The sequence below is a fragment of the Ambystoma mexicanum genome, chromosome 6p (assembly GCF_040938575.1).
Source record: "Ambystoma mexicanum isolate Mex_15411 chromosome 6p, UKY_AmexF1_1, whole genome shotgun sequence".
NCBI classification, from domain to species: domain Eukaryota; kingdom Metazoa; phylum Chordata; class Amphibia; order Caudata; family Ambystomatidae; genus Ambystoma; species Ambystoma mexicanum.
This window is the reverse complement of record NC_090935.1, coordinates 720070033-721223465: the sequence shown is the minus strand read 5'-3', so window position 1 is coordinate 721223465 and position 1153433 is coordinate 720070033. Positions and strand designations below refer to the sequence as shown.

At 46.4% G+C, this 1153433-nt stretch overlaps 1 protein-coding gene across 4 annotated transcripts; it reads left to right on the top strand.

Annotated features, from left to right (window-relative positions):
- Nucleotides 1-219394: 219394 nt before the first annotated feature.
- On the top strand, nt 219395-1138818 carry TMEM161B (transmembrane protein 161B). 4 transcript variants are annotated; one of them, XM_069627592.1, is made up of 12 exons: nt 219397-219596; nt 260965-261068; nt 382034-382117; nt 507524-507621; nt 545632-545788; nt 581204-581355; nt 639509-639569; nt 700003-700143; nt 804809-804922; nt 886803-886977; nt 1072613-1072709; nt 1137303-1138818. In XM_069627592.1, the coding sequence occupies exons 1-12, from the start codon at nt 219594-219596 to the stop codon at nt 1137569-1137571; spliced, it is 1455 nt and encodes a 484-aa protein (XP_069483693.1). In that variant the 5' UTR covers nt 219397-219593; the 3' UTR covers nt 1137572-1138818. The 4 variants fall into 4 exon arrangements, with proteins under 4 accessions (XP_069483696.1, XP_069483693.1, XP_069483695.1 ...); XM_069627594.1 differs by lacking the exon at nt 219397-219596 and adding an exon at nt 219723-219742; XM_069627593.1 differs by lacking the exon at nt 219397-219596 and adding an exon at nt 232018-232124.
- Nucleotides 1138819-1153433: the final 14615 nt, after the last annotated feature.

Below are 1153433 nucleotides of genomic sequence, written 5' to 3'. Positions count from 1 at the left end.
CCTCCACCAGGCTCCCACACATGTCTCCCTGCACCCCCACTCCCCAGCCACCAGGGGCAGCCTCCACCAGGCCCCCACTCATGTCCCCTATCACCCCCACCCCCCAGCAGTGCAGGGGCAGTCTACACCAGGCCCCCACCCATGTCTCCCATCACCCCCACCCCCCAGCAGTGCAGGGGCAGCCTCCACCAGGCCCCCACCCATGTCTACCACCACCCCCACCCCCCAGCAGTGCAGGGGCAGCATCCACCAGGCCCCCACTCATGTCTCCCATCACCCCCACCCCCCAGCAGTGCAGGGGCAGCCTCCACCAGGCCCCCACCCATGTCTCCCATCACCCCCACCCCCCAGCAGTGCAGGGGCAGCCTCCACCAGGCCCCCACCCATGTCTACCACCACCCCAACCCCCAGCAGTGCAGGGGCAGCGTTCACCAGGCACCACTCATGTCTCCCATCACCCCCACCCCCCAGCAGTGCAGGGGCAGCCTCCACCAGGCCCCCACTCATGTCTCCCATCACCCCCACCCCCAGCAGTGCAGGGGCAGCCTCCACCAGGCCCCCACCCATGTCTACCACCACCCCACCCCCCAGCAGTGCAGGGGCAGCCTCCACCAGGCTCCCACACATGTCCCCCTGCACCCCCACCCCCAGCCACCAGGGGCAGCCTCCACCAGGCTCCCACACATGTCTACCACCACCCCCACCCCCAGCAGTGCAGGGGCAGCCTCCACCAGGCTCCCACACATGTCCCCCTGCACTCCCACCCCCCCAACCACCAGGGGCAGCCTCCACCAGGCCCCCACCCATGTCTACCGCCACCCCCACCCCCAGCAGTGCAGGGGCAGCCTCCACCAGGCCCCCACCCATGTCTACCACCACCCCCACCCCCCAGCCACCAGGGGCAGCCTCCACCAGGCCACCACCCATGTCTCCCATCACCCCCACCCCCCAGCAGTGCAGGGGCTGCCTCCACCAGGCCCCCACCCATGTCTACCACCACCCCCACCCCCACCCCCCAGCCACCAGGGGCAGCCTCCACCAGTCCCCCACCCATGTCTACCACCACCCCCACCCCCCAGCCACCAGGGGCAGCCTCCACCAGGCTCATACACATGTCCCCCTGCGCCCCCAGCCACCAGGGGCAGCCTCCACCAGGCCCCCACTCATGTCCCCTACCACCCCCACCCCCCAGTAGTGCAGGGGCAGCCTCCACCAGGCCCCCACTCATGTCTCCCATCACCCCCACCCCCAGCAGTGCAGGGGCAGCCTCCACCAGGCCCCCACTCATGCCTCCCATCACCCCCACCCCTCAGCAGTGCAGGGGCAGCCTCCACCAGGCCCCCACTCATGTCCAACACATGTCTCCCTGCACCCTCACCCCCCAGCCACCAGGGACAGCCTCCACCAGGCCCCCACTCATGTCCAACACATGTCTCCCTGCACCTCCACCCCCCAGCCACCATGGGCAGCCTCCACCAGGCCCCCACCCATGTCTACCACCACCCCCACCGCCACCTCCCAGCCACCAGGGGCAGCCTCCACCAGGCCCCCACTCATGTCTACCACCACTGCCACCCCCCAGCAGTGCAGGGGCAGCCTCCACCAGGCCCCCACTCATGTCTCCCATCACCCCCACACCCCAGCAGTGCAGGGGCAGCCTCCACCAGGCCCCCACTCATGTCTCCCATCACCCCCACCCCCCAGCCACCAGGGGCAGCCTCCACCAGGCCCCCACTCATGTCCAACTCATGTCTCCCTGCACCTCCACCCCCCCAGCCACCAGGGGCAGCCTCCACCAGGCCCCCACTCATGTCCCCTATCACCCCCACCCCCCAGCCACCAGGGGAAGCCTCCACCAGGCCCCCACTCATGTCCAACTCATGTCTCCCTGCACCTCCACCCCCCCAGACACCAGGGGCAGCCTCCACCAGGCCCCCACCCATGTCCCCTATCACCCCCACCCCCCAGCCACCAGGGGCAGCCTCCACCACGCCCCCACTCATGTCTCCCTGCACCTCCACCCCCCAGCCACCAGGGGCAGCCTCCACCAGGCCCCCACTCATGTCCCCTATCACCCCCACCCCCCAGCAGTGCAGGGGCAGCCTCCACCAGGCCCCCACCCATGTCTACCACCACCCCCACCCCCAGCAGTGCAGGGGCAGCCTCCACCAGGCCCCCACTCATGTCTCCCATCACCCCCACCCCCAGCAGTGCAGGGGCAGCCTCTACCAGGCCCCCACCCATGTCTACCCCCACCCCCACCCCCCAGCAGTGCAGGGGCAGCCTCCACCAGGCTCCCACACATGTCCCCCTGCACCCCCACCCCCCAGCCACCAGGGGCAGCCTCCTCCAGGCCCCCACCTATGTCTACCACCACCCCCACCCCCCAGCAGTGCAGGGGCAGCCTCCACCAGGCCCCCACCCATGTCTACCACCACCCCCACCCCCCAGCCACCAGGGGCAGCCTCCACCAGGCCCCCACCCATGTCTACCACCACTACCACCACCCCTGTCCTGGGTACGTGTACTACGGGGTGCGCGGGAAGTCCCACACGCGATTGGCCTGGGTACGTGTACTTCGGGGTGCGCGTGAACTTCCACACGCGATTGGCCTGTGTACATGTACTTCGGGGTGCGCGGGAAGTCCCACACGCGATTGGCCTGGGTACGTGTACTACGGGGTGCGCGTCAACTTGCACACGCGACTGGGCCTGTGAGAGTGGGGTACATGTATTCCAGGGGTGGGCGGGAATATTTACCCGCGACTGGGCCTGGGAGAGCGTGCTATGTGTATTCCTGAGGTGGGCGGGAAGATTCACACGTTCGCCTACGACGTGCCGAAAAATAAATGGTCCAATCCGACCCGCGCAGCATAAAAGTGTATGCAAACAACAAACAAGCTCATACGCCAGGATGAATATACCATGCCTAGCAGCAGTGGCCGTGGGTTACCAAAGGAGGAGGAGGAGGATAGTGAGGGCCCGAACCAGCCTTTTTGGGTTGCCTGATGACCAGTTGTATGGGAGGTACAGGTTTCCCCCACACATAATACTGGACCTGGTCATTGAGCGGGAGGATGACCTCACATCACCCACCCTGTGCTCCCAAGCACTCAGCCCCCTGAAGAAGGTCCTCAATGTACTGCACTTCTTGGCCACAGGATCATTTCAGCGGACAAGTGCCATAGTGGGTGGGGTGTCACAGGCCACGCAGTCACGCTGCCTACCCCAGGTCTTGAACGTCATCACTGCACGCCCATCAGTCCGCAGGCACATATACCTGCTCAGGACACCTGCAGAAAGGCAGGCTGCCACCCTCGATTTCTACGGTGTGGCACAATTCCCAAAAGTGCTAGGTGCCATTGACTGCACCCATGTGGCACTACGTCCCCCCAGGGCATCTGAGCACATCTATAGGAACCCCAAGCACTGGCATTCCATCAACGTGCAGGTAGTATGTAATGCTAAGGGAATCATCACCTCAGTATATGCCAACTATCCAGGGTCCACCCATGACAGCTTCATTTACCGAATGTCTACCCTAAGCCGGGACCTAGAAGCTGGGCGGCATGGCAAAACATGGCTGCTTGGTGAGTATGAATGCCACTGCACATTCATGCATGTCAGATGCAGAGTTATGTCACTACCCCACTAATGATACCCATCACCTCCTCACCAGGGGACAGTGCCTACCCTCTGAGCACCCACATGATGACGCCAATTCGGAACCCCATCACGCCTCCAGAGGTAAGATACAACACAGCCCATATTGCAACCCGGGGCATAGTGGAGCGCACATTCAGAGTGCTCAAGTCACGCTTTCGCTCCCTTGACCGTTCTGGCGGGCAGCTGTTATATGCGCCCCCAGTAGTGTGTAGGATCATAGTGGCAGCATGTGTCCTGCACAATGTTGCAACACGCCGTGGCCTGGCTGTGGACATGGTGGTGCCCCCACATCCCCAACCACATGCACGGCCGCTGCGCATGGGAGGGGAGAGGGCACGGGGTGAGGCAGCCCGTACGCAGCTGGTGGCTAATTACTTCACATAGAAATCACACCCCAGTGGAGTGCACACAGGCCTGGCACATACCATCTGATAAGCAATGATGACTCGACCTGACAATTAAGACGAACAAAGGGACTGTCAACTGTCAGGAACCATAGCAGCCTGAGATTGTTCATGTGGAAGTGTCACAATGTGTGCATCCCTACCTACACAAAAACCACCAATGCAGTGTCATGAAAAGACACTTCCATGCTGCAGAAATGAATACCCACTCGCAAAATACTACATGAAAACAGTGCCATGTCACCCACCCCCTCCCCGGCACGGCCACACAACACACCATGGCATGTCATGCAATGTGAGAGGAAAGAAATTAATCCCCACAACATGCCCCAAGTGTCACCAGCTACAGTGTCCCTAATGGAAACAGGTCCACACATGAAATGCTCACAGTAATGCAGGACCTACAACCCACATTTCCAAATACTTACCAAGAATACCAATTACCTACACAACCTCCAACCGACCTTAAACATGACATTACTGACTTAAAAATTAGCTAGCCTCACCACCTGATGATGACAGCCCTCCGAACACTTCCAAGTATACAGTGTTAGCGCCACGCAAGAGTGTAGGTGCACTTCTTACAACATGGACTCCAGTTCCAAGGTGGACCGCATTGTGAAGACATGAGGAATGGACCTGCAAATATGGAGGATGAGATGGATGCAGAGGCACATATCAATACACCATGCAGTGTACAATACAACAACAATATGCACTATGAATGTATACACAGTATTGACTACAGACTGCCCACACAGCTCATGGGAGTCCAATGTCACCATGTACGTCAATGTCACTTGGGCACACCCTTTGCAAGCCCATGGAAACGGGAAGCAGGAGGGGTGTGTGTGACAAAAACCCAAGCATCTGAACCAAATCCATGACAAGCCTGCATGTGCCCAGCCACAATGCAGCGTATGCCCACGGGAGCCACACAAGGCAACACACTGTCCCGGAAAAAAGAAAAAAAATCAAAAATGGCCATTAATGGGCCCGGGGGGGAGGGGAGGCCACCCAGGAGGTCCGAGGTCAGGGTGCACACCAAAACCCACCTTTGTGGATCTTGCGGAAAAAAAACACCTCCATGGGCTCATGGCCTACACGGCTACCCTATTGTGGGAGTATCACTGCTGTCGCTATCCTCACCCTCTGCAGCTGCATCAGGAGGTGGTGGCACTATGGGAGGCAGCCCAAGCAAAGCCCTAGTCTGTTCCTCCATGGCTGCAAGCATGCGGGTGTGGTAGGTCTCGTGCTGGAGGATAAGTGTGCGGAGGACCCCATGCAACAACTCATGGGATGCCCGGACCTCAGCCCTAGTTGCCTGCATCTCAGCTGAGAGCGTACGGGTGAGAAGCTCCAGCTGCTGTTCTGTCCTTCGGTTTGTTGAAGCCTCAAGCTCAACAAGAGTCGTCCTGAGGTGAAGGAGTTCCAGCCTCAGGGCTTCCCTGTGGCCCTGGGACTCTATGGAGATGGCTTCCTGCAGAGTCTCCAATGCCGCCCGCCTGTCCCTGTCGGACACCAACATGTCCTCCCTGTGTGACTGGCAGATGGAGTCGGTTGCCTGCTGTAGTCGCTCCATCAGCCTTTCGGGGGGGACAATGGAAGTGGCCACCCTATCCATGGCCTGAGCCATCATCTCTGATGATGCTGCCTGTTGGGTTGCCATACCGTAAATGGATTGCTCCCATGCGGTATTGCCAGGTGGCATACGGCCACCACGTCGGCGGGCACCACACCTGTCTGGGGCAAGGCGAACTGCGTCTTGCTGTGCCGGCACTGCCTGAGGCTGCAGGACTGCATTCCCCCTCTGATCTGCTGGCCCAGGAACAGGATCAGATGTCGTGGAGTGTGACCCTGCATCCGTAACCACCAAAGGCGTACCTGCCAACACTGACATCCCCATTGAGGGTTCTAACCCTGGTGCAGGTGGGTCAGACAGAACAGAATCCCTCCCAGGAACACTCACCTGCGACAGCACGTAGGTCTCATCATCCGAATCGACACCTGAATACAGCTCGGGGGAGGTGCAGCCAGAGACACCCCTTGAGAGCACGACCTGCAGCAGTTGTGGGTTCTCACCCACCACCACACCACGTCCCTCACTGGTGGTCGGTCGGCCCTCAGACCCCTCCTGGGTCTGCACCATCTCCACAACCCCAGCAGTATCAAGTGCGTCTTCCCCTGAAAAGACATAAAAGAAAACAAATGGAACAGGCATTAGCACTATGGCACACAATTAGGGCTGAGAGGCTACAGAAACAGTACTTGATTGACACATGTCCCACATGACTAAAACACTCCCATGCATGCACCGTCACTGCGTGTGATGGGGAGGCAGATGGCACACATTGATGACACCAAGATGGAAGATGAACACATTTGCTGCATGCTGCCTAGCAGTGGCATCACACATTGGCCAGTGATTGGCAGGTCAAATACACATGCCATCACACAGATGGCATGTACCCTAGCCATGAAGTGAAGAGGGAGAGGAGGTCACCAATTGTTCATTCAGTCCAGTTTGCTCATATAATTGATTATTTTCATTGTAATGGTTCAAATGTTTAACCTGCAACTGCCAGTCAAAAATGGTCCTATAGCACAGGGACATGTCTAAACTAATCATGTCCAGGAAACTGAGCCAGTCCACTGTACCATAGCCATGTCAGACATGTGACAATAGGACTGAGTAAAAGTGGTGGCATGCAAACAATCTGCCTGAATAAACCTGCAACAGTGTTGTGGCAAGATGACACTCCAAGGGCAACTGGCGTGGTGTTGGGCTGGATGTCTAATGTTGGCCGAAGGGATGCTGCTACACCCAAATGCTGGTGCCAAGAATGAATAGGAAGAGGCACATGGGTGACCCAAACCCCTCAGGCACACACACCCTCCCCTGGCACCCAAACAGAAGCCCTCCCACACACACCATGCACATGGATGACACACACATGCATGTGCACTCACCGGACAATGCCTCGTAATCTGCCAGTTCTCCCACGCCTTGGATCTGTTCCTCCATGACGTAGGTCCCAGCAACCTGCTCATGTGGAGTGAGTTCTATGTCGTCTGCTGGAGACCCACCTCCAGTCACTAGAGTTGCGGCATGACTTGAGGCCAGCTTATTCTTTGCCCTGCTCTTCAGGTCATTCCAGCGCTTGTAGCATTCATTAGCTGTGCGCCTCACGATTCCAAGGGCACTTATGATGTCCGTAATGGTCTGCCAGTGTGCCTGACGTTGTGCAGGTGTGGTCTTGGATCCTGCAACAATCACCATTTCACGGTCATGTGCGGACACATACTCTACAAGTGCATTCAGTTCGGCCTCATTGAAGCTGGGCTTCCTTGACGGGCCAGACTGTGTAGCCGTGCCTGGGGCATCAGCCTCTACTGGACGAGCACTCTTCCTCTTCCGCTTGGAAGGTGGTGGGGATCCTGAGTGTCCTACGCCGCTCTGGACACTAAGGGCAGGAGCGTGGGATTGCACACTCAGCATGGGAGTTGGTGCGGGCATTAGCTCAAGTGTGATGGTGTCAGGGGGAATGTCAGCATGATGGACTTGGACCGACACTGTCCTGGCTGGGTGTGTGAGAGGTGGGGTGGATGGAGCCGCAGCTGCCCCTGCAGCCTCCCCAGCCTGCCTATGCGGGGCAGCAGATGACCTAGCTGCCCCTGATCCACATGGCCTGATGACACCAATGTTCACTGGCGCACGTGGCCTAGACCTGCTGACCTGGAAGTCAGCCATGGAGTCACCCTGTGCCAGGTCTGGTTCCACAGTGGGCTGGTCCAACAAGGGCTGAGCATGGATGGTGTCAGCCACGGTAACCTCAACCAGGGGGGGAGGTATGTGTGTCCCTGACTGCTCCTCCACGCATGGGGGGTTAGGGGCACCCTGCAAGTCACGGCCACGTCCCCTACTGGATCCACCACGGCCACCACTTGGGGCTCGGCCACCTTTGCCACCCTTACGGCTTGGTCGCCTCCCAGCCATGGCACTGATGTTATTGTGCGTATGGGAGTCGATGTGAACTATTGTCCTGGGCAATTGGGGATCAAAGGGGTTGGGTACCAGATGGTAATCGTACCCTAGTGCTCTAGCAAGGCTGTATGTCACCCCTGGGGAAAGATGACGGGTCACGCAACGCACAGGCACCCCAAAAAAGCGAAGTAAAGTGCACGCAACCCCTTCTAGACCACGTGCGTGGAAAAATAAACCTGCACTACGCTGTGGCACCCAGAAACACAAGAATGAATGTATGCGTGACACACGCAGCCTAGAATGACCTCTGAAGGGGTACACGACACACGGGGCAAGCACAGATGTTAAATACGTGCGCGACTCACCGTCTGCCAGGAACAAAAGCGTGAAAAATATGCGCGTGTGCGCGTTAGCAAAACCCCGCCAAAAGAAGAATTGTACGCTGTCTGAGGAGACAGGACAACAGTAGAAGGGAACGCTCTTTGAGGAAACACGCCCAGGAAAAAGAGGAAAAGAGAAAAAGCTGTCAGAGGTAACAGGGAGTACGAACTGCAAACGCCGTGAAGTAAATCGCGTGTGATCCGACAAGAAGGACAGAATTCACCCACTCGCTCTCCACGAAAAGCACGTACAAGGAAATGGCGTTCTACACGTACCTTTTATACCCACGTCACAGACGCGCATACGCGATGAGGACATTTCGACCAATTACGCGCTTTGACACTCGGACGTGTATCTCTTCATTTTTACACGTGCCATTCTCTACGGCCATGCGCGTGACGTCACAGCTGCGCATGGTGGCCTTTGGGCCAATGAAATCGCATATGCGAGCACACGTGGTAAAAATGCACGTCCGAGTGTCATCGCGTGTAATCGGAGGGAAGTGAGCGTACACGCGATTGGCCTGGGTACGTGTATTTCTGGGGTTCGCAGGAAGTTCCACACGCGATTGGTGGAAATCCATGTGTGCTGTGTCATCACGTGTAATGAGGGAAACACCCGCGCGCGTCACGTCACAGACGCGCTTACGCGCTAAGGGCCTTTGGTCTAATGAAATCGCATATGCGTGCTGACGTGCATATGCGATAAGGGCCTTTCCTCGAGTCACACGCAGACGTGCAGGATTTTCACGTGCCAAATCACTCCGTATCAAGCTGGCCACGCCTAAGCACACAGAAGACCACACTCCTGCCCAGAAGGCCGAATTACTGCCCCCCAGAGCCCCGAGCACGCTCCCACCTGCCATCTGGTACTGCCTGACTGCCTGCTGCCCACGTGCCCTGCCATTTGCTGCCTGCACATCAGCCAGGGGTGCTGTTGCTGTGACCACCCCTGCTGGAACCGAAGACTCCCGACTGGGATTCCATCGGTCCACAGCCGAGCCCCAGGACCCAGTTGCCCACCCACTCCTGCCTCTGGGGTTGTCATGTCGGGCACTGCAACATCTGGCACCACTGACAACCCCCTGCCAGAGAGGCAGAGGGGCACCAGCTTCAGTGCCAGGGAAGTTGGTGTCCTGGTGGAGCAAGTCCTGGGGCAGTATGATGCCCTCTACGGAAGTGTGCGCGCCGACAAGGAAGGACGGACTCGGATCTGGACGGACATTGTGACTGCCATCAACACGGAGGGGGTGGCAGTCCGCGACTTCCAACATGTCAAGAAGCGCTAGGAGGACTTCAGGTCCAGGACCCTGAACAAGGCCCGGCGCCTCTTGAAGGCAGCGGATGCTAAGGGGCGCCGGGGCCACTTGTCGGAAGATCAGATGAGGGTCCTGGAATGCATATCCCCAGCGCTCCACGTCCAGGTCCTTGAGAGGCAGACCCGTCTGGAGTCGAGCGGTAAGTGTACATGCATCATGATTGTAAGCTGTGCGTGTGGTGATGTGCCAGTAGTGTGCCGGTTGCACATCTGTTTGTATGGGGCCGAGTATGGGTGGGGGTGTACAGGGCTGTGAGGCTAACACATGCGAGGGCTGTCATGTGTGAGACATGGATGGTGCTTGTGTGTGTAGGCTTGCATGCCAAATGCAGTTGTGTGGGCACACATGTTTGGATGAATGTGTATGTAAGTGGGCATGTTCGTGATGTCACGCATGTATGTTGTTTTCAGCTGCATGTATCAGCACTGTGTACATGTGCATGTGTGTGTATTTGACAAGGGTGCAACAGTGATGCAACATGGATGCATGTGACAGCGGGATGTGGAAGCCTGATTGGCAGATGTGACATGGATGCCCATCGGAACACTTCGACAGTTGGCTGAGGTGTACACATGCATGCAAGTGTGGTGGTGTGCGTGCATGTGTAGTGCACTCCCTGTGTTGCATGTGATGTTTGGCTCACCTTTGCCTGCTCATGCTGTTGTATGTATATGGATGGTGCTGGCAGTTGGGATGTGGCTGTGGTATGGCTCATGTGTGCAAGTTGAAATGACATGTGTGTTGCCGATTGTGATGCCATGTCTAAGGTTTGCCAATGCCACTCATGTGCAACAGTCATGTGTGTATGTGTCCATTGTACAGTGCCCTGATGCCTGTGTTTAATTTCTCCCTGTCTGCAGCGTCAACTGATGAAGAGGGCGGAGAAGGTGCTGAGGAGCACAGCGGCGGGGATCGCACCGCCAGCCGGAGACGCAAGGCCCGGCTCCCCTCCCAGGTTGTGATCTTGTCGGGGAGTGAGGAGTCCGGTGCCGCGTCCCAGGCCGCAGCTGCTGGTGGGAGGTCCAAGAGGCGGAGGCCAGAGTTGGACTCCTCGGCAGCAGAAGGGGCAGCTGGGACCCCACAGGGCCCAACGGGGGAAGATGGCACGGAGTCATCCAGGTTGGTGGGGGGTTTGGTGGAGGAGGAGGCCGTGCAAGCAACAGAGACAGGGTCTGGAGGTGGGGATTCTATTGGTGCTAGTGGTGCAGTGCAGGACCAGGTACAGGAGGCAGCACAGGTTGCCACGGAGGTGCCTGTGTGCAATCCTGTCACTGCATCATCTTGCACCAGCAGGGATGCCTACGTCCAGACCCGTTTTCAGGCAGGGGATGAGCTCAGGACAACTGGCCTTCCTCTGCCTGCAGACGTGGCTATCCGGGTCCGGGTTGAGCCTGTCCTGACTGGTGTGGCGTTGCGTCAACGGGCCATGCGAGGTGACCTGCAGTCTTTTCATGAGGAGACTGCACGTCATCTCGAATGGCTCGTTGACCGCGTCGGCCTACTGGGACAGGTCACCCAGGCCGGATTCCTCCGTTTGATGGGGCTTGCTACGACCCCCTCCTCAACTATGCGCCAGTCGTCCACTGTGCCATCTTCCCACCCATCAGTCACCTGGGTGCCCTGTGGAGCTGCCTCTGATGGTGCGGCCAGTTTGGTGGAGGAGGCATCCCTGCCACAGTCGGGAGTCAGACGTCCAGCAGGGGTGGCCACATCAATGACTGCACCCCAGCCACCGGAGGATGTGCAGGCAGCAGGAGGCAGTGCACGGGCAGAGGTGCAGCAGCAGCAGCAGCAACGTGGTGGGAGCCATGATGGCTCGGGGCCTTCCACATCGGAGGAGCAGGCATCGGCCGGAGGGCAGGAGGACCCAGGATGGGAAGTGTCTTCCGTGTGGCAGCGGTTGGGCCACGCCATAGATGCAGAGCGGCAGTGGGCGGAAGAGGCACGGCTCACGATGGTCAGGGCAGAGAACTCCATGCAGAGGGCCCTGAGGCGTGCCGAGTGCCTCGAGGCAATCTGCAGGGAGTTTGGAGGAACATGTGGACGGCCCTGCGGACCCTCGGGGCCAAGGAGGAGGAGCGCCTCCGGGACATTGAGCAGGAGTTCGATGATGCCCTGGCCCGGAACATCCCGAAGTGAGCCGTCGGACTAGCCCACTGCCCTTGTAATTAGTTATATAGTTAGTGTTAGGTTTCCTTTGGTTTGGCTTTATTTTTGGACCTTTTGGACAATGGGCCACATTTTTGTATATACTTATTTTTTTTAGGTAGTGTTATTAGATAGGTTTCATTTCTTCGGTTGGGATCATAGACCCTGGATAGCTATCTGTACATAGTTGACTTTTGGATTTTCAATTTTTATTATGATTTCGCCATGGAGCAATGGTTTTTGATTTTGATTTGTGACTTTGGACACCTTTCCTTTGCATTATGATTTGTGGTTTAGCATTTTTTCACGGGCCTGCTGTTTTTTTTTGTGTTAAATTTCTATTATTGTTTGTTTATTTTTGATTCAATTTATGTTGCTTTTAATACATATTTTTTCTTCAAAGTTCAATGTTTAGTATCATCTCATTGGTTTCATGCATATCATGATATGGGTTTTGACATTCACTGACACCCATTGGGTGTATGTGAGGGACATGTGTTCATTTCAAAACTTGCAATTGGGCTTCTGTCATGTTTTTGTAATTTCTAAGTGGGTGGATGCAATACTCGGGTGGGTGTTTGCCATTTGGAGGCTGACCCTAAGGGCTAGGGATCTACATTGTGGTGACATGTTGGCTGGGAGACGTGAGTGGGGGCCTGGTGGAGGCTGCCTCTGCACCGCTGGGGGGTGGGGGTGATGGGAGACATGAGTGGGGGACTGGTGGAGGCTACCCCTGCACTGCTGGTGGGTGGCGGTGATAGGGGACATGAGTGGGGGCCTGGCGGAGGCTGCCCCTGGTGGCTGGGGGGTGGGGGTGATAGGGGACATGAGTGGGGGCCTGGTGAAGGCTGCCCCTGGTGGCTGGGGGGTGGGGGTGCAGGGAGACATGAGTTGGACATGAGTGGGGGCCTGGTGGAGGCTGCCCCTGCACTGCTGGGGGTTGGGGGTAATAGGGGACATGAGTGGGGGCCTGGTGGAGGCTGCCCCTGGTGGCTGGGGGGTGGGGGTGATGGGAGACATGAGTGGGGGCCTGGTGGAGGCTGCCCCTGCACTGCTGGGGCGTGGGGGTGATGGGAGACATGAGTGGGGGCCTGGTGGAGGCTGCGCCTGCACTGCTGGGGGGTGGCGGTGGTGGTAGACATGAGTGGGGGCCTGGTGGAGGCTGCCCCTGGTGGCTGGGGGGTGGGGGTGGGGGTGGTGGTAGACATGGGTGGGGGCCTGGTGGAGACTGCCCCTGGTGGCTGGGGGTGATAGGGGACATGAGTGGGGGCCTGGTGGAGGCTGCCCCTGGTGGCTGGGGGGTGGAGGTGCAGGGAGACATGAGTTGGACAAGAGTGGTGGCCTGGTGGAGGCTGCCCCTGGTGGCTGGGGGTTGGGGGTGCAGGGAGACATGAGTTGGACATGAGTGGGGGCCTGGTGGAGGCTGCCCCTGCACTGCTGGGGGGTGGGGGTGATGGGAGACATGAGTGGGGGCCTGGTGGAGGCTGCCCCTGCAATGCTGGGGCGTGGGGGTGATGGGAGACATGAGTGGGGGCCTGGTGGAGGCTGCCCCTGCACTGCTGGGGGGTGGGGGTGGTGGTAGACATGGGTGGGGGCCTGGTGGAGGCTGCCCCTGGTGGCTGGGGGGTGGGGGTGATAGGGGACATGAGTGGGGGCCTGGTGGAGGCTGCCCCTGGTGGCTGGGGGGTGGAGGTGCAGGGAGACATGAGTTGGACATGAGTGGGGGCCTGGTGGAGGCTGCCCCTGGTGACTGGGGGTTGGGGGTGCAGGGAGACATGAGTTGGACATGAGTGGGGGCCTGGTGGAGGCTGCCCCTGCACTGCTGGGGGGTGGGGGTAATAGGGGACATGAGTGGGGGCCTGGTGGAGGCTGCCCCTGGTGGCCGGGGGGTGGGGTGGATGGGAGACATGAGTGGGGGCCTGGTGGAGGCTGCCCCTGCACTGCTGGGGTGTGGGGGTGATGGGAGACATGAGTGGGGGCCTGGTGGAGGCTGCCCCTGGTGGCTGGGGGGTGGGGGTGGGGGTGGTGGTAGACATGGGTGGGGGCCTGGTGGAGGCTGCCCCTGGTGGCTGGGGGGTGGGGGTGATAGGGGACATGAGTGGGGGCCTGGTGGAGGCTGCCCCTGGTGGCTGGGGGGTGGAGGTGCAGGGAGACATGAGTTGGACATGAGTGGGGGCCTGGTGGAGGCTGCCCCTGGTGACTGGGGGTTGGGGGTGCAGGGAGACATGAGTTGGACATGAGTGGGGGCCTGGTGGAGGCTGCCCCTGCACTGCTGGGGGGTGGGGGTAATAGGGGACATGAGTGGGGGCCTGCTGGAGGCTGCCCCTGGTGGCTGGGGGGTGGGGGTGGGGGTGGTGGTAGACATGGGTGGGGGCCTGGTGGAGGCTGCCCCTGGTGGCTGGGGGGTGGGGTGATAGGGGACATGAGTGGGGGCCTGGTGGAGGCTGCCCCTGGTGGCTGAGGGGTGGAGGTGCAGGGAGACATGAGTTGGACATGAGTGGGGGCCTGGTGGAGGCTGCCCCTGGTGGCTGGGGGGTGGGGTTGGTGGTAGACATGGGTGGGGGCCTGGTGGAGGCTGCCCCTGGTGGCTGGGGGGTAGGGGTGATAGGGGACATGAGTGGGGGCCTGGTGGAGGCTGCCCCTGGTGGCTGGGGGGTGGAGGTGCAGGGAGACATGAGTTGGACATGAGTGGAGGCCTGGTGGAGGCTATCCCTGGTGGCTGGGGGGTGAGGGTGCAGGGAGACATGAGTTGGACATGAGTGGGGGCCTGGTGGAGGCTGCCCCTGCACTGCTGGGGGGTGGGGGTGATGGGAGACATGAGTGGGGGCCTGGTGGAGGCTTCCCCTGCACTGCTGGGGGGTGGGGGTGATGGGGACATGAGTGGGGGCCTGGTGGAGGCTGCCCCTGCACTGCTGGGGGGTGGGGTGGTGGTAGACATGGGTGGGGGCCTGGTGGAGGCTGTCCCTGGTGGCTGGGGGGTGGGGGTGATAGGGGACATGAGTGGGGGCCTGGTGGAGGCTGCCCCTGGTGGCTGGGGGGTGGAGGTGCAGGGAGACATGAGTTGGACATGAGTGGGGGCCTGGTGGAGGCTGCCCCTGGTGGCTGGGGGGTGGGGGTGCGGGGAGACATGAGTTGGACATGAGTGGGGGCCTGGTGGAGGCTGCCCCTGCACTGCTGGGGGGTGGGGGTGATGGGAGACATGAGTGGGGGCCTGGTGGAGGCTGCCCCTGGTGGCTGGGGGGTGGGGGCGATGGGAGACATGAGTGGGGGCCTGGTGGAGGCTGCCCCTGAACTGCTGGGGGTGGGGGTGATGGGAGACTTGGGTGGGGGCCTGGTGGAGGCTGCCCCTGCACTGCTGGGGGGTGGGGGTAATAGGGGACATGAGTGGGGGCCTGGTGGAGGCTGCCCCTGGTGGCTGGGGGTGGGGGTGATGGGAGACATGAGTGGGGGCCTGGTGGAGGCTGCCCCTGCACTGCTGGGGGGTGGCGGTAATGGGAGACATGGGCGGGGCCTGGTGGAGGCTGCCCCTGCACTGCTGGGGGGTGGGGGTGATGGGAGACATGGGTGGGGGCCTGGTGGAGGCTGCCCCTGCACTGCTGGGGGTGGGGGTGATGGGAGACATGGGTGGGGGCCTGGTGGAGGCTGCCCCTGCACTGCTGGGGGGTGGGGGTGGTGGGAGACATGGGTGGGGGCCTGGTGTAGGCTGCCCCTGGTGGCCGGGGGTGCAGGGGGACATGCGTTGGTGGGCAGTAGTGCAAGGTGACATGTGGGTTGGCTGGGGGGCATGGCCATGGTGGATGGGGTGCCTGCAGGACATGTGCAGGGTAGGCAGGGTAGGCAGTGGTGTGGGCCACCTGCAGGGGCCGTGGAGGGTGTAGAGGGAACACCTGGGAGGACCCACACGTGCAATTCACGTCTGGTGCTCCCCGCGCACCCCTGTAATACACGTACCCTGATGGAATTGCGTGTGATGCTTCCCGTGCACCCATGGAATACACGTACCCTGCTGTTTTTGCATGTGATACTTCCCGCGCACCCCTGGAATACACGTACCCTGATGGGATCGCGTGTGATACTTCCCGCGCACCCCTGAAATACACGTACCCTGCTGTTTTTGCATGTGATACTTCCCGCGCACCCCTGAAATACACGTACCCTGCTGTTTTTGCGTGTGATGCTTCCTGCGCACCCCTGGAATACACGTACCCTGATGGAATCGCGTGTGATACTTCCTGCGCACCCCTGAGATACACGTACCCTGCTGCTTTTGCGTGTGATACTTCCCATGCACCCCTGGAATCCATGTACCCTGCTGTTTTTGCGTGTGATACTTCCTGCGCACCCCTGGAATACACGTACCCTGATGGATTCGCGTGTGATACTTCCCGCGCACCCCTGAGATACACGTACCCTGCTGCTTTTGCGTGTGATACTTCCCGCACACCCCTGAAATACACGTACCCTGCTGCTTTTGCGTGTGATACTTCCCGCGCACCCCTGAAATACACGTACCCTGCTGCTTTTGCGTGTGATACTTCCTGCGCACCCCTGGAATACACGTACCCTGCTGCTTTTGCGTGTGTTACTTCCCACGCACCCCTGATGCACACGTACACAGGACAATCGCGTGTGGAACTTCCCGCGAACCACTGAAATACACGTTCCCAGCTTGGCGTTTGCTGTTTGCCAGCCCTGTGAACTGGTCCAGGGTTGGCGCAGCCCTTTGCGATTATTTGGGGATTTTGAAGGCTTTTCCTTGCACGAGGGCGTTCTTGGGGGCGTAACTGGCGCTGCTGCAGGGTCGCTGCGCCATGCTGCGCCACGGCTGGTTTTGGATGCAAAAATCCATGAATACGCTGTGCGCGGAAATCGATTTTAGCGCACGCGTCTGGCGCAGACATTCGCACGGGCACGCTGTGCGCCAGCCGCGTGCGCCACTTTTGTGCGAATTTCTATGAATGACCCTGTTTGTTGCCAGCCACTGTCTGGCTCATGAGACCACTGCTCTTCGCAGCCGTCAGTTCTTGGCTCATTGTCAGCTCTGCTGGACCACGTGTTCAGAGGTTGCATTTGTGAGCTTCTGTAGCTCTGAATAAGTCTGAATTTAAGGAGAATTATTTGTGTCTGATGCGCTGGTGTTACTTTAGTTCATGCTGAGAGTGGTGGGCCTCTAATTGGAGCATTTACTGCCTTGGGAGTGTTCCATGCTCCCGGAGCTGTCCCAACTTGTCCCCCCACCCTCTCTGAGCCAGCATTGCTGATCAAGCGCCATATATCACACTAACTACACAATCCATCTTGTTCCCTGAAAGCAATCACTGTGTGGCAACCCACCGCACCATTGGAAATTGAGGAACTTCACTTCACTCCGGGCATTTATTTTATTTGTTTATTTGTAAAGCGCAGCCAGGCCCGTGGGCAACCGGACGCATACTCTTACATACAAGTTACAGAGCATTACAGTAATGGTCAAAGGCAGGCGATTTAAGCTCTCCCGATTTAAAAGGAGATAATGGAGACCAGAAGTCCCGTACTGGATAAGACATACAATGGTGTCTAGTCAAATGGTCGACAGACAAATGGACAAATGATCACATTTTTTGTTTAGTTATATATATTTTTTTAGGTTTTCGTTTAGGGAAAAAAGGGGTTTTTAGCAAAAAAAAGGAGGTTGGGGGGAATCCCCAAAAAAAAAAAAAAAAAAAAAAGTGAAATTTTTTTAAACAAAAAATCGATCATTTGACCTGTCGACCTTTTGGTGTCGACCATTTGTCCTGTCGACCATTTAGATTCGACCAGTTGACCTACAACCACATACAATAGTATACAGGCAATGTCAGTAAAGATAAGCAAGTAAGTATATAGGAGATACAATAAATACAGTAAGGCAGAGCGATCCTAGAGTATGAAGACAAACCTAGTGATCTAAGGAAGTTGGGCTGTCATTGCGTCCATGTCCTGAAACCAACGTTTAGTGTTGCGCTTGAATAAGTGGAAAGAGGGTTCTGCTCTGAGGGAGGCAGGGAGCGTGTTCCATAACTTGGATGCCAGAACTGGGAAGCTAGCACCTCCCGAGTTATGAAGTTTGAATCTCGGTATGGACATTGTGTGTACTTGAGTAGCTCTAAGTGGTCTTGAAGACGTATGTGAAGTGAGTTGGTTGGTAAGGTAGGCTGGAGCGAGGTTGGCCCTAGCTTTGTGTATTAGAGCAAGAGTTTTAAGTGAAATTCTGTGCTCCACCGGAAGCCAGCGCAGGTTGCGTCTGGTCTCAGAAATATGCAACTTTTTCGGGATGTTGAGGGCTGCCTTGATCGCATTATTTTGAATTACTTGTAACTTGTTGATATTTTTATGGCTGGTCTCTAAGTAAAGGGCGTTACAATACTCAATTTTGGACAGAACTAGGGTTCTGGTAAGTGTGATGCAGTTAGGTGTAGTGATGAACGGCCTGCAGGCGGTGATTAGTTTACAAGTGTATGCAGATGATGTTACTACCGCGTTGGTTTGTCTGGAGAAGGATAGTGTGGCGTCAAGGTAGATGCCAAGTGTTTTGGTGTTGTTGGAGACGGTAATGGAGTTGCCATCTATAGTAAAGGATTTGAAGGCAGTGTTTAGTTTCATGAGTTAAGCCTGGGTACCTAGGATTAGCATCTCAGTTTTTTCGTCGTTAAGACAAAGACTGTGTTGCGCCATCCATGCTTGCATCACTGAGTAGACTTCATTAAGGGTTTTACTGTCAGTTGCATAGTCTCCAGAGATGGGAATAAGTATCTGGGTGTCGTCCGCATAATTAGTATACGTAACACCCAGATAGTCAAGGATGTTGAAGAGGGGCTTCGTAAAAACATTGTAAAGTGTGGGGGGAACACATGAGCCTTGTGGGACCCCACAGGGTACTGGGGAAGGTTCAGCAGAGTCGGTAGGAGAGAAGACCGTCATAATAGTTCTGTTAGCCAAGAATGAGCTGATCCATGAAGTGTCTGAGTCAGAAAAATGTGCTGCAGATTTCAGATGGTGGCAGAGCGTTTGGTGATTGACCAAATCAAAAGCTGCTGACAGATCAAGCAGTAGTAGGAGTGCTAGTTTACCATTGTCTTTTATTGCTTGGATTTGTGTGGTGAGATCGATCAAGGCAGTTTCCGTGCCGTATCTTGAAACTGGATTGCCCAAGTCCCAATAGATTGTTAGATTCTAGGTAATCCTGTATTTGCAGGTAAACTGCTCTATCCAGTATTTTTAGTAAGAAGGGCACCGTTTGTGATAGGCCTGTAGTTAGGCGGGTTGGCTGGGTCAAGAGTAGGGTTTTTTGATTAGGGGGATGACCCAAGCATCTTTGAGGTTATCAGGCACTACTCCAGTTTTGAATGAGGCGTTGACCTACACCACCCTAGAACCTTAGTCTACCGCATTGAGCCGCCCCCCCCAAAATACTGGCCGGTTTACACTGGCGAGCAGCAAATGGGCCACTACTGCTATGCTACTCTGCTGCAATACGTTACATCGCCCACGCGTCCCGGCACAGGTTCTGAGATCTCGACAGCTGTCTCATTGCGGGCAGCACAGTGGCCGAGTCCACTGTTGGAGTCTAAATTGGGAGTGTTGACCTGTCTCTACTCTGTTCAGCCTTGTGGGGGTAATCAGACACTGCCCTGACCTACTTCACCTCCCTCACATCACCGATGTGGGGCAGTCCAAGACCCCACAAATGGAGTCCACGACACAGGTGAGCAGTGACTGGCGGTCTGTGATACCTACTAACCGGAGTGAGCCCCCGACCTACCAACTGTTGTTCTGAAATCTGTACATTATGACTAAAGGGAGTGCCAACAATGAACGTTCCATGTTCCTGGGGATATCAAGTATGCTCTTTTCTCTTTGCTTTATTCCAGCCGATAATGAGTAGGTTACCCCGATTGGGGTAAATGTTACAAGAAGCATGCAAACATTTACCCTTCTATTTGTAACTAAGTCCTGTGTTAGCCGGGCAGGCCCAAGTGGCGGCTTCCCCCATGCAATGTTTCATTGATAAATTGGGGTGGTATTTGTGGGATTGCATCTCCCAAGTTTCTAGGGGGTTGACGGAGGGGGGTGGCGAAGAGTGGTTGTGGTTATTAAAGTTGTTAAAATTGCATTTGGCATGTATGACATTTACAGACAATGGAAAGATGAGCAGGATAGGAGGGCTAGCAACGGGGGAATGGCCAGACCTGGACAGTAAAAGGGTGGGCAACGTTAATCACCTCACATATAGATGGGAGACATAACCTGCCTTAGTTGGAATGTCCGGGGCCTGGGTAACCCAATTAAATGACAGAAAATACACTTGTATGTCGAAAGACATAAGGTTCAGATCCTATTCTTACAACAGACACATACCCTCTCAGCGATCTGCAAGGGATTTGCCAAAAACTGGGAGAAGAACCGATTTTACACATCCTACTCATCACAGTCGAAGGGGGTTATAATTTTGATTGACAGGTCTCTCCCTTTTCAATGCAACCATGCGAGAGCGCACCCATTAGGAAGATATGTCTTGCTATCTGGAAACCCTTGCATGCAGGGAGATGCTGCTGATGAATGCATACGGCCCCAATGTGGATGATCCCCAATTTTATGCATATGTTTTGAATGAGCTTGCTCTGTACCAATTGGTTACTATTTTATGGGGGGAGATTTTAACACCATCCTAGAATTGGATAGATCCACCCATGTTCATAGAGCTCTCTCCTGAGCCACCTCCACTATCAAAGAAGGTATGAGTTATCTTGAACTCGTAGATGCCTGGCGGGCACTGCATACTGACACCGCTTCACTGCCCATGATCATTTCTGGCACACTGCTCGGGGGATGGTGGGGTGACAGATGTCACCATGCTTCCTCGCACCTACTTTGACCATTCTCCATCAGTATCTCCTTGACCCTGCCATGCTCTCCAGGCCCCGCAACAGCTGCCACTTCAAACCACTGGCTCTGCAAGATGCTACATTTGCTTCCACTATTGATGATCAAGTACATTTGTTTTTTTTTTTAAATGTAGGCTCAGTGCCCTCATCCAGCACACTCTGGGAAGCTTTTTAGGTTTACACTCGGGGGATCGCGATGTCGGCAGAGTTCAGTGTCCTCAAAGCAATCCGATATAGCATAACATAATGCGAGGATAGACTATGGGGAGTGGAGCAGGAATTGTCCGGCAACCACCCTGCAGCCATACTTGCACAGATTAAAGAGGCTGCAGACTCCTTTCGGTCACATGCAGAACACAAAGTAAAAATGTTTAATACCCCGATGGACGAAAAGAAATATATACAAAGGGGATAGGCCGGGCAGGCTGCTGGTTTGTATGGCATGGCAGGAGAATGATAGTGAATGTATCCCCCTCGTATGGGACACATCAAGTGACCTGGTCCACACGCCTTCGGCCATTAATGGGGTATTCACGGGGTTCTACTGTGACCTTTATACCAATAAACAGGAGATCACACATAAGCTGGCTATTATATGCTGACAATCTGGTTGTGATGGAGTCAACGCCAATCGGCTTTCAAAGAAAACTCAAGGCCATCCAGAGATATGTAAGCGAGAATTGTTTGTTGATTAATCCATGTAAAAGCGAAATCCTAATATTTAAGAACTTGAAGGGAGGATCCTCGAAAACGGCGAAAACCTTTAAATGGAGCCTAGGCACAGCACCACTGATGATATCGCAAAGGGTGAAATACTTGGGTATGACCCTAAGCTCATGTATCAATGATGGTGCCTGGATAGCTGACAGGAACAGGAAATGTGTTCAACTATCCAGCCAAGCCTTAATTATGAAAAAAAAAATATGGAAAGTTTTCTCTGGAGCCATTAAGGCATTTTATCAACAAAAGGTCACTCCAGCACTAATTTATGGAGCTGAAAATGCTTTTGGTTGTGCATATGATTTATGGTCCTCTTTGGAGAATCAATTTTGGACAAAGGTGTTGGGCCTCCCGAGAGGAACTAAGACAGCATGTATTAGATACGAACTCTCACTTATTTCACTTCAGGCAAGAATCACTTGGAACTTACTGTCGTTGTTTCGAAAGACCCGGGCTCAAGAACAGATTCTCCAATTCGAAATTCTCCATAGTGCAACGGCCAAAGGCCAGAGCTTAGTTGCCATGTGGATGCAACGATGCGAAAGCTTATTATTGGAATTTGACATTAAGATAAGCATGCTACATGAAAACCCGAATGCTGTAAAAATAAAAATCTGGCATATAGATTGGGAGAGAACCTGTGCACAAAGAGCTGTAGCGAAACTGATGATAGATGTACCAGCTGAAGCTTGTGCATTCAACACAGCTCAACGATATATCAGTCTATTCCCAGATTTCAATGCACGTAGGCGATTTATGTTATTTAGAATGAACTTATTTAAAACAAAGGAGAGACTACAAATGTGGAAAGGCAACGCCAACATGAATCCTATGTGTAGATTCTGCAAGGGAGAGCAGGAATCATTGAAGCATCTGGTTCTTTTTTGCTTCAACTTCCGTAGTGAAAGAACCTCACATCTGGGCCTGTGGAGCGTTAATCATCCGTCCCTGTGCGCGGATGATTGGTGGGGCCATATGTTTAATGGAACTTATTTGAAATTGTTAATTCCTTTGACACAATTCTTAAAAACAATTGAAGGGCACCTAAGTTTGGTTGCTGTCGTCTAGGACGAAAGTATCTGCGAAAAGGAGAGTTGGGGCAAACCGGCTGTGGGAGGGAGAAGGAGGAAATGTGGAATACGTGGATTGACGTAAAATGATATATGTTACATGTTGTTTGTTGACGTGTTGAGAAACATTTTAAAGGTTTGTATAAACCGTATAAAATAAAAAATAAAAATAAACACACATGTAAACAAGATGAGATTGACGGGTTTCATGACACGCTTCCACTCAGTCAAATATCGTGGCTCTTTGGTTTAGCGATAACCCATACCCTCCTCACATCCTGCTAGAAACATACTCGGTGGGTGACGGGGACTTGCAATCATTGGTTTTCCCCAATGTATTTGCTGACGATTGCTACTTTGACCCGGCCAGCGTCATAGCGCTGGCCTGGTGCAAAATAGGGAAGATAGTGGATATACATGATGATTTTCTTCTATGGAATTGTGTCCCATGCCTACCACAAGCCGACTCTGGCGCATGAGCGACATGGGAACAACAGGGATTGCACACACTGGGTTCACTGTATCTCGAGGATAATTTCATCCAAACCTCGGACATTCCAGGGATGACACGAGATGCATCCTCTCAGTGGCTGCAGTATGCAGGCATGCGTAAAACATGTAAGAAACCCGAGAACAGTGCACTACTGGGGTTCGCACTGACAGCGGGCGAAAGTCGCAGCCGAGTGTCATCCAAGTGTCATCCCTCTACCACTTAATCTAAACATGTTGTACATTACAAAACACGTACTAAATGGGCGGAATATCTCCAACTAGACATGACCGATGATCTCTGGTCTGACATGTGCATACAGACCCAGAAGGTATCATTCAACTCCCATTTTCAACTGATACAGTTTAAGGTATTACACCGGTACCACTATACTCCGAATAGAATATGCATGTTTTCAAATGAAGGTGCTGGGGCATGCCCGCACTGCAGTCTAATTCATGCTAGATACTTCCATACGCTGTGGATTGCCAGCGGCTTGCAACCTTTTGGGGGGATGTGTGTGCAAAACTGTCCAAAATGGCTGATATAGATGCCCTCCCCGTTCCACTGCTCTGCTTGTTTCACATTTTAGGATTCACCATCTGGCACTGTCAGTAAATGTGTACGATTATGTCCCCTCCTGGCCACATGCTGTATTATTTTGCATTGGACAAGTCCTCATGCTCCCAACAGAGATCATTGGCTGAAGGATGTACCATGGGCCAATGACATGGATGAACAGTGGGCACATATGCAACAGCACAAATCAAAACTAAGGGACATTTGCAACCCTCTCAGACTGTACCTCTTGTTCTCAGCGACAAATGTAGACAGGGCTCTGTCTCCGTAGTCAATTTGAATTACCCCCTTCAGTGTTAAGCCCCCTGGCAGAGAAATCATGTTGAACCATCGTCCCTGTATGCTCATGTTTGCCCTACTGAACTGTGTAACACTTGTGTTTGTACTTTGGTGTCCTCTCATCTCTACTGACTCTGTAAAAGCTAATTTACTGTGCTGTGTTGTGTAATGTCAAGTGCTTTAATAACGAAAGTTAAAAAAATAAATCAATATGACAAACGTTCTCTTTAGTTTAAATGTGCTATCTATCAGAGCTTGACGAATCAGCTTCCTGTGGTAGTTTTTAAGTGCAGAACAGGACTTCTCAGATTTTTTTATTAGATTGCCAAGAACAATTTTTGAAAATGCTACTTTTGACTTTTACTCAGGCTACATTAATATTGCTAGATATAGTGTGAGGTTCATCTTCAGGTCTAGTTTCTTTACTACTTTTTAAATTTTTATTTTTTGAAGAGCTGAGTGGTTTAGCTTGATAAAACGAGTTTACTAGCTCTTCTGTTTGAATGTTTTGAATACATTGGATTAGTGGCAGGTGACTATATGGCTTGTTTTTGTTTTTATCTGCCCTATCTTTTCTTTGTTTTCTACGGAGTTGCCTTTTAGCAGGCATTCTGTTGTATCTGGTGGAAAAAAAGAATGTTTCTGAGTGTAATTATGGAGGGGGAGAAAGACAGCTGTTTGATTGTGTAGTGGGATGATAGGTGTGGTGTTGGGAAGGTTGTAAGAGTGTGTGGTTGTATAGGTTAGAACCCACTTTGCATTGATAGCAAATTGTGCTAATAGCCACGTCCCCCAAAGTAAAACTTTTTGCAGTCATTTAGAATAGTGTCTTGCTGCACTGGCGCAATGTACTTTAAGCCAAAGCAATCACACCAATGTATATGTTATTTGGATATTATTGACATGTTGGTGAAGAGAGCCATGTGATCTAATTAAATGTCCTGCTTGAAAACCAAACCAGCCTATGTATTCACTTGCAGTTTTATGAACAAATGTTATGTTTCCTTTTCCAACAGCATTCAAAACCACTTCAAGAATATATGTCAGAAATATAAAAGTGATGCCTTTCTTTCTTTTAAATATCTTTTTTGGTTTTTGCATAAAAACAGAAAATTAACTGATGCCATGCCATGTCAAGCACTTCAAATATAAAACTATAGGGATAATCGGGTGATGTTCTCATTACTGATGCTAGTAACAATAAAACGGTATGGATCTAATGTTCTTCCAATAGACGGGGTGTCCGTCCAAATCATAGAATATCTAAGTCACACTTTTGAATTTCAACTGTACACATTTCAAACCCTGTGGCTCCTCAAGTACATATCATATTCAACATTATCAATTCTTTAAATCAAGACGAGGATACTGGCAATATATGGGGGTTTATCATCTCTTGCACAATTGATTTTTAATAAGATTGTTTCCCATTGCATCCTGATCTCTTCAGTACATTGTGTGGGCCCCCCTTGCACGGGTTTAAGTGAGTGAAGTTCAGCTCTCCCCCATCTCACAAGATCTTTAAGCCAGAAGAGATGACTCAGGTGCAATTGGGATTTCTATGCTATAGCAATGGGTCTAAGCACCAATACCACGGCCAGGTTCAGAATTCTGCCCAATACTGAACTCTGGGATGTATGAGAGCAGGAGACTAAAAAATATGTTTCTAGGGTTGGAGGGGCAAGTGATGCCTTTATAAATGCTAATAGAAGTCTATTGTAATTTCACCATGTGTAAAGTCTATGTGAAGATTTTAAAATAAGGAATCTATTACTGTTTATATCTGCCTGGCCAGATGTGATATTTATGTATAGCTTTGGCAATGCTTGATTTCTGAGCTCTCCACTGCACCTGAAAACAAACTAATTTATGTTCAGCTCTGCTGATTGTTAATGGGGGTAGGGTGGAAAATAGCTTGGCCATCATGAGAAAACAATCCTATTTAATTAAAGCCATGAAAGAAAGCTATTACCTTCCCTATAATTGAGCACGGGAGAATCAATGGATGCCACAGAAAGCCGGTGAGTCCTTGGCAGGGAAACAGGGACACCAGAGAACTTCAGCAACCGTACCAAGGACAAATAGGAGTAAATGAAATGAAGCACATAAAAGGGAATGGAAACCCAATATTTCCAAAGGGTGAATAACAGAATGAATGCAAGAAATATACAAGTTTGCAAGTGTGTCAAGTAAAGCATGTGAGAAAGCCCTGGCAGGAGAGTACACCAGGCAAAGTCAAGTTGGCAAGTGTGTAAGTGAATCACATGAGGAAGTACAGGTAGGAGAATGCACCAAGCTGCCTTTCTAATGCTGTGCCTGCAGGTGCTACAAAACGCAGCAGTGTATTTGGTTACACACTTGCCAGCCAGAGCAGGAGTAAAGAAGGCTAGACAATCTCTCCATTGGCTTCCGGTAGAAGCTCGGGTACAGTTTAAGGCGCTTTGCATTATACACCGTGCACTAGGTGGAAATGGATGCTTAGCCATCCCGGAGAAACTGGTTATATATAGCCCGGTGCGTTCTTTGAGATCCTCAAATGCAGCACTCCTTCAGATACCCAAGTACAGGAAAGAACGTTTGGGATGGCTGGGCCTTTTGAGTGGCTGCCCCCAGGCTTTGGATTTCATTGCTTGAAAACTTGAGAAAAATTGAGGATTTCTTATCCTTCAAAAAGCATTTCGCTCTTTAGATAAAGCTCAGAAATATTTACCCCTTTTGACACCTGGGTTTTGTCTACACCAGCCGTTAAAGTAGGGACCCGCAAAGGGACCTTGATGGCAATTACGGTACCGCAATTTGTGGTACCGTAATTGCTGCCTTCCCCATTCCCATTGAACCCTATGGGGCAAAAATGGGAATGGGGAAGGGCCATGGCGACATGGGGAATTACCGCCCCGCCAACCTCGGAATGGGGTGGTAATTCCCCATTCCGCCATGGCGGACTCCGGCATCGACCATGGTGCTAATAGCACCATGGTTTAGCGCCAGAGTCCTAACGAGGGCCAATGACATGAAAAAGAAAGAAGTGTTCACAAAATGATATGTCAGGATGTTCAGGTCATTGGCCTCCCTTCCCCACGATTTTAGCAAGGGACAAGGCGATACACTCAAGCTGAGCACAGTCTCTGGTTTATCTAGCACGAGGATACAGTTCAACCATTAGCATCAGGACCTTCTGAGTCAAATTCTCCTTGCCCTACAAAGACTCTTCATTAAGAGGGCCTGATGCAACAAACAAACAATAAGTTATTTTCTTCTTTCAGATTTTCACAAGTACTCAATTTCTTAGCGATTCACTATTCACCTCGAATCGCCCTCAGCCAAGCTCAGATCCTCTCAGGATATTCTCATGCATCCAATTTCTCCTAGGATATTCTTTCTCGGGTGATTCATGGTTCACCCCGGATCCCCATCAGTCGGGCTCAGATCTCTGATCCCCCTCGGTCGGACTCAGATTCGTTTTAACACAATGGGCCTCATTACAAGTTCGGCAGTAGCCTTGCTGGTAAAACCGGCAGGCTGCCGCCAAACTTGTGCATTTTACCGGCACCCAAAATGGACAATTGCCGGGTCGTTATGTCCCCGCCGGACCCGGTATTTGCCCATTCCCGGGCGCCGGTAAAAAATGCTCCCCATTCTCATTTGCACCCCATAGCGCCCCATAGCGCTCAATGGGAATGGGTAGGCCGGATGCACCGGCACCATTCAGAATGGTGCCGGTGCATCCGACATGCTCTGCTCGCGGGTGCCGGTCCGCCCGCCAAGTCAGACCTGGCGGGCAAAAAGGCACCCGCGAGCAGAACGCGTAGTTTGCCAGTCCGGTAACTACGGTGCTGGCAAGCTTACCGGTACCATAGTTATGGCACCGGCAAACCTGTAATGAGGCCCAATGTTCGTAACTTTACACAAACTTGCTTTAACCCAAAACATTTAGCTGATCTCCCTCAGCTGGGCTCGGACCAACTTCATATACGATTTCAACAACTATTGAAGACCTTCGAATGCACACAGAGTTTTTACTTGACCCGTTGCAGTACCACTTTCATTTCACAATTCTTCATCACTTCATATTTGCCACCTTTCAGCTGGATAGCTAACAGAGACTTTCGAGTGAGCACCCACATGGTGCCGGACAACTCTGTCTATGTATTGTATCTTGGCTTTAAAGTTCAATCGCTCATTCGCTGATTAATTGTATTCGCATTGCTAGCCACATACGTTTCATACACTGTTCTCTTCAGTTTTGATTATACAATTTTGCCACTTGCAACCTTGGCCTCAACACAGACCAGTCTGATATCAATCTCCCCAACTCGCTGGCTGTGCTGACTTCATTGGTGATGTAGGAGCCAAGGACAGTAACACGGCGGTGAACGATTCTCCCCGCCTTGACTATCGACACGAAAGAGCCCTGGGTGCCTCCGACACACAATGCAGCATTCTTCAGCCTTGATTCCCGGTCTTATATTTCCTATTCTCGAAGGTTCATGAAAGTAACAGTCTTTCGTTGAAAAGGTCAAGGGCACTTCCCTCCTTGCAATCCTCTTTGGTTTTGCCGTCTTTCACCTTGCATTAAACTGCCATCTGGGAACCACTGCTTCCTTGTGTGCTCTCGTGCTCCGTCTCTTGTCCATGTGGGGAAGTGTGATGGAAGTCAGGTGTGTGTAATGGTCAGAGGTTGCCTGACCCTGCCTGAACATTGTCTTTGGACATGTCAGGTATACAGTTTGGGTGTCATTCCATTTTCTCTCACAGTGAGCTGTCTGTGAGAAAGTGTTTGTGTTGGGAAAAGGGGGGTTGAGTTCCTAAGTATCCTATCTGGTAGGGGACACCGCGCCTCACCATTCGGTGTCCCACTTCCTCTCCCTGAGGACCCCTCACCCAGGTGATCCTCCCACACTGGTCTGCCTCCAGGAACTGGACACAAAAGTGATGGCCGTGTCCTGGCCACCTGGATGACAGATTCCCGGGGACTAGCGGGTGATACCCCTTCAGGTTTCTCACACATCATTGAAGTTTCCCTTTAACTTCACTTGAATACTTTAACAAATGCGGTCCTCTTTCTTGTGCGTTTCACATGCCCCTTTGTATCGCACTTTTCACAACCCGGCTCTGCAATGCTTTTAGACTCACTGGGCTGACTCTGCACTTCGGCTTTCCTATGGTACTTTGTTCCGAGGTCACGGTCTCACTGCCTCCCCCTCGGATACTCCTGGGCTGTCTTACTGGCCCAGGGGTACAAGCACTTGCATCCGCAGTTATTACAGGAGACCAGCACACCCCTCAGCTCCCATACACAGACTCCCCTGGGCTCCCTGGAGACACAGCTCCATTGCCACGCTTCTGCACTTGCAAACTGCAACTCCTCAGTGTTTCGGTGTCCCAGTCTCTGGCCTCTGGTCTTGCCTTGGGCAGCTTTGACGTCTTGGCTCTCCACCCAACTCGCTCTTCTCCTTGCTCTCCTACACGCTCATCATTTTGTGTGAGACCACACCTTTTATAGCAAAAAGACCAGAAGTGGAGTCAGGTGTGAACAGTTACTGGTGAATGCCTGACTCTATTAGTGGGACTACTTGGGTTAATTCTAGTGTAGGTGGTCCTTATTTTCCCCATGTTATTCCTATGGGTAATCTTTACCAATCTTACATGCCTCTTCCTCATCTCAGCATTTGTTGGACATGCGAGAGGGATTTGGGGTTAGATTGAATTTGACATTGTCATGCTATACAAAGTGATAGGTAATGAATAGGGGAAGATCTCTTGGCTCTAATTTGGTAGACAAAAGGTTAATCCTTTTGTATTAAAGTATTCCCTTTGTTACCTGCCCGGATATATGAGTATAGGTCGGTATAACTCTTCCCATGATCTGAATGGGGCAAAGACAACCTTGAGGAGCATGGCTTGACATCACCATGCTTTGCTTGTACAATTCTAAATGACCGACCTACATAAGTGACACATCGCCTGTGGTACATTTATTCCTCATTAATAAAGAGCCATGGTCTGGTCATCATCAGTCATGGGACCCCTACTGCAGTTTCCATGCAATAGTAGTGCACCCTCATCTGTGAAGTGTCATATTGGATGGGAAGATAGCTCAGAGTTAACACGCTTGTCTTAGAATCAGAACAATTCCGAGCATTAGAGGTTTGAATCTTGCTAATCCACTAAGAGGCTGGATTCCGGTATGAAGCATAAAATAAGAAACCAAAATAATATTTGTAATGGTGGTACCTACGTTCTGAGCAGAGAACAAATCACAGCTTCACAGTCTTCTGGGTTTTCTAGATCTCGGCCAACCATTTGCAAGTATTCTACCATGTTCTACCACTATGCATGGCTGAGGAGTTGTTCTGCCCGTTAAACCGCATGGTCAGTGTTTATAATAGAACATAAAATACAGTTGGTTTTGACAGTTTAAAAAAAACAAGAAATCTGTGCTCTGGGTGACATTTTTGGGACAGGGATACTCTGCCAGTTTCTTTGTCTATTTATTTACCGCTGTACAATCATAAATCCGGAATATTGCTGCTGCCATAGTAATCACATGGTTTCTATTGGATAGGCTTACACCGGAGTTAAGGTGATCTAGAACATTTACCCTGCAGAGTTTTACTTGGTTCCGTTTTCAGATGTCTAGGATCTAGCACCATCAAACATTTGAAAATGGCAGATAAGAATGTGGAGGATAATCTTAATCAGAGTGATTCTGCGCCTGCATATTTTTATGGATGAGGAATTTAAAACATATTTCATATTTTCTATTTCATAAATATATATTTTTAGTATGAATAGCATCTGGCAAATAAATGCTTCATTGGTATGTATAAAATAGGAATGACACTTTTTTATATTTTCATCAATTTATTTATGAAAAATAGACACTTACATTTCTATGTTACACCTACACTTTCACAATTCAAAATATGGAAATCAAGTTGCAGACCAATGTACATTATTTATCCCAACAGGTTCAGGTACACAATGGCTTGTCACTATAGACATTGAATCCTTATACACCAAGATCCCCCAACAGGCAACTCTTTCCACTGTACAGCATTAACTCTTTCCACTGTACAGCATCTCCTGAAGTCTGTTATCAAACTGAACCAAGCACCTGCGAGTTTGATAATACAGTTGGCCGAGATTGCCCTCACAAAGAATTATTTTCTGTTTGATGAAACATTATATGAACAGATATCAGGAACTGCAATGGGGGCTACTTTTGCTCCCAGCCAACTTGTATGTGCACCAGTTCGAGCAAAGCCACGTATACCCAATCACCAACCCTTTTAGACATCAGATAGTGATTTGGCAATGGTATGTAGACAACATTTTCATGATTTTTGAAGTGACTATTGAAGAACTAGAAGCATTTCTCAACTGGCTAAATGTCTGTAATCAACATCTGAAACTTACTCTTGAACCAAGCAGGAAGGAGATCTATTTTCTCGACCTACATGTCATCTCGGAAGGAAAAGGCTTGCAGTACAAAGTATATAAAAAACCAACAGATCAAAATTCCCTGCTAGCGTATTCTAGCTACCAATCTGCAAGCATTACTGGACAACCTCCCCCTTGGCCAGTTCTTAAGATACAGGTGCACATGCACGCAGACTACAGACTATGTTCCTCATTACATGGTAGGCGGTAAGGGTTTACCGGTACCTGTATTTTACCGGTACCGGTAAATCCTTACCGCCTCACTACGAGGTCCCTTTGCGGGTTGGGGAATTTAACGCCTGCTTTTTGCAGGCATTAAAAACCAACCCGCAAAGGGACCAGTGGAGCTAATTACGGTACCGCAATTTTCGGTACCGTAATTAGCGTCTTCCCCATTCCCATAGAGCCCTATGGGGCAAAAATGGGAATGGGGAAGGGCAATGGTGGAAGGGGGAATTACTGCCCCGCCAACCTTGGAATAGGGCGGTAATTCCCCTTTCCACCAAGGCGGTGCCGGTATTTTACCAGCATGAACCATGGCGCTAATAGCGCCATGGTTTACCGCCTACCATGTAATGAGGCCCTATGTCTCTCAGGCCACTGTTTTGAGAAAGCAACTGGTCAACAGAGGCTATCCAAAAAAGATTGTGAACTCGACGTACAAGCATGTGAAGAACATCCCTAGAGAGATCACGTTACAACAGCATCCCAAACCCCTGACAAGGAACAACATAACTGTGGTCTTCAGCTAGTCGCCTTTCTTCAACAGAATGAAGAATGAGATCAAGAAATGACGGGTAATCTTAAATACGGGCACACACCCTCTGCTATCCCCTTCCTTTGCATTGAAACACAGACAGAAAATAAGGGATAGGCTTGTAAAAACACTTCTACAAGGAAGGCAGAGTATAGATGATAACTCGACCCAGCAAACACTGTGGACCACCAGACCTCTAACTGGACATGCACCTTGTGGAAGATGCTCTATGTGTGCACAGACGAAATGTACTACCAGAATTGACATAGGGTGGCATACCCCATGGCTACAAAAGTCCTTTACCAACTGTAATACCATGGGAGTGATGTACTTGATTGCATGCCCCTGCAATTTGAACTATGTAGGGATGACGACACGTCCTGTGAAAAAGAGGCTCATTGAGCATAAATCCTGCCTTAGAACAGGTAAGATAGCTGCCCCACTGGTATCCCATTTTCTGGCAGAGGAGCATGCTCCAGATGTTTCCAGGGGACAATCCTCGAGAAACTGAACCAGCCTAGATGAGGGGGCAACTTCAACGATATGTTACTGAAAAGAGAGCAACAGTGGATATTCCGCCTCAAGACATGTATCAAAGGTCTGAATGGGGATATCCAATGGCATGAGCTGGCGGTCGAACCCCATTAGAACCTCCGTTATGACCAGAAGATTGTGACAGCACCCCTGAGCTGGCACGGGCATACTCACAAATTCTTTGTCTGCCCCCCCTGTTTACTTTTCCCTTTTCCCTCGCGGTTCCTCGATAATTCTTTACTTATGAGGAAACATGAGTAGATCCACTCCAGTGTTAGTGGGTTACCACAGCAATTCGATAACACAGTATAAGACTGCCTGACCAAGACACTCTAGCCCGCATGGGGTGCGCAACCCATCAAGTTTGACATGGGCACCTGGCGGCACTGTGATGGTTGTGCAATATATGTCAAATATGTTGCTGAGGATGTGTTATTGGCGACGGCGACTCCCCTGAGGGTTTGCCACACTCTGTGGTGCTGAAATGAATGCACCCTAATATCAGCATGAAAGCCAGTCCAGGATGACCACCCTCTCGGGCTGGCTTCATTAATTTCCTTTTGAGGAAACATGCCCCCACTGTAGTCATGGCAGGGGAAGTGTAATTAGTGGACACAGAGGGCACAGCAGTTTTACAAACACTGCATGCAACGGTTCCGAAGCCAGATTCCGGATCAGGGCAATGGCCAGGGCGGACCCCAGGTAAGAAATGAGCTCTCAGCAGGGGCGGCTTTAACATTTAACACTACGCAGCTGCACGGCTGTGACCGCACTGTTCGCCTTATGTACAAACCCTGACATTTGTGCTCTGCTAGAATTACACTGAGCCAAGCTGACATGTCAGGTCATGCTTGTGTTCCCCCTGTTTTCTAACAGATGCCAAGCTACTGCACCTGTGCCTGACGTCCCCAGGCGAGGAGTGCCACTGCAGCCGGCACTTACATCTTGCTGAGATCTCCTTCAAGTTGTGAGTAAAGAGGTATGTGCCAGTAGAATTCTGCAAATTGTTGCTGCATATTACTCTTTACAATAAGATTGATTAAACTCTGATGATGGCATGATGAGTACATTTTTGAGAATGAGTACCTTTCGCATACTGTCCACAAGCATGACAGAATCACTGTCTCCCAAAATAGAGTTACATGTAGTGTATATGCATGACCATACCCCGAGCCCTGTGTTTTTAACGCTTAATGTAGCTTGAGCCTATGTGTTTGACCCTATGCATCTCTTTCTAAAGGAGACGGGGGTCAATTGTAGAATCTGGAGTTGCAGATTTTTACTGAGTAATTCCAAAGTTCGAATGATCGGTTCCTGAAGAAGATGGCACCAACAAACGCAGTCATCGAAACCAGTCGACCACATGTTACTGTGAAGATATCCTAAAACGTTGGGATACAAATCCTTTAACTAGCTTGCATTTGCCATGGTAACGTGCACTTACCAGCACTTTTACTTTTAATTCCCCATGTGGGGTCTTGTTGTGTTTTTAACATCCAGGAGTGATCCACCAATACGCATTTAGAACAGAAGGCACAGTGGGTTAATAAATGTATGCTAAATTCCCCTAGGCAATGTTGATTATTGCACATAATCAGGGTCATTAACAGCTACTTGGGTTGGGTCTTTTCTCGTCTTGGATTTTTATTGAGTCTTCCTATGATGGCACATTGTTAAGTAGGGATAGTGTTCTCTTTCTTTCCCTTTTAGATAGGTGGTGCATCACTGTCAACCTAGGGCCTGTACCTCCTAACAGGGTCAGGGTGTGCTTCCGTTGAGGGACAGTGGTAGTGGCCTTTTAGCTCTGCTCTTTGGCTGTGAAATAAAACAGGTTATGCAAGAGTGTTCTCTTTTCCGTTTATGTGTGTGAGGTTTACATATGCCAGGAAATTTGGACAAGCGATCTGGAGTGGAAACATGTATTATCTGTTACCAGGAAAGCCCATTAGGCTTACAGAAGAACAAAAGGTTATGGGGAACAGACCCTCCAAGTTAATGAGTGGCCGCCACCTTTGTGAAATCATCTAAGAAGAAGATATTCTTATACACACAGCTTAAATTACCAGTGGAGAATGATATATGGTGTTCTGGCTGATAAGAATATGGCCTGTTTTCCTAAGGCTGTGCTTCCAAAAACATGACTGCATCTACAGTGTTACCTTTGGACCTTTGCTATTGGAAACTCAAACAATGCAGGCCCTGTGCCAGCAGATCTATGTTCATTATTGGCAGAGAGGCCTGATAACATCATGGTTTCACAACCGCAAGAAGCAAAACTCAAAGCTGAAAAATTCAAAGATACCCGAAAATATAATGGGCTATGTTAACCAATATGATTCATGCATTTAAAAAGCACAATTCTCATATAAATTCACTTAGAAACAAGTGGATGGATGTGTTATGATCATGACACATTCATCTATCACACAAGACCACATTTTAATTGCCTATTTTATTAATCCTTGATAACATTATTAACATTAAGAACTTTATGAAAAATTATTCACAAATTTGTGTCACATATCCAGACATTCTTCTAGGTTGAGGGATCCCAGAATGTCATATATCATTGATGTGGAATGTTGCTATGATAAAATATGGCCAAAAATGAATTCTGCATCCAAAGTTGTAAGAGCATGTAGCCTCCACATTATCTTTTATTTTGACATGTAGAGAAATTATAATTAACCTCTAATTGTCACAGGTTTCCCCTTTTCTCACCTGTTTTCTCTATTTTGCGGAGTCCTTTGTTGGGGTTTTCTTTCGAGCAGTTCGGGTCTTGTACAAGCCCGCTCGGCCGTCTTCGGATTCCAGGATTCGTTCAGCTTCTTCGTCTGGGATCTAGGAAACTCCAGGAAGCTTGGAATGGAGACAGCACACGGAGGCGGTCTGCGCGGAACGCGGAAGAGACAGGATCAAGGAAGGTAATAGGAAAGCAGAAGGAGGAAGGTCCGGGGACTAGGAAGCAACACAGTTCAGGAGAACGAACTACGGAGCACGTCAGGCCACAGCTATCGGTAGCGTTGAGACGCGCGGAACCGGAGGGGAGTGGCTAATTTATAGAACATGCTGCATAGGACGTAAAGGTCGATAGACAGCGTTCCGTGTATACGGCCATGTTGGGTGTACTACAGCGAGTAACCCCGATGTGCCAGGGACCAGGAAGACCAGAAGGGGCGTGATCGATGGATCATGACAGCATGCCCCCTTCTAAAACCCGTTCCACCGGGTTTACCTGGATGTATTCGGTGGAACCTTCTGAGCAATCTGGGGGAGTTTAAATTCGAGACCGGTTCCCAGGTACGTTCACTGGGTGGATAGCCCTTCCATTCCACCAGGCATTGAAGTCGGCCTCGTCTATATCGGGGGTCACAAATACGAGAAACTTCATATTCCAGCTGGTCATCAACAATCACAGGACTAGGTCTAAGAGTAGTCCGGGTGGTTTGGATGAATGGCTTCAACAGAGATTTGTGAAAAACTGGATGTATCTTCTTCCAGGAGTCCGGAAGTTGGAGTCGAAAGGCCACAGGATTAATGATTTCTTTTATAGAGAAGGGCCTATAATACCGGGGAGCCAACTTATTCGGTCTGAGATGTCGGGGCATAAGTTTCGAGGATAGCCATACTTTATCCCCAATAGAGTAAGAAGGTCCTGGTCTTCTCTTTGAATCTGCATAGTGCTTGGTTTGGATTCGCGCACTCTCAAGATGTTCCTTGGTGTCTTTCTGTACATTGATGAGTGTTTCGATCCAGGAATCGACAGTTGGAACACGTGTTGGGTGTGGAAGAACAGAAGGTAAGACTGAAGGGTGGAATCCTTGGCTGCAGAAAAAAGGGCTGGTCTTAACAGCCGAATGATCCGAATTATTGTAGGCGAATTCGGCCACTGGTATTAAAAGTGACCAATCATCCTGGACTTTGGTAGAGAAGCAACAAAGATATTGTTCAAGGGTTTGATTCACTCGTGTGTGATACCATTGGTTTGGGGATGATATCCCGAGGAAAGAGCTCGTTGGATCCCTAATATCCTGCAGAGGTGTTTCCAAAACGGAGAGATATACTGTGGTCCTCTGTTCGATATGATCTTGGAAGGAAGTCCATGCAGTCGGAAGATGTGTTCCAGGAAAATACCAGCAAGTTCTGATGAGGATGGTAATTTATACAGAGGAGAAAAGTGAGCCATATGAGTGAATAGGTCAATGGTGACCATGATAGTGGTATAACCTCTGGAAGGCAGCAATTCCACAATGAAGTCTGCAGCTATGATTTCCCAAGGTCTTGTTGGTGGAGTTGGCTGTAATAAGAGACCTGCTGGCTTCTGGTTATCATGTTTGTTCTGATTACAGACGGAACAAGATTGAATGTACAGCTGTACGTCTGTCTTCATCTTGGGCCACCAAAGTTGTCTTTGTATTAGACGGAGGGCGTTGGAAATACCACGATGACCGGAGTGAAGAGTATCATGGCAGGAATTTATTATCCTTTGTTGTAGTTTCTGTGTGGGGATGACCAGGTTAGTATCCTTGAACAAGTATCGATCCTTGATTATTAAGTCCCATTGATTCTTCTCTGAAAGTCCTTTCCAAAGTTCCGAAGTCTGAGTTTGCACGCAAATCTCTTCCAGGAGGTTGTTTGCTTGAGCTACAAATATGGTATGAGGAAACATCTTGGGATACGTCCGATCCTCCAGAGGTTCATAGTCTGGACGACGAGAAAGTGCATCAGCTATTACATTTTGGGTTCCAAGGACATGGTGAATCTGAAACTGATATTGGGCAAAAAAGAAGGCCCACCGAGCTTGGCGACTATTCCTACATTCCAGGGCTTGCAATACTTGTAGGTTTCGATGATCCGTGCGGACATGGACTGGAAATTTGGCTCCTAGAAGTTAATGACGCCACTCTGTGAAGGCTTGAAGGATGGCTAGCAGCTCTTTCTCTAGGACGGAGTAATGGGTTTCACTAGGAGTTCATGTCAAAGAAAGGTAGGCGATGGGATGTTCCAAGCTATGCTCGAATTGCTGTTTTAGAACGGCTCCAATGGCGTAATTGGAGGCATCTGTCTCAACTATGAATGGTTGATTAACATCAGGCTGAGCAAGAATGGGAGCATGTGTAAATTCAGACTTTAACTGTTGGAAGGCTTTCTCTTGGGCCATGGTCCAATGAAAGGGAACATCTTTTTTCAATAAGGCAATTATTGATTGAACAATCTTGGAAAAGGAAGGTATGAATTTCCTATAAAAATAAGCCAAGCCCAGGAAGGATTGTATCTGTTTCACTGTGGTGGGGCTAGGCCAGGATAAAATAGCCTTGACCTTGGACTGATCCATACCGATACCATCGGGAGTAAGGACAAACCCTAGGTAGTGAACAGTAGAAGTATGGAAGATGCATTTCTCGGGCTTCGCCAGGAGTTTATTTTCGCTTAAGCGTTGTAAAACTGCTTTCACATGTTCTTCGTGCTTGAGAGGGTCCTTTCGAAAATATTAGAATATCATCCAGATAGACAATCACAAAAAGGAACAGCATGTCCGAGAACACTCAATCCATGAAACGTTGGAACACCACTGGGGCATTAGCAAGTCCAAAGGGCATGACGAAGATTTCAAAATGCCCAAAGGGTGTTCTAAAGGCTGTCTTCCACTCGTCACCTGCCCTGATACGAATCAAATAATAGGCCCCCTGAGATCCAGCTTGGTGAACACAACTGCGCCTCTTACTGCCTCCAGGATGTCAGAGATCAAGGGCAACGGATAGCGGTCCTTGAGAGTACATTGATTTAGACCTCGATAATCCAGACACGGTCTGAGTTCTTTAGTGTCTTTTTTAGTAACGAAGAACAGGGAGGCCCCTGATGGAGATTTAGATGGTCGTATGGTGCCATTTGCGAGATAAGTATCCAGGTATTCACGAAGGGCTTTCTTTTCTGGTTCTGATAGGATGAACATCCTTCCAAATGGAATCAACGCAGAAGGTTCTGTCTCAATAGCACAATCTTCAGGTCTGTGGGGAGGTAAGGCCTGAGCAATGGCGGAGGAGTAAACATCGGAATATTCCTGGTAAGCCTCTGGGACCCGGATGAAGTTTGAAACTGAGATTGTGTTCTGATGAGTTGTAGGAAATTCCTTAGATGGTGTGGGATCAAGGTCTGGATGTAAGCAGTGGGACATACAAAACTCAGAACCCAGGAACAAGGATCCCGCTGCCCAATTGATATAGGGGTTGTGTCTTTGAAGCCAGGGCATTCCCAAAACCATGGGGTAATGGGCGGACTTGATGATGTCAAATCTTATCCTTTCTCGATGTTGATTTATAGCAAGCTCTATCTCCTTGTTCTGCAGGCTTATAGGTCCAGAAGAAAGGGGTCTTCCATCAATTGCTTCCACAGGTTGCATGGAAGTCCAGGATTCATAAGGAATATGGTGTTTTAAGACCCATTCATGATCTATGAATACCCCCATAGCTCCACAGTCAACCAGTGCCAGGATGGGATATATTTCTTTCTTGGATGTTGTCAAGAAGGCCTGTAGGATTACCAAGGAATTTTGTCCAGGAGAGTTCAAGGATGGAATAGAGGTGGAGCAGACATCTCTCTCCCGAACCTGTGCTCCATTTAGGAACGGGAGCTGGCATTTCCCGAGCGCTGTGGGGGGGCAATCGGACATTCTCTTACTAAATGTTTGTCGGATGCACAATACATACATAATCCAGTATGAATCCTTCGCATCCTCTCTTGTGGTGTAATGGGTCCACGGAAGGCCCCTAATTGCATAGGTTCAGGCTCATTGCTGAGAGTAGAAATGCCTTCTGAGCTCGAAGGGGTTCCAATGGGGTTTTTCTGGAGTGGTAACTTGGTTTTCTTCTTTTCTGCCTTTCTCTCCTGAATGCAAAAGTCAATCTGTAGAGCGAGATCCATTAGGGCTTGAAAGGAACCTGGGCGTGCCACTCTGGCTAGTTCGTCCTTGATTTCTTCGTTTAGCCCTCTTCGAAATAAAGTAAAACAAGCTTCAGAGGACCAATCCTCTTCCTTAGCAAGCTGTTTGAAGCGTGTGACATACGTGAGCAAGTCCTGGGTACCCTGATGAAAGTCGAGTAGACGTTCCTGGGCACTGTAAACTTGTTCCGAGCGTTTGAACATGGTCTTGAGGGCCTCTATAAAGCCGTCGTAGTCATCCAGGAGAGCATCACCAGAGTTAACCAAAGGGGTGGCCCAGGTCAAGGCCTTCCCGGAAAGATGCAAGATTATAAAGCCCACTTTAGCCCTGGGCGTAGAAAAATAATAAGACTTAAATGTAAAGTGGAACAAACAAGAATCTAGGAATCCACAAAGGCTCTTTGCTGAACCGTCGTACTTATCAGCAACGCCACCTAGAATTACACTCTCCTTCATGGCGGAATCATGGGATAACACCAATTGTTATAACACAGCGTTTTCCGCCTTTAAGTTTTGCACTTCGGTCGTCAGCTCTTGCATGCCACGCATAAGATCCTGGACGGCCGCTTCCATGTCTGTATCGAGATCGGTCAGGTGGCGTCTCAATCTGTCACAGGTTTCCCCTTTTCTCACCTGTTTTCTCTGTTTTGCGGAGTCCTTTGTCGGGGTTTTCTTTCGAGCAGTTCGGGTCTTGTACAAGCCCTCTCGGCCGTCTTCGGATTCCAGGATTCGTTCAGCTTCTTCGTCCGGGGTCTAGGAAAATCCAGGAAGCTTGGAATGGAGACAGCACACGGAGGCGGTCTGCGCGGAACGCGGAAGAGACAGGATCAAGGAAGGTAGTAGAAAGGAGAAGGAGGAAGGTCCGGGGACCAGGAAGCAACACAGTTCAGGAGAACGAACTACGGAGCATGTCAGGCCACAGCTATCGGTAGCGTTGAGACGCGCGGAGCCGCAGGGGAGTGGCTAATTTATAGAACGTGCTGCATGGGACATAAAGGTCAATAGACCGCATTCCATGTATACGGCCATGTTTGGGTGTACTACAGCGAGTAACCCCCGACGTGCCAGGGACCAGGAAGACCAGAAGGGGCGTGATCGATGGATCATGACACTAATAATATAAAATACATCCTCCTCCTTCTTGGCATTGCCCAGTAGTGGAAAGATTTTGCACCTGTGGGACCGAATTTGTGAAGTAATAACGTATCCCGGCACATTACTGCACCAGTCAACTAAAAGTTTGCCAGAAAGTTGGAGGATTCACCTCCAGCTGTGAGCTGAAGGTAAATCCACCAACTTTCCAGCCGATTTTGCAGGAATTACCTGCACCGGAATTACCTATGGACTCAAACCTAATGGGGCCTAACACCAGCACCACCACTTGTAATCTGGCGGTAATATCACTGGACCAAATGGCAGTACCGGTAATATAGTTTGGTGGTATCCTGGCGGATTTACCGGAATTTACCTGCAGAATTCAATTAAATTTGTTATACTCTATATTCAAATTGCATGTACAGATTAGAAATCCACAACCCCACATTCATACAGGGACGAGGTGGGAATGGTTATAAATATATGTACCTAAATGTTATTCTTTATGCAACCTTTCTCTAAATACTGATACTTGTTTTGATACTGAAGAAAATAAAATTTTCTAAATTTGCTGATTGATTATGTGATGTATGATGTATGAGTATTTGAACAAAATTGCCATAATTAGTAATGCCGTTATTAAAGTATTTGGTATTGTGCAGATCCTATTTTGTAATTCTTAAAACTTGTATTAAGAAATAATAATGGATATGAGGTGATTGCATGTCTGCACCACATCATTATGAGATTGTCACAGGCAGGTCAGTTCTAGTTGTGTAAACAACTCCATGTTAATATATATCTGACATCTTGTGGTGCCTCCCCTTGTGTAAAGTAAGCAGACCACCTTTGTTTTTTTAATTCAAATAAATTCTAGCTTTAATCACAAATAGCCTGTTTATTGTCCCAGAGTTGTCTGGTGGGACAGTCCACTAGGGGATGTTAGATTAGTGATTACCACTTAGTGAAAAGTGCAATATATCAACACAACTCTCTATAGACAGTATGTTACTAGTAGGAGGATGTGCTACATGCCTCTCTACAGATACCATGAAAGAGTCTGAATATAATAATAATAATATATGTTGGAAAATGTATGGCAATACAAACTGTTTACGTGCAAATGTGATTTAATATCATTCGATGTGCTTGATCTACGTAGGTTAAACACAGTGAACAGTCAGACAGAATATCTGAGCATGGATCTTGTATGAGGAATGAGGACATAGATAAACCTTTATGACTTTTAAAATCACTGCCCATTTTGATCTGGTTGTTCTACAGCAAATGGAAAATAATCCAGGAGGCTGCAATATTAAGAAATCATTATCAGGATTTGAACAACAATGCATATGTCACATGAAAATAATCCAGAGGGAATTGAGCGTGTGTGTGGAGTGGAACTATATCACTACCTAGTCGTGGTGTGAAGTAGCTGGTTCCATATTGATAGATCGTGGCAAATTGTAAACCCTACTTTAAACTAGATCAGTGTGAAACATGCTAGACATGGTTACATGCACATGTTTCCAAATAACCCTGAAATAAAATATGGTTATGTGAGAATGCACTCCTCAGTGGTGGTGTTGTTTTTCTCTCTGTGATTGTAGGGCCTGTGCATACAGGTGTAATTGAGCTGAATGATGGAACAAGTCTCAAAACAAGGACTTGGCCTGTGTGGTAGATCAGAATCAGGACTCTGACAATGGAGCATGTTTCAAGGGTTTTCATTTTCTCTCTCACCAAGTCAAAACCCACACTTTCCCTGCTCTACAAGATGAATCCCTATTCTATAACAACAACGTCAAAAATGGTGCTCGTCAGGATGTCTGTACATAAAACAGTCCACCATCCTATATCCTATTCTACCTAACAACTTTCCTGGCTTTGAAAATACACAAGGACAAAACCAAAAAAGGTACATTAGGGAATGGGATGGCTGCTGGCTTTCAAACCCACCCTATCCCTCTTTAGCATTGGCTCCTTGCCTACTTTTGCAGTCCGATTTTATACAGTTTTTGGCAGCTGGAATGTCATCGGGTCCTCGAGTGTAGGCCGCTCAGGGTTTTGTCCCCATTTGGGCCTTCTTTCAGTCTTCCTCCCCCACTCCGGGTCTTCCTTCTTCTTACTCCCCATGCATGAGTTATATCCATCACTCCCTACTGTGGGGCTTCTTTCTTTCTCTCTCCCCACCTGGGTGTTCTTTCAGTCTCTCCCCACTCTGGGGCTTTCCTCTTTCTCACTCTCCACTCAGGAGTTTGTTCTGTCTCCCCACATTCTGAGATTTCCTTCCTTCTTACTTCCTGCTCTGGTGTTGTTTTTCTTGCTCCCCCCACTGCAGGATTTATTCTATTTCTTTCCACTCTTGGGCATAGCTTGTTCTTACTTCCCACTCTGTGGTTTCTTCTTGTTCTCCTCACTCGCTTTCCCCCCTCTAGGGTTCTTTCTGCCCCTCTACTCTCTCAGACTCACCCCTTCACTTTCTCGCTTGTCTGACCACCCCCCTGCCCCCATGAGCCACCGCATACCTCGTTGCTGTGAATGGGGCTCTTTTTGAGGGGAGTCGAGTCAAGACAGGTTTTCTGGCATCACAGAGGCGCTCATATAACTCTTCAACTGGTCTCTGCGTTGGCCTCTGGCGAGTCCTTTCTCCCATTCACTTGGTGCAGTCTTGTGTGGTTGGCTTTTCAGCTGCCTTGCGGTTCGGCCCCCTGAGGTGCTTGGTCCTCATTCTCCCCACCTCATCTGTCTTGCTTTGCTACACTCCTCCAGTGCATGTCACTGTTATATCCGCCCTGCGTCCCGCAACGCAGTGACGCAGGGCGTCTCAATAAAAGCCCCGCCCCGTGGATGGGGAGCAGTTCCGGGCACAGTGACGAACATAGTGTGGCGTTTCTCATTTCGCTCCCGCTGGAGCTGCGCCACTCCGGCCTACTGATAAGGCCCTGCACGTTCTGTCCCCCCTCGTGCCGAGGCGCAGAGACAGGACATAACAATGGCTATGAGGGAAACAGAACCCAGCACACGCGCTCGACGCTCTGCCAGCTGTTGCTGACTCACAGCGACACGCAAAATTTTTGGACACCCGGTGGGGGGGGCATACAAAACCCCCACCCACAAAAACAAAAACAAAAAATGTCTCTCTTCCTCTCTCCTTTTTCCATGCCAATCGAGCTGATCTTCAACACGGGCCACCGTCGGCTGGAGGGGACACACTCCCTAAGGACATCCATAGTGAAGTGCAACAACCACCCATTGCCTTCCAGGAGTCAGAGGCGCCACAGCACAGCGTGTGAGGCCTTCACACTTGCTCCATATTCTGGTGTTAAAGGCTACTGCGCATGGTGAGCGCCTGGATCGACGCAGCTGCCCATCCACCACAGTTTGAAACTTTCAACCGCGGAGGGGCACAGTCACCTGGGGACAGGCATTAAAGTGAGGCGTGCACACCCCATTAAGACACATTGAGGCCCTGCCATGGCGACTGGCACATCCACCCCCAGGCCAGGCACGCCTTCTAGAATTGCGGCCAATCTGTCAATGTCATCACCACAAGCTCGCCCACAAGGGAACTCCTCGGCAATGATTCAGCCGTTTGATCCATTTACGGACCCATCATCAGTTGGCCCCCGGTGGCAGCTATGGATTCAAAAATTCGAAATGGCGATGGAATGCAAGGACATAACCACTGACAGGAAGATGAGATCACACCTGTTGCTAAACGTGGGGGACGAGGTACTACGTATCTTTAACTCGCTAACCATTGATGATGGCCAGGACATCTACCAGCAAGCGAAGGATGCCCTGACGACTCCCACAGCTGAACCCTGATTATGAAACTTTTATATTCTGCACCACTATTCAGGCAGAAGAGGAGACCTTGGATGCCTGCCATACCCGACTGAGGAAGCTGACAATATCGTGTGAGTTCACGAATGTCGAGAAAGAAATCCAGAGACAGCTCATCAACGGCATCCAATCGGAGAAACTGAGAAGGATGGTACTGAGTGAGAAGGGCATATCTCTAACACGCATTCTGGAATTGGGTCGTCAAAGGGAACTGGCACATACCAGGGCCGCCAACATGGGGGCGACTCTTAAAAAACTACAGCCTGCCCTCACGACAACAATGGTGGCCCATGTCACAACACAACATGTATCAACAGACAGTCCGCAAGGGATGAGGTTGGCGGCAACTACGCACAAGCTAGGTGGCAGCCACAAATCCCGGGACCCATGGAATGTGGATGGTGTGGTGGACCGCGACATGGACGGCGAAACTGCCCTGCGCAAGGGACAACATGTGGAGCATGTGGCAGAAAGGATCACTATGCTAAGGTGTGCTGGTCATCGGGCACCCCACTGCCGCTCCTGAATACTCCCCAAGAGAAGAGCGGGACCAAGAAAAAGAAGCAAGCCAATGCAAGGCGAGTCGAAATGACAAACTCTTCAACTGAGGAAGAAGGGGATGACGTCACAGGGACCCAACATGAATCCGGAAGGGAACAGTGGAAAAAACGGAGAAAAGTCTACCTGGTGTCAGCCCTGGATCAGGGACATGCGACGCAAAAAAAAAGGCTCGGAGGCGCAAATGCCAGGTCACTCTCCAAAACCAGCAGGTATGGATGAACATTGACATGGGAGCATCCGTAAATGTTATCCCCACAAGCACATTCCAAACACTGCAACCACAACCAGATCTGAAGAACACAGACACTTTACTGTTTGCGTATGGCTGTAGGAAGCCCCTACCGGTGGTTGGCAGATTCCGCACCACCCTCAGCCATGTTGAAAATAGGCTACCGTCAAAAATCTACGTCGTAAATGTGGGGATTGAATGCCTTCTGAGTAGGGATGCGGCTGAAGACCTAGGGCTGGTCAAGTTCGTCTGTCACGTGAAGGAAGCACAAGAGGTCGAGAAGATCCTGGCGCAGTATCCCAACCTACAAAACAGGATAGGGTGTTTGAAAGGAAAGACAATCAAGCTCCACATGGACGAGTCGGTCCAGCCAAAGGCCGTAAGACACAGTAGAACACCGTTCCACATGCGTGAACAAGTGGAGAAAGAACTTAAAGCATTGGAAGAAGCAGGCATAATAGAAGAGGTAACTGGGCCGACACCATGGGTTTCCCCGATGGTGGTCACAAACCCAAACTGCCGGGAAAGTCGGATTTGTATAGACATGCGTCTCCCGAACACTGCAATCAAGCGGGAGCGCCACATTACACCTACACTTGACGAAATCGTGGCTGATCTCACCGGGTCACGAGTCTTCTCCAAGGTTGATCTGAAAGCAGGATACCACCAGCTCAAGCTGCATAAGGACTCTCGATACATAACCACTTTCTCGACACACCTGGGCTTACAGAGATATAAACGTCTAAGCTTTGGGATCTCGTCGGCTGCCGAAGTTTTCCAACAGACTATTCAGGAGGTAATCCGGGACATACCAGGTGTCCTAAATGTGAGTGACGATATCCTGATCCATGCTCAGGACCGAGAAGAACACTTGAGGAGACTGCAGACACTCCTGCAGACTTGAAGACGGTGGGTTAACTATTCATAAAGAAAAATGTGAATTCTTCAAAACGGAAATATCTTTCTTCAGCAGCACTGGCATCTCCCCGGACCCCGAGAAGGTTGCTGACATACAGGCTGCGAGTCCGCCGATGACACCTACCGAAGTGCGCAGCTTCCTGGGGATGGCCACATACTGTGGGAGGTTCATCCGTAACTTGGCCACTCTCTCTGAACCCCTGCGAGAACTTACCAAGCTTAACACAAAGTGGGAATGGGGCAAGTGTGTCAGGAGGCTTTTGAAAACATCAAAGAGTCTCTGTCCATCGACACAAAGATGGCATACTATGACACCGAGCTCCCAACTGAACTATTTGTGGATGCGAGCCCTGTCAGCCTAGGGGCCATCCTCATGCAGCTCACCAAAGAAGGGGAGAAGAGGCCCATTGCATACGCGTCAAGAGCCCTCACAATGACAGAGCAGCGATACTCGCACATTGAGAAGGAGGCAATTGCCGTACTGTGGGGGTGTCGTCAAAAGATTCACGGCAGTTACGGATCACAAACCCCTGTTGCCTATCTTCATGGGCACATCCTCTCACCCACCGGCCAGAATAGCCAAATGGCTGTTGCACCTCCAGCAGTACAATTTTGAATTGGCCTATCAGCCGGGAAGTGGAAACCCAGCGGACTTCCTCTCAAGACACCCTCGAGCAGCGACTCCACAAGAAGTCCAAGTAGCCGAAGAGACCGAGGAACATATCTGCCAGGTTGTGCGGGCCATGAGGGCAAAGGCTGTCAGCATCGAGGACATTGAATTGGAATCACACAAGGAGCCGTGCTGCGACCTGGTGAAGGATGCCATCATCTCAGGCGATTGGAAGTCCTTCATAAAGAACACCCACAACAGGACAGCGGAAGCAAAGGCGTTCCTCACGGGGATGTTCACCATACGACATGACCTGTCGATCACAGAGCAAGGACTGCTGCTCAGGGGAAATTGCATTGTCATCCCGTTGAGCCTCCAGGACAGAATAGTGGCATTAGCCCATGAAGGCCACCAAGGGATGGCTCGGACGAAGGCTCGAATCCGGCACCAGTGTGGTTTTCACAGATAGAAGAGAAGGTCGAAAGGCTAATAAACACCTGTCTACCCTGCCAGATAACCGGAGCTCCACCGGATCCAGAACCAATACAGTCAGCGGAACATGGCCTTGGCAGATGGGATGCAATCAGCATCGACTTTTGCACACTACAAGAAGGCCTCTACCTCCTGGTGGCCACTGACGATCACTCCCGATATCCTGACGTCGAAGTAGTTGAATCCACGGCAGCGGAAGTGGTAATCCCGACCATGGAGATGTTCACAACGCATGGACTACCCACACGAATCAAGAGTGACAACGGCACACCATTCCGAGGGGAGGAGTTCAAACAATACCTGCAGGAACTAAACATAAGGTACCATCACATCATGCCAAGGTGGCCTCAGGCGAATGGGGATGTAGAACGGTTCATGAGGACACTCAACAAAGTGCTGAGGCTATCAAGATCAAATGCCAGCCCGTGGAAGGTCGACCTTTACCGTTTTCTGCGAAACTACCGGGGTACCGCCCTACTCCAAGGTGAGCGGGGGCGGTAATTCCCCATTCACCAAGGCACTTCCCCATTCCCATTTTTGCCCCCATAGGGCTCAATGGGAATGGGGAAGAGGTTAATTACGGTACCTCAAATTGCGGTACCGTAATTAGCACCAAGGTCCTTTTGCGGGCCCGTTCCTTAACGGCTGGTAAAACCAGCCGTTGAGGTCGGGTCCCGCAAAGGGACCTCGTAGTAAGGCGGTAAGGGTTTACCGGTACCGGTGCCCTTACTGGTACCGGTAAACCCTTACCGCATTCTGTGTAATGAGGCCCTATGTGTGGTAGTCTGCCCCATTAGAACTGTAAGAGGGGAGGCCCCAGGGGTTGTTGTAGTTTACGTGTCTGCATAATGGTATTTGATATGCTTTGTTTAAATGTTAAGTTAAAATAAAGGAGGAATGTTATATCCGCCCTGCGTACCGCAACGCGGATACGCAGGGCGTCTCAATAAAAGCCCTGCCCCCGTGGACGGGGAGCAGTTCCGGGCACAGTGACGAACAGAGTGTGGCGTGTCTCATTTCACTCCCGCTGGAGCTGCGCCACTGCGGCCTACTGATAAGGCCCTGCACGTTCTGTCACCCCTCGCGCCGAGGCGCGGAGACAGGACATAACAGTCACAACATGCTGAGACTGGCGTTCTTGCCCTTTTGCCAGCCACTCCTCCTGTGTTATCTTACATTCAGTTACATTCTGTGGGACCTTCAGAAACTCTCTCTTGTTTGGTGCTTCTCTGACCACTCCTACAGGGGGCTCTTTCACTACTCTCTTTGCCGCCTTTTGGACATAGTAAGAGTCAGAAGCCGAGTAAGCCATGATAAAAGGGTATATGGGGGTCTCATACCACCTAGTACCTACACACACCATACAGTTGTTAGCCTCTAAGGGGGGGAGATCTATATCCCTCTCTATGGGTTTCCTGTCCCCAATGGGCAATCACCTCCAGAGATTCCCTAGGGAGTGCTAAGCATAGCAGGCTCACATTCCCTAGTCCCAAAATGGGAGGCTCCACCACAAGGAGAGGTGACAATCTCCCTGAATTCCTCACACCTGTTTAAAAAAATATAGGCATATGATATGATATGATATGATATGATATGATATGATATGATATGATATGGCATATATACACGTGTTTCAAGGCGCGAAGAGGCAAGGGAGGGGAAACAGAGGGAAGTCAGAGACAGCGATCCTACTAGGCCAGGTAACATTGAGATGGCACAAGTGCGGGGAGGGAGGAGGGGAAAGTGCAGGGGGAAAGGGGAGGGGGCAGTGCAGTACATAGGATAACAGTAAAATAAATAAAGACAATAAATAATAAATAAAATTGCGGCCAGCTGGTGGCAAGTAAATTTGTTGTTATGTGTAGAACAGCATTTCTTTTAAAGAAATCATTTACTATATTGTATCGATTGTACATTTCTATCCTGTGGAAGGTATTGAAAAAAATCAGGCAAAATGAGAAACTGACTACCTTAGAAATACTATTTTTTTTAACTTTTAATATGTCGAATGATGTTCATTTCCCTTTCAAACAAAGGGAACATATTGATGTTCAGAAAAGCAATCACTGTAGACAAAATTATTGCATGCTCTTTGTGTAGACGATGTGAGAAAGATCAAATGAGATGGTCATGAAAGAGACATGACAGTTTAGTTTTTTCCAGCGCTAAATTCCGTGACCAGATTAATGGATAACTTCCCGCCATTTGATGTAAGTTAGGCGTGTGGTTTGTTGCTCGCCCTTTTCTTGAGAGACTGCACACAGGCGCATCATTTTGTCAACAGACAGGTATATTTCTATGTGAACCAGTTAACCTGACAAATGGATCATTTATAAAAGTGCCCCGGTATATAAAAAAAATTATTATAGCCTTACAGAATGAACTGTTAACACCTGAAATAGAGTCGCCTGTAGAATAAAATAGTAAAAGTTTACCCTTGTGGTTAGTTGGGAAAAGGGTTTGTGTATGAGATTTGGTCAATACAGAATGGAAAACAATGGGGGTCATTACGAGTTCGGTCGTATTCGGTCAAAGTGGCGGTAACGGATTACCACCACATTTACTGCTCCACTGAATTATGATTCAGTGGTAATAGAGTCAATGGTAAATCCGGTGACGGTAGTTCCACCGACTGTAATACAGTCAGCGGAATTACCGCCAACGAAGTTGCCATTGAGAACACAAAAGCTGTATCACTGCCGAATTATAAATTGGGAGATGGCAATAATACCGCTGAAATTATGCGGTAATACTGCTTAAAACACAGCACAGTTACCTCCACCTTCCACGTGGACAAAAATGCAAACAGGTGCCAAGAATGAAGCCACAGGTGCACCCAATCCACTCAAGAGTGCTACATGAGGCACACACCTTCCCCAACCACACTTTCCAACACCATGCTGCCACTAGACATTGTGACCTGGGATATGCACCTGCTCATGCTGCTCATGGACCTACAGAGGTAGGAAAATCAGCCCAAGGCACAGGGTGCAGAGAGGAGGAGTAGGCAACACCATGAAAGACGAGCACCCATACCTAGGGTCAGGCCCTCAACCTGGACCCTCATGGACATCCAGCTGGTTACTGTGAGGGGTTAGAAATGAGAGGTGGGCACAAAGTTGTAATGTTTTCAACATTAGACGGTATAATAAAAATAAAAGGGCTTGGATAAAATCTGTCCCTATCCTCAAGAGAGTGTCCCTGCTTAGGAAATCAAAACTAAAGATCAGTTGGTGTCTTACTGTCAAAATAAGCCAACGTCATTGTGTCAAAAATGAACAACAGAAGGTTCTAGGTAAATGCCTCTGCTTTAGATTCAGCAAAAAGTGGGCAACACCATATTTCCCATGAACTGTCTCAGGTAGAATATTGAAAAGGTTCTGTTCAAATAATGATACTTTTAGAATAGTTGAAATGTCTCTTTCACATAACACTTTCTTAAGGATGATGAAAAGTGTCTTTTCCAAGCAATGGTGTTTTAAAGGATGGCAAAAGTGTCGCTATTTCACAGCAACTTCCAAAAAATGGGTTCCTTGTAAACTCTTCAGCCAGGAGTCTTTTCACAATGTCTTCTCCCTCCACATACTCTAGATGGATAATCGGCTGTACAGTCCTGCCAGGTTCCACTACTGGGCTTTGAAGATCCCCTGGTAAACTCCCCGGCCAGGTATCTTTACCCTGAGGGCTCACTGCATAATGTACATCTTTCACCAGGTATTCTTATAACCTTCTCTTCATCTTTCAGTTCTCGTTCTCTTTCAGTATAACTCCTTCACTGTTTATACTTTATTAGCTCCAGGTATTACTCAATCCGAATTCCCCATATTGACATTTCATATATGGAGACTTGTTCAAACTTTGTTTGTTAACGTCATTGTTAGTATTCATTGGTTTGAGGTAATATTTGTCCCAATCTTTCTTATATAGACATCTTATATATGAAGACTTGCACATGTCTTGCCTTTCAACTTCTTCTTTAGCGTTCAATTGCACCTGATAACCTTTACTTCAGTTTTTCCGATTTCGACATCTCATATTTGGAGACTTGTGTAAATTCTGTTTGTACGCCTGTTGTTGCTCCCCGGGGCCTCTGATACTTCTGGGCAGACTTACCAGTGTTTGCTGGCATTTCTGGCGAATGACTGAGGCAAAGTCCTTGCTTCGGGAAAGCGTTTCCCACTATGTGGACCCTTTTCCAGTTCTCCCATAGGCTTCTCATTCACCCGCCGCTTGAACTGCTGTTCTTCAATACGACCGCGTGCCCGACAGCCTCTCCACTGCTGCCGGCATCCCAACAGTCCTTCTTCTGCACCCATTGTGCTTCTCCCAGATTGCAACCTTTCCGATAGGACGCACTAGTCTCATTCAGCACAGTCTGCTCTCGGGTGTCTGCCCGCGGTTCTGCTTCCCACTTCGCCTGCACTGCACCTCTCGTTTTCACCTTCACTTCTAACTTGAAGAGTCACACCATTTATAAATGTTCCAACAGCTCATTTCCATTACAACTAGTCTGCACATTTAGCTTGATGTTTCTTTTAATCCATATTAAACCCTTCTTCCTCTTCCTCGTCTCAGTATTTGAGGTTTTATGGGAGTTAGAGTACATTGGATTATTGTGCTTTTTAAAGTTGTATTGCTTTGGATTTTTGTTCAAATCAAAACCATCATAAAGAGGAGGTGTTATATAGTGTTATGTACATATGAGGTTTGAATGGTATTCTGTTTAGGGTGTTTGGCAAGAAGGGTTTTTATGGTTTTACAGCTGGAAGGATTTGTATAATGGCAATATGCCATCAGGAATTTGAGAATTATAGGGTTTTCTTCACAATGTAAGGGAAGAATGCTGCATCTCTCCCGATGGGGTCACCACATCTCCCCGACAGCCATCTCCTCCCATGGTCAGGATCAGGTAGCGACTGCCAACCCCTGGCCACATGGGAGATCTTAGGCTGGGGATCAGTGATGACGCCACAGGATTCATCACTTACACCTGTACCAGGTGAACAGGGAGACGAGCAGGTGAGCCGATAGGTGAGCTGCTCACCATAATTCAGGGGGACACTGAGAGCAGGATTGACATCAGGACAGCTGTGCACCTGCTGCTAAAGCTAGTTTACATCCTGCAATTCCTGGGAACTGGCACCTTCCAGCACTCTGTGGCCATGCTGCATAGCATGCTGCAGCCAAAAGTTCCAATTATTCTTGGACAGGTGTTGGAAGCCTCCCTGTGACATGTGTCATGGTATATCTCTCTGCCCACCACCTCAACACAGGAGCATGCCATTAAGGCATGTTTTTATTATGTGGCACACATGCCAAACTTAATTGCAGCCCTACACTGCACCCATGTGACATTGGTGCCTCCCAAGCACATGAAGAGGTAAGGAAGTACTACCACTCACTGAGCGTTCAAGTGACCTGGGATCTGTAGGGAAGGCATGGTATCACAAGTATGGCACTGACACAATGGATACAATTTGGAAAACCTTTATTGAAAATATTGGGGTCAGAGAAACTCCTATTTTGCCCCATAACAAAGATGGGAGTAGTCTCGACCATCAAACGATAAACAAAACAGTCCTAGTGAAGTCCATCAAATCAAAATGGCCTATGCTAACAAAAACCTAATGTCTGCCCTATCTCTTGTACACAAAGTGTAAAAATGAGAAATGTATGCAAAGGAAAAATCAGTGTTCAAAACAATGAAGATAGTTGAACCAGCTCTCCTCCTTGCGTTAAACATCACAGAGTAAGGCTGTCCTTGTAGGCAGGATGATACACTCTGGCTCGCGTTCTAACACGCCAAGCAGTTCCAAATCGTGGATTGAGGCCCATCTGGCCTTCCACGTTAAAATCTTTCTTGACTTTCAAAATTGTATTTCAACGTAAAGTTCACAAAGGTCCCCCCCTGTCAGGCTCAGACCTTACATCACACAGATCACGTAGGTCCCTGTCTGTCGTGCTCAGACCTCTCACTTCACAGTTCAACACAAACATGCCGGGTTCCCTTCCCCAAGCTTATCACTTCAGGTCTCCCTCTGTCAGGTTCGGACCCCTTTCAAATGTCGAAGTCTTTCGAATGTTCGTGGCTCTCTTCACGGACCACCACAGGACCACTTCGACATCAACTTTCAAGTTTAATCTCGCTTAATTCAATCTTGCTGTTTGTTTGCTTTTTAACTTCAAACAATGCACCTTTCACTGAGAATTTGGAATGGGCTATTTCCTTTCGCCCGACCACTCTGTTACTTAGTATCGCTGATCTCACAGCTGCCTTTTACTTCAAGGTTCATTCACATGCCTGTCATTATTCGCATCTCATCCACATGCGTGCAGCCTTCACTTGTGATATAATTGTTACTACTTCATTCGCTTTAACACACACCGGTCTCTCAGGTCGCTTGCCAATTCGCTGACTGTGTGCACTTCTTTCTTTTACTATTCCCAATTCGCAAGTCAGGGTTAGTACCACAGGCTTGGCCTGGCCTCCCCAACTCGGCCGTTCACCCAGGAGGGTCACTGACATCCTTGAAACACAATGCAATCTCCACTTGTGGGATCTGGCGTTCTACACATGTTTTTCATGGTCTGTTGGAGGCAATGACCTCCAGTAGGGACCCTTGGGGTTTTCAGACCAATGCTATCATCCCTTGGTCTGTTGCTCTGCACCAGTAGGTGTGTTTTTGTCCCAGAGGTTCTGCTCATACTCGTGTTCCGCCTTGCTCAGAGGCTGTCTGTAGGTCTTACCTTTTATTCGTGTGAGGAGAGCCAACTGGTGTCAGGTGTATGCACTTAGTGTAAAGTGCCTGACCTGATTAACAGGACATGTCCAATACGATGTGAAAGAGTTAGTCTGGTTACTCTCTATCACCCTCTTCCTCAGCCCAGTGTTAAAAAGGGGATCAGGGGTTGGGACTTCAAAAAATAGTGAAAAATAGGATGGGATAGATGAACAAAAAAGGGGAGAATACCACATCTCACCATCAGCTTTCTCACCCCCACACCCGGTCCACCCCCAGGGTCTTGATCCAAAGGCAATAGCTGTGCCCTGGCCACTTGAGAGAGGGATCCCCGAGGACTAGCGGGTGAGACACCCTCTGATTTCTCACAGATCCAGACCTCTACATCACACACTGCTGTGCCCGTTTCCCTGGTTCCACCCACAATGCCATGGTCCTACACAATAGTACACTACCTGGATACATGGAGAGGCACAGAGGGCAGCGGACGTGGATATTGGGTAAGTACAAGTGCCATCATACAAATGTATCTCAAAGCACTACAGAACAGCAATGTGAAGGGTGGCGGAGCATTGCATAACGACAACAGACAAGTGCTTGCCCTGTTCAGGCCCTGTACATGCAGGACCTGCCCTCTCACCACACAAATGACAGCCTACAATCCACAGGACTTAGACAGGATGGACAAGGCCGTAGTAAGTCGCCAATGCACATTGCCTCAACAGGCTACCAACACACACACGACTACAGAAACCACAATGCAACGTGATACATCCATATTCATGGAACAAAGTTCAACACTTCACCAAATGAATGCAACACTGGCAATAGTAGTGCCATGTATTTAGGTAACCGTGTTTATGAAGCCATCATGGAATAGACGCAGATAACACAAACCTTCAGAAATACAAATGATCAACCATCAAGGCACATATATGAGACCAATGCACAGGCATGACACAGGCACCATGGCACCCTGCCATGACAATCACAGACCCTGAAAGTGATAAGTGCTGGCCGTGAGCTGTGTACTTGTTGATAAACGACAGAGCAACTAGTGAATGACTTCACATGCAAGTACTGGGATAGTGACACAATACTTGTAAAAAATGCATGTACTCAGTGTCTATCAACATGCCTTTGTAAAAGACAACAAATCAAAAATGCACTATGACTGACACCTATAACCTTTGCTCTTGCAGGTGACCCTGGGTATTCCCAGCTACCATGGCTGGTGACACCCATGCAGACTCCACAGATGCCACAGGAAGTGGCCTACAATGAGGCACACATCCAGAACAGGCTCTGCATCATGCAGACCTTTGGCCTGTTGAAGGCTCATTTCCAGTGCCTACATCGGACTGGAGTGGCCTGGATGCACAGGCCACTGTTGGTTGAAAACATATTTCTTGTCAGTGCCATGCTGCACAACATCTGGCTTAGGTGAAATGTCCAATTGCCCCCTGATGAGGACCTGGCATCTCCAGAAGACGACTCACTACCTGCAGGTTCAGCGCTGCCACATAGTCAGCGGGAGGAGGGAAGAAATGGAAGCCTGGCATGGTAATAACTAATATGCATTAATTACAGATCTCATCAACAATCATATGCTGCTCACTGTTGTGCATGGCCATGTATAGAAGAAGAAACATTTGCACAAAAAGAAATGTCTGAGCATTGCTTCCAGTTGACTTGTATTTCATACTCAAGTGTTAAAATCCCCAACACAATTCCCTCCCCAGACCCTCATTATTAACACAATACCCTCCCCACACCCTTATCTCCAACACAATACCCTACCCACACACTCATCCCCAACACTATACCCTCCCCACACCCTCATCCCCAACTTAATATCATTGCAGTCTGTGGAACACATGTGTACATTACCTCCTCCTCTTGACACCCTTTGTTGTGAGAGTAGCAGCAAGAGAGGTGCTGTGTTAAGACTTAAGACTACCTTGGTGGCATGCTCGCCTCAGATCCCTCAGCAAGGTTGGCTGAAATGGAACTGCCCGTTCACTGCCATGGACATGCTGAAGTGCTTGGGTGATGACCCTGGAGATGTTTTCACTGATGCGCACCTACCTTCCGTACCCTTTGGCTCATGAGTGTGGTACCTGCAACAGCACAATGTCACAATCGGTCCAGGGCACTGCACTCCCACCTGGAGGGATAGAGCACCACATTAAACATTCCCTGTGGTGCCTGTCAGCCATGTGCTCCATCACATTCTGCGGCCGCTCCATCTGTGTGAGCCCCTCCCAGATATCATCCATGGTGTGTTGTGGCACTGGCCGTGGTGAGGGATGAAGGTGCATTCCCTGGCTGCCAGGCGCCTGTTCACCAAGCACCCTGTCATCAGCTGGCTGTGATTCAGTGTCTGCCGTTTGGTGCCAATTGAGGGCATGGTGAGGAGACAAGGGGGAGGGAGAAGACCAAGTGTCTGGACACAGGGAATGACCCATGGGACATCTCTCTCACAGGGCCAGCTGGAGAGGAGGAGACAGGGGTGCCAGTGTCAGGCGCTGATGTGACAGCGGTTGTGGTGCTGGGGCCCACTGTAGTTTCCTGTTCCACTGCCATGCCTGTGGTAGGTGTGCCTTTGTCCCCAGAGGTGACAACAACAGGGCCCTTAGACTGCGGTGTCCCCGAGGTCTCCTCCTGGGGGATATCTTCTCTGGGTGTGGCATAGATTGCTCCCTTCCTTGCGCTTGGTGGTCCAGGTGTGTCAGCCCACTGGTGCCCTCCATGGGGACCTGGGTGTCTTGAGTGCCTGCTGGAAGACAGAAACCAGTGCATCAATAATCCTTTTTGGAAGGTTGTAGGGTATTCGCTCATGCAGTGTATGTAATGTACAATGGGGTCACAGTGACATGCCACCCCATATACACGCCTTCTTCATCTGACAGGCAGTATAATGGATTAGTGGCATCAGGTTTAAGTGTGAATCGTAAGTGTTGGGTATGTGTGCCTTGCCTGACCTGTGTTGTTGTGTACTTGATGGCTGTGAAAGGGAAAGTGTACCAATGTAGGGCTGGCCCATTGCTTAATGCATATGCCCTTCTCCTGTCACACGATCTATGCCCTGCTAGCCATGGGAGTGTTGGTGTGACATTCGGTGGCATTTGACACAGGCATCTGCAGCTGTTGCATGTATGCCATATGTGCAGTGTGTGACAGCTCTTTGGCAGATGTGTTATTATATGGGTGTTGAACATGCTGGCACGAGGTAGTGGGGATATACCTTGTGAAGGGGTGACTGTCCATGATACTTGCTGTACCATGGTTGTTGGGTATGTCCTACTCCTACATGAGGGCCACATCCTTGTGAATAATGTGCCTTTTAGGGGGTTCTCGCCTACCATGCCCATTGATGGACTGTCCCAATGTGTTTAATGTGTTGTTTCTGCATTGACTGGGTGAATGCAGTTGTTGTGCATGTGGCCCATGATTCACTCATGTCTCCCCAGGGTCTTCCTGACTGCTGGCTCCCACCTCTGCTGTACCCACGCTGTCCAGGCCCGCTTTTCACCCTCTCCTCTCATGGTGTGAGCTTCAGTGGGGCGACGGTTCCTTCATCTGCGGCCGCTGTATCCCTATGGTGTTTAGAGATGAGCACCCGCATCCTGCTTTTTAGGTAATTCCAGCCCTTCCTTATTTCATCACAGTCCTGTGGGACATTACCACGGCTGCCACCTAGTCCCTTATTTCAGTCCAAATGGAAAACGTGTGCTGGGGCGACGTCTTGCAGTGGTGTGACCCATATAGCTCCTCTGCACGGGCCACCACTTCCTCTGCCAGCACAGTGAGCTCCCGCTCAGTGAATTTTGCTTTTCTCTGGTGCATTTCTGGCACCTTCCCTTTGCCTTTGCCTGTTGACATGTTTGGAGTATGTTTTAGGCTTGGATTGAAATCCCTTAATGGTGATTTTCAGTAGATTGATTTTTTCAATATGGCCGCTGCCATGCTTCCCGTTACGGCGATGATGCTATTTCCGCCGACGGTAATTCCGCCGCCATAGTTAGTGCCGATTGGACAGTGGTTACGTTAATTCCTCTAAATGCCAGGGGAGGCCCATTTGGCGGTAATTCTGCCAGGTGGTGTCTGCATGCTCCCAAAAGATAGTAATGCAGGGGTGAATCCGCCAAACACCACAGCAGTAACAGTAATTCTGCTTCGCAGAATTACCCTGTGTTACTGCCCAACCCATAATGACACCTAATATCCTGTATCTTAAAAGTAATGCCTCAACCAAAGAGGTTTCCTAGATGAGAAGGATGAGCAAAATTGGTATAATAATTACATTAAATTCAGTTTTGCCTTTGAGAATTGGGTTTTAGTAACCTCTTCTTGTTCACATATTGATTGCTGTCAGTAGGACGGGGTGTTCACATAAGAAAACATTTAAATCAATAACAGAGTATGAATGAGAGCACTGAAGAGAACATTAGGTGATTAAGGCATATAAACACCCCTCTTCCCTTTTTTCTTCCATTTGTTAACACAATATTATTTACTAGTGTAAGAGCGCATTTACACAGGCTAAATTGCTAGCCTAATATATTTCCTAAGGCAATAGCTCCCTATAGCGTTGACAACAGGCAAGGCCGGCAGTCTCTACTACGCATGACTGCATCGGACAAACATGCATCTGGCCTTTTAGTATATTGTATGATGATTGGCATTTGAAGTGAGACATAGTTTTATTTGTATGTTTTTTATATTTTTACAAAGTTGCTTGTTTACTAACCACACTGTGGAGTATGAATCAATACTCTTCGATAACATAGGCATATTTTGTTCTGAACCTGTTTAATGATGTGTCAGAGGAAAAATGATTACTATATTTTAATATTGGTAAATGAAGTAAGGAATATTTTTTTCATGGTACCTGTTGTACAAATGATTTTGTTTATGGAGTCAGATGAACAAATATTGAAAAACTGCAAAATAAAAAACTGGATGATGATCCAAACATGGATTATTGCGAGATACCACGTTGATGGTCAGCCATATCAAAGCATTTGAATGTGTAGTGTAAGGGATCAAGAGTAAGATTCAGACACAGTGGCATTATGGTGATTGTTAAAGACTTTTATTTATCAAATTAAAAAGAGGGTTGGGGAAATCCTACCTATCCCTAACTCTAGGAGTGGTTTCCCTGCCTCAACAAAACTAAGGAACACCCATGTCAGACTGTCCAAAACAACAAGTTCTCTGTCCTGTTTCCAAAATCCTAACCTGACCCTCACATAATAAACTCAATATACTATGAAGGGGAAATGTCGTTTAGCTAATCACCTGCTTCTTTACCTGACAGCTTCGGCTTTCCAATGTTCCAACATAAAATTCCAAAGAGTAAAAGAAACCAACAAAGTTCTACCTGTTAAAGGGGTTCTTCCCTTCCTCTGGATTTCTCTATGTTTTCAATGTTCTTCATTTTTACATGACCATATTCCACAATCTCAAGGGGGATGACTATTCCCCTGAGTTTCCTCCGGTTTGCACAGTTTGTTTCTCTAATGATCTCCTTGTGGGTTATACCATTCCACAATCAAAAGGGATTTGACCCTTCTCTTGAGATATTCATGGTTCCACAATGCACAGACTCAAGGAGTATACTTCTGCCCCTGAGCTTTCTTAGATGATCCACAGTTCACAGATTTCACAGTGCCACAATTAACAGCTTCCAGGGTTATGCTTCTTCCCCTGAACCCTTTTAGCTTTTCCACAGTTGGCAGGTGTCACAATTCACAGGCTCAATGAGTATGCTTTGTCCCCTGACATTTCTTGACTTTCCCACAGCAACATGGGGAGGGAGGCTCCCTTTCGCTAGGTTTCACAGATTTGGGAAACCGCTTTCCCCCTTTTACAAGTTTAGCAATCTTGATTGGGTGTGAGTCCGAGACTCGCTGTATGGCTGATTTGCTCTCCTTCCAGGACTTTCTTAATAGGTTCAGTATTTGGGTTTAGATCCCAGACTCGCACTTCTCATCAGTAATCACCTTCTCTTTTACATAGTTCCAAGATTCTTTAAATATACTTTTCATATATTGGGTCAGCGACCATTCTTTAATTCGTCTTAATCGCTTTGCTCAATCACCCTGGTGTCCCAGCTCCGATGTTTGGGATTACCAGGTACATCAACGGTACGCAGCATCCACCATGAAGCGCCCCAGCATCCCAACCTCATTCTCTGGGCTCGCCGGTTTCTGTCGGCTGCGTCAGCATCCTTTATCTCCTTCTTTACCTGACAGCTTCGGCTGTCATTGGCACAAGTGCAGGGAACCTTCCGGTTCCAGACTTCCGGGGATGGCACCTCCACCAGCTTCTCTGATTTGTACTGCTGCCAGCTCTCCTTCGTTGTCCTGACCAAAATCGGGAGAAGGGAGTTTCTCTCTTTCTCTCCAGGTGTGGTGTTTTTAAATGTCCCGGCACCTGTTAACCTTTTCCAACTAGAGCGCAGCATTTGCTTTTCCCATCTAGTGATCTTCATTATTCCAGTCCTCTTCAACTTATCAGTGTTATCAAGCAAAAGAGAATGTAAATACAGTTGGTGATTGGTCATGACTGGAGGTTCTACACCCACACTACAGTATGCCATACAGGAGTAGGGAGGCAAGTGGGTGTTACCAGAGGCTAAAGCAACAGGGAAATGCCTGCCTTGACCTAGCGAGTCTACGCTGGCTCCACGAGAGTTGTCTTCCCATGTGGTCCTCCAGCAGATAGCCAGGGTCAGAGTCAGTTAGCTTCTGCCTTTCCCTGGAAACATGAGGGAAGCTTCCCTCCAGGGAAGTAGTGACGACATTGCTAGATATGTCACAGTAGTTACATAGTAAACAATGCAGGTTCATAAGGATGACACCCTAACCAGAGAGGATGACTATGCACAGTGGTGGCAAGGTCATGCTACATTAGCTATTGGAATGTTGATGAAGTCCCATAGTGGCCAAGGGGGGCACGTTGAACTGCAACTGACCATCAGAGCACCCTTCTTTGATAAGGATACCTGCCACTGACCTTTCAAGAGAGCCAATGTAGAAATGATGGCAGAGAATTTTCTATCGCTTTGTCAATCCATGATATCTGGTAACAATCAAATTTGGATAATTTGCTCATCTTTGAAAGTTGCTACAGAAACGGCAGGTTGATTCCACTTTGGGAACTAACTATGAGCAGTGACCATTCTCTCTCTATCTATGACCTCTCTAGCATCGCTGTATCATTGTCCAACTTCCTCTGATAATGTCTTCCTTTAGGCTTCTCGGACCCGATGTGTTTACAGGCATATTTATTTTCCCTGTGGCATTAAATCCAATGAACATTTTCTTCAGGTGGTCTGGTCTTTTGACAACACATCACAAAAATGCTCCAGGAGATCTCATATGTCCTTCTGGGCCTGTGGTGTCAAGTCTGAGGGCATTTGCAAAGTATTGTGCTCAGTGACATGTACGTTTTTGCTGGTTCTCTGAGCATTGGTCATCAAGGTACAGTACCTGAGAGCAACATTTTCACATATCGCTTTACTTTTAATCGTTGGTGCATCAAAAGAACACCATTTCTACATGGTTGTCATGCTCCATGTGGTGCTCCTTCCAACGGGATGGAGATGGTTTTGAAATACCTTGAGAAAATGAAGGCTATTTAATTAAAAACCAGTTACATCAAATGCTACTTGCTATTCAACTTCAGAGACTTACAAGACAATAGCATGCTTACCAGTGACATAATTAACCAAAAGGATTTCGAAGAAAAAAACAATTGAATAAGGGCCTGAAAAAGCTCACTAGTGGGTTTAGATAGGAGTCATCCCACTGTAAGAAGCACATGGAGGCCAACTTGCTCCAACACATGCTGTAACTGAAGAAAGCATTTATTTTCCTTAGCAAGGAGAATATTCTCAATGTACTATTTGTTTTTGTACTTTAGAAAAACAAACACAACTCGTAACCGACTTGGATTTCAATTAGCAAGTACATTTTTTTGTTATTACAAGCACACTAACAGGTTAAATGTTCCACATTGTTCTTTCTGCTGCTATACTATCAATATGTTCATGTATCAGATGACCTATTCATATATAGCACAACCAGCACCCAATATTAACCGCTATTATCTGCTGCTTTCGGACAACATATCACAAACATGATCCAGAAAAACTCACATGTCCTTCTAGGCCTGTGGGGTCAGATCTGAGGGAATCTTTGAGGCATTCTTCTCTTGAAGGTTTCTGCTGGGGTTACTGAGACTTGGCCAACAAGTCACCATACCCGACAGCAACATTTCTACATTTTCTTTTTAATCGGTTGAAATGGCCACATCTTTGGCAGATCTGAATGTTGATTTGGCCCAAAGTACCTTTGATACTGGTCATGCACAGCCCTTCGAGGCACTGTCTATCATTTCACCACTGGATGGTCCTTTGCCATTTCCTTTCTAAGATGTGCATGCCATTATATACTCTTTATTGAGAAAACTCCTAATTAAACCCCTGATCAATATTCTCTCATGTCACTTGACGGACACGCTGCCTGGGTCTAAAGAATCTAAATCGGGTCAATGGCACAGGAACTTTGAAGCCGTGCCCCTAAGATGTGATGCATATCAATTATGCATATCAATTATTCCTTTGTTACGCCCCCCCTACCTTCACGTTTGGCACCAGCTTGAAGTTTGATACATATATTTCAATGTTAATTGGCATATCTTATTGCATGCAAAAAGATTTCTTTGACTGCAGCTGAGGTAAGGCCACATTTTATCTGTGCCGAGAAATCTTTTCCTGGCGATGAGAGCCGTCGTCTCACTATCAGAGGGCAACTTGAGTCTTCTATGTACAAAGTGCAAGGTTCTTTTGTATAGTTTGCTTTGAAGGCTGCTGTTAAAACCCCTTTTAAGAGGCATACAACCAAAATGGCCTTTTGCTGTTTGCTCATTCCTTCACGTTACAGAATTCTACGCAGAACTACATTCATCAATGAAAATGCATCCTAAATGCAAACATTTCACTGAGAGGATGTTTTTGCAAGGTAAAAACACACTCATTTAGGTGAACTTCTATTGTCTAGCGCTTTCAGTAATCCCTGCTTCTGCAAAGCACTATAATGCACACGGTTCCAAGCGCTTAGCACAATACCTGTGTTATGGCGTCAAGGCAGTATATTCTACCAGCAATACCTGGTCAGACATAGGTTACCTTTGCTTATATTAGGCAATGTTTAGCAGGACATGGTGTCCCATGTGTTGCTTCCCTCACCAGAGGGCGAAATGGTTGCCTACACATGTCATCTCCCCTGACAGCATGGAATGCTAGAATTAACCTAATCACTCATCTGTCTTCGGGCAGGTGTTTACACAAACATCACTGGTCATCATTTCTCTCCCCTTGAATGTTTCTACTAAGAATTTACTAGATATGATATAATATGGCATTTATAATGTGCCTATACACAAGTGTTTCCCTAATGTAAATAAATCTCTTAGGGAGTTCGGTATACTTAAAAAGCAATATGTATCTAGGCACTAAATGTATATTTTGTGTGTCCACATTTATACATTCTTACAGCCAATAGTGTTTACTAAGTTGGCTGGACTGTGTCTAGTTTTACTATCCAGGGGCTGTTCTCTTGCTCTGTCTCATCATGCATAAGTAAAGGAATCATGTTATCTGTATCATCCCATAGCTCATTATCAATATCATTGGGAACGTCTTCATCTTCATTGCACTGGTTGTGTCAGGTACATTATGACGGGCTCGTCCTTTTGAGGAGACATCACATTGTTGATCCCTTTTACTTTACATTATTAAATTTACTTTATTAAATTTGTAACACGCACTCATTGACCCAAAGGCTTCAGGGCGCGGACTAACTCACAACAAAAACACAAAAAGAGTGCTGACTCAGTCAAGAATATAGAAAAGAACGGTGCAATGATCAGAATCCATGAAAGAGATCTAAGCAAACAATAGAGTCTTTAGCCTCTTTTTAAACATATCCTTAGACTCTGTGCTTCTCACATCCCTTGGCAGATCATTCCATAGCTTGGGAGCGATCGCATAGAAGGCTCCCCTTAGAGCCTTCTCAGTTCTGCATCTAGGAGTCAACAACACATCCTGATTATTTGACCTCAGCAATCTACCATGACTTTTTTTGGTGAGTAGGGTTTGCAGCTATGCGGGCATTTTACGCTGCCTGCACTTTTGAGTTATAACTAGGACTCGAAACTGAATTCTGGATTCCACCGGAAGCCAATGAAGTGAGCGTCTCGCCGTAGTTACATCCCTATGTCCGATGAAACATTTCTGGGTTCAGTCCACTGATCCGGATCTGTAATATTACCCTCTTCACTCTAATTGAGCAGTTAATTTTCTTGCAAATGAACAACCACTGATTCACCGTATACAGCAGGTGGGAAATCCTGGGGTTCTAATACCATTTCATCAATGTGTATGTCAGGGCCATGATGGACTAGTCGCTCCACTCATATCTATCGTGTATCTGGAGTCTTTGGGTTGGAAAGAGGTGGGTTGGAAAGAGGTGGGTTGGAAGGCTTGTCAGGATGGTCTTCTTAAAAGAGCAGCTTTTGCACAAGCTTCCCATCAAAGGAACACCTGACTTTTCTGGGTTCCAAAGCCATTTTGTAGTGAAGCGTAGCTTTTTCTATTATGTTTCCTCCCAGTGCAGCTTGGAGGCTTCCCCAGGCCAGACGTATTCTACCTCTTCATGATATTGTATGACATCACTCTGCTTTTTCAAGCCTTGATTCGAACAGGACAATCAGGCTTGCTTGTGTTGTCTTGATAAAATAATACAATTATCAGAACAAGAAATTAAGCTGTCACTGCTGCTTGGTCCACAGATCCTCAAATCCTGAACTCACAGTTCATCAGCAACAATGTATTTGTCTTGCTTGAAGCAGTCCTGGAGCTCCAAGGGTAGGCCTCAAAACCAGGATCAATTATTTTTCTTCTGTGATCTACTAGTGTTGTCACTTGGTATATGTCATCAGTGTTTACCAAGCTGAATATTCCAACACAGAAACACTTTCTTCTTTTCTCATCGGACTGATGAAAAATTATGTGATTCTTCAACAGGTTTTTCTAGAAGTTATGAAAACAGTTCTAGTTTTCTTACAGGTTTTTGACAATGTGGAGACTTCACAGGTGGGAGCTTAGGAGCGCTCAGCTGCCATTTTTCCTGGCATACAGATAGATGCTGTTCTTTCATCTGCTTCAAGGTTGTGCTTTTCTCACTTGCAGCAGGATGGCTGGCAGAATACTTGCTGTTCTAGACCACGACGGTGATAACGGAAGCAAAGGAATTCACAGCTGCAGAGAACAGGGGAATGCAAGGAGATGCCCTATTTGTCTGCAGATCACAATGACGCTGGCTGAGACTGGCGCTGTGCACACGTTTATGACGTTATTGCTGCAGTTGTCACAATCTTTACCTGGGGATGTTCACTTTGTCTGTGGCTGCAGATCATAGAGATGTTCAAGATGCAGTCACTGTTTATGTCACTTGTAACAGGACATATGCAGATGTTTTGCTGCCTTGGATCATGAGAGCAAGAGGGTTTCTCCCCTTCACTATTTGGTTCGACCTCAGCGATGCTTGCTGTCCACTGAGATGCTGGCTGGAGCTTGCACCGTACAGTGTTTAGGATGCAGACGTCTTGGGTGCTCAGTCAACAGCATTCACTCAACCCAGACATCTATCCTAGATAGCAAAACTAACATATCTCCCTTGCCTCTAGCCTGCATCTGTCCCTCACTTCCTCTACCTCCACTCTAGCAATTCACCCATTATGGCCACATCCTAAGCGCAGCTGGTCGTACCGCCTGCCTGTACTTACACATTTCCAATGTTGGTTGTTCTTAATCTATGTGTGTCCACTTATCGGGGTGCAGCCTTGGAGCAGCAGCAAAGGTGCAGAGATAGTGTGGGGGCCTTCCAGTCATGGTGTTAAGTGGGTTGGACATGAGCCTAAAATGCTGGCAAGCCTCCAGATTGGCCAGTGATTCCTTCTGACTGCAACAAAAGCAACCCTGGGATCCTGAGTGTTCTCCTGCCCAGGAGAAAACAAGATGTATGTAGCGCCTGCTTTAAGAGTGTCCCTTCCAGGGAAGCGCTACACCAGAGACCACTGCAAGTCTCACCGCAGTTTGTTATTGCAGGTAACTGACATAAAGCCTAGCTTCATCACAGAATGGCCAAGTAACCACCTTTGGTTGACCCAGAAATACTTTCTGGGAGCTGAGCCTGCACACTTACTGGCATTCTGTTCTACTGTCCTGTGGGGAGTGGGGGGGTATTGGAGGAGAGTTTTAGTCTTGTGTGTCTTCAGGTGAAGACACAACAAGAGTTCAATCTTAGTCTTCGTTGGGTTCTCAGAGTCACCTGGAGGGTGGGGGGGACACATCTTCCTCACCGGGTGGTGAGGGGAAGATGAACATTTAAGATCCATTATGCTTCAATGAAGGAGGTGGCTAATCAATCATACACAAAATCAAGCGTAACCTGCAAACATATCCCAGGGGTTGCCCTGCCCTACCCGCAATACTCACCAGTCATAACTTGCATCTCTGTTATGTGGTCTTTGTGCTTCAGACCAGGTGAAAAGTCGCCCTTGCTGACATACTTGCTTGCTGAGAAAAGGGAACCACCCAGCAAGGTCAAAATTGCCCTAAGCCAACAGAAATGCAGGTGAAATGTTTAAATGACAGTACCCAAGCAGTAAGAAGGCACTTACACATGCAGTTACTTTATTCTGGAAGAATTGACATTGATTTTCCCACAGAAAAAACAATTTTTCAAATCAGTCCCATAATGTTTGCTAACAGATAGAATTGCCACACAGTTTTTTGTGTGTGTATTTATAACTTGACTGAAAAGCTGCATAACGCATAGAAGATTTTTTTAGTATGACATAATTTTGCATTCATATACTTGTATTCTCCCATTCCAAATAGGAAAAAAAGTTGCTGTAATACTATTTTTGGTTCACACAAGTATTTAAACATTTGTAATTTCAGTTTACAATGTGATTTGTGTACAAAATCCTGCGAAGACACAGAGGACAGCTCCAAATCCATGAGCACTGTCATCTGTGTGTTTGCGGGATTTTGCTTGTACTTGAGATTTCTAGCTCCCCTCTGCCAACATGCGCCACAGTGCCGGCAGCAGGAAGCTAGAAATCCAAAGTGCAAGCAAAATCCTGTGAACACATAGAGGACATTGCTCACAAATGTATAGCTCTCTGTTGTCGGCAACGCAGCCCATGACGGGAGCAGGGAGCTAGAAGTCCTGAATGCAAGCAAAATCCCACAAATACACATAGTAGAGGGCTCACGTCAGAGAGGATCTCCGGGCCAAAGACGTGAGCACTGTGGGGTTTCAAGTCTTATTTGATCACTTTACAGTTGGTTAAAAATGGTGGGGAAGGAAAACCACGGAAAGGGAATGCATCGAAGGACAAAAATAGAGGTGGGGTGAGCCAGACAATTTATGTGTGAAGCCAAACACAACCAGACGGATTACGGGTCCATGTGGGGCAAGCATTTGAATGACCCTTCTCAGCTAACAGAGGCAATCATTGAGCCAATAAGGATTAGAGCACCACATTAGCGATGTTGTGTTTTAACACATTGATACATATTAAAACTGATTTAAAAAGGACAAGCTACACCCCTAGCTATATTAAAAAAACAAGGACATGAAACTCAGAAAGGACAGAAATAATCACTGCGGTCGAAAGTATTGAAAATTACTCTAGTTATCTTTTAAAAGATTATACTCACATGATTCAATGTATCATTTTATTTGGAAGATGCATGGTATCTTTCCTATTCAAAGATGGCTGCTAGTTTTGGTTTGTTTCCAGAAAGCTTCCTTACAGACCGTCATCCAAGATGGCTGCCTCCATGGACGAGCTCAAAGAGTTCCGATGTGAGCAGGAATGGGTGGGATTAGCCATAGGGATTGGCATGGCTAAGTGCAGGGAATGGGATCTCCTTTGGAAAAGCATTACAAACCCTCATTCAAAGCCCATATTTCAAGCTCTTATGTTAAACCTCTTATTTGAATGACAATAATCTCGGCTTAAAGGTAGCACACTCAGTGCCACCTAATAGCCCAAACAATAAAGGATTTTCCCTCGATCACACTTTTCTATTGATTCCTGCGAATCATGGCATTTTACTGTATGTTTCACAGTATTATCGCCCCTTGTTGGCCCCTCGGTGTTGGCTTGTTGCAGATTTTTAGAACAGTTTGATACCTGTTGGCGTATTCGTACAGTCTATTATTTGTTATAATTTAGTGGTGTTGATTTATCTGTTTGGTTGTTGCAAAATCTTGGGGCAGTTAGATACCTGTTAGCGTATTCGTACAGTCTATTATTTGTTATAATTTAGTGGTGTTGATTTATCTGTTTGGTTGTTGCAAAATCTTGGGGCAGTTAGATACCTGTTGGCATATTCTAACAGTTTATTACTTGTTATAATTTAGTGGTATTTTTTTATCTGTTCGGTTGTTGCAAAATCTTGGCGCAGTTAGATACCTGTTGGCGTATTCTAACAGTTTATAGTTTTTTAATTGAAGTTTTGTTAATGTTTAAGTACAGATTAGTTATCAAATTTTGGTTTTGAGAAGATTAAATTTTGGTTTTGAGAAGATTAAATAAGCGTTTGTAAGATTTGCTGGTAACCTCTGCTTTAGAGTAATGGTACTATCATTACGTTCAAACCATCCAAATTTCTTTTTAATATATGCAGTGTAGTGACCTGCATTGGTTGTGGCTCCTGTGTGGTACATTCTACCTATTGTTGTGAAGGTTTTCTTACCAAGTGATACTTGACCATGTGTGAATCCAGTCAGCTTGCAGTTGTTTTTGGTACCATCTGCATTGTAACATAGAAGCATTAGTATTACGTACTTACTATGTGTTTGTATTAGTAAGGTGGAGCGATTATCTGAATTGCAGGTAGTACATAATCTACCATGGTTTGCATTTTGTACAAGTTGCTGAAATGGAACGGATTCACAATTAGGTATGGATACATACACGAAACGCTCATTAGGGATTTGTTCCTGTGTCACATTGTTGCAGAGAGTGCATGTATGTTTCCACATGTATGAAATCTGGAAGATTTCATTTATAGGTATGTTTTTATTTTCCAGTACTTGTAGTAAGTACATTAGAAATTCTTGTGGATCTTCTTGTGAGTTTATAATGAATTTTACCATTCCAGCACAGTAGTCCAATTCTTGTCTTATTCCATGAACCCTATACGTGTTGTCAGGATTGTTGGTTGCATTTCTATGAAGGACTAACATTTGCAAACACAATTGGTCTGTACTGTGTAAGTAAATGTTGTCAACAATTGGTGGCAATTGAAATAGAATATTCATTGCTACATTTGCATAGCAATTTACACCAGTTAGATTTGAAAATTTGAATAGACATTGTGTCCAAGTCATTTCTTCGGAGTGTGTGTTGCTTCGAAGTACCTGAGTTACTTTGAGCAATAGGTTTGTTCTGGGGAAGAGGAAATCGCTGACGGGCCCATAGGTCGGCGCTCACCCTCCAGAACTTGTAAGACAAGATAGCTGCACCATGTGAGGGATGGGGTGCAGGATTCACTTACTCCAACACTACTCAATAATGAGGACTCAGTAGGTTGGCAAAGGGAAGTCTGTTTGATGACAAGTACATCAAACAGAGAAACAAATGGAAATCAGCAGCATTGCGATCACCTGTCTCGCTCCGACTTCCTCGAACCTCAGTCGAACAGCAATTCTTAAAGGCAAAAATCGTCATCACTGACGTCTAATTTCTATAAAAAATCATCATGCAATATAATTGGTTAGGGAAGGTAACTTATGTATAGGTGTTATATCTGTATATGATAATAGGGCATGCGGATTGGATACCTCTTATCGGGTGGGCGTCTACGCCCATCCCTCTACATCACGCGTGATATACGCCACTACAACTACAACGTTCTATTGGTTACAATATCTATAGGACTCTAGATAACTTGGTCCATTATGATTGGGCAGGTTACACCCCTAGACATACATTTCCTTTTTTAATTAGCAGCATGCAGAATGGACACCCCTGTGTTTGGTGTCCCAAGTTTCACCCTGCCTCCCTTCCATCAATCAGCGGTTTAGGGCGATGTGTCAATTAGTTGGCTAAGGATGGCCCGAAACTGTAGTCTCTTATCGGGAAAAGTTATGGCATCCTCGGGTCCTGGATGACATTAGGCAATGGTACTTCTTCGCGCCTGGCCGGTCACGTGTTAGTTCACCATGAATCTGCTTCCGTTTCCAGCTTTTAGTGCATTTAATTCTGTGTCAGCCTAGCCACCTCCATGGGCCCCCCTTATCTTGACCTTCATGAGGCAGGATGGTATGCTCTGAAGTTTGAGTCTTGTTAGCTGACGCTCTCCTCCCTTTCTCTGGGTGACTTCGATTTCCTAGGCATGAGCCGCTCTTTGTTGAGTTTCAATTCTGCTCCTTCTCTTGCCTTTGGCTGGGTTTCGAAACTTGGCCTGTCAGGCCTCTGGCTGCTTGGATACATTTCTGCTTTTACAAAATGGAGTCGCACTTGTATAATGTGCCTTTGTTAGGGAGAATTCTCTGTTTAGGCTGAATTTCCTAACCTAGTGAGTCCCCCAGCAGCTTTGCTGGATTTCTGGAGTTTGTTTTTGTCCATCCTGCCAAGAGTGAGACTCTTTTCTCCCACTCTTGGACATGAATGTGGTTGATTCCTGTGAATGCCAATGTGTTCTATGGGCTATGGGGTCTTTTACTCCATAGGGTCTCATGTGTTTTTGCTATGTGTGTTACACCGCCCTCTGTGCCGTAACACAGGGGCGTCCTAGAGGATCCCCACCATAGACTCCATACCCTGGGACTGACTACTGTCTCCCAGGGCATGTAAAGTCACCATTGGCTTTACTAGACCTAAATTTACTAACAGAACTAGTACAAACCATCCTATTGTGGACGTACTAGAAGGGGTAATTCGATTACCCCTGGGTCTGTTATTCAAGGGGGCACTGTCCTGTCCCCCCTCGTCGAGTTTTGGCTGGTGGCAGTGGAAACTACTCGTTATATTCGACCCCAAATACAACTCTATGGGATTCTTCCCATTGTTGGAGGCTAATACTTTTTCCCGTTAGTCTCTAACATACCACCGGTTTATTTGTCTTAAATAAATCCACCAGTCGGTATTTTCTGCCAGAACTCGGTTTTTAAAATGGCGTCTGTGTTCACCTCTGTAACTCCGAAACCAAAGGTTGAGCCCTTTGTTCCACTTTTGGTGGGCTTCTACACAGAAGCCCTCCACAGTGGTGCCATTCTATCTGGGTACCACAGGGGGTGTGGGAGGGGGTTTAGGCACCCTGGACTGAGTTGCCTTGCCAACTCAAGTCGCACTCTGGTGTGATTGGCCCAAGTGGTGAGCCACCCCGCTCACCACTCAGCGTGTTTTGATTGACAGCTAGGCTGAATGAATGGGGGTTTTCTGCATAAAAGCAGGGTTTTTGGGACTGGATCTTCAGAAGTCGCCACAGGACCTAAGAATCCGATGAGGGTAAAGTTGAGCCAACATGCAACGACGACACCTCCGGTGGAGCCCTGCTGAACCGACTCACCACTTCCCAACGACAGAGGAGATCTCCCGGCTGGAGAGTCTTCTTCCCTGACTGATGGGAATAACCAGTTCCTTTGCTTTTTCTTTGCTTCCAGGGCGTAATGGTCGAATTGCCCGTGCTGAGCACCCCGGAAACCAGATAGCCACTAGCCCATACCGTGACCATAAGGTGGTGCCTTGTGACGGAGCACTCCACGGCTGGTCTCTTCCCTGGTGGTGCAACGATCTTCAACTTTCCTTCGACGACGAGATCATCTCATCTCTTGGCAAAGCCCCGACTTGCATCCACCACCAGGAACAACTGCCCCCGCCGCAGCTGTCTCTCCACATACAAGGTACCGTGTCCGCCTGGCTTCCCTGGTGACGGTTAGCGTGAGGTGTCTTAATCCTTACCTTTCCATTGGGTCGCCTCCAGACCTTCTTAACTTTTTGTTCTAAACTGGTCCAACCTTTCTGTGACAATTTGCTACAAAGACTCGAAGTGCATTTCCACTGTGATACTTTTTTTGGGACATATCGCCTTGCCTCTCTCTGAGTGGGCCTGGCCTCTGAACTTTGTGATCCACAGTACACCCTGCCTTGCTTGCTTGCCTTGCATTTGCTTCGTAAAAGAGTTGGTACTGAGTTGGTTTCATACCCTGCCTTTTCTCTCCCGTCCTAACGAATATTAGAGTGCCATCTAGGTTAAAGCATTCACCTCTGTCTGCAAATAAGTGGTGCCGTTGAACCTAGACTTGTCGAAATCTTGTTAGAAGAGTGAGATACTTATAGTAATTGTAATTGAATTTGTTTGCCGTATTAGTGCCAGTGTGTTTTTCATAGATGTGTCTTTATAAATAAATAACACTACAGTTGTAAGAAACCAACCAACACAGTTTTTGTGTTCCATCACAAACATTGTTACACTATGCAAATAGCAAATGCCAAGAAAATGATGCGACGAGACATTCGATTGATAAAAATGGCAAGAGCCCCGAAATTGAGTGCAAAAGATATAAAAGCTGCCATTGGAGAGAGAAGATCAAAATATAGAAAGTGGCTGAGATCGCAGAGAATGATTATTTCCTGAAACACCTGATTACTTTGAATTCATATGAAATCTGGAAAATATTAAATTCAGGTGAAATGCAACATCGATCTGCGACAGTGCACGAAATTGATGCTTCAAGATGGGAAGAACACTTTGCAAAAACGTTTTTTAAACCAAGAAATGAGTCAACTAAAGAAATGCAGATTATTACGACGACCTGGGGTATGCAAACTTCTTTGCCTGACATAGAGATGGCCATAAGAAACTTAAAAAGTTCACGTGCAGCGGGTCCTGACATGATCTCAAATGTCATGTTAAAAAAGAATGCTGCTGAATGGGCTATCCTAATTGAGACACTTTTACGACGACTATCTGTCCTAATGAAAATACCAGATTCGTGGCGACAAGCCATAGTTGTGCCAATCTATAAAAAGGGCAATCGAGCAGAACCAAACAACTACCGCCCGATTGCCCTTCTGGATACCATTGGAAAGATTTTTGCATCTTTCTCGAGACAAAGATTGGTCTCTTGGACATTGAGTGAAAAGATCTGCGACATTAGACAAACCGGCTTCACCAAGGGCGTTGGTGTAGATGCAAATCTGATGATACTTAATGTTTTGAAGCTTGAGACCTTGAAAGCCAAGAAGAAAATACATCTGGCGTTTATTGATTTGCGTGGTGCATTTGATAGTGTCAACCGCAAATTATTATGGAAGAAAATGGTTGCCTGGAAATGCCCATAAGACTTGATTGCCCCAATAAAAGCATTGCATACTGATACCTCGATTAGAATTCGCCTGAACCAACAGGGCGAGTTATCAAAGAGTGTATTTACCAACAAAGGCGTAAAACAAGGATGCCCATTGGCGGCTGAGCTATTTAAATTGTTCATTTCCGATCTGCCCAATCATCTAGAGTCTGCACGTTGTTTTGCACCAAAAATAAACAACACAGAAATTCAATGTATCACTTATGCAGACGATGTAGTCCTAATAGATTCAACGGAGATCGGCCTCCAACGGCTACTAAACAAGCTACAAGAATACCTGGAAATAAACTAATTAGATTTGAATTCAGATAAAACCAAAATTATGTCAATTGGTGCCCGAACTTCAAAAAAGCAGAAACTACATAAATGGTACTTTAATGGAACTCAACTAAGTTCAACAAATTCCATTAAATATTTGGGTATAATGTTTAATAACTCGATAAATGAAAAGCACTGGAAGGCGGAACTGGTGAACAAAATGACTCGATTCAGTATTCAGGGCCTTAGACTATACAAACTGTACGGCAAATTCAGTCTAAAACCAATAATTACCTTCTACTGTCAAAAAGTTACACCGGCAATCACATTTGGAGCTGAATCTGGATGGAATATTGAAACATTGTTTTGGCAAAAGTTTGAAGGCATTTTTTGGCGAAAAGTCCTGAAATTGCCTTCTTGCATATCAATGACTCAATTACGATATGAGCTGTCATTGAACTCTCTACATTCGAGCATTATGTGGAAATCCCTAATGATTTTCCGAAAAATAAAATTAAGACCAGTAGTTCCAGCTTACAAATTATTCTCCGAAAAACCAGGCCAACGGCAGTCTTTATTGTTACAAGAGTGGTGTCAGCTACAATTAGATCAACTGACACATGCAGATTTAACGCTAGAAGAATTAATTGTTCGACCACAAGTCGTCAAAAAGAAGTTTGAGCTCTGGAGCTGGATACTGAACAATGACCAACGACTACTAATGCCCACGACGCTGAATTCTGGAATTGGAGCTCACAAACTTCATGTGCAGAGTCGATATTTAATTAATTGTCCATCTCGACACCACCGCAACCAGTTTTTGCGACTACGACTGAATGTACTGCAAACCAAAGAGATGTTAACCCGTCGTCATATTAATGAGGTGGGGGGAAATCTTTGTCGGTTCTGCAGCCATCAGATCGAGTCAATCGAACATCTTATGACTGGCTGCACTTTTCTAGTAGCCCGGCGGATGCAACACTTGGGAACATTTGCTCCAGCTACCCTGAACAATCAAGAATGGTGGCAATATGCAATCGCAGGCCATAACATCAAACTGACGTATGCCGTCGTAAACTTTATGGAGTCATTGAAACTATATGAGAAATGACTAATAAGAAAGACAATATGATGCAAACAAGGCGCAAACTCTACAAAAAGCAATGCGCCTGTGTCACGAGTAACAAAAGTATGACCTGTGAATTTGATGTCTGTGATTATGTCTTGAGTTGAAATGTGTAATAAAAGCACGATTGCCAGTATGTTATCATGCAGGCCTGTCGAGCTGAAACTTTCACAAAAAATAAATAAATAAATAAATAAATAAATAACTATATATCTTTACACCGAAGCTCTGTTCCGTGTCGGCTTGTTCTACTGTGTAAATTGCCCTATTTTGTATACTCCACATACTGCCTAACTCCTCTTGAGGGAAGTCTGACTGCTCAGCCACAGCTGCCAAGTGAATCTGTGTGGTACAGACTGCTACCAAGTGGGTTTACTGCCAAACACCTGTAGGCCTAAAATTTTTGCAGTGGTCGCAGAGGGAACTGCACAGGTTTCCGCTTAACAGCCTTATTGAGGTAGATATATGGTTGGCGCTTGCCGCTCTATCTTCTACTAAGCATTGCAAGCAGTATCGATTTCTTAGCATCTTGCATTTCAAGCCTATTTGCACACGTTTAACAGGTCGGTTGCTTCCATCTTGTCACGTAGCACCGTTTCCTCACGTTTTACCATGGTCTCTTCTCTGTGTCTATTACATTTATTTTGTAGTTACTCGCACTGGCGTGCTTGTCTTCGATTGCCGCTTTTGTTCATTCACAAGTCTGTTTAGGCCCTTAAGTCATTTCCACTGGCCCTCCATTAAGGCTTTTGGGGTCTCTTCGTGGACCGTATGTAGGTACTCTTCGTACAGTATCAGCGGCTGGTATGGCTGTCTGATAGGGTACGGATCTTCTGATGTATACTGGGCAGAGTCCCAGTGCAGCTCTTTGTAGATTAATTTGCTCTTCATACGTCACATACCTTGGAGAGTATGCTCCTGGTACCTCGAAATGAGGGGAGGGGTGCCGGCTATGTCTGGGACCTCCTCTACAGGTTCTTCTTTGGTTGTGGTAATTGATTAAGTATTAGCTTCTTTTCCTCTCTTTGGAGGATTTGTAGTCAGATCCTGTTGCATTTCTGTTTGAATTTCTTTAACAACGTTTTCCTTTTTGTGGAACAAGATCTGTTTTTAGATGGGGGGTGTATAGTGAACGTAGTCTATTGTATTCTAAAATGCAAGGAATATCAGCGTTTACTTTACTTGCATCAAAGTTGATTAGAAATAGACCGTCAAGTGTACGTAAGCGTGATAGTGCTACGTAGCTCATGCTTTCTTTAAAGACTGTGTTACCAATATCTATCAATGCTTTGTCTAGGGTAAGACCTTTTGATTTATGAATGGTGACTGCGTATGCTAGAGTTAGAGAAAATGGTTCTCTGCGTACATACATGTCTTTGAAGAGAAGGAATAGAGAAGGAATCGAGCTGTCGAGCGCCCTATCCTTTTTACTTTTATAAGTTTGTCAAAGAGAATATTCACAAACTGAATGTTGTTGTCACATGGGTATGTTTGAAAGCCAACAACTGTACCCAGTGCTCCATTAACTAGTCCTTGCTCCACGTCAAGGTTACGTTTAAGCATTACTCTACAGTTTAAGGATAATTTTAATATTTTCTTCAAACCCGCTGTGTTGGAGATAGAATTTTCTAAGGTATTTAGTCTTCTTGTGGCTTGTCTGTGGAGCACATTTCAATTATTGGTTGCATTTCTTTTTTCAACATTGTTTCATTGAATTTAGAACAGCTTGCAAGAGTTGGCATTAAGGACATACAATTGACATTTTTGTGTGCTAATTGTTCCATAACATCAGTAGCACATGAGTTATGGCCATAAAGTGCATGGATGTGCTTCTTGAGATAGTACACTAACTCTAATACTTTTTAAAATATTTGCGTAGGTGAGGTCTGCAGTCTGTTGTATGTTTTCTGTTAATTCTCTGTATTGGAAATGTTGCCAAAGGTTGACATTTCCTATGCTGCCAACAGTTTTACGGTTTTTTGTGTCCTAAGGTTTTAAAAATAGGTTCACCTTTCACTGGTGTCAATTGAAGAAGATTTCCGAAAGCAATAATGTGTTTTCCTCCAAAGCATTCTTCGTAGTTTGTTTTAAGTACTTCTTGTAATCTGAGGTGAATCAAAGCCAACATTAGGTTGGAGACCATGCTCACTTTATCTATTAGTAGCATTTTCATTTGTTCCATTGCAGCTTCTGTACAAAGTTTGTAATATTCTAATTTGTTTTGGTGTTCTACTGGCAGGAGTAGTAATCGGTGTAAAGTGACACCGCCTATGTTATAGGCAGCTAAACCGGTGGGGGCAGTTACAACAGCTGACAGTTTGTTGTTTGTCAATTGTTGAAGGAACTTGCTGATGATTTTGATTAAGAATGTTTTGTCTGACCCAGCTTCACCACTGACGTATAGTAGTATAGGTTTGTAATTTTGGCAGGTACATTCTTTATTTTCATGTTGTACACCATGGTCAATTTCTTTTGTTAGTCTTGAAAAATGCTACGCTGCTCATTGTTTAGTTTTGATTGTAGTATAGTTAAGTCTTCTGTATCTTCATACTGACACATGGTGTTTTCTACTTCTGTCATAGCTAATTCTGCCTCATTTGCTATTAGTGGCTGTCCCAGTGGTTATTGGCTTCCTGCTAGAGAAGGTTGACTACTGTCAGGAGTGTCCTTATCTAGTTGGGCCTGGAGTTCTTCTTCGTGTTGCTGTTCATTGTGCAACATTGTTTTGTACTGTGTAAAGATTACATCGGTGATAGTGCTTTCATTTGCCTTGAAAGCATCTTCATAGGAGTCATAGTTATCTAGTATTTCTTCTTCTTTTCTCCATGGTTTAAAGAGTTGTAGCAGGGACATGTAATATAGTTCTTTATGTTGAGGAGTGTTTAATGACAATTTGATATGATTAATTAAACTTGGTTTGGTAAATTTTACTAAGCTGCCTTCATCATTTGTCACTCTGTATCTACCTTTTTTTTCATCAGGTTTTATATTATTTTTTTATGTGAAGTTTTGGGCTATGTGGTATAGACATATGGTTTCCAAAGAGGTACTTCTGTTTGGGTAGTATGTGTCTAGTAAATTGTTTTTCAAAATGTCTTGGATATTGGCATCATTTTTGGCTATTTTTTCTATGTGATCGTATGATTTGAGAACTCTTTTTCTAGATTTAGCAGGACCAAGACTTAGCCATACTATATTTTCAGATATTCCATACAAAGCAGTACCGGTTACACGATCTGCAGCTTCATAGCAGCCACATTCTCTATGCGAGAGCATTTTTATGCCCAAGCTGTACAATTTCTGAGACAGTGTTTTGTCTGATAACAGGTCATTCCAGAGGTCTTGAAGCTCTGTTTTTTCTGCTTTGGTTAAGTAGGCTGTAACATATTGTGCAACTGCAGTGGAATTATCTGCAATGTACTGCACATCTATGTTTGCATTCCACAATAGGGCAATGTCTGCATTGTAATCATTGATATATTTTTCTTCTTCTGTTCTTTTTATGTAATATGTATTTTTAGGTGATTTACCTTTAACACTATGTCTAACTGAAGATATGAAGTTGTTCATTTCACCTGTTTCTGTAACCGGTTTAGGGAAACCAAAGCGGCATTTGGTGTAGTATTTCCCTTTCTTTTTGTATTTGCGACGACAATATTTGCCACATTTTTGTCTTTGAAATTGTACAATTTGTGCATGAAGATCACTATTTGTTGCTTCTGATGGCATTTCACAAGTGACATATTTTTCGATAAACTGTAACACAGTGGCATCGCTGTCTTGACCAAATTTAGGAGCATCTTTAATCAATAAAAGCATGTGGATATGTGGTGCTCCTCTGGCTTGGTATTCTTTTCTCCAAAAGAAGTGTTGCACTTCTCCGAGGGGAGGAACAGTTTTATTACAAATAAAGTGTAGCATAGCAATGAAGCGATGATGGAAATATCTTGAAACATTAACAGGATCTAGAGAGCAAAGTTCTCCAGGTGTTAGTATATCTATGTTTGTTTTGTTTTTGTTTGATATGCGTAGGAAATCATGTAGATCTTCCCATGCATATTCTGCACAACTTAATGTAAGAAACCAAGTGGGTGGGCCAAGGTTTCTTATCATACAATGTATATCTCCATGACGTCGGAACCAGTACTCTTTCGTACCATGCATGTTTGCTAACAGATTTGTAATGTTTGATTGTAAAACCTCATCTTTTTCTTGCACTTTTTTTTAGTAATTGCGTAACTGACATATTTTGAAAGTGGGTTCCTGATTTTAATGTGTGTGCAACTCCGTAACATAGAGTTGCTAGTTCACTTTCAAATAGTAGGTGGAATATGTATTCCACATTTTGTCTAAATCTGGGATCTTCAGAATACATCCGTAACGAACGGTATTCTGATGCTGTTATTTGAATAGGTCTATTATCGTACCTTCCTCCTTTGCCAATACTAAAGAGTAGAGTAGAGGAAAAGCATGTGCTTCTATCCTTTTTTCCCCATATGCTGATTGGTGATCCTTCCATTTGTCGCATTTGGTACGTTTCTAGTGCATTTTCTATGGTGTCATTAGAGTGTAATGGATGAACTGTATAATGGTCTCAAATATTGGATACTGTAGCAGCATCTAGAAGTTCAAATTGAACAGTTTCTGGTGACTCTTGAATTATTTCAGTTGTTTCCCTTAAGTTTTCTTCAATATTTATTTCTTTGTAGTATTCATTATTGTCTTTTAGATATTGCAAGGCTTGTCTAACTTTATGTAAGTCTACCAGTGGTTGCCAATTGTTTTTGTCTTTTGTAGGTACACCATTTACTAAGACAACGATTGCTGTATTGGACGTTGCACTCCCAGAGTGTGCACATTTTCCTTTAGATCTAATGGTCAATATACAACTTTGCCACGAATGCCTTTCACCAATTCAGAGGGAGATAATTTTGCTGTTTTTGGTTGCAGGCGTATTATTGCTTGAAATGGGTGCACTGTTTGAATTATGATGCTCTCATATAAATTGAGTTGTTGCAGGTGTTTTGGTAGTGGGAATAATTCCAAATGATTTGTGATAGCACGTGAAGGAGTTTGATTGTTGTCAAGTTTTGTAGTGCAGTAACTGCAAAGTGTTAAGGGGGCAGTAATTTTGTATTTGTTTTCTGCTATGAGGTAGAGAGCTAATTCAAACCATTTGGAATCTTCATTGTCTTCTATTTTGTATAGTTATGTCTATACTTTATGTGTTACTTTTATAAAAAGTTCTGCGGCATCACACACACACATGGTTTGGTACTTCAGCGGATGTACTTTTGAATGTTAGTATTTCTTTTTTGTATGTGTGTAATAGAAGGTTGCCATGTGCAGAGCGGTGCTAGTCTGTTTTAAAGCTATTGCATTTTGTAAGTGGTTTTCACTTCCAAAATATTTCCTCTGCATATGGTTGATTTCTTCGGGTAGGTCTTTGGCTGAAACATGTAGAAGATTAGATTGTTATTTAAATTGTCTAGTGCTAAAGCAGGACTTTTAGCAAAGTACAGTTTATAGACTAAATTTCCTATAGTTGAATGATGTGTTGTTATCATTTTGATATGATGGAAGCTGCTTTTACAAATATGTCCTGAAATGCAGGCTAATGAATGTCCTTGCAGTCCTGTGTATTTGCGCACTGGACAGGTATCCATATTTTGCAGCAGTTTTATTTTGATTTTGTCTTTGCCCTTCACATATTGATTGAGGAACTGGCGTAAAGATTTGAAAGATTTTTTGGCAATGTTACACATTGATGTGCATGGCCATTTGTATACTGGATGTCTGGTTCAGTTGAATGGAGAATTGATACTGAGATTTCTGGGGATATTTTTGCAAGCAGTATTTCTTGTTCCAATTTGGTATTATTAAGTTTTTCATAACCTCGTCCACTGCTATGGATGGCAATTGTGTTTGTTTGATTTTGTTTGTATGCTTCTTCATTGAAATATGGTTCTGTGCTTGTGGTGCGACTCCTTTCACCTCCACAGGTATTTAAGAAGTTATTTTGTTGATATTCTGTTTATTGAGAAGCCTTTTTTGTAATTTAGCACTTAGTTTTGTTAGTGGTTTCATTCTGTTTAACACTAAAAGAAATTACTTTCTTTTTTGAGGGATTGCACTGTCTATCAAAGCTTCTAAGATTAATTTTCTACGGTAGTTTTTAAGAGTTGTGCATGATTTGTCTCCTGTTTTTATAAGATTCTGAAGGACTCTGTGCAGAACATTTTTGCTAATATACTTTTTTTGGTATGGTTACTTCCTACTATATCAAGATTTATAGGAGCAGTTTTAGCAGTAGTGGTAGCTGCATTTCTGTTAATCATTTTCTGTTTTCTTTTACATTTTGATAGAGGAGGCAAAGTTTCTGTACTGGAAGATTGTTTTGCTTTGCTAACTGACTATTAGCTGTTTTGTTTGAACTTTTTGTACAAACTCTGCTTGAGATGGATGCTTATTTTGGACATTTTAATTTTCATTTGCTCTATTTCTGCATCGCTTTCTACAGACTTGCTTTCTGGTAGGCATTCTGTGGGGTCTGTTGAAACAAAAAAATAGAAGGTATGGATTGGGCTGTTGTGCAATGTGTGCTGTATGCATGAGTGTCTGAGTATGATGGTAAAGATGTATCTGGTGGTGTGTGATTGTGCATTGGGCAGCTACAATTAGTTGGGAAGGCTATTCTTCTAATTGTGTGTTACTATACTGCGATTCAGATGACAGTAGAAAGTGAGCTAGTGGTGAGTATAAGCACTAATAGTAAATCAAATGGTGTAAAATTAAAACAATTCTTTGTTTTGTAATACTAATATTCTAGAGGCTGAGCTATGTTATTTGTGCTCCGAATAATGGGGATTTGTGTGCCATTCTGCGTGCTAATCCCTGTTTAATAAATGGTGATTTGTGGGTAGAATGGTGGACACATCTTCATTTTTTGGTGCACAAATTCCATGAATCACCTGCAGAGTGTGTTTGAGTAACACATTTTAACAACAAGAGGATACATATTACAATTAACATTATAACAGTAACAGTGGAAGCAATTTAAAATTCAGAATCAGACCAAGAAAACAGTAAGTAGAGCAATTAAACTGAAGGGGAGAAGGAGAGTAGTGCAGTAGAAGTGAGAGAGAGGGAGGCGTGGGGAAGAGGAGGAGGAGGGAAACATATGGGGTTAAGGGTGAGAATGGGGCAGGGGGAAGAGGAGGGAGATGATTAAGGAGATAAGGCAAGGGGGGAGGGGGCAAGAAGGTGGGAGGGGTTTCATTGTGGGGAATGGAGAAGGAGAGATTTGAGGAAAGTGCAGAATGAGGAAAAGGTAGAAATAGAGCAGAGTAAGAGAGATAAGGAGTTCCAGTGCAGGGGGGGCTAGGAGAAGGAAGGAGTGGAAACGGGATGTGGCACAAGGGGAAGGAGGAACAGTGAGAAGAAAGTGGTCAGCAGAGTGAAGGGAGTGGGAGGGAGTGTGGGAGGGAGTATAGAAAGAGAGGAGAGATAAGGGGGATCAAGATTGTGTAGAGATTTAAAGACTAGGCAGAGAAACTAAGATAGTATTTTACTTACTCTTTTTTTGTGGAATGAGCAGGTTTCTTTGTAGTTGGTGTTTGTAGTTCATATGTTACTGTTTTCCACGAGAGTGGTCTTCACTGCAATTGTAAAAGAAAGAAGTTAGTCATTTTGCGTGTTAATAGCAGTGATGTGAATTGAGAGGTTCATTTTTATGTCTTTGTAGTAGTATTCTTGTTTTATTTCTGAACATAGTGTATGCATGCAGTTTCATTTGACTACGTGCAGCCTTTATATTTTATTTATATTATGTTAGTTCAACATGCTTTGTAAATGAGTAGAATATTAAGTGTATGAAATTCACTTGGTTTTTTAAAGCTTTGTTATAGAATGTTAGGAGAAAGAAGAAATAATGTTATATTTATTTTGCAATTTTTATTAGGTAAATGGCAGAAACTGTATAGAAAAGCATGGAATATGTGTATTTGTGAAGCTGTGGGTAATAAAGTAGAAGGATGTGATTTACAGGTAGTGGTGCTATTGCAGCTGGGGCATTTCAATGAAAGTGTCTATGTGTGTGAGTGTGTGAAGATGCATGACATTTCACTGGCTGTGTGTCATTTTATGATACACTACTTAGTGTTTTTCCACAATTATATTGTTATTTCTTCCATTTTCTAATATTCTAATTTTTTAGATAGGTGTGTGTGTAAAAGAAAAATTAGATAGCAGACAGGTTTGGAAGTGACAGTTGATTATAGCAGATGGAAAAAATGACAATAAGTTCATTTTATAGGTTATACAGGTTAAGCGGCAATTACTCTGTTTATATGCATTTTTAAGAGTTGTACATGTACTGTGCAGATAATATGCATACCTGTAGTTTGTATTCATGCATGTGGATATGCATGCAGCTGCAAGGAGAATTCTTGGAGACTTGTAGAGTAGGTTTTGTAGTAGGTGCTTTCCAATGATATGAGACTTGTACTTAGAGTGATCAACAGTACATTTGAAGCGCTGAACTCTGATGATGGAGTAAGATGTAGAGGTCTTGGGTGTGATTGGTGGAAGGGTGTGTGACTGCTTAGCTGTATCCAATGAGGGAATGGCACAGAAAGTGATGTGGAAAGGGTAGGTGGGCTGCCTAAGAGTTACGTGGTCCGCAGCCACCGCGGCTGTCCACGGACAGGGCGTGCCACATCCGGGGTTTTCCAGCAAATGCAGCATGGAAAGGGGACTGTAGGCATCAGCCAATCAGATGTTGAGGTTGTGGATTTGTGTTGAAAGAGACTGAGTGTAGTGAAGATGGCAGAGGTGGAGAAAGTCAGGGTGTTTGTGCTTGGTGATATGTTTGTGCATGGTTTACAGCAGTATGCTCAATGCAGGCATGTGGCAAATCATTTTGATGTTAAAGGAGTGGAGGTGGTGTGGAGCACTGTGCCTGATTGCAATGTACAGGGAGTTGTACAAGTTTGTAAAGATATGAGCAGGATGAACAGTCCCCATGTGGTAGTTTTGCATTATGGAGTTTTCCATTTGGGCTATGTCAGTGCCCCTACTTTGTTGGAAGATCTGGAACACTTGGTTCAAGCAGTAATGAACATCCTTCCAAATTGCAACTGTACTGGATTAGTACCTAGGGCAATATGGGATAATCTTTCTGTTTTTTGTCCTCAGCAAAACATTGCTAGGTGTGCAATCAACCAAGGCATATGTGCTTTCATGCGTAGAGCTGGTATGTTCTTCTGTAATAATGAGAACATTGATTCCAGTAATGCTGTTAATTTTGAAGAAGATGGTATTTCCTTATCTTTTTTGGGAAAAGTAATTCTGTTTTGGAATGTAAGGGTTGCTTTGGATAAGGTTATGTGAATATTTTAGGAGTAAAGTAAGGAAAAAAAAATACAAAATAACAGGTGTTTGTCAAGCATCTGCAAACAAAACAAAAAAACAGCTCTTTTCAGAGCCAACCTCAAAGGGGAAATGGGGCACAATATTTAAATTTACATTCAGCATGCTCAGATTTTCGATATGTCCACGGACATGGCGGTAGTCCGCGGACACTGCGTATTACATATGGGGATTTTGGGGTGGAGAGGCATGCAAATGAATGAGCAGAGCAACTAATTGGTCAGTAAGGTTTAGTGGGTGTGTTGCGTAAGGAGAGAGTTTGTCAGAAAGTATTTTTCCTGAGAGAAGAACAGTTAGCTATGGCTGTGTGTTTCAGAAAACAGATTATCTGGATTTTGGGAGACTCATGGATACATTGGTTGGAGGGGCATGCAGAACGCTGTGGAGTAGCTGCAGATCTTGGATTCCCTCATGTGGAAGTGCACTGGCATGGAGTGTGTGCAATGAAGTGGCTGGACTTGGTACCTCCCTGTGCTAGTTTGGAGATAGAGCTTCATCCAGACATAATTATAATTCATTGTGGCGGGAACAGTTTAGGACATGTGTCAGGAATTTCTTTGCAATTTGCGATGAAAGAAGGACTTGGGGAATGTCATGGACATGTTTCCAAATTCCCAAGTAATATGTTCTCGTATTACGCAGAGACAAATGTGGCTGCGTTCTTCTTCATTTGGTCCACAAATGGAGAAAGCAAGGCGGAATGTTAATAAGAATGTTTGTGCCTTTCTAAGAGATGTTGGCATGCCCTCTTTCCACAATGAAAATATTATGTTTCATAGCACATACATTTTTACATTTTTCGCCGAGATGGAGTTCATTTTACTTATGCTGGTAATCAGATTTTTATGAGAAATGTACAAAATGCATTGCAACCTTTTGTGGAATTACAGCCATCCATTTTGCAGTAGATGTTGACTATTTCAAGTTTTTGAAACACAGAAAAACACCACCAAAAGGCTCTTTTCAGAGCCACCACTTCCTCCCTGAAAAAAGTGCAATGGTTTTGGTAGGGCAACACCCCAAAATTTTAGATGTCCGCGGACCGTCCGCAGACTTCTAAAAAATGTACAGGGCCCTGCTCCATTTATTTGTCAGTTCTATTTTTAGACTGTGATAGGCGGCTCTGAAAAGAGCCTTTTTTTCAATTTATGTTTTATAATTTTTTTTGTTTTTTACACACAACACACTAGGAGAGGAGGGGAAAGGAGGGCAAGGGGGGACACCAATCACGGGGATAAGAAAGGGCAGGTGGAGAGAGGAAGATGTAGGGTGGGCCTTACTTAGGTAGTGGGCAGGTCTTTGCGTGCTCTGAGACCGCAGTCTCGAAAGCACTTCGAAGTCTCTCCCCCCTGCAGGGTACTGCATCGCAGTACATACACAAAACTGTGACCCTCGAAAGGTAAGGGTCATCAGCATTTTGAATGGCCTGTGAGGCAGCTGGAGGGATGCGCTCTCCCACAGAAGTGTCTCTTGTGGTGAGAGGAGTGGAAACGGAGGATATAGTAGAGGAACTCAACCTACTACATTCCTCACAAGGTACCAACTTGCGAACGGCCCCACCATGGAACGACCTTAGGTGTCGCTTCATAGTTGTCATACCAAAGCTGTAGGAACCAGGCCTCCCGCGACTCAGCACCATATTGCACTGGTTGCAGGTGACCTTGTTCGCACGCGCCTTGGGTACGTTACCATGAATGGTAAATAACCGCTACATCCAAGACTCACGGCGAGTGCTGGTAGTAGGGACTTCCACTACCTCATCCTCGTCATCCTCTTCACCCTCCTCCTCTACATCCTCACGCTGTTCCCCTCTTCAGGCCCTTGAGGAGGTGGTGATGGTGGAGGGGGTGGGGGTGGTGCTGAGACAGATGTAGCACCAGCTGGAGCAGCAAGCATTGATGCCATCAGGTCTGATGCAAAGCAGCAGCAAGAGCAGCAAAATACCAGCCAAAGAAGACAATGCTTTGTCAGATAGCCAAAAGCACAATGAGGATGAGCTCTGGGGTGTGGCCTTTTATAAGGGTGCGTGTGCATGCTTCCAGACACCCACGCTGTCTGCGGACAGATCGAACACCCAAAACAGGCTCAAAAAGTTCCAAAAAGTATGTAAAAAGTCATGGTCATTGTCTGGGACATGTACTATGGTGAATTTTTACTATAAAATACTGTGGATCGCCTGAAAAGCTACACGCTCAGTGTGGGTGCAGTCACATGATGGCGTTGCGAACATGCCAGCGAAGGGAACGGGTGTCAGCAGGGCACCAAATGCACGGGAACGGTCATGCGCATGCGTGCGGGTGTTCTACGGACAGTGTTCAGGTCCTGAAACTAATTAAAAGTGCGACACAAGTGAGACGGACAGTTACGGACAGGCACAAGGTTCATAGGACTTATGGGTGTGGTGCGCATGTGCGTAGATATTCTATGGACAGGGTTCGGGTCCTGAAACTAATTAAAAGTGTGACACAACTGAGATGAACAGTTACGGACAGGCACGATGTTCATAGAACTTATGGGTGTGGTGCGCATGTGTGTAGATGTTCTTCAGGCAGTACGGACAGGTATAGTGTCCTCAGGACACCCCCATTTTGTTTAATTACGGACATCCCCGGACACCGCGTGTGCTCTTAGAACAGTTCCAACTTGCCTGCGGACAACACAGACAGGTATAGTGTCCTTAAGACACCCCCATTTTGTTTTATTACGAACATCCCTGGACACCTTGTGTGTTCTTAGAACAGTTTCACCTTGCCTATGAGCAGTATGGACAGGTATAGTGTCCTTAGGACACCCCCATTTTGTTTAATTACAGACATCCCCAGACACTGCGTGTGTTCTTGGAACAGTTCCTACTTGCCTGCGGACAACACAGACAGGGATAGTGGCCTTAGGACACCCCCATTTTGTTTAATTACGGACATCCCCAGACACCGCATGTGTTCTTAGAACAGTTCCAACTTGCCTGCCGACAACACCGACAGGTATAGTGGCCTTAGGACACCCCCATTTTCTTTAATTACGAACATCCCCGGACACCGCATGTGTTCTTAGAACAGTTTCACCTTGCCTAGGAACAGTAGGGACAGGCATAGCGTCCTCAGGACACCCCCATTTTCTTTAATTACGGACATTCCCAGACACCGCGTGTGTTCTTAGAACAGTTTCAACTTGACTGCGGACATTACGGACAGGTATAGTGTCCTTAGGACACCCCCATTTTTTTTTAATTATGAACATCCCCGGACACCGCATGTGTTCTTAGAACAGTTTCACCTTGCCTACTGTGGGATGTTTTTACCCATGCATCCAAGCCCTACAATAAAACTGTGCAGTACTGGCATGGAAAACATCATGATGGCCAGAACTCCCCAGAGAGTGCACAGGGAAAACATGAAGAATAGGCTGCAACCCATTTTTGCCTATGTTGTGAGCACAGAGGGCACTGCCTAAAACCACCATTGGGCTACACACACAGTAGCCTGAAACCATTGGGAATGGCAATGCTGATTGCCAAAAGCAACCCAGAACTGTGGGGAATTCATTTTCTTAATCCCAAAAATGGTTGCATTACCAGTACTCACCACTATCAGAAAGCCAGCGTTTTAAAACCACCAGACTTTTGTGTAAAACTGCACAAATGAAACAAAACCAGACCAAGGAAAGACTTGCTAAGAGGTGGAAGAATGTAAAACCATATTCTGAAATGACTTGAAGGAAGTAATTATTTAATGTATAGGTACAAATTGTCAGTTTGATTTGAATGTAGAAAACTGGGAACAAAAAGTGACATTTAGCTGAAACCTGGCTTAGTGAAACTGGATTCTGCCTGACAAATACCCCAGACAGGAGAAACCTGTTCAGCCACTCTTCCCAGGCCTAGCTGCATCCTGCTGACCCTTGCCAAAAGGAGTTGTCACCTCTAGATTAGGGGTGGAGCACCTGGGAACTGGAAGGAACAGAACAATGCAACTCCCTTGACTCAGACAAATGTTATATTGGGGGCATCGTAAAGTGGCTTCCTCTTAGGGGAAACTGGGAGGGGCAGTGCCTCTGCTAGAAGCTGGCTTGGGGAAGTGGATAAACCAGTTATTCCACCATGTGATGTGGGAAGCCACACCCTTTTTTGACCAGAGCATAATTTTAAAAAGATAGATAACTCATAGTGCGGCTTGTCAGAATTATATAAGTAATATCATTATTTTTGTGATTTTCCTGTGAACATTTTGAGAGGCGTTAGGACCCTGTGGTGTATTCTGGGGGGTGGCTAGCGGAAAATAGGGTCTCACTCCAAATGTCTGCATGTTTAAAATCTGACACTTCATCAATTAATGTCCATACTCCTTGCGCACATGTGTGTAATTTTGGGTAAATGTCCGATATTGCAAAACCAGTTAAAAAGCACAAAATGTTGTCATTTTTGAATGCAAGCCCCCAAGAAGATCAGAGGCGGACAAGCATGGACCATAAGGAATATATAATGTGCACGTGTAATTTCAACAAATTGTATATCTGGGAAAGATGTATTTGAATCAAATATAGATTTGTGGGCAAACTGACCAGGGGAGGATCCTCTGACCCATAACCAGACCTCATCATGATGACAATCCATTTCCTTCCCCCAATCATGGGAGAGGGGAGAATTGGGCCTATGACAAATAGAGAAGGGCAGGCTTAGCTAGGCCCAGGCACACACCCATTTTCAAAACACATAAAAAGAGACTGCTGGGACAGGTAGAGACATTCAATTCCATTTGCTGCGGAGCATGCTGACCGACGACTTCACATCCAGAGATCCAGACTTCAAATCCATCAATCTCCAAAGACCAGAACTTTACTTCAGAACTTAAAGCAAGGCCCTAAACCCACAAACTGAGAACTCTTCTCAGCAGGCCTCAGCAACCTTAAAATCATTTGCAAACTATTCCACAGCCGGGCGAGCTGTTTGAATTATTTTGCCAAGAACAATTGCCAGAGACCAGACCAGAGATTCAGGGTGACCCAGACCGCTGTGAGCAGAACCAGAGAGCTGACCCAGATCACTGTGAAGTGCCGAGACCAGAACCGGAGTCCAGTCCAAAACCTGACCAGATCCGTGGCGAGCCTCCTAGAAATCGTGTCATCTGTCATTTGTAAAGCTGCACAACTGTCACCTGTCAATTCTGAAGCTGCAAGCTGTCACCTGTCATTTTGAGTTTACTTTAAATCCGAAAAACTACCTTTATTTAATTGTCCGTATCTCTGGAACCGTTTGGGCTAGGAACGAACTTTAACTTTCATCTGAAAGCTTAGAATGTAAGCTTTCCAACAAACCTTCACTCGCGAATTTTGCCGTGATTTGCAATTTGGCCTGATTTCTTTACCTGTAAAAAGATAGCAGCTTTTTGCTTTCCTTTGCTAAAAATTTGTTTGCCTCTTAATAACCATCCCTGAATCATTGCTAAAGTGAGCCTGAACTAATACCAACATGCATCTTCCACTCACCCTGAATCTCTAGAGGGAATTAAAATCAGTCGGCAAATTTTCCCATCCATTGCCATCACATTTAAAAAGCATTTTGGGCCTGTGTTTCAAACTCCTACCTGTTTCCTCTAAGCTTGCTGGGGGGGAACTGAATTTCGTATTGTATTTGGTTGCATTCCTGAGAACTGTGTGCTCCTCTTTCCATCTCCTTCCATTTCTTCCATTGCATAGGGGAGGGGCGTGAATTGCCAGAGGAAAAGTGATTATCTTATCTTTTGTTAAAATCATATCAAGTATTTCTGTACTGCATTTTATTCCTCATTGCTTTTCCCTTGAAATCATAAAAGTATTTTTGCTACTTTATCCATCCTATACGAACTCATCATTGATTGTAAAGAAGTGTGCTAGTGCCAGATTACCCATTGTTGATCAACATCATATGTCTAAGTGTACTATCAGATATTAATTTATTATACAGTGTGATATATATATATATATTGTTTAAATTCTCAATTAAACCTTTTAATTTGCAAAACAAACCTACTTCTTAGCTCAGTGGAGTCAGGGGGTTTCTAAGAGGGGGGTGTTATACAAGGGTGGTCATCCAGAGTACTGAACTAGACATAAAAATACATTAATAAGGGTTTTCCTCAGCATCCCAGACTAGGCATTGACTTGGCTGTAGCGTTGATTGAATATCGCTTACAAAAGTGGGGGCTCGGAGCCGGGATATTCTGGGTTAGATTTACTATTTGTGCAGATTAATACAGTGTGCCAACTGACCAGATACACATATCCGGTTAGATCACCACGCTGTTTTACACTGTGAAAGCACCCCTCAAAGGAACGCTCTAAGGAAACGGTCTGTTTTGCAAAATAAAATACAAACTTCTGTAAGTCAGGAAGGAACTCAAATTCCAGAATGACGACCTTGGTTCATATGAAAATAGCCAGAGAGCACTTCTTACATAAGCTATTTGTGAGAGCTGAGAGGACTCATCAGGACCAAACGGTCTGGCTGCAGGCAATCGCGCAACAGGTCACTGAAACAGGGTCAGATATATCGAGAGATCAGGGTCCATTACATGTGGCCCTGAGTGAATTATACATGGCTCCTAAAGTTAAAGATGAACACGACAAGATGGTTAGGATAGCGGCATATTTGTATCTAAATATGGGAGCCATGCAGGACAAATGTGCTGAAGGCCAAGATCTGGCAAGTAGGCAACAGCTGGCGTTAGAAAAGGCCCAATCTGACCTGGTCTCTTCTGAGCAGAGGCTGCAGAGGAGCCAGGAGTCAGAAAATGATAGTAGGAAGTATATCATTAAAATAAAAGAGGACATGGATAGACTGCAACAGGAGAAGGCTGACCAGGATACCAGATTTCTGGCCTTGCAGAAGCAGTACCAAGAAGGTTTGGACTCCCTTCTGCAGAGCCATAAAAAGCTGGAGCAACAACTGGACTTCAACAGGGCATGCACAGAGCAGGTAGCCACCCTGCAAATTCGATTAGACAGAGAGAAAGAGGAAAGCAATAAATTGATTCTGAAAGACCTGGATACCCAGGCAGAGTTTGATCAGGAGCGCCAGAAAGCTGGTGTCTTCCAAAGGCAAAGGGACGACCTGGCGGCACAGATGCAGGCTCTTAGTCAGGAAAGGGATACCTTAGGCCAGGAAGTCTGCCACTTAAAAAGCAAAATGGAAGAAAATCACCTGGCCCTCCAGGGACTGGGTGACCTCCAAAAAGAACACCAGAACTTGTTAGCGCACACCAGGAGGGTGGAGGATGCTCTGGCAAGAAAGGAGCAGGCCAATAGGGACACAGCTCAGGAAGTAACCCTCCTGCAGCAGAGACTGGCCCAGTGCTCCAGGACCAATCAGGGGGCACAGAGAGAAAATGAGGCTCTCTGTCAGCACAACGATAGGCTCCAGCAACAGGTAGCGATGCAGGAGAGACTGATAGAGTCTAGTAAGGCCTTAACTGAGGAACTGAAAGCGCAGGCTCTTGCATTGCAACAGGAAGCAGGGGCGGATAGAGATGAGGTTCGCTGGGAAAGAGCAACTCCTGGGCATAACCTCAGGAGCCCTAGTACCAGGGGCCTTCATCTCTCCCAGTCCCTGGACTCTGCCACCCCCATGTCCCATCGCGCACATGATAATAATGCGCCGAAAAAACCCCAAAACCAACAGCACCCCTGCTGCTGCCAAGGTGGAAGAATTAAAGGTTGCCCCCGTTTTAGATTTGGAGATGGGGGGGCCTAAAAACCTGCCTACACCAAATAATTCACAGCCCAGAAGGCCCTCGGGCCAGTCACAGACAGGGAGTCGAGGAGGTAGTCCCACAAATGGGGTCCCCCGCTCCCCTAACTATGTAAGTCCCCGCTACAAGGGAAACCGACCAAGCCTGGGTTATGCGTGGACTCCTCCAGCCCAAGGGGGGGATCCAGCCAAGCACCTGACTCGGGGAACTTCCCTCATAACCCCCCAGGAGGGCAGAAATTCTCCAAATCCTGGGCAGAACTTTTTCCCCAGGTATCCGCCCAATTTCCAGCCTCAAAATCATCCATCCTTCTTTCCCCAATTCCCTGAGCCCAGACAACCTAATCCGGGAGAGGGGAGGCCAAGGGTGGAGGGGTACCAAAATCTTCCCAACCAGGGGTACTACCAGAGAAGGGATAGCTACCCTTCCCGGGATCAGCCCAGGGGAGAAAATAGAGCCCCGTATCAGCCTGAGCAGGTTTTACAACTTGAGCGCCAGGTCCAAAATATGGCACGGGATCTGGGTCACATACTGAGGGCTCAACAGAACCCTCAGATGAGCATGCCACCACAGAATGCCCCAAACTCTGGACCTGGTGCTCCAGAACAATGACGGGGGCAGCACCCCGATAACCCATCGGTTCCCAGGGAGGAGGCACAAGGGGAAGGGGGTGTAAAACCTTGGAGGAAGCTTCCTTCCCAACTTGTAAACAGCCCCTGGAAAACCAGGAACCGGAAACAAAATCTCCTACCCCAGAAAGTCTGCCACCCAAGGAGCAGAGAAACAAAGGACCCAAACAGACCCACTTTGTGGAGGAGGTACAGGTCTTCCAATTTGAGGGAGAGGGATGCTCAGAAGATCCTGGGAAAAGGATCTTCTCCTTCAGAGATGGGGGAACTCCTCCCAGGGAAAAATGGGTCCCAAGGGATTCCCATCCAGACTGGGGGGATGTGGAGACTGAGCTACCGCCGCCCATCATCTCATCCCAGGACCGACAATACCAAAATCCCAAGGGTCAAACCCATCCTGATGACTGCCTCCAAAAAGGGCGGGGAGGCCCATAACCGGAACCAGGGGAACCCACAATGGCTCTGATCTCCAGTTGCCAACTTTTTCTTTCAGATTCCCAAGGCTCTCCATAGAATTCTGCCCAAATATCTTCGCTAGCAATGTCCAAAACCAGAAAGTTAGCCCACCAGTTGTCCAAAAATGTGCATTATCTGTGCCCGCTTGAGGAGAAGGAGGGAAGATACTATGCCCCAGTACAAGTACAGGGGCAGGGTACAATTTTGGCACTGGTGGACACTGGATCCCAAGCTACCCTTCTGTCCAAAAGGGCCTTTGAGGAACAAAATGCAGGAAGGGGGGAGAATTACCGAATTCCTCTCACCTCTCTTCCTGGACAACTGCAGAACTTTGACAGGAAGGAAATTCCCGTTGAGGGGACTGCAGACTTGGACATTAAAATTGGGCGACACAAGGTGAAACACCCGGTCATAGTAGTGACTCCAGAGGCCACCCCTTGACCCCTTGTTTACTAGGGAATGACCTCCTGAGAAGGTTGTCACCCCTAATAGATTGTGTAAACAAGGTCCTCTGGACCCAGACTAGCCGACCAATAAAATTAAAACAGAGTGTCAACCATGTTAGTTTAAACGGCACCTGCCACATGGTTGAACAAAAATCTGACCAAGTAGAATTTCACTTCCAGAACAACCAAACTCCAGACGTGACAGTAATAGCAGTAGGACAACAGACTGGTGATGGGGGGTCCTCTCTATTTCTGAAAATCAACCTTCCTTCCAGTTTAAGGTGGTATTCCACACTGGAAGGAAACACCCTGAAATTTTTTACTAATCCACAATCAGAAACTCCCACTCCTATAGTCCAGAAAGATGTGAAATCAGCTCAGAGCCTGGCTGATATTCAGCAAATTGGAGAGCAGTTGTTCATCCCTGTTCAGTTAAATGATGGGAAGGACTCTGTTCTCGCTCGAGTGTGAACAACGGTAAGAGCTTCATCAGTGAAGCCATGTTCCGCCAACTCCCAAAAGATCCAGCCATTCCCACATTCAGACTGATAGACAAATGGGAAATGGACCTGGAAGCACCTAATTCCAAACATCTCCTGCCAAGCAGGTGTATGCTCAAAATCTCCATTGGCAACAAGAGCATAGTCCATAATTGTTGGGTCATGCGAGACGTCACTACTGCCTTTTACTTAGGCAGTGACATTCTCAATCGCTCTGCCATTAGTTTGGACCTAATAAACTTCAAAGCTTGGTCCCGATTAGCGCATAATCCCATGGGCTTTGATGATCCAGAAAAAGCATTTAGGCAAGCTCAATTGCTACCTTATGCAGTTGAAATTCAGATTAAAGAGGAAGTCATCATCCCAGAAAGGACCCGACAATTCTCGCTGGGAGTGAAAGTTAAAAGAGGACAAAAATTGAAAAACCCTGATGCTTATATCCATCTAAATGCTTCTCTCCAACAGCAAGGGTTAGGGGTAAACCCAACACCATTAGTCAACATAGAACATGACACCATTCCAATAGAGGTGGATAACAGCGACTTAAAGAGTATTACTCTAGCCGCAGGCACCATTATTGGAATGGCAGTTGATGACTGACATTTTTCCATTGATCTAGGAAATGAACTGTTAGGACCAATCCCCAAGGACTGTTTTGACAGTGACAGTGAGGACAATAGAACACCAGACAGGATTTTCACCTGGGATGTGTGTTTTTTGGTCAGGCGTAATTCACTTCGCCATGTTGAAGTAATTTTAGAACCTGTATTAGGTGACACTGCTCCATGGAGTATTTCTGTGACTTGTTAGCCAGATAGGGCCAGGAAGACAGCATGTGTGCCCGGTCTCCCCCATCTTAGAGAATTTTGGCTGTGTCACCTCGAGCTTTTATGAATTAACCACAAAAATGCTATTAGATGTATATATACATTCTCCACATTAATATATGTGTGTATGTGGCTTGTTTTATTCTGTGAAACATAGGACTCATGCCTATTTAATAAAATTAAAAAAAACTTTTTTATACTAAATGAAAACTCTAGTGCACTGTGTATTACATTCTGTGTGGTGATGTGAATAACGTACGGAGTGGGACCCAGCATGAGTTAAGACTGGGCCACTAAATTTCTTTTTGTTTTTGAATGGTTCATCCGGGAGACACCCCAAAATGTGTTGATCCTGTTACTCATTTGTCCCCTGTATGCCTTTGAGTGCCTATCACTTGTGTGGCAAGGGAACTTCCTGGTGTACACTTCTTGCCCTTATGGTAAGGAAGATGTGACTTGTGACTTCAGGAGGGATGAGGTGATTTTCCAGGTCCATGAGGGCTGCCTTTCCCACCTGAAGCCTCCAGTCCAACTCAGCACTCTGACCAGGGACTTCTCCATCCAGCTGGAGGAGGCCGCTGAGATAGCCAAACCAGAAGTCTTTCCAGGCTTCAGGCAGATGGTGGAAGAGAGAGTCAACATAGCTGATGCCTGTGTGACTCTGGAACAGAATCAAAAGTTGAAACAAGTTTTCTTGGATTTCCAAGATCTCTTTGCGGTAGACTCATATGAATGTGGTCGCACCGACATCCACACCACAACAATTCCCACGGACCCTGGAATGACTCCAGTGTTTGTGAAGCAATATCGCTTGCCTCTCCCATCCATGGAGTCCCTTACTGAAATAATTAAGAACCTTGAGTCCCGGGGAATAATCCGTCCAGTCCACAGCACTTTCAATAATCCGGTGCTGGGAATATTGAAGCCAAACGGCCAGTGGAGACTCTGCGCCGACCTTAGGGAGCTCAACAAAAGGGTCCATACTTCCCGATGGCCTCTGCCCTACATTGACCAAGGGCTGGCCCAGATTCAAGGGTCACAAGTATTCACTGCAATAGACCTGACCAATGGATACTGGACCGTGCCTGTCAATAGGGAGGACCAATACAAACTGGCTTTTACCTTTGGGGGGCAGCAGTACACCTGGACCCGGACTCCCTTCGGATACCTCAACTCCGGCAATGAATTCAACATTTTCCTACATAAGACCATGCCTGACCTGGGTGCGAGGGGTAACCTGGCTTATGTAGATGATGTCCTCATCAAAAGTTCATCTGTGGAGGAACACATAGCGGAGATCCGTTATGTTCTGAAACATTTGAGGGCCGCCGGAGCAAAACTTTCCTTTCAGAAAGCACAGTGGTGTAGAACCCGTCTTAATTACTTGGGGCATGAGATTTCTCCTCAGGGTCTCTGTCCCCAAGAAAAGAAAGTGGAAGCACTCCAGAAACTGAAAGACCCCACAACTCTGCGGGAACTAAGGAGCCTCCTTGGACTGACTAATTACAGCAGAAAGTTCATTGAAGGCTAAGCAGAGATCACTAGACCCCTGATGCATCTCTTGAAGGGGGGGTCAAGTGGGAATGGGGTCCAGAACAATCCGAGGCGGTAAGACAACTCAAAAGAAGCCTCTCACAAGCACCTTGCCTAGCTTACCCTGTCAGAAACAAGGAGTTCTTCCTGGAGACGGGGTTCTCTAATACGTGCTTGACGGCGGTATTATACCAAAAGCACGACAAGGTCAATAAAGTAATCTCCTATGCGAGCAAAACTTTATCCTCTGTGGAGGAAAAATTCAACGATTGTGAGAAGGCACGCCTGGCAACGGTGTGGGCATTGAAGAATTACCTCCCGTTTATCCAGGGGGAACACATCATAGTGGAGACTCCACACCAGCCTCTGCAATATCTCCAAAGTGACATAATCCGGGCCGGAAATGTGAGTGATTCCCGAATTACTTCCTGGATTTTGTCAATGCAAGGCTTTCCTGTGGAGGTCAGATATGGCCAAAACAAGAAGAGTCCCCTCGCGCAAGGCCTGGCTGACTTGCATGATTGTGCCAGAGAAAACTGTCTCTAGGACGAAAGTCTAAAAATCAAGGACAACATGGAGGCATACCTTAATTCCCCACACAAAGTCTTTGAAGAAGACAAGTGTGAGGGAATGCCCACTGTCTATGTGGATGGATGCTCTTACCATGTTGACCACAACCGGGAGAAAGAATTGGTGGCCGGCGTAGGGAATGCATGGGTGAAGGAGTTTCCAGAACCCTCTGCTGGATACAAAATTGGTCCCCGAAGTAGTCAGGTGGCAGAATTGATGGCTGTGCATCAGGCCATCCTCACTGCTGTCCAGCATCAACTCCACGAACTGGTCATAATCACAGATTCGGATTATGTACGGAACGGGTTTGTGGAGCACCTGGTTAATTGGAAAACCAGAGGCATGTTATGTGCTAATAACAAACCCTTGAAACATGGGAAGTTAATCCAAAACATTGATGATCTGGTCACATCGAATGGGATGACCATCTACTGGAAAAACATCAAGGGTCATTCCAAAGTAGAGGGACCAGACAAAACTGGAAATGACTTAGCTGATAAGCTGGCCAAAACCGGGGCTATCCTAGGGGATCTAATAGAAATAGAGTCCCTGTTGGGGGAAATCCAGGTCACTGCTATCACTAGGTCCCAGACAAATGCTCATAATGATCTTTCAACTGCACAATGGAGTAAGGAGACCCCTGATGCTGATTTAATTCCAGCTCAGAAGGGGGATCCAATTATTGGTAAGTTTTACCAACACCTTGAGGACCCTGAGAACTTTCCCCTGACGGATACCGATTACATTGGGAAAGAGGACCTAAGAGTGTTGATGAAATGTCCAAAAATGTTCCGAATCCAAGACGGTTTGTTGGTAAGGAAATCCCAATCTGGCCATGATCAGTGGGTGGTTCCTACCTCATTCCGAAGCCTGATGTTAAGTCACGCCCATGATGCGGCCACCGCCGGTCATATGGGGTTTCACACAACACTGGAAATCTTAAGAGAGGTTGCATACTGGCCACACATGGGGCAGGACCGCGACCAATTCTTGAAGGGGTGTCTTGTGTGTGCACAATTTCAGCCATCATCCCTCACACACAGAGCCTCTCCAAAAGAGGGGGATGACACTGCAATGGTCAGATTTGCAAATCGACTTTGTAGGCCCTGTAATTCGCTTGTCTAGAGGAAACAAGTACATGTTGACCGTTACATGCTTGTTTACCAAGTGGGTGGAATGTCTCCCAGCCCCAAACTGCAAGGCAGAAACAGCAGCTGCCCTGATGATTAACCACATTTTTTCCCGTTTTGGTCTACCTCAAAGGATTGAGTCAGACAGGGGTAGCCACTTCACCAGTGAAGTAATGACAAAGATGTGGGAGAAACTGGGGGTTAAAATGAAGCTACACATTGCTTACAGGCCAGCTTCTTCTGGAGCAGTAGAGAGATACAACGGAACCATTGTGAGCATATTAAAAAAGTTTGTGGCAGATTCTGGGCCAAGTTGGGATATCCGATTACCTCTGGTCCTAATGGCCATCAGATCTACCCCTTCATCTGCAACTAAAATGTCACCATTTGAGTTGACGACGGGGCGCAAGATGGTGCTTCCCCAGCATTTGCTCTATAGGACCCAAGAGCAGACACTGATAAATGCCTCCACAACTCATGAGTATGTGGAGAATTTAAGGAAACACTTTCAACATGCTTTTGCCTATGCTCTGCGGAATCTAGAAAGATCAGCTGATAGCATGAAGACCCACTATGATTTAAAAACTACCCGAAAGGAATATAAGGTGGGTGATCAGGTCTATCTATACAATTTCCAAAGGAACCAGGCCAAACAGCGAAAATCCTTGCCTACATGGAAGGGACCGTTTGAAATTATAGACAAGATCTCCCCTGTTGCCTATAAGATCTGCATCCCCAAAGGCAGTCTGGCAGTAGGAGAGATGAAACCATGGAGACTGACCAAGGAGGACGACCGGGGACCGGGAGCAGAGACCCGAGGGGCCCGGGGTACCACCCAATCCTCCCATCAGGACCAGCAAGGAGAACTGATTGATCGACTGGAGGGAGGAAAAGATGCTGAACTGTGCCATCCATGGAATTGGAAGAAGAGGAGGCGAACATCCCAGATCTTGCAAGTTCCATCAGCGAAAGGACAGAATGGCCATCGCAAGAGGGGGGGCTTGTGGGATGTTTTTACCCATGCATCCAAGCCCTACAATAAAACTGTGCAGTACTGGCATGGAAAACATCATGATGGCCAGAACTCCCCAGAGAGTGAACAGGGAAAACATGAAGAATAGGCTGCCACCCATTTTTGCCTATGTTGTGAGCACAGGAGGGCACTGCCTAAAACCACCATTGGGCTACACACACAGAGCCTGAAACCATTGGGAATGGCAATGCTGATTGCCAAAAGCAACCCAGAACTGTGGGGAATGCATTTTCTTAATCCCAAAAATGGTTGCATTACCAGTACTCACCACTATCAGAAAGCCGGCGTTTTAAAACCACCAGACTTTTGTGTAAAACTGCACAAATGAAACAAAACCAGACCAAGGAAAGACTTGCTAAGAGGTGGAAGAATGTAAAACCATATTCTGAAATGACTTGAAGGAAGTAATTATCTAATGTATAGGTACAAATTGTCAGTTTGATTTGAATGTAGAAAACTGGGAACAAAAAGTGACATTTAGCTGAAACCTGGCTTAGTGAAACTGGATTCTGCCTGACAACTACCCCAGACAGGAGAAACCTGTTCAGCCACTCTTCCCAGGCCTAGCTGCATCATGCTGCCCCTTGCCAAAAGGAGTTGTCACCTCTCTGATTAGATTAGGGGTGGAGCACCTGGGAACTGGAAGGAACAGAACAATGCAGCTCCCTTGAATCAGGCAAATGTTATATTGGGGGCGTCGTAAAGTGGCTTCCTCTTAGGGCAAACTGGGAGGGGCAGTGCCTCTGCTAGAAGCTGGCTTGGGGGAAGTGGATAAACCAGTTATTCCACCATGTGATGTGGGAAGCCACACCCTTTTTTGACCAGAGCATAATTTTAAAAAGATAGATAACTCATAGTGCGGACTTGTCAGAATTATATAAGTAATATCATTATTTTTGTGATTTTCCTGTGAACATTTTGAGAGGCGTTAGGACCCTGTGGTGTATTCTGGGGGGTTGCTAGCAGAAAATAGGGTCTCACCCCAAATGTCTGCATGTTAAAAATCTGACACTTCATCAATTAATGTCCATACTCCTTGCGCACATGTGTGTAATTTTGGGTAAATGTCCGACATTGCAAAACCAGTTAAAAAGCGCAAAATGTTGTCATTTTCGAATGCAAGCCCCCAGGAAGATCAGAGGCGGACAAGGATGGACCATAAGGAATATATAATGTGCACATGTAAATTCAACAAATTGTATATCTGGGAAAGATGTATTTGAATCAAATATAGATTTGTGGGCAAACTGACCAGAGGAGGATCCTCTGACCCATAAACAGACCTCATCATGATGACAATCCATTTCCTTCCCCCAATCATGGGAGAGGGGAGAATTGGGCCAATGACAAGTAGAGAGGGTCAGGCTTAGCTAGGCCCAGGCACACACCCATTTTCAAAACACATAAAAAGAGACTGCTGGGACAGGTAGAGACATTCAATTCCATTTGCTGCGGAGCATGCTGACCGACGACTTCACATCCAGAGATCCAGACTTCAAATCCATCAATCTCCAAAGACCAGAACTTTACTTCAGAACTTAAAGCAAGGCCCTAAACCCACAAACTGAGAACTCTTCTCAGAAGGCCTCAGCAACCTTAAAATCATTTGCAAACTATTCCACAGCCGGGCGAGCTGTTTGAATTCTTTTGCCAAGAACAACTGCCAGAGATCAGACCAGAGATCCAGAGTGACCCAGACCGCTGTGAGCAGAACGAGAGAGTTGACCCAGATCTCTGTGAAGTGCCGAGACCAGAACCGGAGTCCAGTCCAAAACCTGACCAGATCCGTGGCGAGGCCTATTCCAAATTTATATTGTGAGTACCTAGCAGAACTGCGCAGAACCAATCTCTTAGTTAAAATAATCTAATCCAAACTATTTTAACCTAAGTAGAACAGCCTCCTAGAAATCGTGTCATCTGTCATTTGTAAAGCTGCACAACTGTCACCTGTCAATTCTGAAGCTGCAAGCTGTCACCTGTCATTTTGAGTTTACTTTAAATCCGAAAAACTACCTTTATTTAATCGTCCGTATCTCTGGAACCGTTTGGGCTAGGAACGAAATTTAACTTTCATCTGAAAGCTTAGAATGTAAGCTTTCCAACGAACCTAAAACTGACTTGCTTTTGCCGTAATCGTGATTCATGCACTCGCAAATTTTGCCGCGATTTGCAATTTGGCCTGATTTCTTTACCTGTAAAAAGATAGCAGCTTTTTGCTTTCCTTTGCTAAAAATTCGTTTGCCTCTTAATAACCATCCCTGAATCATTGCTAAAGTGAGCCTGAACTAATACCAACACACATCTTCCACTCACCCTGAATCTCTAGAGGGAATTAAAATCAGTCGGCACATTTTCCCATCCATTGCCATCACATTTAAAAAGCATTTTGGGCCTGTGTTTCAAACTCCTACCTGTTTCCTCTAAGCTTGCTGGGGGGGAACTGAATTTCGTATTGTATTTGGTTGCATTCCTGAGAACTGTGTGCTCCTCTTTCCATCTCCTTCCATTTCTTACATTGCATAGGGGAGGGGGGTGAATTGCCAGAGAAAAAGTGATTATCTTATCTTTTGCTAAAATCATATCAAGTATTTCTGTACTGCATTTTATTCCTCATTGCTTTTCCCTTGAAATCATAAAAGTATTTTTGCTACTTTATCCATCCTATACTAACTCCTCATTGATTGTAAAGAAGTGTGCTAGTGCCAGATTACCCATTGTTTATCAACATCATATGTCTAAGTGTACTATCAGATATTAATTTATTATAAAGTGTGATATATATATATATTGTTTAAATTCTCAAATAAACCTTTTAATTTGCAAAACAAACCTACTTCTTGGCTCAGTGGGGTCAGGGGGATTCTAAGAGGGGGGTGTTATACAAGGGTGGTCATCCAGAGTACTGAACTAGACATAAAAATACATTAATAAGGGTTTTCCTCAGCATCCCAGACTAGGCATTGACTTGGCTGTAGTGTTGATTGAATATCGCTTATACTACGAACAGTACGGACAGGCATAGTGTCCTCAGGACACCCCCATTTTGTTTATTTACGGACACCCCGGACACCGCGTGTGTTCTTAGAACAGTTTCAACTAGACTGCGGACATTACGGACAGGTATAGTGTCCTTAGGACACCCCATTTTGTTTATTTACAGACATCCCGGACAACCGCGCTGTCCGCAGACACCCCAACTGCATTTTTTTTTAAAAAGGACTGAATTAAAACACACATAATATTTTTTTTAATTATATATAGATGTACAATTAATGAAAGAGAAGGGGAAACAGAAACTGACACAAACACAGGGGAATTGGGGGTTTCAAGAGGATGGATAGGAGGAGATGAAGGGATGGAAGTCTCATCAAAATGTTTTTGTTTGTAGAGAGGCTTAAGGGATAATTGACTGGGATATGGAGAGGGGGGACAGGTACACGTGGGACAATGGTATTTATTTTTTTTCTTTTATGTGGTCCTCCACAAACATTTTCAAATGGTTGAAATTTGTCATGAGCATGTCTATTTTTTCTTCCATGCGCTGGAGAGTCGTTTCCAATGTATCTTTTGGTGTACTATTTTCAATGTTTGTATGGTCTGTTAAAAATATATATATATATGTTCAGTGTACATCAATGACATTTGTGATGTCATCTTTGATGTCCTTGGTGTTAGCCTTAGCAGTGCACGGTGGTCGCGCGAGTTAGGGTTGCTTAGCTTACCATAACTAGTGAATTTCAGGGGTTTTTCGGTTTTACTTGGAACCATAACGTCCCTTTAACAAAGTTTTTTTACTGAATTTCATAGGTTTTTAGTAGCGCAACTTAACCATAACGTCCCTTTAACAAACTTTTTTACTGAATGCAATATATGTTTTTCTGAATTATGGATTTCTTCTACACCAAACATAATACATGTGACATGTATTCTTCATATGTAGGAAATAAGAAATAATGGTGCTTTGAATGGTGCTTTGAATATGTTAAATGCAAGCATTCCTTTCATTTCATTTCATGTTGCAATGGTTGCAAACTTCATAATGTGCATGCAGGATTTATACAGATGTTTGGTCTGCAGGGTATGTGTGTTATGCTGTGCATAGTATTAGTTTAGGTCGATTTCAGTGCATCTCTGGTACTGTAGGATGATTCATGTTTTATGCAAGCTTGTACTTGTGCGTATACCTTGTTTTGAAAGGGCTTTAGTGTATTGTATTTCAAACTGCTATTCAGTGTATTGGGAATGTAAAAAGGCCTAAGGATTTAGCCTGGTATTGCCAAAGTCCCTATAGCACCTTTCCAGGTGAGACTTGTAAGTCAAAATGCATGGCTAAATGTAGCGATAATGGTAGTACAACCTTTATGTGTCTGGTATTGCACTCTATCTGTTTCTCAGTCACACATGCCCAAACACAGCACGACTGAGCTGCTTTTACTCTCAGCGGGGGCTAGTGAAGAAACAGACAATTATTTGTTTGCCACGTCTATGCGATTAACATTCCTCTGTGTAATTCTGTTAGAATTATTGGAGTATAATGTATGATCTGCTTTTGTTGCATTTAGGCAGGCACTGTTCTGAAGCTCCATCTTGCTGTGTTTGTCTGTCAAATTGAAGATGGCTTTGAAATGTGCATGTGTTTCAAAAACGGTTTGCTGTTTACAGACGTAAACTGCTCTTCTGGCATAAATATTAGTAATGGCCCTTTAATGGCACCATATTGAGTGGATTATTTTGGACCAGGAACCTTCCCCTCCGCCACCAGCTAGTATCAGACAAGCACCTCACTTTGGTGTCCCATACAATTAATCATTAATATTGCTCTGCCTCTGCCCCCAGAGATACCAAAGCTGCCGCAGTTGTCAATCAATTTTAGTGGCTGCTGCTAGCTAGTGGGTGTGGTCAAGGATGGAGATGGCTGTGGGGGGCAGACAAGACATTTCAATATACGTACAATACAACATTAAAACTTAATCAATTATAGACTAAAATGTTCTTCTGAGCAGGTCTTTATTCCCAGGCGGTGTACATATAATGCAACATTAAAGTTAAGAAACACTGGAGTCAGCAATCATAGCAAGCTGTGCTTTGGGGCAGATGGTGGCAAAGTTTTGTTGAACTATATGATAAGCACAGAGCATCCCATTGGCAGATTTATGGATGCTGCATTGCAGGATATGCTGCTGCTTGGTGTCAACAAACCATGGTATTTGCAGAATGGAACAGCATATATAAAGTCATCCAAAACATACCTGAGAATTAGTTAGGGGCGTTCACTATCTCAGTCCAGTATCTGCATCTGTAGCCTCTGGCTGGGCAAGTGGATGATGGGCCAGGGGAGGTATGGGCAGGATCCCCTGATCATCCTTCCTTGGTACCGGCGTCACAGTGGGAAAACGATGACAGAACCATGCTAAATGCACTGCGTCCCAACTGATAAGAGCCTGACCTGACCCAAAGCTCCATTCATAGAAAACTAATACTTCTCTTTCACCAGGGTCATTTTCATTCACATGTTACCTGCGGGTGTGCTGATAAAAGTAATTTCCCAGAGTAAATAAAAGTGCCCCATTGAGATGCAGAGACCCACATTTGTTACAATATTGCCAGATTGCATGTCTCCTAAATTGGGGTTTTCTCTGAATGAGCCAGAGTGACATTAGCGTGATACAATGTTTCTGGTTAACAGCTCTAAGAACACAGGTTTCTCTGAGATTGAGCAAATATGATGCAATGTTGCATCCGACCAAAGATATTTCTATCTGTGATTCAAAGTTACTAGTTTATTGTCTCCTGGCAGGGCACTATCTTTCTGTGAACACAAAATTAACATTTCACCATGAACCTGCAACCTCAGTTTACTCAGGGAACTTGCAGAGCGTAATCAGAGAGTTTTCAGTCTACAATTCACATGGACAAGAGGTCCATACTCTACACAAACAGCATCATAGAGGAGCACAGAAGAGGGAGAACTGGGATATATGGTAGCCAGCAGCATAATGAAAGCTTGCTCCGGCTTCTAGGCCCAAAGTGACACCAGGTACAACTAGGAGCAGAAGACAATTGCAACTCTGTCCTAATTATAAGATACAGCTACAGCAGGCCATCAACAGAAGCCCAAACCATGTGGAGGAAGGAGAACACTTCTAGCCGGTGGTTGGATAGCACTGAAGAGGATCAGCAAGATGGGAAGAAGAGACAGGATGATGTGAAAATATTAGGAGGAGAAGGTGGTGTAGCAGCGGGGGGTGGTTAGAGAGGAGGCGTTGAAAGGTATGTCAGAGGAGTAGGCAAGAGATACTAAGATCTAAGGAGAAGGTGGTAAAATGAGAAGAGTCACCAAAGAAGGGAATAAGATCTTAGAAGGAAGCGGTGAAAGGATAAGTTAAGGTAAAGGCAGACTACACTCCTATAGTCAGACAGAACAGGAATGTTCCAAAAGGCAAGGTCAGCCCTATCAGGACCAGAAGTCAGGAGGATTGAGGCCTAGACAAGGTGGCCAAAAGGACAATAGTCAAGGTGGCCACGGACTGGAGACCTCATAGGTTGTGGAAGGAGGGGATCTGGACTTGGGGTGAGAGCTAGAAAGTTGTGGGGATATTCCTGGTATATTCTCACCGTGAACCCATTTGAAAAGGTACAAGGTGTGAGTAGCTTGCAAGTGACATGAGGTTGGGTCGTTGAGTGGCGTGAGGTAGTATGCTGTGGGGGTAGAGTGGGGAGAGTTTAAAGTAGCCTAAATTGGAGAAAGCATACAAAGATGGTTGGCATGTATGGGCATCTCGAACCCCCCACATTTACAAAGACAGACATAAAGTATTGCATTTGTCAATGGTTTTTCAATAGTTATATCACTGTACATGAAGCAGGAGAGCTGGATAACATAATTATCTACAAAACAATGCTATATCGAAAGAAACAAACACCATCCTGCTCCCACCCACATAACTTTACTGTAGGGAAATCTACACCAAAGAAAAGAATGCAAGGAAAGAACAGTGGCACTTTAAAAATGAAACATGTGAGCTGCAGCCTGTGCCCAGCATCTGATAAATGATATGTGCAATGTTTGTAGCCCATCTATAATAAAGTTTTATACACCTGCAGCCAGAGCTTCCCAGGCGTTATGGACCCCGAAGACCGAGTTAAAGGGCCGAGCAGAGCGAGGGCCTTTAAGTAGGTCTGAGGGACCATAACGCCTGGTACGGCCTGAGCTGCAGGTCTATAAAGCTATTAGTGCACCCTTTGTATTTAATTAAATTAGAAAAAAGGAGAAATTACACATAAATGCTGCAGAAATTAAGTATTTATTGGGAACTGGGATAGAGGTTGGAGTAGCAAGTACAAGGTGCTTCCCTACCAGTGTTTCCTGGTTGTGGGAGGTAATTAACAGTGGGTGGGTGGAGTTCTTAATTGGATGAAATGCAGTTTTTTTAGGCTTTCCTTTTCCAGGTATGAAAATTTAGGGTTAAAGTAGTGACCAATTAGTTGCAAAAGTATAATGAATACACATTTGTTGCAACATTTAGCATATGGGTATTGGTATTATTTAAAAATATGCTGCACTTACTTTTGGATGCTTGTTCCTATTATTTTCAGCTTTGTTGCCCAACAGAAAATGTTTATTTAGTTTATGTGAGGGAGCAGGGGCCATATTACACAGGGTTGCGCAGGCAGATGACAACATTACCGGCATGCATTGCGGGCAGTGGGATACATTGACCCACTAGGCTCTTCCCTGCAACATCACTGTGCCCTGCTTTCACCAGAACCAACAGAATGGCCGCAAAAAGCCCTGTGCACAGTGAAACCGGAAAATGGGATGCCAATCTACTTTGCCTGTGTCAGTGGTAGAACAGGAGACCACACTGCCAAAACATGTCACTGGGCTGCCCACAGAGGGAAATGGAACTACCTGAAAAGGCAGTGCTTCATTGCCAGGAAAACCAGAAGTGCTCTAATATCCATTTTTCCTTGGCTGTTGAAATTGCAAAATCATGGTTCCCAAACATTAGAAAAGATCCAACATCCTCGCTGGGTGTTAACCATCACCTTATTGAAGGAATCCACATAAGCGGACTATGTCAGGAAAAGCAGAATCTATCAGAGAATATCCACATTAAATAGTGTGCTTGCTTGTGGAAACTGGTCAGAATATGGGCGCAGTACCGCTGGCCGCCTGTGTCAAAGCTGTCATTTAATTACACTGGCAGTTTAAAACTTGTGCATTAAAATCAAACTGTTGAAAAGAAGAGACTTGCCATCAAAAGCAATATAGGTTGCCGCTATTTAATCTCTATGTTTTAAAAAGACTGGAATTAGAGATCTGTTTGCCTATTTTGAAATGTAATTTTATTTTATAAAAGACAAATTTAAACAAGTTGGGTTTTAAAGTGAAATGATACCAGCCAGAGGACTTCAAAGCACATTCCACAGTTTGCTCCAACAAAGGCAGCTCTCCTGCTTCTCAGCAAAGCCAGGAACTCTCTGTTGGATGTTAATGGAGGAGATTTGCTCTACTGCTCTGAGGAGAGACAATATACTTCCTGGACTGAAAGGGTATGCAAATTCAAGTGTCAACAGAAACCCCTGCCAGCAGGAAGAGAGGCCTGGATTGCTCTTGGCCCAGCACAACTTTGGGGGCGGGCCAGACAGATATGTGTATCCATAAACCACAAAAAGAATCATTTTGAAAAAGACTCACAGAGAACTGTGCAAAATTGTAAAAGTCTGTAAAAGATAGGGTTGTTAACATGAAAATTCTGGTCAACTTTTGAAAGAAACTACTCAGAACTCTGTGCTATGTTCAGAGACATGACTACAGAAATTGTGATTTTGTAGCAGTTGTGATGATGCTAGAAATATGAAACTTCACAGGATTATGCCCAGATGTTATGCGCATATATGTAGAAAAATGTGGACAAATCTGACATTGGGTACCCAACCAAAAGCGTGAAAAACGGTCAAATCTGAACCGAAGCTCTCACTGAGATGGGACTCGGACGGATACTTGCTCCACTAAATCTGTGATGTAAATATGTTATTGCTAGCAAGTTGGTAATATTGTAAATATGCCTTATATGAAAAATAGATTTACTGTGCAGAAACAAAGGGGAGGGTCTTCCTGGATTGTAAAATACAGCATCATCATGGCACCAGATTTCCTTCTGAAATCAGGGGAGAGGATAGACCCTAACCAATAGGATTCCTCGAGGGTGTGCCTAGTATAATTCAGCCTACCCACCCCTTTGGGAAATACATAAATAGAGACAGCTTAGGACGTGGAAACAGACACACAGATTCACCCATCAACTGATTGCTGGCGAAGCAATCTACAGGAGAAAACCATATGCATGACTCCAGAAATTTAGAAAGCAGAAAGGCCCAATTCCAAAGCTGAACCCTTCTCAGCTTGGCCTTTTAAAATCCTGAAACCAGATTTTACCCCCGGACTTCCAAGGGGAACACCAAAAATAACAGCCTGGCTGTGCCTTTTCTGCTTTCTTGCCAATAACTCTTGCTAGAATCCAGAGATCCAAACCCGTAGAGCAGAGCTGTAATCAGATAGCTGCAACCCAGAACCAAACCGTCAGATCCAGTCCAGAGTGCCGTGCAGTGTCCAGAGTGCCGTGCTGAGTGCAGAATCCAAGCGCCCTGAATCCTGTCCGGTGGGCTAGCAGAATTCCAGTCCAGAAATCTTTGACCAGATCCCTGGCGGGTCCATTCCAAACAGTAGTAGTGAGTATCTATAGCATAGAATTGTCACTAGCAAATATCTATCCTTAAAGGAATGGTTTGGGCAGAAAATATTATTGTCCCTATGGTTTGGCCATGTGGTTTTAACCATAATTTGATTGATCGTACAATCATTTCCTATGCACCTTGCCTGAGTTTTCATCTCTTGAACACAAGCAAAATCAGGCAGCAGGGCGCGGCCATTTTGTGATAATCTTATCACTTTCAGCATCGCCCTGGGTGACCTGCGTTTGCAGCACTAAATCATAGCCCCTGATCCTGACATCACTAGATGCGCACCGCCCATTTCACAACGGCAAAGCACGTCTCGTGTCAACATTCTCTGCGCCTCAGCTACTTACGTGTCGCCATGGAAATGGCAGGAAGCCTCTTTCCCCGACAAGTATAAACAGAGCATTTCACAACACACAACAGCAGATTTTCTTTTCCATTCCTCTCGCTGTATTTCTTTGAGTATTCTATGACTCATTTCTGTGCTCTGGTCAGCTACCTTCGTTGCTTGTAGCCCGTGTGAACAGATACCAGTACCATCGCTATAATTTATTTTTGTTTCTTTACCACACAATGGCAACAATAATGCCCTACCTGTACGAGCCCGAGTATTCCGAGGAGAAATTACTGGAAAGAGCAAGCTCTGTAGACGATGGGGATTTGGACAACAGTTGGGCGGACGTTTCAACAGATGAAGAGCCTGGGCCTAGTCGCATGCACAGTGTTTCCACCTGGTGTACCTGCAATCGGTGCGCGCTAATGCCAACCGAGGTGGAGAACTGCTGCTGCCGAGAAAACTCTGGATGCTTGTCCTACATATCGCAAGGCGATCCGCAGTGCGTTACCGAGCTGCCAGACTTCACGGCAGTCTGTCTCACACAGTCCGTGTTGAGGATTTTGATGGTGCTTATGCACGAACTTCACGCAACAGTTTGCCCTCGTAATCCAAGCAACGAGTAAGTGTAGTCTGGTTGTGATGTCAGTTAGGCTATTACTATTTCACGGTTGTCCCCTATATTCTCGTAACTTCAAGATATCATTGTCATATCCGTTTAGTCTTGCAATTCTCTAGTAATAGTCGCATAAAAGTCGTTCAATATTGTGCAGTGTCTAGTTAGCATTTGTCCTGGCAAAAATGCCATTGTATACAAGAATTGTCATTGAAAACTAAGGTTTAATACACTTATCCTGGTCATTTAAAAACCGATTGTATCTTTTTCTTTCATGGGTGGTACCGGTTGGTGGCCTATCGTTCGTACACATGGTGGCTTCATGGGATGCTTGGACACCACGTTGGACGAGTAATACCCGCTTGTGTCGTTGGCGCCATTAGACAAACCTTCCTCAGAGACAGTGGTCAGTACAGGGAATTTTCCCTCTCCGAGCTGCAACCAGACCTTTAGAATGAGTAGTGTTTTTGTGTCATCAAAATAAGAAACCAAATAAAACACAACATATTTTTTATCTATGGTTGTTTCAGTTTTTAAGCAAATCAAGTGTGTCTCAATTCAGTAGTGTTCCGGTGCCTTGTCTGCACACCCCCGGCCAATCCATCCCCCCTCCACTATCAAAGGCAGTTCGCGCCAGTGGATGTGCACTGCCATGTGGGGTTGTCAGGGGCACGAAGGGCCAAGGTGCCAAACACCATGTACACTTCAAAAGGTATCCTATGCCCAGGAGCCATTGTTCACATGGCCTCCTCAGGCCCCGGGTCTCCAGGCAGGCCTCCCCTGAATCATACCGTGCCCCTGCAATCCACATAAGTGTGTCTCCATTCAGCAATGTTCCGGTGCCTTGTCTGCACGCCTCCCTGCCCATCCATCCCACCCCCCAGTATCAAAGGCAGTTTGCGCCTGTGGATGTGCGCTGCCATCGGGGGCTGTCAGGGGCGCGAAGGGCCAAGGTGCCAAACACCATGTACACTTCAAAAGGTATCCTATGCCCAGGGGCCATTGTTCACATGGCCTCCTCAAACCCTGTGTCTCCAGGCAGGTCTCCCCTGAAGCAGACCGTGCGCCTGCAATCCACATAAGTATGTCTCCATTCAGCAGTGTTCCGGTGCCTTGTCTGCATGCCTCCCGGGCCATCCATCCCACCCCCCAGTATCAAAGGCAGTTCGCGCTTGTGGATGTGCACTGCCATGGGGGCTGTCAGAGGCGCGAAGGGCCAAGGTGCCAAAAACCATGTACGCTTCAAAAGGTATCCTACGCCCAGGGGCCATTGTTCACATGGCCTTCTCAGACCCCGTGTCTCCAGGCAGGCCTCCCCTGAAGCAGACCGTGACCCTGCAATCCACATAAGTATGTCTCCATTCAACAGTGTTCCGGTGCCTTGTCTACACGCCTCCCGGCCCATCCGTCCCACCCCCCAGTATCAAAGACAGTTTGCACCTGTGGATGTGCGCTGCCATGGGGTGCTGTCAGGGGCGCGAAGGGCCAAGGTGCCAAACACCATGTACACTTCAAAAGGTATCCTACGCCCAGGGGCTATTGTTCACATGGCCTCCTCAGACCCCGTGTCTCCAGGCATGCCTCCCCTGAAGCAGGCCGCGCCCCTGCAATGTACATAATGCCACGACATATACACATCATGCATTCACAAACACACCCCTTTTTGTTATTCTTTATAAACCACTGGATATTTACCATGAGAACATCCTTGAGCACTGCAAGTCAACTCGTGAACGTGCTACTCTGTGACAGCTTCGAGTGAACTCGTCAGTGTGCTACCTGTGAACACCTCCCTATTCTCCTGCCACTAATTACTCTGCTTGCTGAATCCAACTGTTTGTTGGTCAAGGTAAGGACATGTATCCTAATCATATCTCCTTCATTTGTAAATTTATATCTATTCCGAAGTATCTAACTCCGTAGTACTATGTTAATTTGTTTCATTGCTATTGACATGAGTTTCTTTTGTTATGTTGTCGTGTATCAATTTTTATCATTGTCAATTGGAATCGTATTGCATCCTTTGCGGACCGTGCCTATAGTATAAGCACGCTTAATTTTCGTGCATGATAGAACATTCAAGGGACGAGTAACATGTTCTGATTTTCAACACATCAATGAATCGTTTGTGAAATGTATCCTATTATACAGCCGCACACTCTGCACTGGTTTTGCTCTGGTGCCCAAAAGAAAGCGTGCATCGAACAATGGATGGTCCAATTCATTCTTTCTCACATGCTTATGCAAAATAATTTTCTAATAATGTTGACCTTTATTTTGCAGAATTTACAACAATGCCTGCATGTTCTATTTTCGGTTGCCCTTCGAAGACCCATGACAAATCTGAAGGCATTACAATGCATGTATTCCCTAAAACTGTTGATCGAATAAGAGAATGGGTCAGACGTTGCGGATATCGACTGGAAGACCTTGAAAGTAGAGTCAACCAAGTCTTGGAGGACAAGAGGGGTCATCGATACCGCATCTGCAGCCTGCACTTCTCACCGGATATGTACAACACATCCTTGTACACAAAGAGGAATCAACCGAGAGCAACTTGGAAATTGCTCACAAACGCTAGTCCGACTTTACTCGTGAAAATGCCACCACAGGTGAGTCATGCTGAAGGATTTAGCTTTACGCCTGTATTTTCGGTGTAAATGCCACTGATAGTACTTTCCATATTTATGTGATTGAATAGCTGCTGAAATAATGACACATAGAAAAATGATTTATGGGGATGGATAACTATGCTATATTATGCGTTTCAATAAGTGTAATTTTCTAGTATTCAGTCTCCTTACATGCCATTTTGTAATGTTTGAATTTCTAAATCGAATAAAACTTTCCCTTTACCACTCCATTACTATCCATTGAATATGAAGGAACAAGATTCAACATCCACGTGTTGCCTGGAGTCATCAACCACTTCGAGCGAGTATCAGGTAATCTTACCTAGCTATTCTGTTCCAGACTGGTTTTATGTACGGAGTTCTAGATAATGTGATCATATTTTTGCAACGTATCATTGCATTGCACAATGTTTCTTTACCACTTTACTGTTGATAAGTACCTTTGTTGTCTTTCCAAATTGTGTGTACCGTTTCCAAAGTTTTCGACCTCACTAATGAAAGTACTGTGTTTCAGGGAGATGCGGAAGCGTCCACTACAATCCGAACACCCCTCATAGTAGATCCGGTGTCAGAGGTATGGGTCTTCATAGCTCAATAGGACGAGATAATCTGATCATATTTTTGCAACATATCATTGCATTGCACAATGTTTCTTTACCACTTTACTGTTGAGAAGTACCTTTGTCGTCTTTCCAAATTGTGTGTACCGTTTCCAAAGTTTTCGACCTCACTAATGAAATTACTGTGTTTTAGGGAGATTCTGAAGTGTCCACTACAATCCGAACACCCCTCGTAGTAGATCCTGTGTCGGGTATTGGTCATCATAGCTCAATAGGACGAGATAATCTGTGCATATTTTCGCAATGTATCATTGCATTGCACAATGTTTCTTTACCACTTTACTGTTTATATGTACCTTTGTCGTCTTTGTCCCGTTTCCAATCTTTTCGACCTTACTAATGCAAGTACTGTGTTTCAGGGAGATGCTGCAATGTCTGATACAATTACATTATTCATTGTGGTTGTTCCCGAAACAGACCGTACAGTTGCTCCAGAGCCAGAGATATGCGCATTGACAGTACCATCGAATAAAAGAAAGTCGGTCTAATTAGATGTGTAATGCCAATGACTAATTTTAAATGGATACTATTTTTTGTAGGGATGTATACAAGATCCGTATATTGAACCGGAGGAACGTGTATCAGAGTCGGTCCGCCAGTTTACTGATGCTAGAGTAAAGAAGGTTTCAAAGAAAAGAAATAAAAATAAGGTTAGTTATAAACACTTTCTATCGTTGGCAAAGGTTTTGTGCCAAGGCCTTCATTATATGCTTTTTTAATGTCAATTGTACAACACTGTATGTTGGATTTAGACTGAACATCCCTTTTCCTATCTGTCCTGTAGTTGCCCAATTGAGTACGGACTATGCAGACACAGACAGCGATACAAATGACAGATGCTGCTTGCCAAACTGTTTTCACCATGGAGGAACTATTCATTGAGGCGTGTCGTGTTCACACTCGAGATGCCTATGTCCAATGGCCAGAAAATAAATTTAATAATACCAGCGATTCCAGCAAAGTGTTCTTGGACCATTGCTACAATGCGCCCGCTCCGCCAGAGGAAGACGCAATAGAATTTATAGAAGATAGTTTTACATTACTCCATGACCACTTGACACAATCGACACCCGCCAAAGAAATGCCCCCAAAAAACAGTCCACATTGATGTTTTCTCCTATCCATCGTCAAGTAACGGATGTTGAAATGACAGAAACTGAAGCATCAACACTATTGACCGACGAAACAGACAAAGATATTGACTATAGTATGTCCGGTTTGGTTGATATGTCCACAACGGTTCAGTCCGAAACAACAGTGTTGCCAGATGACAGTATAATAAAAGAGGCCAAATACACAGTATTCGACAGCAGCATGATGGAGATTATAAAGTTGCTGAACTGTGTGCATTCAGTGGGAGGGAAAGTATGTGGAAAGCCATTGGTGAGCGTGACTCATCTAACACAAGGCAGTAACCTGAAAATACATGCCACCTGTGAAAAGTCACATAAAGCATTTTAATGGTCCGCTCAACCGATTCAGGGGAAGCTGCCAGCTGGCAATCTACTGTGTGCAGCAGCTTTACTTTTCAGCAACTCCAGTTTCATGAAGTTATCCAGTTTCTTTCAGTTTGTGGGACTCCATTTCATTTCTAAAACGCAATACTACAAATACCAACGTGATTATCTATTCCCTGCCATTAGTGATGCTTGGAGAATTGAACAATTGGCTGTTCAAAGTACATTCCCCCACAAACGGTTTAGGCTAGCCGGCGATGGACAGTGTGACAGCCCCGGATTTTCTGCTAAGTACTGCACCTACCATCTTCAGGACATGGAAAGTAAGAAAATTGTGAGTTTGGTGGTTGTGCAGGTGTCCCAATGTAAATCTTCGGTGGCCATGGCGAAACTTGGTTTTATAAAATCACTGGAAGATCTACAATTGAGGTGAATGCAAATCGACCTCATAGCCACGGACAGACACGTTTCAATAGCCAAGACAATGAGAGCGCAGTATCCAAATATTAAACATCAATTTGATGTATGGCATGTTGCCAAATTGGCTGCAGGGGAAAAAAAGTTTTGAAAGTATTTCGCAATGGTCCCAGTCTTTCAGCAACCATCTTTGGTGGAGCTCCAAAACATGTGATGGGTCTGTGGAAATTCTATTGGAAAAATGGCGCTCACTGATGCACCACTGTTCCAACGTTCACCACTGGACAGAAAACCAACATTTCCACCAATGTGAACATGGCCCTCTGTCCCCAGAGCAGGCACGGAAGAAGAAGTGGTTGATACCATCTTCACCTACACACATAGCCCTTGAGAAGATTGTGTTTGATAAAACTCTATTAAGAGATCTGAAGGGACTCATAGAATTCTGTCACACAGGAGATTTAGAGGTATTCCACAATATGTGCCTAAAGTACAGGCCAAAGAGATTGCATTTTGGCATCCAGGGGATGAAATGTAGGACTTTACTAGCGGTATTAGCGCATAACGAGAATGTGGGCTGGGAACAATCTAGGACTGCAGGAAACTTAGGGATGCTTTGCTACAGTATGGCCTTTACAAAAAGAAGCAAAAAATGGGTGGTCAAGCCAGTATATGATCAAATGGAATTCGATTTTGTTAAAGATCTCATTGTTAATGTCGTCGAGATGCATACTCATGGAATCGCGCACAAATCTGTTCAGAGCACACATACATTGCCACAAAATATTGCCAGCGTACCATGTCCACCCAAAACAGAGCTTGCTAAATCGTTCAAATCCCGGTTGAAATGATTACCGTCTGTTTTTATTTTTGCAAAAAATTGTTTCTATAATCTTTATAAAGAAAGTATGCAATTTGTCTTTTGAAATCTATCCTCTAAGTCCTTTATCTTGAAAATATATTACAATTATTACGATTGCTTTCACATTTCACAGTTTAGTTGAGATACTGTGGGACCTCATTTTTCGAGTTAATGAACAATGGGTAACAGTGTGTAAGAATATTTGGGTTTTGGCAGTTGACTTGCAATAAAGTTCTGCAAAAAGCTGAATAACTGCTGGACCTAGAAAAGGGATTAGACACAGCCCACAAAACGTTCTAGGCACGCGAGAAGTACCGACTGTGAAAACATGCCATGGGGTAGGAGGCCATGAAATAAGTAGTGGTGGCCCTATTGGAAAATTTGACCTACAGCTGAGCAGCGCCACAAACAATGAGCGGCCCCCTATTTCCCGAGCCCGTGTTTCAAAATTCATGTTATCATGGATGCATTGACACGGGATGTTGCAAAGTAAGAATGTACGTTCATTTTGAGTGAAGGTCACCAGCTTTGAATTTCGTCTTGGGAGCTGTGAGGCCCCACGCGTCCATCGCACAATATAAAGTTCTATTGTTTATTGACCATGAGAGGCAGGGACCATTCCTAAAGGGATTGAATTGAATGGGGGTCTAATAACATATGATATGATTAGGTTGCCCATTCCGAAACTGCTCCTAGTTACATGTAAGTTCATTTTATGAGAAAACGTTGACACGAACGGAGGATTCTGCATCATGGTCTGCATTATGCCTAGAGAATGGAAATTGCGAATATAATGTAAGTTTCTCTTTAGACGTTTTTATATCAGATCTAATCGAAATAAGAATACCTGACCGTTACTGATGGGTGACATTGTACTTGTTCGTTCTGTTTGGCATATTTCAATGAAGTGCTAGTACTTCTATCTACCGGGCAACAGGGGCATTCCAGCATCGAGATGCATGTAGACCACCACTCGTTTATCCCTGGCTCAACGCTAATAAATCATTACATTCTTTTTGCACCTGGGAGTATTGCCCCAGTTTACGCATTACGTTTAGAGCTCAACATTCTCATTCGCACTATCCGCGGAAGCAAATAGCAGAGTACTTTGATATTCCACGTTGTATTCTCTCGGTTCACAATGTGTCACCTCTGCGCTGATAAAGGAAATTAATAATTGTAATAAAGATCGGCTACTGAGACACTTTTCGATTTTTATCTTTTGCAAACAGTTACATAGTGCTGTTCTGCGATTGTCATCTATCCCAGACCCCGACCGATGGCTTCTTCAACCGCCAGCTGCAGCTACATGTCACTCGCTGGATCTACTTGACCGTATTTTGGGACGACAGACAAGGTCCAATCTGTCCGTACGCGGTACCGGCAATTAGGAGCAACATAACAACCTTTACGGTGGTCTAGTGCCAAGTTCAAGCACCAGCCTTGCAACTCACCGTGCGACCGAAGTGCTTCGATTACCCAAAAGAAACACCCTGTGTACCCAAAAGGAACAGCGCGTGACTCATGATAAACATTTGCAGATTTATTACCCAAAACGAACACCCTGTGTACCCAAAAGGAACAGGGCGTGACCCACAATAAACATTTGCAGATTTATTACCCAAAACGAACACCCTGTGTACCCAAAAGGAACAGGGCGTGAATCACAATAAATATTTGTAGATTTATTAAACGACAGACAAGGTCCAATCTGTCTGTATGCGGTACCGGCAAAGAAAACAAGTTCTATTTTAATTGATTCGGTCACACGCCGATTGTTATCGAAACATTTAATGTGAAATAAATGTACTTTACCAATTGTACAGTCTTGTTGTTTCCACTTAAAGTACAGTTTCATATTCCTAATTGTGACACGCCGTCCTGTGAGATGATGTGTGTTGTTTTCCGGGTTCCGCATCTAGTCGCGTAGGTGACGACTGGGTGCGTTTGGTCACGCTGCCCAGCAACGTCACAGAGAGAGACAGAGAATATAAATGATTTGGTGATGTCAGGCTCAGGGGCGGGGGATATGATTAAGTGCCGCAAACACGAGTCACCCAGGAAGATGCGGCAAGTGTTAAGATTATCACAAGATGGCCCCGCCCTGCTGCCTGATTTTGCTTGTGTTCATGACACGAAAACTCGGGTAAGGTGCATATGAAATGTTTGTATGATCGATCGAATTAAGATTAAAAGCACATGGCCGAACCATAGGGACAACAATCCTATCCAAACCCATTCTATCATATCCAGAACTGCATTGTAGAAAATCGTTTGTCTTTCCTGAATCTTTCTCTCATTCCTATAGTCCTTTGGTAATGGTAGTGATAATATCATCTTTGCGCTAATATATTTGCTGAAGAAAGACAAGTGTCTCGGCAGGCAAAAGCCAGACAGAGGCGTCACTGATCTGGTGGCTGTACCGTTGGGTATCTTGTATCTTCATAGACTCCCCAATCTAAAGAAAATATTGGTTGTACATTCAAAAGCGCATCTTTCATTTGAAAATCTTGACTATTTCTGAGAAAAACTGACCTCTACTAAAACCTTCATAACTTCCGTACTGTGCATGCTAGAAACGAAATTTAAGTGTCAAATTGAAGCTAACATCCCTTATATTTTTCCCGCAATCGTGCTTCTCGCGTGCGGAAAAGTTTGCCGCAAATTTTTTGTTTGGCTCAATTTCATCACGTGTAAAACAGCTGTTCTTTGCATCCGACCTCAGAATTCAGTTTTCAACCTGCTAGTTATTCAATGATCATTTCTAGTGTTTATCTGAAACTTTACAAAGCGGCTCCCACTAGTTTTGAATCCAATTTAGTGAATTAAATCAATTTTTCAGTGTTTCTTTTCCCATTCATTCAAAACCATTTTGACCTGTTTGCAAACATTCCTGTTTCTCTCTGAGTTTGCTGGGGGAAGTTGGGATTGAAATTGTATTTGTTTAGTTTGTATTCCTGAAACCTGTTTTCTCTCTTTCCATCTCTTTATACTGCATATTGGGGGAATTGATTAGTATGCAGGGGGAAAGAGTGACATTGCATTTGACTGAACCCACACAAAGTATTATTCTATGCTGCATTATTTTTCCTATCCATACTCATTCTGATTAAAGAGATTGTTGATTGTAACATCACCCCATTGGTGATCATTGTATAAATATTAAATAGTGTGATATATATTGTGCAAATCCATAAAATAAATCTTTTAACTTTGCAAAACAGACTGCTTCCTGGTTCAGTGAGACCGGGGGTGGATTCAAAGAGAGGGGCGTGATATAAGGGTACATCATTCAGAAATAAAAGAACTTATAGACAAAGAGATATAATTAAGGGTTCCAGCTGTGCATCACACGCTAGGCATTGACTTAGGTGGAGTGCTGGGTTGAAATTACTTACAGGGCGCAAGTTAAAAGAGGTTTGACGGGCCATTATCACTTTTTATGTTTCTACATGTAGATCGGTCATTAAGTTGTGCCGGAGAGGGAAACACAAAATGAAATGAACGTAAAATGTGTTTGTCTTCCGGGAGGGGGCTATAACAGGCACGCTCCCATGTCAACGCCGAACATGAACTATTGTAGTACCAGCATGGGACGTGGACGCAAGCGCCTTTGGAAAACACTCGGATTAACTTACAGGCGGCAAGTACATTTTCCGGGCTATATTGGGCAGCGGCGGAGGTGGGGGTGGCAAAGCTAAGTGTCCTCAATTAATTTCTGAGCTATATTCAATCTGCGGGTTTGTTTAGCCCGCTGATTAACCAATCACATCAATGGAAACACCATAAGGGTGTTATAATAAGTGTATACTGATAAAGCCAAGAGAATAAGTACATTTACCAGAAAGTATCCATCAACTTTTATTAAAAGAAAAAAAATCCAATCTGGGATGAAGGGCGCAGCCTTTTATAGGCAATCCAAAACTGAATTTGGGACTTGCATTGTGTATAGTGGCCTTTTATTGTACTGAAAATCAGGTTTATAGAGCAAAACCTACAGAGATATCAAAAAGAGGTTGTGACACGAGTTTAGTTGTAAAGAGAAAGTTATAATGTTTTTTGTGTTTTGTGAAAATGTAAAAGCAAAGGAAAAATAAAATTAGACGTCAAAGGCTGCAATTGTGAATGAAAACAACCTGAATGAAAATGGGTCTGAAATGCCAAATGGAATTCCTTCAATTCTGCAACAAGGTACAGATTGTGGAGCTTGCCTTCCGAGGAGGAAAGCGTAAACATTGGCCTCTGAAGCTGAACCATAAAATCTGAAAACATCTTGGAGTGGATTCTCAGGAATCCAGACCCTGCAAAACAAAACAAATGGTACTCATTTACAACAAGTCCCCAGTCAAGTAATGAAATCTCCCATCTTTCAGGGGAAAGGAACTTGGAGACGAGATGTTGGGTGAAGCCAGAATAAGGATTCAGACCAGAGTACATGTCGTCAAAGGGTTTTATTTAACTTAGAATAAAATGCCTTTTTTAGCCTTATTGCTAAAAGGGGAGTTTCCTTCCTAACAAACTATACTAAGGTGCCTGTCAATAGTCAAAATAACAAAAATGGTCCTCTGTCCAAACCTATACTCGCAACTGGCCCTGCCATGTAGAAAAAGTATAAAAGAAAACAACTAGGCAGATGTTGTGCCTTCAGAGTTGTTCACTCCAATCTCTCTCTCAGGGTTTACAGGAATCCCTCCTGGTTTCAGTTCCATTGCTTATCTGCAGAAAAATAAATTCTCCCTGGTTTAACAGTTCTTGTCTATCTTATCAAAGGTCCATATGTTTTTCAAGTTTACAAAATAAAGCCAAGTTCCGGAAAAGATCAAATGTCCAAGTTGTTGTAGGCAGAGGTACTCCTACTTAATCCCTCTCCACCATGTGGGTGGGGTTCTCCACACTAGATTCATATCTTGGTTGTCTCTTTGTTCCCCTTGAATATATTCTTCACTTGTCTTATTGGGCCTCTCTGGTTACCTTGGGTTTCTCTGTCCCAATGTCTTAATTATCTCCCACGGGTATTGCTAACACCTCTTTCCATATTCTCTCTTGGTAATTTGGCTGATTTAAATATTCTGGTTTCTTGGGCTCCCGTAACACTTATTTTTACTTGGTTCTTCCTCTTTCTCTGGCCCTTTATGCCCCTGGTCTGAGGTAAAGGTAATCCTTCCATCTTCCCCATTCGCTCTCTGCCCTCTCTGCCCCCTCTAATATGAGCAACCTGTGTCCCTTCTATGTTGCAGAGTTTGCTCCAGTGAGGTGGCATCTGCTCGGTAGTGGTGGTGCTCTCCACGGCTTTCTGGCATACCTTTCCTGACATGAGCGAATTTTGTGTCCCACTCATCTCAGTACTTCTCTGATCCTCTGATCCTTCCTTGCAAAAGCAGGATTAATTCCTACCTCGCGTTATGGGTTCGGTGTCTTTCCTCGGGCACCAGTCCCAACACATCCTCTGGTTGGTCACACCTCCAGCTGAGGCCGGTTCTGCTCAGCCTTGGCCTCACTGACTCTGCATGGCTCTGAGCCTGGTCGGCGGCATCTCTGTCCTTCACCTGTCTCTCTCCATGCCACAGCCGGCTCTGCAGTACAGCGCAGCTCTGTCTTTCCTCCATCCAAGGATGATTTCACCTTTATTCTCGCTCCATGACCAAAAAGGGGCATGTGGTTTATGTTCTGCAGTCAAGCCCACAGAGAGACCACTGTCTTGAGCCAAACATCCAAAAGCACTTTCAATATCATCTTGAGTCCCACATCTGAATGTAACATCAGTTTCTCAGATTTCCATACTTTAGCTATAGGGAGTTCCTCATGGGAATGGGAGTCCTTGGCCCCTAGAAGGGAGTCACTGCCAGTGTGGTCCTGCTTTCCCAAACCCCTAGGCAGGGGTTTGCTTAGCAGGCTCACCTCCCTACCCTCAAAAGGGGTGGCTCACCCCAGGGAACAAGGGATGAAACCTCAAAATTCATCACTTTGTCTGATGAAAGTGGCAGCCAGAGTTGGGGATATACTCAAAGGGGTGGCACTGAAGTTGTAAATGGTCTTGCTATCAGCCTACCTTCAAAGAATGTGCACCATGACAACAGCATTCACAGGACTCATACATGCTTCTGCTCTGAACTAATAACATAGGACAGCAGATGTACTGTTACCAGGTAGGGTAGGGATGCCAATTGAATTTTTGGAAGTAAGATAAAAATGCCTTGAACTTTGCATTTAGAATCACTTCATCGCTTATAACTTTTGAATGAAAGCTCCTAGAGAGTTCATTTTTAAAACAAATGTTCAGGGTGAAAAGCTCTATCAGCTGCATATAATATTAGATTTTTGTGACATTGGGCCTCATTACAAGTTGGTGGTATTTCAGCAGTACTTTTGCCAAAATACCATCAAATGGATTTACCGTTACCGCCACTTGGTATGGCGCAATTACTGCCGGATTACAAGTTGTGGTAGGCGGTCTTAGTCCCCATTAAATGTAGTCCTCCATGGGGATTTCGGTGGAATTATCATTAGTGGTAATTCCTCTGGCTGTAATTCTGCAGAGTTTGGCAATTTTCAGCAGTAAAGTGGCAGATTTACCTCTAGATCTGATGGCAGTGAATCCTCCACTTCACCGCCTAAATTTTTGTATGGCGATGCAGTAATGCAGTGGTAATGGAGTTACTATGACACTGCTGCAATTTGTTACTGCACAGCCATACTTGTAATGAGGCCCATGATGCTCATTGTGTAAATTGGCCGGTGGTGGAAATACTTGGGCAGAAATGGTATGCACCACTAATTTACATATCCTAGCATCCGTGCCTGTGAACCTATTATTCTAAGATGGAACCATTATTTTTGTATTACAGTATCAGTGTGTAAAGAGCCAAAATATGTAGCTCATCCATCAGCCAATACGACATTGCATCATTTAACTCACCTGAGTGAGAGTAATCTGGTGAACTGATTAGTAATATGATCACATGTGAAAAATATGTTGTTTTACAAAGTTATACTTGTTTGATGTCAACATCTCCAATCTGACATCACATCAAGTTGGAGGTAAACTGAGTGTACATGTAACTGCCATTAAAATGTGCTCTTTATTAATATTCCAACAAGCATGGAGGGGTTGTTTTAGTGTTATGTCACTTTTGGAACACTGACCAATTATATTAGATACATTTTACAATCCTCAAAAGGGAGAGGTTTCTGCTCTCTGAAGGTCGAAAAGCATAGATTCTAGGCTCACTCAGTGATTGACTGAGGGGAAGAATGAGAAAAAGGAACATTAATCATGAAATAAAGAAGAATGGACAAGATTTCTTTCCTTTGCACACATTTTTGGATTACCAGCAAAGCAATGCAAGAGAGGTCTACCTGGAGTTAATGTCCTGGACCTTCTTCAGTGGGAAAGACAGCAGACAGGCCCAAATACAGAAAGAAAGGAACCAGACTTTGGAGGGAAGCTGGACCCATCTTGCCTACTGATGCTCCCCCTATTCCAGCGCATGAGAATTAAACCAGTCCTTAATAGGGTGCCCCCCTGTCGGTGAAACCACCAAAAGAGATTCCCATTTAAGTATAGAATTAAGGGGAAATATACTTGAGGGGGCGAGATATGCTAAAAAAAGAGAATAGAATAAACTCCTACCCATGTAATTTGTAATAGTTAGGGGTGGGATTTATAAATTGATTGTACATCCTTAGAAGTTACGGAATATTGCAGAAGTGCATGCACTTCTTGAATTATATGTTTGATAGACTAAGTCCTATGGTGTGTATACTGGAAGATCCCCCGACTCCTTCCCTGTGTAATGTGCATATACAGAAGAAGTACTTTGGGAGCCAAAAGCGTATTGCAATGTCTGCATGCCTAGAAGGGTAATGCAATTGAAGTAATTTTTTGGTAAAATCACCAAACAGAGTTCTGTTGCTGGTGCTGATCCACTCATGATTAAGGATTAACTGTTATTAACCATTACACATTTTCCCACCTTTAAGTTGTCCCTTGAAAATGCCCCTTGAAAATTCGAAATGTACATTTATTAAAACACATAAATGCAATAGAAACACCAATAAAGGAAATTTAGCATAAATACACGTTGAACATACATTTTCTTTTTTACAAGCCATTTACATCCTGGAAAATCATGTAGCCATTTACATCCTGGAAAATCATGTAGCCGATATTTCAAATTAGTTTTTCTAGAATGAATGCCTGTTTGTTTATTGAGAAAAGGGTGGTATCTATTTTCAATAGAGAGGAAGTAGAGAGACACTGAGCCTCATTACGAGGTTGTCGGTAACCCACCGGTGGGTTTCTGCCAACCCCGTAACACTGTTTCTGGTGTCTGACTTCCTGGTGCCACCGGGACATTACAAATCCCGGCGGATCGGGAAGTCAGGCGCCGGGAAATGTTAGTCCCCATTCCCACTGGAGTCCTATAGGACTCCATGGGAATGGGGACTCAGAACAACTGGCACCGTTGCTAACGGTGCCGGTGCTTCCATGACAACTCTGCTTTCTGGAGCCGTTGCGCCTGGCAGGTCAGAGTTATAGTCTGTCGGTCTGGAAAGGGTGCTGGTACGTTGCCACCGGCACCCTTATTTCCTGACCAGCAGACTTTTAATGAGGTGCTTGGATAGGCAGAGAAGTTCTGACTTAATTTAGTTTATAACAAATGAAAGTTTTATCCTGGACACTCATAGATTTTTTAACCCATGGTGCATGTGCCCCACGGTAAACAAAATGTACATGGTGATGTGTGTGCTTACAAAAGTCTATTCAAGTAAATGTAGCATAGAAAGTGATGCAATCAGTGCATTGACCATTTTCCATTAAGTTGGAATTTCATCAATGCAAAATTAGTTTACATTTAAAATGATTAATGTATTTCTATTTTATTAATTAATAGACCTTTTCATGTAGTGGTGAATCAATATTATTATAAATTGGGGTCCTAAGTGCATAAAAATAACTTTATTCAATACATAAGAATTGTGTGTGCCTGTTTTGGGGTGGGTGGAGAAGTGTACAGGTGGTACAGAAACTGAGCTCAAAGCCCAGAGCCTGGCAAGGATGGCAGAATACACCTTTGCTGCTAAACTATCCTCTCATAGTTTTGCTGTAGCAGCGTGTCTATTATCTTGTCTATTACCTTGCCATACTTTCATCAGGCAAATCTGGGACACACTGAATCTATCCATAAGGTGTAGCAAACATTTAAACTCAGTAATCCCCAAAAATCTAATTTTATCTGTCGCTTTTCTCAACAGACAAATGCTGTTTAAAGTGACCATAGTTGATGATAAACAAGGCCTGCTGATACATTAACTTTCAAAATGTTTGATCTCCCACAAATGCAAACCAGTTACATATCTACATAGAATCAACCATGGAATACAATGTACATAGATTACCCGATTACTGAACCAGAACTTGTTTATTTTACATTTGACAGTAAAAACAAGTTCTAAGGGTTGAAACAATTTCAATGGTGTCTTCCTGAATCAACATCCTAAGCCCTGTTATAAAGGTGACCGGCTACAAGGGGACTCAGGGGAATATGTACATCCTGAGCCAGTGCACGGTGTGCCAAGAGGCGATTGGTGGGGGGGGTCCCCAAGTCAACCTACTGTGGTCCCTCAGGTTAGTCTAGGGCAGGGGTCTGCAACTGTTTACTCGCCAGATGTTGCAGACCACAATTCCATGGTATCTGGCTATTGACTATGCTGGTTAGGTATGATGGGAGTTATAGTCCAAAACATCTAGAGAGCGAAAGGTTGCAGAGCCCTGGTCTAGGAGATGTTTCCCACTTCTATGGCAGGTAAGACAGTCCAGTCCTGACAGGTCAGCCCTTTTCCAAAGCCCTTGTGAGACCCTTCAGGCTCCTCCCCACATGAGAAAGCCTGAAGCTCTCCTGGAACAGACCCAAGGATGAGGCTTTTACTGCACTCATCAGTGGGATCAGGTTTTCAGATATTGTTACAACCTACCTTGACACATTAAAGACCTCTTCGCTAGGAGCTTGCGGGACCCTTGCTGAACTCCATGAAACCATGGATAGAATGTTCTGTGACATTGTCCCCCGACAAGAGATATGCTCACTAGCTATCCAAAATTCCTGCAGTTTCATTGAAGAAAATTATCCTGCAAGCTTACCCAGTGTGTTCCCTGTCAGAGAAACACACTGAATGCACCAAAGAGATCATCACAGCACAAGTAGCACCCGGAAGTATCGGGTATGAAAGAACAAATTCCAAGATGGCGGATGGGTCCATTATAGACTGATCCTAGCCCCATGAGCCAAAAACCACAACAGGTGCAGACAATCACAGCTCTCACCATACTACCAGCAACAGCAGCTGGCCCTTGCATGGAGACCCACTCAGTGGGAGGAAAGACCACACTGTAAAAACACCTGGCTCCATTCAGGCACTGTGGGTTATAAGAGCAGGGGGCTCATATTTGAAAATGCTGGAGAGTGGTGGAAAAACCAGTGTCTGAGGAGCTGGGGGAAAGTGGAGAAGGGGCAGCAAAGGAAGGCAAAAACAGGTGGTGAGAGCTACTATCAGAGGGTCAAAGAGGAGATAACATCAGAGGATGAAGGCGAATAGAAGAAGGCGGTGGTAGTCAATGAGGTGAAGTAGGAGGTGCTGATATCAGTAGGTAATTGTGAAAGGAGGTGGCCACCAGAGAGGGGGGTAATAACAATAGAGGGAGAGGGAGGAGTTGGTGAGAATGAAAGGAGGAGATAACTTCAGGCCAGGAGAGTGGAAGTCGAGAGGGATGGAAGTAGGAGCCCAAGTGCAAGAGGCAGTTGTAAGACACATGAAGAAGTAAGAAGGGGCAAAATCAGAGACTGATAGTGACATGAAGAGAGTAACATCAGGAGGAGAGACAGACTGTGAGGAGACTGGGGAGACCATTTTTCCTTTGAGAGTCTATGATTCATGGACTTGGTTATGCCTCTGTAGCAGAGTTCTGTTATAGGAGTTCCTTTTGTCATTAAAGTCTCTAGCGCCCCATGGTTCATGTCCATTCTTCACTGGCATGGGATAAGTGGACTGTTGTGCAGAAGTAATGTGGTGAAGGTCCTCAGATCAGTAGTGATCATCTGGGGTCCACAGGAATGTAATGCCTTGGTCGCCGTCAGTGTCATCCATGCCTCTATGTGTAAGTGTTGTGTGAAGGGTGGTTTTTTCCACTAGAGGTGGGCAAGCCAATGAGGGCTTAAGCCTGGCTCAAGCAATTGCCTGGCTCAGCTCTAGAACTTCTGGAAAATGAGAGCCAAACAAGAGTGGAACCATACATTAAGTGTGCTGTGCGTGCCTGATGTGGGAGCTGGGAGACGGTAAAAAAAGAGACAGAAGGAGAGATGGTTGAGAAAGAAAACGAGGACTGGAGGGGTTACGGAGGGTATCACAGGTAGGGAGAACATAAGAGAGAAATAAGCAAAGCATTCAGGTAGAGACTGAGAAGCAATTAAGGGCATAGATGGAGATGTACATGTTTATTGAAAAGAGAGATGACAAAGAGGTGATTATACAGTGTGTGAGTCAATTTGTCTTTAAATGGCACTAGGGCCAACTGTGCTCTTATCAGTGATCAATACACAGAGGATCACACAGCACATGCACTGCTTGTGGAGCCTATTATTGCCAAGATTTCTGCTATGAAAAATATGTGGAAAATATCCTCCTTTTTAAACATCAGTCCACTAAATGTGGGCTAGAGTGTTGCAAACATTGACATCTCAGAATACAATGAACAATCTAATCTTACCATACGTTACCAGCTCTAATACTGAATTTCTTTTGTCTTCTCTGAGGCCCCTCTGATGCGGTAGACAGCCGTGCCATGCAAGGTCGCAGTACTGGTGAAATCTTTTTATGCCACAGGAAGCCCAGTCAGCTCATGGACCCTCCCGAGAAGGTACACAGCTGACAACTCTGCCGGCACTGGATCAGATCCCCAAGGCCGTAGTCTGCCTCGCAGACAAGACAATTTCACAACTATGGCAATACTTCCTCCCTTTTCCCTTCCTTGGACCTTTTTGTTATTACACGTGCTGTTTCCTGGGTGGGTGGAGAATAGGTTAGCAACTCCATTTGTATATAAGGACGAGCCACGCCTGGAGGGGTAGGGCAGTGAGCCACCCTCCCATTCACTGGTGTCTGCTGCATTACTCATCATGCTTCTCTACTTCTGGTCTCCTGTGTCTTTATTTGGTGTTGGGGTGCTGAAACAGAGCAGAGCAGGATGGACCGGTAACATGATGATGCCGAAACCCAGGAGCTTCACTTCCTCACGTCCGGGACTGGGGTATATGACAGGTAAGTGAAAAGAGTGTCTTTCGTTTGCATGCTTGTCTAGGGGACTCTGGAGTCTTTGGAGACACTAGGATTCATACAAAAGTACTGCTGTATATGGACAGTGCCTCAGAGTCGGAAGGGCAACTACATTGCTGAAATCGGGTCAGAGCATTCTTTGTCACCTGTGATACAGACAGAGCGCCGGCCGTGGAGAGACAGTGTAGGGTCGATGCTGTAGAGGACACAGGGTAGGAGGGTGGGGACGCAAGCCTGAGTTAACTTGCGGTAGGGTCCTGTTACAATATGGTGGACGCAGGAGGGGGCAGACCTGTCATATAAATCAGGGTCCAGGGCAGTGCTAGGGAGGTTGAGCAGCATGGTGGACAATTGGGATGTGGTTCCCCAGTCAGTACGAAACGATAGGGAGTTGGAGGTTGCCCAGTAACAGCAGTTACACAGGGTACCGCCGGGAAGGGATGAGAGGGATTGTGGTAAACCACAAACAAAGCTCCAAGATATCACAAAGGTGATGAAGAATGAGAGGGATCAAAGCCCCTTGAATTTTTGCAGACATCCGTACACAAACGTTCATGAGGGTTACAACTGGTTAAGAGAGGGCCACAATATGGGGGCTGTTGCCAGATGACATACCGAGGGTGGTGGAAGGGAAGGTGGATATGGAGGAAAAGTTAAGGTCTGCCCAGAGGGTGTACATTCTGAATGCAGCTGATGACGTGTGGCTGACAGGGAGACAAGCAGTGCCTGGGAGGGAGTGCAAAGAGTGGGCAGAGGAGAACACATAGAGGGGCAGGATTTTGAGGTACTGGCTCCAGCGCCTGTGTAGAGCAGGGTGGGTGATGCAGAACGCTACAGAGGTGGCTCTACGTATTTCTGAGAAAGGGGTGGGGGGATGAAGAAGATGGAGGAGACACGTGCTGGCTGAGTACCGGGGGATGCAACCGTGTGCAACAGAAGGGCGGGAGGAAATTCTGGGCAATGACATTCCGCAGAAAAGGGGTGCAATGATAGATTTGGGTAAATAGGGGCCTGCAGAGAGAGAGAGAGGCAGGTTACAGGTAGTACCAATGGCTGTGGTGAAGGCCACTACTAAGAGTACCACCAACATTCTGACACACACAAACAGGGTCCTGACAGTATGGGAGGAGACATACCCATACTAAAGGGCAAGAAATAAACTGTACATGTGACTGTGCAGTGTTAAAACTGTACAGTGTACCGCAGTATGTGAAACCAAATGGGATACTGCGCACCTCATACGGGGCAGTGAACAAAATGACAATGGAAGGAGCAGTGTCATACGAACCACATGAATGCAAGTCAGAGACTGTCAAAACCCAACAGGATGTTTTCAGGGCATGTGCACATGAGAAGGACATTGACGGGCCCACATACCAACAAGGTGGTCAGTGCCAACATGACTCGATGTTATTTGAGGGGAAAAGAGCACAGTATGGTGAATTACAATTTGTGGTGTTTGATCTGAGAATAATGAAGGTAATCCCATCTGAGCTAGAGTGGCACATTATAGCTAACAGTGAACTACAGCCGCAGCCAATGGCATTCTTAGAAGATCAGGAGTGGCATGTGGTGAAGGGCCATTAGTTTGAAGTGACAAAGATCATCATACAGAAGGGGAAGCCTGGGGATCAAGGAAAATGTGAGTGGCTCCTGGCAAACCTGCAAAGGGAGGATGAACAACTGATGCAATATATCAATGCGGAAAAAGAGCAAAACAATGGGTATCAGCGCCTGACAGAGAGAGTCTATTGGCCCACAATCCAAGAGGACTGGCAGAAGCATGTGGACAATCGTGTGACTTGTTGGAAGAAGAAACAAAAACAGGAGCAAAAGAAGGAGCTATTCACACAGATGTATGTGAAAGGCACACAGTGGGCCGACTGCCTGCCGTTTAATCTCCATGGCCTAAGAGCGAGAGAGTGGTCAGCGACTCGGTATTCACCATAAGAGATGCTATTTGGGATAACTATGCCAAGCACTTACACATTGTTGCTACCACTGACTGCAGGTGGGCCAATGGACCCGGAGGTACTAGAGGCTGACTATATACTGGAAACTCAGACACAACTTGGCATTATTGACAGTGCTAATGAACATAACAGAGACATGAAGGAGGTGGTGCTGGATTTTAGAGTCACAGCGGTGCTCAGAGAGAGACAGGGAGGGACATGTAATTATGACTGTTTTTGTTGTTTCAGATGCACCCGAGATCATGGCTGATGATAGTGGGTAGTGCGTTAGTGTGTAGTGCATGTATGGATTTGTCAACATCACTCAGGCAGTGGATAGTTCTTTCACTTTCTCAAAATGTTGCTTATGCAGTGCAATGCAGGAATTAATGGCCTTAGATGCGTTACTCGCCCAGTGTGTGTGTGTAGCCCTTCATGAATCTTGGACACAAATTAGTTGCTTTGCCTTGATAACGCTTTTTTATTTCCTTCCTTACTGAGTATGTATACAACAGAATAGTTTTGTTGTAGTCTGCTTTACATAAAAGTACTGTGTTGGAGATTGCAACTATGCAAGGCGTTGGCAGCGATTGAAGTGGATCATAGAAAAAAGAGAAGACAGAATAACATGGGTATGTTACCAACTCTGATACTGCATTTTCTTTTGGTTTTCTCTGAGGCCCTCTGATGCGGTGAGAGAGACTGGGCTACAGCTGAACAGCCGTGCCATGCAAGGTTGCAGCACTATACAATGGGCCTCATTACACGGACGGCGGTAAGGGTTAACGGTCACCGTTAATGGCAACGGTGACCGTTAACCCTTACCGCCGTACTACGAGGTCCCTTTGCGGGTTGGAGGATTTAACGCCTGCTTCTTGCAGGCGTTAAAATCCAACCCGCTAAGGGACCTCGGAGCTAATTACGCCACCGCAAAATTGCGGTGCCGTAATTAGCGCCTTCCCCAGTCCCATGGAGCCCTATGGGGCAGAAATGGGAATGGGGAAGGGCAATGGCGGAAAGGGGATTTACCGCCCCTCCAACCTTGGAATGGGGCGGTAAATCCCCTTTCCGCCAAGGCGGTGCCGGTATTTTACCGGCATGAGCCATGGCGCTAATAGCGCCATGGCTCACCGCCTACCGTGTAATGAGGCCCAATGCGTGTTATGCCTCAGGCAGCCCAGCCAGCTCATGGCCCCTCCTGGGAAGGTACACAGCTGACGACTGTGCTGAAAATGATCGGGTCCTCAAGGCCAGAGGCTGCCTCACAGACAAGACAGAGAAACCATTTTGCAATTATCGCAATAGTCCTTCCCCCTTTTCCTTCCTTGAACCTTTTTATTATTGTACGTGCTGTTTCATGGGCGGGTGGAGAATGGGTTAGCCACTCCATTTGTATTTAAGGACGAGGCATGCCTGCGGGGGGAGGGGTAGAGCAGTGAGTAGCCCTGTCTGCTTGCACTACCGGCCATACTGCTTTACTTCTAGTCTCCCATGTCTTTATTTGGTGTTGAGGTGCACTGGTAAGGAGGGGAGCAGGACGGCCAGTAACACCATGAAAAAAACATTTCAAACCATTGGGCGAAAAACATTTAAAAAATCATCATCTGGGTAATACTCTAGCAGAACAAACTGAACGCACAAAATAAATATCAGCCTAACCTAATGAAAACATCTCTCTGAATGTTGACCTTTCTAAAAGCAAGCTGCCTTTTTTGCAGTGCGTCTACTCTAATATCTGCTTTTACCATTGTATGAAACAGGCATAGAAAGCTATAGAATAACTGGGGAAGAAAATCACAAGCAGCCATGTGCAAGGCTGTGAACTGAAAAGTTGCTAAATATCTACCATCCCCTACCCCTTGATGTAAAACACTATATACATAATGTGCAGTATCAGTCTAGAAGGGCCAAACTTTCCACAGCAATGTGTGCACGCAGAAGGAAGTTAAGATGCATCAACCAGTTAATAACTTGTCTCAGATATCTGCGACTCAGTCTCAGGTTAAAATCCTGACCAGGCTATTCAGCCCTTTCTCTTTCTAAGGTTGAGAAAATGATAACAAATAAATCGGCGAGTAATAACACTGATTATTACAGCTCTAAGAAGTGGGATGAATCCTTTATAGAAAGGAATATATTTTTCTGTTACCCAAAAACCTTGCAGCCTGTGTGATTGCTTTACAGTCCTGTGGAAGTTAATACAACTTTAATTTGACTCTTTTTCATTCTATGGGATAATGATGATGGGAACTACATCTTTGTTATGTCACTTCTGTTATTTACTATACACCAGGCTGCCTAACGTGCATACCTTTTTTTCCTGCTGCCTCAGGTTTCTTCGTATAGCTAAACCTGCTGAATTGAAAATACGAGTCCTCTTACCTTAGCCCTCAAGTGACCTTCTTTTGGAAGACCCAATGATTAATTCTTAGTTAAATTACACTCAACAACTCTTTTCTTGCTTTGACGCTTCCAAATATTTCTTCAGCCCAATGCCCATTACTGGGAACTGTTGGATTTGCCTAGCTTTGAGATGTGTTGGTGAGCGTGTGATTTCACAATCATGAATGGATGCAAAATGCGTTGTTTGAGAAGAGGCACTAGTCAGCCCTATTCCTGTCCAAGATATGTAGCGTATTACAATAAATACAGTTTCCACAAACAGGTTTACAAAGCTGCAAATATGAAACAGACAGAAATTCAGTCAATTTCATGTACATTTTTAGAAAGTGTATGTCATACTGAGTAAATTACATCTGTCATTGAAAACCTGTGATGTGACCAAAATCCCTAGATCTCAGTCCAAACTAAAGCCTGGTGTTGAGATGGGCCCAAAGTGCCACAATAGCAGAAAAAACAACACTCAGTAATGGAGTACTCAAAGTGCACGGTAAAACCCAGCTTTATTCAAAGCGCAGAATAACAGCAGGGACAGCATTCAAGCAGCTCTCAAAATTAAATAATTGTGAGTGGATTTTGTGTTAGAAATACATCAACAATGACATCGTACTACGATTTTAGTTACAAAAACGTATGAGTGGTTATGATTGGTTAACAACTTAAATAAATACATATGGATTACATACATTTTAATTTCTTCATTGGTCAATAACTATCTGATGGCTCTTCCTGAGTGTAACAGATTTTAAGGCACGGCACACCCCAGCCAGAAACTTCTTCCCCTGACACTGAAGGTGGCGCACAATAAAACATCTTTTTATTTTTTTATTATTTGAACCCGGGGTTCTTTTTTGAAGAGGCACCCAACCCGTCTGACACCCACCTTAACAATCAGCCCCTGTCACAGTGGACCATGAAGCAGGCCGGTGTGCAACAAAGAAATGTTTATTTATTTTTAGAATTCAAATGAAAAAAGCGAAACACATTTTAGGGCAGCAATCACTGGTGTGGTGACAATATAATGCAAAATGTTATAATACAATTAATTCAACTTTCTGAATTCATCGATAGAAACTTTACATAAAAATGGAAGCAATTTAATTTTTTTTACACTCATAGATGGCACTTATGTTATGCACTTCCCCTGCAACACTCCCCCAAGCACATGCTAATTGAATTCTGTGTGGATGGAAAGCAGGGGCAAGGAGTCAGCAAGAAGAGGAAAAACCTTTTTTAAATTCGACCCACCACCCCAAAATCAAAACCTTCAAATTGAGCAAAATAGCATACTCGGATTGCACTTGTTACTTAGAGACCAGTTCTTTATTTATTTATTTATTTTGCATTTTTAAAGCGCTCACACAGCCCGCGGACATCGAGGGGCTGTTACAGGAACAGTTTTTTTTTTGTTGCGTAAATGTTTTTTTTTTGTCTTAGTTGCCTATTTATAACGCGCTTCAATACCCAGAGGTTTCTAAGCGCGGATCCGGGGATCGAACCTGTGTTGCTTCATGTCGTCTTGCTTCCAAGGCGAGCACGTTGCTGAGCTATCCTCCCGGGACAAGTTCTGCTGCCGTAAACACAGCACTTGCCACTTTCTGGCTGCACTACCACTGTTTATTGCCTCCATTATCTATATATTTGAATTTATTATTATTTATCTGTTCTCCTCTGCTCTGCATTTTCCACTCTCCCCCTTCCGTGCACTTTTCCCCTTTCCCTTTCCCATGCACTTGCGTGTTCTCAATGTCACTGGGCCTAGTAATATCGTTGTTGTGTTCTCCCCCTGTTCCCCGCTCTTGCCTTGTCGCACTCTGAAACACTTGTGTACAAGCGCAATACAAATAACATATTATATCATATCATACAGGAGCAGTCGCCCCAGTCATATTTAGTTGGGAGATGACAGCCTGGATTACACAATGGGGGTCATTACAAGGTTGGAGGTAACCATGCCGCAATTTGCCCCATAGGGCTCAATGGGAATGGGGAGGGAGCTAACAACGGGCCTGTTGATAACGGGCTGGTTGTTAGCTCCCTGGTCTGCTAGCGGGACCCGCTAAGGACACCTGGTTTTACCAGGCACCCTTTGCGGGTCCCGCGAGCAGACTCGTAATAGGGCAGTAAGGGGTTAACGGCGCCGGCACCATTACTGGCGCCGTTAACCCCTTACCGCCTAGCTCGTAATGACCCCCAATGTCATCTCAGAAGGGGGAGGGCAAAACCTTCTGCCTGCCATTGCCAGCCTAATTAACTATCAAAGGCTCCATGGATCCGCCCTTTCCTTTTGTGTAGCCCTGCAAATGGTGGCAGCAATTAACATAATTAACATACAAATAGAGTATACTTCAAACAAGCACACATGGGGCATGGCTGCAAAGGTTAACAAATGAGACAGGAAACCCCAACAACCTTTAGTATGCACTGTGTCCACCTGCAGTCAGCTCCCACCATTAGTATCAATGGACAGTGACATGTCATGTCTGGGACTGCGTGTATTACATCCCCGTAATCATCCCTGCAGGGGAACCCAGTTCAGAAGGTACGAGTATGTGGACTGACAGCGACAGAAATTCTGGTCCTGCCGCAGCTTTAAGGGAGACCTGCCGCTTTAACCAGGAACTACAGAGAGCTCCATTAACTAGAGAGGCCCTTTGACCACAACAAACAGGAAGATGTGTGGGACTTAGTATTGCATGTTTCCACCCCTTTACCTTGGTTGTTGCAAAGCACTCTAGTTATCACCTCATGCATAACGGAGATTTTTAGTGGAGACCCAGGATTGGTTCATTAGAGTAGGCTTAGCCTACACCAACCACTGTGGCTCATTTGGCTGGTCATCTGAAGACTTCACCAGAAGCAGAAAGAAGAACTCAGCAAGGGGCGTAGGAGACCCATAAAATCTGGAGGGGACGGGGGACACCTTGGGGACACCGGCATAATGCCCCCCTATCCCCTGTGGTGCGGGGGGCCCTGCTAGCACATGTCCTGGGAGGGGGCCCCACTTGGAGAAAAAAAAGTGAAAACAAATATTTTTCAATTTTTTTATTTTAAATGTTTCTTTTTGAATTCACTCTGCATTCATGAATACAGTATTTCTGTAAAAGAAATCATTTCTTTATAAAGTCAGAGTGACTCCAAAAAGAAACTTTCTTTATGAAGTCTGAGGGCTCTCCCCGCCCCATGACATGCAAGACCCCAGGCTTGGAGGCCTCTATGTTATGGGTGGGAGGAGCCCTATGACTTAAAAAATAAATAGTTTATTTTTGAAGTCACTCTACCTTCATAAATAAATTATTTCTGTTATGGTTCGCTCTTTAACGGAAATAATTTCTTTATGAAGTCAGAGTGACTTCAAAAAGAAACAATTTATTTTTGAAGTGATAGGGCTCACCTCGACCCCAATTTTGAAAGGGTGTTCACTTAAATGTGTAGGTGGCTGCCGGTTTAAGTATATGGTAAAAGGGTGCACACAAATGTATGGGGGGCTGGGTGTGCATGTGTGCGTGCGTGTATGGTGAAAGGGTGCACACTTAAATGTATGGGTGGGTGCCTGGGTGTGTGTGCCTCTATGGTGGAAGGGTGTACAATTAAATATATGGGTGGCTGCTTGGGTGTGCCTGTATGGTGAAAGGGTGCACACTTAAATGTATGGATGGCTGCCTGGGTGTGCCTGTATGGTGAAAGAGTGCACACTTAAATGTATAGACGGCTGGATGTGTGTGTGTGTGTATATGGTGAATGGTGTGTGTTCTTTTGTTCAGGGGCGCAACAAAACCTACATTTCAGGGGGGCTAATCCTTCAAATGCTGGGAGAGGCACTCACTTCAAGGGGGGCGGGGCAAACCTATTTGTGTGGGGGCATCTAACTTCTTTACGCATTTTAATGAGACTATTCTAGTGCTGATTCAATGTTACAAGCAGTTACCTCCCTCCTTCAAGTCTGAAAGCACCCACTTATGGACTGCTGTGAGAATCAGTGGTCTCCTGTTCCGTCTCTACCCTTCCAATCACTCCCCTAGAATGCAAGTACTAAACCCACATCACGATTTAACTTGCCTAAAAAATGTGGCATTTGAATGCAGGTACTAACAGTGAAATGCTTTACATTAGTAATTGCTGGGTTCTTGTTAACAGCGAAACCAAGGTTCCATTTAACCTCTTTGTCCTGCTCTGAAGGTCAGCTAGGTTGAGTCAACATAGCACAAAATTTCAGGGGGAGAGCTGAAGCCCAGTCAACTCAATGGTGTTACGCTACTCACTACTTGTGTTTCATGCCTTGATTATTTATTGGTAATAGTCATTACTCCTAGCCCTATTCTTCCTCGTCCCTGTACTTGTGTAGAAGGCAGTACTTGTGTATGAGGCACTGTCCCTCATACACGAGTACTGGGATGAGGTAGAGGTACATGGGGGTAATGACTGACTTAGCTACCTGTCATCTTCATTACTCCTAGTCCCATTCTTCCTCGTCACAGTACTTACCTATGAGGCAAGGAGCCTCATCTCATATGTAAGCTCTGCGACAAGGAAGAGGGACGTGAAGGTAATTCTGGGCCGGCCGAGGAGCTGATTTTGGAGTTTGGGGTAGGGGGTGGGAGGGAGAGGGGATGTGTGGGGGGCGGGATTGTGCGATAAATCATAATGGTTGTCCATGTCCAGGCTAAGCAGGCATGAAATGGGGTATTGATGGCTAGAGAGGCATTATGGTGCAGCCAGTCTAGTCATTCCTCAGTTTGGTATGACTTTTTTTAAATGCACATTTCTGATAAAGCAGTGCTGCTAAGTGTAATGCCTGGCTAAACAAGCATTTGGGTGCTGCCAGTCTAGCCATTTCTTACTGCGGCATTGTATAATGTTCTGGGCATCTTTTATACAAATGATATGATATGATATAACTCATTTATAAAACACCTGTACACAAGTGTTTCTAGACATAACAAGACAAGGGAGGGAAGATAGAGGGAGGACAAGACAAACAATCTCACTAGGCCTTGTGTCATTCAGATAGTGCAAGTATGTAAATGAGAAATGCAATGATGAAGGGAGAGGGGAAGTGCAAGGAAGAGGGGAGGGGGAAACAGGGCAGTAATGCTCTGAGTAAGTGCAGCCAGGGCAATGCAGCTCTGGGTAGTGTAAGGAGAACAAGGGACTGTAGGGTTACAGTTACAGCCCCTGAGCCTGTGGTAGGCCCGGAGGCAGTGCAAAAGTGACTGATCAAGAAAGAGCCTGGACTCAGTGAGACTCTGAGGGTAGTCAAGCAACCATTCGGTAAAGCAGACAGGTAGGTCAGCAGGGGAGGGAGAGAGAGAAAGCAGAGGAGAAGAGGAAAGTTTTGAGCAGCTTCTGGAGTTTCAGGTGGTCTGCTCAAGTTTGTGAGGGGCAGGGAGGCCATTCCAGAGGGAGGCACCTGCAGAGGAGATAGATCTACCTCCCACTCTCTGCATGGTGAAGTGTCTAACCCGTAGAGATTTGGAGGCAGCTGGGATAAGGGCTTGAGAAGGAAGCTATTTTGGAAGAGAGCATTAGATATAGTATGGGCCCCGATCTCAGAAAGCCTTGTGGACAATGCAAAGGGTCTTGTACTTGATCCTTTTAGCTACCGGGAGCCAGTGGAGAGATTTCAGGGCTGGAGAGATATGATCCCTGGGCTTGGGGCCAAGGATACATCTCGCAGTCCTGTTCTGGATTAGTTGCAAAGGTCGGATAGTCGAGGAAGGCAGATTGAGAAAGAGGTTGGTGCAGTAGTCCAGCCTAGAGAGAAACAGGGCTCTGGAGACAGTGAGCTTCTGGGGGAAAGCGAGAAAGGGAAGAGTCCCTTTGAGGAGGAGCTGCTGGTAGTGGGACTTCTTGGTGATGTTCGAGATTTGAGGAGAGAAAGAGAGAGTGGAGTTGAAGATGACACCAAGGTTTTTTGCCTCGCAGGAAGGTGAACGAAGAGGGCCCAAGGTAGGCGAAAAAAGTGAGAGAGGGAAAGCAGGGGCAGGGGTTCCAATGAGAAGGATCTCCATCTTACTGGCATTATGGCAGAGATTGTTGGAGGCGCACCAATTATGAATCGAGGATAGAGGAATGAGCGAGAGAGGAGTGGAGCCTGAAGGAAGGCTGATTGTCATCTGCATACACTGAAAGTTAGAGGAGAAGGTAGAGATCAGGTGGCCCAAAGGGCCCAAGTAGAGGTTGAAAAACCAGGGTTCCCCAGGATAGAGCCCTGGGGAACGTCAAAGGTAGAGAGATAGGTGGTGGAGAGAAAGGGACCAAGTTTGACCTGGGAGGGGCAGTAAAAGAGGAAGGAGGTCAGCCACTCCAGGGCCTGATCCGTGATGCCCAGGTTCTCACGTAGATGGATGGCGTGGGTGACTGTGTCGAAAGTAGAGGAAAGATCCAGGAGGATTAGGACAGAAGAAGTACTTCAATCAAGGTTAGAGAGCACATTTTCACGGGTGCTCAGGAGAGCAGTTTCTGTGAGCAGACTGATGGACATGGAGACAACCAACAGATTCAGTGTGGAGAGTAAGCTGGGAGATGGCCAGCTTTTCCAAGATTTTGCTAAGGAAAGTGGTGATAGAGATTGGGCGATAGTTTGCCGGGCAGGTAGGATCAGCAGATGGCTTCTTGAGGAGTGGATGCACAAGGGAGTGTTTAAGTGGAGAGGGGAACGTTCCAGTGGCGAACGAGTGATTATAGAAATCGGCCAAGGCTGGAGCGAGAGTGTCAATATGGTCCTTGAGAAAGAGGAGAAAGGAGAGGTAGAAATGACCAAATGGGGGCAATGAGAGGAAGAGGGAGAGGAAGAGGAGATAGAGGACAGGATGTCCTGAGTTTTAATGAGAAGGGAGAGGCCAGAGCCATATAAAGGGCCTGGGAGGGACCAGGAGAGGGAGAGGCCGCAACAGGATTGATCAGTTCCTTGCAGATTTTAAAGAGTTTGGCTGTGTTGTTAGAGGTCGCAGAGACCCGGGATGAATGTGTGCTCTCTTCTTGATGAATGTTATTGTTTCAACTGGCATTTTGGTGCAACCAGTCTAGTTATCTCTAAATGTGGCCTGGCATGCTTTACTGTAATGTTATTACGTGTCTACACTGGTCTACATTGTGCAGGCATGTGGCGTGGCATGGCATTCATGTACCTGTGCGCTGTTGGTGACTTGAATGTATTGGATTGGTGTTACCCTACAAAACAATTGCAAGCACGCTGGCTTTTTAGCCAATTTTTCTCAGAAAGTGTGCTGTATATTGCATTAAAACACATATTTATATCTTTCTCCTAGTACAGTGTGCGGCATACCCCTTCAGCAGCACGTTTGTGCATATTGTGCAAGTGTGATAATCTAGGCTGGCCCAGAGTGTGGCGTGACCCGTGATTTGTTGCTGAGTTGGGGGCCCCCTCAGCATGGCTCGCAGGGGGACCCCCAGTTTGTGTTACGCCACTGCTTGGTGACTGGGGCGGGGAGAGGCAGGAATTGCCTGCTCGCAGATACTCCTTTACATCTTTCCCCCGTCACTGACATATGCAGTAGATTGTACAGGAGCTTACCCAAATGTATGGAAATACTTTGGTCTTCATAATATTCCCCCCACGGGCCTTGCTTTTATCTTCCACCTCAGTTGGTCTGATGATCCATTTCAATTCTTGTGTTTCTCCAAGTATCCCAGGGATGGACCTTTAGACAGATCTTTTATAATACTCTCATCTGCACTTTAAGTGCAGATGATTTATGGAGTTTTGCCAACCCATCCTATGCTATTCCACTTGAACCCTCAATGATGGAACATGAGTGTCCCCCTTTTCCAGCAGTGTATGAGCTGCAATCATACCTTGGCACAAAAGGTATTCACTGGATTTACATGTATAGCGGAACAAGTGCTGTTGTGAATCTCGAGGCTCTGCTTTATTTTTTTCTGGGTCACCCAGTTGGCTTATGGTGGCATCTATTAAAACTTGTCTAAAACCCGTTATTCAGCTGGTTGTGGGTACCAGAAATGCAGTTGCATCCCTATTTTAAAACAAGCGTTGGCAACGCCAACCGTTTGGGCTTTAATGTAGGCATGGAAAAGCACTTGTTGGCACTGCCATAGTGGTATTAGGTACCCTCTGATGGTAGCAGGTGCAAAATGGTGCAAGTACTTGGACATTTAATGGCAGTGCCTGGAAAATGCCCCATACGTATACACAAGCAAACACTTGCCATTGCTGTTTTTTAGCCGGACTTCAGTGAAGGAAATGCAAAGTGCTAATAGAGTGGGTGAAGGCATCCCTGGATAAGACGTTTGAATTACACCAATAGTATGTTCTCAGCTCCAATGAAGTTATTAACTACACAGGGATTTGTAGTATGATATGATATGATATGGGTTTTGTAATGCGCCTATACACAAGTGTTTTAAGGCTGCAACGAGGCAAGGGAGAGGGAACAGAGGGAAGACAGACAACAATCCTACTAGGCCCGGTGTCATTCAGATTGCGTAAGTGCATGGGAAGGGGAAGGAGGAAATTGCTGAGGCGGTGGGGATAGGGGACAGTGCAGTATATGGGATAATAAGATAAATAAACAAAGTAAAAGTAAGGCCAGCAGGTGACAAGTGCAAGGGTAAGTGCAGACAACAGGTGTCAAGTGCTGCTAGTGGGACTGTAGGGATACAGAAAACAGTCCCCAAGTATGGGGGTTGTCACGAAGGCAGTGCAGGAGTATGACTGCCGGGGAAGGAGGCCTGGGTCTGAGATCAGAGAGTGGCCAGGAAACCAGTGCAGTTTCATTAACAGCCAGGAAGTCAGCAGGGGAGAGGTGGAGAAAAAGCAGAAGCAAAGAGAAAGTTTTTGAGGTACTTCCAGAACCGGAGATGATTCTCCTCAAGTTTCAGGGAGGCAGGGAGACTGTTCCAGAGGGAGGCCTCAGCCGAAGAAAGAGATCTACCACCAACTCATTGCTTGGAGGAGTGTCTGATTCTGAGGAAGTTGGAGGCAGATGAGTGAAGAGCTTGAGAAGGAAGATTTAAGAAGAGAGAGTTGAAGATATTGAGGTCCCAGAAGGCCTTATGGACAATGCAGAGGGTTTTGTACTTAATCCTCGCAGTCACTGGGAGCCAATGCAGAGATTTCAGTCCTGGAGAGATACGATACCTGGGCTTGAGGCCAAGGACAAGTCTCGCAGTCCTGTTCTGGATGATTTGCAGAGGGCGGAGAGTAGCAGGCAGATTTAGAAAGAGGCTGTTGCAATAGTCCAGCCTAGAGAGAACCAGAGCTCTGGAGACAGTGAGCTTCTGGGGGAAGGATAGGAAAGGAAGAATACCTTTGAGGAGGTGCAGCTGGTAGTGAGACTTCTTAGAGACGTCAGATATGTGAGGAGAGAAGGAGAGTGTGGAGTCGAATATGACCCTGAGGTTTCTGGTCTCACTGGTGGGAGCAGGAAGAGGGCCAAGAGAGGCCGGCCAGAGAGTGACAGGAAAGGAGGGAGCGGGTGTGCCAATGAGGTGAATCTCAGTCTTACTGGCATTAAGGCAGAGATCATTGGCGGCACAACACTACAGTATGGCGGGCAGACAGTCAGAGATGAGAGAGGGAGAAGAGGTGGCTAAGGGTAGCCTGAAAGTGAGCTGAATGTTATCTGCATAGCACTGGAAGTTGGGGCAGAGCATGGCAATGCAGTGGGCAAGAAGTGCCAGGTATTGGTTGAACAGCCAGGGAGAGAGTTGTGGGATATATTGACCCACTCAACGGCATTCCCCTACATCACTAAGCTGCATTTGCACAGAAACAACCACAAAAGGGTTGCGCTGGCTCCTGTGAGCGCCATGGCTCAAAACTGCGTTTTGCAACAACAACAAAAATGAGCGCACCGTCCTGCAAGCACACATCGGGCAGAATGGAACCAGGGGGCACATTGAAGGAAGTTGCCAATGTGTTCCGACATGCATAAAAGGAAGAAAGTGGAAAAAGCACCATTGCTTAGCTGCAAAAAGGCAAAATATCCATTGAAAAGAAACCCTTTTTCACCTTAAAAGAAATGCGGCTTTGACGCTAAATTCCCTCTGTTTCTTAAAGCCACTGTGATTAAAAAGCCCTACCAGGCCCTGTGTGCTTCAGTGGGCCTCAGAAAAACCAGGCATGATTCTGAATTGACAATCCCAGTCAAACCAACTCTAAAAATCAACCAGGAACTTTACTTTTACTCACAGGGAAATACATTCATTTCTTTGCAAAAGTATCCAAAACTATGCTGTTCAGAGAGAGACTCTAACTAGCCGAGCCATATCTGTGTCAATGTATCTGTGCTGCAGACCAACTCCAGCCTTTAAGAGAATACCTATAGCTGCAAGACAGTGTGTCAAGCTGCTGGAGATGAAAAGTTGTATTCAAGAAGTGAAGGCCAGCTGCACCACATGTAAATAAAATGGTCTTTTGCAAATTAAAGAAAAACAGATGCCTGTGTTTTGGAACAGCACACTGGTGAATGAAAGCCTGCCAGTCCTTAGCAATATGAAGGGGTTTGTTGATGGAGAGACTATATAACATGGGTTATTTTATGCAACCGGCTTGCTTGAATTCTGGATCTAAGATCAGAAATTAAAGATTAAAACTATGGTGGCTGGAGCTGCAAGTTGAAAAACAGGTTTTCTAGTTGGAGAGGTGGCACCAAAAGGAGGGCTATCTCCCAGCAGATACTGACAACCCCCTGATAATTACGGGGTTGAACAGACTTTTGTCTCTGCTGGGACCCAAACAATGAAGCTCCCAGGGAAGGAAGTCGGAAGTGTGAAGGGGCAATATAACTTCAATCAGAAGGGAGAAACCCTTACCATGCTCTAAAGGAAATGGCAGTTACACCATAATTCCCTGCAGCTGCACAGTGGAGGATTGTTTCTCTCTGTGTATTACAAGATTGGTTTCCTTGTGAGCACGAGTGGATTTTCTCCATGCCTTTGTGCATAATGTCATTTACAACCCACTGCTGAGTGGGCATGAACGCAGGACGTTCTGTTTTTCACCACTGACCACACCAATGAGACTCGCCCTGATGAAGGAAATAATTTCCGAAATGCATTGGCTTTTTTAGTCTAATACATGTGGATTGTGGCAACTGCTTCCTCACTAAGGATTATTAGGGATAGCTTTTTGTTTGAACTACTATGGATAAATCATTTTTGATATGAATCAGAAAGACTCATCTTCCTTTCTCTAAGAAGTATGGTATATTATGGATACTTGAACATATTGTCGCGAATCAGATATAAATAGGTGCCCATCTTGGGCCCCATATGAGAGCGGTTGTGTGACCCAGTATATTACTTGGTCTCCAGCGTGAGTTACACCATAATCTCATCAGGCTTAATGGAGCATTCAGTTCTGATATCCCCCCCGGGCTCTACCTGGTCTAGAGGTGTTTCCTCATCCATCATCGACTATATGTATACGAATGTAAGTCTATTTTCAGATGTTTTGGATTTTGAAATTGTGAAAACAACCATGAGCGATCATAATCAACTAACTGCCCAATGGCAGTATTATATTGATCCCAACTTGCACAGAGACAAAGTTGCCCAAGGCTGGTGTAAATGTTAACAATGCAGGTAACAGATGGACAGAAAAGGCTTTAGATTCTTTCCATGATCGTTTGTCTCAGAAGATTCCAAGCCTTCCGACAAACAGCAACTCTTCAAACGTTTGCTATTCTGATATGATTCAAGCCTTTCGGTCCTCGGTACCTAGCTCCCTGTTAAGTTCTGCTCACCGATATCCTACATTACATGCTTTTGATATCGAAACCAAAGAGTGCAAACGTGTATTTAGGCAGCAGAAAAGACAAACGCAAAATTTACCAGTTCATATCCGTCATAAAGAACTTATAAATCTGAGAACTAAGTACAAGAATTGGGTAATAGCTAGGCGTGCCCACCTATATAATATTGATAGTCAACAACTTCTGGCCGCATTACAAAGCAAAAATATCGCCAAGACCTGGGCTCTCCTTAATCAAGCTACGGTTGGTCCTCAAGCTGTTATGCAAGCCAATGAAGTCCCTGAATCCACCTGGCTTGTACATTTCTCCGACCTATATAAATTTCCTGATGGCGGTATATCCTTAGAGTCCTTATGCCCCCCGTCCATATTCCATATAAATTTTGATCTGGATGACATTCTCTTTTTCATCAAAAAGGCCAGTCGATCTGCTGCTCGTGGTCCGGATGGACTCTCTAACAATATGTTAAAAGCCCATCCAGAAATCTGGAGTCGTATCCTGTTTCAAATCTTTAGTCTTACCATCATGACTCAAAAAATTCCACCTACTTGGACTCACTCCATAATTGTCCCCATTTTTAAAAAACGGGACAGGACCGCACCATCCAGTTACAGACCCATAGCGTTACTGGACGCTCCAGGAAAGATCTTCTTTCGTTTAATCCTGAGAGACTTACATCAGTGGATTGCACAGGCTAAGCTCAATGACCCTTATCAGTCAGGTTTTGTGGCTGGTTTAGGTACCATACCCAACATCATAACACTACATATGCTTTTATCGAACCATGCTGCCTGCAAACAGACGCGGTTTCTAGCCTTTGTCGATTTTAAGGTCGCATTTGACTCCATTGATCGCACCCTTCTTTATCACAAATGAGTTAAATTTAATTGCCCAACATCCATGCTAGCTTTGATAAAATTGCTACATACTAACACTTCTATGCAGGTTAGATTGGACCTGGCGGGCAACATGACCTCCGAATTTCCCACATATAGAGGGTTGAAGCAAGGGTGCATCTTAGCTTCATCAATTTTCAATTTGTTTATACATGACCTGGGCATAAACCTTAGTAAAATCCTGAGTGATCCCCCAGCCTAGGCACTCACAAAATCCCATACCTATTTTACGCAGATGATTTAATTCTCATCTCCAAAACTCATACTGGACTACATAAACTCCTAGATGCCCTTGAGTCTTATGTAGATTTAAATCATCTAAAGATTAACATCAACAAAACTCAAACAATGGTATGCAAATGGCGCTTGGGTTGCAAAGTTAAACCCTTCAGATGGAGTCTGCATAACGTTCCACTTGCCCGGGTGTCCAGCTATAAATATCTGGGAACACTAGTTGTAGACACTTGCTCAAGCCCTGAGGTTGAATCAGAACTTACTGGCAAATTGCGTTCTTTAGTTGCCCAAGCAAGAGTACTCAAGGGCAAATTTGGAAAATGTACAATTAAACATGTACTAACGTTTTATTTCCAGAAGGTTCTCCCAATTCTAACCTATGGGTCTGAAGCTGCTGCTCCTAAACCTGCAGCTTTGTGGGACAAACTTGAATCTTTTTTTCTGGAAGCAAGTTCTACACATACCCATGTGTACACCCTTACCCTTAATTCGTTTTGAATTAAGTTCTTTATCAGTGGTTTCCTTTGTCAACTGGAAATATTGCGCTTTTTTTCGCAAATGTTTGCTTTCATTGGAGCGTCCAGACATTCTGGGTAAGGTGGCAACACATTTACTCAAGAAAAACCAAATATTCTCTCGGAAGTGGTGTGACTTTACCACGAATGCTTCTGTTGAACTAGATTTGCTTTTGTCTAATGAAGCCCGAGCAAAATTGAAAATTCATCAATATGACTGGTGTTTGACACAAAACCAATGCCTAAAGTATATGGACTTTGATCGCAGCCTATTTGGTCATAAACGCTTTAGAGTCATGGCTGACTACTTGACCAAAGCCCCTTCCTCAAGGCTTCGACAACAATTAATTTGCTTCCGCCTGAATCTCTGACCCACTCTAGATGTTTTGGCGCGTAGGAAGCAAATACCAAAGGCTGAAAATCAATGTCGATTCTGTAAAGATTCTGTCCATAGGGAAACATTGGAACATTCTCTAATCCATTGCCCACAATTATCTATTATCCGAAAGAAGTGTTTCAAAAATGTCTTTGAGAGTCAGAATGTGTATACCCAGAAAAACATGTGGCAATGTATCTTTACAACTATCTCTCTATCAGTAAGGAAGCCACTGTACAATTTCTGGATGCAATTTTTCCTGACTTCCAGTAATACTGTATTTTGCTGTACAATATCATAATTCTTTATTAATCTACTTGGCTTTTGAATGAAGTTATTTTGGAGGTGAAATGACTTGCAATGGATTTCTATGTTGCCATTTCTTGCTCTGTTGTGTGGTCACGCTATTCATGCAAAAAATGCTATGTAAGATGATTTTTTATTTTCTAAACATACTGTTTTGTATTGCATTGTTTTGTACTTGTAAAATTTGAAAGGTTGATTTCATCAACCAACCAAATAAATACATTAAAAAAATAAAAAAAATAAATGACAGTTTGCGGCAGTGAAGGACAGAAAGGAAAATGGACCCAGGAACAAAGAGACTGCCATTTGGGTCAAAGACTATGTCAGGAATAAACTTTAAAGACTTCTTTCTTTGCAGCAAGACTTTGAAAAATTGTAAAAATGTCACCGTTTAAAAATGATTTTTTGTGCTTTCTTTTGAGACATGGTAGAAGTCACTGACACATTGGGGGCAGAAAGGGCAAAGTATTGAGGATAAATTGAAAAGTATCAATGTTGCAAACATAACATTTGGTGCACACATCCCTGGGGATAATTGACATCTGTGTAGAAAGTTATGGAATTTGAGGCCAATCTTTAATGCTAAAAAATACCAAAATGTATCAGAAGGATGAAACAAGGTCCCACAGACTTGGGGATTGGACTGATATGTGCTGCACATAATATGTAACCTGTGTATATAATTTACTAAGAGATTGCAATTGTATAAATGTCTGTTTTTGGCAAAATCGGATTTTAAGTAAAGTCAATGTGGGAGGTTTTGGACATTATAAAACTCACCTCATAAATCTGACATCATTCCCTTGGAAATCCACCCAGTTCAGAGCAAGGTGGAGACTAGCACCCCTTCCCAATCCAAGTAGTTGAGGGGCCTGCTTAGTTAAACCTGCCTAGCCTATACTTTGATGATGTCATTATGCACTATAAATAAGGGTCTCTGACAAGACTCTAGACACACACTCTTCCTATTTTCCTGCGCTGCATTCCTGTACCCGTCATCTTCCAGATCCAGACTCCAACTACAAGGCCAAGCATTGCTGATTCTACTCCAGGGCCCACTGCAGCACCCAAACACTGCTTATCCCATTCCCAGCAAAGCCTCCAATATAAAAAAAACACTACATTTCCCATTAACTAGGAGAAAACTGTGGTACCTTTGGCATCCTGATCCAGCCTGGCTTGCTGCCACTCACTGAATGCTGCCGCAATCCTGCTACCCTGATGACCTATGGTATCCAGTGACCAGAATTGCCAGTTCAGAAGTGCTATCCGGTAACCAGAACTTCCCAGCTGTTTGCCAGGCGCCCTGCTGTGTCGTGACCAGAACGGTGACGGTCCAAAAATCCTAAACTAATATGGACGACTGTGAGTATCAACAAAAATCCATAGAAATCTATAGTACATCTAAACCCATAGCCTATCTTGTCTTTGTTCTCATCCCATCTTCTGACCCCGATATCTTGTTAAAATTGTCAGCATTCTTGCAACCCTGCCATTGATTTCTAGGGCTAGCTCCATCTCTTTAGTAATTTTGTCTTGAGAAATCCTAAACTATTAATCCTATTTCGAGTGAACGGACTGGTTCCGCCAGGGTGGCCACTGGGTCGAGGGGGTTGAACTTGCGAATCAGCCCTGGAGCTTACTGTTTTCCTTCTTGGTGGCCTAGCCGGAATACTCTAGTGTAGAGTAAAACTATTCTTGTCACAGATTATTTCCTATCCGTTTTCACCGATTCATTTTTTTCAAAGTGCACCTTCTTAGATCTTGCCTATCTCATTCAGTTTAACAGCTAGAGACCTAATTTCACTTCTGTAATATACCTGTGATATATATCGATTTCCCTACCTAAAAACCGCATCATGATTTACAATATTTCACCCGTTTTTCAAAGAAACCGTTTTAGTAAATTTACACGGAAAAGGGAAATGTTTGCAAAGTTTCCAACCTGTCATTTTGATTGTAAACTGTTTTAAATCTTCCATTCATTGTTCGAACTGCATGCTATTGCTAATCCATTGATTGTGATTGTTAATACCTTTATATTGTTGCTTTAGTGAAGAATTGTATTTGTTTCAAGGTTTTTGCACACAATCATTATTCTATTCATCCATCTCCGAGAGTCTTTGTTAACATTGCAAGGGTTCCAAATCTGTTTTTCACTCTTATTTGGGGAGGGAAGGTCGGATTTGGATTCCGTTTTCAGCTTCTTATTCCTGATCACCTGCTGCTTCCTTATATCCATTCGGAATTTATTATTTGTGGTTTGAGGGACCTTTGCTGGGGGAAATCCTGATTTTAGTGCTATCTGTCCTAAATTAAAAGTGCTTCTATTCTGCTGTGCTGTGTATGTACTCCACAAAAAAATCAAACCCAGTGCATTGCTCACATTCTTAATTGTAATTATCACTCCATTGGTGATTGCTGCCCTATCTTAAAAGTGTGTGATTTCTTTTGAATTTTAAAAAAATAAATAAATGTTGCATTTGACCAACCAGCCTGGTTCATGGTCCATTGTGACCCGGGGTATTTGAAAAGGGGGTGTGATATGAGTGGTGTACCATCCCAAAAGTTAATCCACATAAATAAGGAGAAAAGCACATTAGTTAGGCGCTACATACTAAGCCGAGACCGCGGTGTGCGAGTCACTTGATTGAAATCCTTAACAGAGGTTAGACCCCTGGGGAACACCACATGTAGAGATAGAGATAGAGAAAAGGAAGGACCTAAATTGAACCTGGGAGGGTCGATCAGAGAGGAAAGAAGTCAGCCATGCCAGGGCCTGACCGGTGATCCCCAGGTTATCACGGAGACGGTTGAGTAGGATGGCATGGTTGACTGTGTCAAAGGCAGAAGAGAAATCAAGTAAGATGAGGACAGAGGGGGTGTTGGAATCAAGGTTGGAGAGCAGGTCTTCACGGATGTTCAGGAGAGCAGTTTTCCATGCTTCTGGCAGCTCTGAAGCCAGATTGATGATCATGGAGACAACCAACAGATTCAGTGTGAAGATTGAGTTGGGAGATGGCCAGCTTTTACAATTGTTTGCCCAGGAAAGGAGTGATGGAGATTGGGCGATAGTTAGCCAGGCAAGACGGGTCGGCAGAGGGTTTCTTAAGGAGAGGGCATAGCTCTCAACTCACCCGCTTTTGGCGGGTGTCACCCGCCTTGAAAGCAGATGAATCACCTGCCAAGTCCCTCAGGCGCCCATTTACTTCTATGGGCCTCTCACCCGCCAAAAAGAAAATTGGGTGTTTTCACCCACCTTGGAGACAAAAAAGGTTGGGAGCTATGAGAGGGTGTACAAGGTAGTGCTTCAGGGGTGAAGGGAAGACTCCAGTGGTGAAGGAGTGGTTGCAGAAGTCGGCCAGAGCAGGAGCCAGGGAGTCAATGTGGTCCTTGATGGTTTTGGAGGAATATGGATGAACCTGTTTTGATGAGACTTTCATAGATCGGACTTGTCTAGAAACCTCGCCTGGGAAGAACAGGGGAAAGGCAGTGAAGGAGGGGGGAGAGGTGGCTGAAGAAGGGCCAGAGGAAGAGCAGGGAGTAGAGGGAGGAAGGAGAGAGGAGGAGATAGAGGACAGGATATCCTGAGTTTTAGAGATGAAATGAGAAGCCAGTGCCGTGCCGTGCAAACATCCCTAAATCAATGGCTTTATCTAAAACCGAAGCACATCCTATGCCATTTCTGCCCTACACCACTCTCCCTGTGTTCTGGACTTTCCTACGCCCTCTCTCCCCTGCACACTGGTCAACCTGTGCAGCAAAACATCCCCAACTTTCATCTGCATTCCGTTCTTGTTCCCATCTCTCCCCTCCCTTGCTCCTCTCTTTTTCTGTCCTCTGCACCCTTTCAACCATTTTTCACTTTGCAGTTCCACACTATACTGCACCCCAGTCCCTCACTTCCCATCCCCCATGGCCAGAACTCCACAACCGTCATCTGTACACTTACTCAGCACTTTCTCGTCAGTCTTCAGAGCACCCTCGATATCCTTGGGCGCTTTTCTACAACTATTAGTCATGCTCCATTATCATGCCTCATTTTGGGGTCTTCTCCAGGTCACTGTCCAGATAAGGCCCAGTCAGTGCTGTGAATACGTTTGTATTAGTTATTTTCACTATAATGCTGCTCTTCGCTTGCCGGATGCCGCCCCCCCCATACCGGCCTGCACCCCACTGGTCTGAGACCCCATGTTTGCCTCACCTGCACTGTATGCAGTGTTAGTATACATACACTCATCGTGATGAGGTCCAGGTATGGACCCAGCAGGGAGTTTAGGAGGGCAAATGTGTAATGTGGATTATAAGCCACTTGAACTTTCATAAGCTAGTGCACTGTTCTGGATGTGCTAAGGGAACGGAAGGGAAGATGGCAACATGCTTCTTCTCACAGCAACAGCATTAATATTACATATATCATAGGGGCCCCTGGGAGCTCTAGGAGGCAAACACACAACACAAGGGAAAGGAAACTGCAACGGAACATGGACAGGAATGTGCACTGACACGCAGGTCCATGGGGAAAGAGGCCCGCTAACAAGGCCATACAGTGCTGTCTCGGGTCACCGTCACCAGGTAAGTAGCACTATGTAAGTTACTGACCAGCACTTATTTTCGGGGTGCTGAGCTGTGGGGTCTGGTCTTTGTAGTATTTACACATTAGCCTGTAGTGCAGGTCTAATTTATTTCTCATTTCTGCATTCATCTAATACAGACTATTCTTTGTAGTCGACGCAATTCCAAACGGTCATCTCCCTCGCATGGCTTTTTCATTTCCACAAGGCACAGGTGGCGTGGCGGTGGTGGTGCTCTGACCTCACACTACACTTATGGTTCCTAAATCCGAATTCGAGCTCTGCAGAGCCTAATCAAGCTCCCCCCGGATCCAGGCCATCCGCTCCCTGTGATGCACACCTCCCCTCTGCCACAGCCACCACAATCCAGTAGTTGGATTCAACTGCTTCAAATGAATCCACAGACATGTGAGCACATCCCTTTGCTCCGTGGACAGGCTGAGGCAACTTGCATTTCACCCCCACTTTTGTGGTCCTCACAAATACCCTCATTATCGGGAAGACCACACTGCACAATCCAACCCATTATGAGCTTCAAAGTAAACAAAAAACTTAATTTTCCAAACAATGGAGACCTTCCCAGAATAACGCTTTGGTGTATGTGATCCATGTATGTCACCACAAACCAGTATGCCTGCGGCGACCTACAAATAATTCGACCCGTGGGTACAAATCTGTAAATATTGAGTCCCTCTGAGTGGGGGGATTTTTTCTGAAGTTGTGTAGGTTTGCGATGCACTCATGAGCATGTTGCACAAACACAGGGGTCTTGGGTGTTAATGTATTATTTATGTTCTGTAATGGGGCTATGCGAAATGTGAACAGTGCATGCAACACATCAGGGATGTATGTATTTTGCTCATCATTTAAAAAGTGCACATTTCATGTACAGAACAGCCCACTTTAGCACTTGTGTGCTGTTGGGTCACCTGCATGCAATTTGAAACCTTCACGAGGCATGGGTAGAAGCCTGTCTTTTCCTGTTATCATGAAATAAAACAAGGGTTCGACCCTCAGGTTTTTCAGTTCATGATGAAACATTGAGAGGCCAGGATTCCCTGATCAGTTTGCAAGGCATTGCACGTGTTTAGAAACTGTATAAATATGACGTTGGCACATTCCCTCTAATAAATCCTCCCCATGCAGGCCTGCACTGCACCAGAGAGAGGAGGGCCACTTGACTTACCTTAAGTACGGTAGCTGAGGTCTCAGGAGGTCGAGTCGCAGTCAGAGTCTCACTCTGTCTCCCTCGATATTAGCACACGCTACCAGTCAGTCAGTCACTCTCAGTAGGAGCACGCGTTGCTGCCTGGCTTTGCCTTCATTCTGGAAGCTGAGGCTCTGCAGAAGTACAATGCGCAGGGGCACGTGCAGTTCCCCGGCCTGGGCATGCTCCAAATGTGCAGGTGCGGGGCACGCATGAGAAAGCAGCAGAAGTTCTTGTTTTAGCCCACTGCTGCAGACAGCCTGAAGTTAACTTGTACTTTTGCACACATGACATCTGCAGCCTGCAGCGCAGGCTGAAGACATATTTCATATGTTGCAGTGACACACATTGTGGGAGGGATAAAAGACATTATATCCCCCACTAAAAATTGTGTGGGAGGGGTTTGTCCCCCCTGTGCCCTCCATGTCCTACGCCCATGAACTCAGCATTGGACCCTGACTGAAGGTACAGTATGCCTTACATCTTTCGCCAGTGAAGGAAGGCCAGGACCTCCAAGAGGGAAGCAAGATCACTCCCCTATACATTTCCCAGGGAACAGAGGGAGATACTGAATCCAGGGGACCCTCCAGCAGGTGCAGAGCCAGTACCCAGCCAGCGCACAGTGTGCCCTGCTAGGCTGTGCAACAAGATCACTGGTTGGGAAGTGCCAGAGAGTCTCTGAACCCAACCAAGTACAAGGCATTTGGGCTGTCTGTTTTTCATGAGAAACAGGGCATCTAGCTAGACACAGTCCAAAGAATATAAAAGACAACCTATGGAAATAGGTTGTTTGAACGGCGAAGAAAGGGAAGAACCAGAGGAAGAGCTAGAGACCTTTAGCGTCTGTTTGTGTCAAACTCCTACCAAGTACACATATGAAAAGGCTTGGCTTAATGAGAGGCAAGTAAGGGCCTTGATCGACTCAGGTAGTAAGAAAACCGCTATACTGGCCGATTTAGTTACAACAAAATACCTAGACAATGCAGCCCTAGTTAGAGTTATATGTGTACATGGAGACAATGAAGTATACCCTAAAATACCAGTACAAATTGACATCCGGGGGGAATACTGTGAAATATCATCAGCCATAATTCCAGGGCTCCCCGAAGAAGTTATTCTGGGGTGGGACTTCCCCATCGTTTATACTCTCTTACAGAAATCTCCACCTCCCTTCAGAGATTTCCGACCCCAGAAATCCCAGCGGGTGAACTACTACTCACCAAACTCTCCAATATGCGACTGGAAAATCTCTGAGCCAATGAAACCCAAAACAGCCCTTCAAACCCAATTCATAGGTTATTGTAGAGAGACCGGTAAAACCACTCCACTTCTACCGACACCAGTCAAAACCAATCAGTGAAATATGCGAGAGTTCCTAGACATCTCTCATCCCTGTTCTCATCCAGGTCTTAATAAAGGGTAACCTGAACAAAGACCAGGCATATCCACCTCGCATAGAGGAAGGATATGTGGGAAACCTGAAGGTGTCTCAACCGCTAGTCCTTGGGGCCAGGACATGGCCATCGCTATTGGATCCAGTTCCTGGGAGTGGACCAGATTGGGAGGATCACCTGCATTAGGGGTCCTTGGGAAGTGGAATTGGGACACTGATGGGTGAGACGCAGTACCCCTTCCCTATAACACCTTTTCCCTATCTTACCCCGTATGATATTCAGAAGTTCTACCCACTCTTTTCCAACACAAACACTTTGCTACGCTATGACAGACAATGGGCAAACACCCGAACCGTTGACTTGACATGTCCCAACACAAGGGTCAGACGACTGACAAAGATTATGCACACCTGACAGTCCTTTCCCTTCCCCACAAGGATAAAAGGCGGAGCACGAAAGCACACTTCGAGCAAGGCCGTACGCACAAGAAAGCAGCTATTCCAGACCAGCAGTTCAAATGGAGGACAAAAGCGTAGAGACCTGAAGGGACGACGAGGAGGAAATTGCCCTTGCCCTTTTCAACTGAGACCTGCAAAGCCTCCAAAAGTGAAATCATAAAACCGGCGAGTCCAGCTGGCACGTAGTGTGACAGGTGTCAACGGGACACAGGGCCCTCCCTTGCTGATAGCCAAAGCGGGGAGAAGCGTTTGTCACCGTGGACCTGTTCTTGACTCCCAAAACAAGAATTTCAACAGTTCAGCACAGTCAGAGAAGACAGATAGTAAAACCGAACTGTGCTGGGCCCAAGGTTGCAGGCGGCAACCCTGTTAAACAAAGAACTTGTGTAAATGAACGTTAAAGAAAACCTAGTAAAAGGTTCAGAAGCAGAGTGGTCAGGTGTTGCGGGGGCGCTCATTTGAAAGGCCTTTTGGGGTTGTGTTGTTTAGTTGACACTACAAAGACCAAGAGACCTTAGGAGAGGCTAGTGTAAAGTGTCAAGGTGGTCCTACGAGGGTCGAGTGAAACCCCTCGTACGCTCAAAAGTCTTTGACCCATGAGGGAAAACTGATTGACCTTTAAAACTGGCAAATGTGAACCCGACTGAAGGATGCCTACAAATCAGGGTAACCAGGGACACACCTGAGAACCAGATATTAATAGAAATGTGTGACGCCTGGCTGTGGACTTTAAGGGAAGCCTGGCTGGGGGCTTTGAGGAAAGCCTGACTGGGGGCTAAGACCTGAGCTTAAATAAAGAGAAGAGCCAGAGATTTTGTGAACTGTGGCAAATGTGAACCCGACAGGGGGATGCCTGCAAATGAAGGGTAAATAGTAATATACCTGTGAACATTGTGATGACAAATGTGAAGCTGGCTGAGGGATGTCCACAATGGATAGTTGGTGAAAAGGACATTGAGACTGTTAGGTGATATGTTTTTGAGTGAAAGGCCGTAGTGAACCCGATTGAGGGAGGCTAACGTAAGATGGATTATAGCCCAGCTGAGGGGAATCCAAGAGGCGAAGAGCAGTCACCCAATGTGAAAAGATTGCCAAAGGAACTTTTGTTTGTTTATTGTTTTTGGTACAGCCGGCCTTATAAGGCAAGACGCTTTTGCAGGAAAGAGATCGGAAGGTCCTGGCATTGTTGAAAGGAACTGTAACCTCCATCTGGCGAGGCCCAGGAGTGTGCTGTGCTCAAAGGTTCTGCCTTGTCCTGTGCTAAAAACGGGGGGAAGGGAAATCCAACTATACCATCCTGACATATAATTTGCTGAACATTTCTCTCTTTTCTTGAGAACATTATCCCACACTATTTTGTAACTTATTTGTAATGATTGGCAATAGTTTGTTTTAGTATAGAGCCTTTTTATTTGACAAGACACCACCAGGACTGCTTTCTTATTATTTGATGGTCGTAGCTTGCTCCCACCTTAGATTTAGCTTTAGATTAGGTGTTTTTCTCACCCATTATACAGTTTAATAAACACCCTTGAACTGTGATCACTTGTGTCTGTCTTTTCTGTGGCCACCATGAGTTTTTTACACCTTGCTACCACATTTTTCATAAAACACAAAACAAATCACCTGCAGCACAAGGATCAAGCCTCTCTCCTCTCCTCTTCAACATTAACATGATCCCCCACTCCTAATGAAGTTCATTGAAACCTATGGATTGACAGCCTACAACTACGTAGACAACACCATACTCATCTTCAAGATAACTAATAACTATGGCCCCCACAACACCCTCATATAAATGCCTCCGCGGTATAAACACCTAGATGGCAAACAGCAACCTCAATCTAAACCCAACAGAAATAGCAATAATGATTTCCCCACAAGACAACTGTCTAACTGAGACCTCTCTCACCTGACCCCGAGCATGGGAACACAACCAGAGACATCAATAGAGATGCAAAATCTGGAAATTCCCATGGATAATGGTCTCACTTTAGAGCCACAAATCAACACAGTAGCAAAACAATGTTTCTACCCGCTTCTTCTAATAAAAGTGATCCTCCATTACCTCAATTTCCCACACAGAACCCGCATGATCATTTATTTGGCATTATCATGAATAGACTATGCAAATAGCCTCTACCTGGGAATGTCTGAATGCCTCACCAAAAAACGACAACACATCCAAAATACTGCAGCAAAACTACTGCTGAGACTAGATAGAAGAGAGCACATCACAACAGCCCTTAGAAGTTTACGGCTTCTACCAGTAAAAGAACACATCAACTTCAAAGCCCTCTGCCCATAAATAGTTACATGGACAAGGTGCCAAACTCCTCCAAGCAAAACTAACCAACCCAGAAGAGATTTAAGATCGAGCACTGACCTGTAAAAAGAAACAAGACACTACAAGAAAACACATTTTGGAGGAAACACCTTCTCCTTTCTGCCTTTCTGATAGCCAAACATGGAACTCAGTCCCGAAAGATATCTGAACGACAGCAGACCACCTAAATTTCAGGAAGCTGCTAATATCCTGGTTATTTAAATCACCCAGAAAAAAATGGACCAATTATACAACAACCACCCTCATGAGCAAACCACTTCAACCTCTTACAACACCCTAACCTCATCTACAAACTGTAAACCCAGATAATAGAAATCTCAAGATAATTGCCCACTAGGGCTGGGCAATATATTGAGTTTTGGAGTAAAATCGATATATTTTCAAAATTGATATAGGATGAACCAATATCATTAACATTGAGTATATATGTAGAGATATTACAGGGCATGCGGTAGTGGCCCTGTTGTTATGGTTAAGTTGCTCCAACCATAGGAAGAGCACATTTTGGACTGCTTCTAACTTCACCACCCATACCATTGGACAAATCCTCACAAAACTTTGTAAACAAAGTATATGGCCCTGTCAGATAGATTCTGTGAAGTCTGGTGAGGTTTCGTCAAGGGGGTGAAAAGTTATAGGGGAGGTCCCTAAATGTGTGGTTTTTTTCCCATAGACGCAATGGCAAAAGATATTTGCTCACACCTACAGCCAAACCACTGGATGGATTTTCACCAGATTTGCACCAGGAACGGTGGCTTGGTCCCGAAAGCATGATTTTGTAAATTTGGTGTAAATCCATCCAGTTAATTTTTTTTTAAACAAACAAAAAGTAGGTAAAAAAAATGTGTGTATATCTGGGTTCGGTCCGCCTATCTCACTTGACTATTCAGTCCGCGGACGGGCCTCTGATTGGCCCAGTGGGTGACGTGGGGTCAGCGGACATTGGACACGCCAGGCTGATAGGGCAATACAAAACGTTAAGTGCATCATATTTTTGGAAGCGCCCGCCATGTTGGATCCGCGGACATCCGCAGCTGACCGCGGACAGCGCAGTGGGGGAAAAGTCTGGTAAACACATTTTGGGTCATTTGGTGGTGGAACGAGGGGCTGGGAAAGGTGTGGGAGTGGAAATAAGATGATATGGGGCTGTTTTCGTAGGTTGAAAAAGGCTTGGCAGGTGCCGTAGCTGTCCGCAGTCACCCCGGTAGTTCTCAGACAGCATCGTGAATGGACAGCTTGGGTAAGACATTTGGGATTATTTGATGGCTGAAAGAGGGCATAGGAATGGTAGGGAAGTGGAATGAAGGTAATCTACAGATGTTTTTATAGGTAATAAAAGGGTTTGGAAATGCTGCCGGGTCCGCAGTCAATTTCAGTGACCGTGGACATCATATTGATTGCAGGGTGTTGGGGTTGAATTTTATTAGTTGACCGTGAATGATACATACTGGGCAAAATGACCACAGTAGTAATATGTGTATTGTAATTATAGGTAATGTAGTAGAAGTATTGCCAGAATTACCATAGTAGGAATATGTGTAAAGTAATTGTACGTAAGGTAGTGGGAGTGCAAAGTGTTTGTAATATGGAGGAATTATGGAATTGAATTGTATACATTACTTATGATTGTAGTACAATTGAGGATAGTGGTCACAGAACATGTAGTTAATTAATATTGCTGTGGCTACTTAGTGTTGTAGCATCATGAGCCTGCAATCTCTGGTTTCTTTTCTGTGGAAGAGAACAGTACAATTGGTTAAGCATGATAGTTCAAAAGCTGTAGTTGTATGCAGTTTCCAACATGAATTTTGTTTTAGACCCTCATAAACAGTACATTTTAATTACTATATTTGGTACAACATTAGTGTATGACACACTGCTGTTGTTTTGCCATTGCATAATCATGGGGTCAGTGGGAGAAAAAAACTATACTGGATAAAAAACAAACAATTACATTTATGTGAGTGTAAAAGTTATGGTATGTTTGTTTGAAGCATGTTGTAATTAAGGGAATGCTTGAAATAGTTAGATTGGCATATTCTAACTACATTAGAGGTTATAAGATGTTTTGTCATATAACAATTGAGATGTCGTATTTGAAGTGCTTTGCAATAAAGGCTGTTTTGAAGTAGTAAGATACCTGTTCCAACTAGTTTGACTTTCAAAAGAAAGTGTTCTAGCAGTATTATGGATGTAGTTAGATAGCTGCTGGCGTATTCTAAATGTTAATTGTGCTATAGTTTAGTGACTAAATTTGGGTTGAAGGAATGTTAAGTAAACATTTGTGTTACGCTCATCTGGTATCCACGGGGACGGCACTCAGCCCTGGTTGGTTGCGATGCGCCTGGAACCCTCTCCCTGATCCCGGGTGATGTCTTCGATGGAAGTCTAGCCTGAAGTTACAGGAGGTCTGGGTTCAAGACTGGTCGACTCAGGTAAGATCTCTTCCCACCTCCCTTGAACTTAGGCCCTCTCCTCACCTTGTATCAGTATAAGGCGTGCTCTCCATTCTGCCTTTTTTGGCAGGGGTGCGTAGTCTCCAGTGGGCGTGGGCGACCGAGTCAGTTACAAGCCTGTTCAAGTGTCTTTAAGGTAGGTCTTGCTGCCTAGCAGTCTTTGTATATAATACTGTTCTTGCCTTCATTTCCTTTTGTGGTTAATGTCTTTTTCTTTCTCCCTGGACACGGTGAGCATTACGCTGCAGGATGCAGAATAACGCAAAGCGTGTTCTGGTGCTTGGGTGCCATGCACTCCTAGTTTGTCTGTGAAGCTGATATGCAGTATTGGTTGCATTTCATTTTTTAATTTTTTCAACATTGTCTCGTTGAATTGATTACAGCTTGCAAGGGTTGGCATTAATGACATACATTTTAGATTTTTTTGAGTTAATTGTTCCATGACATCAGGAGCAGATATGTTTCACCCATAAAGCTCATGGATTAGTCTACTATTTTAAGATGGATTTTGCATCTTTAGTAAGCAGCCCTGTTCTAATGCTTTTTAAAATGTCAGCATTTATGAGGTCGGCAGACTGGTGCATGTTTTGAGTTAGTTCTATGTAGTGAAAATGTTGCCAGAGATTTACATTTCCAATGCTGCCGAGAGTATTCTTTGTGTCCTAATGTTTTGAAAATAGGTTTCCCTTTCACTGGGGTTAACTGTAGGAGGTCTCCGAAAACAATAGCATGGTTTCCTCCAAACAGTTCCACGTAGTTGTTTTTTAGGACTTCTTGCATTCTGAGAAGAATTAAAGCCAACATGAGGTTGGACACCATGCATTTTCCATCTATCAGAAGTACTTTCCTTTGTTTTAGAATTCTGCTTACCTCAGTCGCAGCTTCTGCTGACCATTTGTAGTATTCTAATTTGTTTTGGTGTTCTACAGGGAGAAGTAGTGGTCGATGTAAAGTGACAGCACCTATGTTGCAAACAGCCAAACCTGTGGGGACTCTTACTACAGCCAAAAGGTTGTTGTTTGTTAAGTTTTATAGATTATTTTTAGTAACAATGTTTTGCCAGAACCAGCTTCACCACTTACATACAGGAGCAGAGTTTTATAATTTTTACAGGTAGAGGTTTTAGTTTCAAGTTTCAAACCATGCTCAATTTCTTGAGTGACTTCTAGATACATGGTGAGTTTGTTCATCAATTAGCTAAGACTCCAGAACTGACAAGTTTTCCTCAGATTGTTTATATTGATACATCATATTTACTACCTCAGTCATGGCTTTTTCTGCTTTATTTAGAAAAAGTGGTTCTACAAGTGGGTTTTGGCATCCTGTAAGGGAAGGTTGACTGCCCTAAGGAGTCTCTTTGCGTAGTTGAGCTTCAATGTATTCCTCTTGTTGGCATTCATTTCTTTGTATTGTTTGAAATTGTCAATTGTTATAGTGCTTTCATTTGCTTTAAATGCAGCTTCAAATGAGTCATAGTCACCTAATAATTATTTTTCTTTCTCCAAGGTTTATAAAGAGTAGGGCCATGTAATACAGTTCTCTATGTTGTGGAGTTTTAAATGATAACTTTACATGTTTAATTAGACTGGGTTTGGTTAGTTTCACTAACCTTCCTTCACAAGTTGAAACTGAATATTTGCCAGTTGTCTCATTTGGTGTGACGTTGTTTTTGTAGGTGTAGTTTTGGGCAATGTCGCAGAGACACATGTTTTCCAAAGTAGTACTTCTGTTTGGGCAGTATGTGTCACGTACATTTTTTTTAAAATGTCCTGGCTGTTGGGATCATTTGTGGCTATGTTTTCTATCTCTTGGTAGGATTTTAGTACTCTTTTTTCGGGATGCGGCTGGTCCAAGGTTCAGCCAGCCAATATGCTTGGATTTGCCATATAAAGCTGTAACTGTTAAACAGTCTGCAGCTTTGTAGGACCCGCATGCACTATGGGAGAGCATTTTTATACTGAAGCTGTACAATTTCTGTGAGTTTTGTCAGATGATATGTCACCCCAGAGGTCCTTTAGCAGTGGAATTATCTGCAATGTATCGTATGTCTATGTTTACATTCCACAACAGGTCAATGATTGCATTTTAATCATTGATGTGCTTGGTTGCTTCATCCATTTTAATTTTGTATGTATTTTTAGGGGATTTGCCTTTTATGTTGTGTCTAACAGAAGACATCAAGCTATTTACTTGTCCTTTTTTGCACAATGGTCAAGGGAAGCCGTAGCAACATTGGGTATAATATTTCCCTTTGTTTTTGTATCTACGTCGGCAGTATTTGCCACATTTATGTTTTTGGAAGCGTAACACTTGTGTATGTAGGTCACTATCTGTAGTTTCTGAAGGGATGTTGCAGGTAATGTATTTTTCAATAAACTGTAAATCAGTGGTGTCACAATCATGGCCACAATTTGGAACATCCTTTATCCACAAAAGCATGTGGATGTGTGTTGCTCCTCTGGATTGATATTCTTTTCTCCAAAAGAAGTGTTGCACTTCTCTGAGCGGAGGGGTAGTTTTATTGCAGATAAAATGCAGCATGTCTATGAAGCGATGGTGAAACTACCTTGATACATTTACAGGGTCAAGAAAGTTTTTATGTCTTTTCCGTCTTTATTTTGGTTTGCAGTGCGTAAGAAGTCGTGCAAGTCATCCCATGCGTACTCTGTATGACTAAAAGTAATAAACCATGTGGGTGGGCCTAGGTTCCATAGCATACAAATGTACATCAGTGTGACGTCAGAACCAATATTCTTTTGTACCACCCATGTTTGCGAAGCGATTTGTGATACTTGACTGCAAAACTTCATCTTTGTCTTTTATTTTTTACAGCAGTTGGGTAGCGGATTAGTTTAAAAAGTTGGAGCCTGTTTTAAATGTGTGTGCAACTCCATAACACAGAGTTGCTATTTCACTTTCGAAGAGGAGGTGGAAAATGTGTTCAACATTTTGCATGAATCTGGGGTCTTCAGAATATATTCGTAAAGAGCGATATTCTGATGCACTAAATTTTGTGGAACTTTCATCATATCTTCCACCAGTTCCTGAAGGAAAGAGTAGAGGAAAACTACGTTCTTCTACACATTTTTCCCATATGCTCATTGGGGATCCTTTTGCATGATGGACTTGATATGTTTCTAATGAATCATCATTTGTGACTTTGGAGTGCAGTGGGCGAATGGTATACTGGTCTAAAATGTTGGCTGCTGTAACAGGATCTACCCGTTCAAATTGGCCAGTTTCTGGCAACTCTTGAATAATGTGGGTGGTTTCTTTTAAGTTGTCCTATATGTTTATATCTTTGTATTATTCATTGTTCTCTTTTAGATATTGGAGGGCCTGTCTAACTTTGTTTAAGTCGACTAGTTGTTGCCAAATTGTTTTGTCTTTCATTGGCACACCATTAACTAGTATAATCAAAGATTGATCTATTGGCCGTTGTAGTCCTAGAGTTTGAACATTTTCTTTTAGGTCCAATGGTAAATATACTACTTTGCCACGGATGCCCTTTAGTAGCTCGGATGGAGGTAATTTGGCTGATTTTGGTTGAAGGCATATTATAGCTTGAAATGGGAGCACTGTTTGTATTATAATGCTCTAGCTATACAAAAATTGAGAAACAGATTACCCCGCTCTATGTCAGTACGGATAAAGGCTTGGTGATAAATTGTACTATACTAGACATTAGTACACATATATTATTTAGGTAGCAGCTGCACTTAATTACCTAGTACTACCTTACGCAACTCGTGCCACATACCTATATGCTATAGAACCACATAACTATTAAACACTCAGAAATTCATTAATCAATCCATACATTTTTATTCAATATAAGACAAATTTAGAAAATGAAAAAGAGAGAAGAAGATATTTTACATGTATGCAAAAAGAAAAACAATACATAATCTTCTCAACCCATTCCTAAAAAACAGTGTAATCTGTAGAGGGGTTAGTTAAATCAATGAAACACAAACTACATCCAATTTGTAGGTGTTGAATGTAAGACTTCAATAGTTCATAAGTCTTTTGTCAGTTGTCGACATGTTTCGGCCTTACTGGAATTTTGAACACTGTCTCTAGTGTCCATTCAACTGTTAATTTCTGTGGCCTTCTTCAGGACAGACAATTTCTTCAGTTGTAGTAATTAAACTTTCATATACCCCATAACAGGTTTGACAATATCTAAAAACAGATAATACAGTATGTTACATATGATAGTGGTTCTATAACAAAATAGCTCTATTTATACAAAAAGAACAGGGCTAATGCATTGGTCTAGCTATTATTTCACACATTCATTAGTCAACAGTTTTGTATGTGGCACATCTCTAGAAGATATATCAACTTTTACAACATGATAGCTATCACCAAGCCTTCACTTACATTCAGTGCGGACATGAGCATACAACGGCTCAATTGTAGCCGAGCGACCTTCTAAATTCCAGGACTCGGATATTGAATATATCACCCATGGTTCATTGGTGCCCCAAGATGCATTTGGAACCTGTGACAAGCATCAGAAAAGGACTGTTATCCTCTATTTCGTTGTTTTAAGATTGCCAATTATTTAATTCTCAGGGCATCCTAGAATAAGCGTGTTATTCACAAGATCTCTTCAAAACCCATTAACAAAGGGGAAGAAGGGGCCTAATTGTGTAATCAGAGTCTATGTTCTTAACCAATATAAACAGAGCGTACAACCTACTTACACTCCTGGATCCTGGATTGAAACAGAAGAACATCAATTCTTGATTAAAAGGAACCCGACCATACCAGCTTTTTATTTATTGCCCAAAGTGTATAAAAACACAGTTACTCCCCCAGGTAGACCTATTGTGTCAGCAATAAATTCAATACTGGAGCCATTATCAGTCTACTCAGACTGGTTCTTGAGACTCTTTGTGAGAACCATGAAATCTTTTGTTAAAGATACAAGTATGGTAAATATCATCCATAATCTATCTTGTGAAAATAACATCTTACTTGTGACATTAGATGTCACATCTTTGTATACTAGTATACAGCAAGGGGAATGCCTTAGAATCATGGAACAGTATTTGAACAAACGCACAACCACTTTAGAACAGGTCCCGACAGCATTCATCATTGAGTGCATATGACCAGCACTCACAGAGAACTTCTTTCTGTGTGACAGAGTGTTTTTTCGGCAAATCCATGGAACTAGCATGGTATTTCTTTTTTGATTGTGTTTATTAGGATGTTGGTGTTTATGAGGTTTTCGGTAATGTTGTCAGAAGGTACAGAATTCTCTAAGTCGCCTTCACTTCCAAAGTATTTATGTTGGATGTGCTCTATTTCTTGAAGGAGTTTTTTGGCTGTTCCATGTAGGAGAATGTTATTTAAATTTTGCAGTTCTAGATCAGGAGTTTTTGCATAGTATAGTCGATGTACAAGATTCCGTATAGTAAAATGGTACGTCACTAACATTTTGATGTGGTGGAAAGTGCTTTTGCATGCAGTTCCTAAAATGCAGGCTAATGAATGTCCTTGCAGACCGGTGTGGCTGTGCACTGGACAGGAGTCTATGGTTTGTAAAGTTTTCATTTTCATTTTACCTTTGTCTTTCAGTTTTACATAGTGATTGAGGAATTGCCATAAAGATTTAAAGGATTGTTGATGTACTTTACACATTGAGCTGCATGTCCATTTGTACACTGGACAGTTTGTTTGGGGGAAAGGAGCATTTGGTTCAAATTTTGTTGGGGATTTGTTTTCAATAAGGGTTTCTTTTGCCATAATGGCTTGTTCCACCACTTCATACCCTTGACCACTATTGTCTATGGCAATTGTTTTTTTGTTGTTCTTGTTTATAAGCTTCTTCATTGAAGTATGGTTCTGTGCTGCTTGTGTGAATCCATTTACCATTACAGAATTTGAAAATGTATCTATATTGACACTGCACATGTTTAGAAGTACTTGTTGTAATTTATTGATTACTTTAGTTAGTGGTTTCATTCTGTTTAAAATCAATGTAAACAATTTTCTCTTTAGTAGAAAAGCACTGTCAATTAGAGCCTGCAGGATTACTCTCCTGCAATAGTTTTAAAGGGAAGCTTGTGACTTTTCAGGTGGTTTTCTAAGATTGTGAAGAACTATACAGTGAAAAACGTTTTCTAACATCATTTTTTTGGATTGCTTTACCGAGACTACGTAAACACTGGTAGGTAGAGGATTGGGTTGGTTAGTAGGTCTGCTGTTCTTTCTACATCATTTTTTTCTTTTTGGTTTTGCAAGAAGGGCCTTGATTTCTTTAGTCGTGGGTGGTTTCATTTTGTTGAGTGAGGTTATTAGCTCTTTTGTTTTAAGGTTTTCTATAAATTGTTTTAGCGGTAGGTGACTGTGTGGTGTACTTTTAATCTTATCTGCTCTAGTTTTTCTTTGCTTTCTGCTGAGTTGCTGTTTAGTAGGCATTTTGTTGTCTTTATTGGGAAAAGAGAACGGTTGTATTGGAAAGTTGTGCAATGTATATGCATGTATTATGTGTGGGTGTGATTGTAGAGATGAATAGAGTGCTCTTTGATTGTGAGGTGGTATATTAGGTGTCGTTGGAAAGGTTGTGAGAATACGAGTGTACCGAGGTGTGATGGTGTTGAGTTAGTGAGGAAGGCAGCGGTAGTGTGATTGAATCTGTACAGTGATTGTGCTGTTTTGAGGAACAGAGTGGGTGTTGCAATGGTGGTATGTAGATGGGAATTGTAGGAGTGTGAATGGTGGAATATAATGGGCTAGAGTGAAAGAAATGTTGGTTTGAAAAGTGCAGTCTTGGGTAATCTATATAGTGGCACTGTGCCCCTATAATTACATACATATACCTGGTACATTAATGTACTTACTTTGTTAGATGCAAAGGGGATTCATTTTCCAGTTGTTGATTGCAGTGATATGCTTTTTTCCTGTAATTGTAAAAGAAAGTTAGTGGGGATATGTGGTAATGGTGAAGTACTGTTAGGAAGGAAGGATTATATTTGTAAAGGAAGGAGGAATGGTAGGGGAAAAAGATAATATATTTGGTGGATGGTTAAAAATGGTTGCTTTTAGGAGCATTTTCATGAAATTTAAGAAATGTCTATGTGCATTTGCAAAAGCTGTGTAAGATTTTATACAAGAGAGGAAAGGTTGATGGTAAAGAGTTGTAGTACACTTTTAAATGGCAGTTGGTGTGTGTAAGTTTAATGTGCTAGGGGTATATGAAGACTTGCCAACATGATGCATTATAATCTGTAGGTGTTCATGTAGTCCTACAGTTTTGTTTGCATTATGGGACTTGTAGTTCGACTTTTACCATTGTGAAAATTGGAGTACAAGTCACAGAATGTAGAGAAAAAAGTAGGACTGCATAAGCAGCTGAAGATTGGAATGGGTTATGTTAGGAAGTATATGTGTACTGTTAATATATATTAAACTGGCACACACGGAGTGCCAATTACAAATGGTGTACAAATCAATGTATTCTGCTTTTACTTACTTTTATGCAAAAAGTGACACGGTGCTGCTTAAAATGCTGATATGCATTGTTTTACTTTCTTAAAAAGGCTTCCAAAAATATTTGGAAAATCATAGCATTTCATATGTTTATTTGATATACATGTCATAATTTGGAATGTTGAAGTTCAGTCGTGTTTTTTTCTTTGTATTCTGGGACTTGTAGTTTCAGCTTTATAATGGGCGAAGTCAATTGGAAGTGACAGAATGAAAAAAAGGAAGGTTTAGGAAGCACTTATAAATTGGAATGGGTGATGTTGGGATGAATGCATGTGGTGCCAACATATCAAACTGTGAGACACTAAGTGGCACTTTAAATGGTCTACAGGTCTATTTTATCTGATTTCCCCTTATTTTATGGAAATGTGACACAGTGCTGCTGTACATGCACATATGCATTTTTTAACTTTCATCAAAATGCTTGTAAAAAGAAACATTTTAAAATGCAGAGCATTCTAGTTGTTTGCTGCTTCATGTGAGCAGGTGATGAATGCTGCACTGCATGGCATTTGCTAGAGTGGGTAAAAAGAGAAAATGCTTATTGAGAAGCTTGTTACAGGGTAAGGAGCAGGAACCCTCTATATACATATATATATATATATATTTGTGAAAGAGTTCAAGAAAACTTTTTTTTAAATATAAGCATACCTATAGTATGTTTTGTTAGATGCAGATTTAGTTGAATCTGGAAATAAAAATCTTGGGTAGTTGCACAGTCATTTTTGATGCAGATGTCTTGAATTAACAGGAGATATGTACTCTGAGAGTTCAAGTGTACATCTGAAGTGTTCAAGTGAGATGTCAGGGTTAGTTGTAGAGGTTTTGGATGTGATTGGTGGATGAATGTGTGACTCTTTAAAAGCAGCCAATGAAGGAGTGTTGGGAATATAGAAGTGGAAAGGGTAGAAGGGCTTCCCTCTGTAAGCAGGTCCGCAGACACCACAGTAGTCCGCAGATGGCACGTGCCACGGGTCTTTTGAGGATGCCTGGCATGGAAAGGGGACTCTGGGGAGTAACCAGTCAGATTTGCTGGATGTGGTGTAGAGGAAGAGAGTGTAGTAGGAGTTTTGTTTGCAGGAGTTGCGAGAGCAGTGATAATGGCTATGGCTATGTGTTTGAGAAGGCAGACTGTGTGGATTCTGGGGGACCCTTCAATTTGGTCATTGAAGGAATCTGCTGATAATCATGGCATCCTTGGAAATATTGGATTGGCAGCAGTGGATGTTTCCTGGCATGCAGTTTGTGGCTAAAACTGGGCAAGCTTGCTTTCATTCTGTGAGAGTATGGTTCACTTTAAATGCCCAGATATTGTGATTGTCCATTGTGGAGGGGACAGTTTGGGAGTTCTGACTCCAGTGTCTTTGCAAGTTGCGCTGAAGAATTTTTTTAAAAGCCTAATGCAACTGTTTCCTGCTGCTCAGATTATTTTTTCAGAAATAAATCAGTGACGCACATGGAGATGTTAGACAAACCTTTTCAGTGCACAAATTGAACAATCAAGACGGATTGCCAATAAAGGTGGGTCTGCTTTTTTGTATGCTGCAGGAATGTCATCTTTTGAGAATGATATTATCAATTTTCAGGGTGTGAATTTTCTTTTGTCCAGATGGAGTTCACTTCACAGATGTCGGAAATGCAATTTTCCTTTATAATCTTAGGAATTCATTGAAGTGGTTCCTGTAAGGAAAAAAAAAACATAAAAGCAGAAAAAAAGGTGTTTGTTAACAAACCCAAAAAATAGACCCACCACTAAAGATTAAATAATTTACATTGTGTTTAATTTCCCTCCCGACCCCTTCAATTGGATGATTTGTCCGCAGACAGCGCAGTAGTGTTTACAGGAACAGAGGGTAGGAGGTAGTAGTAGTAATTGTGAGAGGATTGAAAATGGCGATGGCAATGTCTTTCAGCAGGCAGAGTGTTTGGGGGACTCTTGGGTCCACTGGGTGAATGTGTATGCTGAGGATTGTGGAATAGCCAAAAATCTTGGATTTCCTGAATTGGAAGTGTTCTGGTACGGAGTGCGTGCCATTAAGTTGGTGGATTTGCTCCCATTTTGTGCAAATATGGTTAAATTGAAGCATGCAGACAATATTATCATTCATTGTGGTGGGAACAGTTTGGGGAACGTGCCTGGGATCACATTTCCGTTTGCAATGAAGGAGACATTGGGAATGTTGAAGGAAATTGTTCCCTAATTCCAAAATAACTGTTCACGAATTGGCCAAAGACAAATGTGGATGCGTTCCAGTTAATTCTGTCGGCAAATGGAGAAAGCAAGGCACAACGTCAATAAAGCTTTTTGTGCTTATGTTCAAGATGTTGAAATGACATTGTTCCATAATGAAAACATTAAATTTGATTGTGAGATGGAGTCCATCTCACTGATGTGGCTAATCAGATTTTTGTGGAAAATATTCAAAATGCGTTGAAGCAGTTTCTGTGAAAGTGATAGAAAATATGAAAATTAGTGAAATGTTTTCTTAGTTCAGTTTGTAAAACAAAAAATTAAAAAAATATAAAAGCCAAAAAACATTTTTTAAGAGCCAGCTTTTTTGAGCGCAAAACAATTGCAATGATTACAATTGTCCCAGGCCCGGAATTTCGTACATGTCCGTGGACTACCACGCTGTCCGCGGACTGCAGGTTGCTCAAGAGCTTGCAGTCCGTGGACTACCACGCTGTCCATGGACTGCAGGTTGCGCAGGAGCCTGTGATTCTTTTTCGCACTTCTATGTTTTAATTTTGAAAGGTGGCTCCTAAAGGAACATTTCTTTTGTATTTTTTCAATTTTGTATTTTTTGGGGCTTTTTTTCTCAGGCGAGGGACGGTAGGGGATGAAGGGGACAAGGTGCACCAACCACCGGGATGAAAGGGCAGGTGGAGAGAGGAAGATATTCGGTGGGCTGTAATCAGGTAGGTGGCAGTGTTTCTCATGCTCCTTGACCGCAGCCTCGAAAGCACTCTGAAACTGTTCCCCCCTACAGATTGCTGCTTAACAGTACATACATAGAACTGTGACCCTTGAAAGGTAAGTGTCTACAGCACTCGGTATGGCCTGATAAGCCGCTGCTGGGATCCTCTGTCCTAAAGGTGACAGGAGCAGATGAAGATATGATATGTTAGGTTATTTATAACGCATGTAATACCCAGAGGTTTCTAAGCGCAGACCCGGGGATCGAACTTATGTTGCTCTGTGTCGTCTTGCTTCCAAGTTGAGCACATTGCCCCTGAGCTATCCTCCCGAGACAAATGGGGTGGAGAAAGTCAACCTGCTCTTACCTGAGCAAGAAATCATCTTTCTCAGAGCACTCCAGTGGGCCGATTTGGTGTAGCGCCTCATGGAAGTAGTCCCGTAGGAATACAAGCCTGGATTCCCACGACTGAGCACAACTTTGCACTCAGTGCATCAAACCTTGCTTGCATGAGCCTTTGGGACATTTCTAACAGTCATGAAAAAGGACCACACCCAGGACTCACTCTGATTACTGGTGAAAGGGAATTCATGCTCTTTTTCTTCTTGATCCTCCTGTGTATCACTGCACCTGTTACCCTCTCCAGGCTCTCCAGATGATGATAGTGGTGGGGGTGGTTGGGAAGCAGAGATGGCCATAGCAAATGCCATTGCAGCAGGTTTTCAGAGATCTGCAAAGCAAGTGTTCTCCAGATGTTCTCTCCTGGATAGCCAGATTGAGAATGAGGAAAAGTGATGGGTGGGTCCCTTCAGAGGAACCGTCTGTGGACAGTTGTACTGTCCGCGGACTACCGAATCACAAAAAGGCTGTGGAAAGTTGTAAAAAGTTGACCAATCAACATAGAATAGGTCTGGGAGCTGGAAAAGCACATTTAAACTGTCCGCGGCCTCGGACACCATTCATGGACAGTGCCGTCACGCTGCACGGGTGCGGTCACATGATGCCATCCCTGGACGTCCACGGCCCAACGTCCATCCCGGACACCCTTCAGGTGGAAATGTCAGTGTGCATGTGCCGGGTGTCCGTGTAGGACATGCGCTGTGTCCGCGGACCAATTAAAGGTGCATCACACGAAAACGAACATGTCGTGACATCGCTCCTGTACAGGGGCAGCTCCATTTTGAGTGTGGACACTCTGGACAGTTAAAAAAACAAGGGAATATACCACACAACAATAAACAAAACATTTGTAGTAGAAAAAATATATTTATTTAAGAAAGGGATAGGGTATCGGAATGGGAAACATAAATGGGAGAATTAGGCATTTGTGTACAATAATTATGAGGGGATGAAGGGACTGAGGTTTCATCAAATCGTCTTTGATAAAAAAATTCAGAATTTGATGGGTATGATTGCTGGGGACAAGGGGTACAGGTGCAAGTAGTACAGTGAAAAGGAACATTTTTAATAACATTTTTGATGTATTGTACAAGTTCATTAAAATTATTACTTAGTTTATCCAATTTTTTTGACAAGTTTTGATTTCAGTATTTACATTCGGGGATACAACTTCTCTTTCTGATTCTAGGTAATGTAAATGATGAAACTGGGCGTGCATTCGTTATGACAACTATGTACTGTAAGAGAAATATAAATAATTATTTTAGTAAGGTGTGTACAAAGTACATTATTTGATGACACTAAAATATGTATTGTACACCATTGGAGATGTTATCGTCGCTCATTTCCTCTCTTGGGAAGTCCTCTTCTAACCATTCAAGTGCCCTTGCCATTTCTGTGAGAAAAAAAGGACTTCTGTCTTATAACACATGTTTATGTAATGAAAGCTAATGAAAGAGAAATAAATGCAATGCACTTACTATTTAATGAGGATTTCTTGTCCAGAAGCACCTGCTGTTTCTCAATCTGTATCTAGAGTTGTACTAAGGAGATTATATGAAATGTACAGTTATGGTTTGTGATTGGTGCATTCCATTGCAATGTGTTTTACATAAAAAAATGTATTTTTAAACGTGAGTATTTGTACAAAAAGGTATAATTGCATGTTGTAAACATTAGTTGTGATTCTAGGTATATCTGTTTGTTGATGGATGGGTATATCCTTTTTGGGTCTCCCCTATGATTTTGAGGCTTGTAAATGCTGCATGATGTCCGCAGACTACCGCGATGTCCGCAGACTCCATATCTGCCACATTGGGCGGTTGTACATATAACGGACTTGTAGAACAGTAAAGTTGCACTAGTAAAAACCCATGAAATTCACTGAAAAAACCTTGTTAAAGGGAAGTTATGGTTAAGATGTGCTTACAAAAACAGATGAAATTCACAGAAATAACTTTGCTAAAGGGAAGTTATGGTTTTAAGTAAAACCAAAAAACCTTGGAAATTTGCCAGTTATGGTAAGTGTAAGGAACTCAGGGTGGCAACAATAAAGACAGACACAACTGATCACAGTTCAAGGATGTTTATTAAACTGTATATCGAGACTAACACATTTGTGATGTCATCTTTGATGTCCTGGGTGTTAGTCTTAGCATTGCACGGTGGTGGCGCGAGTTATGGTTGCTTAGCTTAGCTTACCATAAATGGCACATTTCTGAGGTTTTTCAGTTTTACTTGTAACCATAAAGTCCCTTTAAAAAAGATTTTTCATTGCATTTTATAGGTGTTTATTAGTGCAACTTAACCATAATGTCCCTTTAAGAATGTTTTTCAGTGAATATATTTATTATATATATATATATATATATATATATGTATATATATATATATATATATATATATATATATATATATATATATATATATACATATATATACATATACATATATATATATGCACTAACCAATAACATAGTTAAAGGGACGTTTATGGTTAAATTGCACTAGCAAAAACCTATGAAATTCAATGGAAAAACTTTCTTACAGGGACGTTATGGTTACAGGTCAAACCGAAACACCTCACAAATTCACCAGTTATGGTAAGATAAGCAGCACTGTGCTCTGCTAAGACTAACACCCATGACATCAAAGATGACATCACAAATGTCATTGTTGACATCACTGATGACATCACATGTGTAGTAACTTTTCATTAAAAGCCTGCACAAGGGATTCTCAATATAATGTTCACAGAAAACTATCAGCGGCTATTCGGAGAATTATCATAAAATAGATAATTCATTGCACAATCTATTGCTATAAACACCATTGCAGTACATAGTTATTTCCAGTGTAGCAGCCAACTCATGCAGAAATGTACGCATTGTCTGCAGCATGCACCATAGGGGATCAATATTGATATTTGTTCCACGTTGGATAGTAAAATACAGAATGCTTTTGTGTCACAGTTTTGCGTACTGTGAAAGATGTAATAAGTATCTAATAGCGCCTCACCTACAACATATTTCTACTACTACACACAAAACACAAAGAAACCACAACACACACGAATACGCCCATATACAGGGAAAATACAGTAGGCAACAACGCAGGAGTAGTACCAGAAAGTGTTCTTAACCTAACTTGTTATCTTTATGCACACAAATGATTGCTCTGTTGCAGGCCTGCTTCTTCCCTTATGTATAACATGCTGTCACTGAACCCTTACAACATTAGGGTAAGAACATATGACAAGAGTAAAGTCTGAAAACATAGTACCTTTTCAATGATTACTTCTTGACTCTCTGTGAAGAAAACCACCTGCCCTACAAATGTCAGTGAACAAAAAAAGAGGGAGCCAGACATGTGATGTCATCAATGATATTTGTGATGTCATCTTTGATGTCATGGGTGTTAGTCTTAGCAGAGCACAGTACTGGCACGAATTATGGTTGCTTAGCTTACCATAACGGGTGAATTTCTGGGTTGTTTCAATTCGACCTGTAACCATAACGTCCCTGTAGTAATGTTTTTCCATTGAATTTCATAGGTTTTTGCTAGTGCAACTTAACCATAACATCCCTTTAACAACGTTTTTTGTTAGTGAATTTCATAGGTTTTAATTAGGGCACTGTAAAGATAACATTGCTTTAGCATAGTGTATTTAGAAATGATGCTGTGTTTGTAGTACCGCACCTTCACCATAACGTCCCTTTAGCAATATTTTTTGTGGCTGATTACGAAATAAAGCTCCTTTCAGAGTGTCACAAATGTAAGTGGCAATGAAGGGAGGCAGTGCAACGCGCATTGTATACCCTCCACACAATTGTCTGCTAAATGGAAGGAACCGTAGTACTGTGGAAAACACTGCAGTGGAAACAGGTAGAATTTGGTGGCTGTTGAAACTGATGGTTGTGCGTGTTGCAGTGTGTTTTCAAGAGCGCAAGTGCGCAACAGCAAGCACAAACATTATTCCTATACTTCCAAAAAGGGCAGCAAGGCAATGTGTGTAGAGCGCGCAGAATTTGTAAATGCAGTAATATCAACAGGAACGCTATTTGTGGGGAAAACTGTTTGTGCTGTGAAACGATAGATTCCCATTTGTACAGTACGACAATGGTACAAGTTGGAAAAAGACACAAATACACTTCTTCATAATGTACTGCGCTTTCTCCATTGCCGGACCAAATAAAAAATAACGCGCCTATATGGGTGTCTGCATAATGGGATACAAAATTATGCAGGAGATTGGAAACAGAAGCAATTACCTGGCCTACTGCCTCCCTCAGCATTAATGGCACTGAAAATCATGTTGCATGGTGTGCATTTGTCCCTCCACAATCAACAACAATAATATCATCGTGATTAATCATCACCAAAGCCTCACACAGACAAACCAAAAGCAATCACTTCATTGTAGGTGCTCCATACGCGTACAAACCCACATGATACACTCCACACATAACTCGCACTGGACTGTGTTTTCCATTCACTGTCAAGTAATGTATGCGCAATTCACTCACAAAGCATACGCTGTGGCTCCTACAACACACAGCCATAAACTCACCTTCTGCATTTAGGTCAAAAAATATACTGTATAACACAGTCTGTGCGTGTACTCCACACCTAGAAAGCTTGTTGCGCAATCCTGTGTCCTCCACAGTCCCAAATATAAGGTGGCCATGTGCAAAAGGGGCGTATGTTACACGTACAACCCTGCAACTGTCGCAATGTCCGCAGACTTTTCCAGGTGTCCCCGCGCGGGAATGGGGAAATAAATGTCAACTAGGGTAGGGGATGTCTTTTGCAATGGTTGCTCTTAAAAAAGCTGTTTATTTTTTATTTTTTAAAATAGCTTTCACAGTAACAACTCTTTTTTTCGAGCTTTTATAATTGTTTTCATTTGTTGGACTGTGCCTCACATTCTTACAATAGCGTCTTCAGTGTAGCCTATAGATTGGAAAACCAAATGTCATTGCCACTGGGAGACAATTAAATGCCATTTCCATTGAGAAGATGCACATATCAATAACCAGTGTTGTCATTCTCACAGGAGTACATCCCAGCAGCACAAAAAAAGATACACATGCTTCTGTTGATAATACGCCTTCCCACCTCTGGCTGCCAATGACATTCATTGGAAAATCACCTTCGCAGTGGCAAAAATGCGCAGTACTTCCTTCATCATCTTTTTGAGTTGCCAGTACATACTTGCAGAAGCTATGGAACCCAAAAGCAATGCTCCATAGTGCACTACCACAATGTGTACAGTACCTAAAGTGGCCACTTGTCGACATTCTGCAAGCGAATGGTTGAAAGTACGTACAGGGACACAGCACCACAAAGCGTCCACTTCGTCCAAATTCAAATTGCCAGTAAGGCCTCTTTGCATGGCATACTGGAGCAGATCTAGCACAAAGCGATCACCCACTATGAAAACTGTGCGTCTCGTCATCTCTGCCAGCCACACTACACAGAGTAATGAAACAAAATATTGCCGCCCTTTCCTGTCACGCTCACTCTAAACATCTGATTGGACAATTTCAACAATCACATTTTCATTGGCCAGCATGTTCAAAAGCGCAGAATGTAGCATGTTTGCTTCGCAAAGTATTGTGAGGGCTGCGCCCCAGCGAATCATGAACAGTCCTTCTTCCCTTTCCACTATCCTCTTCCCACCATACACTTATTAGGTATTGCTAAGTACTCACACACGCATCCACCAATGCCCTCCAAGACTTCAGCATCTTACAATGTCAGTTCTCCACAAGACTTCATATGTACCGTTACAAAATCAGCCTGCACTTGTGCTGTTATTGGAAAGAACGTCCAGTGGAAAGTTCAGTGAAACATTGCTGGCGTTATACATGCACATTCATCCACATAAGCACCCAGCACCACAAAAGAAAGGTATGAAAATGTTTTGGCAGTATGTTCACAACTCTGTTATAAGTGCCTTTGTGCTCGATATCTGCCCCTAAGCATCCACTACGTGTTTAAAAAGCATACTGATGTTCCTCCTGTCACCTGCCATAAAGTGGCAATTTGTTGGTATGTGCTTGTAACGTTTTCATTTAACCATATCATACACTATATTAGCAAAACAGGAACTCTGTTCTTTCCTTCCGACAATGCTACAAAAATTGTTCCCCACTAACCCACCTACTACGTAAAAAGAAGGCACTAAAGCCACCACTGAATGTATCTTAGCAACCTACAGTCACTTTCCAAAAGGTCAGTGTCTGCACGGGTGTGGTGCTTTGTACGCTACACAGTTGCCACAGGCTCTTTTTAAATCTGCCAGCTTCCACTCTGTGCCCTCAGCAACTCATCCATAAGAGGAGTGCGCAATTTGTCTTTGGCCTGAACGGCAGGGATCGCATCTCTGCTGGAGTAAAATGTCTGCAATAGCTCCCAGTGGCTGCGAACAATAAAATAAAAGCCCTGTGTATTATGCAGAAGGCCTTCTGGTCCCTGGGACCTCAATACCTTGCACTCTCACTTCCTAAATATCTGCTTGCTCCAGCTCTTCCCCCATCCGCCTCCTACTCCCTCAGGGTCAGTTGCTTCGACACACAAACAGATGGTGGTAGATGTGTTTCTTCTGCTGGGGCTTCACTGTGAAGCACACTCTCTGTTTCCCTGGACCTTGAGGAGAAGCATCATGGGGTTTGAAAGCACCTGAAAACATTTCCATGTGCTTCTCCTTTTTCCCCTCCTCTCCCCTGCTCAGTTTCTGGCTAAAACGTATTGTGCATTGGTGCCCTACCCACCCTATAAACTGTGCCCCAGGCCACCTCCCTCCCTACAGTTCCACCCATGCACTGGCTTTCTGCCAAACCCCCACCACTCGAAGTGTACACTTATCCTTGCACTTGTCAGCACCGGCCGTAGTTGCATGTATTTCTATTTTTTATTATTTTCATGTACTGCACTTTGCCCTCCCCCTTCCCATTCACTTGCGCACTCTCAATGTCAGCTGGCCTAGAGGAATCAATGTCTCTGTGTGGCCTCCGTTCCACCTTCCTTTCCTCGGCGCGCCTTCACACACTTGTATGTAGGCGCGATACAAATGGCACAAAATATCATAGCACATTATTTCATATGATGCACACACTGCATGCATGACAACATGATGCCTGTCACGTACATCGTACACTTCACAATATGGTCTTCCCATTGTAAAGCATGTACTACAAATGTCGTAAATGTTACCCCAAAAAAACGCAGGGAATGTATATTAGCAACGTTAAGCAAGTGTGTGCAGTGCATGCAGTCAAACAGGATGCATGCCCCTTACCTTGCACACTTTCCCCAAGCCTCCTACATGTATCTTTACAAACAATGGCTTAGCCTCCACAGTGCCAATGACATAGCTGCCATCCTAGAAAGAGCCGTATGTGCCAGGTCTAATCCTCAAAGTCCAGCGGAATCCGCAGCATTACCGTGCTAGAAACTGGAGGGGGAGGGAGTTGAGGGGATTTTGGGGGGGGGGTGTAAAACAGGGGTGGGGATTGTGTCTTTAGGATTGTCTCTAAAAACCCTTATATTTTTTTTCTTTTTGTCGTGTTTTTGTTATGTACGTGCATTCATATATTGTCTTGTTTTTCTCTCTTTTACTCACTGTCTGTTTGCTTCTTCTCCTGACATTTTTCTCGCCTGAAGATGAACGCTTATCTTACATTTCTACAGGATTCTCTGCAACACTTCGTGCAGAGTGGCAAACACAACAGCATTGCAAGTCTTCGCCCAACCGCAAATGTACCAGCTTGTAATACTTCAGTATTCCCCAGAACTTCAGACATTACAATGTGTACTTACTAATGTCAGCGGATGCTCGCTACAAAAATCGATTAAGCCTAGTCCAATTGCCATGTAAATTGTCTAACGCACGTTGAGCTTACTTGATCTTATGACTATCTACATCTGTGTATTCCTGTACACTCCTTGGTGCGCCTATGTGTACACACCAAATGTTCACCACCAGCATGTTTTCATCTTTATTGCTTACCATGCACATGTTCTATAGCATACTTCCACCTGAGCTAACCAAATATAATTACATACGAGCACTGTACACTCATACTGTACTATCCTACCCCACTCTCCAACAGCAAAGTATGTTAGGCCTCATATTAGTTATCATGTTCCCATTTTATGTAATACATAATGATGTACTCTGCACAGGAGGTGCGTTGATCGCGCACGACAAAGGTTTATCCAGAATTGGTTGCCAGCGTCATCACCCTATCCCCTGCCCCACCTCATTCCTACCTACCACCTCACCGCTTCCTCCCCTTCAGGAACAAGAGACTAATAAATTTTAAAAAGCCACCACCAACCCAGAGCTGACCCCTGCCTTCCTCCTGACACCCACAAAGCATACTCCGAACAAAGTGACTACCAACAACAGAACCCCCATCCAGGGTGATGCCAGACGCAATAGACTCAGATCACAAACTAAATTTCTCCACCTAGATACCAATTTAATACCAACATCGCCAAACCCCCCAAAACCAACGCCATATCCACGAATCACCAACCCAAGTCACCATCTAAAGCACCAACCAAACCTACCAGAGGTACTAAAGTCCCACCAACCTCTACCAAATGCAACATACCGCCATCAGACCCCATTCCTACTCTTAAAGTGCACTCATCAACGCACGCTCTCTTTGAGCCCATGCCATTGAAATCCACAATCTCATCAACGACAAACAATTAGATATTGTAGTTGTAACTGAAACTTGGTTAGACCCAGCCTCGGGTCCACTGCTAGCCCTCATCATTCCCCCTGGATTTAACATCCTTAGATTTATAAACAAAGGGGTGCCAGGTCAAAAAACATTGGTCCTCCAGGCTAGTAACAATAATAGATCAGAAAAGGGACCAGTGGGATAGGGAATGGTATATATTATACATTTATCTTTTCATAAATACCAATAAATGTAACTCTTTAAATTCAAATTTACTTTATTATCATATACAAATATAAAATGCAAATTCTAAAAACATATCTCAAAACATTATCTCAATTCAACTCACACACATTCACTCCTACCATCCATTCAATGTCTTAAAACATGTATCAATCACACTTGGTTTGTTAACCCATTGGTCAATATACAATTTAATTCACAGTACAATAGTCCTCCACCTCAGTAGGCGATGGTACTATCTGTGTTTAATCAATTCCACAGATTCAAAAAGTCTACATATGTTTCGGTTGACTATTTGGACTGCCATAAATTCGTTCACTCGATAAAGCAACCTTCTTCAGGACCACACATGGGAATTAAATCATTCCCATTTAATCAAGTAGGGTGAGTTACACCACCTAAAAGATACAAATAGAATACACCATATTAGAGATATATACATTTAACCATTCCCTATTTGTTTTAAATTGTACTATTACATGTGGATTTGATTACACACAGATAGAACCATCGGCTACTGAGGTGGAGGACAATTGTACTGTGAATTAAATTGTATGTTGACCAATGGGTTAACAAACCAAGTGTGATTGATACATGTTTTAAGATAGTGAATGGATAGTAGGAGTGAATGTGTGTGCGTTGAATTGAGATAATCTTTTGAGATATGTTTTTAGAATTGGTATTTTATATTTGTATATGATAATAAACTAAATTTGAATTTAAAGAGTTACATTTATTGGTATTTATGAAAAGATAAATGTATAATATATACCATTCCCTATCCCTCTGGGCCCTTTTCTGATCTATTATTTTAACATCCTTGGGACTGATAGATCCAGCACTCAAGGAGGCGTGGTCGTCATAATAGCTAAATCTACCCTGCAAATCAGGACCTGCTCCCTTGAGGAAATACAGTGGTACAAACTCCTCCTAGCTAAATCCACCTACAACCCTAAAACTACAACCAATTTCCTGGTTGTATAAAGATCACCAAATAAAAACACCCACCCTGGTCTAGATATGCCACTCTTATTCACCCCCCATATCAAATCAAATACCAAATGCATCATACTCGGAGACATAACCCTAGGGTACAATGACTCCCAAGATAATAAAGCTACAGCACTCTATGCGGCCCTGAAAGATATGAATTTCCTAAAACAAGTTAATGCCTCATTCAATATTGACGGTACCATAATACCAGTACTCAAACAGGTTAAAACCCTTGGTGTCTACTTAGATGCTAATCTAACAATGACAAAACAAGTAAATGCCCTTTCCTCAGCCACTTCATACACTGCTAAACTTACCGCCCTAAGTCACAAATTCCTCACGCCCAAAAACACTGTCACCTTTAGAGCCCTAATACTTTCCAAACTGGACTATTGCAACATACTCCTTCTAGGTATGTCCAATGCCAACCTTGCCAAACTACAACTTATGTAGAACAAAGCACTATGTGCAGCATTAGGAATAAAAAAGACTGACCATATCTCTCACATCAGGAGAGAAAATCATTGGCTACCTATCAAGGCAAGAATTATATTCAAAACATTATGCATCACACATAAATGCATTGCCAATAAACCCACGAAATACATCAATAATTCAGTCACGAAAAAATCCTCCACTAGAACCCTCAGATCTAGCAAAAACACACTCCTCGAAATCCCACGATACAAAAGCTCGAAAGCAGGGGGCAGCAGCTTCAATTCTGGCCCCTAGTCACTGGAACACTCTCCCAACAAATATCAAGAATGAAGAATCCTTCCAGCGTTTTAAAAAATCACTAAAAACTTGGCTATTTAACCAATTTTAACAGACCAAACCTATCCAGATCTTCCAGAGTATACTGACACTATGCTAACCTACCAAAATATCTGTCACTGCACTATGTAGTGACCATGTACTCTGCATTGTGTAATGGCTGTGTACTTCCTCCCAGATGAAACTATTTTAATACTGCTTTGATCATCTACTGCTTAATTGTAAAAATTGTAAAACCCAAACTGTCTGTGACTACAGTGTGATACTTCAGGGTCCGGGCATATAACAAATGTAATAAATAAATAAATAAATAAATATTGTCAAAGGAGGTCAAAAAAGAACCATTTCCTTGGAACCACTGGAAATCTTGCTGGTTATTAATGCTTTCATAGTCGGTCGGGAACATCATAGCACTGCACATAAACTAGCACATGCTTCTGTTTATCCAACATTCCTGACCTCTGGCTGTGGACAAATTACACCGGCATGCTCCCATTGTCCTCTTGGTGTCATCAATGAGAAAATCACCTTTGCAGTAGGAAATATCTGCATCACAGCTGTCATCAACATCTTTAAGTAAGCGAGCAAACATGAGCACGACATGTGCCCCAAATGTAGTCCTCCAAAATGCACGACCACCACATCTACAGTACCAACAGAGGCCCCACATTTGCAAAGGAAATCCATGCACCCAAAACCCCACTCATAAAATGTGCCCCAAAAAGCCTGCACTCCTTCCAACTGAAAGTCAGTATCGAAGCGTCTTTCCACGGCATACCTGTGCAGATCATGCAGAAAGGTATCACCGCCAATAAGCACTCACCGCCTGTCTTTCTCTGCCAACCTCACTGTATCGAAGTTTGGGTAAATATGTGACCGCCCCTTCCAGTGAACCACACCTTCAAATCCTCATTGGACAAACCCCACAGTTCCATTTGCGAAGGTTCCATGCTTAGAAGGACATGATGTGGCATGTGCGCTTTCCTAGCTAAAGCTAGGGCCACGCCCCAGTAAAGCAGACACAATACTTCTTCCCTTTGAATTCAAATTTTCCAATACTCCCTTAGTGGTGCCTTTGGAGACTATGACATTTTCAGAAACGCCTGCGCCAATCACATACTGAACCTCGGCATTGCACACTATCATTTCTGTACACAACTCCATATTTCCCGTTGAACACTCTGAGAGCATGTTCCGTTTGCTTCCAAAGCCCCTCCACCAGACACTTTTCCTACAGGATTCCCTATTTCAGCATCCAAAATGATCCTGCTGCACACCCAGCACACCTTTCGCCATGCACACAACAGTTCACCCTTGCCCACACCCAGCAGAACACTATGAATCCATGCAGGCGACCATATGGGCAGCTTACATTGTGTACAAATGTAACATACGTAGCGGCACTTCAACTCAACTCAAAACAACCATTCACAAAAACAGGTCGCAATTAGCAGCATCTACAAACATACCACAGCCTTCGTCACCCCTACCCACTGCCATTCACAAAGTATTGTGCCACTACCAACCTAACCACAACATTTTCACAACATTGGCCCTACTTCAACAAATCTGCACACAGCATAGTAAAGAACCCATAAAAGGTGCACTTCAACCATACCCTCTGCCATACTGCTAGTATGCACACACTGCACTCAGTGCCCACACTGCGTGAATTTTCATTGCACCATCTCCAATCACACATCCAAAACTTTACCATGTTCTACCAGCGACCTTACCTGCAGAACTAAACATACACACCTGCCAGCTCACTTCTGCTGCTCTATGGCGTCTGAAATGTACTCCACAACCATTCTTTACAGGTCACCACCCTCTATCAGATGCAAAGTCAAAATTGCATTAGTGGCGTGGGTTTCCTCAAGTCTTAGGCTCTACAGCGCATGGCCTGTGGCCTATGGCATTCGGCCATGCACCCAATAAGCTAGGCCTTGAACACAGGCACCGCAATGTAATGCCACCATGCATGTGACCACATTACCAACTACGCCAATCCACATAAACACCACTGCCAACAGGACTCCTACCCAACCTGCACACGCATCCACCAATCACATACTGAACCTCTGCATTGCACCCATTCACGAACACAAGTCGCTATCAGCAGAATACACAAACATACCAGAGCCTCCACCACCCCTACCCACACCCATTCAAAAAGTACTGTGTCACTACCAACCTACCCACAACCTTTTCACAACATTGGCCCTACTTAAGCAAATCAGCACACAGCATGGTAACCAATCACATTTAAGGTGCACTTCTACCATATCCTCTTCCATACTGACTGTATGTAAACCTAGCACCCAGTGCCCACACTGCATGACTTTTCACATCACCATCGCCAAGTACACATCAAAATCTTTACCATCTTGTAACAGTGTCCTCACCTGCGAAACCAAATATGCATGCATGGCAGCTCACTTCTGCTGTTGTATTTCACCAAATGGGCTAGGCCTTGAACACACGCACTGCAACGTAATGGCACCATGCAGTTCACCATGTCACCAACTACGCCAAACTACTGCCACCAGCACTCCTACCCACCCTGCACACGCACCCACCAATCACATACTGAACCTCTGCATTGCACCCATTCACGCAAACAGGTTCCTATGAGCAGAATCCACAAACATACCACAGCCTCCACTACCCGTACCCACACCCATTCACAAAGTATTGTGTCACTACCAACCTACCCACAACTTTTTCTCAACATTGGCCCTACTTCAACAATTCAGCACACAGCATAGTAACCAAGAAGCACAATTAAGGTGCACTTCTACCATATCCTCTTCCATACTGATAGTATGCAAACTCATCACCCACTGCCCACAATGCATGACTTTTCACAGCACCATCGCCAAGTACACATCAAAGACTTTACCATGTTTTAACAGTGTCCTCACCTCCAAAACCAAACATGCACGCATGGCAGCTCACTTCTCCTGCTCTATTGCTTCTGAAATGTCCTCCACACCCATTCTTTACAGGTCACCACCCTCTAACTGCTGCAGAATCCAAAATGCATTACTGCCGTGTGTGTCCTAAAGTCCTAGCCTCTTGAGCCCATGGCCTACGGCATACGGCCTTCACCCATGCACCCTACAGTCTAGGCCTTGAACACTCTCTTTGCTACATATTGGCACCATCCATTTCACCATGTCACCAACTTCGACTATCCACATACAGAGCACTACCACCAGCACTCGTACCCAACCTGCACACCGCCCTGGAACTATGCAGCAACAAATTGCACCAGTTACCATAATGTAGAAAGAAAACACTCTCTCCTGCACCCCTGTGCACTTTCATGCACATGCTATGGCCATCCCCACTTCCATTCCCAAACTATTGTGTCACTGCCAAAGTACCCACAACATAATGGCACCATGCATTTCACCATATCACCAACTACGCCAATCCACATACACACCCCTGCCACCAGCACTCCTACCCAACCTGCATACGCATCCATACTGAACCTCTGCATTGCACCCATTCACGAAAACAGGTCGCTATCAGCAGAATCCACAAACATACCACAGCCTCCACCACCCCTACCCACACCCATTCACAAAGTATTGTGTCACTACCAACCTAACCACAACCTTTTCACAACATTGGCCCTACTTCAACAATTCAGAACACAGCATAGTAACCAAGCACAATTAAGTTGCACTTCTACCATATCCTCTTCCATACTGACAGTATGCAAACCCAGCACCCAGTGCCCACACTGCATGACTTTTCACAGTACCATCGCCAAGTACACATCCAAAACTTTACCATGTTGTAACAGTGTCTTCACCTGCAAAACCAAACATGCACGCATGGCAGCTCACTTCTCCTACTCTTTTGCATCTGAAATGTACTCCACACCCATTCTTTACAGGTCACCACCCTCTAACTGCTGCAGAATCCAAAATGCATTACTGCCGCGTGTGTCCTAAAGTCCTAGCCTCTTGAGTGCATGGCATATGGCATACGGCCTTCGGCCATGCACCCAACATTCTAGGCCTTCAACACTCTCACTGCTACATAATGGCACCATCCATTTCACCATGTCACCAACTTAGACTATCCACATACACAGCACTACCACCAGCACTCCTATCCAATCTGCGCACCTCCATGGCACTATGCAGCAACAAATTGCACCAGTTACCATAATGTAGAAGGAAAACACTCTCTCCTGCAACCCTGTGCACTTTCATTCACATACTATGGCCGTCCCCACTTCCATTCCCAAAATATTGTGTCACTGCCAAACTACCCACATTCGGTTCACAACACTGGCCTACTGCAACCAATGTGCACACACCGCGCTATGCAAGCACCACCCTGTAATGGATGCACACCCACACTTGAGTTACTACGGTGGGTATGCTAAAGCCCTATGCTCTTCAGTGCATGCCCTACGGTCTACGGCCTTCACCCATGCACCCAATAGTCTAATCCTTCCACAGACCCAACGCAACTTCCTGCACCCATGCATGCCACCATGTGCCCAACTACCGCATTCCATCCGCATAGCACAGCCACCCGCGCTCCCACCCAACTAATGTCATGTGCAATTAATTCCCTTTCTAAAAAAGTCCTGCCACCACTCACAATGGCAAGATGTTGCTGCAAGCAGGTCGCAGCAGAAGCTATCAGGCCGTTGCGACACCTGCCTCCAATCATCACACAAAGTACTTGCCTGTCTAGATACCCGCGACTTGACGCAGTACGTGCAAAAACTGCAGGCACTCCTCCATCTTCTTCGACCTACCTACATATGTCACATGAACCACTTCTCACTCCCCCACACGTTACCTCCCTTCTTGCCACCAACACATGGCGTATGGTACAGTTTCTAGACCCTTCCGCTGCCACACTGTCTTCCGAATCATGATGGCAGCGTTTCCCAAAAACTTTGACGCACAGCACGCTTCCCTCCAACCACACACCGGCCGCGTCCAACGTTCACGGACATCACGGTGTACCGCATGCCAATCAGACTTTGGTCCCCGGATTGAACAGGGAAATGGGTCCGCGAAGCAGACCCAGATATCACTAATTATTTGGGATGTACATTTCAGTAATTTGCAACAAAAGTACTGGTCGGATGCCCACCAAACACACAAAAGCACAATGTGGTAAACTAAGCCTCCTTCACATAACCGGAACACCAGAAGGTAAGTAGTTTACATGTAGGTTTATTTCTCTTGTTCATAAGTAGAGAAAGCACTGGGACATCCATCCAGCCCAGCACATTATGTCCAACTAACACCAGTAGAACCCAGCACTCCAAACACCCATCAAAACTCCACCTAGAGTCCCAGTGACATCACCACACCAACACTCCACCTAGAATGTCAGTGACATCACCAGACCATCACAACACTCATATCCATAATCAGGCCCAGCACAGATTATGACATATCTCCCTCTCTTCCATGAACACAACACCCATGGTAGAGACCCATCACAATTGGACATATTACCAGAATAGTTATCAAAACAAAACTCATACCAGCTGAGAAACCATTCTCAATGGGGCCAATCCGCTACACCACATATTCTAACCAAGATCTTAAATGGAAAACACAAGAAACTAATATTCAATTACAGGCCCTCCCCCAAAGCCTGAACCCCACTCAGATACAGAACCCGCAGAAGGACACAACAATGGAAGAACAAACCAATCCTTCCCTGCAGGATACCACATGCATCATAACCAAAACTAACACACTCACCATCTAATCCCCACACACACATGTGGCCACCATGTCTATGTCCAGCACCAAAAATATCAACCAAAACTTAGATCCTACCACCTAACCACATATCAACACACTATCCCCTTAACCAAAACCAAAACAGCACCTCACTGCCCCTAAAAACAATCAGACAGCACCTCACTGCCGCCTAAAAAACGAGACAGCACCTCACTGCCCCTTAAAATACCAAACAGCACCTCACTGCCCCTGGCAACAACCAGACAGCAACTCACTGCCCCTGTCAACAACCAGACAGCACCTCACTGCCCCTGACAACAGCACCTCACTGCCCCTTAAAATACCAGACAGCACCTCACTGCCCCTGACAACAACCAGACAGCACTTCACTGCCCCTTAAAATACCAGGCATCACTGCCCCTTAAAAAAATACCAAGCAGCCCCTCACTGCCCCTAACCATTACCAGGCAGCACCTCACTACCACATTACAATTCTGGGCAGCCCCTCACTACCCCTTAAAATCACTGGCATCATCCACCCATAACCAGGGGACATGCCCCTACAAACACGACAAACAAAACACCACAGGACAACATGTAAACCCTCGAAAACCAAAACAGTTCAAATCTATGGCACCAAAGTCCCTGCGCCAAACCCCAACATGTCCCTGTAATGCCAAGCAACTGAATGCCAAGCAAGTAATTGTACATGCAAAGTGAATGAAAGTGACATGGCACCAAAGTCCCATTATGTAAAAACAAACATTACAATTTCCCATGGACCCCACACCCACGAGTCCATTCTGAAAACCCAAGGACATGTGCTAACAGCAGGCCACATACATATACACAACAACATTATATAAACCATAACAGGCCTTGAACAACTTACATTGACACAGGACCCAAACCATATATTTACTAACCCAGAGGCCACAACATGAACACAAACAGCATTAATAGCATGACCGGCCTCACCCAACGCCTACTTCAGATTAGTCTTCAGTTCCAATGCATCCTTCATTTTGTGTGTGTCCCCAAGAATCTGGATCCAACTCTCTCCAGTGTAGTCCAAAAATACGGCACATGTATCCACATCCGCCGTCCTCAGGACAAACCGCACAGTAAAATAAATGAATTCCTCCAAGCCCCACCGACAGTACGCCGTTTAAAAAAACACTCCTTATTATTAAATACTTCCTGGAACTGCTCTGCCTCGGCTCCGTAAACCAATGGGACCCTGCAATCCCGTTACACGCCACTGCCGCATCCAACGTTGCGTTCCAAAGGAACATTGCGCTCCAGCTGGGCCCGCTGGAACGCCAGTCCTCTGCCCACTGACGCCAGCCCACCTCCTGCCGACGTCACCATATCGGCACCCGGCATCCTGAAGGAAAGATCTCCAACGGGCTCCGAAAAGTAGCCCATGATGCTGTCCCCGTGTTGCAGCGCCGCCCAGCACACAGCACGCTCCATAACCTCCAATACCAGCGCTGCAAGTATGAAAAGCTCCATTTGCTCATGAGGCCCGACATCTATTATCTCAGTAAAGGAAACATCAGCCAGCAGAGCGCTTTGTCTGGCGGCCTCTCCGCTCCTCCCCACGGCAGAACTACTCACATCAATACGACACCGCACGGCCACCGCAACTGGAACCCTCCTAGCGTCCACCATGCCCTTGCGACACACTGAGGCCACTTCAGCGACCGCTACTGTCACCCAGTACAGCACCTCTGGCTCACATGCAGAGCGCCCACCAGCCATTGAGCGCCCACCAGCAATTACTTCACTGGCCGCTACGCAGGCTGACCTCCTCCAGCCAAAACAGAGCTGGCAACCAATGGACCTCTGACGCTCCGGGGCAGCGAGCCAAGATGTCCTCAGCCAAAGCTTCTTGCCCCCTGGAAACCGGGCTCTCAGGACCCAAACCTGGAACCTGGCACCCCGCCGGCGGATGCTGGAACCGGAGCCCGACCTGGACCTTCACTGCTCCGCCCGGCCTGCAGCTATCTTCCTGCTTGATGGATGTCTCCCTGGAAGGCAGCACTTCTCACCAGCTGCCCCTTCCCAGCAGCACAGTAACCATCCCCGTCACCAGTGTGGTAAACTAAGCCTCCTTCACATAACCGGAACACCAGAAGGTAAGTAGTTTACATGTAGGTTTATTTCTCTTGTTCATAAGTAGAGAAAGCACTGGGACATCCATCCAGCCCAGCACATTAGGTCCACTGACACCAGTAGAACCCAGCACTCCAAACACCCAGCAACACTCCACCTAGAGTCCCAGTGACATCACCACACCAACACTCCACCTAGAATGTCAGTGACATCACCAGACCATCATAACACTCATATCCATAGTCAGGCCCAGCACAGATTATGACACACAATTTTTGACCCAAGCACCCGCTCCTTGGTGAAAATCCATCCAGCCGTTCGGGCAGTAGCTGTGCGCAAAGCTTTTCCCCATTCAGTCTATGGGGGAAAAAAACTTTTTTGGGACCCCCTATAACTTTGCCCCCCCAACACAAAACCTCACCCAACGTGGTGAAAAAATTCAAAGCCGCCCTTGTACTTTGCAATGTTTGGTGAGGATTCCTCCAGGGGGAGCAAAGTTATAAGCCGCCGAAAAAATGCTCTTCCTATGAGTTTAGCAACTTAACCATAACTACACGGCTGCTACCGCGGGCCGTGTGATATATAAATATACATACACACACATTATTACAAATACTACAATTTTTATTTACATTTTGATATTTACACAGCTGTGCATATTCTCAAACAGGAAGAGCAACTCTGTATTTGCACTTTATTTTGATCAATGTCTTAAAAATAAAGGTGTTTGTGACATCTCACATGTATTTGGCAGCTTACAACTGAGTATTTAACCCACAAAAACAATATCAATATATCGTATATCACCAGTCAGCTCAAAAATATAGAAGTATGGCTTTTGGTCCATATCGCCCAGCCCTATTGATTGCACAGAAAAGAAACAATAACAAAGCTGCACAGTACCCAGAAACCGCCCAAACCCCACTAACCATCGCCCCCTTCTTGTCCACACTCCCACACCACTCAATGACCACACACGCTCAGATGGGCTAGCGAACCACTCTACTTTGCAGGTTCCCATCTGCCACCTCTTCTCCTTCTCTCATCTCTCATTCTCATTCTCTCAACACAGACGCAGGATGGAGAGCTACGCTTTCACCTACATAAGGTGAGCACATTTAGCCTACGAACTACTTGGGAGTACCAGGAAGGGGAGGCAGCTTACCCAGTCAGGCTTATATATCCATACTAACCCCTTGCTCTCATAATTGCAGACACCTCACCCTTCAGATCAAGATCTCAGTGAGGAAAGGGACTTTCCAGGGTGGCATTCGAGGCCTGCGCGTGACCCTAGAAGACTCCGAGAACCCCCAGCCCAGACCTGCGCCTCCGAGGGATTCAGGTGAGCGTTACAGAACGCGAAGCCTACCGCAATTTTCCCACCCAGGCGCAATGGAAACCTCGGACACAGATCAACTGGCTCAATTGCTTGGGGAACTAAGGGCAGAAGTACACGCATCTCGCCAAGAAACAAACGCTTTACGAAGGGAGTTGATCATTGCCAAGGAACGGACGGATGATCTGGCCAGACAGTTGCTACAGGCTCAAGCGGGACAGACGCCACTGCCTCCCTATGGAGGGGGCGGCACTCCTACAACCTCAAGTAATCCGGTGCAAATTAATCTGCCAGGGAATGTGCCTTTGGCCCCGCCCGAACGTTTTTCCGGTGATCCAAAGCGATATGCAGTATTCATCAATCAATGCCGCTTGCACTTTCTGTGTAGACCCGCCGCATTCCCAACGGACCAAGCCAAGGTAGCGTTTGTACTTTCCTATCTTAGCGGTAGTGCTGCAGATTGATCCATTCCTCTCGTGACACAGGATGACCCGCTCCTCTATAACTTTCAAGACTTTCAGACCAGTATGGAAAAGTTGTTCGCAAGACATTCACAGGGGCAGGCCTTGGACAATGAACTCCTGTCACTCAGACAAGGTAATCAGGATCTCCTGGCTTACATAGCGTCCTTTAATAGACTGGTGGTTGAGACCAGGTGGCCTGAAGATAAGAGAATCACGCTCTTCTACAGAGGTCTACGTGGGGAACTTAAAGACATTTTAGCACAGGTGGTTAATCCGCCGCAAGACTGTTCAGATTATATCGACCTAGTAGTCCAATTAGATCATCGGCTACAGAACAGGAAGACCGATCGATCCAGATTTGAAACCCGGGTACTTTCAAGACCTCAGAGCTCCGCTAAAGGGAATGACTCCGTGGAACCAATGCAAATAGGAGTAGTAAAAGGACCATTAACTCAGAAAGAACGGGAAAGAAGAAGGCAATTACAGCTGTGCCTATACTGTGGGAATTCTGGACATTTCATTCGTGATTGCTCAGTGAAACCAGTCAAGAAGACCGTAGGAGTTTCTGATAAAAATGCTGAGAAACTGGAATCGGGAAATGACCTCGCCCGACAAGCGTAGAGGTCCGCTTGCCGAGCGTTAAAACCAGTTCCTTGACCTCGCACCAAGCTAGCAGCCATCACTTCCAAGGACCCCCGATTACCTCTGGAATACCAAGAGTTCTGCGACGTCTTTCAGAAAGATTAAGCCAACACCCTGCCTCCGCATCGGTCATACGACTGCCAGATAGACCTAATACCTGGGTCCACCCCTCCGTGCAGTAGAATATATGCCCTCACTGAACCAGAAAACCTCCATCTCAGGCAATACTTGGACCAGTACTTGGCTAACGGATTCATCCGCCCCTCGAAATCCCCGGCTTCCTCAGCTTTGTTCTTCGTCCCGAAAAAGGAAGGTGACCTAAGAACTTGTATCGATTATCGCGCCCTGAACCAGATTACAGTCAAAAACCGATACCCGTTGCCCTTGATTCCTGAATTATTGGACCAGGTAAAAGGCGCCTGCATATACACAAAGTTAGACCTCAGAGGAGCTTACCATTTGGTACGCATTAAGGAGGGCGACGAATGGAAGACGGCCTTTCGCACTAAATATGGATTATTTCAGTATCAAGTAATGCCCTTCAGACTATGTAACGCACCGGCCGCTTTCCAGTTTTTCATGAATGATGTCCTCAGAGAACTTATTGATGTGTGCGTAGTCGTTTATATTGACGACATCCTGGTATACTCAGCCTCAGAAACTGATCATCGTAGACACGTCACAGCGGTTTTACAGAGACTTCGCCAACACCGCTTGTTTGCTAAACTGGAGAAGTGCACCTTTCACACAAAGGAAGTGGAATTTTTAGGGTTCATCTTGTCACCCAACGGAGTTCACATGGACTCAAGAAAAGTGGATGCTATCACCAAATGGCCTTCCCCAACTTCCGTGAAAGGTGTACAGAGCATGCTGGGCTTTGCTAATTTTTACCGAAGGTTCATGCCTGAATTCTCTCGGGTAGTCCAACCTATCACGGCTCTTCTGAAAAAGAATAAAAAATTCGAGTGGACTCCAGAAGCCGAACAAGCCTTCCAAGAATTAAAAGCCAAATTTATCTCTGCTCCAGTCCTAAGGCATCCCCGTCCAGAACTTCCCTACATCGTCGAGACAGACGCTTCCAGTCTTGCAATGGGGGCGGTGCTGTCACAAAGAGACCCCGAAACGCACCAGTTACACCCTGTAGCCTTTTGGTCTCGCAAATTTTCGGCTCCTGAGATCAACTACACAATTACGGACAAAGAACTCTTGGCAATTAAGTCCGCCTTTAAGGCCTGGCGGCATTATCTTTTGGGAGCCCGGCACACAGTAACTGTAATCACGGATCACCGTAACCTCCAGTACCTGAAGTCAGCTAAAGCTCAATCTTCGAGGCAACTACGCTGGGCTTTATTCTTCGCAGAATTCGATTTTGTAATCACATATCGACCAGGCGTTAGGAACGGAAAAGCAGACGCCCTTTCCCGGAAAGGGGTAGACGAACTTACAGCTAATCCGGAGCCGGTGCCAATAATTCCTGAACAAAAGATACTAGGAGCAATCAACACACTATCCCTCGAAGAGATTAAAGCAAGGGTCAATCAACTCATAACTCCCGAAGATTCATCGAATTGGCAATTGAAAGGAAAGGATTTTACAATAGATCAGAACCTATTGTATTTCCAAGGAAGACTATTCTTACCCTGCGTTGACTTACAAAAACAGGTCATCACCTGCTACCATGATTCTCTAATGGAAGGACATCCTGGAGTTGCCAAAACCTCAGAGAAAATTAAAAGGCATTTTTGGTGGCCATCTTGGAGGAAAGATGTTAAAGAGTTTGTGGCTTCTTGTGGTATCTGCGCACAAAAAAAAGAGTCAGAAGGAAAAACCAGCAGGATTACTACGTCCAATAGACATTCCACCAGGCCCTTGGCACACGCTCTCGATGGATTTTATCACGGATTTACCCCCTTGCTCCGGATACAACACAATTCTAGTGATCGTGGACCTTTTTTCAAAAATGGCTCATTTTATCCCACTGAAGGGTTTACCTACAGCTTCCATTCTAGCCCGAGAATTTCTTGAAAACATTGTCCGGTTGCACGGTTTCCCTTCAGTACTAATCTCTGACCGAGGGAGCCAATTTATTTCCCATTTTTGGCGGAGTTGTTGTCGTTTAGCACAAATTGATGTACGACTTTCCACCAGCCATCACCCTCAAACCGACGGGCAGACTGAGAGAACTAACCAAACTTTAGAACAATATCTGCGCTGCATGTTGCATCAATCCGAGGGTACTTGGAAGGATGTCCTTTGGATTGCTGAATACGCTTACAATAATTCAATCCATTCTGGGACGGGAAAAACCCCTTTTTTCCTGCTGTATGGAAGTCATCCTCGAACCTCAAATCTGGACCCACCTCAAGCTCTCGGAACACCTGCTGTTGACCATCTGCATTCGACGATAACTCAAGCATTTAAAGAAGCCACAGCTCATCTTCAACGAGCTAAAGAATCATACAAAAAAGGAGCAGACCAACATCGAAAAGAGGCTCCTCAATATCAAAAAGGAGATCAAGTCTGGCTGTCCACTAAACATTTATCTTTAAAAGGGCCACGCACCTTCAACCCAAGATATTTAGGACCCTACTCGATCACGGCCGTGATTAAGCCAGTGGCTGTCAAACTAGAATTACCTACTCGAATGAAGATACATCCTGTCTTCCATGTTTCTCTCCTGAAACCTGTGCAACCCGGAACCCGTTTGACTAAACCTCCTGAGCCAATCCAAGTTGACGGGGAATCCGAATTTGAAATTCGAGGCATCTTGGACTCCAAAATTTCCAAATCAAAACTATACTACCTGATTGATTGGAAGGGATATGGACCCCAGGAGAGATCTTGGGAACCCTCAGAATATGTACATGCACCTCGTCTAGTCCGAAAATTTCATCGGGCTTTTCCCAACAAGCCAAAACCTCCGGAAAAGACAAGCTTGGGAGGGGCCTTGAGGGGGGGTGCTGTCATGACCGCAGCCTCCAAGGAGTCAGGTTTAGCCCAACTGCCTCGGAAGCTGGGTCACAACTTCATTTCCAGCACCCATCGGCTCCCATAGGGGCCTTATGGACCTTGTCCTGGCGCCAGTGGCGCCAGGCTCATAAGGGGACCCAGTCCCGGCACAGGACGTGCCGGGCTCATGATGTAAGGAATGGTGCTTGGGTGGACCTACCTGCTGCAGACCATGCTGCTCACTCACCTGCAGGATGAAATCCTCATCCATCCATGGCTGGAACTACTTTACCTTCTGGGTGTGGCCAGCACCACTCCCTGGGACTGGATACTGGAACTATTCTGGAAGCTGGGACTTCTTACCTGGGCGAGGCTGCTGTGGAAGGAAACACCTAAGCACTCCAGTAAGCTATTTAAACCATGCCCGATCAGAGCAACGTGCTTCGCGTTATTCTGCAATAGCAGCAGGACGCTCACCGTGTCAGCTCCAGAGAATCTTCAACTTCTGCATCTGGGGAAGAGAAATCCGCAATCTTACCTTCCGAAATACCATCTTTGTCTTCACAGCATCTGAAAAGGCAAGAGAACACCAGGTTAGCACGAGATAAAAACCAGCGCAGCACTTACCCAGTCCATCGGTGCATCTCAAGCCACGGGCTGCAGCTTTCCATTTTTCCGGCACCCTGTGGAAGCAAAGACATTGGTTAGTAAACCTCCGTGAAACTTTCCTTACCTGCGCTGCATTCTTCTCGCCTCCGCCGACGCTGCTACTCGCATCTGCAAAACAAAAGGACATCATTAAGAAATACAAAACTCCATCCATACGCACGTGTTTTGGGCAGCGCTCATCTTTCTCACTCCTCGGTGCATTCCTCGACATCCATTTTTCTACCCAGCTGCTTCTGCGACCTGAAAAAGGAAAAGAGACATTAAGAAGTGCTTTTAACTTCGAATTGACATTTTCTACTTACTTGCCTGCAATACCTTCGCCATTCCATCGCTCTCCGGACCTCCATATTCAAGCAACCGCCGTTCGTGCTGCTAACAACGGCCTAGCTCCAAATCTTCATCCTCTGCAACCAAGAGGCTGGACAATTAACCAGTGAAGTAACTGGCTTCGGCGCCCCTGCACAGACGCAGGATGGAGACCTCCGCTTTCACCTACATAAGGTGAGCACATTTAGCCTACAAACTACTTGGGAGTACCAGGAAGGGGAGGCAGCTTACCCAGTCAGGCTTATATATCCATACTAACCCCTTGCTCTCATAATTGCAGACACCTCACCCTTCAGATCAAGATCTCAGTGAGGAAAGGGCCTTTCCAGGGTGGCATTCGAGGCCTGCGCGTGACCCTAGAAGACTCCGAGAACCCCCAGCCCAGACCTGCGCCTCCGAGGGATTCAGGTGAGCGTTACATCTCTGACTGTCTGTCTGCTATCCAGGAGTGGTGTGCCGCCAACGATCTCTGCCTTAATGCCAGTAAGATGGAGATTATCCTCATCGGCATACCTGCACACTCCTTTGCTGTCACTCTCTGGCCGACCTCGCATGGCCCTCTTCCTGCTGCCACCTATGAGACTAAGAACCTCTGGGTCATCTTCGACTCCACACTCTCCTTTTCTCCTCACATCTTTGAGGTATCTAAGAAGTCAAAATACCAATTGCACCTCCTTAGAGGTATTCTTTTCTCTCGTTCCCCCACAAGCTCACTGTCACTAGAGCTCTGGTTCTCCCGAAACTGGACTACTGCAAAAGCCTCTTTCTAAATCTGCCTGCTTTTACTCTCTGCCATCTGGAACTCATCCAGAACAGGACTGTGAGACTTGTCCTTGGCCTCAAGCCCAGGGATTGTATCTCTCCAGCACTGATATCTCTGCATTGGCTCCCAATGGCTGCAAGGAATGAGTTCAAGACCCTCTGCATTGTCCTCAAGGCCTTCTGGGACCTGGGGCTTCAATACCTCCAACTGTCATGATTCTTGCCCCTCATGTCCCCAGCCCTCCAAGATGTCAGGCTGGAGCCAGGCCACGATCACCTACATGGCCCTCAAGGGCCTCTCCATCCCTCCAAAGACCCACTTGGAGTCAGAATTGGCGCTTGTGGCACCAGACTCACTCACTCCCATAGGATAACATTGGGGATTGGACTTGTAGTGCATTGATGGGGACCAGATGGATGCCCCCACATATTTCGGTTCCCAGAACTGCATGTGCAGTCTAGTCTTTTGGGTGTGGTTCAGCCCAGAGACACCTGGGATACCCAGAGACTATTAAAGCCACGCCCAGGCTGAGAAACATGCTATGTGTTTTCTGCACCTGCAGCGTGACACTCACCGTGTTCGGATCGGTCTCCAGTAGGCCTGCATCTTTCTTCTGCGCTCAGCTCCTGCAAGAACAAGAACACTGTTAGGAACAGCCTAACCTTGCGGCACTTCTGCCCATCATTCATCGCTTCTTCTGTTCTGCGGGCATCTTCGGCGTGTCATTCCCATCCCGGCACGCCGCTTCCTAAGGACAAGGGAAAAGAATAGAAAAAAGGCATTAGTAAGCATTCAGCAAATCTTCGCTTATTTTTAAAGATTGTACAAGCTTCAAACGCTAACCTGAATCCCAGCCGCCCTTAGGGAACTCTGTCTCCGGAACTTCTCATCCGTCTGCAAGAGGGAAAAGACACTCCAGGTTAGCGTGGAAACATCTAGAGGCGCCGCATACCGCGCTTACTCACCGCATTTCTTCTTCATAACCGGCATCCACGCTGAAAATGTTGCAGCACCTAAAAGACACAGAAAAAGAACTCAGTTCAATACAAATACGAAAGGGTCGCATCACGCATCGTGCTCTCACTCACCTTCAGCGCTACTCATCTCAGCAGCACGTCACCATCCCCGGACGCCGGCCTTCATCTAAGGAAGGAAAGGAACAAAGTTGGAGAACTGTTCAAAGACTCATTATACTTACCTGTCGGACTCTTGCCAGTGAAGTAACTAGGCAGCAACTAGCTTGCATCAATCAACGCGCCCTTGCACTGAAAGCAGGACGGAGACCTGTCACTATGTGGGATTAAATGAGCACACACAAAGTACGATGTAAAACACAACTTTAATTTCTTGTTAAAATAACTCAACGAACACCTTCATGAGGTAACCAGAAAAAGGATATCGGTAGCTGCCGTTTCTTCTTTGGGTGGACCAACTGACTAGGATCTGTGCTACAGGGGTGACGTTCACAATGTCAATCGTCTTTGAATAGTTCTAATATTGCGGTGCCAAGCAACAACTCCGTGCTTCTAGCTTAACTAATCTTCTTCCCGGAAAACCTTGTTTATTTTCTTTTGGTTCAATAGGGGTTCCTTGCTCAATAACACATACGCTGCTTGTTTTCAGTTCTTTTACGTGTCTTAGACCATGCAGGGTTCGTTCATCAGATTACGCCCATTTCTATTAGCAAACCAGCCTTCATTCACCAAGCTGCTTTTCCTCACTTTAACAAAGTTTCTTTCCTCTAAGGACTCTCCTCTCTCCCCCTTTCTTTTACAAAGATCCGCACGTTCAGTGTTGTCGGGACTTTCACCTGTTTACTTGTGCCTCCGGACGGTAGCAGCTCGGCTCTTCGCTCCTCTCTGAGACGGGCAGCTTTCCTTTAGGTTCGTCTTACGGCTGCTCACGACCAGCCGTTGGGGCTCGACCTCCGACTCTCTCTTCCTTGAGGGTCAGTTCCTCGGCGAGCCTCCCAAGGTTGGAGACTCGTCCTCAGACTCTCCTCGACTCTCTCCGCTTCGACTTCTCTCTCTGTTCGAACCCCCAACTGCCTCCTCGACCAGTTGCTCGACGCGGACTTCAACACTCCTATGGCTACATCCCTTCCTACTGTCTTTCGATGCAGCTCTCCAGTCTTCACACGACGAACAAAAACTTTAACCAGCGCAACGGCGCTTTAAACGAACTAAACTAATGTCTTTTCTTCTTCCTTAATATGCCCATTCATAACGGACGGCATCTTCTTCAGCCAGCTGGGTCGTCTCCTAGCAACCAACATACAGCGAGTTAGAAAAAGGGACCTCTTTCAAATTACCTTTAGCCCCGTTTCCCTGGAAACTAGCAGATCGTCCCTCCCTCCTGCATCACCCCTTCCTATTCCCCACTTGTAAACCATTACATACCTCCCCTCCTAGGCCCTTACGCTCGGGAAGGGCATAAGTACGTGACAAAAAATCCGCCTGAGACATCAATTTGCCAGGCTGGTGAATTGTTCGGAACGAGAAGGGCTGGAGGGAAAGGAACCACCTCAATATTCGTGGGTTAGTGTCCTTATTGCGTGCCATCCATACTAAGGGTGCATGATCTGTCATAAGAGTAAAATGTCTCCCTAGTAAGTAATATTTTAATGACTCAACAGCCCATTTGACCGCCAGACACTCCTTTTCAATAGTGGCGTAATGCTGTTCATGTGGCAACAATTTTCTACTTATAAACATTATGGGTCTCTCATTCTCCCCTTGATTTTGTAGCAAAACTGCCCCTAAACCTGTTCCTGATGCATCTGTTTGAAGGAAGAAAGGAGCTTCATAATCAGGACAGTGCAGGACAGCTTTTTCAGTCAGGGCGTCCTTCAAAGCATTGAAAGCGTTCTCTGTTCTCTCATTCAGCCACTCCTTCTTTGATGGTGCCGATTTTTTTAGTAGTTCCATTAAGGGAGTGGCGAGTGTTGAAAAATGGGGAATAAATCTACGATAGTAGCCTATGAAGCCTAAAAAGGCTCGGACTTGTCTAGCTGTCCTGGGGAATTGTAAGTTCTTTATCGCCTCCAATTTCTCTTCTTGTGGCCTGATCTCCCCTTGGCCTACAAAAAATCCGAGATACTTAGTATGTGAATATGCCAGAAATGTTTTTTTCGGGTTAATGTGTAAACCTGCCTGCTGTAAGGTGATGAAAACGGCTTCCAAGTGACTTAAATGCTCCTCCCATGAGTTACTGTATATAATAATATCATCCAAGTAAGCCCCCATATATCTCTCATGGCCTTTGTTTAGATGGTTCATCAGTCTTTGGAAGGTTGCTGGGCCTCCATGTAGACCGAAAGGGAGGACAGTAAATTGGTACTAAACCCATGGGGGTGGCAAAGGCTGTTTTTTCCTTGTCTTCCTGTCTTAGGGGATTCTGCCAATAACCTTTCGTTAAGTCTATCGTTGTTAAGTATTTCGCCTTCCCAAGATTGTTTAATAAATCCTTTATCCTTGGCATAGGGTATGCGTCAAACTTGGAGATTTCATTTAGCTTCCGGAAGTCCATACAGAAGCGCGTGGTTCCGTCGGGTTTTGGAACCAGGACTACCGGTGAACACCAGTCGCTGTGCGACGGTTCTATCACTCCTAGATCAAGCATCTCTTTAACCTCCTGATTTATAGCTTGAATTCTGGATTCGGGAATTCTGTATGGTCGTAGCCTCACCTTAATTCCTGGGGTAGTTGTTATCCGGTGAACGGTGAGGTCGGTCTTTCCTGGAATGGAGGAAAATATCTTCTCAAACTTTCCGATCAAGTGATCCAATTCCAGACGTTGTGTATGCGGGATATTAGGATTTATATTCAAGACGTCCTTCCCACCAAACTCCTTTGCTCGTGGGAATAACTCAGTTTGTAATTCTTGATTGTCAATCATAGCCAACGTCTCAGGGGGTTTCACCCACTCCTTTAAAAGATTTACATGATACGTCTGCAGCGGAAACTTCTTCTCCGGTTGTCGTACGGAATATGTAACTGGGCCCAACACTTTCTCTATCGAATATGGGCCTCTCCAGGATGCCAACATTTTATTTTCGGATGATGGTAACATCACTAACACTTGGTCTCCGACCTTGAAACTTCGCATACGGCTCTTTTGGTTGTAATATTGTTCCTGTTTCACCTGAGCCTTACGTAGATTCTCCGTGGCAATAGACTGTAATTTCTCTACCCTTTCTTTCAGCTGACAGGCATACTCTGTAAGAGAGATTTCCCCCGACGGTTGTTCCTCCCAGCTTTCCTTTAACACATCCAGCAATGTGCGGACCGGCCTTCCAAACAGGAGTTCAAAGGGAGAGAATCCCGTAGATGATTGTGGCGTATTACGCAAGGTCAGCAATATCCACGGTAGCATCCTATCCCAGTTCCGGTCATTTGGAGTAGTGGTCTTTCTTAGCATCTGTTTTATGGTTTGGTTATACCGCTCAACCAGACCATCAGTCTGGGGGTGGTATACTGCCGTCTTCAAATGGTTAATCTTCAGGGTTTCACATACTTGTTTCATGATGTTAGACATGAAGTTGGATCCCCTGTCCGTCACCACTTCCTTAGGGATGCCAACCCGACTCATAAAAGGTATCAGTGCATCACAGATTTGTTGTGAATTAGTAGTTCTCAGAGGGAATGCCTCGGGATAGCAAGTTGCGTAGTCTACTATGACCAGAATATACTTATGTCCTCTGCTGGAGGGATCCAGGGGACCCACAATGTCCATCCCAATCCGATGGAATGGTTCAAGCACCAACGGCATAGGTTGTAAGGGTGCCTTAACTATATTTGCCCTGTTTTTCTTTTGGCATTCTTCACACGCCTTACAAAATCTAGCCACTTGAGCATGAACCCCCGGCCAATAAAATCGGGCTAATATTTTCTTCGTTGTCTTCTCTGTTCCTAGGTGTCCCTCTCCTAGCTGAACGTGGGCTACCTCCAAGACTGCTTTGTAGAATTTACTGGGCACCAGTAACTGACGGATCAGAGCTTCTTCAGGCCCTTTTGTTATTCTATAGTACAAACCCTTTTCTTGAATAAAATGAGTTCCGGTTTGTTTTGTTTTGTCTTTAGCAACACTTCTAGCATTCCGTAGGAGAGGATCTAATTCTTGTGCCATTCGAAAACTATCACCTCCTTCATCAATCTTCCAGTCTACAGCTATAGGTAGGACGTATTTCTCTCCCCACTCTTGCTTTTCTCTTCTCTTGTCTGCTTTGCTTTTCCTTTCCTTGTGGTTTGGGCTTCTTATTTCTTCACTATTAAAAGGGGCACTTTCCAACGAGCTCTCCTCGACCTTCTTCATAATTTTCGATAGGTTGGGGACATCCGACCCTACTAACAACGGCTCAGGTAGAACGGGTATTACTGCCGCCCTTATCCCGAATTGTTCCCCAGCTACTTTTATCTTCACTTCTTTTGTAGGGTAATTTTTTATGTCCCCATGTACACATCTAATAGGTATATCTTTGTTACAGTCGATGATTTTACCTACCAGATCGGAGGTGACCACTGTTTGAAGGCTCCCAGAGTCAATCATGGCCCTGGTTGGTTTGCCGTCGACTTCTGCTTCACAGGTGTACAGGTACGGAGACTTCACCACTTGGTCATAGTCAGTGTTATTGGCCTCTCTTGATACCTCAAACATTCCCACATCCATGGGCTCGGGTTTACTCTTCTTAGGGCATAGCCTTGCCAGGTCGCCCCAGTCACCACATTCGAAGCACTGAGGTCCGCTTGATGAGGGAGGTCTTGTTGCGGGGGGACCTTCGCTACTAGGCCTAGCTCTAACATTCTCCCCTTCGGATTTCCTGAGCATGGAGTTCGGCCATCTCTGGTTACTCATGGGTCTTCCTGCAGGGGGTGGTTGGTTGGTGCCACCCCTTGAAGCTGATGGGTACGTTAGCAGGCGCCCCTGCCCTGCCTTCTGATATGCCGAGGCTATATTAACTGCTTCTGTCAACGTGGGTTGGTGATGTTGTCTAACCCAACGCTGAACTGGCAAGGGAAGTGACTCCAAAAATTGTTCCAGTATAATTTTCTCAGCCATCTCCTGAGTAGTTGTCGTAACTGTTTGAAGCCACTTATCACCCATTTCTTTCACACGATAGTACATCTGTCGTGGAGTTTCCTCGGGAAGTAACTTTATTTCTCTAAATTTTAAGCGGTAGGCTTCTTCGTCATGTCCCAACCTTTCTAGGACTACCCTCTTCATGTCCGCGTATCCGGTCTCTCCTGTAGGATTAGCGGCTTGGTAAGCGCTCTGCATTTCACCCGTCATCAAGGGGGCGATGTAATGGCACCACCTCTCAGGGCCCCACTGGGCATTCCGAGCTACCCGCTCGAAATTGACAAAAAAATGAGCTGGGTCCTCACCCGGAGCATATTTCTGCAGGACCGATGTCGGAACTTGTGGGTGATTCCTTAAGGTGTTAGCTTCCAAGAGTTGGGCCTGCTGTAGCTGTAGAGCCTGTTGAAAGGCTTGCCGATCTGCCTGAGCCTGCTGGCTTTGCATTTGTAACCCTTGTTGTAGCAGGTGTTGGCCTTCACTTAGCGTCTTAATTAATTCCTCCATGGCGCTCTCTTTAATCCCACCGCTGCCACCAAATGTCACTATGTGGGATTAAATGAGCACACACAAAGTACGATGTAAAACACAACTTTAATTTCTTGTTAAAATAACTCAACGAACACCTTCATGAGGTAACCAGAAAAAGGATATCGGTAGCTGCCGTTTCTTCTTTGGGATGGACCAACTGACTAGGATCTGTGCTACAGGGGTGACGTTCACAATGTCAATCGTCTTTGAATAGTTCTAATATTGCGGTGCCAAGCAACAACTCCGTGCTTCTAGCTTAACTGATCTTCTTCCCGGAAAACCTTGTTTATTTTCTTTTGGTTCAATAGGGATTTCTTGCTCAATAACACATACGCTGCTTGTTTTCAGTTCTTTTACGTGTCTTAGACCATGCAGGGTTCGCTCATCAGATTACGCCCATTTCTATTAGCAAACCAGCCTTCATTCTCCAAGCTGCTTTTTCTCACTTTAACAACGTTTCTTTCCTCTAAGGACTCTCCTCTCTCCCCCTTTCTTTTACAAAGATCCGCACGTTCAGTGTTGTCGGGACTTTCACCTGTTTACTTGTGCCTCCGGACGGTAGCAGCTCGGCTCTTCGCTCCTCTCTGAGACGGGCAGCTTTCCTTTAGGTTCGTCTTACGGCTGCTCACGACCAGCCGTTGGGGCTCGACCTCCGACTCTCTCTTCCTTGAGGGTCAGTTCCTCAGCGAGCCTCCCAATGTTGGAGACTCGTCCTCAGACTCTCCTCGACTCTCTCCGCTTCGACTTCGCTCTCTGTTCGAACCCCCAACTGCCTCCTCGACCAGTTGCTCGACGCGGACTTCAACACTCCTATGGCTACATCCCTTCCTACTGTCTTTCGATGCAGCTCTCCAGTCTTCACACGACGAACAAAAACTTTAACCAGCGCAACGGCGCTTTAAACGAACTAAACTAATGTCTTTTCTTCTTCCTTAATATGCCCATTCATAACGGACGGCATCTTCTTCAGCCAGCTGGGTCGTCTCCTAGCAACCAACATACAGCGAGTTAGAAAAAGGGACCTCTTTCAAATTACCTTTAGCCCCGTTTCCCTGGAAACTAGCAGATCGTCCCTCCCTCCTGCATCAACCCTTCCTATTCCCCACTTGTAAACCATTACATCCACACCTTCTAAGAAAACAAGGTGAGCTGTGGATGAAAGGGAAGGGTTGGACCTCGGGGAAGAAGGGGTTCAAGCACACAGAGAAAATAGGGAGTTAAACTCTACCAATTCTGTGTTTCAGGCCAGTCTCCAGTCGAGTAGACTCCCGGGAAGCGTTTGAGGTCATAAGAGGTCAGAACAGGCTGAGTGACGTCCCCGTGGATACCAGGTGAGCATTTGTCAGGTTCAGGTGTCCCCTTCACCCCTTCCAAGTCACTCCAATCCCCTTCCTCCTCACCTGTAAGTTCTGATTTCAAAGTTCCTCCGAACCGCTTCTTCCACAGCTCTTCTTTCTTCTTTCCTTTTTTTTGTGGAAGGGGTCTGCCCCAAAGGGAAGCCACCCTGACCCCGAAATAGAAGGTCCGGGGGGCCCCACCTCCGGTTCAGACCAGAGGGGAAAAAGCCGTTGGCACAAAAAAACCCTTTCTGATGGTCTCTGGTGGTCTTCACACTGATTATGCAGAAGGGAAGATCTGGATGAACAGGGATGAGATGCCGGCAAGAATAGGGCATACAGCTAAGGATTGCAGTGGAGGAGCCAGAACAGGTAACCGGGGGCGAGCCCAAAGACAGACCTCAGAATACCGTAACTAAGACTAGAAGGAAGAGCAGGAGGAAAGGGAAGGGAAAGGGGAAAAGAACCCTGGGAATCCTGGGGGGAACCCTCGAGACCCAGGAGAGAGCAAGGGAAGACAGGAGGAAGGGCGCCAATAGCAGGGAAAAGCAAGCCGGAGCCGAGAGAAAGCGCAGGGCCACAAGCCGAGAGAGAACACTTACGAGCGCTCCAACCCAAAAGCCTGACGTGAGTAGGTTGCAACGCGCAGACTTCCGGGTTGGAGCTACTAAGAAGGCCCTCCCCGGCGACCGGCAGAAAGACTAGACCGCCGCTGAGCGTTGCACGAAGACGTGGCGGAACAGCTAATGGCCGCTCCAACGCCATCGACTCCATGCACGCCAGTCACGACGGTGTGTGACAGTATGCTCCCCTCCACGGCCCACACCACCCGGTTTACCCGGATGGAGTCGGTGGAACCGCCGAGTCAACCTGGGTGCATGTACATGAGACTCGGGTTCCCAAGAGTCCTCAGAATGAGGATACCCCTTCCAGGCCACTAAATATTCAAGCCGCCCTCTTCGATACCTGGAATCCAGAATACTCGAAACCTCATACTCCTCGGGGAGAGTCTATTTGGCTACAGGTATGGTTAGTCTCTGTTTGTAAGGAGTATCTGGATCAACAGGTTGGAGAAGGGAGGAGTGAAATACAGGATGAATCCGATGCATACTTCTAGGGAGTTGTAATCTAAAGGCCACCGGATTTATCTGTTTGACAATCTTGAAGGGACCCAGAAATCGGAGATTAAGTTTGGTCGGGTGAACCCATCGAGGTAGATACTTGGTGGACAGCCAGACTTGGTCACCCACCTTCCAATCGGAACAAGGTAGGCGAGTTCGATCAGATTGCTCCTTATACCTACTGCTTGATAGACGTAAACTTTGCTGAGCAGACTTGTGAGCGGAGGCAAAATGGGATTCAAGCGTAGGTATAATGGAGAAGGATTTGAACATGGGAAGCAATCCCCATGGGTGTATCCCATAGGTGCAGAAAAAAGGACTGAGACCTGTAGCTGAGTGCTTGGAGTTATTATATGCAAATTCTGCAGTAGGTAGGAGGGCCACCCAATTGTCTTGCATGCTATTAATATAGCACCTAAGATATTGTTCAAGAGAGGCATTAAGCCGCTCCGTCTGACCATTAGTCTGCGGATGAAACCCAGAAGAAAGGGTACGTTCTATACCCAAACGCTGACACAGCGCCGCCCAAAATCGGGAGGTATATTGACTACCCCGATCACTGATAATTTTCTCAGGTAACCCATGTAGTTTGAAGATGTCCCTTAGGAAAACCTCCGCCATAGCTGAAGCAGATGGCACTCCTGGTAGTGGGGAGAAGTGAGTCAGTTTGGAAAAAGAATCCACCATAACCAGCAGACAAGTGCAGCCCTGAGACGGAGGCAAATCTACGATAAAGTCTGTTGAATTATGGGACCATGGCTGAATAGGCGTCTCCGGTTGTTCAAGAAGGCCATAAGGTTTATGAGTCGGATTCTTATTCCTGGCACAGGTCAGACAAGTCCTACAATGTCTCTTGACATCCTGAGTAAGAGTGGGCTAAAATAAAGAATGGGAGATAAGATCTAACATACCCCTTACACCTCTATGACCTGCTGTCACATGGTCGTGGCCCCAACCTAGGATCTTTGATTGTAGGGTCCTAGTGGGGATGAACAATCTCTGTCCAACAAGCAACAAACCGTCAGACCATCGGACCTGGTGTTGTTGGTTCCGAGGTATCTTAGCTTCCGATTCGGGCGTAGTGACCATTCTGACCTCTTGGAGAAAGGAGGAAACCAAGCCCACAATACGGTTACTAGGAAACATATACTCAGGTGCGGGTTCTGTCAGCACTTCGGGGACATCACGCCTATATAAGGCATCTGCCAGACTGTTTAGGGTTCCAGGAATATAGGTAATGGTGAAGTCGTATTGACTAAAAAAATGAGCCCAGCGTGCTTGTCGTGAATTTACGCATTCCATATTCCTGAGGATCGATAGATTTTTATGATCCGTGCGTAGGGTAAATGGATGCAAGCTTCCTTGTAGTAGGTGTCTCCATTCCTCGCAGGCAGCCTTCAATGCCAGTAATTCCTTCTCAATCACAGAATAATTCTTTTGACTGGTAGTGAGGGTCTTTGAGAGATAAGCCACTGGATGTTCCTTCCCGTTTCTGACTTGAAGAAGAACAGCTCCTAAGGCTCTAGTCGATGCGTCCGCTTCTACAATGAAAGGCTTGGTTTGGTCTGGCTGGCTCAAGACCGGAGCAGTACAGAACCTCTCTTTTAGTGTTAGAAAGGCTCGGTCAGCTTGTTCTGTCCAGAGAAAGGGTCGTGACTCCTTCTTGAGAAGGGCAGTGATGGGTAAGACTATTTGGGAGAACTGTCCTATAAACTTCCTATAAAAGTTTGCTAACCCCAGGAAGTGCTGGACCTCCTTAAGGGAAGTAGGAGCAGACCAGTCCAGGATGGCGGAAACCTTCCTTGGATCCATGGTGATGCCTTCAGAAGAAAGGATATACCCCAAATACGGAACGGATGCAGCATTAAAGAGACATTTCTCTGGTTTGACCTTCAAGTGTTGGGATTGAAGACGGTTAAGTACTGTCCTCAGGTGCTGGGTGTGTTCTTGTTGAGTGGATGAGAACACTAGAATGTCGTCAAGGTAGACTATGGTATTCAAAAAGAGTAAATCCGAGAAAAGACGGTCCATGAAGCGCTGGAATATGGCCGGTGCATTGACTAGTCAAAAGGGCATAACCCTATACTCAAATAGGCCAAAAGGTGTTCTAAACGCTGTCTTCCATTCATCCCCTTCTCTGATACGGAGGAGATGGTAAGCGCTCCGCAGATCTAATTTAGAGAAGACAGAGGCACCTTGTACTGCCTCAAGGATGTCGGAGATGAGCGGCATAGGGTAGCGATCCCGAATAGTAATCTTATTCAGGCCTCGATAGTCAATACACGGTATCAGTTCCAAAGAATCCCGTTTGGGTATAAAAAATAACGAGGCTCCTGCAGGGGACCGTGAAGGTTGAATGAGCCCATTAGTCAGATGAGTGTCCAGATAGGCGCGAAGGGCCTTCTTCTCTGTCAAGGATAACGAAAACATGCGTCCAAAGGGTACTAGAGCTTCTGGTACCAGCTCTATGGCGCAGTCTTCCGGACGGTGTGGAGGCAGATCCAGAACGGGAGTTTCCTTGAACACTTCTTGGTATTCTGACAGTTCCGGAGGAATACAACAAACTTCGCAGACATTCTTATGTTCAGGAGTAAGGATTTGCACGGATTCAACCTGCGGTTGTGTGAGACAGTTCTGTTTACAAAAATCCGATTCGAATGCCATAGTGTTGCGGGTCCAGTCTATGGTTGGATTATGTTTCCTAAACCATAGAATTCCGAGAATAATCGGAAAATGAGCAGCTCTGATGAGATCGAACTGTATCTGTTCGGAATATTGAAGGATGGTCGCTGTAAGCAACTCAGTAGACTGAGTAATAGGTCCGGAGGAAAGTGGGGTACCATCCACTCCTTCCACCTTTTGAGCATCGTCGCGTTGCAAGAGAGTGAGACCTTGTTTGTGGGCCCATACAGTGTCCATGAACACCCCAGCTGCCCCACAATCAAGCAGATGGTGGTAAATTCTACTTGTCTTATCCTCAGCTGGATGGTTACTATCATGAGGCGGGCATCCATAGTTGGGACTTGGGATGAAACAGTCACTGTAACATAGGGACTAAGGGTTAGACCTCGGATGCTAGTCCCCTTTAGGTCCGAGGTCGATCGTTTCCCGCCCGCCTAGGTGGTACATCTGGGCAGTTTCGTAGAAGATGGGCATTGGATCCGCAGTACATACACAGACCAGATTCTCTCCTTCGTCTTCTCTCCTCCGGTGTCAAAGGAGGCTGAGCTGTTCCAATCTGTATTGGTTCTTTCTTATGGCTCAAGGATGGTATGGCAGGTAGAGAGGAGGTCCCAGGGAGATGGGTGACTGGGGTCTTCTGCTTCCTCCTTTCAGCCTTTCGTTCTGAAAGCCGTTGTTCTATCTGCAGTACAATCGACATAAGATCTGATAAGGCTGTGGGTCGAGCGATGTGAGCTAGCTCGTCCTTAAGTTCCTCCTTTAGGCCTCAGCAGAAGAGGGTATACTGGACCTGTTCCGGCCACCCTGCTTCCGTAGCCAGTCGCTTGAAAAAGGAAATGTAGGATAGCAGATCACTGGATCTTTGCTGCACTTCGAGAAGCTCTTCAGCCGCTACATGTGTGATGTCGGGCTGTTCAAAAGTCTGTTTCAGCAAAGACAGGAAGGCTCCATGGTCCCGGAGGACCGGGTTGTTGGATGTCACGAGATGTGTACCGCAAGCCAGGACATTTCTGGTCATATTAGACACCATAAATCCCACCTTTGTGTGGTCTGTGGAATAGGTCTGTGGGCGAAAGGCAAAATGGACAGAACATGCTTCCAAAAACTCCTTCAAACATTTAGGAGCTCCGTCGAACTTGCCCGAAGACAAGGCCATGGGAGGCAAATCCGATTCCCGAGATTCTCGGTTGGCGACCAGTTGCCTCAGGGTGGCATTCTCAGTCTTGACGTTCTGCAGTTCTACATTCATAGCCTGAACTGCGGCTACCAACTCTTGAAATTGCTCAAGTGTAGCCATTGAAGTCTTTTGGCGTTGCAAACTGTCAGGTTCAGGTGTCCCCTTCACCCCTTCCAAGTCACTCCAATCCCCTTCCTCCTCACCTGTAAGTTCTGATTTCAAAGTTCCTCCGAACCGCTTCTTCCACAGCTCTTCTTTCCTTTTTTTTGTGGAAGGGGTCTGCCCCAAAGGGAAGCCACCATGACCCCGATATAGAAGGTACGGGGGGCCCCACCTCCAGTTCAGACCAGAGGGGAAAAAGCCATCAGCACAAAAAAACCCTTTCTGATGGTCTCTGGTGATCTTCACACTGATTATGCAGAAGGGAAGATCCGGATGAACAGGGATGAGATGCCGGCATGAATATGGCATACAGCTAAGGATTGCAGTGGAGGAGCCAGAACAGGTAACCGGGGGCGAGCCCAAAGACAGACCTCAGAATACCGTAACTAAGAATAGAAGGAAGAGCAGGAGGAAAGGGAAGGGAAAGGGGAAAAGAACCCTGGGAATCCTGGGGGGAACCCTTGAGACCCAGGAGAGAGCAAGGGAAGACAGGAGGAAGGGCGCCAACAGCAGGGAAAAGCAAGCCGGAGCCGAGAGAAAGTGCAGGGCCACAAGCCGAGAGAGAACACTTACGAGCGCTCCAACCCGAAAGCCTGAAGCGAGTAGGTTGCAACGCGCAGACTTCCGGGTTGGAGCTACTAAGAAGGCCCTCCCCGGCGACTGGCAGAAAGACTAGACCGCCGCTGAGCGTTGCACGAAGACATGGCGGAACGGCTAATGGCCGCTCCAATGCCATCAGCTCCATGCACGCCAGTCACGACGGTGGGTGACAGCGTTACAGAACACAGACCCTCACATCAAAATCCACCTGGGCGTCATGGAAACGTCAGAAACCGACCAGTTAGCCCACATGTTGGGGCAGCTACGTTCCGAAGTACATGCAGCCAGTCAGGAGACCAACACCCTGAGGAGAGAGCTGATAGTACCCAAAGAACGCACTGATGATTTAAGCCGGTAACTTCTCCAGTCACAAGCAGGGCAGGCACTATTGCCGGGAAGCGTGCCCTCGATGCCAGCACCATCAGCCAATCCCGTTTAGATAACCCTTCCTGGGGCATTTCCCTTGGCCCCGCCCAAACGATTTACGGGGGATCCCAAGAGGTTTGCAACGTTCATGAACCAGTGCCTCCTGCACTTGCTTTGTAGACCAGGGGATTTTCCGAATGACCAATCACAGGTCGCTTTTGTGCTATCCTACCTGAGTGGTAGCGCCGCGGACTGGTCTGTACCCTTTGTGGCCCAGGATGATCCTTTGCTGCATGACTTCAGGGGCTTTCAGCAGGAGATGTAAAGCTGTCCGCCTGTCGTACTCATGGGCAGGCATTAGAAAACGAACTACGCCAAGGGAATCAAGACCTATTAACATACATAGCCACGTTCAATAGACTCATAGTTGAAGCAGAATGGCCAGTGGAGAAGAGAACTATGTTATTTCATCAGGGGTTGCGGGGGGAGCTCAAGGATGTTCTCGCACAAGTAGTGAACCCCCCGAAAGACTGCTCAGAATTCATTGACCTTGCTGTTCAACTGGATCATAGGTTGCAGGACCGAAGATCAGATCGAACCAGACCGGACCCTCGCCCTATGTATGTGCGTTCAAAGGACAATATTGCCCGCACAACGGAAGGTTCAGGAGAACCAATGCAAATCGAGGGGGTCAGATCCCCCTTGACTAAAGCGGAAAGGGATAAAAGGAGACAGCAGCAGTTATGTCTGTACTGTGGAAGGTCAGGCCATTTTCTTAAAGAGTGCCCTGTGAAGCCACCGAGAAGGACGGTAGGGGCCACGGACAAGGAAGATACCATCAAGGAATTGGAAAACTCCCCAGCCCGGCAAGTGTAGGGATCCACTTGTCAAGCGAAGAAAGTGAACTACAGACCTCCCATTTTGCATTATCAGTGGTCTTGATCAATCACCAACAACCATCTCGGATGCACGCATTAAGAGCATACATTGACAGTGGAGCCGTTGGGAATTACATCGAACAGGATCTTGCGGCAAAAATCGGGCTTCCGTTACGCCCTAAATCAACCACCGACACTGTTACCACTGTCAACAGCACAGAAATAGCTTCTGGTCCAGTATCCCAATGCACTGCAGCTTTAACCCTTCTGTGCCAGGATGGACACCGAGAATCTATCATGTTCGACCTCATCAAGGCACCACAGTTCAGGTTGATTTTGGGAATGCCATGGTTGGTAGCTCACAATCCTCGAATCGATTGGCGAGCAAAAGAATTGGCCTTTCCCGAGACTTGCGCCCACACATGTTACCGCCAAGAGAAACAACCAATACACACCAGAACCTCCACGCTTCCGACTGTGGCAATCGGCACCCTACCAAGTGAATACCAGGACTTTAAAGATGTCTTTCAGAAAGAACAGGCTAATACCCTGCCACCGCATAGACCATACGATTGCCAAATCGACCTGATACCCGGTGCACAAATCCCTTGTGGGCGAATTTACGCACTCACGGAACCAGAAAACCAGCACCTGAAGGCCTATCTTGACCAATACCTGGCCAACAGGTTCATCCATCCCTCGAAGTCTCCAGCAGCCAGTCCTCTATTCTTCGTACCGAAAAAGGAGGGGGACTTGAGAACATGCATCGACTATCGCGCACTGAACCAGATTACCGTAAAAAAACACTACCCTCTGCCACTGATCCCTGAATTGCTTGATCAAGTCAAAGATGCCCAAATCTACACAAAACTAGACCTGAGGGGGGCATATCACCTTGTTCGCGTAAAACAGGGGGACGAATGGAAAACCGCTTTTCGCACCAAGTACGGCTTGTACAAAAATCAAGTAATGCCCTTTGGCCTTTGCAACGCGCCTGCTGCATTTCAATACTTCATGAATGATGTCCTACGGGAATTGATTGATGTCTGTGCTCTAGTGTACATCGATGATATTCTAGTATATTCCGCATCAAAGCAGGACCACGTTAAACACGTCCGATCCGTATTGGAGAAACTCTGTCAACACCAGCTCTACGCCAAGCTTGAAAAGTGCTCATTCCACGTCTCTGAGGTGGAATTCCTGGGCTTTATTCTCAGCCGAATGGAATCTGAATGGATGTACACAAGGTAGCTGCTATCCGGAACTGGCCATCCCCAAATTCATTCAAAGGGGTTCAAAGTATGCTGGGTTTTGCAAACTTCTACTGCCGGTTCATCCCAGGATTTTCGCAAATCGTGCATACCATCACGTCATTGCTAAGGAAAAGCAACAAAAAGTTCCAGTGGACAACAGAAGCCGAGGAAGCTTTCCAGGAAATCAAAGCAAGATTCACATCTGCCCCAATCTTACGCCACCCTCGCCCTGATCTCCCATACCTGGTGGAAACGGACGCCTCAAGCATGGCTACGGGAGCCGTCCTCTCACAAAAGGACCCCGAAACGGGCCAATTACACCCTGTTGCCTTCTGGTCACGTAAATTCACACCTCCTTGAACTCAATTACGCTATCACAGACAAAGAACTCTTGGCCATTAAGTCAGCCTTTAAGGCATGGCGGCACTACCTCTTGGGCGCCAGACACACAATCACCGTAATAACTGACCACCAGAACCTCCAGCACCTAAAAACTGCAAAGGCCCAATCCTCACGACAACTACGTTGGGCTCTTTTTTTTGCTGAATATGACTACGTGATTACATTTCGACCAGGGGTGAAAAACGGGAAGGCCGATGCCCTTTCCCATATGGGGGTGGAAAAGCAAGGGTATCAGACCCCTGACCCAATAGCAATCATCCCGAGTGACAAGCTCCTAGGAATCACTGTGATGCTGGAAATGCATCGGAGGGACAGGGCCTCCGTATCCTTGTCCTTTACTGCTTTTTTATTGTGTGTTCTGTCGTGTTTTCCATGCAGGAGTTCATGTGGGACTCCTGGAGGTGCAGCTCTCTCTCTTTTGGTTTGGTGAACAGACCCGTGGGATACCCTTATGGCACCCATGGGTGGGGGTACAACCCTGTGCCCCTAGTGTATGTTTTTGGGCACCTGTGGGTGGCCGACAGAGCAGGGTATGGGCTGGTGGCAGCTCCATGCTGACTTTGACAGGTGCGCTGAGTATCCTCCATTTTGGGATCCCCAAGCCCTGCCATTGGAATCAGTTGATTCCTGATGGAAAACAAGATGCCCCCTGTGGCCTCTTGCTTACTATTACCTATTACCTTGTTTTCCCAAAGTCCTGTGAAGCCCTGACTCTGTCCCTTCCCCCTGACTGGCTGTTGGGTGGAAGTTCCATATATGGTGTTGTTGTGAAGTCCAGTCCAGACTGACTGGAGCCTTCCCAGTGACTATATGTTGTGGGTACGCCCTGTTGGTGGGACCTGGGTGAATGGAGTGTGTGACCAATATGCACTTCTTGTTGTGGCTGTCTGGTTTCTGGTATGAGAGACAAAGACTGAGACAGCCCTACCCAAAACTGGCCTGAATACAGTGTGTAGTGTTGAATGGCTGGGTACTTGTCCCAATTCACATTCCTTGTTGTGAGTGTCTGAGAGGGAGGAGGATGGCCTGAATGCACTGTGTGCCTGATTTGCTGACTGACTGCATGAATGCCCTTCTGTATGATTGGCTGCTGAGAGTGACCCAGCAGTGTGGATGAGAGACAAGATAGTATATCTGGCGACCTCTCACCACTGGAAATTGTTCAGAAGCTGTGTCTACCCTTGAAGAGTAACTGGAACTGCTGATCCTCGACTTCCAGCTGGAAGACGAAGACTTGCTGTTGCATTTGCTTCCACCTGATCTGAAAGCTGCCGAACTCGTCAAGGACTGATTCTAGAGAGGACCTGGTAAGGGGCCCTCTTCCCGTGCTCTGAGGGACCATCGAGCACTGCTAACCTTGGCCGAAGCTCCCTGGAAGTCAGACCCTCGAAAGGCTGCCGACCCGAGACGGGACCGCTGAGGAGAACGAAGCAAAGCAGCCGGACTTCGCTGCTGTCAAAGTCTATTGCCGTCGTCCAGGGTTTGCAGGTTTGTGTAACCGCTGGAGGCACGTCGAAGTTGTGTTGCCCAGCCGTGGGGACCACTTGACGCCGTGCGGCCGATGACCGGAGCCGCCCGCTCCTTTGCCTAACAAAATTTGAATCCATTGACTCCCCTATCCACAACGTCGACCGCTTTGTCCCGCCGGAGAAAGTCGAGGACGACCAACGCGCCGAGGAGAATCTGCCGGTGGGTTTCCCGCCACCTGAAGGCCACAAAGACTTCGACGACTCGACGCCCTTGTTGGGCCACAGTTCTTCTGAAACTCTTTCCGGTCCTGAACAATCCATCGCTGAGGTGCCCCGCACACCTCATCCTCGCAGGACGTTGCTGACGAGCACCGCCTGGATCGACATCGGGCTCTCGGCACCCTTGAACTTCTCATTGCCGCCATCGACGACAAGTTCACCATCTTCGACACCTCTCGACGATCCGTGGCTCCTGCTTTAAAGGGAGTCACTCAAGAAGGATCCTTCGACGCGTCTTTGAAGAACTCTACTCCACCAGGTACATTGGGGGGGGTAAAACCTCAATAGGAGAAAATAAGGCTATTGGACCGTATATGGACTGGGCTTGTGCTATATATCTTTATTTTACTGGTTGCCCAGGTGGGGGGATCTCCACACAAAACTGTGTCTATCGGTATAGGCTAGCATTCTGCCTATCTTTTCATCCATCTTACGTTCCTTCCTATCTCTATTGCTGGTGTCCTCGTTATTGATCTGTGTGACATTTTAACCGTACAGTTGATGCACTTTAATGAGATTCGATAACATTGGTGGTACCACTTTAGAATTGTATATATTTATCATTGTTGATTTCCGAGTACAAAGTGCGTTATTGTGATCGTGTACATACCTTTGAATATTAATTATATAAAGACCGTGTTTTCAGTAATACAGTGTGTGGACATTTCTTTGTGGGGGTTCGGGGAATACACTGCACTTAAGAACCAGCCTGCATCACCTCCTGAGAAGCTAGGCCTTGATTACTCGTCCATTGCTACCGCTTGAGAACCTTGGCTGGGGTCCTCTGTGCCTCTCCTCTACCATATAGAGAGCGGAAGTACAGACACCCCCCACCAGTATCTTCACAATCACAGCAACCATAACTCAGAAAGAATTACATGAAGAAATCCAAAACCTGATGAGTCCGGAGCAATTACAAGCGTGGAGTGCACAAGGAGAACATTACATGATAAAAGATCAGTTGCCCTACTTCAGGAATCGTTTATTCTTACCAAACCAAGAACTACGAGAACAAGTCATGTCCACTTATCATGATTCCTTGATCGAGGGCCACCCCGGAATCGCTAAAACCCTAGCCAAACCCTAAAACAAAATTATTGGTGGCCCACGTGGCGTAAAGACATTTCCCAATTCATCCTATCTTGTGGAGTGTGTGCTCAAACCAAGTCATCCAAGCAGAAACCCGCTGGTCTATTACAACCATTGGAAATCCCACCAGCACCCTGGCACACGTTGTCCCTCGATTTTATTACTGACTTACCACCCAGTCAAGGGTTTAACACTATTCTTGTGGTCGTGGACCTATTTTCAAAAATGGCACATTTCATTCCTCTTAAGGGGCTCCTAAATGCTTCCACTCTGGCAAAGGTATTTCTTGAAGGCATCGTACGGCTCCATGGGTTTCCTTCAGTTTTAGTCTCAGACTGAGGTACTCAATTTGTATCTAACTTCTGGAGAAAATGCTGCTCTATGGCCTAGATCGACATCTGGCTATCCACCAGTCACACCCCCAAACGGATGGTCAAACTGAGAGGACAAATCAGACGCTCAAGCAGTATCTGCGTTGCATGTTACACCAAGCTGAAGGAAGCTCATTTGACCGATTATGGATAGCTGAATATGCTTATTATAATTCCCTACACACCAGCACTGGGCAGACACCCTTTTATACCATGTATGGCAGGCACCCACGTACTTCTGAGTTGGACGTTCCTACAACCCTGGAAATGCCAGCAGTCAAAACCTTGCACACGACCATTTCTCAAACCTTTAAAAGGGCAGCTGAACACCTACTTCAAGCTAAGAATCGCCAAAAGAGGTTTGCTGATCAACACCGAGCAAAGGCCCCCAACTACCAAGTGGGAGACAAAGTCTGGCTGGCGTCTGAACACGTGTCCATTAAAGTAACCCAAACTTTCCGTCCAAGATACCTGGGTCCATTCACCGTCACCTCCGTGATAAATCCTGTGGCGGTGAGACTAGCTTTGCCGTCAAACATGCAGATTCATCCTGTGTTCCACGTGTCTCTCCTTAAACCTGTTCAACCTGGGTCCCGGGTAGCAACGCCACCGCAGCCAGTAGTAGTCGCTGGGGTGCCAGAATTCGAAGTCAAGGACATCCTGGATTCAAAGTATGTCAGATCCAAATTATACTACTTAGTATATTGGAAGGGGTATGGTCCACAAGACAGGACTTGGGAGCCCTGTGAGTGCATCCATGCACCTCGCTTGCTTAGACGATTTCATCAAAACCATCCAAACAAACCAGGACCAGACAGAAGAGCCACCTTGTGAGGGGCCTTGGGGGGGAGTGCTGTCATGATTCCTGCCCCTCATGTCCCCAGCCCTCCAAGATGTCAGGCTGGAGCCAGGCCACGATCACCAACATGGCCATCAAGGGCCTCTCCATCCCTCCAAAGACCCACTTGGAGTCAGACTTGGTGCTTGTGGCACCAGACTCACTAACTCCCATAGGATAACATTGGGGATTGGACTTGTAGTGCATTGATGGGGACAAGATGGATGCCCCCACATATTTCGGTTCCCAGAATCGCATGTGCAGTCTAGTGTTTTGGGTGTGGTTCAGCCCAGAGACACCTGGGATACCCAGAGACTATTTAAGCCACGCCCAGGCTGAGAACCATGCTTTGTGTTTTCTGCACATGCAGCGTGACACTCACCGTGTTCGGATCGGTCTCCAGTAGGCCTGCATCTTTCTTCTGCGCTCAGCTCCTGCAAGAACAAGAACACTGTTAGGAACAGCCGTACCTTGCAGCGCTTCTGCCCATCATTCATCGCTTCTTCTGTTCTGCGGGTATCTTCAGCAGTTTCATTCCCATCCCGGTACGCCACTTCCTAAGGAAAAGGGAAAAGAACCGAAAAAAAGGCATTAGTAAGCATTCAGCAAATCTTCGCTTATTTTTAAAGACTGTACGAGCTTCAAACGCTTACCTGAATCCCAGCCGCCCTGAGGGAACTCTGTCTCCGGAACTTCTCATCTGTCTGCAAGAGGGAAAACACACTCCAGGTTAGCGTTGAAACATCTCGAGGCGCCGCATACCGTGCTTACTCACCGCATTTCTTCTTCATAACCAGCATCCACGCTGAAAACATTGCGGCACCTAAAAGACACAGAAAAAGAACTCAGTTCAATACAAATATGAAAGGGTTGCATCACGCATCGCGCTCTCACTCACCTTCAGTGCTACTCATCTCAGCAGCACATCGCCATCCCCGGACGCCGGCCATCATCTAAGGAAGGAAAGGAACGAAGTTAGAGAACTGTTCAAAGGACTCATTATACTTACCTGTCGGACTCTTGCCAGTGAAGTGACTAGGCAGCAACGAGCTCACATCAATCAACGCGCCCCTGCACTGAAAGCAGGACGGAGAGCACACTTTCAAAGAAAACAATGTGAGCTGTGGATCAAAGGGAAGGGTTGGACCCTGGGGAAGAAGGGGTTCAAGCACACAGAGACAATAGGGAGTAAACTCTACCAATCCTGTGTTTCAGGCCCAGTCTCCAGTCGAGTAGACTCCAGTAGAGGGTTCGAGGTCGTAAGAGGTCAGAACAGGCTGAGTGACGTCCCCTTGGATACCAGGTGAGCATTACAATAACTCTTTGTAAATACCTTCTTACCCGAGCTCTTCGCTCCTCCACCTCCAACTCCCTCAGGGTCAGTCGCTTCTCCAAGCAACGAGTTGGTGGTAGATCTCTTTCTTCGGCTGGGGCCGCCCTCTGGAGCAGCCTCCCTGCATCTCTGACACTTGAGGAAACAATCTCTGGTTCCGGAAGCACTTCAAGACCTTCCTCTTTACTTCTGCCTTTTCTCTTCCTCTCCCCTGCTGATTTCATGTCTGATACTGCACTGGTCACCTGGCACCCTCTGATTTTGGGCTCAGGTCCCTGCCCGTCCAGTTGCAAACCTGCACTGCCTCCTGGGAACCCTTGCACTTGGGTCTGTATCTCTAACCCTACAGTCCCCATACTTGCACTTTTGGACACCTGCTGTCTCCACTTATCCTTGCACCTGCCGACGGCACTTCTTATTGTTTTGATCTCATGTACAGCGCTGCTCCCTAGCCTTTCCCCGGTACCTTTCCCCACCCCCACCCTTGCGTAATCGAAATGCCACTTGGCCTAGTAAGATCGTTGTCTCTGATCCTCCCTCTGTTCCCCCTTCCTTGCCTCGCCACGCCTTGAAACACTTGTGTATAGACGTGTTACAAATGCCATATTAATTTATTTTGCATTTTTAAAGCGCTCACACAGCCCAGTGGCATTGAGGCGCTGTTACAGGAATGTGTCTCGTAGTTGCGTATTTATAACATGCTTAATACCAGAAGTTTCCGGCGATCGAACCTGTGTTGCTTTGTGTTGTCTTGTTTCCAAGACAAGCACGTTGCCGCTGAGCTATCCCATATCATATCATACTAAAACACGCAAACCGCACATCACTTTCTTTCCGTTACAAACTCAATAACCTCAGACACCAAACAACACAAACACTGGATGCCACCATCCAGATACAACAAGCCCCAATGTACAAAACAAAGCACAAAAGGAAAGCTCACACACAGATGCCAACCCATTTTACTGTGAAACGCCTGGTGGCCACGGAAATTTTAGCAGTGCATGATATAAATCAGCTAAACATAACACGTACTTGAATTAACGCAGTAACACCTTATATTAACTTGAATGGGAGCACCCCGGCCCAAACATACCTGAATACACCTGTCCTGGTGGTCAAAAGGTTGAGAGATTTGAACCTACTACCTCTTTGCATGCGTTTGTGTTTTTTCCTTTTTGGCTTATTATCTTGGCCCCTCATATGGTGCGTAACAGCGAGGATTGTATTCATAGCTCTCAACCATTTGCCTCGCAAAGGCGGGTGAAATCACCCGATTTTGTTTTTGGCGGGTGAGACGCCCATTGGAATGAATGGGCGTGCGGGAGGCTTGGCGGGTGAGTCAGCCCTTTGCAAGGCGGGTGACACACGCCAAAAGCGGGTGAATTGAGAGCTATGTTGTATTACTTGCCAGAGACTGCTAAGATTTGTATGTATTTATTTATTTTATGTTTTACAGCATGATGGTTCTTTAATACAACTCTGCATACATTGGTCATTGAGAGGTGTGGGAGTGTGGACGAGAAGGGGGAGATGGTTAGTGGGGTTTGGGCAGTTTCTGGATATTGTGCAGCTTTGTCATTGTTTCTTTTGTGTACATGATATGTCCAAAGCAATGCAATGCTCCTAACAGCGAATGCCGTAGCCCAATGGCAGCTTTCAAAAGAGACCACGTGTGCCCTCATGCAAGATGGCTAGCGTCTTCAACTGAATGGTGGAGTGGGCGTTGCAGGTCTAGTCTTTACGTCTTTCTTGTCTATTGGCATTCGGGTTTTTAGTGAACCGGCAGCATGCGCACTGACTGAACCACTGGGAAACGTATGTGCGTAACGTGTGACATCACACAGTCCCTTCTCATGGCAACTATTACCTGCGACCTTCGTACTCATGGGAAGTAACCGCGTTTGTTCTGCCCAGTTCCCCCCTACCTCGCGGTAGCCCCGCCTCTTCCCCAGCAGTGAACCTTGTGAGGGCTTGACAGCAGCGGAGCATCATGGTGAGTGCCAATGAACCCTAAAGGAGGGAGAATTCTCGCATGGGGGAGCGACAGATGCCTGAAGGGCGGCTGTGGTATGGGCAACGAAACGGAGAGAATCAATTAATGTAGGATAGGAGGCGTAGTAATAGTAGTGAATTTGATGGGTAAGTACCTAAATGACATTGAAGCTAGTGAGGGAGGAGGCACAGCAAATGTTGCGTTAAGTAAGGGACAGGTGATCGACAATGACAAGAGGTGGCCGTGGGGCTGGTTCCTGATGAAAGGTGAATGTGGAGTAAATTATAGGGTCATACAGGGACGACAGAAGCACTGTAAGGGAACTTGGGATAGAAAGGCATATTTGATTTGATAGTTTCCTGTATGATAGCAGGTGGGGAACTGGAGGTACTGGGCTGCAGGGCTAGGAAGTATGGTTCCTGGAGTGGAACAGTGCTTTCATTGTGTTCGAACGGGCCACCAACCTCTGCCATAACGAGACAGAGGCGTGGGTGCTTTGTGATGATAATAATAAAGGCATTGTCAGTACACCATGCTACGCATGGTGCGGCACAGGAGTCTGGATAATGACCAACTTTCTTCCCTGTGGGGCGAGATGGCAAGATCTAGGTGACGAAATTTGAACGATTTAGGGTTCTAGGTAAAACTGGCTTCATGGCACTGTAGTTGAGAGTTAAATGATGTAGACGTCTTGACTAGAAATAAAAAAAAAATGCACACGTGGAGGGAAAACCCTAATAGATAGGAGCAGGTGCCAGCAAGATAAAAATACCAAGGTAGCTGAAAATGTAGGGGGAGGTACTAACGGCGGGAGCCATACAACGATCTGACATAATTCTGCAGGTGCCCAGGGACAGTTATGTGGCATAAGAGTGCTATATAAGCATGGAAGTAACATAAAGGGGTAGTGCTATCTGGGGGCAGTAAGAAGTGGTGGTGAATACACTTATGAGTTGAAAAAATGAATGCAAGAATTTAGGTCTTGTTAGATACTGGTGATTATGGAACAGTGTTTTTGGGGCTAGGGGCTCAAAAGTTTCACCTTGAAGTAAGCATCCTGCAGGACAAGCAACCAGCGGCTGCCTGACCTACAGGGAAGTCTGGATCCTGGTGGGCCTTTTTTGTGAGGAACTCTTCATGCTTTTTACATTGCTGCATGAAGCTTGCACAATTAAGATTTGAATAAAAATAGACAGAATTGGGAGTACCATACATCAGTTATGGTGTACAGCATTCTGTTTGTTTCTTAAAATTGAGAGATGGGCGTCAATATTAGGAGCTCCCCTATATATGCATCTCTGCAAGGTAAAGAGTTCTCCCACAACGGTCCTGGTTTGCTATGATAGGCAATCTCTATTTCAGTGCTCAGGTGGAGGTTTCTGTAAGGAGGGAGAGCTACACTTCATGATTCGTATTATTTAGAGCTGTCCGCGGAAATGGGGATTGCAATTGGAACAGAGATTCGGGGACTACTGCCCAGAACTCTGATGGAATACATTAAACTAGAATTAAATATTGTATCTTTGATAGAGTTTATATAAAATACGTCTAGCATCATGCTATATGAGAATCCTCTTACCAACAGAATATATCTAATCCATCTCTGAGGTCAATCTGGAAAGAGGTTGTCTCTAAAGTCATGATAGAGTATAAGGGGTCAAATTAGCAATTTCTGCCGGACATTTGTATGTCAAAAGTATGGTCTGATATTATCAAAGACATTAAAAGAAAAACATCCTGATGGGACTGATGTGAGAATATGTCCTACTAGCCATACCCCCTGGCATTGCCGGGGTCTGCTATAGCCTTGTATATGTTATTTTGTGCCCCAACTGCCTATTTTTGAAAAAAACCCAAGTCGGCAATCTCCTGGAATTGCCTATACTAAGAATACAGGGCCGGACCCCACTACACCCCTGTGCAGGGTGAAATTGGATGGGTTGGTCAAATTTCAATGGCGTCAGTACACCGCAGACTGGTATGCCGACCTCAGGCCAACTTTTCAGCCCACCAACTGTTGTGGGGCTGGAGCCAACAATCGCAAAAAACTGCATATACTGATGGCACATGGCCGCACCCTGCTCTGTGCAGGGCGAATGGGTGGGGTTGGCCATATTTCACTATCGCCAGTAGACCCCAGACTGGTATGCAGACCTTGGGCCAACATTTCAGCCCACCAACTGTTATGGCGTTGGAGCCAACCCCAAGCATACAAACACACTTTCACAAATATATTACCAAATTAATACATTATCACATGATTATTTTACATTTTTGCCAACATCTGGTGGTTGTATTCCCTATGTCAATCTATCAGATATAAAATGTAGAGGCCTTCACATGTGCTAGCACCTTTTAATTTATAGGAAAACTCGAGGTGGTTGGCCCTAGAAAGATGCTCTCTAATGCTATGAGAATTTGCAGATTGTGTTATTCAATGGGGATGGAGAATCTGAAGCACTGTCTGGTTGAATGCGTTTCATTAAAATAAATAATTGCTTATTTTAATAGATTGGTGCATAACCAAGAAGTTAACTTTGCCCATGTTCTGGAATGACTAAACGGCATGTGTCTCTTATTTTGGCTGTGGTTGGATACTTGGTATCATTGCTAAAAGACTGTATTAAGTGAGACTAGGTTTTTTTTAGCAGTGTTACTATTTAAGGCACTATCTAAGGCACACATTTCATATTTTAGAATTTGTATATTAAAAATCATTTAATTATGTGTGAAGAGATTCATGTATTATGTTAATTTGATATTCCTTTTTTCTTTTGAAATGAATATCATAATGTATTATGGTGTATAAAGTTTTATTTATTTAAACCGTGATACTTTTTAAAGTAAAATAAGAAAAATAATGGCAATACCCCCGTACAACATAATTGTATGTCCAAATGCAGTTACTATACATGATTTGGGTTATTTGTACATTTCTCGTTGTTTTTGTGTAAGCATACATATAAGAACTATGCCCAATGGATACATCGATACATCACCTAGATGGCGCATCCTTGCTAAGTGATGCTATTTAGCACGAGTAAAGGTCAACCATTAGGTGATGAAAGGATACGTAAAATTATATTGTTTACATCCAAAATATAAACATGGCATTCTCCCCATTTGACCTTGGGTGCCAGAGAGCAAGTACATTACAAACTAATTTGTAACATGCATATATTGTTTATTCATTTGGTGTGGGATTCTGTGGGTTCCTTGTTTCATGAACAGTGCAGTACAGTGTTGTGTTAGCTCGGTCTCTCTTCCTACGGGGAAACGCATGTTAGTGTGCCAGTAATAAATCTCTGTATTTTGGGACTTTATATCAGGTTTATGCTGACGAGCTGTTCTAGAGGGACTGTGTTTGGAAGAGGCAGATATGCATACAAGAATACATCAAGGACCAATGTATATTGTCTGCAGGCTATTCCCGTTGTTACCGACTGAACAAATACCACATGCATGAGTTTAGATTAGCTGAAAAGTGAACAATATGCTACTGCATTGTCCTGTTGGTCTGCTACTTGTAGGATGTGATATTTCTGGTTATTGGGTGGAATGGTCAGTAGGATACTTTGGTCTAGATTTGACCTTTTTGAAAAAAAACAAGGTTTGCCCTAAACTAGAAGATCCCTGGGTATGGGCACTTATACACTTACTAAGAAACTCAGTTTTGAAACCTCTGGATACAGGAAGACTTTGTGCTTACCTAATCGGGTTTAAATGAAGGCTGGGCCAATGTAGGTTAGGCATTTGTTCCCGTGTGGCTGTGGATATTTTTAGCTTTGTTATTTAGGACTTTGTAGAATGTGACAAACTATCCCTTCAATCTATTTGAATGACTTGAATTTACTACACGATGATAAAGACTGACGTAAAGCCATTACTTGGAGGTTTTTCTTGGCGACAGTGCACACCAGTGTTTTGTGGATGCCCTTGGGAATTAAGACGTCATAATAATTAAGACTAGAAATTGAATTTCTACCCGATAGGAAATACCATGCATAGTGAGCAGTGTTAGAAGCACTGGCAAATTTCAAAAGAGCCCTTGGAAAACAATCCACATACAAATCAAAAATCTCTCAGGTATTCGTTCTTCAACCCTTGATGAATGTCCGTTGAAATTGGTGATAGGGACAGAAACATGTAGGGTGATTTTTTTTTTTTTTATTTAAATTTTTTTTTTTTACACAAATTGGATTATTGCATCTTTGTTGTCTGATTGTGTTGCAAGATCAGTTTTGGATAATTTTGTTTTAGAGCACTATTGTTTTAATCTGTGCTTTGTGATTTTTGTGGTGTGTGGTAGATAGTTCCTTGCATTTTGTATGTCATTGAAATAAAATTCAACTATTTATATTGTGTATATGCTATGGTGTCTGTTTTTTCAGAACATAGCATTTTCATGGTACATTTTTAACTTGTTTTCTTTTCTTTATATAAATGTACATTGTCGTCCCCAGACAGTAGAGGAAAGATCACCCTTTCTTTGGGGTATAGCTGGGACTAGCTACTCGTGTTATATAATTATGGCTGGGCCAATGTGCCAGCACTCATCTATGGGGTAGGAACCCCCTTAGATACCAAGACAAAAAATGGGGCCCCGGCTTAGCCTCATAGACATAAGACCTGAATCCTGCTGTTACAGTGGCCAAGGTTTGAAGCAGGAAGACTTCCGCCTCCCACCTCCACCTCATCGAGAAGCATCTCTTTGAAGACACTATGGTGGTTCTCATTCACAAGTCTATTTGGTCAGACAGATAACTAATTTTTCTGAAACGCTCATTTGACTATCAGACACTGTTCAATGACTCTCATGAATTAACAATTTTACAGTTATGTCATACTATATACTCCAACACCTCAGCAGTGTTCTATGTTGTCCACTATTGAAACTTCGGGAATATTTGACCCCAGATAGGGTCTTTGTGATGTCTCTTTGAAGGCTGGAACAGGACTGGCAGACACTTTTTTTCTCCAAAACCAAATATTCATAAATACTCACTCGTCCCATCTCCCTTTTGCTCGCTTTCCCATTTATCACTTTGAGGTGGCCTCTTGGCATCAGGAATCTAAGATTGGTGCTGCCTCCTCTTGACCGGTTTCCCAGAAATCTTTATTTGCCAATAGCCGTCTGGAGGTAGGTATTTGTTATACCACTTCCTGTATGTTTTACCTCCCTCTTAAAAAAAAAAAAAAAAAAAGATGTTATATTTTGGGATGCTCACAACACAGAGGGGTTGTGCTTACTATGTTAGCTTGTGTGGTGCATTTTGAAAAAGAAATCAGTGCCCCTTTATGGTTTCCAATCCACCACTGCAAGTAAACCACTATTGCTCAAGAGGAGATACCCGCAGAATCCTATGACAAGCTATGCATGGTTAGAATAATTGTTGGGAACAGTAAAGCAAAAGGATTTATTAGTTTGCTTGCAAAACAAACGGACAGCATCCCAACCATCTAACCCGCCCACTTTCCATATATGTTGTTTTTATACTTAAGGGGTGCTGGTCCCCAAGCCTCAAAGAGCCACTTAACAGGCCTTTGGGCATGCTATTCCGTCATCCAGCCTAAAATAAAATGTCCCCCATTGTCTCAAAAACAAAGCCTGTCATTAGTGTTCACGTCCACAGGTATTGCATTTCTGGGTAAACCTGGCTGCTTGATTGCACTTCAGGTATCCTCCTCGGGTGAGGGGCAAAGGCCCTCCACCCCCCTGATGACTTTCGCTGTTGATGAGGGGTCCATTCTCTCTGCCAGTCTGAGCTGGCGTGATACATTGGCTTTCATTCAAGGGTCTTGCCTGAGTATATCCGGGCAGACCAAAAGCTCATGGTCAGCGGTTAAGGTGCAGTCTATAGCCTTTCATATAGTCATGGGTGAAATGGACCAAACGTTATATCTCAATATTTTTGGTTTGAATGGCGATACATATCTATATTTTATAATATTGTTTGTGGGTTAAATGCTCAGTTATAAGCCGCCAAATACATGTTAGATGTCAGACGCACCTTTTTATTTATAGGGCACTGATCAAAGTAAAGTGTAAATACAGCGTTCCTCTTTCTGTTTGAGAATACACACAGCAGCTGTGTAAATATCAAAATGTAAATACAAATTGTAGTTATGTAATAATGTGTGTATATTTCTTATATAATGCTTAGGTATGTTTCTGTAATCAGCTGATCCAATTTATCCATGTTAGGTGGCCCTTTGCTGTCCAAATGGCAAAGTGCACCTCTGCCGTTCCAATTCAACAACAGCTATCATTTTAACAAACAGAGTGAGCACCGTTCTTCACGTTCACCTTCTACTATCATAACCATTCAGAATAATTGCAAGTTAATTCTTTCCACCCGCACTTCTCTTCACAGAGGGCACAGAGATTCCAGTGTCAGTGAAGAGTTAATTACCAGCTCAATGTTTCCGGACGAATGCCTCCTCACTAGCTAAAACTGAAAGTAGGGGCTGTAATTATGCAACTGCGCAATCTTATGTCATCACAGGGACTCTGCAATGGAACAAGGTTGACAATTGCGCGTCTGCAAAGATGCATCTTAGAGGCCCGTGCAATGGATGAAACTTGCATACTGTTCTTATACCGCTTACCTCTCATTCCATCTGATTCAAATATACCTTTCAAATTCAAAAGAAGACAGTTACCTATACGTTTAGCCTTTTCAATGACCACTAATAAGTCACAGACACCTACGCCCCTCTTCCTGAAAGCGATCAGGGGTGACCATTAATAAGTCACATAGACCAACGTCCCCTTCTGCTGGAAGTGGTTAGTGGTAATTACGATATTTACGAAGGGGGACAGAAGTGACCCTATGAATTACCGACTGATATTGACCTTTAAGATATGCTAGAACGGTGTATGTTACGCTAGGATGTTAATATTGTCTTAGTCTATTACGAAAATATATCGATATACCGCCCAGCCCCACTTTCATATACTCTTGTTTCTTATTTGTGTGGCCATCAGCAATATTCTATCACTGAGAAATTTACCATATTAAAATTGATGTTACTGATTTGTTAGAAAGGTAACACCATTTCTGGCTTAATTATACAAAACGGATACATTTTAATCGGTTAGGGAGTCCTACAGCTCTGTGTGCTGAAACAGAATACTGATCGTTCTCAGTTAGTTGGCACTGTCCATTTAGTTTTCACCATAATGCACCTTTCTTCTAATCTATCCCTCATTATACATGATATCTCGAACCAAAAAATGGAGATTCGTTAATTACTTCTCTTTCATAATTGGGAGACTGTGCTTCACAGTCCTAATCTCGAGGCCGACTGACAAAAGAACCTAGAATAGTGCTCCCCTTTGTAATTTCAAATAAACTCTACACCCTGATACATCTATGCACACACCCACTTACTGCAAGCTAGCCAGCCCACACTTTGTCCACTACAAAAATGCATTGATCTGGAAGATTTTCAAATACAAAAGGGACAGTGGAAAATGGTAAATGTTTTTAGGAGGAAAAGCAGGTTTGCACCCAAGGAGCACATGATCTTATCCATGTTAAACGGAATTGGTTCGTCTCCAACTGTATGCACTCCCTCGGACAAAAGAGATCAAAGCACAGAAACATTTTTGTAATCATTTAACTTCTCTTGAAGAGGTCTGTCTTTGGCCTGAAAATGCACTTTTAAAGTGACGCATCATTTAGTTTGTGAGCACTGATAGTTCCCCAGAGAATATGTGCATGCCATCAGCCCCATTGTTTGGCAAACATCTGAGATGAAAGCAATGGAGGGACATGTCTAGTGTCAATTATCACAGGACAGGCTTATTCGCCTCTGCACAGCAGAACAAAGATAGACAGCCAGCTGGGAATCCCTAAACCACCACTTAAGAAAAGCTAATGTGCTGTTTGTCTGAGTAGCATCAGAAGTATGAAGCATAGTTTTGTTGATGCTCTAGATAGCTTAATTTCTTTTTCGTTTTCTTATTTTTCTGACTCTCTAAACTCACCAGTTTGTCTCTCTGCTATTCAGCTTTGGACTTTGTGGTGGGTCAGGAGGACTCGGACATGTTGAGGACGTTTTGTACTCCCTTTAATGAAAAGGATAAGAATAATGCCCATCTCTCCCTATTGCTAAACGGAATACCCTGCCTGTCTAAATGAACTAAAGGCGCTTGTCAGATGTCAGGCAGTGCAGTGAAAAGTAAATATGTCCTCCCGACAAAACTAACTTTATCTGACCCTACCACTAAATAGTAAATGGGCCAAGAGAATTTCTCTTCTTCCGCTGGTCTTTTCTTCTTCTTTGATAATGGTTTTATACACACATTTCTTTTTGGCTCATATCATTCTCAACGTTCTCTTTTGATTGTCCCTCTTATCAAGTGTTGTAGTTCTTCAAAATGACCCTTGGTTCTCGTGCTTTCTGTAGCCTTAGCTTTTGAGTACTTTTCCTTTGAGTAATTCCTCACACTCTTGTTACCGCATATGTTTTTTGTTTAGGCTTTTCTAACTTGTGTTTGCCTTGATTCCCTTTTTTAGCCTTTCTTTGCCAAGGTTTCTCTCTTAGGCTGTCTGCTCTTTTATATTGTTCATGGGTGAGCTTTCTCGTCTTTCTCCTTGTGTGTTTCTGGCTTGTACTCTCGCCAGCCTTCAACTCTGCAGATATAGGGTTCTTGCCCTTCCACCCATAGTTTTAGTTCCCAGTCTCTGTTGGCTCCACACCTATTCTCTCTTGTATATGGGTTGCATCCATTTTAAACTACTTTCTGATATTATCCCATCCTCAGAACTGGGACGAGTGTCTCTCTTCAAGTGACACTGGTCTTCCCTGACCGATTTTGTTTATTTGGTTTCCTGGGTTTTTATAGTTCCAATCACACAATGTTATAGTTTTGTTCTCATCCACAGGACTGGTACAAGTTTCTTCATGCATGTAATGATTCCCTGGCCGCCTCCTGCTTCCTGATTTCCCCCTACCCTTCATTGTGCGGGCAAGGGTTGCAGGGCTCAGCTCATGCTCGGGTACTGCTTCTCTCTCTCTTCTCGCTGCTCGAATTCTTGGTTCCTCGTCGGGTGCCTGCCTTCCACAGGCTCTGGTGATTGGATGGCGCTCAGTCTTCCCTTCTCGGTAGTGTTGGCACTGTTCCTCGGGCGTCCTGCCCCACCAGTCTGCAAGCTTGGTCACGCCGCCAGCAGGTACCTCTCCTCTGTGTTCTTCTCGTACTGCTTTCTTTGTGGCTACATATGCTGGGCCTCTAGCGTCTCCCACTAGGTTTCTCTCGCTCATTGACATGGCTGGACTCCACCTTGACACGGAATGATGTCAGGGGGCTTCCCCTGCATACATCAATCGCCTTTTCTCCTTCTGCTCTGACACGTCCCAGTTAATACACATCTCGGTTAAAGGGAAATCTTCCCTTGTTTCTTTTCACATTGTCTTCAGCCAAATGTAAAGTTGCCACACTACTCTTCATAGAAGATGGTCCCATACATGCAGCTATGGTAGTTGACTTGGGGAGTTCTTCACAGGACCGGGAATCCTTGTCTGCAATGGAGCAGTCTCTCCCAGTGAGGTCCCACTTGCCTTTCCCCCTAGGGAAGGTCTAGCAGAGTGAGCTCACCTCCCTAGCCCCACAGGGGAGAATGGACGAATACCTGCAATTCATCAGACAGTCCTCTCATTTCCTTCACCTCAACCCTTCCAAAACCAAAGTTCCCTTCTTTCCTGCTACTTCTATTCTATCCCCGTCTACCCCCCCTCGTCTCTTACGTTCTCTTCATCTGCCTGTAACCTAGGTGTTACCTTTTGACCTTCCCTCCCTCTGTTTCCCATCACATTTCTAACACTACCCTATCCGGTTATGTCCATTTAATATTCACTGTGCCTGTTCCTAACTTTATTTTCATGCTACTAACCTTCTGATTCCCTCTCTTCTTTTCTCGTATGAACTAATGTTGATCCCTCCACCTTGGTCACCCTCCCTCTCACCTTATTTCCCTCCATTCTGTCTATAACTCGTACATTTGTCTTTCCTTTTCTTCCCCGCCCCTTCATCTCTTCTTCCCTGCTTTCTCTGTCTCTGCTTCCTTTTTGATTCTCAAATTTGTTTCTATTTTTCACTATTGTATTTAAATGTATCCATGGTCCGAATCCCTCCCTATTTCCTCACTTACATCACTCTATTCTCCTTCCTGTGTTGCATTTCCAGAAGCAGTTTGTACTTTGTCTCAAATAACCCCCTCCCCGTGCCTCCTCATGGTTCCGTTCCTTTCTTCTATTTGCTCCTAAGCACTGAAACTCTCTTCCTCTCTATCTCTCTGGCTGCGAGGATTAAGTTCAAAACCCTCTGCATCAGCCACAAGGCCTTCTGGGGCCTGGAGCCTCAATACCTTCAACTCTCTCTTCCTAAATATCTTCCCTCTCGAGCTCTTGGCTCATCCGCCTCCAACTCCCTCAGGGTCAGTCGCTTCTCCAAGCAACGAGTTGGTGGTAGAACTCTCTCTTCAGCTGGGGCATCCCTCTGGAACAGCCTCCCTGAAACTTGAGGAGAACCATCTTCGGTTCCGGAAGCACCTAAAACCTTCCTCTTTGTTTCTGCTTTCTCTCCCCCTGTCCCCTGCTTGATTCCTGGCTGATAAAGAGACTGCCTGGGTTACTTGGCCAGCCATCTGATCTCGGGCCCAAGCCCTGCCAGTTGCACGCTTGCTCTTCCTCCCTGGCAACCCTTACACCTGGGGACTGTTTTCTGTATTCCTACAGTCCCCAAACCAGCGCTTGTCTGCACTTGCCACCAGCTGGGCATTCTTTATTATTTTATGTTATTTATTATCCCATGTACTGCAATTGTCTGTCTTCCCTCTGTTCCCCCTCCCTTGCCTCGTCCCACCTTGAACACTTGTGTATAGGCGCGTTATTAATGTCATGTATCGTATCTGCATTTTTAAGCAAACCTTAAAACCCACCTTCTATCTGCCCTCTAACAACTGCTTTCATTTTTTCGACTGATTACCTCCAAATGTGCTACTGCGTGGTTCTTAAAATTGTCCAGCGCTATACAAATCAAGTAAAATACTAATTCCGACAGCATCCACCCTGCAAGCTCCTGCACCTGTTCCTGATAGAATGTCTTTCCTTGAAGCTGGCAGAGTGCTGGGATTGGAAGAGATTGACATAGAGAGGTTCCAGCTGCATGCTCTGAGATGAGGGTAGGATGTGTTAAGAGGTAAAGGTAAGATATGTTATATAATGAGGGGAAGATAAAACCCCTCACCCCCTTCTGTTAAGGCATTGCATCATAATGGTCTTTTGGATGTTTACTACCTTTCCTGTGGAAGAATTATTACTATAGATTCAAATGCTGCCATAGATCCCTTTTTTAGACATGCATTTAGACATGCATTTGGCATCCTAGCTATATGTCCCATATTACATACCGTGTTGTCTTCAGTGACTATGGAAGAAGGACCCACCCTGATTACTTTGAAGGGCTTACTGTACCCATGGAGGCCTTTATCCACCATTGTGGGAGTTTAATGCAGACACTGCTGCTGACTCTGATCGTATGGGACGTGGCAGAGCGTACGTTGGGCTAAATTGTAACTTACAACGAGGTATGCATATAACCAAAAAAAGTGAAGTATGAAATGTGCAGGTCATAGTCTCCTTGCCAGTTGGCACATCCGTGCATGCCTAAAATGGTCCGAGGGACAAGAATCCTGTAAGGTGATGGTAGGAGATGATGATCCACTTCTTTCTGGTGCAGTACTGGCCCTGTGGTACTTCTCAGTAGAGCCATATGGTACAGTTCTGGGGTCCAGTGGTGACTCTTTTCTGGGTTGGTGCCAGAGCTGGCCCTCATTGCCAAAATTCAAGTATGAGGCGTAGCCTTATTGATTATTGTAGACATGTTGCTCCTACGGCAGCACTGAACATCCACCCCACTGCCAGCTCTTGCGCTGCCTGTCCTTGTTAGAATGTTCCAATCCCCGAACCGTAACGGGTAAAGACAGTCACATAGAAAGGTTGCATCTCCATGTTGTGATGTGAGGGTAGAATGTGTTCTGCCACGAAGGTAAGATATAACAGCCCCCAGTGTGTGGGGACCCTGTTTGATTGCCAGTGTTGAAAGCCCCTACCTCTGGACCTGCATGAGACAGGAGCTGTAATGGCTTACATTTGTACCAAGTCTGTTCTGTAGGAACGTCATAGATACTGTTTTATGGAGTTCACTTAATTGTTTTACTTTAGAGATAATAGAGATGAAAAACCGACTTCGTAAATGTGGTGGACCGTAAACGGAGCAGTAATTTTCAAAGGCCCGTAAAGATGCAGGGTGGCGTTTATTGTTGGTAAAGCGCTGGTGGACAGGCTTTTCCACTTTTTTTGAAAACATTTTTTTTTTTTTTATTGGAGGCGGTTTTATCAACTGCAGGAGGCAGTCAATTTCGGAGATGAGTGTATGTGGAAATACAAGCACCAAATCATCGAACACAATGTTGCTTTGGATGTAGTGAGACGTTTTTTCCTGGCAGTGAATGAAAGGTATTGACATGATTTTCTGACTTTGGGCAACTGCTTTCCATGAGCTGATGTTTTTCATATAGAATTAAATGGGTTCTGCGTGGATATTTTTCTTTATTGAGGAATTTAAACAGTTAATGTTTTACAGTGTGACCTTGGGGAGGGAAGCAGTCAAGGTGTGAGGTGTCACCTCTACTGGGTCTGTGAGCATTTGCGAAATTGCGATATGTAATTCATTGTGTACTTTTAGATGTTATCCAGTTTTAACTGCATTTGCAATTGGATCTGCATACGTTACTTGTTTGAAAAACAAAATAGGCCCCATTGATCTCTTTATCTTACCGATAACTGTTAACTTCAGTCACTTAAAGAAACGTCTACTATTTTTCCACCTTATGTATGCAGTTCAAAATAACTTTTACATAGTCATTTACGTATTACGATTTAAACAATCAATTAATATAAGACACGTGCTCATTCTGTTAATACAATACTTAAGAAAAAACGATTTTAGAAAGCGATTTCTTTAATTGTACTTAATATCAAATGTTGTGTTTCATTCATTCTAGATATTTGCCGTTTTTGACAAGTCATGAATCATGTTTTCCGTAAATGACTGAACTAAAGCAGGAAGTAACCCTCTACCCAATTTTAAAATCAGTTCACTATTTTTTTTTTTATTGAAAGCAGTCATAAAGTGCACAAGCCACAGTTTTATTATTGTAATAACAGCCCCGACATTCATCTTGAAGAAATGTCTACCAAAATCACTGAGACAAAGAAGAGAGTTGAGCGAGCAATACAGATCGCTCCATGGGCTAGAAGTAACCAAACTGCAACAAAGAAGCCTAGATGTGTAAGAGATACTCACCAAAGAGAAGGGACTTGGGGAGGACCCAGACCTCGGATATAAAAATGGAAGGAGTAGTTAAGATGGAGAATGAAGAAGCCCAGGAAGTTCGTGCCTGGGAAGAGCTAGGATCTGCTGAGAAATGAGAGATCCTTAGTTGTGAGGACCTGACCACTCGACGCACTGAAGAGGCACAGGGGAAATAAAAGTCTGTGTTTTGCAGGGGAAGAGAACCAAGAGGAAAAGAAATGAGAACAGAGTGAGCAGTGGCATGATCTGTAAAAGGTGGATGGCTCTGTCCACAAATGGCAAAGAGAACACTGGAGCCGTGGCTACGAAAATGTCACACTGAAGCACCATGAAGAATCTGCGTGACTGCAGGAGCTGTTCCGTCGCAGAGAGTTATCCCCATGCCGGAGAGAGATCCGTTGACACTATCCCATGAACAGGAAGGTAACGGGAGATGCGCAAGAACCAGAGACTGATACGGGGAGAAGGAACACAGCCTACTCGTCCTAGTGACAAACCAAGTGTTTGTAAAACGAGAGTAACTACCGGCCTATTTGTTACATTGAGGAGACAAGTGTTATTAAGAAACCGAATAATCCTAAAGAGAGACATTGTGGAACCTGCTTCATTAAGCACCACAAAACAGGAACTGAGCAACAAAACCCTTGCAGTAGTTGGGAATATCTGATTCAGTCCAAAGTGAAAATCCGCTTAATAGTGCAAGTGAAGATTTGTGTAAAACACGTTCACAGGGAAATACGAAACAAAGGAATACAGTGAATCACGATCAGGAGAAGGGACATTTTGGGTTCCTCAAGTGCTGGAGAAAGGGAACCTTATAGAGACACTTCAAGAGGGCGTAGCCCAATGGGGTGAAGTTCAATTATATCAAGGAGAAAAAGATAATCTTTAAAGGGAAAGGGAAGGATAGGAGGGTGGAAAAGTCCCAGAGAAGAGTTAGTTTTTCATTCAAGAGATGGCCAAGAACTATTTGAAAATCACCTATTGGGGCTGAACAGTCTATGCAATAGAAGGGAGTCATTCTGCTGGACTTTTTTTTTCTTTCTTTTTTTCCTTAGTGGGAGGGTCAGAGATTAGCTTTGAGACGGAGGACAGACTGTTTTCTTTTTGGACTTTGACAACGAGTACACTAGTTAGTATTGCTAGGTAGGGAAACCCAAAGAATAGGGATAGGCAATTTCCATCTTATTTCAATAAGTAATTTGTTGGATATGACATAAACTAGTCTGTCTCCTTCTTCTGACCTACCAAACTGGCAAGGTATTGCATTAGATGTAAGAATTGTGATCTAGTGGGGTAATATGGATCTTTGGAGTCTTGTAGTTGTTCCTGTGTTAGTTGCTGCACTCTTGTGCAAGTCGGCTGCTGGGGCTGGTCTCTGTTTGGGCTATGTTTGTAATCTGCTCCAACTCTGCTCCATTTTCAGTTACTAGTTCTAGTGGTTGTGGCAGATACCCGATGTCTAACATGGCATGTATGGGGAGTTTACTTCTTCTGAATGAGAAGTTCTGCAGACTGGTGTTCATGGTAAGGTAACGCAGAGGTTGGGTAGAGCCCAGTTGTTGATAGTTCTAAGTGCTGAGGGATGTTTCAAACCAGATACCAATTTGCTATGCTAGGTCCGCCTTTGCCGTTGGTTCTGGGTGTCGGGGGCGTGGGGTGCTTCTGGTAATGCAATCCTCAACAAGAATTAAGGAAGATGACATCTAGGAGCTCTGGAAGGCACAGGACTTTGAAAGGTTGCAGTCAGTTTCTTAAGACTGCTATAAGGTGCAATATCCAAAGCCATGTCCAAGGAGCCGACCTCATGAGCGAGAAATCTGGGACAGAATGGGACGCCTTTGTGGTGAAAATAACATATGGGTGAAGGCAGAGAGCAGATCTCATGAGGGTGCAGTATCGCAGGGTTTAATCGGGAGCGGATATCCGGGGTGAGGGAAATTGTCACTCGAGTTCAATCAAGAGCAAAATATCAGTGGTGGTGCAGATATAAAGGCACAATCAAGTAGCGAATATCACAAGGGTGCAGTCGAATGAATTCCAAGCAGATTTAAAGGAGCAACATGCATAAGGGATCTCTGTCCGGGGTGCAGTCCACTAGTAAATATCACAAGGGTACACTTGAGGAGCAAATAATCATCAGATGTAGCCTTCAGTGAGTAAATCGAGGTGCAGATCACATGAGCAAGATTCGGGTATCTACTATCAAAGTGATATCTCGGAGCTGAGGCAAAGATGACTATTTCGTTTTCCTAATGTGTGCCCAATGCAGTAGTCCATTGGGCTTGGAAGGGTGGCAATGAGGTGCTAGTTCGAGCCAGCAAACTGCCACTGCCCCATTACTACTGCTCTTTGGGCCCTTGCTGGTAGAGAAAGGCATTCTTGGTTTCCGTGGGACTTCTTAGATGCCCAATACCATGCAACAAATTCATGGGGTGTTATTAGTGCATTGGGAAGAGTGACTTGGTGTGAGAATGAGGGTTGAGAAGCTGCCCACTGTCAAAAATTCAAAATAACACAATTCATGTCTAAATGGTAGCAAAGGCCAGAGTATTGGCTCCTTGCTGTTCTTGTTCTGCCAGCTGCGCGCACAGGGAAGACTTTAAGTGCAGTATAGTAGGCGGTGTGATTACAGATGACCGAAATCGAAAGTTGCCTGACATAATGAAACTGCATAGCGTAGTGGAGACGATTTTATGTGCTGAGGTTAGACCACTTTAATATTAGTTTTACAAATATGCTGTGCTGGACTGCCCCTGGGCAGGACAAAGACTGATATGCAAATGGATATTTCCCATCTGTGAAAGGCACAGTGAGTAAAAGCAGTGGCTGCGAACTCTCAAGTGGTTAATGACCACTGAACAGGTTATCATGTCTGTTCTTGCGAGAGAGGGGCGCCCGCTACCTTTGTAAAACCACTTTAATATTAGTTAAATTGATATTTGCTATGTGCTGGGCTTTTATTTTTTTGTTGATTTTCTCCTACATTAAGATTGTGTTTGGTGTTATGTGACTACAGCACCAAATCGGCACCATATTGGTGTCGGAGTGCCTAACTTGTCCGGAAGTTGGAGTATTGTGCCCCTGCCAATGGGATCCAGACCTTAGTCTGCAGAGGAAAATGACCTGAGCGATAAAATGACACACCAGTGATGTTGAAAGGGGAAAAGAATGACTGGGTACGTGAGGCTCCGTCATCAAGGAGGACCATGGATACAGTTTGCAAAAAGGAAGGCCTATCCTAGATAGATAGATTTTGAAGTGACATAGGTAGGTGTTTGGCTGAGTAATGGCTTCAGTGTAATAAAGCCACCGACTTGTTATCTTTTGACCCAGGATTACCTTTTAGAATGTTTCCCACAGGGCAAACTCAAAAATAGTATTTCGTGTACTGCCATGCCTGACGGCCAGGCGTGCTTGAGAAGTCCCAAAGAAGCATAACTTGGTCAATCATTGAGTGACTTTTATTAAAAGCGAGCCGTTCAAAGTATGTTGATATTTTGTCTATTGCAAGTCCGCTGATTACATATAATTTGATTATAGTCCCTGCATTACAAATGTGTTTAGATGTAAGGTATTTACAAAGATGCCAAGTAATTGGAAAGTGGATCTTTGGCGCGTACTGAATTTTTAAAATTACTCTGCACACAGGCTGATGACACCCAGATACTCGTCTCTATCACATGGGATCACACACTTGACACCAAATCCTTGAATGACGTCTACCTGGTTATTCAGGCATGGATGGCTCAACATGAACTTTGCCTCAACGATGACAAGACTGAGCTCCTTATTCTTGGATCAACTCAACATCTTAATAAACTAGACCAAGCTTTTAAGTCTTTTACCATTGATGGCAACATCATCAATATCTCTAAGGACACTAAAACCTTACAAGTCTATCTTGACTCAGCTCTATCACTGAATAGACAAACTAATGCAGTAAGGTTGGCTTTGGCCTACACTTGCAAACTCATTACGGCCTGCAGGCCTTTTCTGAATTCCACTAACTGCATTACCTTGGATAGAACACTGATCATGTCTAAGATTGACTATTGCTGCGCCCTCTACTTGGGGACTAGCCTCTCTAACATCAACAAATTACAAACTACCCAGAATCATGCCATTAGAGCGGCGCTGAATATTCCTAGGCACCACCAGATCTCCATTGTCAGATCTGATCTATGCTGGCTCCCAGCCAAACACAGAATCTCCCTGAAAACACTAGCCCTGACGCATAACTGCCTTGCCAATAAAGCCCCCACCTACTTATCTAACCGCCTCACACTCCACACGTCCACTTGACCCATGAGATCTGCACAAATACATAGCCTCTCCCTGTCCAGATTCAAACTTCAAAAAGCCGGAGGTGTGAGCTTCCCTGTCCTGGCCACAAAGCTCTGGAACTACCTCTACTGCCATTAGAACTGAGCCTTCTTTCTATGCTTTCAAGAATAAAACAAAATCTTGGCTCCTCACTCAAAATATATGATTTACTGCGTCATGGCTCAACTGCCTTAATCCCTGCGGTCACTTTACTACATTGTATACTCCTGTACTGTAGGGTTGGTTTGTTGTCATATTGGGACTTCAGTTCCTTTTTGCATCCTGTGCAGCACTGTATATTCCTGTATTGAAGGGTATTTGTGATGTATTATTGTGACTCCAGTTCCACGCTGTATCCTTCTGTAAACGGGGAGCTGGTTTCACCCATTTGTCTAGTACTGTAATTGCAACGTTGTATGTTAAGAATATGCGCCCATATGCCTTCTGGCCGGTTGCGCTTTACAAATAAACTAAATACAAATACAGGCGCCCACTGCACGTACATTAGCTGGAGTCAGCCCTGGACCTCCAAACTTTGTTTGGGATCTGTGCATTGTATTCTGAGTAGGTGGTACCCTTTAAGCTATTCCTCTTGGCCAGACCCTATTTCTGGAACGAGGCCCGGCATGACGAAACTGTTGAGGTAGGTGGGCAAAAGAAGCACAGGAACAGTCGACCCTGCAGCGGTCCTGGGCGGCCGTGAAAACATGCAAAAGCCCTCAACCAGTTGCTCGGGCAAAGTGTACTTAAAATTAACAATGGCTGAAAAATGACATTAAATGCCAATTCCTGAAGTCCCCAAGGCATTCAACCTTCCTTATTCACTCCAATTTTAAGTTTTCATTTTTATCTAGGTTTACCATAAAATGATGGGAAGGTTGTTCTGATCCCTAAATCCTATGCGGCATCACTCTGATAGTTATGGTGCAAGAAACCGCAACAATGGCGGCAAAACTCTTGTGTGCACCGAAAACCTCCAAAACCACATGCTTAAACGCACTAAAAGATGGATGCACAACCTGCCACCTATGGTGCATGCGTGGTGGGATAGAGCACCCACTGCAGAAAATGTGCCAGTGGGCTCCAGGACCAGCAAACAGAGTGCAGAGAGAGAGAAGCCACGCTTGGCAAATTAAACTCCAAAATGTGCCATTAAATGCCATTTGCTTTGTTGCTAAAAACTCCAAAATGCCTATACACAACACTTCTCAACATTCAAAATCTTGCTTGGCGCTAAAATTCATGTAATTTAATGAAGCATGGCGAATATACAAAGGCCTGAAGTGTAAAGAGAAAAACGTTTCCTCAGACAAACTGGATTGTCTGTAAACTGACAGCTCCTGTCAAAATCTGTGTGCAGTAAACTGGGCTACCTGTGAATGACAGCTGTCAGATGAGCTCCTGATGAAACTTCAAAGTATCTAAACTAAAAGTCTTCCGGATTACCAAACATAAATGGATTGTTGCTAAAAAGAATACAGATCTCGGTTGTTTTTGATCCCACAGAGTTAAAGCTAAGAAAGTTGTGTATTTGTTTGATGCAACACATTTGGTTTCTGCTGGACTTTAAGAAATTAAGAATAAATTAACCTGGCTGAGCTGCAAGAAGTGGAAAAACAGGTTTCTCCCAAGGGGAGGGAAATCCTCTCAGCAGAAACTCACTGGTAGATAATAATTGTGGGTTAGGCCAGACTCTTGTCTACAGAAAGAGAATGAACAATGGCAGATCCTCCAGCCCAGGAAACGGATGTGTGAAAGGGTTGTAAACTGCTCCTGGAAGGAATTCCCCAAAGGAGGGGGCTACTCCTGGACTCCAGGGAGAGACAAAGGGGCAGAACCATTTGCTGTTAAGAATTAATAATTAACAATTTTTAGTGACTCATAACTTGTTGTTCAAAGTGGTGAAAAATATAAAAAGGACAGAGTTGCTAGTCTAATTTTTGACTGCACCTTTTAAGAGGCGCTAGAACTGTGTAACATATTCTGGACAGGAATGGCAATATATGTGGTTTTATCTGAACTGTATTAATACTAGAATTGTGAAAATGTACGCACACCTCCCTATGGTAAACACACACATTTGTGAAAATTTGCAGAACATTTTGAAAATGTGTTCATGGCAAAAAGGACAAAATTCTGTAGTAAGGTGAAACAAGATCCCACAGCTGTGGGATTTTGATGAACAGATGCTACATAAAATATGGAATCTTTGTGTAGAGATGACCAATGTAGAAATATGTATTTAGGATAAAATCAGATTTTGACACTGGTGGCTGAGGGGAGTTTTCTAAGGACTGAAAAGCCAAACCATAAATGTGACATCATCCGGCATGGATCCAATCATTCAGAGGCAAGGCGGAGATGAGGTCTTGATCCAATCCCAGCTCACAGGGGCAAGCTTAGTTAAGCCGGCCCATACACCCATTTTGTGATGTCATTTGAAAGGATAAATGGAGACAGCTGACAACACATAGGGACTCACTGATTCACTCACTTTCCTAATTCCGGCGAAGCATTTTGTTCCAGCATTCTACATCCAGCTTTAACATCCTTCCAGATGCCAAAACTCTTGCCAAGCAGTGGAGAACTATTGACTTTCAGCAAGGCCTAAATCCTCAAATGTATTCTCACAACCCAGTGAAGCGCTGTGGTGTGGGAAAGCCTTCTGAACCAGTATCCTGAAACTCTCTGGCTTGCTACCACAAGGCTTCCCTGAGGAACTTGCTATCCAGCTGATTTGAAATACCCAGAAACAAGAAGGGCAGATCCTGTGCAAATCCGTTGACAGGCCTAGCTGATCCAGTCCCGCGCCTGGTGTGCTGTCCTTCCTTGACAGACCCAATCCATGACCAGAACTGACAGTCCAATTTGATAACTTATTCTGTAAGTATTAATAGAAGAACAGTGACCCATAATATATCTGCATGGTCCCAATCTCAAACCCATCCCTTCTTTAATTTAATTCAGAACCATAGTATTTCTAGAACTATCCTTGCGCTGACCTTTCTCTCATCTGTGTTACTAAACCCTAACTTCTTATTGATTTGATTAAGAAAAGTAATTCCCAAACGGAAACTAGAGTATCACACATGAATAGTTATGAGCGGCCATGAATGAGTCCTGTGTGGCATTCTCTTTTTTTGTAGTCCTTAGCATAGTATAAGAAAACCTGTCCGTTTTAAACCCGAATTTGTGTTTTCCCTTCTCGCGCCTATTCTGCAAAAACAACTCTTACTAAAACCTCTATAACTCTGATTGGCCAGTTATAGCTAAAATCACACAAGGAAAAGTTTGCCGCGAATTGACATTCTGAAAATTTTACATGTGTGAATTAGCTTTAAATTATTTCCTACTTTAACTTTGCGACTTAAAATCTTTTCTTTTGACTAAATCATTTCTTGTGATTGTCTGCATCTGTTCCAAGCGGCTCCCATAGGAATTTATAATAATTTAAGCCTTTTTGACCACATTTGGTGTTTTTGCTCAGCCAATTCCAAAGAAAATTTCAAAGCCATGCTGACAGTTGAAAAGTCAATTCCGTTTTTCTCTTGTGTTTGAAGGGGGAAGGTGGGAGTGATATTCTGTTTGATTTATGTTATTCCTGAGTACCTGCTCTCTCCTCACATCTATTTAATTGCCTATTGGTGGGTTGGGGGGTGTTGCAGGGGGAACTTCTAACCATAGTGCCATCTGTTCTAAACCAATGCAAAAGTATTCTTTTCTGTGCTGCATTCATTCTTGTGCTCATTACTTGATTCATAGTGTATTAAAGATATTATTCAGTGTTCTGTCACCCCATTGGTGATGGCGGTTACCTATTAAAATATATTGTGAATAAATTCTATAAACATAAATAAATATTTACCTTTGCAAACTAGCCTGAGTCTTGGTTCAGTGTGACCGGGGGGTGGGGGGGGGGTGGGGGCAGGGGGTCTCAGAAGGGTGTGATTTGAGTGGTATACCGTTCAGAATATTGAACTTGTAGATACAAATAAATAAGGGTTTCATTTGCGCACTACATGCTGGGCGTGACTTGGGTGTGTGCCATATTGAAATCACTTACACTAGCTATGCTTAAAATCAATATTAAAATTCTGGCAGATGCTTGCTTCCCTAGTTACCCTTAATGGTGATTGATGACCAGTGGGATTTTATATCTGATGGGTCAACCTCTACCAAAAAGAAACTCTTCACTATTTTCTCTGCTGTATACCCTTGCATTTAGGCAGTTGTAGCATTTTTCAGTGCAGAGAAGGCATTGGACTCTGTGCTTCTTTATTCTAATACAGACACAGAGGTGATAATTTTGCTTTCTTTATTCAGGAAGCTCTAGTAGCCAGATTTAAGCAAAACAAAACATCTCAGTAGATCATCTTTGTTGATATCTCCCACTGTAACAAAAACCAAACTCTAGAAACATGTCCCAATGGTCTCTGCTCATCTCCTAGTCCAAGTCACAGGGGGAGCACAGGGCCCTTCTCCTATCGGAGTGGATCTGTCCTAGTTATCCTCCAACTCCCTTCCTACTTTTCTTACAGAGCTGCCTGTGACAAAGTAACCCTGTGAACAACATCCATTACTTTAGTTGAACCTGTCTTCTTCCAGGGAAATGCTAACCTCCAGCTTTGTTAGCTTGATTGACCTCCTCTCATGTGGATGATAGCCAGGTGTTTGGGAGGGAAGATATTGCACAAACCAAAAAACGGTCACAAGCAACATCTCACCAAGTGTTACAATTAGACGTGCTCAAAGGGATGCAATCGGTAAAAAGTTACATTGTACTTTAAACATTTAAATAATTCAACATTAGCATTCCCATAGCAATAATCTTAAAATATAGCAATAATGCTCACCTCTGTTTCTTTAATAGACTCGAATTTCCTAAACAATATTCTATGTCAAGATTGGAGGGAAACTTGTTTAAAGCTTACTCGCCACCAACAAAGCCGGTTGGGGTTTGTTGGGCATAATCCAGTGCAGTTTCCTTAGGGAGCACTACACCAGATTAGGACTACAGGTGAGAGCAATAAATCCCCTTTGGTATCAGTCTGTACCACAAAGATTTAGTTGGTAGCTGTGGCTGAGCAGTCAGACTTATCTCAAGAGGGAGATGAGCAGTGTTCAGGGTTTACACAATAGGCAGTACAATACTATGGAGCAAGGGATCACTGACCAAAGCTTTGTATCACAAAGAGAATATATTTATTCTATACACTTCTAGTTTCAACACATAGATCACAGTTGATAAAGTAAATTAAGTTTTGACAAGGAAAAGCATATACAACTCCCTATTCAATTGTAGACAAGTTTGCGGTAGAGTGAAAACCAACTACAAATGGCACTCTAACAATTTAATGAAAGGGAGTGAAAGCACAAGTTGAATTGAAATATCTTCAGACACTCCCTAGCAACACTTCCCTTAAGTTTTGTGAACAAGTAATGCACATTAACACATTAGCAGAAAGATAAGTGAATGAAAACTGAGCAAAATGGCACCCCACAAGTTAAAACAGTAGGAAGGAAGAGGGGTTTAGAAGATGTAGTTGCATCCACACATTTCTCATTGAAAGCCAATCTAGTGAGAGCAGATCTAACAAATCAGCTAGAGTCAATAGGCCTGAACCAGAGTCAGTGGTACAGGACCAAGAGTTTAGGAGCAAAAATGTTCTTGTAGCTACAATCAAGTCTTTAGTAGAAAAATATTGAAGAGGTAGATGCGAGGCGAAAGACAATGTTAAGATGGAGGGTGGCCGACCCCACAAGTAGTTAAAGGATTTAAAACACCTTTAGGGCTACCATGGAGAAAGGGCGGCCTGGCGGAACAATGTACCTTAAACGTGAAGAAGTGGCTCCTGCAGTGGCAGTTGTTCCTGGTAGTTCCTGCAGCTTGAGGGGTCCAACAGAGGAAGAGAGGCTCTCGTCGTGGAGGAAGGTTTGAGTCGCTGCACTACCCAGGGATGAAACCAGCCGCGGTGCTGCCAAACGAAGTTTAAAAAGTACGCTCTTTTTAATCGCGGTCTGGGTCGATAGCTGCCTGGCTATCCGGTCTCCAAGTGCGGGGCACTGTTGATTTGACCAAGGCCGGTCCGAGGAAGCGATAGGTGAACTGGTTGACCCCGCCAGCTCAAGGGAAGGAGGCTCTTTCGCTGAAGATCTCTCGTCGTGTGGAAGAAAAGTGGTGAGATGATCCGGCAGGGCTTCACCGATGGTGTAGATGCTGAAGATGTCTGTGGCTTCTCTCCCCCTCGGTTCCGTAGTTCCAATGGCGACGTCTTGCTCTTCCAGTCCTCGGGACCCTGCTTTTATGCAGAAAGAGACCCATTCATACAGCCTAGCTGTCACTCACACAGTGAGCCTATCAGGTTAGAGTGCGACCTGAGTTGCTGTGGCAACTCTGTCCAGGGGTTCAACTCACCCTCCCAAACAGACCCACCCCAGACTGGGAGGCGCCGAAAGGAGGGCTTCTTGGCAGAAACCCGCCAAAAGAGCGAACAAGGATCCCCAACCTGGGTTTAGAATATGTAGTAAGACTCGAGAAAGAAGTTATATCAAAGTTCTGGAAAATAAAACTTACCGGAGTAAAGTTAATAAATAAACCGGCGGTATGTTAGTGTTACGCTCACCTGGCTCCCACAGGGGCGTCGGTCGGACCCAGACAGCTGCTGTCTCCACCCACGTGATGCGTAGTGCCGCGATGACTGACTGGATCTGCCCTCCTAATCTTGTCTGCGTAACCCGTAGAAATATTTTCCTGCAAGTGGAGAGATGGATTTAGCCACTTGTGGATTCAAGTGATGGCACCCCCACAGTCCTCCCCAACTAATCACCTCCAAAATGCCCTCACAGCAATCTCACCTTATATTCTTGAAAGATGAGCTCTCCATCCTGCGTGGATTTGCAGGGGCGTGTCGATTCCAGTTACTTCACTGGTTTGAAGGCTCGGGAGAGTTCCGGAGAGTATTTACTCTGAGGTTCCTGGTGAGGACCAGTAAGTAATAAGTTCATAGAGTTCAATATGTCCGATGTTCACTCTTGTTCCCCCCCCCCTTCCTTTCTTGTCTTGCAGCTGGCTCGTGAAAAGATGCTCTTGTGGCAGCTGGTGGCGCTCAGGTAAGAGTCAGTATTACCCGGCGCTGTCCGGTAAATGTTGCACGAGGAAAACGTATTGTTTTGTCTCTCTTTACAGATGCGGCACATGAAAATATGGAGAGTCACAAAAGGATGCCTCCAGTGGTAAATCAGGTAAGTCTATGGTGGTAAGAATTATATTTGTTGGTTCCCTCGGCTCACCTTGTGGTTTTCTTTTGTCTCCTAGGTGCCGAAGTTGGGCGAAGAAATGATGGAGGCAGCGCCGACCCGAAGGATGCTGTGAAGACTGGTGAGTATGGCGCGGCGCTGCAGCTGGAGGTGCAGAAATGATGTTCTTTATAGGTCCGGAGACAAGATGGATCCAGAATCAGGTGTGGAATAGAAATAAGTTTGTTTTCTAACCTTGTCCCTTTATTTCCTCTTTGTTTTAGGAGCTCCGGATTCGAGGTGGGCGTGGCAGAAGACTGGATGCAGGCTGCAGGCACGGGGAGTGTTACGCTGCTGGATGCAGAATAACGCGAAGCGTATGTTGCTGGTCGGGTGTGGTTTAAATAGCCTCAAAAGTAGTCCCAGGTCAGAAGTCCCTAGAACCACACCCGAGTAAAAAAATAGTCCCTGTAGAAAAATTGTCCCTTTCAGGCTTCATGTTGGATTGGAGTCATTTGCAGCATGGTCTACCTGAGGTAAGTAATGACTATGAGCTTGGCGCCTTAGGCGCCAGGACTGATTCCTAATATGAACATGGCGCCTAAGGCGCCAGGACTGAAGCCAGATAGCCCCTAGCCGGGGCTGCTGAGGTTTTACTAAATGTCTAGATGCCTGCTCCCGGGGCTGATGGGCTTGTTCCGGATGTCTGGGGGTAGGCATCATGACAGCTAGAGGCTGTCAGTAAAAGTGTTAGCCTCGAACAATGGGAGAATCCCATAGGGAAATATTTGCGGTCGAATATAAAAGGTAGTAACCACTGCCACCAGCCAGAAACTTTGTAGAGGGGGACTTTAAGGTATCCTCTCGAAAATGAACATAGGGGAAAAACTATTAACCCCTTCCAGTACTTCCATATTAAGATGGGTTGTACTGGTTTAGTTCATAAAGATTGACTAGTAAAGTCAATGGAGCCTTTACATGCCCTGGGAGACAGTAGTCAGCACCAGGGTATGGAGTCTATGTTTGGGGTTCGCTACGACCCCCCTGTGTCTCTACACGGAGGGTGCTGTGTAACACATGTGCATACAGATGGTTCCTATGGGTGATCGAAAAGATCCCATAGGCATTAAACACAGAAATAGCCTAGAACACACATAGCAAAGATGCCTAAGAGTGGGGAAAAGGAGTCTCACTCTTAGCAGGTAAAAATAAATAAACCCTTCAGATCCAGCAAAGCTGCTGGGGGACTCTATAGGTAAGGGAAATTAGCCTTAAGTGAGAATTCTCCCTAACAGGGGTTGAAATAATAATCTCTAAAGAATGATTCGCTAGACCAGTCGGCCATCTTCATAATGTCTACCGGGCATACTGCCACTTGAAAGGTCTTGGATGCCAGGGCTGTCTCACTCAACACACAATCGTTGGTGAAGACACGACTTTGTGTGGTTTCCGAATTGCTATCAACAGCTTATAGAAATATTTAAGAATGTATTAGTTTCTGCTGGGGAGGCACAACCAGCCTAATTTGTGTGATGTACTGTCCCACCCCACATTTCTGAACAATATAGACTGTGATGTCTCAAAACTTGAAATGTATTTAAAGCATGAACACAATCCAAACTCCTAAACAATTTGTCAACACTAAGTTTTACCTGTCTACGTGAATCTCGCTACTTCAGTTCACACAATTGTTCACTTCCATAATCAATTCTAGGTATATATACTATTCTAAAAGGTGCTATGCATTTTAAATATGCACCTTCTATGATGGCTTCTATCTAAGCAGTACAGTCTGTTTCTGTGTTTTCAACATGAGGCATAGCATTTCTCTTAGACCTCAAAATATAATCTTCATTGTCCCCTACGACACCCACTATTTATCTGAAGACTTTCTCTGCATTTAAATGTAGTGCAGGGTATTCTGACTGACAAGTGTATGCAATATTTTCTGAAATATATATATATATATATATGTGTGCAGCTTCCAATGAACATTTGCATGCAACTTTCAGTCTATATATAGGCATGCACAGCTTTCAATCTACATTTGAGCACATTTCACTCAATATGTGTACAAATTTCAACCTACTTATGTTTATGAGGTGTATACATGCTATTCTCCAGTAACAGCTAGTATGTAAAGCTTGCTATCCGTTCACATTACACATAGGTCTGCCTGTGCAGATAATGGATTACAGGGGGATGAACAAGTTGTGCCATTTTCTATGAATACAATTCTCTGTGCTAATTTCGATTGTGCAAACATATATATATTTTATGACTAGACTCCCACATGCCACAAATTTTGCATATCGCCACATTGAACAATAGTGTGTCATGACTACACTACGGCCTCCTTGATTCTATGGCGGCATGAGCCAAGGATTCTATTTAATGATGCTTAATTTTACAAAAGCAGTATGCGTTAAAGTGCACAAAATACTGTCCCTTTTAGTTGCACCTCTTAAAACAAAATGCATTGGGGTTTAGAAAATGACAACTCCCCTGGTGCTAAAATGTAATGGGTTTTAAGGAAATTGCATCTAGTTTGGTGCTTAATTTAAATGGGAGAGACAGGGCATTTTGTTCAACACTGCACATGTATCGGGCCCCTATTCCCTGAATTTTACCATGGATTCTGTATACGGACAGTTTTGGGGTTGTTTCAACATTTCTACTTGGATTTTAAATTTGGCTTCTTATTTTCAGAGAGACAACTTGAGACCAGGGGTGGACTGGCCTATGGGGAACTCTAGAGATTTCTTGGTAGGCCTCTGCACCCTGGTCCTCTTTTGGTTGGTATTTCCAAATGTTCTCATAAGAAAAGGGTTGGGCTTGCTCAAAATGTGTAATATAGGGCCACTTAATTATTTCCAGGGCCTCTTTTGATTCCCAGTAATTATTTCCATGGCCTCTTTTGGTTCCCAGTCCACCACTGCTTGCGTCTCTCGCTCTGGAGCTGCTGCATTCATGAAGATCCTTTTCATCTGGCTGTCTATAATCCAGATCCAGTATGGGCTTGCTTATCTCTCTGAAAATGGCTCCTTTCTCCAGCCAGCCTAGAACCCAATCCTTTAGATGGTGTCTGCTCTCCTGGCCTACGTTCTCACGAGCCATCTCCAGTTCAAGTGGTATCCCGAAATATTCTTCAGTATTAATCCTTCATATTTTCTAAATATTTTATATGTCCATGTTATTATATATCCTTTTATGTCCTGATTTTCCCATTCCGCCCTAGGCACATATTATATGGGCAGGACGAGAAATTGGTCTATAAACTGTAGTTGGTCCCATGTTGATAGGACCTCACACCGCAGATCTGATAATTTTTATTTTCTTAATGATTACATTTTTTATTTAAAATACCATCCATTAGGTTTCTCTGCAGGTTGAAAGTGAAGAAATTATGACATTGGCCCACACAGGTCACTATTGGTACATCCCATGCACACTCTAGGTTTCTTTGGCTGTATAGAGATTTGATGAGCTGTTCTCTTGACCTTTGCTAATGGATTTCATTAGGGCCCTGCAGTTTGATATATGTGGCAGGTCCCTGTATTTCACACGAGCCAAGCAGTGCTTTTATGAGGATTTAATGTGACAGTTTTAGCACAATAGATTGAGCCTGTTTTCGCCTTATGTTTTGTATTGTGAGTTCCTGAACTGGAGTTTGGATTTAGGAAGGTGAATTTTTGGTCCGTTTGGTTGAAGTTGTCTAGGTCCTTCCACAAGTCTCGCCTTGAAGTACTCGCCCCTCTAAGTGATGGCACCCTTTCTGAGGATTTGGGGTGGACCAAGTCGTCTGGTGGACCGCTTCTGCTGTCTCGTGCAAGCTTCCTGCTTCGGGCATCCCTTCTGTTCGTCTTCTCTGCGTGGAGTTGGAATTTGCTTCTGGCAACTCTAGGGATCCTTCAAAAGACCCCTCTCTTCCATTGGACGAGCACTCGACTTCTGAGCCCATGTAGCCTACCTTTCGGCAATATGGCCCAGTGGCAAGAGAATTACCCCTCCTCTTAAGGAAGGCCTTTGTTAGCCTCTCCAAGGCATCTGAAAAGAAGGCTAGCAGATCACCTGGCCTGTGGTTGTCATCAAGTAGTCTTTCCTCTTGCACAGTGCTTTTCTACCCCTAGTTGGTTATCCCTTCTGCTTGGGGGGGGTCTAATGGTTTATGAGACCAGAGCGCTTCACCAGCTCAGGTCACCGAATCACCGGAAACTGACGCTGGCCTAATGCGACAGCTCGATGAGCAGTGCTGTGGGCGATGGAAGTTGTCCCCTGCAAGAGGCGTGGAGCACACCCTGCTGGCTGATGTGCGCCCAACTGCAGTAACTGGGACTAGCCGTAGACTGCCAAGCGCACCGTACCTGATTTGACAGACGTGGTGAGTGTGTGGAATGAGTAGGTAGGTAGGTGGGTGGGTGGGTGGGTGGGTGGGTGAAAACTGTTTGCATGATCAAGAGCAAGTGATTGGTCAATGCTGTGTACTTATGGAGAAAACGCTCATTGAAAAGGAAGGGCAATGTAGAGCATACCTTGCTGAGCACTGTGTGGTGTGTCCGGCAGCTCGACGGCCCTAAAAGCACTGATTGGGTGGCTTTCACTGGGAGGACTGTGTATCCGATCCAGCATAAATCTAGATTCGACCAAGGATAGATGCCCCTGATCCCAAAGCTAATACAAGAAAACCAATTAGTCTGCATACCTGCTGCTTAGCAGTGAAGAAAGAGGAAGTAGGAAGGGAGTTGGAGGCTTTATAAGAACACGTTATTTCGGATTAGAGGAGTATGTTTGTGTGTTCCCTATGTGACTTGGACTACTAGCTGAACAGTGCCAGTTGGGACATGTTGTTTCTAGAGTTTGATTTTTGTTAAAGTTGGGATTTCAGCAAAGATGGACTACTGCAAAGTTTATGGACTACTGAGAAGTAGATATTTCTTAAGTCTAGCTTCTTGAATATAGAAAGGGAAGCATAATGCTTGCCTCTGGTCCGGACATAACATCCTGGCATGTGTCCCGAAGCAGTAAAATGTGGACCGAGGCTCTGGTTCTATAATCGGTTGTTATTACTTTCGCTAAATGCTTATGACTTATTGCTGCATGTAAGAAATGCCCTGAAGGGAATCTGAAGCTGTTTGTGGAAGAGGTAAATGGAATTTGGCAAACTTTCCGGGCTACTGATCATTCGGTGTAAGTTGGAATTATTTCCCCTAACTGATTCAACTAGCCCTACTAATCAAAGTTGCAGGCTCAGATGCTGCCAGGAGTCGGTCAGGTATCTGGCTATCCCAGTCGCTAGAACTCCAAAAATGTTGTGTTCATGTTGGGTGGTGGTGAGTGTGGAATTATCTTCCTCTCTTAGCTAAAATACAAGCCAAAGTCACTAAATAGTGTCTCCCGCTGGCGATTATGGATGGGATTTTCCTGGTTAAGATGGTTATACTACCTGAATGCATATATGTATATGTTTGTCTACCCATCGGATTACGTTGCATTCTTTTCTCAGCTGAAATAGCGAATGATCTCATGAGTCTGGGGGAACGCTAGAGTAGGTTGATACTGAATGCTTGCCAGGGTGAGGAGGGGCATTGTGATTCCTGATCTTGGAAAGTATTCTCTGGTAGCTATAAGACATCATGCTATTTGTTGAATTGTGCTCCCATCTCCTGTCCGACATGTCCACTTGGAGGGGCTAGCCGCTAAGTCCTACTCGCTGGAGTCTGTAATTTTATCCTCTCTGCCCTGTGCTACTGTGAGTGTTACTAGATGGGCATGTCACAGATTGCATTATATGTTTTCTCAAACTGCCGATGTATGTCATCTGTGTTATGTGACATCAAAGGCCTTCCTTTTAGCTCAGACCCTGGTGTTGTGTGGGAATTGGCCAAGTTCGGTTTGATTAAACGGGTGGCCTTTGGTCAAAGCTGGCACTTTGGAGTTGCACTCTAAATTTCAAGCATTGAATGGTAACTTTTTTCTTGCATAACGATTAGGGGTGAAGTTGCTTGAAAATGTCCTTCTTTTACAAGTGCACCTGTTCAGCGCATTCTGGTGCAATCTATTTCTCGAACCGATTCCACATCACATGCAATTACTAGTTTGTTTAGGCTGGCACTGGGCTGGAACTCTATCCCAACCCCTGGGTTTATAGTGGGAGAGTGCACTGGACGCTACAATCAACAAAGTGCACTGAGGGAAGGATGTGTAAGCAAATAAAACGCATTTCAATGAATCATAAACGCCATGCTTTACTTTTTAAATTCTGTATCTGTGCCATTACACCCCGGTCAAGGTGCAATCTATTTGATGCCTTCATACCTGGGGCTTGTCCGAAATGTAAGATTGATTATGGCACCTTTGTTCATTTGTCTTTATTTGACAAGTCCCAGCCCCCTAAATGTACTGGTATCTATCTCAAAGCATTAGTCCACTTTGAACCCCCTCTGGTTAACGTTATTTTCTGGTGGAGAGGAGAAAACTGATGCTGCAAAGGTGACAAAGGTGGGAAAAGGTGTAGCAATCATGGTAGGAAACCAGATAGGGGGAAATATCTTTAAGTGATGACACTGTCAAGATATTCTCTATTAACACAAATGAAGTTCCATGTTCCATCATTGAGGTATCTTGCAATGCACCAATGGGGGACTGCTCACATCATATTTGATGCTGTTTTCCTACGAAGACTCCCCAGACTATTATTGGTTCCTTTCCCACAAGGTTCAGAATTGCATATTTAAGAGGATTTGGATCGTTATTTTTAGCCGCCTGGAACATAGCGGGTATTGACAAACATCAGATTGACCAGCATTGTTTCGAATTTAGAAAACGCATTACATTATAGCCTTTCTAGAAACTAGGGCAATGGAAATCATGAATGTTAAAGGCTTCCTGCAAAAATGGTTTACGGGACCCTCCTACCGGTGGTCATAGCATATGGCTTAACTAAATCATTTTGACATCCATGCTGGAACTGGAGACTTTTTCAGAAGATATTCAGGCTCTGTAAGTTTAATATCCGATTGAGAAATATTTGTAGTGATAGACCAAGAGCTAAAACTCAGCCAACCAACCTTTACGCTCTTGAAAAAAAAATCGATAGTGAATGGTCTTTCAAGAGGGAGTATGCCCGAAATCTAAGCAACACATGAAAGTAAGTGAGGGATTTTTATTTGAAATTCAAAACGCTTGCAATTTCAGAGCGTGTATGTGGAGGGGAAGATGACTCCCGGGGAATACCGTAGACCATTCTATCTGGACCTGGAAGAGAACACAACCATGCACTTCACTGTGACCAGTTGTGGTTGAGAGAATGAATGCACGCTTTTAGTGGGAGGTTATCGGGTGACAAGATTGATAGAATTACATCTCTAAAGCAAATTGCAAATTGTGTCATCGATTACATTTTAGTGAATGTTGCAGACTAGTTTAGGATACAACATTAAGATGTTCCAGCTAGACTGGAGAGTGATGACCTCCCAGTTATAGTTTATATAGATGGAGGTTTGATTTTTTTTTTTCATGTTTCAATCATAGAAATTGCCTGGAAGCCTGAGCGATCTCTCATGCTACCAGAAGAAATAAGCTAAGGAGGACGATTTTATTGTTTTCTCTATGGACAACTTTAAGAGCCAGAGGGATATTGGGAGCTGAATTATTGGGAAGGAGACGGATATGGTCCAAGACGAAGGACTTGGAACAATCCGAATTGCATTGGACTTCTGTTGACTCCTGATTTAAATAAGTACACTTTTTAAAGGAAATTGTTTCATACTTTTGCTAGTACCAAAATGCTGATTCGAGCAAATAAAGATATAATTTAGCAGCGATTAATCACAAGGATTATTCACAAGGGAACAGACTGCGCCAGGGGTTCTTTCCTCCTAGTCTCAGGCTTATACATGCTTGATTTTTCCACTGTCTGCGATGGTGTGGTGGCCGCTTCCTGTTTATTATGAAGTGTAGAAAGGACGATCGTATATTATTGTCTCCTAGAACTGATTGCAAAATAATTCATTGCCACTTGTTGGTAAGGAAGGGCGTTATTCCTAGACTTGCTCTGTATAAACTAATTCCAATTTTGAATGAATTCTTTATTTATTTGACTGATCTTACAGGAAATGCTGGTAAAATAATTCACACGAGAGAATTGTGGCAACAATCTTTCACTTAATTACCAAACTGCCCACTTAGAGTAATTCTGCGATTAATGAGGAAATTGGGTGATATGATAAGGAGTGTAGAGATCTAAAGGCTACATGTAGTGCTTCTACTAAGAATAAAACTACAACCCTTGCTGCTGAGATTAAAACCATAAGGGCAGCTGTGAGAAACCTTACCGTGTCTCATTCGCTAGTCCCCGGGGATCTTTCATCCAGGTGGACAGGACACGAACATTGCTTTTGGATCCAGTTCCTGGGGATGGACCAGTGCAGGAGGATCAACTGGCTGGGGGAAAGGGATACACGGGCAGTGGAAGTTGGACACCGGAGGGCGGAAAAGGGTATCCCTTTCCTTGTAACACCTTTACCCCATCCTAACCGGTAGGATACGTAGGTACTTGACCCCTCCCCCACCCCCTTTTCCGACACAAACACTTTCTCATAGCAGTATACCTGACATATCCCACTACAATGGCCAGGCAAATATATATATACACACACACACACACACCCCTTTGTATAAAGAAAATTGAAGCGAACAGCGTATGAAGAATATCTGCCAAGCATTGCAAATATAATTAAGACTACAGAAGAGTGACTGAACTTTGAAGCTGATGCGATACTGTAGGTGGAGTAGTCCGGCATCACGTGGGTGCTCATTCGAACGTCCCTGTTAGTTATCCAACTGAAAGGTAACGCACGTTAAAAGAAAAGGAATTGTGAAATCGAAGTAGTCCTGCAATGGGTCAAGCCAAACCCTGTGCACTTTCGAAGTCTTCGATACTTGAGGTAAAATTGACATTGGTCCGAGCCCGGCTGATGGAGACTAATTGTGTTAAAGTGATCTGAGTGGGATCCGCGGTGAACCGTGAGTCACCCGAAAAAGGAATATCCTACGAACATTGTGCTAAAGGGATCTGATCCTGGCAGAGGGGGATCCGGGGTGAAAAGTGAATCACCTAAAGTGAATACTTTTGAGAATCTAAAGAGGAAAGGAACTTGTTGTGTATTTGGTTACATCAGGCCCTCGAGATGAAGAGACTTTGAGAACAAGGCGACTTGTGCATCAAAGGCCCTGATGCCATTGCTTGAACTGTATCCTCTTGCTAAAAAAGCCAGAGATTGTGCTACACTTGAGTGAACCACCTTATCCCATGCTGAAAACGTGGGCAAGGGAGGCCAACAGCCTAGACATCCTTGCGTCATTTTTGAACACTTCTTTCTTTTCCATAACCTTTCTCACATTTAGAGGTAAGGATTGGCAACAGTTTTATTTTAAGTATAGACCCATTTAGTTTGAAAAGACACGACTAGGACTTTATTATTATTATTATTATTATTATTTGATGGTCGTAGCTTGCTCTAATCTGTAGATTTAGGATTGGGTGGGCGTTTATCACACCCTTATTTGAAGTTCAATAAACACCTTTGAACTGTGGTAATTTGTGTCTGTCTTACTGTTGATGCAATGCCTTCGTTACAGAGCCTATAAAGCAATGCTTGTTAGGGTTGGGGGGGGGGGGGGAAATTGTATAAATGACTTTTGGGATTCCGTCATGTTATCCATAAAAGAAAAGAATATAGTTGAGTAGTGAGCTCTCGGACATAACCTGGGGTATAATGGTGCTTTTCCGAGGACACCTGGAGAAATCCTTTCCGTTCTTTATATAAGGATGGTCACTCGATGGTGTGTCAGGATAAACTGAGTCACTCTTTGCTTGATATACATATTTTAGAGTTTGATTTACAGGAGGTCATGGTAACCATCAGTAGCCAGAAAAGCATGAAAGCACCAGACCGGATATATATATATATATATATATATATATATACACTCCCATACCCAACTGTTTTCTTTAACTGTTATAAAACCAGGATAATTCCTGATTTCCGTCGTACAGCGATTATAATACAAATTTACGAGAAGTAGGTTATTCTGTGAAATATTTGAAAAACCCCTTTCTATCACAATTGGAAGAAAGGATAAACAATGGAGTGATAATTCCCCATCAAGCGTTTTTCCAGTGGAGTTTCGACTATTGATTTAAGGTTTCTGAATATTTTTAGTAATTCAGAAACCGCTTTTATTTTGTATGACACCAACATATTAGTTGGTTATTGATTTTAAGGGTGCATTTGATAGTGTTCCTTTGGAAAAGTGTATATGGACCTTGTAGTCCCAAGACAGCTCCTGCAAATTATCATAGAATTATACACTGGGAATCCTGCTGAAATAAGTGGACCAAGGAGGGGCAGACTACATGTTCTTTCCCTAGGACTACATGCTGGCACCAGCACTTTTGTAGTCTTTATATTAAAGGTTTTATGGCTAGTAAAAGGAACTTGAATGCAGATACCTTAATTGACTAAGAAGGCCTGCTGATTCTCCTTTATACAGATGATTTCCTTTTGTCTAAAAACCTTTTGGGCCTTGAACAGTTTGATCTCGTTCCATGAACATTAGAATAAAAACAATTGGTGATACACTGTAATACAAACAAGGCCATGGCTTGTTTTCCCAAGGACCATGGTACTAGATAATGAGAGTTGAGAAGGTAGCCATTGTAGATTACCTCTGATTTAGCTCCACCTGTTGTGTCCAAGTACCTTTACTATTAAACTAAGTACATTTAAGCTTGCCCGCTTCACAAGCGTAGTGTTTCTTCCGGTAACTAAGCAATAAGGCTCATGTTGGAAGTTTACCAATCCCATGCCGTGCCCTTATCGATTTATGAATCAGAAATGTGGGGTTATTGGAGAGTGACAATCTCGGGGCCCTGAAGAAGATGTATTTGAAGACCGTCCTTTTGGATTTACGCGTTCTGCACCTAATAACCCGGTTCTCCTTGAGTTTAACGTTTGGGAATTTGGTAACAAAATCTTGCCCAGAGTGTATTTTACTGGATTAGACTTTTAGCATGAACACAATTGGAAGGATATTGCTGGGTTATGAAGGATCTTTTTAATTTTCGTGGAGTTGCGTCATTGCTTCTGAAAGGTGGGCCCAAAAACCGATCAATAAAAAACAATCCACAGGGTCAATAAAGAGTGCACGTTTGCAGGTTCAGCCACCTCTGCAGAACCAAGAAACTGAAAATGCTCTCAACATGCCCATTTCAGTTACAATTGTTACAGCAGAAAACCACAGAATCTACATATGCAACCTTTGTCAAAAACAAGTCAAACCCACATTTCCTATTGGGTAGCCCCTATTAAAAAATCTAAACATCACCTATATTTTACTACTCCATTGGTCTAAAACCTATCTGTGACGACATGAATACAACCCCCTGCGAATGACCTAATTGTGTAGTCAGCACAAAATAGTTTGTTCTAATTGGCCAATTTACACTCTGGTAACTTGTTGCAACAATGGATTGCTGCGCTTATTGGTCAACACAACTTTGGCCAACTCGTGATGTGCATACCTCAACAGGACCCAATCATGGAGAAACTGTGTACAGTGAACTCAACACCTTGTGTCAATACAAGGGGCACAATACTGCTTTCTCATGAGACCAGACAACTTTGCAACCCCGAACTGCTCTTTTGACCTTACAGCTGTACCTTTTGGCAACACCTCTTGCGGCTCCCATTTTGAAACGTGATGCTTTCCTAGCACGCATCCTTCCCCATCTCTCTTAAGAAAGGGGTGGTATAAAAAGAAAAGGCAGCCGAGACACTGCTCTTGGGGTTTAATATTTTGGATTTATTTGCTCTGTTCGGTGTGTCTGCTGCAGTTCCAATGGAGTTGCTACTTCGCAATGGGGGCAGTATAACCCCATCCTATTTCCATGCCTTGACAATGCCTGGACCCTAGGCCTTGTTACTTAGATGTATCCTTCACAGCTGCAACACTAATCATCTGGAAAAAGAATATTATAATGACCAGACCCAACGATGGGCAGTCTCTTCACCCACCCGCCAGGGGCCTTGGCGTTCTGAATGCTCACTGAGGAAAACAGGAATAAAAATACATTAAAATGATCAGAAGCTCCAAAATGGGGCCTTTGTATTCGAGTTAGCAGAATCTGTAACCTCTAACGGGGCATAATTCAAAATTGCAGAACTCTTGCTAACGTGGCTGGTAGCCCTTATGCTCCTAAAAACCAGCATCTACCCTACTTAATGTGTGCACTATGTGGCACTCCAGCCACACTTTCACCAGCCAGCAAAAGCTTTCCTTAATACAAAAGTAACATTTTCTATGTTCTTCTAAATACAAATAACTTTATTCACTAATTGGTGGCTACAAAGCCCTTAAAATATCCTGGCCCTAAACTCTAAATACAATGAGCAATATTGTTGCTGCTCCTTTTTTCATTGTGTAATGCCCTCTAAAGTGTGTTAAAGCTGGCTACAAATTGCATGTGTGCAGAAATGCTAACCTAACTGACAACAATGCTGACACTAAATGACCAGCCTTCCTTGCAAATAGAATTCACGCAGTCTCAGCCTCCTTCTAAGTTTGGGACGTTGCACTTGCATCCCTACACTTCCCCATTTTCGTAATTGGCTTAGGGCTCGGAATTTATAATCATTATGTGAAACCCTGAGTTGATTAATAACACCACTAACTAAAAGGTCAACACTGCCTTCTTTCAATACTGGCAGGGACATCATATTAGTAAATGCTGCATAGGCAAACTACCACTGAAATTTCTAGAGTTAATGCATATATTCGGGTATGATCCTTATTTAGATCAAATTGTACCATTTTATATCCAAGATGAATTCATTCGACTACTATTAGGAATTTTGCCTGTTTCTAGATTCACCACAAGTTGGAAAAAAGGAGTACACAAGTAACTGGCAGGGTTGTTTTATTTGTGAGGAAACAGTGACACATTGTTTTTGTTTGTCTATATTTATCTGCTCTTAAATCATATTTGAAGGCACTTCTGAAAAGAAATGTTAGGAGGCTCGATAAGTCTTGGGTTAGAAAAGTCAGTCTGTCCTGCTAGACACATTTTTCATAGGGCTCAGTTGTATTCTGTTTGTTGCAGCAATTAAAAGGGGCGGGGGTGTAAATAATACCCCCCCCACCCCTTCAATCTCACACACGCCAGAGATGCAGAGAAGGGTGGTTAATGGAGGAAAAGGATGAGGCAATTTAACTTTTGTGGCAAAAAAAAGAAATATTCATTCTTTGTCCTGCATTTGCAATTTGAAATGGTGGTGGTTGAGTTTCAAACAAGCAGGAGACCGAGAAGTGAGTCCCGAGAGACCAGAGGGCCACATCTACGAGCCAAAATAGCTTCAGCTCATGGAGTGTCTCTTTCTCAGTGACTAGGTTTCCAAAACATGATGTGCCGACAAAGCTGTCTGATGTTGTGGAGCAACATATTTCCCCAAATCCCTTATTCTGCATATGCCCCTCCCAGTTCATAAAGCTGTGTGTAGGTTCCTTAGTTTAGCAGTTTTTTAAAATATATTTTATTTATACAATCTTAGCGCACAAGTAGCACAAATGCATCAATACGCAATCCACTGTAAAAATGTCCCAGAAGGGTGATGGCTCACAGTCTGTTAGGGTTAATAAATATTATCTAAATGGTGACGATCTATCATGGGGTCTATGCCACAGTTGGGTAACCTTACAGTGATCTCCACATCTGAGCAGCATAATACATCCCTCATCTAATCTTTTGGTGGGTTCTGCCGCACTTGCCCAAGCCTTAAGGATGCAGCACTTTGCAAGGAGTAACAGTGACCAATGTTTCTTGTATACCAAAGCAAGGAAGGCATTTCTTCAGGATTCTGGAAATCTTGGATACAGTTGTAGACCAGAATTGTTCTATGCTTGTACAAGACCACATCGTTGAAGAATGTCACATTAGGATCATAACCGGACATTATCCTGTACATGAGAGATCATATTTTGTAGGTTTCCTGTGAGATATTTTTTCTTGATGAAGTATTTTAAATGTAAACATTTTGTGTTTGTAGTTGAGGGCAACTCTACGGGTATAATTGCACATATTCCCCCATTTATCATCATCAGCCACTTTCCCACTTGGTCTTAGCATCTAGGCTTCTCACAAAGGAGCTGTTTCAGGTTATTCTGTGTAATGTGGAAACTGGGTGTTTACAACCAGCCGACAAGGTGATCAACTTTAGGATGGGGAATAGTACAGGCTCTTTCGGGAATTCCGAACTCTAACCCTGAAATGCCTTGCACATTCTTATGTATTGGAACATTGAAGTCAAATTTCTCTCCATACTAGCACCAAACTGTTCTCTTGTAACAACAAATTCACCATCCGGGTACATGTCTCCTATATTTTGTATTTCTAATTTACCCCATGTTTCTCAATCCATCGGTCACATGTTGGTTTTAATTCCGATATATCCCAAAGGGAAAGGTTACGAATGTAGGGACGTTTTATGTGTCGTTTTATGTAGCCTGCTCCAAGCATTTACTTTGCAGCTGACTGGGTCAAATTTACATTTGTCAATTTGATGTTCTGATATTCCAATGAACTGTAGGGTATCAGGGCGAGTACAGTTTTTTCTTTCAATGTGCTGTGAGAAACCTGTGGGTATTCTCACTCTAAACCCTGTGGATCCCCTTCTCAGGTGACTAGGAAAAGGCCATCGCTCTTGGATCCCGACCCTGGGGTTGGAGTAGCGAGGGAGGATCACCTGCGTGGAGGGTTCTTGGGGATTGGGAGTGAGGTGCACGCAAACGAGACATGGAATCCCCCTTTCCTTATTGACGACCAACCTAACCTGTCCTCGACCTTTATGGACTATAGTAAACCAGCTCCCCTTATGTGACACTTCACAGTATTGAGACTAGGAAGAAGCCTGCAAAGTGTTGTGAAGTTCAGGCAAGTCCCCCTCATCATAGTCTGGCAATCTCAATTGAGAAAGGAAACCTGCAACCTGTTAAAAGGTTGCAGGTGAATAAAATGAGAGGCAGATAACGCCACAGAGCAACGGGGAGGCCTGTGTGGGGGAGACCAGCAGTGGACCTTGTTTGAGAGGAGGCGAGCCTTTCGAGGGAACTGCTGTGAGTCTATGTGCCATTTGCAGAACGCTGTTGGCAGTAGGTTCTCGTCCTGAAATGGGGTAAGGAGGGTGTAGGGAATCAAGATTGTTAAATTGGGCGTCCCAGATTCATAATAAGAACTATAATTGAACATTTTCTGCACCTCATTTGGGGCGAACTGTCGCTCGATTAAAACATCATACACCTTGCTTCGCCCTCAATAATTGGTGATATGCTCTCTCTGCTGCGACATAGCTTCCAGGTGCATGCATGTTTAATAATTGTAGACTAATACTGTAGAAATAAAACGTGGATTCTAATTTAACGCCTTCATTTGTATGGAACTGTTAAATGTAGTTCTCATTTAAAGTGGCATATCAGTTTGCTGGCCTAGTTATCACAAGTTTTTGGGACATGGTGGTTGAATCTGGGAAACAAATGCTAATACCCTTTTAATGAAGTTATAATCTAGCCACCTACATTTTTATCTATTAAACATTTTTCTTGCCTCCTGCCTTCCAGGTGGCTCTGCCAAAAAACGTTGTATGAAAAGGGCATTCAAATCACTTTAATACTTGGAGGTTAGATAGTACCAAAATGATGACGTACCTATTGGTCAGTTCTCTGGCATACATAATTGTAGCAGGCATCCTGTTAATTCTTAAAAATATTGAATTGAGTAACGGGGCCAAGTATCTCATTATTATGGTGGAACTGCCACGATTTGCACATAACTTGTCATTGATGTCCACTCCCATTCAACGACAGCACAACAAAAACAATGTACAGGTTGTTTAACACAAGTTGATGATCAGCATGCTGCGCTAGTCTACTAGAACTATGCCAAAATCACACTTTAGAGAAATAAACAATCTCTCTGGACCAATATGGACAGAAAATATATGCACACTATAGTGTCGTTCTCCTTCATAATTCTGAAAATGTTCTATTTTACGAGAGATTTGCTCTATGGAGAAAAAAATCAGAATCAAATGAGTTTTCTGATTAGTTATAGTTCCAGAAGTGGTGGTAGTTCTTATGTGAACTAGAATTTATTAAAATACGAGATGAAACTGTTGTTTAAGTTTAGTCATTGATGTGGTTTATTCTTGGGTTTTTGCATGAATATTGTAGCATGCATTTAATTCCAAATTCCTTGGTGTAATTATAAAATTGTAGTCTTTTGCATATAAAGATACCTGTTAATTCACGTGTTTGTTCAACAAATTCGAACTACATAATGATTTCATATTAATATATCTTTTATAGGGGGTGATAGGCGTGCAGCTAGTTGTTACCATGGTGATGGCCAGTGTCATACAGAAGATCATACCCCACTATTCTCTTGCTCGATGGCTTCTCTGTAATGGCAGGTAAGACACACTGTCTGCTTCCCTCTGTTGACTGTACTGTCTATAATTCCTTTTAGTCCCTTAAAGGATTTTAGTCTGGAATCTTCTGCAATCTTCACATTGAATTCAGGCCTGTCATCCAGAGAACATAACCCTTTTTGCAGTGGGGTCTTCCTCATAATGGTCATATTTTAACCAGACCAAAATCGGGACCCTCAGTATTACCAATTGAGTGAATAAAAAAGGCCTGAAAGTTTGTCCGAAAACAAACACACAGAGAGGGGCTATGTAGTGAATTCAAATAGTTCTATTTAAACATATAATTGATTTTCACAAATAACAATGCATGATTGAGAAGAGATGTGTTAGTTCCTTAAGGTGTAATTGCTTCCACATGTAATTAGTTGGCTCACAATTAACATTAAAGAACACAATAAAAAATCAAGAAGTGTGTGTTGGCACCTTAAAAGGTGAGGCTACTTCTGAAGTAGAATATAGTGTACCGAAAGAATCATAATGATAGAGAACAGCTATAAGCAGGTACATGTAATATCCAAATAAAAAGACCCAACTTAAATTAAGAGATCAATCTCTAATTGAACATGGTTGTAAAGACATGACAATTGGGATTTTCAAACAATCTATCTCAAGTCCACCCGGATTTTGCCCATCGGTGTTCACAGAGAAAAAATGTTTCACTGTTGCATAGATCAGAGAAAACCCACAGAAAAAATACATGGAGTCTAGAGTGCAATTCAGGTTTGCATCTACTAGTTTAGGGTAAAAAAATCCTGTGGGGGTTATGCCACCATGTAGTTCAACTAGCAATGATCCTACCCAGCGGTTGGCATATATTTTCTTTGTTTTATGCTTTGTAGTAAGCAGTGGTGTCTATTGGTTATTTTCACCAACCAACACTTTTTGCCGACGCTGCAGGGTATGAAACTGGAAACGTCTAGTAATTCAATGTGGATAGTGTCTTTGAAAGTCCAAACTAGTCAACCTAGATTTTATTTCATGAGTTCCCCCTTGCTCAGTAAGCGTTTCGGCGGCAGATATGACATAGTTCAAACCGAACAAATGCAACTCGTAAGTGTTCGTAGTAGCCGCCTTCTTCAGGGCAAAATGAATGACCCCTATAAAGGAGAAAATAAATTGGAGTTCCCCCTTTAGTTCTATTATGTGTTTCCTTCACGGACACTAGAAGGCACCAAGTAATACTTTACAAACCAGAATAAAATCCTGAACTTGGAGTTTAGCAGGCAAAGCTGAGTTTGGGAGAAATATGCTACCTAGAACTCGTCACGGTGAGAATGAAAGTATTAAAATTAACTCACCAAGGACATTCTATAAAGGTTCTTCATCTGACAACTCCCGGATTCCCCCCCCCTACCCCTCCGAGGGCTACTTTCATCTTAGACTCTCTCTATGGTACTTGTTCTCATAGAGAGCTCTGAACTAGTAAACTGGGAGTCGGCTGAATCGATTTCCCTACGGAAAAAGAAAAGGGGGGGGAAAAGGATGTGTTCAGAGACTTAATAGGCCGTCCCCCATCGGTTTGTCTGCGGCACCTAGGTGCTATGTGCTATCTTGTATCGAGCTTACATGCAGATTTACCTGTAAACGTATTTGTGTCATGATACATTCATGGCTTCCATCTACATCACTGTGTGGGTGGACCCCTTGCATTGTGTGTAGTGAGCACAGGAATCGAATGTTGAAAGAGCCCTCCGTTCAGCTGTCTGCCTGCTGCATATGGATAGCAGAGAATACAAAGGGTGGTATAATATAATATGTGTCATTGATGCGTTAAAGTCAGTGTGTCATTCTAGCCAACCTATTCCACAAATTCCCTTAGTGTAATGAAGTTCCAAAGTTCGGGCACCTGTGCCGAAGGTATTTACCTGAATGTAAGATCCAGTCAAAGGTTGCCGGGTCACGCGTGGCCATGTTGATGCCCGAGCAGTGTGCCTATTTTTTAGGCCTGACTTGCCGGTCTTGGTAATGGATGCTGGAGAACAACCGTTTCTCTTTTTTTAAACATTTTTATTATTTATTTTTATTTTTTTGCTTCCTTCTTCCCAAACCTGGTAGTCCTCTAGCTCCAAGGGTGTTGTATGCCCTTTAACAAAATTTGCCACCAAGAGCTTGGCCATGTGCTCTCAAGTCCCAGTGCTTAAAGAAAAGAAACACAATCTCCTCTTGGAGCAGCACCCCATGTTAGAGGGGGGGCCAGGGGGGGTTGTGTGTGTGTGTGTGTACTCCTGTGTGTTGCAAGTATGTTTATTCATTTTATTTTGGGTATGAGGTTGGACCCATCTTCGAGAAGCAATGGCGCATTGTAAATCAGTGGGTTAATAGAAACGCAGGTAAGGTATGTTTTTAAAGTGCAATCTGCACTCGCTGTTCAGATAGCCTGCAATGTTCTGATGGTTAATTGTCTCTTTTAAATGCAATTTACTTACATATGACTGCGCTAAATGGCCCTCTCGCACATCTCGGAGCTGCCATCTTATCAGAAAAAGGAGTATTATTTTGAAGGACCGATTGGAAGCGACTGACTCCATGTGTTAATTGTTCAGTTTGTCTGCCAACCTCCTATTTGTTTCTGGAGTCCTTGGCTGCTGCTTTCATTCAGAGGACTTGCCAGAGGTTACCAGTACTCCATGGCGGTGCAGGCCCGTTACTGAGAGCAAACGTAGCTTCTACACCACCCGGCTAAAGGCCATCCTATGTTCCGAACTGTAGGCCTCTTTGCTCTGCTCCTGACTCACTCAGTTAATATTTTTTTTTCTTTATTCTTTTTATGCAGTTTTTCTTTCTCTCAGCACATTGGGGGTGATTGTTCTCATTTTACTCTTTCTGCTTGCTTGCCTGAGTCCTTCCCTTTTTATTTTTTTTCTATACTGAGTTCAGTGTTGCTATATTTACCGACCAGACAATTCAATGCTTCCAGATCTCACCCAGTGACTGCATGATGTTTGTTTGATCACTCCATTCAGAACAATGGGCCTTTTTACCCAAGATATGAACTTCCTACCCATCAGTGTTTAATCTTTGGAACATCCTCGCCAGTGCTCCAGATAAGATTTTTTTTGTGGGAGTATTTTACTCTCCATTTTTAAACTTTGAGAGCAAATGTGATTTCAAGGGAGTAAAAATGAGTTTTATCCTTTGCGAGAGTAAAATGTATGCGACATCCAGCCGACGTGCGCTAAAACGATATGGAAATAATTACCATGTGCAGCTTTCTGCATCGAGACAGAAAAGCAGGCTTCTCTCGCAATTAACAGATAAAGCAGATGGTGCAGTGGCACAAACACCTCTCACAAATGGAACTGATGGGCACTAACAGTTTCCCTTGCATATAAAGAAAGGATACAACCGGAGTATAAGCTTTGTAACGCTTTGCTCACACAGAGCATGTCTGCTTGAGCAGGAACCGGGCGTAGAAAAGGTGAATCGGGCCAACCCCAATGCAAGCTTTTTAATTATGTAGAACACGTGGTGATCAGTGCAAGGTGTAAAGCAAAGGTGAAACATTCCCCCACAGAGAGCAGATCAGGAATGTATATGCGCAGTAGAAGCTCCTCTCACGTGAAACTCGTTTAACGTAGCCTTCAGTAGTGCACACTTCACTCCTAATATGCAAAAGGTGTTCCATGGATCTCAGTAGACCATGCTTTCCTCACATAGAACAGGAACATTGTGAGTCTCAACAATGCAAGATTACCACAGATACATCGTTGGTTGCAACAGTATAAGTTCCACTTGCATAAAGAAAGAACTGCATGGTATGGAGCAGTGCAACTACCCCCCACACTGAAGAGGTATATTAAGGACCACACCACAGCAGTGCAAGCTACACTCGCATACAACTGGAACATCATAGGCCTCAGCAGTCCAGATTACTGTCACAAAGAACATGCCCAGCATGTGCCTTACCGATACAGCAGTGGTAGAACCACCCACATAGAACAGGAACAGTTAACTGCCTCAGCAGTGCAAGATCCTCCAAGATCGAACTAATATTACATTGATGGCGACTTGGCTATCTCAAATCAGGATAGCTTTGCATATTAGGTATTCAGTAAACCATAATTGGAAGGAATTCGTCCTTGGAAAAACAAATAATTTCTATACCAATTCCAAGCCACTCTACATCTGATTGGCTGCCTAAAACATGTTGCAGAAGGGAATGTTCGTCTAATACAGGGTGCTAAGTCACTCAATATACCTTTTAATTATGTCTCTACGGTCGGGCCATCTGATCCCTTCTGTATATATTTACATTTTTAAGATGCAAAGAAAACCTAGCCATTTACACAGTAAAATAAACATGAATTGTTTGTGTTTTGAGTTTAGATAGCAGAATTGTCTTTTGATGTTTAATGAAGGTCTTCATTTCCTGGAACTACTACTACCTAATGGTATGCCAATGTTATGGTACAATAGTTCAGAGAGAAGGACTCGATACTAAATTATATACCCAATCTTGTGGTCCAATTTTGGTGGGACAAAGTTAATGATTTGTTATTTATATAGCGATTTTGGCAAAGCACTGTACATAGAACATATTTACATACAATTATCACCCAACCGCATTTGGTTTCATTTATCAACCTCAGAAGGATGAAAGGTTGAGTTGGCCTTGCCGGGATTCGAACCTGTGACCTGCAGATCAAGCACAGATCGCAGCAGCAAGCGCTCAACCGGCTGAGCTATCTTACCATCAGACATCCTTCAGAGGGTGGTAAACTGACTATTGACTGAGGTATAATAATCATAATGCCTAGAAGTTGGATGAACCATTCATGAAGTGCTACATACAAAAGTGAAATACCTATCTGGATTATCACTACAGGGACAGGTTTGCTGAGTTTCTAGTTCAATAACAAATGTCGCTTTCATTTTTGTGCGTTTTTGAGCAGTGCTTGCACTTCTGAAAAGTCAGGTTTTGGAGGTTTTAATTGTAGTCTTGAAGATTTGAAAGAGGCTGTAACACCTGTGATTGGTCTAGTGACAATCACTCACCCTTGAGCACAGACTCTGCTGCGACTGACAATTTATAGTAATGTACCCCATTGACTAAAAGTTAAGGTTGAATGGATGTAAACTAGACCTTGCATACTTATCCTTTTGCACACTGTTGTTTATAATTAGAGTGTATATATAAAAACATTTTTTTGAGTGATTTTGTTTTTGATGCCTATGCATCTTTACAAAATTACATCACCATTCAATTTCCATCTTAATCTTTGCATCATATTTACACATTTAAAAATTGACATATACACATTATTCACAATTAATAACAAAAACAAAAAGAACAACAATTACACAGACAGGTGCAGTCCAAATAAACAATTTTCTTTACAACAGAGACATAATGCCTTATTTACAAAAAATGTATATGAAGCATAATCATTTTCATTAAAAAAACATCATGAATAAGCAGGTCAGTAACTATACTTAAAATCTCTAAGTCTCTAAAGACATAGATAAAGCTGCCTCAATAATTTTCACTAAGCGTACTGTTGCAATAATTATGGGATTACATGAACCCCAATACATCTTGCCCAAATTCCCTTCCGAATTCAGTATAGGTAGAGCTAAAGCAGGTAATAGTTTTTACTCTTTCTGCTTCAAAATAAGGACATACAAGAAAGAGGTGTTTTAAGGTTTCTATATATTCCACCTTTTTGCAAAATCTACAGGTGATACCATAGGAGTTGCCAATATTACCAAACCAATGTTTAGTTCTCACCTTCGTATATAAAAGTTGTAGACGAAAGCGCATATATGAAGTCCGGATGTCAAGACTGGGACACAAGACGAGATATTGCAAGTGAGGTTTTTGCTTGTGTCTAAATAGCGCATATTCTGTATGCAAAGAATATGACGTTATTTGTGTAGAAGTTGCAGCCCAGTCATTCAAAAATATACGTTTGTGTGCTAAGCTTAGTTTCGGTTGCAAATCTTCTGGGAGGATATTAATGCTAGATAGTATAGTAAGTATACGCTTATGTAGTCTTGCAATCGACACAGGATGGGATTCCCTCAACATGTTAAGTAGATCTTCGTAAAGCGAATTTACTAAAGGAAAGCGCATTTTTACAAATGTATTGAGAATGCACCAATTATATCGCAATGCCAAAGAATTTAAACCTAATTCATGGCGTAAAATCGCAATGGGTAGATAATTAGGCAGACCCAAGGTTGCTTTCCACAGCTTGGCTTGTAGTTTATTAAGAAAGGGTGATAGCTCCAGTAAACACAAATCGAGACCATATAAAATAATTGCTTCCACATTTTTAGAATAAAATTCAAATAATGGAAATAAGGAAAACTTGCAGTATTTTCAAAAAATTATTTTCATTTGATTTTGTAGCGGTAATACTTTTTCAGCTAACGCCTTGTGCCAAAAGGAAGCAGAATAATTGACAAATTGTAGCCTAAATAAATGGTCTGTTTTACAATTTGAACATTTTGGGAATCAATGTGCCAACAAAATTTGCGCACCTTTTTCTTTGAAGATAGTGCAAGAATGGTCGATTTGGAGGAATTTATTGTGAGATTGTTTGCTCTGCAATAATAATCAAAGGCTTCCAATTTATTCTGGAGGCCCGCATGTGTGCTATCGAAGAGGAGCACATCATCGGCATATGCCAGCCATGATAATTGAAGCTTGCCGAGGCGAAAGTTGTTGGATTTAGAGAAGTCCCATATGCCCTCAATGTCAGAAAGATATAAATTAAAAAGAACTGCTGCAAGGTTGCAGCCTTGCTTAACACCAATTGCAGTGGGAATAGGCTCGGTCAGAAGTGTTAGAGTGTATGTATAAAATTATAAGTGTAAAAATGATTTGCCTCTGCAAGACTGTTAAAAAGTAAACAGGCAACCAAAAATTAATAGGACCCATTAGAAACAAAGCAGTTGTTAGCAAAGAGGTCCGGTTTCAAACCTTCTCTGACACAATCATGTGCATGAACCTACCATATAGATGCATCTTAATATAAATACACACAGCACAGGAATTCCGAATAATACTTTATTGCAACACGGTTTTGCTTTCACTGAAAAAAAAAACATAATTTGAAAGATAATTCTCAATTGTAACTCAGTTTTCCATTTGATCAATTATATGATCCTAAAATGCTCGGGCAATAAATGTACACAGTGCTTCTGTTTGCTCCATGAGCATCAAGACAAAACACAGCAGAAGCTGAACAGTAAGAAACTATTCCTTATATCGTGGCATGCGGTTTCTTTCTGAAAGGCTTCAGAGAAAATATTTCTGTTTCATGGGCTTTTCTCCATGGCTTGCAATTACATCCATGTAGATAAAAATTAAAAGAAGCATTCTGGTTTGTGTCCTCTACTCTAAACCTGTGCATACATTTACGCAGGAAAAGAATAAAGTGTCACATTTACAAGATTTTAATATGACAATAACCGGTGGGCCATTACCGCCTAAGGTAATGCCCCCAGGGCCTGAAGTTACAGTGGCCCCAGGGGCATTACTGGCCTGCCGGGGGGGCGGTTATTGTCATTAGTATTCCCGGGTCTGCCGTCTCTGGATACTAGTTTTTCGGAGTTTACAGCCCCAGAATACGAATGCGCTGACAAAACCTATTCAAGCGGCATTTCCTTTGCCTAACACTAGAATGCGCGTACTGCTTCATTAGTACGGAGCAACAGGGCGCCATTTTGGGCCAACTTGCTCCGTACTAATGAATGGGAGGAAACTGGCCACCTTTGAAAAGGGAGAAGGGACTACGTGTGGTCCCTTCTCCCTTTCCATGGTCGCCAGAAAAAAAAGAAAGAGGGTACCCGGCGGACAATGCATGTAAGTGCGTCCACGCGATTACACTGTGGTATGGCTCGGAAACGAGCCAATCCATGTTAAGTGTGTCCCCTGGAATGTCGCTGACTGGTACTAATGCATAAAAAGTTCTGGTAAGGCTCAGATCTGCAGGCCTGATCTTCGCTCTGGGGGAAGTAACTCTATTTTGAAACATCCTGGAACTCCACTAAATGCTGCACATTGTAAAATCCTTTTTTACTTGCCTGCAATTTTTAACCCTTTCCATAGCTAAGAGATCTGTGCGCTGGTTTCAGAATCTTAGCACTCTGCCTTTTTTGTGCTGACTTTAGAAGCAATTAATTACTCACGACACCCCACCTCTCAGCCCACCCCATTTGTTATTAGTGGGTTAGTAAACAGCACATATGCATCTTCTTTGCTATCATTTTGTATTTACAATGCAGAGTAGCTTAGTTACTGAAATCACACATTTCTCAAACTTATCCTGACAACCCCTCCCACGGACACTATGCCCCCTCTTTCAAAAAAATCTCTCATATGGTGGCTTTGAAATATAGAAAGGATGGCAGCAAACATACAAAACCTCAGATTTCTACCTTTTTAAACATTGTCAATTTTGTTTGAGGACTTAGCCTACATGGCTTACATGATTATTATATAATACCTCTTTAAAAAAATAATATCATAACATAAATCTCGACCCCCATCTCCTTTCTAATCATTTATCGTTCCCCTGGCCCTCTTTCTTCCTTCACTGATGACCGTGATCATCTCCTTTCTCTCATCTCTCCCTCTCCCTCTCCTTTTACCGTACTTGCCGACTTTAATCTTCACCTCCCTTCTCCCCATCTCTCCTCTCCCCTTTCAGCCATCCTTGACTCCTACTTCCTTTCCCCTCTCGCTTCCTCTCTTACTCACTCCTCTGGCTCCACTCTTGACCTTATCTTCAACTCTTCCTACCCCTCTTCCACTTGCTCTTCTCTCCCCTCTCTTTATGATTTCTCCTCACTATCGGCCAATGATGCACTTTCTACTCTCTCCTCTTCTTTCTCCTCCTCTCTTGATCTACTCCACCCCCTTTCCTTCTTCGAACCAACCCGGAAGCCCTATCAACCTTGGCTCTCTCCTCAACTTCTCTCCATGCGGCGTCTTCTCCGATGTCTTGAGAGACTCTGGCTCAAATCCCCCTCGCTTTCCAACCAAACCTCATATTTCTCTTACCACTCTCTTTATGACTCTTGCCTCTCCTCTGCAAAACGCTCCTACTACTCCAACCTTCTCCTATCCCAAGCCTCCCACCCTCGCCACATTTTGCAACTCTCTCTCTCTCTTCTTCTCTCTCCTCCCACCCCCGATCCATCACCCTCTTCCACTCTTTCTCCCTCTGACTTTGCAAACATTTATTCCAAGATCCTTGCCCTTCGGCAAAAAATTAATTGTTCCTCTTCCTCTCCCCTCCCCCTTCTCCCTTCTCCCCCTCTAACCTCATGACTGACTTCTCCCCTGTCTCCCCTTCTGACATTTCCATCCTCCTCTCGAAAGCCCACCCCTCTTCTGCTCCTACTGACCCTTTCCCTTCCCTCCTAATACCAAAGATCTACCGTCTTCTTATTCCCTACTTAACTTCATTTTTCAACACCTGCCTTTCCTCTGCTATCTTCCCCTCTGCTTTTAAACATGCCACTATCATTCCCATCCTGAAGAAACCCTCTGCTGACCCCCTGCTCACCTCCAACTACCGTCCTATCTCACTTCTCACATTCCTCTCTCAACTTCTCGAGTGCCTCGCCTACTCGCAACTCTCAACCTTCGTCACTAATCTACTCTACTGAAACTGCCCTCATTTACATCCTTAACTCCTTCCTCTCAGCTCGACATTCTAAGCAATCCTCTGTCCTTATTCTTCTAGACCTCTCTGCAACCTTCGACACTGTCGATCAACCCTTCTTCTCAATACTCTCCCTTCCTTTGGATTCAAAGGCTCTGTTCTTAACTGGCTTTCCTCTTACCTCTCCTCCCGCTCTTTTACTGTTTCCTGGGGAGATCGCGCCTCTCCTACCCAGCCTCTGGAATATGGAGTACCTCAAGGCTCGTTACTTGGCCCTTTCCTTTTCTCACTCTATACTTCCCTCCTCGCCCCAGTTATCTCCTCATTTGGCATTTCTCACCATTTCTACGCCGATGATACTCAACTCTTCCTCTCCTTCTCGTCATTCTCTACTAACCTCCATCTTAAACTCTTATCCTGCCTTACTGCTATAAAAAATTGTATTGCTTCCTTTCCCTTAACACTAGTTTTCTTCCCCCTCCCTCTCCTCCTCCTTTCATTCATTTTCCCCCTTCTAATCCCCCCCATCTCTGACCACGGTCGCAACCTTGGCATCCACTTTGACTCCTCTCTCACCTTTTCCCATCACATCCCTCTCGCATCTCGTGCCTGTCGCTTCCACCCTTTTAATATTCGTGAAGTCCGCCCCTCTCTCACTTTCCATGCTACTAAACTCTTAATCTCCTCCCTTATCTTCACTCGCCTCGTCTACTGCTCCTCCTTGCTCTTTGGACTTCCTACTTCTCATCTCGCCCCCATTAAATCTATCTACCACTCTGCCGTCCGCACCCTCTGTCTGCTCTCCCCCGTGACTCCATCTCTGCTTCCCTTTCCTCCCTTGGCTGGCTTCCCTTTCACTCCCATCTCAAATTTCAATTTCTCTGCCTAGTCTTTAAATCTCTCCACGGTCTTGCTCCCCCTTATATCTCCTCCCTCCTCTCGTTCTACATTCCCTCCCGCTCCTTCGCTCTGCCGACCACTTCCTTCTCACTGTTCCTCCCGCCCCTTGTGCCTCATCCCGTTTCCACTCCTTCCATCTCCTAGCCTCCCTACACTGGAACTCCTTACCTCTCTCACTCCGCTCTATTTCCACCTTTTCCTCATTCCGAACTTCCCTCAAAGCTCTCCTTCTCCATTCCCCTCCTTTAATTCCCTCCCCTCCCTGCTCCCCTCCCTCCTTGCCTTTTCTCCTTGATCTTCTCCCTCCCCCATTCTTTCTTCACCCCTTCCTTTCCCCCCTCTTCCCCTTCCCCCCTCCCTCTCAGTTCTACCTGCTATTATGAAATTGATGGAAATAATCGTTACCTCCCAACTTTCAACGTTCTTGAAGAAAATGGTCTTCACCCATTTCAATTCGGGTTTAGGCCATTTATGGGGATGGAATCGGTAATATCAATTTTGGACGAACTGTCCCTGCTTCAAGACCGCAGTCAGGTCATAGAGTTGATTCTCCTTGACCTCTCTGCGGCGCTCAACACCATTGATCTGCAGCGCTTGGAGCATGCAGGGCTGTCGGGTCCGGTTTGGCATGGTTCCCTTTTTTTCCTGTCAGGCCATATGCAAACAATCTCATTGCCACCCTTCTATACCAAGCCCTACTCCTACTTTGTGTGGTGCTCCACAGGGTTCATCTTTACCCTATTACTTTTCAGTCTTTATCATCGGCTGCTGGCCAACCTCATTGCTTCATCTGGTGTATGTTTCTACATCTATGCCAACGATCCACAATTAATTTTCAGGCTGAACTCTCCGGTATTGGAACCCCCATCTAAGCTTAAATCTTGCCTGCCTGAGATTGGCCGGTAGATGGCTCAAAATGTGTTGAGTCTGAAACGATGGGAAAACAGAGATTCTGGTGGTTGGTCCGCCGAATGTCCATTCTTTCTGGTACTCTGATTTCTGGCCTGAATCTTTGGGACCATATGCAGCCCCTATGCCCTCCGTTAATAGTTTAGGGGTTAAGCTTCTTCCCTCTGGCTCTGGAGAGGGGCAGATAGCAGCAATTTGTACTGCAGGTTTCTTTAAATGGAGATAGTTTGCGGAAAGTTCTTCCTTTTTGTTCTTTTGCAGTTTCGGGCAACAGAAGTCGCAGCTTCTATAATGGCCGCATTGGACTACTGTAATGGTGTCTATTTGGGTCAACTGGATTTTCTGATCCAACAGCTTCGGATGCTACGAAATTCGGCAGAATGATTGCCATTGAATGCTCCGAGACGGTCTACCGTCTCGCTTTTACTCGCTATACTTGGCTGGCTTCTGGTGAGAAGTCGTATAAAGTTTAAGGCACTGTGCATTGCACATTGGGCGCTTTTCCTCTCCAGGCCTTGAGTTGGGAGTCCCGTTTGGAATAGATAGAAAAACAGACAGGTTAAGTATTAATTCACATTGATTCCCCTTTTTGTTTTTATCTTTTTCCTAGGGATAAAGCAAAGTTAAACATTATCTCACACTCTCATCTTGCATTTGAAACATTCTTGCTCACCAGTGATCTATATTTTCCCAGCCTCTATATTGTCAAAACTGTCTCCTAAACCTACATACTTACCTACAAAAAGTATTTGGCTTTCATTTGACTTATCTTTTCTGTCCCTTTAGCACTTTTTCCTGCAATGATTCCCCAATCTCTTGAATCCTGGATTTTGGATGACATGGCTTGATTGGATTTACACATACAAACTGCTCAGTTACTTTATCTCCATCTTTTATCAATATTTTATACACAGACAGAGATACTTTACAGATGATTTTAAATGGACCATTCCAGGCATGTTTAGATCTATTCTTGGCAAAATAGAAGTGAAATGAGCAGTCACCAATCCGGTACTCCGTTACAGATGCTTTCTTATGAAATGCCTCCATGTTATTTTGTGCGAATGCAAAAGCATGTGGGGATTTTTCCTCAAATTATTCACATACGGGGAGCCACCAGGGGGCGTTGAGATGAGCTGAAGTCTCTTAGCCAATCTCCTCACCTAGGTGGGTAATTTTCGGATTTTGAGCCCCCCCGAGCCTGGTGTATGCTGAGCCAAGCCCCCCCCCCCCCCCCCGGCGCTTTCCGACATCATTGTGAGTCCAGTGAGTGAAAACCCGACCTCTGGAGGTTCCGGGAAGTGGTCGTTTGCAGCCCTCATTACGGTCGCCGGACGAAGCCTGGTTGACGGCCCCATCGGGAGAGCCGCCTGCCAACGGTCTTGATGGTGGTGGGGGAGGGACTGAGGAGCGCCGAGTGCCCGCGCTTGTACTGTGGAGGCGACTGTCCTGCGGGCCCCCGTGGTAGTGGCCCCCGGTCCGGGGGTGTGCGGATGTGTTTCCGGGCCCTGGGCGAGCCGTAGATGCTCCGGAGTGGAGGATCGTGTGTGGCCTGCTGATCGCTGGTGCGGGGGCAGAATGTCGTGGTGTGCCGGAGGGGGAGCGCCTGCCCGCGGGAGGAGGTGGAAAGCGAGTGCGTCCCTGCCCTGCCCTGCCCTGCCCTGCCCTGCCCTGCCCTGCCCTGCCCTGCCCTGCCCTGCCCTGCCCTGCCCTCGGCTCGGCGCCTGCCGTCAGAACGCGAGGAGCCAGTGTGGAGAGCAGGGAGCCTATGTGGAGAGCGGACGCTGGGGGACTGGTTGTGCCCGTCTCCCTGCTGGCCCGGGAGGCTAGCACTCCGCTGTGACGACGCAGAGGACCCCAAGATAAGTTCAGTGGGACTATTGAGCTGAAAGTCCCTGTTGAGAAGTGTGACGGGTGAGAATCTTCTCCAACTTTGTGTGCGGCGGGGTGGGCAGCCAGCCCCCCCTTTTTTTTTTTTTTTTTTATATACTGGTTGTCTGTTTTTTCCGGGGAACCACCTGCCGCAGCATTGTTACCGGCAAGGTGACTTTGGTCTGATACCTGCCGCCCGTTCATGGTAGGGTGTGTGGCTGCTGCAGTCTTTTTGAAGTTTTGAGGCCCGGGTGCCCTTGTGTGTGTGTCTGGGGTCCCGCACACCTGCGACCCAGCAGCTGCGGCGGGTCCTCTCTCCTGTACTCCCCCCATGGTTGGACTGCCTTTGCCCTGAAGGTTCATGAAGTGACATTGTGTGTATGCCCTCACGCATACATTCAACCTGGACATCATCTTAAGAGGCCTCTGTGTCTCCCATGCTTCCCTGGAGCGGACCCCTGGCCAGCACTAAGAGGAGGAGGAACCTGAACTGTTCCAGAACTACCCCCCCTTTGTGTGTCCTACCTGCATTGGAGTTCTGCTGGACACGGGTGGGTGAATCCCTGCTCCTCCACCAGGAATCCACAGCGTGCCTGGCCAGGGGGTGTGCAGAAGCTGTGCTGTGCGGTCTCAGAGCTGGTGAAGAGGGGTGGGGGTTGTATGCCCCCCCGCCCCGGGGGTCGCGCAGTCTATGTGGGCGCTGAGTGCAGTTGTCGATGCGCGGAGTGCAGGCTCTGCAAAGGTTTAGGCGGTCACCTCAGCGACTGGAGGGAGGTTCCACCATGCAGGCTGCCATCCAGCCCGAGGCGGCGGACGCTCTAGCTATGAGTCGGAACATGGCAGCACTACTGGAGGAGATTCGAGGTTTTAGAGCAGACATTGGGGAAGTGGCTGGACTCCCTAGACAAAAAGGTGGTAGAAGTGGAGGACCGCGTCCAGGCCCTTGAAGCTAACCAATCTTCGGCTGATCTTTTTGAAACCCAGTTTGATATGCGGCTGGCGGATTTAGAGAGGAGGGAGGAGAAGCTCATGCTCAAGCTGGACGATTTGGAGAATCGGAAGCGACGCTCCAATCTGAAATTTCTTGGTATTCCAGAAAAGGAGGGGGAGACGCAAGTGGACATCGAGAGAAAGATTAAGGAAATTGTGAATATCTTGTTTGGTGGTGAAAACACCAGAGTCCCCACCATCGATGGGGCTCACAGGGCGGGAGGTAGCGCGGGTGGTCCCTGATCAGTCCTGGTGAAGTTTCATTACTTTGTGGAGAAAACCAAGATCCTAGAGTTGGCTCGCCGCAAGGGTCCAATTGACTGGAACGGAGCTAAGACTTCTATATATCAGACCCTCTCGGCCCTTACGCTCGCCCGCCGGAGGCTTTGTAGGCCGCTGACGGCTTGGTTGCAGGCCAGGGGGGTGCGCTACAGGTGGGGTCACCCATTCTCGCTCTCTTAAGTTCAACGGCGACAAGTACTCCCTCTCCTCTGAAACTGATATACAAAGAGCGATGGGGGAGTTTCTTGGGGACCCTCCTGTAGGACAGGTTCAGCCGAGTGACGGCCCTGATAAGAGCAGTCAGAAAAGTTCCTCGAAGGCCTCAGGACTACGGCGAGTCCGAGGACACAGGAAGTATAGAAGGATGAATCCGCCCTCTCTGGGACAGTCAACTTCTTGAGGTGGAAACTAGAATCTGGTTGAGGGTCGTGATGGCAAGTCCTTGGAACTTGGTTAAAGGGGGTGGGTCATCTTGGTGTTTGTACTTTTGTTTGACCTTTAGATGGCCTTCTCGACTACTGGTTCCTTTATAACAGAGGGGAGGGGGCTCAGATCACTGTGCTGTTTCGTGGGAGTTATCGCCCAGGTGAGGGCGATCCATGGTGGTCTGGGGACTTGGCGATTGGATGTCAAAGTCCTTTCAGACGCTCACAAGTTGGGGGAAGGTTGAGGGGGGAGTTGGGTTTGTTGGGGAGGAGGGGGTTCAGAGCTAAATGTTTTGTAGGGTTCAGCGGTCTTGGCTTTGACTGTCTTGTGCGGGGGGGGGAGGGTGTGCGAGTCTAGTGGTTTTTCCAATGGGTGACTCGGTTCAACCCCTGTCGGTGGGATCCCTGAACAGTCGGTGCTTAAATTCTCCGTCCAAGAGGTTGTTGGTGTTGTGGGAATTTGTAAGACTTAAACTTCACTTTCTCTTTGTGCAGGAGTCCCATTGGGTAACGGGGAAGGATCCTACCTAAAGTCTAAAGCTGTCCAGCAGGTGTTTCGATCCTCCTATGGGCCAAAAAAGCGAGGGGTTATTCTCTTGGTTTCGCCAAATGCGCACTTCTCTCCAAGGGCCCATACGGTTGATCCAGAAGGGCGCTACATTATGGTTAAAGGAGATGTGAAAGGTTGTGACTTCACTTTTGTGGGGGTGTACGCCCCGAACGAAGGGCAAGACATTTTCTGGCAGAGGGTGGGGGGGGAAATTAGAGAATTTTCAGAGGGAATCCTGATAGTCGGGGGAGATTTCAACATGGTTTTGGACCCAAATAAAGACAGGAAATCTTGGGTCCCAGGCTAAGTGTGCAGAGTTATTCCACCCGGTCAATGAGGAACTGGGTTTGGTTGATGCTCACCCCGCCGGGAACAACCGAGATCCCCTCTACACTTAATTCTCTGCAGTGCACCAATCCTTCTCCCGGATTGATTATGTGCTTGTAGACTCATCCATCTATGATCGCATTTCTGAATTTAATGTGGAGACTGTCCCCTGGTCCGACCACTATCTTGTTAGTTTCATTGAGTGTTCCTCTGTTGGCCCGGGGTAAGTCGAGATGGGTCTGTAATGATTCCTTGTTAAGGGATAGGGAAATGAGGGAGTCCCTATTAACCTCAATCACTGATTTTCTCTTGTTCAACGACACTGGGGAAGTGGAAAGTAAAACTGTGTGGGATGCGTTCAAGGCCACGATGAGGTGTTCTGATAGAAATGGGAGCTAGGAGGAAGAGAGAAAGGACTAGAGAGGAGCATAAGTTGAGGGAGCAGATGGCGGCCATCCAGCCAGGAGGGAAGTTGAAGTCGCAAATGGGTCCAGGCAAGTGGGTGAAACTTCAGAATCTTAGGGCGAGGTTGTCCGCCCTCCTTGTAGGCCAGACTGAGGGAAAGCTTGCGTTCCTGAAGCAGCACTACATGGAAAAGGGAGAAAAGGCGGACAAGATCCTGGCTTGGAGGTTGTGGGAGCTTCGTAAAAGTAGGCGAGTCAACCTTATTGCCAATCTAGAGGGCAAGAAGTTTCTGGGTGATGAGCAAATAGCGGACCAGTTCAGGCAGTACTACGAAACACTCTATACCTCGGAATACACTGGAGATGGAGCCGAGGTGGACCGGTTCTTTGACTCTCTCCCAATACCACACCTTGCACAAGAGAATTCGGCCTCCCTGGAGCTCCCTATCTCTTCTCAGGAGGTGATTGACGCCATCTCCTCCTTGAGGAGTGGCATTGCTCCGGGAGATGATGGGTTTACTGTTCAGTTCTTCAAGGTATTTTGATCCACGTTGGCTCCCTTTCTAGCTAAGGTCTTTAATGACGCCCTGGACACGGGTTGCCTCCCCCCTTCCATGATGTCGGCTCTAATTGTGGTCATTCCAAAGGAAGGGAAGAACCCATCTCTGCCAGTCATACAGGCCCATTTCCCTCCTTAACATTGATGTAAAAATATTAGCCAAACTTCTGGCGACCAGGCTTTCCAGATTCCTTCCCTCGCTGGTCCATGGGGATCAAGTCGGTTTTATACCCGGGCGACAGGGCTCTGATAATATTCGGAAAACGTTGGGTCTTATGCATGAGGTGTCCCTACGGAAGTCTGAGGCTTATCTCCTCTCGCTGGACTCCGAAAAGGCCTTTGACCGCGTGGAGTGGCCATACATGGGGGGGAAAAGTGTTCCGTAGAATGGGGTTTGGTGACCGTTTTTCTGGATGGGTGTCGGCCCTGTATAATGGTCCCAAGGCCCGGGTGTTAGTTAATGGTAGCACTTCCTCTGGATAATGAAAAACTCAGGGAACTCTCCAGGGATGCCCTCTTTCCCCCCTTCTGTATGCTCTGGCAATGGAACCTTTTGCCACTGCGATTAGAGGCGATTTGGGTATCTCGGGGGTACAGTGTGGTGATTGTGAATTCGAGTTTTCTTTGCGGATGATATCTTGGTGCATCTGACAGGGATTCGCGACTCTCTCCCGCGGTTGCTAGATTTGATTCGGTGTTTCGGGGCGTTCTCGGGGCTAAAGATCAATGTGTCTAAATCCTGCATTATACCAATGGGTAGGGTGGACGGGGAGATTGGTGGAATGACAGACGTTCTCGGGATGAGGGTTGAGAGAATTAGTACTAGATATCTGGGATCCAACATACCTAGGGATCTGGGAAATATCTATGAACTGAATTTTCCCCCTTTGCAGACCCAGATCTTCAGGAAATTTGGATAGATGGGCTCCACTCACCCTTTCCTGGTTTGGACGTACGACCTCTGTGAAAATGAATATCCTCCCCCGGCTTCTCTCTTTTTTCGGCTCTCCCCTGTATCATCCCGAATTCTTTCTTTGATTCTCTCCGTTTACGCCTTCTCCGTTTTGTCTGGGGAGGCAAGAGAGCTAGAGTGAGATACAACACCTTGACTCTTCCTAAGGCGTTCGGGGGTTTTGGTCTTTCGGACTGTGAACAATATTACAAAGCTGCTCAGCTGCGGGTGATGTTGGAACACCTCAGGGATGACCTTAGAACGTATTGGACATACGTAGAGGATGTGCAGGTTCATCCTTATAAGGTCAGGGACTTGCTTTGGGGCCCCCCCCATGTGCTTTACCGATAGTGGCCAAATCCCATCCTATTCTTTTGGTTCTTTGGGCACTGTGGAAGCCGAATAGAGTTAACAGGTACCTCTCTTCGTGGCCTTACCCAATGTCGTCTTTGTGGGGCCCCCTGCAAAATGTAGGGACTAGAGGATTTCGTGGGACTCGAGCATGGTCAGATCAGGGGCTGGAGAGGGCTGCTCAATTGTTTAATCAGGGGTGTTTTGTAGACTTCGCCCAGGTGTCAGAAGCACTCCCAGAAAAGGCAATCTCTATTTTCGATTATCTGCGAATTAAGGGCATTCTTACCCAGAAGAACTGGGTGGTCCTCCTTTCCCGTCCTCTAACTCACTTTGAGAAGATCTTTGTGGAGGCTAGATCCAGGAAGGGTTCGCTCTCCAATTACTAATTACTGCAGATTAAGAGGGCAGACAAGCTTTTATACATGTATGGGAAGAGAGGTTGGGAGGGGCCCTTGATGATCATTCTTGGGAGTTGGTTTTTCGGGCTATATACAAGGGGCGGCTATACACTGCAGCCATGGAGCTTAATTTTTAAAATTCTCCATTCCTGGCATCGACCCCCCCTCCCCGCCACCCTGTCCAAGATGTTCCCTATGTGTCCCAGGGCTTGCTCTGGCCGAGGTACGTGGTTCCACATGTGGTGGGAATGTTCAATTATTCAGACATTTTGGGCGGAGCTACTCAGTTGGATTAAGAGCATTCTGGGATCGTGTCCCTCCCTACATCCCATGGAGATCCTTCTGGGTGTCCCCAGGCCTGAGAGCGAGGAAGTGCCCTTCTCTACAGTGACGTGTGCTATGTTGAGGGCGGGGTAGAATGGCCCTAGCACAGAAATGGAAAAGTCCCCATGCTCCAACGAAAACAGAGTGGTTAAATAAACTTTTGGCAATTTTTACGTATGAGAAACTCGTGGCGATAGCCAATGATAATGTCTTCTTCTCTACAGGAATGGATGAATGTGCTGTTAAGTGTGGAATGTGAAGCCCTAAGGCTCTAATCTATTTGAGCTGTGACTTGGGTTCGAAGACGAAAGGGGATGGTCTGCGCTCCAATACGCCTTGACCGGATGATTGTATGCTAGGGTCCCTACCGATGGGGATAGGTGTTGGAAAAGTCTCACTTTGTTCAATTCCTTTGCTCTACCCTTTGTGCAGGTTTTGTGTATTGCTCATGGACCCTTATGTAGCTCTTGGTTTGGGGGTGGGGGGGATCTAGGAGGGAGGGTGGTAGGGGGTGGGGAGTTAGGAATGCATTGCATTATTTGTTTGTACTGTTTCTGAGTGTTGGAATTTGAAATGCTCAATAAACACAGTGGGAAAAAAAATGATTCACATACTCCTGAATAGTGGACACGTTGATCATGGTTTCTTCATTTTATTTCATATAACAAATGTTCCATTTCCTTCCAGTCATATATTTGTGTGTACTTAGATTAGTAGTTTTGGAAGGTGGTGTCCTGATAGCCATGAGGATAAGTGGAAGTCGCAAATCCCAACTAGGTCCTGCTTCATCCACAAATGACTTCAATATGCTGACAATGATTTGATTTGTTATCTCGTTGCCCCCACAAGATGTTGGTCTGTAGGAAATATGTAGCCTTCGCTTTACAACTAAGATTGCCCACAATTTTGTCCCCTGCATTAGTGAAATGGCTACATCTGTCTGATTCAATCCTTTTGGGGTAAACCAAATCTAGAGAAAAATGTGATTTACCATCCATGTTGCGGCTGTTTCTAAGGTACAATTGACCCACATGGTCATCATGCATACTACTGCTAATATATTTATTCCCACTGGCAGATCTTTGCACAGAGACAATAAAGTCGACTTGGAGGTCAGACCAAGGCAATGGTAATCCTCCTTTAAGTAAAGGGTATATACCAAGCATCCTCTAGTGTACAATGTAATGTCTTGTGACATGTGTGGCCAACATTCAAATTCCCTCATCTCAAATGTCTTTTGGGCCCCCTCCCCCCATATCTTGCAGGTTATAGGGTTGTGTGCATGATGCATCCTCAATCCTCTGAAAGATATGGGTACAACTCACTAATCCTGATGGCTTCCGTATTAGTGGATTAGGTGTCCGCCGATGATGGGTAATGACTGGAATTCCAAAGTAATCCACAAAAGGAGAGTAAAACGAGGAAGAAGTAACACTGTTTATTACAGCTGGGCAAGCACAAATCAAACAGCACTGTGGAACAGAACGTGTTGATAAATGCTGACAAAACCACTTGCTGCAGCCAAAGCTTTGATACAGTTGCACGTTATTTGCATAGTCCTAAACTATTGTGATAAATGATTGAACATCCTACAAAGCTGATTGGTGGGACTATGTCAGTTCCCTATAGCTAGACCTAGATTAATGGAAAATTATTGGAGCACACAATCTTGACCCCTCTGTCATTGCCACCCATGTGATGTTGCACTCCTTTCCCGCTCCGCCACCAGAATATACTTTTTATTAGCAGTACCTAATCGTGCTGACCTCCAGAACTTTATTAATATGCTGTGCATCACACATGAGAAACACGATACACCTTGAGCTTGTGGGAAGGGAGACATTCATGTGGCATTCGACCAATAAGGTGCCTTGCGGACTTCGGCGAGAACACAAAACACTCTTGCATCTCAGGGACACCAAAACACATCTGCTGATTGTCTGCCTCCCTCCCATCTCGTCCCCTCGCCCCACAGCCTTCTTCCCACGCCCATCTGCCAAGAGGCAATTTGAAACCGCTGCCTCCACAGTGAATTTGCTTCCTTATAGTGTACATTTATGTGGTTTAATTTTTCCCTTTCCCAGCCAGCGCCCAAGAGCCTAGCTCACTGACCTTGTATGTATTTATCGATCCCCTGGTCTAAGTGACTGCTCTCTCTTGGGAACAGCCAACTTGCAACCTTTCTCCCTCTCACTGCTGTTGCGAGGCACTCGTGAAATTCATGTCTGCCAGCTATGCAAGGCATGTCAGTGTGTGACCCAAGTGGTTTACTTAACTCTGGTTTTGCCCCACGATGGCTGTTATCTGGTTCCCATCGCATTATACTACTCCCCCCCCCTTGCTTCTGCCCTGAGTCCCCTTGTGTACCCCATAAAGTGCAACCGCCCCTGTCTTGCCCCCAGACGTCTTGAGCTGCACGTGCGCACACAGCCCATATACTACACCTTTCAGCTGTCAATGATGTCCCTTCCCCATCTAGGGATAACCCATCCCTGCTCCCCTCATTCCCGCAGCTGACGGGTGCGCCCCCGCTTGACGGCGCTGAACCAGCAGCTTCACTGCATTCCTCCCCTCGATCGATCTATCGATTGACACTTTTTTCCCACCATTTCTTTGCTTACTGTTTTGGGCACCCATAACCTTGTCACTCGGTTCATGCCCCCCACCCCTCCTTATTCTTCATACCCTTCCAAGTTGGATCCTGTTATCATGCAGTCCCGTCCATCTACTGAGCATGCTACCCAAAATGCATCACAATCTTCCACATTAGCTGATGGTACTGCAAAAACGAGCTGCGTATCACAATCGCTCATTTCATACGATGGGGCCTCTTATGTTTTCCTTTACCCTTCTTCACACCATCAGTTATAGACATTATGTGGCTCGTATCGCTGCCAACCACATGGGCACCCACATTATCAGGTAATACAGCCAAAATGTTCTATGTGATAGCATGCGTCTCTTTCGTCATGTTTTCGTGGAGAATGCACATTTCCTCAATGGCCTCAGTCAAGGTCCCATTGGCCACATCATTGGCATGGGTCGCCGTGCAGTAGCTGCTTCCTATTTTATGACAGACTCCTCCCTCCATTGCTGTGAGCATGTCCCAAAAAATATGTTCTGAAGTGCTAACAATCAACCGCACAACTGTATTCAGTCCCTTATCAGTAGAGTTGGCAAGCTCTAGCACTTCATACCTCGTGATCTGGAGCCAGTTGGCATTAGTGGCTTCTTGTACTCCAGGGAGCAGTAGTGACACAAAAAAACAGAAGCCTTGGTGAACAATAGAAAGTGGTGATTCTTCCAACAGGTAGTTATTGGTCTATTCCTCCTGCTTATTGTGTGCTCCCGCACTTCTGGTGCCCTTTGTTTCTCCATCTTCCTTCTTTGTAGTAACGCTTGCTGGTCGTTGAAGAATGTCACATCTGCTCTAGGCATGACCAATGCAGGTCTGCGAAGCATGATGAGGGAGAACACTCCTCCCCAGTCTGAAGATATCTGGGCATATGCTTTGGACCCGCTAGCTCACCAGTGATCCACCATCACCGCTGTTCCACTTTGCAGTGCCATGATGCTCATTGTCTTCGCAAAGCCAGCGTTGACCCTCAAGTCTGTTGACCCTGTAGCTCTGAAACATAAGGAAAATTGTCTGAGAGGCTTTTGTGAACTGGTTTTTGTCTCTTCTATCCAAGTCAAAGCATGTACATGCTCATTCCAGACCGCCCAGCAACTCTAATTTATTTTTGCTGCTACATCCTCCTCAAATCCCACAATCCCCTCTAAATGACACTGTACAAATCCCTCCTTCACACTTTACATGGTGAATCACTGATCCCTGTATTCTCATCAGGGATATGGCGTGGCACCATGGAATTTCATGTCCCTGTAGAATTTCTGCAGTGAACTCTGCTGCGGGTCGTAAACAACTGTTCTCCCCTTCTTGCCCCCTCTGTTACATATACAAATATTATATGCTTTGTAGCTTCTTTTCTGGACGTGCGCCCCTACTGTATATAGTTATCTGCGTACAGCTCTTCCCCGTCATCTATCCAGTCAACTGATGCCACCCATCCCTGAAAAAGTCCATGGGTCTTGCACAAGGACAAGAGCAATATGCATCCTTCCATCCCTGCTGTTACCTCTTGGGTCAAGAAGTTACCTCTTGGTGTCAGAATTGTTAGGGTGTCCCTGTGATGGGTGGGATTAGAGAGGACACACAGCAGGTGCCATCAGCCCTTCTCATACCATATATTCTCAGATGCTGTGTCATGCCCTCCCCCAATTGTATCATTAAACTTTTCTATGTTAAATATGCTGCTTTTAGCTCTATTTTTTTCAAATCATTTTCTTTTGACATGCTCTCTGACTCTTTATGCAATAGTAACCAAAGAAGAAAAAGAAAAGAGAAACCTTCTTGAACAACTCATTGGCAAAGTGTTGCCCATTATCTGACCTTAGTTTGTCACATATTGCCCATCTTGAAAACACCTCCCGCAACAAGAATTTTGCCACCAACTTTTTGCGTCATTATGAACACAGGGTCCCGCTTCAAGCCAATGTGAGAAAGGAAGAACGGACAACAAGCATGTACCTGTAAGAGGTACATCTATCTTGCATATCAACATAGTCAATATGCAAGTGCCGGAAGGGCCCCTCTGGTGGTGGCAGTGTTGCTTTTATTGTTTTTAATGTGAGAACAAATTGGCAGAAAAAGTCACGATCCACAGTGCTTGTAAGTATAAATTAGACAAAGAGCGTCAATTCTGCAGGTATCTGGGTTGTGTGGATATACTGCCAGTATGATTCCACTGAGGTAAGTACAAATGCAACACAAACAAGTCCCAGTTTCACTGCGCCAAGTATAGCAAAATAAAAATCACGAGTCCAAGTGATTTGTATGAAAGAACAGCCTTTAAAGTCCAAGGTTTAGTACAGGCAACAGTCTAACACGTGTTTCAAGCCTTCCAGGGCTCTTCATCTGAGGCTTAATAGGTAAAGAGCCTTCAGAGTACTTTTTAGGCATTGTGCCTTCAGCTTAAATTTCAGGCTCTATCCATATTAAGCCTCAGATGAAGAGCCGTGGAAACGCGTTTCCCTGTGCTATTCTGTCTCCACACCCCCTCTGTATCCATAGATTATTTTCTTCCTGGGGCGCTTCCCTCTGTAGGTCAATTTACTCTTACGTCACGTCCCATTTCCTCCATACTTTTGGGACATTCCGTTCATCGAGATGGGACCGGAGCACTTTGAAGCATCAAAAAACTATGTTTAGCCTTTTTTATTTTTACGCGGGGCCACCACATGTGGCTATAATCCTGCCTTCTTGAGCTCCGCCCTGCGTATCTTGCTTCACTCCTTTTCTCTGCACTGTTGGGCTCGGACGCATCGTGGGGATTTGTTCTTCTTTTCCCACTTGTCCTTCATCTTCCTGCTCCGATTCCACAGTCTTCTTCACCTCAGTCTATGCCGGAGCATCAGGGATTTGTGTCCTATTCTTCGAGCGAACGTTGCTCCGCTAGGGCGGATCCCCATTCTCTCTGTCTGGAGTACTTGTGCCGGAACATCAGTGGGACTCTTGTCTCTACTGCAACTCACTCTCCATCCGGGCACGTCAGCGTAGGAGGTTGTTGTGTGGGAGGAAGTGATCTAACGGCTTCCTGATACTCACTTACAGCAATTACAGCAATTCATCGACGAAAAAAGGAAGCATCCGGTAAGTTCCTTCCTTCTTAGGGCACCTGGGTCTGGGAGGGGTCCAAGTGGCTCTTGTACCAGGGTTCTCCCTGAGGGGGGTCCTGAAAGGGATCTAACCTGGATTCCGGAGTTTCTTCTGAGGTTCCATGTGAAGGGGCTAAAACGGCAGGATTTTACTCTGAGGTTTTCCCTATGGGAACTAAAATTAAGCCCAAGGTTTCTGGGACTGCTTCAACCGGGCTCATTCCTGAAGTTTCCCAGTCTGGGACTAAAGATACCGAGCCTAGTCTCGGTTTCCTAGAAATTGGCTAAAAATACCAGGATCACTCCCAAGGATTCCCAAATAGGGGCTATTATCAAAAGCAGCAGGACCGAGGGGTTCCGTTCTGGGTCTCTGGCTACCGGGTGTCAACCTAATCATTCCCAGAAAGAATCTTCTGGGCGTACCAGTCCTGCTCAGGGGGCAAAGAAGGAGGGCAAAGGCCCTCAGTTTTTAAATACCGGTCTCGCCGAGGTTCCCTCACAGAGGGCTAACATTTCTGACGAGGCTAAAGGGGCTGAAAAACACTTCAGCTCTTTGACTACCGGCTCTGGTGAGGTTCCATGTCGGAGGGCTAAAAAGCTCCTACAATCCCAGTGTTGACAATGGCCTCACAAAAACCTGTGACGCAGATCGATTCAGGCAGTGACAAAATGGCAGCCCAATCCATCTTGACAAGCTCCTCCAACCCAACTTTTTCAATAGCTGGGACAGGTGGGCCTATGTTTGGGGCCGAGCAGCCGTTTTTACCAAAATCTGGATAATAGAAACACCTTTCATGCACCAACTGACTTGCGTGCAGGGTTTCCGCTGTTACACTGTCTCATTTCCTCCTATGTCCACTCCCCGAGTTTGTCGACCCAGCTGGGATATCTTGGCATCCTGCCTCAATGCAATCTTGAGGATATGCTCCTCTAGACCGGGCTCTACCCACCCCACCTTCCTCAGTGGATGCGTTCTTTGACAGATTACAGGCCCTCATGCACTCAGACCGGATGAAGGCTTACTTTAAGGATCTGTTCAAAGATATATATCCTAAGCCTCTCGAGCCGCAGCCTGCTCCCCCTCCTCCTCAGTTTCCGGTAGTGTCTCCTCCACTTCCAGTGGAGCCTCCTCCTACATTGCCACCACTTTCACAGGTTCTTCTGGTGCCAGTAGTACAAATGGCTATGCCCAAGGTGTCTGAGGTATCGCGTGTTATGCGGACCTTTGGTTCCTGCCAAAACAGATGAGGAGCATGCGGACCAGGAAAGTGAAGACCCACACCACTCCATCAGAGTTTTTCATGACCATGTTTTGGATATGATGGAGTTGCTAGCAATTCTAATCCCTGAGCATCCAGCTCTACAAGAGGGAGTTCTCTCAGGAACGCTAATCCTTACACCACAGGAGCACACAGGCCTTTTTCTTCAAAAGGACGTCCTTGCTGAAGCCTGTAAGGTCTGGGAAAAACTGAATCGCCACCCACCTTCTCGGCCATCCGACCCATGAAGCGCGTGTCAGTTGAGGCTTTCGCTGCCACCTTCTCGCCCCCCCTCCCCCTTTGGCTGACTCCCACCCTGACACAGCCCTCTCCATGCTCCACTCTGCTATATCTGATACTCTTGATATCCTTGCCCCTTTCATGAGAATCCGCCTGAAGCCCAAAGCCAAATGTAACTCCTGGTATGACTCGGATCTCGTCACCCTTAAACGCAAGTGCAGGGTGGCAGAGAGAAAATGCCGTGCTTCGTGTTCATCCTCTGACAAACTGGCCTGCCGCCTGCTCCAAAGGCAATACCATCTCTCCGTTCTCATCAAGAAGAGAGCCCTTATCCAACCTCGCATCTCTGCGGCATCTAACAACTCGGCTGAACTCTTTAAAATCTGCAAGGAGCTTGCCAACCCTGCTGCACTCTACCTCTCCTGTCCCCTCCCAGGCCCTCTGCACGGCACTGGCCTCTCACTTCACCTCTAAAACCCAGGACATCCTGTCCTCACTCTCCTCCTATCACCTCCCTCCCTCTCTTCCCTGCTCTTCCTATGGCCCTTCTGCAGCCACCCCTCCTCTCTCCTTCTCTGCCTTTCCCCTTTTTTCTGCTGATGAGGTCTCCAGACAAGTCCGATCTATGAGTCTCGTCTAAACAGGTTCACCCCTGTTCCTCCAAAACTATCAAGGACCACATCGACTCCCTGGCTCCCGCCCTGGCTGACTTTTGCAACCACTCCTTCATCTCTGGAGTCTTCCCATACCACCTCAAGCACTCCCTTGTGCACCCTCTTCTTAAGAAACCCTCTTCTGACCCCTCCTGCCCGGCTAACTATCGCCCAATCTCCATCACTCCCTTCCTGGGCAAGCTCCTGGAGAAACTGGCCATCTCCCAGCTTAACCTCCATGCTGAATCTGTTGGTAGCCTTCATGACCATCAGTCTGGCTTCAGAGCTGCCAGAAGCACGGAAACTGCTCTCCTGAACATCCGTGAAGACTTGCTCTCCATCCTTGATTCTAACACTCCTTGTGTTCTCTTTTTGCTCGATCTCTCTTCTGCCTTTGATACTGTCAACCATGCCATCCTGCTCAACCGTCTCCGTGATAACCTGGGTATCACTGGTCAGGCTCTGGCGTGGCTGACTTCTTTCCTTTCCAATCGACCCTCCCAGGTCCAACTTAGGTCCTTCCTCTCTGACGTCTTCTTCTCCACCTGTGATGTTCCCCAGGGATCTAATCTCTCTCCCTGGCTTTTCAACCAGTACCTGTCACTCCTTGCCCACTGCATCGCCGCCCTCTGCCCCAACTTTCAGTGCTATGCGGACGATACCCAGCTCATTTTCAGGCTACCCTCGGCCTCCTCCTCTCCTTCCCTCATCTCTGACTGTCTGTCTGCTATCCAGGAATGGTGTGCCGCCAATGACCTCTGCCTTAATGCCAGTAAGACTGAGATTCTACTCATTGGCACACCCACTCCCTCCTTCCCTGCAGCTCTCTGGCCGGCCTCTCTTGGCCCTCTTCCTGCTCCTACCTGCAAGGCCAAAAACCTTGGGGTCATCTTCGACTCTACACTCTCCTTCTCTCCTCACATATCTGACGTCTCTAAGAAGTCACACTACCAGCTGCACCTCCTCAGAGGTATTCTTCCCTTCCTCTCCTTCCCCCAGAAGCTCACTGTCTCCCGAGCCCTGGTTCTCTCGAAGCTGGACTACTGTAACAGCCTCTATCTTAATCTGCCTGCCTCCACTCTCCGCAACTTATCCAGAACAGAACTGCGAGACTTGTCCTTGGCCTCAAGCCCAGGGACCGTATCTCTCCAGGACTGAAATCTCTACACTGGCTCCCGGTGGCTGCGAGGATTAAGTTCAAAACCCTCTGCATTATCCACAAGGCCTTCTGGGGCCTGGGGCCAAAATACCTTCAACTCTCTCTCCCTAAATATCTTCCTTCCCGAGCCCTTCGCTCATCCGTCTCCAACTCCCTCAGGGTCAGCCGCTTCTCAAAGCAACGAGCTGGGGGTAGATCTCTCTCCGCGGCAGGGGCCTCCCTCTGGAACAGCCTTCCTGCCTCCCTGAAACTTGAGGAGAACCATCTCCGGTTCCGGAAGCACCTCAAAACCTTCCTCTTTGCTTCTGCTTTCTCTGTCCCTCTCCCCTGCTAAATTCTACACTGAAATTGCACTGAATCTGCAACTGGGCCACTCTCACCGACCTCGGTCCTGGGCCCAGCCACCCTCCACTTACTTGCACTGCCTCCCTGGCATCGCATCCCCTGCACTGCAGGACTGTCTCTGTATCCCTACAGCCCCCCTTCCCAGCACTTTCCTGCACTTACCTTGCACTTGCCACCAGCTGGCCCTATTTATTTATTTTTATTCTACTTACTTGTACTGCACTTCCCCCCCTCCCCTTCCCCTTGCACTTTTCCCTTCCCCTACCCCTGCACTTGCGGGGTTTGAATGATACCTGGCCTAGTAGGATCGTTGTTGTCTTCCCCTTGTTCCCCCCCCCCCGCCTCGTCGCGCCTTGAAACACTTGTGTATAGGCGCGTTACAAATGCCATATATCATATCATATATCATAATTACGGGCAGCATATAAATAAAAGGATCAACGCTCACTATAAGCGCCACGCATCAGAGGGCATACCCTTGGCTGCCTACCCTCTTCCTGCCTCAATTGTAGTACCAACAGCTACACTCCAGGCCAAGTCTTCTTTGACCTCGTCCACGGCTGCCTCACAGGTCTTATGCAAGGAGGACACACTTCTGGAAGGAATTGGGGGGAGGGGGGTGGGGGGGTTTAAGTGCAAGCCTTTAGCTGCGTCAGGCTAATACTTAAGTAATTTTAGCAGTTGCCAACATGAAGCTGTGTAAAGAGCTTTCAGAGTTTCAAGATTGCAAATCATAGGCCAGGCTAGAAGATTTTAAAGCATGCCTATCTGAAGCCAAGGTTCTGACTCGGGACCTGTTTGGAACCGGCGGCCCATCATGTGGACATGTCCACTCGGGGCCTTATGGTCGCAATCGATATTTCCCGCCAGCCGTGGCTTCATGCTACAAAGTTCTCAAAGGAGGTTCAAGACAAAGTACTCTACCTTCCCTTTGAGGGGAAAGAGCGTTCCAACTCCTCCACCAACAAGGAACTCATCCAGACAAAAGCAAGCACATTCACGGCTAAATCTTCATTCGTAGCAAAGCAGCCTCCAGCTAAAGCGGCCCATACACAGAGATCGGGGACTCAAACAAGATCCTTTTCAAGGGTTCGAAGTTTCCAAGAGCGCCGAGCAGAAGGCTCCTCTGGTGGGACCGACGCAAGCAGCAAAGACAAAGTGGGCGGTTTTTCTCTCGGTCCTCAGCCTTTTCCTCTGCAATGATAACTCTCGCCCGATATATACTCCAAATTATGTTTTCCTTCTGTGTCACAAGACTCCGGTGGGAGGACGTATATAGTCTCATCTGGAAGCGTGGAAAGACAATAACGGAAGATCGATGGGTTTTTCCATTGCCAGAGTGTGCTTCCTGCTCCCCATTCCTTATACCCCACCATCTCGCCCTCCTCTTCAGCAGACTGGGTCTCCCCACCCACCCTCTTCAGAGCGGAGGTACAATAACTCTTGAACCTCAGGGCGGTGGAACCTGTTCCCTTGAGGGAGCAAGGGGAGAGCTATTATCCAGTCTGTTTACAGGTCCCAAACCGGTTGGCCTGCGCACTATCCTAGACCTCTCCAACTTCATCCTTTTCCTTCCCCAAGAGTAATTGAAGATGATCACGGCCATCCAGAAACGGTGCTCTGTCCAGAAGGGCGATTCGTTCAGTGTGGTGGATCTCCAGGACGCTAATATGCACATGCTAATTTGGGCCCCACATCAGAAATATCTTCGGTTTTCCGTGGGAATGGAACTTTTCCAATATCGAGTGCTACCGTTTGGTATCAGTTCAGCACCATGTGTCTTTAGGAAGATCATGGCGGTCATTGCTGCGTTCCTCATGCTGCAGGGAGTTCATGTCTATCCATACTTAAACGATTGGCTCCTGCAGAGCCATTACCCACAAGCTCTGGCAGTCAATCTTCAGTCTCTTCTCCAGCTCCTGTTGTGGCTGGGGCTGTCAGTAATCTGTGGAAATCATCTATGACGATAGCTCAGAACCTGATATTCTGAAGTTTCTGTTGGGATACTATCAGTGCCAGGATTTTCCTAACAGAGGACAGGATTGTGGATTTATCAACCACATTCCATCTGTTTCTAAGCTCTTCCCACAGGTCAGCCTGATGGTTCAAAAGACTACTAGACCTCCTGTGTTCTAGTTTTGCCTCTGGTCGAGACTCAAAATGAGGCGCACACAGCTAGCACTTCGGAGCTGTTGGTCCCAGGCATTAGACCCGGACTCCAATATGATACCGATCCCATCTTCCATGAGGTTGTATCTTCAGTGGTGGGGAACCTCCAGCAACCTCTCAGTGGGAACCTCCTTCCAGGAGCCTTCACCTCGGGTCACAATCATGGGAGACTCCTCCCTTCTGGGTTGGGGGCTACGTTTCATCATCTCAAAGTCTACGATCTGTGGACATTCCAAGACAGGATGTCTCAGATCAACTATCTGGAACTTTTAGCAGTCTTTCTGGCATTGAAAGCTTTCCGGCCTTCCATCACCAACAAGAGTGCGAATTTGCACAGACAGTTTGGTGGCTCTGTTCTATGTGAATAAACAAAGGAGAAGAGGGATCCTCCTCTGGTAGATGTAGCCACCCAAATTTGGAATTGGGTAGTCCAACAGATTATCTGGCTACAGGCCGTGCACATTCCCCGACAGAACAATGTTGCTGCAGATTCCCTGAGCCGCCAGGCTATGGTCAACCACAAATGGGAAATCAACAGCGAGGTTGTTGCCGAACCTTTCCAGCTATGGGGCACCCCAACGGTGGACCTCTTTGCGACTGCAGCCAACAGGAAACTTCCATGCTATGTCTCCGGGGACGGCCTCAGAGCATTTTCACTGGGGGATGAGCTTGAGATTCCGTGGGACAACATAAAGGCTTATACCTTCCCTCCTCTGCCGTTGATTCATTGATCACTCTGGAAGCTCAGAAGTTCCTCCAACTGTACTCGCTCAAAGCTCCTTGGTGGCCAGCCAGGCCCTGGTTTTCCGAGCGTCAACACCTATCAATATGCGATCCAATCGGGTTACCGCAGATCTCCAATCTCCTGCACCAGAGCATTTGGCAGGTGTGGCACCCCTCCCCACAATCCTTCAACTTGGCGGCCTGGTGCCCGAGTTCAACTACTTGGCGCAGTTTAACCTTTCAGAGTTTCAGGTTTTCTTTCAGAACCCGGTCTCCGATGTGTAGAGGGTGCTCCATAACCTGGATGTCAGAAGAGCTGTGAAGTGTCATGATGCATAACCCCGGGCATCCAGACCACGTCCATCAGCCCCGGGAGCAGGCATCATGTTGTCTTGAGAAAACCCAGCAACCCGTGCTAGGGGCTGCCTGGGTTCAGTCCTGGCGCCTGTGGCGCCAGGCTCATATGGGACATCAGTCCTGGCGCCATAGGTGCACACTTACCTGAAGCAGACCATGCTGCAAGAAGATCCAAGCCCATATGAGGCCTGGAAGGGACTACTTTACCTTAGGGACTATTTTGTTACTCAGGTGTGGTCGGGGAGGAATACCTACCTGGGACTAATTTGGAGGCTATTTAAACCACGCCCGAAGAGCAGCACACGCTTCGCATTATTCTGCATCCAGCAGCGTAACGGTCACCGTGCCAGCTGCAGTATCCAGCCTTCTGCCACTCCCGCCTCAAACCTGGAGCACCTAGAAAGAAGGAAAGAAGCAAAGGTTAGAACAAGAGTATTACCTGATTTCTCACCTGATTCTGGATTCATCGCATCTTCAAACCAGAGGAAAGACTTTGTTTTAAACGCGTTGCATCGCCAGCAGCAGCGCCGCACCAAACTCACTGTTCCACGCAGCATCTCTTCGATCCGGCGCTGTCTCCATCTTTACATCGCCGAATCCCGGCACCTAAGGGGGACTAGAAACAACAAGGTGAGCAGAGAGAACAGACAGAGACAATCTCTTTAGCCACCATATGCTTACCTGATGTTTACCGCCGGAGGTATAATTCATCAGCACGCCACATCTTCTTATGCCGCACCTGTAAGATAAGGAGAAAGCAGCAAGTTTAACCCTTGGCATTATTTACCGGACAGTGTTGGGTAACAGACTTTTACTGGAGCGCTTTCAGCTGTCAATCTTCTTATTGGGTCAAAGCTGCAAGATAAAAGAGGAATTGGACAGAGTGAATTCCAGACATTTTGAACTCTTACGAACTATATATTTACGGCTCTTCGCCAGGATCTTTTGGAGTCATGATTCGTCTACAACTCTTCCAATACCTTCAAGGCAGTGAAGTAACTGGTCATCAACGCGCCCCTGCGTGCTTTGCAGGATGGAGGGCTCATCCTTCAAGAATATAAGGTGAGATTGCTGAGAGGGCACTTAAGAGGTGATTAGTGGGGAGGAAAGTGGGGGTGCTATCACTTGAATCCACAAGTGTCTAAATCCATCTCTCCACTTGTAGGAGAATATTTCTACGGGCCAAGCAGACAAGATTAGGAGGGCAGATCCAGTCACTCATCACTGCACTACGCATCACGTGGGTGGAGGCCGCAGCAGTCCGGGTCTGACCGACGCCCCTGTGGGAGCCAGGTCAGCGTAACAGAAGTTATATCTTCAAAGAACAAGGGATTTCAGAAGCTCCCCACAACTCTTAGTTACTTTCGGGGACCCAAAAGGGAAACTGGCATCAAAAGAATCAATTTCACGATGGGTCGCTTCCAGTAACTCGGAGGCTTATACAGTTCAAGGTCTTCAAGCCCCAAAGGGCATTCATGCACATTTGGTCTGTGGCAAAGCGGCTGCTGTTGCCTTCCAGAAATATGTACCTTAGAAGTCCACAGTCTCCCTCTGCGTTTTGTAGACACTATTGGCTTGACCTGAGCTCCCGGGCCGATGGCCAGTTTGGCTAGGCAGTTCTTAAAAACCTGTTACAGTAAGGGAAATTTCCATCCTCATGTTTCTATGGTTAGTGCTTGTGAATCTCCCAAAAGTATAGAGGAAAGGGAACGGGACGTAGAAGTATAACAGTTACTCACCGTAGTGACTACCTTACTCCTAGTCACAATCCCCTTTCCTCCATACGCCCGCCCGCCTTGCCTCTAAAAAGTTTCCTCTATTTGCTAATGGTCCTTCGACTTTGATGATAGACCAGGAGAAAAGGGCGACGCGTGGGACAGAGCTCAGGAAGGTGGCGGCTTTACAGCCACCTACGGTGGCCCAGCATAAAAATCAAAGAAGGACAACATTTTTTTAAATTTTTTTTATAAGTGCTCCGGTCCTGTCCCGATGGATGAAATGTTCCAAAATTATGGAGGATAGGGGACTATGGACTAGGAGTAAGTTAGTCACTACAGTGAGTAACTTTGTTTATCTGTACAATGGGCAGTGCATTAAAATGCTCTGTGTCCTCAGCGTTCGTACTCCTCTTTCCCCTGCAGTCATCATTGGTACCCTTCCCTTCCCACCGCTTTACAACCTTGTAGTCCCTTCAGGCAGGTAGGCCACCTCTTTTGCTGCTTTGTCAGCAATGTCGTTTCCTTGGGAAATTAAGTCCTTCCCTGTGTGGGCGGTGCACTTTATTATTGCTAACTCCACAGGGAGTTTTAATTCTTCAATCGGCTGCATCATTAACGTGGACCCATCACTCCTCCTGAACCCCCTTCTTTCCCATCGGGCCAACCCCGAGTGCACTGTAGTAGCGTAAGCCGAGTCTGAGAAAATCTTAGTAACATGTCCTCCTTCGGACAGGTGCAGTGCACTTATTAGGGCCACTAGCTCTGCTTCCTGTGCTGAATAGTGTGACGGCAACCACCTTTGGGAGGTAAAATGGAATTCCCCTTGCATGTGGCATACCACTGCGGCACTCCCGTGTTGGAATCTATATTGAAAGACCAGTCAACGAAAAGCATATCTCCTCCCTCTATTTCCTCTTCCTTAACCTTGATGTTCCCCTCCATATAAGATGCACAGTCATGTACATCTTCTCCTGGCGAGCTGGTTCTGCTATCATGTTGGCTGGGTTTACCACCTGACACTGGACAACTACAAGGGCTGGGTGTGTCAGTATAATCTCGTAACCAGATGCCCTCTGTGTGGTTTGATGGATTTAGATTTTTCCAATATCGTGAAAAATGAGTCTTCCATGTACAAAACGACTGGACACCCCAATTTGGATCATTTCTGCCTTTTCTATGGCAAACGCAGCTGCAAGCGCCTGCTTGCAGGCTAAATTACTCTGCATCACTCGATCTAAAGACCGCTGTAGTAGGCCACAGGCTTGTGCCCCTGTGGTTTCCTCTGTGAGAGGACTGGCGTCCTCACTGAGCCGTCTGAATGGGAGAACAAATAAAGCCTTTCCTTATAATTGGAGGTTGCTAGCACTGGCACGTGGGCCAGAGCCTCTTTGCTCAGCAAAATTCTCGTTCATCTTGGAGGTCCATTTTATGTGACACTTAAACGTCTGTGCCTCTGAGTGCTTGGATGAGGGGCCTGGTGAATATGGAGTAATCGAACACCCATGCTCTGCAAAAATTGTACAACCCCATGAATTGCTGAATCTTTTATAGCTACACATGACCCCACTACACTGTGCGTTGTAGTGGGGTCATGTGTGTTGCCTCCATTCTTTCCACTGTCATCTTTTGCCCCTCTGTTGAGATGATCTGTCCCAGGTACACCACTTCTTCGTGGCAATACTGTAACTTTTCTTCGTCCACCTTTATACCCTTTGCCTGCCAGCAATGTTAAGAGGAGGATAGAGTCTGCCCTGCTCTGTTCTTCTGTCTCGCTGCCTACCAACAGATCGTTCATAGTATATAACCGTGCTTGGCATTACTCAAATCGATTTGGATCACCCCCTTGAATATACTGGGGGATTCGCAGTACCCCTGTTGTGCTCAAATCTGACCCCCCCCCTTTTAGGTGAATGCTGTGAGGTACTCGGAATCTGGGTGTAGTGGTATGGAGAAGGCATTTTGTAGGTCAATTACTGCAGAATATTTTGCTTTCAGTGGGATGTTGCACAGTATTGTGGCTGGATTTTGCACAGGTGGGATGTCAGCCTCTACCACATTGTTTAGGGGACGGAGGTCCTGTATATCTCCACAATCCTCCCTTTGCTTTCTTGATGGAGTATATGGCTGTATTGCATGGGGATGTGGACGTGTGCTCTAGAGCTTTGGAGCTTCTTCTATGCGCTAGAATAGAATTATCAGTAAATATCTTAGACCAAATAACCAAATAGACCCAAGGAACATATGACATGATAGTTTATTTATAACTTGCTTAGTACCCAGAGGTTTCTGGGCTTGGGGATCAAACCTGTGTTGCTCTGTCTCGTCTTGCTTCCAAAGTGAGCACATTGCACCTGAGCTATCCTCCCAAGACAAGATGGTAAAATACTGCTTTAATCTCAATGAAAGAATGCAGGGAGATTTAACAGCTTTCAAAATAGGTGCATGCATATTCACACCTTATCTGTTTGTACAGAGTTTATATACTTTTACATATGCCATTTATGACCTCATCCTATGGGGCATTTGCAAAACCTATTGACAGGAGGTATTGTATTCGGTGAATGTCTACTCCTAGAATTATATATGGGTTAATATCTCATTGGCTTCCCTTTGTCTATAGGACACATCCTGAGCTACTTATACATACATAATATACCGATTATAGCAGAGAATATGGCAGCAGATTGGTAAATGCAACATAAAAGTGCTTGGCAGGCTTTATGACTGGCTGGCAACTCCATCCAACCTTGGACTTTCGGCTTTTTAGCAGCATGTGGGTGAAAACATAACCTAGGGGCTCCAATTAATTTAATGTTTTCCCTATTTGTCCATCGTATGTCAGATCCTTCGCCAAGGTCTTCTGCTTGTAGTTGACCTTGTAGTCTGCTCACTGTCCTGGAACATTCAAGGGAGTATGAGCAGACCACTATTTCCATGTGGGCTTTTAATGAATAGCTTCTGAGTAACGTGTTAAAAGACCATGATTTTGTCCATTTCAGCACCTCATTTAATACTATTTGATTTTATTAAACAGGGTGCCATTAACATTTCTGGCCTTTAGAGACTTGCTCACTCCACTTCACATAGGCTTTTGCCCTCGTGATTGTTCAACACTTGGCACTTGCAGATGTCCCTGTATCTCCTTATCTTAGCTGAAATATGTCTTGTACTTCTGTCTGTCCGTTGTACTCCCTTTGTGCCTTGCACCCATCTCTCGAAATAGCCTCCTTGATCCCAGGCCAAGGTATTCCCTTATTCTGCACACAAACTCCTTCTTCATCACTGCTTCACTTTACAATCCTAGGCTCATCTTTTGAGGTAGCAGGGTTGATTCTTAACACAGACCGTCGTCCATTGTCTTAATGGCTGTCCTAAATGTTGTGTATATACCTCTTCTTTTTAGCAAGCTTCTATGTACCTTCTCTACCTTGCATTACAGCGTATTTACAGTTAATGGTCAGCACGTTACTTCATCTACTTATATTCACGATTACTTCGTTTTTAGATATATGTTTCTCTTAGTGCTTCAGTTATATTGTCAGCCTTAAGTATTTTCATATCGTTTGGCATAGGTTCATACATCTTCTTATCACATCATTCTGTTGTCATCAGACTTTACTTGGAGTTCGTCCAGATTACCCATAGCTGCCTTCTGTCATCTTAGCAGTGCACATCCTTCCTAGTAGCATCCTTCTTCTGCCTCTACTTGAGGGTATATTCTGAATGTCTGCCTAAGTGCATATTGTCTTTCATACACTCGATGCAGTATAGGAATGTTGCATGGATTTAAGCATGGGTTCCTAATTGTAGCTCTTTTTCTGCTACTCCAATAGGACTGGGTGAGGAACAAAGGATAGGCATCCACCTGCTCCTCTACAGCCCCCCCCCCGGTCGAATATTCAACCATACCCTTCTCCTCTTCTTCTGCAGTTGCTGCTTTATCTTCTATCATCTCATATTTTCTTTTCTTCGGGACGCATTTCTTCTTCATCCCACTCAGGTGTCCTGCATTCGTTTTTAAAACATTTTTTATATGTTCATCCACACTCCAAGTCATATATCGACAATCCCCGGCTGGTGAACAGAATATCAATAGTCCTACATACCTCTTCCGATCTTGGGTATAGTAAAAAGTTGTTCCTGGAGGTGCAAGAGAACTTTTCTTGATGTTTTCTCGAATACTTCTGTCTGTATATTTTCTCCACTGCTACTGTTAATGTCAATCATTATCTTCATTCCAGTAGCTTTCTTGGCGGTCTTCTGGCATTGTCCCAAGATGACCCTTATGAGACAGAATCCCGGCAGCACTAACACTAATATAGCTCCAAGTAATTTGAAAGCATTCGCCATCCAAAATAGAATCCATGAAAATAGAGATGAAAACCAATCGTCTCCTGCCATCTCATCAGCTTGCTTTTCCATCTTTGTATGCAGGGTTGTTAACATTGTTATTGTTTCTGTCAGGGTTCAATTTTTTCCATCATGAGATTGTATAAACGTACAGCAAGAAGGCCCGACTTTGGCACACACGCCTCCTTCTATTGCTGTTATTAGATCCAGAACATGGCTGTCCTGGAGGGTCAAATCAAAAACAAAGAGGTGATGGCTAGAAGGTTTAGAATGAATCTTAACCACTGGCAATGCTCTGGACAACCGTCCAGACCACCGTTCTTCGCCTGCTAAGCCATTACAGAAGGGAAAGACCATATGCAAATCAGGCTTGGCAAAAAAAGCAAAAAAACAAATGCAAATCAGGCTTGGTCCCACCTTTTGGGGTGGGACCAAGCCCTATTTGCATATGATATTTCCCCTTCTGTAATGGCTTGGCAGGTGAAGAACGATGGTCTGGAGGATTGCCCAGAGCAATGCCAGTGGTTAAGATTCATTATAAACCCTCCAGCCATCACCTCTTTGTTTTTGCTTTGTCACCCCGAGTGGGACTGGTTTGCCCAGATGTGGGTCCCGTGCCTGCTGGGCCTAGAGACCCAAACTACTCCTCACTGGTGAGGCCCAACAAGGCCGAAACATGTTTGGGGATGCTTGTGGTCTCGTGCAGAAGGGATGTGACCTAGCAGTTCGGGCTGGACTGCCCCTTTTGGGGTGGGACCAAGCCAGATTTGCATATGGTCTTTCCCCTTCTGTAATGGCTTGTCAGGTGAAGAACAATGGTCTGGAGGGTTGCCCAGAGCAATGCCAGTGGTTAAGATTCATTCTAAACCTTCCAGCCATCGCCTCTTTGTTTTTGCTTTGTCCTGGAGGGTCATCAGCCTGATGGCTCTCAATTCTTTGATTCCAATAAATCCTTTTATTGTTGCATTGATAGTTTGCAGCAATTCCCGCCTTGTGATCTGCAACCACTTGCCATTCACTGCTGCTTGGAGTCCTTGTATAAATATAGATGTCGTTATCATTGTGGTCTTACTGAATAATTTGTACTCATCAGGAATGTCCCGATTTTGATGAGAATTAGTCTGTGAAGATGAAATTCTCTCTTCATTCTTTGGTGTTCATTCATTTTTGTAAACTCCGCAATATGGAGGTCACTTTGGGGAATCCCGAACACTGGGATGTATACCATTGCAATCGAGCACACTCCTCCCCAGTCTTTAGGCAATTGCATGTAAGCGCTGGATCTGCAAGCCCAATATCGATAGCAATGCAGTTCCTCCATTTGTTACTGTCACTTCGATTATTTCTCCACAACCCTTGTTCTTTCCAACATAGACCATGCCATCATTCTTGAAACAGGTTTGTCACATTCTTCACTTGCAATATATGCACTGGTCCTGCTTCGTTCTCAATCCAGTTTAGTAGTTTTGCATGCTTAGCCCATGATTCCAGGCATTCACCATTCACCCTTTGCAGCTTGCGGATTCCTTCCTTCAATAAGTGTGCATGGCATGATAGTCCATCTTCCCATCTAGGACTGGTTGCTACACGCCCATACACTTATCGCTGTGTTCCTTCCCAGCATCCGGGCTCTCCTGATTTTTCAGTCATGTCTTAGCAGTTCATTCTTTTCATTTCAACAATCTTTATTTGTTCTCCATATTGGGACGGATACATATGCTTTTTGCTTGTCCAGCCCATTCCAGTCTTCATTCTTTTTGTTTTAACATATGTATCTTCGTATGGGAAAGTCTGTCCTGAGTGCCATCTTAGAGTTGCCCACTTTCCTTCTATCTGTCCTCTGGCGCTGCATGCTGCCAGGTGACAGACATTTTGCATCATGTGAAGGCATTTCTCTTGCAATAATTGTGCTCGTCACATTCATGGTATACAGTATTAAGGAACAGACATCAACTTTCTTCTGATGTTCCTTCTCCCACCACTTTCACATGCTGATACCATAGGTTGACTAGATGAGCTGACTTGTCTAAATATGTATTTATACTTTCAGTGTCTTCTTCCGCATCTCGTTTTATACGAGGAAAAATGGCTTAATATCGGAGGTCAGTGGGGATTTTGGACTCTTAATGGTAGATGTCTTATTTTCTTGTTCTTCACTGCCTACAATGTGTGTGAATGCCAACATAATAAGGATAGCAGGTAAAATCAAAATACCACAAAAACTCCAATAATTATCCTTTGTACAGTACATTTCATTTGTGGAGCTACATTTTTTACTTCTTGAAACATTTCCAATTGTCCACTTATTTTTAATATACCAATTTTATCGGTTATTGATAGCTCATTTATAACAAAACTGCAAAATAATCGCCAATATAATTCTTAAAACAAGTGTTTTTCGGATTTTCGAGAAATGTCACAATGTAAGTGTTTTCTTATGAAGCTGGAAAAGACTTCATTATAGAAGAGAACATAGTAAGTGCTTCTGTCACATTGTCTCTTTTATCTTAGACTAAGGAATATGCAAGCCCATCAGTCCTTTAAGAAACCCTAATTTAAAAGTTTCACTTCATCTTCCCTTGCCATGTCTTGGTTTTTGGTTATGGATCTTGTCTGCACATGCTGACATTCTTCACTTGCTTCAGTAGGTATAGTTGCAGGAGAGGTCAAGGTTTCACCTTTGTAGGGTTTGGCGCTATGTGAATGTATCCGTGCCCGCCTCCTTTGTAGTTTCAGAGCAGTACTGCTTACTTCCTCCACTTTGTGGGGGTCCTCAAAGTGTGGGGTACTCCAGATGCTTACGAATTTGTGCACTAGCACCTGGTCCCCTGTATACAGGCTTAATGGCTTTAGTATTTCTTCAAAATCAATTGGCTGGTTGTCTTTTTTTGCTTTCCCTTGGCCCCTCCCATCTGTTCTGGAGTTGTTGAGACATAAAAGAAACACTTGCAGTAATTGTTTTCAAATAATCATGCTTTTCATTGCTTAAAGCTCTTGCTACAATATGGGCGCCTGTATTTGCCCTTGTTTGGGAGTGAGAGGAGTTCTCATATGGCATCCAGTCACCAACTCATGAGGAGTCAGATGGTGATCTGAGCCAGGCTGGTTCCGCAGCGTGTATAGCACAACGGGTAGGCAATGGACCCATCCCTTTTTTAAAGCGATGTTCAATGCTGCTATGGGGACAGAGCGCATCCCCGTTTTTTCCATAACTCTTTTTCTTCCTGCTATGCTCATCCTTGTATTTCAATTAATTGTCCAATGGACATCATATTAAATCCTTCCTTAACCAGCATTCATCGCCCTGTTGCCTGCTTTAGTTTTTACTTCGCTTTCAAACGTGGTTGGGTAATGGGCTTCTTTTTTTGCCACTAAATCTGCAGCTTCATTTCCGCAGGAGATAAAATCTGTTCTCTTTGAATGTATTGTACATTTTCCGATTGCTATGGTCTCTGGAAAACTCAACACTTCAATACGTTTTTCTAATAAGCCTGCATGTTGCATTGAAGTGCCGTCTGCACAGAGGAAACACCTAATTTTCCAACGTGATAGGCCTGCGTGTACGATTGATGTCACATAGGCGAAGTCAGAGTACACCTTCACTTTCTCATCGTCAAAGCTTCGTAGCGCCTCAATTAGAGCTGCTAATTCTGCAGCCCGTTTTGAGTAATTTGGGGATAATTTTCTGCTGCTCATTACCTCAAATATACCCTCTCTGTTCATTTTTATCACTGCCGATCCCATATGTCTCGCCCCTGTTTTTTTAACAATTCTTGATGACCCATCAATGAAAGCCACTACCCCCCACCTGCCTCCTCCCCCTTCAGTATGTTATACAGTCATGCACATTGTCTTATCCCACTGGTTCAGCTATAAACATTGCTGGATTCCTTGTGCTACACCTCCAAATTTTGATTGCAGGGTTTTAGATAATCACCTCATACCCTGATGCTCTTTGTGTGCTCAATGCACTTTTAGGTTTCTCCAAAATAGCAAAAATGCATGCTCTACGAACAAAGTTACTGAACACTCCATGGTTATAATTTAGGCCTTTTCAATAGAAAATGTAGCTGCTGCTAAAGATTGCTCACGCCAATAATGTCCTTTCATGACTGGATCTAAGATCAGACTATAGTAAACCAATGGTTTATGTCCATGGCTGTGCTTTTTTGTGTGTCAGCACTGCTGTCGTGACTTTCCCATTTGAATGAGAGAATAAGTAAAAATCTTCACTATAATTTGGAATCCATAGCACAGTAGCTTTGCTGATTGCCTTTTTTAATTCTTAAAGTCCTTTAGTCATCTCTTCTGTCCATATTAATTTATTTTTAGCTATCTGTGCCTTTTTGAGTCCTTTTTAAAAGTGGACAAATGTGTACTGTATCCAAAGACCCAGGCCTTGCAATAATTGCATAGGCCTAAACATTATTGCATTTGTCCCCATCTACTTTGTACCCTTTTCCTGGCAGTATAGTCCTATGTTTGACAGACTTCTATGAACCTTCTGTCTCATTGCACACTAAAATGTCATCAACATATTGAATTATGGTACTTTCAAGTTGGACATTACCCGAGTCTATCTAAAGCACCCTGTTAAAATGGATGTCGACTCACAGTACTTTTACTTGTCTGGATGAATGAAGAATCACTAAGATCAGAAAGACTGTCACGGGTACGATCGCGTTAGGCAGCGCCGTGTTCACTTATCCCTCCTGCAATAGCAGAGCAGAGGCGATCCGCAGTGCTTAGACGACTCCTGTAGTCCTCTTTCTTTTCTCATTAGTCCTGCCCTCTGCCTCGTTCTCATCCCGATCCTGGCACTTATGTGCTAGATCGGTCGCCCGTGCAGCGAGCCCGCCGCCAGCGCGCCGAAGGCAAGCCCGTCTGTGCCCGTCCGTGCCGGGAAGGGCCGCAAGGAGCCGTTAGATAAAGGCTTTCTGGTCTCTGGCACCCCCTGATACCATATGGCCCACTGGCTGGAACACCCACACATCCAGTACTAGTCTGCCCCCCACTATCACGGAGCCTTTGAGAACCGCCCATACTCTATGCCTTTTAAACACCAGATCCCTCCCGGCACGCTGGTGAGATCTGAGATCAGCTAACACACAGGCAATCAGACCTTTTATGCCTGACTGAAACCTGGCTCACTCCGAGCTCGGCATCTGCTATAGTCCAAGCTCTCCCATCAAACTACCGTATTCTACACCAGGACCGTTCACCCCCTAAGCGTGGTGGAGGCATTGCAGTTATTTTTAAAGACACATTCACAGTTACCCAGCTGCCTTGTCCTTCCACATCTAGTATGGAAGCCCTCCTGTGTCGATGCATACTCTCACCTTCTAGTACTTTTCACCTCCTTCTTATTTACAGCCCCCCAGGTCCCATAGGTCACTTTGGGCTAGACTTTGCTGATCTCGCTGCCGACCTTATTTTGCAGTACTCCAATCTGGTGATACTAGGTGATTTTAACCTACATTTTAATCTACCCAGATCAGATGAACTCAACTCCTTCTTTGATAGCCTTTCTGATCTTCATTTTTGCCAAGTGATCCAAGCCCCCACCCACCTTCATGGTAATATCCTTGACCTGATATTCGTAAAGGATACTTTGCTGGTCCCCGGTCCGATTGAGCCAGTGACCTGGTCTGACCATCACCTGGTCACATGCTCACTTCAGTCATCTCCCCCTCCTTGCAAGAGTCTACTCTCTAAGACGCCTCTCCTCTCCTGGCGCTCGGTTGATCCTAAGGCACTTAGTGCACTGATAGCTTCCAATTGTATCTCCCTGCGACCCCTTTCACTTGCCGCACTCTGTCACTGACGACTGCTGCCAATCATCATGCTCCATTGAAACTTACTCAAGGCCGCAGATTACCGTCTCAGCCCTTGTTTACTGATCTACTAAAAAATGCTTTTTTGCCCAGAAAATTGAAAATGCTTTACTCAAGCCGAAAACTCTATTCTCTATTGTTCATTCTCTTGCTTCCTCAGAGTGGCTGACCTCTATGGTTAAGCCATCTCAAAAATTATGTAATGACCTTGCATCCTTTTTCACCACAAAAATTGATGTGATTAGATCTAACATTGCTAAATCCTTGACGACACTGCCCCCTGATACCATCGACTTTGTGCCCACCCACCCCCTACCGATTCGTCTCCTAGCTGGTCGACCTTCCCTCTGTTTAGTGAGGGAGAAGTCATGGCAGCCATATCCAAGATTAAATCCACCTCCCCTGAGGATGCCATCCCTGCGATCATTATGAAAACGATCGCCCCCGACATTATAGCTGAAATTACTGCGGCTATTAACAACTCCTGCCAAACTGGACTGGTCCCCCCAGAATTGAAATCTGCCAGGGTTATCCCCCTCCTCAAGAAGCCTTCTCTTGATCCCACCGTCCCTGCCAATTTTCGTCCGATCTCTCTTCTTCCATTCTTGGCTAAACTTTTGGAATCTCTGGTCTCACCTCTTCTGTCCTCCTTCTTGGAATCCTCTAATATTTTTGACCATGCACAGGCAGGCTTTAGACCTGGTAGAGGGACGGAAAGTGGACTTGTCTTCGTACAAGATGATATGTCCAGACTGGTCGATGCGGGCGGAGTAGGGGCTCTGATCCTGCTGGATTTATCTGCCGCATTCGACACGGTAGACCATTCTATCCTTCTATCCCGTCTCGCACAGATTGGGATCTCCGGCTCTGTTCTCGCTTGGTTCACTTCTTTTCTTTCTGACCGCACCCAGACTCTCGCCATGCCTCCCTTTCTTTCTGCCCCTTGTGCCCTTACCTGTGGTGTCCCCCAGGGATCCTCTCTCTCTCCGATCCTGTTCAACATTTATATCTGGGCACTGGTCTGCCTTATCCGCTCCTACGGACTTAATTGTTATTCCTATGCGGATGACACCCAGATCCTGATCCGGCTTGATCAGGATCAATCTGAGGTCTCAGCCCGTCTTCATGATTGCCTTAAGTCAGTCGGTATTGTAGGGTATTTTGTGGAGATTTGGGGCCTGACGGTATTTTATTACCGCCGAAAAATAACTTAGCAATAATCACTCCTTGTATTCAGATTTGGCCATGTGCAACAATAATACAGTGGACATGCATTATTTCAGCACCTAGACATGCATATTTGGTATGCGTGGTTGGTATGCGTGGTTGGTATGCGTGGTTGGTATGCGTGGTTGGTATGCGTGGTTGGTATGCGTGGTTGGTGGTATTTTGGTGAGCATAATTCCCTTGTTTTATTTGTGGCCCCAATGTCCAGAATCCCTTATCTTTGCTTAGATTTTTCGTGTAATCAATAGAGAGACCTCAGACCTACATTTTAGGAATACCACATTTTCAGTGTTAGTGTTAGTGTGCCACCATGGGCGATCTCACTGACTTATTTACGACAGAGAGCTATATGTGGTAATTTTGTGGTAATTTCCACTACCTTATATACGGTAGGGAACTATGTTCAGAGAGTCCCTCTTCCCGTTGGCTCATGTACCTCCAACGAGCTACAAACAATCACTCTCAACTGTCCATACTGAATATGATCATGCACACATCTGTCTTAAAATGACAATTGCATTATTTAAAAATCTCCCCTCATCCTCAGCACTGTATTGGTAAATATAAAATACACCACCCGTCTTCTTTCAAATATTTTTCTGTATTATAAAAGTTGCATTTAAACACGATCTCACTCTTTACAGAAATAAATAAAACAGCACATTAACAGCATTGTCTGTGATACACTGAAAAAAAATGGCGGAGAACAGAACACAATTTGCAACATTAACGTGTGATTAAGGCACCGGAATCTCCTTTCCTACTCTGACTGAACATTCTCGTACACACTGAGCTCCCACACTTATGTAATTACCTTATCTGTTCAGAGTTTTCTTCAGCTGTTCTCTTTCTGAATGTGGCTCCCTTGAAGATTAACCCCAGTGAAAAGGAGCGCCTTTCCTTCTCAAACCGGGGTCATTGCCTGGAATTCTCAGCTTTTGCAGATAGGAATGCTCCAACCAGGAAAAAGGTCTTTCTCCCAGCTCTGCCAAATCTTGACTGTCCTTCTCTCTCCCCAAACTCCCCCCAGCAAAACTCTGATCACTCCCTCTAGCATGATACTTGCTATGACGCTGCTCCAATCAGAATCAATCATGCTATCTCCTCCTTCTCTACACAATGGCTCATTTTTATAGTAATACTTTGTAACCAACTGATTTCCTGTTCTTTCGAGCTCTTTTGCTTCCTGAATTTATGTGGACAGGGCAGCAGAGAAAAAAATGGATGTGCGTTTAAAAGTTCACTTTCAGAATAGGCCTAATTCTGCAGTGGAGACACATTTTTATTAGTGGATTATGTTTCATTAGTCAGGTTAGTTATAAGTAATGTTAGTTATTATTTTCAAATGTGTCTCTCGCACCATAGGCATTTCAGGTGAAAAATAGTGTGCATTTTTGAATGTGCACGTGTGCTTTTAACTGTAAAAATAGATTTGCATCTTATATGTTAAAATCGTTTTTGACTGAATAGCCTGTCTTTCCTTGTTAATCTGGTAACACATATAGCAATGCACCACACCCTTGTGGTGGTGCTGCAAATAAATTGCTACCTGTGCAGTAGTGCTGTACTCTGTGCTGTTACACGCCAAATATCCTTACAGTATTTGGATGGACCAAAATTGGCTCAAACTTAATGGTGACAAAACGGAAGTAATGCTCGTTGGTTGCCCTCCCAACCCATCATTATGGACTACCGCTTTTTGGCCCACATCGTTAGGTCCACTACCCTGTCCTGTGAACAAGGTAAAGAATTTGGGGGTTATCCTCTCTGCCTCCCTTTCCATGTCAAACCAGGTCTCGGCTGTCTGTCAGTCCGCACATCACCAGGTCAGGGTACTAAAGAAGGTGCTACCTATGATCCCAGAAACCATGCATCCCCCGGTGGTGGCGGCACTGGTTCTCTCACGGCTGGACTATTGTAACTCCTTGTACTTATCCCAGCCGACGGGTCTGCTACAACGCCTCCAACGTATGCAAAATCTGGCAGCCAGACTGGCTACTGGTTCCCCCTATGGCGCCCACATCTCACCGGTACTTCACCGTCTCCACTGGCTGCCGGTGGTACAGCGAGTTAAGTTTAAGTCACTATATATCGTCCACCGGGCAATTCATGGCTTAGGAGCGGAATTCCTCCAAGCTAAATTTTCCCGATATATCCCGGATCGTAACCTTCGCTCCTCTACAACCAATCTACTTAAGGTTCCCAGGTTCAATCGGGAGAGACATGGCGGTAGAGCCTTTTCTATTACCGCAGCCAAGCTTTGGAACACTCTGCCATTATCACTTAAATCCTCAGCTAACCATCTGGCTTTCAGGAAAGCTCCGAAGACCACCCTGTTCTAACGTTCTGCCCTTATTGTGTTCCCTGAGCTTGCAGCTTCCTTACCAGTGCCATGATGCCTCTGGGCGACCGGCGCTTTACAAATATATATAACATAACAGTACCCTTGGATAAACGAGTATGTTTTAGCCAAATTGTTCTATATGAAAAGGAAGCCAAATCTTGTGAGTCTTCGTGAAGGGGAATTGAGAAAAATGCATTTTTTAAATCTACGACAGTGAAATACTTTGCTTTTGATGGGCGATGGACTATTGCACAATATTGTCGCAGGATTTGGAACTAAGGGAAACGCTACTTCGACAATATTGTTCCGAGGACAAAGGTCCGGGATAAATCTCCACAACTTCCCCCGAGCGCTGCCCTCCCCCCCCCCTTTATTTTTATTTTTATTTTGTTTTTTTACAGGGTACACGGTTGTTACATGGGGAATCGGATGGTACCAAAATGCCTTGCTTCATTAAAGCGGATATTTATTTGAATATACCTTAATCTGCTGCTTCTTTTTACCAATGCCATTCTCTGTGATATTTCTACATTCTCTGCTTTGATCCAATAAGTGAGATTGGAGAAAAATACTAACTCCTTTGAATAGTCATCCCTAAATAGCTCCTAATCTGTCAAATCTGTCAACCTATATCCTTCAATAAGGGCTATCACCGTTCTCCATCCCCTTCGCTCATCATCTGTCCCATGTAGCGTTACCCTCTCTTCTCTCACTATTCCTGTTTCTAGCTATAAAGGGATAATTTGCCCTTCCTCATGGAAGTTAAATGTGGTATGTAAATTCTCCTTATCCATTTGGGGCCGTGGAATATATTGTGGTTGCCCCCCCCTTTATCTAATAGTGGGAATTGTGAAAATCCTGATTCATAATCGTACCCACCCACACTCCTTGTCTTCCACCCAGCTTTGTCCTCATCTGCTTGTTTGTGTCCTGGCAATGCCCTTAATCCTCTTACATAAGGCAGTGATATATTTCCTGTACTGCGGGATCGTGCTTGCGGTCGTTCAGTATATGGTGCTGGTTCTGGTATTTCTTCTATGGGATCTTCTAAATCTGACCACTTTACCCCTTTATCTATACTTGATTTTCATGAAAACCCATATGCGCCTTTTTCTTTGTGTTTGCTCGTTTTCCTTACTTTCTTCGTCTGACATTATGCCCCAACTCGTATAACCGTTATCTTCTTCTATATCATCAATATCTAACCTGGTTAAAGACATTGTTCTATGATTGTCTATTATGACATCCCCTGATCTACCTTCAGTTCCCTTTTAATTGGGAGCTTTCAGTATTCTCTCAAGTTCCTTACCTTCCTCTATTCCTCATTTGCCTATGTAGCGTCCCAATCCTCTGCTCCGTCTTCTGTATCCTGCTCATCAGCGCATGCTGACCACAGCATTCCTTGCAGCTCCCTTCGGGGCTGTTGTGATCCTCTTTCTTCTTCCAGTCGTTCTTGTGCTTCTATGGGCACTATGCTCCTATCGCATAAAAATTCAATTGCGTCATTTAATTTCCTACTTCGGTTAATTTCTTCCTCTCGCCTTCGTTTTAATCTACATACTTTCAATCTATGGGATGGTGCCTTTTTTTATTTTTCTCATCTTCTCTTTTCTCATCTCACATTTTTCCGTTCCCTTCACTTCCACTTTGTCCCTTTCTACTTTATATAATCTCTCTTCTCGCTCTTCTTTCCTCTCTTTCTCAAACTCCATCAATGCCTTTGTCTAGTTTGAGCAATATTTGTCCTCCCATCCATTTGTTCTGTACTATTGTAATGCCCTTGGCTGGATCCTTTGATCTCTTCTGTCTCTTCCTTTTCCTCTACCTCTAGCTGTCTGTCCTGTCTATCCTTTCTCTCATCACACTGTTTATCTTCATTGTATGTTAATATATATTTGCGTTCTCGATTCCTGCTCTCTTCCTTGGTGTCTTCACTGCTATAAGCAGGGGGCTCATATTTTGGATTAACAAATCCTGCTGCTGCCTTTCATTCTTTTAAGGCATAAAATCCCTTCTCTTTAGTATTTACATCTTGCTTATATGGGGTTTGGGAGGGGAATAGGCCCCAAAGGTGTTACATCTTCTCCTTTATGCTTTTCTTTTTTCTCTCTGAGTGGGCAGACCTCTCCTCCCCCCGGCCTCATCCACTCAACTCCTCCCCCCTGGGTGACTTCAACATCCATCTCGATTCTCCCTGTTCCTCATCTGTGCTCTTTCGCAACCTCTGCGATTCCCTCTCCATCCTCCCCTCTGGCCCGACTCACTCTGCAGGACACACACTTGATGTCTTGATCTCCTCTGGCCTCCTGCTCTCTATCCCTCCGATCACTCCTCTCTCCTGGAGTGACCACTGCCTCCTCCCCTCCCCTCTCATCTCTCTCTCTCCCCCGCCCCCCCCCAAGCCAAGCCTACCCCAACATTGCCAACTACCTTCTCGGACATCCAGACCCATGAAGCGCGTGTCTGTCGAGACTTTCGCTGCCACATACAACCCCCCCCCCGAGCCCCCATCCTCCGGCTGACTCGCACCCTGACACAGCCATGTCCCTTCTCTACTCTTATATTTCAGATACTCTTGATGCTGTTGCCCCTGTCATGAGGATCTGGCTGAAGTCCAAAGCCAAGTGCAATTCCTGGTATAACTCCGACCTAGCTACACTTAAAGTGTAGGGCGGCTGAGAGGAAATGTAGGGCTTCTTGTTCATCCTCTGACAGACTGGCCTGTCACCTGCTCCAAAGGCAATACCGACTCTGTCCTCACCAGGAAGAGAGTTCACATTAGAGCCAGTGTCTCTGCTGCATCTAACAACTCGGTCGAACTCTTTAAAATCTGCAAGGAGCTGGCCAACCCTGCTGCAGTCTCTACCCCTCGTCTTGCCTCCCAGGCTTTCTGCAATGTCCTTGCCTCTCGCTTTATCTCAAAAACCCAGGGCACCTTGTCCACATTCTCCTCCCCTACCCCTCCCCTCTCGGTCTGCACTTGTTGACCCTCCTTCATCCGCAGCACCCCCCTCTTTCTCATCTTTTCCTACTTTCTCCCCTGAAGAGGTCGCTAGACAAGTCCGATCTATGAAAGCCTCGACAAAACAGGTTCATCCCTGTTCCTCTAAAACCATCAAGGACCACATTGATACCCTTGCCGATTTTTGCAACCTCTCCTTTGCCTCAGGATCCTTCCCATCTCCTCTGAAGCACTACCTTGTTCATCCTCTTCTCAAGAAACCCACAGCTGATCCGGCTAACTCTCGTCCAATTTCCATTACATCCTTTCTGGGAAAAATCTTGGAAAAACTGGCCATCTCTTAGCGTAACCTTAATTCCGATTCTGTTGGTTCTCTGTCGACCAGTCTGATTTCAGAGCTGCCAGAAGCACGGAAACTGCTCTCCTGAAGATCTGCTCTCCAACTTTGACTCTAACATTCCCTCCGTCCTCATCTTGCTCTCTCTCTTCTGCCTTCGACATGGTCAACCATATCACACTGCTCAACTCTCTCTGTGATAACCTGGGTATCACTGATCAGGCTCTGGCCTGGCTGACCTTGTTCCTCTCCGACCGACCCTCCCAGGTCCAACTTGGGTCCTTCCTATCATCTATCTCCCTCTCTATCTGTGGTGTTCCCCAGGGGTCTAACCTCTCGCCCTGGCTTTTCAACCAATACCTGGCAACTCACGCCCACTCCATTGCCATTTTCTGCTAAAATTTCCAGTGCTACGCTGATGACACTCGACTCATTTTCAGGTTGCCCTTAGCCACCTCCTCTCCTTCTCTCTCTCATCTTTGATTGCCTAACTGCCATTCAAGACTGGTGTGCCGCCAGTGATCTTTGTCTAAATGCCAACAAGACTGGGATCCTCCGCATTGGTACACCTTCACCATCCTTTCCCCTCACTCTCGGGTAGGCCTCCCTTGGCTCTCCTCCTAGCCCTATCTGCAAGGCTGAGAACTTCAGAGTCATGTTTGACTCCACACTTTCCTTCTCCGCCCACATCTGATGTCTCACAAAATGTGAACTTCCTACTTTACCTCCTCAGATGTACTCTGCCTTTCCTCTCCTTCCCCAGAAGCTCATTGTCTTCCAAGCTCTGGTTCTCTCCAGCTTGGACTATTGTAACAGCCTCTTTCTAAATCTTCCTGTCTCTACTCTCCGCCCTTTACAACGAATCCAGAACAGGACTGCAAGACTTATCCTTGACCTCAAGCCCTGGGATTGTATCTCTCCAGCTCTGAAATCCCTCCATTGGCTCCCAGTGGATGCAAGGATTAAATTCAAAACCCTCTGCATTGTCCACAAGGCTTTCTGGGGCATGGGTCCAAAATACCTTCAAGTATCCTTCCGTAAATACCTCCACTCTCGAGCTCTCCACTCCTCTACCTCTTAACTCAAAGCAACGAGCTGGGGGTAGATCTGTCTTTGGCTGGGCCCTCCCTTTGGAACAATCTCCCTGCCACTCTGAAACTTGACGAGAAACATCTCTGGTTCCGGAAGCACCTCAAGACCTTCCTCTTTGCTTCTGCCTTTGCCCCCCACCCCTGTCCTTTGCTGTCCCCTGCTGATCGGTCTCTTGGCACTGTGCACCTGGCCACCCTCTGTCCTCCGGGCCCAGGTACCTGCTCACCCTGCCACCCACCTGCACTGCCCTCGGGCCACTCCTTGCACTGGGGTCTATATCTGTACCCATACAGTCCCCCAGACCCCTCTTTCTTTTATTTTATGCTCTTATCAGACATACCGTGTCTGCTGCCTTAAACACAGCACTTGCCACTTGCTGGCTGCACTACCACCGTTTATTGCCTTTATTATGTATTTATTGTATGTATTATCTGTTTTCTCTTCTGCTCCGCACTTACCACCCCCCTTCCATGCGCTATTCCCCTATCACTTTCCCATGCACTTGCACATTCTCAATAAGTGTACGAGCACGATATAAAGAAAATATCATATCATATGCTGATTAAGCATCCACTCCCTCTCAGCTGGACCTTATGTCTCACTCTCTAAAGCTGCCAACCTTTTCCCTAACTTCTTTCCTTTATGAGAGGCATGTAAGTGTGCTGTCATGTTACGCAATATCGGTTTTGATAATCAACCTTCTGGAGGCCACAACATAAGTGTTTTATTAGTCGTGTCCTTGACCACTCTGGATGATACTTCCTAATTTTGACTGTATATCTCAGCAGTGTTCTGCATAGGTGTAAAAGAGGCGTTTCCTCCATAGTGACAAGTCAATTTAGACTGCCAATACATGCCCAGTCTATTGTTATTCTTTCTATGTGTATTAAGCATATCGTTTTAATCTTTTAGCAAGCACCATCAATTGCTGCTCATCCGTAAATGAAAATATTGCGCCTATTTTAAGGGTTTTTTTGTTTTGTAACAATGTTCTTCTTGTTCCTTCGTTTACACTTTCTATCATTTATTTTTTATATCGTTCTGATATCTTAAGGTTCTCTTCTTTATTTGTATACTAATTTCATCTAATATTAACGTCAATCCTTTGTTTATAAAATGTACCAAAAATCACTTGTTTGTTATATTTTTCTGTCGTTTCATATCTATCAGTTTAAACATGCAGAAAGCTTTATAGAAACATATTACACCCCCTACACTTGCACTTTCAATATGTTCCTCTGCGTGCGTCCTCCTTACTATTATTAGTAAATGTATCTCCTCTTATTATTTACTACATCTCAGAGTTTAATACATGCCCTTCTTATTGGCTCGATGCCTCAAGAATCCTTAACACTGCTATATGGAGTCACGGTGTGTATTCCGGTCAGGAATTTCATCAAAGGGGGACCTGCCAACCGAAACATTCTGCTCTCTGCAGGGAACTACACAATCGTCTGGCTAATGGTAGGAGCAGGCGATTGCTGAGGGTCTGGAACTGGGGCTGCATTTAGGTAGTTAGACCAGAATCATCCACACAGCTACCAAATATTCTCTAGCACTTTGAAACATCTTCTATGCGCTAGATGAAATTATCAGTGAATATCTTGGACCAAATAACCGACAGACCCAAGGAAGATGGTCAAATACTGCTTTTAATCTCAATGAAAGAAAGCAGGGAGATGCAACAGCTATCAAAATAGATGCATGTGTAGTCTCACCTTATCTAGTTTGTACATAGTTTATATACTTTTACATGCGTCCTTTAGGATGTCATCCTACGTGGCATTTGCACAACCTATTGACTGGAGGGATTGGACTAGGCAAATGTCTACTCATAGAATTTTATATATGGGTTAATATCTCGTTGGCTGCCCCATGTCTGTAGGACACGCGCTGAGCTACTTCTACATAAGTAATATACTGATTATAAAATATGGCATCGGATTGGTTAATGCAGCATTGTATGTGAAAGTGTGTGGCAGGCTTTATAATTGGTTGGCAACCCCATCCAACCTTGGACTTTCGGCTTTTTTTAGCAGCACATGAGTGTAAACAAAACCTAGGTGTTCGAGATGCGTTGATTCATTTCTTGTTTTCCCAATTAGTCCATTGTATGTCATCGACCTGATCCTTAGCCAAGGTCTTCTGTTTGTAGTTGACCTCGTAGTCTGCTCACTGTCCTGGGACATTCATGGGACTATAAGCAGACCGCTATCTCCATTTTTTCGACTTCTGAGTCACGTGCTAGGAGACCACGATTTTGTCAATTTCAGCCTCTCATTTACTACTATTTGATTTTATTAAAGAGGGTGCCATTACCCTTTCTGGCCTTTAGAGACTTGCTCACTCCACTTCACATATGCTTTTGCCCTCGTGATTGTTCAACACTTGGCACTTGCAGATGTCCTTGTCTCTCCTCATCTTAGCTGAAATATGTCGTATGCACATGGTCTGTCCATTCGATTCCCTTTGTGCCTTGCGCCCATCTCTCGGGACCCATTTCTACCTCACACCACTCGGGTGACCTGCATTTTATTGTATGGTCATCCACACTCGAATCATATATATCGACAATCCCAGGCTGGTGAACAGAATACACATCGTCCACATACCTTTTTTGATCTTGAGGATAGTAAAACATTGTTCCTGGGGATGCAAGATAACTCTTCTTGATTTTTCTCGAGTACATTCTTCCGCCTGCATTATTTCTCCAGTGCTACTGTTAATGTCGATCATTATATACATTCCAGTAACTTTGCCATTGTCCCAAGATGACCCTTATGAGACAGAATCATAGTAGCACTAACACTGTTGTAGCTCCAAGTATTTTGAAAGCATTCGCCAACCAAGATGGAATCGATGAAATCTGAGATGAGTTGAGAACCAATCTTCTCTGCTGTCTCATCCGCTTCCTCGGCCATCTTTGTATGCAGGGTTTTTAACATTGTTATTGTTTCTGTCAGGGTTCCATTTCCTCCATCATGAGATTGTATAATAATACAGCAAGCTGGCCCGACTTTGGCACAAACGCCTCCTTCCATACATGTTCTGGAGGCTCATCAGCCCAATGGCTCTCAATTCTTCTTTGATTCCATTAAATCCTTTTTATTGTTGCATTGATCTTCTGCAGCAATTCCCACCTAGTGATCTGCAACCACTTGGAATTGACTGCTGCTTGGAGTCATGGTAAAAATATAGATGTTGTCATGGCAGTCTTACTGAGTAATTTGTACTCATTAGGAATGTCCTCCTAAGACTTTGATTTTGATGAGAAATAGTCTATGAAGATGAAATGATCTCTTCCTTATTTGGTATTCATTCATTTTTGTAAACTCCCCAATATGGAGGTCACTTTGGGGAATCACTTACGCTGGGATGTGTACCATTGCAATGGCACACACCCCTCCCCAGCCTTTTGGCAATTGCATGCGAGCTCTGGATCTGCAAGCCCAATATCGATAGCATTGCAGTTCCCCCATTCATTCCTGTCACTTCGATTATTTCTCCCCAACCTTTGTTCTTTCCAACATAGACCTTGCCATCTTTCTTGAAACAGGTTGTCGCATTCTTCACTTGCAATATATGCACTGCTTCGTTCTCAACCCATTTAGTAGTTTTGCATGCTTAGCCCATGATTCCAGGCATTTATCATTCACCTTTTGCACCTTGCGGATCGCTTCCTTTAATAAGTGTGCATGGCTTGATGTTACTCCATCTTCCCATCCAGAACTGGTTGCTACACACCAATACACTAAAAGTTGTGTTCTTTCCCAGCATCCTGGCTCTCCTGATTTTTCAGTCTTGTCAAAGCAGGTCATTCTTTTAATTTCCGCAATCTTTTTTTTGTTTCCATACTGAGACGGATATTTGTTTTTGCTTGTCCAGCCCATTCCTGTCTTCATTCTCTTTGTTTTAACATATGTATCTTTGTATGGGAAAGTCTGTGTTGATCGCCATCTTAGAGTTGCCCACTTTCCTTTGAATTGTCCTCTGGTGGTGCATGCTGCCAGGTGGCTGAGACATTTTGCATCATGCAAAGGCATCTCTCTTGCAATAAATGTGCTTGCCGCATTCATGGTATACAGTATTAAGGAACAGACATAACATTCTTCTGATGTTTCTTCTCCCACCACTTTCATGTGCTGGTACCATAGGTTGTAAGTTAGATGAGCTGACTTGCCTAAATATGTATTTGTGTGTGAATGCCAACTTAAGGATAGCAGTTAAAATCAAAATACCAAAAAAAGCTCCAGTAATTATCCTTCATACAGTACATTTCTTTTTTGGAGCTACATTTCTTACTTCTTGAAACATTTCCATTTGTCCAATTATTTTTAATACAGCAAGTTTATCGGTTTTTGAGAACACATACATATATAAATAACAAAACTGCAAAATAATTGCCAATATAATTCTTTAAAAAATAGTGATTTTAAAGAAATGTCACAATGTCTGCCTGTTTTCTTATAAAGCTGGAAAAGACTGCAGTATAGAGAAGAAAATAGTGTCTCCTTCTGTCACATTGTGTAATGAGCCTCGCCCAAAACCCCCTCTGGCAAACCCATTGGCCAGGTGAGTCAGGACTCGGGCCTCTAAAGCCTGGCATCCTCTTCAAAAGCCCTCATGGGGCCAGTCCAGGTGCCTATGGCACCAGGCTCATACACCATGAACAACAATGTGCTTGGAAACTACTTTATTGTATTGTCAGCCAACATGGCGGCATCCACATAGCTTGGTTCCTAAGAATCAAGCTATGCGGTCTAGTGTTTTGGGTGTGGCAGGCCTGGAACTACTTTCCCTAGTACTACTTTACCTGGGCTATATAAACCACACCCTGACTGCAGAACATGCTTCATGTTACTTTGCAGCTTGCAATGTGACGCTCACCGTATCAAGCTATTCCCTCGAACCTCGGAGAAGCAGAACCTGCAAGGAGACAAAAGGAACATCATTAGCAGCAGCATCTTACCTGCAGTCTTCATCTTTAAACAATCGCAGCTGCTGAGAACAGCTTCCTCGAATCTGCACGCCTCCCGGACAGAAAGACCTGAAAGACCTGAAAGAGGAAGATGGAGGCAACATTAAAGAAAGCTGTAGAGACATTTACAAATTACGAACTGCTCAAAAGGCTTACCTGGCTGGTCGCCTCTCGGCTGGCACTACTCCGACATTCCACTCGCACTGAAGAACACTGCGACCTACAAGGAAGGAAAACACAGGTTAGCAAAGGCAAGACTTCGCAGCGCTGCGCATGGCGCTTACTTACCGCATCATAGCGCTCTTAATGCGCCATCATTTACCAGCGGGGCTCAACCAAGCCAGTTCGCCGCGCTGAAGCTCCACATACCTAAGGGAGAAAAAAAGAGACATTTTAAACCAAGAAAGGCATGCAGGATAGCAACAAAACTAAAGAACAGCAATAAGACCTACCTGGACAATATCAAATGGGCCGGAGTCAGTGAAGTAACTGGACCGCCCTCGCCCATGAAAGACAATGCGCCCCTGCAAAGAAGGCAGGGCGGAGACCATGCCTAATTCTACCACAAGGTGAGGAGAGGGCGTCGGAGGGACTGAAAGCATCCAGGGGTGGAGGGAGGATACTTACCCTAGTCGATCAGTCTTGAACACAGTCCTGTATTTTCAGGCAGAACCTTCCCCGCAGACTACATCAGGGCAAAGCTGAGAAGCATACCAGCGAGTAACCCAGCTGGGTGGCATCCCTGTGGATACCAGGTGAGCGTAACACATTGTCTTTTATCTTAGTCTAAGGAAGGTGTTCCAGGATCACTGCAAGTCAATCAGTCCTTTACGAAACCCTAATCTAAAAGTTTTACTTCTTCTTCCCTTGCCATGTGTTAGTTTTTGGTTATGGATCTTGTCTGCATACGCTAAAATTCTTCACTTGCTTCAGGTGGGGTAGTTGCAGGAGAGGTCAAGGTTGCACATTATTTGCATAGTTTGAAACAATTGCGAGTATTTGTTATGCTCACCTGGTCTCTGCTAGGACCTTGGGGCATGGTTGCAGCCCTCCCTGGAACTGGCTCCGCTTGGTCAGGCTTCTTCCCTTGCTCTTGTGTTGTGGACTGCACTGGTTGTTGGCACTGCCCCTGCGAGAATGAGAGGCCATGAGAATGCTGTGATGACTGTGGGCCCCCTCAAACCCTTCTTCCCAGAATGTGGTGAGCATGTGCCAACCAAAATAGTCTCACCTGTCCACTTATGATGGCGAGCTCTCCGTCCTGCTTCTCACTGCAGGGGCGCTTTAGATAGACTGAGTTTCTTCACTGGTCCATGTGCCTGGCAGTCCAGACCGGCTGTGGCTGAACCACTCCAAAGGTAAGTTTCCTTTCAATAATGATTGTCTGTATCTTTTGTAATGTCTTTCCTTTTCTCCAATAGGTGATATGAGGCCCAGCGGTAGTTGTGTTGCAAGAAGCGAGCCCCAGTGGAAGAAAAGGGAGTTCACGATGTCCCAATAGGTGGTAAGTTTGGTTGTAAGGTCAAGCGCGAGGATTGGTCTAAGCGTGACCTTAGCGTAATGTCTATTGCTTTTCTAACCTTGTTTTGTCTTTTTCGCTTGCAGGGATTGTCTGGCGATGTCGGACTGGAATACTGTTATCCGAAGATCTGCTGCCGGGTGAAGGATGCCGGGATCCGCGATGATGCTGGCCGAAGGTGGACTCCTGAGTAAGTGTTGTGGCTGGGAGCCGGAATCGGGTAAGGATGCGCTCCGACTGTGGTTGTTGCTGGAATCTGGTAAGGATGCGCTCCGACTGTGGTTGTTGCTGGAATCGGGTAAGGATGCGCTCCGACTGCGGTTGCTGCTGGAATCTGGTAAGGATGCACTCCGACTGCAGTTGCTGCTGGAATAAGGTAAGGATGTGCTTCAGGCGGTGGTTGTTGCTGGAATCTGGTAAGGATGAGCTTCAGGTGGCGGTGAGCGTTATGCTGTTATAAGCAGACTAACGCGAAGCGCTAGCATGCGGGCGGGACAGGCTTAAATAGCCTGGTCACGGCCACGCCCATTTGTTCTGACTCATGGCCCCACCCTGCCACTCCTAGAGGATGCTGCACATGCAGCCCAATTAACTCCTATAGCCATGCCCGACCTGGAGGTACATGGAGGCCCTGCAGGGAAAAACCAGCACGTTCTCCAGAATAAAAGTGAGCAGAGCATACTTACTCATGAGCCTGATACCAAAGGTGCCAGGACTGGATCCAACTGCACGTTTTTATGTAGTGGAGCTTGTGGTTCTTGCACAGTGGCCATGACTGCACTCCCCCCTCAATCCCCCTCTCACGGGTGCTCTTCCTCCTGGTCCTGGCTTGGAGGGGTTGTTGCGATGAAATTGTCTGATTAGTCGTGGAGCATGGACGAATTCACTAGGTTTCCATGTATGGTCTTGAGGTCCATAACCTTTCCAATCTATAAGGTAGTACAGTTTAGTTTAGATCGTACTATCTTGGAATCCAGAATAGTCTTGACCTCGTATTCCGGTTCGCCTTCTACGATGTCGGCTCGAGTGGTGCCTCAATCAGAGTACCTGGTTTCATTGGTTTCACGAGAGAAACATGGAACACCGGATGGATCCGCATATTAGATGGTAAATCCAATTTCTTGGCAGCAGGGTTAATTATGGCTTTGAAGGCATATGGTCCCAGGTACCTGGGACGAAAGGCTTGTGGTCCTTTCAAGGGAATGTTCTTAGATGCCAACCAAACTTTATCCCCAACCTGATAATCTGGAGCCTCTCTTCTGTCTTTCTGCAAATATTTTCTGTTGTTCTTTGGCTCTGGGCAGATTTTCAGCTGCTTCTTTAAGGGTTCCAATGATAGTTTTGTGCAAGGTTGTAACTGCTGTAATTTCTAATTCGTCAAGTGAAACAAAAGTGGAAGTTCGAGGATGTTGACCATGCACTGTGTAGAATGGGGTCTGCCTGCTGCTAGTGTGGATGGAATCATTTTAGGTGAATTCGGTCAACCAAAGGATGTTTTTCCAGGACTTATCCGTTTGTTGTAACATACACCTCAGGTATTTCTCCAAGATCCGGTTGTTCTGTTAGATTTGGCCATCGGTTTGGGGATGATGACTCGTGGATAACTGGAGATCAATTTTGGCCATTTTGCAGCACCTCCTCCAGAGTGCTGAGCCGAATTGTGTTCCGCGATCTTAGATCAATACCGATGGGAAACCGTGTAACTTGACAATTTGCTCCAAAAACACGGTGGCAAGGGCGGAAGCATTGAGAAGCCCCTTCAATGGAATAAAATTAGCTATGTTGGAGAATAAGTCTACAATAACCAGGATTGTGTTAAATCCGTTGCAGGTAGGAGGATCGGTGAAGTCCATAGACATCATATGCCATGGTTCTGGTGGTACAGTCAAGGGACGTAGTAACCCTGCTGGACTTAACTTCTGAGATTTGTGTTGCACACAGACACCACAGGTCGCAATGAATTGGGCAATGTCTTTTCTCCAGGTTGGCCACCAATAGCCCTTTTGTATTTTAGCTCGAGTCTTGGCAATCCCTGGGTGTCCTTCCAGTAATGATTCATGGTAGTTTGCTATTATCTGGTTTTGTAATTTCTTTTCCTGAATATAGTCTTCCTTGAAAATAGAATAGATCATTTTTGATGGTGTATTGGTCTCCTCTAGCTAGCCACTCCTGTTGTGCTGTTTGGTTCATCCGAGATTGGAGATCGGTTTTCAAGTCATCCAAACAGGCGGTTGCAACGATTTGGTTTTGGATCCGTTCTTTGGGAATGATGGCCACAGGCTCAGATGTGGTGAAAGCTTCTTTGTCCTCACCCATCCGTGACAGAGCGTCTGCTTTCCCATTGCGTACTCCTGGTCTGTAAGTAATGATAAAATCATATTCTGCAAAGAAGAGAGCCCAGCAAAGCTGGCGTGAGGATTGGGCCTTGGCAGTCTTGTAGATTATGGTGATCTGTGATAACTGTGACTGTGTGTCTTGCTCCCACAAGATAGTGTCTCCATGTTTTGAAGGCTCCCTTAATCACTAGCAGTTCCTTGTCAGTGATTGCATAGTTCAATTCTGGCGCAGAAAACCTACGTGACCAAAATGGTATGGGATGTAATTGCCCCGTGTCAGGGTCCTTTTGCGATAACGCTCCCATGGCTATGTACGAGGCGTCTGTTTTGACCACGTATGGCAGGTCTGGTCGAGGGTGTCGAAGAACTGGTGCTGTGGTGAAGGCAAGTTTTAGCTGCTGGAAGGCGTTCTCTGCTTTGGGAGACAAGAAGAATTTCTTATTTTTTCTCAGTAGGGAGGTAATTGGATGAACTATTTGCAGAAACCTTAGAATAAACTGACAATACAAATTGGCAAATCCGGGCACACTCTGTACTCCTTTTGTGGATGTTGGTGATGGCCATTGAAGGATAGCATCCACCTTGTGTGTGTCCATGTGTACCCCTCGTGGTATGAGCATGAAGCCCAAAAATTCAACTTCTGTAACATGGAAGAAACACTTTTCTAATTTGGCAAACAGCTGATGCTGTCGAAGCTTTTCCAAAACTGCTCTTACATGGCCGACGTGGTCCTCCTTGGAAGCTGAGTAAATAAGAATGTCATCTATGTAGATGAGTGTGCAAACGTCCAATAATTCATGAAGCACATCGTTCATAAAGAATTGAAACGCTGCCAGGGCATTACATAATCCAAGAGGCATGACCGATACTCGAAGCCCATATTTGGATCGGAATGCTGTCTTCCACTCGTCTCCCTTTGAAACTCTCACAAGGTGATAGGCTCCTCAAAGGTCAAGTTTTGGGTAAATTTGAGCATTCTTCAGCTGATCTAGAAGCTCCGGGATGAGTAGCAGGGGGTATCTGTTCTTTACCGTGATTTGGTTAAGCGCTCTATAATCTATAAAATTTCTTAAGTCGCCCTCTTTCTTTGGTACGAAAAAGAGAGCCGAGGAGGCAGGGGACTTGGACGGGCGGTTGAAGCCGTTAGCTAGGTACTGATCCAGGTAAGATTTGAGATGCTGGTTTTCTTGCTCCGTTAGAGCGTAAATTCGACTGCAGGGAATTTGTGCTCTGGACACCAGATCGATCTGGCAGTCGTACGGTCTGTGTGGAGGCAGGGTGTTCGCTTGCTCCTTCTGGAACACATGCTGGTAATCCAGACATTCAGGGGGATTGGGAACGAGCGAGCCCCAGGATAGATTTTGCCTTGAGTTCCCGGCTCTTCACATTTTTGTGGTATCAGATGTTGGCACATTCTTGAGGAAAGCTCAGCGCTCGTTTTCGCCAGTGGATCCTACGATTGTGGGTTTCCAGCCAAGGCATTCCTAAGATGATCTGGAACTGGGGAGCTCCAATGAGATCGAAAGAGATGTCTCCCCGATGACCATCCTGACACATCAGCATGACTTTTTCTGTATGTTGTCACTGGGCCGGATGACAACTGAGAACCATCCACTGCTGTGACGTTTTCCGATTTTTAGCTTTTGCTGGAGAGGAAGGCCTATTTGTGCAGCCAGATCTTGATCAATATAATTTCCCACCGCTCTGCTATCAATATATGCCTCCAAGACATTATCCTTTGACGGTTCTTGATGGTTGACCGAAAGTACCGGGATGACCAGATGTGAGGTCTGTACAGATTCCTTCTTTTCGCTCGACAAGTGGACTCCTACGCTCGTCGGGCGTTAGTTTTCCGGATTTTGTTCCTTTTCATAGTTGCCATTGTCCGTTGTATCAACTATCTTCTTGAGGGAGTTTTACCGGGCATTCTCTGAGAAAATACCCTGCTCTTCTGCAGTATAAACAGAGTTGTTGTTGTCTTCTTTTTTTCTCTCTCGGCCTTGGAGATAGGACTCCGTAATCCCCCGATCTGTATTGGTTCGGTTTGATCGTGGGTTTTGTTTTGGTTGTCCCGGGGTCGCATATAGACCGAACTCCCTCCAGTTCTTGTTTGATCCATTTTTCGATTCTGCAACCTATGGTCAAGCTGCACAGTCAGCTTGATGTATTCCACACAAACCTCAGGAGGATTGACCACTTGGGCTAGAACATCCTTTTGTTCCCCACGCAATCCCGATAAGAGTGTGGTCCTCTTCTCTTCTGGCCAGTTGGTCTGTGCAACGAGATGATTAAAAGTAGTGATATAGGTCAGCAGATCTTGGTTTCCCTGCCTGAGTGGCAATAGTTCATTGTCCAGGGCTTGTCCTCGAGTGTGCCTAGCAAACAATGTTTCCATCTCCCGCTGGAATTCCCCAAAGTTTCGGAGTAGTGGGTCATCCTGGTTTACTAATGGTATCGACCAGTCCGCTGCCTCCTAAATATGAAAGAACAAAGGCGACTCTTGCGCTATTGTTAGGAAAAGCCCCAGGCTGGCACAAAAAGTGGAGGTGACATTGGTTAATGAAAATAGCGTACTTATTGGGGTCACTGGCAAAGCGTTTGGGCGGGGCCAGTGGCACTGCACCTGGAAGTGCCACTTGAACTGGTGGTGATGGCTGCGGCATAGGAGGATGGGCAAGCCCAGGTAATGGAACCTGACCTGCGTGGGTTTGAAGCAATTTGTCTTGCTAAGTCGTCAGTTCGTTCTCCAGCTACAATAAGGTCCCTTCTTAAGGCATTGTTTTTTTGTCTGGAGGCATGAACTTCCCCCAGTAGTTGGGCCAACTGTGTTTCTGAGGTTTCCATAACGGCCAGGCAGAGATTCGGAGTGGCTTCACATTCTGTTCCGCTTGCCTGGTCTTTGCGGGGACGTTGGGGCACGGTTGCAGCCCTCCCTGGAACTGGCTCCCCTTGGTCAGGCTTCTTCCCCTGCTATTGTGTTGTGGACTGCGCTGGTTGTTGGCACTGCCCCTGCGAGAATGAGAGGCTGTGAGAATGCTGTGATATGACTGTGGTCCCCCGTGAACCCTTCTTCCCAGAATGTGGTGAGCATGTGCTGACCCATATAGTCTCACCTGTTTACTTATGATGGTGTGCTCTCCGTCCTGCTTCTCACTGCAGGGGCGCTTTAGATAGATTGAGTTTCTTCACTGGTCCATGTGCGTGGCAGCCCAGACCGGCTGTGGCTGAACCATTCCAAAGGTAAGTTTCCTTTCAATAATGATTATTGTCTGTTTCTTTTGTAATGTCTTTCAGTTTCCCCACTAGGTGATATGAGGCCCAGCTGTAGTTGCAGTGCAAGAAGCAAGCCCCAATGGAAGAAAAGGGAGTTCACGATGTTCCAATCGGTGGTACATTTGGTTGTAAGGTCAAGCGTGAGGATTAGTCTAAGCGTGACTTTAGTGTAATGTTTTATTGCTTTTCTAACTTTGTTTTGTCTTTTTCTCCTGCAGGGATTGTCTGGCGATGTCGGACTGGAATGCTGTTATCCGAAGATCTGCCGGCGGGTGAAGGATGCCTGGATCCGCAATGATGCTGGCCGAAGGAGGACTCCCGAGTAAGTGTTGTGGCTGGGAGCCGGAATCAGGTAAGGATGTGGTCCGAGTGCGGTTGCTGCTGGAATCTGGTAAGGATGCGCTCCGACTGCGGTTGCTGTTGGAATCTGGTAAGGATGTGCTCCGACTGCGGTTGCTGCTGGAATCCGGTAAGGATGCACTTCAGGATTGTTAGGCAGAATCCTGTGCAGTTCCCTTGGGGAACACTGCAAAAAGATTAAGACTACAGGAGTAAGCAGTAAACCCAATTGGTAGCAGTCTGTACCACCCAGATTTACCTGGTAGCTGTGGCTGAGCAGTCAGACTTCTCTCAAGAAGGGTAGGGCAGTATACAGAGGATACACAATAGAGCTAAAAACACAGTAGAGCAAGCAAAAACTGACCAGAGCTTGGTATCAAAAGTATATAATTAATTATTTAACACACACTTTAGAAACTACACTAGCACTTTAAATCAAAAACAAGTTCAAACACAATCAGAAACGTATACACACCTCCCTTAGCAATTATTAGACAACTCTAAGTCAAAACACCACTTTTTGTCAAAACAGATGTGAGCGGGTAACTTAGATGACACTCCAATAATTAGGTTAAAGGGAGACAAAAAGGCAGGGCATAAAAATAAAACAGTTCCTAACACTTTTATAAGACCAAAACAAGTTAATGAAGGCAGAGTCTACTGTAGAGCCAAAGTTCATATGCCAGGTCCACTTTAAATGGAGCAAGGTGAAATGTGCCCAAGATCACACAGTTTAGAAATGCATTCAAGTCTTTGTAAAAATGTTCAAAACAGGTTGGGTTGATTCAGAAGGTAAAGTTAGAAGGTCTGGGGGCCAACCCAGTTGGAAAGCCAAGGATTTAAGGGTCACCTTTAGCAAACCGTAGAAACGGAGGGCATGTGGAACACAGTACCTTTTTAAAGTTGAGGAAGCTCCAGCGGTGGCAGTTGTTCCTGCCAGCGGGTGCAGTTCGTGGTTTCGACCAGGGGAAGAGAAGCTCGTCGAGGAGGAAACTTGGAGTCGTTGCACTGCCCAGGGAAGAGACCAGCCGCGGAGTCCGTTCGGTAAAAGGTGCGTTCCTGTTATTCGCGGTCACAGTGGTGAAGCTTGGCTATCGGCCGCCGGGGTGCTTGGCACGGGCGATTCGACCAAGAGACGTCCTGGAAGGCGAAATGGCGAACTGGTTGATCCCACCAGCTCAGAGGAAGAAGACTCTTTCAGCAGAAGATCTTCTCTTGTCTGGAAAGTGGTGAGGTCGTTGCAGCACGGCTCAGCTTCTCCCCTCTTCGGATTACTTAGGTCCTGTGGCGACTTCTGAAGTTCCAGTCCCAAAAGCCCTGCTTTTATGCAGAAAACCCCCCATTCAACAGCCTAGCTGTCACTAATACATGCAAAGTGGTGAGCCGAGCGGGTCACCACTGGGCCAATCAGAACAGAGTGCGACTTGGGTTGCTATGGCAACGCAGTCCAGGGTGCCAATTCCCCCACCCACACATCCTATGGAACCCAGACAGAGTGGCACCAGTTGGAGGGCTTCTGTGGAGAAGTCCGCCAAAAAGTGGAACAAAGGGCCCGACCTTGGTTGGAGTTAGAGACAGACACAAACACCATTTTAGAAAAGAGTTTTGGTGAAAAGACCCAACCGGTGATTTTATATTCAATAAATAAACCGGTGGTATCTTTAACATTGCACCAAACAGTGGTGCGTTTAAAATCAATGGGAAAATACCATAGGAAATATTCTGGTGGAATGTTTTGTGTGGTAACCACTGCCACCAGCCAGAAACTCGACATGGGGGGACTGGACAGTGCCCCCTTGGAAACAGACCCAGGGGCAGTCAAATTAACCCCTTCCAGTACTTCCACAATATGATGGTTTGTACTGTTTCTGTTCACAATTTTGGACTAGTAAAGCCAATGGTGACTTTACATGCCCTGGGAGACAGTAGTCAGTCCCAGGGTGTGAAGTCTTTGTTTGGGGGTCACTATGACGCCCTTGTGTTACTGCACTGAGGGTGCTGTGTAACACATACACTAAAACAGATGATACCCTATGGAGTAAAAGACCCCATAGCCCATAAGCACACAATAAGTCAGAGACATACCTCAAATCATGCCTAAGAGTGGGAGAAAAAGAGTCTCACTCTTAGCAGGAGAAACAAATAAAGCCCAAAAATCCAGCAAAGCTGCTGGGGGATTCACTAGGTTTGGGAAATTAGCCTTATAAGAGAATTCTCCCTAACAAGGATGCGGTTGTTGCTGGAATCAGGTAAGGATGCGCTTCAGGCGGCGGTGAGCGTTACGCTGCTATAAGCAGACTAACGCAAAGCGCTTCCATGCGGGCGGGGCAGCCTTAAATAGCATTTTCCCATCCTCGCCCATTTGTTCTGACTCGTGGCCCCACCCTGCCACTCCTAGAGGATGCTGCAAGTGCAGCCCAATTAACTCCTATGGCAGCGCCCGACCTGGAGGCACGTGGAGGCCCTGCAGGGAAAAAACAGCATATGCACCAGAATAAAAGTGTGCAGAGCACACTTACTCATGAGCCAAAGGCGCCAGGACTTGGTCCAACTGGACCTTTTATGTATAGGAGCTTGTGGTTCTTGCCCAGTGGCCATGACAGTACTGTTACAAACTATTAAACATCCTTCAAAGCTGGTTGGTGGAACTACGTCAGTTCCCTATAGCTAGACATAGGTTAATAGAAAATGATTGGAGCACACAATCTTGACCCCTCTGTTCATTGCCACTCATGTGACGTCCCATACCTTCCCGTTCCGCTCCAGAAGTTACTTTTTATAAGCATACGTAATTGTGTTGACCTCTGGAACATTATTATCCTGCCGTTGGCCATCCCACATGAGAAACACGGGACACCCTGAGCTTGTGGGAAGGGAGACATTCAAACGGTATCTGACCAATAAAGTGCCTTGTGCAATCGGCGAGAACACAAAACATGTCTGCTGATTTGATTCCCTCCCGTCTTGTCCCCTCGCCCCACTGCCTTCTTCCCAGGCCCATCTGCCAAGGGGCAATTTGAAACCGCTGGCTCCACTGTGAAATTTCCTCCCATAGCATACATTTATGCATTTTTCTTTTCCCATTCCCAGTGTGCGCCCAGAGCCTGGCTCGCTCACCTCGTATGTATCTACTGATTCCCTGTCCCAGCAACTGCAGTCTCCTGGAAACAGCCAACTTGCAACCTTCTCCCACTCACTGCTGTTGTGAGGCGCTCGTGAAGTTCATGTTTGCCTGGTATGCAGGGCCTGTCAGTGTGTAGCCCAAGTGGCTTACTTACCTGTGGTTTTCTCCCCGCGATGGCTGTTATGTAGTTCCCATTGCATTATACTACCGTTCTTACCCCTTGCTTCTGCCCAGAGTCCCTTTGTCTCCCGTGTGTACCCCACTTGAGTGCCCCCACACCTGTCTTGCCCCCAGACTTATCAAGCTGTATGTGCGCACTCGGCACATATACTACACCTTGCAGCTGTCAACTTTGTCCCTTCCCCATCTACGGATAACCCGTCCCTGCTCCCCTCATTCCCACAGCTGGTGGGTGCGCTCTCCTTGACAGCGCTGAATCAGCACCTTCACTGCATTAGCAACCCATCTTGTAAATGAAATAATTACTTTGTCTTCATTAGTACTTGTAGCTCTTCTTTCCCAGCACAATCCTCTTCTAAAATTGGATTCTTCTTAGGATCTTCAACATAATCATAGAATATCCCTAACATTGGATCTCTTTGGGCCATTAAGTCTTTAGCTGGAGTATCACAACTCCATTGTGACACCAGGAGATTATTTTGCTTTTTAGTCTGGAACCGCGTAACAACTGATATCTGCCTTTCTTCTAGTAGATGGCCAATTTTCATGTATTCTCCCGCCTCCTTTTACTAATTCAGCTAAATTATTTCCTTGTTTGTCGATTCCTGGTACTTTTAAATGTTTCTTTACTTTACTCTTTATACAGTAATGCCATTCTCAGTGACCAACTGTTTTCCGTGTTTTAGAGGTTTCTTGTTGTACGTCAACATTACCCTGGCCTTCCATGTTGGTGATATAGGCATAGGCTGAATCTGTAATTATTACCAATTGATGTATCTGAATCTTTGCTGATGTGTATACGGCCTTATCGATTGTAACCAACTCAGCCACTTAACTACTTCTAGGACCAATTTGGTATCCTGCAGATCGAATGTCATCATTGCCGACTGTGAAGGCATTATGAAGTAACAGACAACAGATTCAACTTTCTAATTACAAGCTTTATTTTACTTAAATGTCAGGATGGAGTAAGGCCTAACTTGCCCTATACCAAGGTGTGATTTCCCTACCTAAAGAAAACTAAGGATAGTCTGTGTCAGTAATTTCAAATCAAAAGTCCGTCTGTGTCGAAAACCTATACCCCCTGTCACAACTAACTGTATACAAATGTGCAGGGATGTCAGCAGCAAAAGGAATAGTGTTCAAAATAAAGTTGAGCTTCTTCTAGCGCTAGGTTTATGCTCGGTAACCCTTTCCAAGCAGAACAGTTCACAAAGTCTCGGGGTTCCCTGCCCCAGAAGTACGCATCTTCCAACTTTTATAAACAATACCAGGTCAAATATTTGGTCTTCAGGCTTTTCAATAGTTCACGTAAATTGCTCTGTTTCTTCATTTCCAACTCACTTCAGCTACTGTTGCAGAAACAAAATCTTCTTTACATTTACTTTACTTGATCTTTCAAAGTAGGGGACTTTCGGTCTAGGTGTAGTTGTCGACCACACAGTCCACATATTACAGGCCATGCAACCAATACCCCAATGCACTTTTTTACGGCTTCTGTACTTTTCTGGCTTTTGCCAACACAATTTTTCCCTCTTAACCTATGTTCCTTTATATTTGGCCAATACTTTGTTTCTCATTTAATATTCTTCTTGTCAATCTTTTGGCTTTGATACCACATGGGTCACATTTCATTCTGTGCTATTTACTGTTAGTACCACCCTATTTTCATTTAATTCATAAATGTTCATCACTTGCTTTTATTCTGCACGATATTCAGATATGCTCAATACGCTCACAATATTCCATGATGTTTACCATTAGCACCACCTTGCTTTTACTTCATTCGTAAGTGCTCACAATGTGTTTCATTCAATTCGGTATTTAATATTACTTATTTCAAATGTGTTTATAATAGCTTGAAACTTGTTCGGTATTGAAATATACTTGTTTTGGTTTTCCATAGTATTCATAACAGTCTTTAGTTTGTTCAGCATTCATACATGCTTGTTTCCAGTCCCTGAAGCGCCCCGGTATGAGTGTTCCCTTCTTTTCACTACCCAGTGGTATACGACAGCTTGGGTTTCTCTGCGTTGCTTTCCGGCTTTTATTTGCTCAGCCTTCCTTTTGCGGGAGCCACAATAAGCAATGCTCACTGTCCTGGTATTCTGCAGTACGTAGCTCTGCTCTTCCCAAGCAGGAGCTACTGAGCGCTCCACTCGCTCTCTGAGACCTGTGCTGATCGGGAGGCTTCAGTGCCCCACAGCTCCTACTGTGGGCACTGGGCAGGGAGGACAGCAGGATCTTAGACCCTTCCAGGGCCAGCTTTGGCACCGGCGTCTCTCACTTCTGCTCGGCATGGTTTCTCTCAAGCCTGTTCCTCTCCATCCTGCTCCGATTCTCCAGGCCGCTTCCTTCTCTCCAGGCCGTCTCTCCCTCTGTCATGGGCGGTCACCATTTTTATACACGTGGAACTTGTTAAATGACTGCAGGTGCAAGCCCTTAACTTTAATTTCCTGACCATGGTGAAACCCTTTAGCTGTATGAAACAAGTGGAGGTGCCGGAAACTCGAGAGTAACTGAAGAATAAGGCAAGGAATATTACATCAAATATTCATTTTATTTTGTTATAAATTGTAAAAAATCTTTAATCAATTCATTTTGTAAAAAACATCCTATATCGCAGACATTCAAACATTCATTCAACTAATTATCAAGATAATTTTTGTCTGGAATGAACCATTATTACCAAAATATTGGAAGTATTTTTATAATTCCATTACACAGCAATTGTATTAGTTTATCCGATTGCCTTTTTTGAGCACACTAATTGTTTTATCCAAATTATGGAATAGCTGTTGTATTTGCTTCACATTTCCATCGCAAAAAATGTAAATGTACTAGTTTTAGAGTTGCATTAGTTGAATGAATGTTTGAATGTCTGCGATATAGGATGTTTTTTACAAAATGAATTGATTAAAGATTTTTTACAATTTATAACAAAATTAAAATGAGTATTTGATGTAATATTCCTTGCCTTATTCTTCAGTTGCTCTCGAGTTTCCGGCACCTCCACTTGTTTCATATGTATTGCCTCTAGGTGTCGGAGTTTGGAGGTTCCCACTTTTGTTTGTTGGTTTTGAAACCATTTAGCTGGACATGCCTGGCTGTTACAACTGAACTCCTCCAAAGACCTCTTCCTCGTCTCAGTACCAAAGTGGTGTTTAGGAGGTTAAAATCATTCAGGTTTGGTTAGGTTTAGTTAATTTTTATAAGTATTATACAATTTGAATGCATATCTCTGGTGTAATGGATATGTACATGTTACTTTTCTCTTGTATGTTTTATTTTCATTTTCAAAACGATAAAGTGATAAAAATGTTTTTAAAAAAAATGGAAGTGTGCATAAGTTGTGGTTGTTTACTTCTCATTTTGATACTGGGCTGATGTTCCCTTGTATTAACAAGAGGAGGCTGATGTGTGTTTATCCCACCCAAATTAGGATGAGTCCTCCTAGTTCATCTCTTCCTCGTCACAGAATAAAAATTGCATTTCTGAGGGGGAAAGGTTGACAGTAACCTGCAAAGGCTGATGGGACAGAAGGTTCATTTTGGAAAGGGAATGGGGGATGCCATGTCTCTCCTAAGGACGTCCTCTTCCCAAGTTCCCTCCACCCAGGTGATCCTCTTTCGCATACCCACCCCCAGGGTCAGGATCCAAATGCGATGAACTTTCCCTGGGCACCTGAGCAGAGGATGCTGGGGCAAGAGAAGTGAGGACGCCCTCGGGTTCCTCAGACGACCCTAACGTTTCGATATCCATGACTAATTTCTTTCTCGAAACTTCATTTGTATGAAATGCACAGCCATCTACATAAGCGGCAGGCTTGTTTTTGCAAATGCCTTCATCAAAAGATGCCATCACATCCTAATTCTTCAGAATCCCACATTTGTGAACAATAATAGTGTTCTGCCAATCCTTGAGCGATTAATTTTATTCTGCCCATAACCCCTACTGGAAAACCGTGCACTGATTAAATCCAAGATGTAATCCTAGAATATGACAGATTTGCGGATCAAACTTTATTGTAATGGTTGGTGTGAAGTCTCAATTATATCACCCTTTCACCTTAAATGATTGGACCAGTGTTCTAGCGCCCATATGATCGTCAACAATGCACGTTCACATTCATTGAAACCTTCTTTTTCACATGTTCCTGATACAAGACTGCAGACATAGAATTCCTGTCCTTTAACTGGGTAAGCAAAGCTTGGGGCTTGTGCCATGCATTTCTTGAATTGAAGGACGGCCTCCTGTTGCTCGCTTCCTATTTGCCAAGGAGTGCGCTTTTTCAAAAGTTTGGTGAGAGGTTCTGTAATTTTGGCATACTCTGGTATCCATTTCCTGCTGTAACTGGTCATACCCCACAGGCCCCTTAATGCCTTAAGGTTAGTAGGATCCTTGAACTTCTGTAATGGTTCAATCTTTTTCTTACTAAGACTAAGACTTTCTTCAGTAACGTCATGACCTAGAAAATTAACCTTCTTATAACTGTGCCTTCTGCAACACCATCTTGACTCCAGCCTTGGTTCAGCATATATTTTATTTCCTGAAAATGTTAGTTTAGTCCTTTACTCTTTAATAAGATATTGGCAACATAAATGAGGTTTCCTTGCTTCTCATCGCCCGGCATTTCCTTTTTTTTTAATTTTATTTTCATTTTGTTTTACTTTTTTCTTTTTTAAACATTTTTTATTATTTGTATTCCAAACAATACTCCAAACATTACAACCATTTTTCAGGATCAATATTAAGACATTACATTTATTAATGCCCTTCTTTGTTCTATACCCCTCCCCAACAACTCGAGCCGTCGATTCCGTACCATCCACCTGGATCTCCTCAGGTGTCTCAATTATCATCCGATCATCACAGTCCTCCGTTTCATGATTGACCTGGTGGGGGCTTGCCATTGAAGCTACCAGTTGTCTCCAGGCTATTAGAGGGCCTACCTCTTCCTCCCCCCTTTAGTGAATGCTTCATACCAAACCGCAGTTTCTGCTTCATCCCATTTCAGGAGGTCTGCCCACCACATCTCTACTCCGGGCCAGTGGGCCGCCTTCCAGCACATTGCAATTCTACGCTTGGCCAAGACATAAGCCAAATCCTTCATCTTACTAATATGCTTTAGATTACGTGGCCTGGGAAAACCCCCGAGCATACACGCCCAAGCAGACCCCACCTCAAGTGCCACCCCACGACTGGTTAATCTAGTCTTCAATTCCACCCAGAATCTCTTCACCTCTGGGCAAGCCCAGAACATATGCAACCGCCCAGCCTCCTCCTCCCCACACCTGGGGCATTTATGTACTGCTGAGCCTCCAAACCTGGCTATTCTGCCAGGGGTCAGGTAGGCTCTCTGGGTGACATATAGCTGAATCTGCTGAAGTCTCGCATTCCGGGACACATTCTTGTGGTACCTCTGGGCTCTATCCCGTTGCCCCTTCGTCATGGGTTCGCCCACCTCCCCCTCCCAGTCAAGCCTTAGCTGGAGCAGCTCCCTCCCAGCCTTTGCACTCAGGAGCTCATATATCCGAGATATTTCGTGCCCTCCGAGACATCATACATCATTTCTACTGTGGCATCTGGTGCTTCTGCCAGTACTGTTTCAGGGCACCTTTCCCTTAACCGTTTCATGATCCTAGTATAAGTGATATATTGGCCCTTATGCACCCCCGTCTCTTCCTGCAGCCCCTGGAATTGTAATGCCCCCCCCTTCCTGCCATATGTCTCTAAGGGTGGCCAGGCCCACCGGTTCCCAGTATTTGCGGACCCATTTTATCAGTTGGGAGTCCTCCCCACATAGCACCACCAACGGGACCTGCTGAGAGCGCGGGTCTGGGTCACCCACAGTTTTCCATGCCCTGCGCCAGACCTCTCAACCCAGCGCCAGCAGTCTCCCCATCCCCAACACTTTCGTTTTGTGCAGCCACACTGTCTCTTTCAGGAAGTATGGGGCAGATCCCCCCTGCAAAAGCCTGGCCTCCGCTGACGACTCCTCCGACAGCCACCTATCTACATACAATAGTTGTCCCGCCAGGTAGTATAATTCAAAATTAGGCAGGTTTATGCCCCCCTTATCACACAAGTTTTCTAGTTTCCACAGGGCCACTATATTCCTAGAATTGTGCCATATAAAACCCCTGCATAGGCTGTGAAGTCTGACAAACGTCTAGGGATCAAGTAAGGGACATTTACAAAAAAGTGTAATAGTCTGGGCAGGACCACTATTTTGAGCAGCGCTGCTCTTCCCATCATGGCAAGGGGTAATCTGGACCAAAACATCATGCTATTTTTAATGCCTTCAACTGCTTTCACTGTGTTGTGCTTGTGCTCTGCCTCAATCTTGTGATACATGTTTATGCCTAGATATCTGAACGTTACAGTCTGCCAGAGGATCTGCAGAATGGGCAGTCTTCCCGGTGGAACACTCCTGTACCTACCCAGGGGGAACACGCTGGACTTCCCGGGGTTTACCGATATGCCCGAAAGGGCAGCATAGCGATCCATCACTTCCAGCACGTACTGCAGGTTCTCTTCCGGGTGGCACAGATAGAGGAGCAGATAATCTGCGTACAATGATATCAAGTATGTGCTCCCTGTCGCACGAATCCCCACCTCTCCGTATTGTTGCCTAAGGCAAATTGCCAATGGCTCCAACGCAAGAATATATAACATGGGAGACCAGGGGCATCTCTGTCTAGTCCCCCTACTGAGCTGCCACTTATCTGAGATTATAATGCCTGTCTTGACCCTTGCAGTCGGGGAGCTATATAACGTTTTGACCCACCTGATATATCCCGGCCCCATCCCGTATCTTTTTAGGGTCGCCATCAACCATGGCCACCTCACTGAGTCAAAGGCTTTGACCGCGTCCAGCGACACAATGGCCAGCTCGCCCGAGTCTTCCTCAGTTTGCTCAATGATTTGGTGTAGCCTCCTGTGGTTGTCCGTGATGTTTCTACCGGGAACATAGCCTGTTTGGTCCAGGTGTATCAATTTTCCAATTACTCGCTTAAGCCTGTTAGCAAGCACTGCCGTGAGTATTTTACTATCCTGGTTAAGCATTGATAAGGGCCTATAGGACCCGCAGTCCACACTCGGCTTGCCCGGTTTCAGGAGCGGGATAATCATTGCCTCTCGGAGGGATTCCGGCAGCTCCCCTTGTTCGTAGGTCTCATTGAAAATGTCCAGTAGCGGCTGGAGTAGTTCCTGCTTATACGTTTTATAGAATTTGCTGGGTAATCCATCCGACCCGGGTGCTTTACACATGGGCAGGTGTTGGATCATCGCCTCCAGGTCGTCTGAAGTGATTGGGGCCTCCAGATCCGATCGTTCTGAATCGTCTAAAGTGGGCAGCCCTATGTCTTCTATTGTTTCCAGAATTTCCTGGCTCATATCTATGCCTGCATCCTCATATAAACGTTTATAATATGAGAGGAACGCCTCGTTTACTCCTTCCTGGGTGTTGTGGATCTGGCCTTCCGCATCTCTGACTTCTCTGATCACTGTCCTGGGTGTCTCATTTTTATATAACCAGGCCAGTAGCCTGCCTGGCTGGTCTCCCCCCGCATGTTGCCTCTGTGTATTTCTTATAATTTATCTTACATAGTCTGTTCCAGAGTTCGCTGATATCGTGAAGATAAGAGACTTACATAAGGCTGTCTTCCAGGTTGTTCCCCCCCACCCCCCCGGTGGTGGTATCGCCACTCAAGACCAAAGGCGAATGGTCCGACAGCACCCTGGCTCTGTAGTCTGCGCTGACCATTTCTCCCGCTATCTCAGCGGCGGTGAATACATAGTCCAGCCTAGTGTGCAGGTCCTGTGGCACCGCATAATGTGTATTGCCTGTCCGTTGGGTGCAACCGCCTCCACACGTCCCCCAGTCTGAGGTCCGTCAACAGTGTTCCCAACGCTTTCAGGGTGCAATTGAAATCACCTCCCCACAGTATCACGCCACCTAACAGGGGGCTAATTTTAACATATAAGGACCTAAAATAGGCTGCAGTGTCATGGTTAGGGGCATATACGTTTATGATGTTCACTTCTCTGTTTTCCAGGAGTCCCCCGCCACCATCACCATTCTGCCTTCTGGGTCTATCGTCGACCAGAGCAGCTGAAACGGCACATAAGGTGCCACCCAGCCCTCTTGCATATGCCGAGTATGTGACTCCCGTGACGCTACCCTTCCATTTTCTCCTAACCACCTCCAGTTTCTCCTTGGTGAGGTGGGTCTCCTGTAGTAGGGCTATGTCAATCCTTATCCTCTTTAGATACATCATTACTTTGTTACGTTTTAGATAATTGAGCACGTTCCAGGTCACTAGTCGAAGGTTCCTCGATTCCATTGACTTGATGTCCTCCCACCCCTCTCCATTTCCCATGTCGTTCTCTGGCACGTTTTCTGTCTCTTTTCCTTCCCACCCCCAACAACTTCCCCCTTCCCCAACTGTACCCCACTGCACACAACTCTCCCCCTCCCTGCCCAACCCCAACAAGTGCCCAGCTCCATCCCTGGATCTCCGGGCCACCCGCGTCTGGTCCTTTCTCATGAGACCGAGGGCTAGGACCCCACGGGGCGTCACCAGACTAATGGTGACCTAACTAAGTGTAATGCTATGGGGTTCAAGGGTTGTCTCCCAGGAGCTCCCACTTATATAATTAGGATTGTTTTGTTCAAACGGATCTTGCAAGCATGCTTTTTCCCAGCAACACATTCCCTTTAAGCTTTATTTAATACTATATTCTAATCCCAGTGTATTGTGCTATGTCACCAGAGATGACCCAGCTGCATGTTACTTATCTTCTCCGGCTCATGTCTGGACACCCGATTCTTGGGGGCGCCCCTGCATATCCAGCCATTCCATAGCATCCTCCGGCGTTTCAAAAAAGGTTTTGTTCTTGTGGAACACCTTCAGTTTGGCCGGATAAAGCAACATATATCTGTGACCAGCTTCCCTCAACCTTCTTTTCACTGCCCCGAAGTTCATCCTGCTGCGTTGTACCTGCAAAGTGTAGTCGAGTATGCTGTAATTTTCGCAGGCCCCCTTTCTATCGTTCCACCCTTCCGGAAGAATTTGAGTATTTTTTCCTGATCCCGGTAGTTTAGAATCTTTGCAATCAGTGGCCTTGGAGGGGTTCCCGGGCACGGCTTCCTCGTCAACGCCCTGTGTGCCCTTTCAACTGCAAACCCCTTGGTCAGTGCACCACCAGTTATTTCCTGCAGAAGTATGGATTCCACGTATTCTGTTGGGTTGGGCCCTTCCATTCCTTCTGGCAATCCAACGATACAGATGTTATTGCGTCTGGCGCGTCCTTCTGCTTCCTCTGCTCTGGTCTCCAGGTTGCCCACACGCTGCACAAGGGCATGGAGTTCCGATCTGTGGGCGGCACATGCTGCCGTGTTTGGCGCCATCTCCTTTTCCAAGTTTCCAGTGCGCTCTGCGGGCGTCCTCACGTCTTGTCTCAGCAAGTTCACATCTTCCTGGACCGGTCCGACCTTAAGGTCCAGTGCCACTTTTAGTTCGTTCATTGCCTGGCCCATTTTGGTCTCAAGGGCAACTTTCAGGTCCGCAATTGCTGCTAGCACCTCCTGGATCGTGCCCGGAGTCTCCTCTACCGCCGTGGTAGTTTTGTCCTTACTTCTGTCCCCTTCTGCCCCTGGAGGTGTCTTGGCATAGGCATCCAGCGTGGGCTGTTTTGTTCTTAGGTCTGACAATTTTATTGGACATTGTGCCGTGCCGGCCAGGTGCGAGCCAGCAGTGCCACCCCACGCATGAAAGTCCACGTGGCATCGGGCCACTCTTAATGTTAAAGGGCGGCTTCAGCCGTGTTAGGGATATACCCCTACTGCCTGCCGCACTTCTGGAATGGGCTGTGTCCTCCCACGTACTTGCGCTCACGCAGTATTGTTCCGCTGGCCCCTGCCGTGTTTTCTCCAGTAATTGGTGGTCAGGTGCTCACGCTGGTTCAGCGCCCTTCTACTTCGGTACCCTGTAGGGCCCCACGGCCATCCGGTCCACAGTCTTGTCTTAGGTGCTTTTATCCAGCCCCCTGCCAAAACAAGCTGCCCTTTACGTTTTCCTGGGGTTCGGCAAGCGCTCTGGGGTGAGCCACGTTTTCTTCCTCATGCAGCTCGTGATAGGGTTCCACAGAGCACGGATCCTGCTCGGGTAGCTTGGTATGTTGTGCGCTCTGTTTGGGCTGTGATGTGGGAGCCATGGCACCAGTTTAGGTGCAGCCCCGCTCCGCCCGCAGGCTAGGGTGCACTATCTGGACTCTTCGCCGGCTTCTCTATTCCCCACCACCAGCCCGTGTGCAGTGGGTGGCTCACTGTGCTCCCTGGCCCACTCCAGGGCTGCGTTCGTCCCTTCTCGGTTCCGTTATGCGCTGCCGAGGGGGTCAGCTGAGCACCTACCTCGGGCCACGTCCACCATCCATTGGAGCCTCAATATTCGGGGAGGCTGTTCATCGCCTCTTCTATGCCCTCTGTCTGGCTCGTCAGGCCTCGCCCCGGTGAGTCAGGGCCCCCGCCGGGGATGTCCCAGCCCGATTCCGGCACTGTCACTGATGTTATCTAGGTCTCCTCTGGGGCCCACACTTCCCGGCCCCCCCAGGCCCGAACACCACGCGAGCCCCTGCTTCACCAGGTGCCGTGTGTCCCAGATCTGATGCTCGGCGACCGCTGTGCCAGTAGCTTAGACGGTCCTCTCCTGTGTCCGGGAGCCGGGGTGCGCCGGGCTCTCCTGCCGCTCCTCCTCCTGTCACGGCCACGGGGTCTGCTTCACGCACCAGTAAGCTCCTCGCTGCAGGGTCCTTGCGCCGCTCACGGGCTGAGCGCTTTATCCCACAGGGCCGCGGCAGGCTCAGCCGAGCAGTACTAGCCGGCGCTCCCGGCCAGGGCACTTTGGTCAGTTTATGACCCTTTGTTCGTAGTCCGCCATCTTTTCTCTTTCCTGGTCTGGAGAGCCCGGCTGTTCTTCAGTGGCCTCGATTCACCCAGTTTTGCACAGATAAGCATCAAAGGTCGCTCCGCACACGCACCGGACCTTTCCCTGTCTAAGGATCTGTTGCCAGCATGCCTTTTCTTACGCAATGTCCACTTTATTCACAGGATCTGTGGCAGACCAACGGGAGTTCCTCGAGAGCACGTCCCTTCACGGAGCCATCAAGCCACACCCCCCCAGCGCCTGGCATTTCCTTATGCAGGAAGATATTAAATTCACTCCCGCTATTGATATATCCAAATTAATTTCTTGACCAACATAGCTGTCTGCATTTAAATGGGAAGGCAAATGTATGGTGAATATCAGGGTCTAACTTCACTGTCCAATATTCAGCAGTTAAGTCCGGAGTGGTAAATAGCTTGGAGCAATGGACCTGTGGTAACCCTGGGTCAATAAAAGGTAGCGGTCATTTTGAAACAATAACTCTTCAATTCTCGCAGATCCGTGCACAATCTCAACTGACCATTCCGAGTGAGCGCTCCTAGAAATGAGGTGTTGTAAGTAATATGTACAGGTCGCAAAATTCCTTGCGATTCTAGTGTAATTATAATTTCAGATGATGACTCAAGGCATGCAAATGGAAGTCGATATGGATGAACAAAAACTGGCCCAACTTAATAATCATTGGATAATCTAATCATATGCACATTTGTGGATCCACAGCTGTATGCATTTTGAGGGAAAACCTTTTTGAACGGCATACATATCTGTCTTAGATGCTCTCTTTCTTCATCATTGAAACATGCATCTGCCAATTGAACCTGTTCTTCTACCCGTTTCCCAAATACTAAAAAATCTTTTAATGGAGGGATTAATGTGTTCTCTTCTAATTGAGTAGCAGTATCTTCTTGTACAACACATCTTTTTGTTTTCCCAACTCTGCATGCATATTCGTTATCTTGTTCCTGGTCATCACTGTCTAATTGGAACAGTATATTCTCAGCTTCATGTGGATATACTAAAACCGGTACTAAGTCAAAGATCTTTCTATAAAGATCTTTTACAAAAAAGATTGATTTAGAAAGACTGATCTGTGACCGCGCAGAGCGATCTGGTCAGGACACTGCAAAGAGGACCAGAGACTTAACCCCATCATCTAAGCCCGCTCAGTCAGCGATGCAATCCAATAAAGCTCAAATTTCCCATAAATCTTTTCCCGAAAAAAAGGAGCTGCATAGAGTTAAATTCATGGTGGACAATAGCTCCTACGCGTCAGAATCTGGACCAGAGTTCAAACCCAAAACTTGGGACTGGTTAGCTGCTGTGCTTGCCTGCGGTGGCAAGCATTAGATTGCAACGAAGGAGGACAAGTCCCCTTGTCCGGCTCTGCTCATGGAACACGAGGGGGTTCAATGCATTGTTCACAAATAACTTGAAGGCCCTGAGCAAATATGTCCTCTGCCTCCAAGAGACTTGGCAAACCCCTCGTGCAATGGATAGGAGTGTTTTTTAAATCCAGCCACAAAGGGAGCAATGGCAAGTCCCTCATTGGGGCTCTTGACCGTAATAAAAGCGGTTGCGGGTTATGTATTTGTATTTGTTTATTTATATTGCACACCTTACCCTGGGGCATCTGGGCGCACATTTTACAAGTTAATGGTTACATGCATGTTAACACATGTTAACACAGCAAGAATACATGTTACAAACAAGAAGGTGCATCATTACATTAGTGACTCAAGTCATTGCAGGTGGTAATGCAAAGGCAAACCACAGAAACAATTGCGATGGGTGAGGAGAGGGGGAATAAGTGAGGGTATGTTACAAGGGTATGTTACATGGGAGGTGGTGCATCCGAGTACAAAGAGCCAGAGTTTGACTTTATTCTTGAATGCGTAGATGGTCGGTTCTGTTCTAAGTGCGGTAGGTATTGTGTTCCAAAGTTTGGTGGCGAGGACTGGGAAACTTACTCCCCTGGCTGTCTGCAGCCTGAAGCTGGGGGTAGACAGCGTGTGCACATAAGCAGACCACAAGGGTCTGTTGGCAGAGTGACGCAAGAAACGATTGGCCAGGTAGTCTGGTTCTAGATTGTTCTGGGCCTTGTAGGCTAAGGCTAACATTTTGAGGGAGATTCTGTGCACAACAGGGAGCCAGTGTAAATTACGTCTAGTATCAGAGATGTGAGCTCTCCAAGGTAAGTTGAGGGCAACCCTGATGGCATTATTCTGGGTGACTTGTAGCTTGTCAATGTTTCTCTGGCTAGTTCCTAGATATAAGGCATTACAGTAGTCAATGTTTGCCATGATTAAGGTTCTGGCAAGGATGATAGTTTTCGGTTGTCAGAAACGAAGTCGTTAGTCCCCTAACTCCCAATCCCTATGTTCACATGATAAAGCGACCAAGACTGGTAGAGGGCAAGCATGAACAGCTCCTGCAATTGAACCTCTACTGGAGGGTAAACTCATCCAAGGAAGTAAAGTTTGTTCAATCCGTTATGAATGTGGTAGATAAAGGAATGGTGAGGGGATTTGTACATACACTTGCTGGATGAGAATGGTCTTCCAAGACATGAAAGAGACTTAGAAGGTAGGGACCTAGAGTGATGTTAAATGCACAGACCCCGGGAGACATCACTGGGGCGTGCACATGGGGTCGAGGGGACGAAAGAGATCCTGCCTTGATTGTTTTGTTTCAGGCACCCTCATAGATGGAGTGGATCTACTTGAAATAGTTCCACAACTTGAAAGTGATCATGACTTAGTTGCCATCGCGATCAGTAAACAGGGTTAGCCCAAATTTAGACAGATCATGGAACCGGTAGAAGTGACCTTGGCCAGAAATAGGCTAAGGGTAGGTAAGCAAGACTTGCATCTAATTTGTGATCAATATGAGTTGTCGGTCGAAGCTGATAACTCCATTGTTGATTACAACTGGATGTTAAAAAAATGCACTCATCCAGTGAAAAACAATAGCAACATGTAGCAACCATCTAAGCATGTTTATGATCAATTCTCAGAAGGGCGAAACAACTACGAGCGGACATAAGGAAAATTGAAGCCTTAAAGAACCCTCAAGCCATAGAGCAGTGCCGCATCCGCAGGCAAAAATATAAAAATGGGCTCATAGCAACTAGAAGCCAATGATGGCAGATTGATGCTGAACAAATGCTGAAGGCAGTTTGCAGGAAAAACACCAGAGACCTTTGGGAATGACTAAACAACGGATGTAACTTCAGGGCAGACCACTTGTTGAGCCACGTGAACGAGGTTAGCTGGCGCACCCACTATTCCATGTTGTTTGCGGATCTTGGGGACCACCTTAATAAGGTTGCAAATAGTAATAGTGGGATATTCTAGTGGAAAGGGAAGATCTGGAAGCCAGAATAAGGGGCTTTGTGCTTCAAGAGCCGCAGGTCCAGATGGTATCTCAAACCAGCTTCTCAAGCAAAATCCAGAGGAATGGAGCTATCTGGTGTCCCTGTTTTTTTTACCAGATTTTGTGCATGAAACAGGTTCCATCTACCTGGCGAGAGGCCATAATTGTCCCCATACACAAGTGGGGCAATCAAGCTGGTCCTAAGAACTATCAGCCGTTTGCCCTTCTTAATTCTATGGGGAAACTTTTTGCCTCATTCTTATTGCGTAACCTGTCTACGTGGACCACGAAGATGGGAAGATTAGATCCCCGCCAAACTGGTTTTGTGAGAGGGGTGGGAACCTCCCTGAATCTCTTTATACTTGGAAATCTGAAACGAGAAGCATTGAAATCTCGGTCCTTTACTCATATGGCATCAATGGATCTGGAACAGGCGTTCGATTGCGTCAATAGAACCAAACTATGGGTGAAACTGAGGGACTGGAATTGCCCTCTGGACATATTGGAAGCCATTTGTGCACTATGTTCAGATACATCAATACAGGTAAGAATCAACACTATGGGGGTTTTGTCTGACAATCGTGACCCATCGTGGATTAAAGCAGGGTTGTGCTCTAGACTCGCTCCTGTTTAGCCTACACATCTCTGATTTGGGCAAGTCGCAGAATGTGAGAGTTTTTCCACCTACAATTAATGGAGTTGACATTTCCTGGGTCATCTATGCTGACAACATAGTTGTTCATGGACTTTACACAAGTTGGCTTGCAGAGGCGAATCAACTGCTTCTTAGAATATCTAAGCCACAATGACATGAAAATCAATATCAACAAATTAAAAGTCTTGAGCGTGTCGTCTGCTTAAAAAAAAGCCTGCAAAGCAACAGCGAGAAATTAGAAGTGGTACAGACTGTAGTGTATTTGGGTGTCGTCATTAACAAGAACATAGATGACAATGCCCATTATCTCTCACTTTGCGCCAAAACCAAGCAGTTATCGGCGCAAGACACGAAAATTCTGTGTAGATATTGCAAATTTTCTCTTGATCCTCTGCTGACCTATCGCCAAAGTGCCCATATCGACATATGGCTCAGAGGGAATGATCAATCTATCATGGCGAGTGTGGACCTTATTAGGTTTGTTCTGGCAAAAGATATTTAGGTTACCCAACTCCTTGACAATTGCAAACATCAGACACAAGCTCATATTGCAGTCCTTGGAGTCAATTTCCCTCTGGAAGTCCATTATGTTCTACAGAAAGTGCAAAATGGCAGAAAAATAAACTGACCAATCGTCCAATTAACATGACATTAACAACCCCATGAAGATAAAAACCAAATTTCGGGAAAAAGATTGGATTGAAAATAGCCGAAAAAGAAATCTAGACACAATTAGACAGTGTCTAGAATTGGAACAAAAGGGCTTAAATAAACCACCAAAGTACCTACTGAAATTTCCCTCTCAACATTATAGGGATATGTTGATGAGTGTGTTTCAATATACTGGCCACCGGAGAGGTGAAGCTGGCCAGGAAACTAATAACGCAATCTCAATCAATCTGTAGACAGTGTTTCTTGCCAGGGGAAATTGAAACCCTCTGCCAACTTTTAACTGCTAGCACAGCCCTCAACATCCTGCGCACTGATTACCTACAGACTTAAAGGGTCCATCGGCTAACCACTTTAGACCTGCAGTGGTGGCAATGGGTCTTGATGGGAGAAAAAGTAAGTTTAGGTTTGGCTGTTCTGCAGTTCATTGAAGTCCTATTAAAACAACTAGAAGTGCTTGAATGACGCAAAGATGTGTTGGTCTCCAGTAGAATGTAGAGACAGTGCAGTAACCATATGAACTGTTGACATGTACAGTCATCCTGAAATCATTTAGAAATCATGCTGCTAATCGTTGTGTTGAAAGAAAATATTATTCTTTCTTTTTCCTTTCTTTGATGGTTGGAAAATGGATAATGTTTTTTTTAAAAACTTTTATTTTTGTCGGCAGAGGTTCACAAGGTACATACTTCAAGGCAACAAACAATTAAATCAAGCATAGCATAAAACATCGTAGTGGTTACAGAATATAGTTCCAACAGTGGTTGTAGAGCATCAACGATACAGAAGTGCACAGCAGAGATCACTGTGCATGGATGGAGACCGGAGACAAGCCAGATCTGGGCGTGTTCTCACTTTGATTGTTGAGATATGTATTAAATTCGCTCCAGATGTTCCTGGGGCGAGATTGGGCGGGCAGCATTGTCAGGTATTCCTCCTCACAGTTCCGTGACCATGTGAGCATACCCAGCCATTTCTAAGAGGCCGGTGGGGAGGAGCTCTTCCAGTTCTGAAGTATACATTTTTTGGAAATCATGCAGCTTATATTAAAAAAAAAATGCAAGCGCTTAGTTTCGTCAGACCTCCAGACCCCAAACAGAACTGCCAAAGGATCGGGGTCAATTACAGTTTCAGTACTTAGTGTATGAAGGACACTGTCACAGAAATCAGACAATTTGTTACAGGTCCAGAACATATGCAAGTTATCAGCATCCACTGCCCTGCAGCGCGGGCAGAGGTGCACCTCAGAGCGAGCAAACCCCGATGTCCTGCGTGGTGTATGGGAAAGCCTATTGAGAAGCTTGTATTGCATGGCACGAAAACGGAAATTGAGGGAAACTTTTTGTGTGTGGCAGCACATGTCCCCCCACAATTCATCAGGTATTTCTAGACCTAGTTCAGCCGACCATCCGTCACGCGCCCCAAGTGCCGGAGTGGGGATGATGTCTTGTAGGATTTAATACAGTGAAGAGACGATGCCACGTGCACCGTCCGAGTTGGCGATGTAGGCTATCGCCGGGTTATCTGGGGGCTCATCCGGAAAGGAGGGCCACATGGTGCGGAACGCGGCGCGAAGCCTGTAGTATTCAAGAGTCTCTAGGGGGGGGGATCTGGTGTGCCCCGGTCTCCAGGTTTGGGGACCTATGAATTTGCCTTCGGGATGGAAGTCGGACATCGCCCGATACCCCAGTGCACCCCAGTGTCGGGCCAAAGCGGAATCAAGCGTGGGCTCCAGGCCAGGAAAGGCCCACACGGGAAGCCATTTGTAATATGCGGAGGGCCCACTTGTCGAGTGTAGCAGACGTGACCAGGCATAGAGAGTCACAGCAATGGGGTCGATGGGGGAATCAGATGTGTAGCGTCGATGTAGTATCAAGGACATCAAGTTAATACCAGCGGAGGCAAGCCGTTCCAGTTTGACATGTGGGCGCACTGGGGAACCCGGGTACCAATGAGCAGCATGCTGGGCCTGGGCCGTGATCCAGTATAGTTCTAGGTCCGGAGCAGCAATACCACCCCGTTTGTATGCCAGAGAAATTGTGCACAGAGCGTATGCAATTTAGTGAAGTAAGCCCTCCCAGGCCATATAGGAATCTTGCAAAAGGTGTATAAGAGCTCGGGGAGCAAGATCATTTTAATAAGGGATAGACGGCCAGCGACGGACAATGGGAGAGTGCGCCATCGTGAAATTTTGGTCTCAACTGTTCGTGCTACAGCTGAGTAATTATCGGCAAGCAAGGTGGGCTTAGTGAGGGACATCTGCACCCCAAGGTATCTAACACCGTCAGGGGCCCAGTGCAGGGGATACTCTGTGGTGGGCTGCAGGGTAGCCTTAGTGAGCGGGAAAATCTCCGATTTGGAATTCTTCATCGTAAATCCGGAGTGGGTTGCCGACCCGGGTGATGTCTCTCAGTATGGGATCTAGATGGGTTGTGGGATCTCTGACGTATAGCAGGACATCGTCAGCAAATAGAGATATTATTTCAGGATCGTCAACCAGTCGTACTCCTTTGCGTGAGTGACGTGCACGGATAAAGTCCGCCATTGGTTCTATCACCAAAGCGAAAAGGATCGGGGAGAAGGGACAGCCCTGTCTGGTGCCTCTGAATAGAGTGAACATCTCTGATGTTAGTGAGTTGACTCGTACCCGCACAACGGGGGAAGTGTATAATAGTTTAATGAACCCTATCATGTTAGGGCCAATGCCCATTGTTTCGAGGACCAGCCACATGTATTTCCAAGAGACCATATTGAAGGCCTTCTGAACGTCCAGCGTAACTGCTACGGCCTGGACGTCTTGATCTATACGGGACATGACATTGAATAATCTCCTGATGTTATGGGAGGTGGACCTGCCGGGGACAAAGCCTGCTTGGTCCTCTTGTACCAAGTGCATCATAATGGGCAGAAAGCGGTTAGCAATGATCTTAGCAAAGATCTTTGTGTCTAGGTTCATGAGGGAGAGAGGTCTATAGGACCCGCACTCGTCCTCAGGTTTACTTGGTTTGAGCAGTACTGTGATGGCCGCTTCCCGCATGGAAGGGGGAAGGATAGCGGCTCAGAGTGCCTCATTCCAGACCTCCAACAGCCGGGGGGCCAGAAAAGCTACGTGCTCTCGATAGAAGTCTGCCGTGAGGCCGTCAGGTCCCGGCGCCTTGCCTATAGGTAAGTCTGAGATAGCCGATACTATCTCGTCTAGCATAAACGGGGCATCCAACTGGTCCCGGGTCTGTGGGGAAATGTCCATGGTGGGAATCTGGTCGAAGAGTTCTCGCATATGTTCAGTATGCTCTGCGGGCTGGGAGTAAAGGGATCTATAGAACTCAGTAAATATATCCAGTATTCGATGGTCCGCCCATGGAGCGTCACCATTCCGATCTTTTATGGAAGTGATCTGCGTACTGCCCAGTTCCCCCCCTCACAAGTGTCGCAAGTGTCTTACCGGGCCTGTCACCCTCCCCATATTTCCTAGCAGCCTGCGGGCGGCTGAAATAATGAACTTCGCTGGTTGCTAGAGTGTTAAACACCTGGAGCTCGTCAGAGATTTGGTCCAGAGTGGTGGGGTCAGTCCCGGCGGAGCAACATTGCTCCAACCTTTTCAGTTTGGCCTCAGATCGCCCAAGAGCGTCTCTAATAGCTTTCAACACCCCCACCTCCCGGGAAATAGACTTACCCCTAATGTAAGCCTTAAAGGCTTCCCATCTGACCGCGGCGGTCGTGTCTTGAAGAGAGTGAAGCTCAAAGAAGGACTCCATGTCAGCTAGTATCTCAGATTTAAACACAATGTCTTTTAGGGCTTTGGACTTAAAGCGCCAGGTGCAGAGTGTTGGGATGGGAATTCCCAGTCCTAAGGATAATGAGATTGGAGCGTGATCCGAGAATGTGCGGGGCAAAATGCGTTTATCTTCCACCCGACCCATGACCTCTCTAGAGACCAAAAACCGATCTATCCTGGACGAACTATCGTGTACAGAAGAGTAATAGGTGTAATCCCGCTGCTGGGGGTGAAGTGTTCTCCAGGCGTCACAAATGTTGAGCGACTGCATGTGGCCATGCAGCCTGCGCACCGCACCAGACAGAACTCTGGGTGCCGTAGCAGTTCTGTCCAGGGCAGTGTCCAGTATAAGGTTCAGGCCCCCCCCCATATGATCTGCACCCCCACGAAGCCCAACAGTATGGTAGTTAGTGTCAAAGAATTCTGGAGAATCTACGTTGAGACAGTAAGTGTTAACCAGCAAGTACTCTTTATTGACCAGTGTGCAGTGTAATATAACATAACGACCCTCAGGATCGACATAGCTTTTATGCAGCACAAACTTGATTGATTTGTGGATCATTGTGAGAACGCCCCTAGATTGTGTGGAGTAAGAGGTAAAGAACCTGGCAGAACCCCATGATGGGGCAACAGCCCTCAGAATGAGTCCATCGGAGTGTGTCTTTTGTAGAAGAAATATCTTGCAATTGTGTCTGTTAGCATATGCAACGATCTTGCGGGCCTTAGTGTGGTTGCTCAACCCCCGAATATTCCAGGACATTATGACAGTAGGTATCTACAGACACAGAACCCACAAATCAGTGAACATTCCAGCTCCCGTGATGGTATGAGCTCCCAAAGTTGGAACAGCAAGTGGGCATGTGGCCCTTCAGCATGCGCGCCGCAAAATCTTGTGTGCCTTTTTGTAAAACAACCCCTTTCCCACCCCCCACCCTCACCACTAACCATAGATCAGCAGTGTGAACATCACCCACCATTAACAGTGCGCAGTTGGGCCGTCCCCAACCTGGCCCAATCTGCCCCGAGTCCCAACTGGGGCCAACACATACCAAAGATTTGAGAAAAAACAGTGCAATCGTAATGGGGTGCGCCGTTGCCGCGCACTAGCACGCTTGGAGCCAAATGGCTCAGTTGCAAAACGAACAGTGGTGGCGGACTCGTGGTGCAGGACCCGCCCACGGAGCGGGTAATCTGGGACAGCACACAAGCCCCTGCTGTTCCGAAATAAACCAAAACAGTTTCGACAGTCAAATATCGTACATCCCTGCATCCCATATGCAGGGAGCGGGGTATATCGCTGAGATTAAAGACCTGAACAACAGGAAGACAGAAATTGAGGTAGGACAACAGAACAATGCAAGACCAGCTCTCTGGAGTGCGTAGTAAGGATGTGCACATTAACGCTGCAGCTCGTAAGGACTGCAGGGGCGTGGGTCATCGCAGGCGCAAAACGTTACAATAAACAGAGCAGCCTTACCAGTACCACAGGGCAGATTAAGTAAACAAGTTCAATAAATGTCCACAGTCCGTGCCATTCACAGTTAATTGGCGTCCACTCAGCCGTCTCCAGAGCCCTGAAGCAGTATTTGCATCTCGATGAATTTCACCGCCTCGTCTGGGACGGTGAAAAAAAGTACAGTTTGCCCTTATGAGTGAGTTTAAGATGAGCCCGGAATAAGATGGCATATGGTACATTGCGTTCCCTGAGCATTTTCTTGACGCCAAGGAATTGGCGTCTCTCCTGCTGCACCGCCACCGAAAAGTCTGGGAAGATTCTGATGGTGTGAGACTCCAGTCGCAGCTCCCCTTTCTCCCGTGACAGGCGAAGGATGAGGTCCCTGTCACGATAATTAAGAATCTTGGCTATAATGGGTCTGGGGCTGTCGCCAGGTCTGGGTCGCGGGGCAAGGGCCCGGTGAGCCCGCTCCACCGTGAAATAAGGGGAGAGGTCCGGATCCCCCAGCAAGTCCTTGATTAGTTGTTCGACTGCATCTTCCATGCGCCCCTTCAGGGCAGTTTCAGGGACCCCAATGATGCAAAGGTTGTTTCTGCGGGAGCGGGACTCCAAGTCCTCGCATTTTGCTTTAACACTCTTCATGTCGCGCGATAAGATGGCCACAGTGTCCTGAAGTACGTGTATCGCATCTTCATTAGTGGAGATCCGGTTTTCAGCCTTAGTGATTCTAGATCCAGCCTGGTCTACACGGGTCTTGAGCGAGGCGACATTCACATTGATATCGTCAAGCTTCTCATGAAAGGAGGCAAAGTTTTTAGCCATTGATTCCATCATGGCAGTGAGGTCCGGCGCCGCCACCCCCGGATTAGGGCCGTTGTCAAGTTCTTCCTGTCAAGGCGACGTGTGGCCCACCTCCGGTCGAGGGACCGTCTTAGTGAATTTGTCCATGGCTCCCCCTTTACCAGATCCTTTGGATCGACTCGACATGGCCGGAACCAGAGGGGGAGGTAGCAGGATGAAGGGAGCGGGCACCGGCGGCGTAACGGGCCGCCGCGGGCACGATAAAGCTCGGTCAGTTCAGCCAGTGAGTTGGGTATTGAAGAGATCCCGTGAGGGCACGACAGCCGCCCCCCCCCCCCCCCGGCTCGCGCCAGGCAGCCCAGCCCAGGCCCCCCGCGGCCGCAGATGGGCCGCCGGCGCGCCTTGGTCGTCAGCGGTCTAGGCCCCCAGCGGAAAGGATGGTCTGGTGGGGCCGGGGCAGGAGCGAGCCGGCCCACGAGTGTAGTGTGTGCCCCAGGGTGCCAGGGGCAGAGCAGCCAGCAGCGAGTCCGACGGGAGGCACCCGGTCAGGTCACGATGAGAACAGGGCCCAGCGAAGGCCCAATGGCGGCGAGACACGACGGGACAGTAATATCCAGTTCCGAGGGTCCGATTTCTCCCAAAACTCGACGTGCGGATAGAGCTCATTGGCCGCAGTGCAGGGACACAGGATCCAAAGCAGAACCGCCGGATAATGGTTTTAATGTAAATGGTTAATTTGCTTATTTTATAAGTGCAACCAATAAACGTTTAAATAAAAAGAATTATGTGCGACATTCAGAGTGGCAAAATTACAAACAACCCTAAAACTACCACAGATCTTTCTCCTTCATTGTCGCACACTTATCGAATGATTGAATTGTTGAGTTCTGCGGTGTTAGTCCTCACTGATGGCCATTCCATATACTGTGACAACCCAAATTGTCCACTGAAATCCTGAATGGCTCACCCACGATCTCCACTATTGGTGTGCATTCACAAGTTAACCCTTGTTGTCGGATATTGTCATTAATGCTCATGAAAGCACAAGATTTTCCACGTTCCTCACCGTTTCTTTGCTTTAAGGTCAATGTGAATGGTTTTGTAAATGCTGAAATACATACCTCCTTCAATCAGTTGCATATGGTAGTATTTCAGCATCATTCTATTTGTTTTCTCTATTTTGCAAATTTTTAGGATCTCCAAGTCTAGACAGATCTTCTGATTTAGAAAATCATTCACCATGCACATTCTATGTACGATGTCATGACTTAAGTAAAATGGCCTCTTGGCCTCACAATCCATATATCATGGTGGATTTTCTTGGATCCTATATCAATCTTCACCATGCACCTTCCTACTATTCAGTACTTAGAATGTGACTCATCCAATCCAGATACCATCTCATATCTGATAATGAAATAGGGAAATCTATTCCTTGACCTTCAATTGTCGAAACAATGATTCATTGATGAAACTGCTCTCCTGTTTCTACTGCCAATTCTGACTTTACTTCTTTGGAATAATTAATTCTCACAAGGATGCAAATGCATCCATCTTGCATTTCAATCTGTGCCACAGTAGATGGGCATCCTTTATGTTGTTTTATGCTTGCTTCAAGGATATCTGAACCCTAATTTTGAGGATAGAACTTTAAAGTGTTTTAATCTCCTTGAGGCCTCCATTTTTGTTTTGGATCCAGAAAAGGTTAATCTGGTTTCCTGTCCATTTTCTGACTTGCGTACCAATATAATGGTGATGTCTGGCACCTGTCCATTCTGCAGCTACACCTCGACTGCATTACTAGATCTTACCACTGTCTGGCACTCCCGTGAACTTCCTTCCTGGTGTTTCATTTTCTGCAGCTTCAGAGGCCTGCGGGCTAACGAACACTCCATTTACTATGTCAATTAAAGGTGATAGTTTTCTTAACAAATCATTACCCATCAATACCGGTGTCACCTGGATAGGTGCTACCAAGACTGGATGTTTGAGTTTGTGCTTTCTTATCTTGATATCAACTTCAACAACTCCCTCTATCGGGATCTCTTCTCCATCAAATTTGTACACTGGATCTTGTACTTGCTGATTTTCAGATGATGTTGCTTTTCCTTCTCTTCATTTATTGATTGTAGAATTGTCTTTGCTTGTGCTCCTGTATCAACTAATGTGAATGCCTGACATTGTCCCTGAATAGTAACAGGTGCATAGTACCAGTCTTCAACAATGTGAGAGTTATTGGCAAGTTCAGGACTAACTGGCCTCAATCCTATCATGCTCCTTGCAAGACATAGGGCCTCATTACAAATCGCCCGGTATGGAAACAACTGTGGCGGTAAACCCGCCACCACCGTTGTTTCCATGCTGGGTGATCACAACTCCTGCAGGCGGGAGGTGATGTTCCCGCCAGGTCTGACCTGGCGGGTTTAACACCGCCCACCTGCAGGCGGACGAGGAAACGCCGGCAGCATTACGAGATGCTGCAGGTGTTTCCATGATCCCCATTCGCAATGAGTCCGATAGGACTCAATGGGAATGGGGATTAACACCATTCCGCCTCCGTGATTCCCGGGAAACCGGGGTTGTAATGCCTCGGTAATTCCGGGAATCACGGATGTGGAATGGTAATACGAGTCCGGCGGTAACCAGGCGGTTTTACTGCCTCTGTTACCGCCGGACTCGTAATGAGGCCCATAGTGGCATATGGAACGTAGCCTTTCTTATCTTTTTGGATATGTCTCCATTTTTGGCTCCATTTTTTCACCTCCTTATCTGGCACACTGGCAGAAGCAATTTGGTTACTTACAGGTATTCTAGAGCCTGACTTTGCCCTTTTCCTTTCCGACCCTTTAGTGTTCTGATTTACATACTTACCTCTGGTCTCCGAGTCTGTTTCATCAGTTTGGTCTCTGTTTCCTTCCCAATCCTGAACAGTTCCTCCAGGCAGCATATGAGATATTTAGTTAGTTGGTAGCATCAGATTCAGGTACTACACCCGTTACCTGTATACCAGTTAACCATTCTGGATTGGGACAAGCTTTGAGCCCAATACTTTGGTTAAATTGTTTTAATTATTACCTGGACTGTTTTGGATCAGACAGATGTTTACATACATCAGAGAATGAAAAAACTATCCTTCCCTTATCAATATGGAGCATTTGGCTTTGTTTCTCATTTTTCTCTTCAGATGTGTCTACCCCCTGTCTTTCCCTGCCCTGTTCTTTTTCAGCATTTGGCAATGGTTTACTTAAATCATTTACCATATCTGATCTGAAGATGCTAGTCCTGAGTTTTAAAATGAAGGTATACCACCAGTTACCAGCTTATCTTTAGGAGTTCCAACCACTGAGACTTTGGAGCTACACTTAATTATTTCATTTGTTGATGACGCCCAGGACCCGGAGGTATCACAGCGCTAGAATTGGTACATTTCAGTCTATGCATATATGACACGCAGGTTACAGGAATAGTGTCAGGATACAGTTATCGCTACAGGCAATGCAATAAAGGCAATAGTTTGGGGATATTTGTTGAACAGTACTGTTTTGATTTTTTTGCGAAGGAACTGTTCTTCTTTTATGTTGGCTGGGAGGGTGGGGGCAATAACGGTGATGCTTTTTCCCCCAGCTCTTTTTCTAGTGAATCTCGGGATAACTAGTGATGAGGATGGCATGTGCATAAGTTGGGTTTTTTGGAGGTGTGATAGGTGAGGTAAGGGGGGCAGTGTTGGAGGCAGCGATGGGTAATCAAAAGGATGTTTAACTGTGTGCGCTTTGATTGGTAGCCAATGTGTTTCACGTCTTACTTTGGAGTTGTGATCAGCTTGTTTCTGGCCCCAGACTGCTCTGAGGGCGTTGTTTTGGATCAACTGCAGTTTGTTGATTTTTTTTTTTTTTGTGTGTGGAGGTTCCTGCAAAGATGGCTTTACTGTCTCACTTAGCTTTTTGTTGTTGTTTATTTCAGGTTTCACGTCACTCACGCTATTGCTCTGTGCTGTCATGGGTAATCTTACTCCTACGATTGTGATTTGATCTAATTATTTGTTCTTTTCGGTCTTCGCTAAAACCTACTGATAACATTGTTATATCTTCCCTTTCTGGTTCCTGTTTTTCAAAGGATTCTCTTTCTGATATGAATTCATTTTTTATTCTTTTGTCTCTCTATTTTTACATTGTTTTGTTCTGGAGTACTCCCCTTTTGGTCATGATTCTTGATAATGCCAACTCTAAATGCATCAATGGGGATAATTCTGTATTGGTTCCTCTGCAGATTTGTTTGGTCTAGATCATGGGTTCCTTTAACCGGTGACTTATTTGAATTCTGGGTGGCGTTTAAAGCATATTTACTTTGTGATGCAGTAGGTGCATAGCTTTGTGTGCTGCCGAATAACTTCCCAATTTGTTCTGTCTGCATCATCATCTGGCCCTCCACATTTTGGTACCTCTGATCTTCCGTAGGTTCATATCTCTGAAACCTGGCTCGATATTGGTTGAAATTGCTATTTGGATCTCTGTTATAATCTCTCTGATCATGCTCAGGGAAGCGTTGATAATTTCGATTCTCCCCAAACTCACGGTTTACTCTGGGAGCAGATGGTTAAAATTGATTCTGAGGGACTGCTGCAGCAAATGTGAGCCTATATTGTGCTCAGCAGTTCAATTTCTTGAATTTTCTTCCTTTGCAGTATATTGTATCTGGCAGCCTGTTTAGGTATCCCATGTCAGTGTAATCTTTCTGAAGACATTGGAAGTATCTTGGATCTGGGTCTTGCACCTAGATCCCTTAGTTCGTTAAATGAACCCTGCATTTGATATTTTCTTTGTTTAATGGGTCCATTATGAAATCCAACAATATGTTTTGAGACTTTATATCGTGGACTAATATAATTATGTTGTGATGTATCAATGCTCTGAAATGTAGCTGTGGAAGACTGGTGTTTTTAGGAATTACCTTCACATGAGGAAATTCATTCTGTTGACATTTGTGAGTATTGTTTGCTCTTGTTGGCTTCTAATGCTAGGTTTTCACTGGTTCCTCAGATTTCATTAGCTATGCAGTACAAACTGGAAAGTTTTTTTATGCAAACTATTTTTGTATAATTTGCTGAAGCGAGTTGTATTCCTCTTTCAGAAACTCAAACTCTTTGGCAATGTGACTATTGTCATCTTTCATCTTTCTAATATGGGAATTGAATTGATCAATATATGTTTGGTGCTGTTCAGCTTCTAATGATAACTGTGTAGAGATGGTATTGCTTTGTACCAATATTACTCAACAATTCTTCGTATTTCATTGACCAGTCATTTCTTTCTGCTTGGAACTGGATTTCTTGAGGTATAACACATGTACCTCATGTTTCAATTCAATAATCTGATGTAAATAGGACAATATTTCGGATCGCTGTTGATCCACGGTTCCCTGGAGTTCACTATTTTGTGGGGAGCATTCTGCATGCTCTCACTTAAGGGCTTTTCATTCTGTCACAATCTGTGTGCGTTCTTTTTGCAAGTATACTATCTCAGAACTTTCTGTATCTTTTCACCCGGACATTGTATTCCTTTGCTATATCAAAATGTTTACTTGACTATCCTTGTTGGTTTGCAATCAGGTGACCTTACCTCGCAATTGCACACTCTAACAAACCTTGTATGAAAATATTTTTGCTGCAAGTTTAATGAAGACATTTTTCTGAGTCTTGTGATCCGATGATGAAAACATTTTCACAAAGCAATCTTTCAGTATTGTACCACAGCCCTTTTAAGTATTGTAACACTGCCTCGTACCGCTGCCTCAAACATCGTCAAGATCTGTATTGTTCACTTCATCTTGTATCCTTTCTCTCCAAACTGATCCATTTTGTGATTTCCATTCCGCGCACGCTAATACATTGTTTTTTTTAAGTATTTCCTTAATTTTGAAATACTTGTCTCCACCATTTTGGATTGAAATAAAATTCAAAATATGAACATTGATAAAGATTTTCCTGGTATTTCATTCAGATTTTAAAAATCACTCCAGTAATTTTTGGAATATTGAAAAAATATTTTAGCACCTCCTGATGTTACAATAGAAAAATTAAAAAAAATTGAAATATTTTCTTGTCTGGTATAAAAATTAAAATAATTATAGTTCTGAAATTAATTTAATAATGTTATTCATTTCGTCTTCACGTTATGATGTGGGCAATTTTATTCATAATAGTTCCTTAAAAAACAAAAAGGTTTTGGAAACACTTCTGTTGTTTTGTCATAAAAGGCTGTCCTCAAGATAAAGCAACATTGAATTTATTAGGTTTTCCCTTGAGGGCAGGTTCTTTCTTTAAAAGACCTCCACTTATCCCTGATTAATGTATTTTCTGGGAGTTGGGTATATTTCGTATATCTGGGACCTACAGTCCTCGCGTCAGCTTTTTTTATTTTTTTTATTTCTGTTGTTTTTTTCTTTTGTCTTGCTGTTGTTAATATAGAAAGTTTTTCCTATATTTCTGTGTGTTTTATACACAGTAATGATCCTTGATCAGTCCTTATCTTCATTAGGGTTGATCGTACTGTATTCTGACATATTGCGTTCAAGTATGCAGGTACAGTGTTGTGATGAGCCGACCGGTTTCAGTGGTAGGAGACCACTTTCATCAGGGCTGAAAACAGCTTAACCATTTTTTGATGCTGTTGGTGTTTTTAGGGCTAGAAATAGCTTCCTTACATGCATGCGGACCAGTCCCGCAATTATTTGGTGTCTTCCCTTCTTGGGAGGATCCTAGATGTATGGATGTAGGCTTCAGTCCTACTGCAGATGCCACTGTGAATCAGACTTCTGCACAGGGTACCTGTTGGCCCCTTAGTTGTGCTTGCGAGTCATTGCACTGCAAACGAGTCGCTCACCCAGCGGAGACACACTGCACCCGAACAAGCACTAAATAACCAGTGTGGTGCCCCTTTTGGTTGAATTTCTTTGCCTGAACTAAGCCGCGAAAACATTTTCAAATGACTCGCAAGCACAACTATGACAAAACAACAGAAGTGTTTCCAAAACCTTTTAGTTTTTTAAGGAACTATTATAAATAAAATTGCCCAAATCCTAACATGAAGACACAATATCCAAGGGAAGATTTGGGTATTTGACCACCCTTATAGTCCAGTACGTGGATACAAGTCTCTTATTCATAACATTTCAAATTGATTTAGCACCTTTTGCAATAAAATTAAAAACTATAAATAAAAATTGAATAATGTTTTTTATTGGCTGTTTAATTAAAATTCTGTCATTAATTTTACACTTTATTTTTTTCATTTGGAATATTTAAACATTTGTAGGACTTTATTTCCTTTGAAGAAGAGAATGCATGAAAATAAAACATATATTCGAAGGGATTGTGTCCTCCGACGTATTCCTCATCTTAGATATATCCTTCCAGCTCTGCTGGCCTCGGAAAATTTTTTCTCTAGAGGCCGCTGCGCGTCGACGTCCCTCGAGTCGATGTCCCTCGACAGCCGCCGTATCGACGCTCGACGTCATCCTGCCTATAAAGGCCACGCACAGCGTCCGTTGCTCAGTTCCGTTTTTCCGCGCTTACTCGGTGCCTCGGAATACCGTTGCTCAGTTCTTAGTCAGATTAATCCTATTTACCTCGAGTTATTCGATCCGTACTCGATGGCTTCCTCGTCGGAACCGACAACTCCTCCATCCGGCTTCAAAAAATGTCGAGATTGTGGGAAAAAGATGTCGTTGACCGATCCTCACAGAAATTGTCTGTGGTGCTTGGGAGCTGAACACCATTATTCAGAATGCGAGGACTGTATGTCCATGACAGCTAAGGCCCTGAAGGAGCGTAGGGGGAAGCTGGAGAAAGGTAAGACTTTTAAAGCTTCTTCTTCGTCGACGAAGTCGAGACATTCGTCTCCTCGTCACCATTCGCGCTCCAGGTCTCGGAGTGGGTCTCATCACTCCTCGAGATCGTAGCACTCGAAGAGGAGACGTCGAAGATCCCCTTCTCCGTCTTCCTCTTCCTCTGTTTCGCCAAAAAGAATCCCTTGCCCCACGAAACATAGTTCCCGGGCTGAATGGGAGGAATTCCGAAAAAATATGATGAGCGTCTTCGAGAAAGCGGCCTCGACCCCCTCGAAGACTGCCGAGAGCGATGCTCTGGTCCAAAGACCCGAAGGTCAAAAACGCCGCGAACCCTCGAGCAGGACTATGACCTCCAAACCTTCCTCGAAGGTTCCGTCGACGAAGGTTCCGTCGAGGTCGATGTCTTAGACGCCGTTGTCGAAGGGACCTTCGACACACGGGTCTGTCGACTCGACGCCGGCCTCGACACCGGCGTCGACGCCAAGAAAAGTCACGGTGACCACACATCCAGTGACTATCCCCAGGCCCTCGACGTCGATGGCGTTGATATTGTCGAGTAGAATTCCAATTCTGTCGAGGTCCTCGAGGCCTCCACCTCTGTTTTCGACGCCACGCTCGAAGCCTTCGACGTCGGCGTCGACGACATCAACGTTTTCGAGGCCAATAATGACAAGTTTGGCACCCTCTGCCTTGGAAATGGGATTTACTCCCTTTGAGTTCAGAACAATTGAGAACTATATCCTCAATTTTAGAAGAGAGTGATTTGTCTGAACAAGACACATTTGAGTTACAGGGACCTGTAACCCCAGTTAGAGAGGAATTTTCCTCTGAAGAGCGCAGATTAAAGGATCTTCATGATTCTTTACATGAGGCAAGTGTGTTAGACACTTCCCCTGAGGTGGATTTTGCTAAGCCAGACCCGGGGGAGCATGCCGAAACCCCCTACAGAGCCTTAATGGCCAGGATTACAGAGTTCATGGGGTGGTCTGCACCTTCACAATCTTTCCAGCAAGATGACCTCACGGATATTCTCGACAAAGGCCCACAAGAGGATCCTGTGGTGCCCTTTCATAAAGCTCTTCAGAGAAAGATCATGCCAAACTGGGAAACCCCAGATGTAATACCAGCAGTAAATAAAAAACTGTCTGCAAAGTACAGGGTATCTTCCACAGACCCAGAGTTTTTGTCTAAACATCCATCCCCAGAAAGTCTGGTGGTACAAGCAGCATCCTCTACCGATGTCAAGACGGCTTATCCTACAGTCCCACAGGACAGGGACGATAAAAAATATGATGCTATGGCAAAGAAAGTCTTTTCAGCATGTAGCATGGCATTAAAGTCTGTTAATGCTACTTGCACCCTTGCTAGGTTCAGCCATACACTTTGGGAGTGTGCCTCTACAGCGGCTGATTGCATCCCGGAGGGAGAAGAAAGGGATGCGTTCCTGAATATTATACAGGACGGTAAAGACGCTATGTGCGAATCCCTCCAGACAGGCATTGATTCGGCTGACAGTATCAGCAGAGCAATGGCGGCAAGTACATCAACCAGGAGATTCGCTTGGTTGAGAAAGTCGGGTTTTGCCCCAGATGTGCAAGCCAGGCTCTTGAACATGCCATTCGATTGCTCTTCTTTGTTCTGGAAAAAGGTGGATGACAGTTTAGAGAAACTGCAAACTTCAAAAGCTGCAGCAAAATCCCTAGGAGCTGCAATCCGTCAGACTCCTTTTCGTCCCACAGGAACCTCTGCGAGGGGCAAGTCCTTTCGCTACTACTGCGCATTCGGAAGAGGTAGAGGACGACCGGCTCAAAGGGGTCAAAGAAGAACTAGCCGAGGTGGACGGGGTAGATATTCTAAAGCCGCAGCAACAGCAGGTGCCTCTTTACCATCGGCATCTGCATCAGCCGCCCCAAAAACACTCTGAGGACTCCCCTCACAGGACACCTGTAGGAGGCAGGTTGACTCAACATCTGACGGTATGGCAGGCTATCACGTCAGATGCTTGGGCATTGGAAACAGTCGCCCAAGGTTACTGCCTGCCTTTCCTACGTATACCTCAGTCATCCACCGGGGATCAGCTCTCAGAAAGCTCCAGATCCGCTCCTCTTGCAGGAAATTTTGGACCTGCTAGAGAAAGGTGCCATAGAACCGGTACCTGTAGCGGAGAGGGACAAGGGGTGGTACTCCCCTTACTTTCTCATTCCGAAGAAAGACGGAGGACTGAGTCCCATCTTGGACTTGCGAGAATTGAACAAATTCCTCAGAAAAGACAAATTCAAGATGGTCACTCTTTCTCAGATCCTCCAGGCCCTTCAGTTTCAGGACTGGTTGGTATCTCTGGACCTCCAGGACGCTTATTTCCATGTGCCTATCCATCTCAAACACAGGAAGTACCTTAGGTTCGCAATTGGCAACTCTCACTATCAATTTCGAGTACTGCCATTTGGGCTGACCTCTGCCCGAGGGTCTTCACCAAGTTAATGTCGGTAGTGGCTGCAAGTCTAAAGAGGGAAGGGATTCACGTCTACCCCTACCTGGACGATTGGCTGATCAGGGCTGTTTCTTCGGAACAAGCTCAGATCCAGCTAAATCACGTGTGCCACTCCCGTCACAGACTGGGCTTCTCCCTCAATTTAAAGAAGTCACAAATGATACCATCGCAGAGACTCCAGTTCATAGGAGCGATCCTGGATACTTCCCTGGGAAAAGCCTCGCCACCAGAGGTGAGGGCTCAAGATATTCTACAGATGGTTACCAAGTTCCATCATGCCCAACGTCTCCCAGCCTTCGACTTTTTGAGGTTGCTAGGCCTCATGGCATCCTGCATTTTCCTTGTGCCAGAGGCTCGCCTGAGAATGAGATCCCTCCAGTGGGCACTGAGGACTCAGTGGTCACAATTCTCAGGGAGAATGACAGATCTTCTTCAGGTTCCCGGCAGGGTGGCTCGAGACCTTCAGTGGTGGGCCTGTCAGGAGAACATTCTGAAAGGAGAACAGTTTTGGCAACCCTGGCCGGAGATAACAGTAGTCACGGATGCCTCACTCACGGGGTGGGGAGCCCACGCCAACGACTTGACCATCAGCGGTCGTTGGTCTCCATCGGAGTCCAGACTACACATCAACCTGTTAGAGCTGAGAGCCATCAGACTTGCGTTGAAGGCTTTCCTGCCAGCTGTACAAGGGAAGAACGTCCTGATAATGACGGACAACACGGTGGCCATGCATTACCTCAACAAAAGAGGAGGCGTAGGATCACTACCCCTGTGCAGAGAGGCGATGCAGCTCTGGTTTTGGGCAATCCAAGAAGGAATCTCTCTATCGGCAGTTCACCTAGCCGGAGAGAAGAACTTGACAGCGGACGCTCTGAGCAGGCAGAACACAGCCTCCCACGAGTGGGAGCTAGCTCAGGAAGTCCTTCAAGAGATCTTTGCCCTTTGGGGAACCCCTCAGGTAGATCTGTTCGCCACCAGCCTAAACAGGAAATGCGACCTGTTCTGCTCAAGGGAATTTCCTCCGAGAGGAGCTCTGGGAGACGCGTTCATAGTGGACTGGGAGTTTCCGCTTCTGTACGCGTTCCCACCGGTCCCTGTCATTCCTCAAATGATCAGGAGGTTGAGAAGATTCCGGCGAACCATGATCCTAATTGCCCCGGATTGGGCCAGGAGAACGTGGTACCCGGACCTTCTAGACTTGTCCATCTGCCCTCCAATTCGACTTCCTCTCAGAGAGGACCTACTCTCACAGAAGGGAGGTCAGGTTCTCCATCCAGACATCAAAACCCTCAACCTTCACGCTTGGCTTCTGAACGGCTGAGGTACAAGGATTGGGACCTCCCTGATGATGTTATGGAGTTGTTGCTTTCGGCAAGGAGGCCAGCAACAAAGTCTTTATACCGCTGCCGTTGGAACAGATTTTGCAGCTGGTGTAGAGAACAGAATATCGACCCATTTTCATGTGGTACACCAATGGTTTTGTCCTTCCTACTATATTTGGCAAATTCAGGCCTTCAAGTTGGCACCATTAAGGGCTATCTCGCAGCGCTATATATCTTTAAGCGTACTGCGGAAGAACCATCCTATTTCAAATTACCCTTGGTAATACAGTTTCTAAAGGGGTTAACCAATGTTTATCCCCCAAGACCATTCCAAGTTCCCCTATGGGATTTAAACTTAGTACTAACTTTCCTGATGGGTACACCTTTCGAACCTCTCCATTCTTGTTCGTTAAGATTCCTTACCGTTAAAACTGTTTTATTAATAGCACTTACATCTGGTAGAAGGGTGAGCGAATTACAAGCTCTTTCTTGTAAACCCCCTCATACAATCTTTCACAAAGACAAAGTTGTCCTGCAAGTGAAGCCTAATTTCCTCCCAAAGGTGGTTTCTGAATTCCATATCACTCAGAAGATTACCCTACCATCTTTCTATCCTCCTCCTCACCCGGGGAAAGAGGAAGAGAGGTTACACAGACTAGACCCTAGGAGGGTTTTAAGTTTTTACATTAGTAGACTAGCCAGGATAAGACAGGCAGACCAGCTGTTTGTAGGTTACGCAGGTCACAAGCTGGGGTTACCAATAACTAAGCAGACCATTTCCAGATGGATCATTCTAGCCATTCTGGAATGTTATAAACTGGCAGGGAAAGAGCCCCCCAAAACCTTAGGGCTCATTCGACCAGAGGTATTGCAGCTTCATCGGCCCTCAAAAGAGGCGTGCCGGTTAAAGACATATGTGCGGCCGCTACATGGTCGTCTGTCCATACCTTTACATGTTTTTACAATCTGGATTCCTCCTCCAGTCAAGAGACTAGGTTTGGAAGGGCTGTACTGCATTCTATTCATCAATAGAAGACAGCGTGAAGTCAGTACTCCCTCCTCCGAATATAGAATACTGCTATGGGAGCCTATCTAAGATGAGGAATACGTCGGAGGACACAATCCCTTCGAAGAACAAGTTACTTCTTACCTTGTAACGTTCTTTCGACGGGATGTTCCTCCGACGTATTCCTCATCGACCCTCCCATCCATCCCCGCAGTTCTACTTCCCTTGTTGTTGCAGCTTACGCTCCTTCAGGGTGATTAGTCTAGTCCAGACAGTAATACTGTGGGCTACAAAACGGAACTGAGCAACGGACGCTGCGCGCGGCCTTTATAGGCAGGATGACGTTGAGCGTCGATACGGCGGCTGTCGAGGGACATCGACTCGAGGGACGTCGACGCGCAGCGCCCTCTAGAGAAAAAATTTTCCGAGGCCAGCAGAGCTGGAAGGATATATCTAAGATGAGGAATACGTCGGAGGAACATCCCGTCGAAAGAAAGTTACAAGGTAAGAAGTAACTTGTTCTTTGTATTCGCTGTTGCTCAATTATATTCATTGCAGTTCTAAAATGTATTTTACATTTTTCGTGCCTTGGTTTGATCTATTTACAAATGTCCAAAACCTCTCGGAAAGGTATATTTATGGTTCATTAGGTATAATTTGGGCAAAAGTGAATGCTAGTATGCATTTGTCAACCTTACTCCTGTGTTTGGAATGTCCACTTTAATTTGTTGCACCTACTACTGTACAACAACAAAAATGCATGTATGACAGTCGCATCAAATAAGAGAAATAGAAAAAAGAATATTGATTTGGTCTACAATGTTTTTTGTCAGTACTTGCTGTGGTGAAAGAAAAGCATCATGAAAACATTTGCATAGCATTATTCAGTAAACATCTGCAGCATCCTGAAAGCAAAAATCAATTGCTCACTTCTCCATTATTTATATAATAAACTATTCATGTATGGTAAATGTTCTAAAACATTCTAGGTGCATACTTATGAATGCTCACACCTGTATTTCTCTTGACTGAAGGTCCCCGTACCAGGGCGACAATTAAATGTTTAGGGGTTTTAAATGTAATGGTTTGTTCTTGTGTTCAAACCCCTTATTGTTGATTTACAGTTAATTCATTTCAGCAGAAAATTAGAGATCTTACACCCACCCCGACTTTCTTACCTCATAACGTAATTCTAGATGTTGAAATGGGCTCCAATTAACGCTATTGAAAGATGACCTATAATTTCATTTATTAGTAAACATCAGAAAAATTAACCATGCATCGCACATCCAAACTGCAACGGAAAGGGGTTGAGGTGAGGCACTCCAGTGGGGACACTGCCTCAAGGACAATGTGACGGCTGGACAGAGGCGCACCAAGTCCATCATGAAATGCAGGCAGTCAATTGCGGATCCCCAACCTTCTGATTATCTCCCCCAGGTACTATTATATATAATGCAATCCTAATCGTAGAACAAAGTAAGTTCTGGAAACGAACTACAGTGTATGGTATTAAAGTAGGTCTGTAAATTTACAGACGATGTAACTTTTGATCGGGACTTTACTTAAACAACTCGATAGCTTTGTGTATTCATTATGTAAGAGGAAATAAAGTGGCTAAGCAGAGTTTATGGCTTATCACACAGCAAACCTGGCATAGTAGGTAGAATATTGTAGTTTGTGGACATCTCACTTTTAGGGTAGCTGGTATAAAGCAGCAGGGTAATAAGAATATCATGTCGAGGAGTTTGGGATTGGCTCATGGGTGGAACCCTAGTTGCACACATGTATGCAACTTGCAGGTCACAGAATTAGGTTTTCCATCAAAAGCATTTGGCTGTGCAATGTTTTCACTCGTCAAAATGATGCACCTTCCCCCTGCAAAAATAAAATAAAATTGACACTGAGATTTTGATACATCTGCCTAAACTTTACTGAAGAACATGGAAATGATGCAGTGTTTTACAGTAGAAACATTGTAATAAGTATTTGATGTACGGAAGGAGTGGTATCAACTAAGTCCGACACAAGTGACCACAGTTCAAGAGTGTTTATTGAACTTCCAAAAGGGCTTGAAAACGCCCATCTAATCCTACATCTACAGATGGGAGCAAGCTACGACCATCAAATAATAACACAGTACTAGTGGTGTCTTGTCAAAATAATAAAAGGGCCTATAATAATGAACCTATTGCCGATGCTTACTTCTAAATACAAATAGTGTGGGAAACAGCGTTTCAAAAAAGTGGTCACAAAATAATATGTCAGGATGTTCAGGCTGTTGGCCACCCTTCCCACGTTTTTAGCACGGGACAAGGCGGTACTCTCGAGCTCTAGCATGAGAATACAGTTCAATCATTATCATCAGGGCCTTCCGTGCCCAAGTCTCTCTGCCTTTCATAGTCTTTTCTTTCAGAGGGCCTGATCTGACAAACGAACAACAAGTTATTTTCCTCTTTAAGATTTTCACAAGTACTCAATTTCTCAGGCGGTACACTATTCACCTCGGATCCCCCTGACCCGGGCTCAGATCCTTTTAGCACAATGTTCGTAGATAATTCATGCATCCAATTTCTCGGGTTATTCACAGTTCACCCCGGATCCCCCTCAGCCGGGCTCGGATCCCTTTTTCATCACTATATTCAATTAGTCTCTCTCCGCTGGGCTCAGAACAATTTCCAACGTAACTTTTAACACAAAGTTGCGTTAACCAAAGCTTTTGGCTGATCTCCCTCCACCCGGGCTCGGACCAGCTTAATCTACTTTGTCATCAACTTTCTTTTATGCTTTTACTGTCGAAGACCTTCGAATGTGCATGGGGTAATGCTTGACCCGTTGCAGGACCACTTTGGTTTCACAATTCCTTATCACTCTTTAGCATTTGCTAGCTTTCAGTTCGATACCTAAAAGAGTCTTTTGAATGAACACACATGTGGTGCCGGCCCACTGTCTAAGGCATCGTATTTTGGCTTCAAAGTTCAATCCCTCTTCTTTTGTTTAATTTTGTTTGCGTCACTTACCACATACGCTTCATACACTGTTCTCTTCAGCTTTGACTTAACAATTTTGCTGCTTGCTACCTTGGCTTCATCACAGACCAGTCTGGTATCGGTCTCTCCAACTCACCTGCTGTGCTGACTTCACTGGCGCTGCTTTGTTGTAGGAGCCAAGGCCAGTATCACAGCAGCAATCGATTCTCGTAAAATGTGACCACGGGAACTTCGTGGTGGACCACCGGTCCACAAAATAATGCCAGTAGAATGTTAAAACCGCCTACTGTCCGGATACTGGCATGAGAGCTGGTACGTCAAGAAGGAAACTGAGACACAAATGCCTGGGGAGAAAGGCAGAGTGCTATATATGTCAAAAGACAGACTATAAATCAGCAAGATAATTCTATAAAGATAAAGAAAACCATGGCCACCCTGAGGACCAAGCATCACAAGCGGTCACAAAGGCAGATCTCCAGAACCTTCTATCGGCCCTCACCAGGGAATTCCATAAGGGCACTGAAGAAGTCAAGACCCAAATTGCCCAGCTGGACAAGAGAGTGGGGGAGGTGGAGGCAAGAACCGAGGAGATTGAGACTACAGTATGCGAGCAGAACTTTGAGATCGGAGAGGGGGCGGACAGGATTTAGGGCCCTGGAGTGCAGGTGTGAGGCGCTGGAAGCTAGACAAGAGGATGCCAAAAACCGCTCGAGGCGGAACAACATCAGAATCCGGGGAATCCCGTCGGCAGTCTCGGAGAATGATCTCCCATCCTATGTTTCCGATCTCCTCCGCCACATCATCACCCTCCCAGATGACTCCCCCCCCCCCCCTGGAGCTGGACAGAGTACACAGGGCTAGACCCAGGCAGAGACCCAGCGGGGCGACCTATGTCCTGGTCAGGGTCCATTTCTATAAACTCAAGGAGGAGATTATGCAGGAGGCCAGGGCCATGGGCCAGATCCACTTCCGCGACTCAGAGATAGCCCTTTTTCAAGACTTAGCCGCATCCACCCTAGCCAAACGAAGAGCTCTGAAACCCGTGGCTGACTGGCTACGGGAATGCAAGATCACCTATCGCTGGAGCTTCCCTTCGGGCCTCTCCTTCACTTGGGAGGGAAAACCTCAACAAATCCCATCTCCACGTGAAGCGGCAGCATTTATGGACCCGGACATGGAGGAGGAGGTCCCAAAGGGCCCGGCCCGCTCCCCCGAGGGGGCTGTGGGGGGAACTCTCCGCCCCTGGTCCCGGGTGGTCGGTCGACGCAGGATACGCGGCCCTCTGGCAAGGGGGAAAAACACCAATACTCACTGAGACCCCGAACGGCCCAGATCCAAGCTTATCCTCATCAAAGCCATACAGCAACCGCCTGACCGCCCCCTGGGAGCCTAGTCTTTAAACCTAGAGCCTTACAACCTCCTAGCCCAGCAGAGTCGCTACGGAGTGAGCCTCCAACTTCACAAGCCGATTGGCCTGGGCAGCCGGCGGCAAGATCTCTCAATCTGCAAGATCTTCACCACTATAGCATGAGACCTCCTGGTCTCCGACATGGAATGGCGTCTGTGGCCCAGCCGACAGCCCTGTTGGTAGAAGGCTGGCCTGGATACCTTTATCTGTTTGTTGTTTTAGGTTCTGTTCTAGTTTATGTTTGTGGTTCTCCTTGGTCAGGGGGAAATGGGCTGGAGCTCGAGCGGGTGGCGAGAAGGAAAGGACGAACAAAATTCAAACTGACGATGTGCGCTCCTCTCTGCCTGGCATCTCCAGGGCAGCGGCGAAGGGGCCAGCCGGATCTGAGAGGTCCCCAGCTCTGCAATCCAAAATTCCCAGGGTAAAGTCTCTATCAATCCCACCCAATAATGTCTCAGCCGGATAGGGAACTTTCGCTCCTGACCTGGAACGTTCAGGGTCTGAATTCCCCCAGGAAAAGGAAGTCCGTGGAGCATAGGCTCACCCGACTGGCACCCGACATCATTTGCTTGCAAGAGACTCATCTCCTCAGGAGCGACGAACGCCGCATAACCTTTCAACGCTACACCAAAAGATTATTCGCCTCTGTGGACCTCAAGAAGAGAGGGGTGGCCATTCTGCTAAGCCGGGACTTACCCTTATCCAATATCACCACCAAGCGAGACCCCGAGGGTCGTTATCTCCTGCTAAAAGGCCTCCTTTTAGAACTTCCCATCACGATAGCCGCTACATACTGCCCAAACACTGGGCAAAGCACATTCCTCCGGAATCTCCTACCAATGCTTACCGCCTTCATAGAAGGTCGCGTGTTTATAGGGGGCGATTTCAACCTGGCTCCCGACCCAAACCTGGACAAATCGCTCCCTCCATCGAAAGAGGATTTTAGCAAAGCCCTTGCCATGGCGGAATTCCTAAGGGAGACTGACACTATAAATGTATGGAGACTGGCCAATGAGGGAGAAAGGGACTACACTTTCTTCTCCCACGTTCACCTGGGTCACTCACGGATCGATCTGCTTCTAATCTCAAGCATCCACATACCCTGCGTCGAATCCATCCAAATCGGGCTCAGAGCCCTCTCGGATCATGCTCCAGTCATGTTGAACCTGAGGGTATCGGGCCTCCCGGAACCTCCCCAGAGACAATGGAAACTGCAAGACCACATCCTATCTGACATCGCAATCAGAACAGAAATGGCAGAAGCCCTCAAAAATTATTTCAGGGAAAACACCACCAAAGACTCCTCGCTGGCCATGATATGGGACGCTATGAAACCTGTCATCAGGGGCACGGCGAACGACTGCACAGCTCGCCTCAGACGACTTGGCAAGCTGCAACAAGACGCACTTGAAGCGGAGGTGGCAGAAGCGGAAAATATCCTTAAACGAGGCCCGAACAGGAAAGCGAGCCGCATGCTACAAAGGGCGAAACGCTCCTTAGAAATGCACCTGGCCGACAAAGCGGCCAGGGCGCTAACATATACTAAACAGTTTTACTATGTTCACAGCAACAAAGCAAACCGGCTCCTGGTCCACAAATTAAAAAAGCTTCGAACGAGAAACCTCATCCATAGCCTCGCAGATGCGCAAGGGACCCTCCGCTACTCCATCAAAGAGAAAATTGAAATCATGGCTTCCCATCACAGAACGATCATGTCGGGTGCTCCCACGGCCGAAACAGCACAAGCCAAATATCTGGCAGAAGCACATATTGCCGCCCCATCCCCACAACTTGAGGCCCTGGAGGCCCCCCTTCTCGGCAGAAGAAGTCAGTGAAACCATATCTAAATTGAAAAATTCAACCCCTGGCCCAGATGGGCTTACAGCTCAATTCTACAAAAAATTTTCATACATCCTATCTCCCCACCTGGCTACCTTATTTAACTCATTCCTCCTCTCAGGCACGACCACCCCCTCAATGGAAGAATCAATAACCGTACTCCTGCCGAAGCCTGGAAAGGATCGGAGCCAGTGTGCCTCCTATAGACCTATCACCCTTCTGAACTATGACGCAAAAATCTTCACCAAAACCCTCGCGAACAGGTTGGCCCCCCTGCTTCCATCAATTATCCACCCGGATCAGACGGGATTCATACCCGGCCGCTGCATCCATGATAATATAAGAAGAACCATCATTTTCATCGAATCTGCCAATAGGAGGGGGCAGGCATTGATGGTACTATCATTGGATGCACACAAAGCCTTCGATATGCTTGACTGGGGCTACATCCGAAACTCACTCACACACTTTGGCTTCGGCCCACACTTCATAAAATGGACACTAGCAAACCACCAACATCCTTCCACCAGCCTCAGAATGAATGGAGCTAAGTCCGACCCGATCAAAATCTCAAGAGGCGCCAGGCAGGGGTGCCCCCTGTCCCCCCTGGTATTCGCCCTCTCCATGGAGCCATTCGCGATCAGGGTTCGCCACAACGCAGGGATCCAGGGTCTGGCAGTCAAGTCCCAAACATATAAAGCCGCCCTGTACGCCGACGATGTCCTCCTCACCTTAACCAAGCCAGAGGAATCCATGAAAGCCCTATGGAAGGAACTGCTAGATTTCGGGGAAGCCTCGGGTTTTAAGGTTAACCTTTCCAAGTCCACAGCATTAAGCATCAACCTTCCTAGCCAGCTACTATCGGACCTGGAGAAGGAATATCAGATCCCCTGGGCCAGAAAGAACCTCCCGTATCTAGGGGTCCAGCTCCCCGTCGCTTTAAGCAGACTATACAGAGCCAACTTCCCGGCACTCCTGAAAGAACTTAAAGCCGATCTCGCACGCTGGCAAAAACAGGAGATCTCCTGGTTTGGAAGAATCACGGCCTTGAAGATGAACCTCATCCCTAGACTCCTGTACCAGTGTGCGGCCATACCCACTACAATCCCGAAGCAAGAGATCCAGAAGTTACAAAAGAACATCATGAGCTTTATCTGGAAGGGGAAACAGCCGCGCATCCAGCGAAAGATCATGCTCCGGGGTCGGGAGACGGGAGGTCTGGGAGCACCCGATGTTGCAAGATATGCTCTGGCCGCTCAGCTCTCGTCGGCGTTCGCTTGGCTCCCCGCCGCCTCCAAGCCCCGCTGGCTGGAGCTGGAGGAGGCCTGGAGTCCAAGCCCAATAACCTCGCTGCCACACCTGAAGGAACCCAACGCAAACAAGGGAGTGGGTGCTCTGTCGGCAACTGAAAACACAGTAAAGTGCTGGAAGAAAGCGGCACGACTATGGAACATCCGCGGCACGACGGGCCCACTCACCCCAGTTTGGGGAAACCCAGAATTCACCCCAGGCTGTAACCCCAGCAACTTCAGGAGATGGAAAGATGGAGGACTGGAGAGGATACAAGATTTTTATGAGGAAGGAATCCCCCTAGACTTCGAGGCCTGCAAGGCAAAGTTCGACGTGCCGGAGAGCGAAAGATTTAGATACACCCAGCTCCGCCACTGGCTCTCGAGCAGAGAGATGAAGCGTCACGGAAGCAGGGCCCTTACAGCCCTGGAACTCACCCTCACAGGCTCCCCGCCAAAGGGCAGAATCTCCACCCTCTACAAGCTCTTGGACAGAACAGACCCATCCCGCAAAGAACCATATATGCTGAAGTGGGAAAATGACATAGGGAGGCCTATCGATTTGGAGGAGTGGAACCACATCTGGACAAGAGCAAACAGAAGCTCGAAGTGTGTTTCCAACAAGGAAGGAGCATTCAAGGTATGCTTCAGGTGGTATCGGACCCCAGAGACACTCAATAAAGGCAACCCCACAATTCCCCCGGCTTGCTGGAGAGGATGCCCAGACAAAGGCACACTCTTCCATCTGTTTTGGTCATGTCCCAAGGCTATCCAATTCTGGAAATCACTGCTGGATCACATCAAGAAAATCACAGGTCTCTCCATCCCATGGGACCCGGGCATCGCTTTATTGGGATCAAGCGGGGAGGGCCAATTCCCCCTCTCCGGGCACAGAGCAGAGTTATGCTCCCACCTGTTGACGGCCGCGAAAATCTCCATAGCTAGGCTGTGGAAAAACCCAGTACAAATGTGGTGGACAAAATGCTGGGACATAATCGCAGCAGAAAAGATAACTGCCCTCCGGTTCGGAAACGGAGACAAATTCTCCCAAACATGGGCTCCCTTTTTGGACTACACCCAGAAATTCCCAGGTTTGGCACGACAACCCCCCTCCCTACGATGGATGGAAAAACTGAATAAATGCAGAGGGGACAACGCAGTAGCAGAGGTACAGATTGGCCTAAGATCCCGCCGGCTATTAAACCCAGGAATAAGGCATCAAGGCCCGGACAATCTGACGCTCGCCGCCACCCACTCATGACCCAGCGCCTAAAGTACTTTCAAGGATCCCCTCTCGCCCACTTGTAACCTATCACCGCCCACTAGGGCTAAACTAACCGCTTGCCCTTCCCCTTGAACTGTCCCCTGACCTGTTATTACTGTTGTTTTGTTATGAAGGACATAGTCCTTGTTGTTTTACTACTTGTATCTCGAAGCTCAACGTCGCTGCTCGCAGCGCTCTTTATGTATTCGCTACCACTCGATGCAATGTTTGTAAAAAAACCAATAAATATATATTTTGAAAAAAAAAGATAAAGAAAACCGAGTTAAGCAGAAAAGAGGAAAACCCCAACAGGGAGAATTGTAGAGTCTGGATATCACTACCCTGGGAAAAGAGGAAAGAAGGGAACCAAAGTTACGCAGAATTCATTAATGCGGGTCAAAGTATTCGGTCAAAGAAACCACATTTTGAGAAGTAAGAACAGTCTCCTAAAATCTTGAAAAAGTTGAATGAACTGATTAAAGAAGTCACTAAAGACTATTTAAAAATCAGCTGTTAAGAGCCAGAAAGAAGACTAATTTGCAAGAAGCAAAGCCCAGGAAACATCTCCAGTTGTTAGAATAGTTGTAGGGTTTGTTTTGGACTGTGGAATTAATCTTTGGACATTCACAGATAACCTTAGTTTTATAGGCAGGGAACCCTCCATAGCAATAGGGAAAGATGAGCCGCCTTCTTCTTTTAATAAAACCGCCTTTCAAATGTCCACTGTCATCATCCTTCTTCTGACCCGCCACATGACATTTTAATTTTCATTGATAAATATTCGGTTTTTGTATTACTCCTGTCTACTGTCTAGCAGGTCTTGGTGGATGACCACTCCCCTTAGCTAAAAAGGCTGAGGGTGTGTGGAAAGGGCAATTCTGGCTTTGCAGGTAGTACATAAAGTTGAAAATGTGATTTTCTGCCACACTTGTAGTCATCGGATCTATTGGAAAACCTAGTTGATGTGGATTGACTTGGTTTGACGAGTCTAGCTGTTTGTTTATGGAAGCTATGCATTTATTTCTTCGAAGCCCCAAATACACTGCATTTAAATAGTTGATTCCGTATTGTACCCAAGGCTTGTTCAGTTCACTCCAATGAAAAAGTAGTTATTTGAAGATAAATTACTCTAAATATGAAACTGACACATTACTTCTTCAATCCCTGATTTGAAATTTCAGCCGTGGCATAATTGAGTATAATGCATATATCTGTGAAATAGTTCTTCTGCAAGGACCTCTAGCTACTGAGATAGGTTCGAGATATTTAGCTTCACGTTCTGTGCGATGACATGAAATCTACAAATGCACCATTTTCACCAGCACCTACCCTTTGCAGTTTCAAATGGTGGTTTTCTTACTATTCTGCCCTTTGTTCTTTTCTAGAGGGGGGGGTACACTCTGCTTTCTACAATCAATTGTCCTTCCAGCTCTAAGGGCACATATATTTTACCTTAAAAATGGCTTACCTGTGGGCACTGTCGGATCAGGAAAGAGGTAAACTGGCTGATAACGGACAGAATTCTCCTCAAAACAGCATCCCTCACCTCCAAATGCTTGAACAATTTAGCACCTCCATACCTAATGGATAAAATTACTAGGAGAACAGCTACCCGCCCTACGAGATCTGCTAACTCATATATGTTGTAGATTCCTAGGTTCAAACGTTCGACAGCAGGAGGATCTAGCTTCCCTGTTAAAGCGGCACAGTGATGGAACAAATTACCATCTGACCTCAGACTAGAACAACCCTACCCCAAATTCAGACATAAAATACTCAATTGGTTACACACTAACGACACCCAATGAATTATATTCCTATCCATCCTCAACACGACCCTCTGCTTCCGCCTAACTACACCATAGCCTGGCTAACTATGCACGCACACTTGTCTGCTTTGTCATACTTGTATGCAATATGGACATATGACAATGTAGACATGTAAGGTGGCTTATACATATGTCTATACGTAGGTGTGTATATACTGATATTCACGATAATGCTTCCTTTGACTTACCAAGACTATGGCTTTTGTAATTAATGTATCTTGTACATGTACCTTGCTCCGATTGCAATCACTGCTCTATGTATTGCTACCTTTGCACTGTAACTAAGTTTTAAGATTCCTTGTCTCTTCTTTGCGCCCGTCTACCCAAGGGCTTGGTGTGCATTACCAAACAAATAAACAAATAAATGGGGAACAAGATGGCCGCTACTGCTTAGTGCTCCGTCTCCATAATCCTCTGCAATCCTCACAACACTCATATTTGCTAACTTGACAACCGTAATATTGGATGCAGGACACCTGCAGTGTAAACTGAGTGCCGCCCTCGGTTCCATAGTGCGGCTGGGGTTTGTGTAATTGCGTCGGAGGTCCAAAGGCCTTGGGTGGACTGTCGAGACTGGCGGCCTCGATACTGTTGGAGGTGAGGTGGTCTGATGCAAGTGTGGCGTGTCCCGGCAGCTACTCGCACTAATGCTGGAAGCCGCACTTTGTTGCAGTGGATTGGTGACATCGAGGCGGTTGCTGTGGGTGTAGTGAGCCTGGCCGGGCTGCTCTGTTATTACTGTGACAGCAGAGGGTGGCAGGGACCACAGGCCGGGCTGTGTCCGAGCTTGCACGATTGTTGTCTTGTGTTGGCCCTGAGGTGCCGGTGAGAGGATCAGATTCCTGGTGACTGTGGATCCCAGGTGAGCGGGTGAGCCGGTCCCATGAGCCGTGTTCTAATCCAGGCTCTCCAGGAATAAACTAAAAGTAGGGAAACCCCAGCAGCACATGGTGGTGCCCGGGGGAGGAGGGGTCACTGGGAGTGATCGTGCTCACATCTGAAGTAATCCATCAGCTTGGGAGCCTGATATATATAGGCCCTTCAATAGAAATGACTGCAAGATAAGCCAGACGCTGGTAACAGGGGTCATTCAGTGTATGTAGCTTGGGCTATAAATATGAAGGGAACCTGGTTCTCTTCTATGCCTAATGCGAGTTGTCCAGAGGATATATGGTCACCTTTTTAAAAATATACCTACTTTGTAATGCTACCCAATCAGACTGAGACCTGTCTTTCACCCTACGGTTGTAGTAATCTGGACCCAGCAATTGGGGTTTGTTAGACCCTTAGCCCATTACTTGTGGTATGAATGTTCTTTCCTTCGGGTTATCAAAAATATTGGTTTGAATGTGTATAAACGTACACACAAGTTCTTACCTCGACTGGAAGTGGCATGCACGTATACGTGTGCTTTGCCAAGATATAAATAAAAAGTTCAAAAATAAATATAAAATATTTAAAAAAAATGGCTTACCTTAAGATATCCTTTCACTATCTAATCATCACACAAATATGTTGTACAATATTCATTCACATTCTTGATTTAAAGCCATGTGTTTAAAGCTCCTGGAATATGACTGTAAGAGGTCCAGGGGCATGCAAGCTTCCAGGAGTTTCTGTGCATTCCTCTGTAATCGTACATGGATTTGCGGCAGGACCTCACAAATAAGCTGGTGGTCTTTCTTGATGAGATTTCATTGACACAAAGATTCCTTAGCTGATTTCAAAGCTCTTACTCGTATATGAAGGCTCTCGAGGAATAATCCTCGACTCTACTTGAGCGTTTCAATGTTTATGAACGCTGACATGTACCATACCAGCACTCTTCCCTGGTGGTCAAAGCTGTGACTGCTTTTGGTACAAAGAAATCCACAAGACATGCCAAACCCAGAAAATCTGCAAGACTTGCTCATTAAAAAATAATCAGTCAGTTGGGGAGTGGGGCACCAAATGGTTCAAACAGGAGGCTGCCAAATTGAAAATGATGGTGTAGGTTCATCTATGTGATAGACCAGAACTGCTGCAAAATAAACTGTAAAATGTGGCAGTTAAGTGGGTAAAATGGGTGCTCGGTGTCACAATATTGGAAAAATTACAGAAGTTAATATTGGCTAACCCCTTACACTTCCTGTAACCCCATATCCATACACCCCTCTGCAGTCGGGGCTTTCAAACCTAATTGGACAATATCCAGAGGAGAGGACCTTACCGGTCTGGTAAGGCCCCTGGGGCCGTAGTTAGGAGCCTGTGTAAAACAAGGGCTTTAACAGTGCCCCAGGGGGCCTTACCCGACCGGTAAGGCCCCCCCTCCGAGGGTTTAATTACCATTAGTACCCCAGCACGTTGTACCGGGGTTTACTAATCGGAATTTTTCTCGAGTCGAGAAACGGCGCTGCAACTGTTTCTTGATTCGAGGGAAAAAAAAATCCATACAAATGGCCGCCAGGAATCGGGGAGAAGGGACTACAGGTAGTTCCTTCTCCCTTTCTATAGCGGCCATTAAAATCAATGTAAAAACAAAAATAAACGAGGAAAATGGCTGCGATAGAAGGGGCAAAGGGACTTCATGTAGTCCCTTCTCTCTTTGCCTGGCGGTCACTTGCAGAAAGAACTCTGGACCGGCTGTGCTCGGAGCCTTCTCTGGGAGGTAAGGCTTGGGCGAGGGCCAATGAGCTTGCCTGTAACAAGCTCATTGACCCTCGCCAGTTGCTAATGTCCATTAATGAGGTGATGGGTCTACCATTCCAAGTTTTGAGCTTTCAACTTGCCAGTTTAGGCATCATTCAAGATTTACTTTCATATGCTTCCTTGTGGGTTTACAAGTATCAAGCATGCCCATCCCAAAACTAGTATCCCTGAACTCTTGACTGATCCAGTCATCTTTCCATCTTTCCATACGAACTATGATATTGATCGATCTCAAACATCCCCTAACCTTCAAAACCCTAGACAGACATGATCAGGCAACTTAAGATGCACTTGGAGCAGAATAATCTACTCCATCTCTCTGTTGGGTTTTTGAACCGACTAACAGATACCGTACTTGCACACATTAGGGAGAAGATCCTCTTCCCCTTAGAAGGCTTTCATGAAGCTGTAGTTCTCTTTAGTTGACCTCTTCATTAAAAGGTTGGAAAAGTTGATGGGAATTTCAGGGACTCCCTTAGAACCCCAAACTACCAATAAGAACTGGACCATTGTAATCCTCCACGTTTAGGGTAGTGTGACATGGTCAAGCCCTTGGCCTAGTTCACCAGTTTTAAGCAAGCCTCCTCCTGGGAGGTATAGAGCCATTCCGAGGCAGTATTACCCCTGAAATGGAGGGGGACAACAGAAAGAGTCCAAATTCCTGACCCCCTGTGCCATAATGCATTTAATGCAGAACCTGGTCTCAGCCTTGCCTCAATGTACATATGTTTGCCAGTTTTCTATTGCCTTTACAGAAGCCAAGCTCAAAGAAGGTTGAGCACTGCTCGAGAAGAGACCAGGCATGAGTTGTGAGATGAAACCAGATAAGTTGAAGCCGCCTGCAGCACAACCAATGTGTTGCAGAGTTTATTTGGCTCAGGAGGATAGCTCAGGAGCAACGTGCTCGCCTTGGAAGCAAGACAACATGGAGCACCACAGGTTCGATCCCCGGGTCCGCGCTTAGAAACCTTGCGGCATTAAGCGCATTATAAATAACCTATCATATCATATTGTTTTATTACAGTGGAGCCACATGAGAGGGAGAGATACCACCCCCACCCGCGCAGAAACCCAGAACAGCCACGCTGGAGGCGAGCAAAGCCACACAGCAGTCTCCAGCAGTTACTTTGCCATGGGATGAGCTTGTCGGCGGTCCCACAACGAAGCTAGTGCACTACCAGGTACAAAAAAAGGAACATTTCCTCGGATTTCCCCACAATGAATCCACAGCCAAGGCCCGGAAAACAAACCTTGAACTATCTTTCCCTCCATCAGGTCTCGGGGTGGCATGTCCGTGTGGGAGAAGTGGGCAGGGATAAAACCCGTTTTGAAGTCTTTTCTTGCACATGCACACCTAGGAAGGGGGTTACATATAGGAGATTTGTTGGGGACAGTTGGCCAACCCGAAGTAAGGGATGGATATGTTAGTAGGGGATATGGATGTAGGAAACAGGAAGTGTGGGTGAAGAGGATTAGGAGGAGGAAGCAGCAAATTGTGTAGAAAGGTTTTGGAGCAAGTTAAGCATTGGCCTAGGCGTGTCATTGGTTATGTAGTGTGAGTGTACGTGTTTGTTACGTGTGTAGGAAAGACAGACTAAGCAGTGAATGTGAGAAGACGAGTCTTGAGTGAATGGAGAGGTAGTGGGAGGAGGGGTAGTGCAGAAGGAGAAATTGTAGTAGTGGGAGGAGTCAAAGTAGGAGGGAGAGAAGTAACATCAACGGGTGGAGGTGGAAGATAGACGGAGTGAAGTTAAGGGAAATACGAAAATGTGTGAATATATTCAGCGTTCCAAACGTGTACCTAAATGCAAGCTGTGAAAGTCCTTATGAAACAGCACATAGCAAAGCAATGAGCAGCCTGTGTAATGAAGGGTTTCTAGCATAGGTCCCAGTAACTATGCCTTAGTTAGATTATAACAAACAACTTGTAGATGGACATAAACCTGTACCCTTAAGGACAAGACACTGTATGCTGATTGGACAGGACACCTCAGGTTAATGAGTTCCCACAGCCATATTCCAAAGAGTTATAATAATTTGTGTCTCTAGGCAGAACAACCAAATGCAATTTAAAGAAGGTCGTAAGCTGGCAGGAGCGAGCAGCAAGATACGATGCAGCATGGACGCAGGGCCAGAACAATCGCAGCACAACACTGCCCCTGTAGGGTGAATTGCACTTGCAGAGTTATGTGTCAAAGAACCAGTTCTACAAAGCACCATAATCCACTGAGTAACCCTAATTAGGAATTGGCAAACAATACAGAGGCTTACATCTAACTCGCATCGTGTGGCGGCCGAGGTGATGGGAACAATTCATGAAGCTATACTTCACACGAGCACCACTACCCCTGCACTCGAACCATATGAGACCCAGTAATCGGTATACCAGTGTACATCTAATTCACATCACATGAAGGTAATAGCAAATACAAGCTCATAATAATGTAGAATGCACAGATATATATGTGTGTGTGTATATATATATATATATATATATATATATATATATACACCTGCGCCATTGTGAAATAACTAAGTCTGTGGGCATCTACGCCCTAGCGCATGAAATTAGTTTTTCCAACAATGGAGTTGCAAAATAAACTGATAGTAAGCGGTTCACAATGAAGAGAACAGTACGTTGGTGTCAACTGCTGAGGTAAATAGGAAGTTGTTTTAAAAGTTTATATTTTGTGTGACACTGTCGCAAATGATTGGTGAAGATCTCTGTAATCACTTACTCCACTTCTACTCCTCCTGGAGCAACCAATTGTAAATTAGTTCTGACTGATACATGTGTCTAATGCTTCTGTCCAATCACAGCGGATGAGAATGAAACCAATTTCGCATGCATAAGCTAACCAGCAAGTATGTCACTTTTATCATGTGGTTAGAATAGGCCAATTAAGTTCAAAGATGTATAGAAGCACCTATACTGATATATGAACAATGACGAAGTTTGCCACATTTGTTTTCTTTTCCTTTCTGTAATTACTATATAACCTGCCATTTTCGCTGACTGAATTTGATGAGTGTTGGATATTTCCCTGCCCCATACAGTTAAATATATTTATTTGTTTTTCTCATATCTCGTGCAATGCATTTTTTGCCTCTTTGGATTACTTTTATTGATTAAAAAGTTATCTGCCTTACTGAATACTAAAGCGAATGCAAAGTGGTGGGGAGGAGTTCAGGGAGTGGGTAGGGAAACAAGAGGAAAGTAAGAGTGAGCATGGCCAATATAAGTGATTCCAACAGAGTAAGTGCCATGCACTCGTCCAACTCAATTAGAACACTAAGTGTGGCAAGAGTAGGGAGAGTTAGGAAGTCCCTGAGGGAGACCTATAAGGCCACCATCGTTAATGTTATCACCACAACTCAGCTCGGTACTAATATTTAGCATACTGAGGTTGTAACAATTGGTAGCACTAACCTGGGGATAGTGACTCCTGTGCTAGTGAAGTGCGAGAGGGAGAGAGACCGACCAACCTCAAAGTTGGCAATAAAACTGTTAAACTGTCCTTGACTCAGAGTGGTTTTCTGGGCCATCCGTGACAGTAGAATGCTGGATGTAATGGCTTTGCATCCTCTCATGCATATTATTTAGAAGCTATATATGCCCAATGGAGCAGCTGCAATTCCAGATGTGTACCGACTATGCATGCAGTTATCTTCCCCTAGACAACAAATGAGGGCTAAACATGTACCTCTGTGAACTGTCTCTCACTTGGTATTGTGGTGCTGGGTGACACTGGGGCTGAGACCAGTTCTCTTGAATTCATTAAGGGATATCTTGAGATGATTAAATTGTGAACACACAGCACACCTTGAACTTAAACCTAGCCTTCATTGATAGCACGGGGAGAATGTTCAAAGTTAACTGCACTAAGCTTACAGGAGCAATAGGATCGAAGTTAACTGCAGACGTTGCCTTCAGTACATGGAAAAAATAATCATATTGGGCCTACATGTTTGAAACCAGAACGTATAGTTCAAAGCACAAGAGCACAAACGCACAATTCCTTCAATAGGTCCAACTCACTCCATGTTTTCAGCCAGGCACTGAGAGCATAACCAAACCAACACCTGTTAAGATATCCTTTTCAAAAGTGAACTGTTTGAGCAGTGTGTAGCTGACACTAGATAGGTTGTATTATGGAACCCCACTTAAACTTAAGACAGTAGCAACCCTCTGAATTTAGGATCTGCACCCCATCCCATCCTAAATTGCATCTCCATCTCAAAGTATGACTGCAATATTTTCAGCCCTCAACCCCGTGGCATGCTGAGATTGAACAAAGCTTGACAGAAAACGTCCTTTCATACTGGCTCTACTCCACCAGCTCTCGACCAACAGCATATAATCTATTTCTTCTGGGAAGGCTGGTCACAAAGCAACATCTGATAGTTTCTACCTCTTGGCGCAAAAATGTCACTTGGGTAGTCTTCAAGTGCTATCCAGAAGATTTGGCTTGCTCCGGACATCTGCAGTTCTGCAAGGGTAAAAGCCCTATCCAGGATATTTCAAGTACTTCCAACGGGAGCCTGTTTGCTAAGTTAAACAAGCACGAGGAACGCATTTCATTGAACATACTGAAGGTGAAACCCATTATAGTGCAAAGTTTCATTCCACACGCATCTAAAATGTAACACATCCTATGAAAACCTCCCCTCACGCACAATAGGATGTATTTTTTAGAGAAGTATACACAAATTACAATGTAATTTGTTGAAAACTAGTATTCTTGTAATCCTCTTAAAATCAATGTGTTGCACTGAGCCTGCCTGATAACAGTGCAGCATTTGGTGATTGGATCGTGCCACACTACTGAGGTGATCTCTAACATCAGATGACCCTCTGGCAGTGTCTGGTATACCTTGACTCATTTACCTCGAATGCTTGCTTCCAATATTACTATTCGGGTGGTGCAGGGTTCTGTTTTAACTCTGCTCTTCTCCATTATGCATAGGGTGCATATAGTACGGGGAGGTCTTTCCACGTTAATTGATACTAGGCTGCATTTGACTATGGACAGGCCTGTGGAGATGTGCGCGCCAAAAGCAGTGGCATTCCTGTTAGAAGCATTGGTGAATTACCAAATGTCCCTATATGGGGATCCTTTCAGCAAGGCTGCTGAATGCTTCATTCTCTTGGGTTGATACTCTGGACCCTTGCAAGCAGTTATTGGTTGACCTGTTTCTATCAGAAACCTGAGAGTGCTCTTGGACTTTGTATCGGTTTTTGTTCGAGTTTTTATTATTATTATTATTATTTTTTACGGCGTGGTTTGAAAACATCTCTATTTTTTTGTGTAGGAATGGCTGATGTAATACATATTACACGCCATTCCCGGCAATTCACATCAACATTTGAAGAATACTTAACTTCACACAATCGGACAGCTCCTTTCAGGCTAAGCTGTTGACAAACCTATTTTTGGTACCCATTGTAAGAAGAACAGATGCAAGTCTGCACAATATAAACATGATGTTTGGAAACTGGGCTAGAATCACACATTCTTCATCAACTCTTCCTTTCCATTCATACATTTTGTTGAATTAGGAAAATGCGCTTTGATTCTACGTCTTTAGCTTAGAAAGAATTACTCTGGAATGCTTTGGCCCTCGAGTTAAATATGATTCTGATTCTCATACTGTTAATAAGACTTAAAACTAGTCTATTCCTGAAATTTGAGTTAAACAGCCACTCGGTTGCCCATCAGACTCTCATCTTCCTTTTAATTGGTAATATTTTGACCCATCTTTCTGTATGTTTGTTTAATGCTGCTTACAATCAGGAATGATGGTGTCAGCTGGGACTATGTAGATCTCATAAAGAAAGTAGTATACACAATTCTAATGAGTATTTGGTCATTCCAAGAAGGAAATACCTTGTCAATACAAGCAGCTAACAAATTTCAACTCATGATACTGTTTAAGTCGGTAAACTATTTAGTAGCACTAGTACTTGGAGAATGAATTCACAACAAGGCAATAACTGTAATGTGATATGTTTGCATGCAATGTTGGTATTCACTTGCTTTCCGCTCTGATTTTTGGTCTCTCGCTGTTTTTTTGTTTTGTTTTAGGTAGATGTTGGACGATAATTTAACACAAGTTCTTAACTTGGGTATTTCAAACTATTTTGTTGGTTGATCACATCCTTATAACTGTTAACCCAAATGAATACCTGCTTCTTTCAGCTTGCGTTGGTATCAGCATCCTACAGAAGAAGAACTTCGAGTCCTTGCAGGAAAGCAGCCTAAAATGAAAAGCAGAAAAGAGAAGTAAATATTGTTAACAAAAAATAATACATCATGAATGTATGTTTATCTGGAAATGAGTGACATTTAATGGAAGATGAACTGTTCTATGCTCTAAAGATGTTTTGGGGATACACATAGGTTTACGGGCAAAGGACAGAGCCATTGGCCAAATAGCATTAAGTTGTGGACTAATTTCAGAGATGCAGACAGTAACTGATAGGATTATTTAAAAGTGTGAAAGCAAGCGTCCCCAAACAGCACGATCCTCCCCGCAATGAGAGACAATGAAGGACTCTCCCAGGATGGGAATAAGGCCAAGACAGAGTGCGGGTGAGCGTAAATGGGAGTTTATCAATCAGAATAGGGCATGCAAAGAACTCTGCAACCTCCGAGAGCGCTCTGTCTGACAATAGCAAAGACAGGCGTATATATTTACAAAAAACGTCATCAAAACCTACATACTATAGGGGGCACAAGTTCATTGGGATTGGGTGGTGACGACTAACTATAGGTGCTGCTGCGGCATGGTTGGTCTTGGCTGAAGGACGTCACTGGTCACCCTCGTGGGTTGGGCTGGGCCTGGCAGGTCGGCTTGAGTTCATCCGGGCGGTGTTGGTGTGCCAATGCGGTCTGGGGCAGAGATGAATGCCTTTCCTGACTTGCTTGCCCTCGGCCATGCACACCGCAGTCATTCAGTCATTTACAGTGTTATTCTCTCTAGTAAATCTTCCAATAGGTTATTTTATAGGTTAATGCAACACAGGAGGAATGCACCTTGTGAGGGGTCTGGAGGTAATATATCGAGGCCTGGTTACCCGTGTCCTGTTGACCGGGGCCATAGGTCGAGGGGCTAAGCTTCGGGGCCTGGGACGGGCGGTATAGGTCTTTCTGTCTTGTTAGAAGTTGTTATGGATGTTCCGCTGCGTGTTGTCAAAGTGTTGGGTGTCCTGATTGCACAGGGCCATAAGTCTAAGATGGTCCGGTGGGTTGTGGGGTTTACGAGGGGGCGCTTGAGTTTAGACAAAGGTTTACTGCTGTGGTGTAAATAATGCAGGTGGCTGGCCGCGGCCTTGGGTGCTGCAGTGGGGGCTACAAATCTTTGAAGTGGCTCCAGTCTAGTCGGGGGAGGTGGGGTAGCGCAGAGCGGGCCTCTGTTCTCATGTCTTGGCAGCCTTCGCAGGGTGGGAGGGGGAATGGCCTTGTACGCATTCACAAAGGTATCTCCCTCGTGTGTTGCCGAATGTAGGTAAAGACATCACAAACATTTGAACACTTTCTATAATACTTATTCAAAATCACTTTAAAACATGCATTTAACTTCGCTGGATGTGTCTCGATTATACCCAGTCCGAGCACCATATTTGTATATTATGTTCTAGCAGTTACAGTATTTTAGTTACATGCATATACATTCGCAGTAAATGAGGTAGTAGTTGGGTCGGTGGAGTACATAGAAAACGACCCGCCACTGTACGTGACGGTGGTGGCACATAAGGGGCTTAGACATACACACATGATAAGTGCATTCTCGCGCATCCTTTACATGAGTTCATAGTATAGTTGCATTCGCTTTCTCGTGTACTCAAGCAGCATTAGCTTAGTTATGGCGCAAAACCATGGGAGGTAGGTTGCCCAGTGATCCACGCAACAAACAGATCCCTGGAGTGTTCCTTTATTATTAACATCCACCTGTAATGGTGTGGGCTCGTCATTGCTTATATCATGGGAGCATGCTCTCTCATTTTAATACATTCTACAGGCGTTTGTACTATACGAGATTTTGTGGAAGAAAGCATACTTTGCAAGTAGTCTTTACATTAATATATACATATGTATAAAGACTGTCTGCCATCAAGTGACCATTTTACCGTTCTTCTCATTGTTCAGGCCTGCTGGCCGGGTCATGCTGATAGTGATAATGCACTGCGGGAGGTGAACTGTTACAATGTCAGCGTATTTCGCTAGCTCATGTCCGTCTTGTTCGTGGGAACGTGCTCGCAGCGGATCTGCCAGGGTGCTGCGGCAACAGGGATGTGACTCTCCAAGGGTGGGGGCCGCGCTACAGTGCGCTGAGCTCACACCATCTTTACCGGGCAAAAATGGTTTCTGGGCCTAGCTAAATTTGTGTGGCAATCAATACGTGTGGGCACTCGATACGTGTGGGCAATGTCTCCAGCGGGTGAGCCCTCCACCACCTGGGCCCGGGTGGCACGAGGGAACGCCCAATGAGCCATAGCCCTCACCTGGGGAGGAAACGCAGGCAAGAGGGGTCTCCTGGACCAGTCCTCCCCTACATTTTCCCCCCTTTCGTTACTTAAGTAACGAATTCTTTAAATCCTCTATCCTCCTACATTCTGCTTCGTCCATCACTGCCTCATCCCATGCAGGAGTTCCTTTGATAGGCATCCATGCTCTGCACACCCCCCTTAAGCTCTCACCTCTCCTGGCGTACTCATCTGGAGTACACGTGAGATATATACACCCACCATCTCCCTCCAAATCTACCCAAACTTCCTCGTACCATTCTAGTATGCGGGGCTCTTTGATGGTGGTGTGCCACAGCTTATCTACAATATCCTTGTCGTGGTACATGGGCACCAGTTGGTACCTGGGTGTGTTGTCTACCCCTGTTTGTACTTGTGCTTCTTGCATCGTTTTTATTGTACCGTGTGAGTTGCCCATTGTCACCATCATCATTGCACCATTTGGTACTGCGTTAGCACAGACTCGAAGACCCACCTGGCACAGGCAGAAAATCAAAAGGAGGAACACCACAGCTGGCATCAAAAATTTCACAGTTGTTCCAAGCCATGAGGGGACCCAGGAAAAGATGTTATCGAACCATGTACTATCTTCTGCTCCGCCTTCCATCTTCATTTTTTCTCCTAGGTTGTGGACTGCTTCGATCACATGGGACAGGGAGCCGTTCTCTGCGTCTTCAGAAGGTACGAAAGTGCAGCAGGCACTTCCTATTTTTCGGCAAACACCGCCGTCCATCGCCGTCAACAGGTCCAGGACATACCTGTTTTGCATGGTCATCAGTCGCAAGGCTCTTAGTTCGACCTTTATTATGTTAAAACCTTCTTCAGTGTCATTTGCCAGCTGAATTAGTTCCCAACGGGTTATCTGGAGCCATTTTGCGTTAGCCCTTGCTTGGACACTTGATACGAGCGAGGCAAAAAATGTTTCTGCTGAGCTGAATAATCGATATTTGTCTGGGATCTGAGCCAATAATTCTGATGATGCCTTTGATATATAATTTGATGCTCGTCTGTTACGGGTCAGCACCTCTCCCTTGCTTCCGGAAGACAGGACATACATTTGTGACTCTGAAGTTGGTTGAGCCACACTTTGCTGCATGCGTTCCTGTGTCCTTTTGCTCCCATCGATGTGGCTTTCGGGTATCACCATTAGGGCTGAGTGCAGAGTGGCCATTGAGCAGCTGCCACTCCATGACGGGGGGAGGTGTAGGTATGCCTGGTTGCCGCATACCCAGTACGTGTCCATAAGGGCCGCAGTCCCTTTTCTTAGATCTGGGATGGTGAGGGTCTTGTTACAGCTCTTGTTTGTTCCCATGGGGGTTCTCCCTTCTCCTTTAAAACACAGTTCATAGTCTTTTTCACTCTGCAGCTTGAAAGGCTTTTCGATGGGCGTAACCCAAGTTAACTTTGAAATGTGTTCCCTCCATACGGGTGTGCACGTTTCTTCTATCCATTGCAATTTCTCCGGTGCCACACCTCTCAGTGCTTCAGCTTTACACATTACTTCTTCGTTCTTCCACTTGTTATCAGAAAAAAGTGTCCCTTCGATTGCAAAAAATGGTTCTTTCAGACATACAACCCCTGACGGTTTTGGGTAGCACGTTTTCTCGTTCTGCAGCATTTGAAAAGTCACTTCATGTGCCTGGAAGGTGTTCTTAATTCTGCATAACGTGAGATGAAGGAGAGACATTGGGCATCTATAATTGGCAACTCTTTGGGTAACAGTACTTTGGGTGTACCTGATGCGTGAGGGATGAGGGAGCAAACATAACAGCTCTCGTTTGTTGTTTGTTTAGCTGTGGCACTCATATCTGCATACCACTTATTTGTTTGGTGAGGGTGTCGTGGGTCTTCCATCTTATCTAGACCTAGCACATAGTACTCATCATACTTCCTCCTCCCTGCTTCCCTCTTCCGTCTGTTGTTCTTATTCCTCATATACTTCCCAACTCCCTGGGCAAGGGACAAACTAGACCCCCCTTTCTCATTCCCGCCCCCCTTGGCCCATGCATCATATAATATTTCGTGTATGGCTAGCAGCTTTTCCTCTTCCTTCCTGACGTTATCTGGCAGGAAGTTGTTTAGTATGGGGGCAGGCTGGCTGGTGGGGGTGTTATACAACCACGATATGGCAGACGGGTTTCGGTCATTTAAACTGTGGGCATTGTAATTAGATACCTCTGGTGGAGACACTGTGTTGTTCTGCATTCCACCTTGTGGTTTTTTTCTTTGTATGATGACAGCACTGGATGGTGTGGTATGATACCCCCATACAAGTTTAGTTCCGTCCCATCTCAAAAAAATCACCTTCCCTTGTATTGGCCCTTGTAGTTGTATTGGGCCCAGTAGTGCTGTTAATCCCTCCCCCCTCGTTCATCTCGATAGAGATGAACGCTACAAACCAATATGTAACCAGACCAAACATTAGCATAAAAAACAATGTGATGCATACAGATAATCCACACTCATACGAATATCTGCATCTCTCATGTACTAATTCTCTCATTCTACTAATTCTATCCGTTGCAGGCTGCCCGTTAGATGCCATGGAAGCTCCTGTTTTGAGATATAAAAGTGCATTAAGTGCATGCATGTAAACATTTTGCTAGCACCATCAGTGCCAATATATATTTGACGGGGAATGGAAGCGGGTGGGGATACGGGGATGGGTATCCACAGACAAGGGTTTATACAGGCCATAATTTGGTCATTTCATTAAGTATATACCAACCAACAAGATAAAAAGAGAAAACACATTTTTTTTTTAAGTATCCTTATCAGTTATTCTCTTATTCAAGTCCAGTACCAACACACACACACACAAATTCATATTCAGACATTCTGCTCAGTTGCATCGTTTGCTGTTGTCTGTGCCTCCTCATCTACCTCCTCTTGTACGTTGCTATATGCCTTCCGTACGTCGGTCAAGTGCACCCAGTACCTCAAGCCCTTTGACCTTTACTGCCGTGGGCGTGCAAAATATTACTTCGTATGGGCCATGGAATCGTGGTGCATTCCACCGACGCACAAAGCTTCTGACATAAATCCAGTCGCCTGGCATTAGCTGTAGCTGTTGCCCTGGCTCCGTGACAGCGCCTGTTACATTTCCCTCTTCTCTAGTGAAGGGTGGGGAGAGTTGCTTTGATATCACGCGCGCTGCCCTTGTCAATTTCCTTAAATAATCTGTGAACTCATCTCCCAATATCGCGGCGCTTCTGTGAGCGTCTGAGTGTTCGCGCAGTGGCGAGTGTGCTGTGTTCATCCGTCTCCCAGTCACGATCTCGTGCGGGGACAAATGGTGGTCTTTGCTTGGCTGATTTCGTAATTCAAATAGCGCAAGGGGTAGGCAGTAAATCCAATTCTTCTTTAATGAGAAGCATAGTTTTGATAACCTGCCCTTCAACAGTCCGTTCATCTTTTCCACTACGCCATTACTTTGAGGATGATAAATTGAACATAATTTATGTTTTATTCCCAATAATGTAGTGACTTCCTTAAAAAGCTCATTCACAAAATGAGTGCCGTTGTCTGAGCGAATCACGTCACAAATTCCCCAGCGCGGGAACACTTCCCTTACTAGGAACTTGGCGGCACTCTTGGCATCAGGTCGTGCGCAAGGTCCTGCTTCCACCCACCTTGAAAATGGGCACACAACCACGATCATGTACCGTGCGCCATTACACCTTTCCCCCATGTCTGCGTAATCTATATGCAGTTCCTTGAATGGGCCAATGGGTTTAGGAATTGTTCCCCGGAGAGTGCGTAATGTCATTCCTGAATTGTATATTTGGCATGTTGTACATTCCATTGCCAATCGAGACACATGCTCCTGGAGACAAGGCACGAACCATTCTTCCTGTATTTCTGCTGCGATGTGCTGTTTGGTGTTATGTGCAGGGAAGTGTAGCTGTTGAAATGCAATCTCTAATAGCTGTATTGGCATTACCACTTTCCCCGAGTTATTTTGCCGCCACAGCAGGTCTGTTCCTGACTTGCTGCACCCTCGCTTTGTCCACATTAATTTTTCCTCTGCACTGGCTCCTTCCTGCAATTCTATTATTTGTGGTATGGGCATCATATTATATCCCTCTGGGGGCTCTTCGTTCGTCTTGTGCTTAAGCATGTATTCACCTGTGTCATTTTTCTGAAAATAGGAAGCCTCCTTGGCGGCAGCGTCCGCTGCCGCGTTCCCTAAAGACACAACATCTGTGTTGGATGTATGTGCTTGGCACTTTACTATTGCTACTGCTGTAGGGTTTTGCAGGGCCTCAATTAACTCTTTCAACAATTCTGCATGCTGTACTGGTGTTCCGTCTGCCCGCCTAAATCCCCTACGCCCCCATCTTGCTAGGCCTCCATGTACTGTAGTTGTCATGTAAGCTGAGTCTGTGTATATTGTCACTGCACAACCCTTTGCTGCATGTAGTGCTTCTATGAGCGCAATCAGTTCTGCTGCCTGTGCGGAGTAATGTGATGGGAGGCGATATTGTACCAGTGTTTCATACTCACCGTCTTCTAACCTCACTACTGCCATGCCAACGTGTTTTTCTCCCGTGTCCACGTCAATTGATGCGGACCCATCCACAAAATACACTTCCCCCTCGCTTAGAGCGTTCTCACACACCACTGTGTCCTCCCCTCTCTCTCCTGTGTAGGTTGCGCAATCGTGGTTCTGCATGTCTTCCAGTGTGCACGCTTCTGTAATGAATGTGGCGGGGTTCACTGTCTTGCATCTCACTATATGGATGTTGGCACTGGACAATATAATCTCGTAGGCGGTCGCCCGCTGTGTGGTCAGTGTGCTTTTTGATCTCTCGAGTATTGCAAATAATGAATGTGCCACAAACAATGTCACAGGGCAACCCATTACTATTGTGGCACTTTTTTCAATCGCGAACGCGGCTGCAGCGAGTGATTGCTCGCACGCGAAATGGCCCTGCATCACGGCATCTAAAGTACCACTATAGTAAGCCAGTGGCTTGTGTCCTAAGGACGTTTTTTGAGTCGGCACTGCTGTCATGAGAGTTTCTTTGCAGTGTGAGAATAGGTAAAATTCGCGTCCATAATCAGGGTTTGCGAGTACTGGGGCGCTTGAAATCAAATCTTTTAATGTTTGGAAAGAGGAGCTCATCTCTTCCGTCCATTCCATCTTCCTGTTCTCTTGTTGGGCCACCTTTAATGCTTGTAATAGGGGCCTGGTGTATGCCGCATAATCTAATATCCATGCTCGGCAGTAATTGCACATTCCCAGGAATTTTTGCATGTCCTTTACTGTTGTGGGTTCTCCTACTGATCTTATGGCTTCTACTCTGTCTGGTATTATTCTTTTCCCATCTCTTGAAATCAGCTGTCCTAGGTACAGGACCTCTGTCAGACAGTACTGTAGCTTTCCCTTGTCCACTTTGTACCCCTTGTTGGCCAGCAAAGTCAGTAATGTTATGGAATCTGTTCTGCATTTCTCTTCGTTTTGTGCGCATACTAGTAGATCGTCTACGTACTGAATAATGGTGCTCTCAACTGATAAGTTTCCTAGGTCTTCATGTAATACGCGGTTGAAGATGCTCGGGCTCTCGCAGTATCCCTGTGGTAATCTGCAATGTTCGTATCTTTTACCCCCCAGTGTGAAGGCGGTGAGGTATCTACTCTCTTCAGCCAGGGGTATAGAGAAAAATGCGTTCTTCAAGTCTACTACTGTAAAATGTGATGCCTCTTTCGGGATGCTGCATAGAATTGATGCAGGGTTCGGGACTAGAGGGAACTCCTTCTGAATTACATCATTGAGGGGGCGTAAGTCCTGTATCATCCTCCAAGACCCCCCTTTTGCTTTTTTGATTGGATAAATACAGGTGTTACATGGGGAGCTTGAAGGCACTATTATCCCTTGTGCTAGTAGGGCATTTATTGTTTCTTTTATCCCTTCTTCAGCTTCGCGAGACAAAGGATACTGTTTAACTCGCGGTAAAATTGATCCTTGCTTTAGTTTTATTACCACAGGTTGTACTCCATGCAACAGTCCCACATCATGGGGGCCTGTTGTCCATAAATTGTTTGGTACGAGCCTCATGTCGTCATCAAAAAATGACGGTGGTGCTCCTACCACTGTCATCAATTGGACGGGGGTCTCCCTTGCTTGTATTAAAATATCACAGGGCATCGCTATTTCCATTACTATCTCACCATCCCCGTCCGTATCTGAAAAGAGATCCTCATCTGTTACCTCTCGTAGGGCGATGTTGGCGTTTGTGCACAGCACTGTGCGCCACTCACACCCTTCCTCGTCCACTCCAATCACAGCGATCCTTTTTGCTGACACTTGTACAGCGTGCAAGTCTAATGATACCACTGATCCCGGTGCTGTGTTGGGACACACTATGGGGCGGAAGAGGAACTCCGCCGGAATCCTCCAGTCCATGCCTCCTAGCTCGGGAATTATGAGGGCCAGAGTCTTTAGCCCTTTGAAAAACATTTCCTCGTTTTGTGGCAGCCCTCGTATTTCCTGTGTGGTTGTGTAGGCTTGCACTACCAACATCGCACGCAAGGGGCATATCCCAGGTGTAGAACACACTATTCCTCTCTCGGTAAATGATATGGTCATGTTGAGTTTGCTCAGAAGATCCCTCCCTAGCAAGTTTATTGGGGAATGTTCGTAATACAATAAGGGTGCCTTCACAGTCTTACCCCCTACCGTTACATCCAAAGCTTCTGTGTAAGGAACTTCAATTACAGCCCCAGAGAACCCCTGCGTCTCTAACTTCCTGTTAGATAACGGGAATCGGCCCTCTCTGACACATGATTTTTCCGCTCCCGAATCAACCATGAATATAAACTGCTTGTCTCCTATCTGCGCCCCTACCAATGGTTCCTCTGCTGCATTGTAGGTGGTGGATAGAACTGGACACGCAAGTGTTCTCTGTGGGCTGTCCTATGCGGGGTATCTCATCGCCCCTCCCTCATTAAAAACACTCCCTGAAACCACTGACATGCCACTGTAGGGTGCTGGTGCGGGGGCCCCGTTTGCTGTTGTCGCGAAAGGGTTACCTGGTGTGTATTGCATACTGTCATTGTTTTATGGGTGGTTCTGTGTCCTATACTGGGGTCCCTGTTGCTGGCCCGTGGTACCCTGGCCGGGGTTTCTTAGTTGCTGCTGTCCCATTGGAAGACCATATGGGCTCCCTGGGTGTGGATGACCATAATTCTCCTCTTCTTGGAACCCATTGTTTTGTCTACTTCTACACTCCCTGGAGTAATGCCCCCATCGTCCACAGTTCCAGCAACTCCCCTGGGGGCCCCTGGGACCCTGCCATCCATTTCCTCCCATTCCCCCGTACCTTTGTCCGCCTCCTCTCCGGCCCCTGTACCCACCTCGTCCCCCTCGAGGGGTCCACTCTTGCCACTGCGGACCTCCACCTTGCTCCTGCTCAGTCCACTGCCGCTGTGCTGTTCCCGCCCAATTAGTTGCCACCCTTCCTTGGAGTGCTATCAGCCCCTCCTCCTCATCATCTCCCTCCCTACTGTGTGGGAGCGCGGCTACTGCTGCTGCAACTTTCACTAACTTTGTCTGTACTAACTTCGCCTCATCTGCCAATCTTTTCTGCGCCACCTCCTTCTCCCTCTCCTTAATTCGTTTACAATGGTGTACTATTATGCTCTGAATTTCTGGCCATCCCTTTGCTTCAATACCTGCTATCTTGTCAAGCGCCTTCTGCACTTCCTTTGGGAGCCCTCTCTTTATAATAAAATAAAATAAAGATGTCGATTGATACCAGGGCGTGCCAGTTTCTGCTCTCCACATCTCTTGGACCCGAAAAATGTAATCCATAGCTTCCTCCCCGTCATTCATTGTACACTGCATCACTGACTGTAAGTCCGGTGTGTCTGGGAATGTTTCGCGTAAGGCATCCCACACCCTGGCACGCACTGTGTTAAAGGATGCCCCATCATGGCGGTCACAGTCTAACGTTACTCCCGGGAAACCGGCTTTTACCCATACTCTTTCAGCCTGATCGCCCACTGCTGACACGAGCAGACTTTTCACATCTCCTATAGCTAGGGGTACCCCAGCAGTATGTTTCTCAAAGGCATATATCCACTTACTTGCCCCTCCTGATAACGGGGGCAATAGCTTTAATAAATTGGCTTTATCCATCTGCGCCCATGGGATATAGTTAGGCCTCCCTCCTCCCCTGTGTATCAACGGGAGCTGTAGCTTCCCTTTCGTCGTCCCATCCGGGCCCGTTTTGGCTGCTGATGTTCCCAGTGGTGCCATTTTCCCCACTCTGTTCCTTAATCGCCCCGTCCATTCATCGTCCAGTGTTCTCATTGAACACGTACCTTCCTCCCCCTCGCTTCCCCCTCCCATCGCCATACTCAACCTGTCGCTTTCTTCTAACTCGTCCCTTATATCACACAGCAATTCCTCTCTAATTCCCCCAAGCCTTTCTTCATTTACAACATCTCCCTCTCGGGACCCTACTTCTATTATTCGCGTTGGTTCTTCCTCAATTCTGAACAGGATCTCGCCCTTTTTCCACCCCTCTTCGGGCTTTCTATGTTCACCTGGTGTTCTGGACGTACGCCCTGATCTAGTTGCATCTAGTGCTGTTCGTTCGCATATGTCTTTTATCCTTGAGAGCTCATCTTTTGCTATCGACAGTCTTGACTCTAAATCATCTGTGAGCTTCTCTATATCTACCCTTTGTGTGCCTGCCTGGGCTCGCTCCCTCGTGCTTTCATATGGCGGAGGTGCCGTGGGCCGGTGGGGTGTAGTATCTTTTGGGGGAGGTATGTAAGTGGGGTCACTGTACCCCTCTGCGGGCACAGGCTTCTTTAATATCGGGTACAGACTTATTACCTCTACTGGTGGCGCTACACTTGACACTTCTTTGACATCTCTCTGTATTAGTAGTGGATTGTCTGTGGTGGACGGGAGATCAGGATTTAATGCTGGTGTTTTAGGCGGTGGTACTTCTTCAAATAACCTCCAAAGATCTAATATTTCCCTCCTATTCTGCAGCTGCTTTCCTTTGTATTTTAGAAAAATGCATGTGGCCACCGTATCCAGAACACTTTTATCAAATGACCCTCCCTCGGGCCAAATCTGAGGTAACCCCTCCCCCTTTAGCTCGGTCACCCATTGGTCGTGATATTTTTTAATCCGCTCCACGTATCCCGGGAGATTCTTACAAATATGTGATAAGGGTGTTTCAGCCCCCATCTCTGTGCCCTCCTAGTGCTGGTGTGTCTCCGTGTGTTTGCGACTACAATGTAAATGCAGTATCAATCAATGTTATTCTTTATATTTTACTTCACATTCAATGTTGGCTCCCTTTGGGCTCTCCTCCTCCCTGACTGCACAATACAAAACTGGCCGTACACAATGTCTATTCTGTTCTCTTTGTGGGGCACATACAAGAGCAACCCATCCTTTATTTTGACAATGTCGGCCTGGAAATCAAAAAGGTACTCACTCACTTCACTATGGTGACGTTGTCTTAGAAGGAAAAAAAAACTTTTATCCGACCACACTTACCATGACCATTTAATTATTACACATTTATAACCACTTCACACATTCACATCATCAAAATCTCTTCTAGCACATACGAGGTGCACACACCTCTTGGCACCACTCAATTCACCATTCAAGCTGCCCTCCCTTTCCTCCCTGGCCGGCTGTCCCTGTTCATCTTATTTGAATATCTGGATGCGCATATATATATAGATATTAACCTGCTTTCCCCCCTTTCTAGTAGGACTCTTCTTCTCTTACTGTCTCCCTAAGTTTGTGCTAATCACAGTTCTTTATTCTCCCCCTACCCTTAAGGAAAAAAAGGAAAAAAGTAATAGCGGTCACTAATGTACTCTGTGTCCCCTTTTGCTGAACACTTTTATTTCATATTCCACTTCTTCATATATTCCCAGTACTAGTCAAGATAGCACTATGCGGCGCCGCCTTCCACCCCCTTTCGGAGCTAGGTTCCCGTCACTCTTATCTCTTATTCACCTCGTAATCCTAATGGCCATATGCAAAGAAAAAGCAAGAAAAGTTCAAGATGATCCTTAGTAGATCTGCGTACCCCCCTCTTCGTTACCTGTCCTACACTTCTCTCCCCGCTCCCCTTACAATCGCTCGCACTCAGTACTCACGTGCCCGTCTTGAACCGATAGTCTCCGAAACTGGGTCCGTCCAGGCAGTGTCGCCGTCAGCTCAACAGTCAGCCCCGGCTCCGGCGAGCGGTACTCAAAGGGGATTTTTCAACCGGGATCCCGTACCCTCTCTCTATTGAGTGCGCACTTCTTAGTGTACCGGTCGCCGTTGGCGGGCAGCCTTCCGGAGCCGGCTCACCGTGCGTATCCCTTTTCGACCGGAGATTCTCGTGCCAAAAGGGGACGGTTATAAGGAGTTGGGAAGAAATAAAAATCACGCTATCGGGGTCACCACTGAAAGCAAGCGTCCCCAAACAGCACGATCCTCCCCGCAATGAGAGACAATGAAGGACTCTCCCAGGATGGGAGTAAGGCCAAGACAGAGTGCGGGTGAGCGTAAATGGGAGTTTATCAATCAGAATAGGGCATGCAAAGAACTCTGCAACCTCCGAGAGCGCTCTGTCTGACAATAGCAAAGACAGGCGTATATATTTACAAAAAACGTCATCAAAACCTACATACTATAGGGGGCACAAGTTCATTGGGATTGGGTGGTGACGACTAACTATAGGTGCTGCTGCGGCGTGGTTGGTCTTGGCTGAAGGACGTCACTGGTCACCCTCGTGGGTTGGGCTGGGCCTGGCAGGTCGGCTTGAGTTCATCCGGGCGGTGTTGGTGTGCCAATGCGGTCTGGGGCAGAGATGAATGCCTTTCCTGACTTGCTTGCCCTCGGCCATGCACACCGCAGTCATTCAGTCATTTACAGTGTTATTCTCTTTAGTAAATCTTCCAATAGGTTATTTTATAGGTTAATGCAACACAGGAGGAATGCACCTTGTGAGGGGTCTGGAGGTAATATATCGAGGCCTGGTTACCCGTGTCCTGTTGACCGGGGCCATAGGTCGAGGGGCTAAGCTTCGGGGCCTGGGACGGGCGGTACAGGTCTTTCTGTCTTGTTAGAAGTTGTTATGGATGTTCCGCTGCGTGTTGTCAAAGTGTTGGGTGTCCTGATTGCACAGGGCCATAAGTCTAAGATGGTCCGGTGGGTTGTGGGGTTTACGAGGGGGCGCTTGAGTTTAGACAAAGGTTTACTGCTGTGGTGTAAATAATGCAGGTGGCTGGCCGCGGCCTTGGGTGCTGCAGTGGGGGCTACAAATCTTTGAAGTGGCTCCAGTCTAGTCGGGGGAGGTGGGGTAGCGCAGAGCGGGCCTCTGTTCTCGTGTCTTGGCAGCCTTCGCAGGGTGGGAGGGGGAATGGCCTTGTACGCATTCACAAAGGTATCTCCCTCGTGTGTTGCCGAATGTAGGTAAAGACATCACAAACATTTGAACACTTTCTATAATACTTATTCAAAATCACTTTAAAACATGCATTTAACTTCGCTGGATGTGTCTCGATTATACCCAGTCCGAGCACCATATTTGTATATTATGTTCTAGCAGTTACAGTATTTTAGTTACATGCATATACATTCGCAGTAAATGAGGTAGTAGTTGGGTCGGTGGAGTACATAGAAAACGACCCGCCACTGTACGTGACGGTGGTGGCACATAAGGGGCTTAGACATACACACATGATAAGTGCATTCTCGCGCATCCTTTACATGAGTTCATAGTATAGTTGCATTCGCTTTCTCGTGTACTCTAGCAGCATTAGCTTAGTTATGGCGCAAAACCATGGGAGGTAGGTTGCCCAGTGATCCACGCAACAAACAGATCCCTGGAGCGTTCCTTTATTATTAACATCCACCTGTAATGGTGTGGGCTCGTCATTGCTTATATCATGGGAGCATGCTCTCTCATTTTAATACATTCTACAGGCGTTTGTACTATACGAGATTTTGTGGAAGAAAGCATACTTTGCAAGTAGTCTTTACATTAATATATACATATGTATAAAGACTGTCTGCCATCAAGTGACCATTTTACCGTTCTTCTCATTGTTCAGGCCTGCTGGCCGGGTCATGCTGATAGTGATAATGCACTGCGGGAGGTGAACTGTTACAATGTCAGCGTATTTCGCTAGCTCATGTCCGTCTTGTTCGTGGGAACGTGCTCGCAGCGGATCTGCCAGGGTGCTGCGGCAACAGGGATGTGACTCTCCAAGGGTGGGGGCCGCGCTACAGTGCGCTGAGCTCACACCATCTTTACCGGGCAAAAATGGTTTCTGGGCCTAGCTAAATTTGTGTGGCAATCAATACGTGTGGGCACTCGATACGTGTGGGCAATGTCTCCAGCGGGTGAGCCCTCCACCACCTGGGCCCGGGTGGCACGAGGGAACGCCCAATGAGCCATAGCCCTCACCTGGGGAGGAAACGCAGGCAAGAGGGGTCTCCTGGACCAGTCCTCCCCTACAAGTGTATCACCTGATGAACATGTAGGTCCTCTTTGTTCTATTGGATTTGTAGAAGGAACATAACGCTTATTGATAGGTGACAGATTTGGCTATTTTAAAACTAAACTTACTGCTCTAGGCCCACATCTAGACTTGATGCTTTTTAAGTTATTTTCTCATTTTACTCCCCCTTCAGCCTGCCAGGGGCTTCTTGAAGTAGGCATTTATGTTCCAAGTATAGAATAGTTCGAACTTTTATGAAACTGGTAGCCAATGAAATATACTCTGGGGAAGATATGGTGAGCTTCATTTGCCTTGCTTTCCTGCTATCAGTTTGGCTGCTTATTTACCTGGTTTACAGTTTAAAATTTTCCATTTTGGGCATTTTACCTTTCAGAAGGATGCTCAGAAATACCAATGGCCTCCCCTTAAATAGCAGAGCTAGCTTAAAAGGGATCCTGGGACCTTGGCCAGAATTCTGGCTTGGGAAGGGCTGGGAGTGGATGTTAATGGCCATAGGTACTAGTATGGCCATGGGCGGTTAGTGAGTGGGTAAAATCCAACAAATCCCATCTCTCCTATCTTCACTTTCCATGCCAAAACATTTGGCATAGAGGCAGTGCTTAGCGCTCTACCTTATAACCATATGTGTGGGGACCGAGTGTGGTCGGCAGTGGACGTATACGCATTTTCAACCTGCTACAGTGTTTGGTCCCTGCAAGGAGTCGTCTCCAAGCAGCCTGCAGTCTACAAAGCTGCCAGTTGAGCGGGGCGCGACGTGTGGGAGCCGAGTGTGGTCGGCAGTGGTCCGCAGCGCTCGGAGGCGAAAGCATGAAAGCAGTGAGATTAGGCTCTCAGTAATGTACTGAACGCTCTTGAGACTTTGAAAGCATAATCGCTTATCTGTGCCATTGCTTCTGGGACTCCTCATAATACACTTAGACTTCTGTTCTGTTTTTGAAATAGTGAAGAGCGGGGGAGGATCAAGACATTCTAAAGTCTATTATCTTCAGAGTGGTGCATTATTAGATCTAAATGCACTAGAGTTCGATCACACATTCGTGCAGGTGGTGTCCCCCACCGGAAAGGCAGGTGAGGTCCGCTTGGCTGAGGTAATAACAGTTTAGGTGCACAATACCATGGATACACCCGATTGTGAGCCCTTTTCTGATACTATTATCCGGTCACCTCCCCACACCCCATTTAGTAATGCAATTGGATTGAAGGCAGTGCTCTTTGGTGGCCCAAATATACAGAAGAAAATAAACGATTGCTTTAAAGCGAGGAAGTGCTGGTACTCGGGTGATGCTGACTTATTCGAGCATACAGTGGAGGATACCTCTGTTTCGCAAAGCATATAGAGGTTTGGGGGCCCATCTAATATGTTTTTGGGTCTTACTAGGTGGCCGCAAAACAGCCCAACTCGGTAACTGGGGCATAACCATAATTTAAAAAAAGGACAAAATAGTGGCAGCATTTATGGTGCATATTCTAGAGGCAGCAGAGTGTATTCATGTTTCCTCTAGTTAGGATCAGAGTTTGTTTCTTCTGTGTCTGTTAAATTTTACCTGGTAACTAGATTAGAGAGTCAAATCAAACATTCAATCCTAATTTTCGGAGAAAGTCCGGGTGGGGGGGACACACACACAGCGGGGAATGTACATTTCCAAGAAAATACATGTATTTGGATGAAGGGGAAACAGAAAAGGGAGAAAAAGAAAAAGAAAAAAAGAAAAAAATGATGTTACATGAGTAATGTGTGAATAGAATAAAAAACATCTCATTTCCATTTATACGATTTAACTAAGTTTTTTGAAGTTGCATCAGCACTAATAGTTTGACTGTACAGTTATTCCAAGCCCTTGGTTTGGAGATTCTTGTTAATAGGCACTTTTTATCAGTTTGGTCTCTGCTATCTGTTTATTCAATGCGCAGACAACATTAGTGATTGGTTTGCTTCGACTAAGATTCATGTAAGTAGGTAAGCATGTCTGGACAAGAGATAACTTGGAGAGCAATAACAGATCACTGATGTCATAGAATAAATATGGAATGGTATGTTACCCAGTCCGTAATCCTCTGGTGTTCTGGGACAATGTATTCTCTAATAACGCCTTTTAAAAAACCTCATTGGCAGTGCATAGTGGCTGTTTGGCTGTGGTCCTTATTCCTGAAAACACAGGGAGAAATTTTTCTCAGTTTGTGGAATACATCTCACTCTGGTGTCACTAAAAAAAGATTTTTGTTTTTACATAGTTATTTTAGGAAACTTAAGAAGCATGCTTGGTAGTTGGTACCTGAGAACTGCAGGTTTTCATCGTAATTGATATTCAGTTTTTCAACATTGTATATAGGCGCCGTATTCTATAAGGATAGAAGATAAATATGTTTGTTATACGCGTGCGGTTCGCTCATTGTAATTGTATGTGGTAGCTAATTTTGTATTCCTGACGTATCATAGTTTGGAGACTTACCGGTTTAGCTGCAATACGTTGACTGTTGTCAGACGTCTTCGGGCAGTGAATGAGGCATCGGTGAGACTTAGTAGTGACCATGGTTGCATGGTGTCTAGTTCCGGTCACGTGAAGCATCACGTGCTCCGGATGGTAAATCATGTTAGAAATTTTAATATAAAAAATGGAATTGTTGTTTTTGTGTGCAGCTACGAACAGGTTGGAAGCAATAATCGGATCCCTGTTAGGTTCAACCTGGTTTGCAATGGAAATGCCCCAATGTAATTAGATTGGGCGGATCCTATTGGTCATGTGAAAGGTCACATGGCTGCAATTGCTAGGCAACTGTGCCTAACAGGAAGGGATTACCTTGAAATTGTGCTTCTCTGCACGTACTTGTTACATGAATCTCAGCCGAATACAGACAAGACAATGATTATACATGCATATATTGATGTTATATTTCTAAACGGCTCATATTGGATGAATTTTACAGAAACACATTTAGATCATGATCCTTGTTAAGGCCTAATGATAAACATCGAAGTTTGCAAATCATTTTTGCTTCCAGAAATATAACATCAATATATGTATGTATAATCATTGTCTTGCCTTGTCTGTATTCGGCTGAGATTTAGGGGTGCGCAACCACAAATCCTCTTGGCCGCATTTTCCACAACATCTTGAGTTACATAGATTAGAGAGTCGCTGCTTGTCCTTTCAATGACTGTCTAAGCAATTTTGGGAAGCTTGATTAATCTTCAGTTCAAATACCTTTTTCTGCAAAAAGATGGGTGTTACTGACTTTCAGAAATTAAAATGATAGGGTTTTCGATCATCTTAGTTCACCCACGTGCTTCAAAGATGCAGATGCTTCATAAACCTGAGTGGGCATTTACAGATTTTGGGTGGGCCTTGCCTGCTCAGGGCCCCCCCCGTCTACATCTCTGCCCCGCCCCCCCCCAACACCCCCAGTGCCACAAAATGAGCTGAGGGAATGGGCAACCACACAAACATGTGAATATGCAATCTAGGGTTCTTGGCATGAACAGATGGGCTCTATTTTCAAGCACTTGCAGGCAGAGGGTGTTGCCATGATCCTTACTGTAGCATAAAATGTTTTTACCTCAGGGTACCGGAAATGACATGAGAGAAAGGGAAGCATTTTCTCCAGCACATCAATGTGGCAGAAAGCCGATGGACCCATTGTACTGTCCTGTGGACCATGACTAAGCCACAGGACAAGAACACTATCTTCAGCACTGAATCTGGCTTGGGAAGAACCTACAAAGCTCTATGGTTCATACACGCCTGCATCCAATGTGTCCCAGGCTTCCTCCTTGTAATTTCCAGGTTACACTAACTCTTCTGCAGACAGTGTCGTAATACAACACCATTCAAAAGTTGGTTGTATGACGACTGCATTTCAGTGCTATTGCACCTTCTGTATAAAAAGCAGGGTTTTATTTTGTTGCTGTGAGGCTCCATTGATGGCACTCGGTATAGGCGCTATAGAATGCACCTATCGCCATGCCATGGTCTAATCAAAATTTCGATAGAAGCAAACCAGTAACACAAACGTTTCATTGGATAACATTGTAGAGGGTCTTTAATGAATCTGAGGATGTCGCCCCTTCTCCCCCAGGGAGAGACCTTTCCCATGGGCCCAGGGCAGTGCACCCACAGTACAGTAGTCTCACTGAGGTTGGTGCACCACAGGAGGATCACATGGGAGAGGAAGCCCCTTACGGGATTGGGGACGACCCTCAAGAACTTGGTATCCCCACCAATCACCTGACCCCTTCCTACAACGCTAAGGTCAACTCCTTCCCTAATGGACCTTTCCCACTACTGTTACAAAGAACCCCATTGACTCACAAGGGAATCATAAGATCAGTACTGTGACAAGGGAAAAGTGTGGAGGCCTGAGGATTACCTGTAGGAACCACATTGAGCAGTCAAGTGTCTCCCAAAGTTCTATTGGAAGAGAGATTCAGAACGTTAGAGAGGAGCCCTCCCTGGGAAAACCATATGGAAGGAGTGTAGCCAGTCCAAATAAACTAGAAAAGGGAAGACCAAGACGCTTACCTAGAGGCAGAGGGATCCCTTGCAAATCTATGGATAGACTGGCCCAGCAGAAGGAGAGACAGCCACCCAGCTGAGCAGGATAGCTGGCGCTCAGTCTTCAGGGATCAGCTGGGGAGCTGACGAAAGATCGGTCCTCTCAGGGTGAACCACGGGAGCTTTGCAGGAAAACAGCCATCGCGAGTAGCAAGAGGGACCCTACCGAGAGGAAGGGAAGAGAATCCTCCAGGTGCCCCAAGCGCCAGCGAAGTGTGGGAGAAGGAGAACACACAGCCGGGAGGCGTCGTGAGATAGGAGATCCGCTGGGACTATGAACGCTGTTGGAGCTTCGGAGAAGGATGCAGCTGCCTGGAAGCATGGAAACCTGTCCGAAGGAAACTGGTACGCAGGGTCTCTGGGAGTTGCAGGAGGTCTGGGGGACGCAATATAAAGCTGGAACAAGAGAGATTTGTACACTTGGCAGGAGAGTGAAACAATGAAGAGGTGTCTGGGACCCGCATCCAAATAAGAGAACGAGAAGAAAAGGGTCTGGGACCCTGAGTGGGTTGCATTCTTGGCAGGAGAGTAAACCAAGTGGAAGAAGTGCAGCCGTGCAAGTTTAGCACTTGCACTCAAAACAGAGATCGACAAACGGAGGATCTGGGACTCGCCTTGTGCGCATAGGAGAGAGTGAACCAAATGTGTACAATGAATAAATGCGGGTCCGGAACCCGCACCCAATAAGAGAATGACAAGCAAAGGGTCTGGGACTCTGAATGGGTTGCATACTTGGCCGGAGAGTGAACCGAGTGATGGCAACACAATTGTGCGAGTCTGGGACCAGCACCCATATGAGAGCTTAAAAGCAAGAGGGTAAACCACCCTGGAATTAACAAAAGGAATCCTACGCTTGATAGCAAACTCTACCCAGTGGGTAGGATCAAGAAACACAAAACCTGAGATTATCTTGTGAGTTGCACAGTGACATTTTATCTAAAGGATAATGGGCCCACGAGCCAATAAGGAATGAGCATAAGACATGAAGTCTAGGGGAAAAGGAGCATAACCCTAGCATTAGGACCCGATATTTTGGAACACATATTTTGCATCGCTTTACTACCCAAGAGACTGGGAGCTTTTCTGTTGGATGAAAACACAAAGAACACTTTTTACTTTGGGAAGAGAACATCCTTGCACAGTTACTTTACATTATTAGTGTTGGCAACAGAGGTAGGTTTGAGACGTTACAGTGACAGTCTTTTTAGTTTTGGACTTCCTAACAATTTCACTATTTTCTTTACGGTAGGGAAACCCCTCTTAGGTTTAGGGACAGAGGCATTTTTCCACCCCTTTATTAGTAAATAAAAGTTTTCCCCCAAAAATATGCCACCATTGTGTCTAAGCCTTACTTTTGCACCCATACAGGGTGTTAATAGGAAAACATCCTTACAAGCAGGAGGCACCTTTGTTCTAGAGAGGGTATGGGATCCCAGAAACCAACCCTTTTGCCACGGACTGTTGAAATTGGGATACCACAGATAAAAGGAGCAAGGCGTTTAAAAAACGTTTGTCAATTATATTTTAGCCTCTATCATGCAATGCCTGCCATGCCGGCTTCACAGACGGTTGAGGATTCAGTAAACGGGAGACCACATTTTAAAGTGCACTTACTCATACAATTAAAACTAAATCCAACAGTTTGGGCTTTGATGAGGGCATGTGGAAGGCATGTTCCAAACACTGTAATAATGGTACCACCTGGCCCTAAGATGGTGTGACTATCTGGGCATGTGATAGTTGTGCCTGTCAAATGCCTATCGAATGCCTATACACAAGCCAACACTGCTTGCTTTGCCAGTGCTTGTGTTTAACAGGACCTCAGTGCAAGGACCATACTGCTTATTAATCAAGTGGCTGAACACACACAAGGTTAGGACTATTACATCAGGAGCTCAATTATGGCTGCAGGTAAGCCATTAACCTCTGACGAAAGCTTTAAAACAACAGTGGCAGGAACTTACAGCACAGAGTGTGTTACTGCTGTAATAAACTAGCTTAGAGATCCCATGAGCAAGTGTTTTGGGCGGGAGAGGCAGATAGTGCGTGGGAATGACCATGGGGATTTCCATGGCCATGGGCACTCAAGCTGTGCGTCCCTCCTCGCATCCCATTTGCCTTCTAATTGTGCCACATAATAACAAAAACAAATGAGTTAAGCTAGTGAGTGAGGTTAAAAAGACATCACTCATTAAAAAAAGGCCATCACCATAAATCAGCCAGCAGATATGCTGAGGGTCCCACTGAAAGAGATGAGAAATCTGCAGAAAGAAATATCATTCGTCACATCAGCGATGATCGCAATTGTTAGCCAGATGTGAAAGGTCAACATATGAAGAATGGGACCATGAGCCATTGGACCATTAGGCCCAACTGAGGTCAGGGTGACCCCCCTAAAATATGCAGAGTAAAAAACTGACAGTGACTTGAAACAGAGATGGAGCAGTAGTGGTCCTAGCCAGGTGGCCACAGCTCAATAGTTCATTTAAGTGCAGGATAGGACACAAAACTGTCAAATAAAAGTTCCAGCTGAGGCAACTACCACATTGAGAAGCCAGTAGGATGCAGTGCTTGATTCCAGGTATCAAGCCGCAATGGTGAGTCCTAGGAGAGAGGAAAACCCCTTCAGGCCAATGAGGCTCTGAACATGCCTTTTCTAGTTGTCTGAGAGATAGAGCTTCAATGTTGGGCTTCTTGTATCCGCTAGATGCTGTTGTAGTGCTGTCGGGCCTTTATTAGGTTAGTCTCCCAGCAGCTGACAATGTTCCTGATGCGCACAGGCCAGCTTTTATGTCACGTCTGTGGTTAGAAGGTGACCCCAAGTTCCAGATATAGTTCCAGTCATATATTTGCACACCGTTCACTTATTTGGCACCCAGCCAATCGTTACTGGCCACCACACAACTACTTTGCATTCTCCCCTTTAAAAATCAGGATGCAGATTCTAAAAGAATCCCACATAGTCACCTGTAGTCACTGTAAGGAACTCATGGTAGCAACAGTAAAGACAGACACAAGTCATCACAGTTCAAGGGTGTTTATTAAACTGTATATGCGGGTTGGAAAAACGCCTAAACTAAACCTAAATCCAAGATGGGAGCAAGCTTTGGCCATCAAATAATAATAAGGCAGTCCTAGTGGCACTGTGTCAAAATAAAAGGGCCTATACTAAGAAAAAAACATTGCCAATCCTTACAACTAATACAAAAAGAATGTGGGATAGTGTTCGTAAGAAAGAAATAAGTGTTCACAAATGATAAGTCAGGAATGTCGTAGCCGGGGGTCTCTCATCCCCACGTTTTGAGCACAGGACAAGGTGGGACTCCTGAGCACAGCTCACGCTTGAGCTTTCCCAGCACAAGACTACAGTTCTATTCTCCGGTATCAGGACCCTCAGTGGGTAAGTCTCTTTTCTACAGAAAGTCTCTTGCCTCCGAGGACCTGAGGTGTTAAAAAATAATAAACAAAAGTTCCTTTCTGTATGCACGTTGGGTGATGGCTTTTCACCACTGGGTCCTCCTCTTCCGGGCACAGATCCACAAACAGTTCCTAGTGATATCGGGTCTTTTGGTGGTTGGATCTCTTGCTTCTAGGGTCTGATAGGTTTAAAATAACGATCAAAAGTTATTTTCGGATTGCAGATTCTTCACTCATGGATCCACCTCCTCCGGGCTCAGACCCTTCTCGAATGTTTGCCTCCCTCCGTCGGGTTCACTACAGCCTTTTTCAGTGGGTGATGGCTTTTCACCCCTGGATCCCCCTCTTCCGGGCTCAGACCCTTCTCAAATGTTTGTCTCCCTCCAGCTGGTTCACTACCGCTTTTCAGATCAATTCTATTTATGGCATTCACAAATCTAAATGTCTTTTTTAAACTGTTCGCTGTGGACACCCCTCTGTCGGGTTCACCTTTGTCAACACACTGTTCACTGGGACTTTAGGCTCCCCCCCCCCTTTCCATAGCCATCCCTCAGTCGGGTTCACGCTTGCCAACTTTACATTTCCTTCTACTTTCTTTTGATGCAGGATTCACTTCCCTTGCGTTTTCACTGGTTTGTTGGTGAAAGACTTTCGACATTACAGGGGATTTTGCTAGACCCCTCCATTTCCTTGCAGCTCTCCTAGAGCCTTCTGGTACCAGTTGTTTCAATAAACGTGGGATCAACCAGAGTCTCTTGAATGAACACCCACGTAGTGCCGGACCCTCTGTAGCTGGTGTTCCTTTAATGTTAACAGTTCTTTGAACTTCGCCATGTAACAGTTTTCATTCGTCACAGTTCAGTTTCTTATCGATTCTCCTCTCGACTCACCGACTATGATGAACCACTTGGCTTTTTTTGTCTCTGGAGTGCAGGATGCTACCACGGTAGCCAGCGTCTCTCCCTGGCTTGGTTATCAGCAGAGGAGGGTTCTGTGTACCGTTTGGATCTGCTGCAACACACAGCGGCTATTGTTCGTGGTTTTATGTTTCCTTCCACAGAGGTTTTGCGGGTCTGGGTCGGAAAGGGCAATGTCGCTTCTCTTAGTCCGCCCCTTCGGTTCTTGCTGCCTTTCTCCTCCTCTTGAACTGCCATGCTTGGATAGCTCTTTCGGCCTGCGATCTGCCTCGGTCGTATTGTGTTGTCGTGCTCCACCTTTTATCCCTGTGGGGAAGGGAAAAGGCTGTCAGGTGTGTGCCTGACCCTCGTGTTGGGACATGTCAGGTAAATGTCTCTGGTGTTTGTCCGTAGTCTTTCATGGTATGCGAAAGTGCTCCTGTCGGAAAAAGGGTGCGGGGGTAGAGCATTTGAGTATCCTTTGTGGTAGGATGGGGAAAAGGTGTTATAAGAAGTGGGCAATACCATGTCTCACCCGTTGGTGTCCCACTTTCACCCCCCCCCCTCCACCCCCAGGAACTGGATCCAATAGCGATGGCTCTGTCCTGGTCACTTGGATCACAGATCTCTGGGGACTAATCAGGGCGACACCTTCAGGTTTCTCACGTCACCCCCTTCCATCAAGCCCAGGCCCACAAGCATGCAGTCCGGCAGAAGCTATTGCTTGTTGCCCTCATCAGAAAATGACTACATGGTTCATCACCCAATCAAATGCAATGACATCAAAGTACAATTGTCTGGCTAATGGATTTCATGAAACTAAACCCCTGGTAGCCTCCAGAAGGAAAAGACTTCCTGTGAGCCAAAATGTTGACAACTCACACATTCACTATATTAAAGAACACTTTTCACTCTCCAGAACTTGTACAACCGAGCCAAGATAACTACTGTACCTTGGAGGTAGCACCACCTTTGGGGGCTACTGGGGTCTCCATAGCCCGACAGATGCATATCATCCCCAGTAAAATCTGCATGGAACTCACTGGGGAAATATGGTCACAGGATCAGGGAACTAAACGCAAGACATATAGAGGACTCTTCAGAGGTTTTTTATGCCCTCCCACAAGCTTATCATATCTTTGTGTAATGTCCGGCCTAAGCTTTGAATGTGTAAGAGTCGTCCCAGGGTTATCGGAGGTTCTATTCTTTGGAGTTGCATCATTTTTAATTTGCTAAAACATGTTCTTTTATTTTGGTTTTAAGCTGCAGCCCTGCTAGCTTCAAGCACATCTATTTTAATATTATTGAGGAATGTCATTAATGTACTATACTCTGCTTCAAGCCCCTCCTAGGACTAAGACAAAGTACAGTTGTCATTTAAATTATTCTATTTTTATATTTTTATATTGCTTTAATCATGCACACATTTAACAACTGCACAATGAGTTTGAGGCTGTGAACAAAGTAATCCATTGTTAACACTAAGGATGTTCTGGCACAACTACACAGGACTAGTCCGCAAGTCTTGGTAGAGCGCAGCAGAGCACCAATTTATTTATTTTTATTTATTTTTATTTTTGTAACGCGCCAACATGCCCGTAGGCCTCAGGGCGCACACAAAGACAAGGCATAGACAGAGAAGCACAAGAGGCAGTTTCGGAGGACAGAGTCAATTCCAGGTTGAAGAAGTGAGTTTGTATTGCGCATTTGAATACAGTATAGCTCTGGATCTGCCGTATCCGGGCTGGTAGTGTATTCCAAAGAAGGGGGCCCTGTGCATCAAGAGTGGTGCCTCCAAATTTGGCTGTCCTAAATTTGGGGTGTTTGAGGACGACCGCAGTAGATGAGCGAAGATTTCTCTCGTTAGGCTTGGCACTAATACGGGCCGACAGGTATGTTGGACTGCTGAGACTAAGGCATTTGTGGGTCGTGGTAAGCAACTTGTGTGTTATACGATGTTTGACCAGAAGCCAATGAAGTCTTTTCCTAAATGTGGAGATGTGTGCCCGACAAGACTGATTGAAGATATTGCGCACTGCGTTGTTCTGAGCCACTTGTAAAGATTGGATGTTAGAGGCAGCAGTGCCGGCTAGAAGACTATTGCAATAGTCTAATCTAGAATTAATCAGTGCCGTGGACAAGAGGGCACAGTTCTCTTCCGAGATGAATGGGCGAATGTATCCAATTGCTTGTTTGAGGCCGCAGCTAGACTTAATGCTGGAAACATGGGAATTCATGGAAAGTTCCTCGTCTAGGACAACTCCTAGGGTCTTAACTTTCTTCTGGACGGGGATAATATTATCTGCGATAGGGAAAATGGCATAGTTGGTATCTAATTTAGTCCAAAATATTTTTAGATGACACAATAAGGAGTTTGGTTTTTTTGTCATTAAGAGCTAGGGAGGTTTTTTTGTCATTAAGAGCAAGGGAGTTGCAGGCCATCCAGTCCTGTATGGCTTTGTATATTTTGTTGATGGTTTCAACGTCACTGCTATAAGAGCCACTCAGCTGTATGACTACCTGAGTATCATATGCGTAGTTTGTATATTGCACTCCTAGTTTACTTAGAAGATCAAGAAGGGGACAGATGTATATATTAAAAAGCAGAGGCGACAGACAGGAGCCCTGGGGAAAGCCGAATGTCTGAGAGATGGGGAAAGATTGGTTGTTGCCTGCACAGACCCTAACCATTCTGGGACCCAGAAAGGAGGCTATCCATCTAGATGCTATTACGGAGCAGTTTGTGACCTCTCCAAGCCTTGACACCAGTAAGCTGTGATCAACTAGGTTGAAGGCTGCAGAGAGATCCAACAGAATAAGCAATGCAGCTTGATTTTTATCAGCTATTCTGGCTAGAGTGGATTTAAGATCAAGCATAGCTTTCACAGTCCCATGACGAGCTCTATAACCTGACTGACGGGTACCCAGGATGTTATGTTTTTCAATATGGGTCTGTAGCTGCAGGTAAGCGAGTTTATCCAATATCTTGAGGATAAAGGGCACGTTTGTTATGGGCCTATAGTTGTCGTGGTTAGCTGGATCAAGGTTTTCCTTTTTCAATAACGGTGTAATCCAGGCCGATTTTAACTGGTCCGGCACTAGGCCCTCATCAAAGGAAAGATTTACTAGTTTGGTAGTCCATGGAACCAATGTTTCCGCGGACTCCTTGAGAATACTTGTGGGACAGTCATCTGCAGGACAATAAGTGGCTTTGAGGTCTTGGATGACCTTGGAGACTTAGTCTTCGGTGTAGTGCGTAAATGAGAATTGAGGCAAGGTATTTTCAATTGTGTCGGAAGGAGTGGAGTCAGTGGTAGTTTGCGTTGGTGTTACGTTGCTCAGGGCTTTCTTGATTTTATCTTTGTGAGAGTCGATCTTGGATAGAAAGGCATCATGAATGCCCTGACACCACTTATCATCCTTAATGATGATGTTAGTGGGAGGAGACTGATTTTGAAACTCGGCTAAGATTTGAAAAAGCTCACTAGTGTTGGATTTTGCGTTCACAATTCTTTCATTATAGTGTTTAGCTTTAGCCTCAATAAGGAGCTTTTTGTAGTTAAGGATGGATTTTTTATAGTTTAAGGTATCGTCATTTGGATCCTTCCTCCAAGCTCTTTCCAGAGCTCTTTTTTTCTTGTCTGGCGTCCAGAATTTCGTTAGAGAACCAAGTGTTCTTTATGGTTTCAGTCTTTGTCTTCATTTTCATTGAGGCAAGATCATGGACTGCTTCCTTAATATTGAGTGACAGATGGTTGATAAGTTCCGAGGAGTCAACAAAATTATCAAGGGATTGAAGCTTAGTTGACAGCAGCAATGCTAGTTTGATATGATATGATATGATATGGCATTTGTAACGCGCCTATACAAAAGTGAAGTGTATGGTTTGTTAGGTTTTTGAGGTTGCAGTACATTTTTTGAATGCGCGGATGGCTGTTGAGTCTGGGAGGGGAGGAGGGTAGTGAAATCTTGGCCTGGATGAGAAAATGGTCAGACCAAATGCACGGCGTGGCCGAGATGTCGGAGATGTTGGTGTTTTGGGACAAGAGCCAGTCCAGAGTGTGACCCTTATTTTGCGTGGGAGACTTCATCCACTGAGTGAGGACAAAGGAGGTGATGGTGTCCATAAGATTGGTGCCCACTTTGTCCTGCTGGTCATTGGCCCAATAGTTGAAATCACCCATGACTATAACGGGGCATTTGGTGGTGCAAATCTGAGTCAGCAAGTCACTAAACTGCTCTTCAAAGAGGGGCATGACTGTAGGAGGGCGATAGATCGTGACTATATTTAAAGTTGTATGTGGGGAGGTTTTTATTTTCACCCATAAGGTCTCACAGCCTTCCGGAGAAATATGGGGAGTTTCATGACATTCAAGGCTGGATTTGCACATCAGTGCAACACTGCTGCCTTTTCTCTGCGCACAATCTGCTCTAAAAAGGGTGTAGTCATCAGGCGTGGAGAGTGTGGCCTGGGTGGGTAAGTCAGAGTTGAGCCAGGTTTCGGTTATGCCGAAGAGGTCAGGTTTGAGATCCTTGGTCAAATTTGCAATTTCCACATTGTATTTGTATAGTGAGCGTGTATTGAGAAGAGAGAGTGATAAAACCAACACTGGTGCAATCTTGGATCCTTTCGTGTTGGACCATCGCAATGTTTTGTTTAAGCACATGATGGAACAAAAGCAAGAGGCGAGTCCACTTACTAAGAAGGCAGCAGCTGGCAAGCAGGAAAGTAACAAGCCCTGCAAGAGCTGTGATTTCCGGCGAGCCGGCGAGCTGCGGCATGACCGGTGAAGACCGGCACGACCAGAAGGACAAAGAAGAAATACCCGAAGAGGTCCTGGAAATGTAGTTCCAGCTCAACAGTTCAACACACACATACAGGAGAGTGCTTTGCTCTGAGCCACGCATACCAATAGCACACAGATTGGCTCCCAAAACGCTCGAAATCAGCAATAGTCCAGGGTCTACAAGGTGGATGCACTGGAAGTTTCACAGCACCTAGCTGCGCAAAATCCAAGCAACAATAAGTCCCCATGACTTCAAGCTCTGGCTGGATGGCCTTGGCAATGCAGGACTCTGAAATGGTTAGGCCTACCTGTTAGAGGGAGGCACTGAAGAAGGTCTCCCCTGTCGATAGAAGATCAGAGCTTCGCCTTGCAGTAGGTTGACCAACCCGCAAATATTTTGCTATCATCGGATCTGTCAGGTCGCCCTTCTTTTTGATAGTTCTCACAACTGCTTGCCTCCAAGCCTCTGCCAAGATCCATGAGCTAATTAACTCCTGAAAGAGATTGTATAGAATGTTGGACCACAAGATGACATCAGATTTAAAGATCTGATTTGTGAGCCCATTTGGCCCAGATGCCCTCCGCATGAGGCGTTCCTGATGGCTTTCTTCAGAGTCCGCGTAAGATTTAGGACCCACCAACTTTGTCTGTACTCTGAGTCACTGTGGTATCCGATGAACCATAAAGGTACGAGAATCGCTTCACCCACACCGACTCCTGTATTACATTACTCTGGGTGTATACTTGCGTCTGCTTTTTCCTGTTTACTATAGACCAGATATTTCTTGAAATGTTGTTACCTAATGCCTTCAGCATCTGTTCTCCGTCAGCCTTCTTTTCACGATTTCAGTGCCTCAGTACTTATTGTATTTTTGTTAAACCTTTGTATTTCTTTCCTTAATTCTCTCTTCCTTGTTATGTTATCTTTATTTATAAAGTGCACATGTGCTGAAGCATCTTGGCACTAAACGGAAGTACAACAGGATTTCAAAGGCTAATAAAATGATTTTAGAACAAGCAGGTTTTAAGAGTGCGCTGAAAGTCAAGATTATTACTTGTGGCACGTAGAGTAAATGGAAAATGGAAAAGAATTCCATAGTTTGGCAGCAGCCAACGAAAAGGACTGCCCCCCCTCTACCCGCTCAAAGCGATAGTGAGGTACCGGGAGGAGGTAAGCGTCCTTGGAATGAAGCACACAGGCCAGTTGTTAGGGGCAAAGTGTTTCCTGCAGATATTCTGCTCCCAGGCAATATAAGGCCAGGTGAACCATGGAGAGTGACTTAAACTGTACTCGTTGTAGCACAGGTAACCAGTGAAGTGAACGGAGAACCAGTGAAATATGAGAACCATATAAAGTACCTGTACAGATCCGAGCAGCATGAAAGAATCTGTAGTCAATGAAGTAGATAAAGGGGCTGAGCAAGAAATAACGAATTGCAATAGTCTAGATGACTGAGAACCAGGGAAGCTGTCGCCACAGGCCAAACATGGGCCGGGAGAAAGAGTGAACTTTACGCAAAACTTTAAGTTGAAAAAAACCCAGCCTTACAGATGGCATCCACTTGAGCAATTTGAAAGAGAATTTGAATCCCAAATTCTTCACCTCGATCACCGATGTGGGACAGGGACCAAGCTCGGAAGGCAGAGGACCAGATTGGCACAGAAGGGGGTAAAGTAGAATTGAGAACATAGAGTAGGTACACCACCAGGACCTCAGTCTTATCCCTGTTAAGTTTCAGCCAATTGTTGCCCAGCCACCTACCCACCACTGCCAGGCAACTCCTGAGCTGAGAGGCTATGTCTGGCTGGGCAGAGTCCAGCCAGGCGAAGATTTGAGTGTCATCTGCCTGAGAGTAACACCAGAAGCTGTGGGAGGGGATGAGCAGGACGAGAGGCTGAATATAGATGTTAAACAATGCTGGGGACAGGGCAGAGACCCGATAGAGTAAAGAAATAGCAGCAGAAGAACAGGAAGAGAGTGTTGGTGTCTGGCTTTTGGCAGTCAAAAAAGAAGTGAACCAAGAGAGGACCTGTCCTGAGAGGCCGGCCAGGGCGATCCAACAGCACAAGATGGTCAACTGTGTCAAATGCCGCTGACCGATTTAATAGGATCAGGGCACCTCCCCCTGGTCGGCCACCAGGGACAAGTCATCATGCACAGACTAGTACACTCTCTGTGCCCCTACCTGTACGAAAGCCCGATTTGAAAGGGGCTCAGAAATAGTGTTGTAAAAAAGGAATTAAGAAGAGGAGAAACCAAAGATTCCAGTAACTTCATTGAAAACGGAAGAAGTGAAATGGGATGAAAATTAGCAGGTACTAGAGGATCCCGAGATGGCTTTTCAAAAGTGGGATAGCTACAGATTGCTTAAGTCCAACGAGAATAGTGCCAGAACGACAAGAGTTGATGACTGCTTGTGTGATCCAATTTGAAATGTGGGGCGTGATTTCCTTTAAAATTGTCTGGGGAATTGCATCAGAAGGTGATGCAGATTTGAGTCGCCTGACAGCCATCTCAGCATCAATAGAGAAGACAGGGAAAAGTGCAACATTGTTCAGACATAGGGGCGGGAGCAGTGGCACCTCTAATATTGGTTCAGGGGCCACACAAATGCATCTAGTCCTGTATATTATTGACTTTAGTAGTGAGGAAACTAGACATATCACCACAAAAGCCTGAGAATGGGTCCGATTTGATGTAGTATCAGGTCTAGCAGATAGTGATTGTACCAGAGAGAACAAATCCCTTGGCTGGCTTTTTCCACCCTCTGACCCTTCCTTTTATGGGTTTTCCTCATTAAAGGAGTGCGGGTGATTAAACCATTGCCGCTCTCCCACGAATTTGGGTATTTGAACATCCCACAAACTTTCTAGGGTTGTGGAGCTGTCTAAACTATAGTTCTGACGTTAACTGTACCTTTCGTGAAGGGCCCATGTTTAAACGTGACCTGCTGCTTGCGGATTTTACGAGTCGATTTTTCCCATTGTTTACGATAACTGTCAGCAGATACCGTCCGTCCTTCAGTGAATATAGTCGCTATTTCGAGGGTCCCCACCATCATATGATGATTGCTCAATACCGTCTTTTTGATGTTAAACTTTGTACACTCATCGAACAGATTTTTGTTATAAATACAAAGTAGATTGTAGTACCCTGCAAACCCCCCCCCCCACCCCTCCAGGTAGCTTCTGGAGGGACATCCCGCTTGATATTACCATTAGTCATGAAAAGATTCAATTAATTTCAGAACGGGAGCCACAATCGGCAACTGTGTTCTTATGCACTGGGCATTCAGGTCTCCAGTGAGAATTAAGTTTCCTGCCCGGTGATGGATCCCTATCTGTGTCAAAACCTGAACCAAACACCCCAGACAGACGGGAAGAGGTGAGCTAGCGGGTTTCCAGTAGATCACCAATAGCAGCCTTTCGAGTTTTTTTTTATTTTTTATCACTGAATGTGGTTTTTATTGCCAGAATTCCCAGAGAAGATATAATTTCTCAGGGCTAGTAAAAACCCCCCAGCCGGTCTCCCTTTTCTTGGTTCGAGGCTAGATGTACTATTACTGTAAAGCCATCTACCTTAAATATTTGCCTTAGCTAGGTCTCTTGTAAGGCCAAACATCTCCTCTCTACTTTCCTCATTTTTAAAAGAGCTAGAGCCCCTTGTGTTCCAGCCTAGCCATTTTAGCGCACGTTGGACTAAAGTGGAGCCTCTGCCAGTCCCAGTTTATGGAAGACCTGAGAGACTTTACTAGGTACCAGAGACCAAGGGTTGTGGGGGTTCGCCAGAAGTTGAGGCGCCTTTTGCAAACCTTTATTCTCTGTCACATTGAGAGGAGTCCTTTTTGAAGATGGTACATTTCCTTGGAACTCTTTTCTCTATTGAGCATCAGTATGAGGGTTTGAGGTCCCTCCCTGCTCACAGAGGGGTTCTGCTGATACCTCTATACCCTGGATCCTCAGAGCCAGGACTGCAGCTAGTATGACTTTAGCTCCTAGCCTTGACTTCAGTCCCAACTCTTCCCAACTCTGTGATGTTATCATTTCTGCCATCAGGAAATTTGACATATTCAATGTCATGCGATGAGAATAGAAAAAGCTCATGGACCTTACTGAAGATGAGCAGTATTTCACTCCTATTCAGTGATTTTTGTTTTAGAACTTACATTGATGAGTCTAGCCCAAATATTAGAGTTGGCAAATCGATTTGAGACGGAATCGAATTCTTCAGCGTCATTTCCCTGCCAACACCCTGCCCATTAGGGGAACCATCACCAACCCCCCGAAGCTGAACTAGGCCTTCGCTTTCTATGTCCCTCATTTGTGAATCTCTTTGATTTGTTCTTAGAATATCATGAATATTTCAGAATATTATGAGTATTTCCTGTCTTATTTACATGTTCCTTGTTGTTGGAACTTTCTCCCTCATGGGAGTCTACAGATCCGTGAGCGGTAGTAAATTGCTGGTCTTTCTTCATGTACAGGCATATGGGAGTTATCCATAATGATTTTTGAGGGGTTGTTGTTTGGACCCCAATTGTAATTTTAGAACTATCCTTTCTCGTGCTAGGGGTGTCTTCATGTTTTCCCCAGGAAATATGCCCGTCCATGTCAATTCTACGCTGAGGTCCTTTTTCTGTTTGAAAATTGTGTCCTGATGCCTTTGCGATCTTCGAGGATTTATTCTACTTAATAGCAGTACTGGGAATAGTAATAGATCGTACAAAGTGGACGATGGCAGATTTCTTCTTCCTTGCGGTTTTCTGTTTTTATTTTTTTGTTTGAGGCTGCACTATGCACTTGCGTAACGTGGGCGCCCGCAGCCCCCACGGTGCGGGGGGCTACGCCACCATATGCCCTGACAGGGGGCCTCACTTGGATTTGAATCAGATTTTTTTTCTTTCTTTTTTAATTCACTCTGCATTCATAAAGAAACAATTTATATAACAAAGAATTTTTTTATGAAGGAAGAGTGACTACAAAAAGAAACTTTCTTTTTGAAGCCCAAAGGCCACCCCCACCCCATGACATGGAAGACCCTCGCTGGAGGCCGCAATGTCATGGGGTTGGGGAGCCCTATGACTTCAAAAAAATCTTTTTATATCTGAAGTCACACTACCTTCATAAAGAAATTATTTCCGTTACGGTTCGGTCCTTAATGGAAAGAATTTCTTTATGAAGTCATAGTGACTTCAAAAAGAAACAATTTCTTTATGAAATGATAGGACTCCCCTCAACCCCATGATGTGTGTGAGTGTATAGTGAAAGGGTGCACACTTAAATGTATAGGTGGCTGCCTGTGAGTGTACGGTGAAAGGGTGCACACAAATGTGTGTGTGTGTGTATGTGTGTGTGTGTGTGTGTGTAGTGAAAAGGTGCACGCTTAAATGTATGGGTGGGTGCCTGGTTGTGTGCCTTTATGGTGAAAGAGTGCACACTTAAATATATGGATGGCTGGGTGTGCGTGTGTGTATATGGTGAATGGTGTGTGTGCTTGTGTTCAGGGGCGCAACAAAACCCACATTTCGTGGGGGCTAATCCTTCAAATGTTGGGAGACGCGTTAACTTCACTGGCAGACGGCCAAACTTATTTTAATGCAACTATTCTAGTACAGCTTCAATGTTACAAGCAGTTAATTCTCTCCTTTAAGTCTGAAAGCACCCACTTATGGACTGTTGTGAGAATGAGCAGCTTACTGTTCCCTCTCTACCCTTCCAGTCACTCTCATGGCATGCAAATATTAAACCTATATCACAATTTCAATTGTCTAAAAAATTAGGCATTTGAATGCGGGTAGTAACAGTGAAGTGCTTTACGTTAGTAATTTTTAGGCCCTTGTTAACAGCGAAACCCAGGTGCTGTTTAACATCGGTGTCCTGTTCTGTCCGGCAACTGCCCTGTATGTCAGCCAGGTCGAGTCAACCTAGCCCAAAATGTCAGAGGGGCGGGGGAGTGCTGAAGCATAGTCAGCTCAATGGTGTTGCCCCACTACTTGTGTTTAATGCCTTGATTACTTATTGGTAATCTTCATTACTCCTAGCCCTAGCCCTATTCTTCCTCGTCCCTGTTCTTGTGTATGGGGCAGTACTTGTGTATGAGGCAGTCTGCCTCATACACAAGTACTGGGATGAGGTAGAGGTACATGGAGGTAATGCCTGACTTAGCTACCTGTAATCTTCATTACTCCTAGTCCCACTCTTCCTCATCCCTGTACTTGCCTATGAGGCAAGGAGCCTCATACGTAAGCACTGGGACAAGGACGAGGGACGTGGAGGTAATTCTGGACCAAGGAGCTGATTTTGGAGGTTGGGACAAAGGGTGGGAGGGAGAGGGGATGTGTACGGGGGGCGGGATTGTGTGATAAACCATAATGGTCGTCCAGGCTAAGCAGGAATGATATGTGGTATTGGTGGCTAGAGCAGCATCTTGGTGCAGCCAGTCTAGTCATTTCTCAGTTTCGTATGACTTTTTTTTTTTAACTGGGCATTTCTGATAAAGCAGTCCTGCTAAGTGTATTTACCTGGTATTTGGGTGCTGCCAGTCTAGCCGTTTCTTACTGAGGCATTGTATATTTTTCTGGGCATCTGTGATAAAATTATAGGATATTATATGATTTTAACGCGCCTGTACACAAGTGTTTCTATGTGTGACAAGACAGATGGAGGACAAGACAAACAATCTTACTAGGCCTTGTGTCATTCAGATTGTGCGAGAACGAGAAGTGCAAGGAAGTGCAAGGGGGGGAAGGGAAAACGGGGCAGCTATGCTCTGAGTAAGTGCAGCCAGGGCAGCACGGCTCTGGGTAGTGCAAGGAGAACAAGGGACTGTAGAGTTACAGCCCCTATGTGCGTGGTAGGCCCGGAGGCAGTGCAAGGGTGACTGATCAAGAAAGAGCCTGGACTCAGTGAGACTGAGGGAGCCAAGCAACCAGTCAGTACAGCAGACAGGTAGGTCAGGAGGGGAGGGAAAGAGAAAGCAGAGGAGAAGAGGAATATTTTGAGCTGCTTCCGGAACTTCAGGTGGTCGGTCTCAAGTTTGAGAGGGGCAGGGAGGCCTTTCCAGAGGGAGGCACCTGCAGAGGAGAGGGATCTACCCCCCACTCTCTGCCTGGAGAAGTATCTAACCCATAGAGAGTTGGAGGTAGCTGAGCGAAGGGCTTGAGAAGGAAGGTGTTTTGGAAGAGAGCGTTGGATGTAGTGCAGGCCCTAGCCCCAGAAGGCCTTGTGGACAATGCAAAGGGTCATGAACTTGATCCTTGCAGCAACCGGGAACCAGTGGAGAGATTTCAGGGCTTGAGAGATATGGTCCTTGGGCTTGAGCCCAAGGATAAGCAGTCCTGTTCTGAATTAGTTGCAGAGGGCACACAGTAGAGGAAGGCAGATTGAGAGAGGCTGTTACAGTAGTGTAGCCTAGAAAGAACCAGGGCTCTAGAGACTGTAAGCTTCTAGGGGATAGTGAGAAAGGGAAGTGTACCTTTGGGGAGATGCATCTGCTAGTGGGACTTCTTGGCGACGTCCAAGATGTGAGGAGAGGAGAAATAGAGTGGAGTCGAAGATGACACCAAGGATATTTGCCTCGCAGGAAGGCGAAGGAAGAGGGCCCAAGGCGGATGGCCAAAGTGAGAGAGTAACAGCAGGGGCCGGGTCCCAATAAGAAGAATCTCCATCTTACTGACATTAAGGCAGAGATCGTTGGTGGTGCACCAATCCTGAATTGCGGCTAGACGGTCTGGAATGAGTGAGATGGGAGAGGAGGCTGAGGGAGCCTAAATGAAAGTGGTGTCATCTGCATAACCCTGAAAGTTAGAGACGAAGGTAGAGATCAGGTGGGCTAAAGGGGCCAAGTAGAGGTTGAAACTAGGGTAAGAGGGTAGAGTCCTGGGGAACGCTACAGGTAGAGAGACAGGTGGTGGAGAGAAAGGGACCAAGTTGGGCTGGGAGGTGCGGTCCAAGTGTAAGGTTGTCAGCCACTCCAGGGCCTGATCCGTGATGCCCAAGTTTTCACAGTCGATTGATCTGTATGGCGTGGTTGACCGTGTCAAAAGCAGTGGAAAGATCAAGGAGGATGAGGACAGAAGAATGCTTAAGGGGAGAGGGGAAAGTTCCAGTAGCGAGTGATTACAGAAATCGCCATGGCTTGAGCGAGGGTGTCCATATGGTCCTTGATGGTTCTGGAGGAACAGGGGAGCACCTGTTTGGATGCCATTTTCATAGATCGGACTTGTCTAGAAACCTCAACAGGTGTTGTCGGAGAAAGGAGGAGGAGAGGGTGGGATGGCCAAAGGGGCGGACCAAGAGAGGAAGGGGGGGAGAGGAAGAGGAGATGAAGGACAGAGAGGACAGGATGACCTGAGTTCTAGCAGAGAAGTGAGAGGCCAGAGCCGTACAGAGGGGCTGGGAAGGAACAGGAGAGGTAGAGACCACATCAGGATTGGCCAGTTCCTCGTAGAAGACTTTGGCAGTGGTGTTAGAGGGCGTAGAAACACAGGCTTCAATGTGTGCTCTCTTCTTGATGAGTGGTACTGCTTCGACTGGCATTTTCGTGCATCCTGTCTAGGTACGTCTAAATGTGGCCTGGCATGCTTTACTGTAATGTTTTTACATGTCTACACTGGTCTACATTGTGCAGCCAGTGTTTTCATTGTGGCATGGCATTTTTAATACCAAAGCATTGATGTTCCTGTGCACTGTTGGTGACTTGCATGTATTGGATTGGTGTTCCCCTACAAAGCAATTGCAAACACTCTGGCATTTTAGCCAAATTTTCTCAGTGTTCTGTATATTGCATTAAAACGCATACGTATGTCTTTCTCCTAGTGCACTGCGAAGCATACCCCTTCAACAGCACATTCATGCATATTGCGCAGCATGGTAATCTAGGCCAGCTCAGAGTGTAGCGCGACCTGTGATTTGTTGCTGAGTTGGGGGGTGGGAGGGGTGGGAGGGCCCTCAGCATGGCTAGCAGTGGGGGGGTCACATTTTGTGTTACACCACTGGAACTATGCTTTGCGGCACCTCGTTTTCCCCCTCGGCACTCCTTTTCTTTTTTTTCTTCTTTGTTTTACCATTGCTCTTGTTTGACCTTAAAGCCTGCTCTCTATTCGATACTTTCATGAAATCTGTGGACACTGGACTTGCCTCTGCCCTATCCTCTTGATTTTCACAGGCTTGTGCCAGACGAATGAAGTCTTCCATAGCGGACTCAGATAGAGGCATGCCATTAAACTCAGATGTTTCCCTACCGTGGTTATTCATTCCCACCATTGCCTCAGCCACCTGCCGATCCTACAGTTGCAGTCAGTCTATCTACAGAATCTTGTGTTTTTGACCATTTCCCATGCAACTCCTCTATGGACTTAGACCGGTGTTTGATGTCTGGTTTTAACTCTGATGGGAGATTGAGCAGAGAATCATTAACTATTGTTTTTAGGCCAACCAGGGAGCTTTCACACTTGCTGACTTCCCTGGTGAGTTCTAACGGTAGCCCAGAGTGTGTTTGGACCTCACCTCTTAGCAATTAAAACACGCTAACTAGGGAATTTAGAACGTTTAGAGACTGCAGAGTAGCCTCGTTGGGCCCTGTCTTAGGCTCCAGAGCTACATTTTCCTCACTAAATTTCCTTGCTCTCCTATTATCAGGAGCAGACCTACTGACCGGAGCCTCCCGCAAAGCTTGTATGGGACTAACTGAGAGACCCAATGCTGAGGGAGTAAGAGTTGATGTCGGAGGGACCAACTTTGTGTGACATTCTTTTGGAGAGATGCGATTACTATTACCCACTTGGCAGATTGAGTCAGACTTTCCCATTGGATCATCCAATACATCAAGATCTGCATCCCCCAACACTTTGGCCTTTCATTACAGGGAAGAAGTCTTTAATGGTTATTTTCATGGTACTGGCAATTAGTAGTTAAAGCAAATTCCAGACCCTTCATAGATGGCAGTATTGGGTTTGGGGCGTTTATTGATAAAGCAATGTCCTTCGCTTGATTGTTCTCTTTAGATCCCTCAGCAGTTGCGGGTTGTTCCTGGTCTGAGTGTTTTGGTAATAACGAGAAATCCAGTTTACTCCTACGTGATGGCATTTTAACCTCTGGTTTCCCCATGACCAACTAGCCTTCAAGTTCTGGTGCTCTCAAGTCTTCCCGTAAACAACTCCTGCGATGATATATATGCAACATTTCTACTGAGTAGCAACAGTAGGAAACAATATTACTTGCACGCAGTATTGTTATACTTCTGGCCTGCTGAAAGGAGAGACAAAAAATGTGGATGGCTCAAAGGCTGTAGGCCCACAGTCACCGCCCACAAAAATATTACTCACACAATATTATGATACTGCAGGCTGGCTGGGAAGCAAGACAATTTGGATGGCTCAAAGGCTATGGGTCCGCAGTCAGTACCTACAAAATTATTTCTTTTTTCTCACAGTGTTGTGATGCTACAGGCCTGCTGAGATCAAAGAAAAATGTGGGCGGCTCAAAGGCTCTAGGCCGGCAGTTACTGCCCACAAAGAATACTATTGTTATTTCAGCATGTGGAGACCAATGTCAGAGCAGGACGAGTTGTTCTTTCTAAGCCTTCTAGAATGTAGGCAATCGGCTCAAAGGCACTAAGGCCTGCAGTCCCCGATGCAAAAAGGAGCTAATTAATTCTAAAACAATGCAGCTCAAAGGGATGAAAGCCTGCAGTCACTGCCCAAAAACAATTGTAATCCGCTCTATGGTAGTACTCAAGCAAAGTTAATTCAGAAAATATATTCAATTTTAAAAACTTGCTCTTCTGATTTTCAATTTAATACAGAGGAGCTTTTAAAATTAATAACAACCATAACCCTATGGTTATAGAAAATAAAATTCAACACAAAGGGTTAAGAGCTTAGTGCAAAGGATTCAGCAAAAATGGTTAACAACCCCGCAGTCACTGAAATCCAAATTAGTTGCCGCCGCCGCCTCCTCAGTGTAAAGTCACAATTCACAATCACAGTTTCACAGTTCGTGAAGAGGAAGAAATATTCAGCAAAGGGAACTACAAACAATCAAGCCCCAGCTCAAAGGATACTCCAGCAAGCAACTGCTAGCATCCAATTACTTAATCACCAAACCATTCCTCCAAGCGAGATGCAATCCTTGTTACTACCGTGACTTTCCTTTACCTGGTGTTACTAGCGCTTTAGTTTCCCGTAACGCACCTGGCAAGAGGGGGCCTCGTAAGCGCCAAATATCAAACGCCAAGTCGCTACGGAAGGACCCGCCAGGGGCCCACGACTAAAATTCCCACCTCAAGACACGCCTTACAATGGTGCATGTTACATAGAGCAGCTCACGTCAGGAATCTACTCCAAAAGCGCACACAAGCATCTAGAGGAACGGACCTTGCCAGTTTGTCTTGACAGGCAGTAATGTCCAATCCGGTCTGCTAACTATGCCTTGCTCTTTAGTTCTCCCTGTACGACCAGGCCCTCGGCACGTGCCACACCTCAGCACAAGAACTTTAAAGTCATATGATGGGGGCCCATGGGAACAGTGTGGTCTGCCTTGGTGGGGCGAGAGGGGTCCAAGGCTCTATTCCTTTATATCCATTGATGCTTCGGAGTGGCCAGCAATGCTGTATGACTTCCTTCAGGTTGTCAGCGATGGGGCCTGGTCCAACATGGGGGATTAAGAAATAATCCATACCTGCTTGGTTGACAGTGCCGCTTGAATGAAGAGTCAAGTGATGGAAGAGCAGAGGAAAGCCAGAGAGAGTGTGGTTCTTTTGTCGCAAACATTTAGAAATGTTATCAAGATGTCTCAAAATATTAACTCTCATGGTCAGGGGCTTAAACTCGCCCAATATGGTCACGCTTCTTCACCCTTCTAAAAGAGGAAGAAGTAGACATTGCACTAATACAGGAGACACACCTGCTAAGCAGATACATACATCGCCTACCCCATAAAAGCTATCCGATACAGCTGCTCTGATCCATACAACAAAAACAAGCAAGGGTGGCGATACAGGTTTAAGGAGGCATTCCATTCTCAATCTCAGACTCCCTCTCTGATTCCCAGGGATGATATGTCATGGCGGTGGGCAAACACAGAGGCAAGGAGATCACACTTGCCTCACTCTATGCACCTAATTCTGGCCAGGAGGAATTCCTTACCATATTCTTTGACACCTTAGAAAAATGTGCAAGGGGACAGATGATTGCTGGGGGTGACTTCAACCTACTTATGGACAGAAGCCTGGACCATTTGCAGGGCCCCTCTGCACATGCCAGGTTAGGCCTCTGAGGAGACAAAACGTAGAATTCAGGACTTGGCTTGGTGGAACAAAAGCATCTTCGCATTACACAAAAGACATCAGTCAAACAAGACATTCCTTACCCTTAGAAAATTCAGCAACAGCTAAAGATCCTATCCACCAACAAAGCAGAGAAATTCTTTCTAGCCCTGAAACACAACTACTATGAAAAAAGCAACAAGGCTGTAACATATATAGCAAATGCCCATAGGAACAAAAGCAGTAAATCAGATATTTTAATGACCATGGGCGGCTAAGGCAAAAAAGTGCAAGACAACCCCTTGAAACTAGCCCAGTTTAATGAATGTTAATAAATCATTATACACAGTGGATAACTGGCTCTAGAAGACCTAGCCTCATACATTTCTAACACAGACCTGCCATGCATTACCAGTGCCCAAAACCTATCACTAGAAGAACTGATAAAGATGGAGGAGATCTTGCAAGCAATCAAATCTCTGAAAGATAGCAACGCCCAGGGGCCGTCTGACCTGAACGCCTCTTTTTATAAGCACTTTGCCAAGGAGCTACTTGCACTCTTGACAGCTTTGTGGAACTAATTTTTGACACTCCAATGCAGTCTCCAACTGGGGGAAGTGGTGATTAGCCTGCAGCCAAAGCCAGGTAACCCAGAAGAGTGTCAATCTCCTAGGCCCACAGCCCTTTTCAACCTAGACGTTAAGCTGTTTGGCAATATTCTAGCTAATCGGTTAGAACCACTACTCCCCGAGATCATATGTCCCGACCAAGTAGGCTTCATCAGAGGTCCGCAGACCTTTGATACTATTAGGAAAGTAGACCAATTAACCAGATTCCCCAAGTCCTCTGCTGCTCTCCTATCCTTGGATGCTGTTAAGGCATTTGATAGGGTCAATTAGACATACCTAAAACAAATCGTCTGGGACATGGGATTTGGTGAGCAGTTAATGGGCATGGCGTTTACATTATATGATCACCCCTCCTCCACCATCAAAATGAACAGCGTTAAATCATGTCCATTTAACCCTGAAAGAAGTACCAGACAGCGATGTCCCTTGTCACCTTTGCTCTTCCCCATTGTGATGGAGCCCCTCGCAATCAAGATCAGAATTAATGGCAACATCCAAGGTATACAATTTAGTGGAAACTAATACAAATTGGCAATGTTTGCGGATGACGTACTATCACTGCACTGCAGTGCAGAACAGTGCCAAGTTCTGGCTTCAAAATAAACTATACTCTGTCGGAGCTGCTTAGTCTTAACGTTGCCCTCTGACCTGTTATCGTCACTCTGAGATAACATCCCTATCAAAATTGATAAATCATTCATAAACTAATTGTGAGTTTACTTTAGCTCCTAGAATCTCCAAGCTATACAACCTGAATTACCTGAGACACTGCACACAGATACGGCAGTACCTGTCAAGTTGGAAGAACCTCACCATCTACTGGTTTGGGAGGATACAAGGACATAAAATGAATGCAATACCCTGGTCTCCCTATTCTGCTCAACAAACTCCATTTCAATAATCTGCAAAAAGACCTATATCGCTTGGTCTGGGGCTTTGGGAAGGCTAGACTAAATAGGAAGGCCCTACAAGCCCCCAAGTCCTAGACCAAGACCAAGCTCTATTACAAAGGGGCGCAGCTGTGGATCCAACCCAGTGTAACAAGCAGTGTTGGCAAATGGATGCTGCAACACGCGGCTCCCACCTCTCATGTTCTGTCTGACTCCCAAAGGACGGCCACCCAAATCACTCTATGTAAACCCACGGCCAAGATAATTCTTGATGTGTGGGTCAGAGTTGCCCTGCTCTTTCTCTTCACCCCTATTCTTGTTCACACCAGCCCTAGGCCCCTCTACATTTCAGCAACGGGCATACTGTAGGCAATGGAGCATCTCGGATATGTTTCACAACAAAAATATCAAGTCATTTGACATATGTAAACAAGCTTTTGCACGATCGCCTGCGTTACTTTATGCCACTGAGTGATGCAAAATAATATCAGAACCGCAGCCACCAGACAACTCGTTCCATTTGAGAACCTGGTCACTGGCTTTAGCACTACTAAAGGCCTACTTTCCAAACTGTTAAAGATCCGGCTAGACTCTGCACTATCCCTTCCAAACTCTCACATACTTGCATGGCATAGTGAACTCGGCATATCCCTCATTGTCAAATAGTTGGAATAAATCTGGCAGAGGGCCAGGCAGTCTTCGTCCACACAATACAAAGATAAAGCATATGCGAGAGGGTACAGATGGTATAAGACCCCCAGAGACTCCTTCACATTCTTACAGATGCTGGCACGATTGCTACATATTTGGTGGGAATGTCCCAAACTGCTGAGCTTTTAGAAGGAGGTTATTACCATAATCTCCAATGTCAGAGACAGGAGCTTCCACTGGGACCCGGGAGTCCTCCTACTAGGACGCTCAGTTAAAAACAAAAATCCTCTCCATTCAGACATGGGTAAAGTTATCACCACCATGCTCCTGGCGGCCAAACTTACTATCTGGCCACATGAATTAAACCAGATGCACCGCATATTAACTTATCTCAGGCACCTGTTAGCAATGGAGAAACTCTCTGTGGACCTAGATGCTAACCACAGAAATTGTGCATAATGCAGAGACTGTGAGAGCAAACCTTTTGTCACAGGCACTTGCAGAAGATCCAGTGTTGATTTTAATGGAATACGAGAAACTAATTGGGATCATTTCTGAAAAGTGTAGGCATCCCAGTATTCCCTCTTTTGGCAGTTGCACAGGAGCTAATAATGATGCTCTGTGGTTTGATGTGGATTGTCAAATAGCAAAGTATGGTTTGTGATTTGCTGCTAGCACAAAAAAAATAACACATCCAGGTTTAGGCATGTGCTCAAGTGTGACTATAAAAAAATCTCTTGAGGCTGAAGAAGAGTGTTCTTCGAATCACAGTGGGAAAGGCTAGATGAGGCCATATGTGACACTCTAAACGTAGGATGGCACTGGGGCAACCTGCTGGCCTTGGAAGCAAGATCGCACAGAGCAACAAAGGTTTGTATCCCGAATCAGCGCTTAGAAACCAAACTTGGGTATTGTATTAGGCGCGTTATAAAAAAACAATAAATAAATAAAGGCTTTTGGAATTTGATGGCAAGTGGATTCCGCGTGGGTGCACAGGACGTAGTCTGCCAATTTTAGATTCTGAGTGGGTGCAGCATTTTATGTCCATTTTGTTTGATGATGGTGCACCTTCCACTGTTTTTTAATCTGAGTATCCCTTTAACAATAATATAAGCGCTATCTTCTCAGCAGACTAGTTGTCGACTGCTATCACAGGTACTAAGCCAGGCAAGGCACCGGGTCCGGAAGCTATTAGACCAGAAGTATTCAAGTGGTTTCCTGAATGGCCTCTGCTAGTGGTCGTTCTAGAGCCGGGCCTACAAGCGAGTTCTCAGGTGTGCATCACGGTTGTCCTCTTGCCCCGTTGCTGTTTATCATCTTCCGATCAGATTTTATGTCGGGCCCACTTCAGATGGGTACAATTCCTCTGTGCCTGAATGGGGTCATGTACCCTACTCATTTCTATGCAGCCGATGACATCTTATTGGATTTGATGACAAAAGAACTTGCCAGTAGCTTGAACTATGCACCTGGCTATTTCAAAGAAAATGGCTTAAAACCGATTTTGAAGAAAACAAAGCTAGTGGTGTTCAGCCCAAGAAAAAGTAAGCACAAGTGGTTTATAGACAATGTGAATATAAATGTGGTTTAATCATATTGCTATCGGGGTGTTATGTTTTCTTCTAATTGCCTTTGCTCTGCTCAGTTAGCGTTATTAGAAAACTTGTTTACAAACTAGTTTGGGCGGTTTAAAAAGATTTAATCAAAAATATGGCAGCTTCCATTTTGATGAATGCACTCGGGTGCTGAACGCAAAGGTTTATTCTTACATCTGGCATATTAGTAAAATTTTGCATGGCTACCTGAGAACGTTGTTGGGTGTGTTTTCTAGCACCCTTGGGCCGCCTCTTGCTTTTGAAGCCAGGGTTTCAAATATTTGGGTTCGGGATGAATTTGGGTTCCTCAAGTATTTTCGCAAACTACGCTTGTGCCCTTTGGCGAATCCTAACATCACAAATGTGATGGAAGCGTTAGTAAAAGTTGAGACCCATTCTACATATCCCTGGTATAAGAAAAGCTCTATAATGTGTAGCAAGTGGAGGGTAGATTTTGATGAACTGAGGGGTGGCTTGATGACTAATCAACAGTTGAAAACGAAGGCAAGGAGGAGTGATTTTGATCTTGCTATAAACAGCATGAAAAACCTACGCTGACTGGGACATTTAATGGTGGCACGCTGCATATATCATGAGAATTTCTCTATGAATTCTATTTGTTCACTGGTGCAGAGACGTGTAATAGTGATGCTGCATCTGATTGTTTTACCACTAAGGGCCCGGATTTCGTGGCAGTTTAATACTAAGCCATAGAGGATTTAATTCACTTTCTATTGATCTGTGAAAAACATTTAGATTTGAGACATCAGCACTTGAGAAGTTATTTTATTGTTAACAATATTAGTCATGTCTCTGATGTCTTGTGTTGATTTATGCAAATATATTATTGCCTCTTTTAAGCGCTTGGCAAGACAATATTAAGTCTGTATTCTTCTTGTTTTTAGCAAGTTTTGATGTATTGTGTATTTGTGTTTTTTTGTTAACAGATTTTATTGAGCGTTTTTTATACATCAGCAACCATAATAATACGTTACATGAGTAGCAAATAAGAAGTGCTAATAATAATCAAAGTTATTATAATGGTTGTAGATGAACATGCTAACTGTATAATGTATTATATAATAAAAGCCGTAATGTTAGTAATGAAAACCACTGTAAGAATTATAAGAAATGTTGGAGGACAGACGAGACAAATAGGGGAAGGAAAAAGCGCGAAGGGGGAGGAAAACATTACACAAAATGAAAAGACCACTTATGCCAAATAATTAATAAAGACATGCCATTTGTTATAACATTAAGATAAAGTCTTGGTTGATAAAGCAAACATTTTTTCAATTCTATGAAAAGAGCAAACAGTTCCATAAATTATAAGTGAATTTCTGTGCATTTTTCCAGTTAGACATAATTGGGTGAAAGGCAATATACACCAAAAAATTTGGGTGAAGAAATAAACAACATGAATGCATTTGCTAGAACACCAATCATAACATTACATAATGTAAAGTGATCCTGAAACGAAAACATATTTTGTAATCAATTCCAGGTTTGAGTCCAAAAAGGAAGAACAAATTTGTAGCTATAGATTGAACGTATAAGATCAGCAGGGGAAGTTTGACAAGACCAACATAAACCATGATATGAGTTAGTCATTTTAGCTATTAAACATGCTCTATGTAATATATAGTAATGCGATTGTGTAAGGTTTGTGGCCACATAAGTAGTAGTTAAGCATTGTTCCCATATTTTAATCCACATTTCTTGAGGGATTTGTAAATTCCAATCAGATTCCCATAGAACAGAAATTTTAAAAGTGGCATCATTGGGCATCTGATTAAGGATGGAATAGAACTTGGAAGTTTTGGTAGAGTGAGTTCGAAAATGCATTCTATATATTTTGAAGGAGCTTTTTGGGTGCAAAGGGGGATGGCTTTGGGAATACGTTTTGTAAGACTACAATACGTTTTAAAATCTTACTTGTTTAAATTGAAACGTGTACAGATCTCATGAAAAGGTATGGGTAAATTATTATTGAATAAACATGTGATTAGTAGGATTCCGGCTGAATATCATTTATGTAAAATATTGTGTTTGCGTTTAAAGGGAAAAGCTTTCTGAAACCACAAAAAATGTGTTAGTGGCATCTTGAGTAATGGAAGAGGTTAAAATTAAGGAATTCCATGCCCGTTTGAAAGAATATAGGAGAGGGAGCTTTTTAATGCCAGACCATGAAGTTACAAGACGGTGAAAGAAGAATAGTGATGCAATGAGTTTAGATTCCAATAAGATCCAAGAGGGTGCATTAATGAATTGAGGTGATAGAAGTTAGGTATACTGCATTTTGCTGCAATAAAAAATATTTCTGATCTTTTAGAAAGTTAGGAAAGTTCACTACACCAGAATATTTACAAAATGTAGGCTTATTGAGAACAATTTTGCAAGTCTTATCTTTCCAGAGGAATTTGATTAGGATTTTGTCTATTCTTTTTAAAGAAAGAGTTTGGAACAAGTAATGCTATTATGAAGAGTTAATAAAGAAAAATGGGCCCACGAGTCCTTTTGAGAGAATCTAACCTACCCCACCAAGAGAGGAATAAAGGAGACCAATGATTAATTCATTTTTTATCAGTAATTGTATTTTGAATTAAGCTTAGAGTAGATGCAATGTCTTAAGCAATAGGAATCCGTAGGAATTTAATAAAAGAAGTGCACCACTTCATTCCAAGAAGAGGAGTGTTTGCCATAACACAGGAATTAGTAAGGGGCAGAATGTCTGATTTGTCATTATTTAATTTGTAACCTGAAACACCGGCAAATTGATCGATAGACATAAGTGCTGTGAGAGAAAGTTTTAGATATGATAGGTAAAGTAAAATATCAGTATAAGCAGAAGACTTAATAGCGAAGTCTTTCATAGTAATACCTTTAATGCTATTATTGACAAATGCTTTGGAGAAGAGGTTTTAAAGCTAAAACAGTGGAGTGGAGATAACGGACAACCCTGTTTGGTGTCCCGCAAAATGCGAAATGATATGGTGAAAGTATTATTGATAAGAATTCTGGTTGAAGGAGTAGAATTTAAAAGATTAGCTTGATAAAGGTGGGGCTGAACGCATGCCATTAGAGGGCTTCAAAAAGGAAAGGCCAGGAGACTCTCAAAAGCTTTTTCAGCATCTAAAGCAAGAAGGATGAGGGGATCTGAAGAATTGTGCGCAACCGGTTTGATTAATATTAATTAGTACCCGGCGCAGGTTTTCTTGTTGCTTGCAAACAAACTGATAGGTTCGTTTGCGAGCCTTACCTGATGGTAAGCCCTTTCACGCTTTTGCGTGACACTCGCGCCGCTTTATTTTTTCCCCAATCACCATGGAAGATGGAGAAGGGACTAATGGTAGTCCCTTCTCCATCTTCCATGGCAGCCATTCTTTTTGTTTACATTTTTGTCACCATACTTCAATGGACACCATGGAAGGGGAGAAGGGACTACATGTAGTCCCTTCCATGGCTACCATTTTCTTTATTTACTATGGCCACCATGGGAAGAGAAAACTGACTACATTTTCTGACCGCGGCGGTATATCAGGCCAGGGTACTAATGGCAAGAAGCCCCTCGACAGTGGGCCATTACAGCATAAGGCAATGCCCCCGGCTCCTTCATTAAGGCCTTTGCTACGCTTGGGCCTGTAACTATGGGTCCCGGGCGCATTACGTTATGCAGTAATGGCCCTCTGTCTCTGGGCTTATTGCCTAATTAATTTAGGCATGACACCGTCAAGACGACTTGCAAGTATTTTGGCAAACATTTTTGGAAATCCGTATTAGTGAGATGGGTTAATAGTTTTGAACTAACAAAGGGTGTTTGTCTGGTTTGAGGAATCGAATAAGAAGCGCTTCACCGAAAGAGCTGGTGCTTGAACCTAAAGTAAAGAAGTGGTTGCAAAGTTCAAGGAGTTTAGGAGAAAGTAAGGAAGAAAAACAACGGTAAAAATTTGTAGAACATCCATCAGGGCCAGGCGCTTTACTAATTTTACGATCTAAGATGGCTTTCTGTACTTGTAACGATAAAGGGTTATCTAAAAAAGAAAGGTCTAATGGATGATTAATTATCTTTTTTATTAGAGCTAAGATGCATAAGAATCTTGTCACTAAGAATAGTTTGGTCTGCCGAATAAAGTTGGGAGTAGAGCTCAAGAAAAGCATTGCTAATTTGTTGCAAGTTGGAGACTAACACCATGTTGGTTAACAATAGAGGTTATAATACTTTTTTCTTTTCGCCTTTTAAGATAAGCAGCTAATAATTTACCCTATTTATTGGATCCAAGATAGCATTTGGTGTTAGATCTGAGTAAAGAAGAGCACGCTTTATTGGTATTATATTTATTAAATTCGATGCATTTTGCAAGAATTCTTCAGCAGGATTGATAAAATAGGCCAATTCTAAAGATTTTATGGGGCGAAGTAGTTCTTGGGAGTATTGTTCATTTTGTTTTTTCTTAAAAGATGTAAAACATATAATGAAACCACGCAATGAAGCTTTAAAGGTGGCTCAATTATTGTGTATAGATGTGTTCAAGGGATTATTAAGGATAATGAACTCGGTGTAAAAAGTGTTATTTTGATGGATGAAATTGGGGTCATTTAATAAAAATGAATTACATCTCCATCTAGTGTGGAAAAGCAGAGGATCCCATTCCAAGATAGTAAGAACAGGGGCATGATCTGAGATGATAATGGGTCCAATTTCAGTTTTAAGGATCCCTGGTGCTAAAGGGAAATTGATAAATATATGATCAAGACTTTATAATTTGTGCGGAGGTGAGTAAAAGGTAAATTCCTTAACATCAGGGTGACAAAAGCGCCACGTATCAACAGGGGCAAAGTCTTTTATTTTATAGAATAGAGGATTTGTTTGTGAGAATTGGAATTAATACATTTTTGGATTCAGATTTGCGATCTAAGGTAAAATCGCAGATTTTATTGCAATCTCCACAAATAAGTGGATCACAATTTTTGCTAAAAAAGACTGTTTTGTGGGTCAGGAGCATTACAACCATAAATATTAAGAATTGTGACAGCTAGCCTGTTGATATTGGCATCAATAATAGACCAACGTCCAGAGTGGTCATGTTGTTAGTCATTCAGCTGAAAGGATGAATTTGTTAGGGAGGATACTAGCTCCTCCCTTTTTGTGTACCACATGTGCAAAAAAGTCATGTTTACCCATGTGTACGCATAATTTGATTAATTTATTATTTTCTTCCATAGATTCTAGGTGGGTTTCCTGAATACAAGCACTGTCAGGATTAATTTTACCTAAATGGCTAATGGAATTTAATACTCATTATCATTAGTAATTAAACAATGATTATAAGACATGAACAGTGTAATATTAGAGCCAACACATAATATAGACTAATGCAATTTGGAATCTCCTTAGGAGCATTAGTAAGGAACAAGTTACTTACCTGTAACTGTTGTTCTCCAGCATGGGTCTGGCATGGATTCACATGCTCATGAATATTCCCCGTCGTCAGGCTGGGAATCCTCGGTAAAGAAAAAACCAGTTTCGTTTCTGATCTGTCTTTCGTAGTAATAACCAATCACTGGTCTCTGCGTCATACTGACCACAGCCAATGACTGCCCTCTACCTAAGCACCGCCTCTGGCAGCCATCTTCAGATTTGGAAGCACGTGAAGTGGCAGTATGACCAAGTGAAGAGCCGCAGAGGGGTAGGCGGGAGGGTTCGCATGTGAATCCATGCCAGACCCATGCTGGAGAACAACAGTTACAGGTAAGTAACTTGTTCCTTCTCCAGCATGGGGTCTGGCATGGATTCACATGCTCATGAATAAAGAATACATAGCAGTACACACATGCACAACCACAGGAGGTGGCAAAGGCTCAACATTAAGCATCACATCAACTCAACATCAAGCATCTTACCTCCTCACCAGGCTCACCTCAGGCGAACAGGTTGCGCAGCACTGCTTGGCCGACCCTGGACTCCTCCCTGGAATCCCGGTCGACGCAGTAGAATTTCGTGAAGGTGTGCGTCAACCTCCACGTAGCAGCCCTGCATATGTCCAGCAGGGGCACACCAGATAGGAACGCCGTGGTAGCTGCGATCGCTCTGGTGGAATGGGCTCTCGGACGGCCAGGCAGCGGTCGGTTTGCCAACCGGTGACAGCACATGATACAGCCGGAGAGCCATCTGGAGATGGAAGCCTTCGAGAGAGCCTTCCCCTGATTGACAGGTCCAAAGTTCACAAAGAGTTGTGACGTCTTCCGAAAACCCTTCGTGCGGTCCACGTAGAACTTCAGCGCTCTAGCTACATCCAGCGAGTGCAAAGTCCTCTCAGCCGGCGACGAAGGCGACGGGAAGAACACAGGTAACACCAAGGGTTCGTTGAGATGGAAGTCCGACGGTACCTTGGGCATGAAGGAGGGGTGCGTCCTGAGCACTACCCTCGTGTCGTGGAAAGTCAAGTACGGGGCCTTGCAGGAAAGGGCCTGGATCTCTCCCACTCGTCGTGCGGAGGTGATGGCCACAAGAAAAGCTGTTTTCCACGATAGAAACTTCAACGGGGCCGAGTGCAGAGGCTCGAACGGAGGTCCCATGAGCTTGGTCAGCACCACGTTGAGCTCCCACGCCGGGGCCGGGGCCTTCACCGGCGGGAACGATCTGAACAGTCCCTTCATGAACTCTTTCACCAGACGATGAGACCACAAGGACGTCCGGCCCGTGGTTCTGGTGTATCGGGAGATCGCAGCAAGATGAATCTTGATGGACGCATGTGCCAGACCAGCTTTGGCCAGCGTCAGCAGGTACGGCAGTACTTGGGGAGCCGTAATCCGTAGAGGGTTAATCTTCTGTGCGTGGCACCAGACAGAGAACCTCTTCCATTTGTGTCCGTAGCATTTAAGAGTCGAGGACGCCCTGGCCTTTGCAAGAACCTCTCTGCAATCGGCCGGTATGTCGTATCCTCCAAACTCTAGTGCTGCAGGAGCCAGGCCTGCAAGTTCAGCGACTTCGGGTCGTGGTGGAGGATGGCGCCTCCTTCCCTGGAGAGTAGATCCGCGTCCGCCGGCAGCTTGATCGGCGGGGACGCTGACAAGTCCAGAAGGTCCGGGAACCATATCTGCCTCGGCCACGCAGGTGCGACGAGGATCATCCTGCACCGTGACCTCTTGAGCTGGTTGACGAGCCGGATTAGCAGAGGCAAGGGAGGGAACGCGTAGAGGAACAGGCCCTCCCAGGGGAACGAGAAAGCATCGCCCATGCTCCTCGTCTGGGGAAACCTGCTGGCGAACCTCCGGCACTTGGTGTTCGTCGCCGTCGCGAACAGGTCGATCTGGGGTGTGCCCGAAAAACAACGGTAAAAATTTGTAGAACATCCATCACGGCCAGGCGCTTTACTAATTTTACGATCTAAGATGGCTTTCTGTACTTGTAACGATAAAGGGTTATCTAAAAAAGAAAGGTCTAATGGATGATTAATTATCTTTTTTATTAGAGCTAAGATGCATAAGAATCTTGTCACTAAGAATAGTTTGGTCTGCCGAATAAAGTTGGGAGTAGAGCTCAAGAAAAGCATTGCTAATTTGTTGCAAGTTGGAGACTAACACCATGTTGGTTAACAATAGAGGTTATAATACTTTTTTCTTTTCGCCTTTTAAGATAAGCAGCTAATAATTTACTCTATTTATTGGATCCAAGATAGCATTTGGTGTTAGATCTGAGTAAAGAAGAGCACGCTTTATTGGTATTATATTTATTAAATTCGATGCATTTTGCAAGAATTCTTCAGCAGGATTGATAAAATAGGCCAATTCTAAAGATTTTATGGGGCGAAGTAGTTCTTGGGAGTATTGTTCATTTTGTTTTTTCTTAAAAGATGTAAAACATATAATGAAACCACGCAATGAAGCTTTAAAGGTGGCTCAATTATTGTGTATAGATGTGTTCAAGGGATTATTAAGGATAATGAACTCGGTGTAAAAAGTGTTATTTTGATGGATGAAATTGGGGTCATTTAATAAAAATGAATTACATCTCCATCTAGTGTGGAAAAGCAGAGGATCCCATTCCAAGATAGTAAGAACAGGGGCATGATCTGAGATGATAATGGGTCCAATTTCAGTTTTAAGGATCCCTGGTGCTAAAGGGAAATTGATAAATATATGATCAAGACTTTATAATTTGTGCGGAGGTGAGTAAAAGGTAAATTCCTTAACATCAGGGTGACAAAAGCGCCACGTATCAACAGGGGCAAAGTCTTTTATTTTATAGAATAGAGGATTTGTTTGTGAGAATTGGAATTAATACATTTTTGGATTCAGATTTGCGATCTAAGGTAAAATCGCAGATTTTATTGCAATCTCCACAAATAAGTGGATCACAATTTTTGCTAAAAAAGACTGTTTTGTGGGTCAGGAGCATTACAACCATAAATATTAAGAATTGTGACAGCTAGCCTGTTGATATTGGCATCAATAATAGACCAACGTCCAGAGTGGTCATGTTGTTAGTCAATCAGCTGAAAGGATGAATTTGTTAGGGAGGATACTAGCTCCTCCCTTTTTGTGTACCACATGTGCAAAAAAGTCATGTTTACCCATGTGTACGCATAATTTGATTAATTTATTATTTTCTTCCATAGATTCTAGGTGGGTTTCCTGAATACAAGCACTGTCAGGATTAATTTTACCTAAATGGCTAATGGAATTTAATACTCATTATCATTAGTAATTAAACAATGATTATAAGACATGAACAGTGTAATATTAGAGCCAACACATAATATAGACTAATGCAATTTGGAATCTCCTTAGGAGCATTAGTAATTAGATCACTTGGTATAATAAGTCTTCATATGACTAATATAAGGGAGAGGTAAGGAAAACACAAAAGGAGAGTGAACATATAGAAAAAACAAACATTTGATTCTTACTATGATATGGTTTATAACGTGCCTGTGCACAAGTGTTTCTAGGCACGACAAGACAAGGGAGGCAAGACAGAGGGAAGACATTACGAACAATCTTACTGGCCTTGTGTCATTAAGATCGTGCAAGTGCGAGAATGAGGGCTGGGGAGGAGTGCAAGGGAGGGGAAAACAGGGCAGCAGTGCTCTGAGTAAGTGCAGCCAGGGCCGCGCAGCTCTGGGTAGTGCAAAGAGAACAAGGGACTGTAGTGTTACATTCACAGCCCCTAAGTGCAATAATATATTGCATGATGATTCATTAACCAATAGGTGAACAACAATTTGCAAAGAAATCGTAACAGGAACTTGTTAGGAGCTGCCATAAGAAGCAACAAGACAGCGGGGGCGTGGCTACATGGACACAGGATAGTACGCGCTTCCAGTGAGCTCCCGCTGATCCTTATATGATCCTGCAAAATATAGATGCCCAGAATCAACCATGCAGGATATGCAAGCATGTGCAGAAGTATGACGTTTTGGAGCACAATGAAAGTGGGACACTGAAGTGAATTGCGGCGTTGGTAACAAACTGTGAGCTGAGGTGCTGAAGGAACCGAAGTTGTGAAGGCAAAGAAAATGGCAGCCGCAACAGAACAAAGGAAGTAAATGGGAAGCAGCCAATGCGAAGATTGGTGTGCGAGGGAGCAGAGCCCAAGCCCGGCAAGTTGGTACCGTATGTCAAACGGGCGTGTAGCAGAAGGATATTACACAAAGTCGTGTTTTCATCTGAGCAGCCTGCTCGAGTTGCATAGTGCGAACTGGAGCGGTAACAGCCCAGAGGGCTGAGCAGCGCAGTACACAAAGCACTCGGCGGATTACAAAGGCACACCTGGTGCCTGCACACAGTACGCAAGACGGGAACTGGACAGAACAGTGTAGAAGGGTTACACTGGAAATCCCACATGGCCAGCGCGATGAATACGGCTCTGTACAGATGACAGAACGTGCAAGATTAGTACCGGAGTGGTGGCAGCTGAACGCTACTAGTATCAAGCATAGCGCAACAAAGCTGAGAACGCAGAACACAGAAAAGTCCAACATTTTACTTGATACAGTAGCTAATGGATGGAATGCGGCTGAGCGGTGCAAGGATATGACCATAAGAATAAATGATGGATTACAGATGAGGAGTTGAGGGCTGACTGGGGAATATTTCTGCCAGGGAACTGGTGCAGCATACATAAATGCCCTAATTGAGATCAGTGGGAGGAGACCCGGAGCAGCAAAGAGGGCCAACAGTTGAGAAATAAAGGCTACATAGAGCTCACTGTGTTAGATTAAGGAGATCACTGTGGGATAGACGTGAGAGTGCAAAGAAGCCCAGAGCAGTACCGGAAGAGCTACTGGAAGAGCTGCTTGGAAGCTGCAACACCCAAATGAGTGCAAACTAGAGTGGAGTGCATGTTCCTCCCCCTCGGCCACACCTTGGGACTGTGAGGGAGCCCTTGGTCTCCCCCCTCCATGTAACCAGACGCAGACTACAAGAGAGGGCTACAGAGGAGGAAACCCACAGTCTAAGGTTGGTGGTACTAATGAGAGGAGGGGGCCAGTTGAACTGTACGAGGAAGAGCGGGCATTGTAGCACACCACGAGTAGTGGTGAATGACTCATCCTGAAGCCCAGAGGCAGAGGCTGCAGTAATACACTTCCTTAAGCCATTCATCTTGGCAAGTACATCAGTGAGGGTCGCGCAGCGGTTCCCGAACACTGACTACCACGGAGGCGCACCGGTAGGCAAGACTTTCAGCGGCAGGAACTAAGATCATGAGGCCTACGGTACAAACGTGACCATAATGGAAGGCAGTGTCATCGCTGCGACCCCCCCCCCCTGAAGGAAGTGACCGCCAGTAAGCTGGAGTTCGGAAGGGCCATACGAAGGGTGGAGCACATACTACAAAGTGAGGCACCCAGATTCTGCACATCATGCAGACAGTGGCCCTCTGGAGGACAAGATAGCAGACAAAGACCGGGCACTGAGAGGCACTAGCATATAAAGAATCAACCCACCCCAAGTAGAGAGACCGCTCCCAAGTCCAATATGGCCTCCAGACTTCCTAAAGTGAAAGGGAAGCAGCCACCGATTGAGGAGTACACTAAATCGCCACAAACATCAGAGGTTGGCAAGATTACAGGGCAACTCACGTAGAGCGCAATGACCCCGACAAGAAGCGATCAGCAGATACTTGAGGCAATCGCCGACTTGAAGGCATCATGGGTAACTATGCTTGGTGCTGAGATGGCTGCACTACAGACTTTGCTGGAGTTTAAGATAGACGCTGTAAAGGTGGACGTCAATCTGTTACGACAGGATCTGAGGACACTGGCGGAACGCACAAACGGTTTAGCGACAGAGGTGAAGATAAACACAGCCACCTGTGCAGTGAACGCCACGAAAGTACATACATTACGTCAGCCGGTGCGGAACTTGGAGGACAGGGCTGAAGAAGCAGAAGGGCGTGCACGGAGAAACATACAAATTGTGGGGCTCCCGGAGGGAGTAGAGGGTTCAGATCCGACCAATTGTGTCGAGACCATGCTACTGCAGGAAAATGATGAGGGGCCTCTCACTCAAGGGTTTGCAGTGGAAAGAGCGCACAGAGCCCTGGTCAGGAGGCTGCCACCGGGAGCCGCCTCCCCCGCCCCCCACGGCTGGTCATTGCTAAGATATTAAATTACAAGGACAGAGAGAAGATCCTGGACACTTTTGTAAAGGGGGAACAATAAACAGAGCGTCAGCAACCATCACGGCGTACCCAGATTACACCTTTCTGGTCCAAAGACCGCAACTAAACTACAGGGCGATCAACAGGAGGCTGCGAGAAGCAGGCTACAGATACATGTTGATGTACAAAGCGAAGCTTAAAGTGTTTCACAAGAATAAGGCCCTTTTCTTTGAGACTCCGGAGGATGCGCCAGAGTGGTTGGATGCACAAAACTGTCGGGCGGAAGCAGGTGATCAGACGAAGAGTGGAACGGATAAGTGAAACTGTACTTTCCTGAGCGGTTATGTCATATGAGAAATAGACTTTGGGACTTGATTATAGCATAAGTTTATGGTAGAGCCAGGAGAGAAGTTACGAATGAAGATGTAATCTGAGCGGCAAATTGTTAGCTCAAGGCAACAGACACGTGCGGCATGGTATAATTGGCGCCAGGAAACACGCAATCACCCCCTATAGGTAGTTTAGTTGAGATACTGGTAGTACGGTATCCTCCTGCTGAGCTCCGAGTAGCGGTCACACCGGGAAAGGGCTAGATGCAGGATAGCCTGAGATCCAGGGATGGAGCTGGGCAACAGTTGGGAGGTGCGGGTAAGGGAGGCGATTAGTTTGAGGGAGTAGGGTGGGGAGGGAGTTGGGGAGCTTGAAGGGTTGTTGTAAGTTGGGGAGCAAGCTTACACCTATACACCACTGCGCATGAGGCGGAAGACACCGGAGGACAGGGGCAGAACAGGGTAAGGATAAGAAGGGAGACCTCAAGATAGCGACCTGGAATGTCAGGGGGCTCAGTTATTTGAAGAGGAACAAGGTCATGATGTATTTGAAGACACAGAGAATTGGCATTGCCTTATTACAGGAAACTCACCTGACAAAAGAAAAGCATGTAGTGGTGTGGAGGAAATGGAGAGGGACCACCATAGGAGCAACATATTTGGTGTATGCCATAGGGGTTATTACGTGGATAGCACCGCATGTCCCCTTTAAGCAGTTGCAGTCTACCATAGAGCCAGATGGGAGGATGGTGCTAATAAGCGGATTAGTGGAAAATCAAGAGCCGAGTATTATCAACACGTACGCCCCAAACCAGGATGCAACGGTTATTTCAGAGCTCTATACAGCAAGATCAGCCCATATATCGGGTGGGGGAGGCAGTTATATGGGGAGTGGACTTTAATTGCACGTTAGATCCCAGGGTTGATCTGATGGGAAGACAGAGAAGCCTACCCCGGTAGCTGGATCTCTGAGGACCCTACTGAGTGATTTTCGTTTGGTGGACGTATGGAAGACGCACCACCCACAGGATAGGCAATATTCCCACTACTTGGCTTCACAAAACCTGCACACGTGGTTAGACTACATATTCGCTGCACCGGAGTTGACGGGGGAAGTATTGCAATCAGAATATAAAGCGCAAGTCTTCTCATACCACACGCCACTGATTATATTTATTTTATTTTACATTTATAAAGCGCTCACACAGCCCGCAGGCATCGAGGCGCTGTTACAGGAAATCAGCAGCTTCACAACATTAAAAAAAACCATAAGAAACTACTTCGGAATCATCAGACCCAGACAGTGACATTGACAAATCTATAGAATCACAGGAAGATGAAACCAGAACAGGAGACATTACCCCATACTTTTTTTTTTTTTAGAGGAATTTCAGAAACACTGACAAGCAAGATCCTATCCATTGTACCAAAGTATACAACAATTAAGAAATCAACATATGCAGCAGGAAGACCCAAATGGTGGCCAACCAAAAGGGGCAAGAGGGGGACTAAAAGAAACCACAAGAGACAACTCAAGAGGAATGTGGACAAGATCAAAAAACCCAAATCAGAAAATAATTTAGTCCTCAATCTCTCAGACATGGAACTTACACAAGATCTTTCTTCAGCACTGAACAAAGGGTTGTCTTTTAGTCCAACCAATAAATTGGACTTTTTCTCAACATATGTGGATCTCTACAAATTCAGTAGACATTTGAAACTCAAAAAATTTTATGCAAACATAGTAATTGACAAGAAAATTGGAATCCCAAAACCGCCAATATCGGAATTGACGATACAAGACACAGAACACACTGTTAATCTGCTCAACATAGGAGATATTGAAGAAAGACATACAATGGAAACATTCACAACAGATCTTGATATAGATATAGGACAAACAGCAACATCCAAACTTAAAACCAAATCCTCTTTTACACCACACACTACAATGGAAAATATAGTGGACATCTTCACACTGGCAGTAGAAAAAGATCTCAGAAAAGTCTATACTCAAAATCTAAGTATCACAAGGAAACAATTCAATCTCACAAAAGAAGAAAGAGATGCAATTCAAGCCCTCAGCAAGAATAGTGACATCGTAACCAAAGAGGCCGATAAAGGCGGAAAAATAGTCCTGCTCAATACTAAGGACTACATCAAAATGGTGGAACAACATTTGAAAGACTCAACATGTTATAAAAAACTAAAACACAATCCTCTACCTCAACTTATGACAGAATGGAATCAGATGATTACTGATTGGTATGAGACCGGCCTCCTATCTGATGATGAATTAGAATATCTAAAGCCCAAACATCCGGTACTTGCCACAATCTACTTTCTACCAAAAATACACAAAAAATACACAAAAATACCGCCAAGCAGACCAATCATCAATGGAATAGGTGCATTAACAGAACCCATCTCGGCATACATTGATCGGTTTCTTCAACCGTTGGCAGCCAACCTAGCATCATATATACAGGACACAAAATATATTGTACAACAACTAGAACACATCGAATGGGAAGCCAACTATAGGCTAGTAACGTTTGATGTCACATCATTATACACAAGCATACCAAATCTCAAAGGAATGGAAACTACGGAATACTTTCTGAAGGCAAGATCTATATCCTATTTAAATCAGAACATGATCTTGGAAATGCTCAATTTTGTTCTACAAAACAATGTATTTCCTTTTAACAACATGATCTATCTACAATGCCAAGGCACAGCCATGGACGCAAAATTTGCACCTTCATATGCCAATCTGTACATGGGCAGCTTTGAACTCAAACATGCATGGTCACACAAAGCATTTACATTAAACAATCAGATTATTTTTTGGGGCAGATTTATTGACGATATACTAGTGATATGGAATAGTAAACAAAAATCTCTGCAAGACTATCAAAAACACCTCAACAACAACAATTATAATCTAAAACTTACTATGGAAGAAAGTCCAGACCGGATTCATTTTCTTGATTTAGAACTGTATATAGAAGACAACAAGATTCAAACTACTCTCTATACAAAACCTACTTCTGGCAATAGTATTTTACATGCTGACAGTAATCATCCACCACATACAATAAAAAATATACCCTATGGAGAATTTACAAGAATTAAACGGAACTGTACCAAAGACAGTGAAATGTACAAACATTTGGAAACAGCAACGGACAAATTTCTAAAAAGAGGCTATCACGACAAACTTTTAAGAGAGTCACTAACAAAAGTTCAACAACGGAATCGCCAAGATCTTCTACATACAACACAACAAAAACAAGCAGACAAAAAAGCCAACAAAATAAGATTTGTTACTACCTTCAATCAGACAACAAAATTCTAAGGAAAATCTTAAACACTGGAATATGCTTACATTGGATGAAGAGTTGAAGGATCACATTGATGACCACCCTCTGATCACATATCGCAAAGCAAGAAATCTCAAACAAACTCTATGCCCATCGCATTTTACACAAGATTTATCAAAACAAGGACAAACGCAATTATGGTCAACAGAGAAACTAGTAGGATTTTACAAGTGTGGACAATGTAACTATTGCAAATTTGCAGAAAATGGCAAAAAATCTATAACTTTACCCAATGGAAAAACGCATATATAATGGACCTCATGAACTGCAACACGAGCAACATAGTATACACCATCATTTGTATATGCAATAAACAATACATAGGCAGCACAACAAGACCTCTTAAAATAAGGATTGCTGAACATTTACGCACAATCAGGAACAAAGACAATAGAAACCCACTGGGAAAACACTTCGTAATGGAACACTCTGAAGAGAGTATGGATGCGATAAGATACTTTGGCATTGAACAAGTCAAGATGGGACAGAGGGGTGGCAATAAAGAAAAGAAACTTCGGCAACATGAAGCAAAATGGATTTGTTTAATGGACTGTTGCAACAAAGGTCTAAACACCGATACGGAAATGGGACACTTTTTGTAAAATATGTAAAATATGTCTAAACAAATTGCAAAAAATGTAAAGAAATGCAAAATATTATGTCAATTTATAATTAATAGTGATAACTTACAAACCGGTTTCTCCAGAAGGTATAGACAGTTCCCTATGTTCGACTCAATGTAAACCGGCAGAGACTAAGTTTTCTCCTCCGGCACTAATACAATGTTTTCTCCCAATTCAAAATGGCGGTCGGAACAACTATGCGACACACAGTGCCTAGTGACGTCAGTTTGCGTCCACGGCGAGGTGACGTGATCATGTCGCAACGCCATGGACTCGCCATAAAAAGCAGCGGCTCTCGAGGGGTGCAGCGGACAATCGTATCCGATGCACACCCTCGAAAGCGACCGCCAAGATGATCTAAGACCAAACACCACTTCCAGGTAAGCCCAATAACAGCAACCTAGCATATTCTAAATGGTAGAACTTATTTTTGTTAAAGAAGATGTTACTTTTCAACTGTAATAGGCAAACAGCCACGCTAACATCAACCACACATTTAAAAATTATATATTTTTTTGTAGATTGTTCAGAAAACTTTGGATATAGACAACGAATTTGTGTTAAAAAATGAGACGATGAAGGAAATTGATGTAATATCAGAAGCTAGCACTAACAAGGAAATCCCAATACATGTAAGTAGGTACCGTATAAAAATAAACTTGAATAGGGCGAACCTGATAATGATCTGCTCTTTAAAGCATTGATTTGCTGCTTTTTTCTTTCTGTTCCTTTTTTCTCTTTAGCTCCAACCAGCATAACTATATGTTAAAAATCCCTCCTGAAGATCCTTGCCAACACAAGTAAGGTGAAACACGTGTAGAGAGGTGAACCTTATAACCCTCACAACTGAGAAACAATGTATTGAATCAACTGAGGGTGAACCTTATAACCCTCACAACTGAGAAACAATGTACTGAATCAACTGTGTAATTAATCAAATAAAATTTACATTTGGAGCGCAAAAGTGGATGTCTGGTATTTTTCCAAGGAATTCATTCATGACATTGGGCAGCCGCAATGTCCCAAGCTCCACATGCAGCAAACAAATAGCACAATATCAGTGCAGTGACCTCTCACAAAACAGCATCAAGGTAGCTCGCAACAGCTGTTTAGGCTGAACGCACTCTCAACAATCTGTTACAGGAATTGTTTGTTTTTCTTAGTTGCGTAATTGCGTTTTTTTTTTTTTTGCCTTAGTTACGTATTTATAACGCGCTTAAACACCCAGAGGTTTCTAAGCGCGGACCCAGGGATCGAACCTGTTGTTGCTTCATGTCGTCTTGCTTCCAAGACGCGCACGCTGCCGCTGAGCTATCCTCCTGGGAACATTATAGCATGGCAATACTTGCCACCCAGAGCACGGATCCCGACATGAAGACTTGGGGCCGAGGCTTTGAAAGATACAGTCTTCAGGGAGGACCTGAGGAAGGAAATAGTGGAATGCTCCGAACATAACACTGGGAGTGTAGAATTGGCCTGCACGATATGGGAGGAATTTAAGGTGGTGGTGAGTGGAGCAGCAATATCTAAATCCAAGGGCCTACAAGGTGGTATGAAGCATGCGTTGCACAAAACAGAACAAAAAAACTAGAGACAATAATGGGTAAGGGCTGGCATTCCCCTGAGGAGGCTGGAACCATACAACAATTACAACAGGATTGCAAGGAGTACTGGGAGAGATTATGTAACCTGAACTATAAAAAATATGTGGGAAGGCAACATGCGGAGGGAGATGAGCCCGGCAGGCTTTTAGCCTCGTTGTACAAGAGTGAGACACCCAGACAAACAATTAGAGCAGTACTGGCAATGGACGGGCAATTACCAGATACCCAGGAGGGAGTGAACCAAGGCTTTTTAAAGTTCTACCAGTGACTGTATATGGATGAGGGAGGAGAGATTGATGTGACGAAAACATTGAAGGACATTAGCCTTCCCAAACTGGAGGCAGCGGAAAGGGAGAACTTGGAGGCCCCAATCACATTAGAGGAATTAGAAGCAGTGATCAAGCTCCTACCTACTAGCAAAGCTCCAGGTGCAGATGGACTCCCAAGCGAGTTCTACAAGATGAACGGATTGCAGGTCATATAGACCGCTGTCCATGCTTAATCAGGACAGCAAGATACTTATGGCAGTGCTGACAAATAGGTTGAGACCAGTTATCTATAAACTCGTACATCCTGATCAGACTGGGTATGTCGTGTGAAGAAGCAGAACAGACAATCGTAGAAGGCTTCATCATGTTATAGAACAAATGGAAAAGGACCCACCAGGAGATTGCAATAATTTCACTAGACGCAGTGAAGGCCTTCGACTCTGTCAAATGCCTTGGTTGATGGTGGCCTTGAAGGAATATGGGGTTGGGTCCAACTGCTATACAGTACACCACTGGCTCGAGTCAGGATGGTGGCGACCATCTCAGATCAATGGCAACTCCCCAGGTGTACTAGGCAGGGGTGCCCGTGGTCCCCTTTGCTGTTTATCTTAGCTTTGGATCCCCTGGCGATATATTTAATGCAACAATATGGAGAGGTTGGGATCAGCACGAAGGGAGGGCAACACCTGATATGAATGTATGCTGAGGACATGTTGTTGTACTTGAAATACCCTGAGGAGAATCTGCCATATATTTTGGAAGTAATGGGGGAGATACGCGGTACTATCTAGCATAACAGTGAATCTTAAGAAATCATGCAGATTTCCCCAGGGTAAATATAGAGGGACACCACGAGTGGAACTGCCGGTATTGCAAATACAGTGGGAGACTGAGACTTTCAGATACCTGCGGAATTGATGTATACCACTCTGTTGAGGTCGATTACAGGCAGAACACAGAGAAGGCGGTGGCTAACATTGAAAATAGCATGAGGTTCTGGGCCAAGCTCCCTCTGACCATGATGGGGAGAGTAGCACTGTTAAAGATGGTGGTGCTGCCTAGGCTGTTGCACTACTTTGCAAATATACCATGTGCGATACCCAAGCAATTATTTTTTGTTGTTGTTAAACTCCAGGGTATGTGTAGAGGGTTCATATCGCACAATATTAGCAACAGAATAGCACTATGGAAACTGCAAAACACGTATGACCAGGGTGGCATTAAATTACCCAATTTTGAGATTTACTACCTAGCCAGCCAACTGCAGTATGTAGCGAGGTGGTTATCAGAGGGCTCTACATCAGAGTCCAGATTGTTGAGAGCTGAAAGTGTCCTGTTTTTACTAAAAGAATGGAGATGGTTGCTGAAAACACAGCAGGATGGAGGAACAAAAATGTTAGATTTGGGATGGAAGATTTGGCAAAGGGCTTGCTAGGGCATGGAGAACCCAAATCCGTATTCCCCACAGATGCCCGTAGTGGCGCGGACAGAGTGGATGAGCAGTTGAGAAGGATAGTCCGAAAGCGTTGGGAACCGATGGGTATAGCAATGTTAGGGGGGGGGGTTGTATGGCAAGATGGGAAGGCAGTGGCGTTTGATACTCTGGTAGAAGACACCAGTTTAGACTGGGGTCAGTTTATTGCTTACACGAGGCGGTGGGATATTTCTACCCATGCCAGTGCGCACCCCAATACACCCCTTTGCCAATGGGGGAAAGGAAACTGCCAAAAATGGATGTGCTAAACCCGTGCGCGCCAAATCTGCAAAACTGCACATGGTTCATGAATCACAAAAAGGCTGCATCACCCTGCCACAAACCGGCAAAGTTGATGTCAAAACAGAACTCCCTGCAGGAGAATGCCATTGGGTGCTATTACCTGTCACATGAAGCAAGGCCACAGAAGTGGGCTGAAATCTGAAAATGCCTTTAAAATACAGTTTTCCCAATCAATTACAACCTTCAAAGTGCTGTTTTGGTGCTAAATTCAGCCATTTGCCAAGTGAACTACGGAAATTAAAGTCTGCTGACACCACAGATCATACAGTACAGTCAGAAGAAACGGGGCCTCACTGCCTAACAACTGCATAAGGAAATTAAATGTCAAACCCAGTTTAAATGTGTTTCTTTTTCCTGATGAAATTGCTAAATTCTCCTATTCAAAGCATGTTTGTGAAGGGCTTAATTCTTTTAAATGTCCAAATCTCTTATAAACTGTGCTTATTTGTATGTGTTAAGGAAAATACTTTATTGTGAATTTTAAAGCAACCCAGTATTGGAGTTAAGTAACTGCTTAATTCTGATTGGACAGTGGCCAGCCTGGGAAAGTTTGACACTTCAGTTTGACACTCCCTTGCTACAGGAAGGTTAAGGGATGCTGGAGGTTCTTGCATATGGAGCACAATAGCCTTCATTAGACATTCGTCTTTTGGCTGAGCCAAGAACAAATGACAGGCTGAGCATTGACCTCTGCTGGGGAGAGGCAGGATGCTTCCCTCTACACCCCACCCTGATCAAAGGGATCTGACAGCTGTTTGTTGAAAGGAGAGAAAAAGAAAACTCTGTTCAAAGGAACTTTTTGGTGTTTAAATCTCTATTTGTGTTTAAGTTTGAAACGCTTTAACTGTGGAACCTGAATGAAGATAAATCTAAAAATTGGTAGATGTTAACCTAATTTTAGGCTTTTGCTTTGAAGACATTGATGAAACCTGTACCACTTAAGGAACCAAAGTTATGGAAAAACCCTCATTGTAGCAGAACTATTAATGTTGCAAGCCTAAGATTGTATATACATGATCCAGTGATAATCGCCCAGATCTGTACTGAATTAGAAGTTATTAGTCCAGACTGTTATGATTAAAATTGATAAAATTCTATAGAATGAGAAAGACAGCTCTCAGACATGGGGATTGAATGTGAATAGAGCCCTTCAAATATGAAATGTATATGTCCGATTTTATTAGGGGTCATAATTTTAGAAATGTACATTTGTGGAAAAGTAAGTTTTGATCAAAATCAATGTGGGACTTCCTAAATCCCATCATAAAGATGACAGCTCTGTTCTGATTGCCAACCAAAACAAGGCAAGTGCCTGTGGCCACTCAGATCGGTGGGGGTGTGTTTTTAAATTCTGTCCACACCATAAACGTTGTGATGCCACTTGTTAATATAAATATAGAAACTTCACTACACATAACACACACTTCTTCCAGAACACATCCAGATTTCCACGCAGCTTCTTGTTCCTGACTTCATCTTGTCGAGAACTCTTCATCTTGCAGCTGACTCCAGATTTCTTTGCAGAATCCAGGCCTTAGCATTGCTTAACTCTTTTTTAGCTAGGCCCAAATTCAACCATCCCAAAAGAGAATTTAATTCTGATTCAGTTTGGCCTGCTACCATTAAGGTTTGCCTGCTGAAACTCACATCCTGCTAATCTGCCATGTCCAGTGACCAGAATGGCCCATCCAAATCCAGTCTGAGGTGCAGTACAAAATTGACCAGAACTGCGCCGCTGATCCAATCCCTCCAGAAGTGCCCTGCTGCCGGTTGACCCGATCCGATGACCAGAACTTTGACTGTTCAATTTTAATTACAAGGAACTGTAAGTATTAATAGGAAGAACAGTGACCCAAAGTATATTTGCATTGTCTTATCCCAATCTCAAACCATCCCATCTTTAATTTCAGAACGTTCATTTTGTCAGAACCATTCTTGTGCTGATTTTTTTTCTCATTTGTGTTACAACACCATAAGTCATTTGTGATTTTGAGTAACTGAAGTAAATCCCAGAAAGAAATAGAGAATCCACCACATGAAGGGTTACGCTGGCCACGTAACTGTGGAGATTCATGTGCAGCTTTCTCTTTTTCATAGTCATTAATATAGTGTAATGAAACCAATCTGTAATTTTTAAAACCAAATTTCTGTTTTAATTTTCGAGCCTATTTTGCAAAAACGCCTCTTACTAAAACTTCCATAACTTCAATTTTATAGATAGAAACGAAATTTCAACTCACTGATACCTAAGATACTTAGCTACACCCACAACCAAAAATCGCAAAACAGTGCATTTGACCCGTTTTTATAAAAAATCGCATAGTGAAATTTTGCCGCAAATTTGCAATTTTCAAAGGTTTACACGTGTCTTTCCCATGCAAAGTGTTTCTTAAAATCCCTCCTGATATAAAGTGTGTACTGTTTAGCTAGTCGCTTATGTTTTTTAGGACCTGTTTAGTGTTGCTTTCCTAAGAACATTTATCCATTTAAGCATTTTTGCCTACTTTCCATTGTTTTACAAAGCCATTTTCACTGGTCATTTTAAAAGTGTAAATTTCCAAAAACTGTTTTCTCTCTTATTTGGGGAGGGAAGATTGCATTTAAACTGTAGATATTGTCTTTCATTCCTGAATGTTAGGAAAGATTTCATAATTTTATGTAATTTTCCCTCCATGTGTCAGACCACAAACTTTTTGTTGCTGTTTGAACATACCTGACTGACTTTGCCAGAGAAGCACAGCCTTCAGATGTACTCCTCTGGGCTTTCGCTCACTTTTTATGGGGAAACTGACGTGCCCTTAAGACAGTCAGTACCGGGAGACTTTGTTTCCCTTAGTCCTTTCCTCATGTTGCAGCTTTTGTGCAACATGTAACAAGTGTGCAAAGTATCTTAACATAACGCACACATGGGTCTATAGTCATTTCCAAAGGCCCTAGATACTCACTCTGGATTTTATACGAACTGTGCAGATGTGTCATGGACAGGACTGGTGGCTGCTATCGTTTCGCATTATTTTTGACCCTTTCCTGCCATGTTAACTGCATTTGGCACGAATAGGTGGCCTGGCTCCCAAAATGGCCATGCCACGAGGTCCTTTGTCCTGTCCTTTGGTCATCTTTCCCCTTCACCTTCCCCAGGTCGAGTCGACCCGGGTCAATCCTTATTTGGTAATGCACTTTCCCACAAAACCGAAGGCTTTTGCGGGCTTCTGCATGCCTTGTGTGTGCGCGCCTCCAGGATGTGGGCTGGGAGGTGTGTTACCAATACACATCCTGGGTGCCAGAGAGTCTGGAGTGTCCTGAATGCCAGGGACCACCATGGTCCATGATTGGTCCACGTATGGAGCGAGTTTTTGTGAGCAGATCTCCCATTGGGTCCTCTCAGTTTTGGCGCAAAGGGAACTTTGGATAAGAGCAGGCTGGAAACACCACTACCATGTCGATCTCCTGAGTTCACACCGAACGAAGGAAAGGAGCAAAGTATCCTGCAACAAAAAGCCGAGTCGAGGAACCGCTGGTGACCCGCTGGAAGGTTTGGCACCCTGAGCCCGCTGTCGTCCCATGGGACCCCTCTGCATCTGATCATCCTAGAAGGTCTGTGACGACTCTTCGACCCATTGGAATAGTGGGACCAAATATTCTCGCCACCTTCATCAAACCCTGCAAGTAAGCTTTCTCGGAAGTGTCCCTGGGCCACCAGTGGGCTGACCAGCTTACACAGGACCTTTGCTCTGTCACGCCGCCGTTTCGAGGGGGCCCTCGAAACTTGGTAAACGGCACACTCTGCGTCCACGGCACCCTGACACCGGATTTCGTACACTTGGCATTCCCAGGTCTGAAGTGAGACGAGAGCGCCCGGACCGGAGTATTCGTGGTTACCGTGTTGCCCTGCTGTGGCAACGACCTGTGCAAGTTCGCTGCCTTTGTGACCCTCTTGCCGAGACGTCCTTTTTGCCGCATTCGAACCTGCCAGAGAAGTGGATCGCACTAGCGAAGTCTGGGTCTGCTTGCATTGGGGACCGGTGAGTACACCGTATCCCAACCGGTGGCCCCTAGCGCTAAAGCCCATTTTTACATAAGATTGGCCCTTGCGGGTCGCTATCCTTTCCACCGCTATTGCGAAATAGCAACCCCAGCCTGCACTCTCAAACTGCCTCTGCCTCCAGTGGAGGCCCTTGTTGAATTGTAGGAACTTTGTTATGCATCACCGCATCCACCTTCCAGAGCTGCTAGAGACCCTGGAAGAGACCCTATCCTGCCTATTGGCACAAGCGCGAGCACCTGCATAGCATGTACTTTTGAGCACAAGGCTCCTGTCAGACACTCAACCTTGCGCGGAGGTAGCACGTACACCTGCCTCCCCGTTGGGTCTTGGTGCCTGGCTTGGTAATAAACTCAGGCTTCCGTAACCCGCCGGGGAAAGAGGGTTAGGGTCCGCTGGATTGGATAGGTAGGGGGAAGTTAGGGTAACCGGGAAGAAGGGATAAGGGAATGGTAGGTAAAGGGGGTTATAGGGAAAGGTCAGTCTTGCTGTCCCCTTGTGGGGTTCCTGAGATCGATGGCACTCCGCCCTTACACTCACCAAGAACCTCAGAGACCTGTTGGGTCTCATGCTATACACAATGGTGATTGATGCACATAGTACGTTACTCTGGTAGAAGTGTTCCTATCACGCTTCTTTGAGCTGTTCACACACACCCCTAGAAGAAGTATTACTATACACAGTAATAGAATAACTCAAGAGACTCTTAGCTTCGTGTGATGCAGCTGAGAGGTATGCGGCTTGCCCCAGTTCTTGCCGTAACACTACGGCACGATACGAGTTCCTGCTGTACACTACAGCGGAGCGCCGCTACAAGAAAACCAAAAACAGGTGTGAGTGTAATGTCAACAACCGTGTTTCCTCACATGGCACAATCACACATTAATTCGTTCCGAGTATAGTCAGGCCGTGTTACTTCAGACAAACTAATTGGCACCGGGTGACTGTTCCGCCAAGACGGACTTTGGAATCTCTTCCAGTGCTAGGCTTCACCCCACTCCCGACGTGTGCACCCAACGCTGAATCCCAACCAGCGTGTTCCAGACGCACGCTGGAAGTATCTGTTATTATTTGTAAGCGTTCCGTTAGCGGTCGCTTGTTCACATTAGTTTAGCCCAATAAAGGAATGCACTTATCTGTCATGGTGCGCGGGGCCTGCAGTATTCACAGGCGGGGTTTGGCCCCGCGGGTCGCTGCCTGCAGGAGCCCTCGATCTGCACGTCTTCTCTGGTCAAACTCCTTTAGCACAAGCAGGGATCCTTGCGCGCGTCGCGCGCATGCGCTGGTCCTCGGGCGTTGTCCCGAAGTAGTTCTTTTGCTCGCGAAGGCGCGAGCATGCTGGGTATTGAAGTCTTTCTTGGTCCTGATGCCGAATGCTGCATTCTGCTGCCTCCAGGCTTGCATTCTAAAGATAGGGCACAACAAAGTCCTAAAATGCAGATGCTTGGACCACTGCCTGTTCTTCCCTAGCCCAGAATGTTGCTCTTTGTGCGTGGTGTGTACCAAATGCCCCAAACCTGCATTAGGCACAGTCGGAATCCTGGCAGTACTCCCCCCTCCCAACAGGGCCTGCTTTAGAGGGGTTGTTCTTATGAAAAACACGTATCAGCCGGGGTGCATGAACATTTGACGCTGGCTCCCAAGAGCGCTCTTCGGGCCCGTAACCCAGCCAATCTATCAAGTAATACAATTGCCCCAAACGAAAACGTGAATCCAAAATTGCTTTTACTTCGAACTCAGGAACCCCGTTAACAGTGACGGGTGGAGGTTTCTTGGGGCAAATGGACGCTGGGGCGGGTTTTAACAATGCAACATGGAACACAGGGTGAATTTTCATTTGTGTTGGCAAAGTGAGGCAAACTGCTACGGGATTTAAAACCTTTTCCACAGGGAATGGACCCACAAACCTGGGCTGGAACTTACACGGGCCTAGCAAGTGAAGATTTTGCGTGTTCAGCCACACCATATCCCCGACCTTGTATGCTGGAGCTTGTCCCCTGTTAGCATCAGCATATCTCTTGTAGTTTGATTTGGCAGTTTTTAGATTAGTGATGATATTGCGCCACACGCCTTCAAGGTGTTGTTTATGCTGGGTAACAGCCGGAACTTCTGCAAAGCTCACTTGAGGCACCGGTTGGAAACGTGGATGAAAGCCGTAAGTACCATAGAAAGGAGTTACTTTGGTGGATGCATGCACCGAGTTGTTGTAAGCTAACTCTGCTAGCCAGATGACATCTGCCCAAGAGGATTCATTATCTTCTCCAGCATGGGGTCTGGCATGGATTCACATGCTCATGAATATTCCCCGTCGTCAGGCTGGGAATCCTCGTTAAAGAAAAAAACCATTATCAGTTTCGTTTCTGATCTGTCTTTCGTAGTAATAACCAATCACTGATCTCTGCGTCATACTGACCACAGCCAATGACTGCCCTCTACCTAAGCCCCGCCTCTGGCAGCCATCTTCAGATTTTTACCGCACGTTCATGTGTTGGGATCCTCGTGCTATTGCTCTCGAGCGTTAGTGCTATTTTTTTCACGTTTTTCTCAAAAACTTCGTTTTTTCGGTCAAAAGAGCCTCAAGCTCCACCGACTCTCCATCCGATCAACGGGGACCCGTGTCGGATTCGTCTGCGCCCCTCAAGGGTGAAGATTTCGTCGAGCTACGCTTTTGGAGGACTCCAGAAGTTTCTCAGGCCCGGTCATGGCCCAGGAGAAGGGAAGCTCGACGCCCGGAAAGCTGTTCAGGGTCTGCCCTGGATGCCAGCTGCAGAACGTCTTCAAGGAGGACGAACACTCTTTTTGTCTTTACTGCCTACATGAGGACAAGACGCAGGTGGAGAAGGACTGTGCGTTTTGCGGCAACATGTCGGAGCGGACCATGAAGGACCGGCATCAACATCTCGCCAACTGGCTAGAAGGGAAGAGCCCGTCAAGCGAGAAGAAGAGGAAGAAATCCGAGCGGTCTTCTAAGACCTTTGAGGACGCCCCGGCGACGGGGGTCCAACATAAGGCCAAGCACCGCGAGTCCGCTGGCACCGGGAGCGCCGAACGGTCAGGCTCTACGGGCGCCAGGCAGGGCGCACCCTCCCCGGTACCATCAACCACGAGCCATCGCTCTGGGTCGGGTAAGAGGAAGGCCGAGCACCCGGCGAAGCTCCTGGAGAGGCCCCGGTCGAGCTCGAAGGCGGAGGGGGAGCGAGGCAGTGTCCCCCCCCCCCTCAAGGAGCGCACCTAAGGTGGTGAAGGCCTTAATCCATCCGGCCAAGCCCTCTATCGAAACTGTCGCGGCGGCCCTGGCTCAGCCTGTGGAGGCTACACCAGTGGTGGCGACCTCGGGGCTCAGAGTCTCCCTGCCACCTCGGAGGGAGTCCTCTTTTGTGCCCATCGATAGGACCCCCGTGAAATCCCCCGAGGGGAAGAAAAAGGGGGGGCAGGGCGTCGTCGTAGATTCGGCTTCAACCTCGGAGGAGGAGCTGGTCGAGGTCTTAAGCCACGGCCTCGGCATGGAAGAAGACCGGCCCGTCGGGATGTATCCCGACGCAGGTGACGACAACATCGTCGAGGGTACCGACGGGGCCCCTGATCGCCCGTCGGATTCCCCTCTGCCAGCGCCGCAAGACAACTCGGCGGCCATTTTGTTGGCTATACAGTCCTTATGCTCAGAGATAAGGACGAGACTACAGTTGCCGACGGAGGAACCTCTCCCGTCGGGGGACCCAGAACCGGGACCTTCTGGTGTTCCCCCTACCAAGAAAAGAAGGATCCACCCTCCACCTCCTATTCAGCCGTCGCGCCCCGTCCAGCCCTCCTCCCCGTCCACCCGAGGGGATGATACGGGGACTGACACGGCAGCGACGGGTACGGACGACGAGGTATACGACGAGGATCTGCCGTCGTCACCTCCCACCAGGGCTTCTCCGCCCGACGAGATTGGATCGTTCCACTCCATGATCGCCAGGGCATCCGAGCTTTTCCAACTCTGCCCTGAGGAGAAGAAAAAGGAAGGATTCCTTTATCAACGGCGCTAGGCCAAGAGGAAGACGGTCCTCGCAGTGCCTCTATTGGACGACATTTGGGATGAGGGCCTCACCCTCCTCAAGAACCCTTCCACGACGCCAGCTAGAAGAGACCGGTACGAGAAGAAGTACCGGGCGCAGCCTACCCCGGACTCCGTCGTCTCCGCGGCGGCCAGGAAGAAAGCGGGGGGGGGGTGCGGCCTCCACATCGAACTTCCCCACCGGACCGCGAGGGAAAGAAATTGGACGCTATGGGACACAGAGTCATCTCGTCTGCAGCGACGACGATTAAGGCGGCCAACGCCTTGGCTATCGTGGCCCGCTACGACAGCGAGCTCTGGTACAAACTGGCTCCCCTGCTGGACTTCCTGCTGGACGACAAGAGGGCAGAGGCCCTGGAGATCCTGCAGGAAGGTGAGGTGGCTTCGGACCACGCCATTACCGTTGCGACGGACATCGCCGACACTGGGTTCCGCCAGTTGGGCAACAGCGTTTGCCTTAGGCGGCGTGGATGGCTCAAGGCTCCGGACTTCCGTCAAGACGTTCAGACCAGAGTCCTGGACATGCCCTTCGATGGGAACAACCTGTTTGGGAAAACAGTGGACGATTCCCTTCAGGCCATTAAAGCGGACACTGAGACGGCCCGGGCCCTTGGAGTTCTGCAACAACGACGGACGCCCTTTCGGAGCAGCGGAGGCAAGGGCGCCTCCAAAGGTTCCGGCGGCGGTTTCTCCACCTACCGTCAAGCGGCCCGCTCGTCGTCTCAGGAGGCCTACAGAGGACGAGGCAAGTCTGGCGGACCCCGCTGTCGTCGCCAAGGAGGTCAAGGCGGCAAAGCCTCGTCGAAGCAGGATTGAACCGGCCGTGGGGTCGGGCCCCCACCGAAGCACCCCGGTGGGAGGCCGGCTGGCGAGCTTCGTCAGCGTGTGGGAGTCCATCTCCACCGACCGTTGGGTGCTGGACGCCTTGGCCCGGGGCCACGCGCTCGAGTTTCAAAGAAGGTGTCCGCGCGTCCCCCCCGTGGCCAGGAAAGAACTTCACGTCCCTCAACTTCTCCTGGAGGTAAAGGCGATGCTCAGGAAGGGCGCCATCAAACTCGTCCCAAAGAGGCTTCGGGGCTCCGGAGTTTACTCAAGATACTTCCTCGTGAAGAAGAAGACGGGGGGATGGCACCCCATCCTGGACCTGCGACGTCTGAACAAGTTCATCAAGGCGCAGAAGTTCCGGATGGTCACCCTCCAGCACGTCCTGGGTCAGCTGGAGGAAGGAGACTTCCTGTCGTCGTTGGATTTGGAGGATGCCTACTTCCATATTCCCATCCTAAAGGGGCACCGAAAATTCCTCAGGTTTGTGGTCCAAGGGCGTCAGTACCAGTTCAAAGCCCTCCCCTTCGGACTACGGTCGGCACCAAGGGTATTCACCAAGTGCCTCGCACCGGTGGCGGCGCAGCTGCGCCGCAAGGGGGTCCACGTCTACCCCTACCTGGACGACTGGCTCATCCGAGCCAGGACGAGGGAGCTCGCCGTGGTTCACACGGCAAGGACCGTCCATCTTCTCACGGACCTGGGATTCTCCGTGAACTACGCCAAATCCCACCTGGTACCCGCGCAAGATGCTCTGTTTCTGGGAGCGAGGCTCAACACAGTGTCCCTTCTGGCCTCCCCGTCGGAGGAGAGGACCAGGACCATCCTGGGCAAGGTGCAGCGGATGTTGGTGGCCGACGCGGCCAAGGTGAGGTCCATCAAGTCCCTCCTCGGAATGATGTCTTCCTGCATCTACCTCATTCCCATGTGCAGGCTCCGGATGCGCCCGTTGCAGGAGTTCCTGGACGCGCGCTGGATCCAAACGACGGGCAGCTTCGAGGAAAGGATCACACTCGACGAGAGTTTCCGACGAGCGATCCGGTGGTGGGGCACCCGCGCGCATCTGACGGCGGGCATGGACTTCCAGACCCCAGCCCACCAGGAGACAGTGACCACGGATGCCTCCCTGGAAGGGTGGGGAGCGCACACCGAAAATCTGCACGCAAGAGGCCTTTGGCTCCCGACGGAGAAATCCCTACATATCAACGTCCTGGAGCTCCGTGCAGTGTTTTGGGCCCTCAGGTCCTTCCTTCCGTCCCTCAAGGGCAAGGTGGTGAGGATCTTCACCGACAACACCACCACCATGTTTTACATCAGGAAACAGGGCGGAACCAGGTCCCCAGCACTGTCCAAGGAGGCGCAGGAACTGTGGCATTGGGCCGTCGCCCAAAGGATATTTCTGGTGCCGTTTCATCTGGCAGGGATAAAAAACACCATCGCCGACTCACTCAGCAGGGAGCTGCGCTCGTGCCACGAGTGGGAGCTACGGCAGGATCTAGTGGATCGCCTCTTCCGACGGTGGGGCACACCCCAGATCGACCTGTTTGCGACGGTGACGAACTCCAAGTGCCGGAGGTTCGCCAGCAGGTTTCCCCAGGCGAGGAGCATGGGCGATGCTTTCTCGTTCCCCTGGGAGGGCCTGTTCCTCTACGCGTTCCCTCCTTTGCCACTGCTAATCCGGCTCGTCAACCAGCTCAAGAGGTCACGGTGCAGGATGATCCTCGTCGCACCTGCGTGGCCGAGGCAGATATGGTTCCCGGACCTTCTGGACTTGTCAGCGTCCCCGCCAATCAAGCTGCCGGTGGACGCGGATCTACCCTCCAGGGAAGGAGGCACCATCCTCCACCACGACCCGAAATCGCTGAACTTGCAGGCCTGGCTCCTGCAGCGCTAGAGTTTGGAGGATACGACATACCGGCCGACTGCAGAGAGGTTCTTGCAAAGGCCAGGGCGTCCTCGACTCTTAAATGCTACGGACACAAATGGAAGAGGTTCTCTGTCTGGTGCCACGCACAGAAGATTAACCCTCTTCGGATTACGGCTCCCCAAGTACTGCCGTACCTGCTGACGCTGGCCAAAGCTGGACTGGCACACGCGTCCATCAAGATTCATCTTGCTGCGATCTCCCGATACACCAGAACCACGGGGCGGACGTCCTTGTGGTCTCATCGTCTGGTGAAAGAGTTCATGAAGGGACTGTTCAGATCGTTCCCGCCGGTGAAGGCCCCGGCCCCAGCGTGGGAGCTCAACGTGGTGCTGACCAAGCTCATGGGACCTCCGTTCGAGCCTCTGCACTCGGCTCCGTTGAAATTTCTGTCGTGGAAAACAGCGTTTCTTGTGGCCATCACCTCCGCACGACGGGTGGGAGAGATCCAGGCCCTTTCCTGCAAGGCCCCGTACTTGACTTTTCACGACACGAGGGTAGTGCTCAGGACGCACCCCTCCTTCATGCCCAAGGTACCGTCGGACTTCCATCTCAACGAACCCTTGGTGTTGCCTGTGTTCTTCCCTTCGCCTTCGTCGCCGGCTGAGAGGACTTTGCACTCGCTGGATGTGGCTAGAGCGCTGAAGTTCTACGTGGACCGCACAAAGTGTTTTCGGAAGACGTCAACTCTTTGTGAACTTTGGACCTGTCAATCAGGGGAAGGCTCTCTCGAAGGCTTCCATTTCCAGATGGCTCTCCGGCTGTATCATGTACTGTCACCGGTTGGCAAACCGACCGCTGCCTGGCCGTCCGAGAGCCCATTCCACCAGAGCGATCGCAGCTACCACGGCGTTCCTATCTGGTGTGCCCCTGCTGGACATATGCAGGGCTGCTACGTGGAGGTCGACGCACACCTTCACGAAATTCTACTGCATCGACCGGGATTCCAGGGAGGAGTCCAGGGTCGGCCAAGCAGTGCTGCACAACCTGTTCGCCTGAGGTGAGCCTGGTGAGGAGGTAAGATGCTTAATGTTGAGTTTGATGTAATGCTTAATGTTGAGCCTTTGCCACCTCCCGTGGTTGTGCATGTGTGTACTGCTATGTATTCTTTATTCATGAGCATGTGAATCCATGCCAGACCCCATGCTGGTGAAGGAACAAGTTACTTACCTGTAACTGTTGTTCTCCAGCATGGGTCTGGCATGGATTCACATGCGAACCCTCCCGCCTACCCCTCTGCGGCTCTTCACTTGGTCATACTGCCACTTCACGTGCTTCCATATCTGAAGATGGCTGCCAGAGGCGGGGCTTAGGTAGAGGGCAGTCATTGGCTGTGGTCAGTATGACGCAGAGATCAGTGATTGGTTATTACTACGAAAGACAGATCAGAAACGAAACTGATAATGGTTTTTTTCTTTACCGAGGATTCCCAGCCTGACGACGGGGAATATTCATGAGCATGTGAATCCATGCCAGACCCATGCTGGAGAACAACAGTTACAGGTAAGTAACTTGTTCCATATGTCATACAACGGATGTACTGCTCCAGGGTTTGGTTCACCCTCTCAGTCTGCCCATCCGTTTCTCGATGATAACTAGCGAACAATTTAAGCCTGCATACCCACGTTGGCGCAAAAGGCTTGCCAAAAGCGTGACGTAAATTGCGCCCCTCGATCGGATACAACATGAAGGGGGATACCATGAAGGCGCACTATGTTCTGGAGGAAAAGATCAACTAAAGCTTTGGCCGTGGGAACCCCTTTACAAGGGATGAAGTGTGCGAGCTTAGTCAAGGAGTCTACAACCACTAACACAGTGGTGAAACCATGACTCGTTGGTAGGTCCACAATAAAGTCTAATGAAATAGTATGCCACGGTACTGGTGGTGTGGGTAAAGGGCGTAACAGCCCAGCTGGTCTTTGATGACCTGCCTTGTTCCGTAAGCAGCATTCACATGTTTGTAGAATTTGTTGAACATCATGTTTCATTCTGGGCCACCAGAAGTGACGCATCAGTAGTTCGTAAGTCTTGGCTATTCCGGGATGTCCCACGAAGGGCGAGTCATGGCACCACCTGACTGCTTGTTACCGAATAGCCGTCGTGGGCAGATACAATTTGGTTCCCAAAAAGGGGAGCCCATCCTTAACAGTCTTTTTCTTGCTAGGATCACTCCATTGGGCCAGCTCTTGTGCTGTTAGCGCCTTTCTGATGTTGATAAACATATCATCCACTACAACACTACCTATGATCCGTGCTGGTGGCACAATGGGTTTTGGTTCCTCTTCTGTATCGTATTTGACCTCAGGTTCTGGATACCGGGACAGGATGTCCGCTTTCTTATTCTCTACCCCTGGACGGTATGTGACCACAAAATCAAAGTCAGCGAAATACATGGCCCATCGCAGCTGACGGGGACTTAGAGCCTTGGCTGACTTCAGGAATTGCAGATTCCTATGGTCGGTCAATATTGTTATTGTATGTTGGGCTCCCATTAGATAATGACGCCACTCACTGAACGCCGCTTTGATAGCTAGTAATTCCCTATCTGCTATCACGTAGTTACGTTCTGCAGGTAACAAGGTGCGAGAGAAATACGCTACTGGGTGTAGTTGACCAGTGCCATCTCGTTGGGATAGAATAGCACCAAGAGCGTAACTCGAAGCATCCGTTTCTATGACGTAGGGACGAGTGGGATCTGCATGTAACACAATTGGGGCTGTTGTGAACGCTTTCTTCAGAGTCTGTAAACTTGCCTCCTCCGCCTAATCCCAGTGAAACACTACCCCTTTTTTCAATAAACGGGTAATCGGATGTACTTTTTGGGCAAACCCGTCAATGAACCGTCGGTAAAAATTGGCGAAACCTAGGACAGTCTGCACATCCTTAACAGACGTGGGGGAAGGCCATTCTACTATGGCTCTCACCTTGCCTTGGTCCATGGTGACTCCTTCTGGCGAGAGAACAAATTCCAAGAATTCTACTGTGGTTTGGTGAAATACACATTTTTCTAATTTGGCATATAGTTGGTGTTCTCTTAATCGCTGCAAGACAGCCTTAACATGTTCTTGGTGCTCGTCTAGATTCTGGGAATAGATAAGTATGTCATCTATGTAAACGATGGCAAAATGATCCAAATAACCCCGTAAAACTTCGTCTAGGAAATGTTGAAAGGCGGCGGGTGCATTGCAGAGTCCGAACAGCATGACTTGATACTCATAGAGCCCATACTTGGTCCTAAAAGCAGTCTTCCACTCGTCCCCCTCACGCACCCGCACGAGATGGTAAGCCCCTTGTAGGTCTAGTTTGGTGTAGATTTTAGCATTTCGCACCTGATCTAACAAGGTGGGTATCAATGGAAGCGGGTATCGATTCTTTACGGTTATTCGGTTGATTGCCCTATAATCAATACAAGTTCTTAGGTCTCTGGTCTTCTTAGGGACGAAGAACAAGGGTGACGACACCGGTGACATGGAGTGACGTATAAATCCATTAGCCAAATTCGTGTCTATGTATTCTCGCAGGTGTTTGTTTTCTGATTCGGTCAATGCGTAGATTCGACTACACGGAAGTGCTGCGCCTGGTTCTAAATCTATTCTGCAATCAAATGTACGATGAGGTGGTAGGGTTTCTGCTGCGGCCTTGCTGAAAACATCCCTATAGGCTTGGTAGACTGCTGGTAGGGTTTCTGTACTCCCAATCACGTCCCCTTGCCTAGGCGTACCCTGGATTTTAGGGTTTTCCGGAACTTTGGCGGGGTTGCTGAGACAATGTTCCAAGCAGTGGTAAGACGAAAAACGTAAGGTACCCCGAGTCCAGTCCACTTCCGGATTGTGGGTTCCCAACCAAGGCAACCCGAGGATCATTCCGAACTGGGGTGCTGCAATTACATCGAACCTAATGTCTTCATGATGCTGGGAATTACATTCCAAATGTACCCACCTAGTCTGCTTAGTTATGAGGCCAGAAGTGAGTGGTGACCCATCTACTGACTGCACTTCTTCCTTACATTCCTTGTCGTGTAGAGGTATTCCCAATTTACATGCTAGGTCCTGGTCGATGAAATTGCCCTGGGCTCCTGAGTCTATCATCAATGATACTGGAACCCGCTTGGCCGCCCAACTGATATAACCTAAGACTGTCACATGAACCACCTGTACGTGGTGAGTATTAGCCAAGTGCTTCGGGGTGTTTTCTAATTGGCTCGCCCGGACCACCCTTACTGGCAAGCTTTCTCGTTTCCCGGCAGCAGCTCCCCCTTGGGTTTAGCAGGGCATTCTCTTACAAAATGTCCGCCTTTACCGCAATACAAACAAAGCTTTTCCCTACGTCTTTTGTTTTTCTCTTCTTTGGTTAACGGCCCACGCACCGTTTCTATCTGCATGGGTTTGTCCACTGGCTTCTCATTCTTACTAGGTTTTGGATGGTGGTCTAATCTGCCTAGTGGTCTCGAATCCCATTTCCTTCTATCCTGCCTTCTCTCGCTTTGTCTCTGATCCAGACGCAATGCAAGGTCTATCATGGAGGAACAGCTTTCAGGCTGCGGGTCTACTTGCGCTATGAGGTCCTTCATCTCATCCCTTAGCCCTTGGTAAAACAAAGCCAGGCGCTTCTCCTCTGGCCAATCAGTTTCCACCGCTAAGCGATTAAAAGTGGTTACATAAGTAACCAAGTCCTTACCTCCTTGACGCAGGGTAAGTAATTCTCTGTCTTTAATTAGAGTTGCTGCCTTACGGTTAAAGATCTTACCGAATTCCTCTAGAAAAGTATCCAAATGATACAGGATAGCGTCATCCTTCGATACCAGGGGCGTAGCCCATGATGCAGCATCCCCACCCAGGTAAGAGATTACAAATGCTGTACGGGACTGAGCGCTGCGAAATATAGTAGGCTTGGTGATAAAATGCAGCTGACATTGCATGATGAACTGATTGTAACGCTGTGGATCGCCATGATACCTTTCCGGGGCTGACAAGGGCAAGGGCGGTTCAGTAGATACGTGTACCTGAACTGGGGTGGGTGGAACCTGATCCCTGGGCAAGGGGGTAGCTTGAGCATTACTCTGCACAGTAAGGGTATGCACTTGACCAGCTAAGTTTACATAATCTTGACGGGTGGCCTGCAATTCGTCTTTCAACTCCCGTAATGCTGCCAAAACCTCCTCCATGGTGTCGTGCTACCCAGGCGCTTAAAAATACTTGGGCTTGTGCTACTGTCAGACACTCAACCTTGCGCGGAGGTAGCACGTACACCTGCCTCCCCGTTGGGTCTTGGTGCCTGGCTTGGTAATAAACTCAGGCTTCCGTAACCCGCCGGGGAAAGAGGGTTAGGGTCCGCTGGATTGGATAGGTAGGGGGAAGTTAGGGTAACCGGGAAGAAGGGATAAGGGAATGGTAGGTAAAGGGGGTTAGAGGGAAAGGTCTGTCTTGCTGTCCCCTTGTGGGGTTCCTGAGATCGATGGCACTCCGCCCTTACACTCACTCTTACACTCAGTAAGAACCTCAGAGACCTGTTGGGTCTCACGCTATACACAATGGTGATTGATGCACATATGAACGCTTCTACCAGAGTAGAATACTATCACGCTTCTTTGAGCTGTTCACACAGACACCCCTAGAACAAGTATTACTGTACACAGTAATAGAATAACTGAAGAGACTTTTAGCTTCGTGTGATGCAGCTGAGGTATGCGGCTTGCCCCAGTTCTTGCCGTAACACTACGGTGCTATACGAGTTCCTGCTGTACACTACAGCGGAGCGCCGCTACAAGAAAACCAAAAACAGGTGTGAGTGTAATGTCAACAACCGTGTTTCCTCACACGGCACAATCACACATTCATTCGTTCCGAGTATAGTCAGGCCGTGTTACTTCACACGAACTAATTGGCACCGGGTGACTGTTCCGCCAAGACAGACTTTGGAATCTCTTCCAGTGCTAGGCTTCACCCCAATCCCGATGTGTGCACCCAACGCTGAATCCCAACCAGCGTGTTCCAGACGCACGCTGAAAGTATCTGTTATACGCTTTGTAAGCGTTCCGTTAGCGGTCGCTTGTTCACATTTGTTTAGCCCAAGAAAGGATTGCACTTATCTATCATGGTGCGCGGGGCCTGCAGTATTCACAGGCGGGGTTTGGCCCCGCGGGTCGCTGCCTTCAGGAGCCCTCGATCTGCACATCTTCTCTGGTCAAACTCCTTTACCACAAGCAGGGATCCTTGCGCGCGTTGCGCGCATGCGCTGGTCCTCGGGCGTTGTCCCGAAGTAGTTCTTTTGCTCGCGAAGGCGCGAGCATGCTGGGTATTGAAGTCTTTCTTGGTCCTGATGCTGAATGCTGCATTCTGCTGCCTCCAGGCTTGCATTCTACAAATAGGGCACAACAAAGTCCTAAAATACAGATGCTTGGACCACTGCCTGTTCTTCTCTAGCCCAGGATGTTGCTCTTTGTGCGTGGTGTGTACCAAATGCCCCAAACCTGCATTAGGCACAGTCGGAATCCTGACAGCGCCTCTCTTCGTAGGGCTTGGACTGCCTCTTTAGTTAGGTGTATCATTGATGCGGAACTGGGCCTAAAGACTATTTGCACTGCCTGTTTTCTTCCCCTCTAGGTTGTCGACATACTTTGTGCATTCACCCTTTAGACCCCCTTGGTCTTGTGTATAAATATTGTATTGATTGTGATGTGTTGGTTTACTTTAGTGTTACTGTGATTCTTTGCTATGGTCAATGTTACAAAGGCCTTGTAATAAATGTGTCTATATTTTTAATATAACACCTGTGTAGAGTAATTTGTAAGTGTCCTTGCTCTGTATGCTCATTGAGGTCTTTCAGTCACCCTCACCCCTCTTGAGACTTAGTCTTGACCGCCGCCATCGCTACCCTGATTGGTCTGGCTTGTCCAGAGGTTACCCTGTTCCAAGAAACTAGGCTGGCCTTCTGAACCTCTGCTCTCCAGGTCAGAGTTCAGAAATCCGTCTTAACACTGAATACCTGCTGATTACTGACATCTGTGTAGGATTGCTCATTTGTACCTTCAGAATTTTGCAGGGGGAAATCTTAACCTAAACGCTATCTGTTCACAAACCAAAACTGTTTTTTCCTGTTTTCTAGTCTGGATTAATATAAGTGAATTCAATTGCTTTACTTATTTTTGAATTGTATGGTTAAGTTGCTGTTTCCATAGAAGAGCACTTTTTGGGCGGCTTATAATTTCGCTCCCCCTGGACAAATCCTCACCAAACTTTACAAAAAAAAGTATATGGGCCCCTCTGAATGTATTTGCAAAGTTTGGTGATATCTGGTCCAGGGGGGGAGGACTTATAGGGGGGATCCCAAAACGTCTTTTTTTCCCCCCATAGACTGAATGGGGGAAAAACAGCGCACGGCTACAGGCCAAACTGTTGGATGGATTTTGACCAAATTTGTGGCAGGGGCAGAGGCTTGGACCCGAAAGCGTGCTTTAGTAAATTTGTTGACAATCTGTCCAGTACTTTCCTTTAAAATGACCAAAATCTCAATAAATTAGTGATATCTATGTCTGCTTCGCGGTCACATTTCCCTGTTCGCTGGCCAGGGGGGGTGGCGTCATAACCACGGACACGCGACGTCTTCGCCGATTGGCTACAGCGAGCCGTGATGTACGTCAGAATGTGTGGAGAAAATGGAGGCACTTGATCAGGCCCTCTGCCGCTCTATTGGCACCTTGACGCCAATCGTATTTAACTCAGTAAAAAAAGCGCATTTCTTTTCATTCGCACCTGTCGAACTATTCTAAAAGTCTTTTCGACATGAGCACTGAAATTGTTTGACATAAACAAAGAGCCACCTCCCATCTCAAACCACCTTAACCCCGGAATCTGTGGTAGTACACAATCAATCCTCCCACCTATCACCATCTCCTGATGAGAGTCCTATCCAACATTCCCCCGGTTCCTTTCCGGTGATCATCCGGATCCTAGACCTCCTCGACAAAGGCCACGACCAGACCCATCTCGAATTGAAGGAGATTAAATTAATGCTCTTCATTATGTCCTCAAAGATGGATCGCATTGAAGGGTTTATTATGGCAGTGGAAACACTAAAAAACCTCAAAGTAGCCCCAACTTCAAATCACTCACTTGCGTATAATCCAATATTGAAAAATAAAAATACTCAGTGCTGTCTAGAACGAACTTCCATACCTCCTTCAATCTCTTTGGAAGTTTCGCCAAACCCCCCTGTATGTATTTGTCAAAATGCTCCAACTGAGCTAAAAACAGCCATAGAAAAAATGAATACCATCATAGCGCTATATACCCCAAAATTCACTCAGCCTAAAGACGGCCCCGGTAGTCCAACTGAGCTGCTCAAAGTACTCGATCAAATGCAGCCGGACTCTCGAACATCTTTCAATAGAGAGGACTACTGGCTTTATGTCTCGGAGAGCTAAAAAAACTTCATCAAAGAGCTGTTAAAAGGTATGCTAAAAGAAGAAAGGACGCCCTGACCAAAGGTTCCAGTACTCAAATCGACCCAACTAATCGGTCATTACCCATTACTACAGAAACAACAACAGATGAAGACTACATTGATCTTCAACAACTTTCAAAAGAAAGCCAAGAAGCCTTAATTCTGCCCACTAAACCTAATTCAAAACCACCTAACAAAGCAACAAATACCCCATAAATGCCCATCTCGTTTGTCAATGCAAACTCTCCCAAGGAAATCATATCTGTCAACTCTGACAACAAAGAAGCACCTATATACCTTAAAGAGACCAACAATGTGCCAATAACAACCAAACGAAGAAATAAAAAAGACAATGTGATAACAAAAAACGTGTCCATGTGCTTGGAGTCCCAGAACGAGCAGGCTCCGACACAATTGACGGGAGTTAAATCGAATTTGATCAATTACTTTCCAATATGTAGCAGAATTCGTACTACCCGTCATGATGATACTCTGCCCTTAGATCCTCCCATCACTACAAGGACCAAAACCTATAGTGAAGCCTGCACAAACGTTCTTAATTCCGTTCCAATTTCTACTCGAATTACAGACCTCCCTTATATCATTGGTCCTATGACAGTAGCAAATGGACGGGACATCGATCCACCTGCAGCAGTATTGCCAGTGGTTCAACTACCATCTTCACATCTGAAAAATTCGGACCCGAGAACTACTAATGTATTATCCTCTACCACCAAGTCCTTAATTGAACCTAACTGTCCTACTATCAATACTGATAAAACGGACTCTCCTAGTATAGTCCGACCAGAGATAGTAGTTAATGGACGAGGTAAAATAACATCTCTTACAATACTACCACTCACAGAATCCCTTTCCTGGCCTACAACTAATCGGAACCTGTCTAGTGCTCCACCATCCTCTGATCACAATTGCACATTGGTGCATGGCCCTGCTCTACATAAATCTATCTTAGAAGCTCAAACCGCCACAATGCTAACTCATCACGATATTTTAGACATTCTGAGGAAAGAACTTTACGAGAGATCCAGCAAAGCCAGCCTGGACAATGAACTATGTGGAGGGTTTTGACCCATGTGGAATCATTAGACGGGGTAAATGTGGGGATTAAGCTGTCGCCGCCCATCATTTTACCCCAGAACAAAAATAAGTCATTGGCGTGGGTAAAGATGGGGATGCGCTGTCGCCGCCCATCATTTCATCCCAGAATCCAGGAGAGCTGCGCAGTTGTGCGCACACCAAAATGGGTTGCCAAAGGAGAAACAGTAGCACCGGATAGCTCAAAACAGCGCTTCAAAAAACACCCTGGTTTCCCTGAATGCAAGCTTCAAATGCCCATTTTAAACATTGCACATATGCAAAATGTTCACTGAACACCAGCAGACATTTGGCAGAAGGAAATTTTGTGTGCCTACAAAAATCTGGGAAGATGAAGAGCCCAGAACTGTGCTTATAACCAAACTGGCTGAGCTATGGAGTCAGCAGTTTTAAGTTTAACTGAACTACAGACATTAAAAATGCAAATGTTTAAAATAAATGAGTGACCTACTTTTGAGTGTCACATAGGCTGCAATTGTTTAAATGTCATAGTTTTAAACTTAGAATCAGCATTCTAGCTGCATATGTAAAAAATTGTTAGTTATTTGAATGCAGAAAACTGGGGAACAGAAATGACATGTGGCTAAAAACTGGCTTAAAGAGATTCCAATTTTGCCTGGCAACTACCCCCATCAGGAGTGAAACTTGATTCACAAGTAACTTCCCAGGCCTGGCTCTTTCCTGCTGGCCACACTAAGGATATGCCATCTCTCTGATAATTGAATTAAGGGGAGCCCCCACAGAATACAGGAGCTCTGAACAATGCAACCCCCTTCACCCAGGCAGATGGTTTATTGCAGATGTCGTAAAACAGCTTCCTCTTGGCAGAAGCTGGGAGGGGCAGGGTCTCTGAGCTTGGCAGAAACTGGAAAGACTGGTTTCTGTACCATGTGACCTGAAAAGACACACCCCTGCCAGCCAGAATATGGTTTTAGAAAAAGATGAATAACTCATAGTACGGACTTGTCATAATTATTTAAATGATGCCATAATTCTTGTGATTTTTCGGTGCACATTTGAAGACGTGTTAGGACCTGGTGGTATGTTCAGGGGGGTTTTAGCGGAAAAGAGGATATTACTCAAAATGTGTGCATGTGAAAAATCTGACACTTCATCAACTAATGTCCATACTCCTTGTGCACATGTGTGTAAATTTGGGTTAATGTCTGAAATTGCAAAATCAGTTAAAAAGTGCAAATGTTGCCATTTCTGAATGCAAGCCCCCAGGAAGAGCAGATTTGGACAGGGTATACCTCCTGTGATATGTGATGGGTGCGGGTAATTTTAAACGAATGTGTACCTGTGCAAATATGTTTTTTTTATCAAATATAGATTGTGTGCAATTTGACAGGGGAGGATCCTCTGACCCATAAAACCTACAGTATCACTCTGACTCACAGTTCCTTCCCCAATCATGGGAGAGGGGAGAATTGGGCCAATGGCAAGTGTAGAGGGGTAGGGTTTAGTGATGCTGCTCACACACCCATTTTAAAAACAGATAAAAGCAGACAGACAGGACAGATAGGGACATTCATTTCCATCTGCTGCGGGACGCTCTGCCGGAAAATCCATACTTTACCTCCATCAATCTCTAGAGAAAGCTGTGCAGAAAGATCCAGACTTTAAATCCATAAATCTCCAGAATCCAGAGAGAGAGCAGACCCAGACCAGACCGCTGTTAGCAGAACCAGAGAGAGCTGACCCAGATCACTGTGAAGTGCAGAGACCAGACCAGACCAGAGTCCAGTCTAAAACCTGACCAGATTCGTGGCGAGGCCCATTTATTTCAAAAATATATTGTGAGTACCCAGCAGAACTGTGTAGAACCAATCTCTTAGTTAAAATAATATAATTCAATCTATTTTAATCTAAGTAGAACTGCCTCCTAACTGTCACTTGTCCTTTTCTAGTTGCTAGCTGTCACTTGTCTTCTTGAACTTTAAAATTTCAAATCTGAAAAACGACCTTTATTTAATCGCTCATATCTCCGTGACCGTTTGTCCTAGAGATTTGCAGTAACTTTCCTCTGAAAGCTGGGAATCGTGGCTTTTCTGCGAACCTAGAACCGCATTCCTACCCCCTATAGTTTTGCCGCTATCGCGAAAAACGCACTTGCGAATTTGCCGCGATTTGCAAATTTCTCCACGTGTGAAAACAGAAGTTTTCTTGCTTTCATTTGCCAAAAATTTGTTTAACCTGCTAGTTACTCCTAGATCCTTGCTAAAGTGAGCCTGAACTCATCCCAAGTATATTTCACTCACCCTGAACCTCCTAGAGGGAATTAAAAGCATTTTAGTATATTTTTCACTTCATTGCCAGCACATATAAAAGCATTTTGGGCCTGTGTTTAAAACGCCGATCTGTAATCTAAGCTTGCTGGGGTGAACTGAATTACATTTGATTGCATTTCTGAGAACCGTGTGCTTTCCTTCCATTTCCTTGCATTGCATAAAGGGGGGAGGGGATTGCCAGAGAAAAGTGATTACATTGTTTTGTTGAAATCATATTGAGTATTTTCTGTATTGCATTTTCATTCAACATTACATCCATCTGAACCTATATAAAGCATTCTCTACCACCTTCTTCTTCTGTTCCTATTCACAAGTGTGCTAGTGCCAGATTCTCCGTTGTTAATCTTTATCATATCAGATTAAGTGTGATATCCAATTATTAATTTATTATAAAGTGTGATATATATGTCTATTGTTTAAATTATCAAATAAACCTTTTAAACTTGCAAAACAGAACTACTTCTTGGCTCAGTGGGGTCAGGAGGATTCCAAGAGAGGGGTGTTATATAGGGGTAGTCATCCAGAACGCATGAACTGGACATAAAGATATATCAATAAGGGTTTCCATTCAGTATCCCAGACTAGGCATTGACTTAGCTGTAGTGTTGAATTGAATCCTCTTACAACTATCCAGTCCAAACCTGATCAGTTCGAACAATCGTGTCCCCCCTCCTGAGAACACCTCTGACCCTCACATAAAATCGTTAGATCGACCCCCTGATAAGATCCAACACATCACCACGGGCGAAGGTGATAGGGAAGGTATGAAAGAAGAAGGCCTTGTCCTAAGCACAATGGAAAATGAACAAGAAGCAATGAAATTCATTGAGTATAAATGCCCTCAGGCTTCTATTCCTGAATCACGATTTGCTCTGCTACCTAAAACTAATGAGGAAGCAAATGCAGCTATCAACGAACTACTAAATAAAGCGGGCATTTCTCATGATCTCCCGTGGCTTGCCCCAATGCTCAACTCCCTTTTCAAATCCCACAAACCATATTCTACATCGTAGCTGCCCACAAAAACCATCCTTTTTTATCTTGGAATTCATGCGGCTATCACAATCTTATGAAATGGCACTCAACGATAGATTGTGATAACCGTCCATCAATATTAATGATACAAGTAACCATGAAAACCATTGTTTTTTCGTTACCTGACTATACAACGCACTGCTTACCGGCCACACAATCTTCTGCTGGTCGCCCCTCTGGAGGCATCTTGATAGCAGCACATAATGCCCTAATGTTTAGTTCCAATATTGTTTCGAAGGCCAACAATTTGCTCGCGATATTATTAAAGACAAATATCTATAAGTATCGCCACTTAATTCTAATTAAAATTTATTGGAATCCGGCGCACACTCCAATTCATGAGATGATTAACCTGGTTGAGAATTGCCTAGAATTTGTGAATACCAGGAATACCAAAATATTGAAATAATACTAGGAGGCGATTTTAATTGTGATTGTAGGACTAACAATGAGCTTAGAGGCTCCAAAAATAATATACTATCAAAGCGCAGAGGCACCATATGGAGGAACTTTTAAAAATATTGGGACCTGGACATTATTACACCTGTCCAAAAATCCAACTGGATTACATGGTCAAGAGACGTAAAATTCTCAACAATTGATTTTATATTCGCCACTCACAATCTGCTTGTAACATCAGCGCCGCTAAAAATCACCCCGATGTCATATGGTGACCATGCACAAATACTGGGCAAGTTAAAAATTAATTTCCCTATTTTGGCAGCTGATCCTTCTACAATGTTGTGCGAAATAGATCGCCCGCAGGTTTCTCTGAGATGGAGTCAAGTTTTATGCAAACAATTTGTACAATATGTAACGCTACATTTCAGAGGAAACCCCCAATAGTGCTATGTAGTTAATTTACGCTGAAATAATTCATGTTGCATTATTACATTTTAGTTATAAAAAAAAGTACTGTCGCCAAACATCAACATTTATTTGACCCTCTCTGCAAAACTCAGAAGCGAGAAAAAAACAAGGCCCTTAGACTTGAAAAAAAACAATGATTTATCCCGTGAAACGTATCAAATGCAGCGAAATCGAATCATGGCATCATACAAACAAAACATAAAACACATAAGAATACTAAGACACAAAGAACTTGACTGTAACCTTATTAGAGCCATAACAGCCCATGATACACTAACCATTTGGCGAACTATCAAAACCAACCATAATCAAGTGCCACTTTCAGCTCCTAATGCCATATCTGAATCTACTTGGCACACCTTCATCATAAATAAATTTCGGATCCCTTATCAGTTTCTGAATATTCGTACAACTTCTTTACTATATCAAGACCTTCCCCGTTTGAATTTGACCATTGCTGATATTAAGTGGGCTATTTCGAAACTTAACTATTCTAAATCAGCCGGTCCAGATGGCTTTCCCCCCTGCCTGTACAAAGCAGATCCGGATTTATGGGCTACGATTATAAAAACCAAATTTCAGGCCATTCTCAACTCAGGAATTATTCCTGCTTCTTGGCTCTCGGCTAATATCATACCGATATTAAAAAAAAGTAGACCCTTCCATTCCACAGAACTACCGGCCTATCACCCTAATTGATACGGAAGCAAAACTCTTCGCAATTCTTCTTCTCTATGATCTCAAAAAACATATTGAAATGAATGAGTTATACTCTAAATATCAAACTGGGTTCAGGAAAGGGATGAGTACCTCGCTCAATGCCCTGATAATGGCATTTACCGTCGCAGGAGCAAAACAAACATCTGCAAATCCAGTTTCTATTGCCCTTATCGATATGACTTCAGCTTTCGATACTGTGATACAGAATTTATTATGGGTCAAACTAACTGAAATGGGAATACCGCCAGTGTTAATATATTGGTTCATTGCTTTGCACACCAACATCTCTTACAAAATCAAACTCACTTCTGAAGGCCGTACAACCAAACCAATCAGCACTGAAATAGGCTTAAAGCAGGGCTGTAATTTAGCCGCTACCTTTTTCAACTTGTACCTGGCAGACCTCGACAAAGGCTGGGACGAGAAAAACTTGTTCTCTGTTAAAATCGGGCTTATCCGATTAAAATGGCTCGCCTTTGCAGATGATATCATTCTATTTGATCCTACTCCTGCAGGCCTCCAATGTAAACTACGATTATTCGAAGAGTTCGCAATAGCACATACTCTAACTCCCAACCCTGCCAAAACAGCAGTGATGAAATTTGGTGTTCAGAAGAAAACTGGAAAATTCCAATGGTATATTATGCAAACCATCATCCCCTCTCATATAGATACGATTTACCTAGGGTACTATGTATCCGAGAAAAAACTCCATTAAAATGTGGACTGACCTATTAAACAACAAGATCAGACCACTCCCATCACAGTTAAAAATAATATACGCGAAATACTGCAAGTTCTCATTAACTCCTTTCATCGAGTTCTTCACGCTGAAAATCGAAAGTGTTATTCTTTATTCAGTAGATATATGTTTGGGCGAAATGGGTGCAATCTTGGATCAATTACAAGGGACATCCTTGAAACACGCAATGTCCCTTCTAATGTCACTGCCTAACGCAGTCTTAAGGCACGAGTTAGGCCTAATTGCGTTATCGACTCGCTGGAAATGGCGACTCCTTATAAATTGCGCAAAAATAATTTATCCTAGGGCGAATTCCCTATATGTGGAAATGAAGCAAACAATTGACTTAAGGCCTACGACCCCCATGGGTCAATATCTGACAAGAATACATGTTATTCTGAATGATGCCAACATTACAGTGGATGATGTTTATATTAGACCTGCTTATGCCAAAAAAAGTTGTTTGAACTTGACTGGTTCAACAACCACTGCTGCATGTCACGACCATGGCTACACGTGTAGTATTGATTATCGCTTACATGGTTGAGGGGAGAGTGTACAGTGTTGGGTGCATGGCTAAAGGCCATGCTCCCAACAACAAAGTTATAAGCACTGGAGTTCTAAGCCAGTGCACATCAACACATTGCAATAATATCTAAGGACAAACAGCTAGGAGTGCAGTGCCTGGCCAGAATAAGTGAAGCATAGCACACCTATCAATACACCCGTACTACTGTACATCACTGAGGTGATTGTGGGCAGGATGTAGAGTTTTGCTTCCATGGCTGCAGCCCGTAGCCCATACATCATACTCCTAAAACCCTAGGCCCTGCCCAGAAACACCACTTCATATTACTGCAGTGCATACACTCGTCCTATAGGTTAGCATGTCAGATGGTTCTGGGAAGGGTGTACCATGCACACAGAAACAACCTTGTTAGCGGTGGAGGTATAAGCCATTGTACACCTATACATTCAAAGGTACATGGACATGTATCTTAACCTCTAGGTCCTGCCGTCACCCACTGCAGCACACAGGGACGTTAGTGACTGTGTTGCTTTGGTGGAGTGGCTGTTTCCATAGAATAACTGTTTTTGGCTGCCTTGTAAGTGTCCTACCCTTGGACGAATCGTCGCCAAACTTTGAAAAAAAATATATCGGACACTCTGACTTTGGTTCAAAAATTTGGTGATGTTTGGTGCAGGGGGGCGGAAGTTATAAGGGGGAGAGGTTCTCAAAACGTCTTTTTTCCCCTTACAGTTAACGGGGGGGGGGAAAGGTTGTGCTCACGACCATGTGGCTCTTTACCAGATTGTTTGCAGAACAGCGTGCAGTAAGGTAGCTTTCTTCGGTAGCCCCCTATCTTTTGCTAATTTTTTCGTGTGTGCAGATACCGTCAGAAACTCCTCCAAAACAAGAGAGCATTAGACTTCTCATACTCAAGTAATAGTATTTCACAAGGTGACCTTTGAGGGGGGCCAATGAGCTGTGGAAGCACAAAGTGAAAAAGTGCAGTTTTCTTGTCTGCAAAATGATACGTTTAAATGGAAGTTCGTGCTCACTGCACAACGACCAATTACAGCATGTGGAATAAAATGTGTTTTGGACTAATATTTCCCTCAGATTGGCCTCTTCAGTTTTGAAAACTAAGGCCATCATCTGCACTGTTTGCTTGAAACAGCGCTTCTGAAGCTGTATGGGAGTAGAGGTTCTCATAATTAGATTTCATTATGTTGCTTCAAAGCAAGAATGTATTTGCCTTCTGAGTGAAGGCCACACAAGTTGCTTTTTTGGTTGACCGCTCAGTACGCCCGCGTGAATGTAAAGGGGCAATTGTTTTTTAACCTTGAGCCCAAGAGAAACTTGCTCGCTATTCACGGAATGAAAGGGTAAAAAAAAACAGCAATTGATAAGGTTATGTTTTAAAAGGTTTGTAAGGGACATGTATATCAGTCAACGAAGATCCTTCACCATGAACACATTCGTGACTGATTTTCAAAAAAAGAATGGAGGCTGTAAATATTTTATAAGTTTACTTTGGCCCACTCTTCAGCGAACCGTGCTTTATTTTTACATAACTGCACATCTAATTGTGCTAATATAATTGACGAATTATTTTTCTGCCCTTTTACAAATTTCCTGTAATGTTGCAGAGTGCACAGGTTACTCATTTGCAGGGTATGACTACACTCAACCTTTTTTACCATGAATATTTCTAATTTGAAACGTTTACTTTGTCCACATAGCTTTGTGTATAACTTTTCACTTTTTTTGGTCTTTGAAATGACGAGAAGTAATTTTTTTTATTTGTCCAATCTTTTTTTTATTTCATACCTAAATTATCATCTTTCTGTGTACTTGCCATTTTGTTTTCTCTTACGGCGCATGCAAAATCTCGCCGTTTCCAACCTCCACCTATAGGTACACTTGGACATTAGTAACATATTACTAAAATGTCAACTTTGAGGACGTATTTTTGTGTAGCACTTTGCACATTTTCTGTTCTTTTAAAAAATGTTGGTACAGGTTGGTTACTGACACTTATTTTTTGTAACCTTTCCCGCCTAGGTATATTTTGCCGTTCTGTGCGTGCCATGGTTTTCAAATCCCGAGTGAGGGCTTCTTCGGACGGCAAATATAACTGCTGGTGAGCGGTTGCCTGTCCATAACAATAATGTGGAATGACACTGTAAGCCCGCTTTGTCCGTTCGCTGAACTCGCTATTCGGAGCAACGTGACATCATTTATGGTGCTGTAGGCTCAACGTCATGACGACTTCTGGGTAATAACTGTGGAAACAAAGCGACTGCTTCAAAGAAGACCGCATAATGTATGTTTGACCAAATAAAACGGCCTCCTCATCTTCAACATTTGCAATGCCTCCCTAACCAGCATTGTAATCATTGCATTGATTATGCGATTATTCCGATGGTCTCTGCAAGTTTGTTATTAAATAAATCTACTTTGTAACCTGTAAAATGGTCACATGTTCTTTACCATTCCACTGTTTTATTTGCAGATGTAACTTATTACCTTGTACGTCGCTGAATGTTTATTTACAGGTACTGCGTCGCGCCAAGTACTTGTGCTTTTTGCAACCTACAATGGAAAGGGAAGAGGGGCTATGTATGCAATAACCGCCTTCCCTTTCTATGGTGGCCATCTTGAAAGAGGATTTTCTTTTGTGATCCTTACTGCCAAAGTCGCCTCGGATTAAAACGAGCAAACGTCCTTTTTAGTAGCGCACGTTACTGCATTTGTAATTTAGACTATTGCTGGCAAAGATTATTGTGCCTATGTACAGCATGTACAGCATGTACAGCATGTGAAGTGTATTCAGTTTTATTTTTTTTTCAATTATACTGTGAAAGGTTATTAACCCATTATTAACATTATTAACTTTGTTTACGGGTGGCTTTATTTTTTGACACGGCAGACAATAAGGCAATATGCGACCGGCATTGAGCAAAAAGGCATCAAACGGTAATATGAGTGACTGTATGTGTGGCAACACATTTATTCCGTCTGTTATGTGCAAGGTAGCAACACAGTTTATTATGCTTTTGCATTACACCACTGCTGCTGTTTCTTAGGGAGGAAGGCTGCATTTAGCTGATATCTTTTTCTGATAAGTACAATTTTCCCTACCAATACATAATGGGTAGTGCATTCTCAATCGCTGCATACTAATACGTGTTGGCGTTGTGTAAGGCAAATGTTGAAGGTGGACGTTTCTAAATGAATATAAAATCTATTACCACATTGCCCAACAGGCATGCTTCGTTCAGGTAGGTGTGTTCTGATTCTGGGACATGTCACAGTGCTGTACGACAGTATATTTTCATGTGGCATTCTTCGGAAGCTATATACTGTTTACCAAACAACCCTTCCTAAAGGAACCTTTTGGTTATGTTGCACTACTGAAAATCTGTGCCATGCAGTACATTTTTTTCTTAGGTACACCTTATACTTAAATTGTATTACTAAAAACCCATCCAATTCACTAAAAAAAAAACTTTAAGGGGAGGTTATGGTTAAGTTGCGCTATTAAAAACCTGTGAAATTCCCTAAAGAAAACTTTATAATCATGACATTATGGTTCGCGGTAAAACAGAAAAAACCCTGAAATTCGTCAGTTATGGCAGCCTAGGCAACCATAACTGCCTGCACCACTGTGCACTGCTAACACGAACACCAGCTAAGCAACCATAACTTGCGCCGCCACCGTGCACTGCTTAAACTAACACCCAGGACATCAAAGATGGCATCACAAATATCACTGATGACATCACATATCTGGCCCACTTGTTTTTATTTATTGACAGGAATAGGTCGGGTGGGTTTATTTACTGACAGTCAGAAACTTAACTTTCAAAAGGTATAACATTTATAGATATTGCTATTCTCAATAACAGCCTGCAAACAAAACCTGACGAAATTCTGGCATAAGTATTCACTGTCCACACCACATCAGCTTGGTGTGTGGTTAAAATGAGGATGCACGTACGGACTAGAAATGCGCAAGAAATGGAGAGCAATCAAAGAAACCTTTAAATTTTAATATAAATTAACACTTTTGGGATTTGAATTTTAAATAAATAAATATTTACCTTTACAAACTAGCTTGATTCCTGATCCACTGTGACCTTAGGGGGGTATTTAGAGAAGGGTGTGATATGAGTGGTATATCATTCAGAATATTGAACTTGTAGACAAAAATAAATAAGTATTTAATTGTGCATTACATGCTAGGCGAGACCTGGGTGTGTGCCTGATAGAAATCCTTAACAAGGCTGGTGCGGAAGATACAAGACACTTGGTCAGAAATAGTGCTGGAGGGGCATGTATCAGACTGAGGCCATGAGGTCTCCGGAATTTACGAATTGCTGATGTCAAAGATGTGAAGCGAAGTGCTCCAGTTGAGACCAGATTGGGAAGAGGAAGCCAGGGAATCTGAGTGATGGGCTGTGGGTGAGGGCACAGGGATACCATAAAAAGTCCAGGAACGCAAGGTTGCAACAAATCCAGTTACGTTACACATAGAGCGTATATGACCCCTCAGAGGATTGCACGGTTTAAGAATGCAGGAATACAAACATGCCCTAAATGCTGGGAGGTGAACACGGGACTGGTACATATGTTCTGGGCATGCCCGGAAATGAGGAGATTCTGGGGGGAGGTGGCCCACCTTTTGAGGGAGAAGGGGATTAATCTGGAGGTGGAATATTTGTGGGCTTGTATGGTGGGGGAGGGGGTTGTCCTAGGCCGCATAAGTTGAAACATGCGAGTAAACTCAAGGACCTGGCCTATATACTTGCTAAGCGCAGGATTGCCATGAGCTGGAAAGTGAACAACAGACCAAAAGTAGAAATTTGGTGGCACAACCTTCAGAAATGGGCGGATGTGGAAATGGTGGTGTGGAGCGAAGCAGTCCATAGAGGGGGAGAGGACGAAGTAGAGACACTGACCGCCTGGAGGCACTTAGTGCCTACACTATCTTGGTCTGCCCAAACTTGACTAGAAGATGATGATGGGGTGAGCGGACGGAGGGGGGCCCCTAGATAGAGTGGGGGAAGGTGGTGTTGTGGGGTAGGCTCGGGATAGGGGTCGGAGTTAACAGGGAGGCGGTGGGCACATTATGAAACTGCACAGGCTATTGGAAGCTAGAACAGTTGTTCCCTGTCTGGTTGGGTTTTTTTATGTTTTTTTATGATATTTTTTTTGTTTTGGTTGTTTGTTGGAAATAATCAAAATTGTTTTTTTAAAAAAAGAGATTACAATGAATCAATGAGACCGACGGAGCTGCCACTAAATGGATTGCCAAATTGGGAAAATAAGTAGTGAAAAATAAGAAAGCACAAATCATGGGTGAATATGTAACTGAAGTCTTGAAGGAGGGAATAAAGCTATTTGGATGAGGAAGCATCTTCTGGGTCAATATGCTTTATCGGGGACCTAGATTTAGCTCTTGCTTTTCCAGATTATCAAACACATTTGCGGAAGGATTGAGATCAGATCTGTTTCTGGAGTGGTGTGATTTAGCAGGTTTTAATTTGTGCGAGCCCAATGAATTGTGGGCAAAAAGAGGCTGAGTTGATGTGAAGGAAAACTTTAGTGCCGATTCATAAGTGTCCATATCGGACAATTGGAGGGATTCTACGAGGACATACCCATCTTGGTAATGCCACTTGGCGGGGTTATAAGCCTTCTTGCCGGTTCCAGAAGGCTGTATTTAATATCCAAGCTTTTAAGTGCTGGCCCTAAATCAAACAATCTCCTTTGTCTTGGGTTGCTTTGGAAAAGTCTGGGGAGATATATACCTTGTTTCCTTGAAACATTCAAAGGTGACATTTTCTTTGGAGTAAGCAGAATCTGTTGTGCTTGTTGTTGTCACAATAGACTAGCAATTGGGGGTCTATGTGAGTTACAATTGGAAGTAAATCAAGGTCTTACTCTGCAAGCACGTTGAAACTCAAGAGGAGAAAGGGTAATATTTAATGGGGTCATTTTGTTCAATACTTTGTGGCACCCCGTAGATTTTTGTATTATCCCTCCTATTTCCGTCTTTGAGATGGTAACTTCAACTTCTAAATGCTGGATTTCTACTGTGCATTTGTTTTAAACCTTCCAATATGTCCTCTGTAAGTGACACGTGCACCTCTACCTCCGACAATCTGGAGTTCATAGTTTTCATATCTTTTTTAAATGAATTGGAGTCATCCTGGATCCCCAAAGACCTTGAATCCAAAACGGAGATGGATGATTGAATGGTAGACAGTTCTTGTAATATTTATCCCACGCCTTTATTGAAGGCGAGTAAGTCTCCAGATGCATTACCTGAATTTTGAGCAGTGTGAATATGTGCTTTATTACAGATTGGCTCCAGTGCTGAAATAATGTGGGGTTTCCAGTAGACTTGTGGTTTGTGATGAGCAGGAACAACCTGTTTCAAACTTCAGAACATGGATTGAATGATTTGTTGGTCATTTGTATTTTGTCTGTTCATATGCATTTGTGAACATTTGTTAGCCAAATAATAATATTAGTATCCTTTAGACTAGGAATTTTAGTTATTTAATATGCAAGACTTTTGTTGTTGAAGATGAGGCTTAAAATAATGTGCACAGTAAAGATTTAAAATGAAATTATGCCTAGACTGGCGTAATACCGGTGTGAGCCACTCGATGTCAGGTAGAGAGGCCAGTAGCATATTCAGAAGCCGCACTCTCGCGCTAAGCGTGATGCGGCTTCATTACCTCAGGGGAGGCGGCACGTTGCATTTCCCAGCTGTCGGTATGAAGAAGCAGCTATGCGCAGCAACGAAGCGGACAACCACGGGCAAGCCACACACCTTTGTATCAGCATGTTATACATGCCATATCATATCAGATATCATATCACAGGCATTCGTGCCCACCTTCGATAATGAACTCACTACCTCAAACAGTATTTTCTGCAATGTTTGCAGCAATGGTCGTGTAGGTCTCCGTTCAATGCCACACCAGACTTCCTCCCGAAAGGAATCAAAATCCTGCGACGCTCAACATACTATAGCACAAGATACAGAGACCGGATCAGAATGGGGGCATCGAGCATCACGTCCACCAGAATTTACGATCAAGAGTGAGTGTTTCACCTGGCAAAATAGGAAAGGCCTTTAATTTAACCCAGCAAGCTCATTAATCATGCGGCCATCTTACTCTGTCACCCGCCACGCCCCTCTGAATTGTATATCTTAACCAGGATTGTTTTAATAATGTATTTTGTTATGTATTTTATTTGTACATGGTGAGAGCCGCAATAAAGTATTTATCTACAGTATATTTGTCTCTAAATGGTTGCCATTATTACACTTCCTTAAGCCGGACTATAGTGAACTCGCAGGCCCCCGAAGACCTAGGGCACTTTATCTCTTTGAGCTAGCATCCTGAACAGATTAGGTAGATTGTGATACGCCTACACTGGTTATGCTCTGAGGTGATTTAGGAACCACGTTTCCACAATTGTTAATTAAGCCTTGACTAACTTGATGCATGAATTGCTTTAATTATACCAATTTGATTCTTTGAAGCTGGAGTCAAGCAAACCATTTGGTCCTTTTTGTTTAAGCTCTTTATTCGCTTTTTTTCTACTTTCCTGTCACACTGCATTGTTACACCCGTTGGTCATTAGGCACTGCTACCAGGGTAATTGGTTGGGTGGGGGGGTCGGAGAGGGGTAGAGGTGTATTCTAAGAACACTGAATTTCTTTTTTTAACCGATGCTCACTCTTTAATGGACAACTGTTCAGTGTTCTAACCATGTTAAAACATCAAAATGTATTTGGGGGGCGGGGGATGGTGTCTACAGGGCTGTTCCTGTCCTACATGAACAGATACCTATGGTGTTTCAAACATCACCCTCAGATTTATTTCTTCCAACCTTATCTTTCACAGAGTATTTAATGAATTCCACTCATCCATTATCCACAAAGGCTACTGAAAAAGTACATTTCCTCGACAACGCCATAATAATAAAAGATGACCAGCTACAGATCACAGTATATCACAAACCAACTACCCGGGCCAAGTGTTTAAAGAGTGACAGCTTTTGCCCGATCAACACAAAGCATGCTACAATATTCTGCCAAGCATTAAGGTACAACTGGATATGCTTAGACACAAGGATATAACTACAGAATTGTGGACTGCCAGAATAATGGGGAACACGATCACCTGGAGTAGTCCCAAGCAGTCCCGAGTTGGAAGCCCTTTACAATATTGCTCAGGAACTAAAACCCATTCTGCAACAACCAGCCTATTTGAAAGAAATTATAGTAAGAAGCTATCAACATACAAATAACACAAAACATTGAAACATGCCATGCAAAGCAAAAGGTGCCTAACCCATCTATGGACATTTTGGATACAATAAAGATGCAACATGCAAGACTACAGAAAGGAGCATTTTATGTGAGCATCCAACAACTTTGTGTTCTTGATTTATGTGCATTAGATTCTCTGGGTGGGCTATGTAGGAGATCTGAAGAACTACATAGGGGCATAACCCACCTCAAACAGATCATCAAACGATACACAGAGGACAGCTCAGTTGTTGAGCATTTTCACAATGAAAATTGAACCGATTATCTTAAAATTGCTATACTCTGTGTAATTTCAGGACTGAGAAAGCCAGGAAAATCTGAGATTTCAAATGCATGCAGATTTTCAATGCACGGACAGGTAGCTTGAACAGACATAGTGGCTTCCTGAGTCATTATCCCAACTTAAAGATTCTCACTCTTGATGCCCCTGTGTGTAAACATTCCAACCTGCTGCTTTGTACCAATTTCCCAAAGCTTGTCACTGGCATCTAAGTGACAATTCATTAAACCCACTAGCTTCTCTAAGGCAATGGCTTGTCATCAGACTCAGTCCAACCCAGCCATAATAGTCCTCAAAAATGAATTCTCAGACCCACAAGCTTCTAGGGGGCCTCCAAGGACCCCTCTTATGTAAAACCCTGCACTGTCCTCATAGTTGTGATGAAAGGCAATCCCAATATGGTATTTGACACAAGCTTACCACACCAGACTCCACGAGTAAAACGCCTAAATAAAGCACAACTGGTTGTTCCTCCTCTCTACTGGCCTTCTAGCGGCACATGTCTGATGATAGTGCCGCCATTGATCTTGCAAAGGGACCGGACAGAAGTATACTAACCTTCAATAGGACATCACCTACCATCACTGACACTCTCTCTCCCACCTCCAACCCCTCCTGCTTTCCTGAGACCATTCTAACACGATGGGCTGTATTTTTCCCTCCCTTTTTAGTTCCTCTGACTCTTGCCCGTGAACTATTCATGCCATGAAGATTGTAACGTATGCATAGGGGTATAACATCTGAAATGCATACCTCTCTGAACAAGCTACAAATCCCATACATAGACTGGTACAGAGGAGGAAATAATGAATTCCAGATGGGCTAGTTAAGCTGTAATGTTTTTCAAACGCTTAATTTTATCTCCGCCTGAGGAAGTGAGCCAGTCTAGGAAAGCTTGCAAATAAGTTGCCCTTTAGCCTAATTAAAGTATTAACTTGTTTTCTTTTGGATTAACATTGAATATCTGGGAATCCGACCTTTGTGGACCAGCAACGGTTTAACACAAAAGTCTAACCAAGCCCTCACTTGGCAGTAAGGCTTAGACTACGGAGGGGAGCAGGGAGATCACAAGATACAATCAAACCTATACCAGGACACAATGATTGATTGTCCTCATTGTGTACTTTTAAAATCTGCACTTTAAGCAAAAGCGTCTCTTTTACATTACACCACACACGTTCTAGAATGTCAACAAGTGTTAAAAAGGAGAGCATGTTTCTCTGCATACACAACCGATAAGTCCCTAGCAGACTTAATCCCCAAAAAATATACTTCGACAACAGAGTACAGTAATTAATAAAGGGCCCTAGTTCTTATGCTGTCTTTAAGTTCACAGCAAGATTCAGCACAATAAATGAGATGGGCCCTAAACCTTTGAGTAACTGGAATCACAAACCCAGAGGGCCACAAGGACCCTTAGAAAAAATACCTAAATGAAGGCGAACGATTGGCGACAACATACACATAAGATCCCCGCTCATCGGTGAATAGCTGTCTTTAAGAATTTATCACAGACCCCACAAGTCTAACACTGGTACATCAGATGCTCCCAAAATAACTATTTAATCTCTGAGAGAGTCTTCCAGAAAGGAAGGTAGGTTAGTTAAGCAACAGGGACCCTCAACCACACTCTAAAATGTCACACCGTAATAAATTCATCTTTGGACTCTAGGGGGCCTGTAACCGAGCAATACAATGAACAAGCATTTGAATGGATTAGAAAGCATTGGGTGCTTCATATTAGAAAGAAAGGCGTTTCATGTAATAGAAGATCAAGAAAACCACCAGTTAAGGTAAGTAAACCCAACCATTCCTAACCATAGATACTAATGGTCCCATTGGATAACAATGGCCATAGGATAATATTGGTCAGCCGAGGTGGCGTTTCAGTGCAGAGGAGTAGTTCAGGAGGTTGTCTTGAGGTTTGAGGCATTCATCTCCTGCCTAAAGTCATCCCAGGTCTGAGAGCCCCAAACAAGGTCCAGAGGTCGAAATGTCTACACCTGAAGCCCAAAAAGGTTTAACAGACATGACTCAGGTTACCTTACTCGCGAAGACTGCAGTGGGTCCTCAGCCCAGCCACACAGACTGCAACGGAAAAGGAAAAACCACAATTGTAATTTTCGCTGAGTTAGTAGAATCATACGCGATAATATAGCTGAGTAGGCGTTTTACACAAAAGGTAAAAACACTGTCACCAGTTCCAGGGACATCAAGGTAAAATTCAGGGACAACTAGGGTGCACTGCCCTCAGCCTATGGTACCATTTTGGCTTCCAAAGGGTGCACTTTTATGAAATACAAGAGGTGTAATGAGATTTTAAGATGGTCTTTTGTGTAGTAAAAAGTCAGAATCCGGGGCAGAGTGTACAGCAAAGCGTTACCAAATCTTTACCTACTGGTTACCAAACTTTATAACTACAAAAGGTGGGAAAATAAATATAGGGGCCTCCTTGGAGTCCAAAATGGACTTTGATCTAATGGTCTGGATCAAGTGTCCTAACATCTGGCATCACTCTCTCGCCATCTTAATATTCAGGTCAGAATCTCTGGGCACTATGTCAGCCACAGATCTGTCACCGTATTGTTTTGTTTAGTTGTGTTTAGGGATTTTATAAACTCGATTGTAAGCCCCAAGGTGGAATGGCTGCAGAGTAATACTATGAATAATTAGGCACTATTTGTCTGCCACAGAGATAAGTTTGCTTTTTATTTGTCACAGAAGGCCAGATGGTTCTGTTGGTTCTATGTGAAAATGTTGCCTGGAAAATATCATGTGAAACCATAGTCGGCAAAAAAGTAGTTTTTAAAATGTAATTATTCTATACAAGCAATGTAGTGTGTAAATTTTGCCAGTGATCAGGTCGCCAAAATACTATTTTTAAATACTCAAAAGTACAAGGCTGTAACCCTTACAATGACCTAAAGCCCTAATAAAGCTAGGCAGTCACCAGCCCTCCACAATCACCCTGTCCCTAACTGTAACTGCACCCATTATTCTACCTCAAACGTTTAAGCTGCCTTTAATCCTAAATCTTCGGCACTGCAACACAGCTTATTTGCATGTGAAGTGATACAAAATACCCAAACAGTTAGAATATACACAGTGACTTTAACCTTAAACCCATAACTAGCCTTCCACAAATTCCATAGCCCTTCGCTTAGCTTAAACACGTGCTGGTAAAGTTAGACTTGGCCTTAGCCCAACACTAACACTTACTCCAATCCTAGCCCCAAGATTTATCCTAAACCCTTATCCTACCACAACATCCCCAGGCCTCCCCAACCTCCTCAGCTCTAAACCAAACTCTGTTAACCATAGCATTACCTAACCCCTACCTTAATACTTGCCATGATCCTTATTCTACCCTAACCAACCCCCCATATCCCCAGCACTTCAGAACCACCCTGACCGTAGGCAGAAAGAGAGATTTAGGCCAAGAGAGGGCTTCCACCGTCTTGATTCTGTTAGGCTTCCCTAAACTTCTTGCCCACTCTTTTTCTGCAGACAATCTGCTAGGTATCAAATCAGATGGCAAAGGACACTTGTTACAGCAACCTGGATTTGACCCCTGGCAGGTTTGCTTTGGATAAATCCGATGTAGCGTTTTACCTTCACAAGGTATGTAGGGGGGCACAACCTTAGTTGAATTGTCTCTGGACTTCAAGATGCGAAGAATTCACCTGGAACCTGTTGGGGATAGTGTATTCCAAAGACTTCTACCATAGTGGTGAAGATGGAAGGCTCCAATGAAGAGGAAAACTTTTCTTCCTAATCAACTCGGGGGCATATTTGGGGTGACATTGCTGTGGACCAATGCTTCACTACTGCCTGCGCACTGGAACCAAGATTCTGTCCACTAGATGTTAAGGAACCCCTGTATGTGGTAGGCAATCTTCCTGTAGCGGAAATGTAGAAGATAGGCCTCACCTTGTCCCTGGAGACCCTATACTGAGCCTGCCAAAAACTCAGTTCAGAAGCAGCTGAGAACCCTTTGTGCTTGAGACCTCTACAAGCCAGACTAGCCATGCTTGACTCATGTTGTGCTGCTACAGCATTTCTTTTGGCTTTCTAAAACGTTGAACTGCTTACCTGCTTCTTTTAACTTTCTCAACACACAAAACCCAGTGAAGCGCATCACCGTCTCGACTCTACCACCTCAGTGCTGTGGAAGCACCTGACTTGCTGCAGGCAGATTTCTGACTCCAGCCAACCGCAGCATCGTCTCAACCTGACTTCAAAAGGCAACTCGACCTGCTGGAAGCCATCTTACTCGCCTGTCTTGAATGTCGACTCGACCAAGCAGACTCATCGCATCAACCACTAACTCGACCTATTGAGAAACATCAAATCAGCTTGTCTTGAGCTCTGACTTAATACAGAGTCCTGCCACAAGGCAGACTTGGCACTGGAACAATGCAACTTAGTCTCAACACCGACTCAACGGAGGAAAAGCATTAAGTAGCCCAGCTCGAGAGTCCAACACCCAAGAAAAGAAATAAAGGTATTTGCAGTGGTCCGGTCCCCCAGTCCACCTTAAAGGGGCCTATTGACTTTTAAGATCCTGCTCTCTTTTTCAGACACGTTTTAAGTTCTCTTCCCATTTGCTGCTCAAATCAATTGCCTGCACCCCTGTCTTCACCCAGAGTGCCCAGTTTGCTCTCAAAGTATGTAAGCTCTTGGTTGTCTTTAAAGGGGTGGTTCTTTATTGTTTTTAATTAGTTGTGTGCATTGTTCGTTTGTATTAAAGTTCCTATTTTTATTGAACCTTGGATAGACACTCTTTGTTTTGGTACCACCGTTTTGTTTTGTTGTGTTGTATATGTTATGGCATTTATAACGCGCCCATACACAAGTGTTTCAGGGTGTGACGAGGCAAGGGAGGGGAAAACAGTGGGAAAAAGACAACAATCCTACTAGGCCAGGTGACATTCAGATCACGCAAGTGCATGGGGAGGGAGAAAGGGCAAGTGCCTGGGGGAAGGGAGAGGGGGGAAAGTGCAGTGCAAGGGATGGAAAAAATAAATAAGAGAATAAAAGCGGCCAGATGGTGGCAAGTGCAGGGTAAGCGCAGAATAAGTGCTGGTAGCGGACTGTAGGGATACAGAAAACAGTCCCCAGGTGCGATCGGTTGCCAGGGGGGACAAGGCAAATGTGCAAAAAGTGGGGCCCGGTCTGGACCCAAGATCAGAAAGGGTGGCCAGGTGACCAGTACAGTTTCAGCAGGAGTTGTAACTGTATCACCTTGTACTCCTCGGCCCACATATCCTAAAGCGGCAAAAGAGTTCAACATATCGGGCTGTGCCCGTTTCACCTTTGATTGTGATCACTGATGGTTCAGTAATAGTGTAGGGAAGAGTAGGCATTTGACACCAATGTACCCATGGAGAGCAGTAGTCATTTCTTTAAAATATTTATGTATCTAGAGCAGGACAGAAGGTAATTACCCCATGTCTCAAACTCAATAGATTAATTAAATAACTTGTCCAAAACCAAAAAGAGGAACTATAAAAATATTTTCAATTTATTTTAAACTCATTAAAGACAGTCTAAAAAGAACCGGTTAGGGTATCTGAGTAACACACAGTATGCAACAAATAAGAAAAACACATTTTTTTTAATTGTTATTAAAATGATATAGTTGTTAGGGAGAATTCTCAAAATGTGCTAATTCCTCTCTACCTTAGAGACCTCCAGCTCTTTTGCTGAACTTTGGGACTTTGTACTTTTTAATTCTGTTTGTTTTCTGTGTTTTATTTCTTTTGGTTCTGGAGTTTTAGACAAACCCATAGGCATCATTTTATTTGTGTCACACAGCACCCTCAGTGCAGTGGCACAGGGAAGCATTTCAGGCTGTCCCAAGGTTTAAATACCTTCTCTGGGATAAACTGCTGTTTCCCAGAGAAAGTAAAGTGAAATTGACTTTACTAGTCTTTTCAAATTCCTGGACCCAGCACACCCTATCTTACAATAAAGTGCCAGACGGATTACTTAGTATCCCCTATGTCTAGAAACTCATGTAGCAGTCAAATGCAACCCTTTCCTCTCGAAATGGCTGATGGCAGTGGTTTTACAATGAACTACCATGATTTTTCCCAACCGCAAACACCGGTAGCGTTAAATTGCGGGAGCCATGTTTTTCAAGATGGCGTTTGAGCCCCCTTTGTTTAAACAGGTCCCAGTCTTCTTTTTTCGCTTTTTGGAAAGGTCCTTCTAGAGTTTGTCTCTGTGCGCCAAACCAGGTTTGGTCCCTTTGTTTCTATGCCTTTGGCGAGCTTCAGGATTGAAGACCGCCTCTGCCGTCTGAGTGTCTGGGGTGGGCAGGAAGTGAGGGAGGTGCCTGAAACTCCCTGTGATTGGTCTCCTAGGAGACCCAAATGCACTCTGGCGTGATTGACTGGCTGACTGCCCGGTGAAGGCAAGCGTCCCCAGCCAGCACGATCCTCCCCGCAATGAGAGACAATGAAGGACTCTCCCAAGTCGGGAATAAGGCCAAGACAGAGTGCGGGTGAACTTAAATGGGAGTTTATCAATCAGAATATGGCATGCAAAGAACTCTGCAAACTCCGAGAGCGCTCTGTCTGACAATAGCAAAGACAGGCGTATATATTTACAAAAAACGTCATAAGAACCTACATACTATAGGGGGCACAAGTTCAATGGGATTGGGTGGCGATGACTAACTATAGGTGCTGCTGCGATGTGGTTGGCCGTGGCTGGAGAACGTCACTAGTCAGCCTCGTGGGTTGGGCTGGGCCTGGCAGGTTGGCAGAGTTCATCCGGGCGGTGTTGTTGTGCCATCGCGGCCAGTGTCAGAGATGAATGTCTTTTCCTGACTTATTTGCCCTAGGCCATGCACACCGCAGTCATTCAGTCATTGCAATATTATCTTCTTTAGTAAATCTTCCAGTAGGTTATTCTACAGGTTAATGCAACACAGGAGGAATGCACCTTGTGAGGGGTCTAATGGTCATTCATCAGGGCATGGTTGCCAGCGTCCTGTTGACCGGAGCCATAGGTTGAGGGGCTAAGCTTCGGGGCATGGGACGGACGGTACATGCCTCCCTGTCTTGTTAGATGTGGTTATAAATGTGCCGCTGTGTGTTGCCACAGTGTTGGGTGTCCTGATTGCACAGGGCCATAAGTCTAGGATGATCTGGTGGGTTGTGGGGTTTACGAGGGGGCGCCTTTGGAAGTGTGGGTTCAGGCAGAGGTTTACTGCTGTGCTGTAAATAATGCAGGTGGCGGCCCGTGGCCTTGGGTGCTGCAGAGGGGGCTACACATCTTTGAAGCGGCTCCAGTCTAGTTGGGGAGGTGGGGCAGCGCGACGCGGGCCTCTGCTCTCATGTTTGGCAGTCTTCGCAGGGTGGGAGGGGAAATGGCCTTGCACATATTTACAAAGGTATCTTCCTCGCGTGTTGCCGGTTTTTGGAGGCGAAAACATCACAATCATTAGAACACTTTATGATATTTGTTTGAATTACTTGAGAACATACATTTCACTTCGCTGAAGGCATTTCAATTATATTCAGTCTGAGCACCTTATTCGTACACTATGTTTCACCAATTACAGTATTTAGCTATATGCATATACATCTTGCAGTAAGTGAGGTAGCATTGCGGTTGGTGTAGTACATAGAAAATGAACCGCCACCGTATGTGACGGTGGTGGCATGCAAGGGGCTTAGACATACACGCGTGACGAGTGCATTCTCGCACACCCTTCACAGGTGCCCCCTGTATGGTTACATTAGTTTTCTTGTGTACTCTAGCAGCATTAGTTCAGTTATGGCGCGGGACCGCGGGGTGTACGGTTTTCAATGATACATCTAAGGAACACTCCCCCGGAATGCTTTTATCATTTGCACACCCATGTAGGGGTGTGGGTCCTTCATGGCTGGTGTCATACACAATTTTACAGGTTTCTTTACTAAACGTGGTTGTATGGAAAGGCTGTACATGTTAGAAGACATTCATATTTGGGTACCTTTCTGCTTTCATCGGATGACCGTTCTACAGATCTTCCCATCACCCAGGCCTTGCTGACCGGGTCATTCTGGGAGCAGTGATACACTGCGGACGGTAAAATGTTAGTGTTAGTATCTTATGCTAGCTCATGTCCGTCCTGTTCGTGGGAACGTGCTCACAGCGGATCTGCCAGGGTGCTGCGGCAACAGGGATAATTGAAACTCTCCGAGGGTGGGGGCTGCGCTACAGTGCGCTACGCTCACACCATCTTTATTGGACAAAATGGTTTCTGAGGCCTAGCTAAATTCAATACGTGTGGGCAACGTCTTCAGCAGGTGAGCCATCCACCACCTGGGCCCGGGTGGTAAGGAGGGGACGCCCGATGAGCCATGGCCCTCACCTGGGGTGGAGATGCAGGCCAGGGGGGTCCCTTGGACCACTCCTCCCCTACATTTCCCCCCTTTCGTTACTTAAGTAACGAATACTTTAACTCCTCCAGTCTTCTGCATTCTGCTTCGTCCATCACTGCCTCATCCCATGCAGGTGTGCCTTTTATGGGCATCCATGCTCTACACACCCCCCGTAAGCTTTCCCCTCTTCTGGCATATTCATCTGGGGTACAAGTCAGGTATATACATCCGCCAGATCTACCCACACCTCTTGGTACCATTCTAGTACACGGGGCTCTCTAATGGTGGTGTGCCATGCTTTATCTACGATATCTTTGTCGTGATAGATAGGCACCAGCTGATATCTTGGTGTGTTATCTGTTCCTGTTTGTACCTGCACTTCCTGCATGTTATGCATTGTCCCACGGGTGTTGCCCATTGTCACCATCATCATTGCACCATTAGGTACTGCGTTAGCACAACATCGAAGACCCACCTGGCACAGGCAAAAAATAAAAAGGAGGAACACCACAGCTGGCATCAAAAATTTCACAGTTGTTCCAAGCCATGAGGGGACCCAGGAAAAAATGTTATCGAACCATGTACTGTCTTCTGCTCCACTTTCCATTTTCATTTTTTCTCCTAGGTTGTGTACTGCTTCGATCACATGGGACAGGGAGCCGTTTTCTGCATCTTCGGAAGGTACGAAAGTGCAGCAGGCACTTCCAATTTTTCGGCAAACACCTCCATCCATCGCCGTCAACAGGTCCAAGACATACCTGTTTTGCATTGTCATCAGCCGTAAAGCCCTTAGTTCCACTTTGATTACGTTGAACCCTTCTTCAGTGTCATTGGCCAGCTGAATCAGTTCCCAACGTGTTATCTGGAGCCATTTTGCGTTTGCCCTTGCTTGGACACTTGAGATGAGTGAGGCGAAGAATGTTTCTGCTGAGCTGAATAATCGATATCTGTCTGGGATCTGAGCCAACAGTTCTGATGATGCCTTTGATATATAATTTGATGCTCTTCTGTTACGGGTCAGCACCTCTCCCTTGTTTCCGGAAGACGAGACATACATCTCTGACTCCGCAGTCGGCTCGGCTGCACTCTGTTGTATGCGTTCCTGTGTCCTTTTGCTTCCATCGATGTGGCTTTCTGGTATTACCATTAGGGCTGAGTGCAGAGTGGCCATTGAGCAGCTGCCACTCCATGACGGGGGAAGGTGCAGGTATGCCTGATTACCGCATACCCAGTACGTGTCCATTAGGGCCGCTGTCCCTTTTCTCAGATCTGGGATGGTGAGGGTCTTGTTACAGTTCTTGTTTGTTCCCATGGCGGTTTTCCCCTCTCCTTTGAAACATAGTTCATAGTCTATTTCGCTCTGTAGTTTGAAGGGTTTTTCAATGGCGGTTACCCAAGTTAGTTTTGGAATGTGTTCCTTCCATACTGGTGTGCACGTTTCTTCTATCCACTGCAGTTTCTCTGGTGCCACACCTCTCAGTGCTTCAGCTTTACACATTACTTCTTCATCCTTCCACTTGTTGTCTGAAAAGAGTGTCCCTTGTATTACAAAAAATGGTTCCTCCAGACATACCACCCCTGCCGTTTTTCGGTAGCAAGTTTTCTCGTTCTGCAGCATTTTAAAAGTAACTTCATGTGCCTGGAAGGTGTTCTTAATCCTGCATAACGTGAGATGAAGGAGACATTGGGCATCTATAATTGGCAACTCTTTGGGTAGCAATACTTTGGGTGTACCTGAAGCATGAGGAATAAGGGAGCAAACATAACAGCTCTCATTTGTTGTTTGTTTTGCGGTGGCACTCATATCTGCATACCACTTATTTGTCTGGTGGGGGTGTCGGGGGTCTTCCATTTTATCTAATCCTAACCCATAGTACTCATCATACTTCCTCATCCCGGTTTCCCTTTTCCGTCTGTTGTTCTTGTTCCTCATGTACTTCCCAGCCTCCTGGGCGAGGGAAAGAATAGACCCCCCTTTCTCATTCCCGCCCCCCTTGGCCCAATCATCGTATAAGATTTTGTGTGCTGCTAGCATCTTTTCCTTTTCGTCCCTGAGTTTATCTTGCAGGTTGATTTTTAAGACGGGGCAGGTTGACTGGTGGGGGTATCATACAACCACGATATAGCAGACGGGTTTCGGTCATTTAAACTGCGAGCATTATACCTATACATCACTGGTGGAGACACTGTGTTGTTTTGCATCCCACCCTGTGGCTCTTTCTTTTCTGATATGACAGCATTGGATGGCGTGGTGTGATAACCCCATACAAGTTTAGTTCCATCCCATACCAGAAAATCACCTTCCCTCATATTGACACTTGCAGTTACATTGGTCCCAGTGGTGCTGTTAATTCCAGTGCTGTTAATCCCTCCCCCCTCGTTCATCTCGATAGAGATGAACGCTACAAACCAATATGTAACCAGACCAAACATTAACATAAAAAACATCGTAATACACACAGATAATCCGCACTCATACGAATATATGCATCTCTCATTTACTAATTCTCTCATTCTACTTATTCTATCCGTTGCAAGCTGCCTGTTAGATGCCATGGTAGTTCCTGTTTGAGATATAAAAGTGCATTAAGTGCATGCATGTAAACATTTTTGTTGGCACCATTAGTGCCAATATATATATTGACGGGTAATGGAACCGGGTAGGGTTGCAGGGAAGGGTATTCACAGACAAGGGTGTCGACATGTCATAATTTGATCACTTCATTAATTACATATAAGTCCAAAAAAAACCTTTTTTTTTTTTCGTAATATATAAAAAGAGAATGCAGGTATACTTTATCAGTCACTTTCCCATTCACGTTCGTTGCTGACGGACATACACAAGTTAATATTCACACATTCTGTTCAGTTGCATCTGTTGCTGTTGTCTGTGCCTCCTCATCTACCTCCTCTCGCACATTGCTATATGCTCTTCGCACATCTGTCAAGTGTACCCAGTACCTCAAGCCCTTCACTTTTACAGCTGTGGGCGTGCAGAACACTACTTCGTATGGGCCGTGGAACCGTGGTGCATTCCATCGACGCACAAAACTCCTGACATAAATTAATTTGCCCGGCATTAGCTGTAGCTGTTGTTCAGGCTCTGTGACAGACCCTGTTATGTTCCCCTCCTCCCTAGTGAAGAGTGGGGAGAGCTGCTTTGATATTGCGCGCGCTGCCCTTGTTAATTTTTTCAAATAGTCTGTGAATTCTTCTCCCAATATCGCGGCGCTCCTGTGTGCATCTGAGTGTTCGCGCAGTGGAGAGTGTGCTGTGTGCATTCGTCTCCCAGTCACGATTTCGTGCGGGGACAACTGGTGATCTTTACTTGGCTGATTTCTTAGTTCAAATAGCGCAAGGGGCAGACAGTAGATCCAATTCTTCTTCAATGAAAAGCATAGTTTTGATAACCTACCCTTCAACAGTCCGTTCATCTTTTCCACTACGCCATTACTTTGAGGATGATAAATCGAACACAATTTATGTTTTATTCCCAATAATGTAGTCACTTCCTTGAAAAGTTCATTCACAAAGTGAGTGCCGTTGTCTGAGCGAATCACGTCACAAATTCCCCAGCGCGGGAACACTTCCCTCACTAGGAACTTTGCAGCGCTTTTGGCATCAGGTCGTGCACATGGTCCTGCTTCCACCCACCTTGAGAATGGGCACACAACCACGATCATGTACCGTGCGCCATTACACCTTTCCCCCATGTCCGCGTAATCAATATGCAGTTCTCTGAATGGGCCAATGGGTTTAGGAATTGTTCCCCGGAGCGTGCGTGATGTCATTCCTGAATTGTAGATCTGACATGTTGTACATTCCATTGCTAATCGAGATACATGCTCCTGGAGACAGGGCACGTACCATTCTTCTTGTATTTCTGCTGCAATGTGCTGTTTGGTATTATGCGCAGGGAAGTGTAGTTGTTGAAACGCAATTTCTAGTAACTTTATTGGCATTACCACCTTCCCTGAGTTATTTTGCCGCCACAGTAAGTCTGTTCCCGACTTGCTGCACCCTCGTTTTGTCCACATCAATTTTTCGTCTTCACTAGCTCCTTCCTGTAGTTCTAGTATTTGTGATATGGGCATCAAATTGTACCCTTCTGGGGGCTCTTTGTTTGTCTTGTGCTGCAGCATGTACTCACCTGCTTCATATTTCTGAAAATAGGAAGGCTCCTTGGCGGCAGCGTCCGCTGCCGCGTTCCCCAAAGACACAACATCTGTGTTGGATGTATGTGCTTGGCACTTAACTATTGCTACTGCAGTAGGGTTTTGTAGGGCCTCAATTAACTCTTTCAACAATTCTGCATGCTGTACTGGTGTTCCGTCTGCCCGCCGAAATCCCCTCCGCCCCCATCTCGCTAGACCTCCATGTACTGTCGTTGTCATGTAAGCTGAGTCTGTGTATATTGTCACTGCGCACCCCTTTGCTGCATGTAGTGCTTCTATGAGCGCAATCAGTTCTGCTGCTTGTGCGGAGTAATGTGATGGGAGGCGGTACTGTACTAGTGTTTCATACTCACCGTCTTCTAATCTCACCACCGCCATACCAACATGCTTTTCTCCCGTGTCCACATCAATCGATGCAGACCCATCCACGAAGTACACTTCCCCCTCTGTAACGCTCACCTGATTCCCGCAGAGGCGCCGGTCTTGACTGGGTGTATGCCTTATCTTCAAACGTGATGTGTAACACACGGTTGGCTCTTTGGGCTGGACCTCTGTGCACTGTATGTCTGACTCGAAGAGTAAGATGTCTGCAGATAGAAAATATGGGATTAATGAACTGTGGTTATTGGGTGCCTCTCTCCTCTTCCCTTTCTCTTCTCCTGTAGAACCCCAAAGGTTAACGCCCTCACCTTAGGTAAGTGAACGCCGAGCTCTCCATCTGCCTCGGGGCAGGGTGTCGTAACCAGTTTCTTCACTGGATAAGGGTGCAGGCCTCTTGACCTCAGAGGACTGCTGTCCGTCGTTAACTGCACGAACGGTAAGTTCTGGGCACTTCAAATGTCTTAAAAGTCTTTTGTAATGATATCTCTTGTTTTGCATGGTTCCGGCGATGGCGGATGGCGGGCTGATGAGAGTTGAGGATCGAACCCGCGTGAGGAATAGAAGCGCCTGGAAGCACGTAAGTAAGCGCTTGTAGCCTGCTTCACGATGCGCACTAACTGTCCCTTTTATCTTGCAGGTACAAGTTCGGAGCTTTAGAGAAGCTGAAGGGTGCTGGAATACCCACTGGATTCGGCGTGGGAAGGAGTTATGGCACATGAGTAATAAAGTTGCCCAATGTCTTTAAACGCACCTACTTTTGTCTTTCAGATGCCGGAATGCAGTGCGAAGACCTCCGGAGCATGCGAAGAGTAGGTAAGCCTTTGTCTTTCAGATGCCGGAATGCAGCGCGAGGCGTTGGTGACAGCCGATGGACCAGGTAAGAGATGCGCTGCCGCTGAAGACCGTAGTACTAACCTGTTCTTTCTTTGTCTTTACAGGTGCTGCTGAAGACTGGATTCCAGGATGGTAAGCCTTTGTTCCCTTAGGCCCAGGATCAGAAGCAGAAGACACGATGAGCGTTCTGCTGCAGAGAATGCAGAATAACGCAAAGCAAGATTCATCCATCGGGTGTGGTTTAAATAGCCTCCTGTAGTGTTTAGGTGTCTCCTTCCACAGCCTCGCCTAGGTAAGAAAAGAGTTCCTGCTTTCCAGAAGAGTTCCAGTGTTCTGAACCTAGGGAGTGGCTCCTGCCCCACCCAACAGGAAAAGTAGTCCCAAACAGAAGAGGATCAGGGGCTCAACTGGCAGGTAAGTAAGTAGCATGGTCTGCTGCAGGTAAGTCCACCCAAGCATTATGAGCCCGGCGCTTCCAGCGCTGGGACTGGGCATCTTTATGAGCCTGGTGCCACTGGCGCCAGGACAGGGTGCAAAAGGTCCCAATTGGGACTGGCGGGCACTAGGAACAGGGGTTATGGGTCTGCATCCAAGGGAGTCGGGCAAGTCCTGATCTTTTGGAAGCAGAGATCATGACACCCTCTCTTAGAGCGTTTTCACACACCACTGTGTCCTCCCCTTTTTCTCCTGTGTATGTTGCGCAATCGTGGTCCTGCATGTCCTCTAGTGTGCATGCTTCTGTAATGAATGTCGCGGGGTTTACTGTTTTGCATCTCACCACATGGATGTTGGTGCTGGACAATATGATTTCATAAGCTGTTGCCCGCTGTGTTGTCAGTGTGCTTTTTGACCTCTCAAGTATTGCAAATAATGAATGTTCCACAAACAATGTTACAGGGCAACCCATTACTATTGTGGCACTTTTCTCAATTGCGAACGCGGCTGCAGCGAGCGATTGCCCGCACGCGAAATGGCCTTGCATTACGGCATCCAAAGTACCGCTATAGTAAGCCAAAGGCTTGTGTCCTAGGGACGTCTTTTGTGTTAGAACGGCTGTCATGAGTGTTCCCTTGCAGTGTGAGAATAGGTAAAATTCGCGTCCATAATCAGGGTTGGCTAGCACTGGAGCGCTTGAAATTAACCTTTTTAATGATTTGAATGACTTGCTCATTTCTTCTGACCATTCGATCTTTTTATTTTCCTGTTGTGCTTCTTTTAGTGCTTGTAGTAGGGGTCTTGTGTATGCTGCATAATCTAATATCCATGCTCGGCAATAGTTGCACATTCCCAAACATTTCTGCATCTCTTTCACTGTTGTGGGTTCCGCTACTGATCTTATCACTTCTACCCTGTCGGGAATTATTCTTTTTCCATCTTTTGATACCAGCTGTCCCAGGTATAAGACCTCTGTCAGGCAGTACTGTAGTTTCTCCTTGTCCACCTTGTACCCCTTATTGGCCAATAGTGTCAGGAGCGTTGTTGAATCTTTCCTACATGTTTCTTCATCTTGTGCACACACTAGCAAATCGTCTACGTACTGAATGATCGTACTCACAACTGATAGGTTTCCCAAGTCTTCATGCAATATGCGGTTGAATATGCTCGGGCTCTCACAGTATCCCTGTGGTAGTCTGCAGTGTTCATACCTTTTACCCCCCAGTGTGAATGCTGTAAGGTATCTACTCTCTTCGGCGAGGGGTATTGAGAAAAATGCGTTTTTCAAATCCACTACTGTGAAATGTGATGCTAGTTTCGGGATGCTGCATAATATGGATGCAGGGTTCGGGACCAAAGGGAACTCTTTCTGAATTACATCATTTAGGGGGCGTAAGTCCTGTATCATCCTCCAAGACCCTCCTTTTGCTTTTTTGATTGGATAAATACATGTGTTACATGGGGAGGTTGAATGCACTATTATCCCTTGCGCTAGTAGTGCATTTATGGTCTCTTTTATCCCTTCTTCAGCCTCATGGGACAATGGATACTGTTTCACTCGGGGTAAAATTGCCCCTTGCTTTAGCTTTATTACCACAGGTTGGACTCCATGCAACAGCCCTACATCATGGGGGCCTGTTGTCCATAAATTATTTGGTACGAGCCTCATGTCATCATCAAAAAAGGACGGCGGTGCTCCTACCACTGCCATTAGTTGGACGGGGATTTCTCTGGCTTGAATCAAAATGTCACAGGGCATCGCTATTTCCATTACTATCTCACCATCCCCTTCTATGTCTGAAAACAGATCCTCATCTGTTAATTCTCGTAGGGCGATGTTGGCATTTGTACACAGCACTGTACGCCACTCACAACCTTCCCTATCCACTCCAATCACAGCGATCCTTTTCGCTGATACCTGTACAGCGTGCAAGTCTAATGATACCACTGATCCTGGTGCTGTGTCGGGGCACACTATGGGGCGGAAGAGGAACTCCGCTGGAATCCTCCAGTCCATTCCTCTTAGCTCTGGAATTATGAGGGCCAATGTCTTTAGCCCTTCAATAAACATTTCCTCATTTTCCGGCAACCCTCGTACTTCCAGTGTGGTTGTGTAGGCTTGCACTACCAACATTGCACGCAAGGGGCATATCCCGGGTGTAGAACACACTATTCCTCTCTCAGTAAATGATATGGTCATGTTAAGTTTACTCAGGAGATCCCTCCCTAATAAATTTATTGGTGAGTGTTCATAATACAGTAAGGGTGCCTTCACAGTCTTACCCCCTACCGTTACATCCAAAGCTTCTGTGTAAGGAACTTCAATTACAGCCCCAGAGAACCCCTGCGTCTCTAACTTCCTGTTAGATAACGGGAACCGGCCCTCCCGGATACATGATTTCTCCGCTCCCGAATCAACCATGAATATGAACTGCTTGTCTCCTATCTGCGCCCCTACCAATGGTTCCTCTGCTGCATTGTAGGTTGTAGATAGAACTGGACACGCAAGTGTTCTCTGTGGGCTGTCCTATGCGGGGTGTCTCATCGCCCCCCCCTGATTAAAGACACTTCCTGAAACCACTGACATGCCGTTGTAGGGTGCTGGTGCGGGGGCCCCGTTGGCTGTTGTAGCGAAAGGGTTGCGTGGCGTGTACTGCATATTGTCATTATTTTGTGGGTGGTTCTGTGTTCCTGTTGCTGCTCATTATTACTCTGGCCTGGGTGTCTCGGTTGTTGTTGTCCCATTGGAAGACCATATGGGCTCCTCGGGTGGGGGTGGCCATACTGTTCTACCTCTTGGAACCCGTTGTTGGGTCTGGCTCTGCACTCCCTAGAGTAATGCCCCCATCTTCCGCAGTTCCAGCAACTCCCTTGTGCACCTCTAGGGCCCTACCATCCATTTCCTCCCATTCCCCCGTATCCCGGTCCACCTCCTCTTCGGCCCCTGTACCCACCATGTCCCCCTGGAGGGGTCCACTCTTGCCACTGTGGACCTCCACCTTGTTCCTGCTCGTTCCACTGGCGCTGTCCTGCTCCAACCCAATTAGTTGACACCCTTCCTTGTATTGCTATCAGCCCCTCCTCCTCCTCATCTCCCTCCCTGCTGTGGGGGAGTGCGGCTACAGCCGCTGCGACCTTCACCAACTTTGTCTGCACAAGTTTTGCTTCGTCTGCCAATCTCTTCTGCGCCACCTCCTTCTCCCTTTCCTTTATTCTCTTACAATGGTGTACTATTATGCTCTGGATCTCAGGCCACCCCTTTGCTTCAATACCAGCTATCTTGTTGAGCGCCTTTTGCACTTCTTTGGGGAGCCCTCTTTTTATAATGAAATAAAATAAAGATGTCGATTGATACCAGGGCGTGCCCGTTTCTGCTCTCCACATCTCTTGGACCCGAAAAATGTAATCCATAGCCTCCTCCCCGTCGTTCATTGTACACTGCATTACTGACTGTAAGTCTGGCGTATCTGGGAACGTTTCTGGCAAGGCATCCCACACCCTTGCACGCACTGTGTTAAAGGAGGCTCCATCATTGCGGTCGCAGTCTAATGTTACTCCCGGGAAACCAGCCTTGACCCATCAGCCTGATCCCCCACTGCTGATACAAGCAAGCTCTTCACATCTCCTATTGCTAGGGGTACCCCGGCAGTGTGTTTCTCAAAGGCGTATATCCACTTACTTGCCCCTCCTGACAACGGGGGCAATAGCTTTAATAAATTGGCTTTATCCATCTGAGCCCATGGGATATAATTCGGCCTCCCTCCTCCCCTATGTATCAATGGGAGCTGTAGCCTTCCTTTTGTCGTTACATCTGGACCCGTTTTAGCTGCTGATGTTCCCAGTGATGCCATTTTCCCCACCTTGTTCCTTAATCGCCCTGTCCACTCATCATCCAGTGTTCTCATTGAACATGTACCATCCCCCCCTTCGCTTCCCCCTCCCATTGCCATACTCAACCTGTCGCTTTCTTCTAAATCGTCCCTTATATCACATAGTAATTCCTCTCTGTCCCCCATAGGCCTTTCCTCATTATCAACATCTCCCTCTCGTGTCCCTACTTCTATTATTCGTGTCGGTTCTTCTTCAATTCTGAGCAGTATCTCGCCCTTTTTCCACCCGTCTTCAGGTTTTCTATTTTCACCTGGCGCTCTAGACGTGCGCCCTGATCTAGCTGCATTAAGTGCTGTTTGTTCGCATATGTCTTTTATCCTCGAGAGCTCATCTTTTGCTATTGAAAGTCTTGATTGTAAATCATCTGTGAGCTTCTCTATGTCCACCCTTTGTGTACCTGCCTGGGCTCGCTCCCTTGTGCTTTCATATGGTGGGGGTGCCGTGGGCCGGCGGGGTGTAGTAGTTGTCGGGGGAGGCACGTAAGTGGGGTCACTGTACCCTTCTGCAGGTACAGGCTTGTTTAATATCGGGTACAAACTTATTACCTCTATTTGTGGCGCTACACTTGACAGATCTTTAACATCTTTCTGTATCATCAGTGGATTGTCGGTGGTGGACGGGAGGTCAGGATTTAATGCTGGCGCTTTAGGTGGTGGTATCTCCTCAAATAATCTCCAGAGATCTAATACTTCTCTCCTATTTTGCAACTGCTTCCCCTTGTACTTCATGCATGTGGCCACCATATCCAGAACACTTATCGAATGACCCTCCCTCGGGCCATATCTGGGGTAACCCCTCTCCCTTTAACACGGTTACCCATTGGTCATGATATTTCTTAATTCGCTCCGCGTAGCCTGGTAAGTTCTTACAAATATGTTATAAGGGTGTTTCGGCCCCCATCTTGTGTATTCTCCTAGTGCTTGTTTCTATTAGTGTGTCCACAATTACAATGTAAACCTCTTACCAATATGGGTTTCGTCTTTTATCTCGCATTCAATAATGGGCTCCTTTGTGCTCTGCCCCCTGCCTGCGCAATACAAAACTGGCTGTACAGAGTCTCTATTCACTTCTCTTTGGGGGGCACATACAAGAGCAAACCATCAGTTATTTCGACGACATTAACCCGGAAATCAAATAGGTACACACTCACTCCACCTTGTCGTCTTTGTCTTCAAAAAGTTCTATCTGGTCACACTTACCATGACCATTCCATTTCTATACATTTATAGCCATTTTACACACTTACAACATCAACTTGTCATCGGACACATACGAGGTGCACACACCTCCCAGTAACACTCTGTTCACAATTCAAGCTGCCCTCCCTTTCCTCCCTAGCCGGCTGTCCCTATCCTTCTTATTCGGATATATATATATATATTGGTCTGCTCTTACTTTCTCCCTGAGTTTTGTACTAATCTCACTTTTATTTTCCCCCTAACCCTAGAAAAAGAAAAGAAAGAAGTAATAGCGGTCGCTAATATATTCTCAGTGCCCCCTTTTGCTGGACACTTTTTATCTTATATTGCACTTCTTCATATATTCCCAGTACTAGTCAAGATAGCACTATGCAGCGCCGCCTTCCACCCCCTTTCGGAGCTAGGTTCCCGTCACTTTTATCTCTTATTCACCTCTTAATCCTAATGGCCATATGCAAAGAAAAAGCAAGGAAATTTTAGGATGATCCTTAGTAGATCTGCGTACCCCCTCTTCGTTCCCTGTCCTACACTTCTTCCCCCACTCCCTTTACAATCGCTCGCACTCAATACTCACGTGCCCGTCTTGAACCGATAGTCTCCGAAACTGGGTCCGTCCAGGCAGTGTCGCCGTCAGCTCAACAGTCAGCCCCGGCTCCGGCGAGCGGTACTCAAAGGGGATTTTTCAACTGGGATCCCGTACCCTCTCTCTTTTGAGTGCGCACTTCTTAGTGTACCGGTCACCGTTGGCGGCCAGCCTCCCGGAGCCGGCTCACCGTGCGTATCCTTTTTCGACCGGAGATTCTCGTGCCAAAAGGGGACGGTAATGTTAGATCGGGAAAAAATAATAGTAATAATCACGCTTTCGGGGTCACCACTGAAGGCAAGCGTCCCCAGCCAGCACGATCCTCCCCGCAATGGGACAATGAAGGACTCTCCCAAGTCGGGAATAAGGCCAAGACAGAGTGCGGGTGAGCTTAAATGGGAGTTTATCAATCAGAATATGGCATGCAAAGAACTCTGCAAACTCCGAGAGCGCTCTGTCTGACAATAGCAAAGACAGGCGTATATATTTACAAAAAACGTCATAAGAACCTACAAACTATAGGGGCACAAGTGCAATGGGATTGGGTGGCGATGACTAACTATAGGTGCTGCTGCGATGTGGTTGGCCGTGGCTGGAGAACGTCACTGGTCAGCCTCGTGGGGTGGGCTGGGCCTGGCAGGTTGGCAGAGTTCATCCGGGCGGTGTTGTTGTGCCATCGCGGCCAGTGTCAGAGATGAATGTCTTTTCTTTTCCTGACTTATTTGCCCTAGGCCATGCACACCGCAGTCATTCAGTCATTGCAATATTATCTTCTTTAGTAAATCTTCCAATAGGTTATTCTACAGGTTAATGCAACACAGGAGGAATGCACCTTGTGAGGGGTCTAATGGTCATTCATCAGGGCATGGTTGCCAGCGTCCTGTTGACCGGAGCCATAGGTTGAGGGGCTAAGCTTCGGGGCATGGGACGGACGGTACAAGCCTCCCTGTCTTGTTAGATGTGGTTATAAATGTGCCGCTGTGTGTTGCCACAGTGTTGGGTGTCCTGATTGCACAGGGCCATAAGTCTAGGATGATCTGGTGGGTTGTGCGGTTTACGAGGGGGCGCCTTTGGAAGTGTGGGTTCAGGCAGAGGTTTACTGCTGTGCTGTAAATAATGCAGGTGGCGGCCCGTGGCCTTGGGTGCTGCAGAGGGGGCTACACATCTTTGAAGCGGCTCCAGTCTAGTTGGGGGAGGTGGGGCAGCGCGACGCGGGCCTCTGCTCTCATGTGTGGCAGTCTTCGCAGGGTGGGAGGGGAAATGGTCTTGCACATATTTACAAAGGTATCTTCCTCGCGTGTTGCCGGTTTTTGGAGACGAAAACATCACAATCATTAGAACACTTTGTGATATTTGTTTGAATTACTTGAGAACATACATTTCACTTCGCTGAAGGCATTTCAATTATATTCAGTCTGAGCACCTTATTCGTACACTATGTTTCACCAATTACAGTATTTAGCTATATGCATATACATCTTGCAGTAAGTGAGGTAGCATTGCGGTTGGTGTAGTACATAGAAAATGAACCGCCACCGTATGTGACGGTGGTGGCATGCAAGGGGCTTAGACATACACGCGTGACGAGTGCATTCTCGCACACCCTTCACAGGTACCCCCTGTATGGTTACATTCGTTTTCTTGTGTACTCTAGCAGCATTAGTTCAGTTATGGCGCGGGACCGCGGGGTGTACGGTTTTCAATGATACATCTAAGGTACACTCCCCCGGAATGCTTTTATCATTTGCACACCCCTGTAGGGGTGTGGGTCCTTCATGGCTGGTGTCATACACAATTTTACAGGTTTCTTTAGTAAACGTGGTTGTATGGAAAGGCTGTACATGTTAGAAGACATTCATATTTGGGTACCTTTCTGCTTTCATCGGATGACCGTTCTACAGATCTTCCCATCACCCAGGCCTTGCTGACCGGGTCATTCTGGGAGCAGTGATACACTGCGGGCGGTGAAATGTTAGTGTTAGTATCTTATTCTAGCTCATGTCCGTCCTGGTCGTGGGAACGTGCTCACAGCGGATCTGCCAGGGTGCTGCGGCAACAGGGATAATTGAAACTCTCCGAGGGTGGGGGCTGCGCTACAGTGCGCTACGCTCACACCATCTTTATTGGACAAAATGGTTTCTGAGGCCTAGCTAAATTCAATACGTGTGGGCAACGTCTTCAGCAGGTGAGCCATCCACCACCTGGGCCCGGGTGCTAAGGAGGGGACGCCCGATGACCCATGGCCCTCACCTGGGGTGGAGATGTAGGCCAGGGGGGTCCCTTGGACCACTCCTCCCCTACACCGGCAAGGACAGCCACCCTGCTGGGTGAGTGGTAGCTAGGCTGGAATGAATTTGAGAAAACTCGATAAAAGGTGAGTCTCTTGGCTTGGAAGGCGGAGTCGACCATTGGAACGAAAGAACCGAAGAAGAGCTGTAAGAGGACGGCTGCTGCAACTCCTGGACTGTTGGTTTCCCGGTGAAGCCCTGCTGCAGGTCCGAATCGTCAAGTTCATCTTGACAGGGAAGCCCTTCAAGGACGACTTCTCCCTTTTGAGTTGGTGGGACCAATCAAGGACAGCTGCTGCAACTCCTGGACCGTTGGTTTGCCCGGTTAAGCCCTGCTGCAGGTCAATCGCCAAAGCTCCATTCGACAGAGAAGCCCCTTCAAGGACAACTTCTTCCTTTGGTGGGACCAATCAACTCGTAAGCCACCTGGATACCATTCTCTGAGCTGGTTGTATTTTCTGCTGCAGGAAACGGAATAGCCAGGGAGAAGGACACCAGTTTGTGTGTTTGACTATAGCTACCGGAATCGAAGATTTGCTTTTGCCAGCTTTTTTAACAGTCCCCGTGCGGTGCAGGAGTCCCCCGACGTCCTCCCTCTTGTCACCACGACTGAGGCCCAGGAACAGCGAGATCTGCAGGAACTGCCAGAAACAGACGTCTTCAGCTGCATCTTTTTCTCCATTGTAAGTTACTGTGAAAACCCGACCGAGAACTTGCCTCTCACTGCAAAAGTTCTTGAAACTTTGGCAACTTGCGGGCCTAGTCAGCTAGTGACCCAACATACAAATCTTTCATTTATGAACTACTTCTGAGGACTTTAGCAAAGACTTTTCCATTTAACTTCTAGAACTGCTTTATCTTATACAAGACTTTAGCCCTTTGACTTTGGCCTAACCTGTTGCATTGAATCAGCTCCTCTGGCGAACTCGAACTATTTGCACTGTGTAAGAGGAACTGGAATGTCCGTTTGATTAACCTATGCCTTTTTGCTCCTACTTCAAATGCTCTGAATGCCATTTTGCTACTCCTTCAAAGTATTTTAAATGCCTCGGAAACTGATATTGTAAAGTACTGAAGTATGTTTGTGTGATATAGATTGCCTCCTTCTAGTGAATGTTTTATAAATGACTGTGAAATAAATTAATAAGTGTTTTACCAAGAAATTGTTAAGCTCATCTGGTCTCTGCTGAGGTGTTGGGGCACGGTTGTAGCCCTCCCTGAACGGGAATCACCGCCTTCTGGCCTCTCAGTAGAAAAGCTGTGAGCGGTGGTACGTGGTGATACTGCTACTGTGAATTATGGAAGATAAGCTCTCTGTCCTGCTACTTCTGGCAGGGGTGCGTCAAATGGGATCTAGTTCCTTCACTGATCCCTGATCAGGATTAGTCCAGTCCAGTTGCGACTATGCTTCTCCTTATGATTGGTAAGTCTTTCTTGAGCTCTTGTGATGCTGTTTGTTCTGTTTAATGTCTTTATATGTTGCTCCTATTTATGCCTGCAATAATTTCTCTATACTGTTTTCTTCCCTTAGACGGAAATGCGGCTTCAATGCAGCTGTGAGACGCGAGACACGGCCGGATGGAAGATGGATGCTACCGCAACGTTCGACAGCAGGTAAGTGATGGTCGAAGGAAAAGCGTGAAGTATGGCGAAGCATAACATTAAACTGATTGTTCTTTCGATGTCTAACCTGGTCTTCTATTTTTCCTTGCAGGCGCTGCTGTCGACGATGGAGCGTGTCGTGCTGAGGTGCCAAGACAAAGATTCCGGCGTTACGGAAAGTGTAAAGATGAATACTTGGTTCGCCGAAGAGATGTGCAGGTAGGAACAGCTTCCCCCAGTTGGTAAGTATGCTGGCAGGAAGCAGGATCTTCAAAGGGTAAGTCTGACCTCAGGCGACGGTGAGCGTTACGCTGCTTGCAAGTGAAGAATAACGCGAAGCGTCTATCTTGAGGATTGGGGGCAGCTTATATAGCTGAGATTGTGGGCATGCCCATTAGGGCTGGCTTACCAGCCACACCCTGCCACTCCTAGAGAGTGAGCACGTGCAAAGGCAATCTCTCAAAGCAATTAGCTCTCTTTGTGTAACATCCTTACAGCTCCCATTCCCTGTTGAGATGATAAGCCTGACTTCTCAGCAGCGCTACCAGAAAACTGTGTAGTACAGACTTATACCAAAGGTTGGTTTTGCTTACACCTGTAGCCATAGTTGTGTGTAGTGGTCCCAAAGGGTACTGCATACAAACTTTGCCTAACACTGGTGGCAGGTGGTGAGGATCAATTGTATAGTTGTTATATTGAGAGTTCTGCTTTACTTTTGTTGAAATAGTAACCTTCACACGGCTAAGTACCACTAGCAAAGTAATTTTGTAATGCCTTATATGGATAACGTCAGACAGGAATCCCTGATCGTTTTAACAGTAGATCAACTGAAAGAGATGTGTAATGTCCGGAATCTCCCTGTTAAAGGAAAGAAAAATGAATTGATTGAAAGATTGTTGGAATTTCAAAGTCTGAGAAGTAGGTCTGTTACACCACTCCTTCAGCAAATGTGTAAAATGTTGAAGAGGATGATAATGATTCAGAGTCTAATTCTAATGTTATTGAGGAGCTCTTGCTAACTTTTGGGGATCCGAGTCTCTGGGACTGGAAAGCAGAGTCGACCACTGGAACGAAAGAAGCGAAGACGAGCTGAAGAGGACGGCTGCTGCAACTCCTGGACCATTGGTTTGCCCGGTGAAGCCCTGCTGCAGGTCAATCGCCAAAGCTCCTTTCGACAGAGAAGCCCCTTCGAGGACGACTTCTTCCTTTGGTGGTGGGACCAATCAACTCGTAAGCCACCTGGATACCATTCTCTGAGCTGGTTAGGATTAGCCAGGGGGAAGGACACCAGCTTGTGTGCTTGACGACAGCTACTCGAACTGAAGTGACTCCATTTTTGTCAGCGTTTTCCGACGATCCCATGCAGTACAGGAGTCCCCCAACGTCCTCCCTCTTGTCTCGCGACTGAGGCTCAGGAACAGTGAGATCTGCAGGAACTACCAGGAACCAACGTCTTCAACTGCATCATTTTTGCTTCATACTAAGGTACTGTGCCAACCTGATTGAGAGAATGCCTCTCTACTTCTAAGAACTTTGGCAAAGACTTTACTGTTTACTTCAAGAACTGCTCTTTCCTATCCAAGACACTAGTCCATTGACTTTGGCCTAGGCCTATTGAACTGAATCGAGTCCTCTAGTGAACTGAAACTATTTGCACTGCCTAAGAAAGTATTTGTGATCTATTCTGTTAACGTGTGCCTTTTCCCTCCTATTTAAAGTGACTGAAATGCTATTTTTCTCCTATTTCCGGGGAGCCTAATTTACTCAAAAGTATTGGTACTGAAGTGTATTTGTGTATGATATTAAGTTGCCTCATTCTAGTGAATGTTTTCTAAATGATTGTGTAATAAATTAATAAGTGTTTTACCAAGAAACCTTGAGTGTAAGTGTCTACTTGAACCACTGTGATTGTAAGACCTCTGTGTAACATCCTTGTACTGCTCACATTCCCTCTTGAGATAAGCCTGGCTGCCCAGTTCGCTACCACAAAACTGTGTAGTACAGACTTTTACCAAAGGTTGGTTTTGCTTACACCTGTAGTCCTCATTGTATGTGGTGGTCCCAGAGGGTTCTGCATGCAATTCTGCCTAACACTGGCAATTAATTTAATGTCTTTTGTTGGATAGTATGAGTAAAATGAATTCTAAAAATGAGTGTATGTAATGCATTCATCATTGCCAGAGTAAACCATTCCATTCAATGTATGGCATTAATTTACTTATACACCAATACTTTACAGTGCCAATAAAACAAAATGTAATAACAATAAAATAAACATTACAAGTCGTACTGGGGAAAACTTTTAACATTGGAGGCTTTTTAAGGTTTTTTTGCTGTCACCCTTTGTGTTCTCTTGCGTATTAATGTAACTTGAATACATTTGCCAAAAATAAAAGCATGCAAATTTGGTCCTTACAGGAAGTATAATGGGCACATTGAAAACAAACCTCTAACTGTTCCTAAAGATCTTGATCTTCACCTAGAAACTAAATCTGTTACGGAAGTGGATGTTTTAGGTAAGAGGTTCTACAAATTTAGTTACCTTATTTCTTGGTTGCATTCGAAATTTAGAATAATTGAATACTGACTTGATTTAGACTATTGCTGTATAATTTGTAATTCCAACATGTTATTTTATTGTTTCAGCTTACTTTGACCTGTATTACACATTACATGAAGCCCTTTTTATAAAAAATGACAAAATATGATATTCAAATAATGCCATTACAAACAGTATTTGAAAGTGCATGCTATCTAACATTGGCCACTTTCTTAATTTGTCTTTTTCCTTCGTCCCTTTGCTGCTGAGAGCTGAGAACAGTGTATAATAATGTTCTTGGCGCTACCTTTCCAATGCTAAAAATATGACCACCTTGGTTTGTATAAATGTACTGCTAATTGTGCTTAGCATTGAAGAAAAATGCATGCAGCCGAATAGGTCTAAAATATGTCTCCTTCCAACTTAAGAATTCGAAACTGGGACACATTACCCTGCATTTATTTCTGACGAGGATTTGTTCCCTTACATCTATATCTTGTCGTCTCACATTATTTAGTCAATTTGAAAATGTTTCCATATTTGTCTTCTTTTTTAAATGTGCCATCTAAATTGCCATTCCTCTGCTATGAATGAAACGGTCACCAAACCTTGTTGTACTTATTTTTATGCATCATGTTGGAAGTAGTAATATTAACTAATTTTTCTGATAACATTTAATGTTTTTTCACTGTATTCTGCCTAGGCTGCCAAATCTTGCTAATCATTTTGCACTTTGATTAGTTTTGCGTTCCACATTTCTAGTACATCTGGAGAGTTAGGCTGGCACTCTTAGCCCATTTATTTTGAAGGTTTGAATTTCCCTTTCTGCGGTTCACTCTGTGCCAGTAGAGGTATCAACATGCATCTCCTGTAGCACTCTCAGGACATGCTTCATCTGTTTCCTTTTCCTCCATAGCTCCCTTACCCTGTTTTGACGATTGAGGGTGAGTGCCTAACCAGTGAAATCGACTAAATGGGGTCTGTGCTTTTCAAAGGCAGAAGGTACTCGACCATCTTTGAAGACAACCGGCTTCATTTCATACTGTCAACCGATCTGTGGCATCTGACCGTATGGGCCAACTTTCTGCATTTCACTGGCCCTCATTCTGAGTTTGAAGGTAGCCATGGCTGCCTCCAAAATCGGTCCGACTCCGGTCTGGTGAAGGGAGTAATTACCGGTCCAGTCCGAGGTCGGCGGGACCGGTAATTCCCCATTCACCAGAGTCATTCCCCATTCCCATTTGAGCCCCCACAAGGCTCAATGGGAAGGGGGAAGGCGGCAATAACGGTACCGCAAATTGCGGTACCGTTATTGACCCCGGTATCCCTTTGCGGGTCCCGTCCTTAACGCCTGCTAAAACCAGACGTTAAGTGAAGGTTCCCGCATAAGGACCCCGGAGTAGGGTGCAAAAGGATTACCGGCACCCGGTGCACGGTATTCCTTTACGCCCATCTTGTAATGAGGGCCACTATGTTTTAATGTGGGGGCAGCCTGTCGAACGGCATACACCCTCCCACGCCCTTTACTTCTCCCTCACCCTATTCCACCACAACATGGTTACATTTGGTAAGTTGTCCCTCTGGCCATCAGTCAGCTACTGCTAGATGGGCAGATGCCACTTTTAACAACTAATCCTTGGTCTATTCACTAAAACTAATCCTTGGTCTATTCACTAAAACTAGTCCTTGGTCTATTCACTAAAAGCTTTCCTCCTCTTCCTCCTGTGCATTTTGGAGATCAGATTCATTCCGCAGCATGAAATTCTTCCCTTAAGAGGCCCATTTTCCAAAGTAAAGTGTAGAGCCCATGCAAAGGCACGTGTCTAGCCACTGCTATCTACTAGTGCGTTTGATAACATGCAAGCTTTAATAAATAAAATCTTTCTCGATTATGGTGTTAAACTCCACTAGAAGTTTTGTTCACTTTTTGTCACAAACATTTTTTTTGGAGAATTGTAAATGGATACTCGAAGACCTTGTCCCCGACTGCTATAATCTACTCTCATCCTCATGTAGGAACCACTGTCTTCTTCCAGTTCCATTTGTTGGCCTCCAACCTCTGTCTAGGTCAGATGAAATTTCAATCTTGTTTTAAGCAAAAATGACTTCGCATTAACGGGAACGAGCCATTATTTCAGTGCAGTAAACGATGTATCATTTCAAAAAGTGAAGTTACCAAAATCAGAAAGGCAATTCTAAGCTTGTCTATCTGTTTGAATAGGCATGTGACTTGAATTTATGGATGGGTGAAAGGCCCGATTGAAACTGTCACATACACATATATAGGGGGTAACCCAGTTACTCATACTTCTACGCCCCGTCCCCTTTCCTCCATACTTGTGGGACATTCTGTCCTTTGGGACGGGACCGGAGCACTTTTGCAAAAAGCATCAAACATTTTACATTTTTTGTCCTTTTATTTTTACGAGGGGTACCGCACGTGGCCGTAATCCTGAGCTCCGCCCGTGCATCACCCTTCAGTCCTTTTCTCCGCACTAGCATCACTGGGAATTTTTATTTTTATTCCCTTTGTCCTTCCTTCTTGCTCCGGTTCCACAGTCATCTAGTCCTGCATCAATGCCCATAGCATCTGGGATTCGTGTCCTGTTCTTCATGCGAACTTTGCTTCACGAGGGCGGATCCCCACTCTCTTTGCTTGGAGTGTCTGGGCCCGGAACATCGCTGGGATTTGTGCTTCTACTGCAACTCCCTCTCTGTCTGGGCACTCCCAACGTCGTCTCCTTCGGTGGGAGGAAGTGTTTCAGCTCATTCCCCCCACCTCATTTCCAGCTTTTCATTGACGAAAAGAAGAAACGTCCAGTAAGTTCTTTACTTTTTAGGGTTCCCCAGCCAGGGCACTGCTTCATGGGGTCTTCCAGGTCCGGGAGGGACTCGTGTAGCTCTGTCACCAGGGGTTCCCCTGCAGTGCCTCAAGGGCCTAATAGGCACACCGGAGTGTTCTCAGAGGGTTCCTGCAGCATACCTGCCAAAACCGGACACCGTTCTGAGGTTCACCATGTGGGTGCTAAAGTTCAGCCCAGTTCGTCTGTGGCTCTGGAGACCGGGGTTCGCCCTGAGGTCTCCATTTCTGGGGCTTTCCACGCTGATATCTGGGTACGCCCTGAGGACTGTTTCCGGAGCTTTTCATGCTGAGTCACTGCTCGAGGCCCCCTCTTGAGGGAGCTATACGTCCCGGGTTAAAACCTGAGGTTTCTCTTCTTGGGGCTAAAGTCAGCACCGACACAGCCGAGAGATCTTCTTTGAAGGTCTTGTCAGTAAGGTGGATCCCTCAACCGTCCCACGCTCAGGGTCGTGGCGGTACCGATTCTCTCGAGGGGGCAGAGAGGGCGGTCACGGCCATACGCCCTCCACTACTGGCTCTGCTGAGGTTCCTCCATTGGAGGCTATTCCTGGGGCAGTTTCTAAGATGTCCAGTAAACATTCGAGATCCCCCCCAGTACGACTCTGCTGAGTATCCTTGTGTCAAGGCTAAGGTGTTACTTAAGTCCCCTGAGGAGACAATTGCCTCATCTCCATATGTGACGCAGTTTTCCTCAGGTGTCGATAAAATGGCGGCCCAACCTCTGTGGTCCATTGTGGCCATTTTGGATACCTCTCTTACACAAACATTCACATCGTCTGGTGCTCGGAGCATGCCTTTTGGGGCTGAGCAGCCTTTTCCACGCAATGTGGACAACAAAAATCCAATCTGCCCTTCATTCGACTGGTGTGCTCGGACACCGCTGCCTCATACAGTCTCGCTCCCTCCTGCTTCCGCTCCACTGTTCTATGTGGACCCAGCTGGTGGTGGGCCCTCCTGGCAACCACCCTCCTTGCGTTCATGGAGGTATGCCCCTCACGAGTGGCATTGTCCTGTACCAGTGCCAAAACCTTCGGCTGAGGATGAGTTTTTTTGGGAAGTTTCAGATGCTCATGCACTCTGACCCTATGAAGGTGTATTTCAAACGTCTTTTCAGGGAAATGTACCCTGAATCTCCTGTCCCAACTTCTGCCCCGGCTGTTCCAGTGCAGGTCCCGGTGGTGCCACTTCCTTCACCGCTTCTTTCTGGACCTCCTCCATCTCTCCCTCCTCTGCCCCAGTTGTCTCCTATAGAGAAGACACTGGCATACCGGGGCAACACTTTAAAACCTGAGGTGGTTTGCGTGCTGGACCAGTCTTCTGTTCCAGCCTTGTTGGATGAGCCTCAAGCGGATTAGGATAGCGATGAGCAGCCCCGCTCGGTGAGAGAATTCCATGACCGGGTCATGGATATGATGCCCTCCTTGATATTCCAGTACCTGGGGCCCCCACTCCTCAGTAGGGGGTACTTTCTGGAGCCTTTACCAGATCACCCCAGGAGCGCACTGGCCAGTTCCTCCAGAAGGACATATTGGCAGAGGTCCATAAGGTCTGGGATAAACCTCATAACGGGCTACACCTCAACAAGAGGATTGATGTTTGATTGAAGCTTCACGCCTCTGGACAGAAAGCCTTATCGGGTTGTCCGCTCCCTTCCTCAACGGTAGTGGCAGTGGCTACCCTCCAGTCCAAGCCGGCCTTTGCATCTTCAACAGCAGCGGCCCAAATACGATCCAAAGATAAGCTCGTGGACGCCTTGGGCAAGAAAGTCAATTGCCAATTCGGTGCTTCAACTTCGTCAAGCGAACACTGAGCTCATCCTGGCAGCAGCCAATCTGAGGCTGTTGAAAGAGCTAGGCGATTTGCAGGAGTGTATTCCTGTGGATAGGCTAGATGACTTTAAAGCCGGTTTGTCGGACGCCAGAGTGTTGGCACAGGATCTACTGGAAGCTGCGGCACACCATGTAGATAGCTCGGCTCGAGGCCTTATGGTCGGGGTTGACACCTCCCGCCAGGCGTGGCTCCACGCGCCGAAGATTTCAAAGGAAGTGCAAGACAAAGTCCCGGACCTTCCTTTTGATGGCAAGGAATTGTTTAATTCTTCTACAGATGAGGAATTCACAAAGACAAAAGAGAGTACCCAAACCGCCAAATCTTTATCGGTCCTGGCAACAGCTCCAGCTAAGGCCCCTTATACACAGAGGTCAGTGTCCCAGACTCATTCCTTTTCTGGATTCAGGGGGTTTCAGGATCGCCGTGCGTGCAGTTGGCGGGCTCTGCCGAAAGCAACAGCAGCAACGTGGTCAGTTTTTCTCTTGGCCATCAGTCTCCTCTCCAGACAAATCATCCAAATTATATTTTTTGTCAGTTGCACGTGACTCCAGTGGGAGGATGCATCTCGTCACATTTGGAGGTGTGGCAGACCATCACTCAAGATGGTGGGTTTTGTCCATCGCTCGAGCGGGCTTTGGCTTGCCCCTCCCCCACCCTTCAACCCTCCCAACAAATCTGGTCACCCTCCCTTAGAGCCGAGTTACAGAAACGTTTAGACCTCAGAGCGGTGGAGCCTGTTCTCCTCGGGGAGCAAGGGGAGGGATTCTACTCACGTCTGTTCACAATGCCCAAACCTCGGGGTGGCCTGCGCACTATCCTCGATCTTTCCCAGTTGAATCTTTCCCTTCATCAAGAGAATTTTCAAGATTATCACGCCTTGCCAAATAAAGTCCTCTCTTCGGAAGGGGCGACTGGCTCAGTGTAGTGGACCTTCAGGATGCTTACATGCACATCCTGATATGGAGGCCGCATGGGAAATATCTGCTGTTCTCCCTGGGCTCAGTTCCGTGTGGTCCCCTTTGGTCTCAGCTCGGTGTCGCGTGTCTTGACGAAGATGTCGGTCATCGCAGCTTTCCTCCGGCTGCAGGGCGTTCATGTATATCCATATTTGGACTGGCTCCTACGCAGTCAAACAATCTGCAGTCTCTCCTACAGCTCCTGTTCCACCTTGGGCTGTCAGTGAACTGGCAGAAATCTTCCATGATGGTCTTTCAAGACCTGATTTTCCTGGATTTCTGTTGGAATACGGTCAATACCAAGATGTTCCTAACGGCGGACAGGATTACAGACCCATCAGCCACGTGTCAGCTCTTCCTTCAGTCTTCACACATGACGGCTTGCTTGGTGGTTCCAGAGACTTCTGGGCCTCAGGGCTTCTTGCGTACTAGCCCTTCCTCTTGAACGTCTGAAGCTGAGGCGTACTCAGCTGGCTCTTACTTATCTGCCATTGCGGTTTATAATCCTGTCATTAAAAGGCATTTTGCGGATCTTCTACAGCTTTTCCCACCGGTACGCACGCCTCATCCCAAATGGGATTTGAATGTGGTCCTCACCGCCTTATGCCATAAACCATTTGAACCCATGGCCACTACCAATCTCAAATACCTTTCTTGGAAGGTCGCCTTTCTGATCGCAGTGACATCGGCAAGGGGCGTAAGCAAACTCCAAGCTCTTTCTTTGGAACATCCGTTCCTTACCTTCCATAAGGATAAGGTTGTTCTCCGCACTCATCCTTCTTTCCTGCCTAAGGTGCTTACCGATTTTCATTTGAACCAATATATCTCCTTACCGGTCTTTTTTCTTAACGGAATGGATGCTGAGAGAGTCTTACACAACTTGGATGTCAGGTCGAGCCCTGAAGTTTTACCTCGACAGGACGAGTGACATCAGGGGCTCCTCACAACTCTTTCACATTTGGAGACCCGAAAGGGAAACCAGCTTCTAAAACAAATATCTCCCAATGGATTGCCTCCTGCATTTCTGAAGCCTAGACCATTTGGGGCATTCAACCTCCGAAAGGCATCCATGCTCATCTTGTACATGGCAAAGCGGCTGCTGTTGCCTTCCAAAAGTATGTTCCTTGGGAAACCATCGCCAAGGTGGATACGTGGGCTTTCCCATCAGCCTTTTGTAAGCATTACTGCTTGGACCTGAGCTCCAGGGCTGATGCCCAGTTTGGTCAGGCTGTCCTTAAGAATTTATTCCAGGGGGGGGGGGGTTTACATCCAGCCGAACTAACTGGTGCGTGCTTGGGAATCTCCCACACGTATGGAGGAAAGGGGATGGGACGTAGGAGTATAATAAAGCTACTCACTGTAGTGACTACCTTACTTCTAGTCCTAGTCCATAGTCCCCTTTCCTTCATACGCCCGCCGTCCCCTCTAAAAAGTATCCTCTATTATTGCTTAAATGGTCTCAGACCTGGCGATAGAAAAGTTCTGAAGGGCGATGCACGGGGCGGAGCTCAGGAGGCCCGGTTTACGCCAAAACATTTTGATGCTTTTTACAAAAGTGTTCCGGTCTCGTCCCAAAGGACGGAATATCCCACAAGTATGGAGGATAGGGGACTATGGACTAGGAGTAAGGTAGTCACTACAGTGAGTAACTTTATTATTCTGTGTTGGGATCCAAAGGGTCAGCAAATGTAGCATAAACAAAGAGGGGGAACCCAACTTAATTTAACGCCTACTAATCTAACACAAGACTCTGTGGTACTATATCAAAGTCATAGGGAGACAGCAAAAATATCCACATTTTATTACCGTGAAAGATTTTTGTGAAAACAAAAAAAAAAGGGAGACCTCTTCATTATGGTCTCTCACAATCAGAGCAAATTTCCCCAAAGGTATCGGAAGCAATCCAAAACATCTGTAGTGAACCTGTCACCAAAATCCATATATAAGTAACGTCAATTCTTAATCCTAAATAAAAGTAAAATTAATCTACTACGGAAGACAACATAAATCAACTGTTATTAATGCAAAAATGGTGTAAAATGGAGAATGACAACCTTTTGTACATACTTGGTCATGTTATGCAAAAGAGGTTCATGGTTTCAAGTAATTTAAGGTACAGTAGGCAACTCTAGTTTCAGCTGTTGTCGCCTTTAATGAATAGTCCGGCCTTCCTCAGGGCTCGTCGATCCATGATTCAGGCATTTCGGGGGATGCCGGGATCTTCTTGTCATTTGTAAAACCACTGAACCAGTCGTGGCCTCAACGGGCTCTCCATCAGCCCTGCATCTGTCAAAGGTTTATTGGACAGGAAAAGTGCCTGTCCTATAGCCGTCTGGTTAGCATTTCACATGTTCAGTTTTCCATGAAATATGACTACAGTCAGTAACTGATGGATGTAGGAATCTGTTCAAAGACACAGCTGGTGCAGAGGGATTCAACACCAACCTTCTGTTCAACTGCGCTGCAGCTCTGTGAAGCCCAGGTGAATTCACAAACCGTTCTCCTCCAGCCAAAATCAGAAAGGCAATTCTGAAATGATCTGTCTGTTTGAATAGGCATGTGTCTTGAATGTATGGATGCAGTAAAATTACTAATTGAAACTATAACCTGATCTTTATGTTGAATTGTTTGAAGGATTTCAGATTGTATCGATTTAGTATGATGGAAGAATACATGCAATTAAACCAGACCTTAAAATTCCCCAAAACTATTAAGGAGGATGTGATGAATCCAGGGATTTCGTCCCTTGTTCCCAAGGAAGAGCTACCCTCTTTGGGACTATGGAGTTGAGCACATTACAGAACACCGTCTCTAGAGGTCAGGGTAAGCGGGGTCCTACTGGAGCCACCCTCTCTCCCCCCCACCCTCCGGGACAAGGAATGCCCTAATGACATCTTCCCCCTCCCATTTCCGCACAGTCCGAGATGTTTGTAAGCTATATAGGGACTATGAAGGACCATTATGTACAAGGTCCCTTTAAGAGGAGCAGCTTAGTTTCTGACATGGATATGGGGCTCCCTTTCACTGAACACTCGTCCCAACTGGATTCTTTCTTACCACTCAAAAACCCAACTTAAAATCATCCCCCGAGCCCAAGAGAAGGAGAACATATACCAAGTAGGATGAAGCTCGTCAGAGTGGAGCTGTGCAAGGGAGGAGTCCTGCATAAGACGTATGCTGCGCTACGACACCCTTTTTGCTAGGAAGGTGGAATCCCAAAGCACCATGGGGCTGCTGAGGCAGGGAGCACTGTCCTCCCCAACCATGAAGGCAAACCACTCCTGGAGATGCTGAGACAGCCACTTCCCGCAAAGGGAAGCTAACTCTGGCTCAAGGCCAAAACAGGCGAACTGAAGAACTACCAGGGCTAGAGGAGCCCATAGCCGGAGAAGAGCCAACCAAAGAACAGTTGGATCGAGACACGCTGAGGGGCAAGTCAATAATCTACTGGTGTTGGAAGAGCCTGCAGCCTGAGATGGGCAAAGCGAGGTACCAAAGGGGCAAGAGAATCCTGGCGTCTACTCCGGATGCACCAGGAACCCAGGAGGGCTGCTGACTCCTGTAGCCTGTAAGAGGCTAATCAAAGAACTGCAAGGGTCTGAAGGACCCATAGACCGCAGAGGGCCAACTAAGAACAGAGGGGGCGAGAGACACCTGCAGCCTATGAAAAGCTACCACAAATTGGGCAGAAGAAGCCATGGCCTACCTGAGGCCAAAGAGAGAAGCATATAACCTATGTGAGGGGAACCATGACACCATAAGGGTTACAGACAGCTGTAGCCCACAAGGAGTTAACCAAGGAAGAGCCGGGGTCAGACACCCATTTCCGAATAGGAACTAACATGAGTGGGGCTGGAGAAGTCCACCGGTTTAGCTGAGAGCAGAGACATGGAATGTCCTGGAAACTTCGGATACCAGGATTCTTGGAAGTTATCGTTCCAAACCCGAAACAACAAATTTCAATATCCCTGAAGGTTATCTACCGAGCTGAAGGCCTGTTGAATGAACTTGGTTGTGAAATTCTGTTCATCTGAAAAAACTGTTCCTTTCTTCTTTGAAATTCAAGAAACATTATGTTCGGGTAGGTAGAAGACATACTTAAGTGCCTTCAAAGACTTCATCCGTCAGTAGGACTGTGTAATGAAGGCATGGTATCAAAGTAAGATGGCACAAGTGATCTCAGTTCAAGAGTGTTTATGCAACTGCAAAATGGATGAGATAAACGCCTAATCTAAACCTAAATCTAAGATGGGAGCAAGCAATGACCATCTAATAACAATACAGCCCTAGTGGAGTCAAGTCAAATAAAAAGGGGCTATACTAAAATAACCTATTGCCAATCCTTACTGCTATGCTACAAAATATTGTGGAATAATGTTCACAAAAAGAAAGAAGTGTTCACAAAATAAGTCAGGATGTTTAGGCCGTTGGCCTTCCTTCCCCACGTTTCTAGCACGGGACAAGGCGGGTCAATTAAGCACAGCATACTCTTGGGCTTCTTCGGCACAAGGTCACAGTTCCTTATACCAACATCAGGGCCTTCTGTGCCCAGGTCTCTTTCGTTCAAAGTCTCTTGCTTCAGAGGGCCTGATGTACCAGAAACAACAAAGAAAAGTTCCTTTCCAAATATTCAAGTCGGGCGATTTACTCTTCGCCCTGGATCCCCCTAAGCCGGGCTCAGATCCTTCTCTCACAATTAGCATCCCTCAGTTGGGTCGAGGCCAACTCCAATTCGCAGGCATGCCTCAGTCCGGTTCACATTTGCCACAACAATATCTTTGCTGGTGAGATTTGCTGTTCACACTGGATCCCCCCCTCTTCCGGGCTCAGATCTCCTTTTAAACAATTACTCCCCCCTCAGCCAGGCTCAGGCCAATTTAAGTTTGTAAGCATCCCTCAGTTGGGTTCAGACCAATTTTAATTAGCAGGCATCCCTCAGTCGGGTTCACATTTGCCTCAACAATATCTTTGTAGGTGAGTGTTACTGTTCATCCCGTATCCCCCTCTTCCAGGCTCAGACCCCCTTTTAAACAATTAGTCCCCCTCTACTGGACTCAGACCAATATCATTTTGCAGGCAATCAGACTTTCAAATGTGCACAGGATTCAACTTGACCCGCTGCAGGACCACTTCAATTTCACTGTTCAATACTCTTACATGCTCCAGGGGGCTGGGTGTTATCAAACGGAGACCTCAGCGTGAGCAAACACGTGGCATGGTGCCAGACCACATGTATCCGGTACCTACTTTGGTTTCATGAAAGTTCAATCGCACACACGTTCTTTGTTAATACAATGTTGCCACTTGTTTCTCCCGACTCACCGGCTGTGCTGAACTCGGCATTGCTTTGTTGTCGGAGTCAAGGATAGTACCACGGTGACAATCACTTCTCCCAGTCTTGGCTATCAATGTGGGAGGGCCCTGTGTACCTTTTGACACACGCTGCACCGCTCGCCCACTGTAATTTCTGATTTTATGTTTCTTTTCCTTGAGGCTTCTTGAAAGTTGCAATCCTTTTTTGAAAAGGGCAAGGGTAATTCCCTCCTTGTCCTCTCTGGTCTCACTGCCTTTCTCTTTGGTTTAGACTGCCATCCCGGATTAGCTGCTTCCTTGCTCAGTGTGCTTTCGTGCTCCACCTTTTATCCATGTGGGGAAGTGTGATGGAAGTCAGGTGTTTGTAGTTATCAGTAATTGCCTGACTCTACCTGACCCTTGTGTTGGGACATGCCAGGTATACGGCTTTAGTGTTAGTCCGTTGTCGCTCACGATGCACTGTCCGTAAGAAAGTGTTTGTGTCGAAAAAGAGGGCGGGGGTCGAGTTTCTAGATATCCTACCTGGTAGGATGGTGGAAAAGGTGTCTTTATGGAAGTGGATACCGCGTCTCACCCTTTGGTGTCCACCTCGATACCCCGAAGACCCTCCCCCCCCATCCAGGTGATCCTCCTGCACTGGTCCACCCCCAGGAACTGGATCCAATAGCGATGGCCGTCTCCTGCCCACCTTGATGACAGATCCCTGGGAACTAGTGGGTGAGACACCTTCGATCAGCAGTCTTGGTAGTGGTCTTGCTGAGACGTAAATGACAAACTCCAATTCCTCCAGCATTGATTCTTTCATAGATTCACATGCTTGAATATTCCCGACGTCAGACTGTGAATCCTCCGTAATCTAAGTAATAATATAAAAACGTTTTCATTTAGGAAAAAAGCTACACCTATAGGGCCTGTGTAGCCCTTCACTTGTAGAGTCCCTCCACCTCCTTCGGTCCTTTTAGGCCCCAACCAACACCAGATGGCAGGGCTTAGTCTCCACCCCAGTCAGCCATCTTCAGGTTTTTCACAGTGCAAGTAGGGGAATCTTCTTCAGCTCTTTGAACTACTTCGATTTCTTTTCATACTAAATGATAACCATTTTTCATACTTTAAGCTGTCTTAGCTTCCTTACCACTCGGGCTTCCTGGCTTAATATTTGGGGCTCATGTTTTTAGGTTGCCTACTTTCACCTCATGGCTGAGACTAAAGTACATGCTGGAAAGAGAATTATGGCTCTGTATGTCCCGTCTCTCAAAACACCTCCCAGACGAGTCTCAAAAAGAGGCCAAAGCAGTTATCGCAGATGGCGAAGCTGTCTCGGACCACATGATCGACACCTCTGTGGACACTGCTCACTGCGGTTTCTGGCAGATGGCACACGGCACAGTCTTGAAACGGCAAGCCTGGATGAATGCTGCATGTTTCAGACTAGAAGTACAGGCTAAGATCCGAGACCTGCCCTTTAATGGACAAGACCTATTTCGAAAGAAAATAGATGACCACTTGAAGGACATCAAAGCCGACACTGCTAGGGTGATTAGCTCTTTAAAGGACAAGGACAGCCGTCCTTTTTGCCCCTTTCGAGGTGGCAGATCTTTCCAGTGTCAGGCGTCCTCTTCAACCACCTATCGGCAGCAAAGTTCTACCAGGTAGCAGAACCAATGTGGCAAGAGCGGCTCAAGCCAAGGCAGGAGCCAGGCCAAGAAGAACTGACTCGTACTCTGCACGCCTTCCACATCCCACTACAGTGGGAGGATGCGTTTCACTGCACCTGAATAACTGGTACACCACAACATCGGATAAATCGGTGCTTGAGGTAATGAAAGGGGGACATACCATAGACTTTTTTTTTTGAGCAGCCACCACCTTGCCCACCGCCAAGCAAAAACATTCTCCGGCTGCAACAACCAAGGGCAGAAGTAGCCAAGCTTTTACTAAAGGCTGCTATAGAGTGGGTACCACCTCTACAATGGGAAAAGGATTCTACTCCCACTTTTTTTCTAGTAACAAAAAAAAACTGCCAGTGGCGCCCTATACTAGATCTACTGGCCCTCAACAAGTTTCAAGATGACCTCCCTTCAACTTGTCCTTCCATTGCTCAAAAAGGGCGATTTCCTCGCTACCCTAGACTTGGAGGACGCCAACTTCCATCCATCCATCCATCCATCCATCCATCCATCCATCCATCCATCCATCCATCCATCCATCCATCCATCCATCCAGTTCACTGTTGGCGATCAACACTTCCGGTTCAATGTACTTCCTTTTGGGCTTTCCGCACCAAGAGTGTTTACGAAACACCTGACCCCAGTAGCTGCTAACCTCAGGCATTCTGGGGCCATACCTAGACGACTGGTTAGTCAAAGGATGCTCCCTGGTAACGGCGTCAGAAGCAGTGGGAAGAGCAACCCTGCTACAAGACCTAGGTTTCTCGATCATCCCTATCCGCACAGACAGCAATCTTTCTAGGAGCAGATCACAACACTCTAGATCCCAGGGTTCGTCCCTTGCCTGGACAGAGTGGAGACAATGCAAAATCTCATTGCTCGATTCGAATAGGGAACATGCTCCACTGTCAGACAATACAAGCCCTTCCTGGGCATCATGTCCTCCTGTATTTTCCTCGTACCAAATTGCAGACTGAAGATGAGACCTCTTCAGGAAGAGCTGGACAGCCAATCACTTCAACACTTTGGATCGTGGTAGGACATGTACACCTCACGCCAAATTTCCGCAAGGCCCTCAAATGGTGGGCTAGGCATTCCAATCTCTACAGGGTTTACCTTTCCAGCGACAGGCATCCACTCTACTCTTAAGAAAAGATGCCTACTCTCGGAGTGGGGGGGTGCCCATGTGGGTGATCTACAAGCCGGTAGAGTGTGGTCGCCAGCAGAATCTCGTCTCCACATAAATGTGCTGGAACTCCAGGCCTTTCGGTGGGCGCTAAAGTCCTTCCTAACAGTACTTTCCGGGCAAATGGAGCCAGTGCAGACGGACAACACCACGTCAATGCACTACACAAACGAGGCGGCACCAAGTCTAACGTCCTCTCGCTGGAAGCTCAACAACTCTGGAACTGGGCACTACACCACAGAATACACATGAGGGCAGAACATCTCCCCGGCAAGGACAACATGTTGGCAGACAAACTCAGCTGCAATCTCACCAATGGGAGATCCACGACCTGGGCAAACTATTCCTCAGGTGTGGAAAACCCACCATAGACCTGTTTGCAACCGACATAAAAAAGAAATGCGATCAGTTCGCTTCCAGGTACCCGGAGAAACACTCCCTGGGAGACACGTTTTCCATACAATGGAAGGGGAAATTCCTTTATGGTTTCCCTCAGACACAGTTGATCCCGTTGGTGCTGTGCAGGATGAACGAGCAACCCTGCACCATGATATTGATAGCCCTGATGTGGGACCCTGGGTTTGGTACCCTGCACTCCTTCAACTAGCACTGGAGAAGACAATTCATCTCCAGCCTCACCCACACCTGTTGTCACAGCACAGTGGCAAACTGCTTCACCACAGCCCGGCCAGCTTATCCCTCGGGCTGGCTCCTCTGCAGCATAAATTCCACAACCTTTTTCTTGATCCCGAATGCTGGGGTATATTGCGAGCTGCCAGTGCTCTGTCTACCAGACGGACATATACTAAAAAATTGAAACGGTTCAAATTCTGTTGTTTGGAAGCGGGCACAGACACCTTCTTGGCATCTGCTGAACTAATCTTACCTTCTACTTTTAGCACAGGGTGGTTTGGCAATTTCATCCATCAGGTCCACCCCTTTGCCATTTCCCCTTATACATCGGGCCTCATGAACACTCCCTAGTGGCACCTGGCGGTCAAAGCATTCATTAAAGGGCGTATGCGCTCTTTTCTCAGACAAAGGAAGATCGCTCCTGCCTGGAGTCTTAACACCGTCCGAGCAGCGCTAATGAGAGCGCCCTATGAGCCTATTCACAGGTGCGACACAAAGTTCTTATTGTGGAAAACAGCTTTCTTGGTGGCTATCACCTCAGCAAGGCGCATCATGGAGCTAAAAGCACTGTCCACCGAACCACCGTTTCCTCCAACTTTCACAAAGATGGTCGTTCTTCAGGCCCACCCTAAATTAATTCCAATGGTCATATCTGAATCCGTTCTAACTGAAAGAATAGTTTTGCCCACTTTCTTTGGCTATCACACAACCGCAGCGGAACAGACGCTACATTCAGTAGATGTGGTGAGAACACTTGGATTTTACATAGAAAGAACCAAGGATTTCAGGACCTCTAAAAGACTTTTTATTGCCTTTGCAGGACGAACCAAGGCTCAATGCATATCAAAACAAAATCTGGCATGTTGGGTCTCCAGTTGCATTACTCTCTGTTACGAAATCAGAAATAACCCTCTGCCAGCCACGCCCACAGCACACTCCACCAGAGCGAGAGTGGCCTCAACAGCGTTTCAAGCAGGAGTGTCTCTAAAACCTGGAGCACTCTGCACATGTTTGCCTGACATTATTGCTTGGAAGAAGACAGCAGAAGGGAATAGGGGGTAGGACAAGCAGTCCTTCAGCACTTATTCACTTACGGTAGGAGCAGCCTTTTGTTCCCTAACTTTGACTCTTCTTTGTTCCCACCGTCCCATTATTGATGGACATATTGGATTGTAATGAACTGCTTGGTATTCTCAAATATGTGAATCGATGAACGATCCAATGCTGAAGAAGTCTTAGTTACTTAACTGTAACTGTATTTCTCCAGCATTGGCATCTTTCATCGATTCACATGCGCCTACCCTCCTCCCCTGGCGAGAGGCTGCTCCTTCTCAAGTAAGTTATCAGTTACTAGCCTTCATGGTTCAAAATCTGAAGATGGCTGATTGGGTGGAGCCTAAGCCCTGCCACCTCATTGTTTGGCCCCTAAAAGTACCAACGGAGTTGGAGGGACTCCTCAAGTGAAGGGCTACACAGGCCCTTTAGGGCTCTATGGGTGGAGCTTTTTTCCTAAAGGAAAATGTTTTTATATTATAATTATTAGTATTCTTATCATCTGACGCTTGTCAATCTATGAAAGATACCATTGCAGGTGAAATACAGTTATAGGTAAGTAACTAAGACATCCCCGGAAACTGTATAAACACAGGTACATGACAGAGGTATTGTTGAACAAACTTGTTTGTGACATTTTGTTTATTTGAAAATAATGCTTCGAATGGATTGTGTCCTCCCATGTATTCCTCATCTTAGATATATCCTTACCTTCAGCTTGCTGCTTTGGAAGAAATGTTCTATCTCTCTCCACTAGAGGGCGCTACACTTCAGCCGCGGCGTCAGAGTCCCTCGGCGGCATCCGTCGAGCATCGACGTCATCCGCTGTATAAATTCCTCGAACACGCCAGTTGGCCTCAGTTCCGTTTTTCCGTTTGCTATCGCTTCGGATAGTTGCAAATGGCGCTTCAGTTTCGTGAGAAATTGACGTCTTCATGGAACCCTTCCACACTGAAGACGGGATTCAAGGAATGCCAGAAATGTGGGAAGAAAATGTCGTTGACTGATCCCATAAAAATTGCCTCTGGTGCCTCGGTTCCGACCACCATATTGATGACTGCTGTTCTTGTCAGTCTATCACCCATAAGGCCTTAAAAGAAAGAGGTAAACTCGTGATGGGGGAGGGTTCATTGAAGTCTTCTTCGAAGGGGAAAAAGGACTGAGTCTTCAGTAAAACGCCATAAAAAATATAGGTCAAGGAGCAGATCTGGGAAGTCCTCTTCTTCATCCTCCAAAAAGACGATACCGGTCTCCCTCTTCTTCTTTCTCGACGTCATCTGAGGAAGTTATAACATGCCCTTCAAGACATGACTCCCTGAGAAAATGGGAAGCATTTAGAACTTCTATGTTAAAATATTTTGAGAACGCGGCCCAGACCCCCTCAAAAATCTCTAACGAAGACCATGCCCCTGCTCACAAAAAACGTGACCGGGGAAGATCTAAAACAAGAAAATCAGACAAAAAATTGTAGAGGGTGTCATCCAGGGACTCTTCCCAGACACCTCATGGAAAAAGCCTACCGGTGCATAAACCAGGGGTAGAAGGAAACAAAATGGCGTCAGACTCTCATGCGTCATCGAGGTCTGTATCGAAAATGCCCTTGAAGCCATCAAAGGCAGTCGAGCACAAGGCATCGATGACCCAACCTAAAAAGGTAATGTTGAGTATACTATCGACTTCATCGAAGGCTCCTTCGACAGTGTCGATGGTCTCCACAATTCCTTCGACAATTCCTTCGAGGGCATCGAAAGCTACTGCAACAATATCGAAGGTTGTTGCTACAACATAGACGCCATCAACGTTTTTGTCGACGCCCATGCCTATACCAATGTTAAAACCTATACCATCTGGAAAGGTTTTTCATACTGAGTGTAGACATGATTTCTTTAGGTCCATGTCATCCATATATGTGGGAGAGTTATCAGCAGATGAGGTTTCTCCTGCTGGTGTTAAATTTGGCACAAGGCCAGTCCCTGGGGAGTTAGTTGACCCTCAATCTAAAATTCAAGATCTACATGAATGCTTGCAATCAGCAAGTGGTCTGAATACCTCTCCAGAATACGAATTTGAAAAACCTGACCGAGCAGAACATGCTGATGCGGGCTATAGAAAATTAATGAGTAGAGTCACTGAATTCATGGGATGGGGTAGAAATTCACCTATCAAGATGATGACATGACTGATATCCTTTCAGGAGGACCTCAGCAATACCCCTTTCTTCCCTTTCATCTATCCTTACAACGCAGGGTTAATACTGTATGGGAACATCCTGAAGCCATTCCAGCAGTCAATGCAGCTACCTCTACTAGAAATGCTGCATACCCCACAATTCCCCCGGATAGGGATGATAAAAAGGTTGATGCATGGTCCGGGAAGATTTTTACATCAGGGCGCATGGCTTTAAAATCCACTAATGTAACTTGCACCCTGGCAAGGTTTACATATAACCTGTGGGACTACTTGTCTGTGGCAGCTGTACACATCCCAGAAGGTGAGGAACGTGATGGATTTCTATCCATAATAAGGGATGGAAAGGAGGCTTCGGGAGAATGCCTTCAATCAGGTTTGGACACAGCTGACAGTATCAGTAGGTCCATGGCATCTAGCACGGTGCTACATAGATTTGCATGGCTAAGAAAGTCAGGTTTTGCACCGGATGTGCAATCCAGGCTTCTTAATATGCCATTTGACGGCTCGAGGTTGTTTGGCAGGAAGGCGGATGAAAGTTTGGAGAAGCTGCAGACCTCTAAAGCGGCGGCAAAATCACTCAGTGCTGCTATAAAACAACCTCAACAACGCCCCTAAACAGGTTCATCTTCCTGGAGGGGTCGTCCTTTTCGTTTTTATTCCTCATTTGCAAGAGGAAGAGGACAGGCCAGTCAGAGAGGTCAAAGAAAGTTTCCTCGGGGGCGAGGAAAAGGTGCTAGATCTGCCCCAGCAACGGCATCTGTTCCTTCAGCCGCTGCTGCAGCTTCCGCAAAACCACCCTGAGGTTTTGACCCGCAAGACCCCAGTGGGAGGCAGGATCTCGCAGCATCTGAAAGAATGGTGGGGCATTACTTCAGATGCTTGGGCACTGGAAACAGTATCCCAAGGTTACTGCCTTCCTTTTCAAAAGAAACCTCATACTCCTACGTCCTGTCCTCTTGCCTCCATATTCATGGGACATCTCTCCGTCCTGTGGGACGGGACCGGAGCACTTTGTAAAAAGCATGCAAACATTTTTTCTCTTTTTCTTGCGCAGGGCCTGGCACGCGGCCGTAACCCTGCCCATCTTGGCTCTGCCCCGCGCATCGCCCATCAGTCCTTTTCTCCGCTCGTTCAGGACTGGACACACTTGCATCTGCTGAAGATTTTCTCCCCTCTCTGGCTCTCGCTAGCGATCGTGTACTAGTCTGTCTGTCTGTCGTTCAAACTAGACTTTCCAGATAGTTCATCGTGTCACTGACGCTTCGTGAGGGTGGATCCTCATCCTCTTTGTTTAGAGTGTTTGGGTCCGGATCACCGTTGGGACTCCTGTTTTTACTGCGATTCCCTTTCGGTCCGGGAACTTCAACGTCGGTTGGAGAGGCGGGAGGAGGTGTTTCGACAAACTCCTCCTTCGCATTTTCAGGCGTTCATCGACGAAAAGAAGAAACGCCCGGTAAGTCCTTCACTTTTCAGAGCACCCCAGCCGGGGGATACCTTTCCGGGTTCCTCCCGAACCGGGAGGGGCGTTGATCACTCTGTCACTGGGGATTGCCCGGAGGTGCCCGTTGGGCCTAATAATTGGACTGGAGTTTTCTCCGAGGGTCTCTGTAAGGGGCCTCTGGATGCCGGAGCACGCTCCGAGGCCCCTCCTGTGGGGGCTGCTTGTAGGCCCAGTTCTACTGAGTCGTGGGGTACCGGAGCTAGCTCTGAGGTCTCTCTTATCGGCTTCCCTCAAAAATAAGACTGGGGTGCGCCTTGATGAGGCCTTGGTGGGGCTTAGTGTCACCGAACGGATGTTCGAGGCCCGTGCGAATAAGGCTGATACCGGACCTGGGTCCGAGGTCCCTGGTACAGAGGCTAAAGCTACCAACATTTCTGAGAGGCCTGACAAGGCCTTATCGGTGAAGGGTTTTTCTCACCGTTCCCGCTCTTGCGGCCACACCAGATCTTTTGAGGGGGCAAAGAAGGAAAATTCTTCTTTTACAGGCAGTGCCGAGGTCCTTCTTGGGAAGGCTTTTTTGGCGGTTGGTATGTCGCAGAAACATTCCAGGCCTCATAGTACCGGCTCGGCTGAGGTTCCTTGTGTCAAGGCTAAAGTTAAGACCCCTGATCCATCGACTAGGACCCCTGCCTCACTTCCTCACGTGCCGCAGTTCCCCTCAGGTGATGACAAAATGGCGCCTGTTCCCGCCACGACTGCAGTGGCCATTTTGGGTGCTACCCCTACAACTAGGCCATCAGCCTCAGGTGTAGGGCTTGGTTCCGTGGGTGAACATGTTCCTTGTGCGCATCCTTATCGGCCAGCTTATGATTGGAATGCCCAGATGCCCCTTCCGAAGAAATGTTTTGTTGCCTGCTGGGTTGGCACCCTTGATTTATGTGGATATGTCGGTGGAGGGGCCGGTGTGGCACCCTTCCCCGTTACGTCCCTGGAATTATTCCCCTCATGAGAGGCCTCCTATGGTTCCAAAACAGTCCCCGGAGGACGCCTTTTTCAGCAAATTTCAAACACCCATGCGTACCGACCCCATGAGGGAATATTTCAAAGGGCTTTTTAGGGAGATATGTCCGCCCGCGCCTCTGGCTCCACCCGTACCTCCGGTGGTTCCGCCAGCGCCTCCCTTGCCTACGGTGCCTTCCCCGACTCTTCCGCCTTTGCCCCCTTTGTCCCCTGTGGAGAAGGCAGCGCCCGACACGGTTCAGCAGGATCCTGACCTGTCTGATGACGCGCAAGGTGATCAGGACAACGAGGACCTTCCCCGTTCTATCAGAGCTTTTCATGGCTGGGTACTGGACATGATGTGCTTCTTGGATGTTCCGGTGCCCGAGGCACCCGCTCCACAGAAGGGCGTGATTTCTGGAGCGTTCACCCTGTCTCCTTTGGAGCGTACCGGCCTGTTCTTGCAGAAGGACGTTCTGGCCGAGGTCCGCAGGGTCTGGGAAAAGCCACACTCTGGACTTTTCGGCAATAAGAAAATTGACGCACGATACAGGCTGCATTCTTCGGAAGAGGTGGCCCTGTCGTCTTGTCAGCCCCCCCCTCCTCCTCCACAGGGGTGGCTGCGGCCACTTTGCAGTCCAGGCCTGCAGCATCCTGTTCCACAATGGCTACTCAGGTTCTGGGAAAGGAGGATAAGCTCCTTGACTCCCTTGGGAGAAAGATTTTCGCCAACTCGGCCTTGCAGCTCAGGCAGGCCAATGCCGAACTGGTGTTAGCGGGGCTAACATGCGGATGTGGAAAAGTCTGTCGGAGTTTGAGGAGTTCATTCCGGTCGAGAAGCTGGAAGACTTCAAAGCGGGATTATCCGACACCAAGGTCTTGGCCCAGGATCTCCTGGAGGCTGCGGCTCATCACGTAGACACCTCGGCTCAGGGCCTTATGCTGGGGTACCTTATGCTGGTTGATACCTTATGCTGGTTGATACCTTATGGCAGGCGTGGCTGCATGCTACCAAATTCTCATAAGAGCTGTCGGGCTCGCCCACCCTCAAAACCGAGGTTCAGAAACTTCTGGACCTCAGAGCTGTAGAACCCGTTCCCCTTGGGGAGCGAGGAGAGGGCTTCTACTCCTGGCTGTTTACGGTACCCAGACCCAACCAGGCTGGCCTGCGCACCATCCTAGACCTTTCCCAGTTCAATCTTTTCCTACCCCAAGAGAAATTCAAACTGATCACGCCCGGCCAGATACGGTCCTCCTTGCAGGTGGGAGATTGGCTCAGCGTGGTGGATCTTCAGGATGCGTACATGCATATTCTGATTTGGAATCCACACAGGAGATACCTCTGTTTCTCTTTGGGAGAGGAGCACTTCCAGTTTCGAGTGCTTCCTTTCGGACTCAGCTCGGCGCCACGTATCTTCACGAAGATGATGTCGGTGATTGCAGCCTATCTTCGTCTGCAGGGTATCCATGTGTATCCGTATTTGGACGACTGGGTCTTACGCAGTCCTTGCCCACTGAAAGCATCGGGCAATCTTCAGTCTCTCCTTCAGCTCCTGTTTCATTTTGGGCTGTCAGTGAACTGGCGGAAATCTTCCATGACGGTCTCACAGGACCTGATTTTCCTGGGTTTTCTCTGGAACACGATCGACTGCAGAGTGTACCTGACCGGCGACAGAATGGCGGATCTGTTAGCCACGTGTCAGATGTTTGCGCAGTCGTAGAGCATGTCGGCCTGGTGGTTCCAGAGGCTTCTGGGCCTCATGGCCTCCTGCGTGTTGGCTCTTCCTCTTGCTCGCCTCAAGATGAGGCGGACTCGGATGGCTCTTCAGAGTTCTTGGCGTCAGGCTGTGGACCCGGATTCCAAGCTGATAATGATTCCGGTGTTACGCTCACCTGGTTCCCACAGGGGCGTCGATCAGACCCGGACAGCTGCGGTCTCGACCAACGTGATGTGTAGTGAAGAGATGACAGTCTGGACTGGCCCGCCTGATCTTGTCTGCTGGACTCGTAGACGTATTCTCCTCCAAGTGGAGAAAGGGATTTAGCCACCCGTGGACTTTAGTGATAGCCCACCAACAGTTCTCGTTCTCCCCACTAATCGCCTCCGATATTCCCTTTTGGTAATCTCATCTTATGTTTTTAAATGATGAGCTCTCCATCCTGCATGGCATGCAGGGGCGCGTAGATACCAGTTACTTCACTGGGTTGAAGGTACTGAAGGAGTTCTGGAGGACTATTAACTCCAGTGTCTATAAAGTTCAAAGAGTTCAATATGTCTGATGTTCACTCTTGTTCCATTCCCTTGTTAGGTTGCAGCTGGGTCTAAAAGAATATTGCCTGGAGGCAGCTGATGGCGTTCTGGTAAGAGTCTGTATTACCGAACACTGTCCGGTAAAAGTTGCATGAGTTTAACTTGCTGTTTTCTCTCCCTTTATAGGTGCGGCATAGGAAGATGCGGCAAATTAAAGTATATTACCTCTGGTGGCAAAGAGATTGTCTTTGTCGGTTTTCTCGGCTCACCTTGTTATTCCTTTTGTTTTCCCCCAGGTGCTGGATTTCGACGAAGAAAATGATGGAGGCAGCGCCGAGTCGAAAGATGCGGTGGACTGGTGAGTATAAGCGGCGCTGCTGCGTGCGAAGCGACGCATGTTGAAATAATGTCCTTTCCAGGCTCGGAGATGTGCTGGGTCCGAAATCAGGTAAGGAATCTAATAATGTCCATGATCTAACCTCTTCTCCTTTCTTTTCCTTTTGTCTAGGAGCTCTGGATTCGAGGCGGGCGTGGCAGACGACTGGATGCTGACTTGCAGACACGTTGAGCGTCACGCTGCTGGATGCAGAATAACGCGAAGCATGGGCTGCTGTTCGGGCATGGTTTAAATAGCCTGCAAAGTAGTCCCAGGTAAGAAGTTCCCCAGAACCACACCAGAGTGAAAAATAGTCCCTGTAATAAAATAGTCCCATCCAGGTCTCACGTTGGCTTGGACTCATTTGTAGCATGGTCTGCATAAGGTAAGTAAAGTCTATGAGAACTGTTTTCTATGATGAGCCTGGCTCCTAAGGCGCCAGGACTGAATCCAAACAGCCCCAGCCGGGGCTGTTGGGGTTTTAATGAGTATCTGGATGCCTGCTCCCGGGGCTGATGGACACGATTCGGATGCCTGGGGGTCGGCATCATGACAGCTGGATTTCATGAGTGGACCTGGAATGGTGGTCATCTCTCAGCAACCTGTCGTGGGTGCAGGGTTTCAGGACCCAGCCCCTACGGTGACGATCACAATGGACTCCTCCCTCCTGAGGTGGGGTGCGACGTTAGATCCTCTTCAGGTGTCGGATCTCTAGTAGCCTCAGGACAAGCTCCTCCATATAAATCATTTAGAGCTTCTGCCGATCTTCCTAGCACTCAGGGTGTTCAGACCGATCATAGCCAACAAGGTGGTCCGCATACGCACGGACAATGCAGTGTTAATGTATTACATCAACATGCAAGGGGGAACGAAGTCTCCCCCTTTTGTGGACCTGTCCATCCAGATCTGGGAGTGGACATTGCTTCATGGTGTTTGGCTGCTTGCAGTGCACATCCCGGGCAAGCTGAATGTTACAGCGGATGCTTTCAGCCGGCGGACAGTGGTCAGCTACGAGTGGGAGATGAAGGCGGAGGTCCTCTCATGGATTTTCTTGTGCTGGGGCACACCGGAGGTGGACCTCTTTGCTACGGCGGTAAACAAGAAGCTTCCTCAGTATGCCTCCAGAGGGGGGCTGGGAGCCTCCTCTCTGGGGGATGCTCTCGAGATTCCATGGCACATCATGAGAGCTTACGCCTTCCCGCCTCTGCCTCTAGTCCACCAAGCATTTGGATGCTGAAGAACTCGGTGAAATGTTCCCTTCTACTCATAGCCCCGTGGTGGCCGGCCAGGTTTTTGGTTCTCGGAACTTAAACACCTCTCGGTGTATCCACCGAACAGGTTACCAGTGACTCCCGATCTTCTGCATCAGGGAGAAAAGCAGCTGTGGCACCCCTCCCCACATTCGCTCAGCTTGGCGGCATGGTGCCTGAGTTCAAGTCTTTAGAACATCTTAACTTGTCTGCGGATAACATGCGTATTATACAGGCAGCCAGGAAACCCTCGACTAGGTCCCAGTACAGAAGCAAATGGCTCAGGTTCTGTCATTGGTGTTTGGACAAGCAGTTGGACCCAAGGGGGGGGCTACAATTGACACAGTGCTGTCCTTTGTACCCTTCTTAGCAGAGTCGGGTGTCCATGTTCTGTCATGCAGAACTTACCTTTCAGTGGTTTCTGCTTACCTATCTACGGACCAATGCTCCTATTCTGTGTAATCCAGTGGTTAAGAGGCATTTTGCTGGTTTGACACGCCTCTATCCTCCAATTCATAGTCCGCACTCGCCGTGGGATCTAAATGTAGTCCTGACGGCGTTGTGTCATAAGCCTTTTGAGCCAATGGCCACGATGGACCTCAAGTACCTGTCCTGGAAAGGCGGTATCTGAATTCCATCTGAATCAATCGATCTCCCTGCCGGTCTTTTTTCTGAACCCTACCACAGAGGCAGAAAGGGTTCTGCATTGTCTCGATGTCGGAAGGGCTCTTAAGTTCTATCTGGACAGAACTTCTGAGCTTAGGAGTTCTTCCCAACTGTGACTTTTGGTAACCCTCAGGATAAGCAGGCGTCTAAGGCGACTATTTCTCGGTGGATCGCCGCCTCCATTACAGAGTCTTTTACCGTCCATGGGCTGAAACCGCCTAAGGGTATTCATGCACACCTGGTGCGGGGCAAGGCAGCCGCGGTTGCTTTCCAGCAATATGTCCCCTGGGAGTCCATCTCTATGGCAGCTACTTGGGCCTCCCCATCTGCTTTTTGTAAGCATTATTGTCTTGACATGAGCTCAAGAGCTGATGCTCAATTTAAGCATGTGCTGAAGAACCAGTAAGGGGTATTTCCATCCACCCGTAGTTCCTGTTAGGAGTGCTTGGGAATTTCCCAGAAGTATGGAGGAAAGGGGACGGGAGTATAACAAGGTTACTCACCGTAGTGACCACCTTACTCCTAGTCCATAGTCACCTTTCCTCTATACGCCCGCCGTCCCCTCTAATAAGGTTCCTCTGTTATTGCTTATAGGTCTCTGACCTGGCGATGGAAAAGGTCTGATGGGCGATGCGCGGGGCGGAGCCAAGGTGGGCGGGGTTACGGCCGCGTGCCGGGCCCTGCGCAAGAAAGAGAGGAAGGACAGATTTTTGAAAAAAAAAATGTGGATGCTTTTTACAAAGTGCTCCGGTCTCGTCCCACAGAATGGAGAGATGTCCCATAAGTATGGAGGAAATGGGACTATGGACTAGGAGTAAGGTGATCCCTACGGTGAGTAACCTAGTTAGAATCACCCACCGGGATACAACTCTGTCAAACATCCAGATCCGCTCCTGTTGCAGAAGTCTTAACCCTGCTACAGAAAGGTGCAATAGAACATGTACCTGTAGCGGAGAGGAACAAGGGTTGGTATTCTCCATATTTCCTCATTCCAAAGAAAGACAGAGGACTGAGACCCATCTTGGACTTGAGAAACTTGAACAAGTTCCTAAGGAAGGACAAGTTCAAGATGGTTACACTTTCTCGGATCCTTCAGGCTCTCCAACTCCAGGATTGGTTGGTATCATTGGACCTTCAGGATGCTTACTTTCATGTGCCAATCCATCTCAAGCACAGAAAGTACCTAGAGGTTTGGCAATTCTCACCATCAGTTTTGAGTTCTGCCATTCGGGTTAACCTCCGCCCCAAGAGTTTTCACCAAGTTGATGGCGGTGGTGGCAACGAGTCTCAGGAGAGGGGGGATTCAGGTCTACCCCTATCTGGACGATTGGATGATCAGGGCACATTCTCCAGAACAAGTCCAGGATCGTCTGTCAAAGACTTGTCACTTCCTTCACAAACTAGGGTTTTCTCTGAATTTAAAAAAGTCAAACATGATTCCATCACAGAAACTCCAGTTTATTGGAGCAGTCCTGGAGACTTACTCGGGCAAAGCCTCGTCTCCCGAAGAGAGAGCTCACCGCATTCTGCAGATGGTAACAAAATTCCAGAATGCCCAGTATCTACCAGCCTTCGATTTTCTCAGGTTGCTCGGCCGGATGGCATCCTTCATTATTCTGGTGCCAGAAGCCAGATTGAGAATGAGATCCCTTCAATGGGCTCTCGGGACTCAATGGTCCCAATTCTCAATGGAAATGTCAGATCTATTGCAGGTTCCAGCCAAGGTAGCACAGGATCTACAATGGTGGGCTTGCAGACATCATATCCTCAGAGGAGAATCTTTTTGGCAACCATGGCCGGAGATGACAGTAGTAACGGATTCCTCACTCACGGGGTGGGGAGCTCACACCAACGAATTGGCAATCAGCGGTCGTTGGTCTCCATCGGAGTCCGAGCTAAATATCAACCTTTTGGAGCTAAGGGCGATCCGACTAGCGCCGAAGGCCTTCCTGCCCTCTGTACGGGGAATGAATGTCCTGATTAATACAGACAACACTGTGGCCATGTACTACCTCAACACGAGGAGGAGTAGGGTCACTGCCACTGTGCAGAGATGCAATGCAGCTCTGGTTACGGGCAATACAAGAAGGGTTCCCTCTATCAGCAGTTCATCTAGCTGGAGATCAAAACACTGCGGCGGACGCTCTGAGCAGGCAGAGTACAGTCTCCCAAGTGTGGGAACTAGCTCAGGAAGCCATTCAGAGATCTTCACCCTTTGGGAAACCCTCCCCCCCAAGTGGATCTGTTTGCGACCGGTACCAACCAGAAGGGCGAACTGTACTGCTCAAGGGAATTTCCCCCGAGAGGAGCTCTAGGGGACACGTTCGTGATGGATTGTGATTTTCCACTTTTGTACGCATTCCCTCCAGTCCCTGTGATCCCTTAAGTAATCAGGAGGTTGAGAAAGTTCAGGAAAACCATGATCCTAATTGCCCCGGATTGGGCCAGAAAACGTGGTACCCGGACCTTCTAGACATGTCCATCTGCCCTCCAATACGTCTTCCAAAAAGAGTATCTTCTCTCACAAGAGGAAGATCATGTTCTCCATCCAGAGGTCAACACACTCAAACTTCACGCATGGCTTCTGAGAGGTTGAGATGTAAGGATTTGGACCTTTCCGATGACGTGATGAAGATTTTGCTTTCAGCCAGAAGACCAGCAACCAAATCTCTGTATCGGTGTCGCTGGAACAAGTTCAGTAACTGGTGCAGAGAAAAGAAAGTGGACCCGTTTCAATGTAATATTCCCACAATATTGTCTTTTCTATTACACTTGGCTAATCTGGGGCTCCAGGTTGGCACGATAAAAGGATACTTGGCAGCGCTTTCCATTTTTAAGCGCTCCTCAGTGGAAGAATCTTATTTTAAGATACCTTTTTAATAATTCAATTCTTAAAAGGTCTAAATAATGTGCTCCCTACAATACCTTTTCAAGTTCCTGTGTGGGATTTAAACTTAGTTCTGAAATTCCTCACATGCATTCCATTTGAGCCCTTTACATTCTTGTCCCCTAAGGCTTCTTACTTTAAAAACAATATTTCTTGTAGCATTGACATCAGCCCGAAGGGTAAGTGAGTTACAGGCGCTTTCTAGCGGTCCTACTTACACCATCTTTTATAAAGACAAAGTAATCCTTAGAGTAAAACCATCTTTTTTGCCAAAAATTGTTTCAGATTTTCTCCTGTCACAAAACATAACACTGCCTACTTTCTACCCTCCTCCTCACGCAAGTAAGGAAGAGGAACGGCTACATAGACTAGATCCCAGAAGACCTCTTAGCGTCTATATTTCAAGATTGGCAAAAATACGTCAGTGTGATCAACTTTTTGTGGGATACACTGGCCGCAAATTAGGACTTGCTGTAACTAAACAAACATCCTCTAGATGGATAATTTTGGCTATAACAGAATGTTAAAGATTGGCTGGGAAAGAACCGCCAGATGGGCTGAGGGCTCATTCAACCAGGGGCATGGCAACTTCGACAGCACTAAAAAGGGGTATCCCTGTACAAAATATTTGTGCGGCGGCCACATGGTCATTCATAAAACATTATGCTCTAGATTCGACCTCTTCTCAAGGAGGTCTCTTTGCAAAATCTGTACTTCGTTCTGTACATGACTAGAACATTTCTGTACTCCCACCTCCAAGACAAAACTGCTTTGGGAGTCTGTCTAAGATGAGGAATACGTTGGAGGACACAATCCATTCAAAGAACAAGTTACTTACAACTGAAACGTTCTTTCGATTGGATGTTCCGCCCACGTATTCCTCATTGACCCTCCCAGCCAACCCCACAGTACAGTTTTTACGTGATTTACACTCTAAATTCTTTTAAGGCTTGCGTCAAAAGAGGCATGCCCTTTAACTATAATCCGTGGGCTATAATACACGAAAAAACAGAACTAAGGACAATGGGCGCACTCGAGGCATTTATACAGCGGATGACGTTGGTGCTCGACGGTTGCCGCCGAGGGACATCGATGCTGCGGCCTCGAGTGGAGCGCCCTCTAGTGGAGAGAGAGAGAACATGTTTTCCGAAGCAGCAAAGCTGAAGGTAAGGATATATCTAAGATGAGGAATACGTGGGAGGAACATCCAATCGAAAGAACGCTACAGTTGGTAAGTAACTTGTTCTTCTATAGAGAGACTCTACGTTTGTCATGAAGAGACCCTACTTAAGAGTCTTCAGCGACTTCACGCACCAGAGGGTGGGGGGGGTCAGAAACCAGCCCCCATTAAAGTCTGCTGTCTGGAGTAACCTTGAGAAATGCATCGGATTAACATTATTTTCTATCTTTCTTTCTAGAGAAGGCTATTGATTAACCAGGTTAGGTTTTGGGGGAAACGTACAAAAACTGCAACTCTAAAATGCGGACTGCGCCTTTACTGCGCTGCCGGCATTTTAGAGTATGACGTCTCCCATTTTCTGCACCCAAGTGGAGCAGGGTTTGCGGGGGTGTCCCCCGCTCTCCTTGGTTGCAGTAATGGGAGTCGGGGGTTGTGGAGATGTCTCCCTCCCGCTTACCATTGTGGTAAGCGGGGGACATGAAAAAGAAAAAGAAATATAAAAAAGCACCATGCAGCGTCAGCACCGCCCCACGCAAATGGGAGGAACGGACGCTGCAGGGGTACAAGGGAGTCAGTGGCACACACAGAAGTGCACTGTAGTAAAGGTAAGTGGGGTGGGGGTTGGAGTATTGCAGGGGAAAGTGTGATCTATCTGATCACTGCGCTGCACCATAATTGGCGTCGACATTTACATCGGCACAATCTTGGGTGGCACAGTGATGACATATATTGGTTTTGGACCAAGGACTTTACTTCTGTTGTCTTTTGTAGGGAATTCATCTTAGTGATAGGGAGTAGAGGATGTTATTCTTCGAGTTGTTCAATGAAGCTCTGTTTGACTCATGTCTTCGTGTCAGTCTCCTATATCCGGCTTACCACAGGAAACAGGAAGAAATATTTGGGCCGGGTTGTCAAATGACATAACTCTTGGTGTCGGAAACCCTACAAAGAATACCAACATTTCGAAGGGATTGTGTCCTCCGACGTATTCCTCATCTTAGATATCTCCTTCTAGCTCTGCTGGCCTCGGAAAATTTTTCTCTAGAGGGCGCTGCACGTTGACGTCCTCCGAGTCGATGTCCCTCGACAGCCGCTGTATCGACGCCGACGTCATCCTGGCTATAAAGGCTGCGCGCAGCGCCCGTTGCTCAGTTCCGTTTTTCCGCGCTTACTCAGTGCCTCGGAATACTGTTGCTCAGTTTTGTCAGGTTAAACCTATTTACCTCGAGTTATTCGATCCGTACTCGATGGCTTCTTCGTCGGAACCGACAACTCCTCGATCTGGCTTAAAAAAATGCCGAGATTGTGAGGGTCAGTCAGCGACATCTTTTTCCCACAGAGTTTGTCTGTGGTGTTTGGGAGCTAAACACCATTGTTCGGAGTGCGAGGACTGTATGTCCATGACAGCTAAGGCCCTGAAGGAGCGTAGGGGGAAGCTGGAGAAAGGTAAGACTTTTAAAGCTTCTTCTTCGTCGACGAAGTCGAGACATTCGTCTCCTCGTCACCATTCGCGCTCCAGATCTCGGAGTGGGTCTCATCACTCCTCGAGATCGAAGCACTCGAAGAAGAGACGTCGAAGATCCCCTTCTCCGTCTTCCTCTTCCTCTGTTTCGCCAAAGAGAATCCCGTGCCCCACGAAACATAGTTCCCGGGCCAAATGGGAGGAATTCCGCAAAAATATGATGAGCGTCTTCGAGAAAGCGGCCTCGACCCCCTCTAAGACTGCCGAGAGCGATGCTCTGGTCGAAAGACCCGAAGGTCAAAAACGCCGCGAGTCGCAGTACCCGGCGAAGGAAACCTCTCGAGCGCGTCACGAACCCTTGAGTAGGACTATGACCTCCAAACCTTCCTCGAAGGTTCCGTCGAGGTCGATGTCTTCGACCCCGTTGTCGAAGGGACCTTCGACACACGAGTCTGTCGACTCGACGCCAGCTTCGACACCGGTGTCGACGCCAAGAAAAGTCACGGTTACGACACACCCAGTGACTATCCCCAGGTCCTCGACGTTGATGGCTTCGAGATTGTCGAGCAGAATCCCAATTCTGTCGAGGTCTTCGAGGCCTCCGACTTTGTTTTCGACGCCACGCTCGAAGCCTTCGATGTCGGCGTCGACGACATCGACGTTTTCGAGGCCGATTATGACAAGTTCGGCACCCTCTGCCTTGGAAATGGGGTTTACACCCTTTATGAGTTCAGAACAATTGAGAACTATGTCCTCAATTATGGAAGAGGGTGAATTGTCTGAACAGGAAGACACATTTGAGTTGCAGGGACCTGTAACCCCAATTAGAGAGGAATTTTCCTCTGAAGAACGCAGGATAAAGGATCTTCATGATTCCTTACATGAGGCAAGTGGGTTAGACACCTCCCCTGAGGTGGAGTTTGCTAGGCCAGACCCGGGGGAACATGCTGAAACCCCCTATAGAGCCTTAATGGCCAGGATCACAGAGTTTATGGGGTGGTCTGCACCTTCACAATCTTTCCAACAAGATGACCTCACGGATATTCTTGACAAAGGCCCACAGGAGGATCATGTGGTGCCTTTTCATAAAGCTCTTCAGAGGAAGATTATGACGAACTGGGAAACCCCAGATGTAGTACCGGCAGTAAATAAAAAAACTGTCTACAAAGTACAGGGTATCCTCTACAGACCCGGAGTTTTTGTCTAAACACCCATCCCCAGAAAGTCTGGTGGTACAGGCAGCATCCTCTACCGATGTCAAGACTGCTTATCCTACCGTCCCACAGGACAGGGACGATAAAAAATATGATGCTATGGCAAAGAAAGTTTTTTTCGGCATGTAGCATGGCGTTAATCTGTTAATGCTACTTGCACCCTTGCTAGATTCAGCCATACACTTTGGGAGTGTGCTTCTACAGCGGCTGACTGCATCCCGGAGGGAGAAGAAAGGGATGCGTTCCTGAATATCATACAGGACGGTAAAGACGCAATGTGCGAATCCCTCCAGACGGGCATTGATTCGTCTGACAGTATCAGCAGATCAATGGCGGCAAGTACAACAACCAGGAGATTCGCTTGGTTGAGAAAGTCTGGTTTTGCCCCAGATGTGCAAGCCAGGCTCTTGAACATGCCATTCGATGGCTCTTCTTTGTTCGGGAAAAAGGCGGATGACAGTTTAGAGAAACTGCAAACTTCAAAAGCAGCAGCAAAATCCCTAGGCGCTGCAATCCGTCAGACACCTTTTCGTCCCAAAGGAACCTCTGCGAGGGGCAAGTCCTTTCGCTTCTACTCCGCATTCGGAAGAGGTAGAGGACGACCGGCTCAAAGGGGACAAAGAAGAACTACCCGAGGTGGACGGGGTAGATATTCAAAAGCCGCAGCAACAGCAGGTGCCTCTTTACCATCGGCATCTGCATCAGCTGCCCCAAAACCACTCTGAGGACTTCCCTCACAGGACACCTGTAGGAAGCAGGTTGACTCAACATCTGGCGGTATGGCAGGCTATCACGTCAGATGCTTGGGCATTGGAGACAGTTGCCCAAGGTTACTGCCTACCTTTCCTACGTATACCTCGGAGTCATCCACCGGGGATCAGCTCTCAGAAAGCTCCAGATCCGCTCCTCTTGCAGGAAATTGTGCTCCTGCTAGAGAAAGGTGCCATAGAACCGGTACCTGTAGCGGAGAGGAACAAGGGCTGGTACTCTCCTTGCTTTCTCATTCCAAAGAAAGACGGAGGACTGAGACCCATCTTGGACTTGCGAGAATTGAACAAATTCCTCAGGAAAGACAAATTCAAGATGGTCACTCTTTCTCAGATCCTCCAGGCCCTTCAGTTCCAGGACTGGTTGGTATCTCTGGACCTTCAGGATGCTTATTTCCATGTGCCTATCCATCTCAAACACAGGAAATACCTGAGGTTCGCAATTGGCAACTCTCACTATCAATTTCGAGTGCTGCCATTTGGGCTGACCTCCGCCCCGAGGGTCTTCACCAAGTTAATGTCGGTAGTGGCGGCAAGTCTAAGGAGGGAAGGGATTCACGTCTACCCCTACCTGGACGATTGGTTGATCAGGGCTGTTTCTTCGGAACAAGCTCAGATCCAGCTAAATCACGTGTGCCACTCCCGTCACAGACTGGGCTTCTCCCTCAATTTAAAGAAGTCACAAATGATACCATCGCAGAGACTCCAGTTCATAGGAGCGATCCTGGACACTTCCCTGGGAAAAGCCTCGCCACCAGAGGTGAGGGCTCAAGATATTCTACAGATGGTTACCAAGTTCCAACATGCCCAACGTCTCCCAGCCTTTGAATTTTTGAGGTTGCTAGGCCTCATGGCATTCTGCATTTTCCTAGTGCCAGAGGCTCGCCTGAGAATGAGATCCCTCCAGTGGGCACTGAGGACTCAGTGGTCACAATTCTCAGGGAGAATGACAGATCTTCTTCAGGTTCCCAACAGGGTGGCTCGAGACCTTCAGTGGTGGGCCTGTCAGGAGAACATTCTGAAAGGAGAACAGTTTTGGCAACCCTGGCCAGAGATAACAGTAGTCACGGATGCCTCACTCACGGGGTGGGGAGTCCACGCCAACGACTTGACCATCAGCTGTCGTTGGTCTCCATCGGAGTCCAGACTACATATCAACCTGTTAGAGCTGAGAGCCATCAGACTTGCGCTGAAGGCGTTCCTGCCAGCTGTACAAGGGAAAAACGTCCTGATAATGACGGACAACACGGTGGCCATGCATTACCTCAACAAAAGAGGAGGCGTAGGATCACTACCCCTGTGCAGAGAGGCGATGCAGCTCTGGTTTTGGGCAATCCAAGAAGGAATCTCTCTATCGGCAGTTCACCTAGCCGGAGAGAAGAACTTGACAGCGGACGCTCTGAGCAGGCAGAGCACAGTCTCCCACGAGTAGGAGCTAGCTCAGGAAGTCCTTCAAGAGATCTTTGCCCTTTGGGGAACCCCTCAGGTAGATCTGTTCGCCACCAGCCTCAACAGGAAGTGCGATCTGTTCTGCTCAAGGGAATTTCCCCCGAGAGGAGCTCTGGTAGACGCCTTCATAGTGGACTGGGAGTTTCCACTTCTGTACACGTTCCCACTGGTCCCTGTCATTCCTCAAATGATCAGGAGGTTGAGAAGATTCCGGAGAACCATGATCCTAATTGCCTCGGATTGGGCCAAGAGAACATGGTACCTGGACCTTCTAGACTTGTCCATCTGCCCTCCAATTCGACTTCCTCTCAGAGAGAACCTACTCTCACAGAAGGGAGGTCAGGTTCTCCATCCAGACATCAAAACCCTCAACCTTCACGCTTGGCTTCTGAAAGGCTGAGGTACAAGGATTGGGACCTCCCTGATGATGATATGGAGGTGTTGCTTTCGGCAAGGAGACCAGCAACAAAGTCTTTATACCGCTGCCGTTGGAACAGATTTTGCAGCTGATGTAGAGAACAGAATATCAACCCTTTTTCATGTGGTACACCAACGGTTTTGTCCTTCCTACTATATTTGGCAAATTCAAGCCTTCAAGTTGGCACCATTAAGGGCTATCTCGCAGCGCTATCCATCTTTAAGCGCACTGCGGAAGAACCATCCTATTTCAAGTTACCCTTGGTAATACAATTTCTAAAGGGGTTAACCAATGTTTATCCCCCAAGACCATTCCAAGTTCCCCTATGGGATTTAAACTTAGTCCTAACTTTCCTGATGGGCACACCTTTCGAACCACTCCATTCTTGTTCGTTAAGATTCCTTACCCTTAAAACTGTTTTATTAATAGCACTTACATCTGCTAGAAGGGTGAGCGAATTACAAGCTCTTTCTTGTAAACCCCCTCACACTATCTTTCACAAAGACAAAGTTGTCCTGCAAGTGAAACCTAATTTCCTCCAAAAGGTGGTTTCTGAATTTCATATCACTCAGAAGATTACCCTACCATCTTTCTATCCTCCTCCTCACCCGGGGAAAGAGGAAGAGAGGTTACACAGGCTAGACCCTAGAAGGGCTTTAAGTTTTTACAGCAGTAGAATAGCTAGGATAAGACAGGCAGACCAGCTGTTTGTATGTTACACAGGTCACAAGCTGGGGTTACCAATAACTAAGCAGACCATTTCCAGATGGATCATTCTAGCCATTCTGGAATGTTATAAACTGGCAGGAAAAGAGCGCCCTCAAAACCTTAGGGCTCATTCGACCAGAGGTATTACAGCTTCATCGGCCCTCAAAAGAGGTGTGCCGGTTAAAGACATCTGTGCGGCCGCTACATGGTCGTCTGTCCATACCTTTACACGATTTTACAACTTGGATTCCTCCTCCAGTCAAGAGACTAAGTTTGGAAGGGCTGTACTGCATTCTATTCATCAATAGAAGACAGCATGAAGTCAGTACTCCCTCCTCCAATAATAGAATACTGCTATGGGAGCCTATCTAAGATGAGGAATACGTCGGAGGACACAATCCCTTCGAAGAACAAGTTACTTCTTACCTTGTAATGTTCTTTCGACAGGATGTTCCTCCGACGTATTCCTCATCGACCCTCCCATCCATCCCCGGAGTTCTACTTCCCTTGTTGTTGCAGCTTACGCTCCTTCAGGGTGATTAGTTTAGTCCAGAAAGCATTATTGTGGGCTACAAAACAGAACTGAGCAACGGGCGCTGCGCGCGGCCTTTGTAGCCAGGATGACGTCAGCGTCGATACGGCGGCTTTTGAGGGACATAGACTCGGAGGACGTCGACGCGCAGCGCCCTCTAGAGAAAAAAAATTCCGAGGCCATCAGAGCTGGAAGGAGATATCTAAGATGAGGAATTCGTCGGAGGAACATCCCGTCGAAAGAACGTTACAAGGTAAGAAGTAACTTGCTCTTCTGAGAGTTAGGAATAATGAAAGATGATAAAAGTAAGATGTTAAAAGTAGAATCTAATTTGGGCTTTTCAGCTACTGGACAGTAAGATAACGGGCATATTTGTTATAGCCGTTTCTTTGCTTGGCATCTGGCTGCTAACTTAAGGACGAAATATTCATTGGTCATGTGTAATTTAACCACTCAGGCATCTATACGACTGGTTACTCCCAACCTGGAATAGCCAGTATTTCATTTTTCTGTTCGCCCTCTCTAAGCCATACCAATTGAACATTTCTTAACTTGCCAGTTTACAAGTCTCAATCACATGCAGGTCCAGCCAATCCTATTAGTGGTAGGAGAGGGTCTGATTATCTGATTTGGATGATCTTCTTCCAAGTTAGCATGCTGCTGTTAAGTGTTAAAATGTGCATGTTCTAACTGGAGACTTATTGCATTTAGTATCACATCAGCCATTTTCATTTTCAAACGCATGTGCCTCTGCTTCAGACTTCCTTTGAAGACATAGGGGACAGTCCGGACAGTCCCCTTCCCCTTTCCATTGAGGAGGAATGCTCAATGATGATGTTGCTCATTCAACATCCAGACCAACAAGAGTTACCTAAAACTAGACCTCAATCCTGTTATTCAATCTGTCGGCAGCTGAGATGTGGATAATACTGGGTTTGGAGGCTTCAATAACCCCTAACTCGATTTTAAAAAAAAGATGCTACTTTCATGAGAGGTTCTCTTCTTGAATTGAGCAGTCTTTTTTTTTTTTTTTTTTTTTTTTTTAATTTGTTTATAACCTCATAGGTTTTTACAAAACGTATTCGAAATTCGCATTCCCTGTTGCGCAGTTTGTGTACTTCCCAAGGACACCACTCCTGGGGACTCCTTTCATCATTTCTCTAGACTTGAGAGCAGGCTTGACGCGGGTGCCTCTTCAGGGGATACCTGGAGGCTCTTACAATTAGGCCCATTAGCTCTTTGCAGGGCAACAGTCAAAAATTTCGCGGCTGTCCTGGACCATTTAGCCGAGTCCCCGGCTATCAGCCGTGACCAGGAGGTTTCCTCATCCAACGTCTTGGCTTCGTTGAAGAGTGGTGTCAGATAGGATTGTCTCTCATAGGATAAGGCTGGACAAATCATTAGTAGATGTCGGAGTGATTCTCGGTTGTCCGGCACAATGCATAGACGACACTCCGCTGATGGGGCCAGCGCTCTACTAGATAGAATTTCTCTAGTAGGCAGTAAGTTCAGCCGTGCCCGCATAAAAGTTCTTAGATTTTTTCCGGGAACTTATCACAGTACTTTAAAGGTTCCTTTAGGCGATTGTGAGAAGGAGGTAGGTGCTTTAGTGATTTGTATGAAAGAGCTTTTTCATTTGTACATATCCAATCTTGCTGCTCTAACTTTGTTTTGACACGGCATGGATTTGAAATCAGTGTTTCTTCATCACACACTACCGCCTCCATGGCGATCTTGATTTTTTTTTCCCAATCTACCAAGGCTTTGCAGTTCCGTCCTTGTAGTTCAGCCGCCACGATTTTGAAAATCGGGGGGGGGGGGGCTTTGGAGCAGGATTTTCCTGTATAGTTGGGTTGCACATATGGTCACCACCGCTCCGAGAGATAGCAAGCCTAATTCTCGACGGATTGCTGGAAGGGGAGCTGACTTACAAAGGTATTGAGCCTGTGTATGTCTATGCTACTTGCTAATGCAATCACCTACTCTGCTGGAAATGTGACCGAATACTAAGATATGTGCTTGAGTGAACTTTTCCAGAGAATAGCAAAACATGTCCTACATATCCTACTTCACAGATGGTGGCCATTGTTGTCAAAGATGAGCAGGTAGTCTCAAGGTAAGGTAAGGTAATGTAGCAAGGGTGACCATGAAATGTAATTCATTTGATGGCAGCATTGATGTCTTGGACTGGCATTGTCCATTTAAGTGTACACTATTAGCATAAGCCTGACCTATCACATGGTGGTGGAGTTCAAAGCAAGCATCCACGGTCTCTACAGTGTTTTGGGCTTAATAAACCAGAGTACCACCGTCCAAGAGGACATTTGTAAACGGACCAGTGTAATCTGATTTTGAATTCCCAGCTTAACTGATCCATGCACCAACTGGGGAAATGGGCATGACAACCATCTGTAATGCCACATTCTTGTATCCTTCATTTCATGTTAATGAAAAACTTGTCTCCGCTTTCCTTTTCATAACTGCCATCAAAAACCACTAAGGAATATTGACTTCAAGCAAACAAATCAGGCTATTATAATTATTTTAACTTTTGTAATTATTATAATAAGACATTTGAAAATACAGTAATAATCCTAGACTGACTCAATATTGTAATTATAAGGTAAATGGTTTGCACTGCACAAGGCCTCTGGGTTGTTAAGTTTTCTCATTTATTTTCTGTTTTTGTTTTTCAGCGTTACATTATTTTCCTGAATATCAGTGGCTCGTGGACTTCACGGTAGCAGCCACAATAGTGTATCTGGTAACTGAAGTCTACTACAATATGATGAAGCCCTCACATGAAATGAACATCAGCATTGTCTGGTGCCTGCTAGTATTGGCTTTTTCCATGTATCCTTTGTTGAGTCTTTGAATCTGTTCGTCTTAAAAACTATTTAGTTGTACAATACATAGGAATTCTACATTTCAGTGAAAAGTAGTAAATTAAAAGTTTTGCCATTTGGTGTGTAAAAAAAAAAAAAAAAAAAAAAAAAGCTGCACGAAAAAACAATTAAGATAATTTGCAGTAATGGTGTCCAAAATGAAACGCCCAGACCAAAAGCAGTTAATACACATACGTTTTCAGATAAACATTTTAAAGAGGGTAAACAAAATGGCAGAAGTCTTTATGAAGATGTTTTTTGGCAAAGAAGTTGAGAACATGGCCACTTAATGGGCAGTAGGCTGTCACATGTTAATGGCAGATAGTGGAAAGAGTACACACATAACTAAGCAAGGTGTTAATCAAGCAGATCAGAAAACCTCCAGACAAGCCCTCTGCACTCTGTGACCACTGCTGCGGTGATTTGGCATATTATAAAATCTTTTTAACATAACCAGCAACAAGCGTCTCTCAACCCAGGAACCCTGAGCTGTGCCGACACTGAACTCTCGGTTATGCATGCAGTACTCAGTTGATTAGACAAAAAGCTTTTCCATTTTGTAACTTCAGCATATATATATAACAGATCAATTTTAAAAGTAACATCAACTCCCAAATTATTCCCTACCCCCGCCCTCCCCCCAACACCGGTCGTAGCGCCCAAAAAGTCCCGCGGTCTCAATACTTCCCCATTAGGCCTTCAGCCATAAATGTCCAGCAGCTTTAATCTTTGTGGGCACCATTGCTCCCTAAACTCCCCCCTCAAGTAGCCCAGTGTCTCACCCCAATCAGCAGCAAAGCTCCCCAGCTTCCCCTCCACCGCATACGTCGTCCACTCCAGTGAAACAATATCCCACATTTTCCTTAGCCAGTCCTGTTCTGTGGGGATCGTTGGACTCTTCCAATTTTGTGCGATTAGTCCCATTGCTGCTAAGATGAAGACTGTTTTCGCCTTGGAGCTTCCTTTTCTTCCGCCTTCCCCTCCTGCCACGCTCTTCCCCAGCAAAAACTCCCTAGGGTCCTGGCTATTCTCCAGCCCTAAGGCCTGGGATTGGGCACTAGCAATTTCACGCCAAAAGGGTCTGATACGTGGGCAATCCCACCATACATCCTCCCCACAGCCTCTCCAACAGTTTCCTGTGGTTGCTGGGTATATTGCATGGAGCCTGGCCGGGGTATAATGCCAGCCAAAGATGTACTTATACCACGCTTCCTGTAGCTGGGTTGTGTTGGCTACTTTAGGAATTGCCCTCCATAATCTTTCCCAATCTTCTCTTTCCATTACCGCCCCCATCTGCTGTGCCCAAGTTCTCATGTATGGCCACACATCTACTGGGCTCGCGCTCTCTAAAACTTTGTATAAATCCGAGATTAGGCCCCTAATCGTGGTCAGGAGGAACCGCTTGAATTGTGTTAGCTCTCCTGTGGCAGCCCTTCTCACCTCTGCCGACATCACCCAGTGTCTAAGTTGAAAGTATCTATGCCTCTCTTCCTCCCCAACTCCAAATTCCTGCTTACATTCCTCAAAGGTTTTTATCTCACGATTGCGGAACATCTCTCAGCGTCTTACATCCACCGCCCTCCCACGCCCGAAACGCCCCTTTCTCCACCCCGGCGTAAAATCCCCATTATAGCTTTTCCATTTTGAACAGTGCTGCCCACTCGCACACCTTGGTAAAACTTTCAGGAAACCAATAAATGTTGTTGCATGAGCCGAGTGACTGCTGGATAGCCATAAAGAGTTGGATGGATGTAAATTGTTTAAAGAACAACCCCAAACCTGAAATATTTGCCATTAATGTCTAAGCAATGGAGCTCCCTTTTCTGGACATCTTCATTTTTTAACTTATCAACTCCATCCCTTGTAGTAAGGAATCTTGGTATACTTTCGCCTTCACAAGCGACCCTGGAATTTCACTTCCACGTGATAACTTTTGTTTTCTCCAGGTGAGGAAATTGAAACCTCTTTTACATTTCTTCCTTTCCTTACATGGTAATGTAGGGTAAATCTGTTTCTCACCCTGCCTTTATTGTTGAAACAATGTATATCTAAGCCTCCCAGAGAAACATCGGACAACTGCAGCAAGGCTGGAATGCCGCCTGACTTGTCCTTAGAATAAAGAAATTGGAGCATGTTGCAACTGGTTTAGCACCCTTGCGTTTGTTTCTGATCAGTAAGAGAGAGACATTTAAGACATTACGAGTCTGGCGGTAACCCTGCCGGTGCTACCTGCGTGTTGCCGGCGGACTCGTAAATTTTTACCGGTGCCTGACTTCTCGGTGCCACCGGGAGATTACAAGTCCGGCGGCCTGGGCAGTCAGGCGCCATTAAAATGTAAGTCCCGATTCCCATAGAGTCCCATAAGACTCTATGGGAGTGGGAACTTGGAAGCACTGGTGCCGGCGCTTCTGTGAACTGTCTGCCTGCCGCAGGTCAGACCTGTCGGGCACAGCGGCACTGGCAGGAAGACTCCTAATTTGCTGGTCCTGAAAGAAGGGTGCTAGCGAGCTTACTGGCACCCTTGTTTCCGGACCGGCAAACTTGTAGTGAGGCCCAATGTGCCTGCTCCCTAAGGGTATCTTTGAACAAAAAGCAACTATACTTGCACACCGCCTGATCGTTTTCAATCCAGCAGAGTGCTTAGACCCAAACCAGATGCCTTCTGACTGTTCCTAAGATGAGAAAAGCCAGGGTCTGTGAGATATCTGTCGTACCAGGCAGCAGAAAAATGAAGCTCCTTGCCATTCCATTTGGGAAACTAAACCAAAGTCTTACTCTTCCGGAAAGTGTCTTGGCTATTTAAGAAGCTAATTAACGTGCTTATTGTGGATTGTGAATCGATATATATATTTTTTATTTTGGGTGAATGCTTTGTATAGTGCACAGAGTCCTACAAATAGCAGTGGTGTACCATAGTTCAATCATTTGCTCCGAGATAGATTGCTGCTCCCCACCCAACATAAACTTAAGTGTTAAAGATAATATGACTGTCATAGTCATCTCTGCCCAAAAACAAAATATTGTCCTGCCATGCCAGATGCCTACCATATTCACAGATGGCCCTCAATGCTTAAAGGCTATAACAATGGCAGTAAGGTGCTATGTTAGGTGCTATGTTAGGTGAGCAATTGTTGCAATATCTCCACTACAGAAAACCATCTCTCTATACTTTCAAAATCTTCACCAAGCAAGCTCAGAAAAGAGCGGGAAAAATGTGGGAGGAGCTACTTAATGGTTTGGTGCCTTGAGGGCCTTTCAAGGGATAAAAAGGGGGGCACTTCTTCCACAGTGCCCATAGCAGGAACGGCCTCGGATGAGAACAGTGATGCAGGCCCACTGGCTGAACATTGCAGTTTTGAATTTCAGATATCTTGAAACCTCATAGAAATACAGCTTCAAGGTTGTAAGTGCTTACCTATTGAGGTTGAAGTTCTGTGAACTAAACAACAACTCTGGAAGTGTATGTTATAATATTTAGAGAATAATTGCATTTGAGCATCAGGTGCTCACCTAACAGGAGTTCTTTCTATTTTTCTTTAGTTAGTAAGTGCATCCATGTTAGGTGAGCAATTGTTGCAATATCTCCACTACAGAAAACCATCCCTCTCTACTTTCAAAATCTTCACCAAGCAAGCTCAGAAAAGAGCGGGAAAAATGTGGGAGGAGCTACTTAATGGTTTGATCGCTTTTAAGTACAAGGCTATTTGTGTAAAGCGCATGCTTGAAAAAGAAATATTACGCCGCATACTTTCATGAACAATCCATTTGCTCATAATGCTAAACTTTACCTGATAGACACATGACTTGTATGCATGTGCACAACTCTAGTGTGATGACATTGTGTGAATGTACTCACTGCTCTTAAATCAGACAAAACCTACCTGCCGATGTATATTTGCTAAAGGAGCGTGACCTACCCACACTTGATCAATGTGATGTCTACATAGTATGCTGTATTATATTGTTGCTAAGAATTAACAAGCAACTATTGTCACACCACATGGATCAGCCAGTGGTGCCATTAGACCCTATATCTATAGTCATTTGACTCTAGGCTTACTACCTTTAGAATACACTTTAGCTTTGCAGCTTTAGGCACGACTCGGAACTCAGTTGCTGCCCTCCTGCACTATTAGCTTAAGTGTCCTACCTGAACCCAGGCGATGCCTAACTCCTCTTCAGTTTACGTACTATTCTGTACTTAGATGCTGCCACACTTCATCAGGTGTTGTGCCCCATGGTCGCCTACAAACTACACTTGATTGTTTAGTATTGTGCCTTATGGTCGCCTATAGACCACATTTGATTGATTTGTGTTGTGCCTTATGGTCGCCTACAAACTACACTTGATTGTTTAGTGTTGTGCCTTATGGTCGCCTACAGACCACATTTGATTGATTTGTGTTGTGCCTTATGGTCGCCTACAGACCACATTTGTTTGATTTGTGTTGTGTCTTATGGTCGCCTACAAGACCACATTTGATTGATTTGTATTGTGCCTTATGGTCGCCTACAAACTACACTTGATTGATTAGTGTTGTGCCTTATGGTCGCCTACAAGACCATATCTGATTGATTTGTGTTGTGCCTTATGGTCGCCTACAAGACCACATTTGATTGATTTGTGTTGTGCCTATGGTCGCCAATAGACCACATTTGCAACCCCTGCTTACTAGCAACACTGCCCATATCATGTATTGGTGCTTATCTACTCTCATCCACCTACTGTATATCTACACTAGATGTTGGACTAGTCAACCTAATCCATTTCCTAGTCAAGACACTTACACCTGCACACTCATGTTAACCACCACCCTCACCTCATGGCCTATCACCATGGCACCTGCTAACCCGTATTTGGATGATCCAGCTCTCTGGATACGCCACTTTGCTACCAGACCAACACCTAACCAATCTTGTACTACGGCCATTAGAAACACTAGATTGAATTCTAGAACTAGCCCACCTACCTTTCCATGCTCCCACCACCCTAGCATTTTAACCAGAAACTTTAGATTAAGAGCCCGCAGCATGAAACACTTGCATACTGGCCACAACCCTGCCAATTCGACCACTGACTCAGTCAAGTTAGCCCATACCCATTTGCACGACCTACCTGTACCACCTGAAAAATCTTCCCAAAAAGACAAACTCATTAAAGCAGCTCTGGTGAATGCTAGGTCTCTTCCTGCCCATGCTCTCGACATCGCTGACCTTCTATCTCACGAAAAGCTCGATCTCCTCGCAGTCATGGAAACTTGGCTTAATGCTGCCTCCGGTCCATCTCTGGCCCTTGCTATACCTAATAATTATGCTATTATTAGATGCGACAGAAACACCACTCAAACGAAGGGAGGTGGACTCGCCATCATATTCAGAAATACATTCGACATCAAAGTCATCCAGGACGCTCAAATCCCCTCTGCTGAATCCTTGTCTATTAAGCTACCTCTATCACCTAACCACACGGCATCTTTGCACCTTATTTACCGACCACCAGGTCCCATTTCCTCCTTTATAGAGGACATTGCATCACTCATAACCACAGATACCAAACCCAGCTCTCAAACGATCTTACTTGGGGACTTTAATCTTGGTTTTAACGACCCTAAGAACACTAACGCCCATGACCTAGCTAACACCTTATCGGATTTGGGTCACACGCACATTATTCACGAGCCCACTCATATCAAAGGCAGAACACTGGACCACTCACCTCAATTGCTCTATTGACCTTCTATCCAATGACCCATGCATTTGGTCGGATCATCATATAATAACCTTCTCTATCAAAGCCAATACACCTCACCTGGCGCCTATCATCGCCCCAGCTACCAGCATGAGAAATAAGAAAGATATTACACCTGACAAACTCTTACCCATACTACTCCCCATACTTCATAACTCGGGTGGTGCTAGCTTCCCTGTACAAGCCTCTAAGTTATGGAACACAATACCTGCGCTTTTGCGAGCAGAACCTTCATTTAACCTATTTAAACATAACACGAAGTGTTGGCTTCACATCATGGACTCTGACACCCTAACCGCCTGATCCCAGCATGATCGACTATCACTGGCACACTTTTGTAATTAATGTACTTATACTAGACTATGTATATATGCATTTGCATGACTAAGTTTGTACCCACCTGTAACTGCAATGTAACGTAACCCTTATTGACTGCTTTCAATTGCAACTGTAACCAGATCTAACTTATGCGCCCGTATGCCCCTGGGCCTGGCTGCGCTTTCTAAATAAAATAAATACAAATACAAATATAAATGCTGCATAATAGAGCATACAAAACATCTGGAACAGGGTCTTTTTATTTTCCCTGATTGAAGGTCCTCTTCACCTTTCATCATTTTGATCCTAGGCGTCATGGAGCAATTCACAGGTTCCTCTACACCTTGTTTCTCTGCCTGCTTTCCAAAGCCAGAGCATACAAAACATCTGGAACAGGGTCTTTTTATTTTCCCTGATTGAAGGTCCTCTTCACCTTTCATCATTTTGATCCTAGGCGTCATGGAGCAATTCACAGGTTCCTCTACACCTTGTTTCTCTGCCTGCTTTCCAAAGCCTCCCCCCTCCCTTCTTTACCTTTCCCCTCAACATGTTAAACTGACCAGCCTCAGGGCATTTCGACACATTGACATCCTAAACCTCTGTTTTCTACCGCCTGACACTGACTGAAAACCCCTAAAAGGAAAGAGTTGCTTCAGAGGTATTTTGCATGAGCTAAAATATGTGTCTGGGAGTCAGTTTTGGAGAAAATTAATTTGTGTTTGGACAGCTTTTAATGCATTTCCGCTTGGGATTTTAAAGGGTTTGCAAGTGTATCATCTGCACCAATCAATTTTTCTAATGTCTGGTAAAAGGTGCTTTGTCTGGGAGCCAATTCTGGAACACATTCATTTGTTTCAGTCCAGTTTTGCTACAAGTTGGGCTTACTTGGAAATGTTGCTGCACCCATAGGACCAGTTCTGTGCTTTACAGTAAATGGATCTGGTTTCCCAAAGTTATCTGGTGTCTCCCTATTGCCACCTATTAAACTAACTAGACAACGTTAGCGTTATCGCAGCCAACAAAATAACTACTGTAACAACGTCCCTGAATCCATCTATAAAACCAGTGTATACAATCTTCTCCAAACAAAAAAGAAAATCTATTGTGGCTCCTTCTAAGAAATCCAAAAATATCAAACAATCTACTTCAATGAAGCGAGCTAGCTCTCGTCATTGTATTCACTCATTATCCATCCCAAAGAATAATACACAAGCTGCCAGTGCTGCAGTTACAAAGAAATATGCTAATCTGGTTCGCACTAAAAATCTGCAGTGTAATAAGCAGATGAATAGTTCTGAGTCGACTCCAATTGTTCCTGCTTTAGCTTATGAACCATTGGATAACCTTCTTCGAGCAGTTGAGGGAGACCAATGCCCTAAAATCCCCTTGCAGACTATGGAACATAGTCACAATTCTGTGACTGAGGGAAATGACAACTTTTGCACTCTAGAAGAAAGACAGGAGGAAATTGCCAAATCAATTGCATTGTTCGTGGCTTGTCCTGACTCCAATGGAAATCATATGAGAAACCTTTTGAAAACTCAAATACAAAACTAGTTGAATCAGACTACTCTGGAAATAAAAATGTAAGTGCTAAATCTCTGGTGCAATGGATGACTCGTGCGCACACAAAAGAAAATGAGGCTTCCAGGCTTAAACACACAAGTCGTGTTTGTCAGACCCAGCATTGTCTAATACTACAATGCAGAGGGGGTTCTTTCCCGACGTACAATCTTAATAGGACAAGTTTCTAAATATTTTTTGGGGACATTACATTATTGCAAGATCTGTGCTCAAGTGATATTGCTCAGATCAAATTCATAAAGGAGCATGATTCATTGATTGTTAAAATGTGGATGCAATCAGGGATTGTAATAAATATGATCTGGCAGGCTCAAGAAGACATAGCTTGGGTTTTGTACTAAGCCAACAATAGTCATTTAATCAATTTACAAACCGTTAGAGGTTTTGTCTGTGGGCAATTACATAATTTGGGTGGTATTTATACTTGTGGTAAAATAGTGGTAGCACAGTGTATTTATGGTAATGCCTTATGTGATGAGACAAGTCTCCCCCCGCTTATATTTGTATTCTGTTTAGGGTTGACTGTAATTGCAGACTATTGGACTTTGCACTTACAGGGACAGAACAGCAGCAGCTGTTTTTCTGGTCACTTGTTTATGAAATCGGACTACTGTCTTTGACGGATCCACTCAGCTGTCAGCATGCACAGTCGAGACACGATACACATGCATCATAGGTTTTCTAGCTTGCTAGCTGGTTCCCCAAATGTTACCTATCACTTTACCACTTTTGAGTGCACTATGACACTTCCTTATTATTTCCCCTCTTTCAAATACTATCCACAGATTTTTTTTTTTTTGCTTTTCTTCATACGTGTTCTAATGTAGGGCATCGTGGCGCTTGTTACAGTGGGCGATCAGGGTTTAGTTACATACAAAAAGACAGACGAGCATGCTAAGACTGCATGGTGTGCTAGTAGCGGAACTATACAGATAATGCGTGTAGATGGTTAATTAGATACATGAGGCATCTTTGTTTATAATGAAAACATTCATTTTTTCTTACCCAGACCTTGAAACCCGATGCGGTTACAAAATGTACATTCTAAGAGACAAAAACATTAAGCACATAGCACAATAGCCTGCCGACTTTTCCCTCTGTCACACTTTAGTGATTCCCAATTATACATGGGAGAAAGAAAATAACATCTCTGTTTAAAAATAATAACAGTCTAATACTGACTGAAAGATAACACACTCTCCGCACGCCCCTCAATTTCCACAGATGCTCACATTCAATTGTGAAGCCTCTGCGCTCTTATCAGGAAAGCACCTTTCTGAAGTGTTATCAGCAAACGTGGTGTTACAAATTTCGCAGCCTTGGCAGCCCAGTGAGAAGCCAGCGACCTCCCTCTGACCTGTGTTTCTCAGATGGCTTTTTGGAGAGAATCTTGCACTCTGCACAGCTTGGCTCTGCTCTCCATGCACAGCCCAGCTGACGGCTGCACTTGATCTCTTCTCTCCGCAAATAAGGAATGCCCATCCACCCCCCTTGTAGCGAGATTTATACCATAGGCCTGTCAATCTTATTGACTTATTGACCCTGCCTCTTTTCCTGACGTCTCCTGTAACCCCAGCTCCCTTCTAGAATCATGACCTTTCTCTTTCTGAACACTGCAGGTCCCTAGCATATTTGTATCAACCTGCTTCCTGCAAGGCACACAATAGCGCTTTCAAAATGAAAAAAACGGCCAATGCATTTTGCATGCCTGTTTTTTAAACTTCCACGCACAAGGAAAAAAAATGTCATCTGAATCATTTGCACTGCTCTGTTAATGAGTACAATAATTACTGGGGAAATGTTATTTAATGGGAAGTTGTTAGTTGATTATACTGGGTTCGCTTATTCAGTGCAACCTGTACAGATGACAGATTCACTATAACATAGAACATTTTATATGTGCTCAGTGCATTTCAATTTGCTGTCTTTGCATTCATTGTACTGCCTCCATTGAAAGTCCAGGTTACTGCCCCATGAAACCAATGCATTATCTTTCCCTACATATTCCTACAGAACTCTGCCCCAGCAAATGACAATTCTGCACATCTGAATTAGTTTGCACCCATGGCAAGCTTGGAATAGCTTGCAACTGTTTAATTTAGTAAGTATGACAGTACTTCATTCAAGACGAGCGCCAAATTTGTTTTACTTTTCACTATTTATTTTCATAGTGTGGTGCCCTTTGTGATAAGCATGTTTCGGCTCCTGGCCTTTGTCAAATCAGGGCATTGTCATCAAGTCCTTTGGTCATTTGAAACATTGTTCACAAACCCGAACCCATGTACATTGATACAATTTGAATACATTGTGCGACAAAGATATATATATATATATATATATATATATACACATTAGCGGAGGGATGGTTGTAAAAGGGGTTGATAGTGACAAAAGGTAACCCAGATTTGATAAACAGAAGAAAATGATAAGAACATCACATGTCAAGATAAAATAAAAATAAAAACAGTATTCAGAGAGAAAAACACAAAGGGGGAAAAGGAGAAATAAAGTAGAACACTGTTAGTATTGTAGTAAAGCATTAAACATTTATTTCTAGAATTGTTTCATTGGTAGTTATACTATGTCCCTATTGGTCAGAGGTTAGAGGTATTGCATTAGACATATGATGTGCTTACTCTATATTTGAGTCAATCTAGTCTTTTTATTCTCTTTTGATTTGAATTTAGAGTTAAAAATAACATTAGCTGGGTGAGGACGACTCAGATATATGATAAGATGAATGCGAGTTAACATTGGTGAGTCAGATAGATGCTTACCATTGGTCTTTGTATTGCTTTGATTCACTTTGATGAGATAATGGGTTAAATCTCTGCAATAAAATGTTTAATATCGATCATTCACGCCTCTATAAGATTTGCAATTAGTTGTAGTTGAAACATTCTACTTATATCAGTAGCGGTTCGAGACAACCATGGTTTTCTGTACTGAGCGCAATGTGTTTTTTCTATCATTTAGTATTAAAATGTCTATTGTTATACCGTAACGTTATGGTTCTAAGTTCACATTTTGTTCTTTATGAAATATTCATATTAAACACTCATCTGTTGGTATCTGCATGCGGCTATGCTTTTTAATGTATCTAGTCTAACTCGTGTGTGCGGTGGCCACGTGTACTTTTTGCAGCGCTTGCATGTTAATCTGATGTAAGCCGTTCGGTCCCAAAGATTACACATTCTCGCTAGAAACACCCCTAGTGCTCTGTAGACGTTTGCTTAGCATCAATTGTACACGTCAAAGTAATCGGCATGATACATGGCTTACTGTTACACATGATTGTTAATTTGTTTTCATATGTATCCATTTACCTTTGTCTAAGTTTGAAAATATTACTGACGATTAGAGATGTATTCCACGACTTTAGCCCAGATTTGATATATGTGACTAGGTTTGTTCAGGGCTCCTTGATGAGGCACAATTGCCAGCAATTGCATTATCTTAAATTATTTTACACATGATAGTTACAGCTTGTAAAAACATTTAACATTCCGTAAAATCATTAATTTTACCTATCAATGTCCCTTGACCAATTCTAGTATTAGAAATGCATATGAAGTTGACTCATAGAAAGGAAACCATCTTGTTGTCCGTGTTGAGACGGTGTTGAATTTGCATATTAGTCTTGCTTCTGCCTGTCTTAGGTTTTTTCTCTGTCGCTGCGTTGCCTGCCAAGTGTCTGTAAGCCAATGAATTTGATGTCTGTTTTCATGTCCATTTGATGTTCTTTTTGCCAATGTTGGGCTATTGGAAATTGTGGGTCTTGACTACCGATTTTGGACACTGGGCATCTCCCAACCTTCTTAGAAAATTCTTACCTTCTTGATCAACACTGCTGGTTTACCCTGATTCAATTTATCCTCTTTGTTTAACACTAGTCACAAACCTTCAGTCCTTCGGCTTCCCCTACATTAGTTCTGTCGGTTACCCTGTACCCATCATACTATTGCTTCATCAACTCGTTAAAAAAACCATACCTTTTGTTTTGGTAAAATTTTAATCTGCTGGTGTTTCGCTAAAAAGGCTCATGTTCTTGGTAGGGGAAGGGGCTTTTGCACAGTTATCCTATTCCCTTTGCTTGCCCTGTAGGTGCTTAATCATTGCAGGCTTTTCCCTGAGCTTGTGGATCCTTCTCCCTTGATTTTTATTACATCCTTTCACCAGTACATTGTTTCCCAGATTCCTGTTAACTCTCCATTTCTTTCTTCGTTTGGCATCTTGTGCCGCTCATCGGACAACCTCTGGCTGGATGAGGGAGAGTGCACCTTTCCTCATCACTACCATTCGTCCCTCGTAGATACCACATTGGTTCTGTCAATAAAATCTTTTGAGCGCTGTCTTCTAAGGGGACAGCGTTTGTATCAGGAGTGTGACTAATTGTGGCCTGGGGCACAAGTGGGTACAGTGGTTGTGGTTTCTTCAGCCATTGAGCCAACCATTTATCACAGCATAAATGTTTTCTACAATCCCATGTATATAGGGACTCTTTCAATAGTGTAATTCCTCTAGTATCTCCTTTAACTGATCATGCAGCACAACCACTCTCATTTTCAGAGTAAGGCATTCATCATCCGTTTTCATGGCAGCATTACTTAAATTGTCTTAGGTTGAAAGAGTTTGAATATGCAATGAGTTTTTAAGACTGCTTGCTTTAAGAACAGTATTTGTATAGACCTTCACCTGACAGATACAGGTCACCCTCTTAAAAGATAGTAAGTGCATGTTGCACACTATTTTTAATCTTGTGCCCTTACCTCATCGTCCTTTTTCAAGCATACAAACTTCACTCTGCGTCCTCCGTGATAAGGTGAACTCTGTTATGTCATTTGGCATTTATATAGCGCTCTATATATCATTGGTATGACCTCAAAGCGCTGGTAAATTGAACGCCCTTGGGGATCGTAGTCCAGATCATTTGAGAGAATAAGGTTTTGGGGTGGTGCTTGGGAGCACCAGTTATGTGTGCAGCTGATGTAATTGCCTGATGGTAGCTGCATCCTAGCATTAGGTGTGGTGGTATTGATATCGGTTGAATGTGTGCAGTCTGGCAGGTGGGCACCAAGACTGGGTTCTGGCTGCGTTGGGCCTGTAGGACGCTTATGTGTGCAGCTAGGCCGGTTCGTCATGGGGTATAGCTGCGTTTTATAGAATGATGAGGTGTTTGTGTGTTAAGGTTCGTATGTGAGCAACTAGGCTGAAATTGATCAAGGGGTATAGCTGCACTCTAATTGAGTGGTGTAGAGAAGCGAGTAAGCATAGTGATATGAGAGGTGAGAGTTTGGGTTGAGTTATGATCTAAAACATAGGTAAGTACATTAGACCCTCCGGGACCATAGTCCAGGTCAGTTGAGAGAATAAGGTGTCGTAGGGTGCTTGGGTGCACCAGTTATGTGTGCTGCTGATGTAATTGCCTGATGGTAGCTGTATCCTAGCATTAAGTGTGGTGGTATTGATGTCAGTTGAATGTGTGCAGTCTGGTGGGTGGGCACCAAGACTGGGTTCTGGCTGCATTGGGCCTGTAGGACGCTTATGTGTGTAGCTAGGTCGGTTTGTCATGGGTTATAGCTGCATTTTATAGAATGAGGCGTTCGTGTTAATGTTAGCAGTTAGGCCGAAATTGATCCAGGGGTATAGCTGCACTCTAATTAAGTAATGGTGTAGAGAAGAGAGTAAGCGTAGTGTAAACAAAAAGGTCTGGTGGTGTAGAGATGGAATACCAATATGTGGGTTTTACTATGTCTAAATTATCTGGCTTCACGGTCTATACATTTATACTTTGTAAGTGCTTGCTTCCTGTACTTGTTCAGGGGCTGTATCTCACAATTTTGAAGGAAGGCATATAGACTAGGAATAGAAGCGCCTGTTTAAAACAAACAGTTAAATACATCCAGTTGCCATTACAAAACACATTGTTTTGAATATTTAAATATTTTGCTAGGTTGCTTCCATGTTTTTGTACATATCAGTATGTCCTATCCATTTACACACTCATAGGGACATCTGTATCCTTGATACCGAGGAAAAGAGCTCACACCCAAACCCATCTTGCATATTCATATACAATCTTCCTTGCATGATTGCCTTCTTCTGCTAGCCTCTTTGCACCATTCTTGCTTGCTTTTCTGTTTTTGTCTTAACTTGGATGTTTTTACTTATGCATCAGTGGGGGTCTAGGGGTCCATAAAACCTGCACTCTTCTTTGAAGGTCCTTTATGTGGCCATTTATGATGGCTTCAAACGATGGTCGTGATTCTCAGCAAAGTGACTTGACAGGGATTCTCACAATCAGGGTTTTCAGTTCCTTGAGCATTGGCGTTTACTGCTAGCTGTGCGCTTTGACTCTTTTGATATGGGCCCTCAATTACAGGACTCGGTACCACAGCCCAATTCACCTTCCCCCACTTGTAAATGTCTTCTGCTATCTCAGTTTGCTCCTCTAAAGTGCCTTTTAGAACCTTTTCTTGAAGCTACTGCAAGAACCTGGTGGTCAATGTTCCGTACAAACCATGCTCCGAGTCATCTTCTAGGATTGTTATGGGGCTACGTCGGAAGGCCCTGCACTGGTTAATGTTCAGGAGAATTCTCTGTAAGGCTAATTTCCCAAACCTAGTGAGTCCCCCAGCAGCTTTGCTGGATTTTTGGGGTTTATTTTTTTCTCTCCTGCTAAGAGTGAGATTCTTTTGCTCCCACTCTTAGACATGATTTGAGGTGTTCCTTTAACTGTCCATGTGTTTTATGGGCTATGGGGTCTTTTACTCCATAGGGTCTCATGTGTTTTTTTGATGTGGGTTACACTGCACCCTCCGTGCCGTAACCGAGGGGTGTCATAGAGACCCCCCATCTTAGACTCCATACCCTGGGACTGACTACTCTCTCCCAGGGCATATAAAGTCACCATTGGCTTGGCTAGTCCCAAATTATGAACAGAAACCAGTACAAACCATCATATTGTGGATGTACTGGTCGGGGCAATTGGATTGCCCCGGGGTCTGTTGTTCGAGGGGGCACGTCTCCGTCCCCCCTGATCGAGTTTTGGCTGGTGGCAGTGGATACTACTTTTTATATTCGACCGCGAATATATCTCTATGGGATTTTCCCATTGTTCGAGGCTACCAACTTTAATTATTTAATTCTTATAGCCTCGAACATACCGCCGGTTTATTTAATTAATATTAATTTACCGGTTGGTATTTTTTGCCAGAACTCGATTCTAAAATGGCGTTTGTGTTCTCTTCTGTGACTCCAACCCAAGTCGAGCCCTTTGTTCCACTTTTTGGCGTGCTTCTCCACAGAAGCCTTGAAAAGTTGTGCCACTCTGTCTGGGTACCACAGGGGGTGTGCGAGGGGGTTTAGGCACCCTGGACTGAGTTACCTTGGTAACTCAAGTCACACTCTTGTGTGATTGGCCCAAGTGGTGAGACGGCCGGCTCACCACTTAGCATGTTTGATTGACAGCTAGGCTGAGTGAATGGGGGTGCGCTGCCTAAAAGCAGGGCTTTGGGGACTGGAACTTCAGAAGTCGCCACAGGACCTAAGAATCTGAGGAGGGAGAAGCTGAGCCGACCTGCAACGACGACACCACCGGTGGAGCCCTGCTGATCCATCTCCCCACTTTTCCCGACGACAGAGGAGATCTCCAGTCCGGAGAGTCTTCTTCCTTTGACTGGTGGGGATAACCAGTTTCGCCTTCTTTTCACCTTCCTGGAGCATCTCGTGGCTGCCTTGCCCATGCCAAGCACCCCGGCAACCGGAATACCACGGTTTACCACTACCGCGAAGAGAAGGGTTTTGCCTTTTAACCGGAGAACTCTGCGGCTGGTTTCTTCCCTGGCAGTGCAACGACCTTCATCTTTCCTCCACGGCGAGACCTCTTCTTTCTCTGGGCGAAACACCGACTTGCACCTGCTGCCAGGAACAACTGCCCCCGCTGGAGCTTCCTTCACACTTAAGGTACTGTGTCCCGCCTGGCTTCCCTTGCGACAGATCGTTTGGGGTGACAGTAAAGCCTCGACTTTCTAACCTGGGCTAGCCTGGGACAACCTAGCTAACTTTTCCTGACTTGAATTTCATCCTTTTTGTCTGAAATATCTACAAGACTATTTGGGCATAACCCCACTGTGTGAACCTGGACCCCTTCTGTTTGCTCTCTCCAAGAGTGGGCCTTGCAATTGACTTCCTCGCTCTCCAGTAGAACTCCGCCTAACCTGCCTTACTGTGGTTCTTTGTAAAAGTATTGAAACGTGTGTGCTTCCTTAACCCTGCCTTTTTCCTCCCTTTCTTTACAACTTATTAGAGTATCATCTTATGTTAAGCGCTCACCTCTGTCTGAAAATAAGTGGTGTTTCTCAATAAGACTTGTCTAATAAGTCAATAGGGTTGTATATATATGATAGTGACTGTGTGCTGAATTTACTCACCTCATTTTGCGAGTGCAAATTACAAGTGTGTTTTTAAATAAATAATTATATACTTTTACACCAAAGCTCTGGTCAGTGTTTGTTTGTGCTACTGTGTCTCTGTAGCTATTGTGTATACTCTGCATACTGCCTAACTCTTCTTGAGGGAAGTCTGACTGCTCAGCCACAGCTACCAAGTGAATCTGTGTGGTACAGACTGCTACCAAATGGGTTTACTGCCAAACACCTGTAGTCTTAAATCTTTTGCAGTGGTCCCTAAGGGAACTGCACAGGTTTCTGCCTAACAGTTAAATTCAGGCACTCCTGATTTTCACAGAGCATGCATATGTAACCCATTTTGAAGTCCCACCACGCTGGTACATGTATTGAGTCTAAGAATGGCTTGCATTATAGGACTGTAGATCAGCGTTCCTCCTCCTCTCTGGGGCACCCTTGTTTAGCGTGAGACAGATTCCATGGCCCCAGTCTCTATTACTAGCCCTGCAGCTGAGGGAATGGCAGACCCTTGAGGAAAGATGCTCCAGTTTGGAAGCATAAGCAGCATAATTCACACACGTTGGTCTGAATGATCCACCAGCAGTCATCGAAGTGCAATCTCCTCTGTGTATGGTGAGGTAACACTGAGGGGTAATGCAGAAGGAACGCCCTTCACTAAGATAAAGAAATGCACCTTGACCTCCATTTCGGGGACGCCCACCCTGACGACTACTCTTTTTGGCCATGAAACAATTGGTTTCACAGGGCTTGCAAAATCTACTAGCCCACTAGCATTGGTGAGTAGTTTTTATGAAGGGGGCGAGTACCATTTGCATGATACTCGACCTTGCTGGCGAGCATGGGGATGTTTGAAACTTAATTTTCATCTACTGAAAACACACGTTGTTTGTAGTAAATGGCAAATACAAGTTTCACTGTGCAATCTTGACAGCATTTCACCAATTATGGTAACATGCACCATTTTACAAAAAGCACTGTTAAACATTTTACCACCAGTCACCTTGGTGCAAGTTCATTTCTCCTAGGTCGAGTATGTAAACTAAGGTACTCGCCCTGCATGTCTAGTGGGATATTTTAGAATTTGCAAGGCCTGGATACATGTTCAGGGCTACTGTGGAGTGTTCAGGGACCTCTCTGAGTCTCTCCTTGGGTCTGCATAACACAAGCCATGCTCTGGTGGTTTTGCAATCCTGCCCCTGTGCTCCCTCCATAACCTGGCCTTCAGCAAGAGGTGTGGTTTAATGCATGTTGCTTTCTCTGTATTGGTGACATTTGACACCCATACGCGGCAAGCACCTGATTACCTCACGGGTGGTGATGTGACATTCCTTTTTGGCTTCTGATGTCACAGGGAGTGTCCTCCCTGATACCAGTGTGTGCTTAATATTAGTAACATAAATAAAAACTGAAGCAGACAAATTACTATTTAAGATACTGGTGGGAGGGGAGGGGGTGTTATACAGCCCTCTGGTTTGGGGGTCTGTCCCAAGGTGGAAAACAATGTGCCCACTAAAATAACCCAAAACTCTCTCAAAGGGTAATGTAGCGGACCAGTTAGGCTTTACTCATAGGAGCGGGTGAGCTGGCAGCTAGTTACTTTTAAACCTAATAGACTGAACAAGAGAAGACCTACGTATATACTGTAAAATCTATATTCTAAAACGTATTCCCCATAAGACCTAAGTAGACCAATAAGTATAACTTAAGATACGTAGGAGTTACACTGTGTATTACAAAGAAAGTAAATGTCCTTGGACTAGACGCTTTCTACTTCTAAAACCACTGTCTGGGAAAATACCTGATGGCAAGCCCTACACCTAGAATTTCTAAAGGAAAGGCGAGAAGGGATTCTCTGACACAGGATCAGACTGACAAAACGTGGGTTGGTTGTGCAGTCTTCATTACTACCGTGTATGCATTAGTGCACAGATAATCTTAACAGGAGTGCGAAACACATAGTTGTATGGGGATTTAGGAGGAGTCAAAACACATGGGCAAAGCAAAATAGTCACTTTCAAAGAGTCTGATAAAATATGCAACAATCCTGAGCCAGTATACTGAAAGCCCAATAGGAAACAACTGTAACACATTTTAGCAACAATCTATTGAAACTACCCAATGTTTTTTATGGCAAGTGAGCTGCAGTGTTTTTATAATAAGAAAATGGGCATCAAATCACTGGTACTTCCTAAAATCCCAAATTGCTCATCAAACGCGAAGTTACGCGAGGGCACCTAGGAAAATGTCAGTGTTAAGTCACTTGTGCAGAGTATTAGAAATTCCCAAACCTTTCCTAGCAAACGGACAAATCCATTACACTTACTGGGGTTATGGAGAAAAGAAAGGTACGTTCTTCTTTTACCCCTCAGGTGCAGTAAACGTGGCAACCAGAACTAGACCCTCCAGAATATTTCTACGCAGGGTTTCAGAACCAGCAGGCCAGGAAGAGATGGTTGCAAAGGGAGCACAAGCCAACTCCATTTAGTGGAAAACATTAGAGATTGGGTTCTCAAAACTCTACTACTGCCAAACATTGGTGAAGAATCTGAAGAGTATGTCAGGACCAAAGTAACTGGGGACAAGTACTCATGTTGATGAAGGAATAATGGGAAAATATTGAGTTTAGGTGCCAAATTCTTTTCGGGCTAGTCACTCTTGAGATCTCACTTGAAAGAACTCAAACTCTCCAGCAAGGATCCCGATGACCCAAAGGAGCAAAAAACAGGTCACCTATGATGAAGACACAAAAGGCAGAAGCCTTTTCATCAAAATAAAGGCAACAGTCGGCATAGGATCCTAACCAAGGATCCAAGACAGCCCAGTACAAGCGAGCGGCAGTGAACCAGCCATTAACAAATCCTACACTGGGGGCAAGTGTAGGAGGCGACCCAGGACATTCCAAGACTGAGCTGTGGCAGTATAGCAACAAGCCTTCCAAAAAGCCATCCAACTTCCAAGTCAGGAAGAGTCTTCGTCTGGGGGCTCAGGGACCGGATGTTTTCCTGGAGCATTTGATAGGAAGGCAGCACAGCAAGGGCTAGAAAACTGTCTCACAATGGGAGAGGCAGTCCAACTGCTAAGGTGATCTGGGGCAAAGCAAAGACGACCCCAAGTTGAGATTGCACCAGTAGGGAAGGAACCAGGATCAAGGACAAAGGATTTAGAGTCAAGCAAGTTTGGCCACACAAGGTCCTCATTGACAATTGATCCTCAGCAACCGTCTTCCTTGAATTTGGGTAAAAAATCTGAGAAATGCAATGTCTCCCACTGATAATATATTCACAGTGGGGCTCACCTAACCCAGTCCTCCACCCACACAGCCAGGTTGAGCCTACATCAGCAAAATTGCCTTTTTGGCCATGCTGCATGGCCCACATAGACCACAGATTGCCCAAAACAAAATGGCTGGGAGTAGGGATAACAAATAAATTACACCAATGACTACCAGATAGGTGCGATGGATTAACAAACTTAATCACAGGCTCCCACCAACCTACTCAACATCACAATTTTAGGGTAATGAATCATCCTGTCACCAGAATTGCATGCTTAAATAGCATCCCACCCTAGTATCCATATAGGCTACAAAAGGCAGCTCCAGAAATAAGTTGTGGCCCGCACACCAGTCTCTGAAATGTGTTTAGCAGTGTTGTGGAGTAATTTAATTAATATCTTGGTGCAGGAGAGAACAATGGCTCTGGCACTAAAGGCCGTACACTAACAATCTAGAAATTCAGTGTCCTTGAGTAGTGGAGATCCCTGTCCCCTGCACACCTTAACTGAGAACAGTCACACAGTAGGTACGACAGTAATACTTGAATATTGTATCACATTTCCTATAATAATTCCATAATTAAACTTCCTAAACAATGGTTTGTGTACCAATTATTTAATCAACAAAAAGTTAGGTAAAATTGAGCTCCAACCGTTTTGGGCTAAGCCCTTCCTCAGAAGCAATGTCTTGGACGATTTGCATTTCTTGACACAATGCAAGATATTTGGGGGGTAAGTACAAAATGAACAGATTGCCATTCTTTGTGCTTTGTTTTGACTGCTGACCTGGCTTTGTGGAGGCAAGTAAAGCCTTATGCATTACTATCCTTGCTTTTTTCCTCACTACATAAGAATACCAGTACTGGGAGACTGTCTACCTTAGTAGATTTCTTGATTTTTAAAGCTACACACATCCCCTTACAGTGAAGCGCGATTAGGATGGTTGGTATGCTTATAACATTTTGTTTTGTAATTTTGTCGTTACAAATGCAACGTGTCTAGGACGGGCTGGTGGCACCGGATATTTTTCAGTGTGTTTTTAACTGTTTACTCGTGCATTTGTACATTTTAACACATAATGCCATAAAGGGTACCATATATTCTAATATGGCCATGCAACAAGATTTATGCCCGTCCTTTGGCCCTGTCATCCTTTGGCCTTCTTCCTGCCCTCTCGGGTACAGAATTCCCATACATAGAGTGCCATTTTGCAGGGAAAGCTTCTGCTTACTCAGGCAAAGGGTGTGGTCTGTATGTGTCGCATAAGTGTAGCTAAATAGGGAATATGTTGCAGAAGTGTATTTTACTCATCATTGGAGGAAGGTTGGGTGCACCCGAGTAAATGTAATGATATGGATGTGTTTGTATTAGGCCTATATTTTGTGTATATTAATATTTAATTGCATGCATTTATTGATTGAGATTTTTCCCACTTTGTTGTAGGTCTGATCAGCTTTTTATCTTGGTGTCGCTGCGACGTGCTGTTCCTTCAGCAGTCACGTTTGTTTTCATGTGTCCTTGGTTTTGTTTGTGGCTTTCCTTTCAATTTCCTACTTTTATTTGTTTCTCCTGGGAGTGGTGGTATTGCCATCTGTGGTGCGTCAGGCCTAAGTTGTTCTGTTTGGTGATTTGGTTGTGCGGTTGGTTTTGCAGGTGACAGGATCTTTGTGTGAGAATGGGTGATGTGTGTGTTGGGTAATGGTTCTATTGTAGTACGGTTCCAAAAGGTTAGTTATGATTTATTATTTGGATGGTTGCGGTAATAGTGCTGTATGCGTGGCAGGCCCAAGACCCCATGTGGCTGGTGGGGTGTAAGGTGAGTACGCTGTGATGGTTGCAAATGTAGTTGTGAATGGTTTGTGGTGTGTTCCCTTGGATGGTGTTGAATGTTAGTTACTCGGTGTGTTGAGTATGCTTGGGTGGTTGCGATTATGGTAATGTTTCTGAAGTGTTTAGCTGAGTTGGTTTGTGTGGGATCCTGTCTGGTGTGGTGTGTGTGTTTTCCCCTTGCTGCCATTTTATAAGGAAGGGAGATTTGTAGTGTGTGCTTGTACTACCAATGCAATGCAATGCAAGCTATTGGAATGTTGGTGTAGTGGAACACTGTGGTTCCTTAGTGTTCCACATATGTCAGTTAGGGGCTTCAGGATGGAGATGATAGTTTAAACCTGTATCTGCCTTACCTCCCTTCCCATTTCCCATCTATTACCCTGTAACTACAATAAAGCTCATTCCACTTTCTTTAAAAAAAAAAAGCCAGTCCACGCTGGGTCACGCTGTATCGCTGACCTGGCATTATCTTCTAACAAGTCGCCTCTGTAGCAATACTTAAGTACCCAGGTATCCCATCCCAAAGCTACTCCATCTCGCACAAACGACACCTGCAGCTCACCATTGCCTGCATTCTAGTCCGATAAAAACCAGACCATTATTCCTGATCACTGCTACTGGTTCCATAATTGAAACTGAACATCTGCGGTAGCTTTTATTTCTCCCTTTTTGCGCTCCCTCCAGTCTTTTCTCTTACACTTCTCCCAGGCTTAGAACTGAGTCTCTGGCTCCAGAATACTACTTCTATAAAATTCACTCTGGACGACCTTTTCAATCTATCTATGGGTCGTTCACCACATACCTCCCTTCTCAGAGCCCAGAAAGTGGCACGGGAAGCTATCGTAAACAAATACCTAAGTGAATTCAGAGAAAACAATTTGGGTCCAGATAACCTAAAGCCCGCCTCTGCCACTACCTATGTCAATAGAGCGGCACTTGGCCTTAGTTTCCTGCCAATAGACATCAAAGACACCATTCTCCAGCATGGGGTCTGGCATGGATTCACACGCTCATGAATATTCCCCGTCGTCAGGCTGGGAATCCTCGGTAAAGAAAAAACCAGTATCAGTTTCGTTTCTGATCTGTCTTTCGTAGTAATAACCAATCACTGGTCTCTGCGTCATACTGACCACAGCCAATGACTGCCCTCTACCTAAGCACCGCCTCTGGCAGCCATCTTCAGATTTTTACCGCACGTTCATGTGTTGGGATCCTCGTGCTATTGCTCTCGAGCGTTAGTGCTATTTTTTCGCGCTTTTTCACAAAAACTTCGATTCTTTCGGTCAAAAGAGCCTCAAGCTCCACCGATCCTACATCCGATCAACGGGGACCCGTGTCGGATTCATCGTGCCCCTCAAGGGTGAAGATTTCATCGAGCTCCGCTTCGGAGGACTCCAGAAGCGTCTCAGGCCCGGTCTCGGAGATGGCCCAGGAGAAGGGAAGCTCGACGCCCGGAAAGCTGTTCAGGGCCTGCCCTGGATGCCAGCTGCAGAACGTCTTCAAGGAGGACGAACACTCTTTCTGCCTTTACTGCCTTCATGGGGACAAGACGCACGTGGAGAAGGACTGTGCGTTTTGCGGCAACATGTCGGAACGGACCATGAAGGACCGCCATCAACGTCTCGCCAGCTGGCTGGAGGGTAAGAGCCCGTCTGGCGAGAAGAAGAAGAAATCTGAGCGGTCTTCTAAGACCTTTGAGGGCGCCCCGGCGACGGGGGCCCAACATAAGGCCAAGCACCGCGAGTCCGCTGGCACCGGGAGCGCCGAACGGTCGGGCTCTACGGGCGCCAGGCAGGGCGCACCCTCCCCGGCACCATCAACCACGAGCCAACGCTCTGGGTCGGGTAAGAGGAAGGCCGAGCACCCGGCGAAGCTCCTGGAGAGACCCCGGTCGAGCTCTAAGGCAGAGGAGGAGCGTGGCAGTGCCCCCTCCCTCAAGGATAAGGCGGTGAGCGCACCTAAGGTGGTGAAGGCCTTGATCCATTCGACCAAGCCCTCTATCGAAACGGTCGCGGCGGCCCTGGCCCAGCCTGTGGAGGCTGCACCAGTGGTGGCGGCCTCGGGGCCCAGAATCTCCCTGCCTCCTCGGAGGGAGTCTTCTTTCGTGCCCATCGATAGGACCCCCGTGAAACCCTCCGTGGGGAAGAAGGGGGGGCAGGGCGTCGGCGTAGATTCGGCCTCAACCTCAGAAGAGGAACTGATCGAGGTCTTAAGCCACGGCCTAGGCGTGGAACAAGACCAGCCCGTCGGAATGGGCCCCGACGCAGGTGACGACGACGACATCGTCGAGGATACCGACGGGGCCCCTGCTCGCCCGTCGGATTCCCCTCTGCCAGCGCCGCAAGACAACTCAGCGGCCATTTTGTTGGCTATACAGTCCTTATGCTCCGAGATAAGGACGAGACTACCGTTACCGACGGAGGAACCTCTCCCGTCGGGGGATCCAGAACCGGGACCTTCTGGTGTTCCCCCTACCAAGAAAAGAAGGATTCATCCACCGCCTCCTTTTCAACCGTCGCGCCCCGTCCAGCCCTCCTCCCCGTCCACCCGAGGGGATGATACGGGGACTGACACGGCAGCGACGGGTACGGACGACGAGGCATACGACGAGGATTTTCCGTCGTCGCCTCCCACCAGGGCTTCTCCGCCCGACGAGATTGGATCGTTCCACTCAATGATCGCCAGGGCATCCGAGCTTTTCCAACTCTGCCCTGAGGAGAAGAAAAAGGAAGGCTTCCTTTACCAACGGCGCGAGACCAAGAGGAAGACGGTCCTCGCAGTGCCTCTGTTGGACGACATTTGGGATGAGGGCCTTTCCCTCCTCAAGAACCCTTCCACGACGCCAGCGAAAAGAGACCGGTACGAGAAAAAGTACCGGGTCCCGGACTCAGCCCCCCTATGCCTCCGGGCGCAGCCTACCCCGGACTCCGTCGTCTCCGCGGCAGCCAGGAAGAAAGCGGGGGGGGGGTGCGGCCTCCACGTCGACTTCCCCGCCGGACGGCGAGGGAAAGAAATTGGATGCCATGGGGCGCAGAGTCATCTCGTCGGCGGCGACGACGATTAAAGCGGCCAACGCCTTGGCTATCGTGGCCCGCTACGACAGGGAACTCTGGTACAAGATAGCTCCCCTGCTGGATTTTCTGCCGGACGACAAGAGGGCGGAGGCCCTTGAGATCCTGCAGGAAGGTGAGGTGGCCTCGGACCACGCCATCACCGTGGCGACGGACATCGCCGACACTGGGTTCCGCCAGATGGGCAACGGCGTTTGCCTTCGACGTCGCGGATGGCTCAAGGCTACGGACTTTCGGCAGGACGTCCAGACCAGGGTCCTGGACATGCCCTTCGACGGGAACAACCTGTTTGGGAAGACAGTGGACGATTCCCTTCAGGCCATCAAGGCGGATACTGAGACGGCCCGGGCCCTTGGAGTACTGCAGCAACGGCGGACACCCTTTCGGAGCGGCGGAGGCAAGGGCGCCTCCAAAGGTTCCGGCGGCGGTTTCGCTTCCTACCGTCAAGCGGCCCGCTCGTCGTCGCAAGAGGCCTACAGAGGACGAGGCAAGTCTGGCGGACCCCGCCGTCGTCGCCAAGGAGGCCAAGGCGGCAAGGCCGCGTCCAAGCAGGATTGAACCGGCCGTGGGGTCGGGCCCCCACCGAAGCACCCCGGTGGGAGGCCGGCTGGCGGGCTTCGTCAGCGTGTGGGAGTCCATCTCCACCGACCGTTGGGTGCTGGACGCCCTGGCCCGGGGCCACGCGCTCGAGTTTCAAAGAAGGTGCCCGCGCGTCCCCCCCGTGGCCAGGAAAGAACTTCACGTCCCTCAACTTCTCCTGGAGGTAAAGGCGATGCTCAGAAAGGGCGCCATCGAACTCGTCCCAAAGAGGCTTCGGGGCTCCGGAGTCTACTCGCGTTACTTCCTCGTGAAGAAGAAGACGGGAGGATGGCGCCCCATCCTGGACCTGCGACGCCTGAACAAGTTCATCAAGGCGCAGAAGTTCCGGATGGTCACCCTCCAGCACGTCCTGGGTCAGCTGGAGGAAGGAGACTTCCTATCGTCGTTGGATTTGGAGGATGCCTACTTCCACATTCCCATCCTAAAGGGGCACCGAAAATTCCTCAGATTCGTGGTCCAAGGGCGTCATTACCAGTTCAAAGCCCTTCCCTTCGGACTGCGGTCGGCACCCAGGGTTTTCACCAAGTGCCTCGCACCGGTGGCGGCGCAGCTGCGCCGCGAGGGGATTCACGTCTACCCCTACCTGGACGACTGGCTCATCCGCGCCAAGACGAGGGAGCTCGCCGTGGTCCACACGGCAAGGACCGTCCAACTCCTCACGGACCTGGGATTCTCCGTGAACTACGCCAAATCCCACCTGGTGCCCGCGCAAGTCGCACTGTTTCTGGGAGCGAGGCTCGACACAGTGTCCCTTCTGGCCTCCCCGTCGGAGGAGAGGACCAGGACCATCCTGGGCAAGGTGCAACGGATGTTGGTGGCCGACGCGGCCAAGGTGAGGTCCATCAAGTCCCTCCTCGGGATGATGTCTTCCTGCATCTACCTCATTCCCATGTGCAGGCTCCGGATGCGCCCGTTGCAAGAGTTCCTGGATGCGCGCTGGATCCAGACGACGGGCAGCTTCGAGGAAAGGATCAAGCTCGACGAGAGTTTCCGACGAGCGATACGGTGGTGGGGCACCCGCGCGCATCTGACGGCGGGCATGGACTTCCAGACCCCAGCCCACCAGGTGACTGTGACCACGGATGCCTCCCTAGAAGGGTGGGGAGCGCACACCGAAAACCTGCACGCAAGGGGACTCTGGCTCCCGACGGAGAAGTCCCTGCATATCAACGTCCTGGAGCTCCGTGCAGTGTTTTGGGCCCTCAGGTCCTTCCTTCCGTCCCTCAAGGGCAAGGTGGTGAGGATCTTCACCGACAACACCACCACCATGTTTTACATCAGGAAACAGGGCGGAACCAGGTCCCCAGCGCTGTCCAAGGAGGCGCAGGACCTGTGGCATTGGGCCGTCGCCCAAGGGATTCTTCTGGTGCCGTTTCATCTGGCAGGGATAAAAAACACCATCGCCGACTCACTCAGCAGGGAGCTGCGCTCGTGCCACGAGTGGGAACTACGGCAGGATCTGGTGGATCGCCTCTTCCGACGGTGGGGCACACCCCAGATCGACCTGTTCGCGACGGCGACGAACACCAAGTGCCGGAGGTTCGCCAGCAGGTTTCCCCAGACGAGGAGCATGGGCGATGCTTTCTCGTTCCCCTGGGAGGGCCTGTTCCTCTACGCGTTCCCTCCCTTGCCTCTGCTAATCCGGCTCGTCAACCAGCTCAAGAGGTCACGGTGCAGGATGATCCTCGTCGCACCTGCGTGGCCGAGGCAGATATGGTTCCCGGACCTTCTGGACTTGTCGGCGTCCCCGCCAATCAAGCTGCCGGCGGACGCGGATCTACTCTCCAGGGAAGGAGGCGCCATCCTCCACCACGACCCGAAGTCGCTGAACTTGCAGGCCTGGCTCCTGCAGCGCTAGAGTTTGGAGGATACGACATACCGGCCGATTGCAGAGAGGTTCTTGCAAAGGCCAGGGCGTCCTCGACTCTTAAATGCTACGGACACAAATGGAAGAGGTTTTCTGTCTGGTGCCACGCACAGAAGATTAACCCTCTACGGATTACGGCTCCCCAAGTGCTGCCGTACCTGCTGACGCTGGCCAAAGCTGGTCTGGCACACGCGTCCATCAAGATTCATCTTGCTGCGATCTCCCGATACACCAGAACCACGGGCCGGACGTCCTTGTGGTCTCATCGTCTGGTGAAAGAGTTCATGAAGGGACTGTTCAGATCGTTCCCGCCGGTGAAGGCTCCGGCCCCGGCGTGGGAGCTCAACGTGGTGCTGACCAAACTTATGGGACCTCCGTTCGAGCCTCTGCACTCGGCCCCGTTGAAGTTTCTATCGTGGAAAACAGCTTTTCTCGTGGCCATCACCTCCGCACGACGAGTGGGAGAGATCCAGGCCCTTTCCTGCAAGGCCCCGTACTTGACTTTCCACGACACGAGGGTAGTGCTCAGGACGCACCCCTCCTTCATGCCCAAGGTACCGTCGGACTTTCATCTCAACGAACCCTTGGTGTTACCTGTGTTCTTCCCGTCGCCTTCGTCGCCGGCTGAGAGGACTTTGCACTCGCTGGATGTAGCTAGAGCGCTGAAGTTCTACGTGGACCGCACGAAAGGTTTTCGGAAGACGTCACAACTCTTTGTGAACTTTGGACCTGTCAATCAGGGGAAGGCTCTCTCGAAGGCTTCCATCTCCAGATGGCTCTCCGGCTGTATCATGTACTGTCACCGGTTGGCAAACCGACCGCTGCCTGGCCGTCCGAGAGCCCATTCCACCAGAGCGATCGCAGCTACCACGGCGTTCCTATCTGGTGTGCCCCTGCTGGACATATGCAGGGCTGCTACGTGGAGGTCGACGCACACCTTCACGAAATTCTACTGCGTCGACCGGGATTCCAGGGAGGAGTCCAGGGTCGGCCAAGCAGTGCTGCGCAACCTGTTCGCCTGAGGTGAGCCTGGTGAGGAGGTAAGATGCTTAATGTTGAGTTGATGTGATGCTTAATGTTGAGCCTTTGCCACCTCCCGTGGTTGTGCATGTGTGTACTGCTATGTATTCTTTATTCATGAGCGTGTGAATCCATGCCAGACCCCATGCTGGAGAAGGAACAAGTTACTTACCTGTAACTGTTGTTCTCCAGCATGGGTCTGGCATGGATTCACATGCGAACCCTCCCGCCTACCCCTCTGCGGCTCTTCACTTGGTCATACTGCCACTTCACGTGCTTCCAAATCTGAAGATGGCTGCCAGAGGCGGTGCTTAGGTAGAGGGCAGTCATTGGCTGTGGTCAGTATGACGCAGAGACCAGTGATTGGTTATTACTACGAAAGACAGATCAGAAACGAAACTGATACTGGTTTTTTCTTTACCGAGGATTCCCAGCCTGACGACGGGGAATATTCATGAGCGTGTGAATCCATGCCAGACCCATGCTGGAGAACAACAGTTACAGGTAAGTAACTTGTTCCTTATCCCTGACAAACTGATCTTAAAGCCGGTGTTTCCTGCACTACCTACCCGTGCCTTGGTTAAAGGGAGCAAACCAGCTTTCATTTCTCCATCACAGAACCAACTGACCCAATAACCCGTCTAAATCCTCAATTGGATTATGATCCTATGACGGTTTCCACTGTTCAACAGACCCCCCGAACATCATGGTGTGGATTTGCCTATAATATCTATCAATCGTGCTCAAACCATTACTAATTCCCCTCCTAAAACCAAGTTTTAAGGTAGCCACATCCCACACTTCTCAATACAAGATCTCCAAACCTTCATGATATTGATGTTCATGATTATTTACTGGAACAAAATCTTGACCTGCTGTGCCTGACGGACACCCGGCTCCAAGACTACAATGGCCCTATAATGGATCCGGCAGTGCCGAATCACTTTGTGGTGTTCTCACAAAACCATACAACTGGTAAGGGTGGGCGGGGGGGAGGGGGGTGCGGCCATTATTGCCAGGGAATGATTAAAACTCTATGAAGTCCCTATCACTTGTGCCGGGTGTGAGATTCTCCACCTCAAATGCACCACCACACCCACCTCCTGTACCAACCTTCTGTTGTATCGCCCTCCAGATATAATGATGAGCTCACCCAAATACTACAGTCCCTTAATAAACCAGGCATCACCACGCTCTTTCTCTCGGATCTAATCCTTTGGCATGGTGACCCCTGCAATTTCGAAGTAATCCATCTACAAATAAGCTTAAATAACAATGAGTTTACCATACTCAGTCAGGACACCACTCACATCAGTGAAGACATTCTTGACTGGCTAATCAGTCAGAAACCTAGATGTCAGAATCAGAAACCAGGCCATGCATTTGGTAGGATGACGCCTTTATTGAATTTCAAATCGACATCCCCCCAACAGTTAAAGCTGTCCAAACCATTAAGAAAAGTTCAAAGTAGGAACCTCAGAGAGATCAAAGGCAGTGATTTTTCTGAAGGGATCACATTACTACCCAGTGACACCACCGACATTGACAGCCCTAATGATCTGGTGGTATCTTAGAAGCTGCATTTGAACCGCAAGCTTGATAGGATCGTGCTACTTAAAACGATCACGGGAAGAGATGGGTACTCGCGCAACAGTTGGTTCACACCCACACTTGAAGAACATAAAAGGAGGAAGACCAGCTGAATGTGTCTGGTTGAGAACACATTCAGAACATCACAATGGCTTGGAAGGCTTTGAGAAAAGCGTATGAAGCAGCCAGCCATTCATGACTCGAAGAAGAATTTCTTAAATTTCAAAACAGCAAAAGCTGAGAATTGCCCCGACCAACTGTTAAAAATGTTGAAATCGCTAGAGAAACCAAAGGTCCAACCCCAGACGTTCTCACCCAAAAAACATCTGCCTAAGAGCACAGCACGCCTTCATTGACAAAATCACAGTCACACAAGATATCAACTCCCACATCAAGCACAATATTACACCAATCGACACCACCCAGACCTCCTGCCCCGCAAGTTAGACAAATGGGAACAGTCAGTTGAACACCCCAAGGCCACCACCACTCCTGAACAAATGGAGGCCCTTTCTAACATGAATCCAATGTTTTGTCCAGTAGACGTCGTACCTTCCAAGCTCATTTTGGACAATAAAATGCTCTTTGCACCTTTCCTTACCCGTTCCATCATTTCCTCATTCAAACACAATACCGCCCCCAACTGTATGAAAACGGTGACCATCACCTTTCTTACCAAGAAGGCTGGGCTCAACCCAGAAGACACCACCAGCCTCAGACCCATCACCAACTCCCTGTGTCTGTGGATGGTGGACAAAATCACCACCATGCAGTTCCAAAGCTTCCTGGATCAACACTATTCTACATCCCAGGCAGTCCAGTTTCAGGGCCCATCGCAGCACTGAGTGCCCTTCTAGAGCTCCAAACCATCATGCTGGCTATGATCGATAACAGGTGCGGCCTCTTGGTGCTGTTAGATCTGTCAGCAGTGTTTTACCTGCTGGACCACAACATCCTTCAAACACTCCCCCTCCAGGCCTTATCAAGGATTCACTCTTTCTTATCTGGTACCCCTCAACAGTGAATTGGGGCAGCTTCCATTCAGACCCCGTCACCATTGGTTGCGGGGTCACCCAGGGGGGCTTGCCTGTCACCTGCACTTGTCAGTGTATATAATAAGCCACTGTGTGACTGGCTGACAATGGTGCTCAATTTTCAAATTATGCAGATGATACCCAACTTTTACTCACCTTGGATGGGCGACTATGATGACAACTCTATAAAACTTAATACCATCTTCCTCGAGGTCAAGCAGTCGATGACCACTCACCAGATGTGTTTAAATAAAAAGACCAAGCTCCTCCTTTTTGGCCCACAACACGCAAGATCCAAACTGGATACTCGTTACACTGACTTCGGGATTGACAACTGCTTCATCCCCACCTTGAGCAAGGTTAAAACTCTGGCCACATATTTAGATTCCTCCTTGAGCACCGAGTCCCAATTTAACCACCTGGTGAAGACCTTGAGTTACCATCTGAAACTGCCAAGACAAGTTAAGCCTTTCATTTCAGAGAAACACGGTGAAACCTTAGCGAGAGCTACTATCCTCTCCCGGCTCGACTATTGCAACACACTCCTGGTGGGTGCAATTAAAGGCAATATCACAACTTAAAGTACAGAACTGCGCTAGACATATCATCAAAAATGTGAGCCGTTGTGAACACATCACCGAACAAAGGAAAAACCTCCATTGGCTTCCAGTAAACTCGAATACGATTCAAAATTCTCGCCTTTGTACATAAGAGCATTTACGGCAAAGTCACCGTCTATCCGAAAGAGAAACAAAAGTACTACCGCCCTCAGAGAATGCTTAGAACCAAAAATATTTGCCTTCTGGTATGCCCTAAATCCAACCGCCTGTGGAAAGGGAAGATCCTTTCCCCTACTTGCAGCCACATCCTGGAACGCCCTCTCCCAAGCACTATGACGAGAAACCTTGTGGTATTTCTGCAAAAAGCTCAAAAACACCCTGTTTGAGTAAGCCCTTCCTTGTTCTATCTCGACTATCCTCACTGTCGCATGCCTTTGTCACTCTAGTGTTTTTGTTTTCGCACTCTGGCGCCTGGGGTTTTTGACGCATAAGAAATTAATAAAATAAAAAGATGTGGGGGCTGGGACTGTCTGGTCCCAGTACACATCCAGGGTATATTGTGCCTTTTTCTGGGCAGAATGTGCAGCCAGCAGCTATCCATGATTGGATAGCCACTGCAAGTTTTAATGGCGCAGATCCTTAACATTGGTGGAACTTGGCATGCTTCCAGCCCAAATCCTGCAGCCATTCAACAGATCATCATTGGAACTGAAACTCCTACGAAAAGGTGCAGCCCTCTGATGACCATTGCAGCTGACCAGCATTACCTCCACCCATGTCACGGTGAAGCCCTGCTCATCTATCCTGATCTGAAGATGGCCCTTTGACTCCAAGGCCGGTGGGAACAACCAGCCTCGATTCATGCTCGAAGATCTGTACCTGCTTAAGCTTCAGAACTTTTCCTGAACCACCTGGAGGACTGACCAGCTCTCTCCTGGGCTATCTCGCTGCAGTTGTTACGAGTGCATTCTTGGAACTTGGAGCATCAACGGAAGCCATGCTAGGCTTGTTCCTTTGTGTGCCATCCCAAGATCGCCTGCCACTGCCTTATCGCAGTGACTCCCTTTTCAACTTGTTTTCTTTGCTCCCTTGAGTTTGCCTGATCTGCAGAACTCTTCTTCCTTTCGTCGCAAGTGTTAATCTGGACAGTGCCTGAAACCGTAAGTTATGTACCTCTATCGACCAAAATTAAATTCTGTGCCTGAAAACCTCTTCATTTGGGACCTGGGGCCTCACACGACTGGACCAAGTACAGGAGGACGTGTCCCCAATGGAATCCAGAACCTCTGCATTGGTCTATCGGAGTAAGGGGGATAAGTTAATACCTGTTCCACCCTCCCCATATCCTCCATAGGGTTACATTTGTGTAAATGGGGGGAGGGGTGAGGAGAGGAGAGAGGGTAGAGGGGGGCAATATGAATATTTGTGTATCATAGTAGGTGTAGAGTTTTTGTTGCTTTTTATGTACTCTAAAGGCCTCATAGAATCATTGAATATGTATGTACTTACCTGTCTAACTGGAATTATTGTGCTCTGTGTGGACTAGTAGCCCTGTAAAAACAACTCTCACACCCCTCCTGAGTCTAAGCTGCTCTGCCGTCTAGATTGTGTGTGGGTCGACTTCAGTGTTTTTCCTGTACACCATAATCGGTTGGCCTCCCAAAATCCACCTCCATGGTGACTTTTGGAAATCTATCTTAACAATAACCAACCTAGGCCAGAAGCACTGCCTTCATTTCATAGTTCAGCAAATGATGTCCAGTTACTGCCATCTAATCCCCGTTGTATCCTTGCACACCATGCACAGATGATAAATGCTTAGTACTGCCAACACTCACACCGACTGCGATATAAGTATTGACTCTTCTATGCAGGTTGAACAGTGCTAGTTATAGCCTCACATACCAGTCATTACATGTAGATTCATTTTCCCCATTGCCCAGGACTGCCACCATATGTCACGTGGTCTTAAATGCCGGAATTATTTTAATTGTATTCCACTTAATGCCTTCTATAGTTCATATGATCTTCATGTGTAAAGTACAGCCTCATGTGCATTTACTTCCTCTCAGAACTTAATCCAAATCCTTAACTACGCATACCTTCAATCTGGGGATGTGTTGTAGTGCACTGACTCCCATTGCTACAGTGTGTGTGCCACGTGCTCTGCTCCTTGCACCAGTGATCTGTGTTGCTACTGCTCCATTTCACCACCGCATGGGAACTTCTTGGTGGCACAGGAATTGCCTCCCTTTATATCTGTGCCCCTCCTTAGCCATAGGGAATCTGCTGAGTTGCTAGAGCATGCACCAGGTGTGAAAAATGAATGAATGAGTGATTTGCTTTCGGTTCACAGGGCATCCTCGCCTATCTTAAAATGGATCACAAAGGCAGTTCAAGGCATGCAGGTAGTTGCTTGGGTGGCAGCTTGCGTCCCTGCCTATCTCTAACTCCAGTGCATGGTCCTTGCCCTCACTGGGGCCCGATATTGATGTATTCTCTGGTGGCATCATTGAGTTCTTAAAATGCCTCCTATGCTTCGGGTCTCTAATGAGATCACAGCTGGTATACATGGTTTTGTCTCCAGATTCAATGGTTTGCCTGAGCTGTAAATTCCTCTGAAAGCAGTATTGTAGGGTTTTGGACCTTAGAAAAGTAAAAGGACTACTTGAAGTGATAGATTTAGCACACTGTGCTATCTCCTGCATGAGTGGGAGCACCCTGGTCAGTTGGCTAACTCAGTTTTCAAGAGATAGGAATTTCTGTAGATCGAATGATTTGAGACACTGCGGAACTAGCCGTGGAGTCCCTCTTCATTGGAGCTACATTTCTTTTGAGCTAGTTGGAAAGGTTTGCTTTGGCGTTTCCACCTTCCCCCTTCATTCATTGTATTCCCCAAGTTCAGGGCAAGCATGTAGTGTATGTTGCTGCTAGCAGTTTCAGTTTGGCTAAAGAGGATCTGGTATTCTGACCTGCTTCAAGCTGTTGCCTTGCCCTTCTTCCTACCCAGAGGCTAGACTAACTATGCCAACACTTGGGTTGATCGCTGCACCCTGCATTCGATCACTTAGTTTGATTTACTGGTATTTGAGAAGGTAGGCTATGGACATGTGGGTTTGTCAGATGTCAGTCATAAAGTTATTTAAGCATCTTAAAAACTATCTTTAGTATAGCACATTCTTCCATTGCCATTTGGACCGACGTGGATCAGATAGTGTTTCACAACCCATCTGCACACTACAGACAATTCAGGTAGAGTGTAGAAGGTTCTACCTCTCCATCAGCACGAAGAGGAATTCTGAATCGGAGTGCTTCTCCTTGCACAATCCATTTGTCAAACAAGATGGTTTCTTCTTGTAAATGGGTTTCACCCCTTGTGGGGTTTCTGCTTGCGTCTCTGCCTCACAGCCCCATAAAGCCTTTGCCCACTTGTTACATGAAACCTCTAACTCAGAAAACAAAGTGCTTAGTGAAAATTACATTTTCAAGACAAGTGAGTGAACACCAGGACCATTGCATTTCTAAAATGTAAGTCGGTCTTTTGGACACATAACTTTTTTCCTCGAAAATTAGGTCAACCATTCAAACCTCTTTTTGCCACCTTCTTTTCTAAATCCATCATTTATTTTTTTTAGAATAATGTCTACATTGATGGAACCAAAGACTTGAGAGATTGTGAGATGTAGCAGCCTTTGTCCAGGGAAGCAGCCTTTCAAAACCTCTAGCTCACTGAGAAATGGTTGTATCTTGGTAGTAGGCACATTTCAGGAATATGACCATCCATGCTGAATGGTCAAAGACACCCCCAGTGTGTTTTCAACTTCAGCGGCATTCCAGCAATATAGCTAGGGTACCACCATATTCTTTCTATAAGAATTACTTATTTGGTACTAGTTCCTGCTCTGCTGCTCTTTCCTCCTCTCATCCTTTGTTCAAGGACTTGTGTTGGTCTAAATAGAGTAGCAACACACTCTCCAACTCCCAATAAGACTCCTAGGTACGTTCTCTATCCCATATGTCGGGAGAAAGTGGAAGAGTACATGCTACGGTTTCTTCCTGTAGTCACCCTTGTATTGGGAATCCATGTCCCTGTACCTACAGGCGACCCATTTACCTCCTGACCCCTTTTTCTTCTGCAGCTTTCAATGCAGAGTGTGGACCTGCAGCGTGGCAGCTGGCCCTTGCCCAAGCAGGGTGATTAGTCTTTCATTGATTGCTTTACAAGAAATGTTTTGTTCTCAACGCCAAGTGTATGGATGTACAGGCATGTCTTTAGGGTAACATGCCTTGCCTGTAAAAAAGAGGTTACAGTAAGTATGACTGGGGGAAAACTGCCTTTTTTGTCTTTGACCAGACACTAACTGATATAACAGGTACAAGTTAAGCCATGTAAAAAAAATATTTTCTTTATAATTGTGCTGGCCATTATTGTGTTTTCCTGAATGAGTTCTCATGAAGCAAAATACTGTTCTCATTGACCACGCATTATTTCAAGCTTGAAGATGGAGGTGAAAGATCAGTCTGTGTCACCTTTGGATTTTTCTTCTTTGTAAAATCCATGGCTATCTTGATTGTTACAGAAAACTACTTGGAATTTGGTCTTGAAACAGGTAAGAATATACATTTTTACTTGGAAATACAGTTGTCTCCATATTTATGTTAAGGTATGTGGTGTGTCTTATATAGTGCATTTTTGCCACAAATGTTATCCTCCTGCGCATTACTCTGGGAAAGAGTGGGGCGTGGTGGTGCTGTAATGGTAGGGAAGTCGGGTGCAGAAAACCTGTGGTGTTGAGTGCAGTTTGGAAGCAGCCATTACCTGTGGAAGACCACTCATAGCTTTGAAGACTAGTAGAAAGAACTTTAAAAGGAAGCTGTTGTGCCCCTTCAGGAAAACACTTAAGACCATTCTGTTCAAGTAGCTGACCCTCGAATACTAGGACCCTTTTCTCACTTGTTCTGTTCGATCTCTGTTGTCTTGTGTACATGTGCGCCCTGATGCCTGCGGGCTACTGGCGCGTTATAAACTGATAAATACATAGCGAGTGAACCAACATGTCGTCAGTAGCTAGATGTGTGGGAGATCTGGGTAGTATTTGAGAGAGTGCGGGCAGAAAAGTTGAGACCTTTATGTAAAGTGAGGAAGGTGTAGAGAGGAAGGGCAAAGAGTAGGCTTAAGCTCAAGTTTTCTGAGCAGGAGGGTAAAAATGAGTTTTCGCAGAGTGGTTAGTAAAAAAAAGGAAGAATTCTCTGAATGTTGAGGTTAATATGAGCAGTTGGTGATGAATTGTTACAGTCCGAGTTCGCTATGAAAGAGGATCCCAAGATTGTGAGCCTTGGGCATTGAGCAAGGTTAGGTGGGAAGAGAAAGGAGAAGGAACGGTAGGGATGGCATTGCAAACCCGGAGAAAGATAGATGACTTTTGTTTTTGAAGAGTTCAGCATTAGGTAGCGGAGGGCTCTCTAGTGACGTATTGCATTTAGACAGTTCAAAGTCCATTCCTAGATGGCGGTGTGAAGGAGAAAAGGTGTTGGTGAAGCCAAAAGATAAGATAAGTGTTTCTAGAGCAGAGGTATAGAGGATGAAGAGCAGAGTTCCAAAGGATTGGTCCTGGGACACTGACTGGGTGAGTGGTGCAGTCAGAGGTTTACGAGTTTCAGGAGAGTTTTTAAAGGATCAACTTTTCAGGTAGGTGGCAAACCAAGTGATAGCAGATTTGCGAAATCTACAGTCCTGGAGAGTCAAGAGGAGAGAGAAGTGGTCAGCATCTGAAAAGCAGCACAGGGGGTCCAAAAGGATGAGTATAGAAGAGCGTTTGGATTGGTGGGCAGCAGAGAGAAAGTTGAGACATGCACGAGTGCAGTCTCCCTGGAGTGTTCACTATGGAAGCTAAATTTAAGTAGATCTCAAAGACCATTATCCTCAAGGTACTTAGTGATCCATTGTAAGACCACCCGCTCAAGGAGTGTTGAATAATTGGGAAGGTGATAGTTTGCTGGGATGTTTGGGTTAGCAGAGGGTTTTTAATAGGGACAAGACAGTTTCAGATTTGGAGGTGGCCGTGTCCAGCAGAGAGAGGTCAAAGGGATAGTGATTAAATCCATTGACCAATTGACCATTTGGGCAACTGAGTCAATGGCAGCGCACAATGGGTTGGTGCTGTGAAAGATTGGTACTAATTCAATGGTAGCGGTAAGGGATAAGTAGTAGAGAGTAGACGAGGTGGGGGGAGGTGTGTAAATGATTTCAATCGGGCACACACCCAAGTCAAAGCCCAGCATGTAGTGCACAACTGAAACCCTTATTTATTTTTGTCTATAAGTTCAATATTCTGAACGATATACCACTCATATCACACCCTTCTCCTGAGACATCCCCCTCCCCCCCCCGGTCACACTGAACCAGGAATCAGGCTAATTTGCAAAGGTAAATATTTATTTATGTATTTAGAATTTAATCACAATATATTTTAATAGGTAAACAACAATAACCAATGGGGTGACGGAACACTGAATAATATCTTTATAAGTAATGAGCAAAACAAATGCAGCACAGAAAATAATACTTTTGTCTTGGTTCAGATCAGATAGCACTATGGTTGGAGGTTCCCCCTGCAAAACCCCTCAACCCCCAATAGGCAATGTAAAGAGATGGGAGGAGAAATCGGGTATTCAGGAATAGCACAAAGAATGTCAGTCCCACTTTCCCCCATCAAACACAAGAGACAAACGGAATTGACTTTTCAGCTGTGGGCTGGCTTTAAAAGTGTCTTTAGAATTGACTGAGCAAAAACACCAAATATGGTCAAAAATACTTAAATTGTTATAAATTCCTATAGGAGCCGCTTTGAACAGTTGCACACAATCTCAAGCAATGATTTAGTCCAAAGAAAACATTTGAAATCTTAAATTCCAAGTCGGAAACACATTTAAGCTATTTTACACGTGTACAAATTTCTCAGAATTGGAATTCGTGGCAAACTTTTCCTTGCGCGATATACGAGATAACAGGAGATTCGCACTATTTTGCAATGCGGTTTTAGGTTCTATTGATAGCTACAGATGTCAGGTACAAGTAGGCGTTTCAATCATAAAAACTGAGGGAGTTATAGAGGTTTTAGTAAAGATTGTTTATCAAAAATAGGCACGAGAATGGAAAACAGAAATGCACTTTGAAAATGACAAATGGGTTTGCTTACACTAGAAGAGGACTATGAAAAAGCGAATACCACAGAGGGATCTTAGTCACGTGATCAGTGTAACCCGCCTACTGTGACAACTCGACTTCTTCAGATGAGAAAAGAGTCTGCGCATAGATAGTTCTAACAATGCTGGTTCTGAATAAAAGATCGGATTGGTCTGAGATAGGGATAATACAATGCAAATATACTATGGGCCACAGTTCTTCCTATTAATACTCGCAGGATAATTTATTAAATTGGACCGTCAGCTCTGGTCATTGGATTGGGTCTGGTCTCGGAAAGACAGCGCATCAGGCATGGTACTGGATCAGCTAGGCCAGTCGTCGGGTTTGCACAGGATCTGCCCTCCTAGTCTGTGGGTATTTGAAACAGCTGGATAGCGAGTTCCTCAGGCAAGCCTAGTGGTGGCAAGCCAGAGAATTTCAGGATACTGGTTCAAAAGGCCTTCTCACACCACACAGCACTTCAATGGGTGGAGAGAATAAATTTGAGGATTTGGGCCTGGCTGGAAATCAATAGTCCTCTATTGCTGGCAAGGGTCTTGGCCTCTGGATCTGGAAGAATATTAATGCTGGATCAGATTGCTTCGCCGGAATCAGGAAAGTGAGTGGATCTGTGAGTCCTAGGTGTTGTCAGCTGTCTCCATTTATGCTTTAAAATGATATCACAAAGTGGGTGTATAGACCGGCTTAGGTAAGCTTGCCCCTGTGAGCTGGGATAGGAGCAAAACTTAATCTCCGCCTTGCATTTTGAGTGATTGGATCAAGTTCGGATGATGTCACATTTTATGGCTTGCTTTACAGTCCTCGGAGACCTCCCTTTAGCCACTGGTCTCAAAATCAGATTTGATACTAAATGTACATTTCTACATTGGTCACCTTTGTACAAATCACACACAAAGATGCCATATTTTATGTAGCAGTGATTCCTCAATACCCTGTACCTGTAGGATCTTGTCTCAACTTTCTACAGAATTGTCCTTTTCGCTATGAACACAATTAACACATTTTATGCAAATTTCAACGTGTGTGTGTGTGTGTGTGTGTGTGTATAACAGGGATGTGCGTGTAATTTTTCACAATTCTAACATTAATACATTTCGCATAAAACCACATATATTGCCATTCCTGTTCAGAACATGTCACACAATTCTACCGCCTCTTCACACGTGCAGCCAAAAATTAGATTAACTACTCTGTCCTTTTTTATATTTTTCACCACTTTGAATAACAAGTTGAGTCTTTTAAATTTTGTTAATTGTTCATTCTTAACAGCAGATGGGTCGCTTGGCTCCACCCGTTTGTCTCTCCTGGGAGTCCAGTGCATCCCCCTCCTTGGGGAAGCTCCTTCCAGGAGAGTTTATGACCACCTTCCTACCTCCGCTTCCTGGGCTGAAAGGCTTGTCATTTTTCCTTCTCTTTCTGTAGACGAGAGTCTGTTCTAACCTGAATTTAGCACCTCTCAGTGAGTTTCTGCTGAGAGGAAGGCCCTTCTTCTTGGAGAAACCTGCTTTTCCAGTTCTTGCAGCTCTGCCAGGCTAATTAACTTCTTAAATCCAGCAAAAACCAAATTTGTTGCATCAAACACAAATACATTACTTTCTTAGCCTTAAAATCTGTGGGATCAAAAACACAACTAAAACCTGTATTCCTTTTTGGCAACAATCCTTTTTATGTTTGCTAATCCAGCAGGCCTTTAGTTTTAGCTCACTTTAAAGTTACCTCAGTAACTCATCTGACAGCTGTCATTCAGGTAGCCCAGGGTACTGCACCCAGATTTGGCATGGGCTTTCAGTTTTCAGACAATCTAGTTTGTCTGAAGCATGTTTTGCTCTTCACATTAGGACTTTGTATGTTCACAATACTTCATTAGATACATGAAGTTTAGCACCAGGCACAATTTTGAATGTTAAGTGTTGTGGTATAGACATTTTGGAATTTTTAGCAACAAAGCAAATGTCATTTGTAGGCACATTTTGGGGTTTCACTTGCAAAGTGCTGCTTCTTTCTCTGCACTTGAGCCCACTGGCACCTTTTCTGCGGGGTGTGCTTTATTGCACTGCACATGCACCATGGGTGGCAGGTTGTGCATCTCTCATTTTGTGTGCTGAAGCACACGTTTTTGTAGGTTTTTTGGCGTACACAAGGGTTTTCCCGCCATTGTTGCAGTTTCTTTCACCATGACTGGCAGGGTGATGCCGCATAGCGGAGTGGGTCAATACATCCCACAGATGGTGAACAAAAGATGGGTTGAGGAGGGAGATTGACAAGGGCTGTGAATTTCAGAGGAAAACTAGTGATAAAAGCCATTAGCAGAAAGGGAGAAGGTGATGGATTTTGGCTTGGGAGGGTGAGCAAAGCTTGGAAGGTAGATTAAAGTTTGCAAGGGGATTGCGAAGGGGGGGGGATTAGGTTTGTGAAGTAGGAGGATTTGGCCTAGTCCAGTGTTGAGGGCAGCAAGAGAATCTATGTAGGGCAGGGGTTGTTACTTCCACTGTTTTAGGTCATGGTGCATGTTTGAGGGTCTGACTTTGAGGTGATCGAAGGTTGATGATGGCGACCGGAAGGTCTGCATCTGCGAGCAGGATTGTTTTGGTCAAATGGAGTTATAAATGCAGAGTGAAGTCAGGAATAGCACAACAGATTGGAGAGTCAATATAGAAGTGCCCACATTAAAGTAAGGGGCAATAGAGTTCTGCCAAATTTCTCTTAGTCATTGACGAAGGTGGAGGGACTGAGATGTTGAAGTAAACAATGAAGGGATCAGAGGGAGAGGCCAGAGGAGGAGAGTGATTTGGAGAGAAAGACAAGTTCAAGAGTTCCCACAAAGTGGGTGGCCTGGTCATGGATGGCGTGATCAGATAGGAGGGAGTTAAGTTCACGGCGGGTGGCTGCAGAGGATTTTGGGGGGGAAGGTTAAAGTCCCCTAGCATGATGAAGGGTATGTCGATAATAAGTGATTTAAGGTGTAGGTTCGATCAGGGAAGGAGAAGTTGAGAGGACCAGGGTGTCGATGCACTCAAAACACTGAGAGGGGTAAGAGGGAGGAGTTGAATAGTGGCATCATTAAGTAGTGAGTAAGCAGTAATGTCAGACTGGGAACAGAGGGCCTGATCGATAGAACCCTACACTGCCACCCTTCCAAATATGTCAGGTGGAGTGAGAGAAGGCAGCAGTGGATGGAGAGCTACTAGTGGGACATCAAGGCTTCTGTGTTAGCGAGAAGTGAAGTTGATGGTGATGAGTCAAAGTGGGCAGTGAGGTAGGAAGACTTGCTGCATTGGTCCACATTCCAGAGGCCAAGTGAAACGGTGATTGGAGGTGGAGGGAGAAGAGCCGGTGTTGTGCGGGAGGAGGGGAATAGATGAGGTTGGAGATACTGCGAGAACAAGAGCATATTGTTTGAGTGGTACGGGGGGGAGGAGGGAGATGGGGAGGCAGAAGTTGGACCGAGTTATGGCAGACGGAGAAGAGTTAGTAGAATGAGGAATGCAGTGAAGTCAAGGTGCATGCTGAAGGCTAAAATACCCTGCAAGTGAAGACCATGACGAAAGGGTGTAGCCTAAGAGAGGGGGCTTGAGGGTAGATGGGTGAGCCAAAAGGGAAGGTGGCGGATGGTTGGCTGAGAAGATATGTGCAAGTTCTGAGGTGGGCTAGAATGGGACTACGTGTAGTCAAAAGGTAGTTAACACGCACAAAACAGGAATATTCCTTTGTCCTTGCAGTGGACAGGTCCCAATTGTGTGGAATCGGACATCAGGAAAGGGGTCAGCTTGTGTATGTGTTTGAACAGGGGCTCTTCCCCTAGGCCCTTTCCAGCCTTACTAGGCTGAAACAGGGTGTTACCCATCCTGCTTTTGTGCCCTTAACTGCATACTCCTGTGCTGGAGGTCCAGGTGAGACTGAAAAAGTGAGACCGTGTGTCACATGATCCTCTGGGAGATAATCACAGTGCTTCAGATGACTTCCAGATTGACAGTCGGGGCAATGGTTGCTGTAGGCCCATGGAGTTTTGTTTTGAAGGCCAGGAGCCTAGAGGAAACCAGTTGCATTAAGAATGTAGCAATGACTCAAGCTACCAATCAAATTGATTCAATGGTAGTACAATTGGAAGATAATGAATAAATATAGCTATGCAATGGATTTCCTGGTTGCAACCTTAATGGAAACCATGAGTTAGGTTAACTATATGATTAATTCATTTGTGGAATAGTAGATTGATCTGCCTATGTGATGTATTCACTGCGAACAAGAAGAACAATTAAGCTAATTAACAGTGAGTTAATTCAAGACTTACTGCCAGCACAATGGGTCAGTGTAGCTATGCAATGGACCCATTGGTCTCACAATGAATGGAACAATGACTTAATCTAGCTGTACAAAGACTCCACGAGGCAGCATAACAATGCAGACAAAATGTGCTTTGTGTTCATTGGTGGCACAAAGAAGTCAGTGTAACTATGCAATGGAAGGAATCGGGAGTAAGACTCAGACACAGGGGCATTATGTTGGTTGTTATATACTTTTATTAAAGTAAAAAGAGGGTTGGAGAAAAACCTATCTCACCCTATCGCTATGAGGGGTTTCCCTGCCTCAACGAAACTAAAGGTTGCCAGTGTCAGAATGTCCAAAAGAAAGAGTTCTCTGACCTGTGTCCAAAATCCTAACCTGACCCTTACATTCTAAACCTAAAATAATGAGAAAAGGGAAATAGTCTTTCAACTAGTCGATTTGTAGTTCTCTCCAACACAAAGTTCCAAAAAGGGTGCACAAAGAAACAAATGATCAGTTTCATAATCCTCAGGAGAGGCTCCCTTCCGTGAGGTTTCTCAGCTTCTGTATAGTTAACAAATGCAATTCTTTTCCTCTGTATTAAACAGTTCTCCAATCCAGTGGGTATGGCTCCCTTCCCCAGGATTTCACAGACTTAAGGGATTTTCTGTCGCTCCTTGATTACACAATTTATTCAAGTTTCTTGTCCGGGGGCATGGTTCCCTTCCCCTAGAGTTTTCACAATCTTAAAAGGTCACTTTCCCTCTTCCAATTTGTACTGTTCATATATATTGCCTGGTGTACTCTCCTGACATGCTTTCACAACTTTCACTTTGTACCTTTCTTTCATGCCTGGCATACTCTCCTGCCAGTGCTTCCTTGGATAGCTGCACCAAAGGGTTATACGTCTTCCCTTGTGCTTTTACACTTCTCCAGTGCCTGGCCTGCTCTCCTGCCATGGCTTTGACGGTGTCCACTTTGGATTTGGGTGCAGGTCCCAGAGTCGTAATGTTGTTGCCTGGTGTACTCGTCTTCCAGAGCTTTTACAACATACACTGTTGGGGGTGGATCCCAGACTCGCCACACGTTGCATGGTATACTCTGCTGCCCGGACCTCTTTAACATTCATCATCTTTTCTTGGTCTGTGGGTGTTCCAACCCTCCTCCGTGGGCTCACCTGTGTGTCGGGGGGGGTCGCCTTGGAACTCAACAATAAAAATGACCAAGTAGTCAAAAGAAAAGGGAGTGTACGCAGGAAAGAAGTAACCGCTTTATTCAGGACCCAGACGCAGCTGGGACAACTATATTCAAACAGATCACGGAACAGACTGCCTGAAAAGGCGCTTTCAAAGAAACACCCCTAAATCTAAGACTTTTATAATAATTTCGCAACATGAAAAAAATCTCCCCACACTGAGCTGATTGGTGCTAGTACAACAGACCCTTATGGAAAAACATACATTATGTTCTGTAATTGGGTCCACAAATCTTCCCACACCGCCCACAATTAAAATGCAACGTCACAATCCAACCCCCACTTCCACATAATGACAATTCATTGAAACATTTGAGATGACCAGCAGAACTTTATTCAACTGCTCCGGTCATCTCATCTAAGTTCTCGTGAGAAGTGCTCTCTTCCATCACACTGCCAGAGCCTTGAACTACGGATGTACTGCTATACAAATGTTGCATATTAACACATGTTTGGCCTTCTTCCCAGGCAAAATATTGTAAGGGACAATTTGAAACTGCTGTGGTTCTCTTAACTCCATCTAAAAATCATGTTTTGCAAATTACTTTGACTTATTAAATGGTTATGCTCGGCATGCCTGTCGGCGGTACTCGTGTGTTCTATCTATGGCCTCCAAAAATAACCACTGTTTTGCTTCTTGCCATACCAGCCTGGGATTGTTAACCGCCGCTACGGCTTAGTTGCAGATTAATAAAACTGAATACACGTTGGCTGCAAAGGCATGCTACAATGCCTATTTACTTTGTTTTAGCCTAACCCTTGGTTTGTACATGCCCCTACATTTCTGTTACCTGTAAAATATTTTTATTTTGGGTTTGATTTGTGTAACGATTAAAAGGAGCCCCCTTCCCATTGAGAGTGCTACTCTCGCAATTGATAAATGCGCACATTTTCACTGCACAGAACTTTGCATTTTTATTACATTACCCATTTTTATTATTTATTTAATTTTTTTGCATTTGTAAAGCGCCTAGCAGCCCGGGGGCATCGGGGCGCTGTTTCAAGGAAATTACTTGGTTACAGTGCAGGTTACAATTTGCAATAGACGGTGCATGTTACAGAGAACGCTGTCTAACATTAGCCTGGGCATGGCTGGTTGCCTTACATTAGCTATACAGTTGGCAAGGTGAGCACAGACATATGAGAAGTGCGTACATCCAGTACCAGGTCAGAGTGGGGTTTACACGAACAACATGGTTTTTATTGCTTTTCTGAAGATCAGGTGGGACTCGATGCCTCTGATAGAAGCGGGAAACAGGTTCCAGTTGGTAGCTGCAAGGACTGGGAAGCTAGCGTCGCCTGCTCTGGTCCTAATGCTTTTTGGAATTGATAGTCTGTTGGTGTGGCTAGATCTGGTCGGTCTGTTTGAGGGGGGGCCCAGAGAATCTGCGCAAAGTAGTGAAGTGGTGTGTCGTGGCGACCTTTTGTGGGTGAGTGCCAGTTTTGATGCATCAATAACTTTTTGTGCCTCCCGTTCTCCTTCTGCTACTTTATCTTCATGAATCCACGTTTTTTCCAACTTTGTCATATCTCCCATGATCTCCTCCCAACTATTCAGAGTTTCCTCCACCCATATACATCTTGTGCCGTCCTTTAGGCATGAGATCTAAAACTGTTGATCATTCTCAAGTCTGCTGATTGTGTAAAAACCCACCCATGATGAGATTGTGTAAAAACCCACCCATGATGATCCCCCTTCTTCCATTTGCCCCAATTATTTCATTACCACCTTTCTTTTCGGTATCCTTTTTATCAACACCTAAAGGTAGCATCAACTCTCCTTTTTTCTTACTAGAATATAATCTAAAAATGTTCTTAATGATGTAGAGGGTGATTAGAATGAGCACCAACGTGGGGACAGTCAAGCCAGGTGGGTACCCATGCGAAAATGCTGTCCACCCAACCACTTGATTGCACTTCATTAACTTTGCTGGTTATCTTTTCATGAAGTGTCCGTATCTCTGTTATGGCTGCTGTTAATGTTCGATTTGAAGCCTCTCCATTGGATATCACTGCAACAGCTGCTCCTGAGCTTAGCACAGACCTCTCCCTCAATAGCCCTTAACCGGTCTAACACATACCTATTTTGGAGAGCCACCAAGCGTAGTACCCTCATCGTTTCTTTAATTGTATTCAAACCTTTTGCTGTTGAGTTTGCCAACTGTAGCAGCTCATATCTGGGGAACTGCAACCACTTTGCATTAGGGGCGGCCTGGACACCTGGGAACAGAACTGAGGTAAACGTTGCAGCCGTAGAGAACAGTCTGAACTCATCTGGGATGGCGGCCAGGTTTTTTTTATTTTTTTAACTCTTCTGAGAAAAAATAATTGTTGGCCCGCTTCTTCCTCCTCATTGATTTTTGTTCCTCCTCTTTCTGTGCCATTTTTCCCTGCACCGCATTCTTCAGGGTAGTGCTCTTTCGAGGAAGCACCAGTGCAGGACTGTGCAAAGTGACAAGGGCACAAATACCACTTCAGTCAGGCGGATACTGGTCATAGGTCTTCGATCTGCAGGCCCAGCAGATATCCATCACCACAGCAGTCCCTTGTGTCAGCACTGCATTCTGCATCACCTTGGCGCATTCAGAATTAGGTCCCTGGTAGATAGACCCACTCGATCTGAAACACAAAGGGAACTGTGTTAAGTTATTGATGTCAACTGGTTGGTGCTTTTCATGTAACCAGATTAAAGCATGTACATATTTTCCCCAGAATGTCCTGCAACTGTTATTCACAATGGCAGCCATGTTCTGTTCAAAACCTACCAATCCTTCAGTACGAAATTGCATTATTACCCCCTCCAATTGGTCCCCATACCATACTGCTCTTTCTACCCTCATCAATGGCCTTGTATGACACCAGGGTATGCTTTGCCTTTCCTCACTTGTGTGTGTGTGGGTATCCCTATCGTGCTGTGTGCATAGTATGCCTGTATTAAAACTGCCGCACTAGCTGGGTACATTCCGGGTGTGGACCACCACCATCCCTTTCTCTGAAAAAGAAATTGTGGCACTCAATTTGCTGAGTAAATCCCTTCCCAGAATTATGATGGGAGTATCTTTTGAATACAGTAGTGGTGCTACAATTTTCTGTGTCACTTTTGGCAAGGGTAAATCTTTTGTCAGAGCAACTTTCAAAATGGTTCCTGAAAAGCCTTGCATGTCCAAACTTTTGGTAGATAATGGAAATCCTTCTTCCTTGTATGCATGATCTGGTTGCTCCAGTATCTATAAGAAAGGAACTTTGCCTCTGTCCTATCTGAACTGCTACCTCCGGTTCCTCCTCTGGGTCTTCAGTTACTGCTAGAACAGGACACACTCCCACTCCACTGTGTGCACCCCTATTAGGAAAATGTATTGGCGGATGGTATAAATGAAACACTGCCCACCACTGCCACTCCGGTGTATTGGGGCACAGTGTTCTGTCTGAGTAGTGTGACCCTGTTCTTGTACTTGTCTGTGCTGGTGCCTGTAGTATTCTTAGTGTGCCTGGGGTTCCTGCCACAGTCCCATTTTGCATTTGTCGTTGGGTGGATATATACCCTGTGGTTGTGTGGGTTGCATCTGTAATTGCTGCTGCGGCATCACCTGTACTTGCTGTTGTGCTGGTGTATAAGGTAGCTGTTGTTGCCCTGATTGTGCTATTAGTGGGTATGTTTGTGCAAAATGACCAACATTTCCACATGCAAAACACTGTCTTCCAAACAGTGTTTCCATTCCCCTATAACCCTTTCACAGTCCTTGTGTGTAATATCCTATCCCCGTTTAATATGATCCCATGTAACCGTTTACTCCTGCCGCCTGCTCAACCCCTGACTGTTGCTGCACATTTACAATTGCTGGTTGTTGCTGCATCTGTACTATTTCCCCACTGATGATTGGGTGGTACCCGAGTGTACCCTCCTGGTTGCATTACCGTTGCAACTAGGAACCCCTCTGCTGTGCCTGTGGAACGATAACTGGCTCTGTGAGTACTGCTCCCCATGTTTATTTTAGCCAGTTTCTTCTGAACTAACTTGTATTCAGCTTGTGTTTCATTGTCAGCTGTCTCCTTATCCTTCTCTTGCTTTCTCTTGCAATAATGGACGATTGTTTGAAGGTTTTTGTAAATTAAACTAAATGAAAAATAAATTTAAAAAAATAATGGACGATTGCTGCCTGTATCTCAGGCCATCCTTATGCCTCAATTCCCACTATCTTCTCTGCAGATCTCTGCACATCTGCGAGAAGCTCCCTCACTAAGATGTGATAAAACAAAGCTTTTTTGTTGTCCCATGACTGCTTCTTTCTTTTATGGATCGTATATATTCCACAGGGTCCTCATCAGGCTTCATTTTATGAGCCAATATAGAACCCATGTCTGACGTATCTGGATACAGATCCCTTAGAGCCTTCCAAACATGTGCTTGATAGTTATTAAAGGGTGCTCCATGTATTTTAGAGCTTAATTTTACCCCAGCGAATCCGCCCTCTTGCCATATTTTGTCACTTCTCTCCCTAACCAACACTGCTAATAAACTTTTTATATCTCCTATAGCCAATGGGATTCCCGCTGTCTCTTTTTCAAAAACATTAATCCACTGGCTCGCCCCCACCATTAATGAAGCCAGACTGTAAACCAAATTGTCCCTATCCATTGTCTGTCATGGTATGTACTGAACATGCCCCTCTTTTTCTGCAAAAGGGGCATCTGTGTGCAAGCTCTGTATTTATTGCCATGTTGCGGTCTTGTCGCGACTGCTATTCTTGTTTTTCTACTCCGAAGCCTATTTCCTCAATCTCCCAATGTCCCCTCTGTCCTCCTCTTCTGTCACAGTTGGTCTCCTTCCCCTGCTCACGTCCGTCAAATTGCATGTCTCTAACTCGTCATTCCCATGTTCGCTGTCAGCACTGTCCTCACAATCTAATGCACTGTGCACACCTTCACCATTGTCCGAGTCCTGTCCCCAACTGTCGATTCTAAATTGTATGCGTCCCGCTGTCGACCCCTGTTCGTCAGCTGCTTTTCCTTTTTTCTTTTCCTTTTTTCTATCTCTTTTTCCATGGCTTTCTCAGCTTCCTTGAACACAATCAAGTTGTTGCTGGGTGCTCTTTTTAATGTCCATTAAGTATTTCCTCCTTCCCTTCTCATCCTTACTACTGGCACTCTCTTCACCCTCATTTTTCATTTTGTTTTCCTTCCTTAGTTTGGGACACTCGCTTCGGATTCGTATATCCTGCAGCTGGTTTTAGTAATGGGTAGATCGTAAATGGAGGAGGTGGGGCACTACCCTGCTCCTCCTCTTTCCCCTTCTCCTTCTCTGTCTCTGTATCCTTGTCTTTGTTTAACTTTCAAAGTCCTAAAATGTCCTGCCTCCTTTTAAGCTTTGCACCTTTGTGGGTAGACGACAAATTTGAATGCATACTGTCGGTAATATTTTTGTGAAACGTTCCCTCGCCAGGCCTTTCCCTGTAACATTTCCCCACTGTCATTTACCCACTCAAAATTGTATTTTATTTTGTCACGATATTGGGGCAGTTTCCAACACGTGATTAAGTGGTGCGTCCATCCAATAGGACGTCATTATTGCACCTTCATTTTTATTGTTGCATTACTCTTTCCTTCGTTCTTCCCCTTCTACTTTATAATTTAAACATTTAAACTCTCAAACACTTACTCAATCAATTCCACTCACTCAATGCTATTTTCATTCACGCTGGCCTTCTCCACAGGCCCGTCTTGTTAGGTTATATTAGTACACAAATGGCCTTCACCCAGGACCAACACCTTAAAAAATGCCCTACGTTAGTACGTTGAAAGAACAGTGACTTCCCCCTTCACTCCACTGCACCTTTAACTCGCGCTACATATGTCTGTACATTTGTACATGTTATTTCGGCTCTGGCCCTTGCGTCATCTCCATAGACACATTAAAAACATACTACGACCCCTTTCCACAACGCTAAAAAACAAACTGACGCTACTCACATAACAGATGCACGCATATCCCACAAAAGGATTCTTCCCCAAAGAAAAAATAAATGACGCAACTACACCAATTGCCTCCACTATGTGCAACTCTTGTCTAACAAGGTCCGCCACTAACTACGCAAACCCTCTGCTCTAATGCAGATGTGCCACCTTCTACCTATCAGATCGGCAGACCTAAAATCTAAGACTACTTTGGTCAATCACCCTCCACTACTGAGGGTGCATCGCTATACACCAGAAAATAGTCCCTCCCCACCCTTGTGCTTTTTGTGCACAAGTACCCTTGCATATCCTTTTAGGAGATTGTTCACTTCTCTCGACCTCGGAGTCTCCCTTTAAAGGCCTGCACTTCGGTCAGAGTGAAGGCAGTGCCGTACCAGGAAGACCTTTGGGAAAGTGGTGTACTGGCCAATGGATGCTGTCCCACACTTCTCCTGGAGCATGGCTTGAATTCCCACACCTCGGTCGAAAGCCTGGGAGATCTTGATGGGGCTTCCAAAATGTGTTGGGCTTTGCCTGGGAACTCACCAATAAAAACAAAAAAAGTAGTACGTGTACGCAGGCAAGATGTAAAGCAGCTTTTTTTAAAAATAATTAATTTGTTGATAAAAACAACTTTTCAAATTACTTTATACAAAAGATGAAAAATAAAATCCTCATCGATTTACAACTTAACACAATTACAAAAAAAACATATAGCAGTAAACTTAATTATTCATCAAGACATAAAACATTATTTCCAGTTTCCAAATATAAATGACTGAATAATATCATATAATTTGATTTCCAACTTGCTGCACGTAAACCATGAATATCTCATTTGACATAGAATAACAATTTCCTATGCAATCTCTCCAGTCTTCAAATATGGTAACACCTTATCCAGATATTGCACAGTCACTATTTGTATCGTCACTCTCGGATTTGAAAACCAGAGATGCCATATTTGCTCTTGTTTCAGATGGTTCTGTACAATCATTTTCCTCCCAAAACATTTTTCTCTCACATTATTCAAAGCAGTGCACTCATCTATTAGCTGTTGTAATGTTTCTTTTTGGTTTACATTCAGGCAGTATCGGCAATAGTTTTGATTCAAGCAAATGTTTCCTTCTATACAATATGTCCCTGGTGCTCCACTGATTTCATCTGAATCTCAGATATTTACAGCGGAAGACCTGAGATGGGCATTTCGAAAGGTAGCCAGCCATTAACATATTTTTGTTTGGTACCAAAAAAATATGGGGTAAAGTCCTTAAGTTTGGAGCACTTCACCATATTTCCCACCCAGTCATGTTGAAAAATGTTTACTTTTGCTCGATCTGGATTAGATAAAAGCAGATCAATTGTCACAGTAGCATCAGCTGTAGCATTCAAAATGTGATTTTGCCACCTGCTCAGAAATCTGTTCTTGGATACTAGCAAGTTATGCGCTATGATATTCAAGATGGTGGGCTTTCCTATCCCCTCCAACTTCTTCCAGAGGAGAGCGCGTTGGTTACATGTCGCTCGCGTATATAAGGACAATAAATCTAATTCATATCGCAATATTTTGCCATTGGAGTTCCGCAAGGCAACTGTAAGACTACTTTCCAGTATTTGGACTCTATACTATCCCAGAACTTAGGTTCCTGAGGGAGTATAGCTTCTACTCCATACAAGAGAATTGGCGTTGCTTTCATCTTGTAGAAGGTCACAATATCTTAACTTTCTAAATTTTTTCACCAGAATCTTCGATTGGGAAATTAAGGATTGCAATTTAATTTTGATTTCACAAGCTAACTGTCTTACTGTTTTCTTGTGCTGAATTATCACGCCAAAGTACTTGTATTGATAAACCATGGAAAGTTCACACTGTTGTAATTGCCATTTATAATACTTTCTAGACGAGTTGTTGTTACACACCACAATTTGTGTTTTTGATGGATTAATGACTAGGTTTTGTCCAACTCATAAGACCCTAATTGAGTTAGCATGTTTGGAGACCCATAGGGGTTTGGGATATCAAAACCAAATCGTCCGCATATAGTAGATATGGTTTTTTTTGAATGCCTGTCCGTGGGGGGGTGTCACCAATGCAGTTCAGTATTCAGGATCCTATGTCTAATATGAAAAAATGCATCAGGAAGGAAGCCAGGGCACAACCTTGCTTCAAACCTCTTTGAGTGATGATTGTCAGAGACAATTTGCCGTCCAGATTGATTCTAACATGCATAGATGTATTTGTGTGGAGTAGCATTATCAAGGTTATTAGTGTAGAAGGACAATGATGTTGTTGAAGCTTTGTGAGCAGCAACGTCCTGTCTATTGAATCAAAGGCAGCTTTGAAATCAATAAAGCCCAAATATAAAGGTTGACCACCAGCAACTTGTTGTGATTGTATCAAGAAAGATCAAGAATGTTTGGCATTGTGCCCATTCCTTTCACAAAACCCGATTTGAAAGGGATCTTTCAGATGTTTATCATCCACCCAAGTGTTAAGTTCCCCAAGGATAATTCGACAAAATATTTTGCCGGGTGCATCCAATAGAGAGATTGGCCGATAGCTCACAGGTGATTGACAGTCACCCTTCTTGTAGATCGGGACTGTGATGGCTGGAGTGCATGATTTCGGCAATTTCTGTAGCCTGTTTATGGCAGAACAGAGAAGCCCAAATCTCTGGATGGCCTTTCATAACATAGTTCGAGATGCCATCCGGGCCTACTGCTCGTGAGTTGCTAGCTGTTTTAATTAGTTGCATAATTTCATTTTGATCTAAGTTCAGGCGAAACCCGGCAGATGAATTAAGCGGATCTAGAGGCATGAATCCTAAGGGTGGTAAATACATATGTTCAAAATATGAGACCCACTGATGTGTGTCAACTGCGGAAGTTTGCAAATCGATTTGGTGAACGCTATTCGCTTGGTTCAAAACGGACCACATTTTATCCTTAGCCCCATCTCTCTGATAAAGCATTGATATGTGGCCTTTCATCAAATTTTTATGGGCCGTTCGAACTTTGACTAAGAACCATTATGAGGGGAAGAAGAAGCCTTGAGAGCCTTCTTAACTCTGTACGATATGACGATTTTCTTAAGTATACCAATCTGTTAAAAGTATGCAGATGACTCCTACGATTACAAGCAGATGATATATATTGACTGAAAGCCTGAATCATATCACTATAAATCAACCCCACGTTGTCATATTGACAATCATTTGTCTCATTTGACTGTGAGATTAACTGATTAAAATGAATCAAGGCGTCCTCTGTCCATCAGACGGTTCCTACCTGCGTTTGCAACCATGCAACCCCGCATAGGTGCACTCAGTAAATAGTTGTTTTCTGTTTGAACTTGCCATTCAGCACATAACATGTTATGATCACTCACATCAGTAGGAGAAATCTAGAAAGTTTGCATCACTGACCACAACGCAGTATTTACATACACATAATCAATTATTGATGTGGTGTTACCTTTGTGCCAGGCCGGTGCAGGAGGAATATCAGAATTAAAGGCACCATTCAAAACATGTAGATTTCTATGTTTCACCAAACCATTTCAGCGTACGAGCCTCTCATAATATGGCTTACAACCTTTCACAAAGCAATTTAAATTAAGGTCACCAGCTAAAATGAAATACGAAATGCCCTGATCTTCAGACACCATGTCTAGCAAGCTAATCGGGTCCCTGAAAAACCACTCCTTCGAAATGCCAGCCGGATTCCAATATATGTTGAGGATTGCATGCACAACACCTTGTAGTACAACTTTGACCAACAACATGAACTTATTTGGGGCAGCCCAGAACCTAGAGGAAGACCCTGGCCCCGCTTTTACAGCAATTAATAGGCCCGAAGACCGTCTTCCCAAAGCAAATTTCAAAGCAGGGTTCAAGTGGACTTCACGGTTGTCCCAAATCAAGGGCAGTGTTTTCCACGTCTCCTGTAAAAGGACTACATCAAATTTACTCAGGTTGCTTCGGTCATTGTTTAAAAGATGTTTAAAATCCACAGGAGTTCCAACTCGTGAGACGTTGTGTACTGAATAGTAGGAGAGGCTAGTTGATTCAGATTTAATTTACGCTTACAAGGGCACGTTTCCATCAATTAACGTGATTTCTTTACATCACCGCTATCCAGGGTTTTGGGTGTTTAGGGAAAGAGCATGATCCATCACCAGTAGTAGAGCAACCAGACCCCCATTTTCAGAGCTCAACAAGAAACCCAACTCATATAAAGAACCCTTTGCCTGCCAGATCAAATTTGAAACCACTCTAGATTGCATCCATATTTTTACAGCATTTAGATTTTGCTTGTTTATGAATTCAATCAGAGTAAGGTCTGCTGAAGCAATATGCTCCAGCATCTGGATGTCGGAAAAGATTGCCATCATCGTTCTTCGATTCAGATGGAATTGAATGGAAGGCAATGGCCTACATTTTAAGGTCGGAGAGCATAGAGCGGGGCGATGTCTGGCCCTCGAGCACACCTTCTTCACCTGAGTATTTTTAGGGACATCAGTCTGGCCCTCCAGTTCCTTCCTATGGGCTGCCTTTAGATTCCCCAGAGCGTTTTCAATTAAGGACAAAATTGCTTCTGAAAGATCAGGCGCGGACCCCAACCAAGCGGTCAGAACAGATTTGTAATCACAGGAGGGTATAACCTCAGCAACAACACCCTCATTACTTCCTAGATGGTTTTTGCAAGCACAAAGGGCTGCTATTTTTGAAGGTGAAGGATCCGGAATCCTGGGGCCAGCAGAGACTTTCTTACAAGCAAAAGGATTTCTATCTTGTGTATTACCAACCAAGCTTTGAGCTGACATTGAAACAGCTGGGTGAGCGCATGTTTCTAAATGAGGCGGTGCATGACCAGCCATGTACGCATCCACGGCTTTCCGAATTTCAACTCTATAAATCATCTACTCACTCAAGGGGTCCTCTACCAAACCCGCGTTCAAGCCCATTCCCTCAGAATTAGGTGCTTGACAGTTATTAGCAGAGGCAGTTTTGACAGGCATCAAATGAGCGATTTCTTTCACAAGGTCATCTAGGGGAAGGTAGGTCAAGGCCTGACCCTGGCTAGATTCAGTGAGCCCATTTTTCCTCTTAGCCTGATCTAACAACAAATATTTCTTCTTAATGGCTTGAGACGTCACAACATTGTTTTTATGAGGCATTAAAATGGCTTTGAGGAATTGTTTAGCGACCACCTTCCCCGAATGCTTTGGTGCAAGCTGATTTATTACTCCCAGCAATTTTACCAGTTTGATGCTTTGTAGATGTCAAAGGGCCCTCCAGTACTTTATACAAGGTCCTGTCAGATGGGGTAAAGATTGTATAGACTTTTTTTAGCCTGCATCATCATGATGACCGGCTGTGATCCCTGCAAGCTTTTGTTCCGCCCCTTAGCTAGGGGGGTGACACTACTGGGCAATCATAAATGATAGAATTAATACAAGGAAGGGCTCCCACCATCACATTATTTTGAGTCGTTTTGGGCGAAATGCAAGACGGTGAGCGCAAAGCAACCACTGGATTTGTTTGCAGGCTACAGAAATCAGACGCTCATGTGCGTGGGCTGTAAAGCAAGATTCTTTTTTTAATGTTTCCCACTGTGAGAGCATCCTTTGATCTAATAGTTGATATAATTTCCCCAACAAATGCATGGCCAAATTCATGGCTGTAAAGTAACATCCACCTGCAAATCAGGGGAGAGAGTGTGTGAAGATGTATTGGTGCCATGTGTGTGAGTGCGCAGGCTACATGCCTGAGATTGCCATAGACACAGAAACAGACTCAGTGATGCTCTGCGAGGCCTCAGAAAACATCACCGGTGAACAAGACAAATTGTCAGATAAGCACGTGTCCGAAAACACAGAATCATCAACATCTAGATCAATAATGGCGGCATTGCCTACAGACTTCAATGGACATGAAATAATCAATGGTTTGTTCAAAGCAGATGCTAAGGAGTCTAGTATGGCTGTATCTGTAATAGACTGTTCATTTTGCTGAAACTCAACTGCCCGCGTTGGAGCTGTACTGACCGACATGATTGAAGCGTGCAACAAAGCTTGAAAGGAATCGAGAGGGGGATTATAAGAAGGCTGCTCCCCACTCCTGACCATTATCGCATTCTGTACCTGCTCCACATCAGACACCCGCCTTGCTCTGAGTAGACAGGGAGCCCTTGCAAAACATGCGAATGTCCGCATTCACGAGCGCATTCCTGATGCCTTTCGCTCTCACGGTGTGAGCATCCATGGCTCGAGGTCCCTACAGAGAGAGCAGAGCTCACACTCAATGGCAATGGGGCAATCCTAGACGGCATGCCCGTTTAAGGGTTTGAATAATCATTATATATCGACCACTGGGCCGATAGACCGCGCTGCAGTCACACGGAAGACCTTGCCGCCGAGGCAAAGTGGTGCTTCCTGGTGCTTCCCTCGGTGCGCGCGCTGGTGCGTGCGACAGGCTGCTCTTGTAGCCTCGTCCTCCAAATGGGCGTGGTTTGGGATATGCAGCAAAATAACGCTAATAAGCGTAGACAGGACTGTAAATAAAATAAAATAAAAGCGCAATGAGCAAGGACCTTCCACTGCTGCAATGGTTTTAGTCAAGTATAACGTTCGAGACCTGTATACCGTAGATAATCCACAGGTAAATGCAGCAAAATTAAACAGCAATGGAGTAGAGTCTCGGGCAAAGTGGTGCTTCCTTGTGCTGCCCTCGGTGCGCGCGAAAGGCTGCTCTTGTAGCCTCGCCCTCCAAATGGGCGTGGTTTGGAGGATATTCAGCAAAATAACGCTAATATTAAGCGTAGACAGGATCAAAATGACTTGTAGATAATCCACAGGTAAATGCAACAATATTCAACAGCAATTGAGTAGAGTCTTGGGCAAAGAGGTGCTTCCTGGTGCTTCCCTCTGTGCGCTTGCTTTATTCAGGGCCCAGACGCAGCTGTGACAGCTATATTCAAACAGATCACGGAACAGAACTGCATGGAAAGGTGCTGTCAAAGAAACGCCCCTAAATCTAAGACTTTTATAATAATCGAGCTGATTAACATCAGTAATTTCGCAGCATGAAAAAATATCCCCATTTGTGCTCGCACATCAGACCCTTACAGAAAAACATGCATTATGTACTGTAATTGGTTCCACAAACCTTCCCACGCCGCCCACAATTAAAATGTGACGTCACAATCCAACCCCTACTTCCACATCATAATGACAATTCATTGAAACGTTTGAGATGACCAGCTGAACTTTATTCAACTGCCCAGGTCATATCATCTTAAGTTCTTGTGAGTAGCGCTCCCTTCCATGACACTGCCAGAGCCCTGAACCACGGATGTACTGCTATACAAATGGTGCATATTAACACATTTTAGGCCTTTTTCCCAGGCAAAATGTGCTAAGGGGCAATTTCAAACCGATGTTGTTCTCTTGACTCCATCTAAAAATCATGTTTTTCGAATTATTTTGACGTATTAAATGGTTATACTCTCCACGCCTTTTGGCGGGACCCATGGGTTCTAATCTGTGGCCTCCAAAAATATCAACTGTTATTTTGCTTCGGATCATATCAGCCTGGGATCGTGGACCTGTGATGTGTTACCAGCTGCTGTGGCTTCGTTGCAAATTAATAAAAGGTGATGCACGTTGGCTGCAAAGGCATGTTACAAGGCCTATTTACTGTGTTTTAGCCAATCTCTAGGTTTGTTATACTTACGATGCCCCTACATTTCTTTTACCTGTACATTATTTTTATTTTGGGTTTGACTTGTGTACCGAATAAAAGGAGCCCCGTCCCCTTTTTAGAGTGCTGCTGTCGCAATTGTGTTGTGCGCATATTTTCACTGCGCAGAACTTGCATTTTTATTACAACAGTATGGAATCTCCTGCTTCCCTCTGCGCGAACTTGTGCAAGTCTGTTTTCTGCTTCTGTGACGTCCGGGTGGATCTCCCAGGTAGCAGCACTGTGCTCCTTCGGCACCCATGTTCTCCACACTGGAATGAAAGCCGCTTTTTGGATTCGTGCCTCATTCCCATCCCTCGCTCGCTCACGGTCAGCTTCACGTGTCCCCGGCAGCACTCCCCCTAGCTGTTTGTACGATGCTGGTTTCTCGGCTTCCCTATTCGCCAGCAGTGCTTCCAGACAGTGACATGTCCCTCTCTTGCACTCCGTTCCTGCGCACTGCAGCAGAGTCCTTGGGTTGGCTTCCCTTCTCGTCACCTCCACTCTAGGGTACTCGGGCTGCTTCCTGGGCCCGGACACGATCTCCTTCCAATCTGCCGCTTCTGCTTTGATCTGCACACTGCATTCTCCACACCAGGCGGGAGCTGCTGGAACAAGGACTGATGGCCAGCAGCTCCCGCCCTTATAAGTGCCCCCAGGGTGACCTGGCCGGAAGCCAGGTGTCACAAAAGGACCCCCCTTTCCGCCTCCCCGAAGAGGGGGAGGGGGAGGGGGAGGGGAAGGAAGAAGAGAGGCATGACCTGCGCCCGGAAAGGGGTGGCCAGAGGGGACAGCCCGCTATGTAGGCTGTCCCTCTAGCGCCCCCTGCGGGGGCCGGTCAGCCTCTGATTTTCCAGTCGGTGCCTGTAGATCTCCATCTTGGTCTTTCCTCGCATGTTTTAAATGGGCTATTACCAATCAGCTGAGCCCAACAGCTAGACCAAGAGCCATGGTTTCTACAAGTAAACTCCTTTACTTGGACCCTCTTCTTCGTGTCAGTACTTTTTAGCATTTCTCGTGAGTGTTCCCGAGTTTCATTATTTTTCTTCATAGGATGTTCACATGCCACATTACAATAAGCCATAAGAGCTTGGGGTTTTGGGGGCGGGGGTCATTGGGTGTAAAGGGAATGGGGGAATACCATGCCTTATCTGGTGATGTCTCTTCTGTCAGGTAGGGATAATTTCCCTCCAGGTGGGCCCCCCTTACGTAGCACTCCCAGGCTGTCAGACAATTTCCGCCTTTCCCTGGCCACATGGGGGAGAGACTTTTCCCCAGGGAGGGAGTGATGTTCTCACCAGACCCTTCACAACACTAATTTCACTAATAGCACAAGTAAGTTTAGCTCCACAATTGAGTTCACAAGTAGCGAAAAGAATGGATACAGAACATTTATTTAACTGCAGTGGGTCCACTGCCTTAAACACAATGAGAGGAGCACTGACTTACTCTAGCTATAACAGAGGATCGGCGTGCAGTACAACGAACCAGACTTAGAAACGGTCTGTGTTCAACTGGCAGGACAAGAAAATGAATCTAGCTATCATTTGTATTCACAGGTAGCACAATGATTAAAGTGTGAATTACTCTGTGTAAGTATGCAATAGGTTTGCTGCTAGCACAATAAACTAGACAGTGAACCCATTGCATAGCTTAACTTGTTTCACTAATAGCACAGTGAAATTAGTCTAGATATACAATTTGAATTCATATGTGGCACAAGGATGAACAGTGAATTGATCTAATTCTGTGGTGGAATCACTGCAAGCAAAATGAGTTAATGTAGTTATGCAATCCACTGGGCGCACATTCAAAGTAACAACGGTTTACAGTTGCAAAAAACAGACATGGGCCTTATGTCAGGTGAGGTTGATTCATCAGATGTTAACAGCAGTGCTGAAGTATGAACACAGAGAAGACTCGCATACGGTCCCAGACGGTGTGCCACCATCCCCAAATTTCACTATCGTTGATGCACTTTCCAGTACATTGTTTCCAATGCAATACAATGCAAATAGCTGTCTCTGTAGGTCCAGGCAAACGTAGGCACTCAAGGTCAGTTACAGGCCTACAGGAGAACCCACACAGATGTGCATGTTAAAAACAATTAAGGCTTAACACTCTTCATGCAACGTTTCTTTCAAGTACCTTTTGTCAACGTGTTCTAATATATTTTTGGCAGTCTAAGCATGTCCCCAAATAACTTGCTAGTGCAGCAGATTACAAACGTCCAAGTAAATATGTTGTTAGTTGCCCAGCTGCCTTTCTCGATTTTGCCTGTAAAGACACACTTTCAAAATGTATTTTTCTTCGGCTGTTCTGGGTCTAATACTAATATTGAGGACTAGTCTTCCTAAAATCAACATACTCTTTACAGTTGCATAAATTCACTAACTTAAAATTTCCCATCAATATTCTTTAAGCATAAATTTGCATTTTTCCCCTGACACTATGAAATGTATCTACTGGTAATACAAAGATCTTAATTTAGCTAAGCTATGTATTCAACTGATATCACAGTGAGATTAATCTAGGTACGAGTTGGATTCACATGTAGCACAGCAGAATATGCAGTGAAAGAAGTTAAACTATGTAATGGGTTCACTTATCACACAAAGCAATGAATCTAGCAACCCATTAGATAATATTTCACTGGTAGTACAAAGACAGAAACAATGAACATCTAGCTGTGCAATTGTTTACTGATAGCACAGTGAAAATGAGTCTGGTTATACAGTGGATGCAGAAGTAACACAAATGTAAGAAAAGTGAATTAAACTAACTCTACAATGGAAACATAAATTAGTCAATCTATGCAGTTGAGTTCACAGTTGGCAAAAAGAGTAGCAATAAATCATCTAATGCTGCTAGCTAAATGAATTATTGTAGCTATGCAACGATTCACTGGACGTACAATCAAATCTGTGCATTAATCTTGTTATGCAATGCATTCACTGGTAGCATAATGTGCACTGTTTTGAGTGGCCTCCCAATGAACAATCGATCTAGATATGCAGTGGATTCACCAGTTGAACAGGTAATGAAGTGGAATGGAAAAATGATATGATAGGATAAGGCATTTGTAACGCGCCTATACACAAGTGTTTCAAGGCGCGACGAGGCAGGCGGGGGAACAAGGGGAGACAGACAACGATCTTACTAGGCCAGGTGCCATTCAGATCGCGCAAGTGCAAGTGTAGATGGGAAGGGAAAAGTGCATGGGGGAAAGGGAGAGGGGAAAGTGCAGTACAGGGTTATTAGCATACAGCATACAGGATAAATAACAAGGGCCAGCTGGTGGCAAGTGCGAGGTAAGTGCAGACAAGTGCTGGGAAGGGGGGCTGTATGGATACAGACACAGTCCCGTAGTGCAGGGGTTGCCGTGGAGGCAGTGCAGGGGAGAGTGGCTGGGCCGAGAACGGTGAATGGCCCAGTTGCAGATTCATGCAGTTTCAGTAGTATTAGCAGGGGAGAGGGGGAGAGAAAGCGGAGGCAAAGAGGAAGGTTTTGAGGTGCTTCCGGAACCGGAGGTGGTTCTCCTCAAGTTTCAGGGAGGTAGGAAGGCTGTTCTAGAGGGAGGCCCCTGCAGTGGAAAGAGATCTGCCCCTAACCCGTTGTTTGGAGAAGCGGCTGACCCTGAGGGAGTTGGAGGCGGATGAGCGAAGAGCTCGAGAAGGAAGATATTTAGGAAGAGAGAGTTGAAGGTATTTTGGCCCAAGGCCCCAGACGGCCTTGTGGACAATGCAGAGGGTTTTGAACTTGATCCTCGCAGTCACTGGGAGCCAGTGTAGTGATTTCAGTCCTGGAGAGATACGGTCCCTGGGCTTGAGGCCAAGGACAAGTCTTGCAGTCCTGTTCTGGATGAGTTGCAAAGGGCGGAGAGTAGAGGCGGGCAGATTAAGATAGAGGCTGTTACAGTAGTCCAGCTTAGAGAGAACCAGGGCTCTAGAGACAGTGAGCTTCTGGGGGAAGGAGAGGAAAGGAAGGATACCTCTGAGGAGGTGTAGCTGGTAGTGTGACTTCTTAGATACGTCGGATATGTGAGGAGAGAAGGAGAGTGTGGAGTCGAAGATGACCCCAAGGTTTTTTGCCTTGCAGGTAGGAGCAGGATGAGGGCCCAGAGAGGCCGGCCAGAGAGCAGCAGGGAAGGAGGGAGTGGGAGTGCCGATGAGTAGAATCTCAGTCTTACTGGCATTAAGGCAGAGGTCGTTGGCGGCACACCATTCCTGGATAGCATAAAGACAGTCAGAGATGGGGGAAGGAGAAGAGGAGGCCGAGGGTAGCCTGAAAATGAGTTGGGTATCGTCCGCATAGCACTGAAAGTAGGGGCAGAGAGCGGTCATGTGGTGGGCGAGAAGTGCCAGATACTGGTTGAACAGCCAGGGAGAGAGGTTAGATCCCTGGGGGACACCACAGGTAGAGAAGAAGATGTCAGAGAGGAAAGACCCCAGTTGGACCTGGGAGGGTCGATTTGAGAGGAAAGAGGTCAGCCACGTCAGAGCCTGACCAGTAATACCGAGAAATCAGTCTAGCTATGCACTGGGTTTGCTGGTAGCATGATCAATCTAACTTGGCAAAGTATTCACTGTTCACACAGTGAGATTAATCCAGCTATACATTGAGTTCTGTGAAACTACAGTGAATAAAGCAATTAATTACGCTACCTGAAACGGATACAGTGGTAGCGGTAGCACAGTGATGGAAATTGATCTAGCTATGCAAGGTGTTTGAGGCAGCACGCCGAATGTGTTTAGCTGTTCACTGGATACAGTGGAAGCAAGGTGTGATTGTTAGCAAAAAATAAAGAGATGAGATTTGTTGTCTTGCCTGGTTGTTGTGCACATCTTGCGTGGGTGAGGCTAGCAGGTACAGAAGTGGCAGGCAAACAGGATGCACCCTTTGCCTCGGCCCTTCACCGGATGCCATGAACATCGCTAAATGTGACGTGTTATGGGTCATATTACCTGTTTGAGCACCAAATCAACGGCCAGGGAGGGCAGGTTGTGGGATGGGAGCAGACAGTAAGGGAAATGAAGTAGGAATGAAGAGCAGAATGTGCTTGAAAATGATGAATGAAAAAAAACAGCAACATTTACCCAAACTGAGGCAACAGGTCAGGGCAGCATTCGGAGGGTCAACTATGGCCTTGGGTTGTCTTCACAAAAAATTTTATCCCGTGTACTATTCTATTTCTGTTTTCTAACTCTTGGGAACTGTGTGGCAAGATTGGACGTTCAGACCTAGTAGTTTTAAAATGTGAGATCACTTGATAAACCTGCCCCTGGCGCTGGCATCTTAGGGCCTCTGCATGACTTGGGCTCTCATTTCCTCCTTTTATGCCTCATTTTTGTGTCAAGGAATTTTGATGTTTGGTACCCTAGGTTCTTTCTGTGTGTTTTTAAATTCAGTACGACCTGGTCTATTCCCCAATGTTTCAAAGGTCATACTTTGTAGGAGTGTGCCCTGTGCCAGACACTTCTTTAGCCTTTTGTGCTGTTATTTGTCACCAATTGCCATTTCATTTTAAATTGCAGGTCACTCCTTACAAGAATAGTCATTTGGTAAGGCACCACTTTTGGGAGGTAGCCTTGGAATTTATTCTCTGATAAGGGACTCCACATACATTTGAGGAATCAGTGAGTGCAAAAGTGAGGGCTCCTCTGTACTTTCAATGGTTGCAATATTATTCCATGAGTAATGGATGATCTATTCACGCCATGTAGTTCTGAGGTCTCCAACTCAACTTTGCTTCATCAGAATTGAAAAGTAAAAAGTCTCCAAGCTGTTTAGTCGTAAGCCAGGCTCCTGGTATATTTGTTTCTGTGGTTCACCCCATATCATTTAGACCTAGTCTCTTCCTAAGGCTCCAGTTTGGCCCACTGTTGCTAGGTGCTTATCCCGTGCTCTCCACCAGAGTCCTAGTAGGTATCAATGCTGATCATTACGGAGGTTTGAAGAACCTTCATCTAACGTTCTTAAATAACATTTGATTCTGACTTGACCTGAGGTAAGAAATAACCAAGGGCCTTACCCCATCCTTGTCCTCCATAACCCTTAGGTTTAGCAACATGGCACATCACTAGTATCTCTCCACTTGTATGCAGCGTCCAAAATGCAATCCCAGAGTGTAGTCGATAAAAATACTGCTACTCTGACATGTTTATGGGTTTTTCATATTACACATGCATTGGCAGCGGAAAGAGGCATCAAAGACATCCTGTTTGAGGACTTTGACTTGGTCTGCACCTTTGGCCAGATACCTAACTTGCGATGTAACACCCTATTGCTGTCATGGTTGCCCTTCTCATTCCTTGAAACGTATCAAGTACATTTCCTCTGTTTGGCTTACCACTGTAGGCGACTCCCATTGCACCACAGACGAACAGTTTTTTTTTTTTCTCTTCACAATAAACGCATGGAAAATTAATTTGTTTGTTTCGATACTTGACAGTAATTCGATTAATTTCAGATTAAAGGAGAGCCTACAACTACTCATGCAACGATTCCAAAGTGATTCCATATAATTTCCAGTTTGGTTCTGAGCATTAAGATCAAACATTTTGTTCCGAAGTGATGAAAAAAAAAAGACAGTATATGACCATATGTTTGAGTGTTTCATCAGTTTTGTCATCCTCGCAAAAACGACATGAAATTGAACAGTTTATTGGTGGTACTCTGTTCCAATTTTTGGTTTTGGACAGAGTATGAAATTGGTTTAAACGGAAGCGAATCAAAAGATTTCTACCAATTGCAGAAGGAAATTGAATTAGATAAAACGAGCGACCACCACATTTCCTACGAAATTTATTATATTCCGAGTAAGACGGATAAGTACCCATTTTGTCCGTCAAAATACACCAAAAATAACGCTCGTATTTTTTTTTTTTAGCTTTAGCAGGAAGCTGCATAGTCATACTGTTTGGCGTTTCATTGATAGCATTTAGAATTGTGTTAAGTTTGTTGGTGGCAGCTTTCAAAGATTGAATACTTGTGTTGTCTATCAATTTATGTAGCTCAGAATATGAGGTGTTTGTCGGGGGATCTACCATCTTAATGTAATTCTTTATATTGCGCCAGTTTCTTTTTACGGAAAGAGGTAATCGATTCAATTCATGACAAATGAATACATTCGGGATGGAATAAGCAAGACCCAAAGCAGATTTCCACATTTTTCCCTGAAGTGTATCAAGAAAGGAATCAATTTCATGCAAACATATGTCCAATGGATATAACAAGCAGGGTTCAACTTTACGTAAATAAAAATGGATAAGAGGTAACAAAGAAAATAAACAATATTTATTAAAAATGATTTTCATCTGCAACGCTAATGTTTTTGCCTTATTATTAAGAAATGTTTGCCACATACTTAGGGAATAGGAATCAGCCAGCGGATAACCTAAGTAACGAATGGATGAGGAATAAGGAAGTGCAACTCCCTGTAGAAACCATAAGAATTTATTTACTTTGCATCGCCCATCGTAGAAGGTAAGAATAGAGGATTTAGTTGGGTTGATTGTGAGATTGCGTTTTTGAGCAAATTCTGCAAATAGATCTAGTTTATTCTGGAGGCCATACGGAGTGCGATCAAATAGTAGCAGATCATCTGCAAAGCCAATCCAATTAAGCCTAATTGACCCTAATTTAGCTTGAAATACAATTTGCTCTTCCCAAAGTGAATCTATTCCGTGTAAATACAGGTCAAAAAGGACTGCTGCCATATTGCAGCCTTGTTTAACCCCCGTTTCAGTAATGATAGAATTTGTTAGTGCACCATTTCGATTTAGTCGAATTCGATATGACGTCTTAAGGTCCAGCATGGCAATCAGGGCGACCAAAGAATGAGAAATTCCGATCTCAATTATTTTGGCCCATAAAATTTCTCGGATAACACTATCGAATGCAGCCGTTAAGTCCAAGCTAGCCTTATACACGGGCCCCATATGTGCATTGGTTGAGCCTGAAGATGTGCTAAAATGGTTGCATTCAATGGGCAGCCAATTTGCTTTCTAAATCCCACCTGGAAAATTGAGAATAAATTATTTTGTGCAATATACGTTTGAAGCTCCTGCAAAAGTAGGAGAGAAAATATCTTGGATGAAGCATCAGTAAGGGCGATGGGACGATAATTGCAAGGTAACTCGGGAGGACCCTTTTTGTAGATGGGAATAATGTGTGCTGAATGCCATGAAGATGGAATTACCCCCGTTTGTAGAATCAGATCAAATCGGATCTTCAAAATATGTGCCCAGAAAAGAGGATCTGATTTGTATACACATGGGGGAAGCCCGTCTGGGCCAGGCGCCTTAGAATTGTTGAGCTTATCGATTGCATCTATGATGTCATTAATCGTCCATCTAGAATTTGTATTGCAAATAAATGTTGGGTGGTGATTTTTAATAGGAAGGAAACGATCGGGCAATTTAAATTAAAATTTTATGAAGTTGGTCCACTCGTCAGCAGAAATTACACATTGAAAATCAACTTGTGGGCCTGATTTTATAGTGCGCAATAGCGACCAAGAATGCCTAGTGTTATGTTTTAGTAAGTGATGCATCATATTTTGATTGTCAGCGATATACATAGAGATTTTAAGGAATTTCATTCTATTTTTGAAGATTTGTTTGATTCGATTTAGCATTATTGATCTAGATGAACAGTAAGGCATAGATCTCATCATCTCCCTGATTAGTTGGTTCTTCTCTCTCTTTGCTTTAGCAACAGATGTATTGTATTTATGAACATGACTAATATATGGTTGGAAAATAGACGGTTTAATCAAAGCAATTTCTAATAGATGAAATTGGATACGTTTCATATTATTTACCTCAACTTCACATAGGGAGAGGGAGGTGCTACTGAGGTCAGTAATAACAAATGGGTCTGTCACGATCATTTGCAACAACTTAAGGCAGACATTTGGATTCCATCGAACTGATATTAAATGACGATCTGATTCAATTAAAGTTAGGCTCGGGACAGCTTCAAATCTGATAAAAGGTAAATTAATGGATAAACAAATTAACATATGATCACCAAGGCCGGGGTCCAAAATTATAACCGGCTTAACGGAGGAGTACAAGCATGAAGAGGCAAAAAAGAAATCAATCAAAGATTTAGATTTTCCTCTGTGCCAAGAGTAATTGTATGGGTTTAGTGTTACAGGTGCTGGCTGGATGTCCCATTCCAAAAAGAATTCGAGCCAGAGTTGCCCATTATGTACAGAAGAAATAGAATGGCTAGGAATCAAATTCTTTTTGCATTGTAATGCATCATAGCATAATGCATTAAAGTCACCCCCCACAATTATGCGGAGAGATGGATTGCAGGCAAAAGCTGCTACCAGAAGTGAGTTCAACTCATCAATGATAGTGTCAAGAGTAGAGGACAATTTTTTCCAATAGATACAGATTAACAACAGAACAGTATTAGGCAAGTTCTCCGGGGTTAACTCAACAGCCAGTAAACCTTGCGTACTGCATATGTATTTGGTGACACCTTTGGTTACGGTGTTAATTAAAATAGCGATCCCACCAGAGGGTCGCCCCAAAGAACCATGCGAAGCCTCATGTGAGAAAACATGAAAACCCTCGATTGTGAATGGTAGTCGACACATGGTTTCCTGTAAAAAAAAACAACGTCCGGCTGACGACGATTCTCTTTATTTGTCCAAGTCCGGAAGTTATTAAGGCCGCATGAGTTCCAGGACAGGACTAGTAAATTCCCAGAGCTAAGAATGTCCTAACAACCCGTTGTTTGGACTCCAGGCAGCTGCAGTGGTACCTATTGCTTGAATACCCCTAAGAGCAGATATAATTGCTAACAATTGCGTGAGGGTATTAGTATCAAGGTCCAGAGCTCCTCCTTGGTTTTTCAGTGCAGAAGGGCTTTGAGCTACTGGGACCTGGGTATTAACGAAACTTTCTGCGTCATCAATAGAGGAAAATAGTGTCGGTACTAAGCCTATGGAAATTAAATCCACCTTTTGTTCCCAGATCAACTCCAAAATCAAAGGGGAATTGTATCTGCAGATCATTTTGTTGTTATTCATTAATGCAGGTTTTACCCAATCAATGTCATTAGATGTTATCATTCTTAAGGCTGGAATCGCTTGCAGGGTTGAGATAAAATATGAGCGATTCAACCTAGCTTTGCCATGAAGTTCAATGTCACTTTCCCAACCTATCACAACAGCTGATTTTAGTTCATCAGCTATGTTATTTATAGCTCTAAATTCGGTACTGACTCGTAGCGGAGAGCAATGAGCAGTTGTAATAGTCAGAGTTGGGTTGGCATTTGATATAGCCTGATTCACCTCCAAGGGCGATGTTTTGGGCACTTTTTTTTCTGAAATTGCAACATTATTGCACGAATTTGTAGTAGGAATAGGAGCAGCCGCTTTTGTTATTTGTGCTTGTGGAATTGGCTGGCTTTTCGTGGGCACATCATTGCATAAACCACGAATAACTCTGTTGGTTTTTTTTGTCGCTAACAGTGGATAAAAGTTTGATGGCATCGCTTGTTTAGCAGCCAAGTGTCCCTCATTGGATGTGGGTGATGCAATTATGGATTCAGTTTCCACACACGAGTTACTATTTGCAACAACAGTTTTTTTTTGTTTTTTTTTTTGGGAGGCTGGTTACACATTGATTTGTCACCTCTTGGACGCTCATCTTTTGAGCATAATTCTATTGAGTTAGCGATAGATGGAAGTGGAACAGAAAGGTTAAGCACTGCTTTAGATTCTGCATTTAGTTGATTGAAATCTATGGTACCCTCCCCACCGGACAAATTACAGATCTATTTTATGTTAGAGTTGTGATGATCCAGTTTGGGAGCACTCTGGTTCTTTGATTTTTTTTTTTCCGCTTTTTGTTTCAATTTTTTATCAGCCCCTTTCCGCTTTTCGACCCTTAAATGTGCTCTCTTTTGTTTTCTCGTAAGCACAATAGGTGGAGCTTCACAAGGAAGGGTTGCTGCGATAGATTTTTCGCATGCCGAGTTCAAATTAGAAGCATTATCTGAGGTTTCAAGCAGATTAATGAGGGCAGTAGGGCTGTCGGGGGTGGATAACATTGGGCGTTCCATTGGGGTAAGCTCCCGATCAAGATTTAGCATAGTCACAAGCATTGTTGTTGACTGAATTTCTTTAAATGCAGACAATAATTTCTCAATATTTGCAGCATTGGATGCTACTAGTTGTTCTATTTTACTAATCAGGGAAACAGAAGAAGAAAACAGTACTGGCGGAGTATCGGAGACAATTTCTGCAAAGGTTTTCGTCCGAGTACCTTTGTCACTGACATTGGGAAGAAGAGTAGGTTTTGAACTAAGGGCAGAAATTGCATTGCACGCAAATAGCAGGCCTTCAATCTTGTTAATTTTTGAGGATATTTCAGTATTTTGCAAATGAAGAAACCTAACTTCTTCATGCGTGCGTTCGTGCCCTTTATCAAGTAAATTCAGAATACGTGTGATAATAGGAAATGCCTCTGGATTAAATGGAAAATCCTTTGGGGGTCTGAATTCTGAGTATGAGTGGGGTCATGATCATGACCTACATCCCCTATTGGATGTAAATGAAAATCCTCATGTAAGAAAGTAGCATGGGATAGTTCCGATTGAGGTTTTGTTACCATAGGGGGCTTCGTCAGTTGATCAGGGCAGAGTGGATTCAAACGATCAGGGCAGAGTGGATTCAAACGATCCGATACAGAAGAAATACCTCTATTTGCAACTCTCCCTTGCGATACAGATACTTGAGAGGGAGCAGACACAGGATCGAATGGGTCCTGAGTGGGAAAGTGTAACGGGCCCCCCTTAAAGCTTCTTTGCGAGATTGGTGAGGGAGGTTCGTGTGATAATCTGATACGCCTACCCAAATCAGTTTCAATCATAGAGGGAAGAGTGGAAAAATCAGTCAGATGATGGTGAAAACTCTCAATCCCCATTTTCTTTTTAATAGCAGCACGCACAATACTATCCTCCAAATTTGCACTGTCGTCCATCGAGTCATTTGGAGAGCTGGAATTAATAGCATTGAGATCGGAGGTCACACCCGCTGGGGCTATTGTGGATACCACACTCAATTTTAGAGTTCACTGTCAGAGCCGGTAACTGAGCAAGCTCCTGTTTTTTGTTTTGAATTGCAGGCTCTTTGCTTCAGCTCAGAGTTAGTATCCTGTTCGCCAGATTGGTTGCCCAAATCAGGTTGGGTGACTCCTAATGTATTTAATTCAACAGTGTGCTTTGAGGTGGGAGGTGAAGCACTAGAATCGCCAGACACCATATTGTCAAGCATCTCCTTACAACTCTTCTGTGGGGTTAGATTCTCGGGAAGTTTGAACTCCATAGCGTCAAAAGGAGTCAGCTCAGTATCAGGCTTAATTTTAGACAAGATATCTATAGCCTCCATGACAGAGGAATCGATCACAATACCCCTCTTAACGTTGGATAGCAGAGAGCGATTTCTTTTTGAACGTTTTGCTGGAGCAGGAGAATGTAATTTGGCTCCGCTGCGTAGTCTATTAGACATTACCTCAGTGGGAATTATCGTGTGGACTCAAAGGTACATGATGTTAAATATAAAAAAAGAAAATGCAGCTTAGACCTACCCACAGACCGCAGCGCAGCGAACAGCAAACAGTACTTTTTCGGTACTTCTGCGGTGCGCGCGCAGTCGATTGGGTTGAAATAGGCAGTGAAGAGCATGTCAACCAGGAAGGGAGGAGCTCCAGAAAGAGGAAGTGCCCTCAATGAAGGGGAAGTCAGGCAAAAGTCCGTGCAGCAGGCAAAGACGTCCTCCACAAGTGCGGACGAAGGAAAGGCACAGCTCACACTTCCAATTCCAGGAAACATTGTAGCAGCGCGGCCAAAATACCCAGCAAACAGTGCTTTTTCGGTACTTCTGCACTTTTCTCCTATCCCCCACGTCTTGGAGTGTTACACAAGTTATATATTATTCTTTACCTTTGTAGCAGAGTCCAGGGGTGCCCTGAATTTTCACTTTGTCATGATTTTTTAGGCGGTCACTCTCAACTCAGGGAAGTTCCTTCCCCCTCAAGCAAGGTGGTGAGCACCCAAATCTATTATACAGATTCAACTTTAGTGAGGGCTCAAACCTATCCCGCACCACCCTAGCAAATACCCTCTGTACCACCAATGAGCTAGGAACTTGGCCGGTGTATACTAAGGATATATATTTATTTAAGGTTTCACAAGAACCATAAAACAACCAAAACATTAGCCACCAACACAGTGGCACAACATAATATCACAATTTCAAATCACTTGCATCAATTGACTGACTTGTATTTCTAATGAACTTACAGATACTACAGCACACAGGTAAAATTACATCAAAACACAGAGGATTTCTCGCACATTAACAGTTATGAAATTTGAAAACAACCACAAGTGATTGCTTGGATTATCAAAATGCTCTTCTCTCCCAGCAACCCCCCACCCCCAGGCATCAGTTATAAATGACCCCTTAATTTGCAGGCAAGGTACAGAGAGTTGGGAATACAGTAACACAATCGTTTTGACGTTTTATTAAAAAGGCAGGGTTTGAACAATAAACACAATGACAAAAATCATGTTGGGCTTTTTATTTGAGGCAACATTTAGGAAAGGAACTCAAAGGAAACATAGTTTTGGGCTTTTTATTTGCATAACATGCAGTGACTTGGGAAACTCGTTTTTGGGATGAAAGTCAATAAATGTGAAATGTTGTTTTGCACACTCTACATTCACTTCAATGGCAGCGTTTTAGGGTCCTTGTTTTGGGATTATGTATTACTCAGAAAGGTAAAATAACCCAAGTACTTTATTGTCTATACCGGCTTTAACACACTGGGCATGAACTTTGTTAGTTTCAAACTCTAACAACACTCAACCCGTGATTTTCTATATGGGAATTATTTGATTTAACTTCAATTCAATGCACTAAGGATCTACGCAGCTCCCTCCCTCTCCACAATTTAATGGAAACGATTAAGGCAGGTAGTTCCCAACACAATTCAATTTAAATAGGTGATTTTCTATAGTTAAATTAATTTGTGTTAGATTTAATAAAAGGCTCCAAGGGTCTGCCCCGTTCCATCCCCCCGCTATGTGAGATGGAGATTAAGGCTGGCTGATTCCCCCTCCACACACTTTTGTTGGCATTGGAATTAATCTACTTAAATAGGAGGCCTTGGTTATGGGACAGCCAGGGAAACAGCAGGGCTCCTCTGAGGACAGCACAGATCTGGTCAAAGGCTTCGGTGAAGGGTAGTTCCCAGCACCAAGACTTCCTCTGGCTCCTCAAATGGCAAGCCCAGTTAGCTTCTAGATTACCAAGTCTCTGTCTCTGATGCAGTGTTTAAGGCGTTGGTAGCTCCTTGTCTCTCGTTGTTTCTTGCAATAGCTCAGAAGTAGCCTACCTCCAGCAATAGAGTGGGAAAGTCGAGGGAAACATCAAAAGTCCAAAGAAAGGTCCCAAGGTGTCAAAAAACCAAAGAGATCTCTTTGACTGAAAACTGATCTCTTATACGGCTGGTGACACTCCATTATCATAATTCCCACGCTACAGATTGGCCAGCTCGCTCCCTCCCCCTCGGCCAATGCCGGTTGATTGGACAAGGAGTTGGGAGGTGTGGATGATGGAGGCTGAGGGAGGAGAAAGAGTCATCATCCCAAAATAACAAGTAGGTTTAACTTTGTGTTCTTAAAAATCTAACATGGCAGCTACCCTATTTTTTCAGATGCTTGCAGGCACATATATACTTATGAGTTTTATATTTTATGGCGAGTTGGAAAATACTAATCCTGTCTCGGCACACCCTTCCTGGGAGGAGCTACCGTTTTTATCGATTTACTCCTTAGCCGAAAGTCACAACTCTGACCCTTCATGATTCAAACCTTACTTCCATAACCTATCACCACACCAAGTTTCCATTCCCTCGGAATTATGAGAAGACCTGAATCATAATTGTTCTCACAACTCAAATTGTATACCTCACACAGGAACCATGTTTACATGATACTGACAGGCTTCTTATCCCCTTTAGTATGAGTCTGGGATGAGCTCACTGGGACATACGATTCTCTTTTTATTCAGGAAAAAGGAGTCCAATGTTAAACAATGGCAGTGCATCACGTGTCACTCGGTTTCACATAGCCCCCACCTGTTCCTAAGATTAAGTTCTGTTCTTGTGACCCGACACGAAAATCTGCTTATCAGCAAAACAATCTGTTACGTACACAATATTTGATCATCCATTAGTGGCTCTGAAGCCATTTTTTGAGGTCCAGTCAGCCCTGAAAAGGTCATTTCTGTTGGCCACGAATGTACAGTTAATGGGGAGACCTGACCTTAAAGGTCAATTCTGCTGGTTGTGTTATCTACAACTCCCACAATTCTGATCTATTCTATTTCTAACTGGCCTGCTTTTCCTTGTGGGCCCAGCCCAGGTCTGGTGTTAAAATGTTTAAAGGCAGACCATTCAGTGCAGTGGGGAAAACACCAGCTGCATCCATACTTCAGAAAATACAGCTTTAAATCGACAAGATGTACTTACATGTAACGTTTTAGCATTTTATCTGGGCATTTTTAAATTACAATCTTTCTTGACATACGGTATGGACAGATACAAGTTCACTTTAGGCATTATTCACACAAAGGCCATAGTTAGCTAGAAAACCCAACAAGTGAGCCTTTCCATTTGAATGTGTTTATTTGTGAAAAGTAAGTGTCTTTCTCTGAAATATGTAACTTGGCTTCACTTTAATATAAGGTCCTTGATATTTTTCACATGCCTATCATTCAATGTATACATGTGTACTGCTGCAGTTTACTTTTTTCTTTATTAGTTGGTTCGCATCTTATTCACAGTGATCAAACATAATCAACATACATGCATTACAGTTGAACATGCTGCATGAACCGTGTTTCAACATTTGTTTATCCCAGCATAGGTTCACCGGTCAAGACCGAGGAAAACATGAATACAAATTGCACAAATTTAGAGATTCGCAGTCTTAACTGATGAGCTTGGTATGTGCCAGTGTTGCTCAGCAGCGGGGTTTAATCCGAGAGCCCTTTCCGGGTCAAAAGGTATGCAGTGAAAGGGCACCAAATGTTCTTGGGCCGGTTTTGCAGTCCGCACAGACTTGAATATTCAATATCCATGTCGCTCAACCTAGTTAAGTCTTTCAACTATGTGTTCACCACGGAGGGGGGGGGGGTTGCGCTCGTCCATTGGAGCAGGACACATCGTCTTGCCCTAATCATGCAGGTGGAGAGCAGTTTGCGGTATTGTTTAGTTAGCCCGGCAAGCTAACACCTCAGACATCATTGCAACCACACCCTCCCAGAAGGGCCATACCTTGGCACAAGACCACAGCATGTGTACCAGGTCTGCCGGGCTCACACTACATCTCGGGCAGCCAGCAGATCTTGTGTTATCATATTGGTGCGTGTGTGCTGGGGAGATGTATGCTCTATGCAATGTCTTCAGCTGAATTTGCTGCAGCCGCGAGTTAAATGCACCCTTATGTGTAGTGCTGCACAGCGTCGCCCACTGCCTGTCTGTAAAGGCTACTCCGGAGTCCTCCTCCCATTTCCTCCTACACTTCGTGTTCCCGGGTTGTATCAACCTGAAGTAGTTTATATATCGTCGATACCACCCCTCTGCACCCGGGGAGTTCCTGATATATCCCAGCAATGGGGGTAGCATGTAGTATTTCGAGAAAGTATTGCAGTTTGCATTGGAAGGCTGTGCCCATCTTTTCAACAAATAGTTCCTGGGAGACAAACTCTGCGTCCGGGTATAATCATCAAGTCGGTTGATCCCGGCGCCCCGCAGTCATGAACAATAGCCTTATCACAGGTTGGGGCCAAGGTTTACCCCAAGGGAAGATGCCCAGATCAAACGGGCGGTCAACACCAAGCCTTTTCAGGGCCCTCTTCCAGGCGTTCAGTGTAAATGCCACCGGGTCAAATCTACACCTATCCTGTGTTTTGCCAGACATCAACAGACACTGTAGGGAGCACGGATGCACCGAGCCACCCTCAATACGATCATGTGGAGTCACCTGGGCACCTGGCATCCAAAATCTAGTAAAGGATAATTGTGCAGCTAGAAAGTATAATTCAACAGGTGCCAAGCCAGCTTGATCAGCTGGGATCACACCTCCTGGAAAAAGTCCCCATCAAGCTACAACCCCCCCGACCCCCTGTGCCGTGATATATTGAAAGATCTACAAAGGAGTTTTGGCACTATCATTTTAGCAAGGGCGATTCTACCCATGAGGGAGAGGGACAATCCTCACCATCTTTCAACACTGGCCTTTAGTACTTGTAGATATTGTAGATATTTGTGCTCTAGTAGTGTACTAGCTTCCCTGCTCAACTTTACTCCCCTGGGTGTGCGGCGGTCTGATAGTACTCCCATTAAAGGGAAGCAATGAGGACTTGCTCTTAATTATTCGAAGGCACAAGGCTTCCCCAAATTTCTCCACTTCTTGAGTTAGTGGGGCTAGGTTATCCGATAGGTCTTTAATATACATGATCGCGTCGTCAGCCTATAAGGATATCAGTTCTTCTGACCACCCCCCCATTGCCAGGGCCCTATGTCCGTGTGACCTACGCATTCGGGCCGCCGACACCTCAAACGCCATGGCGGACAGCAGGGGCGAGAAGGGGCAACCCTGCCTCGTACCCCAGCCCAGCTGGAAGGTGCAGGAGCACCTGCCTCAAATACCTATCTGGGCGCATGAGCCTGCATATAGGAGTTGCACAGCTGCGAGGTAGTATTTGGGGACCTCAAACTGTCTGAGCACTTCAAAAAGGTAGCCCCATTCCACAGAATCAAAGGCCTTTTCCATATCTAGCAATACCACTGCTGTCTGTATTTTTGGATCAATCTGGGCCAGTATGGGGAACAGTCTTCGGAGATTCAGGGACGTAGACCTCCCCGGGTGCGCAGTTTTGAATCTGTCAAAAAAGGTGCTTTTTCCCAGTTTACACAAAGTCTGCATCTGCACCACCACATGTCATTTCTTATTCATTGGGCCTATCCATCAGTTTTAAGCTCTCGGGTAGATTCCGCTTCACTTGCGCACATGTCCAATTTAGGTGGAGTTTGCAAGGCCTTTATCTATCCATTTCACTAGACTTTATGTTGAAAATCACGATTTTGTACTGGCTTTTATATTTCAATGGAACTCCACGTTAGCCACAATAGGGGAATATCAGGGCATCAGCATCGCTGTCACTCTGGGTCTGTCTTTTCACCCCAGAAGGTCATCCCACTCATGATAAATGTGGCAGCTCATTAATGGGACAGTTGGTAGACTTCTTGTTCTGGTTTGGCAAGTCATAGTATTTTTGACTGTACTGGCAACCCTTCAAGCATGCATTCTGTTGAAGAAGTGGTCACATGAGACAACGCTCTTACTGGCCGAGGAACCTAACTTCTCCAGAGACCAAAGTGCAACCAGGCGCCATAACATTGGCAGACTTGAAACTGGACTGGAAGAGAGAATAAACTAGGAAACCAGCCTTTTCCTGCTGTGCCCCCTGTCAATGGAGCCAGCTACCAAAGGAGATAACACTGCCCCCCTGAGTCCTACACCTCAGGAAAGACCTGATAGTTGAGGGGTATCTGTTACAATAACCTTGTCGGTGGGATTTTGAATGAAGGGAAGGTATGCCTCATGGGCATGAATTGGTAAAAAAGCATACAATCATGTACTCCCAGGTGTTTTGTCTGAATTTGTGCTAGAGGGCCTTTGTGGGGTCATTCATCCAAGATGGCCAGACTTGCGGGTACGACATTAGTTTTTTTGTGCTGTAACTGCTTTTAGGGTGGTTCTATGAAACATTTGCTAAGTAGGTTTTTGTTAAACATGATAAAAGGAATAGAAAAGTTCATATAAGCAATGTTTTGCGATCTTTCACCATTTCTGCGATATAGCCTCATAAATTGTTATTTAATCACAATCCTTCAACTTTCTTGTTGAAATATACAATTTATTAAAACTTAAATAGCTATTTACATTTGAAGAGAGAAATTAAGGCTTTACAGCTTCTGAGTCCCCAGAATTCATTTTCATCATCTACAAAATCGTTATCAGAGTTCTTCTCAGCCACCACACTTAGAGTTCTGGTCACCTTAGTGACTGAGCTCAGCATTTGCAATGCACAGCACACCATCCTTTGACGCATGCACACCGTACCGGCTGCATGATTGATTATGGTGCACATTGAAGCGTACACATGAGTCCAATAAGATGTATTGCATTTGAGAGGATCTTGTTGGGGGCATATTTTCACTTTGCATCTCTTTTTCTGTGAACATCCACCAACGCAGTTGACCAATGTGTGAAATCTTTGTTCGTGGTAAGTAGGATCTATGTGAAAAAAACACTGGAAATCTGCAAATACCGTTTCGAGGGGATTGGGTCCTCCAACGTATTCCATATCTGTGACAGAGAGTAATCACCACAGCTGTGCTGCTTCGGAAAATATTTCTACGTCATGCGTCGATGAGGTCGATATGCTGTCCTCGGCCTCCGTCGAGCTGACGTCACCGGATGTTATAAGTAGGACGCACAACGCCCGTAGCCTCAGTTCCGTTTTTACCACGAACGTGTTCACTTCGGAGATCTTGGCACGCCTTGGTTCTTCTGTTTCTTCTATCGGTTCTTCGAACTTGGTGTTTGTGAAGATATCATGTCTTCATCTTCTTCTACCCCGCGGTTGAGATTCAAGAAGTGTCGGGACTGCGGTTCCAAGATGTCACTTACAGACCCGCACGACGTCTGCCTCTGGTGCCACAGTGAGGACCACGCCACCAATGACTGTGATGATTGGCAGTCGTTAACGTTGAAGGCCTTGCGGGAGCAGAAGAAGCTGCTTACTGTAGGTAGGGTTTCCAAACCCAGGAAGTCGAAATCTGCTGGGCTTTCGACCGACGATTCGAGGGGCGGCTCTCCGCGTCAGCGGCGTAAGTCCAGGGGGTCTCGGTCCCGAAGTGGTTCCCGCCATTCCTCTGCCTCCTCGAGGCACTCCCGGAAGTGCCGTCACCGGTCGCCTTCCTCGTCCGAGGACTCCGCCAGATGGCGGGTTGCTTGTCCCAACAAGCTGTCCCAACAAGCATTCCCCTCCTGTGGAATGGGATGCATTTCATATGGAGATGATGGCGATTTTCCAGTCGCAGGGCTCCGTTCCGTCTGCGCCTTCGAAAGCAGCCAGCAGGGAACGTGCTAGGGTAACTGCTCGCATGCCTTTGGGCTCGGGCGGTCAGCACGATCATCGGGAGCCTTCGAGGTCCCGATCGGACAAGGTGGATCGCTCTAGCCATGCCCGCTTCAGGTCCCGGTCCTCTCCAGACCGGCGGAACATGTGAGGTCTTCTAAGAAGACGTTGACGCCATCAGCGCCATGTCCGTTGAGGGACACTCTCGAGGCTCCGCCTCCGAGGAAGTCGTCGATCCCATTGGCGCAGGGGCAGTCGAAGGACACGCTCGGGGCACTGCCCTCGAGGCCTGTGTCGAAGCCATCGGCGCCACGCTCGATGTCGACACCGATTCCGTCGCAGCCCTTGATGCCTTTTGTGGAGGCTTTACCAGAGGTGCCCCTTGCATCGGTGGAAACTCAGAGGAAGGCCCTGAAGAAGTCAGTGAGGCCTGTATTTGAACCTTTTTCTGTGCTGTCATCCAGGGATTTAAACCCAGCCTCTGGATTAGATCTCTGAGGTGGATGAAGGGTCTGAGGAAGCTTTGGTACCTGATGCGGTTCCTGATGACCTGTTATACGGTCATAGCCAGTTGGAAGACCTGCGTCAGTCTTTGCATGACACCAGTGGTCCCGATACCTCCCCGGAGGTCGAGTTTGGCAGGCCTGAGCCTGGTCCGCATGCTGAATCTTCGTACAGGTGCCTCATGTTGAGGGTGACGGAGGACTTGGGGTGGTCTGCGCCACCAGTGGATTTTCTGCAGGATCACCTGACAGATATCCTTGACCATGGTCCACCCACTGACCCGGTGCTGCCATTTCATATGGCTTTACAGAGAAGGGTGGCGGCGGGTTGGGCTGCTCTGGAGAGTCTCCCGGCAGTGAGCAAGTAGTTGCCAAAAAAATACCGTCCAGTCAGTTGCGACCCCTGCTACTTGACGACGCACCCCACTCCGGAGAGTTTGGTGGTGCAGGCGGCTACGGCCCCGGCAAGGCATTTGTCGTACCCTACCATCCCTCCTGATAGGGACAACAAACGTTTTGATGGCTGGGCGAAGAAAGTGTTTTCTTCAGGGGGTATGGCTTTACAGGCAGCCAACTCTGTGTGTGCCGTAGCACGTTTCACTCACACTGGAATTGTGTGTCTTTGGCGGCTGAACATATTCCCGAAGGGGAGGAACGGGATGGTTTTCTTGCCCTCGTTCAGGATGTCAAGGATGCCATGTGTGAATCCATTCAGTCGGGTCTGGACATGGCAGACTGTGTCAGCCAGTCCATGGCGGCGAGCACCGTGATGCGCAGATTTGGAAGTCGAGTTTTGCTCCTGACGTACAGGCCCGGCTTCTCAACATGCCATTTGATGGTGTCCATCTTTTTGGCAGCAAGGCTGACGAGAGCCTTGAGAGGTTGCAGACCTCAAAGGCTGCAGCAAAGTTGTTGAGCGCTGCAGTTCGCCAACCTCTGCCTTTTTGTCCTAGGGGACAGCAATGGAGGGGAGGTTCCTTTCGATATTACTACTCTTTTGGTAGATCTAGGGGAGCGGCCAGTCAAAGGGGCCAACGTAGGAGTACCAGAGGTGGAAAACAGGGTACTCGAGTTGCAAAGGCCGCTCGGGCAGTTGCCTCTTTGGCCTTAGGCACTGCCACAGCCGCTTCAGCTCAGTCATGAGGCCATGTCCCATGGTTCGCCAGTTGGGGGAAGGCTGGCGCAGCATCTTGTAGAATGGCGTGCCATTACTTCATTAGGTTCTGGAGCTCATAGCCCACAGCTACTGTCTTCCTTTCCGGCAGAGGCCTCACGACAATCCACCAGGGAATCTCTCTTTGAAGAGTCCGGATCTGCTCCTTGCGCAGGAAATCAAATCCCTGCTGGAGAAAGGCGCCATAGTTCTCCAGCATGGGGTCTGGCATGGATTCACATGCTCATGAATATTCCCCGTCGTCAGGCTGGGAATCCTCGGTAAAGAAAAAACCAGTATCAGTTTCGTTTCTGATCTGTCTTTCGTAGTAATAACCAATCACTGGTCTCTGCGTCATACTGACCACAGCCAATGACTGCCCTCTACCTAAGCACCGCCTCTGGCAGCCATCTTCAGATTTTTACCGCACGTTCATGTGTTGGGATCCTCGTGCTATTGCTCTCGAGCGTTAGTGCTATTTTTTCGCGCTTTTTCACAAAAACTTCGATTCTTTCGGTCAAAAGAGCCTCAAGCTCCACCGATTCTACATCCGATCAACGGGGACCCGTGTCGGATTCATCTGTGCCCCTCAAGGGTGAAGATTTCGCCGAGCTACGCTTCGGAGGACTCCAGAAGCTTCTCAGGCCCGGTCTCGGAGATGGCCCAGGAGAAGGGAAGCTCGACGCCCGGAAAGCTGTTCAGGGCCTGCCCTGGATGCCAGCTGCAGAACGTCTTCAAGGAGGACGAACACTCTTTCTGCCTTTACTGCCTTCATGGGGACAAGACGCACGTGGAGAAGGACTGTGCGTTTTGCGGCAACATGTCGGAACGGACCATGAAGGACCGCCATCAACGTCTCGCCAGCTGGCTGGAGGGTAAGAGCCCGTCTGGCGAGAAGAAGAAGAAATCTGAGCGGTCTTCTAAGACCTTTGAGGGCGCCCCGGCGACGGGGGCCCAACATAAGGCCAAGCACCGCGAGTCCGCTGGCACCGGGAGCGCCGAACGGTCGGGCTCTACGGGCGCCAGGCAGGGCGCACCCTCCCCGGCACCATCAACCACGAGCCAACGCTCTGGGTCGGGTAAGAGGAAGGCCGAGCACCCGGCGAAGCTCCTGGAGAGACCCCGGTCGAGCTCTAAGGCAGAGGAGGAGCGTGGCAGTGCCCCCTCCCTCAAGGATAAGGCGGTGAGCGCACCTAAGGTGGTGAAGGCCTTGATCCATTCGACCAAGCCCTCTATCGAAACGGTCGCGGCGGCCCTGGCCCAGCCTGTGGAGGCTGCACCAGTGGTGGCGGCCTCGGGGCCCAGAATCTCCCTGCCTCCTCGGAGGGAGTCTTCTTTCGTGCCCATCGATAGGACCCCCGTGAAACCCTCCGTGGGGAAGAAGGGGGGGCAGGGCGTCGGCGTAGATTCGGCCTCAACCTCAGAAGAGGAACTGATCGAGGTCTTAAGCCACGGCCTAGGCGTGGAACAAGACCAGCCCGTCGGAATGGGCCCCGACGCAGGTGACGACGACGACATCGTCGAGGATACCGACGGGGCCCCTGCTCGCCCGTCGGATTCCCCTCTGCCAGCGCCGCAAGACAACTCAGCGGCCATTTTGTTGGCTATACAGTCCTTATGCTCCGAGATAAGGACGAGACTACCGTTACCGACGGAGGAACCTCTCCCGTCGGGGGATCCAGAACCGGGACCTTCTGGTGTTCCCCCTACCAAGAAAAGAAGGATTCATCCACCGCCTCCTTTTCAACCGTCGCGCCCCGTCCAGCCCTCCTCCCCGTCCACCCGAGGGGATGATACGGGGACTGACACGGCAGCGACGGGTACGGACGACGAGGCATACGACGAGGATTTTCCGTCGTCGCCTCCCACCAGGGCTTCTCCGCCCGACGAGATTGGATCGTTCCACTCAATGATCGCCAGGGCATCCGAGCTTTTCCAACTCTGCCCTGAGGAGAAGAAAAAGGAAGGCTTCCTTTGCCAACGGCGCGAGACCAAGAGGAAGACGGTCCTCGCAGTGCCTCTGTTGGACGACATTTGGGATGAGGGCCTTTCCCTCCTCAAGAACCCTTCCACGACGCCAGCGAAAAGAGACCGGTACGAGAAAAAGTACCGGGTCCCGGACTCAGCCCCCCTATGCCTCCGGGCGCAGCCTACCCCGGACTCCGTCGTCTCCGCGGCAGCCAGGAAGAAAGCGGGGGGGGGTGCGGCCTCCACGTCGACTTCCCCGCCGGACGGCGAGGGAAAGAAATTGGATGCCATGGGGCGCAGAGTCATCTCGTCGGCGGCGACGACGATTAAAGCGGCCAACGCCTTGGCTATCGTGGCCCGCTACGACAGGGAACTCTGGTACAAGATAGCTCCCCTGCTGGATTTTCTGCCGGACGACAAGAGGGCGGAGGCCCTTGAGATCCTGCAGGAAGGTGAGGTGGCCTCGGACCACGCCATCACCGTGGCGACGGACATCGCCGACACTGGGTTCCGCCAGATGGGCAACGGCGTTTGCTTTCGACGTCGCGGATGGCTCAAGGCGACGGACTTTCGGCAGGACGTCCAGACCAGGGTCCTGGACATGCCCTTCGACGGGAACAACCTGTTTGGGAAGACAGTGGACGATTCCCTTCAGGCCATCAAGGCGGATACTGAGACGGCCCGGGCCCTTGGAGTACTGCAGCAACGGCGGACGCCCTTTCGGAGCGGCGGAGGCAAGGGCGCCTCCAAAGGTTCCGGCGGCGGTTTCGCTTCCTACCGTCAAGCGGCCCGCTCGTCGTCGCAAGAGGCCTACAGAGGACGAGGCAAGTCTGGCGGACCCCGCCGTCGTCGCCAAGGAGGCCAAGGCGGCAAGGCCGCGTCCAAGCAGGATTGAACCGGCCGTGGGGTCGGGCCCCCACCGAAGCACCCCGGTGGGAGGCCGGCTGGCGGGCTTCGTCAGCGTGTGGGAGTCCATCTCCACCGACCGTTGGGTGCTGGACGCCCTTGCCCGGGGCCACGCGCTCGAGTTTACCAGTTCAAAGCCCTTCCCTTCGGACTGCGGTCGGCACCCAGGGTTTTCACCAAGTGCCTCGCACCGGTGGCGGCGCAGCTGCGCCGCGAGGGGATTCACGTCTACCCCTACCTGGACGACTGGCTCATCCGCGCCAAGACGAGGGAGCTCGCCGTGGTCCACACGGCAAGGACCGTCCAACTCCTCACGGACCTGGGATTCTCCGTGAACTACGCCAAATCCCACCTGGTGCCCGCGCAAGTCGCACTGTTTCTGGGAGCGAGGCTCGACACAGTGTCCCTTCTGGCCTCCCCGTCGGAGGAGAGGACCAGGACCATCCTGGGCAAGGTGCAACGGATGTTGGTGGCCGACGCGGCCAAGGTGAGGTCCATCAAGTCCCTCCTCGGGATGATGTCTTCCTGCATCTACCTCATTCCCATGTGCAGGCTCCGGATGCGCCCGTTGCAAGAGTTCCTGGATGCGCGCTGGATCCAGACGACGGGCAGCTTCGAGGAAAGGATCAAGCTCGACGAGAGTTTCCGACGAGCGATACGGTGGTGGGGCACCCGCGCGCATCTGACGGCGGGCATGGACTTCCAGACCCCAGCCCACCAGGTGACTGTGACCACGGATGCCTCCCTAGAAGGGTGGGGAGCGCACACCGAAAACCTGCACGCAAGGGGACTCTGGCTCCCGACGGAGAAGTCCCTGCATATCAACGTCCTGGAGCTCCGTGCAGTGTTTTGGGCCCTCAGGTCCTTCCTTCCGTCCCTCAAGGGCAAGGTGGTGAGGATCTTCACCGACAACACCACCACCATGTTTTACATCAGGAAACAGGGCGGAACCAGGTCCCCAGCGCTGTCCAAGGAGGCGCAGGACCTGTGGCATTGGGCCGTCGCCCAAGGGATTCTTCTGGTGCCGTTTCATCTGGCAGGGATAAAAAACACCATCGCCGACTCACTCAGCAGGGAGCTGCGCTCGTGCCACGAGTGGGAACTACGGCAGGATCTGGTGGATCGCCTCTTCCGACGGTGGGGCACACCCCAGATCGACCTGTTCGCCACGGCGACGAACACCAAGTGCCGGAGGTTCGCCAGCAGGTTTCCCCAGACGAGGAGCATGGGCGATGCTTTCTCGTTCCCCTGGGAGGGCCTGTTCCTCTACGCGTTCCCTCCCTTGCCTCTGCTAATCCGGCTCGTCAACCAGCTCAAGAGGTCACGGTGCAGGATGATCCTCGTCGCACCTGCGTGGCCGAGGCAGATATGGTTCCCGGACCTTCTGGACTTGTCGGCGTCCCCGCCAATCAAGCTGCCGGCGGACGCGGATCTACTCTCCAGGGAAGGAGGCGCCATCCTCCACCACGACCCGAAGTCGCTGAACTTGCAGGCCTGGCTCCTGCAGCGCTAGAGTTTGGAGGATACGACATACCGGCCGATTGCAGAGAGGTTCTTGCAAAGGCCAGGGCGTCCTCGACTCTTAAATGCTACGGACACAAATGGAAGAGGTTTTCTGTCTGGTGCCACGCACAGAAGATTAACCCTCTACGGATTACGGCTCCCCAAGTGCTGCCGTACCTGCTGACGCTGGCCAAAGCTGGTCTGGCACACGCGTCCATCAAGATTCATCTTGCTGCGATCTCCCGATACACCAGAACCACGGGCCGGACGTCCTTGTGGTCTCATCGTCTGGTGAAAGAGTTCATGAAGGGACTGTTCAGATCGTTCCCGCCGGTGAAGGCTCCGGCCCCGGCGTGGGAGCTCAACGTGGTGCTGACCAAACTTATGGGACCTCCGTTCGAGCCTCTGCACTCGGCCCCGTTGAAGTTTCTATCGTGGAAAACAGCTTTTCTCGTGGCCATCACCTCCGCACGACGAGTGGGAGAGATCCAGGCCCTTTCCTGCAAGGCCCCGTACTTGACTTTCCACGACACAAGGGTAGTGCTCAGGACGCACCCCTCCTTCATGCCCAAGGTACCGTCGGACTTTCATCTCAACGAACCCTTGGTGTTACCTGTGTTCTTCCCGTCGCCTTCGTCGCCGGCTGAGAGGACTTTGCACTCGCTGGATGTAGCTAGAGCGCTGAAGTTCTACGTGGACCGCACGAAAGGTTTTCGGAAGACGTCACAACTCTTTGTGAACTTTGGACCTGTCAATCAGGGGAAGGCTCTCTCGAAGGCTTCCATCTCCAGATGGCTCTCCGGCTGTATCATGTACTGTCACCGGTTGGCAAACCGACCGCTGCCTGGCCGTCCGAGAGCCCATTCCACCAGAGCGATCGCAGCTACCACGGCGTTCCTATCTGGTGTGCCCCTGCTGGACATATGCAGGGCTGCTACGTGGAGGTCGACGCACACCTTCACGAAATTCTACTGCGTCGACCGGGATTCCAGGGAGGAGTCCAGGGTCGGCCAAGCAGTGCTGCGCAACCTGTTCGCCTGAGGTGAGCCTGGTGAGGAGGTAAGATGCTTAATGTTGAGTTGATGTGATGCTTAATGTTGAGCCTTTGCCACCTCCCGTGGTTGTGCATGTGTGTACTGCTATGTATTCTTTATTCATGAGCATGTGAATCCATGCCAGACCCCATGCTGGAGAAGGAACAAGTTACTTACCTGTAACTGTTGTTCTCCAGCATGGGTCTGGCATGGATTCACATGCGAACCCTCCCGCCTACCCCTCTGCGGCTCTTCACTTGGTCATACTGCCACTTCACGTGCTTCCAAATCTGAAGATGGCTGCCAGAGGCGGTGCTTAGGTAGAGGGCAGTCATTGGCTGTGGTCAGTATGACGCAGAGACCAGTGATTGGTTATTACTACGAAAGACCGATCAGAAACGAAACTGATACTGGTTTTTTCTTTACCGAGGATTCCCAGCCTGACGACGGGGAATATTCATGAGCATGTGAATCCATGCCAGACCCATGCTGGAGAACAACAGTTACAGGTAAGTAACTTGTTCCAACTGGTGCATGTAGCGTAGAGGAACAAGGGATGGTATTCCCCATATTTTTTGAACCTGAAAAAAGACTGGGATTGAGACCCATCAGGGACTTGCGTGGTTTGAACAAGCTCCTCAGGAAGGGCAAGTTTAAGATGGTTACTCTCACTCTCAAGAACTCCAGGCCCTTCAACTTCATGACTGGTTGGTGTCCCTCGACCTCAAGGACGCTTACTTTCATGTGCCGATTCATCCCAAGCACATGAAGTACCTGAGGTTCGCGGTTGGCGACTCGCATTTTCAGTTTTGGGTCCTGCCGTTCGGATTGACCTCCTCCCCGAAGGTCTTTACCAAGCTAATGGTGGTGGTGGCAGCGTATTTCAGGAAAGGGGGGGATTCACGTCTACCCCTACCTGGACGAATGGTTGATCAGGGCGCGCTCTCCCGATCAAGTCCTGGATCATATGTCAGTCACCTGCCACCCCTTCACAGGCTTGGCTTCTCCCTCAATTTAAAGAAGTCCCACTTGACACCTACCCAGCAGCACCAGTACATCGGAGCAGTGCTTGACGCATCCCTGGGTCTGTGTTTCCCTCCCCAGGTGAGTGCTAATCACATTCTGCAGATGGTGAACCAGTTTCAACATGCCCAGAGTCTAGCGGCGTTCAAGTTCTTGAGGTTGCTCGGCCTCATGGTATCCTGCATTCTCCTGGTGCCAGAGGCCAGGCTGCAGATGAGATCTCTGCTGTGGGCTCTCAAGATACAGTAGTCACAGTCCTCCGGCAGGATGTTGGATCCCGTTCAGGTGGCGCCCTCGGTCGCTCAGGATCTTCTGTGGAGGGCTGTCAAAGGCAATCTGATGAAGGAGGCTCCATTTTGGCTACCCTGGCCGGAGGTGACGATCATGACGGATGCATCCCTCACAGGATGGGGAGCTCATGCTAACGAGTTGACAGTCAACGGTCGTTGGTCTCCGTCGGAGTCCAGACTCCATATCAATCTGTTGGAGCTGAGGGCCGTCAGGCTAGCCCTGAAGGCTTTTCTGCCGCCTGTGCGGGGGAAGAATTTCCTGATTCTGATGGACAATACAGTGGCCATGCACTACCTCAACAAAAAGGGGGGGGAGGGGGGCAGGGTCTTTCCCTCTGTGCAGAGAGGCGATGCAGCTCTGGTTCTGGGCCATCCAGCAGGAAATTTCGATCTCGGCAGTTCATCTGGACGGAGACAAAAATGCGGCGGCGGACACTTCGAGCAGGCAGAGCACGGTCTCTCACGAGTGGGATCTGGCTCAGGAGATTCTCCTGGAGATCTTCGTCCTTTGGGGGACCCCACAAGTTGATCTCTTCACCACCAGTGTCAACCGGAAGTGCGGAAGATTCTGCTCGTGGAAATTTCCTCCAAGAGGAGACTTGGGGGGCGCGTTCGTAGTGGATTGGTCCTTCCCACTGCTGTACGCGTTTACTCCAGTCCCCGTCATTCCGCAAGTGCTGCAGAGTTTACGAAGGTTCGGTTCCCGAATGATCCTCATTGCTCCGGCATGGGCCAGGAGAACGTGGTACTCGGACCTTCTCGACTTGTCCATCTGCCCTCCACGCCGTCTTCCCTCCCGAGATGATCTGCTCTCACGGGAAGGGGGGGGGTCAGGATCTCCATCCAGAGGTCAAGTCCCTCAACCTTCATGCTTGGCTTCTGAAAGGTTGAGGTATAAGGATTGGAACCTCCCTGAAGACGTGCTTTCGGCCAGAAGGCCTGCAACGAAGTCCCTGTACCGTTACCATTGGAGGAAGTTCTGCGACTGGTGCAGGGTTAAGAATGTGGATCCTTTTTCATGTGCCATTCCTGTGGTTCTGTCTTTTTTGCTTTCGTTATCCCACAAGGGCCTGCAAGTGGGTACCATTAAAGGTTACCTGGCGGCGCTGTCCATATTTAAGCGCTCGTCTGAGGAGTGTTCTTATTTTAAAATTCCTTTGATTTCTCAGTTTCTGAAAGGGCTCACTAATGTGTTCCCACTGTCACCTTTCCAGGTGCCCGGTTGGGATTTGAACCTGGTCCTAAAATTCCTAATGAGAGCTCCGTTTGAGCCTTTACATTCTTGTCCTTTGAGACTGTTGACCTTGAAAACTGTATTTTTAGTTGTGGTCACTTCCGCTCGCAGGGTTGTCCTTGGGTTCGTCCTTCTTTTCTTCCGCAAGTTGTGTCGGAATTTCATTTAAGCCAGAAAGTCATTCTTCTAGCATTCTATCCTCCTCCGCATCCTTGTAAGGAAGAGGAGAGGCTCCATAGGTTGGATCTTAGGAGAGCTTCAAGTTTCTACATCTCACGCATGTCCCGGTTCAGAGTGGGCGATCAGCTCTTTGTAGGATATGCTGGAAGACGTTTGGGACAAGCTGTTACTAAACAGACTTTGTCTAGATGGATTATCTTGACAATTTCTGAATGTTACTGCTTGGCGGATAAGGACCCTCCGGTCGGCTTGCGGGCCCATTCTACTAGGGGTGTGGCTGCCTCTACTGCCCTGCAAAGGGGTGTTCCCATTCGTAACATTTGTGAAGCTGCCACATGGGCCTCTGTCCATACTTTTGTAACACACTACTCCCTGGATTCTATCCATCGGCAAGATTTGGCCTTTGGCAAGGCGGTCCTCTATTCTGCAATTTAATTGGGCATTCTAAAATTCAAAATTCTTTTCCCACCTCCTTACGTTGTTACTGCTTTGGGAGTCTGTCATAGATGTGAAATAAGTCGGAGGAACCAATCCCTTCGAAGAACAAGTTACTTTGTTACCTGGTAAAGTTCTTTCGATGGGATGTTCCGATGACGTATTCCACATCGTACCCTCCCAGCCTTCCCCTCTACATAATTTCTTATGCGATTGCAGCTTCCATTTCCGCGAGGCTTTCTGTAGTCATACTGGCAGAAGATTGGTGCCACACGTTCTGGGAAAAACTACAACTGAGTCTACGGGTGTTGTGCGTCCTACTTATGACATCCGGTGACTTCGGCTTGATGGAGGCCCTCGGACAGCGTATCGATGTCATTGACGCAGGACGCAGAATATTTTCCGAAGCAGCACAGCCTTGGTGATTACCTGTCATAGATGTGTAATACGTCGTCTGAACATGCCATCGAAAGAACGTTACCAGGTAAGAAAGTAACCTGTTCTTTGCAGGTATGCCGTGTGGTTGCATAGGGATCTTGGTGTGGAGATCAAATTTCATATATAAATATCTCTGACAATTTTCACCTGCCACCTCCTTCCCTGTCTCTCTCTGGCCGGCCGCTCTTGGCCGTCTTCCTTCTCCCACCTGTTAGGCCAAAAACCTCTGGGTCATCTTCGACTCCACACTTTCCTTCTCTCCTCACATCTCTGGTGTCTCTAAGAAGTCACACTACCAGCTGCACCTCCTCAGAGGTATTCTTAATTTCCTCGCCTTCCTCCAGAAGCTCACTGCCTCCAGAGCTCTTGTTCTCTCTAGGCTGGACTACTGCAACAGCCTCTGTCTAAATCTGCCTGCCTCTACTTTCCACCCTCTGCAACTCATCCAAAACAGGACTGCGAGCTTGTCCTTGGCCTCAAGGCCAGGGATCGCATCTCTCCAGGACTGAAATCTCTGCACTGGCTCCCAGTGTCGGCGAGGATTAAGTTCAAAACCCTCTGCATTGTCCACAAGGCCTTCTGGGGCCGCAATACCTTCAACTCTGTCTAATTATCTTCCTTCTCGAGCACTTCGTTCATCCACCTCCCTCAAGGTTACTCGCTTCTCCATGCAGCGAGTTGGTGGTAGATCTTTCTCCTGCTGGGTCCTCCCTCTGGAACAACCTCCCTGCCTCTGAAACTTGAGGAGAACCATCTCCGGTTCCGGAAGCACCTCAAGACCTTCCCCTTTGCTTCTGCTTTCTCTCCCCCTCTCCCTTGCTTATCTCCTGTCCAAATCTGAAACTGCACTGGTTTACCTGGCTACCCTCTGATCTCGGGCCCAGGTACCCCGACCCCCGCCAGTTGCACACCTGCACTTCCCCCCTGGCAACTCTTGGACTCTGACTGTTTCTGTATCCCTACAGCCCCTACTGACACCTGATGTCTGCACTTACCCTTGCACTTGCCACCAGCTGGCTGCACTTCTTTTAATTCCGTTTCTTTCTCTATTTAATTCACTGTCATCCTATGTACTGCACTTTTCCCTGTCTCCCCCCCCCCTTCCACTGCACTTGCGCGATCTCAATGTCACCTGGCCTAGAGGGAACGCTTTCTCTGTCTTCCCTCTTCCCCTCCCTTGTCTCATGATGCCTAGAAACACTTGTGTATAGCCGCATTATAAATGCCATATCCTATCATATCATATATATAATTTATGAGCCCTGTTCATTATAGTGGCATCCCGCTATTTTCTGAACTACTTTTCATATCCATCTGTCCTTGAGAGCGCCACTTTAAATAAAAAAATAAATAAAAAAAACAACTTTCTTTGGAACAATATCTGCCAAATTCACTTCTTCAAAACTTCAGTGAATTTCCATTCTTTACAAGTTAGTATGGCTCTCTGTAAAATCGTAGCGGCTTCCAGAAGGGTTCTCATATTTTTCTTAATATACTTAAATTCTTCTTCTGCATGAGAGACTGAAACATCTGCTTTTACTTTCAGTGACACCCGTTGTGGTACATTAACCCTTTTGGGATTACTAATAATTCCAATACATTCAAGCTCTTCTTCTCTGAAACATTTGAATAGTTTTCTTGTTTTTATCTGTCTTTCTTCTAAACCGTTCCTAGCTGCAATTTTCCTGTAAAGCTTTTCAGTTTCCCCCATTATTGTTACGTTGCCTTCAAGGGGTAAGTCGCTGATTGAAGATACAAATTCAACATTTGTGGCTTCATAAAACAGTGAATTTGGCTGCCTCTTTCCGCTTAGTGTAGGGTTGCGTCATAAGACATTCACTACATGTGCGTTGCAACATAGCTTGTGATATGCAATTTCCCTTGCGTGAGACTCTTCAGGATCTGTACAATCACTAAGACGAATCTCAATGTGTCATTGTTAGACAGTTCTACTGCGCTCTTCCAACCTATGCCTGCTGAATCACTCCTATCAAATATAATTTTCTTCTTTTTTCTTGATTGTAAAAGAAGCATTTATTTTTGTTGTACATAGGTTTTTTTGATCTTGTAGATGCTTTGTTCTAATTGATCCTCTTCTTCATCGCTGGAGATTGACTGCATTGGCTCGCATAACTGCTCTCCATACAAGCTTTGATCCATTTTTGCCTTATGAGTACATTGTAGCATTCCGAATGCCATGCTGCTTTTTCATTTTTCAGTACTTCAGGTTTTAATTTGCCTGATCGTAGATAGACTTATGTTTATGTATTCATTATTGTTCCACTCGGCTCTCTTCTTAATAGACTCTAAAACCTTTTCATAACTTTTTTTATTAACCGGCTGAGATCTTGTTCTTTGTTGAAATAAGATACACAAGGAAAAGGCAGTTATCCATTTTCTTTTTTTTGGCTGATGGTGGAAGTTCTACTTTTAATTGACTTTCGATATCTGGAGGTATCGACATTTTGAAAATATTGATTTTACTGGAAGATGGAATCAAATTTCACGTTTTACGGCTCCTAAATAGTTTTTACATTTTCTTGCCTGTTACCAGAACCTGTAACAAAATAGAAGGAAAAAAAATTGTTACAAATCATGAAAAACAAACTGCAAACAGAAACTTGTAAACAATAAGATTATTTCAAGGACCTTCATTATTCCGTTTTTCTTGTGAAAAAATAAGGTCCTTAGAAAATATTTGATAGGGTCACTCTGAAAGGAGCTGTAGATCAAAATCTGATTCATTAATTGTAGTAGCGACCATCTTGTGTTAATCACGTCACAGGCCCTGTGCCACACATTTCAGACAAAAAACATCTGGTAGTACATGATTATATGGTTCATTTGCAATGCTCCCGTTATTCATAACTTCCCTTCATTTACAATCCCACAGAATTACACATGCCCCTTAATTATGAGGAACCTACTCTTCTCAGAGCATCTCACCAATTTCTTATGGCTCCACTTCTACATGCTCCTGGGCACCCCAACTCTATGCCAGTTCCTCTGCCACTTGTGCACCATGCCTGTATCCCATTGAGTATGTCTCTGATGTGATGTGCAGCCCTCGATTGCTTCACAGCTTGGTTTGAGCTTAATAAATGCATACATCGCTAACCGAACATTGCAGTAAGATGTCTGGCGATTGATACCATACATCATGGATCAACATCTGCACCCAACCATCCAACCACTGCAATTCTAAGTGTACTGGGAAAAACATACATGCTACCAACCAATCAGCCTTCAAGATCACACATTTGGGCATGAACAGTGACTCAGTCACAGTCTTCTTTATATTGGCAGAAGAGACTCGGCTGCCTCTAAACGCAAGCTTGATTTGTGTGTTTGAGAATCAAACTGATATTACTGAATTCATTGCTAATGTTTTCATTTGAGTGAAAGTCCTTTTTTTCCAGATGTTTCCCATAAACCACACTCCTCTATTGGTGAGGTGAAACTACACAAAGAAGGAAAATATATGATCAATTTTACTTTTGTGACTAGGCTAGACTTCCTCCTCGGAATCCACAATATCCCCCTCACCTGAGCTGGTGACTTCTTGCGGCGCCGCCTTCTTCTTCCACAGACTTCCTTTTTTTTAATGCAGATATGGCCTGCCATGAGAGGAAGCCACTGTGACCGCTTATAGATGTAGCAGGCAGGTGCCCTCCCCACAACCGGGGCACGCCAGGTGAGTGGAAAAAGCTGGATGGCACAATCAAAAACTAAACTGAATCGATCTTCTCTAAGGATCCAGCTTCTCTCAAGGGTTCCTCTTCCTCTGGGTTTCAAGTTCCAATCTCATCATGTGAAAGTGATGATAGTAAGAATCCAACAGGCTGCCAGCAGGACTGGTTGGGTGGAATATGGGTTCCGGATAATGAATAGCCAGACTGAGAGTATCCGGTTGCGGTAAATCCTAAGGGATGGCCGCGTAAAAAGTCCACGGGAAGGACCAGACTCCAGCGCAGCTGCCAGGGACGGAAGTAATAGCACAGAGGTAAGGACACGGGCAGGACTGGAATAAAGAGCAACAGCGCGAGCCGGGATGAGGGGAACCGGCATGCGAGGAAAGAATGCGCTGAGTAAAGCAAGCGATGCAAACAGGGAGGAAACAGGTAAGCAAAGAAGCCAGGGAGAGAGGGAAGAGAAACAAGAGGAGAGGAGCAGCAGCGAGTTGCGGGGGGAGGCAGTGAACCACTAGATGACACAGTGAAAGGCAAAAGGATAACCGTGGTGAGACGCGGCAGAGAGACTGATGGAGAATCGCGCTGAGACGCTGCGGAGCGAGAGAGTGGGACAGATGCCGTACAGTGTGCACAGAAAGAGGAAACTCACAAGCGTGTTAATCCAAAGAGAACTACTGCTGTAGTGGGAGCAACGCGCCGTCCGCCGGGAGGAGGGGAAACTAGTACCTCCCAGCAGCAGCCATGTTGAAATCCACTAGACCGTTAATCAAAACGGGATGGTAACGTAACAGCACTTTCAATGGCCGCGGGTGCGCCAGCTGTCCCACAGGCGCCTGCCCACACAGTGCATGACAACTTTATTATTATAAACGCTTCAAATGCAGTCGAGATACATTTTGTTTTCCCATTTGGATGATATTATTGTATAGGCTGTGTAATGAACGATTCATTTATAAATTAATGTTATTGTCTTATGTTATGAGAATGGTGGAAATATATTTTAGGTGTCATCCATAGTCATTATGCAGCAATTATCATCTTTGTGATTAGGATCTTTTGATCAGGCAGATTTTGGGAGATCCATCAACCAAAGCTTGAAAAACATTAGCCCCTTATCTGCCCTTCCTAAAGGTTTGTACTGCTATTGGAATTTGAATTGGGAACCTGCACACAGTCCATGGTGCTGCAGATAAACAATTTACTTTTGTGAATACCGAATGTCTGTTGCGACCTTTCAGTGACAGTTGCATGATCAGCTGCTACTACTGTTATTATGCAGAACTGAGGGAAAAGCATATTTTAAAGTTGGTGAGGGGCACTGGTCTCTGTGGCCTAGTGAAGTGGTGCAAGTATTTAAAAGTCAGGGACTCAAGCTAGTAACAATGGATACCGATTTAGGTGGACATGATGGTAATGTGGTACTAGCCTGCCATAAGGCACAGAGGGAGGTGCACACTTTTATTTTACATACCATTTTATTTAGCTTGTTCTGAATGTATATATGTGTGGTATTAATATAGAGTAAACCAAGCTAGAAGTCAATGAAGTGGTGTACAAAAATGGGAAAGACAAAGGGGATAATACAGGGAGATGGTAAAAGGCGGGCAAAATAAATGGCATCAAAATGTCGACAAGTGATGCTTTGTTAGAAATGTTAGGGTTGTTGCATGCTCTTTGTCATTAGGAAGACTTTAATGCACCATCAAACTGACAAACTAAAGAAAATATTTTTTACTGCAGGATTTTCAAATTTTTCCCACAGTGCCATACAGTTTCTTGAAAAGCAAGGTCTGGATTCCCAGTAAGTATTTTGCTTAGTTAATACAGAACTTGATAATAAAGTAAGCCAAAATAAATGAAGTCTGACACTTACATTAATTCTGATCATGGTAAACCAGCCAGAAGAACTTTTTACCATTAAAATGAATGTTGATTTGCCATCATGGGGTCTTCGTTAATGTTCATAGACTCAGAAAAGCTCAACTCTTTGTCTGACAGCACTTCCAAATTCCAAAACCATTTTTTGAAAAATAAGTTAATTGCCGTTTTTCTTTTTAAGGTTTTGTGTGTGTGTGTCTCAGAGCTAAAAATGTGGGCATTGAAACAAACTGCTCATTGAATGTTAATGTTCTATTTGTAGGTAAATGTGTGCTGTGTGCAAGGTGGACTCTGTGCAGTGAAAGGTGGTAGGCGATGAGGTGGATCGGGTTAGTTGTGGGGTACGAGGGAATTGAAAGAAGTGAACACTCCAGTCATAGAAGGTTTATTGCAAGATTGATGTGAGAAATATGGGGTTGAACCACTATGTATGTTTTAACACTTTATTATGCTTTTTATAACCGCTACTTAGTTCAGTTGGGTAGAACTGAGAACAATTAAGGTTTAAGTTAATGATAGAACAATGAATTCACATCATAGGTGTCTGGCCCATACAATATTAAAGAAAAGTGTTACACCATGTTACAAATACAAAATCACAGCGAGAATTTGATTCCTTTGGAGTAGGGTAGCCAAAGATAATAAGTCCAATTCATAACCGTCGAGCATTTCAACGTGAGGGAGATGATCCCAGATACTATCTGTAGAAATCACACAGCACAATGCAGTCGTGATTTCAGTTTCATCCCTTCCACATCTTCCTCTGGGTTTCCATGTACTCATGGGAAACTCTAAAATAAAAGTGCAAAGAATGTCGTGTCAATTCCTGTGTCTGTTGTGCCCCTCATGTATGTGCAACGTTAAGAAACTCATAAGTAGTGAAATCTAAATTCTGGTTGTCCAAACAAACCGGAACATGAAAAACCTCAGTGTCATTATTTTATCACAGACATGCCTTGGGTGTTATTGCTAGGAATTTTGTTCTGCTGTTTTATATCCAGATCCTTTTTTTTATTATTTTGGGTTTGATTTTATGGGAAAGGCAAGGTGAGATCGGCCTCACTGAGTCAGTTTTTCTGCAGTTCTTGACTGGCATGCTATGCAAGGGCATGTGACATATTGGTTGAGGGTAATTGCTGAAAGATGTTTCAAATGGATTCTGTCCTCCCACATAGTCCTCATCTTTTGATATATCAAATATCCAGGTTTGCTGCTACGGAAAAAGGTTTTCAGCAAGTGGCGCTATCCGTCGATGCCTGTCGACTCGATGTCCCTCGGAGGCCTCCATCTCGATGTCGACATCACCAAAGGTATATGTAGCACATGCAGTGCCCGTTGGCTTCAGTTTCATTTTTCCGCACTTGAGCTTCGGATACCGTACACTTCGTTCCTTGTGAGGAAAATCTTTGAGGAAAATCGAAAGAATGGCTTCGCCATCGGTGTCTTCAACTCCCAAGTCGGGTTTCCTTCAAGAAATGCTGTGACTGCGGTGCGAAGATGTCCGTTATGCAACCCCATAGGATATTCCTATGGTGTCTGGGATCCATTCATCCTTCATCTGAGTGTGAGGATTGCCTGTCCATGATGTCGAAAGCCCTGAGAGAGCGCAGAGAGAAGCTTGCGGCAGGTAGGGTCTATAAATCCCCTTAGACTTTCGAAAAAACAAAAAACTTCAGACAAGTCGAACTGCATCTCCCTGCCGAAAAAAGAATAAACTCTCCTGATTGCGTAGTGGTTCCCACCACTCGTCATCGTCTAGACATGGAAAGAAATGGCGCCATAGATGGCCATCTTCCTCGTCTTCCAGTTCCTCTCTGGATTTGGTAGTTTGCCCCAGATGTTGAAGGTGTTAGAGAACGCAGTCTTGTCCCCCTCGACTACACCCAAAAGCCATGCTGTGGTCGGAAGACATCATAAGCATAAAAGCTGCACGTCTTTGGAACCGGCGTGCAAAACTTCTCAAGAGCGATCGAAGGATCCCTCGAGTCGAGGAAAAGTCCCTTCGAGGACTAAGTCGTCAACGTTCTACACGCCGAAAGACTCGACATCGACACCATCGGAAAAGTTATGAGAAAGCATCTACGCTTCGAGCTCCTCGATGCCACAGGTGTCGAAGCCGTCGACGTCTCGACGATTTCAGCTCCATTAACCACACATTTCATGACTACATCAACTACAATGGAGAAACCTCTACACCCTTTTGCCCCTAGTGCTGATTATTTCAAGTCTCTCCTTTATTTATGAGGATGCAGAGGAATCTTCAGATGAGTCTAGGCCTGTTGATCTCCAGTATGGTACGCCATCAGTCCGTGAAGCATTAATTTCAGAGGATTCCAGAATAAAGAGTTTCCGAGAATGCTTGCATGAAGCCAGTGGCTTAGATACATCACCAGAGGTTGAGTTTGGCAGGGCAGACCCCGGTGACCATGCAGAAGTTCCATATAGACAATTGGAATATATGGGGTGGTTGAGACCGACTCCAGTCTTTGAGCAGGACAATTTAACCGACATTTTGGACAGGGGACCCCAAGAGGACCCAATTGTGCCATTCCATGCAGCATTACAAAGGCGTGTGGCTACCAACTGGGAGGCACCTGAAGTTATTCAAGAGTCCAGAGAAGATTTCCCTTTGGTGGACGGGGAAGAAGTACTAAGACCGCAGCAGCAGCTACCTTACCATCAGCCACTGCGTCAGGTGCCCCAAAACCTCTCTGAGGACTTGGTTTGCAAGACTGCAGTGGAAGGCAGACTGTCACAGCATCAAACAGAATGGCAGGCTATTACTTCAGATTCATTGGCATTGGAAACACTTGCCCAAGGTTACTGTCTTCCCTTTCAAAAAAAGCCACAGTCATCCACCACGGAACAACGCTTATAAAGTTCCAGATCTGCTCCTTATGCAGGAGGTACTAACCCTGCTAGAGAAAGGTGCTATAGAACCAGTTCCTGTAGCAGAGAGGAGCAAGGGTTGGTACTCCCCTTACTTTCTAATCCCCAAGAAGGACGGAGAATTGAGACCCATCTTGGACTTAAGAGACTTGAACAAGTTCCTCGGGAAGGACAAGTTCAAGATGGTAACTCTTTCTCAGTTCCTTCAAGCCCTCCTGCTTCAGGATTGAATGGTATCATTGGACCTTCAGGATGCTTACTTTCATGTGCCAACCATCACAAACACAGACAATACCTGAGGTTCGCCTTTGGTTTGTTTGTTTATTTATTTATATAGCGCTCTTGACCCGGGGGTATATATGCGCTTTGAACATCAGGTTACAGGTAAAAGTCAATAGTACAGTATTGATAGGGCATAGATAATAGTATTCAAACAATATACATAAAATTGGACATTCGGAGTGCATACATAATGTGGTAGGACAGTTATTTGTTGGTTAACCAGGAAATGACCTTGGTTCTGAAGGGTTGGAAAGTAGGTGTGGATTTAATATCCAGTGGGATGGAATTCCAGAGTTGTGATGCCAAGGTTGGGAAGCTGGATCCTCCAGCTCTTTTGAGGGAGTATTTGGGAACTGTTAGTTGTAATGAGTTGGACGATCTGGTGGTTCTAGTGTTCTGTCTTAGTGTAAATTTGTTCGAGAGGTAGGGTGGGGCAAGATGATTGAGGGCTTTGTAAGTAAGGCATATGGTTTTCAAATCAATTTTCTGTTGGATGGACAACCATTTGCAGGCAGTTCTGGTGGCGGAGATGTGTTCCCTTCTAGGAATATTGAGGGCGGCACGGAGTGCGTTATTTTGTAAAACTTGCAATTTATTGATTACTGTTTTGTTGGCACCTACATAGAGGCTATTACAGTAATCCAGTTTAGATTGAATGAGTGCTCTGGCTAGGATGAGACAGTTGCTAGGGGAGATCAGTGGTCTGCAGGCCCTGATAAGTTTACCGGTGTAGGCAGTGGCTGAGGCGGTCATGTTGATTTGTTTAGCTAGGTTGATGTTCGTGTCTAGGTAGAAACCGAGGGTTTTTACGCTCTTGGCAATGGGTATGGTATTACCGTCAATAGTGAAGCTAGTGTAGCCGGGACAGAGTTTACTGATAGTGTTCGGTGAGCCGACAAGAAGCAATTCAGTCTTGTCATCATTCAGGCATAGGCCATGTGTGGCCATCCATGCCTGAATGATGGAAAAGACTTCATTGATCCATTTGGCGTCCTTGTTGTAGTTGCCTGATAAGGTGAGGAGTATCTGGGTGTCATCTGCGTAGTTAGTATAGGTGACACCCAGATTGTCCAGCTTGTCGAATAAGGGCTTAGTGAAAATATTGTAAAGGGTAGGTGAGACACAGGATCCTTGTGGGACACCGCAGGTGATGGGGATGGGGTCAGCCGCTGCTAGGGGGGAGAAGACCCGCATGGTTCTGTTGTCCAGGAAAGATTGGATCCATGTGACTGCAGAGTGGGAGAAGTGTGCTGCCAGAGATAAATGGTTGCACAGGATTTTATGGTCGACCAGGTCAAAGGCAGCGGAGAGGTCAAGGAGTAGAAGGATGGCAGCCTTGTTTTTGTCTTTGAGTTCGTCTATCTGGCATTTGAGATCAACAAGGGCCGTTTCTGTCCCGTGTTGAGGTCGAAAGCCAGATTGGCGAGTTCCTAGTAGGTGATTGGCCTCAAGGTAGTCCTGGATTTGTAAATAAGCCACTCTATCCAAGATTTTTAGTAGGAATGGGACGGTGGTAATGGGTCTGTAATTCGTGGGGATGTCAGGGTTGAGTGTAGTTTTTTTTAGTAGCGGTAGGACCCAGGACTGTTTCAGATTGCTGGGGACCATGTTGTTGGCGAAGGACAGGTTTATTAATTTGGTGATAAATGGGGAGAGATCCCTAGCTGCATCTTTTATGATCTGTGCGGGGCAGCTGTCCCCCTTGCAATTCGATGGTTTAAGGGATGCTATAATTTTCTGAACCTCCAATATGGATACCTTTTTGAAGGTGAAGCCTGAATTAGTGGCAGTAGGTGGAGGGGGCGTGGGGAAGGAGGTGGGATCGAGAGTGAGTTGTTGTCGTTTGTTGTTGATTTTAGTTTGGAGCCCTGAGATTTTGTTAGCTAGGGCATTCTGGATCCCTGTGCACCAGGGTTTATCCTTAGTGCAAGAGTCAGTGGGGGTAATGGGGTTTTCTAATTCCTTTAGTATGTTAAAGAGCTCCTTAGTACTGGAGCTTGCCTGGGAGATCCTAGTGTTGAGAGATTCTTTCTTGGCCCGTATAATCTCATTTTTGTAGAGGGTGGAGATGTTGGTGAGATTGGTTCTGTTATTTATAGAAGGCACTAATTTCCAGAGTGCTTCAAGTTTGTTTTTTGTTGACGCAGGGTTTTGAGCTCCGGGGTGAACCATGTGTTCAGGTGCGCTTTGGGTATTCCTTTGCGCAGTTTCAGTGGGGCAATGATGTCAATGGCTTTGGCCATGGACTCATTGTAGGCGTTGACCAGTTGGTTCAAGTCCGTTGTGGCGTGTAGTGCGTTTAAAGTAGGGATCACCAGAGGTATTAGGGCTTCCGCTGTGATATTGCTCTTTTTCCTAGTAGGGCAGGCAGGTGCCATGATAGGCCTTTTATGTGCTGAGTTGCTGGTAAGAATGTCAAACTGGAGGAGGTGGTGGTCAGTCCAGATAAGTTGTGTGGGATCTTTCGTAGTAATGTTGCAGTTAAGGGTAGTTATCCAGTCAAGGATTCTGCCTTTCGAATGGGTAGGTTTGGAGCAAAGTTGTTGGAGGCCATGCTCCTCTAATGCCATGGCCAGGGCAGTGGCTGGGGTGTCTAGGGGGTCGTTAAACCCAAGGTTAAAGTCTCCGAGTATAATCAATTGTGCTGATGGTTTGGAACTTTCAGCAACTAGTGAAGTGATGTCTTCCTCAAATGAGCCAGGAGGGCCCGGGGGTCGGTAAATTAAGTGCAGCGTAATAGTACTTTTAGGGGAAGTTTGAAATTTGACTGTAATGTGTTCACAGGATTTGAGTGGGGGAGCAGAGGATAGTCTGATGTCAAGCGTGGACTTAAAGATGAAAGCTATGGTGGTTCTCATTATCAGTTTCGGGTTCTGCCATTTGGGCTGACCTCAGCCCCAAGATGCCGGTTGTGGCAGCAAGTCTTAGGAGAGGGGTGGATTCACGTTTACCTTTACCTAGACGATTGGCTGATCAGGGCCTGTTCCCAAGAACAGGCCCGGGAACATCTCTGCTATACCTGTCGCTCCCTTCACAGACTGTTTTGTTTATTTTACTTGACCCAGGGGTATATGGGTGCTAGTGAATAAGAAGACGGTTACAAGTTACAGTTCATACAGAATAGTACATGCGACACATAGTGCAAAGTCAGGAATTTAGTTAACACAGTAGACAGACCAGCATGAATTCAGTCATGAATAAGAGATGGGAGCATACGTATATGGATGGGAAGGAACAATTACTGAATAGTCCAGATGGATAGCTGAGAGAGAAGTTTGGGTTAGTTCTTATTGAGTAGCCAGGTGATGATACAACGTCTTAATTTTTTGAAAGCTTGGGTGAATTTGATGTTCAGTGGGAGTGTATTCCATAACTGGGCGGCCAGGACGGGAAGCTGGAGACACCTGCTCTTTTGAGGTTGTATCTAGGTACCACTAGGCAAGAAGTGTAAGTGGACCTCGTAGTGCGGGTGGAGGATTTCAGAGTGAATTTATCAGTAAGATAAAGTAGGGCTAGGTGGTTTAGTGCTTTGTGGGCAAGGCATAGAGTTTTCAGGTCAGTCTTTTCTTGTATGGAGAGCCATTTGCAGAATTTACTGTTTGCTAAGATGTGCTCGCTTCTGGGTATGTTTAGGGCGGCTCTGAGCGCATTGTTCTGCAGTATCTGCAGTTTAAGTATGGACTTGTTGGTGCCTAAATAGAGACTGTTACAGTGGTCCAATTTGGACTGTATGAGGGCTCTGGCTAGTTTAAGGCAACTGTTAGATGACAGTAGGGGTCTGCACGCCCTAATCAGCTTGCCTGTTTAGGCGGTAGCTGAGGCAGTCATGTTCACATGTTTGGTTAGATTGGAGTTGGCGTCAAGGTAAAAACCTAGAGTTTTTACATCTTTGGCAATGTTGTTCCCATCTATGCTTATGCTGGTATAGTTTGGGCTGAGTTTCTTAAGGTTAGTAGGTGAACCAACCAAGAGGATTTCAGTCTTATCATTCAAGCAGAGGCCGTGGAGGGCCATCGATGCCTGAATGATGGTGTACATTTCATTGATCTGGGATACATCTGTGTCATAAATGCCTGATAGGGTTAGGAGTATCTGGGTGTCATCTGCGTAATTAGTGTAGGTGACACCCAGAAGGTCCAATTTATCGAATAGGGGCTTTGTAAAGATAAGTGGGCGATACGCACGAGCCTTGTGGCACTCCAAAGGTGATCGGTATAGGGTCGGCTGCTGCCGAAGGTGAGAAGACACGCATGGTCCTGTTGTTGAGGAATGATTGAATCCAGGTGATGGCGGAGCTCGAGAAGTGAACAGCCGAGGCGAGGTGATATCAAAGTACCTTGTGGTCGACCAGGTCATAGGCCACTGATAGGTCTAGGAGGAGTAGAATGGCCACTCTTCCTTTGTCTTTTAGTTCGTCAATCTGGCTTTTGAGGTCAACAAGGGCAGTTTCCGTTCCATGTTGAGGTCTGAAACCAGATTGTCGTGTTCCTAGTAGTTCATTTGTCTCAAGATAGTCCTGGATTTGCAAGTATGAAACCCTGTCTAAGAATTTTGAGAGAAAAGGGACCGTTGTAATTGATCTTTAGTTTGTGGGTGAACGGTCTAGCGTTTGTTTTTTAAGTAAAGGAAGCACCCATGATTCATTCAGGTTGCATGGTACAGAGTTGCTAGAGAAAGATGAGTTAATTCATTTAGTAATACATGGGGCCAAGTCTCTGGCCCCATCTTTTATGATCTGTGCTGGACAGCTGTCACCCTGACAATTAGAGGGTTTCAGTGAGGCTATCATTTTTTGTACCTCTGCCACTGATACGTTGGTGAATTTAAAGCCTGAAGTTTGATGCAGGAAGGCATGGGTAGTCGGCCTAATTGGATTGCGGGCGGTTAGGTGGTGCGGTTTTCGGCTATTTTGGTCTGAAGACCTATGATTTTGTTGGAGAGTGCATTTTGGATGCTGGTGCACCAGGGTTTGTCCTTAAGGCAAGTGTCAGTGGGTGGGTTAGGATTTTCCAACTCTCAAGATGTTGAACAATTCTTTAGTACTGGAGCCTGCTTGGTTTATTCTCTCATTGAAGGCCTCTCTTTTGGTGCGGATAATCGCTTTTGTATGGTTGGTCAAGTGGCACAGCGAGTACAGCGCTCGCTTTCACATCAGGTGCAGAGTCTGCTAATGCAGGTTCAAATCCCGGCGGGGCCAAACTCAGCCTTTCATCCTTCCGAGGTCGATAAATGAGCACCACACACCGTGGGTGTCTTGATAATAAGCAGCGCTCAGATACCTGAGGGTTCGTAGCGCTATATAAATGCCAAATTATTATGTGGCCATGATGTTTGCTAGGTTTGTTTTTATTCTCTGAAGAGGTGGTGTTTTTCCATAGCGTTTCGAGTTTCCTCTTTTCTGTGCATATCAGTTTTAGTTCGGGGGTAAACCAAGAATTCAGATGTGATCTTGGTTTCCCATTGCGCATCTTTAATGGGGCAATTGCATCTATGGCTTTGGCCATGGATTCATTGTAGGTCTCTACCAGAAAGTTTGTGCCATTCGTGAAGGGTAGAGCATTGAGTGTATGGATTACTAGGGGTAAGAGGGCATCAGCTGTGATGGTGCCTTTGTTTCTAGTGGGACATGGTGGCGGAGCTGGACTTTTATTCTTCTCTAGATTGTTAATGTTAAACTCGAAGGAGAGGAGGTGGTGGTCAGTCCACAATTGGGGTGATGGCTCCTTTATTATGATGTTGCAGTTTAGGTCTGCTACCCATTCGTGTGTCCTGCCCTTCTCGTGGGTACGTTGGGTAATTTTTTGTAGAAATCCATGTTCAGACAAGGAGTTAGCTAGAGATGTGGCAGGTAGATCATTTGGGTCGTTAAAGCCAAGGTTAAAATCTCCTAGGATAATGTTTTGCAGAGTAGATTTAGTGTTGTCAGCCGCTAGTGACGTGATGTCTTCCTCGAATGATCCTATTGGACCTGGAGGCCTTTATATTAAATGGTAGGTGATAGTACTTTTAGGAGATGTTTGGAATTTAACTGTTACCTGCTGTGAGGTTAGGTGTATTTTTGGCAGTGGTAGAGATTTGGGATATGCCTTACTGTTCCAGGGTGAGGCAGGGTGTAAATTAGGTAGGAATAATGTGGGCCTGATTCTTGAATCCCGGCTGAGGGTGCTCAGTGTGGGTAAGAAGGGGGTGGCCTTGATCATGGGATTGAGGGCTGTGGCAGAGCACAGGTTAGGGTACCGGTGGTACTCCATCTGGGCAAGGTTGAGTAATCTGGTGTCAAACCTATAAGTGGTGAGTAGCAGTGGGATATGGCAGAGTATGCTAATCATGATGTGGCAGCTTGTTTGTGTGTACCATAAGGCAAGAGTGGCATCATGGGCAGGTCATGGATATACCAAGAAATACAGAGATCAATTACAGTGCTTGAAGTACAATAATTTGAGAGACTGGGCTTCTCCCTCAACTTCAAGAAGTCCCACATGATACCATCACAAAGACTCAATTAATTGGGGCAGTCCTGACTGCATCCCTGGGAAAAGCCTCACCACCAGTGGTGAGGGCTCAAGACATGCTGCAGATGATGACCAAATTCCAAAATGGCCAGCATCTACCGGCCTTCGATTTTCTGAGGTTGCTCAGCCTCATCTCGCCTGAGAATGAGATCTCTCCAATGGGCTCTTCCGGACTCAGTGGTCCTAATACTCAGGAAGGACGTCGACCTCCTACAAATACTGAGCAGAGTCTCATAGGACCTTTGGTGGTGGGCCTGTCGGGAGAACATCTTGAAAGGAGAACCGTTTTGGCAACCATGGCCGGAGATATCAGTAGTGACGGACGCCTTACTCACGGGGTGGGGAACCCACACTAACGATCTGACAATCAGCGGTCATTGGTCCAAACAACATATCAACCTTTTGGAGCTGTGGGCAATCAGACTCGCGCTGAAGGCCTTTCTGCCATCTGTATGGGAAAAAAGAAATGTCCTGATAATGACGGCCAACACGGTGGCCATGTACAATGTCAACAAGAGAGGAGGTGTAGGGTCACTACCACTGTGCAGAGAGACAATGCAGCTCTGGTTCTGGGTAATACAGTAGCAATCTCTGTAAGCATTTCACCTAGCTGGAGAGCAGAACACGATGGCGGATGCTCTCAGCAGGCAGAGCACAGCCTCCCATGAATTGGAACTAGTCCAGGAAGTCCTTCAAGAGATCTTAACCCTTTGGGGTACCCCTCATGTGGATCTGTACTGCTCAAGGGAATATCCCCCATGAGGAGCTCTAGGAGATGTGTTCGTGGTGGACTGGGAATTTCCACTCTTGTATGCTTTTCTTCCAGTCCCTGTCATTCCTCACGTAATCAGGAGGTTGAGAAAGTTCAGGAAATCCATGATCCTAGTTGCCCAGGATTGGGCCAGGAGGACGTAGTACCCGGACCTTCTGGACATGTCCCTCTGCCCTCCGATACGTCTTCCACAAAGAGAGGACCTTCTCTCACGAGAGGGGGGTCGAGTTCTCCATCCGGACATCAGCAGGCTCAGCCTTCACGCATGGTTTCTGAGAGGCTGAGATACAAGGATTGGGACCTCCTGGATGACGTAATGGAGATTTTGCTTTCGTCAAGAAGGCCAGCAACTAAATCTTTGTACCAGTTCCATTGGAATAAGTTCTGCAGCTGGTGTAGAGATAAGAATTTTGACCCATTTACATGTGTTATCCTTTTTGTTACATCTAGCTAATCTGGGGCTCCAGATTGGTACAATTAAAGGATATCTGGCGGCGCTTTCTATTTTTAAGTGCACTTCAGAAGAAGTTTTTTACTTTAAACAATAATAATACAATTCTTAAAGAGCTTGACAAATGTTTTCCCTCCAATCCCTTTTCAAGTCCTGGTTTGGGATCTCAATTTAGTGTTGAAGTTCATGATGTGTGCTCCTTTCAAATCTTTACACTCCTGTCCTTTGAGGCTACTAACCCTAAAACCCATCTTTTTAGAAGCTATCACATTTGACCAAAGGGTCAGTGAACTGCAGCCTTTATCCTGCAAGCCTCCTTACACTGTGTTTAATAAAGATGAGGTGGTGCCGAAGGTAAAAGCCACCTTGCTACCCAAAATCCTCTGAGTTTCATCTTGCACAAAAGATAACTTTACCATCATTCTACCCTCCTCCTCACATTGGGAAGGAAGAGGAGAGGCTTCACAAGCTTGACCCTAAACGTGCACTGAGCTATTATGTAACTAGAATGGCTCAAGACAGGATGACCAATTATTCGTCGGCTATTAGGCCACAAATTGGGTATGGCTAGCACCAAACAGACATTATCCAGATGGATTATATTGGCAATATCATAATGCTACAAACTGGCAGGAAAAGATACTCTAGAAGGCCTACGGGCTCATTCGATCAGAGGCATGGCAACTTCTTCGGTTTTTCAGAGGGGAGCAACAATAAAGGAAATCTGCAGCTGCCACATGGTGGTCTGTACATACATTCACCAAAGATTTTAGTTTAGACTCTTCCTCAGGTCAGGAAACTGCATTTGGCAAAGCAGTGTTGCATTCCGTGCACACACACCCATGAAAACTATTAAATTGTCATATAAACATTCGGACTCCTTCCTCCGGTAAAACTACAAAATGCTTTGGGAGTGTATCCAAAGATAAGGAATACGTGGGAGGGCACAATCCATTCGAAGAACAAGTTACTTACCCCTGGTGATGTTCTTTCGACTGGATATTCCTCCCACGTATTCCTCATCGCCCCTCCCAACCTACCCCGCAGTAGAATTTCCCTTGCGGTTAGAGTCTAGGCTCTGTTAGGAGGAGTAACCGTCTGATATAAGATAAATACTTCACTCGTAAAAACAGAACTGAAGCCAACGGGCGCTGCGCATGCTACATATACCTTTGGTGATGTCGAAATCGAGACGCAGGCTTCCGAGGGACATCGAGTCGACAGGCATCGACGCACAGCGCAAAAAAAATTCTGAAGCAGCAAAGCTGGAAATTGGAAATATCTAAGGATAAAGAATACGTGGAAGGAACATCCAGTCGAAAGAATGTCACCAGGGGTAAGTAACTTGTTCTTCTTTCCAGAACTTTCTTTCATTTTGACATCAGTGGTACCCTCTGCCATTTGCTAGGTCTTTGTTCCACTCTAGAGGCAAGTGAACCCCTTTTTAAGTTCACTTACGTTACTCGACAGCGTCCTTTTGAGGACTCTATAAAGTTACTACTGATGGGGAACTGTGTCCCCTTTCATGATTTCTTGTGTTGCTTTTCTGTAGCTCACGCCACCTTACCATGGTGTGTTGCCGGGGTACTTTGTATCAATGTTTCCTTTCTTTTCTGTAACATCCATTTTGATGTGCCTAGGACAGTCCACAATCTTTTTCTTTACCACATATTGCCATTTTGAGTGCCATATACTTAAACTTGCTGTGCCATGTGGTTTTAAGTCCTGTCACTTGGCCATCTTGCTTTTGGGCATTTTTCCTTCCCTCTCAGGTCTGTAAACATTATATACATTATTCCCAGGCTAGTACCTTTTGTGTGGCTGGACTGGTCATGGCTCGGTTTGGCACTCTATGCACCCAATTCACATTCCTGCCATCAAGTGCTTTTTGCAGGGCATATATGGGGCTTGTGGCTTTCTATGATTGGACAGCCCTTGCCTTTTTTGAATGGTTCACATCCTTGTCATTGGTGGGCCAAGGCATTCCCCAGCTTGAATTTGAGATGAGAGAAACCCTGGAGCCATTCTGGAGGTCGACGTTTGAAGCCAAGGGCCTGAAGACAGAGCCTGTGCTGAAGACCTGGAAGACTACTGCTACAGACAATTTGCATTGTTGAAGCCATGCTGCCCTTCTTGCATCCAGAGAAGTCCCTTGTGTGTGCGCATTTAACTCTTGTACTGGTGGGACCAACCAGTCATGTGCACTGAAGCCAGTTGTCGAAAGTGTCCCAAGTTCATCCTGTGGACTGCCTATCTACTAACAAGGGACGCCTCTACTGCAATAGTCACCATCACAAGTTGGAGCTTGGGATTCTGCAGCTGGCTGACTGGTGGCCTAACTTCATCGTTGCTGCTTTTGCTGCTCTCATGGATAAAGAGGTTCCTTCTAGAAGCCTGATCTTGACTGATGCCACAAACCGTGCCTGCTGATCCTTGATTGGTGTTATTTCACTGCTGCCTGCATCCACTGTGTTCTGGAGGTCTGTAAACGGCATTGGACCTGCAGTGCCTGCTATACTGGGATGTACAATTGAGTCTGTCAGAGCTGTACCAGAACAAGAGATCGGAACCGACGCTTAGCTGGACCCAACTCCACTTCACTCTTCTTCATGCCCCTGGAGCACCATTGACTGGACCAACGGCAGGGTTAAGTGGCCCCAGTGAATTTTAGTATCCAAGGGTGTTCACTCAGAAAATCAGAGTAGGGTGTGCTTGCCTGTTTTTGTGCCCCTTGAAACCATAGGGATTGTGTGGAGGTAAAGTCCACTCCCTAACACTCTCTTTTCTGGCTGTGATCTGTGGAGTTGTACAAAGGACACCCCCCTCCACCTATCTATCTCCACCACCACCCACATTAACCTCTAGTGTGTTGGGATAGAGAGTGTATCCCTAAAATCCTTATTAGTTCACGCCAAAGGTGCTTTAAATCTACACTTTTTACCAACCTGTTGTCTTTGGCAAAGGTTGTGCAGGTGAACGTTTGTTACTTTGAACATGACTCTCCGATACATACCTGGAACATTGACTGTGTTAAGGTACCAGATCTATTTACCTGATGGGGAACAACTGCTGAAGTTTACTTATTTTATAAAGTAGGATATATGTTTTGTTTTAATGCATTTTTCTTTTCCTTTGCTACAGTTGCATTGGTTTACCTTATTGAACTGCTTTTACTGTGTTTTAGTGTAAAGTGTAGGTAATCTGAGATTGTGTGTGTGTGTGCTTCTCTTGAATCTTTCTTAGTGTGTTGAGGCCTAATACATTAGTATTTTATTTGTACTTCTGTGTGGAATCCAATACTTGAATGTCTTTGTGTGGTTAACTGTGCTTGCACATCAACCCACTAGATCATGTTGTGTGCTTTACTGTGCAGCTCATGCTACCTGGATTGAGTTTGGCTAGACTAAGTTTCGATAACTAGGTTGGCCTCTCAGAACAAGGCTCGTTCTGAAAATCCACCTGAACAGTAACCCTTTGGAAAATATGGTCATATGATACTTCAGTGAGAACCTACTTGCCCTTTTTAGGTTTTGTCTATTAAGTGGTGTTTGCCACCTATAGAGCCTAAACTAATGACATGGGAATAGCAGATATATAATTATTGTTATGGTATTTGAGCGCGGACCTAGCTTCAAGAAGCAACGGCTCACTTTACAGCAGTGTACAACATTATAGATGCATAACGGAATGCTTTACAGTGGTGTACGACATTACAGATGCATAACAGAGCACTTTTCAGTGGTAACAGAACCGATATACAGCGGGGGGTAAGATACATAGGGGACGGAAGAGGGCTACAGCTGTACTGGGTGGCGGAGAGGAGTGGGTGGCGTCTAGCGAGTTAGGTGGTGTAAGGGGGCGACGTGATGGCCTAGGTGTTGAGGAGGAGAGACTCCTTGAAGAGGTGGGTCTTGATTTCTTTTCTGAATTATAGGCACATGGGGCGAGTCTGATGTCGGCGGGTTGAAGTTTCCATAGTCTTGGGGGGGGTTTAGGCAGAGAAGAATTGTTTTCTGGTCTTTTCCTTTCTGCAGTAGCGGATTTCAAGTCTCCACATGTCCTGGCTTCTGGTGGTGTGGTGTCCTCCAGAGATGCAGAGTTTTGCCGCAAGGTAGCTGGGAGATTTGAGGGACGACTGCCTTATAGATGATGCAGCAAGACTTGAATGTTATTTGTGCATGCACCGGGAGCCAGTGAAAGACGATGCGCGCTAGGATGATGTGGTTGTATCTGCGTAGAGCCTTGATGAGGCGTGCAGCCGCATGTAGGAAACTTCTCTGGGGCAGTGTTTTGATGGAGATGGCATGTGAGGAGGGACACACACCTTGCAGATGTTTGCTTATTTGCCCTCTTGGTCAACACCCATGGCCATTCTAAGGCCTATGTGACTTCTCTCCCCATCTCTGTTCCGCACCTCCCAAACTACACCAATTGCAGACTTTTACTGTCCTGTTAATCAGCTTCATGTCCCACAGACTTATCAGCAAGCATGTGATGTGCATCTATTTGACACTATAGGAAATAAAAAACTGAAATGTGATCACCAAGGTGTCAATCATTGACCCCTCCCCCCACATGTGTGGCCACTGCATATTACAAACCATACCTGGTAACCACACTGACTGGCAAAGTCCAGTTCCTTCCATTCTTTGTTGTTTTCCGTGAAATTTTTTTGGCTGTGTTTCGTTTTTGGTGTTGGGTAGTGTGGGGCTTCTTTTCAAATCTGATGGCTCTATTTTAGCCTGTCTGGGTACTCTGTGTAGATTGAAATAGTGGGAGCCTTAAACTGATTCAATTTCTGTCATATACATACACACACTGCTCCCCCATGGACACACACAGCACAATACCTCTCCACAAATGTCCTGCCCCGCACCGACAGAGCCACACTGACTGTCCTCCCCTGTGCGTACTGACATATACATGCACACACCCGCACACGCACACACAGGCACTTACACTTCACACTGCCTTCCATAAACACTGGCACACACTGCCATCACAAGCAGTGCCCCCCTACACTCACACATTGCTCCCCACATACCCTACCTGCCCCCACACACTGCCCCACACATGTACTGCCCCACACACACTGAGCCATCACCCACACTGCCTACAGATACAGTAACGCTACATGCAGACACCCCACACACATACACTATGCCTGACTCCCACACACACACACACCCTGCGCGCACGCACACACCCTGTACACAAACACACACACACACCCTGAACACACACACACACGCACACCCTGACCACACACACACACACACACGTGCACACGCACACATACTGCACACAGTTCCACCAGCCCAGTGCCCAAACACACATGCGCATCCTGGCCATACAACACATACTGCACTCCCACACAGAATGGCCTAAGCATACGGACCTCACACGCTGCCCCATCTTTTTACCCCACCACAAACACCCACTTTGCTCCCACACACATTGCCTCCATGGCAGACACTTCCACCCATGCACCCTATATACACATTCACTATCCACACACATGCATATTCTATCCTCACACACACCCCACACACTTTCCAGATAGTGTCCCACACATTCCCCATATATACTACATATGCCCCCACACACTGGCCCCAGCACTGCCCCACCACAGACACTGCTCCCACATGTCGCTGACTTCCCCTCATTCACATTGGCCAGCATAACACATGACACTAATTTGCTGCATGCACTGTGCACACACTGCCCCCAGATTTACTGACCCCACATGTTAACTGCAAACGCACAATGCCCCAACATATTGACACCACACACTTATCCCACACACACCTTCCACACACAAAGCCCTAGATAATCCCCATACAAACGCACTACACATACTGCCTACACACCAGGCACTATGCCGCTACAGCCACATTCCTCCAAAACACTGCCCCCCACACCACAGCCCTCACCCACACTGTTGCCCCACACCACTATCTCCTGTATGCACCTCCCCATTGCACCCTCACACATTCTTGCAAACACCCTTCCACACACCCACTGTTGACACACATGCACTGCCCCAGACATTGCCACACATAAATGTGCATGCGCACATCCCTTGCTCCCTCACACTCACATGTCTTGTGAGTACCTTGGCATTTCAGGGAAATGAACACCAGTGGTTTGTGTGCCTGGATATTTGAAGTCCATCTCTGATGCTAGTGATTGGACATATGTGGCCAATAGCTGCTAACGGGTGCGAGTAGCTGAGCATATAATGGTAATACCTGACAAATGCTTATACATTGCCTATTCAAAAGCCAAAACTATTGCCTTGTCAATGCTTATTGTATGCTTATTATGTGGAAAGGAAGGTAATGGTAATGTTGGAGGAGGCAACCGCATCTGTAAATTGAATCGTGTGCCTCTGGAGAGTAATAATGATAAAGGGCTATCAAAAGACAAAAGAAAGATGGATCCCTAAAAGAATTTGAGAAGTAAGCAGATAACCCATGGAAGGTTTAGAGGTAGAGCATACAAGAGTTTTTTTTTCTTTTTCCTTTTTGATTTTTATTTACTAGGTATGGGCTGTAGTCGCTATGGGGAAAAAGAGCCCTTTGACACCATTTATTTTAGTATGCATCCTTCGTTTTGGTGGCTATTGTATAGTGACCGGTAAAACTGTCCTCAAATAGCTAGCTTAATTTCAAGGGGGATAACATGGGAGGAGCTCTTTGGCTAGTTCTTAAACACTCCTCTGCTGACATTAGGGCCCTTATGGAAGGAGGTTTGCATAATGTTAGCGGATTGTTACCTTTGATGACACATTCCTGTTCTGCTGATAGTTGTTGTGGTATAGTTGAAGGATATTTCTGATTAAGAAAAACTGGCAAGTTTTCCTCTGCACGGTCTTGTTTGGGCCTTTGCCAGTGCTTAGCAACATTATGGGATAATATTTAACATCTCTTCTTATAAATCCTTGATGTTCCTGATAAACTGGGTAAACTCCATACATTACAACATATTAATGTTACTCGCATTAAAAAAGAAAATTTAAACGAATATTGCAGGAAGATCAGAAGCAGCTGTACTTGTGTAACCTCACAGTTTCTTGCCTCTGCAAATGAGGAGAAAAATGGAGTATAGATGTTTTTCTTTGAAAGGGTGTTCCATTCTCGCTTGAGTGAATGCAGGTGGATGAAGTAGAAAGATATATTATGGTAAGGGGATACGCTGGAGGGAGTGCATCTGATTTTGATTTCAGTTGATGTATCCAGCACTTATCAACTAAACATTTTTTAGACAATATATACCAGCAGTGGCCTATTTCCCTGAGGAAGAGATGATTGGGGACAACCGTTAACCTCATTTTTTATTGATGTGTATTATCCTGTGTACATGCTTGTAGTCCTGCGTTTATAATACAGATGATTCTCAGAATATAAAGTAGAGTAGCAATAACTGAGCATCTTACAGTTGTAATGGGGTATGTTGGCATGTAGGCTTTGCGATGGTTGGCGCGCAAACCTTGCCTCAAAGGTTATGATGCATTCCCTTAGGAAAGCGGGATTGGCTCATTCTTGAAGGTGCTGCACCCCAGAACTACAGCTTTTTTCACACATTCACAAATCTTATTCACAAATGATTTTCTTTGTCAGAGAGGAAATCATGCCAATAGTGCAAAGATTTGGGAGACAGACCTGTCTCGTTACCAATGAAGTTCACATTTCCTGAAGTAGTAAAAGAAAACGTAAACACATTATTTCCCTTGATTTAATGGGCACATACCAGATGTTTTTCCTCATCGATTCCCATTTTCAACTGCCTCCTATTTACATTAACCTTAGTAGGCCGTTATTTTTCTTTGGTAAAATGTGTTTCTAAATAACAAAATGCACATTTTAGTTTTTGGTTGAACATCCCTGTAGTAAACTGCAGAAGTTCCGTTTTGTGACCAGGCCCCAGTAGTAATTAGTATGCATCACATTCTGAGTGACGTTGATGCAAGGGCGGGCCTCTTAATCACCTCAACCCAACCAGGCCCACCACTTGAAGAACGAGTGTACGTTTTGTACATAAAGCAAGTTTAATGTACATTTATCCGGGGAGCAGTTAGATGGTACTGTAGGACCAAACTAACCCAAGTCTCAACAAACCACATCAGTTGACATCTTATATACATTTTTGCAACAGTTAAAACACTCCCAGATACTTATTGCAATCCAACTCCCTCATGTGATTGGACAAAAACCTCTTTAAAAAAAATATATATATATATTTTCTCCCAATTCCTGCATCCTCATTGGCAGCTCTTATCTTAAATGCCATCGTCAGCTCATGTGTAGGACACATCTCCTCTTAGGATTCGTTCCTGGTAGGTCATGACATCATTATTCAGTTAAACATTTGTATGCAAACTTAATTCAATACTAGCAATAACTGGCCCAAGCTCTTCTAGCCTTAACTTTTAATTGCAGATGGTTTGCATAAGTACTTCAAGCAATATGAAGAAGGATGGGTAAATTAGTTCTCTTTAAGTTAGCAATACTATCTCATTCCTAAGGTCACTGGTTCCATTGCAACATTCTAATCTAAATAACTGCTACTACTTTATTGCACATAATACATCTGAAAATACAATTGAAGCTCCTGTTTTCCCATTATGTTGGCTTTTGGCATTGGCTCAACCCATGTTTTGCTGCTAGCCAAAACAAATGATGAAACCCCTTCTGTCACGCTCCCATGCATCAGGAGATTACACCTGCCATCTGCAATATTTATCAGACCATAAAACCCATGCCAGTTTCTTCAGCTGAGCTGACTGCAAAGGTTGTACCATTACTTATTCACCCGTCCCCTGGCCTCTGAAACCTCACAGAATCAGTTTCTCAAAAGTCAAGGTTCACTTTGCAAACAGTCCTAATTACTGTGTTTTGATTGATTTGTAAAGCGCCTACTATACTGAGATTCATGAATTCCCCAGTTATTTGTATCAATGTGCATGCATATTTAAAACCTGAATTCTATACCCAGTCCTCTTCCTTTCATGTACATTAAAACCCTTCCCCGTCTTAGTTTCCATGTACTTCAAAGCACCCCATGCGTGATTTATGTTTGTTACATTTTGTGGTTTTAACATTTTATCCTTCAGCACGCGTGCAAGCTAATATGTATGCATTGTAAACAAAAAGTAACACTAAAAAGTAACACATCCCATCCACAATTATATACACTCCAGATGGAGATATATAGCCCATGCAGGTATTAGCCCATGCACACAGGCGTCCCCATCTAAGTACAAGTACCTGAAGTCATCGTACTTTACACATATATGCCCACAGTAGTGGCATATAAGGAAAGCGTGTGACGGTATTCATTTGCGCAGATATGGCCAACTCCCTGGCCAACAAAGAAGCAGCACGGAAAGCACAAGCGATTACCCTTTTCAACGAAACATTGCAACAGACCAAGTCGGCTCAAAGTACTGCAAAACTAACAGAGGCTGATGGGGAGATTGGCCTTTTAAAGGAGTTAGAAAAACTCCAAAGAAAAGAAGTGAGTAAATGGTGGGAGGAGCACTCCCTAAAGAACTACATTGAAGTAGGGAGGATTCCGAGGGGCTTAAGAATATTGACCATCCCATCCTATGAAGAGCAAAACCCAGATATGCTCAATGAGTGGAGTGAAGCTACCAACCTCTGCTCTAAAACCTTTCTACGACTTCTAATCAAATATGCAGGAACCGATCGCAAGATAATATTGAAAAAAATCGAAGAAGTAGAGAAGAACCTGGCTGAGTTACCCGAAAGCGAAGAGGGAAAGAAATTGAAGAAAAATATTGAATGAAAATTTGTTGGCATATGAGGAAGAAATTAAACAAAGCAAACAGCGCAAATTCCTACGAGACAAGGAAGATTATGAAAGGGGAAGTGTGTTTACGTTTGCCCGAAGGTTCGATCAACTAAGACAGAATTCTATGAAGAAAACAGTAACATCTGAGGGAGCCAGTGGGAAAGGAATTAACCTGCAGTCGTCCGAATCAGAGTCAGATGTTACAATAAGTGAGAGCGATGAACCAACTATACGCCTTAATTTTTTAGACAAGATGAGACTGCTAGGCCAAGATGGCAAACAAAAACAACCAAGAGGAGGAAAACAAGGTCGGGGACAAAGTAGAGGCGGCCAGGCAAAACGAGGAGGGGGCAGAGGGGCAACCGATACGGCCAGCAATATCCCGGACAGATTGCTGCGCTCTGGGAAATAGATGATATGCCCAAAGATGAAGGTCTGAAAATCATCAATTTATCTACCCATATCCTTACTAAACATCAAGAGAAGGTTTTGAGCCTTGGGTTGAACTTCTGCCCGACCGCCCATTTCAACTATGTAGAAACCCGCATTGATTTTGACCACTTTCTACGCAAGCTACGCCTCAGGAAGTTTTTTGCCACCACCGAACGTGCCAACAGACGCACACCCAAAGAAAGCGGAAAAACAGCAATAACCATCAATGATCTAGAAGCTCTAACAGATTTAGCAGAACTAGAACAAGAGGCTCATTCAGACGCCACAGAGGTGACCAATGCAGTGGACCTTGGAGACTATGATATCAGAACTGATTGGACAGCGAAAAGCAAACTTAAATCTAAGTCCAAATTTAACCCTTTCAACAACCTAGGTAACATTGAAGCCTTCCAGACATTGGTCATCGAAGATCTCAAGCAGTATCGCAAGAAAAAGAAAGCTAGATACAAAGATAATCTAACAATGTGCGAAAGAACGGCAATAAAAGAACGACAGACTCTCAGTAACTGTATAATAAAGCCCTCGGATAAAGGTCGGAACATCGTCCTGATGAACAGAGAAGACTACATCAAGAGTGCTTACAAACAACTACATGACAAAAAATGTTATGAGAAAATTGAGGGTAATCCAACCAAAACCCTAGAAAACAAATTAAGAGACTTCCTCGCAATATGGGAAGAAAGAGGGATCCTTACTGAGGATAACTGCAAGTTCCTCAGAACAACAAACTCAGTGATTCCGACAATATACTTTCTTCCGAAAATTCATAAGGACATTGAGAAACCTCCAGGCAGACCGATAGTTTCCTCAATGGGCTCCGCCCTCGAAAATATGTCAAAATTCATAGACGAAACACACTTCCCTTTTGTGTCCTCTCTTCCATCATATATCAAGGATACAACAGATTTTTTGACACACATAGAACACATACCCTGGCAGACTAACTACATAATGGCCACTATGGATGTTGTTTCCTTATATACATCGATAGGGCACGAGTATGGAAAAAAGGCCTGCAAAAGTTTTCTAAACACTAGATCTCTAAATTTCTTGGAACACACCAAAATGATTCTTCAGATGATCGATTTGTGTCTGACGAATAATGTTTTCATATTCAATAATGAGTACTACAGACAAGTGCAAGGCACAGCAATGGGCACAACGTTTGCCCCCTCTTATGCGACTCTGACCATGGGAGCATGGGAGGCTTCAGATGTATGGACAGAAGAAAATTATACATTTACTGATAACATCGTTTTGTGGCTCAGGTACATTGACGACCTTTTTATAATATGGAAAGGATCGGAGAAAGCATGGGTAACATTTGTGAAGTTTTTAAACAACAATGACCACAACCTGAGGTTCACAGAAACACATAGTAAAACCTTCCTAACTTTTCTGGATGTGAATCTCCGAATTGTGGATGAAACCTTGACCACGGAACTACACAGGAAACCGACTGGTACAAACACACCCCTGCATGCAACTAGTGGCCACTTCAAAAATCTAATATGGAGCATTCCATATGGTGAATTTATAAGGATTCGGAGGAATTGTTCAACTTTGAAGGGCTACGATAATGAAAGTAAAGTTGCAGCGAAGGGTTTCCTGAGTCAATGTTACCCTAAGAAGGTTATTTCTAAAGCATATATAAAAGCAAGGAAGAAAGTGAGATCTGACCTGCTGACAGGAACTCGCTCAACAAATGAGTCCAATAAAGATAACGATGCCACAAGATTAATTCTTACATATAATAATGAAACTTCTGAAATCAAACGCATTTTACAGAGACATTGGAAGATCTTACGAGCGGACAAAGACCTTGCACCAATTTTGAAAACCTATCCCGAAATTAGTCTCAGACGCAATTGCTCACTTAAAGACTCACTGGTCCAGAGTTTCCTAGCACAAGAAACAAAATCCACAAAAGAGACCTGGCTGACCAAACAGAAGCAAGGTTTCTATAAATGTACTAAATGCAACATTTGCAAATATGCCAAGAGTTGTTCGAACTACATACACCCGATTCTAGGTGACTCAATCAAGATTACAGATAGAATCACGTGTGAGACTGAATATGTGGTGTATATACTCTCATGTACCTGTCAAAAATGGTACATAGGCAGCACCAAATGCAAACTCAAAATAAGAATCCAGCAACATGTGAGGGCCATTCTACATCAAGATCCGAACTATCCAATGGCCAAACATTTTTATGACTATCATCACTGTAATCTTGAGGATTTCAACTTCTTTGGCATTCACAAAATTGAACAAAATGTGAGAGGCGGAGACAGAGAAAAGACACTCCGTCAGAAGGAGACATGTTGCATTATAGACTTTGAGACCAAGTATCCTAAAGGACACAATATAGATGAAGAGATGCATACTTTTTTAGGCTGACACACTCATTGAAAATGAAATGACAAGAGTGGCATGGTCATAAACAAATTAAACTTTTATCTCATTTTCTACACAAATGAGAAAACGATCTATTTCCCTTTTCCCCTAAACCTTCAAATTTCTATTGGTCATTTTCTCTAAGGGTGTGACCTGGTCAGAACTTCCCTAGTCTTAGTTAGGGTAAGGAAACATGGTGCTAATCTTGGTATTTTGGTGTTTTTAGTAACCGATTTGGGGTTTTAAATTTTAGAGCAGTACACCTTGGTGATTTTGCATTTAATAATTTTGGTGAATTTATACATGTGCATGGTGAAGATAGGTTAGGATGAGGAGAAGCGTGGATATATATTTTCAGCAATTTCTCCTAATTCTTCTCACTGGAATTGCCAAGTCCCTAAACTATGAAACCTCTGGTTTTTTTATAAATTGGGGTGTAAAATTGTTTTTGTATATATTAAAAGCTTTATTGCAGGCATTTTACTATTATCCAAATCAAAGAAACAACTAATGTCTTATGTGAATGATATGTCTAAGCACAATTGTGACCTAACCAGCACGAGGCACCTTAATTCATGGACATAGGAATATTTAAAGCACTATGCACTTTAACATGTATACATAGGAATGTCTAACATTAGATCGGAATGTGGCAGCTTGAAGGCACTTTGCACTTTAATGGAATTCCACTATGCACCTTACTTCATAAATGAAGCCAAAAGCATACTAATTGCAAAAACATATAAAGGCCATAGACGATACGACTGAGAAACAAACAAAAAGCATAGTAATGTGAACGACAATATATTGTCTTTATATATTTCTGCATATTGTATTCCCCAAAGTAACAACTATATAGGCACTGAGCCATCACTATGTATGTTGGGGGAAACCAACGCTAATTATAATTGTTTCAGAGGTTCCATCAAAACAGATAGGGGTTGACTGTTTAAAGAGTTGCAATTACAGCCAATTAGTCCCTCTTTGATGTCTATGTCTGGGACTTGACTATGCAAAGATTGCCGAAAATTTACAACTACACGCCAAAATGAGTCCTCTTTCTTTGCCTAAAACCATGCCACATGAACTATTTTAGAGCACTGGTAACATGGATCACCTGTTGTGAACAAGCGGTGAGGAAACTGCGAAACGCGTCGTTTCTGCTATGCAAGGGCCACACATTTTGGGAGGACCACAATGTTGGTGAATTTTATGAGCCATATGCTGCGCAATTTTAATCAATAAAGAACATTTGTTTGGGCACAAAACACCGGCTTCCTGGAGCAATATTTTACGAATGGGGGAGTGCTTTCCATGGACTGCAGAGAAAACAGTCTTTTCTGACATATATATATATATATATATTTGCAACATCGTGTTCAGTTTGCCGCACCCCCAGTCATGAATACTGTGTGCCCAATATAAACCCCCTTCCTCGTGAGGACCTTTCCAGGCCACCCAACATTGACTATCGGGTTGAAGAATTATTTTCACTGAATTAAGGCATAAAACAATCTGCGGCTACTCATCGGGGTATAGGGCAAAGTATTAGCTGTTTCAGTCAGGTTGCCTTGGGTGAAAAATGAGAAGCTGAACACTTTAATATAAAATGGCAGAAAAGAGGAGGTCTTGAACTATAACTTTGGTGCGATTTTCCCCCGAGCCCCCCCGGCCTCCCTGTCCTTTTTTGTTTTTCTGAACTGGATCCCCATCAACTTTTCCTTATTTTCCTTAGTGAGTCCTACTGTAAGGCATCCCTAAAAACACGACTCTAGTTAATGTTTTGTGACCCCTAAAGCCTCTAATTTAACCATGTTCAGTTAACATAGTTTACTTTATTGGTGACAGTAATATTTTGTTGTGTGTTTGTACCTTTCATACAGCTTGGAAATGGGGACTGTAAAAGAAAGAATATCCTCTTTCTGACTTTTGTGAGTCCATCCATTTTTACTTGTTTGCAATGCCCTGGCCATTTTTCCAAAGTGAACTCCATCCAGATCTCATGGCCAATGTTACTCATGTTTGTAGCTCTGTGGGAAATCTTATGGCCCCCAAGTTCTCTAATTTGCACCATATTGTGAAAGGTTATGTACTATGTTACTTACCTGTATATTTTGTAGCTCGTTCCTAATCACACCTTTTGTTATAACTAATACATTTCTACAGATATTATATTTGGAACTTCCCTTTCGAAGGGATTGTGTCCTCCGACCTATTCCAAACCTATGGCAAGTAATCACCACAGCTGTGCTGCTTCGGAAAATTTTCCGCGTCAATGACATTGATACGCTGTCCTCGAGGGCCTCTGTTGAGCCGACATCACCGGATGTTATAAGTAGGTCGCACAAAGCCTCCAGCCTCAGTTCCGTTTTTTCCGCAAACGTGTTCGTTTCGGAATCTCGACACGCCTCGGTTCTTCTCCTGATTGAATCGGTTCTTCGAACTTGGTTGATTGTGAAGTATCATGTCTTTGTCTTTTTCTACCCTGCGGTCGGGCTTCAAGAAGTGTCGGGACTGGTGTTCCAAGATGTCGTTTATGGACCTGCACGACGTCTGCCTCTGGCGCCTTGGCGAGGACCACGTCACAGATGACTGTGATGAATGGCAGTCTTTGACATCGAAGGCCTTGCAGGAGCAGAAGAAGCTATCTGTAGGTAGAGTTTCCAAACCCCGAAAGTCGAAATCTGCTGGGCTTTCGAACGACAATTCGAGGGGCGACTCTCTGCGTTGGCGTAAGTCCAGAGGGTCTCGGTCCCAGAGTGGTTCCCGCCATTCCTCTGCCTCTTCTAGGCGCACTCGGAAGCGCCGTCATCGGTCGCCTTCCCCGTGCTCATCCGAGGACTCCGCCAGACGGCGGGTAGCTTGTCCCAACAAGCATTCATCTCCAGCGGAATGGGACGCATTTCGCAAGGAGATGATGGTGATTTTTGAATTGCAGGGCTCCGTTCCGTCCGCGCCTTCGAGAGAAGCCGGCAAGGAACGCGCTAGGGCCACCGCTCGCACACCTTCAGGCTCTGGCAATCGGCGCGATCATCGGGAGCCGTCGAGGTCCCGATCGGACAAGGTGGATCGCTCTAGCCATGCTCGTTCCAGGTCCCGGTCCTCGACGCCCTCGAGATTGTCGGTGCCTGTGAGGTCTTCTAAGAAGACGTTGACGCCAACGGCGCCATGTCCATCGAGGGGCTCTCTCGAGGCTCCGGCCTCAAAGCCATTGTCGCCTCGCTCGGCGTCAACGCCGATTCCGTTGAAGCCTTTTGAGGAGGCTTTATCGGAGGTGCCCCAGAGACCGGTGGAAACCCAGAGGAAGGCACTGAGAAAGTCAGTGAGGCCTGTCTTTGAACCTTTTTCTGTGCCCTCCTCCAGGGATTTAGTCCAGCCTTTGATTATATCTCAGAGGTGGATGAAGGGTCAGATGTGGAGGGGTTTGTTCATCCTGAGGTTCCTGATGACCTGTTATCAGGTCGTAGCCAGTAGGAAGACCTGCGTCAATCCTTGCATGATGCCAGTGGTCTGGACACCTGCCCGGAGGTTGAATTTGGCAGGCCTGAGCCTGGTACACACGCCGAGTCTTCGTACAGGCATCTCATGTCAAGGGTGACAGAGTACTTGGTGTGGTCTGCTCCACCTGTGGATTTTCTGCAGGATGACCTGACAGATATTTTGGACCAAGGTCCACCCACTAACCCGGTGCTGCCATTTTATATGGCTTTACAAAGAAGGGTGATGGAGGCTTGGACTGCTCCGGAGAGTCTCCCGGCAGTGAATAAACTGTTGCCGAAAAAATACCGTCCAGCCAGTGGCGACCCCAGCTACTTATCTTTGCACCCCCCTCCGGAGAGTTTGGTGGTGCAGGCGGCTACGGCCCCAGCAAAGCAGGCAGCGTACCCTACCATCCCTCCTGATAGGGACGACAAGCGCTTTGACGGTTGGCCGAAGAAAGCATTTTCATCTGGAGGTATGGCTTTAAAGGCAGCCAACTCTGTTTGTGCCTTGGCAAGATTCACTCGCACTTTGTGGAATTGTGTATCTTTGGCGGCTGAACATATACCCGAAGGGGAGTAACGGGATGGTTTTCTTGCCCTCGTTCAGGATGGCAAGGATGCCACGTGTGAATCCGTTCAGTCGGGTGTGAACTGTGTCAGCCGGTCTATGGCGGCGAGCACCGTGATGCGCAGGTTTGCGTGGTTGCGGAAGTCGGGGTTTGCTCCTGATGTACAGTCCCGGCTTCTCAACATGCCCTTTGATGGTGACCATCTTTTTGGCAGCAAGGCTGACGAGAGCCTTGAGAGGTTGCAGACCTCCAAAACTGCAGCAAAGTCATTGAGCGCTGCAGTTCGCCAACCTCCGCCTTTTCATCCTAGGGGACAGCAATGGAGGGGAGGTTCCTTTCGATATTACTCGTCCTTTGGTAGATCGAGGGGAGCTGCCAGTCAAAGGGGCCAATGTAGGAGTACCACAGGTGGAAAACAAGGTGCCAAGGCCGCTCGGGCAGTTGCCTCTTTGCCCTCAGGCACTGCCGCAGCCGCTTCAGCTCAGTCATGAGGCCATGTCCCATGGTTCGCCGGTTGGTGGAAGGCTGGCGCAACATCTTGTAGAATGGCGTGCCATTACTTCAGATGTGTGGGTTCTGGAGATGATAGCCCACAGCTACTGTCTTCCTTTCCGGCAGTGGCCTCAAGCCAATCCACTGGGGAGTGCTCTTTGAAGAGTCCGGATCCGCTCATTGCGCAGGAAATCAAATCCCTGCTGGAGAAAGGCACCATAGAACTGGTGCCTGTAGCGGAGAGGAACAAGGGATGGTATTCCCCATATTTTTTGATCCCGAAAAAAGACTGGGATTGAGACCCATCATGGACTTGCGTGGTTTGAACAAGCTCCTCAGGAAGTTCAAGATGGTTACTCTCGCTCAAGTCCTCCAGGCCCTTCAACTTCAGGACTGGTTGGTGTCTCTCGACCTCAAGGATGCTTACTTTCATGTGCCGATTCATCCCAAGCACAGGAAGTACCTGAGGTCCGCGGTTGGCGACTCGCATTTTCGGTTTCGGGTCCTGCCGTTCTAATTGACCTCCGCCCCGAGGGTCTTCACCAAGCTCATGGTGGTGGTGGCAGCATATCTCAGGAAAGTGGGGATTCACGTCTGCCCCAACCTGGACGATTGGTTGATCAGGGCACGCTCTCCTGAGCAAGTCCTGGATCATCTGTCACCTGCCACTCCCTTCACAGGCTGGGCTTCTCCCTTCACAGGCTGGGCTTCTCCCTCAACTTAAAGAAGTCCCACTTGACAACTACTCAGCGACTCCAGTACATCGGAGCAGTGCTCGACACATCCCTAGGGCAGTGTTCGCCTCCTCAGGTGAGGGCTCATCACATTCTGCAGATGGTGGACAAGTTTCAACGTGCCCAGAGTCTCCCGGCGTTCGAGTTCTTGACGTTGCTCGGCCTCATGCATCCTGCATTCTACTGGTGCCAGAGTCAAGGTTGCGGATGAGATCTCTGCAATGGGCTCTCAAGATGCAGTGGTCTCAGTCCTCCTGCAGGATGTCGAATCCTGCTCAGGTGCCGCTCTCGGTTGCCCAGGATCTTCTGTGTTGGGCCGTCGAAGGCAATCTGATGAAGGGGTCTCCATTTTGGCTACCCTGGCCGAAGGTAACGATCGTGACGGACGCATCCCTCACGGGATGGGGAGCTCATGTCAACGAGTTGAGTCAGTGGTCGTTGGTCTCCGTCGGAGCCCAGACTCCAAATCGATCTGTTGGAGCTGAGGGCCATCAGGCTAGCTCTGAAGGCTTTTCTGCTGGCTGTGTGAGGGAAGAATGTCCTGATTCTGATGTACAATACAGTGGCCATGCACTACCTCAACAAAAAGGGGGGGGGGCAGGGTCTCTCCCTCTGTGCAGAGAGGCGATGCAGCTCTGTTTCTGGGCCATCCAGCAGGAAAATTCGATCTCGGCAGTTTATCTGGCCGGAGACGAAAACGAGGCGGCGGACGCTCTGAGCAGGCCTAGCACGGTCTCTCACGAGTGGGAGCTGGCTCAGGAGGTTCTCTTGGAGATCTTCGGCCTTTGGGGGACCCCACAAGTGGATCTCTTCGCCACCAATGTCAACCGGAAGTGCGAAAGATTCTGCTTGCAGGAATTTCCTCCGAGGAGCCTTAGGGGACGCGTTCGTAGTGGAGTGGTCCTTCCCCACTGCTGTACGCATTTCCTCCAGTCCCCGTCATTCCGCAAGTGCTGCGGAGGTTGCGGAGGTTCGGTTCCCGAATGATCTTCATTGCTCTAGCATGGGCCAGGAGAGTGTGGTACGCAGACCTTCTCGACATGTCCATCTGCCCTCCACGACATCTTCCCTACCGAGACGATCTGCTCTCACTGGAGGGGGGGGTGGGGTCAGGTTCTCCATCCAGAGGTCAAGTCTCTCAACCTTCATGCTTGGTTTCTGAAAGGTTGAGGTACAAGGATTGGGACCTCCCTGAAGACGTGATGGAGGTGTTGCTTTCGGCCAGAAGGCATGCAACAAAGTCCCTGTACCGTTGCCGTTGGAGAAAGTTCTGCGACTGGTGCAGGGTAAAGAATGTGGATCCTTTTTCATGTGCCATTCCTGTGGTTCTGTCTTTTTTGCTTTTGTTAGCCCACAAGGGCCTGCAGGTGGGTACCATTAAGGGTTACCTGGTGGCGCTGTCCATATTTAAGCGCTCGACTGAGGAGTGTTCTTATTTTAAGATTCCTTTTGATTTCTCAGTTTCTGAAAGGGCTAACTAATGTGTTCCCACCGTCTCCTTTCATGGTGCCCGGTTAGGATTTGAACTTAGTTCTGAAATTCCTAATAGGAGCTGCGTTTGAGCCCTTACATTCTTGTCCTTTGAGACTGTTGGCCTTTAAAACTGTATTCTTGGTTGCGGTTACTTCCGCTCGCAGAGTGAGTGAGTTGCAGGCACTATCCGCCAAGCCACCTTTCATGGTGTTCCATAAGGACAGGGTTGTCCTTGGGGTCCGTCCTTCTTTTCTTCCGAAGCTTGTGTTGGACTTTCATTTGAGCCAGAAGGTCGTTCTTCCGGCGTTCTATCCTCCTCCACTTCCTGGTAAGGAAGAGGAGAGGCTCCATAGGTTGGATCCTAGGAGAGCTTTAAGTTTCTACATCTCATGCATGTCCTGGGTCGGAGTGGACGATCACCTCTTTGTATGATACGCTGGAAGGCGTTTGGGTCAAGCTGTTACTAAGCAGACCTTGTCCAGATGGATTACCTTGACTATCTCTGAATGCTACCGTCTGGCTGGTAAGGACCCTCCGGTAGGCCTACGGACCCATTCTACTAGGGGTGTGGCTGCCTCTACTGCTCTGCAGAGGGGTGTTCCCATTCATAACATCTGTGAAGCAGCCACATGGGCCTCTGTCCATACTTTGTAAAACACTACTCCCTGGATTCTATCCATGGCTAAGAATTGGCCCTTGGCAAGGCCGTCCTCTATTCTGTTTGTTTATTATTTGTAGTGCGCACCTAACCCAAGGGTAGCAAGGCGCAGAGGCAATAAGAGGATTGTAAAGCTTAGGTTACAGGGAAGATAGATGGAATCCAGCTCGGGTTACATTGCTAGACACATCCAAAAACAATAATACAACAGGTTATAATAATTACAAAAGATATACAATATTTACAGGATATATAGTGTGTCTTGACATGGGACTCAGTAGATATATACAGTATTTATGGTAAAGCACAGTATGAGGAACGTTAAATGTCATGTTCCTTGAGCCAGGAGATAGTGTTGGGTCTAAATTTTGAGTATGGAAGGTCTTCCCTGTGGGATGGTGGTAGGAAGTTCCAAAATTGTGCTGCTTTGACAGGAAAGCTGTTCCCTCCAGACATGGTGCGTTTGAATCTTGGCACTAGAAGGAGGTTGGAGTTGGCCCTTCTGGAAGGCCGGCAAGATACCGGTCTGGAGAATCTCATTATCAAATATTGAAATATTGAGGGGCAGGTTGGTGGAGGCATTTGTGGGTCATAGAGACCGATTTAAGGAAGATTTTGTCTTTCGTTGAAAGCCAATTGACAGATCTTCTAGTCTCTGAGATGTGGGCTTTCTTCGGGAGGCATAGAGCAGGTCTTAAAACATTATTCTGTAAGATTTGAATTTTGTTCGTAATGTATTTATTGCTGCCTACGTAGAGGGCGTTGCAATAGTCCAACTTGGACAAGATCAGAGCTCTGGCTAAGATGATGAGGTTAACGGATGAGAGAAATGGTTTGGCTGCTCTGATAAGTTTGCATGTATAGGAGGTGGCAGATGCCATGGCATTAACTTGTTTTTTCAAAGTAAGTGTGGAATCTATTTTTTTTAAAACCTTTATTTCTGGTTTTCTGAACACAATACAACTTCTCACCCACATTAGGGTGGAATTAACTTGCACCATTCCCATTCCCCTCTACCCGCATCCCGCCCCGCGTCCCCCATCATGGTGTTTGGTTTCAATGGCGGCTCACTCTGCACCAGGCCAGTTCCTCGTCATAGGGTGCCACGGAGTGTTGGGCTTAAGCGTTAACAACGTCGCAATCAATAAATGAGTGCTGGCAGGGGAGGCTGGGGCATCCTCGGCTTCCTTCATCAGGAACAGCGTCAGTGGGCCCCATATGTCAGGAGGACGGGCGTGGAGAGGCAGCAGTTTGACAAAGTCAGTTTCAACATCTTGGCAATAGAGGATGTCTTTACGCCAGGCGGAGACTGTGGGGGGCGGACCCTGGCCCCATGCCATGGCGACCCTTCTCCGGGCAAGTGTTAACAGTAGACCAGCCAGTCTTCTTGTTGGTGCTGATAGCTTTTTTGTCAATCCCAGTAGGGCTGCCAGGTGGGCAGGTTGAATGGCTTCTCCGATGATTGCTCCAGTAGTATCTAGAACCTGGTTCCAAAACGTGGTCAGTCTGCGAGTCCCAAGCGAGATGGACAAAGTCGGCTGGTGCTGCTCCACATCGCTCACATCTTGAGGGAGTTTCAGGACGGTGTTTGTTTTTGCTGGTGTGTGATAGGTTTGATGAAGGAAGTTAAAGTGGATTAGTTTGATGCGAATGTTGAGTGCAATTTTTTGCGTTTGCTTGAGGATGAACGACCAGTCTTCAGGGATGGTTGTACCGAAGGACTTCTCCCATCTGATTTTTGCTCTGGAGTTGTCGGAGGTTGTTTGGTGATGATGGCTTTGTATAATTGTGAGACCAGTCTACCTTCTCCTTGTGATTGTATTACGTTGTGTAGAAGTTGCCAGGTTGGAGGTTGGTGAGGGAAGTCTGGTAATAGCGCTTAAAATGTGTAGCGAGTTCTGAAGTAGGTAAAGATGTCGAGCGCTGTGGTCCCGCCTCTCATTTTCCCTTGTACTGGAGTCAGGAAGGTATCATCGGCGAACAGGTCTCCAATAGAATGCATCTTTAGTTTTTCCACCCACTGATGGAAAACTCTTCAGCGGTATTCCGGGCATGAATTTGATGGGGAGGAGTGAAGAGTATCTCGATCGTACCTCACATTTTTGTGCAAGGTTCTTCCAGATTTTATACGTCGAGAGTACAACATTCATGGTATTGTTGGCGACTGGGATCTGGCTGAAGATAACCGCCCTCAGTAGGTTGGGTGTCACTAGGGCTCGCTCCACCTGCACATGAGGTCTGACTGTTTGTGTCGAGTACCAATGGCCAAGAAATTGCGCCTGTGTCGCCAGGAAGTATTTCTCCAGGTCTGGCGGGGCCAGACCCCCGTTCGTCACTGGGAGAGTCAGTATTGAGTCCGCCACTCTGGCTGGTTTGCCCGCCTACAGTAGATCGAGGACCATACTTTTCAATTGTTTCAGGAAGGATTGTGGCAATAATAAGGGAATGTTTGTGAATAAGTACAGCATCTTAGGCAAGATCACCATTTTAACTAGGGAGGCCCTTCCCCAGAGGGTTAGCGGTAGGGTTTTCCAACGAGCTACCTTCTCCTGTAGTGATTTGGCGGCTACTTCGTAGTTGTCGTGGAACACTTCTTGGTGATTTCGTGACAGTTGAATTCCAAGGTACCGGACTTTGGATGTCTTCCACGTGAGCATGAAGTCATCTGCAAAGGGTTTGGTCGCCGAGGTCAGTGGGAACACTATGGATTTTGACTGGTTGACTTTCAGCCCAGAGGCTGCGCCAAATTTGATCACCTCCCTCATGACCGGGTTCAGATTATCCGCGGGATCTCGTACAAAAAGCATGACGACATCAGCATACAGTGAAATGATGAGTTTATGTGGGCCAATGATGAGTCCTCTTTGTTGTCGCTGTTCTCGCAGGTTAGAGGCAAGTGGTTCATCACCAAGGCAAATAAAAGAGCTGACAGCGGGCAGCCCTGCCTGGTACCTCGCCTCAGATTGATGGTAGCTGACTTTGCTGACCCCACTATGATGTTGGCTTGTGGATTGGTATATAACAGGGATACTAGTTTAATGAAGCGTGCTCCCAGTCCCATCCTGGTGAGCACTGCAAACAGAAATGGCCACTCCACCAAATCAAACGCTTTTTCTGCATCGAGCAGGACGGCGATTGCTTGCTGGGATGGGACCAACGCCTCCATGACGACGAACAGCCGTCTGATTCCAAATGTTGTGTTGCGACCTGGTATGAACCCAGCCTGGTCAGCAAGTACCAGGGCGGGCATCGGTGGCATTCGCCTGCTCGTGAGAACCTTCTCTAGTATTTTATTGTCTATGTTTAGCAGGGAGATAGGACGGTAGGATGCGCATTGCTCTGGAGGTTTGTTTTGTTTATGCAAGAGGACAACGTTGGCTTCGCAGGTAGACTGTGGGAGAGCACCTTTTTCTAGGGCTTCCTCATACACAGCTGCTAGGAGCGGGGCCAGAGTATTCGCAAAGGCTTTATAAAATTCTCCGGTGAGGCCGTCCGGGCCAGGGGCTTTGGATTTAGGAAGAGATTTGATAGCTTCAAGGATTTCTTCTTGTGTGATAGGTTCGTTGAGAGGCTCCCGTAGCTGTCTTTCGACCCAAAACAATTCTATGTCTTCTAAATACTCAAGTGGTAGATCTGAGTTTCCATTCTGTTGGGTGTTACAGAGGTCTTGGTAGTAGAGTCTAAATTCTTCCGCCATTTCCTTGTCTATGTACATTAGTGCTCCCTGCATATTGCGGATGCATTCGATTGGAGTTAGCTTGCGGTCGGCTTTTATCAATTTTGCTAGTAGGGCACCGGGTTTTTGACCTTCGCCGTACTGTCTGATTTTGTAGCCGCGGTTTAGAAATTTTATTTCACGCTCTGCCGTGGCATTGAATTTCTGAAGTTCCTCTCTCAGAGCAGCTTTTACTCTCGGGTTGTCTGAGCTCGTTCCTGGTGTTCGAGTTTTTTGAGTAGGTCCTCACTGGCTGCCAGCTCTCGTCTAATGAGTTTGAGGATGCCGTTTTCCTTGGCTTGACACACTCCTCTTAAGAAGAACTTGAAAGTTTCCCAGATACTGCTGGCAGAGGGGACTGAGCCAATATTGGTTTCTTAGAATGTGTCAATCTCCTCTTTCAGTTCAGTAGCGAACACCTCGTCTTGCATGGAACCAGTTTTGAAGCGCCAGCGTTGCAGCGTGGATTTAGGATGACAGGGGTTGAGGTTTAGGATAACCGGGGAGTGGTCGGAGAGAGTTCTTGGGAGTATGTGGCAAGGACCAGACTTTTAAGGGCCATTTGCTGAGACGAACAGATAATCGAGTCTTGAGCTCGAGTTGTGTACCGTCGAGTGGAATGTCTAGTCACGCCTTTCTCCGTTGGCCGCTTTCCAGGCGTCTTTTAAATCGAGTGCGCTGCATATCTTCGCTATTTGTAGGCTGGCTTTAGATTTAGGTTGAGGTATGGCTCTCGATCTATCTTTAATTGGATCAAGAACCGTATTCATGTCTCCACCCCATATTATTGTAGACGGTTCTTGTGAGGAGAGTTGTGACAGAACCCAGCCAAAATTATTTGGGCCGTCTACATTCGTTGCGTAAGAGTTGACAAAGGTTATCCTTCTGCCTGCTATAATGCCACTCACCAGGATGGTTCTGTCTTCTGAGTCTTTTGTTGTGTTGATTAGGCGAAAGTTAGTTCTCTTGTGAATTAGGATAGCTACTCCCCTGGAGTAGGACGAGTAAGATGAGAAGTATCTGTGGCAGCCCCAGGACATGGCCCATGTGTGGTCTTTACCAGGGATTAGATGTGTTTCTTGGACCATAGCCACATCCACCTCATGTCTTCTCAGATATTGTAGGATTTTCCGTGTTTTGGACGGGATGTTACCGACCCCCCCCCCCCTTATATTCCAAGTTGCAACTTTTAATGGAGCGGGTTAGGGTATTTCTTGCCGTTTGATTGGCCTATATGGACCTGGAGTGTCGAGGCCAGCCTTGAATTGATCGCCTTGGTTACTGTTTGTGAGGTTCTTGTTGGACAGCGCATTGGTACCGATGATGAGATGAGAGATGGCGGGGCGACGAGCGACGGTGGGTGGTGCAGCTTCCCCACTTTGCTTTTGGTGAACTGTCTTTGTGAGCAACCCCCAACTGGCCCGTAAACGAACTGACGCCGGAGACTTTCCTTGGGGTCTCCAGACTGCCAGCAGCGGTCTTCCCCCCTGTAACCATAGAACTTTTCCCATTACGCGGACAACCCCCAAATTGTCCATCGGGACCCCTCCCAACTTGAATTAAGTAAAAAGTACTGTGTAAGGGGCGCTTGGGGCCTCCCAATTGTCCCTGCCCCGCTTTCTTCCATCTTGTTCTTGTTCCGTTGGGTTTGATATGGTCCATTACAGTGTGTTGGTCTCCGGTTCTTTAAGGAGGGTTTCTAGGGTTCCTTTCTCTTTTGGGACGGGGTTGACGAGGATGTTGGTCAAGGCATCCGTTCTGGTCGAGGTATGTGTGGGCCTCTTCAGGAGATTGGAAGAAGTGGATCCTTCCGTTGTAGCACTCTGAGCCGTGCTGGGAACAGCATTGAGCAGGCTATCTGGGCGTCTCTGAGCCTTTGTCTGACGTTGGTGAATGCCCTTCTCTGTGTTTGAACTGCCAGAGAGAAGTCTGGGTAGAGGTGGATTTTGTCCCAGTCGTGTAGCAGCTCTCCCTTTTCTCTAGCCAGCCGGAGGATGGTGTCCCGGTCCCTGTAATTAAGTAATTTCGCAATAATCGGTCTGGGAGGAGCTCCAGGGGCCGGTCTGGCGGATGGGATTCTGTGCGCTCTCTCACTATGAACAGATGGGAGAGGTTTTCACGACCAAAGAGAGACACACAGAGTGACTCAACCCATTCTTCCATCTTCGACTGGGATTCTTGCTCACTCACACCGATGATGTGGATATTATTCTGTCTAGATCGGCCTTCTAAGTCTTCACATTTGGCCAGAGTTGTAGCCGTTTGGCTCTACAGTCTGGATACCTTGCTCGACAGGGAGGCCGCGCCATCGTCCAAGCCAGAGACTCGCTGTTCGACTTCATTTAGGCGCTCTGTGTGGGTGTTGATGCAGTGTTGTAATTGGTACACTTTAGAGGATAGGCCGTCCTTTTTACTGTTCAGGCTGTCGATGCCCACCTTCAGTTCAAGGAGGAGTTCTTTTATTTCCAGCGAATTGTTCCTTGGTTCCGTTTGCTGTGAGCTTTCCGGTGTGGGATCGTCATCGTCTTGTAGACGGGGTGTTTTTGCTGCAGTGCCATTGTCAAAGTTCAGTTTCCTTTGCATTTTATCGGTTTTCCCCATCGTGATTTGTTGAATGGGTGAGGTTCGTAGGCTGTGACTGGAGGTCTGCAGTGAAGTGGGTTCTCTGTGAAGCCCTTAGAAGGGGCAAGAGCCACGATAGAAGCCAAGGGTGGAGGCAAGTGAGGATGCCTTCTAAAATGGCGCTGTCTGGTGTGGTTGCGAGGGTTCAGCCGTGACTGTCCAGACATGCTGGGCCCGTTCTGTCGGTAGGGAGAAGGACAGGAGCGGGGGCCGGCTCACTTTCAGTCCAAAAGTTGGCCGCTATGTGATAGTTGTGGTGAGTTTGGGGAGCACTGGTTGGTGGAGTCCCTCTGGCAGCGCCATCTCCTCCGCTGTACCTCCATCCGCGTGGGTGCTTTGTCCAGGCAAATTGATTTTACAGGGGGTAGTGGGTGGATTGTATTAGTCCTGGGTTCTTAGGGTCGCGGGGCTTCCTCTGTTGTGGTGCCAGAGGGCTGGGCCGCCGGGGGCGGACGGGGCCGCTGGGGATCGACTCCGGGGCGGAGAGGGCCTAATGAAGCAGGATGTTAAGAATGAGTCATCTCTCCCCGCTCCCGCCTCCAGCCACCCGTACCTCGGTTTTGGCACTGGTCCGGGCCTCGCTCCACCGCCGCCTCTCTTCTGGTTCACCCGACTCGGGACGCTTCAGCCCCTCGTCACGTCGGGTATCAAGTTGCGCCCGCCTTCTGGAGCGCGGCTCTCCGCCTCCCTCTAACGGCAGGAGCGGGCGACGGGGAGGCGGGCCGTCGAGATTTCGTTGGGGGCTCGCACCGATGATCCGCCTCCGTTCGCGCTCCGGGCAGCGTCGCCGCTCAAGGGTCAGGGACACCCGGAACGACCGCCTCGCCGGAGTGGCTTGCACGCCGGGGCGGCCCGCCAGGCCCACGCGACTCGCCAGGTCCCAGCACTTGATGGGTCGTAACGGTGTGTAAGAGAGCCGATTTTCTTCTGGATTTGGAGAGAGGGGGGACCAGGAGTTCAGGAGCCGGGGACACCACTTGGTTGAGAAAAACCAACTCTGGAACAGCAGGATTCTTTCGGATTAATCCGGGGCAGCGCGGGAGCTCAAGCCTTGGCGGCCATCTTTGGTGGCCCTAAAGCGCCCTCTGTGTGTGGAATCTAGATAGAAGCCAAGGGTTTTGACCTCCTTGGCAACTGTGATGTTGTTATTGTCTATTACAAAGGAGGAGTAGATTTGGCCTAGTATATTGATGTTGGGTGTGGTGCCTAGAATGAGGAGTTCAGTTTTGTCATCATTCAGGCATAGACCATGTGAGGCCATCCATGCCTGGATGATGAGGTACACTCTGTTTACAAAGGCTTAATCCTTGTCATAATCCCCCGTCAACGGGATGAGGATCTGGGTATCAACAGCATAGTTTGTGTAGGTGATACCCAGACCATCTAGATCATCGAAAAGGGGCTTTGTAAAGATGTTATATAATGTGGGGGAGACACAAGAGCCCTGAGGCACACCACAGGTGATGGCCGTTGGGTCAGCAGCTGCCAGTGGGGAAAATACTTGTACGATTGTTGAGAAAGGATTGGATCCAGTTAGTTGCCTCTTGGGAAAAGTGGACTGCCGATTGTAGGTGATTACAGAGGATTTCATGGTCGACCAGATCAAATGCAGCTGAGAGATCAAGAATTAACAGTAATGCCGTCTTACCCTCATCTCTCAGCTCATCTATCTGTGCCTTAAGATCTATGAGTGCAGTCACGGTTCCGTGCTGGGGTCTGAAACCTAACTGTCGGACTCCCAGAAGGTGGTAATGTTCAAGGTAGTGTTGTATTTGTTGGTACGCTATTTTGTCAAGGATTTTGAGTAAGAACGGCACTGTGGTGATTGGGCGGTAGTTAGTGGGGGTGGAGGGATCTAGATTAGGTTTTTTGAGGAGAGGGAGAACCCAGATTGTTTCAGGTTATTCGGTATGGTGCCTGATGTAAAGGATGAGTTTATTAGTTTGGGGATAAAAGATGCCAGATCGCGAGCAGCATCTTTTCAGTTGTGCGGGGCATAGGTCCCCCTGGCAATTGGAAGGTTTGAGAGTGAGAATGACCTTTTCAACCTCTTTAGTGGAGACTTTACGGAAGTTAAAGCGAGGGGTCTGCGCCGGAGGAGGTGTCAGGATGCAGCTAGTGTTACTAAGTTTGGAGGTGGAGAGAAGGAAGTCTTTTTTTATACGAATCTTAGATTGCAGGGAGGTAATTTTATTAGCTAAAGCGTTTTGTATACCTGTGCACCAGTTTTTGTCCTTGAGGCAGGAGTCAGGCGCATGGACAGGGGATTCTACCTCTTTCAGAATAACAAAGAACTCTTTAATATTAGATTTAGCTTGAGAGATCCGAAGGTTGTAGGACGTTTGTTTAGCTAGGATAATTTCTTTTTTTTACTGGGAGGCTATTTTGCTAAGGTTTTTCTTATTGTTTTCTGAGGGATCTGATCTCCAGATTTTTTTGCAGCAGCGTTTCTCTTGTCTGATAGCCTTGAGATGGGGAGAGAACCAAGTATTCACATGTTTGCGCGTTTTTGGTCTTTCTCATCTTAAGTGGTGCTATGTTGTCAAGGGATGATAGCATTACTTTATTATACAGGTCTACCATGGTGGATGGATCTGTGTGGTCTGGAATGGCGTTAAGGGTAGGTAGGATCAAAGGGATAAGGTTTTCAGGAGTAATATTTCTTTTATTTCTGGTCAGGACAGCTGGTGCTATACTGTCAGTCTGCGATAGAGCAGGCTCTAGGGAGAATGTGATCAAGTAGTGATCAGACCAAGGTTGTGGTATTATCGATGAGACTAGGGTTGGGCAATTGTGCACAGCTAGCCAATCAAGAAGTCTGCCTTTTAATATGGGTCGGGTCAGTGACCTTCTGGGTGAAGTCTGGTTCCTCTAGGGTGTTATTGATAAGTGTGGCGTTGGAATCTAGAGGGTCGCTGAGACCAAGGTTAAAGTCTCCTAATAGGAAACTTTGGGAAGAGTTCTGAAGATTGTTTGATAGAATATTTCTAAGGTCCTCTTCAAAGGATCCTAGAGGGCCTGGGGGCCGGTATATGAGGTGAATAGAGTTAGATTGCGTGTTTGATAATGTTAGCTTAGCAGTAAGGGATTCACATGAACCTGTATTGTGGGGAGGAGAGAGTTTCAAAGTTAGTTTGGTTTTAACTATGATGGCGAGATCACAAACGCGAGAGGAGGTGCGATCAAGTCTTGGTAGGGTGTAGTTGTCTGGTATGGCTAGCATAATTGATGGACCAGCTGCTGGGTGGAGCCAAGATTCTGTCAGATAGGAAGTCTAAATCTTCATTAAGTAGTAAGTTAGCTATATCTGTAGCATGGGCTACCATGGAGCGTGCATTAATAAGTGCGCCCTTTGTCCCAAACTGTACTGGTTTCGGGTGTGCTGGCTGTATATTAGTAGTATCTTTCAGGGTGAGGTTTGTCTCTAGGAATAGTCTATTAAGTTGGAGAGGGTGCTGGGAGTGTCTCGTATTGAGAAGATTGATGGCAGCATGACTTAGCGCTGGTTTGGTTAATGGGTCACAAAGCCTTGGGAGTCGGGCACGTAATTTGAGGTTCCTCTGTAGGAGAGTGCAGGGTGCAGTGATCATGTCTATTTGTCTAAGGACGTTATAGGCTGGCGCAAGTTGGAGTGAGTTTAGTAACAATGTGGGATACTGTAGGCTGATAATATGTAGAAGTGATCTAAGTAGAACAGTGTAAAGTAATTGGATATACATTGTGTATGTGGAGTAAGTTTGGGATTATGTAGTGTAAGGTTGTTGGCGATAGGTATAGGTGACGGCGTAGGTCTAGCAATAATGGAGGAGTTGGATACATAGGAACCAGGTGCTATGCTGTGGGGCTGAGCAAATACCACGCGTGATAAGGAAATGATTTGCAGTCGGAGCCAGAGAGGCAGTAGTTCACAATACACAAACAGTAAATCACCTAGATTCGAATTTTGCAGAGGGAGCCAGAAAGGCAGTAGTTCACAATGCACAAACAGTAAATCACCTAGATTCGAATTTGCAGTGAGAGCCTGGAGGCAATAAATCAAGATGCATGAAATATAGATCACTCAGAATCAAATTAGCGATGAGGAATGAGCAAAGGAAAAAGAGTGCATGTACAGCAAGGTGCAGTGTGCACAATCGAGTATGCATCAGAAGTTGGGCTATGAGATGGAGGCTATCACTAAGTGGCACTCAGAATTGACCATAAAATAGTGGGGCACCTAAATTTAATTTTGTAGATTGTAGCTAGGAATTATATATGAGTGGGCATACAGTGTGCAGGCAGCAAGCAAGCATGTAATTGGGCATTCTATAATTCTAAATTCTTTTCCCACCTCCATACATTGGTACTGCTTTGGGAGTCTGTCATAGATGTGGAATACGTCGGAGGACACAATCCCTTCGAAGAACAAGTTATTTTCTTACCTGGTAACGTTCTTTCGATGGGATGTTCCTCCGACGTATTCCACATCGCACCCTCCCAGCCTGCCCCTCTACAGAATTTCTTATGTGATTGCAGCTTACGTGTCCGCAAGGTTTTCTGTAGACATACTGGCAGAAGATTGGTGCCACACGTTCTGGAAAAAAACTACAACTGATGCTGAAGGCGTTGTGCGTCCTACTTATAACATCCGGTGATGTCGGCTCGACGTAGGCCCTCGAGCACAGCGTATCAACGTCATCGACGCAGGACGCCGCAAATTTTCCGAAGCAGCACAGCTGCGGTGATTACCTGTCATAGATGTGGAATATGTTGGAGGAACATCCCATCGAAAGAACATTACCAGGTAAGAAAGTAACTTGTTATTTTGTGTAATAATCAAAAGTATTCTGGTTTATGGTCTTTCCATCGAATTTTTTGCAACAAAATAATTAGCATAAAATGCATTTTATGTCTTTTTGGGGGGGGGTCCTCCCAAGCCCCTGTTTTTTATCCTTTAAAACCCACCACAACAAAAATTAGCCCTTTAACCCTCAAAAACAAACATGCATTAGATGCATATTTAGTTCATTGCAAATCCTCGATTGAAAAAAATTTGATGGAAAGAAATTCGATGCAGAGACCAGATACCAAGTATTTTCTGTACCTTTAAACCAGCAGACACATTCTGGAGGGTTGCCTTGAGTGCTCTAGCAATTTTACCACTTGGAGAGTCAAGAACCCATAGGAAACATCCTTTAAACTAAGTAGGTTTTTATATAATTAGAAATGGAGCCAAAGAAAAATCTCCATTATCGGGTGGCAGAATTGAGGTTTTCATGACGCAGTCAATACCATGTTTATTACCAATAATAACTGAACACTTAAAGTGCAAGGCCTTACTACAAAATGGCTGCATCGATTTGGAACTGTGTTCGATACTACTCTGGCCACATGAATGTAGAAAAACTTAGTTGTCAGTGTAGCCAGTGTGATTGATTCAGTGGATTTGACTTTATAGTTTCCACCATGTCGGCAATTAAGGTTCAATGTGATTTGTGAAAGGGTCCTTAGGGTTGCAGCACCAAAAAACAAAACCCAAATTGAATCACCAGTTATGGGCTCTAAAGAAACCGTAATTTGGCCACTGTGTTACACTATAGCTTTATAGACCTGTAACGAGGGCCGTACCGGGCGTTAAGGCCCTGAAGAGCAAGTTAAAGGCCTGAGAGACCATAACGCCTGGTACTGTGAAGAAGATAAACAGGAGTCCGAGGAGCACGATCGAGAGAGAGAGAGAGAGAGATCGATCGAGAGAGAGATCGAGAGAGATCGAGAAAGATCGAACCGCTGGAGCCATGCACCAGGTGAACAGACTACAGCCAAAAGGGAAGCTGTGACCTGAGGACGACGACTCAAATTTGGTCCAGGACCGAAGGGCTACTTGTGCTACTGCTGAGTCGAACCTCTGGCCATTCCAGGTCCCCGACAAAGCATCTGAGTGAGAGGATGCACAGCTGGGAAGAGACAGACGTCTGTAGAGCTGCTGCAATCCCCGCCGGCTATCCAAAAGCTACCCTAGAAAGGTAGGCAGCTGCTCGGGTAACGCTTGTACCTGCACAGAAAAGACAAACTGGTACTTGGGTGCTAGAGGTCCGGGGAAGCCAGTGGGTGAAAACTGTATCTGAAATGAGAGGTTATGGGACCCTGAGAAGAGATTGCAAGTCTGGGACCTGCACCCATTTGGAAATCAAAGTATAAGAGGGTCTGGGACCCTGAAAATAACCTAGATGGGAGAGAGTGGAATTTGTTTGGCAGGAGAGTGAACCAAGCAGTTATGATATGTCATTATAACTTGCCTGTACACAAGTGTTTCTGGGCGCAACAAGACAAGGGAGGGAAGACCGGGCGGACAAGACAAACGATCTTACTAGGCCTTGCCATTCAGATAGTGCAAGTGCACCAACAAAAAGTGCTGGGGGAAGGGAAGGGGCGAGTGCAATCCGGGCAGATAGCTCTGAGTAAGTGCAGCCAGGGCAGCGTGACTCTTGGTAAGTGCAAGGAGACAGGGGACTGTAGGGTTAATTACATCTCCAAGCGCGGTAGGCCTGGAGGCAGTGCCTGGGGGCTGATCATGTAGGAGCCGGTACCCATTGAGAAACTGAGGGTAGCCAAGCAACCAGTCCGCTCAGCATATAGGTACGTCAGCAGGGGCGGGAGAGAGAGAAAGCAGAGGAGAAAAGGGAGGTTTTGAGAACTTCATGTGGTCCGGCTCAAGTTTGAGAGGGTCAGGGAGGCCACTCCAGAGGGAGGCTCCTTCAGAGGAGAGAGAGATCTACCCCCCACTCTCTGCCTGGAGAAGCTTCTGACCCTCAGAGAGTTAGAGGTGACTGAGCAAAGGGCTCAAGAAGGAAGGTATATTGGAGGAGAGAGTTGGATGTAGTGCAGGACCCAGTCCCAGAAGGCCTTGTGGACCATGCAGATGCTCTTGAACTTGATCCTTGCAGCCACTGTGAGCCACTGTAGAGATTTCAGCCCTGGAGAGATATGGTCCTTGGGCTTGAGGCCAAGGTTAAGTCCTGTTCCGGATTAGTTGCAGAGGGCGGAGAGTAGAGGAAGGCAGATTGAGAAAGCAGCTGTTGCAGTGGTCCAGCCTAGAGAGAACCGGGGCGCTGGTGAGCTTCTGGGGGAAAGTGAGAAAAGGAAGAATATCTCTGAGGAGGTGCAGCTGGTAGTGGGCCTTCTTGGCAAGGTCCATAATGTGAGGAGAGGAGAGAGTGGAGTTGAAGATGGCACCAAGGTTTTTTGCCTCACAGGAAGGTGATGGAAGGTGGCCCAAAGAGGGCAGCCAGAGTGAGAGAGGGAAAGCGGGAGCAAGGTTCCCTGATAAGGATCTTCGTCTTACTGGCATTAAAGCAGAGATCGTTGGAGGCGCACTAATCCTGAATCGCGGATAGACCTTCGGGAATGAGCAAGCGAGAGAGGAGAGGAGGCTGAGGGGAGCCTGAAAGAGAGCCGAGTGTCATCCGCATAACACTGAAAGCTAGAGTAGAACGTAGAGATCAGGTGGGCCAATGGGGCCAAGTAGATATTGAAGTGCCAGGCTCAGAGGATAGAGGCAAGGGTAACACCACATGTGGAGAGAGGTCGAGAGAAAAGGGACCCAAGTTGGACCTGGGAGTGCCGATCCAGGAGGAAGGAGGTTAACCACTCCAGGGCCTGATCCGTGATGCCCAGGTTCTCACAAAGTCGATTGCTCAGGATGGTGTTATTGACCATGTCAAAAGCAAAGGAAAGGTCAAGGAGGATGAGGACCAAAGGAAGGATGGTGTCCAGGTTATAGAGCAGATCTTCACGGGTGTTCAGGGGAACAGTTTCCATCTCTCTGGCTGCTCTGAAATGTTCATGGAGACAACCAACCGATTCATTGTGGAGAGTAAGCTGGGAGATGACCAACTTTCCCAGGAGTTTGCCCAGGAAATGGGTGATGGAGATCGGGCGATAGTTTGCCGACAGGATCAGCAGAAGGCTTTTTAAGTAGCCAGTGCACAAGGGAGTGCTTGAGGAGAGAGGGGAAAGATCCAGTGGCAAAGTGATTGCAGAAATCGGCCAAGAGTGGAGCGAGGTTGTCAATGTGGTCCTTGATAGTTTCTTGAGGAGCAGGGGAGCACCTGTTTGGACAACACTTTCATAGATCAGACTTTTCTAGAAACACCGTCGGGTGTTGTCTGAGAGAAAGAGGAGAAAGGAGGAGGAGAGGGAGAGATGACCAGAGTGGGGCCGAGGGCATTGGAGTGAGAGGAAAAGGACAGCGAGAACAGGATGTCCTGAGTTTCAGTGGTGAAGTGAGAAGCCAGAGCCGCAGAGAGGGTCTGGGAGGGAACAGGAGAGGTGGAGACTGCAGTAGGATTGGCCAGCTCCTTGCAGATTTTGAAGAGTTTGTCCATGTTGTGAGAGGCCTCAGAGACGCGGGCTTGGATGTGTACTCTTCTTGGACAGGACAGATGGTCTGTATTGCCTTTGGAGCAGGGGGCAGTTCATTTTGTCAGAGCATGCGCCCAAGGCCCTCCACGTCCTCTCAGCCACCCTGTACTTGCGTTTCAGGGTGGCGAGCTCGGAGTCCTACCAAGAGTTGCACTTGGAGGTAGGCTTCAGACAGATTCTCATGACAGGGGCAAGGATGTCCAGAGTGTTGGAGATATAAAGATGCCGGTTAGAGAGGGCTGTGTCAGAGTGTGTCAGCCGCAGGGGTCTGAGGAGCGTTGAAAGTAGAGGTAAACTCATCCACTGACACGCGCTTCATGGATTGAATGACCGAGAAGGTAGATGGTAGTGCTGAGGTGGGCTTTGCCTTAGGAACAGAGTTTCAGGTGAGAGGAAAGCTGAAAGTGGTCAGTCTAATTGAGAGGGTTGAGAGGGGGATATCTGACTAGATGAGAACATCCAGGGTGTGTCCGGCAGTGTGTGTTGGACTGGAGGGTAGAGTGGAGAGAGAGTGAGAGTGTTGCAGAGGCTGCAGAACAGGAGGAACTAGAAGCATCCAGGTGGATTTTGAGGTCTCTGTGGAGAGGTTGAGAGGTAGAGGCAAGGAGAGAAGAGGAAGAGTCAGCCTCTTGGGAGGTAGAGGGCAACCTGGCCAGGTGTCAGTCAGAGAGAGGCCAGGAGAGATAGTCTGCAGACCAGGCATTCAAAGGAGGAGTAGGCCTGCATAGGAATGACAGAAGCAGGGACCCACTCCAGAAAGATCAGAGCTACTCCACCTCCAGATCGGTTGGTTTTGGGCTCAGAGAGGATCTTGTAGCCATGAGGGAGGAGAGTGTCAAAACCTTGGACAGAGCTGGACAGAGCTGGCCGTGAACATGTCTTGGTGAAAGCGGGGACATCCAGGTCAAGTTCTTCGAGGAGGTGGCAGATGTCAGAGGAGTGTTTGACAGCAGAGGGACAGTTGAGAGTAGTGACTTGGAGCAGGTTGCAACATTTGCAACATTTGAAAGACTTTCGGGGTGAGATACAGGCTTGAGGTAGACCCAGCGGAAGTGGTAGAGGGGCCCGCGAGTCAGAGGTGGTCACAGGAGGTGGGATAGTAACCAGAGGTGAAGAGGAAGGAGCCAGAAAGGCGGTGGAAGAAGCAGGTGGCAGTGTGTCCATAGAGGTGCTAGTAGGAGTAGCAGGAGAAGAAAGGACATTGATAAGACATGGGAGACCTCCATCGAAAAGGAGATTGGGCTGAGTGCCCTGGACCAAGACTGCCATTCCGATAGACATTAATGATGGTCTTGATATTGATATTTTGATATTGATATTTTATTTGTATCGGGCTCATACACATGGGTTTCACTTGGATGAGTGCCACCATTTATGGGAGAGGAATAGATGGGAAAGGCAAGACCATATGTGGGGTCCATAGGTCTGGAGAGGGAACGACAAAGAGGATGTCGGTTAGGGTCTGTCCGGAGTAAGAACTGGTGTGGGTGTGAGTATCGGCGATAGGAAAGCCAGGGTTGCAGACCAGGTTATCCCTCTTAAAACCTTTCCTACTGGACTTAGTGAGCGGGATAGGATAGGAGATAGAGTAGCAGTTTGAGAAGATGAGAGATTGAGAGCACAATAGATGGTGCGAGGAGGCAAGAAGGGAGCGTGAGGGAGGAAAGAGGCACCTCACAAAGCTAAACACCACGGGAGGCCTTAAGGGGAGGGTTCACACAGATGGAGGGGCACGAGCAGACAACCACAGGCGAACGCAGGAAAATACCCTAACTATGAAATGAAAGGAAGAATGATATTCTTGCACAGGAGCAAACCAACCTTGTACAACTCTAAATTGCTAGTCTGGGACCTGCCCCCATATTAAAGACAAAAGCCTTAAGTAACTAAGAATAAGAGCGTCTGGGACACTGAAAGAAAGACAGTCCACAAGAGGACAGTTGCTTGGCAGGAGAGAAAACCAAGCCTTTCAGAATATTGCGAGTCTGGGAACAGCACCCACACGGACTAATTAATGAGAGTTTAAGAATAAGTGGGTCAAGAACCCTGGAAGTGAAAAGGACTAGTTACAATTAAACCTGAGCTTGGTAGGGAAGTGTGCCAAGTTAGTAGGACAAAGAACTGTGAATCTGAGATGCATATCCTTGTGAAATTACCCAGTGACATTTACCTAAGGAGCCCAGAAGGAAGGAAAGTAGTACAAGGAGGAGTCTAAGGGAAAAGAGTACGACCCTAGCCTTGGAGTGTTACATTTGTGAAAATGTTTACTTTCATCAATTTTGATTACCCGAGAGACTGGAAACTTTTCTGTTGGTTGAACCTTCAATGAACGCTGTACTTTGGGAAGAGATCACCCTTGCACAGTCGATTTAAGTTCTTAGTGTTCGGCACAGAACTAGGCTTTTTTGGGACACAACAGTGACACAATGTTTTAGTTTTGAATTAATGTTTCATTAGTTATCTTTGAGGTAGGGAAACCCCTCTTAGCTTTATGGATAGAGAGGCATTTGTCCAACCCTTTCTTGATCAATAAAAGTTTCTACCCAAAATATGCAACCTTTGTGTCCGAGTCTTACTTCTGCATCCTTAGACTTCTCGGCCCTGCCTGGACTTCAGGCTTCTTTAGCCCAGCTTGGTCTGTTGCTTCTCTTTCCTCCTCATGGGATATTTGGGTTGTTAACCCCATGAGGCGAACAGCCTGCATGGTCTCGTTTCTTTCACCCCTTCTGGAGTATTCATATTCCAGCCCGGCGTGGGCTCTGTTGCTGCCTCGCCACCATCAAGCTGCTCCTCTGATGCTGCTGCGTACCTTCTCAACAGCGGCGCCCCATTTGCATCTGCGTCCTTGACTTTGCTCTGATCTGCATGGTCGGCTGGTTTTTGTTGCTTCTCCCTTGTCTGGGCTTCCGCGTTTGTCAGGGTTTCACCTTCGTTGAAGTGGCAGCACTCTGCAGGCTGACTTGGGTCTCCACCCACAATGCAGACTGTGTGGCTCTCAGCTCTTCCTGTGAGGGAGCGACTTTCATCTGAGCAGGCCTGTGTTTCTCACTCTCTGGCCAATTCCCTCCTCCTCAGTTGACGTCTGGCTGTATTTAGGGTGCTCCATGGAGTTAAAGGGAAGACTCTGTTGGTCCCTGTCTTCATCAAGAGGCGGCAACAAAAATAGGTCCGAAAACCAAACCATCCACTTTAAAGGGGCTATTTGCCTGTTTGGCATGTTGAAACCCCATATAACCCACATACTTTGGGAACTTTGAAGTGAAGGGAGGTGGGATGGAATCCTTACTTGGGCATTCCTTGTCCCCATGGGAGGGAGGGGGGTCACCCCCAGTGGGGATCCCACTTGCCCTGACCCGTAGTGATGGTATTGCGTAGCAGGTTCACCTCCCTAGTCCCAAAGGGGTTGGCTCCCCCACGAAGAGAAATGACAAATTCCCTTAATTCATCACAAGAGGTATTGAACCATGCCTCTTCATCCACCCAATTCCTTTTCCCTCTTCTACTGCCTCATGACCACATTGTGGCCAAGGATGTTTGCGAGCTTCGCTTCAAAGGCACATTTGAACCGGTGCCAATGCACAAGCTCGGTTTTATTATTATTTTTTAAACTAATTCTTCATCTCCAAGGATGATGTTTTGAGGGGTAGTCTACAGCCTAATATTTAGAACACATTTCTTAAAGGAATGTTTGAGGTGGTGTCCTTGACTCAGATTAGATTCTACATAACCATCCATGTGAATCATGGCTGCTTCACTACCTTTCGACACACTAGCCCACAGGTCACCAATCGGGTCCTGTTGCGAGCGTCATCCCACGTGGTAAGGTAGAGCTTTCACTGCTTCATTATTAGAAAGCTTGCAAAGTAAAGCCAGATCAGAGCTGGTTGCTTTACACCTGAGGAAGAATTATTTTAGCCAAAGAAGAATCTAGAATGGAGCAAGTGCCTAAGGGTGATCCGGCTTTCAAGATTTATCCTTTAATGTTATTTATATAGTGCACCGTCTCCAATGAAGTTGGTCTTCAGGCGCTCAGGCGGATCTGTAAACAAAGGAGATGGGGTTGGGTTAGTGGGTGAAGTGGGCGTTGGAAAGTGAGAAGGTGGTGTCCTGTTGGCAACTTCAGTTCGGTGTTCACAGTGCGCTGTGCTTTGGTGTGAATATAGGATCGAAGCAAGTCCTTGTGTGCTGTTGTGTTGATTTGTGTTGATAAACAACTGAGCTCATCAACCAATTTCTCACAAGACTGGTCTTAGTTTGAGGCGGCTATAAAAATGTTTACCAACACGAGAGGGGCTTCATCATTGCTAACTCTACTTATTGCTCATTAATTTTTTTGGAACACCTGTTGACAGGCTAATTTGACCAGATGCCTTTTGAACTCTGACTTTTTTTTTTCAGGGACAGAAATATCATTGTTACAAGAGACGCTGGCATTGTTTCATTTTGACCTTGCAACAATAACTAAACTAGCACTTAAAGGCAAACTGGACCATCCTAGCTGAGGCCTAGCAATTGCTATAGATTTAAAAATTACATTTAAATACATCTCACATTAGAACCAGATAATTCAGAGATACTTTTGATCTATAATGGAACCTATCCAGGTCGACCTCATCTTCTATCCAATTGGTGTTGGCTTTGATTATTGAAGTATGGTTTGAATAGGGGCATCCTCACGCAGTAGTTATAGGGGGTGATTTTAACTCTGAACTGTGAGGAGGACGCGAGATTGAAAGATTCCTCATTGATACCTCTTCTAACTATCTCAGAGAATGTTTTATGGGGGTAATTGGGATCGATTCATGCTTGAGTGGGGTTTGCCACTTGTGCCGGTTTCAGACGATACAGGTGCCAAGGATCTATTCACTTGGATCAGGGGAAATGCGTTTCCTGGATTGATCATATATACGTGTCTAATGATTGAAGACACTTGTGCAGGTCCGTATGTCGCCACAATCCCGATTTAGGTGATCATAGTATTCTACATTTTACATTACACCTACTTGCTGCCTCTTCTGAATTACACCCAGATATGACTATGCTTTCGATTGATCGTGGGGAGCCAACTGTTAGATGGAATGCTCAGTCTTGTCATAAATTCTCACACATATTAACTAAGGCCATTGAGTACTTTGGTCTGTCTGACTTGGGCCATATGCCCCCTCAACTTTCAGCTGTGAATTTGAGCACAATGGTTTCCCAAAGTCTAAACAATCTAACTCAAAAAGGCATGTTAACTCAAAAACGTCAATCTCTCATGCCTGTGATATGAGAATTGTGGAATCAAAAAGATAAAAAGATCTAGGCTTGGTGATCTTGCTAAACATCGTCTCCCCTACCATCAACACAATAACAGTAAAAGGCCCATCTCATTGACCCACAGGAATTACTTTAAATCCTTAAAATTTGAAATGCATAATAAAGACAATCGGCAGTTTTAAAAACAACTGATCTGCCTTAATATATTTGAATTGTGTGCCACTATCCGTAATAAAACAGAGTACACAATCTTACATGGCCTGTCCTATATTGGAATAGGTGTGGGTGGATAAATTATTAGAGGGACACATTTTCCCTGCCTTTGGGATTTACTAAAAAACGATCCTAGGTCTGTGGATTCTGGGCCGTTGCCCTTGGACCTAAGAAGACATTCTCTGGGCCATTTCTAGAATTAAGGCCTGGAGGGCACCTGGTCCGGATAGTCTGGCCGCAGTGGTTATTAAAAACTCCCCCAAAATGTTGTGTTCCCTTCTCAAAGTCCTTTTTGATGTAATCTACAAGAATTATGTCTTGCCTACGACATACAGGGAGTCCATAATCCTTCCAATCCAAAAGAGAAGGTATTTGGAGAAAACTAGAGGCCCATCGCCTACTAGATGCTACAAGCAAAATATTTTGTTCCCTCCTGTTAAGAGACCAACTTTAACATCAGTCTCCGACATCTGGGAATTAGCTCGATATATCAGGAGAGCTTTAGGTCTCAAATGGGAACTGCCTTAAATGTGACCATCATGGCACATCTACAAGCCTCGATTAAAAAAGATTCGCCGGAAACTAACTATATGGCATCCATAGATGTGTCCAGCGCATTTGATCGCATAGAGAGACTCACCCTGTGGCATAAATTATGAGGTAGATTGGTGCCGGAGAAGTTAGCTCAGCTGATGGCATTGTTGCATGATGGAAAAATTATAAATGCCAGGCTTTCCAGGAAGGACGCTCTGTCTAAGACTATTGAAACCTTTCTAGGGATAAAAAAAGGATGTTTCCTGGCACCACTACTTTTCAACTCCTACATCTTTAATATTGACCATCTATGGGAGAACAGGAACACCTTGCCTGTTAAACTGGGCCACTTAAAACTGAATTGGTTTTCTTTCGCAAATGACTTGGTCTTCTTTGATAAGACTCTTATGGGTCTCCAGAGAAAGCTAAACCTATTCTATCAGTACACATGTAATAACGACCTACTTGTTAATGGTCAAAAGTCCAAAATTGTCATCTTTACTACCAAGACAAAACCCAAGACGAAGTACTGAGAAATTGGAAAACAAAGGTTCCACAGAGTGCTCTCCTTGGGATACCTAGGCTACAATTTATCAAGTGGCAACTCTCTGGTTGCTTGGAAGGAATATTTGAAAAATAAGGCACAACCTTTAATTAACCATCTAAAAGGTATATACAGACAACTGTGTAAATTCTCTATGCTCCCTTTGATTAGATTCCATCTTGCTAATATTAAACCTATTATGTTGTATGGCCTAGATATGACAACAGTGCATGTGGGACTACATTTAAATGTCATTCAGGGACATATTTGGAAAGAGACTCTGGGTCTCACTAATTCTCTCCCAAATATGATACTTGGGCATGAACTGGAACTATTTTCTTTACACAAGGGACATCTGTGGAGACAACTGTATAGCTATGCCATGATCACACCCTAACCCTCTAATTCTTTATATATCTATATGAAAACTATGGTATCTGAGAGATCTGTAGAATCCATCAATGTCTTCAAGGAGAACATGACTAACCTTTTGGATCTTATCCGTTCCTCTGAGGATGAACTTCTCAATCGTCTTGATACTACCAAATACACATTGTTCAGGTGTGACTGGGTTGAGACTATTAAGCAGTTGGTTATATGTAGCTCTTACAGAGAATATACCAAGTTCCCTATGAAAAAATGTGAATTACCAATGTTTTGTCAAATCTTTCTTTGCAACAAGGCTCACTCTATGTACCTCTGCTTTTGTCTCAACCAGTTGCCGACACGTGAACGTACTGTCCACTGGAATAAGCAGTAAGATTTAGTCTTAGACTGTCGTTTCTGTAAAGGTCCATTTTCCTTGGAAACCTTAAGGCATCTGGTTACGGCCTGCCCCATCTTGAGAAACATTAGGAACCAACACTGAATCCACCTCAATGGGCTCTGAATATTTGGGGGATATGTTTGGTTACGCCTTATGTGGGGCGAAAACATCCCATTAATACTTGTCCTGTATCAATTTCTTGAGGAATTTGTGAGCATTAACTCTTGAGTGTTGAATTTGAGTTTTATGTTTTGAATTGCCCAAACCTTTTTGGACGACAGTTTTATTTTAAGTAATCTGTAATATGGAATTTGAATTGACTACTTAGTCCTGTATTTTACTGCATGTATATGTTTGAGAAATGCTATATACATTTTCTTTGTTTCTTATTTGTGTCTAAAGGTTCTGAAATGTGAAAGGTTCATTTGGAAACCACTTTCACTGTTTGAACTTGAAAATGTCCAATCTGTTAATTTTGAAAATGAGCCAAATTTGCTCACTCTAGCATGCTCTAGTTGGGAAAGCTTTCCCACTTCCTGTGTTACACTCGGGCACTAGTCTACTGCTTCTAGGTCCTTCTGCCTTCTATATCTTATATACTTGCACATATTTTGTGGCCCAGAGTGAAGTGGCAGATGCCATCCCTGCAATTGGCCTGTGGCTGCAGTGGTTCCACTTGAGGAGGTTTGGACCACTTGTGGCTGCAGTCGTTCCACTTGAGGAGGTGTGGACCATTTGATTACTTTGGCTGCTGGAGTGCATTATGGTTACTCTAATGGAATCATCCATTCAGTCTTCTTAGCTGTGAGCAGTTTAATTGGACTAATGCCAAGTTAATGCCCACAGATGTAATGATGAGGTAATTAGGTTTGAAGATGCGTCTTCAATTTTTAAAGTATACAAAAATTAAAAACTAAAATCACTCATCGCTACGGGTCAATTGCAGAGTTTCATTTTGCCCATTGTATTGGGTGTAGACTACCCTTGTCCATTGTGGTCTTATAATTTCTGCTTTTAAGTTAAGATGAAGTAATCATTTGTGAGGAAAAAAGGGTAAAGTCTGTATCCTTGTTTTTTTTAATTTGGCCCCAGAATCAATGTTTCGAGGGGATTGTGTCCTCCGACGTATTCCACATCTATGACAGGTAATGACCACAGCTGTGCTTCTTCGGAAAGTTTTTCGGCGTCCTGCGTCGATGACGTTGATACGTTGTCCCTCGAGGGCCTACGTCGAGGGTCGATGTCACCGGATGTTATATATAGGACGCACGGCGCCCGTAGCCTCAGTTCTGTTTTTTCTACAAATGTATTTGCTTCGGAATCTCGCCACGCTCGATTCTTCTACTTCGAAAGCGATGTTTTCTTCTACCCCGAAGTCCGGCTTTAAAAAATGTCGGGACTGCGGTTCGAAAATGTCCATCACGGACCCGCATGACATCTGCCTCTGGTGCCTCGGCGAAAGCCACGCCACCGACGACTGCGATGTCTGCCAGTCCCTGACATCGAAGGCCTTGCGGTAACGGAAGAAGAAATTAAAGGTAGGTAGGGTGTCTAAGCCCACAAGTCAAAATGCGCTGGGCTTTTGACCGACGACTTGAGGGGCGAAGGAAGATTGCCGTAGGCGTGCCAGATCCAGGTGCCGGTCCTCGACGGGTCGGAATCTGTGAAGCCTTCAAGGAAGGCATTGACGCCATCGGCGCCGTGTCCGTCGAAGGGCTCTCTTGGGGTTCTGGCCTCAAAGAAGTTGTCAACACCATCGGCTCAGTGTCCGTTGAGGGACGCTCTCGAGGCTCTGCCCTCGAGGAAGTTGCTGACGCCGTCGGTGCCTCGTTCGACGTCAACGCCGATTCCCTCAATGCTTTTTGTGGAAGATTTGCCGGAGGTACCCCATAGGTGCCCCGTAGGGCTGTCGAAGCTCCGATGAAGGCTCTCAGTACGTCTGTGAGGCCTGTTTTTGAGCCCTTCTCTGTTCCTCCACCCAGATTGGATTTGTTCCAACCATTAGATTATATTCTGGAGGTCGAAGAAGGGTCTGATGAGGAGATGGTTGTGCCTCCTGATGTCCCTGATTACTTTTAGTCTGGTCAGTCATATGGAAGAAATCCATCAGTCCTTGCATGATGCCAGTGGTCTTGACACCTCTCGGGAGGTAGAGTTTAGCAGGCCTGAGCCTGGGACACATGCCGAAACCTCCTATAGGCATCTCATGTCCAGGGTGACTGAATACTTGGGGTGGTCTGCTCCACCTGTTGATATTGATCAGGATGATCTGACGGACATCCTGGGCCAAGGTCCACCCACTGACCTGGTGTTGCCATTTCACATGGCTTTGAAAAGAAGGGTGGCAGCGGCTTGGACTGCTCCGGAGAGTCTCCCGGCAGTTAAGTCGCTTCCGAAAAAATACTGCCCAGCCAGTAGTGACCCCTGCTACTTGTCGATGCAACCTACTCCAGAGAGTTTGGTGGTGTAGGCGGCTATGGCCCCAGCAAAGCAGGCTGTTTACCCTACCGTCCCTCCTGATAGGGACGATAAGCGCTTTGATGGTTGGGCGAAGAAGGTCTTTTCATCTGGGGGTATGGCTTTGAAGGCAGCCAACTCTGTGTCTTGGCGAGATTCACTCGCACTCTGTGGAATTGTACATCTTTGGCGGCTGAGAACGGGATGGTTTTCTAACCCTTGTGCAAGACGGCAAGGATGCCATGTGTGAATCCGTTCAGTCGGGTCTGGACATGGCAGACTGTGTCAGCCAGTCCATGGCTGCGAGCACCGGGATACGCAGGTTTGCGTGATTGTGGAAGTTGGGGTTATGATATGATGATATGATATGGCATTTGTAACGCGCCTATACACAAGTGTTTCAAGGCGCGACGAGGCAGGGAGGGGGGGAAAAAGGGGAGACAGACAACAATTCTACTAGGCCAGGTGTCATTCAGATCGCACAAATGCATGGGTAGGGGGACGGGAAAAGTGCAAGGGGGAAAGGGAGAGGGGAAAGTGCAGTACAGGGTTAGTAATGAACAAGATAAATAATAAGGGCCAGCTGGTGGCAAGTGCAAGATAAGTGCAGACACGTGCTGGGAAGGGGGGATGTAGGGATACAGAGACAGTCCCGCAGTGCAGGGGTTGCCAGGAAGGCAGTGCAGGGGAGAGTGGCTGGGCCAAGGACCGAGATTGGTGAGTGGCCCAGTTGCTGATTCAGTACAGTTTCTGTGATTTAGCAGGGGAGAGGGAGAGAGAGAAAGCAGAAGCAAAGAGGAAGGTTTTGAGGTGCTTCCGGAACCGGAGATGGTTCTCCTCAAGTTTGCTACTGATGTGCAATCCCGGCTTCTCAACATGCCCTTTGATGGTGTCCATCTGTTTGTCAGCAAGGCTGACGAGAGTCTTGAGAGGTTGCAGACCGCCAAAGCTGCAGCGAAGTCTTTGAGCGCTGCAGTCCGTCAACCTCAGCCTTTTGTCCTAGGGTACAGCAATGGAGGGGAGGTTCCTTTCGTTACTACTCTGCCTTTGGTAGATCGAGGGGAGCTGCTAGTCAAAGGGGCCACCGTAGGAGTACCAGAGGTGGAAAGCAAGGTACTCAAAGTGCCAAAGCCACTTGGGCAGTTGCCTCTTTGCCCTCAGGCATTGCCGCAGCCGAAGCCGCTCAGTCATGAGGCCATGTCCTATGGTTTGCCGGTTGGGGGCAGACTTGCGCAGCATATTGGAGAATGGCGAGCCATTACTTCATATGTGTGGGTTCTGGAGATCAGGCCTCACGACAATCCACCGGGTAAGCTCTCTTTGAAGCGTCCGGATCTGCTCCTTGCGCAGGAAATCCTATCCCTGCTGGAGAAAGGAGCCATAGAACTGGTGCCTGTAGCGGAGAGGAACAAGGGATGGTATTCCCCTTATTTTTTTGATCCCGAAAAAGGACAGGGATTGAGACCCATCATGGACTTGCGTTGGTTGAACAAGCTCCTCAGAAAGGACAAGTTCAAGTTGGTAACTCTTTCTCAAGACCTCCAGGCCCTTCAACTTCAGGATTGGTTGGTTTCTCTCGACCTCAAGGATGCTTACTTTCATGTGCCGATTCATCCCAAGGTTCACGGTTGGCGACTCGCATTTTCAGTTTCGGGTCCTGCCGTTCGGATTGACCTCCGCCCCGAGGGTCTTCACCAAACTGATAGTGGTGGTGGCGGCGTATCTCAGGAAAGGGGGAGATTCACATCTACCCCTACCTGGACGATTGGTTGATCAAGGTGCTCTCCCGAGCAAGCCCTGGATCATCTGTCCGTCACCTGCCACTCCCTCCACAAGTTCACCTGCCACTCCCTCCACAAGTTGGGCTTCTCCCTCAATTTAAAGAAGTCTCATTTGACACCTACCCAGGGGCTCCAATACATCAGAGCAGTGCTCGACACATCCCTGGGGCAGTGTTCGCCTCAACAGGTGAGGGCTCATCACATTCTGCAGATGGTGGTCAAGTTTCAACATGCCCAGAGTCTCCCGGCATTCGAATTCTTGAGATTGCTCGGCCTCATGCATCCTGCATTTTCCTGGTGCCAGAGGCAAGGCTGCGGATGAGATCTCTGCAGTGGGCTCTCAAGATGCAGTGGTCGCAGTTCTCCGGCAGGATGTCGGATCCCGTTTAGATTCCGCCCTCGGTCGCCTAGGATCTTCTGTGGTGGTCATCGAAGGCAATCTGATGAAGGGTGCTCCATTTTGGCAACCATGGCCGGAGGTGACAATCGTGACGGACGCATCCCTCACGGATTGGGGAGCTCATGCCAAGGAGTTGACAACCAGCGGACGTTGGTCTCCGTTGGAGTCCAGACTCCACATCAATTTTTTAGAGCTGTGGGCCATCAGGCTATCCCTGAAGGCATTTCTGCCATCTCTGCGGGGGGAAGAATGTCCTGATCATGACAGACAATAAGGTGGCCATGCACTACCTCAACAAAAAAGGGGGGCAGGGTCACTCCCGTTGTGCAGGGAGGCGATTCAGCTCTGGTTCTGGGCCATCCAGCAGGATATATTGATCTCGGCAGTTCATCTGGCCAGAGACGAAAACATGGCGGCGGATGCTCTGAGCAGGCAGAGCAGTCTCTCACGAGTGGGAGCTGGCTCAGAGTTCTTTTGGAGAACTTCGCCCTTTGGGGAACCCTACAAGTGGATCTCTTTGCCACCAGTGTCAACCGGAAGTGCGAGAGATTCTGCTTGCGGGAATTTCCTGTAAGAGGAACCTTAGGAGACGCGTTCAAAGTGGGGTGGTCCTTCCCACTGCTGTATGCGTTTCCTCCAGTCCCCGTCATTCCTCAAGTGTTGAGGAGGTTACGGAGGTTCGGTTCCCGAATGATCCTCATTGCTCCGGCATGGGCCAGGAGAGCGTGGTACCCGGACCTTCTAGAGATTTCCATCTGCCCTACACACCGTCTTCCCTACCGACACAATCTTCTCTCACGGGAGGGGGGTCGGTTTCTCCATCCAGAGGGCAAGTCTTTCAGCCTTCATGCTTGGTATCTGAAAGGTTGAGGTATAGGGATTGGGACCTCCCTGAAGATGTGATGGAGGTGTTGCTTTCGGCCAGAAGGCCCGCAACGAAATCCCTGTACCGTTGCCATTGGAGCAAGTTCTGTGACTGGTACAGGGTACAGAATGTGGATCTTTTCCAATGTTCCATTCCTTTGGTTTTGTCTTTTTTGCTTTTGTTAGCCCACAAGGGCCTGCAAGTGGGTACCATTAAGGGTTACTTGGCGACGCTGACTATATTTAAGCTCTCGTCTGAGGAATGTTCTTATTTTAAGATTCCTTTGATTTCACAGTTTCTAAAAAGGCTATCTAATGTGTTTCCACCGTCGCTTTTCCAGGTGCCGGGATGTGATTTGAATTTGGTTTTAAAGTTCCTGATGGGAGTGCCGTTTGAGCCCTTACTTTCTTGTCCGTTGCGACTGTTATCCTTTAAAACTGTATTTTTAGTTGCGGTTACTTCCGCACACAGTGAGTGAGTTGCAGGCACTTTTCCGCCAAGCCACCCTTCACTGTGTTCCATAAGGACAGGGTTGTCCTTAGGGTGCAGCCTTTTCTTCCCAAGGTTGTCGGAATTCCATTTGAGCCAGAAGGTAATTCTTCCAGCGTTTTATCCTCCTCCATATCCTGGTAAGGAAGAGGAGAGGCTCCATAGGTTGGATTTTAAGATAGGAGAGCTTTGAGTTTCTATCTCTCACAGATGTCCCAGGTGAGAGTGGACAATCAACTCTTTGTTTATTATGCTGGAAGGCGTTTAGGCCAGGCTGTTTCCAAGCAGACTTTGTCCAGATGGATCATTTTGACCGTTTGGTGGGTAAGGACCCTCCAGTAGGCTTACAGGCTCACTCTACTAGGGGTATTGCGGCCTCCACTGCTCTATAGAGGGGCGTTCCGATTTGCAATATTTACGAAGCAGCAGCATGGGCCTCTGTCCATACTTTTGTGAGACAAAATTCCTTGGATTCTATCCATGGGCAGGATTTGGCCTTTGGTAAGGCAGTCCTCTATTCTGCAATTTGATTGGGCATTCTAGTATTCTACATTTGTAAATTCTTTTCCCACCTCCATGCTTTGGTACTGTTTTTGGGAGTCTGTCATAGATGTGGAATACGTCGGAGGACACAATCCCCTCGAAGAACAAGTTACTTACATTATCTGGTAACTTTCTTTCGATGGGATGTTCCTCTGACGTATTCCGCATCGAACCCTCCCAGCCTGCCCCTCTACAGAATTTCTTATGTGATTGCAGCTTACTTTTCCGCAAGGCTTTCTGCAGTCATATTGGCAGGAGATTGGTGCCACACGTTCTGGGGAAAAAACTACAACTGAGGCTACGGGCGCCGTACGTCCTATATATAACATCCGGTGACGTCGGAGACCCTCGAGGGACAATGTATCGGCGTCATCGACACAGGATGCCTACGCCGAAAATGTTTCCGAAGCAGCATAGCTGTGGTCATTACCTGATATAGATGTGGAATACGTCGGAGGAACATCCCATCGAAAGAACGTAACCAGATAAGTTAAGTAACTTGTTCTTTTTGTGGTGGACATTTTAGGCAAATATTAATTTAAAACATTAAACATCTAATTGAGGATTTTTATGGAAGGTAATATCCGGCTATGTAAAACCTTTTTGACGGTTTTCTTGGTAATGCTGTTGAATGTCATTGTCTTTACGCAGCAGTAAATTTGTGTTTTAGGTCAGTCCTTGTTTAAAAGACACGTTAGAAAGTGCCAGTTACTAATTGTTATATCTGCTCATTTTATAAAAAAAGTTGCTCTGAATGCTTTTAACTGAATACTTTTTTTTCATAGGGGCCCTGTCTCCAAACTTTCTTTCAAGTTACTATTGGCTGTACTGTGCTCCCTTATTGGTGCTTTTTTGACATTTCCTGGTCTGCGACTTGCTCAGATGCACCTGGATGCCCTGAATTCAGCCACTGAAAAATCTACACAGTAAGGAGATATTCATATCCAAGTGCAGTAATTTATTGACAAACATTAATGGTTTATTGTTGGTGCATGCAGGCAAATTGTCAAATATTGATGGTTATTTTTTGTTACCCCACATCAGTGCAATAACATGGAAACAGGCAAAATATTTTTTTTAGAACTAAACTATGTACATAATCCTACATCCTGCCACTTTCACACATAATCACACAGCCTCCTCCTCCTGGGTGATTTCAACATCCAACTGGACTCCCCTGGCTCTGCATCCACTCTCTTCACTGACCTCTGCACCTCTCTTTCCCTCTCATTCTCCCTTCTGGGCCAACCCACTCAGCTGGACGCCCTCATACACTCTTTCCACCCCACTAGTCATCCCTCTCTCCTGGTCAGATCACTCTCTCCTCCCCTCCCATCTGGCTCCCTTTGGCCCTCTGACCGCCCCCAAAAAGCCCAGCCAACCTCATTCACCAACATCTGCCCAATGAAACGAGTGTCTGCTGCTGCCTTTGCTTCCACCTTCAACCCTCCTCACCACCTGACCCCTGATACTACCTCTGACTCTGCTCTCAGCAACTTCCACCTTTCCATCACCAACACTCTTGACATTCTTGCCCCAGTCATGAGGATCCACCTGAAACCTGCATCTAAGCGCAACACCTGGTATGACTCTGAACTTGCAGCCCTGAAACGAAAGTGCAGGGTGGCGGGGACGGAAGTGGCAAACCTCAGGCTCATCCCTGACAAACTGGCCTGCCTCCTGCTCCAAAGACAATACAGATTCTCCATCCGTGCCAAGAAAAGGGCCCACATACAGGCACTGTTTTCCAGTGCATCCAACAACACGGCAGAACTTTTCATGATCTGCAGGGAACTTGTCAACCCTTCTGCAGTCTTCTCCTTCCAGGCCCTCTGCAACGCACTGGCCACACACTTCACAACCAAAACTCAGAATGTCCTGAACACCCTTGCCATCCTCCCTCCCATCTCATCCCACACCCCCTTGCCTCCCTTGCCCCACACCCTGCTCCTTCCTCCTTCTCCTGTCACACCTGAAGAAGTTACTGGAGTTGTCCGCTCCATGAAGGTCTCGTCTAAACAGGTCTCCCATTGCTCATCCAGGACCATTAAGGATAACATTGTCTCTCTTGCCCCAGCACTCGCTGATATCTGCAATCACTCTTTTGTCACTAGATCCTTCCCCTTCTCCCTTAAGCACGCCCTTGTACGCCCACTGCTGAAAAACTTCAACCGCATTGTTCAAGTTTCGGACACTCAATTGATTTCCACCTTTAACAGGTCGAAGACATATGAACTGGTAAACCAGTTTCTGATGCTTGTTAATCTGCTTAGAATCACATGCTGTGCATATAGACAGACATCCAGTGGTCACCACAGAGTATTGCATCTTGTCTTTCGAGAATCGAAAGGGGATGTCGACATGGGCGTGCCTGTTACACTATCCCTAACGTGACTTGTAGTGTACCCAAAATCCCTCACGCGTCTAGGTCCCTAAGGTTGTTTTTTTTCCACCCAGCATACTGGTCGCCTTATACACGGGGCTCGTCCATAGACATTGCTTATTGTTCCATTGACCTTTGGTCGAATATTATATTATTATTCAAGAGCACCCTGACCGTCCTTCCTATCAACGGCTGTTCCGGATCTCTGCCGAAACCTCCACGGACCTTCGGACGGTGATCCAGTTGGCCTCGCCGACCACGTGACCGGGCCTTCCAGCCGGCCTACACAGTAGGGAGAGTAGGGTCGGAGTGGACATTTCTGTAAACACTGAGAATGCCTTTCCCTTTCCTCCATCTTTCCTCTCTGGTCTTCGTCACTTGCCTTATCCTCCGCTATGGCGAGGACTCCCTTTAGGTTTTGCCCCATTTGTAAGGGAACATTTCCTTGGAGAGATAAGCATGTATGGTGTAACCGTTGCTTGCCCCTCGATCACGACGTAAAAGGTTGTGCGGCTTGGAAGCTCCTCCGTCCGAGGTCATTGAAGGAGCGCCGTGTCAAGCGGTGGGCGGCCTACGGGATGTCAAAGGCCGAATTCTTCCGCTGCCGCAACTGCCAATTGCGACGAGGGCTTCAGTGACGAGCAGGCCTCCAACTCGGAGGTCATTGACCTTTCGGCGGAGCGCACCCGCTCCGCGTCGTCTGTCCCCAGCCCCGCCAGGCACGGCTCAGGAACTGCTATGGGGAATGTACACCCCGGAGACAAAGACAAACACTCTCAACTCACTAAACACACAACCCCTGGCCAGTCTTCGACGTCGAAGCGGACCACAGCACCAACTGGCACACCAGAGGTTTCAGCTGTGCCCGCCGACCGTCAAGATCAGCAGCCCTCCTCGCAGCCGCAGATGCACCGGGCACTCTAAATTGAAGGGCTAAATTGAATATTCCAAGAACCGTCAAGACGCATCGTAAGAAGGCGTCTGCCAACGGCAAGGCCCCGGTTACGCCGAAGACTACACAACTGCAGGCCCAGGCTACGCATCTCCCTACTGTGAAGGGCTTTACCGAAAGCATTGCGAGAATCGTTTCGGTGGACGCTAAGAAACGACAGTCAAAAGTTTCGACGACGCCCGCGGGCAAGCCCATGATTTCGTCGAAATCCAAAGATAGGCTGAAGGAAATACCTGAACTCTCCTCCAAGCCTAAGGAGAAGCACAGGGACACGCAACCTCTGTCGGTCCCTCTGGAAGATTTTTTGGAAGGCGAATAAGGTATTTCTTTGGCATTGAGACAAAAATCTCGATGTTTGGCGTCAGAGGATAGTATAAAAGAGCCTTTCCCCCTTCTACAACCCCCTTGGTCTTCTGTTTGGACCACGGAAACATTTAAGAGTTGTATGGAGAGGCTCGACAGGTTTCTAACCCTCTCAGAGCACTCCACCCCCAAAAGACCATGGGAAGAAGACCTTTTGACCACTGTGGCTAAATTTTCAAGAATGTTTGATCCCTCTCAGGGGGAGAATGTGTACACTTACGACATCACTGAGGAGGAGGTTCCTGCAGACACTCAGGATGATGATCATTTCATTGACCCTGAGGAAATAAATGTCTCCATAGAGAGTTGGGAGGGAAAACCCGGATATGGGTGACCCTCAGCCTTGGCAGTCTCCAAATCCTTCACCAAATCCTGATGCCCTGTGTTTTGATTTCCCCCCAGACCACTCCCACTAGTCAGCCCTCTCCAGTGGACGATCAAATGACATTTAACACCATGTTGTGCAAAACAGCAGAACATTTCAAGAGCGCCACCGATTAAGCTGTTCCTGAGTCTGACTTTGTAGAAGACCTTCTTAAAGAGAAACCGCCAGCCAGCCAGGCTATTCCTCTTCTAAACTCATTTAAAAAGCATCTGGCTCCCTCGTTATCTACACCTGCCCTCACAAGAACAGTTAATTCAAGAATAGAAAATCTATTTCAGCCTTCCCCCTCTGATCCCCTTTACATCAGAGGTCACTCCACCCCAGACTCACTGGTGGTGACCACTACAAACAAAAGGGCAGTGGTTCCCCTGTCAACCAGGGAGGCACCCCCTGACAAGGAGTGTAAAAGACTCTACGCCCTAGGAAAGAGGGTCACGGCTGCAGCAGCTTTTTCTACGCGCAATACTACTTTGTTAGCAAGCTATGCAAACGCTCAGTGTGCCATGTTACAGGAAGGCCTGCTGGAGGTTCCTGTGCCGCTACGGACTCCTCTTATGTCCACGGTAACTGAGGGCAGACAATGGGGGGGGCGCTGTTGCGCACATTAAAGATGGCCACCTGAAAGGAGAGCTCCGGCTCGTACAATCATACGAAAAATCCTGTGCCAAAATATCCTTCCTACGCCACTCTGCGCACGTTTGACACGAAGATTCCTGTGTCAGAGGGTCTCCTACACGTACGCTCAAGATATTGGGCGGATCTGTTGCTGGACTGCTGAGATATTCCATCCGGAAGTCCAGCCGGCCGTGTGTAAGCGGCGTCGACGGCCAGCGGCTCTGTGGAAAATTCACTGGAGGCTGGAGGCAGAGCATGGAAGACCCGGCGGGGAGGGGCACGCCAGTGTCGCTGTAGTACGGAGCCCCCTGGAAGAGCCACAGTGACCCGATAACCTTGGGCCGGCACACAGAGATAGCTCCACGGTTGGAGCGTACGGGGTGTGGTGCCGTGGGCGTGCTGTGGGGGAGCCGGAGTGCACATCTATACGAGCTGCAGGCCCTGGCCGACGTGAGCCGTAGCTCCCTGGGGGCCAGGACCTGCTCCTACGAGGGCGCCTGGGTGAGGCGCGGAGAGACACCGCTAGCGCACTCCGGCCCGGCGGTACAAGTGAGTGGAAGCCTCACCACCCCCCCACCCCTGCCGCTGCAATAAAGCCTGAGGAGGGGTGAGCGCCCGACACGGCGGGGGACACAGAGGCAGCCTTGAGGGTGTGATGTAAACTAGGCCCACGGCGACACGCATGATACGAGGCCCGGGGAGTACAGTGGAAGCCACGTCATACAGAAATAGCGTGGGGATACTGAGGGACCATTTCGGGGCTGCGTAGTCACTGACAGTGGGACGCCTGGGGCTGCACCCCCAGGCAAGAGGTGAAACACTGATACCTACCCCATAATTACCCCTGCAGTGATACGGGGGAGCCACTAATACCCTGAGTGGTCACAGCAACGTCAGGCCTGGGCTGATGACCCACCTACTCCCCGGAGTGGACCAGCGAGACACCCTGCTGAGGACTATAGTGAACTGGACATCCTGAGCAACTGGACATCCTGAGGTGGGTCCGCCTGGTGGCAATACCCGTTCAGACGGGGGAAACAAGTGGAGGAGAGCAGATACCCGGGCCAAGCAGTGGGTGAGGAAGGCACACAGCCCCCCATACGATTTGGTTGTTATCAATGACACGATACGTGGGAGGACACAACCCACTCAAAGGACATTCACTAACCTACATGGGCCGCACCGAGAGGAAGGGTGCAGGAGGTAAAAAGACCTGCCAAATGGACTCCTTTGCCAGCTCCCAGCCGTGCAGGGTGCCCGATGGGTCCCAGCAGCCCCTGGACAGGCAAGATGAAGACCCCTTTGAATGCCTGCAACACTGGTCCAGAATGGGTTTATGGCAATTAATGTCAATCTCGATGACAAAGTGGCGACGATCGGATGCTTGAAGGCTAGAGTGGAGGAGAGCTCACGTATTACACGTATTACGGAAACGGAGAATAGTCAGTGCAAACTAAGACATACTTTCACAACATGGCCGAGACATAGCCCAACTCAAAACGGATCTTCGTAAAACTCAGAGTAAGTGTGAGGATTTAGAATCGGGATCTCGTAGAAACATCCGGATTGTTGGGGTTGCGGAGACCTTTGGTAAGGGCGACATGGAGCGGCAAGTAGAACACCTTTTGAAAGATATCCAGGGGCCTGAATCTTTCTCTGAGCATTTTCTTGTTGAGAGGGCTCATCGCACTCTGGCGCCTCCGCCGAAACCTGGAGCACCGCCTCGCACCATAATAGCACATATCCTTAACTATAGAGACAGGGATGCTGTCCGCCGACTCTCCAGAGAGAAAGGCACGTTGCACACAATAGAATCCACATATGCCCAGACTTCTCTGCTGGGGTGCAAGCACAACGTCGATCCTATGAACCGGTGAAAAGGCAACTACGGATGCGGAATATACCCTATGCTCTAATCTTTCCCGCGAAGATCAGAATCCAACACGGTGGAAGAGCCCACTTTTTTTAAAAGCCCACAGAAGCCATGACATACGTGGAAGCTTCCATCCCTCTGCCTCCCAGAGACCGGGCACGTGATCAAAACGCCGGAATTCAGCCGGGAGCGGAGAGGCTTGACGCAGCAGACTGAAGGGCTCCCATCATTTAATCCTCGCCACAGGAAGTCGGGAACAATTGCAGAGAGCGGCCTCGACACATATTTAATGTAGCTTCGAGCCGTGAGCCCCCGGTAAGGTGGCCGGATGGCGGCAGCAGACTACCCTCAGGAAAGTTCCAGAGTTTTTTGGGGGAATGCCCATCGGGAAAGTTCAGAGCGTTATTAGGCAACATAGTCATGTTGGGGGAGATGATGTGGGTGCGGGGCCAATTTGTTATGATAGACTTCATTTTGTTGGGACATATGGGATTCAAGATGGGTGGAGGTGTTTCGGAAACCCACTTGGAAGGGTTTTACAAGTTAAAAGTGGTGGTCGCGTTGCTGCACATGACATTCTTCCGGGGAAAACCGGAACAAGGAAAATGATATTAGGACACAGTCATGGCATACGCCGGAGCAAGAGATAAGGGACTGAAGTTAAAGCTCCTTACGTGGAATGTTCGGGGATTGAACAATCGAGCTAAGTCCAGAATTATGGGAGCCTATGTCACTAGGCATCATCCGCAGGTGATCATGCTGCAAGAGACCCATGCTCTCCGAAAGGTAAACATAGACTTCTTGAAGACTGGGGACAAAATAGAAACTATACAGATTACTCCACACAGGCGAGAGGGGTTCTAATTCTTATACACCCCTCTGTTGGTTTTCGATTCGGTAAAAGCAAAGTGGACATTCATGGACGCTATGTCATAGTATGGGGTAGTGTTGCGGGAAGGGAGGTGGTGCTGGTAAATACCTACGGTCTGAACTTAATGACCCTGATTTTTATATGGATGTAGTACATGAAATAGGGTATACGGGGCTCGAACAGATCCTGCGGGGGGGGGATTTTAACACAATCCTTGATGTCACACTGGACAGTTCCAATACAAAGCATCGAGCCCCCTCCAAGGCGGCAGTGATGCTGCTACAAATCCTGTCGCAGTTGACAATGGTTGACTCATGGAGAACACTATAAGAGACAATACACATTTTACTCATCGGTGCATGCCACTGAGTCCAGAATAGATTACTGGCTGGCCTCCACAAGCCTCATGCATTAGATAGAAAACTGTGAAATACTCCCCTGCACCCTTTCAGACCACTCTCCTGTTATAATGACAATGATATTGGGAAGCACAAAACCCTTAGCTAGGAGATGGAGGATGCCACCAGATATCCTCAAAGACCCAGCAGTAGCAGAGGCATTACATATAGAGGTCGAGCACTTCCTCGAAATTAATAGGGGCTCAGTGGATAGCCATCATACCCTCTGGGAGGCCTTTAAGGTATGGGTGAGAGGAATACTGCTTTCTAAGTCCACAGGCATGTTGAAGGCGGTTAGGATAGAGCTTGAGGAGGTGGAAAAACGCCTGGGAAACCTGGAAGCGAGATACACAGATAAACATGACCATGAAACCCTCTCAGATATCAATCGTAACCTTTTGGAATTCAATAAGATAGCTACCAGGGATCTGCTTTATATGTCAACCCCTCATAGAGCGCGTAGATATGGTGAGGGCAACAGAGCAGGGCGCACCTTGGCCAACCTACTGAAAGCCGAAAGGCAGCACTCGTCGATTTCCAGTATATTAATGGAAGACGGTTCAGTGTTCTCTAGTGAAGACGGGATAAATATGGAATTCACCCGGTTCTACTCGGATCTTTACACGAACCATTACTCGAAATCAGCCGAGGATGTGAAAACGTACCTCGACAGCATCACTCTCCCAACGCTGCCCACGGAATACAGGCTTGCATTAGACCAACCCCTGACCACTGAGGAAGTCGCAGAGGCGATCAAATCATTGGCCAGTGCCAAGGCACCGGGCTCGGACGGGCTTGGTGCAGAATTTTATAAGTAGTTTAACGAGGAACTGACCCCGGTGCTATTGGCGGTTTGGGAGGAGGCTGTGTAGGTGGGTACCCTGCCACCATCAATGAAAGAGGCCATAATAACAGTATTGCTGAAGCCCAGACGACCACCCAGCGAGATGTCCTCCTACTGACCCTTGTCTCTAATAAACTGTGACGCTAAAATATTTGCCAAAATTCTGGCCACAAGACTTCTCCCACACATGCCCACATTGGTACATCCAGATCGATGTGGCTTTATCCCTACCAGATCGACGGCTCTCAACCTTAGGAGGCTGTTCGGGATCATGGCCCCGATAAAACCAGAAGCCCAGGCAGTGGCTGTTTCACTCGACGCTGAAAAAGCGTTTGATTCAGTATCATGGCTGTACTTGTTCAAAGTGCTAGAGAAATTTGGTATAGGCCCATACTTTCTGAGATGCGTCGGTCTGTTGTACTCTGACCCTGGAGCCAGGCTGCTGACCAATCGCATGATGTCCGACTGGTTTGGGCTGGGCAGGGTTACGCGACAGGGATGCCCATTCTCCCTCATACTATTCGCCCTCACAATGGAACCAGTTGTGGCAGTAATCAGGGAGCACCAGGGGCAGAGGGGCATCATGATGGCCGGCCTGACCCAATCAATATCCCTATATGCAGATGATGCATTGCTATATATCCGAGAACCAGATGTACACTTAGGCCCGGCGATCGAGACCATACAGGAGTTTGTCGAATACTCGGGTTACAAAACTAACAGGTCAAAATCCGAGATATTTCCTCTGACCCCCGCCACAAGATGCCCGGCCGACACATACGGTCTGCAATGGTCCACCACCAAAATAAGATATCTGGGAATTATCATGTCAGGTGAAAAAGCCTCCCTCTATGCTGACAATCATGAACATCTATTGAGTAGTATATCCACCAAACTCCGTCTATGGACAAAACTCCCTATCTCATTTATTGGTCGAGTGGCCATATTAAAAATGGTAATACTTCAGAAATTATTATATATATTCACTAACATTCCGTTGTGGCCGGGTGCAGTTTTTCACAACCCTTCGATCCTTGGCGGTGGAGTTTGTATGGGGAGGGGGTGCAGCCCGAATGAAATGGAGGAAAAAATGGTGGAACCATGTGACAAAGGGGGCATAGCGGCCCCAGACTTTGAGCTATACTACCTGGTGGCACAAGCCCAGTTTATCAGATACTGGTATGATGAACTGAACACCTCCCCCCACGTTGTTATCGAAAAGCACGCTGCTCGCCTAACTGATATACGGTCCATAATCTTTAACAAGAAACATAAAGATGATTGCCCATTTCATCCGGTTAGCACAACAGTACATGCATGGTCTAGACTCTTCCGTAGGCTTGAATTGGTGACTCCTTATTACTCGGAAGCACCCTTTTGGAACTTCCCCGGCATAGCACCATCATATGACCCGTATGTCCGAACAAATTCGGATCCAGAGGAGGAATTCAAACTCAAAGATATCTACCCTAATGGCAAATTCATAACTTTGGAGGAATTTAGAGTTGGAATGGGGAGGGATCAACTGAAAACACTACAATATCATCGAATGCGGATGGCTTTTAAAGCCAGATGGCCTCTATTCCCTGATGAACCACCCACTCACCCATGCCTCGCTGCGCTGTCCACCGAGGCGGGGGTGGGTGTCTCGGAGCTCTACGCAGTCATGCATGAAAGCACACCTACAACAAATAAGTTCAAAATATCATGGGAAGCTGATCTGGGAATCACAATTTCAGACAAGACATGCGAGTTAACTAAAAGAGTGTCCATTAATGCAGGCATCCGCCAGATCCAATTTAAGGTATTAAACAAGTTGCACTACACCCCTGAGAAGGTAGCTAAATTCACACGAGATGGTTCAGTCAGTTGCCTGAAATGTGGGAGCGAACATGCAGACTTATTCCATATGTATTGGAGCTGCCCACCCATATACAGGTTCTGGGGCGAAGTAGCATCCATTCTAGAAGATATTGCACAGATCCCGCAGACCTAATGCCCCAAAAATACTTATTCGTAGATATTGGGAAGACCTCGGAGGTGACCAGACTATTATTTAATGTAGCATGCATAGTGGCCAAAAAATGTATATTGCAACAATGGAAGAGTATATACGCACCACGTGCAAATCACTTAAGGAACTGGCTTATGTCAATGAATGTGAGGAACAATACGTAATGTTGCTACCGAGGCCATGCAAACCTAAAGATATCTGGGCTCTGTTCAGGGTATACTTGTGTGAATCAGGGTCGGCTGGAAGTAGCCGCTGGACTCGGTAATGTACCGACTGTGCAGACACTATATGTTGAGACCATGTTTCGATATTGGATATGTAAATTGTTGAATGTTATGGAATGTCATGTTGAAGAAGCGACCTGTACCACCACAATCAAAGTTTTTTTTAAAAAAAACTGAGGGCAGACAAGTAAACCAAAGTATACTCAAAAACACTTTGGATTCCGGTGAGAGAGTGGGTCGATTGTTGGCTCAGGGCACCCTCCTAAAGAGAGACACGTGGTTAAGATACTCTGGGTTCAGGCCAGAAACTCAAGCCTCACTTATTAATAAACTGTTGGAAGAATCCAACCTATTTAGAAGGGCAGTCATTGAAGCTGCTCTCAAGACAGCAAAGAAGGAGCACAACATCCTTAAAACGCTAGATCAAATCACACAAAAGCCCTCCACAAGGCGAGGAACTGGGTCCAGACGCCTTTTTCATGGCCAACGCTTCCCTCAAAACCAGTACACCTCGGGAAATAATTGGTCCTCTACACAAGCAACCAACAGATACACCACCCCGTATCCCCAAAGGGGCCCGTGTCTTGAGAAAGGAGTAGGCCGGAACTCTACCCCCAGAGGTTCCCCGGCCTCGGGTTCAAAATGACCTGAAGATCCGGGTGCCCTTTCATTTCTCCCCAGTCAGGCATGGGAGGTGAAACTACAGACCAGTGGGTACTGAAGACTGTGGCCCACGGGTACTGTATAGAGTTCTGTCGGTACCCAAAGTTCAGACCTCCATGAGCAAGAAGACTGATGCCAGACCATCTGTGTATCCTTCTTCAGGAAGTCCAGACACTACAAGAAAAGGGAGCCAAAGAGGTTGTAACTCTTTCACAGGTAAACAAAGGTATTTATTCAGTGTACTTCCTTGAAACAAAAAAGGATCTCACCATGCTCCCTGTATTAGATCTGCACACAGCGAACAAATTTGGAAAGCACAAAGGTTCTGCAAGGTCACTCTGCAGGAAGTAATTCCCCTGCTCTCGCAGGGGGATTACATGGCAACACTGGACATGAAAGATGCATACTTTCATATTTCAATGTTGCCGGTGCACAGAAAATACCTCAGATTCATGATACAAGACAAACACTATCAATTCAAGTTACTACCCTTCAGCATAGCCTCCGCGCCAAGGTTATTTACAAAGGTACGATCTAGTGGTTGTCTCTCCAGCCCTCATTCTCTCGCTACAGTAGTGGTTGATTAGAACCTCTTGAAAAGGAAATCGTTCACCACCTCCGCAGTGGAAGCCACTCTAACTACAGATGCATCTTTCACAGGCTGGGGAGCTCACCTGCTTCAACAAACAGCGCACAGAGTTTGGTCGTCAGACATAGCATCCAACCACATAAACCTGTTGGAACTGTTAGCGGTATTCAAGGCGCTGAAAGCTTTTCAAACTCAACTGCAGGGAAAGACGGTCCTGATCCTCACAGACAGCACCACGGCCATGCACTATCTGAACAAACAAGGCGGCACTCGCTCTCCAGGGCTGTCCAAAATGTCCCAGAACATTTGGAAGTGGGCTCTCAAACACAACACGTTTCTGCTGTCTGAACATGTTCCAGGGGAACTCAATCTTCTCCAGCATTGGATCTTTCATGGATTCGCATGCTTAGAATATTCCCCGTCGTCAGACTGGGAACCCTCGGTACACATATATAGTCGTTTCCAATAGGAAAAAACTTCTGACACTTGTGTGTCCTATCCCCGTCTACGTCCTCTCCGGGGCTGCCCACGCACGCCCCGTTGGACGCAATGGTATACAAGCCACGCCCCCGCGGGTCCCGTCAGATTTCAACCGTCTCCAAAGATAGTGGGATCTCCTCGCGTAGTCTCTACTGCTAGATTTTGTCGAATTGTCGAACTCCTGTGAGTTTGTTAATTTTATCGGAATGTCGGGAAAACCTCTATTTCGCCCGTGTGCCACGTGCGGATTGAAGAAGGTTTACGAGGGGGACGGCCATTTAGACTGTATTTATTGCCTCCACCCTCACCACTCGGCAGACCATTGTGAAATATGTAAAGGTTTTTCCCAGAAAACCCTGAAGGATCGAAATCGACGGCTGGTATCCTGGTTAAATGACGGTGCGGGAGCGTACCCTCAGTCAGAGGTGGGCTCTGTGCGCAGCGTGGCCTCTGCGAAAACATCAGGAGCCCCTCGACGCTCAACTTCGTCGGAACCTCCGGCTAAGAAGTCACGACCTGCGGAAAAGGACGTTCCACGAAGTCACTCTTCTAAGGACTCTTCTAAAGACTCTGCAAGAAAGACATCTTCGTCAACTTCGTCGAAGAAAGGAAAGGAGAGGCCTAAATCCTCCTCGGGCGATCAACACAGATCAGCCACGAGTAGAGATTCGGATAAACGCAGGGAGAGCGCTGTGAAGGCGGGACCGCCTAAACCACCTGCAGGCCCGACGTCGACGACGACGAACCAGTCGGTGTCCTCACTGCCGCTGACGCAGTCGATTTCACCCGTCATCAACCCAGCGACGACCTCGGCGACGATGTCCTCGTCGACGGAAGTTCTGGCCTGGCCTGGAGACCAGAAGTATTTGATATGGGGTTGCCTGACACATTGCTACAGGAACAGGCAGCGTCAATTGCCTCGAAAAAAGACGACAGCTTCAGAATTGTGAGCCTGGAGGACCTCGGTCTACGAGCCAGGTTTCCATCAGTTTACCCAACCTCCAAGCTCTCAGGAGACCCTGTCAATGGAGGTACTGTCCTCCTTACACTCGCTGCTGAAATCGCTGGACGAAAGGCTTCCACCTGTACCGTCGACACCCCCCTTCACACCGCCCGACCAGATCGATCGGGGTTCCAACTACTCCAGCAGTCCAGGAGGAAGGTGAGCTTTCGGACTCCCTATCTGACCACGGGTCAGCGTCAGATATATCCCTCTCACCTGGGTGTCGGATGTGGAAATGGAAACACCAAAGAGTCCCACTCACCCGTCACCACCGGACGATATAGGTGCCTTTCATTCTATGATGGAAAAAGCGTGCAAGGAGTTTGGCCTGGTCCAACAGGAGGAGAAAAAGGACTGTTTTCATTTTGACCATATGGGCAAGAGTAGACGCTCAATATTCTAAATTCCCATTTTAGACCATGTCTGGAAAGAAGGTGTTCAAACCATGCGTCACCCATTTTCTGAGCCGGCTGTCAAAGGCCGCATTGAAAAGAAATTTAAAGTACCAGACTCTACACCGAAGTGTCTTTCGGCTCAACCTTCACCGGACTCGGTGGTGTCGTCGGCGGCGACGAGAAAAGCAAAGGCCCAACATAAATGCTCTACCCCTCCAGATAATGAGGCGAGGCGCCAAGACGTATTTGGTAAGAAGGTTCTTTCTGTAGGGGCCTCAACGGTGAAAGCAGCTAACTCTCTGGCGATTGTGGCCAGATATGACAGGGAGATGTGGCACAGACTGGCACCTATCCTGGACCACCTCCCGGAATAACATAGAAGAACGGCGATGTCCCTGGTTCGAGAAGGCGAAGAAGCATCGAATCATGCTATTAACATAGCGGTGGACCTGGCAAATTCGGGTTTTAAACAAATAAATAACGGAGTTGTTCTAAGACGCCAGGCTTGGCTTAAGTGCACCAACTTCAGACCCGAAGTACAGTATAAAGTTTTGGACATGCCCTTCGAAGGTGATCTTCTTTTCGGAGAAAAGGTGGACGAGGCCTTGAAGGGCATGAAGGAGGACTCAGATACAGCACGCTCGTTGGGTTCTCTCCAGAGTGGTAAGCCCTTTCGTTCTTTTCGTCCCTTTAGAGGAGCATCTGGAAACTCAAGATTCTCAGCAACCAGGGATAGATCTTTTGGTAGATCAGCGTATCCTTCCCAAGGATATAGACGCGCCTCTCAGACCTCAAGCAGGCGCAGAAACTTCCAGTCTTCCAAGAGACGACCAACTTATTCGTCGTGACGAGCAAACAGAAAGACCAGCAATGACGGGAAGCATACCGTTCTGGGAGGAAGAGTGTCAAGCTGCATCGAAGAATGGGAGACCATCACAACAGATCAGTGGGTTTTGGACACTGTGAGGTACGGACATTCCCTACTATTCAAATGCAAACCTCCAAAATGTCCACTAATACACCTATCCCAGCCACATCTAAACATCTTGCGGCAGGAAGTAACACTCATGTTACAGAAAGGCGCCATCGAATTAGTCCCTGTATCGCAGAAAGGCCTAGGGGTATACTCACGGTGTTTTTTGGTAAAGAAGCCAAAAGGAAAATGGCGCCCTATTCTCGACCTGCGAGACCTCAACAAGACCCTACAGAGTCAAAAATTCAAAATGCTTACACTGCAGGAGGTGATCAGATCCGTCCAAAGGGACGATTTTTTGGCGTCACTAGATCTATAGGACGCGTACTTCCACATTCCGGTGTGTCAAAAACACAGGTTTCTGAGGTTCATGGTAGGTCAGACACGCTACCAATTTGCAGTGCTCGCATTTGGTCTAAAGTCCTCCCCAAGAACGTTTACAAAATGTTTGGCACCTGTGGCAGCCTGGCTGCGAAAGGGAGGGCATCATGTATACCCGTACCTCGACGACTGGCTTGTGAGGGGATCCTCCCCAGCGTCGACCAACGACAGCGTACAAGCCACCTTACAACTTCTGCAACGACTGGGGTTCGCAGTGAACTTCGAAAAGTCTTCTCTAAAGCCCTCAAGGAGCTTGAAGTTCTTGGGAGCTCAATTCGAAACCCACTCGGGAATAGTGAAACCGTCCCTAGACAGAATATTGAAGATCGAACAACTGATGAGTCAACTTCGCCTACAGAGCACATTTTCCGTGAGAAAATATGTGGCAATCCTGGGTTCCATGGCTTAGTGCATCCACCTAGTAGCAAACTGCTGATTGTTCATGAGGCCTCTACAGGAGTTCCTGTCGGACAGATGGAAGCAGGCCACGGGCCGGTGGTCAGACAGGATAACCGTCGACGACGAGGGTGTCATCAGATCCCTCCAATGGTGGAAAATCTTTCACAACCTGGACAGAGGGGTTCCTCTACAAGAGCCGGAATTTCAGAACACCATCATCACGGACGCCTCCCTGACGGGCTGGGGAGCACACATGAACGATCATCAAACCCAGGGCAGATGGTCTTCGACCGAATCGCACCTACACATCAACGTGCTGGAACTGAGGGCAGTGAGATGGGCCTTGAAATCATTCCTTCCACATATCAAAGGATCAAAAGTAAGAGTGCTGACAGACAACACGACAGCCATGTTCTACTTGATAAAGCAAGGCGGCACCAGATCCAGGACCCTTTCGGCAGAAGCTCAAAAGATCTGGCACTGGGCGTTGAAACACAACATATCCTTAGTGGCTTACCATCTCCCGGGTGTGAAGAATGTGCAAGCGGATTCCCTGAGCAGGACAATGGCTCAAATACACGAGTGGGAGCTGGACACCGGTCAGCTACAAATAATCTTCGAAAGGTGGGGGACCCCCTCAATCGACCTCTTCGCAACGAAAGAAAACAGGAAATGCGAACAGTTCGCGAGCAGATGGCCTCAAAAAGGATCCCTGGGGGAAGCGTTTTCGTTTCCTTGGACGGACAAATTCCTGTACGCTTTCCCTCCGTTCCCCCTTATACGGAGGACAATCCAGGGGATTCGCAGGTACAAATGCCGGGTCATTCTAGTGGCACCGTATTGGCCGAGACAACCATGGTTTTCCGACCTCCTACATCTGTCGTTGGAACAGCCTATAACTCTCCAGAAAGTGCCGAACCTACTGTCCAGGGACAAGGGAACGGTGTGGCACCACAATCCGGACAGCCTCAACTTAACAGCATGGCTCCTGACTTTTCAGAGTTTGGCAGCTTGAAAGTCTCGTCGGATTGCCGGAGAATTCTGCAGGCGGCTAGGGCCCCTTCGACTAACAAATCATACATATGCAAATGGCGAAGGTTCTGTACGTGGTGTCAAACACAGCACGAAATTCAGCCTTTAGAAGTAACCCCTGAACAAATTCTTCCGTATCTTCTTCACCTAGCTGAGAGTGGGCTGTCATCATCGTCCATCAAAGTGCACTTGGCGGCCATTTCAAGGTTTACGAGGAGGAGACAGTCTTCACCATTATTCAGTGACAGACTGGTGAAACATTTCATGAGGGGTCTCTTTAGAACTTTCCCCCCTACGAAACGGTTCCCACCGTCGTGGAGTTTAAATGGGGTGTTGGCTGCCTTAATGAAGCCTCCATTTGAGCCAATGTCTTCTTCATCCATGCAGTTCCTATCTTGGAAACTGGCTTTCTTAATTGCCATTACATCGTCTAGAAGAATGTCGGAATTACAGGCATTGGTCATAGATATATGAGATTCTTTAAGGACAAAGTAATTTTATCAACTAACCCTACTTTCATCCCGAAAGTACCGACAGTCTATCACAAGCACTCGACCCTGGTCCTTCCTACTTTCTTTGCGTCCCCGTCGTCGACGGCGGAAAAAGCCCTTCATACTCTGGACGTCAAAAGGGCGTTAAAATTTTACCTGCAAAGGACGCAAGATATCAGAACTACCAGACAGTTGTTCATTGCCTACGGTCCGTCGACGAGAGGAAGGGCAATCTCCAAGCAAGGCCTGGCTCGTTGGGTCTCTTCGGCAATTACTTTTAGTCACTCCAAGGCTGGGAGACCCCTACAAGGACGCCCTAGAGCCCATTCCACGAGATCGACGCCTCCTCCGCGGCTCTATGGGCAGGAATTCCTCTGGCAGACATCTGCCAGGCGGCGGCATGGTCTGTCCCACACACGTTTACACGCCATTACTGCCTGGAAAGGCAGCACGCGGATGAGGTACAGATGGGACGGGCAGTGCTAAGCCATCTGTTTCAATGAGGTAAGCCAAGTACGGTGAAACTGTTGTCGCTTACTTTGCCTATTATATATATATTTCTGAGGCTTGTGGAATCTGCTTAGATCACATGCTGTGCATAGGCCGACATCTAGTGGAAGCTGCGGAGTATTACAGTTTGTTTTTCGAAAATCGAAAAAGGGCGTCGACACAGGGCGTGCCAGTAATACTATCCCTAGTGTGACGTCCACTGTACCCATGATCCCTCACGCGTCTAGGATCCCCAGATTGTTTTTTTCCGCCATTCTGGTCGGAAGCACTTCATCGGAGTTCCCTGGCTTTGCCATATTTACACTTAAAACTAATTCTAATTTGCCCCGTTTTGTCACCCTTACGTCGACCAGCATCTCGACGCCGAACCGGGGAGGAGATCAACGTCGAAACCCGACGGATTGGGCCTGGAGGCTTCCGCCTCGGCTCGGGCCTGGGCCGCTGGCCTCGGCCCTACAAGTAGGGAGAGTGGGGGGTGGTACACTTCCACACTCGGTTATAGACACCTTCTTACCTACACACACTTGCCCGCTGCCCACAGGCGCGTATGGAGGGTACGCCCTTTCAGTTTTGCCCCAAGTGTAATAAGAAATACCCTTGGGTAGATAAGCACGCTACGTGCAACCTTTGCCTGCCCAGAGACCACCCCGAGGCGGGTTGCAGGGCCTGTAGCAGGTTTAAGACCAAAACTCTTAAGGACCGCTCCACCAAGCGTTGGGCCCACCACGCCAAGCTAGCAGCTATGGAGGCGGAGGGTACCTTCAGCGACGGCAGCGACGCCGGACTTTCGGACGGCGAGGGCACCAAGGCGTCGAAAGACAGCCTAACGCACGTCCCCGGCCTCGGAAGGTCGTCCGTCCCGGCGACTATGGGGAAGTCCCCCGGCGACAAGAGCGTTACACATACACACGCTAAACACAAAAAAGCCACCCGAGATTCGACGTCGTCGAAACCTCGGAAAGAGGCACAGAAGGAGCGGTCCGAAAGGACGTCCTCTGGGCGGTCCCGGTCGAGGTCGCCGCACGACGTCAGGCAAGCCTCCACACTTGCACATAGTGCCTCGCCCATTAACATCACGGAAGATCACTCGTCCGGAGACGAACACGGCTTCCATCCCCAGCCTGCACCCCAGGGAAAGGGTACATCACTTGGGAGTGAGGAGAAGCCTAGTTCGAAACACAGGGATTCCACCTCCGATCCTCGACGCCAGGCGTCGAAAGATAAGGGAAAGGGTAAACACACTTCCACCCACGGGGAAGGGGGTAAGCAACAAAGGAAACAACCCTTGCAATCCCCCACAACAATAGAACTGACTTCCCCGTCCAAGTCTTCTCAGGGACAGTCCATAGAGAGTTCCAGCAGGGTCACCCCAAGCTCAAAACTCTGGTCATGCGAGGACATTGACAGAGTAATGTCAAGGATGTCCTCCTTAGCAAATTTCTTCGAAAGACACCCTGACCAACTACTAGCTTTAAACCCTCAGGAATCTTCTCCCTCAGGTTCAAGGGACCCTATCTCTTCAAATAAAAGGCCCCGGGTCGAGACACCATTAAAGGCTTCAGACCCCTTCGAGGTCCAACCCTATTCTTGCCTTTTCCCTACAGGCCAAGGAGACTCTTCCCTTATAGAGGGCCAGGATTTTGAGACACCAGAAGATCTCGCAGTGTCAGATTATTACGGGGAGGACGAAGACGAGGATGAGCCAGAAAATAGCCCAGATATTTTCAGAATGGACTCACCAGTCGAAAGGGAAGCCCCAGTGTCTGATTCCCCAATAGATAATCAGCCCCTCCTGAATGAACTGCTCTCTCGGGCAGCTAACCACTTCCACATAGACACACAAGGTGTCCAAGAAGAGAGGGACTTCGCGGAGGAACTAATAGGGGAAAGGAAGACAGTAGCCCGGACCATTCCCATCCTGAAATCTATTCAACGCAGAATAGCACCATCCCTTGTCAACCCAAACCTGACAAGACCTGTAAACCCGAGAGTAGAGAAGCTGTTTAAAGCAGCCCAGTCGGACCCTCTATATATTAGAGGCCAATTTAAGCCAGACTCTCTAGTCGTAACTAACACCCGCAAGAGAGCTGGAACCCCATTATCTTCCTCGGAGGCTCCCCCCGACAAGGAAAGTAAGAAACTCTATGGTTTTGGTAGAAAAGTAGCTTCCACGGCAGCCTACCAAACCAGAATCGCGAATTCCACCACACTGTTGGCCAGCTACAACTGCCATCAGTGGGAAGAAGTGGCAGCACTAATAGATTCCGCTCCCGAACCCCTTAAGAGCCAGCTATCTCGCATTTGTGCAGAGGGAAGAAACGTCTCAGGCTGCATTTTAAAAGCAACTTTAGACGCCGCAGACAATGCGGGTAGAATTATAGCAGAGGGGACTGTCATCAAAAGACATGCTTGGTTGAGGCAGTCGGGATTCAGAGCAGAAACACAAGCTGCACTCTTAGACAAACCAGTGGAAAGTGATCTCCTGTTTGGAAAGGCAGTCGAGGACGCACTAAAAAACGCTAAGGAGGAATTCGACACCCTCAAATCCCTTGGCCAGTTAACTACAAAACCACCTAACCAAAGAGGGAACGGCAATTTTCGTCGCCCCCGCGGCCAAAATTCCAATAGAGGAAATAGCTATTCCCACACCCAGGGTACACAGTGGAACACCAACTCACAACAGTCTACCCAGGGGTATGGTAGGGCTAGTAGAAGAGGACGTGGTAGAGGCAGAGGCAGCCCCAGTAAAGGAGGCGGCACGCCTCCACCAAAGCAGTGACGCTCATTTCAGGGTCCCTTCCCATGCAACCCCAGTAGGGGGACGAATATCCAGCTTCACCCAGGCATGGGAAGGGATAACATCCGACAGATGGGTGCTGTCGACGGTATCCAAGGGGTACTGTATAGAACTACTGCAACGTCCCCGAAACCACCCTCCAAGACAAAAAGTCAACTCTTTAGAACATCAAAAGATCCTCCTCGAGGAAATCTACAATCTGCTCCTAAAGGACGCGATAGAACTCGTCCCAGGACACCAGGTAAACAAGGGTATCTATTCAACTTACTTCCTTGTGCCAAAGAAAGATTTAACAATGCGCCCAGTATTGGACTTACGGCCTGCCAACAAATATGTCAAGCCCCAAAAATTCCGTATGACCACGCTACAAGAGGTAATCCCACTCCTAAAAAAGGGGGATTACATGGCAACCTTGGATATGAAAGATGCCTATTTTCATATTTCCATGCTCCCGGCGCACAGAAAATACTTGCGCTTCAAGGTGGACAGTCGCCACTACCAATTCAAGGTACTGCCCTTCGGGATAGCTTCAGCACCAAGGGTATTCACCAAGGTACTGGCGGTGGCAGCTGCACACCTACGCAGGGAGGCAATCCCAGTGTACCCTTATCTAGACGACTGGCTCATAACGGGGGAAACCCCAGGAATCTGCAGATCAAACATTCAGAGGACTATCGACCTCCTCCACGAATTAGGCTTCTCTATCAACGAGAAGAAGTCAAGTCTGGTGCCAAGCACCTCAAAACAGTTTCTAGGAGCTATCCTAGATACTCAGAGAGAATTGACCTTCCCTTCGGAAGAAAGAATTCGGAATATACTTCTGCAAATTCCGCATTATCAGTCAGGTCAACAGATAACAGTACGCAAAGCTATGCGGTTACTGGGCATGATGGCGTCATGCATTTACCTGGTCCCCCACGCGCGTCTGCGCATGCGTCCCATGCAGGAATGGTTGGCGAAACAGTGGTCTCAGGCAAGTGGTCAGTGGGACGATCTAGTGGTCGTTTCGCCAACACTCGTACAGAGCCTACACTGGTGGACAAGAGAGAATCTCGCAAAGGGGAAACCCTTTTACGATCCCGAAGTACAGGCAGTGGTTACTACAGATGCATGCCTGACTGGGTGGGGAGCTCACCATCTCCACCACACAGCTCAGGGTCTCTGGTCTCACTCAGTAGCCAAGAACCACATCAATCTGCTAGAGCTTCTGGCAGTATTCCGAGCGCTGCAGGCGTTCGAGCCCCATCTACTGAACTTGTCGGTGCAGATCAGGACGGACAGCACGACAGCCATGTTCTATCTGAACAAGCAAGGAGGGACTCTTTCGCCAAATCTGTCCAAGCTTGCCCAGAAAATATGGATATGGGCACTCAGACGGAACATCTTCCTGTCATCGCAACATGTTCCAGGGGAGCTCAATTCCCTAGCGGATGCTCTAAGCAGAGACCCCCTCCCAGAAGAACACGAATGGGTCCTTCACAGAGACGTAGTAGAAGATCTCTTCTCTCAGTGGGGTTTCCCCACTATAGACCTATTCGCCACAAGCGAAAACAAACAATGCCCAGGATTTGCATCCAGGTTTCCCCAAACGGACTCCCAGGGGAATGCCCTGTGGATGAACTGGTCAGGGATGTTTGCGTACGCTTTTCCACCAACTCCTCTCATCAGGAAGGTGGTGTACAAGATGAACAAGGAATCAATGACGCTCATCCTAGTTGCTCCCATGTGGGCGAGACAACCATGGTTTCCACACCTACGCAGGATGGCGGTGTGCGAGCCCATCAGACTCCCAGCCTGGTACAACCTTCTGTCCCAGCAACAAGGTCAAACACTGCATCAGGAACCCAACTCTATGAACCTAGCAGCATGGCTCCTGAAGTCATAGAGTTTGGACATCTCAAATTACCACAGAGGTGTATGGACATTCTAAAAGAGTCCAGGAAACCAAATACAAGACACTGTTACTTTGACAAGTGGAAAAGATTCGTTATCTGGTGCCAGAATAAACAAATCAACCCGGTTGATTGCACTCCTTCCAACGTTGTAACATACATGCTCCACCTGCTGGATGCAGGGTTGGTTTTTAACTCTCTGAAAGTACACCTGGCAGCCCTCTCGGCTTACACCACATCCCATAACAGGGTCTCGTGGTGGAAAGTACCAGTGGTTAAAGCCTTCATGGAAGGAGTAAAGAGACTTCACCCTCCTATTTCGAACCCACCGCCAGGATGGGACCTCAACGTGGTGCTAGCTAAGCTCATGGGGGCCCCCCTTCGAACCCATGCATAAAAGTAGTCTCAAACACCTGACTTATAAAACGGCCTTCTTAGTAGCCATTACCTCCATAAGAAGGGTCAGTGAAATTCAGGCTCTGTCAGTGCAAGATCCTTTCTTTACTATCCACAAGGACAAACTGGTTTTACGCACACACCCTAGGTTCTCACCAAAATTCATATCCAAGTTCCATGTAAACCAGTCCATCGAGCTTCCGGCTTTCTTCCAAAACCCACAAAGCTCGGCTGAGGTGAAACTACACACCCTAGATGTGCGTAGGGCGGTCTTATACTATGTAAATAAAACCAGACCGCTAAGGAAAACAGATCAACTGTTTGTCTCCGTAGCTACAGGCAGAGAAGGGGATCGCGTCTCTAAGGGCGCTATCTCTAAGTGGATTATCAACTGTATACAGCTGTGTTACTCTCTTTCTAAAAAGACTCTGCCGTTTACACCAAGGGCCCACTCTACTAGAGGCATTGGGGCCACTCTGGCTTTCATTGCAAATGTTCCCCTCGACACCATTTGCAAAGCAGCTACTTGGAGCTCTATTCACACTTTTACTCAGCATTACTGCATTGACACTCATTCCAAGACAGATACACAAGTGGGACAAGCGGTTCTAAGACACCTGTTTGCTCATGACCCTTCTCACATCCCACCTCCTTCTTCTGGTACTGCTCGCTAATCTATGCACAGCATGTGATCTAAGCAGATTCCACAAGCCTCAGAAGGGATACATTACTCACCGTAATCGTATTTCTGATGCTTGTATCTGCTTAGATTCACATGCGACCCACCCTTCCTCCCCTCCGAGAGAAGGCGCATGGTTGCTTGTAGTCTTACCTTTCTGTCTATCTGCTTGGACTATCTGTACTCGCGCTACTCCTCATGCTACCTCATGTCAGGAAAAACACAATCTGGGGATCCTAGACGCGTGAGGGATCATGGGTACAGTGGACGTCACACTAGGGATAGTATTACTGGCACGCCCTGTGTCGACGCCCTTTTTCGATTTTCGAAAAACAAACTGTAATACTCCGCAGCTTCCACTAGATGTCGGCCTATGCACAGCATGTGAATCTAAGCAGATACAAGCATCAGAAATACGATTACGGTGAGTAATGTATCCCATATATATATGTGTGTGTGTGTGTATATATATATATATATATGTGGATAATTGTGTATAGATGCATAACTATGTATTATGGAAATGCTTATATCAGAAAATAAGTTGCGGCTTACATACATATTTGAACTGGGGGTGTTTTTTGTCTTTGTGAATGGAAATTACATTGCACTCTCACCTCCTTCTTCGCTGATACTGCTATACAATCTATTCTAAGCATGTGAATCCATGAAAGATACCAACGCTGGAGAAATGGAGTTACAGGTAAGAAACTACTCCCTTCTGGCCGACGTACTCAGCAGAGATTTCCCACTACCAATAGAGTACAAATGGTGATTACACTAGGACATCGTCTCCCAAGTTTTTCGTTGAAAGGGGCTTTCCAGAGATCGACTTGTTTGCAACTCTGGAGAGTACTCAATGCCAAGATTACGCCTCCAGGTACCCCCAGAACCCTTCCAAGGGGAACGGACTCTGGATAACATGGTCAGGGAAATTTGTTTACTCTTACCCCCCCCCCCCCTCTCCCACCCCCTGACTCCCCTAGTCAACAGGAAAGTGCACAAGATGTACCAGGAACCAGTCTCAATGATATTGGTGGCCCACATGTGGGCCCGCCAACCCTGGTTCATTCTTCTGATGGAGATGTCTCTATCTCCTCCGATGAAACTGCCTTGCCCGTACAACATGTTGTCGCAAGACAAAGGGGAGACCCTTCACCCATTCCCGCAGACATTGAACTTAGAAGCCTGGCTCCTGAAGTCCTAGAGTTTGGGCTCTTGCAACTCCCTCGGAGATGAATCGATATTGCTATTCCAGTAAATGGAAGCGTTTTGTCATCTGGTGCAACTCTAAGAGCATCAAACCTTATTGACTGCTCTCCTACACATATTGTTTTGTACCTATTCAGGCCTGGTCTTCAACTCTGTAAGCTTCATTTAGCTGCACTTTCAGCCTACACTACATCACAACAGAAGGTGTTGTGGTGGAAGATACCAGTTATTAAGGCTTTCATGGAAGGAGTAAATAGAATTCACCCTCCCATTTCTAACCTCCCTCACGGATGGGACCTGAACATGGTGTTGACTAGACATATGGGGTCTCCTTTCTAACCCATGCATAAAGCAAGTCTCAAAGATCTCACCTACAAGACTGCCTTTTTAATAGCTATTACTTCCATTAGGAGAGTAAGTGAAGTACAAGAGCTCTCAGTTCTAGACCCCTTTGTAACAGTTCAGAGAGAAGGTGGTTTTGTGCACTCACCCTAGGTTTGCACCTAAAATTCATTTCAAAGTTCCATGTGAAGCAATCCATAGAACTACCAACGTTCTTTCAGAACCCCTCAAGCATGGGAGAAAGAAGCCTGCACACACTGGATGTACGCAGAGCAGTCATGTTTTACATTGAAAGAACTCTACCACTAAGAAAGACAAATTAGTTTTCCTTTGTGACAGCAGGTAGAGAAGGAGACCCTGTCTCCAGCTCTACGATCTCTAGGTGGATTGTCAAATGCATCAGTCTGTTACACTCTTGCTAAGAGAGAACTGCCCTTCAAGCCTACAGTGCATTCTATTCGAGGCACTGGGGCTTCCATAGCATTCATTGCAAATTTTCCCCTAGAGTCCATTTGCAAAGCGGCAACCTGGAGTTCTCTACACACCTTTACAAAACTCTATTGCCTAGACACTCATTCTAGGTCGGCTTCTAAGGTGGGACAAGCAGTACTAAGACATTTTTTCACTACTGTTCCTTCTCACAACCCACCTCCAACTCCGGGGTACTGCTCGCTAGTCTATGCACAGCATGTGATTCTAAGCAGATTAACAAGCATCAGAAGACATGCATTACTTACCGTAAAAGCATTTCTGATGATTGTATCTGCTTAGATTCACATGCGCCCACCCTTCCTCCCCGCTCGGATGGAAGGAACATAGACGTCTTACTTTCTCTCTTTTCTGTACTCACTCACAATAGTCATAGGCTCCCTCATGGCAGAAAAAAGACAATCGAAGGGACCTCGACGCATGAGGGATTTTGGGTACACTACACGTCATGGTAGGGTTAGTGCTACAGGCACGGCCATGTCGATGTCCCCTTTCGATTCTCGAAAGACAAGATGCAATACTCTGCGGTTACTACTGGATGTCAGACTATATGCACAGCATGTGAATCTAAGCAGATACAATCATCCGAAATGCTTTTACGGTAAGTAATGCATGTCATATGTGGGACATAGTGAAGCAGGGCCTTCTGCTCTTCAAAAGTTGTTAGTCCCACCTAAAGATGTATATAATGAAACTTGATGAGTCATCTGCCCCTTCTCAAATGTCCTCCTTCACGCTCTTCTGGGGGCACCCCTCATCCAATGCCAGCACCAGACTGCTCAGCCTCAGGATTAACCTGTAGACTTGCAGAGTTGGATCCTGGTTAGAAGGATCTGGGCATGGAATGGGATGCTGATGCAGAGGAAGAATGGTGGAGAAAAGATTCCCCGCCAATTCCTCCCATCCCTTCACAAGTGGACTAAATGGATAAGATGTGGCATTTATAAAGCGCCTATACACAAGTGTTTCAAGGCGCGACAAGGCAAGGGAGGGGAAACGGGAAAGACAGTAACAAAGATCTTACTAGGCCTTGTGCCATTAAGACCGCTCAAGTGCAGGGGATTTCCCAGTCCCAGACGATCGCTCCATCAACCTTCAGGCAGTTATCGGACCTGTCCCGACAGCAAAACCGGTGGGCAGGATGGATATATTGATTCAACCTGAAGCTCTATCAAGAGATAGAACACCTCACTAATCAAAGTGTAACTCAGTTCAGGAAGAGAAACTCTACTTAATATCTCAGACCTCACGCTCAATTGTGTTGACACTGGTTCTGGTTCTTGCACCAATCAGTGACTACCTTTTCCCCTGAATGTGTGCTACACAGTGAGAGGCTTTGAAGACTCTAAAATCCCCCCCCCCCCTTTTCCAGCACAGTTTCCATGACGGTCTCTGCTGGCTGCTTTCCATGCAGTTTTTCTGTAATGCTGTGGATCTGTAGGTGTTTTTCCTTCTTGGTTGGTGGGGGTTCTGCTTTCCTTGGTTGCTGGTCATTGTTGGTATGGGGTGAAGGCTCCTTGGTCGTCTTGGATGCTGTTTGAATGTCGTCCGGTTATTCACTTCTGCTCCCAGGGGGATTGTCTGAATTGCGGTTCTGAAAGAGAAAAGGGACAATGGTGGCCATCAACTGCTTTTGAGAGATATCGGATGACAATGAGTGATATCAGGGTTTGGGGGGGGCTCGGGTACTGGTGACCTCCCAGCTCCCACTTCACATATCTGGGGTAGTGCTTTTTCTGAACTTTGTTTTAGTGTGCCTCCTGCCCCACGTTGAGAAGGGTTGTCGCTCTTCACCCCCCTCTCACCCTCTTTTCTTGACGGGGTTATAATCCTAACCCGGTCAGGGATCAAAGTCAAATAACCCAGCCGCAATCAAATAAGGTTTGTGTGAAACAGCAAGAGGCAACAAATCCATGAAAAAATGGTGATGACATTAAATGAGGCATGCAGGGAAATAAGTCCACTCAAAGTCTTCGGTAAATGAATAAAAACAAGGTTTAAGAATAATTAAGAAACCTATGTATTTTGTTTGTTTGTTTTATTTATTTATATAGCGCACCGTACCCAGGGGTATCTTGGCGCATCATGCAAAGCTCAAAGGTTGCTCATACATGCAGGCAGAAGAGTCGGGTGCACTGCCATATTGAGTACAATAACAGTGAAAGACATGCATTATAAAACGTCTCCGGGGGGGGTGCTGCAGTAATTGGGATAGTAATAGTAGCATAATATATAAAGGCGGATGCTAACATAATGGTCATGAGAGAGGGAAACCTATCTGTGCCAGGAGACTAATTAGTACGTGCAACGGTAGTGTGACCGTGGAGGGTAGATGAAGGGGGAAGGAGGAGGGGCGGTTTAGAAATCATGCGTTGTTAACCATTGTTTGGTCTTTGCGCTGAAGCTTTGGAATGTCTGCTCAATTTTCAGATGGATGGGCAGGGCATTCCAGAGTCTGGCGGCCTGCACAGGGAAGCTGACTCTGCCTGCCTTCTTTAAGTTGAATGTGGGTGCTGTGATGCAGTGGGAGTTGGCCGTCCTAATGGGCCGTGAAGAAGTTTTTCTGATCTTTTCTCTTAGGTATTGTAGAGCAGCATTGTTGAGGCATTTATGTGTGATGGAGACGATTTTGAAATGAATCCTGTCTTTAATGTATAGCCAATTGTATTTTCTTCTGTTCTCTGAAATATGTTCTCTCCTTGGGATGCTAAGTGCTGTTCTAAGGGCGTAATTTTGTAACGTCTGGAGTTTGCTCTTGATGAATTTGCTGGCACCTGCATAGAGGGCATTGCAATAGTCAATCTTACAGTTGATCAATGCTCTTGCAAGTATGATACGACTGTCGGTGGAAAGGTAGGGCTTGCAGGCGTGAATCAGCTTACAGGTATACGCTGTTGCCGATGCAGTCGCATTGACTTGTTTTCGCATATTAAGTGTGAAATCCAGGTAAAATCCTAGTCTTTTGGTTTCCTTGGTAACCTTAATGGCAATACCATCTATGTTAAATGTGGAGTATTTCTCGTTTAGCTTGTTGAGGTTAGTCTGAGTTCCTAGAATAAGGATTTCCGTTTTTTCGTCATTCAGGCAGAGGCTATGAATAGCCATCCATGCCTGAATGATTGAGTAGATTTGTTTGTCTAGGGCGAGGTCGGTGTCATAGTTGCCATAGAGAGGTATGAGTATCATTTGTATAGTTGGTGTAGATGACACCCAAATGATCTGAGTCGTCGAAGAGTGGCTTGGTAAATGGTCGGTGAGACGCATGAACCTTGTGGTTCATGTAATAGGAGTCAGGTCAGCGGCAGCCGAAGGAGAGAAGACTGTCATGGACCTGTTGCTGAGGAAGGATTTGATCCAGGTTGGGGCTTCTTGGGAGAAGTTGGCCGCCAATGACAGGTGTTCGCAAAGGATTTTGTGGTCCACCAAGTCAAAGGCGGCTGTAGGTCTAAAAGTAGGAGTAGGGCGCATTGCCTGTTATCTTTTATTTGGTCGATTTGCGGTTTTAAGTCCATCAAGGAAACCAGATTGTTTTAAGACTAGAAGGCTATTTGTCTCTAGGTATCGCTGGATTTGGATAGATGCCGCTTTATCTAATATTTTAAGCACAAATGGGACTGTGGTAATAGACCTGTAGTGTGTTGGGATAGATGGGTCCAAGGTAGGTTTCTTTAACAGAGGCAGTACCCAAGCATCTTTAAGGTTTGTTGGTACCGTGCCACTACGGAAGGATACATTTATCAGTTTTGTGATGAATGGGGACAAGTCTCTAGAAGCATCCTTAATTATTTGAGCGGGGCACATGTCACCTTGGCATTTTGATGGTTTAAGGGATAATATGATCTTTTCGACCACTAGAGTAGTGACTTGGGTGAAATTTGAATTTCTGGGGCAGGTTGGTAGTGAGTTATTGGGGTATCTGGTGAATTTCAGTTTTGGAGAGGTTGAGTCTATTTTGTTTTGAAGTGTGGTTATTTTACTGGATAGGGCATTTTGGATACTAGTGCACCAAATTTTGTCTTTGGGGCAAGAGTCATCAGGTAGTATAGGTGATTCTGATTCCCTCAAGATCACAGAGTTCCTTTGTACTGGAACTGGCTTTTTGGATCCTCTCACTGTAGGTTTCATGTTTAGTTGTATTTGGTGGCTATTTCATTAACTTTGTCTTTGTTGTCTTTTGTGGGGAGATTTTTCCAGGTGGTTTCCACTTTTCTTTTCTCTGTCCTCCGGGCTTTTAACTGGGGGAGAAACCATGTGTTGAGATGAGCTTTAGGTTTACTTTTCCTAAGTTTGAGCAGTGCGATGGTGTCTAAGGCATGGGTGATTGTGGAGGTATAGAGGTCTCCTAGTTCCGTAGGGTCTAGAGACTTAAATGCAGCATTCAGGGTAGGGAGCAAAAGGGGAAGGAGCCTGCCAGTGGTTTTAATCCATTTATTCCTGGCAAGTAGGGGTGGAGCAGTTATTTTGGGTTTGTCCACACACATGGCCATTATTGAGAAGGATATGAGAGAATGGTCAGTCCACGTTTGTGGTTCAATAGCGGTGATTGAGGTTTCACAGTTGATGTCAGCAACCCAATCTAGTATTCTGCCTTTCTCATGAGTGGGTTGATTGACTCTTTGCGAAAGACCTAATTCAATTAAGGCGTCAGCCAATGCTTTGGCAGGTTGGTTAGGGTCTAGGAAGCCCAGGTTGAAATCCCCTAGCAGTAATATTTGAGATGTGGGTTTTGTATTGGCTGATAGTATAGTTATAACATCTTCTTCGAAGGAACCAATGGGACCGGGAGGTCTGTATATTGGATGGATGGTCAAAGTAAAAGACTTTGAGGTGGCTAATTTGACTGTTAGCAATTTACAGTGTTAGGAATTAACAGTGGGTGACGTGGCTATCCTGAGTGCAAGGTTTGATTTAGCGATAATGGCGATACCTCCTCCTTTGGCGTTGGCTCTGTCAGCTCTTAAGATGGTATAGGAGTAATTTCGGTGGTGTGGGCTACCAGAGATCTAGCATTGATCAGAACACCTATTATATGATGGTTGGTGAGGATAGAGGTGATATTATAATCCTTGCTATGGTTGCTTTTGGGGTTGTTGGGGTCTGTCATATTAGGTGAGGGAGGTTTAGTTTGTGTAAGTCGGATGGATTTAGCAAGACTTGTTTTGCGTGGCCGAGTGCCTGGTGAATCTGGAACCTAATCTTTCGTTTCTAAGATTGGGTGGGCAGGGTTGATTGGGTGTGGGTTTCCTAGCGTAAAGGTTAATCCATTGGCTAGGCGTTGGTGTATTAGGCAAGTCAGTGGGAGTGGCTAGATTAGTGTTGTAGTTGCTAGGATTACATATAGTCTTGAGGTAGGAATGGGGTAGGTCTGATGTCAACATGTAGTAAGACTATCTGTCAGAGGTGCCAGTAATTTAGTCGGTTTGATCTCTGACCGCCATGAAGTGGTCATATTTCCTGTTAGATGTGTGGGTTTTGTCCAAGCGTCGTTGGCTGCTATGGTATGGATCAGTTTGATTATGGTCATGAACAAGAGATCGAATACATGGTAATTGGTGATAGCCATAGTATGAGTGGGGCTCGATCACTGTCATAAGCAAATAGGGCATAGAATGCAGCAATGATTATTGGGAGGTGCAGTGACAGTCGTGCTCATGGATTGCATCAAGGCTAATAGGGGCACGCTGAATGGTCAGAAGCATTAGGTGGCACAAATTGTGATACACACTAGGCATAGGCTCAGGGGTTGCACAATGGTTAATGGGGGCACACTGAGTGGTCAAGAGCATTCAGCGTTCATTGTATCGGTGGTCATTTACAACTAGGCATAGGCTAATCAAATGCAGCACAGACTAAAAGTAGGCACAATGAATGGTCAAGAACATTAGGCGGGTATTATAGGGTAGTGCAATGTAAAGGTGCTTCTACGCGAGCTGGAATAGGTAACAAAAATGGTTGCATTGTCGTAATGTGCGCATGTAGTAAAGGCATTCATTCCTCTTCAAGCGTGTGCAAGCACGTTGAAGCCATAATTAGTGATATGCATTGGTACTTGGCTGGTGTAGTCCTGAACAGTGGGAAAGAGCTGCGTTGAGGCTGGACTCATGTAGAACAGGCAAGGGTGGCTCGTGGGGATATCAGTGGACGCAAGCTGCGCCTGCCGTGCAGATGAAGCTGGTGACACAGAGGGTGGTGTAATGCGGCCCCGGAGGTGTGGCCGCGTGCTGAAGAGTAGTTCGGGGGGTGAATCGCTGTTAACGGGTCGAGGGTATACGGGGTGCGTTTCCAACACGTAAGTTCAATCATTGCACTTCGTCGTTGCTGGCGACTTGATTGTCATTGTTGGATTGAGATGAATTGAAGTATGATAATCGAGAGACTGCTGGATGCGCTTGCAATGGAAGAGTAATGGGGGAAGTAATCGAGGTACTCACAGAGAAAGATGATGCGACTCGTCCCGTCACAGACAGGCCCTTAAGCACGGCCCTTGACAACAGCCGGCTTCCGCCTGCCGGTGGTAACAGTGGGTGGAAGAAGCCGGTGCAGATGCGCTGAACCAATCAGTGGCTGTGGAGGCTTTTAAATCCACCTCCTATGAGGAAGTGAAATGGCTGGTAGCCATTGCGCACGTTGCCCGCAATGGAGTTCAGATGGAGCATGAGGTGTAAAATGCTTTAGGAGATGAAATTCTTGCTGCTTCTGCTTCGTCACACTTCGGTGCAGTAAAACAATTATTGGGCAGTTTCAGATCAATTTGCGAGTGGTTTTCTGAACCGGATGCTATCTCAGTTATTCTGTATGGAGACTGTAGAAGGGCTGGGGGTTCCTCGCTGGAACGCTAGGCGACGATCGCAATGGAGAGAAGGCTCCTGCCCTCTCTCTCCACTGGCTGAATGTGGTAATGGCAGTTCCTGGGCACAGATGGGGCCTTAAGCACGGCCCTTGAAAACGGCCTTAATTCAATACCAACATTGCTTTTCATGGTGAGAACTAAAACCTGATCTCTGAGCATGACTGAAAAATTGGGAGAGACAGTAGTCCTAGGCTGGGGAAGGGAAGTTGGATACCTTAGTGCAGTCTCCAATCTAAGAAAGACTGGTAGTGGGAAGCGGCGATACTGAAGGAAACATGGTTCATACATACATCAAAGCCAATGAGAGATAGATTGAGTTGAAAGTAACCTCCTTGGAGCTAAGGTAGAGATGAAAGAAGGGAAACTAATCTGCCCATGTTGTTTTCTGGCTGTGTAAAAGAGGACTTTGGCCTTTCCATGAAAAAGCGGCTCAACAAATGCAAGATTAGCGTCATCGCGATCCAGTCCCTTTTGATTGTTCTGAGTGCATCACCAACACAACTTTCATCCACAGGCTCTCTTCAACCCTTTGATGCAAGATGCAGGCCTCTTCATGCGTTTCCTTTAGAAGCACTATCCATATCGAGAGTCCACCCCGTCCACAGTTGAAAGCAATAGAAGTAGAGTAAGGTTGCCTTCCATGTATTTAAGGAAGACTCTACAGACCTTGTGCTGACCTACAGAAAGATTAGATATTTGCTTAATTGTAGCTTTTATGTGAGCTTGCCGTCCGCCCCCCCCGCTCCCCTGACCATAAGCCACTTTAGCAACTAGCTGTGGTTGGGGGTTTCTGTTAAACCCATCCGATCTCCTTGATACACCAGTATAGCTTCATAACGAAATTGATTAAGCATTTCTCATCATTCGTGTTCATGAAGTCTTCTATGGAGAAAAAATAATTGAGCTGATGGGTTGTCAGGGATACCCCAAACAGTTTCACTCAGCTGTTATAATAAGGGTTAGACAACAATCCAATCAAAAGCAATATTTTTGAAAATCTTTATTGACCAAAATTTTTCAGTCCACAAAGCGAGAAAAAGAAACAGAATTGATGTAACACCAGGTACAAATCAAATCAATGCACATATGGAAACCACCATTAAACCAAGTTACTGGAGAGAAAGCAGATGACAAAATCCTCTCTTGTAGGTATAGACCATATATAGACCATAGATTACAGGTTATTGCCTCAATCAAAGTCGAGAATAAGGGACCTCCCCCTGCATGAGAACGGACTATGGGACAGAGGAAGAGAAGAGCAAGGAAATGTACAATCAGGTGAATGGGTGTTCACAAGGCGATGATGTGCTCCACAAGCAGGAGCTGAATAATGGGAACGTAAGGATACTATAGATTCACCAGAAATAATCTACTCTCTTAAACCGTCCAAATGCCAAGGTGACACTTGCCCGGCCCCAGTCATTAAAGATGCAGCCAAACAACTTGCTCCCTTCATCACTTCCCTCATCAACTCCTCTTTCACATCCAACGTAGTGCCCAACAACCTCAAGGACTCCTGGGTTCTTCCTTTACTTAAGAAGCCCACCCTTGATCCAAATGTCCCCACCAACTACAGACCCATTACGACTGTACCCTTCCTACTAAAAATCCTTAACAGAGCTGCCTATCTCCAGATACAGAACCACCTTGAGAAAAATAACTTACTAGGACTCAGACAATCAGGATTCCGCCCCAAACACGGCACTGAGACCGCCCTGATTGACCTTAAGACACAGATGGACAACATTAAAAACAATAGCAAATTGGCCCTCCTTCTCCTTCTTGACTTATCGGCCGCCTTCGACCTGGTCAACCACGACATCCTCTGCAAACATCTATCCTCAGCAGCCAAATTCTCAGATAATGCCAACGCATGGATCCAATCCTTCCTTAACAACAGATCTATGAGAGTCTTCGCACCCACAGCCTCTACCAACCCAGCCCCAGTCACTTGCGTTGTCCCCCAGGGCTCCTGCGTCTCCCCCACTCTATACAATGTGTTCACGAAACCCCTCTTTGACATATTGGACCGCTTGGGTGTCATCTACACCAACTACGCAGATGACACCCAAATACTGATCCCTTTAACAGGCGACTACTCCACCGACCTCACTGCTCTCAACAACATTTACTCCATTATCCAAGAATGGATGGCCAAGCATGGCCTATGCCTCAATAACGACAAGACCGAGCTTCTTCTCCTAGGTTCCCAACCCAGACTTAATAAACTCGACAAACTCTATCAGACATTCACTATAGACGGCAATAACATTGTCTCTAACAGCGTCAAAACCCTAGGAATCTACCTTGACTCCTCCCTCACACTGACAAGACAGATCAATTCCATCTCATCCGCCACTGCTTACACCTGTAAGCTCATCAATGCCAGCCGACCTTACCTCTCACCATCCAACTGCACCACCTTAGCCAGAGCGCTAGTCCTCTCCAAAGTCGACTACTGCAATGCTCTATACTTAAACATGAACAAAACTACAAGTCATACAAAACAACGCCTTGCAAGCAGCCCTGAACATACCTAAACATGAACACATTTCGGACGCCAGACGTTCCTGCCATTGGCTATCCATACCACAAAGAATTGAATATAAAACCATCTCACTCACACACAAATGCCTAGCTAACCAAGCACCCAGATACCTATCCGACAACCTCACTCGCCACATCCCAGCGCGCCCTACCAGATCAGCTCAAACACACTGCTTAAATATCCCAAGATTTAAGCTCCAAAAAGCAGGTGGCTCTAGCTTCCCCGTGCTTGCCTCCAAACTCTGGAATTCACTTCCACTCGAGCTGAGAACAGAACCGTCCTTTCACAGATTTAGACACAACACCAAAACATGGCTTCTATCCAAAGAAACGTAAACTGCCTAGCCCTACCTTACTAGCATGCACCAAGACTGTAAATTTGTAAATATGTAAATCGGTCTGTACATTACCTCTAACTGCGTGATAATGTTCCAAATGTATTGCTCTCATCCACCCTGACCATGCTATACCATATATGTAACTATCTGTAATTGAAACTGATTGACAACTCCCTCAATCTCTGTTACTGGTCCCCTAAGACCATATTTTATCATATTGTACTGTTGTATTAATCTTGTTGTATTCTTCGCAAGCGCCTGGATGCCCCAGGGCCAGGCGGCGCTATACAAATAATAAACTAAACTAATTAGGGTGAGTGAAGCACAAGGAAACTCCTATATTGACAAATGTTCAGGCAAGATTGGGGGCTAAACAGTAAGCAAAGAAAATATATACCAGTATAACCAAAATTGATTTGAAATCCACAAGAAGGGTCAGGCAGGTTTGGCAGCATGTGGTCAACCATGTCCAAATTGTGGTTCAAGATTTGTCAAGAAAGCAGACTGGAGTGCAGTCCAAATAAAGTCTCAAAAATCAGATTCAAAAGACAAGCAACATTTCAGGAACTAGAATGTCAATCCATGAAACACTACTTACTGTCATTAGGAACTAGATAACCAGCATCAGAGTTCGAACAGCTGTCCGAACTTCTGGCCTTTAATCTTGTGCGCTGCGGGCCAGACACCAACCTCGTTCTTGATAGGGTATCAGCACGGATGCAAAGCCTTTCCCAGAATTGTCGTGCGTTGTCTGTATATGCTTTGAGCAAAGTACCAAGGGTGCTGACAATGCACTGAGAGGTATATGGATGACCTACTGATTTCAAGGAACAGTGTGGCATAATGAGGCCCACATATCAAAAGGGTAATCGTGATGATTCTGTTCACCAACTAAGGTGCAAGTGCTTGATGACTCTGTTCCAAGCTGTGCTATTCTGGACCATACTGCTTCTAGTGAAGAAGGTAGCACAAAATGCCTTGGAGCTGACGACCATCAATTACTTTATGGTCTGTCAGTTCCCTGAACATGGAACGCAGCCAGGCACAGAGCAGATGGGTGGATGGTGATATGGTTTCAATAAAGAAACTTGCAAAACAAGTCTCCTTATTAATCAAAAGGTTTGAGTTTTGATACCTTACCCGGAACTAGAATTCATTTTTGTAAATCAAATAGAAGTACAATAGAAGGAATCAAAACCCAAACATTTCTAATAAAGAAACATGAACTATTGAATGCATTTTCCTGGCCATGGGTAGTACTAGTCATACTGTGACTGAGTTGATGACCTCAGTAACCCAATAACGATAGACACATCTAGAAAGTCACGCCTGAGACCCAGGTGAATGCAGATGCAATGTGAACAGCCACACCTTGCTCTCCTGGCTCTTATACTCGATAGGTGCCTACTTATGCATGCTAGTGTATTTTGTGATCTTCCAATGGGTTCCTGGAGGTGATGAGCCCTGACTGTTTGCAAATGATGGATGTAACGCAAACATTCATTGACATCCGGAATGAAGGAGAAGGACCGATCAGGGAGTAACACGCGTGGGTGCTGCCCATAAAGCTCATAAAACAGGAGATGTCTATTTACAGGGTGGGTTGTTGAAGGTTGCCATGGGCAGACTGCATGGTGTCAATGGCACAGCCTGGAGATGAGCTAGAAAAAAACAGGATAAGTATGTGTCTATGGTTTGATGTGGGAGTTTCTCCTGTCCTTCTCTGTGAGGGTGGAAGGTACAAGAAAGCTGGACATCATTGTACATTAAGAGGGTGAACGCCTTCTAGAAACTTGTTGTGAAATGGCACACCTATCGGAAATTAGTACTAAGAGTAAAACCATACATCCTAAAGATATCCTAGAAGAAAATAACAGCAGTTTGTGGGTTGATGGAATGCTTGAACAGTGTACAAAGTGGCTTAAGCAATCTACTGCTTGTAGTACAGCGTTGACTGAATTTGCTGACCCCGGAGAAAAGATCAGTAAGGATAGCTGAATTCAGAGGGGCCCTTGGAAGATGATCATGTGAGGTAACAGTGACTTTGTGAATTTAGAGCCAACAGCCACGAGGTTTGGGGCACATCACTGGATGTCTTCACCTTAGGGGAGCCAGGGCCTGGCTTTAGAGATGGATCATCAAGCAAACGGTACATCGGGGTCAATTTCCACACACGGATGTTGGTAAGGATCCAATACTTAATTTCAGAGGTGGAGCAACACAAGTGAGTTTGAGTTGATAGATACTAGTCTCGCAGAACATTGAGGCTTCTGCCATAAACCAGGGCACACAATTCCATAACTTATGAGAAATGGGCATGGTTTCTAATTTCCCTGTGCATTTTCCACTACTTGTTTTACACTGAGCATCAATAGCACAGTCCAATGTGTAGTCTAGACTTCTGTCTAATGTGTGGCCACCAGCACCATCTTCGTTAATAACTCTTAAGGTCTTCTGTTGTCCTGAATGGTAGCATGCGAGGAGAGGTTTCTCGATTGTTGTGTTTAATGAGATCTGAGCTAATGACAGGGATTTTGAAGACTCACATTCAGGAGGTAAGGCCACAAGCTCTGGTGCCTCTGGCACAACCCGCTCAGCTGCCAGAACTGGGGTACCCACATTTCCTAGTGGAGCCGCCATCCCCAGCAGGAGCAACCACAGGCTGGGGTGTTGACGGTGGTACTGGCCCTATGATACGCAAATAAATCGGGGTTCCCATTTCAGAAGGATGTAGCGGCTGTGGTGAATAAGGTCTCAAGCCACACACCATGCATCCGCTCAGTCGTAAATTGGTACCCTCAGGTGGAGGGTGAGTGCATTCTACTATCCTTGCACCCAAAGCCCCATTCGTCAGTCGTGGCAGCTTCCATGTATGCAAAACCGCATTCGGCTACAAGGATGGGTTCCTTGGCTGGAGCTCTATTCGGAGAGGACAAGCTCCTGTAGGCCTTTGGTAAGGTACCTCAACACCGGGAGCCGCATGGACAAGGGTAACATAGATGCCATCCTGGGGGCTGCCAATCAAAAATTGTGGAGGGAGATTACAGATTTCTTACCAGATCTTCCGGAGAGTACACAAGCAGCTTTTAAAACTGCTGTGGCAGAAACCAAGGTGATAGCGCAAGACCTGATGGGGTCCTCTGTGGCTCTCGCACCACCGCGTGCCAGAGGTATATGCATAAGAATGGATGCGCCGTACGGTGTGGATGCACACTACGAAATTCAATGCTGATGTACAAGATCGCATTTTAGATCTGCCCTTTTGAGTGGGTGTAGTTGTTTCATTCATCCGACGACGACGAGCTTGCCAAGAAGAGGCGAGTTCACAAGCAGCCAAGTCCTTAGCCATCCTGCCAAACTTGGCATCCAAGTCTTTTGGGCAAATGCCAAACAGGTCAGACCACAGAGCCAGTTATTTCGGAGGCTTCAAAGGCTTCCTTGATCTACAGCAGACAGCCCCAAATGGGTTTTTCTCATCCACCTCCTCGGCACCAGCCTCTGATGCAAAGAAGCAATGAGGGCGCTATCTGGGTCCATAACCCCCTCTCCCCTCCCCCCCTTGTGGGAGGCAGGCTATCCCTCCAATCAGCAATGGCATCACCTAATTTCAGACCACTGGATACTTTATTTCCTCAGGGTTTCAGCTCCTGCTTCCAGCTCGCCCCCCAGCAGCGCCCGTCCCCCACTGATTCCCCAGCACTATTGGTGGAGATCGCTTTGCTGGTACGGAGCAGGGCAGTAGAACAAGTGCCGGACTCAGAAACGGGCTCTGGCTTCTATTCCAGGATCTTCGCCATAGTGAAGAACCACCAGGCAGGCCTGCAGATCGTGCTGGACCTATCGTCCCGCAATTTCTTCTTTCCCTTCCAAAAGTTCAAGGTGGCGACGCTGGCGCAGATTGCTGTACTACGCAAGGAAGATTGGATGTGCCCCATGGAGAATGCATACTTGTACGTCCCGATATGGCAACCGAACAGACAGTTCCTAAGGTTCATGGTAATAGGGTGGCATTTCCAGTACAAGGTCCTACCTTTTGTACTGAACTCTGCCTCCTGGGTGTTTACGAGGCTCATGAACGCTGTATCCGCTATTTTCCACGCAGGGGGGTACTGCGTCAGACCTGGACGACTGGCTTGTACGGGCCAATTCCCCAGTGGCAGCACAATCAACTATGAAGAGTCTGACAGAGCTTCTCTTCAAATTGGGGTTTTCAGTCAACCTGAGTCATTCGGAGAAAGTCAGAGCTCGACCCCTTCCCGTCGTTGACATTCCTGGGGCTCAAATAGGATTCTAAGAAACAGAGAATCTTTCCAACACAGGAGAGAGTTTGTGCTGTTGGAAGGACTACAGGACATTTTATCGGCAGGCAGGAGACGTCAGCCTGGTGGTTCTGGTACCTGTTCGACCTCATGGCAGCATGTATTATGAATGTACCCTATGCCAGGCTGACAAGGAGGAGGGCACAGTTGCACCTTGGTAGGATCACTGCCCTCCCAAAGAGCTGTATTTGTTGTAATTGGCCATATAGTATGTAGGAAAGGGGGCGGGACGCAGGAATAATTAAATGTTACCATAATGACTAATGTACTCCAAGGCCATAGTCCCCTTTCCTCCATACGACCCACCGTCCTACCCCCTAATAAATAGCCTGGTGGGTTCTGCCGACGGATGCGTTCAAGGGGACTTAGGTGAGGTGCCCAGGAGTGGGGCCACCAAAGTGTGCTTACGCCTGGGGCCACGCCCCACGTGCCTGAAAATTAAAGGGGAATTGCACTTTTTTGTGGGAAAAAAGATTCTGGTCCTGTCCCTTGGTAGGGACGCCCCTACAGTATGGAGGAAAGGGGACTATGGATAACGAGTTAGTTCCTACAGTGAGTAACCTTTAATTTCTGGTACAATGGGTACTGTTGGGAAAGCTGCAAAACGAAAAACCTTTCCTATCACTTTCAATGGGACCACCCACATAACTGCTGACTCTGATCCTGACCTGATTGGGGTCTTTTTAAGCTCACTCAGTTGCTTAATTCATTTTGATTTGGGGGCACTGGTTTGTCCTTAAGAGGACCCGTGCAGGGGTAGGGAGATTGTGGGTTGTTGGTGCCCCATTACATTCTCTTGGAAAGCACTACTACCTCTCTTATGGAGAGTAATGCATGGGAACCTTGTTCTCCTTTTATTTTTATTTTATGGGCTGTTTTCCAATCCAAGTTAAGCACAGACAGACTGGTATTAGTATCTTAATTCTTTTACACTTTATTTTACTTTTTTGCCATGCAGTAGCCATTGTACAACTGCAGTGGCCAAAATCGCACACCTTATTGTTTAAGACTTATCGGTTCACCTCACTGCCTTCTTCAGCAAGTGCAAGAAATGGCTATATTTGTCCATTTGGTTCAGCCTCTTTCTTTATGGTCTCAATCCAGAGCCCTGGAAGTAGCCTTTGTGTGCTTTGGACTGGTTTGGACTGGCCGGGGAGTAAGTCCTAGACACTGTAATCCACATCCAAACCAAAATAACGTCATGACGTTGGCAAAGCTGGTTATTGGATAACCACTCAGTTTGAATGTTGCATAGGATAGGTCACCCCTAGCCCAGATTTCTGCCTAGGCGGTGGGGATCTGGAGCCCTTCAGGATATCAACCACTCAAAGTAAAGGACCAAAATGAGAGGCCACAGAGCACTGCAAGGAAGCTGTAGCAGATAAAAGTACTTTCAGAAGACAACTCTTGGTGCTCCATCAACCAGGGGAAGCTAGGTCAGTGTCCTTCTCCCTTGAGCTAGTGGGGAAAAAAATGTGTGCCGACCTGTTCGTGTGTGTGTGATGTTTTGCTAGGTTCCTGCACTAAGCTATATTATCTCTGCCTTGTTTTGAAATGCTACAGTGAATTAGGTTTGGTATGCTACGCCATGTCCTGTTTTAAACTGTAGAAACATATTGGTAATGTCTTGCTCTGCTGGGATCAATGTGTTTCTTTCCCAAAGCTAAATACACATTGACTATAATCTGCCTGAGTACTACTTTTAGGGTAGGGGAGATAATATGATGTCTGTTTCCTTTCATACTAGCTGTTTAGGTCTATATCATGTTGAGGTTTCATTATGTTTTGATTTAAATATGTAATTTTCAAGTGCCTTTGAAGGAACCATAAGACACCAGGTAGCAACCCCCTGAACATGAAAATAAAAAACAGAAGGTAGACATGGAAATTGAATTTAACTAGACCATACGCTCCTGTTTTGACCTAACATTAGCGTGATGCCCTCTATTAACAGTACACAGTAACTGCAACCCAGGATGAAAAAGATAGTCAAAGGCTTGATTTTGTAAATTAACTCCCATAAGCGCCCAGCCTCAGCCTAAGAGGATTCCTGCTTCAAACACCAATATAACCATTACTTTAAAGGCCCTACCAGGACTTGGGACCCTCCAGGAAGGCTGGACTGGGTTTCTGCTCCCAAGGAAACTGTGGCCAAAATCCCACCCTCAGTTAAAAATGCCCTATTTCCTTCCAGCTTTCCCATCTGTAGAAGCTGACCCTTTGTGGCTAGTGTAGGCCCACTCCCCGTTTTACACGTGCAATACAAAGAAATAAGACGCACCCCAACGGGGAATGAGACTAAGAGAACAGGCTACAAGAGTTGTATTTATGTAAAATTGGCATCCAGAGAACTCTGCTGCCCGAGAGCGCTCTGGCAAACATTACAATTGCCTGGGTTTATCAAGGCAAAGATCGTCATTGATGACATCATCACATAGGGGACTACATGGACACAGGATTGGGTAAAACATTCAGCAACATATGTAGCTGTAGGTGTTGCTCCCTCTGGATTGGCTGTTCGGTTGGCGGGAGGGTGAGCGTCACAAGGTCCATCTGCCTGTTTCCGGGCGGGTTGAGGGTCAGGTTGCGATGAAGCAGATCAGGCACTAACTAATCTAACATAATATACTGTTTTTAAACATGCACTAGATAACAGTCACTAAAGCTCTTTTGAGCGAATCATCATGCCCTATACATTTGACAATTGTGGTAACACCATTATTCACTGCGACTTATGACTTATGAGTCAACTCGGGGGTCTTGGCCTAGGTGATAACATTGGTCATGGGGTGGGTCTGGGGGCATCAAAGGGACTAGGGGGCATGCTGAAATTTGTTAGTTCTAGGGTGCAATATACTGTGCCAGAGGTTGGCTCTTAGTTGGGGGCACGCTGGGGTGGGCATCACAACAAGGTTACATGTCTGGTACTGCAAGAGAATACCTAGCAGGGCCACAGGGTTATACTGGCAGTAATTTTCCAACAGCGGGGGTAAGAGGGCACAGGCAGGTTTGTGGAGATGGATGAGCTGCAAGGCATGGTTCGAGTCGGTTCATGCATAGCACAGTGATCTCAGAGGAAGGGCGAGGCGTTAACATTTGTTCTGTTGCAATTACCTCTGGCTCACGCATGAGAATGGAGCTGCAAAGCTTTCAGACACAGGGAGAAAAGGTGGGGGCCATGAGCATGGTGTGTGCGGCGCTGCAGAGGGGAGAGAAGCCTTTTCGTATTATCGCAGTGAGGCCTAGTCCGAAGATGGAGTCGAGGGTACACAAAATGGATGCCAAGTGTCTCTACAGCAGTCCCACCTATGTCATCGTCAGCAAGAGGGCTGGTTATGAGCTTAAGGGCTATGGAAGCGTCCCCCACTGTTGGTCAAGCAAGTGATGCATCTTGAGCTGAATGCATGAGGGGGGCCCAAACGGCCCATCACTCCCACACACTAGGGAAGTAAGTAGAGGGGCTTTGCACGATGTGTTTTCTTGGGCATGGTTTCTACATGCCTTAGCTCACCATGGCACTGTGGAAGACTCAAAGGTCTGGCCATAGACAGGCTTTCTGTTCTTAAGCACTTTGCACACAAGCCTAGAGTTTTGGTAACCATGACATAAATGAGGAAACCAAAGAAGGTGAGATGTTTTTCCTACTTTTCAGGGAACTTTTGCAAACTTGGCAAAATCAGATTTCTGACATACAGTCCTTCCCAAATGATGTTGGGAGCCTAGAGAAGTAATCTGAAGGGCTTTGCTATCTGTGTTTTCTTGGGCATGGCTTCAACATGCCTAGGCTCACCATGCAGCGACAAAATTCCAGACATATCTCCTGGCGCAGTGAACACCTCCCCTCAAGCTGTCTCTCCTCTTGGCACTGCATCCCATGGAACACAGTCGAGTCCCACGATAAATGTGGTCCAATTGTATACATAGTGCCTCAACCTTTCCTTTCTCAGGCCTTCCTTTGTTCCTTGTATTTTCCTAGTCCTCATCCCACTTTCTACCTGACTTTGCTTCTCCTTACCACTACTGAATGTTCTGTCATACGCCTCCTTTGCCTCTGACAGGCAAAGCGCTTCAACGCCATAAACTATGTTAGGAGCGCTAGACAAATGCAAGATAACATACTTGGTTTCGTGGGATTTAGTTTTGGTCGGTCCCAGTACTTGGGAATCTGTTGCAGAAAGCTTCCAGTAGAGCACCCAAACGAAGAAAGGTAAAGGCTTTTGCGGGGCAGCTTGCCAAGGGACACCTCAGGGGCATGACGACAAGATTGAACAAGGTCAGGCAGCGTCAGACTATCTTCCAGTGGAAAACACAGGCCTTGTAGTGAGATGTCTGAAAATGCAGGAACAGGCGACTTATGGCACAAGCTGAAGATCTGCAAGGTTCTGCTTGGAACGGTGACTGCTGGAGCGAGTTAGCTCAAGAGAGAGCTGGTCAGTCCACTGGTTGCTTCAGGAACACTTCAGAAAGGTCTGCAGGCATGGATGTTGGAGCAGGGGTCCAGACCGGTTGTTCCCACCGGTCCAAGGGTCAACGTACCAATTAAGGCCTTATTGAGATCAGGACAGAGGAGCAGGGCTTCACCTGGCCAACACTGAAGTCGATGCTGGTCCGTTGCAGAGGTTGTCTTTGGTTCTTGGCTCCAACGCTGATCTGATGAACGAGTGGGGTAAGTGTTGAGTTAAGGGACAATGCGCACTCCTAATATATTAAAATTCAAACACTCTTGTTAGAGGGGATTGGGTCCTCCGGCGTATTCCATATCTATTGACAGTAATCACCACAGCTGTGCTGCTTCGGAAAGTCTTTCGGCGTCGATGACATCGATACGCCGTCCTCGAGGACCTTCTCTGACTGCCGACATCACCAGATGTTCTAAGTAGGACACACGACGCTCGTAGCCGCAGTTCAGTTTTTTCCGCGAAAGTGTTCGCTTCGGAGATCTCGGCGCGCCTTGACTCTTTGGAGTTTTCTGTTCCGTCGGTGATGGACTCGCACGACACGTGCCTCTGGTGCCTCGGGGAGGCCCACGACATGGATGATTGTGTCGATTGCCAGTCGCTTACGTCCAGTGCCTTGCGGGAACGTAAGAAGCAGCTGTCGGTTGGTAAGGTGTCCAAGCCTCGGAAGGCGAGGTCCACTGGGCTTTCGACGGACGATTCGAGGGGCGACTCTCCGCATCGTAGTCGTAAGTCTCGGGAGTCTCGGTCCCGGAGTGGGTCCCACCACTAAGCTCCGTCATCGGTCGCCTTCCCCATCCTCATCCGAGGACTCTGCCTGTCGGCGGCTTTCTTATCCCACCAAGCGTTCCTCTCCGGAGGAATGGACTTCCTTCGGGAAGCAAATGTTGGCGATTCTTGAATCGCAGGGCTCCGGTCCGTCCGTGCCTCCGAGAGGGGTCGGTAGTGACCGTACTAGAGACACTGCTCGTACGCTTTCGGGCTCGGGTGGTCGGCATGATTCGCGGGAGAGGTCCCGCTCAGACAAGGGCAATCGTTCTAGTCATGCCCGTTCCAGGTCCCGGTCCTCAACGCGCTCAAGCCCGTGTGCACCTGTGAAGTCTTTGAAGACGCCGTCGACGCCGGTTGTGTCAAGGTCGCCGACGGACTCTCTCAAGACTCCGCCTCCGAGGAAGTCGTCGATGCCATCGGCTCCCAGGCTGTCGAAGGACACTCTCGGGGCTCCGCCGTCGATGCTGTCGGTGCCGCTCTTGACGTCTTTTGAGGCTGTGGTGTCGGAGGTACCCCGTGGCACGGGGGAAACCCCTAGAAAGGCACTGGTCAAGGAAAACTTGTCTTTTTCCCTTATTCAATGCCCACTTTCCAGCCTATGGAGTATATTTCCGAGGTGGAAGAGTTCTGAAGATGGGTTGGTTCCGGACACGGTACCAGATGAGATTCTTTCTGGTCATAGCCAGATTGAGGACCTGCGTCAATCACTGCCTGACGCCAGTGGTCTGGACACCTCTCCGGAGGTGGAGTTCTGTAGGCCTGAGCCTGGCACCCATGCCGAGTCATCGTACGGGCACCTTATGTGGAGGGTCACGGACTACTTGGGGTGGTCGGCGGCCCCAGTTGATTTTGTGCAGGATGACCGTACGGATATCCTCGACCAAGGTCCACCCACTGACCCGGTACTGCCATTCCATATGGCTCTGCAAAGAAGGGTGGCAGCAGCTTGGACTGCTCCGGAGAGTCTCCGGGCAGTGGGCAAGTGTTTGCCGCGAAAATACCACCCGGCCAGTAGCTACCCCTGATACTTGACCACGCACCCCACTCCGGAGAGTTTGGTGGTGCAGGCGGCTAGGCCCCAGCAAAGCAGGCGTCGTATCCTACCATCCCTTCTGATATTGACGACAAGCGTTTTGATGGCTGGGCGAAGAAAGTGTTTTCTTCAGGGGGTATGGTTCTTCAGGCAGCCAACTCCGTATGTGCCTGGTCACGTTTCACGCACACTCTGTGGAACTGTATTTCTTTAGCGGCTGAACATATTCCCGAAGGGGACGAACGGGATGGTTTTCTTGCTATTCTTCAGGATGGCAAGGATGCCATGTGTGATTCTGTTCAGTCGGGTTTGGACATGGCAGACTGTGTCAGCCGGTCCATGGCAGCAAGCACCATAATACGCAGGTTTGTGTGGTTGAGGAAGTCGGGGTTTGCTCCCAGGCTCCTCAACATACCCTTTGATGGTGAACATCTTTTTGGCAGCAAGGCTGACGAGAGCCTTGAGAGGTTGCAGACCTCCAAAGCTGCAGCAAAGTCGTTGGGCGCTGCAGTCCGCCAACCTCCGCCTTTTCGTCCTAGGGGACAGCAATGGAGGGGCGGTTTGTAGGGTGTCCTGACCCACGTTTAAGCTACCCTGCTACAACATTTGGTGCTGTGGGCTTAGGAAATTCAAGATGGCGGAAAACCCACATGTGCGCCGAAATCCAGGAAAGCTGCGCAGTTGTGCGCACACCAAAATGGTTACCTAACTTGCCACCCACCAGGGTAAAGAAAGGTCTTTGTTAACAAAATCCACTTTTACTGATGTCAAAAAGTTGCTGAAATCGTGACTCATTGGACCACTTTAAAGATTCAACCCTTTTTGTGGGGTTCCACATAACCATCTTACTGTAAGGAGCCCCATCAAAACAATGTTAAGCAAGGATTTACTACCATGTAAGAACCATTCCTGTTTAGAATGCATTAATCCAAGAAAATCCCAAAAATGGGTGCAGTACCAGTACTCACCACTATCCAAAAGCCGGCGTTTTAAAACCCACTGTGTGTTTTTCTGAAGGCAAGCAAAATGCCTATTTCAAACCTTGCAACATGTGCAAAATATTCACTGAACACCAGCAGACATTTGGCAGAATGGAGTTTTGTGTGCCTACAAAATCTGGGAAATGAAGAGCCCAAAAACAATGCTTATAACAAAAATGCTATGGAGTCAGCAGCTTAAGCCTAACTGCAACTGGATTTAAAACCACCAAAATCGAAAATGTTAAATTAAATGAGTGACCTATGTTTGGTGTCACATGCCTTTGTAACTGTTGAAATGTCATAGTTTTGCACTTAGAATCAGCATTCTAGCTGCATGTGTAAAATTACAAGTTATTTTAAAAGCAACAAAAAGTTAGCTGAAGGTCTGGCTTAAGGAACTTGATTTTGCCTAGCAACGGATCCCATCAGGAGTGAAACTTGAGTCACAACTATGTTCCCAGGCCAATGTTCCTTTTGCTGCCCACACTAAGGATATGCCATCTATCTGATAATTGAATTTCCTGTGCTCTGCCAGAGAGTGAACAAAGCCCTCTCCACTCAGGCAAAGGTTTTTATTACAGACGTCGTAAAAAGTGGCTTCCTCCTGGAGAAGCTGGGAGGGGCACTGCCTGTGAGAAGCAAGCTGGCTTGGCAGAAACTGGAAAGACTGGTTTCTGTACCATGTGACCTGAAAAGACACACCCCTGCAGCAAGGATATGGTTTAATAAAAAGGGGGATAATTCATAGTGCGGACATGTGAAAATTTTATAAATGATACCATAATTCTTGTGATTTTTCTGCCCACAGTTTAAGACGTGGTAGGAACCGGTGGTATGTTCAGGGGGGTTTTAGCGGAAAAGTGGATATTACTCTAAATGTGTGCATGTTAAAAATCTGAAACTTCATCAGTTAATGTCCCTACCCCCTGCACACATGTATGTAAAGTTGGGTCCATGTCGGAAATTGAAAAAGCAGTTAAAAAGTCAATTATGTACACTCTTTGAATGCAAGCTCCGAGAATGAGCAGATTTGGACATAGACATGGCTAAATTCAGCCACACCATGTATATGTAATTTCAAACAACTGTGTAACTCTGAAGTATGGATTTTGATCATATATATATTTGGGTGCACAGATGATAAGGGAGGTTGTTTCAAGAGATCATAAAATGACATCAATCTGACTCACAGTTCAGTTTGCCAATCAAGCGGAGGAATGGAAGCCTGACCAATGACGAATGAGAGGGGCAAGTCTAGTGATGCAACACACACACCCATTCTCAAGAAACAGATAAAAGCAGAGAGTCAGGACACATAGAGAGATTGAATTTCATCTGCCGCTGGAAGCCCTGCCGGAAAAATCCATACTTACCTCCATCAAACTCCAGAAAGCCAAACTAGAGACTTCAATCTATCCAGAGCAGAGACCAGACCAGAGAGAAAGCAGTGCTGTGCCTAGCAGAGACCAGACCAGAGAGAAAGCAGTGCTGTGCCTAGCAGAGACCAGACCAGAGAGAAAGCAGTGCTGTGCCTAGCCGAGACCAGACCAGGCGCTGTGAGCAGAATCCGGAAAGACCTGACCAGACTGAAGATCGTGACCAAGTCGCTTTCCTGTTCAAAATCTCTTGTGAGTACTTAGCAAAACTCAGAACACATCTCTTAGTTTAAATTCATCTAATTCAATCTATTTAACCTAAGTAGAACTGCCTCCTATCTGTCACCTGTCATTTCTAGTAAAATTTGTCATTTTGAAAAAGTGTGCGTTTAAAATTTACAAAACCAAAAACGACCTTTACTAAATTACTCATATCTCCGCAACCGTTTGGGCTAGAGACTTGCAATAACTTTCATTTGGAAGCTGAGATCCCAGGCTTTCCTAGGACCCCAAAACGGTAGAGATAGTCCTTGCGGTTCCTTTGTAATAGCGCTCGGCGCATCCGCGAATTTTGCCGCGATTTGCAATTTCTTCACATGTAAAAAAACTGCTGCTGCCTGATTTCATTTGCCAGAAATTCGTTTAACCTGCTAACTATCCCTGCATCATTGCTAGTGTGAGCCTGGACTAATATTAACTAGATACCACTCATCCTGAACCTCTAAAAGGGAATTAAGAGCGTTTCCAGCATATTTCTCATTCATTGCTAGCACCTATCAAAGCATTTGCCTGTTTTCTGTTGTCTAAGCTTGCTGGATTGAACTGAATTACAGTTGATTGCATTTCTGAGAACTGTGTGTTTTCCTTCCATTTCCTTGCCTTGCATCAAGGGGGGGAGGGGAGTAGCCAGAGAAAAGTGATTACATTGTTTGGTTGAAATCATATTGCGTATTTTCTGTACTGCATTCATTGAATATTGCATCCACCTGAGCCTACATAAAGCATCCTCTACCACATTATACTTTTGTTCCTATTTACCAGTGTGCTACCTTATCCATTTCATGTCAACTCATTAGTGATTAAAGAAGTGTGCTAGTGCCAGATTCTCCGTTGTTAATATTTACCATATCAGATTAAGTGTGATATTCAATTATTAATTTATTAAAAAGTGTGATATATATTTTAATTTATCAAATAAACCTTTTAAACTTGCAAAACAGAATTACTTCTTGGCTCAGTGGGGTCAGGGGGATTCCAAGAGAGGGGTGTTATACAAGGGTAGTCATCCAGAACGCATGAACTGGACCTAAAGATATATCAATAAGGGTTTTCATTCAGTATTCTAGACTAGGCGTTAACTTGGCTGTAGTGCTGAATTGAATCCTCTTACAGGTTCCTTTCGTTATTACTCATCCTTTGGTAAAGCGAGAGGAGCTGCAAGTCAAAGGGGCAACCGTAGGAATGCCAGAGGTGGAAAACAAAACTCCAGGTGGCGCGCGAGCAGTTGCCTCTTTGCCCTCAGGCAACGCCGCAGCCGCTACAGCTCAGTCATGAGGCCCATGCTTCGCCGGGTGGGGGGGGGAGGCTGGCGCAGCATCTTGTAGAATGGTGTGCCATTACTACAGATGTGTGGGTTCTGGAGATCATGGCCCACAGCTACTGTCTTCCTTTCTGGCAGAGGCCTCACGACAATCCACCAGGGAATCTCTCTTTGAAGAGTCCGGATCCGCTCCTTGTGCAGGAAATTCAATCCCTGCTGGAGAAAGGCGCCATAGAGCTGGTGCCTGTAGCGGAGAGGAACAAGGGATGGTATTCCCCTTATTTTTTGATTTCAAAGAAAGACGGGAGATTGAGACCCATCATGTACTTGCGCGGTTTGAACAAGCTCCTCAGGAAGGACAAGTTCAAGATGGTTACTCTCTCTCAAGTCCTCCAGGCCCTTGAACTTCAGGACTGGTTGGTGTGTCTCGACCTCAAGGACGCTGATTTTCATGTGCCGATCCATCCCAAGCACAAGAAGTACCTGAGGTTCGCGGTTGGCGACTCACACTTTCAGTTTCGGGTCCTGCCGTTCGGATTGACCTCCGCCCCGAGTGTTTTTCACCAAGCTCATGGTGGCAGCGTATCTCAGGAAAGGGAGGATTCACATCTACCCCTACCTGGACGATTGGTTGATCAGGGCGCGCTCTCCTGAGCAAGTCCTGGATCATCTGTCCGTCACCTGCCACTCCCTTCTCAAGCTGGGCTTATCCCTCAATTTAAAGAAGTCCCACTTGAAACCAACTCAGCGGCTCCAGTACATCGGAGCAGTGCTCGACACGTCCTTGGGGTAGTGTTTTCCTCCCCAGGTGAGGGCTCACCACATTCAGCAGATGGTGCACAAGTTTCAACATGCCCAGAGTCTCCCAGCGTTCGAGTTCTTGAGGTTGCTCGGCCTCATGGCATCCTGCATTCTTCTGGTGCCAGAGGGCAGGTTGCGGATGAGATCCTGCAATGGGCTCTCAAGCTCCAGTGGTCTCAGTTTTCCGGCAGGAGGGCGGCACCTGTTCAGGTGCCGCCCTCGATCGCCAGGATCTTCTGTGGTGGGCCGACAAAGGCAATCTGATGAGGGGGGCTCCATTCTGACTACCCTGGCCAGAGGTGACTATCGTGACGGACGCATCCCTCACGGGATGGGGAGCGTATGCCAACGAGTTGTCAGTCAGCGGTCATTGGTCTCCGTCAGAGTCCAGTCTCCATATCAATCTGTTGGAGCTGAGGGCTCTCGGGCTTGCCCTGAAGGCTTTTCTGCTGACTATGCGAGGAAAGAATGTCCTGATTCTGACGAACAACACAGTGGCCATGCACTACCTCAACAAAAAGGGGGGGCAGGGTCACTTCCTCTGTGCAGGGAGGCGATGCAGCTCTGGTTCTGGGCCATCCAGCAGGAAATTTCCATCTCAGCAGTTCATCTGGCCGGAGACGAAAACGAGACGGTGGACGCTCTGAGCAGGCAGAGCACGATCTCTCACAAGAGGGAGCTGGCTCTGGAGAGTCTCCTTCTCCTGGAGATCTTCGCCCTTTGAGGGACCCCTCAAGCGGATCTCTTCGCCTCCAGTGTCAACTGGAAGTGCAATAGGTTCTGCTCGCAGGAATTTCCTCCAAGAGGAGCTTTGGGAGACGCGTTTGTGGTGGAGTGGTCATTCCCGCTGCTGTATGCGTTTCCTCCAGTCCCTGTCATCCTGCAAGTGCTGCGGAGGTTACAGAGGTTCGGTTCCCGGATGATCCTCATTGCTCCGGCATGGGCCAGGAGGACGTGGTACCCGGACCTTCTCATCTTATCAATCTGCCCTCCACGTCGTTTCACCTACCGAGACGATCTGCTCTCACGGGAGGGGGGGTTCAGGTTCTCCATCCAGAGGTCAGATCCCTCAACCTTCACGCTTGGCTTCTGAAAGGTTGAGTTATAAGGATTGGGACCTCCCTGAAAACGTGATGGAGGTGTTGCTTTCGGCCAGACGGTCAGCAACAAAGTCCCTGTACTGTTGCCGAAAGTTCTGCGACTGGTGCAGGGTTCAGAATGTGGATCCTTTTTCATGTGACATTCCTGTCGTTCTTTCTTTTTTGCTTTCTTTGGCCTGCAAGTGGTACCATTAAAGGTTACAAGGCGGCGCTGTCTATATTTAAGCGCTCATCTGAGGAGTGTTCTCATTTTAAAATCCCTTTAATTTCTCAGTTTCTGAAAGGGCTCAGTAATGTGTTCCCTCTGTCACCTTTCCAGGTGCCCGGTTGGGATCTGAACCTTGTTCTCAAGTTTCTAATGGGTGCTCCCTGTGAGCCTTTGCATTCTTGTCCTTTGAGACTGTTAACCCTTAAAACTGTGTTTTTAGTTGCGGTCACTTCTGTTCGCAGAGTGAGTGAGTTACAGCCATTTCCAGTTAAGCCACCCTTCACTGTGTTTCATAAGGACAGGGTTGTCCTTAGAGTTCATCCTTCCTTTCTTCCGAAGGTGGTGTCGGAATTTCATTTAAGCCAGAAGGTTATTCTTCCGGCATTTTATCCTCCTCCACATCCTGGTAAGGAAGAGGAGAGGCTCCATAGGCTGGATCCTAGGAGAGCTTTAAGATTCTACATTTCACGCATGTCCCGGGTCAGATTGGACGATCAACTCTTTATTGGTTACGCTGGAAGGCGTTTGGGACAAGCTGTTACTAAGCAGACTTTGTCTCGATGGATCATCTTGGCAATTTCTGAATGTTACCGCTTGGCGGGTAAGGACCCTGCGGTAGGCTTACGGGCCCATTCTACCAGGGGTATGGCTGCCTCTACTGCCCTGCAGAGGGGTGTTCCTATTCGTAACATCTGTGATGCCGCCACCTGGGCTTCGGTCCATACTTTTGTACGTCACTACTCCCTCGATTCCATCCGGGGGCAGGATCTGGCCTTTGGCAAGGCGGTCCTTTACTCTGCAATTTGATTGGGCATTCTAAATTTGTATACTCTAAATTCTTTTCCCACTTCCTTACGTTGGTGCTGCTTTGGGAGTCTGTCATAGATATGGAATACGTCGGAGGACCCAATCCCCTCGAAGAACAAGTTACTCTCTTACCTGATAACTTTCTTTTGATGGGATGGTCCGACGACGTATTCCATATCACTCCCTCCCTGCCTTCCCTGCTGCATAATTTCTTATGCGATTGCAGCTTACGTTTCCGCAAGGCTTTCTGTGGTCATACTGGCAGAAGATTGGTGCCACACGTTCTGGGGAAAAAAACTACAACTGAGGCTACGGGCGTCGTGCGTCCTACTTATAACATCTGATGACGTCGGCCGTCGGAGGAGGTCCTCGAGGATGGCATATCGACGTCATCGACGCAGACGCCGAAAGATTTTCCGAAGCAGCACAGCTGTGGTGATTACTGTCTTAGGTATTGAATACGTCGTCAGACCATCCCATCGAAAGAACGTTACCAGATAAGAGAGTAACTTGTTCATCTAAATCTATTGCATCCACTTTAGTCTGGTGAATGGGACACTTAAGCCAGACTATCTAAAACTAGTATAAAGAAACACGGAGACAGAAACCCAAGCACTGTATATTGATTAATTAGGGAAAGAGGGAATATCAACAATTAACACACAAGTAGGGAATCAATATTTGTTTGACTACCCAAAAAAAGACATCATAGTCCATTAAAGCATCAATAACAACTGTATTCAGTTACAAAAAACCAACAACAAAAAAAGAAAAAAACTTGTGTACAGTTACAGTAGGGAAGGATTGTGTACCGTTAGAGCAAGACCACAGTTAGTAAAAACCTACAATAACCCATTAGACAGCACGTGCCAATGTTTTTCCCTACTAACCTTTTACAAGGTTATCCACCGTTTACATGTGTTTTTTTTAAATGTCTTTGTTTTCTTTTAACAACAAAAAAACATAACATACAAACAACCATAACATAACTGGCTTATTGGCACTTTGTACGGATCTTGCCCTTCCGCTGTCATTTCATAGTTTTCTCCAACAACCTTGTTAGTTCAGTCCGGATCTCCCGTTGGGTCGAACACCAGGTCTGGTACGCATAATGTTCTATTCTTGGGCTTCGTGCTTGGTCTTTCTATTTCGTCTATAGACCTTCCATTTCCGAGGGATCTTAGGAGTTTCCTTCCTCTCCGTGGCCAAAGAGGTCTTGTATTAGCGTGTTCCATGCAGTCAACTTGTGCACGGTTTCACCTTCCCCTCTTGTCACTGTTCTCATCCACACCACCGTCTCTGCCTGCGTCCACTTCTGAAGGTCTGACCACCATGCTTCTAGATGCGGGCCATCCCTTGACTTCCATGTCATTGCTATCCTTCTCTTGGCCAGTATACTTATTAAATCTTTCATCTTCGCTAGATGCGATTCGTGATTACCCCCTCTCGAGAAGAGGCCAAGTAGGTACTTTTCGGGGTGTTCCGCCTGGATTTGAAGTCCGCTTCTTGTTATCTTAAGTCTGATCCCGTCCCAGCACTCTTGTATCACTGGGCAGGACCAGAACATGTGTACCATGTCTGCTTCTTCCGACGAGCAGCGGGGGGACCCGCTCTGGCCTCCCATCTGGACTTCATTCATCTTTTTGGGTGTGAGATACGCTCTGTGCATTACATATAGCTGCGCCTGCCTAAATCTTGCATTTCTGGATACTTTTTTGGGGTATTGTAGAGCCCTGGTCCATTCTTGGTCGCTGAGGGGTCTCCCCAACTCCTCCCAACGCTGCCTCATGTGTTGCTCCTGTGGGTTTTTAACTTTCAGTAGCTGGTCATATAACCTGGAGGTTGTGTGCGTTCCCTCCGCAATGTCATACCATACGTCTAATGTTGTCTCTTCATCCTGGTCTTCCCAATCTGGCCATCTTCTCGTAATGTTTCTTATCATGCCGGTATATAGGATGAATTGACCCACATGTATTTCATATTCGTCTACCATTTCGTGGAAGTCCGCCCACCTTCCCTCCCTTCTCAGGTCTCTAATTTGTGCTACACCTTTAGCCTCCCAATATGCTCGATATGTTGCTAATGTGTTTGTGTTCCCTCCCAGGAGACCTGCTAGAGGGATTTGTTCAGACTGCGATCTTTTGCCCCTTGGAGTTTCCATGCTCTTTTCCATAAGTCCACTGCAATGTTGAGCATGTTCGGCAGGGTTCTGAGCAGGGTTCTGTCGAGCCATAGTATTTCCCTTAAATAATATTGTTTCAGTGCTGGATGTAAAATGCGTGCGTCTATTTTTTCGTCTTCCCCCAGCCATTTTACTGCAAATTGCAGCTACCCTGATAAGTAGTACCTCTCGAAGTCCGGTAGTCTAATACCCCCAGCTTCGTAGTCCTTCTGCAAGGTCCTTATTGCGATCCTATTTCTCCCCCCACCCCCCATAGGAATGAACGTGTTATCATGTTTAGTTTGGTGAATAAGGCCTTGGGTATGCTGTATGGGATGTTCGTGAGGAAGTATAATAGGCAGGGCACCATTTTCAGGAGGGCTGCTCTTCCCATCATTCCCAGTGGGAGTGTCCCCCAGAAGGTCATCGACTGCTGTGTTCTTTCTAAAGCGACGAGCGTGTTGGATGTATGGGTATCAGCGGTGTCATGATGTAACCTTATACCCAAATATTTGAAGGTGCGGGGTGCCCATGTCAGGCCCAGGTCCGGCAGACATTGTGGGGGACGTGTTCTAGACCTGCCAAGGGGAAGAGGAGGGACTTCTCTTTATTAATCGCTATGCCCGAGAGCCTGGTGTACGCCCCGATCGCTTCTTAGAGGCAGGGTCGGTTTGTGGTTGGCTTGCTTACGAATAGGAGCATATCATCCGCGTATAGTGGGATTTGGTGGAGTACCCCATCTATGTCTAGTCCGGTGTCTCTATATTCTGCTCTAAGGAATACCGCAAATGGCTCTAAGGCCAGGATATATAACATTGGTGATAGCAGGCACCCCTGCTTGGTTCCTCTATGTATCTTCCACTCCTTGGAAATGAATCGCCCAGTTTTCACCCCTGCTCTGGGTTCCTTATATAGCAATCTGATCCATCGGATGTACCCCTCCCCAATACCAAAATGGGCGAGTACACTCACCAGCCATTCCCAGCGCATAGAGTTGAAAGCTTTGACAGCGTCCAGAGACACTATTACGCTCTCGTCTTGTAGTCGATTTGTCTCATCTATCACGTGGTGAAGTCTGCGGAGGTTCCAGGACGTGTTCCTTTCCGTAACGTAGCCCGTTTGGTCCGGGTGAATCGGCGTGGGTATTACCTGTTAAGCGGTTGGCTAGGACTGCCGTTAGTATTTTAGCGTCCTGATTGATAAGGGATATCGGCCTATAGGAGGCGCATTTCCTGGGGGACTTCCCTGGTTTAAGGATCAGGACGATTATTGATTCCAACAGGCTTGTCGGGAGATGCATGCGCGCATATGCGTCTTGGAATGTCTCTTGTAGTTTCGGGGCAATGGCGCTCTTGTACGTCTTGTAGAACTCTCCCGGGAGCCCATCCGGGCCCGGGGTTTTGCCGGTGGGAAGTTCTGTGATCACAGTCTCTACTTTTTCCACCGTGAGGGGTGCGTCCAATAGCTGGACCTGTTCTTCCGCTAGCCTCGGCAGCCCTATTTCTACCAGTGCATCTGCTATGTCCTCCGGGTCTATTTCCGGACTTGGGCGTACAGTTGCTCGTAGAAACGCGCAAACAGAGCGTTAATGTGCTCTTGGTCCCTGATCTCTGTCCCAGTGTGGTCTTCTACCACTATTATGGGATCTATTTTACTCTCCTGTCTGGTGAGCCAGGCCAGGAGCCTACTAGGTTTATCCCCTTCCATGTGTAACCGCTGTAGGTACCTGCCATAGTTTAGTCTCCCTAGTTTTTCCCAGAGCAACATACATTTAGTCCGCAGCTCTATCAGCTCTCCCGGTTCCTCCCCCTCTATCCCTGCTCGTTCTCTCAATTCGATCTCCCTCTCGAGTTCATTCAACTCCCTCATGGCCGCTCCCGTCAATCCTCCTGTTTTGCCTATTGCCACTCCCCTTATTACTACTTTAAATGCGTCCCATAATACGGCGCCACTCAACACGGCCCTCGGTCTGCTCGAAATAATCATCGATCACCTCCTGGAGGTGTTCCTCAAACTCACCCTCTCTCGGGGCCTCTGCTCGAAGTCGCCATGTTGGAATAGGGGCTTTCCTATTGGTGTGTGCCCATGTCGCCACTATTGGGGCATGATCAGAAAGTGTGCGTGCTTTGATGGTGATTCCCGTGATATCTTGTAGTGATTCCCTGCCCGCGAATATATAGTCTATACGTGTGAATGTTCCATGTGGTGCGCTGTAGTGTGTATAACCCCTCCCCTCTACATGTACCTGCCTCCATACGTCCGCTAGCTGTAGCTGCTCCAGGGTCCTATGCAGTTTTTTGGCTGGGGGTGCTGGCTTCTTGTGTTTGTCAGACCTGTCGCGAAGGTGATTCAAGGTGCAGTTGAAGTCGCCGGCCCAGATGAATGTTGCCTCCCTATATTGCACTAACTTGGGCGCTAGCTTTTTTGAAGAAGTCCGTTGCATCATTATTCGGTGCGTAGGTGTTGACCAGGCACACCTTTGTTTTCTAGCATGCCATGCACTAATACCAGCCGTCCTTCTGTGTCAGTCTCCTGCTCGAGTAGCTGGAACGGGACCCCCGGGGCAATGCATATTAGTACTCCTCGTGCATAATTTGATTATGTGGCGCTATATATCTGTCCTCCCCATTTCTTATCCACCTTGGCCTGTCTGTCTCTTGTGAGGTGAGTCTCCTGTAACATTGCTATCTTGATTTTCATCCGGTTTAGCCAGGCATAAACCCCAAGTCTCTTAACATACGCATTGAGTCCTCTCACATTCCAGGTAGCTATTGTCAATTCGTCTGGTCCCATGATCTTCTCTGTTTGCCTGGCTTCATTATCCCACTGCCGTGTCCTCGCACCCTGCCCTTTGATCTCCTCGTACCTATCTCCCTGCCCCATGTTACTCTGATCGCTTATTATCTGTATTATTTTAATGTCCTTTGAGGTAGTTCTTCCGTAGTTCGTGCCATGTGCCGCCCATTCACTCCAATCAACGTCCTTAACCTTAACAAAAACTGGAAAACTAACGCCCAGCCACCCTCCCCCTGCTCGGGCTCGGCCGCTTCTCTCGTCATGCTCCTTTGGGAGGGGCAGACTCGCCGCAGCGTGATGCCTTAGAGCTGACATCCAAACTAGTAGTTCATTCTTCCCGGGGGCGCCACTTCTCTCAGCCAACACAGCTAAAGTGGGGCTAATTGCTCCTCTGCTTTCTTCTAGCTTCTTTTTACTTATGTAATGCTTATTTTCTTTGTTCCAGGTTGCCTTTGTTACTCCTCATCGGGGTCTATTTCCGACATTGCTAGAGTTTCTCTGCCTCAGCTGAGGGATGCCTTGTGAGTCCATCTAAGTGTGGGCTTCTTCGGTGGAGTCAAAAAAACATGTTTTGCCTTGGTGTATCACCTTGAGTTTAGCAGTGTTCGCCGACTGCGCGTGCACTGGGTTCAGCTTCAGTATTTATATACAGGGGTTCTCCTCCAGCTTCACCTCTAGTGCCTGCCTTCTCTGTGGTGCCCTCGCTGGGTTTCACAGGCAGGGTTGGCCGTCTGGAGAATGTACGCTTCGATCCCCGTCTGTGTCCTTGGGTCTCCTCTGTTTTGCCGTCCTTCTTCCTCCGGCGGCGCGGGTCTCCGTAGGTTGTGTACTGCGGTCCCCGTCTACGCCTTCAGGCCTCCCTCGCTTCGGCGTCCCACTTCCACTAGTCGCGCTGGTCTCCACGTTGTGGGGTTGACTCAGGCTCTCTGAAGGCTGGGCGCTGCAGTCCCCGCCTGCGTCCTCGGGTCTTCCCTGCACTGGTTTCTGCTTTATGCGCGGCCGGGGTCCTCCCACAGCTCGCGCGTCCGCCATTTTGATTTCGCGGAACGATTCCTCTCCGGCGGTCTATCTTCCTTTCCACCGCCCGATTTTCTCTGGGGCTTCGCCGGGTGGGCAGCAGGTGTTCCGGTCTCTGTGGAGAGACTTTTTGCGGTCTTCTGGAACCAATTTATGCAAGTTTTGTCGGATCTTGTCAGGATCGCTCCGGAGCTCCTCAGCGGCACGTCTAACTACATCGGCTGCTTAGCCACGCCCCCATCCACCGTTTACATGTTATCTGCAAATCTTGCATATATTCTTTAAATAAGGCGTCTTTCCTGGTCCTTAAAAGCAAATTTGAGTGTCTTAGCTCCAATTCGGTGTCCTCTTTTTAGATCTGTAACTAACCGTCCCAAAGGGAGTAATCCCCATAAGATTCCCTAATCAGGTGTGCACTTGAGGTGATCCAATAGAGTATGTTTCCATATGTAACCTGTCACCAATTACTTAGTATACTCTTCCAGTGCGTTCCTCATATCCTGAACTTTCCTCATTGGGATCACTCATTTTCTATACCACTTCTCCAAATAAAGTATGCCGGTATTTCAGTATGGAGCGTGCAACTTTGCAGACGAAAAAGACTGGCTAAGCCATCCTAATCAGGACTAGATTGAAATAACCAACTTTTTGAAGCTTCCACTTTATTTGGACCATACTGAAATACCCTAATACTTTATTTGGAGACATGGTATATACCAGTTTGTCTTAAGCACATTGTAAAAGTAATGGAAAAACCCAATATATAAAAAGATTTAAGGGTACTATATACCCTAACTGCGCTTTACTGTTAGGTGATGTGTGCAGTTGCAACAATACAAGAATTCACAGAGCGGCAGTCTCTCAGTACTGATGGTCCATAAATAGGCACATAGGAAGGGTGTCCGTGTCCCATAGAGATCTGTTGCCCACGGGTCAGTTCTCGGCCCTCCTCTTCTCTCTCTTTACAATCCCTCTCTCAAACCTGTATCTTCCTTTTAATCTTACCCCCCATTTCTATGCAGATAATATAAAACAATTTTTCTCTACTTTTTCTGACTCCCTTCAGGCTGTCTCTCCACCATTAAACTTTGGACGCATACCCACTTTCTTCATTTAAGCCCATCCAAAACTGAACGTCTTTTCTTTACCCCCTCCACCCTCTTTCCTGCTGCCTACCCCTCCTGCATCTCTTTCTCTCATGTTTTTTTCCCCTCAACAAGAAATCTTGGCATCATCTTTGACTCTTTCCTTTCCTACTCTACTCACGTTTCTACTGCTGCTCACATCTGCCGCTATCAGCGTTTTATAACATTTGTCATGCCCATACTTGCTTGTGCCCCCATGCTACTAAACTTAACTTCTCGCTTGTCTTTTCCTGGTTTTCCTACTGCTCCCCCCTTCTGATCAAGCTTCCGGCTTCCCTTCACCCCCACGCTCCTCAAGTCCATTATCCGTCTTATGTTCTAAATGCTTGTGCCTCTATTACCCCGCATCTGCGCTCCGCTTCCCTTCCCTCATTTGACATCCAGCTTCTTTTTCACTTTCTCTGTATGGCGTATAAATTACTCTGTGATCCTGCCCCTTCCTATCTTGCCTATCCAATCTCTTGCTACACCCCCGCGCGTTCCCTCTGTTCTAAGCACCTTCACCTTATATCTGTTCCCAACCAAACCCCCATGTTCCTTGTTACTGTGTGGACCGCTCCGTAGCCATCTCTAAGTAATCTGCCGGTCTGTATCATGTGGAACCCTGTCGTGTTTACTTTGATGTGAGCAATGCTCCGCCAGTTCATTATTTCTGGCCATCTGCAATAAAGGTATGAGGCAAGAAAAGGTGGTTGTTAGGCAAGATTGTATGCAGTACCCTTTGGGTGCACTACAATAACTTTGACCTCCTGGCAATAGGGACCCAACCGTTGGTGTAAGTCTGAACTACAAAGGTTGGTAGTGATGCTGAGCAGCCAGGCTTATCTCAAGAGGGGTCAATGTGAGCAGTAATGTTGTGACACAGAGTTTCACAGTACAGTTATTCAAATAAACTTATACTCGAGGTTTCTTGATAAAACAATTATTCATTAATTTCACAGTCAGTTGTCTAAGCCTTCTTCAGAAGGGAGCAATATATATATAACACTTATAATACACTTCAAAACACACTGTTTCTCCAAATCAGATGATACCCATTGGGGATGGCACAAAGATACTTCCTACACCCTCAGGTGACTTAAATAGCTAGGACACTTTGGACATTGATTTATCATTGGTACATTTAGAGCAATACTGAGTTAGGTGTAAAAGATAGATTAGAGGATTACAACAAAGGTTAACAAATAATTCCGAAACAGGTAAGCACTTTTGAAAACCTTCCAAAGCAGAGTAAAATTAACCCTTTCCTAGGGGAAAGGTCAAAGCGCCAAGTCAGAGGTAAAGGAGTCTCTCAGGGAGCCAGGACAGCCAATGTTAATTGCACAATGTCAAGGGGAACTGAGGATCTTCCTTGAAGGTAGGTAAAAAGTCTTGCACAATGTTTATAGGAATGTTTGTAGAAAATGGAACACTTGAAGGGCCACATGCTAGAAGGCTTGTGATGGGCAAAGCTTTAGCAACTCTTCAAGGTAACCAAGACAACTCAGAGCAAGCGAGGCCAAAAGAGGTACGTTTTTAGACTTTACAGTACCTCTGGTTAGAAGAAATGGTTCCAGCTGGCTTCTGTTCCTGTACAGCTCTTCAGATCCTGTTGTCCCCACGACTGAGGATCAGGAACAAGAGGGAGGACATCTGGTGACTCCTGCTCTGCAGTGGGAAGGTCACCAGAAGCAATGGGCAAACTTCAATTCTGCGTTTCTTCAGTGTTTCAGCTCCTCGCGTCTGACAGCAAGTAGCAACACTGTGGTTCTCGGATACCACTTCAGACTTTCCTCGCATCTGGGGTCCAGTACTCTCTTGAGGTGGCTCAGGCTTGGTCAGTCCTGCATCAAGGAAGTCCGGAGGATCTTCCCAGCGCTCAGGTCCAACTTAACAGCAAAGCACATAATCTGGTGTTCCTCTCCCTGGCTCTTCGGTTCCAGCAACAACAGCAGTGGAAGTACAACCAGCTTCTAAAGGATGTCCAGGCGGGCTTACTTTGGAGTTGATTGGTCCCACCAACTCAAAGGGAGAAGTCGTCCTTGCAGGGCTTCTCTAGTCAAGGCTAATTCGGATCTTTAGCACAGCAGCAGGGCTTCACCGGGCAAACCAACGGCCCAGGAGTTGCAGCAGGCGTCTCTTCCAAGTTCTTCTTCGGATTCCTTCGTCCAGTGGTCGACTTTGCTTTCCAAGCCAAAAAGCCTAGCCTTTTATACAAGTTTCTCCCATTCATTCCAGCCTAGCTGTCAATCACACATCAGGGTGGCTGTCCTTGCGAGACAGCCAGCCGGCCAATCATCTTTGGGTGCGTTCCTGTAACCAAGGGGATCAAGCACCGGGCACCTCCCTCACTTCCTGCCCCTTCAAGACATACTGGAGACAGAGGTAGACTTCACTTGTGAATCCCGCCAAAGACAAAACGAACAAAGGGACCAAACCTGGTTTGGCGCGCAGAGTATATTTCAAGAAGGACCTTTCCAGCAGGAAATGGCGAAAAAAGAAGACCGGGCCATTTTGACAAAATGGGCACCCATGGGTGCTTTACTGTGGATGCGAATGCAGCTCACGGTAAAAACACACAATGGTAGTAAAAAGTAAAGCACTGCCACCAGCCATTAATTGCAGAAAGGGTAACATACAAATGTTACCTGAGAAACTAGACAAAAGGAAACTAAGTAACCCCCTAGCACCCTATGGTAAAATAGTGTGTGCTGGGTTTAGAAAGTAAAGTCAATTTCACTTCACTGCTCTTGGAAACAGTAGTTTCACCAAGAGAAAGTATTTAAGCCTTTGGGAAATCTAAGAGACTTCCCTGTGCCACTGCACTGAATGTGCTGTGTGATACAATGTTAAAGATGATGCCTATGGAGGCAGGCTGTCCAAAGTCAAAAGAAACACACAGAGACAAAAAGTCCAGCAAAAGAGCTGGGGGTCTCTAAGGTAGAAGGGAATTGACACATTTCTGAGAATTCTCCCTAACAATGGTACTCCTTCTCCAGCAATGGGTCTTCCATGGATTTACATGCTCATTGATATTCCCTGTGGTCAGGCTGGGAATCCTCTGTAAATTTAAAGAAGTTTAATTTTAAGCTAAAAAGACTGCTTGTCTCCTCTATAGCCTATCCTCAATTTGGTTCATACTACCCCAGCCAATGACACTTTTCCTCCTAAGATCCACCCCCGGTGGCCATCTTCAGATTTTTACCACACGTTTAACGTATTGGGAGCCCTGGTGCTTCGCTCCTCATTCGCTTTTAGCAGTTGTTTGCCTATTTTTGAGAAAAGTCTTCATCGACCGTTGTGAACACTGGCAGCTGGGACCAGTTGCTGGAGATGATCCTCAGTCCATCATCGGATCTCCAGCTTGTGGTGCCACAGGCTCAGGCTTGGGCCTTGCTCTAACACCATGGCGGATGCCACAGAGAAAAGTCTTTTCAGGTCTGTGAAAGCTGCAGCCTCAATAATATCTTACGATGCAGACGGATGTCTAGTCTGTCATTCGTTTTCCTTGAAGACACAGAAGTCCGCCATCGGAGGTTGGTGGCGTGGATCAAAGAGGGGGAGACCTCTGAAGCGGCATACCGGCATAATCGTGCCTCATACAGGGCCAGTGGATTCAAAGAGTGTGCTCCCTCCATTAAACGGAGGTCGATGTCCTTTGAGGATGCTTCCGTGACGAAGATCAAAAAGAAGGTTAAATCACATGCTCCGTCTTCCTCGTTGACTGTCGCTGCAACAGCGGGATCTACTTTGGAAAGAGGCCGTTAACAGGCTCTCTGGTTAGCCTACCGGTAGGTGGTCTGCCTCTGTGAGAAAGTCGCTGGCTTCAGCGGCCAAGCACAGGTCTTGATTGAAGAGAAAGTCATTGAAGGACCCGCCACCGGTTCCACCGACGCAATCGTTGACCTGAGCCGCGTCGGCTATTTCGTCCACCAAATCCATCGTCATGTCGACGACTACCTCGTTGACTACATCTACAAAGTCGGCTCTTTCTTCAATTGCTGCAATACCAAAAGGTTCGTCCACGACTGTCACCTTTACCACTGCAACGATTACCACGCCCAGGGTTTCCCTGCCTCCTAGACCTCACATCGGTTTCAACGACAGTCCTGTCAATGATGGCACTTTTGCCTGCTCCGCAGACTCCAGTCGTCGCCACTTTCCTAAAGGGCTCTGACTTAGTGAGACACACCTCCAGCTCTCCACCTCCTATCCAGGCCCACCAAGGCTGCACTAATTTTTACTCCGGCACCTGTGTGATCCCCAGAAGCTCTCAAGCAATCTACACCAGCTCTGACGGAGACCTTTCAGGGGATTTTTAGTCCGATAAGGAAGGGGACCAGGGGGAACCCTACCCCATTCTGCCTATGCCTCATCAGGAGTCACTGGCACACAGGTCTTCCCAGCCGTTTAGCCCTCCAAGGGGCTCAGGCATGGCTCCTACACCTGCTCTTCACCAAGGGCATGTCCTCGGATATACTGACCACCTTACACACACTGGTGGAAGAAATCTGGCAGCGACTGTCCACTGCCCCTGTGACTTCCCCTGCTCCTGTTCCGACAAGAAGCTCTCTGGCTTAACCAACGGCACCTCATAAGCGGTCTGTCAACCCTCGGTCCAGGCCAGTGGTGCTATCCCCTGTGGTAGAGGCACCAACTCAGGCGAACACTGACCCGGACACCACCACGACCGGTACTCGCACCGATGAGTTTGACTACTTTCCCGTGGATAGGGAACCCCCCCATCCAGTGCACAGATGTCAAAGCAGGCCTGAACCGCACGAAAACCCTCGTCCCCACCTCCCCAGCGCCCCTTCCTATTTCTGCAGTGCCTCAACAAGTTCCTTAAATCCCAAAAGTTCAGGATGGTCCCGTTGCAGCACATATTCGACCAACTGGTGGAAGGGGATTTCCTTGCAACCCTTGACCAGGAGGTCTCCTACTTCACATTCCCATTCATTGCAATCACCGGACAATCCTGTGGTTTGTCATTCCGGGGCGACATTACCAGTTCAAGGTCTTGCCCTTCAGCCTGAAATCGGCCCCAAGAGTGTTCACCAAATGCCTGACTCTCATGACAGTGCATTTGCGCCGCAAAGGAATCCATGTTTACCCTTACCTGGATGATTGGCAACCTATCGCACCGCAGAGATGATCTAACTTAGATCGGATTCTCAATCAACTATCCGAAGTCTTGCATAGTGCCATTGCAGAACGCACTGTTCTTCGGTGCCCGGCTAAACAGTCTTGTGTCTGGCATCTCCCTCGGTAGAGATGGTGAAGGCCATCCTGGGAAAGGTCCAACGGCTGTCGACAGCTTCCGTGGCAACAGTGCGGTCCATAAAGTCCTTGCTGGGGATGATGTATTCCTGCATCCATCTGGTCCCCTTCTGCAGGCTGCACATGAGACCCCTTCAAGAATTCCCGAATGCCAGGTTGGCAACAAGTTACTGGCACATCGACCGACAAGATCGCCCTCATTCGAGCATTCGGTCAAGCCCTGCTGTGGTGGTCAGTTCGTCCACACCACTCACAGGGGGCTCCCTTTCAAATCCCTCTGTTTTAGGCTACAGTCACGAACAACGCTCCTGGAGGAAAAGGAGTGTGCATCAACTTCCTTGAACTGCAGACAGTCATCTGAGCCCTCAAGTCTTTTCAGCGTCAGCTCCAGGGAAAGGTGGTGCGGGTGTTCACAGATAACACCACCACCATGTTTTTCATCCCGTTTCATCTGGCAGGCATCAAGAACACTGTCGTGGTAGCTGTGGTCCTGCCACGAAAGAGCGCTTCAGCAGGCGCAAGTGTCTCGTCTCTGCAACGAGTGGGGTCTCCCTCAGATCGACCTCTTTGCGACGGCTGCCAACGCCAAGTGTCAGAGGTTTGCCAGCAGATATCCTCAGCAGAGGAGTCTGGGGGATGCCTTCTTGTTCCCATGGGAGGGCCTCTTCCTTTATGCTTTCCTTCCAATCCTGCTGTTGCTGTGAGTGATCAGCACACAATCGGACGTTGCCACTGCAAGATGATCCTCATTTGCACTGACGTGGCCTAGGCAGATCTGGTACTCGGACGTTATCCATTTTTTGGTGGTTCTGGCCATGAAACGGACTCTTCTTCCTGACCTCCTCTCCAGAGAAGGAGGGTCAATCCTGCACCATGACCCAGCGTCTCTGAGCCTCACGGCCTGGCTCCTGCAGCCTTGCAATTTGGACATTATTCGCTGCCTGCCTTTCGAATGCAAGACGATCCTAGCTAAAGCCAGAGCCCCACTACGTTGGCTTGCTACAAGCACAAGTGTAAGCACTTTACGATGTGGTGCCGACAGCGGATGATTTCACTGCTGCATGTACTCTGCAGTTTCTACCGTACCTGCTCTCGCTGGCCAAAGCTGGCCTCGCCAGCACCTCTACCAAGGACCCCCTGGCCGCCATATCCTATTACACATGGACCCCAGGGAAACTCCCCTGTGGACGTACAGGCTCATTTAGGAGTTCCTTAAGGGCCTCTTCAGAACATTCCCTCCAGGGAAGACTCCTGCACCGGCGTGGGAGCTCAACGTGGTACTGTCTAAACTGATGCAAACTCTGTTGGAACCTATGCATCTAGCACTCTAGTGGCGATCGCTTTGCCAGGCGGGTTGGGGAGATACAGGGCCTCTCCTGTAAGCCTCCGTATTTGTCCTTCCACGCCATTAAAGTGGTTCTATAAACTCATCCTTCCTTCATGCCAAACGTTCTGTCAGGCTTTTATCTCAACTAACCTTTGGTTCTGCCAGTTTTCTTTGCAAATCCTTCTTTGCCTGCTGGAAGGGCGGTGCATTCACTGGACGTTGCGCGTGCCCTGAAGTACTATGCCGCACGCATGAAGGACTTTCGAAAGACGTCTCAGCTCTTGGACAGTTTTGGACCTGTGGGATATGGAAAGGCCCCGTCTAAGGCTTCCAACTCCAGGTGGCTCTCCTTCTCTATCATGCATTGCCATCATCTAGCCAACAGACCGATTACAGGCTGGCCGACGGCCCATTCCACCAGAACCATCGCATCAACGATGGCGTTTCTTTCTCGTGTTCCCCTGCTCGACATCTTCAGCGCTGCTACATGGAGGTATACCCACAACTTCACAGGATTGTACTGCGTTGACAGGGATTCGAGTGAGGAGTCCTGTGTCGGACAGGCAGTGATATGCAAACAGTTTAATTGAGGTGAGTCTTTTCCAGGGGTAAGTGTATTGTTTCTGTCAGCTGCGCCACCTCCTGTGGTTGTTGTAGATCTACTGCTGTGTAATCATATTCATGAGCATGTGATTCATGCAAGACCCCATGTTGGATTTACATGCAAACCTTCCCTCGTTCCCCTCTTTGGCTCTTCTTGGTTCATACTGCCACGTTATGTGTGCTACCAAATCTGAAGATGGCCACCAGGGGTGGAGCTTAGGATGAAGTGTGTTATTAGCTGGGGCAGTATGACCCAAAGTGATACTGATGGGCTATAGAGGAGACGAGCAGTTTTTTTTTTTTTTTAACTTTTAAACTGCTTTAAAGTTGCAGAGGATTCCCAGCCTGACGACTGGGAATATTCATGCACATGTGAATCCGTGCAAGACCCATGCCAATCTGGAGGACAAGAGTTACATTTAAGTAACTTGTTTCTTTCAAACATACAGGCACATCTAAAAAGGACAGGGACTGAGGCCCTCGCAACTGTGAAAACCCTGGTTGGCCTCCCACCACAGGCATAGAGGAATCCCCATCCCCTCTGGACAGGGTTAATTCTCTGACCCTGTCACATTCTGCTTCTGTCCCTGCTGCTGCCTCTAGAGGGCCCTTTTGTCTTTGGGGTGTTTGGGGGGATACCATGTGGGACTCCTAGAAGGCAGCACCTACTGCTAACTTTGGATAAATTTCCTTGAAACTGGCTCAGTGATGTCTTTACCGTGGGGAAAGCAGCATACAAAATATGCCTTGTGGCCATCTATCCACCTAGGCAGGTGGAGAAGGAAGTCATTTGTGTTACGCTCACCTGGTTCCACGGGGACGCCACCCAGCAGTTGGGACTCTGGTATCCTTCTCTGCGGTTCGCAGGTGTGACCAGTGGGAGGGTTCTGCCTGGAATGCAGGTGGGCAATGTTCAAGACTGGGCAACTGGGGTAAACAACCCCCCACCACCCCGTATACCCGCGGCCTCTCTGGACCTCTCCTCGCCTTGTTTGTAATGCAGGTGTGTTCTCCGTCCTGCCTTCTTGGCAGGGGCGCGTTGTGCTTGGTGGGCGATTGCGATCAAGTTCCTTCACTGATGCCGGCCCGTTTTGCGTCTTTCACGTAGGTCTTATTGCTGTGGTATATTGTTGTCCTTGCATGCCTTTTTGGTTTAACTAATGTCTTTTCTCCTCCTTAGGTGCGCGGATGTCCAATATGTGGCATAGACTGAATTGGGTCTCGCCGGTAAGTAATGGCGTTTTTAGAGCTCCTTGATGCGGTGAGTAGGTGCTAAGCGCAGCGCTATGATGCCTTGCCTTTTGCTAACCTGTTGTCTTGTCTTCCCCACAGGTCGCGGTGCTCACCCGGTGCTGGTAGAGGAGCGGCTTGCGAGGTAAGCTTTTCGGCACTTTTCCTTAAATTGTAAAAATGTCCAATGCCTTGTTGCTTCCTTTTTTGCAGATACTTCGGTTCGGGAGGAGCGCTGGTTCCGGGGTGCAGATCGCAAGAGCCGTGGGCAGCTAACGATGAAATTACAGGTAAGCTGCTGCTGCTGCTAATGATGTCCTTTTCCTCCTTAACAGATGCTGTTCTTCCGAGGTTCGCAGGTGCAGCTGAAAACGATGAGCGTCACGTTGCAGAATTGCAAAGTAACGCGAAGCGTGTTATCCCAGTCGGGTGTGGTTTAAATAGCTTCAAGAAAGTAGTCCAGGTAAAATAGTTCCTATGTTACCACACCCAAAAATACTATACCGCATAGCTTGGTTCCAAGGAACCAAGCTATGTGGATGCCTCCATGTTGATTGGCACTGAAATAAAGTAGTTTCCAATACAAGTCCTTTATCAAGTATGAGTCTGGCGCCAAAGGCGCCTGGACTGGCCCCAAGAAGGCCTAGGCGAAGGATGCCTGGTTTTAGTGGAGACCCGAGTCAAGACCCTTCCTGGCCCATGGGCTTGCCAGGGGGGTCTTCTGGATGGGGGTCGTGACAGCCCCCCTCCCCACCCCCCAAGGCCCCTCTCAAGGTGTTCCTCCTGTTCGGCCCAGGTTTAGTTGGGAAGTTTCGATGATAGTTTTTGACCAGACGTGGCGCATGAACGTTTTCACAGGGTTCCCAAGATCTATCTTGGGGTCTAAATCCTTTCCAATCAATTAGATAGTATAGCTTCCCCCTTGAGTACCTAGAATCCAGTATGCCTTTAACTTCGAATTCTGGTTCTCCGTCAACAAGAATGGGTTTCGGTGGTGTTCCAATCCGTGTACCAGGCTGCATTGGTTTTAAAAGGGACACATGAAATACCGGGTGGATGTGTAGATTGGATGGTAAATCTAATTTGACGGCAGCTGGATTAATAATCGCCTTGATGGTGTAGGGTCCTAAGTACCTGGGTTGAAAGGTTCGGGTTCCTTTGATGGGTATAAACCTGGCGGCCAGCCAAACCTTGTCCCCTACTTGATAGTCTGGGACCTTTTTCATGTGTTGGTCGGCAAATTGTTTTTGCTTGTCTTTGGAGCAAATTAGATGTTCTTTGACATTTTGGAAAGCCTGAGTGATGTTGGTGTGAAGGGCTTTTAATGCTGGCATTTCCAAGCTGGTTGGGAGATCCAGTTCTGAGGTATGTGGGTGTCTACCATATAGGGTGTAAAAGGGTGTTTGTCCAGTACTGGAATGCAAGGAGTTGTTATATGCGTACTCGGCTATACATAGTAAGTCCTTCCAGTCTCTTAATTCATGGTGCAACATGCAACGTAGGTATTGCTCACGGGTCTGGTTGGTTCTCTCGGTCTGACCGTCCGTTTGGGGGTGATGGCTAGTGGATAGCCGGAAGTCAATTTGTGCCATTGCACAACACTTTCTCAAAAGGTTAGAGACGAACTGGCTACCTCGATTGGAGATCAGGACTGATGGGAAGCCATGTAGTTTAACAATACCGTCCAGAAATACCTTGGCTAGAGTGGATGCGTCAGGGAGGCCTTTGAATGGAATAAAGTACGCCATCTTTGAGAATAGGTCTACGACTACAAGAATGGTGTTAAACCCTTGACTGGAAGGCAGGTCAGTGATGAAGTCGAGGGAAAGAGTGTGCCATGGTGCAGGAGGAATGTCCAAAGGTTTCAGGTTTTTGTTTTTGCGACTTGTTTTGTGCGCAGACTCCACAAGACTGTATGTGTTGGATGACATCTCTATGCCAGGTAGGCCACCAGAAGTTCTGTTTTACCTTGGCTATGGTCTTGGTAATTCCAGGGTGCCCTTTGATCAAAGAATCGTGATAACCTGAAATGATTTGTTGTTGTAAGTCCTTGGTGGGTATGTACAGGCGACCCTTAAAAAAGGGTAAGTGATCTTTGATGGAATATTGTTCCCCCTGCGCTTGCCATGCAAGGAGGGTATCCGGATTCATGGTTTGTTGAATTTCTTTTCTCAGTTCCATTTGGGTTAAGGCCGTAGTGAGGCCTAAGAGTTTGTCTTCGGGTATGATGTGGACTGGGTCTGGGGCCGTATAAACTATGTCATCAGTGCCAGTACGAGAGAGTGCGTCAGCTTTTCCATTCTTGATCCATGGTCGAAATGTGATGACCTAATCATATTCAGCGAAGAAAAGAGCCCACTGCAACTGGCGTGAAGATTGGGCTTTAGCTGTTTTAAGATATTGCAGATTTCGGTGGTCCGTGATAACTGTAATGGTGTGTCTGGCCCCCAGAAGGTAGTGTCGCCAAGCTTTAAAGGCGGATTTGATTGCCAAGAGTTCTTTGTCCATGATGGCGTAATTTACTTCTGGAGGTGAGAACTTCTTCGACCAGAAGGCCACTGGATGTATCTGGCCGGTGTCAGGATCTCTTTGTTAGAGGACCGCTCCCATTGCTATACTGGAAGCATCAGTTTCCACGATATAAGGAAGATCTGGACTTGGATGTTGCAGGATTGGCGCTGAGGTGAACCTTTTCTTAAGCTCCTGAAAAGCTTTTTCTGCTTCTTCGTTCCAGGCAAATTTTTTGTTATTTTTTGTAGTAATACGGTGATCGGGTGTACCACTTGGGAGAAGTCTGGTATGAACCGGCGATAGAAGTTCGCAAAGCCCAACATACTTTGCACTCCTTTTACTGACGTTGGTGATGGCCACTTCAGAACGGCGTCAACTTTGTACAGGTCCATCCTGATGCCTAGGGAGTAAGGATAAAGCCTAGAAACTCTACTTCGGTTACGTGAAAAACACTTTTCAAGCTTTGCATATAAACGATGTTCACGGAGCTTGGCGAGGACTGAACGGATGTGCTTGATATGATCCTGTTTTGAATTTGAGTACACTAGGATATCATCTATGTACACTAGGGCACAGACATCAATTAACTCTCGCAAGACCTCATTCATGAAATATTGGAATGCTGCCGAAGCGTTGCATAACCCAAAGGGCATGACTTGATATTCGAATAAACCATATTTGGTACGGAAAGCAGTTTTCCATTTGTCTCCGCTTCTGACCCGGACCAGGTGGTACGCTCCCCGAAGATCCAATTTGGTGTAAATCTGAGCGTCTTTGACCTGGTCCAGCATTTCCGGGATAAGTGGCAAGGGATAGCGGTTCTTTACAGTGATCTGGTTTAATGCGCGGTAGTCAATACAGGTCCTTAAGTCCCCTTCTTTTTTTGGCACGAAGAACAAAGGACTGGCGGCAGGGGACTTCGATGGACGGATGAATCCGTTTGCAAGGTATTGGTCTAAGTAAGACTTCAGATTAAGATTTTCAGGTTGCGTAAGAGCATAGATTCAACCACAAGGGACTTGAGCACCAGGAACAAGGTTGATTTGACAGTCATAAGGCCTGTGCGGCGGCAGGGTGTTTGCTTGGTCCTTCTGGAATACATCTTAGAAATCGCAGTATTCCTCTGGCAAGGTATTAGTTACACCCAGGGTTGATGTTGTCGCTCCGGGAGTTGCAGAAATACTGAAAGCTGGTTTCTGTTCTGGATAATAATAGGCTGGAAAGCAGTCACTGCGGAAGGTTAATTTCCTGGCCCACCAGTCGATCAAAGGGTTGTGAGCGACTAAACAGGGCATCCCTAGTATAAGCTGGAATTGAGGTGCCTTGATGAGATCGAACAAAATGAGTTCCTGATGCCCGTCCTGGCACAGCAAGGTTATCTCGGCTGTGCAATGGGTTACGGATCCGGAAGCGATTTCTGTCCCATCTACCATAGCCACCTTGTCTGTAGTCGGCTTAGAACATAAGGGAAGCCCCATCTCTGCAGCCAGGTCTTGATCTATATAATTCCCGACTGCCCCGCTGTTGATGTATGCCTCAACGGCATGCATTCTTGACGACCGTTGGTTATTGATTAAGATCACTGGTATTGCAAAGTGTGAGGTCGGTGGCTCTTTCCTCTCACTCGACAAACTGACCTACGTTTGCCGAGCTGGGTAGTTTTCCGATTTAGATTCCTTCTCCATCTTTTTCCGTGGCCCCGGCGATCTGGAGGTTTCACCGGGCAGTCCTTCAGGAAATGCCCAGGTTTTCCGCAATACAGACATAACTGTTGTTGCCTTCTTTTATCTCGCTCTTGTTTTGTTAATGGAGGTCGCACCCCCCCAATTTGCATGGGCTCCACAGTGCTTTCTTGTGCTTGGGTTACATTGTCTCTAGACCGAACATACACAGCCCGAGGATCCGTTTTGGAACGATCTGCTTTTCGGTCTTGCAACCGGTGGTCTAGTTGTACAACCAGATTTATGAACTCTGAACAGTCTCGAGGAGGATCAACTACTTGAGCTAGAACATCTTTTAATTCGCCTCGTAAGCCCCGATGAAACAACGTGGTTCTTTTGTTTTCAGGCCACCTAGCTTCAGCAACCAATCTGTTGAAAGTAGCAATGTACGTTAACAAGTCCTGATTCCCCTGTCGGAGGCAAAGGAGTTCCTTGTCCACTGCTTGCTCTCGGGTATGGCGAGCAAAAAGTTTCTCCATTTCCCTCTGAAATCCCCCAAAGTCATGTAATAAAGGATCATCATGGGTCACCAATGGTACAGACCAATCTGCTGCGCTACCGTTCAGGTATGATAAAACAAAGGCTAACCGAGCTTGGTCGTTTGGGAATGCTCCTGGCCTGCAAAGAAAGTGAAGACGACATTGATTCATGAAAGTTGCGTATTTCCGTGGATCACCTGTAAACCGCTCCGGCGGTGCCAAAGGAACTGTTCCTGGTAGCATCATTTGTACCGGAGTAGAGGAAGTGGATGGCAGGGTAGGATTCTGCATCGTTGGGTTGCTTCCAGGCAGAGGTGTCTGTCCTGCTTGTGATTGCAAGTATTTTCTGCTAATGTCTTCAGTGCGCTCCTTAGTCACTATTAAATCTCTTCGGAGAGCATTAGTCTCCTGTCGGGCAGAATGAACTTCGGCGCGCAGTTCTCCTATTAATTGGACCAATTGGTTTAATTCCGAGGTCTCCATGGCGCCCAGGTGGATTGGTTTGGCAGGCTTCGCGTTCTGTTGCGCTCACCTAGTTCCACGGGGACGCCACCCAGCAGTTGAGTCTCGGGTATCCTTCTCTGCGGTTCCCAGGTGTGACCAGCGGGAGGGTTCTGCTTGGAATACAGTTGGGCAATGTTCAAGACTGGGCAACTGGAGTAAACAATCCCCCACCACCCCGTATACCCGCGGCCTCTCTGGACCTCTCCTCACCTTGTTTTTAATGCAGGTGTGTTCTCCGTCCTGCCTTCTTGGCAGGGGCGCGTTGTGCTTGGTAGGCGATTGCGATTAAGTTACTTCACTGATGCCGCCCCGTTTTGAGTCTTTCAGGTAGGTCTTATTGCTGTAGTATATTGTTGTCCTTGCATGCCTTTTTGGTTTAACTAATGTCTTTTCTCCTCCTTAGGTGCGCGGAAGTCCAATATGTGGCATATACTGAATTGGGTCTCGCCGGTAAGTAATGGCGTTTTTAGAGCGCCTTGATGCGCTATGATGCCTTGCCTTTTGCTAACCTGTTGTCTTGTCTTCCCCACAGGTCCCGGTGCTCACCCGGTGCATGGAATTCCTGAGGCGATGCTGGTAGAGGAGCGGCTTGCGAGGTAAGCTTTTCGGCACCGTTCGTTAAATTGTAAAAATGTCCAATGCCTCGTTTCTTCCTTTTTTGCAGATCCGTCGGTTCGGGAGGAGCGCTGGTTCCGGGATGCAGATCGCAAGAGCCGTGGGCAGCTAATGATGAAATTACAGGTAAGCTGCTGCTGCTAATGATGTCCTTTTCCTCCTTAACAGATGCTGTTCTTCCGAGGTTCGCGGGTGCAGCTGAACACGGTAAGCGTCACGTTGCAGAATTGCAAAGTAACGCGAAGCGTGTTATCCCAGTCGGGTGTGGTTTAAATAGCTTCAAGAAAGTAGTCCAGGTAAAATAGTTCCTATGGTACCACACCCAAAAATACTATACCGCATAGCTTGGTTCCAAGGAGCCAAGCTATGTGGATGCCTCCATGTTGATTGGCACTGAAATAAAGTAGTTCCCAATACAAGTCCTTTATCAAGTATGAGCCTGGCGCCAAAGGCACCAGGACTGGCCCCAAGAAGGCCTAGGCCAAGGATGCCTGGTTTTAGTGGAGACCCGAGTCAAGACCCTTCCTCGCCCATGGGCTTGCCAGGGGGGTCTTTTGGATGGGGGTTGTGACAATTTGCACAAGTCACCCTTGTCAGACCACCCTTCTTATGATCTCTGAATTCTTTTATTGTAGTGGGAAAGAGTGTTCACAAATGTAAGCGTCCAATCTAAAATATTTTTCATGTCGTACACAATCGGTAGATCTGGAATCTGATCCACAGCCATTCGTATAACCTAATATTGATCCACTGGTACCAGGACCTCTAGCTACCTTCAACCTTTTCTACTGAAGTTGGTTTACCCTGTATTTCTATTTTTCTTCCCACTGAGCAGCATACTCCTTTTCTCAAAGGGCTTTTCATCCCTTGAAGTGCTGCCTAATGTGCACACCCTTACCCTGGGCAGGTGGTTTAGCATCTCATCTTCTGCCATCTAGGCCCTTTATCTAAGGTACTACTTCATGTTTAGAAGATCCTTAGCCTCCAAGGTGGTAACGGGTACAGATAACAATTGGGAAGTTGAAAACAGTAAGGGCAGTTTCATCCCCTTAAGCCTTCCCAGTACTAGCAAGAGACGTTGGGTAGACTCTTGGAAGCACATCTATATAATAAAAGGCCAGATGTATGTTTGTCCGATGCAGTCATGTGCAGTAGACTGCCCGCTTCGCCTGTTATCACCGCTAGAGGTAGCTGTTGCCTTAGCATACAATAATAAGCCTTCAAGTGCATCTGCCAGGCGAACAATATGTGTATGTCAATAATAACATACAACGAGCTGCAGAAAAGACCCAAAATAGGGATATCACTTAAACGGCATACTTCAAGTTGAATGAAGAAAATCATGCTCCATGTGAATTGTATTACTCTGACATCCTTCAAATTTCTATATTTGATTCTAAAACCCGTACGTGGCATCCAAGACAAAGAGGAGCAGATATAACAAATGGCCTTATGTATCATGTTGATCTTCCATCGGATTCTGAGAGATTTTGTTTGAGGTTATTACTCCTCCACGTAAAAGAAGCAAAATCCTTTACAAATACATTTTTTTTCTATTAACATAAATTACATTAAAATATACCACATAAGATATGAATACTCTAAAAATGTCTTCCAGTACGCACCTTAACCCATGTACACAGGCTTTTACACTAGTAATACATATTCATAATACATTTGGCTAACTCTACATTGTTGCCTATGACAATAGGTCTCCCTAGCTGTGCACAGTTCCTTAAGCTAGCCAGACTTAAGCTTGCTTAAGATTTGCACGCATACTAGTTACTTCATTCACAGTAAACCTTGCATAATGCACTAGTAGTGTGCAGGTATATAGGTTGGTACCTCTCTGATGATTCACTGCATCTTCACACCTTTGTCTCGCCACTTGTAGCTACTTTGTTGGAAGGTGTACTTTGTCTGGAAAGCCAAACTTGGTGTGCCTCCAAAGGTCAAACACAAAAGACTGGCGAAACACTTGAGATAATGTGACTGAGCTAGAATGCTTAGATGATCAGGATCTTGGCATACAGTTAACATACCCAGGAAATTGTGAAGTAGTAGATTGTCCTTGCAGGTAAGTACTCAAAGGTACATTAACCTACGTCACTGCAAGTAAGAACCAAGTACACCTATTCAATCATCGGTATGGTATCCATTAGAGACACCTACAACACTTTAGAGTTAATATGGTTAAATGCAGTATGGTTATAGTGAGCTGAGGTTGGGGGACAAATATGTTGGGTAAGTTATCGATGACCATATCAAATTTGAAGGCAAGAACAACATACTCTTAATGAGTCTAACCCTGACCTAGGAGTATGTGTTCTGCATAGTTTCATGTAAGAAACCACACGTTGGGTAATTTGCGAGGGTCTTAGAAAAAAGTTGGTCAAAGTTCTCACATACGAAATAATGACTCCATTTAAGTGCGGTGGATGGACAATTTTCCTAATTTGGAAAAGATAGGTTTCCCATGTAGGAAGGGGTCAGAGACCAATCCTGGTTGTCTTGGTGGAGCCCAGTTAGGTTTGCGATATCTAGGTTCCACCACCAAAGATGATAGCTGGCAGATATTACTTTACGTCCAACAGGAGTTAATGGGGAGCAGGGACTCAGACACATGTTTGCTTCCCAACCCCTTCACCCTCAGTCAGGATGAAGAACCATATTTGGTAACTCTAGGCCATTGAGGCAGTCTGCTCTCACCAGGGGTTGTGGGTTAGAGATACAGGGATCGAGAGCACAGAGTTCATGTTTGACAGCTTTGACATTTGGCTCTGGCAGTTCGGGTCCCTGTCTGACCGCATGGTACCGAAGGAAATATCTCGGGATGAAGATGGACAACCTCTGTTTCTGATTTGCAATGGAGAACCACCAGATGCCACAGATGAGATGAGCAGGTTATGAGGTGCCCCTGCAAAGGGTCTTAAAGCATGGAGATCGACGACTGGATGAGTGCAGAGAGGCACCTCTTTTTGGCATAGTGGCGCAGCAGTTAGGCTAGGAGGTCCAGGTCCCCCAACGAGAGTGCACTGCGAGTGTCGTAGCAGCATGATTTATGATGTCCAAACAGGAGAAGTCCCTCTACTATCCAGCGTGCCTGCTGCAGGGCTGTCCTGTTGAAGAAAAGGTACAGCATCGCCTTGCAGGTGATAACTTTAGCAATGGTTGTCTCCAAGCAGTCTTCCAACATCCCTCTCCGCTCTCCAATGCGTTGGAAGCTTGGTTCCAGCAGTCGACAAAAGGTATGTCTCATCACATGCAAAACCGACACAGCCCATCTATCGAAGGATGAAGCGACAGCAAATTCTGGGCAGCTGTCATGAACAGCCAACACAGGCAAAGCCATTAATTCACACACACACACAGGATTGGGGATGTTTGGATCCCTTTGTCCATCCAAAACCATTTCACACAAACAGTCTACTGGCTGGACTCTGGAGAATTGACTGCAATAGTGAAGAAAGGCGGTCTTGCTGTAAAAGAATAAAAGGTACACACCCAAAAAGTATAAAGGGTACCATTGCCAGCAGCCAGTCTGCCCTTCAGGGATTATGGTGTTGGAGATATTGGGCCTCATCACGAGTTGGCCGGTATTTCAACTGGGATACTGCCCAACTGTATTTGCGTTACCGTCCGCCCGGCGGTATTGCAGCTGGATCACAGGTTGAGCAGTAAACTTAATTCCCCATTGCACTCAATGGGGAATTTTCAACGCAATTACCGGTAATACCGCCGAAAATCTGCGTTTTTCTGGCATGTTTACCCCCAGCTCTGATCTGGGGGTAAACATGCCATACTCGTGTTTGGCGGACACTTAAATCCAGCGGTAATAGCGCTACCGCCCAATCTGTGATGAGGCCCAGTGACTAATATTTATCTTTAATTTGTTCTCATAAAGTGGGCAGGGCCAGATTTAATGGCCCCAAAACACAATTCCACCGCACAATTCAGGGGAGAAAAAACAGGTAGCCTTTATCAATTCTGAAATTTTTTTATTATTTAAAATAGTCAATACAGAGGTGGTCCCCAGCTTTATGCAAGGGAAGCTACCACAATATTACTTAATCACGGGCATCTTGTTCACAAAACAAAAATGCCCTTCTTGCATGAATCTGTACAAGATCATGCAATAACAGGCAGCTTAACTACAAAAACAAAATGTACCTGCCTGCCTGCTTAGATGTCAACAATAGTCTACCTATTCATCCATCAATATTATCTTCTCTGTATACGGCTTCAATTCTGAATAACAGTAGAACTTTTGATTTCTAACTCTGCCGCTCACCGGCTGTTTGGTTCAGATGATTCTTGGTTTCAAATTGACATTCATAAAACTGTACATATCATTTCATTTGCACATAATCTGCAATGCCTTTTCTTCCACAATATTCACAACCAGAGCTGTTATCAGGGAACTCTGGCACGCACCCCTCTTTCCCACGACGGTGTCAACTCTTGGTGGGTTCCTCCCACATGTTTATGGTGCTGAAGATGCTGATGGTGCTGTATTCTGCTGATGTTTGCGAGTCATAAGCCTATAGTGAATTTCACCAAACTGTGGCATTTATCTCAGGTTATGGAAACCGTATCACCAATTTAGAATGCACTCCATTTCATCTTGCTCACTTCAATTTAGGAGAATGGTACTGTGGTGATTCGCGATGCGCTGCCTGCATGGAGAGAGGAAAAACACTTCTCAGCTGCAGGAAAAAGGTTTCAGCCTCCCTCAACACTGAATAGGAGCACAGATAAAATAGCACATTGGCAGAACTGGTACCTCCCAGTACCAGACCCGGGTTCAATTCCCCATTAAGGAGGGTGGGTAAACTTAATCTAAATTAATGAAATAACATCTCCAACACCACAAAGGCATGGGGAAATAAAATAAAACCTTCTTTCATAAAGCAAGAGGAACACAGCGAGCCATACCTACCATCTACCCAGGAGGAGCAAACCAGATGAAATGGAGCAGACCTTTTATTAAGGGGAGTTAATTGGAACTCCTAATTGACCAACTGTTAATTGAACTGGCCAATAGGGGATGACCTACTGTGGCAAATCAGGACGATGAGACAGACCAGGGTACACCTTGTTTTAACTATGGTTTATTAAGCTTAAATGAAAAAGGCCTAAGTTTCCCCAGCCTAAGGGTTGCCCTCCCTAACGCAACTAAAACTAGGGTGCCCATTGTCGGTGCCAAAGTCCAAGTAAATGTCTGTCCTCAGTCCAAAACTATCCTACTTTGATGGCTTCATCAGCGTACCTCTGGGGCGATGGTGTCAACTCTGGGAGCGGTTCTCTTTCTTTCCCCCACAATCACCTTATGCCAGGTAAGTTCCACTGCTCTGCTGTTTGCAGTGTCCGGTACCACTCGCAATACCAGCACCTCAGTGAGCTCAGCACGGAGGAGTTTTCCTCTCACCCTTCCTCCTCCCATCACTGTTCCGGAGCAATTCCTTCTAGGGACACTCCTTTACCTCTGAGCCTCTCAGTAGGCTCTCTGGATATCTGTGTGCCTTGCAGGCCTGTATCTGCGCCCTCCTCGGCAGAAAGGAGATCAGCGCCTCTGTCTCCAGCAAATACGTTCAAACTTCCTTTGTCTCTCTCCATCTTTGGCTAACTCCTCTTTTTATGTTCACACACTTATGCTTCACCAGGTTCCAGCCATAGTCTTTCTTTTGTGTCAGTGTTAGACTTGGCGTAACTCCATTGGGCATCCTCGTTTGTGTCTGGCAGCTTGTTAATCTCTGCAACTCTTTGGTTCTCACTCATCACAGTACCAAATATACTTTTGTCTACAGCACAGATACTAGTATACCAAATGTCAGAGGTTCATGGGCTTATTACTTCTTTATTATTTTCTTGTTTATAGTTTTCTTGTTTATAAGAAAAAAGGAGTTTCTTCTTGGCATGGGCATCCTTATCCCCAAGAGGGGAGTCTCTCCCTGGGAGATCCTGCTTTTCCGCCACCTCTAGGGGGAATATTGCATAGCAGGCTCACCTCCCTAGTCTCACAAGAAGAGCTCCCCTCTGGGGAGAAGTGACTGAATCTCTGAATCTCCCTTTTCATCACATTACCCTGGAAGGCTATGATGTAAGCAGTACTCCCACCAAAGGTGAAGTCGGGCAGTTCAACTAATCAGTAGTTGGCTAGGGCAGGTGGAGAGAAATGACTGAATAAAGGGATAGCCAGTTCAGTTGCAGGTTGTCTCAGGTAGGGACCGGTTCCCTGGAGTAGGGGAAGAAAGGCTGCCTGGTAGTTATCTTGCAATGCTGAAGAGGGAAACCTGAGGGCTCCCAGCGTAAACCAAAGGGGGAGAAGTGGCCTGCATCCCTCTGATCCAGGAGCCCAGAGGAGCTAGAAGAAAGGCAGCCAATGCTAGCCTGTTGAAGGGGCTAGGAAACCTAAAGTTCTCCAGTGAAGCAAGGACTGTGGGCTGCCTGACTGTTCCTGGAGGGCAAGATGGGGGAAAGGGTGAGCACAGTGCGAATGAGTCACACAAAAGACTCATGCCCTTGGGGGGTGAGTACAGTTGGAAGGAGCTGCATGAGCGATTCATCCCCTTACTCTGAGTAAAGCTAAGCTAAGAAAGTGAAGATACCCCAAGAGAGGGCGTGGGAGTGAGGATACACAGAGAGGGGAACTAGAGTCAAGAGATCTCAAGAGAAGGAGTGAGAGCGGAGATACCCCAAAAGAAGGGGACGAGAGTCAAGATGAGGAGAGTGAAGATATCCCAAGAGAAGGAGACAAGAATCAAGAGACACCAGAGGAGGGGGTGCGGGGGTGTGAAGACACCCTGGAGCAGGGATGAAAGAGAAATACCCTGAGTGGAGTGAAACAGTGTGTGAAGCCCTGTAGGGGAACGTAAACACTCCAGAGTGGGGTAAACAGGTGAAAACTGCACCCAAGGTGTCGGCAGAAAGAGAGACTGAAATACCTCCAAGTAAGAATTTATTTGGGACTATGTTTGTAACAATTAGCCATTACATTGACACCTGAAGAACTTTTTATCCAGGTTAGAGAACTTGGACCAGAAGCAGCAGTCCTGCATCTTTTTAGTTGTTAAACCCTTTAGAATCATCTTTTTCTATAAATGTGATAGTCTAGTATAGGATTTGGGTTAGGGACTTTGTTTTGATTCATCCTGACAAGAATATCCTTTCCTTAAACATTTGAGTTTTAGAATAGAGAACTTGGCACTTCCAGTTAATTTACATTATGTTAGTTTATTTTCTTTAAAGCTGGCCAAGGGGTTAGACTAATTGTAAAACAAGTTAATAAAAATCCATAAATATGATGTTGGAGTCCTACTTCTGATCCGTCAGAGTACCCTTCTGCTTTCACTTCACAAGTCCCTCTTAAAAATGAGCCCCACTGTTCAGTTTCAGAATTAGGTGTTGCCTGGGGATTCACATTCTGTTGTATTTTTATGGAAATATAATCTATCTTCCATACATTGTTTTTTTAAATACTTTATTTTTGCATTTATCAACATCAACAAAAAACTCAACATGGAGTTTGGTTCCCCCCAGCCCCCTGTATCCCCAAGGTGTACACAATGTAAAGCAGCACACATGAACCACAGTCGTGAGAATACAGAGCATTATGTAACTTTTTTTAGTTTGTACCTTATCAATCCGCAGCAGCTATCAGGTACTTAATACAAGGGCCTCATACATCCAGGGACGTGCATGTAAGGTAAAAGTCCTGATGAACGCAGTTTCCATGTCATGACAGTAGGTGACATCTTGGAGCCACAGCACTAGGCGGGGGCGACCGTTTCCCCATGCCATGGCCACTCTCTTGCGTGCTAGTACTAAGAGCAGTCCTGCTAGTCTCCTTACAGCAGACTGTAGGTGTCTAGTGCATCCTAATAATGCTGTGAGTGGGTTCGTCTCCAGAGATTCCCCAACCATCAGCGAGATCTTGGGCAGCACCTCCCACCAGAACTGACGGACCCATAGGCTCTCCCATGTCAGGTGGAGGAAGCCTGCCGGTGCATAACTGCATCTAGCACATGCGTCTGGCATGCAAGGGAAGTGTCTATGTAATCTTGCTGGGGTGTGATACGCCTGGTGTACAACGTTGAAATGGATGAGTTTATACTTGGAATTAAGGGAAACCTTCTGGGTCGGCCTCAGAATATAGGCCCAATCCTATTCTTCAAGGGGAGTTACTAGTTTTGTTTCCCACCTTTTCCTCAAAATTTCCATCCCCTGTCCCTTCTATCTTCAGATCACTATAGATCCGTGCAATCCGCTGACCCTCCCCTTGTGCGTGTATCGGATCCGAAAATACAGGAATATGCCAAGGGCCGAGACAGCTCCCCGCTCTTTACTTGTTGAATTGTAAGGAACACCCAGTTTATAAACCAGTCACCCAGGGTCTCTATTCTTATCTTATCTGTCCATTGCAGATAGATCTGCTTACTCATTATGGGCTGCTTGGGTACGTGCTTCGCTGATAGGAGGGGTGAATACAGTCAAGGGATGCCACTCCTCCTGGCTATCTTTTTCCGTATTGCATATGTGATCAGGACTACGTTTAGCGTGTCTGTTGGGACTCGGAGCTCGCAGACGATTAATGCTCGTTGCAAGCTGGGGGTCATGCGAGCCCGCTCGACCTGGAAATGCGGACACACAGTGTGCCTGTGCCACCCAATAGTAGTGCTCAATATCGGGCAGAGCTAAGCCTCCCCTCATCAACGGTTGTACGAGAGATGTATAGGCTACCCTTGCAGGCTTCCCAGCCCATAGCAGGTCGAGGATCAGTTCTTCAACCGCCGAAAAAAGCCGCCTGACAACAACAAGGGAACGTTATTAAATTGATACAGTAGTTTGGGCAGGATGATAATTTTAACAATGGATATGTACCCCAGAAGTGTGAGGGGGAGGTGTTGCCAGCTTATCTTTTCACAAAGCCCTTTTATGGCTCTCCCATACTTGTTGCGAAATAGTTCCTCGCGGTTGCTGGACAGCATCACCCCCAGGTAATGAATCCCAGAGGATTCCCACCTAAGGTTAAATTTGTCTCTGTATTCTCTGGTTTTGGCCGTAAGGGGGACCACTGTGGATTTGCTGTGGTTAATCTTAAGGCCTGAGAAGACCCCGAACCTGAGAACCTCAGGCATCACTGGGTCCAAGTTGATTACTGGGTCACGTATAAAGAGGCCCACATTGTCTGCGTGCAGCGATACGATTAGTTTGTGTGGTCCTAGGCTAAGACCTCTCTCGATTTGTTGTTCTCACAAACCCGCAGCGAGCGGTTCCATAGCGAGTGCAAACAGTAATGCAGACAGAGTACGGCCCTGCCTGGTTCCTCTTTGCATTTCAAATTGCGCTGACTGGACTCTCACCATTACAATTTTCGCTGAAGGGTTTGTGTATAGAAGGGAAACCAGCCTGATTAAGCGAGTCCCCAACCCTAGTTTTTGTAGCACTGCGAAAAGATGAGGCCATTTGATGGAGTCGAAAGGCTTTTTCCGCGTCTAATAGTACCGCGACTGCCTGGGACGAAGTGTTCAATGCTTCGACGATTCCTGAAAGAAATGGCAGAGACCAAACGTGCTGTTTCTCACGGGTATGAAACACGCCTGGTCTGTTAGTACCAGTCCGGACATTAATGGGAGTAGCCTTTTGGCCAGCACTTTGGCGAAGATCTTATTGTCGACATTTATTAGGTAATAAATTTATTTATTATATGAGGCGCAGTTCTCTGGTGGTTTTCCAGGTTTGTGTAGTAGCACCACATTTGCTTCACATATCGTGTGGGGAGGGTGCTCCCTTTTCAGCCGTCTCTTCGTAGACACATAGGAGAGGCGCCAAGGTTGTGGCGCACGCCATATAAAATTCCCCATTTAGACCGTCGGGTCCTGGTGATTTGGAACCTGGGACTTCTTTAATCGTTGCTAAAATCTCATCTCGGGTGATTGTGTAAGAGATTTGCTTAAGTGTGCTTCCACCAAGTATAGTTCAGCGTCTTTGAGATAGCTACGCAGGGCCTCTGGGACTGTCAGGCATTTGGAGCTGTACAGTTACTGATAGAAGTCTGGAAAGGTCTATGCTATGTTTTCTTTGGAGTGAATCACTTCTCCCCGAGGGTTCTGCACACATTCTACGGGGGGTGGACGCCTATCTGCAGCTAGCTGCCAGGCCAGGAGTGCTCTTGGTTTCTGACCTTCGCCATATAGCCGTACTTGATGCCCCTGGCTCAAAAACTGAATTTCCCCATCAGTGACTTACCTTCTGATGACCCGCAAGAAACCATTTTCCTTGGACATGCAGACTCCTCAGACATAACATTTGAGGGTCTCCCATAGAACTCCCCCGGAGGCGACTGATCCCTCGTGTTGAAGGAATGCCCGGATCTCCTCCCAAAGCTCTTGAGTAAATACCGGATCCTGGAGCGCACCTGATTTGAACCGCCAGGAGTGACCCCCTTTCCTGCCTATCTCCGCTGCACACTCTAGCAACACCGGGGAGTGAACAGAGAGCGTTCTAGGCAGGATGTGACCGTCTCCCCAGTGGAACCCTCCCGTGATACTAATAGGTAGTCCAGCCTTAGGTAGTCCAGCCTGGAACTTGAGCCATGAACCCAGGAGTGGAATGTGTAGCCCCAAACTTTTAAGTGCTGCTGCCTCCATGCATCCACGAGATTGTATGTCTTGCAGATTTCCTGTATTTGTAGTCATCCCACAGTAGAACGCTCCTGATCTTTCCCACTGGGGGTCTAAGGTGGTATTCAAATCCCCTCCCCACACAATTGTAGCTGTTTGGTGTCTGGTTAATTGCGTCATAACCCATTCAAAGGAGTTTGTGCTATCCACGTTTGGGCCATAAGATTCACCAGAACTCAACGAACCAGTAGTGTCCTCCCAATCTCATCTCTGGCCACCAATATCAACCGGAATTTCACCTCTTTACATATCAGGATTGCTACTCCTCTGGTGTAGGAGAAGTACCTATGGCATCCCAAGCTAGTACCACATTTACACTCGGAGGAAGGGGTGAGGTGGGTTTCTTGGCTTAGTGGCACATCAATGCAGTGCCTTTTGAGGTATTGTGTGATCCTCCGGACCTTGGTAGGGTTATTCCCTCCTCGTATATTTCATGTTGCCACATTAAACCGCATCAGTCATCTGGGCATCTAAATTGTGAGGGCCGAGGCTGCCCAACTATGACATGCCTTGGGTAATTCTGTGCTGTCTGTTCACCGGATGTATCGATGGAAAGAACCGATGGGGACCGTACTCCTAACTAACATGGCTACCCCGAACCACTCCCCCTTGACTCCCTCCCTCATGGGCAACCACCAACCCGCCTGTTAACACTCCCTTCCCCCTAATCCCATATCCCGTAAACCGTGCAGAGCTCGGGGCGCTAGTACCTGGCTGGGTCAGCAGGCTCCCTACCAACTGGAGTGTTAATGTGTCAGAGGTATTTAAATCAAATCATTGAGGTGTGAATGGTCCACATAGTATCTGCAGCTTTATTTCCCCTTATATTACATTTTATACAACCTCAGCCTGGGTTTCTCTGGTCATAATCATCTCCACAGGGTCTCGGGATGTTCCGGGGTGAACGCCCCCAATCTCGTCCAGAAAAGAGCTTGCTGCCTCCGGCGAGGTAAATAATTGTGTCCTCCCTCTATGTTGGATCCAGAGCTTTGCTGGAAATAGCATGGACTATGCACTCCCTCAAGTGCCTCTTTACCACGCTGAATGTCCACCGTGATGCTTGCGCTGCCGCAGAGAAGTCTGGGTACATTTGGATTTTGTCGCCTTTGTACTGGAGTTCCCCTTTTTCTCTGGCCAGTCAGAGGATCGTGTCACAGTTTCTATCATTTAGGAGGCGCGCGATGATAGAGCGGGGGCAGCTTCGGGATGTTGGTATGCAATAAGCCCGCTCCACCACAAACAATGGGGACAGTGCAGGTTCTATGAAATTGTTTTTACAGATGGCTTCCACAAGTTCCTCCGTTTTGGGTAGGCATTGCCACTCTCACGCCAGCCAGGCGAATATTGTTGCGGCAAGCTCTTCCCTCCAAGTCTTCGTTTGTAGCAGTTACTGATTTGATCTGGACCTCGAGCGCCGACACCTAGGCAATAAGTAGGTGTTTCCATCTTCTAGTCCCGACACCCTCTGCTCCACTGCATCCAGGTGGTTGCCATGCTTATCATGCCGGTGTTGTAGCAGGTCGACTTTGGCAGATAGAGTCTAATTGGGAGTCGAGCACGCCAATGCCTGCCTTAAGGTCTAGTAGAATATCTCTAATGTCCACCTCCACGGCCTGGGTGGCACTGTCCTCCGTCTCCTCTGTTGATTCGGTCGGTTGTGGTCTGGGCGTCCTGGCAGAGGGTCCACTTTTGAAATTAAGTTTTTGCTGCATTTGATCAGCTTTCACCATGTTCAGTGGCTGTCTCCCTCGGGGTTGACACAGTCGGCCCAGGAATTGCTGAGAGAGTCTAGGGTGTCTACACCTCCCGCAACTCAGATGCGAGGTTCCAAATGCGAGTGGTCCCAGAGGCAGGCAAGTGTGTGCAACTATGAGTGGGCTGTCTAATTCGTTGGCTGCCAAGTGTCCACCCCCGACCCGTGTGTCCTGCTGCAGTGTTTGGCTCCTCCCCTAGGCAGATGGGGTTCTGGCGGTAATATCCACAGCCTCCACAGTCTATACATTATCAATAACTCCCCATCATACTATTAAACTTCATGATTGATTCAAAGTCTGAATTTCCAAGTATTCCTATGGAAATGCAAGTTCACTTTAATTGGACTAAGTTTAAAAATAAAAAACTACATTTAGATTGTACAGAAGCGCTATCAGTTATACGCTGTGCTCAGTACAAAATGTGAAGTGCATTTTACCGTACAGTGCTCCTGTGTTCTGTTTGAAACAATGTCCCCACCACTCCCAGACCACCCACATCAGGGACTTAGTATGGAGAAGACTACTGGCAACTCGGATTTACATTGGAGATTTTTATATATACTCGCTTCCTATGATGTTTCCAATTTTGGAAATCAGTCTGGACTCTCAGAGGTTCCCATGTGGATTGGGCTCATTTCCCTGGAATGAGCATCATCCTTTCTGCAGTACCCATGAGAACCCGGCTCTCCAGTTGGTATTCCTCATCCATCCATAATTATTATCCTCGATCTGTCTGCACCCCATTTTATAAACAAAATATTCGAACCATGTGGCCTTATGATGCTGCACAAGGCATAAATTAGTTTTCAAAAATTGATTAGCAGAGATTGCTAATTAAAATTGTCTTGATAAGCAAACAAACCCATTTGATTAGCAATGTTGTACTAATATTTTTAGGGGCTGATTCATGGAATTATTTGCGCCGAAAAATGGGGATTTGTGCGCCATTCTGCCAGCAAATTCCTGTTTAACTAATGGGGTTATCCGGGCAGAATGGCGCACAAATCCCCGTTTTTCGGCGCACATAATTCCATGAATCAGCCTCTTAATGTCACCAGAAGTTATTTGTATCCAAGACATAAAATGAGCAACAATGCTGCATGTTTGTGTATCACTGAAGTAAGACATTTGTGAGATGTCAGGTCTTGCAAATTCTTTAAAATTAAAGAATTTAAATCTGCTTGACCTGCAGGTCGAGTAACTTATTTCATCTACTCGACCTTAAGGAAATGCACTCGACCCATGGCAACTGATTGACAAAAATGTAAATTGGCTTTCTTTAAAATGGTGCATGTCACCACAAACCCACTAGGTTTGGTGCACTGCTGCCACCCAGAGGCCAGACATGCACAGTGAAAATGGTATTTGACATTTACTGCAAACAAAGTAAATTTTAAACAAATGTTTCAAGCAGTTTCATACATCCCCTGCAAATGGTACCCTTTCCAAAAATCTACTCAACTATGCGAATGGGCCAGTAAACTTTGAGAACCATGGATGAGTGTCTGTAAAAGGTTAGCTACATGAATGGACACAAATAAATATTGTAAAAAAGGTTCCGAAAACAGTTTAGCCAGCTGCCTCCCGCAGGCACCAATATATAATACAATCATAATCACAGAGCAAAGCAAGCTCTGGAGGCCAACTACAGCGCATGAAATTGCATTAGATCTGTAGATGTACAGACTGGATGGAATTATTAATCACTACATAGTGTAAACATCTAATTATCTTTGTGTATTCATTATGTAAGAGGAAAGAAAATAAGAGACTACGCAGATTGGATGGCATAGCAGGCACAGAACTGGCAACACCAGGTGGAATATTTAGTTTGCAGCCATCTCACTTTCAGGGTAGCTGATATAAAGCAACAGGAATATAAGATAGAATCTCAAGAAATATGGAATCCGCTCCTGGGCAGAGCACCAGCTGCACAGAGGTCTGCAACCAGTAGGTCACGGAACTAAGCTTGCCGTCAAAAGCATTTGGCTGTATGATCATGTACATTTTCAAAAGTGTTCATTGTCAATATGATGCATCTTCCCCAACAAAATGAAATCGTTGACACTATTAGATTTAGGTACACTAACCTAAACCTTACAGTAAAGCATGGAAACGATGCAGTGTTTTACCGTAGCAATACTATAATTATGCATTATGTAAGAACATTTTTTAGGAGTGGAATTATGTTGCCTTTAAAAAACAAATAAAGGTAACACATCCTGATCTTGGCCAGGCAGGATATAGTTAGTTTGATAAAAGTATCCTCCCAATGTACTTCTGGTTTGCAATCATTTGAAATAGAAAAGAAAATGTTGCCTAGCGCTCTTATACAGGCCTTTAGCACTTAAGAGTGTAGGAGACGATTACTGCTGCAAGCTCTCTTCATTAGCCCCGTTGAACTTTCACAGAGAAAAGAGGATGGAGAGATCGCCCTGCATTCCTCTCTTGCCCTCAGGGCTAGCTGTAATTTCATTCAATACAGTAACTTAAATAGCAGGTTTTGCTACACAAGTGTCATTTTAATTAGCAAACCTACAGAACTGCATAGCGAATTGCTATGCAACACTGCTTATTTTATGCCTTGCTGCATATTTTCGTTGGTTAAGACCTCTTCTTGCCTGGCTCCTTAACATGACACTGCCAAAAATATTCAACCTTATTCCTCATTGGCTTATCACAATTTCTATACTGTTTCCATATGCGAAAAGGGGGGTAAATCTCCCTCCTTCACATCTGAAGACTTTAAAAAAAAATCAATTGCTGACAGAGTATGCTAATTCAATGAGATCAAAACCATAGACATCTGTGCATGTAGACACACGTTTTGGTATGTTATGTCTATTTGGCATATTACTTCATATTCTTATGATTTTTTTTGCCCATTTTAATTTCTAATTAATGTACCCATGTTTAATTTGGTATCAAACGAACAAGGGTCTTTTTTATTATATCTTTGAACGCTCAGTGTTTCATTTTCCTATGTGGGATATATTTACCCACACAGCAGTACTTCCCCACATCACTAAGCTGCGCATCTGCAGTCACCAGCAAAATGGCTGCGCTGGCTCCTGTGAGCACCATGGCCTCAAAACTGTGTTTTGCAGCGACACAAATGACTGTACCATCTTGCCAAGCACATATTGGGCAGGATGGAACAAGGGGGCACACTGAGGGAGCTTGCTAGTGTTTTCTTACATATACAAAAGAAATAGAGTGAAAAAGCAGCGCTGCTTTGCTGCCAGCCCAAACTCCCCATTGAAAAGGGGGTATTTTACCTTAAAATGACGCTGCTCTGATGCTATTTTTTATCTGTTCTTCCTCAAACTACTGTTATTGATAAGGCCTTGCCATGCCCACCCATATCCGCATTGTGCTTCAGCAAAACCAAGTATGACCCCTGAATGACATGCTCTGTCAAACCAAATCATAGAAAAATCGACAAAGAAATTTCATTTTCCGATGCACGGGAAAAAAGTTACAAAGTGTCAATAATCAGTAATTCAAAGAAACTCCAGCTCTGGGCTATGTCATTTTCAGTGCATAGGTGGTTCAAATGAACTGCCTACAATAAAATAACGATGGCTCAAAACAGTGTGGGAATCCAGATGGAAAGTCAAAAACCAAATTTGAAAGCAAAGTGCTAGTAGCTTCCACCACATGTGTAAAAATGGGCTTTGCAAACTAAAGAAGAAAAATGCTTGTTTGAGAGTACTATGTTGAACAAAAACTTCTTCTTGGTTAGCAATGTGAAAGGGGGTTGCACTGTGAAAATACAATGTATGAAATGGTTCTATTCAGTGGTTTTTTTTCCAATTCAGAACAAAAATAAATGCAATTAAATCAAACTTTAGTGGCTTCAGGGGGGGATGTCCGCCAAAAACAGGTTTCTGCTGAGAGGATGACAGAAACAAAAGGGGCCCCCTCAGTAGATACTAACACCCCAGTGATAATTACGAAGTTGGACAGAATCTGGTCTGGGCTGAGCCCTCTACAATGGAATTTCCAGAGCACAGAAGTGCGAAGTGGAGAAGGGACAATAAACCTTCAGTCAAGCTGGGAAACCCCCACCTTAATCTGGATGAAATGGCATTCGGTGGTAGCTGAAGAGGAAATAAAATGGTCAATGAAGGACAAAGGACCACCCATCTCTTTCCAGAGACTCTTACAAATAAACTTTAAAGACTTTTATCTTTACAGCAGAACCTTGCAAAAATATGAAAATTTAGCAGTTTAAATGTGATTTTTGTGGCTTTCAAATAAGAGGTCTTGGTTGTCAATAGCATGTATGGGACACAAACGCCAGAAGAATGTGAATCATGGGGAAAGCACATATGATGGAACGTTAAAAATTAACAGAAATAGGCCCTATGATAGTATGTACGCACGTGTAAAGTTACATAATTTTAGGCTGAAAATTTCACACTGAAAATGACCAAAGATTATTAAACGCACAAAACTATGTCTCACAGATTGCAGAGTTGGACTGCAATGGTCTGCATAACATGTGTAACCTGTTTATGTAATTTGGTAAGAGACTTCAACTGTATAAATGTACCATTTGTGGCACAATCAGATTTTAGCTAAAGTAACTGTGGGAGGTTTTTGAACATGGTAAAACTCACATCATAAATCTGACTTTCTGCCCTTTAGATCCTACCAGCTGAGAGCGAGGTGGGACTAGCACCCCTGGCCAATCCAGTGGGTTAGAGGTGTGTTTAGCTAAGCCTGCCCAGCCAAATACTTCTATGATGTCACTATGCATTATAAATAAGAGTCCATGACAGGACTCGAGACAGACACTCTTCCTGAAGTTCCTGCGCTGTGTTCCTGATCTCCATTCATCTTGCATTCCAGATGTTCCCTACAAGGCCAAAGCATTGCTGACCCTACTCCAGAGCCCACTGCAAAACCCAAGCATAGACGATTCCTACTCCAGCAAGGCCATTGATCCAAACCCCCCCCACTAATATCCCATTAACAAAAAGGGGAAATCGGTGGTACCTTTTGCATCCTGAAATCAGACTGGCTTGCAGCCCACTGACTGCTTGCCCACTGAGAGCATCCAGCCGTACCTGTGCCCTCCAGTGACCCAAATTGCCCAGCTGTCCGCTGCCCGGTGACTAGACCTTGTCCAGCTGACTTTTGGCAGTCACGCCACCGTGTGGTGACCAGACCCTGTTGACTGTCCAAAAATCCTCAAATCAAAAAGTGAACTATGAGTATAATCCCCACTCCATAGAAACACGTAGCCTATCTTGTCTTGCCTTTGTCCTTATCCCACTCTCTAAGTAGTCATATTTATACCCTGGTAACTTGTTGAAACTGATAGAATTATCCTCGCATCCTGTCCTTAATGTTAAAGTGCTAGCGCCATCTCTTTTCAATTTTGTCTGGTGTAAATTACAGACCAGGCTACTCAGCCCCACTGGCACCCGGACATGGGAGGACCAGATACCAGCTCTTCTTAGAGCCAACTACCATACTCAATTATGTAAGATTCAACCACCCCTTCCTCCACACCTCATTGCCTAACAACCAAGCTTGGCCTTCAACTGTAACTAACTGTTCTCATTTTCCTCTCTCTCCCCCTTGGTACTTGGTTCATGCTCCATCTCAACCAATGGCACAATCTGTCAACAATGGTAATATGCATTAATCAAAACATATATGTCTTGCCTATGTAACCATTACCACCACTACTCACTGTCACCACTTATTAATTCAACCCACATACTACTGTTCATCTATCATGACTGCAATTACATTTACCGTATGCAAAACCTGATAAATAACATGTGATCATAATTGCAATATCTTATCCATGTTTGACTATGTCGCACTTAAATGCTGTCTCAAATAATGTCACTGCGCCGTGCTTATCACTTATCCAACCAATCAACTCACAAATCACAGCCTTGAAAAAGACTAAGGTCGAAATGCGCGTCGGCTGTTTGTACACATTAATGTTGACCAACTGGCATTAATTGCCACACTGATGATTTTTGGTTTTGGTAAACCAACATAAATAAAAAAACACATGCACCAACAACTCTTTGACTCGACCATGACTAAATACCACAGGCATAACTGCAGCTTCTTGGACTATTGAATCCAACTAGCGCCCACACTCATCCAAAGGTTTGTCATCCCTATCAAATGTAAATTATAAGCCCTTAGTTATATTTGGAGTAATCAAACTCATTTCCATATATTTTATTGTTAGAGTTGCGCACTGGGGGCGACAAGGTTGACCTCGCGAATCAACCTTGGAGCTTACTGTGTTCCTCTTTAACAATATAGTCTGGATAATTTCGTTTTAAGTAACGTTTGGCTTTCTTTTAAAACCAGTTTTCATTTTAACTGCTCTATTTCCCTAAAACTGAACCCCATTCCACCCCGTAAATCACATCCAGATCTTAAGCTACTACCATCCTTTCACTTCAGTAATATCCCTGTGATATACATCCATCCCCTAGCCCAAAGACCGCACTCCAAATCAGAGTATTTCACCCATTTTTATTAAAAACCATTTGGGTAATTTAAAGCGGGAATTGAGAAAATTCCAACGTGTCATTTGGCTGCAGCATGTTTTAACTTCCACTCATTTTTGAATTGTATGCTTCTTGTTGATCCATTGCCTTGTGATTGCTAGTATTTGGGCATTGTTGCCTTTGTGAGAAATCATATTTACCGCAAAGTTTTAAACTGCACATTAATCATTTATTTGACATTTCCTAGTGTCATTTCATGCTATTGCAAAAGGGCTAAATCCATTTTCACCTCTTATTCTTATTCTGCGAGGGATTTTGATTCTGTTTTCTGCCTCTTATTCCTGACTACCTGCTGCTTCTTTCTATCCACTCAGAATCCGATTAATTTTGGGTTGAGGGAACAGTGCAAGTTGGAACCTTAACTTGGGTGCTATCTCTCCTAATTCAAAAGTGGTCCTATTCATGTGTGCTGTGTATATGTTCTACTATAAAGTTAACCAAGTGCATTGCTTACATTTTCATTGTAATTATCACCCCATTGGTGATTGCTGCCCCACATAAAAAATGATATGATTTCATTTGATTTTAAAAATAAATATTGTCATTTCACCAACCGGCCTGGTTCATGGTCCATTGTGACCCGGGGTATTTGAAAAAGGGGGTGTGATACGAGTTGTGTACCATCTCAAATTGAATCTGCATAAAATATAGAGAAAGGCATCTCAGTTGTGCCTACATACTAGGCTGAGACCAAGTTGTGTGTCGCCCGATTGAAATCCTTAACACCTACTTCTGGTAATTATGAATTATTTTTTTTTGCATATAGAATTAATGAAACATAAATGCTAATTTAACTTCAGATAAAGAGTACACTTCTGAACAGCTGTGTTTTTTCACTTGAGGAGGAACGATGGACGGACGGAGGAGGGATGAGGGGCTAGGTGCGCCAATACAGTTTAACCAGCTGTTTTAAGTATTTTCTATAGGTGTAGACATGTCCCGTGATTAACTATTTGTGTTGCAGCCCCATGACTCAAGTAAACAGACTTTTATGAGGGGATCAGGGGATGATTGATATGACAGGGGCCTCTTTGTTCTCTCGCATTAGTTGGATGTCTAGCCAGGTTTAATACCAGTCAAGAGTCAAAATATAATTATTTTTTTATTGTGGCTTACTTTTAAAACCGTACACAAATATACAATCAATTCATACATAGATTCATTAACAACATAAACTACTAAAACCAAGAAAACTTCACATACAAACTTAACATACACGATAAAGTCAACATTTGGAGTCTATTAAATTCATAGATTAGATTTGAACAATTTTATAACTGCAATTAAATAATTATTCTTAGTCTAACATTGCTCTTCCAAGCCAAAGCTAGCTCTGTCGAACATATCATCCTGTGATGTAGCGCAGGGCAACTCGTAGTGATGTTTAAAAGTTTCCACAACACCACTATCATTGCATAAACGTAATATCCCTGAAGGCACTGGGAATGCATTCCTTACAGCCAAGATTTCTCGAGTTGGCCACAGGTTTAGCCTGAATTTAAGGAATGCATTTCTGAATGTACAATCTGGGAACATTTGGAAATATTTTGGGAGCGTTCCAATTGAAAAATTTCTGCAGCCATATCTTGATGCAATTTATAGTTGAGCCTTCCATCGTAGGTCTTGCACCAATCTTTTAAATAGACTTTTGTTTTACTGAAACGCTGTTCACTATTAAATCTCTACTACTTCGGTTTATTTCATTTAGCAAAGCCAAACCTTTTACCCTGAGTAAGTAAAGTGTACCTTCTATGTGTGCTAACATTTGCAATGCAGATTATTGTACAGATCCTTGCCCTCTGATGCCATAATTTGACAAAGCAAAACTCTCCATGAGTGTTGTGCTGTTAACGAGGCTCAGCCCAGTTCATATCTAATAATTCCCATGGTGCACAATTGTGTAAGTACAAGGCCATACGCCAAATATTCTCCTCCATTCGTTCCAGAAAAGCAGAGTCCAAAAGTTGGTTAAATGCCATACGGAACATCATTACAGGAAACACCTTTGCACCATCAAATTTTATCAATGGAGTTAATGTAAGTTTGCAAATAAATAATCATTTTTAGTAGGCGCATTTGCCTTTCAAGCTCGCAATTAATAGAGGCTTGCTTTTTTTTTTTTAATGATTAAAGTGTACAGTAGAAGTGTAAACTTTGGAATGTTTAAACCCATTTGGTCACAATAATATCCCAGCCGTTTCCATGACATTTATAACACGCCTCTACACAAGTGTTTCTAGGTGCCACAAGACAAGGGAGAGAAGACATGGGGAGGACAAGACAAACAATCCTGCTAGCCCTTGTGTCATTTGGAACGTGCAAGTGCGACAATAGAAGTGCAAAGGGAAGGAGAGGGGGGGGGAGTACAAGGGAGGAAATGGGGAGTAGTGCAATCAGTGCAGCGCGGCTCTATTTAAGCGCAAGGTGGTAGCGGGTGGGGGGAGATGTAGGAGTTACAGTTACAGCCCTTAGGTGTGGTAGGCCAGGAGGAAGTGCAAAGAAAAAATGTTCATGGAAGGAGCTTGGAACCCGGTGAGACTCTGCGTTAACCAAGCAACCAGTCAGCGCAATAGACAGGTAGGCTAGCAAGGGAGTGAGAGAGAAGTCAGAGGGGAAAGGGAGGGTCATGAGCTGCTTCTGGAACCTCAGGTGGTCCGGCCCAAGTCCAAGTGGGGCAGGGAGGATGTTTTTGAGGGAGGCACCTGCAGAGGGGAGAGATCACCCCCCACTCTCTGCCTGGAGAAGCGTCTGATGGAGTTGGAGGTAGCTGATCGAAGGGCTCTAGCAGGAAGGTATTTTGGAAGAGAGTTGGATGTAGTAGTGCAAGGGTGCGGGGGTTGGATTTGTTACAGGTGGCAAAGAGTAGAGATAGGCAGGTTTACAAAGAGGCTGTTGCAGTAGTCCAGCCTGGAGAGAACCAGGGCTCTGGAGTCCGTGAACCTCTGGGGGAAAGTGAGAAGAGGCGCAGCTGGAAGTGGGCCTTTCCAGCAAGGTCTGTGATGTCAGGAGAGAGTGGAGTGTTGATGTCAATGTGTTTTGCCTCACGTAGCCCAGGGTAGAGGGCCCAAGGAGGGCGGCCAGAGTGAGAGGGAAAGCAGGAGCAGGGATCTCAATGAAAAGGATCTCTGTCTTACTGCCATTAAAGCAAATATTGTTGGAGGCGCACCAATCCTGAATTGTAGGTAGACAATCTGGAATGAGCGAGGGAGGTAGAGGAGGCTGTGTGAAGCCTGGAAGAGAGCTGAGTGTCATTCGCATAACACTGAACGTTAGAGAAGAAGGTTGAGATCAGGTGGGCCAAAGGGGACAGTGTAACGCTCACCTGGTTCCCACGGAGGCGTAGGTCTGGCTTCGAGTGCTGATGCTTCTTCAGTGGTGAAGCGCAGGACTCTGAAGATGGACAGGAAGGGCCCTCTACTCTGGCTTCTCCGGCTCCTAGGAATATACCCCTGTGCGTGAAAAGGGAGTATTACCTACTGACTGAGTTATGCTCAAGCCTCCCACTCTCTTCCAACCCTCCACGATACCCTTCCACGATTCCCCATGAAGTCTCACCTTAGGGTCTGAAAGGACGAGCTCTCCATCCTGCTTCTGACGCTGGGGCGCGTTGAACCCAGTTACTTCACTGGATTGAGGTTGGATGGGAGTTCAGGTAAGCTTGATTATACTGGTAAGGCGTTGTAAAAGTTCTGTTGCAAATTCAAAAGTTCAAGCTTTAAATAATAATGTTCATTGTCTTTTTTCAGGTGATGAATGAAGATTCCTTTGGAGACTTCTTGCAACAAAGTGCTAATGTTGATGTCTTTTCCCCATAGGGGCCGGGGTTCGGAATGCTGGAGATACGGCGCCGACCCGAAGTGAAACGTGCAGTTCCAGTAAAGATCTGGTAAGTCCTAGATGAGCGCTCAGGTAATGTTTTTGCATTCGCTCATCTAATGTCTTTGTCTTTTTTCCCCATAGGGGCCGGGGTCCGGAAAATGCTTCGAAGCAGCAAGACCCGAAATGAAATGGGAATAACTGAACAGGTAAGTCTTAGAAGGGAACTGAGCTTTTCCTATTCCCTTCCTTCTCTCACCTCTTATTCTTGTCTTTTTCTCTAGGCTCTGGGAAGTGGCTGTGTATCCGGATGATCGCTGCTGAAGATGGAGGAACCCAGGAAAGGTGAGTGAAATGCAGCGCTGCAGCGATCGTAACGAAATGCTTTTAAAAATGATGTCTTCCCTTTCAGGATCGTCAGTGATGTCTCCGTGGTTCAGATTAGCTGGTAGGTCTCTTGTCTCCCTTTGCAGGTGACCCAGGATGCTGACAGGCGTGGCTGAAGTCCAGATGCAGGAGCTGACACGGTGAGCGTCCAGCTGCGAGGAGCAGAACAACGCAAAGCGTGAGTTGCTGATCGGGTGTGGTTTAAATAGCTTTGGAAGAAGTTCCAAGTGTGTATCCTTCCTCCGATCAGGTATGTATCCTTCCCCAACCACACCCGGGTGGAAAGTAGTCCCACAGGTAAAGTAGTTCCTATTCAGGCCTCAAGAGGGCCTGGATGTGGCAGCATGTCTGCATCAGGTAAGTGCACATTAAAACACTTGAACACATGTCTAGCTTCATGAGCCTGGCGCCTAAGGCGCCAGGACAGAGGTCCAACATGAGCCTGGCGCCTAAGGCGCCAGAACTGCGTCCAAAGGGCCCCAGCTTGGGCCCGCTGGCACTCCCCTGGGGGAAATGATGCCTGCCTCTGGGGTTGCTGGGTCGGACCTGGCTCCTTGGAGGTAGGCATCATGACAGTACCCCCCCCTCAAGGCCCCTCCCAAGGTTCTTCCCTCCGGGGGTTTGGGCTTGTTCGGAAATCTCCGGTGAAACCTTTGTACTAATCGAGGTGCGTGGACATGGTTACTAGGCTCCCACGATCTCTCCTGAGGTCCATATCCCTTCCAGTCAACAAGATAGAAGAGTTTTGACTTTACCACCTTGGAGTCTAAAATGTCTTTAACTTCGAATTCTAATTCCCCTTCAATTTGAACTGGATCTGGAGGCTTGGACAATCGGGTTCCTGGTTGTACTGGCTTCAAAAGTGATGCATGAAAAACTGGATGAATACGCATGTTGGACGGTAGATCCAGTTTAAAGGCCACTGGGTTGATTATAGCTTTGATGGGATAAGGTCCTATGAATCTGGGATTGAAGGTGCGCGGGCCCTTGAGGGGTAAATGTTTAGTTGCTAGCCATACCTGGTCTCCTACTTGGTAAGGGGGAGTTTTGCTTCGGTGCAAATCAGCGTTTTCTTTATACTTTTTCTTGGCTTGCTGTAAATGAGTTGTAGCTTCTTTGAAGGCTCGGGTTATTGTGGAATGCAGATGATTTACTGCGGGCATTTCCAGGGTCAGAGGTGGATCTAGGTCAGAGGTCCGAGGATGGTGACCAAACAAAGTATAAAAGGGGGTTTGTCCGGTTCCAGAATGCACTGAATTGTTGTATGCATATTCTTCGATCCAAAGGATGTCTTTCCAATTTAACTCGGATTGGTGTAACATGCACCGAAGATATTGCTCGAGAGTCTGATTGGTTCTCTCGGTTTGTCCGTCGGTCTGGGGGTGGTGGCTGGTGGATAATCGCACATCTATTTGTGCTAGTTGGCAACACTTCTTCCAAAAATGTGAGATAAATTGACTTCCACGATCCAAGACTAAAATGGAAGGGAAACCATGTATGCGAACTATATTCTCCAGGAATTCCTTGGCCAAGGTGGAAGCTGAAGGCAAACCCTTTAAAGGGATAAAGTGGGCCATTTTGGAGAATAGGTCCACAATTACAAGGATTGTGTTGTAACCTGCACAAGGAGGCAGATCTGTTATAAAGTCCATTGACGGGGTGTGCCATGGTGCCGGTGGAATATCTAAGGGTTGAAGTAGGCCGGCTGGCCTTTTCTTTTGAGCCTTGTTTTGGGCGCAAATTCCGCAAGACAGTACAAAAGACCTTGTCTTTTCTCCAAGAAGGCCACCAGGAGTGGCGTTTGATTTTTTCCTCCGTTTTAGCGATACCAGGGTGTCCTTCCATTAAAGATTCATGGTGATGGGCAATAACAAGTTCTTGCAATTCTTTACTTGGCAGAAACAACCGCTCCTGGAAGTAGGGTAAGTCATCCTTAACGGTGTAATGAGGACCCTTTTGACTCCATTCCAATAAGGTTGAAGAGTCTAGAAGTTGTTTTACTTGCGTTTGGATATCCTCAATAGATCACAATGAAGTTAAGCCTAAGATTCTTTAAATACTGTAAGTTTCTGTGGTCCGTAATTACGGTGATGGTGTGTCTTGCCCCGAGAAGGTAGTGACGCCAAGCCTTGAAAGCAGATTTGATGGCCAATAACTCTTTATCGGTAATTGCGTAGTTGATTTCAGGAGGAGAACATTTTCTGGACCAAAAGGCCACTGGGTGTAGTTGGTTAGTTTTTGGGTCTCTTTGCGACAGGATAGCTCCCATGGCCGAACTGGAAGCATCGGTTTCCACTATGTACGGGAGATCTGGGTGCGGGTGCTTCAGTTCAGGTGCAGAGGTGAATTTGGTTTTCAGGTCCTGGAATGCTTGTTCGGCCTCAAGAGTCCATTTGAAGCGTTTGTTTTTCTTTAGGAGAGCGGTGATGGGTTGGACTGTTCGGGAAAATTCCGGGATGAATCTTCGATAGAAATTGGCAAAGCCGAGCATGCTCTGAACTCCCTTCACCGAGCTTGGAGATGGCCATTTGAGGATGGCGTCCACCTTTCGCGAGTCCATTCGGACTCCTTGAGGTGTCAGGATGAATCCGAGAAACTCAACTTCTGTGGTATGAAAAACACATTTTTCGAGTTTTGCAAATAGGCTGTGCTGGCGCAGTTTCTCAAGAACTGCCCTAACATGTTTTCTGTGATCAGATTCTGAAGAAGAGTACACCAGGATGTCGTCAATGTAAACAATGACACAGACATCGATAAGTTCCCGAAGAACATCATTCATGAAGTACTGAAAGGCGGCAGGTGCATTGCACAAACTGAAGGGCATCACATGATATTCGAAGAGCCCAAATTTGGTGCGGAATGCAGTCTTCCATTCGTCGCCTTCTTTTATGCGCACCAGGTGATAAGCTCCTCGGAGATCTAACTTGGTGTACACACAAGCGTCTTTCACCTGGTCGATAAGCTCAGGGATCAAGGGCAGAGGATAACGATTCTTCATCGTTATTTGATTTAGGGCACGATAGTCTATACACGTTCTAAGGTCGCCTTCTTTTTTTGGCACAAAGAACAGAGCTGAAGAGACAGGACACTTGGACGGGCAAATAAAACCATTGGCTAGGTACTGATCTAAATACTGACGCAAATGCAGGTTCTCAGGTTCAGTAAGAGCATAAATCCTACTACAAGGTAGTTGAGCATTGGGTACCAGATCGATCTGGCAATCATAAGACCGATGGGGAGGTAACGTGTTAGCCTGTTCTTTCTGAAAAACGTCTTGGAATTCTTGGTATTCAGACGGTAGCTGTACAGGGGTGGAAGTTGCTGTGGCTAGACCCATAGCTGGATTTCTTGGATAACAAGTTGGTTCACAATCAGGAAAACATATCTTCTTTGCTCGCCAGTCAATTCTGGGATTATGTGTTTCTAACCAAGGAATTCCAAGAATTACTTGAAATTGTGGGGCCTTGATCACATCAAACTCGATTGCTTCCCGATGTCCATCCTGACCCACCAGTGTCACTTCAACAGTGGAATGCGTTACAGGCCCTGAGGCTATTTCGGTTCCATCTACTGTAGTAATGACATCTTGGGTTACTTTCGGGCGGAGAGGAAGCTTAATCCTGGAAGCCAATTCACGGTCTATGTAATTTCCAATAGCTCCACTGTCGATGTATGCTTTTATAGCATGCAACTGCTGAGGCTGTTTTGGGTCCACGAGCACCATTGGCATGACGAAATGTGAGGTCAAAGAGTTAGTTTTCAAGGGGTCCACTTGCCGGGCTAGGTCGTTTCCCGAATCAAGTGTCACTAATTCGTTATCAGTAGCTCCAACCACCTTCTTAAGTGGTTTAACTGGACAATTTCGAAGAAAGTGACCGGAAGTCCCGCAATACAGACAAAGTTGCATTTGCCGCCTTCTCTCTCGTTCTTTCTGCGTTAATGGTCCTTTAACACCACCAATTTGCATAGGTTCAGATACGTCGGTACTCTTGGAAGTAGCGTGGGTTTTGATCGGTGCTTGGTTTTCATACTTGAACCGATCTGCTTTTCTATTTTGAAGTCTGTGATCAAGTTGAACCACCAAGTCAATGTAGTCTGCGCAGACCTGGGGTGGGTTTACTATCTGAGCTAGAACATCCTTAAGCTCTCCGCGCAGGCCTCGATGAAACAATGTGATCCTTTTGCTTTCTGGCCATCCAGTTTCCACAACCAGTCTGTTAAAGGTGGCTATGTAGGACAGAAGATCCTGATTACCTTGTCGTAAGGATAGCAGTTCGTTATCAAGGGCCTGTCCTTGAGAGTGTCAAGCGAACAATCTTTCCATGCTGGCCTGGAAGCCCTGAAAATTCTGGAGAATGGGATCATCCTGATTTACCAATGGAATAGACCAATCGGTAGCACTGCCACTGAGGTAAGATAGTATAAAGGCTACCTTGGTCTGGTCGTTAGGGAAGGCTCCGGGTCTGCATAGAAAGTGTAAACGACATTGGTTCATAAAGACGGCATATTTCTTGGGATCCCCCGCAAAACGTTCAGGCGGGGCCAAAGGCATGTGTCCAGGTAGATTAATTTGTACCGGGTTACTCAAACCCATTGATGTGGAAATGTCTCCAGAATTAGGTAAAGGAGTGTGCCCTGCCTGGGCCTGTAATAACCTTTTGGCTAGGTCATCAGTTCTTTCCTTAGATAAGATCAGTTCTCTTTTGAGAGCGTTAGTCTCCTGGCGGGCTGAGTGCACCTCTGCCCGTAATTCCACCAAAAGCTGGGCCAGCTGGTTAGTCTCGGAAGTCTCCATAGCGCCCGGGTGGGAAATTGTGGGTAGGCTTCGCGTTCTGTAACGCTCACCTGGTTCCCATGGAGGCGCAGGTCTGGCTTCGAGTGCTGATGCTTCTTCAATGGTGAAGCGCAGGACTCTGAAGATGGACAGGAAGGGCCCTCTACTCTGGCTTCTCCGGCTCCTAGGAATATACCCCTGTGCGTGAAAAGGGAGTATTACCTACTGACTGAGTAATGCTCAAGCCTCCCACTCTCTTCCAACCCTCCACGATACCCTTCCACGATTCCCCGTGAAGTCTCACCTTAGGGTCTGAAAGGGCGAGCTCTCCATCCTGCTTCTGACGCAGGGGCGCGTTGAACCCAGTTACTTCACTGGATTGAAGTTGGATGGGAGTTCAGGTAAGCTTGATTATACTGGTAAGGCGTTGTAAAAGTTCTGTTGCAAGTTCAAAAGTTCAAGCTTTAAATAATAATGTTCATTGTCTTTTTTCAGGTGATGAATGAAGATTCCTTTGGAGACTTCTTGCAACAAAGCGCTAATGTTGATGTCTTTTCCCCATAGGGGCCGGGGTTTGGAATGCCGGAGATATGGCGCCGACCCGAAGTGAAACGTGCAGTTCCAGTAAAGATCTGGTAAGTCCCAAATGAGCGCTCAGGTAATGTTTTTGCATTCGCTCATCTAATGTCTTTGTCTTTTTTCCCCATAGGGGCCGGGGTCCAGAAAATGCTTGGAAGCAGCAAGACCCGAAATGAAATGGGAATGACCCAACAGGTAAGTCTTAGAAGGAAACTGAGCTTTTCCTATTCCCTTCCTTCTCTCACCTCTTATTCTTGTCTTTTTCTCTAGGCTCTGGGAAGTGGCTGTGTATCCGGATGATCGCTGCTGAAGATGGAGGAACCCAGGAAAGGTGAGTGAAATGCAGCGCTGCAGCGATCGTAACGAAATGCTTTTAAAAATGATGTATTCCCTTTCAGGATCGTCGGTGATGTCTCCGTGGTTCAGATTAGCTGGTAGGTCTCTTGTCTCCCTTTGCAGGTGACCCAGGATGCTGACAGGCGTGGCTGAAGTCCAGATGCAGGAGCTGACACGGTGAGCGTCCAGCTGCGAGGAGCAGAACAACGCGAAGCGTGAGTTGCTGATCGGGTGTGATTTAAATAGCTTTGGAAGAAGTTCCAAGTGTGTATCCTTCCTCCGATCAGGTATGTATCCTTCCCTGTCCACACCCGGGTGGAAAGTAGTCCCACAGGTAAAGTAGTTCCTATTCAGGCCTCAAGAGGGCCTGGATGTGGCAGCATGGTCTGCAACAGGTAAGTGCACATTAAAACACTTGAACAGATGTCTAGCTTTATGAGCCTGGCGCCTAAGGCGCCAGGACAGAGGTCCAACATGAGCCTGGCGCCTAAGACGCCAGGACTGCGTCCAAAGGGCCCCAGCTTGGGCCCGCTGGCACTCCCCTGGGGGAAATCATGCCTGCCTCTGGGGTTGCTGGGTCGGACCTGGCTCCTTGGAGGTAGGCATCATGACAGACAGATGGACATTAAAGAGGGAGAGAATAGAATCCTGGGGGACACCACATGTGGACTGAGAGGTGGTAGAGGGAAAGGACCCAAGTTGGACCTGGGAGGGACGGTCCAAGAGGAAGGAGATCAGCCAGGCCAGGGCCTGATCCATGATGCCCAGGTTCACACGGAGTCTGTTGATTAGCATGGCCTGATTGATCCTGTCAAAAGCAGAGGAAAGGTCAAGGAGGATGCGGACAGAGGGTGAGCTGGAGTCGAGGTTAGAGAGCAGATATTCACAGGTGTTCAGGAGAGCAGTTTCCGTGCCTTTGGCGGCTCTGAACCCAGACTGATGGTCATGGAGACAGCCAACCGATTCCGTGTGAGGGGGTGGGGGCGGGCAAGCTGGGAGATGGCCAATTTTTTCCAGGATTTTGCCCAGGAAAGGAGTGATAGCAATCAGGGGAGAGTTGGCCGGATATATAGGATTGGCAGAAGGCTTTTTTAGCGGGATGCACAAGGGAGTGGTTGAGGAGAGGGTAAAGATCCAGTGGCGAAAGAGTGATAATTAACCAAGGCTGGAGCGAGGGTGGCAATGTGCTCCTTGGTGGTTCTGGAGGAGCACCTTTTTGGAAGACACTTTTATAGATCGGACTTGTCTAGAAAAATTGTCAGGTGTTGTCAGAGCGAAGGACGAAAAAGGAAGCAGAGAGGGAGAGGTGGCCAAAGGGGGCTGCCTTCTCAAAGTTCAAAACCCGCCCAACTTGAAGACTGGCAAAATGAATACACAGGTTTCTCAACTCGCACAACAAATGGCTTTTCAAATCATGTGCATAGATAATATCTTAACTTGAATAAGTTCAATGTGTCATTGCAGCTTTGTACAATAATCTGGCAATTGTTTGGGGAAGTAAAACATTACATTAGAACAACGCTTTTGAATTTCTTTAAATACACAATTTCATTGTGTTCCTGGTATAACATTTTGAAAACGGAGCAATATTCTGGGGATCACAGGATTGTTCATTTAACTCTCATCTTCAAAAGCATTATGTTCAGGTAAACGGGCCGATTTCACTTTGATACTAATTACATTTCAGACATCTGGCCCTTTCAGTGCTGTGTCTTAAGGAAACATCCTTTTAAATCCTGTAGCTTTGCACAGCGGTTGTCTCCATGTTTTGTGTTAAATATCGTCTATAACAAAAGGAGGCACTGATTCACTGAATCTGCTGGCACAATATTTGTCCAAACAGTTGAATCATTACTTTCACACGTGGAAAAAAAACAGTACAACTAACTTTTCAGCACTGCTCACTTTAAATGCAGATGGTCTTCTTTTGTCAATACTCTCCATATATGAGTTCGCAGTGCGATACATCAGGCTGCTCTGGAAACCTCAAGAACTGTCAACTTCCCCCAAAAGAAAATTAGTTAAGCAAGGGCTTGATTTTAAAAAGACCTCATGATCAGAAATCTGGTCATGGTCACAAAACCGTCAGCAGATATGCTGCAGGTCTCATTGAATGATATGTGAAAGCTGCAAAAAGAAATGTTTTTTTTTTTAAATGGTAAGCATCATACATGTTGCTAGCATTGTATGGGGCTTGCATTAAGTTCATTGAAAGGGTACTCTAAACAGGCATGTCGTCCTCCATCCACACCTATAAACTATGTGTATTCTAGTGAATTTCAGATATGCCTGAAAATATTTGCTGACACACTTTTAAAAAAGAAACCTGAATTATGTACACTTTGTAGGAATTATGAATCTGTCTTCTAAACTTGCATGTCTGAGTTTCCCATTTGAACTGCTGGGCCTAACCAGTTCAAAGTCCTGCACTACCAAGATCATCCTCCTGGAGTGTAAAGTCTTAAAGAATATATAAATGGCGATTTTGTTTACCTTTAATGATTGGAGAGACTGGCTACAATTCTACAGCTTTGTTTACATCTTGGTTAATCTTATTTTTGACTTTCAGGATCTTGCTTCACATAAATTTCTTGGCACCTTTACTTATGGTGCTACTCTGGGTAAAACCAATAACCAAGGACTACATTATGAATCCTACACTGAGCGGCGAGAGTGAGCCTCTGTAAGTTTTTATTCTTGTAAAATGTAATTCATGTGTGGATTCGGTTTATATTCTGAATAGAATTCATCAATATTAATGCGTCAAAGGTAAACTGTTGAACGAAGATCTTGTTACCCTCATTATGTATCCATTGTAAGCATGGAGGAAAAATGTCAACCACCAGAGAGGACTGAGGATTTTGGTTTTTCAAGCAGTCCTAATTTTAAAAATGTAACATTTTCCTGCAGTGTTTCAGGAGGATTCCTCTCTGTGCTATAACTCGCGTTGTTACCCAAATTAATGGTACTCAATTGAACAATCCAAGAAAGATGAAGGGCTCAGATATCCCTGCCATGGTTCAAAGTCTTGACTGAAGGTTGCACACAGATCTCTGAAGCGAGTGCTAATTTAATGAGGTATCCTACTGCTGATTTTACAGACAAGGCATTTGAGGGAGGAAAAGTGAGAAGTGGAACTTGTAAATGATACAAATAGTAAAATATTTTGTTAGTAGGCAGTTAGGAAAATTGTCATGCAATGCGTTCTTGTTCTTACCTTTTTTTATTGTTTACTATCAAAACAATTTAGATAACTTCACTATTTTAATGTTTCATATTGAAAGACAATGAAACACCGTATTACAAGGACCTTTCGGCATGCCTGGAAACTACATTTGGCATCAACAGAAGACTGCCTGTTCAAAAGTCAATCAAATGAAAGTTGCTTTTAGCTCCAACGCTCACCTTGATTATGTATGTAGATCTGTGCTTTGGTAGAGCTTTCATGTGGCATCTTGTGGGCACTCTGTGATAAATTAAGCTTGTATGATGAGTTTTCTACTATTCTCCAGCATGGTGTCTGGCATGGATTCACATGCTCATGGATATTCCCCGTCAGGCTGGGAATCCTTGGTTTCACTTCTGAACTGTCTTTCTCCTAACAACCAATCACTGGTCTCAGGTTCATACTGCCCCCAGCCAATGACTGCCCTCTACTAAGCCCATCCTCTGGCAGCCATCTTCAGATTTTTACTGCACGTTCAAGTGTTGGGGAGTCCTCGTGCTATAGCTCTCGAGCTTTTACTGCATTTTGCAATTCTTTTCTAAGAGTGTGGCTAAGTTTTTTCGGTCCATCGAGCCTCATGCGCCATCGATCTACCTTCCGATTAACAGAGACCCGTTTCCGGATTTCGTCAAGTTTCTTCTTGGGGGATTCCAGAAGCTTCTTCAAGGCCTACGCCACATGGACTTGACGGATGAGAAGGACGACTCAGCACCTCTCTTCAAGGTTTGCCCCAGCTGCAACCTACGGCATGACGGACATTCCCTGTGCCTTTACTGCCTGCACTCAGGGCCCGACGCACGTGGAGGTTGACTGTGCGTCTTGTCAGGAGATAGTACCCTGCACGCTGAACAACCGTTTTAGGCCTCAACGAGTCGCTGCAGGCCAAGGCCCCTGTTCTAGTCGAGTCCCGGCAGCATGCCTCCCCTGCCCAGAAGAAGAACGTTGAGCGGTCTTCTAAGACCTTTGAGGGCGCCCCTCCTGCGCAGGCCCCAACATAAGGCTAAGCACCGCGTGTCCACTGCCACCGGGAGCGCTATTGCGACGGGCTCTGCGGCATTCAAAGTGAGTATCCAGCACCTTCGACCACGAGCCAACATTCAAGTTTTTCTTTTTTTTTTTCATTATCTTTTGCAATTCAAACAATACAGCAAACAAAACACAAACCAAGCCCCAACATGGGGCAGCGATACCCCACCACCCCACTCCTTCTGGAAAGGCAGTCAGTGAATAATTGCACTTCAGTATATCCCAATCGCAACAAATGCCATGCTCTCCCTTCCATCAACACACTATTAATAAGGCACATGACCCGCCTTGAACCATTCAAAGACATTGTTCTTAAATAGTCCCTGGGGGTTGCAGCCTGGATTGAGTCTTCCAAGTTGACCTGCACTGAGGAATCACTCAAAGACTCATTGGTCATGTAACTCCTGAAGGCCACCCAATAGTCTCTGGCATGCTGCTAGGGGGAAGTTTCTGGTTGTATTGTCTCCCTGCGTTCACAGCTTGACATAGTATTGAGCCAATGTTGTAAAATAGGTGCCGCCACTGCCCCCCAGGAACTTGCCACCAATGACCCAGCAATAACAAAAGCCATGCCTACCAGCCGCCTGTCACTGTGGGAATCCATTTCCACCAATGCTAACAACCAGGTCTCAGGAGCAAACGGGATCAGGGCCTCAACTATCCTCTCCATAACCTCAGCTATAGCTGACCAATAGGAATGGATCCGAGGGCAGGACCATTCCACGTGATAAGTCAGCTGGGGCCTGTTGACATCGCTTGCAGTCCGAAGACCTAAGAGGAAACAGTTTATGCAAATAAAGCGGAGAGTAGTATAACTGATGTATACATTTAAAGTGGATCAAGCAGAATTTATTGTTTATTGGAGATCGTTTTAGTCTGAGCGAGAATGGATCATCATTGGGCCTCCGATAATGACTTCGTCATGCAATCCTCCCATTTAGCCTTATATTTGGATGAAGGGGGAGGTCCGAGTGGCCGGGCCAGACCATATAAAGTCGAAATCACCTTTCTAGGGGATGTCGGAGCGATAGTGTACTCCATCACTGAGGATATCTGGGGTGCGTTCGGGCCACCTTGCCTTTAATACTTCCCGGAGGCGGAAGTATAGCAACATTGTAACTGAGGACCATTCGCCCCGGCCCTTAAGATCTTCCCATGTTATGAATTTGCCTCCCGGTGTCACATCTCCTAACGTGCAGATCTGCAGGTTATGAAAGTGCTGAATAAAAATATGCTCATGTGTTCGGGAATACCACAAACTCTATATATTTGGCCATCGAGGGAGAGTACCAAGGACCCAGCCCTGCCCATTTCGCTAATTGATCCCAAGCCTTAATGGTAATCTCCAGGGGCTGGACCTCCACCCTCACGTGACGCTCACGGACGACCCACAAGAGACCTCTAAGGTCATTGGGCTGAGTAACCGATCTCTCGAGGTGCGAGTGGGGGAAATTGCTTGTGGGGAACCACCCCAAATGGAATATTCAATCTGGGCTACTAGGTAGTATAAGTACAGGTTGGGGACATCCAGACCGCCCTGAGAATACGGGCAACACATTGTACTCAGAGATACAGGGTTGATTCCCAGCCCACATCAGCTTGGTCATCATGGACTTTAAGCGATTCCAAAAGCTCATGGGTGGCCATATCGGGACATTATTGAAAATATATAGTAATTTTGTCAGGATAACCATTTTGGATAAGGATATGCAGGCTGCTTGAGAGATAGGAAGACGTACCCATGTGTCAACTCTGTGCTCCAAATGTTGCAGGGTCGTAACATAGTTCTCCTCGTATAGCTTAATTGCAGACATAGATACCCGTAGCCCCAGGTAGCGAATACCCCGCGGACACCATGCAAATTCCTCCCCGATGTCCTGCTGGGACACCCCTGCTGTGAGCGGAAGCACCTCAGATTCGGACCAGTTTATCTGAAGGCCAGATAGGCCACCGAAAGTGGAGATATCTTCCTTCATGGGGCGTAAATTGATCTGAGGGTTTTTAACGTATAACATGTCGTCTGCATAAAGGGAAGACGGTGGATGTATGGGAACGAATATTCACCCCACAGTGCGAATGAAACTCTCTCAGGGCACAGAGCCTAGTACCACAGGTAGGATGAATAGGAGTGGATTGAATCCTGTTAGTGTAAACCAATGCGCGAGGGGCAGTGTTGAGAAGCCGGATCCAGTCTAGGAACGAGGTACCGACTCCTGAGCGGCTGAGGACCTCGAACAGACAAGGCCACTCGACAGAATCGAACGCCTTCTCCGCATCCAAGGCCACCACCGCAATCGGTATCTCAGGATTCACATTATGCATTAGGGTAAACGATCTCCGCAGGTTGTTTTGAGTGGAAAGCCCTGGTATAAATCCTACTTGATCTGGGAGGATCAAGTCGGGCATATGTGGAGGAGTCGATCGGCCAGCAACCTCGCCAAAAACTTATTATCTGTGTTCATCAGCAGTAAAGGTCGATAGGAGGAGCATTTTTTTTTGTCTTTATTAGGCTTTAGTAGCACCATAACCAGTGCCGTCCTGATGGATTCCGGGAGGAGGCCGCCTCGTCGAACATACTACGTAGATGGGGAACTATTTTAATTTCTTTTTCTTTAGACACACTGGCCCGGCGAATACTTTTCAGGACACTCCCCTCCTGTGACATACACCAGCTGCGCAAATACACCTTAAACGTTTCCCATACAACCCCCAAGCTAGGGACTGATTCCTCATTTAGCTGAAAGAATTTGGAGATGGCTTGGCGCAAATCCTCCCGGAACGCCACATCTCATGTCCTGGCCCAGCCACTCTTCCTCGCACTGCCTACATGCACTACGGGACTGTCTCTGTATCCTACAGCACCTTCTCCAGGCACTTACCTTTGCACTTGCCACCAGCTGGCCCTATTATTTATCTCGTATTCTATTAACCATGTACTGCACTTGCCACCAGCTGGCCCTATTATTTATCTTGTATTCTACTAACCATGTACTGCACTTCCCCTCTCCCCTTACCCTGCACTTTTCCCTGTCCCCCTACCCTTGCACTTGCGCGATCTGAATGACACCTGGCCTAGTAGGATCGTTGTCTGTCTCCCTTTGTCTCCCCCCCCCCGCCTCGTCGCGCCTTGAAACGCTTGTGTATAGGCGCGTTACAAATGCCATATCATATCCTCCAAAGCCCAAGACCAAAATCTCCATCTCAGTTGCTTAGGGGGAGAACAAGGACCCGTGAATTGCACCAGGACCGGGGAGTGATCCGACAGGGTACCTGGGAGAATTGAAGCCCCGCTAGACACATGTGCCAATTCTGGGGACAGGTGAATGTAGTCTATCCTGGAAGAGCTACAGTGTACACTAGAGTGAAATGTGAATTTGCGCTCAGCTGGGTGATGTAATCGCCAGATATCAATCAGGTTGTAATCCAGGGCAATAGACTGCCATGTTTGGGCCGCCCGGGCAAGCGGCCTTGGAGCTGACGAGGACCTGTCTAATGTAGACGAAAGAGCCAAATTAAAGTCCCCCACCCAGACCACCTCATACCCCGGAAATGACCGTAAGTGTTCAGAGCATGTTTGGAAGAATTCGGGTGAATCATAATTAGGGCTGTAGATATTTATAAATAGGACAGACCAGGCCACGATTTCTCCAGCCATAAACCGGCCCTCGTCAGAAACCTGTTTGTGCTATTTAAAGTCCAACGAGCGGTGTATATAAATCACAACAGCCCGAGAGTGGTTCGAATAGGAAGACCCATACCTGTTAGGCAGAAACCTGTGCAGTTCCCTTTGGGAACACTGCAAAAGATTTAGGACTACAGGTGTTAGCAGTAAACCCACTTGGTAGCAGTCTGTACCACCCATATTTACCTGGTAGCTGTGGCTAAGCAGTCAGACTTCCCTCATGAAGAGTTAGGCAGTATGCAAAGTATACACAATAGGCACTCAGATACAATAACACAAGCAAACACTGACCAGAGCTTTGGTATCAAAGTATATAATTATTTATTTAAAAACACACTGTTTGAAACACTCCAGCACTCTTATTGTAAAACACTCTAAACACAGTTACTATTATAATATATACAACCCTTATTCCTTATCAGACAAGTCTTAGTTAACACCACTTATTTCCAGACAGAGGTGGCGCTTAACTATAGATGGCACGCCAATAAGTTCATGAAGAAGGGAGGGAAAAAGACAGAATATGGGAAGGTACACCACTCTAAGATTTAGGAACACTTTTAGCAAGGCAGAAGAGCAAAAGTCACTTGTGAGCCAAAGTCCATAGGCTCGGCCCACTCTTAGAGAGAGCAGAGCACAAATGCGCCCAAGGTCACACAGTTACACTAGGCTTTGAAAGTCTTGCAGAGAGTTCGAAAAGAGTTTAGAGAGGCTCAGAAAAGTTTAGCCAGGGTGTCCCAGGCTAACCCAGGTTCGAAAGCCGGGGGCTAAATCTACCCCGTACAGTCGGTGGCAAGGGATGCCAGGCTGAACACGGTACCTTAAGTGGGAAGGATCCTCCAGCGGTGGCAGTTGTTCCTGGCAGCGGGTGCAAGTCTTGGCGTCGTCCAGGGGAAGAGAAGATCTCGACTTGGAGGAAAGGTGAAGGTCGTTGCACTGCCAGGGAAGAAACCAGCCGCTGAGTTTTCCGGTTAAAGGTATTACCCTTTATTTCGCGGTCGTGGTAAAACGTGGTATTCCGGTTGCCGGGGTGCTTGGCACAGGCAAGGCGGCCACGAGATGCGTTGGGAAGGTGAAAAGACGGTGCAACTGGTTATCTATCCCCACCAGTCAAAGGAAGAAGACTATCCGGCGGGAGATCTCCTCTGTCGTTGGGAAAAGTGGTGAGACGGTCCAGCAGGGCTCCACCGGTGGTGTCGTCGTGGCAGGTCGGCTCAGCTTCTCCCTCGTCGGATTCTTAGGTCCTGTGGCGACTTCTGAAGTTCCAGTGCCCGAAGCCCTGCTTTTATGCAGAAAAACCCCATTCACTCAGCCCAGCTGTCACTCAAACATGCTAAGTGGTGAGCCGGCCGGCTCACCACTTGGGCCAATCAGGACGGAGTGCGACTTGAGTTGCCTAGGCAACTCAGTCCAGGGTGCCTAAATCCCCCTCCACCCCTCCTAAGTACCCCAGACAGAGTGGCACCACTTTGGAGGGCTTCTGTGGAGAAGCCCGCCAAAAAGTGGAACAAAAGGGCTCGACTTGGGTTGGGGTCACAGAAGAGAACACACATGCCATTTTAGAACAGAGTTTTGGCAAAAAATGCCAACCGGAGAATTAATAATAATTAAATAAACCGGCGGTATGTTCGAGGCTATCGTAATTAAATAAATAAAGATAGTAGCCTCGAACAATGGGAAAATCCCATAGAGAAATGATTGAATATCAAAAAGTAGTATCCACTGCCACCAGCCAAACCTCGATCAGGGGGGACGGAGACGTGCCCCCTCGACTAACAGACCCCGGGGCAATCGAATTGCCCCAGCCAGTACGTCCACAATATGATGGTTTGTAGTGGTTCTGTTCAGAATTCAAGACTAGTAAAGTCAATGGTGACTTTACATGCCCTGGGAGACAGTAATCAGTCCCAGGGTATGGAGTCTATACTGGGGGGTCACTATAACACCCCTGTGTTACTGCACTGAGGGTGCTGTGTAACACACATCACAAAAATACATGAAGCCCTATGGAGTAAAAGACCCCATAGCCCATTAAACACATCTAGAGTCAAAGGAACACACTCCAATCATGTCCAAGAGTGATGGTAAAAGAGTCTCACTCTTGGCAGGAGAAAAAAATAAATCCCAAAAATCCAGCAAAGCTGCTGGGGGACGCACTAGGTTAGGAAATTCAGCCTAAACAGAGAATTCTCCCTAACACTTGTGAATGCCCCAACCAGCCAGGGGGGAGGATTTTGTGCTCCTTCCCCAGGTGAGTCTCCTGTATACACAGAACATTAACGTGGTGATTTCTCATGTAATTGGTGATGAGGTGTGTCTTTTTCTCATTAGTAAGACCCCGAATGTTCCATGTGAGTAAAGTGATGTTAGATTTTTCAGGAGTGGTTAGCTCCTGAGGGACAGTCACGTTATGTCTGGGCTGAAGGTACTGGTCCAACATGATGTTAATGTTAATGGACATTTGTACCGCGCACTATCACCACTGAAGTGGACCCCTGGCGCTCTGGCGGCTCGGAAAAGGGGGACTAGAAGGATGGGTTAGTGGGGATAAGCTGGAAAAGTGCGAGAGCAGTGATGTGCTGTTGGCAGCCTCAGCCGGGTGGGTCAGTTGGCTGGGCTTGGGGTGTTTTACGGTCCGTAGTCATCGTGTGCTGTTGTGCAAGTCTATGTGTGGTTAGTTTTGTTGTTGCATTGTTGTGAAGTTTGTGCGGATTGCTGCTTTTTAGGCTTGTGGTTGTGTTTGGTTAGAGTTTGAGAGGTGTATGCAGAGGGATGGAATTGTTAGTTGGTTGGATAGTTTCGCATTGTTGCCCTTGCAATTAGGGATTCCATCTAGGTGCGGTGCATGCTGACGTTCACATTTCTATTTAGATGCGCTGCAAGCTAGGGTTCAGAATTCCAAGTGTGGTGCATGTTAGGAATAACGTTTCTATCTAGATGTGACGCAAGCTAAAGTTCAGAATTCCATACTAGTGTGGCACATGCTAACATGCACATTTCTATCTAGATGCGACGCAAGCTAGGGTTCAGAATTCTAAGTGTGGCACATGCTAACAATCACATTTCTATCTAGATGTGACGCGAGGTAAAGTTCAGAGATCCATACTAGTGTGGCACATAAGTCACATTTCTATCTAGATGCGACGCAGGCTAGAGTTGAGAATCCTGAGTGAGGCTAACAGTTACATTGTAAAGTTCAGAGTTCCATACGAGTGTGGCACATGCTAACAAACACATTTCTATCTAGATGTGACGCGAGGTAAAGTTCAGAGATCCATACTAGTGTGGCACATGATAACAGTCACATTTCTATCTAGATGCGACGCAGGCTAGAGTTAAGAATCCTGAGTGAGGCACATGCTAACAGTTACATTCTAAAGTTCAGAATTCCATACGAGGGTGGCACATGCTAACTATCACATTTCTATCTAGATGCGACGCAAGCTAGGGTTCAGAATTCTAAGTGTGGTGCATGTTAGGAATAACATTTGAATTCCATATGAGTGCGGCACACGCTAACATTCACATTTCTATCTAGATGCGACGCAGGCTAATGGTAAGTTCCCTACATGTGTGATACTAGCTTAAAAAAGTTCATATGCATCAGAAGGCAACATTTACAATCCATTTACAGTGGTAACAAGTATTTCTAAGTATGTATTGTCTAATTCTATGGCAGTCTATGCTATTGAAGGTAAGGTAGAGTGACGGGCTTTCTGAGTAGAGTAATTGCTCTACACCCCTCCCATGCCACACTCAGTTTTGTTGGTGTCTGCTGGCTTCCTTGGCTTCCCCTGCTGACACCTGCAGACACATCTTGGAGCCGCCAATGTAGGAGCCGCCCTTTGCCTTGAGGTCCTTAGCCGCGGGGGCTGCCGGGCAGAGGGCTGCCCAGGCAAGGTCGGTAAAGATCGTCAATAGCACCAATCGCAGGGCGGGGTTGGACTCAGGAGGCGGGTGGAGGGCAGGTGGCGGCGAGCGGGTTGCTAGACCCCAGCCAGCAGCATGGTATTCACCAATGGGAAGCGGTGGGCAGGTTGGGAGGCAGGAGGAGAGGGGAGACCAGGAAATGGTCGCTGGGAATTACAGGGCGCACGGGGCATTTTTTTTTTTTAATTAAGTGGGCAAATGGGGACGCCTGCACTCACCTGCTTCTTCCGTGCGCCACCCCTCCATTTGGGGGGGGGGGTTGGAGAGGTGCACCCCCCTTTACATTACAAAATTCCCTGGCGGTTTAGGGTGCCCCTCAGCACCCCCTAAAGTGCAGCCTGCCATTTTCATTTTTTTTCTTCGTTTACCAAACTTGCCTTGGAACAGATGGGCGCACTATTACATTAAATGCTAGTTGATCATCAATAGTAGAAGGATTTCTTGTAGGGGTGTTCTGAGGAGAGTCCAAGGCCAGAATATCTGCGTCTGTGTCTTGTGGCTCTGGGGACTGCCATGGTGGTTGAGGGTCACCCACATCTGGGTCCTCCCCCCCAGCCTTCCATAGTTTCATCTTCAATGGGCTCATGTTCATCCTAGTTATAGAAAGGATTCTTCTGTACCTTACCTGGTAGAATGTCTTCTTCATTAAAGCTCATAATTATATATATCCTCTTCTAAAGGTGTTAGAAAGCCTTGGGAATTTAGATCTAGGGTTAGCAGGGCTTTCCTCCCTTGGCCTTCTTGGTGTAGGTTCTGCACGTAAAACAAACTTGTCCAGCTTTTCCATGCAGTCCTCAAACTTTTCCCTAGTCCAGACTGACGATCTAGAATGGTCTGGGGGGTGGGGGGGTGGAAAGGTGTCCCTCTCATAGTCTTCCGTTGAAAAAGTGTCCCTAGCACTCTCTTCTGTCGAAAAACATAGAGCTCTGTGCCTTAGCGTCGAAGAAAGTATTTTCCTCTCCCTCAGAGAAGTCCTCTGGCGGGACCGATGAAGGTGGGGTATCCCTGTGCCCTTCCCTCGACTTCTGAACGCCATCCTTAGATCTCGGCGAATCTTGGGTCTTTCACAATTTCAAATCGTCGGCCACAATTCTTGCCAGACTGACCTCGACGTCCTCACCAGTCGGGAGGCGCATAGGTACAGCTGACAGTTGCCCCTATCGGCCACCTTTTCTGGCAGTGCCTTAACTTTCAGTGGTGGTAAGGCCTTGTCTCGAGTCCTTGGTTTGTCATCCCCGTACGCTTTCCTGTGATACGTGTCGACGGAACTATGTGTTTTGGGAGTAGCGCCCTTTGTCTTGGATTGCCCAGTCGCTAGGCGCAGGGAGGGCTGCCGATCTCGATCAGTGGGTATCACCGGAATTACTGGTGCACCCGTTGGCGCCGAAGTCTTTTTTGACATAGTCGAAGTAAGGGTAGGGGTTGTGTGCTTAGTGTCATGCACGTGTCCGTCTTTGTCGCAGGGGTGTGATTCCCCACAGCAGAGCTTACGCCGTGCTTATCGGGGCTGGGGACAGACGATGCGGAACGCAAGCGTTCTGCCGAAAGGTCAACAACCTCCGGTTCGGAGGCCTGATAGTCACTCTCGCTGTCATCACATACGGTGGTAGCGGCATTGGGAGAAGTCCCAGCCTTGGACATATCGTAGGCCGCCCACTGTTTTACTCTACGCTCCTTCAAAGTCTTGGGGCGGAGGAGTTTGCAGGCCGCACACCCTTCCTCTTTATGATCGAGTGGCAAGCACCGGTTACACCGTCTGTGCTTACCCTTCCATGGGAATTTGCTCTTACAAGTAGGGCAAAATCTAAATGGAGTCCTCGCCATAGCGGAGGTTACACAGTGCCTAAGACAAACTGGGAAAGAGGGAAGAAAGGGAAAGGCATTTCTGTTTGAAAAGAAATGTCCACCCGACCCCACTCTCCCTAGTGTATAGGCCGGCGGAAGGCCCAGCCACGTAGTCGGCAACACCGACAGGATCACCTACCGTTGAATCTGGCTGGTCTTAGGCGGAAACTGGAACAGCCGTCGAGACAAGGGAGGGAAGGGGTGATATTAAATGTCTTTATAGAATAATGCGACCAAAAGTCGTTGGACAATAGCAATGTTCTTTACGAACTCTGCATAAGGGCGACCAGTTATCTGGGTGGAAAAAAACAATCTGAGGGTCCTCGACGCGTGAGGGATCTTGGGTACACTACACGTCACGTAGGGATAGTGTTACAGGCACGCCCATGTCAACGTCCTCTTTCGATTCTCGAAAGAAAGATGCAATACTCTGCGGTTACAACTGGATGTCGGCTATGCACAGCATGTGATTCTAAGCAGATTGACAAACATGATAAATATATATTCTATTTGATGACGCTCAGGCAGTTGCAGCCTGTGAGTGGAGGGGAGCATATGAATGAACTCATAAGTATTGGTGTACGCCCACTCCCCCCCCCACCACACTTGGCGACAAGCTGGAACTTGCCCCTCTCCCTGCGTGTTCCTGGAGTGCTTCATTTGTCCTGCTTGCACGGCCTGCTCACGGATTGCCTAATTTGCTGTCTCGGCAAGTTTCTGCTTGCGAGTCCTCACAGGCTACTCTGTTTCTACGATGAGCCCAGATGATCATCCTGCGCTCCCGATTAGCTTGTGCTCACCCTGGAGTGCCTTGGACTGCTTCGTGGTCTGCACCCATCATGCATGGCATAGTGCCCACAGTTCACAGCAATCTACCAAGGAACCACCACACCCTGCTTGATAGGCCGATAGTAGTGGGGAAGAGTTTGAGCATGCAATCAAGTGACAATCGTTCCAGACTGACCGACAACAGGTCAAACTGAGGGGGCGGGACACCTCAGGTCCTACCATGATGGAGTCCCGCTGTAGCCATTATTTTTTAATCTGTATTTAAGACCTTGGTGGGTGCTTAAATGAATGCCCATTTGGACTTTTGTAATAGTCTGTTGATGGGCATCCCAGCTAAACAATTGTACAGGCTCCAAAAAGCTCATAATGTGGTCATTAGAATGGTTTGCCGGCTGAGCAAATTGGTCAATGTATCTCCGTCCCATCGAGCATTGCACTGGTTGGCAGGGGAGGAACGCATTACATTTTAGGTGGCGTGCCTCATTTTAAAATGCTTAAAAGGTACAGGCGGCAGCTTATTTGAGGGACAAGATCTGTGGCTACCAACCATCGCGGTGTTTACAGTCAAGAGATTTGTAGCCCTTGACTGTTCTTCCATCAGTGTGTGTATCTGTGTGCGGGGGTGGGGGCTTTGGCTGATAAAATAGTTCAGTCACAACCAATCCTTCTTGGAGACTTCAACATCCACCTGGATGCTTCCTGTCCTTCCTCTGGAGTGTTTCGCAACCTTTGCGACCCTCTCTCACTCTCTATTCTCCCCTCCAGCCCGACTCACTCTGCAGGGCACACTCTGGATGTTCTGATCTCCTCCAACCTTCCCCTTTCTATCCCTCTCACCACTCCTCTCTCCTGGAGTGATCACTTTCCCCTTTCCTTCCAGCACCCCCTCTCTACTCCTCAGGCCAAGCCAACTCCATCACTGCCACCCACCTTCTCAGTCATCCGACCCATGAAGCGTGTGTCAGTTGAGGCTTTCGCCGCCACTTTCTCACCCCGCTCCCCCCTTTGCCTGACTCACACCCCGACACAGCCCTTTCCATGCTCAACTCTTCTATATCCGATGCTCTCGATGTTCTTGCCCATGCCACAAGGATCCGCTTGAAGCCAAAAGCCAAGTGCAACTCCTGGTATGACTCAGACCTCGTCACCCTTAAACCCAAGTGCAAGGTGGCTGAGCGGAAATTGCGTGCTTCATGTACATTCTCTGACAAACTGGCCTACTGCCTGCTCCAAGGGCAATACCGGCTCCCTGTCCTCAGCAAGAAGAGAGCTCCCATCCAAGCCTGCGTCTCTGCGGCATCTAACAACTCGGCTGAACTCTTTAAAAACTGCAAGGAACTGGCCAATCCTGCGGTACTCTACCTGTGTCCCTTTCCTGGCCCTCTGCACGGCAATGGCTTCTCATTTCATCTAAAAAACTCAGGACATCCTGTCATCTCTCTCTTCCCCTTCCTGCCTGCTCTTCCACTGGCCCTTCTTCAGCCACCTTTCCTCCCTCCTCCTTCTCTGCCTTTCCCCAGTTCTCCCCAGGTGGGGTTTCTAGACAAGTCTGATCTATGAAAGTATGAAAGTCTCGTCAAAACAGGTTCATCCTTGTTCCTCCAAAACCATCAAGGACCACATTGACTCCCTGGCGCCTGCTCTGGCCAACTTCTGCAACCACTCCTACACTACTGGAGTGCTCCCTTCACCCCCCCCCCAGCATTCCCTGGTGCACCCTCTTCTTAAACTCTCTGCTGACCCGTCCTGCCCGGCTAACTATCGCCCAGGCTCCATCAGTCCTTTCCTGGGCAAACTCTTGGAAAAGCTGGCCATCTCCCAGCTCAATCTTCACACTGAATCTGTTGATTGTCTCCATGATCATCAGTCTGGCTTCAGAGCTGCCAGAAGCACGGAAACTGCTCTCCTGAACATACATGAAGACCTGCTCTTCAACCTTGAATCCAACAGCCCCTGTGTCCTCATCTTACTTGATCTCTCCTCTGCCTTTGACACGGTCAACCATGCCATCCTGCTCAACAGTCACTGTGATAACCTGGGTATCACCGGTCAGGCCCTGGCGTGGCTGACTTCTTTCTTCTCTGATCGATACTCCCAGGTTCAACTGGGGTCCTTTCTCTCCTCTATCTCCATCTGTGGTGTTCCCAGGGGTCTAACCTCTCTCCCTGGCTGTTCAACCAATACCTGGCACTTCTTGCCCAGTGCATTGCAGGGCTCTGCCCCAACTTCCAGTGCTATGCGGATGACAATCAGCTAATTTTTAGGCTACCCTCAGCCACCTCTTCTTCCTCTCTCATCTCTGACTGTCTGTCTACTATCCAGGAGTAGTGTGCCACCAATGATCTCTGCCCTAATGCCAGTAAGACCGAGATTCTCCACATCAGAACACCTGCCGCCTCCTTTCCTGTCACTCTCTGGTCGGCCTCTCTTGGCCCTCTTCCTGCTCCCACCTGTGAGGCTAAAAACCTCTGGGGTCATATTCGACTCCACTCTCCTTCTCTCCTCACATCTCGGACATCTCTAAGAAGTCACCCTACCAGCTGCACCTCCTCAGAGGTATTCTTCCTTTTCTCCCTTCCCCCAGAAGCTCTGGTTTGCTCTAGGCTGGACTATTGCAACAGCCTCTTTCTAAATCTGCCCGCTTCTACTCTCTGCTGTCTGCAACTCCTCCATAACAGGACTGCGAAACTTGTCCTTGGTCTCAAGCCCAGGGATCACATCTCTCCAGGACTGAAATCTCTGCACTGGCTCCCAGTGGCTGCGAGGATTAAGTTCAAAACCCTCTGCATTGCCCACAACACCTTCTGGGGGCCTCAATACCTTCAACTCTCGCTCCCTAAATATCTTCCTTCTTGAGCTCTTCGCTCATCTGCCTCCAACTCCCTCAGGGTCAGTCACTTCTCCAAGTAACAAGTTGGTGGTAGATCTCTTTCTTCAGCTGGTCCCTCCCTCAGGAACAGCCTCCCTGCAACTTGAGGAGAATCCTCTCCGGTTCCAGAAGCACCACAAAACCTTTCTCTTTGCTACTGCCTTTTCTCCTCCTCTCCCCTGCCGACTTCCTGGCTGAAACTGAAACGTTACCTGGCTACCCTCTGATCTCGGGCCCAGGTCCCCACCCCCGCCAGTTGCACCCCTGCACTTGGGGACTGTTTTTCTGTATCCCTACAGTCCCACTACCAGCACTTGACACCTGATGTCTGCACTTACCCTTGAACTTGCCGCGGGTGTATCAATAATGTCCGACAGTTGAAACATTTTACCAGGGTACGTTGTTCATAGGGCTCCATAATCCCGGAAGAAGGTACCCGTAGCCACCCCACCCTCCCCAAACTAAATACCCCACACATTTACAACAATGCCCAACGCCAGAAACTCCAACCTACCGGCCATCGTATCCCTCCCCCCGCCGTCATAACATCAGCCATGAAAATTTAACCCAATCAGTTGCCGCTGGGCATGGGGGGTGCCAGCGGCCGCTGTGCCTCCCAAAGGCAAGAGGCCATTTACCACATATACCATCTAGTTTAGCATTACCATCCTGAGGAATAGAGCCCGCCATATTCAGTGGTGCCCATGGCAGCCCCCACAAGGGACTGGATCATAAGCACGAGAGGGGCATGTGCCTCTTGAGTCAAATTAGGAAGAGTGGTGGGGTGAGGCCCCCGGATCCGGGATTTCAGAAGCAAATCTCTCTGCAAACTCGGGCATCGTGAATAAAAATGCCCCCCCCACCCACCCATGCACCACCCTAAGTTTGGCGGGATACATCATTGAATAGCATATGTTTTTATTTTTCAGAGTATTTTTCACTGTTTGGAAGAGTTTCCTTAGGTCTTGAACTTGGTGACTGAAATCCAGAAACAGTAATTGTTGCACACGGCGAGGACCATCCAACTCCTGACTGATCTGGGGCTCTCGGTGAACTATGCAAAGTCATGCTTGATTCTGTCGCAGGACGCGCGTTTTCTGGGGTCCCGACTCAACACAGTGTTGTGCCTGGCGTCTGTCGGAGGAGAGGATAGTGGCCATCTTGGGCAAGGTACAACGGCTGTTGGCCCTGAAGATCGCAAGGGTGAGGTCCATCAAGTCTCTGCTTGGCATGATGTTATGCATATACCTTATTCGGCTGTGCAGGGTTCGGATGCGTCCACTGCAAGAGGTCCTCGGCGCCCATTGAATACAAGTGTCTGGAAGCTTCGAGGACAACATCGCACTCGACAAGAGTTTCCGTTGAGCAATACGGTGGTGGGGAGTGCGCGCACATCTGGCCGCAGGCTGTTAGGGAGAATTCTGTTTAGGCTGAATTTCCTAACCTAGTGAGTCCCCCAGCAGCTTTGCTGGATTTTTGGGGTTTATTTTTTTCTCCTGCCAAGAGTGAGACTCTTTTACCCTCACTCTTGGGCATGATTTGAGTGTGTTTCTTTGACTCTAGATGTGCTTAATAGGCTATGGGGTCTTTTACTCCATAGGGCTTCATGTGTTTTTGTGATGTATGTTATACAGCACCCTCAGTGCAGTAACACAGGGGTGTCATAGTGACTCCCCAGTATAGACTCCATACCCTGGGACTGACTACTGTCTCCCAGGGCCTGTAAAGTCACCATTGACTTTACTAGTCTTAAATTCTGAACACAACCAGTACAAACCATCATATTGTAGACGTACTGGCTGGGGCAATTCAATTGCCCCAAGGTCTGTTAGTCGAGGGGGCACGTCTCCGTCCCCCCGATCGAGTTTTGGCTGGTGGCAGTGGATACTATTTTTTATATTCAACCGCAAATATTTCTCTATGGGATTTTCCCATTGTTCGACGCTACTATCTTTATTTATTTAATTACGATAGCCTCAAACATACTGCCGGTCTATTTATTTAATATTAATTCTCCGGTTGGGATTTTTTTGCCAAAACTCTGTTCTAAAATGGCTTTTGTGTGCTCTTCTGCGACTCCAACCCAAGTCGAGCCCTTTGATCCACTTTTTGGCGGGCTTCTCCACAGAAGCCCTCCAAAGTGGTGCCACTCTGTCTGGGGTACTTAGGAGGGGTGGAGGGGGATTTAGGCACCCTGGACTGAGTTACATAGGCAACTCAAGTCGCACTCTGTCCTGATTGGCCCAAGTGGTGAGCCGGCCGGCTCACCACTTAGCATGTTTGAGTGACAGCTAGGCTGAGTGAATGGGGGTTTTCTGCATAAAAGCAGGGCTTTGGGGACTGGAACTTCAGAAGTCGCCACATGACCTAAGAATCCGACGAGGGAGAAGCTGAGCCGACCTGCCACGACGACACCACCGGTGGAGCCCTGCTGGACCGTCTCACCACTTTTCCCAACGACGGAGATCTCCCGCCGGAGAGTCTTCTTCCTTTGACTGGTGGGGATAGATAACCAGTTGCACCGTCTTTTCGCCTTCCCGACGTATCTCGTGGCCGCCTTGCCTGTGCCAAGCACCCCGGCAACCGGGATATCACGTTTTACCACGACCGCGAATTAAAGGGTAATACCTTTAACTGGAAAACTCTGCGGCTGGTTTCTTCCCTGTCAGTGCAACGACCTTCATCTTTCCTCCAAGTCGAGATCTTCTCTTCCCCTGGACGACGACGAGACTTGCACCCGCTGCCAGGAACAACTGCCCCCGCTGGAGGATCCTTCCCACTAAAGGTACCGTGTTCCGCCCGGCTTCCCTTGCCACCGACTGTACGGGGTAGATTTAGCCCCCGGCTTTCGAACCTGGGTCAGCCTGGGACACCCTGGCTAAACTTTTCTGAGCCTCTCTAAACTCTCTGCAAGACTTTCTAAGCCTAGTGTAACTGTGTGATCTTGGGCGCATTTGTGCTCTGCTCCCTCTAAGAGTGGACCCAGGCTATGGACTTTGGCTCACAAGTGACTTTTGCTCTACTGCCTTGCTAATAGTGTTCTTAAACCTTAGAGTGGTGTACCTTCCCATATTCTGTCTTTTTCCCTCCCTTCTTCATAAACTTATTGGAGTGCCATCTATAGTTAAGCGCTCACCTCTGTATGGAAATAAGTGGTGTTAACTAAGACTTCTCCGATAAGGAACAAGGGTTGTATATATTATAATAGTAACTGTGTTTAGAGTGTTTAACCATAAGAGTGCTGGAGTGTTTCAAACAGTGTGTTTTTAAATAAATAATTATATACTTTGATACCAAAGCTCTGGTCAGTGTTTGCTTGTATTGTTGTATCTGAGTGCCTATCGTGTATACTTTGCATACTGCCTAACTCTTCTTCAGAGAAGTCTTACTGCTCAGCCACAGCTACCAGGTAAAACTGGGTGGTACAGACTGCTACCAAGTGGGTTTACTGCTAACACCTGTAGTCCTAAATCTTTTGCAGTGTTCCCAAAGGGAACTGCACAGGTTTCTGCCTAACACAGGCGTGGATTTCCAGACCCCACCTCATCAGGAGACGGTCACAACGGACGCCTCCCTGGAAGGATGGGTAGTGCACACCCGAGGTCTTCATTCAAGAGGCATGTGGCTACCGGAGAAAACATTTCACATCAACATGTTGGAGCTGCAGGCAGTGTTTTGGGCCCTCGGGCCCTTCCTTCCGTCCCTCAAGGGCAAGGTGGTACAGGTCTTTACGAACAACACCACCACAATGTTCTACATCCGGAAGCGGGGGGAACCAGATCCCCGGCGCTCTCCAAAGAGGCGCAGGACCTTTGGCACTGGGCCATAGCCCAGGGAATGTTCCTCATCCTGTTTCATCTGGCAGGAGTGAAGAACACTGTTGCCGACTCTCTCAGCAGGGAGATGCGTTCTTGCCACGAATGGGAACTTCGGCAGGACCAAGTGGATCACCTGTTCCATGGATGGGGCAATCCCCAGATTGATCTGTTTGCGACGGCGACGAACACCAAGTGACTGCGGTTCGCCAGCAGGTTTCCCCAGCTGGGGATCATGGGGGGGACGCCTTCTCCTTCCCCTGAGACGGCCTGTTTTTGTATGCCGTTGCTTCTTCTAATAGTCAATCAACTCAGACGGTCCCGGTGCAGGATGACCCTCGTCGCACTGGCGTGGCCGAGGCAGATATGATACCCGGACCTTCTGGATGTCCGCGTCCCCTCCAGTCAAGCTTCCGGCAGTCGCAGATCTTCTCGCCAGGGAAGGAGGCGCGATTCTGCACCCACGTCCCAGGATCGCTGAACCTGAAGGCCTGGCTCCTGCAGCACTCTAGTTTGGGGGCTACGATCTCCCAGTGGATTGTAAGGAGCTGCTCGCCAAGCCAAGACCTTCGTCTACTCTCAAATGCTACGGGCGCAAGTGAAAGAGGTTCGCCGTTTGCTGCCGTACTCAGAAGATCGACCCTCTACGAGTCACTGCTCTGCAGGTACTTCCGTATTTGTTGACGTTGGTCAAGGCAGGACTGGCCCATGCTTCCATCAAAGTTCATGTGGCGTGCCATCTCCTGCTACACCAGATCTCCTGGACGATCATCCCTGTGGTCGCATCGATTTGATGAACTCCTTGACCAAGTACTATTTCGCTTGTTCCAGCCGGTGAAGGTGCTGACTAGGCTCATGGGTCCTCCGTTTGAGCATATGCATTCGGTGCCACTGAAATTGTTGTTGTGGAAAACAGCTTCTCTCGTGGCCATCACCTTCGCACGACGAGTTGGAGAGATCCAGGCCCTCTCTTGTAAACCACCTTATTTGACATTCCACGAAACAAGGGTAGTGCTACGGACGCACCCCTCCTTCATGCCCAAGGTGCCGTCGGACATTCAACTAAATGAGCCCTTGGTGTTACCTGTATTCTTCCTGACGCCTTCATCGCCGGCTGAGAGGACTTTGCACTTACTTGGTGTGGCTAGAGCGCTGAAGTTCTATGTGGACCCCACAAAGAGTTTCTGGAAGATGTTGCACCTTTTTGTGAACTTTGGCCTTGTGAACCATGGGAAGGCCCTCTCCAAGGCTTACATTTCCAGGTGGCTCTCGAGCTGCATTACCCACTGTCACCGGTTGGCAAACCGACCGTTGCCTGGCCGTCCGAGAGCCCACTCGACCAGAGCGATCGCTGCAACTATGGTGTTCCTGTCTGGTGTGCCCCGGCTTGACATCTGCAGGGCTGCTACGTGGCGGTCGACGCACACCTTCACGAAGTTCTACTGCATCGACAGGGATTCTAGGGAGGAGTCCAGAGTCGGCCAAGCAGTGCTACGCAACCTGTTCACTTGAAGGTGAGCCTGGTGAATGATGTAAGCGATGCTTAATGTTGACATGCTTAATGTTGAGCCTTGCCACCTCCCGTGGTTGTGCATTTGTGTACTGCTATGCATTTATTCATGAGCATGTGAATCCATGCCAGACCCCATGTGTCATGATCTCTGCTTCCAAAAGGTCAGGGTTTTCCCAACTCCCTTGGAAGCAGATCCATAACCCAGGTTCCGAGTGCCAACCAGTCCCAATTGGGACCTTTTGGACCCAGTCCTGGCGCCAGTGGCACCAGGCTCATAAATATGCCCAGTCCCAGCGCTGGAAGCGCCGGGCTCATAATGCTTGGGTGGACTTACCTGCAGCAGACCATGCTGCTTACTTGCCTGCCAGTTGAGCCTCTGATCCTCTTCTGTTTGGAACTACTTTTCCTGTTGGGTGGGGCAGGAGCCACTCCCTAGATTCAGAACACTGGAACTCTTCTGGAAAGCAGGAACTCTTTTCTTACCTAGGCGTGGCTGTGGAAGGAGACACCTAAGCACTACAGGAGGCTATTTAAACCACACCCGATGGATGAATCTTGCTTTGCGTTATTCTGCATCCTCTGCAGCAGAACGCTCATCGTGTCTTCTGCATCTGATCCTGGGCCTAAGGAAAAAGGCTTACCATCCTGAATCCAGTCTTCAGCAACACCTATAAAGACAAGAAAGAACAGGTTAGCATTACGGTCTTCAGTGACCGCTCTTCACTTACCTGGTCCATCGGCTGTCACCAACGCCTCGCGCTGCATTCCGGCATCTGAAAGACAAAGGCTTACCTATTCTTCGTGCGCTCCGGAGGTCTTCACACTGCATTCCGGCATCTGAAAGACAAAAGCTTACCAACTCTTCGCACGCTCCGGAGGCCTTCGGCGCTGCATCCCGCATCTGAAAGACAAAACAAGGTGCGTTTAAAGACATTGGGGAACTTTAATACTCACGTGCCATTACTCCTTTCCACATCTAACCCAGTGGGTTTTCCGGCACCCTGCAGCCGCTCCGAACTTGTACCTGCAAAATAAAAAGACAGTTAGAGTGCATCGTGAAGCAGGCAACAAGCGCTTACTTACGTGCTTCTATGCGCTTCTATTCATCACACGGGCTCCATCTTCAACTCACTTCAGCCCGTCATCCGCCATCGCCGGAACCCTGCAAAACAAGAAACATCATTACTAAAGACTTTAAAGACATTAGAATTACTTGAAACTTACCGTTCGTGCAGTGAACGACGGACAGCAGTCCTCTGAAGTCAAGAGGCCTGCTCCCCTTATCCAGTGAAGAAACTGGTTACAGCACCCTGCCCCGAGGCAGATGGAGAGCACGGCGTTCACTTACCTGAGGTGAGAGCGTTAACCTTTGGGGTTCTACAGGAGAAGAGAAAGGGAAGAAGAGAGAGACATTCAATAACCCAGTTCCTTAATCCCATATTTTCTATCTGCAGACATCTTACCCTTCGAGTCAGACATACAGTGCACAGAGGTCCAGCCCAAAGAGCCAGCCGTGTGTTACACATCACCTTTGAAGATACGGTTTATGCCCAGTCAAGACCGGCGCCTCTACGGGAATCAGGTGAGCGTTACACCATGCAGGAGAAGGAACAAGTTACTTACCTGTAACTATTGTTCTCCAGCATGGGTCTGGCATGGATTCACATGCGAACCCTCCCGCCCACCCCTCTGCGGCTCTTCTCTGGGTCCTACTGCCACTTTACGTGCTACCAAATCTGAAGATGGCTGCCAGGGGAGAGGCTTAAGTAGAGGGCAGTCATTGGCTGGGGGCAGTATGACCCACAGACCAGTGATTGGGTGTTAGGAGAAAGACAGTTCAGAAGTGAAACTGAAACGGATTCTTTCTTTACCGAGGATTCCCAGCCTGACAGGGAATATTCATGAGCATGCAAACCCATGCCAGATCCATGCTGGAGAACAACAGTTACAGGTAAGTAACTTGTTCCATATTTATATTATATTATCAAAATCAGTGTTAGTAACAGGCCGCAATGGTGTAGTTGATCACTTTGTTTTCTGGGTGTAGGTCAAGAAACAGGAAATATAAGAATTACTATTTGGAATAGGGTAATACCTCTCCGACTTTTTAAAAATAGCTTTGCCTTCTCGTTCCTGCTCCTGTCAATGTTCAATTCAGACCAAAGTGTGCAGTTGGTTCTTTAACCTGATTACTTAGTCGGATGCCTTTCACAGAACCTGGCTAGATCTAATTTCAGTCTGACCGTGATCTTGGTTGATGTTCCCTTTTTGGGATAGTTTGTCAGAATGGGCCAATCTGATGGGCTCCCTATGCTTGCTTCTGAGGCTCACAACTCCATTGCTATTTCACATAGAAATTATTTGTTAAACATTTACGTTCATCAGTATACAACATCTGATCGTGTGATAATTAATACTCCAGTAAGTACAAAAATTACACTGTGTACGTGATTGGCACATAGAAAATCAAGTCCCCATGACCCGATTGTTCATAGTGGGGGTTTTTTACGCCCAGTTCTCACACTGATTGTCTTTGCCAGACTTATATAAGTTTCTGTCCTTTGTGGCTAAACCATGTCGGACATTCCTCAAGGCAGAAAATGTGCATTTTAAGGGTGGCAGGGGATCAATTCCAATGTCATTGGTCTAACACTAAACCTAGCTTTCATCCTTAACACCACAAGGATACACATATAAACTCTGAATAATCTGCTAGATTATTCAAAGTTTATCAGTGTGTTCTTGTGTTATGTTATGTATATGTTTTTAACAAATAATTTCTATGTGAAATAGCAGGTGGCTACACCCGTGATTTGATTTATTATTAAATAAAATTGACCAATGCTTTTGTATGTAACATCAGTTTGATCCTTTTTGTTTCAAGGTTGTGTTTCAGAGCATCATGAGGACTAGATAGGGTACATAGTTTAATTGTTTTGAGACCTACATTTGGTTTATTTAATAATTAGCACATTATTTTATCTCCAACAAATGTTACTACATATACAATATTTTCAAATGATAAATGAGTACTGTTGAGACTTGTTCAATTACAGTGTCTTTAGTGAGCTTTTTCTGGGCTATTTTACAATAGCTTCTGAATTCTAACACTTTCACCCTAATTTTCAAGTTCTTACAAATTTGGTGTTCAAAGACATGCACAGGTGTTTTTTTTTTAAAAAACAAAAACCTACATGTAAAACAAAGTATGAACAGTAAGGGAAAACGACATTTTTTTTTTGTTTTTTTTTTTTGGGTCTTCGTATAATTTTTTTTCTAATTTGGTCCGGTCATCGTGTACTGGTTACTCTTTATAAAACCTGCTTGGTGACTTTCTTGTGCACAGTCGTATATATAATAAACATTAAAATTGTACATATGGGAGGATAGCTCAACGGCAACGTGCTTGCCTTGGAAGCAAGATGACACGAAGCAAAACAGGTTCGATCCCCGGGTCCGCGCTTAGAAACCTCTGGGTATTAAGCGCGTTATAAATAACCTATCATATCATATCATATACCTTGCGGTCCAACCTGTTATTTTTTAATATATCTTGGGTTCAGCTATTTCCTTAAATTTTCTTGTATTCCTCATCAATCACTTTCTGTACAATAATATAAATTCGAGGGGATTGGGTCCTCTGACGTATTCCATCTCTGACATTAAACACCACAGCTGTGTTGCTTCGGAAAATCGTTTGACTCCTGCGTCGATGACGTCGATATGCCGCCCTCGAGGACCTCCTCCGACGTCACTGGATGTTATAAGTAGGACGCACGACGCCCGTAGCCTCAGTTCCGTTTTTTCTGCGAATGTGTTCGCTTCGGAGATCTCGGCGCGCCTTGACTCTTTGGAGTTTCTGTTCTTTCAGTTATTCGAACCTATTCGTTTGTGAAGTTAAAGTCCTTCGTGATGTCTATCTCTTCTTCCACCCCGCGTCTGGACTTCATGAAATGCAGGGACTGTGGGCCCAAGATGTCGGTGACGGACTAGCACAACGCCTGCCTCTGGTGCCTCGGGGAGGCCCATGACACGGATGATTGTGTCGACTGCCAGTCGCTCACGTCCAAAGCCTTGCGGGAGCGCAAGAAGAAACTGTCGGTCGGTAAGGTGTCCAAGCCCCGGAAGTTGAGGTCCGCGGGGCTTTCGAGGGGCGAATATCCACATCGTCGTCAGAAGTCCAGTGGGTCTCGGTCCCGGAGTGGGTCCCGCCACTCCTCTGCCTCTTCGAGGCACTCCCGGAAGCGCCGTCATCGGTCGCCTTCCCCGTCCTCATCCGAGGACTCTGCCCGTCGGCGGGTCGCTTATCCCACCAAGCATGCGACGCCGGAGGAATGGGCTTCCTTCGGTAAGAAAATGCGAGCGATTCTCGAATCGCAGGGCACTGGTCCGTCCGGGTCTCCGAGTGGGGTCGGTCGTGATGGGACTAGAGACACCGCTCGTACGCCTTCAGGCGCGGGTGGTCGGCACGATTCGTGGGAGCGGTCCCGCTCGGACAAGGGGAATCGTTCTAGTCACGAGCGTTCCAGGTCCCGGTCCTCGACACGCTCGAGACCGTGTGAGCCTGTGATGTCTTCGAGGAAGACGTTGACATCTGTGGCGCCGAGGTCGTCGAGGGACTCTCTCGAGGCTCCGCCTCCGAGGAAGTCGTCGACGCCATCGGTGCCCAGGATGTCGAAGGACACGCTCGGGGCTCCGCCCTCGAGGCCTGTGTCGACGCCGTCGATGCTGCCGGCGCCGCGTTTGGCGATTCATTCTATGCCTTTCGAGGCTGTTTTGATGGGGGGGGGGGAACCCCGAGGCACGGTGAAACCCTCTAGAAAGGCTCTGGCCAAGGTCAAGCATGGCTTTGTTCCCCATTCTGTGCCCTCTTTCTGCCATCTTGAGTACATTTCGGGGGTGGATGAGGGCTCTGATGATTGCATGGTTCCTGATACGGTGCTAAATGAGATTCTCTCGGGCCATAGCCAGATTGTGGACCTGCGTCAGTCCCTGCATGACGCCAGTGGTCTGGACACCTCCCCGGAGGTGGAGTTTTGTAGGCCTGAGCCTGGCACCCATGCCCACTCCTCGTACCGGCGCCTTATGTCTAGGGTCACCGAGTACTTGGGGTGGTCTGCTTCCCCAGGGGATTTTCTTCAGGATGACCTCACGGATATCCTCGACCAAGGTCCACCAACTGACCCGGTACTGCTGTTCCATATGGCTCTACAGAGGAGGGTGGCGGCGGCTTGGACTGCTCCGTAGAGTCTCCCGGCAGTGGGCAAGTCTTTGCCGCGAAACTACCGCCCAGCCGGTAGCGACCCCTGCTACTTGACCAAGCACCCCACTCCGGAGAGTTTGGTGATGCAGGAAGCTACGGCCCCAGCAAAGCAGGCGTCATATCCTACCATCCCTCCTGATAGGGACGACAAGCTTTTTGATGGTTGTGCGAAGAAAGTGTTTTCTTCAGGGGGGTATGCCTCTTCAGGCGGCCCACTCCGTATGTGCCTTGTCACGTTTCACGCACTCTCTGTCGAACTGTTTCCTTAGCGGCTGAACATCTTCCCGAAGGGGACGAAGGGGATGGTTTTCTTGCTATGATCCAGGATGGCAAGGATGCCATGTGTGAGGCCGTTTAGTTGGGTTTGTACATGGCAGATTGCGTCAGCCGGTCCATGGCGGCGAGCACCGTAATACGCAGGTTGGCCTGGTTGCGGAAGTCGGGGTTTGCTCCTAATGTGCAGGCCCGGCTCCTCAACATGCCCTTTGACGGTGAACATCTTTTTGGCAGCAAGGCTGACGAGAGCCTTGAGAGGTTGCGCAGACCTCCAAAGCTGCAGCAAAGTTGTTGGGCGCTGCAGTTCGCCAACCTCCGCCTTTTCGTCCTAGGGGACAGCAATGGAGGGGAGGTTCTTTTCGTTATTACTCATCCTTTGGTAAAGCGAGAGGAGCTGCCAGTCAAAGGGGCCACCGTAGGAGTGCCAGAGGTGGAAAGCAGGGTACTCGAGGTGCCAAGGCCGCTCGGGCAGTTGCCTCTTTGCCCTCAGGCAACGCCGCAGCCGCTTCAGCTCAGTCATGAGGCCATGTCCCTTGGTTCGCCGGTTGGGGGAAGGCTGGCGCAGCATCTTGTCGAATGGCGTGCCATTACTTCAGATGTGTGGGTTCTGGAGATCATAGCCCACGGCTACTGTCTTCCCTTTTCTGCAGAGGCCTCACAACAATCCACCGTGGAATCTCTCGTTGCAGAGTCCGGATCCGCTCCTTGTGCAGGAGGTTCAAGCCCTGCTGGAGAAAGGCACCATAGAACTGGTGCCTGTAGTGGAGAGGAACAAGGGATGGTATTCCCCTTATTTTTTGATTTCTAAGTAAGACAGGGGATTGAGACCCATCATGGACTTGCGCGGTTTGAACAAACTCCTCAGGAAGGACAAGTTCAAGATGGTTACTCTTTCTCAAGTCCTCCAGGCCCTTCAACTTCAGGACTGGTTGGTGTCTCTTGACCTCAAGGACGCTTATTTTCATGTGCTGATCCATCCAAAGCACAGGAAGAACCCGGGGTTCGCGGTTGGCGACTCTCACTTTCAGTTTCGGCTCCTGCCGTTCGTATTGACCTCCATCCGAGGGTCTTCCCCAAGCTCATGGTAGTGGTGGCAGCGCATCTCAGGAAAGGGGGATTCACGTCTACCCCTACCTGGACGATTGGTTGATCAGGGCGCGCTCTCCCGAGCAAGTCCTGGATCATCTGTCCATCACCTGCCACTCCCTCCACAAGCTGGGCTTCTCCCTCAACTTAAAGAAGTCCCACTTGACGCCAACTCAGAGGCTCCAGTACATTGGAGCAGTGCTTGACATGTCCCTGGGGCAGTGTTTTCCTCCCCAGGTGAGGGCTCATCACATTCAGCAGATGGTGCACAAGTTTCAGCATGCCCAGAGTCTCCCAGCGTTCGAGTTCTTGAGATTGCTCGGCCTCATGGCATCCTGCATTCTTCTGGTGCCAGAGGCCAGGTTGCGGATGAGATCTTTGCAATGGGCACTCAAGCTCCAGTGGTCTCAGTCCTCCGGCAGGATGTCGGACCCTGTTCAGGTGCCGTCCGACCTTCTGTGGTGGGCCATCGAAGGCAATCTGATGAAGGGGGCTCCATTTTGGCTACCCTGGCCGGAGGTGACGATCGTGACAGACGCATCCCTCACGGGATAGGGAGCTCATGCCAACGAGTTGACAGTCGGTGGTTGTTGGTCTCCGTCGGAGTCAATATCAATCTGTTGGAGCTGAGGGCCGTCAGGCTTGCCCTGAAGGCTTTTCTGCCGACTGTGCGAGGAAAGAATGTCCTGATCCTGACGGACAACACAGTGGCCATGCACTACCTCAACAAAAAGGGGTGGGGGCAGGGTCACTTCCTCTGTGCAGGGAGGCGATGCAGCTCTGGTTCTGGGCTATCCAGCAGGAAGTTCCGATCTTGGCAGTTCACCTGGCCGGAGACGAAAACGAGACAGCGGACGCTCTGAGCAGGCAGAGCGCGATCTCTCACGAGTGGGAATTGGCTCAGGAGATTCTCTTGGAGATCTTCGCCCTTTGGGGGACCCCTCAAGTGGATCTCTTTGCCTCCAGTGTCAACCGGAAGTGTGAAAGGTTCTGCTCGCGGGAATTTCCTCCAAGAGGAGCCTTAGGAGACGCGTCCGTGGTGGAGTGGTCATTCCCACTGCTGTACGCGTTTCCTCCAGTCCCAGTCATCCCGCAAGTACTGCAGAGGTTACGAAGGTTCGGTTCCCGGATGATTCTCATTGCTCCAGCATGGGCCCGGAGGACGTGGTACCTGGACCTTCTCGACTTATCCATCTGCCCTCCATGTCATCTTCCCTACCGAGACGATCTGTTCTCAGGGGAGAGGGGGTCAGGTTCTCCATCAAGAGGTCAGATCCCTCAACCTTCACGCTTGGTTTCTGAAAGGTTGAGGTATAAGGATTGGGACGTGATGGAGGTGTTGCTTTCGGCCAGATGGCCCGTAACAAAGTCCCTGTACCGTTGCCGTTGGAGAAAGTTCTGCGACTGGTGCAGGGTTAAGAATGTGGATCAGTTTTCATGTGAGATTCCTGTGGTTCTGTCTTTTTTGCTTTCTTTAGCCCACAGGGGCTTGCAAGTGGGTACCGTTAAAGGTTACCTGGCTGCGCTGTCCATATTTAAGTGCTCGTCTGAAGAGTGTTCTTATTTTAAAATCCCTTTAATTTCTTAGTTTCTAAAAGGGCTCACTAATGTGTTCCCTCCGTCACCTTTCCCGATGCCCGGTTGGGATTTGAACCTTGTCCTCCAGTTTCCGATGGGTGCTCCGTTTGAGCCTTTGCATTCGTGCCCTTTGAGACTGTTACCTCTTAAAACTGTATTTTTGGTTGTGGTCATTTCCGCTCGCAGAGTGAGTGAGTTACAGGCACTTTCAGTTCACTGTATTTCATAAGGACAGGGTTGTCCTTAGAGTTCGTCCTTCCTTTCTTCCGAAGGTGGTGTCGGAATTTCATTCAGGCCAGAATGTTATTCTTCCGGCATTTTATCCTCCGCATCCTGGTAAGGAAGAGGAGAGGCTCCATAGGCTCGATCCTAGGAGAGCTTTAAGCTTTTATATTTCACGCATGTCCCGCGTTAGAGTGGACGATCAACTCTTCATTGGTTACGATGGAAAGCGTTTGGGACAAGCTGCGACTAAGCAGACTTTGTCTCGCTGGATTATTCTGCCAATTTCTGAATGTTACCGCTTGGCGGGTAAGGACCCACCGGTCGGCTTGCAGGCCCATTCTTCCAGGGGTATGGCTGCCTCAACTGCCCTGTAGAGGGGTGTTCCTATTCGTAACCTCTGTGATGCAGCCACCTGGGCTTCGGTCCATACTTTTGTACGTCACTACTCCCTCGATTCCATCCGTGGGCAGGATCTGGCCTTCGGCAAGGCAGTCCTTTGCTCCGCAATTTCATTGGGCATTCTAAATTTCTGTATTATAAATTCTCTTCCCACCTCCTTGCATTGGTACTGCTTTGGGTGTCTGTCATAGATATGGAATACGTCGGAGGGCCCAATCCCCTCGAAGAACAAGTTACTCTCTTACCTGGTAACGTTCTTTCGATGGCATGGTCCGATGTATTCCATATCGCTCCCTCACTGCCTTCCCCGCTACAGAATTTCGTATGCAATTGCAGCTTACGTTTCTGCAAGCCTTTTTGTGGTCAGACTGGCACAAGACTGGTGCCACACGTTCTGGGAAAAAAACTACAACTGAGGCTACGGGCGTCGTGCGTCCTACTTATAACATCCAGTGACGTCGGCCGTCGGAGGAGGTCCTTGAGGGCGGCGTATCGACCAGGATGCAGGCGCCGAAAGATTTTCTGAAGCAGCACAACTGTGGTGATTACTGTCATAGATATGGACTACGTCGTCGGACCATCCCATCGAAAGAACGTTACCAGGTAAGAGTAACTTGTTCGTCTGTTGTCACGATATCAACATGTTCTATGTCATCCAATTTAAGTAGTGTATTACTAGTGTGCCAGGTTCAGCAGTTTGGCCCTGTCAATGGGGGAGGGCGGGGAGCACCCCAACTGAACACGGGTGCCTGAGCGCCGGTAGGCCCCCTCCCCACCCCTCCTAACCTCTGGTGATGGTGGCATCCAAGCAGGAGAAGCAGCACAGCAGCTGCGAGGAAGACGCCAGAGCAGCTGTCTGGAAAAACAAAGGGGTTCCGCGTGCAGCACAATACCGGCCGCATAACGCAGGAGGATGTGTAAGAGTGCAGAAAAGCAACCGGTGGCTGAGGCCCCACAACATTAGCCGGCAAAGAAGCAAGGTACACCGGAAACAAGCCTCCACTAAACCACCAGGGAAATATGTTTTAAATAAAGGCATCTACTAAGGCCTTTACCCACTACACCACCAGGGATATAATTATTATTTTAAAAGGCCCCTTCAGGCCTTAAGCAGTGCAGTGTCCCTGGGCCTGTGCAGGTTCCATGTTGGAGAAGGGGCGGGGCTTTGCAGCCCTTTTAAGCCCTCCCATGGGGTCCCCTGGAGCCAGGTAAGTGATTGGACAGTGTACGTATTCAATCTTGGGAGGGGGTGGGATGAGGACATCCAAGAGACCAGTGGAGGCAGGAGCTTTTGGAGTGCAGAGGCTATTGTTAAGGAGGGGGTCTGTGGAACGTTTGTATGCAAGAGAGGAGAGTCTGAGTATTGGAGGTAGAGTAGGGGTAGCAGTATCAGGGAGCTGGTAGCAGTAGTTGGAATTAAGTAGGTAGTAGGATTAGAGAATGAGGGAAATACGTCATAGGAGTGGTAGTCGGTAGTATACTGGTGAGCAGGGCACCATATCCTTGGTTTGTTTGAATAGAAAAGGGGTGAGACGGGCACCATATCTCTGACTGTCTTGGAGAACTAAAAGTAGTGAAGGGGTAGCGGTAGTAGCGGAATAAGAATAGTAGAGAGAGAGTTGGAAGAGTGACAGTGCATGGGTGAATAGGAGTACCTATTGGCATAGAGTGAAACGGAGATAGTAACTAGAGTAGTAGCAGGAAGCGGGGGAAGTGGAGTGAGAGGATGAAGGGAGGAGATGATAACTGACATAGAGGGCTAGTTGGAGGTACGAGCGATGGTAAGAACAGGAGTAGGGAAAAAAGTAAGATCGGAGGGTGGAGGTGGAAAAGCAGAGTGAAAGATTGGAGGGACCATGACGTGGTGGAAGGAGAACAGCTTGAGAGATTAGTATAATGAAGGGTCAGGTATGCGAGAGTGTGAAAGGAGTGAGTGTGACATTGGTCGAAATAGGTTCCATTCATAACTCCCTCAGATTACTAAGCCACTAGGTTAGCCGTAAGGAGACAAGTAGCCATCATATTAGGGAAAACATCTGTTCTCCACCATGGGGTCTGGCATGGATTCACATGCTCATGAATATTCCCCGTCGTCAGGCTGGGAATCCTCGGTAAAGAAAAAATCAGTATCAGTTTCGTTTCTGATCTGTCTTTCTTAGTCGTAACCAATCACTGATCTCTGGGTCATACTGCCCCCCGCCAATGACTGCCCTCTCCCTAAGCCTCGCCTCTGGCAGCCATCCTCAGATTTTTACTGCACGTTCAAGTGTTGGGAGTCCTTGTGTTTTAGCTCTCGAGTTTTTGCCGCATTTTCGCACCTTTTCAGGAGATTTTCTCATTTTTTCGGTTTAATCGAGCCTCAAGCTCCACCGTTTTTACTTCCGATAACGGGGGACCCGTTTTCGGAATTCTTCTACACCCCTCAAGGGTGAAGTTTTCGTCGAGTTTACGCTTCTTGGAGGATTCCTGAAGATCTGCGGCCTACCTCAACGGACATGGCCCACGACAAGGGAAGCTCGACGCCCGGATCCAAGCTGTTCAGGTGCTACCCTGGATGCGATTACAGAATGTTTTCAAGGAGGACGAGCATTCGCGATGTCTCTACTGCCTTCATGAGGACAAGACGCACGTGGAGAAAGACTGCGTTCTGCAAGAACCTTTCGGAACGGACCAAGCAAGATCGTCGTTCCCGCCTCACCGCCTGGCTGGAGAAGGGCACAGCAGGTGAGAAGGCGAACAAAAAGTCTGAGTGGGCTTCTAAGTCCTGTGAGTGTCATGATGCCTACCCCCGGGCATCAGGACCAAGGCCCTCAGCTCCGGGAGCAGGCATCCAGACATTTGTTTAAACCTCAGCAGCCCCGGCTAGGGGCTGTCTGGGTTCAGTCCTGGAGCCTTAGGCGCCAGGCTCATAGACTTTTACTTACCTGATGCAGACCATGCTGCAAAAGAGTCCAAGCCTACATGAGGCCTGGATGGGACTATTTTTTTACAGGGACTATTTTTTACTTGGGCGTGGCTCTAGGGAACTTCTTACCTGGAACTACTTTGGAGGCTATTTAAACCACACCCGAACAGCAGCACATGCTTCGCGTTATTCTGCATCCATCAGCGTGACGCTCACAGTGCCTGCAGCCAGCATCCAGTCTTCTGCCATGCCCGCCTCGAATCCGGAGCTCCTAGAATAAAGAAGAAGAAAAGGACAAGGTTAGAAAACAAACTTATTTCAAATTCCTCACTTAATTCCGGAACCATTTAATCTCCGGACCTGGAAAGTACATCAGTCCTGCACGCGTCGCTTCGCCAGCTCCAGCACGGTGCCATACTCACCAGTTCTCACAGCATCTTTCGATCCGGCACTGTCCATCATTTCTTCGCCGTAATCCGGCACCTACGGGACACAAGAAAAAACAAGGTGAGCCAAGGGAATCAACAAATACAACCTCTTACCACCATAGACTTACCTGATTTACCACCGGCGGTGTTATTCCATAACTCTCCACATTTTCATATACCACATCTGTAAAGAGGGAGAAAAACAACATGTTAACGCATGCAATTGTTACCGGACAGCGTTGGGTAACACTGACTCTTACCTGAACGTCAGCAGCTGCTACGAGACCACCTTCTCACGAACTCAGTTGCAACTTAAGGAAGGAAGGGGAACACGAGTGAACATCGGACACATTGAACTCTTTGAACTTGATACTTATCAATCCCGCTAGGGACTTCAGAGTCAATACTTACCGGAACTCCCTTCAAACCAGTGAAGTAATTGGTATCTACGCGCCCCTGCAAGACACGCAGGATGCGGAGCTCATCTTTTACGAACATAAGGTGAGGTTACTAAGGGGATATCGGAGGTGATTAGTGGGGGAGAGCGAGAACAGTTGGGAGGCCATCACTAAAACCCACAGGTGGTTCATCCCTGTCTCCACTTGCAGGAAAATACTTCTTCGGGTCCAGCAGACAAGACTAGGCGGGCCAGTCCAGACAGTCATCTCTGCACTACGCATCACATTGAAGGAGACCGCAGCTGTCCGGGTCCGATCGACACCCCTGTGGGGTCCAGGTGAGCGTAACAAAGAGGAAGTCCGAGAACCCGGGTAAGCTGCTGGAGCGGCCCCGGTCGATCTCGAAGGGACCCGAGGGGGAGCGAGGCGCTGACCCTCCCCCCAAGGCGAAGGCCCAGGACGCATCTAAGGAGGTGAGGGCTTTGATCCAGCCGGCAAAGGCCTCTATCGAAGTGGTCGCTGCGGCCCTGGCGAAGCCGGCTGAGACTATGCCAGTGGAGACGGCCTCTGGGCCCAGAGTATCCCTGCCACCGCGGAGGGAATCCTCTTTCCAGCTCATCGTTAAGACCCCCGTGAAGACCACGGCGGAAAAAGAGGTGGAGGGGGCCGGTGGCCATTACAGACTCGGAATCGGCCTCTGAGGAGGATCTGATGGAAACCGGGAAGGGCCTCAACGAGAGGTTCATAGGTCTCAACGAGAAGTCGAGAAGGTTCGATCCTAGAGGACGGTTCCCGCTGATGTGATCGAAGATAGCGACCATGGAGACAAAGAGGGCCCGGTGGAGCAGCCATCCCGTCCGTCGCAGCCATTACCCGAGCCCCAGGATAGCTCGGTGGCCATTTTGTTGGCGATACAATCCTTATGTACTGAGATAAGGACGAGGATACCACGGACCCCGACGGAGGATCCAGAACCAGGCCCGTCGGGAAGCCCTCCGAACAAGCGGAGGAGAGTCCACCCCGCTCCTCCCTTCGTGCCCGCGAGCCCTGTTTCTATACGCGTTCCCTCCGTTGCCGTTGCTGCTCCGTCTCATCAACCAGCTCAAGAAGTCCAGGTGCAGAATGATCTTCGTCGCACCGGCGTGGCCGAGGCAGATCTGGTTCCGGGACCTTCTGGACTTGTCAACGTCCCCACCAGTCAAGCTGCCGGCGGACGCGGATCTTCTCTCCAGAGAAGGAGGCGCCATTCTTCATCACGACCCGGAGTCGCTGAACTTGCAGGCCTGGCTCCTGCAGCACTCGAGTTTGAAGGGTATGATATCCCGGCTGACTGCAGAGAGGTTCTTGCAAAAGCCAGGGCGTCCTCAACTCTCAAGTGTTACGGTCATAAGTGGAAGGGGTTCTCTGGTGCCGTGCACAGAAGATTAACCCTCTGCGGATTACAGCCCCTAAAGTACTGCCGTACCTACTGTCGCTGGTCAAAGCTGGACTGGCTCATGCCTCCATCAAAATACATCTGGCTGCCATCTCCCAATATACCAGGACTACGGGACGGGCGTCCTTGTGGTCTCATCGCCTGGTGAAGGAATTTATGAAGGGACTATTCCGATCGTTCCCGCCGGTGAAGGCTACTGCCCCGGTGTGGGAGCTTAATGTAGTGCTGACCAGGCTCATTGGGGGCCCCATTCGAGCCTATGCATTCGGTGCCTTTGAAGTTCCTGTCATGGAAGACAGCGTTCCTCGTGGCCATCACCTCCGCACGACGAGTGGGAGAGATCCGGGCCCTATCTTGCAAGCCTCCATACTTGACTTTTCATGTTACGAGGGTGGTGCTGAGGACGCACCCCTCCTTCATGCCCAAGGTGCCGTCGGACTTGCACCTCAACGAGCCCTTGGTGTTACCAGTTTTCTTCCCGTCGCCTTCAACGCCGGCCGAGAGGACTTTGCACTCGCTGGATGTAGCTAGAGCGCTGAAGTTCTACGTGGACCGCACAAAGAGTTTTCGGAAGACGTCACAGCTGTTTGTGAACTTTGGGTCTGTGAATCAAGGGAAGGCTCTCTCGAAGACTTCCATTTCCAGATGGCTCTCCGGCTGCATCATGCACTGTCACCGGTTGGCAAACCGACCGCTGCCCGGCCGTCCGAGAGCCCATTCGACCAGATCGATCACTGCTACCACAGCGTTCCTGTCTGGTGTGCCCCTGCTGGACATCTGCAGGGCTGCTACGTGGAGATCGACGCACACCTTCACAAGATTCTACTGCGTCGATCGGGACTCCAGAGAGGAGTCCAGGGTCGGCCAAGCAGTGCTGCGCAACCTGTTCGCCTAAGGTGAGCCTGGTGAGGAGGTAAGAATTGCTTAATGTTTAGTTTTGGATGTAATACTTAATGTTGAGCCTTTGCCACCTCACGTGGTTGTGCATGTGTGTACTGCTATGTATTCTTTTATTCATGAGCATGTGAATCCATGCCAGACCCCATGCTGGAGAAGGAACACGTTACTTACCTGTAACTGTTGTTCTCCAGCATGGGTCTAGCATGGATTCACATGCGAAACCTCCAGCCTGCCCCTCTTCACTTGGTCTTACTGCCACTTTGTGTGCTACCAAATCTGAGGATGGCTGCCAGAGGCGGGGTTTAGGGAGAGGGCAGTCATTGGCTGGGGGCAGTATGACCCAGAGATCAGTGATTGGTTACTACTAAGAAAGACAGATCAGAAACAAAACTGATACTGATTTTTTTCTTTACCGAGGATTCCCAGCCTGACGGGGAATATTCATGAGCATGTGAATCCATGCCAGACCCATGCTGGAGAACAACAGTTACAGGTAAGTAACTTTTTCCTAGTCCCAGTCGGAAAAGATACAGGTGGAACCGATAAACAGCTACTAATATCCCCATTACGGACGGCTGGGATAGAGAGGTGGGTATAAGGCCGGGGAAGTTGAGACGGAGAGGGACGCCCATAGCGCCAAATCTCCCAAGGCCACCCTGGTAGGCCCCCAAGAACCTTGAAATCGGAAGCCATTCTGACCATATCTAATTTTAATAAAGACCCTTGGACTTACTGTAAGATTCAGCGTGATTCTTTGTGGCGGGTAACACCAATTAGCAAGGTTTCCTTTTTCTCTTGTAGGATAAACCGTAAACACTCACCCGTGTTTTTTGTATTTGCTCGACTTGCTCTTCCTGGTTTCATTATGTTCATTAATTTACAATATCAGAAAATGTGTATAAATTCTTATGTTATAGTTGCAAAATAGCGGTCTGTTTATTTATACATGTATTACCCTCAATCATGTCCTTCTTACTATGACATTTTTAAATCACAACTCTCCCCTTTCAGGTTTTTTCAACACTCTGCATGGCCTCTGCATGCATCCCCTGGCAATCTGCTGGATCAACGGACTGCCATTTTGGAATTCTTTATATATTCTAAATGATTTAAACACTGAAAAGGGACTAGAACTTCCTTGTTAGTGGATATATAATGTGTCTCTCACATACTCTCAAGACCATCTCTCTGCACCCATCCACATGCATACTCGACATGGGTGACGACATGGTCACCCCTACCTGCCCTGGTATTGGCTATACTCCTACGTCCCGTCCCCTTTGCTCCATACTTATGGGACATCTAAAAGCATCCAAAAAATGTTTTCAAAAATGTGTCCTTCCTCTCTTTCTTGCGCTTGGCCTGGCACACGGCCGTAACCCCGCCCACCTTGGCTCCGCCCGCACATCGCCCATCAGTCCTTTTCTCCGCTCGTTCGGGACTGGACGCAATTGCATCCGTGGAAGATTTTCTTCCCTTTTTTCATCTCTGGCTCTCGCTAGCGATCGTGTACTAGTCTGTCTATGTCGTTCAAACTCGACTTTCCAGATTGTTCATCGTGTCAGTGATGCTTCACGAGGGCGGATCCCCATCCTCTTTGTTAGAGTGTTTGGGTCCGGATCACCGTTGGGACTCCTGTTTTTACTGCGGCACCCTTTCGGTCCGGGCACTTCAATGTCGGTTGGAGCGGTGGGAGGAGGTGTTTCGACGGACTCGTCCTTCGCATTTTCAGGCGTCCATCGACGAAAAGAAGAAACGCCGGGTAAGTTCTTTACTTTTCAGAGCACCCCGGCCAGGGGATACCTTTCCAGGTTCCACCCGAGCCGGGACGAGCGTAGATCTCTCTGTCACCAGTGATTGCTCTGAGGGGACCGTTGAGCCTAATAATTGTACCGGAGTTTTCTCCGAGGGTCTCCGTAAGGGGCCTGTGGATACCAGAGCACGCTCCGAGGCCCCTCCTGTGGGGGCTGTTTGTAGACCCAGGGGCTCGCTCTGAGGCGTCTCTATCGGATTCCCTCAAGAATAAGACCGGGGTGCGCCCGAGGCCTTGGTTGGGCTTGGTGTCACCGAACAGATGTTCGAGGCCCTCGCGAATAAGGCTGTTACCGGACCTGGGTCCGAGGTCCCTCGTACAGAGGCTAAAGCTACCAACATTTCTGAGAGGCCTGACAAGGCCTTATTGGTGAAGGTTGTTTCTCACCGTTTACGCTCTTGCGGCGACACCACATCTGTTGAGGGGCAAAGAAGGAAAGTTCTTCTTTTACCGGCAGTGCTGAGGTCCTTCCTGGGAAGGCTAATTTGGCGGTTGGTATGTCGCAGAAACATTCCAGGCCTCATAGTACCGGCTTTGCCGAGGTTCCTTTTGTTAAGGCTAAAGATAAGACCCCTGATCCATCAACGGGGACCCCTGCCTCACTTCCTCACGTGCCGCAGTTACCCTCAGGTGATGACAAAATGGCTCCCGTTCCTGCCACGACCGTGGCGGCCATTTTAGGTGCTACCCCTACAACTACGCCTATGGCTTGGTTCCGTGGGTGAACATAAAGTTCCTTGTGCGCATCCTTATTGGCCAGCTTATATTTGGAACGCCCGGATGCCCCTTACGCACAATGTTTTGTTGCCTGCGGGGTCGGTACCTTTTGATTTATGTGGATACGTCGGTGGAGGGGCCGGTGTGGCACCCTTCCCCGTTACGTCCCTGGAATTATCCTCCTCATAAGAGGCCTCCCCTGGTTCCAAAACAGTCCCCGGAGGACGCCTTTTTCAGTAAATTTCAAACGATCATGCGTACCGACCCCATGAGGGAATATTTCAAAGGGCTTTTTAGGGCGATATGTCCGCCCGCACCTCTGGCTCCACCCGTTCCTCCGGTGGTTCCGCCGGCGCCTCCCTTGCCTACGGTGCCTTCCCTTACTCTTCCGCCTTTGCCCCCATTGTCCCCTGTGGACAAGGCAGCGCCCGACACGGCTCAGCAGGATCCTGACCTGTCGGATGACATTAAGGGCGATCAGGACAACGAGGACCTGCCCTGCTCTATTAGAGCTCTTCATGACCGGTTACTGGACATGATGTGCTTCTTAGATGCTTCAGTGCCCGAGACACCCGCTCCGCAGGAGGGCGTGCTTTCTGGGGCGTTCACCCTGTCTCCTTTGGAGCGTACCAGCCTGTTCTTGCAGAAGGACGTTCTGGCTGAGGTCCGCAGGTCCTGGGAAAAGCCACACTCTGGACTTTTCGTCAATAAGAAAATTGACGCGCGATTCAGGCTGCATTCTTCGGAAGAGGTGGCCCTGTCTTGTCCGCCCCCCTCCTCCACAGTGGTGGCTGCGACAACTTTGCAGTCCAGGCCTGTAGGCATCCTCTTCCACAACGGCTACTCACGTTCTGGGAAAGGAGGATACGTTCCTTGACTCCCTTGGGAGAAAGATTTTCGCCCACTCGGCCTTGCAGCTCAGGCAGACCAATGCCGAACTGGTGTTAGCGGGGCTAACATGCGGATGTGGAAAAATCTGTCGGAGTTTGAGGAGTTCATTCCGGTCAAGAAGCTGGAAGACTTTAAAGCGGTATTATCCGATGCCAGTGTCTTGGCCCAGGATCTCCTGGAGGCTGCGGCTCATCACGTAGACGCCTCGGCTCAGGGCCTTATGCTGGGGGTTGATACCTCACGACAGGCGTGGCTGCATGCCACTAAATTCTCAAAAGAAGTGCAGGACAAGGTGTTGGACCTTCCGTTCGATGGTAAGGAGCTCTTTCATTCTGCAACAGATGTAGAGCTCACCAAGATGAAGGATAGCACTCGGACAGCAAGTCCTTATCGGTCCTTGTTAAGACCCCTTTCAAAACCCAGAGACCGTTGTCGCAAAGCCGACTCTCTTCTGGCTTTAGGGGCTTCCTAGACCGTAAATCTCGCAGAGTGGGTACCCCTTTGGGGAATAACCGCCATAGGCAACAACGGACCGGTTTTTCTCTCGCTCCTCAGCCTCCTCCTCAGGTTCACGTGGCAACACCACCGAAAAACCTACAAAATGAGGGTTCTCCGTGCTCGCACGAGACCCCGGTGGGAGGACGCATTGCATCTCATTGGAGGCGTGGCAAACCATCACCGAAGACAGATGGGTCTCGTCAGTCACTCAGGCGGGCTTCCACTTACCCCTACCCCCTACCTCACCCTTCAACCCTCCTTCTCAGCTGTCAGGCTCGCCCTCCCTGAAAGCCGAGGTTCAGAAACTTCTGGACCTCAGAGCTGTGGAACCCGTTCCCCTAGGGGAACGTGGGGAGGGCTTCTACTCCCGGCTGTTTATGCTGCCCAAACCCAACCAGGCTGGCCTGCGCACCATCCTAGACCTTTCCCAGTTCAATCTTTTGCTACCCCAGGAGAAATTCAAGATGATCACGCCCAGCCAGATATGGTCCTCATTGCAGAGGGTCGATTGGCTCAGTGTGGTGGATCTTCAGGATGCGTACATGCATATTCTGATTTGGAATCCACAGAGGAGATAGCTCTGTTTCTCTTTGGGAGAGGTGCACTTCCAGTTTAGAGTGCTTCCATTTGGCCTCAGCTCTGCGCCGCGTGTCTTTACGAAGATGATGTCGGTTATTGCGACCTATCTTCGTCTGCAGGGTATCCATGTATATCCATATTTGGACGACTGGCTCTTACACAGTCCTTGCCCGTTGAAAGCAGCGTGCAATCTTCAGTCTCTCCTTCAGCTCCTGTTCCATCTTGGGCTGTCGGTGAACTTGCAGAAATCTTCCATGATGCTCTTGCAGGACTTTATTTTCCTGGGTTTTCGCTGGAACACGATCGACTGCAGTGTACCTGACCGGGGACAGAATGGCGGATCTGTTAGCTACGTGTCAGATGTTTGTGCAGTGAGACAGCATGTCGACCTGGTAGTTCCAGAGGCGTCTGGGCCTCATGGCCTCGTGCGTGTTGGCTCTTCCTCTTGCTCGCCTCAAGATGAGGCGGTCTCAGATGGCTCTTCGGAGTTCTTGGCGTCAGGCTGTGGACTCTGTGGACTCTAAGCTGATAATGATTCCGGCTTCCATGAGAGTGGACCTGGAACGGTGGTCATCTCTCAGCAACCTGTCGGTGGGTGCAGGGTTTTACGGTGACGATCACGACGGACTCCTCCCTCCTGGGGTGGGGTGCGACGTTAGATCCTCTTCAGGTCTCGTATCTGTGGTCGCCTCAGGACAGGCTCCTCCACATAAATCATTTGGAGCTTCCGGCGATCTTCCTAGCGCTCGGGGCGTTCAGACCGATCATAGCCAACAAGGTGGTCCGCATACGCGCAGACAATGTGGTGTCGATGTATTACATCAACAAGCAAGGGGTAACCAAGTCTCCCCCTCTCGTGGATCTGTCCATCCAGATTTGGGAGTGGGCTGTGCTTCATGGTGTTTGGCTGCTTGCAGTGCACATCCCGGGCCACCTGAATGTCACAGCGGATGCCCTCAGCCGGCGGACAGTGGTCAGCTACGAGTGGGAGTTTAATGCGGAGGTCCTCTCATGGATTTTCTTGCGTTGGGGCACACCGAAGGTGGACCTCTTCGCTACGGCGGTAAACAAGAAGCTTCCTCAGTATGCCTCCAGAGGGGGGCTGGGAGCCTCTTCTCTGGGGGATGCTCTCGAGATCCCATGGCACAACATGAGAGCTTACGCCTTCCCGCCTCTGCCTCTAGTTCACTGAACAATTTGCAAGCTGAAGAACTCGGTGAACTGTTCCCTTTTACTCATAGCCCCGTGGTGGCCGGCCAGGTTTTGGTTCTCAGAACTTCAACACCTGTCAGTGTTTCTGCCGATCAGGTTGCCAGTGACTCCCAATCTTCTTCACCTTGGGGAACAGCAGCTGTGGCACCCCTCCCCACAATCGCTCAGCTTGGCGGCATGGTGCCTGAGTTCAAGTCTTTAGATCATCTTAACTTGTCTGCGGATAACATGCGTATTATCCAGGCAGCCAGGAAACCCTCGACTAGATCCCAATACAGAAGTAAATGGCTCAGGTTCTGTCATTGGTGTTTGAAAAAATAGTTGGATCCAAGGGGGGCTACGATTGACATGGTGCTGTCCTTCGTATCCTTCTTAGCAGAGTCTGGTGTTCATGTTCTGTCATGCAGAACTTACCTTTCAGCGGTCTCTGCTTACCTTTCTACGGACCAAAGCTCTTACTCTCTGTGTAAACCAGTGGTTAAGAAGCATTTTGCAGGCTTGACACGCCTCTACCCTCCAATTCGTAGTCCGCACCCGCCGCGGGATCTAAATGTAGTCCTGACGGCGTTGTGGACCTCAAGTACCTATCCTGGAAAGTGTCCTTTTTGGTCACCGTTACGTCAGCGAGGCGGGTGAGTGAGCTCCAGGCCTTGTCGGTGGAGCACCCCTTTTTGGTCTTTCGCAAGGATAAAGTAGTCCTAAGGGCAAATCCTGCTTTCCTGCCGAAGGTGGTATCTGAGTTCCATCTGAATCAGTCGATCTCCCTGCCGGTCTTTTTTCCGAACCCTGCCTCATAGGCAGAAAGGGTTCTGCATTGTCTTAATGTCAGGAGGGCTCTTAAGTTCTATCTGGACAGAACATCTGAGCTTAGGAGTTCTCAACTATTTGTGACTTTTGGTAACCTTCAGGGTAAGCAGGCATCTAAGGCGACTATTTCCCGGTGGATCGCCGCCTGCATTACGGAGTCTTTCACCGTCCAAGGGCGGAAGCCTCCTAGGGGTATTCATGCACACCTGGTGCGGGGCAAGGCATCCGCGTTTGCTTTTCAGAAATATGTCCCCTGGGAGCCCATCGCTAGGGCAGTTACTTGGGCCTCCCCATCTGCTTTTTGTAAGCAATATTGTCTTGACATGAGTTCAAGAGCTGATGCTCATTTTGGTCAGGCTGTGCTGAAGAACCTTTTTCAGTAAGGGGTATTTCCATCCACCCGTAGTTCCTGTTAGGAGTGCTTGGGAATCTCCCATAAGTATGGAGGAAAGGGGACGGGACGTAGGAGTATAACCAGGTTACTCACCGTAGTGACCACCTTACTCCTAGTCCATAGTACACTTTCCTCCATACGCCCGCCCGCCGGTCCCTCTTATAAGGTTCCTCTGTTAATGCTAATAGGTCTCTGACCTTGCGATAGAAAAGGACTGATGGCTGATGCGCGGGGTGGAGCCAAGATGGGCGGGGTTACGGCCGCGTGCCAGGCCCCGCGCAAGAAAGAGAGGAAGGACACATTTTTGAAAAACATTTTTTGATGCTTTTTACAAAGTGCTCCGGTCCCGTCCCACAGGACAGAGAGATGTTCCATAAGTATGGAGGAAATGGGACTATGGACTAGGAGTAAGGTGGTCACTACAGTGAGTAACCTGGTTAAAATGCACTAATTCATTTTATAACTCTGACATATTTCCCATACCTGGACTTCTGTCCCCCAAGGGCGTCCAGCCTACAGCGTGTGGGGACCATACTAATGTTGAAATGTGCTATACAAATGACAATTACATTACCTTGCATATATAGTATTCTTTTTTTCCATCTCCATGAAACTATTGTTGAAATATAGTGTTCTATACAGCAAAAAACTCCTATGTATATACCATTCCAATATGGATTTGTGCTTTGTATACCACTCAGAAGGAAGCTCTGGTTCTTTTTGTAGTTTAAATCATGTAGAGTGTATAAAAAGTCTCAAAATGGGAGTCCTGTTTATCCAACAGGTGGGGTATATATGTTGTAAAATTGGGTGGAGATTAAAAAATGTGCTAATTATATAGTAAGAAGGTGGCAAGAAGGCCATGTGTTTTGATTTACAATCTTATTTTTGGTTATAAAAGTAATGAAACATGCTAGCTGTTTAAGGATAGTGTTTAAACATTTGAAAAGGTTATGGAAGAGGTGTAACCAAGGAAATCCGTTTCCTTGGAAAATGGAATCCCGGAAAATATAATTATTTTTGTTGGATTAGAGAAATCATAATGAAAATTTGAATATACAGTTCACAAATTCAATCCATATTGGAAAAGGAATAAACTAGAAAAATAATAGTTATTGCAAGACTCTTAAGGTTGCATTGTGTCATATTTATATTTAATGATCTAATGCACAAGGAGTGCACTTTATGTAAGAGGGTTGCAGCAACACATTTCATAACATAGTAGAGATCTTGGTTTTGCATTAGGTACTTGATAGAAAGATTTGATACTATAGCGGGTTAGATAGCTCAGCGGTTTGAGTACTTGCTGCTGCGTTCTATGTGTGATTCCCGGGTTCAAAACCAGGTAAGACCAACTCAGTCTTTCAACCGTCCGAGGTCGAAAAATGAGTACTAACTTTGGTTGGTTGATATTGTATGTAAATGTGTTCTATGTAAAGCGTTTTGGCAAAAGTGCTATATAAATTACACATCATCATACTAGGGTATGTCCTACTTTTTTGATGACACATGGTATATCCTAACGAGATGCGACAGTGGTATTGTTGGTGCCACTAATCGACCTTGGTAATTCCTCCACAGAGATTTCTTTGTGTAATCAACAATCAACACTCATTTGTTATCCATTTATCTTTTTTTACTTGCAGAGGCATTTTCTTGCATTTGTGCTAATTCCTCTAAGGTCTTTTGAATGGGGGGAAGGTTCAGAACTCACTTCACTTCGTTGCCCCATCCAAGGGAAGAGGGCAGGAGCCCTTTCCCCATCGTCGGATACCGCAACAGCTGGTAAGCTGCAACGAAGGCCTGCCTGGCCTTGTCCTACTTCCTGCCTGACCCCCGCATGCCGGGCGCATCGCGGCGCCACAACGAGGCTAAGCCTCGCTTATCCACGCCACTACATCCGCCGGCAGGCGGATCTGCCGGCGGCCCTTACGAAGGCCATACAAAGGCCTGTTGAGAGCCTGACTGGCCTCACTTCGTTGCCCCATCCAAGGGAAGAGGGCAGGAGCCCTTTCCCCATCGTCGGATACCGCAACAGCTGGTAAGCTGCAACGAAGGCCTGCCTGGCCTTGTCCTACTTCCTGCCTGACCCCCGCATGCCGGGCGCATCGCGGCGCCACAACGAGGCTAAGCCTCGCTTATCCACGCCACTACATCCGCCGGCAGGCGGATCTGCCGGCGGCCCTTACGAAGGCCATACAAAGGCCTGTTGAGAGCCTGACTGGCCTCACTTCGTTGCCCCATCCAAGGGAAGAGGGCAGGAGCCCTTTCCCCATCGTCGGATACCGCAACAGCTGGTAAGCTGCAACGAAGGCCTGCCTGGCCTTGTCCTACTTCCTGCCTGACCCCCGCATGCCGGGCGCATCGCGGCGCCACAACGAGGCTAAGCCTCGCTTATCCACGCCACTACATCCGCCGGCAGGCGGATCTGCCGGCGGCCCTTACGAAGGCCATACAAAGGCCTGTTGAGAGCCTGTTCGGAGCCACAGGAGCCAGGGGCCAGGAACTCTGCCCTTACCGCTTCAGCCGCAGCAGCACACCACGGAGGAGGGGCAGGAGCACTAGCCTCCTGAGCCGAGGAGCATCTCCAGCTACACACGGTTCGGCCGTGCGTCAGATCACCCTGCCTCACCGATTTCCCTCAAGGGCGAGGGTTGCCATCTTATCTCAGTTCGGTATGGCCATCGTGCATATTCATTGATCTCCAGTTGCTCGTCGATTGCTAAAGCGCAACGCTTCTTGGAATCGACTGACTCCGTCAGACTCTTCCGCCTGGCCCAGCAATGGCGGGCGCATCGCGGCACCAGAGCGAGGCTCTGGCCGCACGAATCAGCTGTTGACCTCCCCATTCATAATTATCCCCTCCGCCGGCAGGCGGGAACGCCGGCCTCTCAACAAAGGCCCGCACTAAGGCCCCTGTTTGCCCCCTGTTCGCCTCCGGAGCCTTGGAGCCAGTGTCTACTTGGACCTCTAATCCATTGTGAGTAGAGGGGTTACCCTCAGTCTACACTATTGTGCTTTCTGGTATGTCTTCTGCTACTCCGCAATCACAAACATTTAAACTCGGTTTTTCTTCACCCTCGATAACTGTTTGCTACATACACTTATGCCTCCAACTCTGTTGCCTCTTTGCGTTACTGCCACCTCTCAATAGTACAGTCACTTTCTGCCCCTAATGTGGTATGTCTCATGACTGCTACTGGCTGTGCCCTTTGGTCGTTAACCAACCACTGCAATTGTGTTGTGCCTTATGGTCGTTAACTGACCACTGCAATTGTGTTGTGCCTTATGGTCGTTAACTGACCACTGCAATTGTGTTGTGCCTTATGGTCGTTAACTGACCACTGCAATTGTGTTGTGCCTTATGGTCGTTAACTGACCACTGCAATTGTGTTGTGCCTTATGGTCGTTAACTGACCACTGCAACTGTGTTGTCCCTTATGGTCACTAACTGACCACTGCAATTGTGTCGTGCCTTATGGTCGCTAACTGACCACTGCAATTGTGTTGTGCCTTATGGTCGTTAACTGACCACTGCAACTGTGTTGTGCCCCTGGTCACTAACAGACTAGTGCTACTGTGTAAATGTCATATGGTCGCCCTCGCATTCCTTACCAGACTACGCGCGCTTAGACTCTACCAGGTCAACATGCCCCCCACCAACAGTCTAACTACTGCAAACTCACCACTGTACTCTTTCAGTACCCTACTGACCAGACTGCTGCCTACCCTTCTCATCCTTATACTGCACCCTGGCTGCACTGCACTATACCATACCACCACCTCTATCTACCACTCTTACTTGCATCATACCTCAACTATGCCATCCCACGCTCACCACACCAACCCTTATCTTAACAACCCAGCCCTCTGGATCCAGCACTTCGCCACCAGACCTTTACCTAACCTACCCTGCTCTATCTCCTTGAGAAATGCTAGACTTGGCTCGCGTCTCACCCACGCTTCCCATCATTTAGCTCACCGCATCAAACTGCCTCTCCCTCTGTCACCACCTACACTTTCACCTAATCTACCACCATCTTCCAACTCCCCTAACTTAAACAACATCAAAGGCGCGCTAATCAACGCCAGATCACTCCCGGCTCACGCCCTAGAAGTAGCTGACTTGATCCTCAACCTTGACCTCGACTTTATAGCAATCACTGAAACCTGGCTCCACCCAGCTTCAGGTCCTCTTCTCTCCCTCGCTATCCCTCCTGACTACAACATTATCAGACATGACCGTAATTCCATCCAATCTAAAGGAGGTGGCATCGCCATCATCCACAAAAACGCTCTGAACTTCCACCTCTCAGCCACACATCACTCCTCCACTCTGGAAGCACTGACAGCTAAACTAGCTCTCACACCCAACCATTCTATCACCTTTCATCTACTCTACCGGCCACCCGGCCCACTATCTACCTTCGCGGAGGACCTCTCCAACATCTTCACACACAACACCAAAGCTACCTCCCAGGTCATGATACTGGGGGATTTCAATTTAGGCCTCCACGACCCCAAGGACACCGCTGCTTCGTCTATTGACAACATCCTCACTAATGCTGGATTCACTCAGTTCCTAAACCAACCTACCCACAACAAGGGCAGAACCCTTGACTGGCTAGCCGCCCTCAACTGTCCCATCAACATCACCTCTAACCAACAGTGCGCCTGGACAGACCACAACTTAATTACATTCAATATTGAGTCCAAACCTATCAGCCTCCCTCACAACATTGCCCCGGCTATGGCCACCCGTAACAAACGCAACATTACCTGCGATAGACTCCTCCCCCTCCTCCTTCCAGCTCTTAATGTTCGGGATCCATCATGCTCTGACCCTACGGCCCTGGTCGACACTTTCAACCGGGCCATGCTTACAGCCTTAGACACCATTGCACCCTCGAAACTTGAGAAAATCTAAACCTCGAGCCCACCTAAACTCCTGGTTTACACCCCATCTCAGAGCACTACGCAAAGAAAAACGAATTGCAGAATCCCACTGGAGAAGCAATCACTCTCTAGCTAACAAATCACGCGTACTCCTGGCCACCCTTAACTACAAGGAAGCTATATTCCAGGCAAAAAAAGACACATATAACAAACGCATCGAGCAAGCCAAATCTAACACCAAAGAATTGTTTAAAATCCTAAAAGAACTTGAAACTCCTGTTACCCCACCTGACACATGTACCAAAGATAGCACCTGGTGCTCCAAAATCCAAGAAGCTCTCCTAGGTAAGATTGCCACTCTCCAAATTAAAATCAACAACAAACAATCTAGCCTTCAATCCAACCCTCTACAGATCCCTATACCTACCATAAACCCCTCTATCACAGACTCTCTGACTCCTTTTAGCTTCTCTCCACTCTCCATTCTCGAAGTGGAAAAGATTATCACTAGCCTTAAACCGTCCAATTGTCAGGGTGACCTTTGTCCTGCACCTATTATTAAGGAAGCTGCTCACGACCTAGCACCTTTCATCACTACGCTCATCAACTCCTCCTTTAGCTCTGGGATTGTACCGGACAATCTTAAGGATGCATGGGTCATCCCGCTTCTGAAAAAACCTACCCTCGATCCCAGTATACCCACAAACTACAGACCAATTACCACTGTACCTTTTTTACTAAAAATCCTTGACCGCGCGGCCTACCTACAAATTCAGGAATACCTTGAATCAAATAAACTTCTGGGACTCAGGCAATCAGGCTTCCGGCCTCGCCATGGCACTGAGACCGCCCTTATTGACTTAAAAACGCAGATCGAAGATCTCAAAGACAAAGGCAAACTGGCGTTATTACTTCTCCTGGACCTCTCTGCTGCTTTTGATCTTGTCAATCACAAAATTCTCTGCCATCACCTCAAATCAGCCGCACACTTCTCAGAAAATGCCGCCACTTGGATCAGATCCTTCCTGGATAATAGATCTATGCGTGTGTTCTCCCCACTTGCGGCCGCACCACCCGCTCCTGTCTCTTGTGGTGTGCCTCAAGGGTCCTGTGTCTCGCCCACGTTATATAACGTGTTTACCAAACCCCTTTTTGATATTTTGGACCATTTGGGCGTCACGTATACCAATTACGCTGACGACACACAGATACTAATCCCCATCACAGGAGACTACACAACTGACTCCCTTGCCATCAACGCCATCTACCAGGTCATCCAAGCGTGGATGGCCCAGCACGGCCTCTGCCTAAATGATGAAAAGACAGAGCTCCTCATTCTTGGTTCACCACAAAAACTCACTAAACTTGACCCTGCCTTCAAGTCTTTCACCATTGATGGGAACACCATCCCGATTGCTAAGGACACGAAAACCCTAGGGATTTACATCGACTCAACCCTATCCTTGACTAGACAATCCAACGCAGTCTCATCTGCAGCAGCGCATACTTGCAAGCTCATCACCGCCTGTCGCCCGTTCCTAACCACTGCCAACTGCGTAACCTTGGCCAGGACCCTTGTACTATCCAAGGTTGACTACTGTAATGCCCTCTATCTAGGTACTAATCTCCGCAACTTAAACAAGCTACAAATTGTCCAAAACAATGCGATCAGAGCGGCCCTTAACATTCCTAGGCGCCAGCATATATCTGACACCAGGCGCAACCTGCACTGGCTCTCTATCCCACAGCGCATCTCCTTGAAGTCCTTGGCTCTCACACACAAATGCCTCCACAACCAAGCCCCTCGCTACCTGGCAAACAGATTCTCTTTCCACAATTCCACCAGACCTCGCAGAGCGGCCCAAGCCAACTGCCTTGATATCCCGCGTTTTAATCTCCAAAGATCTGGTGGAACCAGCTTCCCCATCCTGGCAGCCAAACTTTGGAACTCACTCCCCAATGACCTTAGAGCAGAACCTTCCTTCCTGAAATTCAAATACCTTACCAAAGCATGGCTATCCGCCCAAGACTGCTAACACCAGCTTACTGCCCTACTTGCACTTTGACCTACTCTGCTTCCCTTATTAACTATCCTGTAAATCACTGCCTTATCGATATTCATTTGAATGTATATTTTGTAAATTTTGTAAATCTTCCTGTAATAATCTTGTAATACTCTGTCACATTGCCTTGTCATGCTTTCATCTTGTTGTAACTAAGTTAAGCGCCCGGTTGCCCCTGGGCCTGGTGCGCTATAGAAATAAATAAAATACAAAAAATACAAATACAAACTGTCCTGAAGAGAGAGAATGCACTCTTATTCTGATGGTCCTAAGTGAAAAGGTTGTTTTTAAAATAAAGAAAATTCCTTGAAAAAGAAAATTGATTTAGAAAGACTGCTCCGTGACCGCACAGAGCAGTCTTTCTAGATCAAACTATCATACCCTGGCCGTACACGAGTGCGTGCAGGGGCTGACGGGCACGCCAGGACCCGGAAGCAGCATTGAGGGGAAACGGGTAAGTATATGTCTGTGTTGGGTGTTAGTGCATGTTTTTAGATTGGGGGAGGCTTAGATGGGGGCACCCCTGCGATTTAGAGATAATCCCACCAGAATGGGAGGGGGGGTGGGGGTGAGGGAATGTGGTGTTTTTGTTTTTTGTTACAAAAACAAACAAATCACATAGAACCATTCTGATACGGCGGGCAGAGTCCTGGTGTCTGGAGCAGGACCTGCATCTGGTTTCTGCACCCATCGTAGAGTTAATCAATTTCATGGTGGCTCAAGCAGGCAAGGTGTCTTGCATGATAGGCGTGTACAGGTCCGCAATTTCAGCCGGAGAAGAAGTATATAGATGGGAAGCCTTTAGGGGAACATGAAGCCAATTAGTCAAATGGATTAAAATGTTGAATCCACCCAAGACGAGGTACAAAGTCCATTGGGATGTGAGCTGGATATTCCAGCTCGAAGTTGGCTGGATAACGAAGCCTGACTATCAAGCAGTTGTCTTGCAAATTAGCAATGCTACTTTGTCCAGTGTCCTGTAGGCAAGTCCTGGATGTGACACATGGGTCCAATTCAAAATGCAGTTCATACTCTTCCATTCCTAAGCTTTGCTTAGTCTGTTGTCCGAAGTAGTACAAGCCAGATACGAATGGTCGTAAGCTGGCAAGTGTTTCTCAGCAACAGATTGCATTGAGGAAACCATACGGCCCTGATTCAAAAGTGACCTTAGCAAGGTGAGTGCGAGAGGTCACGCAACAGGCAGGTATAGATATGCCTGCGTTGGGTGCTGTGGTAGGTCAGAAGTACACTGACTTTGCTTAGACATTTCACATGTCATTTTATTAATGAAAATTAATAAAGCCTATCTCTGCCAATACTACAAGGATTCCCTACTGTACGAAACTAGCGAAGGTGCTAGTCAGTGAATGTCTAGAAATGAAAGTGCCCGCCGTTCAACGTAAGCCTATCTGACCCTACCACTATCTTAATGACTCAAATTGAGGACAATGTCTCCCTTCTCCTGGAATCTGTTGGTTTCCCACCAACTGATTTTCAAAATAGGATCTTTAGATAGTCTATTGTAACTGCTTTTATCAGTTAGTTCAGTTTATTCACTGTTCACTTGAGCTTTTGTCTATTCTCTTGTTTTCCTCTACCAACAGTGATTCTTTCCTCTTCCCCCGGTAAACCAATCCAACAGATATCGCTTCCTTCTGTACAATTTATTATTCATGTGAACAGTTCATAGCCAGTTTTCTTCCTGCTTTTGCCTTTAAATATATTTACTAGGTTCACCTTGTTCTCGGGTTTTCTTTTTATAACTTGATCCTTTATTTGGATTAGTTGAAGAAATGGGTATACCAACATGTGGGTAAGTTGAAAGAGATGCTTCATTCAACGCTGGAGAATAACAACTTAATTTTCAACGACAAGTAGTACCAGCAAATTAAAGGAGTTGCTATCAGTGCAAAATATGCTCCGGCTCTTGCCAACTTATTCATGGGCCTATTTGAGGATATCCCTGCATCTATACACATCAAGCATTTCGAGATAACATTGTTGTAATGAGGAATAGAGAGGCAACTATATTGCATAAAAACAATGAGCGCACATGAGTAGCTAAGATAATCAAAGTAGAGCTAATGGAAATGCGCTATCACACAAAGGGTACATAATAGGTAACTAATGAGAGAAAGTTGGGATATATTCGGAATAAGTTACGCAATGAAAAACCTACTGAATTCAAGTGAATATTGTGTGGGGGCTAGTCGCCCCTACCTGAGCCACACTCCTCCTGTAACTCTTCAATGTCGAAGATGCCTATCAATCATAAATGAGTCTAGAAGCTTCTTCTGCACGGCCAGCCAATCTCCAGTATCATCAGTCTCTGAATGCTAGAAGAGTGAGTGTTCCTTTTTTGAATGAAGGGATGCCTCTTCTACACCAGATTCAGCAACAGTGACTGGCTAGTAGGAAATCCATGAAAAGTTCCAGAACTACTGGAAACCAGACTTGCTTGGTCCACCAAGGGTCTAACACCATGAACTAAACTCCAACCCTCCTCCTCTTCGCAAACACTCTTTGAATCATCTCGAATGGAGGAAAGTTGCATGCCTGGATTCCTACAATGCTGTAGCAAAGCATCAGTTTGAGTTTCTGGATTGTGTCTCCAGCTGGAAAACCACAGCTGTTGGCTGTTCAGCCTGGAGGCGAGGAAGTCCACTTTAAGGGGCGGCCACCTCTGATTGATCTCCCAAAACAAATCTGCGCACAGATGCCAATCACTGCTGTTCTGCAGTGTTGCGGTTATTATGCGGTCACACCCAGCTCAGAGAGTTCCGTTCCCCCCCAATAAATGTGTTGCACAATAAAGCACTATGATTTTTATTTGGTTCAATTTCGTAAGGCCTCCAACCCCTCTCGCACCCAACCCCAATAAGTACCCAGTGACGCAACGGACTACGAACCAGGCCGGTGTGTAGTAAGAATATATTAATTCATTTATTCAAACGAAATTACACAAATAGATCAATATCAGCCACCAATGCTATGGCAATACAAGAACAAATGACTTCCGTAAAGGCACCAATACAGAGATGGCAATGAGCTATGAAGTCACAATTATTTCTTTTAAAATCAACCCCCAATACAGAAAAGAACAATGCAAGGCGCACAGTAATTGCAGATTTGATACTTTTCTCCCAGCAACCCCCACCCTCCCAACATCAATTACACTTCACTCATCTGATTGGAAGGCCAGGGCATAGAGCGGGAACACAATGGGAAAATCGGTTTTGGGATTAGAATCACAGATGCAATATGAGTGAGAGGAAAGCAATGGGAATTTCATTTTGCCACACCTAAAAGGAACAGGCAGGGGTTTGTGGTTTTGGTCAGAGCACAGTGGGAAAATTGGTGTTGGGATTTTAAGCACAGCTGCAATTTGAAAGAAAGAAAAGCAATGGGACATTTTTGCCACATCTAAAAGGAACACGCAGGGCTTTGGGGGTCAGAGCACAATGGGTACAAAGGGGCAATTTCGTTTTGCACCTTGCATATGCAAAGGCACTACCAGGCTTCACACTTCTGATTTAAAATGAAGGGGTCCAATAGGGAATTTCGTTTCGCACCCTGCGCACTCACGTGGAAATAGGGTTTTGGGATTCATTCTTTTGGCAAATCTTTGTCTATACCAGCTCAAAACACACTGGGATAAGATTGTTGGTTTTGAATGCCAACAAAACCCATCCCGTGATCACTATAGGCCAATTAATTGATTTTCTTTGATTAAATATGCCAGTGATCGTCACAGACAAACCGGATATTTTTCTATGGGGAAATGTGAAAAAATGCAGGGCCTACACAATATATGGATTTGGGGATATTTTTACTTACAGGAGAGGCTTTGAATCGGCATCGGGGAACTGCAGGGTGCTGCAGGTACAGCAAGGGGGGTCAGACAAGGATCTCCTCTGAATCCTCCAAGGGGCTCCCAGTCAGTTTATCTCCTGGTTCCTGTCTCCAAGATTAAGGCCTCTCCTCTATGATTTTTCGCGCAAGATTTTAGCAGCAGGTTGCATCTCTGAATTATTGGAAGAAGTCCAGTTCTGGTGCAAATGACATCACAAACCTGTCATGATTCTCGCAAAAGGGATTGGTTGATTTTCACTACCCACCTCCCCCTCTGTGCTAATAGGACAAGAGGAAGGAAGAGTGATTTGGGATAGCTTTGGGAGGAGAAAGCTTCATCATCCCACTTTGACAGATGGGCTTGGTCATGTTTTAAACTCAAAACTCTCTCAACATGGCAAGTACCCTACATGTTGAAATCTTTACATGTGTGCATACATTTTTGAGAACTGCTGATCAGAGCAGGCTAGTCTGAAGTCAGCACGCCCTTCCTATGCAGAGGTACAGTTTTTCTTCATTTCTCCAGCATGGGGTCTGGCATGGATTCACATGCTCATGAATATTCCCCGTCGTCAGGATGGGAATCCTCGGTAAAGAAAAAATCAGTATCAGTCTTGTTTCTGATCTGTCTTTCTTAGTAGTAACCAATCACTGGTCTCTGGGTCATACTGCCCCCAGCCAATGACTGTCCTCTCCCTAAGCCCCGCCCCTGGCAGCCATCCTCAGATTTTTACCGCACGTTCAAGTGTTGGGAGTCCTCGTGCTATAGTTCTCGAGCTTTTACTACGTTTTGTGCTTTTTCAAAGAGATTTATCTCATTTTTTCGGTGTAATCGAGCCTAAAGCTCCACCGTTTCTACTTCCTATCAACGGGGACCCGTTTCGGATTTTTCTACGCCCCTCAAGGGTGAAGTTTTTGTCGAGTTACGCTTCTTGGAGGATTCCAGAAGTTTTCTGATGCCTACCTCGCGGACGAGAGGAACATGGCCCAGGAGAGGAGAAGGGAAGCTCAACTCCCGGCAAACTGTTCAGGATCTGCCCTGGATTCAACCTACAGAATGTGTTCAAGGAGGACGAGCATTCGAAATGCCTATTCTGCCTCCACGAGGACAAAACGCACGTGGAGAAGGACTGTGCGTTTTGCATGAACATGTCAGATCGGACTATGAGGGATCGTCGGACCCGTCTCTCCAACTGGCTGGAAGGCAAGAGCCCAGCCGGTGAGAAGAAGAAGAAGAAGTCTGAGCGGTCTTCTAAGTCCTGTGAGGGTGCCCCGGAGACGGGGGCCCAACAGAGGGCAAAGCACCGCTTGCGCCGAATGGTCGGGCTCCTCGGCTGCCAGGCAGAGCGCACCTTCACCAGCGCCATCAACCACGAGCCAATGATCTGGCTCGGGGAAGAGAAAATCCGAGAACACGGCTAAGCTTCTGGAGAGGCCCCGGTCGATCTCGAAGGAACCAGCCGAAGAGGAGCAAGGCGGTGACCCTCCCCCTAAGGTGAAGACCTCAATCGCGCCCAAGGTGGTGAAGGCCTTGATCCCGGCCAAGGCCTCGATTGAGGGAGCCGCTGCGGCCCTGGCGAAGCTGTGGAGGCTACCCCAGTGGAGGCGACCTCGGGGCCCAGAGTTTCCCTGCCTCGTGGAGGGAATCCTCTTTTAAGCCCATCGAGAAGACCCCCGTGAAGACCCCGGTGGAAAAAGAGGGGGGGAGCGGTGGCCGTTACGGACACAGACACAACCTCCGAGGAGGAACTGACCGTGAATTTGGAAGAGGCCCGGTCCCACGGGAGGAATCCCGATGAGGGGGACGACGAGAGCGAGGGTGGCGATGATGAGGTTCCTGTGGAGGAGGAGCAACCGTTGCACCCGCCACGCCCGTTGCAGTCCAAGCCGCAGGACAACTCAGTGGCCATTTTGACGGCAATCCAAGCCTTATGCACGGAGATAAGGACGAGACTGCCCCTACCCCGACGGACGACCCAACTGAACCGGGTCCGTCGGGAAGCCCTCCAAACAAGAGGAGTAGTATTCATCCAGCGCCCTTTCTGCCATCACAGCATTCTGAGCCTTTGTCGCCTTCCCCGGTCCCGAGGGATGACACGGGAACAGACACGGCCATGACGGTGACGGATGACGACGGCGGTGACGATGAGACTGACCGCCCTTCTCAGATTCCTCGGGCGTCCCCTCCCGACGAAATTGGCTCATTCCACGCCATGATTGCCATGGCGTTGTTAGGCAGAAACCTGTGCAGTTCCCTCTGGGACCACTGCAAAAGATTTAAGACTACAGGTGTTGGCAGTAAACCCACTTGGTAGCAGTCTGCACCACACAGATTCACTGTGGTAGCTGTGGCTGAGCAGTCAGACTTCCCTCAAGAAGAGTTAGGCAGTATACAGAGGATACGCAATAGGTACAGAGGCACAGTAGTACAAACAAACACTGATCAGAGCTAGGTGTAAAAGTATAAACTTATTTATTAAAGACACACTCATAAATTACACTAGCACAGAGAAAAGGTAAGAAGGTCAAAACACAGTTACTATTACTCATATGTACATCCCTAATCATTTGTTGGACAGTTCTAAGTTAACACCACTTATTTCCAACCAGAGGTGAGCGCTTAACGTTAGATGGTACTCCAACAAGTTATTAAAAAAGGGAGGGAAAAGGCAGAAATAAAGAGAGCAGTAAGATGAAACACTTTTCACATAAGGTTAGCAAAGGCAGACAATGGTGGAACAAGGAAATTTAGTTCGGGCCGCTTTAGAGGGAGCCAGGCGAAAATATGCCCAAGATCACACACTGTCTCCAGTCTTTACAGGTGAGTAGAAAAGGTTTTACTACGTTTCCGAAAAGTTTAGTTAGGGTGTCCCAGGCCTACCCAGGGTCGAGAGCCGAGGACTAAATCTACCCCGTACAATCGGTGGCAAGGGAGGCCAGGCGGAACACAGTACCTTTAAAAGTGGAAAGGATCCTCCAGCGGTGGTAGTCGTTCCTGGTAGTGGATGCAAGTCGCGGCGTCGTCCAGAGGAAGAGGTGATCTCGACGTGGAGGAAAGCTGAAGGTCGTTGCACTACCAGGGATGAGGCCAGCCGCAGAGATTTCGCACACAAAGGATTTTACCCCTCTTTCGCGGTTGAGGTAAAAAGTGGTATCCCGATTGCCGGAGTGCTTGGCACAGGCCAGGCGGCCACGAGATGCTTCGGGGCGGCGAAAAGAAGGCAGCAACTGGTTGTCCCCACCAGTTAAGGGAAGAAGACTCTCCGGCGGGAGATCTCCTCTGTCGTCGGGAAAAGTGGTGAGACGGTTCCGCAGGGCTCCACCGGTGGTGTCGTCTTGGCAGGTCGGCTCAGCTTCTCCCTCTTCGGCTTCTTAGGTCCTGTGGCGACTTCTAAAGCACCAGTCCCAAAAACCCTGCTTTTATGCAGCAAACCCCCATTCATGCAGCCTAGCTGTCACTCAAACATGCTAAGTGGTGAGCGGGGTGGCTCACCACTTGGGCCAATCACACTAGAGTGCGACATGAGTTGGCAAGGCAACTCAGTCCAGGGTGCCTAAACCCCCTCCCACACCCCCTGTGGTACCCAGACAGAATGGCACCACTTTGGAGGGCTTCTGTGCAGAAGCCCGCCAAAAGTGGAACAAAGGCTCAACTCGGGTTCAGGGTTACTGAAGTGAACCTAGACGCCATTTTGGTGGCGAGTTCTGGCGAAAAATCCCAACCGGTGAATTTATTTTAATTAAATAACCCGGCGGTATCTTTAACATTGCACCAAAAAGTGGTGCATTAAAAACAATGGGAAATCCCATTGGGAAATATTCCGGTGGAATATTTCCGTGGTATCCACTGCCACCAGCCAGAACTCGGCGAGGGGGGACGGGACAGTACCCCCTCGACAACAGACCCCGGGGCAATCTAATTGCCCCTACCAGTACTTCCACAGTAAGATGGTTTGTACTGGTTAAGTTCCTAAGTTTAGACTAGTAAAGTTAATGGTAACTTTACGGACCCAGGGAGACAGTAGTCAGTCCCAGGGTGTGGAGTCTATGTTTGGGGGTCTCTATGACACCCCTGTGTTACTGCACTGAGGGTGCTGTGTAACACACATTCCAAAAACCAATGATGGCCTATGGGGAAAATTACCCCCTAGCCCATAAGCACATAATAAGTCACAGAAAACACTCTCAAATCATATCAAGGAGTGAGGGTAAAAGAGTCTCACTCCTGGCAGGAGAAAAAATAAACCCCAAAAATCCAGCAAAGCTGCTGGGGGACTCACTAGGTTAGGAAATTCAGCCTGAACAGAGAATTCTCCCTAACAGGCGTCCAAGCTTTTTCAGCTCTGCCCCAAAGAGAAGGAAGGCTTCCTCTAACAACGGCGCGAGACCAAGAGGAAGACGGTCCTCGCGGTGCCGTTGCTGGATGACATCTAGGACGAGGGACTTGCCCTTCTGAAGAACCCGTCCACGCCGCCTGCCAAGAGGGACTGGTACGAGAAGAAGTACCGGGTCCCCGACGCCGCCCCGCTGTGCCTTAGGGCACAGCCAACCCCGGATTCGGTCGTCTCATCAGTGGCCAAGAAGAAAGGGGAGGGCATCGGCTTCATCTTCAACTTCCTCACCGGACGGTGAGGGAAAGAAACTGGACGCCATGGGATGACGAGTCATCTCGTTGGTGACGACGATGATCAAGGCCCGCTACGACAGGGAATTGTGGTACAAGATCGCCCCCCTGTTGGATTTCCTACCAGACGACAAGAGGGCAGAGGCCCTGGTGATCCTACAGGAAGGTGAGGAAGCTTCGGACCACGCCATAACGGTAGCCATGGACATTGCTGACACCGGTTTCCGCCAGTTCGGCAACAGCTTTTGCTCAATGCGACGGATTTCCGCCAAGACATACAAGCCAAGGTTTTGGACATGCCCTTCGACGGGAACAATCTGTTTGAAAAAACAGTGGATAAGTCACTGCAGGCCATCAAGACCGACACAGAGACAGCTCAGGCCTTGGGAGTTCTGCAGCAACGGCGGCTGCCCTTTTCGGGGCTCCGGAGGCAAGCAAGGTGCCTCCAAAGGATTCGGCAGCGGCTCCTCAATGTACCATCAGGCGGCCCGCTCCTCGTCGCAAGAAGCTTACAGGGGACGAGGCAAGTCAGGTGGATCTCGCCGTCGTCGCCAGGGAGGCCAATGTGGCAAGGCCGCTTCCAAGCAAGACTGAACCGGCCGTTGTGTCGGGCCCCCACCGAAGCACCCTGGTGGGAGGCCGGCTGACGAAGTTCGTCACAGTGTGGGAGTCCATCTCCACCAACCGTTGGGTGCTGGATGCCCTGGCCCACGGGCACACTCTGGAATTTCTCAAGAAGTGCCCCCGAATTCCTCCCGTGGCCAGGAAGGAAAACCATGTCCCTCAACTGCTGTTAGAGGTAAGGGCGATGCTCAAGAAAGGAGCCATATAGCTCGTCCCAAAGAGGCTCCGGGGCTCCGGAGTATACTCAAGATACTTCCTCGTCAGAAAGAAGACAGGAGGATGGCGTCCCATCTTGGACCTGCGTCAACTAAACAGATACATCAAGGCACAGAAGTTCCGGATGGTCACCCTCCAGCACGTGCTGGGCCAGCTGCAGGAAGGCGACTTCCTATCGTCGTTGGATTTGGAGGATGCGTACTTTCACATCCCCATACTAAATAGACACTGAAAGTTTCTCAGGTTCGTGGTCCAGGGACGGCAATACCAGTTCAAGGCCCTCCGATTCGGATTGAAGTCGGCGCCCAGGGTATTCACCAAGTGCTTAGCTCTGGTGGCGGCGCGGATGCGCCTGCAGGGGATCCACGTCTACCCCTACCTGGATGATTGGCTCATCCGAGCAAGAACAAGGGAACTCGCCGTCTAACACACAGCGATGACCGTCCGACTGCTCACAGACCTGGGATTCTCCATCAACTTCCCCAAATCCGAGCCAGGCTTGATGCAGTGGCGCTATTGGCCTCGCCGTCGAAGGTAAGGACGAAGGCCATCCTGGGCAAGGTGCAGCGTCTGCTGGCCACGGACGTGGCCAGGGTGAGGTCCATGAAGTCCCTCCTCAGGATGATGTCCTCATGCATCTACCTGGTGCGTCTGTGCAGGCTTCGGATGCGCCCTCTACAGGAGTTCCTCTGCGCCCGTTGGATGCAAGCGACGGGCAGTTTCGAGGAAAAGATCTCGCTCAACGAGGTATTCCGCCAAGCAATTCGGTGGTGGGGCACCCGCGCGCATCTCGCGGCGGGCGCGGACTTTCAGACCCCAGCACACCAGGTGACGGTGAAGACGGATGCCTCCCAGGAGTGGTGGGGAGCGCACACCGGAGTTCTTCACGCGAGAGGCCTCTGGCTTAGCATGTTACAAGGGCGTTACTATATAAAAGTCTAGTATGACCGTTGTGGCACATAGTGTGCCCTTTTTATGCAATAAAATGTATTTTTTCATTAATCGAACGCCAGCTCAACAGCCCTCTTTCACTCCAGCCCCCACCCTTGCTGCCATGTTTCACTTCTCCTTAAACATGTGCATAGGCAGGGCCTGCTCATGTTTACGTTTGATGCCCCCTTCAAGGCATGTGAGGCCCTGATAACTCTTAATGGACATTTTATGGGAACTGTGACTTCAAGGACACTCCTGCAAGAACAGACATGGCTTCATCAGTTTTCCACTGTGTTTTCGATCTAAGAAGTGTATTTCTTTCTTATATTTTTCAGTAATAGCCCTGATTGATGATGACAACCAGGCTAGTGTCCCAGAGATAGCGGAGGGATGGTCCATATTGGGAGAAATCACCGTTCATGTACCCTGCAGCAAATGGCTTTTAAACTCCCACACAATTGCAATTTTAGACAGCATCTTATAAGGCACACAGTTTCCAAATACACGAGTATCACTTCTAGATTGTCCATATGTATAAGGCTGTTATGAGGAAACCATGTTCACACTTTGAAAGTCTGGTGAGCATTTCTCTTAACATACTGTCAATTTGGATGAGGGGAAAAAAAAACAAAAATGTCATTCTTTTATTTATGTTGCATGCAATGAGCTCCGTTTCACTTTAGCTGCTTGGAGCACAATCTGGTATTCCATTGAAGATACTGTACGCACTGCGGTTTCTATGTTTAAGTGCAGCTCTCCATAGATTATCAGCCACACATCTTTCTTTTCCTTGCTGAAATGCATTGCGCATATCTTCGCACTTGTAGATTTTAAAGCCCACTTTCTTTCCTTGGTGATTTAGGTTCAATAGGCCTTATGTCTGACATCATTTCTATGCTGGCCTTATAGTTTAGTGAACATTTACAAACTACTCTGGCCTCTTTATTTCTGGCATCCAGTGGCTATATTTCACCCCACAGATCCCCCCCACCCCCCTCCCTTTGGGTCTTTGATTCCAATGAGACCGATAGAAGAGCAAAGAGAGAGTGGGGTGTCTGTTTCCTTTTGGCCTTGATTCATTCCAGGAATCCCAGTTGGAACACATCCGCTCTTTCCCATGTCCTAAGGGAGTGGCGCTCTGGTCTGCACTCCACTCTTTTCAGATTTTGGGTTTTGGTCCTGGACCACTCCCTTTCCGGTAGCTTCACTTCCAGCTTGTAGAGGCCAGGAGTTATTTAATCTGTTGAGAATAAAGGCGAGGTTAAGTATTTCACACAGTACTAATTTACCCGGTATTGAGGTGCAAATTGACAGCAAAACAAGAACATGCATGACATTTTACTTGACATCTACAAATTCAGACATGACAATCACTGCTTTTGGTACATCCTGGTAAGTATAAGTGGTTTTACTCCATGTAAATGTGTGATTTTGTCCAACCGGGTTCCCATTCCTTCCCTTTATTCTTCAGATGGTTCCTGGGCTCTACCCTCACTGGGTTCTTCAAGTTCTTTCTGGGATGACAGATTTTCAACTGATTGATATGAACCCCTTTCTCTTCGATCTGTTCTCCTTTAGGGGTGCGGATCTTATAGGCGACAGGTGAGATTTTATTTGCAATTTAAAAAGCACTGTGCTGGGAGGGGTCTCTTCCAGCGTTCTCCTCTTGATGGATAGCTCTTTACCTGTTTCTGTGGCCCCTCAGTGCTTCCTTTTTCACTAGCCTTCAACAGCTGTGTTCATGAGGCACTTCTTATTCAATAAATACTGCCCCTGCATCACATCCAACATATGCCTGTGCAGTGATTTTGAGTGGATCTCAACTATGCCTAGTGGTTGCTGAAAAGAATTCCAAAGATGATTGCCACTGGAGGAGAAGGATTTAAGATGTGTTAAGCTGTAGGAAGAAGGACTAATCTATCAGAAAGACCATTACAGAGAGTTTAGTAATTTGGTCTTCAGCTCTTGTCTTCTTCAACTTGCTAAATTAAGGTCATACTTATTTCGGCGCTGACTCTGCCAGCCCTTTTAGGATGGCAACAGTTCCAGGATGTTCCAGTATGGACCTTTAAAATGGGATAAACTACACGAGCATGCATTAGTAGCAGCAATGACAAAGAGGGGCCGGGATCAACCGGAGCACATTGGTGCCTCACACACAAAACCCAACAGAAGCCGCCAATGACATATTCCAGCCACTCGCTTTCTGGCCACATGCTCAGACTCCATCTTACCTCCCTCAAGACAGGCCAACATCACTGTATCGTGGCAGATGGGTGATGAAAATTCGAATTCACATAACAAAAACATTGGTTTCTCACCTATGTTAATGGTCCAAAAAATAATGTAATATTGTTGTATACACGTTGTATGATGGGGTATTCCTAGGCAGCAATATTATGTCAATGGCCACTCAATCACTCTACGATAATTCCCCAAACCCTATCCAGGGGTGTCAATGACTTTTCGCATTCTCATCTCCTGTTGATCGTATTCTAGCACAAATCAACAACAATACTAGGTTTGTAAATTAACACTGTGGGAGTCGGGCAGGAGGATAACGAAGAGGGGAGAAATACAAGGAAATTGTACTGACCGAGATGCAGAGTATAACGAGCAGGTCCATGTATCAAGGTTCTAAGATGTGGGCGATGATTACCTTGTGCATACGTATCCAAGATATTCTGTGAGACGGGGACCTCACTCTATCAATAGGGGATGGAGACCCCTCTAATCCTGGTGTGTGAGGCCTACCAGGGTTTTCACCAGAGCCAGTCCTGTCTCAGAGGCGTGGTGTGGGAGTTAGGAGGGTCCCAGTCCCTCCTACTGTTGCCTTCATGTTTGAAATGTGTACCACTTTGCCTTGCCCTATGCGTCTATTGCACAAAGATGGCCTGTCTCTTTAATGTACTGTAGGACTGCAACAACAACCAGCATGCACAGTGGTGGGGAGCAAGCAAGCAACCAGACTGAGGAAGAAACCATAAGGAGCTGCAGGACCACAAAGCATCCCCCACGGCAGCCCAACAGAGACAAATCGCTATGCAGACCAGAATGGGGAATATTACTCCAGCATCAGCGAATGTAAGGAGCACTCCATTCAGCTTCCAGCAATGCTCTCCCCCACAAAGACAGTACACTTACCTGCAACGCGGCTGTGGAGCCGTCCCCATCACACCGGCATCCCACTTATGCCAGAAAACCTCACACAAACTGGGACTTTGAAATTCTTTCTCATTGAAGCGGACCGCCATTGTCTACCACCAGCAGACCTGCATCCAAAAAAGGGGTTGGGCTTAAGATGCCCTTGCTCATCTGTAACACCTCCCCTGATAAAAGGAAAGTCAGTAGTTAAACCGGGGAACCAAGCGAGGGAGAGAGACAATGGAAGAAACCTGCTCGCTTTCCTTTGCACATGGAAGGAGGAGAGTCAATGGAAAGTTAGAGAAAGGGTGGATAAAATGGGTGACTGGAAACAGAATGGTGTGGGTTATTCCAGTGAGATCATGGGAGGAGGAGATGGACCAGCAGATGAAGCAAGGCAGAACTGTGTAGAAGAGCATGGTGGAGGACTGCCGAAGGAGTGTGCAAGGTGAGATATTGGTTGGGGGAGAAAGTGGTATTTTGGTTTGAGAGTGCGTGCAAGGTGTATTAGTCCGGCTAATGGAGGGAGAGAACAGGTTGAATGAGAAAGTGACTGGGTATGTGAAATTAGTGAATGCAAGAGTAGTATAGTAAATAGGAGAGTAATAGCACTGGAGGAGGGTTGGTGCGGAGAGCTGAGAGTAGTATTGGTGTAGAGAATTAGAGGAGTAGTAGGGTAACATCAGGGGTGGAGGTACATAATATAAAGAGGAGCATTGGATGAATAGAATAGATGGTGTGAGGGAGAGATGGGAAAGATGGTGGTTAGAGTATAAAGAGGAAAGGGAGAGGGATATAGAGGGATAGAGGAATAATAGAGCATGAAAGGAAAGGACCAATCAAGGTGCTTGTGAGTCAGGAAGGAACCAATCCCTATGTTCTACTGCATTGGGGAGCCTTAGGACCACTTAGATTGTTCCCAAAGGGAGTTCCAGAGAGAAGGTGTTTGCCTTTAGGCTATCACAATTGGACAGAGAGCAGATTCTTAGATAGTCTGGGTTACTGATCTCTAGATTCAAGCCTGGGGTTCAGTGGACTGCTCGCCTAGGGATGAACAGCCCGCTCTGGACGAGAGAAGGAAGGCCCATGCAAGCTCCTTTACTACTGTGAAAATAAAAACCATTGAACTGTTTTGGAGAGTTGTGTTTTTGAGGCCATCTGTGACAGCTTTGATTGATTGATATTTTATTTCTATCGCGCTCGTACACAAGTGTTTCAGAGCGCGACAAGGCAAGGGAGGGGAACAGGGGAGAACAAAACAGCGACCTTACTAGGCCCAGTGACATTGAGAACGCGCAAGTGCATGGGAGAGGGGAGAGGGGGGAGGGGAAAAGTGCATGGAAGGGGGAGAGGTGGAAAGTGCGAAGCAGAGGAGAAACATATAAATAACAATAAATAAATAATAAAGGCAACAAACAGTGGTAATGCAGCCAGCAATTTGCAAGTGCTAGGTTTAAGGCAGCAGACAGGGTAGGTCCGATAAGTGCAGGAAGAAAAAGGGGGGGGGCTGTATGGGTACAGATACAGATCCCAGTGCAAGGGGTTGCCCGGAGGCAGTGCGGGAGGGTGACAGGATGAGCAGGTACCTGGGCCCAAAAGACATATGGTGGCCAGGTGCACGGTGCCAAGAGAGAACAGATCAGCAGGGGAGAGGGGGAGCGAAGGCAGAAGAAAAGAGGAAGGTCTTGAGGTGCTTCGGGAACCGGAGATGGTTCTCCAAGTTTTAGAGTGGCAGGGAGGCTGTTCAAGAGGGAGGCCTCAGCCGAAGACAGACATCTACCCCCAGCTTGTTTCTTAGAAAAACGACTGACCCTGAGTGAGTTGGAGGTAGAGGAGCGAAGAGCTCGAGAGGGGAGGGATAGCTGAAGGTATTTTGGACCCAGGCCCCAGAAAGCCTTGTGGACAATGCAGAGGGTTTTGATAATCCTTGCATCCACTGGGAGCCAGTGAAGAGATTTCAGAGCTGGAGATATACGATCACAGTCTTGCAGACCTGTTCTGGATTAGTTGCAGAGGGCGGAGAGTAGAGGCAGGTAGATTTAGAAAGAGGCTGTTAAAATAGTCCAAGCTAGAGAGAACCAGAGCTTGAGATACCATGAGCTTCTGGGGCAAGGAGAGGAAAGGCAGAGTACTTCTGAGGAGGTGCAGTCAGAAATTTTACTTTTTGGAGACCTCAGAGATGTGGGCGTATAAGGAAAGGGTGGAGTCAAAGATGACCCCGAGGTTCTTAGCCTCGCAGGTGGGGGTAGGAGGAGGGCCAAGGGAGGCCAGTCAGAGAATGAGGGGAAAGGATGGTGAAGGTGTGCCGATGAGGAGGATCTCCGTCTTGTTGGCATTCAGACAGAGATCATTGGCGGCACACCAATCTTGAATGGCAGTTAGGCAATCGGAGATGAGAGAAGGAAAGGAGGTGGCAGAGGGCAGCCTGAAAATGAGTGGAGTGTCGTCAGCGTAGCACTGGAAATTTGAGCAGAAAATGGCAATGCCGTGGGCGAGAGTTGCCAGGTATTGGTTGAAAAGCCAGGGCGAGAGGTTAGACCCCTGGGGAACACCACAGGTAGAGAGGAAGATAGATGAAAGGAAGGACCCAAGTTAGACCTGGGAGGGTCGATCTGAGAGGAAAGAGATCAGCCAGGCCAGAGCCTGATCGGTGATAGCCAAGTTTTCACGGAGACTGTTGAGCAGGATGGTATGGATGACCGTGTCGAAGGCAGACGAGAGATCGAGGAGGATGAGGACAGAGGGAATGTTAGAGTCAAGGTTGGTGAGCAGATCTTCACAGATGTTTAGGAGAGCAGTTTCCGTGCTTCTGGCAGCTCTGAAGCCAGACTGGTGGTCATGGAGACAGCCAACAGAATTGGAATGAAGGTTAAGCTGAGAGATGGCCAACTTTTCCAGGAGTTTATCAAGAAAGGGAGTAATGGAAATTGGGCGATAGTTAGCTGGACAAGAAGGATCAGCTGTGGGTTTCTTGAGAAGAGGATGCACAAAGGAGTGCTTCAGAGGGGAGGGGAAGGATCCAGAGGGGAAGGATCCAGAGGCAAAGGACTGGTTGCAAAAATCAGCAAGGGCCGGAGCGAAGGTGTCAATGTGGTCCTTGATGGTTTTAGAGTAACAGGGATAAACCTGTTTTGAAGAGGCTTTCATAGATCGGACTTGTCTAGCAACCTCTTGAGGGGTGAAAAGAGAAAAGGACGAGAAGGATGGCGGGAGAGTGGCTAAAGGAAGGGTCAGCAAGCACAGATGGAGACGGAAGAGTAGGAGTGTGGGTGGAGAGGGTGGACAGGAGGTCCTGGTTTTTTTTAAATGAAGTGAGGCAAGGGCATTGCAAAGAGCCTGGGAGGCAACAGGAGGGGTAGAGACTGCAGCAGGGTTGGCCAGCTCCTTGCAGATTTTAAAGAGTTCGGCCGAGTTGTTAGATGCCGCAGAGACATGAGCTTGAATGTGGACTCTCTTCTTGATGAGGACAGAGAGTTGGTATTGCCTTTGTAGCAGGCGACAGGCCAGTTTGTCAGAGGATGAACAGGAAGTCCTCCATTTCCTCTCAGCTGCCCTACACTTACGTTTAAGTGTAGCTAGGTCAGAGTCATACCAGGAATTGCACTTGGCTATGGACTTCAAACGGATGCTCATGACAGGGTTAAGGAGAGTCTAAACGTATATTTAGGTCACCGAGGAGTAGGAGTTGAGTGATAGAGGTCAGGAGGGAGGAGGAGAGGTCTGCCCACTCAGAGAGAAATGAGGTGATTTGACCAGGAGGCCGGTAGATGGTAACCACAGTTAGAGAATGGATAGGCGAGAGAGAAAGCCTACAGACAAGGCATTCAAAAGAGAAGTAGGTCTGAGTGGGAATGATAGAGGCAGGAATCCACACAGGAAAGATCAGGGCTACTCCCCCACCGGTCCGGGAGGTTCTGGGTGCTGAGAGGATCTTGTAGCCATCAGGGAGGAGAGTGTCAAAGCTCGTAACAGAGCTGGCCGTGAACCATGTCTCAGTAAGACCAAGGACATAAAGGTCTAGTTCTTCAAGGAGGTGGCAGATGTCAGAGGAGTGTTTGATGGCAGAGCGAGAGTTGAGAGTGGCAATATGAAGAAGGTTGCCAGCCTTAAAGACCTTCCGGGGAGGGGTACAGACCAGAGGTACGCCCTGTGGAGGAGAAAGAGCCCTAGGAGGGGCAGAGGAGGAGGAGGAGGAGTAGAGGAGGTGGAGGAGGAGGAGGAGAGAGAGGGCAAGGTAGCTAAGGGGGGAGAGGAGGGGACAGCAGGAGATGAGAGGAAATTGATGAGGCGAGGGAAGCGCCTATCAAAGAGGAGGAGATTGGCCCGAGGGCCTTGGACCATGACAGTGCCATTTAGGTAGACATTAATGATGACTTTAGAGGAGTCGATGGAAGCCATGAGAACTTCCCAGCGAGTGCCACCATTAATGGGAGAGGAGGAGATGGGGCAGAGCACAGAGACCATATGAGGAGTCCATAGATCTGGCGAAGGAACGACAAAGAGGATGTCGGTAAGGGTCTGTCTGGCGGAAGCATTGGAGTGGGTGTCGGCGATAGGAAGACCAGGATTAGAGGGTTCTACGTTATTTGGCCGAATTATTTAACATCGTGGGACTTTTCATCGCCACCCTTTCATCGCCAAAAACTCCTTTTTTTTTGTTGTTTTATTTCGCCCCCCCCAAACCCTCCCTTACTTAAGTAATCATAACCCAAACCGCACCAAACACCCCCCCCCCCCCCCCAATAAAAAAGTTTTTTTTAAAGTTTTTGGTGATGAAAGGTTTGGCGATGAAAAGTCCCACGATGTAAAATAATTTGACGAAATGCGTGTATACCGATTAGAGGCCAAGATATCCTTGTTGAACTTCTTCCTACCAGACTTAGTGAGAAGGGAAGGATAGTCAATGGAGAAGCAGTTGGAGAAGATAGGAGAAACAGAAAGCGCCATTGGGGTGGAAGTAAGGAGAGGATGGAAATACGGGGGGGGGCGGGCTAAGGCAGGTAGGTGTGAGACGAAAGAGTGGTGAGGTCACTGGGCTGGCAAGTTACAGAGAAGAAACAGTATACAAGCAAATTACAGAGAATTTCTCTGACCATGTTCTCGCCATTCTGTACGTGCGATAATGCCAAACATAGTTCTTTGCCTGTAATTCTAAGTCTGTCACATGTTGATCATTGTTAATAATAACAAAACAGTACCAACCACTACAAACCTACAAGGTCGACATGGGGCTACACCATCAGCACAGGCAGGCATTTCCATTCCTTTCCCCCTTGGTCTCTCTGGATCTCCCTCTGGTCCACATTTGCCCCCATATATCAAAATATTGAGAAGTACCTCATTATGCCTGGTTTGTGATACCTCTGCTCCCCGTCTCTAACATGTTCATTGATAGGAGACCATACTTTCATGAAGGACTTCAAACTCCCCGTTGCAAGGACTGTTGTCCATAACCAAAACTCTGCACAATTTAACCTACAAATGAGCCATAATTGGACCCTCTTCCCTTTTTTCAAAATTGGACTAGTGTTGATCAGGACACATTCAACATGTGGTTGATCAAGGTCGCCGTTGCACCCCTCATACTATCTGTCCCCTATGTCCCATTCCCCAGGATCACCACCACAGGATACATGGGCAGTTGTCTCCCCGTTATTTCCTTAGTATGCCCCAAAATCTCTTTCAAGAAGATCTGGGATTTACGACAGGTCAACCACATGTTCCCGACTTCACCGTTCCATCGCCAACAAAGAGGAGAGGCCAGAGGTGGAATCGTAATAATTCATTGAGGGGTAAAGTACCATCAAAAGCACATTGAAATCCCCTCCAATCATCAAATGACCCTCAGAGTCCACCTAATTTCCCCAAAATGTAAGCACATACTGATCTTGTTTATTTGGGGCATACACCGCTACTAATGTGAACTGTTGCCCTTCCAGCTGCCCTTTAACAATTAACACTCTGCCATCCGGATCTGCCACTATTGCCACACAAAGTGCATACCTTTGCCCATCAAGATCGCAACACCCTTTTCCGTCCCTCACCAGAAGGAAAGTATTGTAGTAGTATTTCCTTATTTCGCAACCTCGTCTCATCCCGCTCCAACAGGTGTGTTTCTTGGAGAATGCTATGCACTTATTCATTTAATCAAATCTGTGTATAATTTAACACCTTTTTTGTTTCGGGTCGGGGGGGATTAAGACCTCAAATATTCAGGGTCACAAAACTAAGGTCACCCATTAAGTTTCCAAATCGTTAAATTGCTTCCTCCATTTGCCGTAAGACCAACAGCCTTATGTGGGATATATTGACCCACTCAACAGTATTTCCCCACATCACAGAGCTGCATTTGCGCAGGAACAGCAAAACGGCTGCGCTGGCTCCTGTGAGCGCCATGGCCTCAAAACTGTGTTTTGCAGCAACAAAAAGATGGCTGCACCTTCTTGCCAAGCATACATTGGGCAGGATGGAACAAGGGGACACACTAGGAGTGTGCCAGTGTGTTCTGACGTATACAAAAGGTAGAAAGTGAAAAGGCAGCACTGCTTTGCTGATAACCCCAGAATCCCCATTGAAAGGACACTTTTTCACCTTTAAAAAAAGAAAATCCTGCTTTGACGCTAATTCCATCTGTTCTTTCTTAAACCACTGTGATCAATAAGGCCGCCCATGCCCAAATAAGTCATTGTACTTCAGCAAAACCAGGCATAATTTCTGGATGACAGGCCCTGTCAAATTAACTTTGAGAAAAATCAACAAGGAGCTTCACTTTTCCCGCACGGGAAAACACGTTCATTTCTTTACAAATGTATCAAAGCTCAGTAGTTCAAAAGAGACTCCAGCTATCTGAGCCATGTCCGTTTCAATGCATCTGTTTCAGACAAAACCCCTGCACTCAGGAAAATAACCATGGCTGTAGGACAGAGTGGGAATCTGATGGAGATGCAAAAATGAATGTAAAGAGAAATGCTAGCAGGTTGCACCACATGTGTAAAAATGAGCTTGTCTAAAAATGCCAGTTTAAAAAGTAAACTGTTGAATGAAAGCCTGCCATTACCTAACAATGTGAAGGGGTTTGTGGCTGTTTAAAATACATGCATGGGCTATTTTATTCCACAGGCTGGTTTTAATTCAGGACCAAATATCAGAAAATAAAGGTTTTAAACCACCTTGGCTGGATTTGCAAACTGTCAAAAAGAGGTCATTCCGGTTGGCAGAGTTAAAGCTTCCCCCTAGGAAGAGAGCCACACGCCACTGATAATTACTAGGTTGGAAAGAATTTAGGCTGGGCTGAACCCACTGACAATGGAACTCCCAGGGCCAGGAAGTGTGAAGAGGGGAAGGGGGCAATGAACCTTCAATCAAGCTGTAACCCCCACCTTGCTCTGGAGGAAGTGACAGTTGGTGACTACTGAAGAAAAAAAAAGGTCCAGTGACACAGGATTGCCATTTGCTTCCAGAGACCATTTCATAAATAAACTTTAAAGACTTTTATCTCTGCAGTAAAAATGTAACAAGTTCCCAATTTAAAAGTGATTTTATGGGCTTTTTTTAAGACATGGTAGAATTCACTGACACTTTGGGGACAGAAATGGCAAAGTATTGTGCATTACAAGAAAAGCATCCATGTTGCAAATGCAAAGTTTTGTACATACATCCCTTATGATCATCCACGCCCCTGTATAAAGTTATAGAATTTTGAGTAATATAAATCCCATTGTAAAAGTGCGAAAAACTGGTAGAAGAGCGAAATAATGTCTCACAGATTGCAGGATTGGACAGCTATGCCCTACATAAAATATGTAACCTGATTATGTCATTTATTAAGGTGCTGTAAAGGTACAAATGTGTAAATTCTGTTATGACTGATTTTTGGCAGAAAGGTCTGTGTGAAGTCTTTTTACATCATAAAATGCAACATCCTGAACTGAGTCACATAACAGGGGAGGCAACCAACATTGATTGTCCAATCCAGTTGTTTAGAGGCGGGCTTAGCTAAGCCGGCCTAGCAATATAGTCTATGATGTCACCATGCTCTATATAAAGAGTCCCTGACAAGACTCTAGAGACACACTCTTCCTGATGTTCCTGTGCTGCGTTCCTGTTCCATCTATCCAGATTCCAGATCCCCACTACAAGGCCAAAGCATTGCTGACCCTACTCCAGGGCCCACTGCAAAACCCAAGCAGTGCTGATCCTATTCCCAACAAGGCCTCAATTCTGAAAACCCACTAATCTCCTGTTAAAAAGGGGAAAGCTGTGTTATTCTTTTGGGAAGCATCCTGAACCAGCCTGGCTTGCTGCCCCCTAACTGCATGCCCGCTGTAATCCTGCCATCCAACTGATCTTTAGTATCCAGTGACCAGCAGTGCCATCCGGTGACCAGAATTGCCCAGCTGTTTGCCAGGCGCGCTGCCATGTGGTGACCATAACCTGTTGACGGTCCAAAAATCCCCAAACTAAAAATTGGTCTGTGAGTATGATTATAAAAAAGTGGGAAATAATTGCCACCCCATAGAAACCATAGCCTGTCTTGTCTTTGTCCTTATCACACTCTCTTAAGCCATCCTATCCTTATCCTGATAACTTGTTAAACCTGTCAGAATTATCCCTGCAGCCTCGCCCTTGATTTCTAGTGGTAGTGCCATCTCTTTAGTAATTTTGTGTAATCCTAAGCCTTAAGTACTATTTCGAGTGACCGGACTGGTTTCCGCCAGGGTTGGGCGCTGGGGTGACCAGGTTGAAATCGCGAGTCAACCCTGGATCTTACTGTGTCCCTCTTTGGTGGGCTAGCCTGAATACTCTAGTTTAAAGTAAAACTGTTCTTGTCACAACTGATTTCCTTTCTTATTTCACGGCTTCATTTTACTCAAAGCACACCTTTTTATATCTTGTATAACTCCTGCAATTTACCAACTAGAGACCTAGTTTCACTTCTAGAATATCCCTGCGATATACCTCTATACTCCAAACCGCACTCCAAATCCGTGTATTTCACCCGTTTTTATTAAAAACCGTTTGGGTAATTTAAGGCAGGAATTGAAAAATTGCGAAGTTTCCAACGTGTCATTTTTCTTCAATCTGTTTTAAACTTTCCACTCCTTTTCGAACTGTATGCTTTTGGTAATCTATTCTTTGTGATAGTGTCTTTGCATTGTTGTTTTAGTGAAAAATTATATTTGCTTCGAAGTTTTTAACACACATTCATTATTTATTTGTCCATTTCCGAGTGTAATTTCATAACATTGCAACGGGTTAAACATTTTTTTCTCTCTTATTTGGGGAGGGAAGGGAAGATTTGGATTCAGTTTCCTGTTATTCCTGATTACCTGCTGCTTCTGTTTATCCAGTCAGAATTGATTATTTGTGGGTTAAGGGAACATTGCAGGTTGAAATTCTAACTTGGGTGCTATCTTTCCTAAACCAAAAAGTGCTCCTATTCCACTTTGCTGTGTCTATGTTCCACTAGCACGTTAAACTCTGTGCATTGCTCACATTCTCATTGTAATTATCACCCCATTGGTGATTGCTGCTCCATAATGAAAAGTCTATGATTTCTTTTGAATTTTAAAATAAATAAATAAATATTGCATTTTACCAACCAGCCTGGTTCCTGGTCCCTTGCGACACGAGGTATTTGAAAAGGGCGTGTGATATGAGTGGTGTACCATCTCAAATTGAATTTATATAAAATGATGAGATAAGCATTTCAGTTGTGCGCTGCATACTAGGCCGAGACCAAGGTGTGTGTCGGATGATTGAAATCCTTAACACTTATTAGTAACATCCGACCCGCCATGTCATCCTGAAAACAAGCAAAAAATAGACCACATCCAAAACCTGTGTAAACAGACTTCCCATGTGCAAATTGGCCCGACTAAATTGGCCCAACTTAAGAGGCTGTATCCATAGCCCCAAACCCTTTGCGCCCCTCACCCCCTCTTCAAAAGACTCCCTCCATAAACGTTTCATATAGCACTTGTTCCCCCCTATCCCCTCTGCCATGTTCTGTTTGTTCTTCCCTCTACCTCATCCCTGCACTCATTACCGCCTCTATTTGACGATTCTTCCGCATCCAGGTTAGGGATCGAGAAGTCAACTGTCCGTCGCATCTTTTTCCTTCACAATAGCATATGATTTCTCTTCATATTCAAAAATCAACCTACACCAATGTGCCCATCTATAGCTCATGCCTTTCTCACGAAACCAGCCTGTGATCAAAGATGTTTTTCCTTTTGTGAATGGTTGCCTGGGTTAGATCCTGGAAAATTAAAATGGAGGCTTCTCTAAAGTGAATCTTCTCCTTAATCCTGGCTTTGCTCACAATCTGTTCTTTAAGGTAGAAAAAGTGGACACGTGTAAAAACATTCGGGAGCAGATCGTTCTTTTGCTGCCACTTAGTGAAGACTCAATGCGTCCAATACAAAACAATGTCCACTTCTTCATCCCCTCCAGGATGTGGTGGTACAGTGTTTTAAAAAAAAAAAAAACTTTCTTGATTAGTTTAATGATAATAAACAACAACAATACCCCAATGGGTAAATATCCCCTCACCCCTTGCTCAGCGCAGTGCTATTAACCCTAGAGCAGTTGACCATTGCCATGACAACATTTAACATAAGGAAACACCAGAGAGACATTAGTATAAATATCGACACTGAGACCAGCTCTACCGTGTTCTTGTGACAACCTGACCTGGTGCTTACTGTATCTTGGGGGCAGTGGCCTCGATGATACCTGTGTGTGTGGGGGGGGGGCAAATTGTTTGTAGCTCAATAAGGAATCATGTTGAGAGAGGCCTCCCGATAACTGGGCTTCCAGCTGGGTTGGTAAGTTCTGCATCCTTCCGGCCATGTAGTTTGTGAAGGCCCCCCAGTACTCTTGGTCTGCTGGTATCTGGGAGTTGTGCTGCGTATTATAATTCTCTCTCCTCGCATAAGCTCATAATGTTGAGCCACCTTTGAAAACATGGTGCTCTGTGCCTCCCCCCCCCCCCCCCCCCCCCCAAGTCCTGGCAATTGGAGATCTATCCGTCACTGATGCCATCCCCAACAGTTTCCTCTCTGCGCGGGTACCACCCTCTATCATTGTTAGTAGCCACAGTTCTGGAGACTAGTGTCTTTGGGATGCAAGCATTAGAGACATGGCTCCTTGGATCTCCTCCCAGAATGATTTGGTATCTGGGCAGGTCCAGGCAACGTGGAGAAAGTCGGCCCGGTCTGTGCCACGTCTTATACAGTGAGAAGGCCTATCTAGGAAGATCCAATGTATATGAGCAGGCGAGTAGTAACTCTGATGTAAGAACTTGAAATTAATTAATCGGAACCGGTTATTCAAGGTCAGGTGCCGGGTTTACATGCAGGCAACTTTCCATTGCTCTTCGATTCATACCGTCCCCAGCGCCAGCTCCCACTTAATTCTATGATTTCCCCCATTGCTTTTTTTCTGTGTTCTGATTATTTTGTATATGGAGGAGACCAATTTTTTATGGTTAGTGGAGTGATGACATATTGCAATATCGGGGAGGGGGAAGGAGGCTGCGGGAAATCTGGCCATTTGGATTTCAGGGTCTCCCTTAGTTGGAAGTATAGCAGCATAGTGACTGCATTCCACTCCCCTTAGTTTTTAAGGTGTCCCATGTGATTAATTACCCGTCCTGAACAAGATCCCCCAGGGTTGCAATCCCCAGTCTGTCAAAGTGGGTCTGGAATTTTTTTTCATCAGTGATAAGAACACCAGAGACTTTGTATATAGGCAGTTTGGGGGAGTAACAAACTTCTTCTCCCGTCGATTGCTCACCTGAGCCCAGGCTTTACATGTAAATTCTACTGGTTGGATCTCCAGTCACCCCGTTCTTTCTGTGTTTACCCACAGCAGTCACTACAGGTCTTTTGTTTTGGTTATTACTCTTTCTAGTTGCGTATGCAGGAGTTCTGCAGTCGGGGGACCACCACCAAACAGAGTACTGTATTTGTGCTGCCAGGAAATAGATATATAGATCAGGGTATTCCATCCCACCCCATTCATATGGGAGAGCAAGGGTGTCATAAGACATCCTTGCCTGTCTGCCCGCCCAGGCAAGTCGGAACATCAGGCTTTTTAGACGAGTCCAGAAGCTCACACGGGCCACGTGGGCACATTGTTGAATATGTATATTAGTTTGGGTAGAATCAACATTTTAGCAAGCGATATTTGGGCGGCCTGAGAAATGGGTAGAAGCGTCCATGATCCAACTCTATGTACGAGTGTCTCAAGCGTTTTCACATAATTTTCCCTATATAGGTCGCCCGCAGATAGGGTCACATGGATTCCCACATACTGCATACGCTGTGGGCACCATCTGAATTCCTCCGATATGTCTGACTGCTGTACCGCTGGAGTTAAGGGAAATACCTCTGATTTGGACCAAACCTACTTCTTTCCTGCACCAGCAGGCGCAGATTCTGTGCATGGTGTTTCACATATAACAATACATTGGGCCTCATTACGAGGTGGGCGGAATGGGTTTAATGGCGCTGGTAATGGTGCCGGTAAACCGTTTCTGCCCTATTAAGAGGTTCCCTTGCGGGACCCTCTCGGAACGTCTGGTCAGACCAGACGTCCTTTGCGGGTCCCGCAAGGGGACCATGGAGCTAATAACGGGCCCCTTATTAACAGGCCCGTTATTAGCTCCATCCCGATTCCCATTTGAGCCCTGAGTGGCTCAAATGGGAATGGGGATGGGTTTTTTGAATGAGGAATTACCGGGTCCTCCAAGGTTGGAATGACCCGGTAATTCCTCATTCAAGGAACCCGGACCCGAGTTTGGAGGAAGCCATGCCCTTATTAAGGGCATGGCTACCTCCAAACTCGTGATGAGGCCCATTGTCCGCATATAGAGAGATGATAGAGAGATGCGAGTGGATTTTGACGCCACGGTGGGAGTGAATGCAGCACGCCAGAGGTTCCACAGCCAGTGCAAATAGGATGGGGGGGAAAGAGGGCAGCCCTGCCTTGTCCCTTGTATTGGATAGGTACATTCAGAGGTCATTCCGTTAGTATATATCGCCGCTCTGGATGCCGTATACAGCAATTGGACCCATTGCAAAAAGTCAGACCCAGACCAGAGCGGCAGAGAACCTCAAACAGGAATGGCCACTCGACTGAGTCGAAAGCCTTCTCCGCGTCCAGAGTGGCCACTATGATCTAGATCTCTGGATCAACATTATGGATGAGCGTAAACGGCCGTCTCTAATTATTTTGGGTGGACCCTTCCTAGGATGTAGCCCGCCTGGTCCGGGAGGACCAGTGCCTGCATATACGACAAGAGGTGGTCTGCAAGTATTTTAGCTAGGATTTTGTTTTCTGTGTTGATTAACAAAAGTGGTCTATCTGAGGTGCATTTTGAGGGGTCTTTATCTGTTTAGAGCAGCACTGTCACAAGGGCGGTTCTGGTGGACTCAGGAAGGACACCCGATCTGGCCACCTCATACATACCCCATAGGTGCTGCAGCAGGGAGTCCGCATATGGTGTATAAAATTTGGCCGTTAACCCATCCAGGCATGGGGCCTTACCATTGGGGAGGGAGAAGATCATGTTGCAGACCTCATTGTCTGAGAGGGGAGCATTCAATCCCTCACTCTGTGTTGGGTCTAACCATCCCAACGCCACTCTCGAAGTATTGTACTATGGAGTCATTACCAGTGTTCCCCCGGGATGTGTACAGGCGGTCATAGAAGTAGCGAAATACACCATTTATCCTGTGTCCTTGGTGAGGATACCTGCAGAGTCCTCAATTTCAACGATATTATCCAGTTCTTTGCTCTCCTTTGAAAACCCAGAAGAGTGTCCTGCTGGGGCGTTCTCCCTCACCGTACGCTTTTGCAGCTGTGGGGTCACCATTAAACCTGTCCTCCCCTGGCTGCCATCCCAGTTTGGCCCGTGCGGTTGGAGAATTGTGAGTTCCCTGCTGCATTTCTAGATCTTTAATTTCGGTCTCTAATGCAGACAGACCTATGGAGTGCCTTCAAGACACCACCCGCCTTGGACATGCAGCAGCCCCTAATGTACACCTGGAAGGCTTCCCATACCACACCAGGATCAGGGGCAGAGCCTACATTGGCTAGAAAGAAGATCTGTAGATCGTGCGTGATTTCTGCTCTGAATAATGTCTTCTAGAGCACTAGCCCTGAAGCACCAGCGTAGTTGTTTCGGGGGTTTAGTCGTCCCTGAGAAACTTACTAGCACCGGGGAGTGATCTGAGAATGTACGGGGGAGTATCTTTGCTCCGATAATGCTCCTAGCCAGAGCCTCTGAAGTCATCACATAATCTATTCTGGAGGTGCTGCCATGAAACTAGGGTAGAAGGAGTATTCTCTGCTGGTGGGGTGTGTCATGCGCCATGCATCAGACAGTACATGGTATTCTGCAATGGCAGTCCATTTCTGGTCCGCGCGGGGGAGGGTGTGTTGTATTGTGGTCGATCTATCCAGACCCAGGGTAATGTCCATATTAAAGTCCCCCAACCACACTACCTCGTAGTGGGGGGAACTTATGGAGGTGGTTAGCACAGTGCTGGAAGAATTCTGTAAGAGTCAGTGTTTGGAGCGTAAATGTTCGTCAGGAGAATCTTCAGTCCAGCTATCTCGCCTGCCAGCAGGATGTAACAACCATAATCATCGCTGACTTGTTTGTGAAGTTTGAACTCCAGTGAGCGGTATATAAATGTTGCCACACCCCGTGAATATGAGTGTAGGAGAAACAATATCCGTGTATACCCCAACCGCCTTTATTAGTAAGGGACTCGTCGTGTGGCAAGTGCCTTTCCTGGAGGCATAGTATATTAACACCATGATTCTTAACGTAGTTCGTTATCAGGCGAACCTTTTTCCGATTGGTGAACCTCTGTATTTTCCATGTCATTACGAATATCACCCTTTGCCGGTCGGGGCCGGCATCCGGTAACATCATGGTGTGAGCTGTGGTATCGGTCCCTCAGTGCCTCAAATAGGAGACCCTATCGAGGCATATCTTGATGCCATGGCACACTGTTAACTGTGTTGCTGCTATGTGCTGCACTCATCCCTCCCCCACAACCTGCCTTCAAACCCAACTGCCTAATGCCTTCTAACACCAACCCTTATTAATTCCCACCCATGCCAGAAACTCAAACCTACTGGCATTCTAGTCCCCACCCCTCTCCCAACAACCCACATCAAACAATACCAAACTGTGGCCGCTGTGACTGCGGAATACGGGGTGATGTCGGCAGCCAGAATGCTCCTAGCGGTGGAAGGCGGCCCTCACCATCTGTGCCATATTTCCAAAGCCATGCGAAGACTGTAGAGGTGATAGTAGAAAAGTTACTGCAAGATCCCATTGAGTGAAGCAAGGGAGAAAGGGATCAGTTTAGTGGGTGGCGTGGCAATCTGCCCGGGTCGCGGAGGCCCAGTGCGAAACGCTCAGCTGCGTTGGGGGAAGTAAAGAAGATCGCCTTACCGCCATGTGCCACCCTAAGATTGGCTGGATACAGCATGGAATAACACATTTCTTTTCTCTGCCGGATGTTCTTCACTCCTTGAAAGATCTTTCTTTGATCCTGGATTTGTGGACTAAAGTCCAGGAAGAGACGAATAGTTGCAGAGCCAACGCAGTTCCCCCTTCTCCCTGGTGGCCCGAAAGTAGTATGTCCCTGTCACGGAAGTTAAATATTCTGGCAATGGTGGGCCATTCTGGTGCCCCGGGCGTGGTCTGGTTGCCAGGGATCTTTCGCTCGCTCCACCACAAAACGTACTCTTAACTGGAGGGCCCTCCGGCACCTCCATGAGCAATTATTCAACAAAGTTCTCCATGTTGTCCACTGGTGTGGATTTGGGGACCCCCAGCATATGGATATTGTTTCTTGTGGATCTGCATTCGAGTTCCTTGTTTTTTGATGCCACCCTCTTGATGGTCTGCAGTAGTTCTGCAACCTCCCGCTGTAGGACGGCAACCTTATCTTCCCCTTCGCCTAGTCATTGTTCCGCCTCAGTCATGCGACCACATTTGTCGATTTGGGCAGTCGAGATATCCACCTTACAGGTTAGGGCATCTATTTTAGCAGCAAGGTTGTCAGTGCAGCTTTTCAGGGAAAGCAGTGTTTGGTTTAGAGCAGACCCGTCCATCTGTGATGGGCTTTGATTTGCAGCAGGAGGGGCCTGTGCTTGGTCCGATCGCGCAAATTGGTCAATTTTTGCCTGCCTTTTTGGGTTGCCCATCACGCGGGTATTGAGTAGTTGGCGCACAATGCCTGCACACCGTAGTTGGAGGGATGGCCAAGCTATAGCCTCTTGGTGGTGCAGTGGTCTGCGGGTCTGAGTGAATCAGCTGTTGTGGAAGGCGAATGGCGTGGTACCAGCCCCAGGCCCTCCTATATAGTGGGGGCTGATTTGAGTGTTGTTCACGTCAGAGAAATAATTCCAGGATTTTCAAATGTCACACACTGAGATCACTGGGGCCGTGGGACATGTCACTCGGTCCCTGTCGTGGCAGCTCCAGGTCCGGCCTGCTTGTTTGGAGAGGAGGTTGGAAGGGTTAGGTGCGGGCTGTGGGGGTGTTACTCCCTATATGCGCGAGCCGATCTGCTCTGCTGGTACAGCGTGGCACACTTGGTGGGTCTGTTACGAAGCTGGAGCAGCCCGAGGGGACGCCACGCATTCCGGGGAGGCAACTCCCGGGGACTGACCCCTGACTCGCCGTGTCTGCATAGGAGGTCGGATGGCTGGGTGTGTTGGCCCTGATCCTTGTGTGGGCATCTCAGCACTGTGCTAAGGCCGAACCCGCTCGCTGAAACTACTTGCACGTCCAGCAGGATCACTTCTAAGCTGATGTGGCGGGCCATGTTGGTGCACTCCCTCCGGGCACGGTAAACAGGCATGCAGCGCCAGCCCAGCCTCAGGGCCAGTGGCAGGGGCGCCAGGGGTGGCTGTGGCCACAACCACGCACCCGGGCCTATGGTCGCACCCCCTGGCGTATTCTCACCCGCCTTCACGGTCGAGCAGGTATGCAGCGCGGGAGTTGCATGGGCCTGCGGCACTGTTCTGATGGTGCATGCCGTGTCTACATTTTTGCAGGCAGCAGGGAGAATATGTGGGTTCCGGCGACATTTTGTCTGCACGGTCTGGCTAGCAGGTAGCACAGGAGCCGGAGTGCGTCTCTCAGGCACTGCCCAGATGGTGTGCACTGCGTCTTCGTTCACGCAGACACCGGGCAGGGTATGTGAGGTCGCGGTGGACTGCACCTCCCACAAGTGTTTCGGATCGTCAGGCAGGGCGAGCACCACTCGATCCAGGACCTCACGTTTTCGTTGCCGGAGTCTTCAGGCAGCTGCACAGCGATTTGCAGGACAAATCAAGTCCTCAGAAGGCAGGATATATTCACAGGATATGGAGCATTCACCAGAGCTTCGCAGGCAGCGGCCATTTTCTAGCCGCACAACAGCGCCCCCCCGGAACAGTGATTTAACATACTTCTGCAGGTCTTCATTCGTACTGTGTTTCAGAACACCCTATATTCGTATGTTATTCCTGCTTATCCTGTTTTCCGTATCTTCATGTGTTGTTAGCGCAAATCCCATCTGATGTTCAAGCCCCTTCACTCTCTCCAGTAAGCTGTACATGTTCATGAGCCTGTTCGCAAAGGATTGATTACACCTCATCCAGTCTGTTTTCAGCCACTCTCACATGCTTATCCTTGTCTGCCATTGACCTGGCCAATGTGGTTGTATTGTCTTTCAGTTCCTTTTAATCTCTGCCAACATGGTCTGCAGTTCGGCTTTCGTGACCGGAGGATCCTCAGTATGTGTCTGTGGGTGCAGGGAGTATACTTGGGACAGTGCAACTTGTCGATGTTTCTTTGCGCTATCTTGTGCTTGCATTACACTGTTTGTCACTTGATTGTGTTCACTTTTGTTTGAACGATGACTTACAATTTTTACTTATTGTCTAGGCTCTTCTTACCAGCATGAGCAGGTCGTTCACAGTAGACACCTCAGCCCCCTGTTCAGTACACCCGCATGTCTGGGTGGAGAGCTTCTGCAAATCCCACGAATATCCTCATAGCCAATGCTTATGAGGGTCACTCTACACAGTCCTGAGTTGCAGGAAGACCAGGGTGAGCTCACTGCCCATGTATTTGTCCAGAATGTGTGTGTAATGTATCTAAGCCGTATACTTCAGCCCATCTGGCTCTCCATTGTACCCTCTCCATTCTCTGCACACCATGGTACAGGCTGCTCCTCTTTCACCCTGCAGGGCCTGCAGTACACCCGGCAGGTTCACGGTGCCATTTCCTTATCATTCAGGACCGAGAACCTGCTGCTATGATATTCCCTGGCTCTCTACCACTCCTCCTGGTGTTACCTGCCACACGATTGTGTGAGCCTCGCAGGGCTCACAGGATACATCCACTTCCTCCTCGCTGCTCCGGTGTCGTGCAGCCGTCCCCCACCTCAATAGTGTTGGTCATGCTTGAAAGCACTTAACAACTTTTGGAGAGGGTGAAGCTGGGCTCCAAGTTCTCTCTGCATTTCTTCCCTGGCAGGACTAGGTCTTCTCTTAGTTCCGTTCACCTCCACTGGAAAAAGTGAACACGCGTGAGAACATCCGCAAGCAGGTCATTCTTTTGCTGCCAGCTAGTGAAGACTTGATGTGTCTGATCCAAGACAATGTCCACTTCTTCATCCCCCTTGAGGATGTGGTGGAACAATGCTGTAACTTACTCCACCAAATCCATAATTGCCGGGATCAGTTCCGGTCGCCAACTTGATTTTCTTTGCATTGCACCGCGGCATACCAACTTCTCCCATTGCAAGTCTTTTCTTTATATACAAATTGAATCTGCTCATGACCAGCAAGTATGCTCTTGTCAACCAGGCCATCTTGTGTTCCCTGGTGAATGCTGCAGTGCCCATAACGCAATCAGTGCTTAGGAACTATAGTTCCATTGCATGTGTAATATCCGATCCTAAAGCTATATTGACCCAAGTGAACAACTCTGGCCAGAACTATTATGCCCATGCACCGTTCCAGAAAGATGACAGAAGTATGCCAGCAATGTCCAGGAAGCCCAACATGGATAATCCTTCTCAGCCCCATCTTAGCCAAAAGTCGATAACACCCTAAACAGTTTCTGCTGCAGCAATCAAAGGTTTTGTTTAATTGTTGTGTTAAATGTACGGGGAAATATTCCCACCCTTTCGCTGGCAGTGATTTCTTGACATAGTTCCACCGACTCCGTAGTCCAACAGTACTGCTTCTTGATCAGAGTTTTTGGGAAGACGTTCTTAAATGTGTTTATTTTATTCAGCATAGTTTAGTTTTAAATGTAAGGATCTCATAGCTATTGATTCTCCTTTTAATTCCACATCTGATCTATAAGCACTGGGGCCGATGCAGCTGGGTCAAGTTGGTGCGTCATCCATGTCCTTCTTTAACAGTCAGGTATACCAAATTGTAGATTTTTCACTGGTCAGCTTGACTTTTCTTTACAGGAATACTACTGAAACTTAACACGCACGCTTGATATTTTAGCTCAACTTGTTTGTTTTGTCCTCATTTACCTTTGTAATCAGTTTTTCCACAAACTATTTCGGCCTCTTTCAACGCACCTTCTCAATCAAACTCATTACCTGTATTCTAGTCCATGTTGATCTATGTGAAAACATTTGAAAACAAATTATTATTTTTATCCTCAGAATGACGGAAGCCTCATTTGATACACTGCGCCTGTGGATTATCATTTTGCTTTGCACTTTGCGATTGGCTGTGATGCGTCATCACCTGCAAGCATACCTCAATGTAGCTCATAAATGTGTGGAACAGATGAAGAAGGAGGCTGGCAGAATAAGTACAGTAGAATTGCAGAAAATGGTAGGTATTCAATGGAACTCAAATGGACATGACCATGCTGTCTTTTTTTAAATAATTTTTTCGCATTTTACCTTAAATGGCCTCTTTATCAAATTACCATCATCCATGAATCTTACCTTTGACATCACAAATATGCTTAATGTAATGTGTGGAATCTGAGGGCATCCTCCTTTCTTTCCCAAATATATCCTCCTCCCAGGTGGCCAGGGAAAGGCTGTCGCTATCGGATCCTGGCCCTGGGTGTGGATGTGCGAGGGAGGATCACCTAGGTGGAGGAGTCTTGGGGAGTGGGGATGAGGTACCCTTAGGTGAGACACAGTATCCCCCATTTCTCCTTCATAATCCGACCTCCCACAGTCCTTTTGTAGGCTAGTACCACTCCCTTTTCCATTAGATAATCTCCCAGTAAACACCAGTCAGGTACTGGGACGAGGAAGAGGCAGACCTGAGCTATACATCGTCTTTGTTGACACACACAGACACGATTTATGTACTGGGACGACGAGGAGGAGGCAAGCAAAAGCAATGTTGAACTACCAAGTCGGCAATGAGCGTTCTAGTCCTTTTCAGACCAATCAACCTGGCGTGAAGCTTAAAAGCAGGAAGAGCAGTGAAAATTGAGCCTGCTGCGGAAGCAGGTCTACGGACTGTTGAGTGAGAGCAGAACTCTCCTGGAAGGCGGCATGGCAGACGGAGTGCTCGATAACCCCCGAAAGATGCAGAGTGTGTGCAGCTGGAAGCGAGGCTGAAGGAAGCTGGAGGCCGGTGGTGGATTATGGAAAGGGAACTGACGTGACCAGGCGAAGCTGTAAAGTGAGGCCTGAGTGGCGAGAGACGCTTCAGAGGTGGGATCGAAGCTATGGCGAGCCGCTGTGTAGACGAAGCGAGGCGCTGCACAAGAGAGAGAAAGCTTTTGGTGACTGGAAGCCTCGCTGGAATGCCGCAAGCACCGGTGAGTCAACTTAGGAAGGGGAATAACAGGACGGTACATGAGCACGCAAAGCTTATGAAACCTTTTAATGAATGCCAATTTGAATGAAGGCAAGTGTTTTTTTTAATGCTGATCCGAATGAAATGAATAAGTACTTTTTGAATACCGATCTGAAAGAAAGCAAGTGCGGTTCATACTGATCTAATTGAAAGCAGTTTTGTGGAATTCCCTGATGAAAAGGAACTGTGTAACTTGAGAGAATAAAGCAGTGTCAAGAGCCGTGAGAATATGTGAAAGTGCAACAAGTGAGTTTTTGCAAACTAAGCAGTGGTAAAGCATCAAGAGGATGTGAAATGAGAATAAGCCAGGCACCACTGTGGAGCTGAAACAGTGGCAACGTGCATATGAAGGAGAAGCAAGTAAGGTGTGTCTGTTGTCGGTGGCCCATGTGGTCCGACAACTGCGACTACACCCATCTAAAGAAAAGCCACTTAAGTTATCCGCAAGCTTGTGATTGAATATAAAGGAAAATGTATGCGATTTGAAATTAAGGAACGGAACTCTATGAAATTGGTGAAAGGTAACCAAGCCGGAAGAGCTGGGAAGTATCCCGAGGAATTGTTGTTTTGAAACGTTGAAAGACTTGAAAGCTTGGGGAAGGAAACCCCTCTTTTTGTAACGTGATCTATCTTGAACCTTGGGGAAGGGAAACCTATTTTCACACCAGGTGCTTGAAGAAGCTCTGAACACTTCTCATTTTGATGCTGACATTCCCTACACGTTGTATACAATTAGATGCGAGGGCAAGTGTAGGTTTTGGACACAGACATTTGCTTTGGACTTCCTGACACAGACTATCATTTGTTTCATTTAGGTAGGGAAATCTCACCTTAGCATAGGGCAATTTAGGCCTTTTTCCAACCCTCTTTTTTGATGTAATAAAAGTTTATAGCCCAAACCTTATTCAGTTGTCTGTGACTACTTCATGATGCCTTCACAGTAAATTCCCTCACACCCCATTCACTATCTGTCTGCATGTTAAAACTGATATTGGAAGACATTTCAACCTTTAATGCTACCCTCAAATCACCATTGCGATGTTGGTGAGATGTCCTTCAGTATCCAATACATGCCTGACCTTTGTTTATCTAGAAGCAATGGCACTTGTACACATCTTCACGTACATATGTCCTGTGTGTGCTTCGAAAGTGTACCCAATATAAATGTTGCAATAGTAAACTCCAACCTCCTGTATTCAGAATGTCCTCATGTGATCACATGCTGCCCCCCCAGAACTTAGCTGCATTGCACAGCAAATACACATTTGTCTCACAAATGTATAACCTGGTGTCTCCAAACATACAATGTTGTATAAACTCTGTCAAACTGTAATTTAAATCAGTTTATATTTGACATTGATTGGTACTTGATGACATTATTTTGTTTATAAACATCTTCTTGTAAAGTAGGGTTTCATTTCTGAATGTCTTTAGAAGAACACTTGTTTTGCTCACTATATTTCGTTGGTCAATTCCTTTATCTGAAGGCCTTTGACATGAATTGATATAGTGCTTTAAAATTATGGCATGCTATATAAAATTACTCTAATTACTGATTCATACATTTTGCAAGTTTTCAATATTAAAAACATTAAAGAAATTGTGATTTGTGTAAAATCAACAAAAGGTCTTTTGATCGTTGATCTTGTGTGCCTTCAATTATCCAGCTCTTTGTTGAGCATATTGATCTGAGGAGAGCAATATTTAAATTATTTGTATACCTGTATGGTGCATAAGAACAAATTAGGAGCTAAATACAAGTAAATGGTTTCCATGCCTCATGGTATCCTAAGATGTATTGCCTTACTTCCATGAAAATGTAGTTCTGTTTAGTTTATAAGTGCCCAACAAATGCTCAATACAACAGAATTGTTTCAAAGCGCCACAAGGCTAAATGGAAAGGGAACAGGGGAGAGAAAAAACAGTGGCAAAACAGTAAATATACAGTCGTAGTCTTACTAGCCCTTCTGGTATTCGGATGTGAAAGTACAGTGAAGAAGTGCCGTAGATGGGTGAGAGGTGGGGGGGGGGATCAGAAGGGAAGTGCCAAGGTGGAGGCCCCAGACTAAATGCTAGTCCGGGCGACTCCCAAGGGTGGGGATATAGAGCCGCTAAGCAGCAGGGGTTCTGGTATCGACTGGGTAGAAGGGCCTGGTATCCTGTGAGATTCATAAGGACCAGGCCATGGGGTGATTAGCAGGGAAGGCGAAAATGGGAAAGAGGTAGAGAAAAGCAGTTTTTAGCAGTTTCCAGAACTTTAAGGATGTCCGGCTGAAGTCTAAGAGGGGAGGGGAGGCTGTTCCAAATGGAGACACAGCCGAAGAGAGACCTGCCCACAACTCTCAACTTGGAGAAGTGTTTGACAATCAAAGAGTTAGAGGAGCAGAGGGCTCTAGAAGGTGACTATTTAGAGAGGGAAAGTTGGATATAGAGTGGTCACAGGCCCCAGAAAGCATTGTGGATGATGCAGAGGATCTTGAATTTGATCCTTGCACCCACAGGCACCCACAGGCACCAGTTGAGAGATTTTGGGGCTAGAGAGATATGGTCCCTGGGCTTGGGGCCAAGGATAAGTCTTGCAGCCCTATTCTGGATTAGCTGGAGAGGGCCTGGAGAGGAAAGAGGGAGAAAGAGAAAGAGGCTGTTGCAGTAGTCCAAGGACCAGCGCTCTAGAGACATTGAGCTTCTCGGGGAAGGTGCGGGAAGGGAGACTGCCTCGGAGGAGGTGGAGCTGGAAGTGTGCCGCCTTGGTAAGGTCCATGATGTGAGGAGTGAAGGAGAGAGCAGAGTCGAAGATTACCCATGGTTTCTGGCCTCACAGGACGGTGAGGGTAGAGGGCCCAGAGAGGGTGACCAGAGGGTAGGAGGAAAAAGGGCACAGGTGTTCCAATGAAAAGGATCAACGTCTTACTGGCATTAAGACAGATATTGTTTGCTGCCCACCATGCCTGAATGGTGGACAGACAATCGGAGATGAGAGAGGAGAAAGAAGAGGTAGGAGGGGGGGAAGTTTGAAGGAAAGCTGTGTCATCCGCATAGTACTGGAAATGAGGAGAGGAGGAGATCAGGTGAGCCACAGGGGCGAGATAGATATTGAAAAGCCACGGCGATAGGCAGGAGCCCTGGGGGATGCCACAGGTAGTAAGTGTGGCGGTGGAGGAGAAAGGGCCCAGTTGCAACTGGGAAGAGAGATTAGTGAGGAAAGAGGTCAGCCAATCCAGTGCCCGGTCAGTGATGCTGAGGGTATTGCAGAGTTGTTTTATGAGGATAGAATGGTTGACCGATGTTGCCGATCTCAGACTGCTTTGAGTTTTCAGATGGAACACTGTACTGTATTTCCCCATCATGGAATCATCATTAACATTAGACTACGCCAGAATCCTGTCCCCTTGCCTTCATACTTATGGGATGTCTCCCCCTAAAAGGGAATAGGACTAGGGTATGTTATGCAGCAGTATTTTGTTCTTAATGAACCTCCTGCTTGGGACTTCCTTTATGCATGCCCTCCCCACCCACATGGAAGGGAGTGTAAATCTCTTTGCTGCAGATGTGCTCAACATATGTCTAAATAGTCCACACACCCCGCCCGATATGCCCCAAGAGGAGGCATTTAGGAGATGTGTAATGCACATGCAGGTCTTTTCTACTGCAAAACTGCATAGTGCCTGTAAGGGAACCATGCTTTGAAGCGTTTTTTTTTTCTACCCCTTTGGCTGTGCAATGCAGATGCAGCTTTGGCATCTGAACAGATGAGTACATTTCCATGCTGACAGCCAGCCCAGTGAGGTGACACCTTCCCTGCATGACACTTGGTCTGGAGGTGGAGGGGGGATATTCAGAGTCAATGCCTGTTACCCCAAGGCAAATTCCACATGTACTAATATGGAGATAAAAAGATTGCCCGTTACCTGGACTCACTTAACGTGCTACACAAGTGAACTAAAGCCAGCCAAAAGGCTGAGGCCTCCAACTCACTATCTGTAGGAAGAGCGCATAAAGTAAAAACCAGTACACAACCCCAACCCCAGTGTTTGTGTAAAGGCATGTTAACCCCCACATGCTCAAGCTCCCGTTATGAGATTTGTTTCTGGTACATTTTAGAGAACCATGCCACCGAGACTTGCAACATCCCCCCTGCCAGCAGAGAGCGATAACTACATCAAGACATTGCAGCATGTTGGGTTGCCCCGCGAGATGGTATTCAACAAGCATGAGGAATTTAAGAAAAGAGGTTTCTATGAGACTGGCATCTCGCTGGGGAAAGCCTCTGTAAATTGGTGGATTAAGCTGATCCTACCGAAGTGTTCGCTGATCTTCTGAGGCTATGTCAGCTCCACCTTAGGAAAACCTTTCTGTTGAAGGGCCACCCTTGAGGCTATGTGGCAATGGTAAACTGAGCCTCACTGTCCCCTCCTAGCTGGAATCCACAGCAGAGCATTTGGTTTGTTCACCCTTACCTAGGGTCCTCTACTTAGCCTCTATACCCCCCTCCTAACCCGCCATGATGTGCAGGCTGCCGGAGATGGAGACCTTTTATGTCCTTGTGCATGCAGTGTCTCCCATCAGGGCTCTCAAGACTTAAAGGTGGTAATGGTACTGCCAGAGAGAATGACTACTCCACCCAAGGAAGAAACTAGAGTCTTGCACTGCACCCATTCTCCTGTGTAGCCAGCAGGCACAGATATCCTCCTCATTCCTGTCCTGAACAACCCTGTTTTGGGGTTACCAATTGTCTTTCGTCCCATGCAGGCACATTCTACTCATTTACCTACCCTCTGCCTCTTCTGCTACACCATTACTCCACTGTCTTACTTGCATAGTTCGTTTTACCCTCCAACATGCTTATTGACTTCACTCCCTTCTTCCTTGTACCCACCCTCCTTCTCATAGTCTTCAGCCTAACTTCTAACCAATACTTTTTCCACACTGACTCTGCTGCCTTCTTCCACTCTCCCCAACATATTGGTAAGGGTGGCGTAGTGGGGTTGCTTATCAACAAGTGACTCACCACTGCACTCAGACATCGCCTCATCCCCTTTTGAATTTGCCACTTTTCTTGGCCTTCTCTTTATCTACATTGCTCTCCCCCTCTGACCCGTCCTCATCTCACTCCATTCTTTACTTTAAAGTCTTGGTCCCTCCACCCTATACTAATCCTCTCTCCTCTTCAATGACCAAGAGGAGATTCAAGCAGGACTATCTTGCCCCATACTTCGATGCTGTGTCAGAGAAACCAAACTTGTACATCAGTTTAGTGTAGTTGCAAAACAGAAACTGCTTTATCAGTCTTGCAATACAAAATACCAGATTCATCTTCACAGCAGTGGCACTGACCGTAACATCCTGACTGTGCCCCTGTTCCCCCTCACAGGCTTCTTATCAAAATAAACACAATAACAGCCCATCGTTGATGCAGGTGCCCATTGCACATATCACATTGTGTTCCTCTGTACAGCCTGCTGAAGGAGCTTGCTAACCCTGCCTCTGCTGACTCATCCTCATAGTGCCTCATACAGTCCTTTTGTGTGTTTGTGAGCATGTGACTGAAGGAACTAGTACAAAGTCCTTGGAATGGAAAAGTGCTAGACAGCAATTTTTGAGATCTGGTCCGTGCATGTCAAATAGTGCAATACAAACGGGCATTGTCAAAGCCAGAAAGTTGGTATGAAATGCAATCATATGAATCCGCTACAGGGAAATGCTGTTAGCGGCGAGACACAAATATCAGAGTCATGGGGTTTCTTCCTAGGATAACATCAAGATAGGTATAGGTGCACAATCTGCACCTATGGGTGTGAGATGCTCTCCCTGTCTCTCCTCCCCTATTCATCTTTTGCCCTTGCTTTTTCTGTCTTGTGTTATGCAATTATGACTTAACACTATCATGCATGCACATTCAGACCTTCCTGGGCTCAGCCCTGGATCACCTTTGAGAGCAGACCATCAAAAGGATTATGCTTTGTGACTGCCATTGCTGGAGTATATGTTGGAACTCCACCCTACTCCTTAACTACAAAAATGACCTTGCTGCTTTCTCTTCTGCACTGGACTCTGCCAAATCTTCCTATTTCACATATCTAATCTCATCCCTTAGTAATTACCCCCACAAACATTTATCTGCTCTCTCAGCTTTGCTCACCTCCTATGCTCACTATTCCTCTCTACAATCTCTAAAATTCATGACAGTCTCGCAGCCCTCCTCTTGCTCCCTTCTTGTCTCCCGCCTCTACCCAAGCCCATTCTAGTCTCGAATACTGCCCTAACTCTCCTACTGAACTAGCATCCATTCTTCTCCACGCCAACTCTGATTGACGCTTTTACTCCTCAAACACTTAGTTCCTGTCACCTTCCCTCATCTCTCAGAGCTCTTTAACCTCTTTCTCTGTAGGACCCTTCCCTGTCCCCTTGAAAGCTGCAACTTTTCCCCCCATTTTAAAGAAGCCCTCTGCTGACCCAACTTTCTCAGCAAACTGTTGCCAGGCTTCCTCCTACCCAGTTATTCAAAGGTCTTCAACCGGATCACTAAGCACCTTAAGGATAATGGCCTTGAAAATGCACTTTAATCTTGTTTTGTATTAAATATTCCACTGAATCTACATTTGTGTGTCTCACCAACTTTCTCTCTGATGCTCAACACTCTAAACTTTTATACTCTTCCTGTAGGATCTCTCTACTGCTTTTGACTTAATCGACTACTCCTCTCTCTTCATCCTCCATATCCTTGGGTTTTGCTAATCTGCTCTATCCTGGGTTGCCTCTTACCTGGAAGCTTCTGCCTCTAAAATCTCCTGTAATTCTCAATTGTCTGATCACAACCACCTCAAAGTCCACATTTCCAATGATTAGTCCTTGCACCTCTCCTCCTCACCCTCTATACCTCGGCCCTTGGTAAACATATCTTGCCATTTGGCTCTCACTATCACCACTTTGCAGATGACACACAAATCTTTTTCTCCTTTCTCTCCTTCACCCCATCTATATCCGAACAGATGAATAACTTCCTGACTGCAGTCCGCCACTAAATGGATCTCTGCTGTCTCATACTGAACTTTTCAAGGGAAGTCCTCTTTCTCCCTGCTTCCCTCACCATCCCTGCTCTCCCATCTCCTTCCTTTCTGAAGTTCTTGCTCCATCAACTAAAGTATCGCATTCTTTGGGTCTTCTTTGATAGCGACCCCCGACTGCAACAGTTCCTCACTGCCACAGCCTCTGCTGCTTGTATTAGCCTTCTCAACATTTGGAAAATGTCACTTTCTTACTTGTGACTCGACAAAACGCTAATACCCACCCTCATGCCCTGCAAACTGAACACCTGCCCATGCCTACTTCTTGGCCTTCTGCTCCACTCCTTGCTTCCTCTAGACAAAGTCTTCAACTTTGCTCCCACACTCTCTACAACCTAGCCAGTTCCTCTCCCACTTCTACCTACCAACACCGTTGTGGTTGGCTCTCCATGCCCGACTGTTCCGTTTTCAAGTTTCTTCTTATAGTCTACAAAGCTATCAAGCGTTTTTGTTCCTCAGTACCTGGCTGACTATCTCTTAATACTCATCATCTGATTCCCTCCTCTTCAATCAACCTCACTGTCCCAGGCCTCCCCACCCCCCACCATGCCTGCCCTTCTTTCTGCTCTTTCTTCTCGCCTGTTCCATGGGAAAGGTTGTCCATCACAAGCAAGGCCAGCCCAACCGTGGATCACTTCCATGCTCTGCTTAAACTTCACCTACTTGCCAAAGGTGGAATGCCCCTTATCCACCCTCCACACTCCCTCCCTGACCGCACCACTCCGAACAGTACTGTGTAATAATGTAATTTTGGAGGTTTTAAAGTACATATCTTTAGTTTGGAGCCATGACCCCCACAGTTAATGTTACCTTTGTAAGTCAATGTTATTGTTTTTGCTTTGTTCTATGGCTCACTTTGTTCACACCCTCAAACTTGCTCACCACTTGTTCTCATCTTTATGCTAACTAATATATATTTTTAGAAAAGAAGGTGTTAGGGAGAATTCTCTGTTAAGGCTAATTTCCCAAACCTAGTGAATCCCCCAGCAGCTTTGCTGGATTTTTGGAGTTTATTTTTTTCTCCTGCTAAGAGTGAGACTCTGTTTTCTCCCACTCTTAGGCATGATTTGAGATATCCTTTGACTTTGAATGTATTTGATGGGCTATGGGGTCTTTTACTCCATAGGGCTTCATGTGTTTTTGGTATGTGTGTTACACAGCACCCTCCGTGCCGTAACCCAGGGGTGTCATAGTGACCCCCAAACATAGACTCCGTACCCTGGGACTGACTACCGTCTCCCAGGGCATGTAAAGTCACCATTGGCTTTACTAGTCATAAATAATTGTGAACAGAACCAGTACGAACCATTATATTGTGGGTGTACTGGTAGGGGCAATTCGATTGCCCCTGGGTCTGTTGTTCGAGGGGGCACTGTCCAGTCCCCCCTGAGCGAGTTTTGGCTAGTGGCAGTGGATACTACTTTTTATATTCAACCGCAAATATATTCCTATGGGATTTTCCCATTGTTCGAGGCTAATACTTTTTAACATAGCCTCAAACATACCGCCGGTTTATTTATTTAATATTAATTCACCGGTTGGTATTTTTTGCCAGAACTCGATTCCAAAATGGCGTTTGTGTTCGCTTCTGTGACTCCAACCCAAGTCGAGCCCTTTGTTCCACTTTTTGGCAGGCTTCTCCACAGAAGCCTCCAAAAGTGGTGCCACTCTGTCTGGGTACCACAGGAGGTGTGGGAGGGGGTTTAGGCACCCTGGACTGAGTTGCCTCGGCAACTCAAGTCGCACTCTTGTGATTGGCCCAGTGGTGAGCCGCCCGGCTCACCACTTATCATGTTTGAGTGACAGCTAGGGTTTTTTGCATAAAAGCAGGGCTTTGGGGACTGGGACTTCAGACGTCGCCACAGGACCAAAGAATCCGAAGAGGGAGAAGCTGAGCCGACCTGCGACGACACCACCGGTGGAGCCCTGCTGAACCGAGTCTCCACTTCTTCCAACGACAGAGGAGATCTTCATCCCGAAGAGTCTTCTTCCTTTGACTGGTGGGGATAACCAGTTTGCCCGCCTTTTCGCCTTCCCGGATCATCTCGTGGCTGCCTTGCCTGTGCCAAACACCCCGGCAACTGGAACACCATGTTTTTCCACTACCGCGAATAAAAGGGTAGTACCTTTTTACCGGAGAACTCCTGGTTTCTTCCCTGGCAGTGCAACGACCTTCAGCTTTCCTCCACATCAAGATCTTCTCTTCCTCTGGACGACGCCGCGACTTGCATCCACTGCCAGGAGCAACTGCCCCCGCTGGAGGATTCTCTCCACTTTGAAGGTACTGTGTCCGCCTAGCCTCCCTCGCAACGGTCTGTGTGGGGTGTCTTGTAAATCCTCAACTTACCCCTTGGGTTGGCCCTAGACTGGCTAACTGAACTTTTCTGAGCTGAACTGATTCCTTTTTAAACTCTCTGCAAGACTTTCCAAGCCTTTTTAAACTGTGTGATCTTGGGTGCATTGGTGTTCTACTCTCTCGAAGAGGGAGCCTGGCCTCTGAACTTTTTGCTCACAAGTAGACTTTGACTTTCCTGCCTTGCTGAGTGCTTCTAAAGTATTGTGTTGTGTGCTGTTTCTAATTTCTGCCTTTTCCCTCCCTTTTTCTTAACTTATTGGAGTGCCATCTTTAGTTAAGCGTTCACCTCTGTCTGGAAATAAGTGGTGTTAACTAAGACTTGTCTAATACAGAATAAGGGATGTATATATTAATAGTGACTGTTTTTTGAACTTGCTTATAATAATAGTGCTAAAGTGTTTCTAAGTGTGCCTTTAAATAAATAATTATATACTTGATACCAAAAGCTCTGGTCAGTGTTTGCTTGTGCTACTGTATTTTGGTACCTATCTTGTATACTCTATATACTGTCTAACTCTTCTTGAGGGAAGTCTGGCTGCTCAGCCACAGCTACCAGGTAAATCTGGGTGGTGCAGACTGCTACCAATTGGTTTTACTGCCAACACCTGTAGTCTTAAGCCTTTTGCAGGGGTCCCTAAGGGAACTGCACAGGTTTCTAACGCTGGTGTACAGCGGTGGGATTTGTATTGAGTATACATTTTAGTGTGCTTATAGATACCTTAGTGCAACTAACCACAAAGCTTAACACTAAAAAAAAAAAAGTTATTTTCTAAACCTGTCAACTATGGAAAGTTATAGTCAAGAGTCCCTTGCTACAAAAACTGCTGATTGTTTAAGAGTTCTCTGTAGGCATAAGAATCTCCTGACTAAAGGCAAGAAAATGGAGCTAATAGAAAGGTTGTTGGCGAACTAAAGTCTGGATGGTGGTTCAGAGGAACCTACCACTCCAGCAAATGTAGATAACAGCAATGATATTGATGTTGATGCTAGTATTGATTACTTTGAGTCAGAAGCAGAAGAGGAGGGTGAAGATGATATAGTTGTCTCCCATGGGCCTCTACCTGCCCTGCAAGCTGTACCTACTGGACCTTTACCAGGTCCCACACTTAATCCCCAATAAATGGAACTAGAAAAAATGAAGCTTGAATTAGAATTCAAAAGAATTAGTGCTCAAACAGAACAATGGCACCGAGAACTAAGGCTCAGAGAAATGGAGCTCAACCATGAGCTAGAAATGAAAAAAATGTCTGTGGAAAGTGATTCTCTCTCCGAATCCTTTAGGAGTTCCAGTCCCAAAAGACCCCGGATGCCTAAGGAGTTGGTGGGTATGTATGAGCCTAAGTTGGATGTGTTGGATTGGTTGAGTTTGTTTGAGTATAATTATGGGCTCCAGGACATCACAGGTAATGCTTTACTTACCTGGTTGTTCTCTAGGCTCCCCCCTGTTGCAACTGATGCGGTAATGGAGTTGGGGGAGGAGGATAGGAAGGATTATGAATGTGTGAAGCTAGCTTTCATAGCTAGATTTGGGAAGACCCCTTACCAGTACCTTAAGGGGTTTAGGACTCTCAAAAAGCATGATGGTACCCCTTGGGCTACCTGGGTGAGTGAAAGTTTGAAGAACTTAGAGGGATATATTAAGGGTTACAAGGTGAACATTTATGAGAGAATGAAGAATCTTGTAATGTTGGAGTCAATTTATGATGCCTGCTCTCCTGAGCTCAGACAGCACTTGGCTGATTCAAAGGAATTAGATTCCAGAAAGCTAGCTAAGGCTGCTGACTTGTGGGTTGCCAACATGGCTACTCACAAGGACTCTGGGGTAACTCAGAAAAAGGATGGGGGGAAACAGCCAAAAAATGACTCCAAAGAATATTCTAATAATTCCAATCCCAAAGAGGGCCCCAAACCAAACAATAAGGGTAAGCCACAAGGGAAACCAAATCAGAGTAGTGTACTTTCTGGTGGTAAACCAGAAGGAGGTCAGAGCAATCCACCATTCCAGAAAGCTTCTGGTAAATGCTATGTTTGTAGCTCGCCTGACTATGTGAAAGGAGATCCCAGATGTAAGGGTAAACCTTCAGGGGTCCAGCTTGTCTCGTTAGCCTTCTCTCCAGAGGAGGAAGTACAAATGGCAAGTGGAAACTTTCTACTGCTGGCTGATGAACCCATTGGAGTCTCAGCCAGTGTTTCTTTAGTGTCTCTAGGTCTGTGGGAACGACAGAATTTAGATGTCTATAACTCTATCCCAGATAATACTAAAGAGTATTATAAGGACAGTGTCCAGGTGAATGGTCAGGAGACTCCTGCCATCAGGGACACTGGGGCCAGCATAACTGTGGTGGATACATCTTTTTTTCAGGCTGAGGATGTTGCTAAGGCACCCAAATGCCTCACCAAGTTAGCTGGAGGGCCTGTGCAGATGCTTCCCCAATTACCAGTTCTCATCCAGTGTAATGACATGACTGTGAGGATACCTGTCGGCATACAAAGTGTGGTACCAGGAAGGGTTCTGTTGGGTAATGACCTGAAGACTCTTGAGTAGTGTCACATACCCCCAGACCTCCTAGTAAAAGGTTACAGGAGCTCACCAGACCTGCAAGGGAGAGAACCATGAGAGGTTCTCCCCAGGAGATGATGAAGAAGGATATCACTCCTACTCCACTGGAGTTACAACTTGCTATCTTTGAACAACAAGAAGCAAAGGGGAAACCCAAGACTTCTAGGAAACATCCAGCAGCAAGCACTCCAGTGCTTCCAACAAGGACTTCCCCTAGGTTGTCCAAAGTTACACCTGTAACTCCACCTCCAGCTGAGGCTGAGAGGGAGTTACAACCCTGTGTGGTTGAGCTAGACTCTGAAGAGGAGCAAGTGGAAGGCCAAGAACTCACTGGAGATCTGGATCCTGTTGACCATCCCGAGCTGCAGTCTTTACTGGCAGAAGGTGGACCCAACAGGGCAGAAGGTGGACCCAACAGGGCAGACTTCAGTAAAGGACAGAGAGAATGTCCAACTCTGGAAGGTCTTCGCCAACAGGCAGCTTCTCAGGCTGATGGGCAGAGCCTGGGAAGTATAGGTTGCACTGGGAAGATGGCCTCTTCTACAGTGAACCGACTGAGTCTGCACCTGGAGTCTACAAGCGGCTTGTAGTACCTCAAGAAAACAGACAACAGTTCTTGCAACTAGCTCATGAGATTCCTTTGGCTGGTCACTTGAGTTTCAAGAAGACCAAGGAAAGGCTCTCACTCTACTTTTATTGGCCAAAGATGGGGGCTGAAGTAGACAAGTTTTGCAAGAGCTGCCACACCTGCCAAACTTCTGGTAAGGTTGGTTCCAAGAATGTGGCACCTTTAGTGCCTCTCCCAGTTGTGGGAGTCCCATTTGAGAGGGTAGGGATCGACATTGTTGGTCCCCTTGATCCCCCAGCCTCCTCAGGCAACAGGTTTATCCTTGTAGTAGACCATGCTACTAGGTACCCTGAGACAATTCCTATGAGGACTGTTACAGCTCAGGCTGTGGCTAAGGCCCTCCTTGGTATTTTTTTACCAGGGTTGGGTTTCCTAAGGAAGTAATCTCTGGCAGGGGTCACATTTTAGGTCCCACTACATGAAAGCCATGTGGAAAACTTGTGGAGTTACTTACAAGTTCTCTACCGCCTATCACCCTCAGACAAACGGATTGGTAGAAAGGTTCAACAGAACCATGAAGAGCATGATGGGTGCTTTAGAAGATACTCTTGCTATTGCCATGCCTTCTCTTTGCTTATAAAGAAGTCCCTCAGGAGGGAGTAGGTTATTCTCCCTTTGAACTTCTTTATGGCCATCCAGTCAGAGGTCCATTGGCCCTGATTAAGGAGGGGTTGGAGAGTGCTCCTTCCCCCAAGCCAGTCAGAGTGACTGACTATGTGATAGGTCTCCGGAGGAGAATGTCACACATGATGGCAGAAGCTAGTGATAACCTGAAAGCTGGGCAAGCTTTGGTCAAGCACTGGCATGACCAAAAGGCTAACATGGTTGAGTTCACTCAAGACCAGCTAGTTCTAGTTATGATCCCAACAAGGCAGAGGGCCTTGCAAGATAAATAGATGGGACCCTTCAAGGTTGTGGGTAAACCTGGAGAGGTGAACTATCTGGTGGATTTGGGCAAACCCAAGGAGGCTCCCAGAGTCTTCCACACCAACCAACTAAAGGCGTATGTCTCCAGGCCTGAAGTAGGAGCCTTGCTTCTAGCTTCAACAGAAGAGGTAGAAGAGAGTGAAGCTCTCCCTGATCTCATCAGAGGCTTACCCTTGGACGGAAAGATTGAAGGAGTAAATCTCTCTTCAAATCTGACACCTGAGCAACAAGAAGAGTGGTAATCTGTTAAATCAGTTTGCCTCTCTGTCCTCACTTTCACCAGGCTTGACCCCTTGGGGACAGCATGATATACTCACTGGTGACTGTCTGCCAGTCAAAAGCAGAGGATATAGAATGTCAGAAAATGTAAGGGCCCACATCAAAGGGGAGGTCAAGAAGATGCTTGATCTCGGGGTAATAGAGCCCTCTACTAGTCCATGGTCTAGCCCAGTTGTGTTAGTACCAAAGGCACGATCCAAAGAATTGAGATTCTGTGTGGATTATAGAGCTCTTAATGCAGTCCCCAAGACTGATGCCCACCCTTTGCCAAGGACAGATGAGTTGGTGGATAGACTTGGTTCCGCCAAGTTCCTCAGCACATTTGACCTTACGTCAGGCTATTGTCATGATGCATAGCCCCGGGAGCAGGCATCATGTTGCCTTGAGAAAACCCAGCAACCCCTGCTAGGGGCTGTCTGGATTCAGTCCTGGCGCCTATGGCGCCAGGCTCATATGGGACATCAGTCCTGGCGCCATAGGCGCCAGGCTCATAGGTGCACACTTACCTGATGCAGACCATGCTGCAAGAAGATCCAAGCCCATCTGAGGCCTGAAAGGGACTACTTTACCTAAGGGACTATTTTGTTACTCGGGTGTGGTCGGGGAGGAATACCTACCTGGGACTACTTTGGAAGCTATTTAAATCACACCCGAAGAGCAGCACACACTTCGCGTTATTCTGCATCCAGCAGCATAACGTTCACCGTGCCAGCAGCAGCATCCAGCCTTCTGCCACGCCCGCCTCAAACCTGGAGCACCTAGAAAGAAGGAAAGAAGCAAAGGTTAGAACAAGAGTATTACCTAATTTCTTACCTGATTCCGGATCCATCGCATCTTCAAACCAGAGGAAAGACTTTGTTTTAAAACGTGTCGCATCGCCAGCAGCAGCGCCGCGCCATACTCACCGTTCCACGCAGCCTCTCTTCGATCCGGCGCTACCTCCATCTTTACATCGCCGAATCCCGGCACCTAAGGGGGACAAGAAACAACAAGGTGAGCAGAGATAACAGACAGACACATTCTCTTTAGCTGCCATATGTTTACCTGATTTTACCGCCGGAGGTATTATTCATCAGCACGCCACATCTTCTTATGCCGCACCTGTACGAAAAGGAGAAAGCAGCACGTTTTACCCCTTGGCATTATTTACCGGACAGTGTTGGGTAACACAGACTTTTACCGGAGCGCTTTCAGCTGTCAATCTTCTTATTGGGTCAAAGCTGCAAGATAAAAAGAGGAATTGGACAGGAGTGAATTCCAGACATTTTGAACTCTTACGAACTATATACTTATGGCTCTTCGCCAGGACCTTTTGGAATCAGGATCCGTCTACAACTCTTCCAGTATCTTCAGGCCAGTGAAGTAACTGGTCATCAACGCGCCTCTGCCTTCTTCGCAGGATGGAGGGCTCATCCTTCAAGAACATAAGGTGAGATTGCTGAGCGGGCACTTCAGAGGTGATTAGTGGGGAGGACAGTGGGGGTGCTATCACTTGAATCCACAAGTGGCTAAATCCATCTCTCCACTTGTAGGAGAATATTTCTACGGGTCAAGAAGACAAGATTAGGAGGGCAGATCCACTCAGTCATCGCTGCACTACACATCACGTGGGTGGAGGCCGCAGCAATCCGGGTCCGACCAACGCCCCTGTGGGAGCCAGGTGAGCGTAACAGAACGCAAAGCCTATCTACAAATCCCCACCCGGGCGTTATGGAAACCTCAGAAACCGACCAACTAGCCCAACTATTGGGGGAACTTAGGGCGGAAGTGCACTCCGCTCGCCAAGAGACTAATGCCTTCAGAAGAGAACTAATTGTATTGAAGGAGCGCTCAGATGATTTCGCTAGACAACTGCTGCAAAATCAAGCTGGGCAAGCACCCCTACCTGGTTCCGGGGGGAAATCCAGCTCCTGTGTTATCGAGTAATCCTGTGCAAATAAACCTACCAGGAAATATTCCATTAGCTCCACCCGAACGCTTTGCCGGAGATCTCAAAAGGTTTGCAGTGTTTATGAACCAATGCCGCTTGCACTTTTTATGCAGACCAGGAGCCTTCCCAAACGATCAAGCCAAGGTAGCCTTTGTATTGTCATATCTCAGCGGCAGTGCAGCTGATTGGTCAATTCCACTAGTTACTCAGGATGACCCAATTCTTCGGAATTTTCTGAGCTTTCAAACGAGCATGGAAAGACTATTTGCCCGGCGCACCCAAGGACAGGCCTTGGATAACGAACTTTTGTCCCTACGACAGTGTAACCAGGATCTGCTAACCTATATCGCAACCTTCAATAGATTGATAGTGGAAACCGGATGGCCTGAGGAAAAAACGAATTACATTGTTTCATCGTGGACTTCGGGGAGAACTTAAAGACGTCTTGGCTCAAGTTGTGAACCCACCTCAGGATTGCGCAGAGTTTATAGACTTAGTGGTCCAGCTGGATCATCGACTCCAGAATAGAAAGGCTGATCGAGCTAAGTTTGAAAATCGGGTATTAGTTAAATCCAATGTTGCCCCCAAAGTAACAGATGCTTCAAAACCTATGCAAATCAGGGGGGGGGCAAAGGACCCTTAACTCAAAAGGAAAGGGAAAGAACAAGACATATGCAATTGTCTGTACTGTGGAACCTCGGGACATTTTCTACGGGATTGCCCTATAAAACCACCCAAGAAGGTGGTAGGAGTTGCTGATAAAAGCCCAAAAGAGCCTGATTTGGAAAACGACCACGCCCGACATGCGTAGAAGTCCGCTTGCCAAGCTTAAAGGAGGACACTCAGACCTTGCATCTGATCATACCAATGGTCCTAATTGATCTTAGACAACCCTCACGCATGCACGCAGTAAGGGCATACATTGATAGCGGGGCCATAGGGAACTATATGGACCACGAATTGGCTTCAAGGATGAATCTACCTCTTTGCAAAAAGACCCCTTTGGATTTCATCACCACCTTCGATGGAACTGAAATTGCCTCTGAGCCTGTAACTCATTCCACTACAGAGATGACACTGTTGGGTCAAGATGGGAATCGAGAGACTATTGTGTTTGATTTAATCAAAGCCCCGCAGTTTCAAATAATACTGGGGATGCCGTGGTTGGAAACACATAATCCTTGTATTGAATGGCGAGAGAAGAGAATAACCTTCCCGGATTGTGCACACACCTGTTACCCGGAGAAAACCCCGAACAAAGGCCTGGCCACAGTCATCAACCCAATCGTGCAGCTACCTTAGGAGTATCAAGAATTTCAGGATGTTTTTCAAAAAGAACAGGCCAATACATTACCACCTCACAGATCGTACGATTGTCAAATAGACCTTCTACCCGGTGCACAACCCCCATACAGTAGAATCTACGCCCTCACGGAATCTGAAAATCTTCACCTAACGCAATACTTGGACCAATACCTGGCTAATGGCTTTATTCGCCCTTCCAAGTCTCCTGCATCCTCAGCTTTGTTCTTCGTGCCAAAAAAGGAAGGTGACCTTAGAACGTGCATAGACTACTGCGCATTAAATCAGATTACGGTAAAAAACCGGTACCCACTGCCTCTGATCCCCGAATTACTAAACCAAGTAAAGGATGCTTGTATCTACACTAAGTTAGATCTCCGAGGGGCATATCATCTGGTACGTGTAAAGAAAGGCGACGAATGGAAGACGGCCTTTCGCTCCAAGTACGGATTATTCGAGTATCAGGTGATGCCCTTCGGGTTGTGCAGTGCAACAGCAGCCTTCCAGTATTTTATGAACGATGCCCTTTGTGAACTCATTGACGCCTGTGTTGTCATATACATAGACGATATCCTTGTGTACTCCTCCTCAGAATCAGACCATGTTAAGCACGTACGTGCAGTCCTTGAGAAACTACACCAGCACAAGTTATATGCAAAATTGGAAAAATGTGTTTTTCATGTTACGGAAGTTGAATTCCTTGGATTTATCTTGACTCCAAAAGGAGTCCGAATGGACTCGCGAAAGGTGGACGCAATTCTCAAGTGGCCATCACCTAGTTCAGTTCAAGGGGTACAAAGCATGCTCGGATTTGCCAATTTCTACCGCAGATTCATTCTGGACTTCTCACATGTTGTACATCCCATCACAGCACTTTTGCGAAAGAAGAAACGTTTCTTGTGGACCGAAGAGGCTGAAAAGGCCTTCCAAGAGTTGAAAGCGAAATTCACGTCTGCGCCTGTCTTAAAGCATCCATGCCCAGAGCTTCCATACATAGTGGAAACTGATGCATCCAGTTTAGCCATGCGAGCTGTCCTGTCCCAGAAGGATCCTGAAACTGGTCAACTTCACCCAGTGGCATTTCGGTCCAGGCACCCGAGTTAAACTATGCGGTTACCGATAAAGAGTTATTAGCCATCAAATCCGCCTTTAAGGCTTGGTGACACTATCTTCTCGGTGCCAGGCATACCATTACTGTAATCACCGATCACGGGAACTTGCAGCATCTAAAAACAGCCAAAGGCCAATCATCGCGCCAACTTCGATGGGCATTGTTCTTTGCCGAATTCGATTTTGTGATCACTTATCGACCAGGCTGTAAAATGGCAAGGCAGATGCCTTATCCCGAATAGGAATGGAAGAAGCATATGCGAACCCGGAGCCGGTGCCTATAATTTCTGAACAAAGAATTCTTGGCATAACTACTTTACAGACAATAGAAGAAATTCATTTAAAAATCCAACAACTCTTTGATCCAGCAGCCCTGCAGCACTGGGTAAAGAAAGGCCCGGATTACTCAGTCATCAATGATCTACCCTACTATCAAGGACGACTATTTCTACCACACAAGGAATTACAGGAACTTGTCATCTCCAATTATCATGACACCCTGATGGAAGGTCACCCATGTATCGCAAAAACTGAAGGTAAAATTAAGAGACAATTCTGGTGGCCCACCTGGCGAAAAGATATAAAGTCATTTGTGATGTCTTGTGGCATTTGCGCACAAAACAAAAGTCAGAAGAAAAAACCAGCTGGCCTTTTACAACCTTTGGATATTCCACCTACACCATGGCACACCTTGTCTTTAGACTTTATTACTGATCTACCTCCATATAATGGATTTAACACCATTCTAGTTATCGTGGATCTTTTTTCCAAGATGGCCCACTGTATTCCTTTGAAGGCATTACCTTCTGTTTCAATTCTGGCCAAGGAGTTCCTCAAACATCGTTCTAATACACGGATTTCCTTCCATATTGGTCTCTGACTGAGGTAGTCAATTCATTTCACATTTTTGGAAGAAATGTTGCCAATTGGCGCAAATCGACGTAAGGTTATCAACCAGTCACCATCCCCAGACCGATGGTCAGACGGAGAGGACCAAACAGACCCTTGAACAGTACCTACGTTACATGCTTCACCAGACCGAAAGTAATTGGAAAGATATGTTATGGATTTCCGAATATGCATACAATAACTCTGTACATTCAGGAACCGGACAAAGCCCCTTTTATACCATATATGGACACCACCCTCGAACCTCAGAACTCGATTCTCCTCAGCACTTAGAAATGCCTGCAGTTAGTCATTTACATTCTACTATTACACAAGCCTTCAAGGAAGCAACAGAACATTTGAAGCAAGCAAAAGAGAAATACAAGAAAAATGCTGATCTACATAGAAGTGAAACTCCACAGTACCGAATCGGAGATCAGGTTTGGCTATCTACAAAATACATACCTCTGAAAGGAACTCAGACTTTTAATCCTAAATATTTGGGACCTTACACCATTAAGGCCATTTATCAACCCGGTGGCCGTCAAACTGGAATTACCCTCCAATATGCGGATTCATCCTGTCTTTCATGTTTCACTTTTAAAACCAGTTCAACCAGGAACAAGATTAACCAAACCACCAGATCCTATCTTGATAGATGGAGAACCTGAATTTGAGGTGAAAAACATCCTGGACTCCAAGGTGGTTAAATCAAAACTCTTTTACTTAATCGATTGGAAAGGTTACGGGCCACAGGAAAGGTCATGGGAGCCTAGTGACCACGTTCATGCATCACGATTAGTGAAGAGATTCCATAGGGACTTCCCAGACAAACCAGGACCAAGAGGAGGAACGACTTTAGGAGGGGCCTTGAGGGGGAGTGCTGTCATGATGCATACCCCCGGGCATCCAGACCACGTCCATCACACAAAAGGAAACACCTTTTGTTTCCCCTTAGGGGCCGGGGTTCGGCAAAGATGCAGTGGAAGCTGCGCCGACCCGTGAAGAGGAATAGTACCCCCGGTGGTAAAATCAGGTAAGTCTTTGAGGGGGTAACTAATATTCCTCTGTGTATTCCCTTGGCTCACCTTGCTGTTCTTGTCTTCTCCTTAGGTCCCGGAGTGCGGCGGGAACGCGCAGGAGGATGCAGTGGAATGTGAAGATGCTGCGAAGGCCAGTGAGTTAAGTGCGGCGCTGCAGCAGGCGAGGCGACGCGCATAAAATAACTTCTTTCTTCCAGCTCGAAGGCACGATGGATCGAGAATTCAGGTAAGGATCAAAGGTATTGCTCTTGTTCTAACCTTTTCCCCTTCTTTCTCCCTTTTTCTAGGAGCTCCAAACTCGAGGTGGGCATGGCAGAAGACTGGATGCAGACTTGCAGGCATGGTGAACGTTACGCTGCTGGATGCAGAATAACGTGAAGCGTGTGCTGCTCTTCGGACGTGGTTTAAATAGCCTCCAAAGTGGTCCCAGGTAGGTATTCCTCCCCGACCACACCCGAGTAACAAAATAGTCCCTACGGTAAAGTAGTCCCTTCCAAGCCTATGGCGCCGGGACTGACTCACCATATGAGCCTGGCGCCATAGATGCCAGGACTGCACCCAAATAGCCCCTAGCAGTAGTTGTTGGGATAACTTGATGCCTGCTTCCGGGGTTGCTGGACTTGGTCTGGGTCCCCGGGGGTAGGCATCATGACAGTATACTCTATATACTGTCTAACTCTTCTTGAGGGAAGTCTGGCTGCTCAGCCACAGCTACCAGGTACATCTGGATGGTGCAGACTGCTACCAATTGGGTTTACTGCCAACACCTGTAGTCTTAAGCCTTTTGCAGTGGTCCCTAAGGGAACTGCACAGGTTTCTGCCTAACAGCAGGTTTCTTATTTAAGTAAAAATTGTGCCTGGCATTTGAATACTCTACAGATTTCTATCATTAAATCTTCCGCTTTGACACAAGAGTTCCCCTTCATCGTCATCAAGTGAGCCGCCCTTTGCTTGCTTGAGAGGAAGCTGAAGCCATGAAGGTATACCCTATAACGTTCGAAGACAATTCTGACTAAATCTCAAAGTATGTACCAGACAGGAAAGAGCAGTTTTTGCTGGGCTTATGGGAAGTAAAATGGGTGACTCATTACCTGTTGGAAGGAGCTGCAGGTCACATTGACACGTCTGCCCAGGCATGTGTGTGGGGTTTGATGCCTGCAGTAATGTCTGTCAAACAGCACCAGCTTGATCCAGGAAGCACAATATTCTTCTTATATGAACTGTCACATTCTGATCTCCCATTACCAAACTGGCTTGCAAAACCTTTTCCACTACCTCTTAAAAGGATGACAAAGGTCAAACTTCTCAGGGATTCAGGCACTTTCTTGACAGTCAACGGAAGAGGCAGGCAGAATTTCTCAGCTGGTTCCCTCTTAGAAATGCTAGAAGTCATAACAAAAAAAATGAACTTTTTGACCTTTTGGAATTCAACAAGTTCAGTGAAGAGGTTCAACATCTTCATGCATTTGTAGGTGTGCTTTTGCATATTTCTTTGCAGCAATCCTAAAGCAATTATCTTAGATCTTCTAACGAGAACCATTCATTCCAATTCAAAGTGCTTCCCTCTGGCTTGAGCGCTGCTTCCCCTTTATTGACTGTAGTTAGGTTGGCTATTACAATCTTCCAGAGACTTCAATCGGGTGCATATTTATCTGAATGCTTGATTTGAGACTCTTTTCTGAAAGTTGTGTCCTCCTCCGTACAGTTTATGCTGGATTTGCTTTTTGCACTAAGCCCATACATTAAGTTGAGAAATAAAATTCGGATCCGACCAATTCCTGTACAATGGGCTGGTTTGGGACATCAGTCTGGGCAGAATTTTCGCCTTACAAAAGATTATTCAGGACATAAGGCATGTCTCATGATCAGCACGGACACACCATTGGCACCTCTTCCCCACTCTGATTTCACTCCCTCCTCCTTGCGCTTATCTCACTCCAACCTTTAGTTCCCACATCTTACGATCATCCTCTTCATCTTCTGCCCACGAGGCATGCTCAACCTATTCTATGGTTTTGGCCTCTTACTTGAAACGCTCCCAGATAATGTCCCTGCTGTCATAATAGGTGACCTCAGCCTTGAGGCACAACACCTCCAACTTGACTCCACTCTGACAACTCACTAGTCAAACTACAAAACCTTCCAACCCACACACAAGACAAGACACTCAATATCTTATACCTAGCTTCTGCTCTGGTCTGCTTTGCCCCACCATTGACCCCTCTTGCCACTCTCTCATTTGTCACATTTCTATTCCTCCCCCACACAGCCATCCCACCTTAAACTGTCATAAATTCAAGTTGGACTCCATGGTACCCTACCTCTGCCAAGTCTTATACCTCTCACTAAAACCCTCATTCTCTCCCCCTCCCGTCTTCTCCACACTCTTCTCTTTCTCACTTCTCACTTTCCTCCCTCACTGAACTTCTACCCACCCTTCGCTCTGCCAACCCATTTGTGATCCAGTTGACTTCTTTACACCACACATTGTTTGTGAACTTGCATGCATCACCTCAGCACCTTATTCAACATCTCTTTCAATGTTTATCTTCCAAGCATGTTAGAAAACAGCCACAGTCCAACCCCTTCTAACGAAACCAACTGCTGACCACAACAAACACTAATTCTACAGACTTGTCTTTTTATCCTTCCCTATCATTCTAAAATCCTCGGGAGGTTTGTCTTCAACTGTATAATCCACCATCTTGATTTATACTCCCTTTCTGTCCTCCCTTCAAGCTGGATTCCTGTCCAAACACTCCACTGAGGCTGCACTTGTCCATGTTACCAATTCTTACCTCTTCCCATCACTGTCGCCTTTCCTCCATTCTCATCCTTTCCTTCCTTGGCTTCAAGTACATCCTACCCCTCTGGGTGTGTTTCCCAATCTCCTTGACTGCATCTTTTTCATCTCAAGTGACACCAGCACTTCCTCCCTAAAAAACGTTCTCGTGGGGGTTCCTTAAGGATGATAGGCCCACTTCTCTTCACCTCATGGACTTCATTTCCACCTTTGGCTTTAAATATTGCCACTTCACTGTTGATACTCAGATATTATTTTCCTTTCCTTCCATCAAACTTAGAATCTCCAGGCTCGTAACAACAGCTTAACCACCATTCACCACTGGATGGCTATACGCTGCTTCATGCTAAAGTCTTCAAATACTTTATTCTCTTTACCTGCAACACCTACCCCACTCTTCCTTCTCCCATCCCCACACCCCCTCTGACCTCACCCCTTCATCTATGGATTGCAACCATGGGGTTCTCTCTGACATGGACGTGAAACCTCTGTAGTTAATCACTGCTACCGCAGCAAGACTCGACCTCCTAAACATCAGGAAAAGCGTCTTGCATCTCACAGCCCACTTAAATAACACTCCTCTCTGCTCTTTTAATCAGCTAACAGGACTAATGGGAGAACATACTTCTTGGTATTCCTCTATACTCTTTTGCTCCTCTTAAATTCCTTAACTTTTACAACATGTACCCTTTTGAACCTACCTTGACCCTTACCCACCTCTACCTACTGTCGCCATACTGGGTGGCTCTCCATGGAAAATCACTCTAAATTCCTGGTACTAATCTATTTATCCATCCATGGTCTAACGCCACCCCCCACCACGCCTCACTGAATGCTTCTCACTGTACTCTCAAACTCTGCCCCTTGTCTCTTCACAACCTATCAGTCCCAAGTGAGCCTCCCGCTTTCGCTCTTCTTCCCTACTTGCCGAACTCCACTGGGGAAGGCGCTCCCATTTGTTCCACCACTTCAGTGGAATCTTTCCAACAAGGCCCAAACTAGCAATGGAAGGAGTCTCCAAGCCCACCACCCACCTATCGAAACTAACCGCCCTACCTACCTCTCCTGCATTCTTCCCTTGGAACTACCCTGTGTAATTTGTAAATCTGTAAATACTGGCCCCAGACTGTTTTAGAAATGTGATAATGTCCTCCAGGCCCTGTGCTTGGTGTATGTTCATAATTTGTACACCTTTACCACCACACTTCATTCAATCCAACAATGCTTGAATGTAAAGGCACCTTACACTAGACCTGCCTTGCCTCTGTTATTGCCTACTTTGTGCGTCATTTCTGTTCAAAATTACAAATTGTTCATAAATAAATACAAACTATTTCTGCATGGGTAAAAACGTTCATCCGCAGAAGCCTAGAGTGGACAATGGTTTCTTTCATGATGCATCTAGCCAATTCTGGTATAAAGTTGAATTAGTGCTGAATTTGTTTATCAACTACTGCCGCTTTCCTCCCTCAACAGGATTGTGTGCTGTGCCAATACATGCACCCAAAGGCATTAAGGGAACATGCTGCAACACCATTTACCTTTTTCCGTAGACTGACTCATAGTCGTTAGTCACAGAGCATAGGACAGCGGAAGACCAATGCTCGGCACAGGAAAGACTAGTAGTTCCGCAAGAGACCCTTCTCCCCAAGCACTCCTCGTGGCACTACTCATTATAGAAGAGGAGTCATTGTTCATAGGGATAAGGATTTGGCTCAGTTCTCAACTCCAGAGGAATTGAAGTTCTTTCAGATTTAGAGGCTTGTCGTCTTTGTAAAGGCCAGGCAGCAAGGGCTTCTGGCTTCTATAGGGCCCTCCAGGCTTGAAGGAGCTGTCAGGGACATGTTGCGAGACTACAGCCGCATGCTCGGAGAGTCTGGGCCAGACTGGCGCAGTGATGCTCCGTCTTCAGGTGTTGAGATCCCAATGATGGCCTCTCCACTTGCCAAAGCACCTCTGGAGTATGGCCCACTTCCTGCTGCAAGTTAATGTCAAAGTTGTCAGAGGTCCATGATGAGGATGATAATCCTATCCTATTTGGGCTAGAGCCAATTTGCCCCAATTAGGTGAGAGGCTTCCCAGTGGAATTGTACAGCGAGGGGAAGGATCTCATGAAGACCCCCCAACCTTCAGGAGACCAGAAGCCTTAAAACCTCCCCCAAGATAGACATCCTTCCGGCACTGATTCTGGGAATGCCTCAAGCTTCTTTCCAGAAGATGATGGCCAGGATGGAGTCTGTGCCAACCAGGCATAAGTTCCAGTTCGAGCAGACGGACATCTTGGATAAAGGCTCTGAGGAAGATCATACTGCCCTTTAACCCTGAAATGGAAGCCCCGGCCTTGCTAGCCTGGGAGAAGCCATCTTCAGTCACTGTAGTAGACCGGGGAATAGCTAAGAAGCACAGCTGGGACTCGGAGCTCAGCTTTTCTTTCCACCCATGCCTTCCCAGAAGATCCTGGTGGTTCAAGTCTTAAGACTGCCTCATTTTCCTACAAGCCCCCTGAAATGGGAGAGTAAAATGTCGGGCAGCCTTGCCTTCATGGCAGTTAACGCCAAAATTGTCTTTTGGTCTCTGGGCTGTGCTTTAAGAGACTGCTGAAAATCTCATGGTGGGAGACAGAGTTTCAATGCCCTGCTACAGGATGGCAAAGAAACAATGCTAAAGATCTTGTAGCCCGGCCTTAACTCTGCCGACTGTGTTGTCTGTGCTTTGGCCATGAATACAGTCATCGGAAGGCACTCCTGGATGACTACCTCAGGGTTCACTCTGGATGGTCAGGTGAAGCTCCTGAGCATGCCCTTTAATGAGCACAATCTCTTTGGAGCCAAGTTTTTAGATCTTTCAGTCTTCAAAAACCATGGCGAAGTCCCTACTGTTGTCTGTTCAACAGCCCTCTGGTCCTGCACGAGGAAGAAGGGGGTTTCGACACTTCTCTTATGCCCACTGTGGCAGGGATCAGGTGCCTTCAGGCAAACTGCAGCCACGCTGCCTGCTGCAAGGGAAGAAGCGGAGGAGCTCAGAGAAGGGTTGTTTGCTTCCTCAGCAGTACCCTCTTCAACTTCAGGGGAGAAGCTACTGTGAAGAAGACTTCAATCACCGTGCCCCTGTGCGAGGAGGATCTAACTATTCAGTGAGGAATGGTATTGTACCACATTAGAATCTTAGGCCCTGCCTCCCTGTTGTTCAATACCCTTCAAACTATCCTTCCTCCAGCCTCCCTTTGCCTCCTGACACTCTTGTGTTGGGGCAGGTATTTCGGCTTTGGATGAAGGGTGCCATTGACCTGGTTCTCCATTCAGAAAAAGGCAAGTGTTGGTATTGCTATAATTTCTGGTTCTGAAGGAGGACGGTGGCTTGCTTCCCATTTCGAATCTGAGGTACCTACAGAAGAACAAGTACATGATAGTCCCTTTGGCCCAGATCCTCCAAGCCTGTAACATACAGGACTGGTTGGTGTTCCTGGACCTAAATAGATGCTCATTTTCGTTTGCCGATCCATCTCAAGCACAGTAAGTGAAAGGTTTGTTGTGGGGCCCTCCCACTATCAATTACGAGTCCTGCCATTCAGCCTTTCTTCGGGACCCTGAGTCTTCACCAAGCTGCCGTCAGTGGTAGCGGCTCTACTAAGGAGGGAATGCATACATATCTTGCCGGACAAGTGGCTTGTCCGAGCTCGCTCCCCAGACCAGGCTTCAGTGAATCTGTACCACACATGCAGCCTGTTGCACAGTTTGGGCTTCTCCCTGAAATTCAAGAAGCCCAATTTCATGCTGTCTCAGTCCCTCCGATTTATCGGTGCAGTACTGAACATTCGGCTTGGCTGAGCCTTCCCTCCGGAGGAGCGATTGGCAAACATCTTCCAGATGTTTCATATCTTCCATTCCCAGAAGATTGTTCCGGCCTCTGGCTTTCTACACATCCTATGTCTCATGGCTTTGCTGCATTGTGGTGGTTTCAGAGGCCTGACTGCATCAGTGGTCTCCGTTCCAGGACAACATGTCAGACCTTTTTATGAGTCTCTTGCATGCCGTGTTATCTCTTGTGGTGGTCCCAGAGAGACAACCTTTCTTATAGCGCTGTTGCGGCAACCTTTGCCCCAACATACTGTGGTCATAGATCATCCTTGAAGGGTTGGAGTGCTCACCTGGTATACTTTAAGGTGAACAGACTTTGATGTGCTGTTGGGCTTCCGATGGAGAGCAATTTGCTTGCACTGCTCGCGATCAGGCTCACCCTGGTTACCTTTATCTCCTCAATGTGGAGCAAGTATATGCTGGTCCTTGTGGAACAACACGGTGGCCATGCATTGCCTTAACAAATAGGTTGGTATGAGAGCCTCGCCTCTGTTCAGAGAAGCAATTTGACTGTGGTTCTGGGATCTGAAGAGCAGCTTGTCTGACAGCGGCCTAGTTTCTGTGGACAGAGAACGTCCTAGTGGATGCTTTAAGCAGGAAGACTTTGGCATCCCAAGAGTGAGAGTTATGCCAGACTGTTCTGGAGGGGATAGACTCCTTGTGGGCCGCTTCTCCAGTGTGAACATTACGTGCAAAGTGTTGTGCTCCAGGGAATTTCCACAGCAGGGAGCTCTGGGGAACAGGGATGCACAGACGGTAGAGACGAATTGGTACCTGGGACTTGTGGACATGTCCATCTGTCCCCTTCCAGCAACTACCATTGAAAGTTGACCTCCTCTCACAGTCTGAAAGGTGGGTCCTCCACCGAACCTCAGAAGCATGAACATTCAGGGTTGGCTGCTGAGAGGCTGAGATACAAAGAGAGATGCGACCTCCTGGTTGTACACCTTCAAGCGCACAGGCCAACCTTTAAGACCGGTTTCCTTACTCTCGTTACAGGTACGACACAGTTCAAAATGTTATTTTAATCTGCTCACACTGGTAGAACCGGTTGGTAAAGCTGTACTCTGTGTAAACAACCAGCATTTTACCAGACCAAAGTACTGATCAATGTCTTTAAAATCCTTGTAGATGATTTGAGGGTGGCATGCCGGGTACCTCTTTGTTTTGTTGACGAATGGATGCAGGCTTGTGAAGTCATAGTAATGTATTTTTTTTTTATCGCCAGCAGTTTGGTTGTATAATTTCACACCATTAGTGCGGCCCCTATACAAGGCGGCTCGACATTCCGCACAACGCAGCGTCAGAATTGAGTATGAACACCCACTCATGCTCCCACAATGTGTGTACCCTCATTCCATGGCCTTCAAGATGAGCATTTATTGCCAAAGACGATGTATGATTTTGGAGGAAGTTTTATGCAGGTCATATAGCATGTGTGTCGCTACATCAATGACCGCTGCACTGCACATGTTACATTTCCGTCCTTTACAATCATGTTCAGGCAAAACATAGTGTCCACATACAGCACAGTCTATGCAGGGTTTGCAAAGAACGTCCCTGAGAGCCACCTTCTGACTGTGTCTTTCTAAGCACACTGTTGATTTGCAGAAACTACCACAACGCCTATGCTTAACTCTTTCTGCATTGTTTTCCCCGCAACCGCTCAATGGACAATGCGTGCAACAATCAGACACTGATGTGTGTTGTTAGTATTAAAAATTGTATTACAAAAGTCACCTAGAAAAGCTTTCAAATTGAGTGTGCCATAGAAATGTTTGTTGTGATGTAGCACATGCACCGTTTTAGCCATCTGGGGGCTCCCACTCTCAAATGTTCTCCACTTGTGATTGAAATACAGCACCTTTTAATAGTGGTATCAAAAGTTGCAATGTCAACTAAGGATGCTAAACTATCTTCCTGTATGTTTAGCACAGCATGCGCTGTTTTAGCAGAGGCTAGTAAAAGGGTCTCAGGATTCCAAAAGGCCTGCTACACCAGCGGCCACACATAAATTACCATCTCTCTGGGGAAATTCAGCAGGAATTTTTGCTAAGTTCCAATGATCATGCTTGGTCACCTGTAAACACCCCCCTCTTTAGCTTTCACAATCAAAACTGTGAGTCTTGGAGTGCTGTAAACGAGGATCTCCACGTTACTCTGTAACATGTCCTGTATTTGGTTGCAAAAGCTCTCCGCATCTAAAAGCGTTTTAGAACAACGCTTAGTGAAAAGAGGGTGGTTCATATTCCCTCCGTTAAAGCGTAGCTGTACAGAATTATTGAAACCTATATCCAGGACAAGTCTGTTTAAGAGGCCTTGTATTACCGCATTCATAGCCGCTATACCGCTGGAAAACAAGGTTATCCTATTTAAATTAACAGAACGGAACGCCTCAACATTCTTGATTGCATGGTATCACTTACTAACGTGTTGGAATCTGTTAATACGCTCTAAAAATACAGGCTTGTGTGAGACAGGCATGGTATCAAGAGATAACTGTAATTAATCATAAAAAAACTGTTCTTTCATTCCATAAATGTTTCTTCCATAACTCAAATATAAATTCTCAATCCCACATGCTCTCATTCATACATTCTCACATAAAACCATTATGGCATATTATACATTGTGCAGTCATGTTCAATTTCTACACCAATGTTTCCACAAATTTTACAAATGTTTATAACCCCGTCGTTATTTTTAGGTATTGTATCCCATCTGGTTCTAATTTCCAGACTGTTCATATAGTCGTCGACACGTGTTTCAGTTCAAATATAACAAAAATTGCTGTCTCTTTTATCAAGACCTTCTTCAGGACGTAGGGCAAAAGTATAACTGTCAGCCATTCTTAAATCCCAATGTCTCAAGGGATTTTCCTTCCAGCTTCAGAACATGAGCACCTAAAAGTTTATATCAAGGGAATTTGAACTTCCAGTGTGCGCTAGTTCACTCCCCTGGGTACACGGACTCGCAGCGTGTAATCGAAAGCGTCCGCGCTACTCTTATCTTGCTCCAGACGCTTTCGATTACACGCAAACACATTCCGTGCATAGGGTCCGGAGTCAGAGGTGGCCTGTCGGTGATTGGGGGCTATTAAGAAGAATAAGAAAATATCTGCAATTGAAATAAATATCAGCTCAGAGACAACTGGATGTTGGTCTTAATAAGGTTATAGACGGCAGTGAAGGATTGAATCCAATACACCTATTCGCTATCCCTAGACTTGAGACATGGGGATTTAAGAATGGCTTATGCAATTCCATGAAGGGCAGGACAGTTCTACTTTGCCCTACGTCCTGAAGAATGTCTTGACAAGAGAAACAGCAATTTTTGTTACATTTGGATCGAAACGCGTGTCAACGACTATATGAACAGTCTGGAAATTAGAACCAGATGGGATAAGACACCTAAAACTAAGGACTGGTTTATAAACATTTGTAAAATTTGTGGAAACATTGGTGTAGAAATTGAACATGACTGCACAATGTATAATATGCCATAATGGTTTTATGTGGGAAAGTATGAATGAGAGAACGTGGGATTGAGAATCTATATTTGAGCTATGGAAGAAACATTTATGGAATGAAAGAACAGTTTTTTTATGATTACATAGTTATTTGTTGATATGATTTATTGATTCACATTTTTAATTGTTGAACTACTTGTGTCATCCTGAACCACTGGTCCACTTTCTACTTTAATAATATGTACTTTACCTGAAGGACCAGGGATTTGATTGCAGGTACACCCCTTTATTTAAAAAATGGTATCAAGAGAGACACAAACTGAAAAGTAACAGATTGAAAACCTTTGTCAACTTTTGTGGGGTTGGTGTAATGCCTACCTGGCCTTAACTCTAAGGGGGTTGTTCCCTCAACTGATGCTTCTAAGGGCCGTCAATGTCCATAAGTCCAAAACCAGAATTTGTCTGTGTCCAAACCTATGCTTGCCCTCACTCTAAGACCAAATGTGAAAGGGGGTGTTCTTAAAGGAAACATGGTGGCTCAAACAAAAGAAATATCAATCACAGCTGGTTTCAGATAGCCTTGCAAATTGGTGTAGTTCTGCCAGTTTCAAAAATAGTTAAACTCAAAAGGGTTGCCATCTCGGAACCTTACACCTAGGACTTTTGCAGCAAGTCAAAGTTCACTAGGTCTCTGTGTCTCTTGGGGTTCCCTTCCCCAAGCTTCAATTCTTTCAGTTCCAAATAAAAAAAAACACAGTTCCTGTTGGGCTTCTCAGGGTTCCCTTCCCCAAGCTTCAGCCCCGTTGGTCTTTAAACAAAATGTTCCCCTTTTCAGGATGCACCTTTCAATGTATTGTTCTTTCATGAGGTAGTATCAAAGACTTTCAAGAACCCAGGCTCTCTCTGCCTCCGAGGTGCAGCCACTCTGATGTCTAGCCCCTCTCCTTATTCTCTGCACTTTTCTTCTGGCACCTTTTCCCGTCTGTGCTTCTTTCACTCCGTTCTTTTGCACTTCACTGTGTTGCTTGCACACCTTCTTTTCTGTCATGCACACTTGCACCCTCTTTTCACCTTGCTGTGCCTCTTGCACACTTCTGTTTACTGTTTCATGCACTCTTGCAACTTCATTTCCTATTCCCGTGCTTCTTGCACACTCTGTTCTGGTATTGGGTTGCTCGCACTATTTTTCCCGTTTTGGCGTCGCTCGCCTTTGCTTTTCATTCTAGTCTTTTCTGTTTCTCTGTCTTTTCTGTTTCGGGTCGCTTTCAACCTTTTCCATACTTTCGAGTCATTCGCACCAGATCTTTGCTTTCAGTTCACTTTCTATCTCTTTGATTTCACCCTGGCTAGCGCACTTTCTCTCGCTTTGCTGTGCTTCTCTCTCTTTCAATCGTTGTGCCGCTTGCCCGTTTCCGCTGCTTCTGCTCCCGCTCCAGCCACCTGCATGCTACTGAGCTTCTCTCTCTCTCTCTAATTCGTGAAACTCGCCAAAGTAGCGCAGCACTGGCAAGCAGTTCTTCAGGGTCTTGGATTTAGGTCCGGGACTTACCACCTGCCCCCCCTGACACGCCCCAGACCGGCACATGTCCAGAGGAATGAGCACTAGCCTGGACATGGCCAACGGCCTGCAATTCCTCCCGCTTCGGCTCCTTGGAGACACTGCTCCCATGCCACACTGCAGCCCCTCTGACACACTGGGCCAGCGTCACCGCGTCCCGCACTCCACTGGATCTTCCAGCTCCTCTCTGCAGCCTTCTGCTCTTTGGCCTCTGAATTCCGTCCAGCAACCCCAGCTCGTTCATTGCTTCTTGCAGAGCCACACCTTCTGTAGTGTTCCAAGTGGAATCTGGTGTGCACAGCTGTAGTAAAGTGCCTGACCTTGCCTGACTCTATTAGTGGGACAACCTAATGGTGTTATGTAGTAGACCCCTCTTTGCATCTCCATGCTGTTTGTATGGGTAATCCTCATTGCTCTTGTTCGCCTCTTCCTTGTCCCAGTACTTATTGGAAATGGGGAGGGGGATATGGGGCGAGTTTGGAAATACCCCATAAAGGTTGAGGGAGAGTGGGTTGGAGGACATTTGGGAAGGAGGGAATACTATGTATTGCGCTAAGGCATTCTCCACCCAATTCCCCATGACGCTCCACTCAGGTGATCCGCCCTCGCTTGTCCACCGCCAGGGTCGGGGATCCAGAAGCGATGGCCCTTCCCTGGGAACCTGAATGGAAGATCCCAGGGCAGTAGGTGGGAGAATACAGCCAGGTTTTGCACACTTGTCATTCACTTCTTCAGTCCCCATTAGGCTACAATTGTGATGCTGGAAATGCATCAGAGGGACAGGGCCTCTGAATCCTTGTCCTTTACTGCTTTTTATCGTGTGTTCTGTCGTGTTTTCTGCCCAGGAGTCCATGTGGGACTCCTGGCAGTGCAGCTCTCTTTTGATTTGGTGAACAGACCCATGGGATACCCTTATGGCACCCATGGGTAGGGGTACAACCCTGTGCCCCTAGTGTATGTTTTTGGGCACCTGTGGGTGGCCCACAGAGCAGGGTATGGGCTGGTGGCAGCTCCATGCTGAATTTGACAGGTACTCTGGGTGTCCTCCATTTTGGGATACCCAGGCCCTGCCATTGGGATCAGTTGATTCGTGATAGGAAACAAGATGGCCCCTGTGGCCTCTTGCTTTCTATTGCCTGTTACCTTGTTTTCCCAAAGTCCTGGGAAGCCCTGACTCTGTCCCTTCCCTCTGACTGGCTGTTGAGTGGAAGTTCCATATATGGTGTTGTTGTGAAGGCCCAGCTAGACTGACTGGAGCCTTCCCAGTGACTGTATGTTGTGGGTACCTCCTGTGGGTGGGACCTGGGTGAATGGAGTGTGTGACCAATATACACTCCTTGTGGTTGTCTGGTTTCTGGCATGAGAGACAAAGACTGAGACAGCCCTGCCCGAAACTGGCCTGAATGCAGTGTGTAGTGTTGAATGGCTGGGTACTTGTCCCAATCCACATTCCTTGTTGTGAGTGTCTGAAAGGGAGGAGTGTGGCCTGAATGCACTGTGTGCCTGATTGGCTGACTGACTGCATGAATGCCCTTCTGTATGATTGGCTGCTGAGTGTGTGCCAGCAGTGTGGATGAGAGACAGAATAGTATATCTGGGGACCTCTCACCACTGGTAATTGTTCAGAAGCGTTCTGGAGTTGTCTCCACTCCAAGAGTAACTGGAACTGCTGATCCTCGACGTCCAGCTGGAAGAAGACGACTTGCTGTTGCATTTGCTTCGACCGATCCGAAGGCTGCCGAAATCGTCGAAGACTGACCCGAGAGAGGACCTGGTAAGGCGCCCTCTTCCCGTGCTCCGAGGGACCATCGAGCACCGCTCCATCTTCGCCGAAGTGCCCTGGAAGTCAGACCCTCGAAAGGCTGCCGACCCGAGACGGGACCGCCGAGGAGATCGAAGTGAAGCACCCGGACATCGCCGCCGTCGAAGTCCATTGCCGTCGACCAGGGTTCGCAGGTTTGTGTAACCGCTGGAGGCCCGTCGAAGTCGTGTTGTCCAGCCGTGGGAACCACTTGACGCCGTGCCGCCGACGACCGGAGCCCTCCGCTCCTTGCCTAAGAACATTTGAATTGAAGGACTCCCTCTTCCGCACCATCGACCGCTTTATCCTGCCGGAGTAAGTCGAGGACGAACAACGTGGCGAGGAGAAACCTACCGGTGGGTTTCCCGCCACCCGAAGACCACAAAGACTCGAACGGCTCGACGCCCTTGCTGGGCCTCCGTCTCCACAATCTTTGCGGTCCAGAACTATTGTCACCAAGGTGCCCCGCACGCCTCTGCCTTGCAGGACGCCGACGCGCCGACGAGCACCGCTCGGACGAAGCTGCCGCCTCATCGACGCCGTTCTACCCTGTTTGTTGTCGGACGTTCGACGCCCCGTGTCTCCCGCTTGAAAGGGAAGGCATTCAAGAAGGGCTGTCGATTCCCCGACGCCGAACGCCGAGTTCCTCGACGGACGTTCGACGCCCCGTGTCTCCCGCTTGAAAGGGAAGGCATTCAAGAAGGGCCGTCGATTCCCCGACGCCGAACGCCGAGTTCCTCGACGCTTCTCGACGCCCCGTGACTCCTGCTTGAAAGGGGGTCGCTCAAGAAGGATCTGTCGACGCCTCTTCGAAGAACTCGACTCCACCAGGTACATTGGGGGGATAAAAACATTATAGGAGGGAATAAGACTTGCAGAACAATATATGGACTGGGCTTGTGCTATATCTTTATTTTACAGGTTGCCCAGGTGGGGGGGGATCTCCACACAGAACTGTGTCTAGTGGTAGGGGCCAGTATTCTGCCTATTGCTCAACCATCTTATTTTCTCTCCTCTCTCTATTGCTGGTTTCACTCTATTGATCTGTGTGACATTGTTACAGTATTGTTGATGCACTTTAATGAGATCTAATACAAAGGGTGGTACCACTTTAGAATTGTATATATTTGCCATTGTTGATTTTCCTAAGTACAAAGTGAGTTATTATGATAAGTGTGCATAACCTTGAATATTGATTATATAAAGACTGTGTTCTAACCAATACAGTGTGTGGACATTCCTTTGTGGGGGCTTGGGGACTACACTGTACTTAAGAACCAGCCTGCATCACCTCCTGAGAAGCTAGGCCTTGATTGCTCGTCCATTGCTACCGTAATAGAGAATCTTGGCTGGGGTCTTCTGTGCCTCTCTTCTACCATATAGAGAGCAGAAGTACAGACCACCCCCCACCGGTCCTTTACAACAATCTCCCTCTGTTGATGCAACCGGCGCACTGCGGGTAGAAATGATAGAAACCAGTTAGTAAGCCTGAGATTCTTTTAAGATTTTTTTCCTAAATGTTGCTCTAGATCTCTTTAACTTGGCATCAAAATTTTGACATACAACAGAGGCGGCTGCCCGTTTTTTTGCGGTCTTGTCTTTTTCCAAGCGGATCCTATGAATCAACATTAATTTTAAGGGCGGATGCGATAAAGTGTTCGACACTGAATCCATATGTTTTAGCTCCAGTTTTTTTCTTGACTTTGGACCTTTCATTTTTTTAATGACCTTTGGAGAGCCGTCCACCGTTCCTCCAGCGGCCATCATCTTTTTTAAAGATGCTACGTCCTCAGTTATATTCAAATGTTTTTTTCAACTGCTGCTGTCTAAGAAATCATTGCGTCTTGCTAACCAACGCTGGTTCTCATTGTTGAAACCTTCTGAATCTCTCAACAGGTCTTGTAGTTGGCTGTGCTTACTACTACTGTCTGTATTGCAGGATATCTAAGAACCAACTTGTACTATAGGCCGTGTCCACAAATGGACCTTCACGTCTTAGTAGGTGACAAAACTGCATGCACGTTTCACATGTTTTTACGATTTCCCTATTTATAATACAGTAGTTCTAAGGGTTAGTTATCTGTAAACAGCAATTCAAAATTGGGTTTCTAGGTGCGGGCAGAAAAGGGTAGTCCTAATACAGTTGCCTATGCATGAGATATTTGGTAAAAGTTGGTGCCCCTGGTGGGGGTATATTATAAACTGCGCGCCATAGTTCACTATAGGCCTCTGGTATGTACTTGTCCTGACCATCTAATGGATATTCCAAGTGAACAGCACCTCCCTCTGTTACTGCTACGGACAACCCATGCCACATCTCCAGGAGGGGTGCACGGTCTGAGCCATGCCGGACTTCTGCTGTGGACTAACTTGCAGTGTCAGAAATGCTGTGTAGGGGTTCGTGAATAACGGAAGGCCCCTCTGTGATTAAAGGATAGTTCCGGGACTTTTTTTTTATTGTCCCTACGGTTCGGCCATGTGTTTTTAAGCATAAATCGGTAGATCGTAGAAAACTTTCCTATGGACCTTACCCGACTTTTCGTCCATTAACGCACTCGAAATCAGCCGCCATTTTCTGATAATCCTATCATTTCCCCCCATCGCCCTAGCTCACCTGCTTTTGCGGCACTAAATCAAATCCTCCGCCCCTGAAACAGACTTTATCAAAACATTCATATTCCCCGCCTCTATCCGTGACGTGACTGTGCTGCATAGGCAAACGCGCCCAGGCGTCTTCTACGCGACTCCACACAGAACCCGGAAACCAACACAGATTAGCTCACAACACAGCGCGCCACAATTCGGAATATGAAAGTGTACTTTTAAATCAAACCGCAAGATTGTAAATTTGGTAAAGTACAATTATTTGACATCAAATGTTTAGAGAATATTCAGCGATTTGCATTTTTATTTGCTCACGTTCCAAAAAGTTCGTTTTGAGGCACGCAATGTTCCTTTGCTGTACACAGGGTCTTAGATCATCTCACAATACAGCGCCACAATTCGGAATATGAAACTGTGGTTTAAAAGCAAACGGCAAGATTGTCCATTTGGCAAAGTACATTTATTGGACATCAAATGTTTAGAGAATATTCTGCGATTTGCATTTTTCTTTGCTCTCGATCCAAAATAGTTCGTCTTGAGGCAAGCGATGTTCGTGTGCAGTACACAGGGTGTTGGTTTACGATAAAATAAGCTCTTCGGTCGCACTGATAATCGCATGGCTGTTCCAACAACGAGGCACTAGGCCACCACAACGGTCTGTATGTTGCATCTAGCCGTTAGTACCGCGTAAGGGCATACTTGTACATGGCGATCGTCCCATAAAATGGTCAGGGTGCTAACGTTGTTCACGCGGAGAAGCAACTGGCGGTTATAAAAGCCATCCGGCGGTGTCTGGTACTCGTGACACATACAATAATGAAGGATGTACCTGTTTTAAAAACATAAAAAATGAAATTAGTCTCACCATCAGATCTTTATTAAAATTATTCATTTTATATATTAGGTCGGGAAATTATTTCATAGCTAGGACAGTGCAACTGGGTATTATACGTCAAGGGGGGGCTGTAGGATACTGAGACAGTCCCCCAGTGCAGGGGTTGACAGGGAGGCAGTGCAGGTGGAGAGTGGAAGGGCCCAGGACCGAGGTCGCAGACAGTGGACCAGTTGTAGCAGGGGAGAGGGAGAGAGAAAGCAGAAGCAAAGAGGAAGGTTTTGAGGTGCTTCCGTAAAAGGAGATGGTTCTCCTCAAGATAGTGCGCGGTACAAAACAATATGCCACATAGAACGAACAAGTACAACTTAACCCGTCTTTAAAGCTACTGTATAGTAATTTAAATTGCGGTATAAACTAATCTAAAGAGTTACTTACATTATATTTGCATTTTCCATTGTGTCTGTGCGTAGGGCAGCCCCGAAATACCACTCCTTCTATGCCGACGTTATTTCTTCTAATGAACGAACATTAAATGGCTTTCGTTTCTGAAATTATATTCATTATCGTTTCTTACGTTATTGCCCCACACCCCCAAAAAGAAGTCTTTCGGGATGGTCCCGGCCTGTCAAGGTCAAATAACAATAGAACCTTATACTGAGTCGTGGGCCATTCCGGCACCCGAGAAAATAATCAAAGCAGCTGACCTTAACTTTGAACGAGCACACATTCCTAGTTAGCTACATTCAGTGCAAGGCCATCTCACAGGACTCTCAGAGCAATCACTTTTATTTACACAATACATAGCTACACATATTCAATGGGCCTGCGACATGAGGAGGCTCGAGAGAACAGACAATCAAATTACAATCATTTAAACCGTGATGTGTATTTCTCAATGAGCTCTTCTTTAGGTGGACATGGAACAGAGGCAATGTTGGGTGGCAATGCAGTTGTCCCCTGCACAGGTTCGTTCACAACTCCATGTATGTGCCTATCTAGGACATCAACAATAAGTCTCTCAATAAAGTCATATTGCATATCCTCAAACACTGGTTTGATAACCCATTGTTTACTTCTTTTTGTGAAGGCCTTATTGTAGCGAAGCGTCCCTAAAGTTCCGGTCGTCCTACTTTGTTGACGGCCAACATTATGGTTATGTGCCAAGACCGCTAGAAGAGTCCGATTTATCATGCCCTCCATGCCAAAATGCAATCGTTTTGGCCTGTACTTTAGGCACATATTGTGGAACACCTCCAAATCTCCTGTGTGGCAGAATTCCGTGAGTCCCCTCAAATCTCTTGTTATAGTTTTATCAAATACAATCTTTTCAATGGCTTTGTGAGTGGGTGATGAAGGAATCAACCACTTCTTCTTCCGTGCCTCCTCTGTGGACAAATGGCCATGTTCACAATTGTGGAAATGTTGATTCGTGTTCCAGCGGTGAACGTTGCTACAGTGTAACATTACTGACCGCCATTTTTCCAGTAGAATTTCCAACGACCCTCCACATGTTTTTGAGCTCCACCAAAGATGGTTGCTGATTGACTTGGACCACTGTGAAATACCTTGCATATCTTTTTTTTTTACCTGCAGCCGACATTTTTTTATTGATTGTTTTTGCAAGATGCCAAACGTCAAATTGGTGATTTATATTTTTGTACTCTTCTCTCATTGTCTTGGCAATTGAAACGTGTCTGTCCGTGGCTATCAGGTCGATCACCATTCCCCGCGATTGTAGTTCTTGCAATGATGCTACAAAGCCAACTTTCTCCATGGCCACTGAGGATGTACTTTGTGACACCTGCACGACCACCAAACTCACAATTTTCTTACTTTCCATGTCCTGAAAGTGCTAGGTGCAGTACTTGGTTGAAAATCCTGGGCTGTCGCACTGTCCATCACCGGCTAGCCTGAACCGTTTGCCCGCGAATGTACTATCAATAGACATTTTTTCCATTCTCCAAGCTTCGCTAATGGCTGGAAATAGATAATCGGTTTGGTATTTGTAGAACTGAGTTTTCGCAATGAAATGGATTCCCACAAACTGAAAGAAAGACTCTAACTTTTTAAAACTTGAACCACTAAAAAGTGCAGCCGCTGCACAAAGTAGATTGCCTGCTGGCAGTTGCCCCAGCATGGGTTGTGCAGACCATGAGAAAGGATGATATTTTGTACAGGTGGCATGTATTTTAAGGTTAGTGCCTCGAATTGCACGAGTCACATTAATCAATGGCTCCCCACATACTTCCCCACCAACCGAATGCCCACATTTCATCCGAATAATAATATCAATCAAACAACTATCGAATACAATGAATTTGGCCTCTTTCCTTATACTGTCACTCTGCATCCCAGCTGGTTCGGCCTGTAACGTTGAGGACATGTCACTCACATGAAAGGTAGAATCTCTGATATCGTCTTCCGCTATGTTCAGTGATATTGATGGTGTTTCATTGTCGTCCACTTCTTTCTCTTCCATTGCAACATCTGTTCCTTCTCCGGCGATGGGTGAATAAAAGAATTTCTTCAACTTTCTCGCGGTCTTAGTTTTTGCGGGTGTGGATTCTGTGAATTGATCTCCGACTGCATCCGAACTACCAGGAGGACATTCACTATCAATGGCTGGTGGTGGTATAGCTCCGTTGTCAATCACTTCATATTCTTCCCATTGGCACGATGCATCTCCAGTCTCAAGTCCCTGCCAAAAGGTTTGACAAGCAACATCTCTCGTTCGCTTCACTGTCTGTGTAGATCTAGTTCATACACCCACTCGCAACTAGAGGACAGATTGGAAAAGGGATGTTCAGTTTAAACACAACTTAACAGTATTGAACTATTAACAGTGAAAAACAACATAATATAGTGACCAGGACACTAACCTTCTTTTGCTTTATTTTCTTTGAAACTTTCTTGCCTCGAACTTCAACATCAGGACGCTGTTGCTCGGACTCGTGTGTGCATGTCTCCACTTCCTCTTGCGCTGCAACGACTATATTTTCATGATAAGCACATCCATCACGCACTGACGCTCCATCGACTCCCTGAAACATAGAACTTCCATTAGTATGTATAATAATATTGAAAACACAAAATGTACTTGGGGACCAATACCCACGTACATCTCAATAGCAAAACACGAATGAACGCTTTCTGTAGAACATTCAAACGACAATTATTCACGCATTGTTGATCTAGTTAGATGGAACTGTCAAGATCCATACCTCGGGCTCCTCATAGACTTCCATTGATGATATTATTGAAGATGATGCTTCAGTAACTCCCTGAAACACAGTAATTGCATTAGTATGGTTTTCTATTTTGTTAAAAAGAACATAAACTTTGCACAGGCGTCAACGGCTCATCTAAATAGACCTGCACAAATGATCAGTTGTCTAAAATAAATAATGGATATGTAAATATGATTCGATTTGCTCGATTGTTGGAAGTGTCACCACCCAGAGATCTGCATCAACTACTAGGGGTGATGTTCTTGTAGAAGAAGCTCCGTCATCTCCCTGAAACATAGTACTTGCGTTAATAAAGAAGCAAGTATAGCGGATGTAATCCCGTCATATGATTTTGCTTGATCGAACTGTCAGTATCCATACCTCGAAATGCATAAGAACATCAAGGGACGATGTAACTGCGGTGCACACTTCTGCAAGCTGTTGCGCCGACCCGTAACTGCATGCTCCCCCTTCTTCTTGGACTAATGCTCCATCGACTCCCTGAAACATAGGACTTTCATTAGTAATGAACACAATATTGAAAAAAGAAGACACATAGGAGGGCGACGACAGAAGGACATATCAATGGCTAAAAACGAAAGAAACATTGTGTGTAACAATCACGCTACAAGAATGCAAGATCTGATGATCTCCATCGATGGAACTGTCCGGAAACGTACCTCGAGCATCTGAGTGACATCAACGGTTGTCGTCAACACGTTGGACTCCTCAGCATCTCCCTGAAAGACAGTACTTGCATTATTTTGGATAACAATAATTATAACTGAAAACAAAGACTAGAGGACGAGTACAAGGGTGTACCATTAGGTAAAATAATCACACGATAAATTAAAACTATTGATTTACATGCCCAAAACAAGTCAGTGGCAGAATAGCTAAGTAAGATTACCCGATAGGCGCTTGAAGTGGCTGATGACTGCAATAACGACACGGATGGAGAATCTTCCGCCTTCATATTGAGTGGATACATAAATGGGGAAATTATTGTTAGGTAATGCTACACACTACCGCAAGGCCGAGAGATAAATACGTAAACTTGACTCACCAGTGGAGGGATGTGGACGAATAGAGTGGGAATAGCGGTTGAGAGCAATTTTCGCCTCGCTCGAGGTGTGTTCTTCTTTATTAGCAATGATGTGGAGTACATATCTGAGCTAAAGTGCCTGCTGCAGATGCGGTATCGATCACCCCTCTTGTCCGCAAAGACTTCTAGGACTCTACTTTCAAGCTCAGACGGTGGATATCCGCAATATCGGACCCATTCTCTTATCTGATCTATTGTCTTAGGGAAAACATGCATTATAGTACCTTCAGATTTATTATGGGTCTTCGAAGGGCAACCGCCAATGGAATAGGCAGGCATTGTGGAAAGTTCTGAAAAGTAAAGATCAACAATTCTCTATGAATACCAATGTGTTAAAAAATTAAATGACACATAAAAGGTTCAATGCAAGGTTCGTTTTGGTTCTTGGAACTATACACGTTATTCACATGCGGATAAGTATTTGAATAACTTAAAACAAATAGAAAGATAATTTGACTAAACTCAGAACATGTGACTAGTTCCTTGCATGTACTGTCTTGAACGAAAAGAAATTGGACGCAAAATGAGTATGGTACATGGCCTTACCTTGACGAACAAACAGTTAGATGCAGGGATCAGAGTAGTTTCTTGTCGTAGAACAGGGAGCAGTTCACAGGTTTGCAAACTGACGAGTTTCCTCGAAGTGGTCACGGAAGTTCACAGAGACGAAGAGCAGATAACCAGCACCTTCACGGGTTGACTAGCAAAGCGCAAAGAAGTTCTCATTAGAAATATGAAGTGGATTATAAAGAATTCGAAACAGGGGTGTGTTTGTGAATGAATGACGTGTATATGTCGTGGCATTATGTGGATTGCAGGGGGCCGTCCAGCGTGAGGGGGGATGCTTGGCAGGAGACACGGGGTCTGGAGGTAGACATGGGAACAACAACCCATGCTCTATAGACCACTTTGAAGTGTACATGCTATTTGGCACCTCTTGGCCTTTATCGCTCCCTGACAGCTCCACTTGCCAGCACAAGTACCCCGGTGCGAACTGCCTTTGATAGGGCGGGGGATGGATTGGGGCGGTGGTTGTGCAGACAAGACACAGGAAGACTCGTGAATGGAGACACACTTATGTGGATTGCAGGGGGGCGTTCAGCGTGAGGGGGGATGCTTGGCAGGAGACACAGGGTCTGGAGGTAGACATGGGAACAACAACCCATGCTCTATAGACCACTTTGAAGTGTACATGCTATTTGGCATCTCTTGGCCTTTATCGCTCCCGGACAGCTCCACTTGCCAGCACAAGTACCCCGGTGCGAACTGCCTTTGATAGGGCGGGGGGGTGGATTGGGGCGGTGGTCGTGCAGACAAGACTCGTTTGCCGCAGGGCCTCACCAAGGAGAGGCCATCTAACTGCATGTAAGAGGCAGGCTGCAGGATCTAGTACATGGAAGGCAGGGGGGTGAGTTTATAAATACCTCAGCCTCCCAGGAGAATATATGGGTGCAGTTCACCCTGGAGACCCTGGATGCCTAGGCAGTTAGTCAGCAGCAGGCTGGCCTGTGGTGGCAAGGCGGCACGGGCCAGAGGGGGTCATCTCTGTACCCGGTGCCCAAAAGGATGATTTATTATGATCAACCATATTGATTATTTACCTATAACCATGTTTTGTATCAATAAAATCCAACGGCCTTTTATTGCCAACGCTTGAACAAAGTGGTGTGGTAAGTATTTTTGGGGGAGGAGGCAAGGCCGGGAGGCTTGATGCCAACCCGCAAAATAACATATGTATGTCTGCTGCATATGGGTTCAACGGTTATGTGGATTGAAGGTGGGCGGCCAGCGTGAGGGAGGATGCTGGCCGGAGACATGTGGTGTGACAAGACAAGGCAGAGGAAGACTATTCTATTCAATGGATACACACTAGATTCATTTAAAAAATCAAAACAACCATTGTTAAAATATATGTTGGGTTTTATTTTAGATCTTAATTTCAATTGAACATAAATAATATACATTACACATTGTAAAGTTCCGGTTGCAGCACATCCAGGGAAAATCCACGGTTTTGTCCACTGTCGCTGGGGAAATGTTGTCTAATGGCAAGTACCGCACAGGCAGGTATTACTCTCCGAACGCGGTGTCCGAGCCTCCCGTGAAGCCACCAAGTGAAGCAACGATAGGCCACCAGCCTGTACCACCTGTGAAAAAGAAAGATGCAAACTGTATTAAAATGACAAAACTTTCTTATCAATGTCGATTCAGGTAAAAAATGTCATTCTGCTTTGAAAAAAATTCTATCTAGAAAATGCACAATATGGAACCAATTTACATGCGTTCGAATGATATGTAGATGTAATTTTATATGTGGGAGACGACCATGAAATAGTAGTGGCATCACTGACATCACAACCAGAGTATACTTACTCGTTACTCGGATTACGCGGACGAACAGTGCCGCGAAGTTCGTGCATAAGCACCATCATCATTCTCAACACGGTCCGTGAGAGGCAGGCTTCCCTGAACTCTGGCAGCTCGGTGATGCATTGCGGACTTGGCTCGCCTTCCGAAATGTAGGCCAAGCACCCGGAATTTTCACGGCAGCAGCAGTTCTCCTCCTCAGTTGGCATTAGCTTGCACCGATTGCACGTGCACCAGGTGGAGACGCCGTCCATGTGACATGGTCCAGGCTCTTCATCCGTTGACTGGTCCTCCCAACTGCCGTCCGAATCCCCATCGTTTTCGCGTGCTTGCCTTTCCAGTAGTTCCTCCTCGGTGTACTCGGGCTCGTACATATACGGCATTATTTTAGCCATTGTGTGGTAAAGAAAGTAAAATAATTTACAGAGATGCTACAGGTGTTCACAAGGCCTAGAAGCGGCGAAGGTAGCTGACCAGAGCACAGAAACGAGTCACAGAATACTCAAAGTAACACAGAGAGAGGAATGGAATCGAAAATCTGCTGCTGTGTGTTGTGAAACGGTGTGTTTATACTTATTGAGGAAAGAGGCGTCCTGCCATTTCCATGGCGACACTTCATTAGCTGAGGCGCAGCGATTGTTGACACGAAACGTGCTTTGGCGTTGGGAAATGGGCGGTACGCGTCTGCTGATGTCAGGCTCAGGGGCGGGGGATTTGATTTAGTGCCGCAAAAGCAGGTGAGCCAGGTCGATGGGGGGAAATGATAGGATTATCAGAAAATGGCGGCTGATTTCGAGTGCGTTAATGGACGAAAAGTCGGGTAAGGTCCATAGGAAAGTTTTCTACGATCTACTGATTTATGCTTAAAAACACATGGCCGAACCGTAGGGACAATAAAAAAAAAAGTCCCGGAACTATCCTTTAAGAGAATCGCATCAACAGCCATAACTATGGGGGTCTGAATGTCAGCAGCACCCTCTATGCATGTTACAAAAAACCTTTGGTCCCTAAATCGACTAGGGAGTCACTCCCTTCTACATGATCATGACTGTTTATCACTAACATAAGTCAGATCAATGTAATGGACTACTGATTCAGGAGCTATTTGTGGGCAGTGCTGTATCAATGAATTATCAGCTGCATTACGGGGCATTCCTGCGACATGCCCTACATCAGTCTCATTGTGACAGGAGCCCTCCTGTGGTATGTTACAATCTGTGGCTCTGATAAGGGCAGGTTTATCCCAGAAAAGGGTAGTCCTAATAAAGTTGCCTGTGCATGAGATATTTGGTAAAAGTCGGAGCACCGCCAGTATTGACGGGCCTGATATTACCACTCGCCATGCACCTAAAAGGAATCAATGAGGGAGACACGCTGGTTCTGGAGACACGCTGGTTCTTTTGAGTTCCTCATACTCTGCCTTCCTCGCCCCTGAAAAGAAACAGAAAGAAAGAATAATTGGGTTCAACAAATTCTATTTTTTTCTACAGCTACAGCATAGAATCTCTTCAACAGGTCTGCTGACTTAAAGGTAGACCCCCCCCCCTAATTAGAACTGATGCTATTTGCATTATCTGTGCTAATGTGTGTAGTGGTTTTCGGGGGCAACTGGCACTGGCATATCCGAGGTCTGTGTTAAGTTCAGCACTTTCGATTCTAGACACTTCAATGTAGGCCTTTTGTGTTTTTGCAAACCTGTAAATTGATACGATAAGTTAAAAAAAATAATGTTACACCTTTACTTTTAACATCAAAACTCTTCTGCAACTGTCTGGCTGATCTGTAGGTGGATCCCTAACTAGAACTGGTATGCCTTTCACCGGTTGTGCTAACCTTTAGTTTTAATGGGGTCTGGGGTGTGACTGATGCGGATGCCACCTGTTTGTCATATGGGCTGTGCAGACTAGTTTGCACCAGTAAACGCTGACCTGGACCCTCATTTAAAACTTCGGGGTGGGGGTTTCCTGACTTTGAGGCTAGTGCAGAATCGACCGCCTGGCAGATGATAGCGAATGACATTCTACACAGAATTTCTTCCAATTGTATCAAAACATCTGACGTTGAAAGATTTCGAAACACAATGCAGCACCCTTTTGATACATAGATAAATACTGTCACCTCTTTTGTTGTTTCTAGAATAGACCACAGCTATATACTTACCGGAAGACCGCTGTTGAAGTGGTGGCTTCATGTTGAACTATATAGGAAGAAAAGACATTGATATCAAAATAGTGCACATACCAAAAAAAGCAGAATATTAAAAATGATATTAAAATAAATAAATTTATCTATGAATGTTGTTTGGGTTGGGATGTCCCAAACATCTGGAAGGACCTGTGTGAATATTTCATCTTGCGTTTAGTTTCTATACATGTTCTTTGTTAATATATACATGGCCCATAATTCATTTCCTTTATATCTCTCAAATATTGTTTCAAAGATGTAGTATAAAACACAAAAGATATTTATTAACATATTAATATTTATAAGACATAGGCTTGTCTAGGGTGTCCATTGCATTTCAGTCCAAATGACAATCTTCAGGGACATAGTTCTAAAAAACAATAATAAAACAAAACACAATCTTTAAGTGGTCTTATCTCATGGGATATTATTCATCCATCTATTTTTCATATTTACCAGCCTATGTAGTATTCACTCATAACATCTATAGAAGATTGTCTTCCTTTCTTTTGGAAAATGTAAACTCCCCAGCAGTCTTTTTTTTTATACCCCGAGATCCTACTGTAGGATCTACAATGTAAATAAATGCATATGCTAACTGTTCTATTTGATTGTAAGTGTGTGCTTAGTAGGTGGCTTTAACTTTCAAGGATGTCATACCTATTCTTATTTGCAAGCTTTAGTGTTCAGTTGTATTCCCCTCCTGGTGGCCTGTATTTAAAAAAAAAAACACACACACATTTACTTAGTTTTTCAAATTATTCTGGGGTTGATTCCAAATCTTACCTTTGAACTTCTGTAGAACTCTAGTGCGGGACACCAGGACCACTGGAAAGTGGTTGCTTGTGTGTCCCACAGTGTTTTTATACTCCTAATGCTGCTGGCAATGGGTATGTGATGATCTCTTCGGCGTAATGACATTGCGTGCTGGTGCCCGTGCCGGTTATTCTATTGCTTCACAGACATGTTTTGAGGTATTGATTTTGCAATATAAATAATTCAGTTTCATCACTTAAAAACAGTGAGTCACAGAAAAGACATTTAGAGATTACACATGGATAGTTTGTACATATGCTGTGGATTTCATAATGGTTTTCTGCGGTCCTAAAGGTACTGTTTGTTAGAGAATCCATTGTCCCTGCATTTGGACTGGTTTACCGTTCATTTCTTGAGATTACAAGTGTAAATCCAGTTTCACATAAGTTTATAAATCAGAAGGTACGTTTTTGATATTCTAGACAATCATATTTGTTGTTAAATGTATAATATTCACCTTACAAAGCTGAATAGTACTTTGTTTTAATATACAGAAAGATTCCTCTCAAATTTTTAACACGTACATAGGTGGCTACATTGAGATCTTATTAATGACTGCTACTTTTGGCTTAGTGGCCCTCTGGCATACTTGTGTGGAGGTATAGTATGGTACTTCGTACTGTAGATATTTAGAGAAAACATGCAAAATCATATTCCTTGTTCATACCCTCGGGGCATAAGGAATTTAGTCTCTCTATCCAAAAGGTTTCTTTTTGGCTTCACCAATTTTATAGAGAAGACAGTTGTTAAGCCTGCAGCTTTTGCGTCTCTTCAATTAACTGACATTCAAACAACCTTCCAACTACATCCTTGGTGCTAATTGAGGCTTCATAAAAAAAAAAGGCTGAAACATAAGCCATCCATTAGAATTCTCAGCCCGTGTGCAAAAATCATTACAGAAAGGCTAGCCATTGTTTTTCATTTTTCACAACACATGGAACACGTTTCACAGTTAAGCAGCACTGTGTTGTGTACATATATCCAGCCTAGTAATGGCACTTTTCTACTAACATTGTAGACCATACCTAGTGCATTCTCTGTACCCGGAAATCTTTGAAAGAACTACAAACCATATACGCAGCTAGCAGGCTGCTTACCGGTTTAGTACTTTGCATTCTGAAGGGGGGGGGGGGGGGGGGGGGGGGGGGGGGTGTGTGTGTGTGTGTGTGTGTGTGTGTGTGTGTGTGTGTGTGTGTGTGTGTGTGTGTGTGTGTGTGTGTGTGTGTGTGTGTGTGTGTGTGTGTGTGTGTGTGTGTGTGTGTGTGTGTGTGTGTGTGTGTGTGTGTGTGTGTGTGTGTGTGTGTGTGTGTGTGTGTGTGTGTGTGTGTGTGTGTGTGTGTGTGTGTGTGTGTGTGTGTGTGTGTGTGTGTGTGTGACATCCAGTGGTAACCGCGGAGTATTGCATTTTGTCTTTCGAGGATCGAAAGGGGACGTTGACATGGGAGTGCCTGTAACACCATCCCCAACTTGACGTGTAGTGTACCCAAAATCCCTCACGCGTCGAGGTCCCTCAGATTGTTTTTCCGCCCAGTTATCCGGTCGCCCTAATGCAGAGCTCTTCATGAGAGATTGTGTTATTGTTATATTTATCAATCTTTGGTCGTTTTATTCCCGTTAAGTCACTTCCACGGCTGAATCCTGTGCGCCGTCGAAGACCGCTGGGAATTTCGACTCATGTTGATCCGGCCGGCGCTGCCGACCATGTGGCCGACCCTTCTGGCTGGCCTGTACAGTTGGGAGAGTAGGGTTGGGTGGTCATATTCTTCAAGAATGCCTTTCCTTTTCCCCCCTCTCTTTGTTTCCTGGGTTTTGTCATCGCTAGATCAATCCTGCGCTATGGACAGGGCTCCATTTAGATTTTATCCTTCGTGCAATGCCAAATATCTGTGGAAAGACTAGCACCGTCAATGCAATAATTGTCTACCCCTCAACCACGAGGCGGCCTGTAAACTCCTGTGTCCAAAGACGCTTAAGGAGCGCCGTTTGAAGTGGCGGTTGGCCTACGATATGTCAGAGGCCAAAAGGTATTCCCCCGCCGCCACAGCCCCCGAGTGTGATGAGGGGACTAGCGATGACCAATGCTCCGTTTCGGAGTCCATTGACCTAACAGCGGACACTTCTTGTTCCGCAGCGTATGTCCCCGACCGGCACGACACGAGTCATGCTATGGGGAAAACACCCGGCAACAGGGACGCACAAAGTTCCCACACTAAACACACAACCCAAGGTTCTGCTTCAGCGGTACAGTCGAAGCGTTCTAAAGCGCCAACGGGCTCATCGGTTACTTTGATGGGATCCACTGATCGGCAGCCTTCCCCGCAACTGCAGCAGCAGCTTGCATCTAGGCAATGTAAAAAGAAAAGGGCGCTACCACCAAAACACACGCAGCTGTGGAGACACTAGAAAAGAAAGCGCTGACACCCCTACGGCCCGATGATGCCAAATCCACCATGCAGCCACCGGTTTAACCGGCACATCTCCCTACTATCCAGAGCATCAGCGATAGTATCGCAAGGATCGGCTCGGCGGTTAAACACAAGGAACGGTCGAAAGACAGCGAAATAGAAGGAATGGCCTAGAGACACGTCACTGCGTCCGGAACTTCGCAAAGACTACTCTGAGATCCCTTTGCCTTTGTCCAGTGCTTTAGGAGACAAATCTCGACTCTCTACAGAAGAAATGGTTTGAAATTACCCATTTCCTCCCCTGGACGACTCTGGTTCATCTTCATGGACCAGAGAGAAGTTTGATGGGTGTATGGACAGACTAGAAAAATGTCTTTCTGAGAGGTTTGCTCCCAAAAGGCCTCGTGAAGACCTTCCTTTTACACCTATGGCCAAGTTTCAGAGGACCTTTAACGATCCTCAGGAGGAATATACTTACTGATGACGAGGTCCCTGTGGACACATATGTACAAGATGATGCCCCCTCTGGGGACAATGACAATATTGATGATCCTGCGGATCCTCTGGAGAATTGGGAGGACAGCCATCAGGTTGTCAACCTCGGGCGTCCCCTACTCCTATCCTGGAACCTGACGCTCCGGGTATGGATCCCCCCTCCACTCCATCCTGCCAAGCCTCACCTGTGGATGATCAAATGGCGTTTAACGCCGTCTTGAAAAAGGCAAATGAGCATTTTCAGATCGCCACACAGGAGGCTTTGCTGGATTCAGATTTTTGTAGAGGACACACTGAAGGAAAAGCTTCCTGCCAGGCTTGCCATTCCTTTGTTGAACTCTTATCAAGAGGAGACTGGCGCCTTCATTGTTGACACCAGCTCAGACCAGAGCAGTTAACGCCAGGGTAGAGAAGTTGTTTTGCCCTTCTCCTACCGACCTTGCTTACATCAAGGTCCATGCCACTCCGGATTCACTAGTAGTTACCACCACTAGGAAAAGGGCAGGTGTATCTCTGTCTACAGGTGAAGCACCGCCTGATAAAGAATCCAAGAGGTTGTATGCACTGGGGAAGAGAGTCACGACTGCTACTGCGTTCTCCGCCCAAATAGCCAATAACGCCACTCTATTGGCTAGCTATGCAGACGCCCAGTGAAACCTGCTGCAAGAAGGCCTTCAAGAGGTACTTGAACCTATGCAGGCGAAGTTGCTCGCAATTGTATAGGAAGGTCAGCAAGTGAATCATAATGTGCTTAAGAACACTTTAGATGCTGCTGAAACAGCGTGAAGAACCTTGCCACAGGGTACTTTGCTCAAGCGAAACGCCTGGCTGAGAATGTTAGGCAGAAACCTGTGCAGTTCCCTTAGGGACCACTGCAAAAGATTTAAGACTACAGGTGTTCGGCGGTAAACCCACTTGGTAGCAGTCTGTACCACACAGATTCACTTGGTAGCTGTGGCTGAGCAGTCAGACTTCCCTCAAGAAGAGTTAGGCAGTATGTAGAGTATACACAATAAGTACAGGGACACAGTAGCACAAGCAAACACTGACCAGAGCTTTGGTGTAAAAGTATATAATTATTTATTTAAAGACACACTTGTAAATTACACTAGCAAAAAGAGGTAAGTAAATTCAGCACACAGTCACTATCATATATATACAACCCTATTCACTTATTAGACAAGTCTTGGTGAGAAACACCACTTATTTTCAGACAGAGGTGAGCGCTTAACATAAGATGGCACTCTAATAAGTTGTAAAGAAAGGGAGGGAAAAAGGCAGAGTTAACGAAGCACACACGTTTCAATACTTTTAAAAGAACCACAGTAAGGCAGGATAGGCAGACTTCTACTGGAGAGCAAGGAAGTTAATTGCAAGGCCCACTCTTGGAGAGAGCAAGCAGAAGGGGTCCAGTTTCACACAGTGGGGTTATGCCCAAAGAGTCTTGTAGATAGTTTGCACAAAAAGGATGAAATTCAAGTCAGGAAAAGTTAGCTAGGTTGTCCCAGGCTAGCCCAGGTTAGAAAGTCGAGGCTTTACTGTCGCCCCGAACGATCTGTCGCAAGGGAAGCCAGGCGGGACACAGTACCTTAAGTGTGAAGGAAGCTCCAGCGGGGACAGTTGTTCCTGGCAGCGGGTGCAAGTCGGTGTTTCGTCCAGAGGAAGAGGAGGTCTCGCCGTGGAGGAAAGATGAAGGTCGTTGCACTGCCAGGGAAGAAACCAGCCGCGGAGTTCTTTGGTTAAAAGGTACTACCCTTCTCTTCGCGGTAGTGGTAAACCGTGGTATTCCGGTTGCCGGGGTGCTTGGCACAGACAAGGCGACCACGAGATGCTCCAGGAAGGTGAAAAGAAGGCAAAACTGGTTATCCCCACCAGTCAAAGGAAGAAGACTCTCCGGACTGGAGATCTCCTCTGTCGTCGGGAAAAGTGGTGAGAAGGTTCAGCAGGGCTCCACAGGTGGTGTCGTTGTTGCAGGTCTGCTCAGCTTCTCCCTCCTCGGATTCTTAGGTCCTGTGGCGACTTCTGAAGTTCCAGTCCCCAAAACCCTGCTTTTATGCAGCACACCCCCATTCACTCAGCCTAGCTGTCAATCAAACATGCTAAGTGGTGAGCCGGCCGGCTCACCACTTGGGCCAATCACACAAGAGTGCGACTTGAGTTACCAAGGTAACTCAGTCCAGGGTGCCTAAACCCCCTCCCACTCCATGTGGTACCCAGACAGAGTGGCACCACTTTTGGAGGCTTCTGTGGAGAAGCCCGCCAAAAAGTGGAACAAAGGGCTCGACTTGGGTTGGAGTCACAGAAGAGAACACAAATGCCATTTTAGAATCGAGTTCTGGCAAAAAATACCAACCAGTGAATTAATATTAAATAAATAAACCGGCGGTATGTTCGAGGCTATAAGAATTAAATAATTAAAGTTGGTAGCCTCGAACAATGGGAAAATCCCATAGAGATATATTCGCGGTCGAATATAAAAAGTAGTATCCACTGCCACCAGCCAAAACTCGATCAGGGGGGGATGGAGACGTGCCCCCTCGAACAACAGACCCCGGGGCAATCGATTTGTCCCGACCAGTACGTCCACAATATGATGGTTTGTACTGGTTTCTGTTCATAATTTGGGACTAGCAAAGCCAATGGTGACTTTACATGCCCTGGGAGACAGTAGTCAGTCCCAGGGTATGGAGTCTATGTTAGGGGGTCGCTACGACACCCCTGGGTTAAGGCACGGAGGGTGCTGTGTAACCCACATTACAAAAACACATGAAACCCTATGGAGTAAAAGACCCCATAGCCCATAAACCACATGGAAAGTTAAAGGAACACCTCAAATCATGTCTAAGAGTGGGAGCAAAAGAATCTCACTCTTAGCAGGAGAGAAAAAAATAAACCCCAAAAAATCCAGCAAAGCTGCTGGGGGACTCACTAGGTTTGGGAAATTAGCCTTACAGAGAATTCTCCCTAACAGAGAAACTCTGGGTTTAAGCCGCTAACCCAGGTAGCCTTAATAAACAAGCCCGTTGGGGAAACCAACTTGTTTGGCAAGGCAGTGGACGAAGCACTTGAGACAGCCAAGAAAGAGCATGAGATCGAAGTCCCTGCAACAGATTACTCAGATGCCTTCACAACAGAGATGGGGCGTCTCTCGTCTGTCCTTTCGTGGGCAGTCTCGCTCCCCCCAAAACCAGTATGGTTCAGGGAACAACTGGTATTCAGGACAAGGATCAAACGCCACCACCATGTATCCACCTCGAGGACAGCGGCGTGGAAAGGGTAGAGGTCTAGTTTCCACCCCCAGAGGCTCCCCGGCCTCAGGTCAGAAATGAGGGGATAACAGACCAGTGGGTACTCGAGACCGTCGCCCACGGGTACTGCATAGAATTTTGCCGACTACCTCAATTCAGACTGCCAAAATCAAGACGCCCGATGCCGGAACACCTACGCATCCTACTGCAAGAGGTCGAGATCCTTCAAGAAAAGGGTGCCATAGAAGTCGTCCCTATTCTACAGGTAAACAAGGGTATATATTCAGTGTACTTCCTTGTACCCAAAAAGCATCTCACCATGCGCCCTGTGCTAGACTTGCGACCAGCGAACAAATTTGTCAAACCGCAAAAGTTTTGTATGGTCTCATTACAGGAAGTAATCCTGCTGCTAAAACAGGGGAATTACATGACAATATTGGATACAAAAGACGCACAAGGTTCATGATAGAAGCCAAGCGCTATCAGTTCAAAGTACTCCCCTTCACCATTGCCTCTGCGCAAAGGGTATTTACGAAGGTACTGGCGGTGGCAGCGGCGCACCTGTGCAGACAAGTTTACCCTTACCTCGACGACTGGCTCATAAGGGGGGAGTCCTACGGAACATGCCTATTGAAAGCTCAAAAGACAATAGACCTCTTATTCAGCCTGGGATTCTCCATCAATGAGAAGAAATCCAGCCTAGACTCCAGACAAGTCAAACATTTTCTAGGGGCTCAAATTTGGACAGAAGACTACTTCGTCTTGACCTTGAACGCGAGGGTTCAGAACATGCTGTTTCAGATCCCTCATTATGTAGCCAGTCGAGAAGTGACGGTACGCAAAGCCATGCGATTGCTAGGAATGATGGCGTCCTGCATTTACTTAGTTCCTCATGCACGTCTGTGCATGCGTCCCATGCAAGAGTGGCTCAACAGCCAGTGGTGTCAGGCCAGTGGACAGTGGGAAGATCTGGTTGTTCTCTCGCCAGCCCTCGTTCTCTCTCTCTGCAGTGGTGGGCTGGGAAAACCTCTTGAAGCGGAAAACCTTCACCACCCCCGCAGTAGAAGCCACTCTCACGACAGACGCATCTCTCATGGGGTGGGGGCCGCTCACCTGTTTCAGCAGACGGAGCACGGCGTGTGGTCCCCAGAATTAGCATCCAACCACATAAATCTGTTAAAGCTATTAGCTGTATTCAAAGCACTGAAAGCCTTTCAGAGACAGTTACAGGGGAAGACAGTCCTGATCCTGACAGACAGTACCACAGCCATGTACTACCTGTACAAAGAAGGGGGCACACACACTCTCCAGGGCTAAACAAGCTGTCCCAGAACATTTTGAAGTGGGCTCTCAAAGACAGGATGTTCCTGTTGTGCCTACACGTTCCAGGGGAACTCGATCTTCGGGCGGACTTGCTCAGCAGAGACTTCCCACTGCCCGTAGAGTACAAATGGCGATTATACAAAGACATTGTCTCCCAAAGTTTTTGTGCTAAGTGGCCTCCCAGAGATCGACTTGTCCGCAACTCTGGAGAACGCTCAATGCCAAGATTACGCCTCCAGGTACCACAGAAACGATCCAAGGGGAACGGTCTCTGAATAACATGGTCAGGGAAATTTGCTTCCCCCCCCCCCGATTCCCCTACTCAACAAGTTCATGCACAAGATGCACCAGTCACCATGATATTGGTGGCCCCCATGTGGGCTCGCCAACCCTGGTTCTCTCATCTGATGGAGATGTCCCTATCTCCTCCAATGAAACTGCCTTGTTCGTACAACATGTTGTCTCAGGACAAAGGAGAAACACTTCACCCATGCCCGCAAACCCTGAACTTAGTGGCCTGGCTCCTGAGGTCATAGAGTTCTGACACCTACAACTCCCTCGGAGATGCATGGACATACTTAGGGAGGCGAGAAAACCTAACACCCGATATTGCTACTTCAGTAAATGGAAACGCTTTATCTGGTGCAAATCCAAGGGTATAAATCCCATTCACTGCTCTTCTACACACATTGTGTTGTACCTGACTCGCTTACTGGACTCAGGTCTAGTTTTTAATTCCCTGAAAGTTCATCTAGCTGCCCTCTCAGCCTACACCACATCACAACAGAAGGGATTGTGGTGGAAGGTACCAGTTATTAAGGCTTTCATGGAAGGGTTAACAGAATTCATCCCCCCATTTCTAACCCGGCTCCCGGATGGGACCTAAATGTGGTATTGACTAGACTTATGGGGTCTCTTTGAGCCTACACGTAAGGCAAGTCTCAAGGATCTTACATAAAAGACAGCCTTCCTAGTGGCTATCACTTCTATAAGAAGAGTTGGCAAACTACAGGCCTTTTCCGTTCTAGACCCTTTCATTACAGTCCACAAAGATAAGGTGGTTCTTCGCACTCACCCTCGATTTGCGCCTACATTTATATCCAAGTTCCATGTGAACCAATCAATAGAACTGCCTACTTTCTTCCAGAATCTCACTAATGTGGCCGAAAGAAGCCTACACACATTAGATGTTGCCAAGGCAGTCATGTTTTACCTGGAAAGAACTAGACCACTGAGAAAAACAAACCAATTTTTCTTTTCAGTGGCAGCTGGTAGAGAAGGGGATCCTGTCTCTAAATCAGCTATCTCAAGGTTTGTTTGTTTGTTTGTTTTATTTTTTATGATGCGCATCATACCCAGAGGTAACAGTGCGCAGCAGTTACAAGTATATGTAAAGCTTAGTTACATAACAGGTCAAAGTTTACATACAGGTATTAAATACATAGGGTAGATACAAATGATACCTATTTACATATGGATGGTACAAGAGCAAATATGCAAATGAAACAGACAGATTACATCAACATTATATGTAGGTATAGGTGTTTGAGGAGTATACAGTTGATGGGAGGAGGGATAGTTATAACTACCAACAGCAGTGAATCATGGTTACTTGCTGCATTTAATGATCATTCGATTTCAGCCAAAGGATAGTATTGGTCCTGAAATTTCGGTAGGATTGGTCAGATCTCAATGTGAGAGGTAGGGAGTTCAACAATTTGGCTGCTTTCACAGGGAAGCTGGTACCTCCAATTGTGGAGTGAGTGAAGTTGGGAATGGAGAGGCGATCTCTATAAACTGTTCTGGATGGTCTCTGGGAGATCTGTTTGTGGAATCTATCGACCAGGTAAATGGGGGCAGCAATGTTGAGTGATTTGTGGGTGAGTGACAAGGTTTTTAGGAGGATTTTATCATTGGTTGGGAGCCAGTTATTCTGTCGGCTACTCTCAGATGTGGTCTCTTCTAGAAATGCCTAGTGCCGCTCTGAGGGCATTGTTTTGTAAAGTTTGGGTTTTTCTGATAGTGGCTTCAGTTGACCCTAAATAGAGGGCCTTGCAATAATCCAGGCGGGACAAGATGAGGGTTCTGGCCAGGATGGTGCAACTAGTGTCAGAGAGAAACGGCTTAGCTATGCGGATAAGTTTGCACGTGTAAGCTGTAGTAATCGCTAAAGAGTTGACTTTTTTTGCGAATGACAAGTTTGAGTCGAGGTAGAAGCCTAGTGTTTTTACCTCATGTCCTACTTTGATACTGTTACCATCAATTATAAATGAGGAATAGTCAGATCCTAGTTTTTTTAGGCTAGAGGGGCTGCCCAGGATGATGAGTTTGGTTTTATCATCATTCAGACATAGTCCATACGTGGCCATCCATGCCTGGATGATGATGTACACTCTATTCACCAAGGCCAAATCCTTTTCATAATCCCCTGAAAGCGGGAGGCGGATCTGGGTATCATCTGCATAGTTGGTGTAGGTGATACCGAGATGATCCAAATCATCGAAAAGGGGGTTGGTAAAAATGTTGTACAATGTAGGCGAGACACAGGATCCCTGAGGCACGCCACAGGTGATTGGTATGGGGTTGGCAGCTGCTATAGGCGCGAAAACCCTCATGGTTCTTCCATTTAGGAAGGATCTAATCCAAGTGACTGCTTTATCAGAAAAGTGTGCTGCTGTATGAAGGTGGTTGCATAGAATAGTGTGATTGACCAAGTCAAATGCAGCCGAGAGATCTAGGAGGAGAAGTAGGGCAGCTTTGCCGTTATCTCTAAGTTCGTCAACTTGGGTCTTGAGGTCCATGAGGGCTGTCTCAGTTCCGTGTTGAGGACGGCAGCCTGATTGTCTACCTCCTAATAGGTGGTGTATTTCCAAGTGTTATTGTATTTGTACATAAGCAACCTTATCCAGAATTTTTAAGAGGAAAGGTACTGTCGTAATGGGCCTGTAGTTGGTTTGCTTGGATGGGTCGAGAGGAGTTTTTTTTTAAGAGTGGAAGTGCCCAGGATTGTTTGAGATTGGTTGGGATGGTACCAGTGGAGAAGGACGTGTTGATGAGCTTCGTTATGAAAGGAGAAAGGTCACGGGCTGCATCCTTAATAAGCTGCGCGGGGCAGAAATCGCCCTGACAGTTAGAAGGTAGATTGTAAACTGCATCACACTCTGTTACACTCTTGCTAAGAGAGAACTGCCCTTCAAGCCTAGAGCACATTCTACTCGAGGCACTGGGGCTTCCATAGCATTCATTGCAAATGTTCCCCTAGAGTCCGTTTGCAAAGCGGCAACCTGAAGTTCTGTACACACCTTTACAAAACATGATTGCCTAGGCACTCATTCTAGGTCGGATTCTCAGGTGGGACAAGCAGTACTATGACATCTTTTCACTTCTATTCCTTCTCACAACCCATCTTCAACTCTGGGTTCTGCTCGCTAGTCTATGCACAGCATGTAATTCTAAGCAGTTTAACAAGCATCAGAAGACATGCATTACTCACCGTAATAGCATTTCTGATGATTGTATCTGCTTAATTCACATGCGCCCACCCTTCCTACCCGCTCGGGTGGAAGGAACATGGACATCTTACTACTTTCTCTCTTTTATGTACTCACTCACGATAGTCATTAGGCTCCCTCATGGCAGAAAAATAGAATCGGAGGGATCTCGGTGGTGAGGGATTTTGGGTACACTACACGTCACATTAGGGATAGTGTTACAGGCACGCCCATGTCGACGTCCCCTTTCGATCCTCGAAAGACAAGATGCAATACTCTGGGGTTACCAGTGGATGTCGAACTATATGCACAGCATGTGAATCTAAGCAGATACAATCATCAGAAATGCTATTATGGCGAGTAATGCATGTCATATATATCAACACAACAGTGCCAATCGCCCACTCGAACCTGCAATGTGCAATACAATCAGGTATTGGGACAAAATGACTGGTGCACTCGATCAGCGTCATGTTAAAAACATTTCAAAACATATTCAGAATAATTCTAAAATCTCACAGTTGCAGACATGTACTTACTGAGAAATATTAATAATGCGCCAACCAGATCACGGAGGAGGTGTAGTACTCTGGGACAGAAATCTTTATCACTTGAGTGACATAACATGCTATGAGTAATGCAATGCCTCAAGAATTAATTGGATGAACTGCTTACCAATTGGTCCTATCTAGCTTTGATTTACTGAGAAGAAATGATGTTTCTCAAAAAAAAGTTCCCTACCCCTCTATTCTTTACTTGGTCCGAAAAATCCACAAAAGCTTAACGGATCAACCTGGGAGACCAATTGTCTCCTCCAAAAGATATCTCCTAGAAAATGACTCAAAATACATTGACCTTTTTTTGCAACCATTTGTGAAACATCTCAGCTCCTATATCAGAGATACAGGTTATCTATAAGTGAACGGAATGCCATGGAATGACGAATTCATCATGGCATCCCTAGATGTTACATCCCTATACACTAGTATTAAACATTAGGATGAACTCGAGGCCACACATTTTCTGGACAGTAAATCAGTTAGTTATAAACAGCACAATGAACGTATCATAACACTGCTCCAGTTCAGCCTAAAATATAACCTCTTTCTATTTGAGTAGAAACTTTACAGGCAGAAATGTGGTACAGCTATGGGCTCATTTTTAGCACCCACATAGGCCAACTTCTACATGGGATGGTGGGAACCTACAATAGCCTGGGCGGAAAAATATGATATTCATGTGCAACATATCATCTGCTGGTATCGCTTTATTGATGACTTCTTTATCTGGAATGGCTCCCAACAACAGCTGGAAGAGTTTATAACGGAACTGAATCTGAATTCCTCCAATAATCTACATTTAACGATGTTCAATATCAAAGAAGAGTTGATATTTCTGGATGTGATTTGGTTCCTGGCAATGGGCCTATTACAGAGTAAACTCCACAGAAAAACTACAGGTTCCAACTCCATTTTGCATGCAAAGAGCCACCATCATAAGGCGTTGATTAGAGCTATTCCATTTGGCGAACCTTTGCTTGCGAAAAGAAACTGCTCTAGGATTGTCGAGAAGAATCCAGAAATATTACCACCCGATTTAAAGCAAGGGGCATGAGAATAGAGCCATAAATGTTGCCCTTCGTAAAGCTAGTGGGACAATCAGAGAGGAGATGTTATAAGATTCCAGCAAAAAAAAAAGAAAACTGACATTGAAAGGGATTCAGTGAGATTCATTAGTCCCTTTTCTAGAAAAGCTGGTTAACTCCGATCTGTCCTCAATACACACTGGCCTATATTGCAGGCAGACAAAGATCTAGCTATATATGTGGTACCCCTCCCAAAATGACCTTTTCTAAAGCGAAATCCATAAAGGAATTTATAGCACCTAGTGATTCCTTTAAAAATAGAGGACAGCAATGGATTCAAGCTCAAATGGGCTTCCATAAATTTCTCAAATGTAAAATCTGTAGTCTGGCCATAGCAGGAACTGAAATTAGATAAAGCCTAGAAAACGGACACATTTGGCAAATCAAGGAATCTATCACATGCACCACCAGATTTGTGGTCTCATGTACATTGGATCTACTATCTACTCCCTTAGAATAAGGATATTGCAACATCATAGAGCCATCAAAAATAAAAAATGGCAACTATCCCATGGCGATACATTTCGAAGAAAAACATTGCAGGAATGTGTCCCTGTTAAGATACACGGCTCTGGCTCATATCCCTGAACATCAGAGAAAAAGGAACTAGGGAAAGACATTTTAGACAGCTGGAATCCAATTGGATCATTACATTTGACACCCAAAGCCAAGACGTCATAATACAGGGGAACCGCTGGCAGTACATCTGATGGACAATTGAGCAATCCTTATAAGCGAACTGTATCTCCAATTCATTTATTTATTTTTAGTTTTTATAGAGGGCTACATGCCCACAGGCCTCATAGCGCGCATAAATGGACAAACAAATGGGGTCAGCCAGGAAGAAATGCACATAACAGGAGATCTCTAATCCACAGAATGGAAAAGAAAAGTCTTGATCGCTTTTTTAAAAATGGTCAGTGAAGGAGACAATTAGGAGGGTTACAGAATTCCATTCTAGCCAAGCCCTGACTTTGAAACGAGTACCTCCAAATTTCTCCAGACCTTAACGAGGTTGGGTTAGGAAATAGGAGTTATTTGAACGCAGTATTCTTGAAGGTTTTACACGCCAGATTCTTTTTTCCCGGTAGGAAGGTGCTGCAGAGTGTAGACATTTAAAAGCAAGAGACAGTCTTAAATCTCACTCTGTCTTGTACCAGCAACCAATGAAGTTCTCTCCTAAGTTTGGAAACATGGTCATCCATAGCAAGACCACAGACTGCCCTGACAGCGCCGTTCTGTGTAGTCTGAAGATGCTTAAAATTAGCTTTAGAGGTGCCAGTAAGAAGGCTGTTGAAATAATACAGGTGGGAAATGATTCCCGTTTTGGCAAGAAGGGTGTGAATTTTGATGTTAAGATAAGGACTCATATGATACAGGAGTTTAATAACATGTACGCAAGAGGAACGAATGTTGGAGACATGCTTTTTTTCATAGATAACTCAGAGCAGAGTTACAACCAAAGTTTTTACATATTTAGAGACAGGAATAATATTCTCCATGATGATAAACTGAGAACATTTAGCATAGATTTTTTTTTTTTTTTAAGATGCGACCCTGAGTCAAATATAATTACTGTTATTCAGGGCCAAGGAATTGTAGGACATCCAGTTCTGGATGTCTTGGTAAAGATTAAAAAAATTTGTATCAGAGTCATAGATACCAGTGAATTCGGAAAATTTGGGACCCAGTTACGGGTAGAACATTTTTGGTATACAGGGGAAGACTGCAATAATCTTGTGAGATTACAATGGCAACACTGCAAGATGCACTCAGAAAGGAATGTGCATCACACGAAGCAATGAGTGGTGGGGGGTAATGGGAGAAGGTTAGGGAGGGGAAAAAAGCAATTCTGTGGAGTTATGGGGCCTCACAAATGGAGGGGGATGCATGTTGAGTACCTGGGAGGATGTGGAAGACTTTTTAATTCAGAGCTCTTTTTTCCTTTATCGTGGGAATCGATGAACTGCTACTCCACCGCAGGAATTTGTTATTGGAAATGATTACTGTGAAATTATCTTAGGATAAAGGAGTTAGAAAAAACAAAAGGTTTTACATCTGCAGTGCCTACATCTGCTGGACAGTGGGCAATGGGCGTTTGGTAACAAAGTAATGATTTGACATTTCCAGTGGCCTTGGCTAGTGGGCACAAAAGAAAGCTATTGGTGCAACAAGCACAAGAGGCCACGGCCGAAGTCCATAGCTTGTGAGACCTCAAACTATGCAACATGTTCTACCATTGCGACTGCCAATGGCTGAAGGCAACCATGTCTTTGTAGAAGATTCGGCCGTATGTTGAGTCTAAGGCACAGTTGCTGTGGTGGGTGTAGAAGCAGCGCCTCATATGCGCTGTAAGCATAACAGATGCTAGATTGGGATACAAGATGGTCCCCCAGCGACGCGTCCACCTAATTGAACAGGCTGGCTATTGGGTAGACCACCAGTGCCCTGTCCTCTATATTTGTCCCATCCGTCTTTGCGATCTTGCACGTTAGGTATATTAGGCTGTTTAGGTCTGGGTAAAGTGGGGTGGGGATCCCGCTACAAAGAACTCCAACGGCCCGTTGTCTGTAAGGGCTGCCAGTGGTGACACTTCCAAATTGTAGCTGTTTTCTAAGCTTGTTTGTGCCGGCGGGTTGATGGAAAATATCAAGTTTGGACTTGGCACATTCTATTGATGCAGAAGTGCAAGTTCCCAGTGTAGTGGTATGCAGGATCTGGTAGCTGTCGGGTCGGAAGTGCTAGGGGGAGAAAGCAGATCCTGTGGAGCTGTAGAATACGATGTATGTGAAAGGGATGATTAATTTTACCTGAGTCTAACACAGAGTCGAATAATTGGACAGAGAAATATCTCCCATTTCAATGCCATTATGAATGGTGTTTACTATCAAGCAATTGTTCTGAAGTTTGAAAGTAAATATCAGCTGCTAGCCAAGTGCGGCTTCAACTTTACCGCGAGCACACAATTCTGAAAAGAATTGTCTACTCCATCAAACAAATTGGCATGCCCTGAAGAAGGCCGGGCCTCTCGGAAATAATTGCAGCCCCAGGCCGAAACTAGAATTTGCATCAATCTCTGGCACAATCAAATAGTTTGTGCCAGGACTTATTTACTACATTTCTTTCATTTCTTTTTGTTGTTTATTTAAATGTATGTAGGTTTACAACACATGTATTGCCACAAGTAGCACAATAATGGTGCACAATATAAATTGGAATGGTGCCGATTGGCAATAATTACCAGTCATGCTTTTTAAAAGGAATTATGTATTTTATTGTTGGGGGATTCGGAATGTATGTTTTGATTATTGAAGCTCAAAATTGGATGGATGTTTGACTTGATGGTTCTAGTGGGTGGTTCCGTCAAGAGAAATGTGAAGAGTTTATAATTTTGTTATGAGTTTGTGATCAATGTTTACATTAAATTCTCTGTGTCACCTCAGACTGCGAGACATCAAAAATGTGCATTTGTTGAATACATTTAACATCGTTAACTTTCTTTGAATGGTTGTGTCCCCATTGATTTATATTTAATTGCTTATGCATATGAATTTTACATGGGTTGTTTTTTGTTGATTTTGTTATTGTGATGCCCACTGAATCCATGTGTATTACTAAAAAGGGTGGGATAGCCTCAGGTGTTTATTTATTTGTACATTTGTAGAGCGTGCAAAGCCCAGATGCATCAAGTCGCTGAGACTTAAGAAAGTTTCACTTAGACACTTTGATTGGTTACATTTGCACAGCGGAAAACAGTTACATTACACATTCCAGGTTTGCAGAGGTGAGCTTAAGGTTAACTTGGCCTGACTCAAGGAGATTAGGTGACTTGGAGTCAGTTTGAGTTAATACATTTGCACAGTAAGAGAACAAGAACACTATACATTCGAAATTTGCCAGATGGCTGGGATAAAAGGAGTTACGAAGACTAAGGGTTATGGGACCTGAGGTTAGTCTTGGTAGTGGCCGAGGTATCACTGTGGGTACTGCTAGCGGATAGGCAGAGGGGCTGTTGTTGTGAGGTCAGATGTGAAAAGTAATGTTTTGAGTTTTTTTCTGAATGACCAAATGGAGGTGTCATTTCTAAGTTGTGTACGGAGGGCATTCCACAACTTAACTGCTATTACCGGGAAGCTGTATCCTCCCACTTTTTGCCTATATTTGGATATGATAGGCAAGTTGGTGTAAGATGACCGAGTGGGCCTGTTAGAGTTTTATTGATCAGGTTGTTGAGGTAAGTGTTGTGTACAAGGGCCATAGTTTAGAAGATAATCTTTAAAGGATGGCCACGTCATTTTCAAGCTCTGTGAAAATGTGGAGGGTGTCTGGTTTTTCTTTTATAGGCTCTGGGGGTCTGTGGCGTTGCTTTGAATGATTTTCCTTTTCACTGATGTTTTACACATGCAGATTAGCCCGTCCCCATGCTGCTCAGTCTGTTGCACCCTTTTATTCTACGGTCATACAGTGTGCCAGACATCGAAACCATCACTTCGGTCGATGTTCTTAGCAGTGGTCATCACATGCGGCTTGGGCATTTGTAACCCCCTTCTCAAAAATGCCACAGCTCTATTGAATAAGCTTTTAAACATGCCTCCCAAACCATCGCTGTACATAACCGGCGCCCTGTGGAAAGCAGGCATTCCATGACCCGCCCAGGCCATATAATAATCCCTGTAAAGGGTAAAGTCCCCATAGTTTTTCACCACCATGATCAGTAGTCCAAACTCTTATGAGGTTGCAGGTGTAGGTTCGTGATCACCTTTCAAAACTTGAATGAGACACAAGCTTCCTGGTGATCCATTATCACAATGTTGATGGTGTCAAAATGGTCTTTGCAATCCGGCACATAGTCTCTTTTGATATAATTAATATTCACAACGTCATTGTTTAAACCCTTGATGGGCACGTTTCTGAGCAATCACTCACCCTCTGAGATTCTACTATGTCACAGTACAGAAAAAGATTGTAGAACCCCCTGTTAATATCCGCACAGGTTTTGTCGTGAAGATCATATTCATCTATGTTCTTTATCGTTCCTAAAACCCTAAAGTTTTTCGGTACAGTTGAATTTGGTATCCGGGCTGGGCATTCTGGGAAAGGTTTTCCTTAAGTACGTGTCTAGAGTTGGTTTGATATGGCTATGCTTTTCGATATCTGCCAGCCTCTGGTTGATGCTCTTTGACATCAGATACATTCTCGTAATATCCTTGAGGGTAATGACCCTGAAAATACTTCTGTAGGACTTTTACAGCTAATTGTGAGTTCCGCTTCGTTTTTGGGGATACTGTACCTCCGTTAACGCAACGTCACATGGTTCATTTAAATCTACAGTTTTGGCTAGTTTTATGGTGTCATTGGAGATGCGATTATTTGGAAAAGTGTTAATTCAGGCATTTGATGGTAAGGTCATATAAAAAGTGTATTTTTCAATGTTCTAATAGTTTTACTCTTGTCAGGGCAGTTGCTTATAGGCCCTTCAGAGAACTAGCAAAAATCCAACTATTGAAGTCATTGTTCTAACCCTCTCATTTAACCATATACACCTTCTTAGAGCCTCTACCCCACGCAATCATCTTTTCCCTATGGTACACTGGGGATAATTTTTTATTTTCTGCAACTCATCTGTTTGCAAAAATACCTTTTTAAAGCCTGTTCTAGATGTAGATGGCTGCACCCCCTCCTTGACGTCTACTTCATCTACTATAAACCACTGTCTTGTACGTTTGCAGGTATCCCTTGGTAAATGCACCTTGCAACTTTGAAATCCTCACATGGTCACCTTTTTAAAAAATGTCAGGCTTTTTCAAGGAGCATCTCGCAGCATAATGGTTCTGCCACACCATCAACGCATTATCGGGTGTGACCTGTGAGGGGCCATTTTGATAGATCTGTGGTATTTAGCGGTATACATCCGTATACAAATCTGCAAGTTGTCTTTGTACCTGTAGGTATTGCTTCAGCTAAAATAACGCCACAATATGCTTTTTAACGTTCTATTAAAGAAGGTTTGTTAACTACACTATCGCATTCTCTCTTTTGATCTTCTTATCAACGAAACCCGCGACTTTATAAAAGGCATTGATACCCCACGTAGCTACAAATTAACCATGCATCGTAATAGATTTTCTGATGCTTGTGAATCTGCTTAGAATGACATGCTGTGCATATAGTCCAATATCTAGTGGTAATTGCAGAGTATTGCATCTTTCTTTCGAATATCGAAAGGGGACGTGGACATGGGCATGAGTGTAACACTATCCCTAACGTGGCGTGCAGTGTACCCAAAAGCCCTCGTGCGTCGAGGTCCCTCAGATTTTTTTTTTCCGCCAACCTAGTTGGTCGCCTAATGCGGAGCTCGCAAGAGTTAATATTGCTTACTTTGTCCCCACGACCTACGGTCGTCTACTCTCCCGACTGCCTCATAGGCTTCCTGCAGCCGAAGAAATCCACAACTGCTCGGCGACTGTTGACCGCGTCGACTTGGATCTCCGGCTGGGCCTTTACAGTAGGTAGAGTTGGGGCCCTGGGTTTTACGCTCACCTGGTTCCCACATAGGCGTCGATCTGAACTTGATAGCTGCGGTCTCCACCAATGTGACGCGTAGGGCCGAGATGACGGACTGGACTGGCCCACCTAGCTTCGTTAGCTTGGCCCGTACGCATATTCTTCTGTAAATGGAGAAGGGGAATTAACCACCCGTGGGGTTGAGCGTAAATCTCCCCACCCCCGCTGTTCTCCCCACAGATCACCTTTGATGTCCCCTCTTATAGTCTCACCTGATGGTTTGAAAAGATGAGCTATCCATCCTGCATTGAGCGCAGGGGCGCATTGATAACCAGTTGCTTCCCTGGCTTGAAGGAATTGGTGAGTTCCAGAACAATATTGACTCTGAAAAGTATGTAGTTCGTAAGAGTTCACATGTCTGACTTTCACTCTTGTCCGATTGCTTGCAGTTTGCAGCTTGACCCCAGCAAAGAGTTCCTCGTGGTACCTGACGAAGTTCAGGTAAGGATTTGACTTATCCTACACAGTTCAATAAAATAAGGCCAGAATGTAACATGTGGCTTGCTCCGTTATTCAGGTGTGGAGAGAAAATATGAAGTTCGGGGAATAATGCCTCCGGCGGTAAAATTAGGTAAAAATGCTTCTTTCTTCTAGCTCGAAGGCCCGGTGGATCCGGAATTCAGGAAAGGATCGAAGGTTTTGCTCTTATTCTAACCTCTTCTCCTTCTGTTCCTCCCTTTTTCTAGGAGCTGCAGACTCGAGGTGGGCGTGGCAGAAGACTGGATGCAGGCTTGCAAACACGGTGAGCGTTACGCTGCTGGATGCAGAATAACGCGAAGCGTGTGCTGCTCTTCGGGCGTGGTTTAAATAGCCTCCAAAGTAGTCCCAGGTAAGTATTCCTCCCCAGCCCCACCGGAGTAAAAAATAGTCCCTAGGTAAAATAGTCCCTTCCAAGCCTCATTTGGCTTGGAGCTCTGCAGCGTGGTCTGCATCAGGTAAGCTTGCATCATGGTCTGCATCAGGTAAGTTCTACTCTATGAACCTTGCGCTTATTGCGCCAGGACTGACTCTCCATATGAGCCTGGCGCCATAGGTGCCAGGACCGCACCCAAACAGCCCCTAGCAGGGGTTTTTGGGCTTGCTCAAAATAACTTGATGCCTGCTTCCGAGGTTGCTGGACCTGGTCTGGTTCCCCGGGGGTAGGCATCATGACACTGGGTTACTTCTTCAAGAATGTATTTCCTTTTCCCTTCGCTTTCTCTATTTGGTTTGGCTGCCGTCGCCATCTGCTATGGAGAGGGCGACCTTTACTTTTTTCATTTCGTGTAATAGCAAGTTCGCTTGGAAGGACACCCATCGCCGTTGCAATCGGTGTCTGCCTTGAGACCACGATGAGCGCCAACGCAAGTCCTGTAAGCTTTTTTGACCGAAAACATTTAAAGACTGGTGGACTAAATAGTGAGTGGGCAGCCTACGCGATGCAGGCCGAAAGCCATACCCCCGTTGGGGCCGTCGCTTCGGACTAGGAATCCATTGGAAGCCATCAACCTTTCAGCAGAACCTTCAGGTTCCCAAATGCCCATCCCTGGCCCCGACAGAGAGGCCACTGGCTCCGTAATGGGGGAGTTCACATACCCAGCGACAAGGGCACACTAGAGCTCAGAACCACATCAATGTGCTGGAACGTCTGGCAGTATTCAAAGCCCTTCAGTCATTCAAACCCCATTTAACAAACCTTTCTGTGCAGATCCTAACAGATGGCACTACAGCGATGTTTTATATCAACAAGCAGGGGGGTACACATTCTACAAATCTGTCCAGACTTGCACAAAAAATCTGGAGATGGGCACTCAAACTGATAATGTTACTGTCGTCACTACATTTACCAGGGGAACTCAACGCTCTAGCAGACTCATTGAGTAGAGATCCCCTACCAGAGGAACATGAGTGGCGTCTACACGAAAGAGTTGTAGAACACACCTTCTCTCAATGGGGTTTCCCAACTATAGACTTTTTCGCCACAAGCGAAAACCGTCAATGCCCAGACTTCACGTCCCGGTTCCCCCAGCCAGGCTCCAAGGGGAACGCCCTATGGATGAGTTGGTCAGGGAAATTCTGCCTACGCTGTTCCCCCCAACTCCTCTCATGCGGAAGGTGGTGAACAACTTACACAAGGAACCAATGGCGCTTATCCTAGTTGCTCCTATGTGGACAAGACAACCATGGTATCCACTTCTGTGCAAACTGGCGATTTGCGATCCCATCAAACTCCTGTGCCAGTACAACCTACTCACCTAGCACCAGGGACTAACAGTGCACCCATAACCACACTCAATGAACTTGACACCTTGGCTCCTGAGGTTTGGGCATCTCAATTTAATCTACTTAAAAGAATCAAGAAAACCAAACACTAGGCACTGTTACTTTGACAAATGGAGAAGATTCGTAATTTGGTGCCAGACTAAGCAGATCAACCCCATAGAATGTACTCCATCTAACATTCTAACCTAAATGCTCCACTTGCTAGATGCGGGGTTAGTGTTTAGCTCCCTAAATGTCCACCCGGCTGCCTTGTCAGCCTACACCACTTCTCATAATAAGGTCTCATGGTGGAAGGTACCGGTCATCAAAGCATTTATGGAAGCGGTAAAGAGACTCCACCGCCAGGTTGGGACCTCAGTGTGGTACTCGCTAAGCTCATGGGACCCCCTTTCGAGCCTATGCACAAGTCTAGTCTCAAACACCTAACTTATAAAACTGCCTTCTTAGTGGCTATCACTTCCATAAGAAGGGTTAATGAAATCCAAGCATGGTCAGTGCAAGATCCTTTCTTTATTATACATAAGGACAAGCTGGTTTTACATACTCGCCCAAGGTTCTCATCTAAATTCATCTCCAAATTTCATGTGACCCAGTCAATTGAGCTACCGGCTTTCTTCCAGGAGCCCAAGAGCTGTACTGAGGTAAAGCTCCACACACTGGATGTGAGAAGAGTGGTCCTCTACTACATAGACAAGACCAGACCGCTAAGTAAAAGAGATCAATTGTTTGTCTCTATAGCACCAGGCAGAGAAGGCGATCACATCTCTAAGAACGCTATCTCTAGGTGGGTAGTCAGATGTATCTAAGTGTGCTATTCCCTATCAGATACGACACTGCCTTTTACACCCACAGCTCACTCCACGAGAGGTACTGGGGCCACTTTGTCATTCACTGCAAATGTTCGCTTAGACAGTATTTGTAAGGCAGCTACATGGAGCTCCGGTCATACTTTCACTCAGCACTATTGCATTGACACCCATTCTAAAACAGATACACAAGTGGGTCTAAGACATTTATTCGGTCATGAACCTGCTCATAACCCACCTCCTCCTCCTTCTTCCACTGCTTGATAATCTATGCACAACATGTGATCTAAGCAGATTCCACAAGTCTCACAAGGGATACATTACTCACCGTAATTGTATTTCTGATGCTTGTATCTGCTTAGATTCACATGCGACCCACCCTTCTTCCCCTCGGAGAGACGGCGCATGGATGCTTATGAGCTTGTCTGATACGCATCTGCTTGGATACAACTGTACTCGCGCTACACCTCATTCTATCTCATGTCAGAAAAAAATAACAATCTGAGGGACCTCGACGCATGAGGGATCATGGGTACAGTGGGCGTCACACTAGGGATAGTATTACTGGCACGCCCTGTCGACGTCCCTTTTTGAATTTCGAAAACAACAACTGTAATACTCTGCAGCTTCCACTCGATGTCGCCTATGCACAGCATGTGAATCTAAGCAGATACAAGCATCAAAAATACAGTGCTTGGCAGGATCCCGTAATAAAGAAAAATCGTACGTTGAAAGGGAGGGTACACGTCTGATTCTCACGTTTGATAGCCAAGCAACTAAGATTAGACGCATTTTGCAAAAACACTAGAACATTTTACTGGCAGACACCGATCTATCAACTAACTTAAAGACCAACCCTGAAATAAGCTTTAAAAGGAACAGATCTTTGAAGGACACCCTAGCTCAAAGTTTTATGGCCAAAGAAGAGGAGGATAATGCACCAGGTTTGCTCACAATCCAAAAGAAGGGTTTTCATAAGTGCACAAAATGCAATATCTGTAAATATGCTGAAAACTGCAGAGCATTGCAAAATCCCATCCCATCACAGGACAGACTATTCCCATACTGGAAAAAATTACTTGCGAAACAGAGTATGTGGTATATGTCCTCACATGTGCATGTGAAATGCAAACTGAAAATCCACATTCAACATGTGCAAGCCATTGTACACAGTGATGTCAACTATCCCATACACTTCGCTGAATGCCACAATTATGACATGAAAGGTTTTGGCTTCTTTGGAATGCACAAAATTGAAATTGGTCCTAGGGGAGGGGACGGAACGCATGTTGCGACAATGAGACCCGGTGCATCCTCGATTTTGAGAGTAAGCAGCTGAATGGACACAATATAGACGAAGAACTCTATACATTTTTGGGTTATTAAGAGAACATCTATTTGGCTGGAGCACAAACATGTACCCTAACCTATGTAAATCTTCATAAGGGTTAATGTCCCCCCTGTATTTGGAGTCCAGTTTTCCATGCTTCCTTCTGTGATCAATTCCTCCTTCCACATGACTAGCTTCAATTTTAGAATTTGTTGCCATTTCCAATACTATTACTGAGATGATGTTTAGTGTCTGTTTTATCCCCCAATTTTAACAGTATAAGGTTTTATGAAGTGTTAATAAGCGGTGGTAGTTTCTTATGCACCTTGGACAATGATGTGAATTGAACAAGTTCTCTGTGAAACATCTAGCCTGGTCAAGGGTGGAATAATGGACTGAACTACCTAACAGCTATTATGGACATATTAAGAAATGTTTAAATCACGTGATTATAAATGACCTACCACATAGTTAGGGGATTCATGCGGTCATAGGAATGAATGCACTGGGCACTTTATGGTAAATGAGATGGTTGTTGAACACTGGTGATGACCACCACAAACCAAAAAGGTGTGTTATCTAATTGTGGAAATGAAATGAATCGACAATGGACAGGGTCTGTTATAGATGTAAGGTATTGGATAAGATGCATTATGCATTTTTGAGCAAATGCTCAGAGCAAATGTTTAGGTCAGCATATGCTGCTATGCACTAAGGCACTATGCACTTTAGATAAAGGTCAGTATGCTGCTATTACATGTTGCACTTTGGTACCTTCAATACCTGTTTCATATATTCCCAGCTGCACTAGGCACTTTATAGATAGCCAATCTTACAACAGAAGCCTGAGATGTTGCCATTTCACTTTACATTTTGCTGCTGGAATGTTCACATTGGATACTGGTAATAGTGCCGTGTCTCCAACGGATGCTGCAATACCGATGCAGTGTCGTCATTCAAAGAAAGGGGTTCTTTGAACGAGAGAATCTCAAACAGATGTAAAGTGTGTTTGGTTCTGCACCTTTTAAAACTCACTTTTCCTAGTTCTGGTATATTAACACGAAGAGATTAGTGTGCAGAGTATTCGTGAGTTGATACAGTGCAGTGCACATTTGACAAAGCAAAATTGGTTGAGAATCGATACAGCAACAAATAGAAATAATTACAATTGTATGTTATGGCAAAAATTATTGGTGGCGAAATGAAGCAGCAGAATATTGTGTATTGACCAGAAGTAAAATGTAAAAATAGAGACTCCATAAGAGCACAGTTTAAATACGAATGGATGTTGAGGTTCAATAAAATGTCCCAATTATTAGGATTGTAAACAACTAGGCAAAGATGGCTGACGGAATCTAGATGTATTACTGTGGGTCATTTACGAAAGTACTTTGTTTATTTCCATCCCAGACCAGTGACTAATTGCTTTTAAATGTGCACGGGTGAAGTGAGGCACTTTGTTGTGAACAAGCGGTGAGTAAAGCCGTGAAACGCGTAGATGCCTCAGCAAACTCTTTTGCTATACTATGGGAGGATCATAATCTGATTATCTTTTTACCAATTTTCCGTGTTTTTCCCTGAAATATAATAAAGGAAGATCTGTTTTGTTAAATGGATTAAGTATCCAGGTTTTATTTTTTTACTAGGGACCGTTATGGAGAGTGCAGCTCAACCCATGTGATGCGAGAAATCACCAATTTTTGAACATATATATATATATATATATATATATATATATATATATATATATATATATATATATATATATAGTGAAAAAACTTTATTAAAGGGACGTTATGGTTCCTAGCAAAACCAAAAAAAAATGAAATTCACCAGTTATGGTATGCTAAGCAACCATAACTCGCGCCACTGCAGTGCACTGGTAAGACTAACACCCAGGACATCAAAGATGACATCACACATGTCAAAAACGTTATGATGAGACTTCCATCCCTTCATCCCCTCCCATCCTCATCTCCAAACCCCTAATCCTCCTTTCAGTTTCTGCTTCCCACTCTCTTTCATACATTTTATATTTGCATACAATAATAAAATATTGTGTGTTACTTTATTCCTCTGTCTTATTTTTTTTTAAAAAGGCAGTTAAGGTGTCCACGGACAGCGCGGGTGTCCGGAATGTCTGTAATTAACCAAAATGGATGTGTCCTAAGGACACTATACCTATCCGTACTGTCCGCAATCAAAATGGAACTGTTCTTAGAACACACTCGATGTCCGGGATGTCTGCAATTAACCAAAATGGAGGTGTCCTAAGGACACTATACCTGTCCATACTGTCTGCAATCAAAATGGAACTGTTCTTAGAACACACTCGATGTCCGCAATAAACCAATATGGAGGTGTCCTAAGGACACCATGCCTGTTCTTACTGTTCGTAAATAAAATGGGAGTGTCTGCAGGATACGACATCCGTTCGCATGTCCGTAATTATTTAAATTAGTGTCCTAAGAACATCCCCCTATTCGCAATGTCCGCAACCAGAATGGATATATCCGTAGAACACTTATCCTGTCCGCAATGTTATGACGCACATTTATTTTATTTGGGGTCTTCGACACTGTCCGTAGAACATCTACGCACATGCGCACCACACCCATGGGTCCTACAAACATTGTGCCAGTCCGTAACTGTCCGTCGCACATGTGTTGCACTTCTAATTAGTTTGGGGACTAGAACACTATCCGTAGACACCCGCACGCATGCGCACAACTGATCATGCACATTTGGTGTCCTACGGACAGCCGTCCCATTTGCGAACTTGTCTGAGACATCATCGTGTGATCGCACCCACGCTGAGCGTGTGTCCTTATTTGCGGACACTGTCCTGGCCCCCAAACATTTTAAAAGTGATTTTTTTGCTACAATCCAAGCTATTTTACAGTAGAAGTTCACCATTGCACATGTCCCAGACAATGTCCCTGGCGATCTAAATACTTTTTGTAACTTTTTGAGCCTTTTTTTGGTGTTCAAACTGTCAGCGGACAGCGCGGCTGTCCACGAAGTGCGCACCAGCACCCCTATATATTGCTCCTCATTGTGCTTTTGGCTACCTGACAGAGCATTGCTTCTGACTTGCATTCACTGCATTGCTGCTGACTTCTGCCTGCTATCCTCCAGATGGCAACCATGGCTGCTTCGACTTCATCACCACCCCCAACCCCTCCACCACCACCACCTTCCCAAGGACCTGCAGAGGGGAACAGGCCGGAGGATGCAGAGGAGACGGATGAAGAGGATGAGGTCGTGGAAGTCCCTACTACCAGCACTCGCTGTGAGTCTTGGGTGTGGCAGATATTTACCACTCTTGATGGAGTGCCAAAAGCTTGTGCAAATAAGGTGTTCTGCAATCAGTGCTGCATGGTGCTGATTCGTGGAAGGCCAGGTTCATATAGCTTTGGTACAACATCAATGAAGCGACACCTGAAGTCGTTCCACGGTGGGGCTATTCGTAAGGTTGTACCTTGCGATAAACATAGTAGGTTGAGTTCCTCTACCGCATCCTCCGTTATCGCTCCTGTCACCACAAGAAACGCTCCCTCCAGCTGCCTCTCAGGCCATTCATGATGCTGTTGACCCTTACCTTTCGAGGGTCACAATATTGTGTAGGTACTGCAACGCAGTACTCTGCAGGGGGGAGAACTTTCAGAGTGCTTTAGAGACTGTGGTCAAGGAGCATGAGAAGGTCTGCGACCAACCTCAATAAGGCCCACGCTACATCTTCCTCTCTCCACCTGCCCTTTCTTATTCCCGTGGTTGGTGTCCCTTCCTTACCCCCCTTTCCCCTCCTTTCCTAGGGTGGCGTGTTTAAAAAAAAAAATATATATATATATATAAAACAAAAAACAAACAAAAAAAAGGCTCTTTTCAGAGCCGCCTTTCACAGTTTAAAGATAGAAGTGGCAAATAAATGGTGCAGGGCACTGTGCATTTTTAGAAGTCCGCGGACATCTAACATTTTGGGGTGCTACTCTATCAGAACCATTGCACTTTTCTCTGGGAGAAAGTGGTGGCTCTGAAAAGAGCCTTTTGTGGTTTTTTAAAATATTTCAAAAACTTCAAATGGTCAACACCTACTGAAAATGGATTGCTGTAATTCCAAAAAGGGTAACCATGCATTTTGTATATTTCGCAGAAAAATCTGATTGCCGGCAAAAGTAAGATGTACTCCATCTCTGCGAAAAATGTATGTGCTACGAAACATAATATTTTCATTGTGAAAAGAGGACATGCCAACATCTCTTAAAAAGGTACAAACAGCCTTATTGACATTGCGCCACGCTTTCTCCATTTGTGGACCAAATAAAGAAGAATGCAGCCACATTTGCCTTTGCGCAATATGGGAAAAAATTACTTGGTAATTTGGAAACCTGTCCATGACCTTCCCAAATTGCTAAGAAATTCCAGACACATGTCCTAAACTGTTCCCTCCACGATGACTAATAATGTCTCGATGATGCTGTGTCACCAAAGTAGCATAGAGAGGTACCAAATCCAGCCACTTGATTCCACGCACTCCCTGCCAGTGCACTTCCACATGAGGGAATCCAATATGTGCAGCCACTCAACAGCGTCTGCATGCACCTCCAACCAATTTCTCCATGAGTCTCCCAAAATACAGATAATCTGTTTTCTGAAACACACAGCCATAGCTATCTGTTGTTCTCTCAGGAAAAATACTTTCTGACAAACTCTCTCCTTACACAACACACCCAGTAAACCTTATTGACCAATCCCTTGCTCTGCTCCGTCTAATTTCCATGCCTCTCCACCCCAAAATCCCTGTATGTAATAGGTTCTGCCTGTGGACAACCGCAGTGTCCGCGGACAAATAAAAAAATCTCAGTGTGGTGAATTTAAATAGTGTGCCCCATTTCCTCTTTGAGGTTGGCTCTGAAAAAAGCCTTTTTTTGTTTTTTTGCAGATGCTTGATGGACACCATTTTGTATTTTTCTTTTTTTCTTCTTATTTTACTCCGAAAATCTTCACATTAGCTTCTGCAAAGCAACCCTTATGTTCCAAAACAGCTTTCATGTCCCATAAAAGATAAAGAAATGCCATCTTCTTTAAAATAAACAGCATTACCAGAATCAATGTTCTCTTTATTACAAAAGAACATACCAGCTCTAAGCATAGAAGCAAACATGCCTCGGTTGATTGCACACCTAGCAATGTTTTGCTGAGAACAAAAAACAGAACTATTGTCCCATATTGCCCTAGGTACTAAACCATAAAAAATTACATTGGCATTAGGAAGGACTTTCATTACTGCTTGAACCAAGTGTTCAAAATCTGCCAACAAAGTAAGGGCATTGACATAGCCCAAATGCAAACCACCACAGTGCAAAACTACCACATGGGGACTGTTCACCCTGCCCATATGTTCACAAACTTGTACAATTCCCTGCACATTGAAATCGGGCACAGTGCTCCACACCACCTCCACTCCTTTAAGATCAAAATAGTTTGCCACATTCCTGCATTTAGCATACTGCTCCAAACCATGCACAAAAATATCTCCAACCACCAACACCCTGACTTTCTCCACCTCTGCCATCTTCACTACACACAGCCTCTTTCAACACAAACCACAACCTCAAAACCTGATTGGCTAATCCCTACAGTCCTATTTCCATGCCAGATATGTTGAGAAGTCCTGTATGTGGCACGCCCTGTCCGCGGACAGCCGCGGTGTCCGCAGAGCATGCAACGCTTGGGCAGGCCTTTTACCCTTTTCACTTCACTCTCTGCACCATTCCCTCATTGGTTACAGCTAAGCAGTCACACAACCATCCACCAATCACATCCGAGAACTCTACATCTAACTCCATCATCATAGTTCAGCACTTCAGATGTACTGTTGATCACTCTGAGTACAAGTCTCATGTCATTGGAAAGCACCTACTACAAAAACTACCAAACAACTCTCCAAGATTTCTACTTGCATCTTCTTGCATATCAACATGCATGAACACAAACTACAGGTATGCATATTTTCTGCACAGTACATGTACAGCTCTTGTATAAATGCATATAAACAGGGTAACTGCCACTTAACCTGTATAACCTACACAATGAACTTACTGTCATTTCTCCCATCTGCTATAATCAACTGTGACTTGCAAACCTGCCTGCTCTCCAAATTCTTTTTTTACACACACAGCTATCTAAAAAAGTGTCATTTCATATTAAAAGATGTATGAAACAGTATAATTGTAGAAAAATACTTTGTAGTGTATTATAAAATGACACGCAGCCAGGATGAGTTCATGCATCTTTATACACTCACACAGATGGACACTATCATTAGAAAGGCTCCCAGATGAAACACCACTGCCTCTACATCAAATCCTTCTGCTTTATTACCCACACCTTCACAAATGCATACATTCCATGCCTTTCTATACAGTTTCTGCCATTTACCCTATAAGAATATCAAAATAAGTATGATTGTTTCTTCTATCTCCTAACATCCAATAACACAGCCTTAAGAAGCCAAGTGAGCTTCATGCGCGTAGTATTATACTCAACTGGAAAGCATTTTCAACTAAATATACATTTACATTCAAATTATGGCTTTGTAGGCACAGTCTGTCAAGGCGACAGACAGATGTAAGTTACGGGTACAATTATTCAAAGATAGAAGATTAAATTCCAAGTCGCGCCTAGTCTAAGTTGTGGTTAAAAAAGTCAATTAAACCACCGGTATAAGTTACATGATTAAAAAAACTCAGATAAAAGACAGCGCCAAATCCAGAAAAAATCCAAATCCAAATACAGTTTTAATTGGTCTGATTGCTCTTCTGTGACGACACGTGTTTCGGCTATATCCACTAGCCTTTTTCAAGTCAGGGCCTTATCGCTGCATAATTGCAAGTTTGTTATCTCAAATCAGGTTCTCAAATAGATGGGTTCAATCCCCGCTCTCATACATCAGTGCGCTCTCGCGCTTCTGTCAGGTCTGAACATGACCGAAGCATAATCAGACAAATTAAAACTGTCTATTTGCACAACTGGATTTGGCGCTTTCTTTTATCTGAGTTTTTCTAATCAACTAAATATACAGGCTGCACATAGGCAAAGGAAAATGCATGTACACACTATGTTCAGTTATCAAAAAACACTAATACTACAAAAAAAATCAATGTCTAAATTAACAGTGCTATAAACACACAAATGTTTTACCTTCTTTCTTTTACAATTGCAGTGAAGACAATGCTCCTGAAAAGCAGCAGCATCTGAAGTACAAACAACAACTCAGAAGAAACCTACTCTTTCCATACAAAAAAGTAAGTACAATACTACCATAATGTTACTCAAACACACTAGAATGTTAGTATTGCAAACATTTTTAATTCTATACCATTAGATTTAGTGTTAGTGCTTCCCCTCACCACTAGCTTAGTTTGTGTTGTCATCTGAAACCCAGTATAGTAGCACAAATACAAGAATAGCCTTCCCAACTTGTTGTAGCTGGCCATTGCACAATCACACACCTCTACATACATCCTTACCATCATACTCGGACACTCATGCACACAGCACACATACATTGCACAACAGCCCAACCCACACTTTTTTTTTTCTCCAACATACCCCAAAGAATGCCTACCAAAAAGCAACTCCGTATAAAGCAACGCAGAAGTATAGCAAATCAAAATAAGTGTCCAAAATAAGCATCCATCTCTAGCAGAATTTGCACAAAAAGTTCAAACAAAATAGCTAATAGTTATTAAGCGAAACAAAACAAGCTTCCAGTAAAGAAACTTTGCCTCCTCTTTCAAAATGTAAAATGAAACAAAGTGATTAACAAGAATTCAGCTACCACTACTGTTAACACTGCACCTATAAATCTTGATGTAGTGGCAAGTAACCATACCAAAAAAAGTATTTTACAAAAAATGTTCCACCACACAGTCCTTCAGAACCTTATAAAAACGGGAGAGAAATCATGCACAACCCTTAAAACCTACCGTAGAAAATCAATCTTAGAAGCTCTCATAGACAGTGCAATCCTTCTCAAAAGGAAGTTATTTTAGTTTTAAACCAAATTAAACCACTAACAAAACTAACTACTAAACTATAAAAAAAAGACTTCTCAATAAACGGAATGTCAACAAAAATAACTTCTTAAATATCTGTTGAGGTGAATGGAGTCACACCATGAGCACAGAACCATATTTTAATGAAGAAGCATACAAACACAATTGCTGTACATAGCAGTGGACAAGGGTATGAAAAACTTAATACCATAATGGAACAAGAAATGCTGCTCACAAAAATATCCCCAGAAAACTCAGTATCACCTCTCCATTCCACTGAACCAAAACGTCCAGTGTACAAATGGCCGTGCACGTCAATGTGTAACATTGCCAAAAAATATTTTAAATCTTTACGCCAGTTCCTCAATCAGTATTTGAAAGACAAATTCAAAATGAAACTGTTACAAAATATGGATACCTGTCCAGTGCGCAAATACACAGGACTACAAGGACATTCATTAGCCTGCATTTCAGGACCTATTTGCAAAAGCACTTTCCATCATATCAAAAAATAACACATCATTCAACTATAAGAAATCTGGTCCATAAACTGTACTATGCTAAAAGTCCTGCTCTAGCACTAGCCAATTTAAGGGCACCATAGATGATGCACTGGAAACGTACCAAATGAGACAAGCCAAAGGATCACCAATCAGCATATGGGAAAGTATAGAAGCACGTGGCTTTCCTCTATCATTCCCTCTGGAAAAGGAGGAAGGTACGATGATAGACCACACAAATAACAGCATCAGAATACCGCTCTTTACGAATGTATTCTGAAGATCCCAGATTTAGACAAAATGTGGAATACATATTCCACCTTCTCTTTGAAAGTGAACTAGCAACTCTATGATAAGAAACCTTGGCCCACCGACTTGGTTTGTTACATTAAGGTGTGCAGAATATGCATGGGAAGATTTACATGATTTCCTACGTATAGCAAACAAAAACAAAACAATCATACTAACACCTGGAGAACTCTGCTCTCTAGATCCTGTTAAGGTTTCAAGATATTTCCATCATCGCTTCATTGCTATGCTACACTTTATTTGTAATAAAACTGGTCCTCCCCTCGAAGAAGTGCAACACTTCTTTTGGAGAAAAGAATACCAAGCCCCAGGAGCACCACATATCCACATGCTTTTATGGATTAAAGATGCTCCTAAATTTGGTCAAGGCAGTGATGCCACTGTTTTACAGTTTATCAAAAAATATGTCACTGTGAAATTCCTTCACAACAACATATGATGACCTTCATGCACAAATTTTACAATTTCAAAGACACAAATGTGGGACGGATTGTAGTCGCAAATATAAAAACAAAGGGAAATACTACACCAAATGCCGCTTTGGTTTCCCTGGACCAGTTACAACAACAGGTCAAGTAATCAACTTCATGTCGTCAGTTAGACATCGTGTCAAAGGTAAATCACCTAAGAACACATATTACATAAAAAGGACAGAAGAAGCAAAATATATCAATGATTACAATGCAATCATTGTCCTCGTATGGAATGCAAACATAGATGTGCAGTACATTGCAGACGATTCCACTGCAGTTGCACGATATGTCACAGCCTACTTAACCAAAGCAGAAAAGACCTTTGGGATGACTTATCTGACAAAACACTGTCACAGAAATTGTACAGTTAAGCATTGAAATGCTCTCTCATAGAGAATGTGGCTGCTATGAAGCTGCAGACCGTTTAACCGGTACTGCTTTGTATGGAAAATCTGAAAATATAGTATGGCTAAGTCTTGGTCCTGCTAAATGTAGAAAGAGTTCTAAAATCATATGAGGACATAGAAACGATAGCCAAAAATTATCCCAACAGCCAAGACATTTTGAAAAACAATTCACTAGACACATACTACCCAAACAGCAGTACCACTTTGGCAACCATGTGTCTATACCACATAGCCCAAAACTTCACATACAAAAATAATATAAAACCAAACGAGAACAAAGGTAGATGCAGAGTGACACATTGTGAAGGCAGCTTAGTGAAACTTACCAAACGAAGCTTAATTAATCATATCAAATTGTCATTAAAAACTCCTCAACATAAAGAACTATATTACATGTCCCTGCTACAACTTTTTAAACCATGGAGAAAAGAAGCCGAGTTACTATATATCTATGACTCCTATGAAGACGCTTTCAAAGCAAATGAAAGTACTATAACAGATGTAAACTTTACACAGTGCAAAACAATGTTGCACAATGAACAGCAACATGAAGAACTCCAGGCCCAACTAGACAGTAGTCAACCTTCTGTAACAGGAAGCCAAGAACCACTGGGACAGCCACTAATGGCAAATGAGGCAGAATTAGCTATGACAGAAGTAGAAAACACCATGTGCACTATGAAGAAGATACAGAAGACTTCTCTGTACTGAAATCAAAACTGAAATGAGCAGTATAGCATTTTCCAAGAAGTAACAAAACAAATTGAACATGGTGTAAAACATGAAAATAAAAACTGTACCAGCCAAAACTACAAACCTATACTGCTATACGCCAGTGGGCAAACTGGTTCAGGCAGAAGATTCTTAATCAAAATCATCAGCAAGTTCCTTCAACAATTGACACACAACAAACTTTCTACAAAATCTGCAATGGAACTATGCAGAGTTTTGAAACAAATGAAAATGCTACTAATAGATGAAGTGAGCATGGTCTCCAAACTAATGTTGGCTTTGATTCACCTCAGATTACAAGAGGTACTCAAAACAGACTACAAAGAGCTCTTTGGAGGAAAACACATTGTTTTCGGAGATCTTCTTCAATTAACAGCAGTGAAAGGTGAACCTATTTTTAAAACCTAAGGGCACAAACTCTGCTATAAAACTCTTGACAGCATAGGAAATGTCAACCTTTGGCAACATTTCCAATACAGAGAATTAACAGAAACAATGCGCCAATCTACAGACCTCACCTATGCCAACATTTTAAAAAGTATTAGAGTTGGTGTACTATCTCAAGAAGCACAAACAATATTAAAAACTCGGCACATCCATGCACTCTATGGCCATAACTCATGTGCTGCTGATGTCATGGAACAATTGGCACACAAAAATGTCAATTGTATGTCCTTGATGCCAACTCTTGCAAGCTGTTCAAAATTCAATGAAACAATGTTGAGAAAGGAAATGCAACCAATAATTGAAATTTGCTCCACAGACAAACTGGACGTACAAGGTATGACACTACCCATGTGTCAACAAGACTAAATACTTTAGAAAACTCGATCTCCAACACAGCTGGTTTGGAGAAAATATTAAAATTATCTTTAAACTGTAACCTTCACGTGGAGCAAGGACTAGTTAATGGAGCACTTGGTACAGTTGTTGGCTTTCAAACATACCCACGTGACAACATTCAGTTTGTCAATATTCTCTTTGACAAACCATCAGACGTTTAAAGGATAGGCTGATCAACAGCCCGCTTCCTTCTTTTCCAAGACATGTATGTGCGCAGAGAACAATTTTCTCTAACTCTAGCATACACAGTCACCATTCCCAAATCACAAGGACTTACCCTAGATAAAGCATTGATAGATATTGGAAGCACAGTCTTTAAAGAAGGCATGAGCTATGTAGCACTATCACGCTTACGTACACTTGACAGACTATTTCTAGTCAACTTTGATGCAAGTAAAGTAAATGCTGATATTCCTTGCATTTTAGAATGCAATAGACTACGTTCACTGTACACCCCCATCTAAAAACCTATCCTGTTCCACAAAAAGCAAAACGTTGTAAAAGAAAACTACTTCAAACAGAAACAATACAGGATCTCACTGCAATTCCTCCAAAGAAAGTAAAAGCGAATACTTCATCAAGTACCATAACCAAAAAGGAATCTACTGCTAAAAGTAGCTCAAGTACTTCTTCAAAAAAGCAACACCTACTGCGAACAAATGACTTGGACAAAGAACTGTCAGGTCCAATCAAATTTTAAAATATAACTGGTGTAAATTGCTACGCAAATGTAGCAATAAATATTCTATTCCAATTGCCACCAATTATTGACAACATTTACTCACAAATTGCAAATGTTAGTCCTTCATAGAAATGCAACCAACAATCCTGACAACACCTACATGTTCATGGAATAAGACGAGAATTGGACTACTGTGCTGGAATGGTCAAATTCACTATAGAATTTCTTGTGGATCTTCTCGTGAGTCTAATGTACTTACTACAAGTAGTGGAAAACAAAAACATACCTATAAATGAAATATTCCAGATTTCATTGCAATCTCTGCAGCCATGTGGCACAGGAACACATCCCTAATGAACGCTTCGTGTAGGTATCAATACCTAACTGTGAATCCATTCAATTTCAGCAACTTGTACAAAATGCAAACCATGGCAGATTATGTACTACCTGCAATTCAGATAATCACTCCACCTTACAAATACAGACATAGTAAATACGTAATAGTAATGCTTTTACGTTACAATGCAGATGGTACCAAAACCAACTGCAAGCTGACTGGATTCACACATGGTCCAGTCTGACTGGATTCACACATGGTCATGGTCAGAGAGACACATGCACTCTCTGCATCCATGTGGCACAGGAACAAATCCCTAATGAACGCTCCGTGTATGTATCCATACCTAACTGTGAATCCATTCCATTCCATTTCAGCAACTTGTACAAAATGCAAATGATGGCAGATTATGTACTACCTGCAATTCAGATAATCGCTCCACCTTACAAATACAAACACATAGTAAATACGTAATAGTAATGCTTTTACGTTACAATGCAGATGGTACCAAAACCAAATGTGCGCTGACTGGATTCACACATGGTCAAGTATCACTTGGTAAGAAAACCTTCACAACAATAGGTATAATCTACCACGCAGGAGCCACAACCAATGCAGGTCACTACACATATAAAAAAGAAATGCGGATGGTTTGAATGTAATGATACTACCATTACTCTAAAACAAAGATTACCAGCAAATCTTATAAATGCTTATTTAATAATCTTAAATCCAAAATTTAATAACTAATCTGTGCATAAACATTAACAAAACTTCAATTACAAAACTATAAACAGTTAGACTACGCCAACAGGTATCTAACTGCCCCAAAAATCTGCAACAACCCAACAGATAGATGAATAACTTGAAAGTATAAATAAAAAACTATAACCAGTTAGAATAGGCCAACAGTTATCTAACTGCCCCAAAAAATCTGCAACAAGCCAAGATAGATTGGCAAGAAACAACAAATAAACACTGAAAACAAAGAAAGAAATATATTGTACCATAACAAAAAAGTTTTTTTTGTTAATCCTGCATGTTTTCCCACAGACCCAATGATTTAATAAACAAACGCAGAAACTGAGCAAATTGCACAGTACACTGATTTGAAATATAGTTCATCTAAAGTACTAAATATGAGGGTCAAAATAATGCAGAAATGTCTATTATGCAATACAATAACTCCTTATGAACTACCTACACTAACATATGATTTTCTCTTTTATCACAGAGATTGAAAGAGTATCTGCTCCAGTTACCCATGTCATGAAAAAAATATATCCAATCACAAAAAGTCAAACAGTAAGTATATAATAATTCAACTAACAAATACTGCTGCATAACACAACCATTCAAGCAAACATCTAACCATACAACACAATCCACAATGTTTACTTCCATGGATGTGGTATACTGCAGTGCTCGTTACCAAACTCGTTACCAAACTCTACAATCTTAATTGCATGACTTAGCCAAAACTCCACATACAAACTGTACAAATCAAACAGTACACAAACTTTTGATTTGTGGCTATTTGATGGATGTTTGATTCTATGGGTGTGTTATGCTGCGGTGGTTGTGGCCAGGGCCTAGAGTCTTGGGTGCCTGGCCGAAGTCCTCCCACAACCACCGCAGCATAACACACCAGAATCATACATTTTAACTGTGGTATATGGGCTACTTATAAGGGATATTAATTACAATCAATGCTCTACTAACAACCCAAAACCAACATCATACTAAAGTAAAATAGCTAGTAGTGCATTTATTATGTCTGCAGACAGGTGTGAAGACTGCAGACATGGCAAACACATCAGGGGCACCAGACACCTAAACAAATACAGCATTTGACCCATCTCTTACTCCCCCACCCTCCCCAAGCACTCTTACACACCAACACACTCCCCGAAATTGTATTGTTCCCCCGTTCAACATAGCACTGTCCGAAGATGCAAGATGGCGGGCGCATCAAAACAATGTGACGCACCTCACGCTTCACCCCAGCCAATCAGTGAACATGTTACACGTTACCGCGGACATGACACAAGCCAATTAGCCAATAGGTGTCCTGTCCGTAGAGCGAACAGGGAAATGGATAGATATCACTAATCTTTTTTTACCTACTTTTTGGTCGTTTAAAAAAAAAAAACTACTGGACGGATTTCCACCAAATTTACAAAAGCACGCTTTCGGGACCAAGCCGCTGCTCCTGCCACAAATCTGGTGCAAATCCGTTCAGCGGTTTGGGCTGTAGGCATGAGCAAAGTTTTTTTCTCCCCATTTACTCTATGGGGGAAAAAAAAAGAAATTTTGGGACCCCCCCCCTATAACTTTGCCCCCTCCTGGACCAAACCTCACAAAAAAAATTCAGAGTGGGCCATATACTTTTTTTGCAAAGTTTGGTGAGGATTCATCCAGAGATTTGTCCAGGGAGAGTGAAGTTTTAACCCACCGAAAAAGTGCTCTTCCTATGGGATTAGCAACTTAACCATAACTACATTGCTGCTACCACAGGCCATGTAATATATATATCGGGGTCGGTCAATGTGTGAACCACTGTATTTTAACTTTGGGGTTTTAAACATCTGTTACGCATCTTGTTAGTAAAGTATTACTCAGCCTATTCATCTAACACTATCCACCACAGCCCTCGGCTCAAGACTCGATCTCGGGTGTAGATTTTCATTTTTATAGGCTGAATCGCAGGTACTCCCATCACTCAAGGTGTTTATAGTTTTAGCTCTAGCAGGGTGCACCGTCGATACTAAAAACATTGTTCAATTAAGGTCCAACATGCCAGATATTATTCTAATAGCACATGACCTATATGAATCACTGAGACATTTGTGCACATCTTTTTGCAGGTTCTGCCATCGGTGGCCATAACAATCATCGTAATAATCATGTTTCAAACAGTGCATTAGACCTGCAGACATTACACCTTGAACAGACACCACCCCAACAGTCACATTTCTTTCCATCCATCCTTCAACGTTTAGCAGCTCCTCTGGAAATTGACAATCCTTACATACGTCCCGACTTTGCACATTGGTTTATTCTCTGTTTTGAACAGCAGAGGCGATAGAAGCTCAGGGCCGTCGAAGACAAAACATCTGTATCTATGTGCACTGCTCTTTCAACATTTTGCTGGGGCAAAAAAATTATCATCTTTTACAATTCAAAGAGAAGAGCTTTTAAAAGCATTTATTACAGATAGTTTCATACTTCCATTTCAAACATTCTCATTGCCTTCATGGGGGGCATATGCGGGGGCATCATCCTTAAATTGCTGAGCGAAGATTTCTTCTAATCCCTCCATATGTTACAGGATTCACAGCCTGACGACAGGGAATTTTCATACCGCATGTGAATCTATGAAAGATTCCAATGCTGGAGAGCGGGAGTTACAGCTAAGTAACATTTTCCATATGGGCGGTTGCAGCAGAGGCATCATCCTCAAATTGTTGTGCAAAGATTTCTTCGAATCCCTACATATCCTCATAGAAATCGATATCGTTCTCGTCCTTTCACATTGTCCATGTGCAACAGTACTTCAGGGGTCTCGTGCTGTTTCTCTCGATCCACACCATCAATAACCACCTCAGTTTACCAGTTAAAGAGGTTCTCTTCCCAATAGCAATACTGGAATTATGAGCTGTCAAAGGTTGATATTAGGGGGCGGGAGGGCGTGCGAGAGCTCGAGCAAGATGGCTGCAGGGTGACGGAGCTCCAGTGCGGACGAGCTCTGGCGCCATAATGCATCCCGTATAACCTGAGTTTTGACAATATATGATGCCACTAACTCGCTGTGGAAGAGATGGAGTTGAAACCGCCTGAATCCCTGTTCACTGACCAACCTGGGTGCTGAGCTGTGCCTGGCGGATGCCCGGCGGGCTAGTGACCACAGAGCCCCGGTCTGCATTCGGACCGCCGCTCTGTGCGGTGCGTGATACTGGGCTGCTCCTTGCCATGACATGCTGCTCTGCCCATGAAAAGAGCACTGGTGTCGACTGACAGTCGGAGGCAGATGTGTAAAACGCTGCCTGCCTGCACTGCTGTGGGGGCTAAGGACCGTGATTGGGTACATGGCCCACATCGCTAAGTAGGACCGAGGACCGGGCCTGCGGAACAATAGCCGGTGAGTCCCTTGGCTGCCTGCTGAGGCGCCTGCAGATGTTTACGGGTCAGGCTGAGGCCGAGAAGCCGCACTGAACACTGATGTCCGGGCGGGAAACCAATACAGATATCTGCTCCACCACGGCTTGCAGGGACAATACGGCTCTATGCGGTGGAGAGCTGGCTGTCCTCCCTCGCCATACAGTCGACTGCTTGCAGGTGAGCCAGTGGTAAGTGCCATGCAACAATACGGACTATGACACGGATGCCCTTGAGACACTGAGCGCTACCTTGTGGGGTCAAGTGGGGAGGGGCGCACCACATGCCACAGGGCCCCGACTTCAACCCAGGGCTGGGCTCCAAGGGGCTAATTACAAACAGGGAAGCAGGGCAGGCACAGCCATTCCCGTAAGGGACCCGGGACCCCGGCGGCCTACCAATGCTTTGACACTCGCTGTGTGTGACGCCAGAACCCATGCGAATATGTGAGCTACAGTGGTATGATCAACGCAGTGGTATGATCAACGCAGTAGCACCCAGGTCTATCCTGATACTTGCAATCATAGGAGTGTGCATAGCTACCGGGTGACAACAACGGGTATAGGACTCACAACCAACTATTCACTTGAGAAGGCTGGATCCTACCAGGCCGCCCCCATGAAATGGTCAGCCCCGTAAATATGACTCTTGATCACCACTGACTACCCATGGCTGGGGGGTGCTACCTCTTACTCATGTGTTCTTGCCATATGGCCCGACGACAGATTGCAGGTTAAATTACTGGTACAGCCTGTCTCAACAACCACCTGGCATGCTGAAGCCTGCCCCTGATCCTGGCTCCATTAAAGTCACAGATACTAACCCAGCTGGCACACCATTACGACGCTCTGCACAGATACAACCCACAATGGAGGCTCACATTCAGAACCAGCTACAGGCAATTCTCTTGGAAATGAAGGCTATTGGACAGAGGACATAGGAGACCAACAACACTGTCCAGGACATTAAGCATGACCTGCAGGATGTTCATACCCGCCTCAATGCACAAGCAGACCTGACAACAGATCATGAGCCAGCCGCGGCCGCTACCGATTTCAATGGCATAATTAAATAGGTGCAAAGCCTGGGTGCGAAAATGGAGGATCCGGAAAACCGGTTCTGACGCAACAACATCCGCGTGGTGGGCCTTGCTGAGCAGAGGGAGGGGTCAGAGCTTGAGTCCTACATATGAGAGTTCCTCCAGGAAAAACTCTGTATCCAGAACCCAGGGAACTTCGAGTGGGTGCATAGGGCCCCGGTCCCCATGCACGCCCCAGCTGAACGACGGAGCATCATTACTATGCGCCTATTAAACTTCCAACACAAGCTTACCATACTGAAGTCCTTCCGGACCGTGTGCACAGTGCACGTAGAAGGAGCCGATATCTGGATATTTAATGACTTGTTCATTGAGGTTTCTATGTGCAGAAAAGGGTTCAACCTCATATTTGAAGCTCTAAAAGGTACGGATCACTGACACTACCTGAAATTCCCTGCCGTCTGGTGTATCTTGTTCGGCAACAGTGGCACTCGTATGATGACCCAGAGTTAGCCTGGCACCTCCTGAGGCAGAGAGTTGGTCTCCACCGAGTTCTTGGCCACGGAGGTCGGGAATCCCGGAACTGAACACACGTCACCCCCTCCTAGACCGCAACAGCTGGACGCAGCTATGAGGCCCCAGTGAAATGAGGAACACATGGCCGTCACTATGGATCCTTACTGACAGTTATTCAAAGATCACCATACCCAAGGCACGCACACAGGGGACTGCCTCACACCGAAAAGACTGGCCAGCCCTTTAGTGGGCACCTGCAAGACACCCCGAACACTATGTAACCCTGAGGCAGGTGGCCCACGCGTCTCCTCCGTTGAACTGAACTGGTTGGCAGATCACATGCAGGGACAATGCACAAAGCACCACCTGCCACCCTGGGCTCATCTACCCCACTATTGGTTTTGTATTTTGTTATGGTTCTATTTCTCGATTCCACCAGTGCCAACCGAGTGGGGTTGTTGGTATGCATGGGGAATGACGAGGATACTCGGATCCTCCCAGACCATCCTCAATCATGGGCTATCTTTGCTCTGTATTGGGACACAGTTTTTTGGTCCCAATGTTATACTGGTTCTGATGCTTGTTAATCTGCTTAGATTTGCATGCTGTGCATATAGTCCGACATCCAGTGATAACCACAGACTAGTGCATCTTGTCTTTCGGGAATCAAAAGGGGATGTCGACCTGGGCGCGCCTGGTACACTATCCCTAACATGACGTGTAGTGTACCCAAAATCCCTCACGCGTCGAGGTCCCTCAGATTGTTTTTTTCTGCCCAGTTTACTGGTTGCCTTATGCGGAGCTCTTCCAGAGACATTGCTATATTGTTATATTTATCGACCTTTAGTCGTTTTATATTCTCTTATCGTCCTTTCCCCTCAAAGGCTGTTTCCTCATCTATGCCGAACCCTGCTCTACGGACCTTTGGCGGCAGTTGATCCGGTCGGCACTGCCGACCACATGGCCGGGCCTTGTGGCCAGCCTACACAGTAGGGAAAGTGGGGTCGGGGTGGACATTTCCTTTTAAGAATGCCTTTCCCTTTCCTCTTTGTTCCTTGATCTTGTCGCCACTGTGTTATTCCTGCACTTTGGACAGGACTCCATTTAGATGTTGTCTTTCATGCCAGGCAAAATTCCTGTGGAAAGCCAAACACCTTAAGTGCAATAGGTGTCTTCCCCTTAACCACAACGAGGCGGCCTGTGCGGCTTGTAAGCTCATGCGTCCCAAGACCCTAAATGAGCGCTGTGTTAAGCGTAGGGCGGCCTACGGAAGGTCGCAGGCCGAGAGTAGTTCCGCCGCCGCCGAGTGTGACGAAGGGCATAGTGACGACCAGGACTCCAATTTGGAGGCCATTGACCTCATGGCGGAGCGCTCTTGCTCCGTGTCATCTGTCCCCGGCCCTAATAGGCACAACGTGAGTCCTGCTATGAGGACTGTACATCCCGGCAACAAGGATGCACATTCTTCCCACACTAAAGACATAACCCCTGGTCTGTCTTAGACGAAACAGTCGAAGTGTTCCATAGCACCAACGGGCACAGCGGATAGTTCGGAAGTGCACGCCGACCTTTAGGATCGGCAGCCCTCCGCGCAACTGTAGGTGCTACATGCAACCGGGCAGTCTAAATCAAAAAGCGCTACCACCAATATTCAAGCAACCATCGAGACGCATCACAAGAAGGCGTTGGTGGCGCACAAGGCCTCGGTTACACCGAAAACAACCGCAGGCCCAGTCCAAACACTTTCCTGTGACACCAAGTATTACCGAAACCATCTCTAAGATCGTTTCGGCGGCAAATCAAGGAGAACTGTCGAAGGACTCGTCGAAACCTAAGGATAAAACTAAGGACTCACCAAAACCTAAAGATAGGCCTAAAGACACGCCCGAAGACACACCACAATCATCAGAACCTTGAAAAGACTTTTCCGAGAGCCGTGTGTTAAGATGGATTTCTGAACTCTGACCCGGTGGGCAGAGGTTTAGGAGGCCAACCTAGTTTCCTGGAACAGGGTAACCTTCTGGACAAGCCAGACCAATCAAGGTAGGTTGGCGGTGGTCAAGACTAGGTCTCAGGAGGGGGTCAGTTGTAGATATTTTAAAAATACATATACATTTATTTCAAGGCCTTTGAGTTTCAAACACTCAAATCACATTAATACTCATTAGACCAGCACAATCCTATCTAAATACATGTATACAAGACCAGTGGGGTCTAAAGGGTTAATGCACGAAATGGGTCCACAACCTGAAACGGGCAGTGCAAATAGTCTTTAGCCCCTTCTACATCCATCACACTCCTAACTAAGAGGCAGTCCGATCCCTAAGAAGAGAGGGACCGAATGCTCAAAAGTACAGGCAATGCAAGCGCACGCGGTAGTACCAATGGGCACAACGGGGTCTCTTTGGGGGTCTCTAGCAGCTTAGGAAGGTGGGTGAGGTGATGAAGAATTGGTCAACTAAGAACTATTCGAGGAGCGTCTCCACTTGAGAGCAGTCGATTCCAAGAGTTGGGAATAGTTTGCTACTTCATACTCGCGGTGGAAAGGAGAGAGGCCCTCACGGGCTACTCGTGCGTAATAATGTATGGAGGCACTAGGGGGCCACCGGCTAGGGTTGCGATTACTCACTGACCCCAGCGCACTCCGGACCAAACTTCGGCAGTCGGGGTCCACTTCGGTTGCAGGTTCCCGTGCGGCAATATGACGGCTCTGTGGCTTTCAGTGACGAAGATACAGCAATGATTCCCAAACGGGACAGTGGCGATTTCTCCGCTCCTGGTGGAGGGATCAGGCCATTTTCACTGCAGCAGGCTTCAGGGGCAAGAGGGGCACAAATGCAGCGCACCTGCAAAGGTCGATACCATGGCTGGGTGATACGGTAACCGCGTAGGCTTAGTTTCAGGCACACTCGTCTCACTTCAGACCTGGGAATGCCAAGTGTATGAAATTTGGTGTGAGGGTGCCGTGAACACAGAGCTAGCAGTATAGCAAGTTTCAAGGGCAGCAGAGACAGAGCAAAGGTCCTTTGTAAGCTGGTCAGCCCACTGGTTGGCCCAGGGACACTTCCGAGAAGGCTTACTTGCAGGTTTTGGTGAAGGAAGGTGCCAAGAATAGTTGGTCCCACTATTCCAATGGGTCGAAGAGTCTTCGCAGACCTTCTAGGACGACCAGATGCAGAGGGGTCCCACGGGACGACAGCGGGCTCAGGGTGGCAAACCTTCCAGCACGTCACCAGCGGTTCCTAGACTTAGCTTCAGGATACTTGGATCCTATCCTTTGTTCATTGAGAACTCCAGAGATCGACATTGTATGGGTGTTTGGGGGCTTCTCTTATCCAGAATCTCCTTTGCACCAAAACAGAGAGGACCCAATGGGAGATCTGCTCTCATACAGGCATACCATACTGTAAATGATTTCAATCCGGCACACACCCAAGTCTCGCCCAGCATGTAGTGTGCAATTGAAGCCCTTATTTATTTTTGTCTTTAAGTTCAATATTCTGAACGATATACCACTCCTATCACACCCTTCTCCTGAGACCCCCTCCGGTCACACTGACCCAGGAATCTGGCTATTTTGCAAAGGTAAATATTTATGGATGTATTTAAAATGTAATCACAATATATTTTAATAGGTAAACAACAATCACCAATGGGGTGATAGAACACTGAATAGTATCCTTAATACACTCGGAATCAAGGAATGAGCATAAAACAAATGCAGCACAGAAAATAATACTTGTGTTGGTTTGGTATAGATGGCACTATGGTTAGAGGTTCCCCCTGCAACACCCCTCAAACCCCCAATAGGTAATTAAATAGATGTGAGGAGAGAGCAGGTATTCATGAATATCACAAATCAAACAGAATATCAATCCCACCTTCCCCCTTCTAAACACAAGATAAAAACGGAATTGACTTTTCAGCTGTCGGATGGCCTTGAAATTGTCTTTAGAATTGACTGAGCAAAAACACCAAATTTGGTCAAAAACACTTAAATTATTATAAATTCCTATGGGAGCCGCTTTGCACAGTTGCACACAATCACAAACAATGATTTAGTCCAAAGGAAACATTTGAAATCTCAAAGTCCAAGTTGGAAGCAGTTTAAAGCTAATTCACACGTGTAAAAACCTTTCAGAATTGTAATTTGCGACAAACTTTTCCTTGCGCGATATTCGCTATGGATTTATGGGTTCTATTGATAGCTACGGATGTTAGGTGCAAGTAGGAGTTGAAATTTCGTTTCTATCATAAAAACTGAGGGAGTTATAGAGGTTTTAATAAGGGTTGTTTTTGTAAAATAGGCGCGAGAGTGGAAAACAGAAATGCACTTTGAAAAGACAGATGGGTTGATTACAATAGATTATGACTATGAAAAAGAGAATGCCACAGATGTATTTTACAGTCACGTGATCAGCGTAACCTGCCTGCTGTGGACACTACTTCTTCAGATGAGAAAAGAAATCGGCGCAAAAATAGTTCTAGCAAGATGAGTTAGAGATGGGATGGGATTGAGAGAGGTATCAGACAATGCAGTTATATTAGGGTCACTTTTCTTCCTATTAATACTTACAGAATAAGTTATCGTGACCTCTGGTCGTGGGGGAGTTGGGCAAGTGGGATTATTTTTCTTCCGGTCCATGTGAAACATCCGGTTGCTTCTCCCATCAGTGATAGATGCGACACGCTCTCCTTGCTGGTTCTGGTTGGGAGTATGGAGCGACACTCAGGGCTCTTGGTTCTTTTTCTGGTCCCCGAGGAGTCCTCCTTGGTGATTACATGATCCTTAGTTCCAGTGCTAGAAAACAGAACATAGCATGGTTATAGAAATGTCCCCACTACTACTCTCCGAGGGATGTAGTGGGGCAGATGCATGCATTGAATTACAATATTCAATATTTCCCGCCTATGTTTGATCATGGTCTTAACACACTTCTCACACATACACGGTGAACATTTAGTCATTCTTTTATGTTTCCAGATTTTCCCCCTATGGGTTTCCGGTCAGCTCCTTTATTTGCCGCAAAGTATGCCTGGAATGGCGACTTTTTAGCTGGGTTATGTGGACCCATTTGTCTTCCCCTTCTGCAAACTGCCCTTGGGGATGCAGATTCTGTAGGCGACTGGTGAGATTCTGTCCATAATTTCAAAAGGACCCCGCCAACTTGGGAGTAATTTGCGCTCTTTGGCTTGGTTCCTTTGGAAATTGTAAAATTAGACCCGGGCTCCTACTTGATATTCCTTTTTAGTCGTCTTAAGATCATAGTGGGTCGTCGTACTGTCTGCAGATCTTTCTAGATTCCGCTGAGCATAGGCAAAAGCATGTTGAAGGTGTTTTCTCAGATTTGCAACATACTCATGACTTATGGAGGCACTTATCAAGGTCTGCTCTTGGGTTCTGTAGAGCAGATGCTAGGGTAGCACCATCATTCATCCAGTCATCAGCCCAAATGGAGACATTTTTGTTGCAGAAGAAGGGGTAGATCTGATGGCCATCAGGACAAGGGGCAGTCGAATGTTCCAACTTGGCCCAGAATCTGCCACAGACTTTAATATGCTCACAATACTTTTATTGTACCTCTCAAATCCACCACTAGAGGACAGCCGGTAGGCAATGTGTAGTTTCCTTTTGACCCCAAGAATCTCCCACATCATTGTCATCACTTCGCTAGTGAAGTGGCTACCCCGGTCTGACTCAATCCTTTGGGGTAGTCCAAAACGCGAGAAGATGTGATTGATCATCAGGGCAGCTGATGTTTCTGCCTGCAATTTGGGGCCGGGAGACATTCCACCCATTTAGTAAACAAGCATGTTACGGTCAACATGTACTTGTTCCCGCTAGAGGAGCGAATCACAGGCCCGATAAAATCGACTTGCAAATCTGACCAAGGCAGTGTCATCCCCCTCTTTTGGAGGGGAGCACGGTGTGTGAGTGATGTTGGCTGAAATTGTGCACACACAAGACACCCCTTCAAGTATTGGTCGAGGTCCTGCCCATGTGTGACCAGTATGCAACCACTCGCAAGATTTCTAATGTCGTATGAAACCCCTGATGTCCGGCTGTGGCCGCATCATGGGCATGACTTAGCATCAGGCTTTGGAATGAGGTAGGGACCACCCACTGGTCATGGCCATATATGAATCTCCTCACCAACAAACCGTCTTGGATTCAGAACATGTTTGGACATTTCATCAACACTCTGAGGTCCTCTTTCCCAGTGTAATCGGTATCCGTCGGGAGAAAGTTCTCAGGCTCCTCAATGTGTTGATAAAACTTACCAATTATTGGATCCCCTTTTTGAGCCGTAATCAAATCAGCATCTGGGGTCTCCTTACTCCATTATGCAGTTGAGTTCATTGTGAGCATTTGTCTGGGACCTAGTGATAGCAGTGACCTGGATTTCCCCCAACAGGGACTCTATTTCCAGTAGATCCCCTTGGATGGCTCTGGTTTTGGCAAGCTGATCAGCTAGGTCATTTCCAGTTTCATCTGGTCCCTCTACTTTAGAATGACCCTTGATCTTTTTCCAGTAGATGGTCATCCCATTCGAGGTGACCAGATCATCAATATTTTGTATTCATTTTCCGTGTTTTAATGGTTTATTGTGAGCACATAGCATCCCTCTGGTTTTCCAATTACCCAGGTGCTCCATGAACCCGTTCCATACATAATCTGAATCAGTGATTATGACCAGTTCGTGGAGTTGGTGTTGGACAGCAGTGAGGATGGCTTGATGCACAGCCATCAGCTCTGCCACTTGACTGCTTCGGGGACCGATTTTGTACGCAGCGGTGGGTTCTGGGGCATCATTCACCCATGCATTCCCTACGCCGGCCACAAGTTTTCCCCGTTGTCAACATGGTAGGAGCACCCATCCACATAGACAGTGGGCATTCCCTCACACGTGTCTTCTTCATAGACTTTGTGTGGGGAATTAAGGTATGCCTCCATGTTGTCCTTGATTTTAAGACTTTCGTCCTCGAGACAGTTTTCTCTGGCACAGTCATGCAAATCAGCCAGACCTTGCACGAGGGGATAATTTTTTTTTGCCATATCTGACCTCCACAGGAAAGCTTTGCATTGATAGAATCCAGGAGGTAATTTGGGAATTACTCACATTTACGGCCCGGATTCTGTCACTTTGAAGATATTGCAAAGGTTGGTGTGGAGTCTCCACTATGATGTGGTCCCCCTGGATAAACGGGCGGTAATTCTTCAATGCCCACACCGTTGCCAGGAGTGCCTTCTCGCAATCGTTGAATTTTTCCTCCACAGAGGATAAAGTCTTACTTGCATAGCAGATTACTTTATTGACCTAGTCATGCTTTTGGTATAATACTGCAGTCAAGCATGTATTTGAGAACCCTGTCTCCAAGAAGAACTCCTTGTTTTTGACAGGGTAAGCTAGGCAAGGTGCTTGTGAGAGGCTTCTTTTGATTGTCTTATGGCCTCAGCTAGTTCTGGACCCCACTCCTACTTGAACCCCCCTTCAACAGATGGATCAGGGGTCTTGTGATCTCTGCGTAATCCTCAATGAACATTCTGCTGTAATTAGTCAGTCCAAGGAGGCTCCTTAATTCCCGCAGAGTTGTGGGGTCTTGGAGCACGTCTACTTTCTTTTCCTGGGGACAGAGACCCTCAGGAGTTATCTCATGCCCCAAGAAATTGACACGGGTCATGCACCACTGTGCCTTTTGGAAAGAAACATTTGCTCCGGCAGCCCTCAACTGTGTCAGAACATAACAGATCTCCGCTATGTGTTCTTCCACAGTTGAGCTTTTGATTAGAACATCATCTACATATGCCAGGTTATACCTTTCACCCAAGGCGGCATGGCCTTATTCAGAAAGATGTTAAATTCATTGCTGGAGTTGATGTATCCAAAGGGAGTCCGGGTTCAAGTGTACTGCTGCCCTCCCGAAGGTAAAGGCCAGCTTTTGGTCCTCCCTACTGACAGGCACAGTCCAGTACCCATTGCTCAGGTCAATGGCAGTGTATACTTTTGACCCCTGGATCTGGGCCAGCCCTTGGTCAATGTAGGGAAGAGGCCATCGGGAAGTATGGACCCATTTGTTGAGCTCCCTTAGGTCAGCACAGAGTCTCCACTGGCCATTTGATTTCACAATCCGCAGCACCGGATTGTTGAAGGTGCTGTGGACTGGACGAATTATCCCATGGGACTCAAGGTTCTTAATTATTTCAGTACGGGACTCCATTGATGCGAGAGGCAAGCGATATTGCTTCACAAACACTGGAGTCATGCCAGGGTCTGTGGGAATTGTTGTTGTGTGGATGTCGGTGCGACCACAGTCGTATGAGTCCACCGCAAAGAGATCTTGAAAATCTAAGGAAACTTGTTTACATTTTTGCTTTTGCTCCAGAGTCTCACAGGCATCAGCTAGGTTGACTCTCTCTTCAACCATCTGCCTGAAGCCCGGAAAGACTTCTGGTTTTGCTATCTCAGCGGCCTCCTCCAGCTGGGTGGAGAATTTCCTGATCAAAGTACTGACTTGGACTGATGGCTTCAGGTGGGTAAGTCAGTCCTGGTGGACTTGAAAGATCACCTCATCTCTCCTGAAGTCACAGGTCACATCTTCCTTGCCATAAGGGCAGGAAGAGTACACCAGGAAGTTCCCCGATGTCGGGTGAAGATCTTGTCTGGTGTTGTCATTGTCGCTATCACTGTCAAAACATTCATTGGGGATTGGTCCTATCAGTTTGTTACCTAAATCTATGGGAAAATGCCGATCATCGACATCCATTCCAATAATGGTGCCTGTGCCCAGAGTGATACTCTTTAGGTCGCTGTTATTCACCTTTATTGCAATGGTGTTGTATTCTGTATTGACTAGTGGTGTTGGGTTTGAAAATGGGCATTGAGGTGAACATAGGCGTCAGGATTTTTCAGTTTCTGTCCTCTTTTAATTTTTTACTTCAAGTGAGAATTGTCGGGTCCATTCTTGGATGGTGAGTTCCTCTCCAATCTGAATTTCAACTGCATATGCAGCAGTTGAGCTGACCGAAATGCTTTCTCTGGGTCATCAAAGTCCATGGGATTACCTGCTAATCTGGACCAGGCTTTGAAGTTTATTAGGTTCAAACTAATGGCAAAGCGATTGAGAATGTCACTGCCTAAATAAAATGCAGCAGGAACATCTTGCACGACCCAACAATTATGGACTATGCTCTTGTTGCCTGTGGAAATTTTGAGCATACACCTGCTAGGCAGGAGATATTTGGAATTTATTGTTTCCAGGTCCATTTCCCATTTGTCTAATGATTTAAATGTAGGAATGGCTGGATCTTTTTGGAGTTTTCGGAACATGGCCTCGCTGATGAAGCACTTACCGTTGTTAACGCACACTCTGGTGAGAACAGTCCTTCCCCCTCATTTAACTGAATAGGGATGAACAACTGCTCTCCAATTTTCTGAATGTCAGCCAAGCTTTGAGCTGATTTCTCATCATTTTGGACTATAGCAGTGGGATTTTCTGATTGTGAATTTGTTAGAATTTCAGAGTATTCCATTCCAGTGTTGAATGCCACTTGAGACTGGAAGGAAGGTTGATTTTGAGAAATGGAGAGGACTTCCCATCACCAGTTTGTTGTCCTACTGCAATTACGGTCACCTCTGGGATTTGGTTGTTTTTTAAATGGAATTCAATTTGGTCAGGTTTTTGTTCAATCATGTGGCATGTGCCATTTAAACTAACATGGTTGACACTGTTTTAATTTTATTGGTCGGTTAGTCTGGGTCCAGAGGACCTTGTTTACACAATCTATGAGGGTAGACAATCCTCGCAGGATGTCCCATGGTGTGCCCTCTGGAGTCACAACTATGACCGGGAGCTTCACCTTGTGTCGCCCAATTTTAATGTCTAAATCCGCAGTCCCCTCGACAGGAATTTCATTCCCGTTGAAGTTCTGAAGTTGTCCAGGGAGAGGGGTGAGAGGGATTTGGTATTTCTCGCCCCCCCTTCCTGAATTCAGCTGATCAAAGGCCCTTTTTGACAGAAGGGTGGCTTGGGATCCAGTGTCCACCAGTGCCAAAAATTTACATTGCCCCTGTATTTGGACCGGGGCATAAAATCTTCCCTCCTAATAATGCACATTTTTGGCCAATTGGTGGGTTAATTTCTTTGCTTTGGATTCTGACAGAGGTTGATTTGGGACGGATTTTGTTTGGGATCTTGGGAACCTGTAAGAAAAAGGTGGCAATTGGATATGGAGGGAGTTATGGACTCTCCTAGTTCTGATTCTGGGCAGCCCCCCCCCTTTTTGGAGGCAGTCACCAGAATTGGTTTGAACAAGGTGATTTTCTCCCGCATGGGGTCTGGCATGGATTCACATGCTCATGAATATTCCCTGTCATCAGGCTGGGTATCCTCAGTAAAGAAAAAAAAAGTTTGTTTTTTGTTTCTGAACTCTCTTTCTACTAATAACCAATCACTGGTCTCTGGGTCATACTGCCCCCAGCCAATGACTGCCCTCTACCTAAGCCCCTCCTCTGGCAGCCATCTTCAGATTTTTACCGCACGTTCAAGTGTTGGGAGTCCTCGTGCTATAGCTCTCGAGCTTTTACTGCGTTTTCGCACTTTTTTCAAAGAGATTTTCTTATTTTTTGGTTAAATCGTGCCTCAAGCTCCACCGTTATACTTCCGATCAACGGGGACCCGTTTCGGAATTTTCTATGCCCCTCAAGGGTGAAGTTTTCGTCTAGTTACGCTTCTTGGAGGATTCCAGAAGATCTGAGGCCTACCATGGACATGGCCCAGGACAAGGGAAGCTTGATGCCCGGATCCAAGCTGTTCAGGAACTGCCCTGGATGCGGGTTACAGAATGTTTTCAAGGAGGACGAGCATTTGAGATGTCTCTACTGCCTTCATGAGGACAAGACGCATGTGGAGAAGGACTGTGCGTTCTGCAAGAACCTATCGGAACAGACCATGAGGGATCGTCGTACCCGCCTTGCCAGCTGGCTGGATAAGGGCCCAGCAGGCGAGAAGAAAAGGTCTGAGCGGTCTTCTAAGTCCTGTGAGGGCGCCCTGGCAACGGGGGCCCAACAGAAGGCTAAGCACCGCGAGTCCGCGGGCAATGGGAGCGCCGAACAGTCGGGCTCTTCAGCTGCCAGGCACGGCGCGCCTTCCCCTGCACCATCAACCACGAGCCAACGCTCTGGTTCGGGGAAGAGGAAATCCGAGAACCCGGGTAAGCTTCTGGAGAGGCCCCGGTCGATCTCGAAGGATTCAGCCGAGGGGGAGTGAGGCAGTGACCCTCCCCCCAAGGTGAAGGCCTCAAGCACGCCCAAGGTGGTGAAGGCCTTGATTCACCCGACTAAGGCCTCTACCGAGGGAGTTGCAGCGACCCTGGCAAAGCCTGTGGAGGCTACACCAGTGGAGGCGGCCTCGGGGACCAGAGATTCCCTGCCACCGTGGAGGGAATCCTCTTTCCAGCCCATTGACAAGACCCCGTGAAGACCCCGGTGGAAAAAGAGGGGGGGCGGTGGCCATCACGGACGTGGATTCAGCTTCTGAGGAGGAGCTGGTGGAAACCGTGAAGAACCTCAACGAGAGGTTCGAGAAGGTACGATCCCACGGGAGGGATCCCGAAGAGTTGGTCGAAGAAAGCGACGGTGGCGCCGACGAGGCCCCAGTGGAGGAGCAGCCTTCCCTCCCGTCGCAGCCATTGCCCGAGCCTCAGGTCAACTCGGTGGCCATTTTGATGGCAATCCAAACCTTATGCACGGAGATAAGGACAAGAATACCACGAACCCCGGCGGACGATCCAGAACCGGACCCGTCGGGAAGCCCTCCGAACAAGCGGAGGAGAGTACATCCCTCCCCACCCTTCATGCCCCCACGACCCGTGGAGCCCTCATCCCCCTCACTGGACCCCAGGGATGACACAGCGACGGATACGACGATGTGGACGGATAACGACGGTGGTGACGACGGGACGGACCTTCCATCACCACTACCTCAGGCTTCCCCGCCCGACGAAATTGGCTCCTTTCACGCCATGATCGCCAGGGCATCGGAGCTCTTCCAGCTCTGCCCCTAGGAACAGAAGGAGGGTTTCCTCTATCAACAGCGAGAGGCCAAAAGAAAGACGGTCCTCGCTGTACCGTTAGTCAACGATATCTGGGATGAGGGACTTGGGATCCTGAAGAACCTGTCCACGACGCCTGCCAAGAGGGACAGGTACGAGAAGAAATACCGGGTCCCCGACGCCGCCCCTTTGTGCCTCAGGGCTCAACCTACTCCGGATTTGGTCGTCTCAGCGGCGGCCAAGAAGGCGGCGGCGCCGACGGCATCAACCTCTCCTTCCCCACCTGAGGGCGAGGGTAAGAAATTGGACGCCATGGGGCGACGGGTCATCTCGTCGGTGGCAACGACAATTAAGGCGGCCAACGCCTTAGTGATTGTGGTCCGTTACGAAGGGAGCTTTGGTACAAGATACCTCCCCTACTGGACTTCCTACCAGAGGACGGAGGCCCTGGAGATTCTGCAGGAAGGTGAGGTGGCGTCGGACCACGCAATAACGGTGGCAACGGACATTGCCAACACCGGGTTTCGCCAGTTAGGCAACAGTGTTTGCCTTCGACTTGGCTGGCTCAAGGCGACAGACTTCCGTCGGGACGTGCAGACCAGGGTTTTGGACATGCCGTTCGACGGCAACAACCGGTTTGGGAAAACGGTGGATGAGTCGCTGCAGGCCATCAAGGCCGACACAGAGACAGCCCGAGCCCTGGAAGTCCTTCAGCAACGACGGCCCTTTCGGAGCGCCGGAGGCAGACAGGGTTTACAGAGGCCGCGGCAAGCAAGGAGGATCTCGGCGTCGTTGCCAAGGAGGCCAAGGCGGCAAGGCCGCCTCCAAGCAAGATTGAACCGGCCGTAGTGTTGGGCCCCCACCGAAGCACCCCGGTGGGAGGCCGGCTGGCAAAGTTTGTCAGCGTGTGGGAGTCCATCTCCACCGACCGTTGGGTGCTGGATGCCCTGGCCCACGGCACACTCTCAAATTCCAAAATAAGGGTCCCCGCATTCCTCCCATGTTCAGGAAACAAAATTACGTCCCTCAACTGCTGTTGGAGGTAAAGGCGATGCTCAAGAAGGGTGCCATCGAGCTCGTCCCCAAGAGGCTCTGGGGCTCTGGAGTATACTCAAGATACTTCCTCGTCAGAAAGAAGACAGGCGGTTGGCGCCCCATGCTGGACCTACGTCGGTTGAACAAATACATCAAGGCACAGAAGTTCAGAATGGTCACTCTCCAGCACGTTGGACTTGGAGGATGCTTACTTCCGCATCCTAAAAGGACACCAAAGGTTCCTCAGATTCGTAGTCCAAGGACGCCACTACCAATTCAGAGCTCTGCAATTCGGATTGAAGTCGGCACCCAGGGTGTTCACCAAGTGCCTAGCACCAGTGGCGGCACGGCTGCGCCTGCAGGGGTTCCACGTCTACCCCTACCTGGACGACTGGCTCATCCGTGCAAGGACAAGAGAACTCCATCAAGCACATGGCTGACACCGTCCACTTACGGAGCTGGGTTTCTCCATCAACTACCTGAAATCCCATTTGGTTCCGTCGCAGGTGGCACTGTTTCTGGGAGCGAAGCTTGATACAGTGCAACGATTGGCGTCTCCGTCGGAGAAAAGGACATAGGCCATCTTGGGCAAGGTGCAGCGCCTGCTAGCCACGGACGTGGCCAGGGTGAGATCCATCAAGTCCCTCCTCGGAATGATGTCCTCATGCATCTATCTAGTGCACCTGTGCAGGCTACGGATGCGTCCTCTACAGGAGTTCCTCGACGCCCGCTGGATGCAAGCGGCGGGCAGCTTCAAAGACAAGATCCCGCTCAACGAGATTTTCCGTCTGGCGATTCAGTGGTGGGGCACCCGTGCACAACTCACACCGGGCACGGACTTCCAGACCCCGGCACATCAGGAGACGGTGATGACGGACGCCTCCCTGGAGGGATGGGGTGCACACACCAGAGATCTCCACGCAAGAGGCCTTTTGCTCAACATCTTGGAGCTCCATGCTGTGTTCTGGGCGCTCAACTCGTTCCTCCCGTCCCTCAAGGGCTAGGTTGTGAGGATCTTCACCGACACCACCACCACAATGTTCTACATCTGGAAGCAGGGAGGCACCAGATCCCCAGCCCTATCCAAGGAGGCCCAGGATATGTGGCACTGGGCTGTCGCCCAGGGGATGTTTCTGGTTCCCTTCCATCTGGCAGGAATAAAAAACACTATTGCCGACTCACTCAGCAGGGAGCTGCGCTCGTGCCACGAGTGGGAACTACGCCGGGATCAAGTGGATAGGCTCTTCCAACGATGGGGCAAACCCCAGATCGACCTGTTCGCGACGGCGAAGAACTCCAAGTGCCAGAGGTTTGCTAGCAAGTTCCCCCAGCCAAGGAGCATGGGCGATGCTTTCTCGTTCCCCTGGGACGGCCTGTTCCTGTATGCGTTTCCTCCGTTGCCACTGCTGCTTCAACTCAGCCAGCTCAAGAGGTCCCACTGCAGGATGATCCTCGTCGCACCGGCGTGGCCGAGACAGATCTGGTTCCCGGACCTTCTGGACCTCTCAGCGTCCCCACCAGTCAAGCTGTCGACAGACGCAGATGTTCTCTCCAGAGAGGAAGGCGCCATTCTTCATCACGACCCGGAGTCGCTGAACTTGCAGGCCTGGCTCCTGCAGCACTAGAGTTTGGAGGGTACGATATCCCGGCTGACTGCAGAGGTTCTTGCAAAGGCCAGGGCGTCCTCAACTCTCAAGTGCTAGGGACATAAGTGGAAGAGGGTCTCTGTCTGGTGCCGTGCACAGAAGATCAACCCTCTACGGATTACGGCACTTCAAGTGCTACCATACCTACTGTCGCTGGCCAAAGCTGGACTAGCTCACGCTTCCATCAAGATACATCTGGCAGCGATCTCCCGATACACCATACCTGCAGGACGGCCATCCTTGTGGTCTCATCGACTGGTGAAAGAATTTATGAAGGGACTGTTCTGATACTTCCCGCTGGTGAAGGCTCCAGCCCCGGCGTGGGAGCTCAACGTGGTGCTGACCAGGTTCATGCGGCAACCATTCGAGCCTTTGCATTCGGCTCCGTTGAAGTTCCTGTCGTGGAAGAAAACGTTCCTTGGGGCCATCACCTCCGCACAACGCGTGGGAGAGATTCAGGCCCTATCCTGCAAGCATCCATACTTGACTTTTCACGATACGAGGGGGGTGCTGAGGACGCACCCCTCTTTCATGCCCAAGGTGCCGTCGGACTTCCATTTTAACGAGCCCTTGGTGTTGCCAGTTTTCTTTATGTTGCCTTTGTCGCCGGCTAAGAGGACTTTGCAGTCGCTGGATGTAGCTAGAGCGCTTAAGTTCTACGTGGACTGAACGAAGAGTTTTCGGAAGACATCACAGCTATTTGTGAACTTTGGAACTGTGAACCAAGGGAAGGCTCTCTCGAAGGCTTCCATTTCCAGATGGCTTTTCGGCTGCATCATGCACTCATTGGTTGGCCAACCGACCGTTGCCAGGCCGTCCAAGAGCCCATTCGACCAGAGCTATCGCTGCTACTACGGCGTTCTTGTCTGGTGTGCCCCTGCTGGACATCTGCAGGGCTGCTACGTGGAGGTCTACGCACACCTTCACGAGATTCTACTGCGTCGACCGGGATTCCAGGGAGGAGTCCAGAGTCGGCCAAGCAGTGCTGCGCAACCTGTTTGCCTGAAGATGGGCCTGGTGAGGAGGTAAGAGTTGCTTAATGTTGAGTTTATGTAATGCTTAATGTTGAGCCTTTTGCCACCTCCCGTGGTTGTTCATGTGTGTACTGCTATGTATTCTTATATTCATGAGCATGTGAATCCATGCCAGACCCCATGCTGGAGAAGGAACAAGTTACTTACCTGTAACTGTTGTTCTCCAGCATGGGTCTGGCATGGATTCACATGCAAACCCTCCCGCCTACCCCTCTGCGGCTCTTCTCTTTGTCCTACTGCCACTTTACGTGATACCATATCTGAAGATGGTTGCCAGAGGAAGGGCTTAGGTAGAGGGCAGTCATTGGCTGGGGGCAGTATGACCCAGAGACCAGTGATTGGTTATTAGTAGAAAGACAGAAGCGAAACTGAAACTGATTTTTTCATTTACCGAGGATTCCCAGCCTGACGACGGGGAATATTCATGAGAATGTGAATCCATGCCAGACCCATGCTGGAGACAACAGTTACAGGTAAGTAGCTTGTTCCTTCTTGCTGGTCATTTTGGGGTTCAATGGTGGGTGGTTTTAACTCAGCCTCCACATCTACCCAGGATCTCTTGGGACCCATTTTTCTCTGGGAGGAGTTCCCCCATCCCTGAAGGAGAAGATCCTTTTCTCAGAATCCTCTGAGGACCCCTCTCCTTCAAATTGGAAGATTCAAACCTCCTCCACAAAATGGGCCTTTTTAGGTTCTTTATTTCTCCTACCTGCCCTCTGTTCCTTAGGTTGCAGATTTTAGGGGACAGGAGATTATGGTTCCGGTTCCTGGGTTTCCAGGGGCTTTTCACAAGTGGGGAAGGAAGCTTCCTCCAAGGCTTTACACCCCTCCACCCCCTGTGCCTCCTCCCTGGGAACCGGTGGGTTGTTAGGTTTGTCTCCACGTCATTGCTCTGGAGCACCAGACCCTTGATTTGAGGAGTCCTGAGTCACCATGCTCATGTGAGGGTTCTGTTGAGCCCTCAGCATGCAACCCAGATCCTGCGCCAAGTTCTGGACCTGGCGCTCCAGTTGGGACACCAGCTCTGGCTGGTATGGGGTCCTTTTGGTCTACCCTAGGTTGATCACCGGAAGGGTAACTGTCCCTTCTCACGTAATACCCTTGGTTGGGATAGTTTTGGTACCCCCCCCCCCACCCTTGGCCTCCCCTCTCCCGGATTGGGTTGTCTGGGCTCAAGAAAGTGGGGAAAGAGAGAAGGGTTCTTATGGGGGTTAGTGTGTAGCAGATAGCGGTGAAAGAAACTCAACCTGGCATTTGGGGGATTACTGCCCTCCTGGGGAAAGTTAGGAGGGCAGTTTCCTGGGTTGGTAGTTGCCTTGTTGGATCCCCCCCTTGGGCTGGGGGAGTCCACACATAGCCCAGGATGGGTCTATTGCCCTTGTAATGGGGGCTGATGTAGTCGAGGGAGTTGGCGGTCCCATTTGTGGGGTTACCTCCCTGACTCCCTGTTCGTGATTGGCCCGAGGGCCTTCTGGGTCATGGATTGGTAGGATTTTGCACAGGAATGTTTTTAGGCTCCCCCATCTCCAGATCTAAAATGGGGGCAACCTTCATCTCCGCCACCTTAGCAGCAGCAGGGATGTTGGTTGGTTTTGGGCTTTTATTGGCACTTTTATTTTCTACTGGCTTCTGCACTTCGTAGATCGAGTTGCTTTTTCAATGACCCAGTCTAGTGAGCTTTTCTCATGAAAGTCCCTCACCAGCTGGGTCATAATGTATTTAGGGAGGGCATGAAAGAAGGTATTGATAAATTCTCTACTGTCTGTGCGTACCCTCCGGGTGGACTGCGCAAAGGCACGTTTCAGTTCTTGGACACATTCTTGTGGGGCCTAGTCTTCCCCCATATTGCAGGTTGTAGGCCGCCTTGCGGGCCTCTTGAGGGTTTCTGTGTATTGAAAAATGCTTTAAGATGGCCGCCCTATAGGTCGACCATCTTGAATGGTTCTGATCCTCCAGCCTCGCAAAGAAGCTGGAGTATTCAGGTGAACATTTCCACTTGACATACTGAATACAACTGTGGCTGTCCTTCAGGTGGAAAGTCTCCATCATTTTCTCAAACAATTCGAGGTGCTCCCAAACTGAATATTTGGTATTTCTATGGTAGGGCGTTATAACACTCCTAATAGCCTTGATTTGCTTCAGGGGATCTTTCAATAGGGCTCTCTTAATTTTGTTGGCCTTTTTAGTTTTGGTTACCCTTGTCCACTCATCCTCTGACTCGGAGGCACTGCTGCCAGAGGTGGCTGTCTGATCCTCTAGGCTCTCGCTGATTCTGCAGGCTTGTGAATGGCTGGCAGAATGTGGGGGCCAAGTATCTTGAAACCTGTGGCGCTTAGAAGAGTCTTCTGACTCTCCCTTGCTCCCAGGATTGGCTGAGTACCCCCCTACCCTCCCACTGTCCTAGCTGGGAAGAGGTTTTTAAAATGCTCTTTGTGGGCCTATTCTCATGGAATTCCCCACCAAATTTGACTGACTGATCTCTTGGTAGGGATATTTTTGAGGATCCAGTTCTCTGATTCTCCCCTCACTGGAGTCCCCCTGATCAGAGAGGCTGGCCCTGATATTTGGGAACCTGTACATAGATGCCCACCCATCCATTTCTGGGAGGCGCTTATCGGTCATCTCCCATTGTATTGATATCTACCACCCCCGTGTCCCTTGGTTCATATGACATGGACATGAGGGTGGCAGAGTCCTTGGAACTGAAGGGATTAAAGTCCCTGATGCCAGGGGTCCTGAGGTTATGCTCAGGGGTTTCTTTCCCATTTTACCTAATCTCTTTCAGCCCTTACTCCCTGATGACATGCCAAAATCGGACCCTTTTATTCCTCTATTAAGGCCTTAGAGGTCTCTATGATTTGTTCTTGCATGGCTATCTGTTGGTGGAGCCTGTCATTCTTGTCAGAGAGCCTCATTGTCTCTCTCTGCTTCCTGCCTGCATTGGGAGTATTCTGGCCAATTTCTGCTGCAGGAGACTCGCCTCCTGACTTTGGTCCTTACTGGTCTGATTATTCTTTGCCAAAGCATCCTCCACCCACCTGGTGTGCTCAAACAGCTTTTCATAATCAGTTTTTATTTCCCCAAACTCCTGAAGGGCCAGCTTTCTTTCCTCCAACTTAGTTCTTAATTGACTGACTTCCTGGCCCAAGGCGTCCCTCTCCTGACTTAGAGTGCCCCTCTGCTCAGCCAGGTCGTCCCTCTGCTTTTTAAGTGCCCCAGCTTTCTGGCGCTCCTCATCAAACTCTGTTTGGGATTCTAGGTCTTTGATGATCAATTTATTATTTTCCCCTTTTAATTTGTCTATCTGGTCTTGTAATACGACCATCTGTTCTACACAAATTCTGTTCAAATTTAATTGCTGCTCCAGCTTTTGTTGACTGTAGAGAATCCAACCTTTCTTGACACTATTTTTGCAATGTCTGTACCTGGACATCTTGCTCTGCATTCTTTTGCAGTAAGAGAGCCAGATCTTCTTGGAGTTTGGTGGCATACTGCCCAGCTTCTGTTTCAGATTCTTGGCTACCCTGGAGCCTTTGCTCTGTAGAGTACAGATTGCTCTGGATTTTCTGCAGTGCTGCCCCTTGCCTCTTTGTGAAATCTACATGGTCTGCATACTTTTCCTGTATGACTCCTATGTGGAGGTACATTTAGGCCGCTACTTTGGCAATTTTCCATTGCTCCTCTTGTATTTTAGGGGTCATATACAATTCGCTAAGTGCTTGATGTAATGGCCCCTTGTCCTGCCATATAGCAAGATTGATTTCAGTGATTTGCTGTTTTATTCCCTGCAGCCATACCTGTTCGTCCTGTTTTGGCCATTCACCCCTGACAAACAATTTGTGCAGTAGGCATTACCTTGCAATATTAATTTCCACTGGGGTGACCATTCCGGAAACATTAACCCTGAGATAAGCCAGAAGGAAATTACTTTACTTTTGCAAACAGGCCCAACTCCTTTGTGTTTCTTTTGAGGGGTGCTTATACAGTGTGTCACAGTATGGTAACCCAACAAGGTGTATGTACCACGTCGGCTAGCACGCTGTGTTACTGTCATGATATGGTATGTCTAATTCAGGATCCCGCGACGAGCCCCCAAGCTGTAAGTGATTTCAATCCGGCACATACCCAAGTCTCGCCCAGCATGTAGTGCGCAATTGAAACCCTTATTTATTTTTGTCTACAAGTTCAGTATTCCGAACGATATACCACTCATATCACACCCTTCTCCTGAGACCCCCCCCCCCCCCCCCCCCCTGGTCACACTGAACCAGGAATCCGGCAAGTTTGCAAAGGTAAATATTTATTTATGTATTTAAAAATGTATCACAATATATTTTAATAGGTAAACAACAATCACCAATGGGGTGATAGAACACTGAATAGTATCTTTAATACACTGGGAATCAAGGAATGAGCATAAAACAAATGCAGCACAGAAAATAATACTTTTGTGTTGGTTTGGTATAGATGGCAGTATGGTTAGAGGTTCCCCCTGCAACCTACCAAAAGGTAATTAGTTCATGGGTTCTATAAATACCTAAGGATGTTAGGTACAAGTGTGAGTTGAAATTTCGTTTCTATCATAAAAACCGAGGGAGTTAGAGGTTTTAGTAAAGGTTGTTTTTTGTAAAATAGGCGCGAGAATAGAAAACAGAAATGCACTTTGAAAAGTCAATGGGTTGATTACAGTAGATTATAACTATGAAAAAGAGAATGCCACAGATGGATTTTACAGTCACGTGATCAGCATAACCCGCCTACTTCTTCAGATGAGAAAAGAAATTGGCGCAAAAATAGTTCTAGCAAGACGATGGTTCTGAATTGGAGATGGGATGGGTTTGTGAGAGGGATCAGACAATGCAGATATATTAGGGTCACTTTTCTTCCTATTAATACTCACAAAATAAGTTATTAAATTGGACCGTCAGTTCTGGTCATTGATTGGGCATGTCCACCGGCAAACAGGCACCTCTGGAGGGAGTTGGGTCAGCGGCGCGGTTCTGGTCGAGTTTGGACTGCACCTCAGACTGGATTTGGAAGGGCCCCTTCTGGTGACTGGACACGGTAGATACAAGTTTTCAGCGGGCAAGCCTAATGGTAGCCAGCCAAGCTGAATTAAAATGAAGTCTTCAGGTTTGGGATTTTTGCAATTGGGTCAGGCTACTAATGATTTTGCAATGCTAAAGTCTGGATTCTGCAAGGAAATCTGGATCTCTCAAAGAATTCTGGAGTCCACTACAAGAGTTCTGGAATAAGGTGCTGCACGGACATCTGGAGGGGTTCTGGAAGCAGGGTGTTCTGGAAGCACAGTTTAGAGTCCTATGTGTAGTGCCCTTTCTATATGTATCTATTACAAATTCTATGGCATAGGTAGAACTTCAGAACACACTGCCCTATCTGTGAATGGCTGCAGGTGTGCCCTTCATTTTGGTTGGCAGCTTAAACAGGGCTGTCATTTTATGACAGGATTTGAAAACTCCCACCTGGATATTTACCCAAAACATACTTTTGCACAAATGTACATTTTTTCCATTATGTACCCTCATCAAATTAGACACATGTTTTTCACATTTGATTGTCCACATTTACATCCAATTTCCATCTTTGTGAGAGCTGTATTGGTAATTTTATGGATTTTTGTCAATTTTCCCCAGAACATTTTGGATTCATCATTTCTAATTCGATACATCTGTGGGCGCTGATCAGTGGATCGTGTACATACTATTTTAAGCTTGCCACATTAATAGTTTTTCCACAATCCGTGTTTTAGTGGATCTTTGGTTCCTTATGTAATAAAAACTCCTACCACATCTTCAACTGTCTAGCATGAGTTCAGGTTTATAATTTGTATTTTTCACTTGTCTATTTATTTTGGCTCTCATGTTAAATGTCATAGAGTTCTGAGGCAAAAACAAGTAATTTCCATTCAAAATCCAGTCCAGTTTTTTTTTTTCTTGCTTCCAAAAGTGAGCAAATGGCCAGTCCATTGAAGTTCACTGAGAAACCTCCCCTATATCCTGCTCCTCCTTGCAGAGGCCAATTCTCAGCATGTCCTTTGTTCTTTGGTCAGTCAGCAGACGAATACCTAATGCAGCCCCTTTGAGTGGCTTGCTGGGATTATGCGTGACCCATTAACAGCCATTAGTCTTCCTGTTCTCAAGGGAGTGTCAACCAGAGATGTCAGTTTTCCCAGGGCAGGCTCTGTCGGATCAGAATTCACTTGTGGATTGGCTTCAGACTGGGCTCTTGGACATTAAAATCTGTTCAGTTCACATATAAAATATAAGTACAAAGTATACAGGATTTAACCATTTTAAAAGAATTAGCGCTTTGCTTCACCAACATACTTGAAATAGTGGATTTTGCAACTTTTCAGAACACAGAAATACTTTTAAGCTAAGTTTGACAATTTCTTTCGGCAGCTGTCAGGCTGATATGCCTGGATTCCTCTGACTGCCTTGAGGATCCATGATTCCAGCACACTCTCCTTTCAATAATTCATTGGGGAAAATAACTGAATTTAGCGCCAAGACAGTACTTTGAAGGTTGCCCTTGATTAGGAAACTGTATTTAGGGGCATTTTCGGATTTAAGCCATTCTGTGGGCTTGTTTCCAGTGACAGATAACAGCAGTGATGCCTGCTTTTACACCACGTTGCCGGTGTATTTGGCAGGGCGTGCAGCCCCATTGATGGGGTTATGAACTCAATTTTGCAAACTTAGTGCGCACAGAGGTTATTGCCTCCATTCTTGGCAATTTCCTTTCCCTATTGGAAAAGGGGTGCAGTGTGGTGGCATGGATAAAAATACTCCACAATTCGTGGACCAATCGCGGACCATGGTGATGCCAGGCATTCACCGCACTCCAGACTCTCTGCCACCCAGGATGTGTATTGGGGACAGACACCCCAGCCGACATCCCAGAGGCACACACACCAGGCATGCAGAAGCCCGCAAAAGCTTGGCGTTTCGTGGGAAAATGCATGCCCAAATGAGGACTGACCGGGGTCAGCTTGACCTGGGGAAGGCGAAGGGGCAAGATGGCCAAAGGACAAGACAAAGAACCTCGTAGCATGACCATTTTGGAGCCAGGCCACCTATTTGTGCCATTTGCGGTTTACCTGGCAGGAAAGGTTTAAGGAAAGGTTTAATATTATATAAAAAAGATAAGCTGCCACCAGCCCTGTCCATGACACATCTTCACATGTCCTAAAAGAATCCTTCAAGAGTATCTAGGGCCTTTGGAAATTACTAAGAGACCCAAGTGTACTGTACTGGAAGGTACATTGTACACTTGTTACATGTTGCAGAAATGTTGCAACATTGGAAAAGGACTAAGGGAAACCAGGTCTCCCAGTACTGACTGTTCGCAACTCTGGAGAATGCTCAATGCCAACATTATGCCTCCAGGTACCTCAGAACCGTTCCAAGGGGAACGGACTCTGGATCACATGGTCAGGGAAATTTGTTTACGCTCCCCCCCCCTCCCCTGACTCCCGTACTCAACAAGATAGTGCACAAGATGCACCAGGAACCAGTCACCATGATATTGGTGGCACCCATGTGGGCCCGCCAACCCTGGTTCGCTCTTCTGATGGAGATGTCTCTCTCTCCCCTAGTGAAACTACCTTGCCCATACAACATGTTATCTAGGGACAAGGATGAAATACTTCACCCGTGCGCGCAAACTCTGAACTTAACGGCATGGCTCCTGAGGTCATAGAGTTTGAGCACCTCCAACTCCCTCAGAGATGCATGGACTTACTTGGAGAGGCAAGAAAACCTAACACCCGATATTGTAAGTGGAAGCGCTTTGTCATCTGGTGCAATTCCAAGAGCATCAACCCCATTGACTCTTCTCCTACCCACATTGTATTGTACCCGACTCATTTACTAGACTCAGGCCTGGTTTTTAACTCACTAAAGGTTCTCTTAGCTGCTCTTTCAGCCTACACTACGTCACAACAGAAGGTGTTGTGGTGGAAGATACCAGTTATTAAGACTTTCATGGAAGGGGTAGAGAGAATTCACCCCCCCCCCCCCATTTCTAACCTGGCTCCCAGATGGGACCTAAATGTGTTATTGACTAGACTTATGGGGTCTCCTTTCGAGCCAAAGCTTACAGCAAGTCTTAAGGATCTTACCTACAAGACCACCTTCCTTATAGCTATCACTTCCAACTACATGCCCTCTCAATTCTAGACCCTTTTATGACATTTCAGAGACATAAGGTGGTTCTGCGCACTCACCCTAGGTTTGTGCCTAAATTCATTTCAAAGTTCCATGTGAACCAGTCCATAGAACTACCAACATTCTTTCAGAACACCTCAAACATGGCGGAAAAGGCCTGCATACACTGGATGTACGCAGGGCAGTCATTTTTTACCTGGCAAGAACTCTACCACTAAGAAAGACCAACCAGTTTTTTGTTTGTGGCAGCGGGCAGAGAGGGAGACCCTGTCTCCAAATCTACTCTCAAGGTGGATTGGCAAATGCATCACACTCTGCTACACTCTTGCTATTAGAGAACTGCCCTTCAAGCTTAGAGCACACTCTTCTCGAGGCACGGGGGCTTCCATAGCATTCATTGCACATGTTCCCCTAGAGTCCATTTGCAAAGCAGCAACCTGGAGTTCTGTACACACCTTTACAAAACACGATTGCCTAGACACTCATTCTAGGTCTGATTCTCAGGTGGGACAAGCAGTACCAAGTCATCTTTTCACTACTGTTCCTTCTCACAACCCACCTCCAACGCCGGGTACTGCTTGTTAGTCTTTGCACAGCATGTGATTCTAAGCAGATTAACAAGCATCAGAAGACATGCATTACTTACCGTAAACGCATTTCTGATGATTGTATCTGCTTAGATTCACATGGCGCCGCCCGTCCTCCCCGCTCGGATGGAAGGAAAATGGATGTCAACTGCTTTTTTCTCTTTTCTGTGCTCACGATAGTCGTAAGGCTCCCTCAAGGAAGAAAAAATTCAATCTGAGGGACCTCGGCGCATGAGGGATTTTGGTTACACTACACGTCACATTAGGGATAGTGTTACAGGCACGCCCATATCGACGTCCACCTTTCAATTCTCGAAAGACAAGATGCAATACTCTGCGGTTACCACTGGATGTCGGACTATATGCATAGCATGTGAATCTAAGCAGATACAATCATCAGAAATGCTTTTATGGTAAGTAATGCAGGTCTTATTTATGATTTGGGGTTTTATTGTTTTAGGGTATAATCCTCTGTATATATCTTAATTGTCACCGTGGTTGTGGACTCTGGCAAAAGATCTAAACAATGAGCCCATGGACTGTGGGTCTCTTCCCCCGACCCCCACGCCCTGTGAAATTATGGTGATCTCCCTTACATTCATAACTCTGAATATTCAAGGACTGGGCCATCCGATTAAGAGGAAACAAATGCTCAACTATATGCGAGATATACAAGGGGATGTTATTTTTCTACAGGAAACACACCTTAATGCGTCAGAATCCGAGAAGCTGGGTCTGGCTAGCAGTGCATTCTCCATGTCAGAGGGAAAGTGGGGTAACTATTTTAATTCATAAGCGCGTTCCCTTCCAGGTTCTTGAATACACTGGAAGGTGGGGGAGGCAGATAGATAATTGCACAGGGCTGCGTACATCAACTTCACCCTTCTTAATATCTACGCACACATGGCTGACACACCGTCCTTCATCCATGTCTTCACTGCGTGCGCATGCTGCATGGGGGCTATGACAATGATCGGTGGGGATTGAAACGCAGCTCTAGAGTCCACACAGGACCGGCTGAGCTCATCCACAACACCTACAGACCAACCCATGGAAGCTAGTCACAATTCAGTCCCTGCTTACAGAGCTTATACTCAAAGATGCCTGGCGAACCACCCATGAACAACGAAGAGACTACACCTTCTACTCCAATAGACATGGTAGCTACTCCAGACTGGATTATTGGTTCCTCCCCTCCAATGCTACATATTTCCTTCGGAATTGTGACATATTGGCCTCGACTCTCTCAGACCATGCGCCAGACCTACTGAGTATAGATTTACGGGAGGTTCCACACAGGAGACCGTAGTGGCGTCTTAACTTAAGGGACCTTTGATACCCCGACTGAACATATAGAGGGGGATACGGATATGTTATGGCAAATTAAACTGTCCTCAGAATAACCCACATTGATCTACTGGGATGTGTACAGGGCGTTCATACGGGGACAATGTGTTTGTAGATGGTCCCGTAACTAAAAATATGGGAGTGGGGGGGCGAGAAGAACAATTGTGGATATACTTGCCACTGAAAAATGCCATAAATGTACACACGATCCGCAAACCTACACAAAACTCATGGGGCTCAGATCAGACCGGAAATAGGTGACCCCTTCCCATGCCCAGAACTCTTTCACTAGCTGGTCGCAAACATATTACTGCGAGGGAGATGGACCCCTATGCATTATGACGCTTGCCCTGCGTAACAGGCTGGCAGCACAGATTGACTCCATTTTGGTCCAAAGTGGGAAAATACTTGAAGAGGAGGAGCATATCAATGGACGGTTTGCGCAGTTCTATGGCACACTGAATGCGAAACCAGCCTCAAATAGCCCTCACCTTATTAGCGACTTTCTGGCGACCTTTAATCTGCCTAAATTGGACATAGCCCAGGCTGAGGTTCTTGCCACCCCAATTAATGCATCAGAGGTGACCCGAGCAATCCAATTCCTGTAGGTGGTTAAGGCTGCCTGCCCGGATGGGCTTCCCATCGACTTTTATAAAGCACTGGCTGACCGCCTTGCACCCACTCTTGAGTCAGTGTTTGCAGGAGTGGAGGCCAGTGGCCACCTAGCACGCTCCATGCTGGCAGCCAACATCATAGTATTTGACAAGAAAGGACGCAACCCTAGGGACTGTGGGTCCTACTACCTCATCTCCTTGATCAATGCCTTTGCAAACATTCTGGTAATGTGCCTAGTGCAGCGCATTGCAAGACTTATCCCACTTCTCATCCAGTGAGATCAAACAGGTTTCATATGCGGCAGGCATTCCACCGACAACGTCCGTGTACTGCTGCATGTTATTGCTGGGGCACTGATGCTGAGGAGGGGATCGAAGGCATTCGACAATGTCCAGTGGTACTTAATGTTTCTAGTGCTGGACACCTATGGTTTCACAACTGCATACACTACAATGGTGATACTTCTGTATACTTCCGTCACCTTCTCCTTGTACTCAGTTACACGGCAGGGAGGCCCCCTATCGTCCCTCTTATACGCCCTAACCATAGAGCCCCTGGCAGTAAAACTACGGCCTGACCCTGGATGGACAGCCATTTTACCGGGTACCGAGGAACACTGGATGTCCCTCTATGCGGATGACCTAGTAATATACATCAGTAAATATAAGACCTCACTGCCGACACTGTTAGCTGCTGCAGGATACCGGTCCCATGGCAGGCTACGTAATTAATTGGGTGAAGTCAGAGATTCTCCCACTGAGACCTGGCATCCCTTGGGATCCAGGAGGGGTAAAAATCTCTCCCTTCCTGCAGAAGATTTTAGAGCTGAATTATGCCGCGGTTCCGCAGAAAATTAAACTTGACCTCCTTAGGTGGGATTTGATATCACTGTCTGTCACTGGAAAGATAAACGCCTTCAAAATGAATTCCTTATCGAAGCTGAAGAATCTGGCTATGATGCTACCTTCTACCCCAATGAAGCAAATGTTCAAAGAACTAGACGCCTGTATTTCAAATTTTTTTTGTAGGGGTAAGAAAGCACGGCTCAAACTTGAGGTCCTCCAGACCTCTAAGAGCGGCGGCGGCTTGGCGCTACCGGCATGGAAGACGTACTATTTGGCCTCTCAGGTATGCTGGGCTAAACGGTGGCTGAACACAGAAAAATAGACCTGTTGGAAATCTATGGAACTGTCCCTGTTGGGGCCGTTCACACCATCCGAGGCCCTGGCGATCCCATCAGCTAAACTTCCCAAAGACATCAAGAGTCACCCAATAATCGGCTCGTGCAGTGGCACAGATTGCGGTCCGTACTGGGCTCAACTAGTCAGATGGCACCAGCCTGGATCGGTGTGAGAGCGATCTTGTCGTATGGAGTGGACTATAAATTACACCCTAACCAAGGCACAGCATGGCCACACGTACTCGATCTATACGAAAAGAGTTCCCGAATTAGCTTCACCGAGGCTAAGCGGGTGCTTGGACTGGGGGAGACAGACTGGCTCCAATATATGACTCTACAGTCAGTAATTCACCAGCACATCACAGAACAGACCCGACAGGCGGCACTGACGGCGGGCGAACTTGAAATGGAACAGTATACGTCATACCCACATGTAGGCAATTTCTACACTATTTGTGCCCCTAACAATGTTGGGCGTAACCAGATAAGTGTGTCCCAATGGTCTGGCAACTTGGGGACTCGAGCTTGACCCCGGCAATATGATTTTTTTTTATCCATACCGGGGGTCTCGCTCAGCATTCAGAATAGGAATATCCAAAATAAAATGATCTAACCGATTTACTACCCACCGAGTAAGATAGTTAGGATGGGTCTCATACACTCTCCAGCATGTTGGTGACAATATGGGGGTCTGGGCACCATGGGGCAAATTCATTGGCCCTGCCTGCTGATCGCGGCATCCTGGCACATGGTGCACGGTCAGTTCACTCAGATGGGGCCGACATTGAATTGGCACCCGGCTCAATGCTCTTTGGGGCTCAAAGGGAGGACTGGCACGCGGACCCCCTGCAGCGTAAGCTAATACATATAATACTCTTCACCACCCGTAAGACTCTGATCCTCAACTTTGTGATGCTGGAAATGCATCAGAGGGACAGGGCCTCTGAATCCTTGTCCTTTACTGCTTTTTATCATGTGTTCTGTCGTGTTTTCTGCCCAGGAGTCCATGTGGGACTCCTGGCAGTGCAGCTCTCTCTTTTGGTTTGTTGAACAGACCCATGGGATACCCTTATGGCACCCATGGGTAGGGGTACAACCCTGTGCCCCTAGTGTATGTTTTTGGGCACCTGTGGGTGGCCCACAGAGCAGGGTATGGGCTGGTGGCAGCTCCATGCTGAATTTGACAGGTGCTCTGCGTGTCCTCCATTTTGGGATACCCAGGCCCTGCCATTGGGATCAGTTGATTCCTGATAGGAAACAAGATGGGCCCTGTGGCCTCTTGCTTTCTATTGCCTGTTACCTTGTTTTCCCAAAATCCTGGGAAGCCCTGACTCTGTCCCTTCCCCCTGACTGGCTGTTGGGTGGAAGTTCCATATATGGTGTTGTTGTGAAGGCCCAGCTAGACTGACTGTAGCCTTCCCAGTGACTGTATGTTGTGGGTACCTCCTGTGGGTGGGACCTGGGTGAATGGAGTGTGTGACCAATATACACTCCTTGTTGTGGTTGTCTGGTTCCTGGCATGAGACAAAGACTGAGACAGCCCTGCCCGAAACTGGCCTGAATGCAGTGTGTAGTGTTGAATGGCTGGGTACTTGTCCCAATCCACATTCCTTGTTGTGAGTGTCTGAAAGGGAGGAGTGTGGCCTGAATGCACTGTGTGCCTGATTGGCTGACTGACTGCATGAATGCCCTTCTGTATGATTGGCTGCTGAGTGTGTGCCAGCAGTGTGGATGAGAGACAGAATAGTATATCTGGGGACCTCTCACCACTGGTAATTGTTCAGAAGCGTTCAGAAGCTGAGTCTCCACTCTAAGAGTAACTGGAACTGCTGATCCTCGACGTCCAGCTGGAAGAAGAAGACTTGCTATTGCACTTGCTTCGACCGATCTGAAAGCTGCCGAATTCGTCGAGGACTGACCCGAGAGAGGACCTGGTAAGGCGCCCTCTTCCCGTGCTCCGAGGGATCATCGAGCACCGCTACATCTTCGCCGAAGCCCCCTGGAAGTCAGACCCTCGAAAGGCTGCCGACCCGAGACGGGACCGCCGAGGAGATCGAAGTGAAGCACCCGGACATCGCCGCCGTCGAAGTCCATTGCCGTCGACCAGGGTTCGCAGGTCTGTGTAACCGCTGGAGGCCCGTCGAAGTTGTGTTGCCCAGCCGTGGGAACCACTTGACGCCGTGCCGCCGACGACCGGAGCCGTCCGCTCCTTGCCTAAGAACATTTGAATCGAAGGACTCCCTCGTCCGCACCGTCCACCGCTTTATCCTGCCGGAGAAAGTCGAGGACGACCAACGCGCCAACGAGAACCCTGCCGGTGGGTTTCCCGCCACCCAAAGACCACAAAGACTCGAACGACTCGACGCCCTTGCTGGGCCCCCGTCTTCACAATCTTTGCAGTCCAGAACAATTGTCATCGAGGTGCCCCGCACGCCTCTGTCTGACGAGCACCGCTTGGATCGAAGCTGCCGCCTCATCGACGCTGTTCTACCCTGTTTGTTGTCGGACGTTCGACGCCCCGAGTCTCCCGCTTGAAAGGGAAGGCATTCAAGAAGGGCCGTCGATTCCCCGCCGCCGAACGCAGAGTTCCTCGACGCTTCTCGACGCCTCTCGACGATCCGTGACTCCCGCTTGAAAGGGGGTCGCTCAAGAAGGATCTGTCGACGCCTCTTCGAAGAACTCGACTCCACCAGGTACATTGGGGGGGTAAAAACATTATAGGAGGGAATAAGACTTGCAGAACAATATATGGACTGGGCTTGTGCTATATCTTTATTTTACAGGTTGCCCAGGTGGGGGGATCTCCACACAGAACTGTGTCTAGTGGTAGGGGCCAGTATTCTGGCTATTGCTCAACCATCTTATTTTCTCTCCTCTCTCTATTGCTGGTTTCACTCTATTGATCTGTGTGACATTGTTACAGTATTGTTGATGCACTTTAATGAGATCTAATACAAAGGGTGGTACCACTTTAGAATTGTGTATATTTGCCATTGTTGATTTTCCTAAGTACAAAGTGAGTTATTATGATAAGTGTACATAACCTTGAATATTGATTATATAAAGACTGTGTTCTAACCAATACAGTGTGTGGACATTCCTTTGTGGGGGCTTGGGGACTACACTGTACTTAAGAACCAGCCTGCATCACCTCCTGAGAAGCTAGGCCTTGATTGCTTGACCATAGCTGCCGAATAGAGAATCTAGGCTGGGGTCCTCTGTGCCTCCCCTCTACCATATAGAGAGCAGAAGTACAGACCACCCCCTACCAGTCTTTACAAACTTGAAAGCCAATAACCCACCAAACCCTCATGGAAGACACTTTTAGCTAAGCTTTGCTCTATGCAACACTGCGCCTTCAAACGTCTCTCTAGGCCGGCACAGGAACACTCTTCTGGGAGCTGGCTGACCTGTTTATTTAAATACCTTGGCACGCAATAGGACCACACCTCATGTTGGGTCACTTTCTATCACAGGGACACACCGGTCATAGTGGACAAGGGGGATCTGTGAGCTGAACAAGGGGATTGTATCTTATGAAGGCACCTGTACTCCGTGTCCATTGCCGACCTCCTCTACTCGCGCCATTGGCAGCATATTTGTGGTGACTTAGGGGGCCGGGGATCCCTTGTGTGGGAACATTCAGCATCGAGCACAAATGTGGGGTGTGACGAATTGAGAAGCATCGAAAGAGGATGTCGGGTGGTGACAAACTTCTGGCCTGTTGCGGGTGTTTCCAAGATCCCAGCAATGAATATGAAATGTTAAATGTTACAGGAATAGTAATTGATTAAAATGTCCCTCCAGGGTAATTACAAACTATGCAGGCGATAAGGGGAGGATTGGGAGGGAAGTGGGAGTTGATGGTGGGGAATTGTTACTACAGCGGTGGAAGTGGGCATGTCAACGGTTTTGCTGCAATATAATGGCCTTCTGGTTGAGAGAACGGAGGCCACAGTCGTAATGTGTTTGATCTGTTTATCGTACCATCTGCTCACTGTCTACTACTGGTTTGAGAGTTTGAAATTTGATAAAAAGATTTAACAAAAAAAATAACAAAGGTTGGTATTGTTGAACATCTAACGCAAATATCCCCAAACTTGCTTTTGGACTTTGTGGTTTTTAGCAAACATTCACCGCCATTTTCTTTCAGGGATTCATCACTCTTACAAGTTGTTTTGAGTTGGTCAGTAGGCATCTTGTGTCGGTTTAGAGATACATTCACGCTTTGGAAAGATAAGCAAGTCATGTGCCCTTTATATGGAGCACAAAATCCCTGTACCACACGAGGCTCCCCGCGGCTCATAAGCCGCATAATTTAAGGAAATAACTAGTGCTGCAGAAGCTTTTCAGATAAGAAACATGCCCGTACATGCCTGCTGGTGTACCAGCTGTTCCGACCATTAGGAACATGGCTGCCGGCATATAATCTATTCAGACCATTAGGAACAGCCCACCGACCTTACACCCGCATGCCCTGCCTGGATTGGGGATGCCATCATATCATATGTCTTAGGGCAATAACATGACCTTGACCCCCAAAAATATTTGTATATAAAAATGAAATTAAATTAACGTTCATATAAAAACATAAAAAATGTGTATTTTCTTTTATAGAACACATTCAGAAATTTAGAAGGGGGCAGGTCATCATGACTTTTGGGTCAACCCACTATAGACCTCATGTCACTTTGATGAGGGGTATGCCTACATACTACTTACAGCTTCTGTGTCAATAACAATAGTTATCCTACAAGGAGAGTCATACTATGCTACTGTGGCAAGAACATTATTCAGTTTTTTTCAATCACCTCGCCTTGTTTATTTATCGGGTATTGATAATGCGTCTATACAACAAATGCTGTTTCAAGGCGCCACGGGACAAAAGAGGGGTGGGCGGAGAACAGGGATGAAGAATAACAGAAAACGTTCCTACTAGGCCTTGGGTCATTCGGATTGTGCAAGTGCAATAACAAGTGCAGGTGAGTGAGGAAGGAGGGAGTGGGGGTTAGGGGGCGTGCTGGTCAGAGCGAAATGCTTTAATGCTAAGATGGGAAGGGAAGAGTGGCAAGCACACAAGTGCCGGTGGAGGGAGGAAGAGGGACCCTGGGCTAGGTGAGTGCTACGGGGAGGCCAGGTGGACAAGTGCCAGGCGAAAGCAGGGAGTGCCGGGAAAGAGGTTCCACATGCTAAGTGTGAGGACGGGGCTGGATCTGGCTCAGTAGGGGTGAAGGCCCCACAGGGCTAGTACAGGGGGAGGGTACCCATTGGGGCAAGTGCAAGTTTGGGGGCGGAGGGTGGATAAGGGATGAATGAAGTGCTGGGGTAGACTGTGCGAGGAGGGCCTGTTGCTCTATGTGACTCAGAAGGAACCAGGCAGCCAGTCAAAATGCAGAAGAGAGGTATATTAGTAGGGGTGGGGGGGAGGAAGGAAGGAAAAAGAGAAAAGGAGGTTCTTGAGAAGCTTCAGGAACTTTAGGAGATCTGCCTAAAGCCTGAGAGGGGCAGGAAGGACATTCCAGGGGGAGGCTCCTGCAGAGAAGAGAGATCTACCCCCCACTCTCTGCTTGGAAAAGCATCTGGTCTGAAGAGAGTTGGAGCTAATTGAAGGGCTCTAGCAGCAAGGCATTTAGGGAGTGAGAGTTGGGGGTAGTGGAGGTCCCAGGCCTCAAAGCCTTGTGGATGATGCAGAGGGTCTTGAACTTGACCCTCACAACAACCTGGAGCCAGTGGATAAGTCTTGCAGTCCTATTCTGGATTAGTTGAAGTGGACGAAGAGAGGATTTAGGCAGATTGAGGAAGAGGCTGTTGCAGTAGTCCAGCCTAGAGAGCTCTGGAGACAATGGGCCTCATTACAACCCTGCCGGTCCGTAAAGAACGGTGGCAGTAAAACCGCTGCAACTGTTGTTTCCGGACCGGCTGATTCAGACTCAGGCGGACATGGAAACACCGGCTTTGTCATAGACGGAACCAGTGTTTCCATGGTCCCCATTCCCATGGAGTCCTATATTACCCAGTCACCGGGGTTGTAATGCCCCAGTGATTCTGGCAATCACGGATGCAGAATGGTATTACGGGTCCGGCGGCAGCCTGCTGGTTTTTCCGGTACTGCTACCACCGGACTCGTAATGAGGCCCAATGAGTTTCTGGGGGGAAGGCAAGGAAAGAGGAAATGCCTGAGGAGGTGCAGCTGAAAGTGGGCCTTCTTGGCAAGGTCTGCGATGTGAATGCGAGGAGAGGAGGAGAGAAATGAGTCAAAGATGACACCAATGTTTTTTGACTCACGAGGGGAGAGGGGCCCATGGAGGAGAGCCAGAGAGTAAGAGGGAAGGAGGGAGCAGAGGTCCCAATGAGAAGGATCTCAGTCTTACTGGCATTAAGGCAGAGATCGTTGGCAGCACACCATGCCTGAATAGCAGTCAGGCAGTCAGTAATGATAGAGGAAGTGGAGGGCAGCTTGAAGGAGAGCTGTGTGTCGTCTGCATTACAATGGAAGTGAGGAGAGCAGGCGGAGATCAAATGGGCTAGAGGGTAGAGCCCTGAGGGACGCCGGAGGTGGAGTGTGAGATGAGGGAGAGAAAAGGGCCCTATTGAACCTGGGAAGTATGGTCAGAAAGAAAGTTAGTCAACCAGTCCCGTGCCAGGTCCGTGATGCCAAGGGTATCATGAAGCCGATTTATAAGGGTGGCATGATTGACCATATTAAAGGTGCAGGAAAGGTCAAGAAGGATGAAAACGGAAGGAGAGTTGGATTCGAGATTTGAATGCAAGTGTTCGCAGGTTTTCAGGAGTACAGTTGCCATGCATCTGGCTGCACTGGAGCCAGACTGGTGGTTGTGGAGACAACCAACAGATTCAGTGTGGTGGATAAGTTGGGATGTGACCAGGTTCTCCAGGAGTTTTCCCAGGAAGGGGGTAATGGAGATAGGGCGGTAGTTAGCCCGGCAGGAGAGGTCAGTAGAAGGCTTTTGTGGAGAAGGGCGCACAAGGTAGTGATTGAGGGGTTGCGGGAAGGAGCAGTAGCAAAGGAGTGATTGCAGAAATCCACTAAGGCTGGAGCAAGGGATAAAATGTTGTCCTTGATAGTTCTGGAGGAGCAGCAGGGCACCTGTTTGGAGGAGACTTTCATAGAGAGGACTTGTGTAAAGATCTTATCCGGTGGTACGGGTGAGAAAGAGGAGAGTAGGAGGGGAGGGGAGGGGAGAGTGGGGCTAAGGGAGGCCTGAGAGCGGGTGAGGGAGAAGGGTGGGGTGAAGAGAGTGAGGACAGGATGTCCTGAGTTTTGGTTATGAAGTGAGCTATACCATCTGGCGTCATCCTCTGAATTTTCGGCAACATTGCCATTATTGGTATCAGCAAAATTACCAGGTAAGTATGATAAGTGCCTCATTGCCCGGCTGCACTGCTATATCGGTCGTCCCACGCACATCCCCTCCGGCAAGACCATCATTCATTCTCTTCATTCACCATTGGCCCAGACCCATAAGCCTCATTTCCGATTTTGAGTTTCAAAAGCTGCAACATTAGACCTTACATACTAAAATCCACATATATTTTACTGCACAATGTCCAAACTATTTTTATTGGAAACTGTAGCGTCCCTATCTATGTAGAGGATATCCTTGAACTCTACAGCACTGAAGCATTGTTAACATTGCTGCTTACAATCAACTGATCAGGAGGTACAGTCAGGCTGTTATTCAATGCTTGCCTGAGGGGTTCTGTATCCTCTTCCACCTGCACCTCCCCCTCTGAACTCATTTTGAAGGGAATAACAAAGATCTAAAAGGGAATTGTTGCCAATCGTTGAATAATTAGAATTTTGGTGTGAGCTACAGTCCACTATCTCAGTGGTTTTTCATCCACAACATCATTAAAGGCATGGTCTAGTAAAAAATTTTATTTAAAAAATAGACAGGCAACATAACAAAAAAATACTAGCATTCTCTTTTTTAAAACTTTCTATGTAAAATTTTGAGCTATTCAAGCTCAAAATTCGCAAAAGCAAGCACATGGGCGCATCCATTTTGTGAAATGGATGCCCTCCTGTGCTGGCTTTTGCTTTTGCGGCACTAATGAAGGAAAAGCCAGCCAGCTGTAGTAAACAAAAGCTACTGCTGGGTGGCTTTCCCTTCATTAGTGCTGTACGCAGAGGACGGGGACCGGAGACCAGAGCAGGAAAGCTGCAGCTGAATCTCGGTAAGTGCTATTTATTAAAAAAAAAAAAATAAGCACTAGCTGGGGTTTTTTTTCTAAGTTTTCCGGGCTGGAGGAGCCCGGAAAACTAGAAATAAAAAATCAGCTTTAAACACATTGTATTTATGTTTGCGGTCGCTTTTGAAGCGACCGCAAACATAAATACAACGTTATTGTGTTGGAAAACGCTGCGGTTTTTCTTTCCAAGTTTCTCAGGCTCCTCTGGCTCGGAGGAGCCTGAGAAACTCGGAAAGAAAAACTGCAGCGTTTTCCAACACAACTGCTTTGTGTTTCTGCCTGAATCTGCTTTCCCGAATGGGAAAGCAGATTCAGGCAGAAACAACGCAGCATTGCGGAAAACAACCGCGTTGTTTCTGCCTGAATCTGCTTTCCCATTTGGGGCTCTCGGGCTCCCCACGGGGAGCCCGAGTGCCCCAAATGGGAAATCAGCTGTAGGCAGAAACACTATGCGGCATGTAAACACAACCGCGTTGTGTTTCTGCCTGCTGTGGCTTTCACTTTGGGTCTCCGGTGCGAGCACCAGAGACCCAAAGTGATAGCCACAGCAGGCAGAAACACAACGCGGTTGTGTTGGAAAACGCTGCGGTTTTTCTTTCCGAGTTTCTCAGGCTATAAACAAACGGGGACCAGGGGCCCAAATAAAGAAAAAGAGTTTAAATAAGCCTCATGAGGCAACTGGCGCAACACCAGGGCGCCTTGAACATAATCTGGACACCACATTGGATCAAGCTCCCTCTGTGGGTGAACTCGAGAAATCTCACCAAAAGAAAATGAAAAAGAATGGAACGGGTGGCCACAAATTGCACAACAAAGAAAAGGGAAAACATTTGGGAGAAAAACAAACAGTGTTTCAAAGCGAGCAGAATGCAATTTGAGCAGCACAAACTCTTGCTCAATGCAACAGAAGCAAGCAATATCAAACACACTACAGAACGTTTTTTTTTGTTAAGAAAAAGCTGATGGGGATAAATGTAGTGGACAGTGGAATCTCTGATGCCGAACTGATCGAGGGATCCGAAATCCTGACTGCATTAGAACTGGCCAATTTAATTCCCCAAACTGGTGATTCATCGGAAAAGAACGAGAATAGGGATCAGACCGTTGAAGCATATGTGGAAAAGGAGAACAATTTGGACTCCACTGAAAGAACTCCTCCAATCAAAAGATGGCATTTTGGAAAGCCGCATCCCATAACCTCGAGCGAGAAGGAGATCTCGCCCAGTCCCTCAAATAGACTGCTGCCACGAAAAAAGGATTCATGTACAGAAAAGAAGCCTCTTAACAGGCCATAAAACACCTGATGAGACGGTCATAACTGACATAATGGACAGTAGTGATATAAGACAAAGGAGAACTACAGAGACCAGAATGAGGGACCATCTACCCAGTGAAAACGAGCCCATCAAAATAGCAAAACCTACGGCTAGCCACCGAACGCCTGACCCACAGGGAGGAAGTTCTGGCTTCACAAGTAGCTCGAAAAGGGATTACAAAGAGGAACAACACAGAGCGCGTGAAAAGAGGCAAAGCCTGGACTTCTCCCCCCCCGATCCCTCGCCGGAGAGGCCCATCAATTGAAAGAACGCCTCTCCAGACTTCTGAGCGAAATAGTTACACCTACAATTCTCAGGAATTGTCTGGAGGATTTGGGGCACTGGGTGATGACTAATTGGTTAAAACTGAATGGCAGTAAGTCCGAGGTCCTGGTTGTGGGTACCTCTTCTCCCCTTCTGTATTGGACCTCGCAATTCTGCCCATCGAGTCTTGGTCCTCCCCCCCCCTTCCAGTTCAATCAGTCCGTAACCTTGGTGTTCAAATCTCTGCATCTTTGTCTCTTGATAATCAGGTGGCTAGCGTCTGTAGTGGCGGGCATTTTGCGGAAAGTACTTCCTTTTATTCCTGTTGAATGCCAGGCACCGGTAGTGGCAGCCTTGGTCCTTAGCACGCTTGATTATTGTAACTCTCTTTATCTGGCCCAGCCTTGCTATCTGTTCCAAAGGCTTCAACTGCTGCAAAATGCCGCCGTTCGTTCTATACTTCGCCCTCCCTTTGGATCCCACATCTCTCCTCTGCTTAAGAAACTTCATTGGCTTCCGGTGGCCAGCAGATCTTGTTTAAATCACTGTTTGGTGCATCACGCCTTTTATGGCGTGGGCGCTGAGTATCTTCAAAATAAGTTTGTCCACTACACTCCATCCCGTTTGCTGCATTCTCATTCTGCGTGTCTTCTTACTATCCCCCACTTCCGTCTGTCACGTACGGGAGGCCGCGCCTTCTCGGTGGCTGCTGCTAAATCCTGGAATAAGTTGCCTATTGCTTTTCGGGCAAATGAAGACTACCTTACATTCTGTCTATTGCTGAAAACTACTCTCTTTTTAAGCCACCCTTTCTTTCTTATGGTATTGTCTAGCCTTTCTGGTCCTCTATTACCATCAGCAACTAGCGCCAAGATACCCTCGGGTGTACGTGCGCTTTACTAAGTTTTTATGACATAACATAACCTACAACAAGAGAAACCCCCTCCAAAAAGCTGGATCTAATGTCCATGGTCGCGATCACTTTGGCTGACTTCTGCAAGCTCTCGGAATCATTGCATGATACCTTGAAAGATCACACCTCACTGATGTCACTAATGCACATGAAATTGATCTTTCTAGAAAGTCAGATGGTGACAAAAAAGGGAGAAAATGTACAACACAGAGACGCAGTAAATCTAGCAACATAAGAGGTCCAAACGGATCGGGAAAGTACGGAAGCTACCCAGTCGCCAAAAATTAACAGTGGCCGCACAAACGGAGGAGCAGCAAGAACCAGCCTCACAGACGGTGAAGTCTAATATATTGAGCAATCAAAGCATGTGAAGAATGGAAACGAACGAGTAAAAAAAATAAGAATTCAGAGCACCAAGCCGCTCGGACAACACTCGCCAGCGAAGAAACCCAAAACCAACGGGACCGTCCTGAGTGCATCATTGGCCCATTGTGAGATAACTCAACTCTCGCCGCATGTGTCCCATAAAGACCGGCACAAAGTCGCTAAAGTGGGTGACGCATCTTATGGAATTTTCTCAAATAACCTATACGGTACCCAAGTAGACGCAGTACGGACAGAAGACTCCCCTAACCTCCAAAAGAGTAAAAGAGAAGCTGTCACCCAACAAGACCCCCAATGGTAAAACCTTGATGGTTTTAAAATTGGCTAGAAGAGAAGTACATCCTACTCAATCGTCCATCCTGGATCGGAGGACCCTGGGTCAGAAAGACTCATTATCCACGTCTCTCGAAGATGGTGAGGAATCGGTAGACTTAATGAATATGAGCCTATACACGATCGAGGACTTGGAATCTGAGCTGATGGCTCACCCGCAAAAGAAAAAAGAAAATCAGAATCTCCAACAACGCTTGAAGCATCAGACTCATACAAAGGAAAAAGAGTAATTAGGGCCTCTGTATCTCCTCCCTTTCTCAGAATGGCTGTCAAATGCAAACGGCTACTAGGTGGCCACACCAGCCTTGCGCAAGAGAAACAAAGAGACAAACCTGACGTACATAGACGATCCGACAAGGACGAAACCTCTCGGGACCAGCGAGGTAACAGGTATGGAGAACCTGGCTGCTCTCGGTTTGAACCATATGAATGAGATAAAACCTAGAAATAATTCACCAGATAACCGGAATAGGAGGAGGAGGTCGGCGGCGGAAGCAATAAGTAAGCGCAGTGCCAGCAGTACTGAGCAATCAGCTAAGGAAGAAATGAAGGAGGAGAAAGGATACAAAATTGCAAGGAACAATAGGGATCTGATTAAGAAAATACAAGATACTGGAACATTCAAGCTTGAAAGAATTGCGAAGAAGTATAACTTAATACTAAACCGGAGAGCCCTGATGAAAATATGCAATCACATTCCTAGCCTGAGGCACTTACACTCGGACGACTTAAGAATTGTGGAACCCGTGTATGAAGATCACAAAGATGCCTCATACTTGCACATAGCTTCACCAAAAGTAAAGTACTGGCTAAGGAAAGCTACAGAGAGCTTTTGGTCACTGGGTTACGATCTCATCGAGCGAGACTCAGAGGAGCCCAAAAAGCATCTGAAATAGTCAGACCACACTACTCATGAGAAAGAAACCTGGCAGAAATTCTGAGTCACTAAACAAACAACTCAGTCTTTAAGAGTCACAAGGCGTGTCACCATGGGCAAGGGCAGAGCCAAGGAATACGGCAATAGACAAGCGTCACAGGCAGAAATTATTTCGGAGAGGAGATGATCACCGCAAGACCATCCGCGGCTAGCGAGGCCAAGTCGGCGCCATCATTCGGCAGAAGGAGAAGAATCCGATTACTGCACACGAGATCCTGCAAGATTCCCAAAAGGGCTGCTCCGGCCTCATAAAATAACCTTTGATCACAGCACTTCAGAAATAACGATTGGATCGTAGCAACGAGGTACAGAATAAGCAACGGATAAACAAAGAGAAAGAACAAATAAAAAACTGGACATGGTCCTCTCGAGTCTTCCCTTATCAAAAAGATAACTAGCCACCAAACTACGGCTCGAAAAACGTAGCCAGGGGGAAAAGGAAATGTCAAGTCCCTAGTGGCAAGAAGATGACTCATACACTGGGGTCTTGGAACACTCAAGGTTTCACCCACCTCCCAACCTCCTCAGATGTGAAAATCTGAACGTTTGACATCCTATGTTTACAAGAGACATGGCTGCTCTTTGAACCCAGCCTGGATGGTTCTCCAGCAAAGAAAGGTCTAAAAGGGCACACCTCAGCGGGACTCCTGATAGCCATTCGATCTGGCAGTGGTTTGCAGTTAAAGACCATCATATTAACTTTGGTCCTAATCCACGCGCTGTTTATCACCAGAGAGTGTTTAAAGAGGCCGAAGGAATTGCCACAACAAGAAACGAACCTGTTGATAAACACATACTGGAATCCGGTCATAATTGCCACAGTAAACTATATAAAGAGAATGGAGAGCCTATTGGAGAAAGCACAGGAGGCCTACAAAGTTGACCACATTATTATCACAGGGGATCGTAACGCAATCTGTATTGAGGATGAAAAAACATTTATTCAAAGTGACAACAATCTTCTGTCGCAGATAAGAGGAAAGAAATGGAACTCGCTTATGGACTCGAATGACCTCCATAACCTACACAGATTAAAAGACAGAACAGTACTGAAATGTCCAACATGGGAATGAAATGGGACAGGCATGACTTTAGACCACATTTTCGTCCCTCGCAAGCTGCTAGCCGAAATACAGAGCTTCAGGGTGTTCAAAACTATAAACAGCGACCACAACATCTTGGTTTCAACATGGAAATACAATGGTTGAGACCCAACGTTTGTCGGCAGAGGTGGAACCTTATAACGGCAACTTGCATCTGAGAATAAATGAAAAGGCAGTAAAGTCCATCACGGCGAAGTACCAGCTGAAGTCCAGCCAGGAGAAGATGAAGAGGCCGGGGGAAATTGACTACAACCCATTATTTATGGCAGAAAAAAAAGAAAACGATCCTGCAAACTGACTCGAGGAAATCTAATCTTCATGCCGCAAAACCCTGGTCAAAATGAGGCGGAGCATGCGACAGAGTAAGAGGAAAGCCAAATAGTCAAGAAACCCAAAATTAATGGAAGCAGCGAAGGCTGCAGTGGTAACCTACAAAATGTGGCTTCGACACAATCGCCGCCTACTGTATCATTCGGATTGAGAAGAGATGCTGCGAATCCTGAGTGGGAAAAGGTCAAGGGACTTTTGGTCCCTGATTAGCTCAACCTATAATGAGACAAATACGGCCCTGCAGAATAAAGTGGCTGAACGTACTTGGGTCTCCCACTTTACAGATTTGTACAAAAAACCAGTAAGCGAGATGGCAATCGGCTTGAAAAAAAAGGAATGTGACTGGGCATTTCCAACTGACGTGGACCTTATTACAAAGAAGATCATGAAGGTAAATAACTCAAGAGCGGCGGGGCCAGATGGAATAACCAACTGTGAAATGAAGAAATATCCAGAAACCTGGGCTCCTTTCTTCAGCATAGTCTTCCGAAATTGCATCGCAACATGAGAGATCCCGCCATCTTGGAGGAAAGCCCATGAAGTCCTGATTTTTACGAAAGGTTCTAAGGACGATCCCTTTCATTACCGGCCCATTGCTCTACTGGACACAATTGGTAAACTGTTTGGATCCTTTGTACTAGAGAACTTACAAGAATGGACAAAGCTTGTAAAATACTATGACCCTCTACAGACGTGATTTGTGAAAGGAATGGGCACAACGGCCAATATCCTAATGCTGAGCGCTCTGAAGGCAAATTCATCAGCAAGAAATCGAGTTGTTCATCTGGTGTTTGTTGACCTGGTTCAGGCGTTCGGCAGGGTCAACAGGGAAACGCTCTGGAGTGAGCTGGAACAGCCCAAGTGCCCTAACTCCATTCTCGACCCCATTAAGTCACTCTACTATTCTACATCAATGAGAGTGAGATTTAACAGAGCGGGTCTCTTATCTAAAGAGATACCCCATTGTGCGAGGAGTCAAGCAGGGGTGCCCACTAGCCCCGGCCGTGTATAATTCTTACATAGCAGACTTTATGGTCTCACAGGCAAGGATAAGAGCGCCCCCCGCCCCCACGATAGGAAAATCACCAGTCCCCAGACTACTCTCTACACGGATGACATAATCCTAATTGATCAAACACCAGTGGGTCTCCAAAGGCAGTTAAACAATCTAACTGCATATTTAAAGAAAATAATCTGGAGCTGAACAAAGCAAAAACAAAACTGTCGTTCAGCAAAATTGGGATGAAGAAGAAAACTCCAAACCTCTATGCAGATGGGTGTTAACTAAAGAAGGTCAAAAGCTTTAAATACCTTGGCATTATCCTAAATAACAGCAGCGTTCAACAGCCCATGCAAGAACATCTGGATGGAAAAATCACTTCCTTGGTTGCACAAACAAAAACGATCAACAGGAAGTATGGAAGTTTTTCCTTAAAACCGATACTAGACTTCTATAAAGCAAAATCATCCCGAGCCTAACCTACGGAGCGGAAGCCATGCCTCTGTTACCTGATGCAATCTGGAAGAAATTGGAGGGTCGATTCTGGAGACGAGTCCTCACCTTACCAAATTCAACACTGATGGCTTTAATTCGCTGTGAACTCTGCACAACCTCTGTAAAAGCAATAGTAGAACAGAACGGACTAATGCTCTACAGGAAAACAATTCTCCCGTCCCCAATGGGACTCTTCGATATCATCAAAAAAGAAATGGATGGAGAGAAGAACACAATGCTTACTGTTTGGAGGCAAAAAAACAGAACAATTCTGGATAGAATCGCAAGCACTGAGGAAGAGTTGGTTCAGAATCCATTAAAAGGTTAATAAAAAACGATTGGTATGCGACTGAATAGAAACCCAGGAGGAAGCAGCACGTTTTTCACTCACTAAAGACCTCCTTTTAAGACACAGAAAACTCAATGAGGCGCCCCTTACTGAAATTTCCAGATCAACGGACACGCCAATGTTTTCTGAGGATACGGCTGAACCTGATGAGCACAAATGAAATCCATGCAATAAGAGGCTTAGCAACCCCAAATTCCTGCTGCTTTTGCGAGAACTCAACGCAGGTGGAGACTCTAAAACATCTATTATTACGGTGCCCAGGTCTGATGAATGAAACACACACTTGGCTTGGACATCGCCTGAAGAACCTGCACGACTATGACGAAAAAGAATGGTGGGCCCGCCTCATCAGTGGTGAAAACACCCAATGGGTGATCGCAGTGGTGGGGTTCTTTAGACAGATTGGGTTGACTGGATCAACAGACAAAAGATCTAATTCAACAAAGCGGGAGTGCAAAGGATCATTGAATTCTCGACTGACTGAACTTTTCTATTCTTCTTTGTAAAAATAGTTTTGTACAATTAAATCAAATGAAAAAAAAATTAAAAAATTAAAATAACAGTCGGTACACATTCAGCGTGACACCACAGTGCACTCACTCAACATCTCTAGTGCTAAGGGATGGGCCAAAGCAACTTCATCCTCGGCAATCTGACAATCCGTAGAAAAAGTACTTCTGACGCAGTTTTACCAGGAGCAGCAGGCCGCTGGCCAACTGGCACCGGGCCGCCACGTATCCACTTCAATGAATGGTGCTGATCAACCCAATAGCATATGTCATCTCATTCTCCAAAAAGCTCGACAAAGTTGCTGTTAGAGGAAAGCACCATATACTGTAAAGATGTACTGCACTGAACACGTTGATCAGTCGACTGCTTCTGACAGTCACCCAGTCACTACACGCAAGAGAAATATTGTGCAGCAACTGTTTAGTGTTTTCTAAAAATGAATCCAGCTGAAGAAACAGAGGTAGAGAACTACTGAAATGTGAGTTATGAATTCCAATCCATGCATGCCCATATCAAGTACTGGAAGAGATAAATACTTATCGACCAGATGCCATTTATACTTTTGCAAAACATTTCCCTGTTTGAAGGATGCGTTCCCCAAGCCTGGCCTGGCTCAATTGCTTTCTTTGTGATTTCCCATGTAAGAAAACCTCTTCTTTAGAGTAACTTCTCTCAAAATGAAAGTATTGCTCGCCCACTTGAATGCCCAGGATGTGGCAATCAACTTTGAAAGTGGCAAGGAGATACAGCTCAGACACGCACAAAAAACATAGAGATGCAACTAGCAACCAACTTACTTCAAAGAGGAATCGTCTAAAAAATTGTGATTCACTTGACCACACATTTTACGTATAATGTGGCAATGGCTTTAATGTCATCCAAAGAGGAAGCTATAACTATAATTTGACAAAAAGAAAGTCATTGCGCTCCCAAACTAAAGATCCAGGTGTAAGCAGAAGGAAGAGAATCCACTCGAAATGGGTGCAGAACAAACTAGAGCACATAACATATAGAAACCACTCTGGATTACAAATCATGGCAGCTTGAATAACAAATACTAGAAATGTGATAATGTAAGTTTGTACATTTCAACTGTACTTGGTTGACCACACTTCGTTTGTCTTTACTAAAAAGAACGGTTACATTTTTTTTTTTTTAGGCTTTGATTTTTTGCCATTTATATGCAGCTGCATTTAATCTGATATTCGTAGTGATGGTGCAGAGCATAAAAGTAAGGTGCAGTTAAATCAGGGTGATTAGGCAGTGTCCTCATGTTTATTATACAGAAATAAAGTGAAACCTATTTAGCGTGAATATGTTTTATTTTAACATACACTGGCATTTTGATTTGTTACCCTAGCAATTCAGCAATGAATATTAAGAATTTACATTCTCCCATTTCTATCCTAGTCAAGCATTCACGCAACCTTGACAGCTTAATATTCTCAAGAGTCTCCAAAATAAATTCAAAAAAGACAATACTTTCATTGATGGTGGAGTTCAAAATCCCCCATCATAATCCTCAATCTCGGCCAATCACTGATTTGAGGTGATGGAAGGGCTTTTAGCTGATCTTCTTATTTAATGCACCAGATGGTGCATTAAATAAAATATCAATTGCATGGATGTTTTATGTTCAATCAGATGCCAATATTTTAAATACATTATTGGCATAGCTGTGCTATCTAGGCATGGTTTGAAACATACCCAGTAGCTAAATGTATAGCTTACCCATTGGGGTAGGTATCCCCTTCCGTCAATGGCTGAGATAAGGTTGGCAGTATAAACTCTGTATCTGGCACAAAAATCGGAGTAAGCGTTTGTAATGATCGTCATTCTGCGATGAGCACTTATCATTTTAGAGTATACACTGATTGGTCAGCAAATATAGCCATGGGCCTAGTTTCTTAAAATCTAAAAATAAACCTTGATTTATACACTTACTTTATATATAGTTAGAATAATTAAAGAACCTTGTGTATTGCATAGAGTTCCTGTGGTAAAATAAGAAAATTAATTTGCATGGTTAAACATATATCTTCACTGCATTGTTTGTTAAATACATTAATATATTTTATTATAAAAAGATTCATGCATGAGCTTCAAATTAAAACATTATTTTCAGTCTTACATTTCCTAATTCATTTTTTTTTTATTAAAGCCAAGTGTGGCATTGTATCTCATGCTTCAGTTGTCAGATCTTTTAAGATTCATTCCAATTACTTCCTTAGCAAAGCTTCTTCAAAATGATATTGCTGCCATGTTCCTGCAGCTTCCAAAAGCAACTTTTTCAGGATGCAGTTAGTGAAGAATAAGTGTTCTAAATACACTTGCAGAAATCCCTGTCAGACTGTCATTCAGAAAGCAATAATCTGCAGCAAAACTATCTAACCAGTAATTCAACAAAAAAGAACAACCAACTGATTCAGAAAGCAGTTACCAAAAAACAACTTTTCAAAACACAATGGGCCTCATTACGACCTTGCTGGTCTTGCAGGCATATTACAGGTCTGCCTGCCAGAGCCGCTGTGCCAGACAGGTCTGACCCTGCCGGGCACACCGGCCATGGTAGGCAGACAGATCATGGAATCACCGGCACCGTTAGCAACAGTGCTGGTGCTTCCGTGTCCCCACTCCCATAGAATCCTATGAGACTCTATGGGAATGCGGACTTACATTTTACTGGTGCTTGACGTTACGGGCCGCCGTGGTTGTAATCTCCCGTTGGCAACGGGAACCGGGAAATTTTTACCGGTCTGGCGGCAATCCGCCGGAAGCACTGGCAGGGTTACCGCCGGACACGTAATGAGGCCTTATTGGTATTCTTTGAGCTCCCCAAGGTGAAAAATGTCAAGTATCCAAGATAAAGCAAAACCAAAAGGTGATGGCCGGAATGTTTTGAGCAAATCATAACCAGAAGATATGTGACCAAGCAGATCGAGCCTGATTGCCTTCCCCACCCTTGGAGTTGGATGAAGCCTGATTTGCATATGGTCTTTCCCCTTTTTCTAATGGCGTGGCAGGCAAAAAAAGATGGTATGGCGGATTGTCCAGAGCGAGGCCAGAGGTTAAGATTCATTCGAAACCTTCCAGCCATTACCTCTTTTGTTTTGCTGGAAGTGTCCAAGATAGGACGGACTCCAGCACACCCAGCCCTTTCCCACAGTAATACCTTGTCACTTTTCTATTTGAGACAAAATCTGCTGCTTCTTCACCCTTCTGGGGATCTCTTAATGTACCACCTGACCTATCGGGATATCTTGTCCACCCCGTTGTAGAATTCTCATGATCTGTCATAAGACTGTGAGGTAAGTTATCGTAGTTTATGCAAGTTCCCCTTATCGCATTATTTGGATCCATCTAAAATATTTCTCCCAATCTCCGTCATCAGTAAGTGCAATAAATATGGAGGAACATGGTTTACTTTTTCACATCTTCTTTGGTTGCATCAGTTGTGTGCAACTGCATTCATTGTACTTGCTACTGCCAAAAATATGCACACAAGCCACAATTCTTGGCAGCGAGTGAAACTTGTATGACATTTTTACAGTTTATGGAAGTATAAAGAGCAACATTCTGCAGCTGGCGGGAAAAGTTAAGTATATTTCACAGTTATGAAAGGTGTGGATTTAGCTTACGCCCAATTTTATTTGTACCGATCATGAACTATCGGGCTACTCAAATAAATGCATTAGAACACATTAATATTTACTATGCACTGGTATCTATGCTTCTCACGTTTATTAAAAGCTGCATGTTATCTTTGGAATGAAAAGTACTTTGGCTGCTGATTTCAAAACACTTTCTCAGAAAAATATAACTTTATCACTTCCAAGATGTATGTTCTTTTATAAGGAAAAGTGGGTGTGGGGTGTGGGATGGATGGATGGATGTGAGTCATGGGTTAAGTAAGCCCCAAGTGTTTGTCTGCCTCTGTCCAGTCCCTTTTTATCCTAATCTTACATTCCACTGCCTTTTTCAGGAGCCTGTGTTATATTTTCGGACAGATAACAAAATTTACTTACCTAGTAACCTTGTTGAATATCTTCTTTGAACAATCACCAATGCATTAAATGCATTAAGTAAAATTAGAACTTGCATACAGACTACATTCTGGAGAGAAGCATTGTGGCTCCTGTCACTTTTGGGCACGAGCCCCAATTCTTCTTGGGGATTGCACTGCTGAAGTTGGGTCAATTAACGTGACATGGTTACATTTTTACTGCATTAATTTAGTTACCTCATGTGTTAAGTTGTTTAAATGCATTTTAAGAACCTATGGTGAATGTATATATGTGTATTGGGTATTGTTATAATATCACCGGCTACTTTCATTTTTTTAATGTGTGTAAAGGCCTAGATAAATATTTGTTTTTTTATACATACACAATAATTCAATTTAGACTGGTATTATATTGTGTGGTCTAATTCAAGGCCCTTGACCCCACTCACACTGTCTTGAGAATATCCTTGACTGCTCTCCACTTTTACCTTGATTGGTTTTTGGCTAACCTCTCAGAGTTCCCTGTTCACCGTAATTAGGGTGGCCTCCTAAAATCTGTGCACCGGGCCAGGTTCTAGAAATCAATCTTAACAGCGAGGTGTGTAGAAGTGGAAGGAGGAATAGTAGTGTGGGAATAAAATTAGTAGTGTGAGAAGGGGAAAAGCAGTAGGAGAGAGTGGCAGGAGTACGAGTGGTAACATTAATGGGTGGACGCAGGATATAGGAGGAGTGAACACCAGATAGACAGTGGATTGTTCAGAGGAGGTTGGTAGAATAGAAAAGGCTAAAGTTAGTGTGCATGCTTGAATTGGACGAATCCAACAGAGTAAGTGCAAGGCACTCTCCCAATCCCATTAGAAAACTGACCCGTGGCTAGCGTAGGGAGAGTTGGAAAGTCCCTGAAGGAGCCTTGAAAAAAAGGGCAATAGTCTTTATCTCACCACCTCAGCTCAGTTCTAGAATTTAGCATTATGTGGGTATACAAGTTGGTATAACTAACTGGGGAATAATGAAGCCTGGGCTAAGAGGAGTTTGTATGAGACAAGAGTGAGGGACGGCCTTAGGGCCCATCAGTCTTAAAATAAAACCCCTTGAACTGTCCTTGAGACTCGCAGTGGTTTTTCTGCTATTTCTGACAGTGTTGCAGGGGTATTGTGAGGGATAGAGCCACACGAGGGGTTAGTAGAAAAGGGATTATAGGGGACTCTCCATCCCCATTATAAGAAACAAAAAGGAGACCGAGATGAGTCTAATTAGAAGGCCACCAGGTAAATGTGTTGATCGAATCACATAGAACTAGTTTTGACACAAGGGGCAGATCCTCGGTAGTTCTCTTTGCCACGCCAAATAATTCGAAGGGCCAGGAATTCGCCAGCAGATAGCTTCTGCTGTCTCCATAGGTTGGTTTCTATGGACAGGCCTGTTAGTCTATACCTTTCCCGCTACTTCCAAGGGTGTTGTGCAAGGTTTGTCAGCAGTCATGCCAAATAATACTGGTGGCTCCAGCATGGGCAAAACAGTACTGTTTCTTAGGCCTTCAACAGCTGTCCAAAGAGGATCCAATCGTGCTTCGCTTGACACCAAACCTGTTAACAAGACCACATGGTCAAATCCTGCATCACGACCTAGCCTCCCCCCAACCTGCAACTAAGTCCCCTGACTTCTATGATTTCGGGAATCGCATCATGTTACAAGAGCAGAGCGATATTCTTGCTTCAGTAATTCCAGCATCAAGAAACAAATATTATGACAAGTAGTGGAATAGCTTTTCTCTCAGGCAGGGTTTCTCCCAGTTTACCTGCCTTTCCCCAGCAAATGTTTCTGTACCTTTTAAGCCTGGCAATGCATAGTCTGGCATATTTTCGAACTGCTCTTAGCAGCGCTCTCCCAATGTACATATCAACTGGACCCTCCTTCCGTCTGCACCAAAAAAGGGCCATGAAAGAATTCATGAGGGGTCTAATCAGGACATATCCCCCTGGACAGAAGGTAGGTCCAGCATGGTAAATGAACGCAGTTCTCTCAATGCTGACACACCGTCCTTTTGAGCCAAGGCATAAAGCCAAACTCAAATGTGTCTCTTGAAAAACAGCCGCCTTGGTGGCCATCACATCAGCGTTTAGCAATTAAGATGGATTTTGGGAGGGCAATCTGTTATGGTGAACAGGAAGGACACTGAAATCGTGCCAAGCCCAATCCAGGGTAGGTAGCAGAGCAGCAAGGCTTAGACTCGGCGGGGTGTGAGAGTGGTCTAGGGCTACAATGAGTCACGCACACATTTACTCCAATAATTCTAGTTGGACAGATAATTAAAACATAGATATCCAATGATTTATTAGGCCTTTAACTTGCACACTAAGCAATGAAACCTTCAGGTAAGTATTATCACATAATGGCTATCAAACAAATATACACATCCACAATTATATTGTAATTCATTATTTATAACGCGCATAATACCCAGAGCTTTCTAACCGCGGACCCTGGGATCGAACCTGTGTTGCTCAGCGTCGTCTTGCTTCCAATGCAAGCATTTTGCCCCTGAGCTTTCCTCCCAACCCTAAAGGTTAAAGGTTGTGACTAGAACACCTGTGCTTTACCTTAAAGACAGTTTACTGCATAGTTACTGAAAGTATTGCGAATGCTATGCTCTCTACTGTTAAGTGAGTGAATAGAGATCAAAAAGTTCAAAGCCAGTAAAGCCACCAGTTACACAAGATATACTGTTCATGTAGGTTTACTATTGGATTGATCAATGACAGTGGTTGTGATTAAGCATTCAAAAACTTTAGAAAAGTTCAAGTAAGCCTCAATCTCAGTACACATGAGAAGGCTCAGGAGGGGATCCTTGAATAGACCACCACCAATCCGAGTCAGGCAATAGAGAGATGGGGACAGGAATTTATGCCGATATAACTATATGGGGGAAGACAAAGGTTACTGCCCTGGAACACTTCAGGAATTGCGGAATCTGTTAGGGCCACGGTCGAGGGAGGCCTAGTGGTCGAGTGACCACAGGTCCTTTCTGGGCACTTGATTTTGTTTTGGTCGGTCACAGTATACCTGTACTATGGTTAGATAACAATGTATGGGTAGGTGTGAGAGGCACTATCTTGGAACTAAATTCAGAAATGACACTTTGACTTCTGTAAATAAGTTTGAGATTGGGTAGAGTAATTTCAGGTGCAATAGGGAGAACGTCTCAATGGTCACACTTATCACGAAAGTAAGATGATTTCTGCAGAGAAGGTGATCTCCATTAACCTCCATGGAGTGGAGAAGACTGGATTCAATGGGAGTCACCATGGTCGGGCAGCGACGGGCGACTTCCGGTTGGCGAACAAAGGAACCGGCCCTGCACGCCTTTTATTGGCACTAGAAGGTTGGAAATGCAGGTGAAGGGAGTTGTAGCACAGGTTGAAGATTCTCCAAGTTCCAAGGAGAAAGCTGGTCAGTCCACCAGTGGTCAATCACTGATGAGGGCCTTCTTGAGATCAGGACAGAGGAGCTGGACATTTTACTGGGCCTTGGCTGGTGGTGCTGCTGGGCAGCTGCAACAGTCGTCCTCTGGTCTTCAGCGGGCTGCACTTCTTCGTCTTCAGCGGGCTGCAGGAGTCTACTTTTTATCCAGGATTTGGACTGGGGTCACCACCACGTCTACCAGTGGTAAGGAACTGCACTGTTCAAATGGGTAGTGGCTATCCAATCACTTTTTGCCACTGGCCAGACAGTCCCAGCCACACACAGACCACCGCTTTGCCCAGCAAAGCAGAGGCTTTGTCTGGGAAAGAGCTAGCCATAAAAGGCAATTCCATATCCAAGAGGGCAGGAAAAAGGCGAAAGGACAGATGGAAATCCTGTGGCACAGCCATTTTAGATCATATGGTACTCTTAATGGTATTGTGCAGCAAAATCCAAAGGTTCACCAGTAGAAAGTCAAAAACACTCTAGAGAAAGATCTGCTGCCACTATCCCATCCTGGACACAAGGTTACAAAAGAACAAGTAATAAGGATACAAAGTATCCGAACCACACTTCACGAGAAGTTAATGTGAGCAGTTTTAAAAAAAATACAAGATACTTCCTAAGAGAGATATAGTCTCCCACTACGGATAGTCTTTGGGACTGATGGGTCTCCTCGTAAAAATGGTCACAAAGCAAGGGAAGTAAAGCGTAGGGCTTTACTTGCCCCACAAATCGGGTCAGCAGTAAAAAATGAAGCAAAAAGAAAGGGTGGCTCATGTAAGTCTCTGGGAGGAAAGCAGCAAAAAGAAAATATTTCCTTATAGCGATCAACAACTATTCCTCAAATTTCACAAGGGCAAGTTGTGGGTCTTCATACAGTTCTCAGATTAATGCTAGGATTCTGCTGTCTTTTAAATCGGCAAATTGTGTTTCCGACATTTTTTGATAATTTCCTCACACATTAAAGGGCTTTAACATACTATATTGAAAGTACAAAGGGAATCCATTGATCTTTGCAACTCTTTGTGGCGTTGAACCTCAATGCAAGGGAATCTGGAAGTTGGGCATGTCCAGGTGGCTGTCAGCCTGCCTTGTACTGTGACAAAAGAAAACTGGACGGCACCTACCATGAAGGGTGATGGTTATTTCTTACCAGAGTTAGGAACATGGCCTTTATGACTGCTTTGCTCATAGGCACCCTAATAGATGGCTACTGCAGAGAGGCTCATACAATGTGACCACCACTTCAAGTACGACTTTGTTGACAAGAAAGGCAGAGAGGACTTGAGAGTCTCCAGCGTTTTTTGCAAGGACTGTTCATATGAGGTGAATCTCATTGTTTGTCCTGCCTCTTTTGTTTTGCTCTTTGTTGTTAACTGCTTTTTAATCTGTTTGCCAGCATGAAGAAATGCAGTACTGGCAAAGGATACATTACTTGCATGTAACACAAGTTCTCCAGCATTGGTATGGTTTAGAGATTCACGTGGCCCCATCCACCAAAGCCCATATGAGGCTCACATAAAGTGCACAACGTTACCAGAATTTGAAAAAGGCCTTTAGACAGAAATTGGACTGTTGGCTGACTGAAAAAGCTGAGAGAGGGTTGTTTTGCGTTAGACGACCATACTGGGAATATGATGAGAAGGCAGGATCACTGTTGGCTAGTAGGCTTGAAATAATTGAGGAAAGTAAGATTATTTTGTCCATTCTTACGGACGATAATGTAATCTTGACTAAAAATTAGTATATTATGGTGGCTTTTAGAAACTTGTATGAGGAATTGTATACGGATGAGGACTATGGTACCGAAGTTGAGAAACTGGAGTTTATACAACGGATTATTTTACCTATATTACAAGACTTTCAGACCTTAGATGTAAAGCCTACTGAGGAGGTGCCGCTGGGAGCAATAAAGAATACACCAAAGAATTAAAGTCCTGAGTCTGCCGGGTTCCCAATATGAATTTTACAGTGCATTTAGTTATCTATTATGCCCTATTCTATTAGATGTTTATTTGGCAATTATAGAACCGGGTTTGTTTACGCAATCCATGCAACTGGCTTTGCTCACGCTCATTCCAAAGCCAGGGAGAGAGAGCACGAAATGTGCAAATTATAGGCCCATTTCTCTGCTAAATGTGGATGTTTAATCTATGCCTGCACATTTAATATTACCTCAAATTATTCATAGTAATGAGACTGGTTTTATGCAGGGTCGGTATAGCTACAACATGCAAGAGGTCATAGATGTCATTTGCAAAAATACAAATTCACAGGACCCATTAATGGCCTTGTGTGTTGTGAGAAACCTGAGGGTATTATCCCAAGTAGACATTGCAAATCCCTTTATTCAGGTGGCCTGGGGAGGGCTGGCACTCTCAGATCCTAACCCTGCGGGTAGACGTAAAGTTGTCCAACTCCAGGCCTCGAGGGCCGGATCCCATGTCTGGTTTTCAGGATACCCCTTAATAATATTCATGAGGTAAATTTGCATATAAACATTGATTTTTGCTCATGAATATTAATGAGGAAACCCCATCAGGATCCCGTCCCTCAAGATCTGGAGTTGGACAACCCTGACAGACAGAAGTGCAACACATAATACACTGTGTGTTACCATTTATCCTAATTGCAGCTGCCAAAGGCTCAATAAATATATTAAACAGTAGAGGAAATAAGGGGCTTCCCACGTTGATTATTAAAAATGGCAAACCTAGCTCCATTCTCCAAGGTCTGCGCTTTTGCACCACTATACTATGTGCAAAAGAACCACATGCAAACAAGGCCTAAGCAAAACTTTCTCGATATAAATTTTAAATAAGTCCAATTAACGCAAATCGGAAGCTTTCTCTGCGTCTATAATGTAAGCAGCTCATGGTGAGAACAGTAAAGACAGACACAAATGATCTCTCTCGGGACGCTGGTCATATGCTAGAGCACATCATCTGTATCAAGGCAAAGGAAATTATTTCTGACTGAAAAAGGTGGTCTAGGATCAACCTTACTATATGGTGAGAAAATTGGAACAACCAAGATGACTATGCTTCCTAAAATTCTATAACTATTCAGCATACTGCCTCTAGCTCTATCGCAGACCTTACTACAGTAAATTAGGAACGTGTTTTTATGGGGGAGAGGAGCATGCACGAAAGTTCCAATGTGAATCCTTTTATGAGGAGGTTTTGGTTTTCCAGATGTGAGAAAATATCGCACTGCTTTTTCTGAGAAACCTGCACCATATTGGATCAACAACACCTCAGAGGTTGCCCCTGTGTGGGTGTGTATAGAAAAGCTATAAGTATCACCTATGCTGCTGGATTATCTCCTTATAATGAATTGTCGACTTCACCTAGATAAAACTTCTGCTATAGTACAACATGTGTCGGAATGGAGATATGCAAACCGTGTCACTGAGTCATGTATTTGGAAGAACCCAGCCATTATAATTGACAAGAGGTTGCAGTGGCTCACCTGGCATCATGCAGGTGTTTGGAAACTGAAACATGTCCTTGAAAATAGTACCTTAGTAGACTTTGGTCTCTTGAAATTTGAATACAAGTTATGTGTTCTCAGTACTATGGGGAATTTTAACATCCATACTCTCTCCGCAAAATGCCAAGATCCATGACACTGCTGGTTTGTATACCTTGGCGAAGAACTGCCCTCTCGCTGCATCTGGATTTAATAACATACTCTCTAAATCCCGCTGGGCGGACCAGAATGGAAAACCTGGGAATCTGAAATGAGAATTCTGATATCTAATTCTGACTGGTCGACAATATGCAAAAGTATGAAAAGATTCAATCAGGACTTGTGCTACACAAAGCAGATGATTATCAACTGTCTGTACTGGTCACCATGGAGGATGAAAGTGTGTAAACCTGTACAATCTGATATTTGTTGGTCCTTTAAAGAGGAAACTGGCTCCAATATTCATATGATTTGGTCTTATGGAAAAACATGTTGGTATTGGGGTGGGGGGAGGGGTTGTTAAGTTCTCTCCATGATGGGATTAGTGACTCAGTCAGTCTTACCACGTATTCGGCTATTCTGGATTCTGGATTTGTTTATTAATGATTTAAAGTTGTCTGCTGGAGCCAAAGATTGGACCTGCAAGGCTTTTTGGTACTGGATAAGAAACAGGTTCTTAAGAAATGGAAATCTAGCGGGAAGCCCTCAACTTGAGGATTGGCTCCAGAGTATGCTACTATTGTAAATTAGGGAAAGAGTATCATATGTTAAAGATTTGGTTGAAGACTAGCAACTGATTTGGGACACTCAACAATGTATATGCTTGAAACTACTAATACTGATTTCTTACAGAATGCGTATGGTCTAGAAACTGACGGTTTAGCTCATCCTTATTCCTTATCCAAGCCCATCCTTGCCTTGTGTTGTTCGGTCTGTCTTGTTTCCTTTGTGTGTTGAGTGTCCATACAGTTGTTTGTTAATGGTTAAATATGTTAGGTAGGGATGGGATATTCTGAATATTTACAACAATGGGCCTCATTACAAATCGCCCAGTATGGAAACAACGGTGGCGGTAAACCCGCCGCCACCGTTGTTTCCATGCCGGGCGATCACAACTGCTGCAGGCGGGAGGTGATGTTCCCGCCAGGTCTGACCTGGCGGGTTTAACACCGCCCGCCTGCAGGCGGTTGAGGAAACACTGGCAGCATTACGAGATGCTGCCGGTGTTTCCATGATCCCCATTCCCATTGAGTCCAATAGGACTCAATGGGAATGGGGATTAACACCATTCCGCCTCCGTGATTCCCAGAAAACCGGGGTTGTAATGCCCCGGTAATTCCAGGAATCACGGAGGCGGAATGGTAATACGAGTCTGGCGGTAACCAGGAGGTTTTACCGCCGGACTCGTAATGAGGCCAATGTGATATTTTTAAATGCTTGCTATGTAATGTAATTGCTTTCACAAATCATCTCCTGCTGAATTGTTATATCCCCCTTTTTAACTTGTATTATATTCTGCTATTGTATGCTATATGTATCTCTACAACAAAATATGATAAATAAAAATTGCCTCTGGGGGCAGAGCTTAAGGACAGCTCCTCATTGATCAGAGTGCAAATGTCCTGCAATGATGGGGGCGGGAGGGTCTAGGTCATGAAAGTGAATGCAATTTTCTGTTTTCTACGTATCTGGTTAAAATGTATTTCTCATCATACTGATGATTCCCAGCCAGACACCGGGCAACAGTATGTGAACATATTAAAGTTACCAATGCTGGAGCACGTTAGTTACAGGAAAGTAACCTTTTCTCTTACCCCATCTTTTCTATGCCCAACAAAACAAAAGGATATAACACACAAACATAGCTATATTAAGCTGTTCTTCTCTGCCAAGCATGTTTATGGGTGTCTTATGCATTAAGCCTACATTTAAAATGAAAACGTCTGGCATATCCATCCCACACTTTGTCTTTTGGGGGTTACCCTCTTTTGCATATTTCCTGTCGTACGCCCAATCATCAAGTTCTAGTTGAACTGCAATACAAGATATTTGTTTTATGATGGAACTTAACATTGGGGAAAATCCCCTTTGACCTTCTGAAATTCAATTTTTGGCAGGAGTCTAGTGTCTCTTACTCCCTGTAATAAGCACTTAATAGCTTGTTTATCTTAAGGAATCTAGAATTTTATCGGGAGGAATTTGTGACTAAAGGAATACGATTTTAAGAATGTTCTCCAGAATACAGGACATTAATTGCACCATTTATTTTTGGATCAGGGCACCTAACTGACATGTTATTCAAACTTATAGAGCGTACATCCACCCAAGGGCGTGTTGGCGCCATGACGATCAGAACAGAACTGGCAACCAAAATCCTGCCATCTAAAATAGAAATGTTCTCAAGGAACGACTGAATTCGTAATCGTTTGAGTACATCTTAGAACAAGGGTGAAGGCCTTTCACAGTTTAACTACAGTAATCGAGAATGCTCTGCCACCTATCCTGGATAGCCGATAGCACAGCACAGTAATCAGACCAGCATTGACAAAAGGAAGAGTGCGCCCCGACATATAGGGAGCAAACATATGTTGTAAGAATTCAGCCCCTTAGCGAAAATAAGCCCGCTGTACCAAACAGATGGACTTAAATTCAACCCTCTTGGCAGCCAGTGGAGAAATCAAAGCACTGGCGTAATGTGAGAGCAATAGGCAGTGTTAGTCGCCACCCGTGCCCCCAGATATTGAAGGAGCTGGAGTCGGCGCATTAAGTAGAGAGGCTGAGCCAGAAACAGGTCATTACAATAATCAATGCGGCTCAGGACCAGAGAAGCAGCCAAGGGTCGCAGATGTCTAGGCAGGAGCGATAACACCTTGCAAAGAATGGGCGGCCATTGACAGTGGCGTGGACAGGTAAATGCCCAAGTTCTTGCCCACCGCCATCCGAGGTAGGAGAGTCACCCAACAGAGGTGGCCAGAAGGAAGAAGTCCATAAGGTAGAAGTAGAAGGGGAACCCACCACCAAGACCTCTGTCTTGTCTCCATGGAACTTAAGCCAGTTGCTGTTCATCCAGCCATTTACGGCCGCCAAGCATTCACACAGGCACAATGACACTTCAGATTGGTTGATATCTAATTGAACGATCATCTCGGTCTCGTCGGCACAGGAGTAGCACCGAAGGCCGTAGGAGAGAATGAAACAGACAAGAGGCTGTATATAGATGTTAAACAGCATTGGGGACAGCCCAGATCCTTGAAGGACACCACACAGAAGCACCCAGGAGGAAGAAGAGAACAGAGAGATAGAGTTTGGCCCCCATCAGTCAAAAATGATTTGAACCAGGACAAAACTGATACAGAGAGGCCCGCCAGGGTTAGGCGGGACAACAGGATGCTGTGGTCAATGGTGTCAAAAGCGGCTGAAAGGTCTAATAGGATCAAGGCCTCCACTCCATCCTGGTCAGCTAGCCTGGCCAGGTAATCCACAACAGAGACCAGGATACTCTTGCTGCCACACCCCGGGCGGAATCCAGACTGAAAGGGGTCAAGAAAACAGGAAGTTTGGAGAAAACAGAGAAGAAGGGGACACCAAAGAGTGTCCAGTAATTCCATAAGAAAGGGAAGAGCGGTGGGGCGGAAATTAGCCAAGATAGAAGGATCCAGTGTCGGTTTCTTAAGAGGAGGAATAACAGTGGCCTGTTTTAGTTCAGCTGGAATAGAGCCAGATTGGCAGGACAAATTAACTGCTTGCATGACCCAGGTAACGGTGTTTGGCATGATGTCTTTTTCCCAAAGTGATAGGATTTGAAGGGGCTGCTGATTTGAGGTGACCTACGGCATTTGATACTGCCTCAGAGGAGAATATAGGAAAGTGGGACCATGAGTTGAAGTACAGGTTCTTCTTGTTTGGCTTGAAGTGAATTTCCAACAGCCTAACTCGCCAGACAGAAATTATTACGATATTCACAATTTTTGTAACAAAGTCAGACAAAGAATTACAAAGCATTTGAGCAGGAGCAATTCTGGAAAAGGATTCAGTAGTGGGTGAAAGCAACTTAACCATTGCAAATAATTGTTTGGGGAGATTCATGGCAGTCTTGACTTTTAGTGAAAAAATACTGATTTGCGTCCCATCTAGGTACATGCTTAGTAAGCTGACAAAATGCCAACTTCTCATTAAATCCATAGGATAAGCGCTACTTGCGCTCTGCTGATCTTAGTTTGAGGTTCAGGGATTTAAGATCCTCAGTAAACCACGGCTCTGTCGGCCGTCCACGAGGTGTGATATGTTTAAGGGGTGCAAGGCGGTACGCTTCAAGGCTGAACGTCTGAGCTTAAAATGACAGGTCCACAGCTGGAACACTGTTTCATCTATCATTAATCAAGTGCAACAGGCAGTCATGGTCTACTGAGCGCCAAGTACGCCTCATTACCCATTGGGTGCAAGATTTAGTGGGTGGCACCGGGGGCAGCATAAAAAAAGGCACTATGCAGTGTTCAGACCAGAGGAGAAACTGCATAACTGGAGAAACTGAAACAAATCGTCTGAGAAGATAAGATCTAAGATATTGCCCAATGCATGGGTAGTATGAGAAACCTGAGGGCGTCCTCACACTTTTCCCCCTGGATACTCCTCTCTGGTGGCCAGAGAAAGGCCATTGCTTTTATTTATTTTGTATTTATTTTTTCATTTATATAGCGCACAAAGCCTGGGGGCATTTAGGCGCCTTAGCTTAGGAGGATAAGTTACAAAGGTTGTTTGCACCAGGATGGGTTACAGACATGCACAAATTAGGTTACTGAAATAATCAGTGACCGCATTAGTTGCAGGTAAGTTGACATGCGATTGAGACATTTATTACATGGAATACAACTTAATAGTGCAATAGAACAGCAGGTTAAGTGCCAGGTATTAGGTTGAAGCACTGTAGGAACTGCTCCTCGTAGTACCAGGATTTATACAGCAGTAATCGGGTAAACGGCAGGTATGTCCAACACCTAGCAAAAACCAAGCCTCATAGTAGGATTACAAGCTAAGAGCTGGAAGAAGCTCAGAACTTTATTTTGAACATTATTATTATTATTTTTTAAAACATGTTTTTATAGGCTTTTCACTGATAACACTATCCAACTAAACCTCCGCTTCCCCTCCCCTACCCCTACTGCACCTTTCCTTCACCGAAGGCCAACAAGTCCTCGCCACCCCTTGACTGATGCTCTCCCTTGACATTGTCCAATTCATTTTGATGCTTACTTCCTTACACATTGTATACAGTTAGTTGTAAGGGCAAGTATAGGTTTTGGACACAGGCAGTCTTTTTATTCGGACTTCATGACACAGACTATCCTTCGTTTTCTTTAGCTAGAAAAATCCCACCTTGGCACAGGACAAATTACGCCTTTCTCCATCCTTCCTTTTTAAGTTAAAGCCTTTTGAGGACCAATCTTGATTCAACTGTCTGTCTCTCCTTCATGATGCCTTCACAGACAAACTGATTTAGTATGAAATCAAGCATAGACTCAAGAAACTGAGCTGCTGCAGAGGAATTGGGCAAATCAAATGTAATATTAAAATCACCCAACATTACTAAGTTGCAACATTTAACTTGCAGCATTGCCACAAGGTCTAAAAAGGAATTAAAAAAACTTAAATCTGTGCCCATTGGGCAATACACAATAAGGATATGTGTGGAAAAGGAAGCAGACATACCAAAACGCACTAACAAAGCCTCCATTTTAATGTTGTAGGGCAACAGGATTGCTGATAATAAAAAAATGAGATTTAAAAATAATAGCCACCTCTCCTCCCCCCAGATGATCAGAGGGTTCTATGTTATTTCGCCGAATGATTTTACATCGTGGGACTTTTCATCGCCACCCTTTCATCGCCAAAAACTTTTTTTAACATTTTTTTATTTATGGGGGGGGCTTCACCCCCCCAAGCCCCCTTTACTTAAACAATCATACCCCAAACCGCACCAAACCCCCCCCCCCCCCATAAAAAAGTTAAAAGATGAAAGGGTTGGCGATGAAAAGTCCCACGATGTAAAATCATTCAACGAAATGCGTGTATACAGATCAGAGACCCCATCCAAATGGATGATATCATACTTTCTAAGAAGTGCCTGCACAAATACAGGGCCAGAGGAATGCCATGTTTCATTTAGGCACAGAACATTGGTATCGCGTTCACTGATAAACTCATGAATTGATGCAGCATGAGCGACCAGGGAGCAAACATTCATTAAATATGCCCCATAAGAATGGGTTACACTTCCCTCATGAGTAAGATTGACTGGACTAACCGATAGAAAAGTTTTAGGAAATACTGTACCAGAAGGTGCAAGATTTAAAATATCTGGCCGTGTAACCCTATGTGCTGCAGAAGCAATATGTTAGTGCTTCCTGTCCTTAGCCCGGACAGGCACAACTTTGGTGCTATGTACCCATTCCCAATGCGCTCGTCCGCTGCGCTGCCTGCGTGCCCTCTCTCTAATAAAGCACATTAAATTACCTTAGCCAATCCAATGTAGCTGCCAATGGACAGAGAGGACAGACTGGCAGAAGATTGATGCAAGTTGGAAATATAATTGAGCAGTACCCGAGCACTAGCCTCGGTTTGCAATAAGGCCAGTCACCCTCAGCCAGCAACTACTGGTGACTACAAGGAACCAAAAGGAATATTAAAATAATAAAATTAAATTAAAATAAAGAGTGCAAACTGAATGTGCATGCAAGTGTGCCGCGCCCAGTCACTCGCCACGGCCCAGGGAGCAACCCAGAGCCTGAAATAAATGATAAAATGAAAGCAACACAACAGTAAAATATAAAAACAAAAGAACCACAGGGGGCCAGCAGCTGTACCTGATGTACCCCAACTGCTCTGCTTTCTGCATTAGTTCTGCATTCATTTTGAAGATATGGTGGTCATTCAGAATTAGCCTAATCTTATGGCTGTTGAGATATTTCTCCAGCATGGGGTCTGGCATGGATTCACATGCTCATGAATATTCTCTGTCGTCAGGCTGGGAATCCTCGGTAAAAGAACACAGTTTAACTTTAAAACTGTATTTCTCCTCTGGACCAATACTGTCCTCTGGGTAATACTGCTCCCATCCAATGGCAGTCCTCTCCCTAAGCCCTGCCTCTGGCAGCCATCTTCAGATTTTTACTGCACGCGTCAGTGTTGGGAGTCTTCGAGTTGCTCTCTGAGCTATTTTGTACTTTTTTCCAAGTTTTTCGCAGAAAAGTTATATTTTTGTTCCGTTGTAGCTCTTGTGCTCCTATCTTCATCGGCTGGCAACAGGGATCTGTTGTCGGTGAAGTTGCGTGCCCCTCAAGGGCGTTTGTTTGTCAAAGTTTCTGGAAAGCTGTCGGGCCTACTTTGTGCCCTCCGACCTTGATGGAGGAGAAAAAGGAGGGAAGGACACTTTTAGTCGCTCCACCTAATGGTGGCTAAGGAACTTCTTTTGTGAAGGACAAACATCAAAAGTGTCTGTACTGCCTGCACCTGGACCACAACGATAATATGCCTGGGCTGCTTGAAGAAAATGAAGAAAGACTGGTATAGCAGGCTGACGGAATGGCTCAAGTCGAGCAAGGCCCCTGACCCGTCCTCTGAGCAGGGTCATGCCTCATCCAGGACCGGTCTCCCTGCGGGAGGAGGTCAAAGTCCTTTAAGGACGCCCCATCTGAGGGGGTCCAAGATGAGGCCAAGAACCGCAATGCCGCCCCACCGGGTTTGCCGCTGATGTAGGTCCCAGGTCAGATAGACCGCGATCGCCATAGCGATCTGCGCCCCGGCCAAGTTATGAGACAAAACGGAGAAACAATGGGGAAGCGTCACCTGACTCTGCTGCATCAGCCTCCTCCACCACGCCGGGACCCGATTCCACCAGCGGATCTGGATGCACACAAGGACACTGGTATGGACATGGTTACGACGGCCACGGAAACCGACGAAGATGAGGACTTCGTCTCTGCAGATGACGATTCACTGCACTTGGACGCCCCTCGTAGAGGCTCTCCACCAGACGAGGTGGGATCATTCCACTCAATCTCCAGGGCCTCTGAGCTGTTCCAGCTGGTGCCCGAGGAAACCAAAAAGGAGGGCTTCCTATATCAGCGACAGGAGTCCAAGCGGAAGATTATCATGGCTGTACCCCTTTTGGACGACATTTGGGAGGAAGGCGTGGCCCTCCTGGGAAAACCCAGGCACGGCTCCAACCAAATGAGACAGGTTGGAGAAGAAATACTGGGTGCCAGAATCCACACCCAACTGCTTCAGGTCACAACCATTGTCAGACCCTATAGTGTCAGCCGCCTCAAGCGACGGGGAGCTTTTTTACAAGCTGGGTCCTATCCTGGCATTCCTTCGAGACGACAAGAAAGCCGAGGCTCTCCCCCTCTTCCAGGAAGGGGAGGTAGTGTCAGACCATGCCATTACGGTGGCAGTGGACATCGCCGACATGTGCTTCTGACAGATGGGGAAACAGCGTTTGCCTTCGTCGGCTGGGATGGTTGAAGGCCACTAACCTTTGCCAGGACGTTCATGCAAAGGTGCTGGACATGCCTTTCGATGCGAAAATCTATTTGGGATGGCGGTCGACACATCCCTTCAAGCCTTAAAGAATGGCACAAAGACGGCACGTTCCCTTGGCACTCTGCAGCAGCTTTGCTCGTATTTTCACTCCTCCAGGGGAAAATCCAGCAGATCATCCAAGGGATACTGCAGGTCGTACAGGCAATCTCCCAGATCCTCCACGCAGGAAGCCTACAGGGGTCTCGCTCCCAGGACTACGATAGCAGAGGTCAGTGTCGCCGGCGCCCAAGCAAGCCTGAACAGGCCAAGATGTTGGGCCCCCACTCGTGCACTTGTCTTGGGAGGATAGCTCAGGGGCAACGCGCTCGTCTTGGAAAGCAAGACGAGACTGAGCAACACAGGTTCGATCCCCGGGTCCGCGCTTAGAAACCTCTGGGTATTAAGCGTGTTATAAATGACCTATCATATCATATATCACTCCAGTGGGAGGCCGGCTGACTTGGTTCGTCAGCGAGTGGAAGAAGATAATCACTGACGGATGGGTGCTGGACGCTGTCACCCAGGGACACTCCTTGGAGTCCCACTGCAGGTACCCTTGTATTCCACTGGTTCCCCGTCAGGAGCAGCTCTTCCCTCATCTCCTCGAAGAAGTGAGAGCCATGTTACAGAAAGGGGTGATGGAGCTCGTTCCCCAACGGCTCTGAGGCTCTGGAGTCTATTCCAGATACTTTCTGGTCAGAAAAAAGACTTGGCAGTGGGGGTTGGAGACTCACCCTGGACCTACGCCGTCTAAACAAGTACTTGAAATCCCAAAAATTCAGGATGGTCGCATTGCAGCACGTGCTCGGCCAACTGGAGGAAGAGGATTTCTTTACGATGTTGCACCTAAGGGATGTGTACTTCCTTGTCCCCATCCACAGGAAACATTGAAGTTCCTACGGTTCATGGTACAAGGCCAACACTACCAGTTCAAGGACCTACCGTTGGGCTTAAAGTCGGCCACAACGGTGTTCACAAAATGCCTGACCCCGGTGGCGACCCACCTGCATCTGTAGGGCATGCACGTATCCCCGCACCTGGACGATTGGCTGATACAGGCCCGTTCCCAGGAACTGGCCGACGAGCACATGAAGTGGACCGTCCGGCTATTGACAGAGCTGCGGTTCTCTGTAAACTATCAAAAGTCCTGCTTCCCGCCATCTCAGAATGTGCTGTTCCTCGGTGCCAGACTCGACACAATGGCCTGCCTGGCATCCCCATCGGTGGAGAGGCTAGCAGCCATTCAAGGGAAGGTGCAGCGGCTGTCGGCCAAGACCGCCACGGTTTGGGTCATCAAGTCTTTGATGGGCATGATGTCATCCTGCATCTAGCTAGTCTGTCTCTGCAGGTTGCAGATGCAACCCCTACTGGAATTTTTGGATGCACAATAGATGCAAGTGTCTGGAAATTGCAGACAAGATCCCCCTCAACGAGGAGTTCCGGCGGGCGATAAGAGCGGTGGGTGTACGCTCCCACATCGCCCAGTGGACGGTATTTCAAACCTTGCCATACCAGGAGACGGTCACCACAGATGCCTCTATGGAAGATTGGGAAGTTCACACTGGACGTCTGCACGCCAGAGGTCTTTGACTTCTGGAGGAAAAGGATCTGCACATGAACATTCTGGAGCTACGGGCAGTGTTCTGGGCTCTCACGTCGTTCCTACCATCTGAGAAGCAACGTGGTGAGGATCTTCACGGACAACACCACCAACATGTTCAACATCAGGACGCAAGGGGGCACTTGTTCCCCAGTGCTCTCCAAGGAAGCTCGGGGCCTGTGGCATTGGGCCATCGGACAGAGGCTGATCCTCATCCCATTCCATCTGGCAGTCTTCAAGGACAACATTGCCAAGTCCCTCAGCAGGCAACTGCGCTCCTGCCACGAGTGGGAACTTCGCCAGGATCTGGTGGACCGTCTGTTCGTCAAATAGGGCAGACCTCCGATCGATCTTTTTTCCATGGCGGCGAACTCAAAAAGACAGAAGTTGCCAGGAAATTCCACCAAATGAGGAGCATGGGAGATGCGTTCTCCTTCCTGTGGGAAGGTCTGTTTCTGTACGCTTCCCCCACATATCCCACTCCCTTTCTTTTCTGCTGCTACGTGTGTTCAACACACTCTGACGATGTCGGTGCAAGATGCTACTCAACACCCCGGCGTGGCTGAGGCAGATTTGGTATCCGGATCTACTCAACCTGTCAGTGTCACCTCTAGTCAAGTTGCCGATACTTCTGGATCTGCTCGCCAGAGAGGCGCAATCCTGCATCACGACCCAGCATCTCTGAACCTGAAAGCATGGCTCCTGCAGCCGTAGAGTTCGGAGGTTATGAGCTGCCACCGGACTGCAGGGAGGTCCTCGCCAAAACCAGGGCATCGTCGACTCTAAAGTGCTATGGCCATAAGTGGAAGTGTTTTGCTAAGTGGTGCCGGTCGCAGAAGATTAGCCCTCTGAGGGTCACGGCCCCACAGATTCTTCCATACTCGCTTTCCTTGGCAAAAGCTGGTCTGGCTCTGCATCCATCAAGGTACACCTGGTGGCCATCTCACGCTACACCAGATCCCTGGTAAGATGCTTGTTGTGGTCCCACAGACTCGTCATGAAGTTTATTAGGGGATTTTTCAATCTTTTCTACCGGTAAAGGCGCCTACCTCTGCATGGGAACTCAACATAGTCCATGGGGGCACCTCAAGTTTCTCGCGTGGAAGAGACGTTCCTTGGGGCCATTGCCTCAGCCAGATGAGTGGGTGAGATCCAGGCCCTATCCTGTAAGCAGCCGTATCCGACTTTCCATGAATTGAGGGTGGTGCTGCGTGTGTACACTCAGCTTTCATGCCGAAAGTTCCGTCGAATTCCACCTCAACGAGCCTTTGGTGTTGGCTGTTTTCTTCCTTACCCCTTCGTCGCCAGCGGAGGGAACCTTGCATTCGCTGGACGTTGCTCCTGTCTTGAAGTTCTACGTGGCATGCACAAAAAGTTTTCGGAAGACTTCTGAAATGTTTGAACTTTGGTCCTGCGAATCATGGGAAGGCCTTATCTAAGGCTTCCATCTCAAGATGGCTCTCCTGCTGCATCTTGCACGGTCATCGGCTGACTAACCGGCCTCTGCTGGACCTTTCGAGGGCCCACTCGACCAGTGCTATCGCTGCGACTAGGGCGTTCCTTTCTGGTATGCTCCCGATCGACATCTGCAGGCCTGCAACATGGAGGTCCATGCATGCCTTCCTAAAGTTTTACTGCATTGACAGGGATTCCGGGGAGGAGACCAGAGCCAGCCAGGCACTGTTCGCTTGAGGTGAGTCTGTTCCAGGATTAAGTATTAATTGGTTGTGTTGAGCCTTGCCACCTCATGTGGTTGTGTACTGTGTACTGCTGTGTATTCGTGATTCATGTGCATCTGAATCCATGTCAGACCCAATGCTGTAGAAGGTTTAAATTACTTACTTGTAATTATTCTCCAGCATGTGTCTGGCATGGATTTGCACGCAATCCATCCCTCCGGCTCTTCTGCGGCTCTTCTTGGTCATACTGCCACTTTACGTGCTTAACAAATCTGAAGATGACTGCCAGAGGCGGTGCTTAGGAAGAGGACTGTCATTCGATGGGGCAGTATGACCCAGAGGACAGTAATTGGTTTAGAAGAGAAATACAGTTTTAAAGTAAAAGTGAAACCCGACGACCGGAATATTCATGAGCATGTGAATCCATGCCATACCCATGCTGGAGAACTAGAGTTCCAGGTAAGTAACTTAAACCTCATCCTCCATCAACTCATGTGCATAATAATTGCAAAGCCCGCCCAAAATGTATTCTGAAGAAATAAGCCACTTGTTTCGAGACCCGATTGAAGAATCTGTGAACTATTTTGGTTTTGTTTCTTAAGGAATTAATTCCAACAAATGTCCAAGCTGCACTGCCATCCACATAAACACCCACAGAAACAGTACTCTTTTTTCTCGGCTGTTCACTCTCTATTAAGACCTATTTTGAAGGGATGGAATTTATTTAGTTATAGTTTATTTAGAAGGCACCAGCAGTGAACGCAGTCACTTTTTGGCGCAACAAGGAAAATGGAGGACAAGGAATGGAACCTGTGAACCGCTCAGCCTTGTAACATTCAGGAAAGGGGAAATTGCAAAGGGCACATACATAAATGTATATGTTTATATGTGCAACTGCTTCCACCCCGCCCCGTGTTTTATTTTCATCTTAACTGGCCTCTGGCACCTCGCTCCCCCAGCGTAAGTTATTGTGAGTGATTTAGCTGGTGTGCATCCTGTGAGTGATTCTTCCTGGCTTCAGACCTCCATGTGCTCTGTCTAGCGTTTGGCAGCACACCAGTAATGCCAAGGCCACCTCAAATTGTCTCTCCATGTGTTGAGAGATATTTTCAAGATCTCCTCCAGAATATTTGAAGGCCTTTGAGTGTCACAGGACCTAGTCCATCGAAATGGTTGTTGATGTTGATTGTTTATTTGTATAGCGCCTATACACAGTGTTTCAAAGCGCTACAAGTAGGCAGGGAGCATGGGAGAATGCAGTTACATTCTTACAAGTCCTTGAAAACAATTAAGAATGAGAAAAATAACTATCATAATCAGCCTGGTGACATTTCAAATAGTGCAAGTACAAGGAACAGTAAGGGAGACGAGGGGGAGGGAAAAGGAGACTAGCAGTAACATTACTATGCCTGATGGCAATTGATGCAGTGCATGAGTATACAGAAGGAGGGGGGTAGGGGGCAGGGGGATAGTTGACAGGGAAGGAGAGGTACAAACAAGCAGCTAAACAAAAGGTCAGACGGAAATTCAGAATAGTGCCAGGAAGGGAGGGGAAGACCAGGAGGGAAAAGAGGGGGACGGACAAGCTGCTGTCAAAGTCAAGAGGCATTGATGGGAGTAAGTGCTAAAGAAAAAGAAAGGAAGTCCTCTATTTGCCAGAGCACCTCCGCAAGGGGACTTCCTCCCAGGGAGTTCCTTTGCGAGAGGGTCCACGTGATCCTCGTACCAGCACCTGTCCCCTAGGGTGCTCGTATGTTCGTTACCAGATCTTGTGACAAGGGGTCTACTGACTCTACCCTCTCTGGCCTTGAGGGGCCTGCAGACTCTGATACCAGACAATGAATGCTGACGCAGGGGCATGCCTGAGGAGGGGGGGCTGTCTTAATGCAAAAAATACTACCAGGTCAACACCTGAGGGCGACAGGCCTTCTGAACTTCTTCTAGGTCTGCAGCATTACCGAGCCAAGTCTCATGGGCCAACATCGGCCTAAACATCAATGCTCTGCACTGAACTTAAGATTCCCATGCATTACTGTCTGCAGTAGCACAACGATGGTGGCTAAACAATCCAGCACCTCTTTCTTTGCCCTAGGCAGAAGAGGCCCACTCCCCATGCAGCTTGTACCCCTCTGAATGGGCTACCGACTCGAATAAGCAGTCGGTTCAATCAACGCAGCCTTCTTCTAGTTATATTTATGCAAGGGTGTATCGGTCCCTACCTCAAGTACCCTGGGGAACTTCCTATCGCACATCTTTTTTTCTTTGAGATATTTGGAAGAGGGGGCATCAGCCTAGACAAACCCCATTGGAGACCTTGCTCTACATGGACGTATACAGAAGCGAATCAAGCTTCCTCCCCTCTCGGTACACAGGCCATTTCTGAGGAGAGATTCTTTGATTGTTTCATGAATTTCATGAAATAGCAGCAAATGAGCAGCTTACTTGAGACTAATCCGAGAGTTGGTGCCTCGGATTGTAAGAAATGTTTGTTTGCTAAAATGTTGGGAATTTGTTCATATACACTTCTATGTTCCTTCGCTTCTTCTTTTGGGATACGTGGCTATGGAAATGCCAGGATTTCTACTGAATGGGGAACACTAGATCTTCACACCAACCGTACTGAATTCACCAGACTTCACAATATATGTCAAAGACTAAATTAGCAATACAATGACAAACCACCAAACAGGCTTTCAGAATTCTGCCCTTAGGCAACTTTACACAAATTCAGCAGAACCAAAGAAAAACACGCAGCAGGGAAGTACCAAAGTTACACCTCAGTCACATATGCAAGAAAAAAGAAAACACTTTACATTGGAATACAAATTAATCTAAAGTCAACAGAAATCAATATATTCAGCTGTGCATGCTGTCAGAGAAAGTACGAGTATGCAACTTGCAAAAACACAGCATTGATATTCACTGTTATCTTGGCATAGTTTAAGACTTCCCTTGATAACTCGCACTCAAGACAATGATTTCTCTTTCTCGTAAGCAAACTAGCTACTTATTAGCAAACTTGGTAGAGTATGTGCATTTTTATGTGTAACCTTGGAATTATAACTGACAAACTATTAGCACTGCTGAAACCTCCCCCTTTCCAACAAATTACTATTTTACTATTACTATTTTTTACATTTTCTCTTTTGTACCTCAGGAACAAATGGGCTTTTGCCCTTTTGTGTACAACTCAACACTTCACTAATTGGATTATCGGGGTTGCCCTAATTCATTTTTACTTTCTTAATTATATCAACTATACTCACCAAGAGTTTAGTGTGACTCTGTCTGCAAGGATGGACACTGTTTGATTTCATGGCCACTCGCTCTCACTCCCACCAGCTGCTGCTTCTAGGATTACAGTGAGCTCTACTCCAGCCCGTTCTCTCACCTCTGCAGTGAGCACTTCACTCTATCCGGACTGCATCCTCACAGCACAGCCAGCTAGCCTCTGATCTGACCGCCTTCATATTTGTTTTTCTTCTTTTTCCCCTTTCTCTGTTCACGCTCAGTTCTGCCTCCTTTCCTCACCTCTTAAGCTCCCTTTCCTTCACCACCCATCAACCTACATTTTCATAAGGATTCTTTGCTTCTCTACCTATTCTCATGCATTCTATCATGTCATGGATGACGACTGTGGGCAATCACTGCCCTTTTAACCAACACCCCAGTAACTTTCCAACCTTTTATGGTCCTTTCCACAGCAACCTTTGTACAGCACTTTTGTTCAACATACCATTGAGCCCGGATGAAATGTGAAACATATTTCTGCTCTGTTTCCTGGCTTGCATCAGCTTGAGCAATGAAATTGTTCTTTCAAACGTACATTCTGCTGTTTCATCATGATGAAGCCAGCATCTGCGATCCACACTGCTGTTCAATTTTTCAATTTTGCATTTAAACTGACATGACCGTGTGAATGTCCATGCAACTACAGCCCCAGTCTAATTGCTAATGTCAGGATTACAATTAGTACTGTTAGCAGTGTTAGTAGTTAGTCAGGTTAAGGTTATTAGCACCCTGCGCTATGCTATACTATGCTAGACATCTAGGTTTCTTTGTTAGGTCTCCTTACATAATCCTACATTGCCCCCTTTTTTCTGTGGAGGTCACTGAATAACAATGTGTACTGTTTCAGAAAACGAATCTCCTAATTCAGAAGACATGTGCGTCACTCAATTGACTATTACCTCTTTCAACAGCCAGCAAGGCAAACATCACAATGTGTAACCAGAATGTAAGCACTATCAATCACTCAATGATGGATACTAAAGACACACTTGTGATCACCAAACCCTTTTCCATCGTCGAAGTTCCCCATGTGCAGACGTCTCCGTCTGTCAAGCTCTTGTCACTGCTAGTGATATCGTTCTGATATACAGGGAATTAAGCTACCTGACCAAGCCATGTGACCCTCTGGCAACAATGACCTCTACCCTAGCAGTCACCCAATCAGCAACTTGATGTTAGATTTAGACAATTAGAGCATGCATCTACTCTGTTGTCTTTACATCCTCAACCACATTCATCAGTTGTGGCAGCAGCTTCCTGACACTCTGAGCTGTACATGGGAGCGGCTGTGACTGCCTCGTCATCTTTTCATGCTTATCCAAGAAGGACAGTTTGCTTGAGTCCTATGGTAAGAACGTCTACCTCGATGGAGACTTGCACATCAAGCAAGTCGGTGCAGATGTTATGCTGGTGGCTGGCAACCACAATCTTTGGTGGAAGATGGGGGATTTACCACCAGACCTACCAACAGACTGAAGCTGCTTTCAAGGCTGAGCTGAGTGAAGCAAGGCTGATGCCGCAGGACATGCTATAGTAGTCAGTGCCTCACATTGACACGGCCTGCCAGCGTCTGTGCCTCAGCATAGATATTTGACTTTTGGCATGGGTGCAAGCCACCAACTTCACCTCCGCCGTTCAAGGCAGGATTTTACATTTGCCCTTTGAGTGGACAGAGCTCTTTCACTCCTCAGCCGACGATGAATTAACCAAGAAAAAGATGAGCACCCAGATTGCCATGTCACTGACAATTCTATCTAAGCCAGCATCTAAACAGTTCACTCAAACCCAAACAAGGGAAAATCAGAGATCAAGATCAATTGGGGGTTTCAGAGGTTTTCAGGAGAGGAGGGCTAAGCAGCCAGAAAGGTTCCCTAATATGCACCTTAAACCGCAGTGCCTCCCCCCTGCTCACTGGCCTCTCACCTCAAAAAGCAATTAGACAGCCGCCCTGGCCCACAATGCCCCAGTGGCTTGCAGACTGGCTTGGCATGTGCGTCATGGGTAGCATCTCTTGCGGGAGCCATGGCTGTGATCGGTGATTTCTGTGAGTTTGTAGTGCCCACTTCCTTTTCAGCTCCCTCTTCCCTCTCCTCTCTTCCAGGTGGGTCCCCATTGCTATGAAACAGAGATCAAAATTATGGAAAACTGCATCCCCTGCACACTTTCTAGAAGGCAAAAGCCTAAAGGATATTATGTAGAATTCAATTCACAGTAGTGATTCTTATGACAGAGTTACTCAAACATAGGTAAAGCAATTTTTAAATTCATCAAAGAATTCTGTGACTCCTTTTCATTAGAGCAAACAATCTTCTCTTTATTTCTGGTTGGCCCAACGCGTTTCGAGTTTCATATACTCTTCATCAGGGGCATCAATTTCAACAAAATTTCACAAGTATCTATAAAAAACGGAAATTAATCAGAATTTTACCAATTTGGATTTTTGAAAATAACATTATTTCGAGGGGATTGGGTCCTCCGACTGTGTCGACTGCCAGTCGCTCACGGCCAAGGCCTTGCGGGACCGCAAGAAGTTGTTGTCGGTAGATCGGGTGTCTAAGCCCCGGAAGTCGAGGTCTACGGGGCTTTCGACAGATGACTCGAGAGGCGACTCTCCGCGTCATCGTCGGAAGTCCAGTGGGTCTCCTTACAGGAGTCGGTCTCGCCACTCCTCTGACTCTTCCAGGCATTCCCGGAAGCGCCGGCATCGGTCGCCTTCCCCGTCCTCTTCCGAGGACTCCGCCCGTCTGAGGGTCGCTTATCCCACCATGCAAGCGACACCAAAGGAATGGGCTTCCTTCGGGAAGCAGATGTTAGCGATTCTTGAATCGCAGGGCGCCGGTCCGTCCGCGCCTCCGAGTGGGGTCGGTCGGCACCGGTCGAGAGACACCGCTCGTACGCCTTCGGGCTCGAGTGGTCGGCACGGCTCGCAGGAGAGGTCCGGCTCGGACAAGGGTAGCCGTTCTCGCCATGCCCGTTCCAGGTCCCGGTCCTCGACGCGCTCGAGACCGCGTGATCCTGTGCAGTCTTCGAGGAAGATTTCGATGGCTGTGGCGCCGAGGTCATCGACTATCTCTCTCGAGTCTCTGTCTCCGAGGGGGTCGTCTACGCTGTCGGCGCCTAGGTCGTCGAGAGACACGCTCGGAGCTTCGACTTCGAGGCCTGTGTCGACGCCGTCGATGCTGGCGGCGATGCAGCTGACGACGCCGATTCTCTCGACGCCGATTCTCTCGATGCCGACTCGTTCGGCGCCCTCGACGAGTTTCGAGGTGGTGGTGTCGGAGGGGCCCTGTGGTACGGGGTTAGCCCTTAGAAAGGCTCTGGCTAAGGTCAGGCATAGCTTTGGTCCCCAGGTGTCTTCCTCTCACCGCCTGGAGTACATTTCGGAGGGTGATGAAGGCTCTGATGAAGGCTTGGTTCCGGTTACGATGCCAGATGAGCTTCTCTCGGGCCATAGCCAGTTTGATGACCTGAGGCAGTCACTGCATGATGCCAGTGGACTGGACACCTCTCCGGAGGTGGAGTTTTGTAGGCTGGAGCCTGGCACTCATACCGATTCTTCGTACCGGCGCCTTATGTCTCGGGTCACCGAGTACTTGGTATGGTCGGCTCCCCCAGGGGAGTTTGTTCAGGATGATCTCACAGACATCCTTGGTCTTGGTCGGCTTGGACTGCTCCGGAGAGTCTCCCGGCAGTGGGTAAGTCTTTGTCGCGAAGATACCAGCCAGCCAGTAGCGACCCCTGCTACTTGTCCAGGCACCCCACTCCGGAGAGTTTGGTGGTGCAGGCAGCTATGGCCCCGGCAAAGCAGGCGTCATACCCTATCATTCCTCCGGATAGGGACGACAAATGTTTTGACGGCTGGGCGAAGAAAGTGTTTTCTTCAGGGGGCATGGCGCTTCAGGTGGCCAACTCCATATGTGCCTTGTCTCGTTTCACACACACTCTGTGGAACTGTGTTGCTTTAGCGGCTTAACATATTCCCGAAGGTGACGAACGGGATGGTTTCCTTGCAATGGTTCAAGATGGCAAGGATGCCATGTGTGAGGCTGTTCAGTCGGGTTTGGACATGGCAGATTGTGTCAGCCGGTCTATGGCGGCGATCACCGTAAGACACCGGTTTGCGTGGTTGTGGAAGTCTGGGTTCGCTCCTGATGTGCAGTCCTGGCTCCTCAACATGCCCTTTGACGTGAATATCTTTTTGGCAGCAAGGCTGACGAGAGCCTTGAGAGGTTGCAGTTAGACTACCTCTGCCTTTAGACTACCTCTGCCTTTTCGTCCTAGGGGACAACAATGGAAGGGAGGTTCCTTTCGCTATTACTCGTCCTTCAGTAAAGCGAGAGGAGCTATCAGTCAAAGAGGCCACCGTAAGAGTGCCAGAGGTGGAAAACAGGATACTCAAGGTGCCAAGGCCGCTTGGGCAGTTGCCTCTTGGCCCTCCGGCACCGCCGCAGCCGGTACCAGTCCCATGGTTCGCCGGTTGGGGGAAGGCTGGCGCAGCATCTTGTAGAGTGGCGTGCCATTACTTCAGATGTGTGGGTTCTGGAGATTATAACCCACGGCTACTGTCTTCCCTTTCGGCAGAGGCCTCACGACAATCCACCTGGGAACCTCTCTTTGAAGAGTCCGGATCCGCTCCTTGCGCAGGAAATTCAAGCCCTGCTGGGGAAAGGCGCCATTGAACTGTTGCCTGTAGCGGAGAGGAACAAGGGATGGTATTCCCCGTATTTTTTGATTTCGAAGAAAGACGGGGGATGCGCGGTTTGAACAAACTCCTCAGGAGGGACAAGTTCAAGATGGTTACTCTCTCTCAAGTCCTCCAGGCCCTTCAACTTCAGGACTGGTTGGTGTCTCTCGACCTCAAGGACGCTTACTTCCATGTGCCGATCCATCCCAAGCACAAGAAGTACCGGAGGTTCGCGGTTGGCGACTCGCACTTTCAGTTTCGGGTCCTGCCGTTCGGATTGACCTCCGCCCCGAGGGTTTTCACCAAGCTCATGGTGGTGGTGGCAGCGCATCTGAGGAAAGGGGGAATCACGTCTACCCCTAACTGGACGATTGGTTGATCAGGGGGAACTCTCCCGAGCAAGTCCTGGATCATCTGTCCGTCATCTGCCACTCCCTTCACAAGCTGGGCTTCTCCCTCAATTTAAAGAAATCCCATTTGACGCCAACACTGCGGCTCCAGTACATCGGAGCAGTGCTCGACACATCCCTGGGGCAGTGTTTTCCTCCCCAGGTGAGGGCTCTTCACATTCAGGAGATGGTGCACAAGTTTCAACTTGCCCAGAATCTCCCAGCGTCCAAGTTCTTGAGACTGCTCAGCCTCATGGCATCCTGCATTCTTCTGGTGCCAGAGGCTCGTCTGCGGATGAGATCTTTGCAGTGGGCACTCAAGCTCCAGTGGTCTCAGTCCTCCGGCAGGCTGTCGGACCCTGTTCAGGTGCCGCCCTCGGTCGCCCAGGACCTTCTATGGTGGGCTGTCAAAGGCAATCTGATGAAGGGGGCCCCATTTTGGCTGCCCTGGCTGGAGGTGACGATTGTGACGGACGCATCCCTCACGGGATGGGGAGCTCATGCCAACTAGTTGACAGTCAGCGGTCGTTGGTCTCTGTTGGAGTCCAGACTCCATATCAATCTGTTGGAGCTGAGGGCCGTCAGGCTTGCCCTGAAGGCTTTTCTGCCGACTGTGCGAGGAAAGAGTGTCCTGATTCTAATGGACAACACGGTGGCCATGCACTACCTCAACAAAAAGGTGGGGGGGCAGGGTCACTTCCTCTGTGCAGGGAGGCGATGCAGCTCGAGTTCTGGGCCATCCAGCAGGAAGTTTCGATCTCGGCTATTCATCTGGTCGGGGACGACAACGAGACGGCGGACGCTCTGAGCAGGCAGAGCACGATCTCTCACGAGTGGTAGCTGGCTCAGGAGATTCTCCTGGAGATCATTGCCCTTTGGGGGACCCCTCAAGTGGATCTCTTCGCCTCCAGTGTCAACCGGAAGTGCGAGAGGTTCTGCTTGCGGGAATTTCCTCCAAAAGGAGCCTTGGGAGACGCGTTCGTGGTGGAGTGGTCATTCCCACTGCTGCACGCGTTTCCTCCAGTCCCCGTCATCCTGCAAGTACTGCGGAGGTTACGGAGGTTCGGTTCCCGGATGATCCTCATTGCTCCGGCGTGGGCCCGGAGGACGTGGTATCCTGACCTTCTCGACTTGTCCATCTGCCCCCCACCTTGTCTTCCCTACCGAGACGATCTGCTGTCACGGGAGGGGGTCAGGTTCTCCATCCAGAGGTCAGATCCCTCAACCTTCACGCTTGGCTTCTGAAAGGTTGAGGTATAAGGATTGGGACCTCCCTGAAGACGTGATGGAGATGTTGCTCTCGGCCAGGCGGCCGGCAACAAAGTCTCTGTACCGTTGCCGTTGGAGAAAGTTCTGCAATGGTGCAGAGTGAAGAATGTGGATCCTTTTGAGTGTGACATTCCCATGGTTCTGTCTTTTTTGCTTTCCTTGTCCCATAGGGTCTTGCAAGTGGGGACCATTAAAGGTTACCTGGCGGCGCTGTCCATATTTAAGCGCTCGTCTGAAGAATGTTCCTATTTTAAGATTCCTTTAATTTCTCAGTTTTTGAAAGGGCTCACTAATGTGTTCCCTCCGTCACCTTTTCTGGTGCCCAGTTGGGATTTGAAACTTGTTCTTAAGTTTCTTATGGGTGCTCCGTTTGAGCCTTTGCATTCTTGCCCTTTGAGACTTTTAACTCTGAAAACTGTGTTTTTGGTTGCGGTTACTTCAGCTCGCAGAGTGAGTGAGTTACAGGCACTTTCAGTTAAGCCACCCTTCACTGTGTTTCATAAGGGCAGGGTTGTCCTTGGAGTTTGTCCTTCCTTTCTTCCGAAGGTGGTTTCGGAATTTCATTTGAGCCAGAAGGTTGTTCTTCCGGCGTTCTATCCTCCTCCACATCCTGGTAAGGAAGAGGAGGGGCTCCATAGGCTTGATCCTAGGAGAGTGTTGAGCTTTTATATTTCGCGCATGTCCTGGGTCAGAGTGGACGATCAACTTTTCATTGGGTACGCTGGAAAGCATTTGGGACAAGCTGTGACGAAACAGACTTTGTCTCGTTAGATTATTTTAGCTATCGCCGAGTGTTACTGCTTGGTGGGTAAGGACCCTCCGGCTGGCTTGCGGGCCCATTCTACCAGGGGAGTGGCTGCGTCTACTGCCCTGCAGAGGGGTGTTCCCATTCGTCACATCTGTGATGCAGCCACCTGGGCTTCGGTACATACTTTTTTACGTTACTACTCCCTCGATTCCATCCGAGGCCAGGATCTGGCCTTTGGCAAGGCAGTCATTTATTCCGCAATTTAATTGGGCATGCTAAATTTGTGTTCTAAATTCTTTTCCCACCTCCTTGCTTGGTACTGCTTTGGGAGTCTGTCATAGATCTGGAATACGTCAGAGGACCCAATCCCCTCGAAGAACAAGTTACTCTCTTACCTGGTAACGTTCTTTCGATGGGATAGTCCGATGACGTATTCCATATCGCTCCCTCCCTACCTTCCCCGCTGCAGAATTTCTTATGCGATTGCAGTTTGCGTTCCGCAAGGCCTTGTGTGTCTGACTGGAAGAAAACTGGTGTCACACGTTCTGGGGGAAAAAACTACAACTGAGGTTACGGGCGTCGTGCGTCCTACTTATGACATCGGGTGACGTCGGCCGTCGGAGGAGGTCCTCGGGGACGGCGCATCGACGGTCATCAACGCAGGACGCAGACGCCGAAAATTTTCCAAAGCAGCACAGCTGTGGACATTACCTGTCATAGATATGGAATACGTCGTCTGACCATCTCATCGAAAGAACGTTACCAGGTAAGAGAGTAACTTGTTCATTTGATGTTACTAATTGACAAAAACTTTCTAACCAAGTTTTACAAGAACAAAGTTGCTTAAAAGAACATCCTGTCACAAATGTCAATAGGATCCTAATGATGCCTATTTGTGTCCACCTTAACCAGAGAAAGTAAGCCAAGCTGTAAACAAATGATTTAATAGAGTTTGAGATGTTAACAGCACTGTATGTCAATGGATGACAATTCAAAGTTAAGTATCCCATATAGACAAGGTGCCATATGTAAAGTTGGGGTGAGCATCATGTATTCCTCCAAAGCAATCAAGAGTCTACCTTTAGTCATTTCGAAAATCTAAAGTGACCTAATGCACCATGTGTGTCATGTAGGCCATTGTATATAAGAAAGAACCTTTAAAATCAACTCGCCCTTCTTCTAAGAGATTGAAGAAGAGGACTGTACAAAGCGGGATGTAAGGCCCTAAGGCTCAAATGTGGGGGAGCATTATGCATATTAAGATATCCATCCTGTTGTAAGGTAAAGCTGTCTCCGTTTTCCTAAACTAAAGAGAGCGAGAGCATAGGTTTCAGGGATGCGTTTTCAATGTTTAAGTCTAATGACCATGAACGCAGGGACACGGCCCATTGAAAAACGTACTTGAATGTAGCAGAATTTGTGAACAGGATCCTAGGTCTATGCGAGATGCGGTCAGGAAGCTCAGCTTTCCAGGAAATTCCAGTTCTATTGGAAAATCAATCAGTGGAGCCAGTTCCCCGCAAGGGCTTTTAGTTAACAAGTTTTGCGATTCACAAGAAGAACCTGGCAGGCCTGAGAGTAGTTCTCAATCTATACGTTCCCCTAGAAAAATTCATGATGGTGATGCCTGCTAACATTGCCGATGCTCCCTTTTCGGGAGATTGGATGCGCTCCTTGAACTTGAAGAACGCTTACCTGCATGTCCCCGTACCAAAATTCCCTATTCACGGTTCACGCCATTTTCAAGACAAATGTCTTCCATTTAGTCTAAATTCAGCACCTCCTATTTTCACAGCAATAATTAATGGGATTCTACTCAGGAGAGAGGGTCACCATATAGATCTGTTGCTGGACGACTGGCTAGTCCGAGCCAGTTCGCCAGAGGAGGCTACACCCTCCAGTCGGATTAATGCAGCAGGTCCCTTTTGACCTTGGTTTTTCACTCAATATTACTGTCTAAGAATTTAGTGTTCTTGGGAGTCAGGTGGAATACTTTAAGGGAAAACACATTCCCCACTCAAGAGATTCAGGGACATTCTAAGAGCGATCAACCACTTTCTCACCAAGCACAACCCCTCAGTGTGGTGGTACCAATACCGCAGTGGCTTCTGGTTTCATGTATTCTCACAGTTCCTCTAGCCAGGCTTAAAATGTGATCCTTATGGCTACATAAGCTCATTGGACGACGAAAGATGGTCTTAGTTGGCTAAGATCGCTGTTGTACTCTTCTTGAAAAAGGATTTGTTATAGTGAAAGCCCCTTAACTCAATGGTGGTCACTAAGACTTCTCTTTGGATGGTGTGGGGGCACTCTGAATTAATTCCGCTCACGTATATGGTCTCTATTGGACCGGTCTCGTCACATCAATTTTCTGACGCTTATAGCAATCAGCTTAGCGCAGAAGTCCTTCCTGCCCCTGATCCAGGACAAGGTTGTTTTAATCAGGACTGGCATTTCAACGGCCATGTCTTGCATCAACCAGCAGGTGAAGCCAAGTCTCCGTTCCTTTGCAAACTGGCATTAGCAATTTGGAATTCGACAACGAGCTAGGGCATTTACCTCAAAGCTATACATGGGAGACAACACCGAAGTAGAGAGACTAAGGGTGGGGAGGAGCACTTACAAATGGGAATTGCACCAGGCAGGGTTTTACCCAGTGCTTTAAACCTGGGGACAGCCGGAAGTGGATGTATTCGCCTCTGAGGTGGATGTATTCGCCTCTGAGGTGGATCTATTCGCCTCTGAGGTGGATCTATTCGCCTCTGAGGTGGATCTATTCGCCTCTGAGGTGAATCTATTCGCCTCTGAGGTGAACACTAAATGCCTATGCTTTATCTCTTGGGAACACATGGCAGGGGTTACCTTAAGGATGCATTTCAAATTCTGTGGAATAACCTTTGGTGCTATGTTCCCTCCAACCCCACTCCTGTAAAAGGTGATTCATAATTTCAGGGAGTCATCTGGCTGCAGGATGATTGTGGTATCCCCGATCTGGCCGTCCAAAGTGCAGTTCTCAGATCTAATACATCTTTCAAGTTCAGATTCAGTACCATTGCAAGCAAACATATATCACCTGCTGACACAGCATGGAAGGGCGTGGTTTGTGGTAATCCTTTCTGCCCCTGTCACCCTTACCCTAGCAATGTGGTTCCTGAGAAATTAACTCTGGGTCGCCTGTGGATGTCAAATCAAAATCTGCAGGTCATTCAATGAACATGAAAGGAATGGACCAGAGTTCAGTACAAGAGTAAGTGGTCTAATTTCTGTTTCTGGGCTAACAGTGTTGACCCTCTCTCTTGCTCATTAAAGAATGTGCTGTTTTTAATGCCTACTTCGCCCAGTTCAGATTCCAGCTGGACACATTCTGGGTGTATTTGTTGGCAATTGGAGCCTGCAGAAATTTTGAATGTGTGGCGTTTTCTTCCTCTAACCCATTGGTTAAGACGTCTGCGGGGATTAGTGAGAATGTACCCTGCGGTCAGTCATCCTTCACCTGTGTGAGACAGTAATGTGGTATTAGCAGCATTGGCCCATCACCCCTTTCAACCAGTGGTCTCCACAGACATAAAATGGGTTGCATGGAAAACTGCGCTAATAGTGTTAACTTCAGCATGCAGTGTAGGCAAAATGCAAGCTCTAGCAACTTCAGAACCTTATACAGTCTTCCATAGGTACAAGGCGGTGCTCCGTACCCGCCCCACGTTTTTGCCCAAGGTCTTCATGGCCTTCCATATTAACCAAGAGATGGTGCTTTCCAACATTTTTTCCAGATTCGGAGACAGACAAAATTATACATTATCTAGATGTGCGTCAGGCACTAAAATTCTTCCTTAGCAGAACTAATGCATTCAGTAAGTGAGAGGCCAGTTTCATTGAATTTGGTGGGGTCTCCCCAGTTAATCGGCATCCAAAGGCTTGATCGCCAGATGGATGGTATCAGCTATTTCGGAAGCATACAAGCTGCAGCACAAACCTCTCCCTGTAGGGATTCACGTGCATGCAGTCAACACTGAAGCCACAGCAGTAGCCTTCTAGAGGCAAGCTTCGACTACTTGGGCTTCCCTCCCCGCCTTCTGTAAGCTTGACTTTTTAGACACCGACTGTAAGTGAGATGCTGCTTTCAGGTAGGCAGTCTTGGTTTGAAACCAAAGCACAGTAATGTTGCCTCCTACTTTATTGGTGGCTGCGTTTAAATCGCCTCTAGAGTATGGAGGAAAGGGGATGGGATGTAGGAGTAATAAAGCTACTCACTGTAGTTACTGGAGTACTCCTAGTCCATAGTTGCCTTTCCTCCAAACGAGCCAGTATCCATCCCCCAAGAAAAAGATCAGTAGGCTACACAGAGGTCTTGTGTCCGCTGCTACAAAGGGGACAGCGGTGAGGCACCAGAGTGCAGGGCTAGCAGGTCCTTGTCATGCCTTCATCCATGCCTCCATGCACTCTTTTTTTAAAGGGGAAATGTGCTTTTTTGTGGGGCAAAATGCTTCCTGTACCATCTCTATGCAGGATTGCCCCATACAGTACGGAAGAAAGGGGACTGCACTAGATGTACTCCAGTCACACTGGTGAGTAACTTTGAATTTCCTTCTTTGTCAGATGAAATCATTTTTCTGCAAATTGCAAAGCTTCTAAGAAAAGGAGTTTAATTTCAGGAACTAGTGTGTTTCTCAACTCATGCACTCCTGCCCAAAGTAGGTGAAAGCCTTGGGTCTTCATCTTTTGAACAGATTTCTCAAAAACCATGACCTTCTCCTGACAATGCACTGGGCAAATGTCCATCCAAAGTATGTGTCCCTTAGCATAGATTATCCCAATGGACAGGGCAAGGTGCCACCAAATGACAATGCTCGCAAGGGAAATGCCACCCAATGCGTATCCAAGCAGAGCCGGCTTCAGATATGGGTGATGCACCCAGTCTCCCAGGGGCCCACATCAGCCCCACTGTTACGCCAGCATGAAGTAATCCAACAAGGGTACCACCATGCTGGCATATAGAAGGCTTCCCATTGCAATGGAAAGCACCCCAGCTCCCGTGCTGGAGCGGGGAGTCAATGATTTCAACAGAGCATGTGGGGCAGCCTTCAAATGGCATAGCAGCAGCGCTCTGTTGGAATGGGTGCTTTCCATTGCAACACAGCTTCACCAGCATGGCTCTGCAAGGCTGCCCCAGGCTGTTGTGGCAGATGAACTACAAATATAGTGCCCCCCTTTGTGGGGGGGGGGGGTGCAACAGATATCTTCATTCCTTGTGCGCTGCCAGGGCATATTCTTGCACTCCATGCAGTGGTAGGTAGGTAACTATGCACGTAACCATCCACAGCAGCATTAATGTGCATGTAAGCACCTACAAATATGTTCAGCAACCATGTGTGACGAGAAAGGTCAAATGCCCCCACCCCAACCGTATGGAAAGGCCACATTGGCAGAACAAGCGCAAAGAGCATCTACAAATGTGCACCCTCAGCAGACACTTTTTGGCCTGCAATCCACCATACCCTTCAGTTCACATGTGTAGGATGTCCCTCCACCATGTAGCATGTTTGATTAGCAAGCACACAGTATGCATGATGACTGACAGCATGTAATTTGTCACCAAACAGGTTAACAGGCGACTCGGGAGGAGGAGGATAGCCCATCTACATCCCATTGCCGGGCCTCCACGGCTACATCATCAGCCACCACCCTCCCCTCCCTCCAACAACCAATGTGGATTTAACAGGGGAGCCCGCCGGTGGCAGTCGTGCAGGGGGCACTGCGCATCCACCCAACTGGCCCATCAAACACCCTCATCAACTGAGCGGGACAGCCAAATTCATGGACAGCATGGCCAGGTGTCAGAGAGTGACTCGGACGTCAGGTCATACGGGTCACAGTGCTTCAGCCCGAGCCCTCCCCATAGCCCTCAACCCACTCGCCGTGCCAGACAGGATGAAGCCATGTTGTTGCTGAATGCAATGGAGCAGCGCCAGGTGGGCCTGTAAACACTTGCCTACGTGCAGGCCATCCTGGACTGTGTCCAGGGTGCCGCAGAGAGCGTAATGGAAACATTGACAGGTGGATGTTAAATCTGCCGGCCTCCCCAACTGTCGGAAGGTGGGTGCGGGAATTGACCGAGGACATCTCACCCTTTGCCGAGGCTATGCAGCCCAATGTGTTGTTGACCATGCAACACATCCAGGTACACGGGTCTGAACAATCCAGCTCCATCACCCCCAAAAAGGGATCCCTGCCAGAACCCCGAGGTGCCGCGCATACTAGCTCCAAAGGTGCTGGAGGAGACCAGTAAGGGAAAGAGGTCACGCAAGTGACTGGACATTTGTAGATGGGCACAAGGGTGTGCTGGGGATGGTTGTGCGGTGAGGGTGTGTGTATGTTGGGGATGCTGTTGTGGGGAGTGGGATGGAGGGTGTGTTGGGGATGGGGTTGTGTGGAGGGGGGAGGATGTGATGGGGTTGTGGATTTCCACATGTCCACATTAAATATCAGTTCACTTGAAGCAATGCTCGGACATTCCTTTTTGTGTACACGTGTTTACTTCTTGACGTGACAATATTTACAGTGGTGCATAGCATGTGGATTTCCATGTAATCAATAAAATTGGCTAGAGTTCTTGGTGGACCATACTAATTGTCCTTTTCATCTCAGTTGACGGTTGTCATTCTAAAAACCAATCTGAAATCCATATTCCACCTCATCTAACCAACTTTGAATACCCATTAGCCTGCTGCCAAAATGGTGATTGGGTCGCTAGTGTATGAAATGCTCTCCACCTGCACCCAAAACAGGATCAACAGATACTAACATTTGGAAAAGGTCTCACAACCACTCAATGCATTGCATACCCACTGACTTCTGTCCAGCTTCTCCGAAAGTGCCTAGATGCCATTCCAGGGCCGTGAGCTGCACTTTACAAGAAAGTGGACAAAACCTAACACACTCCCTCAGCGCGCGCACACACACACATTGCACTCCCTGTTAACCACAGGCTCCCACCCGTAAGTACTTTGAACATCACAGTTGTTGTAAGTGGCAAGATTGTCCAAGCAACAGTCATGATTCAACTCCTTGGTGACCCTCTGGTGGGTGGTGTACAGATTGTCTTTGCTAGCGCTATTTCACACTATGAAGAATCTGTGGATGGAACATTGTACATACAGAAAGAACATTATCAAAGCTAAGTAATTTGTTTCATACTATAGTTACTTTTATTACGGTATTTCTTAAACCCATTTCCTGCAGAAGATCCTGGTAGTTCTCAATCCTCCTTTCCTAGAAGATCATTGACTCCAATCTCCTGCCCCAGTCTGTCTATTTTATGGAAAGACCTAAAGAACAAGACTTGGCACAAGAGCTGTTGGGCTGGGAGAAAGCATTCAGAAGTGGTTGGAACCAGTGGGGCGAATGAGTGCCTGTCTCTCAATCCACTAGTTGCTTGTGCTCTCTGCCCTGACATCAGAGGAGATTTCCATGTTTCTGGAGGAAGAGCGCTAAATGTCTGCAAAAATTTAATTTTTTCATTTATAAAGCACACTAGGCCCAGGCATATGAAGGTGCTGCTTACATAATGTACATATTATGAACAGAAAAGTTTGCATATTACACAGTGCACTAATTCAGCAAGTAAGTGTCAGTATAGGCTATGTTCATGGCAGGTTCAAGGAAAAAAAGAAAGGTTTTGAGCTGTTTCCTGAAAGCCAATAGGATTGTTCAGCTCTTAGTCGCAGACGTAGGTCATTCCAGCACTTGGCAACAAGCACCGGGAAGCTGGACCCTCCCGATCTGGTTCTTTTGAATCTAGGGATTGTCAGTTGGTATGAGTAGGCAGAGCCGGTGGGCCTGGTGGATTATGATTTGGAGAATATTTTAGAAAGATATCTAGGAGCAGGAGTTTGGTGGGCATTTGTGTATGACGGTCAGAGATTTAAAGGTAATGCGGTCCTGGATGGACAGCCAATGTGCTTGCCTTATAGTTGCAGAGATGTGTTGATGCTTTGGTATGTTAAGGGCTGCTCTTAAGGCATTATTCTGAATTGTTTGAAGCTTGTGGATATTGGTTGCTGATCGTCCTCTAAAAAGTGCATTACAGTAGTGAAGCCTTGATCCTATGATGGCTCTAGTCATGGTGAGGCAGCATTCTGCAGTCAGGAATGGTCTGCACGCGTTAATTAATTTTGATATGTGGGCTGCTGAGGAAGTGATCGCATTTACCTGTCTTTGATTGACAGGGTGGCTCCCAGGTAGATTCCCAGGGATTTGACATTGACAACCTGTATGGTGATGCCCTCAATGATAAAATAATTGTAAGAGTGGCTAAGGTTGCTGAGCGTGCATAGTGAGCCAACCACCAAGATTTCTGTCTTCCCATCATTGAGGCAGAGGTGGTGTAATGGCATCAAGAACTGGGTACTGTGGTATACTGAAGAAAGGTTTGAGGAGTCTGTGGAATAGTTGCCGGTAAGAGGGAGTAGTATCTGTGCATCGTCTGTGTAGTTTGTGTATGAAATTCCTTTCTTGTCAAGTTGGTCGAATGGTGGCTTTGTGAAGATATTGCCAAGTGTTGGAAAGACGCATGAACCTTGTGGGACACCTCATGTGGCTGTGGCTGATGTTGCTGCAGTGCTGTGTGAGAAGACTCTCATGGTTCTCTCAGAGGGAAATGAGGAGGTCCAGGCGATGGCATCAGGCCAGAAATGAGCGGCTGAAGCCAGATGTTGGCAGATGATTTGGTGGCCTACCAAGTCAAAGGCTGCTGATAAATCGAGCAACAGGAGAAGCACCGATTTACCAGCAAATTTGATCTCGTCCAATTGGTTCAAGTATAAGAGGGTGGATTTAGTGCCACTACCTTGACAGAAGCTCGACTGACGCATGCCTAATAGATTGGGAGTATACCGGAAGCATTGAATCTGCAAGTAGGCTGCACAGACTAGAATCTTTAGCACAAAGGGGACAGTAGTTGGTGGCTATATTGGGGTTCAAGGTCATTCTTTTTTTAGGAGGGTTAGGACCCAAGTGTCCTTTAGGCTGGAAGGTACGGAGCAGGAGACAAAGGATGGGTTAATGAATGAGGCGATGAATGGAGCCAGCGGTTCCACGCAGTCCTTAATAACAGTGGCTGGACAAATGTCACCCTGGCTGCGGGAATGTTTTAGGCCTTTGATGTTTGTCATCTCAAGCTCGGAGATGGATTTATAGTGAAACAGCGGGGCATTGAGTACTGTAGTTACAGGCCCCGTATGGACAGACGAGGGCGCTTCAATATTCAGGGAGTCTTTTTCTACTGCTAATCTTTCTCTAAAGCTTGTCAATGTCTTGCAGTAGTGACTTTTGGATGTTGGCACACCAGGCACTATTAGGTGCAGTCACTAGATCTGCGGCCTGCTTAGTTTAGATGCCCGCTCTCCCTGCATCCTGATTGGATGCCGCATAGTGAAGACATCACTAGTCCCTGGAGCGGGTAGGGCAACGCTGGCTCCACAGCAAGGAAACACACCAAGGATAGAGTAGACTCGTGTCTGGCCCTCAGCACCTAAAATGGATGCACAGCCTGGGTGCCCCTTTCTTCCACCCAGAGAAAGACATGCTGAAACACATCATATAGGCCCACTTGGCTGATTAATACCTGCTCAGTTTCTGAGAACCATTCAAAGATGGCCATCGCTCGGGTGTAGCCCCTAGATCTACAGCCTGCTTCATTTGGACACCCACCCTCTATGCATCCTGAATGGATGCCGCGTAGTGAAGACATCAATAGCCCCTGTGACACCGGCCCCACTGCATGGACACACTCCAAGGATAGGATTGACTCCTGCCTGACCATGGATGGCCCGATGCCCTTGTAATACAAAGGTACATTGTGTTTCATAACCAAGCCTCTTATAAGAACCTGTCTGACCCCCCCCCACCGTAAGCCCTTCCGTCTCTGATACCCACCCCATCCTCTCCTTACCCCCTACGCGCTCCTCAAACTAATCCTGTTAGCCAGAAACCGCCCTAGCACATCCAAAGCTGCAAACTCGCAAGAGATTCTTGAAAACCACAACAAGCAGCCCAAATCTCCTAAGCATGTCCATGAGTCGACTCCCACTGTGCAGCCGACACACCACCCATTGAAACATACATTCATCCAACTATTTATCAGTAGTCTGCATTGGGCCTTATAGGTACATGCGACTCTGTGCGCACTCAATCACCAGATACCTGCCCGCCTCTCCATGATGCGGCAGGCACTCCCTTATCAGCATCCCTGATTAATGTCTTGATCATTTAGAAACAACTTTCAAGAAAGTATAATTGTGTGACACAGGTGGGGTTCGTTTTCAACCTCAATATTACCAACACATCTTGTATCTAAAGTCCTCCTGGGATCACATATTAATTAACACTATATATGCCCATAGAATAAAAGCATGGAATGTTAGTTGGAGTAACCTGCAAGTCCTGCCTTTGTTTTGTACTGGTTTATGATTGTCTTCTTCTAGATCTACTTTGCACCGGATTATCGTTGGTCCGTGTACGTGATGTGTATATGTTGTAAATGTCCCAGGCAGGGGCCTTGAGGTTGTCTATCTGATATTTTCTAGTGGCCCCTTTGATATAATTTTAATATTGCCCAACGTCCTGATAAATGACCTGCCTTTTAACTCTGTTTGCAGTACCTGTGAGGGGTTACATAAAGCCTCATCTGAAATGGCATTTCCCTTTTAGCAATCTCTTATCATTTGGGTTTCCCTTAATGTGTTCACTACCACTGAAATGTATATATCACCCTTGAACAGTAACTAGGCTTCTGATGCTTGTTAATCTGCTTAGAATCACATGCTGTGCATATGGTCCGACATCCAGTGGTAACCGCAGAGTATTGCATCTTGTCTTTCGGGAACGAAAGGGGCCGTCGGTATAGGCGTGTCTGTAACACTATCTCTATCGTAACGTGTAGTGTGCCCAAAATCCCTCAGGCGCTGAAGTCCCTCAGCTTGTTTTTTCCTGCCCAGATAACTGGTTGCCCTATAGCGGTGCTCTTCAGAAGAGACATTGTTTATCTTTAGACCTACTTTGTTGGTTATTTCCCCTTCAGTCACTTCGACAGAGAATCAACAACGTCGTCGGAGACTGCGGGAAGTTTCGACGATGGTGGAGTTCGGGGCCTAAAATCCGGCGGCTGAGCCATCCAAGTGGCCGGGCTCTCAGACCGGCCTACACAGTAGGGAGAGTGGGGTCGGGGTGGCCATATCTTTCATTATGTCTCTACTCTTTCCCCCTCTTTGCCCTCTAGGTCTGGTCATCTTTGTTTATACCTTTTCGCTATGGAAAGGATTCCATTTAGGTTCTTCCCTAAGTGTAGGGTCAGGTACCCGTGCAAAGACGAGCACATAACGTGTAATTCTGGTCTACCCCTAGAGCATGACGAGAAGTGGTGTGTGGCGTGTAAGCTCCTTCGGCCTGAGACCCTTAAGGAGTGCCGTGTAAAGCGGTGGGCTGCGTACGGTATGTCGCGGGCAGAACCCTCTTCCCCCACCACCACACCCGCCGAAAGTGACTGGGGCACTGATGATGACCAGACATCCGTATCGGATGTCGTCGACCTTGAGGCGGCTGCTTCTAGATCCGCCATGCCCGTCCCCGCTAGGCCTGATGTAAGTCGCGCTTCGGGGACAACACACGGCGACAGAGGCGTACAGAAACCACAAAACACTAAACACACAACCCCTCCACCGATTTTCGATGGTTCCGTCAAAAAAGGTGAAAGCACCAAGAGGACCGCTGAAAATTTTGACAGAATCCTCTGGTCTGATAGATCAGCAGCCTTCCCCGCATCCGCAGCAGCGTCTTGCGACTGGGCATTCCAAAAACAAGGGTGCTACCCCAAAATCGGTTTTACATGTGAAGCTCGGTCATCCGACTCTCCGGCGCCCCCTAACACCTTGGTAGGCCTGAAATCTAATCTTAGGCCTCCTAGCCTTTCCACGGATGAAAAATCTACCACTAGGTCCTCTGATGCCGCGGTAGACGGTAGATCTACCGCTGACCCTTTGACTCACGCCGATTCGGCAGAGATTGAGGATAGTATTGCGAGGATTACTTCGGCGGTTGGGCTGACGCCTAATATACCGTCGAAACGCATGGAACGTGTCGCGGACAAGCCTAAAGACACGCCATGGTGCCCCAGTTCTCGCGAAACTTAAGAGGACAGTCCAGAGCTGTTAGGGAGAATTCTCTGTTTAGGCTGAATTTCCTAACCTAGTGAGTCCCCCAGCAGCTTTGCTGGATTTTTGGGGTTTATTTCTTTTCTCCTGCCAAGAGTGAGACTCTTCTACCCTCACTCTTGGGCATGATTTGAGTGTGTTTATTTGACTCTAGATGTGTTTAATGGGCTATGGGGTTTTTTACTCCATAGGGCTTCATGTGTTTTTGTGATGTGTGTTACACAGCACCCTTAGTGCAGTAACACAGGGGCCTCATAGTGACCCCCCAGTATAGACTCCATACCCTGGGACTGACTACTGTCTCCCAGGGCATGTAAAGTCACCATTGACTTTACTAGTCTTGAATTCTGAACAGAACCAGTACAAACCATTATATTGTGGATGTACTGGCTGGGGCAATTTGATTGCCCCGGGGTCTGTTGGTCGAGGGGGCACGTCTCCGTCCCCCCTGATCGAGTTTTGGCTGGTGGCAGTGGATACTACTTTTTATATTCAACCGCAAATATTTCTCTATGGGATTTTCCCATTGTTCGAGGCTACTATCTTTATTTATTTAATTACGATAGCCTCGAACATACCGCCGGTTTATTTAATTATTATTAATTCTCCGGTTGGTATTTTTTGCCAAAACTCTGTTCTAAAATGGCGTTTGTGTTCTCTTCTGTGACTCCAACCCAAGTCGAGCCCTTTGTTCCACTTTTTTGGCGGGCTTCTCGACAGAAGCCCTCCAAAGAGGTGCCACTCTGTCTGGGGTACTTAGGAGGGGTGGAGGGGGATTTAGGCACCCTGGACTGAGTTGCCTAGGCAACTCAAGTCGCACTCCGTCCTGATTGTCCCAAGTGGTGAGCCGGCCGGCTCACCACTTAGCATGTTTGAGTGACAGCTTGGCTGAGTGAATGGGGGTTTTCTGCATAAAAGCAGGGCTTTGGGGACCGGAACTTCAGAAGTCGCCACAGGACCTAAGAATCTGACGAGGGAGAAGCTGAGCCGACCTGCCACGATGACACCACCGGTGGAGCCCTGCTGGACCGTCTCACCACTTTTCCCAACGACAGAAGAGATATCCCGCCGGAGAGTCTTCTTCCTTTGACTGGTGGGGATAACCAGTTTCACCGTCTTTTCGCCTTCCCGACGCATCTCGTGGCCGCCTTGCCTGTGCCAAGCACCCCGGCAACCGGAATACCATGTTTTACCACGACCGCGAAATAAAGGGTAATACCTTTAACCGGAAAACTCTGCGGCTGGTTTCTTCCCTGGCAGTGCAACGACCTTCATCTTTCCTCCAAGTCGAGATCTTCTCTTCCCCTGGACGATGAGACTTGCACCCGCTGCCAGGAACAACTGCCACCGCTGGAGGATCCTTCCCACTTAAGGTATCGTGTCCCGCCTGGCTTCCCTTGCCGCCGACTGTACGGGGTAGATTTAGCCCCCGGCTTTCGAACCTGGGTTAGCCTGGGACACCCTGGCTAAACTTTTCTGAGCCTCTCTAAACTCTTTTCGAACTCTCTGCAAGACTTTCTAAGCCTAGTGTAACTGTGTGATCTTGGGCGCATTTGTGCTCTGCTCTCTCTAAGAGTGGGCCCAGCCTATGGACTTTGGCTCACAAGTGACTTTTGCTCTTCTGCCTTGCTAATGGTGTTCCTAAATCTTAGAGTGGTGTACCTTTCCATAGACTGTCTTTTTCCCTCCCTTCTTCATAAACTTATTGGAGTGCCATCTATAGTTAAGCGCTCACCTCTGTATGGAAATAAGTGGTGTTAACTAGGACTTATCTGATAAGGAATAAGGGTTGTATATATTATAATAGTAACTGTGTTTATAGTGTTTTACAATAAGAGTGCTGGAGTGTTTCAAACAGTGTGTTTTTAAATAAATAATTATATACTTTGATACCAAAGCTCTGGTCAGTGTTTGCTTGTATTATTGTGTCTGAGTGCCTATTGTGTATACTTTGCATACTGCCTAACTCTTCTTGAGGGAAGTCTGACTGCTCAGCCACAGCTACCAGGTAAATCTGGGTGGTACAGACTGCTACCAAGTGGGTTTACTGCTAACACCTGTAGTCCTAAATCTTTTGCAGTGTACCCAAAGGGAACTGCACAGGTTTCTTCCTAATAGGAGCCTCTACCCAACACCCTTGGGGACAAATTTCGACGCCAAAGAGAGGACAACGTTTTTCCACCTTTGGGCCCTGCTGGTTCATGTAAGTGGACCAGGGAGAAATTTGAAGGATGTATGGACCGTCTAGAAAGGATTGTCTCTGGTTCTGAGCAACCTTCCCCTAAGAGATCTCGTGAAGCCCCTATTATTGGTCAGTTTCACGTTTCCAGGAAAATCTTGACTCTCAGCCTTCGGCTGCTGCCTACCATGAAGATGTGGTCCAAATGGACACTTACCAGGACATCTATGGCGAGGAAGGAGACCCTTCTTAGCTGCAGGACTACCCTGATGATCATGCTGATGCCATGGACAACTGGGAAGAAACTTTGCAAGTGGAGCCTGAGCCATGGGCGCTCCCCACGCAAGATCAGGACACTGATGTCCTATGCCTGGATTCTCCTCCCACTACTCCGGCCCGTCAGGCCTCGTCTGTGGACGATCAAATGGCCTTCAATGCCATTTGAAGGAAGGCAGCACAGCATTTTCAGATCACCACCCAGGAGGTGGTACCCGAACTAGACTTTGTGGAAGACATTCTCAAAGAGAAACCACCCTCAAGCCAAGCCATTCCCCTCCTAAACTCTGTTAAGAGAAAGTTGGCCCTCTCCCTGGTCATGCCAGCTCAAACCCGGGCAGTGAATCCAAAAGTGGAAAAAACTACTTCGGCCAGCTCCTATAGACCCTTAATATATTAAAGGCCATGCCACCCCGACTCCTTGGTAGTCACTACCACCCGGAAACGAGCAGGGGTACCCCTTGCTATGGGAGAGGCACCTCCGGATAAAGAATCAAAGAGGTTGTATGCCTTAAGTAAGTGTGTCACCTCGGCAGCACCATCTGCAGATCTTGAATCAAGGGGTGGCAGCTCTGCTGGGAAAGGACGCCATAGAAGTTGTCCCTATTTTTCAGGTAAACAAGGGTATCTATTCAGTGTACTTCCTTGTACTCAAAAGGGACCTCACCATGCGCCATGTTCTAGACCTGCGCCCAGCGAACAAATGTATAAAACCTCAAATATTTTGTAAGGGAATGCTACAGGAGGTGATCCCATCGTTGAAACAGGGGGACCACATGGCAACATTGGACATGAAAGATACTTACTTTCATATTTCAATGTTGCCAGGGCACAGGAATTATCTAAGTTTCATGATAGAGGACAGGCATTACCAATTCAAGGTACTCCCCTTCGGCATTGCCTCGGCGCCAAGGGTGTTTACAAAAGTCCTGCCAGTAGTGGCAGCATATCTGCACAGACTATCCGTCCCGGTTTACCCTTACCTCGACGACTGGCTGATAACAGGGGACTCTTATGACACATGCTTTTTGAACACGCAGAAGACCGTAGACCTTCTGCGCAGTCTGGGATTCTCTATCAACGAGAAAAAATCCAGTCTAGTCCCCAGTCAAGTAAAACAATTTATGGGGGCTCTAATCCGGACGAAGGACGGCCTCGTCTTCCCCTCCAACGAGAGGTTTCAGAACATGCTTTTTCAGATCCCTCAATATGTAGCCAGTCGGGAGTTGATGGTATGCAAAGCCATGCGCTTGCTAGGTATGATGGCATCATACATATACTTGGTCCCCCGCGCTCGGCTGTGCATGCAAGAGTGGCTCAACAGCCAGTGGTGTCAGGCAGCGGACAATGGGAAGATCTGGTAGTTGCCTCACCAGCCCTCGTTCTCTCTCTGCAGTGGTGGTCGAGGGAAAACCTCTTGAAGGGGAAAACCTTCACCACCCCGCAGTGGAAGCCACTCTCACAACAGACTCATCTCTCACAGGGTGGGGAGCTCACCTGCTTCAGCAGACAGCGCATGGAGTGTGGACCCCACAAGTAGCATCCAACCATATAAATCTGCCAGAGCTATTAGCGGTGTTCAAGGCACAGAAAGCCTTTCAAACACAACTACAAGGGAAGACGGTGCTGGTTCTGACAGAGAGCACCACAGCCATGTATTACCTGAACAAACAAGGGGGCACACACTCTCCAGGGCTATCCAAGCTGTCCCAAAACATTTGGATGTGAGCGCTCAAATACAGGATGTTTCTGTTGTCCCAACACGTTCCAGGGGAACTCAATCTTCTGGCAGACGTGCTCAGCAGAGATTTCCCACTGCCCTTAGAATACAAATGGCGTCTGCACGAAGACATTGTGTCCAATGTCTTCGCAGAATGGGGCCTCCCAGAGATCGACCTGTTCGCAACTCAGGAGAACAGCCAATGCCAAGACTACGCCTCCAGGTACCCCCAGAACCGCTCCAAGGGGAACGGACTCTGGATAACATGGTAAGGAAAATGTTTTACGCTCCCCCCCCCCCCCCCCGACTCCCCTACTCAACAAGATAGTGCACAAGATGCACCAGGACCCAGTCACCATGATATTGGTAGCCACCATGTGGGCCCGTCAACCCTGGTTCGCTCATCTAATGGAAATGTCCCTCTCCCCACCAGTAAAACTACCCTACCAGTACAACATGTTGTCTCAGGACAGGGGGGAGGCCCTACACCCATGCCCACAAACTCTGAATTTAGCAGCCTGGCTCCTGAGGTCATAGAGTTTGGACACCTTCAGCTCCCTCAGAGGTGCATGGACATTCTCTGGGAAGCTAGGAAACCTAACACCCACTATTGCGATTCTAGCAAATGGAAAGGTTTAGTCATCTGGTCTAATACCAAGGGCGTCAATCCAATCGATTGCTCACCCACTCTCATTGTGCTGTACCTAACTTATTTGTTAGACGCTGGTCTGGTATTCAGTTCCCTAAAGATTCATCTTGCTGCTCTCTCAGCCTACACAACGTCACAACAGAAAGTGTTGTGGTGGAAAATACTGGTGATTAAAGCTTGTATGGAAGGGGTTAAGAGGATCCATCCCCCCATTTCTCACCCAGCTCCTGGATGGGATCTAAATGTGGTTTTAACCAGACTCATGGCATCTCCCTTTGAGCCAATGCATAAAGCAAGTCTAAAAGACCTTACTTATAAGACGTCCTTCCTAGTGACTATCGCTCCTATTAGAAGGGTTGGTGAACTACAGGCCCTTTCTGTTCTAGGCCCTTTTGTTACAGTCCACAGGGATAAGGTAGTTCTGTGCACTCATCCCAGATTTGCGCCTAAATTCGTCTCGAAGTTCCGTGTGAACCGATGGATCGAACTTCCCACTTTCTTCCGGAATCCCACTAGCATGACAGAAAGAAGTCTACACCACTAGATGTGCGCAGGGCAGTCATGTTTTACCTGGAAAGAACGAAACCACTGAGGAAGACGAGCCAGTTTTTCGTTTCAGTGGTAGATGGTAGAGAAGGAGATCCTGTCTCTAAATCAGCTATTTCAAGGTGGGTTGTCAAATGCATCACACTGTGTTACACTCTTGCTAAGAGAGAACTGCCCTTCAAGCCTAGAGCACACTCTACTCGGTGCACTGGGGCGTTCATGGAATTCATTGCAAATGTTCCCCTAGAGTCCATTTGCAAATCGGCAACCTGGAGTTCTGTACACACCTTTACAAAACACTATTGCCTAGACACACATTCTAGATCTGATTCTCAGGTGGGACAAGCAGAACATCTTTTCTCTACTGTTCCTTCTCACAACCCACCTCCAACTCCGGGTACTGCTCGCTAGTATATTCACAGCACGTGATTCTAAGCACATTAACAAACATCAAAAGACATACATTAGTCACGTAATAGCATTTCTGACGATTGTATCTGCTTAGATTCACATGCGCCTTGCCTACCTCCCCGCTCGGGGAAGAAGGAACATAGACATCTTTCTACTTTCTCTCTTCATTGTACTCCCTCACAATAGCTTTGGGCTCCCTCATGGCAGAAAAAATAGAATCAGAGGGACCTCGGCACGTGAGGGATTTTGGGTACACTACACGTCACAATAGGGATAGTGTTACAGACACGCCTATGCCGACATCCCCTTTCAGTCCCCGAAGGTAAAGATGCAATACTCCGCGGTTACCACTGGATGTCGAACCATGTGCACAGCATCTGAATCTAAGCAGATACAATCATCAGAAATGCTATTACGGTGAGTAATGCATTGGATATTAGAATTTGTTTTGGGTTGTGATACACTTGTTTGATGGTGCTGCTGTTCCAAGTGTTTAAAATATATGAGCAATTTGTAGCACTGAGTGTTAATATTACCTGCTGTCTGAACATCTATCTCTTTTTCTGGTGAACAATATGAACAATAAAGAAATATTGGATATGTTGAATTTATAATGAACTGAAATTAACTCTGTTTTGAATGTGATAGCCACTGAAAGGTGGTGTGCTTTTACCTTGGTTTTAAATTGTGACACAAACAGCTCTTTAGTACATAGTTCTTATATCTTCAAAGTCTGTGACTTGGAGATGGTGTTATCTTGGATAAGTGAAATCCATTTGATCATGGCTGGATGAAAGACTGAGTTGAAATCAGTGCACCCAGGTGTCAAAAAGAACTTACACATCCCTGTTCCTGGGAAAGGTCACATTTTAAAAATTGGACGAGCAGATTAAATGAATGTATTGCTTAATGTAGCTGGGGGAATGCGTTCTAGTATGATTTACCAGTCAGAGGTTTGAATCCGTGTGGGCTTCAAAAACTATCTTCGACATTGGCTAATTACGCAGATTTATTTTTCAAAATGTTTTTCTCGACTGGATTGGCAAAATATCTTTAGATCATAATTATAAAACTAAAGCATGAATAACATGATGGCCTAGTTAGTGCTCTTTGTAGAAAGAAGCATTTCCGTGCCAGCAGTTTGTTCACTAGCATGCCAGAGCAAATGGTACTTTCCAACAAAGATCAGTTTGTTAAAGCCTTTGTGTAATCTTTGCAATGGTATTGGAAAGCTGTTTTATTGTAACAACCATCCTTGTTGTTCGGATCCTGTGTACTCGGAGATACTCATGAGAATTGTATTGCTTTCAGGTTGCTCGTGTTTTTTATTACCTTTGTGTAATTGCACTACAATATGTGACACCGCTGGTGATGTTGCTTCACACGACCTTGCTTCTCAAAACACTAGGTAAGAATACCATAATAAAAGAAAGAAATAGTATTTTTGTTTGTTCTGTTTATGCTTGATCTTGCTGCTTTAGGAAGACTATAAAAGTTTCTTAGTATTGAAAGGTCATGTGTGTAGCTGCCAGTCGCAAAACAAAAGTACTTAAGTTCAGAGAACGGCGCCTGAGATTTCCAGCAGATGGATTTTTTCTTTTATGAAATAGTACAAAATAACATACACCCTTTACGTTGCTAGTAATGTTTGTGTGGGGGGAATTTAAAAGCCCTCCACTCGTGATCGGTCAAGGACACAGCAAGGAGAAAATGTGTGGAGACATTAATTACTCTGACCCATGGATTCTCTACAACACACTGAGCGGTTACCCAAAGAACCAAAGTAGTTATTCTCATTCAGGATGCAACATGGGGCAGCGATCAATCTGAAAGTTTTTCTTGTTTTTTCCATTTTGTATTTTGTTCATTAAACCAGATCTAAGTGAACGTGCCAAGAACGTCATCTAGCCCTAGTCAAATCATTTTAATTGTTTGAAGATGCATTGGTGTTAATGAATTAACCATTTCAGAATAAAAATCTTTTGTCCCCTTTTTAAATATTTGTTAGCACAATCTTTTTTTTTTCAAAATATTTTGATTATCACCCTCTTTTGCCGCCACAGTGCAATTACCAAAAATCTGTGCATGTGGATAGTAAACCAAAATGCTAGCTGTTACTAAATTGAAATCACTGGCTTGCTTTTGTTGTGCAATGAGTTTGACAACTGAAAACCACTCAGAAAAATCATTCTGTTCCTGAAATCCCCCCTTTTTTACTCATTTTGACTGTAAGAACACTATCCTAGGTTTCAATATGAAATCACAAGAGAAGGTTCCAATGACGAAATACATTATCTATTACAATTTTACTTCATTCAAATAACGTGCATACAAGTGAATAACCATCTTCAAGCTATAAGCTCTTTTCCTCAAGAATGTTTTTTCACTAAGTTCATGTGGTTGCTGTGGCATGGTGGAGTAAGGAGTCGCACAAAGATATGGCATATTTCAACAAGTTTTATTTTAAATATCAAGAAAAGTGTCCCACCCCACCCTATTTCTAAAAGGGTTATTCGTGCCTAACCAACTATAACTCAGGTGGTCGTCATCAGGGTGTTTGTCCAAATGAAAAGTGTCCGTCCTCTGTCCAAAACTACTCTAACCCTACCCCTTGTCTACCAAAGAGTTCAGCATTCAAATGAAAATAGGTCCAGGAGAATGGCCCCCTTCTCCTGGTAAACTGGTATAGCCTTCATCTCTTGCCCATCAATCTTTTGCTTTAGTTTCTGATTCAACAAAGAAAGTATAGGGAGGAGGGTGACTCCCTTCTCCAAAACCACCACACACATGCCCTTAGGACTGTTTTGGGATATTCTTTGATAATAGTCCTCAAGTCGCTTTACTTCTTTTCAAGGAGTTCTGAAAACTTGCTTTACAGTTCAGCAATTCTTCCCTCTCTTATGATGTTACGCAGATTGTCTCCAGATAGATCTTGTTGTCTAGGACCCACTTTAGTCCTAAAAGATTGTCACTGTGATGAGAGAGATTCCTACAGAGGCACTCCTGTATCCTAGACCTTCGAATATCACTATTGTGACGTGGGAGATCACTCCCGAGATTCTCTTGACTCTTGATTCATTGGGTATCCCTACCATGATGAAGATTATCTTTGAGTCTTTCTTGACTCCTAGTTCTGTGAGTATCACAACTGTGAAGAGAGGGATTACTCCAGAGGCTTTTTTGACTCTTGGTACTCTGGGTATCACTATTGTGATGCGCGAGAGTACACCTGATGCAGCTTCCACTCTGTTCTCCCTGGACCCCACCTGGGTATCACACGGTTCCTGTTACCTTGCTGGTGCTGGGAATGCGTATCCGGTTCTTCCCAGGGTCAAGGGTGTCGCGACAGGCTACTGAAATCCACAGGAGCTGATGCCGATCCCACAGGCCCTCTCCAGAAGTTCTCTGCCCAACCCTTAATTTACAACTGAATCGGGAAGGGAAAGGGGTAGTGGATAAAAAAACAAACCCCAGACACTGCTGGCTCCCGACCTCCTGACTGGCCCTTCTCTGGTATCTGCAGTAAGATAAATACACCAAATTACTTACTCCACAATAGTATGTAGATTATACTGCTTTTCTAAAATATACATAAGTCTCTCTAGATTACCTGTTAGCCTCAGCTATTTGCCAAGAGGCTTTGGAAAGGAATATGTTTTGAAGTCAACTCTTCACTTTGATGCTTCTTAAACTTCCTGTGTTGAAAGACCAATGCTCTATTGTATTTAATCTAACGTTCTTGCTATTGTACCTGTACACAAAGTTTCTTCTTCAAAGCCAATTCTAAATGTCCTTCTTTACTTGCTTTGGACAAGCTTTTCCTTTACTGCTTGGAAAAACACTTGTTCCTCTTCTTATCCAATTTAGCTTGTTAGTTAAACTTCACAAGATTCGCTGAACGTTCACTGAGGACCTAAAATGTAAATTAAACTAAACTGCAGATTTCCTCTGGTGTGAGCCTGTGCAACAAAAGTCTCAACAGAATTGCTTCGGTGGTGCGAGTAGTCCTCTTTCTTTTTCCATGGATTTCAAGGGAGGATGAATCCACGAAGCATGAACGCCCCCGACTCTACGGCTACCACGCTGAACAGCAAAGTCAGTTTCACTCCCTTGGCGCTCTTTACAACATGAACGCTCCTAGTCAGATTCACCCTCATGGGACTTCATGAAAACACAAATGCACAGCTGCTCTGGCGATCGCACTAGCAGAATCTAGATCAGCTTCACTTCCCCGGGAAACACTGCTCACATTAACGCCAGGCAAAACGAAATGATCCTTTTGATCAGTTTTACTCGCACACAGTAAACTCTACCATCTGCGATGTGATTACAACTTGCCACGCTTTCTTTGGAAAACAACGCGCACTTGCTTTTATGAAAACATTTAACACCACATCACGTTGAAAAGAAATATACACTGGCTGAGGTACATTGTTCAGCTGCTTGTCTCTACAGAGCAACTTGACACTCAAATGTACATTCATTTTGACACTGCGTCATGATTATTTACAGATCAGTTTTTACTATAGTAACTTGACATTACCTTCCAAATTGCTGTGCTCCCACCTGTGGCCACTTTATTTATCGAACCTCCTTAACTGCTATAGATGTCTTTCTTACATCATTTGCTGGAACTCCGCACTCTGAAATGGGGCACATTCTGTCATGAAATCTCTAGGGATGAAAGGCAGTTATAGAACCCTGAGTTCAATGGAAATACTTCAGCCCATTGTTCACTCAACCAATCAAATTAAACCCTCTACTCCTCCATCTTTGCTTGGGAACCTGACCTACTTATCATAGTGAAATACAGGAATTAAATGTGCTTCACATCAAACACCTTTTCTTGCTAAAAAACATCCTCCTACTGTATGAACCACCACTGGCACCCTGGTAGTCCTAACAGTACAACCTGCTGCCACAAAGCCCTGTCACAGTGCCTAGCTTTGCAGGATGTCTTTAATGAAATCTCCTGACCAAACGAGGTGCATGCACATCGGCCATGGCTTCCCAAGATCTTTCTTCTGGGCCATAACCCTTCCAATCCGCTAAATACTGAAGATTACCTCTACCATCTCTTGAATCCAAAATGTCCTTTACTTCAAATTCCTCCCCATTACTGTATGTAACAGCTGGCGGTGGTCTACCCAGTCGAGTTCCCTCTACACATGGTTTAATCAAACGTATTTGTAAAGTTGAATGACTCTTAATATTAGAGGGTAATTTTAGCCTAACTGCTACTTGATTGATGATTTTTTTCAATTTCAAATGTACTGATAAACCGTGGGCTAAATGTAGTCCTCCTCTTCAGATGTAAGTTCTTAGTAGACAACCAAATCTTTTGCCCAACTCGGTAATGGGGTCCACTCTGGTGCTTTCGATCAGCAAAAGCCTTGTAATTTTGTTTATTCTTATTAAGAGCTATTGTTGCTTCTGCCAACTCCTCTCTGATACTAGTCAATCTGTTTCCACCTCAGGGCTCGAATACTCTAATGGTACCACTTCCTTCAAAAACCTGGGATGATGACCATAATTACTTTAAAAAAGGAGACTAATTGGTGGAATCCTTTACCGAGTTGTTGTAACTGAATTCCGCCAACAATAAAGCTACCCAGCCCTTCTCCTCCTGTAAAAAAAAAGAAAATCTCAGATATTTCTCTAATTCCTGATTCACCCGTTCTGTCTGTCCATTCGTATATGGGTGATAACCTGAGGAGAGCTGCACCTTAGTTCCCACTCAGTGCAGAAAGCCTGCCAAAATGTAGATATAAACTGCAGTCCATGATAGGCTACAGTCTGCGTGGGCAACCCATGTAGTCGTACAATTCGCTGTAAAAACTTATTTGCCAGATTCCTTGCCATGATGTCTCCCTTCATAGGTATTCAATGCCCAGCCTTAGTTAACAAGTCTACAGCCACCAACACTGAAATACATCCTTGATCCTTTGGCAGATCCACTATAAAATCCATAGAAATGCTGTACCAAGGACTAGGAGGAACAGGTCATGGATTAAGTAAACCAGAAGGTTTTTGGCCACTAGACTTAGATACTTCAAAGTCTTGACATAATTCTGAGTGTACTGTCTCCCATTTTCCCACCAAAATGTCCTGCCCACCAAATGTAAGGTTTTTCTAAATCCAAGGGGCCCTGTCAAGGTAGAATCATGACATTCTTTTAAAATCTCCTCTCGAAGCTCCTACTGGGTAAATATATCCTAGAGTTCACATATGGTAGACCATTGATTATTCGTCGTTCTGGATTCTCCTTAACCCAAGATTGAGTTTCCTCCTCTGGCAGCTCCTTAAGATTCTCTTAAGAAATGAATTTTCCTCCAGAGTGGCTCTTAAAATAAATCTATTCTCAGCAATCACTGTTTCTGGTTTGTTCTTGGTCTCCCTTCATAACTAAAGAATTGTCTGGGTAAAGCATCTGCCTTCCCATTCAAACGGCCAGGTTTGAAAGTGACAACAAAATCATACTCTGCGAAGAACAGCGACCAGCATAGTTGTCAAGGAGGTAATGTTCTGGCTGATTGAAAAGAAAAAGCAAATTTCTATGGTTGGTTAACACAGTGACTTTGAATTTAGCAGATAGTACCTTCATTCTTGAAATGCCTTTTGAATGACTAGAGGTTCCCGATCTGTAATTGTATAATTCATCTCTGCATGAAGTAGTTACTTGGACAAGTAAGCCACAGGATTTAATTGGCCAGTCTCTGGATGTCTTTGAGACAGAAATGCCTGATGGCTAAATTGGACGTATCTGCCTCCACAACAAAGGTTTTAGCGGATCCGGATGTAGTAATATTGTCCCGGAAGTAAAACTCATCCTCAATTTCTAAAAAGCCTGCTCAGCCTCCGAGGTCCAATCAATGTTAACCGCCTTTTTAAGCAGCTCCGTAATATGTGTAACAATCTGGGAGAAGTCTTTGATCAATCTTCTGTAAAAGTTTGCAAAGCCAAGGAAACTTTGAACATCCTTCACACCAACGGGTGACGGCCACTCGTCCACCACCCTGACCTTGCGCATGTCCATCTCCAATCCCTTGGGGGAAATGACAATTCCCAAAAACTCTACTTCCTCAGTATGGAATTGACATTTCTCCAACTTTTCAAATTACTTATTTTCTCTCAACCTTTGAAGCACCCTTCTAACGTGTTCCTCATTTTGCAGTAAATCTTTAGAAAATAGCAGAATAATTTTAGTGACAAAAAACAGTGGAGAAGCTGCCACAGACTGGGAATGTGTAATGAATCCTTTTTCCAAATTCTTTTGAATGTATTTCTTTAAATACTCGTTCTCCTTCTCCTTTAGAGCATACATACGACTACATGGAATTTAAGCCCCAGGTTCAAGATCTGTCTTGCAATCGTAATCTCGATGAGGAGGTAATTCATTCACTTCCATTTAGTTGAAAAGATCACTAAAATCCTGGTAACAATGTTAATCTTCCAACTGCTGCTCCTATCGTATGTACTATTGCATCCACATCTATCAACCAAGCCACAACTTCTGAACATCTACTCGGACTCTCCTGAATTTCAATTTCTTTCACACAATTCTCTTTTAAAAAATCTGAAGTAAATTCCACCACCTTCTTTCCCCAATAAATACGAGGATTATGATAAGTCAGCCAGGGCATTCCCAAAATTACTTTCAACTATGGTGCGTCATTTAATTCAAAGTTACCTTCCTCCCAATGTGTCCCCCTGGCATTTCCATTTCCACCAAAACTGTCTCATATGTAATCAGACCAGATCTTAACTTAGACTTATCTACTGCTCTTAACTGTTCTGCCCTTTCCTTAAGGACATAGGGTAAATCCATAGACCTGATTACTTTCCAATCCATGAAGTTTCTAGTATCACCTGAATCCATTACCACGGACCGCTCCCCTTAAGTACCCCTTTTACAGACAATGATGCATTTAATGTAATGTGCGACACAGCTGCTTGGATAGTGTTGGTCACCTGTTGACTTCTTGAACTGCTGGGTGATGGAGAAGGGGCTTTGGGGGCACCAAGGACAATTCCCTACAAAATGTCCAGACTTACCACAATACATGCATAAATTATTCAATCTACACCTCTCCTTCTCCTCCTTAGTAAAAGGACCTCTAGCCTTACCCCTCCCCACAGAATGTCCAGGTCTCAACTCGCTACTCACAGATTCTCCTCTTCCTCTTTCTCCATCAACTCTGGTGAAAACTCTGGTCTCAAACCACCTCTCCTACGCTCTGTCCTTCGTTCACCTAGACGAAAATCAATTTGCATTATCAAGTTCATCAATTCCTCACATGAATTAGGCCTGTCTACTATTGTGGCTAATGCATCCTTTAAATTCTCTCTAAGACTTCTCTAAAACAATGAGGCTTGCTTCTCCTCTAGCCAACTACTCTCTAAAAACTAGAGACATAAACCGAGTAATATAACTCACTAAATCCCTTGTTTCTTGTTTCAACTCTAAAAGTTCCCCATCAACTTTTTGGATATAACGGACGTATATCAAACATTTTCTTGACCTCTGACTTGAATGCTGACAAATTCTCTAAAATTGGATTCCCTTGTCCAACTAACACTGACCAGGTCGCCGCTTACCAGTAAAGTAAGACAACATAAAGGCTATTTTAGCTCTGTCCGTAACAAAAGATTCTGGTCTGCAAAGGAAATTAAGTTCACATTGGGTCAAAAATATTTGACACTTCTTCGCATCCCCTCCAAAACGTTCTGGTGGAGCTAAAGGGACTGGCCCCAACTTTGGTCTCAGACTTTCCCTAATGCCTTCCCTAGACACTGTACCCTCAGCCAAATCCTCACTAAACATCACTGTAAGCTCCCGGGCTAAACGCTCCTCTGCTCTTAACAAGTGTGATGTTCCTTCGCCACTGTAATTGGACACCTTTATGTTTAACTCTTCCAAACGGGCCTAGCAAATCCTGATTCTCCCTCCTAGCCTCCCTCATTTCCTCTCTCAACTCCTTAATCATTATCCCCAAAGAACTGGTCGAGGCCTCTGTGGGATCCATCTCAACTAAGGTGGATGTATTATCGTGGGACTTTCATCCTGTCACGACAGGTTACTGAAATCCGCAGGAGCTGATGCCGATCCCACAGGCCCTCTCCAGAAGTTCTCTACCCAACCCTTAATTTACAGCTGAATCGAGAACCCCTGGCCAGGGAAAGGAGTAGTGGATAAAAAAACCAAACTTCAGACTGCTGGCTCCCACCCTCCTGGCTGGCCCGACTCTGGTATCTGCAGTAAGATAAATACACCAAATGACTTACTCCACACTAGAATGTAGATGATGCTGCTTTTCTAAAATATACATAAATCTGTCTAGATTACCTGTTAACCTCAGCTATTTGCCCAGAGGCTTTGGAAAGGAATATGTTTTGAAGTCAACTCTTAACTTTATGATGCTTCTTAACTTTCTTTGTTGAAAGACCAGTGCTCTATTGTATTTAATCTACCTTTCTTGCTATTGAACCTGTACACAGTTTCTTCTTCAAAACCAATTCTAAATGTCCTTTACTTGCTTTGGACAAATGTTTCCTTTACTGCTTGGAAAAACACTTGTTCCTCTATTTATCCAATTTAGCTTGTTAGCTACAGTCCACAACATTTTCTGGAAGTTCACTGAGGACCTAACATGCAAATTAAACATAACTGCAGATTTCCACTGGTGTGAGCCTGTGCAATAAAAGTCTTTAAACAGAATTCCTTCTGTAGTGCGAGTAGTCCTCTATCTTTTTCCATGGATTTCAGGGAAAGATGAATCCAAGAAGCATGAACGCCCCCGACGCTCCGGCTACCGCGCTGAAGAGCAAAGTCTGTTTCACTCCCTCAGAACTCTTTACAACAAGAACGCTCCTAGTCAGCTTCACCCTCACGGGGCTTCACGAAAACATGAAAGCACAGCTTCTCCGGCGATTGCGCTTGCAGAATCTCGATCAGTTTCACTTCCCCAGAAAACTCTGCTCACATGAACGCGACGCCCCCGCCACAAAGGCAAAACAAAATGATCCTTTTGATCAGTTTCACTTGCACACAGTAAACGCTACCATCTGCAATGTGATTACAACATTGCCCATGGAGGAACCCAACGCCTCTAACAAACGACGATGCTTTCTTTGGAAAAACACGTGCACTTGCTTTTATGAAAAAGTTTAACACCACATCACATTGAAAACAAATATATACTGGCTCAGGTACATTGTTCAGCTGCTTGTCTCTACAGAGCAACTTGACTCTCAAATGTTCATTCAAGTTCACGCTGCGTCATGGATTATCTACAGATCAGTTTTTACTTTAGTAATTTGACATTAACTGCCAAATTACTGCACTCCCACCTGTGGCCTTCTTATTTATCGATTATTTTTCTGAAAATTATGAACTTCAGAATTGTCAATCAACAAACCTACCAATTATACAAGTAAACTCATAACTGTGGCCCAATGAAAAAAGACAAATACCTCCATCACATTCATTCAATCAGTCTATCCTAATACAGACATACAAAAAACTATCAATAGTTGAGTTTATTCAATACACTAGATAAAATACATAACAAAACACATTTCATTTTAATACCAAAAATGAATCACAATTCATGGTTTTTTCTTCTTCTTTGTTGTTTTTCTTCTGACTTGGAATGTAACTAATCATTATAATGTTTTCAAGCCTCAGATAAGCCCCAACCGGTTTCAACGCAAAAGTGTTGTTTCACCAGGTCTTCATCAGGCGGTTAAAAACCATTCTGTGGTGGTAATGTGTTTTCAAGTAGAGACACCTGATAAAACTGTAAAACATGCAGCCGTAGATTAGCAGACGATAACAACTGGGCCCTTGCACCAAAGGACATGCATGTCGGATTCATTTGACTTTCAAATTGTTCTCCCCTCATCCTCTTATTTGTCAAGCACATGTAGATCTCCATGTGAAAAGATCCATTAACGCCATTTAATTCCTGTAAAGCTCGTAACCTAGGAGCCAGATGTCAGCGGCCTCAGGAGGCAAAGTTTTAACTATAGTAACTTGACATTAACTTCCAAATTGCTGCGCTCCCACCGGTGGCCTTCTTATTTATCGAACCTCCTTAACTGCGATAGACTTCTTTCTTCTTACTTATTTTGCTGGAACTCTGGACTCTGAAATGGGGCCTAAGTTAAGGAGCGTTTCAAAAACACAACCCGTCATGAAATTTCTAAGGCTGAAAGGCAGTTATAGAACCCTGGGTTTAAGGGAAATACTTCAGCTCATTGTTCCCTCAACCAATCAGATTAAACCCTCTAGTCCTCCATCTTAGCTTGGGAACCTAACCTACTTATCATAGTGAAACAAAGGAATTAAATGTACTTGACTCCAAACATCTTTTCTTTTTGAAAAACATCCTCCCACTCTATGAACCATCACTGGCACCCACGTGCACCCTGCTAGTCTTAACAGTTAACACCCTGATAGTCCTGACAACTGGTGGCTCGCTTTGGTCACTCCTCGCTTCCTTGTGGTTCGCCTGCGCGGCTCTGCGAAGGCTTGGGGCTGGTGGGCTCGGTATCGTCGTTGGACCGAGCGGTCCACCTCCCAGAGGTCACGGTACCACCTTGACTGCCCACGACACTGGAGTGATTCAGCTCTCAGTCAGCTCATGGGATTCTGCTGCTGCTTCCACTCTCTCGCGTCCCCTCTCCCGAGAACGAGCTTCTCTGCACAGCTGACAGATTCTGGGGTTTGAATTTGCCGGGCTCGGCTGGCACTTTGCCGGCTTCTCTCTTCCCTTCAGTCCGTTCAGTTTTTCTCTCTCCTACCTGAGCCCACCCCAGTGCAGTGTCATGGTCTGTTTGTTGTTTCCAAGGTGTACCGTTCATGCCTCCTCGTGGCCACCTCTTCCCGATACTCAGAAAAAGGTATGTCATCATTCTTGCTATTCCTTCTCCATGGTGTCGAGTCTCAAGGAAGGAAGGCAGGCAATGTTACATTAACACACAGTAGTATGATCACTTGGAGCCTCTGCAGACATTAGGGGTTTTATAAGTTCAAGGACAAAAGGGATAGGAAGTTCCTCCACGGAACATGAGTTCTTATCCTCAAGAGGGGAGTCTCTCCCTGGGCGGTCTCACATTCCACCACCCCAAGGGGAACTATTGGGTAGCGGACTCATCTCCCCCTGGGGAAAAGTTACTAACATCATGTAAGACGACGTTCCCAGTACCTTTTCATATTTTGCATTTGCTTTACCCCTGAACTTTTACCTTTAGGAGAATTCCTCCTCTGCACTGCCTGTGTGTAAGAATGTACTATAGTAAGGAAAAAACCTATTCCTGAGTAATCTATATTCCTGGCAATGATCCTTGAGAGTAGATTGTTTCATGGTCAGCACCATGCCTAAACCCCCCTGCCCCCACATTCCCTAGTATGCCCCCATACAGGAAATCCAAAAGCTGCTGCTCCTTCAGGAACAAAGTGTTTGCTTTTGGACGAGTGTGTTTTCATGCAAACAATGCTTCTTTTACCTTTGTGTGGTAATGTCACATCTTGTGGGACATAGTAGGCAAGACCTGCTAGTATATGCCTGAAGAATTTTAGAAACCCCTTTCAAAATGCAGGACTCGGGTACGACCTGCCTGAGGGCAGTGTGGAGAGAATCCTTTGGTCTACCCCACTGGTTTCCAAGAGCATTGCAGGGACTTCCCATATTACATCTTTAAGTGTTGCTTCTTAAAAATCTGGTAAGAGGTGACTAGGCTTTTGCAACAGAAAGACTGTGAGAGCATGCCCTGCAATTGAGGAAACATCCAATCGCATATTTTACTTTGTTTTTATTTCGCAACCCCTGCATGAAGAAAAACCTGTTTGCATGTGCTAGGACTTGCAAATGTAGATACTCTTCCACAGAGCACATGCACGAGTACTGCAATCAAGATGACGCTGGCCCAGATATCTGCTCACTTTATGGAACCACATCAAGAGGGAGAGGGACATTCCGATGTATCAAACTATAATCCAGCACACCTGATGGAGATTAAAGAGGGAGGGGTGGTCCTAGAGGTAGGGGCCAGGACCACTTGGCAGATAGGTGTGGGAATCTGTAGAGTATATTGGAGGAGAGATTAGGAGAGGCAACAAAGTGACTGGAGTGAGAAGACAGAGGACAGTTATTTAGGAGGAGCCCGAAAAATAAAACGGGATGTGGAAATAAAGGGGGAGCTGTGGTGAACCAGCAAAAAAGCTGTCAAAAGATAGAAGGGATGTCTTGAAAGAATATGAAAAAGCAATGAAAAATTAGGTTGCGAGATATCTGGAGGAGGAGGTTGTGAAAGAGCAGGATGTGGTGTAAGAAAGCAGTGATGAGACATCTAAATGAGGAGATGTTGAGAGAATGAGGCCGGTGATGAAAGAGCAGGAAGAGGTGGTGAAACTTCTTAAAGAGGAGGTGGTAAAAACCCAGAAGGAGATGATGAAACATCCAGCGAAGGGGTTGGCAAGAAAGTAGGGGGCGAAAAGGGTAGATGTGTCAGCGGAAGGCAAAGGTGATGGAAGAGATGGTGGTAGAGCCATCGGGCGACAGAAAGGGGATGGAAAGCAGGCAGAGTCAGAGAGGAGTGGAGTGGTCCCTCAGATAAACCATTTACGTGGTGGCCCATAGTGGAGGAGTGGAGGTTTGAGCATGTCACAAGAGTTCAGAGTAACAAACAACCTCTGTGAGGAAGAGATAAGGTAACAGAGGAGGGGATCCCCCATGGAGCGAGGTAGTTGTAGATTAGCGAGGTGGGTATACAGTAGCGGAAGTTGGCTGTTGGTCAGAAACCCCAGCGGCTAGAGCTAGACGTCCCTCCTTCCAACAGCCCATCCAATCAGCCTTACAACAGCAGGTGACCTTGGGTGTAAGTGTGGTGGTCTCTAGCCTTATTCCTGTGATCTCCAAGATTCAGACATTGGCATCTGGTGTCCCATGACAGAGGATCCCAAGGAGAAACTTTGGGAAGAGATCAGATGCTGGACATTTTGTAAAGACATGCTGGGGTCACGTCAAAACCCCAAACTGTGAGTGACTAAAAATCCCTTAAGTATTGCTGGTAATGGCCCAGGTTTTGAGACTAGAAATCGAGGAACGGTTTCTTTCACTAGTTTTAATCCAAGTAGCAACCATCCTGCTGTTTGTGTTTATGTGGCAAATCTGAGGATGTCATCCCTTCTCTCCTAGGGGGAGACCTTTCCAATGGGCTATGGGGCCACAGTGCAATAATCCCTCTGGGGGCGATGCACCAGCGCAAATCACATGGGAGAAGACAACCCTTTTGGGATTAGGGACCCTTATGTGATTAGGGACGATCATCCCCTGAGAACGCAGTGTTCCTCCGCTTTAGTACATCATCGCTCTGTGCCAAACCTAAATCCTTCTCCCATAATTCCCTCCAGTGCTAATATCTTTTGTTGTAAAGTCAGTCAACCTCATATGTTAGACCTGACTAAGAACACAATTTGCTTCCCTATACTTCCAATGCAAGTACTGTGACGATGATGAGCAGGAGAACGAAGATCGCTGCAGCCGTCCCGAAAAGGCACCCAAACGCTGACGGGGCCTCACAGTGGAGCACCACCGTTGGGATGACATGAACCACGCAAACCGCTATGCAGGCAGACCGAGTGGTGCTTGAGGTCCGGGAGGAATTGGGGATCAACTACGGAGTACAAGATAAGTGTCTGGGACCCTGAGAATAACAAAGAAAGAAAGCTATAGGTGTATGCTTGGCAGGAGAGTAAACCAAGTAGGCCATAGACATTATTGAGAGTCTGGGACCCGCTCCAATGTAAGAGCCAGAGAAAGAGAGGGCCTGGGACCCTGAGAGAAACGGACACATTACTGAGGGGAAATATGCTTGGCAGGAGAGTAAACCAAGCTATTGTGAAACCGCATTGTGATTCATGGACCCGCACCCATACGAAAGTCTGGGAAGAAGAGGCTCTGGGACCCCGAGAGAAAGAGACGCAGATGAGGAAAACACCTGTGCGTGGCAGGAGAGTACACCAAGCTGGTATAATACCTCAGTACGAGTCTGGGAGCCACTCCCATTTGCTAAAGACGAGGTGAAGTTCAGTCAAGAAAGCTTAGAAAAGTTGAGAACGATTGTTCACCTTTGGGGAAGGCTCAGAAAACTCAGGGAAGGGAGACCAGTCCCTTGGCTGAGTGAACACTGCGTTTACTTTTGGAAGTTATTTTTTCAGATACAAGAACCAAATAAGGGGAGACAAGATCCTACCTTGTGAACTCAAACAAGAAGAAATCCAGGTTAAGAGGGCTCATCCCTGTTTATCCAAATACTACTTTGTGGAAAAGGAACAATAACCTGAGACACTGGGGGGATATCCTGAAGGAGAAGGTCGCAGTCAGCCTGGCGATCCCGCTCTTAAACTCAGTGAAGAAAGATCTGGCTCCCTCCTTGCTGACACCCTCACTCACTCGTGCAGTCAACCCTTGAATAGAAAATATGTTCCGCTAGGTGCCTTCAGACCCTCTGTATGTCAGAGGCCACGCTGTCCCCGACTCCCTGGTCGTTACAACCACCAGGAAATGAGCAGGTGTGGCACTATCTGCGTCAGTCTCCACCAGACAAGGATTGCACTAAGCTGTACGCACTCGGCAAACTGTCTCTTCCTCAGCTTCTTTTTGTACCCGATTTGCCAATAACACCAAGCTCCTCTCGAGTTATAGTGATGCAAAATGGGGACTCGTACAGGAGGGCCTTCAGAACATCCCGGAACCAGCCCGTACCCAACTCCTAGCTGTGGTCGCTGAAGGACGTCCGGTCTCACAAAATATCCTGAAAAACACTCTGGATTTGGCTGAAACTGTGACACCCATCCTCGCACAAGGGTCTCTTCTAAAGCGCCACGCCTGGCTGTAAAATGCAGGTTCTAAGCCAGAGACTGCCACACCTGGCTGTAAAATGCAGATTTTAAGCCAGAGACTCAACCTTCCCTCATCAGTAAGCCGGTGGAAGATTCTGCTCCTTTCATTAAAGTGGTTGATGAGGCTGTAGAAACCGCAAGAAAAACAGCACAAGACTCTAAAATCACTTCACCAAATCTCGGCCAAACCCTTTGTTCAGCGATTGGCATTTAATACCTGCCGGTCCCTTCTTCTGCAGTCTTTCTCCCGTTCCTCCCAGGGGCAGTCTGGGTCAGGAGGAGCCCAATGGTTTTCCGGGCCAAGGTACCTCCAGTGGCTTCCAGTCCCCACAACAGCAGGGATTTCAATGCAGGAAGGGTAGATTGAGTCGGGGGGCATCTCACATCTTTTACCCATGCATGGGAGAGGGATCAGGGATCACTTCAGAACAGTGGGTACTCAAGACCATTGCCCACGGGTACTGCATAGAATTCCTAGAACCACCCCGCTACCATCCACCCAAGAGCAGACGACTGTCGGCAGAGCATCTGCAAACCCTGCTGGAAGAGGTCCAGATCCTTCTAGACAAGGGAGCAATCGAGAAAGTCCCTATTCTTCAGGTGAACAAGGGTATGTATTCAATATACTTCCTTGTACCCAAAAAGGATCTAACAATGTGCCCTGTTTTAGATATGCATCCTGCGAATAAGTATGTCAAGCCTCAAAAGTTCAGGATGATAACTCTTCAGGATGTAATCCTACTATTGCAACAGGGGTCTTACATGGCCACATTGGATATGAAAGATGCATACTTTCATATTTCTATGTTGTCAGTGGACACTCACTATTCAGTTCAAGGTGCTCGCCTTCTGCATTGCCTCAGCCCCTAGGGTATTTACAAAGGTACTAGCAGTAGCGGCAGCTCACCTTTACAGGCAATCCAAACCAGTGTATTCTTATTTTGACGATTGGCTTATAACCATAGACTCGTACGGAAAAAGTGTCTGGAGAACTCCCAAAAGACAGCAGATCTCCTTTTCAATCTGGGATTCTCTATCATTGAGAAAAGGTCAAGTGTGGTCCCCTGTCAAGTCAAACAGTTTCTGGGGGCACTAATTCGGACAGAAGACGGCCTTGTCTTCCTCTCCGATAGGGTTCAAAACATGTTGTTCCAGATCCTTCACTATGTAGCCAGTTGCCGGATAACCATACGCAAAGCCATGCGGCTACTGGAGATGATGGCATCCTGTCTCTTCATGTTCCACACGCCTGTCTGCGCATTCACCCCTTGCAGGAGTGTGTCTCGAGCCAATGGTGTCAGACAAGCAGTCAGTGGGACGATCTAGTGGTTGTCTCAACAGCCCTTGTTCAGTCTCTGCAGTGGTGGTCGAAGGAAAACCTTCTGAAGGGAAAATCCTTCACCACCCCCACAGTAGAAGCCACTCTGTCAGGGTGGGGAGCACGCCTACAAAAAACAGCGCGCAGCATGTGGACTCCTTCAGTAGCATCCAAACATATCAATCTGTTAGAACTACTGGCAGTGTTCAAAGCCCCGAAAGCCTTCCAAACACACTTACAGGGGAAGACAATTCTTGTCCTCACAGACAGCACCACAGCCATGTACTATCTGAGCAACCAGGACACTAATTCTCTAGGGCTATCCAAACGGTCTCAGAACATTTGCAAGTGGGTACTCGAATACATTTTCCTACTATCACAGCATGTTCCAGTGTAACACAATCTTCTGGCAGAGGTGCTCAGCAGAGACTTGCATCTACCTGTGGAGCATGAGTGGCGCTTGCAAGAACATATTCTACTCCACGTCTTTGCAGAATGGGTTTGTCCAGACATCGACTTGTTCACAACTCTGGAGAACACCCAATGCTCAGACTATGCCGCCAGGTACCTGCACAGGCCATCCACATACAACGGTCTCTGGATAACATGGTCTGCGAGATGTGCCTACACTTCCCCCACACCCCCGGATTCACCTTCTCAACAAGATAGTGCACAAGATGCACCAGGAACAAGTCACAATGATCCTTGTGCACCAATGTGGGCCTGACAGCCATTGTTCTCTCATATCACGAGAATGTCCGTCCCACCCCCCAAGGAAACTGCCCTGCCCGTACAACATGCTGTCACAAGTCTCAGGGAAAACACTGCACCCATGCCCCCAAACGCTCAACTTAGCAGCCTGGCCCCTGAGGTCATAGTGTTTGGGCATTTCCACCTACCTCAAAGATGTATGGACATAATGAAAGAGGCATGTAAGCTGTGAGGTTGGCATCATGTAAGGAGACACTGTCAAGTTCAACTTAAGTCTGTCTGTGTCCAAATCCTATGCTTACCCGCACAACTAAAATCAAAACAATGTGTTGGGGTGTCAACCATAAATTAAACAGTGTTCCAAAAGTAGATTTCTGTGCTATTGCCAGACCACGCTTAGTCTTCAGCTTCTTCTCCTTAAATATCAAAATGTTCACCACAATGTTCAAGTCACCTTCTGTTGGATTTGAGCTCCACACCTTTTCAAATGTCAGACTGCCCTTCCCCAGATTCAATACAGTTCCTTGGTAGCAAGTCTCGGGGTTACCTTCTCCAAGTTCAATGTCAAATACGTCACACAAAATGAAGTATGTGTAGCTTTGTTATTGAGCTCAATTAATGCTTCACAGCTCAGAGCTCCCTTCCCCAAGCCTTTATGTAAATCACTACTAGTCTTCCTCTTGACATAATAGCAGGTTTCCTTGTTACTATATAGGGGTTATCTGGTCTTGGCGCAGTTTTCGGACAACGCGGTCCACCCATTACAGGTCATACAACCAGGAGTCTTGAGTTCTATTTGTAGCAGTTCAATAAGGGATTCTCTGGTCTTGGCACAGTTGTTGGCCCATACGATCCACCCATTACAGGTCAAGCAACCAGGAATCTTGAGTTCCCTCTGAGCAGTTCAAATATTCAATAAACAAGTGGTTTCTCAAATTGCGCTTCAAAGACCAACGGTTTCTCAAACTTGATTTCAACTCTGCAGTTAGCATCCTTCATAACATTTTAGTTTTTCTTCTTTCAGTACATGATTAAACGTCAGCTTAATATTAGCAGGTTTGCTTTTTCATTCAGTTAGTTATACAAGATTAGCAGTTTGCTGCTTTCATTCAATTTGATTTTCAATATTAGCAGTGTAGTTTTCATTCAGTTCGGTATTCAATATTAGCAGTTTTGCTGCTTTCATTCAGTTGGTATTCAATATCCTCACTGTTGCTATTCTCATTCAGTTCGGTATTCAATATTAACAAGTTTGCTGGTTTCATTCAATTCACTATTTGATATTAGCAGTTTGTGCTTTTCGTTCAATTTGATATTCAACATTAGCAGTTTATGCTTTTTCACGCGAGTCACCTTTCACTCCTTCATTTAACTTCACTGTTCCACTTGTAATGCCAGTATTTATTCCCTCGGCATTGTTTGTAACGTGTATCCAACCCAAAGTGCCCTGGTCTCTGGGTAGCTTTCCCAGCACTCAATGGTTGTAAGCGCCTTCGTCTGGCAGTTCTCTCTGGCCACTTCTTCCGCGAGCCCTGCTCGCGTAGGGACAGGAGTTAGGTCGGCATCAGCGAGCTAAGTGCCTCTGTGAGGCCAGGTACAACATTCCTGGCATTTATGCCTCATCGCAGCTCCTTTTGCTCCCACTTTATGCAGAGGCTTTCTTCTCCATAAGGAAGGTGAAGGCACCCACTCATACACGTGTCCCAAGAGTAATGCAAAATAAGATAACCCACCCGTAAGGGAACGAGACCAAGAGATAAGTTGCAAGGATGACAAGTTTATATAATATAAAGAATGCCAACAAAGAACTCTGCTGCCCGAGAGCGCTCTGCCAAAAATTACAAAGGCAGCACATTAAAAAGGCACAAAACGTCATAAGTGACGTAATACAGAGGTAACACATTCAGCATCGTTGGTTGGCTGGAAACATATACTAAACCAAGCTCCATATGGGATGCCTGGGCTCCTTATGGGAGGCCTGGGCTCCGTTGGTTGTTGCTTCCCAGCCAATCAGGTTGCACGTGGTCAGCTGGGCTCTTCTCTGTGGTGAAGGTCAGGTTGAACAGGCGATACATAACTGTCTAAGCTAAAGAACAGGAACTGATAATACAAGAATAATGGCGAACAACAAATCATTGCATGAATGGGGGTACTTGGATACAATTGACTAGTATATGGGCATTATGACCTCTGCATTCAGGGCTTCATTGATACCATGGTTCCCGCTCCCAGGTGTCTCCCTCTGGGGGTTTGATCTACCGCCTACCTTCTCAGGTGCCTCATGACATGGATGGGTGGGTGTTGCTTTTAGGAAAATATACTGCTGTTCGGGATTAGGGCTGTGGTGGGTGGTCTGGGTTGGTCAGTGCAAGGAGGTCAGATGTATATCAACATGAAAGAGATTGGCGGATCGGGACTGGTGGGCCTAAGCCTGGTGAGATGGGGGTTGAGAGGGCATGGGCAGTTTAGTGGAGATGGATGGGTACTTGTGCTAGGGCCTGTTTCGGTCTCGCGCTCAGCAGAGTGCACATTCGGTGGAAATGATACTAAACATTTGCAACAATAAATGTCTAAACAAGGCTGAACAATGCCTGAACAAGGTTTGTGCATAGCGGGTCTGGGGTGGCGGCGACTTGGGCTCTCTGTGAGACATGCTGAGGAGGGGAAGGCTGCAAGCGGCAGAGGGATGATTTTCGGGCCTAGTAAAAAGATGGTGTCTTGTCTAATACATAATGGTGTCTCAGGGCAGGGACATATGCTATTTTATTTGTGTAATTGCCTATGTTATCTCGTACGGATGAGTGCCGTGAGGGTAGGGGCGTCTCCCTCCCTGGCTCATATGTGGTTTAGTTACTGAGTGGGGGGGTTAGGATCATCCCCTCTCCAACATTCCCCCCTTTCTTTACACCTAAAGTAAAGAATACCCTCCCACAGCATTTCTGCGTTCCAAAACCCTCCTTACTGCTTTATCCCATGTAGGGCTACCTTTTATAGGCATCCATGCTCTACACACACACTTCTTAAACTCTCCCCACATCGTGCATATTCTTCAGGGGTACATGTCATGTAAATACATCCCCCCCAACTCCTCCCAGATCCACCCATACCTCCTTGTAATTTTCAAGATCCTGTGGTTGCGCAATTGTAGTGTGATAATGGTTGTCTACCACATCCCTAGTATGGTAAATTGCCACCATGCAGTATTTGGGCTCATCGCTCTCAACAGCTTGCATCTGTTCTTCCTTAGTATCATGAGTCTCCCTGTTGCTATTATTTCTATCACCAATGGTCACCATCATCATCGCGCTATTAGGAACTGCCTTTCCGTAGCATTGGAGCCCTAACTGCCACACACAGATCAGCAAAAAGAACACGATGATAGGTACCAGCATCTTCATGATTGTTGCAAGCCACTAGGGTACCCAGTTGAATGCCATGGTGAACCAGTCACTTTCTTGTACCCCCCCCTTCCTTTTTCATTTTTACTCCAAGTTCGTGCACTGCCGCAATCACGTGTGATAGTATCCGATTCTCAGCATCTGAAGAAGGTACGAATGTGCAACATGAACTCCCGATCTTATGCAAACACCACCTTCCATATTGATTTTGCTTTGCTCGCAGAAACACTTTGATGACGTTGGAGCCCTCCTCTGTGTCGTTTGCCAGCTGGATAGGATCGCACCTGACGATTTGCAACCATTTAGCATTTGCTCTTGCTTGGATGCTGGGCACAAGTGATACAAAAAATGTCTCTGCAGAGTTGAAAAGTTTGTATTAGTTGGAGATCTGTGCAAGGAGATCGGAGGACTCTTGAGACAACTAGTTTGAGGAGCGCTGCCGCCGGAATAGAGTATCATGCCGCTCGTTTTCTGATAGTATACGAAATATAGGGGGGTGATGCTGTGGGCAGCGTGTCTGTGGACCTTGATGTTTGACCATCTGCAGTCACTGCTCCCCCTTTAGATGTTCCTCCGGTACGACCAGCAAGGCAGAATGCAGTGTTGCTAAAGCAGAATAGCCCCTCCAAGATGGTGGGAGGTGCAAATATGCCTTTTTGCCACACACCCAGTAGTAGTCCATTAATGCGGCAGTGCCTTTTCGGAGATCAGGGATGATGATAGTTCTGTTGCAACGTTTGTTCGAACACATCAACGCTTTCCCTTCGCCAAAAAAACAAAGCTTGTAGTTTTCTTCTTGCTGTACCTTGATTGGCTTTTCAAGAGCTGTGACCCATGTCAGTTTTGTGATATGTTCTGTCAATAAATGTGCACAAACTTTGTCCACAAAGTCCAATTTTTCAACCCGAGAGGCCCTGGAGCCCCTCAGCCTTGCACATAAACATTGATTCTTGCCATTTGTGTTCTGTGAAAGTTGTGCCATCTATAGTCGGGAATGGTTCTTTGAAGCATGTGTGCCTTTTGATCCCTTTTTGCAAAATCTCTAATCTGGTGGCAGGAGTTTCATCTTTACTGTGTGTGCCTGAAAGGCACCCTTTATCCTACATAGTGTGAGGTGGATGAGTGTGACTCTACTAGGGGAGCTTCCTGAGGCACTAAAACCTTGGGCCCCCCAGAAGCATGCATTAAAGTACACTTGTAGCAACTTCCAGTGGTAGTTTGCCTTCCCATAGCACTCATGTAAAAATACCACCTGTGGGACTGGCCAAGATGGCAAAGGTCGTCTACTTTATCTAACCCCAAACCATGGTAGGGATTGTACTTATACTGGCGGGTTTGCCTTTTCTTCCTTATCAGGCCTCTACACAGTCTATCATTGTTGCACAGTGATCTGTGTACATTTGCGGGTAACAAGTGAATCATTAACCTACTACACAACGTGGATTGGGAGCCATTACACAATGTATTAAGGGTAGGTACTATAGGTTGATGACTGTACATTGGGGAAATGTCAGCATTTACATTCAGATCAATATCTGGATTTGTTTGCTGGTGTACTATATCATGGAAGAAAACTTAATATCATACTGGGGTTGGGGTGGGGACCACGTCATACATTTCATTAAGCGTTGAGGTAGATATTATGTAAGGTTGTGAGGTAGCTTGTTGAACTGTAAATATGGTGGGTGGCGGCAATGTAACATTTACTGCATCAGAATCATTTTTAGTTAAGTTATTCACAAATAATCCAGTCACTGGGGTCACTTTGGTTACATTTATGTCTAGGGTTGTCAAATTGGAGGACCTATTGCTGCTTCCCCTCCATCTTACCCTCTCCCTCCCCTTCTTTTATATGGCACCCCCAAATAAAAGATGCTCCCCAGTAAATCCCTAAAATAAACATTGTTACTGTGAAGAATATGGCAACAAAGTGCAGCTCACAGTCATAACTGTATGTTAGAGTTGCTCTTAACTTATTCCTACTGCTATCTGACTGAATATTAACATTAAGTGGCATCAACTCCAGCATCGTTGCACCTAAAGAAAATGATAAAACGGGGCAGGCATTAATAACGTTTTAGAGGGGCGGAGATATAGAGAGGAGAGAGAGAGAGCGAGAGAGAGAACTTTACCATTTACAAATCAATTTACATTTCACATTAAATATCACTCTGATTATTTACATAATCTTCTGGTATTTCTTATCCTCCGTAATCTTTCAACGGTACCGCAGCGTGCGTTTGATTGTTATCCAATGTTTCAGGTGCTATGCTATCGTGTGCTTTTCGAACATCTGAGAGATGGATCCAGTACCATAACCCCTCTACTTTGACAGCGAGGGCGGTACAGTAGATTACCTCATATGTTTCATGGAATCTCAGAGTTCCATTTTGGCACAAAGCTGCGTATGTATACTAACTCTCCTGACATCAGAGGTTGTTTTGGGCTGTCATGTGCTGCAGTTGTTGCGTCAGTTTCATAGTCTGTAATGAATGGTGGCACAATTTGTTTAGCAATGCGTCTTACTGCCTGTGTGAGCTGTGTGAAATACTCTTTACTTTTTTCTCCTAGTACAGTTGAATGCATCAGACACCCTTCTCACTGGTGACAATGTCATTTGCATGCATCGCCCAGTAACTATTTAATGGGGAGGGACAGGTGGTGGTCCTTGCTGGGCTAGGTGCGCAGCTGAAAGAGGGCTAAGGGCAGAGAGTATACCTAGTTCTTCTTTATAGAGTGACAAGCGCCCTTTTACTCCCGGGTCTGGAGCGCTATATAAACAGTTTTGATAACCTACTCTTAAGGGGGCCGTTTATTTTCTCGACAACGCTGTTCGCTTGTGGGTGGTAAATCAAGCATATTTTGTGTTTTATTCCTAGTAGTGACGTCACTTCTTTGAACAGATTGTTGACAAAGCGTGTTTCATTGTCAGATCGTATAACGTCACATATCCCCCTTCGAGGGACTAGACTACCTCTCTGACAAGGAACTTAGCTGCACACTTTGCATCTTGGTAGGCACAGGGCACTGCTTCCACCCACTGGGAAAAGGGACACACCACCACAATCAAATATCTGGTTCCGTTGCATCTCTCTCCCATGTCTGCGTAATCGATGTGCAGCTCGCAGAAAGGACCTACGGGGTGGGGCAGCGTACCTCTTGAGTGTTCTTAGAGTGTTACCCGAGTTAAACAATTGGCATGTTGTGCATTCCACCACCATTTTGTTGAGATACTCCTGGAGATTTGGGATGAACCCATCTTCCTGGAGATGGGCTGCTATGTGCTGCTTTCAAGTATCGGCTGGGAAATGCAATTGTCCGAATGCCACATACAATAGTTCTACAGGCATAACCACTTTCCCTGTTGTGTCCTGTCTCCATAGTAGATCGATCAGTGGGTGACTGTTTGCACCCTCGTTTGGCCCATAACTCTTGCTCCTTTGATGGGGCTCTCTTTTGTAACTCTATTATTTGTGCAATGAGTAGTCCATTGTAACCTTCTGCTTTTGGCTCTTCTATTTTGCTCACTAATATGCATCCTGCACTCGTAGGTATGGGGAGATATGCTGCTTGTTTTCTGCTGTGTCTGCAGCTGCATTTCCCAAAGATATTTAGTCTACATTGTGTGTGTGTCTGGCATTTAACTATGGCTACTACAGATGGCTCTGCAAGTGCTTCAATTAATTTATTCAGTAACTCTGCATGTTGTACTGGAGACTTATCCGCTCTCTTGAATCCCCTCTTTCTCCATCTAGATAACCCAGCATGTACCGTGATGGTAACGTATGCTGAGTCTGAATATATTGTCACTGCACATCCTTTTGCTGCATGGAGAGCCTCAATCAATGCTACTAGCTCTGCTGCTTGTGCAGAATAATGTGCGGGCAGGCGTTTCTTAACCAGTACTTCATATTCCCCAACTTTCCATTCTCACTACTGCTGCCCCAACATGTTTTTCCCATTTCTTGGCAAATGGATGCTGATCCATCTACAAAGAACACTTCTCCTTCCTGTAGTGCATTTTCCCTTGCTTTAGGAATGTCATCTCCTTTTCCTTCATATGTGGCAAAATCATGCTCTTGCATATCTTGAACAGTGCATGGCTCTGTGAGTAACATGGCTGGGTTTAATGATTCATTCTAAACCTTCCAGCCATCACCTCTTTGTTTTTGCTTTGTCACCCCGAGTGGGACAGGCATGCCCAGACGTGGGTCCCGTACCTGCTGGGCCTAGAGACCCAAGCTACTCCTCACTGATGAGCCCCAACAAGGGCGAAACATTTTTGGGGATGCTTGTGGTCTCGTACAGAAGGGATTTGGCCTAGCAGTTCGGGCTGGACTGCCCCTTATGGGGTGGGGTGAAGCCTGATTTGCATATGGTCTTTCCCCTTCTGTAATGGCTTGGCAGGCGAAGAACGATGGTCTGGAGGGTTGCCCAGAGAATTGCCAGTGGTTAATATTCATTCTAAACCTTCCAGCCATCACCTCTTTGTTTTTTTTGTTTTGGGTTTAATGATTTACATCTTATCGCATTAATATTGGGGCTCGAGACGATGATATCGGGCTGACGCCCTTTGTGTGGTGAGGGTGGATTTTGATCTTTCAAGTATTGCAAATAGGGAGTGTTCCACGTACTGGGTGACAGAGCAACCCATGAAAATTGTCAAGCTTTTTTCAATAGCAAAGGCGGCAGCTGCGAGAGCCTGTTCGCACGCAAAGTGAACCTGCATTACTGAATCTAGTGTGCCACAGTAATATACCAGAGGTTTGTGACCGATAGAGCTCTTTTATCTCAGTACCGCTGTCATTAGAGTGCCATTGGAATGTGAAAAAAGTTAAACTCTCGCTCATATTCAGGTGTGGCTAGAACTGGGGCCCAGCAGATCAATTATTTTAAGCTGTTGAATGCTATTTGTATTTCTGCTGCCCAAATTATGGGCCTCATCACGACTTTGGCGGTAACCCTTAAATCCGGTAGTCGCGCTATAACCGCCGGATTTAAGGGTCCGCCAAATCACGACTTCGGTGGATTTCGCCCCAGCTCTTGGCTGGGGCGAAATCCACCAAAAATTCACGCTATTGCCACAGCGGTAAATCCGCCAGCGGTAAGAGTACGAATTTTCTCCATTGAGCCCAATGGGGAATGGGGCATTCCCGAATGGGCTCAATGGGGAAATACATTACCGCCAAACTCGTGATCCAGCGCTAATAGCGCCGGGGATTTCGGCAGTAGCATTACCGCCAAAGTCGTGATCAGGTCCTATGTGTCTTGTCTTTCTTTGCTTCTTTCAGACCTTGCAACAGGGGCCTTGTATATGCTGTGTAATCTAATATCCATGCCCTACAGTAATTGAATATCCCCATTAACTTCTGCATGTCCTTTACTGTGTGTGGTCTGTCTGAGGCGCGTGCTGTTGCTGTCCTGTCTGGTATTTTTCTCTTGCCATCTTTTGAAATCAATTGGCCCAAGTACAGGACCTCATTCACAGTATTGCAATTTCTTCTTGTCTACCTTGTTACCCCTTTTGTACGAGTAACTGGAGAAGGACAAGGGAATCTTTCCGACAAATTTCTTCACTTTCACTGCACGTATTGAATGATAGTGCTCGGGACTTGCATATTGCCAAGATCTTTGTGCAATATCCTGTTGAATATGCTGGGGCTCTCGCAGTATCCCTGCAGCAAATGAATGTGTCCATACCTTCTCCCACCCAGTGTCTGTGAGATACTGCGAGACTGGGTCGAGTGGGACTGAGAAAAAGGTGTTCTTCAAATCTACCACAGTAAAATAAGTGGCTTGTTTTATAATGCTACACAAAATGGAAGCAGGATTTGGGACAAGAGGGAACTCCTTTTGGACAATATTGTTACGTGGGCGGAGGTCCTGTATCATACGCCACAACCCCTCTGTCACTTTTTTAATGGGGTACACAGCCGTATTGCATAAGGAGTTTGAGGGAACCAGTATTCCTCGCTCTAGAAGAGCATGCAATGGCTCTTAAATTCCTTTTTCAGCCTCTCTGGGCAGGGGGCATTGCTTGACTTTGGGTAATATCGCTCCTGGCTTTAGTTATTTTTACTGGGGTCACTTCTCTCAATAAGCCCACATCATGGGGGTTCGTGGTCCACCGGTAAGGGGGCACTTGTTGCATATTTGTGTCATAGAAAGAAAGCGGTCTGCCGACGACAGCCATGAAGAGGCTTGGCACTGTTCTGTACTGTACCATAACATCACCGGGAATACTTATTTCTAAAACAATTTCAGTCATTGTTTTCGTCATTGAACAATTCTTCATCTGTTCGCTCGCGCAATGGTATATTTGGGTCTATACATAGCACTCTGCACCATCTATTGCCACTATTCTTTTTGCAGACACTTGCACTTTTTCTAGGTCTAAGGACAATATTGTGCCAGCAACCATCTCGGGGGCAGCTACAAGGTGGAACATAAAATCAGATGGCACTCTCCACTCCTTCCTTGTGAGTTCCGGCACTGCTCTAGCCAATACTGTGATTCCGTACACGAACATGTCGCGATTTACTGGTACTCCCCTCACCTTTAGTTCATTGGCCATGTGTATCAATAGCATTTCTCTGAGGGAGCACATGCCTGGGGTAGAATAGACAATCCCTCTTTAAGTAAAGGGTATGGTCATGTTTAGCTTGCTGAGCAAATCTCCTCCCAGTAAATTGACAGGGGAACTTTCGTAGTATAGTAGGGGTGCCCGCACTGTTTCCCCCCATATCTTGATGTTTAAATCTTCTGCATAAGGAACCGTGACCACAGCCCCAGAGAAACCTTGCGTATCGAGAGTTTGGACAGATAATGGAAAATCTCATTGCATATGCATGACTTCTCCGCCTCCGAGTCCACCATAAAGATTAACAGTTTGTTCCCTATCTCTGCCCCCACCAGGGTTTCCTCTTCTGGATGCAAGGTAGTGGATAGGACTGGACATGCAAGTTTTCTCTGTGGGCTGTCCTAATCGCGGTGAGTCTGTCCCTGGGCAATGGAAATATTTTCACTAAGCACACATGCCCCCTGGTGGAGTGCTGGTGCACCGTTCTGGGTGGTGGCAAAATGATTGTTGGGCCTGCTGATTGGGGTGGCTTAGCTTTGCTTGCATGGTATGGGAGAGGTGGCGGAGGGTGTTGTAACCAGGTTGTGGAGGGGACTGCTGTGAGTATTGCGGGCGTCCCTCATATGCTCCTTGTTGGAACCCCGTGCAGGCTCCCCCGGTGGGGGTGTCCATACTGGGGTGGACTGTAATAAGGTTGATTATATTGATAGTTTCCTCCTTGCCTGCTGCTGCATTGCCATGAGAAGTGGCCCCACCTCCCGCACGACCAGCATTGCCCTTGGTTCTCTTCTCTCAGACCTTGTCCCCTGTATCCCCTCCCCTCTTTCCAAAAACCCATCTCATCCTCTTGCAGGTCTTCCTTGGCACTGGGGTCTCATGTATTGTTGCTCTCCTCCCCACTGCTCTTACCCGTTGTCTATCCACACTGCGGCCATCCTTGACTGTGTAGCCACCAAGACACCCCCTCCTCTCCCAGCTGCTCTGAGGGCAGTGCTGCTGTTACTGCCACGACCTTCACTAACTTCATCTGCACTAGTTTCGTTTCTTCAGCTAATCTCCTCTGAATTGTTTTTTCCCCTTTCTTTGATCATCCTACAGTAGTGCACTATAATGCTCTTAATCCCGGGCCAGCCCTTGGCTTCTATCCCCGCTATCTTTTCAAGGGCTTTCTGTACTTCCTTTGGGAGGCCTCACTTAGTGATGAAATAAAATAGGGAGGTAAACTTGCCACATCTCTTGGACTTGGAGAATGAACTGCGCAGCATCCTCCTCATCCGCCATGGTGCATTGCATTATCGAATTTAAGTCGGGGCTGTCTGGAAAGGTACTCCGCAGTGCATCCCATACTTGTGTTCGGACATTATTACATGACGCTCATCATAAGTATCGTTACTTATAGTCCCCCAGAAAACCTGCTTTCACCCACACTGAGTCAGCTTAATCTCCCACTGCAGACACCAAGAGGCTTTGAATATCTACTATGGCATAGGGCACACCTGCAGTGTTTTTCTCAAAGGCATAGATCAATTTTCCCGCGCCTGCCTTAAGTGGGCAGAGGGACTTGAGGAGGTGGTGGTTGTTCATCTGCGCCCAAGGGACATAGAGGGGCCACCCACCCCCCCTTGTGGATTAGGGGCATCTGTAGTTATGATTTCACTTTCCCACCTTTCACTCCCGTTCCTTACTTTTTTGCTAGGGCCATCCTTCCCATCCTGTCTGAGCCTCCTTTCCCAAGTGCCTCCTACTGTAGGGGTGATCCACTGCACCTGCTGTTTCCTTCCTATAGCACCCTCTTCCGATTCGTCAAAATCACTCCAATACTCCTCGTCCCTCACTGATGCCACAGTGTCATACCCCAAACTAGAGTCTCCCCTTCCCCCTCTACTTGTACAGCCCGTATGGGCACACTGTCAATTCTGAAAAGGAAGTCTCCTGATTTCCATTCATCTTCCGGTATGGGAGGGGTGCCTCTTGGAGGTTGGGACCCTCTCTCCGGCCATCGGGTTGCCTTGCATATGGCACGTAGTCGAGCCAATTCTGTACAGGTGGTGGTTAGTGCCACATCAAGATCTTGGGCACTTACTCCAGTGTGGGCGGGGGTGGTGGTCAATGGGTCGTAAGGTGGGGTGGGGCTGTACTTGGTGTAGTTGGCGTACTCCCCCCGACCCCCCATTCCCCGATACATACATTTTGATTTGTATACCCCTCTGCCGGCCTTGTAAGCAATGGATATATTTTCTTGGGTTCCTCCTGCCCCTTCTCCCCTCACCACAGCTGGCGTTTCTGACGCTGTCTCCCTCTTATTGGTGGCAGGAGTTTCTTTGAACATCATCCACAAATCTAACAGCTGCCGTCTGTTTTGGAGCTGCTTCCCTTTGTATTTTGCTGTTAGGTATGTGGATGGGTGCTCTAATGTTCCCTTCTCAAAAGACCCGTCTTCTGGCCAAGCATGCGACAGTCCCTCCCCCTTTGTTTCTGTTACCCACTGACCGTGGTACTTTTTTATTTGCTCACTATATACCGGGAGGTGTTTGCAAACATGGGATAGCAAGGTATACATCCCCATGGCTAAGAACCCTTGCCTTTTGTGTACTGTTCCCCCAGTGCTCGTAGGGACCGTTTTCCCCTTACCCTCTGTTATATCTGGGACCTGCTTTTCCCGACAATCAATAACGTTTTGTAACATCTTATCTCTAATGTTAATCCACGTTGCACAATTGCATACGAAAACATGGAACAGTTTTAAAACCAACAAAAACAGAACATGAACCAAGAACAGAAAACATATAACTTATCCCCCTTTTTAGAGCACTACCCACTTTCTCACTTACTCATCATTCACATAACGTTTGCCCCTCCTGGGCCTTCCTCCACATATATGAAAATACTAAAAATAAGCTAAAATAATAAGTCGAAATTAAAACCACTACTTGTTCCCAAGCCCTCTAATTATATCCGGCTCCTACTTTTGTCTCTGTTTATTTCCCACACTGGTTGAGTGCATCGTGGCGCCAACCTCTCTCACAGCTAGGTTCCTGTACTCCTTCTATATTTTCTCCTTATTTGTCTAATAAAAAATACTAATGGCCATAAAAGAAAAGCGCTTTACTTTAAATAATCATTCAATTCATTCACACTCAACCACTGCGTGTTCCGTTCAGTCACACTGCTCTAGGTTCCTCACATCCCATCATTTGTCTGTCCTTGTAATTTACTCATGTGCCCGTGTTCTTCCAAGAGCCTCCTTCAAATGGATTGTTTCCTCCAACGTATTCCTCATCTTTGACATGTAATGTCCTGTTTCAGCTTCCTCAGAAAACTTTTTCGGCAGAGGGCGTTGAGTCGATGTCCCTCGAAGGCCTCCGTCGATGGTGACTTCATCAGAGATCATATATAGCACATGTGGCGCACATTGGCCTCGGTTCTATTTTTCCGCGACAGCATTTGCTTCGACAACTAAATTCGGCGCGTCTCATTGAACTATCGTATTTCTTGGAGAAATTCTTCATCATGTCTTCATCTTCGACTCCATCGACACCGAAGACTGGCTTTAAAAAATGTCGAGACTGCGTGTCCAAGATGTCTCTTAACGACCCGCACCGTGTCTGTTTATGGTGCCTCAGTGAGGACCATGGCCCAACCAGTTGCACCAAGTACCAGTCCATGACAGGAAAGGCCTTGAGGGAGCCGAATGGGGAACTCCAGGTAGGGAAAATATCTAAATCCCCTAAGCCCTGACCCGCTAGGCCTTCGACCGACAAGTCGAGAGGAGACTCTCTTCAAAGGAAGACGGCAAAGCACTCTAGGTCTAGGAGTGGCTCCCACCACTCATCGTCTTTGAAGAGAAGGCACTTAAGGTCACCTTTGTTGACTTTGTCCGATGCCTCTCCCAAAAAGGTTGCCTGTCCCACATCAAATCTACCCCAACTGAATGGGAAGCTTTCCGAAAGGAAATGTTGAAAATATTTGAAAAAGATCATGCTCTTATCGAGCCTTCTAAGCAAGCCGGTAAGGATAGGTCTCGCTTGAAATCCTGCACGCCCTCAAGCTTTGGAAAACGGCCTGAAAAACATCAGGATCCTTCAAGGCCTTACTTCAATGACAAGCACAGAGAGAAATCAAGATCGAGGTCTTCGACACCATCAAGACCTTAGATCTTCAATGCCTGCTAGGCCCTCAACGACAAAGGTGTCCTCGACGCCCGTCAAAGACTTCAAATCCAGCTGCGCCACATATGCCGGCTGCCACACCGAAGTTGAACACCCCTCCTCTGTCAATGCCTATGAAGCCTTCGACGTAATCGAAGCCTGTATCTTTCATTTCTGAGAAAATGTATGCTTCTCTTCCCAGAAAGGAGTTTTTCAATTCACTCTCTTCAATTTATGAAGATGAGTAATGCTCTGATGAAGAAATTGCCCCTTTTGGGCAACAATATGGGACACCCAATGTTCCAGAGTGCCTAATATCAGAGGAATCCAGGATTAAAGACCTATATAATTATTTACAGTCTGCGAGTGGAGTCGATACTTCACCCAAACTGGAGTTTGGAAGACTTGAGCCTGGCGGACACGTTGACGCTCCATACAGACAACTCCTGTCCAAAGTTGTTGAGTACATGGGATGGAGCAGACCATCTCTCCCTTATGAACAAGGTGACCTAACTGATAGTTTGGATACAGGTACCCAGACTGACCCTGTTTTGCCCTTCCATATGGCATTACATAAAAGCGTGGCTAGAAATTGGGAAACTCCGGAGAACAAACTGGCAGTTAATAAGAATGTGACAAAAAAATACTGGCCCTCTATTAGTGACCCCCTCTACCTGTCGAAATACCCCACTCCAGAGAGTCTGGTGGTGAATGCAGCTACAGCCACTTCGAAACATGCGGCTTACCCTACCATCCCTCCTGATGGGGACGATAAGCATGTAGATGGATGGGTGAGAAAGGTATTTTCAGCAGGGAGTATGGCACTGAAATCTGCCAACTCCACTTGTGCCCTGGGAAAATATTTGTACACTCTGTGGGATTGCATATCACCAGAACAATTTCTCAAACTTCTATCTGCCCGCAAACCATCTGGATCACCACTGGACCCTGGCCCAGCCACAACCCTTAAAGAAATCTTTGCTTCCACCTGTGCAGGAGAATATGCAAGATCTATCATAAATGCCTCCCTTTCCTCCGGTATCTTCCCCGAAGCATTCAAAATGGTACACGTCAAACCTCTAATTAAAAAACCTTCGCTCGACCCTCTCGAGCCCAAAAACTACTGCCCAATCTCAAACACCAGATTCCTTGCCAAACTCATTGACCGAACTGCCTACTCTCAACTAAATGACTTTGTCGAAGCCAACAATCTCCTAGACCCCGCCCAATCAGGTTTCAGAACACGTCACGGAACTGAAACCACCCTAACCTTGATCTGGGACGACCTTAAAATGACAGCAGACTCTGCGGGATGTGCCGCACTAATCCTTCTCGACCTATCCGCTGCCTTTGACACGATCAACCACTCAATCCTCCTAGACCGCCTCCACTCCCTAGGAATTTGTGGAACTGCTCTCAAATGGATAGCTTCATTCCTCAAAGACAGGCACCAAATAACGACACTCTCCAGCTTTTCCTCCCAAGCTCGACCAGTCGACACAGGAGTCCCTCAAGGAGCATGTCTATCCGCCCTCCTGTTCAATCTCTACCTGATCACCCTCCCACCAATAATCCGTTCACACAACATCCTATGTTAGAACTACGCCGACGACACTCAACTAATTCTAAAATTCCTGAACTCGAAACCCAACTCCCGACCTGACCTGGCATCCTGCCTCCTTAACATAGAACGCTGGATGACCCAAAGCCACCTCTTGCTAAACCCCTCCAAAACAGAAATCATGGTTTGCGGCAACTTTGATCTTCTTCCGCACCCACTACCCTGGCCACCAGCCATGGGCAACTCACCAACACCCTCAAACTCGGTGAAAAACCTTGGATGCACCCTGGACTCCAACCTAACACTCTCGCGCCAGGTCAACAATGTCTCAAATTCCTGCCACTACCACCTTAAAACCCTTAGGCGCATCTTTCCATACCTTTCATTTCCCAACAGAGTCTCCGCGGTCCAATCAATCGTTATATCCAGACTGGACTACAGAAACCCCCTATACCTCGGAATCCATGACTACCAACTGAATAAACTCCAAAGAGCACAAAACGCAGCAGCCAAAATGCTACTTGCGCTCGGAGACCACGTATCCCCAGCCCTTAAGACACTGAACTGGCTTCCAGTAGCCCGTAGGGTGGCTTTCAAAACCTTATGCCTCTCCCATCGAGCAATGCATAAAACTGGACCTCAATATCTTCAAGACAAACTAATACCTTATCATCCTGCTCGCACCCTAAGATCAAGCTCAGCCGGCCTCCTAGGAATTCCTAAGACAAACTCTGACAGGTTAGGCGGATCATCATTCTCAGCCCTGGCTCCAACCCTGTGGAACTCGCTTCCACCCCACATCCACCTAACTGAGGACTTAACGTCCTTCCGCAAACTACTGAAAACCTGGCTCTTCCCCAAAGACCAATCGGCTTCCAAACCAGCATCATCACAATAACACTGACTCATCAAACTACCTGAAGCGAGAAACAGCTAAATAAACTTGAATGTAAACTAGTAAGACAAACAGACCTAAACGAGTAAAGTAGATCAAAACTCGAAGCGGATAATAGGAATAAATCAATGAGAAACTAATGAGATCTGAACCGATGAAATGGACACAATGAATGAGGAGGGAACACAGTGAATGACATAAATGAAATAGTTAAAATGGATGAAGCGTATAGAACAGATGAATACACTAAGTGGAAGCGTGCATGAGTGGAAGAACAGACAACTAGAAAGATCAAATAAGTATGGAGACCAGATGAAATAGATTAACATACTAAAGCCAATAAGTATGTAGAATGGTTGGGTGTGTAGAGCGGTCGACCGTATTGAGTTGATGAGTACGTGTAGAGTTAACTAGCAAGCAAATTCAGAGAAGCGAACAGAACGCAAGAGGGCGTAGAACTATATTGAATGGACGAATGTATAGACTGGATGAACGTTTGGCCAGACGAACGTATGAGAGCGAACGAGCATGTAAGAGACAAAGAGCATGGGGATCGAATGAGCATGGGGATCGGATGAGCACGGAGAGCGGATGAGCACGGAGAGCGGATGAGCACGGAGAGCGGATGAGCACGGAGAGCGGATGAGCACGGAGAGCGGATGAGCGGATGAGCAGGAAAGAGCGGATGAGCAGGAAAGAGCGGATGAGCGTGGAAGAGCGGATGAGCATCCAGGGCGGATGAGCGTGGAGACCGGATAAGCGTGAGGGCGCAGGAGCATGGAGAGCGCAGGAGCATGGAGAGCGCAGGAGCGTGGAGAGGGAAGGGGCGTGGAGAGCAGTTGAGTGCAGAGAGCGACTGAATGTGGAAAGCGCAGAAGCGAGTGTACCCAGAAGCAAGTGTGGAGAGCGGCTGAGTATGGAGATCGCAGAAGCGTAGGGAGCAGTTGAGTGTGGAGAGCGGATGAGTGTGGAGAGCGGATGAGTGTGGAGAGCGGATGAGTGTGGAGAGCGGAGGAGTGTGGAGAGCGGAGGAGTGTGGAGAGCGGAGGAGTGTGGAGAGCGGAGGAGTGTGGAGAGCGGAGGAGTGTGGGAGAGCGGAGGAGTGTGGGAGAGCGGATGAGTGTGGGAGAGCGGATGAGTGTGGGAGAGCGGATGAGTGTGGGAGAGCGGATGAGTGTGGGAGAGCGGATGAGTGTGGGAGAGCGGATGAGTACGTGGAGAGGGGACGAGTACGTGGAGAGGGGACGAGTACATGGAGCGGATGATTGAGCGGAAAAGGTGAGTCTGTGATGTAGATGTGTGTATGGAGCAGATGAGTGTCTGGTGCGGATGCGTGTATGGAGCAGATGAATGTCTGATGCGGATGAATATGTGGAGCCTATGAAGCGGATGAATGTGTGGTATGGATGAGTGTGTGGAACAGAGGAATGTGTGGAGGGGACAAATACATAGAGCGGATGAGTGTGAGGGACGGATGGACACGCAGAGCAGACGAATAGTATTGTCAAGCGGACGAGTAGTAGGCTGTGCCGATGAGTGTTGCGGACTGGACGAGTGCGTAGACTGGACGAGTGTGTGGAGCGGACGAGTGTATGGGGAGCGGACGAATGTGTAGAATGGATGAGTATGTATGGAACAAATGAGTGTATACGGAGCGGATGAATATATGTGCTGCCGATGAGTCTGTGGAGCGGATAAATGTACGATGCAGATGAGTGTGTGGAGCGGATGATCGCATGGGGTGGATTGATTTGTAGAGCGGATGAGTATGCCGAACGGAGCATATGGAACACATGAGAGCATGCGTGAAGCACACTGGAGAATAAAGGATAGGCTTGAGCACGCAAAGTGAACCAGAGTACAAGAATATGTCGAGCAGACATGAATGTGTAGGACAATCTTGAACGCCTGAAACAAACAAATATGCATAGGACGGACCTGTCCGCAGGAACTGCGTGACGTCCATAACAGGCTTTGGAATACAGGGAACACCTGAAGCATCATACATCATACCACACCCCACGCTTACTCTCCCCTTTACACCACCACTCAACTAGAACACAGAGATACTATGACACCATTCGGTATAACTGTTCTCATATCAACATCTACCGCTCACTCCCCATCACTCTAAGTAAACATTGCTGGTTTCACACCCCCCAGCCAGGCGTTCTCCTCAGGCCTAACGCAGCCACACTCGCCCTGGATAAAGCCGGCCAGAGCGAACACATACTCCTGATCTCCCAACCACCACACCTACCGCTAAGAAGCAGCTACCACTTGAATTCTGCACCAGCTGCACACATACCTGGTACGCACACGCACTTTTTGTACACACTCTACTCTCTCTACTGACCTGAACTTCGGTTCCCAAGGGCGTTCAACCTACCAGCGCCTTCAGACCATACCAATGGTATATAAGGTGCTATATAAATGCAAAATAACATAACATATCTATGGCAGCAGAGCATATTCCCAAGGAGGAAGAAAGGGATGGCTTCTTAGCTGTAATTAAGGATGGCAAAGAAGCTAATTGTGAATCCGGATTGGATACTGTGAATAGTGTCAGCAGATCCATGGCTACCAGCACCGTAGTGTGCAGATATGCGTGGTTGAGGAAGTCTGGTTTTGCACTGAATGTGCAGTCTAGGCTTCTCAACATATCTTTTGATGGGTCTTCTCTTTTTGGCAGCAAGGCAACCTCAGCCTTTCGTATTAGTGGACAACCGTGGAGGGGGTAGATCTTTTTTCTACTACTCCTCATTTGGAAGGGCAAGAGGAATGGCCAGTCAAAGAGGCCAGAGAAAATGTCCTCTTGGTGGACGAGGTAGAGGTGCCAAGCCAGCTCAAGCAGCAGCCTCTTTACCATTGGCCTCGGCAACAGCCGTTTCAAAACCACTCTGACGTCTTGAGTCACAGCACACCAGTGGGGGGGCAGACTGTCTCCGCATCTAGAAGAATGGCGAGACATTACTTGAGGTGCTTGGGCTCTGGCAACCGTAGCCCACAGCTACTGCCTTCCATTTATAAGAAGACCTTGGTACAATCCACCGGGGAGTCGCTCTTTGATGGTTCCGGACCCGCTCCTTGTGCAGGAAGTTCTGACCCTGCCAGAGAAAGGTGCTATAGAACCAGTATCTGTAGCGGAGAGGAACAAGGGATAGTACTCCCCATATTTTTTTATCCCCAAAAAGGACGGAGGACTGAGACCCATCTTGGACTTGAGATACTTGAACAAGTTCCTCAGTAAGGACAAGTTCAAGATGGTCACACTTTCTCAAATCCTTCAGGCCCTACAACTTCAGGATTGGTTGGTGTCATTAGACCGACAGGATGCTTATTTTCATGTGCCAATTCATCTCAAGCACAGAAAATACCTGAGGTTTGCAGTTGGCGGTTCTCACTTTCAGTTTTGAGTTATGCCTTTTGGGCTGACCTCTGCCCGAGGGTTTTCACCAAACTTATGGCGATAGTGGCAGCAAATCTCAGGAGAGGGGGGATTCACGTCTACCCCTGCCTGGGCGATCGGTTGATCAGGACTCGTTCTCCCGAGCAAGCTCTGGATCATCTCAGTCACCTGCCACACTGTTCACAGATTGGGCTTCTCCCTCAATTACAATTAGTCACATATGACCCCTTCCCAACAGCTCCAGTAAATCGGGGATGTATTAGACACATCCTTGGGAAAGAGCTTGCCACCCAAGGTGAGGACTCAAGACAGTCTTCAGATGGTTACCAAATTTCAAAGTGCCCAGAATCTTCCGGCCTTTGATTTCTTTAGGTTGCTCGGCCTCATGGCATCCTGCATTTTTCTGGTACCAGAAGCCCGCCTGAGAATGAGATCCCTTCAATGGGCTCTAAGAAAACAATTGTCCTGGTTCTCAGGAAAGATGTCGGACCAACTTCAGATTCCAAACAGGGTCTCACGGGATCTTCTGTGGTGGACCTGCGGGGAAAATATTCTGAAGGGAGAACCCTTTTTGCAACCATGGCCGGAGATTACAGTAGTGACGGATGCCTCACTCACGGGATCGGGAGCCCACGCCAATGATCTGACGGTCAGTGGTCGTTGGTCTCAATCAGAGTCTTAACTACACATCAATCTTTTGGAGCTGAGGGCATTCAGACTAGCTCTGAAGGCCTTCCTGCCCTCCTTACGGGGGAAGAATGTCCTGATAATGACAGACAATACAGTGGCCATGTACTACTGAACAAGAGAGGCGTAAGGTCACAAACACTGTGCAGAGAGGCAATTCAAGAAGGGATATCTCTATCGGCAGTTTGCCCAGCCGGAGAGGAGAACACGGTGGCGGACGCTCTGAGCAGGCAGAGCAGTCTCCCACGAGTGGGAACTAGCTCACGAAGTCCTTCAACAGATTTTCACCCTCTGGGGAACCCCTCAAGTGGATCTGTTCGTGACTGGTGTTAACCGGAAGTGCGAACTGTACTGCTCCATGGAATTTCCCCCAAGAGGAGCTCTAGGAGACGCGTTTGTGGTGGACTGGGAGTTTCCGCTCCTATACGCATTTCCTCCAGTCCCAGTCATTCCTCATGTGATCAGGAGGTTGAGAAAGTTCAGGAAACACATGATCCTTATTGCCCCGGATTGGTCCAGGAGGATGTGGTACCCAGACCTTCTAGACCTGTCCATCTGTCCTCCGATACATCTTCCCCAGAGAGAGGATCTCCTCTCGCCAGAGGAGGGTTGAGTTCTCCATCCAGAGGTCAACATTCTCAACCTTCATGCTTGGTTTCTGAGAGGCTGAGATATAAGGATTGGGACCTCGCCGGACGACGTTATGGAGGTGTTGCTTTCGGCTAGAAGGCCAGCAATGACATCTTTGCTACCGTTGCCGTTGGAAAAGATTTTGCAACTGATGCAAGGAAAATAATGTAGATCCTATTATGTGGAGAACACCAGATGTATTATCTTTTTTTCTATCCTTAGCCAATTTGGGGCTCCAGATTGGTACCATTAAAGGCTATCTGGCGGCGCTGTCAGAGGAGTGCTCTTATTTCAAAATCTCTCTGGTAATTCAATTTCTGAAAGGACTCACTAATGTGTATCCTCCATCTCTACTCCAGGTTCCGGTTTGGGGCCTTAATTTGGTTTTAAAATTCTTGATGTGTGCACCCATTGAACCCCTGCACACATGTCCTCTAGGGTTATTAACCTTTAAAACCATTTTATTGGTTGCTCTCACATAAGCACACAGAGTGAGCGAGTTGCAGGCACTGTCAGTAAGGCCACCCTTTACAGTCTTCTACAAGGATAAGGTTGTCTTATCATTTCGGATTTTCATCTAAACCAGAACATTGTCCTGCCTTCCTTCTACCCTCCACCTCGCCCTGGCAAGGAGGAAGAAAGACTTCATAGCTTACATCCTAGAAGAGCTTTAAGCTTTTACATTTCAAGACCATCCAAATTACGGTTCGACAATCAATTGTTCATAGGGTATAAAGGACACCAATTGGGTCTAGGTGGATAATTTTGGCAATCTGAGTGCCACAGGCTTGCAGGAAAAGACCCTCCTGAATGCTTGCGAGGTCATTCCACGAGGGGCATGGCCACATCTACAGCCCTTCAAAGGGGAGTTCTTATTAGGAATATTTGTGACGCTGCAACATGGTCATCAATACACCCGTTTACAAAAAATTATGCTCTGGATGCTTCCCATTCGCAAGATCTTGCTTTTGGCAAGGCGGTACTTTGTTCTTCCTTTGAAAATGTGTGATATATAGACTTCTTCACCCTCCTCCGATTATAAACACTGCTGTCAAAGATGAGGAATATGTAGGAGGACACAATCCATTCGAAGACCAAGTTATTTACCCCTGGTAACGTTCTTTCGACTGGATGTTCCTCCAACATATTCCTCATCGCCCTCCCATCCTACCCTTCTGTAGAATTTCCCATGCTATTACAGCTTCCACTCCACCAAGGTTGAGTACTGTCATGCCCATATTTATGGGCAACTCTGCTGCATGGGGAGGAGAAAAAACAGAACTGAGCCCAACGGGCGCTGCACATGCTCTATATGATCTCCGATGACGTCCCCCCTCGATGGAGGCCTTCGAGGGACATCGACTTGACGCACAGCGCCCTCTGCCGAAAATGTTTTCCGAGGCAGCTGAAGCTGGACATTACATGTCAAAGATGGGGAATACGTTGGTGGAACATCCAGTCGAAAGAACCTTACCAGGGGTAAGTAACTTGTTCATTTGCGGTCTTTCCACAACATCTGGGCCTCTCCCTGGGGCCGCACCCTCCTCCAGCGAGCAGCAGGGTATTCGCAAAGCTGGAACCCACAAGAACCTTTTTCTTCTGTGTGGGCGTTTTTAGGGACTGGTCAGCCGTAGGTGGGCACGGCCTTCCCAGAGAAGCCCTAGATCTCGCTACAGGCACGGGGATCTTGAGGAAATCACGCTAGAGGGTCACCAAACGAAGGAACCCACTCATACAGGTGTCCCAGGAGTAATGCAAAATAAGATAAAACACCCCGTCAGGGAATGAGACCAAGAGATAAGTTGCGAGGAGGACCATTTATATAATATGAAGAATGCCAGCAAAGAACTCTGCTGCCCGAGAGCGGTCTCTGCCGATAAGTAACACGGGTAGCACATTGAAAAGGCACAAAACGTCATAAGTGACGTAATACATGTGTAACACATTCGGCATAGTTGGTTGGCTGGAAACATATACTAAACCCAGCTCCGTATTGGATGTCTGGGGCTCCATTGGTTGTTGCTTCCCAGCCGATCAGGGTGCATGTGGTCAGCTGGGCTCATCTCCGCGTTGAAGGTCAGGGTGAACAGGCGATACATAACTGTCTAAGCTAAACAACAGGAAATGATAATACAGGAATTATGGCGAACATCAAATCATTGCATGAATAGGGGTACTTGCAGACAATGGACTAATATATGGACATGCCAACCTCTCCATTCGGTGCTTCATTGATACCATGGTTCCCGCTCCCAGGTGTCTCCCCTTGGGGGTTATCTACTGCCTACCTTCCTAGGTGCCCCTTGACATGGATGGGCGGGTGTTGCTTTTAGGAAAATTATACAGCTGCTCGGGATTAGGGCTGTGGTGGCTGCTGTGGGATGGTCAGTGTGAGGAGGCCAGATGTATATAAACATGAAAGAGATTGGGGGTCGGGCCTGGTGGGACCTGGCTGGTGAAGTGGGGGTTGAGATGGCATGGGCATTTTAGTGGAGATGGATGGGTACTTGTTTTAGGGCCTGTTTCGGTCTCACGCTCTGCGGAGTGCACATTCAGTGGAAATGATACTAAATATTTGTAACAATGAATGCCTGGACTTCCATGAGGACAAGGCTCACGCGGAGCGGGTCTGGGGTGGCGGCGACTTAGGCTATCTGTGAGACATGCTGAGGAGGGGAGGGCTGCAAGCTGCAGAGGGATGATTTTCGGGCCTAGTAAAAAGATGGCGTCTGGTCTAATACAAAATTGTGTGTCAGGGCAGGGACGTATGCTATGTTGTTTGTGTAATTGCCTATGTTATCTCGTATGGATGAGTGCCGTGGGGGTAGGTGCGTCTTCCCCCTTGGCCCACATGTGGTTTAGTTACCAGGGGGTGGGAGGAGGGCTAGGATCATCTCCTTGCCAACAGAGGTGTCTCTTAGTTTGGGGATGTATGCTGGCGTCTCGTCTTGGATTCCTCCATGGCTGCCTCCGGAAGTTCCCCAGGTCTCTTACTCCTGCATGTCTTGGCATTTTATACACCTGTGGTCCTTCAGTGGGCTGCATGTGTATTCCATCAGTCAATCTTGCCTGACTCTGATTAAGAGGCCATGCCTGATCTCCATACCCTTCATGCATCATCTTCATCCCAGTACCTAAGTGGTGAAAGTGAATGGTGTTCATTATTCTTAGTTGCTTCTTCCTCGTCTCAGTACCAGAGTTGGGAGAGTATGTCCCAAGAGAGGAAAGAAGGGGAGTTGACCTACAAAAACCCAAAAAGGTTGGGCAAGGGCTAGATTGGTTGACATTAGGATACGATGTCTCGCCTGCAGGCATCCCAAGCTCAATCCCCAAGGACCCTCCACCCAGTCGATCCTCCCTCGCTTGTCCACCCCAGGGGCCACGATCCAAAAGAGATGACCTTTCCCAGGCCACCTGCATAAATCATCCCAGAGGAGTAGGATTGAGAATACCCTGTGGTTTCTCACTAAGTCCAACACCAGACACTGTTACGCCAATAAGTGGAAACATTTGTCCTTTGGTGCAATTCTAAAAACATCAACCCTATTGACTGTTCACTTAAAGATAGGTCTCATTATGACATTGGCGGTAGCCGTGCCGGTAAATACTGAAGTCATGAATTTTCCAGCGCCCGGGTATGGGCAATTACCAGGGCATTACAGCCGCGGCGGACCCGGTTTGCCCATTCCTGGGCACCAGAAAATATTAGTCCCCATTCACATTTGAGTCCCATTGGACTCAATGGGGAGGCGGGATGCAGCGGCACCATTCATGAATGGTGCCGGTGCATCCGTCGAGGTCTGCTCGTGTGTGCCGGTACACCCACCAGGTCAGACCTGACGGGCGGTAAGGCACCCGTGAGCTGAACTCATAGTTTCTCCAGCATGTGGTCTGGCATGGATTCACATGCTCATGAATATTCCCCGTCGTCAGGCTGGGAATCCTCGGTAAAGAAAAAAACAGTATCAGTTTTGTTTCTGATCTGTCTTTCGTAGTAGTAACCAATCACTGATCTCTGCGTCATACTGACCACAGCCAATGACTGCCATCTCCCTAAGCCCCGCCTCTGGCAGCCATCTTCAGATTTTTACCGCACATTCAAGTGTTGGGATCCTCGTGCTATTGCTCTCGAGCGTTAGTGCTTTTTTTGCGCTTTTTCTTAGGAAAATGTTCTCTTTTTCGGTCAAAAGAGCCTCAAGCGCCACCGTTTCTTTATCCGATCAATGGGGACCCGTGTCAGATTCTTCTACGCCCCTCATGGGTGAAGATTTCGTCGAGCCACGCTTTTGGAGGACTCCAGAAGTTTCTCAGGCCCTTCTCGAGCATGGCCCAGGAGAAGGGAAACTCGACGCCCGGAAAGCTGTTCAGGGTCTGCCCTGGATGCCAGCTTCAGAATGTCTTTAAGGAGGACGAACACTCCCTTTGCCTTTACTGCCTGCATGAAGACAAGACGCACGTGGAGAAGGACTGTGCGTTTTGCGGCAATATGTCAGAGCGGACCATGAAGGACCGCCATCAGCGTCTCGCCAACTGGCTGGAAGGAAAGAGCCCGTCAGGCGAGAAGAAGAAGTCCGAGCAGTCTTTGAGGGCGCCCCGGCGGTGGGGGTCCAACAGAAGGCCAAGCACTGCGAGTCCACTGGCACCGGGAGCGCCGAACGTTCGGGCTCTACGGGCGCCAGGCAGGGCGCATCCTCCCCGGCGCCGTCAACCACGAGCACCCGGCGAAGCTCCTGGAGAGACCCCGGTCGTGCTCGAAGGCCCCATCGGAGGGGGAGCGAGGTGGTGACCCTCCCCCCCAAGGAGAAGGCGGTGAGTGCACCTAAGGTGGTGAAAGCCTTGATCCATCCGGCCAAGGCCTCTATCGAGACAGTCGCGGCGGCCCTGGCTCAAACTGTGGAGGCTACACCAGTGGTGGCGACCTCGGGGAATCTCCCTGCCACCGCTGAGGGAGTCCTCTTTCATGCCCATCGACAGGACCACCGTGAAACCTCCGACGGAGAAGAAAAAGGGGGGGCAGGAGGTCGTCGTCGATTCGGCCTCAACCTCTGAGGAGGAGCTGATCGAAGTCTTAGGCCACGGCGCTGGCGTGGAAGAAGACCTTCCTGTCGGAAGGGACCCCGACGTGGGAGACGACGAGAACGTCGAGGGTGCTGACGGGGCTCCTGATCGCCCGTCGGAACCCCCTCAACCAGTGCCGCAAGACAACTCGGCGGCCATTTTGTTGGCTATACAGTCCTTATGCTCGGAGATAAGGACGAGACTGCTGTTACCACCAACGGAAGAACTGCTCCCGACGGGGGACCCGGAGCCAGGCCCTTCTGGGAGCCCTCCTCTTAAGAGAAGGATTCATCCTCCACCTCCTTTTCAACCATCGCGCCCTGCTCAGCCCTCCTCCACGACACGTGGGGATGATACAGGGACTGACACGGCCGCGACGGGTACAGACGACGAGGTTTACGACGAGGATCTCCCGTCGTCACCTCCCACCCGGGCTTCCCCGCCCGACGAGATTGGATCGTTTCACACCATGATCGTCAGGGCATCCGAGCTTTTCCAGCTCTGCCCGGAAGAGAAGAAGGAAGGTTTCCTTTATCAACGGCGCGAGACCAAGAGGAAGACGGTCCTCGCTGTGCCTCTACTGGACGATATCTGGGATGAGGGTCTCTCCCTCCTCAAGAACCCATCCACAACGCCGGCTAGAAGGGATCGGTACGAGAAGAAGTACCGGGTCCCGGACGCGGCCCCCTTGTGCCTTTGGGCACAGCCGACCCCGGTCTCGGTCGTCTCTGCGGCGGCCAGGAAGAAAGCGGGGGGGGCACGGCCTCTACGTCAACCTCCCCTCCGGACGGCGAGGGAAAGAAATTGGACACGATGGGACGCAGAGTCATCTCATCGGCAGCGACGACGATTAAGGCTGCCAACGCCTTGGCTATCGTAGCCCGCTACGACAGGGAGTTATGGTACAAACTCGCCCCCCTGCTGGACTTCCTACCAGATGACAAGAGGGCGGAGGCCCTAGAGATCTTGCAGGAAGGAGAAGTGGCGTTGGACCACGCCATTACGATAGCGACGGACATCGCTGACACTGGATTTCGCCAGTTGGGCAACGGCGTGTGTCTGAGGTGGCGTGGATGGCTCAAGGCTACTGACTTCCGTCAGGACGTGCAGACCAGCGTTTTGGACATGCCGTTCGACGGGAGCAACCTGTTTGGGAAAACAGTAGACGATTCCCTACAAGCCATCAAGGCGGACACGGAGACGGCCCGGGCTCTTGGTGTTGTCCAGCAACGACGGCTGCCCTTTCGGAGCGGCGGAGGCAAACCAGGTGCCTCCAAAGGTTCCAGCGGCGGATTTTCCACCTATCATCAAGCGGCCCGTTCGTCGTCACAGGAAGCCTACAGGGGACGAGGCAAGTCGGGCGGACCCCGCTGTCGTCGCCAAGGAGGACAAGGCGGCAAAGCCTCGTCGAAGCAGGACTGAACCGGCCGTGGGGTCGGGCCCCCACCGAAGCACCCCGGTTGGAGACCGGCTGGCAAGCTTCGTCAGTGTGTGGGAGTCCATCTCCACCGACCGTTGGGTGCTGGACGCCCTGGCTCAGGGTCACGCGCTCGAGTTTCTAAGGAGGTGCCCGCGCGTCCCCCCTGTGGTCAGGAAGGAACATCACGTCCCACAACTTCTCTTGGAGGTAAGGGCGATGCTCAAGAAGGGCGCCATCGAGCTCGTCCCAAAGAGGCTTCGGGGCTCCGGAGTTTACTCAAGATACTTCCTCGTGAAGAAGACGGGAGGATGGCGTCCCATCCTGGACCTACGACGACTGAACAAATTCATCAAGGCACAGAAGTTCCGGATGGTCACCCTCCAACACGTCCTGGGTCAACTGGAGGAGGGCATTTTCCTGTCGTCGTTGGATTTGGAGGATGCCTACTTCCATATCCCCATCCTAAAGGGACTACCAGTTCAGAGCCCTTCCCTTCAGGTTGAGGTCGGCACCCAGGGTGTTCACCAAGTGCCTCGCAACGGGGGCGGCGCGGCTGCGCCTAGAGGGGATCCACGTCTACCCTTACCTGGACGACTGGCTCATCCGAGCAAAGACGAAGGAGCTCGCCGTGGAGCACATGGCAAGGACCGTCCAACTACTCACGGACCTGGGATTCTCCATAAACTAGGCCAAGTCCCACCTGGTGCCCGCACAAGACGCACTGTTTCTGGGAGCGAAGCTCGACACAGTGTCGCTTCTGGCCTCTCCGTCGGCGGAAAGGACGAGGGCCATCTTGGGCAAGGTGCAGCAGATGCTGGTTGCGGACGCGGCCAGGGTGAGGTCCATCAAGTCCCTCCTCGGAATGATGTCTTCTTGCTTTTATCTCATCCGCCTGTGCAGGCTCCGGATGCGCCCGTTGCAGGAGTTCCTGGACACGCGCTGGATCCAGACGACGGGCAGCTTTGAGGAGAGGATCACACTCGACGAGAGTTTCCGACAAGCGATCCGGTGGTGGGGCACCCGCGCGCATCTGACGGCGGGCATGGACTTCCAGACCCCGGGCCACCAGAAGACAGTGACCACGGATGCCTCCCTGGAGGGGTGAGAAGCGCACACCGAAAACCTGCACGCGAGGGGTCTTTGGCTGCCGGCAGAGAGGTCCCTCCATATCAACGTCCTGGAACTCTGTGCAGTGTTTTGGGCCCTCAGGTCTTTTCTTCCGTCCCTCAAGGGCAAGGTGGTGAGGATCTTCACCGACAAAACCACCACCATGTTCTACATCAGGAAGCGGGGCGGTACCAGATCCCCAGCCCTGTCCAAGGAGGCACAGGATCTGTGGCACTGGGCCGTCGCCCAAGGGATGTTTCTGGTGCCGTTTCATCTGGCAGGAATAAAAAACACCATCGGCGACTCGCTCAGCAGAGAGCTGCGCTTGTGCCACGAGTGGGAACTACGACAGGATCTAGTCGACCGCCTCTTCCAACGGTGGGGCACACCCCAGATCGACCAGTTCGCGACGGCGACGAACTCCAAGTGCCGGAGGTTCGCCAGCAAGTTTCCCCAGCCGAGGAACAAGGGCGATGCTTTCTCGTTCCCCTGGGAGGGCCTGTACCTATATGCGTTCCCTCCATTGCCGCTGCTGATCCGGCTCATCCACCAGCTCAAGAGGTCACGGTGCAGGATGATCCTTGTCGCACCTGCGTGGCCGAGGCAGATATGGTTCCCGGACCTTCTGGACTTGTCAGCGTCCCAGTCAATCAAACTGCCAGTGGACGCGGATCTTCTCTCCAGGGAAGGAGGCGCCATCCTCCATCACGACCCGAAGTCGCTGAACTTGCAGGCCTGGCTCCTGCAGCGTTAGAGTTTGGAGGCTACGACATACCGGCCGACTGCAGAGAGGTTCTTGCAAAGGCCAGGGCGTCCTCAACTCTTAAATGCTACGGACACAAATGGAAGAGGTTCTCTGTCTGGTGCCACGCACAGAAGATTAACCCTCTACGGATTACGGCTCCCCAAATACTGCCGTACCTGCTGACGCTGGCCAAGGCTGGACTGGCGCACGCTTCCATCAAGATTCATCTTGCTGCGATCTCCCGATACACCAGAACCACGGGACGGTCCTCTTTGTGGTCTCATCGTCTGGTGAAAGAATTCATGAAGGGACTGTTCAGATCGTTCCCGCCGGTGAAGGCCCCGGCTCCGGCGTGGTAGCTCAACGTGGTGCTGACCAAGCTCATGGGACCTCCGTTCGAGCCTCTGCACTCAGCTCCGTTGAAGTTCTTGTCGTGGAAAACAGCGTTTCTTGTGGCCATCACCTCCGCACGACGGGTGGGAGAGATCCAGGCCCTTTCCTGCAAGCCCCCGTACTTGACTTTTCACAACACAAGGGTAGTGCTCAGGACGCACCCCTCCTTCATGCCCAAGGTGCCGTCAGACTTCCACCTCAACGAACCCTTGGTGTTGCCTGTTTTCGTCCCGTCGCCTTCGTCGCCGGCTGAAAGGACTTTGCACTCGCTGGATGTGGCTAGAGCGCTGAAGTTCTACGTGGACCGCACAAAGTGTTTTCGGAAGACGTCACAACTTTTTGTGAACTTGACCTGTCAATCAGGGGAAGGCTCTCTCGAAGGCTTCTATTTCCAGATGGCTCTCCGGCTGTATCATGTACTGCCATCGGTTGGCAAACCGACCGCTGCCTGGCCGTCCGAGAGCCCATTCCACCAGAGCGATCGCAGCTACCACGGCGTTCCTATCTGGTGTGCCCTTGCTGGACATCTGCAGGGCTGCTACGTGGAGGTCGATGCACACCTTCACGAAATTCTACTGCGTCGATCGGGATTCCAGGCAGGAGTCCAGGGTCGGCCAAGCAGTGCTGCGCAACCTGTTCGCCTAAGGTGAGCCTGGTGAGGAGGTAAGAATTGCTTAATCTTGAGTTTTGATGTAATGCTTAATGTTGAGCCTTTGCCACCTCCCGTGGTTGTGCATGTGTGTACTGCTATGTATTCTTTTATTCATGAGCATGTGAATCCATGCCAGACCCCATGCTGGAGAAGGAACAAGTTACTTACCTGTAACTGTTGTTCTCAAGCATGGGTCTGGCATGTATTCACATGCAAACCCTCCCGCCTACCCCTCTGCGGCTCTTCACTTGGTCATACTGCCTCTTCACGTGCTACCAAATCTGAAGATGGCTGCCAGAGGCGGGGCTTAGGGAGATGGCAGTCATTGGCTGTGGTCAGTATGACGCAGAGATCAGTGATTGGTTACTACTAAGAAAGACAGTTCAGAAACGAAACTGATACTGTTTTTTTCTTTACCGAGGATTCCCAGCCTGACGACGGGGAATATTCATGAGCATGTGAATCCATGCCAGACCCATGCTGGAGAACAACAGTTACAGGTAAGTAACTTGTTCCTTGCTGGTCCGGTAACAACAGTACCTGCAAGCTTACCGGTACCATTGTTACCGGAGCAGCAACCTTATAATGAGGCCCATAGTCCTTTATGTAACACACTTATTAGACTCTGGACTTGTTTTTCAACTCTCTAAAGATCCACCTCGCTGCCCTCTCTGCGTATACCACCTCTCGGAGCAGGGTTACATGGTGGAGAGTTCCTGTAATCTAGGCTTTCATGGAAGGGGTAAAAAAACTTCACCCTCCTCTTTCCAACCCAACTCCCGGATGGGACTTGAATGTTGTTCTCACAAAATTAATGGGACCTCCTTATGAGCCAATGCATAAGGTTAGCCTTATTTATTTATTTTTTCTTTTTGTAAAGGCCCTCACCTCTAAAACGGCCTTCCTACTGGCCATTACCTCTATAAGGAGAGTTAGTGAACTGCAGGCTCTCTCAGTTCAGGACCCATTGTGACTATTCACAAAGATAAGGTGGTTCTCCAGCATGGGGTCTGGCATGGATTCACATGCTCATGGATTCACATGCTCATGAATATTCCCTTTCGTCAGGCCGGGAATCCTCGGTATAGAAAAAATCAGTATCAGTTTCGTTTCTGATCGGTCTTTCTTAGTAGTAACGAATCGCTGGTCTCTGGGTCATACTGCCCCCAGCCAATGACTACCCTCTCCCTAAGCCCTGCCTCTGGCAGCCATCCTCAGATTTTTACCGCACATTCAAGTGTTGGGAGTACTTGTGCTGTAGCTCTCGAGCTTTTGCTGCGTTTTCGCACTTTTTCAGGAGATTTTTCTCATTTTTTGGTTAAAAAGAGCCTCAAGGTCCACCGTTTCTACATCCCATCAACGGGGATCCGTTTCGGAGTTTTCTTCGCCCCTCAAGGGTGAAGATTTCGTTGAGTTACGCTTTTGCCGGATTCCAGAAGTTCTGAGGCCTACCCCGGACATGGCCCAGGAGAAAGGAAGCTCGACGCCCAGGAAGCTGTTCAGGACCTGCCCTGGATGCCAGCTTCAGAATGTGTTCAAGGAGGACGAGCATTCGTTATGCCTCTACTGTCTCCATGAGTACAAGACGCACGTGGAGAAGGACTGTGCGTTTTGTGGGAACATGTCGGAGCGGACCATGAAAGATCGCCACCTCCGTCTCGCCAACTGGCTGGAAGGTAAGAGCCCGTCAGGCGAGAAGAAGAAGTCATCCGAGCGGTCTTCTAAGTCCTGTGAGGGCGCCCCGGCGACGAGGGCCCAACAAAAGGCCAAGCACCGCAAGTCCGCGGGCACCGGGAGCGCCGAACGGTCGGGCTCCTTGGCTGCCAGGCAGGGCGCATCCTCCCCGGCGCCATCAACCACGAGCCAACGCTCTGGCTCGGGTAACAGTAAGTCCGAGAACCCGGCAAAGCTTATGGAGAGGCCCCGGTCGATCTCGAAGATTCCGGCAGAGGGGGAGCGAGGCTCGGACCCTCCCCCCAAGGTGAAGGCCCCAGGCGTGCAGAAGGTGACGATGGCCTTAATTCACCCTGCTAAGACCTCGATTGAGGATGTCTCAGCGGCCCTGGCTCAGCCTGTGGAGGCTACGCCAGTGGAGACGACCTCAGGATCCAGAGTTTCCCTGCCACCGCGGAGGCAGTCGTCTTTCAGGCCCATCGAGAAGACCCCCACGAAGTCCCCGTTGGAAAAGGAGGGGGAGGGGCAGGTGGCCATCGTGGATACGGACACAACCTCTGAAGAAGAGCTCATCGAAGTTGTGGAGGAGGCCCAGCCCATCGGGAGGGATCCCGACGAGGGCGACAATGAGAGCGACAGTGTCGCCGACGTGGTTCCTCAAGGGCCCACGCGCCCGTCGTTTCCGGTGACGCAGGACACTTCGGTGGCCATTTTGTCAGCGATTCAGTCCTTATGCTCGGAGATAAGGACAAGGTTGCCCCTCCCCCCGACGGAGGTACGTGAGCCAGACCCGACGGGGCAACCGGAGCCGGGACCTTCGGAAAGTCCACCGCATAAGAAGAGGAGGACGCATCCTCCGCCACCTCTCCCGCCTCTGCGGCCCGCTCTGCCTTCCCCCCGGTCAACTACCCACAGGGATGATGCAGGCACTGACATGGCTACGACAGGTACAGATGACGACAGAGGCGACGACGGGACGTGTCCCCCTTCGCCCCCTGCTCGGGCGTCCCCGCCCGACGAGATTGGACCCTTCCATGCCATGATTTCCAGGGCATCCGAGCTCTTCCAGCTCTGCCCCGAAGAGAAGAAAAAGGAAGGGTTCCTTTACCAATGGCGCAAGGCTAAAAGGAAGACGGTCCTCGCCGTACCACTTCTGGATGACATCTGGGATGAGGGGCTCTCCCTCCTCAAGAACCCTGCCACGGCACCTGCAAAGAGGGACCGGTACGAGAAGAAGTACCGGGTCCCCGACGCTGCCCCCTTGTGCCTTCGGGCACAACCTACCCCGGATTCGGTCGTCTCAGCGGCGGCAAAGAAGAAAGCTGGGGGTAGCATCGGCCTCGACATCAACTTCCCCGCCGGACGGCGAGGGCAGGAAGCTGGACACGATGGGACGAAGGGTCATCTCATCCTCAGCGACGACTATCAAGGCAGCCAACGCCCTGGCTATCGTAGCCAGCTACGACAGGGAGTTGTGGTTCAAAATCGCCCCTCTATTGGACTTCCTTCCGGACGCCAAAAGGGCTGAGGCCCTTGAAATCTTACAGGAAGGTGAGATTGCTTCGGACCACGCCATCATGGTGGCTACGGACATCGCCGACACCGGTTTCCGTCAGTTGGGCAACGGCATTTGCCTGAGACGACGAGGATCGCTCAAGGCGACGGATTTCCGCCAGGACGTACAAACCAAAGTTTTGGACATGCCCTTTGACGGGAACAACCTGTTTGGAAAGGCGGTTGATGAGTCCCTTCAGGCTATCAAGACAGACACGGAGACTGCCCGGGCACTGGGAGTGCTCCAACGACGACGGCCGTCCTTTCGGAACGCCGGAGGCAGTCAAGGTGCCTCCAAGGGATCCGGCAGTGGCTCCTGGACGTACCGCCAAGCGGCAAGATCTTCGTCTCATGAGGCCTACAGGGGACGCGGCAAGTCAGGGGGTACCCGTCGTCGTCGACAGGGAGGTCAAGGAAGCAAGGCGGCCTCCAAACAAGATTGAACTGACCGTGGGGTCGGGCCTCCGCCGAATCACCCCGGTGGGAGGCAGGCTGACGAGGTTCGTCAGCGTGTGGGAGTCCATCTCCACCGACCATTGGGTGCTGGACGCCCTGGCCCAAGGGCACGCCCTCGAGTTCCAGAATTGCCCTCGCGTTCCACCCGTGGCCAGGAAGGAATATCACGTCCCTCAACTACTGTTGGAAGTAAGGGCGATGCTGAAGAAAGGTGCCATCCAGCTTGCCCCAAAGAGGCTTCGGGGCTCCAGAGTTTACTCAAGGTACTTCCTCGTAAAGAAGAAGACAGGGGGATGGCGTCCCATCCTGGACCTGCGACGACTGAACAAGTACATCAAGGCACAAAAGTTCTGGATGGTCACCCTCCAGCATGTGCTGGGACAGCTGGAGGAGGGCGATTTCCTGTCGTTGTTAGACTTGGAGGATGCGTACTTCACATCCCCATTCTAAAAAGACACCGAAGGTTCCTCAGGTTCGTGGTCCAAGGGCGGCTCTACCAGTTCAAGGCCCTCCCGTTCGGATTGAAGTCGGCACCCAGGGTGTTCACCAAGTGCCTCGCACCGGTGGCGGTCGCGGCTGCACCTACAGGGGATCCACGTCTACCCCTACCTGGTTGACTGGCTCATCCGGGCAAAGGAGCACACTACGAAGACCGTCCAGCTGCTCACGGACCTGGGGTTCTCCATCAACTTTCCAAAATCCAACCTGGTCCCGTCGCAAGTCGCCCTGTTTCTGGGAGCCAAGCTCGACACAGTGGCGCGGCTGGCCTCGCCGTCGGAGGAAAGGACCAGGACCATCCTGGGCAAGGTGCAGCGTCTGCTGGCCACGGACATGGCCAGGGTAAGATCTATCAAGTCCCTCCTCGGGATGATGTCCTCCTGCATTTATCTGGTGCGCCTTTGCAGACTTCAGATGCGCCCCTTACAAGAGTTCCTCGACGCCCGCTGGGTCCAGTCGATGGGCAGCTTCGAGGACAGAATCCCACTCAATGAGACGTTCCGCCAGGCGATCCGGTGGTGGGGTACCCGTTCTCATCTGTCGGCGGGCACGGACTTTCAGACCCCAGCTCACCAGGTGACAGTGACGACGGATGCCTCCCTAGAAGGTTGGGGAGCGCACTCCGGAGATCTTCACGCGAGAGGCCTTTGGCTCTCGGAGGAGAAGTCACTCCACATCAACATCTTGGAGCTCCGCGCAGTGTTCTGGGCCCTCAGGTCTTTTCTTCCATCCCTCAAGGGCAAGGTGGTGAGGATCTTCACAGACAACACCACCACGATGTTCTACATCCGGAAGCAAGGGCGGAACCAGATCCCCTGCCCTATCCAAGGAAGCCCAGGATCTGTGGCATTGGGCCGTCGCCCAAGGGATGTTTCTGGTGCCTTTTCATATGGCAGGAATAAAAAACACCATCGCCGACTCACTCAGCAGAGAGCTGCGCTCGTGCCACGAGTGGGAACTACGCCAGGATCAAGTGGATCGGTGAACCCTAGATCGATCTCTTCGTGACGGCGACGGCCGGAGATTCGCCAGCAGGTTCCCCCAGCCGAGGAGCATGGGCGATGCTTTCTCGTTCCCCTGGGACGGCCTATTCCTTTATGCGTTCCCTCCGTTGCCGCTCCGGCTCGCAACCAGCTCAAGAGGTCCCGGTGCAGGATGATCCTCGTCGCACCGGCGTGGCCGAGACAGATCTGGTTCCCGGACCTTCTGGACTTGTCACCAGTCAAGCTGCCGTCGGACGCGGATCTTCTCTCCAGAGAAGGAGGCGCCATTCTTCATCACAACCCAGAGTCGCTGAACTTGCAGGCCTGGTTCCTGCAGCACTAGAGTTTGCAGGGTACGACATCCCAGCCGATTGCAGAGAGGTTCTTGCAAAGGCCAGGGCATCCTCAACTCTCAAGTGCTACAGACATAAAATGGAAGAGGTTCTCTGTCTGGTGCCGTGCACAGAAGATTAACCCTCTGCGGATTACGGCCCCTCAAGTATTGCCGTACCTACTGTCATTGGCCAAGGCTGGACTAGCTCACGCTTCCATCAAGATACATCTGGCCGCCATCTCACGATACACCAGAACTACAGGACGGGCGTCCTTGTGGTCTCATCGGCTGGTGAAGGAATTTATGAAACGATTGTTCCGATCATTCCCGGCGGTGAAGGCCCCTGCCCCGGCGTGGGAGCTCAACGTGGTGCTGACCAGGCTCATGGGGGCCCCATTTGAGCCTATGCATTCGGCACCGTTGCAGTTTCTGTCGTGGAAGACAGCATTACTCGTGGCCATCACCTCCGCACGACGCGTGGGAGAGATCAAGGCCCTATCTTGCAAGCCACCGTACTTGACTTTTCACAACACGAGGGTGGTGCTGAGGACGCACCCCGCCTTCATGCCCAAGGTGCCTTCGGACTTCCACCTCAACAAACCCTTGGTGTTGCCAGATTTCTTCCCGTCGCCTTCGTCGCCGGCTGAGAGGACTCGCTGGACGTAGCTAGAGCGCTGAAGTTCTACGTGGACCGCACGAAGAGTTTTCGGAAGACATCACAGCTGTTTGTAAACTTTGGACCTGTGAATCAAGGGCAGGCTCTTTCGAAGGCTTCCATTTCCAGATGGCTCTTTCCAGATGGCTCTCCGGCTGCATCACGCACTGTCACCGGTTGGCAAACCGACTGCTGCCCGGCTGTCCGAGAGTCCACTCGACCAGAGCGATCGCTGCTACCACGGCTTTCCTATCTGGTGTGCCCCTGCTCGACATCTGCAGGGCTGCGACGTGGAGGTCGACGCACACCTTCACAAGATTCTACTGCGTCGATCGGGACTCCAGGGAGCAGTCCAGGGTCGGCCAAGCAGAGCTACGCAACCTGTTTGCTTAAGGTGAGCCTGGTGAGGAGGTAAGAGATGCTTAATGTTGAGTTTTTTGTATTGCTTAATGTTGAGCCTGTTGCCACCTCCCGTGGTTGTGCATGTGTATACTGCTATGTATTCTTATATTCATGAGCATGTGAATCCATGCCAGACCCCATGCTGGTGAAGGAACTAGTTTCTTACCTGTAACTGTTGTTCTCCAGCATGGGTCTGGCATGGATTCACATGCGAACCCTCCCGCCTACCCCTCTGCGGCTCTTCGCTTGGTCATACTGCCACTTTACGTGCTACCAAATCTGAGGATGGCTGCCAGAGGCGGGGCTTAGGGAGAGGGCAGTCATTGGCTGTGGGCAGTGTGGCCCAGAGACCAGTGATTGGTTACTACTAAGAAAGACCGATCAGAAACGAAACTGATACTGATTTTTTCTATACCGAGGATTCCCGGCCTGACGGGGAATATTCATGAGCATGTGAATATATGAGCATGTGAATCCATGCCAGACCCATGCTGGAGAACAACAGTTACAGGTAAGTAACTTGTTCCTATTGCGCACACACCTGCATTTTGCGCCTAAATTAATCTCCAAGTTCCACGTTAATCGATCAGTAGACCTTCCAACATTCTTTCAGAACCCAACTAACGCAGATGAAAGAAGCCTCCATACACTAGATGTTAGAAGAGCAGTTGTTTACTACATTGAAAAGTCTAGACCACAAAGAAAGACAAACCAATTATTTGTCTCTGTGGCAGCTGGTACAGAAGGGAAACCTGTCTCTAAATCAGCTATTTCCAAATGGATTATTAAATGCATCACACTGTGTTCTCTTGCCAAGAGAGATTTACCCTTCATGCCTTCAGCTCTCTCGACTCGAGGCATAGATGCTACTATAGCCTTTATTGCAAATGTTCCTCTAGATTCTATTTGCAAAGCAGCAACCTGGAGTTTTGTTCATACTTTTACCCAGCACTACTGCTTGGACCCACTTCGCAGGTGGGACAAGCAGTGCTAAGAGATCTCTTTGCTACTGTTCCTTCACACATCCCACCATTTCCTGGTACTGCTTGCTAGTCTATGCACAACATATGATGCTAAGCAGATCCACAAGCATCCGAAGTCATACTTTACTCATCGTACCCATATTTCTGATGATTGAATCTGCTTGGATTAACATGCTCCTATCCTTCCTCCCCTCTTGGAGTAGAAGGAACATAGACGTCTTACACCTTCTTTCTTCTGTACTCACTCCCGCTTCTGTAAGGCTCCCCCACGGCAGAACAAAAACAACCGGTGGGACATCGCTGCGTGGAGTATTTTGGGTACACTACACGTCACGTTGGGGATAGCGTTCGAGTCACGCCAATGTCGACGTCCCTTTTTGATCTTCGAATGAAAGGTGCAATACACCACGATTACCACTAGATGTTGGACTATATGCACAGCATGTGAATCTAAGCATATACATTCATCAGAAATAAGATTACGGTGAGTAATGTATGTCTTATACTGCCCTGTTAGTAAAGATTATTGCGAATGGCTTTCTATCTGAAACCTTCTTTCTTTGGAGGGGACCAGGCTGGGGTTCCCCCTTAACCCCTCTTTTATTTCCCTTGGTAGTTGAGCCTCTGGTGTAGTGTGTTCTGCCCTGAGAATACAGGGTTTCAATATGGAGGCAGGGAGTACAAGATTTCCTTATTTGGCAATGATGTTTTGAAGTTCCTGACCAACACAAAAGCTTCCTTCGAAGTGCTGCAGCGGATCCTTGAAATAGCATCCATCAATCTCTTGAAATGTTAAAGGTTAGCATACTGGAGAATCGGCGGCACGCCTTAAAACAACTTTCCTCTTAAGAGGTGCAGGGCAAAGACTGAAATATATGGGAGTTCAACTTCCAACTTAATTTAAAAATGTTTATAATCACTAAAATAAGAGCAGACCCGAGACCTTGAAAATACCTATTCCTTGAAAACACTGATTGATCTCATGGATTGGTAGGCTGAACCCAGTGAAAATGAATGTTTTGCAGGGGCTATTATGTGTTTCAAACCATTCCACTGTATATCCCAGAAAGAAAATTTAAAGTATTGCAAAGGTCACTTTGTTTCACGATGGACCAAACTAAGAGTCTCACGGAAAACTCACCATCTCCCATGGAAACAAGTTGGTTTAGCCTGTACTGAATTAAGACACCATCAAGCATCTCAGTTGTGGTTTCTCAACAAACTGGTCATCTTTACTTTAACCAAAGTATAGAAGATAATAGAGGAGGGTATTGTGGATCAGCCGCTCAGGTATGTGCTTTGGCTTCCTCTAAAGGGAGACTGATGGCAGTATGGGAGCTACCACCCATGGAAGCCACTATGCAGATCTTGGATACATTAGCAGTGAAGATTATATCTGGGCCCGGCCTTTCTAATCTATGGAAATCCCTAGTTCAGCCAGGCATCCCGAACCAGTAACTTTGAGAAATGGCTGGATGGGGGATGCAAATTCCTAGGACAGATATACAAGAATGGTAGGGTCAGATCTTATCAGGGGTGCAAAAATAAATTCAAAGTAGATGAACATATAGGTATTGGCAATTAAGACATTTTCTTCAGAACAAAAAGGTGGGGGGAGCATCCCTGCCACTCGCCAAATTACGTCGGGGGACAGTGGGAGCGGGATGGATTTTATTACAGCTTGTCACATGGACTTAGGATGGGACTATACTTTAAAGGTGTGGGAACTGGTTTGGAAGTACCCCATATGTCATCCACGTGTATCAACACAGGGAACAGTCATACAAGATGCTTTATAGGTGGTATATAAAACAAGACTAAAATTGTGCCCATACCACTTTGGGAAATGTTGGAGAGGGTGTAGAGGAGCTGGTTCCTTCATGCATATCTGGTCGTCTTGCCCAAAACGCACACTGCAGTATGATTCAAAATGTAAAAAGGTTGAAGAACACTTAAACAAAAATACATAGGAACCCAATAAAAGGACTCCTGGGAACACTATTGGAGGAGCCTATGCTGGCTTGGAGATCTGCTGAATTATTGGAAAGGGTTCTTCTCCTATAGGCGAGGCTGGTTATAGCCCAGAAATGGAAGTCACAGGCATACCCTAATCCCCCTGGATTGGTACAGCAAGTTGTGGGCGATGCTGTTATATGAAAGGCGTGCTTACTCCTTGGTAAGGGAGAGGATCATGCATGCAGTGATCTGGTTGGCTTATCTAGAATATGTTAAGAATCAAAACCACTTTTGTACCTGTCGACTAGATGGAGGGCACTGGGATGTCTCATTTGAGAAACTGCAAAGATCAAAGGACAGTGATTAGAGGGAAATGACTCTTTTTAAGAGAAGCTGACGAATAGCCTGGAACTCATCCTATTTCTAAAGCTAATGTTAGAAAGTGGACACCTTATCTTTGTTGGATTATAGGGCAGGGGTTGATGATGGTGGGGTTGGGAGAAAGCTTTTCTACGTTGGTTTTGGCTTGAGGGTCTGAAATATTCAATTTCAGGTTCCGTATTCTGTGTTGTGTGCAATGCTATGAGGAATTGCTCTGATAAAATTTAATTAAAAGACTACCTAACAAAAAATGTGATTCTATTAAGATTTGCCACATTTTCTTTCTGGCGAATTTGCAGTTCATTATTTTTCAACAAACAGCAGGGCGACCCCCGCTTTTCCTTCTTACACATCTCACTACCCCTCATTGTATACCTTACCCCAACTTATCATGTATCTGGTTGTGGTTAAAAAAAGGAAATTGACAAAATGCAACAAAACCTTATTCGGCAAAATTGCCATTTGGCAAATGTGAGCTAGACCAGAAATTCCTGTGAAGCATATCAAGTCCATGATATTGACAGCGACTGCAATTCGCCAAACCTTCTTAGAAGAGGACTTGTTATTGCTCATTTGCCTTCAGGATGCAGTCTTCCATGTACCCATGCAGACCAGAAGTTTGCCTGGAAGTACTAGTATTCATTATGGGCGGAGCATGGTACCGGTTTAACTAGACACATTTTGGCCTGACATCTTTTCCTATTCCTACGCCCAGTCCCCTTTTCTTCATACTGTATCGGGGTCCCTGATAGGACTGGAATATTTTTCACCACAAAACAAACTGCTTCCCCTTTAAATTACAGGTGTGCGAGGGTGTCACCAGACATTGCTAGCCCTGCCTTCCAGCACCCCACTGCATTACTCTTTTCCACACATCCGAGATTAGACCTTCACCACACTAGTGCATATTTTTTTGAGAACGTTCTTACCCACTTTTCTTTCCTTTTTACAATTAATTCCCCCTCCGGTGCATGTTGGATGGCAGCAGCTTCAGTCTGTGTGGGTCCTTTGAGGGGTTCTTCCTGGTATTGCATCCCCACGCGCTCTTTTCAGAGCATTTACGGACCGACCATCAGTGGGACTCTTGCGTGATGCTCGGACGCCAAGGGCGTTGAAATATAGTTTCCCACAGATGGCATGACATTTTTATTTCCAGGTCTCCACCGGAGCATGCCGGAAGTGCTCTTATTTTCCAGAACACCCCAGCAGAGGGCTATCTTTCTGAAGAGTTCTTCGGCTGGGAGGGGCTCTTAAGATTCTTTCACTGTTGGCAGTCCTCGGGCCTCCAAGTCTACTTACGCTCATGCTGAGAGGTCTACTAACTGTCTTGTGGGAGAGCCATGATGCCCCTCCTAGCCACTCCCGGTAGTTGTCTAAGGAGCCTTTGGGGTCCTTGCACCAGGTCTAGACCAGCTGGGGGCGGAGTGGTGTGTGAGGCAGGGACACTTGTACGTGCACGGATAACCGGAGGGAGAAAAGCCTCCAGGAGCCAGCTCAGAGATCCACAGACGTACCAAGCCACCTGGCTTCAGGGCTCAACTAAGCCTGCCCCTCAAGGGTCTGCACCTGGGACAGAGTTAATGTGCATCCCATCTTCTTAGATCAGTGTGAGCACCAGCAAAATTGTGGCTAAATCTGAAGGATCCATTTTTCGCCTGCTGAGTCGGAGCACACATCCTCAGGTGAATAGTTTCCCTTGTAGATTGCAACAGTCAGTGAGCACACCTGGGCGACTTGCCCATTCAAGACACACCTCGATCAGACATTTTTTTCTTTTTTGGCACCCAGAGTGGTCACCCTTGCAGGTAAATTTTTTAAGCCACCCTACCTCAAGTTACTCAGGCATAAGCTTTCCAAACCACGCAGGTTCATTGAAGCTGGGCACATCTACTTGGACACAGGTCTTCGGCTCCACAGCCTTAGTCACAACCATCCTTTGCAGCCTGTGAAAAACGCTTCTTCGAAAGGTTCATGGACTGGTGAAATTTCCTAAAATCACTAGCATTCTTAAAGATGTGAAGGTGATGGTACTGTAACCTTTTGCATTGCAAACTAAGCACTCTTTCCCCACACCTACTTAATTTGCAGCCATTCAAGACTGGGAGTTACCATGCACGGCCCTCTGGCACACTACTGCACTCCCCCTTTTTCGTGTTTTGGACACAATGTTGCTAATTACATTAGCTAAATTAGGGGTATGGAGGAAGGGTCGTATGGAGGAAAGTGGACTAGGAGTACAGTCACTATAGTGAGCATCTTCCTTACTCCTACGTCACACCCCCCCTCCCTCCATAGTTTATGCAACTTCAGACGACTAAAACACACTACTCTCTGTGATGGGATCTGCCATGGTGACTTCTCCATCCATTCTTTTTCCATTGAGAGCCATGTAGTCATCTGGGGCGGCTGCATCCATTGTAATGGGCCTATCCTATCATGTAGGGAGACCATCTTGCCAACCTTTTGGTCGGCAGCTAATTGGAGTAATGGGAGGAAAATCTGATAACCATCAAACTCTTCCTTGTAGCGTCGTCTCTTCCATCAATCCAAAAGAAAGGTCCTGCAGATATTAATGGGTAAACCCACTGCAATGCATAGCCTTCTCAAAAAGCATTGTCGGCTCTCTATGCAGGGAAGGACCTGCTGATCTGTTTCTGGGCCCTAAGAGCTTGGTCCATCTGTCATAGAAGGATACTGCCCTTGCGAACACACTGAGCAGACAGGAGATTACATCCTGTAAATGGGAATTGCACCCGCCGGTGACAATACAATATGTTTGATGTGGTGGTCATCCTCAGAAAGATCTATTCACTTAGAACTACAAGTGTCCCACGTTATATTCCTGGGAGTTACCCCTCCAAGGGTCTTGGAGGTGCAACAGTTGTTTATGGGCACTTTCATCTTGTTTATGCCCTCCCTCCTATTAATCTCATTCATCTCATTGTTTGACGCTTGAGAAAGTACAGGGCAACAATTTTCATTTCAGACACTCATGACCATTGCATGTGGTGCTTGGCGGCTTGCCCTAACAGTGAGTGCTGTGAGGCCTTCTAAGGCTTACCCTTCAAGGCCAGACATTTCAGGGAGAGCTGACATTTTGTGTCTAAAGTATAGACGTAACAAAGACCTGCCACAGGGGCGATTCAGTCGGAGCATGTCCACTCCAAGCACTTGTTGAGGAGGGGCTCTGCTGGAGTCCTGCTGGTTTCAAGGGCAGGTAAGGCAAGAAGCGGTCTCACTCAAGGAGCACCTCAAGATCTTCCAGAAATGAGCAGCCTGACAAGTAGGCACATTTCCTGGCCCTTTGGCACAGACCTCTTAGTTCAGTCACTTGTACATGCTTTCACTGGGTAGCATCCGTGGCGTCAGGGATTTAAAATACTTCTGGCACAAGATTCTAGCTGCGTTTGAGGAGATGCGCCAATGTCAGACTGTACCTTTCACCATCGCAGCTTTGCAACACTGATCCAAGGAGCGGTGCCACCAGATTTTCTTCACTGTTTGCTGAAACCTACTGAACTAGCCCTTCGACCGGATTGGCCACCAGACTGCCCTTAAGCCAATCGGGAGTACTGGCAGGCGTAAGCCAGCCCCCCAACGAAGGTACCACACCAAAGGCTCCTGTCCGAGCCTGTCGAAGCCGGGAGCAGCCGGTAGCCCTCGGCCGTTTGATCCATGCCTCACTTCACCCAGCCTATCCAGTAGCTATATCTTGTTCTGGTAAGCACCTGTGCCTCGCCACTGCTGATACCTGTCCGACCCCTACATCCTCAACTCTGAACCCCTCCGATTCTGGTGCAGACCCCAACGTCAACAAGCCCTAGTCTGGTTGTTCTGTTCTGGCTCACAGGTCTTTTCATCGTTGGTCCATGTACCCTTTTGTCCCTATGCTCCCCCTTTGCCCACCCGGATCACTAGCACAGCCCATCCGTGCATTGTTACCCTCATCAAGTAATCTTAGTGTCTTCACAGCTGAACATAAGTTTACTGTATCCACAGCCAACATTTTATAGCGCAGGTTTGCCCAAACGCGCTTTTCGAGATGCGCCAAGTTGCTGAACCAAAACATGACATACTTGGCATGGTCACTGCCTGCACGCCAACAATGAATACTCATCTTGCTCCAGCTACCTATAGCCTAATTTATTGGACGACTTGAGATCACATCCACAGGCTACCTGCTAATGCCACTTTGAACTACAGCAAAGATCCTCTGCTCCGGCTACATGCTGCCGCCTAGTGGCATTCCCTACCTAAACTTTTATATTATGTCTGAAATGTAACTGTGCGCAACACTGCAACCTACCTATTATCCGATTCTGCCTCATACTGCATCTTGCCCATAGGTCGATTCCGCCGATTGGCAATGCACTGCATATTGCTTGAGTTACTTTTGCCCATATTGCATCTTTCCCTAAAGCTATGTTTGCCCACACTGTATCTTGTTGAAAGTTTATGCTGCCAAAGTACCACACATTGCATATTGGCTGAAGGCCTCTTTTGCTTTTGCCCATATCGCATTGTGCCCACAAGTTAATTCTGCCCACACTGTATCTTGCTGAAAGCGTATTCCGCTGAATTGCCACACGTTGCATATTGCTTGAAGGCTGCTTTTGCCCATACTGCATTGTTCCCAAAAGTTAATTCCGCCCATACTGCATCTTGTTGAAAGTTGATTCTGCTGTTCCTGTCACATATTGCACCGTGCTGGAAAGTTGCCCTTGCCCCCCATATATATGTGCCATTCATTGCCAACCATTCATTCTCAGTTGGCCTGAAACACTAAGCTTGCTAAATGCTCAAAATTGTTATACCTGACTCCTAGCCTCTCAGTCGGTAAAGAAACCCATCATGTCAAACAGAACCCCCTAGTCTGTTACCCTTCCCCACTAGTCTTAACATGTCCACCACACGACTCAAACACCTTACTCAGGTTAGCTACATAGTGACCATCTCTAGCCGCAGATTGTCTCGACCCACATCCACGCAATGCCCACTGGCTCAGAGAAATAACACCTAGCAGTTAGAACAAAGCCCACCAGAGATACTTACCTTTCCAACCCCTCCTCCACTCTAAGAAGGAACTCTTTCCTAAAAAACCATCCACACCAACTCACTCCCTCCTAACCACCGCCCCACCAACATTTACCCTCTTAACAAATATATTCTATAAGCCTTTAACGCTAGATCCCTACCTGCCCACACCATAGACATCGCTGACATTATTACTTCACACAAATTAGACTTCCTTGCCATAACTGAATCTTGGCTCCACGCTGCAGCTGGCCCAGCTCTCTCACTAGCGGTCCTAGATAGCTACTCGATCTGTCGGCTGGACAGACCCATCGCCGAAGGCAGAGGGGTAGCCATAATCCCAAAAACATTCCTGAACATGAGAAAGACTCCGGTCAAACCTCCCATATCAGGTGAACTCCTCTCGGTAAAGATGTCGACATCACCAACTGCCAATCTAAATATCACCCTCATCTACCGACCACCAGGACCTGCTCTTAACCTCGAGAATGAGGTTGCTCAAATCCTCTCTTCCGAAGCCAAACCCATATCCCAAACCATCATCCTAGGTGATTTCAACCTTGGCCTCAATTACCCTCTTGACAAGAACGTGCTATCCTTTGCCAACACCCGATCAGCACTCTGCTACTCACATAGGATCCAGAATCCTACTCATGTGAAAGGTTGAATTCTCGACTGGCTTACTGATATTAACTGCAATGCAGTCGTCCTTTCAAACTCTCCCTGCTACTTTTAAGATCGAAAACAAGTCCAGTCAAACCAAGCTCCCAACACTGGCACCAGCTGCTCCATCCAGGAACAATCTAAACATCACGGCCAACAATCTACTCCCACTTCTGCAACCTATTGTGACAGCGCTTTCACTGAATAACCCTGATCCAACTAAAATGACATCACAAAACAATGACACCATGCTAATCGCCATTAATAATCTAGCTCCCCTTGCCATACGCAAGGCCAAGCAACCTGCCCACCTAAACTGATGGTTCAACCCCTCCCTAAAAATACTAAGAAAGGCTAAGAGGAAAGCCAAAGCCACCTGGAAGAAATCTCCAACCTTACTTAACAGAAATGATGTTGACTGTGTTGCCCGGGAGTACAAAAAACAAGTGCTCCTTACCAAAAGCTCCCTGTATAGTGACAGAATCGCCAAGGCCAATTCAAATACCAAGGAACTGTTCTCAATCCTAAGGGAACTATAAACCCTGATTCCCCCAGTGGAAAATTGGAACAAGGACGCAAGCTGGTCCTTGAACATCCAGAATGTGCTTCAAGGCAAAATTACCCAAGTCCAGCCTAAAATTGAAACAGAAAGGAACAACCTACCTTAACTCATCAATACGCCTACAATGCAGCTGAACAACACCAACAACAAAGTAATACCACAATTTCAATTCACAGAGGTCACCAATGAAGAAGTCCTCTGAATAATCTCAACCTTAAAACCACCAAGGTGCCAAGGGGAACACTGTCCCCCCTTGGTCATAAAAGACTGTGCACCTCAATTTACCCCATTCATCACCAATCTCATCAATGCCTCTTTCAAGAGTAACTGTGTCCCAACGGACCTTGAGAATGCTCGAGTATTACCACTACTAAAAAGAAAAACACCCTCGACCCAAACATGCCCACGAACTACCACCCCATTACGACAGTACCATTTTTACTTAAAATCTTAGACAGAAACACCTTGAAGCTAACAACTTACTTGGATTGCGCCAGTCAGGTTTCAACCCTGAGAGTCTGCTTCAATTTGGTGAGGGGGGGGGGGGGTTTCAGTGGTTAAAGCAGCAAGGAAAATGCCCTCCTAAGGTGACGCCTGGCAAAAGGCCATCGGAGTAGTAGTACAAGACAACATTAAGTCTACAGAGGAGCCCTGCAGGGCATCCCATTCCGCTTTAGAGAACTCGCCTCATTAAAGGAACAGAAAACGAGCTAATAACAATAGCAAACCAATAATTGGGATGTTCCAGAGCGTGTGCTACGACATAATTGGATGGCTCTATTGAAGATATTCAGTGCTAGGAAACATTAAGTTAAATGGAACCGTGGTTCTCTGGCTTTGATATTGTTCATAAATGCACATAAACCATGCCCACACTCCTGAGAGTATATATCTGAAATGGGTTTCTGTTGCATGACTCAAGCACCAATCTATATATTCCTGCTTCCTGAAGGTAAATGTTATTTATTTTCTCCTTTTTTATGGTACAAAGTTTAGTGGAAAATGTGTTAATTTCAAAGGTTTCATGATTTCCATAACTGTGATGAATGCCTCTCTTGCAGGTAAAAGTATAGTATTCTAGCTCTATTTATTAAATGTATTTTCTAAAAAATGTTTTCATAAGAGGGCTTGCTTACGTTGCGTTTGTAAATAATGCACACATATGTGCTGTTTTGTGTACACAATCATATATGTCACATCAAGCAGATTCTCCAGTGTCAACATTAAACAAGTATTTATGTTTTCAGGTAATCATTCCTGGGGCATCTATCAGGAGTCTGAATCCCCCTCTCCAGTGGAACCTGCTCTACTTTCCAATTCATATTTTCCAGGAGCTACGGAAAAGATGAAAGTCACTGTTGCACAAATCAGCGTGGCCCTTGGCGGTCTGAAGAACATTTTTACACCCCTTCTTTTCCGAGGGCTTTTGTCGTTTCTGACCTGGTGGATTGCTGCATGCCTATTTTCCACAAGCTTGTTTGGTCTCTTCTACCACCAATACTTGACTGTGGGATGAACACAGGCGAATAATGCAGACATTACTCCATAGATTGTCTACAGGTTCAATTTAGTTTTTTCCAAGTGGAGGATGAAGAAAGACAAATTGGAAAACACTTCTCAGACATATCAAACGAAAATGTTCACATTTGAAACGCCTCATCTGTGTTCTCAGGGTGAATATTGTTCTAAACATCACCAAGATGATCATGATCTTCATAGCCATAGTGATGGGTAATGATCTTCTGATGCAGCTCCAGATTGGAGACTGTTTTATTTAACTACTTAAAAGGACCACACTTTCTCTGCTTTCCAGGAACATCCAGCTGCCAATCAAACCTTTTATGACACTGACAGAGGGACATGGCTTGCGAATGTTAACGACAGTTGATCGGAAATATCCCTGGAAATATCTGTCTATACATTTGAGCCATATGCAGAGAAAAATAATTGTTCTGTTGGACATGCATTGATCACTTTTCTGAGTGAAATAAAACACCAACAGAACTGATGAAATTGTTACTGTATATTACAGTCCATAAATATGTATAATGTATGAATTTTAGTATAGGGACATATGTGCGATATCAGATATTTGCTGCCTGATGAATGCTCAGGTGCTTGTTCAAGGAGATTGTTGCTGTATACAAATGTCTACATTTTTGCCATTGATGCTCCGTAATTTGTGGCCATGTGAAGACTTAAAATGCAGTATTGGTGCTACTTTAGGCTCAAAATATGCTTAGGTATTTTACACTTAATTTTTCCAGGTAGTCCTTGTTCGAATTCACTGAAAAATTGTCTAAACCATTTTATTCTTCACCATGATGAGATCTGACTGAATTATTTTATGGTCCTGCTGATTGTGTATGTATTCGTGACTTCATATTATATATATAAAATATATAATATATAAATTGCAGAGAAGGTGGGAACACAGGTTATTCCAGTAAACGTCTGGAATCTGTTACCTGGATATGAATGGTATTCTACAAAGTTCTTTCAGAAGCCCTTCAAAATGAAAATGGAATATTTTGAAAAGTCGCATTTGTGAAAGTATTGAACAAGTTATCAAATAGTAAAAACAAAATCTGTAGTTGAACGCTTACTTTGAATCAAATTAATGTTTTGGTCAGTTTCACTTGCAAATCTTCGTTTTATGAAATAATTTAAGAAACTCCAGTCAGTCAAAGCAGAAAATGATGTACTGTATGCTTTGTATTGAGTTCATGCCAATTAAAAATGAAATTACAAATTTATGCACCACATTAAGTGTCTGAGTTTTTATTCAATTACTAATCATACCAAAACTGACCATTTATTTATTTTATTCGGATTTATTTAAAGCGCACATCAGCCCGGGGGCATCGTGGCGCTGTTACATGAATACATACATAGTCTGGTTACAATGGAAGGAAGATGGTTACAAAGCAATTTTCATTACAGGAAGCATTTCGTGTCGAACACTTTTCGTATCAGATGTGTGCGAGCTGAAGTGGGTGAAGGGAAGGTGGAGTTAGCTGAACAGCGTGGTTTTGAGGGATTTGCGAAAGAGATACAGAGATGGTTCTGCTCTGAGCGAGTTGGGGAGGGCATTCCAGAGCTTAGGTGCCATGTGAGGGAAGCCAATGCCGCCGGCTTTGGCTCTTTTTACAGTGGGTACTTGGAGTTTGTTGGCGTGATGACTTCTTCTGGGGCGGACGGAGGAGTTCTTGGTTATAGTTTCAGATAGGGGGGTGCTGTGTGGTTGATGCATTTGTGTGTGAGGGTGAGGATTTTAAAGTTGATCCTTTCCTTGACTGGGAGCCAGTGGACGCGTCTTCTGGCCTGTGAGATATGGTCAGTTTTGGGAATGTGTAGTGCAGCACGGAGGGCATTGTTTTGCACTATTTGGAGCCTGTTTAGGTTTTTTGATGAGGTGCCTGCCAGGAGGGCGTTACAGTAGTCCAATCTGGCTCCTATAGTAGCTCTGGCTATGGAGAGGCAGTTGGGCGTGGTGAGGTAGGGTTTTATGGCATAGATGAGTTTGGTAGTCAGAGCAGAAGCTGAGGCAATGGCGCTGGTTTGTCTTGTCATAGAGAGTGTCGCGTCAATGTAGACTCCTAAGGTCTTGACGGCAGAGGAGACAGGAATGCTAATACTGTCGATGATCATGTGCAAATAATCGGGGCTGAGTTTGGTTAGAGTTTCGTTAGGGGCTAGGATGATGATTTCGGTTTTGTCTCCGTTTAGGCAGAGACCATTGATAGCCATCCATGTTTGGATAGTCTAATAGATTTTGCGGAGGGCTTCTGAGTCAAGGTCGTAGTCTCCAGAGAGGGGGAGGAGGACCTGCGTGTCATCAGCGTAGTTTGTGTACGCTATGTTGAGGGAGTCCAGTAAGTCAAAGAGGGGTTTGGTGAATAGGTTGTAGAGGGTCGGTGCGGTGCAGGACCCTTGTGGGACTCCACAATTGATAGTGGTGGGGGCGCTATCCTGGTCAGAGTATACTTTCATGGCCCTGCCTTCAAGGAAGGATGTGATCCACGTGGTAGCCTTGTGAGAGAAGTGTGCAGCATTGGAGAGGTGCGATGTGAGAATGCTGTGGTCGACCAGATCGAATGCTGCAGAAAGGTCGAGTAGGAGGAGGAGGGCAGGTTTGCCTGTGTCCATTATTTTAGTAATTTGATTTTTTAAATCTAGAAGAGCAGATTCAGTTCCATGGCCTTTGCGGAAACCTGACTGTCTTTTGCCTAGGATGGTGTTGGTTTCCAGGTAGTGTTGGATTTGATTGTGTGCGGCTTTGTCTAGGATTTTAAGGAGAAAGGGGACGGTGGTGATGGGGCGATAGTTGTTAGGGGAGGAAGGATCGAGAGAGGGTTTTTTTAGGAGCGGGCGGACCCAGGCTTCTTTTAGGCATTGTGGTACACTTCCAGATGCGAAAGAGGCATTGATAAAAGCCGTGATGATGGGGGTGAGGTATTCTGCGCACTCTTTGATTACGGAGGGTGGGCAGATATCCCCTATGCATGTGGAGGGTTTGATTTTTTTAAGGAGGTCCTTGACTTCCGTCTCAGAGACTTCTCTGAAGGCAAAAAGGGGTGTTTGTGAAGGAGAGATGTAGGTGAGAGGTATGGGCGGGCAGGTGGGGGTGTTGAGAGCTTTGCGTTGGGAGGCTATTTTGTCTTGGAGTAATTTAACTTTGTTGAGGAGAGCAGCCTGGATGCCTGTACACCATGCTTCATCATTGATGATTTCGTCTGGGCTGGAGGCTGGTGTGGTGAGTTCTTTGAATATGGAGAAAATTTCTCTTGATTTGGAACTGGCAGTAGTGATTCTCTGGTTGTAGGATTCGGATTTAGCAAGGAATATGGCTTTTTTGTAGGTCAGAGAGATCTCTTTAAAGTCATTAAGCGAGGATTGGTTAGGCGCTGCTTGCCACCTGGATAGGGCTTTGCGTTTCTTAGTGCGTAGGACGGATAGTTCTTCAGTGAACCAGGAATTGCAGTGTATTGATTTTTTCCCTTTTTTTTTCTTCTAGCGGGGCAATGAAATAGATGGCTTGAGTGAGTGTGCTGGAGTAGATGTTGGCTAGAGATGTAGGGTCAAGGGGGAATGGATGCTTGAGTTGCGGGGTATCAAGGAGAGGGGCGAGGTTGGCAGCAGTGAGTTTTTGGAGCTTCTTACTTTAGCGGGTGGGGCATGAGTTAAGGTTTTATGAGTGGGCGTGGTAGGAATGGTGAATTGGATGAGGTGATGGTCCGTCCATGGAAGGGCTGAGATGGAGGTAATTGCAGATGAGCAGTTGTGATCAGCTAGTCAGTCAATGGATCTGCCTTTGCTGTGAGTGGGTGCAGTAATTTTGTGTTCGAACCCCATGTTAGATAATTCTTTGGCTAAATTTGCGGCTGCTTTGTCCTTCGGGTCAGCTAAGCCAAGATTAATGTCCCCTAGAAGGATGCTTTTGGTGGTGCTTTTGAGGTTGTTGCCTATGTTTTGGAGGAGTTGCTTTTGGTAGTCAAGGGGAGATCCTGGTGGTCTGTAGGTGATAAAGAAGTTTATGGTGCAATTAGGTGAAAGGGCTAGTTTGGCAGTGAGGAGATCGGCGTTATTGTCCCATTGTTGATTACACATTCTTATGGAGAGGGTGTCCTTAAAGATGAGGGCGACGCCGCCACCAATTTGTAAGTTTTTACGGTCCTGTCTAAGGATGGTATAGTTTTCAGGGAGAGCGAGATGAATGGAGGGACTGGAGGCTTCATGGAGCCAGGTTTCGGAAATGGCCAGTATGTCGAGATTGTGGGTGGTGATAAGGTCATTGATTTCAATGGCATGGGCATGGACAGAGCGCGCGTTGATGAGAGCGCATCTTAAGTTTGGGCGGTGTGAATATGGGTGTGTGAGGCTTGGGCGTGGCACATGCAGTGTGATGCGAGCTAAGGTAGTGAGCGTGGTCAGGGAAGGAGGTCTGGGCGGCTGGAGTATGGGTGCGAGAGCTGAGTCTGTGGTTCCTAAGGAGTGTGGAGTACTGCGGAGAGTAAGGAGGTGTTTGGGGCGAGTTCTTAGTCTACAGAGCCTGAGGTGGAGTGGGTGGTGTCCGACCGGATCGGTAAGGAGGTTGAAAGTGGGATGGAGTGCATATGACGGTGTGTTGTGTATGAGATCAGATGGTGGGGTAGGGCAAAGGTGGGCATGTTGGTCTGGGTGCGCATGCAGCATGTTGCAGGTGGCCAGAAAGGAGAGGGATGTGAGAAAGATGGGAAAAGTGGAAGGGAGGTATGTAGGCGCTTTGGGGTGTGGGCTAGGGGGCTGCATTGGTAAACAAGAGATGTACAGGTAGGTGGGCAAGAACGCTGTTGGTCAGATCACAAAGTAAATCAGGGCAGTTTGGGGCAGTCAATATCACAAAAGAGCAATTTGACCAAGGGGCACAACACTACTGAAATGTGGTCTGTGGGCGACCATAGGGCACAATACAATTCTAAACTGGTCTGTAGGCGACCATGGGGCACAACACAACTGAAATGTGGTCTGTGGGCGACCATAGGGCACAATACAATTCTAAACTGGTCTGTAGGCGACCATGGGGCATAACACAACTGAAATGTGGTCTGTGGGCGACCAAAGGGCACAATACAATTCTAAACTGGTCTGTAGGCGACCACGGGGCACAACACAACTGAAATGTGGTCTGTGGGCGACCATAGGGCACAATACAATTCTAAACTGGTCTGTAGGCGACCATGGGGCACAACACAACTGAAATGTGGTCTGTGGGCGACCATAGGGCATAATACAATTCTAAACTGGTCTGTAGGCGACCATGGGGCACAATTCACTTGTGGGTTACCGTGAGGCACAACACCAGGCATAGCATGAACCGTATACCGATCAAAAAGCACAACATAGGACAAAGGGTGTCTGATCCAGGGCATGGGGCATAGCATGTGCCAGGGGTAACAAGGGAGCACTACTGTAGCTAGTTATAGCATAGCAGTTTAGCAGTAACAGTACTCACGTGGCTATCAGTAGCAATTTAACAAATGCAAACGTGTGGTAAAAGCTAGGAAAACTGATGGGGAAATGTTAATATCGCCACAGAGGTGCACAATTTTTCACAAAAGAAAAATCTCTTAAAGCCAGTTCTTGCACGAGCCATTCATGTATCTGAACAATGAAAATGTATCTGAAAAATGTATTTTTATCTGTATTTTCTACACCAGATAATAAGCATGCCTTCGTTTTTGCCTGCCAGTTGAGCCAAAAGAAAAAAATGAAAATTAGTTAAATGCAGAACTTCTGGTATGCTATGAAGCCCCTCTTCTTGCATGAAAACAGTCTCCAGTTAGCCTCATTGAACTTCACTGTGTCAGCCTTGAGGTATCATATTATTGTTTTGTTATAGGATCCTGCTAGGCACATTACCCTTGATTGTTATTTGATCTTTTAATTAGCTTTTTTACATCATTTGCCGTACCCGCCAGGCTTTGTTCTTTTAATGAAGGAGCCCATTTTTTGTACCGGTCATTTACTTGTTTATTCACTACCTTTATCTGCCCCTCCCATCTATTGCATGCCTTGCAAGTTTGACAGGCATGATGGGAAGATGATGGCACAGGTTGAACATTTTATGTGTATGATCCGTTTGCTAAATGGTCATCCAATTGAGTATTGCCGGATCAGTTAGGAAATGCCTTTATGCTGATTAAGGAAGATGAAAGTAAAAGATTGCATTCAAGACTAGGTCTGTTGGGGGTTACACCTGGCCCAAGTCTGGGGGCCCTGCATAGCCATCCGAAAAAACCTAGGATGGAAGACTTTCCCATTGACTGAGATCATGCATTCCCATTGTCACTGAGCTCACCCCGAGATCCATGTGGCTATTCCAACACCTCAACATCGAGGGGTCACTGGCTGCACATACCTTTTTGCCATGGCACTTGTTGTTGACCCCTACTGTGATGCACTAGTCATTAAAGCACTAGACGCCAACGTCCATACTTTAAATGTAGAGGGGGTCCATGTCAGGCCCTAACTTTCCACCTACTATCTCAATGGTGTAGTATACCAGGTTACCGAAAGCTCCATCAACCAAAGCTTCATCAACCATGCCAGTCTCCACAGTACTGGTTACTCATCAGTCTGTCTCCACCTCATCTAAGACTTCCTACTCTTCTGAAGTCCACAACTCCTGTGCTACCTCCTCCTTGAGAGTCGCCGATTTTTGTTGTCTCCTGGTCAATCCCCCAAATAGAGTACTTCACCGTCTGTTGATGTGGTGATCTTTTGAAATGTCATGTAATATCAGCTAAAAAGCTGAATCGTCCTACAGCTGTGGCTTCTAATAAAGCTACTCTCCCTTGAAACATTCCATGCACGTTCCTCGGGAAGGCCCTCAGTCCCAGGCATTAGGTAGGTCTGCCCACTAAGGCAACAGTGTAGTCAAAATGAAGAAACACAAGGCTGTTGACTAATATTTTATAGGATGCTTAATACCAGGGACCAGTCTCAAAGTGCGGACCAAGATTCAAACCTGTGTTGCTCTGCTTTGTCTTGCTTCCAAGACGAACACATTGCTCCTGAGCTGGCCTCCCGGGCCGCGGATGGACAAATTCCATCATTTAAGCAACTTCATTGTATACAAGTCTCTCAAGTTTCTGCTGCCAGAAAGAAATATTTTACTTCCAAGTACCGCCATCTTGGCTCCAACAGATGATAAAAACAAGATTCTGGATATGGCAGAGGAAAGGTATGTCTCTAGTCTTCTAGGACTTCAAGGTCTTAAACTGCTACCACCCTTTTGAAGTGCTATGACAAGTGGTTTTGGGATTCAAATAAACCTCTGGCACAATTAACGTCTGACGAAAGAGAAGACCTGTCGGAGGTGTTCATAGCAATGATCCAAAACCCAGCGATTATTACCTCTGTAGACCTGGATAACATCTAAAGTTTGTCAAGACCTTTCTCCGAGATGCCATTATTAGGGCAAGATCGTAGACCTGCCTAATGTGTCTCCAATCCTTTTGTTTAGGGTATTGACCCAGAAACGTGGTGCGTTTGGGGACAGGACTTGAAAACTGGACTTTGAGGCCTCCTTTTTACAGCCTCCACAGTATTCAAATAGACAAAGGAGTACAGATATTGAACAATCTGACAATGGCAAACACCAGGAAACCAGTGGGACTAGGCCGAAAGATCTTCAGACTACCTGGGGATATCACTACAGGGGATTCCAACAACCTGATACTTTAATCCCCTCTTTTAGATCTGCTGTACCAAAGCATCTTTCCGCTTAAAGCAAAGCAGCAACATCTGCACAAAGGAAGCTCACAAATATGTATGTTCCTTAGTGAGGAAGACGCCACCTCCTCTGAAGACACTGCCTTCTACTTCCTCAACAGAACAGAAAGCAACATACAACTGGTTGCTCAGCATTATCAAGAAAAGATGCACAATCCTATGCAAAATGTTTACAGAAGCCATGCATATAAATGTGATCCATCTTGTCATGCTAAAGCTGAAACCGCATATCCTTTCTGCAAATGATATAGAACCGTCCTGACTAATTGGAGTAATGGAAGACTTCACCAAGTACTTCCTGGTGCAAAAGAGGAATCTAAAGAAAGAGTTGAGACCAATATGGAATGTTAAGGCAAATGGAGAGATTTGCCATATTTCTTTCTCCACATCTTCCATTTTGTCACTAGATTACTACCCTATACCTTAAAGACGCCTCTCTCTGGTGGACAATCTCATGCTGTCCTTGTCTTGTTTTTACATGGGAAGAATAGTATTGGGACCCCTCCCACAGGGTCAGAGCAATCCACATGGGTGAGGTCAACTGTCTAGGGTTGTGCATAGTCAACTGAAGTACAGGATCTGCCTCGCTACAACTCTCTCCAACAACCCTATCCTTTGTTTCTGCGCTCTACTAAATAGTCCTCATTTCCATAAATCTCCACTGGGCCTGGGCATCACACCTAACTTCTGGACCTCTCAATGCTTTGCTGCCAACTAGCCTTCTAAAGGCACCACTTCAGCCTGCAACCTGTTACAGGGGGTAGTCATAAATCCTATTCAGAACAGAAAGCACATCAGGAATACTTTACAATGAGCCTGCAAAGCATTCCTGACCCTCATTCTGTGTCGCACTTTTGCAAGCTAATTTAATGTTTTCCACATCTACTGTGTGTACATTAACACCTAGGTGTATTCTAGTAAACCCTGCAGCCTGACAAGTTCCCTGCTTACCCAGTGGCATCCTCCATATTGAACGTGTTCCACTCAAGATTCTAGGATGGCCCCTGAGGAATGTCTGTGGCATCAAGAAAGTGGGAGGACCTCCTTTTAGAGACCCTTGCAATCCCTATCTCAGTGCCTCAAATCACTTCACTTGACACAGCTCAAGTGAAGTGAAGCTCACATAAAGGATCATCCTCACCTTAGGATTTGATTGGAGACAGAGGCATATTAACAGATCAACCTTACTTTATAAATCTGAACCTTCTTGCAGTCCATTGGGCGGTGAAGACTATTTTTGGCAGGCTGAGTCACTCCAAATTAATGTATTACCTTAACAAACTTAATAGAATCCTGATTCAAAATTATCTTGATGAAGATTGAGCAGATCTGCTATTGGGCTTGTGACAATGTCACCCGATTTATTCTACAGACTAGTGGGTTGACCAAGAAGGCTGGGTACCACCACAAGCTAGAAGATGATAGACCTATGGATGGCATGGAGAGAGTCCTGCAATCACCCCTGTTTTGTCCCAGTCTCATGGCAGGGCACAGTCATACCAGGAAGTGAGACCATATACAATGGGAGAAATAAATCCCCCTCCACCCCAACCCTATAACAGTGCTTTTGCATGCACTGAACGTGGGTGCTCTGTAGCTACTGGCCCTGTAGGGCAATCGTGGAATTGCGGTTCTGCATAATCTGCAGTGTTTGCATGCTCCGCTCCCCTTGCATGGGTGCAGGAATCCCATCTAAACCTATAGAAGCAAAGAGGGTGCATTGAAATAGGAAAGTAAACTAGACATTCAACCAGCCATCCACCATACAAGGCTTTCACTCAGTGTTTACAACAGATGATCTCAAAGTCCAGCCCCGGGGTAGCATTCTGGAATGACATTCAGAAAGAGGACCTGCAAAAGCCAGCCCCAAGTCCCACATCAGAACTGTAAGACAACCTTGAAGGTGGGTTCTAGCAGCCAATCCCTACACCAGCTTTAACTTTCTGACACAGAGAACGGGGTCAGAGCCAAGGTAGAGCAGGCAGAGAGGTCTGCCCAGGGAGAGGGACCAGCCAATCCCAAGTCTCTCAGGGCTGTAAACCAGTCCAGGATGTGCAGTCACAGTCAATTCAATTCCCAGCTAACACACCTGAACTCCCTTTCACCAGAGAAATTGGGAGGCAAGACCATAGCACTCTAAATTGCTTCAAGTGAGAACAGAAGAAACTGGAGACGGAGCGGAGCCCATGAGACAGATGGAGTACTACAGAAGGCTGGGCCAAAATGGAGCCTGGAAACTGGAGGAGACATCCAGAAGGCCAATCTGATGAGCCAAAAGACCTGCATCTGCTTGTAAGAAGAGTGATGTGATGCCTAAAGATAGTAAAGGTGATCTGTCCGAGGGTGATATTGTTTTAGATCATTGTGAATTGTAGTGCATTGAAGAGAGGAGTGGTGCACAGAGAGGTAAAGAAGGCATGAGGGACAGTAGTGGGTCCTAGATGGGAGATAAACAGATGGTGTCCGTAGTGACGGACACTCCCGTCCCCTGCACACCTTTTTACTGAATAAATCGAAGTATTTCAAATCCATGTAAAGTACATATAGATACAAGTTACGTATTTGAATTATTGGAAATGTTGTAGAGAAAGATGATAAGAGAAACTTGGATTTTCAAATTCTTCCTTTATGTTCAAATATGTTGCACAACGCGTTTGGGAATCACTCCCTTCATCCGGTGCAAATCAGATCACTACAATACAATAAGATGAAAAGAAAATGTACATTCTTTGAAGAAATAATTATTTCTTACTGTAGATACTCATACATAATCCATAAAATAATCCATGATATAAAGTATTTGTTACATAATCATAGAATAGTCAATGTTGTATGCACACTCCGCTATGGTAATGTGTATTTCTTTTAACAAAGTATAGTATTAATTCATTATTGAACGTAGAATCACAATAATAGTGCCCCAGGAAGTCCATAACAATCAGAGTATAAGATTAGTATGCACAGAAATCAAGTGAATAGTATAGAAAGAACATGGTATCCCTGCTTCGTTTTCCTAAATTGAACATATCCAAATAGAAACAGCCAGTGTAACGTGCTGGATGAGGCTTGGGTTCCAGTGAGTGAAAAAAATGAAAAAGTACCTAAAGGTATCTGGGAAACAGCTCCCTGTGTCGCTGAAGGACTATGTACTGTTCAGTCATTGAGTGAATTCAAGTAACATCTCCTGGGTACTGAACAAAACAAAGAATGGCCTGAATTTAATACCCAAGTATATCATGTGAAAGTAACAAACATCTAAATGGGTATGGAAATGTACCTCGAGATAAATCGCAAGAAGCATCCAAAGATGTGATTTAATGAGGACTCCCAAGTCGAGTTGGAATACAATGCGGCATGCGTCGCACACTTCTCAATCTGTGTTGATGTGGCTGTAAAGCTACATTGCTGGAGCCTGTGGATCTGCTTACGTCACATGCTCTGCATAGTCCGACATTTAGTGTAAGTCGCAGAGCATTACAAGATTTATTTTCCAAACTCAAACAGACGTCGACAGGGCACGTTTAGTAATACTATCCCTAGTGTGGCGTGTACTGTACCTATGGTCCTTCACGTGTTGAGGTCCCTCGGATTGTTTTTTTCCACCATCGAAGTTGGTCGCAAATGCAGTTCTCTCTTCCAGGCAGATGCCTTTCATTAGCTAATGTTGTACTTGTAGACTTTCTTTCTTTCCTTTGTTGGTCGCCTTGCTGCACGACTGCTCCCGATGAACACCATCATCGATGACTGACCGACTGACCCACCGACCAGACACTGCCTTCACAGGCCTCTTCGGGCTATGGCCCATTATAGTAGGGAGAGAGTGGGAAGCTTCTTCTTACTGACCTTTTAGAGAATGCTTATTCCATCATCCCCTTTCTTCTTTTCTCAGCAATCTGCCCTTTTAAAATATACTGGACAAAACCCAATTTCAATTTTGCCCCTCCTGCCACCGAAAATTCCTGTGGAAGGACATTGCCGAAACGGATTTTAAATCCTGTAAGCTCTTTCGGCCTAAAATCCTAAAGGATCGGCAGACCAAATGCTGGGCTGCTCACACCGTGCAGGCCGAGGCCTCTATTGCCGTGATGGAAGACTCCAGCAAGGGCAGTATCGGGGTCATGAGTGACATAGAGGGTGAGAGGGATTCTTCGGAACCCCAATTGCGGGCCCCCGCCTCCAAGAAGCAGGCCAGTGGTTCTGTGATGGAGAAGATAACCGTCGCCCAACGCACACACAAGCACATAAAGCACATAAAAAGGCCCTCCTTTTGTGCCGAAAAACAGGTGGCGTTTCGGCATCCCGCAAAAGAACGCCAAAAATGCAAGAACTAATTAGTGCTACTCTGCTTAAGGCGAGGTCGCCGAAAAAGTCTTTTTCGACACCCTTGGCCCCAAAAGAGACACAGACAGGGTTTTCCATCCACCTTGCCATGCACCACAAGGATGTCACCCACTCCCAGGGCACCCCTGTCAAGGATGTCACTCCCTCCCAGGCCACACCAGTCATGTCAGGTTTCCTGCCCACATGTGAATATACACCTGAACAATTCAATACAATTATAAGGAGAATGTCTTGTTTCCTAGACTTCATGGACAGACATCCTGACCAATTAACAATTGTTAAAGATTCCTTACAGCCAGGGGCATCAGCACAGCCAGTACAATGAGCTGCTACTAAAGGCAGCACAGCATTTTAATATCGACTCTCAGGAGGCACAGGTTGACAAGGAATTTGTGGAAGATATTCTGGGGTCAAAAGGTCAGCCACAAAAGTTTATACCACTCCTGCAGCTGTCCAAAGATGTATCCAACCATCCCAGCATCCCTCCTGGCGCCTCGTCTCACAAGGGCGGTCACCCCTACATTAGAGAAGCTATTGAGGCCCGGGCCCACAGACCCCATGTATATCAGAGGTCAGCTCAAGCCAGATTCCTTAGTCGTAACCACCACCAGGAAAAGGGCGGGCACTACCCTGGTGCTGGCAGAGCTCACACCAGACAAGGAGAAAGGTTGCCTCTTCTGCAGCATACCAGACGCGAATCGCTATTAGCTAGTTATAGCTGCCACAAATGCGATGATCTGGAACGCCAAATAGAAGCCATCCCAGAATCACTAAAGGCTCAATTACTGAAGACTATCTCAGAACACAAGTAGATCTCAAACTGCATCCTAAAGAATAACCTTGATGCAGCAAATAATGCAGGACGCATCATAGCGAAGGGAACTCTCATCCAACGCCATGCTTGGCTTAGACAGTCAGGGTTCTAGCTAGATACTCAAGCAACCCTCTTAAACATGCAAGTGGAGCCAAATGTATTATTCGGGAAGGCCATAGAAGACCCCCTCAAGTGTGCCAAGGAGGAGTACGAGACACTTAAATCCCTTGGACATTTGACTAACCCTATTACCAACGGGCCTCCCCAAACACTAGTAGAATTCGGGGCCAGGGTGCACAAGGTTCCTCAGGCTACTCTCAAAGCAGACATTCCTCCTCTTGGGGCAAGTCACAAGGCCAAGGATCCTTGTCCAATTTTGAAAGAGGAAATAAAAGGGGCAGCGGAAGGGGTAGAACCTGGGAGAGGTTCAACCCCTCCTAAACAATGACACGCCATTGCAGGTCCCCTCCCATGCCACACCTGTAGGAGGCCGAATTTCTCAGTTCACCCACACATGGGAGGGAATAATATCGGACAAGTGGGTGTTGTCCACTGTGTCAGGCGGGTATTGTTTGTTTGTTTGTTTTGAGTTGCTACAAAAGCCCCCCTACCGCCCGCCGAGACAGAAAAAAATGAAAGCAGAAGAACAAAGCATACTGCTGGAGGAAATAAAGGCGCTGATCGAGAAGGACGCCATAGCGATCGTCCTGGAAAATGAGTTGAACAAGGATATTTACTCAACGTACTTCCTTGTGCCAAGGAAAGACCTTACCATGCGCCCAGTATTAGATCTGTGCCCTGCAAACAACCCCAAAGGTTTCGTATGACCACACTCCAAGAGGTAATCCCACTCCTAAAATGGGGAGACTACATGGCGACATTGGACATAAAAGATGCATACTTTCATATTTCAATGCACCCTTTGCACATAAAATACCGGCGTTTCAGGATGGCGGGGGTACACTACAAGCTCAAAATACTCCCAGTCGGCATCACCTCGGCACCAAGAGTATTCACAAAGGTGCTCGCAGTGGTGGCAACACACCCGTGCAGAAAGTCCATCCCAGTATACGCTTATCTGGAAGAAAACTCATCAAATTTGCAAAATAAATGCACAAAAGACAATAAACCTTCTCTTCAATCTAGGTTTCTCCATAAACTAGAAGAAATCAAGCCTAGCCCCCAGCCAAATCAACCAATTTCTATGGGCTATCCTAAACCCAAGAGAGAAGCTGTCTTTCCCCTCAAATGAGAGAGTACAGAACATGCTGTTACAGGTACCTCACTACAAGGTTGGTCGCCAGATAACTACGCAAAGCAATGCGCTTGCTCGGGATGATGGCTTCATGCATTCGCTTGGTTCCGCACGCGCGCCTGCGTCCAATCTAGGAATGGTTAGTGAAACAGTGGTCTCAGGCAAGCAGACAGTGGGACGATCTAGTGGTTGTTTCGCTAACCCTGGTTCAGGTTCTTCGCTGGTGGTTCACGGACAACCTGTTAAAAGGAAAACCTTTTCACTCTCCACCAGCACAAGCAATCCTAACTACAGACTCCTCACTCGCCCGATTGGGGGGGGCACTTCCTCCACCACACAGCCCACTGCCCAAAGACACATCAACTTCCTAGAACTCTTTGCAGTCCTCAAGCCTCTTCAGGCCTTTCAGCAACATCTTAAGAATCAAACGGTGCAGGCCCTCACAGACAGCACCACAGCCATGTTCTATCTGAACAAGCAAGGAGGCACACACTCTTAAAGTCTGTCCAAGCTATCTCAAAAAATATGGAAGTGGGCACTCAAGCGGAACATGTTCCCAACACCAACATGTTCCAGGGGAACTCAATTCTCCGGCAGACACTCTAAGCAAGACACCCTCTAACAGAAGAACATGAGTGACAACTCGACAGATATCCTAGACAGAATATTCTCACTATGGGGTCTTCCCCCAATAGAGTTGTTTGCCACAAACCTAAACGCACAATGCCTAGACTCCCCGTCCACGTTTCCCCTACCAGGGTCCAAGGAGAATGCCCTCTAGATGAACTGGTCTGGGAAATGTGCTTATGCTCCGCCCTTGCCCCCCCCACCCGTGACACCACGCCTGAGCAAGATGGTGCACAAGATGCACCAGGAAGCAGTAACATACTGCTTCCTCCTATGTGGGTGAGGCAGCCTTGGTTTCCACATCTACTCAAACTGGCGATGTGCGACCCAGTCAAGCTCCTGTGCCCATACATCATGTTGACACAATACAAAGGGGCATCCCTCCACCCATGCCCACAATCAATGAACTTGGCAGCTTGGCTCCTGAAGTCATAGAGTTTGGCCGCTTAAGTCTTCCACAAAGGTGTATGGATATCCTTAAAGAGGCAAGAAAACCCAATACCAGACACTGCTATTTTAATAAGTGGAAGGGATTTGTGATATGGTTCACATCACAATCACTAAACCCAATAGAATGTTCTCCAGCTAACATGCTACACTACATGCTTTACCTACTAGACTCCGGCCTAGTATTTAATTCCATAAAAGTGCAACTGGCGGCCCTGTCGGCTTACACCACCTCACAGAATAAAGTGTCCTTGTGGAAAGTCCCGGTCATTAAGGTATTCATGGAAGGGGTAAATAGGCTTTACCCCCAATTTCCAACCCTCCTGCGGGTTGGGATCTCAATGTTGTGCTCTCCAAGCTCATGGGTCCACCCTTTGAGCCTATGCACAAGGCCAGCCTAAAACCTCTTGCTTACAAGACTGCATTCCTAGTAGCTATCACCTCCATAAAACAAGTCAGTGAGCTTCAGGCTTTGTCCGCACAAAACCCCTTTTTCATTATACACAAGTACATTCTCACCGAAGTTCATTTCAAAGTTCCATTTAAACCAATCCATACAAAATCATACCTTCTTTAAAAATCCATCAAACTCAGCAGAAAAAAGCCTCCATACACTTG

Excerpts from the sequence above, each read along its gene's own strand:
- TMEM161B (XM_069627592.1), top strand. Across the intron at positions 507,622-545,631 it reads TACGGAAGTGGATGTTTTAG|CGTTACATTATTTTCCTGAA; the intron begins GTAAGAGGTTCT and ends TTTGTTTTTCAG. Across the intron at positions 700,144-804,808 it reads GCCACTGAAAAATCTACACA|GATCTTGCTTCACATAAATT; the intron begins GTAAGGAGATAT and ends TTTGACTTTCAG.